The 1,018,020-nt window shown below is 40.5% G+C and overlaps 23 protein-coding genes, 5 long non-coding RNA genes and 8 other non-coding genes across 83 annotated transcripts in view; 19 read left to right on the top strand and 17 right to left on the bottom strand.

Moving 5' to 3' along the window:
- Positions 1–6,364: 6,364 nt before the first annotated feature.
- Positions 6,365–37,980, top strand: tubgcp6 (tubulin gamma complex component 6). Of its 2 annotated transcripts, none has more exons than XM_077517376.1 (26): positions 6,365–6,689; positions 6,937–7,015; positions 7,627–8,433; positions 9,392–9,555; positions 9,634–9,847; positions 12,243–12,401; positions 16,230–16,351; positions 16,436–16,499; positions 16,582–16,691; positions 16,784–16,875; positions 19,750–19,889; positions 23,012–23,161; positions 24,573–24,654; positions 25,117–25,205; positions 25,946–26,061; positions 26,694–26,832; positions 26,911–26,982; positions 28,537–29,761; positions 31,027–31,158; positions 31,266–31,440; positions 32,853–32,994; positions 34,245–34,439; positions 35,476–35,536; positions 37,098–37,311; positions 37,430–37,623; positions 37,707–37,980. In XM_077517376.1, the coding sequence occupies exons 2-26, from the start codon at positions 6,977–6,979 to the stop codon at positions 37,796–37,798; spliced, it is 4,989 nt and encodes a 1,662-aa protein (XP_077373502.1). In that variant the 5' UTR covers positions 6,365–6,689; positions 6,937–6,976; the 3' UTR covers positions 37,799–37,980. The 2 variants fall into 2 exon arrangements, with proteins under 2 accessions (XP_077373502.1, XP_077373501.1); XM_077517375.1 differs by having other exon boundaries at positions 6,366–6,689; positions 35,404–35,536.
- On the bottom strand, positions 32,352–32,423 carry trnag-ucc (transfer RNA glycine (anticodon UCC)). The gene has a single exon. It is a non-coding gene; the product is annotated as a tRNA-Gly (tRNA).
- trnag-ucc (transfer RNA glycine (anticodon UCC)) lies at positions 32,693–32,764 on the top strand. Its single transcript has one exon. It is a non-coding gene; the product is annotated as a tRNA-Gly (tRNA).
- A 1,634-nt stretch (positions 37,981–39,614) lies between the features above and the next one.
- On the bottom strand, positions 39,615–57,365 carry appl2 (adaptor protein, phosphotyrosine interaction, PH domain and leucine zipper containing 2). 2 transcript variants are annotated; one of them, XM_077517373.1, is made up of 21 exons: positions 57,197–57,365; positions 55,633–55,731; positions 55,323–55,382; positions 55,169–55,240; positions 53,739–53,826; positions 52,523–52,564; positions 52,378–52,436; positions 52,134–52,280; positions 51,956–52,038; positions 51,097–51,249; positions 48,832–49,020; positions 48,706–48,748; positions 48,494–48,550; positions 48,297–48,391; positions 45,692–45,847; positions 45,484–45,536; positions 45,198–45,372; positions 43,829–43,865; positions 43,573–43,746; positions 43,447–43,494; positions 39,615–40,969 (listed from the first exon to the last, which is right to left on the bottom strand). In XM_077517373.1, exons 1-21 carry the CDS (start codon positions 57,251–57,253, stop codon positions 40,838–40,840), a joined length of 2,019 nt encoding a protein of 672 aa, XP_077373499.1. In that variant the 5' UTR covers positions 57,254–57,365; the 3' UTR covers positions 39,615–40,837. The 2 variants fall into 2 exon arrangements, with proteins under 2 accessions (XP_077373499.1, XP_077373500.1); XM_077517374.1 differs by lacking the exon at positions 57,197–57,365 and adding an exon at positions 56,452–56,868.
- Positions 42,015–42,086, top strand: trnag-ucc (transfer RNA glycine (anticodon UCC)). Its single transcript has one exon. It is a non-coding gene; the product is annotated as a tRNA-Gly (tRNA).
- trnag-ucc (transfer RNA glycine (anticodon UCC)) lies at positions 47,241–47,312 on the bottom strand. The gene has a single exon. It is a non-coding gene; the product is annotated as a tRNA-Gly (tRNA).
- Positions 49,089–49,162, top strand: trnan-guu (transfer RNA asparagine (anticodon GUU)). The gene has a single exon. It is a non-coding gene; the product is annotated as a tRNA-Asn (tRNA).
- On the top strand, positions 50,121–50,194 carry trnan-guu (transfer RNA asparagine (anticodon GUU)). Its single transcript has one exon. It is a non-coding gene; the product is annotated as a tRNA-Asn (tRNA).
- Positions 50,760–50,833, top strand: trnan-guu (transfer RNA asparagine (anticodon GUU)). The gene has a single exon. It is a non-coding gene; the product is annotated as a tRNA-Asn (tRNA).
- A 3,025-nt stretch (positions 57,366–60,390) lies between the features above and the next one.
- c25h12orf75 (chromosome 25 C12orf75 homolog) lies at positions 60,391–70,907 on the top strand. The gene is made up of 6 exons (XM_077517372.1): positions 60,391–60,615; positions 67,030–67,054; positions 67,844–67,879; positions 68,408–68,487; positions 68,847–68,876; positions 69,958–70,907. Exons 1-5 carry the CDS (start codon positions 60,573–60,575, stop codon positions 68,849–68,851), a joined length of 189 nt encoding a protein of 62 aa, XP_077373498.1. The 5' UTR covers positions 60,391–60,572; the 3' UTR covers positions 68,852–68,876; positions 69,958–70,907.
- A 54,133-nt stretch (positions 70,908–125,040) lies between these two features.
- LOC144016763 (uncharacterized) lies at positions 125,041–141,909 on the bottom strand. Its single transcript, XR_013282997.1, has 4 exons — positions 141,777–141,909; positions 130,939–132,580; positions 129,796–129,877; positions 125,041–125,793 (listed from the first exon to the last, which is right to left on the bottom strand). It is a non-coding gene; the product is annotated as an uncharacterized LOC144016763 (long non-coding RNA).
- Positions 131,385–131,458, top strand: trnan-guu (transfer RNA asparagine (anticodon GUU)). The gene has a single exon. It is a non-coding gene; the product is annotated as a tRNA-Asn (tRNA).
- Positions 141,910–167,711: 25,802 nt separating the features above from the next.
- On the bottom strand, positions 167,712–201,946 carry nuak1b (NUAK family, SNF1-like kinase, 1b). 3 transcript variants are annotated; one of them, XM_077517367.1, is made up of 7 exons: positions 200,777–201,946; positions 193,002–193,122; positions 186,435–186,586; positions 183,462–183,527; positions 183,232–183,351; positions 179,275–179,407; positions 167,712–177,778 (listed from the first exon to the last, which is right to left on the bottom strand). In XM_077517367.1, exons 1-7 carry the CDS (start codon positions 201,053–201,055, stop codon positions 176,721–176,723), a joined length of 1,929 nt encoding a protein of 642 aa, XP_077373493.1. In that variant the 5' UTR covers positions 201,056–201,946; the 3' UTR covers positions 167,712–176,720. The 3 variants fall into 3 exon arrangements, with proteins under 3 accessions (XP_077373493.1, XP_077373496.1, XP_077373495.1); XM_077517370.1 differs by lacking the exon at positions 200,777–201,946 and adding an exon at positions 197,946–198,182; XM_077517369.1 differs by lacking the exon at positions 200,777–201,946 and adding an exon at positions 197,024–197,168.
- Positions 201,947–205,361: 3,415 nt separating this feature from the next.
- mov10l1 (Mov10 like RNA helicase 1) lies at positions 205,362–217,362 on the top strand. Of its 10 annotated transcripts, none has more exons than XM_077517361.1 (26): positions 205,362–205,406; positions 205,925–206,040; positions 206,141–206,328; positions 207,592–207,751; positions 207,917–208,029; positions 208,204–208,391; positions 208,985–209,125; positions 209,598–209,867; positions 210,036–210,233; positions 211,481–211,595; positions 211,668–211,845; positions 211,931–212,001; positions 212,926–213,017; positions 213,082–213,137; positions 213,226–213,320; positions 213,600–213,675; positions 213,738–213,919; positions 214,483–214,629; positions 214,704–214,825; positions 214,872–214,998; positions 215,264–215,410; positions 215,563–215,736; positions 215,818–215,967; positions 216,798–216,905; positions 216,980–217,120; positions 217,224–217,362. In XM_077517361.1, the coding sequence occupies exons 2-26, from the start codon at positions 205,953–205,955 to the stop codon at positions 217,317–217,319; spliced, it is 3,423 nt and encodes a 1,140-aa protein (XP_077373487.1). In that variant the 5' UTR covers positions 205,362–205,406; positions 205,925–205,952; the 3' UTR covers positions 217,320–217,362. The 10 variants fall into 10 exon arrangements, with proteins under 10 accessions (XP_077373487.1, XP_077373488.1, XP_077373490.1 ...); XM_077517362.1 differs by lacking the exon at positions 205,362–205,406 and adding an exon at positions 205,434–205,624 and having other exon boundaries at positions 205,928–206,040; XM_077517364.1 differs by lacking the exon at positions 205,362–205,406 and adding an exon at positions 205,434–205,735 and having other exon boundaries at positions 205,963–206,040.
- Positions 217,363–218,688: 1,326 nt separating this feature from the next.
- On the bottom strand, positions 218,689–225,228 carry LOC144016353 (uncharacterized). Its single transcript, XR_013282894.1, has 4 exons — positions 225,087–225,228; positions 224,927–224,998; positions 218,864–219,041; positions 218,689–218,767 (listed from the first exon to the last, which is right to left on the bottom strand). It is a non-coding gene; the product is annotated as an uncharacterized LOC144016353 (long non-coding RNA).
- On the top strand, positions 219,557–223,819 carry szl (sizzled). Its single transcript, XM_077517371.1, has 4 exons — positions 219,557–221,488; positions 221,583–221,749; positions 222,408–222,500; positions 223,375–223,819. The coding sequence occupies exons 1-4, from the start codon at positions 221,202–221,204 to the stop codon at positions 223,683–223,685; spliced, it is 858 nt and encodes a 285-aa protein (XP_077373497.1). The 5' UTR covers positions 219,557–221,201; the 3' UTR covers positions 223,686–223,819.
- A 525-nt stretch (positions 225,229–225,753) lies between the features above and the next one.
- LOC144016349 (DCN1-like protein 5) lies at positions 225,754–232,286 on the bottom strand. Of its 2 annotated transcripts, none has more exons than XM_077517354.1 (8): positions 232,136–232,286; positions 231,326–231,425; positions 228,086–228,239; positions 227,910–228,001; positions 226,671–226,782; positions 226,472–226,576; positions 226,295–226,397; positions 225,754–226,042 (listed from the first exon to the last, which is right to left on the bottom strand). In XM_077517354.1, the coding sequence occupies exons 2-8, from the start codon at positions 231,391–231,393 to the stop codon at positions 225,987–225,989; spliced, it is 690 nt and encodes a 229-aa protein (XP_077373480.1). In that variant the 5' UTR covers positions 231,394–231,425; positions 232,136–232,286; the 3' UTR covers positions 225,754–225,986. The 2 variants fall into 2 exon arrangements, with proteins under 2 accessions (XP_077373480.1, XP_077373481.1); XM_077517355.1 differs by having other exon boundaries at positions 226,295–226,394.
- LOC144016627 (uncharacterized) lies at positions 232,264–236,001 on the top strand. Its single transcript, XM_077517967.1, has 6 exons — positions 232,264–232,521; positions 232,916–232,979; positions 233,099–233,193; positions 234,192–234,297; positions 234,403–234,729; positions 235,951–236,001. Exons 4-6 carry the CDS (start codon positions 234,193–234,195, stop codon positions 235,999–236,001), a joined length of 483 nt encoding a protein of 160 aa, XP_077374093.1. The 5' UTR covers positions 232,264–232,521; positions 232,916–232,979; positions 233,099–233,193; position 234,192.
- A 3,198-nt stretch (positions 236,002–239,199) lies between these two features.
- nell2a (neural EGFL like 2a) lies at positions 239,200–337,731 on the top strand. 2 transcript variants are annotated; one of them, XM_077517353.1, is made up of 20 exons: positions 239,200–239,633; positions 239,784–239,912; positions 256,742–256,892; positions 259,611–259,784; positions 261,222–261,318; positions 265,267–265,339; positions 266,858–266,940; positions 267,287–267,415; positions 269,403–269,505; positions 271,569–271,660; positions 275,915–276,020; positions 277,808–277,936; positions 297,503–297,628; positions 309,507–309,629; positions 310,801–310,896; positions 326,069–326,209; positions 329,418–329,611; positions 331,938–332,105; positions 335,663–335,887; positions 337,074–337,731. In XM_077517353.1, the coding sequence occupies exons 1-20, from the start codon at positions 239,582–239,584 to the stop codon at positions 337,113–337,115; spliced, it is 2,433 nt and encodes an 810-aa protein (XP_077373479.1). In that variant the 5' UTR covers positions 239,200–239,581; the 3' UTR covers positions 337,116–337,731. The 2 variants fall into 2 exon arrangements, with proteins under 2 accessions (XP_077373479.1, XP_077373478.1); XM_077517352.1 differs by having other exon boundaries at positions 239,202–239,633; positions 331,929–332,105.
- Positions 337,732–339,079: 1,348 nt separating this feature from the next.
- Positions 339,080–372,314, bottom strand: tmem117 (transmembrane protein 117). Of its 3 annotated transcripts, none has more exons than XM_077517346.1 (8): positions 371,969–372,314; positions 369,646–369,971; positions 365,164–365,296; positions 351,383–351,482; positions 348,431–348,528; positions 346,087–346,246; positions 342,270–342,399; positions 339,080–340,785 (listed from the first exon to the last, which is right to left on the bottom strand). In XM_077517346.1, the coding sequence occupies exons 2-8, from the start codon at positions 369,929–369,931 to the stop codon at positions 340,043–340,045; spliced, it is 1,650 nt and encodes a 549-aa protein (XP_077373472.1). In that variant the 5' UTR covers positions 369,932–369,971; positions 371,969–372,314; the 3' UTR covers positions 339,080–340,042. The 3 variants fall into 3 exon arrangements, with proteins under 3 accessions (XP_077373472.1, XP_077373471.1, XP_077373470.1); XM_077517345.1 differs by lacking the exon at positions 371,969–372,314 and adding an exon at positions 370,460–370,574; XM_077517344.1 differs by lacking the exon at positions 371,969–372,314 and having other exon boundaries at positions 369,646–370,155.
- Positions 372,315–372,908: 594 nt separating this feature from the next.
- twf1a (twinfilin actin-binding protein 1a) lies at positions 372,909–382,885 on the top strand. The gene is given in 10 exon segments (XM_077517351.1): positions 372,909–373,132; positions 374,563–374,643; positions 374,741–374,919; positions 376,459–376,554; positions 376,644–376,748; positions 378,340–378,465; positions 379,918–380,068; positions 380,150–380,271; positions 381,513–381,629; positions 381,631–382,885. Coding segments are annotated over 10 exon segments (1,236 nt in total). The 5' UTR covers positions 372,909–372,981; the 3' UTR covers positions 381,739–382,885.
- A 1,102-nt stretch (positions 382,886–383,987) lies between these two features.
- On the bottom strand, positions 383,988–388,738 carry irak4 (interleukin-1 receptor-associated kinase 4). 4 transcript variants are annotated; one of them, XM_077517349.1, is made up of 12 exons: positions 388,626–388,735; positions 388,446–388,556; positions 388,075–388,220; positions 387,333–387,509; positions 386,802–386,968; positions 386,636–386,700; positions 386,445–386,559; positions 386,243–386,352; positions 385,202–385,388; positions 384,868–384,930; positions 384,633–384,797; positions 383,988–384,189 (listed from the first exon to the last, which is right to left on the bottom strand). In XM_077517349.1, the coding sequence occupies exons 3-12, from the start codon at positions 388,154–388,156 to the stop codon at positions 384,133–384,135; spliced, it is 1,188 nt and encodes a 395-aa protein (XP_077373475.1). In that variant the 5' UTR covers positions 388,157–388,220; positions 388,446–388,556; positions 388,626–388,735; the 3' UTR covers positions 383,988–384,132. The 4 variants fall into 4 exon arrangements, 3 of the variants coding, with proteins under 3 accessions (XP_077373475.1, XP_077373473.1, XP_077373474.1); XM_077517347.1 differs by having other exon boundaries at positions 388,446–388,738; XM_077517348.1 differs by having other exon boundaries at positions 386,802–386,962; positions 388,446–388,738.
- Positions 388,472–409,843, top strand: LOC144016347 (uncharacterized). The gene is made up of 3 exons (XR_013282893.1): positions 388,472–388,628; positions 402,656–402,791; positions 407,429–409,843. It is a non-coding gene; the product is annotated as an uncharacterized LOC144016347 (long non-coding RNA).
- An 11,661-nt stretch (positions 409,844–421,504) lies between these two features.
- LOC144016340 (A disintegrin and metalloproteinase with thrombospondin motifs 20) lies at positions 421,505–525,010 on the top strand. 2 transcript variants are annotated; one of them, XM_077517338.1, is made up of 39 exons: positions 421,505–421,637; positions 421,739–422,091; positions 430,546–430,708; positions 442,981–443,225; positions 445,215–445,298; positions 446,297–446,421; positions 446,490–446,530; positions 446,760–446,865; positions 452,015–452,161; positions 455,243–455,384; positions 456,428–456,532; positions 467,603–467,748; positions 469,228–469,409; positions 470,571–470,707; positions 470,801–470,918; positions 474,718–474,813; positions 478,462–478,628; positions 479,646–479,775; positions 480,998–481,124; positions 482,481–482,691; positions 482,767–482,931; positions 483,862–484,032; positions 486,303–486,422; positions 487,359–487,466; positions 489,331–489,495; positions 490,362–490,631; positions 492,136–492,297; positions 493,782–493,958; positions 507,875–508,042; positions 510,799–510,972; positions 514,195–514,365; positions 514,462–514,665; positions 516,268–516,397; positions 518,279–518,373; positions 518,439–518,533; positions 519,447–519,580; positions 521,356–521,447; positions 521,524–521,628; positions 521,690–525,010. In XM_077517338.1, the coding sequence occupies exons 1-39, from the start codon at positions 421,547–421,549 to the stop codon at positions 521,777–521,779; spliced, it is 5,712 nt and encodes a 1,903-aa protein (XP_077373464.1). In that variant the 5' UTR covers positions 421,505–421,546; the 3' UTR covers positions 521,780–525,010. The 2 variants fall into 2 exon arrangements, with proteins under 2 accessions (XP_077373464.1, XP_077373463.1); XM_077517337.1 differs by having other exon boundaries at positions 442,978–443,225.
- Positions 498,654–503,939, bottom strand: LOC144016343 (uncharacterized). Its single transcript, XR_013282891.1, has 4 exons — positions 503,596–503,939; positions 503,004–503,046; positions 501,896–501,931; positions 498,654–500,431 (listed from the first exon to the last, which is right to left on the bottom strand). It is a non-coding gene; the product is annotated as an uncharacterized LOC144016343 (long non-coding RNA).
- A 584-nt stretch (positions 525,011–525,594) lies between the features above and the next one.
- Positions 525,595–613,066, bottom strand: LOC144016342 (uncharacterized). Of its 2 annotated transcripts, none has more exons than XM_077517342.1 (19): positions 612,912–613,062; positions 561,894–561,963; positions 534,924–535,121; positions 534,184–534,214; positions 534,006–534,078; positions 533,623–533,836; positions 533,494–533,518; positions 533,188–533,328; positions 532,743–533,031; positions 530,309–530,538; positions 530,067–530,207; positions 529,851–529,912; positions 528,867–528,939; positions 528,620–528,772; positions 528,351–528,541; positions 528,072–528,228; positions 526,963–527,097; positions 526,005–526,050; positions 525,595–525,850 (listed from the first exon to the last, which is right to left on the bottom strand). In XM_077517342.1, exons 1-19 carry the CDS (start codon positions 612,916–612,918, stop codon positions 525,756–525,758), a joined length of 2,331 nt encoding a protein of 776 aa, XP_077373468.1. In that variant the 5' UTR covers positions 612,919–613,062; the 3' UTR covers positions 525,595–525,755. The 2 variants fall into 2 exon arrangements, with proteins under 2 accessions (XP_077373468.1, XP_077373469.1); XM_077517343.1 differs by having other exon boundaries at positions 525,794–525,916; positions 612,912–613,066.
- On the bottom strand, positions 543,660–545,587 carry LOC144016760 (uncharacterized). Its single transcript, XM_077518082.1, has one exon. The coding sequence runs from the start codon at positions 545,340–545,342 to the stop codon at positions 544,344–544,346; it is 999 nt and encodes a 332-aa protein (XP_077374208.1). The 5' UTR covers positions 545,343–545,587; the 3' UTR covers positions 543,660–544,343.
- On the top strand, positions 550,854–552,537 carry LOC144016759 (uncharacterized). The gene is made up of 3 exons (XR_013282995.1): positions 550,854–551,321; positions 552,025–552,268; positions 552,369–552,537. It is a non-coding gene; the product is annotated as an uncharacterized LOC144016759 (long non-coding RNA).
- On the top strand, positions 594,122–616,963 carry prickle1a (prickle homolog 1a). 2 transcript variants are annotated; one of them, XM_077517339.1, is made up of 8 exons: positions 594,122–594,328; positions 609,341–609,570; positions 611,401–611,514; positions 612,310–612,447; positions 613,569–613,772; positions 614,131–614,317; positions 614,664–615,530; positions 615,620–616,963. In XM_077517339.1, the coding sequence occupies exons 2-8, from the start codon at positions 609,376–609,378 to the stop codon at positions 616,474–616,476; spliced, it is 2,562 nt and encodes an 853-aa protein (XP_077373465.1). In that variant the 5' UTR covers positions 594,122–594,328; positions 609,341–609,375; the 3' UTR covers positions 616,477–616,963. The 2 variants fall into 2 exon arrangements, with proteins under 2 accessions (XP_077373465.1, XP_077373466.1); XM_077517340.1 differs by lacking the exons at positions 594,122–594,328; positions 609,341–609,570; positions 611,401–611,514; positions 612,310–612,447 and adding an exon at positions 612,523–613,247.
- Positions 616,964–617,037: 74 nt separating this feature from the next.
- LOC144016337 (uncharacterized) lies at positions 617,038–635,859 on the bottom strand. The gene is made up of 10 exons (XM_077517334.1): positions 635,735–635,859; positions 635,377–635,472; positions 632,131–632,204; positions 630,567–630,782; positions 630,361–630,422; positions 627,582–627,638; positions 627,233–627,390; positions 625,326–625,411; positions 624,971–625,105; positions 617,038–617,946 (listed from the first exon to the last, which is right to left on the bottom strand). Coding segments are annotated over exons 2-10 (984 nt in total). The 5' UTR covers positions 635,378–635,472; positions 635,735–635,859; the 3' UTR covers positions 617,038–617,751.
- An 861-nt stretch (positions 635,860–636,720) lies between these two features.
- On the top strand, positions 636,721–639,201 carry LOC144016338 (YY1-associated factor 2-like). Of its 2 annotated transcripts, XM_077517335.1 has the most exons (4): positions 636,731–636,901; positions 637,137–637,265; positions 637,944–638,093; positions 638,361–639,201. In XM_077517335.1, exons 1-4 carry the CDS (start codon positions 636,828–636,830, stop codon positions 638,593–638,595), a joined length of 588 nt encoding a protein of 195 aa, XP_077373461.1. In that variant the 5' UTR covers positions 636,731–636,827; the 3' UTR covers positions 638,596–639,201. The 2 variants fall into 2 exon arrangements, with proteins under 2 accessions (XP_077373462.1, XP_077373461.1); XM_077517336.1 differs by lacking the exon at positions 637,137–637,265 and having other exon boundaries at positions 636,721–636,901.
- Positions 639,202–639,641: 440 nt separating this feature from the next.
- Positions 639,642–666,500, top strand: gxylt1a (glucoside xylosyltransferase 1a). 4 transcript variants are annotated; one of them, XR_013282890.1, is made up of 10 exons: positions 639,642–639,967; positions 640,860–640,952; positions 641,941–642,124; positions 643,287–643,418; positions 643,506–643,757; positions 644,474–644,597; positions 644,660–644,832; positions 647,103–647,189; positions 655,898–655,971; positions 665,810–666,500. XR_013282890.1 is itself a non-coding variant. In XM_077517333.1 (9 exons), the coding sequence occupies exons 1-9, from the start codon at positions 639,762–639,764 to the stop codon at positions 655,069–655,071; spliced, it is 1,296 nt and encodes a 431-aa protein (XP_077373459.1). In that variant the 5' UTR covers positions 639,642–639,761; the 3' UTR covers positions 655,072–655,086. The 4 variants fall into 4 exon arrangements, 3 of the variants coding, with proteins under 3 accessions (XP_077373459.1, XP_077373457.1, XP_077373458.1); XM_077517333.1 differs by lacking the exons at positions 655,898–655,971; positions 665,810–666,500 and adding an exon at positions 655,027–655,086; XM_077517332.1 differs by lacking the exons at positions 655,898–655,971; positions 665,810–666,500 and having other exon boundaries at positions 639,643–639,967; positions 647,103–648,534.
- A 12,376-nt stretch (positions 666,501–678,876) lies between these two features.
- Positions 678,877–820,309, bottom strand: LOC144016334 (PDZ domain-containing RING finger protein 4). Of its 2 annotated transcripts, XM_077517329.1 has the most exons (9): positions 819,873–820,309; positions 818,506–818,556; positions 699,617–699,870; positions 696,724–696,826; positions 688,682–688,780; positions 685,728–685,790; positions 684,811–684,912; positions 682,840–682,968; positions 678,877–681,187 (listed from the first exon to the last, which is right to left on the bottom strand). In XM_077517329.1, exons 1-9 carry the CDS (start codon positions 820,269–820,271, stop codon positions 679,775–679,777), a joined length of 2,613 nt encoding a protein of 870 aa, XP_077373455.1. In that variant the 5' UTR covers positions 820,272–820,309; the 3' UTR covers positions 678,877–679,774. The 2 variants fall into 2 exon arrangements, with proteins under 2 accessions (XP_077373455.1, XP_077373456.1); XM_077517330.1 differs by lacking the exons at positions 818,506–818,556; positions 819,873–820,309 and adding an exon at positions 742,982–743,236.
- A 6,828-nt stretch (positions 820,310–827,137) lies between these two features.
- Positions 827,138–899,564, bottom strand: cntn1a (contactin 1a). Of its 2 annotated transcripts, none has more exons than XM_077517327.1 (24): positions 899,398–899,564; positions 861,308–861,449; positions 858,633–858,671; positions 852,226–852,352; positions 850,019–850,197; positions 849,840–849,935; positions 848,623–848,829; positions 848,444–848,543; positions 847,366–847,547; positions 845,968–846,092; positions 845,490–845,604; positions 844,040–844,187; positions 842,247–842,374; positions 841,555–841,727; positions 840,626–840,749; positions 837,356–837,517; positions 835,588–835,737; positions 835,074–835,144; positions 833,976–834,210; positions 832,601–832,704; positions 832,336–832,525; positions 831,402–831,514; positions 830,231–830,387; positions 827,138–827,545 (listed from the first exon to the last, which is right to left on the bottom strand). In XM_077517327.1, exons 2-24 carry the CDS (start codon positions 861,363–861,365, stop codon positions 827,469–827,471), a joined length of 3,060 nt encoding a protein of 1,019 aa, XP_077373453.1. In that variant the 5' UTR covers positions 861,366–861,449; positions 899,398–899,564; the 3' UTR covers positions 827,138–827,468. The 2 variants fall into 2 exon arrangements, with proteins under 2 accessions (XP_077373453.1, XP_077373454.1); XM_077517328.1 differs by lacking the exon at positions 899,398–899,564 and adding an exon at positions 898,975–899,035.
- Positions 899,565–907,764: 8,200 nt separating this feature from the next.
- LOC144016331 (neuronal cell adhesion molecule-like) lies at positions 907,765–999,574 on the bottom strand. 15 transcript variants are annotated; one of them, XM_077517311.1, is made up of 31 exons: positions 999,442–999,574; positions 962,318–962,393; positions 939,102–939,303; positions 937,038–937,143; positions 936,741–936,934; positions 936,618–936,650; positions 935,435–935,557; positions 935,184–935,354; positions 934,875–934,931; positions 932,427–932,538; positions 931,337–931,521; positions 931,121–931,255; positions 930,817–930,960; positions 929,864–929,975; positions 929,634–929,800; positions 929,391–929,538; positions 927,906–928,033; positions 926,087–926,188; positions 924,824–925,024; positions 924,678–924,748; positions 923,810–924,035; positions 922,709–922,824; positions 922,427–922,631; positions 920,926–921,048; positions 920,433–920,609; positions 918,662–918,706; positions 918,217–918,336; positions 916,189–916,350; positions 914,818–914,949; positions 913,304–913,382; positions 907,765–908,866 (listed from the first exon to the last, which is right to left on the bottom strand). In XM_077517311.1, exons 3-31 carry the CDS (start codon positions 939,268–939,270, stop codon positions 908,611–908,613), a joined length of 3,999 nt encoding a protein of 1,332 aa, XP_077373437.1. In that variant the 5' UTR covers positions 939,271–939,303; positions 962,318–962,393; positions 999,442–999,574; the 3' UTR covers positions 907,765–908,610. The 15 variants fall into 15 exon arrangements, with proteins under 15 accessions (XP_077373437.1, XP_077373440.1, XP_077373438.1 ...); XM_077517314.1 differs by having other exon boundaries at positions 927,906–928,030; XM_077517312.1 differs by lacking the exon at positions 999,442–999,574 and adding an exon at positions 968,367–968,479.
- Positions 999,575–1,003,130: 3,556 nt separating this feature from the next.
- LOC144016329 (calcium-independent phospholipase A2-gamma) overlaps positions 1,003,131–1,018,020 on the bottom strand; it is a 25,582-nt gene continuing 10,692 nt past the window's right edge. For all 5 annotated transcript variants that reach the window (XM_077517307.1, XM_077517305.1, XM_077517308.1 and 2 more), the window contains exons 9-10: positions 1,010,541–1,010,739; positions 1,003,131–1,005,662 (exon numbers count right to left, since the gene is read on the bottom strand). In XM_077517307.1, the coding sequence (XP_077373433.1) occupies positions 1,005,385–1,005,662; positions 1,010,541–1,010,739 (477 nt within the window). In that variant the 3' untranslated portion in view covers positions 1,003,131–1,005,384. The remainder of the gene's footprint in view (positions 1,005,663–1,010,540; positions 1,010,740–1,018,020) is intronic.

The following is a 1,018,020-nucleotide window of genomic DNA, read 5'->3' as shown; positions in this document are numbered from 1 at the left end:
TGCCTTTTTTTGCGAGGGTGGGTGGGGAGTTTGGGGGAGGCTGGAGTACACGGACCCCAAGCCTACCTGTCCCGCCTTGCTGTCTCAGCACGCCCTGACATCCAGAACAACAGCACTTGGCCCCGCCCACCTAACCTAACACCCCCCCTCCAGACTCTCAATCTGACGGCATCCGCCCCGGGGGGGACTCTGTTGACTCTTCTGACTGGCAGAGTCGATGCAAGAAGCTTCTTTCAGAGCCTTTCTTTGACCAAAAATGTGCCTTATTGAACAGGATGATAAATATAATGTTTCTAAATTATTCTCTCGGTAACCTATGATGACGATAGTGCTATAGACACAGCAATGTATTTGGACTCGTGATGTCGTGTGTGCCGTCTAAAATGCTATAGATGCCCTGCTGCAGCAGTGTGTGCGCGTGCGTGCGTGCGTGTGTGCCAATTAGGGGTGCGAATTGCGATATTTTACTGATAGTATCACGATACAGCAATATTTCATTTTTTTTTGCAGTGGTTCTCAAAGGTTTTACACCTAAATTGCAGCTCCCAAAAAAATCTCCAAATTATCTGAAACGCTTATCCTCACAAGGGTCGCTATGGAGTATTTTTTTCCCCCCTTATGACATTTTATATATCAAAAGTACTTCAGATAGTGATGTTTGATATCATTTTGTTTGACTGATACCAGTGTGAGTATTCACCAATGACTTTGATATATATGATTTCATTTATCACAATGACAACAACAAAAATTGTGAACAAAGACATTTATTTCTGACGCAGATGATGATTTGATGTGTCAAACAGCTGCAGTATAGCGCCAACTACTGGCAAGGAGGACTTAATGTCAATTTTTTTTTTTTTTTTTTTTTTTTTTTTTGGTGGCTGGTATTGATACCAGTATTGGGACACACCCATCTCTATTGGTACTCGGTAGTACTCTGATGAAATCCCTAGTAAAAATATTACTTCGGGATGGTCCACGATCTCTCGTGGCCGTTTGTTTGTTTTTTTGTTTTTGCGGGCTCGTCTGGGATTTTTTTTTTCTTTCTTTCTTTTTTTTTCTTTTTCTTTCTTTTTTTTTTTTCTTCAAAAATAAACGGATTGTGGATCGTAACATATCCAAATAAATATTTTGGTAACAGACATTGTTTTAAGACTAATTGCTAAGGTATTGATTTTTTTTTTTCTTTTGCGTATACCAGGAGCCCGTGTACCATCCTTTGAGAATCACTGCTATATTGGAAGAAAACCATCTTCGGTACATAATCGTATCTACCTGTATGTAAGATAGGTATTGTTGACAATATATATATATATACAGCGAACTGATATCGGACACTTTAAAGCCGGTATCGATAGCGTATCCCACCCCCGACTGCCGATAGGCTGACTACATTTCATGGTGATTTCTTTGATGGTGGCAGTGTTGATATGTTTCTTTTGGGTGTCTGTGGTGTGAGCTTTGTAGGCCAAAAAACAAAAAAACAAAACAAAAAAAAAAGAGCCAAATTTGGATTTTCCCGTTCAAATGTTTAACATTCCTGAATAAATCCAAACACGTGAGGTGCAGGGGGTCGGGTTTTCTTCTGTAGACTTGCGAGTAGAGCGCAAAATTGTACCAGTGGTGTTTTTTTTTTTTTTTTCCACCCTGTGTTTTCTTGGCTATTCCACAGTGTGTGCAATTCAAATGACTTCTAGCTATTACTCCACAAATGACCTTTCTTACTGCTGTGCAGTTATTATTTTTATGATTTCTTGTTTCCTATACTGTATCAATCTTTGTAAAACATGTTGAAATACTGTATTCTGACTGTATACTCCTATGCATTGAGTCCTGGAAGAAAAAAAAAAGAAAAAGAAAAGAAAAAAAGCTGTTGTGTTGAGTCATTTTTTCCCCCTCTAGTCTAATTGAATGTTGTCTTATTGTGAAAGAAGTGCAGCAGTCTAAGCGGCTTGGGGTTTTGTACCTGATCTGCTTGTGTTAATTTAATTGAACCAATGCGGCATTGTGTGTGCGTGCGTGCGCCCGCGCGTGTGGATGGAGCTCTTACAGCCGGATTTCATCATGCGCTCCTGTGCGAATCAACTCGGAGGCCAATATGCCCTTCACGTGGCCCTGTGTTTCTTTTCACTTTTCCAATGGTGATTGGCTTCAATTGGAAGTCTCTCCCCGCCCATGCATATTGCATGATTTACATTCACCTTGGCCGCCCACTCGCGTTTGCCACACGGCCAATTTCTTTTTGAAGTTAACCGGTATTTATACAGCTCATTCCAGCGCCTCGAATTCACGCAGGAGCCAACGCGCGCAACCTGGACTTGCAGAAATAATAAGTTGAGAATAATTTCATTCAGATAAAAAAGAGAAAGTGCCGCTTTATGATGCAGCAGAACCTTGGGGATGTATGCAAGGGATGGGCGACTGGTAGCTTAGCCTCCACTTCTCTGAGTGGCCACTTGATGTATTTTCAAAATAATATATATTTTTTTATTATTATTAATTATGTTTCCTGTACTGCAGTGGACCACTCATGGTTCAGCACCTGCTGATTTTTTTCTCTCCAATTTTTTAAAAATCTCTTGTTTTTTATTGGCAGGCACACAACCATCATTCTTTTGGGAGAAATAGCAAAATATAGTGTAATCATTTTTCAAATACTTGTTTCCCAAAACAAAATCCCCCAAATTTTCCCAATGTATTTCTATGTAGTTTTATTTTATTTTTTTATTATTAATATTTTACTGAGGTTTTTGTTTTGTTGTGTTTTTTAATTGCAGGTTTATCACCTTTTTTTTCTAATATATTTTTAGATTTTCAAAAACAAGCAAAAAAAAAATCCCCAAATTTTTCCCAGTGCATTTTAATGGATTTTTAGTTTTTTATTATTTTATTTATTTATCTGTATCTTTTATTTATTGTTAATATTTTATTGTTGTTTTTTTTGTGTTGTTTTATTGTAGGTTTAATCATCTTTTTTTTCCAAATATTTTTGGGGGGGGTTCAAAAACAAACAAATCAAACAAAAAAAAATCCCCAAATTTTTACCAATGCATTTCAGTGGGCTTTTATTTTTATTATTTTTTTATTAGTATATTTTATTCATCATTATTTTATTGTTTTGTTTTGTTTTTTGCAGGCTTTTCACTTTTAAAAAAAAAAATAATTTTTGGGGTTTTCAAAAACAAACAAATCAAACAAAAAAAAATCCTCAAATTTTCCCCAATGCATTTCAATGGGTTTTTATGTTTATTATTGTATTTATTAATATTTTTATTCCATCCATCCATCTTCTTCCGCTTATCCGAGGTCGGAATATTTTTATTTGTCATTAGTTTTTTTATTATTATTATTATTATTATTTTTAATTGCAAGTCAAATATTTTTTTGAGTTTCCAATAATAACAACAACAACAAAAAATCCCCAAAATGTTCCCAATGCATTTCAATGGGTGCCAATTATATGTGGGATGGGTAAGTCAGACCTTTTAAAGATCAGTGATCGGCAAATCATCCCAATTCTGTTTTTATTTGTTTTACACAACGTCTCAACGTCAAATGAATCGGACAACTCGGCCCCAACAAACAGCCAAGAAACTGAAACTTTCCTTCTGTACAGTTACAGTGAATGCATGGACTCTCCCACACACTCCAGGGGGTTCCCTGTGGGGTGCACACCACCATTTGAGAATCCCTGCGTGTTCCATTTTACAAGGCCAAGTTAAAACTTGACATGTTTATTTACCTCCCACTTGCATTCTTCTCATATTTTGAGCGCCGCTGCCTCCAATAATATTGTCAGTCTTCATAAAGCACATGAGGCGGTTTAATAAAAAAACAAAGCTTGGCGAAATGAGTTGAGAATATAAATAGCCGCCCGGCATCCCTGTCGTCCGCGGTGAAGGTTGACGAATGGCTGCGAAAACATTAATTAGGCGCTGACAGCTTAGCATGAAATGGGAATAAAGAAAGATGAGGGGCCCAAATTGCCTCGTATTGACTTCCTAACGAGCGCGAGCGCCTAGCGGAGGATCGCTGACGCATCGACGCGCGCTTTTGAAGAGGTCAGGAATTCTTCTCATTGGGTTGGCCGGCGCCAAACTCAACTCGTTACTGGCCGATTAATTGGACGGTTTCAGGTCTTTTTAAAATCGGCAAATATCGTGTGATTTGTGCTTTGTTTTTTTACACATTACAACGTAAGACAAGGACAATGATATTCAAACATTCACAGAAAAAATAAATATATATATATATATATATATATATATATATATATATATATATATATATATATATATATATATATATATATATATAGGAATAAGCGTTCTAGAAATATGCATATGCAAAATGCATCAGAAAAATACTATATATATATATATATATATATAGTATTTTTATTATTTTATTTATGAGATTTTAGATTTTTTTTTTAGTTTTATCACCTTTTTTTCAAATAATTGTTGGGGTTTCCAAAAACAAACAAATCAAACCAAAAAAAATAATTTATATATATATATATATATATATATATATATATATATATATATATATATATATATATATATATATATAATCTAGTATTTTTATTATTTTATTTATAAGATTTTAGATTTTTTTTTAGTTTTATTACAGTTTTATCACCTTTTTTTCAAATAATTGTTGGGGTTTCCAAAAACAATCAAATCAAAATATATATATATATATAATTTTAGTTTATATATAAACTTAATATAGTATTTTTATTATTTTATTTATGAGATTTTAGATTTTTTTTTTTAGTTTTATTACAGTTAACTTAATATAGTATTTTTATTATCTTATTTATGAGATTTTAGGGTTTTTCTTTAGTTTTATTACAGTTTTATCACCTTTTTTTCAAACAATTGTTGGGATTTCCAAAAACAAACAAATAAAAAAAAATAAAATAAAAAAATAATAATTTATATATATATATATATATATATATATATATATATATATATATATATATATATATATATATATATATATATATCATAAATTGGTTATCCACATTTTATTCTGCATCAGCCTAAAAAAAAATCCATATTGTCAGGCCCAATTTGTTTCAACCAAGTTCGATTAACTAAACATGCAGTATCTGTGTCCATATGCACATTAATACATTTAATAATCAGCACCTCTGGGGGCTACGACATTGATTTTTTTTTTCATGTTTTTGTCCTGTTAATAGATAAATATTGATTTTTGCCTGCTCCAGTTGATGTGCGTGTCACAGCTGCATGCAGTTAAGTTGCGCTTTTATATAATATTGACGCTCCCTATAATCGTATGATTGTGGTGGTTCGACTATATGAGGTGGATGAAGTCAGGTAAGTCACCTGGACTTTCGAATCGCACACAATTCCAGTTGTTTTCAAAGTGTTTCAGTGCAAATGAGGACAATTACAGACGGCCTCCTTCCTTCAACAGCCAGCCTCTCCTTCTGCACAGGACGCTTGTTTACCAGCTGGCAGCCTTTCACCTCCACCTGCTTCCAAACATTCTAATTAGACATTTCTCTGATTTTTAAGGGCTACCTTTGGGGGAAGAGCGAGGCAACTCGTTAGATGAATAATATATAAATGCATGTTCAGATGCTTGCTTGCATTTTAATCAAATTAGATTTGGTTTCTTTCATGAGTCAGCTACATGCAGTCGTCTCTGATGATTGCATATTATGGAGTCTTTTTTTTTTTTTTCTTTCTTTCTTTTTTTTCCCAAAAGATGATTGGGTGTAATGTTTCACATTGACAAGATGTAAATTGTAGAAGCTATCTGAAATAATTACATTGCAATTCTTAATGGTGCGGCGCTCACGTGTTTTTTAAACTTTTTTTTTTTTTTTTTTTTTTTAAATCAATTGATCTAATTTGTTCTCTAATTCAATACTCTAATTGGTGAGTTCTCGTAAATAATAGAAAACACACTAAAATACAAAAAAATCCATGTACATTGATGAAACAAATATGTTTTATTTGTATTAAGTACAAATCATGTTCAATGAAAATTGTTTTATTACATGGTACATTGGTTAATAATTTAATATCCTCATTTACGAATGTCCAAATGATTTTAAAAAATGTAATCATATTGATACCAATTGCAATTTAAAAAAAATATTTAATGCACGCAAAGTAATACTTTGTTTTTAAATACATGTACAGTATTTCAACTGAGTTTTCAAGTCTACAATTTTTTTTGACTGCGCTTGAATGCATCGTTGCCAAAGCGGGGTATACGACTGACGGAGCTGACCAATCAGTGTGGCCTATTCAAGAACTCAGCCAATCGAGGCCAGCATGACTTTTTGTTGTCCAATCACTTTCAACGAGGTTCCCTGTCCTTCCCATTCTTGGTGTTGTGACTTGCTGGATAGACGATATGAATGGATAGGCTAGCCATGAGCCACACACAATTAATACGTAATTTTCTTTTATCCTTAAGCGCAAGAAGCCAAAAATAATAAATGATAGTTTCGACACTTAGAACGAGAACTGTTACCGGGTTGGGAATTAAACGCTCTTGAACCCAACAACAGGATAGCTAATGGATTGACGAATGATGCTAATAATAAACCGTTAGCATGTGCTAGCATGTTGCATGGATATCGAAACAAATGACGCTCCCTGCAGAATGAGCCAACAGCAATCTACATCATTAGGGTAAGCAAATCATATTACATTGCCCGATTCACTCGGAAATTATGCTTCTGTGTTGCTAACCTCATGTTTTGATCTCGGCTAGTTTAGCTAACGGTAGCTACAGCTAGCTGCCAAAGATGCATCATAAAGTATTGAACAGATGCCCCGAATACTTTAAATACGGGACTTATCATTATTTTAAAAAAAAAAATCATCGTGTCATGTGGTGTTGGATGTAAAATTTTGATGAATACAATTACAATTTCAGCATCCTCTCGCCCTCATACTGGCCAGTGTAGACTTCATTCATGTTCCACAAGCCAAGGCATGCACAGCAGGAAAAGCAGGTATTTATTATTATTTGTTGTTCTTTATTGCTTTTTCCTTGATATGTCATTATTATACAAGTTACTTAACTCATTCACTCCCAGCCATTTTGACAGAAGCAATCCCGTTCGCTCCTGGCTGTTTTACTGGATTTTGACTGATTTTGCAAGGCCCACAGAATATTGTGTTCAATTGCTATAAAAGCATGGAACCATCAAAAGAAAGATTAAAGTCTCTTTTTTTTTTTCCATCAGGAAAAAAAAAGTATGTTTCTAACTGTTTCCGTTTTGCAGCTATTAGCATTAGAAGAGAGCTAAGTTTCATCAGTTTTTACAAATCTATTTAAAATTGTAAGTAATCTAGCTTTTTTTCTAGATAGCCCTGGTTGATCTCCTTTGCTCTGCTGCCACCTGCTGGCCGTTTGCGTAATAACTACCATTTCTGCAGCCGTTCTTTGCAGTTGAGAGGCTGCATCAAAGCCTGTATGCTCTAGCATTAAAAAAACAAAAAACAAAACAAAGAAACGTATAAATACGTCTTTGGGACACGTAGAACATTAAAAAAAACGTATTTATACGTTATTGGGAGCAAATGAGTTAATATGTCATTCATCGTCTTTCCTGCCGTCCAGGCCGGAGGAGGAAGTGGCGTCATGTACCCGAGCACTCAACATCCCATCAAGCCCGGCTGCAACAGCAGCTCCAGCATCACAGACCTGCTGGCCGCCCTGTGTGACAGCAGCATGGCCGGGCTGTCGTGGAAGCGCCGGTCCCTGGGAGGCGTCTCCAGAGAAGGCTTCCGCAAAGCTCTGAAGCAGCGAGCTTACGGCGCCCTGCTGTCCAAGCTTTTCCAGGATGGCACCAAAGCACCCGCCGCGTCGGGGTCCACGGCGAGCTCGCCGCCGAGGAACAGAGTCTTGATGATATGTTTCGACCTGAGAGTGGCCGGCTGCCGGGAGGAGGCCGAGAGGCTGGAGGAGCTGCTGGAGAAGCTTCCGGAGGGGGTCGCCACGGGCCTGAACGAAGTGGATTCCGTCCTGGAGCTCCTGGTGCACCTGGCGGGCTCCTCGCCCCCGCCGTCGCCCTCCTTCAGTCGGGACTACATGAGGCGGGAGAGGCCCGTGCTGCGGAGGCCCGCGCCCTGGCCCTACCAGAGCGAGGAGCTGCAGCGGCTGGAGGCTCGCGCCTGGGGGCTGGTGTGCGGAGAGGAGTGGGCGTCCGTGGAGCGCTTGTGCGGAACTCAGAGGTTGATGGAAGCTCAGCCAGGTGCAGGCTTGATGACTCTCAGGACTAAAATGGACGCCGAGGAGAAATTTGAGAAGGAGACCAGGCTGAGCTTGTTCGGAGCCTTGCAGCACACTCGAACCTCAGACCTGGACATCAGACTGGACCTTCCCCCCGTGCCCAGCAACGTGGATGTAACTGGGCTCGCCATCAAGGTAAGTTTTTGTGCTTTTATTACAATGCAGATGAGTGAACCCCCCCAACAAAATAAAAACCATAAGGGTGTCAAAATTAGTGCATTCATTTTGAGTTAAATTTTTTTTTTAATTTTATTATTATTATTATTATTATTATTTTTTTTTTTTATTACTATTATTTTTATTATTATTATTTGATATTTACATTTTTTTTAATGCGCAATTAATGACCACCCCTTACTTGGAAAGCCTGTACTGGGGGAAATTCCAGTCACAATGCAGCAGACACCTCCACGTCAAAATTTAGCTGTAATAAGTTTATTAATAATGCACATATTTGTGGAGACTGACGATTGTATTTTACAATGTTAAAAATGTGCAGAATTTCACAAGTTAGACCATGTTAACGATTGCTCAGCTCTTAATATGAAAAGAAAAATGCACTGAGCTTTCACCGTCTTACAAATAAAATTATGCCATCTAGTGGCAGAAAAATGCCCTTGTCACCAATCAATATCACACTTGTTTTTTTACTGTGCAGTGTATTTTTTTTTTAATTTTAACTCAATTTTATGAATTATAAAATTACTCTATCAATGACTAAAAGATACAGCCACATTTTTATTAGTTTAACTTTTTTTTTTTTTTTTTAATGCTTACAAGAGTATGGAAATATTTTTTTTATTGTACATTTAGAACAGATATACAATTTGTGATTCATTGTGAGTTAACTATTGAAGTTCTTATTTAAATTATTATTATTAATACAAATTTAAATAAATAAAGACACAATTTTTTATTATTATTATTATTATTATTATTATTTATTTTAAATAAATAAAATATAGAATTCTTATATAAATACGGATGTATAATTTGGGGTTGTTTCCACTTTCCAGAAGTAGTAGTTGTTGTGGTGGTCCTAAAATCCCTTCAATCCAATCTGGAGTCAAATGCCTCGTGATGTTGGCTGCAGGTTCCGCCATGTTTGGATCATTCTGACGACGAAGGCTTCCAGTCCGCCTCCAACCTGACGCCGGACTCTCAGTCGGATCCCAGCCCCGTACCAGAGTTGGACGTGTGGGAGGCTCTGCGGACGTTCGAGCCCGGCGTGCGCTGCTGCTGGGAGTCTGTCGGCTGGTGAGGTTTTTTACGTCTTCGAGCGTCTGGGCACGAGACGCAATCGCCATTTACCCAAACGCGCGCGCGTGCGAGCAGGCCGCCCGGCCGGAGGGAATCGTTGTACCTGAGCGAGAGCGGCAGAGAAGCCTTCGACCAGCTCTACCGCCTGTGGGAGGGCGAGATGAGGGTGGTCGGCGGCGGCGCGCCCTCGCCGCTCCTCCCGCTGCCCGTCGACTCTCAGGGCGAGCTGGTGGGCGACCTCCTCAACGTGCTGATCGGCGTGGCGTCCGTCACCTTTCCTCTCAACCAGGTACGACCCTCTCACGCTCTCCATCTGTTCGTATCCAAATGTGATGCCACTCAGGTTGTGGTTTTGAATTTTGATCAACTTCAGCATCGGGCAGTGTGTCGGACCTCTTGGAGTTGTTGGTACTTACTTACTCTTTTGCGGCAAATGAATCAACTTTTCATTTTCAAGGTCCAGAAGCTAGAATCAGTGCCTGCTGCGAGTTAGAAAAATAAATCACCCCCAGACACCAGTTTGATTGATTGCCATGACTTTCGTTGGTCATGTCTATCATAACACAATCTCAAATAATATCTCAAGTACACCTGCCCAAAACGGAACAGGAAGTCATCCATTTTGATTTCCAACGGCCATTTTGAGTAAATTCCAGGGCTCGTACTTTAACAAATGCATTCAGGAATTTGTAAGAATAACAAGTGGTTGTAATGCTCAATTGTAAAGCTTTTTAGCCTACGTCATGTAATATGGACGGAGCATGCATCAACGTTCGACAATCATTTTGAGGATTTTCCATGAAAAAGGCGTCCTCATTTCATCTGGCTTGATTCGTTTTGTTGATCATATATGATAAACACATAGATCACAGGGATGGGCAATTTAAAATGGTGGAGGCTGGCATCATTTTTCATCAGTTGTATTCTATTCAGGGCCACATAGGACCACGTACTTAATAACCAGATGTAATGCAGTTTTAGATAGAGACAAAATACGTGCTCCTTAATGTTGTTCATTTTTCATAATAATTCTCATTAATGCGTGTATAAAAGATTCACTATTCACCAACAAAAGAGCCGCATTTGTTTTTCCCAGTGTAAAATGCTCTCTTGCATTAAAATGAACGTTCAAAGATGGCAGAAAAAAAACAAACAAAACAAAACACCAAGATTAAGTACAATAACTTTTTTTTTTTTTTTTTTTAAACAAAAATTAACTCACTCAAAATTTTAATGTTATTTATTGAACATTCCAAATCCACAAAAAAAATACACAACTAAGCCATGGCTGATATTACACTTTGCAAGGATTTCCCCCCCTTTTTTTTCTTTAATATTTTTTTTTTTTTCATTTTCGACATTTACCCCGGTTTTTCGAGGAAAATATATAGTGAACATTTATTAGCGTTTTTTTTATTTTTTATGATTTTGTCAAGATTTTATTTATTTTATTGTATTTTTCAGTTAATCTAGGGTCCACATAGAGTGTGGTGTGAGCCGGACACTGATAGTGTAATAAACAATTGGATGGTTGAGGTAGTTTAGAACAAAGCACTTTTTTCTTCCTGTTTCGATCAAACAAACATGAGTTTCCCTTTTTTTCCTCATGATTGTGTTGGTCGTCTAAGGATGTTTGTTTGTGTTTCCATAATATTTAGATGATAATTGGCACTTCCTTAGATCTTAGCAAATGGTGAAACAAGTCTTTGAAAATTGGGATCATATTTACTTTGAACAAAATATGCAAATTACGTCATACAAACATTCATCTACGGGACTGTCTCAGAAAATGAGAATATTGTGATAAAGTCCATTATTTTCTGTAACAACTGAAATATTGCAAGCCTTTTATTATTTTAATATTGCTGATTATGGCTTACAACAGCTTAAGAAAATTCAAATATCCTATCTCAAAATATTAGAATATTTCCTTAGACCAAGTAAAAAAAAAAAAGCCATAATCAGCAATATTAAAACAATAAAAGGCTTGCAATATTTCAGTTATGTAATGAATACAGAATGTATGGCATTTTTGCTTATTTAATTGCGTTACAGAAAATAATGGACTTTATATTCTAATATACTGAGACAGTCCTGTAGACAGCCATTTTATTTTGAAAGATCCCATTTTGTTTGTCCCCCTTTTTATTTTCATATCTTCTGTGTCCTAAATTTACACTTGTACCGTAAAGTTATTCCATGAACAGCAGAAAGCGCAAGCGTATAAAATATGCCATTAAAAATTCAACTCATTACAGAAAAAAAATTAAATCACCAGGGAGCTTATTTTTTATGTATTTTTTTGATGTTGCTTCCCCGTAAAGATTTTATATACCTCCAGAAGATGAGAGTTATTTCTTTTTACAGCGTCTTTTGTGTCGTAGCGCGATAACGTGTCGGCAACGCTGTCACGTAAGCTCGCGCCGTTGCTGTGTTGAGCAAAATTGCATTGCACCATATTGTCTCTCCCAGAAGAGCGGCGGCCAGCAACATCTCATAAAAAATAAAAAAATAAAAAAATCCATAAGAAGGACAACAAACACCAAAGAGCCGCTCTCATATATTAATAAAGCACAAATCGCAATGGACGCGAAATGTGATCTCTTCTATACAGACGGCTTATGAAAATGTTATTAGTCTGAACAGGCTTCTGTGTTTGTTTGTGGCTCGTCGTCTTTCCCAAGAGCGTCGAGTTCGACGTCCGCCCCGGCGTGTGCGTGTCGGGAGCCTCGCCGGAAAGCGTGTCTCGTCTTCTGGGCGAGCTGGCCCGGTACGGCACCGACTACCTGAGACTCAGCCGCTTCTCGCTGCAGAGCCCCGAAAAGAAGGGCCTCGTCTTCCAGGTAGGTTGGCACGTATTTTGATGGCAGGGTTAAGTGCAAGGTTGTTTTCGTTAAGGGGATACTTGACTCATTCAACTATTTTCAGCAATGAAAAGTTCATATTTTGTCCAGCAACTTCATTATTTGTCATGTGCAATTAATACCTTTAAAAAGTAATTTTTCTATGCCATCGACTGATGATGACATCACCTGTGCTGAGGAAGTAGGTAACGGCCAATCATGGTTCACCTGTTTTCTGGGGTTGGTCCACAAACTGAGCCATGATTGGTCGTTACCTACTTCATCGGCACAGGTGATGTCATCATCACTCGACAGCAAGTAGAAAAATGACTTTTTAAATGTATTAATTGCACATGAAAAATAATGACGTTACCACATTAATTATAGACAAAATATTAACTTTTTACTTCTGAAAATGGCTCAATGAATCAAGTAACCCTTTAACAAAAACAAACGAAAAAACTAAAATGAAAAAAACAATTTCGTTAACAAAATAAAATAAAAACGAAAATGCTTTTTAAAAAAAACGTTTTATGTTTACAAAACTAACAAAAACTATAATTTTTGTGAAAATGTCATTTGTTTTAGTATTTGGTAATTAATTTAATGCATGAGACATTTTTAAGTGTATTTATTGAACCGGGATAAGGACATTTGAAAGTGTGTCACACAGAAGTGACATCATCGAGCAGCAGCCAATAGAAAAGCACCTTCAGAAGATGTCACTCGTAGGCGACAATTTTTAAAAAAAAATTTATGTGCTTTTGGCTCAGATGGCTCTGCTCGCTTGCATTTTCATTTAACTCGGCCGAAATGCAATGCTAGGTAAGAAATTAGCTTTTTTTTTTTTTTTTTTTTTTTTTTTTTTTTTTTTTTTTTTTTCCTCCATTTTACCATGGTGTTTATTAGTAATACACAAAAAAAAAAATATATATATATATATATATAGTATAAAACTAACCATTTTTAAAATAACAGGACCACCTAAACAGACTAAGACTAAACTAAACGTAAAAAAAACGAAATAGAAACAAACTCAAATGAAAATTCCAAAACAATAATAATTGGTCACGTGTATGTTTGGAGCACCGACCAGCTGACAATCCAAATTCTCTTGTCAGTCCCAAACTGTTTGCGGGCTCGACAGGCTGCCGCAGAAATAATAATAATAATAATATTTTAAAAAAGCATTCAGCATGAAGACGGCAAACCGGAAAAGTTGAGTGCAGTCTCACACATGAGCGCGTTTAATCATTTCTCATGTTGAAATGAACGTCATTTGCATAAGACTCCACTGGCCTAGACGGGGCACTTCATGTAATTGTCAACAAGATTGTTGGAGTAAGATTTAATTGAACATCAAGTAGTGGGAAAACAAGCTTTTTAATTAACTCGCTTCTGCCGTAATAAATTGATACAAATAGAACAATTTAAGCTTAGCAAAAAATGTCAATGAAATGCCATCCGTGATGAGTCATCAAGAATTACAGGCATGCTTTTAAATGTGCATTTTCAGTCATCTCCACTTTCATACAAAGTTGTGAATGTGATCCGATTAGTACCTTCTTTTTGTTCGTGTTGTTTTGACATTTGACATTTTTCAACCGGTTGTAAAATGTCTTCTTTTTCGAGCCCAAATAATACTTTGCTCTTCAAGTACCACCAATGAAACTTCGTGCATGTAATAAATACAAGTACAATACAGTAAATACAAATACTACCAGCTGAGATAGGCTCCAGCACCCCCCCGCTTGTGAGGAACAAGCGGTTCAGGAAATGGATGGATGGATGGATGGATGGATGGACACAAGTACAAAATAAATAAATAAATAATGCAAAAAAATAAATAAATAAATAAACAATCCAAAATTTAAACATAATGAAACATTAGTATAGTGATTCTGTGACTTACCACAAGAGGGAGCGTACCACACTTTGAAAATGCTTGTTCTAGTGAATGAACACACAGTAAAAAACTAATTTTAATATAATACAAGGCGTCTTTGTTTTACTGCAACAACGTAGCCCAAATTTGTATGTCCGACAGTAAGCAGAGTGTTAATTTAAGCGTGCCATCTTGTGCCGCTCCAGAAATGCGTTCGTTGTCATCGTTTAGGCATGTGCTGGTTACTGGTTTCACGGTTTACTGTTTTGTTTTGTTTTGTTTTTTTTAAAAGTCAAGATTTCAATAGCCTCAAATGTTGGCTGGTGCCAGTAATGAGCTTTTTTTTTGTTTTTTTCTCAAATGGAAGGTAGTCTAAGAAGGGAAGAATATAATTGGCTGCTTGCAGAGTTGGTAGATGAGCTGCCTCTGAAATTAATTACCTCCAATTAACAATTTTTTTTCCCCCTCCTTCTTGGTGAGTGATGGATTGGGAGGAGGAGGGCGGGAACAAGGCAAGGTACTGCAAAAACAGATGCCATTTTGCTCAGATTAATGTGAATTGTCTTTAAAGTGGAAGTCAACCCCATTTTTTTAATTATTATTATTTTTTGACAATAATATGTTCTATGCAGCCCCACTAATGTAATTATGGTATTCTGGTTGATATTGTGTTAGTAGAATATGAATTAAGCAGCAAAATCCAGCCGGTTTGATCCATCTCAGGGGGCGGCCATTTTGCCACTTGCTGTCGACTGAAGATGACATCACAGTTGCATAGCAGGCAATGACCAATCGCAGATCACCAGTTTTCTGAAGCTGAGCTGTGATTGGTTGTTGCCTGAGCAACTGTAATGTCATCTTCAGTCGACAGCAAGGGGAAAAATGGCCGCCCCCTGACATTGATAAAATCGGCTGGATTTTGCTTCATAACTCATATTCCACAACTGTAATATTTAGACTAGTGAGGTCACATCTAACATATTATTTTCAAGAAATGTTTAAGGTTGACTTCCACTTAAAAAAATAAAAAAATAAAAAAATCAGCTTGTCAGTGATGGGACACTGTGACTAACTAAGATTAAAATAGAAGAAGAAGGTCAACATTTGGTTATTTAAACTAAACATGATACTTGTTTCTACTGTACTATAAATCTTGTATAATTTGTTTAAAAAAAATGAAAAAATGGTCATTGTATTTACTCAACAGGGATATTTTTGCTCTATTATACCGTCTCTAATATCGGCGCCTTTATTAACTCTTTTTTTTTTTTTTTTTTCCTGCCAAGAACGGTAATTAACGTTAACGGAAATCCCAACGAGTTCTGCCAATAACGTTAATTGTCGTCAACTGTTTTTGTATTTATTTCTTTTTTCTTTTTTCTTTTTTTTTTTTAAATCAACCACCATGGCCAGCAGATGGCAGCATTGTATCTCTTTTCAATTGGGTCACGTGGATCAAATTACGGTACATGAAAAGATGGCAGATCTTTGGAAATACTTTTGTCACATTAAGTCTAATTCACAGAGCGTCACTAAACCAAAAATATTAGTGTCAAAGTCACTGTTGTGCAGAAAACAAACATTTCACAAAAAGCTTTTTTTTGTCATTTTTTTCCATTATAACTTGCTATATTTTCAAATGGTGATTACTCAAGAACGGAATAAGGTGGAATCATACTGTTTCTTTCTAATGAGAGAATGGAATCCAATCCTTCATATGGAATCCACCATGTTTACGTAATCATAGCACACAAAATTGTGTTTGCCTTGAAAGTTGCGTGAAAATGCTCGAAATCGGCTGGCGCTCTTGGGGTTTTCTTTTTTGGATAACTTTTGGCAGTGAACGAGTTAACCTCATACCGTTGTAAACCAAAAAGACTCCTTGTAATGTTTACGAAAGTTGCTAAGTGTCTGAAAGAAACGTTCTTGTTTGTATTTCGAAGGCGTTCACGGGCGGTCTGAGGAAGTACTTGCACTACTACAGAGCTTGTGTTCTCTGCACGCCACCCCGACTCAGCCTGCTGACCATCGGCTTCCTCTTCCGCAAAGTTGGGCAGCAGCTCAGGTGAAAAAAAAATTTCCGAGCTCTTCTTTTCATTTGAAATCTCGCGCCGTCCCGTGTTAACGAGCCGCTCTGCTTTCATCTCAGGTATCTGTCAGAACTGTGTCGCGTGGACGGGCCTCCGGCCGGCGACCGGGCTGCCTTCCCTGTGGTAAATTGCCGTTTAATTTCTGCGAGCGAGATGTTGGCCCTCGTGTCGATTTTTTTTTTCAGCCGCTCGGCGTTGCTTTCAGGGCGTGAAGCTGCTCTCCCACCTGTACAACGAAGCCCAGAACAACTGCAGCAACGAGAACTACCCGGTGCTGCTGTCCCTCCTCAAGAGCAGCTGTGAGCCGTACACCAGGTCAGCGCGCGCCGTCATCGTGTCGCTCAAAAAAACAAAACGAAAAAAACGTCCAACTGCTTTTCTGGATCGTTTGTCGTCTCTTTTATCAGGTTCGTGTCCGATTGGGTGTACAGTGGCGTGTTTCGGGACGTTTACGGCGAGTTCATGATCCAGGTCAATGAAGAGTACCTCGGCTTCAGAGGTAATTTATTTGAAGAGTTGTTGAAGATTTGAAGTAGACGCATGATGCAGTTTTTAACACTTAAAACAGTTCACACAATTACCAATTGAATAAACGGTATTAAATTGGTTTTCCTTTTCGAGCCATGAATCGATTATTTTAATGTCTTTTCCCCATAAATTCGAATTTTAAAGGCCTTTTTTTTTTTTTTTTTTTTCGTACTGTTTTCTTGAAATTTACTACTCACATGAATTTACAAGTATTTTAAAATATTTATGCACTTTAAAAAAAATCTTTTCAATTTACATTTACAATTATTGAATTAGAATTATGAAAACATTTTCATCTCATCTTTGGTGATGTCAACATTTTCACACATTACTTTCATTAATAAATTAAATCTTTTATGGAACCAGTATTATTTTTTTTAAGTTTTAAAATGTTTAATTTAAAAAAATATATATTTTATTAATTTTTTTTATTTAAAATAATAATAATAATTTTGGAATTTAATGTTTGTGGAGTTTTTTCTTCTTTTTTTTAAAGTCCTTGATATTTAATAATTAATATTGGATTGAAGTGAAGAGAATCGAATCAGATTGACAAAAAAAATGAATCGAACTGAACTCTTGTGAATCGAAATCGGATCGATTGAGGAATTTAGAATCGATACCCAGCCCTATCGACAACTTCACCAAGCAATCGCGTAATTGATTAAAAGATTTTGATTTTTTTGTTGTTGTCAGGGTTCGTTCAAGGTCGCAAAGATGTTCACCATCAGTTTCTCTTGTTGCCAAAATTGTTCCAAATTTCCTCCCCTTCACAATTGCTCTTTCATATTAGCCGACTAATCAATGCTTTGAAAGCTTTGCTTTGCTAATCGATTACCCAAATAATGGATAGCATAAAGCTGGAGGTGACACGCACTCTCTCAATTATCGTCCCGCTTTCATTTGATTCAAAAAGCCGCTTCTCAAACTGAGAAATCCTGCGAGATGTATTCTCCTGCGGAAGAAGAATGATTTCATTATGTTCTTTTATTGCCCTGCTGGATTTGTCCTTGTGCCCGTGAAGGATTGCATCGAGTTATTGGACGGTAATCAGCAGTAAGCAGAAGCATGAGTCAAAACAAAAGCCAGCCGTGTTTTGGTGGCATATTTCTGCTCACAACAATTTTGTACAGGATATCTTTTTCTACATGTGCTTTGGCTCGCTCTCCTGGTGAAATGTGAACTACTAGAATCACAACCAATCACTGTTTTTGTAGGGTAATACCAAGTCTTTTAATTGTGTGCTGAACAGTAGAACGGCTCATTCAGATGCATTTTCAACAGTAGACAGGTAATAATTTACTGTACTTGGTTATTTGATTTTACACTTGATAGGTTTAGCAACTATTTAGTATCGAGTATACAGTACAAATTTCCATTGTGTTCCCTTTAATAGGGGGTGTGACGATATATCGATATCGAGATAAATCGTGATACTTTGTCCCCCGATAAATTCTCGATACGTCTACGCAAGTATTGCGATATTTGTAGTTAATATTCAGCCACTATAACGGCTCCATTGTTATTGAGCAATTACTTGGCGGGCCACTAGAGGGAGCGCCTCGTAAGAGTGGCGGGAAAATGGACGCAAGTCTTCAGGCAAAGAAAACTCATCAACGTAGTTTTTCTTAATATAATGCGATATAGTTGCTGAATATAGCGATATCGATATTATTGCAATATTTAACATGAACCTAAAGAAACGAAATTTTTATTGCCTAATGAAAGAATTACATTTTTCATGCAGCAAATTAAACAAACTCATTATCTTCTTAGTTGATTAATTGTCATTATCTCTCGATAATGTTCAGCTATTGGATGGCGGTGCACATTTTAGTTAGCGGCCGACTGGTCAAATTTAGATTAAAAAAAAGTAAAATTCCATATAAAACTTATTGCATGGCTTTGCGATACGCATATCGCATGGGCCAATATTGCGATATCGATATATTTTTTTTTTATATATATATTTTGCAGAATGTATGTGTATGTATTTGTGTGTGTGTGTGTATATATATATATATATATATATATATATATATATATATATATATATAAAATTTATTTTAGATTTTTTTTATTATGTATTGATTATTCGTTTATTTTATTTTTATTTATTTAGATTATTATTTGATGATTAGTTTTATCCTAGATTATCGTGGATTTGTGACCTGACCAATATATCAATAATCGTGGTATCGTCATATCGTGAGATAATCCTTATCGTGAGCCTTGTATCATATCGTATCGTATCGTATCGTATCGTGAGGTTCCCACCCCTATCCTTTTAAAGTATTCCAAAATATTCACTGTGTAGTTGCCTCATATGAAGTAGCGCCTTTCTTAATTGTACGAGAAGAATTACGTTGATCATCTATTTTCTTTGTTCGAGTACAAAGGTGACATTTCCAGCCCACTGCAATTATCGCCTTTTGAACATGGATCCATAAAGCCGGCCGCGCGCACGCTACCCACCGTTGCCTGACCAAATGCAGTTTGTCACGCAAGCGCTCCCGTTTCAAGGTCACGCCACGGCGGTTGCTTTGTCTGGCTAAGAGGTTAATTTGCTCGTCGGCTTCCACACCTCATCAACTCTGCGCACTTGAACCCCGTGCACCCGTCGGCGCTCCCCGCTTGTCTGGAGGGCGCCCTCGCCACTTGTTTTCATTCGGCGGTGGACTTAAAAGATCTCTTTGGCTGTAAAATGCGCCTTAACGTGCGTTTAGCTCCGGATTGACGGCGCTAACGAAGCGGGTCGCAAAACACGAGTCCAAGTAATCATACGAGTTATGCAGGTTAGAAGTTTTGATTCACATTTTGTGTGTATTTGTTTTATGCCCTGCAGACAAACACTTCTGGGTCCAAGGTTACACTTTGATCTCGAAAGACGTGGAGGAGTGCGTGCCCGTTTTCCTGAGGCACATCGCCAACGACGTGTACGTGTGCGGCAAGACCATCAACCTCCTGAAAATATGCTGCCCTCAGGTTCGCCGCTCCTCATTCTTCTCCTCCGACTTTTGTCTTTCAGTTTACAACACATAGAAAATCATGAGAACATGTCGTCTCACACGCGCTTATTAATTTCAGGGCCAGACATTTTGAGACCCTTCTTTAGCTTACCTTTTAAATAAAAAATAAATAAAATTTTATAAATACGACTCTTATTAAATGTCTGTATTCTTAAAAGACGTGAAAAAAAAAAAATATCCCTGACATTGAATGAGTTTACTGCAGCAGCAATCCTTGAACTTTTTAAAAACTGTATTTCAAGTGGGAAAACTCGTTTCAGCACGTTCAACGTTGTCGCACTTGGTTTTAATAAAAGAAGACAGCAGCATACAGTACATTATGAAAAATGTTTTGTCTTTGTATTTCTATACTTTTGATCCATTAAACTCAAACTATTGTATAACAGTAAATTACAAATTAGCTCACACCATCTTTTTCAGTACAAAAGAACCGACAACAAAACACATATTTCAAGTAATTAGATAGGAATCAAATATGATAAAGCACCATAGTAATTGCCGAAAAACCATCAATTTGTTTGTATTGTAGGTATTTATTTTTATTATTTACCGGTACTTATGAAAGGGGAAATTCAATGCAAACTTTTTTTTTTTTTTTCCTATGACTGAACTGGGACCTTTTTTTTTTTTTTTTTTTTTTGTATGTGTTGCTTCCTTAAAGGGATACTTTACTTATTTAGCTATTTTTGGCAGTCAAACATTAATATTTTGCCTATAATAAATTTTATATTTTAATTATTTTTCATGTACAATTAGTACAAAACACATTTTTTTGTTTTGAAATCACCCATTCACACAAGCTTACTTCATGTAAGCTACATGGGTCTCCCAGGCGGGGGAGCAACCTACAAAAGACATTTTGCAGCTTGCTGTCAACTGAAAATGACATCACAAGTGCTCAAGTAACCAATCACAGCTCAGCGTGTGAATGTCACATGACCAAACGTAGAAAACAGGTTTTTAAAGGTCCTAATTGTACGTGAAAAATAATGAAAGTATTAAATTAATTATAGACAAAATCTGTAATTAACTTTTTATTGCTATAATTGGCTAAATAAGTGAAGCATCCCTTTAATTATTGAGCTATTCTGAAATGGCTTATGTCGTTTTCACCTCATATTCAACATGAGAGAAGTGTGAGACCTCTTTACATTTCCTGTTCTACGGTTTTCAATTGTCCCTCTTTGCCCTCATTGGTACAAAAAAAAAAAAAAGACAAACTAAAGCAATGTGGAATTAATGTTTAAGATGCTCATTGAGCTGAACTCTGTCGGCATATTTTTCTTGAACGTCTCATCAAATTTCAAAATGTATGACCTCTTCAGCGCGTGTGCTGTATTTTTATGACATTAGGCATAAAAACGTCATCAGCTTTGACATAACCCGACCATATTTCATGTGTTTGTTATATTTCAAAGCCTGTTACATTATTATTTCTGCTGTTCACGTCGCTGTCGTCCATTTAGGGGGAAAAAAAACAAAGGCCGCCGCCTGCAAGGGACGACAAATCAATATTGAGACAGAACAGGGACACTCGCTGTCTCTTTCAAATCCTTATCAATACACTAACATCCCCGTGATGATGCATCGTCTGGACGTGCTGAGACTTGAGTGTGACGGATTGCAGCGCCCTGCTCTGCTCTTTGTCTCAGACCACTTTTTCCATCTTGACTCCATATATGTACACAATAATGTTACCCTCCGTCGGAACGTCGTCAGGTGGCTTCATCAGTGACCACAACATTAGGTGCACCTGCAGTCTAACAAGATTCTTTCTTATTGTGGTTGTACATTGAAGTGGGTATGTGTACTGCGATATTTTTCATTTTACAGGAGCTAGAGAGAGAAGGTCACATTCACTAGCTCAAGTCAGCTATCTAATTAGGAGTGCATAAGAGGCCGACCGGTAATCTTACACTGGTTTATGAGTTTGTTGAGATAACAGCCAGCACTCAAGCCATTTTAAAAATATGGTTTGCTTTTACTTGGGTTTTTTTTTTTTTTTTTTTTTTTTTTTTTTTTTTTTTTGTGAGCACAAACGTAAGACACGAGATTACGTCATAAATCAAAATGGCGGTCCACTCATTGACAAGTTTATTTTGATTTCAAAATGTGATGACATGTCGTTTGATAACCACAACAACCTGCCTGGATTGTATGCTAGTCACAGGCAAAAAGCAACACGATATCATACGCCTTGTTTTCACTTTAGGTATGTTGCATTGCGGAAATGTCATAAATGCCCGGATGTTCGGAATTGTTCATCGTATCACCTAGTTTAGGCCCACTTTAGCATCAACCCTGGCCAATCGTCAACAATTCTTCAAAATGTAAGCTTCACGTTGTTGTTTACAGCGCACGGTTAAAGTTTATTGTCAAACTAAGCATAAAACGAATCGAATGATATTGCGTATCAAAAACAACCACATAACTTTCCTTATGAAAGTCTGCTAGCTTAATGCTAACACACATTGCAGAACACCATAGAAAGGCTAACTAGTAATAGCATCGATGTGATGGTGTTGTAACCCCCTCAGCAACGGATATTTTAACTCAAATGGTAGCTGTGTAGACACTACTAAACTAAACAACCTCTGTTTAAAAACGAAACGACTAATGTTACCGCAGTTTACTGAGTCAGTTGAGAAACAATTTTGCTGTACTGTATGTTTGTATCATACTCCCCCCTGGTGGCCAAAGCAAACAGCAGGAGTTAAATGAATGGCACTTGCATTCATTTAAATGGGGAAAGGCGATTTTAGAGGAGACTTTTTTTTTTTTCCAGTTATGACTGTGGTCACGGGACAAATTAAAGCACCACTGTATTAGAATCTACTCCCAGTATGATGCAGTGCAGTCGTGTACCATTGCAAACTCCAACCGTGGAGCAGTTAACAGAGCGAAATGAAATTGCTTTTACCCACTTTGCTATCACATTGCCTTGCATCATGACAGCCAACGTTATTAAAATGAAATCCCACAGTGAAGGATTATAGAATTAAACAATACGTGGCGTTAAAGGGGAACTGTTGCAGTATGTAGCGTCTAATAAGGTGTCTGTTCCCGTCGTCCCCGCAGCACTACATCTGCTTGTCAGAGCTCCCCGTGCCGCGCATCGCCGTCACCTTCTCCCTGCAGGAGGTGGAGGGCATCGAGAGGGACTGCGCCGTCTACCGCGGCCGCATGGAGAGGATCGCCAAGCACAGCGCCGTCAGCCGGGAGGTGCAGGTAAGGTCTTTTTTTTTTTTATATATATATATAAACTTTAAACTTTTTGAATTTAATTTAAACTTTTAATGACAACCACTCTGGACTGGTAAATACTTTATTGATTTCCTTGGGATATTCTGGGGCTGGTGCTACATCAATGTCATATTTTTGTGTAACTTTTAAGATATATTTTTCTATATTTATGTACAAAGTTTGTGTGTGATGTGTAGATTTATTTTGGGGAGGCACACTACCAGCATACTTTTTTTTTTTTTTTTTTAAATAAACAACATGCTTTTTGGCTTGTTTATTTTTGTGGTCTTTGTGCGGCCGTATCTCTGGAACCCTACGTCTGACCGCGGACATACGTATTCATCTCAACGAGACCTTTCCAACGCTGTCTGTCCCGTCGTTCCACGACGTTCCATTCCAGAGAAATAAAATATACACAGTGGTGTATAACAAGTAAAATTTAAAAAAAACAACAACATACTTTTAATGGAAAAAAATGACTGTAAATGGAAAAAAACATAATTGATGAATGAAAAAGCATTCATAATAAACTAAAAATCATACCAAAATGACAAAAACATATATAATAAATGGAAAAAATATGTAATGTGCTGTATACTGTAATAAATAAATTTAAAAAAACAAATAAACTTTTAATGGAAAAAAATAATGTAAATAAAAAAAATAACATGAATGAAAAAACATTTATCATAAAGTAAAAATCATACCAAAACAAAAAAAAAAACAAATGGAAAAATATATATACTGTGCTGTATACAGTAATAAGTAAATTAAATTAAAAAAAACAACATACTTTTAATGGAAAAAAAAATGACTGTAAATGAAAAAAAAACACAAATGATAAATGAAAAAGCATTCATAATCAACCCAAAAATCATACCAAAATGAAAAAAAAAAAAACATGATGAATGAAAAAACATTTATAAAGTAAAAAATCATACCAAAAAAAAAAACATATAACAAGATTTTATTTTTTATTTTATTTATTTATTTATTTATTTATTTTTTAATAATTAACGTGGATTTCCATTATGGCGGGTAGTTTTTGGAACGTAACACCCGCAATAAACAAGGGAACACTATATATATGGATTTTGGTCTGCAATTTTTGATTATTTATTCATGTTACATGTTATACTTATGTGAAGCTAGGGGTAGGATTGAATGTTTATATTGTAGATTGTTTTTTTTTTATAGTATGACTACAAGTTTAAAATAAACTTCAAACTAAACTAACTACTAATCTGGGTCATTTTATATCATTCATTTTCAGGTTGCACTCCACTTTTTCTCCGTAAGGCTCCCTCAACGTGTTTTGTTGCGTTTTGTCACGCTTTGCGCAAAGGGTGCGCGCAAACACGTCTTGTTTAAGCGTGATGGCTTTTTATGGTTGCAGGCCCAGCGAGCTGAGGAGGCGCGCCAGGAGCTGATCAATCAGGTCAGAGCGTCGGCAGCCAAAACCCTGGAGAGCATTCGTGGTTAGTGTTGGACAAACACGCACACACGGCATGCGGCGTTTTGATATACAGCCTCCGTCCCCTTTGCCCCCGTTGATAGTAGCTTTGTCCAAACAGCTCGTCTCCGTGTTTGGAACCGGCGTCGGCCATGTTGACGGGTGGCTGTTAAGAGTGTGAGGCTAATTGCACTGAGGAATCTTTTTGAACCGGTTTCCAGCACTGAAAACCTAATCACCGCTCGCATGATTTTTTTTTTTTTTTTAAACAAACGTCATTTAAGCACCTGAGAAGATGCCAGGCAAAGTTGGCTGGCCCCGTTCCCTTTCTACGCGCCTTGGCGCCGTCATGTATCCGTGTTTGTTTGAGGCACAGATGGCAACGTCTTTTGATGTGCGCGCGTTGCGGGAGGGAGCCTCCTTGGCGCGCGTTTGGTGAGCGGAGGCCCAAGCAGCTCACGGCGATCCTGCTTCATCTCCCCTGCAGGGCGCCAGGTGTCGCAGCGTCTGGCGGAGGCGGCCAGGAAGAGGGAGCGCTTACAGGAGCTGAAGCAGCACCTGGAACAGGAGCAGGAGGTACCGATAGCAACTCTGGGAAAAAGGTTGATGTGAGAATAGTTTCAACAGTCGGGGGGTCGTCAAAACTTTTGCCACTAACGGAAAAATGAAAATAAAATGAAGGGCCACTTGGAATGTTATGGAACATGCTAAAACCAATCCAGTATGTCGAAGGCAGTGATGGTTAAAATGAAGTTTCGTGAGCCACTTGTGATCTTTTTTACACCACTAGATGGTGCTCTTGGCTTAAAGGTGGTATATCACTCATATCAAAAATAATTAGAAATAAAAAGTGTGATATCCTGCAACAGTAAACATTTGTTACGTTTATTTTAAGAATCATGTCCTGTGTTTTTCCTCATTAACTTAAGATGTGGGTCACATTTATATGTAAAAATAAATAAAAATTAAAAGTCAAATTAAAAAAAAAAAAAAAATTTGAGGGGGCCACAAATGTCCCCTTGGCCCGTACTTTGGACACTACTGGATTTTAAACTAGCGATGCACCAATCACTATTTTATGGCCAATCACGGTTCTCCGAAGTCTTTTTACCTGCTGATCCCATTTTTCCTCATCACTTTTTTTCTTTTTCTTTTTTTTTAATTAACATTCAATTCGTCATGTACATGCACACGATGCACCCTGAAACACAAAACTGTTTAGTAGGATTTCGACTTCCAAACTGTACCATAGCCAACAGAACATTTTCTGTCTTATTGATTCGACCGTACATTTACATTTTCCTGTGTTGTCACAGTGGCGCAGCGTGGCCAAGAAGAAGCAAGAGGAAGACGACTTCAGCTTCGCCCGAGAACTGCGCGACCGAGAGAAGAGACTTCAAGCGCTTGAGGAGCAACTGGAGCAGAGAGCCAGGTCGGGCTGCTTATTGATGACTGATCGGTAACCCGATTGACGACTAAAACCGCTTTCTGACTTTTTCAAAAAGTCCGTTTGACCATTGACCTTAGCCAAGGTTGAGACATTTTCACGTCCTTGTGCTACGTGATCGCCATAAATTCTTGTTCATTTCCACTCCCTCTGCTTAACTCATTCAAGCCCAAAAACGTGTAAAAACGTTTTTAATACTTTGTCATTCACTCCCAAAAACGTGTTTACACGTTTGTTTGTGTTTTTAATGCAAGAGCATACAGAAGGCTTTGATACAGCTTCTGACATGAAGAGGTGGCTTGAAGCCATTTAAAACACAGCCAGCAGGTGGCAGCAGAGTATAAGAGATCAGCCAGGGCCATGTTGCAACAAGCTGTTTGTCATTGTTTTCACCAGGAATGTGAATATTGATGAAACTTACAAATACATACAAATGTACTTTTTCTTCCTGATGAAAGAAGAGACTATAATCTTTCTTTTAGTAGGTTCCATGTTTTTATAACAATAGAACACAATATTCTGTGGGTCTTGCAAAATCTGTCAAAGGGGGGGTTTCTTAAATGAAAATGGCTGGGAGTCGATGAGTTATTGAACCCTTTTCCTCCTCCCAAATTCAGGAAGGAGCTGATCGCCCAGTACAGCCACCTGTCGGGAGAGGCGGCTCGTAAGGAGCGTCGAGCCTTGTGGAGGGCGCAGAGGACGAGACTCGACGAGGCGCGATCCGACTTCTTCGCGCGCGAGCGACGGCAGTTGCAGGTGTGTTGCGGGAGGTCGTTAAATGTCGAGCGCGAGGATTCAGTTGAGTCACTGAAAGTCATGTGACTTCTTCACCAGGCCACATTGGAGAAGTATCCTTTGGGCCAGGAGAGACCTCCAGCTTCACCACTTCAGCTCCCGCTAGCATTGGTATGACAACATTTACTGTCTTTATCGCTACTAAGCGACTTCAGGACTTGTTTTAGATTTCCTTTACTATGACTGACAGTCTGTAACCGCCTCTCGTTTTATCCGCGACCCGAATGAGGATAAATGCAGAAAAAAATTGGATGACTTAATGACTGTCAGCACCTTGTGACAATCCATGCCAGCACACATGGCATCTGTAAAGCTGTATAATTTGGAGTTTTTGAGTTAAAAAGAAAGTGCTGTTCTTTTTTTTTTTTTTTTTTAATCATTTATTTGTGGGAAACAGTCTTTGAGAAAAAACGTTTTTTATTTATTTTATTTTATTTTATTTTTATCATTTATTTGTGGGAAACAGTCTTTGAGAAAAAAAAAAGTTTTTTTTTTATTATTATTATTTTTTTAATCGTTTATTTTTGAGAAACAGTCTTTGAAAAAAAATCAGTCCACGTGTATCTCATTAAATTAGAATATAGGTAATTAATTTCACAACTTCAATTCAAAAAGTGAGGCTGGTATTACCTGTACATAGAATCATTCAATGCATTCCTTCCTATGTAATTGTTTCTCATCTCATATTCAAATTTTTGAGCTGATAAATTTTAGTTGTAAGCCACAATCAACAAAATTGTGGAAAAAAAAAAAAAATACAACAAAATCATGATGAAATCTGACCTCAATCTATATTGATTTTGTTTTTTAGTTTTATTTAACTACTGAAATAAGATGTTTCCCACAATATGCAAATTTATTTAAAAAAAATCCTACTTATGTTATTAATGTGATATAAATTTTGAAATATTTGTTCTTCTTTCATCATGAAAAAAGTATATTTCTATCTGTTTTGCAGCAATCAGCATTAGAATATAGATAAGTTTCATCATTATTCCCAAATCTGTTTAAAACAGTGGGGAAAAGAGCAATTTTGCAACATGGCCTTTATTGATTGCTTATACCTATATTGCCGTTTTTGTAGTAACTACCATTGCTTCAAGCATTCTCTTCAGTTCAGAGGCTCCATCAAAGCCTTCTGTGTGTTCTAGCATAGAAAAAGATAAAACAACGTATAAATACGTCTTTGGGAGCATGGCAAGATTTAAAATAGAACGTTTTTATATGTTTTTGGGAGCAAATGAGTTAATATAAAAATACAAAAAAATGCTTGCCTCCTTTTCACTTGACACACTATTGAAAGTAACTATATGAGGACTAGAGTGCAGGAAAACTCAAAATTTCCATCCATCCATCCATCTTCTTAACCGCTTGGTCCTCACAAGGGTTGCGGGGGTGCTGGAGCCTATCCCAGCTGGCTTCGGGCAGTGGCAACCTGAACTGGTTGCCACTGCCAGCCAATTGCAGGGCACACGGAGATGAATGGCCATCAACACAAGCACACCTAGTGACAATTTGGAGCACCCAATTAACCTGCCATGCATCATGCACGTCTTTGGAATGTGGCAGGAGACCAGAGTACCCGGAGAAGACCCACGCGGGCACGGGGAGAAAATGCGAACTCTCAAAATTACTATTGAATTAAATTTGATTTTGTCTTCACAGGAAATCCCCTCCGAGCAGTTATCAAAACCAGAATCAAAACCAGAGAAGCCCGAAGAATCAGACGAGTTTCACACAGTGGACCGTGCCGCCTTCATCTCCGGCGACTTTCTCCCCGAGTCGGCAAAATCTGTCGACACCACGCAGGGGGACCCGTCGTCCTCACAGGCGATGGCGACCGAGGCGTGTCCCACAGCACGACTTATCGACTACGACTTCAGCGCCCCCTTCAGTCCGCTGGAAGGAATCGCCGGCCAGCAAGCGCCGATCCGGCTCGGGCCCGCTTGCGGCTCGGCCTTGCTGCAGCCCGACGTGGTCCGCAACCATCCTTCCTTTTCGCATTTCGCGCTGGGCGAGAACGTGCCTCGGGTTCCCGACGGCCTCCCCGCGGCGGCCAGCCCCTTTGGCCACGTTTCCAAGTCCAGCTTCTCCCTCGGGCAGTACACGCCGGAGGTTTCGAAGGAAGCGAATAGGCTGCGTTCTCAGGACGCGACGCAGCTCGCGAAAGGCGACGCTTCTCTGCTTGTGGCGCAAGACAAAATCTCCAATTATAATAAGGCAAACTCTCCGATGGCACACCCGTCAGATTCTCACATCAAGATCGGCGAGCACGTCTCCGACGTGGAATCGCCTCACCCGTCCCCGAACGTCCACGGCCACTCCTCGCACGCTCACATCAAAGTAGGCGAGAACGTGTCCGACTTCGTGGGTGCGCTCCCCGTGCGAAACCTCCACGGTCACGCCTCCGACTCCCACATCAAAATCGGAGCGAACGTCTCGGAGGTCGTCGCCCCGCCGCCCGCGCCCGTCGGCGTCCACGGCCACTCGTCGGACGCCAACATCAAAGTGGGCGAGTTTGTCTCCAACGTGTCGGAAGGCAAACCCCGGTGGAGTAAGCACGGCCACGCTTCCGATTCCACCCTCGGGATCGGCTGCGTGGTGTCCGGCGCGGCGGCGCCCGCCCCAGCGGCGTTGCCGCAAAGCCACGTCTCGGACTCCAGTTTGGGCGGCGGTTGCGTCGTCACCCGGAGCAACCCGCTTCCAGCCGCGCTGCCGGGCAGTCGGTACGGACACTCCTCGGACTCCGCTCTGGGGGTGGGCTGCGTGGTGTTGGGCGCGGCGCCACAAGACGCCGTCGCAGGATGTCAACATGCGAACGCGTCACGTCCTTCGCCGGAAACCGGATGTGAGGTGGAAGGGAAAGCGGATCGCGACAAGGATGCGAAAGGTATTGAAACGCTGCTGTTAAAGATGCCAAAGAACATTTTCCTATTTCTATTCATTTTCTATAACAGTTTTTGTCTTTGTTCATCTATCTCCGCCAATGACGTGTTGACAGGCAGAACAGTTCAATGCTCTTCCACTAGTGGGCAGTAGGCACAATAATCCTGCATGACTCTACCATTTGCCATTCAAACAACAGAATAAGTCATGCTTTCTGTGAATATATATCAGCTTGGTGTTTTAAATAAACAAGCTTTTAGATTTCATACTGAATAATTAAATTAGCGAGTAAAGTGAAACAAGATCATTATTTCAATAATCGCCATTTTCTATCCATCCATCCATTTTCTGAACTGCTTACTCCTCACAAGGGTTGCGGGGGGTGCTGGAGCCTATCTCAGCTGGTTGTGGGCAGTAGGCGGGGTACACCCTGAACTGGTCGCCAGCCAACGGCATTTTTTTGGGACATTTTTGTTTGGTGTTGTGGGGTGACAGTGTAAAATGGCTGCCTTTGGGTTTTTTTTTTAGATATAGCGATTAGAGATTATTTGATTATCATTTTATATATTGTACATGTGTATTATGCAAATTATAGATTACTATTATTATTATTAGAGGCTCAGGGGTTTTTGCTGACATATTGGTACCAAAGAGCTTTTGCTGCATTCATGGAAGTTGGGAAGTCGGACATACTTGGAATCTCAAAACGTCCAAAGCAAATGCAAACAAAAAGATGGCTGATTCCGAAAAATCTTCTGGTTAACACTACAGTCAAAAATCATGTGTTACGTACAGTTACTTTTTTAAAATAACTAAAACAGATAAATATGTTTCTAATAGTATAAATTTTGCCATTTATGGTATTTGTCTCTATCAGTTTCAAAATTGTTGAATGTCGAGTAACGTCGATTTAAACCGGTCTGTGAAGTCAGGGTATTTATTTATTTATTCATTTTTTGGAATCAGAAAAGTCCAACTTCCCACCTACCTCGAATGCAGCATTAGTTGAGGGGCTTCATTTCGACGAAAGTCAAGTTGATTTTCTCGATTTGCTACAGAGCTTGGCTGCTGTGTACTGCAAATACTGAACACTACTTCCTTGACAATCAATCAATGTACTACTTTCCTTTTAGACACAACTTTGGTGACATCTTTTGGCATTTCAAATGCTAATAGTTGATTTTTTTTATTTTTTTTTTTTTTATGAAATGCTGGGGATAGGTTCCACAGCAAAAAATGTTGGCTCATCTGACTTTTGTGTGTCAACAGCCGAGGAGGAGACCGAGACGCTCGAGCGGCAGGTGGACTTGTCCCCCAGACACAAGTCGGAACAAGAATATCTCCTGGCTTTGTCTGCGCACTACCAAGTGGAGCACTATGAGGACTGCTCCGGTCTGATGGGTCAGTCAGGTTTGGTGGGCGGGGCTACGTTTTGGAAGCCTCAAGTTCAAAATGTGGACTTGGAAAAACCTTGACGACGATTTTGACTTTTCATCTTTGGGTGGCAGCGTCGTCCCCCGAGTGTCACCTGCTCAAGCACGTGACGCGGGGCCCCTGGGGCCTCCCCGCCGAGACGGCCCTTCGCCACGCCGCCGCCGACGCCGCCACGTGCGTGCAGCTCAGCGAGATGGTCTCCCTGCCCGTTCTCATCAAACATTCGGTCACCGCGCCGCTCATCACGCAGTGAGTAGCAAAAAAACAAAAACAAAAACAAAAAAAATGCCCGATTGTGAGAAGACGTTTCGACGTCTCGCCGTTGACACTTTTATTTTGCTAAACTCGAGGCCACATTCCAATTCCATTTTATTTATTTATTTATTTATTTATTTATTTTATTTTTTTATTCTAAACGTCTTTGCACTGACTTTGCACTATTTATAACATCTACTTAACTATTCTCGCTATTCGTTGGCTGTGGTAGGATTTCTGATGCACCTCCTAAAAAGTCGACAATTACCTATTGATTAGGGTTGCTCGAGTATTAACAAAATATTAATCATGATTATTTTGGTAATTATTCAAACGGTCTTATATTTTTGGGTACAAAACAAGAAAATGTTTAAATGTAAAAATAATAATAATAATAATTATTATTTTTTTTTACTTTAAAATAAAACTATTTGAAACCCTAATTATGAAAGTTCCTTTTGGACAAAAAAAAAATATATAAATTATCTTTTAAATTTAAAAAAAACAAAAAAAGGTACAAATGTATAAATTCAAGTATGGTCTCCTTTGCATAAACATCGTGCATCGGAGCTTATGTACTGTACACTTATAAATTGCCATAGAACTTTTGTAACATTTAAATAATTTCAATTAATCTTTTTTTTTTTTTCCTCAATTTCCTGGTCTATCCACACGCGCACACAAATAAAAATTAAAAACTAAAGAAAAAGTAAAATAGTGGGGTTTGAACTCTGCTTATTTCACTTCTGGAACCTTTAAAAATTAAAATTGGGGTTTCTGCTGCCCCGAGCAAGAAAAGCAAACATGGCTCCTCCCCCTTCTTCCTCTCCACACTACCACAACAAGCAAAAGAACGTGGAAAACATGAGCTTGACTGAGAGAGAGAAAAAAAAAAAAGATTTGTCTGCGTTGGCCGGGAATCGAACCCGGGTCAACTGCTTGGAAGGCAGCTATGCTCACCACTATACCACCAACGCCCTGTGGAAACAAATGATCTGGAGTGCAGTAAAGTGTTGGACCGTCAGTGGTGTCGTCATCCCGCCCCCTCCCTCTTGCAAGTCAGAGTGAGCACGTTGAGTTGAGACACAAAACAAAAATGTGAACATGGCTTTTGGATTTTTGGAGTTGCCACGTCATGCTGAAGATTTTCTCCGTCTCAAGCCGACGACACAAAAGGAAAACATTCCACTGTGGAATGTTGCAGACGTTTCCCTCTTCTAAACATTCCACATCTGTTTTTCACGCAGCGTTGGTGGTATAGTGGTGAGCATAGCTGCCTTCCAAGCAGTTGACCCGGGTTCGATTCCCGGCCAACGCAAGCTTTTTTTTTTCTTTTTTTTTTCTCCTCTTCTCCTTCACCTGCTGATGTTCGAACGGCAAAGGTGATTTTGTGCTTTTTGCCCCAGCGTGTCGCTGGTGAACAAGGCGGTGGTGGACTACTTCTTTGTGGAGTTGCGGGTGGAGCGACACTTTGAGGCACTGCGCCACTTCCTGCTGATGGAGGACGGCGAGTTCGCGCAGTTGCTCAGCGATCGGCTCTTTGAAAAGGTGAGGCCCGCTCAGTCGTGCGTCGCACGCTCACCCGGCACACGTGGATGGAGATTTCCTGGCTGGCATATATGCGGAATTATGAACATCAACATTGTTTTTACTTCGATTTATTTGGATTTTAATTCATAAATACATGAATCCAAGTCAAGTAAAACAATCCTGTTCATTGCAAATATTATTTCTATTTTAATGTAATTTTTTATCACTGTCGTATTCATATTCATGTCATATTGCAATTAAACAAGAAAAATGTCATTGTTATAGCAATGAAATCATAATATGACAAGAAAAGTGACAATTTTATGAGAATGAAGAGCAAAAAAAATAATAATTGCAAAGAAAAGTCCCAATTTTACAAGGGTAAATTCATAATACCAGTAAAATTCACAATGCTCAAAAAATGTTGTAAAACAATAATAAAACCATAATGTTGCAAGCAAACATGATTTTATGAAAAATGAAGTAAACTGAAATATTTTTATTTTTATTTTAAGTTTTACCAGTAAGTTGATATACCATGGGAAGAAAAAAAATCTATTTATTTATATTTAAAAAAAAAAAAGAAAGAACTATATCACAATAAAAATGAGTTGTTGTTTTTTTTGTTACAAGAAAAAAATCCATAATTAAGAAAAAAAATGATGAAAAAACAAATGCTTAATATTATGTGCAAAATATAAATACGAAAAAGTAAAACAAATAAAATAAAAATTCAGTGAAATATATATTAAAAATGAAAAATATATACGGTATATAAAACAAACAGGAGAGGAAAAGTTCATTTCTGAGAAGTCTTGATCTTAGGAATAATTTTTTTTTTTTTTAAAGAAAAGCTGAAAAGGATATCTCACTTAATGAGACATATTCATATTCAAATATGTTTTGTTTTGTTTTGTTTTCAGGTCTGAAAATGTCTGGCACTAAAAAACACGCCCATTTCCATCAATTGATTGATTGACTTTTTTTTTTTTGTATCGTTTTTGAGCAAGCAAAAAACAAAAAACAAAAAAACATCTCATTCATCCAAAAAGCCACACAATAGCTCAAATGCTTTTATAACTATCAGAAATACATTTTTTTCATAAAAAGTAAAGGGAAGAAACATTTGATATTTTTGCAAAAAATGATGAGCAAATGATCATGGTCCTGATTACGTTCCAAGCGGTACTCCCCGCTGTTAATAAAAACGCAATTGACGTTTGTTAAACGCGTTTCAAGCAAATAAAGTTGCTGCTGTGCCCTCCCAGCTGGTGAGCGGGCAGACGCCCGGCGAGCTGCTGACACCTCTGGTGCTCAACTCCATCCTCAGCAAGGCGCTGCAGTACAGCCTGCACGGCGACACGCCGCTCGCCGCCAACTTCACCTTCGCGCTGCGCTTCCTGCCCGACACCTTCCACCCGCACGCGCCCGACTCCCTCAACTGCCTCGAGCTGCGCTACAAGGTCAGACAGAAATTTATTGTGAGATATATATATATATATATATATCAAGGTTATTTTAGTTAACTAAAATAACTTTAAACAAAAAAAAAACTCAAATAAAAAAACAATAAAATTAAAATGAAAATTCTTAAAAAAAAAAAAAAAAAGAAAGAAAGAAAACTAACTGAAACTACATTTAATGTTTACAAAACTAACTAAAACTAACTGTATCTACAGCAAAAATGTCATTTGTTTTAGTCTATGGTAATTAATTTCATGCATGAGCCTTTGGAGAGGATTTTAAATGTGATTTTAAGTAGATTTATTTTAATATTAACCGGAATAAGGACATTTCAAAGTGTGTCCCGCAGAGTTGATCTAGCAGTCAATAGCAAAGCACCAAAAGATGACGTCACTCCCATGTTTTTATTTTTTTATTTTTTTATTATTGCACACATGTAATACACATTTTCAAAAACTGAAACTAATAATAAAACTAACTAAAAGTAAACCAAAAATAAGCATTTATTAAATAACTAAAACTAATAAAAACTAACAGAACAAAAATATATATATATATATAATTTTTTTACACATTTTTATAAATATTTAAATATTTAATACAAAGCATAAACACTGTATAAACATAAGTACGAACAAAAAAAACATTTTTTATACTTTTTACATGATTTTTTCTTTTCCTAGTAAGTAAATAATCCAATATATAATGAGTGAAACCCCTCGAAATAAAAAACAAAAAAATATATCTATGTATTGAAATATTTATTTTTAATCTTTTTTTTTCTTTCTTTTTTTTTTTAAATCATATTTACTGTGGCATTTGTCTTCATTTAAATTGGGATGATGATGATGATTTCAGATTATTATTATTTTTTTTTTACATTGTGGTCATTGTGGAAGGGATTCCAAAGTCAGCTTTTTCCGCACGAAAAATTGGCGCCTTTGTGTGCGTTGGCGCCCCCAGGTGGACTGGCCGCTCAACATCATCATCACCGACAGCTGCATGAACAAGTACAACCGGCTCTTCTCCTTCCAGCTGCAGCTCAAGCACATGGTGTGGAGCCTGCGAGACGTCTGGTTCCACCTCAAGAGGACCGGTCAGTTGCATTCTGGGAAACGGCAAACTCAAGATTCACAGACACCGTTAACGTGCTTATTTTTGTTTATTTTTTATTTTTCCCCCTCGCGTCGCCTTATTGATCGGCCGCTATTGATTAGCGACACGGTGCTGAGCGCACGCAACACTTGTCCTTTAACGCATATGGAAAATAGCGTCACGCCACTATCGACTGTTAACGCTCGGCTCTCGCGGGGGACGTGAGTGGCGATTATATTAAAGGCTCAAATGCAGCGCAAACGCGTAAGAAAATGTCATTAACATTGATTTCGGCCTGACAGACAGCCCCAAAAAAATATCATCATCACAAAATGTCACACGCCATCAGTAGCAGAAGGAAATGTCGCCACGATTTGAAGGGCTTGCAAGTAAATAAGACGGGGAAAGATTTAGTTTCACATATTTTTCATTTATGAGATCATAAATAACATAGTGCCAGATGATGTCATTGTGTCGCATTTGAACAGTTTTAAATACTTTTTAGCAAGTTTTTTTAAAATTCACATTGGGGCAGTAAGCTCAAAGTGAGTTATTGTCACAATTTTGAAAGAACAAAGTGATAATATGATCTATAATTATATTATTAGGAGGAAAAAGAGCTGCAAAACAAAGTTTTCACTGGACTAAAACAGAACAAAGGAAATTATATTTCTTATAATAATTTAAATGAGGTCATCTCAGCAAAAATATTACATTAAAAAAATAAATGTTTAATTAAATTTTTTTTTTTAAATCCATGTGAAAAGGGCTAATAAAAGTTTACATTAGTAAAATGCTTTATATTTTTTTATGAGGATTTATTTATAGTATGATAAGTTTGGTTTTACTACCAAAACATCTTTTTATCAAGGAAAATTATTTTTATTTTATGTGAATACAATTGAAGAAAAAAATTGAGGAAAATATTTAATTAAAAAAAATAATTTAATAGGGCATATTAAAGGAAAAGTTATCATTTTACAATAATTCTCATGAGGAAAAAAATATATACTTTTGACAAATACATTTTTAAATTGATTTCATGAAAATAAATTCAGAAATGTGGAATAATAGAGAAACATTTTTAAAAGTTGTAATTTTACGTGAGAATAAACCTGAACAAAAAAAAAAAGTCTAAAAATAAAAATGTGGAGGAAAAAAAATCACAATATTGAGAGGAAACCAGTTAAATTACGACAGAAAAAATAAAATTAAAAATTGAGGAAAGAAAGTTGGAGAAAAGTTTACCAGAATGAATTTGTGATGTTGGGGGGGACAATACAAAGGAAAATTGTCATTTTAGGAGAGTAAAATTTTCAAGAAGAGTAAAAAATAAACAAATGAGTGAATGTAGTTGCATAAGTGTGCACACCCTTTTATTACTGGGGATGTGGCTTTGTTTAAAATGAAGACATTTCATTCCGACTCCAACCATGTTAAACTCCTCTGACCAACCCTGGTAACATTCCATCAGTCCGGATGGGTGTGTAGACTTTTCCTAACCACCGTATATGTCGTCGTGTGTCTGTCCACCGTTGTGTGTGTGTGTGCGCGCGCGCCAGCGGTGGTGAAAGGGGCGGGGTGCTCGGTGCAGTTCCGCCAGCTGCAGCTGTACCGCCACGAGATGCAGCACTTCGTCAAGGTCATCCAAGGTTACATCGCCAACCAGATCCTGCAGGTGTCGTGGAGCGAGTTCACCGCCAAGATGGCCGCCGCCTGCGACCTGGACGCCATCCACCGCACGCACGCCGACTACCTCAACAGGGCCATCTTCAGGTCGGTCGGCTTATGACGATGAGGTGTTATGAGGGGGGGCGGAGCCTGTCAAGATGAACCAAAATCTGCAAATAAAAGTATTGCAATATCGGTATGTTTTGAATTTGTCTTTTGTCAGGGCTTTGCTGACGGAGAAGGCCGCTCCGGTGATGAACATCATCCACAGCATCTTCAGCCTCATCCTGAAGTTCCGCGCGCAGCTGATCGCGCTGCCCTGGGCCAGCCAGCAGGGGGAGGCGGTGCACCCCAGCTTCATCGCCATGCAGCAGTCGTACAACACCTTCAAGTACTACTCGCACTTCCTCTTCAAAGGTGAGGCGGACACCTTTTCCGAGATTTATGTGTCAGAGAATCAGCGGCTGATGTTTGTTGTTGTTGTTGTTGTTGTTGTTCAGTGGTGACCAAGCTGGTGAACAGAGGCTACCAACCGCATTTGGAAGACTTCCTCCTACGCATCAACTTCAACAACTACTACAAAGACTCTTGACCACCTCAACGGGAGAAATGCCCACGTCTGTTTTTATGTATATAACAGCACATGTGTAGATTGACTTGAAGTGATATGAGATGTCTGACGAATGTTATCGTGGTTTGATGGTCAGGATCTTGGTTTTATGATATTTGTCAAAGGAAATAGATGCGGTAATAAAAATTAAATAATAAATAATACACAGGTGTGTAAGACTCCATGATTATATTTCAGTTTCATTATTATATTTGACGAACAGGTCGAGGTCATTCTGTTATCATTTGATTAGCAGCACAACGTTGTTTAAAAAAATGTGAAAATGTTAATTAGCAAAATATTAAGATAATGGTTATGTGGTTTATTTGTAAATTAAGTTATTATTTTTTTTACATAATTAAAAGCTTTATTTAAAAAATAAAATAAAAAACATGCTTTAGAAAAACGTCTTACTGTACATGGTCATTTAAATAGAATGCCTTGTCTTAAAAAAAACAAAAACCTTACAATACATGGTCATTTTTAAAAATTACATTACTACATGTGGTGATTAAAGAAAAAAATGCCTTACTATAGATGGTCGTTTTTTATGTTTAAATGACCATTTTTTTTTTTTTTAAATGACCATGCTTTATTTTTATTTATTTTTTTAATGACCAAGTATAGAAAGGCTTTTTTAAAAATTATTTTAAATGTCCACGTATAATAAAGCGATTTGTTTTTTTTTGTTTTTTTAAAACGTCCACATATAGAAAGGCATTTTTTTTATTATTATTTATTTTAAACAACCAAGTATAGTAAGGCATATTTTTTTTATATAAACAACTAGTAAGGCGTGTTTTTTTTTTTTTTTTTTTTTTTTTTTTTTAAATCACATATCCTAAGGCGTTTAAACAACCAGGTATAGGCAGCCGTTTTTGTTTTTGTTTTAAACGACCAAATATAGTAAGGTTTTTTTTTTTTTTTTTTTTTTTTTAATAAGTAACTGTTTATAGTAAGGCGTCAAAAAAAACAAAACAAAAAAAAACGGACCATGTATGGTCAGACATTAAAAAAATAAATATATATATATATATATATGTATATATATATATATGTATATATATATATATATATATGTATGTATATATATGTATGTATATGTATGTATATATATGTATGTATATATATATATATATATATATATATATATATATATATATATATATATATGAACTGTTGATAGTAAGGGGTGTTTTTTTATTATTATTATTAATTAAAAAAAAAAAAATGACCACGTATAGTAAGGCTTTTTTTTTGTTGTTTTAATAAACGACCAAGTATAGTACGGCTTTTTTTTTCTTTTATAAACAACTGTTTATAGTAAGGCGTGTTTTTTTTTTTAGTTATTATTAATTAATTTAAAAAAACAAAAAAACGACCATGTATAGTGTTTTTTTTGTTTGTTTTTTTTTTGGCTGGCAACTAGTCCAGGGTGTACTCCGCCTACTGCCCAAAGCCAGCTGAGATAGGCGCCAGCACCTCCCGCGACTCTTGTGAGGAAGAGAAAAAAAAAAAGCCTAACTCAAGAATTTGTGACAGTCAATTGTCATTGCTGCACTGCTAATGTGAAGGATATGCGGTTTGTATCAAATCTGTTGGCCCTCTGGCGGCCATTGCTGTCTAAGGGGCCCCAAGCAATTGCCTGCCTTGCCTAAAGGCAAACTATGGCTCTTTGATTCCCTTATATGACAGAAAATCAGTTGCTATAGACAATCACAACAAAACAGGTCTTATTTATACATTTATGAACCTTTTATGACTTTTGAATGATGTGCAAGACGATCACACACAAAACTGCAGATCTGATTGTTTTTAATCTGTCAACAGCACACAGGAGCTGACATGCAGATCATGTCGATGAGAGTTCTACAAAATAAAACAAACAATAAACAGGATATTACATCACAATCCAAATGTTTTCATTTCCCGGCGGTCTCATGCAAGCAAACTGTCGTCAAGTCCGACGATGCAAGGATGGAATGTTGAATTCATTCGTTAGTGCAATCTGAAAGCCTTCAAAGTTGAGTTTTATAACACAGACTAAACCCTTTTTTTCGTGTGCAAAATGTACATGAGTGAAGAATTTCAAGTACAGTGGTACCTTGACCTAAAGTCTTCCACACTTTTCCTGGTCCAAGCTTTTTTTCATCCAAATTCCCCCCACCCCCCCATGGTGTTGCCACGCCCCTTAAAGGCACACATCCAACACACAAATACATCACATAGTGTAATTACCTCTAAACCAGTTCACAATGTTTTTATCTACTTATGGAACGGATTAATGGCATTTCAATTCATTTCAATGGGAAAAAAATGATTTGATTTTTGAATGGATTGAATTAAACTCGTATGTCAAGGTACCACTGTCGTAAAATGTACACACAAGCAAGAAACAACATAAGTATTAAGTAAAAAATAAATGTAAACCTATGCAAAAGACTCGTCACCATTTGTTATCAAGTTGAGCTAATTAAGGACGCAATGTGAATTTTCATGAGATGCTTTAATTTCCAAATGGTACCACTAGGGGGTGTACAGCAGCTGATCCTGAAGGAGTGTAGTGTGTCTCCTGTACACTGGGTGGCAGTAGCTTGAATATTTTCTACTGTAGTCGCTGCTTTGGAGGTGCTTCACCTCAAGACCGTCAAGAAATTACAATTTTGTATGTACATTTGGTACGTCGTCGTACGTCAGCACCCTCTAGTGGTACGCAAATAATCACTGATTAAATAATCAAATGGCGCATATAAATTAGTGGGGGTTTTTTTTTGTTTTTAATCTAGTACATTTTTAGTTTACATAACTTTTGAGTACAATAAATTTCGACGTCAAAATGAGTCCAAACCGGATGGAACCGGAACCAGAATTGCAGCTCCGATTGGGGTGACATGTACAAGTCATGCGAAACAAATAAAAGATATCATCAATAAGGTGACACCTGGAAAGTACCATGTTGAGGTTCCAGCAATGGAAAAACATCTTGGGGTAAAATCCAGTCCTATTTTTTTTTTTTTTGGACTAGGCCTCCGACTCCAGGTCCTCTAGTCCGTCCCCGTCGGGCGTGTCGCTGCTCTCGGCGTCCAGCAGCAGAAATTTGCCGTCGTTGGTGAGCGGCATGTTCTTCATCAGCTGGGCCAGAGCCGCCGGGTCCTGGCAACAAAATCAAACAAACGTGACGCATAACACGGATGGGCGGATCCTTTTGCACGTACGCCGAGTGCAGTTTTGCTGGAATTTTTTTTTAAATTGTATTTATTTATTGTAATGTTTTGTTTTAGTTGTAATATTTTTAGCATTTGTTTTTGTTTTTAAATAATGGAGTATTTTTGTTTTGTTTTTAATAATTAAAAAGGTGGGGGTCAATAAAGGTGACAACACGGATGGGCGGATCCTTTTGCACGCATGCATCAGGGTCATCGTCGTTTTGGAATTTTCATTAGAATTTGTTTTTATTTTGTTTTGACTTGATTTTTAAATTCATTTAGCTTAGTGCAGATTTGCTGGAATTATTTTATTTTATTTTATCTATTTCTTTTAATATTTATATTAAATATTTCTTGCATAGTATTGTATTTATTTTTTTAATAATGGAGTATTTGTTTTTTATTTATTTTTATTTTTTATTTTTTTTGCTTTTTTTAATAATTAAAAAGGTGGGGGTCAATAAAGGTGACAACACGGTTGGGCGGATCCTTTTCAGGGTCATCAGAGTTTTGGAATTTTCATTAGAATTAATTTTTATTTTGTTTTGACGTGACTTTTAAATTCAGTTACCGGTAGCTTAGTGCGGATTTGCTGGAATTATTTATTTAAAAAAAATTTGGGTTAATTTTCTTTGAATGTTTTGTTTTAGTTCTAATATTTTTAGTACATATTTGCTTCTTTTTTTTAATAGAGTATTTGTCTTAGTTTTTTTTGTTTGTTTTGTTTTTAAGAATTAAAAAGGAGGGTGTCAATAAAGATTTGCGTTTGCCGAGAGTCGAACCCGGGCTTGGAAGGCAGCTATGCTCACCACTATACCACCAACGCGCTGCAAGCGCATCTGTGAAGTTTGGAAGAAGAGAAAGTCTGCAACATTCCACAGCAGCTGCATGAGAGGGAGAAACTCCTCAGCGTGACGTGGCAACTCCCAAATGCTCAATGACAAAAACAGCAGTCCAATACTTTTACCGCATTCCTGCTGTCCTTACACAGAGCGTTGGTGGTATAGTGGTGAGCATAGCTGCCTTCCAAGCAGTTGACCCGGGTTCGATTCCCGGCCAACGCAGAAAACTCTTTTCTCATGTTTTTCCACATTCTTGTTGTCTTCTTTTAAAGAGCAGTTGAACGCTTACTCGACTGCAAGTAGTCAGAAAGCTGTCGTCTGCAAATGTAGTAGATTAAAACTGTCTTCCCTATAAATGAATGCACTTCGAGGCATCTTAGATCTGAAAAATACTTTAGAAAATGACCTTGGAAAAAAAAGATTAGCGTAAAATTAAATTGTAAATTTGCGTGGAAATTGTTCATCCATAGTTTTTAATAAGGAAAATATTAGTACATAATAAAATACAATTAAAAAAAAAAAAACTAGCAGAGGCATGGTTGATAGCGTGATCATTTCCTTGGAGACACTTTAGGACCCACTTTTTTTCCTTGGCTATTAGTTCGTGTTTTTTTTTTGTTTTTTTTAATGTATTTATTTTTATTTACATTTTTAGTTGTTTTTAAATTATTTGTAATGTATCGTTTTATTTTACTTAATGTATTTTAGTATTTTATTGACAGTTTATTTTTTATTTTTATAGTTGGTTTTACCAGATTTTGTGTATGATAGTGTGCGGATCTCAATGTGCAGCACTTTAGAAACACTTGTTTATAAAATGTGCTACAGAAATAAAGTGAATTGGATTGGATTGAAAAAAATACATACATGACAAAATACATTAATAAATAAATAAATAAATAAATATTTCAAAGTTCAAGTATACCTATTTTTGGATGAGCAGTCCAAATAATAAAGTTAACTCATTTGCTCCCAAAAACGTATAAATACGTTCTGTTTTAAATGTATTTAGTGTCCCAAGACGTAATTATATGTTTTTTTATGTTGTTGTTTTTTTTATGCTTGAGCATGCAAAAAGACTTTGTGGTAGCCTCTCAACTACACAGAACTGGTGAAAAAAAATTGTAGTAATTACAAAAACGGCCAGCAGGTGGCAGCAGAGTATAATAGGTCAACCAGAGCCATGATGAAAACAAGCTGTTTCCCCACAATTCTAAGATTTGTGACATAGCTAATTGCAGCAAAACAGAAACAGATAGAAATATACTTTTTTTTTCGTCATGAAAGAAGAGACTCTAATCTTTCTTTTGGTAGGTTCCATGTTTTTATAACAATAATCAAAAAACAGTCAAAATCCAGTAAAACAGCCGGGAGCGAAGAGAATTGCTTCACTCAAAATGGCTGGGAGTGAATGAGTTAACGTCTGAAATGATGAATTTCCAATCTTCGCTGCAGTCGTTTTTATCATCAATGTGCACTACTTTCCTCTTGAATGCAAGAAATAGGACCAAAGTGGTGGTACTAGATTATGCCCAACGTGTGTTCATCTTCATTGGACGACGTACAGTTGTCACAAACTCACCTTCTTTGCCTCCGTGATATCCTTCGCCAAACTCATGGTGTAGCATATCTGCGGTCAAAGCAGATAATGTGATATTTCAGCAAGGGATCATTATGAAGATTCAAAATGGCGTAACTCAGGTGTCACCTTCTCTCCCTCTGTGTTGCTCTCAAAGACAAACGCGGTAAAGGAGGGCTCGCCGCCTTCGTCGTCGTCTCCGCCGCCGCCGCCGCCGCTCCAGGCGCGGCCCTCCACCACCAAGCCCATCAGTCTGCTGTTCTCCTGGTGGGCGGCAAATTGACACACCTCCCCCAGCTGGAACTGGAAAGAGGACCCAACCATGTCGTCATGGCAACGTCCACGACAGGCTTGGAAGAAAATGCCAACTCGTCACTTTGCTTACACTTATTCTTGTGACTTGAGTCTGAGGGTCGATCAGCCTATTAAAAACGTACAAAAAAATAAAAAATAAAAAAAAATAAAGAGAGAAACGTGATCATTTGCCAACGTTCAACTAAACATGTCACACAACAAAAGGTAGCAATGAAGATTAAACAATTCAATGGATAAATTAATTTCTGGAAATGCACATTTTTTTATTATAAGGTCAAATTAAGTGCCGGATAATGAAAAAGAAGTCATTTTATTTCAGTATATTATAAACGTTAGAATTCTTGAAAGTCTGAAACTGCTTATTTTTACTTTTTAAGGTATTTGAATTTGATTTAAGTTTTTTGAGTGCTTTACAATCTTGAAAATGCACTTTTTAATATTGTAAGGTACTTAAATTTTATACACTGTATTTTTTAAACGATTTATTTATTTGATTTATTTATTTTTCTTTCTAGAGAATTTTATTTTTTTTTTTACTTTAAATTCTGAGAATTTTTATTTTTTATGATAAGTTACTTGAATGTACATATAATGTACATGTACTTTTTGTGTCTCTCTTATTCTTCTCATGAAACTTTTTTGACTTTTTAAATGGAGGTAATTAAACTTTTTAATTTTTTTATTTTTTTTGGGTGTGATTTAAATTGCAAAAATGTTTTTTTGTTTTTTGTTTTTTTATTATAAAAAAGTTTTAGAAAGTGTTTTTGCAAGTTTTGAGTTCTTAAAAATATTATTATTATTATTATTTGGTTTGTATTTACCGGTATTTATTTTTATTCTTTGAGATTGTGGAGGGATTTATTTTCCTTTATTATTTAATTTAGATTTTTTTCTGCTACAAGCCAAACGCCATTTTCTATCATTTTACGTGACAAAACTTGAAATGACTGCACAACTGCTTTCTCATCCATTGAGAGTTGTCTTGCGTCATAGCTCCACCTAGTGTGTGAATTGGCAAATTACACTGCCCCGTTGTAGTGACAAGAAAATGTATTTAAAAAAAAAAAAAAAAAAGATCAGAGCGTTTTTGTTAATCCCGCACTTTTCTTTTCAAGGCCACGGTGAAGGTCACCCAACCACCAAATGCTTTGTGAGTAGTTTTTGCCAATTTTTTTTAACAGTGCATTCAAATATTGGAGTTGTTTTTGTCTAAAATACAAAAGTGCACTTGAAGTGAACTTATAAATGGGCCACAAGTCTTTCACAATGTCTGTTGGATCGACCAGTTCTGCATTGCAAGTGAAAATCTGTTGTCTATTGCTTTACAATGATAAATAGCGTTTCAATAAAATGAAAGACTATTAAAAAAAGAAATTCAGTGCATTTAGCAACATGAATGTTTCTCTGCATGCAATCTGATTGGACACATCCTTCCTTACCTTAGCTTGCTGCTTGTCACCATCAGGTGCGACTCGGTGGTCCTGAAGATGTTGTGGATGGCCCGGGCGGCAAGCACCTGCCTCATGGCCTCGTAGATCACCTCCTGGTTGTCGCCGCAGCGCACCGCCATGGAGCCCAGGAAGCGCACGGCGAACACCTGCTGCAACAGGGAGTCTACGTAACCCCCCCGTCCAAGATAGGAAAACTCAGGCAGGTTTGTGTACAGGATGTGCACCAGAAAAAAAGAGCTCCAATTACGTGAGAGTGAAAGCTGAAAATGTTTACCGTCGCTTTCGTGGGAACACTCGTCATCCGTTTCACCAAACGGATTTGTGCGCCTGCCAGGAAGGAAAAACATCATGATTACGGCCCTTCACTGACCCATTAGGAGGCATCATGGCCTCCTGGAAATGACAATAATAAGCCAGTAAGAGTCCAACACGCAGGAAATGAGTCAACCTCCTCCTTGTTTATCAAACGAGCGAGCACTCACTTCCCGTCCACCCTGTTCTGGTCCTGGAATTCGGAGGCCGGCAGAACGATATCGAACTGGATGGGTGTCCCAGGGGCGATCAGGTCTTCCGGCTCCGGACCGGCTCCGGACTTCTGGGATGCGGTGCTAGTGGAGTAGACGCCACCCGGCTTCGCCCTACAATGGATGGCATCATTTTGGGGTGAAATCATGCAACCAATACTTCATTAACTCATTTGCTCCCAAAAACCTATAAATACGTTCTATGTTAAATGTTTCAAGTGTCCCAAAGACGTATTTATATGTTTTTTTGTTTTTTGTTTTATGCTAGAGTCTACAGTAGACTCTCAACTGCTAATAACGGTTGAAGAAATGTTAGTTATTACACAATCGGCCACCAGGTGGCAGCAGAGCAAAGGAGATCAACCAGAGCCATGTTGGAAAAGAAGCTCAATTACTCACAATTCTAAATAGATTTGTGAATAATGATAAAACTTAGCTATATTCTAATGCTAATTGCTGCGAAACGGAAACATATAGAATATACTTTTTTTTCCTGATGAAAGAAGAGACTTTAATCTTTCTTTTGATAGGTTCCATGTTCTTATAGCAATAGAACACAATATTCTGTGGGCCTTGCAAAATCAGTCAAAATCCGTAAAACAGTGAAGGGGATTGCTTCTATGAAAATGGCTGCGAGTGAATGAGTTAATAGGTCGTACAAATAAGTAAGCCAGTAGTTAAACCTCCCTACTTTGTCTTACAGGTATTTGGTCTATCATTGAGTTAAGCAAAAAAAAATAAAAAATACTGTTTCTAAACCCTAACAACATTGTATCAGCAGTAAGGAATGTTTACAACCAGCTGTGAGAGTTAGCATGTCTACAATTGGTGTCATTAATACGATAAAGTCTCGACTTCACTGAAGCAGAAAACACGCTAAGCTAGCTTGCTAGCTAGCTAGCATGGCTAACAGCTCATTTCCACTTTGATGTTACTTCACAAACTAGCAGAAAAATAGCTACTCATTTATGTTTAGCAATGTACGTACTGTGTGCAAAATGTAGAACATTTTTTATTGGTTATCCAAACATTCCAAAGTAATACATTTGAAAGGTGTAAATACAATCCTGCGAAATATTGAAAACGCAGTGTTTTTGCTCAAGGTAATCATACTGTCAGAATCTGATACAGGCCAGACGACGCTGAGTAACTGACGTAAAGTGCTTGATAACATTTATTTGCGTATGCAATTTATATTGAATTTCCTGTTTTGCTCATCCAGTAAGGAACAGTCAGATGTTTTCTTATTGGCAATCCAATTTCCAATTGAACATAATTATCACTCTTATTCCCTTTGCATCACAAGTTGCCTTCTGTGGTAACGACCAAAAAGAATCACACACAAAATAAATAAGAAACGTGAAGACACCCATTCAAGTTCATCAGTTGTTATTAAAAGTGTCTTTAAACCAATTTTACATCTTTTCAAAATGGAAAACCAAAATAGATTTGCGATGATAAATCCTGAAAAAGATATAATCAGGGGAGGGGGAAAAAAAAAGTAAAATGCATTGGCCGGGAATCGAACCCGGGTCAACTGCTTGGAAGGCAGCTATGCTAACCACTATACCACCAACGCTATGTGAGAGCATGTCTGGAATATTCCACAGAAGGGGAGGGAAGTCCAGTTAAAGCTTAAACGAAAGCTGCTGGATTGTAAAGGAGGACTGAAAATCAAATAGTTCATCATAAACAATGAAGTTGTGTCATTGTTTAAAACTATTTGCAAATGCTTTTCCACTTATATTCAGTTGATTGCACGACAAAGACAATATAATGTTCACAGTAATAAAATGCCTTTTTTTGCACCATTTTTCGCTCATTTATAATCATTATATTCTGTTTTTATTTATGCTTGTATTTTGTTGGTTGGGCAGTATTTAATGCTGCAATGACATCATCACAGAGGTTCATGCTTACTACACGATGAAAGTCAAATGTTCTTGTCAGACCTTATTTTTTAAATTGTATTTGATGGATTGTGGTGATGGTGATGATAGTGGTCCTGACTTTTTTTTCCCACCTTTACAATGGCCCAATGAAAATATTAAAAACAAATGATACGAGCGAAAAAGGGTCCGGATATCAACGGACCTGTCAGTAGGGGTGTTAAAAAAAATCGATTCGGCAATATATCGCGATACTACATCACGCAATTCTCGAATCGATTCAATAAGCGGCTGAATCGATTTTTAAACTTCCCTTTTTAATGGAAAAATATTCAACAAAACGTCTTACTTCGGGTTAGGGTTCACACCTTAAGCATAGAAGATGTCATTTTAATGGAACATTAAGCCTTAATATTTTATTTCAATGCTGTTCAAACATGAAACAGATTACAACCTGTATAAGACTGAAGTTTCAGATAAATAAATAATACATTTTCATACAAATCTTAGACTGTACAAGCTTACTGATTAGTATTTTCTAAATTTGAATTTCAAATAATCGCAACAATCGACTTATAAATTCGTATCATGATTAATCGGTATCGAATCGAATCGTGACCTGTGAATCGTGATACGAATCGAATCGTCAGATACTAGGCAATTCACACCCCTACCTGTCAGGGTCGGGTGAGCCTTCCTGCCTCTTTTCAAAGCTGGTGACGGGGGTGACGGCCTGGATGGCCGTTTGGTTCAATCGGATGGCCACAGCCTGGTGACAAAACAGCCGAAATGTGTAAGAAAATCAAAACACATACATGACATGGACAAAAAGCTGGAGTGGATGTTGCAGTACGCGCACAGCTTCGATTACCTCTGGGTTGTCGGTCAGGTAGATCTGTCTGGAGATGTTGTTCACAGTGCAAATCCACTGAGGGGGAAACACGAGAGATGACAATTGCACGTCCACGAGATCATCTCCTCATTGTACTACTACATTAAACACGTCCATGTCACTTATCAGTAGTCGTGCACTAACATGAGCAACACAGAAACAGCAATGAAAACGAGATCCGCGATTCTTACTTCTTCATATTCCTTCTTGCTCTCCGCTTGTAGAATCATTGAGCTGAAGACAAAAAATATAAAAAAATAAAATTTTAAATAGAACAATAAACGTGTGCGTGGTCGTGCGAGGGTGAACATGCGTACGCTTTTCCAGAGGGGGAGGTGATTTGGAAGCAGTAGTGTCTGTCTTCGCACTCGATGGCCATGACGGAGCTGTTGTCCAGGTCCAGCACCATGCCCCCCGCCACAGCCCCCCTTGGCTGGCACATGAGGTTGCCCCCCTGCGTGAAGAAGTACAGGCGGTCCCATGCTGTGGTCACCAGGCCGGTTTTACTGGACAGAGGGTAGATCAGGTTTGAGATGTGGCTCAGTCGAGTCGAGTCTAAAAACGAGGGGAACGTGTCTCTGTGGCGCAATCGGTTAGCGCGTTCGGCTGTTAACTGAAAGGTTGGTGGTTCGAGCCCACCCAAGGACGTTTGCAAGACTTGGGTTTAGGAATTAATTTGAAATGCCCCATATAAATGTGTATGTGATTAAGTTTATGCTGTGTGTGAAGTCAAAGCACAAAAATCAACCACTTTTTCAGAATAAAATTGAAGGACGTAGTCAGTTCACTTAACCTGCACATAAGGCTAGTTCTAGATTAACTCATTAGCTCCCAAAAACGTATAAATACGTCATATTTTAAATGTTTTAAGTGCCCCAAAGACGTATTTATACGCTTTTTGTTGTTTTTTTATGCCAGAGCATAGAGAAGGCTTTGATGCAGTCTCTCTACTGCAGAAAATGGTTGAGTGGCAGCAGAGTATAAGAGATCAACCAGGCCATGTTAAAACTCCCACCGTTTTCCCACAGTTCTAAGCAGAATTGTGAAAAACGATGAAACTTAGCTATGTTATGCTATGCTATTGCTAATTGCTGCACAGCGGAAACAAATAGGAATGTACTTTTTTTCCCTGATAAAAGAAGAGACTCTAATCTCTCTTTTGGTATGTTCCATATTTTTATAGCAACAGAACATAATATTTCGCGGGCCTTGAAAAATCAGTCAAAATCCAGGAAAACACTTAAGTGAAAATGGTTGGGAGTGAATGAGTTAATAGATATTTTTGTCCAGGATTTATTGGAATGTCTTTTTTAGATATGGATAAAAAAAAAAAAAGTCTCAGGCTAGTCCTAGTCTTGAGTTAAATAATCTTCTGTTTTGAAGAAATCAAGATCTAAATTAGGACATCAATAAAGCATGGCCAAGGCCGCATTTAACTTCAGAGACTCATAGATAAGTGTCAGTCTTCTTCACAAGCGTCTGTGTCAGCCGAGTGTATGCGAAGAATTGAACCACGTTGCCTTTTCTGTTCAACCTCAAAGTGCTATTCGCTGGACATTGTCAGCTCATTCAGATTTTAAGAACAGGACCACAATGAAGCCCACACGTCTCTGTGGCGCAATCGGTTAGCGCTTTCGGCTGTTAACCGAAAGGTTGGTGGTTCAAGCCCACCCAGGGACGACTTTGTGCTGTTTTGACAGCTGGACTTTCACCTTTTTCACACCGCAGGACGCAGCATGCAGTGGGCAAAACCGTTTAAGTGGTGAGGGGAGAGCCCCACCCCGGACAGGATGTGACATGCTCAGCCTGAAATGTACTTTGAAGCAGTCGTAGTGGAACTGTAGCACCAGTCCCTCTATATTTCCTATTCTATAATTTTTTTATTTTTTTTTGGTGAAATGCCCTTATTTTGATTCACCATGTATTGGCCTTCATTACTAATCTTCTCATGACATCAGCAGCATGTCTGTATGGTGCAATCGGTTAGCATGTTTGGCTGTTCAGTGAAATGTTGGTGGTTTAAGCTGACTAACTTTTTGATGGCAGGACTTCAAACTTTGGATTCAATTTGTAACATCATTCTTTCTTAAAAGCCTCCGTGAGTCAGCCATGCGACGACTTGAACCTCATGCTGCTTCTCAGTTTGACCTCAAAGCACAGTCAATTCAATCCTTCAGCTATAATTATGCGTGCGGAATTGTCAGCTCACCAGACTTTAAGAGCAGGTCCAAATGTAAGGAAGTAAGTCTCTGTGGCGCAATTGGTTAGCGCGTTCGGCTGTTAACCGAAAGGTTGGTGGTTCGAGCCCACCCAGGGACGGCTTTTTGTTGTTGTTTTTTAATAGCAGCGGTTTTGGATCTAATTTAAAGACACCTTTGTCATTTTTTTTTATTTTTTATTCCCGAAGCCTTTAAGAGCAAGCTCATCACAATGCAGCACACCTCTGTGGCACATTCGGCTGCAACCAATAGCTATTATTGGTATTCAGAGCTGTTGAGGTACCTTTGGGCAAGGAACAGAACAAAAGCAAACATTTTTGGTTTTCCAAACACCCCCGTGGACGTGTACCGAACGATTCGTACTTCCTGATGTTGAGGAAGCCGGCCTTCTGGACGAGCGTGCGATTGACGGGCTCGGTGTCCTTGTCGAGGATGTAGACCGAGTCGTCCACGGACAGGAGCTCCTTCTGCGACACGCGCATGGCCTCCGCCTCCACATCCAGTTGAGCCTGGATGCTAAACAGAACACATATATTTAAGAGCCAAAACCGAGTAGGGCTGGGTTTAAAAAAAGAAAAAAGAAAATTTTTCCGCCATATATTCTTCTTCTTCAATTGGAATTATGAAAATATTCATTCTGTCCTTGCCGACGTCAATGTTTGTGTAACAGTTAGTGATTATAACACGTGTTACTTTCGTTAATAATCATTTGACCAGTTACTGCCTCCGCAAAATTTCCTTTGGAATTTCATGTGTGGAGTTTTTATCATGTCCTTAACATTTAAGAAGAATTGATATGCCATAATAAATTGATATTGGTTGAATTATAAAGGGGATTGAATCAAATTTGAAAAAAAAAAAAATCAAAATCGAATCAATTGAGGAAATTAGAACCGATACCCAGCCGTAATGACAAGTCTTTTTTTTTTTTTAAATATATTTTGTTTAATTATTTAAAAACAGATTGCCATTGTTTTCAATAATGTATTGTCACGCTGTATTTTTATTTTATTATGAAATAATTAAAACTTTGTTGTGCTGAGATTAAGGTTGTCTCTGTTTAGTGTTATTGTATTTCATGTTTGTTTTTTGTTTTTGTTTTTTGTCTTTTATGTCTGGTCGTCATGATTGCATTATTTGTGTGGGACCCCCTCGTAAATGAGATGTTGCATCTAATGGGGCTTATCCCACAATAATAAAAACAAACAAACATAATCTTTACTTTTGTGTCATGTTGGACACAGAAGAGAGAAAGTTGTCCAACTTCTTTGACACCAACTCGAGGCCTTTCTTGAAGAAGAGGACCTAAGAAAGGACAGTGAGCGCAACCCTAATTTTTCAGAACGGCAGCTCAGAATATTCACAGACAACCTATTTACAATCCATCCACGCTTGAGTACCTGTGCCTGCGTGTAGCCAAGCATGGGTTCCAACATGGCCACCCTCTTGCGGTACTGCAGGGCATTGAGGGCACAGTAATACTGCAGCGACGCCTGGTGCTGCTTCCTGCGAGTGTACGCCACCTCTTTCACCAGGTCGGCCTTCAGCTGTTCACCGAGGGGGATTGATTGCCTTTATTTGGCTTGCAAATGAGAGAACTGCGGGCCCATTAGAGATGAATCGAGGAAGGGGGTGAACGAGTACCTTTTCATTCTCCCTCTTTTTGGGCAAGCGGCTGTACTTGACCATGGCGGCCTCGTGCTCTGCATAAGGAGACGATATATCAATGACACGCAGACGAGAGAGTAACGGCAAAGTGCTCATTTTTGGATGTGATTTGTGGACTTGCCATCGGTGGCGATGGCATATATTTCCTTCAGCGTGCTGATCTCTGCAAAAACAGCCAAAGTCACTTCACAATGTCCACGTTGGAGGGGAATATTGCAAGGCAGGAGGCAAAATAGGATGCTACTTTAATGTGATTTGATAATGGTACAACCAGCTGGACATCTGTTTATTCAAAGCTCCTGACTGGAGATACAAAATGGGAAGCGCATGACATGGACAAAAGTATTCGGACAGTTTGTAATTTACTCAGGAAGTAAAAAGGGAAGTGAAAAGCTTTTTTTCCCAGATTTTGGAGTGAGCACGGGAATTTTTGTTCCTAATTGTCCAAAATGTGCTGCTAAGATAAACGTGACATTTACTACAGAGAATTTTGTCAATAGAGTGGAAATATGTTCATAAAAAAAAATAATGAAATTTAAGCACGACTAGTCTGCTGCCACCTCAACGGGCTGCCACAGATAACAGAAAGTAATTATAGATGAGATTCAATTTTGATGTGGCTCCATCTCAAGAGGAACAGTTGCCAATTTTGCACTATGACCTTTTCCAAAAATACTGGAAATTTTTTAATATTTTTTTATTCTATTTATTTATTTTTATACAGGAAGTGGAAATGGAAGAAAATTAGGAGGAATGCACATCAGCTTCCATTTTTCAGGGAATCCATCCATCCATTTTCTTAACCGCTTATTCCTCACAAGGGTCGCGGGGGGTGCTGGAGCCTATCTCAGCTGGCTTCGGGCAGTAGGTGGGGTACACCCGGGACTGGTTGCCAGCCAATCGCAGGGCACACAGAGACGAACAACTATCCACACCCACAAGCACACCTAGGGACAATTCGGAGCACCCAATTAACCTGCCTGTATGTCTTTGGAATGTGGGAGGAGACCGGAGTGTCCGGAGAAGACCCACACAGGCACGGGGAGAACATGCAAACTCCACCCAGGAGGGCCGGAGCCTGGAATCGAACTCGAGTCCTCAGAACGGGGAGGCGGATGTGCTAACCAGCCGTGCTGCCCCGGGGAATACATTTCTACTGGATATTTGGGTGTCCATTTATGGACCAAAATTCGGTCCACAATTGTCCCAAATGTCTTGCTAAGATGACGACAAAAAGAAAAAGAAAAATAAGACTCACTGACTGACATTTATATTCCAAGAATTGTTCATGTGGTGTTTCATGCAAATCAGCGTTATGAGCGTGTGCGTGCGTCTACCCGTAAGTTCTTTTTCTCTGAACTGGATCAAGGGGAAGACCATGGTGTCCGCCATCTGGTTGGCGAGCTCCAAGTGCAGCGAGTTCAGCTGGATGACGTTGAACAGAAAGTGATGTGAAGGATAAAAACACACGCACGCACAAAGAAAGGCAAACGTGACAAGAAACTTCAAGGCCAATCATCTTGAGCGAGTCCACTTAACACAAAGCGCTTACCGAGGAAAGTTTGTTACAATAACAACTTTCCAAAAGCTTCCTGCACTGCATATAGAACAATAACGGCATCATTAATCCTCTGCGCTTATCTAAAAGCAGGCACTCTATCAATGCAGCAAGAGCTAAAGTTCACCAGATTAGCTGCAGTGGTGGCACTAATTGAAGCTTAGAAATGACACTTTGCACACTGTGTTAGCAAGTTCTATGCTTGTGTGCGTTTTGAAAGCATGGCACTAACAAAAACACAAACCCTGTTCCACAAACTAGTAAACTAGATGAGAGACTTTTTGATATCCATCTCATTAAGGACTTATGTAAATTTTGTTGGATCCCTTTGACAAAGGCAATTTTACCAAAGCTAGCAAGTTAGAGTTAGTGTTACATTTCTATGTGGCTGAGTGACAATCTTTTACCTCATTTTCCTTGGGTGATGTATTTAAACGTTAACAAGTTAATTAAGCTTTGAGCCTTTGATTGTTTTTGCTTGTTTAAATAACTTACTTAAAAGGTGACTACTAATAATAATGAAAAAATAATTGTTTTGTTATATTTTAGTAACTTTTTGTCATCTGCAATGTCATTTAAATTTTAAAAAATAGTTAATATGATTAATTAACTCATTCACTCGCAGCCATTTTCACTGAAGCTGGACTTTACTGGATTTTGACTGAGTTTGCAAGGCCCACAAAATATTCTGCTATTGATATAAAAACATTGAACCTACCAAAAGAAAGATTAGAATCTCTCTCTTATCAGGATTTTTAAAATTTTATTTCTATCTATTTCTGTTTTGGAGCAATTAGCATTACAATATAGCTTAGTTTCATCATTATTCCCAAATCGGTTTAAAAAAATGTGGAAAAGAGCCTTTTGCAACATGGCCCTGGTTGTTCTCTTATACTCCGCTGCCACCTGCTGGTGGTTTTTGTAATAACCACCATTGCTTCAATCATTCTCTTCAGTTCAGAGGCTGCATCAAAGCATTCTGTATCATCTAGCATAAAAAAACAAACAAACATAAAAACGTATAAATACGTCTTTGGGAGCATGGTAATATTTAAAATAGAACATATTTATACGTGTTTGGAAGCAAATGAGTTAATGTATTCTATTATAAAATGCATATCTTTTTTTAATAATTAAAAAAGTAATCATTAATGAGACTAAGAAGAAACAGGAATGGATTGTAAATGCAAACTTTCATACTGGTCTCACCTCGTCCACTGTATTGGCAAAGTTCTGCAGCGTGGAGACGACTTCTTCATCACCTTTGCCGAGGGCAAAATTCTTAAAAACGAGAAATAAAGAGTTTGACACATTCATGTTGATTACATTCTATTGGATTTTGTGTCCATTATGGCGTACTTACTTTCTTTTCATAGGCGAGAAGCTGCCGTGAGAGCTGCTCTGTGGCCAAACCCATCTCACTCTTTTTAAGGGGAGTAAACAAAGACAGAAAGTATCACAACTGCGGATTTTTGCCTCAAGGACACCCATTATATTAGGCACACCCACACATTGTTATGTGATTCGTTAGAAAGGCTCTTTTTACAGACAATAATGTCCATTTTTGATGAATGGCATTCTTGCTTTCCCTTTCAAAGATAACACATAATGCATTCCATCTTTTTTCGATTGGCTGTGCCTAATGTGGTGACCAGGACGCTGAACGTCGGTACCTGGGCTCCGTAGACACGCTGCATGGACTGCAGCAGCTGGTTGGTGTAGTCAGTGAGGTTCGCCGCATCCTCCTCAAACACACTGAGCAAGGAACGAGTCTGCGGGGGTTGGAAAAAAATATTTTACTGCAAGTGGACACTTTATTAGGTACAACTTGTTTCACAACATGTTGGATTGTAGTTATGGCGTTAGGAATGTACTCTAATACTTGACTCCGCCCATTCAGTAAACCTAATGAAAATTTTAGAAAGAGCTCTCAATATGATGCAGGACAACACTGAAAATGAAAAACAAAACAATAATCATTAACTTTCAGCAGCACTTGCTCACAGCAGACTCAAGGGTGGGCTTGCCTGGAGCCTAATGAGGACAAGAGCAACAGAAAATAGATGGATGGTTCTGGAAAGGTGAGAGGGCAAAAGCAATGATATAGGCGGCGCCATTGCATAGAATGGTGCCGACTTTCCTGCAGGCTTGCAATGCAAAAACGACAGGATGTCTGTGTACTTAAACGGTTATGACGAGGCAAAACAAAGGGCAACACACCCAGGGATGAAAGTCTCTACGGTAGTAAGCAAGGAGATCAAGGAAACCTACAAGTAACTTTAAATATGTGCTATGTCAGATAAGCCTCATATAGACCACACTCCATTCTTTCATCCAGCCCAACAAGCTTTTACATTATCAAGCGTCCTGCAATATTTGTCGCATGAATTGACCTTTTTTAAATCGCCAATGTATTCATTCATTTATCATTTGCCTTGTATTTATTTATACAGCTGATTGAATTATTGCCAACATATGCCAAGCTTACTTACCTAATATGTAACTACGTACACATTTTAAGTTGAACTCAAAAATTGACCTGATCTGGCCTTTTAACTTCCATTCTTTGACAACATGCAAAGTGCATGAGAAGAAATGAGCCTCCAGCACGAGTTGCACTTAAGAAAACCATTAAGAGTCCTTAAGAGTCCCGAGAAACCCCCTGCATGATTAAAGCATGACATGTGCATAATAATAATAATAATAATAACAACAACAGCATGTGAGGCCAAGGGTACAATTACCACTGAGATGTTATGACTTATCAACCTCTAATCCAAAAACACACATTAACCAGTGACAGCACCTTATAACGTTTTTTTGCTGACTGGTCGAAACAATAAAGGAAACAATTCCACACTCAGAAGCAAATTAATCATATTTTGGCACCAGTAAGACCAATAAATTGCAGCAATAAGTCGTTGTGGTTGAGCTATTACACGTCATTACGTGGGATTCGTATGTTAGCCCTCAACCAACCAACAACAGGCGTCAACTGTATGACACACTCCGTATTTGCTACGGCAAATGCACTAAGGAATGTCATTTAGAGCGAAAGGGGTGATTATGGGGTGTTTTATATCGCCATTGTAGCAGTATAACGACAGGGTGCTGTCATTAGACTACAAAACAAGAGCTTCCGTTGCTAGTTAGCTAACTAGCATCGTTCATTATTGTTGGTCACGTTGTGGCGTATGTTGGACGAAAAAGGGGATTAAAAAAACAACACAGACTTACCTGAGGACTGTCCTGCAAAGCGTCCTCCAGGAGTAGTTTGTGGTGTACGGCCGGCATCTTGTGAGCGGCGGCGAAGAGACGAATAATGAAAGGTTTGAATTATTAAGCACGTTGGACTCGATTTCCCAGAGTTCTCTACGCGGGTGAGCCGGAAGTAGACGTGCTTGTCGGCGCTGTCAAGAGAGTTTTTAACGTTTCTTTAATTAACAATCTGTCACCGACATATATAAACAACACACAGGAGTAAAATAACAATAATGATAATAAATAAATCTAAATATTTGTTTTTTAATGTAAGCTGTTCTAAATAAAAATTAATACAAATTGTGGGTGGGGGTCAAAAACACAAAGAAGTGGGCATTGACTGAGCAAATTTACATTTGTTAATATACAAGAAATCTAAGATTAATCAAATAGTATTTTTATGTGTCATAATTTTAAAATATAAACCAGAAAGGAGGTTGCAGTTTCCCGAATTTAAGTTAGAAACAGCGGCATCAAGTGGTAAAAGGAGCACTAGCACGGTCCACGAACACCTTGTAGGGTCACGTGGAAATATGTAGTAAGCACTTCCAAAATAATAAGCAACGCAAGTTCAACTACCTAATTTCAATTCGGCTGTAAGTATTTGTTTTAAAACGAATTTCAGTATAATTAATATTCAGATTATGTGAAATAGGCTGCATTTTAGTTCAAACTGCATAATATTACAGTGCTACTGTGGCTTACAATAATATTAAATACGGTAGCTATATTCTTTGGGAATAAAAGTACTGTCTCCTTTTAGATGAACATTTGTGCCCTGAAAAAAGTACTTAATTTTCTCGAAAAAAATAAGCAAATGATATATGTTAGTCCAATACATTTTAATCATGTGCAACCAGTGTAAATGTTCAAATTGTGGAAATTCAAAGGATGTTTTTCCACAGTATACAAAGCCAATTAAAAGAAAGGTGGGAGCAGATTGAGTTAACAGCTAATTTGCATCTTTGGTCCCTGCATGGGCAGGCAACGACAGAATAATACACAACTTCCATCATTGTGATTACAATAAATAGAGTATAAGCACATTAGAGTGGCTAAGTTTTTTTTTTGGGGTGGTTACTTGGTGTAAAAAGTTTGAGATTCACTGCGTAAGATATTAGCTAGGAGGCACAAAATGAGTTATAGTGCCTTTAACTGTTAACAGAAGCACACTGTTGAACAATTTCTTGGAAACCATGGAGAAAAGCAGCACTCTTTGCATAATCAGAGACGTTTTGGACCTCAATGGTGACCTCAACATATAATTACAATGGAAATGCAAGCAGGGTAGCCAATGACATAGAACGAAGACAAGTCTCGACAAGCAGCAACAAACACAGCCTGGGCTGGAGCGCCCTTCTTTCCTCTCTCCCCAGCGGACGGCTTGGTGCTTTAATTGGTTACGTGGTGGTTCCGAATCAGATGACTGTGATGATTAGGTATTTGCTAGCGTGGCTCAAGGCGGCCATAAAAATATTTGCTTACCGCTTGGTTAAAGAATCTAATTTCAAACAAAGCAGTGATTCATCCAGGCACAGGACGCCAACTGTATGTAATACGAAGAACCTGACTTCTAGTTTTCGCTACATATTGAAAACAATTTTGGATGGTATCTGAGGCAAGAAGTTAAATCAGGCCAGTCTTCTGAGGTCTAGTTCTCCACAAATCGTCGTGCGTCTGTGCCATTAGCACAGCAACATAAAAATCACATACTGAGCCAGTCAAACGGTGATCATGCTAACCAGGGGTGGACTGGCCATTGGGAATATCTTCCCTGGCGGTGAACGACAAATACTAATTACCTCCACAATTCGTGTCACGAAAAGTGTGGAATTTATATGCCAAATTGAGAAAAGACATAGGAGTTGGGAGAAAGAGTTTTTATATACAAAATACAAAGTAACAACCGACCTATAGGATAAAATAAGAGTGACTGGCACTAGACAAACTAAGATATGCAGCTTCTATGTGCCTATGAGCTACTGATTACATTAACGTTATCATCATAATAACTGCATAAAACTTGGTAAATATGGCTAACGCAGCTAAATCATCATCAGCATCACATTATCAGCTTAAGGGACCAGGTAACTGCATAAACACACAATGCATCCATAACAGAATGATCCCCTGACCTGCGTAAGCATAGTAGCTCATCATAAGGGACATAATAACTGCATAAAACACGGCAAACGTGACTAATACGGCTAAATCATCATTGGCATCACATTGTCACCTTAAGGGACATAATAATTGTATAAAACTCGGTAAACGTGGCTAATACAGCTAAATCATCATCAGCATCACATTATCAGCTTAAGGGACATAGTAACTGCATAAGCATCCATAACAGAATGACACACTTGCATAATAACTCATCATAATAGTAACTACTAACTGCACAAGCGTAACACATCCATAGCACAATGAAACTTTGATCTAACCCAAAACACAATCATAACAATTAGTGGTATGTGTCCAACACTTTGACAATCATTGTTGTAGATTTTTACTGCTAGAAACTTGAGGTAAGTCCGGTGAAAGAACCCACTTTTTTTTTTTCTTAAATTACAGGTCAACACTCGGCCTTGACGTGTCATCAGTGCAGGGCTGGACTGGCCATCTGGCATACAGGGCAGATGCCCGGTGGGCCGGTGTCTTTTGAGGCCGATGCAGTGCTTTTTAATGATTATTTTCCTCCATTTTACCCCGAGAGACTGGCCCACAATTTAGAGGGACTAGTCCATTAATCCATTTGCAATACAGACAGCAAACTGAACCAACATAAGTCAACGTCAGTGGCAGAACTATATGTTAGGTGAGGTGATCGGGAATCGTGCTTTAAGTCAAAATGCCAGGGTCGTATTTTTTTTTTATTTTTTTGTGCCAGTCGAGCCCTGCATCAGTGGTTATGCGTACACATGTCCAAGTCATCTTTAAGTACAAAAATAAATGTATGATAGCGTGAAGTTTTAACATAAAATGCAGGCTCTCCATTGGTTACTTCTAGACACACTCCCTCCTCTCCTGGTTTCCAGGGCAACCGTGTCAGGGTGTAACAGACGAGCAAATCACATTAAGGCAAAGCATCTTTCTCTCTTTTCCCTCTCACCCACTGTAACCCCCCACTACCACCACACACACACTCCCCACCCCAGCATGTGTATAAAAGCCCCTCGCTCTGTGCTTCCCTGGCGTACTCGCAGCGTAACCGTGGGAGACGCTTCCTTGACCTTCCCTCTCCTCCTCTCCTGATGTGTCGCTCATTCTTCACCTCCTCCTCCTCCTCCTCCTCGTCGTCGCCGGGCGTCTGACGCTCACGTTTGGACGACGGCGGCGTTCATGAGGAAAAATGGGTTGTGGCAATTCGTCGGCCGCCAGCACCTCGGGAGGGGGTGAGTGTTTTGTTTTTTTGCTTATTTTATATAGGAATGCGAGACCCAAACATGAGGGGAGAGTTTATCTGTTGTGTGCACCAAAGCTGGAAGGTGATTAGAATGTAAATGAAACGCGTCGGGCTCGGAGTCACTGATGAATGAACAGCATTTGCATGGGGGAAATGTGCCGACTTTGACTTGTCGTGATTCCAATTCTGTGATTAAATTGCACATTGATTGCTTCTGCCTGTGCGGCTTGAAGAATATCTGATTCAACACCATGCAGCTTTCATTCATAAAAATACTCGACAGGTTTTTTTTTTTTTTTTTACACGCATTCATTCACCCAAACATCCAGTTTGTATTTATTTGATTCAGCCTGTTAATCCATACATCAATCCTCTAGCAGCTGGGTCTTGAATCTCAAGAGACATTTTGGATCATTGTATCCTGTATATTCAACTTTGTGAGACCAGTTTAGGGAAGAATGGTGTGGAAGAATGTCAATCAAACACCTTTGGGATGAGCTAGAACAGAGAATGGACCAAGTTGTTGGTTCCCTCCCCCTCCTGTCAGTGGAATAACAGGGTGTCCCAATACTTTTGTACATACTTCCACAAGTGTTTTGTGTAAGTGCGTATTTACTAGGATAAACAATGATGTTTGAGGCAGGTATCCACCAACTACTGACTTTTCAGCATGAGCGTGTTACACACTCTTAAGAATGCTAGTTAAAAAAAAACCTCAATTTTGGTCAAAAGTTGTTCCGGTGTCGGTACTAGATGTGATCGGGCTGCCAAATCGTATCAGGGCCGCCTAACCGAACGAACACATCCCCGCTACAGGATTGATTGGCTGGGAATTATCCAGTTGATGTCAAACAAATAAATAAATAATAAATAAATCTGAGAATATAAACGCAAAATATATTGAATAAATGATACAATAAGATTGACTAAATGATAAATACACAAAATGATTGTCTCAGATGTGACAAATATCGTCAGTTTACATTGTTAATGTGTTCCTATTATCATTAAGACTGTTTTTTGTCATTGTGGTTGATTTGTGACCAGCTAAAAAATAAATCAAACTGAAGCTAACTTCGCTAGCGCTGCTGTACTGACGTCACCGGCAAGCTCCAAGGCGCTTCAATCTATTTTTTATTTATTTATTTATTTTTTACTCTTAAAGTATCATGCTTTTATATTTTTGGGTTTATTTACGTTTTTAGAATTTTAGTCTATAAATTTTGTTATTTTGAACAATTGTAAACGGACAATTTCCGGACAATCCTGCAGCGTGATGTCATCTGCAGGCGACCCGATACAATCTGGCAGCCCAATCACATCTGGTACCGACACTGTCACAGTTTCCTCTTGGGGTTGTGCAAACAAACTTTTTTTGTTCTATAAAATTTAAAAACTTTAGTTGTTTTGAAACAAAACAACCTAGAGTTGACACAAGTAGCGGATCATTTTTTAACCAAAATTGGGTCATTTATTTATTTATTTTTTACCCAAAAGGCACGTTTGCCACATTTTTACTGTCCTCTGACATCATAGCATTGAACAGAGTGTAAGAATATAACAACAAATAGAGTTAGCCACAAAAAAACGTAATTTACATGTCAAATTCAAATGACCCACAACTGACAAGTCACAATTTTGAGGACTTTCCTGTACTTAAACTCTCACTATATCTTGTACATCCCTGATCCTGAGAAAATATAGCGCCCAAAAGCTAGTTTCACTTTACATGGAATTTAGTAGGCACATCCATCACGAGTAGACCCACAAAATAAAAACATCAACATTCCGTAGCAGAAAAACAACACAGGAAGTCTGCCATTTTGGTTCGAAACACGCATTTTAGGTCATCCACGTACGGTCACGGCTAACTATGAAGTGTCACAAGATGGAGCCAAAGTCCTGCCTGATGGGAAACTAGTACAGTTGTGCCAAGGACGCACGCACGTCCAGTGTGATTTTTGGAAAACGATCTTCTAATAATAAAGGTATTGTAGGATAGCTTGTGGTATATGTTTGGATTAAAATGATATAGACAATTATATAATTTTTTTTTAACAGGGATCGTTATTGCCTGCATTTTTTCATACTCATCTCTATTACTGTACGTTTGGCCATTTCCAAGGGTACTTTATAAACAAACTTGTTTTTTTTTTCTTTTTTTCTTTTTTTTTGCTTCCAAATTTGAAGTACAGAATTTGCAGAAAACTTTGACTTATCATCATAACGTGTGCACGAAGCCTGGCAGCCAAGTTTTATGACTAGCCACAAAACATGGAAATGCTATAAACTCAGCTTCACAAGGTCAGTCAGACCAAACCTTGTATGGAGGACCAAAACTACCCAAATTCAAAATAAATAAATAAATAAATAAATAAAGGACTAAATAAATAAATAAATACAAGTGAAAATAAACATGGCTATAAAAATACAATTCCAAAATTATATTTAAAAAAATAAATATAAATGGGAATAAAAAGAGCAAAAAAATATTTATATATATATATATATATATATATATATATATATATATATATATATATATATATATATATCCAGGCTCCGGCCTTCCGGGGTGGAGTTTGCATGTTCTCCCCGTGCACGCGTGGGTCTTCTCCGGGTACTCCGGTCTCCTCCCACATTCCAAAGACATGCATGGCAGGTTAATTGGGCGCTCCGAATTGTCCCTAGGTGTGCTTGTGAGTGTGGATGGTTGTTCGTCTCTGTGTGCCCTGCGATTGGCTGGCAATCAGTCCCGGGTGTACCCTGCCCAAAGCCAGCTGAGATAGGCGCCAGCACCCCCCTGTGACCCTTGTGAGGAATAAGCGGTCAAGAAAATGGACGGATGGATGGATATATCCATCCATTTTCTTGACCGCTTATTCCTCACAAAAAGTAGAAGTGCCAAAAAGTAGAAGCCTCTTGACCTACTCTATGGGAACAGTCAAAATGCGGCCATTTCTTTGTCATTGCAGCAACATGCGCCACTACTCGATCACGACACACGTTTGTGCTTTTCAGCCTAACTAATCAGATCATGCATCATTCAGGAAGCGCAGCGGCTGAGTCACGCACGTCAATTTTTCAATTTCAAGCTTCAGTCTTGGCGGACTCAAGTGACCGCCCAGGCACACACTGTACTGCTCATCCTTGCCCTTATTTACACAGATGCAATTCCTGAGATATGAATGAGCTTTTGTTTGGCCTCTGAATGGGCCCCTGTGTCATGTCAGCAGACTTTTTTTTTTTTTTTTTTGACAGCTCTAAGGGAAATTCACTCTTTTCCCACTCATGCAAATGCTTCGGTTTTCTAACAAGATACATTTCGTGTGTTTTTTTCCCCCTTTTATGGATTGTGTATGTTGTGTAGTTCAAATTACACACTAAGAATGTCTGTCGAATGATATATTGAACTCAAGTGGGTGGTTCAACAAAGACTGAGCTGCGAAATATCACTCGTATAACCTGGGGCGTTGCTTGAATGTGAAGGTCTGAAACAAGTAAATATATTGATAAGAAAAAGTAACTTTGGTTATCGTACTTTGAAGATTTTTAATTATATTATCCAACAGAAGAATTGTCAGTAGTCATCAGTATTTGCGCTATATGCAGTAGGCAAATTTATATATATATATATATATATATATATATATATATATATATATATATATATATATATATATATATATATATTTTTTTTTAGTAAACAACATCTTGAACAGCTACGTCAAGATTTACAGAAACAAAAACAAAACAAAAAAAAGTGGATGAAGGATGTAGTTTTACCAGCTGCTTGGAGTTGGAAAGTGTTCTCTGCGATATTTGATATTAATCCAAACATACCACTTTTATCTGTATGCACTTTCATTTTTGCAAGAGCCAAAAATTTCTTGATGACATTTACGCAACTTCATAGGACATGATTGTATTTTTTTTTTAATGCTGGAGATAAGTATCAACATATGAAAGTGCTTCACTGTTTTTTGCAATTTGTTTGCAGCTGTTTTCAGGTGTTAGCCTGTTTTAAAGCAAAAGGACTGAATTTCAATAAACAACACCCAAATAAGAAAATATTTTTTACTTACTACTGCTACTATTACTAATAGCTCAGTAGCTATGGAAGTTAGCTAAAATGGCTAATGTTACCTTAGCATATGTTTACTTAATACTGCTACTATTACTAATAGCTCAGTAACTATAAAAGTTAGCTAACGTGGCTAATTTTACCTTAGCATGCTAGCTTAGCAGCTGCTAGCGATAGATATGGACAAATTTGTTGTTATGGCAGCAAACTTGATTTTGTACCATATACATTCTTCTCATTGTACATACTGCAATTCAACATCAATTCATAATTATTTGGATAAGTTCAGACTTAATTTCAATTAGCATACGGAGGAAAAGTGCAAGCGTGGTTGAACTTATGTATCACAATATTTACATAATATAACATAATATATTAGATAATATTTACTCTAAACATCATTTAAAACGGCAAATTTTTAAAATGACAGCTAAGAAGTTAAAATGAACTCCCACAAACTTAACACTGAAATTTTAACACATACTTGCTCACTGCTCATTGTGACGTACTCAAGATGTCCAAGACATCACACCACTCACAAATTGGTTATCGATTGTTTCAAGCCACAATCACGGGGTCTGTGGCTCAGCCCAACTCATTGTCGACCTCAAGGATTTGCGGTCGTAAACGTTGATCAAGTTGAATATTTATGATCTTCAGTCCACTTTCCGAGCAGATTGTGGACGAAATAAACACCTCGCCATCAAATAATCGGTCAGTATAATCGCTTAGAGAAATCTGAAAATCGGTATACTTGTACACCGCTCGAGACACCTCAAACTGTTTGAAATAGTGGAAAAAATATGACTTCAAAAGGGCCCCGACCATGTAGGCTACACAACACAGTGCCACAATTGTAGCCTTTGTGCTACAAAACGAGTATAATGTGTAACTGTGGTGAAACCAATCAGATTTACTCCAAAGTCAACAAGTCCCTGGGGGTGGTTCTGCCTCCTCTAAATATTTCAAATCGAGGCTTCTTGTGACATTTAAGTGCTTTTCCATCGTTTTGTATTAGCTAACATCATCGTCGACCCCGCGAGGTTTCGCAAACATTTTCACCGCTCGCCTCTCACCTCATTCCTTTTTTTGGCTAGTGTAGCTTTGAACTTTTTTTTCTCATACAGTACTCAAGTACCCCCAGGTTAATATAATTAATGAAAACTAACAAAATAATTTACTACTACTAAGTTACTAAGTTACTACTACTAGTTAAAACTAAAATGACAATGGTATTTAAAAAAAATGAACTGAAACCACATTTTACATTTATAAAACAAACTAAAAGTAACTCTAATTATAGCAAGAATGTCCTTCATTTTAGTTGTATGCATAGCTACGCCTAGTTGGGAAACTTGCAAACAAAAATTTGAGATACGAGCATACAACGTACAATGGTGGCAGCAATTTGGCAAATACAGAAGAGGCTTCAAGCTAGTTATTATGAACTTAACGAATGAATTGTGAATTTAAAACTACCACATAATTTCGATTGAAAGTATGCTAGCTTGATGCTAACGCATAATGGAGAAATGCCTTAACTCATTTGCTCCCAAAAACGTATAAATATGTTCTATTTGAAAAATTACCATGGGCCCAAAGACGTATTTACATGTTGTTGTTGTTGTTGTTTGTTTGTTTTATGCTAGAATATACAGAAGGCTTTGATGCAGCCTCTGAACTGAAGAGAATGGTTGAAGTAATGGTAGTCATTACAAAAACGGCCAGCAGTTGGCAGCAGAGTATAAGAGATCAACCGGGGCCATGTTGCAACAAGCTCTTTTTGCCAATGTTTTCACCAGGAATGTGAACATGAGTGAAACTTAGCTATATTCTAATGCTAATTGCTGCAAAACGGAAACAGATTTTTTTCCTGATGAAAGAAGAGTCTCTAATCTTTTTTGTGGTAAGTTCCATGTTTTTATAGCAATAGAACACAATATTCTGTGGGCCTTGCGAAATCAGTCAAAATCCAGTAAAACAGTCGTGAGCGAAGGGGGTTGCTTCAATCAAAATGGCTGGGAGTGAATGAGTTAATGTTTGTGTTCAATTATCTGTTACTTAAAGGATTATGACAATGCGACTATCGATGCTATTTGTTAGCCTTTCTATGGTGTTTTGCATTGTGTTAAGCATTAAGCTAGCAGAAGCCAAAGTGGCTGCATGCTGCTTTTAAAACCGCAGTTTCTCTCAGCGCACTATTAAATAACTTACTGGCTCCTTAAGTAAACAATGCGAGAGGAATTGTTTGCGAGGAGGCCTTCAATACTTTTGGATGAACAAAGATTAAGTGTCTCTCTTCTTCTCTTTCACTTTCAGGGCCATCTGAAGCCGCCAGGGAAGTGTGAGTACATCGATCATCACGACTTTCTCATTGGCGCGGCGCACTGGAAAATAATAATACGATTTGTCGCATAACCAACTTTCATCGCCGTCACTTGAGATCACTTTAACGCCAGGGAAAGTGTCTGGCCTGACCCGTAAATGCATTTGCTAATCGTTTACAGTCACATGCTGGCTTAATAAAAAGCGCCCAAATGACCAATGAAATACAATTAAGGATATGTGAGCATGAAAGCAGATTCTTTCGCCTGTCTTTTTGCTTTTAATAGGAAGCGTTTATCAAAGCCTGGGGAGGGGCTTCGCGCTTCCTGGAATCACTTTGTGTGTGCGTGCGTGTCTATTTGTTTGTATATATGTGTGTGTGTGTTTCTCGATAAACATCAGAACAGCACAGGGCTCCTGAGAGCTGACAGCAGCATGTTTGGACCGCACTGCACAGCAAAAATATCACCAAACACACACACACACGTGCATGCACACTATATGAAACATAAGATTAAAGACATCCCTACTGTGAATTATGTGACGTTATTACTCGGCAGGAAAAGTGACAACAGGCAGGGGCCCGTCCAAGGTTTTTTCAGCCCCCAAGAGACAAAAAAAAAAAAGGAGCCGATTATGAATAAGTAAATAAAGCCATAAATAAGACAGCCGCAATCATAACAGGCCGCTTAATCCGATCATCAAGCCTATTTTGTTGCTAACGCTGGCGTAAATCTCACAAGTGCACACGTGCGAGGGGGGTGGGGGGGCTTTGAGTTGACTGACATGCACATCTTCTCTCAATCAGGACAGAAGATCCCTTGGCAGACGATGAGAAAAGAAGGTACTTTTGAATTTGATCGTAATTAAACATGGACTCGTCTCCAATCACAGCTCAGCTTGTGAATGTCACATGACCAAACCTAGAAAACAGGTAACCAATCACAGCTCAGCTTGTGAATGTCACATGACCAAACGTAGAAAACAGGTGAGCTGTGATTGGTTACCTGAGCCCTTGTGATGTCATTTTCAGTCGACAGCAAGTTGCAAAATGTAATTTTAAAGGTATTAATTGTATGTGAAAAATAATGAAAGCGTCAAGTTAATTATAGACAAAATATTAACTTTTTATTGCTATAATGGGTAAAGTATCTCTTTAAATGTATACAATAAAATTTTATTTAATTTTAATATAATTATATATCATTATTTATGATCAAATCAATTCACCAATTATTAATGAGATAAATGAATAAAACAAAAACACGTTCGTTTTAATTTGACTGGATAACATGTTACACTAATGCAACATGGTGCCTTGCTCATGTAAATACTGTACAGTGACGACAACACTCATCTGCTGCCCACCCAGGAACTATGGCGGCGTGTACGTGGGTCTCCCGGCAGACTTGACCACGGTGGCTGCAAGTCAGTCCAAGTCGAGCCGAAAAGGTACAACGCCCCTCTCGCGTAAAAACAAAACAAAACACTCTCACACAGTACAAATGAGGACAAGCAACCAATGACTGAACGTCTGTTAGTGTGCCAATCCAAGAGGCCTGCAGCATCTTAACATTGTCTTGACAATCATGTGGTGTGTTTTTTATGACTGAAATCACAACGTCAATCTGCTTTAGTTCTAAAGTGTGCCAACACTAATTTTTGGTGGCCAGTACAATTAAAAACATCATCTACTGATTTGTTTTTGTGTCCCGCGGCTCAGCACCAACAATGACCTCGTTTTTTGTTTTTTTGTTTTTTATAGAGTGAACAAAATGTGCCATTATGACTGATTATCTGTCTTCTTTCAGACTAGCAGCCAGTGAAGAGGATCTCGCAAGGTACATACATATTCAATCAAGTCAAAATTACTCCAAAAGTTCTTGTAAGAGCATTGTGACAAAAAAAAAATAAAATAATAAGTCTTACCACAACTTGTATTGCTCGTCCTGACAGGCACCTTGCATATTGATTGATTGATTGATTTGATTGATTTTGATTTTATTGAACATACAGCATAAACACACAAACAGAGAGACAGCAGAAAAGAAAATTCTAACACAAAAGAAACATAAAATCAGTCAATAACAATCTGCATGTTCAAAAGGGAGTAGGAAGAAGTTGAAAACTTATCTAGTCCTACCCCTTATTCATTATATCTTTTAACTTATTTCATTTATAATACAATAGGTTATATTTCAATAAAAGAAAATATATGATCCTGCTCATATAGCGTATATACATAAAATTAATGGAAATAAATGATAATAATACATCCACATACTCACATATACAATTTTCATTACACTCATTCTGGTACATTGGAAATTAAAAATGCATTACTACAATTATACTAGCTTATGTCAGACTTAAATAATGCTCTTGAACTTTTCTTTTAAACATTTTTTTAAACTCAGCAAGTGACTTGCATCTTTTCAGCTCATTACCAAAATTATTTAAATTTACACCTCTTACAGGAACACACCTTAGCTTAATATTTGTTCTCGTTTTAGGTTTTTTATAGACACTTGTACCCCTTATCTCATAGGGACTGTGTCTAATTTCAAATAGCTTCTGAATACTGTGGCAGAGTAGATTATTATATAATTCGTACATTATTTGTGCTATTTTAAACTCAACCAAGTCATAAAATTTCATTATATTTAGTTTAATAAATAGTGAATGTGTTGGTTCTCTAAATTTTGATCGATTAATAATTCTTATGGCACGCTTTTGCAATTTAAAGACAAGGTCGGTATTTGTTTTATATGCGTTTCCCCAGATTTCCACACAATAGGTCAAATATGGTAATAATAATGAACAATATAATGTATATAATGATTTTTTTATTCAAGACATCCTTTGTTTTAGAAAGTATCCCTATGATTTTTGACATTTTCCTTTTGACATATTCACCTTGAGGCGCCCCCTATGGACTCCACCTTTAAGGCGTCACTTGAGTCAAGATGCGGACATTTGGTTGGCTCTTCGAAGACGACTCTGCCTGCTGGACTCGTCACGGGAGGTGCAGCCACACCAATTATCATCCTTGGAAAATAAAGAGATGGGCACGGAAGTGGACAAGCGCCCTCTAGGGGGACTACAAGGAGCAGCGGGCACGGAGCATCGTGACGGCCATCTTGGTGTGTCAGTCACAGTGATGAAATGTCGCTGTACAATTAATTATTGTTTTTTTTTTTTCTTCTCATTAGCACGCCACAAATAGCAATCGCCACATTAGTGACTCACTGCGCGCCTTGGACAGAACGAGAATGTCAGAGAAGCGTCGGGAGGTCCTTCAAAGCTACGCTCACTGCCCACAATATTAGGTACACCTACACAGATCTCATCATCACCCTGATAAACGTATTAATCAAAGTAATACTTAATCAAACCTTAGCAAGATCTCATGAGATTGTGCAGATGTACCTAATGTTGTGGCCACTAAAGAGCTCAATTGAAGATGTTGTACGTGACATTTCTGAATGTCCCTGTGATGTTTCACTCTACCTCTTATTATCTTGGTGAAAATTGTCCCATAAAAAAAAAATGCACTGACCTTGTAATATGTTCCCTGAACGCCACATGGACGTGACAAAACTCTAATTTGCAAGAAACACCATTTGCAACACTTTGTCATCTCCACTTAATAATAGCTGTCATGCCCACAGGATCAAGATTTTTCGTATCATTAACAATGAACACAATAACCGCCTTCTGTCGTTTTAGTTGTCTCTACAACATGATACATTTAGCAAACTATTTCTACTGTTTGGGGTAATGGTTCAAGCCCATTTTGTAATTGTTTTTATCTGTACAATAATATAAATATTGTATTGAGATGTACAGTGTAATATATACCCAAAAATCAACGTTTTATATTGCTTGTCCTCATTGGGTTCATGGGTGAGCTGGAGCCGATCCCAATGGAACAGAACAGCCGAGACTGGTTGCCAGCCAATTGCAGGTCACAAGGACGAACAACCATTCAAACTAGGCCTGCAACGATATATCGTTTCAACATCGCAATCGCGATGTGCGCATGCGCGATAGCCACATCGCAAGATGTGCAATGTTTTTATTTTTTATTTTTTGGTGCATGTAAATGTTTGTTTTGCTTCATAAAGGTAGCAAGCTATCTCTCGCGCTCCCCCCTCACCCTTCTGCTAATCAGTCCCCCCCAATTCATTCATGGTTCAAACAACTCTCATTACATTTAAGATCAGACTTATCACCTAAAAAGTGACTTATTTTTTTACACAATTTTCATCTATTATAATGCTTATGGCAATAATTTAATTAGAAGTAAGACCAGGGGTGGGCAAGGAGGGCCGGAGTCCTGCAGGTTTTGGATGTTTCCCTTCTCCAACACAGCTGATATATGATCAGCTTGTCCGCAAGCTCTGGATAAGCCTGATAACGATCCTGTTGATTGGAATCAGCTCATGTTGAAATAGGGGAAACCGCCAAAACCTGCAGGACTCTGGCCCTAGAGGACTGAGATTGCCCACCCCTGAGTAAGAAAAATATTTGTGGTAAGATCATATGTAGTTTTTGCATTGAAATAAAACATTAAAGGAGTAGTTCACCCCCAAAATAACTTTTTTTTTCTATTGATTACTCGTGTCATGGAGACTTGAGTATAGTACAATATTTTTTTTTGTTTTGTATTTGCCACATTCCTCAGACCAAAATTTGATTTGAAAATATTACCCCCATTCATTACAACGGAGACCACATGCAATGCGCGTTTAACATTGTAAAAAAAATAAAAAATAAAAAGCAGTCCATTTATATGAATGCAATAGTGTCATGGTGAGTTCAACAAATTCTTCCCTAACCGCTATTCAAGTTATCTGGTGAAAATTCTTCCATTGTTTATATATATATATATATATATATATATATATATATATATATATATATATATATATATATATATATATATATATATATATATATATATATATATATATATATATATATATATATATATATATATATATATCGCATATATCGATAATTTCCCGTGACCTCACAGCACAGGAATCACTTTCGACTGTTAAATTCATCTAATTTCAAGGAATAAGTACGAGAATTTAGGTTGTAAATGTAGGTCAGTGCTTCTGATGGTGTCTAGGCCAGCAGACAAGGACCCTGAATGCCCACAATTGCAGTAAAAAATTATGAATAGTATATTTTTTTAAATTATATACATGCAATTAATTATATAAGGTGTAAAGTCACCTTCTTTCATTCCCCAAAATAGGCTCAAAAAGATTCTAAAGTGTGCAAGGTCAAAATGATTCGCCAGCCAGACTCTTGACAGCTCACCTCTAATTGAATGTGCCGTGGAGCTCTCAGCAGGTGGACGACGGCGGAATTAGGCCAACTTTAAACACTGGAGACTCAAGTGATTCTCTTTTTTTCCCCCTGCACGCTACACAAAGCTCAACCAATCGGCGGGAAAAATCAACCGCTGGCCATGCAGCCTTTGTCCTCTTTGTCATCAGTTGTGATTGACGGTGTAACGTAAGCAATCACGGGGCTCACAATTGTTGTGGCAAACGTTGATGCAGGAAAGTAGAACGCAGTGTAGACCTGAAATAATTTGTTGCACCGTTTTCTTGCTGATTCATCATAGCAGGAAAATTCAAACGACCCGATTTTCTTCACTTTGATTTAAAAAAAAATGTCCTTTTAGTTGGACTGGCAGACCCTCACCTCACCCGAAATACAAATGGTAGAGTCCAGTGCGTGTTATATCCTAACGTCATTCTTTATGAAAAAATAAAGACGTTACTGTCTTTTCGTGACTCACGATCAGAATGGAAAGGTACTGTCTCGCCATCTTTCGTCACCACCAAAAAGCAGACTGCTAACAGACAGGTAGACAACAAAACACAAATTTGGCCCTCTACGCTTTCTTTTCCTTTCACCCTGTGACCACTTCAACCTTGGCGGACTGCGCTCGACTGAGCGCCATTCTAGTTTGTTACCTGCATTTGGCTGCTGTCTCTCCCGGTTCTGTCAACCACATGGCTTTGCCCTTTCAAGTTGGCCCCTGCTGTCTATGATGAATGTCACCGCCATTGGCCTGCACACAATATGGGTACGACTCGAGTCACAGTCTGGTTTTTTTCAGAGGTTTTATCTGTCCTGGTGTTTAGCATTATGACTAATTTACATTGTGCAACAGCCTTCGAACATTGTTTTTGTATCACATTATTTGAATTTTTTTAACTCATCAATTTGTGTGGTCTTGTGTAACAGACTGTTCTCACAAGAGAAATGAGTTGGATTTTGTAATAATGATTACAGATGCAAATGAGAACAGACTGACTGACTTTTTTTTTAATAGAATATTTAAAAGAAGGGAAAAAACCCCCGTTTTTTTCCAGACAGGATTGAACACAACACTTATTAAGCATAAAGATCCACCCATATTTTTTTTTAACATCTTATGGGGGATGCCATTTTGGCATTATACCGCCCTCTGCTGTTGACTGAAAATAACAACAGAGTGCCTAAGGGCTCGTCACATGACCAAACTCAGAAAACAGGTGAGCCATGACGGTTGTTACCTGAGCCTTTGGGCACTGTGTTTAGACTTCGAATTTTTCGACTTGACAAATGCAATCACCCATAAATCATTGTTGATGACATCAGAACAACAAACTCTCGTTGGTGTAAACCTGTTCACAATGATCTGGAATCAATGACGTAAAGACTTTTTATATTTTCTTTGCTTAGTGGTGGTTATTCACCAAGCAAGTATTTGCCCCCGCACGATCAATATCCTCAAGTCTTGAGGGGCGCTCGCTAAGGCAAAAAAAAAATCAAGCGAGAATCGCCGCTTGGAGGTCATTCGTCCCCACTGAAGCGGGAGTCTCCGCCTGCATGCTCTGCCATCAGTCGCAGCCCCCACAGTGGAGGTAATTGACTGTGTGTGTGTGGAATGAGATGCTGGTAGATGTGGCGAGGCGTTAACGGTCTGCTCGCTCAATGCACGGCGGTGAGATTGAGTCTCTGAGGAGCCTGCCACCGCGTTACGCCATACATGAAGGCTGTGCGAGCCTCCTTAACTCTTTGACTGCCAAACGTTATCCAAAAAAACCCCAACGGTGCCAGCCGATTTAGAGTATTTTCACTGATATTTCAAAGCAAACAGAATATTGTGCAGTATGACGACATAAATACGGTGGATACCATATGAAAGATTGAATTCCATTCTTTCATGAGAAAAAAAAAAGTATGTTTCTACCTTATTCCGTTCTTTAGTAATCACCATTTGAAATTAGGTAATTGGAGTGACATAAGCGAAAATACAAAAACATTAAGAGTAAAACAAGCTTTTTTTGTGAAAAGATACATTTTTTGCACAACAGTGACTTTGACACTAAGACGTTGCGCTGCCCATTGAGAGAGAAAAAAAAACGTAAATTAACGTTTTTGGCGGCATTCGTTAGGATTTTAGAATACGTCATTAAACGTTTTTGGCAGTCAAAGAGTTAACAAGCCACTGTGGGACAAGAAGGACCGGGAACAGTCAGTCATAAGCATACGAGGCAAAAAAAAAAAAAAAAAAAAATGCTGATCATTCTGTTTCACATTTATATATTCTTTTTTTTTTTATAACCCACAAAGAGAATTTAGTCTGTCTGCGTGTTCTGTGTGTGCCTGTTTGATTCTGGGTTCTATTCGAGACTCGAGCATCCAAGCGGGGGAAGGCTGGCATATGCCATTTTTTGTTCAATTAGTCCCTGTGAACTCTCAGCCGAGCAAAAAAAAAGGGGCCAAGCAAAAATATGCCACATGTACATTAATGTAATCCTTTCGATCTATATTGCGCCCTGTTTTTGTACATCAAGGTAGAGAACTGTGAGTCCCCCCCCCCATTACAAAAACAGCACAGCACACCAGGTCATTTACTGTAACTGATTCCCTGAATGCTCTCATTCTAGTATAGCCATTTCCTTTTTTTCACGCATCGTTGTTCCCTATTTTCTCGTTCATATCATGCTCGAGTTTGTCAGTGTTTGCGCGTAATCAAGAATAAGGTGAACCGTGAGCGCGGCTGTTGCTTTACAGTATGTCTGATGCGAGGGGGGCTACGTGCTGGAGCACACATCCTTTTTAATCACGACGTGTGTGCAGCGGCTCCATCGCCGCATCCCAGCTGCTCTTTGTCCACCTCTAATCTCTTGGCTTCACGGGGTTCCCTTGATTGGAAACCAATTATCTTTTTGTACTCGGGAGGAAGTTGCTGGGTTATTATTTTTTTTTATTCCAGATGATCCATCCACCCATTTTCTTGTCCTACTTTAGCTGAGTCTGGACACAGGTCTGGAGGGGGGGGGGGGGGGGGGGGGGATCAGTCCCAAGGATGGATGGATGGATGGATGGATGGATGGATGGATGGATGGATAGATAGATAGACAGACAGTAGGAAATCTTTGACTGTCTCACGATTCGATTACGATTTTTTTTTGCCTACGATTCGATTCAGAATCGATTCTCGATTCAAACGATTTTCGATTCAAAATTATATGACAAATGATTTCTGCTTCAATTTACAGATATGCAAAAAAATTGTCATGATCTACTCCAGTCTGCTTTGCAAGAAAACATGACAAGGAGAGACATTAAAGTGTCATTTTTTTGGTTAAACATTTATTAATTTTGTTTTGTAAGTGCCTTTTTCCACAAAAACAGCATGTGAGCTACAACTGCCTTTTCCCCTTCTTCTTCATGTCTAATTCAAATAAAATCGATTTTTGGATATTAATATCGATTCGATTCGATTCATAAATGAGAATCTCGATTCTTTTATGAATCAATTTTTTGACACACCCCTAATAGATAGATACATAGATAGATAATTTACATTGATACAGCCCTAGGGACAAAGAATAAAGCTTTCAATTTCATTGCAGCTTTTATGTTCATATGACCCTGAATGTGCCATATCACAGCCTTTTGACGTGCCTTGGTGGTGGTCATACTATGTAATAATAATAATAATAATAATGGAATTGATCAGAAACTCAGACCGAATCTAAAAATGTGTTCATCCAGTCTACTTTGTCTCCAAATGCTGCAGTTACACTTTTGTCCACTGGATGTTGCCACTGTGTCAATCTGTAATGTTACAATAGCGCCTCCTCGCCAACAGGTGACACTGCAGCACAGGCTTAAACTCCGTTGATAATGTTCTGGAGCAGGACGCAGACACATATCTACCTTCCCGCTCTAATCCATGAAAAGTGAGACGTTTGTCCTTCTCCTGCCCCCTACAGCCTCTTAAACCCACTTCATAGGGATACGATGTGATAGACCTGAAAGAGTCTGCCAGCGGTGCTCCCAGGTTTGGAATCTCTCTCTAATGCGCAGTGCCAAATATGCAACAATATAGATGTCAATTTATGTGGCAATGTGAAAACTCAGGTTCAGCAGGTAGCTAAGTAAGTAAGTAGAAATTTGGTTGGTTGGTTCGTGCAGGTAGTTGAATATGGTACATTAGGTATGTAAGATAAATCATTTGGTCAGCCGCAAGGTTAGTATGTAGACTAGAATGGAGACAGTTTGGTAAGTTAAGCAAGTAAGTAGGCAAAATAGGTCAGTCAGCCAGTTGATTGGACGGTAGGGAGTGTAGGTAGGTAGGTAAGTAGGTAGTAGGGCTGGGTATTGCCGCCAACCTCACGATACGATACGTATCGCGATACATATATATCCCACATAAGACACATTTTATTTTATTTATTTATTTATTTGTTTTACAACAAAATATAGGAAAATTGGTACACTGAGACACGTGCCGTGTTAAGTTTATAAATAAATACATGTTGACATTCTTCCTCTGCTTTCATTTTTCTTAGCAAGACACAGTGTCCAATCACTGTTGAGCTATTTTTGCATTAATTGAAGGCAATTAACTTCAAAGACGCTGCTGGTTTTTATTTTTTTTAGGTACAATGGAAGCCGCAAAGCAAACGTGAACTGCCGATTTAAAGTTAACGAACAATATCGATTCTGACGCCTGCGTATCGATACGTGTATTGTGATGAGGCCCGCAATGATATATTGCCGTATCGATTTTTTGACCACACCCCTAGTAGGTAGGTAAGCAACCTTCCCTGGGGGCTAGAACCATCTTTCAGGATGAATACCTTCTCTCGGGACGAGTATCACCTCTCTGGACTAAAACCTTTACTTGGAACTAGAACATTCTCTTGAGACAAGAACCTTCTTATCTGGTTTTCCATCTGGGGAATAGGTGACACATTAATACTAGTCCGCTGACACCCTTGTTCAGTGAAGTGCTGATTAATCTGAAGAGAAAAAAAAAACTTGGAAGCTCTTGTTTGGTTTACTTCTTGATGAGTTTACAGCTGCTGTCAAGTCCCAATTAAGATGGCTTTTGATTGTCTTCCAAAAGGATTACGTACAATCCTGGAAAGGCTGAAAGATCCACTGAGAAAAAGAGCAGAGATCTCTTCTTCATTCATGAAACGCTTTGTTTTACCCGCATCAATGATATCACTGATAGGAGAAAAAAAACAAAACAAAAGTGACGACCCTCATGTGAACCGTAGAGAGGTGTCCATTTTTTTCCTCTCCCACCGGATATAACTGACTGATTCCTCATTTGTGTGACTGACAACTTTGCTTAACAACAGTGATGGGGCTGATAAATAACATACGTTCCTCACTTAGGTAATCTGACAAATCGGTGATGTAAGATTTAGTTTGTGCGTGGTGTGTTCAGTGCGTTCATTGCATGCTGCTGCTGATAAACAGTACAGTACTGCTCATGTTTTTCAAAGCATGTCAAAACCAAAAAAGTCAAGGCCTCTTTTCCTCAACAGACGCACAACCGTCACTCCAATTTAAGCTGCAACGTTGCAGCAGTCTCTCGACATTTGATACCTCCGCTTCGTTGTGTTGTACTTGACGTATAGTGCCGGGTCGCTTGGTTCAGGTCCAACTCTCACAGTTCTCAAATTGAGGTCCATCTTAAGAGTTTGGGGCCTGCCACTCAGGACTGGACAGCTATGAAAGACTTGATGGCTGTGGCGGGCTTCGCTGTACTAGTCTGGAGCCTTTCTTGTGCTTTTAATTAGAGATAAAGGAGAGGCACTCCGGTCTTGTGCAGCATGTGGTTTTGTTTAGAGCAGGTGAAACAACGTAGGAAAATAGATCCGTCATCCGCCGCATTCCAGAGGCCAGTGAAGAACGGCGCTCGATCACAGAAGTGCTAATCTTGAGGTGAAGGAAGTTGAAGGATCCTCTTGCGAGTGTTACAACATTTCCAATGCAATGTCTCGCCCCTTTCTTTCGAATCTTTATTGCATTCATGAAAATGCTCTATGAGATTTGAGGCTGAGCGCGCCTAGCTATGGACTAGTTCCAAATGAACTCAAGAAAGAAAATACACTTCGATCCCATCCAACTGAATAAAGAAGGTTATAGCCTAAATGGCAAAATGGTGATGGTGAAAAGCAACAAAATCTCCCGAAAATTAATTTCATATAAGGCCATTTGTGCTTATTAGCACCGTTTTACTCGTCCAAAGAGCTCATCTTCCTATTTGCATTCTTGTGACCAATATAAAGAAAGAACAATATTTCTGTAGGTTATTGTTTTTAATTTATAAAAACAAACAAAACTAGAGGGTAATGGACGTTGTAACAACTATTGCCTAGGTCCATTCCACCCTCTAATTTTTTTTTTTAGTTTGCTTCTCTTGAAGCAAATTCTCTGCAGTGCATGAATATGCCAATGCCCAGACAGGATCCAGCCTGGTCAGCTCTACAGGTGGTCCTTGCCACCAACAAAACTCTTTTGAAGCCGCTGACCAGGTGACAAAGGAATTTATGCGTCTGCCAAAGGAGTGTATTTCCAGCAGTCTGCTCGGAGCCCGAACAAATGGCTCCAATGGTTTGGAATACACAAATGACCGATCAAAGGAATGTTCATGACTTCTTATCAATCACAAAAGGATACTCTGGCGCCTCGCCCTTCCTGGAACGTCTAGATGGAGCAACAACACCTCCAAGTGGCGAAACTTGGAACTATCCTTAGTGACAATTCACATAAGTAACCGCATTTTACACATTTATATCATGATAATTCTTGACAGACAACTGAACTACGAATGATTCATGTTATATCTTTGTGTGTATGAACATCCTATTTCATGTGTACTCCATAAAGAATGAAAGATAATCAATGTCTCTCAGTTCAGTCAGATTAGACAAGTAGAAGTTACCTCACAAGTTAGTTTATGATGCATTAATTACAATGTGTGTTAAACGGGTTGTGTGGGAAAACTGATTTGCCAGACTGACCAAATTTAATGCCAAATTATTAATCTTTTTAATAATTTTCCTCTGAGAGTCTGCGCGAGCGAACAGAAGGGTGTGCCTTCACCTGCTCGCCCCACCCAGAGACTATAAAAACACGAGCAGACCACTGCCCGTTCTCTCTTCTCTTCTCTTTTGCCCTCCTGCTCTCTTGCCTGTTCCTGCTCTCACAAGCCTCTTCCAAAAACTCTGGCCCGACTTGCAAGTGGGCCAGCCAGGCTGCTCGAACTCTTTTGTCTAAGAAACTTGCAAACCACGTGGCTTTTTCTTTCCTGGCAGGATCCGTTAACGAGATCGGATCCTCGCGCCACGCCACGCCAAAGCAAGTGCAAACTGCAACGCTGACTAAAGACTCTTTTGTTTTTTTGTTTATATTTTTTGTTCCACTATCGGTGCTTACCCGCCCGACCTTCGCGGCCCCGGGGTACACTTGCAACGTACCCCGGACTCAAGGTTGCGCACCTCAGCCGCTCAGCACCTCAACTGCTCGTCGGTGGTGCCCCGCCGCGGTGCTAGCTCACCTCCAACGGCTGGCCTTCCCCGTACGCAGGCGCGTACTGACCGAGCTGCAACACCTGAGCTCGGACAGCTGCCCAGCAGAACCAACCTCGGCGAGGATCAACCTCGCCGGATCGCCGACCAATCAAGGCACGAGCCGCGCAACGACGCCAGGCCCCTTTGCGGCTTCCCCGTGCTCACCTGTGGAATAATTTTTCTTTTTATTTTTTTTTCTTGCCTTTTTCAACGAACATTGACTATTTTTTCCCCCTTGTCAAAAAGGCCGCCACTTCTGTTGGTTGCTACGCAACTCTAAGGCTCGTAAGTGCGCTTGATTTCTACCTCGGCGTATCCACTGTGTGCCACTTACGTTTGAAACCTCACAAATCTGGCAGGTCAAATTTTCTCTTTTCCCTGTTTCTTTATTCATTCGCATTCCTTCCTTATTTTCATTCGCTTTATTTTATTTCTTTTCTTCTGACGGTAGAATAGTTAGGCAGTATTTTGATTCTGTAGTGTAGCAATCGTGAATAAATGCATGTTTTATGAACTGTATTCCGCCTAAGTCATCTGTGTTTCCGAGTGGATTATTATTCTTTTGTTAGTACAACGAACCACTGAATATCGAGTGTGGCGACTTTAGATTATCAATGACTGATGAAAGAAGGATTTTGGTCGTTGGTTGCTCCTGTTAACAAGCAAATTCAACGTGGTGCCCCAGAGGTTATCGAGGTAACTACAATTTACCTCTGTAACGTCCAGATTATTAATTCGTCCAAAAGACGACCCAATTATCGCTACATAATGGTGCCCCGAGTGAGGCTACAAAACATAAGAAGATCCACTCGAAAATACAAGACTTTGGACGTGAAAAGTAAAACACATTTCACGTAGTGTACCTAATCATTTGTCTCTGTGTAAGAAGGTAAACATTTCTTCTTACATAGAACTGCACTGACTTTCCCCTTCAGCTTTGAATCGAGCGTCTGGTTAGCCGCCATCTTGCGTGTGTTACCACGGAGTGACGTGCTATAAGTAAACGAGAGTAACGGGATTGATTGTTGGAATAAAAGTAAGAGCCGGTCACCGTTTGAAAAAATAGTGGCTTGTATTTGAAAACGTACGTGATAGAACTCGAGTTGTGCAACTTTTAAATTTCAGCTGGCTGAATTTGAAGTTGTTTGTCTTTGTGTTGTTGTGTTTCCGGAAATTGTGGGAAGTCACGTGACAGCCTACGTGCGTCGCGTTGACCCGACTCGAGTTACGTGCTTCGGAGTAGCTAACCGCGAGCAACGTAAACGACGTCCGAGTCACTTTCCCCGTGTTCCTCCTACACCTAGCTTGTGGGAGAAGTTTGAGTCGTGACTGAGCTTTTGTCGCCGCCGACTCAAAGTTTCAGCTCGTGGCGAGCGGATTAACAGAGCGCTAAGACGTTAGCTGCTTACCTGTACCGTGTACGCATTTCCACAAGGTGGCGCCATAGTCCTTGTGAAGAGCTGTGTGGCTCGTGGAGGCGTGGTTGAGTACCTCCCCCTCCCTTCTCATTGGCGAGTTTGAGCCACGCCTGTAGACGCCCCGAAAGGGAGCGGGTCTCGCAGGTTGTCAGCTGTCAGACAGCGTTTGAGCTGTCAATAGACAACTGACCCCCCCACTGCTGCTTTAACGCCGGTGGTCCTTGCTCCGCGATAATTCTGATTCAATGTCACTTCACATTGCTTTTTGAATTGTTTTCCGTGTCGAGCGTTGTACTTAGTGAGTGTCGTCACCGTTAGTACACAAGGATAATAAAAAATTTATCCACGTCCGATTAAACGCAGTTGTAGGCTTAATTGACTGTTTGCGTTTAAGGATTATAGTAATAGCTGACCGCATTCTAGCCTTTTACGCTGCCTAGCGTGAGAGTAATTACGGGTGCATCAACAAAACATACTGCTGGGTCAAATTAATACAAAGGAACTATTTACACTATTGTGTTTTTCTTTTTTTTTCCTCTTTTTTTTTCGTATTCCCTTTTATCCAGTTTCATACTAGGCTAACTAGCTATATTCTTGACTTAACATTCCACTTAATTTCAGGTTTTGTGTTTGTTTAGTTGGTTTGGTAGACCTAGTACTATTATTATTATTTTCTTCCCTTTTATTTGTTTTCTTCTCATTTTTATCCATTATTTTTAACTTTGTTGTTTTTGTTTGTTCTTTTGTTTTTGTTTTTCGGTTGTGTCTAGTTAATAAGAAGGTGTGAGTTCGAATGAGCTATTATTAGAGAGGCAGCTCTAATATTTCTGTATAGTTCTGCAGTTTTTGTGTCCCAAAAACCCCGTCCACAGGACATTTGCATGAAACTGTACTGACACTGTAACCAGTCATTTGACTAAGACTATTAACCCCTTTTAAGTTTATTTCCCCCTTTTTCTGTTTTATTGTTTATTTAATTTAATTTTAATTTCAACTTTTAACCCGACTTCCAAAAAAAAAAAAATTTTTTTTGTTTGAATTTTTTTTTTTTTTTTTTTATTTAGCTTTTGGGATTGACCGCTGTAACATTTTAGAGTTACCCTGTCCCTCGTTTAAGCTATTCTTTGCTGAGTGAGTCAAGTTGAAGTTAGTATTATTATTATTTTATTTTATTTTATTTTATTTTGCTTTATTTATTATTTTATTTTTTTGTTGCCGTTTGTTTTTGTTTGTTTTGATAACTAGAATTGATTTCTCCCAACTATAGTGTAAGCTGTGGGTTGCATAGCCCACTACAAATCTTTTGCTTTTGTGGCAATTCCCCTTTTGATAATTTGAACCCAGTGTGTATTGTTGACGATAATACTTGATAGCGGTAGTTAGCTAACTGCGTACGCTGATTAACTAACTATTAAACGCTAGTACAAGTGTGATCGTTTAAAAAGCTATTGACAATATGGCATCACTCCGAGAGACTCCCAGCCCCTGTGAGAACCTAGATACCTTGGCTCAACTGGTGCAGAAGCTGACCAAGGACTTCTTACCTGGATACGCTGAGTCTATTAGGGATGCGGATGTCAATACGCTAAATGATAACCTCGCGCAGCTCATGAGTGACGCTGAGACCAAAGCCCCAAAGGACAAGTCACTCATTCGAATGCTCGGATGTCTGACTTTGAACCTTGCCGCACACTTGAAGCTGAGCGATGCCGAGGACTGTCAAGTGAAACACCAACTTGACATGGCACAACAGCAGAGCCGTGATGCCACGGCACAGCTTGAAGCCGCCCACGACCGAGTGAAGGTCATGGAGACCCAGCTGGATGACGTTAAAGCGCAGCTGGATGAGGCAGAAGCCCGCGCAGATGCGGCGCTAGCCGAAAATCTGGGCAGTGATGCAGATGAGTCTGCTTTCACTCCCGACTCCCATCAAAAGATTGGTGAGTTAACCCAAGCTCTCGCGACCGTCGAAGAGACAAATCGAGAGCAAGAAAAACTGCTGAGATCCGCGGCAAATGAAATTCACAAACTAAAAGCAGAGGTGACTGACTTGACTGAACGACCGTCAAAAGACCAACTTCGGCTAGCAGAAGCTAATTACTTTCGGGTTAGTTCGTCGCTAGCTCAGTCAACCGATGAAGTGAAGCGCCTCCAAGTTCAGGTACAGACCTTTAGGGAGGAACGTAATGCCGAAGTGGACCGCTCATATGACCTGCGAACCAAATTAGCATTGACTGAAGCCGAGGTTACCCGCCTCCGACAATGCCAGCAGGAATATGAGACAGAGTTAGCTCATATTAAACATGAGTTACAACACGCGCAGCAGTTGCATGAGGTCTCCCGAGGAGCCTCCCGGCCGGGAGCTCCACCCCCACACAGACCTCCTGATCCCAGAGCCACAGCACCACAGCTCAAACTGCCACCTGAGTCCGGAACCGCCTGGAGGACGCCGCCAGTGACCACCGCCGCTTTAGGCCTGGCACCTCCAATGGCCGCCTCCCCACACGCTTTCGGGCCATCAGGTGATGACAGTTTCCAACGTGGACCCATGTCGACTCCCCCGTTGGAGGGACAAATGGGCGTGGCCTGGAAAGATTTGGACAAGCTGGCTCGAAATATAACCAAATTCGAACCGAAACCAGGGGGGTCCCACAACACAACAGAGTACTTGAAAGACATCAACTATCATCTCCAGCGGTTCCCAATGGCAACCGTGGAAGATAAGTTGTACTTGATCAAAATGACGTCCAGCCGAGCAGTCAACAGACTGCTGGAACGGCAGCCCGCTGATGTGTTGTCTGACCCCTTGGCACTGCACCAAGCCATCTCACGCGAGTTTGACGGTTCTCCTGGGTTGTCGGGCATGGAAGTCGCCATGTTCGTCAAACAGGGAAAGCAGGAGGCTCCTCAGGCTTTCTATAGTCGTCTTCGCGATGCCTATTTTGGGACTCGTAACGAGCCCAACATGGAGGAAGATTCTGGTTTTAAAACGTTGTTTGTCCGAAACCTCCAACAAAACCTTAACCACTACTTGGGACTGGCTTTGTGTCCTGAGACACTGAATAGCTCGCAGCTACGTGACTTAGCAGCTAGGGGCTATGCAAAGCTAAAATTATCCGCCCCCAAGGTAGGCGACGCAGGAATTTATAAAGTGGACGTGGGTCCTCCTTCAGAGCTGGAGGGAGCTTGCTCCTTTGCTCCGAGGGAAGACCAGACTAAATCAAAAAAGTCAAAACAGTCCCGCGCCCCGCGAAACCGGAAACCGCGCTCCAAAACCGACTACTCGCGTGACGAGAAATCGGACGGAGAAAAGCAAGCTGACGACCGCCGGCGCTCCAAATTTGCTAAAGGTAAGCCCGATTCGCGCTATCATCCAAAACGTGATAAAGTCGAACGCGCGCCAGCAACCGATTCCTACCGTGAGTCCCGGAACCGCCAAGCCGACTCCGAGACTGACCACAACGCAGTTGCCGACGGCATATGGAAGGCACTCCTGAAATTGTCAAAAGACTCGTCAAAAGACCCGCCTTTATGACTAACCGACGGCCGGATGCCCACTGAAGTGACCCACCAACAGAGGTCACCAGAGGGGCCTCCAGTAGCCGACACTCAGACACCGACTAAACTGCCTTCTGACTCAACAATATTGGTACTGCAGGCTGATCCAAATACAGCAGACCCGCATGTATCGCGATCAACCGATGACGTGAGACCGTTCCAACAGCTTTTAGGTGATCTCACCACCAGGGGGATAGCTCGTAAATTCTATCTGAGCGTCACCCTGGAGCGAGCTCTAACCTACGAAGCCCTTGTAGATCCCGCCGCAGACATCACGGTGATGTCCAACACGGTGTTCGAACAACTCCGCTCCGCGTCACAAGCTAACAGTCGACCGCTCCGCCTACGGCGGTGCCCACTCACCGTTAGCGCTTTCTCACCTACTAACACAAAGCTGGAATCTGTCGCGATGGTACACTGGTCCATTGGCCCCATGGAATTCATTCATCCAGTCTATGTGGGACCCATTGAGTCAGTCCCCCTTCTTATTGGCCAAGACCTGTTGTTCCGCTTCCAACCCATCATAGACTACCAGAGACTCCAGATTTGGGCCCAGGTGCGGCAGGCCCTGCCGACATTTCCTTCGGGCCCTGACCAGGCTCAGCTCTGCACTGTGACTCGGGCGCAGCCACCCCACGGGGAAGCAGATGCCCCCACAGGGAGCTGGGACACGACACAGTCCAAGGCAGGACCCCTCGCGTCCCCGACAAAGGACCGGCTGAGAAGCCACGACACCTTTCTTTGTGACCTTGACCCACCCCCACCTGATGCAGGGTACGCCCCACGCATCATCGGAGGTGTCCACGTGCAAGGTGCACCTGTTCTTGACGCCGTCCTCGCCTTGTGGGCTGACAAATCAGCCATTTCTGCAGCATTCGCTGACAACTTGCGAGATCTCGACCCGAACATTCTTTTCGTCTCCAAGTCTTGCCGGTTTCCGTTGAACACGGAACCTCCTCTTACAATAACTGCAGTGGGCGTGTGCGCCTTAAACCTTCAGTGGAAGCAGCACTCACTGACCCACTACTTCTTGGTTGTCCCGGACGCGCCTCACACCCTTTTTGTGGGTGCAGATTTGCTTGTTCGTCTTGCCGTCCATGTGGACACCATCAACAACGTGCTTTGGTCCCTCACCAACTCGGAACTTCTAGCTTGTGTTCCCAGTCTTCCAAACATGAAGTCCGGACAGACCATCCCAGATGCTTGCGAAGTCTTAAACGAGGATGAAGTGATCGCTCCGGCGACCACGATCAACATTCCGGTTCGCTTGGTGGCACGAGCTAACCAGGTCTTGAATGCTCGCTCCGCTTTCTTTCAACCTTCATCGGAATTCATGAACCTGTCGTTACTCTTGGAGGCCACGCCCATCGTGGACGCCTCTCTCACCACTCTGATCTTGGTTCACAACCCCCTTTCGTACGACGTTCGCATACCAAAAGCGACCCGTCTGGGCCTGCTCATCCGTTCCGACTTCCACGACTTCACTCTAACGGTGCCTGTGGTTGGACACATCCCATCGGACTTGTTCTTGACTGAAGACACCGGTGGCCGAAGACTCACCAGGCCATCTCAGCTTGTTACGGTCAACCCTGCCGGTCCCACCAACGATGAAGACATCGTCCGGGTGGACCTGGGGACAGACCAACAACTGGTGATTTATGCCTTGAGCGCGTTGCCTCCAACGCCCTCGAGCATTCCCTCTGGAAACCCAGAGAAACCTCAACCAACCACGACTCCAAATGGGGACCTTCAACCGTACCCAGAGTTCGAGGAGCACCTCCAAGAAGTTCTGCACCGCGCCGACGCGCTCCGGTCCGAACAGGACCGCGAACGTTTGCGCACCGTGTTAATGAAATACACACCGTCTTTTGCCAAGGACTCCTTGGATTGCGGGTTGACGGCACTACATGTAGTCCGCATCCCGACTCAGCCCGGCGCTCCTCCAACTTTCGTGCGCCAGTACAAGATTCCGATAGCTTCTTACGAACCAGTACAGAAGACTATCGACGCCATGCTGGAAAAGGGCATCATTCGCCCCTGTAACAGCACCTATTCGGCTCCATTGTGGCCAGTCTTGAAGCCAAACGGTACATGGAGACCAACCATTGACTATCGCAAACTGAACCAACAGGTTCCTCTTTCGCGATGGCCCATGACACAACTTGAACAGGAACTTCCCAAGGTTCGAGATGCCAAATTCTTCACCACCATCGATGTGGCTTCGGGGTTCTGGACGATCCCAGTAGATCCCAGGGATCAATACAAGTTGGCATTCACCTTTGGCAACAAACAGTACACTTTCAACCGGTGTCCATTCGGCTACGCCAACTCGCCAGCCGAATTTAACATCTTCCTCAACAAGGCGTGCCCTGATGCCGCCGCCAGGGGCAACCTCATTTATGTCGATGACATTATGATGAGGAGCTCCTCTTTGGATGACCATTTGATGGAAATCGACCACGTTCTTGGACAGCTGTCTTCTGCAGGTGCCAAACTGTCCCTCCTGAAAGGTCAGTGGTGTCGCACGAAGGTCAACTACGTGGGGATCTTGGTTGGGCCGAACGGGATTGAACCACAATCCAGCCGTATTCAAGGCCTTCTTGACATCAAAACCCCCACCGATGTGTCAAAATTGCGCAGCTTCCTTGGCGTGTGCAACTATTCGCGCCAGTTCATTGAACACTTTGCTGACTTAGCACGCCCTCTTACTAACCTGCTGAAGAAAGACACGCCCTTCGATTGGGGTGACGAACAAAGCAACGCGATGAATATGCTAAAACAAAAGCTGGGCTCCGCCCCCTGTCTCGCGTACCCCGATAGCAACAAGGAATTTTTCTTGGAAGCAGGATTCTCCGACCATTGTTTGAGTGCGGGTCTATACCAAATGTACGACCAGGATAAACGCGTCGTGGCGTACGCCAGTAAAACGTTGAACGGCCCCGAGTTGAAATACTCCGACTGCGAAAAAGCCCTGCTTTCCACAGTATGGGCAATCAAACATTTCTCAAACTACATTGGATGTCAAAAAGTAACGATTGATACTAACCATCATCCGGTTACTTTTCTTAACAACCAACGCATTCGAGACGGTGTCGTAACGAACGCGCGCATTGCCGGCTGGCTTATGGCGTTACAAAGTTACGATGTTCGAGTCCGGTACGCGAAAAACGCAAAGTTACCACTGGGTACCGATCTAGCAATTTGCCAGAACTGTGTGTTAACTTCCCCGACCCCGCCAACAGACGTCGCCGTGGCACCGATGCCGGAATTCACGCGTCACCGCTATTTTGAGGAACATGTCTGCAAAGACATGCCTACAGCTTACGTGGATGGCTGCTCTTACCACCACCAAACCCAGCTGCAGGCTGGGGTGGGCATCGCTTGGGTCAATAACACACCGTGCAAACCACTGCAATTCCAATTGGGCCCCCACTCTTCTCAATATGCGGAAATCGCTGGCATCCTGATTACACTCAAATTGGCAGTTGAAAACGGTGTCGCGGTGCTGGTTATCTGCACTGACTCAAACTATGCCCGCCTCGCCTTCACCTGTCATCTACCGGTGTGGCGTCGAAATGGTTTCCTTACGTCAGCGAAGAAACCCGTTAAACACCGCGACCTCATTTTGACATGCGACCATTTGGTTTCCTCCAATGATATGCATGTCTATTGGAAAAAGGTCCGGGGACACTCAAAAGTCCCAGGACCTGACAAACATTTTAACGACCTAACGGACACGTTAGCCAAACAAGGGGCCCTCAACGGGACTCCTTGGACATTTGATACAGCTTGGCTGCCCACCCAGCCCACCCTGGAGGTCCACGTTCTCACGCGCCGCCGCGCTGCGGCCGCCGCAGAGTCTCGCGACGCCCCCACACAAACCCCTACGGGGCCCGTGGCGTGCGTACCGCCCGTCCGAACCTCCGACTTGGTCGCCCAACAGGCCGGCGACCCCGCGCTTTTCAAAATAATTCAGCACCTTTCTGATCCTGTCGCCAACCCCGTGTCGCCTGACGCGTTGAGTGACGACAGCGACCTCAAAGACTTGCTCTCCGTGCTGCAAAGGCTGCGTCTCGTTAAAGGCCTTCTGGTTTATGACTCCGCGTCTCCGCCTGCCCTGCGGTTGGTGGTTCCACGGAGCCAAAGGGGGGTCTTGCTAACATACGCCCACGACGCGCCTTATGCAGGCCACCGCGGATTCAAGGCCACTGTCACCGCACTACAACAGGTGGCATACTGGCCGCGCATGCATAATGATGTAGCAACCTACATCAAAGGATGCCTGGTTTGCTGCCAGTTTCAGCCAGCAAACCCGAGTCACCGAGCACCACTCCAACAGAAAGGAGTCAACTTCCCATGGTCTGATCTCCAAATTGATTGGGTGGGACCACTGGTCAGATCTCTGAGAGGGAACAAATACTTTCTTACAGTAGTTTGCGCGTTCACCAAGTGGGTAGAATGCCTGCCTGCTCCAAACGACACCGCACACACCACTGCATGCCTGCTGATGAACCACGTGTTCTCCCGTTTTGGGTTGCCCTCACGGGTTAACTCAGACAGGGGAACCCACTTCACAGCCGAGGTGATGCAACAACTTTGGCAAATGCTCGGAATCAAGGCCCAGTTGCATATTAGCCATCACCCGCAGTCATCAGGACAGGTGGAGCGGACTAATCGCACCGTGGTAAATTTGCTGAAAAAGTTTGTTGTTTCCAACCATCGGGACTGGGACACCCGACTCCCACTGATCCTCATGGCAATTCGAGCCACCCCTCACGAATCCACAGGGGTGGCCCCTTTTGAAATGATGACCGGACGGCGAATGACGCTCCCCCTGCACCTGATGTACCAGCCAGGCGAAACAAACCTAGCCACGGCATACACGGCCTCCCAGTACGTGGAGGACTTGCAAGCCCACCTCCGAGCCACGTTTGCATTTGCCCAACAACGGCTTAAGCAAAGTGCAGAAGGTCAGGAAACCTACTACGATAGGAAAGCCTCACAAACCGAGTTTGAAATAGGTGATCGAGTATGGTATTACTTGTTCGCGCAACCAAATGCTAATACTCCGCGTGCCCAGAGGGGCATCGCCCGAAAATTTCTTCCCCGGTGGTCAGGACCACATGAAATCGTCGACAAACTGTCACCCGTCGCCTATCAAATTAGGATGAATAAAGGACGTCAGGGGGACCAACTGAGGTGGGTCCACCGAAACCAGATCAAAAGTCACTGCGGGTTTGAACGTCTGAGAACGCGATCGAGCGAATCTCAGGACCAGCATACGTGCGGAACTGACAAAGGGGGGTCACCAGCCGACTCCGAGTCAGCGACCCAACCGCCACCCTCGACAGACGCGCCAAATTCCGCCGACCGACCTCGCTGACTACGATGTTTGAAAGTATCACACGTGCAAAAGGGGGGTCAACACCCCGCTGCACCTACCGAACCCCTCAGTGATACCATACCGAGCGACGCTAATCCCCTTGTCTTTGTTGATTGCGAGAGGTTAGCATACTGTGTTTTGCTACTTATTTGCAGACGCTTGGTGCAACACTTAAGGATACGGTCCTAGCTGTAACACCGATAGCGTTATGCAGAACTAGACTAGACAACTACAAAATGATTTGCAACTCAAATTCAAAAGATTATGTACACTCAAGGTGTTATGATACTTATGAATGGTATGCTGCGTGAAATCAGTTTTTGCTAGCCATGAAAAGCTCCCCCGTACTTAAGGCCTTCAAAAGCAGGTCAGAGTACTCTTTTTAAAGCGTTAGTGAGTCTAGCTAATCTAACTAAGCCCCTTTGCCTTCCTTCCCTTAGTCTAGCGCGACTGCCAAGGATACTCTGATTTTTTATTTTTTTTTCCTTCCTTTTGCTCCCTTTTCTCCCCTCCTCCCTTTCTTTCCCTTTTCCCTTCAGTTATTCTTGGATAACGCACGACTTTTTGGGTGTTTAATTACGCCGTAGGAAGACGCGATAGCTAAGTACCTAGCAACGATAGTGTCGCGCTAACCGACCTAAGACTTTTTTTTTGACGAACACCCCCAGGGGTGGAGATTTGCACCGACACGCAGGTGCCTGAGATAACCTCCCCGTCTTTATAAGAGAGTTATGGCCTGAGTATAGTCCCGGGTTTTTGAGTTTTAGAAGGCGACAGCCTCTTTTCTCGTTCTCTCTCTCTTTTCTTTAATTTGCTGTTCGTTTCCCCTAGTTACTCATAATATGATACTAGCCTTATAGCCTTAGGAAAAGTTTTCTTCCTTTTCTTTTGTTTGGAATTTCGCGTCTTGCGTCTTTCCCAGGCCCGCGCCTGTTTTGGGACCCGAGTCCCTCAGTTAGCTGACACAGTACCAAGTTAGACACACTGTTAACTGAATACACATAGAGACACATTGAAAACACACAGACGTACCCTGCATACACATAACCAGGCAGAGGTTAGGGAAAAGTGGCACCAGTGGTATGTCTTGAGTGTTGCAGCAGAGCGTGAGTGGGACTCCGGCCGTCTGACCGTGGCCTGGACCCTGGCCACGCATCATCTGGACCCGCCAACCTGGACATCCTGAAGATACATCCCGCTTGACGAAGGGGGGTCTGTAACAACTATTGCCTAGGTCCATTCCACCCTCTAATTTTTTTTTTTAGTTTGCTTCTCTTGAAGCAAATTCTCTGCAGTGCATGAATATGCCAATGCCCAGACAGGATCCAGCCTGGTCAGCTCTACAGGTGGTCCTTGCCACCAACAAAACTCTTTTGAAGCCGCTGACCAGGTGACAAAGGAATTTATGCGTCTGCCAAAGGAGTGTATTTCCAGCAGTCTGCTCGGAGCCCGAACAAATGGCTCCAATGGTTTGGAATACACAAATGACCGATCAAAGGAATGTTCATGACTTCTTATCAATCACAAAAGGATACTCTGGCGCCTCGCCCTTCCTGGAACGTCTAGATGGAGCAACAACACCTCCAAGTGGCGAAACTTGGAACTATCCTTAGTGACAATTCACATAAGTAACCGCATTTTACACATTTATATCATGATAATTCTTGACAGACAACTGAACTACGAATGATTCATGTTATATCTTTGTGTGTATGAACATCCTATTTCATGTGTACTCCATAAAGAATGAAAGATAATCAATGTCTCTCAGTTCAGTCAGATTAGACAAGTAGAAGTTACCTCACAAGTTAGTTTATGATGCATTAATTACAATGTGTGTTAAACGGGTTGTGTGGGAAAACTGATTTGCCAGACTGACCAAATTTAATGCCAAATTATTAATCTTTTTAATAATTTTCCTCTGAGAGTCTGCGCGAGCGAACAGAAGGGTGTGCCTTCACCTGCTCGCCCCACCCAGAGACTATAAAAACACGAGCAGACCACTGCCCGTTCTCTCTTCTCTTCTCTTTTGCCCTCCTGCTCTCTTGCCTGTTCCTGCTCTCACAAGCCTCTTCCAAAAACTCTGGCCCGACTTGCAAGTGGGCCAGCCAGGCTGCTCGAACTCTTTTGTCTAAGAAACTTGCAAACCACGTGGCTTTTTCTTTCCTGGCAGGATCCGTTAACGAGATCGGATCCTCGCGCCACGCCACGCCAAAGCAAGTGCAAACTGCAACGCTGACTAAAGACTCTTTTGTTTTTTTGTTTATATTTTTTGTTCCACTATCGGTGCTTACCCGCCCGACCTTCGCGGCCCCGGGGTACACTTGCAACGTACCCCGGACTCAAGGTTGCGCACCTCAGCCGCTCAGCACCTCAACTGCTCGTCGGTGGTGCCCCGCCGCGGTGCTAGCTCACCTCCAACGGCTGGCCTTCCCCGTACGCAGGCGCGTACTGACCGAGCTGCAACACCTGAGCTCGGACAGCTGCCCAGCAGAACCAACCTCGGCGAGGATCAACCTCGCCGGATCGCCGACCAATCAAGGCACGAGCCGCGCAACGACGCCAGGCCCCTTTGCGGCTTCCCCGTGCTCACCTGTGGAATAATTTTTCTTTTTATTTTTTTTTCTTGCCTTTTTCAACGAACATTGACTATTTTTTCCCCCTTGTCAAAAAGGCCGCCACTTCTGTTGGTTGCTACGCAACTCTAAGGCTCGTAAGTGCGCTTGATTTCTACCTCGGCGTATCCACTGTGTGCCACTTACGTTTGAAACCTCACAAATCTGGCAGGTCAAATTTTCTCTTTTCCCTGTTTCTTTATTCATTCGCATTCCTTCCTTATTTTCATTCGCTTTATTTTATTTCTTTTCTTCTGACGGTAGAATAGTTAGGCAGTATTTTGATTCTGTAGTGTAGCAATCGTGAATAAATGCATGTTTTATGAACTGTATTCCGCCTAAGTCATCTGTGTTTCCGAGTGGATTATTATTCTTTTGTTAGTACAACGAACCACTAAATATCGAGTGTGGCGACTTTAGATTATCAATGACTGATGAAAGAAGGATTTTGGTCGTTGGTTGCTCCTGTTAACAAGCAAATTCAACGTGGTACCCCAGAGGTTATCGAGGTAACTACAATTTACCTCTGTAACGTCCAGATTATTAATTCGTCCAAAAGACGACCCAATTATCGCTACAACGTAATATACATACTCATCAATTTGACTGATTTCATAGATTTGGCAAACTATAGAGTGGTGAAATACCCTTAGAAAGGTAGGTATGAAGATCTATAGGTCAGTAGGTAGGTAGGTACTGTAGATAGCAAGGGTACGTCAGCAGATTAACTCATTCAATCCCAAAAACGTGTAAAAACGTTTTTAAATATTTTGTCCTCCCCCAAAATTGTGTTTTTTTTTGTTTTTTTGTTTTTTAATGCAAGAGAATACAGAGGGTTTTGATGCAGCTTCTAACATGAAGAGGTAGCTTAAAGCAATGGTAGTTATAAAAAAAAAAAAAAAAAGGCAGTTGGCAGCAGAGTATAAGAGATTATCCATGGGGCCATGTTGCAACAAGCTCTTTTTGTCAGTGAGTTCACCAGGAATGTGAATGTTGACAAAACTGGAAACAGATAAAAATATATTTTTTTTCCTGATTAAAAAAAGAGATTCTTTCTTTTGGTAGGTTCAATGTTTTTATAGCAATAAGACAATATTTTGTGGTCTTTGCAAAATCTGTCAAAATCTAGTAAAGCAGCCAGGAGCGAAGGGGTTTGCTTGGGAAAATGGTTGGGAGTGAATGAGTTAAGCAGGTAGGTATATTGGTCTGTCATTAGGTAGTGTTGGTTGGTTGATTGGTTGGTAAGTAGTGTGGGTTGGTCAGTCGGTAAACAGGGTGATAGGTCCATAGGGTAGGTCACTTGCCCACTCAGTAGGACCATAAGGTGTGGTAAATAGGAACAGGTGGGTAGTAAGATAGGTAGTCAGACGGAGGGTTGGTAGGTCAGTAGGCAGGTTGATACATAGGCAAGTACAGAAGGTAGCTTGGTATTTTTAGCAAGTTAGTAGGTAGGTCGTCAGACAGGTAGGAAGATAGGGCTGGAAGAGAAGGTTGGTCAGCCGGTAGTTAGGTTGGTTAAGCAGGTATGTAAGAAGTAGGTAGGGTAGGTCGGTCAACCAGTAAGTGGGTAGGTAGGGTCGTGTCGGTAGAAAATCAGTACAAAATATTCACAGCTTTGGATATTAGCACAATTGAGGCATGAGCCAATGTGTACCCGAGCCAGCTTCAGAACAACTTTGGTCCGCTTTTCTACTTTACTGTTGCTTTTATTGCTGAAGTGCATCCAAACGTTCACGTGAATGAAAAAAACAAACAAAACAAAAGCAGGCCATGATTTCGGGTCCACATTAAAAGAACCTCGACAAAAATGTTCTCATGTCAAAGAGTTCCCAGTGTGCCTACGGGCTTGCTTGTGTCTTTCACTTTGGATCTCACAGGGCCGTTTTGGACTTGCTGTCCAACTCGCGGAAACATTTAATAGGACGTGGGGGGCACACACAAGGTCACAAAGACAATGATGTGTAGCTGGAAAGGAATGTTATTGACTTTCTCTTTATATAGTATACAAGAGCAGGTCAACTAGAGATCATATCAGTCCTCAATCCCATCGTTCCATTTCTAGCTGCCCTTCAGGGGAGTATGCCGTCAGGGCCTGGGAGGTTTGCCTCCTCTCGCCATGTGGTTATAGTCAGTACATGCAGACTCTATTGGAAAGAATGTAGGTTAATATAGCAAGCGGGGATCTGGACATAACACTTTGCCGTTTATAGCTCAAAAGAGCAAAGGCATAGCGTGTGCTCTGAGCAGTAAATCAGTGGATGTTTGGCATGGTGCTGCCTCGTAGGGGAAGGCTTTAAGGCATCGGCCCGGCCAAGAAAAGCTCTCACGTGCCCCATGAAAAGGGAGGCGAAGATGAAAGAAAAGACGACACGCTGCAGTATTTTTAGGTTGGGTCGAAGTCCAGCCAGTGTTGTCTGGACGGAGGATAAATATGAGCGATTACTTCATCGTTCACAGGAATACCTTTTTAACACCGCTTCCTCCACCAGCCATGTTATGGGAAATAGAACAGTAAAGATTCCAGGGTGAATTTATGCCAGAACCAATTCGACTGTGGCAGATAATTTTCCCCCCGTCTCCGTCTCCCACTTATAAATTCCACGGTCGGATCCAAGCTTTATGTATTAAACACAGAAATAAGAGCTGACATTGATTTCTTTTCAGTCCTTTTTAAAGCTAATTGGCAAGATGAGAGGGGTCGATTTGTCTGTTTGTTTTTACTGTACCCACAAATCTGACATGTTTATCTAATTACATTTGGGAACGGGCAGACGTTTAGAGAAAAGCTTGTACGATGTTAGAAGTTCAGTTCTCAAATGTGTTTGGTTAAAGTTCCCTCAAACGCAGTTTGATCACTGGTGGCAGTTAATATCAGGAAGCAGAAGATTACAGTCAATTTGATTTGAGCTCCAGGACTGATTGCACCAACTCAATTCAACCCAGTCTGTCACTGACTGGCTGCCCCCCGTGCCCCCACCGCCGCCTCAGATTGAGCGAGTGCTTTTCCGAACAACACAAAACAAGTTTTCTCCGAGCATTCCTGCCTTTGTAGGTCAACTTCAATCAAATGAAAATGACCAGCAAGTTGGCTTCACGACTACAGTACTCTATACCACGGTTCTCTTAGCATGATCAGACTATCTCACAGATTGTAGTGGAACGTTTACTTGCCTGTCACGGAAAGCCTTGCTATATCACGGAAATCTGTGGTTCATAGTGAATGTTTTTATTTATTTTTTGTCTACTATTATGACTGAAAACTATACTATATACCAGGGTTTACCAATTCCGGTCCTCGAGGTCCGGAGTCTTGCAAGTTTTAGATGTTTCCGCCTACCAACACTCCTGATACTATAGATCAGGATCGTTATCAGGCATGCTGATGAGCTGATTATATGAATCAGGAGTGCGAGTGGGAGGAAACATCTAAAACCTGCAAGACTCCAGACCTCGAGGACCAGAACTGCGAACCTTGCTATATACTAATACTACTTCCTGTCTGGATTTTTTAGACTTCTTTCTGAGTCTACTCGTGATAGACATTCCCCTCAAATTTCATGTTGACATCTGACACCTCAGGGGTTGAATTATTACCAAACTTCCAAGGGACACTCCTTCACCATTGTGGTTTGTGAGCAATGATTAATAAGTTGACATTGCAGAAGTTTTACCGTAAATAGATGTTATGAAAAGAACAGCTCTCAAGGCTTTTCTTGATGTGATGCAAAGGATGTTTTCACTCTAGTCTCTTGACTTCAACAAGAAACACTGGCTTCTTGTTGTTTTAGTGTACTTGACTCTTCTATTTGATCTGACTGACAAACCTTTGTGCAGTCAGCCAGTGGCTAACCCTTTTCCAAACAGTTTCAAACAGATCTTCCCTCACCAAAGAGCACGTTAGGCCAGGCTGGAGTAACATTTGACAGGGAGATGATCTGTCACAGGCGTATTGACAGACTTGAATTATTGCAATTGAAGCTGGAATGAGACGAAGGAGAGAAATCTACCAATGGTAAAGGGAAACCATGTTGGAAGAACTTCTGCTGTGTCTGTGGTGCCAACAGTACTAAAAATACAAAATGTTTCAGAAGCAACAAAGAGAGTGTCTCCTGTCGTTTTGGCTGACCCTGAGGACACACAATCAACAATTTCCACCGGGAAATCATGATAATAACGGAGACTTTAGAGACACAAAGCAGCGCGGTTACGCTTTTGGCATAATTCTCTTCCCAATAAACCACAATGATGAATTTATCGTGGTTTGTCTTTAAAAACGTAGTTCTCTTACAAAATACAGAGCCTCAGAGCTCAAGGACAATTTATTCGAAGAGTCTAAGAGAAAAAAAGTTGTACCAGGGATAGAATTTTCGCTGTCCAGCAACTACCAAATCATGGACAAGTAATGTTGTCAATACCATTTTAGTATAATTCTCTTTTCATACAAGTTCAAAAAGAAATTCTACAAGTACTCTCGACTAATTCTTACCTCTGTTGAGTCATATTTCTGATCCATATTTCTTCTTCTTTGAACTTTCCTCGCTGATACTCTTGGGGCAATTACACATGGAGGAACATGTCTTTCAAACATTTAGTCTTTTTTGGGCCTATGAATAATGATGATGAAGATGAAGAAACGCGGTTTCAATAGGCTAGTAATGAAGTGGGTGCTAAACTTCTTTGTCTCTAAACAGGGGTGTTAAAAAAAAATCGATTCGGCGATATATCGCGATACTACATCGCACGATTCTCGAATCGATTCAATAATCGGCAGAATCGATTTTTTTTTTTTTTTTTTTTTTTTAGGATTCACACCTTGAGCATGGAAGAATGTTATATGAACGGAACATTAAGCCTTAATATTTTATTTTAATGCTGTTCAAACATGAAACAGATTACAACCTCTATAAGACTGAAATTTCAGATAAATAAATAATACATTTTCATATAAATCTTACACTCTACAAGCTTACTGATTAGTATTTTCTAAATTTGAATGAAATAAAATCGCAACAATCGACTTATAAATTTGTATCGGGATTAATCGGTATCGAATTGAATCGTGACCTGTGAATCGTGATACGAATCGAATCGTCAGGTACTAGGCAATTCACACCCCTATCTCTAAACTACTGATTGAGTTTTGAGTTTTCAGGTAAGACTCTAAGATAGGCAACCAACAAACTATTCGACAATCAAGCCATTCATAATGCTAATTATGTAATATAATTATTATTATATTCAGGATTATGGGCGAGCTGGAGTCTATCTCAGCTGACTTTGGATGAGGGGCCCTGGCCCCAAACCTAGACTGGATTCGACACACAGAACCCTCATATTTTTTATGTTGGTTTGTTTTTAAACTTTTTTTGACGTAAGAATGATTACAAGACAATTTCAAGAGGGCAATAATCAGGTGGGTGACACCTTTGTCTTTTTTTTTTTTCAATAATAAATAAATGTAATAATTCCCATTTGGTCTAGCTCACCAAGCCATTTCCAGTGCTTCCCCAAGGAGCCAAAAACTAAATAGCACACATTTGATTCGTCACTTGGTAAAGTTCATCTCAATTCCCAGTCAATCAAAGTTACACAAACGTGACTGATAAGTTCTTGTGTCTGATCTGTGGCGCCAGTCTATCAGTCGCTAAAAGATGAAACACGGAACAGCATTTCACTAAAGCCACAGCAACTTCTCCCGGGGCTTTCCCTCAAGAACCGACATCTGTAGAGAGAACGCAAAAGACTTAATTAAAAGAACTCTCTCTACCGAGAACATGCACCGGAGAAAACCCAAGCAAGCATGGTACCAAAATCCATTCTCCTCGAAATCCTTGGTCAGACAATTTGAAGTTGGCCTTTCAGCAGGAAGTCCCCAAAAGATTGACCCCCCTAATTATGAAACCAGTGCAACAACCCATGTGTTCAGGCTGGACGGTTTGCCTTTCACAGTTCATGTAACCCATTACGGATCTAATGAACTGCACACTCCAACCTAAAATCAGGTGAACCCGTAATCAGACGAGCACCGGCGGCCTGTGGCAACAATTGCCAAGAGACCCAACAATTAACCCGGCAATAAATCATCTGACAGCTGCACCTTCACATGGGGTCCATCAGCCTCAGATTGGAGGGGCGGGGTTACAGGTCATGAAGACTTGGGGGTAGCACCCTGAGGTTGAGGTTACAGAAGAAACGTTTGAAGTCGGAGATGTTATGGTTGGGGAAGAAAGACGGGGGGACCCCCTGGAGAGGGTGTTTAGAGTTTGGGATGAGAGGCTATGCAAGTGTTTTAGATTAGGTTTCTAATCCATATAACGAAGGCCAAATTTGGTGTTCAATTGTTGTGTAAACTGTGACCTTTGTCCCGGTGACACATCCAGCTCCTTGTCTTTCATTAGCACAAGCACAACTGCTAATGGAGTCAAGCTGGCAGCTATCGCGATGAGCTAGCTAACATAAAGACAAGTAAGAATCTGATAAGTATTTGAAGTAAAAGTATTTTTAAGTGTTTTTTTTTAATTTTTTTTTATTTTACGTCAGTGGTGTTAGTTAAAAATTTGCCTGTAGACTAATATGGAAAGTAAGCCAATCACAGTCTCAACTATTGATAATACCTGTCAGTATTTGTTTCTTTGTTACGCCTTTTCGGAAAGAAGTAAGCCTATTTTGCCAAAGTAAGAGTAGAAAGTAAGTCGGAAGCACAGACATCCATTGTCAAATATAGCCTGCATGTGTGTGTGTGGTGCCGCCGTCACATTAACATTCCCTTCCCGAGATTCCCTCGTGATTAGTCAACCGCGTCTGATCTTGGCCGATCCAGACCCCGTCCAAGTTGGGTTGTTTGACTTTCTGATAAAACGTTTCCGGCTGTTAAGCAGACGGCAAATCATACGGCAAAAGGATCCGTTATGTATTTTCTTTGGACACAATAATCACTCATCATTACAGCAAAGACCATTCACACTCTTGGATAATACATTTCCTGATCAATGCTTTTTACTGACATGTTTTCATCAAAATAAGAATTAAGAGTTATACTACATTTTACATACCGTTTTTTTTTTTTTTTTTTTTTTTTTTTTTGTCCTGCTAAAATTTGCCTCAATTAATGGGGCAGTTTTTATTTCCAGAGGTTAGACAGAGGTCACCCCACCTAATATACTGCTGGGTCAATGGCGAGTATGGAATTAGGGGCATTGCTAGGGGTTGTGTGCACATTGATCACTGAATGAAATTTAATGTAATCTATTTATCTATACATACATTGTTATTTACTGCTATTTTTCTCATTAAAAAGACATTACAAAAAAATTGTATTGGTCTCTCACTTGATCTCAAATCAACGTGATGGTGCTTTTCCTTCCAGGTTTCACTGGACCCTCAAACGGTGGTGGGTCAAACAGGTTGAAATTCAAGCTGGTCACATAACCCGTGACAGGTGAATGGACAAGGATCCCACATGCTGTATTACGGGTCATTCGTCGGGTGGGCGCTTCCTGCCGAGAGGCCAGCTGCAAAGTGTCCATCCAGCATCCGGTGAGAAAACTGTGAGAATTTGGGTCTACAACAAATGTGCATTCATATTACATACACTTGTTATAAATGTTAAAATTGCCTGTTGATTTAATACAAAGGTTTATGGTGGTAAGAGTTATAACAAATAGCTATAATTGATCTCAATGGGAAATTGTGTTTCATTAAAAGTTTTTATGATGGGGAAAATGTAACCCCAGGAAGGGACTCATGATATTTCCATTATTTCTAACGGTGGGGAACATTTTGCTTGAACAGCCTCCTGGAATTGGACTGTGTTCTGAGGGTTCACTGTTCTTTGTACAAATGTTGAAGAAATACCTCCTTAATCTCATTTTAGATGACTTAAGACAGAAAGAAGACAGAGAGCCAATGTTTAACAAATACCTGAGACTCAGAGTGGGAAGACGAAAAAAAAAAAAAAAAGACAGAGACAGTGAGGCTTTTTTTTTTCTCTCTCTCTCTAATTATGCTATTCCAGGAGCCATAATGATCCCTCTCTGCTTCTTTCACTCTCACTAAATAAAAAGGCTCCAATGCAGAGCTGCTGTGCCAAGCCACAACTGTCCTCTCCACATCCTCTCATCTTCCCACCCAAAACGTCTTTGTTGCCAAGGAGGAGTGCACGCACATTCGTCTGGCAACTTCCCCCCCCCACCTTCGTTGCCATGTGCCATTGCCCTTGTTTGGGGCTTGATATCGACGTCACGAGAAGAATTCAAAACAAATGTGTTGCGGACAGATGTTTTCTTTTGGGTCTTTTTGATGCCTGCTCTGTAGCGGAGGTGGCGACGGCTAAATGTGAGGTTACATAAGACATGGCGGAACTCTGGTCAACATGCCCGCATGTGCGGTAATGTGCTTTAATTCCGATAATTACCTTACAAGGAGATTACGTTTTGGCTGCGCTTGGTCCTAGCTTTGCATAATTACACAATTTCCACAAAACTTGGATGAAAGCATTACATTCTGCTACAAATTTGGTAAAAGGTGATAAGTCTGGAATTATTCTAATGAAAGATGGCTTTTGCTGGGCGCCTTTCACTGCCACCTATTGGTTGGAGGGCAACTAATTTAATTGGTCAAGAAGGAACGGAGATACTGTAGCTCACGACAATGATGCCTTGAGATACAATTAAGTGACCCCAATTAAGAGGTTTGTTGTTGTTGTTTTACAGATTCAAGCCGTCATTCGGCTAATTTGTTGCAATGACTGAGAAGCACGAGTGCTGTGTAGTGGCAGTGAGCTCAGTTCAAGTTACTTAACTATAAGCAGCAGTTCTTCAAGCTATTTAATGTCACTGAACATTGAAATTTGCTGTCAGATTAAACAAAAAATCATAGACTTACACGTGTATTTAAACCTACTAACTACAAGGCTTAAGAACATCCACTTATCTTAATTCAAATAAACAATGCAAAACGGCGCTAACATGCTAACATTAGCATTGCTAATCGTGGAGCAACTGAGTTTTTAAGACAAAGGAGCAACAAAATATAACAAGACTCACTGGCATACATTCCTTGACTAACAGCATCTGACTGAGTCACTTGCCATTTCTCGTTTTCAAAAACACAGAGTACGGTCTCAGAGAACGTACTTGCTAAGGATGCTAGTCTCCAATTTAAATGGCTGTGTACTTGCGAACTTCCACTTGGCTCTGACATTTTCTCTAATTCATTCAATTATATCACATGATTAGAATTCAATAAACTTGTGTCACCTGTGAGAAGTTAATTTTATCGCTACAAAGGTTCTAAAAGCTTAGCTTAGAAATTAACAACGGACTTTGACGAAGACTGTCCTGTCTCGGGATTTTATGAATCAGTTTGTTTTTCGGGAGACTGCTTTTTTATAATGTATATACTCCTCTGCAGTTGTATTAGCCATCTTGAAAGCAGCCTGAAATGCATCCTGGGATATTTTCTAAGCCAAGTCTTGACAAGCCACCAACTACTGCATCTTTGGTTTAAGCTAGCAGACAAGAACAACATCATATTATTCCGTGCCTTCCTGGTTTATCCGTACTTTTATGTGATGTTCACTGTCATAAGCTGATGGAAATCCAAACTACTATGAGTTTGACACCCCTGCGAGCACATTTCCTGGTTTTACACCTAGCTGGCATGTTTACTGAGGTGAACTCATTATTTCCTGAGCGAGACCTCTGGGTCAGGATTCCTGTTTGCTTTGCAGCTTACAGATTTGGCCCCAGTGAGCTTTTGCAGTTGGCGGGGTCGCAGAGGACGATCGTTTTCCAAAGTGAAAATTCGGAGATCTTTGAATCTGCTCTGACAGGGTGTGTAATACCAAAAAAAAAAAAAAAAAAAAAAAAAAAAAAAGCAACATGAAATATGTGTCTGAAATTTATACCCAGGGTCAAAGGAATGAATGTAAAGAAAAACACACAGGCTGGATGAGAGCGCGGTTCGAGCGGGAAGAGACGCGGTTAAAAATAGCATGCGGGTGACGCGGGTATCTCATAATGGCATCCTGGCTAGACTGCAGGACCGATCTGCTTCATTACACGTCTTGACATCGCCACAAGGGACGGAAAGTGAGGTACTTGCGGTGCTTTTTTTTTTTTTTTTTTTTTTTTTGCATATACAGATATATAAAGTATATGAAACAGCCATCTTACAAATGAAAAAGCAAACAGTTAGGGAAGACTGAACAGCTGCATTACTGTATTTACTACCTATGTCAAAATGTCTTCCAAGAGCACATAGGCAACATATTCATCCTAGGTTGGCGGATGAGTGGATTTTATGCTGCTAATGATGGACCTGCCTCTTCACAGTCAATACAAGCAATGAATCCCTGGCCACAAACAAACAAACAAATCATTCCATTTTGTAACATTAACTGTTGCACAAGTGTAAAAGTCAAAGCTCAGCACTGTAAAATCAATTTAAATAAAATTCTTAAGTAAACTATCTATCTATCTATCTATCTATCTAACTAGCTAACTAGCTAACTAGCTAACTAGCTAGCTTGTGTTGAAAACACCTGCTATGTTCAGCCTACCGATTTTATTTTAGATATAATTTTAAAGAAAAAAATAATTAATTGACTATTAGAAGTAAACTCAAAAATATTCTTAATATAATATGGCTTAAATATACATTGAAAATATATATTTGTATAAATATTTGAAAAAATAAAATGTTAAAAAAAAAATTTGTGAAATTATTTGTGAATAAATTTTTTGAGTCATATAGTCTGCGAATCCAGAGACACTGTCCCCAATGTCCACGCGATATTGTAGAGCCTGCCGTAAACATAAAAATTTAATTTAAATAATTAGTTAACTGATTATAATTAAAATGATTCTACATAATACAATGTTAAAATAAAAATTTGAGGGAATTATAATTGTATTCTTGAAAATGATCAAATTTAATCATGAGTCAAAATAAATTGTATCATACATTTAACAATGTGTCTTATTTTATTACATAATTAGATAACTAATTACAATTAAACAAATTAACATACATACAAATGATAATTTATTATTACTAGTAAAATAAATTGTTACATTTTCCCCCACATATTTTATTACTATTATTATTATTTTTATCTTGTCTAGGTATGTGTCTTGCGTAAAAGTTTGCCCGCCCATGGCATAGTTTGTGTTCCAAATGAAGTGACACATAAAACACTGGTCTCAAAAACAACAATCTTGGCCTCCACTGCTTTGTCCTCAAGTGTTGTTTGACCTTTGGGGCGAGCCGCCGCCGGCGCAAATGGGAGCGGCTTACATAATCGCACAGCTGTTCCTCTCGAGTTTATCATGGATGCGCTGACCTGTGTGAGGTAGCAGCAAACGTCGTGCGATAAGACGTGCGTGCAAGGCGTGCGAGTTGTTTGCGTGTCTGACAACGGCACCCTGTCATTAGCACCCTGGCGTGCTGATTACGGGTGCTGCGTGCATGGCCTGTGGAGGTGCACCTGGGTAGCAGCTAACACCTGCTGTCACACCCGCACACACCCGCCCACTGCTTGCCTGGATCTTGATTTTGATCTATTTTAAGCCTCGCTAATGCAGACTACTACTTTCTAAATGTTTGTATAGGATAGGCGTCTAAATATTTTTGCCATTAATACATGAAACAAACTCAGATAATCATTACCATACATTCCATTACATTATTTAAAGATGGGTTCAATGATATTTTTGTGGCAGCGTCTTCCGGGTGGATCATCTTAACGATTGTTTCTCGATCCTGTCAATCAATCTGTGTAACGACGTCGTGCGTGCTCGTTCCTAGCTGCGCATGCGCACTTCAAGTGTTTGTAGCATGTAGCTAGCATCGTGCAGTGCGCTTCGGATTCTGCCATTCATCGTTGTAGCGCCACCGAGCTGACCGCGTACTTTGAAAGTAGCTGAGAGCCGCATGAAGCTAGGCCGACTGATGAAGATGATGATGAAGATGAGCTCGGACGTTAGCGACATTTGAGAGGTGTTTCCCCCAGACGAGCAGGAGAGCTGGTTGGTAGCATCATTGAATCCACCTTTAAATAACCACAAATAGCCAAGGATATTCATAGTGCAAAACAAAATAACCGCTTGCCTGAAGCACATGCTAAAATAAGCTAAGGATTCTGGTTTGGCGTCAAGTATTTTACAAGCCATATGGAACCTAAATACTAACAAGCAAACTTAATAAACTAATAGCTAGGGTAACATGCTAGCTCATACCTGAAAATATTATTACACTGCACATGTTAGCTTATTAGCGTCGAGGAACTCACACAGCAGTTCTTTGTCTGTTTCATTTCAGTTCCCATGCAGTTTGTGGCTGCCTTTTTCTTACATCAACCCATAAAAATAAACTAATATACAGGGAGTCCTCGAGTTACGTCGTAGTTCCTTCCGTTGCTATGTTAGCGATGTAACCCGAATTTCGACTGGGCATTATCTTATTTTGAAATGACTTGGTCAGAACCATCAAAAAGCCGAAAACCGGTCACAATAACGCCGAAGGGTTATGTCGAATTTCCCCGTTAAAGCCAATATTTACATCAAAATAATTTGCATAAAAAATCTAAAATACATTAAAATATTTTTTTTTTAAAAAGATGCTGTACCAACCATTACTGCTTAGAGGTGGATGGAAAAGAAGGGGTAGACTGATGTGGAAAAAGCCAAAGATACTCCCACAAGTGCACAAGCGCTAGCACTAGCTATGAGCTAAATAGCGGACGAGAGGAAAAATGCCAAAATGGCGGACTGGGCGTTAACGTTGTAAAGTCGAAACGCCTTAGGTCAAGTGCGCCTTAACTCGAGGACTCACTGTATTTATAAAGCTCCTTTAAAAAAAAAAAAAAAAAAACGCTATTCAAAGTGCTTTACATATCCACACATCTCCTCCTATACTATAGGATAGGATACACTTCCTGTCATTTCAAAATAAGAGCTCATACCTGTTGAGCAGGTCACAGCTGCCATGCTACAATGCGGGCAAGGAACCGGGGCTCGTGGCAATTGTTGTACTAAAAATCAGACACAAATGGCCATAGTTTGGACACATAACCCCCAAAATGCTTTGGCCCCGTCTTTTGAAGTGAAAACTCTTATATAACAGCATGTGGACAAACACCTCTTACCTCATCCTTTACGAAAACCTCACCTGTCGAGACACGTCAGTAAGTGCGCATTAGGCTAACCTGCATTGTGTAACGTGCGATAAGCATCGCCCATTTTATAGTCCGCCACCAGGAGAGTGACGGCTGAAGCTAAAGGCGGAACGATTACGCACACTAATGATGACAGCTTGACAACGTGTGATGTAAGCCGTCGCCTTTATATTTGCTTCTCGAATCACTTTCAGGTGGTTTTGCATGCGGTTGCGCTTCCTCTTAGGTCACCGTGACAGTGTCATGTTTCGAGTTAGCGGTACAAGAAAGAAACATGCAAACATGTTTTCCGCTGTAACCATGAAAGGGGATATGTTACGTAAAAATGACTTTTGAATGGCTTGTTTACAAATTGTTGGGTCTCTGCAGTGCCTGCCCACTGGTGTGAAATTAAACAACCAAGTAAATTAGCTTATTTGTGAAAAGTGAGGGAGATGTTTTTTATTATTTTTTTGCTGCTGCTGTCTCCATGTGCCAAAACAGACAGTGTAGTAATTAACTGCTGCCTCCATAAGTTAAAATGCTTTTAGTGAAATAATATACATAATACTGTAATAATACTAATTTTGTTTTTATTTATTTTTTAACAGAAGTGAAATAACATCAGAAAGCCACTTCCTCCTTTTGATTACTTCCTGGTTCATTTTTTTATGCTAGGACGGGGAAATACAATCAATGGATCTTGTTCTCAGCTGACTATTCACATTTCTTGTGCTTTTTTTTTTTTTGTAATGCCATATGCCACAAGATGCCATCAAAGCCTTGGCTAGGAGGAAAGTAGTAATTGTGTCATGTGATTGTCTTTCAAGAACTAGAATGAGCGAGTAAAATATTTTAAAGTCGGCGAGCAGCAACCAGGGGTGTTGGAAGTTCTTCGACGTATGTGTATGTTTTTTTGCTCTGCTGGGCGCACACTTCAGGTGCATTTTTTTTATTTTATTTTTTTTTTACAATAAAAAAAAAAAAGTCAGCTATTTAATTTTAAAAGGGGATGTCAACCCCAATTTATTTTTTGTTGACAATAATATGCTCTATGCAGCATGGTATTTCAGTTAACATTGCGTAAGTGGAATATGAGTTAACCAGCGAAATCCAGCCGTTTTTATCCATCTCAGGGGGCGGCCATTTTGCCACTTGCTGTTGACTAAGGATGACATCAATGTTATGTTGCTCAGGTCTCAGGTAACAACCAATCACAGCGCAGCTTCAGAAAACAGGTGAGCTGTGATTAGTTGTTGCTTTCACACTGAGCAACATTGATGTCATCTTCAGTCGACAACAAGTAGCAAAATGGCCGCCCCTCTGAGATGGATAAAAACGGCTGGATTTTGCTTCATAACTCATATTCCAAACATGTAATACATATAACATATTATTGTCAATAAATGCTGTGTTCCACTTTAAAATGTGAGATGAGTTTGAAATTACACAATATTAAACTGTTTTAACATCATCCATTCATTTTCGTAACCGCTTACTCCTCACAAGGGTCGCGGGGGTGCTGGAGCCCATGCCAGCGTTGGGGTACACCCTGAACTGGTTGCCAGCCAATCGCAGTTTTAACGTCACATAATTTTAAAATTACAGTAATAGTACTAGTACAGAGTGTGGTCCACAGGGACCTGAGACGTGATTGCCATGGTCGCCGGGAACACAGTGTGAATGTAACATCAGCAGTTTACTTCAAAGTTCATGATACAAGACAAAGGGGTAATTGCAAAAATAGAAAATAGAGTCCACTCTTCAAAAATGACTCACTGTGTGGACCCCTGATGGGGCAAACCGAAAGTGGCCACAACTGTGGTTTTCCCAAAAGTCGGATTCCAGGAACTGAAAACACTTGTGGTACAAAAGGTCAAAATCTCATTGAAAAACACATTGTTTTATTTATGTTCACGGCAAATTGAGTAGCCGTGCCAAATATCTGCTGATGAAACAAGTCTGTATAGAAAGTAGCTTTACAACACACATCCCGTCCTCCCGTTCTTTCTCTCCTAGCCTGACTGTTCATTCCGGTGCACAACTTTCTGTGATTTATTTCGTCCTCTGCACAAAGGCAGCACACAGCCCAAGAGGTGAAAGGCTACTACTTGTACATATACACACAATATTACGCAGAGGTACTCAACACCACCACCGTCAACCCACTGGCCACATTAGCAGAACACTGCTCCATATATCATCCCTGCGCCACCTCCTAAGTAGGTCAATAAAAAGTTTGGACATAAATTCTCTGTACTCAGAACGAGGACAAGTCTCCGAGGCAGCTTCATATTTTTAGGCAACCTTCTCCCTCTGCCGCCATCCGAGCACAAAACAGAATTTGCAAACATGGACACTGGACCGGAGAGGCAAAATCTCCCGGGCTAGCTTAGCGCTAGCTAGCAGAAGAACACAGATGGATTTAAAACTTTAGATGGATTTAAAACTTTACTGAAAAAAAAACACCTGGGTTCTGCTGTTCAGTGTACGGCAAGGGATGGTAGATGTTATTTTAAACTGAAAAGGAAAGCATTTCTGTAGGTTGACGCGGCTGCTTTAGCGTGAAAAAGTGAATATGAGGTAAAGCACTTTGACAACATATGGTGTAAACAAAGCACGATAAGTGCACTCTACCATTCTGATCAAATTGGATTTTTATTTTTTTTGGACTATGACATGTTTATTCAACGTCATATATATATATTTTTTGGCAGTTTTATCGCTTAGAACGTATAGATATTTTATAGCATTTGTTGGGTATGAATATTGGTCATTATATAATATTGCCCTGTGATTGGCTGGCAACCAGTCCAGGGTGTACCCCGCCTACTGCCCAAAGCCAGCTGAGATAGGCTCCAGCACCCCCCGCGACCTCTGTGAGGAATAAGTGGTCAAGAAAATGGATGGATGGATGGATGGATGGATGGATGGATGGATGGATATGATACTGCTAAATCAATGGAAGAAACAATGTTATTCAAGCATGTAATGGTCTTCAAGATGCTTGTGATTTTGGACAAAAAGTAAAACAAAATGTTTTTACTATTGTCCAGGATCTTTTTGTGAGAAGATTACTTGTATTTATTTACACTTCCACAAACCAGATAATCAAATTCAGTCATTTAGTCAACTATGGTTTGAGATAGTGGGAGGGGGAAACCCCAAAACATTAACAATAATTCAGCAAAAATAGTTTCGTGGGAATTTAGGATTTTGTACAAAAAATAATGCAAGGTCACGCATGGATAGAACACAGACGTTAACAATAATTCAACAACTTATTCTTATGGGAATTTAGTTGAATTTTGTACAAAAAGAAAGCCAAAGATTTGGAATCTGCAAGAACATTTTGAATTGAATGTATTAAATGTATCATCATCTCTCAAGGGAAATCCAACTCACACTGAGCTGTGTATGCGAGAGTCTGAAGTTATAATTGAGTTATTTGCCTGACAGTTTCAGAATTTAATACACCACCGCAATATTATCTGATTGTAATACAGTAAATTAACATTTTGAAAGAGTTACGTACATGTCTTGATTACGAATGACAGTTAAATAAAATAAGCCTAACTGACCTTGCTTCTTTTTTTTTTTTCTTTTTTCTTTTTTTTTTTTAATAGTTGGCAATATATTTTAACAGTATTTGTGGTATCATATACCCGTCCATATCAGCGCAGCATGTCGTCCATGTGCCATTTGCAATTCATTCATGCATCCAGTAATGAATGTAATTGAACACCCAAAGAATTTCCTCCTAAATGTCCATTGAAATGTTCGCACCAGCACACATTGCAAACCGGCACCTCCAGTATGCCGAATTACATCCCGCCAAGCAGGCCATCAATCACCGACCTAAGGACGTGGATGTGTTACGATGCAGGGATTTCCGCATGACGGCTGTGTTAGTTTGATTTAAGGAGGTGTTTTTCTAAGGTGTGCAGGGGGCCATCGCGACTATAACCACACAAAGGTACAAAGCGGGATTTCATTTCTGCGGCGTAGCGTTCTGTTCCTTCACAATAAAGTCAGTGTGAACGAATATAAGGTTACCCGGGGTCAAAATGAATGCAGGTCGGTGAATGCCCGACGCGGCCACGCGGGTCAAAGCCAGCGAAACCAGAGCTTCGGACTTGACTCGTTAAGATTTGAGCTACTCAAAACTTTTCACTCTTGAGACTCTGGGGGTAACATAGTAGATATCTGAGGGGAATACATTGGTATAAACCTTCTTTTTTTTTATGAGGGTTTTAAAAATAACTCTCAGTTGCATAAAAAGACCACTAAAAACGGAACGCTCATCCATCATGTCATTAATGGCGACCAAAGAGCTGAAAGCACTCCATCAGAACTTGGGCTCAACTTGTGGACTTTGTGGATATGTCAGAAAACATTCCGGGAACTCCGGGGTGACCCCGACAATGAATACCAGAGCTACAATGAGGGACTTGACTCACCAGAGAAGTGAATAACTGAATTACGATGACTTACAAATAGCTGACAAGTTTTTTTTTATAGTTTTTTTTAGATGCTAACCGTTGCTATTTTTTTTTGGCAACACATTTCTCAACAAGTAGCAGATTCTTCAGCATTTTCAAACGCTTCCATTCCCAGTTGAAGTTTATTGTCAAAGTAAATGTATTTAACCAAACCACATAACTTACAAAAGTCTGCTAGCTTAATGCTAACACACCATGCAAAACACCATAGGTGAGCTAATAAAACTAACATCGATTTTGCGGCATTATAACCCTTTATGTACACATTTTGTACCAAATACATCCTCAAAAACACTTTTCAAGTACCACCATAATGACCAACATTAAAAGGCAGTCGATTAGTAGTCCCGCAATAGGTAATTAAAAACAAGGTAAAAGTTTTATTCCTAAAAATAAAAGTACATTCAATATAAATGGAAGCCACTGAAAGATTATGAATCATTTAACATTAACACTGCATTTAAATAACAGTGTACCTAAATAAATTTGTCTAAAAGATTGAGTGCAAATTTGTTGTATTTTTTCCCCCCAGTACACTCACTCACACATACAAACATGGTCTCCCGGGTGGGGAAGTGAACCCCACGCTGCCTGCATTTAAGGCAAGCGACGGTAACCACTCCACCACCCAGAGCACACAAACTTAATGTACTTGAAAATAAAAGATTTAAACCACTAAGAATCAGTTTTAACATTTAATTCAGTGGTTCTTAGTTGCACCACTAGAGAGAGCCCAAGGTACCAAAAGTGGTACTAGTAGTTTGAGAATCATTGTGAATGGAGTAACAAGTAAAAAGGAATTTTGGGTTTGGGGGTGCACAAAGCCATCATGGGGTTTTTTGTTTTCAAAACTCATATCTTACATCTGCGCCTCATTGAAGACAGCATCCCGACGAGTCTGACCTGAGTTATGCAACACCATTCAAAACATCTCTCTATATGAGGTGCTCATTCAGGGGGTCACATATCACATAATCACTGCAAGGTCAAGCTTTCGCGTTGCCATTTTGTGGTGGGGTGGGTGAGCTGAAGCCCCCCTCGCAGGCCGTTATGGAGGTGACTATAAGGTTGAGCTTTATGAACCGAGCAGGCAATGTTCCACAGAGGTGTTCTGATATGAGCTCTTTCTTGGAGGCAGCGGGTTTATTGTTCCAGTGAAAGGGGAGAGGATTGATGCCTATAGGTAGCAGGGTCCGTGTATCTGGAATGTATTACACGTCCGTCTCCCACTTATGAAAGAAAGAAAGGAAAAAAACTCACAACACGGCGCTCCCCCATGTGGTCCCCCTCTCGACACGCGGCGTTATGTTACGGCGGGATGAAGCCATCGCACGCTAACCGGCTGACCGTGGGACAACAGTCACGTGGCTTCCTTCATCCATCCACTCAACCACGACTGACTACATTAATGGCTGCTAAATACAGAGTCGTGATCCAGCCATCGATCCGTTGAGACTAGCAGAGGCAGGATGCATCCTCGAGTAGTTGCGTAATGGTGAATTTAGAATCTTCAATGAAACTAACATGCATGTTTTTGGAATGTGGGAGAAAAAAAAAAAACGTGCCGATTCAAAAGAAGCAGACCACGAGGAAGACATGCTAACCGCTACCAACTGTGCTGCCCAGGAGATATTCATATGTCCTTTCTTTCCTATATAGGAAACACTGAACTACACAAACGTGATATAACCAGAAAAAGGAACCGGAGCGATTCAGTTTATCTACATTGTTATGTCTGTGAGATCAAATATTATTACTAACCCACCTCTCCTTCGCCTTGCAATACACATGACTCATAAACTTCAGTACAGTCAGAGCACGTTTTTCCTAAATTACAGAGCTTTTTTTTTTTTTTTTTTTTTTTTTTTTAATGTGCATACTAACGTGTTACCCACACCAAGTCGCAATCCTATCCTCCTGACAAGGAAAAAAAAATATATTGTCCAATGATGTTTATTTTGATATTCCCCAATCTTTGTGAATTAACTGGAATACTACAAAATACATTTTTGAAAAAAAAGTTTTTATTTTTAAGCTATGATGTGTCCACTACAGAGGACATTTTTTAAAACTTAAATGCTAAGCTCAAATACTGTTAAAATAATTCAAACAATACTTTAATGTGTTCTTAAATATTTAAAGCCTAAATGTGTTCAATAAAAAGTGTTATACACTTATCCTTTTCCCTAAAAAGTGCTTGCACCGAGGGAAGCCATTTTCTTTTATGATGCATTCAAAGGTAGCAAAGCTCCACCCCTACACATTTTGTATCATTGGAAAGCTCTGAATGTCCTCTATAGAGCACAAGAGGAGTTAATTCAATCGTATGCACTGGGGTGGAAGATATTCAGGTTTAAAAATGTCCACTACAGAGGACAAATTTGAATTGCTGGTAGTCAGGAGGATACGAATGGAAACGACACTAAAAACAAAAGCACCTGAGCAGGCGCACCTTGGTCAGAGGAACGCCAAACTGTACTTTCCACAGGTGGAGGTGACGGGATGGAGGGCGGAGAGGTTGTTGCCTTATTACCGCGCTGACTGCGATGATGCAATGGGGACGTGTGCCTAATTTTTATGCAGGAAACTGAAGTATGCTTACACAAGAGGCCAATGTGTTTCCAGGACTTCAGCAGTTTTGGCCTCACTTTCAAGCTGTAAAAGATGTGATCGAATGTCAAGCGACACAGGTGATGTTCAGAAAACAGATCCACAACTGTCTGTGGTTGCTTCGTGTCAAGCAGAAGGAAGGACATTTTCTCTCTCTCAAGGCTTCCCTCTACAGTTATCAAAATGCCAATAATAAATACTGTACAGATTGTACAAGCACAGAAGTCTTAAATGTAACGTAAATGCAATGTTAGCGCCACAGCTACAGGCTAACACAGAAATAAAGTCAAGTAAAGTCAAAGGGGTCCAGAAGCGATGGGAAAACCGAACTTTTCTGCTTGTGTAAACATTTGTGAAATGCCGGAAACAAAAATTACCGTACGTATCAACAACAAACAGCGAGCACCCCAAGTAACAAATTCTTGTAAAATTATTTCGCTATTTTAACAGCTTCACTATCTTCATGTAGATATTCAGTAGAAGAAGAAAAAAATAGTACAAATGACCAATTATTTGTAGAAAATTACCTCTGAATGGTGGACAAACAGACAATTGCTGACATGTACGGTTGTTACATTCGAGGATCGTGTTCGTGTGGACAAAAAAAAAATAAATGGCGACAGCTGAAGCTTTCAAATCTTGCTGACTCAACTCTGACTCAAGAAGACACTAAAAAAATAGTAACTAGCGTGAAAAAAAATGTATCCATCGATATTTTTTTCATCTATTAAATTGGACACCACGCTCGATGCAGAAACTACTCGGTTACCACTGAATAAACAACCTCGTGGACTTGAAATGTAACGATTATAACGGATTTTTTATTTTTTTTTGTTGCTTACCCGTTTATGGCTAACAATTGCTTTTAAAACTAATTCATTTTGAGAGTATAAAGTGTTCTTGTTTACATGGGAGTCGGCATGTCACGAACAGGAAGTACCTGGGATTGTTATTTTTCCACTGCTTGAAATATTTTCACACTCAAAAAAAGAAAAACTAGCTCAAATGTCAGTAAGGTTGTTTATTTTATCTCTGTATTATATATGCAGTATTTTAAACAGTCCAATTTGGTGACTGATTTTAAAGGGAAAAAATCCGCACTCTCGAACTGGGTCACCATTCGCATCCCTCTGCGATCCATGTTTTCTGAGAACCGCCCTAATATGTTTTCATGCCTTCCACGAACACCCTCAATTCCGTCGGAGCTAAACCCTCTTTTAAATATAGTCTCCACCACTTTGACACCTTTTGCCAACTATGCACATAATGACTGAGTGACGCAATTAGTGCGCACTATTTGGAATCTTGCTAAATCAAACCCGCCGTGTCTAAAGAAGAGCCAGTTTTCAAGCCTTTTTGTTCGATGGCGCATGCATAGGTGCGAGCAGCAGCTGCATGCCAGCTGTGCACATGTGTGTGATAAGCAAGGAGGATGTTTTGGAGAGCTACCTGGCCGTGGGCGCGCTCTCTCCGTGTCTGCTGGCATTTGTGGAATCTCTTTGTACGTCGGTGCTTCGTTTCAAGACATTAAAGTCCCCCTTATGTCTCCCTATTTCACATTTTACGGCGGCCTGTCCAAAGTTATCCGGGGCTAAAGCTACAAAGGCCCCCGGCTTAAAGTGCTCATCATGTTACCTTTGTTGCTTTTCAGAATTCGCCGCTTGCACGAGTTTGCCGTAACTCGGCCGGGCTTAAAAGGTGCTGTGCTCTACGGTACCGCCGAAATGTCTTTTTTTAAACACGGCTGTCGCTCATAAACACGCATTTAAGTGCCGGCGCCCCGCCTGTATAATGTACCGGCTCATTCAAATCCAAACGGCACTGTCGGTGGCTCAATCAGCGCTCATGTTGAGGGCAAATCCGTTCTCCAAAAAAGCCCAGGGCCCGCCGTGATCTAAAGGCTACCGGCCCTGGTTTGATTTATTATTGTGGGAGTGATTGAGCCTAAACACACACATGCAAACACAGACGCACACAATAACCGCAGTCTCGAATGCAGCTGCACACATGGCATGTCAGAGGAGGTCTCAAATGAATTGGTCAATTGTTGGTAATCATGAGATCTATATTCCACCTCCCCTCCTCTCCCCACCGCCGCGCTCTTACAATCTGGCTCACATTATGGTCGTCCGGGGGGAAAGAAAGAGCCCCAAATTTTTTTAGAAGGACATACCTGGAAGTCTGTCAAAACTACAGAACCGCCGCTTATGACTGCATGGAAAGCAAAAGCATAAATACGGAGGAAATTTCATCAACAGTGCAGCAGGAAACTGCGAAAAACATGTTGTTACATCGCGAGACATGTTAACAAACCAAAGCAATGGATGGAGACAAATTGTTTCAGTTTCAAACCACTTGAGTTAAAGTGGAGATCGAGCAGATCGAGTCAATACACTTGTTAGCTCTTGCTATATATTAGCATACCAACAGTAAGCAGGTTAGCATTTTATCTAGTCTCGTTAGCATTTTTCAAAACGGTACATGGCTGCTAGGTAGGATGCAAAATTGCCTAGGCACAGCTATAATCTGTCATATTTACATGTAAATGACCATTAATATGCACGGTTCCTTTTCAAACACGTATAGCATAGTAACTGTTAGCATTTTTATCAAATCTTATTAGCTTAGACCGCTAGGTTTAAAAAAGTTACATGAATCATCCTTAGTGTCTCCTTTAATCATGTTGCCATAATAATATGGCAACCTAGCTCCATAACAACATAGTTATTAATATATTAGCAAAATATCGCTCTACAGTTTTCGACTTCTAAGCAGTGAGGCCATACGGCAACAGATGTCATGTGAATTTCACGAGACGTCCTAAGTGCTTTCTTTACTCATGTTTCTACCTTGCTAAATGTTAGCTGCCATGAGCACGCGTCTTTAAATTTCTAGATGTTTGTATTCTCAAACGTTACAAATCGGCTTGAGCAATGAGCAACCAGCAGTTTATATCACCATAACCATGTGGAACAACTGGCTGACTATCAGTTGCAAGAAATTGTACCTGTTTTTACAAACGGCAAAGTCTCAAAACTACAGTAGACCGAATGGTATATGGACAAGTGCACAGGCTTCCAGCCAGCTAATGTTCCAACAACAGGAAGTGTTCCATTAGAGTGCAAGTCTCATTTTAGATCAAGTGTTGCTAAAAATAACACCGCAAACATTTAGCTTATGTAACACAGGCTCTAATGGTTCCGTTATATTTTGAATACTTTATCTTGGAAGATGGCGTTTGATGTCCAAAATGAGACCTATTATTTGTTGTTTGATGTAATGGTAAAAAATATATATGTATAAATTTACCTGTACTACCCAACACGTAAATTTGATCAAGGGTCCACAAAAGTCAGACAAACAGGAGCTGGCTCTCAATCCAATTTCTCCACTCGTCAAAGCCCTTTAAGCTTGATAACACTGGAGCTGAGTCAAGATATGCACACAAAATCACAGATAATTGAAAATATAGTGAGAAGAAGAACATGTATAATTCCAATTTTGTTTTTACATGAGAGAAAGCACAGCTAAGAAAACTCTCCCCGAACTAGAAATGTACGGTTGTCGAAGACCAACAATGTATCCCACCGGGCTTCCTCAATTGTTTATGATGTATATTGTGGAATATAAAGTACATTTCTCTACAAAAAAAAACCAAAAAACAATAGCACTTTCAATCTCAGCAATAGTCTATTGAAAGTCCATATAGTTCCATTGATTTGATTGATTGACTGTTTAGCTTTTATGTATAAATGTGGATGAACTGTCATAACTTAATCAAATTTCTGGCCCGTGGTGAGAACTCAAGTAATTTTACAAACACACTAAATGTGAACATGATCTAAGTAAAGCTGTGTTCTACGCACAAAATGTCTGCGGTGGCGGCAAACGACTATAAGGATTATAAATCCAACGTACCCCCTGGAGTCTCATTGATGGTGGGCTGCCACTGTTAAGGCCACATTAAGTGTCGGTCCCTCCCATTTGGCGTTTGGGTTCGTAGTACACTGGTTTTTACCAGGGTATAGTTTTCAGGCTGCCATACAGAAGCCAAGACTGATGTATTTTGAAAATACCTTTTTTTTTTCCCCCCCTTTTCTTCTTTTTTTGGCTTAAAGGCAATCCAGATGTCATAAAACGTTTCAAGTGTCGCCACGGACTCTGCAGAATTACACTTGCTTCTGATCTGTTATTGAATGTGGAGGATCACATTCAGCCAACAGAGTGTGACAGCTGGAGGGAGAACAAGGGAAAAAGCCTGGTTTCATAGGTGCACAGTGAAGAAACGTATTGAAAGCAGCTTTTCTCAAAATTTTGGGGCTATACATCTCCTTCAAGACCTAGACTGAATTGGTGGAACTCTAGAAGAAAAGTCAAACCAAAGAAAAACTCGTGTCATATTTGGATGAATTGCCTTGAAGGGTTTCCCAGTGCTTATAGTAAAACAGACACCATTTCTTTAACAAATTGAAATACCAGTTACATCATCAATACCGTTCATACATTAGATCAAAATGTTAATTGTGAACGTTCTCCTATTTTGTTGTCATGACCAACCACATACTGATATATTCAAAATATATCCCCCAAACTGCAATGGCGTGAAATATGTCTGTCTGTTGAGAGCGGGATTTCCAAATGCTGGATCCAACGGGAAACAGCTGGCCTCGTGTGAAATGCAAAAAACGTAATTTCCAGCACCTGTAAAGCGCGTTTGTTTGCTTAAAAAAACGAAAAAAATAAAAAAAGTATGAACACGTGTTTTTTTGTGAAGCTTATGCGTGCACCTGGTGCAGCCCAGTTCACTGCGGCTTTGCCAGACATTAGCACAAACTACAGCTTTGTGTTGGATTTGCTGGCACTGATGTGGCATACAAGTCCATACACATTTTTTTGTTTATACTTTGCTTATTGCCGTTCAGTAGTTAGTTGAGTATACCTCAAGGTACAGTAAGAAATGTACTTGTATAAAGTATTTGTTGTTAGCTGAAAATGCTAACTCAAGAAAGACCTACTGACTATCCGTGTGTGCATGTATCATAGTTACCCAAAAAGAAATTAGATCTTTTGTATTGTTTTGAACATGTTGGCCATTATAATAGGATGGTCCCATCACCTGTCAATCATCTAATAACACACCTTGATAGTGTCGGGTGACGCATTTTGGTCCTTCCGTGGGGACTCAAGTGACCTAATACCACCTCTATCACTTTGCAATTATACCAAATAAGTCACCAGAGAGGCCTCCATTTGTGAAAATGCCTTCCTTATACTTAAAGGCGCTCGTTTTTGTCACATTTCACTTCTGCTTCCACATGTCGAAGCGAGCAGCCAGTCACGTAATGCGGAAGAAGAGACGGTGTCGATTGCGGACGCTCACCCGGCGAGTTCCAGGCACGCGTTGTTACTGTAATGAAAGCCGGACTCGAGGTGTTGGACAAAAGCATGTCACAGACATGTTAGTAAGACACCCGAGAACCTGCGAAGAAGTGGGTCACTGTCGCCATAACAACGTACAGTCAGCACTCAGTTCGGAATGTTTGCAAGAACATTTTGTTACAATTTCTCGAAGCCTACTTTCTCGCTATCTGCTTTGGATCTGTCGCGGGTTTGTTTGGCCAGCGGCTTTAGACCGGCCCGCTGGAAATCTTTCCAAACCCAAACAAACGGTGGAGATATCATACCCGCGGTGGCGTGCTGGCGCGAAAATTAGTACCATTTGACCGAAATATTCGATGCACTTGGAAAACGTTCATCTTATTGGATCAGTTTTGCTGCCCACAAGCGAAATATCCTCCACTTTTTAGGGCAAAGTTGTCTATTTTTGAGTCCGAATTGGAGCTTAACCTACTTTGTGTTGGCTTGACTGCAAAATGGGGCAAAGTCCGCTTAATCTTTTCCAAACTTTTTGGTCGCTGGCACCTCTCAAACCATGCTGAACCTTCGCTGTCCCATTTTCTTACCCCCCCCCCCCCCCCCCCCCCCCAGCTGCCCAGGTATCAGTCAACACATCCCGTCTTTCACCCCCTTGCATTGCCTGTCTTGGAATGTCTGGTATGTCCACAACCACACCTATTCTCTCCGTCCACAATGCAAAGGCATGCGTGGGCTCGCACTGATGGTTTTCCGCGGTAAAGTGAGATCTTGTAAGCATGGCCAGATTGGATTTAATCAACAACTGTCACCTGTCATCTCTGTGTCTTCTTTTTTTGGCAAAGCATGCAGCTCCTCGCTCCTTTGTGTTCAAGGAATCACGTTCCCGCTTTGAAATATTCATCCAGTGCCAGTCTTGATGAAAAGACACATTCTTCCATTCCTCTCTTCACTTTTTTTTTCTGCTGAGGAAGCGTAGAAGTGGGCGCCTGCGGGGCAGAAACGGATCCGGCCTGCTGGATGCTGGGAAGGTGCGTAAAGGAGGGTCGTAAATCCCAGGGAACAAAAAAAAAAAACTGCAATGAATGCATACGTTACCTTCAGAAACCTTGACCCACACGTGCACATATTCCTGCGGAAATGATGGACGGTGTGCATGAAATGATCCTACACCCTTTCCCCTCCCTTGCATCGCATCTCGAGGCGGAGAGTTCGCTTATATTTTAGTTGTCTCCGGGGAAGCATAAAAACGAAGCAGGGGGGTCCAACATGTGCTGTGCAGTTTACCGTCCATACAAAACAAACGCAGAGTCAAGGGAAGACTTTATGCTGTTTCTCTTCCTCTTACCTGTCGACAGTTTGGTGATGAGACGGGAAAATCTGGGATTAAGAATCCTTGGCCAAATTGCGGTCAAGAAAATGGATGGATGGATGGATGAAAATGCACTTTCACTAAAGTATTTGGAACTCCGTTTCTACCGCATTATTTTTATGTTGAGATGGTGTTATCGGCAGCTGCTGAAAGTAACTAAAAAAGTAACTTTTAATCTAACTTAGTTACTTTTAAAATCAAGTAATCAGTAACGCAATTTAGTTACTTTTAAAACGAAGTAATCAGTAAAGTAACTAAGTTACTCTTTCAAGGTAACTGTGGCAACACTGCTTATGAGTGTCTTTCCGGGACACTTGGACAAAGATGAGATTTGTTACATTAAAAAGTTCTAAAGTTCATGATGCCGCACGTGGATGGCAGTTCTGCATCACACACAAATGATTCCAGGTTCCAATCACAGATTATTTTGTGTGGAGTTTACAAATTCTTACATTCCAAAAACAGGTTCATTGGCCATTTTGTCCATCGGTGTCAGTGTGAGAACCCTATAAATGACGAATGATCGGGTCAAGGTGTACCTGTACCTTTCCGCCAAAGTCAACTGGGATCAATTCTGGACAAGATAGGCAGCGAATGGATGATTGGCTGCACGTCAAAAGTGATCTGATACTTTGAAAAACTTTGGGTTTTAATTCAAAGGAACTTGTCATGTCTGTCTAAGGTTTGTCTTATTTTTTTTTCTGGTAGTTGGCTCTCTTATCTCTGTTTTTCTTGTTCCCTTACCCAAGAGCCACTGGTTATCAGCTACCAGTCTTAACCTCTATGGCCACACAGGGGATGCACCAGATTGTTCCTCTTCTTCCTTTGTTTGAAACTGATCGCCGTCTTGCATCCTGTCTTGCTCTAGTGATATTTTTTTGGGACAACTTCCTGCTTGGATATTCTTTGCTTTTTGTCTTGACTCTTGTCGGTTTTTGCGTCCTTCTGGCAATCCTTCCTGCTGCATCTTCCAATCACTATGAGCCACGTGCTTCGCTTGTCTTCTTTTGTTGCGGAGCTTTTGTTTGCTTTGACTGTTACTTTGTCTTTTTTTTTTTTTTCAAACCAACTGTTTTGCGACTTCTTTTTATTTTTTTTTAAATAAAGACTGTTTATTTAATCCATCAAGGCTCTGTTCCTGCTTCGGGGTCAGACTTGGAATTGATTCCAGGCTATGAGGAGATACATTGGCGCCTCTCTTTACACACGATGCATCTATTCTACACCACGGAAAGCTGCCAACCAACTGCGTTCCTGCACTCGCTGCACCCGAGAGCCGTTCGACCCGGTGCTGGCGAAGCTCTCTGGAAAGCGAGCCTATGATTAGCGAGCATGGCACGGGCACAACGTTGGGCCATTAGAGTGGTTTTATCTGTGGGTTGCCAAGAACGTCAACGTATGGACAAAACAAAACGAGAAGCTCCATCTAAGTCTCTTGTTGCATACGCGGTCAAATGTTTTGACGTTATCGTTACGGAACGACTGACTCATCTGTGCGAAAGCGCTTCCCTCAGTCCCCCCCATTTTCAAACCGCACTCTCCCCGTTGATTGATGCTCGCTTGGAACGCCGTACCTCGAAGCGGCGGCCGCTCGACATGTTTGGCGGCATTGCGGGCGACATGGCGAATACGGACGAACGCACTCGTGACGCAGGCTGGCCAAGGGGAGCCGCGGACGCAGAATTACAGAGTAAAACCACCTCATTAGATCGCGGTGACGGCATCGAGCGGCTGTTCCTCACATGTCCGCAGAGGCCGCATAGGAAGTGGAGTGCAAACACTACCGTCGCCATTCATTCACTATGGTGGGAAGCAGAGAAGGCACAGGGTAGGGTTTCCAAAGGGTTTGGAGCTAATGTTAGCATTAGAAAGTAGGGTTTCAATCTTGTGTCTACCGGTCAATCACAACTGGACAAACTTGTGCTTTTAAGATGCTGCACTTGAAGGTATACCCCGAACTGGTCGTCAGTCAATCGCATGGCACGTTTACACAAACAAACAACATCCATTCCGACCTATAGACAATTTAGAATCGTCAATGAGCCAAATATGTACGTTGTTGTACAATGGGAGGAAGCCACAGTACCCGCGTAAAACCCACGCAACCAAAGCTTAACACGGGAGCCCGGATTCAAACCGCCAACCTTGGTCTCAAGAGGCGGATTCGCTAACCTTCGTCTCATTGTGCCACCTTTTTTTTCCCAAGCCAGTTTTCGATTTTTTAATTACGGTTTGAAAGCTGATGGTGCGGGCCAAAATGTTACTTCTAATGTGTTGCTCCCTACGCTGCTCATAACTCTTTGCCATTTTGTTTATGCTTCCTTTGTTGAAGCCGACAGGAATGTCGTGTTTGACCTGCCTCGACAATTATCCCGGAATTTTGGAGGGGGGGGGGGGGGGGGAACTGGAACGCAGCTAAGTAAACAGGGAAGGTCATTATTTCCCAGCAATGGCAACCAAGGAAATAGTGAATTATTAGAGGGTATCATATTTGAAAAATGGCCCTCACCCGTGTGAGTTTAACTTAGCCAACTGAGTAAGTACAACTGCAGACGAGATTGATGTAGATTTTTGTCCAAGTCTTGGGAAATAAATGTGTCTTGTTCACACCAGCCTTGTAAAGTATTATGTCTTATGTTAAAATTAAAGTGTTCTCTATGTCAGACCAACAGCCCCATTGAATGATGTTCAACGCCAAAATGGAAGCAGTAGTCGAGGTCAGCACAATTTTCTCACCGGATTTTATTTTTTTTTCTCTCTCTATAAAAAAGGGACCTCTTCTGATTTTGGAGAATGTGATTTGATTCATGTTATCGATGGCAGAGCAAGAATCTGATCGATAACACATTATACCAAGGCACACAGTAGGGTTTTGAAATAGTTTTCCCAGTCTGAGTTCGGGTTTGAAGCCAATATTGGGTTTTCAAAAAAGCGTTAAGATTTCAATATAGAGTTAAGCTTTCACATTAGGATTTCAAGCTAAATTTAGGGTTTTATGATAGGTATAGGGTTTAAAATTCTGGTTTAAACCAGGTTATATATTGAAGGTTAGGGTTTCAAGATGGGGCTGGAATTGCAAATTATTGTTAGACTTTCAAGTGGAAGTGAGGGTTTCAAATTAGGGCTTCATGGTTTGGTGTTTCAAGCCAAGGTTTAGGGTTTTAAATCATGGTTTCAAGCCAGATTTATGGTTTCAACTCAGGCTTTGAGTTTCAAATTAGGGTTTCAAGATGAGGTTTGATCTTGAAATAATGGTTTATAGACAGGGTTTCAAATTGTGGTTTCAAGCCAGGGTTGGGGTTTCAAATCTGAGGTTAGGGTATGAAATTATGGGTTCAAACCAGTTTTAGGGTTTGAAATTATGGTTTCAAGTCAGTCTTAGGGTTTCAAATTAGGGTTTCATGTCAGGGTTGGGGTTTTAAATTAGGGTTTCCATCCAGGGCTAGCATTGCAAACAAAAGGTTAATGTTTGAACTCTGAGGTTAGGGTATCAAATAATATTTCAAGCCATGTTCAGGATTTTGAATTTGGGCTTCAAGTCAGGCTTAGGATTTCAATTAAAGGTTAGAATTCCAAATTCGTTTTTCCAGCCAGGGCAAGGGTTGCAAACAAGGTTTAGGGATTCAATCCAGAGATTTGGGTTTCAAATTAGAGTTTCAGGAGAGGTTTGGGGTTTCATATTGTGGTATCAAGCTAAGGTGAGGAATTTAAATAGGGGTTTCAAACCGGTGTTATAGTTGCAAATTGGGGCTTCAAACTAGGGTTAGCTTTGCAAATGGGTTTGGTTTTCAAATCTGGGTCACATTTCCAAATTAGGGTTTCAAGCCTGGGTTATAGTTTCAATTTAGGGTTTCAAATGAGTTACAAGAGACAACAGACTTCTGAAGTTGCTGTCCATGTGTTTTTGACTATGCGCTAAAAATCCAACCCACTCATTTGGGTTTGTGGCGTCTATATGATTTTTCTGTTTGGGCGGAGCACCTTAACTCGGAGGTGTAAAGTATCTCGCCGGCCTGTGCTAGCATCCATCCGGCGCTGCCTGCGCGTGGGTGGTTCCACGTCCAAGGCGGCGCTCCGCGGCGGCCGGGTCACTCCGGGGTGAGGGCTGCTTGCGAAGGCAGGAGGCCGAGGTGTGGAGAAGCATCCCTTTCGCCGCAGGCAAGCTGCTCGACCTACGCTGCACCCGAGAGGAGACGCCCTGTCTGCAAGAACAGCTGGCCAGGAAGTCTGGCAGAAATGCTTTTGGGGAGCGCGAGCGAAAGAGATATGAGAGGAGACAAGTCAAGGAGGAGAAAAATAGAGATAGATGCGGCAAAAGGAAGTTGAGAGTGGCGACTTGAAATTCGGTTAGACAGCCAGAAGTCGGGGTCAAAGCGCATAAATCTTCTGTACTGGATTTATGAAGGTAGATTCTTTTCCGTCAACCTATGACAAGTCAGGAACGTGATGGACGCACGGAAACCTTTCATGGTTTCCTCAGATATGAGTGACACATGACCGTGAACACTTGAAGGCCATAATCATTGTTTGATTTGTGAAAAAAAAAAAAAAAAAAAAAAAGAAATAGAATATAGAAGCTTCACAGTGAGGTCATCATGTCAGCCTGACAGTTCGAATAGTTGAAGTTGAAGTTTATTGAACATATATATATATATATATATATATATATATATATATATATATATATATATATATATATATATATATATATATATATATATATATATATATATATATATATATATCCATCCATCCATTTTCTTGACCGCTTATTCCTCACAAGGGTCGCGGGGGCTGCTGGCGCCTATCTCAGCTGGCTCTGGGCAGTAGGCGGGGGACACCCTGGACTGGTTGCCAACCAATTATATATATATATATATATATATATATATATATATATATATATATATATATATATATATATATATATATATATATATATATATATATATATATATATATATATATATATATATATATATATATATAAACACATAAAGAAAGTTAAAAGTAAAATAAAAGAAACATCCAATAAACATCAATTTCTATGTTCAAGGGAGTAGGAAGAAGTTGAAAACTTATCCAGTCCTACCCCTTATTCTTCATATCCTATCACTTATTTACAATAGATTACATTTTAATAAAAGAAAATATATAATCCTACTCATATAGCGTATGCAAATACGTTACGCTCTACAATTTTCTTAACTCATGTCTGATTTAAATAATAATATTGAACTTTGCTTTTAAACATTTTTTTTTAAATTCAACAAGTGAATTACATCTTTTCAGGTCAGTTCTCAAGTTATTCCACAAATTAACTCCTTTAACGGAGACACACCTTTGATTAATGGTGGGATTTGATGAGTTGGGATTTGAAGGACGTGCAAACTCCGCATGGAAAGTCAAAGCCCAGATTCGAACCCCAAACGTCAGAATCGCGAGGCAGATGTGCTAACCCACTTATCTGACATGCCGCCAGTATTTCTTTTAAAACGGACGGGTGCCAAGAATTTTGACTGTGCGGGTATATTAAAAACAAACGTGTTTCGACAGAAGAAATAATTTGAACGTCCTCCAAAAGTCCAAACTTGGCAACCGGCTTGCATTCTCCGCCTATCTTATGTTTGCAATCTTCGTTCCGACTGATTACGCCACTCTTTGTAAGACAATAAACCTTACTGAGATCTGCCGAGCTGGCTTGCATGAAGCGATTAACGCCTCCACTGACCTCCTGCGAGCGCCTGCTTACAAGCTGCCGTCTTCAGGCTGGAAGGGGGATGCAGAGTTCATTTTTTTTTTTTTGTCAATGGATCCAGAGTGAGCGGCCTCCTCGTGGCGGCTATCCAGAAAAGCTGGCCTAGTGGGCAGACTGACAGTTATGGGGAAGGGGGAAGGGGGATGAGAGGGGGAAATGATGAAAACAGACATGGGGTTCTATCAGTTTACACACACGTACGTTGTACTTTTCTATTGGTCCTTGTCAAAAACGCACACAAACACAGGAAGCAATCGCTCATGCAGGAGGATGTTCAACGCTCGCTTTCGAATCTTGATTTTTTATTTTTTTTCCATCATAAAATCAGTTTAAGTATACAGAAAATGTCTCAAGTGTCATTTTTAATGGCAAAAAGGATGGGTAATGAACATTACATCCCATTTTACATAACATACAGATTTTGAACATCTTAAAGAAGAAGTAACCCCCGCCCCAACCCCCCCCCCCAAAAAAAAACAAAATTCTTGACAATACTGTAATATGTTCTATGCAGCCCCACTATTTTAAATATTGCGTTAGTGGAATATGAGTTAAGCAGCAAAATCCAACCGTTTTTATCCATCTCAGGGGGCGGCCATTTTGCCACTTGCTGTCGACTGAAGATGACGTCAATGTTACTCAGGTCTCAGGTAACAACTATTCACAGCTCAGCTTAAAAAAAAAAAAAAAAAAAAAAAACAGGTGCGCTGTGATTGGTCGTTGCCTTACCTTGAGCAACATTGATGTCATCTTCAGTCGACAGCAAGTGGCAAAATGGCCGCCCCCATAGATGGAAAAAAATGGCTGGATTTTTGCTTCATAACTCGTATTCCACAAATGCAATATTAACCGTACTGTTATGTTTAGACTAGTGAGGTCACATATAACATATTATTATCAAGGAATGTTTGACTTCCTCTTTAAATGATTTTAAAAGTGTGCGCTTACTGCTCTTGTGTGGTGTACTTGACATTCCCATCACAACACACAAAACACATAGTAGTAGTAGTAGTAATAGAAACAGTAGAAGAAACGTTGGAAGCTAGGCTAACTGTTAGCATATCAGGTAACTACACTGTGCTTGCAAGCTCTTCGCCTTGTTATTTTTAACCGCGGTAAATGACTTGGGAGACACGTTACACAAACACTCAACATATAACATAACAATAGCGTGAACTTCAGTGAGCTTTTCCATTAGCTACGTCACAATCCGAGCACGTCGAAAATGTTTACCAAGTTTAGCGTTTACAATTGTCGACGCTGACTGTTTTTCAAACAAAGCACGGAAGAGCCCTGTGAGATGACTTTTCGCGCAAAATGCTCGATATGAGTACACCACTTAACGTAAATTGCCACACAAGTATAAAATGAAACAAATGTAATGTAAAATGTCGAAAGATTCACTGTCTACATACCTTTTAATCGCAAGCAAAAGGCGTATGGCAGCTAGCTAGCATCTAGCGGGAGAAGCTAACATGGCCACATCTTCATTCGGTGCATCAGAACATTTGTTGAGAGAAAAACCGTTAGATATAGCCTACTTGAAAGCTGCCAAAATAAAATAGGTAACAGCACTAAATATTTTACTTTTACTCTTACAGCTATTTTCTCCGTTTCTTTTTGGATTTATTTTCACAGTTCTTTCGAGGCTGCTGCGTGCTGGTGGTAAAGGGTTTGTGTATGTGTGCGTGGGTCACTGTTTTGCTGAATTTGAAACATTTGAAGTATCCGAGAAACCCCCCCCCCCCCCCCCCACCCCAAACCCCCACCCCCCCGACCTCTCCGTCCCTGTTCCGCATTAGAGGAGTGGTGCGCTCATTTGGACCTGTCAAAGTGCATAACGGTCGTCAATGTGGGTCACACAAACACCGGCCGTCTTGATCACATTATGTAGATATAATTTATTGTACCTGCGGTCACTCACTTTTCAATATCGTTCAAATGTAGCAATTTGTCGGCCTTTTAAGTTGAGCCCGCTTAAATCATCCCATTTATGCGTAATCAAATGGGATCTCGATACGCAAAACGTTACTCTAAAAGTTGCCGCTGCAGAATTTAAAAATGCAAAATACGTACCTAATACTTTGTGTTATGATCGATCATGCAAAATTGTAAATATCTGATTAGGGCACAGTACTATATTATACTGTAGGAGTAGATTACGACCAGTGAGCGTATTTCGAATGCAAGTGAAATCCAATGAAAGGTACGTAGCGCCAAATGATGTCGCTTTTTTTCGATGAAATCCGAAACTGTGAAAAATTATTTTTGCTTTTTGTTGGATAAGAACGACAATTTAGTGACCTATTAGCTTTATTGGATAACCCGTGCTCTTTCAAATAAAAACACAATTCCTTTTAACCAGCCTACTATATGTCAGTTAAAGCAATAACAAACAGTGTTTAAGGGGGACATACATTAATGATAATAATAATAATAATAAATAATAAAAATAATAATAATAATAATAATAATAACTATTATTATTATTATTATTATTATTATTATTATTATTATTATTATTATTATTATTATTATTATTATTATTATTATTATAAGGGTCGCGGGGGGTGCTGGAGCCTATCTCAGCTGGCTTTGGGCAGTAGGTGGGGTACACCCTGGAGTGGTTGCCAGCCAGTCGCAGTATTATTATTATCATGTTTAATTTATTAAAAAAATTTCTACATAAATGTAAAACTTGTTTTACATAAAAAAACATATTTCTTTTTTATTTTATTTTACAGATGTTCCTTTTTTATGGAAAAATGATCTTTTACAATTCATTTCCTTTTATGAAAAAGACTGAATAGCTCCTCTTTCATCTATGACCACTTCAAAAAACAAAGTGTATGTAGGAATGGAAAACAGATTTTGTTTTTCCTGTTTATGATCGTATTATCGTTAATGTTTTATGTCCAGTATAAAGCGCATTGTTACAGCTGCAGCTGATGTGAAAGCACTATAAAAAATAAAGATGAGTTGATAAAGTGATGTTGTATTTTTAATAGTTTTCGGAAACTTTTTTTTTTTAACCAAAAAAATGTTGTTGTTTTTGTTTTGTCAGTCTGCTTCCGACATGAGTGATTATTTTTACTTTTATTTGTTTATATCATAAATAACGGTACTTGAAATATCGCCTGTGGAGTTAATCAAGCTTTGACAACAACCAAACTATTTCAAATGAATATTCCAAATAATTTGAATAGACAGACTGCAACTCATAAGTGATTGCAGAGATTGAGCGGAAAACAAACACGCACAAAAAAGAAAGCACGCAACAAACAGTACAGTGGCGTGCCATGTCATCAATCAACATCGTCTCCAACAAGAAGCCCTTAAACGACCTTCACTTCAGCTGGCTCGCAGAAATTGCTCATCAGCTGCGCAGTAAGGACACCCTTTGTCGTGGGCGCATCTGGAGTGAGATTAAGTAAATACAAAAAAAATAAAGATATAAAAGTGTTATTTTTGGTTTGTTTTTGATCTTCAGAGAGGGCACGGTTAGGTCACCACACGCAGAGTCATAAAACTTGGCATGATTCAACAAAAAAAAAATAAAGGCTACAAAACAAAGAAGGAGAAAAAGTCATTGTTGGTAAAAGGAGGGAAAAAAAAAGAAAAAGCTGCATCCAAATTCATACTCGTAAAGTAATTGATTTTGAAAAGGGGCTTAAAAAAAGCCGGGACAGCGACACAAGCGCAGGGCGACCGCTCATTTGCCATCTTTTGGCATGTCGAGATAGATGTAAACAACAGTAAATGTTGACGGCTGCCTTTTGTCTGTTAAAAAAAAAAAAAAAAAAAAAAGTCTTAATCTCGTCGAGGCTGCGCTGTGAGCTCATGTTACATTTGGCGGGATAAAATGCGTGTTTTGTGAGTTGAAACAGGCCCAATTTGAAACAGGCCCGCTCTCCTTTTGAGCCTGGGCCACTTAGCATAATTGAATCGGGACTTTTCTTTTCTTTTTTTTTTTTTCTGAGCACTGCCTTTCACTGTCTGCTGCACTTTATATTTAAACTTGTCAACAGCTCGCTTGCTAACCAGGTCACTGTTTAAGTGTGACGTGGAAAAAGGTGCAAACACACGAGCAAAAAATAAACATGAAGGCTAGCTGACCTTGAGAGTGGCACCCAATTCCCAACTAGGCCAGTTATTATCAGACTTGCGTTCCCATTCCTCCGCTCACGAGTTGTCTGACCTGCAAAAAAAAAAAAAAAAAAAAAGGCAAAAGATGGGTCAGTGCAGAGGCAATGGTTGAAGTGAAATGAAAAAATGAGTGAACTACTTGTGATGTGACGCAACATGAGACTCGGCATTGCTCCATTTGTTTTATGGTGCTTGGCGTATTTTGTGTGAATATTGCAAATTTTCTCTGGACTTTTTCCATTGTAGTATTTAACCACAATTTGTCTTGATTTTTGTTCTTTTTAAACTTCACTCTTGTAAAAATCCATCTTTTTTTTATGTCATTTTAAGACTTCTAGTATACTTATTTCATACAGTTTTACAGTACATTATGTCCTATAATATTAAAGAGGAAGTCAACCTAAAAATTTATTTTTGACAATAATGTGTTCTATCCAGCCCCACTCGTCTAAGTACGGTATTTTGTTTATTATTGCGTTAGTGGAATCAGCCATCAACCAATCAGAGCTCAGCTTCAGAAAACAGGTGAGCTGTGATTGGTCGTTACTTGAGACCTGAGCAACTGTGATGTCATCTTCAGTCGACAGCAAGTGGCAAAATGGCCGCCCCCTGCGATGGATAAAAACGGCTGGATTTTGCTTCAGAACTCGCATTTCACAAATGTAATATTAATCAGAATGTCATGTTTAGACTAGTGAGGTTACATATAACATATTATTTTGAAAAAATGTTGAAGGTTGACTTCCTCTTTAAGATTTTTTTCTGGAAATACTGAGACTTTATTCTTGTAAACTTTTGAATTTAATCTTGAATTCTCGAGAAAAAAAATCTTTTTTTTTTTTTTTTTTACAAGGCCTTGCATGCATAATATTTTGACAACATCCCTGTCTTCTTCAAAATAAATTCTGAATAATAAGATTTACACAGACAAAAAAAAAAAATTAAATATTCCTTAATTGCAACTTTATTTTACCCTTTACTTAGGTAAAATCCAGACTTTATTCTGTTTTAATTCTAGCAGGCTATATTGCCTGCTACAATTTCATTTTTGTAGAACAAAAAATAAAAAATCATCTCAAACTCAAATGGTAGAGAAAATACAAGATGAGCCACCTTTTTTATGATGACGATGATGATGTTGATGATGATGTCGACGACCTGAACTTTTCTAATGACAGTGATTTGGCCCCACTGTAATTCTCCTGCCTCACGCTTCACGCTCCAAGCCGGGCTGGCAAATACACGCCACACCAGCAACAATTTGCATTCCTCGTCTCCTCCTGGGGCAGATGAAAGCAGCACTTGAGGTCGATTACTGCGGGCATGAGTGTGCATTCATCAGCCTGCACCTTGAGTGCCAGAAGGGTCCCTCCACCCCCAAAACGGAATTGCGGGGTTTAGCTCATGGAAACATTTAAGATTACGCTTAAATTGACTGCAAAAGTAGTTGGAAAAAATTCATCCATTCATTTTCTAGAGCACTTGCCCTCAGTTGTGAGCGTTCGCAACCGAGACCAGCAAGTGCATAGTTGAGCATCATATTACCGAGCTGGTTTCATGTCTCTGTGGCGCAATCGGTTAGCGCGTTCGGCTGTTAACCGAAAGGTTGGTGGTTCGAGTCCACCCAGGGACGTGACCATCTTTTGCGTATCACTATTGCCGTACTGATAAAGGTTATCTTCTCTGCTGTGAGTCCGCCAACTTGAGTCAACAGAGCCGAGAAAATGAAACGAGTCGTTGCTGGTCCGATGAGTCCGTTAAATTGACTCAGCAAACTGATGAAACTCAGTCAGCTAACAATAGTCAACGTTGACCTTGCAGTGTTCGAACGCCTGTTCTTAAAGCGTTCTTAAAGTTGAGTTGAGTTAAGTCGGCAGCAAGTTACAAAATGGCCGCCACCCCTGAGATGGATAAAACAGCTGGATTTTGCTTCATAACTCATATTCCACGAAGTGTAATATTAACCAGAATGCCATATTTAGACTAGTGGAACATATTATTGTCAGAAAAAAACAAATTGGGTTGACTTCCATTTGAACTCTTTTACTGCCACATGTAATAAAAAAAAATTGTATGACAAAGGCTTTAATGCTTCCATCTGCTGGCCATAGTTAGTGGGTGTTTTTGATTTCACAACCCATTGACCAGGCAGCACTGCACTTAGACGTTGCACTGAGAAAAACAAAATAAAATAAAAAAAAACGTAGTTGACGTCATTTAACGTTTATGGCGGCATACGTCGTGATTTTACTGATCGTTATTAAACGTTTTTGGCGGTCAAAGAGTTAAGACAGAACCAACAAAATTGAATTATTATTTTTTTTATTGTTTCCTGTGAGTTTGTTTGCTGTGAACTGATGAAACTGCAGGGGAAGTACTTGCTGCTGGTTATGCGTACGCTTATTTCCAATCTGGCAGCAAAGTCGTGTTTACACAGGGACGAGTGTGGGGGGGGCATACAAGTGCAATGACAAGAAGCTCTGTCATGAAGTGCAGAGTGAACGCAGCAGCAAACATGTTAGGGTGCGCAGGAACACGGGAGGTCGCCTGAACGCATCACGGTGTGCGCGCCTCCTTTCCGCTTCATCACCTCCGTGTACAAAGAAAGCAAAAAACAAGACCTTCCTGTCCCGCGATGATGCGATGCGAGGGGATCGGTGCGTGCAAAGGCTTCATTCATCACTGTCGCTCGATCGCCTTGTGTTGTTGGGCCAATCTGCACCACCTCCCACCCTTAAAAAGCACATATAGACTCCTGTAAAAAAAAAAAAAAAATGGGAGGGAGGTGGTGGGGGTCCACTTAGCCATGGCTCAATAAAAAGGCCCCATGCACTTAGTGAGGCATTAATTACCCCCCACTTGAAGTGAAGCAAAACCAGGGTTAACTCAACATAATGGACTCTGTCACCACATGCACACACAAGAACCTTTTACATACTGTACATGTCTGAGGATTAGCCACCGCGCTGCCCCCCACGCACGCACCCTTGTTCTTTACTACACTCTGTTCTATTAATGCCACTGAGGAAAGGGAGGCTATGATATATTTTTTTAATGTATTGTATACACTCGAAAAAAAGAGTTGTGTCAAATATATCCCAATTAGGTCAAGAATGGACCAACACAACTTTTTGAGTTATTTAACCCAAAAGTTGGATCAGATTAAATTAATAACCCACAAAGCAGCCCAGGTTTTTTTTTTCTGTGTTATTCATTTGATCCAACTTTATGGTTAATTATTAAATAACTCGATTAATTGGACTAATACGTTTTCAGTTATTTAATCCAAAAAGTTAGATCAAACTAATTTAATAACACCAGAGAGCAACCCTTGCTTTTTTTTTTAGATGAATTATTCATTTGACCTAACTTGATGGTTGGGTTTGGGTTGAATAACTAATTGGACCAACCCAATGTTTTCAGTGAATTTAAAAAAAAAAAAGGATCAAATTAAATAAATGACCCACAAAGCAACCCAATTTTGTGGTTTTTTATTTGACCCAACTTTTTGGGTCAATTGAATTGGGTCAAAAATGAATATGGTTAATTGAATAACTCGATTAATTAGACTAATACAACATTTTCAGTTAATTAATCCAAAAAATTGAGTCAAACCATTTTTATTTTTTATTTATTTATTTTTTTTGGTGGGGTATTCATTTGACCCAACTATATGGTTAATTGAATAACTAGTTGGACCAACCCAATGTTTTCAGTGAATTTAAAAAAAAAAAAAGGATCAAATTAAATGAATGACCCACAAAGCAACCCAATTTTGTGGGTTTTTTATTTGACCCAACTTTTTGGGTCAATTGAATTGGGTCAAAAATGAATATGGTTAATTGAATAACTCGATTAATTAGACTAATACAACATTTTCAGTTAATTAATCCAAAAAATTGAGTCAAACCATTTTTATTTTTTATTTATTTATTTTTTTTGGTGGGGTATTCATTTGACCCAACTATATGGTTAATTGAATAACTAGTTGGACCAACCCAATGTTTTCAGTTAATTAATTAAAAAAAAAAAGGGTCAAATTAAATGAATAACCCACAAAGTAAACCACTTTTATTGGTTGTTTTGTGGGTTATTCATTTGACCCAACTTTTGGGGTTAATTGAATTGGGTCAAAAATGAACTGACCCAACTTTTATTCAACCCAAAAAGTTGGGTCAAATTAAATGAATAACCCATAAAGGAACCCATTTATTTATTATTTTTTTATTTTTTTTGGTGGGTTATTCATTTGACCCAACTTTTGGGGTTAATTGAATTGGGTAAAAAATGAACAGACCCAACTTTTATTCAACCCAAAAAGTTGGGTCAAATTAAATGAATAACCCATAAAGCAACCCATTTATTTATTTATTTATTTATTTTTTGGTGGGTTATTCATTTGACCCAACTTTATGGTTAATTGAATAACTAATTGGACCAACCAAATATTTTCAGTTAATTAATGAATTTACCCAAAATGTTGGATGAAATGAATAACCCACAAAACAACCCAATTATATGGGTTGTTTTGTGGGCTATTCTTTTGACCCAACTTTTTGAGATATTTAAACAAACAAGTTGGGTCAAATTAAATAAATATTCCAAAAAACAACCCAATTATATATGAGTTGTTTTGTGGGTTAATCATTAAATCCAACATTTCGGGTCAATTACATAACCTGAAAAGTTGGGTGGCAAGCAAAATAAGTCCTCTATTTATTCATTTATTTATTATTTTTCAATCACTCTGCAATGTTATGCCAATGACGTCATTGAATGATGAGAATAACTTTGAAATGATATTTTTCATCCTTAAACAACAGCACATTCACGTAAGAGGATGTTTACGCTACAAGAATAGCGTAATGACAACGATCCATCCAAAGTTCCTCAAAGCTTCTTGGAAATCAATTAAGATCACTAAAAAAAAATTTAAAAAAAAGTGTGGAGGAGGTAACAAGGCCACTATTTCATTAAGATGAAAGACTTGAGTTCTTGGAAGTTTTGGCCGTTTGTTTGCACCACAAATCAGCAATTTCGTGCTGGCCGTGCTTTGGCATCAGCGGCCCAATCTCATTCAACTTACATAACGCCGCAAGCTGGCGGTTCTTGTCCTGCTGACTGAACAAACATCTTCAGCCATGATACTTTAGTCGCGTGACCCAAAGTGACCTTGACGAAGCAGTTAGCAGCGTGCGCGCAGCGCTAGCATTTTTACATTTGTTTGGTTTGATGTGATTATTTGATAGGGCAAAAATAGATTGTTGTTATTTGCCATCGCTAAAGGATATGATACAGAACGTTGAATGGAACATTTCAATCCATTTTCAATACTTATTATCTTGGTGAACAAACCGTTACATTTCATTTGAAGAAGGAAACTAGCATAAACGGCTTGAGTGATGATTTTAGCTGTCTTTTTTTTACCGTCATCATTTCAATGTGTGACATGTCAGTTGAAAAGATGTTGGGTGAGGTAAATTGATTACAAGGGAGACGGAATGCCGGCCGTAATTTTAAAGGCAGGGTCTTCCGTTTTCACTCAGGAAAATTTCCGTTTTCACTCAGGAAAATGCACTATATAAATACAGAATGTATACCCATGAACTTCACAATCTACACCTCTGGGCTTCTGTTAATGTGTGGTGGTGATTTTTTTTCCTCCAAGCCTGTATTTGGCCATTTTGTGTTTGTTTTGTCAACAGTTGGACGTTTCTGTGGACAGACAGTTGTTTACCCCTCCAGCCAATCGCAGAGCGGGGGGGGGGGTCACTCACTGTAGGCAGAAGGGGCCGGGTGAATTTGTCTGCTGCATGACATCACTCCCGGCGCAACTTGACAGCACGCACAGTTTTGTTTTGTTGTTTTTTTCACTCACTCACTCACTCACTCACTCACTCACTCCATGTAAGTCACATGGTCGCCCAGGCTTGTTGCGGCGGGAGTGACGTCATGCAGCGTCTGCCGACAATGAGTGACACCCCCCCCCCCCCCCCCCCCCCACCCGCCACCTCCCGCTCTGTGATTGGCTGGAGGGGTTAACAACTGTCTTTCCACAGAAACGTCCCATTGTTGACAAAACAAACACAAAATGGCAAAATACAGTCGGTGGGGGGTCGAGGACAAAATCACCACCGCACATTAACAGAAGCCCAGAGGTGTAGATTGAGAAGGAGTTCATGGGTATACATCCTGTATTTATAGAGTGCATTTTACCGAGTGAAAACAGAAGACCCTGCCTTGAACTTTAACGAGTTAGTTGTGTCAAAAACGGACGTGGTGGACTATCAGATGTAGTTAAGATGATCATTGAGGGACTGACTAATTAATTGACTTTCACACGTGCTCTTTTGATGCTGAAAATGATTCATTGTCAAATGTCTATTTTAACGAATGTCCAGCAAGTGAGTACACACAGACTCAATACTGTGTTGAAAATGTTGCCCAAAAAAATATCAATATAGTGGTGTAATTTTCAACTCTTCTGCATGTTTCCAAGCTAGACGAATTTATTCCTACCAATCAAGCCACGTATTAAAATGAATGAAGCCGTCTTTTAAATCCACGAATGGATAATATCTTTGAGAATGTCATAAATTGCTCCTTATACTGTCAGGATTTTTTTTCAAATCCAAACTAATCCAATCTAAATTAAAGACGGAGCAGCCAATGTCAACAAACTGCGTTCATCGCAACCCTCTGTCGAAAAACGGATTTGTTGAATTGAAACACGTTTTCTTGATGAACTCTTGTGTGCTTTTTCATTGTTCACCAGCATTGCCGAGTCGCATTATCGAATGTTTCGGATGAAGTCAGTTGATTATTTAAGGCAGATGTGGACTGACGCGTCTATTTACCAATCGTCCCGCGTGCGTGTATAACGCAACGCTCAAAATCCCGAAGAAATTCTGAAGTGATCCAGTGTGACTCCAGGTCGTGCCAGAAGAAATGATCGAAAGGCGGCAGTGATTCATTAGTTCTCTGAATGTGATCTCCTAGGAAGCAATTTTTCCACACTTACACATCCATATGTTGGTGTGTGTGTGTGTGACTCATCTTTCTGTCTTTCACTGCCAGACTCAATCTTTGCCATCAATCAAACGTCCATAACTGGAATCATGCAACCATGTGACACCCAAGGGAGAGGATGGGCTCATTCCGTTTCTCGTTTTAAATGCATTTCGTCTCGTTCGTTTAGCCGACAAATCCTACGCAAAGGACAAACAGATGCGAACTTGAAGATTTCGGGATGAGCGTTCTCAAGCCACAGGGGCGGACCTCGAAATCGGAAATGCGAGGGGTGCCGCCGTGCCCGGAATGTTAAGTCTACTTTGACTTGGCGGTAATCATAACATGTTCTCGGGCCGAGCCTTTAGTTAATGGAAGACATTACGAGATGCACATGTTGACGTGACACTTTTCCAAACACGTTTTGTCCCGTAAGGGCCACCGTACTTCCTGGATGTCAGTAGTTGAGCAATTTGTTATCTTCGCCGTTATCTTGCTGTGGTCTTTCGCTTGCTTTTCCTCTTGACTTTATTTCTTCATGACATCCATGGCACTAATTTTTAGAATCGATTAATCCATCGATTTATTCAATCGATTAATCGACTAATCGGATTCATTTTAATTTTGCATTAAAGTGTTAGAATAGCATTGTTCCCCTCCACACTTTTTTGCCGTGTAATAACTCCCACATAATACTTCTGATTCACACCGTTCAAATTTCAACTTGCTTCAAAAATTTACGACATTTTGGAAATATATCTTCTGATTTCACAGTACTTACAGTATTCACACAATTTTATGTTAAATATCAACTTGTCCCCATTCATTTTCAATGGCTTGACAATGAACTTTTTCTCCCCCCGCTTTCCACGCCCACCTCCATACATACAACTTCTCATCATTACCAACTCTGTGATCCTGCTCAGTGGCACACTTGGTAAAATGCATTGTCCAGTAACCAGGAGGTCACGGGTTCGAATCCTACCTCCAACTGTACACTGAAAATGTATCCATGGCGATTATGCTAAGTGATTACACGTATACCAACTATCTGAGTTCCACTTTTCCATCTAAATGAATGGCAGGTACTGCATGCCTAGGTGGCGCTATTGGGTGAATTTTATTTTATTTGTTGCATTTTTCCATTGGATATCATTAGTTCAATTTCTCCATCTAAATGAATGGAGGGTAACACTTTTACATATAAATAGGCCATTAGCCATGATTTTTCAACAAGCCAAGTTGGCTCACATGTTAAATACTTGCCTGGCGTTACGAGACATACAAGTGCATTGGTTCAAATCTCGCTTTGGAAATATTTTATTCGCATTCAGCTTTCAGCATTCCGACGGAATTTCTGCAGAAATTTCACTTTCTCCAGTTATCCAGTGGTATTTATTTCGTACTTCATATTCATAGAGCGATTACAAAAAAGTTGTATGTTACTGGTTCAGTCGTTGTTTTCCAAAGTAAAAACAAATGTTTGCAAATGTCTTCTATTGATTAAACACAGAAGTTAATCAGCCTTCTTTCATGAAGGACTACAGAAATCAGTGAACAATTACTGTTGCTATGCTGAAATCAGAGGATTTGGACAATTTTAAATAAAAAAAATTCTCCAACGATTACTCGATTATTAAAATAGTTGCCTATTAATTTGAGAATTGCTTACTTGCCGATTAATCGATTCATTTTCACAGCTCTACTTGGCACACATATTCGTTGAAGTTCACACACATTGTCACATGGGCTAGACAGAGCCACTCCAACTGAGAATACACAGTCCTCCGGTAGTTACTATTAGCATAGCAGGCATGAAAGATAAAATAACTAGTCAACGGCTCCCATAGAACTTTTCAATTGGTGCCATGACCCGGATGCCTTGCAGGGGGACCACAAAGGTTCCCATCGCAATTTTTTCACCGTCATAGTTAATAGTTTTTCCTCTTCCTTTCAGATATCATTCAGAACGTGAGGCCATCAGCAATTTATAGCTTTGGCTTTTCCGTTTTTGTTAACATATCATACACTCGGCTCGCCCGCTTAGCATTGGAGCCGTGTTTCAAAACTTGTAGCTTAGCAAAATGTTTTCCCAATGCCAGTTTGAGAAGTGTCATCTGAAGCGTGTCAACACGCGCCTGTGGCCGGATACGTCGCAAAAGAAAAATGGTCCTACCCATGCTTGGTGTGAATTTCCCCAAATTCGACAGTCGTGTCGGTTTATCCGACCAAAGAGATTTGAGATAGATTTGTCACTGAACCACAAGCTTTCCAAGAACTGAGTGATTAGTCACACATATCCACGTGAGCAACAACCTAAAGTCATCATGGGTAAAGAGATTTCTCACTCTCTGAAGCCACAAATGCACTTTTGCTAGCTTTGCGCTAACGCCTGCTGTCGGAGTTTGGTGTTTTCATTTCTGGTGGGAGTAGCAAACTTTCCACTGCTTGTGGTTGTCAAAAACAGTTCATGTTGCGTGAATTGATGCACGTTGGAGCAGTATGAAGCTTCTCAAACTGGTGCTCAACTGCAGTTAGTAAAGAAAAACTTCTGGTTTTGCAACCCTGTTCCAATGTTATTTGGCAAGCCATGAGCAAGGGAATGATTGATAGGCTTGATAATGGCTTCACGCCTGCCTGAATGATACCAAAATAGAAAAGGAGGAAGTGTATACTGATTGTTTTGGGTGGGAGAACCTACACTGGTATGTAGATATTTATTTAAAAAAAAAAAAGAAAAAAAAAAGGGTGGCACACATTAGCATTTCCAGATATTCCTGATCATGTTTATCAATGAAAGAGTGGATGGTCCGTAGTCATACATAAACAGAATCACGGGAGGATGTGTTTTAGGAGATATAAATAAGTTTTTCTTTGTGGAAATCGGTTTCACAGTTTTTCTGTAATACGCTCAATGACCAAGCGACGATTCAAACTATAACACGTTCATTTCACTACTACACCGTGTCGACATTCACAAAAACATGAATGACATTCCCATCATAATTTCCAGCCGTCTCAGTCATCTTGACCTCTCCTCTGTGATTCGCCCAGCGGCACATGCTGATGTTTTGTTTTTGTTTTTTTTCCTTTTTTCATCTTTTGAAGCCGTCTGGCATCACCTCACATGCGCCGGAGTCATCTACAAGTATGCGGCCTTTGATCGCAGGGGGGTGCATGCGATCTGTGTCTGCAGCCATCGCTTTTTCACTCCGCTAAAAACAACCCCCAGCCTCCCCCGCGGCTTCCTCCCTCACCCTCGAGGTCGTGTACATTTTTTATTAATTTTTGAAAATATTTTTCTAATTGTTTTGGCAACTTTCTTGGAATATAAAAGACTCCCCCCCCCGCCCCCCCCCCCCCCCCCCACTTTAAAACACCTTTAAACCCAAGGTCGCACATTCTAACAGCTGAATTTTTCAACTTAATTGTTAAAAATCGTGACCCTGCCTTGAAAGCCTTTGAAACTCTATTTGAAACCCGGCTTGGATAAAACCCAGTCACACATTCCAACAGCTGAATTCTTCCAATTCGTTTGTAGCAACTTAAAAATCATTCATGACAGTGCATGGAAGCCAAATCCTTCTTTGAAACCTTGACTTTTTTAAAACTTGAGGCCACATATTCCGACAGCTGAATTTTTCAAATCAATTTTTGAACATTAAAAATCTTGACCCTGCATAGAAGCCTTTGAAACCCAGCTCCGATAAAACCCAGTCACATTTTAACAGCTGAATTCTTCCAACTCACTTTTGTAACAACTGCTAAAAATCGTGGCAGTGCATGGAAGCCAAACACTCCTTTGAAACCCTGACTTGGCCACACATTCTGACAGCTGAATTTTTCAACTCAATTTTCCAACAACTGTTAAAAATCGTGACCCTGCATAGAAGCCAGCTCCTAGAAAAACCTGTCACACATTCTAACAGCTGAATTATTCAACTAACTTTTGTAAAAAGTTAACAACTGCTAAAAATCGTGACCCTGCATAGAAGCCTTTGAATCCTCATTTGAAACCCAGCTCCTATAAAACCCAGTCACACATTCTAACAGCTGAATTTCTCAACTCAATTTTGTAACAAGTTGACAGCTGTTAAAAATTGTGACCCTGCATAGAATCCTTTGAAACCCAGCTCCTATAAAACCCAGTTACACATTCTAACAGCTGAATTCTTCCAACTCACTTTTGTAACAACTTAAAAAATCATGACTCAGCATGGAAGCAAAACCCTCCTTTGAAACCCTGATTTTTTTTAATTTTTTTTAAACCGGAGGTCACACATTCTGACAGCTAAAATCTTAAAATGCACAAAATACAATAAATATACAGTATACATAAAAAAAATTAAAACTAGCATACATTTTTTCCGATCTGTTTTCCTCATAAGACTGATTGTGTTTTCATCTAAAAAAATGAATAGTACTGATTGTAAAAAAAAATAAAATAAAAATAAAAAAAACGTTCATGACTTTACATGACTTAAGCGAATGGATTTTATCACCACATTTTCTGAATACAATTGAGAAGCATGGAAACAAAGATCTCAAACTGTGCCGTGTCCTCCAGCCAATTAGCCTCTACACATGGAAAGATTTTTTTTTTTTAAACATTCTCTCAACAACAAGCAATGCAAATGTCTGGCAACCCAAAGAAGTCTTAACATACATTCCTTGCTGTTTTTTTTCCCCTCCCAAGGACGCAAATATTCTCAAATGCTTCTAATTTAGTTACAGAGCGAAGCGGAGAAGCCAGAAAACAATTTAATTCATCTGCACAAGACAAACAAAGACGACATTGAGCAGGATAGAAAGCCGCAGCAGCTCCCAGTATTTTGTTGTCTTTTGCGGTCCCCGGGTCTGATTGTGTCCCATTTTGTGAATAATGTGCAGTAATTTGACCTTGAAATAACGCTTTTCAAAAATCATGTTGATGGTACACTGACCTTGTAATAAGGAGCGACGATGTCATAGCCGTAGTGACCACATTGTTTTTCTTGCCTGTTTTTAATAAAGCAACATGGCACGATAAAAGCACATGTAAAGAAGCAAACTGGTTTTGTAAAAGGCAATTGCTGTATGTACGTTAGTATTCGTGTTTTGAATGTGCGCCCTGAGGGGGTGTGGCCTAGTGAGTGACATCTGCAGGGTGCTGGAGTCAAGTGGGCCAAAGTTGGCGAGTCATTTTGCATTGGCTGTTTGTCCCGTTCAATGAATGGCATAAAGTGCACCGGTCACATGACAGTCCGCCGCTTGTAATCCAAAGTATGGCACTTAATGCACACTCAAAAAATTATTAAGAAATTGACCAAATTTTTTTTCTAGCAAAACATGCTTTTCCCACTCAAAAAGTACCTTTAAAAAATTTACCTTTTTAAAATATATACTGTATATATTTCTACAAAAATTACTTTGTCTCTTAGCATTGCAATTTTTCTTGCAAATTATGACATCATTCCCATAAAACTGAAAATAAATGTGACTTTTCTTTCTCAAAAAAAGCACAATTTTTTTTCATCTTTATTTTTCATAAAACACTAATTAATTCTTGCAAGACTGCATCTTATTCCACTTTTCTCCAATAAAATGATGAAAAAAATCCAAATTGGATTACATCTTTTTGTGCAAAATCAGCTCGTGTAAAATTGGGGCATTTGGGGGGTAAAAATGACATAATTCTTTTAAAATTACATAATTTTCAATATTAAAAAATAAATAAATAAATAAATACATACATACATACATACATATATATATATATATATATATATATATATATATATATATATATATATATATATATATATATATATATATATATATATATATATATATATATATATATATATATATATGTATATATATATATTCTATTACAGATTCCAAACATTTTCTTTAAAAAAAATTGAATTTGCAAAAAATGTATATCCTCTTGAGAAATGTTTATTTTTTTTAAATTACACTTCAGCTTACACCTTCCCAATATTAAAAAAAAACAACAACTTATAAGTCCCAAAATATCCCTTTTCCTCATAAGATTACAATTATATGGTCGCCATGTACGTGCGTACAGTGTTAGTATAAACGTTGCAGTTTTCATTGCTTCAAAATAGTTGTCAGCGCCTATATTTGGAAGAAAACACCACCATGTTTATTTCAACTCCTTAAAATATTCATGTGGCTGTTAGTTACACAGTTGTTGTTGGATAAACCCAACCTCAAAACCATGGCAATAAAGTCACACACCACCGTTACTTCACATGTTCTGATGTGTCTATTAGTTATGGGCTATGAAGTCTTCATTACACTGTGTTTATAATGCCACTCAACCCTAATGGAGTCACCACATCTTAGTTTACTTAGAGTTGGCTCTATTAGTTTAAAAAAAGAAATCCCTGCTACCTAGTAAACTGACTCATTATCTCTTCTGGTCACAAACCAAAATGTTACTATTTGGCGCCATGTCGTAGATAAAAATAGTCTGTGTAAAAAAAAAAAAAAAAAAAAAAAAAATGAACGCATTCCTACCGGGTGACATTGGCCTGTCTAAAGCAAATGTTGCTGAGAATCATCAGTGGGAGGCTCCTTCCCAGTAAAAAGACCCCCCACTACTCTACAACATCGCCCACGTTTTATTATTGGAGCTTACACGAGACGCACTTGCTGCTTATACAAAGACAACAGGCACTCATTGGTCATTCTTCACACAACTTGACAACTAGTATGGAGGATGAGGATGGACCCAAAGGCGGAGAAACACGGCAGGGAGATAAACAGGAAGGACAATATAAGGAACTTTATTGACAAAGAGGGTGACGGACAGGACGGGACGGAACATGAGCAGATGGGGACCAAGGCTTTTTGACAGGGAAAGGGGAAGCTGGTTGACATGACTGGACTGGACGTGGACAGACTGGGCATGATGTGGACAGACTTGGCAGGACGTGGACAAACTTGGCAGCACGTGGACAGACTTGGCAGATTGTGGACGTGAGAGAGAGAGAGCGAGAGAGAGAGAGAGAGAGAGAGAGAGACTTGGCGTGGACATGAGACACTTAGCGTGGATGTGAGACTCTTGGCGTGGACGTGAGGCCCTTGGAGTGGATGTGAGACACTTGGAGTGGACATGAGACACTTGGAGTGGACGTGAGACACTTGGCTTGGAGGGGAGACCCTTGACCAGGAGGTGAGACACTTGACCAGATGTGGAGAAACTTGACCAGGAGGTGAGACACTTGACCAGATGTGGAGAAACTTTGACCAGACGTGGAGAAACCTTGACCAGACGTGGAGAAACTTGACCAAGAGGTGAGACACTTGACCAGACGTGGAGAAACTTGACCAGGAGGTGAGACACTTGACCAGATGTGGAGAAACTTTGACCAGACGTGAAGAAACCTTGACCAGACGTGGAGAAACTTGACCAAGAGGTGAGACACTTGACCAGACATGGAGAAACTTGACCAAGAGGTGAGACACTTGACCAGATGTGGATAAACTTTGACCAGACGTGGAGAAACCTTGACCAGACGTGGAGAAACTTGACCAAGAGGTGAGACACTTGACCAGACGTGGAGAAACTTGACCAGGAGGTGAGACACTTGACCAGATGTGGATAAACTTGACCAGACGTGGAGAAACTTTGACCAGACGTGGAGAAACTTGACTAGACGTAGAATAAACTTGACCAGACTTAGATAAACTTGACCAGACTTAGATAAACTTGACCAGGCGTGGAGAAACTTGACTTGCCAGCAACAAAGCACAGCACACCACACCACACCAGGACAGGACAGGACAGGACAAGACAAGACAAGACAAGACAAGACAAGACAAGACAAGACAAGACAAGACAAGACAATGCTCCCAGGACGCGTGAACAAACACCACTCACTAAATACAACACTAACGAGACACTAACAAGACACCCCTGGGAAACACAGCGGGCAGAGGGCACTAATCAGGTCACACATACTGGAAAGGGAAACACACACAGGTGGACAAGGTTAACTATGGCGAGACTAGGGGCGATAAAACCGGACAAAGGACAACATAAACACCCAAAACTAAACCAAAACCCAACTCCCCGAAACCGAAACATGACAGACACAAATGTGTATGTATGTGTGTGTGACAAATTGGTGTCTACCATCAACCAACAATGTGTGTAAGGTAAAATGTTTATGTACAAATTGACCTCCTTATCAATACCTTCCCATCACCCCTTCCCGGAAACCAACATAAATGCGTATTAGCACGAGAAGAGCATGAGAAAGTCCGTCCAAACTTTTGACCGGTAATGTATGTTCAATCAAATTTAAGACGAGATTAGATTGTGCACATGTAGCTATTAGTGTCTCTGGTTTTCACTTCCACAAATGATTGAATTAGTAGCAAGAAAAATAGTAGCTTAGCTCGTTATCTCGCCATCACAGAGCAATCAGCTCAAGTCTTTGCAAAGCTTCCAAGCCAATTACCGGAACTCTTTTTTTTTTTTTTTTTCCCCCCCACTTTTAATTTGTCCCGAAGGGGTCAGAAGCACTCACTCGCGGAACTGACTGACCTCTACCAGGTGCATGTCTAATAGTTCGAGGCGCGATTTGCAGCTATGAAATGTCTTGTTTTCTCTGGAATTCTTTCTGTATAAAGCAGCTGGGTAAACAGGAAAGATTACGTGTCCGCATGCGATGCTAAACTTGAAAAATAAAAATAAAAATCAGATACATTGGGCTTCTAGGCTGAATGTCAGTTTGGAACTCCTATGTTGATCCAGTTTACCTCCGGCAGGGAGATCAGCTGCAATAAAAGTTTGATACAGAAAGGCGATTACTCTGACTTCCTTTTGGGGATTCGTGTACAAAGTATCTAAGCAAGTATATTAACAGGCGATAACTTTGGTAGAAGCTAATGTAACCTTGTCAAATATTACTTGGGTAGAAAACATCTGAGGTTTTCTGTATTAAGTATTAAAAGTAACTTTCCGATATTAAATGTACTAAAGTATTGGAGGTTAAAATATTTTTTAAGTGAAAGACTGAACTCTTGATGGTGTTTTTACTTTATTTATTTACTGTACTTCAGTGTACTAGTTCAAGTTGGCTAAAGAGTAAAGTTAGCTAGCATACATTAGCTCGGCCATTATGTTAACCATTATGCTTTACACGCTAATGCTAACTAAAACAACATTGGTATTTTGAATTCACTGGATTAATAATAAACTAATTTAACCATATTGTCACTTTATGCCAAACGCCTTAAAAGCCATAAAAGAATTAAGGTTTCTCGATTACCTTAAATTCTGTCGTTTTTATACAGCGTCCTCTGGAAAGGCACTCTCATATTCGCACATGAAGACAACAATTTCGTCAGATTTTATTTTGTAGTAATGATCATAACGAGTAACGAAGACAGTTATGGGAAAAGTACCAGTGTAAAGAGTATAATTTGATTTAGGAAATGTAGAGACATAAAAGCAAGTACGGATATTTGACAATTCTACCTAAGTACAGTAACAAAGTATTTGCACTCTCTTACCTTACAAGACTACTTTTAGTCAGGCGTTTTGGATGGTGCGTCAACTACTTCCCATGTAGCGGCCTGCGGCGTTAAAAAAAAAAAAAAAAAAAAAAAAAAAAAAAAGGGCAGCCCAGTGACCCACATAAACAAGCAGGCCCATTCACGGCCTGTCTTAAACTCGACTCCCTCATTGCTGCGGCCTGACTCACAAACGTTCAAACAGCAGTGAAGCGGACTGACCCCCCCCACCCCCCACCGAAACACTGAACTCTTCTTCTCCGCCCTCCCACTCGCTCCCTCCATCGTGGGGTGTTTAGACGTGATGGAAACGGTGGGTTTTTGAAAAGTTACAGTTGGTGAGTGCTCAGCATTTCTGCCTCAAAGTTCTAAAGTTTGGGATTTAGAAAGATCTCACCTCTGGTTTTTCTGTGTGGAGTTTGCATGTAGTCACTGTGCCGGCATGGGTTTTTCCTTCCGCATTCCTAAACCATGCACAATTAAGTTAATTGAAGACTAAATTGGGAGTGTATGAATCTGCGTGTTGCTTGTCTATATGTAGGGTTGCCAACTTCCTCATCCCGAAATAAGGGACAGGTGCACTGCACGGTGCCATTGTGGTGTGAGCATCTTGTATTGCTCCCGCTGACACGTTCACAGCCGACGTATTAAGATCGGCGTTTAGAGTGTAGGCGACATGAAGCTGTGACGAAACCAGGAAGTGCCTCTCTCTTTGTCTCTCTAGTTGCCTCTCTTACCTTGCAAGATCTCCACATAACGTCACACCCAGCGACACATTTTATTGGCTACGAGCAACTTCCTTGTCACTTGTCAACCTACGGGAGCAGCCGTGGTCCAAAAATGGCAAAGATGCCGTTTGCTGCATTTCGTGTTTTATTTTACGGGACTTTTGAGGTCCCGAACAATTTATCCCAAAATACGGGGCGTCCCGATTAATACGAGACAGTTGGCAACCCTCTCTATATGTGTCTCTATCCGCTAACAATATAAATTTAGCATCCTGTATAGATTTAGACTTTACTGACTAATTGTGATCACACTAAGTGATGATGTTATCATATCTGTCTCAGTATAAAAAAATAAAAAAAAGGTTTTAAAGCACCTCTGACCAAGGAAGCTGTGAAGTAGCTACGAAGCGTACATGCAGCTACGTTGACCTCGCTAGCAAGGCTAAACACAGTGTGGAGCAGCTCATCTAGTCAGTAATAATCAACTCCATGAAGGTGACAAAACTTGTGACAAAGTTCTATTATCACTAAAGGAGGACGCGGAGTAGCTTCACACCCAGCAAGAACAGTGAACAGGAGATGTCAGAGAAGCCATGCTAACAGCTAAGCTAGCGTAAAACGTGTAGTATCGAAACACAACACTATGTGGTAGTAATGTAGACTTTTAACATAAATCCAGCTGGAAAATTACAGAGGAGAGTAATCAACAATGACGAGCAAATTAGAAGGTAAATTTAAGTGTAACTGTTTTGAGACGAGTACACAGCAAGCGCAGATATAAAAAAAAAAATCCTCAAAATGCGTAATTACATTACATTACCTACTATGACCATTGCATTTAACATTTTGGAAATGTTAATATTTTTTTCCCCACTTTTTTTTTTAACTTGGCAACGAGGTTCAACAAGCAAGCGTGACTTTCCCATCTTGACACAGCTGCGTGAAAAGATGCACGTGATCATCACCATCATTGGGGTCTGGCTGTAAAAAAATAAAATAAAAATAAAAGGACCATGATTCCTCCGCAAGGACTCAACAGCAGGATGAACGATCCCTCTGCCCCGCTTGAGCTCTTTTCCAGGGTTCACGTGACCCGGCCTTGAACGTTATTTTCCCCGCGCTGACGTCTAAATAAACGGTCAGCCTTCAGACCGAGGAGCTTCAGGGTGTGATTTAAACCGCAGTTTGTCCCAAAGCGGGGAAAGAAGAATGCTATCAAAAGCACCATCCGCCCACGGGGCCGCTCGTGCCACACAGGCAGCGTGGAGGACACCTCAGCTGGGCGGTCGCTGTCTGAGGTTAGAAAGCCTTCGCTGTGGTCAACACGCCCCAAAACGTTCTCACCTAGGTGGGAATTCCTTTCACCCTTACATACTGGTTTTTTTTTCATGACTTGGAATCTTTTTACTCTTTCGATGATCTACCGGGACCGTTCAGACACCAACAGGTGTATGTTTCCGTGGGAATCCCTCCAAATGTGGTGGAACACAGACAGTTCTAAGAACTGTTTCGAGTGCCCACCATTAGAACGTAGGGATGTAACGATAAGGGCAATATCGTGATATTAAGTCAGGTTGATTTCCATTTGTGCAGCTTGATTTCCATTTGTGCAGTTCTAGCGCCCTCTAGTGGCTAGTTTTTTCGTGCAATTTAATTTTCTTAGGGATGTTTTGGCCTTCTATGTTTACAATCTATGCTAATTGTCAGATGAAGGGGAATCTAATTTGCTTGTGAAGCGATAAATGTGTGCTTGCATCAGCAAATAAGTGCCTCAATATTGTTATTAGAGATTGTAGGTGGTTTATATGCATTACTGTTATGTACAAAAGCACAATTTGTGCTTTTTTGGGGGGGTTAGATTTTTATTTTATTTTATTTATTTATTTATTTATTTTTACAATATTGTGATTTTTTTTAATATCGTCAACCCCCCCCCCCCCCCCCCCCCCCCCCACACACACACACACACACACACACACACACACAATATCGTGATAATATCGTATCGTGATGTTTGGATGTCGTTAAATCCCTATTAGAACGGCATTTAAAAAATATATATATATTTTCACTTTTGTGTATTTTGCGCCACTTTAGGAAAAGTCATCACATTACAGGGTGAAAGAATGATATTGTCAACTCTCCAAACAGATTACATTTGACCAGAAGAGTATGTAAGGGTTAATACAACGTTGACCTCGGGGATAGCCGGCGCCGGGGACCACCCCGCTCCAAACATATCAGCTCTCACGTGGTCCGAGGAGTTCCTGTTTGACTTTGTAACATCATATTGAAGACATTTTATGGATTCACCGTTGACATCAGCCGCCAGGAATGTCCCGCCACTCAACTCAGTACTTCCCACCCAGGTCCATGCTACGTGTCATACGTGTGTTTGGACAAGTGTGGGACGGACCGCCAAGTGTCTGTGGATTTAATACGTTAGTCAGTCGCTGCTAATCACAGAATTCAGTGGTTCCCTTTGAAGTTGAGACACCCCAGAAGTTCGCCGAATCAACTTGACAAGTAGACAAGACTTGTCTCGATCGTTTTTACATTTCAAAATCTGCATTTTTGCGATGTTATGATGTTTGCGAAATTCCATCCATCCATTTCCTTGACCGCTTACTCCTCACAATGGTCGCGGAGGGTGCTGGAGCCTATTCCAGCTGGCTTCGGGCAATTGGCGGGGTACACCCTGAACTGGTCGCCAGCCAATCGCAGTTGTTTGTGAAATTGTGAAAGTTATTTTTGGTACCATTTGCACAAACCTGGCACACAGTTTAGTTAATCGAAAGTTGGTCATTCATGACCAAACGTACGTGATTAATTGAGAAGACAAAAAGATTTGACAACACTGAGACTGGTGTGGAACTTTTAAAACTAGTACACATACTACGAAGAGTACAAAGTATCTAATTTAAGCAATTATGCTATTGATTATTAGTGGGAAAAGTTATTTTTGATGTTTGGAAATACTAGCATGTTTTATATGGAAAATAAATAAGCATTGTATACACATGTATCAAATATGATACATATCGAAAGTCATACATGGAAGTTGATTTTCTCGCCTAATATTTTTTTGTTTGTCCAAAAGGACCAATAAAGACTCTTAAAAAAAAAAAATCAGTATTTTTTGTCAATTATTTCACATTTGGTTCTTTACAATGTTTAGTGCTGTTACCAGTTTTATTTTGGTATGTTTGGTTTCGACTTTGTTTTCATTCTATGAACTTGACTTTCAAAGTAGTATTCATTTGTTGTCTTTCAACAAGTATTTGGGAGCAAGAACAAAGCGACGCAATAAGGAAAGTGTAGACACACAAAGAAGTAGCCCAGATGGTCATTAGTCATAAAGGGAATGTTGCAGACGTGAGTTGGGGGGGGAATGCACCAGATAACTCCAAAGAGACAACACAAAGTTTGACATGCATCTTTGCCGAAATGTGACTCCAAGTAAGAATCAAACGCAGCTCCTGTGAACTTGAATCTTGAAGCGAAAGCTGTAAAGTTGCAACAATTCTTGGGGAAAATACTTTTGCGTTTTTTGTTTTATTTTAGTGACTGAATTCGCAGACTGATGACTATTGTCTCATTATTTGGAACTTTCAAGTTTGCTCGCACACTTTATGGCTATCTACAAGAGACTTCATTTATGAGCGTCTAACATTTTTCTTTTCTTTGATCTGCTTTGCAAATTTGTTTGTCGCAAAACGATTGAAGCTTATAAGTGACATTTTTTCGAAACAGACAATTATTACGTATGGTAGCAATTTGCCAAAAACAAACGATGAATCCAATTCTAATGTCTCGACATGATTTATACCACATATTCGGTTTCTATAAAGTGGTACCAAAAAATTGCGTCGTCCCTTTTTCGCAGGCAAAACATTTGCGAGCGAGGATCTTCATCCATCATGTCATCTTGATTCCTTGCAGGCTGTTTTTAATTCCCTCACTACAAAGGAGCAGCATGTTTGGGACAAGAGCATATTTTCATTTTTTTTTTTTTCCTGCAGAAATTGCATGCTGGTGACATTCCTTTGTAAATAAGCTCGAACGGAAACTCGGCTGGGTTGGGGACGGATTGGGTAAGGGAACCGGTCGCAGCCCGCAGAGAGCCATTACCTCAGTGGTTAGCGCTTCATTAGCTTGTGTCTCATGTTGTTGTGTAATGTGTGCGTGTGTGTCCAAGGTAATGGGATAGTGAATGTCAGACCCCACATGCTCCTGGGAAGCTTGTTTTCCTCCTCCTCTTTCTTAAAGGAAGAGACAACAGAGAACGGACCACCCTGGCTGACAGGGAGGAGGCTTCAGGGTTTGGACCGTATCTGCGTGAACGTGAAGGTCACCCCTTTTCTATAGTTCTTGTCGTCACTGGGGTCAAAGGTGAGCTGGAGCCGATCCAGCTGATTTCCTCGGGAGGCGGAGTACAAGCTGGACTTGTTGCCAGCCAATCACAGGGCACATATAGACACAGTAGACCACATAGATAGAAAGATTTCACATTCGTACCTGGAGACAATTTAGCGTCTTCAACAACCGTCACGGATCACCTGCTTGTCGAGTTTGCTCATGTGACGTTTGCAAGATGAAGTCTTAGACACTGCAATGTCATTTCAATCAACAGCAACAAAATGGCCGTACCCTGAGTTGGGACAAAAAAACAAAAAAACAAAAAACAGATGAATTTGCTGCTTATTTCAGATTCCACAAATGAAACATTAATCAGAATACCATGTTTAGACCAAGCTTATTTTAGTTAAATAAAACTAACGAAAAAACTAAAACTAAAATTCAAAAAACAATTTCGTTAACGAAATAAAATAAAAATGAAAATGCTTTTTAAATAATGAAAACTAACTAAATTTTATGTTTACAAAACTAACTAAAATTTACTATAATTATAGCAAAAATGTCCTTCGTTTTAGTCTTTGGTAATTAATTTAATGCATGAGCCATTGAGGATGATTTTAAATGCGATTTTCAGTACAGTAGATTTATTTTGATATTAACCGCCGGAATACGGACGTTTGAAAATGTGTCACATAGAAGTGACGTCATCTAGCAGCAGCCAATCGGAAAGCACCTTCAGATGACATCGCTCCCATGCTGTTTTTTTTGTTTTTTTTAAATATTGCACACAAGTAATACATATTTTTAAAACTAAAACTAATACTGAAACTAAATCTAAACGAAAACTAAGCGTTTATTGAATAACTAAAATGAATAAAAACCAACATAACCACCCTGAAAACTAATTAAAAATAACTACATTTAAAAAACAAATTTCAAAACGAAATAAAAACTAAGATAATTAGAAAGAAAATTCCAAAACTATAATAACCCTGGTTCAGACTAGTGGGGCACATCGAACATATTATTGTAAACAAAATGTTTTACTTGTCTTCCATTAATCACACAAACACGAACAATACCACCATTTAAGATACCTGAAAAACCACCCAAAGTTTCACTAAATTGCTCAAAGTTTTGATTCAAAATTTAAAATTTTTGTTTGCATCAAATTATGCCAGAGTTCACTTTTGTTACAATACGGATGAAGACATTAAAAATGTCCCCTGTCGAATTGATGAAGAATTCATGTATTGTGAAAGGCAATGATAAGTTAATAAATCACTGATTTGAGTGTTTTCATCGACTCAAAATCTCATCAAATTATCCGTACGTCTTTATATCCCGGTGAAAACTTACATTTGACAAAGGGTGCGAGTTTGAACCACAAAAAAATGTGTCCAGAGCGTCCCCTGATGAATTTTTACAGCCTCTGAAGTTAGTTTCACTTAAGCAACATGAGATTTGGTAGGTACTGTATGTCTATCATCTATCTACCATGCCTCAAAACATCAAAGCAACCATTTTAGGCTCATTTTGCCATTTCCAGTGACGCTTTAAAGACAACTTGTCCTACAGATTTTATCCAATTACTACCAAATTTGAATTACATAATGCTACACAGGTGGATAAATCCAAATGACAGAAAATCTTTTTTATGCCTCATTTCATTTTTGAGCGTAGCATAGATTACATGCTTGATTTAAGGATACGGGCCACCCGCCTGGAAACAGATTTCCCAGCATGCAACTCACACCTGAATAAGCGATAGCTGCCTTTTAATGTGGCAGAGCCCCACTCCCTCCCCATCCGACCCCCTCCTCCGTGTGAACCAGCCGCTCCTGGAAAGCAGAAGAGGAAGCTGGGACAGAGGAGTTGCGCGCCTGTGCTCTTATCAAGCGCTGAAACGTCGGTTAAAGGATGGACGGCCAGTCAGTTGGCGAGGGACGATAAGCTCCAGGTGATGTGACAGACTGTGGGAACAGCGAGATCACTGCTTTCACCAGGTTGGGTACATGATGAGCACTTCCTGTCCTTTGAACAACTTTTTTTCAAGTTGTCATAGTGAATGCTTAGAAGAACTGTTAGGTCAAACTACCGTTTACTAAACCGTGATCAAATGGCTGCCCGAAAAACTGGCTGGGAGTTTTTTCAGTGCATTATCATTCAAACAAAAGGAACACAAGACTTAGAACTAGGGATGTTCGATACCACTTTTTTTTCAGACCGATACCGATACTCAGACCCTCAGTACTCACCGATACCGATACCAACTGTCGAGACCAGTAGTACATTTTGACAAATAAAAAAAAAAATCACTAAAAGATATTTTTAAACAAATGTATTTCCTCTGGGCGGCACGGTAGTCGAGTGGTTAGCACGTCCGCTTCCCAGTTCTGAGGTCTCCGATTCGAGTCCAGGCTCGGACCTTCCTGGGTGGAGTTTGCATGTTCTCCCCGTGCCCGCGTGGGTCTTCTCCGGGTACTCCGGTCTCCTCCCACATTCCTAAGACATGCATGGCAGGTTAATTGGGTGCTCCGAATTGTCCCTAGGTGTGTGTGTGAGTGTGGGTGGTTGTTTGTCTCTGTGTGCCCTGCGATTGGTTGGCAACCAGTCCAGGGTGTCCCCCGCCTACTGCCCAGAGCCAGCTGAGATAGGCGCCAGCAGCCCCCGCGACCCTTGTGAGGAATAAGCGGTCAAGAAAATGGATGGATGGATGTATTTCCTCTAATTTTGACCAAAAAAAACAGCACAGTCACTCTTCAATAGTCTTAACGCTCAAAATAAAACACAAAAATGCTCTTTTAGTTTAAGATTCACAATTTTGAAGTATTTCCAAACCGGTGACATTTTGGTGACAAACTGCTGCAAGCTAGCGCCAGTTACAGGCAAGGAGGACTCACTTAACGTCTTCCCTCTCTGCCATCGGTCGCTTGTACTCATCTGCGTCACGAGTACTCGAGTACTTGAAAAAAGGCTGGTATTGGCCCGATACCGATACCTGGTCTCGGTACTCGCCCATCCATACTCAGAACTATTCTGTGAAATGGTTAATTTCAACTCTTCCCTGGAAAAAATTTCAATTTATGTCGAGCGATTATGATTTAATAGCACTTTTTATGAATATTTTTGCGTTAATTACTGTATCGGGCATTTTGGACAGTCACATGGTCATCGTGGCGTGTCGCGTGCGTAAAATAAATATTGAATGACATGGCTGCCATGACGACAAAGAGACTCACGAGGAATTATCCTCACACGTACGTACGTTGCTGTCCCGCGGCGGACATCAAAGGTGGAATTACGCCTTAGTACAGCAAAGAAGCACTTCTTCAAAAGCAGTAGAGCCACAGAGGACTCGACAATGATTTGTTTCCAACCAAAATCCGGATGAAACTGGCAGACCCAGCCAGCAAGTCGAAGTGGACGGTAAACATCCGGGTGACTTGTACTATGCTAGGCTAAGCTACATGTCGTGTGCTAAGCACGCTTTAGCCCACATTAGGAGGGGCCGGCCATCCCACACCACCCCACCCCCACACGGAATGACACGTTGAGGATTTTACTCTGAACAGAATTGGCGCAGTATTTGGGATCGACGTCTTTTCTTGCTCATTACGTCAACAAACTCCCATTGAAATGAACGAAGGCGGCTTCCGGTTACGCACGGGATAGGTCATCACGATCACGTGACCAGGATAATGGTGTTCGCCACGGTATGCCAAGAGATATTTGCACTTTTATTCTTTGCACACAATGCCTAATCCAATACTGGAAAACAAGTTATAAGTCTTGTATCGCTTGAAGAAGAAACAAGGCACTCAAGGCTATGAACGAAAAGAAAGAAGAACAGCAAAAGTTGGGGGTGGGGAAGGAAAGAAACTGATCAGCGAAACAGTGACCCATAAAGAAGCAGAAGCAGACACACAAGTGGAAAGCAGAGGAATGCAAGCCAGCTGGGGGATACATCCTCGCATCCAACGCTCTCCGCTGTATTTCCACTTAATGCATGCAGAGCTTGAAGAGAGGACGTCTGAGCAACACAAATTGAAGGATAACATAAAACCAGCGGTGCTAAAAACCTTGTGGCAATGGGAATCCGTCCCAGAGCAGCCGGGCCGCATACTTTGAGAGCTTTTGGCCTCATAACGACTCCGTATCCCGTTCCTTCGCCTCTTCCTTTCACACCCTAGGGAGACGGCGCTCCCGTTCACGACGCTAAAGGCTAAAAGCTCTTTTGTTACCTGATTGGGCCGTCGTACGACTTTCCTCCCCGGTCCTCTCATTTCCCCCTCCGAGGCCCTGCTCAAGACTCCGTTGTGATATCTACGCCAATCCCGGAGCGAAACCCACATCCCCTTTATGGGAGCCAAGGCCAATTAGCTCGCGTCCGCGCTAGCACTGTGCTGACTGCTCACTTTTCAAACCCGGCTCACGTACGTCCGAATTCTAATAAGAACAAGATGTTTTGTGATTGGATCTCTTATCGGAAACGGCTTTGACGTGACGTCCGAGCATTCTGGTCTGAAGAAAAATGGCTCCAAATTCATACATGATGTCATCATATCACGAAACATCCTTTGAGCCAGCGTCAAGCTTTTGTCCCTTGAATATAGATAGCTTAAGTATAGTTTATACTTCCTTATGTTCCATTGGTTTGATAGTATTTCTCAGCCAGCAGCATGGTGTGGCTATTTGTTAAAAAAAAAAAAAAAAAAAAAAAAAAAAAGACTTTGATTGGGATCTTCTGTGAGTGGTATCCATCTGCTCGTAATGTTTGACAAAGGAACATTGAGTGACGAAGAAGCATCTGTTACTGTTAGCGTCTCACACAAGCTGACATACTGTATGAAGACTTTAAACGCAAGAGCAGACATCTCCATTTTTTGTGGATTTAGTGAAATTATTGTTTTTCCCCCTGGTTTTCAAGTTCTAAGTTAATATATTAAGCAATTAGAGGCTAATTTGGAAAAAAAAAATCGAACTTACTGAAGAAGTCTTTCAAATGGGACTTTGAAGTCATTTCCTCACAAAGCCAGACAACGCCAATGAAATGATTGTCTTCAAAAGCAGACCAACATTTCCACATGCTGACAAAATTAAACTGAATGAATGGTATTATGCTTTGTTTGGATATAACATGCAAGTGTACTAACCCTTAACTGGAATTTTTTTACCCTTAACTCTTTGACCGCCAAAAACATTTAATAGCGATTAGTAAAATCACGATGTATGCCGCCAATAACGTTAAATCACGTCAACTACATTAATTTTTTTTTACAACATCTAAGTGCAGCGCTGCCTGGTCAATGAGTTGTGGAATCAAAGACACTCAATAACTATGGTCAGCAGATTGCAGCATTGTATCTCTTTTCAATGGGCTGCCGGTCTATGAAATTACAATGAAAGATGACGGAATCTGATAAATAGAACGTTTTCCAAAATGACGTGAATGATCAAAACCTTTGTCAAATTAAAGTTTTTTTTTCATGTGGCAGTAAAAGAGTTAACTCTAACCCTTCGAAAGGGGAAACAAGTCACACTGATAGCGCAGTCAGTTATCTACTTCATTGGTGTTATCCCCAAGATCCTGTGATAACACCAGTTTAATTACAGCATCTCAAATGTTTTTTAACCGGAGCCAATGCAGATGAAAGTTCTATTTTACGCTCACTTTCAAGCTCAATCAAACTATATTATAATCGAGACAACAATAAATCATAGAAATCATAGCTTATGATTGGCTTTCAAGGAGATGATGCTAGCAGCAGTAAAAACACATAGGGCACGTTTGTTTTTAAATAATAAAACCTTCATTTTCACCATGTTGTTTTATTAGTAGATTCCGTGAGCGGTATTGAGCATTTGAGCCCATTTTTTATTTTATTTTATGTTTGACCAGAAAGAACACTGAGTGAATTTTTGTCTATGCTAACATTTGTTCTACTTGTATGACAATCAATACTACTGGTTTTATTTTGGTAGTTTGCTACTTCCGGTTTAGTATGTTTTAACCTCCTGTTTTTGTCCCATTGTTAAGACTCTCAGCTGGCAGCATCAAGTATGATTTTTTTTGTGATGTTAGCCAAGAAGACTATGTTAGCTTCTCGCACTAGATCCTAACTGGCTAGCTTCCAAAAGCCATATTTATTTCCACATTTTCCCATATAGCAAGATCAGATCAAAGATCGGCCAGCTTCTAAAAATATTTCAGCGGTTCTGCTGCATTGCTTTGCTGTGACTCCAGCTATGACGCCAGTGATGCGAGTTGCACGGTGTACGGCGATTCCTGACAAGGTTCGGCTCTAGCGGATCTGCGCAATCATGAGCAACAGGTGGGCTTGGACGGTGTTCCCTTCACTGCAAACATTTTTTTGCTTTGAATAGCCAATCCAGCCTGATCCCAGACAGGAAAAACTTCCCATTAGTCATGCTTATTTTCTCTTTGTGGACCACACACAAAATATGTAAGCACGGCATTGACTTTCATTCATTTCCTGGCGACTTGACCACAAGCAGAATGCATCCTGAAGGCGTTTACAGGATCCATATGATCAACCTGGTCATACAACCATCAACGGGTTTTTCTTTTTTTTTTTCTTCTTTTTTTTGTGGCTTCTCAATAGTAAAAAAAAAAATTAAAGAAAAAAAAAAATCTAATCAACAACAAGTGCTGATACTCTACTCATTTTGTGTTTACAAGCTACTTTTAGTGCACAGCACTTCGAGTACCAAATGCTGTTATTGCCTATTTAACACTTTTTAACAGGCAGGCCTGGTCCTCAACAAGCGCTAAAACTGTGCAATCCACTGATCTGAATGTATAACTGGATAGCCGATTGGCCATGACTTTTGAAGTCGCGAGGCCGCCATATTGCTCATCCCAAGAGCATACGTTCCTATACATTTACATAATATTTGAGAAACTACTTAATAGAAACAGCATGATTTGTGATGTTTTAAATTTGTTAAACATAAACAACAGGACTTCAGACATTTTACAACGTGCCTTAAATACATGTATAAATTATGTGCTTAATGATGTTACACAAGGAAACTTGGATATTTTTCTTTATAAGATTAATAACTGTAATTTAACAAAAGTTGCCTCTGCCAAATCTAATATTGGGGTCTAAGGAACTGAGTAATTAAAGAAAAAGGGGGTCTTCAAAGCAGCACATATCGTTATTATTATTTTTTTACTAGTTAAAAAATAGTGACCACCCCGCCACAAAGCCCCCCACCCCCGTCCCCAGGCCTATACTAATTGCCTACGAGCTGTCTATGTCTAATCTGTACGTATACCGTATAGTTTATAGTACACAGTAGCATGCTCGTGAGATGGGAGGAGCAAGATGGCCGCCCTGTTGCTTCAACGGCTTGCATGGGCGTGTATGGGCTATCAGCGGTGCAATCGAGTTAAAGTCGTTAAACGAGACAACAATGACAGACTGGGTATTGCCCGTGCCAATGTTGGGATGCTAACCGAGCTAACGTTAGCTGGCATTTGGATATTTCGGCATCCTCTGAAATAGAACTTTGTAACATACCATCAACATTTGTAAGCGCCGATTTGTATTTGTTTTGAAACACAGAGAAAATTTCCTCACGATATGCCAACAAAAGTGCGCTAAAAAGTGTTCTTGCTGCCTTTCTGTAACATATATATGTTGGGTTTTGTTTTTTTTTTGTAGCACAAAAGTGAGTTTTCTCGTCACGTTCAATTCTGTGCTAAGCTAATATGGTGGCTAACAGTAAAATTGTTTCTTTATGGGGGGCAGCATTGTGTCTTATGCTCCAGCCTAACTGTAGTAGGGCTGGGATTTTTCTGTCAATTGTGAGAGTTTCTCCCACAAAAAAAAATAAAGAAATAAGTAGGCCGGATGTCACGTCATGCTGACCGTACCTAAATGAACCAAACTGTGTTAAAGTAGAGTCTAGAAATTCAGGAACACTTAAGTTTATAATGCAACCAAATGATTTATCTTGTAGAAACAAGAGCTTTGTCCCCACAGGAGCATCGCTATCACGTTTTACAACAAAACAAAATGGAAAAGCACATGTGAAGATGAGCCGGGACAAAAGCTCAGTCATACACAAATCCACTTGGACGCGACAGAACACAGAAACTCGCGTCTTCTTCTTCTTCTTCTTCTTCTTCTTCTTCTTCTTATCCCCGCTCAGACTTCAAGCTGGAAACAGAGCAGCGAGCTGGCCGCCCTGGCTGCGCAGCCATTCTGCAGCGGTTTGAGACGGGGCCAGACATTCCTGAAGAGATCGCCGCCCAGACACCCGGCAGAGGCAGCGGCAAATTCCAGAATAGCAGTGCTGCTAAAAATAGTCCGTGCGGACAAGGAGCGAGGGATGGAAGCGAAGCTGGGCGTGGAGGCCGAGAGAGAAAGCGAGAGAGAGCGAGGGAAGGCTGCATGGAGGATGGACGATAACGGTCAGGGAGCCGAGCAGGAAAAGGAGGGCGTTTGATTCCGTCCACCGTATCCAGTCACAATGTTATCACAGGGGAAAAAGGCGTCCAGCAGGGATGTGAACTGGGAACCTGCGGGATTGAGTGAGGAAGAAAGAGCGAAGCCGAGCGAGAACAAAAATGCACCGCTGTGCAGTGGTGGCGAGTAACTACTGTCAGGGTATTAAGTAAGATTAAATACATTTTGCTTGCTTGCCCGTCAATCGATTCATCGCCTTTTGTTTGTTGTGACGTTGGCTCCCCACCTCACGCAACATCTGAGAGAAACAGTCTGTTATGTTTACCGTATTTTTCGGATTATAAATCGCAGTTTTTTTTCATAGTTTGGCCGGGGATGCGATTTATGTGTGAAATTAACACATCATTATATCATTTCACATGTTATTTTCACACTAAATCGCAAGAGGGCGCTCTCGGTCTGTGTTGATAAGTTCAACATTGCCGGTAGAAGAGCATCGTCGAACTCCCGAGTTGGGGGAGTTGTTTAAAAGTGACACCGAGGATGAAGATTTGGATTTAGTGATTTGGAGTGAAACTGATAGTTTGGTAAACTTGTTAGCATGTTCTTTATGCTAGAGTTATATGAATAACTTGTAGTGATGGGAACATAATTCACCCACGGAACGTTGGGACGAAGGGAGAGTTCCGAGTGCGAAGGTTTTGTTATGTGGAAAAGGGGAGTTAGCCTGTTAGCTTCTAGCTGAGTGGGGAGTTGCTGTTAAGACCAAAGAAGCTGATGTCGATAAAACGCCAGCCTTTGGCTCCGTGCTTCAACACTCCGCCTCTTATTGAGTTGCCCATGCTATTGTACATTGTGTGTTAGCATTAAGTTAGCAGGCCTTTGTTTGGTCTTCCAGTAAACTTCACCTGAGAGTGGCCATAAACTTGAAGCCACTACGTTTGCACTTTTTACTTTTAAGCAAGTAAAGAAGTTGAATCAGTTCATCTAATTTTTTTTATTTTTTTTAACAAGAATCTGAACTTCTACTTAAGTTGAGCGTGCGAGTACTTTTGCCAGCTCCGGTGCTGTGAAACAACGTGTCAGCTCACAACCTTCTTCTGGGCTCAAATCTTTTGTTTGTTTTTCCTGCAGTGAATGGCCGGCTCCATTTTCAACTAAACCAGAGCACTGGAATATCCTGCCTGCAAGTGCAAGTCAAATCCTCATCTGCTTTTTTTTTTTTTTTGCTCCATTTGCACAAACGTACCCCAACTTTCCTGCGCACACAAAGGAGGGCACATGTAAATGATCCTGAAGGCCTTCGATGGGACGTTTCACTGTTTCATACTTATGCTGCATTCAGGGATGGTCGGAAATATCCAAGTTGGTTTTTTACAGTTCCGCCCTGAAAGTGTTTGAGGTGAAATTAAATAACCAAATGGCGGATAGTGGTAAATTGTTTTTTTTTATTTTGTTTCCTAAAACTTATTTAGACCTCCAGCAAACTTAACTCCTCGTAATTTTGCTTCATTTGTTGTTTTGATCTTATTTCACAAGCATTCCATAGAGTTCAGTAGTTGACCGTATCATTTCATGCAGGGAGACGGCGGCATATTGTCACATACGTTGCGTTACATGAAGTTGTGTCGAATATTTATGAATGAAGAAAGCTATCTAGTTTTATACTCAAGTAAATTGTGTTTTACCATTCACGGTTGTATTTCCAAAGGGGTCGCCATTGTAGAGTGATGTCACTTGTGGGCCGTCGTTGAAGTCGGGGTCCTTTTTTTTTTTTTTCCCCTGACTTCACAGATGGAATTTCCGAGTTCGGACACCTGGTTTGAACTCGGAAAAGTCCGACCATCCTCGAATGCAGCATTAGTTCAAGAAAACAAAGAGTTAGTTAATTTAAGCACAATTATCTGCCAATAGAACAGGAAAATTGTACATATCGTCGCTGAATTACGAACCCTTGCATCTCCAAAAAACACTAATTTTCAGGGAATCCAATTAAAAAAAAAAAAAAAAAAAAGCCATCTTGCTCAAGTTACTAAATACCAAATCGTTCAAGTTGGTTTTATAAATTCTATGATTCACTGCGGTGCACGAACGTCAACAAAACACTACTCCCAATCAGGAAAACAGCGCAGCAGCAGGATGAGACTGTCAGCCCGCAGTTTTGGCACAAAAACAGAATAAGCTAATATTAGCATTTGTGTTTATTTTTGGTATTCTCGATTTTATTTTTCGAGGAGACTTAAGGCAATAAGAAAACAGAGCTTTGTAGCAAAGAGGAGATGCTGCAATGTCCAGGCACATCAGCAGGGTGAATATCCATCCATTTTTTTGACCGCTTACTCCTCACAAGGGTCACAGGAGGTGCTGGAGCCTATTCCAGCTGGCTTCGTGAAGTAGGCGGGGTACACCCTGAACTGGTCGTCAGCCAATCGCAGGGCACACAGAGATGAACAACCACACCTAAGGACAATTCGGAGTGCCCAATTAACCTGCCATGCATGTCTTTGGAATGTGGGAGGAGACCAGAGTACCCGGAGAAGACCCACGCAGGCACGGGGAGAATACGCAAACGCTAACCAGTCATTCACCGTGCCGCCGCAGGGTAAATATGTAAAAAAATAAGCTTCAATAGCGAGTAGCGCACAGTTACTATGCAGTAGAAATAAGGGGGGATTGATTTGGACTTCTACTTTTTTTTTTTCTTTTTTTTTTTAGGGGAGTGCGGCGTCTCCTCTCAATTCACCCTCTTCGAGATGGTGGTGGGAGAAGAAGGGAGGAGTTCAGACGCTCCTCGCAGATGGACTTTATTTAAAGGTCAAAAAGTGAAGCAGACATATTTTTCTGAAGACATGAAAAAGAACGAAAGGGGGAAAAAAAGGCTCTCCTTTGAAACTCAGATCATATCAGTGTCACGAGTGCAGCTGCTCAAAGGATTTTTTTTTCTTTTTCCTCTCTTGTTTTTTTTGCCTAACAGACGTGTTTATACTGCCTTTTTTTTTTTTTTTTGCACATGACTGACAGACTCTTACAGTAACAAAATGTTATGCACGTTCCTCACAGTGGATTGCTGCGTTACATCACCAAAAGTGTGTTAAGAATAAAAGGAAAAAAGGTGATTTCACAGTCACGGTCTAAAGGACTGCTCATACTACTGAATGGGAAGGTGTGTCCAAATATTTTACTGCATATTAAAAAATATAAGACAATCACTGACACAATGCATATAAGAATGGTGTATGATTGTAGTCTAAGAAAAAAACAAAACAGTTTTACGGTTTTTACGGTTATTCTTGTAGACATCTAAAAAAAAAAAAAAAAAAACCACACACATCCTTTGAAAAATACAACTACACGTCACAACAGAAAGACAACTTGTTCCTCACTTCACTTCTTGCTCTCTCACAGACTGTGCCACAAAATCTTTTTTCCAAGAGGCGTGCTGCTTTTACAAAGTAGGCAGAGCTGTCCAAATCATCAGCTCCTCAAAGAGACCACACCACAGCGCTTCCAGCCACCTACTCACTCTCCCCCTCTTGCAAAAAAAAAATGTGGAGCAAATTAACCCGACAGGAGCAACAGCAGCAGTGGCGCTCTCCCTGGACAACCAAAAAAAAAAAAAAAACCCTTCAAAACAGACAGTGTTGTTTCTTCCTGAGGACCAGACGTGAACCGTGTTCTCTGCTCCATGTCGTCCGCCGCCGTTTGTTTGACTCTGTCACTTTTCTAGTGACACAGAAATTGCTCTAGTATTGTAGAATTTAGTAATTGCACGCATGTGTGCTACACCCCCTCAAAAAAAAAAAAAAAAAAAAAAAAAAAAACCGATACAGTGGAACCTTCAAGCACTAACGCAAATCTGTATAGGCAGTGGGTTAAGTTACTAAAATGTTACCACGCATAATAATAATAATAATAATAATAATAATAATAATAATAATTAACGGCGGCACGGTAGTCAAGTGGTTAGCACGTCCGCTTCCCAGTTCTGAGGTCTCCGGTTCGAGTCCAGGCTCGGACCTTCCTGGGTGGAGTTTGCATGTTTCTCCCCGTGCCCGCGTGGGTCTTCTCCGGGTACTCCGGTCTCCTCCCACATTCCAAAGACATGCATGGCAGGTTAATTGGGCGCTCCGAATTGTCCCTAGGTGTGCGTGTGAGTGTGGATGGTTGTTCGTCTCTGTGTGCCCTGCGATTGGTTGGCAACCAGTCCAGGGTGTCCCCCGCCTACTGCCCAGAGCCAGCTGAGATAGGCGCCAGCAGCCCCCGCGACCCTTGTGAGGAATAAGCGGTCAAGAAAATGGATGGATGGATAATAATTAACGTGATGTAGGACATTATAATATAAGACACATGAAACTGTACTAGCAAGCAAGTGGTTAGCACGAGAAGCTAACGTATCAGTCTACATGTTAACTTACTTGTTCCTTCTTGTAAAACGTCAACAACTACTGTAGATGGACTCAAAATGTCACATGTGATCTAAATCAAAGTTGTTGTCTTTTAAGCTCACAAAATATTTCACCAATTGTGAGACACATTTTGGGTCAATGACAAAAATAAAAAGGAAGGAGAAAACTGCTATTATTTACAAAAGAAGTTTAAAATGATATAATACATAAATAACGATAAGCATTACCTGTGTGTGGAAAGCTAGCAGCTAGCTTGCAAAGCTAACAGCAGCAACTACAACTTGACTTTCTCAGTTTGTATTCTTGTCACGTGTCACTGTGATCTCGTGAAACGTCATCAATCGTGGCCCAAGTCCTGTTCCAACTGCAAGTACGCATAAACCAAGAACGTGGATGGATGGCGTTCTTGTCTGCTTCACAAATAAGTTCTCAAAGAGACTAGCAATCTTTGAAGCCGGATCCCACGGAGGGTTGAATGTTTGCGAGAGTTGGCAAAGGTAGCGAACGCGCGCTCCCGTCGGTGTTCATTCAAGGTTCACAAACTTTTTAACAAAAAAAACAACAACAAAAAAACCCAATAAAACTCTTTAGAGAAGTTTAGTACAGTGAACATTGCGACCTGACGTGAAACAAACTTTTGCTAGCGTCACAAACGTTCGCTCCTCAGACCGTAGCTACTTGACGAGCTCATGAGACCGTATTCCACTAAAAATTGTGTGTATTCCTTCTTGTTAAACGCCACCTAAATCTACTTGATGCCCCTGCTGGATCGGGCCATAAAATGGCACTGTTTCTTTAAGCAGTCATATTTCAAATTCACCTCACAGTATAACGTCACAATTTTCCCGTCCTCTGATTGATTGGTCACAGCAAGCCAAGTTTGACAAGAAAAACAATCAGCACACATTTAAAAAAAAATGTAATAATCAGTGCCTCCGGTGAGTATGATGTAGTTTCTTGACATTTTTCTACATTTTTTGTCACGTTATTAGATAAATATTGATTTTGAACTGCACAGTTGTGCTCTGTTATATTGCCTTTTCTGTAATTGTCCTGATGACTCGGGTACCAAATGCACACAACATTACAGCTTAAACGTTTGATTGCTTTAAGTCCAGCTATGACAACTTGATGATTGAACCTACGTAAGAAAAAGTCAGCAGCTGCATTTAAGCAAGCAAACAGCGCCGATGTGGGCCTTCCACTGGGTAATTACGGAAGTGATTAATGTGCTTCAGCTGGCAAAAGGTAACCCAACACTTGTGCTGCATTCGAGGATGGTCGGAAGTCGGGTATATGCGAGTTGTTTTTTCCCAGTTCCGACCGAGAAAGCGTTCGAGGCAAACGTAAACAACCAAAATGGCGAATATTTATGAATGAAGAAAGCTATCTAGTTTTACTCGAGTAAATTGTATTTTGCCATTCAGAGTGACGTCACATTGTAGTCCGCCGGTCCTTTTTTTCTTCCGACTTCGCAAGTGGAATTTCCGAGTTCAAGGGCGTGTTCCCGTACACACTTCCTGGTTTGAACTCTGAAAAGTCCGACTTCCGACCATCCTCGAATGGCAGCATCACTGTAGTTGTCATTCCTTAAACAAAGAAGAAGAGGCGAAGAGACTTCTTCTTATCTACTGTCAGGACCTTTTTATTGTGCTGGGCCTCTCCTGTCATCTGTTTGTTTGTTTGTTTGTTTGTTTGTTTGTTTGTTTGTTTGTTTGTTTGTTTAAAAAGGGGTTTTTAAATGCACTGACTTTTTTTTGCATGTGGTTCTGTTAAGGTGTGCTGGTCAAAATATCTGTGATACGTATAATAATAATAATAATAATAATAATAATCCATCCATCCATTTTCTTGACCGCTTATTCCTCACAAGGGTCGCGGGGGGTGCTGGCGCCTATCTCAGCTGGCTCTGGGCAGTAGGCGGGGGACACCCTGGACTGGGTGCCAGCCAATCGCAGAAATAATCCATCCATCCATTTTCTTGACCGCTTATTCCTCACAAGGGTCGCGGGGGCTGCTGGCGCCTATCTCAGCTGGCTCTGGGCAGTAGGCGGGGGACACCCTGGACTGGTTGCCAACCAATCGCAGGGCACACAGAGACGAACAACCATCCACACTCACACGCACACCAAGGGAGAATTCGGAGCGCCCAATTAACCTGCCATGCATGTCTTTGGAATGTAGGAGGAGACCGGAGTACCCGGAGAAGACCCACGCGGGCACGGGGAGAACATGCAAACTCCCGCAGAAATAATAATAATAATAATAAATTGTTCTTATTTTCACACAACTTTTAGGGGAATTTTTTTCCCCAAAATGTATTAATACAATGAAGTGTTCTATTACATGTCATTATTACAATGAAAAGCATACATTTTCATTTTTTAAGGAGTTATATTCCTATGTATTATGGAATATAATATATCAGAAATTAGCATATATATATATATATATATATATATATATATATATATATATATATATATATATATATATATATATATATATATATGTATAATTATTAGTACTGGTTTTACTAGTTATTCATTCCTGCCATTATTTGTCATGTATATATATATTTTTACATTACGTACAGCAACACCTGTTTTTGTTTCATATTACTGCCTTATTTTGGCAGGAATACAGTATAACCTGCGGGTTGGTGCGGGGATTTGGAAAATGTTTCCTTATTTCCACTATGTAAAGTGTTCCCTAACATGACATCATTGCAATGAAAAGCATGTGTCTCCAAATAATGTAATTTTTTTTTTTTTACATTTTTTTTAATACATTATATTTTTTCAGTTTTTGTAATGTATAGAAGCAGAACATTTGGAGATACAGAACATGCTTTCCAGTGGGCAGGAAGATAATGTATATGCTATATATAGGTTGCAAATTGTGTGTGTGGAACTTTGATGTATATTACAGTACTTTTTGCCTTATTTTGGCAGGAATACACCACATAAGGTAATTTTCTCACCTCTGAAAAGTCCTCCCTTATGATGTAATTCCTCACAAAAGTGGCAGAAGCAGACCTCATTTGCCACCTATGCTAGGAAAACAAATTTAGCTTTTTTTTCTGGTTGAGAGAAAGGGGAACTTGCTTTTTTTTTTAACATCACTAGTTTTATTCTGCATCAGCGGATGAGACTGGGGGAAACTTTGGCTAATTTCAGCTGAGGAATGTAAAAGAAAAAGAAACAGAGATGGTCTGCTTAATGCATGTAATGACCCATGATCCAGAATTACTGAAAAGAAGCCAGCAGGAGAGAAAAGTGAATTGTATCTATCCACAGTATCTGTGAATCCATCCATCAACAGCATTTCAATTACACATTTTCTTCGGAAAGATTTTTTTTTCTTCTCAATAGTCTAAAGACAACATTAAAGAAAGACATCATGACGCCGTATTGTCGTTCCAGATCCGTTTATTGATTTGTGATTTGTTGTTACAGCACTGCGGATATTGTGCTTAACGTTTGACACGAGTTGCTCGATTGAACTCGATTTGTTGCCTTCACAATGAGATGACGCTGACTCAAAAATAAACAGTTTCCCAAAAAGCATGGCTGTAAATGGCTTGATCACCAATAAATACAAGTATAAAAGCACATTGATAATCATTTGTATTATCAAAAAAAAAAAAGTACATAGAAAATACCAAAGGCACACAACTTAAATCCACCTTAGCAGTCCAGGATCACCAAAAAAAAAATAAAAAAAATACAATAAAAAAATGTGGCAACAAGCGTACTGAGCCACAATAAAAGAAAGAATACTTAAATAACATAATAATACTAATTTATTCCTATTATTGTCATAACAATATCCAGTCAAGTTTTCCTGTGATTCCACTTCCTGCTCGCTAACAAGATAGTATTCCAGTTTCATCATCACACGTTGTCAGCATCTTTTTGTGTTCTTCAGCATTTTGGACACGTGCGCTTTGGCAAATACATTTTGATTTTTCCTTTTTTTGGGGGGGGGTTTATTAAAGGTGGTGGTGAGCCAACAAAATAGAGAGGAAAATGTGACCAATTCTACTGAAATTGAAAAACTCATTTCCAGCCTTGTTATAAAAAAGAAAAAAAAAAGTTCTTATATTTTGTAAAATCAAAAACAGAAGCATAATAAAAGGAAAAATACTAACATAGTATAATCTGATCACTGTAAATCCAGTTAACAATAATAAAAATACAAAAAATAGCAATAGAATGTAATACAATACACAATGTGTCTTTGATGTCTTTTTTTTTTTTTTTTTTAAAGTACCCCGAGCACGTTCCTTCACATCAGCAACATTCATTCAAGGCGAGATTGATTTCCTGGCTATCATCGCGTGCTTTTCCAGCCACATCATTCCCAAACTTTTTTTTGGGATGGCGCCAATCAAATGTTTTAAAGCTGTATCAAAAGCCTCCAGGTGAATGTGGAGTGGGGTTGAACGCAATAAAATGTTAGGTAACACCAATGCAGAGATGATTTCACACAGCGGCGGCGGCAGGGGATTCCCGGAGGGTCCGCAGTACTCCCTCGCCCCCGTAAATTATGTCAAAGCTTGCTCATATCTTTGGTTGCAAAACATTCCGTCTACCTTCGAACTGACTTTCGCTAATCTACTTCAACCTACAAGTCCTTCTACAAACAACAAATCCCACAAACTTCCTTTTGTCACTTTCCTCTCTTCCCTCAATTCAACTTCCGGTCAAACAAAAGCCTTCTAATTGAGCTCGCTCGACATGGCGTACATAGCTGGAGGGTCCAGCATTTGGCTTAGTCAGCAGCAGGAACAAACAAACCAACTGCTAGTTTAGCTTAAGGGGCGGGGCACTGTGATGTCACTTTCAGTCGACAGCAAGTGGCAAAATGGCCGCCCTCTGATGGATAAAAAAAAAAAAGGGTGGATTTTGCCACTTTATTGATATTTCACAAATGTAGTGTTCATCAGAATGCCGTGTTTACACTAGTTAAGGCGCATAGAACATACTGTAAAGAAAATTTTTGACTTGCACTTCGAGTAGCAGTCATTTAGCAACAGCCATTCAACTTTCTCCTGCAAAATCAAGAAAATTAGCCCACTGTCGTTCTCAGTGGCTCACTTGTGATGTGATTATCGACTAAATGTTCATCACAAAGTCTTTGGACATTAAAAACTGGCTCATACATCAATCATGACCTTAAATAGGCAAAGAAATAACAGCGAAACAACACAAATGAACCATGGTGATGTGAGCCTCCGCGCCTGTAGGGGGCAGCCACGTAAACCACCACGCAAAGCAACGCTGTCGAGTTTCGACATACTGACACGCAATTTGGCTTGGCTTTTTATAGGAAATGACAAAATGATTTTTCTATGTTACATTAAAAAAAAAAAAAGGCACTTCCTACAAATTGCCCACCAACGCAATATGGGTGGGATACAAAATGGATACAGCGTCATTCCAGCTGGATCCAATCATATTCAATTTCCCTTTCCATTGTTATGGGGATGTTTTGCACCTGCTTCGCACCCCTAGAACACACGGACTCTTATGAACATACAATGCACATTATTGGGTCGGCTTATCATTAATAACAATTCTATGTCTCCAGTAACAGAAAACGACCATCAAGTTTGGCATAACAAAAACAAAAAAGTGAAGTATTAATAAATAAATCATAAATCAGCAAGTTTTTGGAATAAGACCCTGTTTTTGTTGTTGTTGTTGTTTTAAATCTTGTCTTCCAAAAAGAGATTATAAAAGAGGAAGTTAAGATCACAAAAGCCTGTGTGCTCTGTGAGTTTTTTAAGGTGCCTTTGTAAACACATTACCAGATTTGTTTTTTAAATTTTTTTGGGAGGGGGTATTCGCTTCTTGTCGAGCGTGTAAACGCAGCGAAGTGGCAACGGTGCTGAGAAACACACTTGTGTGGCGTGTGTGTGTGATTGCGTTCACAAAAAGCCCTGACAGATATTCCACTGGCCTGAGAAGTGCACTTGAGTGTGTACTCAATGGGAGCATATTGCTGCCATTCGAACAAAAAATCTTTTTCACATTATAACGAGAAATTCTATTGATATATAATTTCATGTTGAAACAAGATTAAGGGGAATGTAATGATAAGAAAGCTTCTACTTTTTGCGATTATTCTATAGTCATTTTGCACAGTGCATAAGACTTGTTAGGTTGAAATGGGTGGAGACATTTTGGCAGCCATTTTGAAAGACTGAAATTGTCACGCCGCCACCGGCGTGACGGCCCATGCTTTTGTTTTGTTATCCATGTTTCCCGTTTTACTTTGAAATCCTAACTCTCCTCTCACCCCAGGTCACTTGCCCTTCCTGCCGTTCACTCATTACCGGTCCCCGCCCATGATTATCACCACCTGCCACCAATCAACCCACACAATAAAAGCCAGCTGCATTCTCCCCTCAGTGCCGAAGTGTCACCGTCAGTGCATGGAAGCGTCCACAGTCCTTATGTCCTCGTTCATGTTGCCTAGCGTTGTTGCCTTGTTTTTGTGCCTTTTCCTCCCTTTTGGAGCGCCTTTAGTTACCCCTTTTGCCTTGTGCCCTTTTTCCTCCCTAGCGGAGCGCTTTCTGTTGTCCCCAGTACCTTTTGCCTGTTTTTTCCTCCCTAGTGGAGCGCTTTTTGTTCTCCACTTTTTCCCCTTCCTGTTCTCCTCTCAGTTTGAGAGGAGAGCTCTGTTGGCCGGAAATAAACCTGCTGCCTTGGTGGCCTACCTTACGCCTGCGTCTGAGTCCTACTTGACCCCGCCTTGTCAGTACACTTCGGCCAGCATGGACCCAGCAGGCATGGTCGAGGCCGCACTGCAGAGCCAGGAGGCCCGGCTCAACAACCAGGACCGGATCCAACAGACCATGCTGTCCCGGATGGAGGAATTGACCAGCCAGGTCCACGAGCTGGTAGGCCTTTCACGGCGTCGAGCGCCAGCTCCCACTGGACAGATTCCTCACCCTGAGTTCTCTGTACCGACCACGCCATTCACCGGGGTAGGATTGAGACTGGCCTCCCCAGAACGATACTCCGGTGAACCCGGACGCTGTCAGACTTTCCTCACAGAATGTGACATTCATTTTGAACATTTACCACAGGCATTTCCCACAGCCCGGTCCCGAGTGGCCTTCATGGTGTCTCACCTGACGGGACGGGCCAAAACCTGGGCGACCGCGGAATGGGCCAGGGGTTCCTCGGTCTGTCAAAGTGTACAGGACTTTCAAGTCGCTTTGCGCCAAGTCTTTGACCCAGAGAACAACGACCGAGAGAAGGCACGAGCATTGAGCCGGCTTCAACAAGGCAATGAACCTGTCAGCGATTACGCTGTCCGCTTCCGAACATTGGCAACGAACAGTGGCTGGAACGCCATAGCACTTCACGATCATTTCTTAAAAGGACTCTCACCTGCCATTCAAGAACTTCTGATTCCCGTAGAACTCCCCACGGACTTGGACGCTTTAATCTCCCTCGCCATCCGCACCGATCATCGTCGCCAGGAGCTGGCTAAGATTGGCGGACCTCGAAGGAGGGAGGAACCCACCCCCTGGTCACGGCAACCGGAGGCCAGAAGGCTGCAACCCATCTTTTCTTCCCGACCGGAACCAGGAGAGGTGGACCTCGCCAGCGACGAACCCATGCAACTGGGAAGGGCTCGGCTTTCGCAAGAGGAAAGACAGCGCCGACGCCGAGAGGGCCGTTGCTACTATTGTGGTGGTCTTGGACACTTGGTGGGATCCTGCACCACGAAGGGCAACTCTCCGGTGAGTTCCCCGTCACCCCGACCCGCCAAGAACCACAGACTCACGCAAATTCAGATAGCCCACCACAATGTCACCACAGATCTGTCAGCCCTTATCGACTCCGGATCCGACGAAAGTCTCATGAACTGGGAGCTCGTAAGGCAAATACGAGCCTCCACCGAACCCCTTTCCTCGACCATCCTGGCTAGAGCGCTGAATGGCAAAGAGCTCTTCAAAATCACCCACATCACTGAACCTCTGGAAGTCCGAATCGGATCTCACTTGGAGACTCTCCGCTTCCATGTTTTTCACGCATCGTCCTCCACGTTGGTTCTGGGCCATCCTTGGTTGCGTGTACATAATCCCAGAATCGACTGGAACACTGGAGTCGTTCTGGAGTGGGGAACGGACTGTATCTCACACGGGTTGGAACCACCCTCACCCCAAAACTCCACAGCCCAGGTTCACCAGGTGACTCTCGTCCCACCGGCTCAAGAAGAGTACCCAAACCTGCACACTGTTCCCTCCTGCTACCACCACCTGCGGGAGGTCTTCAGCAAAACCAAGGCCATGACTCTTCCTCCACACCGACCGTATGACTGCCCGATCGATTTGATTCCCGGTTCGACCATTCCCAAGGGGAGACTGTACTCGGTTTCAGGACCAGAACGCCAAGCCATGAACAATTATATTGACGACTCCTTGAAAGCCGGCCTCATCCGACCGTCTTCCTCACCTGCAGGCGCAGGTTTTTTCTTCGTGAGTAAAAAGGATGGATCCCTACGCCCATGCATTGATTACAGTCCCCTGAATGACATCACTGTTAAGAACCGGTACCCCTTGCCCTTGATGTCCTCGGTGTTCGATCAGCTGCAACAGGCTAAGATTTTCACCAAGCTCGATCTCCGGAACGCCTATCACCTCATTCGGATCCGCGAGGGAGATGAATGGAAGACGGGCTTCAACACTCCACGAGGACATTATGAGTACCTGGTCATGCCATTTGGCCTCACGAATGCTCCAGCCGTCTTCCAGGCCATGATAAATGAAGTACTCAAGGACTTCATAGATCACTTTGTGTATGTTTACTTGGACGACATCCTGATTTACTCTCCTGACCTAATGAGCCACCGAGACCACGTAAACCGAGTCCTGCAACGCCTACTGGATCATCATCTGTACGTGAAAGCTGAGAAGAGCCTGTTCCACGTCAACACCATCTCCTTCCTGGGATTTGTTGTTTCACCCGGGAAGGTGGAGATGGACTCGGACAAGGTCAGCGCCGTACGAGAGTGGCCCACGCCGGACTCTCGGAAAAAGGTTCAACAGTTCCTCGGATTCGCCAACTTCTACCGTCGTTTCATAAGAAACTTCAGCACCATTGCCGCGCCCCTACACGCCTTGACCTCCCCACAAGTCCGGTTCATGTGGAACCCGGAAGCCGAAAAGGCATTCAGAGACTTAAAAGCACGATTCACCAATGCCCCAATCCTCAGGGTCCCTGACCCCAAACGCCAGTTCGTGGTGGAGGTAGACGCCTCCAGCATTGGAATTGGGGCAGTGCTGTCTCAGCGTTGTCAAGAGGATGGCAAGACACATCCGTGCGCCTTCCTCTCACGAAAATTATCCAAAGCTGAACGCAATTATTCGGTCGGAGATCGGGAGCTTCTCGCCGTAAAAGTGGCTCTTGAAGAATGGAGACACTGGTTGGAAGGCGCCGAACTCCCTTTTGTGATCTGGACCGATCACCGAAATCTGGAATACTTACGCCAGGCCAAAAGACTCAACCCTCGACAAGCCAGATGGTCCTTGTTTTTCAACCGCTTCGTATTTTCTCTGACTTACAGACCAGGCAGCAAAAACGTCAAGGCGGATGCGTTGTCAAGAGTCCACGAATTCGAGCCATTGAAAGCAGAGCCTGAGACCATCCTGCCCCGGGACTGCATAGTTGGAGCCATGAGATGGCAAATTGAGGACGATGTCAAGGAGGCACTGCGCAACGTCACTCCCCCCACGTCTTGCCCGCCACGTCGACTCTTCGTGCCTGAGGAACTAAGGTCTCAGGTGATACACTGGGCTCATACATCACAGCTGTTTTGTCATCCTGGAGTCCGCAGGACCATGTATGCTGTTGCCAGGAGATTCTGGTGGCCGGCAATGGAGACCACCATAAAAGAGTACATCGCCGCCTGTCCGACTTGTGCCCGCAACAAGACGTCCACTCAGTCCCGGATGGGTCTACTCCAGCCACTACCGATCCCATCCAGACCATGGGCAGAAATCTCAGTAGACTTTGTAACCGGACTGCCCCCATCTCACGGTAAAACCACGATCCTCACAGTTGTTGACAGATTCTCGAAAATGGTTCGCTTCATCCCACTAACCAAGCTCCCGTCCGCCAAGACCACAGCAGATGTCATGATCCACCACATTTTCCGGTTCTACGGCTTTCCATTGCACATCGTCTCAGACCGTGGACCACAGTTCGTCTCCCGATTCTGGTCACAATTTTGTAAAGCTCTAGGTGCCAAAGCCAACCTGACGTCTGGATACCACCCTGAGGCCAATGGACAGGCAGAACGATTGAATCAGCAACTTGAAACCGGACTGCGATGCCTTGTCTCCCAGAACCCGACCACCTGGAGCAAGTACCTGGTATGGGTCGAGCTTGCTCACAACTCTTTGCCCACATCTGCCACAGGTCTTACCCCGTTTAAATGCGTCCACGGCTACGATCCGCCATTCTTCGCCGAACTAGAAGAGGAGGCAACGGTCCCCTCGGTCAAGGCCATGATCCGTCGGTGCCACAAGGTCTGGTCGGCGGCCCGGACGGCGCTTCAACGCCAGGGAGACCGGGTGAAGAGGGCCGCCGACCGGAAGAGGAGACCGGCACCAGAATACCGCCCAGGCCAGCGAGTTTGGCTATCAGCCAAACACCTCAGGCTCAAGGTACCATGTCCAAAGCTGGCCCCACGATTTGTGGGGCCTTTTCCAGTAACCAAGTCCATAGGTCCTGCCGCCGTTCGTCTTCGCTTACCAAGATCCCTCAGAATCCATCCCACGTTCCATGTCAGCCAAGTCAAACCTGTCCGTGAAAGCGCACTGGTGCCCTCCGAACCCGACCCACCCCCCCCGGAGATGATTGAAGGCGGCCCCGTTTACAAGGTTAGAAAACTTTTGGATGTTCGTAATCGGGGCCGCGGGAGACAATACCTAGTGGACTGGGAGGGATACGGCCCGGAGGAGAGGCAATGGGTCCCCTCCCGGTTCATCGTTGACCCCTCGCTCATTGATGACTTTTATGCTGAACACCCTGACATTCCTGGGCCGTCAAGAGCCGGCCGTTGAGGGGGGGGTACTGTCACGCCGCCACCGGCGTGACGGCCCATGCTTTTGTTTTGTTATCCATGTTTCCCGTTTTACTTTGAAATCCTAACTCTCCTCTCACCCCAGGTCACTTGCCCTTCCTGCCGCTCACTCATTACCGGTCCCCGCCCATGATTATCACCACCTGCCACCAATCAACCCACACAATAAAAGCCAGCTGCATTCTCCCCTCAGTGCCGAAGTGTCACCGTCAGTGCATGGAAGCGTCCACAGTCCTTATGTCCTCGTTCATGTTGCCTAGCGTTGTTGCCTTGTTTTTGTGCCTTTTCCTCCCTTTTGGAGCGCCTTTAGTTACCCCTTTTGCCTTGTGCCCTTTTTCCTCCCTAGCGGAGCGCTTTCTGTTGTCCCCAGTACCTTTTGCCTGTTTTTTCCTCCCTAGTGGAGCGCTTTTTGTTCTCCACTTTTTCCCCTTCCTGTTCTCCTCTCAGTTTGAGAGGAGAGCTCTGTTGGCCGGAAATAAACCTGCTGCCTTGGTGGCCTACCTTACGCCTGCGTCTGAGTCCTACTTGACCCCGCCTTGTCAGAAATGGAGTTAGACCAGTTTAGTTTTTAGCGGCCAGAGGTGGCAAATCCAGGTCCAGAAAGTAAAAACCCTGCCAGAGTTTGGCTTTAGCCCCAGGTGCTAGCTAGCTAGCTTGGTGCTTGTTATCCTGCTAGGGAGCTGCTAGCTAGCTAGCTAGCTTTATTATGGTGCTTGTTTTCCTGATAGGGAGCTGCTAGCTAGCTAGCTTTCCCATGGTGCACATTTTCCTGCTAGGGAGCTGCTAGCTTGCTAGCTAGCTAGCTTTCCTATGGTGCTCGTTTTCCTGATAGGGAGCTGCTAGCTAGCTAGCTTTCCCATGGTGCACATTTTCCTGCTAGGGAGCTGCTAGCTTGCTAGCTAGCTAGCTTTCCTATGGTGCTCGTTTTCCTGCTAGGAAGCTAGCAATGGCTAAAGCCAAACTCTGGCAGGGTTTTTACTTTCTGGACCTGGATTTGCCACGTCTGTCAGCGGCTCATATTAAATGTTGAAAAATTCACATTATAATGTGAAAAAGATATTGTTGTAAATAACTTTTCAAGTAAACGTTCATTACTTTTCAATTAATTAAATGATGCTAACCCCCCCGCCCCTTTTTTTTTTTTTTTTATGGCACCAATACGCTTCCAAAGTGTGTGTGTGTGTGTTCACCTAACAATTCCATCAAGATGTCAGTTGTGTTTGGAAAACCTCACAAAATATGTATCCCAGTAACACACTGGTCGTTAATGCCTCAAACACACACACTGAGAGTTGTGCTTCCTGTCCCATGTGTTAGGTGAGGTTGCTGCTGATGTCCAGGGCTTGCTGGTACACCTGAGTCATGTCCTCCAGGTCCCCCAGCAACGAGAAGCTGCCATTGTCCTGCGGGGAGCCTTTGCTTCTGGGGCCGCGGCCGAATTTGGGGCCCTGGAGTGCGGCGGGCGGCGGCTGGAAGCTTGTGAAGTTGGCCAGGTGCAGCAGGTTCTCGGCCGACACGCACGCGCGGATGTTGGGGCGCATGTGCGGCGTGGACGGGTGCCACTCGGCCGACTTGCCGGAGGATCCGTCCTCCCCGACCATGCTGGACGGCCGACTCTGGCTGCGCGACAGGCCCGAGTCGGCGGCGGAAGGGGGCTCGCCGAGGGCTCCCGCCGCCGCCGCCGCCAGGGCCGCCGCCGACGGCGGGCCGCTGTAGGTGGAGTACTTGCCGTTGCGTTTCAGGATGCCTTTTCGTCCCATGGCTCTTTTGGGTGGCGAGGTGGCGAGGAGACTCATGCTGGCTCCGCCCAGGAGCTCCGATGACTCGCTGCGCTCGGGGGAGGAGTAGTACCCTGATTCCCGCTGTTGGTTGTTCTTCAAGATGCCTTTTTTGGGCAGGGCGGGCACCATCTTTGCCGGCGTCTCCTCTTCGTTGCGATCCGGACTCGAGGCCTCGCCGCTGCCGCCACCGTCCGCCTGCTCAGGTCCGACCGTCTGGCCGTCCCCCGCGCCGGCCAACTGCTGCTCGCCCGCCGCTCTGGTCTTCAGGATGCCTTTGGGTCTCTTCAGTCCCGGTTTGTCTTCGCCGCCGCCGTCCGCCTGTCCGCCTTCCTCCACGTTTTCCTTCTTGGACTTCTTGGGCCTCTGGCGCAGCAGCTGGGGCAAGGCGGCGGGACCGTGCGGCTCAGTGCGGTTCTGCCAGTCGATGAAGCGGGCCAGCATGGGCGAGCCGCCGCGGTCCCGCTGGGCGTCGCAGTCGCACACGCTGTTCTTCCAGCCCCAGTTCACCCACCAGTGATTGGCGATGTCTTCCACGGTGGCTCGGCGCTCGGGGTTCACCATCAGCATCCAGCGGATCAGTCCACGGGCATCTAAGCAAATGGTTAACACAAATATCGATGAAGTCTATTTGAAACACATCACTAAGTACCTATTCGGGTATGGGGACCTTTTTTTAAAGGGATGTTCCGAATCCCTATCACATTTTTTTTTTTTTTTTTTGCACCAGAGTCTGAATCCAAGTCACTTGATTTTGACTATCTGCCAATACCGAGTCCCAATACCAACGAGTCCCAGTGCAACGTCATAAAGAAGATAAATAAGATCACATCCAAATTGTCTCTATATTATGTTTTTTTTTTCTTTCTAATATTTGAACATAGGTCTCCCAAGATGACACCTTTTTGTCCAGTTGTAAATCAGCAGTGGTTCAAAATCTGTGATCTGGACAACCCTTTTTTTTTTTTTTCGCAAGAGGAGACTGAGGGCAAAAAAAAACGAGCATAGCAGCTTCGTGGAGACTGTGGAGTAGAATTTCACAATGTCAAAAGTTACGGTGAGGAAAAGCAAACCAGGTAAGCTAACGTTAGTGTACAAGTTTTTTTTTTTTTTCTTTTCGATTTCTAAATTTAGCAAAGGGACGCTCAGTGTGTGTATGTCTCGCCAAAAAATGATTCGATATTTATCTCGATGCATGGGGTGCGATACAATTCAAGGATGGTTCATTTTAAAGTGGAAACATGTTTGATATTATTGATTCTTCAGAATCGCCATCCTTTTCTCTACTTACTTTTTTTTTTGCATACTCTTGGCATGCTTACCTCTGGGAACTCCTGAAGGACTGTTGGAAAACCCTTTCAGGTGACTTTCAGAATTCCAAGAATGTGCAAAAAAAAAAGTAATCAGAGAAAAGTGTGGCTATTTATTGAGGAACTTATTTTTATTTTCTCCTTATTTTTTTTGTTAAGTCCATAATTCCACATCTGTTAGTTGTCATTATGGATGTTCCATACCACTTTTTTTCAGACCGATACCGATAATCAGACCCTCAGTACTCACCGATACCGATACCAACTGCCGATACCAGTAGTACATTTTGACAAATAAAAAAAAATCACTAAAAGATATTTTTAAACAAATATATTTCCTTTAATTTTGACCCAAAAAAAAAGCACAGTCACTCTTCAATAGTCTTAACGCTCAAAATAAAACACAAAAATGCTCTTTGAGTTTAAGATTCACAATTTTGAAGTATTTCCAAACCGGTGAAGTTTTGGTGAAAAACTGCTGCAAGCTAGCGCCACCTACAGGCAAGGAGGACTCACTTAACGTCTTCCCCCTCTGCCATCGGTCGCTTGTACTCGTCTGCATCACGAGTACTCGAGTACTTGAAAAAAGGCTGGTATTGGCCCGATAACGATACCTGGTATCGGTACTCGCCGATCCCAAATTGTCATCATAGTTTTGATGCCTTCAGTGAGAATCTACAGATGATTCTATATGTATCTCATACCCATTTTTTTGTTACACCCCGACAAGAGACTGGGGGCAGCAAGAAAATTGACCACAACATGGAATCGCGTAGTACCTGAGGATTGCGTGGGCTCTTTGTATTCGCCGTTGCTGATCTGGCGAATGAGGTTCTTGTGGTCGCCCCCGTCGAATGGCATGGTTCCGTACACCAGCGTGTACAACAGCACCCCCAGTGCCCAGCTGTCCACCTGGAGACACAACAAACGCGTATACAGAAAATCACCACTAATCGTGAGAAAAACAAACAAACGCAACATGGCGAATTTGTGACTCGCAAATACAGTTTTCGCCGTACCTATGCATGTGGGCTACGTTCAGGAATGTTACGTTATGCAACCGTGACTTTAGCGGTCTTTACGTGATTAATGACTCATGGCATTAAAATAAATGTTGTGGAAAGAACTCAGCTCTGCCTAGCATCAGAACAGACCCCTTTGGAGTTATGCCTGGGAGATTATGTTGACGTTAATAAGCGCTCCAGTGGCTTTTCCGCCCGCCCGCTCGCCGGCGGCCGCTGCGACGCTTCACCGGCACGTCGTTCGCAGTTTTAAATGACGAACGCCGGCGCTCCGGTGGGAAATGGCTCCTTTCCATCTCGATAAATCCTTTTCCGCTCCTTCTTGCTCTGTCAGGCAGAAGCGAGTACTTTGTGACCACCGGCCTGATGCGAGTACGCGGGTTACATAAGACTCGGTGTCTGGTGCGTGACGAGGTGCAGGGGAAGGACGTGGGAGCGAAAGGCAAGGAGGTTCGATGAGACCAGCGGAGATGCTGCTGGCGACGGACCGGGCTGACATTCGCTGATGAGCAACGCTTGTGTGACAATATCACGTCTGGTTAGCGCGAGGGATGTAACGATATCCAAATGATACGATATTATCACGGTATGTAGGTCACGATACAATAATTATCACGAAATTGTGGGGGGTAGGCGATATTTAAAAAAGATCACAATATTGTAAAAAACTAAGAGCCCATACTAAAAAAAAAAAAAAGCACAATATTGTGCTTTTGTACATAACAGCAATGCATATAAACCACCTATAATCGCGAATAACAATATTGAAGCACTTATTACTAATGCAAGCACACATTGATCGCTTCACAAGCAAATTAGGTTCCCCTTCATCTGACAATTAGCATAGATTTTAAACATAGAAGGCCAAAACATCCCTAATGAAAATTAGATTGCACCAATAAACTAGCCACTAGAGGGTGCTAGAACTGCACAAATGGAAAATGTCCTAACTCATTTGCTCCCAATAACGTGTAAATACGTTTTTTAATGTTCTAAGTGTCCCAAAGACGTATTTATACGTTTTTTGTTTTGTTTTTAGCATACAGAAGCATAGAGAAGGCTTTGATGCAGCTTCTCAACAAAGAACGGTTGCAGAAATGGTAGTTATTACACAAACGGCCAGCAGGTGGCAGCAGGGCAAAGGAGATCAACCAGAGCCATCTAGAAAAAAAAAGCTCAATTACTTACAATTTTGAATAGATTTGTGAAAACTGATGAAACTTAGCTCTCTTCTAATGCTAATTGCTGCAAAACGGAAACAGATAGAGACATACTTTTTTTGCCTGATGAAGGAAGAGACGTTAATCTTTCTTTTATAGCAATAGAACACAATATTCTGTAGGCTTTGCAAAATCAGTCAAAATCCAGTAAAACAGTCAGGAGCGAACGGGACTGTTTCTGTGAAAATGGCTGGGAGTGAATGAGTTAAACAGAGGTGTTCCTTTTAAATATTGTCAACATGACGATGACGATATTGTGGCAGTTTTAATATAACGACGTTGCCCTTATCGTTACATCCCTATTCATAAGTCGGGATGTACACTGATAAGACTTTAGTGATTCTAATTCCGTTTTTGATCAGATTCCTTATCAATCCTCATCGGTTCGTATTGGGTGAGGGAACACAAATGGGTTTGTTTGTGTTCATTCCTCAAAATTTAAATATTGTGAACATGACGATGACGATATCGTGGCAGTTTTAATATCACAATATTGCCCTAATTGTTACATCCCAAGTTAGCGCTGAGTGGGCGGGTGAGCGGCAAGATGAAAAAAGAATTGGAGGAATGTTTTTCTCCGAAGTCCCGACACAAGGTCTACAAAGAGGAAATTAGATAAGACCAGTAAAGAGACTTCCTCCAAGGCTCTGGACTCAGACCAGGAATGCATCGCGCTCTCTTAAACTATTTGGCCCAACGGTGAGGGCGAAACGAGGGCGCGCTCGATTGTTGTGTGCTATTTTTTGACAAAACTGTCATTTGCGGCCTTATCCCAACCGTGGACGTGTAATTTTCACTTGAGATCGGACGGCGGTGTTTTCTTTTTGTTTTTTAGGACTCTCAAGGAAATTATAGTGAATTACGCTCAAGTGGAAAGGTTGGGTTTCAGAAACTGAAACTTAAAAAGGAAAAGCTTTCTCCCGTCTTTTGTTTTATGGAAGTGAAAGTAGTTGAGTCTATACTGTGCTTTGGTGTGGCCACTCTCCTCCAGTCATTCCAGTGTCAGCAACTTATGCATATGAAGATTTTTTTTCAAGGCTCAAGCTCCGCCCTTTTAAAATGGGGCACAGGATGAACCTGGAAAAAAATAAAAACAGGTCTCTTTGGCCAAAAATGTAAATAAAGACAAAATGTATGATACTGAAATGCTCTTCATCTAATGCTGTCACTAGTGGATAGTTTTAGAATAGATTAATTTATCGATTATTCAATCGATTAACTCATTCACTCCCAGCCATTTTCACTTCGCTCCCAGCTGTTTTACTGGATTCTGACTGGTTTTGCAAGGCCCACAGAATATTGTCTTCTATTGCTATAAAAACATGGAACCTACCAAAAGAAAGATTAGAGTCTCTGCTTTCCTCAGGAAAAAAAAAAGTATATTTACATTTCCGTTTTGCAGCAATTAGCATTTGAATATAGCTAAGTTTCATCATTATTCACAAATCTGTTTAGAATTGTTGGGAAACAGCTTGTTTTCAACATGGCCCTGGTTGATCTCTTATACTCTGCTGCCATCTGCTGGTCGTTTTTGTCATTACTTCAATTTTTGTCACCAATTCACTGCAGTAGAGAGGCTGCATCAAAGCCTTCTGTATGCTCTAGCATAAAAAAAAAACAATAAAAAACAAAACAAAACAAAACGTATAAATACGTCTTTGGGACACTTAAAATATTTAAAATAGAACATATTTAAACGTTTTTGGGAGCAAATGAGTTAATAGACTAATTGGCTTCATTTTAATTTTGCCTTAAAATAAATAAAATAAAATCAATAAGAGATTACTGTTTATTAACTAGTGATTGGTGGTCATTTCGAGCCTGTATTACGTTTACCAGTTCGCTCATTGTTTTTCAGATTAAAAACAGATGTTTGGAAATGTCTTATTCTGATTAAACACAGAAGATATAATCATTCTTCTTTCATGAAGAACTCCAGAAATCAGTGAACAAGTGCTGTTGATATGCTGAAATCAGACGATTTGGACAATTTTGAATTAAAAAATGGCGCCAAACGATTACTCGATTCTCAAAATAGTTTTGACAGCTCTACTATTTGCGATGCCTCGCTGTACTGTTTTTCGGCACTCCCAAGAAACGTTTTCGCCATGTCACCACGAGTGCTCTTTGATGCTACGCCGCTTGTTCCGATCCAATTAAAGACGGAAAGGAAGGAAGGTGAGCAACAGCTATCCTCCACTTTCTCACATCAAAGCGTATTTTAAGGAGGGAAGGCGAAATGGCGGGGGAGGGCAGAAGACAGTATCCGGGCTGGACCGCTGTGGAGTTGCACGAGAGACCTCCTTTCGACTGACTAATCCCATCAAAGAACTACAAATAAGACCCGCGCTCCACTTTTGTGCACAGGCGACGTTGACGGCGCTGATTCCAAAAGGTGTTAACAATGTTACGAGATCCTCCACAACGATGACGGCTTTATCAAAATGGAAACTCGCAAACACACTTTACAGCCTTTTGCGTCACTGGCGCTCACCTCCGGCCCGCGGTACGGCCTCCCGTTGACGATCTCTGGCGAAGCGTAGAGCGGGCTGCCGCAAAACGTTTGCAGCAGCTTGTCTTTGTGGTAGAGGTTGGACAGGCCGAAGTCGGCAATCTGGGAAGAAGGCGAGTGAGAAGCGAGTGAGAGAGAGAGAGAATGCTGGAGGTTTGCCATCGCTCGTGAATCCCTCGAAGAGGACGTTTTGAAAAAAAAAAAACGGTTACCTTAATATTGCAGTTTTCATCCAGTAGCACATTTTCCAGTTTCAGATCCCTGTGCACCACTCCGTTCTGAAAGAAGACACGCAAAATCAATCACTAACAGAGACGAGACTTTGCACTCATTCTTCTGAGGTCCCACTACAAAAACGTCAAAGCCAAGCTCACGGAAAAGTAATTAGGGATAGGCCGAATATCGGCTATCGGCGGCGATATTGGCCGATTTTGACGAATGTTGATACTTTTTTAAAAATCTGATGGCTGATATCAGGTAAATCTAAAACAATTTTAATCTCTAGGAACTATCTATTTCAATTTACAGTTAACTTTATAAGAGATGCTGCTGACCCTGGGAACCTTTTGAACCTTTTGTTTTTGTTCGACATTAAAACAAACAAATGTGTGTAAAAACTAAATGGGGAAAAAGAGCTGGGTGAGATGGTCTCAGAGGGAATGTTGGTTGATATGTGGAAAATACACAATTCAAAAGTACAATATCCTTAACTCTTTTACTGCCACACGTTATCAAAAAAAAAAACTTTAATATGACAAAGGCTTTGATCATTCACATCATCCTTGAAAAAGCTCTATTTCATCAGATTTCGTCATGTTTCATTGTAATTTCATACACCGGCAGTCCATTGAAAAGAGATCTGCTGGCCATAGTTAGTGAGTTTTTGATTCCACAACCTATTGACCAGGCAGCCCTGCACTTAGATGGTGCATTGCTAATTGATTAAAAAAGAAAAAGAAAATTGGCTGAAGACTAAAGCACTATCGTTTAAGCAATGGCTGATAATCGTGGATGACATACTGGACATGGACCGCCTTACATACAGACTTGACCGCTTTCACAAGAATTGGGGGAAATGGCTGACAAAACTACGTTCGGATGGATCATAACATAATCTGCAAAATTTTTTTCTTCCTTTTTTCTTTTTTTTTCCTACTCTGAGCAGAATGTGATCCTACTTAAATGTTCAAGATTGAAAAAATAAAAATAAAAAAAAAATTGGAAAATTAAATATTTACTGAAGAAAACATTTTGTTCAAAATTTCAAAGAATGTCTTGTCTAATATAAAAAAAAATATCTGAATCTTAAAATGTCTGAAAAAGTCATTCAATAACCATGCTTTAAGACATTACAACACAGAATAGAAAAAAAATGAATATCGGCTCCAAATATTGGTTGCCAGCCTCCTTCACTACTAATAATCGGCATCGGTATCGGCCCTGAAAAATCATATTGGTCTATCTCTAAAAGTAATGATGAGGCAATGACGCCATAATTTCACCTAATTCCACTTTTCCACCACATAAGACAGTTTTCCACTTGACAATTGTACTGCAAAAAACACGCTGCATTGTACACCACAGACGGAAAAAGAGGCTGACAGTGGCGAATGGTCTCTTGTGTTTAGTAAGGCCAATGACTACATGCAGTCACCAGGTACATTATCACTTGTCGAGCTCGTTTTATTGTCTTGGCCATTCCAGCTTCCACAAAGTTTTATTTTGATTCCACTGCTATAAAGGGGGTTGGCGAAAGCTACTCTATCATTGTCTGGTGTCTTCATGTTGACATCTGCTTTGGCTTTGTCACAACTGCACCGGCCTGTAATTTCCAGCCTGTGCAAATTATATTTTCGCCATATATTGAGACAATTGGCGCGGGGTTTTAAGTCACACCAGTGGGCCACGTCGGCGATGATCCCGAGCCGAAATGTTTACTTGCTTTGTTGTGGCGGTGAGTCATGCTGCCCTGCCCACTTTGAGATGATCTGGTAAGGATGAGCGATCATTCTTTGTGAGTAGAGATAGGCCGATAAGGTTTTTCTGGGCCCGATACCGATACCAATTATTAGTAGTGAAGGATGCCGATAACCGATATTTGGAGCCGATATTCATTTTCACTAAAAAGGGACATCAAAATTTGGAAAAAATACAAACTCCAGCTCTTATCTTTTTTGTTTTTTTGTTTTTTATTTTTTATTTTTAAAGCATATGTTTATTGAGCAACTTTTAGGGTTAGTAAAATATTTTTAATTTTTTATTTTTATTTTTTTTTTTTTTTAAATCTTAGTCAATAGACAAGTTCTGGGATCTCCCAGGCGCAGTAGCATGTTTTTAAAAGTTAAATAAAAACAAACAATTATTTTCTACACAAAATAAAAGTCTTCCAAAATTTCAAAATATCCAAAGTATTAAATGTTTACTTATCTTAGTTTTAATTTCAATCAAAAACAGAAGGTGCAGAGAGTTCCCAGGGTCGACAAAAATGAAAATAAAAACTTTTTTTTTTTAAATTTACATTTAAATTAGTTCCCTTAAGTTAACACTTAAAAAAAAAAATTGATCGATTATCGGCCATATGATTCTTCAAAATGGCCAATTTCTAAAAATGCTGAATATCGGCGCCGATAATCGGCCCAGCCGATAATCGGTCTATCCCTATTTGTGAGGGACTCTCCTATCTGGGGGCCATGACATCATGCTTATCTCCAGCTGAGGAGAGGGAAGCCCGTCCAATCGAGCCCGCCGAATCCGATGGGGATTTATTGAGGTGCGGGAAAAGGGTTTGACAAGGGCGGAGCCAAATCCGCGGGGAGATCTCGGCCGGCTTTAGCGGGGTATCCTGGAACACCCGGCCAGCAGTGTGTCAGATGAGGACAGAACTAACGCGAGGGCCTCTCTCTCGCTCTCGCTCTCTCTCGTGTGCTGTAATCAGAGCGTATAAGCCTGAATTAAACTGGCCTGCGTTCCGTCTTCACTCAGAAACAGATGACTCTCTCTCGCAGCAGCGCGCCAAGAAAAGCATACAGCGTAAAAAGGCTCGCAGATTAACCGTCTCTAGCGCAGCCCGATGCCGAGGCGCATGTTGACCGTTACACAAAGCGGAGCCTGAGAGCCCACATCCGGATGCGTGCAAAGCAAAGAGGAAAAAGGCAGGCCGGCCGACTCCGTGTGTGGCTTCTTACCTTGTGGCAATGGTGCACGGCGGAGACGATCTGCCGAAAGAAGTGTCGCGTCTCGCGCTCGCTCAGGCGCCGCCGTTCGCTGATGTAGTCGTACAGCTCGCCCTTGCTGGCGTACTCCATGACGATCACGATCTTGTCTTTGTTCTCGAATACTGGAGGGATGAAACACACACACACAAAAAAAAAGATTTGGTCACAGTGTATTCCCGTACACAGTAACTTAAAAAAAAAAAAAAACAATAAATAAATCATTTAATTATAAAGATTTGTGCACATACAGACCATTATCGACATAAAGTGTCATCTTTTGGGATCGCAGTAAAGCTCTGTTCTCAAAAAGAAACAATTTGAATTTTAAAAAAAGTTTTCAAGTGATTGACAGGTGACATATGACAAGTTGGGTCAAACCATTCTGGTATGGGGGAAATGCTGGGTTTTTAGGACATTGAAATTCAAATGCCTACTGAATATATATTCAGTATTTATATATTTTATTTATTATTATTATTATTATTATTTTTTAATAATAGTAAATTAAAATTGTATTAATAATGAAATAAGTTTAAATATATTTAGTAAAAGGGGTAGGACTAGATAAGTTTCTAACTTCTTCCTACTCCCTTTTGAACATGTAAGTTATGATTGATTGAATGATTATTTTATTGGGATTTTCTTCTCTTTTGATTGTTGTTTTGTTTTTGTTTTTTTCCTTATCTCTGCTGTTCATCTGTTTATATGTTCAATAAATTAATGGCACAAAAAAAAAAATATATATATATATATATATAAAATTCATTTTATGAAGTCATATAAATATATATATATTTTTTAGAAATATTTACGAATGCTTTTAAATGTATTTTAAAATCTCATGTACTCCCCGGAGTGCCTTGACGTACCCCTATGGGTACTCATACCCCCATTTGAGAACCACTGTACACACAGTAGGAGCTGTGCGGCTCATAGAGTAGATTGATTGTCTCCCAAGTTGAAGGTTGAGAGTTTTGTTCCTCAACCCTTGAGTGACTTTTTTTTTTTCTTCAATTATTTATTTTACTCTCTTCCAAGTGTAAATATTAGGGCTGGTAATCTTTGACTGTCTCACGATTCGATTCGATTACGATTTTTGGGTATTCGATTCAGAATCGATTTTCGATTCTCGATTCAACCGATTTTCGATTCACAATTATTTGATTGACAAATGATTTCTGCTACAATTTACAGATATGCCAAAAATTGTCATCATCTACTCCAGTCTGCTTTGCAAGACAAAATGACAAATAGAGACATTAAAGTGTCTTTTTTTTTGTTTAAACATTTATTAATTTTGTATTGTAAGTGCCTTTTTCCACAAAAACAGAATGTGGGCTACAACTGCCTTTTCCCCTTCTTCTTCATTTCTAATTTCAATAAAATCAATTTTTGGATATTGAATATCGATTTGATTAATAAATGAGAATCTCGATTCTTTTATGAATCGATTTTTTGGAACACCCCTCGTAAATATTACTCTAAAACTGAGTCTTTTTACTCTAAATAGAGTCAAATTTACTCCACAGAGTTGACTGTGTACATATTAGGAACAGATGAGATGCATGTCTAATACGCCCTTTCGATGGGAACACCACAACTTCTTCTCCCCGTGCGCCACCTCAACCCCACCTCACGCGTCTGGCCCAAAACCGAGCAGGGAGGGACTGTTAACTCAATCAAGCGCGCTCCTCGGGGACGGCGGCGGGTCAGTGAAAACGCACCCGGCCAAACAGACGCTCGCTCTGCTGCCGTGTCAAACGATGCCCTTGACACCTCACACATCAACATCATGTCACCACATTTCTCAGCACACTCCCACATTCCCCAACCAAGCACGCCGAGCCGTTCATCTGATAGCCTCGCGTGAAGGATCGGACAATAATGCGGTGCAACAACATAGCGTAGGTGTCACGAAAGTAAGTCGCGGAGAACGGACAAACCTCCGTTTTCAGTTAACAGTGATATCGTTAACAGTCGCGACATTACTTCACTCCTTTTGCACTTTTAATTTTCTGCGTCTCTCTCAATGTTCACACACCTTTTACGAAATGAAATTAAAAAGCATTTTCCAGCTATGCATATAACTGACAGCTATGTTTAACACATGAATGGGTAAGAACAACTTTAAGTCCGTCCATCCATTTTTCAAACGGCTTGTATTATAATCAAAACATTCAGTGCCAAAGTCGTGCCATGTCGTCATTTTTGTTGTTGTTTGTTTTGTTTTAGCCAAACCGCTAGCATACATGAGCGGCGTACCATTTTAGAAAAATTAAAAATAAAATCACGTTTGCCAACTGTTTACAGTGAGGGCTGGGCAACTTTAGTACCGTGATGGTGCCACAGCTTAGTCAACAAACGTTTTACTCAGTCGTTCTCAAGCATATATTTGACAAGGGAACATGTATATGTATCTATAATCACAAAGTGTGCTATGCTAGTTAGCATGACGACAATCTTGGAAATGTGACGAATCTAACAAAGTTCTCACGTGAAAAAACTGAACGCTGATGGAACTTAGCTGATTTTATTGAATTAAACCACTTTTCAGATGTTATGGGTGTCAAAGGAAACAAAAATATTAGCATCAAAGTCACTGTTTAGCTTTTTTTTTCTTTGGATTTGGGCAAATCGGATGCATTTTTTTGTTTAAGTTGACTTATGTTTTCGTGCTGATTACTAGAGAACTGGTGAAAGAATCTATTTTTTTCATTTGATAGATGTAAAAATAAAACATCGATCCATCATAGAAAACAATATTGTGTGTATTAGCACTCTATCATCAATGCAAATGGTTGGCACTGATTAATACATACAAGTCAAAAGTCTAAAAAATAAAATAAAATACAATAAAAAGTACAATTTGGAGTTGTTCTGAGAAAAAAAAATGCCTCAAAAGCCCAAAATTAAAAACCGCTTCGATTTCATCTCAGTTGTCCATTTTTTATACAGTTGTTGTTGTTGCTGTATTGTGGGTGAGTTGGACCTTATCCTTGGTGAGAGGCGAGGTACACCCTGGACTGGTCACGAGACAAACACCCGTTTACACTCACATTCACACATGAGCATAACGTACAGTATTGTATTGTTGCATATAATTAACGACACTGTGACTGCACCAAACAACAAAGAGCAGTGTCATGGTTTTGCCATCTGCCGTTTCATTTCAACTTGGTGACATCACTCATTATGAAGATGAAAGTGGAAGACTGACAAGATGGCAACAACATAGTCTGCCCCATATCCCGGGGCTTGATTTTTTTTATTTTTTTTTCCCCACACAGCGGGGTCACAAGGGGCTCGGCTTTCCCGCACCCTTGAGTGAGCACCTTCATAGCCTGTCACATCCCCCCCCCCCCCTCCTCTTCTCCTTCCCGGGGTCCTTTTAAAGATATAATCCTCTGCGAAAACACACAGTTGCTGAGTGAGGGTAATGCTCCCTGATTGACTGTCTGGACGCCGAGCAAGTCACAGACGGGATGCGGTGGGGGTGTTGAGCAGATCGGGCCTTCTGATTGGCGGACGGAGCCGTGACCGGGTCTGACATGCACCGTGACATGACCTGGTGGAGTTGCTCTTGATGTGCACATTCTCAGCTTGCACTCCTGTTTACCTTTGACCTCCGTTGCTGGACTAATTACCCGGCTTATATAACTTGGGATTGCCCAAAAAAAAACCAAAAAAAAAACCTATCGCTTAACTTGGCTTTGTTAAACTCCATCCATCTAACTGTTGATCACCTTGGGTCCTATTTTCATGCCCAGCCCAAGTTTAGCCCAAGTCGCAGTCAAACTGTGCGCATGAGTGGATTTATTTTTTTTTCCTTTTGGTATTTTGCTAGATTAGTAACATTTTGCGCCACTGTGGGAGGGAACGCAGCTGACTCCTGGCCAATCGAAGCGGCTCCCATCATAGTCCATTCAAACAGAGAGGTGTGCAGAAAGCGAAGACCTCTTTGAAAGAATATATCTACACTGAGAACAAGCTGACGCCTCCAAATTTGGATTAAAAAAAAAATATATATATATATATTTTTTTTTTCTTAAAAAGTATATATATATATTCTTTTTTTTTTTTTTTTTTTTAATCCAAATTTGGAGGCGTCAGCTTGTTGTCAGTGTCTCCACAACCACAATTACGCCACGAACATTTTAGTCCCATGTAGCAATTTGCACATTTACAACACCATGTGCCACCAAGTGGTTGTTTTAAAAGGGGGAGGGGGGTGGCACTGAAGTACAACAAATCCTCTGTTAAATGCCGCACAGCCTGCTGATGGATGCAGACTGTGAAGTGTGGAAAGGGTGTGGTAAAAGTCTGTCTTTTGCACACACGGCTGTTTGGGGCTTTGCAAGACAGTGTGCGGGAGCTATTCAAAAGGGTGTTGGCGGATACACGCAATTTGGGGGCCTGGTATACGTGTATGCAGCAGTGCCTGCTGCGCCGGAGCAGCTTCCTGATGGAGTCCGCACACTTAAGAGGGCTCAGGGAGTTTATAAAGCAGCTGCACTTCAGCCCTTCAACCGACTGCCTGCTGGCAAGCTCCCACGACAAACACCGCTGTTTGTTATATGCGCTCTACAGATAACGACCGGGGGACTTTGAAACGCAACAAAAGGACAGTGGTCCGACCAGTTTTGGCGCCTGGCACACAAGCGGCTGCCAGCCATTGTACCGGGGCAGCTGTCAAGAACCGGCGGGTTGACACGGGCATAAAAATAGCCGCCGGTCACAAATCAAGCAAGAGTGTTTCGCGTTGCTGTGACTTGTGGCATTTAACGGTCGGCAGTGCATTATGAGGGATGATGGACTGTGAGCAAGATGTTGAAAGAATTCAATGGGAATTGTTCTGCCTTTTACACTCGCCATTAATTGCGTTCTCGAGGGTTAAGGGCATTCAATAACATATGATGCAGGCCATGTCTGGTATTTTTACACACATATTCCATGCATTTTGGCTTCTCGATCCCATGTAAATGTCATTCAGGGTGGAGACTTTTACTAGCCTCTTTTACACCGTTGCACTGTCTTAGCAGTAGGGTTGACACAATTTTGTTTAAATATTATTTTTGTTAATCCACTAAGATTGAATTTGAGTTCAATTGAGCGGATGTATCTACTCAATTAGTATCTTATCTACATATGCAACAGTTAGCCTCGACTAAACGGTTAGCAATCACGATTAGCATTAGCATGTTGGTTATTAATTACCACATTTAAGGTAAACAATCACGAACCACCATTTAGTTCACACATACATCATATCTACATGAGTTGAACTGAATGGATATAACTACTAAATTATTATCTTCTGTGTGCGAGCATTTTTAAACACAAACACAAAAAAAACGGTTAGCAATCGCGATTAGCATTAGCGCACTAGCAATTATATTTAAGGTATGGTGACCAAACGTCTTCTTTTGGGAGGAAATTTGGGAGGACAGACCACTTTTTTACATCCAGTCCAGGCGTCTGGGAGCTTTATAAATTCATGAAAATATCCGGTTGACATTGTGTGACTAATAGGAGGTGGAGTGCACCGTGTTACTGCACGGGTACCATGATATTAAGGCCGGGCCGAGTGTCCTCTTTTTTTCTTTTTTTTTCAGACTTGAAAATATGGTCACCCTAATTTAAGGTAAACAGTACCATTTAGTTCACGTCATTTTAATATAGACACATATTATGGCGGAGCTTCGAGGCAGACATTTTTCAGTCAACCTATTTTTAAAGTTGACTTATCCGACTTGGTCGACTTCCCCCCCCCAGCTCTACTTAGCAGACACCGTAAAATCACCTTAAATTTCACCCCACTTAGCCTATAACGAAGGTGTCGTAATGTGTTTCCGATTGGCTGGAAGGACAGCCGGGAAATTCACTTTATGCACTTTTTTTTTTATATAGAGAGAGGTAGAAATGTGTTTTTACAAATACCCGTGGACTTCACATGACCCGTCTTGACGGTTTTGGTATTTAAAGAGTTGCTTTATGGAGTAGGTGGACGCTAACATTGCTCCAGGGAAAACATGGCGTCAATCCTTGCGTTCTCTTTGCATTACTGGTGGACAGCAGTCAAGACAGTGCGCAGGCCTTGGGTGACTGAGGTCAATCCTGCACATACGTACACACAACTGACATATAGGCAGACAACACACGCATGCAGGGAACACGTGCAACTTTCACAAATGCAGTCTGGTTCCCAGCTGCAGTTGTCTTTTAAGTGTCAGCAGATGTCTGGCCCGGAGATCAAGACTGAGGATGAGACCTCTCAGATGTGGGAGAGGCAATCCCTCGGAACGCCGAGCCTCTTATACATTCCGCAGCACGCGTGCACACAAAGGCTATCTAAAGCCAATCCGAACCTTCAGAGAGAAGATGACGAACGTCTCGGGTCTTTCTTTTTTGTTTTGAAATGGCGTTTGCATGTCATAACATGACAATCCTACAAGTGGGGATGTGTGCGATGTGTATTTATGGGCGTTCAAGCGTGTGTGCCAATTTGTCGCATACGCTCGCGCACTATCAGGTGCTCACCTTCGTATATAGAGATGATGTGCGGGTGGCGGAGTGATGACATGATCTCAATCTCACGGCGGATGTGAACCATGTCCTGCTCATCCTTGATCTTCTCCTTCCGAATAGACTTGATGGCCACCTGTGAGGAATGGAGGCACTTTATCAGCCTAAAAGCTAAAAGTAGAATAATGATGAGAAAACATTTGACGATTCCACGTTTATAGTACAGATTGATGATTTTTCCCATGCAGATTTGAATAAAGGTGCAGCTCAACTGAGGCATTTTCACTTTTTACTATCTGATTGCCTGGTGGCCAAGTTCAGCAGTGACCGACCAGATATTGCAGAACTTTATAGTGAGGAACACAAAATCGTCGTCGTCATGTTCACAATATTTAAAAGGAACACATCTGTTAAAAAAGTCAGGTTGATTTCCATTTGTGCAGTTCTAGCGCCCTCTAGTGGCTAGTTTATTAGTGCAATTTAATGTTCATTAGGGATGTTTTGTCCTTCTATGTTTAAAATCTATGCTAATTGTCAGATGAAGGGGAATCTAACTTGCTTGCGAAGCGATAAATGTGTGCTTGCATTAGCAAATAAGTGCCTCAATATTGTTATTAGAGATTGTAGGTGGTTTATATGCATTGCTGTTATGTACAAAAGCACAATATTGTGCTTTTTTTAGTATGAGCTTTTTTTTTTTTTTTTTTTTTTACAATATTGTGATTTTATTTAAATATCGCCATGTTTTGATTTTGTTTTTTGGCCATACTAGATTTAAGTGTAGTTGCACATCCACTACAGTAGGTGGCAGTGGCGCTCTCATTGTCAGTGTGTGGAAAAAGGGTCTGAAGAAAAAGTGGTTCCCGCTATTGTCAAGGAGATGAATTACTGCCACCTATAGGAGAGGAATTTGCGGAGGCATTTTGTTTTTGAATATGTCTATGTCTATTGTCTATATATCAAAATGCAAATTTGGCCTCTCAAACTGTGATACAAAACCGCTTATGTCAAGCCTTGAATTCACAATGTTCCCCCAAATGGACCAGAAAGTCAGCTGGGATAGGCTCCAGCTCACCCACAATCCTAATAGAAAATGAATGGCATCTACGCCTACACACAAACTCACTAGGTTCAGTATTCAAATATTGAATTTCTTGCTACTGTGTGCCTAATAAACTGAGTCAGTTGTCGCTCACGTTTGCTGCACAAACGTAATCATGTGATGCCAACAGATGGAAAAACACAATGCCGCATTGCTGTATAACAAAATAATCAGCGCATAATCTTATCAGTGAACTTTACACTTGCTTGTGTGAGGTATTTACGATCCCGTCCTGTTTTGTCACGGCTTTTGGCTGATTAATGAAAGACACTCGGTGCGATTCTTTAAACTGATTTCGCCGCCCACTCCGAGTGGTCCTTTTGTCACGGCGTGGCGTTCTTTGACCCTATCAGCTGCCGCTGCTGACACAGACGCGGGATGAGTCAGAAGAAAAGAGGCGTCATTCGACACTGTAATTTACTCAGCCTCTTTTCAAGCGAAATGAAGACGCAGGTTGGTGTGCGGGGGCCCTATAATGGAGGCTTGCTTTGTGCTCTTCAGGTGCCCCCTCCCCCAGCCTATATTTAAACCAGGTATTAGTCAGTGTCACCCTCACAAGGGTATTCACAAGGGGGCGGGGGTTCCATAACCGTCTACCTGGTAGCAGCTGAGTGCAAAAGCACCGGCCATGTTTCCTCACCTGTCAAGAGTCCTTGAAAGGACACTAAGTCAACACACTTATTTTTAGTCATTCCAAAAAAAAGAAGCTTTGGCCTCTTTTTTGATAGCCTGCTGGGACTTTTTTTTTTTCTTTCCAAATGTGGAAAATGAGGATTGAGTGAGCGCCGCCTCCTCAGCTTGCCAACGAGGAGGTCAAGCTGTCGTGGCAATGCTACCGCGGAGCGCCTTCCAGTCCTCCGGACCTATATGCGCGCCTTAAATGAGAGGCTACTCCAAATACACGGATAAAATATACAGTCGCGCACATGTCACTGTAATTGCAGCCTAAACATTCTTGCATGAAATCCTGGCGTTCCTTTGATGAAGCGGATGCAGAGTCCGTTCATTTGTTAGTTTAAACTTTTGTCCTCCGCTATCTTAGCACGAGTCTTCTGACGAGTGCTTTATATTCCATGTGGCCAAAACCGCAGGCAGTAGCCAGTGCCAAGCTAATTACCGAGTACATCAATAAAAATAACCCTAAACCGGAATGGTTCTCTTCCAGGGTATGCCTTGATTACATAGAATTGAAAGAGATTATACTATAATAAACAAGACGGAGCCCCAGGAGTCCGGGCGCTGTGTTCACAATTAGTAAAACTTGTTTGTGTTTCTTCTTTTTTACCTCATTAGATTTACGAGTGTTTCATCTCCGAAGCGCGCCGTTGCAGAAGGTTGAGTCATCCTCCTGCTTTTATGAAATCAGGAATTCACTAATTTAGGAAATACCTGAGTAACGACCTATAAAGTTTGCATGCAAAGCAAAGTTAGCATTTTGAGCCGTAACGATGCTAATTCGGCGCCGCAATGCTAGCCCGTTGAAAGCCCACAAAAGGGCCTTGAGAGCAAGCCAGGTATCCGTTGTGTATCTCCTCGTGTTCTCCCGCCCTGACCCCGACGTGGATCATTAAACAGGACCGCAGACTATCCCACTTGCCAGCTGACTGACACAGCAACGCTTGTCCTTAAGTGGAACCCTATTACTGTCACTCACAGTCAACAGCCGCTACCCCGCGGCCCACCGTGGCCCCTGCCAGGTATGGGGTCGACCCCCCGCCAGGTTTCCAACAAGCCTTTTGAAGTGAACGTCGGCGCTTCGCTCCACTGGAGCCTGACATCTCCGTGCTCTTTCTCAGACCATTAAAACAGATGAAAGATTCATCGCGAGCTCGCCCATCCCCGTGTTTTCTAAAAGTCCCCGGCGTCTCTTATGTAGTGTATCGGGCTTGAGTCACAGTTCGTTGGCGAGGGGGAGGAAGAGGCCCGTCATTCTTACGGAGAAATGTATTCCCAAACGAGCCAAAGATCGTAATACCTCATCAACGGTGCTGCATAGAGCGCAGGAATGCCGGCGTTTTCCCTTTCCCGTACCTCTTCGTTGTTGAGCCATGATGTAATGTGATGCTTTAAGATTGTATTAATATCATGTTGTTATGCTTAGAACAAAGGATCTCCTTGAGGGGGTCACCCCCTTAGCCCCCAATTTTTTTTTTTTAGTTATGTGCTTTAGTTATGACTTTTGTGGTTGGTGAGGTGCGTATTGTGACTGATTTCCAGACCACAAGCTATGGATTGCTAGTGTAGTTGTTTATACCAGTCATACAGTTTTGGTGCCAATCTGCACAACACAGTGGATTGCGGATCTGTTCACTCAGTTACAGACCGCTTACATTGGGAACAAGTGGGGCAGTGACGCACCAAACCAAAAGCTTGTAACGGTCACTACCGCCACCTAAAGGAATGGAGTAGAACAGTCTCCGCCATGACTTGATGACTGTTCCAATTCAGGGGCTACATCTATCGATAACGAGAAGAACACTAGATGGCTCAAGGCAGAGCAGCAGCGTTGTCACTGGTCGGCCATCTTAGGACAGGGAACTGCTCTGGTGCGCCGCGCTGTAGTTGGTGGTAAGGTGGATGAAATATCCACTTAAGTACTCGTAACTTGCTAAATTCTTGACAGATTTGCAAACGGATTGGTTTATTACAGTCCATATTAACGTGGCTATGATTCAGGTGGAATTTTTAAGTAAGTGCAGAGGCCTCGAGTTATGTCGGAGTTACGGTCTACGCTAGCGATGTAGCCCGAAATTTGACCTATGTCGAATTTCCCCACTAAAGTCAATATTTACATCAAAATAATTGGCATAAAAATCTAAAATACATTCAAATAAAAAAATAAAATAAGATGCTGTACGACTCTCCAACTGAAACCTAAGTCTTTGCCGATGTTCGTCGGTGTCTCTCCTTTCTGTGATCTTTTTATGATGTTTACCTTCGTTTCCATGGTAATTGCTTTTCTTTTGGATGGCCCAACATTGATAGACGTAGCGTTCTTCTTCTTTGTGGCCATGATGTGGAAAAAAAGAGGGTGAAAAAGCCTAAGATACTTCCACAAGTGCACAAGCGCTAGCACTAGCTAAGGGCTAAATAGCGGACGAGGGGAAAACACTGCGGGCTATATGGCGGACAAGGAGCCAAAATAGCGCACAGGGCCAAAATGGCGGACCGGGCATAACCGTTGTAAAGTCGAAACGCCTTAGGTTGAGTGCACCTTAACTCGAGGACTCCCTGTAATAATAAAAAAATAATAATAATGTGGCATTGTTGTGTCATCTCTTGTGTCATATGTAAACAGCAACAAAAAGGGTTGACAATTTGGCAATCTCAACCAATCTACAGCAATTTCAAAGTTTGTGCCCCATTGACTGTAATGTTATGATTACTAGAGCAGCCCTGTCTCAAGATGGCCGCCCTCTGTCTTTGCCGACGTTACTTCTCATTGGCTCACAAGCACACGTGTTCACTGCATCATTCCGAGGTTGCACTTGAAGGCCGATGATGTCATAAAGTCGCACCAGGGACTATCCACATCAAAGACTCTTTGAAATGCATTGCAGGATACGTCACTACCGTTCATCAGTCTGTAAATCACAAGACTCTTCGCCCACCTTGATTTAATAAATATGACCTTTTCTATACCACTTATGTTCAAGATAATTGGACGAGTTGGAGTCTACACCAGATGACTTATTGCAAAAAGTCATATTGCAGGCTATACTGGTCGCCAGTCAAACACAGGGTGATTGGGAAGACGGCATTGAGTGGGAATTGATCCCATGCGAGCAAGTCAAGACATGTGAAACACTACACTGAACATCGAAGAACAGATGTGCTCAACTTGGGGACCGGCAAACCTTTAAGTTAAAACGCAGCGCTAATACCACGTCAGCTGGTTCCTGGAAAAGGGCGCATCCCTGTATCAAGACGCTAAGGATTTGATTGCAGCCTTGGCAGAGGTCGGCGCTCCGTCACTTCAGTTCCCCGCTGCGACTGATCCTTTCATTTGTCACTCGCTATCATCGCAACCTTTTCAACTAAGTCATCCTGATGGCAGACGCCATGGTAACAAAACACGCACCCGTCTCGCCACTCCATAAAAACGTGAAACCAAATCCAGAAGCGTGCGTAAACACGTGGGCGTGTCAATGCGATCCCCCCCCCCGTGATTAATTGCGCTTTCATTCGGCTTCAGATTCTCACAATCGCCATATGGCGACGGAGGTTTAAAGCAGACAATCGCTCAGTCGCACTTTCGCCGACGTGCCGACCGTGTCATCGTTCTTCCTCAAGTGTCGTCAGGCCTTTCCGCACACTTTGCATCCATCTACTCGCTTTCATGGGGTTCTGCGGCGAGGACGTGGACATGTGCGCAAAGTCTGTTGCGTAACGGTCTTGCTACTTGCTTCTGCTGAGACTCTGCCATGCGGCCACAAGACTCCCCTTGGGTTCAGAGGTCAGGTGCATTTTAACGAGACACACGTGGCACATGGATGGCTGTCAGTTGCCAAGACTAAAGCAGGGTAATTGTTAGAGGAAAATGTAAACGGGTAATTTATTCGGGGTATCTGAAAAAGACATATTTGAGACTTTTTTAGCACTTTTTTAAGTCTCTTGTTATGTTGTTTCTCTGGGTCAATTTGATATTGGAACAAAGAATCCCCAAATCTATTCAGGACTCATTAACTCCACTGGCAAATACAGCATGTGAAATTACAGTTACAAAGTGCATTGTACAGTGGGCATAAAAAAAGTCTACACGCCCCTGTACGAATGCCATTTGTAGTCTGGTTCTCGAGCCGAAAAAGCCCAAAGAAACCATTTGAATGAGAATAATTTTCTTTTTGGGTATGCTCATTTCCCTGCAAAGCTGACATGCTTTTGCATGACTTAAAAAAAAAGAAAAAAGAAAAAAAAAGTCATTACTTTCTAGTAAGTAATCATACCCAGATTCCCTCGAAGCCAAGAATGAGCTCACTCACTATCTGCATGAGATACCACAAGTATATGTTGCGCAATTTAATGAGCAAAACATGTCACAGTGAAGCTGCGGCAACGTCAATAACAAAACAAACTCAACCATGGAGGGAAGGCCAGGGGCTATGTAATATTGGTAGGGTGACAGAAGTGGAGTTGGGGAGTGGGGACGGGGAGGGGGGGGCACACTGGTGACCTATATTTAGTCCCCCCTCGGTAGTTCTCAGCTCATGGAAAGTTCCTCATGTCCTGCCAGGTTGGGCATGCGGGGTCAAATTCTGCTACACGTGGAAATAATGGGAAATACGGGTCTGTCGGGATAGCTTACATCTCAAACGTGATGATGCCGTCTGTCGTCAAGGGCGGGCAATGTGTTTTGCATAAACAAACAACGGGGGCACTTTCCTGTTATGACAGAAGCACAAACCAGTGCCTCATCCTTATACGGTACAGGTGTACCTAATTTAGTGGCCAGGGAGCGCACAACTCACTGAGATTGTAATCGCTTGTTTTCACCGTTTGTCAGAGCGGCAGTAGCTTGGCTTGCACTCTGACGTCCGGTGGTGGGGCCCCTGCATGGGCTGAGGCGTGTGGAGTTGCGCCCCATGGGCCCTTTGGTGTCGGAGCCGGGGGGATCCCCAAGCAGCCAGGGGGTACGTAAATGCAGATGACAGACGTTACCAGAGGCGGCAAAAGTACTCACACTGTATAACGGAAGTACAGCTAAGCATGTAAATAAATAAATAAATATGAGTCCTGATTCAACTTGTGTGCTTAAATGAAATTTTAAGTGCAAAAGCTGTTGTGGCTTTCAGCTTGTTCCATAAGGGGGTCGCCACAATACCATGAAACAAAAAAAATATATATATATGAGGGCTGGGTATTGCCGCCAACCTCACGATACGATACGTATCACGATACGTATCGCGATACATATGTATCCCAAATAAGACACTTTTTTTTTTTTAAACAAAATATAGGAAAATTGGTACACTGAGACACGTGCCATGTTAAGTTTATCAATAAATACATGTTGACATTCTTCCTCTGCTTTCATTTTTCTTAGCAAGACACAGTGTCCAATCACCGGTGAGCTATTTTTGCATTAATTGAAGGCAATTAACTTCAAAGACGCTGCTGGTTTTGATTTTTTAGGTACAATGCAAGCCGCAAAGGCAAACGTGAACTGCCGATGTAAAGTTAACGAGCAATATCGATTCTGACGCCTGCGTATCGATACGTGAGGTCCGCAACGATATATTGCCGTATCGATTTTTTGAGCACACCCCTAATATATATATACTATTACATTAAAGGTATTTCCATTTTGATGACAACAAAAAATAAATAAATCATATTAAATGTTGCAAGTTGTTAAGAGCTAGCTGGCGTTGGCTAATGTGACGGAGTTAAAAAAAAAAAAATCAGGTTAGATGGAAATCATTTTAACGCCAGGAACGTGTGGTTTTTTGAACTGGCATATGAAACAAAGCATTTGGAGCAAATCATTATTGTAGCCAACATCATCAAACAATTCTCTTTGACTAGCTTGCTTTCCCAATTCCTGTACAACTATGTTACTTGTGTCCCTGTTTCTCTTTCTTTTAGGACCTCAAGATCTCAACCTATCAAGACATTACAAGGGAGCATCATGCATGTATGACTGTACTGTATGAGCAATGCAACGTGGACGTGTACAGTAGCGCGTTACCTCTCTGCCGGAGTGACGTTCAATGGCTTTCTTCACTTTGCCGTAAGTGCCTCTCCCCAGCGTCTCCAGCAGCTCGTAGCGATGCTTCAGGTTGTGCTTGTGGTGGTGTTTCTTCACGCCGGGGTTCCTCCTGCCGCTCTCGCCGCCCGTCGGGGTCTCCTCGGGCGAGCGTCGCCCGGCGAGCGGCGGTGGGAGGCCCGGTTCGCCCCCACATTTTTGTCCTCTGGGGGGCTCGGAGCGGCTCGCCCCGCGGCGGGGCGTCAAGTACGCGGTCTCCATCTCTTCTTTAGTCTAACGCGCGTGTTATTATAAGTCACCCGCTAGCTAGCAATAAGAAATTAATATACAGTAATACTTATAGGCCTAATAATAGTAATAAATAAATAAATTACAAGGAATAACGAACAAGCTACTTTGTCATATTTGTCCACGTGGAAGCAAACGTTTCCTGATTGTCTTAAAAACGATCAAAGAGTTTACTGTCATGTCAACGTCCTAACCATCTACTTAGCATACAAAAGTCTACAAAATGACGTTCATTTCACTAAAAAGGATATTAATTGTGTACTAATAACATATCGTATAATATTAATTCAGCCGATCATTCGACTTAAAGATGATATATAGTCTATAATGCGCCTCTAATAATAAATATATCACATGGGCTACTCCTCAATCGACTAGTAAGGTCTGTCCGTGTGTCTTTTGGGGCTCGCTCGCATCATCTGTGTTCCTGAACGCTGCCAACATCACTGACTCACATCGACGAGGCGAGAAAGCTGCGACGAAACCGGCGTTTTGGATGAAGATGACCCTCATGTTTGCCCGCTGCTCATTCATCCGGACCCAGCTGCGTGTCGCCGTGCGCCTGCGGGCTACGTGCCGCGGTCGACCCGGGTTGAGGTGTGCGGTGCTCGGACGCGATCGGGAGCGGAGACGCGGTGGTTACTGCTGCCATGGTCGTTTTGCTGCTGGCTGGCTGGCTCCCTCCCTTTTCCTTCCTCGTCTTTTTTTTTTTTTTTTCTCTCTCGCGTGTCTCGCTTCTTTCTGATCTTTCTCTCTCGCCTTTTCCTTCTTTACTCAACGTAAAGGAAGGAAGGATCCGAAGCCTGTGGGCGGGGACTGCGCAGTCATCCTCCTCCTTTGTGAGCTCTCGCTCTCTCCGAAACCGCTGCAGCTGATGCAGGGGGGGGGCGTAGCTGGCGACTCCGCTGCAGATTCCCGCCCGGTCTTTTCCCTAACATCCATCCATCCATCTGCTCTGAAGACTTCTTGCATTAACAAAATTTACAGCACAGGAACGATTCAACAGTTGGAAATGTCCATTCAAAAGTTCGCAGAAGGCCACATTAAGTTCACAAGGAAAAGTTATAGTGTGTTTTAATTACATTATTGTTAACTATTGTAACATACATAACACGCAGATAACTCATTCACTGCCAGTCATAGAAAATTTTTACATTTCCAATACTCACGTGATATTACATTCAATAATTATATATAAACCGAATCTACCAAATAACAGAATAGACTCCCTACTTTTTGTCCCGTCCCGTTCTTTTATAATTGACAGCAGAAAAATGTAGGTTTGCCAAAATACAGCCATTTCTCCCATGGACTCTGAAACTGTGTTTATTTCCTATAAAATGGGGCAATGATGTCATCTACCGGTGGTTGGGCATCAGTAAAGTTGTTTCCAAGTTTGATATTTACAGTGGAGCATGCTCAGATTCGCCCCCATTTAGCACCGCTCTAAAAAATACAATTGACAAGTATACTTGTCAAAGGCAGTGAATGAGATAAACATTAGCAATAGCCTTATTAAAGGGGAAGTCAACCCTGGCAAAAAATTCTCGACAATTCACTCGACAGCAGGTGGCAAAATGGCTGACCCTTGAGATGGATAAAAACGGCTGGATTTTGCTTCATAACTGATATTCCACCGATGTAATATTAATCAGAATGTCATGTTTAGACTTGTGAGGTCACAACATTACTGTCAAAGAAATGTTTATGGTTGACTTCCGCTTTAAGTATACAGGGAATGTTTAAAAAACATATTGACTCAATGCAGAAAATTGAATTTTGAATCGCTACTGCCACCTATGGCCGAAAAAATGAAACTGCATTTTCACTTCTTCACATACACAACGTGCACATGAAATTACATCCAGACAGAGGGCGGGAAGTTTGAACCCGAAATTCTGTCTGAAAACTATTGGCCAGAGGCTAGCAGGAGTATCCATTGTGAACAGCTAAGGTGTTAATCTACTAATTAGAAGATGTTTCAATCATAAATGGTCAATTAAACGGCTATTGTAAAGATATTTTTGGCCAAATTGTTGCAGACAGCAGCTTTAAATAATGATTAAATTACTGTGATTTTCACATAAAAGTGAAATTTCCTGGTCCGATATCCCTGTTAAAATCTTATGTTCATATGTATACAGTGAGCCCTGGCTAACTTTCAAGTTACATAGCCATCAGATTGTTTGACGTCTATAGCCGTCAATGGCAGTGAATGAGTGAAAAGTTTTCAGGCAGCACTGGAGTTTGTCTAAGGAGTTGAATCAGTACTTCTACTTAAAGTAGAAGTCAATTTTAAACATTTCTCTACAATGATATGTTATATGTGACCTCACTAGTCTAAACATGACTTTCTGATTAATATTACATTTGTGGAATAAGGGTTATGAAGCAAAATCCAACCGTTTATATCCATGTCAGGGGTGGCCATTTTGCCACTTGCTGTCGACTGAAGATGACATCAATGTTGCTAAGGGCTCTAGGCAACAACCAATCAGAGCTCACCTGTTTTCTGAAGCTGCGCTGTGGTTGGTTGTTATCTGAAACCTGAGCAACTGTGATGTCATCGGTTGACAGCAAGTGTCAAAATGGCCGCCCCCTGAAATGGATAAAAACAGCTGGAATCCTATTTTTTGTTGTATGACTGTCGCTGAGAAAGTGGTTATTTTGCACCGTAAATATGGATAATTTTTGTTTAGGAAGCAGATGTGCAGATGAGGAAGAAGACAAACAGTGTTTCGCTTTGTCTTCTACAGCAAATAAATCCTGGAAAACAGTCGATGGAGCATCTTTACTGAACTCTACACACACATCTGTTACACTCAGATCCTGGTTAAAGCAAATACAGTAAAGATAAATGTTTTCAAAATGGCCAGAATGAATGAATGGATCTTGATTTTAATTGCACGTGAACAGGTACAGAGCAACAAAATTAACTCAACATGCACAACCTATGTAAGAATAAAAATCAAAGTGGTCAACTACTGTATTTCCATTTCTGTTCATGGACTTTTGAGACCTCTTCAACCGACACATCTACTGAATTTCACGTCACTACTGTCAGTGAAAGCGAAAGGGCTCCTGCTTGGTCTAAAAAAAAAGAAAAAAAAACTCTTAAAAAGTCTCAAATTCAGACACATTTTTAGGCTTTACATTTCTTTAAAAAAAAAATAAAATAAAATAAACAACAACAACCATACTTCCACCCCAGGTCTAAAATTTCATCTGCCGGACACATTATAATTTACGTACATCCGCTCCATCCATTCTGAGAATAGAAACATGCGTGTGCTGTCTGCGCTTTTCGACAGGTGAAAATGTCATATGTGTACTGTTTTGTCACAACTCGTCACAATAAAGCTGTTCTGACAGCTGGAATATGTATGTACTTTTATTCTGTAGGTGCCGCAGGAAGAGCTACTTTAGTCTTCATGTCGTGTGAGAGGGGACAGGCGTTAACACTTAAAGGTGTCATATTATTCAACTTTTCCACATACTAAAATAGTTTTCAAATGTGCAAAAGACATGTCTGTGACATGCATTCATCAAAATTAACTTTGTATCTATTATTTTTGCTGTGTTTACATCAGTCCAAAAAAATAAATAAAAAAATGCTCCGTTCAAAACAGCCTATTTTAGGGGTGTGTCACTTTTATGTAAATAGCTGCACCATGCCACACGTAGGCCATACCCTTCTCTCTCAAAGGGGCTGTGATTTTTGGCTAGCAAATAGCCATGTGCTAATGTTGTGAAGGGAATTTGGGAAACGACTTGGCCATGGCATTGGCGAACAGAAGCAATGGAGTACAACTGTACCAAATTGAGCAAGACACACGTCTTTTAATGTTTTAATATGTGGAAAAGTTTTACCGTTAAGAAAAACTAGCATAACGTTACGACAGAGCATGTTTTAGGGTTAGTTTGCGAATGTTTAGGCAGTGGTTATTTTGCCGTAACAGGCAACTCTCCTTAGTTGTCCTTTGTTGAGTTTGTGGTTTTTATTTATTTATTTATTTATTTATTTATTTATTATTATTTTATTTTTTTTAACTGATCGTCAAAAACAACAGCAGGAAAGGGTGAAGAAGAACAGTATCTGGTGCTGGGAGTGATTTAGAAATTGCACAAGTCTTAAAGGGACATTCAGTAATCTCTAGCACCATCTAGTGGTCAAAGAATAGCATTAGCAGCACACTGTTGTAGATTTGGAAATAATGTGACATTTTTTTTTTTTTTTTGTCCTTGTGGCGCTGAACGCAAAGTTTTTTTTCTTTTTTTTTTCTACCATGTCACCTTAGGGGCTCCGTAGGAAACTACTCGAGTAGTGAGTAACTTTACAATGCCTGGCGGCAACATATGATATAATATAATATGATATAACTTTACTGTATATACTCTATACACAACAATTTAACGGATCATTATTTCTGAAATCATAAATCAATCAATGGAACCATAAAGCTCGCGCAGAATGGACAGGCGAGTTTTCAGCTTTGGGCCCACGGCTCCACCCCTCACCTCAAGTTCGACCTCGACGACGCAGTACGCACCTTCACACTTGAGAAGAATTGTCCAAGTCTGGCGACAGACTATTTTGCTGTTTATTTATATCACGCGCACAGAACGCCGTTTAAATCCCAACACGCCCAATAGGTAATGAGTTACTCAGACCTGCTTTAGTTGGGCGCTATCGTTTCAATTGTAAAGTAATTGCCAAATGTAAACGTTGAGCTGACGTCAACAGATGCTAAAATTAATTACATTAGCATGCACCTGAGAAGCTAGCTGTGGGGTGCTACCGTGTTTAACACGATTCACTATTAGCCTACATTCTCCCTCCAGCAGGTTTCCGTCAACTTGAGCAACCAATATGCTTTCAGCCGCGATGTGCATGCTTTCCAAAATGGTCTCCCCGTTGTGGAGGGCAGCACAAGTGGAGGCTGACGACGACGCGCCGGGTAGCTTGGCTTAACTTCCCCAATTATGCGTTGACACTAGCGTCCCATGTTGTTATCCATCCAACATTATCCAATTGTTGTCCTTTGTTTTACTGTGTAGACGCTGAAACGATTCGCCATCTCACGGACGGCGTGGTGACCCAGCTGGGTCTGGACCACGGCCTCGTCGACGATCACATCTACTTCACGAGTGGCGTGGTGCTTGGTGGGGTGCCGCTCATAGTGGGCGACGTGGTGAGCTGTACTGCCGTGAAAGATGGTAGCCAAGGCGGATGGAAAGCCCTCATGGTGAGTGGCACTGTTAACATGTGCACTGTGCATTTGAGTTTCTGTCTAGTACATGAACAGGTGTCAAAACAAAACAAAAAGAACGTACACTCTGTACTTAAGTTGAATTACAGATGCTTGTGTACTTGCTCTTTGTAAAAATAAAAAAGTTCAGACTCTAAAATGTATTTACATACTAATGTGAAAATTAAGTATCAGAGTACACAGTTCTAACAGAGCATTCAAATATTTAGTTCAGGGGTGTCCAAACTTTTTTGTTCGAGGGCCACATACAGACAAATGGAAAAAGGCAAGCACAACATAACACCTTTCTGTTAAATGTTGTAAGGCAATTAAGTTAAGGATTTTTCAAGATTTTGGGGAGGCCAACGGCACTGTATCCCACTAGATTAGATCCACACTTGCACTTAACAGCAGCCGAGTCCCATCATCACATCCAGAACCAAAACAAGAGCATACTAGTAAGCTGACCATTTTTAAAACTGTTACTTGAAGATCAATAATGTGATATGTTCATAATTCGGACCTTGACACAAAGCATAAAGTAGAAGAAACAATTTTTGCTAATGAACGTTTTAGATTTTATCTCAAGTTTTCATCTAAATATTCTCTATAATAATAGTAGTTTAAGGGCGCACTCCTCCTTGTTAAACTTGCCAGCAAGCTGAATTCTTGCGGCATTTGTTCACAAACACTACAAGAATTAACCTTGTACTGCTACCGTGGATCCATTCGCAACCAATCTTTTTTTAGGGTGGAGCTATCAGGCGTTGTTTAGGGCGGGACATGAAGCTGTGACAAAACCAGGAAGCACTGATGCCGGGGAAACAAATACACAAACAAACCTAACATGGACGAGCGTACGCTTGCAATTAATTCTGTTCTCGCAGAATTACTCCCAGTTTCCTTGTTGAATGTTGAACAGCAAGAGGCGCTTTGTCCATTTTTATCTGATAAAAATGATAAGATGAGACTGAAGACGACGTTTTCATCTATTGCCGTGATTGGTCATAAGTAACAAACGTGTACAAGATGTCACATCGTCCAATCAGCTCAAAGTATTGTGCAGCTTGTCCCGCCTTTCAAATCACCGTGGAGCAGTCCCATATTGATATTGTGAAGAACCCCCTTGAGTGAATCACAATTACCAATCTGGCTGTTGCCAGGTTACCACCTTGTTTAGGTATTGGGGTGAAGTTGCTGCTGTTGGAGTGCCGTCATACTGAGGACTCCCGATTAACCTTTTTAAATTGCGCTCTATAGGTTACGAAGAGGTCTGATGCGTGGGAGGCTGGAGGAAACACATCTTTGGAGGACGAATTCGCTCGGCTGCAACCTCTCATTGGCACCATCACGTCATTTGATGGCGAGAGTGGCTACATCAACCAGACGACTTACTTCCCACTCTCCAGTCTATGCGAAGGTACTTGAATAGGGTCACAAGCTGGATATGTAGTGTGACATAAAACTTTGCTTTGTGACACTTACTTGTATTATCCATCCATCCATCCATTAGTCTTTTTTTTTTCTTTTTTTTTTTAAAGGTTCATTTAAGTCTTGTTTAAATTAAAGACGCACGTATCTTCAGGTTACGAGCCCATGACGGGAGATTGGGTCCAAGCCACATATTTTATCAATCCCAACCAGTGGACCACCCAGGCTCAGTCTGTTGACCCTTTGCGCTATTCTCGTCTTAATCAGGTATCTGTCTCCTTTTACAGTATTTTGTTATGTTTTTTTTTTTTTGTGTGTGTGTTCTGTAAAGCGCTTTGTGACAGTTCTGGCTGTTTGAAAGCGCTATATAAATAAACTTGAGTTGAGTTGAGTTCCATCATGTCAGTATTTATGTTTCATTGTCCCTTCCGCTGGGTGCAGGTGTGTGTGACCAGCATGTATGCTAGCAAGGGTGTGGTTGATGAGCGCGTGTTCTTCTGTCTGGACTCTCTGCTGCTTCCTGCCCACTACAAGCCCTCGCCGGGCCACATCGTCAACTTGGTGATGATGGAGAGCAACCAGTCCATCTACCGCTGGAGGGCACTGTGCATGGCGCCGTGCACTCAGGGGTATAAACTGGCAGCTTCCCCTTTTTTTTTTTTTTTTTTTTTTTTTTTTTTTTTTTTTTTTTTTTTTTTTTTTCCTGGCAGCTTCCCCTAATGTCAACCTGATGGCTAATTGGTTCAAGTAGAGCAGTGATTCTCATTGTGGGCTCCTAGCCGTGCGCGAGTTTAACTTTGAAGTACAATAGTAATTGCATTGAATCTTACACAATTGTTTTTCTAGCATGTATTTAGGAACACTTTTTATTTTTGTGTGCAATGCATTTTAAGTAGATCTTTTTTTTTATGTGCAGTTTTCTTTTATTGTCTTGCTATGTTTAGGATCCTCAGTGTTGAAATTACTCCATAATCTGAGGGCATTACAATGCTTAAATGTTGTGTTTAGGAATAAAATCTCCGCCTCATTTTTGATTTAGACATTTAGACACGAGAGCAATTTCCATTATTTTTGGCATCCTCGAATAATTTGTGCTAAGGTTTTTAAACTTTGCGGCGTACTTTTGTCTGTTGTCTTGGCTGAGGTCTAAGATAAGAATTTTTTTTTTTTTACTTTTGACTTGATTGATTTAATGCAGATGATGACGATGATTTTGTTGCAGTTTGAATCCAACCCTGACACGCATACCCACAGCGACACTGGAGAGCTTATTGGAAAACAAAGGAGGGCTGGATGTAACTTGTTATGGCCAGTTCGGAGAGTTGATGGTGGGAGAGAACAGGAAGCTGGTGCTATGGATACAGTAAGTGAGCAAATGAGGAAGAAATTGACATTGTCAGAAAAGAGAGAAAATGTCCAAAGTTTGGTTTCACACTTAAAAAGAAGACTTGTGACCATTGCAAAGTCGACCAGCATGTCTATGATTCCCAACACAAAGTATCAATGTTGGTTAATGTTGGTTAATTTAATACAGTTCACTTTTCAAAGCCATACAACACACTAAAGAATAAAGGATATAAAGATGGTGTGGGATGGGAGGATGGCGACCCCACATGGGCAGCAGTAGCACCTGCACCTCACATGCACATTTTTATGTTCAATACAGTATGTATTGCGAAATCGAGCTGCAACCCAAATGTAAATGTTTATCATCCTAAACAAAATAATGGCCGACAGCAACCTGATGAGTAATGTAGAGGTTACCCTCATGCACTTCATGAAAGTAAACATTGACATATTAGATCATTGTGTACACTTCTGTTTATGTACTTTAGGAACAAGGGCTCAGAGACACACCGTCTCCAGTGCTGCGACTTTGCCGGCTGGGACTCGGAAGAACAATTCATTCTGAATACACGCAAGACGGGACGGAAAGAACAATCTGTGTCCGCCTCCGGTCCTGTTCCTGTGGAAGAACGAGAAAGTCAAGCTGAAGAGTCGGATGGCAAGGAGACGAACCCCTCTCTCGGTGTGAGGAGAGAAGAAAGAGAGGAAGACCTTCCTCCAGGAGGGCGACTACCTGTTGTAGTGGGGTGCCAAGCGAAGTAAGTTATGCTTAAACTTGCTTGAAATGGTGTGGTGAGGGTGTTGGAACTTGGAGAGATTAAAGTAGACGAGCGATGTTGGCGTCACTTCAGTCCTGAGTCCGGGCGTGGTGCCGCGTCAATAAAAAACGTTCCATTTGAGTTCCTCACATGTGGGGATCTGCTTAGGAGCCTGGGAAGCTGCGCTGAGCTGCTGTTGCTGCACTTCTCCTCGTTCGTCATCGGGAGGCGCCTGGAAGTGACGGTGTGCAGCAAGGACGAGAGTCTGCTCTTGCCCCGCACGCCCTACAGTCCCGCCGACGCCAAGCCGGTCCCGTTTGCGCCTTCTCATGTGATCACCCTCGCCGCTCCTAAGGACACATCCAGGTATCAAGTCTGATGATGCTAGTGATGTAATATACAATATGAGACCATTTTCTATGTTGTTTTTTTTTTTGGGTGTATGTCATGATTTTTTTTTGTTATGTAAATAAAATATCTGCCTTGACTCACTCGGGTTAGCAAGGTTATTTTAGTTAACTAAAACTAACAAACATTAAAACTAAAATTCGAAAACGAAATGAAATAAAATTGGAGACTTATTTATAAAAAAACGAAAACTAACTGAAACAACATCTTATGTTCACAAAACTAACTAAAACTAACTATAATTATAGCAAAAATGTCCTTTGTTTTAGTAATTAATTTAATGCATGAGCCTATGAGGATGAGTTTCAATGTGATTTTTAAGTACGGTATATTTATTTTGGTATTAAACACCGGAATACGGATGTTTGAAATTGTCACACAGAAGTGACATCATTTAACAGCAGTCAATAGAAAAGTACCTTCAGATGATGTCGCTCTCATGGTGGTTTTTAAAAAGTTGCGCACTAGTAGGACACATTTTTTTAAACTAAAACTGATACTGAAACTAACAAACTAAGCATTAAATAACTAAAAGCTAACAGAACCACCGTGAAAACTAATTTATTACTAAATATATTAAAAAGAAAAAATGAAAACGAAATAAAAATTTACTAAAATGAAAATTCTAAAACTATAATAACCCTGCAGGTTATGTAAATCGTTTATTTTTTAATTTTGAAGCAACATATGGTCCAAAAGTTGAACAAGAATGCAGAAGCTTAAAAACATATTTCAGGTTAAAACTGGGAGAAAAGAATATACCGTGTATACATCTAAAAAAAGAACAGTTGGCAACATTTTAAATATAAGATAAATCAATTCTCATTGACTTTTTAATTGCTTGCATCCAGATAGTTGGCGATTCTGGTATGACACATACACTAAGATGTCTTACTGTACAATCACGATAAGGATTTTTATACTTAAATTTGACATATTAAAATCTTAAAATGGCTCAAATTTGGCTACATTGAGCCCGCAATGATGAACAATGCTAAAATGTTTATTATGTGATAAATGACTCAAAGTAGCAAAATATTAACTTCAGTAATGTATCCTATGCAAAAAAAAGTTACTCTAATAAAAACTAATTGCAAAAGCCAATTAAAGATGTGAACATTTGAGGGTCGACTGTAATTCATAAACCCAATGACTGAAGGCCCCTGCTTCAAAAGGTGTTTTGAACTTAAACTTTCCCTTTACAGGCTTCCTAACCGTCGTCTGCCGTCCTTCCTACCTTCGTACGCGGTGCCGCAGTCTTTGAGAGAGTGCGCGGCTGGGCAGAAAGATGTCTTGGTCGTCCAACCCTGCTTAGGGGAGGTTAGAATTCTAGTTACCTTGTCATGAACATGAACCTGCTTTTTGACTCAGTCTTCCGTGTGTTTTCATCAGGCGCTGTCAGCCTCCAACTCACGGGCTCGTTTCTCTACCCTGCTGTGGTTGGAGGAGCTACATGCTGAGAGAGAGCTTGGAGAGTTCACCATCCAAGGAGCATTGCTCAAGAAAGGAGCCGTCTACCTTCACCTGGAGGTCCTCGGTTTGGCTGAGGGGAGGCCAAATCTCACTATAGGCCAGTCATTGCCGTAGAAATACTGCAAAAGACTATGTTAGTGCTTAAGTGAAGCCGCTTCTTGAACCATTTTGCTGCTTTACAGGTGACAGAATTGTATTGAAGAGTCCACAGAGTGACGGTGTTGTGATGGAGTATCTGAGCTGTGTTGTTGAGGTAAAATGTCTGCATTGGTCAATGTTGTTTGCTGTGCATTGTGAGCCAGAATTTGACTTGGAAACATGCTTCAAATACAGCCACAGTTGCTCATGTACTTTCACATGTTTATTAAACGGGACAAATAACGCTTGTGAGCAGATGCTTCACACTATTAGTTGGCCAGTCCGACTGATGTCACCTACTCATGTTAGTCACTAGGCCACACCCTTAAACACAAAAACACATGAATACGTGTGAGACTTTCTGCTTAACTACACTTTATAAAACTTCATTTACATTATTTCATGTTTTTTACACAATGCAGTGCTCTTTTACCTTTATCAGAAAAAATTTTTTTGGGATGAATGTCATTTAAATATATTTCAATGGGGAAAATTGATTTGATGTACAAACAGGTTTACAAGTTTGGTCCTGGAAACAAGTCAATATTTCACTGTTAAAAAAAACAAACAAACAAGTGTATTAGGGGTGTGAATTGCCTAGTACCTGACGATTCGATTCGTATCACGATTCACAGGTCACGATTCGATTCGATACCGATTAATCCCGATACGAATTTATAAGTCGATTGTTGCGATTTTTTTCATTCAAATTTAGAAAATACTAATCAGTAAGCTTGTAGAGTGTAAGATTTATATGAAAATGTATTATTTATTTATCTGAAATTTCAGACTTATAGAGGTTGTAATCTGTTTCATGTTTGAACAGCATTAAAATAAAATATTAAGGCTTAATGTTCCGTTCATATAACATTCTTCCATGCTCAAGGTGTGAATCCTTAAAAAAAAAAAAAAAAAAAAAAAAAAAAAAAAATCGATTCTGCCGATTATTGAATCGATTCGAGAATCGCGCGATGTAGTATCGCGATATATCGCCGAATCGATTTTTTTTAACACCCCTAAAGTGTATGTATAATGCTAGATCAACGACGAGGACGTGAGTCTGAAAGTCAACTCGGAGTTCCATCGCGGCTACCTTGGCGAGCCTCTTGATGTGGAGTTCTCTTACAACAGGTGAGAAAGTGTAGCAGCGTCTTGTATTTTCAGGCCTGACTGTTTGCGTTCTCCCGTTCACCAGATCGACCATGAGGCGCTGTCATCACGCAATTGAACAGATCAAATCCTTTGGGGAGTGTAAGTACATTCTCGTTATTACGCAATTTAATTCTTTGCAGGCGTTTACCTTTTCAAGTGATCACTTCTGCAAAATTCTTTTGTGTAGTTTTGTTCCCCACCAGAGTTGCTGCTCAGACGCCTCTTTGGACAGTGAAGTGGTTTGATGACGACGACCAAAACAAAACACTGGATGGAAATGAGGTAAAATAAATCAATCAATAAATAAAAAATATATTCATAAGGCAGAACGCCTTATTGACTAATGTGGTTGTCAAGTCGCACAGTAAATATTTGTATGAAAAAAAATTGTATGTGAATATGGAGCAGTGAAAGGAAAACGACTAATTATAGTGGTAATTGAGCACATCATCTGCGTTGCACGAACTACTTTGTGTGACATTTTTCACATTGAAACCATGCGCAATACACCGTCAAAGACGGTGAATAATTTCTAAATGGGATCATTTTTTTTTTTATCAGCAGGTGTCTGTAAAGGAAAATGGCCAGTTGCCAAACACCTCATTGGATGTGAAGTCGAAAGCCACACCAGCTAAAGGTACATGCACATGATGATACTTCCACAGGCAGACCCCCGAAAGTATGTATATTTATTTCTAGATGCGAGCATGACACTCAAGCCCACCCCCAGTCCGGGCCGCTTTTTCAACGTTGACCTCAACCCTGCTCAGAGGGAGGCAGTGAAGAGAATCCTGGCCGGAGAGTGTCGCCCCACCCCTTACGTGCTGTTTGGACCTCCTGGCACTGGGAAGACCATCACCCTTATAGAGGTCATACTACAGGTGAGAACAAAACACAAATGGGATTCCATATTTTTACAAGGAATTCAGTCACAGCTCTTTGCTTCTGATGGGCGTTCAACAATGATTTCCAAACTAGCTAACAGGACGATGAATGTTTCTTGAACACAAAACATAACAAAAATACAAACAAGAATAGCAAATCTGGAATTACGTATAGATTGAATTAGGGCTGTGCAATCAAATGAAATTGAAACTAAATTACAAATTCAATTATTACACTCCACAATTACAAAATTGTCATAATTGTCCACCAAAATAAAAGATTATTAATACTCATTTTGAGTTGTTTAAATTTATATATGTGCACATTTTTTTATTTTTAAATTATGAATTTAATACATCTACTTTGGTCCAAAAGGAATTTACTTAATTCTAGTGTTTCAAATAATTTTATTTCTCTTAATATTTTTAATTGTTTAAACATTTTCTTGTTCTGTACCAAAAAATAATTGTGATTTCAATTATGACCAAAAATAACCGCGGATCATGTTTTCCCTGAAAGTAAAGCTTCCAACATGACTGTCAAATTATTCTACCTGCAGGTGTACCACTTCCTCCCCAGCAGCCGCGTCCTCGTGTGCACACCCTCCAACAGCGCAGCCGACCTCATTTGCGCCCGCCTGCACGACAGCGGCTTCATGCACGATACAAGCATGGCCCGTGTCAATGCTTCTTATAGGCAGGAAAAGGTATGACAGAAGGCCATCATCATCACCTTGTAAATATGTTGCAATGTATATGCACTGTATTTTTATTCCTACAGCACATCCCTGATGTGCTCAAGCTGTACTCGAAGGCCGGCGAGGACCTCATTCATGCCTCTTACCACCGCATAGTGGTCAGCACCTGCTCCAGCGCTGGCTTGTTCTACAATCTAGGACTTCAGTAAGTCACGCTAAGCATCTTCTTCAACCCAGTTTTGCGTGAATAGTTTTTGGCTGTTTTTGTCAACTCTCAGAGTGGGACATTTTACTCACGTGTTCCTGGACGAGGCAGGCCAGGCAACGGAACCGGAATCCCTGATCCCCATCAGCCTTATCTCAGAAAGAGATGGACAGGTCAGTGCCTGCAGCCCGAGGAACATTCAACACTTGTTGTCTAGCGTTTGTCCATGAAGCCGTTTTTTTCTCATTTCATTCTTCCTGATTTTAAGATCCACTTTGTCAGTCTCTGTTAATTGCCTTTCAAATCTGTTTGTATCTCCCTCTTATACATTTCCATTCAAAGTATTGAAACAACTTTTTTTGCATCTGTCTCCCGGATGAATTTCCCGTCCATTTCCTAGCAATTGACTGAACTTTTTTTGTGTGTGTACGGGCTCAGATAGTGTTGGCCGGAGACCCGTGCCAGCTGGGGCCGATCGTGAAGTCCAAGATAGCCTCTGCTTTTGGCCTGGACTTGTCTCTGCTGGAGAGGCTCATGGCCAATCCACTTTATGCCAAACATGACTGGGGATACAACCCAAAGCTGGTGGGTGTACTCGCGAGAACGTTTTGTTTTTGTTTTTTATTCATTTGTTCCTTTCGGACACATTACAGGTTACATCGATCACATCACATCATTTGCAAACGTGTACAAACATGCGTCAAAGTATACTTGAATGATGTAATTGTAATCTCCAGGTGACAAAGCTGATCTACAACTACCGATCTCACGAGTCCTTGATCACGTTGCCCTCGAAGCTCTTCTACCACGGAGAGCTGTGCACCAGAGCGCCCAAAGCTGTCGTGGAATCCCTCTGCCAGTGGAAAACACTCCCCAAAAAGGGCTTTCCTCTCTTCTTTCATGGCATCAGGGTGAGGAAGTTGAAAAGTCTTGAATGTGCATCACATTTTTTTTTTTTTTTCTACCGAGGTAACAAGGATGCTCTCCTCCAGGGCAAAGAAATGAGAGAAGGCAACAATCCGTCGTGGTTCAACCCAGCAGAGGCGGTGCAGGTCATGTTGTACTGCTGCCAGATGACCAAAAAATTCTACAAACCTGTTGACTCCTCCCAGATAGGAATCATTGCCCCCTACAAGAAACAGGTAAGACTGCAATCTGCCAACAACTGACGTTTTTCTTCTCCTTTCAAATCTTACGGTAGACTTTAGAACTGTATTGTGTCTATTTTGTTTTGCGTTAAGATTTGATTTACGCTGCGTGACCAGAATGCCAAATTCCAATTTAATGTCTATTTCTGAGCGCATGAAACAGCAACATTACAGATGATCAAATGTGTATAAATAGTTCAACAAGGGTCAACGCTGGGTAGCGACAACAGAAGTAACGGTCACATAAATTATATTACATTTAAGAGACAGCAACCTCCAAATTATTCTGTTATCTGCTCTTTTGTTTATTAATGGTGGACACCAATAATGTAGCGTATATTTAGACCATATTTGTCTGCCAGTGGTTCTCAAACTTTTGACACGTAAAGTAAAAAGGAGGCTTGGTGGCTCTTTCACTATTACCATTATGATCAACATTAAAATGGTACCGTAACATGGTATGCCTAAGTGTTCATTAAAAACAAGATGGAAGATATTAATGGAGGAGTTCTAAAAACTAGGTTTTAATATTGTAAGCCATTGTAGCATTTGGACATTGACACTGCCCTTAAATTTCTAATTTCAAGCTCACAGTGATCTGTTCGTTTATGCTGCACTTGCGTTGACGTATGATTTTTATCCACATTTGATTACACACGTTTTTCTCTGAACAATGGCATGGTGCATATTTCGACTGTGCCACTTAAGGGGTGAAAAAAAGAAATCTGAATTGTGACTGAAATCATGTGGTGTAACTCCAGACCAGTTCACACAGTATTCTGATAATGAAAACATTACCAAAAAAAAAAAATCCCGTTCTCCAGAATGAGAAGATCCGCGTCCTCCTGGGTAAAGTGGGCCTGTCCGGCATCAAAGTCGGCTCAGTGGAGGAGTTCCAAGGACAAGAATTCCTGGTCATCATCCTGTCAACGGTAGGCCGAAACGCGAGACTCAAAACGTCATCTCTTGTGTGGTCAACTTTTCACTTTCCGCTCGTGTGCAATAGGTGCGGTCGAATGAATCTGCACTGAGCGACGATTTGCAGAGCGCGCTGGGCTTTCTGACCAACCCCAAGCGCTTCAACGTGGCCATCACACGCGCCAAAGCCTTGTTGATCATCATTGGGAACCCCCACATTCTCATTAGAGTGAGTGCCCACACTGGGGGGGAAAAAAAAAAACATTCACTTTGCAATTGGATCTATTGCTGATCATTTAAATGTATGTTTTTTGTTTTCCCTGCCTCCACAGGATACATGCTTCAGGGCACTGCTTCAGTATTGTTTCACCAATGGGGCGTATCTGGGCTGCGACCCCCCTCCCTCCATTCGAGACTCACAGATGTAAGCGTGTTCCATCCAATTAAATTCCACGATTAGTATTATAATAACACGGGGACATATGTCATTATTTATAGTAAACAATTCAACCTTGAACACACCCACACACACGGCTTTCGCATACAAGGACTAACAAGGCCACACTGAAATCAAGAACATTTGATTTCTGAGAAATAACGCTAGAAAAATACATATTTTTTTATTTGAGAATCGAAAAAAGTTGTGTTGAAATGAGAGGCCGATTTATTCATTTTTAGGGGCGATACCGAATATTAGTAATCAAGGGGCAGATAACCGATATTCGGAGCCGATATTCACTTTTACTAAAAGGGAGAATATTGGTGTCAAAATTTAAAACAAAAATTGCCAACTCCAAGTAACAATTATTAACAACTTTTCAAATTTGCAAAAATGATGAGTTTTTAATTTATTTATTTTTTATTTTTTATTTTTTAATTTAAACAAAAGGCTCAGAGTTCCCGGCGTCATTGGCATGTCTTAAAATGTTACATGAAAACTTAAAACAACTCCCTATGGTTTTCTGCGGTAACTAATTTTTTGTAACTTCAAAATATTAAAACTTAAAACAACTTCCTATTAACCTTGCTCTCGCAAGATGAATTCTCGCAATATTTGTGAGTTCATAGACACCAGAGGATACATCTTGTACCGCTCCCGCTGATAACCGCCGACCAATCACAGAGCGACATTGTGTTTGGGGGTGGGATATGCAACTGTGACGAAACCAGGAAGCCAATACCGACACAGCGGGTCTAACAAACAAACCTAACATGGACAAATGGACTCTGCAATTAATTCTGTTCTCGCAGAATTACTCACCGTTTCCTTGTTGAATGTTGAACGAGGGGCGCTTCGTGCATTTCTAGCTGGTAAGATGTTCGTGACAAAATTTTCTCCCATGGCCGTGACTGGTTAAAACAAACGTGTAAAATGACGCATCGTCCAATCAGCTCGAATTATTATACAGGATGTCCCGCCTTTTCCCGATCAAATTACTATGGAGAGGTACCAGATGATATTGCGGAGAGCTCCCTCTTGAGTGAAGCGCATATCCATCTGGCTATTGCCAGGTTAACTCTGTATGGTTTTCTACGGTAAATAATTTTCTAAAATTTCAAAATATCTGACATGTTAAATTTTCACTTATCTTGGTTTTAATCCAGTGCATCTTGATTTTTTTTTTCCCTTTGGTCTTATACTGTATGTTAAGTTCTTCCTGTCGCCTTGTCGGTCAAGTGAGTGAGTGATTTCAACTCTACTAGTTTTGCTTTTCACGTGAGAACAACGGACTATCAGCGGCTGCAAATATAAAGACATGACGTCTATGTACGATGCGCGTCGTAATGTTTACTTACTTAGCTGACGCACTAGACCGTGCGGGAGAATTGTCCATCCACGCGTACATTTGCGGAAATCAGCATCACGGAGCCGCTCCTGCACACGTTAAAAGGACGTCATCTCTTTGTGAGGCCAACTGAGACGTCAGACTATAGAGTGGTAACTACTATAAATAGTAATCCGTCTGCTTACCCCAGTGGAGTCTGCCGAGTAGAGGTGCGTTTTTGTCGTCTGTGCGTCTCGCTGTGGTGGCGTCTGCCCGCGAGGCCCCGGAGACTGGATGTGACAATTGAGTGCGAGTGACAGTCTCCACCAACACTGTCAGTCTTGCTGGAGCCCAGCAGGATGGAAGGGGGCGGGGGGGTTCAATCTGTTAAGTTAATGAGTCTCTTATATGTTGGGAGGAGACAGCTTTTATGTGATTACCCCCACCCCACCCCATCTTAGACACCCCTTCCACCACCGCCGCCTGAATCTTTTCTTTCACAGCTTCCCACCATCTTTGATGTGGCTTTGTTGGCCAAAATGGGGGAGAGAAAAATATAGTTAATATTGACTGGACTTCACAAAAAAAAAACAAAAAAAAACTTAAAAGAACTGATGTCAAGAGCGTAAAGTCTTGTTGATCCTGGCCAGTTAGCATGGATGATTCAATGTACGTTTGCTTTCATAATATTTATTGTAATTCACATGAACGGATGCTTCAGTCGTGTAATATGAAATTGTTGTCATAATGACTTTGTTTTCGTGATATTACAACTATCCTTATTAGGGACATTTGATAACACTTTGTTTTCAGACTGGTACCGGAACGAATACAGTGCTCCCTCGCTGTAACGCAGTTCAATTTTTGCTTTTTTTTTTTTTTTTTTTTTTTTTTTTTTTTAAGTGCAGTTTTGCAATTATTACACCTTTTATTTCGGGAGAAATTCCAACCTTTATTCTTGTTAAATTCCTACGTTATTCTAGTTAAATTATCTTTAATTCTTATATTTTTCCAATTTTAGACAACTTTTTTCCTCAAATTTTGAAATATTTTCTCTTGAACACTTTTCTAAAAAAAAACAAAAAAACAAAAAAAACTTTTTTTGTTTAATTAAATACATTTTTTGTTAGTCTAACGTTTTTTAAATCAATTCTATCTTTTGCTCAAAATATTACTTTATTCTTCTCAAATAGCGGCTAAGCTCGGAAAGAAAAATTTGCATGTCATATTACAAAGTTGTAAAAGTGTCTTTCATTCCGTTTAGAGGCCTGTGTGTCTGCAAGCGTAGTAGGCGGCCAAACGGTGCATTACCAAGACAGACAGGGTGTCTACGGGGCAGCCATTAGGCCCAACAACACACCCTTGCTGGGCTGCTGGCAGGGGGGAGCGTGTTCAACATGTGGAGCCATTGTTCTCCCAAATTGGCCTGTGACTCTAATTGCCCAGTTAGTCCCCTCTGACGGGCCGCGTTCGTCTACCCGAGCTGGAACCAGCCACCAAGTCATGGGAATGGGCTGTAACATGGCGGCTGCAGGCAGGCAGCGCTGGTCTACGTTTTAACGACAACACCAGCAGGTCTCAAAGTCAAGAAAAAGTGTTGAAAATGCCCAGAGGCTCGAGATGCACATTTACATCAGGAGGCAGACGACATCAAACCAAAACCTAAGATGCTCTATTGTCATTCAGCTGATGATTGACAAGGGATAAATCAACACTGCTCATCCATTACAATAGGATGTCCACGCACTTCATTTATGAAAACACGGCTTGGCTTACAAACTAGCGTCGGATCATTAAACCCAGAAAGTCGCCACCAAAATAAAGCTGCAAGCATCCAAATTGGGCAGATCAAAGCCTGAGGGAGAGACTGCTTTGCTAATAAACCTCCAATAAAGGAAGCCCACTGTCAAAAAGTCAGACTGTATGTCTGCTTGAGGTTTATGTTCACTCCCAAAATATATTTCTCAGAGGCAACTACATAGTAGGATGTACAGTGAGTTCAATTGAGGCCACACTTATAAAGCAGCATTTCATTTTCACTTCATATTTTGTTCAGGAGTTGCAGTGCAGGACAGCTGAAACGCCCTTGCATCCCTTAGAGCTTTTTGGCACAGCATTGTTTTCATTTTTATTGTAGTCAGTGACAAAATTGTCAATCAATTTTAGTTTTAGTTATCGTCTCAATGAATGACTTGTATTTTAGTTTTCGTTTCATTTTCGTCAGGGACAAATTTTTCGTCGACGAAATTGTCACCGGTCCCCACACTCTCCTCTTTTGGGTGGGTTCAACTTGATGAAAGCTGGGCTGTGACTGCCCATTGTCCCCCCACCACCCCCCCGGCTTCATACACACACGGTCCCCCCCCCCTCTCTCTGTCTGCAGCCATGACAAAAAAAAAAAAAAAAAAGCCGTTGTCTCCAAACACATCGTCTCAGCGTCTTTTGATAGGTACTTGATAAGAGACTTACAGACTGACGGGGCTGGCTCTCGCACCGGTATATAAATCGGGCCCGCCGTCACCCTCCTGTCATCCGCTCTCGACAATGGCCGCGCTCGTCGTCTTCCTCCTCCTCGCCGCGTCTCTCCTGGCCCCGCTGGAGGCCTTCGACCTGGGCCAGTCCACCCGCTGCGTGGCCATCCCCAACCAGATGAAGGTTTGCAAAGACGTGGGCTACTCGGAGATGCGTCTGCCCAACTTCTTGGGCCACAGCAACTTGGAGGGCGAAGTGGTGCCGCGCTCGGAGGACTGGAGGCCGCTGCTGCAGACGGGCTGCCACCCCCAAGCCCGGGCCTTCCTCTGCTCCATCATCGCTCCCGTCTGTCTCGACACGTAAGCTCGCTTTTCCTTCCTCGATCGCGCGTCGGACGTCGTTCGAGTTTTTTTTTTTTTTTTTTTTTTTTTTAACGTCCCTTCCCGCCTTCAGGTTCATCCAGCCCTGTCGGAGTGTGTGCGTGGCCGTGAGGGACAGCTGTGCCCCCGTGCTCGCCTGTCAGGGGCATCCTTGGCCCCACGCGCTTGACTGCGACCGCTTCCCCACCGAGGAGGACCAGTGCCTGTCTCCGCACGCCAAGTTCAGCCATTTTGCTAAAGGTAAACACGCCACTTACATGACACAAAACCAAAAAAAAAAGGTGCGGTGTATTTTAAAAATATTTCGGAAGATCATTTCCATTAAAAAAAAATATGTATGGAGTCAAAATAATTTAAAAATAAAATGCTTATTTTCCACACCAGTGTCTTATCATTAGAGATTAAAAAAAAAAAATATTTTTTTTTTTTAGTCATCTGTCACAGTATTGCCAGATTTGAGCAAATGATCACATTTGCACAAATTGCTGAATTATTGAGTCAAAATGTCAAGTATTTTTTTTTAATATCCTGCATGAATGTAATTTTTTATTTTTTTTTTGTATTATGAATCTCAAATTACAATAGTTGTGTCTGACATTTTTTACTGTATCTCAAATTTGTAGGGAGTTAAAACAAAAAGCGATGATGGATGCAAATGTGATATCACTGCAAAAAAAAAAAAATCAACAAAATATGAAACAAAATCCAAATATTTTTGCAATTGAGATTTGAAAATAAAAGTGACCATTTGGATGTGTACTTGGTGAGGGATTAGTTTGGGAAGATTCTTAGGATTGCTCTGAAATATATTTTCACGTTCATTTTTTTTTTTTTTTTGTTTCTTTGTCATATGATGGCTTAATTCATATTATTATTATTATTATTTATTTTTTTGCAGACTTTCCCAAAGCAGCCTGTCAAAACTGCCCCATGGTGGAAGAAGCTCCAGCTATGAAAACAGTTTTGGATTCTTTTTGCCAACATGACTTTGGTAAGCATTGGGATCCATTTTGATATTGTTTGATCAAATCACCGGCTGTGTTGGGAACAAAGTTATTTTAGTTAACTTAAAAAAAACAAAAAAAAAAACAAACAAACCTAAAATTCAAATTAACAATTTCGTGAACCAAATAAAATCGGCAATGCTTTTAAAAACAAACAAACAAACTACATTTTATGTTTACAAAACTATAATGATAGCAAAATGTCCTTTCGTTTTAGTCTTTGGTAATTAATTTAATACATAAACCTTTGGGGATAATTTTAAATGTGATTTTTAAGTAGATTTATTTTGATATTAACCGGAATAAGGCTGTTTGAAAGTGTGTCACACAGAAATGACGTCATCTAGCAGCAGCCAATAGAATAGCACCTTCAGATGACATCGCTCCCATGGTGTTTTTTTAAATATTGCGAGCAAGTCCTACACATTTAAAACAAAATAATAATAATAATAATCAAACTAAAACAAAACATTTCTAAATAACTACAACTAATAAAAACTAACAGAATCACCCTGAAAACTAATTAAAACTAAATAATAATAAAAAAATACTAAATTTAAAAACTAACTAAGATGAAAATTCAAAAATTATAATAACCCTGGTTGGGAATCACTCCTTGCACCCTATACAGTGCCACTCTGTATATTGAGTCTACTATGTAGGTTGTAACTGAGACTTTCCATTAATAGCGAGAATCTGTGCGTAATTACTAAAAAAGGGTTTGCAATTTTCTAAAAAAATCCTTTTGGGAACCGAGTAAATGATTCCAAATGGCCAGCATCCGATAAAAGCACTGATTTCTAACTGTTGACTTTTTTTGGTTTGTTAGTTTAATGCAATATATATATATTTTTCCCTCAGCTGTTACCGCTAAACTGCGCCGGCGCCGCCTGCTGACGGGCGAGCCCGAGTATGAGGTGGAGGGCCGCGTGGAGTTCATCCGCCAGGGCCCGCTGTTGCCCTACGACACCCACCACCTGCTGCACCAGTGGCTGCTCATCAACCTGCCCTGCGCCAACGCGCTGGTGCGGCCCGGGCGCTCGCAGCTCTACGTGCTGACGGGCTCGGTGCGGCCCGACGGCACCCTCGCCATCGCCCGCCTCTTCCCCTGGCACAAGAAGGACGCCAACATCGCCGTGGCCACGCGCAAGTGGAAGCATCACAGATGTTGAGCGCTAATCTTGACACGGAGCGCTTTGAGGGCGGCGGCCGATTGGACTCACTCATCTGTGCTCAGAAAGCACGCTTGTATTAGAATGCACTCCAACTTGTACATTATGTATATTGACTCTAGATTCTATTTTTTATTTAAAAAGGATGACAATAAAATGGTAAATACTGTTTGTGTCGATTTGACTCGTGTATTTTGAACAGCAACTTTCAGTAAGCCCAAAAATCCTTGATATTATTTTACAGCAATCCGGTGTACTTGTGTTTAGTATTACTAAAATACTAGTGCACCTGCTTCAGTTCTGAGATCTGGGTTCCAATCTCGGTTCTGGCCTAAGCAGCTAAATCCAGCCTTTTTCATCCATCTCAGGGGGGCGGGGGCGACCATTTTGCCACTTACTGTCGACCAAAGATGAGAATCTGCTCAGGGCCAATCACAGCTCACCTGTTTTCTGAAGCTGCACTGTGATTGGTTGTTAGCTGAGACCGGAGCAACATTGTCGTCTTCCGTCAACAGCAAGTGGCAAAATGGCCGCCCCTTGTGATGGTTATAAATGGCTGGATTTTGCTGCTTAACTCATATTCCACAAATATTAATCAGAATGTCATGTCAAGGCTGGTGAGGTCACCTATAACATTATTGTCAAATGTTTAAGGTTGACTTCCACTTTAAAAAAAAAAAAAAAAAGACTCCAATTATTTCTAAACTTTTTTCTAGCATTGTTACTGGTAACCTTTATGACACAATTAGAAAGTAAAATGTAATCTTTTCAAAAGGGAAGTAAAAATGTGTCTGTGCTTGCGTAACACTCAATATGGTCCTGTTTTAAGTATACTTATTTTCAATGCGGCATAATTCTATAATTTGTACCTTTGTAAAGGCACAATTTCATAAAGCTCTTGGATTGGATGTTGTATAGCAGGTGTACAAGTATTTGTCCATAATAAAAACAAACTTAATTCACGACCAATCACAACATGTGACGTTCACAAGCTGAGCCCTGTGATGTCATTTTCAGTCGACAGCAAGTGTCAAAATGGCCGCCCGAGAAAACGGGGATTTGACTGCTTTATTCATATTAAATAAATGCAAGGTTAATCAATATGCTGTGTTTTGACTAGTGGGGGGAAATAGAACAAATTGTAAGAAACAAAGCAAAACAAAACGTTTTTTTGGCTTGACTTCTCTTTCAGGAATTACGACCAAGAGTGTAATTTGGATTCGAATCTTTTGTTTCCTCACCTTCGGGGTGTGCTCATTTAACGTAGTCGTTCCCGTCCAGCCTGAGCGAGCGCTCCATTCGTCCGCCTTTGCCTTCAACAAAAGAGGAGGTCTGAGCTCGCTGGACCGCAACGACAGGCTCTCATATCTCCGTCGAAACTCGGATAAGGTCAAGAATTACCTGCGTGTCCTGCAGTGCTCCACGGTACCAGGACTGGACTGTTAGGTCAGGTTATCCCGCACCTAGTCTTGTTCAGTATAGCATAGTCGTAAATGATCGTGTTTTTTGTTTTTTTCCAGCAATGGACTAAAAATGTTTATAGGAAATAGAAATCATAAAATTCATTACAACTCTGTTTTATAAATGTGGTTGTAATTTGGTAAAATGACAGGTTTGTCTTTCAAGGACTAATGAAAATGGATGAAATGATATTAAAATGGCCGCTTCAGACCAAAATGGCACTTTTGTTGGCCATTGGTTGTTGAGATAATCTCTTTTTGTGGTTCCACTCATGATAGACATACCAACCAAAATTCACGGTTCCAGTTCAAATTTTTGGAGGATGATAAAACCCTCTCAAAGTGGTTAATTTTTCGAGTCTCAACCCACGTTGAAACTGCAAAGATTGGTGCAAAGTAGGCTGATTTCCCGCTAGAAGTGACTCGTTTGTGTCTATAAAAGACATTAGCATAGCGACCATGAACATTTGCTCATGATGAATAAGTGCTTGGCCAAAAGTTGACCAACCATCCTTTAATTTATAAACAAACAAAAAAAACAAAAACAAAAAAAAACTTGTTTTCCAAGCTTAACATTCATTTGAGCATCAACATAAAGCACAAAGAAAAACATTCAACATTTTTATTTGTATCAACATCTATAAACAAGAATCAAATGAGGGACAACCAAGAGTCAAGAAAACAAATATTGCAAGACATCCCTTGAGAAGTGCGCGTGCGATTGCGTGAGCAGTCACAGTCCGTCAAAGTGCGGTCGATTCCTATTTCTTCAAACTATGCACAGCTTCTTCCTGCATTTGCTGAGCTCTTCTTTCGTGTTGTGTTGTCATGCGCTTGCTAGCTAGGAGGCCGCGCCAGCCTTGTACCATTCCACAAACTCGTCAAGAAGCACCGACCCTGTGGAATGGAACAACACAAGTCAATTTCAGATGGCTAAAGTTCAACTTTATTTAAAAAAAAAAAAAAAAAAAAAAAAAAAAAAATGACAGATGACAACGTGACTAAGTAGACCTGAACTAGCTTGCAAATAATAAACCCTTAACACAATTTAATTTCAAGAAACAATTATAAATGATAGCTTTAAACTGTCCACTGCACTTTTTCAGGTGACTTCTAAGAGAAAACTATCGCATCCGCGGGACGACTCACAAGCTCCGTCTTGGTCGTAGTTTGTCAGGTCCGTGCGGAAGCTTCGACTGAACTCCAACACGTTGCACCACTGGTCCTTGTTCATGCCTTTGGATTTGCACTGCTGTTAAAAACACATATGTACGTCAAAACCTTGTCGCCCGTGACTAAAAGATACCCTCGTTTTTTCTGACTGACCTCCAAGAACTGGAGGAAGGCGGGGAAGAGGGGCCACGTTCCGTCCAGCAGCAAAGTCAGCATGCTTTTGGCCGTGTCCATGTCCACGTTGCGCTGGTCTTTATCCTGATTGGACGAACGCGGATGTCAAAGGAGACGCACTTTAACAAACATGACGACAGACGAAAAAATAACAAAAACAAAACGTCCGTCAACTCGCCCTGGCAAAGTCAAACGAGTATCTGTAGACACTTTTGAAGACGGCGTCGTCGTCGTTGAGCTGGGCGCGCAACGAGACCAGTTTGCCTCGTAAGCCCGTCGTGCTGTCGCACCTGCGCACAAAATCATGTCGACGCATCATCAACTGCTCGCAGAATGTTCGGAAAATTGGGATTTAGAAATTTGTGGATGAAAATGCACCAACAGTGATTCATTATCAGTGTGGTTAACTCATTTGCTCCCAATAACATGTAAATATGTTGTTTTTTTTGTTTGTTTTTTATGTTTTAAGTGTCCCAAAGACGTATTTATACGTTTTTTTAATTTATTTATTTTTCATGTTAGAGCACACAAAACGGCTTTGATGCAGCCTCTCAACTGCAAAGGACGGTTGCAGAAATGGTAGTTATTACACAAACGGCCAGCAGGTGGCAGCAATGTAGAAAAAAAAAAGCTAAATTACTTACAATTTTGAATAGATTTGTGAAAACTGATGAAACTTAGCTCTCTTCTAATGCTAATTGCTGCAAAACGGAAACAGATAGAAACATACTTTTTTTTTCCTGATGAAAGAAGAGACTTTAATCTTTCTTTTAATAGGTTCCATGCGTTTATAGCAATAGAACAATATTTTGTGGGCCTTGCAAAATCAGTCAAAATCCAGTCAAACAACCGGGAGCGAACGGGTTTGCTTCTGTGAAAATGGCTGGGAGTGAATGAGTTAAGTGCACTGCTGGTGGTACACCGGCTCCCTCTAGTGGTATGCAAAAATCACTGCAATGAAATGCATAATATTACAGTGGCTAACAGTATGTTTTATTACTCTTTTGTTTTATTTAACTCTGAAGGGAAAATACATTTCATCTTTTAGAACAGCTTGTTTTCAAACATTGATTTAGGTTCACTAACTTTTTTTTTTTTTTTGACCCCCCCTTATATGTACGCCCATTGTTATTGATCAAGCGGAGCATATTATTAGCTTACAATATTTCATATACTTTTTAGAAAAAAATGAAAAATTAGGCAAACTATTTTCTTTTTTTTGTAGATCAAAAACATGTTCAGGGAAGAGTAAAAAAACACACAAAAAAAAACATGTTATTCTGTGATGTTTCTGTGCATTGTTTCTATAGTTCTAATATCTAATATATTACTAGAGCTGTCAAAATTAATCGACAAGTAATCAATCATCAAATAAATCGACAACTAATATATGCATAATCGATAGTGCTGGTCTTACTTTAAGGTCGTCATGCCCCTGAGCCACTCGTCCTTGGTGAAGAAACCCATGTTGGCCGCTCCCAGACGCCAGGCCAACACCAGCATGACGACCTGCAACACGGGCGGAAGATAAGTGAACACGTCGGTGCTTGTCGTTTGTTTTTCGTGTCCCACATCCACACGCGGCGGACTCACGTCGTCAGGCGCGACGCCGACGTCCTCGCAGAACTTCTCCATGGCCTCGGGGCCGACCACGTCACCTGGGCCGGCGTACTTGCGGAACCAAACCAGGCACTTTCTGGCAGAGAAGGGCTTGTTGGCGCCGACGGCTTTGGGGGCGGAGATGCGCCTTCGGGCGAAGGAGAAGAAATACATTCATTTCTCTTCGGATGACTTCATTCGAACGTGGCGAAAAGATGCACGATATTGCTATTTTCTACCGATACCGATAAAGCAATCATTTAGGAAGTGCCGATGTCGATAAGTCAGCCGATAATTAATACATTGAAACGTCATGTAAACTTTACGGAATGTTTCAATGTATGTAAAGCACCATGAAGCTCAATTTTATTGATATGAGCCACAACCACAACAGATGGACCGACACGGCATATTGATTATTATCGGCGGATTTCTTTATTATCTGGTTTATCTGTGTGATGTCAAATTGGTCAATAACTGCCAATATTTTTCTGCAAATTTCTTTATCTAGTTTATTTGTATGGTGTCAAATTGGTCGATAATTGTCGATAATTAGCGCCAGATTTCTCGATTATCTGCTTCATCTGTTTATCAAATTGGTCGATAATTGCCGATAATTTTCAGCAAATTTCTTTATGATCTAGTTTATCTGTATGACATCAAATTGGTCGATAATTGACGATAATTTTCGCCAAAATCTTTTATCTGGTTAATCTGTTTGACGTCAAATTGGTCAATAACAGCCGATATTTTTCAGCAAATTTCTTTATTATCTAGTTTATTTGTATCATCTCAAATAGGTCGATGAGTGCCGATAATTTTTGGTAGATTTATCTATTATCTGCTTCATCTGTTTGACATTAATTGGTCAATAATTGCCGATAATTATCGCCAGATTTCTCTATTATCTGCTTAATCTTTTTGACGTCAAATTGGTCGATAATTGCCGATAATTTTCGGCAAATTTCTTTATGATATGGTTTATCTGTATGACATCAAATTGGTCGATAATTGTCGATAATTTTCTGCAAATTTCTTTATGATCTGGTTTATCTGTAGAGGTGTGCAAAATTTCCGATTCTTAGATTATTCACGATTCGGCCGTGGAACAATCGAGAACGATTCACAAACGTCCAAATTCCGATTATATAAATATTCCAAGGGAAGCGAAACTAAAGTGAACCGGAGCGAAAAGTACGCGGAACTGAAACGCAGTAGCGCGCGCGGTCTTCGGGACGCTTTTGGGACGGACCGAGAGTACACATCCACAACTCACGCCTCGAGATTCAAAACAACAACAAGCATGGCTGAGCTGACCAACCCACCTCTTCGTGAGATCAGACCTGCTCCGAAAAGGCAAACAACTTCAGGCGGAAGTATCAGCTAGCTGGCTGCAGTGCGTCGGTTAGCGTTCTACAGGGCGCCGCGCAGTGATACGAACGAACGAACAGAAAAGTAGTGGCTGGCGGTAATGGCGTCTGACTTTATTCAGAAAAGAGTATTGTGGTGGAAATGTATCACGCTTTTGAAAACAAAAAGTTTTTAGAAGAAAAACGCTTTATTTCCGAGACCCCAGCCAAACCGTCGAACCAGAACTGGTGTCACCGAACGCTGTCAGAAAGAAGTCAGCGCTGATCGCACACACGGGAGGTGAGGATCAAATTGAGATTCATGTTAAAAAAGCCGAACGATCCCATTAATGTTTACACGTTCATGTTTACACAAGTTAAAAAGCAGAAAAGCACTTGAGGGTTTGTTTTTTTTTTGTACCTCTGAGAAACTTTAATGTTTACATGTTCATCTTTACACAACTTAAAAAGCAGGAAAGCACTTTTTTTTTTTTTTTTAGGCATTTGTATTGAAGTAGTAGTTCACATTGTCTTTCATTTATACCTCAGTGCACTTTTGAGTGGATAAAAATAATATATTTTTGCTCAATGCTATGTTTTATTCTGTTGAAGACTGAATATACTTAAAAGCTGTTGTTACAGAATGAGGACTTGAGTATTTTATTTACTGTTTTGAACTGTTAACTTGATACTGAAATAGTAGTTTATGTAGGCCTGAGAGGACTTTTGTACTATTTTTGTAACTAATGTACGAAACATTAAAAGCACCAAAATACATTGTTTTTTTTCTGCTGCCTGGGGGGGAAATCAATAATCGTTTTATAATCGAATCGTAGCCTCTGAATCGTAATCGCAATCGAATCGTGAGGTGCCCCAAGATTCCCACCTCTATTTATCTGTATGACATCTCTATTATCTGGTGCATCTATTTGACGTCAAATAGGTCAATAATTGCCAATAATTATCGGCCACCGATATTATCATGCATCTCTACTAAAAATAAATTAAAAAACTTTTTTTCATATGGATCCTTTGAACACACTCAAACTAATCAATCAAGCAATTATATATTATAGGCGCTTTAGCATTTTTTTTCTAAAGTCATTTTTAACACCTGTTAAACATCATAATGTAAACAATTTTGCATGATTTTAAATAAATCCACCCCTGCCCTGAGGAATTAAGTAAAAGAATCATCAGTGATAAGATGCCAATTCTAATACTTAGCTAATCATTCATCTGATATGTTGACAAATCAGAAAAAAAAAAGAAATATCTTAATTCATGAGGCATTAGAAAGAGCAATATTACCATTGTAATTGTCAATAGTTTCTCTGCAAATCAACAAAAGCTCAATAAATCATCCGCACCCAAAAGAATTGCGTGTCAGAACGTGTCAGCAGTTATTAAAAAAAAAAAAAAAATGCCGAGGGCCGCTACAAAATGGACGGCGGGCCGCAAGTGGCCCCCGGGCTGTAGTTTGGACACCTCTACAACATTAGACAAGGATAATGTCATTTAAAAATAAACAAATAAATAAATGCATACATAAATAAACTAATTTGTGATGATTTTTCTCAGTTGCAAAATTACACTATACTAAAAGGACAAAGTAATTTAAAAAGTTATTTTATGCATTTTAATTAATCATCAGATTAATTGGTGATCGGAATTTTTTTCTGCCAACTACTGGAATCGGCAATCACCCTCCAAATATCCATAATTATTTGTGATAAACACTATACTATACATACACATTCAGGGTAAAAAAATCAAACAAGGGTTTTAACTTTAATTCTTATTTAAAAAAAAAAAAAAAAAAAAAGAATTTAATTTTTTTTTTTTAAAAAGCAATATCAGGAAGGTATAAAAAGTGTTTGCTTACTTTGTGACTTTGCGCTTGTGTTGATGATCATCTGGATCAGGAAGCTTTCTTTTTTTCTTCACCGGCATCACTGAGCTTTCCAGCGGCTTCACTGACTGGACTGTTAAAAATAAATAAATAAATAAATAAATAATAAAAGGTTTACCAGACACTTCACGAGGTACACGTGCGCTCGACTGGGTCTCTAATATTATGTCAAAAACAAAAACATCTGCAGAAGTTCCTAGCTGAGGAGCAACACTATATATTTAAAATCATTTAAATCATATACAGTGTTCATCTGCAAAGTGCGTTAAAAATGTTCCACGACCAGTGTCGCAATATGTATTTTAAATCCAAACAAACTTCAAAGAAATGTTTAATGCACTTTTTGCAATGCTGAGCTGGCAACACAGAGCAAAAATGACCTCAAATACATGACACAGCTCGTATGTTAAACGTGAAATTGCTTTGCTCATCCACTATTATGAATTATTAGTTTTAGCATCTTAAAGTTAATCATGTCTGGTCTGTTGAATAAAGACAGACGGCAGCGATTTCTTTCCTGCGTTTTATGGTCCAATAACATCTCACCACGACGGCTTTCTTGCTGTTGTTGTAGTAATGAAACATAAACTGTATTATTGTGCAGCAGCGTCTTTTTTTCTTTTTCCTCCAACTAGCAGTGCGTCGACTAGCTTCATGCTAATTTGTCAACACGCGCCAGATACTGGAAGACTCCATTGGGCACTGATTGTATGGCACAAAACAGTACGTTTATATTTTGTTAGCACCAACACATTTAAGCCTCACGTTGTGATAAGTACCTACTTGTTTCAGAAAATACAATAAAATGCAACACTTTCGCCGGCCGGTGGGATGAAGAAAGTAGCCCTCCCCTGGATGGATGCAGAGTGCAGTTGAGTTTGAGGCGTGCTGCCGCCACGCAGGGTGGACTTAAACGTTTGACTCCGCCCACACGGGTTTTACAAAATGGTTTAAACAATTTTTTTTTATCAACAAAATGTGTAGATTTATGATGCGCCGTCTTATGACGTATTTGTTTATTTTATTTTTATTTTTTTACGGAGCATCGAAAATTACAAACACTTAACCCTCAGTTAGTCGGGGCGGAGCTAACTAAACGGTTTGACCGAAAAGGTCGAAAGTGCAGTACTACATGTCACCAGCAGATAGGGCATCGCTGGACCATTGAGGTGAGTTTCGGTCAGTTTTATTTTTCGTTATTCAATAAAGTGTTTCAAACAATACCGTAAGCGCGATGTCATACGATGGCACACAAAGCCGCCATGGCAATAGTTTAACAACAAAGAATGAAAGAAGAAGGCGCTTCGAGGTCGAAAATCCGTGTGGGCGGAGTCAAACGTTGAAGTCCACCCCGTGTGGCGGCACGCCTCCAACTGCTCTCCGCATCCAGGGCTTCACTCGTTTTTTTTGGGTAGTGGACGATACCACTACTCTTTTAGGGGTGGTATGACAAATAAACAATCCAATTTCGATAAAGATTTTCTTTTCACGGGCATATTTAGACACAAATTTGTAGTATAGGTATAATTTACTGGGCAAAGTAAATATGGCTGTCGTTAACAGATGAAAATCAAGCGAGGGAATACTTGATGTTTGATACACCCCTCGGCCCTGCAATTCCAAAAAGGTAAACCGTGAGTTTTTTTTTCTCTCTTAAAAAGTGGAATGGTTTATTTATGTATTTTTGCACCTCGTAACGTGTCGAGTATTGAATGGTCCTTATGTTAATATTACAATTACACGCAGGGAGTACAGCTTGATGTCCAAAGAAGAAGATGACCATAGAACCAGCAGCTCTGTGACTGTAGTTCACCATATTCCACTCAAGATGGCGCTGACAGGTAGGCGATGAAAAAAAAACTGTACAACAATAAAATGATTCATGTTAATAACAACAATAATAACAATAATAATAATAATAATAATAATAATAATAATAATAATAATAATAATAATAATAATGTAGAATACATTCATGCAACACTTAATATGAGATGAGTTTGAGCAATTTACATAAAAACACTTTATTGACAAGTTTGAGCAATATTCTTGCCCTAAAACAAACAGCCAGGACTTATCCTTCAGGCTCCATATCATAGACGTCAATTAAAATTACTTTAATTGACTATTTTTAACGATTAATTAAAAAATAGTCACCAAATGATTGAAATCCAAAGTTTCCATCTTTAATTCAAGGTGTTTAACTGAGATATTCATTTGTTCATTTATATAATTAACAATTTTTGGAATGATAGTCATTTCATTTACCTCTACTTTCAGTTGTTTTCAGAGTGTTTGGACAAAAGGACATGCATGGTTGTAAATATAACTAATTCTTCTGGGTTAAGCGAAATGAACTGCCCTTGCCTTAAGAAACTTGAATGCTGTCATGTTTTGGTTTGGTGGGGGTGGGTTTTTGTTGTCTTTTGGTCGTTTGTCATGTGTTCCTTGTTTCTTCCCTTGTCCCGTTATGTCAAACCACGTCCACCTGAGTGTGTCTTCCCTTCCCAGTGTATCCACCAATCAGCTTCCCTTGCCACTTGTGTCTTGCCCAGCTGTGTCTAGTCATTGTCATTAGCCTGTGTGTATTTAGTCCCCTGTTTTCCGTTCGGTTCTTGTGGAGTCATTGTATCTGTTGTGCTTGTAGTATCTGTGTCCCTGTGTTCCATGCCATGCCATGCCTTGTCTTTGTTTTTTTGATCTTGTTAATTCTTTCATAGCACCTTGTTTATAGTTTTCGTTAATTAAATCCCCTTTTTTACCTGCATCCCTGCCTTGCCCGGTTTTTTGTTGCCTCCTGCATTTGGGTCCTGCCACCAACACCCCACTTTCGTGACAGAATGACTCCACCACAACTGGACCCAGCGGGGGCAATGGCGGAATGGGAGCCCTGGGCGAAGGAGGGGCTTGAGGCCTGCGACCGAGCCATTGCCGGGCTGAAGGAGGTACTGGCTATGTTCCGTGGCGTCGGGAGTGACGGGTCAGACAGGCCTCAAGTCCCTGAACCTTGTCTGCTGCAGCCTCTCGTCCCTGAACCTTGTCTGCTGCAGCCTCTCGCCCCTGAACCTCGTCTGCTGCAACCTCTCGCCCCTGAACCTCGTCCGCTGCACCCTCTCGCTCCGGAACCTTGTCTGCCGCCGCAGTCCCCGGCCACTTCGCCTGTGCCGCTGCCGCCGCAGCCCCCGGCCGCTTCGCCTGTGCCGCTGCCGCCGCAGCCCCCGGCCGCTTCGCCTGTGCCGCTGCCGCCGCAGCCCCCGGCCGCTTCGCCTGTGCCGCTGCCGCCGCAGCCCCCGGCCGCTTCGCCTGTGCCGCTGCCGCCGCAGCCCCCGGCCGCTTCGCCTGTGCCGCTGCCGCCGCAGCCCCCGGCCGCTTCGCCTGTGCCGCTGCCGCCGCAGCCCCCGGCCGCTTCGCCTGTGCCGCTGCCGCCGCAGCCCCCGGCCGCTTCGCCTGTGCCGCTGCCGCCGCAGCCCCCGGCCGCTTCGCCTGTGCAGCTGCCGCCGCAGCCCCCGGCCGCTTCGCCTGTGCCGCTGCCGCCGCAGCCCCCGGCCGCTTCGCCTGTGCCGCTGCCGCCGCAGCCCCCGGCCGCTTCGCCTGTGCCGCTGCCGCCGCAGCCCCCGGCCGCTTCGCCTGTGCCGCTGCCGCCGCAGCCCCCGGCCGCTTCGCCTGTGCCGCTGCCGCCGCAGCCCCCGGCCGCTTCGCCTGGGCCGCTACCTCCTGTTCCTCGTCAGGCGGCGCATGGAATGCGGCCGCCTCCTCGTCCGGCGGCGCCCGGCCAACGGCCGCCATCGCCTGCACCTGTTTCGGCGGCGCTCGGCCAGCGGCCGCCATCGCCTGCACCAGTTCCGGCGGCGCCCGGCCAGCGGCCGCCTCCTGCTCCTCATCTGGCGGCGAACACCCCGCCGCCACCTCTGCTCCTTGTCGGGCGTCGAGGACGCCCTCCTGACTGGCCCCGCTGGGACTCTCTTGTCGGGCGTCGAGGACGCCCTCCTGAACTGCTTTTTGTCTGGGACGGATGGGTGGGCCGTGTGCCCTCCTCCGTGCCCCCTTCCGCCCGCCCTTGTTTTTGGACTTTTTATGTTGGACGTCTGGGAGCCGTCCCTTGAGGGGGGGGTTATGTCATGTTTTGGTTTGGTGGGGGTGGGTTTTTGTTGTCTTTTGGTCGTTTGTCATGTGTTCCTTGTTTCTTCCCTTGTCCCGTTATGTCAAACCACGTCCACCTGAGTGTGTCTTCCCTTCCCAGTGTATCCACCAATCAGCTTCCCTTGCCACTTGTGTCTTGCCCAGCTGTGTCTAGTCATTGTCATTAGCCTGTGTGTATTTAGTCCCCTGTTTTCCGTTCGGTTCTTGTGGAGTCATTGTATCTGTTGTGCTTGTAGTATCTGTGTCCCTGTGTTCCATGCCATGCCATGCCTTGTCTTTGTTTTTTTGATCTTGTTAATTCTTTCATAGCACCTTGTTTATAGTTTTCGTTAATTAAATCCCCTTTTTTACCTGCATCCCTGCCTTGCCCGGTTTTTTGTTGCCTCCTGCATTTGGGTCCTGCCACCAACACCCCACTTTCGTGACAAATGCAAGGGTCACCAACATGGTGCGCACAGGTGAAAGTAGCCCCCAAGGACCACAGCAAGCTTGTTCTAGTTCATCAGTGATGGGACATTATGATTTCCTAGAAATTTGAAAATGTCAATGCTTAGGCTACACGGATTTATACAAATCAAGTGTTGCATATTGACTTATGTTTGGTACTATACCAAATCCTTCTTGACAATTGTGCCCGAGAAGTAGTTGTCCATTTCAAAATGATTGGCGACCCCTGCTTTATTGTGTGCGATAGTCAAGAAGACTAAAGGTTTGTGCTCTTATTACTTTTCATTCTTGGCTGGGGACTTGCTTCATAGCTTTCTATTTTCCCCATGGCGCTACAGGAAATGACAACTTGTGGGCTATACAAAGTAATTACATTTCCTGGGTGAACCGAGAGGGAATGTTATTGTATTAATAATGTATAGAGTGCGGAGGGGGGCATAAATGCAAGGCACCACCGATACTTCCTCTTTTTTTTAATCATCTATTTTTAAAACAGAGATCACAGAGCATGTTGTTGGCATGGGTGGAAACAATGCAGAGCGGGATGGAGATCCAAACGCTGATACTTTGGGGGTTCTGAGGAAAAAGCTGCGAGCTCGGGAAGAGATCTGGAACTCGCCCCAGAATCACTTGACAAGCTACTTCAACACGGCCAGCGCAGCCAACAAAAGTCTTTCCAAGTCATTCAGGGATTGGCTGAAGTGTGTTGTCAATTTAGGATGGCCTCTCAACACAACGTTGGAGAGAAACACTTCAGTTCCTGTCCATCTGGCAGAGAATTGATCAGTATGCTGCATGCGCATCGAGAAACATTGTTTCCCTCGCAAGAAACTTCACAAGGGCTCTTTCCGAAAAGGTAAGCGTTCCCATGGACCAGGAGGATGCAATTTCAACACATCACTGAAGTAATATTCAAAGCATCCGGGCTCTATAAAAAGACATTGACGAGGATGAGTCACCAAGGCAGCCGAGCAGCCTCATTTTCATCGGAGTTTATTGCCATGTGTCAAAAAAGACAAAGCTCGGCTGACAGCTGAGGATGATGACTTGTCAAAGAACAAAAGTGATGATGGGGCGACCTTAAGCATGCAAAATGTGACCGTCTTGCTTAAATAGTCGTTTGAAAGGACAGGTTTCAAAGAGGAGTGAAGGTAATCTGGCCCCAGGTGAGCTGGGACATATAGCCCAGCTGACTTTGGGTGACAGATTGTGTTTTCCCCTAAAAAGAGGCGTCAAGCTTTTTATAGTTACTCCAAGTTGAATTTTACCATCAAAGTAATAATAATAATAATAAAAAGAGAGAATTACACATTGGGTATTTTAAACAACCAACCACACAGCGTTCTCTTCCGCTATCTAAATGCTAACATCCAATGCAAAATTCCCCAGATGCCTACCAAATAACATCAATACTTGCTGTGTTGTTTTAAGAATCAAACATTTGAATACAAATGGTGCCCGTGCAGACAAGACCGAATAACAATGCTCACAGGCATTTTTTTAAATCCTCTGCGAAAAACACTGTAGTAGTTGTGAAAGTCTTCTTTCTTTGTCTTAATGACTGTATTATAAAGATACCCATTGGCCAACACAATTTAATGATTTACATTCTATTTAATCATGTATTGGTATAATTACTATACATTTTTAAATGTATATGAATTAGGGGTGTGAATTGCCTAGTACCTGACGATTCGATTCGTATCACGATTCACAGGTCACGATTCGATTCGATACCGATTAATCCCGATACGAATGGTCACGATTCGATACCGATTAATCCCGATACGAATTTATAAGTCGATTGTTGCGATTTTTTTCCATTCAAATTTAGAAAATACTATCAGTAAATTTGTACATGTACACTGTAAGATTTGTATGAATATATTTATCTAAAACTTGAGGCTTATAACCGTGAGCCACTGTACACAAACAGTTTGCAATCTGTTTCACATTTGAACAGCATTAAAATAAAAATATTAAGGCTTAATGTGCCGTTCATATAACATTCTTCCATGCTCAAGGTGTGAATCCTAAAAAAAAAAAAAAAAAAAAAAAAAAAAAAAATCGATTCTGCCCATTATTGAATCGATTCGAGAATCGCGCGATGTAGTATCGCGATATATCGCCGAATCGATTTTTTTTTAACACCCCTATATATGATGGTTTGCTCTCGTTTAAAAAAAAAATTTTTTTTGAGGGGTGGGCAGAAGCTGGAATGGATTCATGGCATTTGATTTGGAAAGATGATTTGAGATGCACATATTTGAGTAAAGAGCTCGGTCACGGAACAAATGAGGTGTCACGGTAGTAATGTCCGATGCAGCTAATCCAATGAGTGCGTCATTGGATGAGCTTTGACTAGCTTTGTAGTTCATTGCCAGTGGAATTCCGTTCATAGTAAAACAGGATAACAGAGATAAGACGAGAGAATGTACGCCGCAACGCTCTCTAGAAGATAACACGCAATAACAAAACCATGTGATACAAAGGAGACAAGACATATAGGAAAAGAAAAGAAAACAATATGAAACTATACCACACGAAGTAGATTAGTTGAGATATGATACAATAGCATGATGTGATATATTCCTTCCTTCCTTCCTTCCTTCCTTCCTTCCTTCCTTCCTTCCTTCCTTCCTTCCTTCCTTCTATTTTTCATTTAATTCTTTTTTCACACCCGCTTTTTGTTCATGTATATTTATATCCTTACTTTTCTGCCTTCCTTCGAGATGAATTGTCTCTGAACCAATGTTCTTAATTGGTTCTGCTTATTTAAAATTCTAAAAACATACATTGTATGTGTAACATGTAAAAGAAAATGTAATAAGTAAATAAATAAACATTTTAAATTAACTAATTAGTAGAGAAGACTCCTGCTATTCATGGAGGTTAGGGACCAGTCTGGTCCGCGAATAGCCAAACTTGCATATGATTTACACCATGAAATGCATGGTGGTGGGGGGGATGTTTATACATTCGATAAGCGTTTTCTATGAAAAACAAACAAACAAATAATAATAATAATAAATAATAAAAATAATATTGAAAATATTGAAAAGGAAAGTCCTCAATATTTGTATTTGCGGGTGCTGAACCGCGAGTATGCAAGGGTCTTTCAACCTTAGGGTACCGTGTTAAACTTGCTGGCGTTTTATATTGTCCCACCACAAGGAGGCGCAGTTCCCCCACTCTCTTCTTCGTCTTCCTACCAGGACAGGGGGAGTTCTCCGGCCCTCCCTCCCCGCTCTCCCCTCCACCCTGGGCGGCAGCAGCTCCCTTCTTTCCTTCCTTCCTTCCGAGCCGCGGCAGGACCGTCTGTTGAGCTGGTGAAGGCGTTGTTGGCGTCACGGTTCCTTTTGTGCTTCCTCCGCGCATCCACCTGTGCCCGCGGACGGCGCTCATGGAGCACATCCGCACGCCCTCCATGGAGTCATAATAACAACACCGGACTTCTATTTTTGCTATTTATATTTCTTTTTTTTTTGTATGCGCGTTAACGCCTCCTCATCGCCGGGGATGTAAAGTTTGGATAATGCCCCCGCTCAGCATCCTGGATCGCTAATATTCTCAGCATCGAACTACCTGACAGAAGTGGACAAAAAATATGGACTAATTTTTCTTTTCAAACATATTTTCGCCATGGGATTGTTACAGCTATTTCTGGTTGTCTACATATTCTGCGCTTGCTCAGGTAAGGACATTTGCCATCGCTGATCCATCCATGTTGCCTTCCATTATTAATTCATATGTTGTTGTTTTTTTGCGTTTGACAAGCAAGACTTCTCAGAATCACATCCACAAGCACACATTAACAATCAACGTTTATATTTCTGCAAATTAGTGCAAGGTTTTGGGGTCGACCCAGCTCTGCGCATCAGCGTGTTGGATGAACTCATGCCCGGAGATGGATTTGATGGAGTTACTCAGGTCCAAGGTTTCCATAGAGAATCAAGAGCGTTCCACTTTCAAGGTACGGCAACTCCACAAACTGATTTTTACAATCATTGCTACCCGTTTATTCGCTTTGTCCTGCTGTCACGCCCCAGCGTGTGGATTATTTGAGGGTGAGGAACGTGCATTCACCCCCAAGTAGAAGTCACCCACTGGTGGGAGATGCTGTGCACTGTGCGTGTGGTCTGAACAGTTGCCGAAAGAACGTGTGTTGCCTAACACTTGTATACGTTTTACAAGTCGAGTTGTCAAGTTAGACAGCAAGTATATTCCAAATACTTGGTGGTGAACCTCCACCATTACCTCCAATGGGATTCACCTTGTTACATTTAATGGAGGCTGTTGTCACAATTTGTTTGGCAGATGGTAAATATTTCTTCAAAAAAGAAGCCACGCGTGTTTGCGTCAAACTGTTCTGAGCCACTCCAGATGAAGTTAAAAAAACAACAACATGCAGCTAAGAGAATTACTTGTACGTGTAGTGTCTTTCAAACAACATCATAACTCTTGCCTTTCATGAAAATTTGCTAGCTTAATGCTAACACACAATGTTGAACGTCATAGATGGGCTAACGTTACTAGCATCGATGTGGCGGTAGTACCAGAAGAAGCACAATGTGGGATTGGAACAGATTCCTTGCATTTCCATTCATTTCATTTCCTAAAGACAATTTGAGAAGAGATACAAGTGTTTTGAGTTACAAGCCTCGTCACGGAATGAATGAATCTTGTAAGTCAAGTCACCTTCGTACGTAACTCTCCAGTCCTGCTTAATTGTGAATTTGGTCCGCTTTCCACTTTTCCTTTGGCTACGTCAGTCCTCGTTAGGATCGTTAGGTGAATTGAAAAATTCTTCACAACAACAAACCATGTGATCATCTCTCTCCTGTTACATTTGTTGAGAATGTAAACAGGAAGAAGGTTTGGTTTAGGGACTTATATTTTTTTCGCTGATTAAAACTGAAATTGGCAGGCTGGTTTCAAAATTGCAGTCAGTTTTTTTTTTCTAGCACGCCAAGTTTTTGCTCCACAGATAGATGAGCAAAAATTCCACTGATTAGCTGTCGAAAGACTGTAGTAAGAAGAAGAAGAAAAAGAAGAAGAAGAAGCCCTATTTTTGTAGACTGGTGCACCTTTGCTCGGCATAAAAACTGCCAAAAGTAAAAGTTTAGTGTAACATGTTTCATAGCATCCATCCATCCATCTTCTTGACTGCTTATTCCTCACACCTCGCAGGGGGTGCTGGAGCCTATCTCAGCTGGCTCTGGGCAGTAGGTGGGGTACACCCTGAACTGGTTGCCAGCCAATCACAGTGTTTCGAAATACATTTGTTTTATAGCGCAATGTCTGATTTACCATATAAACAAAAAAGACTGAGATTGAGACAGTCGGTTTTTGGGACAAAACCTTTTTTTTTTGTGTGTTTTTTTTTTGTGTGTGTCAGTTGTTCTGCAAATTTTGTTGTGTAGCTCCGGTATGAGCCCAGGATGCTCGGATGAATTTGCTGAGGATTCAAACGCAAATGGCCGACCTCGGTGGACATTTATCACTGATCTATATATATATATATATATATATATATATTAGGGGTGTGAATTGCCTAGTACCTGACGATTCGATTCGTATCACGATTCACAGGTCACGATTCGATTCGATACCGATTAATCCCGATACGAATTTCTAAGTCGATTGTTGCGATTTTTTTTCATTCAAATTTAGAAAATACTAATCAGTAAGCTTGTAGAGTGTAAGATTTATATGAAAATGTATTATTTATTTATCTGAAATTTCAGTCTTATAGAGGTTGTAATCTGTTTCATGTTTGAACAGCATTAAAATAAAATATGAAGGCTTAATGTTCCGTTCATATAACATTCTTCCATGCTCAAGGTGTGAATCCTAACCCGAAGTCAGACGTTTTGTTGAATATTTTTCCATTAAAAATGGACGTTTAAAAATCGATTCACACACACACACACACACACAAAAAAAAGGCAATGATGATAAGACGTTGAATCGGTAAGACTACCGAATGAACAATTCTGAGCTCTTGCTCAAAAAAATAAAAATAAAAAATAAAATAAAATAAAAAAATCGATTTTTTTTTAAATTGAATCGATTCGAGAATCGCGCGATGTAGTATCGCGATATATCGCCGAATCGATTTTTTAACACCCCTAATATATATATATATATATATATATATATATATATATATATATATATATATATATATATATATATATATATATATATATATATATATATATATATATATATATATATGGCTGGCTAGCTGATAGGCCAAGACTTTTGAGGTCGCGAGGCCGCCATATTGCTCCTCCCAAGAAACGTTTCTCGGCATACGATCTTATACATTTACAGTATCGAAATTGGAGAACATTTGAGATAGTACTTATTAGAAACCGCATGACTTACGGTGTTTTAAATTTGTTAATCATCAACAAGAGGACTTCAGACATTTTACAACTTGCCTTTAAATACATATATAAATTATATGCTGGATGATGTATAGTACAGGAGGAAACTTATTTATTTATTTTTTTGTTATATTATTTTTTAAATTAATTAGAACTAATTCAACAAAAGATGCCTCTGACAAATCTAATATTGGGCTCAAAGGAACTGAACATTGAAAGAAAAAGGAGGTCTTCAAAACAGCACATAACATCCACTTTTTTTTTTTTTTTTTTTTACTTGTTAAAAAATAGTGACCACCCTGGCACAAACCTCCCACCTTGCCTCTGGCCTTATATATGTCTCATCTGTACATATACAGTATAGTTTGTACGGCAATCTGCTCGTGAGGTGGGAGTAACAAGATGGCCGCCCTGTATGGGCTATCGGCTATCCAGTCATATATACAGGTGCTCGTCTTCATGATGACGTCATCACCGTGTGCAATGAATTGTAATATCACGAGAAGGCCGGCATCATCCATCACTAAAATTCCCGGTTGATAACAAAAAAAAAAAAAAAAAAAATGTTGACAGAATGCACAGAGCCGCTCAGATGAAAATCTCCTCTATGAGAGCATTTGGAGGTCCATCATGAGAAGGACAAAGCTATCTGTCAAAAAAGTAGCAACAAAAAAGAAGAATGTGCATTGCCCCCCCGTGTTCACTAGAAAGACGTCCACGCAGACGTCTTCGATGTTGTTTGGGGACAGTCATTTCTTTTTTTTCTTTTTTTTTTATCTGCCGTCTTCCTCTTTCCCGGCTGCTATCTTCTAATCTGCAGCCGCTCGAGCAAGCTAGCGGCCCCGGCTGTCTGTGTTGAAGACGGCCTGTTTGATGTCCTCTTTGGAGACCGAAAAACAGTCATCACGAGTGTTCTATCTATGCAGGTAGCGAGGGGGAGGGCGAGGGGGGGATGGGGGCAGCTCCCCAGGCTGGATACCCAAAAAGAAATCTCTTATGACACTTCTTTTTGAAATCATTCTCATTGACTCTCATTTTCTATGCACATCCTCGTCCTCCTAACTCAGCTCACACCCAGACATGGGAAGGTGGCGTTTTATTTATAGCAGACATTCGGGATGTCTGCGTTTTAGTTTCATGGAAGCGGGGTGAGGGGGAGGCCTGCGTTTGTGCTCGCGATGGAAATAGACACGCCGAGCGAGCGAGCGAGCGAGCGGGACGGGACGCGAAGGAGGAAGAAAAGCAGGAGAAGAAAACGAGATGGGAGGAGAGCGGCGTCTGGCAGCTGTGCTGATTCAACATGTACGGATGGTGGAGGCGGGCGGGCGGGCGGGCTGGTGGCCGGCGACTCGTTAAGATTGCGGCCAGAACATTTCCAAGGCGGCGTGCTGTGACGTCCGCCTGCTGCCTGCCCGGAGGGAAGGTTGATGTCCTGACTGGAGGAAAAACAGAGGACATCAAGTACAATATAGGGGTGTCTATTTACTCAGCTGCAGAGAGTAGCTGGTGTCTACTCGGGTCTACTAACAAGATTTAATACCGTGACACAATTCAAGAGGCTATCTGTTGTTTATTTGTGGTTAGGTGTTAATTATGAAGGTGGTTTTCAATTTGAGTTTTGTTCCGTTCATACAGAAGAAGTAGCTACCTGGAAATTGTTTGGGGTTTATAGACCCTTCTAGTGTGACGTCACCTTGCGGTGGAGGGCAGGGCGTCAATGTGAGTGAATTAGAAAACAATCAGTGCGAGGTAGAAAATAGGTCAAATAGTTGATAAATCAGTATGGTGAACCGGTGGGTGACCTACGGATGCTCTAATGGCTCAAAGAGAGATGAGATCATTCTTTCGGCTGCCGGCAGCGATTCTAAACCAGGCGGAAGAAAGTGAGGAGTGAAAGACGAGCACGGTGGCTAGCGCAACTGCCAGCGAAACTAAGACGCGACTGCTTTGCCCCCACAAAAACTACGAGGGTATGCCTAGGTCATTTTATATCAGGTAGTTTTTCTCTTTTTCATATCTTTTTTTCATTTACCTCGGGCTTGATCTCTGCTGACGAATGTGTTCTAAACACATTTGTATGTTAGCCGCTAGCAAGCTAAGCTAGCTCGAAGACTTCGATATACAGCAAGACGAGTATATCCGGACACAAACGATTTAATTCCATTCATATGGATGACGTACCCAGTAATTGTTTGCGTTCATTAGAGCCGACGAACAAGATTTAATCTCATTGCGCAACTCGAGAGGCTATGCAGTGTTTATCTGAGGTTAGGCGTTTGTCATGAACGTACAGTTGGCTTTCGATTTGAGTATCATTCCAATAAAAGTACCTGGAAATTGGTTAGGTTTTAGTAGAGCCGACTAACATAATCCATATGCCTTTATTCAGTTAGTGTGAGAGTATCAGGTTCTTATTAGGGGTAAGGTCTTTATAAGAGGGGGCAGGATCAATTTTATTATAGTCAAAACTAACTACTGTAAATAATAAAACTGAAAACAAAAAATTCATTAACAAAATAAACTAAAAATGAAATTGAAATGAAACTGCATGAAAATACTTTTCACTTGGGGTTGTACTCACTTTTGTTGCCAGGGATTTAGTTATTAGTGGCTGTATTTGTCATTAATTTGTGGGAACAATACATTGACACCGTTATATAAACATTTCTTCCGATGCATCATTATTATATAATTGTGAGCTACAGCTACGCACTTTGCTTTCATTTTAGCATCTGTAAGTGAAATGCATTGAGTACGATTGGGGGCGGGGTTTAAGGGGGGAGGGTGCGCAGTTGTTGAGCGCACCCCCTGCTGATGCTTTTTCAAGTATCCGTCAGGGCAACAGTGGACCTCGGGGATGGGCGTCACGGAGAAAGCCCCTCAGGCTACGCAAACCGCCTCCCCCTCCCCAACGCTAGGTGATACAAAATCATCCCAACATTAGCACTCCTCCCCCACGTGCCATCTAATATCGAAGAGAAAAAACAACAACAAAAAAGCACAGGAGCCACACCCAGCAGAGCCTCCCTTCCCCTCCCCCCGTACACGGTCCGCGTTTTTATTAACCGTGCTCGGGCGCAAACTCATCCGAGGTGCAAACATCACAAGGGCTGCTGCATCCTTCTTTCTGCGCTCGTCTCGTCAAGGCTCCTCTGTAGTTGCATCGCCAGGTGTGTGCGCGTGCGCGTGCGCGTCCCTGACGGCGTTCACTCTGAAGTGCTGCAGAAGGGAAGAGGCAAATTTATAATAAAAGAGTGTTGGTGTGTGAGCGTGTTTTGCAAAGCCTCCATTCTTGCACTCCTACGAGGAAGACATACAATGTGTTTGGAAAAGATAATTCGATAGGAATGTTGTGGACAGGTTGTTTTTTTGCTGAATACTATAGTAAGGAAGTGGGAGATAAATGTCTTTTTTTTATTATTATTTTTTTTGAAGCTTTGAAAGCGTCGTGTGATGTCCTCTATCTTGCAGCAAGTCCACATTGACACGCTCCTAATGCTTTTTAATTGTTTTGGAAAGGAGCCACAGCCAAAATAGAGCACTGTGTAGTCATTTTGTTTTTGCCTTGTTTCAATATTTTTTTTGTCGTCTGCCTTGTTAAATTCCTAAATGCAAACATCAACACATCCAATCCTAAAAAAAACAAAAAACAACTGTAGGAAGGCACAGTGAAAATAATTCCCTTCAATTTGTCCAGCCACATAGTGACAAACTAAATCACAGTTATTGCTATAGACCATCGGTGTCCAAACTACGGCCCGGGGGCCATTTGGTGCACGCCATTGAATATCACGATACAATATTATCACGATATGAAGCTCACGATATGATAATTATCACGATATTGTGGGGGAGGTTGGCGATATTTAAAAAAGGTCAAAATATTGTAAAAAAAGAAAAAAGAAAAGCTCATTCTAAAAAAAAAGCACAATATTGTGCTTGCCTTTGTACATAACATCAATGTTATGTTTTATTATTGTTGTTAAGTGAATGCACACACATTGAGTTCCTCCACATATTAACTTGCTTCACAGGCATATTCCATTCAATTTCACCTGACAGTGTAGATTTTAAACATAGAAGGCCAAAACATCCCTAATGAAACTTAAATTGCACAAAAACTAGCCACCAGAGGGTGCTAGAACTGCACAAGTGGAAATCAACCTGACTTTTTTTTTTTGAACAGATGTGTTCCCTTTAAATATTGTGAACATGACGACGACGATATTGTGGCAGTTTTAATATCACAATATCAAGATATTGCCATTATCGTTGCATCCCTAGTGGTTTGGGGGCGAGAAACACTGCTGTCCCCCTTCGCTCCTCGCTTGGCTGCTCCACAAAAAAGTTATCCAAGCTTTCCAAACTGCCTGGTGACCTTCTGCCCACCACCCCGAGGTCAAAGTCTGTTTAGCCGGCCGCCCTGCGAGGCGAGCCTAATCATGCATTCCGGTGACCGCTGCGCGGCGGCATTATTTCCGTCCTCCCGGGGCAAGTCGTGCAGCTGGGCCGGCGCCCATGTTGAGCTTTGTGCGTGAATGTCAAGCGAGGCGGTCATTGAGGAAGGCGACGGTGAGGATTGAGGAGGAATTGCTGGCCAAAGCGATCCTGGAGGTGCCCTTGGCGGCGTTTTAGTGTTTGTTTGAGGCACGTCGAATGCGCGTATATCGGCGCGGCCCCTTCCAGTAGGGAGCTCTGGGCGAGCCCCAATCTCCGCCCCCCCCACACACACACACACACGCACACCTGCACGCGCGTTGACGCAAACGAACGGTTCTGAGCTTGCTGCAGGTGTGGAGTAGTTGATCATTACTCTCTAATCCCTCCTGAGAGATGTTCTCTCGCCGAACCCTCCTACTCACATCCTCGTCTTTCGCTCTCGCCGACACATAAAACATGTTGTCGGAAATATACGCGGTTATTTTTAGACTGGATGGCATTACACAATCAAGACGACGCTCTCCCGGGTTCATCATCGTAATGGGTTCTCCGCTGCCGTTCGGATCGGTGTGTTTTTCCCTGACCCCTGTTGGCCTCTTGAAGTGCATCTTGGGGCTTGCTGACGTGAAACGGATGCAGTGCACAAGCGAAAGCTTTGAAACAGTGGGAACTGTCGAGTCGGTCTTTGAAATTGACGGTGATAAACAGGACTGCGCAAAAGTCCGCGGTCTCCATTAAAACCCCACCAATTTGGGATTCACCAATTTCATTTAAATTATTAAAAAAATTGCAATTCAATAGTATATACACAATATAAATATCCATCCATCTTTATTAATAACCGCTTGCTCTTCACAAGGGCCGCGGGGGTGCTGGAGCCTATCCTAGCTGGCTTCAGGCAGTAGGCGGGGTACACCCCAAACTGGTTGCCAGCCAATCGCAGGGCACACAGACACGAACAACCATCCACACTCACAAGCACACCTAGGGACAATTCAGAGCACCCAATCAACCTGCCATGCATGTCTTTGGAATGTGGGAGGAGACCGGAGTACCCGGAGAAGACCCACGCAGGCACGGGGAGAACATGCAAACTCCACCCAGGAAGGCCGGAGCCTGGACTCGAACCCGAGTCCTCAGAACTGTGAGGCGGACGTGCGAAGGAATCACCCACCCACAATATAAATATCTATAATATGAATCTAAAATATAAATATGTATAACAGAAAAATAGGTACTGCATTAAATCCTTAATCGAATCGAAAATCAATCAAACTGAATTGAATCGAAACGGGCCCTTGCGAATCAAATCAAATCTGGTCTGAATCGACACCCAGCCCTAATTATTAATATTATTTTATTCATATACATCATCGTAGAAAGGCATTTAACAATATCTAAACACCACGATACGTTAAATATGACAATACGAACTTCACGATACGATAATTATCACAGTATAGTGGGAGGATGGCAATATAAAAAAGCTCATATTGTATAAAAACTCACAATATTGCCAAATAAATAAACAAGCAAAAACAAACAAATAAATAAAAGAATATAAAATTAATGTTGTTTTTTTTAAAAAACAGTGACGGAGAAATAGGTTTGTCGATGCCATTGCCAGTGTGCCGCATTGGCTCAGCGGCGCAAAGTTGCATGGTCTATGTTAGTTCACAATGTTGTGTTCGGCTGACGTGGGCCAAAAGTAATATTTGTCTTGATAGAGCTCTTGAAAAATATTTGCTGGTATGACTGATTTATAGGAGTGATAACCGCTGAAGTGGCCAAAACATTCCCAATTAAATTTAAAGAGATAATAAACTATGGGTGCTCAGATTGACCAAATGGAATACAACTTCACCTTGTTAACAGATGTGCTGCTTTTAATATCGTGACATGACGACGACAATATTTAATATCAATATCGCGATAGGCCAGCAATTTAATATCGTGAGATTGCCGTTATCGTTATGTCTAATTATCTGATTTGGGGATGCCCACCTGCTGCTGTGAATTCTGTATAAAAGTTGGATTATTGCTGGCTCTATCATTATTGACAATTTTACAGGATTTTACGAGGTGTGATAGAAAGCAAATGTCTCTTATGGGCAGTGCCAAGTCTGAAACACTAACAATAGCTTGTTAGCAGGCTACATCCTGGTCCGATATCCCCTTTATCCCAAACTAACTTTTGCACGGAGTGACAAGTACCTCCATCGGGTCACCGGATGTCATTGAACAGAAATGCAAAGTTTGTGTTGCCAGTTTGTGACAAAAAGCTTCTTCCTGGGGGGGGGGAGCAAAGCGGGATTCTCCTTCTTCTCCTCTCTTCAGTACAAAGCTCCTGTGCCGTAAATAGCGGTAGAGGCGGAAGCAATGTGTGAGAACGGGATTGTTGCAAATCCCAGTGTATCTGGACTCTCAAGCTGTGCTGCGGGGCAGGCACCTGTTCTAAATGCAAAATGTGCGAGCTTGTGTTGCCAACGCGCTTCTGTGAGGATGCGGTGATGGGAGGCGCAGGTACTGAGGACGGAATAAGACCTATGTCGGATAGTGTGAGATTACAAGTGTAGCAGGGGGATGGAAATAGCTTCCTGAGTGTAACCATTAAAGCACTTTGAAGACGTACGATTAGGCCGGATCTCAAAGTCTCTCCTGCTTTGAGTGAGCCTGGGACGATGGGTTTGCTGGTAGAAGCTTGTCTAGGGTGACCAGATTTTCAAAATTAAAAATTGGGACGCGACAGTTTAGCTGAAAATCAGATATGAGTCGAATCCTTTCGCCGGGGGTGGGAGGTTATTAGTTTAGCTAATGCTAAACGCTATCTTGGTTGACAGTTCAACAGCGCTAAACAATACAATGCACTCACCATTATACCATTTTTATTGTACGGTCCCGGCAGCTATTGTAAGCTGACCTCGCGCTGGTCCCACATTGGAAACATGCCGCCAGAAAAGCTCAGTTTGTGTTGGCACGTACTGCAGGAAGTCCGTATTTGGGCATAAGGGGCGGGTTCTAAACAGGATATGTCCCGACGTGTTCTCAACCACTGGGCGTATGACGTCATAAGAAGTCCATATTTGGGTTATGATGGGCGGTGCCGGAAGTATGACGTAATCAGAGATGCGCCTATATTTGGGCAAAAGGGGCGGTGCCGGAAGTGATGTCATCCTCTAGTACGATGCTAAAAGAGGCGAGAGGGGGTGGGACTTAGACCGGAAGTGAATGGCCAGGACCGGAAGTGACATCACCAATCAAGTCATTTGGACAGAAAGTGGATATTATGCTGCGTTCGTGGATGGTCAGAAGTCGGAAATTCCGAGTTGAAACTTCCCAGTTCCGACCTCAAAGCGTTCGAGGTGAAAGTAAGCAACCAAAATGGCGGATAGTGATAAATTGTTTTTTATTTTGGTCCTCAAAACTCAATTTTACCTCCAGGAAACTTACCTTTTTGCAATTTTGCTTCATTTATTGTTTTAATCTTATTTCATAAGCATTCCATACAGTTAAGTAGTTTACCGTATAATTTCATAACGTTGCGTTACATGAAGTTATGGTGAATATTTATGAATGAAGAAAGCTATCTAGTTTTATATTCGAGTAAATTGTGTTTTGGCATTCAGAGTGACATCACATTGTAGCCCGCCGGTGAAGTCGGGGTCCTTGTTTTTTTCCGACTTCGCGAGTGAAATTTCCGAGTTCAAGGGGGCGTTCCCGGACGCACTTCCTGGTCTGAACTCGGATATTTCCGACTTTTGTCCATCCTCGAATGCAGCATTAGAACTCTCGCAGCAGGAGGACTACATTTCCCATGATTCCTAGAGACCGAAGCAGGAAGTAGTTCTTGTTCTGTTGTGTTTGGATGTGGAAACGCAAACACAAATCTGGAAGTAAATAGGAAGGAATTTAACAGTTAAATTCCCCTTTAATGTGTTTTATCATATGAATTGGTATGACAACTGCGCGATTGACATACACATGGCGAAGAAAAAAACGGGACGCTGGGACGGGACCTGTGTAATATCGGGAAAAAACAACGGCGTTGGTCAAATCCGCCACGACGTGCGACTCAAAGCTAAAAAACGGGACTGTCTCAGTCAATACGGGACGCTTGTCCTAATATCCTGTACTGTAAACAAAACACATTGTAATCGTACTGGAAATGGTTATTTCCAAGCGGTGGTATTGCCCCACAGGAAGGTTGTAAAGAGCAGGCAGGCGGCTGCGCCGTTTAAGCTCCTGCCAATAGATAAACAATCCTGTCCTCTGTAGAGACCCATTGATCAGGCAGAAGGGCTGTACCGACTGTACCGACAGTCGACTGTACATCAAGACGGATGAGGCTCCTCTTCATCATTCCTTGTCAGGCCTGCGAAATGATTTTGAGATTGGATCATTGAAGAGGAGCCAAAACCCAATCACAAAAGGTAATTTATGTACAACAGCACATCCTTCCATCCGTTTTCTGTACCGCTTGTCTCGTTCAGGGTCAAAGGCCCGGCTGACTCGGAGAAAGGCAAACTACATCCTGGACTGATCGCCAGTCAATCACAGATGAGCTCATAGATTGGGATGAGGCTTTGCGAACCAGCGCATTAATATGACCAATTACGTCCTTTTGACGATCATCCATTAGCTTATGATTCTGGGCACGTTGCCCGGATACAACTGCGCGGGTTCCATGACTCCCCCTTTCATGTATTTCTTTACGAGTGTCGTCGTAAGCGTCATGGATTCCTTCGTTTCACTCTCATCACTCCAACCCGATGAAAAATGCCTCCACCCGTTGACCCCGTGAAATCCCCCTCCCGCCAACCCCCCACTTCCCTTCTCAACCTACTGATGATGAGAGTCATCCGCTCATAGATCAAAAGGCTCGTGGCTGCCAAGCTGGGGCGCCGCCCAATCTGTGCGTTCGCCTCATCAACCTTCACACCGCGCTGACCCGCCCTGACACCTGCTCCCGCCGCGCTTGTTCCTCTCATGTCGGCGGCGTCGTTGAGGTTTGCTAACCGCTCGGTGTGGCGACACGCCGAACTGAGCATATTGTCTCACTTGATCGGACCGTCCCGCGTGGCTCGGAAAGCGTTTTAAAACCGCCCAAGCGCGTGGGGCTGGGCTCGAGATATCGACAGGAAGCATTTGTCATCAATTTTGCAGATTAGCGCGAATAGCGGTCATTTGCATTTAGCTTTTAAGCGGGATCTGTTGACGCAGCAGATTATTGCCGGGCCAAACTCCTGTTGCAGTAACCGGACCATCTGTCCTATCTTAGCCAATGACACTGGAATGACACTGCGCTGGAAATATGAATACATAAAAAACTGTGGATGAGAAGGAAAGTTTGTTATCGCTGGGCTAATCAGTTGATGGGCTGTAAACGTGTTGTGAGGTTTCTTGCTTCATCAGAAAATGTTCTTTTGAGGACACAATCGCGGTCGGGCTGGGCAGGGCAATAAATCAAATAAATTCGATGAATCGTCATTTGGAAAATCAAAGCGTTAAAAAATTTGCTAAATCGTGAAATCAAATTTTGTCTTCTGGATTATTAAAAACTGTTGTTCTTATTTTCTGTTAAATCCAGATGTCATTGTGGGAATGCTTCAGCATTCCCACATGTTATTGTGATTTTTATTCTCCACACTTTTTCGCCGCGCAACAACTCCCACATAATACTTCCAATTTACACTGTTCAAATTTCAACTAGCTTCAAAAATTCACACCTCCCGAGGTATATATCGTCTGATTCCACATTAGTTATAGTATTTGCACAATTTATCAATGTTTAATATAAACTTTTCCCCATTCATTTTCAATGGGACAGACATTGAACTTTTTCTAAGTATCACTTTTCATGACCACTTCCATACATATAACTTATCATCATCATCAGGTGTCTGATACTGCTCGGTGGCACAGTTGGTGAAGACCCAGGAGGTCACAATTTCATAATTTATCTCTCAATTTATTTCATATGCATCCCACATGCATTCAAAATCTTAGCTTTCAGCATTCCCACGCAATTTCTCCAGAAATTGCACTTAGTCTAGTTGTGAGTTTTAATTTTGCTAACTATGAATGCTAAGTTTATGTTTAAACTGATCAGTATACATTATTGTTGCCTGAACATTTCGCACAGGACTTATTTTTGAATAAATGATACATTTAATAATTTTTTATTTTTTTTTTTGGGGGGGGGGGGGGGGTTATTAGATGAAAATCATATTAGTCCTGAATGACTGAAAAAAGAAAATCAACACTGTAGTTTTTCCGGCTCCTACCCACTAAAACTGAATGGGTTATTAACCCAAATTTAAAACTGCTTCACTGTAATGCTAACTAGGTTTGGGTTTAAAAAATTAACTCATTTTTAATTTTAATTGATTAATCTAAATTGACGGCGACCCTTGTAAGGAATAAGCGATCAAGAAAATGAATGAATGAATGAATGAATAATCTAAATTGAATCAATTCCTTTTCAGAGCATAACATATTAACGTATATTGTCCCCATAAATTCATGAGAAAATATAATTTTAAAAGCATAAATGTTTTTCTATGTATGTTTATATATATATTTTTTGTATCTTGCTGTTTTCTTGAAATTTACTGTTCACAGAAATGTAAAAGTAATTTCTTACCTTTACAAAATACCTGACTTACTGCAATTTAAGACAATTTAGAATACAGTATTTAAATTTGCAATTATTGAATTACAATTATGAAACTAGTCTTTTCATCTTATCCTTGCTGACGTCAATGTTGTGTAACGCTGCAGTTATAACACAATATTTTCATGAACAAAGATGACTCTGCAAAATTCAATTTGTGGAGTTTTTAATCTTGTCCTTGATATTTGAGAAGAATTGATGTACCATGAATCTATGTAAATTAATCGATATTGCATTGAATCGAATGCAGGGAAAAAAATGAAATCGAATCGAACTTAACTGTTGTGAATCTAAATTGAATGGATTCAGGAAACAAGTATCAATACCCAGCCCTTCTCTTGGCAATGATCATTGACGACGCAGCTTTTTGATGACAGAGTCTCTCCATGCTTCGCTTTTTCGCCACGTGAAATTAAAGTTTATAGTTTACTCTAATTATTATTGTGAAGAATGCTGTGTGGTGGGCCCAACTTTAACTAACAAACAGTGATAAGAACACAAGCCACGTGTAGATTAAGTTGTGTGTTGTTATTCATTGTACGGGATGACAAACGGCTTCTGATATTTGGTGTGTTTTTCTGCTTCTTATCTTTAATTGGCGCCTTTCCCCATCTGCAAATAAAGCTTCCGTGCGAACTTCCGTGCGAGCTTCCCGGAGCGGCCGAGAGCGCCGCGGCATCTTGCATGCATCTCGTGGCTGGAGGCGAAGCCGCTGATGTGATGGCTTCTGAGAAACGTCATCATTTATTGATGTCTCCATTAAAGTGGCATAGAAGTCGGAATAGATTTGGGGAAGCGGAACAGGACGTGCTGGTGGGAAATTGCAGCCTGTACCGAAAAGGGCGACCCGTCCGCACGTGAACCCACGACCCCTTTGACTTCTTCTTCTCCTCAACCACCTTGCCAATAACAATTTGTTTGATCAAGCGTATCAAGTATTTACTGAAGCTATGACACTTTTTTTTTTTTACATTTTTTATTTTTAACTCATTCACTGCCTTTGACAAGTATACTTGTCAATTGTATTTTTTAGAGCGGTGCTAAATGGGGGCGAATCTGAGCATGCTCCACTGTAAATATCAAACTTGGAAACAACTTTACTGATGCCCAACCACCGGTAGATGACATCATTGCCCCATTTTATAGGAAATAAACACAGTTTCAGAGTCCATGGGAGAAATGGCTGTATTTTGGCAAACCTACATTTTTCTGCTGTCAATTATAAAAGAACGGGACGGGACAAAAAGTAGGGAGTCTATTCTGTTATTTGGTAGATTCGGTTTATATATAATTATTGAATGTAATATCACGTGAGTATTGGAAATGTAAAAATTTTCTATAATGACTGGCAGTGAATGAGTTTTAATGCAGATATTTCTTTGAAACCAGTTGGTGATTATTCGCATTGATTTTCCATTTATGAATTCATATTCTTCCGCCGTCACAATCAAGAGCGTGTCAAATATTCATAGCTGGTGAAATCCTCACAGAAACGCCTTCGATGGCATATTTCCCTGAAAAACGTCAAGCCGTTTCACATCAGCCGTAATATATTTGAGCACCGCTTTGTTAAGGGTCATAAGCAATGAGATATTTTCTATAATTACATTCTTCTTTTGGTGAAATAATGAATGAAGGGCATTAAGTTTGAATGCAGTCGCGGCTGCAGGGAGTTTCTATTGTCATCTGACGCCGCCGCGCTTCCTACGCGGAGTCACGCAAGATCACGTGACCGTTCGATTGGGGGAAAATACGATCGTTACAAAGCGCAATGAACGATAAGGCGCAGTATTTTGCACTCGGCTGAAAATCGCTTGTCATAAGGTGAAAATCTAACAAATAATGTGTGCTGTCAGCGCAGCTCACTAGACTTCATATCAGGTAGCATCAAAGGATTAACTGTCTGTGTTTTTTTTGGCTGAAACCTTTTCTGGTTCGAGATGAATACCCGTCGGAAAGTTTAGAGCAGGGGTGTCCAAACTACGACCCGGGGGGCATTTGCGGCCCGCCGTCCATTTTTTTGTGGCCCGCGACATATGCTAAAAATGGCATTTGACACAGTTCAAATAAAATAAAAACAAAAATGTTTGGAGATAGTCAAAGTAAGAAGGGAGGGTGTCGAAAAACACAGGTGCTATTAAAGGTTATTTTAGTTGACTAAAACTAACGAAAAAAACTAAAATTCAAAACAACAATTTCGTTAACGAAATACAATAAAAACGAAGATGCTTTTTTTAAAAAAAAAAGAAAACTAACTGAAACTACATTTTATGTTTACAAAACTAACTAAAATAAAACTAACTATAATTATAGCAAAAATGTTTAGTTTGGGTCAAATTGACCCAAGTAGTTGATCTGACACAACCTTCTGGGTTGTTTTATAGAAAATGACCCACTCTTTGACTTAAAGTTGGGTCAAATTAACCCAAGTGGAGAATCTGACCCAACTATTTGGGTTGTTTTATACAAAAAGACTTGTTGTTGTTTTTTGTATTTTTTGTTTTTGTGCACAACAACCCAGAAAATTGGGTCAAATTGACCCAAGTAGAGAATCTGACTCAACTTTTTGGGTTGTTGTATACAAAAAGACACTTTTTTTTTTTTTTTTTTTTTGTGCACAACAACCCAGAAAATTGGGTCAAATTGACCCAAGTAGAGAATCTGACTCAACTTTTTGGGTTGTTGTATACAAAAAGACACTTTTTTTTTTTTTTTTTTTGTGCACAACAACCCAGAAAATTGGGTCAAATTGACCCAAGTAGAGGATTGGTCCATTTTTTTTAATTTTTTTTAAATATTTTATCCAGCGTTGGATTACGGTATTTTTGATTCAATTGTTTTTAGTGTTGACCATGTTCAATGCCAATGACTGCTTTTATTTTGGAAGGTTTCCATTTCTTCATCTTTTTCTTCTCTTTTCTTTTTTCTTTTTTTTTTTTATACCTGGCTTGATAGGACTCTCAGCTGGTACTGACCCAGTAGATTTCGGATTTTCTGCTTATGACGCTGTCACGGGTAAAGTGGTTTAGTTGCTTGACTTCAGCGTGGGTTCAACTTCCATTCAGTGGCAGAGTGAATGGTGGTCTGGATTTACCTACCCTGTGACATCCCCCTCATGCCCAGTACCACCTGGGGATTCTGCTCGCCCAAGACCTTTAACAGATTATATAAGCATGATAGAAAATGGATCCATGAATGTTTGTGTTACGAGTTTAAAGCCTTGTGTATCTTCACCCTACAGAGACTTTAAAACAAGATCTAACGTCATTTTTTTGTTTTTTTTTCTTAACTCAGGTTCTTCCAGGGAAGTAAAAGCTGCCACCGAGGTCTCGGAGCAAATCGTCCGCAAGCTGAGAGGCAAGAACGAGTTCAGCGTGCTGGTGACCCTCAAACAGGAGCTCCTCAACTCGGGGGTCATCCTGTCCATTCACCAGTCGGAAAACAGGTCGGAATTCGCCATTCTCAATCTGTGTAAAAAAAAATGTCGTGCTGTTTATAGCAGTAACTTGTCACCGCAGACACAAATGATGAGTCAGCACAATCACTTCCGTATTGATTGAAGCTTTAATATCTTCATTTGCCAGTCCTTTTTCCATGTTTTACAAGGCAGGCGGGTAAACAGAACAAATCATCCTGTACGCACGCCAATGTATAATTCACAGTCCATCAACGAGCGAGAGTCCGTAATCGTGCACGGAAAACTGATGAGACCTTAACCGCAGTTAGTGGCCCGATGTTCCCCATTAGTTTGAGCTTGCCGAGCCGTTGGATGATCACAACAGCCATCCGGCGTAATGCCCCGAATGAACAGTTTGTACATTAAAGTCAGTCCTGAGAAGCGAGAGCTCGCCGGGATGTTAATGACCTTCTTCGCCACTGATTAGCCCTTCCCGGGAAAATTTGCATGCAGCCAAGCGGCGCGCTTTCTTTTTGAATGCGCGGCGGTGACTAATTTGGTGTCATTCGCGCATGCATGACCTCAGAAGAGTAAATCTATTCGATGAGGTCTGTAGATGAATCAACCCCCATTTTTACATTTGCATGCATGTCTCTTATTTCCTTGAATACTAAAGGCGGGTACACAAATATCAATTTTTAACATCTTAACTGATTTTTAAAACGTGACGAGGAAAAATAAAATCAGCATGTGTGTGCTTACTACTCATATAGATTGTGTTGTGGTCCAGATGACCAACATGACACGCAACATTTCCAATCACAGTTGGAAAGCTCCAAACAAGATGTTTGGCGCAGTACCAAGGCTGCCCTTTAAGAGGCAGCATGGTGCCAGACTATTAACTAATTTGCTCCCAATAACGTGTAAATATGTTTTTTTTAAGGTTCTAAGTGTCCCAAAGACGTATTTATACGTTTTTTTGTTTTTGTTTTTTTGTTTTTTTATGCTAGAGCATATAGAAGGCTTTTATGCAGCCTCTCATCTGCAAAGAACGGTTAAAGAAATGGTAGTTCTTACACAAACGGCCAGCAGGTGGCAGCAGAGCAAAGGAGATCAACCAGGGCCATCTAAAAAAAAAAAAAGCTAAATTACTTACAATTCTAAATAATTTGTGAAAACTGATGAAACTTAGCTCTCTTCTAATGCTAATTTCTGCAAAACGGAAACAGATAGAAACATACTTTTTTTTTTCCTGATGAAAGAAGAGACTTTAATCTTTCTTTTGGTAGGTTCCATGCTTTTATAGCAATTGAACACAATATTCTGTGGGCCTTGCAAAATCAGTCAAAATCCAGTAAAACAGCCTGCAGCGAACGGGACTGCTTCTGTGAAAATGGCTGGGAGTGAATGAGTTAAAGTTGCCTCAAAATACAAAGAAGAAGAAACAGTTGTAGTATGACTGGTAGAAGAAGAAGAAAAAGTAGTAGTAATAGTAATTGTAGAAGAAAGAAAAGAAGCCGGCAGCATTGGGAACCACGGAGTATGTGGCTCATCCGGTATCGGTGAATCACACAATACTCAGACTGCTCCTACAGACAGAGAATCGATCTGTTTTGGACGGATTATTCTGTCATGTGCTGAAAGTTGGATCCCAAAAGGTAGACACAAATAAGATTTTAACTATTTATTCACATCAAGAGGCGTGGAACAAACTTGACTAGATGAGAAACAAAGAGAGTTGCACAGATGAACAGAATGCAATAATCTGGCAAAACACACACAATTCTCAGACTGCTCCTGCAGACAGTGAATCGATCTGATTGGTTGTAGCAAGTAAAGAACTATAAAGCAACATCACATAGGTCCAGACATCACCTAAAGGATTAAAGATTGACATCACATAGCCTAAAACAAGTTGAAACTAGATGATGGTTACATCAGTTCAAAACAGACACTTGACCTCAAACTTAACAGGTCATAAACTCAAACTTAACCCAGGCGTGACCCCAGACAAAACAATGTGACAGTCTGTGAGACCATCAAGGTGTGATTTGTGATAGGATGAATGAGTTGTACTTGCCGTTTATCTGCGACGAGTTGACCAGACTAGTTATTGGTGTAATTAACCGTTTATTTTCCCAATAAAGAGGTTATTGATTGACCACCACTTGTCTTTGCAACGCCACAGTAAATATCGTCAGTCTTTTTACTGATACATTCGAGAGTTTGCGGAATTCGCTAACAGCTAACGTGAGGATTTAGCCTGCTTGTCAGCTAGCGTTACCGGGAAACCTCCTCAGTTGGACAAACGTAGCACTTGTGATTTTGTTGTATCTGAGGACAGACTTGCATGTCATTGTAAAATATTTCCACATGCGTGAGGCGCCGCTGCGAGTCCACCAACCTGTCATTGCGCTGTGGTAACGTTGACGTGTTCAACAACTTCTCTTAACACTTCCCACAAAACAAGATAATCGCTATTTTTAGACATCTTATAATTGGGACTTTGCTGCATGCTTTTGAAACATGTGAAAGGCAGAGGTGATGAGCTGTCTTTATCCTCTCCCCCTGACATAAATGATCAAAACGTGGCATGAGAATAGCGCTATTATTGTGACGACGCTGCGCTTAGCTACCATCGTTACGCTCTGCTTGACTACTGTTGTTGATTAAAATTTAAACGCTTGCCGATCAGCGCGGTGCCGAGAGACAATGTGGAATTCAGCCGCGTTTGTTCTTGGGTGCAATTCTTTTCTCTCCTGACAGGTTCCTCGAGCTGGAGAGCAGCGGACAGCGCAGCGAGGTTCGCCTCCACTACCGCACCAAAGGCCTGCAGCCCCACACCGAGGTTTTCCCCTACAGCCTGGCTGACGACCAGTGGCACAAAGTCTCGGTTGCCGTCAGCGCCTCTCATGTCATCCTGCACATCGACTGCAATAGGTAGCGACATTTTGCGTAAGAACGGCTCAAGGGAAGCGGCACGGTGTTCTGAGGGTAGGGGTTAAAATTTGACTGCTAATTGCAGTGTGAAAAGGGCTTTACTCTTCTTTAGTCTGCCCCACAGTTCAGGGTTCGAATCTTGGATTTGGCCAGTTTTCAGTTTGTGAAAACTGAGCTTCCACTCGACTTGTTTTTGCTTGGGCTCCATCTGAAGAGCATTTGTATTGTGCTAGTTAAAGCGGAAATCAACCTTAAACATTTCTGGACAATAATACAGGTATGTATTAGTTATATGTGACCTCACTCGTCTAAACATGGCATTCTGATTAATATTATATTTGTGCAATATTAGTTACGAAGCAAAATCCAGCCATTTTTATCCATCTCGGGGGGACAGCCATTTTGTCACTTGCTGTCGACTGAAGTTGACATCACAGTTGCTCAGGTTTCAGATAATAACCAATCACAGCTCAGCTTTAGAAAACAGGTGAGCTGTGATTGTTCGTTGCCTGATACCTGAGCAACTGTGATGTCATGTAAAATTGCCGCCTTCAGATATTGATAAAAACTGCTGGATTTTGCTGCTATATTAACCGGAATACCTTATTTAGACTAGTGGGGCTACATAGAACATAGAAAAAAAACAAAAAAAAAACATGGCGGGGCACAGAGAAACCATGTGAGGAAAAGCACCCAGGAAACACTGGAGCTAAAAACGAAAGGACAACAAAATAAAACAGTTAAAATGAAAAAGAAACTGAATAAATGGCAAAAATAAAGCAAAATGACAATATGATAAAAGGAACTGGGAACTAAGAAAATAAATAAAAGGGGTTAAAAACATAATTTAAATTCCAAACAAACAAAGTGTGTCTTGAGGCTCCTCTTATATTATTGTCCAGAAATTTTAGGGGCGTTGACTTCCTCTTTACAACAAGAAATCATTTGTCTCGCTATGATGTGCACTGTCCAAAAGATGAGCTGCACTGTGTTTGTTTACAGACTTGGCTCGTGGTCCGAGCGCGAGGCACTTCCTGTCTCTTATTTTACCAGCTGCGTGTGGGTTAGGATAGAAAAATCGATGGATTGCTGATTCACGAGCATTTTTTGTTCATAAAAAGGAGTCGGCGAATGTATCCCAGTGGGCGCTGTTGTTGCGTGATGGCCATGCGAGCACGAGTAGTTTGTTGTGAGTCAGTCATGACGACGTCCCTCCAGGTTAGCATTTAACGCCGAGGCTGCGCTTCCCTGACCGCACGTTAGTTCACATCACATCACTTTGGTGTTCAAGTGTTGCTATTCTGAGTAGCTCAACACTCGCTGGGAAGTATTTTAACAAGAATTTTGAGTCAGGGAACGATCTAATGCAGAGATATATCAGGAAATGGGAAATAAAAACAAATTCCCATAGCATGAACTCCACGATGTGTTTTATAGGATCTACGAGCGGGTGGTGGCGGCCCCCGACATGGACATACCCGAGGACGCCTCCTTCTGGCTCGGACAGAGAAACTCCGCTCACGGATTCTTTAAGGTTAGCGCAGACACGCAAACTCGGGATATCAATTTTAATGTCTTTTTTTTTTTTTTTTTTTTTGGGATGTTGTCTCACGCCGCCATAAAAGACTCATCATGTCGTGAAGCCCAAGTGCTCTCCTCCATCTTATTTCATAAATCATCTCCGCCGTGTTACGTTTTTATTCATGATGGAGCAGCTGGATTTAATTGCGAGCGTTTCTCAAGGCTCAGCCATTTTTTATTTGACTGTTGCCCTGCCTGCCATCAGCATTGTTTGTTTCCTTTTCCCTTTTTCTTTACAATCGAGCTCAACCCAATGCAATTACCTCAGCAAACCTCCACAATGCTGATTCGGGAGAAATCGTTGAATAGCCTCTGGACCGCGCTCATTAAGCTTGTTCTATCGTATTTTTTTTTTTTATCAATCAGCCGGCCTCTCGGATTGGAGCGCGCGCCGAAGACAAGGCTGAATGTTTGCTCACATTTCCCGGGCGCAGACCTCGGTCTGCTCTCATGACCTCATAAGCAGCAGCCTCTCGCTCGACCCAAACTCAATTCAGTCAGCTCTGCAGGAGACTAACGATTAGCCAATCAGCACCGCAGGCGCAACAACTAGCAACGACGTCGAAGCTTATGGAGCTTGTGAGTCTTGTCAACATTGTAGTTTGTTTGACGCCTCGCCGGTGCACTTTTGCGGTTAAAAACAAACACATAAAACCCGTGGGCTGGCATCAGCCTCTAAAAGAGATTAAAAAGTAGACGCTTTACTTCTTCTGTGATTGATGAGAGAAAAATGAATCCGGCTAGAGGAAAAGTCAGATGGAAGATGGAAACAGAGTGGAACGCTCTGACAGATCTGACTGGAATAACGTGGCAGCTTATCATCAATGTACGATGAACCTATTTTAATCTCTCTGACAGTGACTCTGTATGTTTTTAACAGGATTTCATCATGTTTTGGAGATCTGCAGATTATTTTTTTTATATATACTGTATATATTGTAGGACACCTCACTTTTTTTTTAGTCTATTAGCAGCATATGTACTCGCGGTGGCCTTTAATGATGTGAATTACCGTATTTTCTGCACTATAAGGCGCACCGCACTATAAGGCGCACCTTCAATGGATGACATATTTTAAAACTTTTTCCATATATAAGGCGCAACGGATTATAAGGCGCACCTTCAATGAAGACATATTTTAAAACTTTTTTCATATATATGGCGCTACAGTAAAGGCTGGGGTTACGTTATGCATCCATTAGATGGTGCTGCGCTAAAGGGAATGTCAACAAAACAGTCAGATAGGTCAGTCAAACTTTATTAATAGATTACAAACCAGCTTTATGACAACTCCAAAATGAATAAACAGCTGTTTTATTATTTTCTCTGTGGTAAAGTATTAGTATTAGCTAGCGATCCAAGATGGCGGGATCTTCTGCGCATGCGCGTCACCGATCGTGCAGGGTCACCGATAGCGTCTTGACAGCGAGACCTGTTGCGGCTCAATATTGATCCATATATAAGGCGCACTGGATTATAAGGCGCATGGTCAGCTTTTGAAAAAAATGAAGGCTTTTAGGTGCGCCTTATAGTGCGGAAAATACGGTAATTGTGTGGAAATATTCAGGTGAAGGTACAAAATTTGAGTGCTACTACTTTAGGATAATATAAATCAGTAGTCCACATAATTAGCAGCTTCATTTACAATACGTATGTAGCACATTTCATGCACGAGGTAACTCAATATGCTTCGCACAAGCAAAGACACAACACCTACAAGCGTCAACAAACAACAGTTAATGATATTCAGAAGCGGAAAAAAAGAGAAAAACAATGTCTCTTATTAAAATTGCTAACAGAATGTACATTGATGTTTAAACACATGAACGGAAAAGCTTAAACACATTTAAAAGTAAAGCAAGAAATAAGTGTAGGTTTCTAAAATAACTAAAATGAGCGATTTAAAAATGTACAGCAAATTAACTTAGTGCTAAAAGCAAAAATGGTGAAGCAGCATTTAGCTGTTGTGCTGCACACAAATGGAATCATCAGAAGTCAAGTGTGAATGTCAAAGCTATGTTTTTTTTTCCTCATGCTTATGATTTAAATCTGTTTTTTTTCCTAATCCTTTTCTTGTTTTTTTTAGGTGTTGTTTTTCTTTTATTTATGTACTTCGTTTTTTAACTGTCTTTAGTCATTTGTTTTTAAATGTTTTTAAACGTACTCTTAATCATGTAAAGCACATTAAGTTACCTTGTGTATGAAATGTGTTCCATAAATAAAGCTGCTTTGCCATGAAAAAAAAAAAGAAAAATTCAAGTACTGAATAACTGGTGAGTACATATTTTTTTAATCAGAGCAAAATATAAAATATGAATGTGCAACTTCAAATCTTGCCTAAAAACGTCAATTAAAACTAAAAGAAAAGACATTTTTTATAAAATAAATTAATGCAAATTTTGCCACAAAAAATGGTCTTAAGTGACATTTTGAACTGAAACAGTCGGCAGAGATGAGATAGAAAACTGCAATGTGTTTTTGTCAAGTTCGAAGTTGCGTTCTTGTAGGCGGAAATATCAAATTAAGTCATCATTTTTAGGGTGCAGACTTTCAAGTTAGTTAAGGCAAGTAGTAACGTGATGTAACAGAAGCCTGGCTAATTTGTGAGTGGTGCATTAATGTGTTGTTTACCGAATTGTTGGACGAAAGAAAACTTGGAGGTCACCCATCAACTCTCCGCGTGTCTCTTTAGCCTTGATGGGCTTGCCGGGAAGCAATTAGCTACTTTTTAAAGCACACTCCTTAATTAATAAACAGCACATGCATACAAACACAACTTGACTTCTTAGCTGAAAATACTTACTCCCAATAACGTATAAATACGTTTTTAATGTTCTAAGTGTCCCAAATACGTATTTATACGTTTATTATTATTATTATTATTATTATTTTTTTTTTTTTATGCTAGAGCATACAGAAGGCTTTGATGCAGCCTTTCAACTGCAAAGAACGGTTGCAGAAATGGTAGTTATTACACAAACGGCCAGCAGGTGGCAGCAGAGCAAAGGAGATCAACCAGGGCCATAGAGAAAAAAAAGCTCAATTACTTTGAATTTTAAATAGAGTTGTGAAAATGAAAGTTGATGAAACTTAGCTCTTTTCTAATGCTAATTGCTGCAAAACGGAAACAGATAGAAACATACTTTTTTTCTGATGAAAGAAGAGACTTTAATCTTTCTTTTGATAGGTTCCATGCTTTTATAGCAATTCAACACAATATTCTGTGGGCCTTGCAAAATCAGTCAAAATTCAGTAAAACAGCCGGGATCGAACGGGATTGCTTCTGTGAAAATGGCTGCGAGTGAATGAGTTAATTGGTGTATAGGCCCTTTTGGAATTACAGTTTATTATTATTCTCACAAGTTAATCGGCTTTTTGGGGCTCTGAGGCCTCCTATTAATGCACTTTTTTTTTTCTCTCAATTGATCGGTTTATTTTCATACTCAATTTGGTCACCAAGTAGCAAAGTTTCAAAAAGATTCTTGCATGATGACATATGCGAACTGTGGATGCTATTAAACGTTGCCTCGTTTCCAGTGTGATTTAATTGGTCAAAAAATTCAAATGAGTGACACCCTAATGAGGAACCAGCACTATAGAAAAATGGATGGATGGATGGTTACCATGGAGACAAGCTATCATTGCTGCTGTGTGTGCAAACATATTTTCAGGGTTCGGACGCAGGCCGGACAGCAATCAATAGAATCAAAATGGAGAAATAGAATTTGCAACCATAGTGGCCACCACTTAACCTCCTGCCGGGGAGATGATTATTCCTAGGAGGCTGTGTTATTATCATCTCACGCCGCAGAGTGGGGGGAAAACACATTTCTCTTATTGCTATCACTTTTACTTCACTGGGCTCACTTTTTATATTCTGTGTGTGTGCGTGTGTTTTCAGGGGGTGATGCAGGATGTTGAAATTGTGGTAATGCCACAAGGATATATCTCCCAGTGTCCAGACCTGAATAGAAGTGAGTGCTCCATAGGGCCTCTTTGCCTGTATCAATCACTTGAAATGAATTTGCAGATAGATGGTATGCATTGTATCTTGGGGGTCACACTGGTGCACGTTATAAATCGAATTTGGAGAGGAATAATATATAATGTGATAGATATGGACAGTTTATGGCACATACAGCATGATAATATATGCAGGCTATTGTTTCTTGTGTAAAGACAGCACACATTATACTCAACTCGTATGAAAACAATGAAATGTAGCCACTATAGTTACAAACATATACAATAAGTGTATACGTATAGTGTGGAACTGCCAAAGTGGAGGAAAAATTAGTGATTGGCAAATATGTTTGACTTTATTTGCAAATACGGTTAAATGTATTTTCAAGTATGTTCAAATGTATTTAAATACACTTCAATGTATTTGCAAATGCGGTTAAACTTATTTGCAAGTGCGTTCACACGTATTTGCTAGTACGTTCGAATATATTTGCCAATACGGTGAAACGTATATTCAAGTACGTTCGAGCGTAATTGCAAGTACGTTTGAATGGATTTAAACACGTGTGAGAATATTCGTAAATACGGTTAAATGTATTTGTGAGTAAAATGTTCTAACATATTTGCTAGTACGTTCGAATGTATTTACAAATACAGTTAAACGTATGTTTAAACGTATTTGAATACATTTGAACATATTTGCAAATACGGTTAAATGTGTTTGTAGTATGTTCTAACATTTGCTAATACGTTCGAATGTATTTGCAAATATGGTTAAACACATTTGCAAGTTCAACATTTAAATATGCTTGAATGTATTTGCAAATACAGTTAAAAGTATGTTTGAACGTACAGTATTTACTAATGCATTCAAATTTATTTGCAAATGCGGTTAAACATATTTTAAGTACGTTTGAACATATTTAACTATGTTTGAGCATATTCGCAAATATGGTTAAATGTGTTTGTAAGTATGTTCTAACATATTTACTAATACGTTCGAATGTATTTGCAAATACGGTCAAAAGTATTTGAAAGTATGTTAGAACGTACAGCATTTGCTAATACATTCAATTTTTTTTTTAAATACGGTTAAACTTATTTTAAGTACGTTCGAGCATATTTGCAAGTACGTATTGAACATATTTAAATCCGTTTGAGCATATTCGCAAATACGGTTGTTCGAACATATTTGCTGGTACGTTCGAATGTATTTGCAAATACGGTTAAACATATTTGCACGTTATATTCAACATATTTGTTAGTACATTCGAACATATTTACTGTAAATACGTTTGAACATATTCGCAAATACGGTTAAACGTATTTGCAAGTGTATTGGAACGAATTTAAATAATGCATGTTTTAACATATTTACAAGTACGGTTACATGATGTTTAAACATATTTGACAATGGCAGTTCAACGCTTTTGTATAAATCAGTATTTTGTTTAGAACCATCTGCAGTTATTGGAACATTCCATCCAAATAAATGTGAACTCTTAAGTACATTTTCTTTCATTGTATAGCATGCCCAACCTGCAATGATTTTCACGGACTTGTACAGAAGATTATGGAGCTGCAGGATATCCTTGCTAAAACATCCAGTAAGGTAATGTACACTAAATTCAGCTACGGTAATTACTACGTCCAGTGCTTCCATTACTCTTTTGTCCGTACGTCTTCTTCTTGTACGTGCCTGGAGGGAATCTTTCCAAATGTCTCAAGAATACCTCATTGTACGAAAAGATTCCGATTCGATTAGAGGTTAGAATTCAAGGTCACGGTGACTTTTGTTCAATCTCGGTAATAACCCCGGGAACGCCCTCAGGGAATTTGTGCACCGACTTGGTGAAATTTACCAACATCTATCAGTAAATAATATGACAAAATGTAAATTTCGCCGTCAAGGAGCCATGTTGTCTCCATCTTCTCTTTGTCTTTGCCTTTGTTTGCAGCTGTCCAGGGCGGAGGAGAAGATGAATGGGCTGGACGGTTGCTATTGTGAGAGGACATGCAGCGTCAAGGGGGCGGTCTACCGGGAAGACGAGGGCTGGACAGATGGCTGCAGGAACTGCACCTGCATGGTGAGCCCTTCACATGTGTGCGTCCGTAGCCCACACATGCGTTGCAGAGTTCAAAACTAAGCAGTTGGCGAAGTGGCGCTTGTAGCACATCGGCAAACATTTCACCACCCTGTCAGTCTTCTCAGCTTTTAGATGATGAAACGAAATCACCGAGCTCGTGAGTCGCTCTAAACGAGGAAATCACACATCTCTGAAATTGCTCCTGACAGACGTAATCATCATCGGGGGATTTCTTTCGTCCGCTCGGCCAATGGGGCGGCGGCGTTCGCCGGGAGCGACGGCGCCGTTCCGCAATTAAGGAATTAGCCGGGACGTGTTTCTTTACCTGCCGCGCGGCAATTAGCTGCGACCTTTTCAAATGCAAAGGTCGTGCAAGAAGATGTTATCAATTATGTGAAGCGGGTTCGTAGATGTTGCCGTCGCGGGGCCTTGGAGCCGTAGAGGCGACGATAATTGCGGGCGTTAGTCAGAAGTGTTGAATTCAATTTGATATGCCGGTGACGCTTGGAATCGACTGTCGGCTGTTAGCTTGAGAGTTAAAGAATCACCATACAGATCAATTCTGATGCACTTTCACATTTTGTGTGTCAAACAAACACATGAAATTGTGAATGGGCGCAGAGCTCACAAATGTTACAAAAATGCCTGAATGCTAACTCGTTATGCCCGTTAACACGACTTGATTGTTCCGAATGTGTTTCAAATCATCAAAGTGGCCGCCGCTGCGGAGGGTTTTAGTTTTCCCTGCACTCGGATACAAATTCAGTATGCGCGTTCCATGAAAAATGTAAGTCAGGGGTGTCCAAACTTTTTCCTTTGAGGGCCGCATACATTTCATCGAAGGATGTTAGGACCATTTTGAACTTGTCTGACTTTATTAACTCATTCACTCCCAAAAACGTATTTATACGTTTTTTAGAGATTTTGTATGAAGGCTTTGATGCCGTTTCTGACCTGAAGTGGTCGCTTAAAAAAAAAAAAAAAAAAAAAAAAACGGCCAGCAGATGGCAGCAAAGTATAAGAGATCAACCAGGTCCATGTTGCAACAAGCTCTTTTTTCCCAGTATTTTCAACAGGTTTGTGAATGATGATCCAACTTAGCCAATTCTAATGCTAATTGCTACAAAACATAAAAACAGATAAAAAAAATATACTGTACTTTTTTTTTCTTTTTTTTTTCCTGATGAAAGAAGAGACACATTTTTCTTTTGGTAGGTTCCATGTTTTTCTAGCAATAGAACATGAAAATGGCTGGGAGTGAATGAGTTAAACACGCTAAAACTAATAAGTCGATTAATAATGTACTATAGTTTAGCTAGTTATAGTTTAGCTAGCTGTTTTCTAGGTTTGGTCATATGACATGCACAAGCTGAGCTGTGATTGGTTACCTGAGCCCTTGTGATGTCATTTTCAGTCGACAGCAAGTTGCAAAACGTGTTTTTTAAAGGTACTAATTGTACGTGAACAATAATGAAAGTATCAAATGAATTATCGACAAAATCTGAATGTTTGATTGCCAAAAATGGCTAAATTAGTAAAGTATCTCTTTAATCGATATTGGATTGAAGTGAAGTGAATCGAATCGGGAGAATTCGGAATCGAATCGAACTGAACTCTTGTGAATCGGAATCTAATCGATTGAGGAAATTAGAATCGATACCCAGCCCTTGTATCCGTCCGCCTTTGCCCCTGTCAGAAATGTTCATCTCGGCCACATGATACATGGAAAAAAACAGTTAATATCTGAATATGCTAAGTTGTATACTGGTATGAATGTGAATGTCTGATATGCCTTGCGATTCTCTTACCTGCACTACAACAGAAAAAGGATGGATGGGGGCTACTTAAAACTATAAAGAGCTCAAGTGTGTGAACCTGAGAGCCGAGTGCACGACCAACTCAAGATCTGAAAATTGAAAATTGGTGAAAATTGTTCTCCCCCACCAACGCGTGCTCTTGTTGTTTTGTTTTTTTTTGTCTCCGGCAGAACGGCACGGTGCAGTGCGAGGCCATCTCCTGCCCACCTCCTCAGTGCCCGGCGGGCACGCTGCCGGCCTATGTGAAGGGCGCCTGCTGCAAGGAGTGTCAGCGTGAGTGGAGCACTCTTAACCCCGCCCGCCCCTCCCTCCCACACACGCGCATCCGTGATTCCACACACTTGACGCGCGCGCGCCAATTTGGAGCTCGCGCATCTCGCCTTCGCCGTTGCTAAGCTACCTCACAACATCGGCGTTCTGAGGTGGCGTATATATATATATATATACATATACATATATATATATATATATATATATATATATATATATATATATATATATATATATATATATATATATATATATATATATATATATATTAGGGGTGTTAAAAAAAATTGATTCGGCGATATATCGCGATACTACATCGCGCGATTCTCGAATCGATTCAATAAAAAAAAATCGATTTTTTTATTTTTATTTTTATTTTTTTTAAGGGCTCAGAATTGTTCATTCGGTAGTCTTACCGATTCAACGTCTTATCATCATTGCCTTTTTTTTTTTTTTTTTTTTTTGTGTGTGTGTGCGAATCGATTCTTAAACTTCCATTTTTAATGGAAAAATATTCAACAAAACGTCTGACTTCGGGTTAGGATTCACACCTTGAGCATGGAAGAATGTTATATGAACGGAACATTAAGCCTTAATATTTTATTTTAATGCTGTTCAAACATGAAACAGATTACAACCTCTATAAGACTGAAATTTCAGATAAATAAATAATAAATTTTCATATAAATCTTACACTCTACAAGCTTACTGATTAGTATTTTCTAAATTTGAATGAAAAAAAATCGCAACAATCGACTTATAAATTCGTATCGGGATTAATCGCTATCGAATCGAATCGTGACCTGTGAATCGTGATACGAATCGAATCGTCAGGTACTAGGCAATTCACACCCCTAATATATATATATATATATATATATATATATATATATATATATATATATATATATATATATATGTACACACGCATGACGTCGTTGTTGTTGACGAGCAAGCTGCAAAACACAGATGGTCATCAGGCACACTCATTCATATTTATATCGGAGGAAATGACGCACGCACCTCCAACGTTCATGATGCGTACTCTAGCTCGCCGCTGGGTAAATAATTCTTTTTCATCACATTTCGCCACAAAAGCTTCATTTTTTTTTTTTTTTTTTTTTTTTTTTTATGTTGGTGAGCTGTGAACTCTTATTAGCCTCCTCACCGTCACGGCAGCTCCCAATTCCCCGCTCAAATTCGGAAGGATATTAACTTTTCTCACCCTTACGTTCTTCTCCCATTAACCCGAATTAAAGAGATGGAAAAGCAGTCGAGGCAACCTGCCCATCTATTAGGGATGTAATGATATCCAAACATCACGATACGATATTGTCACGATATGAAGGTCACGATACGAACATTGTCACGATATTGTGGTGAGGTTGATGATATAAAAAAAAGGTCACAATAATGTAAAAAAAATAGCTCATACATACTATTAAAAAAAACACAATTTTGTGCTTTTGTACATATCAACGAAAACTAACTGAAACCCCATTTTCTGTTTACAAAACTAACTAAAACTAACTATAATTGTTGCAAAAATGTCCTTCGTTTTAGTCTTTGCTAATTAATTTTTATGAGCCACATTTGTTTTTCTTTTTTCACAATTATTCCCTTAACATCAAATCTTTATTCTAGTAATATCAAAACTTAATTCAAGTATGGTTTCTTGACAAAATACAGCTATTTCTCACAATATTACGATTGCATCATTGTAATACAATATGTTTATTCTTGTAAATGTTTTTGCTCAAGAAAATACTTTATTCAAGTCATCACTATTCTCATGTTTACATTTTTTCCCCTTTTAACATTGTCCTCATTCTATTAAGATTTATCCCGAATAACATTTTTTGCACAATATTACAAATGTATTCTCCTTATATCACAAAAATACATTTGCAATATTTCTGTGGCAGTCACTTTATGACCTTATTCTGGCATAGCATACGTGTTGTAAATTGAATACGGCGCTTGAAAATGACCTGAATTTGAGCTTTGAAAAGATGAATCAACTTCAAAAGTATATGCTATACGTAATTCTTTTGTTTTGATTGCAGCTGTCTGTCTGTTTGGCGGAAGGGAGCTTGTGGAAGGCGATCAGAAAGCTGTGCGTGACTCCTCGGGCAGGTGTCTGCTTTTTGAGTGCAAGGTAGGTCATTTCTTTTCTATCTCCCCCAGCTTGCTAAATATTCCTTCAATGAAGCTGCTTCCTGAGAGAATTACGTGAACCCTCAACTAGTCACACTTCTACGAAAGAGGACCAGTGAAGAGAGGGGGGGAAAAAAGGGGTTTGCAGGATTCTCACTTTATTCTCAGAATTCTCACTTTAAAGTGAGAATTCTGACTTTGTGACCTAGAGCTATGAATTGTGGGGGGAAGCCAGAATTCTGAGAATAAAGTCAGAATTGTGACTTTCAGAATTCTGAGATTAAAATTAGAAGTCTGAGAATAAAGTCTGGATTCTCACTTTAAAGTTAGAATTCTGATTTTGAATCCTGAGTCAGAATCCTGAGATGAAAGTGAGAATTTTATGAGTAAAGTCAGAATTCTCACTTTCATCTTAGGATTCTGACTTCAAAGTCAAAATCTGACTTTAATCTCAGAATTCTGATTCTATTCTCAGAATTGTCACTTTAAAATCAGAATTCTGAGATTAAAGTGAGAATTCTGAGAATAAAATGAGAATTTGGACTTTGACATAGAGCTGTGAATTGTCAGAAAGTCAGAATCCTGAGATTAAGTCAGAATTCTGAGAATAAAGTCAGAATTCTGAGATTAAAGTCAGATTTTGACTTTGAAGTCAGAATTCTGAGATTAAAGTCAGATTTTGACTTTGAAGTCAGAATCCTGAGATGAAAGTGAGAATTCTGACTTTGAAGTCAGAATCCTGACTTTAAAGTGAGAATTCTGTGAATAAAGTCAGAATTCTGAGATTAAAGAGAATTCCGGGAATAAAATGAGACTTTTGACTACGTGACATACAGCTGTGAATTGTTGTCAGAATTCTGAAAATAAAGTCAGAATTCTCACTTTCATGTCAGAATTCTGAGATTAAAGTCACAATTCTGACTTTAAAGTCAGAATACTGAGATTAAGTCAAAATTCACACTTTAATAAAATCAGAATGTATGAGATGAAAGTGAGGATTCTGAGATTAGAGTCAGAATCCTGAGATTCAAATTAGAAGTCTGAAAATAAAGTCTGGATTCTCACTTTAAAGTCAGAATTCTGATTTTGAAGTCAGAATCCCGAGATTAAAGTGAGAATTCTGAGAATGAAATGAGAATTTTGACTTTGTGACGTAGAGCTATGAATTGTTGTCAGAAAGTCAGAATTTTGAGAATAAAGTCAGAATCCTGCCAACATTTTTTTTCCCTCTTCACTGGCCCTTATCCTCTTCCGTACAGTTCAGTATTTTTATTTTTTTTATTTTTTAAGAGAAATTCACTGCAAATCTCAGTTTGCATATTTCTGTGCTCTTCCTGTCAGGCCTCATGTTATCATAACACACCCTGGTCAATAGAAAAGTAGCAGTTGGTGTCAAGAAAGTAAAAGAAGTTTTTATGAGGTCGCTTCAATTAAGCTTATCTTTTGCTCTTCAGGGCAGGTCGAGGTCCCTAATTCCTGTGAATAGTGGCGGTTTACTGTACATCAAATATGAGCGAAGCAGCTTTCGAGACGCTTCATCTGAATTATATTGATCACGCCTGTCATCTTCTTCTTTTGTGTTTTCAAGTAATTGGCACAATTCTGCTAATTGACTTAACGTTCAGAAAAGAAACTCAGAACGCGGCAGTCATTGTTCCCTACCTTTCTAAAATTGTATTCATTATGCACTTTTTCACAACGCTTGTCATGTGCGGCAGCTGGAGCGCTTGTTTGCGTTTGCCGTTAATTAACTTCTCAATTTTTTGCCAGGCAGTGCGTAATCAATCACACAAATGAAAAACCTGATTAGTAGCTTTTTGTTGGCTTAACTCGATGGTATCAACCCGCAACCCCCGCGGAGGCGACAAATCTCCGTCAGAAGCGGCCGCTTCCCGACAGCTGCCCCCCTGGCTCCCTTGCCCGCCACACCTTGCACATCTGTGGCCCCCGCTAAACAGACTGGCGGTCCCCCGGCAGATCAAAGAAACACGGATGAGGAGCAGCGTCAGTCAGCCCGCCGCCGCGGTCGTCCCCTGACAGATGCTTCTTCATCTCCTCCCTGCCTGCTGACGGAGAGGCGGGGTTTGTTTGGCAAGTTTTGGGCGGGTGGGCGGCAAGAAATTCTTTGCTGCAAACTTGGAAGACTTTCAGCAAAGTGGCAACAAACTCAAGCAATTGAAAACTGGCTAAATGGCTTGAAAGGATGATTTTAGCCTTCTTCTCTATCGCAGTTTGAATGTGTGAAATGTTAAAGGGGGAAAAAAAAAAAGAGGCAAATGACTTTAAAGTGAGACCACCGCAATCGAAAAGTTGACTCCAAAGTAGACGTGGAGGAAATTCAGACATAGCTAACATGGTCATTACAGGACTGGCTATTGACTTTTGTGTTGCTCAGATTAATGGCACAGACGTGCCGAAACATTCAAAGACAACCCACTAAACTCAGGGGTGTGGAAATAAATACAGTCTGGGGGGCATTTGCGGACCACCGTCCAATTTTTTCGCGATCCTTGGCACATGTCTTTGGCCTGCATTGTTCTTATTTTCTACGGAATTCCTTCTCATCTCTCCCTTGCTCGTTCTCCGCCAATAACACAATTTATGTTCATAGTGCTCAGATGAAAAAAAAAAAAAGATAATTCAGTTACAGCAGCGGATACCGAGATCTGCAGCTGTTTGCTCTACTTTCTGCTCCGTGTCATGGTCAGCTTAGAACAAAATGCTTTTGTTTTGGCTCTGAATGTGAAGCTGAAGTGATTCTTTAAGGTTAAGAATGTCAAAGTGGCGCTTGCATTCTTTGATTTGTACGTAGGTGCCCCTTGGAAGAAAATGTTTGGATACCCCTGCACTGAACAATTCATACAACTGTGAAAAAATGTCTTCCACAAGGTGGTCGTTCGGTTCCCTAGTTGCCCCTTACCTTTACAACAACGGTTGTTTATCAGAGCTGCTCTAGAATATCCTTAAAGCAACAGCTAGACCTCTACTAACTGTACTGGCACTGTTTTGAGTACTGTGACCCCTGTTATATTGTGGTTCGTTTGCGCCCCCGCAACTGTGTACAACAGATCCTTGCGTGGACTGTATCTCTGTCGAAGAAAACTCTGTGTTGGTTAAGTATACTTATATAATGCCCTGACTTTTTCAGCTATGTGTTGACACTCAATGATCAAACTCACGCAGGAATGTGTTGTCTGTTGCCAAAATTTACTCCCAAACATTCATACACAGATTCAGCGTCACATGGCCCTAAGCTAGTCAATCCGTGGCTAACGCTAATAGTTAGCTTAATCAGTGTGAGTGATTACAATAGTAATTGGTGGTAGCTAGCCAAACATTGACTTGGGCTAGCAGCTAACGTTAGCATTAATGTACCTACTGAAATAATACGGCCTCATGTGATACAAAGACGAAACATTCATACACACTATAGACTCACTGTCACATGCCACCCACATGGCCCTGAGCTAGTCAATCTGTGGCTAACGCTAATAGTTAGCTTAATTAGTGTGAGAGATTATAATAGTAACTGGTGGTAGCTAGCCAAATTCTGACTTGGGCTAGCAGCTAACGTTAGCATTAATGTAGCTGTAATGAAATATTTCGGCCTCACGTGATACAAAAAAGAAACATTCATACACAGACTCACTGTCACATGCCACCCACATGCCCCTGAGCTAGTCAATCTGTGGCTAATGCTAATCGTTAGCTTAATCAGTGTGAGTGATTATAACAGTAACTGATGCTAGCTAGCCAAAACCTGATTTGGGCTAGCAGCTAACAGCAGTACTGAAATAATGATACAAAGAAGCTTCCACTGTAATTTTGGTTAGCTAGCTTTGGAATTTTCATGTTGGGTTCGTGCTAACCTAGCATCAATGCTAAGGTTATTATCTGGAGTTATTCTGGAGCTGTCACGGATGAAGCTAGTTGACAAACCAGAAGCATGCTGGGGAAATGATTCCAGCGTACTATAGTTCTCGCCAAAGCCCAAGTTCAGGAATAATTCATGTGGCTGAATCGCTGCTGCATAATCAAGCACGATGTGAAACACCACAGAAGAACTATTTCATGTCCTCAGCACAGGTTCACTCAAAACCACTATTGACCAGCGAGTAATTGCGTTTGGAAGGAGGGCGAGAGGGGAATAGAAAGAGGAAACGCAAAGGATGAATAATTAGCAGCGTAATTACATCCAGGGCACGCTGGGCAAATGAGAGGAAGTATCTCATGTGCGATTCTCCGCCCGTCACAGGACAGGACGATGCATCGAGTGGACCCCGGCGAGCCGTGTCCCGAACTCCGGTGTCCCGAGTCTGAACAGATCACCTTGAGTGACAGATGCTGCAAAGTCTGTCGAGGTAAGTGCGGAGGAATCCTTCGTCCCCGTATCTCGCATCACAACAGGGATGTTGACACCAGCTCGATTCATTAGCGTCAGTGCTCATATTTACATAGATTTACATATTCATTCGACGAGTGCAACTTTTGCGGGATTTACACTCGTCGTTTCTGTTCATTACTGTAGTAAACACATTCGCCAGCGTGGCAATTAAGCCAATCAAATGGTTTATTTGGAGCGGCTTTGTGAGTGGGAGGCAAGCCTTTGAAGGTGAGAAAGAAAGTTCAGGGTGATGTAGATAATGTTTCTCTGTACTGAGACGTTAAAGAAAAAAAGGGACTTGCAGTTGGTTAAACGTACAGTAAACACCTTTTTGAAGGCTTTTTCATACTCCTGTTCATCCTGGTGAGAAGTTAACTGAGGTTGTGGCTCTATTGCGGCCCCCTCATGAAAGAAAAAAAAAAATCCCCTGAAGCCAGTTTCACTTAGAAACACAAAATTTGGTAGGCATGTCGATCATGAGTAAACCCACAAAAAAAGTCTTAAGAAACCATAGCCAGAATGATACAGGAAGTCTACCATGTTGGCTTAAAGTCGCCGTTTTAGGATCTTTTTTTGCATTGACGACCAGGGGTCCCTTCTCAGGCCTGCTTAGACTAGCAGGGCACATAGAACATCATGGAAAGAAAGTTTTTAACTTGACTTTGACTTCATTGTGGATGAACTCCTCCTGGGTGCCTTTCCTCACAGGGTTCTTCTGTGCCCTGCCATGTTGTGGTTTGCGTTTGTGTCTGTAGGTACGATCCTGGGGATAGGGGGGGGGGCTTTTTCTTTTTATTGTATTATGGATGTTTTGATTGTTCCGCACTTTGAGTTGCATTTGAATGTATGAAAGGTGCTTTATAAATAAAGTTTGATTGATCTATACTTTAGTGAACGTGAATACTATTGACACCTGTGCCTCCTGCACAGCCACATAGCCGTACCAGTACAGTCTATACACGAGTGTTTTTCAATTTGTCATTTTTATATGTTCTATGGCTAGAAAGCTAAGTTTGGACAGTCTGTGTTGTGAAATTCAGGGATGCAGTCATCAAACGAGGCCTTCATCGCCCTCTTAATTGAGGACCCCCGAATTATATCGATTTCCTGGTTTGCTGCCTTTTGTGAACAGACAACAGAAAAAAAAGGCAAAATGACTGCTTTAAAAAAATACCATTGGTGGTTTGTTGATGAAAACAAATGACAAGATGAGAGCAGAGTGGCTGGAAATCTTTGACCTTTTCAACTGATCGTCATTGTTTGCCCTACGTTTGATTTCCTGACAGTGTAAATCTTCAAAGGCATCAAGCATCATGGTTAGCTAGTCTCTCCCCAGTCTAACGTGTTTTTTCTTGTTTGTTTTTGTTTTCAGTACCCTGAAACATATCTTCCAAAGACATGCATGGCAGGTTAATTGGGCGCTCCGAATTGTCGCTAGGTGTGCTTGTGAGTGTGGATGGTTGTTTGTCTTTTGTCTTTGTGTGCCCTGCGATCCTTGGCTGGCAACCAGTCCAGGGTGTTACCCCGCCAACTGCCCAAAGCCAGCTGAGATAGGCTCCAGCACCCTCCGCGACCCTTGTGAGGAATAGAAAATGGATGGATGGATGCATGGATGAATGAAACATATCAATGACAGCTGGCAAAACAGGAAATCATTCTAATATCTGCAGTCATACAATGCAGCCGGTGATCTGATTCCCGAGCGGAGATAAAGTAATCCGCCTCTTATCGATTGCGCCTTCTTCCTGTCTGCGCCTCCTGCAGGTCACGACTTCTGCTCGGAGGGCCACGGCTGCGTGGAGCACTCCGACTGCGTCAACCTGGAGGCCGGAGACTGCTGCGTTTGCAGGGATGGCTTCCGACCCTTGCGAGATGATAACGCCTACTGTGAAGGTAGGACCTTTCAGTATGTGACGGAAGCGTTTAAAGTTGGAGTGTGTTTGCCCTCCGGGGGGTTAAGGCAATAAACAAATGAATTAACAATGAATTCATTTGATGAATAACAATGAATAACAATGGATTTGATGAACATTTGATGAACAACAATGAATCATGTTAGCATTGATGCTAATGTTACTTAAGCAACTAGGCAGCATTTTTGATGATAAAACAGTCAGTCTAATTGATTTGTTAAATTTTATGAATACATATCTTGTGTGCTCTTTCTACTCTTATGGTGTGTCCTATATTCGAGATCGCTAACACAGCACACACACATACATAACAATGTTTACCGACAATGGTGAGTCTCCAGTCTCCACTGCCAAACAAGACATCTCTTGTAGTTCCAAGACTGACCTGTAAGAGGTAGTATAGTTCCACATGGCATCCTGCCTGTCTCTGAGTAACAAAGAAGAAAATTATTACAAGAAGAAAAAGAGGAAGCTAGGTTAGCTAACTAGCAAAACAAAAGAGTCTGATTTTCAGGTCATGATAACCAAATTGCCTCGTTGTTAACCCTACACAAGTTTTTTTTTATTTGAAATATTAAACAGGTCATGACAGTCGACCAATTTTGATATAGGTGTCCTCAAAAATGCTCAAAAATATTTTCCATGTGCAAGCAATTTACAAGCAAAGTAAACATTAAGTTTGGGCATGCGCGACGGGAAAAAAACGAGACTACCAACTACCCTGTCAATTTGAATGGCGGAGATGAGAGTGGTGACAATCTTTGCGTAGCTGCACACTTAAAAGCTTGCAAGTCAACTTACCCGATGTTAGTAAACCACATGGTACGCATGTTAATAAAAAACTGCAACTTTCCAGCAGTTGAAACGCTTCTATCAGAGCTGATTCCATTGGATCCAATTCATTTTCAATGACCGTTTGGTAGTCTCGCCTACCTAAAAAAATACCCATAATGCACCTTGAATTACCCATAATGCACCTACATTTCGAGATGCGCACTTCGCTTGTTTTTGTGAACATAAAATGATATTTTGCTGTTGTTTGCTCATTCAGGAAAATGCTAATGCTTTACTACTCATGTGTGTTAGCTTAAGCTAATGCATCTAGCTAGCTTCTCCTGTTTGGTATGTTTATATCAGACTATTGACTGAGATCCAACTTTACAGGAACAATGTTGCTTCTTCTTATTGTTGTCGTGGGCGGTGGTTCAATTTTGCTGTGTGATTGTGTATTATTTCCTTGTGTCATTTTGTTATGGTGGATGCAACCTTCAAAAGCATACTGCACTCTGCTCTGCTCGCTTCTGTCTGAAATGTCATTTTTTCCTAAAAGTACATATTTCTCTGGGGAGTGTGTCAACAGTGGAAACATTCTAAAAGCTAGATGAACAGAATAACGTCTCCGTGAGAAAACCTTTTTATTTTTATCCTTTTTTTTTTTTTTTTTAAATCACCATGACAGCTGCTGGGCCTGAAGGGGCACTCATCCACTTCGTGACTCTGAAAGGTGACCAGCTTCCCAGTCTGTTTGGACTGGTTAGGACTGGGGGAATTGCCCTTTTAGGGATCAATAACGTAATCTGAATCTGAATCCATTTGCCCCTCAAAGAACGTATCAGGAAAAAAATAAAATCCCAGAAGTCCGTGGGTGCATGAAAGAACTAAAGCTAACGTCGGTCGCTGCAGCAAAGTTGCTGTTTTCTATCATTTGAAATAAAGGTTTGGTTGTGCTAATCCTGGAGGAATCAATTAAAATGCATAGAAAATAAACTCGACTGCTGAATGCCCCTGAATTTGTGTATGTATCGCGTAATCCTTTTGAGATGGGAAGCGGTAATCCTCTCATTATCTGTGGCCACAACACGCGCTAAGTGCTTCACAGACAGAATTGGAGAGGTCGGCGTTTGTCCTCTCTTTCCGTTGATTAATTTGTGATTTAGAGGCCGCATGCTGCAGCGTTCACGTTTTGCATGCGTTCGGCCACTTCTCTGCTTAGGGCAAGCATCCAGCATCAGGCGGGGCCAGATGTCGCCAGCCATGTTGCACACAATGACATTCGACGCTAGCGTTGCCCTTCATGGATTTTTTAAAAAAATTTTCAACATGAATTCCATAATAGGGGCAGCTTTCATAAGCGGAGCAAACATTTCTTGTGAAACGTGTCTTTTATTGTGTTATTGTTTCATGTACAGAACTTTCTATACAGCAATGTATACAATGTATGTTTGTTTTAAAGTGCTTTATAAATAAAGTTGTGATGAGTTGAGTTTTTATTCTAGGGGCAAACTAAAAACTGGCTTGCATAATGCTCAGCACGAAATTAGCATGTATTTTCCGGGTTTTCTCCTCTTTTAATGTTTGTCTTTTTGTGAACCTCCAATAAGCATTTGCCATGAAAAATGTGGGTCGCCTCGCAAAAAAAACAACCCCCCCCCCAAAAAAAAAACAAAAAAAACTGTGAAATCTGAGTATGCGAGCGTACACTACGGCTTCACGATATTAGAAAAACATGCGATATGCGACATAGTTGTTGACTATCGCAATATCGATATTATTGCGATATTTAACATGTACCTAAAGAAATAGCATTTTTATTATCAAATGAAAGAATAACATTTTTTTCATTTGGTAATAAACAAGTTCAATGTGTTCTTAGTTAATGAATTCTAATGACCCTAAATGATGTTTAACTATTGGATGGTGATGCACGTTTAAGTTTGTGTTTGATTGGTCAAATTCAGGTAAAAGCAAAAAAAAAAAAAAAAAAAAAAAGCATATGAAAATTATTGCCTGTCTTTGCGATATGTATATTACATGGGCCAATATCGCGATATCGATATTTTTTCGATCAGTTATTTGAGAGCGAAACATGAATGCAAGATACATTAATTTATAAATTAAATTCATTAAAACAAATGAGATGGACATTTGTAAACATCTGCTTTTATTTGGAAAACATTTTGCGAATGAGTAACTGAATCGGTTTCAAAAAGGTTGTTGAGTAAAACAACAATCCCTCTCATTTGATACTGCTCAATTGTTGTTAAAAAGTTGTTGTTGTTTATCACTGCTCAAATAAAGAATAATAATAGTAGTAACAAGACTAAGTGCAATTTCTGGAAAAATTGCGTAGGAATGCTGAAAGCTGAATGCCAATAGCTGAATGCTTCAGAAGTAAATTGAAAGATAAATTATGTGAAAATTACAAAGTCCTAATTGAAGATAAATGAATAAAAAGAACTGAGCAGTGTCACAGAGCTGGTAATGATGATCAGTTGTACGTATGGAAGTGGGCGTGGAAAGTGGAAGTTAGAGAAAGTTCATCCTATTGAAAATGAATTGGTGAAAAGTTGATATTTAACGTCAAATTGTATCGTGGAATCAGACGATATATACCCCGGAATGCGTGAAGTTGAAATTTAAACGGTGTAAATTGGAAGTATTATGTGGGAGTTGTTTTTCGACAAAAAAGTGAGTAAAATAAAAATATTATAAATATAATATTTTTTTCTGATTAGTTCATTAATGAATAGAAAAATCAATACAATATTTGATTCTAGAAATATTTGATTGTGAGTGTTTTGTCGTGTAGAAAAAAACCCAACATAAATCGCGATTCTCATCTGCCTCCATTTTTGTGGGTCTTTGCCAGATAATCCATGAAACAGTCATGAGTGTTCCAGTATCTGCGATGCCGTTTCGTCTGGATGTGTCGTAAACATCACGTCATACTGGCAAACCCTGGCTGCTTTTCTCGGATTAGGAGAAAATGTGGCGTCAAAGTTGAACCTGACAGCTGCTCTCGCGTTGATCTTCCTCCCACGGTTGTGTACACGGGGACACATTTTAGGTGCAAAACACAATAGGTGCGAAAACGCTCCCACTTGTCGAGATAATGACGCAGTCTCGGGGGAAAATCTGCATAATTGGCGATGATTATCTGGCTTCAAATGAATGAGGATTGACGTGAGGTTGAAGGTTGAACGTGTTGACTGTTGCAGAGCAGGTGAACTTCATTCAGCTCAAGCGATGCACTTTGTTTCTGAACAGGTATCGATTCACCTTGATGTTTTTTTTTATTAATATGGAATATTCCTCAGCTGTTGTCGTACACACATGTGTTGTCCTGCCTTTTCTTACAACACATGAAAGGTTATGATGAAAACTTCTCCCTAAACTTTCCCTTCAAGGTACTTTTTTTAACTTTCTCGCCCCTCTGATCCAGCAAGAGCCACGAAAAGCTTTTTATATATGATGCAATACTGTCTTAAGTATTATATGTCGAATTTTGTGCATGGCTGTCGGCTCGGTTCAAGCAGGTAACAGTCAGTATTTTCGAGCGAATTTGTGTGACAGTAATTTGATATGATGTACTACAATGCACAATTAAGGCTCATTTATGGGTTTAATATTTAGCCGTAGATGATGCTACACTGAATCAAGATTTTTAGATGTGGTTGGCTCATCACAGTTGTGAGTTTTGGATTGGTACGGAACAGTAATTCCTGACGCTTACTCGTTCAAAATGTGTGAGTTGCATCATGAAGGGCATCTGGTGTGAAAAGTGTGCCAAAAAAAAAACATGTCAGTGACGCAGTTGCGGTGGCAAGCCTTCATGTGACAAGCCGGAATTTACAACTAGGGCTAACGCGGACGTTACGTCGAAAACACCAAACTTTTAGTCAGTGGTGGTAGTAGCAGGGCTTCCTCTACGTGGTGCTTTGTCAAGAACAGTTTTCAGAAACATGCCATGTCTAGCATAAATTGTATGCTGCAGTAGTTTCTCAAACTGGCACTGAAACTGCAAGTCAGGGACAGAAATTCATTCATTGGCCCAGTTGGTAATTTTGCAATGCTGCTCCAATGTCAACTGGTGAGTTATTGACAAGGGAAAATGCTATTCTTACAAAAAGGGCTAAAGCTAAACCGTCAAAGGCTGCACTTGTGTGTTCGAATGAAACCTCAAATGAAATTGAGAAAGGGAAGATGAGGAGAAAAACAGGTTTGATGCTGCATTAGGTCCTTAACTTCTTCATTCCCAGCCGTTTTTTGCAGAAGCAGTTCTGTTCGCTCCCTGGCTGTTTGACTGGATTTTGACTGATTTTGCAAGGCCAACAGAATATTGTGTTCTATTGCTATCAAAGCATGGGACCTATCAAAAGTAAGATTAGTCTCTTCTTTCATCAGGAAAAAAAAAAGTATGTTTCTACCTGTTTCGGTTTTGCAGCAATTAGCATTAGAAGAGAGCTAAGTTTCATCAGTTTTCACAAATCTATTTAAAATTCTAAGTAATTTAGCTTTTTTTCTAGATGGCCCTGGTTGATCTCCTTTGCTCTGCTTCTACCTGCAACCGTTCTTTGCAGTTGAGAGGCTGCATCAAAGCCTTCTGTATGCTCTACCATAAAAAAATAAATAAATAAATAAATAAATAAAAAACACACGTATAAATACGTCTTTGGGACACTTAGAACAGTTAAAAAAAACGTATTTACACGTTATTGGGAGCAAATGAGTTAAAATTGCCATTTTAGTCTCTTGACATGACGCTGTACTCCGTCACTCATCTAAATAAGCGAGCCCAGTAGGAAAGTTATAACTATCGTCAATATTTTTACGTATAGTACCTGGACTGGGATACTTGCACCACTGCATCCAACCAAGTTCAGTGACATCCTAGCACTTCCGTGGACATGAAAATGCTTGACAAGGACAACAACGCGAAATTAAACCTGAGCCTGGACAAAAGTAACAAAATCAACCCAAACCGTGACAGTATATGTTTCAGAAACTGTAAAAGGGATTCCATACATTTCCCCTTACTTCCCACTGGAAAAATTCACAAATATAAGGTGCCACTGCATTCTCTTCCCTGTGAACCTCCCGTAGGTGTAATGGCGAGTTTCCCCCAATCCCTTTTGTGGCCTTTAATTGGTCCCTTGTCCTGCTGACAGCCTGAAAAACAAGCGCGCTCGCAGCTCGGTTGCTCTTTGTTTTTATCTCCCGTTAAACCGGCGCCGTTCGCGCTTTTTCGGCAGCCCTTTGTTGTTCCGACCCATCCCATTACCCGTGCGAGACCGGCGCCTCCAACATCAACACTTCAGAGCCGCGCGATTCATCTCGAGAGGCGGCGGAGTCTCGCTCTGAAATAGGCGGCCGGGGTTGGCGGTGATTGTTTGCGTCAGACACGGTACACCGGCAGGGGGGGGAAAAAAAAAAAAAAACATGGACAATTACTCCCCTTTGCTCCTGCACTTCGTTCACAAACAATTTATTTCTCAGCGAGTCATTTGCTATATGATTGCGGTCTGTTCTGCGTCAAATCTAGAATAACTTTGCCAAAATATCCCGTCGTCTGCGGGGCAACGTCCGCCCTCATGGAGTTGCTAAATTGCGAATTGAAATCCCTCCTGCTCTCCTTTCTGGATGACTTTCCAGACTGCGGGGAGATGAGATGTGGAATTGTGTTTATTGAAAACAACAAGGCGATGATGAAACAGAGGCCCGCACTTGCAATATTTCATAAAACACAGAGACAGACGCTAGCGCTTTAAAACATTCCCAGGTCAGAGATGAGCTCGAAATAGCCGCTGACATCACTTTTGTGTAAATTTTTCATCGAAGCAGCAGTAGGCAAAACTCGAGGGGATGCGAGCGCCGCCTTGGAGAATGGAAGTGTGAGCAGTGTGTGCGTGTCCATTTGCATGCATTCAACATAAATGGGGCATGCGCTTTCCTACATCCTGCCCTCACCACGGCTGGATTTGCACTTCATGGTGAAATGACACCATTTGGATTTTTCTTACTCTCAATTGGCACAGAAAGGTCAAAATAACAAACAAACATTTACATTCTTTTTAGTAATATTGGTTTGAAGTAGGGATGCTCGATATCACTTTTTTATCAGACCGATACAGATATCACTAGCGTTAGATTAGGACTCTTAATGATTAGATCGATGACTTGATCTAGGCCGTTGTGTCGCTGTTATTCGTCCTTCCTTGGCGCATTTCTATATGTCTACATTCTGACATATTTATCCAGTAGAAACCAGTGAAAGCCAACAGGATACACATTCTCACATGGGGAGGCTGAGCCGTTCGCCCATGTGGGCGGACGGCCTAGACAGTATAAGTGCAGGGACGATCTTGATCAGTTCCTCTTCCGCATACTAATAGAAGAGGGGTCCGTAGCTGTGTACTCGATCTTTCTGGCATCCAGTAAATATTTTCAACTGAGAACATGCAGTCTTCTCTGGTTATTACTGTTAGAATAATATTGTGAACATCAAGATACAAGAACCAGTGGAAGTTCCCACCCAGAACTTTATTTTTGATAGATAAAATTTCACACACACACAAAAAAAAAAAAAGATAATTTGAAAGAAAGACCTACACATCCCAGTAAAGGATTTTTTTTTTCTTAAAATTGCACAAAATTAATGGCAATTGTCTGCAAAAAAATGTGATCAGAACATTCCTACCTGGTATTGGTACTTGCCCATCCCTAGTTATAAGAATGCACAAATGGATAGTCATGCTCTTTTTGTTTACATGTTATGTTTCTTTGTGGACCAAGCATTTGTGCATAAATAAAATAACATAGCCATCTAAATGACTAATTTATTAAAATTAATTATTTAAAAATTAAAACAGCTTTGTTTTTGTAAGATTCTGTAAGATCCCATCCATCCATCCATCCATCCATCCATCCATTTTCTTAGCCGCTCATCCTCACAAGGGTTGCGGGGGTGCAGGAGCCTATCCCAGCTGACTAGCGGGCAGTAGGCGGGGTACACCCTGAACTGGTTGCCAGCCAATCGCAGGGCTCTGCAAGATCCCAAAGAGCAAAATGTAGTCCCCAGAATTCAATTGCAATTTGTCCCCACTTGGTCTTGCCTCCGCAGCCCCCCACCGGCTGTTTTCCACGTGTGCATCTTGGACATGGAATTAGACGGAGGGGCGAGCAGAGGAGAAGTGACAGCTTGTGTGATTGTGTCTAAATTGAACAATCAGTATAGTTCAACATGTTGAGATAATGCCATTATTCACCCTCGCGTCGTGTCGCTGACTCGCGGCCAAGAAACGCGTGCTCAATTGTTGTTTTCCAAATGTCCCACTTAGGAAGTTTATCTTCACTAAAAGAGAGCGAGGGAATTGATGCGGGTTATGTGAAGCACTGTGTGGCATGTCTGTGTCCTCGATAGTATTCGTTAGCCGGGTTTTCACTGCGTGCTAAAGATGGGTTTATTTACAGACGGGATGTCGTCACGCAGGTGCGAATGCCGAAGAATTTTGCACTCTAGAATTTAACACATTTCTCGCGTCGTTCAAACAATTCCAACATCAAAATATTCTGCTTTACATTACTCACACTACGACTTTTCCCACGATTACATATTTTCAATGAAGAAAAAAAATGAAATTGAAATGGTTGCAGGGGATTTTCGAGTTGAATCTCCCATTCATAATTGCAATAATAATAATATTCTGATTAAATAATTATTTAAACCATTCCAACATCAAAATGTTCAGATCATGTCTGACTTATTTCAAAGTAAAGTAGTAGTTTATACGTTCCAAAAATTTCACACATGTTCCATGACAACGTTCACCCAAATGAATGGAGACATTTTACAAATGTATTCTATACTTACACAACACAGCAAGTAGTAAAAAAAAACTTTTATATTTATTATCCCTTTGAAAGCCCTCAATTAAAGGTACATTTTCCTGATGAATTTCTTTTCCTTGGGGGTCACCACAGTACTTTTGTTTCGGCATTCCGCCAAACCCGGCATTCCTCATTTTTTAAATGAATATTCACAAATTTTCACTTTTTTTTTTTTTTTTACTTGATCCTGTCACATTTCTCGACCTATTCAAACTAGTCCAACTTTAGCCTTTGAGCACTTCTCATTAGAAACAGCAAATAAATACAGTTAGAAGACATTTCAGTTGAATGTCAGCTCTCCAGCATTCACAACTTCACACACTGTATAATGCAAAAATAAAGTCAAACGATATTTTTATTGCTGGATCTTACTTCCCTATTGCAACTTTCTCTTTTGGCATGATCTTTGTGTAAGAGGCTTTAAATTAGATCTTTGAATAATATTATTTTCATAATCTCCTTGGGCTCTTGGAAAGTCGACATTTCCTGGCTGGTCCATCATCGAATATCATGAAGAAATGGATTCAAATGTTCATGGAAAATATGCCCTCATCCCACTATACATGACACATAACCTAAACTGATGCATTGAAATCACCAATGTGTGCGTGTTTGTAAACATGGACCAATACGATTGCCTGTGCTATCTCTTGAATGTCACAAGGTGGCGGCAGGCTAATTGGTGCATACTGAAGAGCGCAGCCGGTTCCAAAACTCAATCACTGCCCTGCAACGACACACATACACACACACACACACACACACACATTCACGCACGCACGCACACAAGCAAGTGTTGATCTATTGCGAGTGTCTGGCTATGTTTGCCCACTCTTCACCTGTGTGACCGTGCTGAAATGTCACCCAAAAGAGACGTTCCAGCCATTTATCAGACTGTACGCCAAATATCCCCCCACCCACTACTCTCCTGTGTGTAAATAACAGTATCTGTCCACTGCAAATGCCACCTTAATTCACAAGGCTAGCGCGGAAGAAGATAGGCGTGCCTTCAAATACGCTCAAGGAGATTAACATGCTGATTTATATTAATTTCACACAGTGATAATTGGGTTGGAAAAAAAATGAATGTGTACTTTTATAGATAATGAGCTAATTAATCTAATTTTAATCTGAATTAACATTATGTCCCACATATAGTGAGGAATATGTAATCGCTGTGTAGGACTCCACAAGAAGTGGAAAATCAATACACGTCACCTTGATAGGAACAAGTCGAGTATTTGTGATGACGACAATGAAAGAAAGTAAAGTGGAGCCTTTGCAGTCCATTTGGAAGGGAACCAAAATTACAGTGGAAAACAAACGAGAGTGTGAACAGGAGCATCAAAAGCTTTTTTTCACCAACCCTTCAAGTCTATAATTTACCCTTAATACAAAATGTTGCCGCACAGTTAATTTAGCATTAAATAAATAAACTAGACTAAGTGCAATTTCTGGAGAAATTGCGTGGGAATGCTGAAAGCTGAATGCTAACAGCTGAAGGCTAAGCTGAATGCTTATGAAGTAAACTGAAAGATAAATTTTGTGAAAATTACAAAGTTTAATTTGAAGCTAAAAGTAATCCCACTGAATCGTTCCAATTGAAAATGTCACCGTTGTTGAATCGTATCATACCCCGTGTATCGAGATACAAAAAGTGCCATTATTTATTGGAAATATGCATACCCTAATAAATATACCCGCTGGCATCGGGCCAAAACCTTATAAGTCACAATTTGACAAATTTCATATTTTTCTCAAAAATCTATACTTTTGGTCAATCCACACATGTGGGTCATTTTTCATGAATTGTTAACCAATCTGAAGTGTTAAAAATGGCTTGTTCTTTTTGATGATGCAATGTTAATGGTTGAAGAAAAAAAAAAAGTTGTTTTTTTGGGGTCTCCTGAAAAGTGACAATTTTGGAGGTACAAGGTTTTGGCCAGCAAACAAAACGTATTTGTAACACATATTAAATCGTACTTGATAAATACGAGTATATTCGTCAATGGCAGCAAAGGCTTTGATTCCAAAATATAAACGTCTAACGGACGCATGCTAAAATCTGACAGCAGTTTCATCATTTCATCCTCAAATGTTTTCGATTTGAATTCCCTTATATGGACGTAGGAAGTACAAAAAAAAAAAATAATCCATCCTTTCGGCTGATGAGTGATTTATGATGACACTGTCGATTAAGACGTGGGAGAAAATCTATGCACGATGAATGAGAGCAGCAATGGAGAGCAAAACCTCATGGGGCGGCGTGCATGTGTGTGGCATGCATAAACAAGACACTTTAGTGAAACCCACTACGTGTATAGTCGCAGTCGCACTCATGATGTGCTAAATGTATGCACATAAGTATCTATAACTGCTGCTCTGGTACGTTATAAAGAGGCGATACATCTTTTCTTCACACCTGGAAACACACAAACACACACGCATGCACATATCCTTCGCCTTTTTCCGACGTATCCTTCCAAGTCAGAGAGCACATTTGGAGCGTTTGATCACAGCGAGCGCACATTATTGAGACAATTTAGAGCCCCGACGCTCGGAATGCAGATTCCCAACTCGTTACTCCCACTCAGTCATCTTAATTGGCTCCTGCGCCGTCTCGAGCAAATTGGCAGTGAAGTTTTTTTGTGTGTGTGTTTTTTTTTAACTTTTGGGGGCTTTTTGAACTTGTTCATTGGGGAGCGATTTTCCAAATTGCGTTCATGGTAAGGGTACGACTTGCAAAATCACTTGTTGTGATTCACTTGTAAGCAGCTCATTTTGTCAACTTTTAACACATTGGCATTTTCACTCAGACATGGAAACAGTAATTACTGCTAAATGTAGCATGCAGGAACAAAGCGAGAGCAACACCCCCCCCCCCCCCCCCACACACACACACACACACACACACACTCAATTTCAATACATATGATTTTTCATCTGAAACTGAAGCGGTAATCAAGATAACAAGACGTACGTGGCCTGTAATCAACCTGCCGCAGTCTAGTATGCAAAGCTATTCATTTGACATTAATGTAAAATGATGCATGAATTATTTTTTTTTACAATGTAATGCATGGTAGCTTGCAGGATAATTATTTGTCGACGGGGGCTTCGGGGGTGTTGGTGTCCCCCTGATATGCCAAAACATTCCAAATCAATCCTTTGATTGTTGCTGTACTGAGATCTTTCATGATGACAGTTGTGCAACTTCAGAGATGTCAAGGGATAACATTTTTTAAACGTAATTAATCACTTCACTTCAATAGTTAAGTCACGATTAATTGTAAATTTTATATCTGTTAAATGCACAATAAAATGTACAATAACTTTGTTTTCTAAGTTTTCATACCTTTGTTAACATAAAAGTTGGGAAAAAAAATGTTAAACTAATAAAAATATGGCTGCATCGTTTAGTTAGTCATTAATACAGTAACCATAATAATTCATAAAATTCAGTTAAAATCAAAAGATGTACTGTACTGTAAAAAAACAAACTAGTGTGATATTGATTTGTGTTGAGGTGATTTATCTGCCACTAGATGGCATAATTACATTTGTAAGATGTTGGTGACAGCTCAATGCATTTGTCTTTTCATATTAGGAGCTAATCTAATCTTTAACATGGAGTAAAAAAAAAAAAAAAAAATTGAAATTCTGCACATTTTGAAAATAGTAAAATACAATTTTGACCCCAAATGTATTACCGCTAAATTTTGACATGGACGTGTCTGCTGCGTTGCGACTGGAAATCCGCCAGTACAGACTTTCCAAGTAGTAGTTGTGCATTTAAAAAAAATCATGGTGTTAAAGGAGCTTAAATTAACTCAAAATTAACGCACTAATTTTGACACACTTAAATTAAACTAAGCCCAACTTTTCTGCATTCAGAGATGGCCAAGTGTCAGGATTACTCATTTGTTCTCTTATTATCCTTCTGGAGCTCTTTGTCTCTGTGCACCTCTCTACGACTGCCATAAATGTTTATTGAGAATCACCAGACAATGTTCCAGCAGTCCTGGCAGAAGGATCCCGCCATGTATTGAAAACTTTGAGCGAGTTGCTAGGTGAGCGAAGCGAGAGGAGACGGGCTGACGAAATGGCAAATAATCGCGCTTCTTTGTGGGATATCCAAAGGCAATGCTAGCGTTATCTCGCTTGTGCCAGACCTTGCTTGAGTGCAGTATGGGACACGAGATAGCGAGGGCGCTCTTGCAAGCTCCGTGGCATGCAAATGAAGACGGATAAAGCCACTATTTATAACCTGTTGGGATAACTCTAATGAGCCAGAGAGGGGAAAGTGAAAATGTCAGAACAATTATAATCTTCATTGAAGTCCCCTTTAACACCGCCCATTAAGAGCCAGGAAATTTCCGGCTTTTCCCCTGGTTGCTGTTCTTTGTGAACAGCGTGGTCACACAATCAAATGTCAAAGTTGACCCGTGAATTTGACAAACTATGCGGTAGTATTGGCGGCCAAACAGAACCTTGAAGGGGACCGTATGGAAGGTGATAACGGAATGCCGAGATGGTGGGTGACGTTGATTACTAGAGAATCAATATTTCTTATCTTGTTGTCCATTCAATCATCCAGATTGTATACTGCTTGTCATGTTCACGACAAGCCAAGCGATGATTCGTGTCTGGAAAACTCACAAGTTGGGACACTCTTAACTCATTTTCTCCCAATAACGTGTAAATACGTTTTTTTTTAAATGTTTTAAGTGTCCCCAAGACGTATTTATTAGGGGTGTGAATTGCCTAGTACCTGACGATTCGATTCGTATCACGATTCACAGGTCACGATTCGATTCGATACCGATTAATCCCGATACGAAATTATAAGTCGATTGTTGCGATTTTTTTTTATTCAAACTTAGAAAATACTAATCAGTAAGCTTGTAGAGTGTAAGATTTATATGAAAATGTATTATTTATTTATCTGAAATTTCAGTCTTATAGAGGTTGTAATCTGTTTCATGTTTGAACAGCATTAAAATAAAATATTAAGGCTTAATGTTCCGTTCATATAACATTCTTCCATGCTCAAGGTGTGAATCCTAAAAAAAAAAAAAAAAAAAAAAAAAAAATCGATTCTGACGATTATTGAATCGATTCGAGAATCGCGCGATGTAGTATCGCGATATATCGCCGAATCGATTTTTTTTAACACCCCTAGTATTTATACGTTTTTTTTATTTTTTATTTATTTTTTTTTTTTTTATGCTAGAACATACAGAAGGCTTTGATGCAGCCTCTCAACTGCAAAGAACGGTTGCAGAAATGGTAGTTATTACACAAACGGCCAGCAGGTGGCAGCAGAGCAAAGGAGATCAACCAGGGCTATCTAGAAAAAAAGCTCAATTACTTAGAATTTTAAATAGATTTGTGAAAACTGATTAAACTTAGCTCTCTTCTCATGCTAATTGCTGCAAAACGGAAACGGATAGAAACATACTTTTTTTTTCCTGATGAAAGAAGAGACTTTAATCTTTCTTTTGATATGTTCCATGCTTTTATAGCAATTGAAAACAATTTTCTGTGGGCCTTGCAAAATCAGTCAAAATTCAGTAAACGAGCGAACGGAATTGCTTCTGTGAAAATGGCCGGGAGTTTAATGAAGGGTGTAACAAAAAAAAAAAAACAACCACATCATACCCTTTCAAACTCAACCATACCATGTCGAACCGAATGGTAATCCAGCTGAAATGAACCAAATTGACAGACCCTACGTATCGAGATACATCACAAATCATCGTTTCCAGGCGAGATGCACACCGCTACTCGTAACTCAAAGCTACCAGTCTGTATTGAACTGCTGACTGCTCCCGAGCCGAGGCAGCAGATTGACCCTGATCTCTCCGATGAGCGGTAAAAGCTTCCTGGCCAGCCTTTTCTGCTGCCCACGTGACAAGCCAATCAAGAAAATGGAGTGGCCTAATGGAGAGACAGCCATTTGTCCGTGCGCCAATCTCCCTCCCCAATCATCTCACCCACTAATATATTGTTTCAGCAAACCTAAGTGCTGCCACCATATGTGGGATGAATGGCGTCTTATGGTTATAAGGCTCTCAATCAAGCTGCCGTCAGGTTCAGCCAATCCGAAAGAGGAGTGAAGCTGTCACCTCGAGACCTCGGCTGAAGGTTACTGTCACAGTTGAGGACAGCTGAGAGTGAATTTCTCTCTGACTTTCTGTCTTTGAGTGACAAATCGTGCCGCCAAGTGCCAGTGGACCTCAGTCACCCGCTGTTTCAGTTGGTTATTCGTTTTCCTACCTTCCGGTTTTCTTCCACTCTTGACGCTCTCGAGTCTTGAGTTTTTGCCCTTTCCTGTAACTTTGGTCTTTCGCCATAATAGTATTTGGACATAATCTGTGACTTAAAAATCAGTGCAGTATTATCACTATGTCACATAGGAATTGCCTCACCGGTGGACACTTGCAGTCCACGCTGAGAATCTCTACAACACAGAACCCATTTCCCCAACATAAGCAAACATATTGCCCAGTGTGCACGACATTTAGTTTTGGCTCCCGACCCAAAGTGTGCTCTGAGTTTTTGACCCTTGTGTGATTGAGTTTGACCCCCTGCTATAACTTTTCTCAAAGCCAGTGACGTCCAGAATTTTTTGGTCATTCTTTTTTTTTTTTTTTTTTTTTAACCTTTAATCCGCGCATTTGACCTTTTCTTTCGGGTAATCTTTATCCCGCCTTATCGTTCCCAACTCGCTAACCTATTCACCTTAAACCTATCCCTCTGGTCCATTAATTTTGCCCCTCTCCCTACTTCTCTCAAGGCCAGTGACAAGGTTCTCAATTGGCCATTATTTTTTTTTACTTCCCGGTTTTGCAGTTTTCGGCAGGACAATCTCTCTTATGTCTTCATAGCTGACGTGCCAACTGTTTTACTCTCAACCTGTCTTTCTGGTTGTGCAGTTTTGCACTTGTCTTTACCTCCTCTCACCCTAAAACTAAAGCCTCAATTTTCCTTGATGCCTGTGACAGGATGCTCAATTGGCCATTCGTTTTCTTACCCGCCGTGCTGAATCCACAGTTTTGCCCTTTTCTTTTGGACAATCAGTCTTGTGGTTTCACCCTTCCCTGTTCATCCTTCCCCTCCAAAACACTTCGAAGTTCTTAACTTTCCTAGAGGCCTGCGACAGAGTTTTCAATTGGCCATTCGTTTTTGTCTTCCACCTAAAAGTCATGGTTTTGCCCTTTTTGGAAAGGACAATACCTCTTTCTTGCCTTTTTATCGCTTAACTGCTAACTTTTTCACCGTCAACATGTCTCTGTGGCAGTGACAGTTCTCAATTGGTCATTTGGTTTCTTTTTAATCTGTGCATTTTTTCCCTTTTGACCTTTTACAAAAACTTTTCTACTGTATCTCTCTGAACTCGCAGACTTTTTCAACCTTAACTCTTTGCTTTTGTCATTTCGTCCTTCCCCTTCTTCTCACCCCCAAAGCTCTAACGCCGCTAAAGGCCAGCAACAGGGTTCTCAATTGACCATTCATTTATTTTCTTCTGATGTTCGAGCCCCAGTTAATCCACTATTTTCGGAGTCTCTTATTTCTTTATCTCTGACTTGCCATCATTTTTTAGCCTCAATGTTCTCTCTGAAGTTACAGTATTACCCTTCCCTGTACATGCTTTTCCATCGACAACGGTACACCAGATCAATGACAGACTTCTCAACTGGCCATCTGTTTACGTACCTTCCGTGTTTCTCTTTGAACTCTGTATTTCTTACTTTCCAATGTAATGGTGTTGTGCTTTTGCCCTTCCTTTTGATTCTTTTAATCTCCAAAACTCTCTAAATTCTCCACTTTGCTGAACTCATTCACTCCCAGCCATTTTCACAGAAGCAGTCCCGTTCGCTCCCGGCTGTTTTACTGGATTTTGACTGATTTTGCAAGGCCCACAGAATATTGTGTTCTATTCCTATAAAAGCATGGAACCTATCAAAAGAAAGATTAAAGTCTTTTCTTTCATCAGGAAAAAAAAAATGTTTCTATCTGTTTCCGTTTTGCAGCAATTAGCATTAGAAGAGAGCTAAGTTTCATCAGTTTTCGCAAATCTATTTAAAATTGTAAGTAATTGAGCTTTTTTTCTACATGGCCCTGGTTGATATCCTTTGCTCTGCTGCCACCTGTTGGCCGTTTGTGTAATAACTACCATTCTGCAACCGTTCTTTGCAGTTGAGAGGCTGCATCAACGCCTTCTGCATGCTCTAGCATAAAAAAAAAACAAAAAAACGTATAAATACGTCTTTGGGACACTAAAAAACGTATTTATACGTTATTGGGAGTAAATGAGTTAAGACCAGCGACATATGCAATTGGTAATCTTTTTTCTTACTTTCTGTGATAAATCTAGGTAAACCCCCACCTCATTTTTTTTATTTGGGACAATTTCTGTTACCTCTTTATCTCTCACTTGCCACCTTTTTCGCTCTCAACATGTCTCTTTGGTCGTGTGATTTTTGACCTTCCCTTTAGTTTGTCTTTTCTCCCGCTAACTCCCCCCCAGCCACCAGCTTTCCTCAAGGCCAGTGACAGGGTTCAGTCAGCCTCTATTCATTTACTGAAGGGCACGTGTATCTTTATAAGGGGAAGAGATTGTCTGTGGGCTGTATTTATCCCGGAGGCTTTTCAATAGCGGGAAGCAGCTTGTATCGATGGAGCTGTGAAATGAGGAAATGTGAACGGTACCGTCGCGGGCAGGTGCTTGAGCTCCGGTTTTGTGCAAGGACACGCAAGCTGAGATGCTGCCAATGCAAATCTATTGAAATTCAACTTGAAGTGCGCGCCCGGCAAAAGCATCTGGCATGGAGCGTATTCAAGGTTGAATGTCGTTGTGCATTCAGGCGGGCATCGAGGAAATGAATAATGGATTGATAATGATTAGTAATACCAAGAACTGTGGAGATTGGCTCTCACAAGGTTTCCCTACTATTGACCTGCAGAATCAACATGAACAAGAGCCTTAATACAGAGCTGCGTTTATTTGTTCAGTTTTAATTGTATTCTCATTGCATTCAGTTGCATCACACGATTGAGATTAATTTTTATAGCATTAGCGAGATTGTAGATTCTCTTGTCTGATGCAAAAGCATGCCGTTTTAAATCCCAGGAATAGCTGTTGCCTTAGCAACAGCTATTACATCCAAAAATGGACTTGTGAGCGTGAGAAGGCCAAACTAATAAATGACATTCTTAAAGCCACATGAGCCACTTTATATTACAGTCGACCCAAAAGAACATTGACAGTCTCAACTTTGGTTTCTGAACATTCCACATCTCTGAAGCAACCAAGCAACTGTCTTACTTTGAATAGATTGCAAATGGAATGATGCACCATTGTTATGTGATAAGGCGTCAACCTCTAATGGACAATCTGCATTACGTGCCTTGTCTGGCATCTATGAAGACAAATCGCTTTTTTTTCCACCCCCAAAATGGCTGCACAGGGTCCTAAAGCTGTTTGAGTGCCAAGAAGGGCATCTGTGAAGGAACAAGGTGTTTTTTTGTGATAGGATTGTCCACTCTTCAAGAAGTCTATTTCACAAAAAGACACCTTAGAAAGGCTTATGGATGAAGCAATTTCAGCTGGTGAAAACGTGATTGTCTTTCCATCCACTCATTTTCTATAGAGCTTGTCCTCATTATGGTCGCAGGTGAGCTGGAGACTATCCCATTGGCTTTGGCAGAGGGGTACACCCTGGACTGGTCTCCAGGCAATCACTGTGGACAAACAAGCACTCGCACTCGCATTCACACCGATGGACAATTCAGAGTCTTGAAGATTGAAATTAAAGGCATGCTTTTGGAATGTGAACGGAAGCCGGAGTACCTTGAGAAAATGTGCCACTGGAAGGCCTGAGCCAAGATTGAATAAACTCACAACGTTATGTGCAGCAGAAAATTGGGAAAATTTGGAATTGTCATTATTCATATCTTATGATAAATATACTTGCCAGGCCCACTTGAAATCAAATTTAGGTGTACGTAAACTCTGACCTAAACCAATATTTTCAACTCAGACAGCAAAATCAGCTCATAAATTCCCTGGCACCTTTGAATGAATTTTATACTGTCTAGTGTTGTTCCGATACCGATACTGGTATCGGCAGAGGTGCCGATACTGCATTAAAACAGTGGTATCGGTATCGGTGGCTACTCACAAGTAACATGCCGATACCATTAATTCCAACGCTAATATAGGATTTTGGATGCAGCATCTTGTGTCTTGCTGGTGCACGACATTCACTGATATGTGACATGTTCACTGCATGCCGATCTAAGATATCCTATTGGCCCTTGAATGCTCTGAACCAATGGCAGGACAGCTTTTTCATGTTGAGGGAAAAAAAATCTTAAGTATCGGTATGGTATCGGTATCGGCCGATACTGCAAAGCTGGGTATCGGTATCGGGAGCCAAAAAACGGTATCGGAACAACACTAATACTGTCCAAGAAAAAAGAATGAGTTCAACCATTTTCCAGTAACGGAGTGTAGCACATTAAATACGACCTTTTTTCCAGAGGAAGGCTTGTATGAAACTTCTTTCTGGCTTAGTTAAAGGTGACAAAACAAAGTGGAAGTTAAATCAATGAGGAGTCATGAACCTGAATATCGATTAAAAACAAGTTATTATGTGACCTGGAAAAGGAGCGAAACGGTAATCCGCTGTTCAATATTTGGATCATTTCTTACATGAAGGTCAGTTGACAAGCCCCTTTGTGATATGATTAGCAAAAAAAAAAAAAAAAAAATGTAGGTGCTTTTACTAGATGGAAATTGAAAATCATTTCAAGAAATGCAGTCCAACCCACTGTTGCCTTGTGTTTCCTTCTCCCCCGCTTTCCTTTCCAGACATTGATGAGTGCGCTGAAGGGAAACACTATTGCAGGGAGAACACCATGTGTGTGAACACCCCCGGCTCCTTCATGTGCATCTGCCATACGGGCTACATCAGGATCGATGACTATTCCTGCACAGGTGAGTTCCTTTGCCTGCCTTAATAGCAGCCTGGAATGTAATTACAAGCGCTTCTGTGACACGTTTGGACTGCAGTGTAGAGTATTTGAAAGAGTAGCTGACCAATGAAAGAAAGTGTTAACAACTGCGTATAAATCGTGAAAAGGACTTTGCTTTACACAGTCGGCAGCAGAATAGCAACAGAGGACACAAAAGGTCTGTCCAGTAAAATTTTAAATGAGCTACCAGCTTCTTCCAAATGACTACCTAGCTCAAACTTGTAGTGAGTATCGAAGGCCTTTTGGTATTTCAATTCGTACAAAATTTATACTCATATTCAGGTTCAAACGTATGCTAAGCCAAAACCACTGAATGACGCTCCTTGGATCTGCCCTGGTTGCCGCAGTATTATAATCCACCACATAAATGTGTATCTGTATGCTAAAATCATATCCACATTTGGTACAGTAAGGACAAAAAAATGAAGTCTTTTTTTCTGTTGTGATGAGATTTAAAATGATACATCCTGAATGTGCATCTTTTCTTTTTAGGTAAGTGCATCATTCTGTGTGAAAGCTGCTCCATTATATTAAATTGCCAATGGGTGAATAGTTTTGAGAAGAAGTCGGGGTTTTTTTTGCAAGCCACATAAAATGACGTGACGGACCAGATTGGGCCAGTAGGCCTTGAGTCTTAACCTCATTGAGAATAACTTAAATGGTGCCCCGTGTGAGGCTACAACTTCCTCATACAAATGATCGGGATTTACACGTTAAGATTCACGTAGCATGTTTTTTTTTTTGCAGATTTCACATAAAAACCGCCACTGCTGAGAAGCCAATACAAAAGACCCTCATTCTCCCTTATCCGCATCTGTTGCTTGTGTCAAGCAACGCGTTTTCTCACAGTTTACCCGCTATGTCAAGTTGAGCGCTGCCAGTACTTCATCATAAATTTCCCAACCAAGAAAAGTTTACGTCGGCTTCATGAAGCACCACTGAAGTGCGGAATTGCTGGCGCCGTGTAAATCTGTTCCCTCTTAAGATGCAAGTGCTCTCGAGCTGCTAGTTATAACGGCCCTCTCGTTCCCCATATAAGGACAACTAATTGCCCCCTCAATGCCGATAAACATTTGACTGCAAGGCTGTGCGCGCACAGACAAACAAACAAGAGGCAGAAAATTGTTAAGACGAAAGTGAATGAAGCCGAAGTGTATTGCGCGTGGATTTCGATTACGAAATGCCTATAAAAATGTGTGAAAATACGCTGTACTGAGGAGAGAAAATGACAACTTGAGAAAGAGTAGAACTGTGACGGAAGTGGCAGACCCATTTCTTTCCTGATGAAAGTTGAAACTAAGGTCAATCGAAAACAACTAACAAGTTCAACTCCAGCAACATTTTATATTCCGCCAACACTGAACAAAAAAATCAAATAAAAAAAAATCCTGTATTCAATTTAAGCATAATTCTGCTGCTTGTGTGGGGCTGAATGCCATTTTCAAGTCATCATTCCTCTCACTATGCAGCATTAATCCACACAAAGACAAAAGTACAGCAAAAGTCACCTTGTACTTTTCCAGGAAGTAATGCGGTTTCTTGGCTCGGCTCGCCACAGTTACTTTGCAGTCTCGCTGTCAGGACGTGAGGTTGCTTGGCAACCAGCCACATGATTCCCATCATCAAGAATATACATCCTTGCCAAGAAACACTTTTAAGACCAGATCAACCTTTTCCCACGTTCGTACACATTTGATTAGTGGGTGCAGTTCATCAAACTGAGCAAAGATTTTTTTTTTAGTAGGCTTATTGTTGACTCTCACAGTAAAAAGCCTGGAAATTGTAGCTGGTCATGTGTTATTATACGGCATGAGAGGGTCCAAAAAGTGCTTTATTGTGTCAATAACGGAGCTTTCATCCATGTCAGTAAACGTCGCTTTGCCAGTTTGAGCTCCATAAACAAGCTCCCAACATCTGTGCGAACAAAAATGCTGTAGTTTCACAAAAATATCATACAGGTGGATATGTTGAGTTATGGTGACGTCATATCAATTTACTTTCAGAGCAGATCAAATCAGTTCTGTACTTTCTGAACAACGCTGCACCGCAAAACAAAAAACTCCAAACTTGCTGCTTTGCTCTTTTGGGATAGACAGAATTTTTTTTCTTTAGTTTTCTTCTCATTTCGGTTCAACATTTGCTGTGGAATTTAACTGAAATGTGCTGATATATATACATATATATATATATATATATATATATATATATATTTATATATATATATTTATATATATATTCTGAATGTATTGCAAGTCACTGATAGTATGACAACGTACAATAACACAAAAAGTCTACACACCCTTATTCAAAAGTTTTTGAGATATAAAAAACATGACGTTATCAAGATTAGTCAAAACCATTTTTATGATGTACAACCTGTACAGCTCAATAAAAAGTAAAAATAAACAACTGTGATAATGTGACTGCAAAAATGTGCACACCCTTTTATAAGTGGGGTTGTAAAAAATTAACGAATCACATTCTTTCCTATGAAATGGAGTTCAGAACCCACCTGCCACTATTTTAAAGTGCCTCTGATTAATCCCAAACAAATTTCAAATGTTCTAGTAGGCTTTTCCTGCCTTTTTTTTTTTGCTTTCTAGCAAAGGCCTGAATGTTGTATTTTGGTAACACTAGTACTTGGAAAAAATGTTTCCCCTGTAAAGAGTCTGTGAACACAAACTGGTGTAAACCACTGACGTGCCGATTTTTGGATCTGTTTTAGATGCTCCCCAGTCTCCATTTTGTTGCACTGCTCCATTTTCTCTTCAGCTAAAACGCTGACAAATACTTGTATATGCAATAGATGCTCGTTCTCCTTCAATGATCTTTTTTTTTTTTTTGTTTGCGTCCAATGTGACAAGTGAATTTACATTTCAGTGGTAGTTTAACATCACTTGAAGCGCAGGCGGCAGGAACGCTGACAGACTTTGGAGAGGCTTTTTGCCCGTTTACAATTGTTAGCTTTGATTTAGCGCAAAATCCAGGATCACACACGCTGCGTGAAATCCAAGAACCATCTGAGCCAGTCAGCCCTCTGTCCTTCATCTGAGAACGACACAATGTCACTGCTGCATGATGAGCGGGCGGATTCGCCTCATTCCTCGCCAGGGGTTAAAATGCGTTGCTAAGTAGTGCCTGGTGCGCTTCGACGTCCAACGAAGCATCTTGCTTTGAATAACGGACCAATCCCCGAAAGGTGCGCTTTGAGAACTGGCTCCATGCAGATTTCATTGTGGAATCGGACAAAAGTCAAGAATTTGAGCCTCTCAAAACCCATACGTCCATTTTCTGTAGCGCTTGTCCTCATTAAAGTCACGTTGAGCTGGAGCCTATGCCTGTCAAGATTGTTTTAGCTTATGAAAAGTACCTAAAACTAAAATTCTAAGAAAATTTCCGTTAACGAAATAAAATAAAAACGAAAATGATTTAAAAAAAAAAAAAAGAAAACTACGGTTACAAAACTAACTAAAACTAGCTATAATTACATCGAAAACGTACTTCATTTTGGTCTTTGGTAATTAATTTAATGAGCCTTTGGGGTTGACTTTAAATGTGATTTCAGTATATTTATTTCGAGATTAACCGGAATAAGGACGTGTGAAAGTGTGTCACACAGAAGTGACGTCATCTCGCAGCAGCCAATAGAAAAGCACCTTCAGATGACATCTCTGCTCGGCGACAATTTTGCGGGCTTGACTTTTGGCTCCTGTGGCTCGGCTCACCTGCTTTTTCATTTAACTCAGCCGAAATGCAATGCTAGATAAGAAATGCGTTATTTTTTTTTCATTTTAACATGATGTTCATTAAATATTGCAAACAAGTTATACAACTTTAAAAAACAAAACAAAACAAAAAAACAAATACTGAAAGTAACTAAAAGTAAGCATTTTTTTAAAAACTAAAACTAATAAAAACTAATAAACACCCTGAAAACTAATTAAAAATAACTAGACAAAAAATAAATAAATAAATAAATAAAATAAAACAAAAATTCCAAAACTAATAAAAACTAATAAACACCCTGAAAACTAATTAAAAATAACTAGACAAAAAATAAATAAATAAATAAATAAAATAAAACAAAAATTCCAAAACTAATAACCCTGATCCCTGGCAGCTTGGGGTTACACCCTGGATTGGTCGCGGGCACCTCTGAAAGACGTCAGCAGAGTATTCAGAGTGAACCCTTTCACGTATGCGACAAAACATCTCCGAGCTGTACTAATAAGAACAATAGAGCACCACTGAACCAGCAATTCTACCACTTTTTAATCTGTGCCGCTAGCAAATTTTATTTCCGCACTCTCCTTGTTTTCTGCCACGGTGTGCTCATTCCCCAGATTCTCGATGGAGATTAATACCCCCTCCCCGACCGACCCAGTGGATTAAATTGCAGCACTGTATTGTATGCAAGGCTCTATTAAAACGGCTCCGAATCACGGCGCCGCAGTGCGCGGGCCGCGCGTCTCCTTATGAAAGTCAATATGCGTGATTAAACCCGGCTAATACTTCGGGGTGGGCTTGATGTCGTGACTCATTCCCTGCATCGGTCGAATGACTGTTGTAATCTCTGCGCTGAGTTATTGGACTATCAGCTGCTATACATCCAGCAGCTGGCCTCGCGGTGTTTGATAACGAGCGCACAATCGCCAGGAATTGTGCACAAATGAGTCGGGTATCAGCAATCATGGCGATACAAGCAGTTGGCGATACAATAAAAGGTCACAATATTGTGTTAAAAAAAAAAGTTCATACCAAAAAAAACACAATATTGTGCTTTTGTACATCGCAGCAATGCATATAAGCAATAGGGATGCTACGATATCCAAACATCACAATACGATATCACGACACGATACTATAATTATGATGATATTATGGGGATGTTGGTGATACCGAAAAAGGTCACAATATTGTTAAAAAAAAAAAAAAAGACCACATACTAAAAAAAAACAAACAAAAAAAAAAAACACAATATTGTGCTTTTGTACATTACAGCAAACACCTACAATCTAATCTAATCTAATAACGTTTAATATTGAGGCACTTACTAGGTAATGCAAGCACACATTGAGTTCTTCCACTTATTGAGTGTAGCTTGCCAAAACATGCCTTGCGAAAATTAAACTGCACTAGAAAAAACTAGCCACCAGAGGGTGCTAGAACTGCACAAACGGAAATCAACCTAACTTTTTTTTAAACAGATGTGTTGCTTTTAACATCGTGGCATGACGACGACGAGTTTTAATATCACGATATCCTGATATTGCTGTTATCGTTACATCCCTAATAAGCAACCTAAATCTCTAATAACACTTTAATATTGAGGCACATACTTTCTAATGCATGCACATATTTGGTTCCTCCACATATTGACTCGGTTCGCAAGCACATTACGTGCCCCTTCATCTGACCAGTTGCGTGGATTTTAAACATAGAAGGGCCAAAACATGCCTTGTGAAAATTAAACCCCTCAAAAACTAGCCACCAGAGGGTGCTAGAAATGCACAAATGGAAATCAAACTGCTTTTAATATTGTGACATGATGACGATATTTTGTGGTAGTTTTATTATCGCAATATTACGATATTGCCGGTATCGTTACCTCCCTATTTGACACATCCATTTCATTTGTCAGAAACACTGAGCGCAAACATCACACACGGCGATCGTTAAAAGTCCAAATTAATAATAGAGCACACGCTCGGGTGCTACTCTTTATGCACGCCGATGCGCCTCTTTAGCACCGGTGGCGGTAATTGACAATAAGCGCGGGATGATGCTAAGCTACCGGCTGCAGGAGTCTGCGGCGCATTGGACATCTGCTTGTGTTTGGAAAAGAGCCCAAAGGGAGTGCTGATGGCTCCAAATTGACCGCGGAAGAAATATTACAGCTGGGGAAGAGAGACATTAAACAGCAGCCCCTCCGCTCTACCTATTGACATTGCCGCATTCGCATGACGTACGAGCGTTTTTATCTTCCGCAATTGCTTTGGCCAATTAGCAGATTGCAAAGTCAGCCGGAAACAATGTCGCGATATTGATGGGGGGGGGGCCCGCGTTTCGCACGAGGCCGCCCAGCAAAAGAGGATTAAGTTGACGGCAGTTCATTTCATGGCTCAGTGTTTATGTGGCGGATTAGCGGGCCGATTGGCAAATTTAATCCCGGACGAAACGGCACGGCGCCCCTAGTCGTGTTTCGTCGTGGGGTCCGACTGCGCTGTGTGTATTTTGCACCCAGGCCACCTGCGCCGCGGCGGGTCATCGGTTCACGTCCCAGCTGGAAGCTGACTGGACCGCATGTGCTCTGCCCAGACGCGGCGGTCAGACTTTAGCTCGGAAAAACACCCCCTTACTTCTCTTCTTCATCTTTTAGCCAAAGCTTAGATTAGTAGTTAATCCATGAAAGGTGGAGGCTTGGGTGTGCACTCGCTTTGATTGTTATTAAAGCAGGCTGCCCAGAGGTGCGTTTGCTAGTCGCGCTCCGGTTTGTGTGTCCTTGTTTAATCCCGAGATAACCGGACATGCTTTCCTGAGGCACCGCATCTGACAGAGTGACTGCAGGAAGGATGTTAGAATGCGGGGCTTCACAAACTGCAATTATGCATGGAATGGTGATCATTATTATATATATTGTGTATGTATATTTTATAGTGCGTTCATTTTGAGTTAATTTAAAGAGATACTTTACTTATTTGGCCATTTTTGGCAGTCAAACATGAATATTTTGCCTGTAATAAACTTGACATTTTCATTATTTTTCATGTACAATTAGTACCTTTAAAAACACATTTTGCAACTTGCTGTCGACTGAAAATGACATCACAAGGGCACAGCTCGTGAATGTCACATGACCAAACCGAGAAAACAGGTGAGCTGTGATTGGTTGCCTGAGCCCTTGTGATGTCATTTTCAATTGACAGCACGTTGCAAAAATGTGTTTTTAAAGGTACTAATTGTACGTGAAAAATAATGAAAGTATTAAATTAATTATAGACAAAATTTTTACTTTTTATTACTATAATGGGGTAAAAAAATTTCAACGCACAATTAATGACCGTCCCTTACTTGGAAAGCGTGTACTGGGGGGATTCCAGTCAGTTATTCTTTTTCTTTTTAAAGCCAGCCCTAATCTAAACAATGTGAACATTTTTCATTTTTATTAACTAATTCAAGCCCAAAAACATTTTTAATACTTTGTCATTCACTCCCAAAAACGTGTTTACACGTTTTTATTATTATTATTATTATTATTATTATTATTATGTTTTATTTATTTATTTATTTATTTATTTATTTATTTATTTATTTATTTATTTTAATGACAGAGCTTCATATCAGCTTCTTGACATGAATAGGTGGCTTAAAGCAATGGTAGTTCTTAAAAACACAGCCAGCAGGTGGCAGCAGAGTATAAGAGATCAGCCAGGGCCATGTTGCAACAAGCTCTGTTTGTCAGTGTTTTTACCAGGAATGTGAATATTGATGAAACTTAGCTATATTCTAATGCTAATGGCTACAAAATGGAAACGGATACAAATACACTTTTTTTTTCCTGATGAAAGAAGAGACTCTAATCTTTTTTTGGTAGGTTCCATGTTTTTATAGCAGTAGAACATAATGTTCTGTGGGCCTTGCAAAAATCTGCCAAAAGGGTGTTTCTTCAATGAAAATGGCTGGGAGTCAATAAGTTAAAACTCCTTTATAATACCCGCCCAGGATTTGCTTTTGGGCTTATTTGCAAACGGAAAATAGGCAATCAAATAAATTATTATTTTTGGAATTTAAATCAGAATCGGGCAAGTAAGTATCACTACGTCGACCACAGCTTCCGTCACCGTCGCCAGTTCAAGACGAAAATGGAATGTTTGCGCTGGGGCGGCCCAAGGTTGTTGTTTTGTGTCAGCGGACGGAGCGAGTCAAGCCGGAGCAGGCGCATCCCTGCTGACTGACTGTACATAATTGATTGTTTGTCTGTCTACGCCTTGAGCAGCAGCAGCGGTAGCCGGGGAGCAATTACCTCTCGGCTCACCTACACTGCTCCCAGCGTAGACATGTAATATCCCCAAATACCTAAATAATCCAAAAACACTCAACTCGGGGGAGAAGGAACGCTTGGCATGCGCCCGCTTGCGGTCGCTTCAAACTGAGGGACGGCCGAAAGCGACCTTGGGAGAGGTAAAGCGCTCCTCTCCCCTGCGCTCTTCAATTTGCACCGAAAGAAGTTGACTGTTGGCTCTCATGGCGATTCGGAGGCACAGATTGAAAATGGATTCAAGGCAATAACGATGCAAGCAAGAAGTGAACATTGCAAGAGCAAAAAATGATATTTAATATAATTTCACGGAGGACAAAGTTGCAGCAATTAAGTCGTAAATACAAAAGGAAAGTTTTGATATTGCAAGAATACGGTCTATATTTTAAAAAGTCATGATTATGAGAAAAGTATGGTTATATTAAGATGTGGTTTTATGCAACCATAAAGTCATTATGACAGTTCAACCTTGAAGAGGAGAAAAAGCAAAATGTCATTTTACTTGGGGGGAAAATATATATAAAAGTATATTACAAGAATAGCGGTGAAGCTTCACTGCAATAAAATCATAATTGTGTGGAAAAAATAACGGTATAGTGGGAAAACTAAAGATAATTTTCAGAGTTTTTATTTTACAGCGGCATGGTGGTGTGTGGTTTGCGTATGTCAGCAATGTGAAGGTTTGTTTTCAGGGGCGGAGCTATGTGGTGCTTTTTTTTTTTTTTTCCTTCTTCTTCTGTATGCTTTAGCATTTAAACAAAACAAAACAAAAAAACGTATAAATACGTCTTTGGGACACTTAAAACATAAAAAAAAAGTATTTACACATTATTGGGAGCAAATGAGTTAATAATCGACATGCCACGTTGGTCCATCTGTTGTGGTTGTGGCTCAAGTTGGGCCCAACTCCTCAACCCCTCCCCTTGCCTATTTTAGTGTTGCATATGTGTGACGTCATGGCGACGTGGCTTTCGCCAGTCTGGGCTTTCTTTACCGTGTCTCCCCAAAATGTTATCCTCACAGTTTTTTGTTGCTTTTTTTAAAACATGATTAAAACAGTATGCATATCTTTGAAGCAGGGGCTAAATAAAGACAATTTAAATGGTGACAACTCCCATTTAATCTGAATTTGAATCCAATTCAATACAAATATGTATAATATGAGGCTGTATGCATTTCTGCAACCACATGATTTTAGTGTTTATTTTTTATTACACTCAAAAACACTTCTTTTTCCTTGTCGAGTTGTACATGTTGCTCTAATCATCATCATAAGGACTGTGACAGAAGTCAAATATTGCAGTGCAGGATGAGCTTGTCTTCACGAAGGTCAAAGCGAGTCCACCACGTTGAATTCCAGCTCGCTAAGCATGCTCTTATCTCCCACAGCGATATTTGCACAAATCTCCCGGGCAAGCCGCCTTCTACTTTTGTGTCTCTCCGAGGTACGACGATGACGTGCGTCCGTTCAGGGGCACATGAAGGATATACGTACATTAAAGGGCCTCTTTATCACTCAAGGAGAAGCTTGAAATGATCGTACTTTTTTCCTTTAATGCTTTACTTTTTTCGGTCCAAAGATCAGGTTTTCAGATTGAAGGCGCCGCAGAAGGGATTAGAGAGACAAGAGAATCATTTCACCTTGTAAGCAAACACGGGCCGAGGCCTCGGAGGATGCGGGTTCATTAAGTGCGCGCAGATTGTTTCGCTCTCGTATAAAGAGCTGCAGTATTCTTCCAGCTGCCGCAAACAGACGGAAAATTAAGGCTTTTTTTTTTCTTTTTTTTCTTAATTCCAATTTTATTGCCGTGTCAGCGCAACCGAACATAAAAATGACGCAAATCTTTACGTCGTTATTGCGCATACCCGCAGACAAATCGATGTCATCCATCTGAGCAGTGCAACTTCAACCGCGTGTTCGCTCACGTCTCATTTTCAGCCCACTGGAGGCCACTTTATAAATGATGTTCCATTTCTGTAGAGAAATCAAGTGCGGGACTCCTTAATCGTTAAAATATTTATAAGAAGTTGCTGCGGGCGATGACTAAACAAGATTACTTTGCATGAGGCCATCTGTAGCCTTTCAATTGAAATGCTACGCTGAGTTTCACTAAGACGAGCTCAGTACTTCATTTTAAAGTCCTGTACCTGTACGATTATTTAAATGACAGATTCTTACTTCTTACTTAGATGGGTCTATTAGACACTGCGCCCTAATTTATCTTTTTTTTTTTTTCATCGTAAGGAAACGACAAATAAATCAGTGCGGGTTTGTAACTATTTTATTCTGCCTCCTGTTTTTTGCGGGTGGAATTCCACCATTGACCACGAGATGGCAGCACACATTTTTTTGACACAATGTAAATTTGAAAGAAGAAGAATGAAAACCGCAAGTATTTCAGCCTACCCTAGTTTTTGATGAAGATTAGTGAATGTCAAATTCTTTTGAATCCGACTTTGTACGAATACAGATAACGACGGCAGTGGGTTCATTTTATAATGTACATTCTTCGGCCATGATTATTAATGTAGTTGTGAGATGATAAATTTATTAGCTATAAATATGAATGTATTTCTAAATCGTAGAATTCACTGATTACAGCAGTGTTTTGGAACATAACCTGCACGATTGGAATACGCATTTTATTTTGAAAGGGCACCACTACACCCACATTGTGTCAATATGCAATTATTAGATGGTCACCACGATCCTTGATATTTATAGTGCGGGCTTCAGGTAACTTCCTGATCGTCTATCCTTCCATTTCATGCAACAATTAAAGAGTATGTCGCTCGTTCGAAAGCGGTATTGACGGTACACCGGAAGCATTTGTGAATAGGTTTAACACTTGCCATTATCAATCCCAGCGGTGTCCTGAGCAATTCAGTAAACGATAGATCCGTCATAACATCGCCCACACTAATTGGTACTTCAATCCTGAGCGAGGAATCAAATTTAGGGATGTAACGATAACGGCAATATCATGATATTGCGATTTTAAAACTGCCACACTATATCGTCGTCGTCGTCATGTCACGATATTAAAAGTAGCACATTTAAAAAAAAAAGAAAAAAAAAAGCACCCTCTGGTGGTTAGTTTTTTTTTCTGCAGTTTAATTTTCACAAGGCCTGTGCTATATATATTTTTGCAGTAATTTTGATTTTATGCATTTTTTTAACAACACAAATAGACAGAGAAGATTTTGTTTTACAATCCAAATAGTTCCACAGACTGACACCTTGAATTGAACTACATCGTTCTTTTTTTTTTTGGCCCGATTATCGACTCACTCGCGGCCGCTTTTTGAAAAGATGGAACTGTACTACTTGTAAATAAATGTGCATGTAGTATCTTCCCGCGTCCCCAGAATGTGTGGCATCTGTTCTAATTAGGATGTACAGTTGAAAAAAAAAAGAAAAAAAAGCAGAAAACAGTCATCTTGACAGCTACATGTGCAAATGTACTCCATAAACACGTCCACATTTGAAAGCCATCGGCTCATTGAGGAAACGACAAAGCCGAACAGATGTCTTCATTGATGCATTAGCGCACATTAAGAAGTCCATTTACGCCTGGTTTATCATTCCGTCAGCGCCCAAACAATAACAACAAATTTGAAACAGCTCAAATAGATCATGATGGAAGAGATGCAAATGACTCATCCGCCAGTCTTGCTAATGTCGATTTACTTAGTCAAGAGTCATTTAATCCATTGCGACATGCGGGGACGTGTTTGAACGCGTAAAAAAAAAAAAAAAAAAAAATACAATTTCCAACGTGTCTTTTTGTGTCCTCCCCAGAGCACGACGAGTGCCTGAGCGGCCTCCACGACTGCGACGAGAACGCCTTGTGCTTCAACATGGTCGGAGGACACAGCTGCTCGTGCAAGCCGGGTTACGCCGGCAACGGGACCGTCTGCAAAGGTACGTCTCGGAAATGAAATGCGCGCTCGCTCTTGGGAATGTGTTTATGAAGAGAGAGAGGGGGAAAAAAATGATGCAGCACTTTGAAGCTCACCCCGAATGAAGGTGTTTTTTTTGTTTTGTTTTTTTTACTTCATTTTTCCTCAACAGTTTTCAAATATAACAATCATTAACTCATTCACTCCCAGCCATTTTCACAGAAGTAATCCCATTCGCTCCCGGCTGTTTTACTAGATTTTGACTGATTTTGCAAGGCCCACAGAATATTTCGTTCTATTGCTATAACAGCATGGAAACTATCAAAAGAAAGATTAAAGTCTCTTCTTTCATCAGGAAAAAAAAAGTATGTTTCTATCTGTTTCCGTTTTGCAGCAATTAGCATTAGAAAAGAGCTAAGTTTCATCAGTTTTCACAAATCTATTTAAAATTCAAAGTAATTGAGCTTTTTTTCTAGATGGCCCTGGTTGATCTCCTTTGCTCTGCTGCCACCTGCTGGCCGTTTGTGTAATAACTATCATTTCTGCAACCGTTCTTTGCAGTTGAAAGGCTGCATCAAAGCCTTCTGTATTCTCTACCATAAAAAAAACAAAAAAAACAAAAACGTATAAATACGTCTTTGGGACACTTAGAACATTAAAAAAAACATATTTATACGTTATTGGGAGTAAATGAGTTAAGAACAAAACAAAACATAAGCAAAAAAAAAAAAAACGTAACAAGGGCTCTGGAATCATCCTAAATATTTAACCAGCTCAATCAGTTTCAGTGGTGTGATCTGTTTGTCCATTCCTTGTCGTTGCATAAACAATGTCCACTTCATCCATTTTTCATGGCAAATGCACCCCAAATGAAGTTTTATTATTTGTTCACGTGAGCTCGTTGGCGTTATCCGCTTCATATGTCTCCGCTGCATGTGGACGCACATTAACAAACAGCTCAAGCGTGGACAATGAATTTTTTTTTTTTTTTTTTTGCGTTAACCTTGGCAAAACGCATTCATCACGGGAAATAATATCATGAATCACGTCGGCGAATTAGCTCTTACTCCGTATGCAAATACATTTGCCGGCGCTGCTCTAATTGCATAGTTAATGGTCATTCATCTCGATGAGTGATGGCTCTTTTTTTTTTTTTTTTTTTTTTTTTTCTGGTTCTCCTGCTCTTGCTTCAGCAATGTGTGACGGCTTGTGCCAGAACGGCGGGACCTGCCTCTCACCCAACAACTGCGCCTGCCCGCAAGGATTCACCGGCAAGAGATGTGAAACAGGTGAGAGGTGTTAAAATGGCCTGTTTGCATTGTCATCCACTAGCAGGAAGTGGACTCGATACGACCCGTGGGTGAATCGTCAAAATGATCGGCAAACTTTGACGCTATGCTCGGCCTACACATTTGTACAGCTGAAGCGGAAAAGTGACACAAATTTAGCATGGTTTCTATTTTATCCATCAATCCATCCCTTTTCTATTCCTCACAAGGGTCGCGGGGGTGCTGGAGCCTATCTCAGCTGGCTTTGGGCAGTAGGCGGGGTACACCCTGGACTGGTTGCCAGCCAATCGCAGGCTTCTATTTTATGTCCACAAAATCTTGTTTCTTGGTTTGGGAATTACTGCTCGAGAATAGCTTGCAATTTGGAGCCTTTGAACCAAAATGGCTGACTTCCTGTTCTGTCAAGTCAAGGTTTCTTGTCACCAGAAATGAGTTTTTGTTTTTTGTTTTTTGCTGCTTTTAGCTGCTAGCATAATGGAGGAAACGCTAGTTAGCTTTTTTTTTTTTTTTTCCTTCGCTGCAAGCAGAGAGAGGAGGGGTGAGCAGTTACATACGTAAGAGGAGGAGGGGCAAGACAAAAAGAGACACTGTGCAAACATGGATGCCTTTTTGCTATGATTAGTATGCATGATTTTTATATATATATATATATATATATATATATATATGTATACACGGTATTTTTATTCATCATATTCATCAATCGTTTAGTGCAGCGGTGGTGGGAACCTATCAGGGGGACATTTCAAGTCTGTACGAAATGCATGAAAACATTTGTCGGAATGATTGAACATTTGTTTCATCGTTTTATTATATGCTTTCATGCCTCATAAAAATGCTCAAAACTGTATAAAATGATCATAGTTCTGAACATTTTTTTTTTTTTACATGTCCCGGTGTATTACCAAATTGCTTTTTGGGGTCTTTAATATACTGCAAAAACCTGACAAATTTTGAAAACGTGGATCTAGATCAGGGGTGGGCAAACTCGGTCCTCGAGTGCCGGAGTCCTGCAGGTTTTGGAGGTTTCCCGTCTCTTAACACAGCTGATATATAATCAGCTCGTCAGCGAGCTCTGCATAAGCCTGAAAACAATGTGTTGGACGAGAGAAACCTCCAAAACCTGCAGGATTCCGGCCCCCGAGGACCGAATTCACCCACCCCTGATCTCGATCCACGTTTTCAAAATTTGTCAGGTTTTTGCAGTATATTAAAGTAGGCAACATGCCACCACACTTGCTGTCTGATAGACGGCAGGTTGGTATTGGAGGAAAAGGAGCGAGCATTACGTTCGTGGTGTACAACAACAACAAAAAAACAGCCACCCGCCACCACGCTGTAATCAACACAGTAAGTCGTCTCCACCGTGAAGACGCATCCCCTCAGCAAATGAGCCGCGCGCTGCTTCTTCTTTCCACCCGGCGTGCAAGCGAGCGAATCTCATCTCGGCGGCTGCGTCTAATCAGTTGCTTTCCCAGATCCCATTTCAACCTCTGGCCGAATGTCCTTCAAGAGACAAACGGCGGCGTTAATAGAAAGTCAAGTCATGACGCTTCCCTCCGCACTTGAGTGAAGGGAAGCCGGCTTCTCGGCCCGACTCATTGCGCGGGGTATTGATTGCACATAAAGGCCCCTTTTTTTTTATGAGGCGTTCCTTTTTTTTTTTTTTTTTACTGCCCGTCTTAAAGTAAATGAATTTTCTCCCTGTGCTGCTCGGAGGAAGTCCGACAAGTCTGTCTTTGTCCTTTCTTTTTAGCTCCGTTTACACTTGATGCGCCGTCCTTCAAACGGCCACTTCTATTCTTTGTCGGGCAGTTTTGTTGACGACGATTCTGTTCCGCAGCGACGGCTAATTAGTTTTTACATCAGTCAGTCAGAGCTGGACAGTTTTAAGCTACCGCTCACACCCAGGGAAAAACAAAGCTTTATAAAGGGTGTAATTTTCCCCAGCATCCGCTCAACAACTTGCGCACTCTCGGGGGGAAATATTAGGCTCTCTATTTGACAGCTTTATTAACGTGTTTTTTTCCGCGAGTTACTCAGCGGAGCTTTTAGCAACACGTCACGCAATCGGCAATTTGGACGTCGTGTAAAACGACGTGGGACGGGCGATGGAGTTGTTTTTGTGCGGGTTTGGACTTTTAAAAACCAACACAGTTTAGTGGAAAGGAAAACATATCAAAATGTGGTTAACATGTGGACTCACAAATTGAATTCAAGATATTTGTAAAAATATATGCCACTTACCAGTTAGGAGTTAAAGCCATTTATTACCAATAAGACCGGATCAGGCCCGCAAAGGGGTTTAATCCGGCCCGCGAGATGATTTTGTAAAGTAAAAAAAAAAAATGTAATGTCCGACTAATTAACTCTTTTACTGCCACACATTATCAAAAAGTAATCATTTAGGTCATCCTTGAAAACATTCTATTTCATCAGATTTCATTATGTTTCATTGTAATTTGGCAGGCCATTGAAGAGATACAATGCTGCCATCTGGTGGCCATATTTAGTGAGTGTTTTTGATTCTATAACCCACTGACCAGGCAGCGCTGCACTTAGATGTTACACTGCCCATTGAATAAAACAAAACAAAACAAAAAAAAACGTCATTTAAGGTTTATGGCGGCATACATCGTGATTTTATTAATCGTGATTAAACGTTTTTGGCGGTCAAACAGTTAATCATAAAATAAAAAATAAAATAAAATAAAATAAAATTTGTAACTTCACAAGCAGTCCTTGTACAGTGGAATCGTCCTGGATGTCATTATTTTACACACTTAAAGCTACGGTTCGTTTAATTCTTCTTATTTTTTTTAAATCATAGACCGAAAAACGTTTTAAATACGACACAAATTCAATTACTCAAGACTACAAAGAGAATGCGCCTAAAAACCAAAGCAACAATTGTGCATTTGAACAGGCCGAAGCTTCTCGTGGCGCCCGAGGCGACATGTTTGCCTGCGCAACACGCTGCTTGTACGTCTTATTTGTCCTCGCGTTGATCCGAGTCAGCTCCGTGACAGCGAGCGTGACAGCGAGCGTCCCCATGTGCGCTATTATTTTGCTGCTTTTTAATGTCCTGGACCACCACCAGTAGCACCACCGGGGACAACATGAGCCTCTGGCACAATTTAGTTCCATTGAGGGTTTTTTTTTTTTAACTGTCTCTTCTTGACAGCAGCTCCCAGTGAGGGAGGAGTGATGCATCGTCTAGATTCCTGCACTCTATTTACTGAGATCTGAAATATATTCAATGCTGGCTCGCCCCGCAATTTCTTCGTAAGAGGCGAGTCCTTCTGTTGGCCTTTTGAGTCATTCTGTATTTATTTATTTGACGTGCTTTCGTAGGGTGAGCAGGAGCAGTTGAACAGCTGAAGATTTTTTTTTTTTTTTTTTTTGTAGTCGACTATAATTCTGCTGAAGTGCTGAGGTTTTTTTTTTTCCGCCATTTGCTTTATTAAAAATAGACATGGTGGCCCTAGAGGCGCTCTGAGTTACTACAGGCATTAGTCACCAGTCACTATGAATGAATTCCATTTTTTTAAAACTCATTTGCTCTCAAAGACCTATAAATACGTTCGATTTTACATGTTTTAAGTATCCCAAAGACGTATTTATATGTTTGTATGTTTTTTTTTATGCTAGAATATAGAGAAGGCTTTGATGCAGCCTCACAACTGCAAAGAACGGTTGAAGAAATGGTAGTTATTGTGAAAACGGCCAGTAGGTGGCAGCAGAGCAAAGGAGATCAACTAGGGCCATTGACTGGGCTACATTTGAGGATGGTCGGAAGTCGGACTTTTCCGATTTCAAACCAGGAAGTGTGTACGGGAACGCCCCCTCGAACTTGGAAAATTCCACTTGCGAAGTAGGAAAAAACTGACTTCACCGACGGACTACAAGTGACGTCACTCTACAATGGCGACCCCTTTGGTGTCATGACTGGGTCATGTGTGGGTCATGACCGTGAGGTCAAGCGTCGTCTGTTTTGAACTGATGTAACCATCATCTGGTTTCAACTGGAAAAACGCTATGTGATGTCAGGAGCTATGTGATGTCAAGAATATTTAATCTCTTTAGTTGGTCAACAGCCAATCAGATAATTCCATGTCAGCCCTGTTACCCACATGTCTAGCCACAGCCAATCCGATCAATTCACTGTCTGTTTAAGCCAAACCGAGAAGTGTGTGTTCGTCGGATTATTACCTCGGTTCCTCTGTGCATCTCCACAGCCCAAGGGGGCTTGGCGGCTCGTGAGTCTCGATGCATTCTCGTTGTTTCTCGTCTAGTCAAGTGTGTGCTACGCCTCTCGATGTTATGTGAATAAATAGTTAAAATCTTATTTGGGTCTGCGTTTTGTGATCCAACTCCAGAACATTTGGAAACACTTGGAAACAGCTTTCTTCATTCATAAATATTCAACATAACCGGACGGAACACAACGTACGTGACAGTATGCCGCTATCTCCCGGCATGAATTATACGGTGAACTGGTATGGAATGCTTATGAATTAAGATTAAAACAATAAATGAAGCAAAATTGCGAAAAGGCAAATTTGATGGAGGTCAAAATGAGTTTTGAGGACCAAAATAAAAAAAAAAAAAAAAAATTATCACTATGCGCCATTTTGTTTGTTTACTTTCGCCTCAAACGCTTTCAGGTCGGCACTGGGGGAAAAAAACAACTCGTATATATCCGACTTCCGACCATCCTCGAATGCAGCATTTGAGTCCAAGATGGAGACGTACGCTAAGAGTAAAGGAGAACGGAGCCGAAGTGAAACGGAGCGGACAGAGACGTTTCCGCATGTGACAGAATGAGAATTCCGCAGAGTGACGGACCCGCGGGTTTATGCCGGTTTCCACCCGCGTGCGGGCGCCGCTTGCAGGAAGGGCGGCGCCGGGTGGATGAACATGGAAATGCTTTCACTGCGCAGCCGCTCCCTCCTTCTCGTTCTTCTTCTTCTTCTTCTCAGAAGCCTGGCAGCTTTTAGAAGCCTCCCCCGAGATTCGTCCCGCTGCAGACTGACGGCCCGTCATAAAACACGGACCAGCTTAACTGCTGGGGCGGGGGGACTGGGCGGGGCGGGGAAATGACGACGCTCACCTTGTAGCAGTTGCCATTTCGGATTGTTCTACCGTGTGTTTTGTTTGTGTAATTATGCGTAAGGGTGCTCATGTGTGTTTGAATTGTCGCGTTTGTGTGACTTGTCGTTACCATTATGTGTGTGCGTGTGTTGCTGACAGACAAGTCGCCAGCTAGTGGAGAAGTGTGACGCCTCATGAATTATGTATGGCGCAGCAGAGGCACACTCACACACACTTGAGTTATGGATATAAATGTACGCCATGTACCGCGTGCCCCCAAACGCGCCGCCCAGTCAGTATTGCACCGCGGCAATGTGACCTATATGCAGAGGTGGGTAGTAACGAGTTACATTTACTCCGTTACATGTACTTGAGTAACTTTTTTTTTATTTTTTAAATGTACTTCTAAGAGTAGTTTTACCACACAATACTTTTTACTTTTACTTGAGTAGATGTGTGACAACGGATCGCTACTCTTACTCCGCTATATTTGGCTACACTAAAGTCGTTACTTTTTTTTTCTCTCTCTCCTTTTTTCGTTCATTATATTTACCAGAGACGCCAACAGCGGTTCTGCCACATGACGGCGTTTCACCAATCAAACATAGCAACAATAATCACATGACGACTCCTTCCCTTAACATTCTACCAATCAGACGTAACAATGCAGTCACATGACCACAGGCAGCATTTAGCGTTAGCGTTAGCGACATTTGGAAAATAGCATGCGGGAGAGGACGAAGCCGAACACCCTCAGCCTCATATAATTAGTATGTTTCCCCTACACGCCGTGCGGAATAACCGCTTTATAATGCGGTGTCTTACCTGTCTGCCGAAACAAACGGACGTTTGGCATATAAAAATTCCACATCGAACCTGAGTTAACATGTCGCGGTAAGTTTGACCTAAATTCCCTTTTTGCTGTATTTAGGCAGGTATTTGTCTTAAGTGTTGAAAAGGACCTTTTCACATAGACTCTTTTGCAAACACTTTGTTTACTGTTGCCATAAATGAAAAACAGATCACGATGCATGTTATATGGAGGCATGAATTGGCAATAACCACTTAACACATTTACTGCCAGCCCAGCAGAAATGCATTATTTGAAGTCTTTTTCCGTCAATGGCAGTCAATGAGTTATGATGAGATGTAACCAAAATTGACGGATTTTTAAGCAAAATTTGCCTTAAAAAAAGAAAAATGGAAAAAAGGATGCTGCAATATAATCACAAAATATATTGGCACATTGTGTTTAACACATTCACTGCCAGCCCAGCAAAAATGCATTATTTGACGTCTTTTTCCGTCAATGGCAGTCAATGAGTTAAGTGTCACAAATTATTAACTGTAAAGTTTTGGGAACAGATAAACACTTGATTCCATGTAATTCCAGAACCTGGTAAGAAAACATATCAACGTTAAGTCATTCTTATTCAATGTAGCAACGATAGCATATGGCAACAAAAAAGATTTAGGCTAAAAAGTACAAGTTTGTAAAGAAAAAAAATCGCAACTATTATTCAAAATCTTTCTGGTGTTTGAAACTCACCATGTTGTGCCGTATTTGTCTCTATTGCATATTCTAGTTTTTTTCTTTTTGTTTGTGTAATCACAATTTAGTATTTCAATTTTACGTGCAAAAAAAGTTGCAATGTACTGATTTCATTTCGACCACCATGTCCCCAAAATGACATACCTTGTGATTTATCACACACGACACAATCAAAGCCGACATCCAAACGTTGGAAGAGAAAAGTTTGAAATCAGCACTTTTCTTGAACATGAGCATTTTATTTTTATTTTTTTTGCGCGCGCCAGTGGGCCGGCCTGCACATTTGAAGCGTTTTGGTCGCCCTCATCAAGATAAGTGGAGGAGCTCGTAAAAAACGTGAAGTGTTCTCCGCGTTTTATGAGCGATGTACTTCCAAGGTGCTTTTTGAGACGGTCGCTTGGAACAAATAACGAGCGGCGTCCCCATCGGGCCTCTCGCGAGCCTTGCGGGAGGTCGCAACCGTATAGCAGGAAGATCACAGGCGACGGACGAGCGTCTTTCATCTTTGCCGCCGCCCAAGACACTTTTTGATCAGCAGCGCCCGAACGGCTTTTATTTAGTTTGTTCGGATTTGAAAGGGGAGGCGAGACGAGAGCCGCAAATGTCACGTACGCGCTGTGATTTTGGCGCAGACGTTGCACCTCCTACTCACTCTTGGAGGTTTGTCAAGCTTTGAGCAGCACTCGTCATCAGCTGGAACTGTCCATTTGGCAAAAGCACGCAGATGAGCGCTGTGAACGCCTCGCGTCAGCTGTATGGAGCATTTGTCATCATGAGGATGGCGGACTTGACAAGCACTACTTTTGTCTAAATGAAGCTCCATAACTGACTTTGATGCATTGTGCTGTGTTTTTTCTTTTTCTTTTTTTTTTGTGGCCACCAGGGGCGAATTGTTATACAAGCAGACATATTATTATTATTATATACATATATTTGATAAGTAAACACAGAGGAAGACCGGCACTAAGCTGCAATGATATTTGTTGTTTTTCACAGAGGATAAAGAATATATGACTTGTGTGTTGTACTGTTATGCTTCATATGCATCAGGATTAGGATATGCATCCATTTTCGAAACCGCTTATCCTCACTAGGGTCGCGGATGGGCTGGAGGTCATCCTAGCTGTCTTCAATTTGGATTTCTCTCAGTAGTTAATGTTACTTTGTTTTGATTTGATTTTACTTTTTTATTCAGTTTTAATTAGTTTTAAGAGCAAGTTTGGTCGTTTTTTTTTAATTATTAATTTTTATTTTTCCGAAAATGTTTCATTTTAGTTTAGTTTTATTAGTTTTAGTGTAGGTTTTATTGTTTATATACAGAGTGCTTGTTGAGTGTAAGTTGGATTAAATTATTTATGTAGCAAAGTAAAATAAACTGCAGTTATCAAATGACTGTTTGACCTTTTGTTAATTTTATAATTGTTGTAATGCTTTTCAGCATTCCCACAATTGCTATTCATATTCTTTATTATTATTTCAGGCACATTTTATTCTCCACACTTTTTTTGCTGTGCAAAAACTCCCACATAATATCTCAGATTTACACTGTTCAAATTTCAACTTGTTTCAAAAATTCACGCCATCTTGGGTATATATCATCCGATTCCACATAACTTACAGTACTTGCACAATTTAACGTTAAATATCAACTTTTCCCCATTCATTTTCAATGGGACTGACATTGAACTTTTTCCATGTCTCACAATCCACGCCCACTTCCATACATAAAGCGTCTCGTTATTACCAGCTCTCTGATACTGCTTAGCACATCTCGCTCGGGAAATGTTTCATTAGCTTTCAGCATTCCCACGCAATTTCTCCAGAAATTGCACTTAGTCTAGTTGTTACATGTAATTTCCCTTAGCTTTCATATACATATATATATATATATATATATATATATATATATATATATATATATATATATATATATATATATATATATATATATATATATATAAAACATTTCCAGTGTTATTATTTTGTTTGTGTTGCTACTACTTGTGTTCAAATATAAGTTGTTTAAAGGTAGATAATCACTGCAACGTTGCTCGGTTTGCTAGCATAACTCTGGCATTTTGCATCGCGTGTTAGCGTTTAGCTAGCAGAATTTCATGAGACAAATTTGCGTTGGTTGTATGGTAACTAGTACCTCAGTTATTTTGCGCTTTTCCACCTTACATTCTGACTGCCCATTCACCAACTGATGACGCATCATCAGGAGCAACTGGGGGTTCAGTATCTCGCGCCAGGATACTAGCTTGGGATTGAACCCACAAGTAAGTTTTTGGTTCTGGGTGGTAAAGTTGCAATTCATTTTTTTGTCCAAAATTTCCGTCAGCATTGGGGGATATCGAATAAACGGGGGTAATATGAGGTCGAGGGCACAGAAACTAATACGATATTAAAAGTTAAGTAAAAGAAGGAGGCCATTTTGTGTTAATGAGTCTTTGAGGGCAGCATGTCATTTGCATTCCATTCACAAGTCCCAACGCGACCGTGCGATTACAAGTGCGGGTTTGTCAGAAGGGAACGCGGCGCGTATACTTTTCACATCACGTGTCGCGCCAGATGAAAACATCCCAGCTGCCACCTTCCCACCTGGCGCGTGAATATTTCAACACCTTCCCCTTCCCAAGGCCTTGTGGGGACTGTTTAAAGCTCAAGTGGCTTGTTGAAGCGCAGTAATTATGTATTCATTATTTATTTAGTAACGGCCTTACAAAAGGATCCATCTATCACTCGTAATGAGCGCGTCTTAATGAGATGTCGCTGATGGCGGGGGGGCTGTCGTTTCGCCCAGAGCAACCTGCTGCTCCACCGCCGTGACACGTTCGCTCTCTGAGCTGTTCTCACTTTACTTACTTTTCACTTTCCATGCGCACATTTTACGTTCCGGGTCCAAAGAATAGCCTCATAATAATTGGCTATATCAAATTATGAATGGACAAATATGTACAATATAAATTCACATTTAATGGAACGTATGGTGTTCCGCAGGGTTCAATTCGGGAGCCTCTGCAGTTTTCAACACTTGTGGTTCATGATTGGATCCTAGCTAACTGATCACAATTGCATGTTGATCTGCACGATGTTCATGTTAAGAACGTTACATATACCATAAGCTTGGTAAGTTTACAACACATTATAGCCATGTAGAAAAATAGTCAAATTCAGTAAAAAACTACAACAAAAAATGCCGAGCAGAAAAAATACAGGTCTGAAGGGGTTAATAACCACTGCCTTAAACAGTGTTTCAGAGGAAAGGAAAATTGTAGTTTCAGCTAGCATATCTTATTACTTTACTACGAGCCAGGCACTTGGCGCCATCTTGTGAAATTGTTGAGTATTACCGAAAGAGCACAAAAATCCACAAATAAGTGAAAAATTCTGCCAATTATTGTGGATGCGCATTGTTCTTCATTTCCCATAAAAATCGGCAAAGGCCCAATTATCGTATTTTATTTTTATGTATTTTTTTTTTTAAGATTATCCTGAATGATTATCGTGTGGTGTGTTCTGTTTTTTTTTCCCCCCTCCCTACTCAATCTGCTTAGAAAATGGTCCGTCCAATATTTACAATGGAAGAGGCACAAATAAAGTAGCAACTGGTTGTGCTGTCTTCTTCTTTTTCATCAAGTCCTGTGGCACAATGCTGCCTCTCACAGGTCAGTCGTGGAACTACACTAGGTTTTGGCCAGAGACTGATCCTCTGCTGTGTTGGTCACACACACATAAGAGCGGCAAAAAAAACAAAACAAAACATGGCCATCTTTTCCTCATCATGGGGTCGTCTACACTTTGAAACGTAAAAATAAAAAAAATCAGATGAAGTCTTGATGTACTGTCGGGGGTGTATTTGAGCCGGTGTCAGGTCTTCGCTCTCCATGAAGAGACTCCTCAAATATTTAACCAATCATCTTAAGGCGCAGAACAAATTGAGTTACACGCGTGGTTCCTGAAGAGGAGCCTGAAACGCAAATCCTTATGCGCAGATGTCGGACTCCGCTATCAGTCGCCGCACAGCTCTGTGTTATCACAGCTAAAAGAGTACGCAAGCATTTAATTAAGTACTGAATACTACAGCACTGACAGATAAACATTGTTGTACAGTTATACTAAGGAAGCAACATTTAAGACTTTCAGACCTTTTCCAAGATTTAAGGAGTGTGTGCCAAATCAAAATATAAGATGGTAGTGGTGGAAATCTTGAAACTGGGAAAACGGTACAAGCCATAAATGTGTTTATTTTTTATGGCACAGTGATGATAGTGTTCAAAAGGGAACTTAAAATCCTCGTAAAGGGAAAATAAATGTAGTTCAATGGGTAGACTACTGAAGCGGACCTGTGACCAGTAAACAGCAGGCGAGGGTTCGAATCCCACCTGGTTGCATTTCAACTTTGCATTTATGATTCATCTACAATTGATCATTTGTAATTTCCACACAATTTATCTTTCATTATCATTCGATTAACGCACGTTATATTAATTGCATTCAATTTAATGTTAAATGACACATTCATTACTATTATTAGTAATTACTAGTTACTAGTAATACTACTACTTCTATTATTACTACTACTACTACTACTACTACGACTATTACTTCTACTAGTAATTACTAGTTACTAGTAATGCTACTATTACTACTACTACTAGTAGTAGTAGTAATTACTAATTAATTACTTTGTAATTTTCGCATAAGTTATCCTTCAATTAGCATTCAGCTTTCAGCATTCCCACGCAATTTCTTCAGAAATTGCACTTAGTCTAGTTTGGCAAAGAAACGTTATCATTTGACTTTCTTCGGCCATTTCAAATGATATCTGACTATCCATTTGTAGTCAAATCCGACTCGGAAGCGGCAGATGAGCGAGCGTTTCCGATGCAATCCACAATTGTTGTCATTCCCGCTGGAGCCTTATCAGGATTATCAGGTGTTCCAACTGTGGCAATGAAAATCAGGCGAGTGAACGTCATGAGTCGTGCGCAGAATGTTGCAGTGCAGCCGCGCGTCGATCTGCCAATCAAAGCACGGAGAGCAAGAAAGGAAATCTTCGAGCATCCCAGGAAAAGAAAAGGACCACAAAGTCATGCCAGGACGATGAAAGGGCGAGATAAAACTTCAAGCGGCCTTCTTTTTTTTTTTTTTTACTCCTCAAGGCAAACTGCAGGGTTCAGCAAAGGTGATGACTGTTTTTTGCCGCCAGCGTGACAATGACAGACAGCTGAGGTAAAAGGGAAACACGCAGGAAAGCGAGCACAAAGACAAACGAGCGTCCGCTCTGTGTTTTTGGCTTCATCCTGGGAGAAGCTGTCGTAATGGAGCGGCCGTTGCCGCGCCGACGTTCGCCATAAGCGCAAGACGGACGACTTTGGCAAGCCGCCATCCATCCACATCGCTGTCATTCCGTTCTTACGTTAGCCGTGACCTCTTTTCACTCGCAATACAACACACATATCATATCCTTGCTTGTTTGGAATCAACCAGCTATTCGCCGGGAAAATAATCTATTCGTAGTTCTGTTTCTTTCTGAAATGCCCTAAGATGCCACAATATGGCGCCAAACCTCAGGAAAGTTTTAATTGCACTGGTCAACAAGTGTTTACTCCTTTTAATCAGAGATGCAGAAGTAAACTATTCTATATGATTTTTGTGTGCTGATTCCAAATCTGCCCTTGTTTTTTCTTTAGCACAGCAGGAATAATAATAATGATGATGATAATAATAATAATAATAATAATAATAATAATACTAGTTGTTGTTGTTGTTATCCATCCATCCATCCATTTTCTTGACCGCTTATTCCTCACAAGGGTCGCGGGAGCTGCTGGTGCCTATCTCAGCTGGCTCTGGGCAGTAGGCGGAGGACACCCTGGACTGGTTGCCAGCCAATCGCAGGGCACACAGAGACGAACAACCATCCACACTCACAAGCACACCAAGGAACAAATCGGAGCACCCAATTAACCTGCCATGCATGTCTTTGGAATGTGGGAGGAGACCGGAGTACCCGGAGAAGACCCACGCAGGCACGGGGAGAACATGCAAACTCCACCCAGGAAGGTCCGAGCCTGGACTCGAACCGGAGACCTCAGAACTGGGAAGCGGACGTGCTAACCACTCGACTACCGTGCCGCCCTGTTGTTGTTGTTGTTGTTGTTGTTGTTGTTGTTGTTGTTGTTGTTGTTGTTGTTGTTGTTGTTGTTGTTGTTGTTATTATTATTATTATTATTATTATTATTATGTATCAGCGAGTACCGATACGAGGTATTGGTATCAGTGAATACTGAAGATTTGAGTACTCGTATTGGTATCGGTCTGAAAAAAAGTGGTATCGAACATCACTAATAATAATAATAATAATAATAATAATGATAAATAGATTAAATAATAATAATAATAATTATTATTATTATAGTAATAATAATAATTATTATTATTATTATTATGGTTGTTATTATTATTATTATTGTTGTTATTATTTAATCTATTTATTATTATTATTATTATTATTATTATGACTGTTGTTATTATAATTAGGGATGGGCGAGTACTGATACAAAGTATTGGTATCGGTGCATACTGAAGGTAATGTATCGGTCTGTAAAAAAAAAGTGGTATCGAACATAAAAAATAGATTAAATAATAATAATAGTAGTGCAGCACGGTAGTTGAGTGGTTAGCACGTCCGCCTCCCAGTACTGAGGACTCGGGTTCGTAGTTCGTGAGGTCCCCGGAAAACGCGGCGCGCGCTTGAGCGAGTCGACGAGGTCTCGCGCTAATTGTAACCGACGAGCCTCGCGCAGACGAAAGAGAAAATGACGAGGCTTTTTGGAGCAGGTGTAACCCCGCGACGGGTTGAAAATAATCTCATTTGCATATTTTTAAACACCGCTAAGCGATATAAATAGATGAAGTAGCGAGACGAGGATGAGGTAATGCGCTTGCGGCTTTCGATTCTTCCGGAGGTGTGTGCAATTTTTACGGTTTACATTGAGCAGAACCAACAATCCCTGCACTACTTTGAACCAGATAACGTCTTAATCTGCGACACATTTGATCAACACTTAATCTGCTGCAGAAATTCTATTAAAAGGCTGAGAGCTCATTAGCCAATTCATCTTAATCCCATTAGCGGCTGGGCGGCGGGGGACCTCGGCAGGAGTGGGGGGGTTCGTCGCGGAGAAGGTCACATGCCACACAGTGCCGTTATTATAACGAGAGGAGGGAGGGCATCATGCATGGTGAACAATTATTCAAACAAAAACAAAAAAAGCCAGCTGTGCAGACACGTTTAATCGGCACACATGTCTGAGCCTGTTGGCTTTCGCCAGCACCCCCCTCACCCCCCCTCGACCCCCCTCACGTGTCACGTGGGCCTTTAGTTGAATTAAATGTCGGCCGGTGTCACAGCGTTGTCGTCTGTGTTTATTTTTACCTTGCTGCTGCTCGGTTTTGTTTTTTCTTGAGGTGAATATTATTGAAAATGAGTCAACATTAGGAAAACCACTTAATTTGTTCCATATCATATTTGATGATGCGGCCAGAGCGGTGAGGAAAATGGATGGATGGATGGATGGATGAATTATTGCATGTACTGTTGCACAAAGTTCCACTTGGAGAAAAGTTGTCTTTTTTTTTCCTCCTTTCCACTTGGTGGCCATCCCTTCAAGATTTTTTTTTTTCCCTTTCGATTTATCTTGAGCTCATTTTTATTTGTCTCTTTCTTGTCACATCTTTTTGATTTAGTAGCAGCAACGTTTCATTTATCACACAAGTACTTCTGCATAAGAACCTCATTTTTCTTTTGAGAGATCCGTGCAAAAAAAAAACCCAAAAAAAACGCCAGTAGTGTTGAGGCCTTTTCACACTGCACTTACTTTTCTTGGTGTTCGTCATCATCGGGCAGGGCATGGGGACGACGGCGCGTGCCCATATTTGGAAGTGGTTGCTTAGCGGCTTAACAGGAAGTGATATGGATTCCTGGTGGATTATTGCTCTTCGCACTCTGAAATCACTCTGCCAAGCCTTCTCCTATTGGCTGTCCTGTCTGACGTCATCGCGGAGCCGTTCCTCAATTCGAGGTGCGACACCACCATGGCAAATGCCCGCCTTGTGCATCACACAATTAACGTTTGCTAAGTGCAGTGTGAAAAGGACTAAAAAAAACAACAACAACAAAGCCTTGCGTTACATTACTCATAAAGAAGCTTTGAGTTGTATTTTCTTTCCGTTTGTACGCATTCCACTGTACTCATGTTGACAATTGTGACTGCTTCCATCTTTGGCCTCACGCAGCGTTCGATTCATTAGTCGCCATCTCGTATCGGCGCGCGCGTCCTACTTTCGCAACAATGCAGCTGCGCTTTAATCAATGCGATGAAATTCAATCAAATGCGAGACACGTCGCGCCATCAAATAGCGAGCGGCTCGATAACTGAAGATGGCTCTCGGTTGTAAGGAATACAATTTTTTTTTTTTTTATGTGTCTTTCTTCAACTCTCGTCTTTCCCCCCTCAGATATCGACGAGTGTGCGGACGGCTTTGTGGAGTGCGATAGTAAATCCACTTGTGTCAACTTGCCCGGCTGGTACCACTGCGAGTGCCGCGACGGCTACCATGACAACGGCTTGTTTTCTGCCAACGGAGAGTCGTGCGTCGGTGAGTAGGCGACGAGCAAACGTGTCAACGCGCCACCAATGGCGCCTCCATTCAAGAGACGTGATCGAGATGAGATGAGGTCAATGTCGGCGACTCTTTTTAACCAATATTGATTCTCCTCAGGTTGAAAGGTTTTCAAATACTTCTCATTTAATAACACACCTGTGACAGCAATTTGTCAAAATATAATCAACCCAACCTTTCAGTAGTATTTACACATTTTTTTTCCAATGTTTTTTTTTTATGTTTGAGCATACAGAATGCTTTTGATGCAAACACTGAACTGAAGAGAGTGCTTGAAGCAATGGTAGTTATTACAAAAACAGCCAGCAGGTGGCAGCAGAGTATACGAGATCAACCAGGGCCATGTTGCAGCAAGCTGTTTTCGCCACTGTTTTAAACAGATTTGCGTATGATGGAACCGAGCTATATTCTAATGCTAATTGCTGCAAAACGGAAACAGATAGAAAATATAGTTTTTTTTCCTGATGAAAGAAAAGACTCATCTTTCTTTTGGTAGGTTCCATGTTTTTATAGCAATAGAACACAATATTCTGTGGGCCTTGCAAAATCAGTCAAAATCCAGTAAATAGCCCGGTTGCTTCAGCGAAAATGGCTGTGAGTGAATGAGTTAATATTTGAGTAATTGTTTATATACAAATAAGAAGTATGAAATAACCACCAATCACTGGTTAAGAAATTAAGAAACAATAATCAAGTAAAAAAGAAATTCTTTTGTTTTACACTTTTATGTAATACAAAATCTGATTTCGTCAATGAATCGATTGAATAATCGCTAGATTAATCGATTCTAAAACTATTCGATAGTGACAGCACTAGTTCAGTCTCTTGAGTATATGTTGCTGTCATAGACAAAAGAACCATTTTTTTTTGTCGTAAATAAATAATTTTTGCACCAATTACCTGAACTTGACTCATTTTCTGCGGCAATTCTTCCCGTTAATCAGACGCTAGCACCATTAGCTAATGCTAATCTTTTTTTATTATTATTATTTTTTACTTATTTTTTTATTATTATTATTTTTATTATTCTTTAAAAAAGCTAATGTTAATCTTTTTTTATTACTTATTTTTCTTATTATTTTTCATTATTTTTTTTATTATTATTCTTAAAAAAAAAAAAAAAGAAAAAAAAAAAAAAGCTAATGCTAATCTGTATGCCCAACAAAATTCCAATGCAGCTTTATCGCCAGTGGATAATTTGACTGTAACATTTACATTTGATTTGATTTGACTTTGTGCCCCGTCCACCCATCTCATCAACATTAAGCCAAATATTCAAGAATGTGCCGCACATACTTGTCAAATACAAACAATAATATAAAAACCAAACAATTCCTCATCATATGTCCCCTTGAAAGCCTTTTCTTTCTGAAGTCAGTCACCCGTAACGCCCCAAATTGCTCCTTTTCCAGTCTGTCTAAAGACGTGTCAGCTGTCAAGAGGCAGCCCAGCGTTCTTGACGAACATGCGAGCCTTCCCTGTAACAACAGTGCTGGCGTCGAGCCGCTACTTGACCCCATCCTGCCTCTGTCACTTTGAGTTCAGGGGGGGGGGGGGGACACGTCAAAGGGAAAACAAGCTTTTTAACACAAAAGTGGGTTACTTCACGGGCAAAAGTATTGGGACACTTGGAGTTATCTTTCTTTTGCAACTGCTTACACGCATATGTGCGTGTGTTTATATCTTAGGGGTGTCAAAGTTAGTGCGCTAATTTTGAGTTGAAGTTCCTTTAACGCCACAAATTTGATTAACTCATTCACTCCCAGCCATTTTCATGTTCTATTGCTATCAAAACATGGAACCAACCAAAAGAAAAATGTCTCTTCTTTCATCAGGGAAAAAAATAAATAAATAAAAATACAGTATATTTTTTTTCTTTATCTGTTTTTATGTTTTGTAGCAATTAGCATTAGAATTAGCTAAGTTTCATCATTATTCACAAACCTGTTGAAAATACTGGGAAAAAGAGCTTGTTGCAACATGGACCTGGTTGATCTCTTATACTTTGCTGCCACCTTCCTAATTGTAATAAGTACCATCACTTTAAGAGACCGCTTCAGGTCAGAAACTCCATCAAAGCCTTCATACAAAAACTCTAGCATACAAAAACCTAAAAAAAACAACAACAAACAAACGTATAAATACGTTTTTGGGAGTGAATGAGTTAATGACCGCCCCTTACTTGAAAAGCCTGTACGGGGAAATTCCAGTCGCAATGCAGAAGTAATAACATTTAGCAGTAATAAATGTAATAATAATGCATATATTTATGGAGACTGGGGTCAAGTTGCATTTTACAATTTTAAAAATGTGCAGAATTTCACAAGTGACTTCATGTTAAAGATCGATAAAGAAAGAAATAAAAACGCACTGAGCTGTCACCAATGTCTTACAAATGCAATTATGCCATCTAGTGGCAGAAAAAGAAATCACCTCAACACAAATCAATATCACACTTTTGTTTTTACAGTACAGCACATCTTTTTAATTTTAAGTTCAATTTTATGAATTATTATGAAATTACTGTATCAATGACTAAAAGGTGCAGCCATATTTATATTAGTTTAACATTTTTTTCCACTTTTATGTTAACAAGAGCATGAAACTTAGGGAAAATAATTAATTAAAAACAGATTTTGTGATTAATCGTGACTTAACTATAGAAGTCATGCGATTATTTATATATATATATATATATATATATATATATATATATATATATATATATATATATATATATATATATATATATATATATATATATGATAGGGCTGTACAATATTTTGAAAAAATATTGATATCGCGATATTGGTCCATGCAATATGCATATTGCAAAGACATGCATTAAGTTTCATGTGGAATTGAATGCTTTTATGGAAATTTGAACAGTCAGCCGCTAACTAAAATGTGCACTGCCATCCCAATAGTTGAACATTATTGAGAGGTAGTTACAATTAATTAGCTAAGAATATATTGAGTTTGCTTATTTTGCTGCATGGAAAAAAAAGGCATTTCTTTAGGTACATGTCAATAATATTGATATCGCTATATTTAGCAACTATATTGCATATCGCATGATATATATATATATATATATATATATATATATATATATATATATATTTATGTCAGCACGATACACAATCCCTGAGTAATGTAATTCTTCCTTCCTTGCCCCGAGCAGACATCAACGAGTGCAAGTCGGGCAGGAACACGTGCGCCAACGACACGCTTTGCTTCAACCTGGACGGCGGCTACGACTGCCGCTGCCCGCACGGCCACAACTGCACCGGCGACTGCGTCCACGACGCCAAGGTCAAGCACAGCGGGCAGATCTGGGTGCTGGACAGCGACCGCTGCTCCGTCTGCTCCTGCCAGGTAAAGGAAACGCCCAGCGGGACCAGGCCACAAAAAAAAAAGCGTTGAGCTTTTGTTTTTGTTTTGTCAGGACGGGAGTCCAATCAGTTTTTGCTGATTCTTGCGATTCAGGATGATGTCCAATCCTGCATGTATTTGCGCAATGACATGAAGTGTTTGATTGTGCGCGTGCCAAACGCTCGTCTCGCCGTCTGAACAAAGAAGCATGAATGATGCGTCGTCCCCCGCCGGGCCAATCAGCAGCAAATGCCAACTTGTAACGTATTTTTTTTTTTTGTCCTTCACCGCTGAAACAATCAGTGACATTTAACAACAAAAAAGGAACGACGTTTGCGAATTGTGTCGCCTTCAAAGCTGCAAGGTTGCCGTTCGTCATCTCTTTGTGCGGGCGAGAGAGGCGACAACGCACGCGCTTTGAATTGAGAACGGGTCGTCTTTCTTCGCAAAATGTCACGCGACATCTCACTTAGTGCACCTTTGTTTCATTCCGTTCAATGTCTTCGATACAAAAACAGCTTTTATGCCGCGTGTCCTTATTCGACTTGAAAATAGTTTGTAAACTTGAATTTAAAAGCATTCATACTTGCGGCTGACTTCACTTAATTTGACAGCTGATTCCATTTGCATGCAGCATAGCAGCTAAATGCTGCTTCACCATGTTTGCTTTGAAACCCGGGCTACATTAATTGACGTTCAGAGGCCTACTGGGTTCATATTCACCTGCGTATCCTTCATGTATTCATCACCCTAACCTAGTTAATTACAACTGAAATATATAATATATATATAATCAAATAACACTACGATAAGGCACAAATTCCAACCTGTGAAAAATTTGTTATCTTAATAGAATTCAATCACATTTATATATATATATATATATATATATATATATATATATATATATATATATATATATATATATATATATATATATATATATATATTTTTTTTTTTTTTTTTAAGCTGAAATGTAAATGTGTTTCAGGTGAGTGGGAGGGGCAAAACTAATGTGCTCAACTTCTAGCGCTACTTGTTGCAAAAGAGCTAAAATGAAAAAAAAAAAAAAAAGTGTTGTTTTTTAAGAATGTTTACTTTCCGCTGTTTTGTGAGTGACTCGAACGCCACGTCTGGCGGGAGTGGAAGGCGATTATGGCGGATTAGCGTCGGTGGCGAATGATCGAGCAGCAAATGATTCATTTGATGACAAAAGCAGCACGGGCAGGAGCGGCTCCCTAATGGAATCAGTCGTATTAATTGATTCCACAGATGAGAGGGCTGCCCGTCAAAATTAGGCGGCGTAAACAAGTTATTGTTTGCGAGACGGCCGGCGGACGCAGCTGGAATTCCCAAGGATGAGATGCGGCGAGAAGGTCGGGACATCGCAGAGGAGTCAAAAACGAGCGGACGCGGAACAGTTGGAGGAGATGCTTTGATAATATTTGATAAAGATGGAGTCTAATTTAGTTTTAACTCAAGCCATATTGATGGTCAATATCGGAAGTAGGCATAGGCCAATTAGTGGTTTGACGTTTTTACTGTGGTTCTAAAAAGTCAAGGTTTCAATAACCGCAAACACTTTTCTGTGCAGGGCATAATCTGATTGGCTGCTTGCAGAGTTGAGTAAACGAGCAGCTCTTTGAAGTTTATTGCTTTCATTTAGGTTCGACAAAAGAGACACGTTACAGTTACACAAATGCTTTAGGAATGATGTGCATTCTCCTTTAGTAATTTAAAAATAAATAAATAAATAAAAAATAAAAAATAAAAAACATAGCACCAGCAGGTACTAGTTAGCCCAAGGACAACATGAGCGGCCCGCAGGTCTGTCCTAAAAATAGCTGACCAGTGATGGGAAACCGTGACTTACTAAGAAGAATTAAAAGAACAAAAAGAATGGTAACTTTTATTTATGTGCTAAATGCTGTTTTATTTACATGTTTTTTTTAAGATAATTTTAGATCTTTAATTTGAATAATTGAGTGATACCGCAATATTTTTACTCGCACTTATCATACCATCAGAATATCATTTTGGCTTAATCAATCCAGTTGAACAAGACTATTTTATAGTTTTTGTTATCTATTTTACTGATAGGCTGCACTGAAAGGAGACACTTGTACATCTATTTGCATGATGACAATAAATATTGAAATGCTTGAATATGATGTTTTGGGAATCAAATATGAAGACCAACTCTAATCTGAAACGACTTTTTTTGACTCGAGTCTTATAAAGTAGCGTATTCCTTCCTTCCTTCCTTCCTTCCTTCCTTCCTTCCTTCCTTCCTTCCTTCCTTCCGTGTTGTGTTGTTGAGGCGGGCCAGGTGACGTGCCGCCGGATGGTGTGCGACTGCGACGACCCCAACGCCGACCTCTTCTGCTGCCCCGAGTGCGACCCGCGCTCGAGCAGCCAGTGCCTGCACCAGAACGGGGCGCTCACCTACGCCAGCGGCGACACCTGGGTGGACAACTGCCAGCAGTGCCGCTGCCTGGTGAGCCGCGACACGCGTCACGTCACGTCACGTCACAGCGACACGCGGATGACGTCGACCTGTCGTGTGCGTTAACCGCTCGTTGATTGGTTCCCATAGAAACAAGTGAAGGGGAGTAATTCCAGTTTTGATAACCAGCAAAAGGTCGAGGGAGCGGGAAAAATAAATCAAAATAAATCCGCTTTGGTGTGTCGAGAAGTTGTTGTGGAGATGTGGGCGGATTGTCGCGTTTTGATTGCGTCACCGTGATACCGGAAGATAACGAGCGAGCGCGGGAGGCTCCGAGATTCGTGCTCGACAAGCTTGCGCGTTTGGGTCGGTGTACTTTTCGGCCATTCGTTTTTCCTTCTGTGAATTAAAAATGAAAATGGGAAACGGGCCTTTATCCGATGTTCTATTATGTGTTTATTTACCACAAATCGGGAAATGAAATGTGGCCGTAAACCGTTTTTCGCAAGCTGGTTTCTCCTTGACCCGGAAGCCGTTCATCTTTTGCGGCGCGTCACTGTTGCTGCTGCAGTAGCAGCTTGCTGCCCCCTAGTGTCTATTTCGAGGTCCCTGTTGGCGCCTATTCTTCGGGACTAGCCATCTAAACATGGCTTTTGATGGCTATCACAACTTGATAGCGGAAATGAAAAATAACGGCATGACGTCTAGTGAAATCGCTACACATCTGTGTCGCCAATTTGTCCCTATAAGAGGACTTTTCGGAGAGAAATGTCCGAAGGTGGCTCTCAGATCATTGTCTGTCAGAGGCCTCGAAATGGACACTAGGGGGCAGCAAGCTTCCACTGCAGCAGCAGCAGCTTGTGACGCGCCGCAAAAGATGAACGGCTTCCGGGTCAAGGAGAAACCGCATTTCATTTCCCGATTTGTGCTAAATAAACACATAATAGAACATCGGATAACGGCTCGTTTCCCGTTTTTTGTTCATATACATCAAAACAAAAAACGGAAATTGGTTTGTTTCCCGTTTTCCGCCTTCTTGCTTCAGAAGGAAAAACGAATGGCCGAAAAGTACACGGACCCGTTTGTCTTCCGCTGTGTGATTCGTTTGACCGGTCAAGCGTCCGCTGCTTCCTTTTTTCGCGTGCGCCTTTGACCTTTTGCCTCTCGCACGTCACGAGGGATTGCTGACAAACGCGCGAGTGTCAAAGTGACGCTTTTCGCCGCCTCGTCTCTCCCTCGGTTCGTGTCTCTCACGCCTTCTTTTCACGCCGTCGCTCAATGGACGCTTTATTAGGGACACAAGTACAACGTTTCACTAACTTTTATTTGACATGACAAAATGAGGGAACACTGTGTAATAACTATCCGTTATAAATATGTATCAGATCATTAGTTAAGTAGTCATAAACTTTTTAGGTATTTGTTAATTTAAAGATTTATGATGCCTATAAATAGTTCATATATCAATATTAAACTGTTCGTTAATGAGTTATAAATGACTGTATGTTCATTATTTGTATACAGTAAATGAGTAATAAATCACAAACAAGCTGTTACATTACTTATTAATGCTACGTTAAGTTTCAGTTCATAAGTTTATATGTGATTGGAAGTTGTTCTAAAGTTGCAACTCTTCCACATTTACTAACAGCTAATAAATGGAGAACATCCCAATTACATATATAAAATATTAACTTAAAACTTAACAAGTCATTAGTAAGTAATTTACTATTAGATTGTTTATGATCTATTTCTAATTTATAAGACAGCTGGTAAGCAACTTGCCGCTTTAGTCCTGCTGTGGCTCCCTTTTGATCTCTTAAAAATTAGTCAAAAATAATGTTTAATTTTTTTTTACATACATTTTTTTAGATAATTTTTTTGTTTTACATTTATTTTTTAGATAAAATATTTTTTTACATTTATTTTTTAGATAAAATGTTTTTTTTACATTTATTTTTAGATATTTTTTTTTACATTTATTTTAAAATAATTTTTCTAATTAGAAAATATCTATGGAATAGCAAAAACTAAATATAAATAAATGTGTAATTGATTTAAAAAAAAAAAAGGCAGGAAATAAAGTGTTAAAAATACATAAATAAAAATAACCATAAAATGTGCAAAAACAAAAGAAGAAATCCCACCATGCTCGGTTTGGTATAATCAATCATTAACATACAATTAGCAAGTCTTTATTAAATCATTAACAGTTTATTAATGATATACTTACTATTTATAGGCATCATTATAAATCCTTAACAAGCCATTGATGGAGTCATTCATAACTCATTAATTAGCAGTTTACTAATGATCTATTAACTAGTTATAACAGATAGTTATAAAGTCGAAGCAGCAGAGGCATGAAAAGGACGGCCAACACCTCCGCGGCCACCCGCCGACATCTGCATACGCAGAAGACGCCGGCCTTTCCCAGGAAGCGCTTACATCAATCAACCATTTGCAATCGGAAGAAACGGACAGATCATCAAAAAAAGAAAAAAAAAAAAAAAAAACATCCCACTGTGTCTATCGGCCACCTGCAGCTGGGCCAGCTTGAAAAGGGAGCTTGATGAGTCAAGTCAGCGGGTCTCATTGAGGCGACGCCTTCTGACGCATCGGCATTCCTCGACTTCTCTCGACGGTTCATCGGAAAAGGCCACCAACCATCTTGCTGCAATAATAACACGACTAGAAATCGTCAGCGGTCCAGCGCACCCCGTCAAAAATGTACACATTATGATTAGTGCTGTCACTATTGAATATTTTTTAGAATTGATTATTGAATCAATTAACCGGATTCATTTTGCATTAAAATGTATTACAAAAGCATTTCCACAACGATATCTGTTTACTAACTGGTAGGGGTGTGAATTGCCTAGTACCTGACGATTCGATTCGTATCACGATTCACAGGTCACGATTCGATTCGATACCGATTAATCCCGATACGAATGGTCACGATTCGATACCGATTAATCCCGATACGAATTTATAAGTCGATTGTTGCGATTTTTTTTCATTCATATTTAGAAAATACTAATCAGTAAGCTTGTAGAGTGTAAGATTTATATGAAAATGTATTATTTATTTATCTGAAATTTCAGTCTTATAGAGGTTGTAATCTGTTTCATGTTTGAACAGCATTAAAATAAAATATTAAGGCTTAATGTTCCGGTCATATAACATTCTTCCATGCTCAAGGTGTGAATCCTAAAAAAATAAATAAATAAATAAATAAATATAAAAAAAAAAAATCGATTCTGCCGATTATTGAATCGATTCGAGAATCGCGCAATGTAGTATCGCGATATATCGCCGAATCGATTTTTTTTTAACACCCCTACTAACTGGTGATTGTTTTTTGTGCGGATTTAGACAATTTTAAATAAAAAAAAAACATGTCTAAATGATTAATCGATTATTAAAATAGTTGATTAATTTAAAAATGGATTACTTGTCGATTCTCTAATCATGTTCAATGTGATCACTCCTCTCACCGTTTATTCCTGCACTCGTACTGAGTTAAAAGTGACCGATTCACCGGTAACTTTTTTTTTCTTTTTTTTTTTTTTGACAATTGCTCCCCTGCGTTTGTTGCGTCGCAGCAGGGGCAGGTGGACTGCTGGCCTCTGCCGTGCCCGCCGGTGGACTGCGAGTTCACGGCGGTGGCGGAGGGCGAGTGCTGCCCGCGCTGCGTGAGCGAGCCGTGCCAGGCCGACACCATCCGCAACGACATCACCAAGACGTGCGCCGACGAGCGCGGCGTCTCGCGCTTCAGCGGATCCTCCTGGCTCAAGCACGGCACCGAGTGCACCCTGTGCCAGTGCAAGGTAACCGCCGCAAACAATAGTGATCGACCGACCGCGTTTGCAAACGGGAAAAAAAAAAAAAAAAAAAAAGAGTGGTTTATGTGAGACGCCATTATGAATGCAAAATTGGTGCATTCATTTTGAGTTCATTTAAAATTCCTTTAACGCCGCTAATTTTTTTTTAACGCACGATGAATGACTTGCATGGAAAGTAAGAATTCCACTCGCAACGCAGCAGAGACGTCCAGTCAAAATTTAGCAGGTCAAGTTGTATTTTTGCAATTTTAAAAAATGTGCAGAATTTCACGAAGTTACGTTCACGTTAAAGATTAGGTTGCTCTTATTACGGAAAGAAGAATTCACTAAACCAACATCTTAAAAAATGCAATGATGCCATCTTGGGGCAGAAAAATGACCAGCACAAATCAGTATCACACTTGTTTTTTTCAATACATCTCTTTAACTCAATTTTATGAATTATGAAATTGCTGTATCAATGTTTCCCGTTTTTGTTAATGAGTATGAAAACTAAAAAAAAAAATATTTTCTTGTACATTTAGAATGAAAATAAAAGATGCAATTGATCTTGGAAGTAATGCGATTAACTGACAATATTAACTCCAAATCTGAATTTTTTTCGTCACAAACAAATCCTGAAATTTTAGAAACATCCAAACTTCTTTTATTAATCAAAAATATTAACAACCAATCATAACATTTTTAACAGGAAATACATTTTAGACAAAAAAAAAGATGAAAATATTTTACAAAAAAATTGACAATTGTAACCCTAAAAACAGTTTTTAAAATGGAAAACATCCATTGAAATATATATTTTTTTATTTTATTTTAACCACAAATAAATTATCTATTATCATAAGTAGAGGTTTTTAATTTTAAAAAATGGCAATGATGATAAACTACTTCAATTTTTTTTTTTTTGGCCAAAAAAAACCAAATGGAACAAGAAAATGGCAATTCAACCAAATACGGTAATACATTTTTCATAAAAAAAATAAAATAAATAAATAAATAAAGAAATCATGTTGTCTAACCCAAAGAAAGTTTTCATACAAAAAAATGTATTAAAAAACTAACAAAATTTTAACCTAAAAAATGGATATTTGTAAGCTCTAAACTTACACTATGAACCAAAAAAAAAGTTTTCATTTTCATGTTCTGTGCGGTTTGTCGTTTGTGTGTCCAGAACGGCCACATCTGTTGCTCAGTGGACCCCATGTGCCTTTAGTGGCTGCGAAGGCACCTGTACAGCGTTCTCCATGTAAAATACAAACACGTGAAAAGAAGAAGACAAAACAAACAAATATTAACACCGCCATCACCACTTTAATGTCTCCTCACGGATCTTGTCAAGCTTGTTTAGGGCGCCGCAAATGTGTTGTTCTTGTTTCCTTGTAAATGCCAGCAGGTTTGGTTGGTGCGTTCAGGAAAAAAAAAAAAAAAGAAAACAAACGTGTACGATAGCTAACATGATGATGAAGATGATGATGATGATGATGAAGATGGCCTTCACTCTTTGTTTACGCATCCACATGAACCTTGTAAAATATTATGAATATTAACTGGCATGATTGTGCTTGATGTCCAAACTTTTTCTTTTTTGTAAATTTCTTAATTGATATGACGATGACGATGACGATGATGATGATGATGACGATGATGATGATATCTCCTTAGCGACCTGTTAGCTTCTATTTGCCCCTTGCCAGTCGTCTCCGTATTACGTGCTGTTTTGTAGCTTTTTATTGCACATCACTTTTGGTCATATTTTTGTTATTTTCATTTTTAATTATTTATTTCCCTGCTTGTTATTGTGTAATAGTGAAATAAATTATTTCCATTTACATTGTCTTTCATTCATTTAGCAAATAATGCTGGTTTATTAGAAAATTATTAAAATGTGTTTATATATATATATATATATATATATATATATATATATATATATATATATATATATATATATATATATATATATATATATATCTCACACACATTACTTTGTGGTTCGGGTTTGCAAATATGTAGTGCAGTAGAAATACAAAAATGTTGGATATATTTCATGTTTTAATTTAATGTTATGGTTCAAATGAAATGACTTCACAATTGCACTACATGTCATTGTTTACATTATTTTATTTATTTTAATATCAGCAGCACAACAAAAAAAAACAAAAGTTTTTTTATTACATCATTACAATTTTTTCGACACCACAAAATTTCAGTGATAAGGATTCAAACGTGAGAATCTTTCAGTTTTTTTTTCCATATTTAAAATATAAATTATTTCTCATTCCTGTATTGATTGTGTTTGTTTATGAAAGTTGCTCGGATATTTTTCTCACTAGCGCCACCCTGAGATTGACCAAAGATCACAGCATAAAAACGGTATAAAAATGTACAAATTTATTGCTTTGGCAGACATTTTGAACACATCTTTTCATCCACTTTGAAAAAAAAGTCACACAAACAGGAAGAGTTTTTTTGTTTTTTGTTTTTTTTTACATTAGCAACACATGAAAGCCACCTGCACTTGTCGAACACTAATATCTTCTTCATAGGTTCGTTTCATGTTTAAATTACGCAACCGAGCGCTTCCACAATATTATGGGAAATACATCCACTTCCTCACCTTGTGCGCGCGCACACACAATTAAAAACGCACAGCTGATTGATGACATTTCTGTGAAATGTTAATTAAGACTTTATTTTAGATATACATTTATATCTAAATATTTATTGCAGGCAGACATTTTGTTTAAAAATAAGAAATAAAAAAATAATTCTAACAATTTTATATTATTATATATTTTATATATAATTTTATTATATTTTGTTATTATTTATATATTTATATATAATTATATTTTTTTATTTTATATTATCTTAATTAATTGTAATTATTTATAATTGTTTTATATTTATTATTTTAAATAAAATGTCTGCCTGTTAAAATAATATAAAATAAATGTAATTATATATATATATATATATATATATATATATATATATATATATATATATATATATATATATATATATATATATATAATAAAAATATAAAATTTAATAATTATAAAATAAAAAATAAGATTGTGTTCAATAGGGAATATGTTATATTTTCTTATTTACCTGTATATATATATTATATATATATATATATATATATATATATATATATATATATATATATATATATATATATATATATATATATATATATATATATATGATGTAAGTGCTTCTACAGCACAAAAGTCCATTTTTAATCAACTGTGTTAGTATTCCTGTAACTGCTTCAATATTTATTGATTTATTCTTTTGTTTGCCTCCTTTTAAGAGTGAAACACATTCCAGAATATTACCGTGTCATGCATTGAGTGTATTATAATTTGGATGAATGCAAAGGCAAATCCGATTAATGCACTTATGTTTGTGAGTAATGTTTCTTTTTTTTTTTTCTTTTTTTTTTTAAATTCAATTAGGCCCTTTTCTGTATGAGCTTGTCACAAATGTATGCAAATTCCTCTTTTAGCTCGGAGTTGAAATTGGAGGGGGGGGGGGGGGGGTAATAGAGTGAATATAAATGTGGCAGCGTTTGAAGAACAATATTTAAGAGAAATAAACGTGCATGCACATGCGGTCAAAAGAAGTCGGCACTTTGGAAAAAGGCGACAAAATGACGTCTTCACTTTGATGCACAAGGTTGGGAAGAAAGTCTTGGTTTTTAGCAGAAGTCGCAGTCAGTCCGTGGGGAAAATGAAGCTTCGTGAACCACTTGCAATTTTCTTTTCCTCCTCTAGATGGTGCTCTTGGTTTAAAGGCAAAGGGGATCTAAAAAGTATCGCAAGTGGTTCACGAAGCTTCATTTTCCCATCATGACGTCATGTTTGGACCATCCTAGACTTCTACTCTGACATCTTCAAGTATATAATGTACTTTACTGAGGGTTATATTTGTGTATGAAATGTCAAGGCACGATTAATCGGAAAAGGCCTCCGTTAAAAGGCACTCATTTATGAAAATGCACACCGTGCCAAAGTTGCGTTTCAAAAGATCCGTCAAACAGTTTTTGGTTTCAAAAGAGCGTGTTAAGAGAATCTGAGTAGAAATGCTGCATGGCTTCGCTACCTCGACCAAAGTGAAGTTCGCAGGTCACGGCGTCTGCTGGGGGACATCTTGAAGGGGGACGTCCGTTTCCTGGCACGGCTCCGCATCGGGATTGATGCCGAGCCACATGAGGAACGAGACGTCGTTGGACTCGTCCGGTTCCTCGGGCGGCCCGGTGTCAACGGCGACGCTGAGATGTTCCCCTTGAGCCTCCACGGAGACGGCGACGCTGTCGGGAGACGGCGCCGCCGCCGAGAGCGCCGCCTCCGCCAACGGCAGCGCCGACGTTCCCGAGCGCGTGAGGCCGTCCGACGCCGCGGCGTCCCGCGGCTCCTCGGGGGCGACGCCCATCTCCTTGCTGCACGCGGACGGCGACTTCTTATTCATCCGCTCGTAGCGCTTGTCCTGGTTGTCGGCGAAGGTCTGCGCGTCGGGGAATCGTCCCAGCAGCCAGATGAAGACGCCGAAGCAAGCGAAGGCCACCAGGCTGGGGATGAAGGCCAGGCACTTGACCTGCATGCTGGCCCCGATGTAGCGGCTGTGCAGGAGCAAGTCCTGCGCCACGTAGGAGCGGTTGGTCTTCGGGTCCACGTTGGCGGCGCGCCACTGGTAAGTCAGCGTGCTGCGGTTGAACCTCCGGAGTGCCTCGGCCTCCTCCACGCTTAGGATCTTCTCGCCGGGCCCCACGTACTGACCGTACTCGTACGGCTGGTAGAAGATCTGGTTCTTCCACATGTTCAGGTCCAAAATCATCACCAGGAAGATGATGCCGTAATTGAACCACTTGCCTGCGAGGAGATACGTGATATAAGAGTCGGCGAATGCAGGTCCCGAAGGTCAAAACCCTGCCGCAGGTTCGGCGTTAGCCACAGGTGCTTCTACTCAACAGGTAAATGAGCTCATTTCCGTGCTGGTTAAGAGAAATCAATTGGGGCTGAACTGAAAAACTGTGGCAATGGTTTGAATTTGATTTTCAACCTGCGATCAGAGCCGATGCAGAAACCTGCTAATGTCACTATTGAATCTTTTTAAAATTTATTATTATATCGATTAGTCCATCAAATAATCAACCCGCCCCCAGTATTTTTCATAAATTACTTATTATTATTTTATTTACATATATATTATTAAACACCAACAAAAATTGCCTACGCTAAACAGTTAGCATTAGCTCGCTAGCAGTTATCATTTAAGGTAAATAAACAGTAACCACCATTTATCTTTCATGCACATGCATTATTAGCCAATGCTAAACAGTTAGCAATTGTGATTAGCATTAGCGTGCTAGCAATTATCATGTGAAACAGTAACCACTACTTGAGATGACTTGACTTGACCATTTAGTTAAATTGAGGCGATATAAGTACGAATTATTCATCTCCTGTGCACGAACATTATTATCAAAAGCTAAATGGTTAGCAATCGTGATTAGAATTGGTGTGCTAGCGATTACATGATTACATCACATCTACATGAATTGAATTGAGTGAATTGTGGATATACTAACTACTAATTTTTCATCACCTGTGCAATCCAGTACATTATTAAACACCAACGAAATTAGCTTATGCTAAATGGTTAGCAATCACGATTAGCATTAGCACACTAGCGAATTCCATGTATGCTATCAGGTAAACATTTTCGGTCAACCTATTTTTAAAATCGAGTTATCCGACGTTATGGTCAAACTTCAAGCCATTAATTTTCTAATACGCTGCGAGAAGATGGATAAACTCCTTTACTAAGACGGGGAGGAGGCAGCCACCAATTTGTTGGTTCTCTACAACGTCTCGTAACGAGATCATCAGATTAGCCACGCCGACCGATAGCGGCGCAGACGTCTCCCCCGAGGTCGACGGGGGCTCTCGTCACCTCGCCGAGGTTTGCTCCTAATGAGGAAAACCGATCACGTCTCCGCCAGCTTTAATAGATACGCATTTCGTCAGGGGGCGGACAGGTGAATCACTGAGCGTTTGAACGGTTTATTTAGCGGAAGCGCCGACGGTTTTAGCGTCTCGAGGTCATGAATGGAGAGAGCGACGAGATGATTGAAAACAAGAACGAGTTCTCGAGAAATGTGAGCGATGGAGAGATGCAGCGTCGCGGGAAAGTGTCGAACGAAGAAGTGACCAGGAAATCACGAGAGAATGATTAAATTTTCTTTCATCAAAAACTGCCACCAGTTGCAAGTAAACAACGAAAGCCACATCACGCGTGACTTGATGATGGAACAACTGTCAGTCAATAACGGATGGAAGTTGATTCAACGTACCTGTGATATGAACGCGGTACTCATCTTTGACGATATGTCTGCAGACAGGAAGCTTGAAATTGACCTGTGCGGTTGGCAACCCTGGCAAATTTACATCCAGGTTACCCATGAAGTGAGGGAACTCCCAGTCCTGTAAACACGCGCGAGTACACATAAAGTCCAGCACAAATGGAGCGCAAAGTGCAGTCTAACTGTGAGCAGTGGTGGATTTTTCTTTCATTTGGTATTTTTCTACAGTCTTGCACAGGTAGAATTGGGCGTAAGGAGATGGTAAGAGATGGTCAAAGTAAGAAGGCAAAAAAAAATGACTTGGTTTATATACTGTAGCATTTTTCTAGATACGCAAAAGTACAAATAAATTATTTGTACATTATTTTAGGGCTAAACACAATTTCACTTCATAACATTATGTGGCCCTTGGGTCCTTCTGATCTTCTGTATGTGGCCCTCAAATGAAAAAGTTTGAACACCCTTGACTTCAGAGGGATTGTCCCATGTTTCATTTCTAAACAGTGCCAACCTGCACCGTGTATTTAAATCTACGAAATTCTCGTTACGCCACCCACACCACAAGTTAGACCTGCTTTTCGCCAGTCTAAAATCTAGTGTAATTTTGTCACCAAATTTCCAGATGCAGCCCGGTTCGCCAGAACGCCCAGAGAGGCCCAACACGATGAAGATGAAGCGCCAGGGCTGTGCAATTAATCGAAATTCAATTACAATTTCAATAATTACACGCCGCAATTACAAAATCAGCATTATCGCAAACAAAAAATAAAAGATTAGCAAAAATTTGTTTAAATGTATATATTTATATATTATATATATTTATTAGGGCAGCAAGATCGAGTGCAGGCTCGGACCTTCCTGGGTGGAGTTTGCATGTTCTCCCCGTGCCTGCGTGGGTCTTCTCCGGGTACTCCGGTCTCCTCCCACATTCCAAAGACATGCATGGCAGGTTAATTGGGTGCTCCGATTTGTTCCTAGGTGTGCGTGTGAGTGTGGATGGTTGTTCGTCTCTGTGTGCTCTACGATTGGCTAGCGAGCAGTTCAGGCTGTGCCCGGCCTACTGCCCGAAGCCGGCTGGGATAGGCTCCAGCACCCCCTGCCACCCTTTTGAGGAAAAGCGGTTAAGAAAATGGATGGATGGATATATATTTATTCTAAATTCTTTTGCACCCAAAAACATAGGATGCTCCTAATCGTGATTATTATTATTATTATTATTATTATTAATATTATGATTATTATGATTATTATTATTATTATTATTATTATTATTATTATTATTATTATTATTATTATGATTATTATGATTATTATTATTATTATTATTATAATCAAGAAGCTCTTAGGGACGCGCCCGATTTTACGCCAAACGAATGGGCGCCTATCTAGAGCTTGTGTGTTCAGAAATTGGAAAGTTGATTTTCTTTGGCAGGTCACAAGTGAGTCGTGAAAACCTGATGGAGGATTACCTGGATTTTGGATTTTATAGACCAAGAATCACTTCATTTATCAGAATACCTCGATCGAATTAACACGGCATGGTAAAATTCACAACGCGCTCCTATCAATGGAGAGGATAACAACACCCAAGCCACTAATGAAGTCCGCACCTCGCTCAGTACTGCGGATGTTTCCGCCTCTTTCCTCGCTAACAGGCATGAGGATTTAGCCAATATGAAGACGCGCAGGACAAAGGCAATCTGTGCAAATCAGGCCAAACTCAGGAGACCCTCGACAACCAGTCGAACCCGCGGCGAGCCCGTGCAGCGGCCCGCCGATGCCCCCTCCCGAAGAAAGTAATTAAGCCTTGCAGTCGACGGTGGCTGCAGCCATGAGCAGCGCTAACGAGCGTGGCATTTAAACGCTCTTCCCACAAAAAAAAAAATGTAAAAAAATAACGAGTCACAATGACAAAAGATGAGGAAAGTAAACTCGCTGGGTTTATATTGCTACACACGCACACACAAAACCTTTTTACATTTAGAAGCGTAATTACACATGAACAAGTAGAAAAGTAAAGCATGTCTTGGAGGCAGGAATCTCAAACAGATCATTAATTAGCTTGAGAACAACAGCGCACATGTTTTCTCATGGAGGATTAACTGCGTATGAACCGCAGCATCCTCGGCGGCAACGTGGGCTTGTCCTATTGGTGAGCACTAGGTGGCGCTAGTGACAGACCAAAATAAACAATCAATGGAGGCAGGGTGGAAGACGAGCGAGCGGTTGAGAAATGTTGCCATTCACTCAAGTGGAATGAGCAATTGATGATATTAAAATGTGAATAATTGCATGAAATTTGTCATGCTTGTGGCTGTGAAAATTAACAGGGAGTTTAATAAGAAATTTGTTTTGGTCCTTCTGGTGTTCACATTGTAATTCGCATCGTAATTATGCCAGCTCAAGTTAGCAACCAGGAAGTTACCAATAGGTCTACCTTAAAAGCTATGTTTTGTTTCCACACATTATCATTTGTGCAACGTCCATCCATCCATCCATCCATTTTCTTGACCGCTTATTCCTCACAAGGGTCGCGGGGGCTGCTGGCGCCTATCTCAGCTGGCTCTGGGCAGTAGGCGGGGGACACCCTGGACTGGTTGCCAACCAATCGCAGATTTGTGCAACGTAACATATTTTATCCTTATACCAATATTTTTCTTACAAGTATTGACTGAAATTATGACTTCACTATTGCTTCAGCACAGTAATAGACTACGTGTGAGCTGACGTAATGTGCATATTCAAGTTATCTCATTCAATCCCTAAACCATCGACCTGGTTTGACCTTTTTTTTTAAGTACCGTGCAGTAAAAAAGGAGCATAATTAGAACATAACCACGATCCAAATCACTTTGTATTCGCCATTCCGTGAGTAGCCACTCCTCACAGTTGTTGTTTTTGCCCGGACAAACACACCTGCATATTCATGAGCCGCAGTGATGTTCCTATGGGAGACAACAGTTTGTGTGTCCAATCTCGTGAGTCATCATAAAAGGAAATGAAGGCGGGTTCACATTTTAGAGCTTAGCTGAGGGTTCACGTTGGGTGACAAGTAGGGATGCAACGATATCCAAACATCACGATACAATATTATCACGATATTGTGGGGAGATTGGCAATACAAAAAAAAAAAAAAAAAGGTCACAATATTGTAAAAAAAAATAGCTCACTAAAAAAAAAAAAAAAACACAATATTGTGCTTTTGTACATTACAACAGTGCATATAAACACCTACAATCTCTAATATTGAGACTTACATGCTAATGCTAGCCAATATTGAGTTCCTCAACATATTGCCTCGGTTCACAATCATATTACGTTCCCATTCAAAACATGCCCTGTGAAAATTCAACTGCACTAAAAAACTAGCCACCAGAGGGTGCTAAAACTGCACAAATGGAAATCAACACGATTTTTTTTTAAGAGATGTGCTGCTTTTAATATCGTGACATGTCGACGACGATATATTGTGGCAGTTTTAATATCGCAATATTGCTGCTATCGTTACATCCCTACTGAGAATTGAGGCATAGGAGACGCGAGGGTGTAAAGAAGGCCCGTGTGCACATATAGGGAGAATATATCAAAATATACTCTCGTGTCCTGCATGTATTTGCGTCCACGCCGGCTGAGAATGATCAAACGCTCCGCTTGCTGCTGCTATGTGGCGCATCACGTCATTGATGAATTGGGAGAGGGGGATGGGAAGGACGGCAAACAGCAACAAGACGGGACGAGACGTCCCAGCGACTCTCATTGTTGTGTGTGCGCGTGCGGTTTTTAATTGGCCACTGGGGAGCACTTCTACCTGCATGACAATGAGGAGGTCGAACACCAAGATGAAGGAGGCCAGGAAGGCTCTGAAGACCTCATCGCTAGGCAGGAAGCCCCGGTTCAGGCAGTCCCAGCAGATCCAGTCGGTACTGATGGCGAGAACCACCAATGACGTCAGCGAGACCAGCACCGTCCTGAAAAAAAAAGAAAAGAAGAAGAAGCGAGAGGGGAGATTTATGAATGAATTAGAGAGGAAGCCAACCTTGAAACAAACATTTATTTTCCCCCAAATCCAAACTAGATGAGGCGCATATTTATTACATCCTGAAAGAGGAGAAGAATGAGGCGCTGCAGAGGGAGTCAATGTAGTGAAAAGCAACATGCACCAGATAGTGTTCCTGACAAGACAAATGAAGTGTAATTGCGCATGCATTTCGAAACGCCACGCCGACTATAAACGTCACATTAACAGGCAAGCAAATGTTGTAATAATGTGCAGCCAGGAGAGGGGATTGTTCGTCGTCCCCTTTTGTTGAAGACTGCTCACCAATAATGTTATTGGCAGTATTTGAACTGCTGCATTTTTAAACTACAATGACGTTTCATCGAGTGCAGACCTCCTCCAAGGCACAAACCTAATTTGGACCAACATCAGTCATACTGAAAGTATGGATTCTCAAATTCTCATGCATATTTTTATTCTTTGCTCTTTATTAGGATTCCCATTAGCTCCCACAAAGTGGTTGCTCGTCTTCCTGGGGTCCTCAAATAATTCATTCAACAAAAACATACAAAGTTTAAAATTGCTCCTTGGAGTAAAAAACAAAAACAAAAAAAAACAAAAAAACAAAAACAAAACACTAAATAAATGTAAAAATAAATAAATATAATAATAAACAAATAAATAAACAAATAAATACTTGATTTAAAATGACTAAATTAGAAAATAATAAAGAACAAATGAGTTGAGTAGCCATCTTAAATGGATACTTGACTAATTGAGCCATTTACAACAGTAAAAAGTTAACATTTTGTCTATAATTAATGTGGTGACGTCATTATTTTTCCATGTACAATTAGTACCTTTAAAAAGTAATTTTTCTACTTGCTGTCAACTGATGATGACATCACCTGTGCTGAGGAAGTAGGTAACGACCAATCATGGCTCAGTTCACTGACCATACCCAGCAAACAGGTTTTCCGTGATTGCCCGTTACCTACTTCCTCAGCACAGGTGATGTCATCATCAATCGCTAGCAAGTAGAAAAAAAAACACTTTAAAGGTATTCATTGTACATGAAAAATAATGAAATTATCAAATTCAATATGGACAAAATATTAACTTTTCACTACTGAAAATTGTTCAGTGAGTCAAGTATCCCTTTCAATGCATTTTAGAAACTAGCATAGTCTAGTAAATAAAAATAAAACAACAGTAGATAGAAATTATTGATATAAGTTCTTGAAACATGGCTATCAAGCTACTACAACTACATTTTGTGTAAGTGCATGTTCTATATGACTATTTATTTACATGTGCTGAAGCACAATAAAGTGAAGCACTAGATGGGGAAAACCTCCCACAATTATTTATTGACTTTAAATGACATTTATGACGCTGATTATAATTCCTCAATTTATTCAGATGTACATCCAAATGTATTAATGGCCAATGTCCCTAATGAAATTCACATGAAAAAAAAATGCTGATGAAAACATGACTTTCATTGCAATGTAAACAACAAACAACTGAACAGAAATCGAAGCTCAAAAATATGCGTAGAGATGCTCACAAAGTCTTGTCGTAGATTGGGACATAATGTGAACTCAAAAAGGGCAAAAACTCACAAACGTGACCCAAACGGTTGATCCTCCAATGTGTTTGTCCTCCACTTCTCTCTTGGATGAAAACAAGCACCTCCCGGGAATCATTTACTTGTTGTATTGAACATAAAGGCCATAAAAGACTTTGTGGGGTTTGCAGCTTTTGTTGAGCAGTTATTGAAAGGTCGTGATGAAGAAGAAAAAAAAAAAAAGAAAGACGGGGTGAGGATTTGCCATGTGACCTTGCCATGTTCATCGATTTTCTACACTGTTCTTCTAATTTAAAGGTGCTGACATGATGAACACATCTATTTGCTGCTTGTAGCCTTTTGATTGATCAACATTTGGCACTACGCACTCTAGATTGGGGGTCACAAACCTTTTGGAAACACAGCTACTTCTTGGGTACTAATTCACGTGAAAGGCTCCCAGAGTGATCCATACTTTTGACATAAAAATAATAATGAAATGAAATGTGCTCAAACTACCTTTAGTAATGTCTAACCTGTGATTTTAGGAGACACCGCATTTCGTAAATGCATCTTACATCTTACCAGAAGAGAACAATCCTATTGTTGCCTTGTTTCCAGAACCTTCTTGCACTTTTCCCCCAGTGTGGATAGTTATCATCTTGAAGCATCATATCCGTCACCTGAAGAAATAATTACAAGACTTCAGTTTTTGGAATTTGGAACATTTGGGGTAGGCATCTTTTTGCCGTAAATTTGAAACATTAAAACAAAAAAAATTTAAATGGCAAAGTCAGTGTCATTACTAGGGTCATGCAAGGGTTCTGCTTACTGTTATGACTAGGGTCATGCAAGGGTAATGTTTAGTTACTATCATGACTAGGGTCATGCAAGGGTTATACTTACTGTCATGACAAGGGTCATGCAAGGGTAATGTTTACTGTCATGACTCGGGTCACGTAAGGGTTATGACTAGGGTCATGCAAGGGTAATGTTTGGGTCACGACTGTGAGGTCAAGTGTCTGCTTTGAACTGATGTAACCAGCATCTAGTTTCAACTGGTAAGACGCGATGTGATGTCAAGAATCTTTAATCTCTTTATCTGGTCAGCAGCCAAGCAGATCATTCCATGTCAGTCCTGTTACCCACATGTCTAGCCACAGCCAATCAGATCAATTCACTGTCTATATAAGCCAGTGTGTGGGGTCCCCTCTGTTCCTCTGTGCTACTCCGCGTTGTTTCTCACCTCTCGGTGTGAATAAATAGTTCAAATCTTGGGATCCAACCCCAGCACATAATAGTAAGGCAGCCCACTTCAGTTTAATTTCCAATTAAATTCCGAGTAAGTACAACTGTGATTCAGCCTTAATTGATGGCTCACTGGAGTGAAGACCCTTCGGCAAGGTCCAACAAACCTAAACGGTGATACTGTTCCACTCCAGTCCAGTAGATGGCAATAATGCAACTAGATAAACCTTAATCTGGATGTGTTGCAGAATTGCATAGCTTCCTCTTTGGTTCCTGTCAATTTCCACTAACCATCAAACTAACTAACCATCCAAAATCATAGTTTTCCAATGTTTTTGTCAGATGTCTGTCTCGTATAAACGTTAAATGCTTCCTGTCCGCTCATGTCGATGAGGTCATTTTGCACAAAAAAAGCAAAAGAATCATTTTGTGAATCGGCGCTTTGCCACAGCCTGACATGCTACTTCCTCTCCGGCCAGACGTCGGCTTCTCGCCCTCTCGTCTCTCTTCCCGTGGCCTGTCTTCCTCTGCGGTATGCACAGAATACTAATGTGACCAGGCGGGGGAGCTTGTCAACTTGCATGAGAATGTGGGAGCGCTTCGCTTTTTTTGGTCGACAAATGAACAGAGGGGTGTTCCCGCGTTTCCTCCGGATGAAAGATCTCGTTGGCCGGAGGGTTTGCGAGCACAGTAAAGTGGGCTGTAAAGGATACACCTGACCTATGAATGAAGTGCGTGCTAAAACATGCAATCAAAATTTTATACACTTATGAAAGTGATGTTACAAATAATTTACTTGGAGTACTCCCCTCTCAAAGACTTAATAAAGGACAATTGCTTCAAATCGTCAGAAGAACCCAGTGAGGCAAAAAATGTGAGTTTGGGCCCGAGCGGGAAAATGTGATTTGTGCTAATTCAAAAATGGATTCAATGAGCCTCACATAACACATCCAATTCATCTTCCCAATTAGATCTGCGCGGTCAGACTCGGCTTAACTTTAATCAAGCTAATGTTGCGTTCACGTCCTCTCGGGAGACAATATGACGATTAGGGTACGTGGCAGCAGAGTTGGTGAATTTGAGGGTTCAAATTCACCAGTAATTGACAACCACAAATAGAAACAAATACATATTATTCATACCTAATACTAAGTTGTGGCCATGCTTTATTTGCTGTGGATTGGTTACATTTAAATGCAGATAAAAGTGTGGATGGAGAAATACATGTTTTGTTTTGTTTTTTCATCATTACAGTCCACTTGCAATGGGGACGAGTGTGAGCATTGACCATAATAAACGGCTTGTAGCTGTTTAAAAAAATAAAATAAGTAGAGGCCACACAATGGGATAGTGGGTAGCAGTTGTGAAACATGCATTTTAAGTTAATTGGCCCCTCGAAAACCCTTTTCACGCTGCACTCAATGTGAAAGAGTTGCTCATAATGACGGGTTGCCCATATTTGGAAGTGCTGATGTAGCAGCATACAAGGAATAATTTGTTTTTTAATTTAAAAAAAATAAAATATATATATATATATATATATATATATTTTTTTTTTTTTTTTTTTTTTTTTTTAAGGCAATAAGGTTTGTATTTACCATTTACAAGTTTTGGTGTTCACTGCCGCCTTCCGCAGAAGCTGTCTAAGGAAGGTGACAGTGAATGCTGGCACAAATAAAGTTAAAGGGGAAGTCAACCCCTTTTTTTTTTTTTACAATCATATGTTCTATGCAGCCCCACTAGCCTAAATCGGTTATTCTGTTTAATACTGTGTTAATGGAAAATGAGTGAAGCAGTAAAACACATCTCAAGGGTGGCCATTTTGCCACTGAAGATGACATCACAGTTGCTCAGGTCTCAAGTAACAACCAATCACAGCTCAGCTTCAGAAAACAGGTGAGCTGTGATTGGTTGTTGCCTAAGCCCTGAACACTGATGTGATCTTCAGTCGATAGCGAGTCGCAAAATGGCTGCCCACTGAGATGGATAAAAACAGGCTGGATTTTGCTTTCTAACTCATATTCCACAAATGTAATATTAATCAGAATGTCTCGTTTAGACTAGTGAGATCACATATAACATATTACTGTCAAGAAATGTTTAAGGTTGACTTTTAAATACAAACCGTTATTGTCTTCACGGAAAAAAAGCTATTGTATAAATAAGAAGACAAGATGAATGTCATTAAGTCGAGAAACTGCCACATCATGAAATGTAAGCATTTAACAATTTGCGGCCAAAGAGTCGAACGCAAATCTAATCCAAAAAAAAAAAAAAGTTGAATCTCACCATCCACGCAGTAACAAAGTCCCCCATCCAGGTACCCACGGCAGCAATCTTCATAAAACTCTCATTCCTGATGCCCATGTGATCTGTCACCATGTGAGACCTGCATCACACGACACAAGAGCAAATATGACAATATGTGTAAGTAGGCAATCAAAGAGAGCAAGAGAGAACGGTCGCTCGTGCCAAGTACGGTCATGCTAGCTGCCTGAGCCAATCATGATCAATGTCAAGCCGTCATAACAACGAGCTGCGTCTCCGACCTTCCGCCAGGCTTCGAGGATTGTAAACAATCAGCGGCGGCCGCCAACACAATTTATCCTGTGGCGCCGCTTTCCATTTTTGGCTATGCAGAGTTTGGCAAATGATCCATTTGCTGGGCCAATTTGCCTCACGTCGAAATGATTTCAAATCAACACGGCCAACCTCATTGGTCGTACACATCGAAGGACGCGGCGGCCCATTTACAGGCACGACGACGATGCGGAATGAGACGTTTTCTTGGAGAAAAAAAAAAGAAAAGATTTTTGCTCTCCAGCTTCGCAAACTCAAGCACGCGGCTGGCTCCATTTTCTGCAGGTAATGGCACAGCGAGGGGGGGTGGGGGGTTGGTTGAAGTGTGTCAATGTGATGCTGGCGAGGAGGAGGAGGTCTCCTTGATCCTCCTCGGCCCCGCTTCGGACTGGAGTAGAGCGGGTGGGCGCGATCCCTCCCCTCAACCCCCCCCCTACAGGTCATGAATATAATGGATGCGGCGCTGGCCAAGCTTTCAAGGGGCCGCATTTGAAGGCAATAGCTCCATTCATCTCGGTTGGCCCCCAACCAATGCCGATAACGATGGTTTCTCCTGCACACGCGCACTTGCCTGTGGCGCATACGTCATTCGGACTCACAACATCAAGTTCACCAACGCAGGCTGATGAGGCATGGAAATTGTAATCACGCCCGATGGAGACTGAAATGATCGTGAGGTGAATCGTGTTCCCTGCCGCCATGCAGCGCTCATATCTCAAAGCAAAAAAAAAAAAAAAAAAAAGAAAATTGCCAGAAAATGGCTTGTACCTCGAAAAAGCATGAGCACAACAATGTGTTTTGGCAAAGTGAATAATTGTGTGATATTTACATGGCATCTAAAAATTGCGATGATGCAATATTCTTCATTGCTATTTGTTGTACTGTACAGTTGTGCTTGAACGTTAACTTATGAGCGCACTGTGGTGAGAAGGTTTAAAATAGAATACTGTGGAAAATGTTGATATTTTCAGTGGTTGTAGTTAATTTAATCAGAAATGTGCATGTGAATTTTGAAGAAAGAGGCCGATGTATTTTTTTTATTTAATTTTTTTCAGGCCGATACCGATACCGATTATTAGTAGTCAAGGATGCTGATAACCGATAAAATCTTGTGGGCGCACGTAACAGATGAGATAACACTACGCAAAGGCACAAATTCTTCACAATGTGTGACAGACTAATTATTTTAATAGAATTCAATCACAACCTTATTCTGTACTCACTTGAAGTGCGTACGCCACGGATGCATGGCACCACACTGCCCCCAAGAGGCTAAAACGCACAGGAACAGTCAAGTTATCTTGATTTATATAGCACTTTCAAACAGCCTTAGCTGTCAGTATTTGTATTATATATATTTTTAATAAATAATCGGCAGATTAATCGGTAATCTGTGTTTTTTTTTCTGCCAAAAATCGGTATCGGAATCGGCCGAAGTGCATAAGTTCACATACACCAAAAGGTATGTAAACTTACGGGCACAACTGTATATGCAGAATGAATAACTTCCCTGTTTGTGCCGAAACATTGTTATTTATCTGTCATCAGGCTTGCACGAACGCGAACGTCACGTCTCGCCTCTGTCGGCTCGGCCAATAAACCAGCCTTGATTGGGGCGCACATTAAGCCTGTAAGACATTCCGCGGCTCGGCAGTGATCCCATAACTGCCGAGATCCCACTGGGTGTCATTTACCCGCAGCAACATTCTAATCGATACTCCTGCAAATGCTGCCTAGAACCGCATGCTGGGGCTTTCAATCTAAAAAAAAAAAAAAAAGGCTACCCCGACGCCAACCACCTGCCTTTCACACATATTTAATTGAGCAACCCCAGCGCTCAAAGAAGCCCCGTTTGATTATTAATTTTTTTTTTTTTGCCAGGCTCCCAAGATGAGTTTGGGGACTGTTAGCGCTGCATGATCAGAGGCAGAAACTCTGACTTATTCATGCTGACTGAAACTTTAATGGCCTTTAGAGTCAGTTTTGGCCTAATGAGAGAATTCAGTGTAGTGGAACATTACAGTACAGTCGCGTCATGAATAATCGGCCGCAAAATGGCTCCCGTGGCTGAAATCGCGGCGCCGCTGTTTCTCACGCCGGTGCCAACGCGGTCTGCCAGCGCAGATCCTCGGTGGGATGTTATCGGGTTTACCACGCTTGTTCCCTCGTTATATTCAAGGACGTTTCAGCGGCTTTTTAAAGGCTCGCGTCGAAGCAATTAGCTACTGACATCTGCAGTTGTAAGCGCGGATGGAAGGAAACGCTGTTTGATAACCACGTTTATATGTAACATTAAAAGTGTTCGTCTTCTTCTTTCTGTTCTGTCAACTGTCAATCACTTTTGTTCCCATGCGGGAAACGGATGGGGAATTGTTCGGAAGCAAGGCTTGAATGGTGCGAGTGAAGAATAAAGTTGAAGTATGAGCAGCTTCATTGTCATGAGCAAAGTTTTCTCGTCATTCACTGATCAAATACACTGCAAAATTGCCAGTGTTAATTCAACACCGACAGAGTTACATTTGACACCTCAAAAGTGTTTATATTGGGCCACACGAAATAATAGTTAAAACAACATTTTTGAAAGTGTTCTTTTTTTACACTAACTTGGGGTTAAAAACCTCTGACGGTCGCTGAAATTTAATACTAGTCAACACTGGTTGGTGTTGATTATACACCAGCATGTGGCGATAACTCGTCGTCATTCGTCGATAGGTGCAAAGGCATGAGATTAGTTACATCTCTTCAGAGTTAATTTAACACTAGGGAAAAATTCTGTAAAATAACACCAATTAACTCTGAAAATGTTACAAAATTGCACTTCGGGAGCTAAAGTTAACTCCCCAGAAAATTACTCTGACATTTTAACACTCCAATTTATGCTGTGTACTTTTCTAGTTGATTGAACTCTGGTTTTTGCTTGCCTTTCTTGGATGGATTATTTTTTTAAACAACCAAAATTATCCAAATATGTGAATTGTAAACGAGTTTGGCAAAAATGTTTCTACGTTTGTCATTTTCAATACAGTCAGTTCACTATCCGGATGTGTACTTAGCCAACCCTGACCACAGATTTGGCAAACATAATTAAATTTGTCATTAAATCTGCTTGCATTCTAGTAAGTCTAAACTTCTGATCATTGTGCAGTTTGTCACTTTTTCACTCACGACTGCCACCTCTGGCTCAAAGTGTAACTGCAGCATCTGTGTTAGGCTCGTTCATTGCGCGAGCGCGCGGGTTACGTGCGTGATCTTAAAGTGGCAGCCACAGTTGACAAACGAAGACACGACTTCAAATGAGGTAAGAAAAACTCCGCCCCTTGCCCTCACCAAAGAAACTGTGTAGTGTGCGGAGGGTCCGCGCAATCTACTAATAAAGGGAAGATAAAAGCTGATAGATGCAGTCAGAGTAAAACAGTCAGGGTTCTGTGTACTCATCTGGGCATTGGTGGAATATGTGTGATGTAGAAAAAGCTTTAACATTACCTTTTTAAACGGCACAATGCACCTTTAAGTACTAAAACAAATCTTAGAATCCGAACCTGCCAAATTGGTTTACGTATTACACAAATCAGTCCTTCATTAAACTGAAACAATTGTTGCTAGTGGCTAATTCTGGAAGTTGTTGATATATTTGTGAAAATAAGACGGACTTTACTGGGCTGAATCGGGTCGATAAAAAGTGATATGATGATAAATCAGTAGAGCAAATTAGGTTCAAGTGCTGATCCTGCCGAAAGCTCCAAAAGTACCAGTGATGACGTCATGATTGATTTATTTTTTTTTGTACCACAGAGCTCGGCAATAAAACACGCAGCAGATTCACCTTCATCTTCAAAAGACAAAATGTTCTCGTTGAATTTGAGCTTTAACTCAAGATAAAACGCACGCACAGAGCGACAAATCAAAGTGTCGTCAATAAAGCTTGTAAAACTGCAAACTAAGAGCTTTCCCTCCACTCTTGATTCCTATTCATATTTTATTATCCGTTTCATAATAATGCCTTCACGCGGGAGTTTTATGGACGCGTTTACACTCGGACAGCCGTTGACCGTGACCACGCGGAGTGACCTCGTTGTTGCCGCCGCTTCTGTGAATGGCTGAACTCGTTCGAAACGTTAGCGACCTTGGATAGCGCCGCATTGAAATGCATTGCCCGTCTGCCATTCGTGCTCAGCTACACTGGCTAATATCATATTTACGGTATACAACACAGAGGAGCGTGGGACATAAAGCTGTCACTTAAGACGTTCTCTCAAGGAAACCGAAAACTATCATCGCAATTATTCTCTCCACACAAAAATGACATCATTGCACCTTGAGATCAAGTCCTTGAGTTATTTATCATGAATGTGCAACATCATTATGTCATTTTCCTGACATTTTTAGCTCTTGATTAGACGCCGCCATCTTAACAAAAATACAAAAACTAGAGATGGGTGTTGTCTTGGGAACATACACCTGTACCTTGACAGAAAATGGCCGCCTTTTGCTAGACCCCTATGCGATGATCAACCATTAAAGGGGAAACCAACCCAAAAAGTTTTTTTTGACAATAATATGGTCTATGCAGCCCCACTAGTCTAAATATGTTATTCTAGTTTATTATTGTTACCCCGCCTAATGCCCAAAGCCAGCTGGGATAGGCTCCAGCACCCCTGTGACCCTTGTGAGGAGCAAGCGGCTAAGGAAATGGATGGATGGATGGATGGATGGATGAATGGATGGATGGATGGATGGATGGATGGATTGATGGATGGAGTTTAATATTGTGTTAGTGGAATATGAGTTAAGCAGCAAAATCGAGCCGTTTTCATCCATCTCAGGGGGCGGCCATTTTGCCACTTGCTGTCGACGAAAGATGACATCATTAGGCGTTTTTCCACCAACAAGCCCAGGAACTTTGAGTTCTGGGTAAAGGGGGTTCTTGGTTGTAAAAGTTCAGCAGGGAATTTAGAATTGTGTTTCCACAGCGTCTTCGAGTTCTCGGTAATTCATTCAAATGAGTTTGATTGAGCCCAGCTGATGTAAAAACAACGCCCCCAAATTTGACCAATCAGCTGTGGTCATTACAGCCCCGCCCCACCTCAAAGTTCCTGCCTGGCTCAGCAAGACACTGTTGCTGAGATAGTACTTGGATGCCCCATGGGGAATTTAATTACCCTGGTAATTGTTGTTGGTGGAAAAACACGAGAACTGAATTTTACGAGGGTAAACTGAAAAGTTCTCCAAAAGTTCCAGCGGTGGAAAAACACCTATTGGTTGTAAAAGTTCAGCAGGGAATTTAGAATTGTGTTTCCACAGCTGTCTTAGAGTTCTCTGTAATTAATTCAATTGAGTTTGATTGAGCCCAGCCGATGTAAAAAACAACGCCCCCAAATTTGACCAATCAGCCAAGTTCCTGCCTGGCTTGTTGTTGGAAAAACGCGAGAACTGAATTTTACCAAGGTAAACTGAAAAGTTCTCCAAAAGTTCCAGCGGTGGAAAAACCCCTATTGTTGCTCAGGTCTCACGTAACAACCAATCACAGCGCAGCTTTAGAAAACCGGTGAGCTGTGATTGGTCATTGCCTTCATCTTCAGTCAACAGCAAGTGGCAAAATGATGTTCAGAATAGTGAGGTCACATATAACATATTATTGTCAAGAAAGGTTTAAGGTCGACTTCCACTTGAAGAATGTCAACACTGCAGGATAAACAAGCTAGAAAATGGTCATAAATTCAAAAAGTAGTAAGCGAGGTCAACGGCGTTTCACTTCTGACTCCGAAGGGGCTGCAATGTATACTCTCGATGCCTCGCCACAATCCTTTTTCTCTCGCACAGTTTTGAGGAAATAGACCAGTATTTTTTTTTTTCCGTTTTCGTACAAACTCGGAAACATTCTGCGATTGTCACAAACTGCAAGTGAAACACCATCAGCAAGGTTGTTGGCAAGGTAAGGAACGTGAGGGGGATGACAGGCAAATGCGCACAGAAAAAATGTAAATCTATTCCCAGTTGACACGAGCATGCGTCAAGGTTATGATGGTTATTGTTTGCGCCTGCTGCTGTTTGCCGTGAGAGCGGCAGTGACATATGGAAGCGGACCGCTGGCACCCCCCTGTCCCAGAAAGCAGCAGGAAGATATAACGAGGTAAGAAAGGTGTCACCTCGCCGCTTCTAATAACGCCGGCCGGGTATTCCCAGATGATAGTAAATCACAGCGGAGGCGCCGTGGGAGCGCGTGTTAATATGTAATGAGTCATTTTGTGAGATAGCGGCAACATTTGTTTGTGTGCGGGTGTGTGAGAGAGACAGACGCGATTCTTCAAATGTTAGTGACTATGCTTATATTAGTGCAGTAACTTTCGAATATTTTTTGAATTGATTAATCTATCGATTATTCAATCGATTAATCAACTATCCATCCATTTTCTTGACCGCTTATTCCTCACTAGGGTCGTGGGGGGTGCTGGAGCCTATCTCAGCTGGCTTTGGGAAGTAGGCGGGGTATACCCTCAACTGGTCGCCAGCCAATCGCAGGGCACACAGAGACGAACAACCATCCACACGCTCAAGCACACCTAAGGAAAATTGGGAGCATCCAATTAACCTGCCATGCATGTCTTTGGAATGTGGGATGAGACCGGAGTACCCGGAGAAGACCCACGCAGGCACGGGGAGAACATGCAAACTCCACCCAGGAAGGCCGGAGCCTGGACTCGAACCCGAGTCCTCAGTACTGGGAGGCGGACGTGCTAACCAGTCAAACACCGTGCAGCCCCGATTAATCGCCTCATGAGATTAATTTGCATTTTGCATTAAAATGTATTACAAAAGCATTTTCTCCCTGATTACTGCTTATTAACCGCTGATTGGTGTTTATTTTGTACTTCGAATTCATATAGTGATTTAATTTAAAAAAAAAAAATCATAAAAAAGGGGGTACTATGTTGTACTGTTATCGGTTTAGTCATTGTTCTCCAAAGTAAAAACAAAAGTTTGCAAATGTCTTAATTTGATTAAAACGCAGAAGATAATCAGTCTTCTTTGATGACGGACTACAGAAATCAATAAACAATTACTGATGATGTGCTGAAGTCAGAGGATTTGGACAATTTTAAATTAAAAAATGGCTCCGAACAATTACTCGATTATTAACTCATTCACTCCCAGCCATTTTCATTGAAGTAATCCCCTGAGCTCCCAGCTGTTTTTTTTTTTTTTTTTTACTGGATTTTGACTGATTTTGCAACGCCCACAGAATATTGTGTGGGCCTTGGAACCTACCAAAAGAAAGATTTGTCTCTTGTTTCATGAGGGGGGGAAAAAAAAGTATATTTCTATCTGTTTCCGTTTTGCAGAAATTAGCATTAGAATATAGCTAAGTTTCAACATTATTCACAAATCTGATTCAAACAGTGGGGACAAGAGATTTTTGCAACATGGCTCTGGTTGGTCTCTTATACTCTTCTGTCACCTGCTGGCCGTTTTTGTAATAACTATAATTGCTTCCAGCATTCCCTTCAGTTCAGAGGCTGCATCAAAGCCTTCTGTATGCTCTAGCATAAAACCCCCCCCCCATAAAAACGTATAGATACATCTTTGGGAGTATGGTAATATTTGAAACAGAACAGATTTATACGTTTTTGGGAGCAAATGAGTTAAAATAGTTGTTGATTAATTTAATAACTTGTCAATCGATTCATTTCGACAACTCTAGTTTATATGCTGTTAAAAGCTGAATATTGTCAACATTTGGGTTTTGAAAGGCCATGTAAATGAGCAAACTTCTTCGAAAACCCGAATAACACCCCTGATGACCCTTTTGCGAATCTGAATATTTGGTCAAATAAATGCAACCGGGGTACCTCTTCTGGACGGAACTTCGATTTGTGTTCTGTGCATGCTCTAGTCGCAAGGAATCTTGGCCTTTTGAGTACAGGAACTACTTTTATGCGTGGCGGCCATCTTACGCTGCCACTCGCTAAACAAGCCTATTTTCACATTCAGATTTCACATGACCAAAATGTCACATGATTTGCATACAGAGTAACTGTCCATTCGCGCATGTAAACGTTATCCCGAGTGTTTCAGAAAACGGAATTTTGACCTTAACCTTAATATTGACTGCATGTAAACGTATTCGGTGACATGATGACGAACCCGAACAGCCAATGAGCAACCAGCAGTGGCAACTCCCGTCTTATTACCTGACTCGGCCCAAGCGAAAGGCACCAAATAAGTGCAAATGACTTGAGTCAAAATGAAAAAGGGTGGCTCAAGGATAAAAGATGATTACGATAAAAGTTATGATTAAAAGAATCCGACTGCAATGTCCTCTGGCAAAGTCCAGACGTCTTCCTGCTGACATTGTAGCTTTATGATTACAACTTAAGACTCCTCTTTGTGCCTTATTCGAGCCATAATTCCCGCGTTCGCGTGATTTGGTTGAGAGCATTACGGGGGCTGAGGGTGGCTCAGCCGGCTTTGATGCGCAACAGGCGGCATCCGACATTCGGCAACATGTTATTTATTTATTTCAGTCATTTGGATCCATTTGTCTGTGCATTTAGCCCGGCTTAGAGCCGGAACGACACGCAGACGCACAAAGGCAAATACCATGATGGCTTCTAATCCCGTTCGGGGTATCGCTCTTGTTCCCCCCACCCCGCCCCCCCCGCTCACATGGACATATATGTCTCCCTTACCTCCGCTTTCAACATCCATCCAATCATTTTCTGTGCCGCTCATCCTGTTCAGGCTCATGATGACAAACTACACCTTTGACTGGCCGTCAGTCAATCCCAATTGGTGGATGGCACCAAATTGATGTTGAGTCAGGCTACGTGAATTACTACAATACCATTTAGAAATGATTCCACGCAGCAGCTGCTACCTCCTTTCCCAAGCACATTCACATAGCTCGGCCCCACCTCCCCTGTAAATTAGTCATGATTAATGGGTTTGCCTCATATTGGCTGACTTAATTAAATAACACAGACTAATTAGAGGCTGATTTTGGCTGCTAATGGCACTGTAAAACGGAGGAACGGGATTGCGCGACTTAAGCGAACGTTGGCGAGGCCCATCAAACTCCCTGGGGGTGGTCACACTGGTCTGATTTCACACAAATACCCCCGACTGGCTCCCTCCCCGCCCGCCTCGCAATCTTGACAGTTACATTAAAATGCAAATAGCCTTCACGTGGATTACCGTTCCCGGGGAGCCACCACGGGCTGAGTTTGCCTCCTGAAATGACACACGGCAGGTAACAGGTTGATAGCTGTTGACCCAGAGGTGGCTGTTAATAATGTTGGTTAACAGACCGCTGACGTGCAGCACACAGCTCGGAGTGCTCCGGCCGCCATTTAATTCTTCTTGTGACATATCGTATGAGTAAATAGACAAAACGCTCTATTGTTGATAGGTCACTGCCTTGTGGGTTCCGTTTATTCTGTTTACAAGCAGATTTATTGTAACCAGTGCGCTGCTTGGAAAATGGACATCATTTATATATATATATATATATATATATATATATATATATATATATATATATATATATATATATATATATATATGCTATTAAAATTTTTAATCGCCATTAATCACGACTTCAATAGTTAACTCACGATTAATCAAAAATGTTACATCTGTTCTCAATGTACCATAAAATGTATAATGTTTTTTTCCAAGTTGTAATACTCTTGTTCACATAAAAGTGGAAAGAATTTAAAGGGATACTTTACTTATTTAGCCATTTTTGGCAGTCAAACGTGAATATTTTGCCTAGAATAAATTTGATATTTTCCTTATTTTTCACATACAATTAGTACCTTTAAAAACACATTTTGCAACTTGCTGTCGACTGAAAATGACATCACAAGGGCTCAGGTAACCAATCACAGCTCAGCTTGTGAATATTCACATGACCAAACCTAGAAAACAGGTGAGCTGTGATTGGTTACCTGAGCCCTTGTGATGTCATTTTCAGTCGACAGCAAGTTGCAAAATGTGTTTTAAATAGTACTAATTGTACGTGAAAAATAATGAAAGTATCAAATTAATTATAGACAAAATATTAACTTTTTATTGCTATAATCGGCTTAATAAGCGAAGTATTTCTTTAACTAATATAAATATGGCTGCATCTTTTAGTCATTGATCAAGTAATTTCATAATAATTCATGAAATTCAGTTAACATTACCATATGCTGTACTGTAAAAAAAAAAACAAAAAAAAAACACAAGTGTGACATTGATTCGTGTTGCCATCATTTTCTGCCACTAGATGGCATAATTACATTGGTAAAACGGTGACAGCTCTGTACATTTTTCTTTTCATATTAAGAGCAAGCTAATCTTTAACGTGAAGTCACTTGGGAAATTCTGCACATTTTTAAAATTGTAAAATGCAATTTGATCCCAGTCTCCACAAATATATGCATTATTATTACTGCTGGTTTTGATGTGGGCGTGTCTCCTGCATTGCGACTGGAATTCCCCCACTACAGGCTTTCCATGTAAGGGCCTGTAGCGGTAAAGAAACTTTGAATTAACTCAAAATTTACGCATTAATTTTGACACCCCGGTGGAAAACCAACCTCTCCATCTTTGCCAAAGAATCCCAGACATGACATTTTTTTTTGGGTGAAATTCATCTAATTGTCATCAATAAGCTACTGTACTTGATTGAATGAAACATTTGAATAACGATTGGAAATGTAGTCAAATACCCATCACTTTTTGCAATAGTATTTGATAGAGGAAAAATAAACAGAACTGAGCTTTGCACCTACTATCTGGGCTAAAATTCAATGACAAAGGGCACAGGTGGCTTTGCAGCTTGAGGTCACACATTCATGTCCCACAGTTACCTTGAGCGAGGTGTGAGACGTGGCCATTATGGCGTTTATGCGTGCGGGTGTGTAGAACACCCCCTCATCCCCTGCAGCGCACATCGTAGCTCTGGCAGTGATCTCCTGCCAAAAAAAAAAAAAAAAAAAGCCCACTACATCCTTTCAAAGACTTCTCTGCAGCTTGTTCGTGGCGTACAAATGCGGAGGAACAGCCACAAAGGCATGTTGAACTTTTTCTTTGTGCTGTGGCAACCGTGCTGCAGGCTCAGGGAGTGGTTGGGGGGGGACGATGCAAATAAGATTTGGATGGAGATCAAAAGACTTGACTTTCACTGCATGTATGCACTCCTACTCATCCCAGTCTTTTTCGCTATGCCTCCGTCACCTTTTTTTTTTTTTAAGTCACTCTGCACGCATTCGTGCCACCGTAGGCCGGCGCTCGTCTTCTGAGGGCATCCCGGCAAGGCGTGAACTCGGCTCGTACGTGTCGCCGTCGAACAGAGATGAGAACGCTAATGGTTTTTGGCAGGATCCGGGGCTCAACAAACCGCTGGCCTGGTGCGGCGAGAAAACAAGCAGGGGCGGTGCGTTTTCACCGCTGCTGCCAGAGCACCCCCTGTTGGTGTGTCACCGCATTCCAAAAGGAGCAATGGAGGGGGGGGGGGGGGGGGGGGTGTTGAGAAGAGAAGAGGCCAATAAATGAATGCTCTTTAGGAGAGATTTCCAGGAATTTTCCTCGAGCCCCTAGCGTTTACCATCTCGCCGCACCTGCGCCTGGGCTGCTGTCATCTCGACAAACAAGGTGGATGCTGATGTCGCCCGCAGGAAGCAGGCCGGGGTGATAGATGGACCGATTATACAAACTCATCCCTAAGGTTGTAATAAATGGACTGGACTGATACCCGTTACAGGGTCTCGCATGCTTTGAACTTATAACTCTCATTTTCAACTCACTCACTCCCAACCATTTTCACTGAAGCAACCCCCTTCGCTCCCGGCTGTTTTTATTGGATTTTGACTGATTTTGCAAGGCCCATAGAATATTGTGTTCTATTGCTATAAAAATATGGAACCTATCAAAAGAAAGATTAGTGTGTATATTTGTATGTTTCCGTTTTGCAGCAATGAGCGTTAGAATATAGCTAAATTTCATCATTATTCACAAATTATTTAAAACACGAGGAAAAACAGATTGTTGCAACATGGCCCTGGTGGATCTCTTATACTCTGCTGCCACCTGCTGGTCATCTTTGTAGTAACTACCATTGATTTAAGCTTTCTCTTCAGTTCAGAGGTGGCATCAAAGCCTTCTCTATGCTTTAGCCTAAAAAACCCCCATAAAAAAACAAAAACAAAAACAAAACAACTTATAATTACATCTTTGCGACCATGGTAATATTTAAAATAGAACGTATTTATGTTTTGTGATAGCAAATGAGTTAAAAGGGAAGTCAACCCATTTTTTTTTTTTGGGACAATAACATTCTCTACAGCCCCAATAATCTAAATGTTATTCTGTTTAATATTGTGTTAGTGCTTAGATATGAGCTAAGCAGCAAAATCCAGCCATTTTCATCCATCTCAGGGGCCGGGACGTTCTTGAAAATCGTGAATTCGTCTCGTCAAAAAGTGTCACTTTTGCAACACTCGTGCCACCATGACAAAGAATGAGTCCAAAAAAAAAAAAATCATTTTTTGTCCTCACTGGCACGACGACGTCACAACTAGCGAGCTAGCTACCCGCTTGGACCATGTGACACGAACAAACAAAATGCTTTTTCCGACTGTTGTCATGACAACACAGGAAGCTGATTTATTTGTTTTCTCTCTCGCTCACGTGATCAAGAAGCTGTGGACCAAACTGACGTTTCCGAATTCCTTAAGTGCAACTCAGGAAAATTGGGATGTTCTTTTCACAATTTGACGATGATTTTCTTGCCATCTTGCCACTTGCTGTCGACTGAAGATGACATCAATGTTGCTCAGGTCTCAAATAGCAACCAATCACAGCGCAGCTTCAGAAAACTAGTGAATTGTGATTGGTCATTGCCTGAACCCTGAGCAACATTGATGTCATCTTCAGTCGACAGCAGGTGACAAAATGGCCACCCCCTGAGATGGATAAAAATGGGTGGATTTTGCTTCATAACTCATATTCAACAAATGTTAATATTAATCCGAATATCATGTTTAGACTAGTGAGGTCGCATATAACACATTTTTGTCAAGAAATGTTTAAGGTTGACTCTAGCTCTCTAGTGCCAGAAACAGGACTGTGACAGTTTTTATCGCTTAAACAAACAAACAAACAAAACGAGAGAACTCCTCGCTGTGATTCTATGCGCTTGGCTGGCTTGAAGGGCATGTCCCCCCCCAACCACACACACACACACAACGGTTGACGGACACCTCGCAAATGCAGAAATGGATTTCTGTCAGGAGCTTGACACGGGGGTGTTGAGGCCTACCGTGGGCAGGATCATGGATGAATATGTGTAGCTTCCACCTGCCTTTTGTTGAAAAGCTAAGGCTGCTTAATCAGACCACTCTAGAATCTATGGTCAGGCGATACGTTTAGATCAATCAGCACAGTGTGGCGCTAACAGATGGACGTAAGGATGCAGGGAAATGGAGGGATACTGAGTGGCTTACTGCATGCTTCCAACCATCAGTAGGATGAGGTTGTAGATGTGTGAGAAGATGAAGAGGAAGAGGATGGTGGAGAAGAACATGGTCATCCAGGAGCCATGATCCTCGCGGAACACTTGCAGGCGCAGGTATCGACCTAAAGGTGACAAGGACACACGGGACCGTCAGTGGCGGTTCGAGCGGCTTGTCAACCGTCAAACGCGTGCCGCAGAGATTAAACTAAATGAATGATCTGCTTGGATCGATAACGTCCCGCTCTCTTGGACACGTGCCCTTTGGGATTTCAATTAAGATGAAGGACCACTTTGAGGTGTCGCTTCCACAACCATGAAGTGATTGTCTTTCAACATCCGAGGTATCGTCATCAATCCCGACGGGGGAAAACATACTGCGTGCACTTTATTTCAGGCACACGTGTGATAACAACACTCGCTTGCTTCTTCATGACACCGGTTTCTGCTTAAGTTGTGCACGATGATCATTCAAACGCTTTTGACCTGTGGCGTTTTTTTTGCCTTATGCAGACCTGGCTCGGAATCAAATTACTTGAGGAATACAGCATCTCTCTGGCAGAGCATGAGATTGTTTCTGATGCTGGGTCTGCTGAGCTGAATGCGTAATGGCGCGACTGTGTTGTCTGGTGGCGAGGAGACAACTGTTTGCGTGTTGAAAGATTACCCTCAGTGCAAACATAACACAGCCATTTTGAGCTCTGCGCGCCTGATGAAATCTGTAATGATTTGAGTATGGTATACTGTATATGGATATAAAACAGACACACAGTATTAGTTATGAATAATGTAATTACCAGTAGACGGTGGCTGCCAGTTATTGAGCATTACTGGGTTGTCTGACACAATGCAATTCATTTGGCCAGCTGAACAAATTGGTCCCATATGAGTGTACAGTATAATTTCATTTCAATAATCAAAAGAAAACCCCAAATAGTTAAAAACAAACAACTGTAATTACAATTTTAAAAACATGGATATAATGTACTCTTCAAGTACAACAACAAAACAAAAACATATTAGCAGTAGCAACAAAAAAAAAAAAATACATCTGCACTAACATTAGCATTAGCACACTTAGCATTACCACTAGCATTAGCTCAAAGTCTATAACAGCTAGCTCCAGTAGTGAAACTATCATTAGCTATTTTAAGTAGAGCATTAGTTGAACTAATATTAGCAACTTGACTCGAGTCTGTCATAACTTTAGCTATACATGTACCAGTAACTTACCTTACTACACTAGCTCATTGGTGTTACTCACTGACCTGCTGTTACTAGTATTAGCATTAGCGCCACCATTGGTACAACAGTAAAATGAGTGCGATATATACTAGTAGTACAGTTTAACTAACATTCGCTACACTTCGAAGTACATCAATGTTAGTAGCCTTAGCTAATTTAGTTTGTTAGCTGCTGTAGCATTAGCGGCTCTATATCTAAACTCAAGTCGTAAATACATTAGTGGAACATAGCCTACATTGCTATACAGTAGCAGAACTGGCATTAACCACACATTTGTGGAACTAGCTGTATCCGCACTAGTAGTACATGAATAGCGCTAACATTAGGCACACAATGGCATTATTAGCAATACAGGTATTAATTAGTTAAGCCAAGACGAGCACAAATATGTTGCACACTGGTACAAAAATGAGCGCTGGCATGAGCTACGGCATAAACAAGGTCCATCTGTGAATGTTTCGTAAGCCCTCATATTACCCTTGGCGACTATACTGTAATTCCATTTATCTTTTCATAACTTAATAATCAGCAGTCAAGTGCTTCAAGGTTACTCGCTTGTTTAGCAAGGGAGCCTGGGATATGCTCTGCCTTTTCCTTCTTAGTTGCGTGTTGCACTACTTTACATATTGTGCATGCATTCACTTTGAGGCTTTCCCTTTGTTTTGGCATCACATGCGGCCATCTTTGTTGTGGATATGAGACTCTTCTATTCATAGCAAGACCATAGTGTAAAGGCATGCAAACCGGGGTCTGTAGGCCTCACAACATACATGTTCAACATCAATTTCCCATAACCAGGACTGACCAGCATCGATTGCAGACCATACGTCTTGCTCTGTGGTATTTCAGGGCTCGTCGCTGTTGCATAATTGAATTCACTTGCATGGCTGAACTTAATTGCCTCCAGTGCCAATGAGCCCTGCTTTTAATGCTACGAGCACGGTATATATCTGCAGAAGTGACTTTAAAAAAAAAAAAATGGTGGGGGTGGGGGGTTAAGGCAGGCAGACCATCCACGCACTTTGAGTCACTGCGTCCCCGATAAGAAATGATTCATGTGTGCTGTCCAAGCTGCAGGCTCAGTCTGGCCCTACCTAATAGCTACAACATATGGTTGAGGTTGCCACACAAAGACACAAACAGGAAAAAGGGAACACTATTAGGTTCTACCTCCGATCCTTAAAATGTCTAAATTTCAGTCAAAGTAGGAAGAAATTCACGGGAAAATCTTTCTTCATATCAAGGCGCACCTCTTTTTAAATTGCGCTCACATGATACAAAGACAGAGCAATGTCTCCATCTAGTGGTGAAAAAGATGAAGGAGCTTCCCACCAGTCTCAAAGTCATCGTGTAATGTAAACAAAGAAGGCACTGTTCATTTTGATCAATTTCCAATTAAAACTCAAATTGCTTGCGCTCCCAAATTTAATAAGCTAAAAACTCAAAAAGACACCCCGCTGAGTCCAAATTGTTTCCTGCTCGCATTTACATCTGCCTCCCCGTATGATATCACCATGGCGTGCAGTGATCGAGATGACATTCACAGCACCGACCCACTGGGGGAGGAAAATTATTATTTTTTTAAATCACACGGTAGTTTTGGACACACTGGCTGGCACAAGGCCGACACAAGAGCCTGAACTAGCAGCACAAAATAAATAAATAAAATAACAGGAGAACTGGAGCCCGTGGGGAGCAATTATGTGTGTCAGATGTTACACAGTAGTTTTGATTAAGCTTCTGTTGACACACACACGCACACGCATACACTGGCAGATGAGCTTGCCCACAGCTGAGTGCGAAAGACTGAAGGTGACCTAAGTCATACTCCCTAACTTCATTTTTTTTCAGCTTTTATATTCATCTGTAATTCATATTTTTGTATACAATTGTGATACGTTTGCATTTAAGCTTTTAGAGCTGTTTTAAACATTTATTCAGGTACAGTACCATTTCTACGTGCAATACATTTCAATTGAATTTTTAAGTACAGTTTTATTTTTCTATATGCAGTGATAATGTTCCAACTATGCAAAATGTTACAGTGGATAACAAAAAGATAAAACTACGCTGCTTGTGATGTCATACTTAGGGAGTATTTTTTTTAGGTGGTACTTGGTGTAAAAAGTTTGAGAACAGTTATGGGCATTTTTTTTTTAACTTATTGATTTACTTATTTTACTATTACGATCGTACATAATTTCTTGATAACTTGGTCATAGTGTGTTTACTGTAAGTAATGTCAATGTAAGCTATCCTTTGATTTTTGTGTGCAGCCCTTGGAGGAAAAAAAGTGCGTAAACGCGTGAATAACTGGAGTGAGGGATGTGAACAAGCACAGGGATGTTCCGCTCGGCGGTGCTACGTGGGCGCACGGGAACACGGCGCTTCAAAAAGATTGGACAACACGACTCTCGGGGTCCTGATGACATAATGGCCTCGCTAAAGTGTTGTACAACAAGCGAGCAGACAAAAGTTCACGCGGTGGCGCGCCGATGTTGGATTACAGCAGCGCGGTGAAAGCGCCGCTTCTAAAAGGGGTTGACACAAGGTTGAGGGTTTTTTTATACAAGCAAGGAGCAAAAAAAAAAAAAAAATGTCCGCCAACACTCACGACACAAGAGAACTCAAGTTTTGAGCCAAAAGTAATGCCTCCATTAGATATAAAGCAATATTTTGGTTACCCGAAAAGACAAAATTATTGAATGAAATCATCTTAGAAAAGTATAAATAAGTAATAAACTATAAACTCACAATTTATTTGAAGTATAGCATGTCAGCCATTTTATGAATAATACTACAGGTGCTACATGCATAAATAAACATCCAAATGAAACAACTTTACTGATGCACAACCGCCAGTAGATGACATCATTGCCCCATTTTATACGAAACAAATACAGTTTGAGATCCAATGGGAATAATGGCTACATTTTGCGCAATCTACATTTTTCTACTGTCGATTATAAAAGAACGGGACAAGGCAAAAGGAGAGTGTCTATTCTGTCATTTGGCCGATTGGTTTAAATATATTTATTAAACATAATCTCATGTGGGTATTGAAAATTTTAAGATTTTATAAAATGGCTGGCAGTGAATGAGTTAACAGCTTCTGTGGGAGTTCTATGTCAACATGACTGCTGCGAAAAAAAAGGTCACTGAATCGACAAAACTAATGCTTGTGTAAAGTGTTTCACATTTGACTGGCATTCCAGTGCGCATGACTTACCAAAGAGCTGTTGGTGGAACACAAACTTCCCAGCCAGGAGGCCGGCGCAAATGCCCAGCAACCAGCACGCCACTTTGAGGACGCTCCACCCACCTCCGGGGTACTTGCTGAAAAGGAAGGAGAAGCAGTTGCCCACCACGGCGATGCGCGCCTCCTTCTGACTGTGCGACACGGGGTCCTCGGCGAAGATGAGGAAGTTGAAGAAGATGACCAGGTAGGCCACGACCAGGCGCGACCACGGGTGCTTGAAGTAATATCGGAAGCGACTGGGACTCCCCGTCTCCATCCTAGCGAGCCACGCCCCCCCGCCGCCACCCACGCCACACCTGGGAGGCAGAGAGAGCATCTCGCGGTCAGATTAGTGACATCGGATTACAAGCTGGTGTTAACGTCGTTCAGTCGGCACCAGATTTAGATGTTGGGGTTTGGATTCGGGATTATGCTAAATTCAGGCATCACTTGGGATACGGAATTACGGATCACATACGTGCAATCTTAGCCGTGGCTTGTGAGGCCGTGCGGCTGCGCTCAGAGACGGAAGCAGCAGCACTCTTGTTTGCATTTAAACATGACCCCCTCCTCTTACGCCCAAAACAGACAGCTCTGGATTGGACCTCTCACGCCAGTACCCTGATTTCCAAAAATAACTCTGGGATGGAAACTTGAGAGCTGCCACACTGGAGGACATGGCAGCATAACGCTATTGCTGAATTTGCCCCATGTAAGGATGCCATGAGAGTCCAGGTGCATATTTGGATGTTGTAAAAAAAGTAAACATGAAAAATATATTTGCAATAATGTTGTATTTACATACCCAATAGTCTAAACACAGTATTCAGATTAATATTCCATTTGTGGAATATGAATTAAGGAGAAAAATCCACTTGTTTTGATCCATCTTAGGGGGCGGCCATTTTGCTTTGTAGTGCTACTCGCTGTCAACTGAAAATGACATCACAGTGCCTAAGCTTGTGAACATCACATAAGCAAACATAAGTGAGTCGTGACAGTTATTAGATTTAGTGCTGTCACTGTTGGAATGATGGATTGATGGATTGATTGATTGATGTTCATTTCGTATAGTGATTAAAATAAATAAATAAAGTAAAAACAGATGTTTGCAAATGTCTTTAACCCTGTATAGCGCTTTGTGACTTTGTGTCTGTGAAAAGCGCTATACAAATAAAGCTTATTTATTTGAATTACACAGAAGATAATCAGTCTTTTGTGAAGGACTACAGTGAACAATTACTGTTGATATGCTGAAATCAGAGAATTTGGACAATTTTAAATGTAAAAAATGGCTCCAAACTATTACGTAATTATTAAAATAGTTGTCAATTAATTCAATAATTGATTACTTGTCGATTAATCAATTAATTTTGATATCCCTAATTGGATTATAATTAAGTTATGTATTGTCAAGGATATTTTCATATTAATTCATTTCAAGTACGTATTGCGCATCTCAATAAATTAGAATATCAAGCAAAACTGAGTCGTTGAATTCAAAGTAAAACACATTTATTCGTTCCACAAAGTGAAATGTTTTTTTTAAATCATTATTATTGTTATGAATAAATTTACAACTAACAAAAAACAAAAAAAACAACAACTAAATTCTCAAAAAATTAGGTTAAACATGAATTTAAAAAATATATTTTAATATGGAAATTAGGAAGGAACTGACTTGAAAGCAATTTTCTTCTAGGTTTAATTTACACTTCCCAACCTTTACAGAGACGTGACAAATAATTTACATTATGAAAAGCTCTTCAAACAAAAATGTCCCAGAAAGTATGCTGAAATAAAATAAGGATGATGTATGGTGGAAGCATATTAAATTGATCTGCATGCCACTATGGGGTACTTTGACAATGTGCCTTAGCACCTAAATGAACTCTCATGGCATATTTGCACTTTTTAAAGGGCTTTTCATTATATAGCCTATAAACTAATGAAATTTTCGACAAGATTCTACTTTATTGTTATTGAGATGTGCAAAAGCACTGCTGCTGTGAGTTTTACCTCTTGATGGTGTGATGCAGAGCACAATAATAAACCATGTGCACTTGTATTTTATTACTGTCATCGCAAGTGACCATTGTTACTTTTGTGACTTTTGTGACTGTTCTTGTATTAGATTTTATCAGGTTGTCCATGGGTTACCTAATTAAGTGATCTGGTAAGGTGACTGATCAGACCCATTTTTAAGGGATATTGAAACTGCGATGACGTCGATTGTCAGTGCTGAAATACATGATTCAAACTTTAACTGTCGCTGCATCATTTGCGAAGGCAAGGAGTTGGCGGAAGATCCTACCTGTGTGCACCTGACAAGAGGCGTACACGTGATGTGAAACTCTGCCGTCCAATTAAAGCACCCCGGTGGCCACATCACGCTTCCAGCAGCGGCCCCTACACACGAGGTGATGCGGTAGGAATGCGTCGGGCTTGTTCACAGCGCGACCTGTTACGTTACGGCAGCCGCACCTCCCGGAAAATCCTGGTCGGCCATCTGCACCCAAGCGTCCATGAACGGCGGCCGAAGAGGACGGAAAGTGCAGCTGATGCGGCGGACGACCGTAATCGCACATAGCATCACTGAAACGCAGTCGAACCTGTCCTGCATACGCGATGAGAATAGCTGAAGTCAAGTTTTGGAGTATGACAATATATCACTTCCGTCAAGCGCTGTCAAAATAAAATCTCACTCACTGGCCACTTCATTCGGTACACCTGTACAAGCTAATCTAACATCTATAATCATAATAATGTTTATCATAAATAACACTGATTAATTTCGCAGTTATAAGCAAGTTAACATCTTTGTGGTTTGTCAGTAAAGTACTTACTTTAGTTGTTCATATCACGTCTGTTAGTGTGAATTTGGTGGAACTTGTTACGTTTGCTGTTTCGTTTGTAGCTGTAATGGCAAAATGTAAAATGGACCACAGCAGACACGCGCTATAGTTTTTTCATCACCGGCCACCTAGTGGTTATAATAAACAACAATAAGCAATCCATGTATTATTATTCATTCTGACTCTTAAAAAAAATAATAATAATAATTTATCGGATAATTCCCCGTGTTTAAAAGTATTTAGTCATGTAAATGTATTTATTAGATGGAGTAAAAACCTGGTGGGAGGACTTTTTTGTACATAATATTAATTATTTATCTAAAAAAAAAAAAAAGCTGTGATGTTCCTTCGATTTATTTTTTCGCCGTGTAAGTTGGATATTCTAGTAAATTAAGTTTGAATATATGTATTACAACGTACAGATGTTTTAATGCATACAAAGTGAACGATTGCGTTTATATTTTTGGCGCATATGAATAAAATGGTGACGTCCCTACCGGGGCGGAGCTTATGTCTGCCATTCGCTTCCTGCTTCTTCGCTTCCCTGGTTTCGTCTGATCAGCTGCTCGAGACTTTCCGCAGACGAGACACGGACACAATGTCACACCAAACGGGCATTCAAGGTACATTACGCCGCGTTTGAACGTATAGCCGCTTTTGCTACGCCAACGTGCCACTCATATCATGTAATTTACAAGTAATGCAAATAAGGGAGCAAGCGTCAACTTCGCTAATCGCTCCCACCAGCTAGCTCGAGCTTTAGCCTGCTGCATGTGTGATGAGAGGTTTGCACTTTTGAAGGTAAATCAAGTCAGGTCAGCAGACCCCTAAACCGTGATTGTTTTGTGTGTTTTCCCCACGTCGAAATGTCTCGTAGTGGTTTTAATCCCAGAGTTTAAATCGTGTGATGATGACCGGTTATCCTTCTGAATGAACGGGTGACGCCTTTATTCAAACCTGACTGACTAACTGGCCTGTTCCACCAGCAAGTGCGTCCGCATGAATGAGATCAATTCTTTTCGGAAACGCCGTTAGTCGTCCTTTTGATCGGGGTCACTGCATTGATGTATCAAGAGGGCATTAGACCAGTTGAATCACGTCCTGTTTTATTGTGTAAAACCCCAACAACAACAAACTATTTTCTGATAATACTAGATAGTAGGGGTGTTAAAAAAAAAAAATCGAGTCGGCAATATATCGCTATACTACAGCACGCAATTCTCGAATCGATCGATTTTTTAACAGACTTTTTTTTTTTTTTTTGATGGAAAAATATTCAACAAAACGTCTAACGTTCATACCTTAAGCATGGAAGAATGTTATATTAATGGAACATTAAGCCTTAATATTTTATTTCAATGCTGTTCAAACATGAAAAAAGGTTACAACCTGTTTGTTAAATACAGTGGCTCACAGTTATAAGACTGAAGTTTCAGATGAATAAATAATACATTTTCATACAATTCTCACAGTGTACATGTACAAGTATACTGAATGGTATTTTCTAAATTTGAGTAAAAAAAAAAAATCTCAAATCGACTTGTAAATTCATATCGGGATTAATCGGTATCGAATCGAATCGTGATACGGATCGAATCGTCAGGTACTAGGCAATTCACACCCCTACTAGATAGGGTTAAGAATTTACTGAACTGCAGGTTGAGTACCATATTGTTTATAAGGGCAGCGATTCACAATTATAATAGATGTTTGTTTATCTGTCTATGTGGGATCATAGGCCCAGATTTTACACTGACATTAAACTGAGACATTATCATAGCAAACCTGAGCAAGTGGGAACCCCCCCAAATCACGCTACGCAAAAGTGGTACGTTTTGAACTTCAATCTCTTTAATATGTGATGCAACCAGCGAAGGGTACCATAGATGGCAGAGGAACGTTTTGTTGAAAAGGATGAATTTAGAACAGGAAATGGAATTTACTGCAAGACAGAAAAGAGTCTGAATGCTTAGAATAACAGGCACGACAGAGAACCAATTATTTAGTAGACGCAATTAAAATGTCAATTTTGACTTTTAAATGTCATTCCCAGCGGGCAATGATGTGAAGGACATTTTTGCCAGCGCCAAGAGCGGAGACGAATACCGGGTCTTGAAGATCGTCATTGAGGATGGTAAGCGCCCTCGGAGATTTAGTAATAATTACAATCCAAGAACAAGATCGCACGTGTGAGCAAAACTGCGGCGTTTGACACACTTGTGCTTCTCCAGAGCAGCTGACGGTGGCCGACACCAAGAAGGCGTCAAAGAAGTGGGACCAGGAGTATGACGCCTTAGTGCTCCCCCTGCTGGAGGACTGCATTCCCTGCTACATTCTTTACCGGCTGGACTCCAGCAACAACCAGGGTTACGAGTGGCTCTTCCTCGCCTGGACTCCAGACCAATCTACTGTAAGGCTGCTATTAAATTTTTTTTTTTTGTAAACATCTGACGGGTGGGGTTCTCTTTCCATGCCTGCCGGGCCAGTGTTTTGCTTCTCTGTTATTCAACAGTGTTTTTTTGTCATATGGTTTTATTTGGTACGAGTGAAACTCAAAGAACCGGTTCCAGTGCTGTCATTCCCATTTCAAATAGACAAATGGATAAACAAATGTTGCTTCTGCGGACTGAGGAATGTTGCGAGGGGACAAATCGGCGTGAGCTCAGCTTGACGGATGCAGGACGAGGCAGAGCTTAACATTCTTGTCCTGTTCGCTCGAAAAGCGCAGGCACAGACTTGTCTGGAACATGTGAAACCACTTCAAGACATATGACGAATCTGTTCTATTAAAAAATAAATAAAAATAAAACACAATTCTTATAACTGAAGCCAAGGTCGCTTTTACTTTTAAGAATCCAAAATATGCCCTCAACAGCACGGTGACCTAGTGGTTAGCATGTCTGCCACACATTCGAGGACCTGATTAGAATCTTTCATAACCCTAAATCAAGGCTCACCAACCTTTTTTAAGTGGAAGTCAATAATAGTATAAAGATGGCATTCTGGTTAATATTATATTTATGGAATATGAGTTATGAAGCAAAATCCAGCCATTTTCATCCATCTCAGGGGGCGGCCATTTTGCCACCTGCTGTCGACTGAAGATGACGTCAATGTTGCTCAGGTATCAGGTAACAGCCAATCACAGCTCAGCTTCAGAAAACAGATGAGCTCTGATTGGTTGTTGCCTGAGCCTTGAGCAACAATCTGTGATGTCATCTTCAGTCGACAGAAAGTGGCAAAATGGCCGCCCCCTGAGATGGATAAACACGGCTGGATTTTTGCTGCTTAACTCATATTCCATTAACACAATATTAAACAAAATACCATATTTAGACCATTGAACATTATCGTCCAAAAAAAAATAAATCTTGGGTTGACTTTTTCTTTAAACCTTCTTTGGTACTGATTAATGCAAAGGGGCTACCGGTTTCAGTTTTGAAATTGATCAATATGCAACACGTTTCAAAATCTTTGCCAGTGTTCATATTTTCAAATGATCACTTCTAAAACGTTCCTGGAAAATCACTATGTCCCATCACTTTTTAGCAATTTGTAGAACAGGTCCACTCATGCGGTCCTTTGGGGGGGCTAACGTTGGTGATGATGCTGATCCTGGAACAGATTAATTACGTTTCCGATGAGAAAAATTATTTTAGAGAAATAAGTCATCCAGCATCCTAGAACAAAGTTTGGCTGACTATAAGGAGCTCAAAAGACCCATTGCAATTTTTGGAGCGGCAGGCTGGAACACATCAACGGTATTTCCATTTATTTCAATAGGAAAAGATAATTTGAGATGCACATGTTATGAGCATGGTCATGGAATAAGTTAAAATCGTACCTCAAGGTGCCACTGTACCTTTTAAAAGTGACCACTCATTTGAGAGTTGTCAAAAATCAAATCAAAATATAACTCATTTGTATTTTTTTTATTTTTTTTAAACAGGTGAGAAACAAAATGCTATTTGCTGCTACCAGAGCCACACTGAAGAAAGAGTTTGGGGGCGGCCACATCAAAGATGAGATTTTTGCCACGACAAAGGTTTGGTCGCCGCTGATCAATCTGATATTGGCCGAACCAGGTCAAAAGCTTCTTTGTGACTTGGCTCTCACGGTAACCAATACCTGCAGGACGAGCTCAACCTCAGCGGATACAGGAAGTATCTGATCTCGCAGGCGGCTCCCCTGCCCCTCACCGCTGCCGAGGAGGAGCTGAGGCAGATTAAACTCAACGAGGTACGCGCTAAAGGCCCGGGGAAGGGAGCGTGTTCTCCCCACAGTCCCAAATGTCAGCTCCGCAGTCCAAATGAGCGGGCGTGGCGTACTTGTACAAAAGCCAACCTCGGATTCCTAACGCTATTCCCTCTAATCACATCTGCGGCGTCGCGTGTTGAAAGTCGACGGGCGCCGTGGCCTTCCAGAACGCCACAAGGTCAGCTGCGGCGTGCTAGCGCAGTGCAAAGACGCTGAGTCATGAGAATGGCAGAGTGAGCGAGCGAGAGAGGAGCCTTCTAGGCGAACGCAGGTCACACCCATATCGAAAGCTCATTCTTCCCCGGTGAGAGCAAGAGAGCAGTTTACAAACAATTGCACACTCTATGGACTCTTCCCATTCAAACGACGTCCAACTACAAGAGGACTTTTTGCATTTGACCATATATGGAAATGCTTGCAGACATCCAAGTAAAGGCACACAGGAAGTGAGGAGTGCGTTTGCGCCACTCGCTAAAGCGAGCTAGCGTCAAGGATTTAGATTCTTGGCGACGTAAGCAGATGGCTGTACGACCCGCAGCCCGTGTTTGATATGCGAGGTTCCCCCAGCAAGGGCTTGAATAATGTTTACGTGGCGTTTTGATGTAATTGGCCGCGCTACAGCGTCTAAAATATGAACACACTTGCCCTCATGTTTTTTATTTTTATTTTTTTGGCCTTTAGCGAGCAAGACTAGTAAGAAGCTCATCAACATCCTCATTTTGAATTTTGTGAGGGTGGCAGTATTTATTCTGAAATATCAAAACACTTGACGCCTTGAACGAATATTTATGACCCAGGAGACTTTTTTTTTTTTTTTTTTTTTTTAACGGAAAATATGTTTTAGTGAATATGGTTTGCCTCACGTGACACCAAAGCTGTATTAACAGAATGAAGGAATTATGTTTGAATTTAATTTGGAAAAAATTTCTTTAAAAAATTGTCTTATTAAAAATTAATTATTACTTAAAAAAATGCAAGTCTAGTAACAACCAGAAGTACTTGGCAAGATTAGTTTTTTTTTTACCAAAAAAAAAATAATAATAATTTTTGCCAAAGTATATTTGTCATTTTACTCGCAAGCTAATAGTGTTTTGTTTTGTTTTTAATGAATTAGTAATATGGTGAGCAATATTTACAAGAAAACATTTTGTCAAAGTAATTTTAAAAGAATAAACGTGTTACAAGAACAGCAGTACCGTAATTTTACGAGGAGAAAGATAGTAATACAGTGTCATCTTTATGTGATATTATGAGACATCAATTATTCATTCATCATTCTTTCAAGTGGTAAAGTTGCAATATTACATCTGTAAGTATTTTACAAGAAAAATGTTAATATATGATGGAGAAAAAAAATGCTTAATTTTACGCTAAAAATAATTTTAAAAGAATAAAGTTGCAATATTGCAGAAAGTTATAACTGAATGCCAAACTAGTAAGAATAATGTACATTATTATGAGGAAAAAAGTAATACTACCAGTGTTACTTTGATGTCAAGGTAAACTTTCTAATGCAACTAATGTATGACCTGCAACTTCAGCTTCTTGTTTTGTTTGCGCGTGGTGCGTTCAGGTTCAGACGGACATTAGCGTGGACAGTAAGCACCAGACCCTCCAAGGCGTGGCCTTCCCCATCCACCACGCTGCCGTGGCAGCGCTGGAGCGCTTCAGGGACAAGGAAATCAACTACGTGCAACTGGTGAGTGTTAAGAGAACGCATGAGCGGGGCAGGTGACAATGCGTTCGTTGGACAATGCGCATGGCTGCCTTTTGTCACGTCCTCTTTGGAGACTTTGTGTAGAGGGCGGACACAATGGCTTTTTTTATTTGGCTTAAAAGGCCTTTGTGCGGGTTGGTGTCATAGTGCCACATGATCTGGTGAGTGTTCAGTACAAAACGCGAATTGTGTTTGAGCTTACAGATTTACTATTCATCTTATGGTAAATATTGGAAATGAAAATCTGTGCGATGGTCAAACTCAAATCAAAACAACGCAGTTACATTCCTAACAGTCACACTAGTGTAAGCAACCCCCTTCGCTCCTGGCTGTAACATTGTGTTCTACTGCTATAAAAACATGGAACCTACCAAAAGAAAATCTCTTTCATCAGGAAATAAAAGTATATTTGTAACTGTTTCCATTTTGCACCAATTCACATTAGAATGTAGCTATGTTTAGTCAATATTCACATTCCTGGTGAAAAACACTGACAAAAAGCTTGTTGCAACATGGCCCTGGCTGATCTCTTATACTCTGCAGCCACCCGATGGCCATTTTGTTTTAAATTACTATTACTTTAAGCCACCTCTTCATGTCAGAAGCTGCATCAAAGCCTTCTATATCAAAATACTTTATACAGTAATAAAAAAAAAAAAACACATTTGTGTGACCCGGAAGCGACAGAACCAACATTTCGTGTCTCCGCACGGACATTCATTGCTGACGAACGGCAGAGAAAGGTGATGTGCCTCAGGGTGAGCCGACGTGCTCGATGGACGTCCGTTGCTGGAGGTAACAACAACACCACTTTAATAACCTTAGGCGTTATTGTGACCCGTTTTGGGCTTTTTGATGGTTCTGACCAAGTCATTTCAAAATAAGATAATGCCCAGGGGTTTTAAATAACTTTAAAATGGCATGACTACTGTGGGAAATTAACGAAAAAGAAAGTGCTATGGACGAGGCACGGACGCCGTAAAGTCAAGAAGACGTAACTCGGGGACTCCCTGTATTTTTTTTTATTTTTTTTTTAGCGTTTTTAAATTTAAAAAAAGTTACAAAATAAATAAATAAAAGACAATTTGAAAGTGACCTGGTGTCTTTGATGAAGATATTTTTTTTTATATTCGTGACTTTATTTAGTGACTTTACCAACCCATTTAATGACTATTTTTTAAAATTTCAATGAGTAACAAATCTAGCGGCTTTTAGTGTCGTTTTTGTAGACTCCAGACTCCCTCCAAAGCAGTTGACATTCACCCTTCTGCATCCAGACTGTAAATGAATGCATCAAGCAAATTCTGAATTTTGGCTGATTTCTGACTAATGAAACCTTAACTTCAGATGTTCTAACTAACTGTAGTGGATTTGCACCGTTTTCCCAGCAAGTTTACCGGACGACAATTGTTTCTTCTTTCCCTCGGCCACCAGCAAGTAGACGCTGACCAGGAGCTGATTTGCTTGGGCAGCACTGAGCCAACAGACCTGAAGTCCCTGCCCTTGAGGATCCCCAAAGACGTCGCGCGCTACCACTTCTTCCTCTACAAGCATTCCCACGAGGGTGACCGCTTGGAGTCCACGGGTGAGTTGATATACGCGTGTTTGTTTGTGCGTGCGTGCTCTCCACCTGTGCTAAAGCTCCTCATCCTTCCTTCTTTCGCAGTCTTTATTTATTCAATGCCAGGGTACAAGTGTAGCATCAAAGAGAGAATGCTCTATTCCAGCTGCAAAAACCCTCTGGTGGACATGGTGGAAAACCAACTGAAGATTGAGATTGAGAAAAAGGTGAAGAAGGGATTTTCTGTTCACACGTTGTAAAGTGGAATAAGGCACTGCATCATACCCCTCTCATCAAGCTAAATAAGGTCAATTGAATACTTTAAACAGCTGTTGGAATGGTAGGAAGGAGTACTTGGTCCACACGGGGAAGATAGAAAATGAAAATTGCAAGTCATATTACTAGGAAAAGAAGTAAACCTATAAGAATATATTTTTAAGACAAGGTGATGTGTCACCAGGATAGGGGGGAAAAAAAACACACGAAAATGTTGAAATATTATTGGAGAATTTGTCATTTTAAGTGAATCATTTTTTATGTTATGAAAATAAGTCCAAATATTAAGAGAATGAACCTGTACTAGAAGAATAACGTTTTTTTGCAAAAAAAAAAAAAAGTTACATTTGTAACATTAACAACAGTATTGAAAACGTAGGTATATTATGGGAGAAAACCTGTCAGAAGGAAAAAAAAAGAATAATTCAAAAATATTGCCAGGAAAAAAAAATTGCGAGAATCAACATATCACAATGGAAAGTTGTAATTGCACAAACTCAGAATAAGTAAAGCAATAAAAGTTCTAATTTAAAAAAAAAAAAAAAAAAAAAAAAAAAGTGATGTTTGTTATATGAAAACAAAGCTAATATGGGGTAAAAATCATAATTACAGTAAAAAAAATAACTTTAGGAAAAAAAAGTCCTAATACAAGCATTTTTTTTTTCATTTTTAGGAAGGAAAAAATAATTTAAAAGGCAATCATTTTCTGAGAATAAATTCGCCATTTTACAAGACAAATGTAAAATGAGAAAAAAAGTTGTAATATTGGGCAGCCAGTTAGAGAAAAAAAAATATGAAAAGAGAATTGTAATTGGGGGATATTTTTTAATGAATAAAATTGTGATATTAAAAGAAGCCAATACATTCTTAAAAAAAAAAATTAGAAAAGAAGCTTTATTGTGTGAAAAACACGTAATTTTGTAAATACACAAATTTTTAATTTCACTAAAATAGTCAAATGAAAATGTCAATTTTACAAGAATATCATTTAAAGTACTATGATCTATAAATGGTGTACCCACGTTATGTGAGGACTGGCAAGGACCGTGTCAAGTTGCACTGTAATATTCATCAACATTGGAAATTCACGTTTTGTCACATGAACAATATCCGTTCAGACCTCTTTTTCTTTTTTTCTTGCATTTGTCCGATCACCAATAAATCGCATGCACGTTTTCTATTGCTCCATTAGTTGGAAATCGACAACGGAGACGACCTGACCAGTGACTTCATGTATGACGAGGTGCATCCCAAGCAGCACGCGCACAAGCAGGCCTTCGCCAAGCCCAAAGGCCCTCAAGGCAAGCGGGGGCGGCCGTCGCATCACCCGACCCCCCGGCGACGGCCAGGACAACGACTTAAACCGGACCTCCTCGGTACTTACACCCTGTGCACGTTCCATAGTGGAACATTCCTGAGATTGGGGCGATCATATTTGCTTAACACGGAAAGGAAAAAAAATAAAAAAATTATGATGATGAACTCACATTCCCATCACAGAGCCAGCTATGCACGCAGAGGACAACTAAGCAATGGCACATTTTAGCAGTTTCCATTTGTAGCTTGCCAAATGGAAGCCTATTAATTAGCGTTGTATCGGGAGGGGTCCCGATACTGCATTATAACGTTGGCATCGGCGAGTATGAACAAATTAACGGGGGCAATGCCATTTACTGATGCTCGTATAGAAATTTGAAACTCACTGATGTGTGATCACAGGTGTTCGGTGCATGCATTTCCTCTTTCGCAACGGTTTTTAAGTGCAGTGCCTGACCAAGATAGTAAGGATTCAGGTATTGGAAGCCAAAAAAATGGTATCGGAACAACGCTACTATTAATCGTTGTGATTACATTCCAATGATTTAAAGTTGAGCTCCTTTGCCACATCTTAGTGTGACTAATGTGAACTAACTTGTGACACACCCCCCCCCCCCCCCCCCCCCCCAAAAAAAAAACAAAAAACAAAAAAAAACGTCACTTAGTGTCTAACTGTGCACAACCTCTATAGGTGCTCCGAAAGCAGAGATGATGTAAAGATCCAACTCGTGTCTCCTGATTTTATTTTAACAGTGCATTTTATATTGCAATTTTTGTTTTGATATAACTGGTTTACATGGAGAGAGAGAGAGAAAAAAAAATCATCTGCTGAGAAACTTATTTTTCTATGCAAGTGCTGTAATTGTACATATTGTAGCCGTGTGTATGTGTGTCCTGGTGATGTCGTCGCTGAGGGGCTTCCACTAAAATGTCATCCGTCGAAAGTCATGTTTCAGGCGATCGTAATCCCAGATTGTGAGAGTGAGAGTGAGGGGGGAGGGGAGCTTGCTTCAGAATAGGAAAGGGAATATTTGTGTTGATCAAAAATGTTGCAACAGCCACTCGTCTACTGATGATTTAACATTAGGCAAACTACCAAGCTCACCTCAATGTTCAAGGCTGGGGATGAAAATCCCTTAGTATTCATCATGTCATTAGAAATAGAGGAGAAAAAAAATCATGTTTGGTCTTATTTGTTTTCCTACGGATCTTTTTCTTTTTAAGAAGAATAAAAATATTTAAATTGCACATCCGCTGTATGTATTTATTGGATTGAGGTATTCAGTTTTGACTCCTGGAAATGGACCAAATCCCTGAAGACCTTCAAATGAAAATGGTCAACCACACCTGTGTGTTTCACAGCCCAGGTTCTTTGCTTGTTCAACATCAAGTCTAGGGATGTAACGATAATGGCAATATCGTGATAACGCGATATTAAAACTGCCCACAATATCGTCGTCGTCGTCGTCATGTTCACGATATTTAAATCACATCTGTTAAAAGTCAGGTTGATTTCCATTTGTACAGTTCTAGCACCCTCTGGTGGCGAGTTTTTTAGTGCAATTTTATTTTTTATTAGGGATGTTTTCACCCTTCTATGTTTAAAATCTATGCGAATCGTCAGATGATCGTCGTAATATGCTTGTGTAGCGAGTCAATGTGGAGGAACTTATTGTGGGCTTGCATTAGGTGAGTAAGTTCCTCAATATTAAGCGTTATTAGAGATTGTAAGTAGTTTATATGTATTGCTGTTATGTACAAAAGCACAATATTGTGCTTTTTTTAGTATGAGCCTTTTAATTTTTTTTAAATTTTTTTTTACAACATTGTGACCTTTTTTAAATATTGCCAACCTACCCACAAAATCGTGATAATGATCGTATCGTGAGCTTCATATCGTGATATCATATGGTGATAGTCATGTCAAGTCATGATGAATGTGTGCCATTTAAAAAAATATATATATACATTTTGACTTTTTATTTTTATAAACAGCCAACTTGCTGCCAAGGCTACTAAGAGAACATAATGAGAACATGAGGTCCACAAGAATGGAACCCTGAGGGACTCCTATTCATTCCAGGGTTAGGTCCCTCCCCCAAAAATAGTTAAAGCTCCCGAAATGATTTATTTGCAAGAATAATTAGTAACAATTTTTTTTTTTCAAGTGGCTTAGACCCTAACTAGACGAAAGTGATCAAAGTCAGCACTTCTGAAAACATTTTTAATTAGTGCATTTTGATGGAGATCCTCTTATTAGGTCCATTCCCTTCTGGATTTCACCCCATGGGAAAACGAGTAAGAAGTTTGAAAAGTGTGTGGACTTCAAATATAAATCACGGCTTACCACTTAGTAGGCAACTTTGTTTATAAGGTTTGTGTGATATACAGTACGTGGTAAACATTTTCAAATACGTAGCTTGTCAGTCAGGGTCTGTTCTCTTTGGCTTGTATTATACATATTTTATACACCTTCATAATATTCACCTTTAGTCTTATGCGTAAGACTCCAATGAAATGTTATTGACCACTCCATTGAGCTCAGACAGCACCTGTTGGCACAAACGGCACTAATTAGTAGAGGAAGATTCATAACTTAAGTACTGGTATTTTCCAGCTTTTTTCTCCATTATTAACCCCCCCCGGTTTTATGTTCTTGAGCTGAATAGTAATGATTGATATCATATATCATAGGGCAATATAAAACATCTACAATATGACATGTTTCATAAATAAATGGGGGAAAGAAAAAAAAGAGACTCAAGAAAATTATCATTAATTTAAATGAAAGATACTCTATTGGTAGGGTTGTGCAATTAATTAAAACTCAATTACAATTTCAGTTACTAAACTCCACAATTACAAAATCAGCATAATTTTAAACAAAAACAAAAGATTTTTACTAGTTTTAAGTTGTTTTAAACTATGTATTTGCAAATCACTTTGTTGACCCCCAAGCTGCACCTCGTGGAACCCAGTTTTGAGAAACACTTACCTGTGTGATGAGCGGCCGCCTGTTCTTCCTCTCGTGGAGACATCTGCCGGCCAAAGAGTAGACGCTCTCCACCTGGCTCATGTCCCAGTCGCTCATGCGCTTGTCCACAAAGGCCTCCAGAGTGAGCTGCTCATCGTCGTCGTCAATGTCGTGCCTCATGTCCATCTGCCACAGTCAGACTGCGTCACTCGTTATTTGAGCCAATCAGTCAATACTGAGCTAGAATTTGCATTACCAAAAGATGCGGCTCACGGTTTTCATCTGCTGGAGAGAGTCCGGATAGAATTTCTAACAGTACCTGTAGACTCCAAAGATAGAATCAAGTCCGAGTTCAGGGAGAGCCTTATAAAAGAAAGAATGTGTTCTTAATGCTGAATTAATTGATGGAATTATGTCAAAGTTTGTTTTAGTTGTATAATCATCATAGGGGATCAATTATTTATTTATGCATACATACTGAATGATGCATAATGAGAACATGAGGGGCACTAGAACGGAACCCTGAGGGACTCCTGGACCACTTAATGTGTCTGTCTGTGTCTGTGTGTGTGTGTGAGTCGACAGCTTACCACCCCAAAGCTGAAGACATCCGATTTGGGCGTGATCTCCCCTCTCAGCGCCTCAGGCGCCATGTAAGCGCAGGTACCGACGATCCTCTCTGTTATCACGGTCGTCGCGGTACGCTTGGCTGAGGCTCTCGTCAGGCCAAAGTCTGAGATTTTGGCCACCAAATGTTCATCTAACAGGATATTTGCACTGCAGAAAAAACAAAGAAATTAGTTTGCATATGCTTGGTGGCATTGGTGACTCATATTTTGAGCTCACATTTAAAGACCGTTTGACATTTTTGGTTTGATGTGCTCACGAGAGTGAGAGGAGTCATTTCACCCATCTTAAATGTGATAAAGCTGGAAGCAAAATAACTGAAACCAGCGAGTGAGTTCACTTCAACATCTTAAATCGTCGTCATCTTACATCGTCAACATCTTAAAGATGAACCGACAAACCAGCGCTATGATGGCAACCATTAGACATATAACAGGGGTCTTTGCTTTACTTTTTATGACGGCGACAAAAAGCAAATTTGTACTTTCAACATAGGCAATGCTAACAGTAAAGTCATAATCACAGTAAAAATTTGGGAACAAAATCTAAACTATTTCTGAAAACAATTATAAAACAATACAAATGAAAAACAGTATTATTTATATTTATATATGTATTTATTTATTTATTAGGGGTGTTAAGAAAAAATTGATTCGGCAATATATCGCAATATTATAGCGCGCAATCCTTGCATCAATTCAATATGCGGCCGAATCGATGTTTAAACAATAATTTTTGATGGAAATATTCAACAAAAAGTCTTACTTGGGGTTAGGGTTTACACTTTAAGCATAGAAGAATGTTATATTCATGGAACATTAAGCTTTAATATTTAATTTTAATGCTTTAATGTTTCAGTTAAATACATCATCATGCAAATCTTACAGTGTACATGTACAAGTTTATTGATTAGTATTTTCTGAATTTGAGTTAAAAAAAAAATCAATAAAAAAAATCGCAATCATCGACTGAGATTTGTATCGGGACTAAAACGTTCCATCCACCTTTTCACATCTCTGTGGACATGATGGTTGCTATGCAAATACTCCAAACCTCTCGCCGTGCCGTCAGCTATCAAGCACCTTTGTCGCCAGGACAGTGGTGGACTTCCTTCCTAAAAGAAAACAAAAATGCACAAAAAAAGAAAAGAAAAATCAATCAAAGTTCAACAAGACCACACATTTTCATGTAGTAGATGTCACTCACAAAGCAAGCCAGTCTGTCCATCAAGGATCCATTAGCCATGAAGGCATACACCAAACACGGGTATTGCCCGTCACTGGAGTAGCCCACCATGTCCACCAGATTCTCATGTTTCAACCTGTCAAAAAAAATATATATATATATCGTGAGTTTGGACTGTTTTTCTAGCGCCAGACTCTCACTGACAAACTTACACCGTCAGCGTTTGAATCTCCTGGTTGAACTGAATTTGCAGCTCATCGGGCGAGATGTCGTCGATCTGCACAAATCCGATGTATCACTATCATTTGACAGCATGTGCACCAGCTGTGATTTAGAAGCAATGTGTTTTGTTTTGTTTGTTTGTTTGTTTTTACTCACCGGGTTGAGTTTTTTCACAGCCACAGGTTTGTCCCGCAGGAAACCTTTGAAGACGGTCCCAAAGCCTCCTTCTCCGAGCCGGCAGCCGCCGTCGGATGTAGGGCGCTCGTCAAAGTTTCCGGTAATTTCCATCAGCTTGTTGTATGAGAAACTGGTGAAACCTGACACTTAGTAGTAAACAGACAAAAAAAATGTTATTGAGTTGAGGATCTTGGCATTACTTCTGCCCCATGGACTTTATCTCCTGAATGAGTTTGGGCGCAAAGCTGTGTACATCCTGCACTCAGATTTGTGAGACACTAAACGCTGCTCTCCGTGCTGTTTTACTGCCCTCTGGTGCCCATTTCTTGTAGACAGGGTTTCTCACCACAATATACTGCAGATTAAAAATGCTGTGGTAGATAATATACTAGAGTAAAAACTGTATTAAGATGGCTGACTGAGGTTTGAGTCCTGCCTGAAATGGCTTAAAATGTGCACTACAACTCCAATCTCGGTGAGCATTATACATAAATGAAGTAAATCATCAACCTTGTGCATGGTTTGGTTCGTCATTCTTCAGCTGGATGGGAGTCTGCTGTTCATCAACAATGGACGCTAGCGTTGTCCTCTCTGTCTCAGTTATCCTCCAGGTCGGCAAAGTTGTTTGTGTGCTGCTGGGTTCTGCTGCAGGAGTGGCACGTGGTGTCTCTATGGAGATCACCTCCTCTAGCGTGGGGGAATAAAACAAATCACAAACTATTATTTCGGTAACGTCAGTCAACTGAAAACAAGACATGAGTATGGTCAATCCTAAATAGAAAGTTCCAAAAACTAAAAAAAATAATAAATTAATGTTTGAATGTTTGCTCAGGAATTATTTTTGAAAAATTGAAAACCTTTAAATGTTTGTTGGGTTTATTAGATTAAATTGATTAAAATCGTAATTGTCCTAGAATGAATGGGGGGGAGAAAAAAAAAATCGAGATTTTATTTTCTTGGCCATATGACCCAGCCCTACTATTTAGTAGCACAAAATAATTTAGTTTACAACCTGGATGTAGCTGAAATGTTTTTTTGTTTTGTTTTTTTACATACAGCACACCAAAAATCAAAACTAGCAAGGTCACAGATGACCACCATTCAGTTGTTGATGAGATTGTACACGTTGTTTACAGTGTGTACCACAAACGTTAGACAAAAACAGATTCCAAGTAAACGATGGCCAGGCTCTCTGCTATTCCTACCACCAGGCCCTATTTACTTTCACTTGGAACACAGGAGGAAGTCATACCAGGTAACAGCACATTGGCAGGTGCCAGTAACTTGCGACTTTTGAGAATGTCCACCAATTCTCCCACTGTGGCGTTGAACATGCCCCAGTCACGCAGCAGCTCCACTGTGGGGCTCTTCCCCTGAGCAACAACGCCCTCAAAACGCCTGCAAACACACATTAAACACAACACATTTTATTTTTTTATTTTTTTTGCAATGGGCTTATTTGGACATATTTAAACACCTTTCAACACACACTTTTTAAAAACAGTGAGATGTACAATAAGTGATGTGCAAATGTATCAATTCAATTGTCCTGCCACATAAAAACTGGGATGATAGATAGATAGATAGATAGATAGATAGATAAGAAAGGATTAATGGACATACCTGACATGAAGCTGAGTGTACCTAAACTCGCCGTCGGACTTCCGGATGGAAATGATGACTTCCTTCCACACGTCCACGGGGTCTAAAAAGTCAGCCACCAGACGAAGTACACTGTAGGGGAGTTTACGAATGTAAGTCGAACGAGTCACCGCGTCGTTCATTGTGCCACAAAACACGAACTTCGTGAGTATTTACGCCTCTTTCTACGACGACATGTTTTACAAGTGTGGCCCACGAGCTTCCGTTTGTGTGTGCGTTTTTCCAATATTGAGCAACTTCCTCAAACAAGTGAGGTCAGGTGCCGCCCCCTGCTTCTCTTGTTGCTCGAAATAAGGCGACACAAATATGCAAAAGGGTCATTCTGCTCTTTTTTTAGTACTTCCAACATGAGAGTAGGTCAACATTATGAACACAAACTATTGTGTTGTGGCAATTTAGTGGAGTTCGGAGCTGTTTGGTTTTCAAATTCAGGCGTGAGACTTCTGTCTGTGTTGACAGTCACTGCGCCACAGTGACATCTAGTGGAGGCCATTGAGACTACACTTGAAAATTCTAACCATCCATTTATGCAAATAATGTGTTGATTATTTGTAAAATGCCAAATGTGGGTGACAAGGGTCGCCATTGAAAATCAGTGAAGTCACCCAAGGCAATATGGAAGGTTGTAAATGAAGCGAACACGAAGGAACTGATTGCTAAAAAGCATAAAAGATGAAAAGCCGTGAAATAAACATGAAACAAATGACGTGTGAATTTTGTGAACCATTCCTTTAAGTGTCCCCCATATTAAATTGCAACATTTGTTAGTAGATGACACAGTACTCCAAAAAAATAAAAGCTCATTTCAAAGGCCTTAGTGAGTCTTTAAAGTAAAAATGACTAAATTCTCTCACTTTTAATAGTCTTTTTTTTTTCTTTCTTTTTTTTTTATACATCCTGACAGTGCACATGGTGAGAATTAACCTACATGAAAAGAAGACATCACTACATAAACTGCAATTAAGCTATTTGTATAAAAGAGCATAATTATAGTCATTAGTGCGTTTTTGGTGCTTGTATCCTTATTTTTCTTTCATATATGCACCAACCTGGCTTCATGAGCTCATTCAGCGCTCAGCTGGGTGTCATGAAAAGTGTGTGAATGTGCGTGTATATGTGACTTGATGAAAGTGATTCGATGTTTCTGTAATATTTGGGCCTAAGAACTCAACGCAACTTTATTTATAAAGCGCTTTAATAACAGGCATTGCTGTATACAAAGTACTGTATATAAAACATAAATCGGTTGTGCAGTAAAGAATAAGGTAACAAAAGAAGAACAAAGCACATTTTAAAGTGTGTATACAAGGTTTTTTTTGTTTATTTTTACAAGTAAATACATTTTATATCAGTTAATTAATAAGAAGTAGGCGAGTGAATAAATAAATAAATAAATGTATAAATAAGTAGAATAAACATCAAATTCAGAGCACAAAAAAAAGGCCCATGTCTTGCAGTCGTTCTCAAATGTTTTATACCAAGTCCCACCAAAAAAACAAACAAAACAAAACAAAAAATAAATTGTCAGCGGAGCAAAAAGAAAAAACACCTATAACACACCCTCCATGCCCACACCACAGGATATTATTTTTCTTTCACAGACATCTTAGACTTTACCTACTTAATTTCGACCCAATTAACATTATCCGTGTAACCCGCTTCAAATGCTTCACCGTATCCAGCAGCAGAAGCACATTTTGCAATTGCTGTGATTAATTAGCGGTTTGGTTGCTCGCCCAGCTCATTAGTGGCCTTCCATGTTGCAATGCAAATAAGCTTGTTGGTTTGACAGAGAAGCGCAACAAAGCTGGTCGTCCTCCAGGAATCGCAAGACTGGCCTTGCATTTGTTTTTTTTTTGTTTTTTGTTTTTTTTTTAATATAAATTGCTATCGTCGTAGACCGTTAGCACGTCTTCTTCACAGTCGAGTTTAACCGCCTTAGAAACTTAAGAGTCAGGCCTTCCTGCATCATAGGTTAGAGTAGACTAAGTGTAATAAATAATAATATGTCCATATAGGTGAATGTGAGTGTCCCAATTCACCCAAAGTAGGCTGTGTGGTTCCAGTCACCCGCAACCCTGAGAGCAGCCAGTATAGAAAATTAATCATTTCAAAAAGCTTATGGATGATTTTTAACTCTTTGACTGCCAAAGACGTTTCATGATGATTAGTAAAATTCCAATAAATGGAATGCAATCTTTCATTGAGTAGCCACATTGTATATGTAGTAAAGGCAAACAATATTCTTTTTGCCTTGAAAGATGAGTTAAAATGCTCAAAAGCGGCTGGCACTGTGGATTTTTTTGTTTTGTTTTTATAATGCCTGGCAGTCAAAGAGTTGTTAAGCATTTGAAAAGCATAATGAAAAGCCCAATATTAAACGCGTCCTGTAACTTCCCTTGTGACCCATAGAGGGCAGCAACTCCCTGCCCCTCTCTCTTTAGGAGACTCCGAATCTAATCTACGCTAGGGTAAATAAGATTTCAATGACAATGACATTTTCTTGATGTAGTAAGTAATGATGTGTGAGGATTCATAAATATTTGTGGTTGGTAGAATATGAGGCACTACAACTAGAAATTGAGCGGGAATCTTTCTCTCCCTTGGTCATATAGCACATTAGTTAATAACTCCATTTTAAAAACAACCACAGCAACAACAACAAAAAACAACAACAACAAAAACATCCATGCAGACTTCATAGAGCAGTCTTGTGTTTTCTGACACCTCATGACACTTCATACATTGATTATGGTGCTGTTTGACTTGAGGCATGTTTTGAAAGACAACATGTACTGTACCTTCAAAGTCACAAGCACGTCAGAGACACGTGTGTTCTATTTGGAGCATCAGCTGAGGAAATAGGCCTGCTACTATCTCCATGATGTCAGCAAACTGATTGGCTGAAAGCTCAAAGTCTGACTCAGATTTTGGCCTTCAAGTTGCCACTCACCTTTAAGATGTATCCTCAGTTGTTAGCCACTCTGGTGTTCAAATCTCGGCTCAGGACATACAAACTTTCTTTTTTTGTGCATGCCTGGGTTCTCTGGGTACACCCCAAATACATTTGGGTAAAAAATAACCTAACTATGGGTCAAATATGGACCAATCCTCAACTTGGGTCATTTTGACCTGACTTCAGAGTCAACAAATTGGTCTTTTAGTGTAAAAATAGTGGTCAGAAATTTTAGGTAAAAAAACCTGGTCATTTTGTATGAAACAATCCAGAATGTCGGGTCAAATTGACCCATGAAGTGGATTGGTCCATTTTTTTTGTTTTTTATTTATCTATAATTGGCTTAATTTTGACCCAACTGTTTTGAGAGTGTATATTCCAAAACACTTCTCCTCCTCATTTGATCTTCACGGATCTTTAAAGAATCCTTGGGTGTCCTGAAAGACACAAGATAAATCTAACCTACTATTATTTGAGTGGCAATGACAAGTGGGGTTCCTCAAGGGTCAGTCCTAGGACCTCTTTTGTTCAGTCTGTATATGTTAACCTGCATTTGACTGGTGACGAGTTCAGGGTGTAAACCTGCCTCTTTCCCCAAGTCAGCTGGGATAGGTTCCAGCTCACCCGGGCCACTCATGACCTTAATGAACAAATGTTTGTTCCTCAGAAACAGGGCCTCATTTCAAAGTGAATTAAACAGTCTTCCCGACCGTTTTAAAGATGCATGTTTTACCAAACACCGCACGTTTTACAGATTCCTTTGAAAGAGCCTTGCATTAAGTGGGGTATACGAGCTCAAGTCTTGTATCTGTGTGTGAATCAATCTCAAAGAGTAAGAACAATACAGCACAACACACAGCTAAATAGAGACAAAAGTTAGCCGTGCAAAATCTTCGTTCTAACTGCGTCCCAGCTGTGTCGGCGAACGGGTCCAAAACACGAGGAGGTCAATGTTTCATTGTGACTGGAAGGCAGCCCGCTTCCTAAATGAGAGAGCGGAGGCCCAAGAAAACGAATGCTCGCCTCGTTGTCAGCAGCACATTAGGCTTTTAAATGATTCCATGTTACCTGGACGCTTGTCAGTTTGTGTTCCACGCACCAGAAACATTACACGCTTTGTTACACTGGAAAATAGAGAGTGGGGGAATGAAAGAGCAGATTAAGTTCCGCTGGCTGCTTTTTCTTTGGTGAAAGGATGCAGATGGTTTTGCTAATGAAACTGCTTCCAAGTCATTTATTTACTTGATAGATTTACTGGGAATGGGTAGAACGGTCGTTATAATGCGATACGGATGGGGCAAATGCACATGTCCATACGTCCACATTTGTTAGGCCGTTTAGTGTCGAAGGTGAGCTAAAAAGCTAACGAAAAAAAAACACAGACTGAGAGTTTTGACTCTAAACTCTCAGTAGGTGTTTTTGTTAGCTCTAAACTTTAGAATCTTCAGCTAGCATAACATACAGTACACACACATATATACATTTTAATTTCATGATGATGTCTTTTAGGATCTTCAAGTCGGCTTTACCATATTTGGGTATTTGGCAGATCGCGCTACGCCTCGCTGGACGTTTTGGATTTAGGACGTTTTCTATTAACACACTCAAGTGGAAATTTGGTGACAGAAAGTACACAAGACTTTAGAGTCTAAAATTTAGACAAAGGTAAACCAGGTCTAAGTTGTGGCGTAGGTGGTATATCTGCGTTTGGTAGATTTGATCCAGACGCAAGCAGACAGATTCTGCGCTCCGCCGACAGCGGTGTCATCGTATGTCATTCATAAATATGACATCAGCATGTATTGAGTCCTCTGAATCACTGTAGAAATAAAGTAATTTAATTCATGTGGAGATCTTCTAAACCGTATGCCTCGCCTGCGCTGAATTTGAACGTGAAGATCCGCATCGATTCGTCGCTAATCAAGTTGGCTGTGTTCACTCCCACAACTATCTGTCTACAAAAATACCAAAAGAAAAAATATTCCCTTCATCCATGCACAGTTAGATAGCACTTTGCAGGAGACTTGCGCTGGGCACAAAAATAGGAACTTTAGTGTAAATGATGAGTAAATGAGCAGCCTTTTGTCAGCTTATGATTCATGACCCTCGGGTGATTTAAAGTGTAGAGGGGGAAAAGAAAAAAAAAAGTCCTCAGACTTTTTAAAGCAGGCACCACAAATAGGCTGTAAACAGATAGCGATCTATTCCTTCCCCTTGCCTTTCAGCACGGGGCCGTGTAGAGATGACATGCATGCAATACATCATCATGCTTATTATCAGAAGCCTCACTAATGTGCTAATACTGACATCATGTTATTCATACGGTATGTTCAACCTTTTGTATATTTTTTTTTCCATGCATCACTCATACTTCACCTTTGTGGGGGATGGGGAGCGGGGGGGGGACCTGTCACATAAAGGACGTATTGTGAATGTTCCAAGCAGGCTCACTGTATCCGATTACTTTTCCTATTGTGTCAATCGGGTGTCATCCTAAACCAAAACCTGTTAAGTGTTGCAATATTGGGAGCCCACTGCAGGTAAGTCAGGGGAATAATAATAACAAGACAAAGTTATTTATACAGGAAGAAAGGTTAATACAGTTAATACAGTAAAATGAATTACATCAGAGTAAAGGCATCAGTCAATTTGAACAAAATTTTTCTATCTGCATTTGTATCCAGATTTGTCCCATAATATAATGTGTTCTTGCCACTTCTCAATGATTCTTGGCGGTTTTGTAGTTCTTGCGTCATCCTGCTCAGTCACACATTGACAAAGGGCGATCAAAACAATGGCTCCCTCCCGAGGTAATTACACACGTGCATGGGGTTACGGCATCTTTGAATATGTAGCTGCCTCACATTGCTAGCAAGTGTGTATTCGTATGTGTCCTTTCAACTTAAATCATCATTTTTTGGGAAATGGAGGTTATTGCTACACTGTTTAATTACAGAGTAGATCAAAAGCTGCACGAGTATTGATGAGTTGTGTTGGGGAACACACAACCTACGTTGCACAGAACACAACATGTAAAATCATTTGAACAAAATTCCAAAGGAGCTGGTAGTAATTTGTATTTACCGTAGTAGCCATAAAGTTGACTAACTGCTCATTATTGCTTCAAGATGATTTATTTTTCCTTTTGTTAGCAGCGTTCTGCAAAATCAGCCGAATCATTTTTTCAAGGGCCCAAGAGCCAAAATGTTGTGGATTCTGGTCTTTTTTTTTTTTTTTTTTTTTTTCCACTGAAGTTAAAAGGGAAGTCAACATGCACCAACAAATTATTGACAGTAATATGTTGTATGTAGCCCCACTAGTCCAAATATGGTATTCTAGTTAACATTCTGTTTGTGGAATATGAGTTAAGTAGCAAAATCCAGCAGCTTTTATCAGTTTCAGAAGGCGGCCATTTTGCCACATGCTGTCGACTGAAGATGACATCACAGTTGCTCAGCTCTCAGGTAACAGCCAATCACAGCTCAGTTTCAGACAACAGGTGAGCTGTGATTGGTCGTCGCCTGAGCAACTGTGATGTCATCTTCAGTCGGCAGCAAGTGGCAAATGGCCGCCCCCTGAGATGGATAAAAAACGGCTAGGTTTTGCTTCATAACTCATATTACACTAATGTAGTATTAATTAAAATGTCATGTTTAGACTAATACCGCACACATCAAGCTTTTTTTTCGCTGCAGCTTCATCTTTTAAATTTGGTGAGTCTTTAATCCATGTTTCTGCAATACCAGTAGACTGCAATGTCGAAAAGTCATAATTTTGCACCTTAATCTAGATCTGCACCGCTATTAGATTTGATCGTCTGATTAGACCATATCAGGGTGGGAGTCAAGTTTAAGCTAGCTAATGTAGTACTGCCATGCATCCTAACTTCTTATCACAGTGGGGATACTTAGAGCGAGCTCCATGCACTCCATTTTGGTAAAAAAGTGATGGCGGCCCATTGTCCAACACTAATCCTGGGTAATGCTCACTGGCGCTTGGAAAGCTAAAAACTCTCTTCTGTAAACACACACAACCGCCTCACGGGTCCTCCTCGGGGGGCTAAAGTTGACAAATTGGGGTGTTTCGGACAGATGCCAGAGTTAACTGATGAAGACAGAGAGATATTTTTTTCCAGGCTTTTTATGGCTCATATATTTTAAGTGTGATGGAAAGAAACAGCTTGTGTGTATTTTGGGGCTATCTAGAATGCAAGCATTAGCATGTAATGGTAGCTAGCAGTGATTGTTGTTGCCTCTTTAGGGGCATTATTATGTTCAGTGCCTGCTGGGATGGTCAACACTGGGTGAAAGGTAAGATGCTGATCTGGTTTTCTCTGTACTCCGCGTACCTCATGGTAGGCAGGAGAGGCAGAGCCTCCCTGTCCTGTCCCATGCATGTGAAGAAAACAAAAAACAAAACAAAAACTGATTACATTAAATAATGTTCCATGTTCCATTTTCTTTCTCTTGTCCGTGCTTCATTTTGATTTTTTTTTTCGATCCAATTTATGTCAATGATGTCATCATTAAAATAGCTGAATTTACATATTTCCTGTTCAAATGTAATGGTGCCGCAGTCACTTTACCAGTTTAACATGTAAAAAAAAAAAAAAAAAAAAAAAAAGAATTCAAGTACAGTAGAACCTGTAGAAAACAACTGGCTCCTGGCTGCTGGTCTAATGTTTTCCCCTTTAGAAATACTGGCAAATAGGAGTTGACTTCAGTGTCAAACTGTCACCATTAACTCTTTTCCTGCCAAGAACGGTAATTAACGTTAATGGAAATCACAACGAGTTCTGCCAATAACGTAAATTGACGTCAACTGTGTTTTTGTTTTTGTTTTTTCCCAATGGGCACCGCAACGTCTTGTGCAGCTCTGGTTTCATGAATAAGTTGAAAAAACAAAAAAAACACACAAAAAAACACCCACTAACTATGGCCAGCAGATGGCAGCATTGTATCTCTTTTCTTTTTTTTTTTTTTTTTTTTTTTTTTTTTTTTTTTTTTTTTTTTTTTTTGAAGAGCTCAGAATTGTTCATTCGGTAGTCTTACCGATTCAACGTCTTGTCATCATTGCTCTTTTCTTTTTCTTTTTTTTTTTTTTTTTTTTTTTTTTTTTTGTGTGTGTATGTGTGCGTGCGTTTGCGTGCGTGCGTTTGCGTGCGTGCGTGCGTTTGCGTGTGTGCGTTTGCGTGCGTTTGCGTGCGTGCGTGTGCGTGCGTGCAAATACGTATAAATTTATACTCATTCATTCACCTCTCTTTTCAATGGTCTCCCGTGAATCAAATTACATGAAAACATGGCGGATCTTAGGAGATACGTTTTCAACGATATCGCGAATGCATAAAGCTTCACATTAAATCTAATTCACAGAGCGTCCGTCACTAAATAGTAAATATTAGTGTCAAAGTCACTGTTGTGCAGAAAATGTATCATTTCACAAAAAGCTTTTTGTCTCCTTATTTTTTCCATTATTAATTGAAAGATGATTGAAAATGCTCGAAATTGGCTGGCACTCTTTTTGGATAACCCAGTAAAAGAGTTAATAAAACTTTATTTATACTGTAGAGATACAATTTTAAGCGACGATTGAACAACTACAGTGTAAAAAGTAGCTACATTTTTCCTGTGATTTGGAATACAGCTAAGTAGTTCACAGCTGCCAGAATATATTAATTAATCTTCACTTTTTTTTTTCTCATGGTACAGAAATGTAAATGTGTTCTTTATGTTTTTACTTGGAATTGAATAAATAGGAATGCACATATGAAGAAGCGCTACTATTAACCACTTTTTTTTTTTTTTTTTTTTTTTTTTTTTTAACACGCTTCGACGCACGCGTACATGCTGGAACCAGATTTTTTCTTTCCACTCTAGAATTCCAATCGACCTCTTTTCTGGGAAAACAAGCAAGCATGATCACACGTTACCTTTTCAAATTAGAGAACACAACAGCCGACGCAGGATGTCGAACAAGTTCAGTCACAGTCTGTTTAGTGTGGAAAACAACAACTGGAATCGCCAGTCGCATTTGGTCGACACAGCACAAAATAATCAAGACGAAATAATTTCGCATGCAGTATGTAGGATACAGTTGAGTAAACTTCTCTGGCTTTGGTGCCCTAATCTTGACCCTACAGGGAGGCTGCAAGGCAACAGCACTGCACCAACACGCATGTTTCCATTGTTCCACGTGTGATTGCGCCCGTGATGTAATCTGAGCGGCCCGAGGCTATACGGCACTCGCGCTGTTGCCGGAATCATTTGCAATCTCCTTTCTTTGTTTGTTTTTTCTCGCATCGGATGGAATTCCCCGCTTATCTAAATCCAATAATGACTTAAAGCTGGATGTCAAAACACGTTCCGTTATTATCTGGCATCCCTCTCCTCCTTCGCCTTTGATGCCAGAGGTTGCAGTGCAGGAAAAGCGCAACGCGCAGCCTTTTTGAATCTGCCGACTTGTCAGGATGCTTAACCGCGAGAGTTAGACCTGCAAATTGTGCGTGTGTGGTGTCTGGAATCACTGCTGACTTGGTTATGATTAAGACCTGGTGAGACCGTGTGTGTAACTTCCTTTTGTGATTAGAGTACATATGTAGAATGTACTGTACACAAGAAGTTGCGCGAAGCAAGTGGACCGAACTTTGAAAGCAGCGTCGCCATGACGTTGAATTGTTTTGATAGTGTTGTACAAGAATGTTAAGAAATATATACTGTATGGGACAAAGTTTTTAAAGATTAGATGGAGTAGTTAAAAAAAATGTTCACCTCTAAATATTAACATAATAAAAATGGGTCGACCGCTAGCGTTAGCCACTAGCGTTAGCTGCTAGCTAGCTAGCTGCTGCTACTTATAGACCCTTCCAGTGTGGCGTCACATTGAAGTGCGCCAATGCGAGTGAATTAGAAAACAATCAGTGTCTAACCTGGAATATATACAAGAACATATGAAGCTATTGAAATTGTCGTATTGACTGGGGAGTTCCACAAGGATCATTTTTAAGTCCACTATTGTTTCAGTTACATATTAGTTCTGTGTTCATAGTCATTTGTCAATGCTGACTCATTATGTTTCCTCTTTATTCTCATCTCTGATGACCAGATATCAAACTTAATACTTCTTTTACTGTCAATGCAAGGTGATTGCCTTTGACAGTTGAACCTAATGAAGTATCCATTGAGTAGATTTGTCACTGTATAAATGTTTCATGCTGAAAATTCAGAAGATAATCCCACATTTTGTTTTAAAATGTGATTAATGATGCTACACCGACTACAACAACTTGCTGTTAAAATGGATGTCCACTAAACTGATGGCTTCCAAAAACACATATCTCTAATGTGTGTGCGTTGGGGTGTGTGGGCGCGGTTGTGTTTGGCAGCGCCCAGATGCTTTGTTGAACTTGCGGGGGTTTTGGTCGCTCCAAGCCGCTCTTGATGAGCTTTCAGTTTGCCGGCTGCTCTCTCAGCAAACACATCTTTGTGTTACGTTTAGGGTGTCACGTCCACTTCACTCCGCATTCTTCCATCCCCTCAGTAACCTTGTTGATGCAAACACAGTAGGCAGGGATGGAGGGGAAGGGGGTCGCAGGGGATGAGTGTTTTGGAGTAATTTAAAAGAATGATTGGCTAAAAGCAGCAATGGCAACGCTGTCTGAAATTTGTGTTGCCCGTAAAGTCGCTTGTTCACGTGGAATTTTTGTTCCACTGTTGTGGATTTTATTTGAACAGTCCCTTACAATGGCGAGTAAATCGAGTGTGCATGATGAGGCATTCAAATGAGTGGCGCAAAGGCTTCCAGTTGCTCTCAGCCTTAAATCTCTTGATCTTGAAAGAAGCTTGAATGGAGAGATGAACTGACTGTTCTACAGTAGTGTACTTCTAATTATCACCGTCACCCTTTTTAATCCTGGCCACTTCTTTTTTACTTTTAAAAATGTGTCCATTACGAGCCTCATGGGTGGACAAGAATTTGGATTATTATTGCAAACACGGCACCGTTGTCCATCGCAGACGCCCCCGGGAAACGTGACACAGGTGTCCGTCCGTCCGTCCGTCCTGCTTCCTCCTCACATGGCATGCAGGCCCGTCGGCTCCCGAGGCCTTTGGTGTCTGCGTCTCGGAATCATAAAACACGTAAGGATTAAGAAGGTAATGAGTTTAGTGAGGCAATTTGCACGGACGAGTAAAATTAAGCCCTGGGGGAGGTTGTTGGGGTGGGGTGGGAACTTTGCCAATGCTGTACGATGTCCCCGGGATAGCACATCTGCTTTATCTCCGGGTTTTATTCATGTTGTTTTTAGTTATTCTTTTACTATCACAATACAGCATTATTAAACGTTGTAGTCATGAGTCTTGCTTCAGCATTTTATACGACAAGTTTTTAATACGAGACATGGGAAGACCAATCAAGGTGATCTGCAACAAAATGCATGAACTCTTATCACTCGTGTATAGAGTGGGCCCTATCTTAGTGATATTGTAAAAAAGAAGAAAAAAAAAACTGTTTTGGTAACGTTCATTATGTGCAATTGATGTGAGAGAGTTTAGTCCAATATAATCCGAATTTTTTTGCTGCATCACATTGTGTAAATGTACTTCAAAACTTACCTTTGTCATGATCATCCTCATTTCACAAAAAAATAACTTCATTCCCCCCCAAAAATGTCAACATTGTGAAAATGAAATTGTTGTTTTTTCAGGGGTACATATATATTTTCTTTCTCAGAAAAAAAAACTATAAAATGGCAAATTTGCGAGAAAAAAACTTACGACAAATACACGTAGCGTAGCTATATTCTAATTTGAGGATTTGTTGGTTAATGGGACACTGTATAAAATGAAAAGGCAGAATGGAGACAGATTCCTTCTTTATTTAAACTTTATTCGTCATACGCGACACTTCCTGATCTCCTACCAGCTGACTAACACTCACCAATGAAAAGCTAGCATGCTTTAGGTAAATGCATATGAATGATGAAGAGCAGCCGTTTCGACACATCAACTTAGCAACAACTTGTGCAAAAAAAAAAAAAGATGAATGTGTAAAAAAAAAAAAAAAAAAAAATGTGGAAGTTTCTGAGTTTTTTCTTTTCTTGCAAATCTACCACTTTATCTATTTGCAAATTTGCCACTTTATTAATTAAGTCGCAAATATATGTTGTTGGTTTTTTTTTCTCACAAATTTGCCACTTTCTAAAATCGCAAATTTTCAACTTTAAAAAGTGGTAAATTTTCTAGTTTTTTCTCAGAATATTGCCCCTACCCTCTAAAAAGATATATTTATACATGGCCCTAATACGCCGTCGTTTATTTTCAGAAATGAGGTCACAATTTTGCTTACTTTTACTTACTTTTAGTTTTATTACACCCAAGTGAAACTTCTCTTTTTACTTTTACAACAGTTAAGAATGTTAAAACGCTACTTCTCACATTGCCTGTGCAGTTAAGAAAAGTTTTATGGTGACGACAATCCACTTTTTTCCTCCCTGGTTTTGAAAGGAGAACAATTTGGAACTCAACCAAGATTAACTGATTGTGTTCCACATTGGCGGTTCCACTGTAAAAGCGATCTATTACCACTACATGGACACAATCCAGCTGCGAATGCGCTGTTTTGAATTCCCGGCCGGGCCTCGGAATGTGATTTAAATCAAAATGGACTTTCTCTCTAATAAATCCACTTGGCCAAGAAGAAAAAGAAGAAGAATAGTGGACTTTTAATTAAGCCTCCGGGGCTTTGGACATCATTACAGTGCCAGCAGACTACTTTCGTTAATCAAATGTGGTGCTTTTTACTGGCCGATATTTCAATGTCTTAACGGTACCCTGTCCAAAGCAATCAACAACTTCTTTAAGAATACTTTCTCAACAATCTTCCTTTACTCGGTCACCTGCAGTGGGACGCAGGACCCCCTCGCCATGCTCCCCGCCCTCTCTGACATCAGCCAGGCCCCCGCAGCCCCTGGGAAGTTGAGCATGTGAGTTTCCCCAGGTCATTAGGGGGGAGGCTTGAAAAGACTGTCACCAGGAAGGAGATAAGCCGCGAGGGGCGCAGTAATAAGGCCCCCGAATAATAGCCCCTCTGTAGCCAGCCACTGAGGACACAGACGCGGGGATTATAGGGAGCCTGAAAAGGAGAAAGTCAATGGACCCCCACACAAAAAAATATGAACCGCAGTACTCGTGAATAGCGGAAGGGGGAGGGGTGAGTTAGCAGCATTCTGGGGGGCTCCTTTCGCTGGGCATTCAGGTTCTATGTCTTGAAGACGCAGCACACAAAATTGCTGATGAAATTTGCTCAACTCAGCATTTTGTAATCAACACGTGTGCGCATGTGCGGGTACTGTACAAAATCTGACAATCAAAAAAAACGGATGTGCAAAAACTGATGTCCTCAAGCACGATCAGCTATTTCCACTATAGGGCTGACAAACGGAAATAGAGAGAATGTAATACGAAACAATATATAATTTTAGTACTTTTTGTGTTTTAACGTAAATTATGTTTTTGCAGTATTTTAATATATTTATTATATTCAAATACTACTGCGATTGGCTGGCGACCAGTTCAGGGTGTACCCCGTCTCCTCCCCATAGCCAGCTGAGATAGGCTCCAGCACCCCCCGTGACCCTTGTGAGGAGTAAGCGGTTCAGAAAATTCACTCCCAGCCATTTTCACTGAAGCAACCCCCCCCTTTGCTCCTGGTTGTATTTACTGGATTTTGACAGATTTTGCAAGGCCCACAGAATATTGTGTTCTATTGCTATAAAAACATGGAATTTACCAAAATAAAGATGAGTCTCTTCTTTCATCAGGAAAAAAAGAAGAAGTATTTTTGCATCTGTTACCGTTTTGCAGCAATTAGCATGAGAACTTAGCTAGGTGTGATCAATATTCACATTCCTGGTGAAAACACTTTCAAAAAGAGCTTGTTGCAACATTGTCCTGGCTGATCTCTTATATTCTGCCGCCACCTACTGGCCGTTTATGTAGTAACTACCATTGCTTTTAGCCACCTCTTCATGTCAGAAGGTACATCAAAGTCTTGTGTATGCTCTTGCACAAAAACAAACATTTAAATATGTTTTGGCGAGCGAAGGGCAAAGTATATAAAAACAACCCGTATTTACATGTTTTTGGGTTTGAATGAGTTAATAGTAATTATTATAATTTTACAGTTTGAATCATTCCATTGCAATTTTCTCCCTTTAAAGGATGCTGATTGGTCAATCCTCCCGTTGTGACCCGAGCCCGGTGGCATCGTGCTGCTTCACAAGTTCATCCAGGTGCACAAAGACGGTCAAGTGAACGGCACTCGCAAAGCTCGAGGGACGATTGGCGCCCCGCCAGGTATTGAATGAACCACACGAAGCTCTAATCTGTCATAAGCAAACGCAGTTGTCGGGACACTCGCTAAAATACAATAAAGCCGTCAAGAAGACGATGACAAGGCGGGGGTCTATTTATGAGCTCTGCTTTAACTGATGAGTTGCCAAGCGATTAGGTCATCCCGTTTGAATGAATGAATAATGAATAAGTAGTGTGGCCACAGGAAAAGAAGAAAAAAAAAAAAAAAGTGCCGATTCCCAGAACGTGAGCCGTGTTGTCAGAACTTAATGTGAAGCAGACGCTGAAGGGTGAGCGAGCTCAGGTATGGGGGGGGGTATGTGGGCCCCATCAAGGCAGTCCTTAGCAATAATATGACAGTCAGTGGAAGTCCTCTTCTCCCTTTGATTCATAGCCAACGAAAAGACGTACGTACACAAATATGTGATAATACAGTGGATCGATGAAAACTGGTCATATTCCGTTCTATCTTGACCAACTTTTGAGATTTTCACAAAGCAAGCTTTTGCTTGGCCAATTATATGCTTGACTCAAGTCAGTTTGCAACTATTAGAAGCTTGCTTTCAAACATAACAGAAAGTTAATTACACATTGCTTATTTGAAGCAACCTACATTGAATATCTGCTTGCGTAATATAGCTTAATGCAAACACAAAACGTCACAGAGAGGCTGACAAATAGCATCTATGTGGGGATTGTTACAATCCTTTAACACTTTTACTGCCACACGTTATCAAAGAAAAATTTTGATATGACAGAGGCTTTGATCATTGACAAAAAGAGATACAGTGCTTCCATCTGCTGGCCATAGTTTAGAGTGTTTTAAATTCCACAACCCATTGACCAGGCAGCGCTGCAATTCGACGTTGCACTAAGAAAAGATTAAAAAATTTGTTGACGTTATTTTACGTTTATGGCAATATACGTCGTGATTTTACTGATCGTTATTAAACGTTTTTGGCACTGTTTGTGACAAAGTTGTTAAAGATTAGACAAAGTAGTTTGTTTATTTATTTATTTATTTATTTATTTATTTATTTATTTACGTCTTAATATTAACATCATGGAAATGGGCCTACCTCTAGTGCTAGCTGCTAACTAGCTAGCTGCTGCTACTTATTGACGTCATCGATTCCATGTTTGTACTGCAGTCACGGTATTTTAGTACTTGTGACACTTATTGATTAAGTGTAAAACAAAACAAAACAAAAGACAACATTTATTACAACTTCCCACATATTCCACTGTATTTTTATACAATTCAAGAATTGCGAGAATAAAACTGAATGGAAATAGCGTAAAATTGGTAAAATAAGTTGTTATGCTAGGATGTTGTGGATTTTTCCAACATATCGATGTCTGTATGACTGTGCGATACTGCCCCCCAGTGGCTAAGGTGCAATGGAATAATGACATTTTCCATTCATTTGTCACGTGAGCACGTCTGCCACCTCCGTCAACGTACACGCAGTCCACTCGCCTTCCGCACAACTGCTTGGCTCAACACGTTGGCCCCTATCACTGTCAATGTCAACGTCGCCAACACGCAGGACATGAGCCCACCCTACCGCCTACCTCTCACCAAGCCCGGCACCTCTTTTGGGTGTCAGGCCGCGATTGTTCCGCGAAAGCCGAGCGGCAAATCAAAGCTTCCCGCAGCGGGAGACCTCCTTGAAGCGGCCTCGTCCGGTTCGTGGCCTGTAAAAGGGGTCCATCCCCTCCCCGTCAACCTGACCGGGAGCAGTGAGCCAGGCAGTCTTGTGAATAAGCACAAGTGAATGAATGAGCAAGTGAATGGGTGGTCCCTCCACCTCGGGATTGGACTTGATGGAAGCTAAAAGAGCTCTCATGCGGTGTCACCTTCAGCAGTAATGCGCGAAAAGAGTTCAGACTTCCTGGAAGGACATTTACTTTGCTCCCAGTCACCCGGTCTCTTTTTGTCAAAAAGGATTTCTTCAGCTTTCAACTCTTCCAGCTTGTTGCTCCCTAGCTTAAAAACAAAAAAACAAAAAAAATGGCGTCAAAGCTCTTTTTTTGTTGTTGTTGTTGAATGTGCGCATTCACTGTCACTTTGTTGCTCTGGGGGTCCCCCTACAAATGGAATGTGTAATTGTGGGCATGCTAACTAACATCTCAAACAATGAGTGATGCTTGGTAAAAAGCGAGCTGAGTGGGTTAATATGACTGATAAAAGAAATCGCAGATCATTTTAAAACTTTTTGAAGGTCCAAAAAAGTGTCCAGGACACCGTTATATAAAAGCAACAATTGAGTTTTAGTCGCATCCCGGCTTCCCTAACATGTTCATGAAATCTATTTTGGTTTAAAGCAAAACACTGCACATAGCGTTAAATTTAGCTGATGTCCAAGGTGGTCCAACTCTCCACGCAGGTGTTAAGGTGATCTGGAGTGGTGTGGTAATTCCAGGTACTAATCTGAGTTTACAGGTGTTTTGTTTTGTTTTTTTTCTTCAAAATTAAATTAATCTAAACCCCATTGATTATTTGTATAATTTTAATGATTTTTTTTTTTATCTTATAATCTGTTTGTTTTTTAATCATTATTATTATTTAATTAAGATCATTTTCACTTCATTTCGAGTGGGCGATGGAATAGGTTTATTTTTAATATATATAATAAATGCATAGTATTCTGTCTTGCCATTATGCTGATTTTTTATTTGTATATGTAATTATTATTTTATTTTGTTTATTTTTTTAGTCTAAAGCAATTTTTATTTTGTTTCAATAATTCTTTTGTAATTGTATTTTTTATTTATAATGGTCTTAGTTTTAATTGATTTATTTTTACTTTAAATTAAACATCTATGATTATTTTTCTCATTTTATTATGCAAGAGTATATATTATTTTACAATTATTAATTCCACTTTTTAGTTTTTATAAACTATAGAAATTTGTTTTAAAATTACAAAATTATTTTAGGATTTGGTTTATAATTGTATGTTCATCTTATAAGTTTTTTTTGTTTTTAATTTTACAAAAACCTTGCATTTTGAATAATTGAAAAGAGGACTAAACTATTTTCCACAATTAATATTCTTTTTTCTTTTTTTCTTTAAATGTTTTTTCCTAACACTTCATCCCGTCAAATTTGTGAAAAGAACCACGTGTTGTTACTTGTAATGAAGTTTTCCGCGTGTGAGCATCCGTTCGAGGAGAGCGGGAGGAGGTCACATGATGCTGCGTGAGGCCGGGGGGCAGGTGGGCTCTCATTGACTGCTGTTGTGCAAACACAGGCGGTAAAAATGCAAAAAGAAAAGAAAAAAAAAACGGAGGGGAAGGTTAGGCGAGGGTTGGGGAGCACTGAAGCAACCACACCAGACACATCTATGTCTGTCATCTCCTTGTACGACACTCACACACGCACATACATACGCATACATACTCACACGCATGCATCGCAACGTCACGCCGGTTTCATGTGAAGGCGCCTTTGATCAGAGCTATTCTCAGATGTTCCGCGGCTTCCCTGCCATTTAAAGCTGTTTACACAACTCCAGACTGAAGCTGCAATGGGGAACAATGGCTGCACCCATTCGACGCTTCCAAACAGAAGCCTTCCCGCCATGGAGGCTTCGCCATATAGTGTGCAATACCAAAAGACACATATTGGACTTGTGGCATCTCCTAATAGCGCAACAATCATATCACAGTTTTCCAACACAGCAATACGATACAAAAATGCACTATAGGACGTAGAACACAACACAGAATTTATCTGCAAAGTAATAAAATGACAAAAACAAATAAAAAGTAAACGTATAAAGGGCCCTCATAACCACATAGCCCAATAACCCTGTAAATAACAATAATATTTTTTTTTTTTTGCCAGATCTGATGCTTGTGCAAAGTTTCAGGAGTTTTCTCCCATGTTGAGAAGCTCAAAAACAGCTCTTTTTTTTTTCTTTTTTTTTTTCCCCTGGCGGGAATTTTTATTTTTTATTTATGTATTTATTTGTTTAAAATCACTGGTGGATTAAGATGGAAAAAAAAATCCCCCACTGGCGGAAACTGGCCTCTGACAGGGGAAAAAAAAAATAAAAATATTTTTTTTTCCCTGGCGGGAATGGGCTTCCATAGAAACAAAAAATGTTGTGACGTCATCTAAAAATTTGTTTTAAAAATCACTGGTGGATTATGTAAAAAAATAAATAAATAAAAAATCCCCCACTGGCGGAAACCAGCCTCTGATATTGGGGGTGGGGGATTCCCCCCCCCCTTCCGGGAAATTTGTTAAAAAAAATAAAAAAAAATCACTGTGATTTGATCCCCCACTGGCGAAAACTGGCCTTTGACAGTGGAAAAAAACGGCGGGAATGGTCTTCCATAGAAAAAAAATAAAAATGACATCATCTAGAAATTTGATTTTGATAACAGAGGACCTTTAGAAATGGCCGCCTCTACTACTTTTACACCTGTGGCCAACAGTATCTGTGTACCAACGGTATCTGTTACACGTAATTTAGCGGCCGCTCTGTTGGCTCTTAGTAAATCCGTCCTATAGGTCCTTAAAGTGAACCACTGCGTTCGGTGGGACTTGAACAAAGTGACAGTGTTTGTGACATCTTATCACAAAGCATTCTGACAACACTAATTTTAGACATCTCGCTATCACCTAGGCCAGGTTATCAGCGTCTCCTTTCAGAGCGGCCATCTTTCACTGCGCTCTTCATCCGGGGACACGTTGAACATGCGGAAGGCCCGCTTGTGACAGTGTCCTCTTCACTGGAGACTGAACAGAGTGTCCTTTTGTGTCATCCCTAAGTGCCAAATCCACTCCAAGATTTCACTTTGTATCAAGAACTAGAAACTTTTATCTGGCTCAGGGATTATTTTTAGAGCCGGCAAGTGTGCTGCTGCCATGATGAAGGGTAAAAGTAAACAACGGGCAACTGATCGGACTGTAAAATAAATGTTTAGTCTTGACCGAGACAGAATAAAATCTCTCTCTCTATATATATATATATATATGTGTATATATACGTTCTCAATGTGTGCCATGAGGCTCTTGTCCCGTTCTGAGGAATGAAAATGAGGTGAAAAGTATAAAAGGGTAATGAGTTGAACGGGTGTGCTAAAGACCTCCAATAATGTTCATAGGAGGTGTAAAAATAAAAAAAAATTCAGAAAAAATATATTTCTGCTAGGGCTGTCAAAATTAGTGTGTTAATATCAATTTAATTTAATGTTCCTTTAATGCCACAATTTTTTTTTTAATGCCCCGCCCCTTGCACTGTCATCAATGTCCAACATTAAACGCTTATGCCATCTACTGGCAGAAAAATTACCAACACAAATCAACGTTTTACAATTTTATTTTTTTTTACAGTACAATACATATTTTTGGACTAACTTAAAATAAGTTTATGAATTATTATGAAGTTACTGTATCAATGAACTAAAAGATACCACCATATTTTTTTATTGGGTTAACATATTTTCCCACTTTTATGTTAACAAGAGTATGAAAAATATTTTGTTGTGCGTTTTATTTTATTATACATTTAGAATAGCTATATAAAATGTGTGATTAATTTGCAATTAATCACGAGTTGATTATTGAAGTCATGCGATTAATTACAATTAAAAAATTTAATCGACCAACAAGCCTAATTTCTACACATTTTTAAACTGTTGTCTGCACATCTTCTTCATGACGACCTCATTATTATTTTAGTTGCTGGCCATAAATAGTACACCAGTTTCCCTCTTTGTGGTCATTTGAGAAGTATTAATTATTACTGTCACAACATTCCTGCAACTAATTTGGTGGCTTTCTTTTTACATGAATGAATGTCATTTGTGTGACATCATGAAAATTGCAAATGGTAATAAAGTCTGCGAGCTAGGAGGAAGTGATGAAAATAACAAGTCAGTGGGCCGCTGCCAATGAATCTCATGAAGAGCTGCCAGTTTAAAAGTTCACAGCTGTTAATATCCCGAAACACAAGGCAGCTGTCCACCGCACGGCTTATTAGGCCACTTAAACACGACTGAAGGAGTCCGCACCAGAAATAAAACTTAATATATTCACTTTTTATTAAACTAATATATTAACTTTCTATGAACTCGTATGTTACCAATTCTCTTTTTAAACTTCGACAATTCTCAAACTTTTGGAGTGTGGAATACCAGTGACTAGTTCTACAATGATGAACAAGATGCAAACGTTTGAATCATTGTCAACGTCATCACATCACCTCATTAGTGGCATCAAAGCTGTTAATGTGATGTATTTTTTTTTTTCTTTTTGTTTTGGACCTATACAGTGAGTTCAAAGATTTGTTTGCAAATACATGTTTCAAGATAATTGGTAAAAACAAGCCAGAGACAGAAAACTACATAGTGCTCAATTAGCATTATAATAACAATAGCATTAAAATTAGGAGTGTCAAAATCAGTGCATTACTTTTGAGTTAATTTAAAGTTCCTTTAACGACACATTTTTAATTTTTTTTAATTTTTTTTTGAACCTGCGATTAAGGACCGCCCCTTACTTGGAAAACCTGTACTGGGGGGATTTCATGTCGCAACGCAGCACACGCGTACACATCAAAATTTAGCAGTAATAAATTGAATAATGATGCATATATTTTTGGATACTGGGGTCAAGTTGTATTTGACCATTTTAAAAATGTGAAGAATTTTACATGTTACTTCATGTTAAAGATGAGATGTATCTTAATATGAAAAGAAAAGGCTGTCACTGTCTTAAAAATGCAATTATTCCATCTAGTGGCAGAAAAAGGACCTCAACACAAATCAATATCACTCGTTTTTTGTTTTTTGTTTTTTTTTGTTTTTTGTTTTTTTACATTACATCTTTTTAATTTTAACTCAGTTTTATAAATTAGTATGAAATTACTTTCTCTATGACTAAAAGTTGCAGCCATATTTCTATTAGTTTAAGATTTTTTTCCCATGAAAACTTAGGAAAAACACATTTTATTGTACATTTAGAACAGATATAAAAATTGTGATGAACTGTGAGTTAACTATTGAAGTCATGCAATTAATTCTGATTAAAAATTGTAATCGCCTGACACCTCTAATTAAAATGTTTTTCATTCTTTCAATTTTCCTGATTTATTTTTTTGGGGGGGGGTGATGCACTTGAGATGCATATCCATCATGATGATCTCAGTAAGAAACCATTGTGGGAAAAAGTTGTACAGTAATGTCAATCATCCGGGTTAACAGATGCAAGATTCCCCTTAGACAGCTGGAGAGGAGCAAAACAATTCCCCAGTGAAAGCGAATCATGGCAGGCGATCACATGACTTATGAGCGTAGTAAGGAATATTCCCAGCGTGAAGCTCATGCATAACTTCAAATCCACTCATGACAGTGATGTTTTTTTTGTTTTTTGTTTTTTTAATAGGGTTTATGACTTTCCTCTTACACAGTAACTGATCTGTTGTCGGTGTCATCGATACAGCCATCGCATCATCTTCTCTCTTTCAAACCTGTCCCTTAACCCAAACACATGCCCTCACTCCGAGCCCCGATTAGCCAAGCAAATATAAATAGAGAACATATGGTATGGAGAAAAAAAAAAAAAAAAAAAAACATTAGCTCAGAGCCCACAAATTACACGAGGGAGTTAGTGTATAGTACACTCAGGATCATGGTGTTAAAAGTTTTTTGTGACAGACGGTACACATGTGGTGTTAAAGGCTTGAAAGTGGCTTGTAAGTAGCTATCAGCAGGCATTAGCTAATGAATCCTGAGCAAACAGTGTAGTAGTGTGACTCCTCTAAGGTCAAACGCAATCTGTTGCAACATGAAGAAAATAGGAGAAATCAACGTAATTTTGAAGGGTGATGTGCTATACAAGTCTCACTGTTGAAAGTATTGTGACGTAAGATGGTTGTTTTTCCTGAAAGAATTGTGGTCAAATCTCAAATTTCTCTTCATTTCACTGTACTGTTACAGTTTTGGTATCATTTTTTATATTCATTCTGATGACTGTTGCGTTCTGCACTTGCAGTGGCTCTGCTCGTCATACGTGCTGCCAAGGACGTTTGGTTTCCATGGGTCAGTTCATGTCAGACACGGAGCCTCCATGATGTGGCATCCCGCAGGGTTCTGCTCTCGGTACCATGTTGTTCTGAAATTGATGCTTCCTTGTAGACACATTATTAAAAAAAAAATAAATCAAAGCGAAGCGACCAGGCTACATTGGATTGGGTCACAGTCTGCTGCGTTTCTCCTCAGCTCTCGACATGTAACTTTTTAGGGATGATTGCTCTCAAAGTATGCGCTGCATTGATTTGTGCCTTTGTACACATATGATTTATTTTTATCCGAAACGGAGTTTTTTATTAATTAATCCCAAGGGGAAATTTGAGGTCGCTGCGGTCAAAGCTAATTCTGGGAAATTGATTTCTGATGCAAGCTCTGTTTAAAACCCATTAAGACCTAAAGCGCCTGGCAAAACATTCCTCTAAAACCTTTGGGTAACTTTAGAATCACACCCGAAAACCTGAAGTTTCCCTGGAAATTCAAAACTATTGACAACGCCGACTAAATAATTGATATGTCAGCCCCTGAAGCAGATAGAAACATAATTCCAAAAGTATTTTTGAGAGCATACGCCTGTGGCGTTCACACAACACTAAGTTCATTATAATAAACCAACAAACAACTGTCACATCTACGGGTATATTTACCTTCAACACTGGAGCGAGTGGTAATTATTTGTCGTCCATTCCCTTACAATGTCGTCAAAATTTTCAACATCCTCATTGTCTACTAACATATTTCTTAACAATATGCCACTGTCGACTGGTTACACTGTTTCGAAGTTCTCCTGCGGCGCCGTCAATCGTCATAATTTATTTCAAAACTCCCGCGAATCTGCGTCAGCCATAAATGCGCAAATAAAATTCCAGGACATGCTATCAGGCCCACGTCACCATCATGTGTATATTTTAATGCATTTCATCAGCGTAGAGACCAAGAATTCATCAAAACAGGACCAAAAAAATTCACACTGGCTGCAGAACAGACGCGTGCATTTTCCGTACGGACGCCGTAAGGATAGAACGCATTCAAGTCTACGTGTGAATTCGCACCAGCTGCGATGCGGTGCGTCTGCGTTGCGGAACGACTGATGCCATGCGGAAGGTTTCCGCAAGCATTCTATTTTTTCCATACGCTGCATGCACGGATTTTCATGAAGCTGAAGAAATTACAGGGGCCGGACAGGAAGTCGCGCATCTCGCATCAAAGGAAATCCGGTATATTTCAAAATAAAACCGTTTACATACTCGTTTTTTTGGGGAGGGAAGCTAGCTAGCTACATAGCATGACATGAGTTGGACATTTAAGACACTATTTAAACACAAAACGTACTTAGCCATGGTAGAAGTCCCAGAAATAATGTACAAAAAGCATATCGATGTGACAACAGGCAAGCGTGGCTATTGATTAAAAAATAGGACTCTATATACATGGTTGTTATCGCGTGAACTCAACTCTGCAGCGTGAACCCCACGTGACCTTGTGGTCTGGCGGATGCAGATTTCCGTACACGCAACGCATGCGGTGTGAATTGCAGTGCGTGCGGAAGCCGTACGGAAAACGCACCGCATCCTTTCCGCAGTCAGTGTGAATTGGGCGAAAGACGTGTCTGCTTTCCCCCGGTTTAAAAGTAGAAGAGCCCGAGAGCGCTCCCGGCTCTAATGGTAGAAATGCGGTAATGCGCTAATGGGTTAACTTACTTCACAGTAATAATTAGGGTCACATTCATCCGTTTTATTCAGTAGTTGGAAACCGCAATTTCTCAGTGCATAAAAAAGGTCTGAAAAGCTCCGTCAGTATTTGCCTCATCCGCATTGCTAAGAGTTAGAGAAATGCACAATTGTCAGGCCACAAAGCTGGCTATGATGTCATGGTCTTACAGTAGTAGCGCTGTCAAAATACACGAAGCTATGCAAGGCCGAGAGATTGAATCACTTGTATCCAGCTGCCTTTATTGTTCAGTTGCTCTTAGTAAACAGTAATCTTCTTCATTATTTTTGCCATAATGTGATGATTCATCACCAAGATGGCAGGACCGCCGCTTTGACCTTGTTTAATTGCTGTCTGCGGGGCTCTGACAGTCACTGCCTCGCTCAATGGGAGCAGGAAAAAAAGTTTGATGGAATACTGCGTTTAAAGACCACGGAGGAATTCTGCGGCTTATGAAGTCTCGTTGCGGCATTGGGAGAGGGGGGGCGGAAGCGTCTTTAGCCGGTGTTGGGGTGCGGGGGGAGCTTAATCTGCAATGCAAGCCAACACAAGTCTCAGGTGGCCGAACTCCTTGATCAGTGCACCATGAGAGCCACCTGAACGGACCAAGGAAGGGGGGATTGTGGGGTGGGAGGTTTGCGGTTTGTTATGGTAACTTCTCGAGTGACGCCGCTTTCTGCACCCCAGTGACTTCCATTCATGCTGATCCTCAGATGATCCAAACCTGTGACACCATGCACAGAAAGTCGCAGTCTAAATACTGCAGCTGTGACGAACAGGAATACCTTCCCAAAGTCTGTAACTTGTTAAGTTGATCTGATTGTCAAAGATGTGCAGACAAAATTCCTGTTTTTAGATCCCCTGCCGCTGTCTGTTCTCATGTTGCCATCTGTACGACATGCCAAGACGTTACAAGATTGCTTAACAAGGCTGTTAAAGGCAAGACTTTGACGTGTATCGGGGGTCGTAGATCACGATTATGACTGGAGAGTTCAAACCCATTGAACCGCGAGAGGGAGAGTGGCTCTGGAGTTGTTCCACTACTCCACTGAGTGCCTTACTTAAAGTTTGGTGCTCAGGTATGGGTGGGTGGGGGGTTGGGTGTTGGGGGTCGGGGTGTGTTCGGGGGTTTGGGGGCCGGGGGGTGGCGGGGGCCTGGGTCGTGGCGGGTGGCGGGTTTGGGTGGGGTGCGGGGGGGTCGTGGGGGGATGGGGCCTGGGGACCGGTGGGGCGCTGTGGGGGCCCGCCGGGCCTCGTTCTGCGGCCTTGGGCTCGGGGGTGTGGGCCGGGGGCTGGGGCGGGGGTGTTCCGGGCGTCTGGGTCGGCTCGCCGACCGGTGTCCGCTCGGGTGGCTTGGGGGTGGCCTTGGTTCTGCCGTGGCCTGGGGATTCCGGGGGGGGGGGGGGGGGGGGGGCGGTGCTCGCTTTGCTGGACCGCGGTTGACGGCTTCTTTCTTTGGTGGTGGTCCTTATGCCTGCCAGATCCATCGCACCAGCATCTACTGAAACTCAAACAGAATTTGCCTCTCCCTCCCACAGCCCCTTGAATCAGTGGGTGCTGGTGTCTGTGGATCTCACTTTGCTTTATCTATCCTTCCCTCCTTCCTCTCTTTAGTTTTTCCTCTGGTCACTTGAGATCTCAATTTATTGGAAGTTTGAGGTTTCTGGGGTTGGCATAAGACTCTGGTTTTGTAACCACGCAGGAGGGGTTTGGTTGGTGCTGGATTTCACTTTGATGGATTGGATGTACTGGCTTCTATGGATCTCACTACCTCATCGATCCTTCCCTCCTTCCTCTCTTTAGTTTCTCCTCTGGTCTCTTGAGATCTCGCTAATTTGTTGGAATTTAGAGGCTTCCGGGGTTGGCGTAAGACTTTGATTTTGTAACCATGGGGAAGGCAGGAAGTGTTTGGTCGGTGCTGGATTTCACTTTGATTTATCTTTCTTTTCTCTTTATTTTTTCTGACCTTTTCTCTGGTCTCCTGACCATTTGAACCTCACGACTCTGGCAAGATTCTGAAGTACCTGGTTAAGGTGAAGGGTAATGGGATATTTACAAGGTTTTAGGTGAATTAATGAGTATAAATTTCTACGTATTTGCACGCACACGCACGCGCACGCACGCAAACACACACACGCCAACGCACACATGCAAACGTACGCAAACGCACACACACAAAAAAATAATAAAAAAAATAATAAAGTTTGGTGCTCAAGCAGATTGCACAGATCACTATTCCCCTCGAAAAGAGACCACATCGTCAGTTTCGAGACGAATCCAAATCAAGATCTGCAAGCAGCTATTTGAACCGAAAACCTCAGGCAGACGTCCTAACCACACGATTCCCACAGAACAAGATAAAAAACACACACACACAAAGTTTCAAGAACAAATACAACATAGTTGTTTCAGTCCTGGAACATACTGAAATTGTTTCAATGACGTTTCATGCAGTCAGTTCAATGCTCCATAGAGAATCTCTCTGTGACTGGCAACAAGTCCAGGGAGTATTCTGCATCTTACCCTAAAATGCTTGGGATTCCCATCCTCCATCATTACATTGAACAATATGTATGGAAATGGGTTGAAGTGAAGGATTGATGGATGCAACGTTACGATTGCGGGAGAACTGGGAAACTTGACAAAAAAAATTGTTTCTTGTTTGTGGATAACGTAATGACGGTGACGTTGCATTTCCTGGACCGAATTGTACAACTCTGTAGACATGGTCAATCCTTGACATTGAAAGGACTGACGATCACTCTACCACTGAGCCATGCCGCCCCTTATCCACTATCTTATCCCAGGCAGGGCCTAGGCTCCAGGCGAGCTAGGCGGTCGCCTAGGGCGCCATCTTGTGGAGGGGGCGCCAAATTGCAGAAAGGGAAAAAAAATAAAATAAAAAAAAACTAACACAAAAAGCCCCCCCCCTCTCGTGTTTTCAAACATAAGATGTGTTATATAGCAAATATATTTTATTAAGTTCCTTTTTTTTATTACTTCTTTTTCAAATAAATGACTGTGAGTTTGACTGTGAGGACCTGCTGTCCTGGCGCCCTGAACCTGACCCGCTGCTGCCGATTACAGTGAATGAAAGGTAGGGGGAGGGGTCGTATATCATCTCAGCGTGTAGTGGCAGCACTTTAGAAAGATAGATAGATGGTTGGCACACTTGTGTTGTTTATACATTGACATCGACAACAATGAAAAGGTCCAAGCCTTCAGGTGCTGCATTAAGAAAGCGGCGAAAGGAGGAGGAGGAAAAACGGGCCCAGGGTAGAGGTATGTATGTCAGTCAATCATCATTGTTTATAAAATAAACACGAAAATAGCGTTAGCTTCTTAGCTTGCTTGTAACTTGTTTACCATTACATCACCATTGCACCATTACATCCATGCTAGTAGCTACTTTGCACACAAGAGTGTGCTGAGTTTAAACTAAAACAGCCAGTAAGTCCAGATACCTGCAAATGGATTTGCACAAGTCATTGTTTCACATAACCACATTAATTTATTAATTTATTGAAAATAAGAATTATGTGCTGGTTTAATGTAAAAATCTATATAGTAAATGCATTTTTTTTTTTTTTTTAACTAGATGCACTGAGAAAATATTTGCAGCCACAACAAGCACCTGCAGAAGCTGTGGTAAACAATCCTTCAGTGTCATCTTCACCAAAGGCTACTGAATGTAAGTGCATGAATGGTGCATTTAATACAAACAGCCATAATTTCTGACATTGTATTCTATCATAATGCAAATGGATTTGTTTTCCCTGCTTTAGCACCAAAATAATTTGAAGTGATGTATTTTGTTTAATGTACAGCTGAAGCAACAGCCAGTCAAGCACCAATCAGCAGTATTTTGAGTGACACAAAGCTCGATCTTCTAGATCCAGGTGACTATTTCAGTTATATCAGCTATTGCTGCATCATGTACAGTGCTCAGCATATATGAGTATGCCCCCTTTGAAAAATTGAAAGATTTTGTTCAATATCTCCCCGTGACCCTTGTGAGGAATAAGCGGTCAAGAAAATGGATGGATGGATGGATGTTCAATATCTCAATAAACATAAGAACAATTTCCAAAATATTGACAAAATGTTTTCTGTAGAATACGCACTTGACTCACAACATGAAAGTAAGGTTGTAATAGGATGCATAGATTACAAAATCTTCAATTTAATCAAATTAACTAATGCAAAAAAAAAAAAAAAAAAATGCAACCCACAACAAAAACGACGACATCTAGTATTTTCTATGATCTCCATGACTGTTATGGGTAGCAACATGTCTGCTAGGCCTGGAATTAACAATTAGCCTTTTTCTCGGGGTCTACTTATTTGTGCAATATGTACTCTAATAAATAAAATAAAAAATAAAATAAAAACTCTTAGCAGAGATGCAGTCATTTCTTACCTGGCCAAAATCCAATATGTCAAGCATGGAACTTTTATAGTTTTTCTAGAGGAGAAAAAAACTTCGAGAAATCTATCCCAACATGTGGGTAGCACTCAGAGTGGCCGCTACCATATCAGTGACTGTAGCATCAGCTGAGAGATTCTTTTCCAAGCTTAAACTAATAAAAAACTATTTAAGGTCTACCATGTCACAAGAACGGCTAACTAGACTGGCACTTATCAGCATCAATCAAGAAGTATCCAGGCAGCTATCCTTTGACGCACCAATTGATGCCTTTGCTGCAAGGAGGTCCCGGCGTGCACTATTTTAAGTATTTGCCGTTATGTTCCTAAGTTATTTAGTGACGTTTTTTTGCACACTATTCACATGATCTGTGAATCACCTTATTGCCAAAGTTTTACGATATATCGACGTTTGTATATTTATACATTTACTATTTTTTGTATCTTACACAATTATTAATGTACATAGTGAAAACATTTTGAGGTTTTAAATACTGTCATTTTTCAAAAATTGCAATAAAAAGTTGCATTGCATTGTACTTCTGTTATTTTTCTTATTTTTATTTGTTTGTGGAATTTGGTATTTATTGCGTGGTGTGCTATTAAATATAATATATCTCTAATTTTTTTTTGTGTGTTTTTTTTTTTTATGGGATTGGGGGGAGGCTACCATGTACATTTTCGCCTAGGGTACCAAATCATGTTGACCCCTGATCCCAGGGGTCAAACTTTGTAGAGGATTGCACAATACCATAGCATACCAGAGCCAGTGATGCTTAACACATGAGAACCCTGATCACCCCCCCCCCCCAGAAAAACACAGTCTAGCTATTTTGCAGTTTGTAGTAATTTGAGCATCTTTCAAGTGATGACCTCAGCCTGAGGATGACGAAGGCGGCCTTTGCCACATCTGTGAGAGAAATGTATGCGTTTCCAAACTCAGCAGGGACTGAGTGGCACAACTCGCAGCCATTAGTCTTTAATCCGCACGAACAAAACAGCTTTGGACCTTTTTGTACCGGGGCCTCGCTCTGAATTTGGATTCCAAGAAAGTCTATTATAAACACACAAGACAGAAACCTTGTGTCGAGACCCTCAAGGGGGGGGGGGGTGGCGGGGGGTTGTGGAAGAAAGAAGAATACAGTCACAGATGAGCGTACTGATAGTCACAACAATCCAAACAAGCTTGACTGCGCTCACATGGTGTACTTTAAAGTATGCCATGGGGGATGTAAACTCATTAGTAGAAACGGGTATCAAGCCCAAATGATGGTTCAAGTCCTTGGCACCTATTTGCTGTACGGGATTCAAAGAGTCAACATTCCTTGCAGTGCTTATTATGCTTGACATGCTGCACATCTGGAACATCCCTTCTACCAAAACCTTTCATTATGACAGAGGAGAGCCCAAGTATATGAAAACGGCTGAATCTGGCCAGAAATTTAATAGGTTCTTCCTTGGCACATGGTCCATCAACTCACTGGTTTTATAAACATCTTCCTAGAAGTGCGTGTGATCATGCTGCAAGCAATGAAACAAAGAAAGCAACACTTCTTTTTTTAAAAAAAAATTTTTTTTAATTTTTATTTTTATTTATTTTTTTTATTTTTTTTATTTATTTATTTATTTTTTTTAAGAGCTCAGAATTGTTCATTCGGTAGTCTTACCGATTCAACGTCTTGTCATCATTGCTCTTTTTTTTTTTTTTTTTTTTTTTTTTTTTTTTGTGTGTATGTGTGCGTGCGTTTGCGTGTGTGCGTTTGCGTGCGTTTGCGTGCGTGCGCGTGCGTGCGTGCGTGTGCGTGCGTGCAAATACGTATAAATTTATACTCATTCATTCACCTAAAACCTTATAAATATCCCATTACCCTTCGCCTTAACCAGGTACTTCAGAATCTTGCCAGAGTCGTGAGGTTTAAATGGTCAGGAGACCAGAGAAAAGGTCAGAAAAAAAAAGAAATAAAGAGAAAAGAAAGGTAAATCAAAGTGAAATCCAGCACCGACCAAACACTTCCTGCCTTCCCCATGATTACAAAATCAAAGTCTTACGCCAACCCCGGAAGCCTCTAAATTCCAGCAAATTTAGCGAGATCTCAAGAGACCAGAGGAAAAACTAAAGAGAGGAAGGAGGGAAGGATCGATAAGGCAGAGTGAGATCCATAGAAGCCAGTACATCCAATCCATCAAAGTGAAATCCAGCACCAACCAAACCCCTCCTGCGTGGTTACAAAACCAGAGTCTTATGCCAACCCCAGAAACCTCAAACTTCTAATAAATTAAGATCTCAAGTGACCAGAGGAAAAACTAAAGAGAGGAAGGAGGGAAGGATAGATAAAGCAAAGTGAGATCCACAGACACCAGCAACACTTCTGTTAACACACCAAGAAGAAATGTATTCTCCTGCAATCTTATGCTGCGTTCTCACCAAAAGCGAGGGACGGCGATTCGGCGGCGCGTTTGCATTGTAGTCGATGGAGTTCGCGCGCAACGGAAGGAAAGTGCGTGGGGCGGCCCGGAGGACGCGTTTCGCGTGTCGGGACGTGATGCGCAACAGCGAAAATCCGCACATTCGCGACGAAAATCCGCACATTCGCATATTCGTCGAAGTTCAAAAAATTTAACTTTTTTCGCGCTTCGCCTCGCGGCAGCCAATCGGCTTCGAGTACGGGCCACGTCACACCCCGTGCGCAACAACACGGTCAGCCGTGACAGAATGATGATCAAGAAAGTGCTGATAAGTCTGTTTACTTGCTTTTGAACTGTACCGACTTAGCAGCAGTGCTTATTATTAACGACAAAGCTATTTTTAGCGCAAATGCTGGCCGCCCGATTGCCACTAAAAAAGCGAAAGTGCTATCACGTACCTCAAAAAAGGAGAAAATAGTGCCACGGCTGTTTAGTCCCAGGAAAAAAAGTGAAAGTAGTTGGCGGTGCTCACTTTTTGTCGACTCGCTAAAGTGCTCCACTTCCTTGTTCACCAAGGGACACGCCTCCTCCGCTACGGTGAAACGCTCGCGAATGAAGCGTTCCAGTTCGCCTTTTCGGATTTGGTGAGAACGTATTATTATTAATTATGCGACAAAACGGTCTCGTTTACCTGCCAGAACCACAATATCGCCAGTTCTCTCTAATATTATTGAGCAGTATAGGTGATGATATCAGAGCCATCCGATAGGACGATTAGTACCTCCCATGAGGCTATGCCCTGACGTCTTTGAGCTTGATACACTTTCTCCAATAAAACCTTCCAAATTCAAACTAATTTGAATACTGTGTCACACTGCTGATTAAAGTTTGACCGGTCAGGATTTTATCTGCAAAGTGTCACATTCCTTGTAGCTTTTGGAAAAAAAAAAGAATAACATCCATGGCCTGTTTCTATTTGTGACAAGAAGCTTTGCATCCAAAAAAAAAAAAGACAAATGTTTTCCGGTGAGCCCAGCGGATCCAATGAGTCACAATGCTGCGACGGGGCTCTTCAAAAGGATGCCAAAAACAAAAAGTGCTTTTCATACGTCCATCAACTTTACGTAAGACTTCAACGCGGCCCAAATGATTAACGACAAGCTGAGCGCCTCGTGGTGGCAGGCGACAGTGAACGATGGCTCCACAATGCCTTCCGCGCTCTTTATTTTGGCCTTGATTGGCTCTTTTTTTCCCCACAAGTGATGACATAATAGCAAAAACAGACTATTTGTGTTCCTTGGGAAGTTCTGATGTGTTGCTGGAGGAGATACGCCTGACAGAATGTAACATTTGGCGGCAAAAAGATGCATCGACTTGGACCATGTCTAAATATTGGCGCAGGTAGAGTAATGTGATTTGAGTGAGTTTGATTTGGGTACAGTCAGATTTTCTTGGACGAGACACATCTCCGCATGGATTTACGCCGTGCGTAGCGCCGGATTTGCGCTGCTCACGAAGAGCAGCCCTTCATTTTCACTTCAGAAGTCATGTCACGGCTTGTTTACGGTGCACATTACCACCATTTGCGACATTGTGCATCACAATATTGTTGTCATTACAGTCCAGAAGGATGGCCCCACGCATGGAGCTATTTCATGGAGGCACCCTTCTCTCTCTCTCTCACCATTGGCTCTGTGGGGCCAGAGGGGGCGTTGCTTCATATGCTTTGGTGTTTCAGTGTGTGTGTATGCGTGTGCGCGCTTTGGGCTTGCACAGGGTGGTCGAGGAGGGGATGGCTGAGGGAAAGCATACTTGGCACCGCTCCCTCCTTTCAGTGCACACTCTCTAGTTTGCACCGGGCGGCTAACTCCCTGCAAAAGGGGGGGAAACACAAGTGTGTGTATGTGCGTGTGCGTATTTGGGGGTGGTGGGTGGGTTGCATGTGTCATAAATAAATAGTCTGGGCCGCTACTTTTTTTGGGGGGGTGGGGGGCAATGCGATGAGGCGCGCGCACGAAGCGGGTCTTGCGCTGCAGCGAAGAGCCTCCGTCGATCCGGCGACCTGCCGCCGCTGACAAGCCGGCCTGGGGGACGAGGAGAGAGGGAGCGGCGGGGGGTGGGGGGAGAGCTCGACGAAGGAGCCGCCGCAGGACAGCACCGCCGCGGGAACCATGCAGTGTGCAATCTGGCTGGTGGGACTCGCGTGTCATCTGTCAGCGCTTGTGCGGCTCGCCGCGCAGTACCGGTTGCATCCAAAACAAGGTACGACTTTTTTTTTTTTTTTTTTTTTTTTAGTCCACTAGAATGCGAGTTATGACAACTTTCGTCGCGCACTCCAGCACGTTCTCCGCTCTCCCTTGCAGAAGTCTTCATCAAGCAGCTGTCATCGTACGAAATCAGCAGCCCGGTGCGGCTCAATGACTTCGGGGAGTCCTTCCCGCACACGTTGCACTACAGGCGCAGGCGCAGGAGTTTAAACGACGAGCTGTCCGTGCCGCGGCTGCACTACCGGATCGACGCGTTCGGACAACGCTTCCACCTCAACCTGAGCGCGCACTCGGACTTCATCGCGCCCACCTACGCGGTCACGCACTTGGGAGCGTCCGAGGAGAGTCGGTCGGAGGAGGAGGCCGCCGACATGCGCCACTGCTTCTTCCGAGGACACGTCAACTCCCGGGAGGATCAGCCGGCGGTGTTCAGTCTGTGCACCGGCCTGGTGAGTACCCACTTTTTTTTTTTTTTTTTTGACACCCCTCACCACCATCTCCTCCTCCCTCTTTGCTGCAACCCCATTTGCACCCATGCGTGTCGGCCATAAACCTGCTACAAGTGCAACTTGCCAGTGCTTCCCAACTACATTAGAAAAATGTTCATGGCAAATGTGAAAAAAAAAGTGGATACACACAGGTCAGTTCTGCCATCTAATGAAAGGCCATTTACTTGTTGTGTCTCTATTGTCACTATCCATACAGTGGATTAGGGGTGTGAATTGCCTCGTACCTGACGATTCGATCCGTATCACGATTCATAGGTCACGATTCGATTCGATACCGATTAATCTCGATAAGAATTTACAAGTCCATTGTTGCGATTTTTTTTTTTTACTCAAATTTAGAATATACCATTCAGTAAATTTGTATGAAAATGTATTATTTATTGATCTGAAACTTCAGTTTGATAACTGCGAGCCACTGTATTTAACAAACAGGTTGTAACCTTTTTCATGTTGGAACAGCATTGAAATAAAATATTAAGGCTTAATGTTCCATTAATATAACATTCTTCCATGCTTAAGGTATGAAAGTTAGACGTTTTGTTGAATATATTTTCATCAAAACTGGATGTTAAAAAAATCGATTCGAGAATTGCGTGCTCTAGTATCGCGATATATTGCCGAATCGATTTTTTTTAACACCCCTACAGTAGATAGATGAAAAATTATGCATTTGTAAATAAATAATTTTCGGACCTGTGAAGAATCACTGTTGCTCAGTGGTAGAGTGGTCGTCTCCCAACCCAGCGGTTGTGGGTTCCGAGCCTATTGCCATTGTGGCCGCATTGAAGTATCCTTGAGCAAGATACTGAACCCTCAGTCACTCCTGATGCTGCTTCATCTGTAGTCGAATGCAAAGCGCTTTGAGGGCCTTGTAAGGTGGATTTGCGCTCTATAAATGAAGTACTACTTACCATGACTGCGGTATAGCGGTTTGCACGTGTGCCTCACAGTTAGTTGCGAGGTCCTGAGTTTGAATGTTGTGGTTGTTGTTTTTTTAAATGTTTGTTTATAGCCTTATTTTACATGTAAAAAGAATGCAAACTCGTCCTTCTGACAACATAGAGACCAACAAAGTTGTTATTGGTTACAGCCATGGGACTGAATTTTATCTGGTTACTATTGCTTCCGAGCCTGTTAGTCCAATTAAAAACTCTCTTGTTCCTATGGGTGTGAAAGTACAACAAGCGTGAATGCTACTTTGTCAATATGTGCCCCATGATTGACGACTGCTGACTAAAATCAGCCGGAATAGGCTTGAGCTCACCTGTGACACTAATGACAAGCGCTCGACAGAGCGAGTTGATTGATTTGTCAATTTGGCGTGGTTCTGTTCTGTTTGCGCTCCTGCCAGTCAAGAGGTTTTGAATTGAAGCGAAGGTGCTACTGTGTGGCATTTATATGTTTTTGCCATATAGGCCTACAGGTGAAGGTTGTAAGTTCGTACTTCAATACTTGCGTAACTTACTAAAAAAAAAATAAAAAAAACCCCTAAAATATACGGTACTTAGAATCTCTGAGTATTTTACTCTTGTCCAAGTGTAAATTTTACTTTGTTTACAGTTGGACCAAATAGACTCTTTTTAGCGTAAAATGTACTCTGCAAAATATACTGTGTAGAGAGCTTTTGTTGTTGTCATTATCTGGTGCAGGTACAATAAAAGCGGAGTGCAATAAACAGGTTTATGTTTCAAGTGAATAGGAAAATGAATCATTTGAAAGCTAAACCAAACGATACTAAATCGTTAGCAGCAGAGTCAGCAAAGCAAAATCAAATAAGAGTCAAACAGGAAGGGTCAGCCCAGGACAAGCAAAAGCTATGTCACATTTGATATTTCTTATGTCGCTTATATGTTATTGCTTTCTTCTGGGTCGTCACTGCCGGGAATTGACACTTGTGAGTTCTTAACGTGCTAATTTGGGCGCCCTTGTGAGTTGTTTCAGGTATTCTGTAAATGTACACACAGCCATATCGGATACTACAGTATGTGCCACTCCATGTCTATAGAATAGAAGTTAAGGCGGGGGAAAAAAAATACATCTGATTAGGATTAAATCGAGATTGGGAACCAGCATTGTAAATTCTCAGGTTCAGGTTATTATAAATTTATTGCCGCAAAATGGCTTTACTGGGCCAATATAAGTGCTGAGGAGACGAGCGGCTGGATGCTGCTCTCGAGAATCTGATAAGCGGTGAAGGGGGATGACTTCATGGGCCGCAAAAGGCCCAGAGCCATTGGCAAATTTTGACCGCCGCCACTCCCACCGAATTCTGGCGCGGCGGACTGTTTGGCGGGACCCCCGCCATGCAGACACTAATATCCCGGGTAGAATCCCTATCGGTGACATAATCCTTATTTTAGATGGCCACACCCTGTACTGTACCAGGATAGCGTTGACAGTGGATATAAAAAGTGTGCACACCCCGGTTCGAATGCCAGGTTTTTCTGCTATAAAAAAACGACTTAAGGATAAGTCATTTTTAAACCTTTTTTTTTTCTACCATTAATGTGTGTATATTTTTATTTTTTAGAGGGGGCATGTAAAATTATACAGCTGAGATCATGTGTTTGCACAAGTGTCACACCTTCTTATAACCGGGGATGTTGCTGTGCTCAAAATTAACCAATCCCATTTAAACTCATTTTAAATGAGATCTCACCATTTAAATGGCCGCTGATTACCCCCCCCCCCCCCCCCCCTAATAAAAGTTCAGATGTTCTTGTAGGCTTTTCCTGACATTTGATTTCTAGCAGAAGACTGAAGATTGTGTGTTAAAACTTAGCGGGTTTTAGAACTGTTTGTAAATCTGACCACAATGACTAAGTTCAGTTCAGTTCCAGCTGAAGAATTAAAAAAAAATATATGTATTTCCCCTAAGGGCCAGTACAAATTTCATAAATAAATGCAATGAAATCAATATCTTGCTTTTTTTTGTTATAAGGTAATATTTAATCCGCTTAAATTGATCAATCATTGATCTTTTTATCGCGCTGCACACATTTTTTTTGCACAGGAGGTCAAATCCCACCAGAAGCAATGGCCGATGTAATGCCCAGAAAATGTAAAAAAAAAAAAAAAAAAAAGTAACTACACAAAAGAGGGTACAGGGCCACTGAAATGCATTGATAAAAGTAGTCACAATTAAACCCAAAAAATTCTCTCAAAAACACTGATCAACATCCAATACACAGAAAATGGGGTTAACACCTGACAACCGCCTTAAAAAACAAACAAAATACAATTTTATACTATTTTTTTTATCTTGTGGGGAAAAATTTGTTTCCAAATCCGAACAACCAGTGTCCCAGAATGCATTGTGTTCAACTGCAAAGCTTCCGCTGCAACCCTCCTGATGAATGAGAGGACGTAAACCGGGAGAAAGAGGACACTCCATTAAGTGCTTTCCATGTTTGCAAAGCAATTTAAGACCTGAGGTATGCTAAATTGATCAGGCTAATCAGCCTTTAATTGCCCCTCTGGCCGACTTTGATGAATGACTCGCTTATCCAAACATGTTTGCATCCTTTTTCAAGCAATCTTTGTTGGTTATCCGCATCATCACTCATTGAGAATGACAACACAATGGAGACGGCACCAGAGGCTATTGGGTCATAAATGTGTCCCTATCTGATCACTGGAGCTTAATGGCTTGGCCACATTTTTGTCAGGGTGAGGTCATTAAGGAATAATGAAGCCCTAAAACAAAAGAGTCATTCTGGAGGGGGGAAAAAGAAGCAGGTTCCCCTTTTCTCGCCCGGAGTTACTCAAAGCTGAGAAATGGTGCGTCGTCGGGAGCGTTTGGCCTTTTCGGAATGAGCTGAAAAGCGACGAAAACGGCGTGAAGGACGAGCGGATGACCAAGCCAGTAAAAGTCCTGGCTTGTTCGCACCGTGGGAAACGCTAGCTGCCCGGAGGTGCTGACCGGCCGGTATAAAAGAAGTGTGCGGCCAGTCGGGCTCGGTGACAAACGAGGTCGCCGTCATTCTGAAATATAAAATCTGCAATCCTACGCTATGTACCAGTAGGTGTTTTTTTGTTTTTGTTTTTTTTGCCGTTTATTGCCACCACCGCAACTTAGTCAAACTAAAGAGAAACAAGGAAAGTCATTAAACAGAATGAGACCATTGAATGTCTGCTAGCGTAATGCTAACAGACCATTCAAAATACCATAGATGTGTAGCGGGATAGTCCCCTTTAATTGATCACCAGATATTTGAACGCAAATGGTGCAATAACTCAGACAGACAAAGTAACAATACTGTCAGGCATATATTTGTTTGCTTGTTTGTTTGTTTTATTTGTTCATTTTTCCTTTCGGACAAATTGAGACAGTTTCAACATAACAGTTTGCAACATATATTCAAGGGATGTAACGATATCCAAACGTACGATATTATCCCGATATGAACGTCACGATATGATAATTATCACAATATTGTGGGGAGGTTGGCGATACAAAATAAAAACAGTCACAATATTGTAAAAAAATGAGCTCATATTAAAAAAAAATATATATATACGATATTGTGCTTTTGTACATTACAGCAATACATATAAACAACCTATGATCTCTAATAACACTTAATATTGAGGCACTTACTTCCTAATGCACCCACACTTATTGACTTATTGACGTTCCCCTTCATCTGACCATTATCATGGATTTTAAACATAGAAGGGCCAAAACATGCCTTGTGAAAATTAAATTGCACTAAAATAAAAAAAACTAGCCACCAGAGGGTGCTAGAACTGCACAAATGGAAATCAACCTGATTCATTTAACAGATGCGCGGCTTTCAATATCATGACATGACCACGACGATATATTGTGGCAGTTTGCGATATCACGATATTGCCAGTATTGTTGCAACCCTAATATATTCGTGTATACATTCACATTATTTATACTCTGCAAAAGAATGACTAGCATCTGACTGAGTCAGTTGTGAAACTCTTCCTTGTGTGTCTATGTCTGAATTATATTGCCCTCTGGTGGCCACGGCACACACTAATATAATTTTAGACACGAGCGTTTTGCGTTACGAACATGGTCATGGAATGAATTGCACTTGTGAGTCAAAGCTCCACTGCACTTCCCCATTGATTGTTTTTGTCTATGTCACGACTATGACCCAGCTTCAAATGGGAAAACCCCCACACCCAAACCCCCTCGACCCCCTTCCCTCGGCGGCAACGTCCAGTTCAGCACCCACTGCTGAACAGCAACCTTTGTGTCCTTCTTGCTGGGAAACGTGGAAACTCTGCCACCCCGATCCCACACCCACCTCCCGCCCTACATCCACTTGACAAAGCGGCTTCCTGTTTCTGCCGGCGGAATGCAACCGATCAAAGTTAACTGGCTATAAGATGGTGATTTACAAGATAGGTAAACATCTACTACCACTTGCTACGTATAAATCATTGTTACTCTTTAAATTGCAGTAGCGGCCGTCAATCTTAAGGCTGCGGAACCTCCAAGATCAAATTTGGGGGCGGGATTTGCAGTCAATTTATCCCATAGGAAATCATGGAGAATGAGTAAATGTTTGTCAGGGTCACATCATCGCCATTTTTTGTCATTGTTGATGTGACTTTGTGTGTGCCTCGATACATGGGTGTATCAGGAGTCAGCGATGGTACATTAGAAGTGGAACGATTGGATTTGGTTTTAGTTAAAGCACTCAAATCTTTTAATTATGTACCCAAAACAGTAAAAAAAAAAAAAAAAAATGAACCAAATATCCTCAGTAACCTTCAATTAATGCTGATCCTGACAACTGTTTACAAGGTCAAAAATGAGTGCAGCCAAATATGCTTGTCGTTGCTGCCCTGAAAATGATAAATCCATACGGACAAACAAGTAGATGCTTTTCCACTCGCTCCATGCTGACTTCAGGGAAATTCATCAACGAGAGAAGGTCGGCATGCTTCAAATGGACAATTTGACTTCGGGTGTAATGTGGGTCCTGCCTGCAACACAAACGCACACAAAAAGAAACGAATCTCATATGTGCCCTTTTGAGTTCATATGGATCTAATTGGTACTTGGATTAGAAAACAGTTGTGGTATCTTGGAAGTTGGAAGATCCAAAAAGTTTACAACTTGGAATTCATTCAACATTTGGGGGGAAAATATAACCCAAAGTTACATTTTTTGAGTTGCTTTTGTAAACACTAGACCTCATTTCAGCCGGCATCAAAGTATTAACTGCATGGATGTTTTGTTTTGTTTTTTTGCCGCCATTTTGACTTTAGAGGACGACAGTGGTAAGAGAACAATTATTGGCAGGAAGTTAGCGTGAAGAAAGCGGACACGCATTCCAAGCAGAAAAGATTCTTGATGGGACTCCTTTGGTATCTGAACAGCTTTTTGTGGACAAATGACTAATTAGGATTTTCTTTGACGAGTGTTTGAGTACATCTGTTTGAGAAGGAGTAGCACTGAGTTGAGAAGTAGATGTTAGCTTCTCATGCTAGCGTCTGGCTAGCTACAGTTTGTTTTTCACTTGCATTTAACATGCCAAGTAAAATAAGTGTCTTGACCTTTTTTAGTTACGAATGTCATGAAACTTGAGTCCATCTGTTCATGTTCAAGAAGAAGTAGCACTGAGTCGAGAAGTAGATGTTAGCTTCTTATGCTAGCTGCTGTCTGGTTAGCTACTGTACAGTTCTCTTGTCACTTGTTTTTAATGGGTCGTGTTTTATGTGTGTTATGATTTATTATTTCACCTTTGAAAATAATGTTTTATTGTTTAACAGGTTAATTAATATATGTTGTTCAAATGGCACAGTAGTCCATGCATTTTTTATAGCGATTGTCGTTATTTGAGCCGTGGGAGCTGGGGCCTATCACAGTTAAGTTTGGGCAAGACACTACTAAACTACACTACACTACTACACACTGACATACAAAGAACACACATTCATCTTTAATACCTAAGATTTTGTAGATGAATTGAAAATATCGCATCCTTTCTTTTAATATTGGCATTGACTCCAGCAAACAAGACAGCATTAAATCAGCCCTACTGGATAACGTTGCACCCCTCAGTGTTAACTTCCAGTTTGTTTCCATTCATCATCGTGTTCTCACAAGCTCAGCACTCCACATATGTAGCACTCGAGGCACGCGGCGCTTTCGAGGATGCCTGTTGCGATTCCTGACAGCCCCACCCGTGCTCATCCTCCGCCCTTTGAAAGCCGGAAAGATACACGGTCACGTTTTCCATATCCGAATCACATCCCCCCCCCCCCCTCTCTCTCTCTCCGTAAAGTGTCACTTTGCGAAAACGGCGGTGGAATAATGGTGCTATAGAAACATTCCAGCGTGCGATATCCTGTTTAAGCGTGCGCATGATATGACTATGCAAACGGCGTTGAGCCTCAGGGCTGAGTGAGCTAAGGAGCTTTTCGAGGGCCCGAGCTGCCAAATCAATATTAGCATTCCTCAGTCCGTGTATGATGATGATGATGATGATGACGATGATGTAACTCTTGCCGACAGGGAACTGTACGTTGACGTTGTGAGAACTACCAGATAGGAAACGTCTTGACCTGGAGGGTGTATTTTTGACAAGACTTGTGCGAGTCGGCGTGTCAGTTACAGACAAAAGCGATGCCCCGAGCGTGTCTGCACGCTCATAGACCACAGCTATTGGAAATATGAGCGCATAGTGGAACCTGAAATGCTCAATATAGCCTACTTTTACTATATTTCATTTCTATCATTTTTGCGCATAGGAAATGGTCGAAATAATTCTTAACTGTGTAAAAATGTGGCAATTTTAAAGCCTGGTTGTTTTAAGTTTTTTTTTTTTTTTTTTTTTAAGTTTCCACCACAACACTTTCACTATGTGTTGTTCAAATATTACTTGAGGGGTTTTCAGAGGTGTGGACACACCCATAACTGTTCCTGCTATTTTAATAATCTAAAGATCAGATTTTATGTTTTTAATTGAACAGTTGGTGAATCAACCAGCTGGCAATTCCATAGTACACTGTGAGTGAACAAGCTAACGCTAGCAACACTAGTCACTAAATGCAAATATGCTAACACGGCAGCTTTGCTAACATTCTGACTTTGATGTGATATTGATTTGCCGAGGTCTTCCCCACTGGCTATTGTGTTAGTAGCAAGGAAGCTAATGCTAATCTTAGCTAACACTGCAGCTCTGCTAGCATTTTGGTTTTGGCATGATTTTGATTAGCAGAGGTTCTCGCCATTGGTTATTGTTTTAGTTAGTAGCAAGGGGAAACACAAAAAAAGAAGAAAACTTCTGCTGGCTTGACCAGGTGTAAGGAACAAACCAGCTTCCATGTGTCAGATTGGTTCCTCTACTTATGTGCACACACCTCTCATGTCATAAACCATGCCTGTCTTTTCTTGTACTCCAGATTGGCACTTTCACAACAGCGGACGGCGAATACTTCCTGGAGCCTCTCTTGAACGCCGAGGGGGAGGAGGAGTACGAAGAGGAGCACCACAAACCCCATCTGGTCTATCGGCACGAGAGGAGACGCAACACGTCCAGCGACGGCAAGCCTTGTTCGGCCTCAGGTAACAGACAGCAGACTGTTTAACCGGCTTGCCTGTAACCGCTGTCTGGCAGACTTTTTTTACCGCCTCATGACCTAACCCTGAAATGTAAATTATACCCAATCACAATTTCACTCTGATTAAGGGGGTTTTCCCTCTGAAACTTAATTGCTTGAATCAGTAAATGGTGCTTGAGCGAAGTCGGCGCTTCTGCCAAAGGTCTTTATCTCAGCTCAGGTGCAGATGTTTGGAACGATATGGAATTATGATGAGATGAATAACCAGAGTTTTTTTTTGTTTTTTTTGTTTTGGGGAACAGAGGTTACATCAGTTCTTTGAGTTTGAAGGCCAAAGTGGCTAGCAGGTTTCCTATCTTCCCCACAAATTTGCCAGCTGGCGGCCGATGCTTTGCTTACACCACCCCCGACTTTTGTCTAATTAATACAAACCAACGAGTCCAATTCATAAAAAAAGAAGGCCATTGTGGTCTTTGTCGACCCCTTTTTGGGTGGTGAAGAGCTCTTGAAGAGAGGCTGACCGAGCGGAGTCCGGTTGCCGTTGTCATCCTGGCGAGGAGCTCAGTGGGCGGCCTTTGTGGGAGGGATGCAAATAAATCGTGTGCGCGCAAGCCGCTTCGTTGGCTTGTTGTCTCGAGCTGGGGCATTGTCGCACGGCGGTGGCTATTGTGCGCCTTGTCAATTTAAAGAACTCGGTCTGACCCCCTTCATATGCTTTGGCTTTTCAGCCACTCAGCCTGTGTGTGGTAAACAGAGACGAGAAATGTGGTGGGTCTCTGTTAGATCCTGATTGTGCTTGAAGTTGGATACGCTAGGCAGCACGGTGTGTAGACGGTTAGCACGTCTGCCTCATTGTGAAGGAGTCCAGGGTTCAAATTTTGCCTGCTCGTGTTTTTTAACGATTTTTAAACATATATATTAGGGGTGTATCTCTTCAATTCCATAGCCTAATTTGTACTGTGGATATTACAACTCAATTCACTTGTATATCAAATCCGCTTCGAAATGAATGTTGAGGAAACACTGATGTTAGCATTCAAATTGACGTGAACATGACTGTATATTTAGTTGTATTGTTTGCCATGTTTTCATTAGTCACTTAGCGAGAGGATACATTACAAGACACCTGCAGGTCTTCATGTGAAGGCAGCAGGCAGACAATAAAGGAAGGGATTAAAGAGCCAGTGGAACTGAGCCTGTACTGTGTACTGTGAAGTGTCCCGAGATGCGCCTCATCTGCCTTATCAGATAGGGCCCCTCTCCAGATGTGGCGATTAAAATAAGCTCTTTGAAGGCCACACGGAGCCAAAACGAGCAGGCCCCTCCCGTCTTTGTAAGCGTCGGAGTGCGCTACACGCCAGCACGAGCAGGCGACATGTAAACACCGGCTCGATGGCGTGCGTCGCTTGCTTTATACAACTTGCTTCTCGTTCTGCTTCTTTCGGAAGTTCTTCCCAGTTTGTAAAGGTGAAGTGCTAAATGGTCCAAGAACCTTTTCTGATGAGCGATTCTCCCTTCAAACTAGTCGACTCACATTGAGCAAACTGGTCACAAGACATGGCAGAAAATGGCTATTTTTACTGGTGGCAATGTATTTGAGAATAGCAACTTTTCACTTGAAGGGGGAGTCAACTTTAAACATTGCTTGACCATAATACGTTAATGTGACCTCACTAGTCTAAACATGACATTCTGATTAATATTACATTTCTGGAATAAGAGTTATGAAGCAAAATCCAGCCATTTTTATCCATCTCAGGGGGCGGCCATTTTGCCACTTGCTGTCGACTGACGAGGACGTCAATGGTGCTCAGGTCGCAGGTAACCAATGGCAGCTCAGTTTCAGAAAACAGGTGAGCTCTGATTGGTCGTTGCCTGAGCCCTGAGCAACATTGATGTCATCTTCAGTCGACAGCAAGTGGCAAAATGGCCGCCTCCTGAAATCGATAGAAAGGGTTGGATTTTGCTGCTTAACTTTTATTCCATTAACACAATGTTAACCAGAATGCCATATTTAGACCAGTGGGGCTGCATAGAACATATTATTGTCAAAAAACATTTGGGGGTCGATTTCCCTTTCATTTATCATTAATTTTATTTACGTGTATACTTACCTACTTGTGATATTTAATTTCTTTTTAGTTTCACATGTCCTTACTGCATGACTGACTTATGTTCCATGTACAGCACTTTGTATGCAGCAGTTGTTGTAGTAAAGTGCTTTATAAATAAAGTTGAGATGAGTTGAGATTGTAATGTGAAAACACCTCCACCAACAGTTCCGACGTTGCTTTACACAATCGGATTGGTGTATAGAAGTCTTTCGTCTTTTGATAATTTTCTAGCTGAATCTAAGTTTACCATCCAAATGGTTTTCATTGTATTACGTGACTTTTTAACCAATTAGACCAAAACGGTTCCCAAATTACTGCACATCCCTCCCACCAGTGACCCCTTTTATTACAAGTCAATTTATTGATGCACCAAAGAAGCAGCAGCAGTGGTGGTGGTTGGTGGCTATTCCAACTCCATTCTCCCAGTATCTCCTCTTTTTGGAGAGGCAATAGAAGCTCTGGGGGGTCAGTCCCACCTCTCTTTGTCTTCTCTACCCACTTTAGGTTTCTGTAAAGAGGACCCTCCTCTTAAATTATAATTGGTAGCTGCTGTGTGAAAGTTGAATGGTCCGGTGGGCTTTGGACTTTGAAGTGGTTTTTCATAGAGGAGTTTACTATTTGGAATATAGATAACAATGGTCTGCCAGCAGTACTTTTCCCACTCATCATCGCCCGTGTAGTACTCACAACATTTCTTTTTAACGTCTTCTGGAGTGAAACATCTTTTTTAATCAGACAAAGATGAAATGGGCTGCCTTTTATCACGCCAAACAACACGTTTATCAGCACAGATACATGTGGGGAGCCGGGAGGGGGTATAAACTCTTTGCTCCGATATGACGGCTCGTAACAAGACAACAAAGGCACTTGCGTGTCTTCAAGTTTCCATAGTTTGTACACCGGCTGTACATCCTTAGCAAAAAGTTGTCGAAAACAGAGGAAGTATATGTTTCCGACGCATGCCAAAAAAAAAACCCTCAAAAAATGAGCTAACAATGATAAGGGCTTTTAAGTGTTACCTGGATTGTTATTTTGGCAATTGAGATGGCTGTTTACTTATCTTAACATGCTTTTCTGAACTGTTGACTGCTTGGGTACTTTGAATGTTTCCTCTGTACAAACACGCCAGGCACCTAAAGGAAAGGTATGTATAGGTATGTATGTACATGCCTCGTTTTGGATTCAGGAGGAATACAGTTAGTTATTGTTTTGCTACAGTAAATAATGGAAATAGGGACAACTGCCCCGTCATTTTGACAGGTGGTGCGGAAAATTTGTTAGTCCTTGATAAATAAATAACAATCAAGGGAACCCAGCTAGCGATGAGCTGCGGCTGGATAGCTAGCGGCGCTAACTGTCCGTCCATGGTGTAAAGCCGCTCCTCCATGGCAGCAAATGGCCAACACTGAGTTCTGACAATTATTATTTATCACTAAAGGAGGACAAGGAGCTACGCATTCGAGACAGAGTAAGAAGAGAGAAGATAGAGAAGCCATGCTAACCGCTACGCTATCATAAAATGTAGTCTAAGTGCTCGGGTCGTACAATACGTTTTTCTAAATTCTGACTCAAACTGCATTATAGCGGAGAGTAATCAACAAATTATTGTGTGTAGAGGGAAAATAATACACAGTTAAACAGTTAGCACATGACAGATCCAAAAACCGGAAATGAATTACGATTTCACCAAATACCTCAGTCAGGAGTGGGAGCCTAAGGTTTAGGGTTAGAAGTATATGTGTGCATACTTTGTATACTTTGTAATATGTTTAATATCAGCAATGTTAGTTATGATTTTGCACCAGTGGTTAGTTTGATCGTTCTATATCATTTTCATTTTGAGTTTTGAGAGCTACACATAAATACTTACTTACTCTCCAAATTTATTTATTTTATTTATTTTTATGTAATGTCTTACTTTTTAACAATTTAGTTTTGCCAGAGGACTATACAGTGCAACGTTACAACTCATTCAGAAATACTTACTAGTGTTGTTCCGATACCGTTTTTTGGCTCCCGATACCGATACCGATACCCAGCTTTGCAGTATCGGCCGATACCGATACCATACCGATACTTAAGGTTTTTTTGTTTTTTTTCCTCAACATGAAAAAGCTGTCCTGTCATTGATTCAGAGCATTCAAGGGCCAATAAGATCTTAGATCGGCATGCAGTGAACATGTCATATATCAGTGAATGTTGTGCATGAGCAAGACACAAGATTCTGCATCCAAAATCCTGTATTAGCGTTGGAATTAATGGTATCGGCATGTTACTTCTGAGTAGTCACCGATACCGATACCACTGTTTTTATGCAGTATCAGCACCTCTGCCGATACCAGTATCGGTATCGGAACAACACTAATACTTACACTTAAGTTGATATAGCTGTAAATTCCCGCAAAGGAATTGTCTTTCTACCGTGATTTGAATTTTAGGCCGTATCGCCCAGCTCTGTTCGTAACCGTCGTAACCCGAGTACGTCGTTCGGATGATGATGATCCAGTGTGTCCGCCCGTGAACTTGCATGTGAATCCCGACACGAGTGGATAGAGATCGCCACAAGGATGAGGGTCTCCACAATGAGGGTAGATTCTTTTCTTCCTTCAAACCCATTTGAAGACAACCTCTTTCTTACTGTTTTTGTCTGCTCGTCCGACACTCCCCGCCGTTTCCCCCTCCCCCTCACTCAGTGCCATACATTGAATGCATTAGGAACAGTAAATTGAATATGGACAGTTTGACAGCAAACATTAGCAGCTGAATAGTGAAACACTAGCGTCACAGTGTTGTTGGCGGGGTCTTTCATCCCAGTTTTGTTGTGTTGTTTGGCGGCCGGGGAACAACGAAGTGACCGCCTTTGACGGGTATGTGGCCCCTGACCCTCAACATAATCACTGTATGGGATTGCCCCCTTGGTGCCCACTGTGTATACATGCTAGTTCAAATGCCAGCATCAGGTTTTTTGTTTTTTTTCTCAATGGGTTCATTTACATGGAAAAGGGGCCCTTCCTCGCCCGGGTCGGTTTGAACGAGCCGACTTGAATCGCTGCCCTGCTCCCCCCTTGCGCTTTCATGTATGTGAATGGAGCCACTTGTTGTTGCTAACCTCACTTCCAGCTTTGTTTGTCACTCACAAGATGGGTTGGCGTGACCATTTTTTCTTTTTTCGTACGCAGTTAACAGCTGGTTTGCAAAGCCGAGAGTCGCTCATAACATTGTTACAGAGGTCAGGGAAAGTGGTGCTTGAAGGATGTGATTGACAGATGACAAATACGCTGGACAGGTTCACCTTTATCTAGTCTTAAGGTAAACGTCAGATGGCTCCAGGAGGTTTAGTCGTCCTCTCATTCCTCGGCCCCTCTTGGAGTGACAGGACGCTCCCTGAACCTCGGAGTCTGCCAAACACTCATTGATAACAGTCAAAATGTTCATATGGTGAACTTTAGTTTACGTTTTATGAAGTACAGGTAAGCCAGTCTTTCTCAAACGGTCGCAGCGGAGAGTTTTCATTTTCCTAGCGGGTGGCATCGCAGAAAATAATTGAGAAGCACTGGGTTAAGCTGAAAGTTATACACATTGTAGTCATATGTGTGTTGGGGTGCCTGGGGGCGTGGCCTCAGGAGCCTGGATTCAGTCCTGTTGGCCATTTACTGCATGGTTGGTCCACTTAGTATCTCATCCATGCTCCTTACAAGTGTTTTCATTTTGTAATTGTGTGTTTGACGGTTGGTGCTGTTCAATAAACATACTTTAGTTTTACTATGATTATTAGGACTGATTAAAAAAAAAATCAAAATATTGAAAAGATTTTCCTTTTTGAGACGGATATCGATTCATAAAACCATTAATCAATTATTTTAATATCTTTTTTTTTTTTTACCATACATTTATAAGAAAATAGAATTTTAAAGGCCAAACTTGTAGTTAATAAATTATAAATTTACAATTATTGAAGTAGAATTTTGAAAAAATGTTCATCTCATCCATTTATTTCATGAAAAAACTAAATCATTTAACCAGTTACTGCCTCCGTAAAATTTTATTTGGAATTTAATGTTTGTGTTTTTTTTTGTTTTTTTTTTCATTTAAAGAAGAATTGATGTTCCATAATTAATCAATATCGGATTGAATTGAAGTGAACCGAATCGAATCAGGAAAAGTCGAATCAAACTGAGCTCTTGTGAATCGAAATGTAATCGACTGAGAAAATTCCAATTGATACCCAGCCCTAATGATAATAATATTACTATTATTGTTACTGGTAATTTTTCAGGCGGTCACTGGGTTGCTCGAATCTCGTTAGTTTGTTGCCTAAAAAAAATCCAAGGATGTCAGCGATAGGAAGATGGCCGAATCTGTGACGCACCGCAGTTTGTCTTCTTAATGAGCCAGTCGACCCCATCGGGCCTGGCGGTTCCCCACAGAACCGAGAACAACAACAAGAGTCCTGCACAGCGTGTCTCCTTTTACAAATGTTGTCATTTGCTTGGCTCCAGCTGACCTTCAGTCTTCCACTCCAGTGCCCGCTTGTCTTCTTCACCAAGCTTCATCCCAAAACAAGCTCAAGAAGCCAATATACAAGAGCATGAAATGGATTATTGGCTTTCCGCGGGCGCGGGTCAGTCGTTCATCGCAAATGATCTCGCCGGCGTTTCCCCTCCACATCAAAGCCTTGCTCTTTGACTCTGCCTCAGTTCCGAGTCAAGAGTATCAATGCCGACCGAGAGGCCGACAATGGCAAACACACATCTCATTGTTGAACTAATTAACATTCTTTTACAATGGCCCGCTGAGAGTCGAAGCGCTCCCGTCCCGGGGTGCCAATTAAGTGGACAGTGTACCTTACACTGAGCGTAGGTACTGTTTTGCGTCCGTACTCTGGTTACCATCCATTAAGAGGAAAACGTTGCAGACGGAGCGCGATTAGGTGCAATTGTGGTGGCTAGACCAAAGAATGGGCAGACAATTGCCCGTTGCTTAAGAAGGCTTTAAAAAAAAAAAAAAAAAAAAGTAATTGACTCAACCTTTGTCCCCATTTTGGAAACTCCTTTGTGCACTTACAGTAGTGATTTGGCGACATGCTGAAAACAGCACGGCGGTGGTCTGTTGAAGAATGTGTTTGGAGGAGCGCACCAAATACTTCTGATGAATGTGGACGGCAAAAGTTGGCAAGGTGCCGTTTCTTGCGTTCGCGCCATTTGCAGCTTGGGAGTCGTGAGATCGAGATTTAAGAACATCATTCCAGCTGACGGCAACTATCATAAACAGTCAGGGCACATATGGGCAACGATGGAGAATTGTGGGAGACGCACAAGTCAGTATTAGGGCCACATGGAGGCGGAAATAAATTATTTTCAAGACTAAGCATAAATGATTACACTTAAAGTCAAACTTTTGACAAGAATGAAGTAAAAAATGAATTACTCTTAACTCGTTGCCAGTAGTGGTGATCGCAAAAGTCACGGATCAGATCGAATCACGGATTCGAGTCTCGGATCGGATTGTTTTTCGGATCAGCTAAATAAATAAATAAATAGTACTTTGTCTTTATTTATTTTGTAAAATGCTTTTCGCCATTTGAATTAAAAAAAAATAATCTATTCAAAATGTCTAATATAGCCGTTTAGGATTTAGGAACAACTTTCAGGACATTATGAGGCAGAAACATTCTTATTTTATGGCGCATGTGTAAAATAACAAGGTACTAAGAGCTTAAAGTTGTGTTCCTAAAATCTAAACGGCTAAGTTTGACATTTTGAGTTGAACTTTTTTTAATGGGCGAAGTGTTTTATAAAATAAATGAAGACAAAGTTCTGTTTCTGCGATTGGCTGGCAACCAGTTCAGGGTGTCCCCCGCCTGCTGCCCATAGCTAGCTGAGATAGGCTCCAGCAACCCCCCCGACCTTTGTGAGGAACAAGCGGTTCAGTAAATGGATGGATGGGCAAAATCAAATTTCTCTTTTTCTTTTTTTGAATAATGAAAAGACCTCAAAGTGCAATTTAAGGCACATTCTCTTCCTTTAAACATGGCGAGTGAATTACAAAGTAGTCTTAGTCCAGAGTATTAAAAAATAATTAAAGTAAGCCAGCTACCAGCTGTCAAACTCACTTACCAGCCAGGTAATGCTAACAGCTAGCTGCTAGCCACTTACGTCAGAAACTTCTGCCATATCACACGATGACGGCGTAATTGTTTAGTGGTTTCTTAGCGTCCTAAATTAGCTACTGATTATGAGTTCGGGATAGCGTTATATTGATGTTGGTCGCATCTACAATGTCGGTCAAAACTACGATAAAGAAATCCTAAATGTCTAAAAGGGAAGTCAAGCTAGCAATCACGCCACGACGTGATTGCTAGCTTTCAAAGTAAAAGTCTACTATGGCTGCCGTCATTTTGTTATTTGGTAAACTTTATTTTGAAGCTAGCATAAGTGTACGTCGAGTATGTTCCAGCTTCCTTGACATGTCTGAATGGTGTCGACTGTGAACGCGCACTTTTATTTTTGTCATTTTTTTCTCCCACCAACCAATCCGCGGATCGTGCGCGATCCCAACCGTGGGGCCTGACCCGAACCGACCACGGATCAATGATGATCCGCGTTATTACGAGCTGACGTCAACAGAATTGAAGTGATCTAAATTGCAGGTCAGCAGTTCAGGTTGACGTTTGCCGTCTCCGATGACAACCGGTCGGTAGGCGATGACGCTGATGGTTTCATTGGCGCCCGTCCAAGTCGATGAGGAGCAGTCGCTCACCTGTCGCCCGTCCTCATCTTTCATCGTCGCGCAGTCGGTGACTGTCAATCAAGACGCCGCCAGCCATTCCTACACGGGGACCCCGTCTGTTTAAGAACGGCCCAGGCCCAGTAGACAGTGGCAGCAAATAGCCCCAGCTGGAATCCGTCACGGCAACTCCCGAAACGACACGTCGTCTTCAGTAAGCGCGGACAGATGGCAGCTATTAAAGTTACAGACTTTCGCCGACAATATAGCCACCAATACATGCTCGGAATCTGTCTGGCCTACCAAATCAAATCTAGATGGCTTCAGTGGATCAAAAGCGTCACACATCAAGTATGGCCAAACGCATTTTGTTGGATCGAAATCATGCTGATGACGAGTCGGCTTTTTGTCGGAAAGAAATGATGTGCTAACATGACATTTTTGCTCATCTTAGATCTTTTACATGGGATGATTTTCAAATCAAAATAAATAAAACAATAGTGTTGAAAGAGACTGAAGAATAAATGCCATTGCTCAATCATCCATCCATTGTCAATGTCGCTTATCCTGTTGATGGTTGCGGTTTGCTGGAGTCTATCCCAGCGGACTTTGGGCAAAAAGCAAACTACACCCTGAACTAGTTACACCATCAGTGACTTCCCAATTGCTGGTTTTACAGTATAATCAGTCAGGAATATCGAAGCAAGGTATTAATGTATTTGTTTTATCTTTATTGGCTGATTTGCAAGCACCTCACCACTTAAAGTATTCAGCTATTTGTGCGCTGGTCTGCGATCTGCTGGCTCAGGGCTGCATGCTTGAAAGGGTTAATTGACTCATTTACTCATTTTCAGTAATAAAATGTTAAGGGGGAAGTCAACCCCTCCCAATTATTATTTTCTGACAATAATGTGTTTTAGGCAGCCCCACTAATCTAACTAAATATGGTATTCTGGTTAATATTGTCTTAGTGGAATATGAGGTAAGCAGCAAAATCCAGTCATTTTTATCCATCTGAGGGGGCGGCCATTTTGCCACTTGCTGTCGACCGAAGATGACATCACGGTCTCAGGTAACAACCAATCACAGTGCAGTTTCAGAAAACAGGTGAGCTCTGATTGGTCATTGCCTGATGACTGAGCAACATTGATGTCGTCTTCAGTCGACAGCAAGTTACAAAATGGCTGCCCACTGAGATGGATTAAAATCGGCTGAATTTTGCTTCATAACTCATAATATTAATCCAAATTTCATGTTTAGACTAGTGAGATCACATATTATTGTCAAGAAATGTTTAAGGTTGACTTCTACTTTAATATTTTGTGTAGAATTAATTTGATAACATTATTTTTCATGTACAATTAATACATTTAAAAACACCTTTTTACCACTTACTGTCGATTGAAAATGAAACGACCAATCACGGCTCACCTGTTTTCTGGGTTTGGTCATGTGACGTTCGCACACTGAGCCCTGATTGGTCGTTACTTGAGCTTTGAGCACACGTGATGTTATTTTCAGTCGACAGCATGTGGCAAAATGCTTTTTTAAATGTATTAATTGTACAGGAAAAATAACGACGCTATCAAATTAATTATAGACAAAATATGAACTTCTTACTGCTTAAAATGGCAAAAAGAGTCAAGTATCCCTTTAAGGGATGTGGAGTCGGCGTGAACGGTGACGGACGCCTTGTCTCGGTGCGAGTCAGGGCAGTCACCTCTGTCCTGCCATAGTGTAAGTAGCAGCTCAGGACCCGGCGAGAGGCAGATTTTAACGTAATGCGCTTTCGGAGAGGTTATGTACGGCTAATCTGCACTGATTCCGTGGCTATTATAACACTGACCATATTTTCACCTCCCCCGCTTCGGATTTTTTATCTCGACTTAAAGCCAATTTCTTCTAGCTTCTCCTTACATGCTAATCCCTTTGAAGTCAGGCTATCTGCGAAGATGAGTCTGTTTAAGGGCTTTAAGCGAAGGCTTTGGCCTCCACAGATTATTTTTTTTTCCTTCCTGGAAAATACGAAAGCTGTGTTCTGGCTGCGCTCACGGGCACAGGCGGGCTTGGCGCTGCCTCTGAAACAGGCGCTGGCATGGGGCTCGGCCTCACGGCAGCGAGGGGCTGCGCGGCCATTGTGCCAGGGAGTCACGCTCTGCCTCGCGTGCCCGCTGGGGGCATCGCTTGAATAATCTCAACAAGTTCTTTCTTTCTCATTTTTTTTGGCTTTTCACTGAGCTAACAGTTTCACACAATCTCTCTCTGTCTGACTGTCTGGAAAAATTGACCGCGGACAAGACAAAGGGACACTTCACTCAAAGTTGAGGCGGTTGGTGAGGTCGATGGACTCCAAAGTATGCGCGGCTCATGTGCGCTGAGACTCATAAAACGCTCCATGAATGTCTGTTTATGTTTCATTTGGATTCTCTCGGCCTCCTCTCCTTTTTTTAAGCCTTATAAAACACCACAGTAAAACAGTTTCTCAGCGTTTATTCTGGACAGCAGACACCCTCGGCCCAAGTTGCATTCGTGCTAGCAAAACATGAGGTGACAGATAACTAAAACGAATATATAAAATTGAAAAAAATGTCATTGACAAAATGAAATAGAAATGAAAACTAACTGAAATTTCTTATGTTTATAAAACTAAAACATGTCCTTCATTTGGATTTTTGTCAACCAGTATCATTATTATTTCAGGTCAACATGCATTTTTACAGAAACGAATTACATTCACTTGAAAAAATAAAAAATAAAATAAAATAAATCCTGTTTTTCTGACTAATTTTTGGGGGGAGCTTTGTTTTTTTGTGTATTTTTTTATTATTTTCTGTTTCACTGAAAAACGGGAAGGGGAATATTCAGAAAAACAAAAATTCCTCAGAAAAACAGAAAAAACAATTCTGGAAAAACAGGGGGGTAATTATTTTTGAAGCCAGTGCTCCGTTTTGTTTTGTGTTTTTTTTTTAAAATAATTTTTATTCTTGTTTTTCTGAATATTTTTTCCAATTTTTTGCAATTTTTTTGTTGGACAGAAAAAATGTGCAGTAAAACAGAAAAAAAAATTCAGAAAAACAGAAAAAAATAAAAATAATATATATATATATATATATATATATATATATATATATATATATAAAAGCTCCCCCCCAAAAATTGTTAGCAAAACAGTTTTTTTTTTCAAGTGAATGCAATGCACTTCTATACATTTGTTACTTCAATAAAGAGTCTAAAACTCGAAGTTCTATTATAGTTCATCTGTTATATTACATTCAGTTGGCCTTTATGTTACCTGGAAACTGAGTAGGAAATGACATTCCTTACTTACTAATCTTCTCGTTCTGTTTTTATTATTTCCGCTGTGCCGCTTTGCGGCTGGCCTTGGGTGGAGGTCGAGTATGCCCTTCTTCACTGCATTTCCGTGTCCACTCAGAAGGCAGCGAGAGGACGGCGTCTTTGGAGGGTGGAGGGAACATGGGCGACGAGCTGGACTCGCTCCGAGCCGCCATCGACGAGCGGGACGCCAACGCTTCGAACGGAACGCAGCCCAGGCACCCGCGCAGGCGCAAGCGCTTCCTTTCCTACCCGCGCTACGTCGAGCTGATGGTGACGGCCGACGCCAAGATGGCACGTCACCACGGACGCAATCTGGAGCACTACATCCTAACAATCATGTCAGTAGTAAGTAAAATAATGTTTCTAAAAATTATTACGTAGAATCATCTTCGGGGGTCTGTTAAATGAGGTTTGTTTGTAGGAGTGTTGTCGTGCCGGACGATAGGAGTGCGGCAACAGGTACTGTACGTAATTCTAACACGGTTAGGAAATAATGTTCTACTGACTAAAATCAATTGAATTATGCATGAAGTGGGGTTTGATTTCTTTTTCTTTCTTTTTTTTTTTAAAGACAAGTTGGGGCTGTGTTTTCGTGATTCTTTCGTGTACTATTAGTATTAGTACCACACTGAGAATTCAATAAAATTTTTCAATTCAATTCAATTTATTTCATTCCTTAAAAAAAAAAGAGAAATGAAAATGGACAGAAAGAAGTAAGAGTTATGTTATCTGTAGCCTAATCAACAACAACAAAAATAATAAACAGCGATCGATCACTTTCAATATGACAATTCTATATAATAATACAACAGCATGTCCTTGTGCTATATGTATTTTTCCAGTAATTGAGCTTTTGTCAAGTTTTTAAAGATAGAGATCGGCTGAGATGATTTTGTTTTTGTTTTGTTCTATATTTTGTTTTGGAGAAAAAATCTGTCCCTCTTAATTTATCCTCACTGTCCCTTTTTTATTTATTTTTATTTTTAAATAATTTGTATATTAACTGGTAAACGTTCATGATGGGCTTTAAACATTATTTTGAGACAGTTCAACTCCATCAATTCATAAAATTTTAAAGTTTTTGGTTGTATAACTAATGGATTAGTGTGGTCTCTGCATCCGCAGCCGCAAACGACACGAATTGCACGTTTCTGTAAAAGAAAGATGGAATCGGTATAGGTTTTCGCTGCCCCCCCCCCACACACACACACACTTCAATGCAATAGGTCAGGTATGTAAAAATCACAAATTTAGATCTTTTTGTAGTGGTGTTTTGGTGCAAGAAGATTGATAAATCAATCAAACTTTATATGTAGAGTGATTTTTACATACCTTCAAAGGTAATTGTCAACTACATGCGCAAAAGAAAAACTTTGCATTCAAGCTTCAAGCTTGATGAAGCTTCAAGGATCAAGGATGCTCATGTTGAGGGTACACAGAGCAATGTCCTGTGGTATAGTTGGACGAAGAGCAAGCAAAAACAGGCCCGGGCCATGTTTACCCCCCCGCTTCAGGGCTGAGACGAGCTAAATGTTTATAGTGTACTAATGAGTTCCTGTCAGGAGGCAGCACACGGCCTCAGGAGACCGCTTGCCGACCGTAACGAGGTGCACCGGCAGAGCGAGGGAAGTGGAGGGGAAAACGAGCGAGGGAATGTTTGGCCGGCGAGCAATGCTGAGCTTAAAAGTCGGCCGCTGCGGTCAAGGCGTTTTTATTGGGGGGTAATGATGAAATTTGCTTTTAAGACGCTGGTTATTATATATCAGGCTGTTAAATTCCATTGGACTGTTATTTGTAGGGATGTTCGATACCATTTTTTTTTCAGACCGATACCGATACTCAGATACTCAGTACTCACCGATACTGATAACAACTGCCGATACCAGTAGTACATTTTGACAAATAAAAAAATCACTAAAATATATTTTTAAACAAATATATTTCCTTTAATTTTGACACAAAAAAAACAGCACAGTCACTCTTCAATAGTCTTAATGCTCAAAATAAAACACAAAAATGCTCTTTTAGTTTAAGATTCACAATTTTGAAGTATTTCCAAACCGGTGAAGTTTTGTTGAAAAACTGCTGCAAGCTAGCGCCAGTTACAGGCAAGGAGGACTCACTTAACGTCTTCCCCCTCTGCCATCGGTCGCTTGTACTGCGTCACGATTACTCGAGTACTTGAAAAAAGGCTGGTATCGGCCCGATACCGATACCTGGTATCGGTACTCGTCCATCCATAGATTTGTATTATTCACATTCCAAGCGTATAAGCGGCTCAGGTTTTTGGAGGTTAGCATTTGTTTTTTTGTCTTTGCCTTGTGTTTGTTTCAGGTAGCAGCGGTGTACAAGGACCCCAGCGTGGGAAACCTCATCAACATCCTGATTGTCAAGCTGATCGTCATCCACAATGAACAGGTAGGCCTTGAATCTCACATGCTGATGCTGGTGCAGGTGTCCATAGGCGTGGGCGCTGCCCGCTTTTGTCGTGTCAAGCCTCTGGAGAGGAGAACAAGATAGCAGAGGGATGACCTAAGGCACCTTTTTACATTATTTTTTTCGAGCTGTCTTAATGAATCATTAATCATTTGGAGCCATTTTTGTAATTTAAAAATGTTAAAGATTAGCTAGCTCTTAATATGAAAAGAAAAATGTGCTGAGCTGTCACTGTTTTACAAATGCAGTTATGCCATCTAGTGGCAGGAAAATGACCTCAACACAGTTAGTTTAATATTTCTTTCCACCTTTATGTTAACAAGTGTATGTAAAAAAATATATATATATTGCACATTTTGTTGTACATTTAGAACGGATCTAAAATTTGCGGGGTGGCACATTGGTTGAGTGGTTAGCACGTCCACCTCCTAATACTGAGGACTCGGGTTCGAGTCCAGGCTCCGGCCTTCCTCGGTGGAGTTTGCATGTTCTCTCTGTGCCCGTGTGGGTCTTTTCCGGGCACTCCAGTCTCCTCCCACATTCCAAAGACATGCATGGCAGGTTAATTGGCCGCTCCGAATTGTCCCTTGTTCGTCTCTGCGTGCCCTGCGATTGGCTGGCAACCAGTTCAGGGTGTACTCCACCTCCTACCCGAAGCCAGCTGGGATAGGCTCCTGCACCTCCGAGACCCTTGTGAGGAGCAAGCGGTTAGGAAAATGGATGGATGAATGGATTGATGGATGGTTAATAAATAGTAATCATTGAAAAAATGCTTTTGTAATACACTTCGATGCAAAATTAAAATGAATCCGATTAATCAACTGAATAATCGATAGAGTAATCGATTGTAAAAATATTCAATAGTGACAGCACTAATTCATTTATCACTTAAAAATGGATGGTGGGCCACAGCTCGAGTTCAGCATGAATGTTTGCATAGCAGCCATAAATGCTATTTGACGGTGTCGCCTTCCAAACAGGACGGCCCCACAGTGAGTTTCAACGCCGCCACCACTTTGCACAACTTCTGCACCTGGCAGCAGAAGCAAAACGTCAAAGACGACAGCCACCCGTCCCACCACGACTCGGCCCTGCTCATCACCAGGTACGTTTGCCGCACTCATTTTCCTCTAAAACATATTTAAATATCTTTTTTCTTTCTTTCTTTCTTAGGGAAGATATATGCCGCGCAAAAGACAAGTGTGACACTCTTGGTAAGGCTTTTCCCCCCTTTTTTTTTTTCTTCCCCAAAATTAACTTTCCGCTCCAAGCTCATAAACTGTGCAGTAATGCGTTCATGGCAAGATGGCTAATAACATTTAACCCCAAGCGGGGTTAATCTCTCTTAACGGAACAAACGTTTTAATAGTTGGACCGACCATGTTTATCCCCAAATAGTTGCACGTCATATGTTGGGGTGTGTGTGTGTGTGTGTGTGTACAGGCCTTGCGGAACTGGGGACCATGTGCGACCAGTACCGCAGCTGTTCGATCAGCGAAGAAAACGGAATTAGCGCCTCCTTCACCATCGCTCACGAGCTGGGCCATGTGTAAGTTGCAAATGCATGCGCAAATAAGTCTTCTTATCAACAGACACACAGGTGCAAAAATATCATGAAAACAGCTCGACTTTTAATTACGTGCCCGCAGCTTGGGGAGTTAGCCCTTTGAGTGACACAAAGCTCTTGGGAAATGTTTAGTTTACGTGGCTACACGAGTGAGAATACACATTATGTTTGTAATTTTTAGGATTTATTATTATGTTGCCCTGCGATTGTGTACCCCACCTACTGCTCAAAAGCCAGCTGAGATAGGCTCCAGCACCCTTCGCGACCCTTGTGAGGAAGAAGTGGTCAAGAAAATGGATGAATGGATGGATTGCAAGATACAAGATTTCCATTCAGCATTTTTTTTTCCCATAATGCCATGGGAAACAGCTGAACTGTAATCATGCACTGCCGACATAATAATAAATAATAAAAATAGTGGATAAACATTATTTACTTACTTAATTTTCAAACGTGAATGATATAATGTAGGCTAAATTTCCACCTCAATAGTAAACAATATTTATATAATTTTATACTAAATAATCAAATATTTTGTTGGCATATTTTAATCATGCATTAAGTGTGGCTGGGGGAAAAAATTACAAAAGCTAAAAAAATAAAAGGACAAATTGCTTATCAACTCCTAATTGCAACTACTGTAGATTGGCCTATGCAATTAATCAAAATTCGATTACAATTTCAATTGCTCCACAATTATAGAGTCAGCATGATCGTAAAAAAAGATTATTCATACTAATTTTGAGTTGTTTAAATGTATATATTAGCACATTTTTTAACGTTTAAAATAACTAATTTAATAAATTTTGTATCATCCAAAAAGAACTTGCATAATTATAGTGTTTAGTTATTAATATTTTCTTCATATTTGAGCAGCTCTATCTATAGGTTATTTTCACACATTGTCAGCCTTATGTAATATTTCAAAATTGTATTATGATTATGATGTATTATGACAACCCCTGGAACAAACTATTTTACATTATTAATTATCTGGACAATTATTCCATATCTGAAGGAAGTTTCCAACTTCTAAGTGTTGCCAAATGTGTGAAATGGAAAAAGTACTTCCATGGATCATCTGTATACAAAAGCTCAGGTGGAAAACATGGACACATTTATGATGTTCGGCTATGATCCTTGTCAGGTTTTAGTTGTCGTAGACCGAAAAGTCTTGGTTGTTATGAAAGTGGCTCAAAAGGAATCTGCAGCCATATATTTCTGCATACTGTATCTAACGTTTAGCAGCTGTCGTGTCAGTTGGCGCGAGACAGTTGGCGCGGTCCTCTCAGCGTGTTTAATCGGCGCAATCACAGGCGAAGACTGTTTAGCGGGCCTGGGAAAGCCAGTGTCAGGTAGTGGGAGCCACTCAACAGCATTGCATAGGATTAGGGACCCGATTTGCACTAATGGATTGGAGTCTTTTCTCGGATGGATGTAAGGACCCCCCCCCCCCTCAGCGCTGATAGTCGATCTTAATCAGGTTTGAGGTTAAACGTCTTGCATCGTAAATACACAAAATGGACACAAGGCAATCCAATTACAATAGATGGCATTGGGCTACTTGGATTTATGGTTATATCGCAAATATCGGACGAATAGGAGAAATGACAATCAGTGTAATGGTGAGTTCCATTTTTAACATCCTGTCCGTCAGATTGTCTTTAGGTAAAAATGGTCTGTGGCACTTAAAAGGTTAGCGACTAATGGATTGTGCTAAAAAAAATAAAATAAAAAATAGAAAAAATAAAAAAAATCCCACTCAACTTTCATCACATGCGTTTGCATATTCGTTTACCATTAACATGTCATAGTTAAAAAAAAAATTGCAAATTAGCGGTTAGTGTGTTAATTATGAATTAATTTAAAGTTCCTTTAACGCCACTATTTTTTTTAACACAAAATTTAGCAGAGATAAATTTAATAATAATGCATATATTTATGGAGACTGGCGTCAAGTTGTATTTTACAATTTTAAAAATACGCAGAATTTCACAAATTACATAATTTTAAATATTGGATAGCGCTTAATATGAAAAGAAAATTGCACTGAGCTGTCATTATCTTACAAATGCAATTATGCCATCTAGTGGAAGAAAAAAAGACCTCAACACAAATCAATGTCACACTCTTTTTCTTTTCTTTTTTTTACAGTACATATTTTTAATTTTAACTCCATTTTATGAATTTTGTAATTACTGTATCAATGACTAAAAGATGCAACCATATTTCTATTAGTTTAACAAGTATATGAAAACAGAACATTTAGAACAGATATAAAATTTGCGATTGATCGTGAGTTAACTCTTGAAGTCCTGCGATTAATTGTGATTAATCACCTGACACCCCTATAATAATTACAATAATAAAAAAAAAAAATCAATTTTATTATGTAATGGTAAATGGAACACACTTATATAGCACTTTACACCATACATTGTCCAAAGCACTTAAACCTTATATTCTCTTTTTTGAAAACATATCATGGTGCACAAATGTGGCCAATTCGCAAACGCAGCCGCGTCAAAGGTCAGCCTATGTAAGGTTTTCCTTTTTTTTAGTTAAAAATAACTTGCATGCTGAATAACAGCAGAACCCAAGCCGTTTTGTTTTTGTTATTGCTTTTGGTAAAGTTTGAAATCCATCCGTGTCGTCCATCCATGTCATGTCTGTCGTAGTAGCTAGCTACCGCTAAGCTAACCTTGGTTAGAAGGTTGGTCTCTCTGGTTTCAATCAAGTTACTACACCAGTAGGAAGCTAATCTTTTAGTTTTTATCCGACAAAACTCATTTCATTTCCATTTTGGCTTTGACGTGATAGCAGGTGCGCGCGTGGTTGTTTCCGCATGATGGAGCTCCGGATCTTCTCAATTCGTGTAAAAATATCCTCATTTAATAAGTCAAACTTTTAGAGTGGCACATAAACTTGCAGACATTCCAGCTCGTCTTCGTGGGCATTTCAGACGCATACTTGTGCTAATGACAAGGCAATGCCTCCAACTCAGTGCCTGCTGCGCCGATGCAATTGATTCTTCGAACTGACTCGTACCCCCGAGGGGGCACAAGACGGACTGATTTACGGCCTCATTACACTAACAGCCTCTTATCTCTTCAAGGCCTTCAAGACTGCATGCGCTGATTTGAGCTGTAAATCCACGTGAAGTCAACCAACGTCGACACACATGCGCACATCGGGCGATCGCATCAAGTATTTGCGTGTGCGTGCGCCCGGCCTGCACCGCTCGGCTGCACACGAACTTCAGCGACGGTGTGAATGTTGTCAGAATCAGCCAAAAGAATAATTTATGTGTGCTCAACTTAATTCGGTGGCAAAGGCTCAATTGTTTCCCGGGTTTTAGGCCAACTTTTCGGGGGCCAGCGGCGTCCTGCCAACCGTGCTTCAGGTTTGTGTGCCGGGGTGTGGGTATGCGTGTGTGTGACATTGCAGCCAGCGCTGACCCACATCCTGTTGTAAACATCTCAGACATCATACAGCCGCACGGGGCTGCTGTGTGTAAATACGCGCACGTGCATGCAAGGAGAAGTGCGGCCGCTCCGGATTCTGCACATGATCAAGAAAATAGACTTTATGAGCTTGCCAATAGCAGACGGGCAGGATGAACTCATTAATTTGCAGATGCACGGCGGCGCCCTTCGTTTTATATACATTGTCACTGGTTTTGTGTTTATTAGCCGCCAGCGAACAAACACCATCATTCTTTTCTACTCTGTCATTAGAGGCATATGTTTTATTTTATGCGCCAAAGGTCTCCGTGCCAGAAATTGTGCTCATTTTGCTCCGGTGGGACCAATAAAGCATAAGTCCCAATGGATTAGCCAAGATTAGTGGATCAATAGAAAAGAAAGACCAGATCATTTGGCCAATCATGCAAGATGATAAATCCATTTAATCTGCATATGTTCAATTAGATGATTAGAAGTATTGATCAGTAGCCACTGCTACAGTGGCTAGGGTTGCCAACTTTCTCATCCCGAAATAAGGGACAGGTGCCCGGCACGGTGTCATGGTGGTGTGAGCATGATGTGTGAAATCAGTGTATATTCTGATTAGATTTGAAATGCACAAAGTTTGTACATTCCCTTTAATCCTTACTGCAGGCCATCATTATGGGACCTCATACAAAACCTCAAAGAAATCACAATTTGTCTCTTTCCGTTAAAAAAAAAAAAAAAAACAGGTGCAAAAAAAAAAAAAAATACAAAAGAGGAGCGTGACTCACCAAATGTACTTTTTCCATGGATACTTGTTGTAACAGCACAGTCTTTTCTTTCTTGCAGGTTTATCCATTCTCTCTTCCTAACCAACCGGACAACACTACACATCATCATTATTGTTATTATTATTATTATTATTATTATTATTATTATTATTATTATTTTCTAGCCACTGGTGCAGTATAAGCCGCTACAACAAATGCACATGACGATGCCTGATGCCTGTGATTGGCTGAAAGGTGCCGTGCTTAGTGACATTGCCGTTTTAACTGATCTAGCACCTGTAGAGTGCGGTTTGCTGTGTTAAGCGCTGATTGCGAAACTTGCCAGCAAGCTAAATTCTCGCAGTCTTTGTTAATAAATAGTACGAGAATACATCCTGTATTGCTCCCGCTGATACATTCGCAGCCAACATATTAAGATCGGCGTTTAGAGTGAGTGGAGGCGACATGAAGCTGTGACGAAACCAGGAAGCGACTCATTTTATTGGCTACGAGCAACTTCCTTGTCACTTGTCAACCTACGGGAGCAAACGTGGTCCAAAAATGGCAAAGATCACGTTTGCTGCATTTAATCTAAGAATTGAGAATTATTTTATGAGACTTTTGAGGGACATAACAATTTAGCCAGGAATACGGGGCGTCCCAGCTAATACGGGACAGTTGGCAACCCTAACAGTGGCACTATAACCTGAATTTGTACGCGGGTTGGAACACGCTACTACAAGTAGCCTATGCTAGTACAATACAGCGCTAACAGAGTAAATTCTTATCCAAAGTGAAAATGTATTTGCACACCATCTGTGACCTCAAAATGCTGGACGCATTGCAAACTGAGGAGTCGTCTACATCAGTTTTCTCAGTCCCTTACTGTCTCTCTATCTCTCTTTCGACCAGGTTCAACATGCCCCACGACGACAACCCCAAATGTCGAGAGGCTGGCATGAAGCACCAGTATCATGTCATGGCGCCCACCCTCAATCACGACACCCACCCCTGGTCGTGGTCCAAGTGCAGCCGCAAGTACATCACAGAGTTCCTAGAGTATGTACACGATAATATTAGCAGTCGACCCCATTTCCTGGATGTTACACTCACTAACTTCGCATTTGATAACAAGTTAAAAAACAACAACAACATCTTGCTCATTAGCGGCTACCACTAGCCCATTAGCTGCTCACGCTAGCGGACGACCCTAGTGCCTGGCTTCAAACTTACAAACTGCTCATTTAATAACAAGAGTAGAGACAAAAAAAACAAAAACAAAACAACAACTAGCTAATCAACTGCTAGATAATTAGTGGCTACCATTAGCTCATTATCTGTTGAGCACACACCTTGAATTTCATATCGTTCATTGAAGTGTCAATGCAAAAGGTAACAGGCTAGTAGCCCATTGGCTAGCAGCTAACGTTAGTTGCCAACTTAGCTGTCTGGCCTTTAACCTAAAAAACTACTCATTTGACAACAACTGAAGATGCTAAAGATGGCTAGTTACTCAACCACTAGTTCATTAATGGCTAATGGCTGGTTTTTAAACTCACAAACTACTAATTTCTTAATGAGCAATTATGCAAAAGGCAGCTTGCTAGTCAATCGCTAGCAAGATAGCAGCTAACGCTAGCAGCTAACACACTGAATTCCTGAAGTGATGATGCAAAATGCATCAACCTAGCGAATTGCTAGCAAATTAATGACTACCACCCCACTGCCCGGACTCTTAAAGTACTCATTTTAACAAACACAAACACAAAGGCAGCCAGCAGCTAGTCAACTGTGAGTTAGTGGCTTCTGCTTGTGGCTAATACTAGCATCTATATATATAACTGTTGACCTCACTGCTTGGACTTGAAACAAACTACAAAACACTCATTTGTTTACCAATGACGACAAAAAAAAGTATTAGCTGCTAACGCTAATGGCTGACCTGGTAATATCCGTGCTTTAATGCTATTCAGTTATTTTATATGATAGCAGGCTTTGCTAACAGTGATAGCTACATTATTGTGATTGTAAATTGAAAAATACATATTTCTTCATGGACATCGTTAACCACTGTTGTTTGGGGGAGGATCAATATTCACAAAGAACTGCCTTGTTGACCAGTGGAATCTTGGGAAGGCGTTTTTAGGCAAGTGCTCATTTGCAGTTATAAGGTTGAGCATCCCATTTGGTTGCGGTTTGAGAACAAGGAACATTCTGGCATAGATGAGTCTTCACGAATCTCTTGCGTTTCTCACATTTTGGTGCAGCACCCACGAGTCTGTTAAATAGTAAATGCGCTTGTGAAGCGACAGCTTGAATGTGCGAGCCGCACTGGTGGGAAATACCCTTGAGAGCTCTTTTTGGAGTCGCTCTCAAGCTAACAATGACGAGTATTGATTCAGACTTCTCCTGTGGGTCCACCTGGTTCGAGTACGTCCATGTTTTGACTGCACGTTCTCGCCCCGAATTCAATCCGCAGCCCCCAAAAGACCTCTCAAACGTCCTCTTTTTGACATCACTGGAGAAAAAAAAAGAATGGAAAAAAAAACTGCAATGTCATTTGGAGTCCAACTGGTCATAAAGAAACCATTCATTCCATTCCTGGCTGGATGCCGATTGATTGAATCCAATTATGGATGTAAAAGTCTTAAAAAGGCCGTCAGTGATAAACTACAGCAATGTGTGACCATGTTATACTTTTTATAAAAGTGCATTTTATTTGTATATATTTAGTTTAGTACAACCAGACATAAAGAAATATTTTCAACTCAAACTTCAGGGATACAAGCATTCACAATGAAAGTGAACAGCTACATTACCAAAGAAAAAAAATGGCATTCAGAATTAAAAAAAAAAAAAATTCAACTCCATCTTGCATTTATTCAAATTGCATAGGAATAAATCCCACGACAGCTATGTGAACCACTACACTAGGGACAACCATGCACTGCTTAATCCATCCAACGCCGTCTTCTGTACAATTTTCTTCTCCGTCTCTTTATGGCGTGCACACATTTGCCATCTCCAAATGTCATGTGATGACGATGGAACCGCTTTCATGTCTCCCGACGGCTGCCAGGTGTGGTGGACTACCAGAGAAGGGGCTTACTGATAGTATAAAAAAAAGAAAAAAAAAGAAAAGTAGGTTAAAATTGCATTCTCTATCTCTCCCGGCATTCATAGTAATAATATTAATTCAATTTGACAATTTGACAGCTGCTGAGAGATGTGGTTATAAGGGAGCGTCTGTCTGTATGATTCCCTGACATTTTCTTCAGTTTTATGCCAGAGTCATGATTTTTTTTTTTAATTTTTTTTTTTAGTTAGCATAAATAAGATGTCATTCAAACACAGACATTCTGTTATTGTGCTTCTGCATGATACATACACGTGAGTGGAAATTGACCTTTCATTATCTAAATGTCTGTGGGAACTGCTGAAAAGAAGAAAAATTTTTTTTCACAATTTAAAATGACGGATCTCTTGAACGCAAATGCAATACTACATACAGCCTTCTTGGCAGGGCTAATTCTGCACGGAAATGAAAGGGGAGCGACACAAAGTGATGTTAGCTTAGGATAATCCTGCGTAATCACCGGCCTGTCATTGCAGTCTTTGCTTTGTGCTCGCAGGTGTTTGAGCTTCTCCATCCAGGATGAGGTTTTAGTCGTGTCGGACATGTTGTGTAATAACATGCCTCATCCGCCTCGTTTCCTCTTTTGAGACTTCTCCACAAAAAAAAAAAAAAAAAAAAAAGTGTAGATCCTCGCAGCCTAGCGTGTTTGACTTTGGCCTTTTGACAAGTGGCAAGTGATGATTTTATACACGGCGGCGTACATTCGCACCAGCTGTGTTTGTGCATTGGTGGTTTTAGGGAGGGGTTCATACAGAGAGCAGTCTGTCATTACGCTATAATCCAGGCACTGTTGAGGATTGAGGCAATTTAATCGAGGTGCTTTACGAGTCCAAATTCTCTTGTTTGCCTTCAGCACAGAAAATACTCCCAATAAAATGTACAGCGGAGCCTTTTCAATCCAATCTGATGTTCTGCACGTTTTGTTGACTTGACTCCACCCATGCTCATGTATTCTTACCTAATTTGCTATACATTCACTCGACGCTTGTTTTTATGTAACACAGCACTGGATATGGGGAATGCCTTTTGGATGAGCCTGTAGCCAGGACATATGAGCTGCCCACCCTCCTCCCTGGTCAAATCTACAACGCCAACAGACAGTGTGAGCTTATGTTTGGACCCGGTTCCCAAATATGCCCATACATGGTAAGTGGGATTGTACTGTAAAGCGAGTAGAAGGGTGGAAATTCCTCAGGATTTCTTTTTTTTTTTTTTTTTTTTTCATTTTATTGTAATTATAGGTTAAAAAAATTTTTTAAAATTAATGCAATATTTTAAAAAACAAATTGTAATTTATTGTAAATTTTAATGCAATTGTTTTTAAATTGAACTTTATTGAAAAATATTTTATTTGAGATTATTTTGAAAGCAAATATTTTAGTGTATGTATTTTCAATATATTTTTACTCTTGTATATTTATTTTATGTTATAAAAATCATGTACATTCCTCACACTTTATTTACTTATATTTATTTATTTATTAAAACCACAAATAATGGCTGTCATTGACTGTACTTTTTGTGTTTTTAAATTTAATTTTATGAATATGAGTACTAGTGCTAAAAAAACTATGTACTTGTTTTTAATTGAACTTTATTGAAAAATATTTTATTTGAGATTATTTTTAAAGCAAATATTTTAGTATATGTATGTTTCATTTTTTTAGTTAAAATGTATTTTTTCATTAATAAAATATTCTTTTATTAATATTCTATCTTGTTTTAATTATTAGATGTACAAAGCAATTATTTTCCTTTTAGCAAAGAAAATCTTTGTTCTGTTTTAATTATTTTCAATGTATGTTTTATTCTTGTATATTTATTTTATGTTATAAAAATCATTTATTAGAACCACAAATAATGAATAAATGTACTTTTTGTGTTATTAAATTTAATTTTATGAATATGAGTACTAGTGCACTCCCTAGCATTTGTGGCACTGCTGCTAATTAAAAATCAGATTTTTGGACATGATTTTTGCATCAGCGGGCAACGAGGGGCTACTCCTAATCCCAAGATATGAGAGGAAAACCATTTACAGGCACAGCTGGACTCTACTGCCTGTGATTTTTAATTTTAAAAACCTCAATCATGGCTGGAATGCTTCTTGGGTTGTGTTGGAAACCTGGCAAATGATAATGACTCGTATGTTGTTTTCAATTTGTTTTTATTGCATTTCTTTCACCCAGAAACAATGTAAAAGGCTGTGGTGCACAAGTGCAGAGGGCGACCATAAAGGATGTCGCACACAACACATGCCGCTGGCTGACGGGACTGAATGTGGCCATGGAATGGTGAGTGCAAAATGAATAAGGATTTTATTTTTGAATGAGAGTTTTGTTTGGCCTAGGGATGCCCCGATCAAATTTGATTGCATCCAAGTCATTTTAATTTGCTGCACGCTGTTGCCGTGGCGATGCATTGTTTGCAAAGGCAAATGATGCTGTTTTTGATGGTCTGAACCAAGGTAAAAGAGAACTTTTACTAGGTTGTTTCATTTCACACTTAATTGGTGGTCACATGTTCCACAAACTCAACTATTTGTATACGAGCCAATTAAAGGTTGATTTTCTGGAATATGTCACCAGCCTTGAGAGGAAAAAGGCCCCTTTTATCATGTTTCTGCATGGAGGATTCTATGCAAACCAGTCAGGTGACCAGCCCTTTTCTTTTCCCCTCCGTGTTGTCGGGAGGCCCCAACCCCCATTAGCCTTCATGTTCTCCTCGCCCTGGGGTGCTATGCTAATTAGGGCTGAGACGGCGGGTCAGTTGCTGAGGTTACGTGGAAAAAAAAGAAACCAAGAGGAGGATGAAGAAAGATTGCAGAAAATGAGAGAAAGATTGGAAGAAAAAAAGCAAGGGAAGGTGAAGACTCGCCGCCTTTGAAAGAGGACGCGGCTCGGCCGGTCGCCGTTGAAGTCACCTTGTGGTGAACCGGTGACCCCCAAACCCTCTTTGAGCGGGTCAGCGGTCAGGGCCGTAACAGAGCCAGGCCAGCGGCGCTCACAAAGGCGCTCACTCCTGCGGGAGGAGAGCCAGGAGGAGGCGCGTTAGGGAGTTTAGTATTCAGGTTGTGCTTCAAGGAGGGAGAGGGAGACTTCGCTTCCCTGTTCCCTCCTTCACCTCCTGCCCTCTCGCAGTCTTTTTTCCATCTCGCCTACATATCATGTCCAGCTTCCTCTTCTTCTTTTTTGTCTTCATGTATCTCCTGTTAACCGCTGATGACTAACATCTTAATCCAACTACAACAACTGCACTAAAGTGCAATGACCAGTGGCATGGCACAGACACGCTCTGAAAAGACTTTCAGCAAACCTCCTTGACCTAACTTGCACCCAGCTCAGTCCAATGGATGATTAAACTCCATTGTGACTGTCTAAACATTGATTAGGTTGGAGCCGTGTGACGTTTAGCGCTATCTTGGTTGACAGTTCAACAGCCCAAACAAGACACTCACCATTATACAACCTTTTCCTTTTCCTATTGGAAACTGGCTGTGCCGTTGACCTCGCGCCAGACCTGTATTGTAACATTGGAAACGTGCTGCCAGAAAAGCTGACCTGAACGGTAACTGTAGTATTAGGCTACTAGGAATACAGTTCCCATGATTCTTAGACACAGAAGCAGGAAATAGTTCTAGTTCTGGTATGATGGAAACACACCTGCTTGCGATTAGATGCGGATGAGATTGAGAATGCAAACGTGGAAGTGGAAGTAAATAGGAAGGAATTAGCTCATTCACTCCCAGCTATTTTTCACTGAAGCAACCATATTCGCTCTGGGCTGTTTACTGGATTTTTACTGATTTTGAAAGGCCCACAGAATATTGTGTTCTTTTGCTACGAAAACATAGATCCTACCAGAATAAAGATTAGAGTCTCTTCTTTCAAAGGGAAAAAAAAAAGTATATTTGTATCTGCTTCTGTTTTGCAGCGATTATCATTAGGATATAGATAAGTTTAATCAATATTCACTTTCCTGGTGAAAACACTGACAAAAAGAGCTTGTTGCAACATGGCTCAGGCTGATCTCTTATGTTCTGCTGCCACCTGCTGGGTGTTTTAGGTTTTTTTATTTTTTTTATTTTTATTTATTTTTATTTATTTTTATTTATTTTTTTAAATATATATATAACCACCATTGCTGTAAGCCACCTCTTCATGTCCAAAGCTGCATCAAAGCCTTGGTTATGCTCTTGCATAAAAGGCAAAACAAAACAAAAAACAAAACATAAAAACGTGTAAATATGTATTTGGCAGTGAAGTACAAATTATTAAAAACGTGTTTACACGTTTTTGGGTTTTAATGAGTTAAACAGTTCAATTCTCTTTTAATTGGTTTATCGTATGAATCACTATGACAACTGTGTGATTGACAAACACACGGCCAAAAACCAGGATGACCGGACCGGGTCTGCGTAGGAGCGGGACAAAACAATAGGCTGGGGTTTGGGTCACAAGACTCAAAACTGGGACTTTTCAAGGGTAAAGATGAATTTTAAAGGATATTTAAATGTTGATTGCCTTTTCAAGATTTTACAAAAACAAAAATATCGAAACTGATGAGTGGTAGTCTGTCATGATATTTTTGCAATGATAGTGATTATGCCACAATCAATAGAGGATTCATAAGTAGCGAATATTCTTTCCAATGTTTCTGTCTGATGTGATCGACTGCGATATTTCCAAGCCTGCAAGTGGCAGCTGTGTGCTTCTCCCCCCTTGTTCATTCATCTTCAGAGACTTTCCACACGTGGCATGGATGAGTTCATTATCATTTGGCCGTCAAAGGTCACGGTGACCTCATGTTTTTGGCCAGGATTCAAGAATTCGTACGCTTATTATGACAACTTATCACGTTTGACGAAAAAGAGGGAGGGGGTGGCAACAATAGAGAGAGATGACATTTTGAAAGGTCAAATGTAGATGATGTTATTAAAAGAGAGTGAGTCTTTTGAGGGCCGTCGCATGCCTGGAAACTGACCAATTTTTGCATACGTTCTTTTTCACATCTCCTTCCTCTGTCTTGCTACAAGAAGTCATGAGGTTCAGGACTCAGGCCGTGTGGAGACACGGGTCATGCCTTTGGCTCAAAGGTGTGTGTGTGTGCGTGGACTTGCAGGCGGCTAGAGGGCCAGGAGGATTACACACATGGCCTCTCTGGGCTAGAACTGCATAAAAGCCACGTTTTGTTTGATTCAACTCACCGCAAGTGTGTGGAAAATTCCTCTGTAAATTTGCGTTTGAAACTTGGGACAGCACACCTGAAAAATTGAGCACCAATTGTCGGTGCGCTGCACAGACACAAGGAAATGCAGAGTTAAAGGAGTTTTGTGAGTTGATATGACATGACTCCTTCTTGTGATTGGCTCCAAGTCAAGCCTAGGTCATCCATAAGCTCCAAAACTGTTTCCACCTTCACCCAGTCATCTCTAACACATTGTCAAGTAGTGAAGTCAGCTGGTAGAAGTTCAGGAATCAGTATTCTCACACTTGAGTAACTTTTGGTTATTTGGCCAAAGCCTTCTCAGGTCGACTGTTACGTGGTCACCTTCGCCCACAACTGTTGTTTGTAATGTCTTATGAAACAAAACCGCGCCGGGTAATTAGTGTACCAAACTGCGGCACGTCCTCCATCGATGGCCAGTGCAACGAAATAGATTGTCTGTTGTACAGTTGAGTTGAAGTGGGGCACTGTGTTTCCCTCACCCCTCTCGCTCCCTCATCAAGCCCCCTCACTGGGTGCTGGAGTGTGTAATGTGGTCACATGACCTCGTGGCGGCATGTCTGTCATCCGGCGCAGTGAGCCGTGAATTAATGAGGGCATCCCATCACTTGTTGCCTATAAATACCGCCACCACCCTCCCCCTATTAACCCCCACATCCTCAATCTTTCCTCTATCTTCTCTTCATCGGACCGCCCACCCCCACTGATCCTCCACCCCTCCCACCTTTAAAAGGACCCGGCCTGTGCATCTGTTTTGATGTTTTGTTTTGTTTTTTGTTTTTTGCGTGTGCGTGCCTGTGGCGGCCCTATTTTACGTAAGAGTGTGTGTATGGAGTTTAAGGGCCAGCAAGCATGCTCAATAGTGGCCTGTCAAGCCAAGCCGGGGTCCGCTCAGCCCCTGCATCCACATGCCGCCCCTTTTGAAGGTCCCGCTTCTCACCACGTAGTCACACAGTGGGTGGCAGAGGGAAGACAGTGGCACTTAATGAACGAGCCGCGTTTTGTCGTCCAAAAAGGCCTTTGACTAGCTCAAACTTTAAACATTTGAATGTTGCCATTTATATCGTCTAGCGCTCCCAGATCCTCTTGATGGGCGCTCAATTGAGTGGCGAATAAATCGGGGAGTCGTTATATATTTCCAGAGCCTTCCGTCGGAGGGAAGAATGACAACCTGCTTTTGTTTGAGCCAATTAGAGTGAGACAGCCGGGTCTTGACGAGCAAAGCCGGGCCAGAATGGAGTCTGCTGGCGGAAGAAGCGGCGAGCGTTTGGCCCGAACCTCCTGGCAGTATGGCACACTTGTGGAGAAACGGCATGTGTGTACTGTAACTTGGAATTGGAGCACTGCTGTCACTTTTTCTCTCCCCTAATATCTCAATAGAATGTTTCTTTTCCTCCCAGTATTAGTGTTTTTAAAGTAATAGTACGGGATATTTGTAGTGATATAGTGATTAGCACATCTGTCATACTGTTAATGTGGTTTTGGACTCCAATCAGAAAGAATCTTAGAATATCTACTCAACTACTTCGCTAATTCTGAGAAGAGCTACGCCCGTTGACTTACGGGGCATGTAATTTGTTCTTGCCGTTATGGATCATGGTTACAAATAGCTGTCGCCCCTCACCAAGACCTTTGCTAGCCATTGCTTGATGGGGAGGGCGACCATGGCAGAAGGAATACATAACAGACCAGAGCTAGCCTGTTAGCCAGATAGTTAGCTAGCTCTCTAGCGAGCTAGCTAGAAAGGACACAGATGTTTCCAGCCAGCAAGGATTTATAGCAAGTGCAAAACCAACCCGGGTTCTACCTTTGGCCACAATACAGCAAGGGATACTGGTTACAATAATTTATTGCAAACTAAAAGAAACAAATTTCTCGGAGGGAGAACAACAGCCAATCCTCTCTCTCTAGTTCAATGATAGTTTTCATCTATCCGTCCTTTTTCTGCATCATATAACCTCACTGGGGCCGTGGGTGTGCTCGAGTCTATCCCAGCTGACTTTGGCCGAGAGGCGGGGCTAGATTCAAATAATCAAATTGGATTTTTCATTTGTTGGACAACAAGATGTCTCTATTTCGTAAATAGCACAAGGAGTAACAATTTGATTTTGACTTGAAAGTCATTTGTTCTTGTTAAGACAAATCAGGATTTAAAGGTCGATTTCAGTCCCTTTGTGGTGGTTTCATTGAAGACTCTTGAAAGTGTCCATAGGTGTGAATGTGATGTCATGTGACATCAGGCTCCAACACGCCATTATCATTTAAAGGACATTGGTTGTCTCTAGATGGACTGATGCTAATGAAAACGTAAGCATGCTGATACTACTGTATCGAAAACCACAAGGGGTTTTCTGGGTCTCTTAGCTCCTCCCATTTCTCAGCTTTTGTGTCCACAAGGAAGGAGGAGGTGTCTCTAATACAAAATAAGTTTATTGTGTCACACCTTCTGGTCAATATATCAATGAAGCAGAAAACCTTATTGAAAATCGACAGTGGTGGTCCTTGTCTTGAGAAGTGACTCCAGATGTTTTTTTTTTTGGATGTGTTGTAAACGTGCATTGTGGGGACGACGAGACATTTTTGGTTGCGGGACGTCCGAGTCGCAAATCCCGCCGTGCTCCAATTCTGAACTCAGAACACCAAAGAGTCATAAGAAAAGACGTCCGCGACATGAAAGGTGTTTGGCGTGTTTTGCAAATGGCCAAATGAAAGAGTTGAGGCCTTTTCAAAATCAGCTGCTTGCCTTCTCATTCCTGCGGTGATGTATGGCTTGGGTGCATAAACGAGCTGCTCGGTGCAACAATTTCCTGTCAATTACAGGGCGCAAGCATCCAAAGCAACCAGCCAAGACGCTCTGTGCAGATGCCGCGTCCTCAGACGTCGTTGGGTTAGCATTCACTCTTGTGGCCGGACGGATTATTACTTACTTACTTTGACTTTATTCCGCATATTTAGAATGTTTCACATAAGGCGGGTACAAACATACCGACAATTGGGCCAAAATGGATACGATCAAAGTAGGTGTGTCAAAGTTAGTGTGCTAATTTTGAGGTAATTTGAAGTTCCTTTAACGCCACAAATTGTTTTTAACGCACGATTAATTATCGCCCCTTACTTGGAAAGCGGGAGAATTCCCGTCACAACGCAGCAGACACGTCCACATCAAAATTTTGCCGTAATAAATTCAATAATAATAGTAATGAATATAATTGTGGAGACTAGAGAGAAGTTGTATTTTACATATACAATACTTATACAAATGTGCAAAATTTTAAGTTACTTCATTCTAAAGATTTGATAGCTCCATCCATCCATCCATCCATTTTCTTAACCGCTTGCTCCTCACAAGGGTCATGGGGGTGCTGGAGCCTATCCCAGCTGGCTTTGGGCAGTAGACGGAGTACACCCTGTTGCCAGCCAATCGCAGAGATTAGATAGCTCTTAATATGAAAAGAAAAAGGAGCTGTCACCAACATCAAACAAATGCAGTTATGCCATCTAGTGGCAAAAAAATTACCTCAACCATTTTTTTTTTACAGTATAGTACATCTTTTTCATTTTAACTCAATTTTATAAATTATTATGAAATTATTGCATCAATGAAAGAAAAAGACGCAGCCATAATTCTATTAATTAAAATTTTTTTCACTTTTATGTTAACAAGAGTATTAAAAATTAGAAACAAAATTATCCATCCATCCATCCATTTTCTTGACCGCTTATTCCTTTACAAGGGTCGCGGGGGCTGCTGGCGCCTATCTCAGCTGGCTCTGGGCAGTAGGCGGGGGACACCCTGGACTGGTTGCCAACCAATCGCAGGGCACACAGAGACGAACAACCATCCACACTCACAAGCACACCTAGGGACAATTCGGAGCGCCCAATTAACCTGCCATGCATGTCTTTGGAATGTGGGAGGAGACCGGAGTCAACAAAATTATTATACATTTTATTGTACTTTTAGAACAGATATAAAATTTCCGATTAATAGTGAGTTAGTTATTGAAGTCATGCGATTAATTACAATGAAAATTTTTAATCGCCTGACACCCCTAGATCAAAGATTTTTCCTCCCTGATCAATCATAAATGTTCAGAATTGATATTGGTGTATCAAGCTGTACACATAGCGTGCATAAATGGGTGCACGTGTGCACGTGTTGTCGGCCTGTCAACGAGCGTCTTCGTCATATTCCTAATTTGAAGCATACACCCGTCACAGCTGGTCAGGCTCCTCTCGCAAGACCTTCAAATGTCTCACCACATTCCCAAGTTTTGACAACCTTTCGAGGAAAAGTCAACTCGATGCAGGCCTTCCACCTCAGCATTCCCGCTCAAGTGATAGCTAATTGGAATTGATTGTGCCCACGTTCCTCCCCCAGGAGAAGCCACCAGGGGGTCCAATCAATCACTTTTGGCTGAACACACAGTGCAGTCTTTATATGAAAAATTGGTGCGGCATTAGCTAGGCTAAATGCTACAACAGTAAAGTTGAATGGCGCAGAGTCGTAACGAAATGCACATTTCAGGAAGGTACACCTCTTAAATCTGAGTTCTGCCACCATGAGGACAAACAAGAGAATTATTAAATGATAGATAGTTTGATTATTTTTCTTTGAGACGAAAGTTTTTCCAATTAAAAAAAAAAACATTTTTATAGATTCTACTATAGTCTATTTTCATACCTAATATACTTTTTGTTGTAGTGCTGTTTCCTCACCCGACTACAGTTGTATATATCACGCATATAATTCTCAAATTTTGCCATTTAAATAAATTTGTAGCCATCTAGCTATTTTGTTAACCCGTCTGTAGCATTTGTTTTTTTTTTTTGGTTAGCATTAGCGTTTTACGCATTTTTTGTTGTTGTTAGCATTAAGCTAGCAGAAGACTAAATTGTGTGGATATTTTAAATGCAAAAGGTGCAATTATACTGTCTTAGTTTTGTTTAGTTTGACAATAAATTTAAACTTGGGGTGGCAATTGACATTTTGAGTTTTTTACAATCTGCAAAACTGCTGCTTGTTGTGAACTGAGCTAGTTTACTTGCTCGCTAGTCAAAGCCCAAAATTATACAACAATGCTCGTATTTCGAAAAAGTCGTAATTTGGTTCACTCTTATCTCAAGGCACCGCTGTAGGGGGTTTGTATTTAATACAGAATAGTGATTCAAATGCAGAAGAATTGATCTGGAATGGATTAATGGCGTTTCCAGTCATTTCATCGCAGAAATATGATTTGAGATATGAGTGTATGTTTTGAGTTATGAGCATAGATAGAATAATTAAAATTGTGTCTGAAAACACCACTGTATTTTACCGAAAAAATAAAAAATGTAAGTGCCCTTTTGTGGGACACATACATCACACGTCAGGCTGGAAGAGCAATCTAATGCACTGCGTTTCGGTTGTGGTCTCCTCTGTATCCTGCTTCTGACACCAAATACCTCTCGCAGTTGTTTTGACCTTTTTCCCCGACCATCCTCTTCTTCTCGGACGCATCACCTTTTGAAAGCAAACGCAGCGCTTATAAACACGGGGATTGAGGAGGGAGTGGGATGCCTCAGAGGATTTGGAGCTCTCTGACGGACGCCCCCTCTCATGTGTGACACGACACCTCTTTGGGGTTCGCTGCGCTGTGGTGGCCTTTACAACTTCCCATAGGGAGAAACGGGAGGTATGGAAGGGAAAGTGGTGATGGGAATGTGCCCTTAATAGTAAGGAGGAAAGTCTTTGTAGTGGGGGGATTAATTTAATGTATTCCAAATGTGGCGTTTCTTTGCTGTCCGTGGTTACTATGGGGGCTTCCAATGGGGACAATTTAAAAATGTGAGAATTTTTGGATTAGAACGTAAACAAGTGCTAAGTGCTTGAAGTTTTCTACATGTTTACATGTAAATAGGGATGTCAGTACTATTTTTTTCAGACAAATACCAGTACAAGAACTTACCTTTTCAGTGGTCACGATACCAATACCAAGTACCGATACTACTAGTACTGTCGATACATATTTCCCCAAAAAAACAATGGCAGATAATTTTGAAGAAAAACCTACATATCCCAATATAAACATTGACCTTAAAATTGCATGAAATGAATGGCAGTTTTCTATTCTTCTAATTTCGGGTTCCTGATAATAAAATGGCCACACCAGTACCGATATCTTGAAATTATGGCTGAGTCTAAAACGTTGATTACTGTAATCAAATCAAATCAAGTTTCCGCTTTACCCCATAAATACATAAAAACACATAAAATCTTTTTTTTTTTTTTTTAATTCGATGACTGTAATCAAATCAAATCGATTTTCCTTTTCATAGCGCAATATTTATTTATTTTTTTTGTATCTTGCTGTTTTCTTGATTTACTGTTCACAGGAATTTAAATTTATTTTTGTTACATTTACGACGGACCGGACTTAATGCGCTTTAAAACAATTCAGAATCTTTTTATGTATTTATAATTGAATGAAATTCTATATATATATATATATATATTATTTTTTTATATATATATATATAAATATAGGTAAAAATTGATACCGTGGGAAATCCTTAACTGTATCAAAAATCAATCAAAGTGAATCGTGAATCGAATCCATTTTGAAAATCTGAATCGAAACGCAAGCACTACTTGAAATGAGGTATTGGACAACACCTGTTGTCGCTCTGAAAGCCAAATTCACCCCTGCTGGATTTCATTCCTGCTTCAGCGCTCTAACAGAACCCGGGATGTTGCAGTCTGGATTATGAAAATGTTTGCAGCTGTTCTCGCCCGTGTGTCATTGTGCACCGTCTTTACACTCCATCATTAAGTGTGGAAAACACACAAACAAGCCAAGCATGTAGGGGCCAGTTTATATTTGTGTGCAGGTGTTTGCCTCCCGTCATATCTGTGGATTTATATTACAGATTATCCATTGCCGTGAGGATTACATGACATCATATCCTCCCATTGGGCTCCAGTTTAATCACAGAAGCAACTCTCATCCAAAGCCAAGGATTTATTGCATTACAGTATGGAGGGAAGCCGGCCAGTTAGGATTGACATTAGCGACAGTAGATTTCTCATCTGGAAGGTGCAACAGCTTGGAACTGGAGTTTCCCGTCTTATCACCGTGCTTGGGTTTCCTTATCAAGGTGCTGCTGGACGGGCGGGCTCCGTGCAGACAGTCGCCGTCTTGTCCCGCATTCTTCCCGTGAACAGAACCCGTCTGATACGCTACTTAGTAAGGTTCAGTTACGCGCAAAAGGAGAGCCGTTATCACTTCTTGCTATAAAGTAGGTTTGCGGTTTTGATACTAAGTACCTCTTTAGTCTGTCTCAGTCCTGTGTTGGGAATAGGTTTGCAAAATTTCATAAATCCCTAAGTGCATCTGGATAATCTATGAAGTAGGGCTGGGCGATATGGGCAAAAAATAAAATCTCGATTTTTGCAGTCATTCAGGACGATTCTGATAATCGATTTTAACCTAATAAATTCAACAAATGTTTACTTAAAGGTTTCATTTATTCAAAAATAATTCCTGTGCAAAATGTTCAGACACCAGTAATGTATACTGATTCTAGATCAGTTTTAACATAATCTTAACATTCTTAGTTTGTGCTTAAATGCCACAATTAAGTAGTTGGTAGCTAATGTAAACATGTCTTGTAAACCACAAAATTACAACACATAAAAGCATTTGGTTGTAACAGAACATAAGAACAACAGCTTTTAATCATCCAGAAGACAAAATTCGATTTCACGATTTAGCAAATTTTCAACGATTCGATTTTTTAAAATGACGATGTATCGAATGAATTCGATTTATTGCCCATCCCTACTATGAAAATATAATGCAAGATTCCATACTTTAACATCTAATAATGATGCCAGTTTTCGATATAATTCCATTTTGAAGCACACCGCATATTTGAATTTACATTCACATCGCACTGTATATGCGCATCTTCCCTTTGAACAGCTGTTGAAATTGGATACGTTTCCCCAAAGATAAACATGGAATTAGCATTTCTTTTCAAACAAGATGTAAACAGAGGATTTTAAAAGTCAAAAGAAGATCACCTTTCCCAGGTGTGCGCACACTAAATCTGGATGTCTCTAAACGGGATCTGCACGTGTGATTCTACCCTTGCAGTATTGCAGACATGGGATGTGTGTCAACAAGGAGCTGCATCTGCAGCCGGTCCACGGGGAATGGGGGGCCTGGGGCCCCTACAGCGCTTGCTCCAGGTCTTGCGGCGGAGGGACGCGGAGCGCCACCAGAGACTGCAACAAGCCAGAGTAAGATCATGTGAAGAATGTATGATTGGTAGACCTTGGTTGAAAGTTTCAACTCTAGTTGGAATTCAAATTGAAACTTTGGTTGAGGCCTGGGCTGTCAGTATCGAATCTTTTTAAAATTTATTATCCTATCCTAATTGACCCCCCCCATAAGGTTTTTGTTTTGTTTTGTTTTGTTAATCCACCAAGGTTGAACATGAGTTGAACTGAGTGAATATAACTTGTCATTATTTATTATCTTCTGTACATATGCACTATTAAACACCACCAAAATTAGCAGATGCTCAACAGTTAGCAATTGCGATTAGCATTAGCGAGCTAGCTATTACCATTTAACCACCATTTAGTTCATATATACTAGGGATGTTCGATACCACTTTTTTTCAGACTGATACCGATACTCAGACCCTCAGTACTCACTGATACCGATACCAACTGCCGATACCAGTAGTACATTTTGACAAATAAAAGATATTTTAAACAAATATATTTCCTTTAATTTTGACAAAAACAAAAACAGCACAGTCACTCTTCAATAGTCTTAACTATTGAAATAAAACACAAAAATGCTCTTTTAGTTTAAGATTCACAATTTTGAAGTATTTCCAAACCGGTGAAGTTTTGGTGAAAAACTGCTGCAAGCTAGCGCAGTTACAGGCAAGGAGGACTCACTTAACGTCTTCCCCCTCTGCCATCGGTCGCTTGTACTCGTCTGCGTCACGAGTACTCGAGTACTTGAAAAAAGCCTGGTGTCGGCCCGATACCGATACCTGGTATCGGTACTCGCCCATCCCTAATATATACAGTACATCATAATATCTAGTATCTACATGCAATTGAATTGATTAAATATAACTTCTAACTACTTCTTTTGTGCCTGACCATTGTTAAACTCTCACAAAATTAGACTATGCTAAACAGTTAGCAGTCGCAATTAGCATTAGCGCGCTAGCGATTACCATTTAAGGCAAGGCAAGTTTATTTTTATACCACATTTCATACACAACTCAATGTGCTTCACACAAGGAAAGATAACACATAAGCAAAAACAAACACATTAGTTTACAGCATTCAGAAGCAAAGAAGAGAAAACAAAAGTAGGTTACAAAATGTACTAAAAGAACATACATTAATACATATGTACATACATTTAAGGTAAACAAACACTCACAAAGATTTTGTTCATACATTTATCTACATTACACATTTAATAGTGTCTTAACACATTCACTGCCAGGCCAGCAAAAAATTTGACATTGACGTCTTTTTCCGTCAATGGCAGTGAATGAGTTAAAAGTCACTTAAAATCGATGCTTCAACAATAGTCCATGAGTAAACTTATTGGCTACAATGAGCTCAATAACATTGAGCCGGCGGAGCTTCAAGTCAGTCAACCTTTTTTTAAAGTCCACTTATCCGACTTGGTCGACTTTATTTTTTCCCAGATCTAATATCTCCTCTTTCTGGATCTTATTGTAGGCCTAGAAATGGCGGCAAGTTCTGCGTGGGACGACGGATGAAATTCCGCTCCTGCAACTTCGAGCCGTGTCCGCGAGGACGCAAAGACTTCCGCGAGGACCAGTGCTCTCAGTTTGACGGCAAGCACTTCAACATCAACGGTCTACCTCCAACCGTCCGCTGGGTCCCCAAATACAGTGGCAGTAAGTCAAAATGCTGTTTTGAAGAATGTAGGGCGCTTTTTATGTCCTGATTGTGGCTGTCTTAAATTGAGCCCATAAGAAAAGCCTGGATTTTTGGGCCTAAGCCAGCGGTGTCCAAACTACGGCCCGGGGGCCATTTGCGGCCCGCCGTCCATTTTTCAGTGGCCCGCGACATAGGCTAAAAATGGCATTTGACTCAGTTCAAATAAAATAAAAACAAAAATGTTTGGAGTTGGTCAAAGTAAGAAGGGAGGGTGTAAAAAAACACACATTAAAGGTTATTTTAGTTAGGGTTTTTTTTCCGTTAGTTTTAGCTAACGAAAAAACTAAAATTCAAAAAACAATTTTGTTAACGAAATAAAAATAAAAATAAAAATGAAGATGCTTCTTAAAAAAAGAAAACTAACTGAAACTACATTTTATGTTTTCAAAACTAACTAAAATAAAATTAACAAAAATGTCCTTCGTTTTAGTCTTTGGTAATTAATTTAATGCATGACCCTTTGGGAATGATTTTAAATGTGATTTTTAGTAGATTTATTTTGATATAAACCGGAATAATGACGTCGCGCCCATGGTGTTTTTTAAATATTGCACACAATACTACACCTAAAAAAACTAAAACTAATACTGAAACAAGCTAAACTAAACCAAGCATTTATTAAAGACCTAAAACTAATAAAAAAAACAAACAGAACCACCCTGAAAACCAATTAAAACTAACTAAAATTAAAAAAAACAAAACTCAAAACAAAATAAAGACTAAAATGAAAAATTCCAAAACTATAATAACCTTACTTCCATATAACAAATAAATTGGTTTATATACTGTAGCGTTTTTCTAAATATGCAAAAGCACAAATAAATTAAGTGTACAATTTTTAGGACTAAACACAATTTCTCTTCATAACATGATGTGGCCCTTGCGTCCTTCTGATTTTCTGGATGTGGCCCTCAAAGGAAAAAGTTTGGACACCCCTGGCCTAAGCTTTTGGCTCGTTAAGTACTGCATTTCCCATGGGTAGCGAGAGCCACTGTCCTTCCTGCCTGTTTTAGACAGTTCCCTCCTCCAACACACCTGATGATGATCAGCATTTGTATCAGGCTTCTGATAATTTTGTGTCTCCCTTTTTGTAACATAATGATTCCTTTTCCGCTCAGTACAACTGAACGATCGCTGCAAGCTCTTCTGCCGGGTTGCCGGGACGACGGCGTATTACCAGCTGAAGGACCGCGTCATCGACGGCACGCCTTGTGGCACCGACACCTACGACATCTGCGTTCAAGGCCTCTGCAGGGTTCGTCCGTTTGCTTCCCGAGCCGCAGCATGAATTCTCAATATGCTGTATGACTCGACAGTTTTTCACACAATACCGACTTTTCGTCTCCAGCAAGCGGGCTGCGATCACGTCCTCAACTCAAAAGCCAGGCACGACAAGTGCGGCGTGTGTGGTGGAGACAACTCCTCGTGCAAAACGCAGGCAGGGACGTTCAACGACGCTCAGTATGGTGAGTCACGTAAATCAAAGTTCCTGACTTACATTGTGGAAATAAGTGGAGCTTCTGGATGTTAGGTTTAAAGTCCTTGCAAACTAAAAATTCAAATGTCATGTACGGTATGTAAATAGACTGTTTTTAACAACCCAACAATTGCCAAGTCTTCTGAATGCGCTGAAACCACGCCCCACTTAGCTGTCAACTGTTAATGAAATATTTCAAATGTCAATCAAATGGATGTTAGCATCGCTCTTGTACTTGTGTTTGAGCCATGAAAATATGTTCGCTTCAAGCCCCTGGTGACTCGAATAATATTCTACAGTATAGCCCACCAGGTCATCATGGGACTTTTCCGCATTGTGACAACGGGGCGCTCTAAAGCAGCCATGCCAGCACCATCCCCTGTCCACATCCAGACGCTATCAAGTCATACTTCCATCCATCCATCCATTTTCTTAACCGCTTATTCCTCACAAGGGTCGCGGGGGGTGCTGGAGCCTATCTCAGCTGGCAGTAGGCGGGGGACACCCTGGACTGGTTGCCAGCCAATCGCAGGGCACACAGAGACGAACAACCATCCACACGCACAAGCACACCTAGGGACAATTTGGAGCACCCAATTAACCTGCCATGCATGTCTTTGGAATGTGGGAGGAGACCGGAGTACCCGGAGAAGACCCACGCAGGCACGGGGAGAACATGCAAACTCCACCCAGGAAGGCCGGAGCCTGGACTCGAACCCGAGTCCCCAGAACTGGGAGGCGGATGTGCTAACCAGTCATCCACTGTGCCACTCAAGTCATACTTGGGGAGGGGGAAAAAAAAGAGAGAAAGAAAGAAAATCTCCACTTCTGCTTGCTCTTCCTAATTTCTCTGGGTGACGTGCATGCACTCATGGCCGACAATGGGGCACTCTAAAGAAGCAGCCGCACCAGCGGACTATCCAAAAGGGAAGATGAATTTTTTTTGGGGTGTCGCCATAGCTAGCTTGACCAAGACCAAAGTCTCGGTTTTGTCTCGGTCCCAATACTCTCTCATCTCGATAATATCTTGAATACAAAATTATTTTAGCCAAGCCCCCCAAAAATCAGGAAAGCTGAAATGTTGAAAAATGATCAACACTAGCTTCACAATTGAGTACTACTATACACTTGTCAGCCTTTGCACACGTTTTCTCAGTTATCTTCAAATATATATTGTATTTACAAACAAATATGTGAATTGACTTCACAGGTCTTTCCTGGCTCTGTACATTTATCTTCAGAAGTAAGATTCTCAAATCTTATTAAGATAAAGACCTAAATTGGCAGATAGCCGATCTGCATTTAGAAAAAATTTTCTCTTCATGCCGACATTATATGAAATAACCTGAACTTTGTCATGGACATTCATCTGTGGCTTATGCTCTTGGTTGAGTATTATTTTTTTTTCGTATCTCCTTTGACAAACACGCACATGGCAATGAAAGACTTCTTGGCTGAGCTGATGGCGTACTGATGTCATGTCTGATTTCATTTAAATGCGCTCTGATTGTTCCGAAAGAATAGTCGGACCTGGTCCAAATCTGGCGACCGATCTTTGTCTGAAACTGTCAAATGTTCGGATGACGGCCCTGATCTCACCATTTTTAAATAAACCGATGCGATGCTTGCAGGGCTTCATCTTGTGCCAAATTCTGATTGCGTTCAATCTAAGCCTCATCAGGTTTGTGCTTTTTTTTTTTCTTCTTCTTCTTTTGGTTGTTTAGTAGGAGGGTGGACAGTTTTGTACCTCTGCACCGCTTGCTCAAAGTCAACTGGCATGAGCTCCGGCTCACGACCTTATTGAGGACAAGAGATATATATAAATAAAAAAATAAAAAAAAGGAATGCTGTACAAATGTCAGAAAATTGTTGTTGCAGTCCATCTCCTATAAATGCCACAATGGAAGTTTGAAAGATAACATATGAAAAAAAAAAGTGCTTATTGGGACTGTGGGACTGTCTTGTGTGGATGAGAGATGGATGATATGCAAACCAAGTGCTGCCACCCTGTGGCTGGAGGTGTTAGGCAAGCCGCGCCGACACCTTTACCCCTCTGCTCTCATTATGGAATAGAACGTTAAACGGCAGGCGCAACGGCGCCATAGAGTCTGATTCACAGTTGAGAGGTTCTGGGTTCGAATCTCAACTTCAGCACCTCCTGTGTGTTTTTGTGTAGAAAGTGGATGCCAACTCAAGTCATTTATCATAATAAACACCCCCCCCCCTTTTTTTTCTTTACTATACTATTAGATTATTGGCACGTGAGAAAGATATATAGCATATTTTTATAGATATATAGCACTTATGGTCAAGAGTGAGCTGGAGTCTATTCTTGACTTTGGATGAAACCCTGGGCCGGTTACCAACCATATAATAGACAAACAACAATTCACATTTACACCTATGGCTGTCATCAAACCTAACATTCATATTTTTGGAATGTGGGAGGAAGTCCTTCCAGAAAACATACAAACGCCGAGATTTGCACATAGGACCTCTCAAATATGATGCAAGCACGTGTTGCTCGTGTGTTTTTCATACCACAATAATTTATTTCTTAAATAAATATGCTTCGTGATGTTTCAAGGCTGTTGTATTGTGATTATCTTTATGAATTATGATCCCTACCCCGTCACACAATGACATCACAGTGCCGAAGGGCTTGTTAACGACCAATCACATTTGCAAGCCGAACCCTTAGGTCAATATTTATTTATTTTTTCTATCGTGTTTAACCGTTTTCTTTTAGTGTTTAAATGTTTTTATTTGGTAGTTATAAAATTTTTAGCTCCAGTGTTTTCTCATGGGGGAGCCTCCACAGTGAGAGGGATGCTTGGTCTTCATCCATCTCACTGTGGATGAACTCCTCCTGGGTGCCTTTCCTTACAGGGTACATCTGTGCCCCGCCATGTTGTGGTTTTCATGTGTTTGTTGGGTTTTGGGTGTGTCTGTGGGTACGATCATGGGGATGGGGGGGCTTTTTCTTTCTTTTATTTTATTGCATTATGGATGTCCAGCACTTTGAGTTGCATTTTAAATGTATGAAAGGTGCTATATAAATAAAGTTGATTGATTGATTGATTGAATAAACGGATGGATTTTGCTGATTTAGTTGCTGGGGCGCATACAACACATTGTCAAGAAAATTTTGGGGTTGACTTTCCCTTTAAGAATATTTACATATTAGTATTTTTTTTTTACAGTTTATTTACACTACACTCTAAAACAGTTGGATCAAGAGTAACCAAATTTAGGTCAAAAATAGATTTTTTGTCTTTTGTAATTTGTATAAAAGAACACCCAAAATTGGGTCGTTTTGTATACCCCCCGAAAAATAAATAAATAAATAAATAAAAATACGAAATAAAAAATAAATAAAGCAAATGTAAAGTCAAATTGCTCCAAGTGATGGTTGGGTCCAATTTTGACTCAAACTGGGTTACTTTTGACCCAACTGTTTTTAGAGTGTCCACCTTTTCAAATGTTTGATTTCTGAGTTATTCTTTCTGGCGTGCCCACTTGTTCTCTGTGTTAGTTTACAGCGGGACAACATGCTCGGTGTGGTAATTACAGGCCAAATGGAAGGTTCAGGGAATAATTACTTGTCATTTCTCAACCGGGCCTCTCAGACCTCAACAAGCAGGTTATTTGAGCCCAGACCTGATTTTTGGTGTTTTTCCAAGTGTGTAAATCCCCAGCGGTTGGAAGCGGACATCCCTTTCGGGGCATGGTGGAACGATTAGAAAACATCAAAATGTGTCTGATCTCTGTCTGTGTTTCCTCTACAGGCTACAACACAGTGGTCCGCATCCCAGCTGGTGCTACCAACATTGATATTAAACAGGTCAGCTACTCCGGAAAGCCAGAAGATGACAACTACCTCGGTGAGTCGGAGCGAGGATGCGGTTTTTGAGGAATATCGAGTCCTCTTGACAGCACTGATCCAAAATTGAAGCTGGCGGCTCGCTTGACAATTTATTAGGAACAGAGCTGGATAAGTACAAAAACATTCGGGAACGTCACACTTGCAATAAATCCTCTTTTATGAAGATGATGAAGTCCAGTTGTCTGGAATGGAGGGAAATTTGGACCACAGGGAAAAGTCATGTGTTAAAAAAGTTGAGCTTGAAGAGTGAGATTTTTAATATTAGAAGTCATAGTTTAAAAAAAAAAAAAAAAAAAAGTGTATGGACGTTGCAGAATAAAATTCAATAAGAACATTTATTTTTCAATAGAAAGTGTAAGCCAATTTCAAGAGAATTGAATAAATTAATGTTTTGCGTTTAAAATGTCACATTCATGAAAAGAATGTCTTTAATTATTGAGCGTATCCGTTATATTCATTCAGCAGCAGCGCTTCACCGCTCATAAATCCAGCCAGCAAAAAAAAAAAAAAGTGTGCCTTTTTGTGCACCGAGTTCCAGAGACGTTCTCATTGCAGCCAAGCTACGGATTGCTCAAATCATCTTTCCCCATTGAGATGAATGTAAACGTAATTAATCCGTTCCAGTATTGTAGTGTAAAAAACAACACACAGTAATAAAAATTGCTCTGCTCATAACCTGCAAACGCTAAAATGTGAGCACAAAAACCGACTTTTTCAACATGTCCCTGGTTGTTCTCCTTTACTCTGCTGCCACCTGCTGGTCGTTTCTGTAATGATTTCTTCAACCATTCTTTGCAGTTGATAGGCTGCATCGAATTCGCGTACGCTCAGTAAGTTAGGTCAATGCCATTATGCCCCGGGCCCCCTTCACACACGCCCTGTTGCGGTGACCCATGCAGCCTGACGAGGAAAGCTGTCAGTGAGGAAGACGTAAAACCGTTCCGAAAAAGCGTCTCTTGCGCTTCGTGTACGCGAAGGCAACGTGGACGGGGGGGGGATGGGGGTCGGGTGGTCAAGGCAACGGGAAAGTAAATGGAGTGTCAGACGCCCTCAAGAAAGATAAATGAGGCGGCGCTAGGTTCTAATTAGACGCATGTGGGTGAAAGCGGATAGCTCGGCACGGAGGCGGGCAAGAGAATGAAGACGTTTTAGTTCAAGCGAGGTTCAAGACTTTTCTCCGGTCACTGTCAAGAAACACATGTGGCTGAAAGAAAAAAAACAACAACGCCGTGTCACGTTTGTCCCTCTAAATCAGTGACCTTGTTGGAGGTATTGAACCACGGCAAGCTTCGGTATTGGGAAAAATCAAACATGATTAAAAGAAATAAATAAAACATGAATATATTTTGTCACTTATCAGTTGCGCACAAAATCACTGTGTTCAAATAACAAACTTGACTTAGTGAAAAGTTACCACAAATGAATGTAACTGTTGTTGCCTTTCACCTTGGCCACTCTCATATCATTTTTGCAATGATATGTTTGGACAAACGTGTGTATGTCAAGGGCTATTTTTATTTATTTTGTTTTGTTTTGTTTTGAGTCAGAAGGTACAATAGGTTACAATTCAGTGGCACCAAGAAGTTGGGAGTGTAGTTGTTCTGAAGTGTTAAGCCCTTTTCACACTGCACTTACTTTATTTTTGGTGTTCACAGGGTGCCATATTGTCACTCGTAATGTTTTGAAGCAGCGCAATGCAATGCAATTTCTATTTCCAAAAGTTATCATACAGTATTTAAGGGATATTTCCAACAGAAAGAGCACAATATATAGATATATTCTGTTAATCTGAGATTTAAAAAAAAAAGAACAAAAAAAAAAAAAGAAAAGAAAAGGAAACAGCTCCGGTTATTACTTTTTTTTTCTCTTTATATTGCAACAATGTAGGCCCTCCCACATGCATCATTTTTTGGTGCATCCTTTGGCTTGTTTGGAATGACTAGGACAGTTTACAGCCACACAACCAACCAGTTTGGCAGATATGGCAAAATCCACTGAAAAATGCCAACGAGGCTTTGGCGGAGACAACGGAGCTCCTATGCAAGCTTGCCCATATTTGAAAGTGTTTGCTAAGTGGCTTGCCAGAAATGAGCATTGATGCTTTTCCCATGGGATGGATTGCTGTCAGCGCTCTGTGATCACTCCGCCATCTCCTATTGGTTGACTGAAGTCACATTTGCGCCACAAACCTTCAGTGTGACGAGACATTGCCGTTGCAGCACTTAACCCGTAGGCAGTATTTGACCCCTTTCGGGCTTTTTGATGGTTCTGACCAAGTTTTCAAAATAATCACTTTCAAAATAAGGCAATGGATGCACTTGCCGCTGCGGCCCGCTAAGTGCAGTGTGAAAAGTAGGGATAGGTAAATTCCTACTTATAATAGATATTGGACTTGTTGACGAATATTGGTGTCGGAATTTTTTCAAAATCTGACGGCCAATAAAATGTAAAGGTACAATCATTTTAATCTCAGAGAACTATTTAAATTTTCAGTTAACTTTGTAAAAGATTATGCTGACCCTGGGAAGCTTCTGAAGCTTTTGTTTTTGTTTGACAATAAAACAAAGAAATGTGAAAATTTAAGAATTTTTATTTATTTTTTTATTTTTTTTTATTTTGAAAAAAGTAGAAGGTATGGTATGTATTTACTTCTTTAAGTTTCCATTTACCGTTAACTTTTTAAGACGTACTGATAACTTTTAGAAATTTAAAATGAAGTATATTGTGTAGGATTAAAAAAAACAAAACCTGTTCAATAAGCATGAATGCTTTAAGACGTTACAACAAACTCAAGATTGGCATTTGTATTTGAAAAGTTTTGACGCCAATATTTTCTCCCCCCTATTCAACAAGAAGATCGCCTTCAAATATTGGTTATCGGCCACCTTGACTACTAATAATCGGCCTTGCTATCGGCTCTGAAAAAAAACACATCGTTCTATCTCTACTGAAAAGGCCTTTGCAAGATGCAATTTTTTGCTGATGGAACCCACGTAACAATCAAAACTTGATAGTTTTGATAGAAAACTTAATAGCGCTGCCATGTTTGGGTCCTGGAACAGATTAACGGCATTTCATTTCATTTCAATGTTGATTTGTTACGCTTAAACTTAGTTGCGAGCTCGGTGGCGCAACAAACCAAATCCATGAGCCGACTTGTACTTGTATGCTCATGTTTTTGTGCATTTGTCTGTTTGCGCCTCATGGTCCCAAACCCGCAATCATCTTTGGGTAAAAGATGACTCGCTTCGGGCTCCAACAACGTGCAAACTCGAATGTAAACAAAGTGGAAGGGAGTTCATCGCGCGCATACTTTTGGCACGCAGACGTCGCAATTAGTTGCATGCTTCTTGGAACCGGCCTCGAGAAAAAAAAAAAAAAAAAAAAAAGTCTTGGTTGTGTTTACTTGCTGCAGTGGTGAACCGTGTGCTCTCTTGCCTTGTTGTTTCAGTGCAGCGTCAATCACCGCTCGGTGTCGCACAGTTTTGACTCCAAATAGACGCGATCGTGACCGCCAGTGTCGCTTGCGTACTTCCAGTGTGGTTTTCCACAACAATGAGCTGGCAACAGGACGATTGTTTACAACAGTGTACTCTTCCAATGTTTTTCCGCTCAAATGTATTGTTGTCTTTTTTTTTTTTTGCAGCATTATCCGACAGCCAGTCCAACTTCCTGCTGAACGGGAACTTTGTGGTGGCCATGTTCAAAAGGGAGATCACTTTCAAGGGAACGGTCATCGAGTACAGCGGCTCTGATACCAAAGTGGAGCGCATCAACTGCACGGATCGCATCGAAGAGGAGCTCGTTCTGCAGGTCACCTTCTCGTTAAGAAGTGGTTTCGTAAAGACTTTGGTTTACAGTGAGCATGTTATGACCGGTCTGAGCTGTACTTCCTCTTGCCCTATATTCAACTCAGACAAGTAATACAGTAGGTCCCAAAATATCTGAATCATTTTTTATATCTATGGTAAATGCCAACATCAGGTATCATTGCTATTACTGATCAACGTCCGGCCATCAAAGCTGATTATGTTTCACTTTTGATTCTCACATAATTACTCAACTCAACTATATTTATAAAGCACTGTAAAGCAACCATCTCTGCATACAAGGAGCAAAGATACATGATGGTTAAAAACAATAAATTAATAACAAAAACAGTAAATACCACAAAACAATACCGAGTCTCATGCCGAGTTGTAATCCAATGGGCCAACGTCTTTGGACCTCATTGCAGTTTCTGAGTATGCAATCCTCCTATTTTTTTGGGACAGTTCATAACTCAACTCTACAGTATTTTGTTTTGAGCTTCTTATGTTAATTTAGCTTGACACTGTGTAAATGTGAGTAAAGAAGAAAGATTGAAAACAGGAAGTGCAGGATTTCAAGTCAGCCTATTTTTTTTTGCTGAAGATTACTGAATGTTATTCCCATTTTATTCCTGCTTTTTACACCTGATGTTTATTGTGAGAAAAGTTAGATTTGTTAGTTTGGAAATAATTGGATTTGTTTACTGTCAACATATAGAGGGATCTGCACATAATAACACCAGACAATATTTTTGTCTTACCTTTTGCTCTCTCTCTCTCTCTCTCTCTCTCTCTCTCTCTCTCTCTACTTTACTACTTCTTCCCTTGTCCGTCAATAGTCAAATCAGAATTGAACTGAACTTGCACCACTTGGTGGAAGACGGCTTGATTTAGTGTTTGCCTCTCGTATATCAGCACTTTGTAACCGGATATCTGTTTTAAAGGTTGAATTTCTGTGCAGTCAAAATAAGAAGGAAGAAAAAAACCTTTGTGACCTTGACTCTGCGTGCCATTATTGCAGGTCTTGTGTGTGGGAAACCTCTACAACCCAGACGTCCGCTACTCCTTCAACATACCCATCGAGGAGCACAGGGAGCAGTTTGTGTGGGATCCCTCGGGCCCTTGGCTGGAGTGCAACCGCATCTGTCAGGGTACGGCTTCAAATGGGGGCCTTCACCTTTTTCGATCTCAAACGTTTTTTTTTGCGGTCGAGCAAAATATGCGCAAAGAGGGCCAACAAAGAAATGTGATGTTGCTCAAAGTGGGGGAAAGAAAGATCTACTCCAATTACCTCTTCCAAAGAGGTTAAGTGTTCATTACATGTGCCAAACACAAAAACTATTTCAGCGTTTTTCAGTTGGTTAGCCAAGAGAACGTAACCGATTTCCATGAAATTTCTTGGGGGGGTTGCACGAGTGCTGAGAAAGAAACATGAAAAACGGATTTTGAAAATGGTCAAAATGTCATCCTGTTTATTTTCCTCTGCAAACGAGGAAGTAGCCTCACTAATGAGCAGACAAACAAACAGGAGTCTAATGATTCAAAAAGTGGTTTTCATTGTCACATCATTCTCCATTTCACACCATGTTTGAATTTAGCTTAAGATTTTTGTACTTTGTGGTCGCGTGTGGATTCACATTGGGCGACATTCATCGCCTCCGACTGCCTCATTCTTGTGTGAGGGCATCCTGCTGTTTGCAGAAACTTGCCACAATGTGGTCTCTTATATAAAAAAAACAAAACAAAAAAAAACAAACTTTTATTAGTTCAACATTTGTTGTTGTTTTTTCCCACAATTTCTCACAAGATATGGCTTTTCCCCCATGATATCTCAACATCATAATACATTTCTCATTTAGTAATGCATGAATGTAATAGAAATATTGGGACGTTTTTGTGAAAGTTTACAATTTGACCCAAATTTCCACCAAAATTGAAAGAGTAATGGCTACAAATCAATATGAAGTTTCTTATTACAGAGAAAATTACTACACAGATTGAAGCGTCAGCACTAATTAACATCACATAAAACTCCCTCTGGAATCATTTAAAATAAAATTGTGCCCCTCCTGTTGACCTTACTCTGACCCAAGCCACTCACATCGCTCGACACCTTTGCCACAGTCGAGCCGTCAAGCACTGAGCTCGTCAAAGTTTCCTTGAAAGGCTTTTTAGTCAGGCTTTCCGTGGGGCAAAGTTCCCCCGCGGGTTCTAGTAAAGAGATGTAATTATGAGGTGTGAGACTGACAGGGATCCACAAGGCTACTAGATGAATTTGAGGTGAAGAGTAAGCAGTTCAGGAAATGGATGGTTGGAAATGTGATATTCCGCTGAGCGCCATCCTGTTATTGATTTGCGCATGTTATTGCGCAGGCGAGCGGCGGCGGAAAGCGGCCTGCGTGCGGAAGAGCGATCACCTGGAGGTATCGGACCAGCGATGTGAGCACCTACCTCGTCCCGTCGCTGTCATCAAGCCCTGCAACGACGACTGTGAAGTCAGGTGAGATGCAAACGCACACCCATGCAGCAAAAGATACAGTGACGCCCGCATATTCATGCTTCGGCATTCATAAATTCACATTAGCTGATGTTTTTTCGTTTTTGTTTTTGTGACTATCCTTTGCTATTCACAGACAAACTCAATTGTTTGTTGTTTTTGCGGCTCATGCCAGAGCGATACAATTTTTTTTAGGCCGCCATTTTGTGGCATCCGGATGCCAATCAGCGATGTTGAAATGAGTTAAGGAGCTTCATTTATACAAAAATTTGTGCTTTGCTGCCAAGTTGTGGCATCTTTGTATGAAGGAACTTTGTCAAAGTAAGTTGTTGAGCTTTGTTTGGACAAAAGTAGTGCTTTGCTGCCACGTTGTGACACCTTTGTGCCAATTAATTTTGGCAAAGGGAGTTGAGGAGCTTTGTTTACACAAAAGTAGCGCATTGCTGCCATGTTGTGGCATCTTTGTATCAAGGAACTTTGCCAAAGTGAGTTTAGGAGCTACGCTTAGACAAAATTAGTGCTTTGCTGCCATGTTGTGACATCTTTGTGCCAATGAACTTTGTTCAAGTGAGTTGAGGAGCTTTGTTTAGGCAAAAGTAGTGCTTTGCTACCATGTTGTGGCATCTTTATAGCAAGGAACTTTGTCGAAGTGAGTTGAGGAGCTACGCTTAGACAAAATTAGTGCTTTGCTGCCATGTTGTGACATCTTTGTGCCAATGAACTTTGTTCAAGTGAGTTGAGGAGCTTTGTTTCGGCATAAGTAGTGCTTTGCTGCCATGTTGTGACATCTTTGTGCCAATGAACTTTATTAAAGTGAGTTGAGGAGCTTTGTTTAGGCAAAAGTAGTCCTTTGCCGCCATGTCATGGCATCTGTATATCAAGGAACGTTGTCGAAGTGAGTTGAGGATCTTCGTTTAGGCAAAATTAGTGCTTTGCTGCCATGTTGCAGCATCTTTGTTTCAATGAGCTTTGTTGACGTAAATTGAGGACCTCCATTTAGTAATAAAGTGTGCTTTGCTGCCATGTGGCATTTTTGTATCAGGAAATGAAGTAAGCTGAAGAGATTCACTTGATAAAAGTCGTGCTTTGCCACTGATCTATTTCGTTCATCATGTCGTTTTAGATTGATGTGATGTGTCAGATATTAAGAGAACTTCTCTTTACCTAAAAAAAAATATTTGTCTGTAGTACGCAAGAAATCTAAAGCATAGTGCTTTGCCGCCATCTTGTTGCTCAGGAAATATGGATCGTTATTTGCGCAAAAGTAGCGTTTTGCCTTGTGGCGTCTTAGTGCCAAGAAACCAGAGTACCAGCTGTAAAACAAATGATTGTAGCGCCCTTACTAATATTTCCCTCCAGCTGGCATGTTGCCGGGAAGAGTGAATGCTCAGCTAAGTGCGGCGCGGGCTACCGCAGCCTGGACGTGCAGTGTATGAAGTACAACCTGACGAAGAAGCGCAGCGAGCGAGTGGAGGCCACCGCCTGCGTCGATATCGTCAAACCTCCCACTCGAGAGAGTTGCCACGGCGATTGTCTTCTCAAGAGCTGGCAGTACAGTGCTTGGTCACAGGTGGACATTCAAGAATGAAACATATTTCAAGAAAGATTTTTTGTTGCTGATTTATTGTGATGTCCTTTTTAACAGTGCTCCAAGACGTGCGGACGAGGGAGTCGCAGCCGAGAGTCGTACTGCATGAACAATCTGGGCCGGCGGCTGGCGGACGGGGAATGCGGCGAATACCAGAAAGTGGTGACGGAAGCCTGCAACGAGCAGCCGTGTCCCAGGTGGACCGTCAGCGAGTGGACCGAGGTGGGAAAATTATCGTTAAGAGTTTGGTGGCGGGCCGCCTTGCGTTTGCTTTCTTTGCTTTCAGTGAAAATAAAATCCCGTTTTACACTAGATTTGTGTGTAATATGGTACCCTGATTTGCTGGGAGACTTCATCAGAGTAAATACAGATTAAAATCATACAAAGTAAGTTTGAACGCTTTTAAATCCAGACTTAAAACTTCACTCCCGCTGTTAAGCAAAGAAGAAAGTAGGAGGATGAAAATGGCGCTGATTTATAGCTCTCAAACTGGAAAAGTGCAGCTACACTGGCGGAGATAATCTAACGCGCTGTAGAGTTAATCTAAAAAAGGTAAAGTCTTGTCACTCAGAAATTCTAAGTAAATTTTACAGTTTTGAGTACATTTTACTAGTTTATTATTTGAAAGAAAGAAAGAAAGAAAGAAAGAAAGAAAGAAAGAAAGAACGCTAAACAACCTTCAATTTGGGAGACAACCTCTCTCTACCACCTGTGCCATGCAGCTCCTGCTGTGTGGTTTACAGCCAAAACATAAGAATGACAACATTAGGATGAGAGGACAAGACTTGTTTGTTTTTACTCGAGGAGAACTGGCAAAGATGCGCTGACAATTCTCTTGCTTCCTCTCTTTTTATTAGGGATTGTTTCCTGTCCGGTTACAAAAAAATATTGTTGCACTACTAAGGGGTGGGGAAAGCGCAATAGTGCAACGCTGCATTTTTGTCAGGGGCGGAATCCTTGTACATCCAAGACAGTTTTGACATAGCAACACGCAGAAGCTGAAGTCTGATTGGGCGAATATAAAACATCCACATACAGCCAAGATAAATGTTTACTCATAAATCAATTCAACTTAATGTAAGAAATGTGATTACACATTGTATGTTGTTTGTTGATTCTTCATCCTTTTCCACCATCCTGGTGGGCATGCAGTGCCTGGTGACGTGCGGCAAAGGGACGAGGCACCGGCAGGTTTCGTGCACCGGCGCCACCGGGGAAGAAAAGCTGAGTGAGCACTTGTGCGACCCGTCCGGCAAGCCCGCCTCCGTCGGGAGCTGCCAGCTGCCCGAATGCGCATCCTGGCAGTCCGGCGTGTGGGGAGCGGTGAGTACTCACACACACGCACACACGCGCATCGGCTAAACACACTCAATGGGTCGACACGTGCAAGGCTTGTCTGAGGAAATGGATTTCATATGTGTGGCTTGCAGTTTTGCGGCCAGATGCTTTCAAAATGTGTCTGTGCGTGGACCGCAACTGTGCACACACAGACACACGGGGTCCCACTTCATAAAATCTCACTTTTTGTCAAAGTGGAGACAAGCGGATATGCTTTTGGTTTGATCCTTTAGTGTATTAAAAAAAAAAAAAAAAAAAAAACGTGCCATTTACACTAGGGATGTAACTATATACAAACATCATGATACGATAATTATCACGATATTTTGTGGCGATACAAAAGGTCACAATATTGTAAAAAAAAAGAGCTCATATTAAAAAAACACACACACACAATATTGTCTTTTTGTGCATTACAACAATGAAAAATATTATAAAAAATATTATATCAAGCATATTACATTCCCCTTCATATCTGACCTTTAGCATGGATTTGAAACATAGAAGGGCCAAAACATGCCTTGTGAAAATTAAACTGCACTAAAAAAACTAGCCACCAGAGGGTGCTAGAACGGCACAAATGGAAATCAACCTGACTTTTTTTAAGAGATGTGCTGCTTTTAATATCGTGACATGACGACGACGATATATTGTGGCGGTTTTAATATCGCGATATCACGATATTGCCGATATCGTTACATCCCTAATTTACACTAGAGTTGTCAAAATTAATCGATTAATCGGTAAGTAATTGATGATCAAATTAATCGACCACTATTTTAATAATTGTTTGGAGCCATTTTTTAATTTAAAATTGTCCAAATCATCAGATTTTCAGCAAACATCTGTTTTTTACTTTTACCTTTTTTTTTTAAATCACTATACAAATACGAAGTCCAAAATAAACACCTATCACTGGTTAATAAACAGGTAATCAGGGGAAAAAAATCTTTTGTAGTACACTTTAATGCAAAATTAAGATGAATCAGATTAATCGATTGAATAATTGATTAATCGATTCTAAAAATATTCCATAGAGACAGCACTAATTTACACACTAGAGATGGATGGATGGATGGATGGATGGATTGTGGATGGATGGATGGATGGATGGATGGACGGATGGATGGATTGTTCATGGATGGATGGATGGATGGATGGATGGATGGATGGATGGACGGATGGATGGATTGTTCATGGATGGATGGATGGATGGATGGATGGATGGACGGATGGATGGATTGTTCATGGATGGATGGATGGATAGATTGTTCATGGATGGATGGATGGATTGTTCATGGATGGATGGATGGATTATTCATGGATGGATGGATGGATGGATGGATGGATGGATGGATGGACGGATGGATGGATTGTTCATGGATGGATGGATGGATAGATTGTCATGGATGGATGGATGGATTGTTCATGGATGGATGGATGGATGGATTGTTCATGGATGGATGGATGGATGGATTGTTCATGGATGGATGGATGGATTGTTCATGGATGGATGGACGGATGGATGGATGGATGGATGGATGGACGGATGGATGGATTGTTCATGGATGGATGGATGGATGGTAGGACGGATGGATGGACAAATGGATTGTGGATGGATGGATGGATGGATCAATGGATGGATTGTGGATGGACGGATGGATGGATGGATGGCAGTGAACAGTCAAATCTTCTGTGTGTGCGTGTTTGTGTGTGAGGTCACAAAGGGAACCGTGGATATACGCGCCAGTCAATACTTCAAATTCATGTGTTTGTTGTAACGTGATCCACCAAAAGAGTTACGCGGCGTACTCAAACTCCAGCTGCCATTTCCCCTGCGCCACTTTCACCTTGCCCTCATATCCTGTCAGACTAAACCTGATCCACACTCACGCACGTGCGCACACACACACACACACACACACGTACATATATTACCATATATTCCAAACACTCCATTGACATTGGGGTCGTTGAGGTAAAGTGCAAACCGATTGCAACCTTTTCAGTCGTTCATATTCATGCTTCTTAAATATCTGGATGTAAACAACACATATTATGTATGTATGTATGTATGTGTTAATTAATGGAAGTAAAGAAGGTTTCTGGTAACTGTGTGTTTGTAATTCCCGCTGGACCTTAACTGATTGCCCTGTCCGAGGTATCTACTTGTACCTTGACAGAGTGAGATCATTTTTGAAATCAAATGTGATTGACTGGGCTGCCCCACCGTCTCGTGTGTGCGCGTGTCCCAGTGTTCAGTCACCTGCGGCCATGGCTACCAGATGAGAGCAGTGAGGTGCGTGTCGGGCGACTACGGCAACACCATGGATGACCGAGAGTGCAACGCTGCGGCTAGGCCCAGAGATAGTCAGGTAAAGAACCCCCCCCCCAAAAAAAATAATATGTTCCATGCAGACCCACTAATTGAAATTGGTATAGTGGTTAATATTGCGTTAGTGGAATATGAGTTAAGAAGCAAAAATCCAGCCGTTTTTACCAATATCAAAAGGCGGCCATTTTGCCACTTGTGGTCGAGTGAAAATGACATCACAGTTGCTCAGGTCTCAGGTAGCAACCAAACACAGCTGAGCTTCAGAAAAGAGGCAAGCTGTGATTGGTCGTTGCCTGAGCCCTGAGCAGCTGTGATGTCAGCAAGTGGACAAAATGGCCGTCCCCAGAGATGGAGAAAATGGATTTTTCTTCGTAACTCATATTCCACAAATGAAATATTCATCAGAATGTCATGTTTAGACTAGTGTGGTCACATATGACATATTATTGTCACGAAAATGTTTCAGGTTGGCTTCCACTTTAACAAGTAGGAGCACTACTGCTATGCTCGCTTCTCCCGCTAGCCTCTTGCTACCTAATAGGAATGTACATCAAATTTTAAAGATTCAATAATTTATGTGAAACTAGCATGATTAGACAGATCTTTTAACTTGATTCCATTGATATAAGTATCATAATAACTTATTTAAGACAGCATTTTAGCTTACTATTGAACCATGATGAGTAATAAAGTGTTACATAATTCACAAAACATGGAAAATTAGTTTTGCCACTTGGGGGCAGCAGACATGCTGTAAACAAAATGCATTATTTTCAGCAAAGATATACTATATTTAATTTTCATATTATTATATTTATTATTATTAGAATAGATGTATTTAATTAATTAATTTATTTATTTATTTATTTTTTAATCTACAGTACATCATTGTTGTCTAGTGTCTGCGAAGGCAACCATACTCTCATTTGAGGCTCCATGAATAATATTGATTGATCTAGGACGTGTGTGTTTGAAGGATTGCAAAATGGCGGAGTGTCCGTGGGCCTCTCCGGTCCAAAGCACACCTCCACCTGACAACTCTGCTCAGCACCGGACGCAGTGGCGATACGGCTCCTGGACAGCGGTAAGGATCGCAAATATGGTGACACAGTTAATCATGGTCACGGATCAAATTCACTGTCATTTTATACTTGACTTGTTTTCTTTTTCAGCTGATGTTAATATTTGTCAACTGTGGGTCTGTGAAGCCATTTGAGACTCTTATGAGACTCTTTGAGAGTCTTATGATTAAGGCCTATATAAATACATTTGTTTTGACCTGACTCTACTTTGCACCGATCAGTCGAGACGACTTGTTGTTTTAGCTCAAGTCTCACACAGTTTGAAGCACCTCAGCGTGAGTAGGCGCAAATGAAAAGCACATGTCATCTCGGTGCCAGTTCTTCTCTGCCTGAGCTCGAACGCCATCTGTCAATCCGACTCGACGACTGTGTGGTCTCAACCGTTACGCCGCGCCACACGCACCCTCCCAAGCGGCGTCGCCGATAACGCAAGGATTTCCGTGCGCTTATTTGAGCCCGAGTTTGATTGCATTAGGCATGCGTGCGCCCCCCCCCGCAAATGTTTGACCGTGATGTGCTGTCAAACGTTCGGTGGACGGTTCAACTGACGGGCGGTTGCGGTGTCACGTCGAGCTGCCCGCTGCCCCCGCGACGGACTCGAAGCTGTCTCTAATACTTTTGGAGTTAATTCAGCAATAAGTTCAATGCTAAGTCGTGGCTAATAAATGCTGGGTTGGGCTGTTTTGAAGAGCACGGGGAACCCGACCAATAAACAAACGCCAAAGCCAAAATGCCGAGCATGTTTTGTAAGATGTCTTTTATTGAAGCGCTTCTAATAATCAAACGCAGCGGCGCATGATACCGCATAATTCGTCTCGGGCCCAGACAAAATGTACTATTTTTCCTTACAGCGCATGGAAGGGTGGGAAATCACGCAAAGTTAGAAGTCAGCGTGGAATGTGTTGATGTTTTGCTGTTTTCTTATTGGAATCTTATGCGTGACGTCCCATCAAGTGCATATTGTGGGGCTTGTGAAGCACGCACAACCGCAATTTAATTCTAAAACAAAATGAGCATATTTTATACCTACATTTTACACAAAATATATGCTTTAGTAGTTATTAATTATCTGCTACTATCAAGTTTTAATTGCGGCAACTGTGAGTGCACAGTTAGCTTGTTGTATGCATTAGCATTAGCATTTTAGCATTATTCATTTTCTGCACCAAACCTTTAGCATTCAAAATACACAGACACTGGTGTTTTTTATTGTTTGTTTGTTTTTTTTGTTTTTGTCAAATAGACTTGAATTGTGTGTTTAGGCTCAACAATATGTTGACATACATACATACATACAACATACAATTATTAACCATAAATATAAAGTTACTTGGTCTAAAACAACAGTTTCTTAAAGATGAAATCAACCTTAAACATTTCTTGATATATGTGGCCTCACTAGTCTAAACATGACATTATGATTAATATTAGATTTATGAAATATGAGTTATGGAGCAAAATCCATCCATTTTTATGCATCTCAGAGGGCGGACGTTTTGTCACTTGCTGTTGACTGAAGATGACATTGATGTTGCTCAGGTCTAAGGTAACAACCAATCACAGTGCAGCGTCAGAAAACAGGTGATCTGTGATTGGTCGTTGCCTGAGCCCTGAGCAACTGTGATGTCATCTTCAGTCGACAGCAACTGGCAAAATGGCCGCCTCCTGAGATGGATAAAAATGGCTGGATTTTGCTGCTTAACTCATATTTCACTAACCACATTTAGACCAGTGAGGCTTCATAGAACATATTATTGTCAAAAAAAAAAAAAGGGTTGACCTTAAAGCCAGAAAGTTGTCATCCCCCCCAGGGATCGTATCATTAGATGAGCCGACCAAGTAATCACGACTGCATCCTCCCTCCAGTGCTCGGCGACGTGCGGCAAAGGGAAGCGGGCGCGCTACGTCAGCTGCAGAGACGCCCAAGGCGGCGTGGCTGACGAGTCCTACTGCGTCCACCTGCCCCGACCGCCGGAGACCTCCGCCTGCTTCAGCCCTTGCGGCCAATGGCGCACCGGGGAGTGGTCGCCTGTGAGTGAGCCGCCCGTTTGCTGTGTTCAATCAGTACAGATGTTTTTTGTTGTTGTTGTTGTTGTTGAGATTTGCAGTAATCACTCCCATTGTTCACAATGTGTTTAAGTGGTAGGGATGACTTTTTAGGGATCGTCTTTTAATCAGTCTGCATTCATGTGGGATGGAGTCAACTTGAGATTTAAAAGGTTTAGTCTGTTGATTCCTGAGTCATGGGAACGATTGATGGAAATCACAAACAGTGATGAGTTTCCCCTTTAGCCATCACATCACTGCCATTGATTAACTCTTTCACTCCCAGCCATTTTCACAGAAGCAATCCCGTTCAGTCCCGGCTGTTTGACTGGATTTTGACTGATTTTGCAAGGCCCACAGAATATTGTGTTATATTGCTATAAAAGCATGGAACCTATCAAAAGAAAGATTCCAGTCTCTTCTTTCATCAGGGAAAAAAAAAGTATGTTTCTATCTGTTTCCGTTTTTGCAGCAATTAGCATTAGAAGAGAGCTAAGTTTCATCAGTTTTCACAAATCTATTCAAAATTGTAAGTAATTTAGCTTTTTTTTCCTACATGGCTCTGGTTGGTCTCCTTTGCTCTGCTGCCACCTGCTGGCCGTTTGTGTAATAACTACCATTTCTGCAACCGTTCTTTGCAGTTGAGAGGCTGAATCAAAGCCTTCTGTATGCTCTAGCATGAAAAAAAAAACAAAAAGACATATAAATACGTCTTTGGGACACTTAAAAAAAACAAAAACGTTTTTACACATTATTGGGAGCAGATGCGTTAATGTAGTGGTTCACATAAGTCAACATCGGATAGATGCTCCAAATTGACATTTGACAGACTGGGTCTGTTCCGTCCGCAGTGTTCAGTGACATGCGGCGCCGGGAGGTCCACCCGACAGGTCCTGTGCTCCAACTACCACCAGCCCGTGGATCAGTCCTTCTGCGACCCGGACGAGAGACCCGCAACGGAGCAAGAGTGCACGGCCGCGCCCTGCTCCTCGGTCCACCACCGCCAGCGCATCAACGACCAACCGTACGGATATCCCAAAGACCCGGGCCGCCATCCCGGCCACAATGGCTGGAACGTGCCGTCATCGGATAACCAGTGGAGGACCGGACCCTGGGGCGCAGTATGTACAGCTTGTCGATTGTGGGAGTTATGCCAGGAAGTTCCATTTTCTTTCGACTCGGTTTTAAACTCATCTGCTTACCGTCAGCCTGTTCTCTTGTGTTGTTGTGGTCCGTTAGAATGACGCAATATATTAGAGTGGTGATAATATTTGCACAACTGTACAATTTAAAGCTTGCAAGTCAACTTCCCGATGTCAGTAAACCACATGCTATGCATGTTGATAAAAAATGGCAACTTTCCAGCGGTTGAAACGTGACTATCAGAGCTGATTCCATTGCATCCAGTTCATTTTCAATGACCGTTTGGTAGTTTCACCTACCCACAATGCACCACGTCGCTACCCATAATGCACCTTGAATTCAAGATGTGCACATCGCTTATTAAAAATTACACATTCGAACTAGGCATGGGCCAATTACCGATTTGATGTTGTTTTCGTGGTTTTAAAAAGTCAATGGAATGTTTGTCGCCGGTAAAGATCTCAAATTTTCTTTTTTTGAGGAGACTTCAAAGCAATTAATTTTAATTAATTTTTAAGAAATGTGCTAGTGTGTACTAGTTAGCCCCAAGGACAACATGAATAGCCCATGGGTCTGTTCTTAAAAAAAAATAAAAAATAAAAAAAAAGCTCACCAGTTGTGAAAAGTACAGAACTCTATGACTTGCTCGAGATTATGAATATCTATCTATCTATCTATCTATCTATTCATTGATTTTATTTATTTCAACTTATCATGGTATACATTTCTTAATGTACAAAGTAGTCCATATTGTGTTTGAAAATAAGATAAATTGTTTTCAGTGGAAAAAAAATACTCAAATATATATATTTTAAATTATTAATTTTTCATTTTAGTACCGTGATATCATGAAATTTTTTGCTTACGTCAGAATCTAAAATCTGCCCTTGCCTAATTAAAACTATAGTTGGAGCCTGTTAGCAAAAATCACCTTATTCTTCTGCTCTTTTTAATGCATCTGGAGGCTGCCCCCCCCCCCCCCCCCCACACACACACACACACACACACTTTTTCCCACCGAGAACTCCACTGCAAATCTCCCCTATCATGGCGTTGAGTGAAAACACTTCTGTTCATGCTCATTCGCTGCTGTCCTCCCTTGTGAAAAGCACCAAACGTGCTCCCCTACCCTCTGGCAGTGGGGGGGGTGGAGTGGGGTTCATGGTAATTGGATGCAGGGGGCCGAGGTCAAGGCTGTTGTTCAGCGACTTAGCCGACAGAGAGCAGAACTTTGGCTTGATAAACTGTCTTGAACATGGGTGGTCAAACATTTGGGATCGTTTCTCAATCGAATGCAGTCCAAAGGCAATGTACATGTTTACGCATTCGACCCACCGAATTTCTTGGAATCCGGCTGTATGCGACTCATAAACACTTCACTGGCAGTCATGATGAATATTAATCATCCGTGGCATCACGGAATACATTTCCATGAATCATTCCCTGGCCGCGCGCGTATGACGTGTTGTTTCTGCTTCTCAGTGTTCCAGCACCTGCGCGGGGGGCTTCCAGAGGCGAGTGGTGGTCTGCCAGGACGCCGTCGGCCGCAGCAACAGCTACTGCGACGAGAGGGTCAAGCCGGCCGAGTCCAAGAGCTGCGACTCGGGGCCGTGCCCGCTGTGGAACTACGGCGTCTGGGGGGAGGTGAGCTTATCTTCTTTGCTTGCCATTTGTTTCTCTTTGTAATCAAGGTGAACCTTAACGACACTTCCTGCGCTGCTGTTGCGTCTTTAATCGTCTGTTGTGTCTGTTGTGGCACACCAGCACGGTCACGTGCAGAGTACGTTAATCTTGGTTTAAATGCGGATCATGGATTGACTCTAGACTGAGGATCAGTCAGATTATAATTGAATATGTCGAAAACTCGGGCCCGGTTCGATTATGGCCTTTCAAACATTGGCCAAAAGGCACTCTGACCATTTACACCAGTAAATGTTGTAACATGGTTTCATTATTTATTTTACATAAATCTATACAGTAACCTTGTATCCTTAAATATATAGCATAACATGTGTTGATCAGGTCATTCTTTAGACCTGTCAATCAAAGCGAAGAAAATCCTTTTTTTAAAATTATTATTTTATTTTATTTTTTTTACAAGCAATGCCTAGGTGTGCAATGCCACTAAAATAAAAATAGAGTGGAAAATAAATCAAACATAAACGTGTTAAATACGACACGTTCAACTACTGATGAAACAAACACATATGACAAGGATTAATGTCATTATAACTTCATTAAATTAATGAAATGTGCCATGCATTGCATACTGGGAAATGAAAAGGGTTTTTATGTATTTATTTTTTTAACAATATATTTGCATTTCCAATAGGAATAGGGACCAGGCCAGTCCACAGATAGTGAAATGCACACATAATTGACACCCAGTGAAATGCATTGGGGTATTATTTTTTTTTTTAATTGCATTATATATTTTTTTTAATTAATCGTCCAATTAGTTGATAATCTGTGTTTTTGGTTTGTTTTCTTCTGACAAAAAAAAGCACTTTAGGCTTCCGCCTAATAAAATCCATATCAGCTAGGCCTAAAAACTAATTGGTTTCAAAAAAATTAATAAATAAAAAAACTGACATTGAGTAAGTCGTCCGCAGCAGTAGTTGGCGCTATACTGTGGCAGTTGGCCACATCGACAAACCATCATCTGCATCAGTGTTTACAATTTTTAGTTAGTTTTGTGAGATAGTTGTGCTGGAATAGAGTTGCTCAACTTGGCATTGCAAGTCATGCAGTTAGTTATGTTATACTACCACCACTCAACTCAAGCGCTTCGAAACAACAAAGCTACTGTTTTCTGAATTAAGATGGAATCCAGGGGCAGCAGATATAATGAAAACAGCAGAGGCCCCGTAATTGAACCCTGTGGAACACCATACGTTCCGTTATGCATGTGAATTCCTATTGCACGTTTTCGTTCAACCACTTTTTTTTTTCTCGAGATAGTTACCCATCACAACAGTCAGTTGATTGAACCCAGGTGAAGAACGACTGTACTAGATTTGTCAGTGAAAAAAAATGGTATCGTACATCCGTATACAAGTACTTTGTGGATGGTACTGTAAGTGAGGCTAGCGGCAGATCCCTAACGTGCATCCATCTGGCTCCCTCAGTGCACTCAGAGCTGCGGAGGAGGACGGCGAACTCGCCTGGTGGTGTGCCAGAGGCCCAGCGGCGAGCCTCTCAACGACTACAACTGCGACATCCTGGACAAGCCGCTGGACATGGAGCAGTGCAACCTGCAGCCCTGCGTAGGCTCCGCCTCCTGGCAGCGCAGACCATGGAAGCCGGTACGATAGTGTTGATACTTTCACCCGTTTTTTTTCTTCTTTTTTTTTTTTTTTCCCACCTGCTGGTGCGTCAGCGCCAACGCGCGTATTTAGTCTAATGCTGCGGGGAGACTCAACTGAGCGCCGCTTATCACGTGCGCGCTCGTTGGCATGCGTTGGCGCCAGCCCACCCAGCCGGGGGCCCCGCAGTGACATGGTGCTGATTAGAAGGGAGAAACAAAAGAGCAGAAAAAAAAAAAAAACATGACGACACGAAATGGTGCTTCTCTTAGGCGTTCATTATAAACACATGGATCTCGTTTTTTTTTTTTTTTTTTTTTTACACTCAAGACAGTGTTGTTCTATGTATGCTGTTCTCGCTGCCTTCAACATGTATCCTGAGTACACAAGTGTATATTTGTGTATAAGAGTTAAAATTATGGCTTTTATCAAATTATTGTATTATGTATCTTTGTACAGGATTTTTTTTGTTCGTTTGTTTTTTCCGAAATTCTCATTTTTCGTTACTGATTATTTAAAAACGTTTGCTGGTGCTCTGGCTCAGACCTCTTGTATCTCTTTAAAGTAAATACAGTATTGTACAGAGGAAAATATTTTCATTGATTTTTGTTTGGGTGGATAGTTGTTTTTTTTGTTTTTTTTATTTCATCCAAGACAGTCGGCGCATTTCCTAATCTTCACACCATAGAATGAAAAACATGCTTAGAATTTATAGGGTAAAAAAATAATAATAATAAAAAGCATTTCACATGAATACAGTAAACTCAGTACAGTTGATATAAAAAGTCAACACACCCCCTTTCCAATTGCTATTTTTTTCTGACATTATATAAAACAAATGAGACCATGACCATGATAAAACATTTTTAAACTTTTAAATTGGATTCATCACACACCTGCCTCCATTTAAAGTCCCTTTGATTAACACCAACTGAAGTTCAGATGTTCTAGTAGGCGATTTCTGCCTTTTTTTTTTTTTCCTCTTGCAGAAGCCTGAAGAAGATGTGCTAACACTGACTGCTAATTTGAGCGGTTCATAATTCCCTACCCTCTGATGCTCTGCAGATTATTCCTTGTGCTGTAAAATGTTGCACAAAAATGGCTGCAAAAGCCAACTAGAACATCTGACCTTTATTTGGGGGGAATTTGAGGCAGTAAAAATGGTGGCAAGGTATGTGATGATTGCCATGTAACACGAGTTTGAATGTCATTTGTTTATTTTGAACACAGTTTACAGGAGGGTATGCACACTTTTGCAACCAGATTATTTTAGTTTTAATTGCCTTTGTTGAAAAGATTTCATTTTAATGTAGTTTTAGAATTTTATTGTTTTAAATTCTTTCTTTGTAGCACGAAAAGCTGGCATTTAAACAGGGGTGTGTAGACTTTTTCAATCTTCATATATTTGATGATTTCAGACATCATTGACCTTGTTGATGAAGTGACATGTCACCAAAATAATGACTAACATCTAAACATTTTTTTTTATGTACGTAATACCTTGACGTTCCTGTCTCGAAGTGGAGATTTTATTATTATTATTATTATTATTATTATTATTATTATCTTTTACAGCAGTCAAAATCGGTACGTTAATGTCGCAAATTCATTCTACAGAATCTACTAAAAACACACAGATACCTCCTTCCCTGTTTTTTTTTTTTTGTTTTATGTCACTTATTTTGGCCAGTTTATTATTTTTTTCTGAAGGATTTTTTTTTCCACGCATGAAATATTTATTTGTTTACAATAGCTGATAATAAATGTTGCAGCTTTAATGTTTTGAATCAGACTTAATAAAATATGATAAAATGATTTGAAATTGCCACTCAAAAAGCATAAAACAAGACGAAAGTAAGAAGCGGACTCCGTTTGAAGGATGTCCAACACCCCGTTTTCATGCCCAGGGCAAAGGTCAGTGTACCTGTGCGCGTGAATGACGTTTACTTTCTTTATTGCATTTTCGCTGCCATGTTCAATTTGTGCCGTTGTGGGAGTGAACACAGCTAACTTGATCCGTGGCCAATGGAAGTGGCTGCTCTCATTCCTCTTTAAATTCAGCACCACAACTTAGACCCGCTTCGTCTGCTTGGTCACCAAATTGTCAGAGGCATGTAAAAGAAAACACATTTGGCACAGCGGGGTCTACCAGATTCACAAATATGGTTCAAAACTCAAGATTGAGACTCTTCTGTGATGATAAATAAATCAACTTGACATGTCTATAGTAGCTCATATCAAGATGTCTTCCTTTCAACTAACTTCCAGGGATTTTTTTGTTAGCACAAAACACATTTGAAACAATCTCCCAATTAAGCATCGCCGCATCATTTTAGACGGCAGCTCGACAATAAAAATGTTACACAAGGAGCGACTCGTGACAAAACAGAAAAGCTTTCATAGCTCGTGTCATTTTTGCACGCTCGTATTTACGTCCCCATAAAAAGCGCAGCGGGACTCCAGCGCTGTCACATGCAGCTTTACGGGATACAAATCACCAGCGGTCGTAAAAAAAAACGCCTTGCGAACCTTGGCGACGGCGAAACGACGCTTAATTCGGTTTGACGCGTCGCGTCCCCGCAAGTCACGCGGGCCCTTTGCAGCATCTTATAACCTCAGTGTATTTTATTTGTATTTGTGCATGTTTTGCTTGATTGTTCCAAGATGATATTTATTTCAGAGGAGTGCAAAAACGCAGGAAAAAAAAAACAAAAAAAAGTTTGAGTCAGCTCCTTCCCTTTTGTAAAGTTGATTAAAGAACCCAAACTGTGACACTGGTGTTGTTTTTCCCATGCACACAAAATATTGCACATGCCTAAGAAAGCTTTCATATTAAAAGTCAAAAGAGAACATAGGATGAAAAGGACACGCGAAGTATTTGAAACACACTTTTTATCATGCAGGTACAAATATATACACACAGAAGGTACCTCAAAAATGCAACATCATGCTAACTGTTAGCATTCATAATCAATTTTACACTTATAGTACATTTTGTGTAGTGTCAACTGTTTTATACGTCAGGAGTAAATATGCACTTAAATCATGAATGTAATTAATATATGTATTTATTTATATTCACTATTGTATATGAGGTATAATCATCTTAATAATAATAATAATAAATTAAGTTGCTGATTACAAATTGTAATTGGTTATTGTATTACATATTAATTTCAAATGTATTTAATGACACAAATACAGCCTTAAAAAATAATTACATCTGCTTTACATGACATTATTTAATTTGATATATTCAATTATTCTGAATGTTTGGATGATCATTTGCTTTCTCTGTGAATATAGTCGGAAAAAAAATCAATTAATTAAAATGACTACTGGACATGTTGCGCAATGCCCCTGACGTCTGTACAGAAGAAATCAGGTCAAACTGTTGTTTTCAAATTCTAGTTTACTGTACTTTATTACACAATACTTAGTTAACTGTTTTTTTTTTTTTTTTTTATTTTGCATACGAAAAATACTCAACAAACTAAAACTAATGCTAAAAACTTATTTAAAAAAAACATTTATGAAAAAACATAATTCATAAAAACTAATAAAACCCGCTCTGAAAATTTATTAAAATTAACCAAATTTAAAAAAAACTAAAACTAATATTAATAAAAACTAAACTAAAACAAAGCATTTACAGGGGAAAAAAAGGGATTAATAAAAACTAACAAACCGGCTCTGAAAACTAATTAAAACTAACTGAATGCATACAGTTATGCATGTATTTTTGAAACATGAACACTTTGAAAAGCAAATCAGTGAAACAGATGTGTGCATATTAAATTATTATAATATTTATAGTTTGGTAAAGGAGATCAATAAGACAACAATGATCCAAATGTGTACAAAAAAACGTATTAATCATAGGAAAGCAGATATAGAACACTATTTAGCATAAAAAAAAACATTCATTCATGCCAAGAATCCCATTAAACACGTATTATTGAAATATTTTATTGAAATTGGCCCACTTGTTTCCTTTGTTCCCTTATTAGCTGATTGCAACAATTTTCAATAGCCTTACCTTGTGCGAGAGCCTCTTTTGTTTGCTTTTCTCACCGTGGTTTAACTTAAACGCAGTAGCGATCAGCTGCAATTGTAATTATTATTATTATTATTATGAATGAAGGACTTTCAATATGTTATCGTCATTTGTAACCACATTTTCTTGCACTACTCCGTTCGGGCACTGATCTATGACAGTGCCCATAAAAAGAGGCTTGGCCTTAACTCTTTTACTGCCACACATTATCAAAATGTTATCATTCACGTCATCCTTGAAAACGTTCTATTTCATCAGATTTCGTCATCTTTCATTGTAATTTGATACACGGGCAGCCCATTGAAGCGATACAATGCTGCCATCTGGTGGCCATAGTTAGAGAGTGTTTTTTATTCCACAACCCATTGACCAGGCAGCGTTGCACTTGGATGTTGCACTGCCCATTGATGGAAAAATAATAATAATAATAATAATAATAAACGTAGTTGACGTCATTTAACGTTTATGGCGGCATACATTGTGATTTTATTAATCGTGATTAAACGTTTTTGGCAGTCAAAGAGTTAATTTGAAGTGATTTTCCGATCACCCTAATTGGGCGCGACTCATTCGACAATCGTCGTTGTTCCTGCAGTCTTCGCATATTGAATCTCGTTTGTCCAAAGAAAAGACACAAAACAATTGGCATATTTTATTGCACAGTCGAAAAGCAGAACGTCACGAGTCAAGCAAATCAGCAGGGTGCGTGTCGGGTTTCCACGTGGGATCAATTGGCCAGGAAAAGATCAATTTCAGTCATTTAATGCTTGCTGGCTTGTAATAAAAACACACCGTTTCCTGGTGAGCCGCGTTCCCATGGACGAACGCGGGGGGGGTGAACTCATCACAAATGAAATCCACATGCACCTTGACATATTTGACTTTAGCCTGAGGGTGGAGCATCGGGGTCCACTGCCAGTGACATCACTGCGCTCATGTTTCCTTCTCGTCTCAGCCTCACATTAGAATATATACATTCGAATGGAACAGAAAGCCTTTATTGTGATTGCATGGCGCAGATACAACAAAATTGGGGTCAAAGGTGAGCTGAAGGCGACTCCAGAGAGGTGCAGGTATGCCCTGGAATATTCGCCAGAAAATCACACATGTAGAAAACCATTCTCGCTTGTGTTCGCACCTATGGACAGTTTAGAGCAGGCCTCTCTATTTATTTTTTTAAAAATTATTATTATTATTATTTTTGCAAGGATATCTTACGCCAATTAAACATGACCAATTTCACTACTTTCAAAAAATGGGGGGGGGGGGGGGAGGAGCATAATGGTAGAATTATTTTTCTTCGAAAAATATTTACAAGACCAACAAGGGGCAATATTTTATTGGAATGAAAAGTCATAATCTTATGAAAATAAAGTTGTATTATTCCAAAATAAGTCTCAATGTTAATTTATTGAAGTCTCAGTCTAACAAGGGAAGAAAGTTGTATTTTAATATACGTCAAAAATGCAACTTTATACTACTCATGTCACAAGTAATTGAGTAATACTTAAGACAAGATCGAAGACTTCCATGCAGCGGTCGGCCCAAAAAGCTGAAAAAGGGAAACAGTTTGAATGGTTACAGCACGGAAATGAACATCATCCTCGTGAAACAAGCGTACAAATCCCACTGTCCTACTTGTAGCAGTTTATTTGCGGCCATTTTTTTCGAGATCTTGAAGGTTTTCGAAGAACAGCTGGCTAACATTTATCAGGAAGAGGAAGTTGAGCTTTTTTTTTTTGCCGACGTCAAAGGTCAACCAGTTTGTGACGTTAGTGCCAAACTCTTTCGATATGCGAGACATATGCTGCTCGTGCAAGGATCTTTCATTTACGCTTGCGTTGCATAGTCGTAAGGCGGGCGGGGGTTTTAGCCCTCTGTGGAATGTTTAGTCCGGAACTGTGCTGTTTTGGCATTTCACTTTGACTTATGGCTGCGTGCTATATCTCTTCCGAGTGCTGTTGACTTAAAAAGGAAACGGCGTGAAAAGAAATTGGACACGCGTCCTCGGGACTGCTCTTCATTGGAACTCTCGTAGAGGAAGTTTGCGGTATTTGAACTGGAAATCCTTTCCACCCCACCCATATACGATCTTGATCGAGATGAAACGTGACCGTCGCATCTGAAAGTCATCAACCGTTTGCATATCAAGCCAAAAATAAAGCGCATATTTCATCTCGATACCAAGTCTAAAGTATGTCAGGATTTCACGCTACTTTGCTTGAAACGCATGAAACGATGCCTCTTGACAACATTCTTACCATCTGCTCGCACAAAGCCGGCAGTTTTGTTTTGACTTGTGCCTTCACGAGCTCCCCGCAAACGTACGTGGGATCGGGACGTTCCGGGGACTCTGTATCATCCTCCCTCACGTCCCCATCGCGTTTCATCTTCATCGAGGCCGGGCCTGCTCGTACTGGTAGAAAACAAAAACACATGTTGCCTTGCTTTGAATTGCTCTCATGTTTGATGAGGAGTACAAGCCAGGAGATACAGTCCAACATCTAATGCGGGCTACACAAATACAAGTGTAAGTTCTAAGACCTGACCACAAAAGATAACATTCTGAACCTCTTTAAAAAATAGTATTAACTAGGTGTGTCAGTTGTAATTAATTGCATAACTTCAGTAGTTAATCGCAGATTTTATATCTGTTTAAATGCACAATAAAATATTTTTTGTTCCTAGTTTTCATACTCTTGGTAACATAAAAGCGGGGAAAAAAACTAATATGGCTGCATCTTTTAGTCATTGATACAGCAATTTTATAATTCATAAAATTTAGTTAAAATTAAAAAGATATAGTGTACTGCAAAAAAAGGAGTGTATTGATTTTTGTTGAGGCCATTTTTCTGCCACTAGAAGGCAATATTGATATTATATTATAGATTATTATATTATTATTACATTATATTATTATTATTATTATTATTATATTATTATTATTATTATTATTATTATTATTATTATTATTATATTATAGATTATTGTTATTATTATTATTATATTCTAGATTATATTATTATATTATATTATAGATGGCAAATAGTCAGCTAGCTTAATGCTAACACATAATGCAAAATGCCATAGATAGCTAACGCAAATTAGCAGAAATGCTTCATAATTTTAACCCTTTCAACATCGAACTCGCTTTGGCACCATACTGCCTCTCACTGGTCATTTTTGGTCCTACAACAGACTTCTGATTCATGCAAGGAGACCCGTGATTGTCAGTAGAGATGCGATTTTGTATCGTATGCTGTGTTCGTCATTTTTGATCACTATTAGACCAGTAAGAACACTTTTGCTGATTATTGTGGGAATGCTGAACAACATATTTTATTATATATATATATATATATATATATATATATATATATATATATTATTTTAGGCACATTTTGTTCTCCTCACTTTTTTAACGTCAAACAACTCCCACATAATACTTCCGATTTACACCGTTCAAATTTCAAGTTTCTGAAAAAATTCACGCCTTCCAGGCTATCAATCGTCTGATTCCACATTACTCACAGTACTCTCCCAATTTAACGCTAAAGATCAACTTTTCCTCATTCATTTTCAATGGGACTGATCATTAGCATTCAGCTTTCAGCATTCCCACGCAATTTCTCCAGAAATGGCACTTAGTCTAGTTGTTCAAAACATTCAAATTTCATTCTGCGTGAACACTTCTGAAGTCTAACTTTAAAAAGTTCCTCCCCAATAGCGCCCTTGACAAGATATCAATGAGATTCCGACTGCAGACGTTCTCCCCCTTAGTCTAAACACTCACGTTGGCCAAGGTTAAGTCACTTTCAGAAAACGTGTTCACCATTACCATCAAGCCGCTGTGTGATTGACACGTAACCTTGACACTCACCATTTTGGCGGCCGCGGTCTTCCTTAAAAGCCTTGACTAATGATAACATGCAAAAAAAAAAAAAAAAAAATGGCCATTTGTTAGTCTACAAAGCAGGGAAACAATCCGATTCCAATATAAAGGTCAGTTTAAATGTTATCAGACATTTTTTGAAGATAACAATTCCACTCTACCAACAGGGTGGTGTGCTTAATATATTTAGTACAGAACATTTTTTAACCCCCCCAAATTGCCAATTTTTGTGAGTAGACCATCTCAAACATACAAGTCATGTTTTAACTACAAGTAGACTTTACTTGATCAGGATTTTTTGGCTGATCACGATCGAGTTTGGGACAAAAAAAAAACTCCACCCATACAATCAGAAGATGAAGCAATATATTTGTTTAAAAAACAAATAAATAAATGTATATATACATTTTTACTCTACAGTTAACTGCATTCGCGGGGGATAAGGACTGGCCCGGCCCACAGGTTATCAATTGATGTCAATTGAAATGCATGGAGAAAAAAAAAATGTGCTATTTAAGTCACGTCTTATTTCGTGGAGCCGATCAGTAAAGTTATTGATCGATCGGGCAAATTAAGACATTACAACCGATCACAAAATTTGCATAAAATCCTCAATATCGTCCAATCCCGATTCAGACGATCAGATCAGATCTGTGTAAAGTCTAGTTTTAACAAATAATTACATAAAATGCAGTAACTTTGAGGTTATGCCAAACTGTTGTTTATTTATCTTTAAAAAAATAGCTCAGTCCAAAGACTTTCGAGGGATGTTTGATACCATTTTTTTTTTCAGACTGATGAGTATGAGTATGAGTACTCGACTCTTGAGTAGTCACAAATACCTAGCACTTTTGATACATAAAATTTCCCCAAAAAACAATGACAGATAATTGATAATGTAGCAATTTTCCTCAAAACTGCATGAAATTAATGCCAATTTTTTTATTCTTCTAATTTCTAATTTTTAATTCATAATCGTAAAATACTCACAAGGCAAGGTATCGGCCTGGTAAAAAAACTGGTATCGGTACTTGCGCATTCCTATTATTTCCTATTTGTTTATTTTCTCGTGATCTCTTGGCTCTTTTTAGCTTACCTGGTGGCAGAAAATGTGTCGGCGGTCTTGCAAGACGACGTCTCTACAAAAAGATGAGAATAAATGTGAAATGACTCGGTAACAACTCCTGTTTAACTCTCCGCTCCCCGCCCGGCCAGCCGGGGCCTGTTTGAAACGAAGTGCGTCTGGTTTAGCACTCAATTAAGTGATTTGCCTGAGAACTGTGAAACTGTCAAATGCGGAATGTCGCTCTGGATCTACTTAAAGCGAATAATTGCGAGCTTGTCGCCGCATTCTGTGCGAGCGAAAGCTTGTTTTTGTTTTTTTTTCCCTTGGCCGCTCGTTTCTGCACGGCGGATGAGTGATTCCACTTTAATCCCTGCATGAATCCTTTCTCCCCCACACACGGATTACAACAGATTTGAGGCGGCTAATCATGTGAAATTAATGGCCGTGACGACGTGGGAGGGCAGAAAAGTGTGTCGAGAGAGTTTCCCTTTTTTTTTTTTTTTTTTTGTTAGCATCCTCAAATTAGTAGCAACATTAGTAAGGCTTATTTCCAATTTCAACAGTGGAAGAGTGTTGGGAGGGACATGCTGTAAATAGTAAAAGTAGTGAAAGGGTGCCCTACCTGACTGGGTGCTGTGGGGTCCCAAAGGTCAGCTGTTTTTTTTTTTTTCTCGGTTTTCCCTCATTTTTGTCTGAGAGGTTGAAGCGTTCCTGCGGTCCACTACCCGTCACTGAACTGCACTGTCCTGTCCTGCTCTCTGCGATGCACTAATGGCTGACATACGATGCGAGGGAGGCGCACATATAGCCCGTCTTTTAGACCCCCCCCTCCCTTGCACACGCACACTCCTCCTCCTCCTCCCCGCTATTAAAATGCAGATAAAGTTCAGCCAGGGGAGCGTAGCCCGTATGACTGCGATTTTCTTCCTTCCTCCTTCTTTTACGGCACTGAGGAGGGGCCTGCTCTTCTCTCGACCCCCCCACCACCACCACCTCCCTTCCACAAAAAGCAGTCTGAAGTGGTGGTGGTGGGAGTTGTCTTTTTTTTGTGTGCGTGCGTGCAGCGGCAATGCAAAGGGGCCAGCTTTGATGCTGTGCGTCAGCTGAGGCTGCCCTGTGTTTAAAATGCCTCGGTAATTACAATGTGGGATGCATGTGTGCGCAGCGTCAACCGCTACGCTGCACTCACAAAACGGCTTGTTTGCGAGTGTACTCAAAAGCAGAGGTGCCAGATGTACTTACACTTTACTTGCATGTTAGTACAGATAGAAACCAACATTGGATAATAAAAAAAAAAAGGGACTGGTGAAAATATAAATTACAGATTCAGCTTCTTTTGAAATAAATCGTGCAAGTGACTCAGTGTGATAGACGAGCGGAAAGATTTTTCACAGATCGTATTTTATCATGTACAGTATTACTTACTAGTTTAAATTATGTAAATGTATTGCATTCACGTAAAAAAAACAACTTGTTTTTCTGACAAATTTTGGGGGGAAGCTTGTTTTTCGGTGTGTATTTTTTCCTTTTTTTCTGATTTTTTTTTTCTGTTTTACTGAATATTTTTTTTTCTGTCATAAAAAAAAAAAAAAATCCGAAAGTGAAGGGAAAAAATATTCTGAAAAACAGGAGGAAAAATGACCGGAAAAAAATACTCTGAAAAAGAGAAATTGGTGCTCTGTTTTCCAGAGTATTTTTTTTATGTTTTATTTTAAAAAAGTTTTTACCTCTGAGCTCAAAGTGACTTGTTGCAGGCTCACTAATGGCGGACATTACCAACATACCTTCAACTATATCTATCACTGATTGCCTCAGTTAAGATAAGTTGGAGTTCAGAGGTAAAAAATAATAATGATAATAATAATATTAATCAGAAAAATAAAATAATTTAAAAAATATATTTTTCTCCTGTTTTTCAGAATATTTTTTTGTGCTTTTCTGAGTAAAATTTACTCCTGTTTTTCAGAATATTTTTCCCCCCTATATTTCATAATGGTTTTTTTTTATGTCAGAAAAAAACAGAAAAAGAAATACTCAGAAAAACATAATAATTTTTAAAAAATATATATTTTTCTCCTGTTTTTCTGAATATTTTCCCCCCCTATATTTCGTAATGGGTTTTTTTATGTCAGAAAAAAACAGAAAAAGAAATACTCAGAAAAACATAATAATTTTTAAAAAATATATATTTTTCTCCTGTTTTTCTGAATATTTTCCCCCCCTATTTTTCATAATATTTTTTATGACAAAAATACTCAGAAAAACAAAATTACAAAAAATACACAAAAACAGTGACACCCCCCCCCCCCCCCCCCGAAAAAAAAAACAAAAAACAAAAACAAAACAAAAACCAAAAAAGTCATAAAAACAGGAGTTTTTTGTTTTGTTGGTTGGTTGGTTGGTTGGTTGGTATTGTTCAAGTGAATACAATACGCCTCTTTACAAATTCCAACTTTTTTTGGGGGGGGGAGATTGCAAACTCACCTTTATTAAGAAACGTTATCTAGTGTTGGCTCAGACTTGTATGCCATGAAAACAATATGTTGCCATAACTTTGCTAATGTTGTGAACAGAAAAACAAAAAAAAGTGTTCAATTAGCTCAGGCTAAAGCAGAACGACGACACAATTATCTGAAATAAGGCCATGGAACTGGGATAATCTTGCTTCTCTCTAAACATAGATAATAGGTCGTGATGGTGTCGTGGTACATTCGTCTGATTACTCTGTTTGAGTTCAGCTCCTTCTCAGTGATGGTGTGAATGTCACATAATTACGTGCCCTGTGATTGACCAGCGACCAATCCAGGGTGCCTTTAAATTGGTTGGGATAGGCTCCAACTCTTCGCAACCCTGAACAAGATAAGTGGTTTATAGAAAATGGATGGTCAAGTACAGATGCCACTGCAACAAGTTGCTCTTGTCTCGTGTTGGATGTTACGCAACATTCTGAGATCATCATTAGGGGACAATGCAATATTATGCGGGTGATCTGGACTGGAAAACGCACCAAGACAAAAACGCGCTTCGCCGTGTCTCCTGAACCCAGTTTGTAAAAGTGGCGCCTCGCTCAGTCGTCGAGCAAAAAATAGCCCACACCCTAATTGGTGTCTGGCCTCACGGAGGGGGGGGGGGGGGGGGGGGTACCCAAGACTCATCCGCTATCTCCAGCCCGTTTCAGCGCTTTCACCAGCATGTTCTGCTTTGTGACCATTTTTGCCCGTCACTCTCGCGTTCCTGAAGTTCTTCAGGCCCCCTTATTGGTCCCAGATGAACGTCTCGCCATGTTTGGCTCGGCGACGCCGCAGTCAGTTTACAGGAGCTCCTCGGAGTCCTCGCTTTGTTTACAGGTTAAACAGCCGGAGGCATTCCAACGGGCGCGAGCGTCCCGTTTGATGTGTTTGCGGCACGCTCGCTTGGCCGTGAAATGCTGCGAGGAAGCCCGCCGACCTCACCGAGCATCTGTTCGTTTTGGCAAAACGCCAACACACTTATTGACCTCACTGATTTGGATATTCAGACATATTATGCCATTTTATACTCTTCCCAGGTGATTTAGTAAAGGCTGTAATTTTGCATTTGATGAGCGGGCAGGCACGTCCAGAGGCCCAGCTAACCATCCATCCATTTTCTATACCGCTAATCCTATTAGGGTTGTGGGTGATTTTGAGCCCAAGCCAGCTGATTTTGGGATGAGAAGCAAACCTCAGAACTGTAAGGCAGATGTGCGAACCACTAAGACCGCCGTGCCATTTGGTATACACGCAAAAGAGCACTTTACATTATATGTTTAATGCTGAAAGAGCTTTTCCATATGTGCTCTTGTTTTTTTTTCAATGCATATAGCGCACCGAATATTTGCATGAAGATGTTGCGGAATGAGCACAATGCGGAGCGATGAGGTGTTGCCGTGGCATGTATAATTAATTGATTGCCATGCTTATATCATAAAGAAACCCAACAACCATTCACAACTTTGGACAACTTAAGAGTCCTTTTGCAGAGTACTTGTATAAATAGGGATAGACCACTTATCGTCCGCACCCATTTTCGGTGCCGATATATCGGCATTGGCCTTTTTACTAATCTGAAGATCGATAAAGCGGGTATCTCACTGAGCGGTGAATGCTTGCGAACATATAGCGAAATTTCGGGTTTTCATCAGGATTTGCAAGATGGTCACAGACAGTTTTTACTTGTCGCAAAACCATTTTGAACATATTCTGACCATTTTTACCGTCTGCGAAGATCTTTTGAAACCTTTTATGAACCCTGACAAACATCCCAAATTAGCTGCATTCACTTGCATTTGTCACTCAGTGAGATACAGGAAAAGTCTCGTTTATGGATGTGTTAAAATTTTCACTTTATAAAAAAAAAAAAGTAATGCCAACGTTGGGAACTCCCTACATTTTTTATTGAAAGAAAAATAATAATGATAATAATAAAATTAAGATATTATGTTGAAATTTTGGAAAACTACATCTCCAATAAATTTGACTTTCTTATTTGCTGATGACTCTGGAAGCCATTTTTGTTAGAATGTTCTAAACAAAACTCTCATTTCTTTGTATGTTTAAGATTAAAAGAAAAGTACATTTTTTTTAAAATTTTGACAATAATATACTGAAAATGAAAATTGGCTTGTAATATTGGTTATCCGTTTACCATGTCGGTAACACAAAAGCACGATGAAGCGTTCAACCTCAATACAGGAGATATTCCGATGGAGATTTGAACCCAGATTTCCTGACTGTGAGGTAGCCACAATTCCACCATCCTGCCGTTTTGTTACTCACATATTAGAAATCTCAATCTTCATGTTTTTATTCAGCAAATTTAGATCACGCGTTGTATTCATGGATTCTGCTGATTGGTCCGATTTTCTTCCTTTCGCCTTGTAGTGTTCGGTGACTTGTGGGCGTGGCGTCAAGCAGCGGGAGATCACCTGCGTGGACCGGAACCAAACCAAAATAGATGAGGAACACTGCGGCCCACTTCCTCGCCCCCGCACCGAGAAATCCTGCCGGGCTCGCGGGTGCCCCGCGTGGAGAGTCAACAGGTGGAGCAAGGTATGTGACATTAGCTGATAATCCTCTTTTTTTTTTTTTTTTGGGGGGGGGGGGGGGGGGGGGGGGTATAGTCTGCCGGTTTCACTCAGGAAAATGCACTTTTTAAAATACAGAGATTTAAACCATCAAGCTACTTCTCAATTTACAGATCTGGGCTTCTCTTAATTTCTGGTGGTGATTTTGTCCTAACCCCCCACCCCCCTCCCAGCCTGTATTTTGCCATTTTGTGTTTGTTTTGTAAACAGCGGGATTTTTCTGTGGAAAGACAGTGTTTGTACCCCTCCAGCCAATCGCAGGGCGGGGGAGTGGCATGTCGCAAACGGGGCCGGGCTAACTTGTCGGCTGCGTGACGTCACTCCCGCGGCGATTTGAAAGCACGCACGGATTTTTTTCTTTTTTCTTTTTTTTCTTTCACTCACTCACTCACAGAAGCTTACATGTGTGAATTTAGGACATTTAGGACAAAATTATTATTATTTATTGGCAGATTGGTAGCATTAGACTTCAAACACCATGAAAACATAAATGATATAATTTAGAGCTACTCGTCAGCCATATTTATGGCTCACGTTTGAAAAGTTGTATGACCTATGAAAATTGGACTTGGATTGATGTTTGATTTTGTTTATAATGAAAATTAACAGCGTTATAAAGTCTTAGCTGTTACATAAACATTGACATCAGCAAGGATGAAATGAATATATTTGCATAAGTCTAATTCACTAATTGCAAATATATATTAAAAACGTTTTGAATTGTCTTAAAGTGCAAAAAGTTAGGTCTTTCTTAAACGTAAGAAAATAATTTTAAATTCGTGTGAGCAGTAAATTTAAAAAAAAAAAGCAAGATACAAAAATTTTTTGTTGTGAATTTATGGGGAAAAAGACATTAAAATAATTGATTCATGCTTTTATGAATCAATATCAGGCTCGAAAAGAAAAATCGATTCAATAAATGATTCCATTTTTTTAAACCAAGCCCTAGATTATATTCATTCTATAAATTATTAATACTTGTGAGACATACTTATCGCTCACATTGTTTGACCTTTGAAAATCGGACTTGGAACTGGACAGTTTTTGTCACCTGTCTCGTCTTTTTCCAATATGCACCTTGACATGACAAAGCCTTCTTACTTATTATCCCGAATGAACATATTGCAGTCAACGTAATGCGGTGTTGCCGTGGCGACGTGTTATGTATACTCTTTATGCAGTACAGTAGTAGCATTTATGTGCTGTCGTCCATTTTCTTCACCGCTTATAATTGTAACTTTTTCATCAGTGCACATTTAGAAGAAAAACAACCATTCACACCTTTGGGCAATAAACGTGAAGAGAAACGATTCCACTCAAGCAAAAATGTTTATGAATCATTCTTTTGAATGCGCTGTACAAGTCACAGAGCAGCCTGAACAAGAATGTTGTGTCACCAGCTTTATCTTCTCAGAACAAGTACGCAGTGGGATGGCGCATAGACAAAATGCATTCAGACTGTTTTTTTTTCCCCCACCTCATCCCCCACATTTTAAAGTCTCCACAGAGAGTACCCCCCCCCCCCCCCCACCCCCACCCCTCCTCCTTCTACTCAAATAACTAAAATCCCCAAAGATCCTTTGACGCCATCTCTTTGTGGGCCTCCTCCTCCTCTTTTGCAGTGTTGTGTAGTTCTGGAAGTAATCATGGTCCTGTAAAAAAAAGTCGTGAGCATGCAGACATGTATGGAGGACCAAAACTGCCATAATTCAAAATAAATAAATGACTAAAGAAATAAATAAATGACTAAAAGTGAAAATAAAAATGAATATAAAAAAAAATATATCATTCGAAAATTATATTAAAAAAAATAAATATAAATGGAAATAAATCCGTTTTTTTTTTCACTTTTAGTCCTGTATTTATTTATTTAGTCATTTATTTAGTCACGATAGTCGGCCATTGCTGGAGCTCGCCATTGCAAGCCGGCAAGACTTCCTCGTTTGCTGAGCTGCTCACTCGACCAATGACGGGCATCTTGCAACGGCAGAGTCCAACCCAAGACACGCTTAGGACCGCCCCCTCATTTGAATAACATTTCGACTTGGCAGTATGGCCCAAAACCGCCAAAATTCAAAATAAATAAATGACTAAATAAATACATAAATGACTAAATAAATAAATGACTAACTAAATAAATAGATATATTAAAATTATTATTTTATTTTAATTTTATTTTTACTTTTTTAGTTTGACATGAATATATACTCTTTCACTGCAAATGAATATCAGTTATCGGTCTCCTTGACTACTAATAATAGGGACAGAGCCACGCCCCTTCCATTTTTTTTATTTTTTTTTTTTTTTATTGATTGTTTAAACCGTAACTATGAATAGCCAAAACAGTTTGTCATTTGAAACTTGCTGGCAGCCTATTGCTTTTTCTTGCAGCATAACAGCTAAATGCTGATTCACCATGTTTGCTTTTTTGTTTGTTTGTGGCAAGCCCTGCTGATTGACATTCATCACTGAGGCCGGTTCAGTTTTGAATTTCTTTGAGTTTGGACAAAATTGCGCATAATCGTCTGAGGCCTTGAAACGTCCTCAGTATGCAGGTGCGATCTTCAAGCACATGAAAGCTGTTGCGCGGTTAAGCGAGCAGCGACAAACTGTCTTTTCAAGTTTATAGCTCAGCAGCTTGAAAGCAGCTGACAGTTATAGATATCATTCCACAATCCGACTTTGTCGATCTGACGCAAGCCCCTTTTTTTTTCTCGCCAGTGCTCGGTCACATGCGGATTGGGACACCAGAGCCGAGGCGTCTACTGCCGGCTGAAAGGCAGCGGAAAGGTCAGGGAAGATCTATGTGACGCTCCATCACGGCCCGCCGGCGTCCAGCGGTGCCAAGCTGCGGAATGCACCCATTACACTTGGGTCGCCGCTCCATGGAAAGAAGTGAGTAAGAAGCCATTTTCTTTGCTTTTTTTTTTTTTTTTTTGGGCTGCATTATAGGGCCATGACAACCTTCCTCTGCTGGGTCGTTCCATGCCATCAATGATCATCGAGAATCTACGGCAGGGGTGTCAAACATACGGCCCGCGGGCCGGATCAGGCCCGCAAATGGGTTTAATCCGGCCCGCGAGATAATTTTGTTGTTAAAAAAAAAAAAATAAATTTAAAATTTGTAATGTCCGACTAATTAATCAGCCAGCCACAATCAAAACATATAACTTTGTAATTTCACAAGCAGTCCTCAGATGACCAATGCAACTTGTCCAGGGAATCGTCGTCCGGGATGTCATTATTTTACACACAACTTTAACTACAGTTTGTTTAATTATTATTATTATTTTTTTGTAATCATACACCAACATAAATGTGTTAAATACGACACAAATTCCGGTAACACAAATAGATATGACAAGGATAAACGTCCTTATAACATCATTAACTGCGCCATGCAGTGCATTCTGGGAACAATATATATGCAAAACAGGTCGATTTCACACGTCCAGAATGTATACCGGCAAAGTGTTGCTGTGTTCTATTTGCATTTGTGTTATTTTTCGGAAAAATATGATTACAATTGAGCTCCGTAATTTAGGTCTGGTCTACGAAAATCTGCGTATAAATGACAGCAATTGTTTTTAAGTTATATACCATTATTTTTCCGATGCGGCCCACTTGATAATATATTTTCCTCCATGCGGCCCCTAAGCTAGCGTGAGTTTGACACCCCTGATCTACGGGTATATGGATACTTTGGGTATTTTGGACTCCTTATTCTGAAACTTGTATGTTTTAGAGCACGTGAGAGATTACATTTCATGAAATATTGAGTTCAGGTCACATGATCCACATGGTCAATTTCAAGGTCATATTAAATGTGAAAATATGCACCAATCTTTTAAATGAGAGCAAATTTGGAATCCATGTTGAATTCCGTTTCCCACAATACCAGTTTTGTGAAGATTGACCCGGTAGTTCCTGAGATAGAAGGGTTCAAAGGATGGTGGCCACGCCCCTTTTTGCCAAAAATGTCCAAATTCGACGGGCCATAGCTCTCAAAGATCTGCTCCGATAGACCTGAAATTTGAAATTCAGCGTTGTGCCATCATTATCAACAAGTACACCAAGTTTCATTCGAATCAAAATCTTCGAACGGACACCGCTATGTCATGATTTAACGTTCGTGCCCGCTATATCATGGATTTTTAAGTAGTTTTTACACTATATAGGCAAATCTGAATTTAGAATTGAGTGTCGTACCACGTTGTGCCGTAGTGTTTGTTTTGACAAATGTTTTTTTGGCGTGTTTGTTTGTCTTTTTATTTCTTAGTGCGTTAGTTTGTAAATTAGCATATTTATTTGGTATTTAGTTAGCTAGTTAAATTCTTCAGTTAATTCAGTTGTGCGGTAGTTTATTGCTTTGTTAATGAAGTTAGGGCAGCCTTTCTGAAATAGTGGGCTGGGCCCAACTGAGGGGCGCGTTAGCCCGTATTAAGTGTAATTACACATCCACTGCAGTAGGTGGCAGTCACGCTCTCAGTGTCAGTGTGCTCAGGGAATACGAACGCTGTTAGATTAGGTTAGATTAGATTTATCTTGCCTGGATAGCATTCTCCCATAGACTTAAATGTCTTTCTTTGCATACATGTGCACGTTGTCTTAGTTTTTCGTATCTTCAATCGACATCCTTGCTCACTACCCCCGACTGTTAGGCAGATGTACACATGTTAAAGCATGTCATTATGCTATTTTTCTTGGGCTCATTAAAGAGACAACCTGAAGGCTCAATCGCTCTCCTGCACTGCTCATGAGGAATCTCGGGTACACATCGTTCTGTAAATGACGTCACACTTGTGTAGCTTTTCATCTTCCCTCGTTGCTGTCGTGAGGCTTTCTTTGTCCTCCAACGGCATAAAATAGCAGGATCTTCTCCTGCAGGAATGTTTGCCGTGCTCAGATGACTGCCTATGTTGCCTCGAGAAACAGAAGAGACATTCAGTCACATAAAAAAAAACAAAAAAAACATAAATTGTCATCAAATGCATCCTAGGCATGTAAACTCCGCAGGCAATAAATACTGACTGTAGATGCCACAAAATGGCCGTAAAACATTTAAAACAGATGATCATAAACATCTACCATGTACACAGTCATGAACCCATGTTACATAAATGACTGCATTCGAAATTATTCAACTAAAAAAAAAAAAAAAAACACCTTCACATGAGGTTTGTCAGAATTGTTAGGTAGCTTACGAGCCCAGTTTGTTAACACAAACTTGCATAACGTCACACAAGGGCAAACAAAAATGTGTTTTTATTATATATAGTATAGTCATTGCACTCATCTTTTTGTATTCACAAGCAATAATAAATGTTAGTGAATCCGGGCAAATTGTAACAGCAAAGTAGACTACAGTGTTCCCTCGCTGTAACGCGGTTGACTTTCCGCGGCCTCGCTGCTTCGCGGATGTTTTTTTTTTTTTACTGCAATGTTGCGCGCATTTTTTTAAATTTTTTTTTACAGTAATGTACCTATTTTATAAAATTTCTGAAGGTTTGAACATTGGCAATGTTTAAACAAGAGAGAAATGTGAGAAAATGTATGATGAGAAAAGTGTATAAACTGTGTGGTAAGGTGTTTTAGAGCCTTCAAACATTTATAATAAATGTAAAACATAAAACGTGGATTTGATTTATTGCGGGTATTTTTTTGGAACCTAACCTCAGCGGAAAACAAGGGAACACTAGAACACTGTACACGAGCTAGTCCAAGGCCAAGAACAGTAAATTTAAATCTGTTATTTACCCAACAACAACATAACATGGTGTCAAGTTTCTACTTTCATACAAATAAATTATTTAAATGATCCAATTACTGAGTTTACGTTCATTTTTGCTGTTTATTAATTATTATTATTTTATGTATGTTCGAAATCCAAGCCATGAATTTGCAGGACTTTGCTGTACATGTTCAAAACGCTTTCCACAAAATTCATCTTTATGGTCACATAAACGCTCTTTTAAATGGTGCTGAGGGAAATCATCGGATCAGCTTTTATAGGAGCACTTGTTAAACGGGTCCAGCTGCTTTGAGCCCAACGAAGCCTGGCGGGAAGTACAACAGCGCCCCCACTCTGTCAACGCTCTCCCTTGCGTTTGCCGGCAGTGTAACGCCACCTGCGGAGGCGGCGTGAGGAGCCGGGACGTGGACTGCGTGGGCCCCAGGATGACGCCGGCGCAGGCGGATTACTGCGAGCCGTCGGCGCGACCGCCGTCGCGACAGCCGTGCGAAGGGGCCCCGTGCCGCCACGTGTGGACTACAGGGGACTGGTCGCAGGTTCGAACTCGAGTGGCGCTTCCGGATATCATGCCGCATTCCAAAACACGTTTGAATGAAAGAACTTCTTTTTTTGTGTGTGTGTGCATGTGTCAGTGTTCCGCTAGCTGTGGCGTCGGTTACCAACAGCGTGTGGTCTCCTGCTCCACGACACCCTCCTCTCAGGCCCCGCGTCTTTACGCCGCACAATCGCCTGCCGCCGGAAGCCGCTGCCCGGAGCCCCGGCCTCTGAACACCAGGCCGTGCCTCCTCAAGGACTGCCCGCAGGGCTCCTACTGGAAAGTCGGCCCTTGGAGCAAGGTTAGCATTCTTCTGCAGCTTGTTTCTCAGTTTTGTTCCTTTGTTGCTTTCTTAGCTTTTTACTTTCTTACTTACGTGCTCGACCAGTTTCTTGGTGTGTCAGTTTCAGATTCAGATGACTTTATTGATCATTAACTCATTCACTCCCAGCCATTTTCACAGAAGCAATCCCGTTCGCTCCCAGCTGTTTTACTGGATTTTGACTGATTTTGCAAGGCCCACAGAATATTGTGTTTAATTGCTATAAAAGCATGGAACCTATCAAAAGAAAGATTAAAGTCTTAAAAAAAAGTATGTTTCTATCTGTTTCCGTTTTGCAGCAATTAGCATTAGAAGAGAGCTACATTTCATCAGTTTTCACAAATCTATTCAAAATTGTAAGTAATTGAGCTTTTTTCCTACATGGCCCTGGTTGATCTCCTTTGCTCTGCTGCCACCTGCTGGCCGTTTGTGTAATAACTACCATTTCTGCAACCGTTCTTTGCAGTTGAGAGGCTGCATCAAAGCCTTCTGTATGCTCTAGCATAAAAAAAACAACAACATATAAATACGTCTTTGGGACACTTAGAGCATTAAAAAAAAACGTATTTACACGTTATTGGGAGAAAATGAATTAAAAGGGGCAGTTGCCCTAAGTCACAACCAGTCCAACAAAAATCATAATGACGACCAACAGATGGCGACAGAACATGAAGCCCGGCGGATCGACTTTCAGCGTCCCGTGTTTCTTAGATGGAAAAAAAAGAAAAACATGGGAAGTTTGCGCCTTATTTTGTTGGTTTCTTATCTCATGTATTCACCTACGTTCACATGTTCTTAGGTAGCTTGTTAACATCGTCAGTTTGCTCTACGGAACCAACTGACTGTTATTTTAATAATTGATTCATCTGTTGATTTTGTCGATGAAAGACATGTTTTAATTTCTCTTTTTTTTCATTTAAAAACAGAACATTGTTTCAAATTGAAAACAGACAAATTCATTGTGGTTCAAATCCTGGTTTGGTCAATAACATGTCAGAAAATTGGCAAAAATGTTTTCTAAATTATTTTGTTTTTACTCGGCACAAATATAACATCGCTGCAATGTGAAAAACTTGTGTCCATTTTTATTTGTATTTTATTTATTTATTTATTTTTCAGATTTGTACTTTTTTTCGGGTGTACTCAAGTGTAGAGCAAGCAATTTATGTCGTCAGTTGGGTTTTAAGTTTGGTTTTATTGGTTCATTTTTCCTTTCGGACATCATTGTGACAAATTGAACATTTCATCATACAATTACAGCATTTAAAATACCCGAAAAGAAAAAGGGCTGACGGGAAGAAGCCAAAGCTTATTAAATTCCCGCCCCCATACTATGCTAGGACACAAGAAGAAGAAAAATAAAAGTCAAGCAAATTGTTGATTAAAAGTCAACTGTGGATGATTTTAAATTTGCTAATTTATGAGGTGAATTATCTAAAAATATCGAGGATTTCCACAAGTTAGATGAGATCGTTTAAAAGAAAATCAAAGTCAGACATGATGAAGTTTCTTGCCACGTATGCTAATAAAGGCTGATTCAATTATATTGTCGTTGATCATCAATAAATGTCTCGCTGCCAGTGCTCTCAGACGTGCGGCTCAGGAGTGATGGAGCGCAGCGTGGAGTGCGTGACCTCCAAAGGCGCCGCGTCCAAGCAGTGCCGTCCCTCGGAGAGACCCGAGTCACGAGCTGCGTGTCAAGAGGGGGAATGTAAGTCAAACGTCCCCTCGACTCCCTCGCAGTAACGATATCAAATTGACTGCGTTGTGTACGTTGGCCAACAGCGTATCTGATTGTGTTTATAGAAACTCAACTGTTTTTTTCCCCCCTTTTCGCTTCATTTTAACACATTAGCCAGAACGGCGTCTCGGCCCGAGAGCCTCTTGAAGTGATTACCTCGCGGTCGGATAAATGGGCAGTCGGCGCTTTTCCGCAAATCCTGGCCTGTGAAAACGCCGCCCGCCTCCTTTGTGAACTTGCGAGCTCGTCACGCGTCGGCAGCGGGCCAGACTTTGCGCGTTTGCCCGGCCGGTCCGTGGCGGCGGAATTAAAACGATATGCTCGGACTCCAGCCAGTCCTGCGGTCAAGTATTAATGCTAATCAGCACGAGATGGCCCCTGAGGGACTCCGGGCAAACAAGAACAGGCAACGCGCGTCGTGAAAGATTTGAGACAGCAGATCTCCATTTAAGGAAACGTGAATTCATCACAGCGGTGTTTGTTTTAGTCGCGTTCATCTCTTCATTCCATCAACAAGCATTTTATTCATATGACTCACAACCACCGCTGACATGAGCCAAACTTTTCATTCATTGCAGACGGTGGGATTAGCATTCTCAAACCAGAGCAAGAACCCCTGTTGCTTTTTAATGGTATACAATCATTGAAGTAGTAAGTTCCCTCTGGCATGTTATTTTTCCGTGTCAAAGCAAGAATGAAATTGAACACTGTTTTTGTTGACAGGCGAACGCCGGGACAAGTCGAGTTTATCTTGTTTGGAAATTTGTTAGACTTCGGCAAACTGAGGGGAGGGCATTTTCAGTTAAACACACCCCGGCACATTAACAATTTGCTGATGGAAAGTAGACCAGACTTTAGACCAAATGAAACCAGGTCTAAGTTGTGGCGCAGGTGAATTGAACTTATACTGAAGCAACCACCTTCGCTCCTCGCTGTTTTACTGGATTTTGACTGATTTTGCAAGGCCAACAGAATATTTTGTTCAATTGCTATGAAAACATGGAACCTACCAAAAGAAAGATTAGAGTCTCTTCTTTCATCAGGAAGAAAATGTGTATTTGTATCTATTTCCGTTTTGCAGCAATTAGCATGAGAAGAGAGCCAAGTTTCATCAATATTCACAGACCTACAAAAGACTTTCTTGGACCCATATGATAAAATGAAAAGGAAGTGAGCTAAAAAAAATTTAATGTCCGTTTTTTGCCGATTTTTGCACATTTACAGGAGGCATTCTTTTGCCCACTTCTCCTACACATGTGATCCGATTGACTTCAAACTTGGCCTGGAACAGATCAAGACTTGGGCCCTTAATAGCTGCTCGCAGCTCTAGTTATTATTAAGTCAAGTCAAGTTTATTTATATTTAATTATATTAAATTTTTATTTATTTTTTATTTTTATTATTATTAAAGACAGACCCCTTTTTAATCATTATCAACAAGACATTATTAATGTTATTTTGTTTAATTTTAATTGTTATTAAAGACCCGCCTACTGCCCATAGCCAGCTGAGTTAGGCTCCAGCACCCCCCGCGACCCTTGTGAGGAGCAAGCGGTTCAGAGAATGGATGGATGTTATTCAAGACCATTTTTTTCATCAACTTGAATTAAATTGGCTGAAGTCAACTATCATATCAAGTATGTATTTATTTTCAACGCTTTAGTCATTTTTCACTAAGGCCTTTTTTTTCTCAGTGTCGAAATTAAATGCTTTCTGATTTTGAATAGATAGCTTGAAAAGCCGAAGTATGTTCATGCTTTCTGAATAATTACTCATTGTGCGTTATGGATGCTTTTGTTATCTGGTTTGCTCCATTAACACACGATAAAAACGAATATTGTTGCCCTCAAGGTCAGTTATTCACCTCGTGTCGGGAGGTGCAGATGCGACAGGGCGTCAGGATGGATGGGGAATATTACCTCAAAGTCAAGTCCCGCATCCTTCAGGTGCGTTCACGCTTTGTGAGTCACTTCCTCCGCAACGCGCTCATCTGCTCTTTCTTCTTCTGCAGATTTACTGCGCGGAGATGCAAACGGATTTCCCCAAGGAATACGTGACGCTGCGCAGCGGCCAGACGGACAATTACTCGGAAGTGTACGGCTACAGGTACGTGATAGTAGACCGACTCTAAACTAGAGATAGACCGATAAGGTTTTTTCGGGCCCGATACCGATACCAATTATTAGTAGTGAAGGATGCCGATAACCGATATTTGGAGCCGATATTCATTTTCACTAAAAAGGGACATCAAAATTTGGAAAAAATACAAACTCCAGCTCTTATCTTTTTTTTTTTTTTTTTTTTTTTTTTTTTTTTTTTTTTTAAAGCATATGTTTATTGAGCAACTTTTAGGGTTAGTAAAATATTTTTAAGGGTTTTTTTTTCTACACGAAATAAAAGTCTTCCAAAATTTAAAAATATCCAAAGTATTACATTTTTACTTATCTCAGTTTTAATTTCAACCAAAAACAGAAGGTGCAGAGAGTTCCCAGGGTCGACAAAAATGAAAATAAAAACTTTTTTAAAACATTTACATTTAAATTAGTTTCCTGAAGTTAACACTTAAAAAAAAAAATGGATCTATTATCGGCCATATGATTCGTCAAAATGGCCGATGCCGATATTTCTCAAAATGCTAAATATCGGCGCCGATAATCGGCCCAGCCGATAATCGGTCTATCCCTACTCTAAACGGCTTTACGGGTGTGTTCAGTTCATCTTTTCCAAAGATCTCAACGAACACCGTATTCAGCCACTATGTAGAAAGTGCGACATTGGCTATACAGTATATTGATTCTTCTTTTGGTAGCCTGAATGCATGCTGAGCTATTTTTTTTTCTTTTTTCGTTGTGGCAGCTGGTCCACAACAGCTGTCAATCATTGTTTTTGCCGTTTACTCAAAAGTACCAGATGCGTTTTTCTATCATGCCGAAATGGCTGCGCTAACGGCCATTTTGGGACGCGCGTGACGTCAACGTCAGGATCCGTATCGTCAACTCTCGATGTGTCGTCCACGAAGGCTGCTGAACCCCTTCGAGTGCCCCTACAACGGCAGCCGAAGGCAGGACTGCAACTGCAGGAATGACTACACGGCGGCGGGGTACACCCTCTTCCACAAGGTCCGTCTGGACCTGAGCACGCTGAGGATACCGAGTGAGTTCATGACCTTCGTCATTGCATGTCTGCCAGCCACGGCGAGACCACACACGGGCGCCCGAGTGCGTCATCCCGGCTCATTTTCTACAAAATCCACTTTGCCCCGAAGAACAAATGACCTTCCCAAAGCACAAGCTGATTCCCATGATATCGTAATAATAATAATAATAATAATAATAATAATATCTCAAGAGAAAGCATCGCCATCAAATACGGTTGCATGCAACATCCGACAGGCGACGTCACGCTGCTCATTACCTTCCCGTACATGATTAGTGGATTGGCAATTTATCCCGTCGGCTTCATCCTAAATGCACATGTGCTCATCATCCTCCCTCGGCATGGGACTCATTTTGGATTTGGCAGCTTGAAAAGCGCTGAGAGAGGTAAACAACTTCATGATGAAGTACGATGAGATGCTGCGCAACAGCTTGTTATTTCAGACTAAAATTGATTGACTTTTAATGAATTAATAAATCAATTTTAGCAAGTTTTTGGGGATAGAGTAGTTTCAATGTGTTTTTATTTTTATGAAGAATGAATGATAAACTTAATTAACCTCCTTATTGTAAATTGAGCTCCATTGCAATCGCTGCTTTTGATTGTATCACAGCAAAGTTTGAGAAAGAGGTTCACGTGTTGCGCAAGCTACAAACAGTAGCAAACTTGCAATGAGCATACTCAAAGTCACGACGACGACATTTTCAGCTTTGCATGGCCCGAGAGCTAGTTTCGGCCCACTGCGTCGTTTTATGTGGCCTGTAAAGGCAGACCATGTTTTGCAGTTCAAACTTGGGTTTCTTGTTAAAATATAAAAATTGCAAATTGTCTTCACTTTTAACTCATTCTCACCCAGCCATTTTCACTGTAGCCACCCCATTAGCTCCATTAGCATCTGTTCTACTGGATTTTGACCACAGAATATTCGGTTCTATTGCTTTAAAAACAACAACAACAACAACATGGAACCGGCCAAAAGAAAGATTAGTCTCTCGCTTTAACCAGGAAAAAAAAAATGTAAGCATACTTGTATCTGTTTCCGTTTTGCAATTAGCATTCGTATATAGCTAAGTTTAGTCATTATTTACAAACCTGTTCTACACACTGGCAAAAATAGCTTGTTGCAACATCGCTCTGGCTGATCTCTTATACTCTGCTGCCACCTACTGGCCGTTTTTTTTTTTTTTTTTAATAACTACCATTGCTTTAAGCGACCTGTTCATGTCAGAAGCTGTATCAGAGCCTTCTGTATGCTCTAGCATTAAAACAAACAAACAAATAAACAAACAAACAAACAAAAACATAAGACATATAAATAAGTTTTTGGGAGTGCAGGACAAAGTATTAAAAACATATGTTTTTGGGTTTGAATGAGTTAATAACGTGATATATTGCAAGCATTTATTTATTTTTTTTACACTTTTCCTTTTTAAATAGAGTAATAATTCAACAAATTATTTTTTTTACTGGCTTATGATTTCAGAACTAATGATCCATTATATTGTTGTGTATAGAGTATATACATTAAAGTAATATATCATATTATATTTTGTCATGTTTATATGTGTTCAAACAGCTAGCTAAGACTATTTACAACTGCCGCTAGGCATTGTAAAGTTACCCACTACTCGAGTAGTTTTTTATGGAACAATCGTAACAGTGTTTAAAACAGTTGTGAGAACTGCCTTATGTTCCCACCACATTTGCACATAATAATCAAATCAAATCATAATACATATTGAGACGACATTTTCATCTTTGCTGTTCGTCAGTCACCGACCTGCGCTTCTCCCACACTCCCGTTGGTCGACCTGTGACCTTTGCCACAGCGGGCGACTGTTACAGCGCCGCCAAGTGTCCACAAGTGGGTGAAACAATCATCCATGTTTTGATTTATTGGCTTGATCTGTCCTCATAACTGACTTGCTGGCTACTTGCAGGGCCAGTTCAGCATCAATCTGATTGGCACCGGGCTCAGAGTGGCCCAGGCCACCAAATGGACGTCTCAGGGCAATTATGTTTCTGTCAAGGTCCACAGGTCGGAGGTAAGGAACTGGAACTTGGCTGTTCCAAATGGATTCTCATTTGTCCCGCTCGTCTGTGCAGGACGGGACAAGAATCTATGGCCGCTGCGGTGGTTTCTGCGGGAAGTGCATTCCTCAGGCGCACAGCGGGCTCCTCCTTCAACTCCGCTGAGGATCACCGAGGCCGCCGGCGACCGGCAAAAACTTGCACGGATACTAATTGGTAGGACGCCATCGACATCTGTGAGCATGTTGCAAAAACAGTCCCACGTTCACCAAAACATGCGGTGACTGTGTTATTGCGGTGCCTTTAAAGTGAATTGATGAATAATAATCAAAGATGCCTGAGACACAAAGGGACAACAATCCTTCACCTTCACCCGACTGAGTGGGAATGCAACCAAATGAGCATCTTACTTTTGTTCTGTGTCAATAATGATATATTTTCCAAGACAGAATATTACAGAAGCAATTGTCTTCAAGAAAAAAAGAAAAAAGAAAAAAAAATTTTGTTTACCGTGACTTGTATGCTTGTAATGCAAAAAAAAAAAAAATGCAGCATGAGTCTGCAGCCGTTTTAGCTAGCCTTAATGAGCTTATCTTATTTTAGCTTGTCTCAGTTATCTTAACTTGATCCGGTCTCTGATTAGCTTGTGTCTTGAAAGTTGCCCCATCTTAACATATCTTGACCTAGCCTACCTTCGCTTTGCTGTCAAAAGCCTTGTTTCGTTTTGTTCAGCATCCTTTTGGCGTTGTTTTGTTTAAATTTAGCAACTGTTAGTTTAACCTGAAGCTGTTTTAGCTTACCTCAGCTAACCTTAGCTTTATCTAGCTACATGGCTTCCTTCAGTTTCACTAAGTGCCTTTTAGTTTGCCCCCCGCTAACCTTAATTTAAAATAAGCTTCCTTAGTGCATGTTGGTTACTTGAGCTCATTTTATTTTAGCTCATCTTAGCCTAGCCTAGCCTCTTGTCCAAGCTTCACTAGCTTCATTTTGTTTTCTTTTAGCTAGTCTCAGCCACACTTGGCTTTCGGTGGTCGCGCCGAGTTTAGTTGGTTTGAATTTGTGTCTTTCGTTTTCTCCCAGCTAACCATAGTTTAACCTAGCTTCTCTTTACTTATCTTTTCTTAATTTATCTCAGCCCACGTTAGCTTGTCTCAAGTAGCGTTTTCTTCATCTAGCCTAGTTCCACTTATTTATTTTATCCAGCCCAACCTTTCTTCTCTTAGTTTGACTGTTGTATGTTAGCTGAGACGAGCTAGAATAGGCTAAAAACTTGTTAAACTAGCCTCTCTTTGACTTAACCTTGTAATTTTTCTCAGCATTTTTCAGTTCGCTGTGGCTAGCCTTAGCCCAAGCCAAGCTATTCAGCTTGGTATACTCAACTGTAGATGTTTTTATTTTTATTTTAGCAAGCTTAGCGTCTCTTCCCTCAGTTCAACTTGTTTTAGTAAACAAGTCAAAAATAGGAAAAAACCTGGCTAATATTAGCATAATCAAGCCACTGTTTGCTGAGTTGAGCTCTTGTTACAATAGCCTGTTTCAGAATGTCTCCGTTAGTTTTAGCTTGGTTAGATGGTCTTATTTTAGCTACCTTAGCCGCTGTTGTCTCAGTTTAGTTTACGATAATGTACGATAGCTTAGACAAGCTAAAGCAGGCTCATCTTCTTAGCTCAACGTAACCCAGGCTAGCTTTGCTTTGTTGATAGCAAAAACTAGAAGATTTGGGATCAAGTTGCCTGACTGACTGGCTTGGTGACTAAAACACTCGTTTTTTTTTTTTTTTTTTTTGTCATTTGCACAACAGCTTCTGCGTACAAACTACACATCGTCATATAAGTGGTGCTAACATTATATTGACATCAATTCATTTCTTTAACCCTTGACCTACCTTAATTGATTCACTAGATGACGATACAGATGTGTAGTTTCCTCTCAAAAGTACTAAAGAACTACTAAGAAATCCACAGAGAGACCACATACAAACGCATGATGACACTCGTGTGGATTTGTCTTTAAACATGAAGTTCTGTCATTTAAAATGTCGCCTGGATCCCCTACCTCCACGTATTTATGTTTGACCATATTTATTCCGGAACCTCCTGTGTGTTAACCATTGCAAAATCAGAAGCAGCAGCCGTCGTCATGCTGCTGCTGTTGTTGATGATGATGATGATGCAGCATCCGTTTTCAAACAACTTTCTAGCAAATCATCTCCTGAATGGTGCTTTTCAACACTACTAGAACGATGACCTCGCAAACACCGGCCGTCAGGGTTTGGCTTACGAATTGAAATATGGGATTCCCATTTCCACTGCATGGGGAAAAGTTCGGAGACAGTCACGGGGGCGCTGTTGACGTTTTACGACTTTTATTGAGTCAACTTGTGTTTTAAATTGGAAAAATTACAAATTTACTTTCACAGTGAAATCGGTGCTTGTGTAGTTTGAACGCAAAACTATTTTTCTGATGTATGGATGGCAAGAATTTGATACACAGATTCATTGTACTGACTGCCATCTAGTGAAAGAGCATTTGACTGTTGTGGTTGTCACTGAACGTCGCTGGTATAGATCCATGAACAAGGTAACCATTTTTAGACCAATTGAGTGAAGTTGATGATCACGAGATTAGACCACCTTGATCTACCAACCTTAGCAGGACATTTTGGACAATTCGATTTCTGATAATTGTAGAAAGAAGCATCTCTTTTATTTTATGTTCACCGCCTGTGTGTCCGTCCCTGTTTTTTTGTTTTTGTTTTTTGTTTTTTAATTAACAAGAATTGTTACGACCCACATCATGCAACTTAACCCGTCAAAAAAAAAAAAAAAAAATCTTTAACCAAAGTTAGAAGAGGTTTGATGGAGTTGTATTATTGTTGCTCTCATACAAAGCATCTTGTATGGGTTGATTTTTATTATTTTTTTTAATGAAATGAATATTGGGGGAAAAAAAAAAAGTCTTTGAGCAGCTAGAAAACCTTCATTCATATCGATGAAGGCCAACTGTGCTATGAGGTCTGTATCAGAAAATGTAAAGAATACTTGATGCACTATGTGCCAAACATTTTTGTAGTGATGTAACCTGTTCCTTGTAATAACCGTGAAGCGTTGTAACTTATGATTTATGTGTTATTGTTTGTAATATTCATACTTGAACCGTGTGCTAATATGATGGGCATTGCATTAGAGACGCAAGCGCGCTCGTCTGCCTGCCGTTTTATCCAAAGAGTTTTTTGTTTTTTTTAAAGGAATGCTAATGTTACCTGTAGAGTATGTACAGTACAGTATGTAGCCTGTATAAAAATAAATGATTTATTATGGTGCTTTGTTACTAATCATACAAATATTGTATGTCTTGACACTACTAACACTTTTGGAAAATAAAGAATAACAATGATTTGTTGTCTGACTTTTTTTGATCACATTCAATCTGATCCAAAAAAATCGAATGTGAGGATTTCAGGACCTGAAGCACTGCGCGGTCGCCTAAAATGTCTCATTTTTCTTCCCAGCTCAGGAAAAATAAAAATAAAAATCTTCTCGGGCAAACTGAGTTTTTTGTCATCAGTGTGCCGATTACTATTCATGTCTTTCACTTATCCATCCGATGTAATGCTGCAGTAATAATAATTAGGGGTGTTGAGAAAAATCGATTTGGCAATATATCGTGATATTACAATGTACAATTCTTGTATGGATTCAATATGCAGCCAAATCAATATTTAAACATCAATTTTTGATGTAAATATTCAACAAAAAGTTTTTCTTAGGGTTAGGGTTCACACTTTAAGCATGTTGAAGCATGGAAGAATGTTATATTAATGACACATTATTTTATTTTAAAATAATTATATAAAATATATATATATATATATATATATATATATACATTAAAAAATATATATATATATACATAAAAAAAAATATACACATATATATATATATATATATATATATATATATATATATATAAAATAGTATATAATATTAATAGTATCTAATATTACTGTATGTTTTGTTTAAAACCTGAAATTCCTTACAAAATGTTCAGTTTACTATTACTACCGTGACCTAACATCAAGTTGGGTCCGGGTAACATTTGAATCCAACCGCCTCCTCGTCGGATGGTCGACTGTGCATCGTCATGCCGCACGGTTCCTCACCATGACGTCCACATACTGCTGCCTTGCCCGACTGACCGGTGACAAGCATGGCGAAAAGGTGTACAGGGGGGAGGCTGGGGAAGGAGAACACGCCCTCGTTACGCACGCACATCCATTGTTGAGTTCTCGTCATAAAGGCACTTTGGAATGTGGGAAAAAAAATGGCACCAAAAATCAAATGGAATGCTCAACGCCATCAGCAGTGCTGCGCTTCTTCGTTGTACTCACAATCGGACACTGCTTTTGTTATGGTTTCGTCCAGGTCTCGACGGAACTGGAAACATACAACACAATTGAAGGAATCATCATAGCCACATTATCAATCGGAAAGATAGAATACAGTCATTTTTTGTTGCGCTGGAAATTTTATAAACGACAACATTAAAGAAAATTGTCAGAACTGCAAAACTCCTGTTTTAATGTCGTTTCCCTTATAAAAAAAGAAAGAAAGAAAAGTCCACAAGGAATATGTCTAATAATAAAACATACAATAAAATAAATAAATAAACTCAAACTAATAAGCTAAAATTACACTAAAACTAAGCATTTTTTTAAATTAAAATAAAAAAAACTAAAATTAAACTAAAAATAAGCATTTTTTAAATTTGTTTAAACTAAAATAAAAAAAACTAAAATTAAACCAAAACTAAGCATTTTTTAAATATCTAAAACTAATAACTAACAAAACAACCCTGAAAACTAGTTTAAAAACTCATTTAAAATTAAAATAAAAAAAAACTACAATTAACTAAAACTAAGCATTTTTTTTTATTTAAACTAAAATAAAAAAAACTAAAATTAAACGAAAACTAAGTATTTTTTAATGTGTTTTTAAACTAAAATAAAAACTACAATTAAATAAAACTAAGCATTTTCTAAAAAAAAAAAAATTAAACTAAAATTAAAAAATAATAAAATTAAACTAAAACTGAGCATTTTTTAAATATCTAAATCTAATAACTAACAAAACCACCCTGAAAACTAGTCAAATAAAAAATAAAAAATAAAAAACAACTCAAAATGGAATCAAAACTAACTCAAATGAAAATTCCAAGACAGTAATAACCCCGGTTGTGACAGAGAGTTATGGGGGAGGAGTGGTGACAATAAATAATTGAGTGGCACTTTGTCCATCTTCATGGAAGAAGAAAGCAGTCAGAGTTTGAAGACCCTTTTGTCCACCCACCTTGGCCAGAAGGTCGTCCGTATCTTGGTTGTGTCTGCGCATCTCCTCGGCCAGCTGCCTGGTCCTCATCGACTGGCAGCATGAGGCCACCACCTTCTTCAGGTCCGCCTGGAGCTCGTTAAACTGCTGCCTTAACTGCACAAACCAAAACCATGAAGCAGATCACCCGCACGCCGACGAAACAAACACCCGACCTCTCCATATATTCAGACGGCAGATTTTGAATTGAGAGTTCTGCAGTAGAGGCACAAACTCGCTCTGTCCGCTCCACTCGTTTGCTGATCCTGCACTTTCTTTTTAGTGCGTTTAAATAGACTAAACAATGAAATATCGTTTGTGCATCATAATTCATTGTGACTGTGCGGCTCTGGTCGTTTGCGCCTTGGCCACCAGGGGGCAGGGCATACATGGAGACAGGCAAAATGAAAATGTTCACTGTCGGCAGAGGCAGAGTAGCCTTCACATTTGCAGTGAAGCAACGGTCAAATTCCCTGAGTCAGTTGCTTTTTTTTTTTTTGCTTTTTTTTTTTACCATGTATAGTAAGGCTGATTATTTTTTATTTTTTTTGTAAATGATCTTGTAAAGCTCTCATTAAAAAAAAAAAAAGACCAAGTAAGGTGTATTTTTTTTAACGACCATTTATATATAGTACGGTGTTTTTTTTTGTGTTTTTTTTTTTAAACGATCAATTAATTATGTATAGTAAGGTGGGTTTAAAAAAATTTAAAGAACACCAAGTAGTTTTTTTTTGTTTTTTTGTTTTTTAAACAACCATGCATTTAAAAAAAAATTACCATGTTTCAGAAGGTGTCTGTATGAAGAAAAGAAAAAAAACAACCATGGCATTTTTTTTTTTAAACAACCATGCCTTTAAAAAAAAAAGAAAAAAAAAAAAAAGATGACCATGTATCATAAGGTGTCTGTATGAAAAAAAAAAAAAAAAAAAAAAAAAGGCTTTTTTTTTTTTTTTAAACGACCGTGCATTTGATCATAGGTAAAGGTGTCTTTAAAAAAAAATAATAATAAAAAAATAAAAGACCAGGCGTTTATTTATTTGATGAATAGTAAGGCGTTTAAAATTTAAAAAAAAATCAGCAGCTCTGCAAACCTTGTAAGCCTCCAAATTGCCGTTCTCTCTTCCAAGCACAGGATTGTTGAGGATTGTTGTTGAGGACAACCCCACCGTTGTGCCGGAGGGAGGAGCCACGATGGGGCTCGCTGGGGGGATGACAGACTTGCAGCGCTCGCTCAGCTGACTGTTCGCCCTGCGGACAGGAAACAAACATTTGTATTTTGCTCGGTCGGTTGTGTTCGACTGGGTTGATGATGTCATCATTTGATGAGGAGAACTGTTTTTGCTCAAACGTAAGCATCCACGCGTTCTGACCTTTGCAGGTCGTTGCGCAGCGACTGCTCTTCCCTGAGCATCTGTTGGCATCGCTTCAGCTCTTCGTCTTTCTCCTGCTGGATGCTTCGCGCTCGCTGCAGTTCGCCCTCCAGATCTTGGATCTTGGACTGCAGGCTGGCTTCAGTTGTGGCTTTAGTCTGGTCCGCTTCCGCCTGCGTCGCTTCCTGGGACTGGGAGAGGCCGAACGAATGCTGACGACGCTTGCCGTGGGCGTCTTGTTTTTAATGGTCGTCTCTGCGTTAGCGCACCTGCAACCATAATTTGGTCTCGTGTATTTTCTGCTGGATTTCCGGTCTGACGTTCTCCTCGATTTCACGGCGGTCCTGCTCCACATGCTCCGCCGTGTTTGTCTCCGGTCTGTGTGTCAGGGTGCGCCGCTCATTCTCCAGCTGCTGCTTATTCTTCTCCGTGGAAAGTCACGTCAAACAAGCATGAAGCGCACGTGTAGACTCGCTGCCGAAGGTTTGAAGCACGTCAATTGGAAGACAAACAAACCTTTTCTCTCTCTATGTCGCTTGCTTGGTGATCTCGCAATCTCCTCTTGGCGTCTCGAAGTAGCGCTCGTTGCCTTAATTCATTCAAACAAGGAAGAAAATATTGTTGACATGCAGCAGGGGTGTCCAAACTACGGCCCGGGGGCCATTTGTGGCCAGCCGTCCATTTTTTAGTGGCCCGCGACATGTTCTAAAAATGGCATTTGACTCAGTTCAAATAAAATAAAAACAAAACTCTTTGGCGAGCGTGTCAAAAAGCACAGGTGCTATTAACTCATTTGCTCCCAATAACGTGTAAATACGTTTTTTTTAATGTAAGTGTCCCAAAGACGTATTTATATGTTTATATGTGAGGCTTTGATGCAGCCTCTCAACTGCAAAGAACGGTTGCAGAAATGGTAGTTATTACACAAACGGCCAGCAGGTGGTAGCAGAGCAAAGGAGATCAACCAGGTCCATGTAGAAAAAAGCTAAATTACTTAGAATTTTAAATAGATTTGTGAAAACTGATGAAACTTAGCTCTCTTCTAATGCTAATTGCTGCAAAACAGAAACAGATAGAAACATACTTTTTTTTTTTCCTGATGAAAGAAGAGACTTTAAAACAGTAAAACAGCCGGGAGCGAATGGGATTGCTTCTGTGGAAACGGCTGGGAGTGAATGAGTTAATAACAAATGAACATTTTTCACATTGTTCATAAGTATTGTTTAAAAAAATAAATAAATCTAAAATCTAAAAATCTGTGCTGAGGAAGTAGGTAACGGCCAATCGCGGCTCACCTTTTTTCTGGGTTTTGCCAGTAAAAGCCATGATTGGTCCTTACCGACTTCCTCAGCACAGGCGATGTCATTCATTCATGTACATGAAAAATAATGAAGTCATTATAGACAAAATATCAACTTTTCACTGCTGAAAATGGCTCAATGAGTCAAGTATCCCTTTAAACAGTTTCCCCACGACTGTGTTCCGTTTTGTGTCCAGTACCTGTGCACAACCTCTTCTTGCTGTTTGACGGACATTTTGGCGTCGGCTACGTCTTCTTTCATCTACATGACAAAGCACAAGCTTACATTAGCAATATTTAAAAAATAAAATAGCTTTTCTGGTTGTACTTGTGTCAAGTATTTTGTAAGTCATTTTCAGTAACGCAACCAGTTCCAGGAGAAAAAAAAAAAAAAGTTTTTTTGTTTTTTTTTTAACCTTGTCTACTTTTTTGTGGAGCCGTGATTTCTCTTCCTCGCATTCCTTGCGATATCGCATCTGGACCTCTAAATCGGCTTCAGACTTTGACAGCTTCTTCGTCAAGTCAGCTAACTCGGCCTGCAACTGCTTCTGCGTAGCCTGGACCAGCACAAAAGCCCAGACACGATATTTAGACGGCGGTTGGCGAGGAATTTGTACCAATCTGAGTGCACGTGGACGTTTGAATTTTCTCCTCCTACCGTGAAATTCCTTTGTGCATCCGCGGCGGCGATCTCCTTTGCAACGCACTCTTTTTGGGACTCTTTGACGCTCGCTTTGATCTGGTCCATCTCGTGCCGCAGGGCGGCGCTCTCCGCGTTTTTCGCCGTCAGCTGCGCTTCCACCATCTCCACCTTGTTCTTCATCGAGCTGCCGTATGCCTTCGCTTTGGACAGCTTCTGGGAGAGTTTCCGTTGAGTGTCCATCTCAACTGGAAGGATCGTTTCGTTAGGGCTCGTCAAATCAGGTCTATACTTTTACAATTGAATTATTAGTCAGCTATCAGAGCGACGACAGCTGAAAGGCGTCATCATATTTGCAATGGCTTTTTCCCTGTTTGCCTTGAGGTTATGAAATATAGAAACGAGCTAGCATGGATCATTATTACTCTGTACATTTTATAACACCATTCATTTATCAGCCTATACCAGCTGACTTTTATGGGGGGTTCAAAAATATGTCTATCGGGGTGCGATGTGACATATGTCAATGTTTAGCGAACATTGAACAGTCCTTGTAATATATATATATATATATATCCACACAAGTAAAAATAAATACAAACATACAAAACAAAAATAAAAACAATATAAAAAAATAAAAATTCAAAAATAAATATATAAATAGAATTAAATATCAATAAATAAAAACACTCGCATTTATTTATTTCACGCTGCAGACGCTCTGTCAGGATGAAATGTTATTCAAATGAGGTAGGGGGGTCCGAAGTGTATCTTGGTTTGGACTCTGACATTGCAAAGTGCAAACTGCCTTTCAATGTTTTGTGTTGTGTTTCTGTAAAGCGCTTTGTGACAGCTAAGGCTGTTTGAAAGCGCAATATAAATAAAGATTCAAGAGTCATGTGAGCGGGTTGCCGAACAAGGAAGTGTCGCCAGCTTGCACAGAGACCTCCAGAAATGGACGACTATCTTGTCTACTGTCACCACGACTTGTTGTCGAGCAACTCAAGTCGCAAGTTGTGGTGACAGGACACGATGGTCGTCCGTTGTTGCAGCTCTCCGTGTAAGGTGGCGAGACTTCGTTGTTAGCAACAGCGGAACCCAACCCAAGACACGTGTAGGACCGCCCCCTCATGGAAATATATTTTGTTTTTATTTCCATTTATATTTATTTTTTTTTAATTACATTTTTTATATCCATTTTCACTTTTAGTCACTCATCGATTTATTTTTAACTCATTCACTGCCTTTGACAAGTATACTTGTCAATTGTATTTTTTAGAGCGGTGCTAAATGGGGGCGAATCTGAGCATGCTCCACTGTAAATATCAAACTTGGAAACAACTTTACTGATGCCCAACCACCGGTAGATGACATCATTGCCCCATTTTATAGGAAATAAACACAGTTTCAGAGTCCATGGGAGAAATGGCTGTATTTTGGCAAACCTACATTTTTCTGCTGTCAATTATAAAAGAACGGGACGGGACAAAAAGTAGGGAGTCTATTCTGTTATTTGGTAGATTCGGTTTATATATAATTATTGAATGTAATATTACGTGAGTATTGGAAATGTAAAAAATTTCTAGAATGACTGGCAGTGAATGAGTTAATTTTGGCAGTTTTGGTCCTGCATATACATGTACATGCCTATGAGAGGTGTATATGCTAGTTACTAGGGGTGTGAATTGCCTAGTACCTGACGATTCGATTCGTATCACGATTCACAGGTCACGATTCGATTCGATACCGATTAATCCCGATACGAATTTATAAGTCGATTGTTGCGATTTTTTTCATTCAAATTTAGAAAATACTAATCAGTAAGCTTGTAGAGTGTAAGATTTATATGAAAATGTATTATTTATTTATCTGAAATTTCAGTCTTATCGAGGTTGTAATCTGTTTCATGTTTGAACAGCATTAAAATAAAATATTAAGGCTTAATGTTCCGTTCATATAACATTCTTCCATGCTCAAGGTGTGAATCCGAACCGGAAGTCAGACGTTTTGTTGAATATTTTTCCATTAAAAATGGACGTTTAAAAATCGATTCACACACACACACACACACACACACACACACACACACACACACACACACACACACACACACACACACACAAAGGCAATGATGATAAGACGTTGAATCGGTAAGACTACCGAATGAACAATTCTGAGCTCTTAAAAAAAAAAAAAAAAAAAAAAAAAGATTTTTTTTTTTAAATTGAATCGATTCGAGAATCGCACGATGTAGTATCGCGATATATCGCCGAATCGATTTTTTTTTAACACCCCTACTAGTTATATATGCTACATGGGTTTGCTAGTTGTATATGCTACGTGTTTGGACAATGTTGTTGCTACTTGTTGTTTCCTTATGTCCTCTGGATGTGTCGTTTTGACAGCTCCATTCCACAAAGTTTGTTGCAGTTCCAAACCCACTGCTACTAACTTGCATGTTTGTCTTTAAGTTGCTGCTGCTCCTGGAGCAGAGCTTTCTCTGCTTCCGCGCGACGATGCTCTGCAGCCGCCAGGCAGGAGCGGAGGGCCTCGGTCTCCAGTCGGTCATTCACGATTCCCGTGACCACGTTGTTCCATTCCAAAACACTCGCCGCTTGGTTGTCCTTTGTAAGTCTGAGATCTTGGCGAAGATCTTCAAGCTCCTCCTTGAGATCTTCGTTCTCCTTCAGGAGGTCTCTTTGTTTGGTGCTGCTGTTCTCGAGCTCTGTTCTCAGATGCTCCTGAAAGATGAGGCGTGGCAAATCACCGGAAACATGTTGCGATATTGTCAATGTGAAATGGGAAAAAAATGGATTTTGTGTGTATCCGATCTGCAAAATTCAAACGTCTTTGGAGCAGCAACATGACGCCAACGTTCTAAAATGGTTGACAAGTACCTCGTTATGTTTGGTTCTCATGTAGTCCTCTTCCATGGTCTGTTGCTTGCAGTCCTGACTTTTGAGTTTTTGCTGCAGCTGCGCAATTGCGCAACGTTGCTGAGACAACTGCACTTGGGTCTGTCGGAGTTCTTCCTCAAGCTGGGGGAGATGAAACGAGCCACAAGGACAAAAAAAAAAAAAAAGTCACATCATTTCCAAATCTACAACGGTGTGCTGCTAATGCTATTCTTTGACCACTAGATGGCGCTAGAGACTTGTGCAATTCCTAAATCACTCCCAGCAAGCGATACTGTTCTTCCTCACCCTTTCCTGCTGTTGTTTTGACGATCTGTTGAGGAAAAAAACAAAAACAAAACTCAACAAAGCTGAAAGACCATTACAGAGAGGATTGCTAAAATAATAATAATAATAATAATAATAATAATGTTATACCTGAGGTGTGAGAGTTCACTTTGCATTTGCATGAATTTGTGCTTCATGACACGCTGATCATCTTTCGCCTCCTCCAATTGGTTCTTTAGCTGTGCCTTCTCCTCTTTTAGTTTTGCCAACTTTTCAGCGCAGCCTTGATGCTCTGTTGGCCTCAGGGTGGCCTGCTGATCTTGTTGGCTCCCAATGTCGTCCAGCTTCATCTTAAATGGGTTGTCTGGTGAAAATAAGACAAGTACAGCATATGAGGATGTGTACAGACGATAAACAAGGCGACCTTTTGTTCTCAAGTTTTCAAACAATGACATTATCTTACACTTTGTTTGGCATTACAACAAACAATTAACTGCAGGTGAGGACCTGATGTTTGGGACGGGGAAGCTCACCTTCATCCATGACCGCATATGATGAGGATGTGAGCTCATCAAATTCTTCAGAGATCTCCATATTGTCACTGTGCTGAATGTGTGAATACATAACATGTTATCCGGACCGCAACATGTGTTAAATTTCACTTTTAAAACAGATGACAGAGGAAAAAACCCTTTTCGCTATATTGGTTACCTCTTCTTGAAGCTTTTGTTTGGGCTGCAACCTGTTGCCAAAAAAAAACAAAAAGTTATTGTCGAAAAAACGTTTTTGTTTACCCCACGATCAAGTTTACCACAGAATCTTACAGAACACAAGGTTGTTAGTGATTTTTATTTATTTTTTGTGTGTGTGTAGAAATAGAGCATCACCATATATGGTTAATAATTTCCACTTGACTGTCTGTTACAAGGTTGTCAAGGCATCAACCAGATGACGCTCGACTGTGCAAGCTCCCGAGTTGAACACCGCTAAGTAAACAATTTGAAACTTAAGTCAAAGCTGTCCATAAAAATTTGCCTCCAAAATCAAACAAAACTTGAGGACCCAAACCTTGATTGTTGCGTGATGTCACCAGACCTCATTTAAAAAATCATTTTAGTTTGAGTATACACAGAGGTTAATGTTACACATGGATGACAATTAAAAAATAATTTTTCCTCTTGCTATGACTGGAGATGACATCACACGTGCTGAGGAAATAGGTAACAACCAATAATGAATGGGTCACCTGTTTTCTGGGTTTGGTCACCAAATTGGGATTTACAGATATAACCTATTAAAAGCAACATGTTGCAAGACAGTTTATCTTGCCCTCATTTGTCAACATTGTAGATAGATATTTTTAGTCATTTATATTTTAGTCTTTTTCATTGTTAATTCAACACTTACGGACGGGAAGATACGGCAAATAGCTCACCAATATCCATACTGACCTGTTGTACTTGTCAACCACATTGACATCAACATTTTTGACAAGTTGCTCCAGCTCGGCCGTGTCACTCTGCCGGGGAGCCTTGTGAAATTTGCCCTTCTCATTTTCGCTGATATCGCTGGCAGTGCTGACGATAGAAGAGCTGTCCGACGCGTCAGTTGACGTCTTCCTCCTCGTGAACTTGAATAGTTTCTTCATCCTGGCACATCAGCAAAGTAGGCACAGCTTTAAAAAAATCAATGGCTTGAGTTTGTTCCATGAACACATACGTTATTGTAATAAGTTGGTCTAAATTAACAGAGAAAGCAGCCTTAATGTAATAATATATTGATTCTGAACAGACATTTAATTTGCCCTGACTTAACTCAGGAATGGATTTAATTGAAGACAACTTCTCAGAACCATCTTTTAAAAGTTGAGTAAAAGACGGACGGAGGTGCCTGGACAGCAGGACAAACACTTTTTATTATTGATAAACAAGATGGGAAATGTGACTTTTGTAATGAGGTGCAACCAGTAAAATATATGAGTACTTTAAACAGTTTAAACATGTAATTATTGAGTTTGGGCTTGTATCTCGTTGAAATGCTGCGTGCGTAATAAAAAGTTGGGTCTCAAAATGTGAAAGAAAGACAAAGGCCTTACTTTTCGCTCCCTGGAAGCAGCCACGAATGAGGTTTAAGGGTCGTGGGCTCAAGTGTACCACCACGTCTGAGGTGTTTGATTCTCCTTGATGTTTTTAGATGCACGGTTAAGTGTTTTAAGTGGGCCGAAACGCACCGGTACGGAGCTCCGGCACTTCTAAAAAATCTCCACTGAGAACGGACTGTCGGCGCGGCAGGAGTCGTAAAATGTTGTCTTCACAGGGGAGAAGCGTGTTTACGTCGCCCGCTGTAAACGTGATGCTGGCACGACACCAGCCGACCCAAACGCGTGTGTACGACCGTAGCTCTTGAGTTAAGAAAATGAAAGGAAAACGATACCACGTTATGCTGGCTCAAAGTTTCAAAAAAAAAAGAAAAAAGAAAAAAAGATCAACGTCTGACTCTGACATGTGTTCACAGGCTGACACAATCAAGGGGACAGGCTAGCTGTAATAACCAAGTACTGCCAGCAGATGGTAGTAAAGTACATGTACCTACTGACGTGATTTTATATCGCTGCTCTTTCAAATAAATAAATAAATTCATATTCATCATCATTCAAATTCACTATGGTACATCTAAATCTAAATTGGTTGTGTCTGTATTATCCTGAAGTATCATGTGATATACAGTATTGTATTTATGATGATTATCAAGTACATAACTTTAATCTATCAAACTAGCACTGATGCTAACGCTAAGAGGGTAGCAGGGCAGCATCGTCCTGGCTGGTCTGATAGATAAAGTATATCATATGCAGTTAAATTCCCAGTCACTGTTGCTCTTACCTCACCCACATTTCCCCAACGACCTAAATTGAACACCCTCCCCAAGTCGCACGCCCCCCCAAGACGCAACAGTTGGCCTATACCTCTGTCTCAAATTCATCTTTTTTATGCTCCGTGTCTACGCGAAAATCCGTGAAAGCTTCCCACACATGCTCACCGAGACATTACTGACACCCAGGAAATATTGGTTACTGGTTCGTCTCCATGTTGGATGTCAAGTATGTGCCAGAGGCTCGTTTGCACATGATGTGTGTTCCTTTTGTCACTAACAATTTCAGCTTGTCTTTAAAATTTCAGGGATTGTCATTCAGAAACCATGTATGAGCCACGTTACACATGCAAGAATAACAATGGATTAAGTAGAGAGATTTGCGTTTTTAAAATGTTAATAGTCACTATTTTGAATTTGTGTCACTGAAAGACCCGACCCGACCTCGGATAAAGCGGTAGAGGATGGATGGATGGATGAACTTAGATAAGTTACTTTTAAAGTCAAGTAATCAATAAAGTAACTAAGTTACTTTTATAAGGTAACCAACACTAATCAAGCTTTGTGGCATATGTTTGTACTTAAGAAATGTTGATTTTGAAAGAAGAAGAATGATTACTTCATGTCCACAAAAGAACGTGTTTGTTTGTTTGTATGTTTGTTTGTTTTTAAACAATATCCTTCATTTAGGACTTGCACATAAGCTAATTGGGAGCAGTGGCCCAGTGTTTTCCTTTCCGCCTGAAAAATGTTGGTCTGTGTCATAGTTTGGAATAAAGGAGCCAAAGGTCGTCATAGTGTGGGACCAGGCAGGACTCCCCATAACCAGTGGCGAGGGGGAGCTAATTATTTTTAACAGCTTTTACACTCTGGAGGGGTTTTAACGTCGTAGTTCATGCAGTTGGGGTACAGCGATACTTTTGTTCTGTAGCTAGCTGTTCATATTAAATCGTCAAATAATGTGTACATAGATTTTGAGAAACCGAATAAATGTTCAGAAATGTACTAATAAACCAAATGTGTCAAAGCAAGAACCTTCATAAATGAATGGAAGTGTCATTAATCTACTCGCACCACTCCACAAAATTCTTTTCTGTATTTATTTTTTTTTTTTAATTACTCTCAACCTTCTTTGCACATAACATGCAAACACAAAACACAACCCGAAGATTGATGGGAAAAAAAAAAGAAAAAAAAAGTCTCTTTGATCACAGCTTATTCCGTTTGTGTGCAGCATAACAGCTAAATGGTTATTCACCATGTTTGCTTTGAATTCTGGGCTCCACTATTTGATACAAGTCTGCAGACATCGGAGCCCCACTGGGGTTATATTCAGTTATCATTACTTTCATGTATTCAGGAGCATTTAGTGATCAGGTTAGGTACACTCACTAAAGACTCAAAATATTCCACATCCATGGCAAAAAAAAACTCTGAAAGGCAAAAAAAAAAAAAAATGGCCCATCACATGACAAAACAAACAACCGCCACCATGTGGCATGGTGACATACTATGGATTGTTACACGCCGCGACCCTAATGAGGGCAAGCAAAACGACAAAAAGTTGTTTTTATTACATTTTTTGCATGTAAACGTTCCATAAATTACCCCCCCAAAAAAACACATTAATTTAATTATGACTGACTTACAGATGATTTTGAAACATTTCACAGAAACTAAACTTGAAGTCTCGCCCGATGAGCGCTAACAGCTGTTCGCCACCATCAAACAAAACCACTGTGCGTTCACATCACAAGAAAAATCGACGAAAAGCTCCCCGCGTCATTTCAAAAGATGCTCGCAAAACAACCGCCTTTCGCAAGAGCATCTCAGAATTTTGCGGGAAATATAAGGGATGCTCACAGGCTCTTCGCAAGCCACGCCACGGCCAAGACGGGATTTGTGAGTCACGACGTCGACCTCCCAGCTGCCCGCCCGCACGTTTGCTGGCGCGAGCAGCGCCGTTGAACAGACTGTCGATCAGCCGCCATAAGGAGCACATTTGACTGGGATTTATTGGCCCAAGAAGATGTGTTAGGCATGTGATTACATGTGTTCTGATTCAAAAGAATATCACAGGAAGCGGGGGGAGAAACATGCCAGGCTGAATACATCATTGCAGTCAGAGAACAATACATGCTAATAAACAATGATGGAAGGGAACAAGGGTCCCCACATACATTTCATTGTACATTGAGGCAAAGCGGAGACTGCAGTGTAGACACTGTAGTGTGCAAATCTGAAGACACAGCGTAGTCTACGGGTACGTTTGTTATTGAATGGGCAGCAGTGGTCAACAAAAATGGAAGTCGCTATATGGTAGCATACAATTCGTTAGCATGTTAGCATTAGACTTTTAAAGTAGTATTTTAATAATTATCTATCTATCTATCTATCCTCTTGCTACATAAGCATCCTAACTGTTAAAACATTAACTCTACTGTGTCCAGCCTCATTAGCCTTTTGAAATACTGTTGAACTAATGCAACTCCAATTTATTGTAAATTCTTATGGGTCGATCACAGCGCTTTTATTACTCATGTTTCTGTCCCGCTATATGTTGTCATCCCAAATATTAGCATGTTAGCATTGTTTCCAGTCTGAAGTAGTTCATATTATAACCACTTTGCATGATGTAAAATCTTTAGTGGCACTTTATTGAGTGTCAATAACCTTTTAAAATAGGACAAGTACTACTAAATAAGCATGATGGAACTTTGATTTCTGGCTGAGTTTTTATAGTGTGTTGCTTAGCTTTCCTGCAAAATGTTAGCGTATTGACTGTTTGAATGTTAGCTTTGTGTCCGGTCTCTTTCTGATGTGAAATCTTTCTCGGTCTGATTTTTTATTTTTTTTTTTTTTAACTTCAGGTTAGCATCCCGAATGTAAGCATTTTGGTTCGACTTGATACTTCAATAGACAAGCTTCGTCCTGAGTAATTCCGAAAAAAGAGAGCCCAACTTATCTCAATGGCAGCCAGAAACAAACTACAAACATTATTTTGTACAAAGAGCTTATCTATTTGAGTGATAAAAGTACTTTTAAAGGCATTTTTTTTCCCTAATTGAGGTCGACTTGGAACCAGAGTGGCTTTCAAAGCGAAGCGGCCAGCCCACACAGTGAGGCCTCCCTGTGTGTTGCACTGATGCTTCCCAAGATAGACGTCACATAGCCAAAGCAAAAACCAAGTGTTGTCAGCCCCCAAACCGTCACACCTTTACACCTCTCTCTCATCTTGCACTTTTTGTCGCGCGGCTTCACTGACACGCCGTTATCCCCCCGCATAAGTCCACGAACGCAACAAAGCCCGACGGGGATCCTTTTCTCTCAAAAACTTCAAACTACACCCAAAAAAGTATACTGGCTAACTGAAGCAAGATGTCAGGTTCTAAGTTTTGCATGCATACACACAAGATGCTTATTAAAACAAGAGTTGGAATTTTTCCTCATCTCATTTCTATCAGGTGCAAGCGCATGGATGGGTAATTTGGCCGATGGAAGCGTTTTTTGTTTTTTTTTTATTAGAGAGCCGGTGGAAATGATAGAGCAGCTTTTAAAAGCTTTAAAAAGCACAGGCCCACCTGACTGGACTTTCGAGTCGACAGCTGATCCTTCATATAAAGTTCCCGAGTACTTCACCTGTATTTCATAAGTGCATCCTAAAGTAAAGACAAAGTGAATTCCACCTGGCGACAAATAAAAGAGTGCACAACATCCTGACTGCTTTAATGACAGCAGCACATACGCTAACATAAGAGTGGACTTTTGAAACGCACTTTTACAACCAGCCTGCAACTTTTGTCTAGAAACCCCCCTGAAAAATAACAGCAGTTTTTCGAAGAATAATTGTGCCGTGTATATGTATGTGCGTGTGTGTAGTTTGGTTGTGAAAATAATTTCTTGGAAAACGTCAATGTCATAAATACTTTTAAAGAGTTATTATTACACAAATAGCCAATCTTTGGCAACTAACTACTAGGGATGTAACAATATCCAAATATCACGATACTATATTATCACGATATGAAGCTCACCATACGATAATAATCACAATATTGTGGGGAGGTTGGCAATATTTAAAAAAGGTCACAATATTGTTAAATATATATATATATATATATATATATATATATATATATATATATATATATATATATATATATATATATATATATATATATATATTAGGGGGGTTAAAAAAATCGATTCGGCGATATATCGCGATACTACATCGCGCGATTCTCGAATCGATTCAATTAAAAAAAATCGATTTAAAAAAAATATATTTTAATAAGAGCTCAGAATTGTTCATTCGGTAGTCTTACCGATTCAACGTCTTATCATCATTGCCTTTTTTTTTTTTTTTTGTGTGTGTGTGTGTGTGAATCGATTTTTAAACTTCCATTTTTAATGGAAAAATATTCAACAAAACGTCTGACTTCGGGTTAGGATTCACACCTTGAGCATGGAAGAATGTTATATGAACGGAACATTAAGCCTTAATATTTTATTTTAATGCTGTTCAAACATGAAACAGATTACAACCTCTATAAGACTGAAATTTCAGATAAATAAATAATACATTTTCATATAAATCTTACACTCTACAAGCTTACTGATTAGTATTTTCTAAATTTGAATGAAAAAAAATCGCAACAATCGAGTTATAAATTCGTATCGGGATTAATCGGTATCGAATCGTGACCTGTGAATCGTGATACGAATCGAATCGTCAGGTACTAGGCAATTCACACCCCTAATATATATATATATATATATATATATATATATATATATATATATATATATATATATATATATATTGTGGATTTGTACATAACAGCAATATTTCAATTCAATTCAACTTTATTCCAGACTCTGAGTCCAATACAAACAAACAACAGAGACAATACATATAAACTACCTTCAATCTCTAATAACACTTAATATTGAGGCACGTAATTGCTAATGCAAGCCCACATTGAGTTCTTCCACATAATGACTCAGTTCACAAGCACATTACAATCCTTACATCTGACAATTAGTGCATTTTAAACATAGAAGGGCCAAAACATGCCTAATGAAAATTAAACTGCACTAAAAACAAAAACAAAAAACAAAAAAAAACTAGCCACCAGTGGGTGCTATAACTGCACAAATGGAAATCAACCTGACTTTTTTAACACGTGTGATGACAACGTAAAACAACCACATGGCTTTGCCTTCACTCTAAAAATAGTTGGGTCATAGTTGGTAATAACCCAATATGGGTCAAAAAGGGGCAAAGGTCAGATAAAATGAATAACCCACAAAACAACCCATTTATTTGGGTTGAAGTTTACATTCAAATAACACAGTCTTTGGGTTGTTTGATGGGTTAAGTATAGCTTGCTAGTTAGTAGCTAGTAGCCTGCCTCCGTGGGTCGAGGAAGCAGCCAATCAGGAACGAGTGAGATTTAACAGGCAATGTTTTGGTTTTTTTTAGATGTTGCTCATGCATATTCAGCATCATTTTGGTATATATATTTTTTTTTATATGGCCAGCGTATGCATTTTATGACCATTGTTGACTTGTTGTGCTTGAAGTAAAAGCAAGAACAAAAAAAAAATATTGGCTATGAAATAAATGTTGTGAAACATGAGTAGCTAACCGCTGCTTTGCTTAAAAATCTTTCACTCCTTGCGTTTGTCCATTGACCTCATTTGCATCCCCTCATCTTGGGGCGGATATCGTTTCACGTCCAAAGTGGCTTCAGATAAACAAAATGTCGAGCAAGAATGCGAACCGCTTTCCGCCGACAAATCTGATTTCAAACAGCCTGCAGCGTCCGCTAACGTCTGATTTTCTGATTTGCTCGGTACATTCCGCAGACTTGGCATCCGGCGAGCGGCCTCAGGAACCGTCTGACGTAGGCACAAATACTTTCCACGGGTAATTGACCCCCCCCACCCCTCCCCAGCACGCCGCCATCAAAAGGGTCGACGACGGCCTCCGATTAAACACGTCTCGGCGCCAAATCTGCAGAATGCATATGAGATGTGTTTCATTAAGGAGAACTCGCATCCGGAAGTGAAGTGGCGCGCCAACTTCTTCAAGAAGCGTCGTGGAGCTTTGCTCTCCCAAACGGGATATTATGTGCGCCGCGTCGAGGGAGCGCCAGGACGGCCGGCGTCGACAAAAGATGACATTGCGTGTTCGTTTTATGCTAGCGCGCTCAGGGGGCCTCCATTATGAGACTGTCACACAGCATTAGGCCAGACTGCAGACACTTTCATGTGCAGATAATAGATATTTGCTTGAGCTAATCCATTCCTCTGTTGATTTTTTGTTGTTGTTGTAGTTGTTGCTCCTTTTAATAACTTCTTGCAAGCAAGCACATTTTCAGCACGAGAATGTTGAAAATGTAAGAAGCCAGAACAAAGAATAGCGTTTGACACAGATAATCAGCTGACTCCGCCAAGTATGAAATGTATGTACTCTCATGTCAACTTTATTTTACTGCAAGCGTCACCGACTGGAAATGCTTTTCATCCATTTTCTCAACCGCCTTTCTTTACTAGGGTGACGGTTTTGAGAAAACATAAAATTATAACTCTATTTACCTCTGAGTTGTAATGATAATACAAGAGCAAAACTCAGATACTTTTGCAAAATGTGAAGCAGCAATTTTTCCTAGAGTTGGATTTACTACAATAACAAATTCAGATTTTTTTTTTTAAGAAAAAGCCATGAAAATTTGAAAAAAGAGGAACATTTTTTAGTAAAATATTGGAGAATATTGAGAGTAAAAACAGATTAAAAAATAAATAAAAAGTAAAATAAAAATAAAACTAAAAAAAGAGTTAAAAAAAAAAAAAAACAGCGAGAGAAGCCATATATCCAGTATATATTTTCAAAAGATTTATTTTTATTTTTTTTCAAAGACAATATCTTTGGTATTTTCATTATATTGCTATATTTTCAGAAGAGATGTAATAGATGTTAGTCATATTTTTCAAGCCATAGTTAGAAATAGTTGTTATATTACAATTTTACTACGTTTTTTTTTTTTTTTTGGTGTACACTGTACAGTATGTTTTTTTTAAAGTATTCTTTCAAAAATAGGTTGTGAGATTATAAAAATAATTCTGTTAAAATTTCAGTTTAATAATAATAATAATAATTTGTTTTCCCTGCAAAAATCTTTATTTCTATCAGTTCTTCTTCTATACTATACCCGACGGGGTCAGAATCACTTGAAAAATGAAGTGATTTGCTTTTTTTTTTTGGGACATCATCACTTAAACATTCAATTAAAAACACACATATGGAAACCTTTATGATATGTATGTTTATAGTTAAAACATCATTTTACAGACATGGCGTGTGGAGATTCTTATGACATTATGATGACAACCACATTTTCTAGATGTCTTGTCGGGAGTTGTTGCGTCCTGCGGGACATCATAAAACATCAACTGACATTATGACTACAACATTCATTTATAGACATTGTGTGAGGACAATTTATGTCCGTGTTTTGTAACGTGCGGTGACAGATCAGCTGGATAGCAAAAAAACTGGAGCGCAACAAAGGAACTGGAAGTCCACAGGCTTACTTTAATAGGAAAAACACACGTCACGTTACGCATACACGCACACGGCATCAAATACATCGATGGCCAAAATGAAAAAGTGCTGTATAGGAACAATAAAAAAATAAAGAATAAAAAAAGGAGGCGCCACCCTGTGGTGCGGTGCCACACTGCAGGTTGATACACTTTGCATATCCATTTCCATAGCAGGGAGGAAAACAATACCAGTGAATAATCTCCTTCATCCAGCACATTTCATGATTAATTCTCAGGGCATCCAATCAACCGCAACTGGACTATCTGAGACGGTTTCAGCACGAGACTACTTTGTAGAACTGAAAGCCTGCTCATGTGAGAACCAAATCGTCTTCACAGACAACCAGAACAGCCCAGTTGCGATTGAGTCATTGTAGCTTTAAAGACGTTCACATGTTTGTTCTCTGGGGGTTCTTGGTCCTGGGCTTTGGCACTGGTGAGGGGTCTTTTGCAGCAGCTAGTTCTCGCTGTGGACGGTTTTCGCTGAGCGTCGAAGCATTCGGGTGACAAATTCTAGGTTGAGGTTCTGGAAACTGGGCGGGAAGGTCCGCGGGGTTCATGGTCTCGTAATCTGGACTACTGAGCTCAGATCTGGGTTGCCTTACGGAAGCCATTCTGAAGTCTCCTTTTCTCGGCACGCGGATATCGGCGTTGTTGCGTCCGCGGCGGCACAGAACGGAGACGACGATGAGAAGAAGAAGAAAGAGTGCCGCTTCTCCCGCCAGCATGGCGATGATCGTTTTGGATGTCAAACAAAGCAGGGTTGAAGGCGTCGCCGGTGAAGTCACCGGCAGATTTTTACAGGCCGGACGAACAGTGTCACTCTTCTCCGTGCTGAATCTGTTCTTTACCCTACAAGCGAAATTATTCTCTCTCTCTAGGGATACGTTCAACGTCTGCCGGGTCGCACCCGGTAACGTCACATCATCGACGATCCACGAGAAGGACAAATCGTGAGGATTGGCGACGTGACAGCTCAGATTGACCGAACCGATTTTCAGGTCGCAGACGTAACCGAGCCGCGGTTGCGGCACCTTGTCCACGGTGCAGAGACGGGCGGTCCACATGGTGACCAGGGTGCGGTTGGGATGGCGCACGGTGGCCTGGTACCAGCCCCCGCTGGAGAGCTTCAGGTTCCTCAGCAGGAGGGAGCCGGTCTTGGAGACGTCCTCGGGTTTCCCGACGGAAACCCGCGTTTGCTCCCGGTTGAAAACGACGGTGCCGTTGTGGGTCCAGCACAGCGCGTCCGTGCTGGCCAGATGGTTGTAAACGAACGGAAGCTCCGTCGTTTGGCCGACCGCGGCGTACACGTCGCACGCGTCCTTGTCGGAGGAAGAGACGGCAAAGGCTCCACGCAGGACGACGGAGATGATCATGACGGCATACATGATTCGAGATACAGAAAATGGGATCAAAACAGATAAGAAGCAGTACAAGATGCTCCTTTTTCTGTCATGAAGTGGTCATTGTGAAGCCCTTAGAAAGAAGTGAATCTTCCAGAGGAAGGAACTTGCGTTGGTCAAGTCTACTTTCAGTTCTCAGAAGACGCCAGCAAGTGTTGTCATGTTGCAACACTTACAGACGAGACATGCGGAAAATGAATGTATTTGTTTGGGAGGCACGTGACTGGCAAGATCTTGTCATCATTTTTTTTTCTTTTTTCTTTTTTTTTTTTACAATCTTGTTTCGAAATTTCAAAGTGATCAACACAGTAAAATTGGAGTGTTAACATGTTTGGGAGTTGATTATTTTTTTTTTTTAAATTGACACGAGTATTTTGGACTCTCTGCCAGAGTTAAAGGGATACTTGACTCTGAGCCATTTTCAGTAGTAAAAAGTTAACATTTTGTCAATAATTAATGTGGTAACGTCATTATTTTTCATGTACAATTAGTACCTTTAAAAAGTAATTCTACTACTTGCTGTCGACTGATGATGACATCACCTGTCTTGAGGAAGTAGGTAACAACCAATCATGGCTCAGTCTACTGACCAAACTCAGAAAATAGATGAGCCATGATTGGCTGTTACCTACTTCCTCAATCTTCAGCACAGGCGATGTCATCATCAGTCGACACCAAGTCGAAAAATTACCTCTTAAAGGTATTCATTGTACAGGAAAAATAATATGCTGAAGCATTCTCACATATGTTATTGTGATATTTATTCTCCACACTTTTTTTGCCGCGTAACAACTCCCACATAATGCTTCCAATTTATACTGTTTAAATTTCAACTACCTTAAAAAATTGATGCCTCCCGGGGTATATATATCGTCTGATTCCACATTACTTACAGTATTTGCACAATTTAACATTTAATATCAACTTTCCCCATTCATTTTCAATGGGACAGTCATTGAACTTTTTATAAGTATCACTTTCATACATATAACACAGTTGGTAAATCGCATTGTCCAGTAACCAGGAGGTTATAATTTCATAATTTATCTCTCAATGTGTTTTCAGCATTCCCACACAATTTCTCCAGAAATTGCACTTAGTCTAGTTAAGTTATCAAATTCATTCTGGACATGAAAATTGTTCAACGAGTCAAGTATCCCTTTAAATATTTAGTTCATATTAAAAAAAAATTGAGTGTTAATGAAAGGAACCAATTTTGAGTGTTAAAAAGTACAACAGTAGATGGTGTAATATTTTAACACTACACTAGTGTATGGTAAAATGTCTAAAATGTTTTTAGCCTATAATAACTAATTCTGGTTTACAACATATTTTTCATGAGTTAAATCAGTCATCGCATCCGAAGCAATTTTCCAATCAATCCCCCAGCAGTGTTTCCCGTCAGGCAAACTTGTTCTTTGAATTTGCAAAAAATATCATCATCGCTGCATAACTTGATGACGTTGACCGCTGACAGCAATGACTCGGGCTAAAGTGGAATGAGTTCATTTGTTCTGGCGAGCATCTTTCTCTAATTTCCCATCGTTAGCGGTGAATCACAACAACCCTCTGTAAATCTCAACACCTGTTTCCATTTGCTTCGCCGCCATTACGCGTTTTTCCTTCCCGCAGGGAGCAGATGCACGTAAAATGTCAACTATGTCTGCGGGGGGGGTGCCGAATGCAATGAATTCCTCTTTGCAAATGTTGTAAAAGACGACATCGTGCAGAATTTCCCCGTCAACTGGCAAATGCCGTAAGAACAACGTGTTGCCAGAGAAGAACACGCTCCTGTTTTATATTATGTCATTAACATGTGACAAAAGTTTCTTCACCTTTGATAGTGATTGTACAAGTCAGCATTTTTTTTTTTTTTTTTTAATGTTGGCTTTGTGTAATCTTTGGGCCGATATCAGATTTTGACAATATGATAACTATGAGAAAATATATATATATATTAAAATTACAGCTCTAAAATGACATTTATTTAAATATTTTGATCAATAAAAACTGCACCCCCAATGATGAACACAATCTATTTGATTTATTTCATACACATTTTCAGAAATGTGTATGATGTTCACTTGAAATAAACGTTAACATTCTTCTTTTGGTGTAACCCTTCTTAGTAAGTCACCGTGTCCCATTGTCGGTGACCTATTTTTAGAACAGACCTCTCTGTGATCGACAAGAAGTAGAAAAGAAAAAGTTAATTGGAAGCAATTAACTTCAAAGAGGCGGTTTTACTCAACTCTGCAAGCAGCCAATCATATTGTATATATTATCGCTACTATGTGAAAAACAATTTTGTCCACCCCCCTCATTTTTATGTTTTTGGGATGTCTGCATTCAGTTTCATACCAAAAACCTAAAAATAAAATCTTAAAAATGACAAAAATGGGCAAAAGTGTTTATCGCATATATATATATATATATATATGCACGGTAATCGGCCACTTTTACCGTTTTGTCGTTGACTTTTTTCTTTTTCTTTTTTTTTACTAAAAATGCTTTAACGCTTATGTACAGTGAATTTAATTGAATCATAATTTAAGTACAGTGTTAATGTTAAAACAGTTATGTACAACAATAAGAAATAAATGGTGAATATTTACAGCACTCACCGAATCACACTGAGAAAAGGAAACATAAAATCTGATGGGGGGGGGAACCACCCTTTCATCCCTAAAGACCATCCAAACTCTGCGAGTCACGTCTGGTGAAGGCGCCTCTCAGGCATCCTGCTGTCACAGCGTTACGCGTCCATCTGCGGCCCCTAAATTACACATCAGCCAGGCAGACGGACTCCCCGGGACAGATTAGCAATTAACCCGCAGACTGACTCTTTGGACCTCCGCCCAATTAAAAGGGCGCACATCGTTGGTTGGATATTTGGCACAGAGGCGGCGGTCGTACCCGAGCCACTAATCCTGGCGACTCGTAAATGTATTTACTGAGCACATTAGAAATTCCCTGGTTCCGTTCAGTAATTATGAGTTGATCTGCTTAAGTTTTGGTTTTTCCCTAAGCTTCCAATTAGAGATTATTTGTGCGGGAGAAAAAAATGTTCTTTGAATGCATTAGGCTCGTCAATTAGACGAGTTGTTGTTTGACTTTCATCTTAGCCCCTGCCAGTCAGGGGTCACCACACAGAGTAATTTGCAATTGGCACAGTTTTTAGACTACTGTATTTCAGTCTATGATACGCTTTACTTTTTAAAATTATAGTTTGTTGTTTTTCTCCCAATGTGTAAATTACAAATTGGCATTACTCAAATTCAATGGCCACATCCGCAAAATAAATAAAATGGAAGGGGCGTTTGATAGATTATTTTTATTTGTTTATCGACTCAGTCAAAAAAAAACAAAAAAAAGATTATTTACATTTTTAAAAACATATTATTATTAACCTTTTATTTGTATTTTGATGTATTATTTATTTTTGTTTTCCATATTTTGTATAATACAATTTCTTTTTCTTCTTCTCCTTCTTTATTTTATTATTCTTATTATTATTATTATTATTATTATTATTATTATAAAGGATATTTTGTCGCTGCATCTTCCGGGTGGATCATCTTAACGATTAGTTCTCGTTCCCGTCAATCAATCTGCTGTACGCTAATTAGCGAACCGACAGGCTTCGCGTTTTGTCTCCCTCTGTTGGGCATTCTCATTTTTTTTAGTATTTCTTGGACGGGTTCTGACCGTGAAGACGAATTCCTTGTGTGTTTTTACATACTTGTCAAAAAATAAAAAATTAAATAAATCAAATTCTGAGTATTTTCATTTGTGTCTATACTTAATGCAACAATAAATATGTATTTATTTAGATGAGTTAATTATTTTTGGCACCATTTTGGGAATTTTTGGTGAATTAAATGCCAAAAATGAATAGATTTTTTTTTTTATTGTTTTTTTTTTTTTTTTCCAGGTTCTACTTTTTGTTCTTTTTACTTTTCGGTAGTCTGGCGCCATGCTGCCTCTCACAGGTCAGTCATGGTACTTCGATAGACATTTGATTTGGCAGGGAAGGCCCACGAATGTGTTTATGTATGTCATGGTATACTTTTTATATTGCATTATTGCGTAATTCAATTTCATACATGTCAGTACTGTTCAAAAGGAGGTGCAGGTTATAGGAAGCGAATGAGAACATTCAAATACACTGGCGAGATGACATTATGGACAAGATGTCTATCTCCCACACAAGTACGGAAACATCCATTTGTCATGCATCAAGCCCAGTCGCTCCCACTACTTCCCCAAAATAGCCAAAGAGAGAAAAAACAGACTTTTTTTTTTTGGACAGGGTTCAAGAGATCACCGTTGATATTTCCTCTTGCATTACACGCTTCTCTAAACTGTCTGGAAGGAGGAGGAGGATGAGGTAAAGGGGAGGGTGGGCGGGGGTTAACGCATCAAATGCAACGTTGGACCGAGAGCTTATCGTGGTTGCCGTCAGCGAGGAGTAAGGGGCTTGTGTCATCTCGGTCATGCTCGGAACCGGCTGCTTTTGGTCACCGAGGCACAATATCTAAGAGGCCCGTCTTTGATGTGCATGGGGAGGCGCCGCACGGCGGGCGATCACTCATTTCCATCTCCGCTGAGAACCAAACTCCCGTCGGTCGGCTGGAGTTCAAGTTTAAACAAATGAGATTGAGCCTTCTTGTTTATTTTCAAGTTTTATGAATGCCGGGAATCGGCTCGTTACGTTAACCTGTACGTGCTGTTCATTTTGAGAATTTTCCGCCTCGGCCAAGAATATCCTCATCAAACGAGATTTTTTTATTTTTTAACGTTTTAATAGCCTGTCTGACAGTAATAAATGGATGATTAATCAATGTATTGTTTCAGATCTGGTGTCTGTTTCAAGTCAGCATCTGACCTCTGGATGACTTCTGTTCTTTGTTTTGTTGCTGGTGCTTGTATGACCATTCTGTTTAGCTGTAAAATCTCAGCAAATGGTTTGGTAGATAGAATTTGTGAACAATCAGGTAGCCCCCAAAGACCACACAAGCAGCCTACAGGCCTATTCTAAAAATAGCTCACCAGTGAGGGGACATTCTGATTTTCTTGGAACGTTGTATAAGGAAGTGTAAACAACACTCCCACGAATTTAAAGAAATAGAGGGATATTCACTAAGAATGCACTGCGTCCGGTAATAACGCGAAATATTGCACCACAACTGCACCCGCAGTCTGCGCCCTGTTACCAACCTATTCACTAAGGATATTGCTCTAATCATATGCCGGCGCACACGCACCCACAAAACTGACCGCTTGGAGCAAATTTGCACCTGACTTACCACACATGGCAAGGGATTTGCGCCAAGAACATTGTAGTATCGTAACATTTGCGAAAAATATGACATTATCAGAAAGCGAGGTTGGACCGAGAGTAAGCATTTATAGCGCCATTAAGCTGTACAGAGGAGATAGGACGACAACAACGTCATTCATTCATAAAGGTACACTCAGTATTATACAGTGGCATCTAGTGGTGAAATAATAAATCATTCGAAAAAAAAAACAATTGTTTGTGTTAGTAGTATGTAAAAAGATATGTTGTATCGCATAAACGTACTTTTTTAAAATATAACGGTTAGTCTAGAAATCGCAAATTATCTTACATGTCCGCGCCTCGCCTGCTAGTGTCTGCCATGTTTCGCCGCCATCTTTCTGCTACGGGTGCCGTCAAAGACAAATTTCAGCGCTCCATTTCTTAACGCGTTTTTGGAACGCACTTCCGGTTTGTATGGCGACCGCATGTCCACGAAGAAGAAGAGTTTCCGGTCCCCGAAGAGAGCATTATCAAGCATCACACTTACTTTGGGAATTTATTTTATTTCAGCGCGACAAAACAAGAGTTTATATTGTAGCCGCATTTGCCAGATGGAGAGAAATTAGGAACAGACTAGGTTTGGGACGTGCCGGTGCCTTCGACTGCTTTCTACTTGACCGGTAAGTAAGAGTACATTTGTGTTTACGTTTTGAGAGCGAGAGAAAAAGTATACTCCGTACTAATTAATACGATGTTCGTACCTTTGTTTTACGATCACTGTATCTGTTGATTAGCAACTCCGCACCACTCGAACGATTTCGTTATGTAGCTACTTGCTTTGAAAAAAAAAAAAGATTCCCGCTGGCACGTTATATTTAGAGTAAATGCGCAAGTCATTGTGTAATGTTATGTAACTGTGATTTCGGAGGTATATTTGCCCATAACTTCAATGGAGAATCTAAAGCATAGTGTATTAGTGGAGGAGTTGAAAATTATTTTCGTTGTGGTTGGTGAAAATAGTGTTCTCGAAATAAATTTTCGGCAGGGAATAACTTTCTGGACTTAAATGCTGGCTGTACCGTAAGCACTGCTAGAGTCTGAACTCTCTCACTCAAGTGTGTACTGGTCCATTGTGTAATTGGGTGCACAAGAATTTACAGGCTGCCACGTTTTCCACGGAAATTCGACAAGCAAGCAGCCTTTGCATATTCTATGCAGTATGCAGTCAAGTTACTTTTATCTAGCTAATACAATATTTTGGGCCCAAAAACTAAAGATCTTACCTCTATTTTGGGGGCTTTGTTGGAAAGTTGGTGACATATAGTAGTATCATCAATTATTCTATTTTATTTTATAATTGTGTTTTTGTTTGTGTCACACTAGATCAACAGCCAAACTTGAGGGGTTCCAGAACCATATTCTGATGTATACAAGCATTCATGCACCGTTTAAATACATCACCGACCTGCAAGAAAAAAAAATATCAAGGGGAGAGTCAGCAGCCAAATTGGAATGCCCCGAATGAGGACACTTGAATGGAGGACCCCAGAAGGCTTCGGTGTTGTACCACCAGTATCTCCACCTACCATATCTGAGCTGCAACAAACTGAAGTCAGCCGACGTCTTGGTATGTCATTTACATATGGACGGCATTGCACACTACATGAACTTTTTGTGTGAAGCAATACGGAATGGTCACATGTACAAGCACCACTTGTTTTACACAGGACCTGCTGACCAGGTGTCTGAAGCCATGGAGTGACTCCTCCCTCACTTTCCTCAGCAAGCCTTTGAAGAATATGATATCATCGTTGGTGGGAACATGCCCTCACTCCATAACATGTACTTGTGCAGTCAAGGAGCATGTCAAACTTAATAAAACCAGCAAACATTGAAGTGACTTCATTTTTACTGCAGTCTGTTCACACAATCAATGGACAAGCCTTCCTTAATTTTGCCCCAATAACATCATAGAGTAGGCGAAAAGTAGTGTTACAGATCATACTGTGTTCGGGAGAGTTTGAGGAATGTTGCAATGTTAATGGGGGGCAATGTCAGCACACACACACACACACAAAAAAAACAAAAAACATCATGGTATTGAGTTAATCAGATATTTTAGCTGTGTACAACACATACCTGCTCTGTAACACTACTTTTGGCCCAAACCTGTATGTCTATTTTCCATATTTTGAAATGCACAGCGTATTGGTAAAATTCTGGAACAACTGCAATTCATGTAGCTCATTATATTCTAACAGCATTTTTTTTTTTTTTTAGTTAATATGTTCATTTCATGTAGACTTTTATTTTATTCATTCATTTTCATGTACTGTACCTTACATTCATTGGCCAATGAAGAATTCCTTGTCATTGCAAGCATTTATAATAATTCTCCAGGCTTTTGATGTTTTACATTTCTGGTCATGTAAAATAGTGTTAGGTTAGGTGTCGAATGAACACTGCATGTTGACGCCAAAGGAAATAGTATTTTTTTAGTTATTCAAAATGTACAAATTAACACACAACAACAATATAAAAGTTATACAAACTACAAGTGTCAGACATGGACTAATTATATGCCAGGTAAAAAACCTTTGTAATTGTCCTCAAGGATCTGGGAAAGTGTCACTTATTTGCCACAAGTCACCAAGGTGCTGCAGTCTGGGATCCAGGTACAGGAAATCATGGTGGTGCTGATGTGGGATCCAGGTACAGGAAATCATGGTGGTGCTGATGTGTCAGCAATGTGTCAAAAAGTATTTCTTGGTGTCAGTCTATCAGCTGGACTTGGATATCTTCATGTTCCTCCATGGTCATTTCCTGTACGAGTCTCTGCAAGAAGGTAACAATTGTATGTCAGATGAGGTACCAAACAATGAACTGAAAGTCACTGAGCCAATGAAGTACATTATTACATGAGCAAGACTATTTGTGAAAGCCATGTAAATTCCTGCACATCGAAGTACAAGGAAGCTGTTGTATCTTCAATCAAAACTAATTAAGTTGCTTAGTGATATTTATTAGGTAAAATTGTTCAACGTGGTGACAAATCGATATCTGAGTAAAGGGTTTCAAATGTTTTTGTAAGCAGCACTTTTCTGAGTGGTTAGTAGCAACAAGACACGGGGGGAATTACGAGTCTGAGTTGCAGGTGTGTAGTTCAGTTAACACCATTATTTTTGTACGATATACTAAATATATCAGCAAACGATGTAATCTAAATACCACATATTCCAAGCAAAGGTATGTTTTGAGCCTTTCACATGCATGCTCGAATGGAATTATTTTTCCATGATGACATAATTGTACGTTACGAGGCACCGCGTTCTCTTCCTCGTCGTCTCTCTCGCCCCCTTTGAGATGGTCCACATGTCTATAAAACGTATAACATAACTGTGTATTCTCTGTTGCATAGTTTAGTTGCACTAACAAATATGAACATAGATAGCCATTATCATTAGCTGACGTACAGTATTTCCAAACAATGCCGACAAAAATATTAATTCTGAAATTAAATGACTAAATCACAATTATTAGGGATCTGTACAGTATGTCTAACAAATGCAATTCACTTACGTCATCACTCGAGGGATACCAGAAGTTGTTTGCGTTCTGTTCCGGTGAAATTGGTGGTAGGCTGTTGAAGTAGGGTCTCTCTGGGACCCCGTAGTTCGTGTGCTTAAAATCATTGCATTATCTTGTTTGACCGATAGATGGCGGTCGTGAGCTACACACTGGGGCTTTAAAGTACAAATTATTGGTGCAATCGTTTTTTAGAAATATATTTTCAGAGGTTGGCGTGGGCGTACATTATGCATCTGGCACGTAAAAATTATCGGAAAATGACTCCCCGCTAGAGAGCGACGTGCACCGTGCCATGCACTGCTGTCATGATCCCGGGATCGAGGTTGCGGCAGGTTTATACATGCTTTCCAAAAACCTTATTTGCGTCACGCAAACTCTGTGTGGCTATTTGTGCTGCTTAACTCATATTCCACTAATACAGTGCTTCTCAAATAGTGGAGCGGGCCCCCCCAGAGGGGCGCGAGGCTCCATCAAGGGAGGCGCGTTTGACCTCGGGGAACATGCTTTTTTATTTTTTTATTTTGATTTTTTTTTTACTGTCCTAGAATAAAGTGCAATTGCACCTCCACTACATTAGGGGGCAGTGGCGCTCTCATTATTGGCAGAGTGTGCACAGGGAGCATTCACTCGGTGGTGTAGGGCTTTTGTTTGTGTGTCAGCACAACTTATTTTATATTTTTGTTTTACAGGTTAAAGTTTATATATATATATATATATATATATATATATATATATATATATATATATATATATATATATATATATATATATATATATATATATATATATATATATATATATATAGACCTGTCCAGTCCAGGATGTACCCCGCCTACTGCCCAAAGCCAGCTGGGATAGGCTCCAGCACCCCCCACGACCCTTGTAAGGAATAAGCGGTCGAGAAAATGGATGGATAGCATTTGCATTGTCTTATTTCCAGTCAAAAAAATACAAATAAAAATTGGGTTGACTCCCTCTTTAAGTTTGCTAGCTTAAAGCCAATGCTAGCACATAATGGGTCATACCATATAGTGCTAATAAATAGCATGTTGTGGTGGTGTAATAGCCCTTTAGCAACAGATTTTTAAAACCAAAACAATGCAGCAACACATGCAGATAGATATATAATAACACTCACAAGCATATATTCTTTAGCCTCTGCACAAAACAACAAATATTACTGCTGAGGAGTTATGATGTCTCCTCTGCTCGATTTGAATGAGTTATTAAAGTGTTAATGGCAACAAACAATACTGTGTTTATCAGATTTAAGTTCAAATGGTCTTGTTACGCAGCTCCTATCATTGCTACACTGCTTTGTGAAGGCTAAATGTCTGTTTCCTGTCTGGGTCACTGCAATTGGCGCTTTCAATCGTCTCAGTTGTCTGATGCAGCTTTTTGTTTGTTTGATGTTGACATAAAAACAAGCTTACTTCAAAAAAAATGATCTGAATCTGACCGAGCCTGAAAGTGATACGTTTGAGGTTTGCTGGTGATAAGCTTGTGATGATTCGCTGTTTGAGGGGAGACGGCCTCATGGGTGCGGCGTCAGCTGATTGCATCTACATAAACAGCAATAACTTCCCCAGAAAACAAAACAAAACGATGAGCCAAAAAGGAAAGGAGTCATTTTCTTTTTTTTTTCCGTTTGCAGTTTGCAGATCTGCCCGAGCTCTCGTGGTGTCGGACCTCATTAGATCGCGCAGGTGTACCTAATGAAGTGTCCGCGCTCGAGTCTCAGATGTGGAATATTCTCATTAAACTTGGCTTAAAAAACCAGCTGTGCCTCATAAATGTTTTATCACCGAGACCTTCGCATGGCCTCATGTAGGGAAGGTCTTATCTCTGCTGGAACACAAATCCAAGTCAGCACAGACCAACAATCCTCTTGGTTTGTCCGTGACACTCATTTGAAACGTTTTTGTAGCACCCTGCTAATAGCAGCAGTTGCCAAAATCTACTTTTGGACAAAGGAAGAAGGACGAATGCCTAAAAAGTATCGCAGGAAACTGTGAAAAACATGCTCCATTAAACGTATCAGTTGGAACAAGAACGGGGACGCATCATCTATTTACTTCTGAGATGATAGATTCGAGCCGTGAGGAGACTCAGAGCAGCAAGACAAAGGTTAAAGTTTGCATTTTCATAAAATGAATTTTATATTCAGTAGGTAATTGAATTTCAGTGTCCTAAAAACCCAACATTCCCCCCATGCTTTGACCCAACTTGTCATATGCCACCTAGAATCACCTGTCAATCACTTGAAAACTCAGTTGAAACATGAAAATTCAGTTAATTATTTCTTCTTGAGAACAGAGCTTTACTATGATCCCAAAAGATGACGCTTTAAACTTGATTTATTTATGCTGAAGCATTCCCACGTTATTGTGATTTTTTTTATTCGCCACACTTTTTTTGCCGTGCAACAACTCCCACATAATACTTCCAATTTACATTGTTCAAATTTCAAATCGCTTCAAAAATTGACGCCTCTCGGGGTATATATCGTCTGATTCCACATTACTTACAGTATTTGTACAATTTAACATTTAATATAAACTTTTCCCCATTCATTTTCAATGGGACAGACAGTGAACATTTTTAAGTATCACTTTCCACGCCCACTTCCAAACATATAACTTATCATCATTACCAGGTGTCTGATACTGCTCGGTGGCACAATTGGTCTTAGCATTCAGCTTTCAGCATTCCAACACAATTTCTCCAGAAATCGCACTTAGTCTGATCTTAATTAATTAATTACGTTAGTTAGTTAGTTAGTTTTATTTCCAAATAGTTCAAGAGAGTTCCAAAGTTAACTAATAAATCAGACAATGATGGCACAGCACTTGGTTTTATTTTTATTTTTTCCCTTCAACCAGAAATGCTTTGCGCTGGTTCAGGGGTACATGTCTGAAAAAAAAATGTTTCACACGGGGTACTGGAAAAAGGTTGAAAACCACTGATCTATAATAAAGTCCAAAATATGGATAGAAAAAAAAAAAGTGCATGTAAACATTCCCTGTTGTTGTGCCTTAGGTTAGGATATTTCAGAATTAGGGTCCACAGTCTCCACTTTGTTGCAGTGCACTGTTTCCATGATGCCCTCAGTCTCGACTAGAATAACATCCAAAATGACGAAAACTGAACAAACTAAAATTAAGCTAAATTAAGATCTTGTGTTGGCCTTTTTAGTATTCTACTCCACAACTTCTGGGATTCTTTTGAATTTTTTTCGTTTGCAGCCTTCAGTCTCATTTCAAAAACCAGAAATGTGGAGCATGAACATACTCCAAAACAATACGGCTTGTGCTTTTGCCAGCATCAAGTAGAACAGCCAATGTTTGGCCTGCTCCCAACTCCAAATGGGAAGACGCCCGCCTACAAATAACAGATTGTCAGCGCAATTGTAAATCTTATGAACGAAGACTTGGAAGGGGGAGAAAAAAAATGAAACTCGCTCTGCCCCTGACAGGAATGCAGCTTTGTCAACGATAAGAGTGAGACGTTGCTGTAAAGCAGTAAAGCTTGGACATGCCACAGAGGATTCTCAACCTCTGCTCGTCTTGTGATTTGCCTCCACTTTCACTCGCCGCTTCAAGAGCGTTCCGTACAACTACTGTGCATTTGCCAATGCACAGCAATGATTAATAGACAACTAATCGATGATCAAATAATCCATCATTTTACCTCAGAATTCCACCTTCTCAACAGTAAACACCCCGATTTCTGTTGTCCTCCATGATAGCAGACCGAAGCTCAAAGTGGTTTTGAATCGCAGTTTGTGAGGCAAAATTAGCATTTTGCGTGTCCATCAAAACGCATTGAACAGCAAAACTTCCAAAAGAAAGTATAAGAAGAACTGCTGAGACTCTCCTAAAAAGCTTCGCTGGGCTGCATCGCTCACGTCACCCGCCTTCGGATAATCGTAGGTCGAGGGCAGCTCTGTACTAAGTTATGATGCCGCAGCAGCTAGCTAGCAACGAGCTTCGGCTGGCTACTAGTGCACCCAAAACAAGTTGTGGAGTCGCTCCTTAGTAATCATCGCCTCCGTGGCGGCAAATAAACTACATTTCTGACAAGTATCCTTCTTATGAGAGTATAACAGAGAAGCCATGCCATTGCTAAGCTAACCTAAGATATTTGAAACGGCTAGCGATTTTAACGCTGGATTTAAGTTTTTTCACAGACATCTGGCTGGAAACACATTAAAGTGGAGACGTCCAACTTTGAAAGGAAAAATAGCTGATAAGTTAATCAGTGTCTGGACTCTGGAGAGAAAATTAACTCGCTAAACAGAACCAGAACCATAAATGAATTAACTTCGGTTACGTCAGGCCGGAGGAGTGGTCTATAAGGTCATAAGTATATTAATGGAGTATAAAATATTTGTAATATCAGTAATATCAGGTTTTTGAGTCCTGAATTTTGATTTTGAATTTGAGGTCTGCACAAAACCAAACCAGGAACTTCATCATAACTAGACTAAGTGTAATTTCTGGAGAAATTGCGTGGGGATGCTGAAAGCACATTGAGAGATAAATTATGAAATAATAACCTCCTGGTTACTGGACAATGCGCTTTACCAACTGTGCCACCGAGCAGTATCAGACACCTGGTAATGATGATAAGTTATATGTATGAAAGTGATACTTATAAAAAGTTCAATAACTGTCCCATTGAAAATGAATGGGGAAAGTTGATAAATGTTCAATTGTGCAAATACTGTAAGTAATGAGGAATCAGACGATATATATACCCCGGGAGGCGTCAACTTTTGAAGTTTAAATTTAGTTTAAATTTGAACAATGTAAATTGGAAGTATTATGTGGGAGTTGTTAGGTGGCAAAAAAAGTGTGAGAGAAAAGAGAATAAAAATCACAATAACATATGTGGGAATGATTCAGCCAATTGAGAACTTGTAAGATGCGACTACATTGTGATTGCATTCCAAAAGCTCCCTTGTAAATTTTTGGGTTCGTTTCAGCGGCTTCAAATGAAATTCTGAATGGAAACCTTATCTGCCATTTATAGTCAAAATGAAGAGTTACAAAAAAAAAGAATCTAATCCCTCTCTAATCTGGAAAAATAATAAAATTGGGGCCAGAAAAATGTGTTATATGACCTGATCTCGGTGTCAACCCCAGCCGGCCAAGTATAGCTTAGCAAGTGCAGGTAACGCAGAGTTCAGGGATAATCTGGGGATATCAAACGTCTTATAAACGCTCCGTGAGCCGTGTTTGTGCTAACATTCCCAAAAGTCTTGACCAAATAGCACCGATGGCTCCTAAATCAGCCTAAAGCCACTGGAAGTAAATTGGTGGTGTTTTTCTTTTGGCCAGCAAAAGAAGTCCTCACAACTTCTCAGGATACACAATGCAATCAAACGATGTTTGCAAAAACTGATCCGGAAACGTTCGATCCTTGGACACGACGTTGCATATTGATATGTGGCCCGTGGTGATGATGGGCCTTGTGAGATGTGAAATTCAATATTGACAAACCGTGAAGAATTCGGCAGCGAAACAGCGATGAAATCACAGCGCAAATGCGAGAAAGATGTTAAAGGGAACAACATGTGGCGGTGGGAACGCGGCATCCCACAAAATGACATTCCCACTTGACTTGAGTTCCAACAAGTTGTCAACACTTTCCTTTTGGCGAGCTTCACGGGAAGATAATGCAAGAATCAAACTCTGCTTGCAAAGTGGTAGCGTCTATATTATGTCGTACTTCTGGACGCCACAGTATGATACTACACAATATATGCTAATGTTAGCTTACTCTTGTCAGTGTATTCTTTGGCCTTGACGCTGAAGTCTCCACTTTGTTGCAGTGTTCCGTTGTATTTTTCGTCTCCTTTAGTTTAGCCGGTTTTCAAAGCAAACATGGTGAAGCTGCATTTAGCTGTCAATGTATGTTTCTTTTAGTAATTGTGGTGCAGCCACCTTTTTAATGTTACTGCACACTGTCCATTTTAATAAATCAAACTCAAACTCATTCTAAAATTAAACAGAATATGTGCACATTGTGAAGTATTTCAGAAACATAAATTTAAGACATGAAATAAACCCAACTTGTTTGGCGACACAGCAAACGCGTTTGCCTTTCCATAAACATGACAATTACCAGGATTTTGTCATACTACTTTCACATACTATTTTTGTGTAGTCAGTTTTTCAGCCGTGTCAGCATTGGTGGCTAGTGTGGTCGAGCAAAGGTAAAAAAAATAGCATTTGTTTACATGCTGCATTTCCCATCAGTCATCAGACTCTCTACTGTGAGTGAAAACTGCTGTGCCACACAGTGCCGGAGACTTGCATAACACACGCACACACAGTTGTTGATTAGCGTACAAAACGAACGCGACGTCTCGAACGCAACACAGCTGGCGGCACTTGAAGATCAGTCGGCTCCACTTTGCAACAAGCTAACGTCGTCCCAAAACATGCGATCAGATAGCAACGTTTTCCCCCTCTTTCCGCCCCTCGGCGACCGCACTGTCCCGACCCGTTGGAGCGAGACCGAGTTTCCGGCGTAACAGTGACCCGACCCTCAGCGCGCTAATAAAAGCCAAATGTTATCAAGCTTTGAAAAGAAAAGCCATCCTTTGCGTGACCCCTGTTTCACAGGTACATCGGCCCCGCTCTGACCTTGCGGACGTCGGGTAAGCAAACCCCAATTGGCTTCGGCGACGGGGTCGAGAGGCCGCGGCGGACCAGAGGGGGTCGGAGGTCGGCCTGTTGATTTCGTGCGTCGGTTTAGATTGTCACACGCAGATTACGAGCGGAGACGACCAACGAGAACCCTTGGGAATTGAAGGCTTTCATTATTTTTCTTTTTCCCGCTAACAAGGCTCAAACATGCCTGTGACCTTTTTTTGGCAAAGTCATTGTGCGTGTAACTGTTACTTAAAACTAATCACAACAATGAAGTCATGCAAGGTGATCAAGGGAACGCTGACATGGATCCGCTTTTTTTATGAACTTGAATCAGTTACTGATGTGGTTCTCAAACTGTTTTTTTTTTTTTTTAACATCAAGTAGCACCTTAAAAAAAATACTCAGCTCTCCAATTGTAGGCCTTATAAAAAAAAAAAGAAAAAGAAAAAATAAGAGCCAAAGGTTATAAGCCAATGAAACAGTTGGCACATCAACGCTGTGCTTAAATTAAAATTAGTGATTTTATTAAAATGTATTCTGCAATAGTTAATTAAAACTTGTACCTTGTGCACAGTTGAAAATGACAACAGCACTCGTGTATTAAAAAAAAAAAAAAACAAAAAAAAAAAAACTGTACCTATACCTATATTATTAAATTAATATTCTGCACATTGTTGGCAATAATAATAACAATAATAATAATAATAATAATAATAACATTCATCAGTTAACTAAAAATTGAACCAAAATAAATATTTGAAAATATTTTCGCTTTAAAGACAGGGTCTTCCGTTTTCACTCAGGAAAATGCACTATACAAATACAGGATGTATACCCATGAACTCCTTCTCAATCTACACCTCTGGGTCTTCTGTTAATGGGTGTGGTGGTGATTTTTTCCTCTACCTCAACAGAAGGGTGTCCAAAAAAAAAGATTACGGTTTGTTTGGTAAATTAGATGACCTTTGTAAGATGAACTTGGCTCACACTTGGATCACGTACATTATGGCGCGTCCACACCTCGACACTCTTCCTCTCAGCCGCCGTGAGAATGAATGGCTCTTTATATCACCTGAGAAAAGAGACAGCGTGACTCATCTGTCCTCGGTGGGATTACAAATGCTCATAACAGACCACTCAGCCATTCCGCGCATTCCGCTGATACCCGTCGACGGGGCGCAGCACACATGAAAGTGTTGCCGGTGAAATATTGCGGCGGTTTGGAGGGAGGATCGAGCTGTTGTACAATGAGATATGGTGTTGATGTTAGTACGGTCAAGACTGGAGAGGAATCCAATCACTCTAATTTTTTCATTATTTTCCTAGACGCTCTCTGTGCCGCATTTTTTTTTCCCAGTTAATAAAGTCATATTAAAATATTATAAACAAACCCTATTTGATAACCTCAATTCAAGTAAAAAAAATAAAAATCTGTTTTTCTTTGCTTTGCTATTGTTGTCTACCATCCAGTTTCCGTCATCGAGTCCCGTCACAACCTTTTAAAAGGCTTGAAAATAGCCAGCTCTTGGATTTATTACCCAGCTGCCCTCAAATACGTCCCCGCTTGACAAGGGACCTCTGAGGAGGATTAGCAGCAGCCCCAAGTGCAATTGAATATTTTGATGCTGCTGAGCTGAGGCCAAAAACAACAACAAAAAAACCTTTGTTTACAATATGTTCACAGCAAACCGAGGCCAGTTATAACTCCATCGAGGCTTGGGTTAATTGTGCATTAAGCAAAGCGCAGCGGAACAAATCCAGTTAACCAATTTGCTTTGATTTTTGCTGAATCATTTATTTTTTCTCTTCCGTGAAGGCTGAAAAGGCTTTAGTAACAAGGTTGCATGTATTCTTCAGAGACACTGTAAAAACTCAACTCGGAGGATCTGTTAACGCCACTTGATTTCATACATAAATGCAAGTTTCAAAAATGCAATTAATTTATTCACTATTTTACGAGTTGCGATTAAATAATAATGATGGTAATTACATCAACTTGATTTAGTACGTCATGTACACTCAAAATTCCCTGTTGGTCGGCTGAAAACAAAATTTAAGTTGGCAGAACTTCATAAACCTAGCTTGATAACTTACTTTTTTTTTTCAAGCTACAAATACCAATTAATAGAAACCTTTTAAATACAACTGCAATTTGACTATTTGTTCCGAGAAAGTTACGTGACAAAGCTTTAAGACAAGAAGCTAAAGTAGCCTAGCATATACGGTACCTCAAAGCTAAAACAGCTTAGCCTACTTCAAAGTGGAAAAGTCGCAACACATTTTTTTTGGAGTAAGCCGTACTTGATAATCTTTTACTGACGAGGAAAAGCGATTTCATCCAAAGTAATTTCATGAATTGGTATTTGTTGGTTCAACACCATTCAAATAAGTTGACAAAACTTATAGACTAACGGAAACTGTTGCGTTGACTATTTTTTTTTTTTTTAAGACTATTTCTGTTAGAATGTACTATTTAAAATATGTGCGATAAAACTAAACCTTTTAGCAGTTACAAGAAAGTCACATGAGCAAAGTCAAACAAAAACAGATTTGAAATATTTTGTCTGTTATGACAAATGGCCACTGAAGACAGGGGAGGGCAGTTTGATGTTTGCAAACAGAGTAGGGGAGTGATGGGGAGGGATTGCTGGCCTTCCTCTGGTCCTTAAAATGAAGGTGTAAGTATTAACTTTGCCTGGCTAATCCGAATGCCTTAGAGAATAGAGATTAAGACTTTAACCCCGTCCCGGAGCAGAGGAGGCCTTTGGCCGGCGTCTCTCTCTGCTGGACCTCTTCTTGCGGCCATTGTCCTGTCACCAAGACCAGCTGTCAGCGTCCTCGGAATGGCAAGATGAATGAGACTCTGCCAGCCAAGCGTCTGTACCCTGTTTGCCGAGGGGCCTGTCCTGGTGTAATTCACCGCATCCGGACGCTGCACGGATTCAACGCGGGAGTGATAATTGCAAGTGTGAGCAAAACTTAACAAAAATCCATAAATGGGAAGTATGGTGATGTGGTTAGTATAGTTTGAATTCATTCTCAAGCAGAGGTGGCAAATCTAGGTCCAGAAATTAAAAACCCTGGCAAAGTCAAGGTAGAGGTACCTGTGGTTAAAGCCAAACTGTGGCAGGGTTTTTACTTCCCAGACCTGAGTTTGCCACCTCTGATCTCAAGACACTTCACACACTGAGCAGTTCAAGAACCACACATGGCAACGGAAGCAAGGGAAAACTCTAAGGAAAAAACCTAGAACAGAACCTAGACCATATGGGGCAACCATTTGTCTTGGCTAGTAGTTAAGTTGAGTTGGAGAGATAGAGTGCCAGAGAAAATGAGTAACACCGGAAGGGACCAAAGAACAATGGGCGTTTTCTCTGGCTACTCTGGAAACGAGGGTCATTGAAGATCCTAAATTGTCCTTAGGTGTGAATATAAGTCTGCATGCCATCCGCTGCTACACCTGCAGTCTTTTACAAGAAACGAGCAGGCCTCAGCTTGGACTCTTCCTGAAGTGTTGGGGTCGGCGCACCTGCCCGCCGGCCACACAGCTGCAGCACAACCCCGTCACTCACTTAACACCGTGTCTGTATCGTTGCGATTCACACCCCCCTCGGCTCAAGTGGTGCGGAACCCGTGGCGGGCTTCCAAGCGAGAGATCAAAAGATGCTCGCTGATAAGAGCGTGAGGTCACTCCGACGAGTCAGCAAAGCTAATTGTCTTAACCTCCCCTCCTACACTTGGCATGAGCCTGCACCCCTCGGGTTGAACGGCAGGCCAAGAAAATAGCGCAGAGAGAAAAAAGGTAAAGCAGAGGACTTCTCGCAAATTGATGTCGGAAGAGAAAAAAATCTTTCACGTAAGGTTTTGTCAGTCTACCCTGCGATCACGCGATGCCTGTCAAAGAACTCATTGATGTGGCAAGGGCAGAGATAACAGTCGACTGTCTGGGATGGTGATTGGCAGAGGGGGCAAAAGTACACACATTTGTCTTGACTTAAGCAAAAGTACAGATTACATGTGCCAAAATATATTCTGATAAAAGTATTAGTCCTGTTTCAACTCCTCTCCTTCATCCTTTAAATTTACGAGGGTAGTAACAGATGTTGAATTTGTTTACGGTTGTCAACGTTCGCCAACAGTTCTAATGGTCGCAAACAGTTTTTCCTTGCGGTCAAATCTCTAAAATCGGTTTGCAAGGTCTTTAATTGCAATATTTGCATTTGGCTACTGCCCACCACTGGTGCACGACAGCCGTTGGAGTGTCCGTGTCATGTGGTTTACTCAGCTCTTTGAGTGACGGCCGAAGGAGAGACTCGGCCCAGCTGTTTTCCCAACCTGGAACGTCACTTCTGCTGTCAACAGCTTTTTGGGGGAATGAACATATTTGCCGCATTTATCTTTCTGATGTGACAAGTTTCGGCGAAGACGGTGAACACCTGCCGCTTTTCTCTGTGGACTGTCAGATTTCAATATTCTGGGAGGATGCTGAACTTGCATGTTAGCAGCACAGATTTTGTTTCATTCAATATTAACGCTGCGTGACAAAAAGCCATTTTGAACTCTTCCACACATTTAAGTCATTGGAAAAGCGCCTGAAGACGTGTGAGCGATATCTCCAGGATGGTTAACCATGATAGCTGTAACCCCCCACCACCCAGCACGCGCCCCCTCGACCAGACTGCCTGCCTGCCCACTGTTTCCAGCCTAAGTGCTCTCCATTTGTCTCCTTGGATCAAATGTCCCACTCTGTTGATCAGCAGGCCTCCTTATAAGGTCTGAGCAGGGAGAGCCAAAGCCTTGAGAGAAGCCTTACTCCACCATATGGAAACAAACAGAGCCGGGCAAAACTATCATTATTTCAGCCCGTTATTGACGGATGCCCAACTTTCAAGCGAGTGTTTACGCATTTTCGGCAAGGGCTTTATGATGTGAAGCATCATAAAAATACATGGACTGGGAAGCACAGTCTGTACAAACCTGAATCGACGGCCGTAAACCGACTTTAGTCGGTGCTCAGTCATTTTTTTTTGCGTCATTTTTTTGCGTCATAAAGCATTCGCTGAAAATGCAGAAACTCTGGCCGAATGGTGGGCATGATGGTTGGCTGGAAACAAAGCTAATTCTATGTCTATATATGATGCAAAATTTACCACGTTACTGAAGTTGCTCTGATGCAGTCCAATGGTGGGACTCGAGTGAAAATAACAGCATCTAAATAGAGCTAATAGCAACCATGGATCACCAACTCAAAGACCAGTCATTGAACAGTTGCGTTAGCACCGATGCTAGTGCTAATGGAGATGTCCTGAATGCTTGTGTTGTCATGGCTTGACATGACTGATCAGATCAGAATTTTTTGAATGTGGCGCAAAGCTTCCGTAAACATTGAACAGTTGCGTTAGCACCGATGCTAGTGCTAATGGAGATGTCCGGTTTGCGGAAGCTTTGCGCCACATTCAAAAAATTCTGATCTGATCAGTCATGTCAAGCCATGACAACACAAGCATACAGTAGCTTAGCATCAGTGAAAATGATAAAAATGTGATTGAAGACAACATCTTTCAAAGGTTTTGGCAGCAAACCGGGTTGTAAACAGGAGAATAACTACTGTAGCTGACCAAATACAGTGATCTGCAATAATGGCATACTGGTCAGGAAACCCAAGCTAGTGCTAGCATTGGTGCTAACACATCTGATGAATGATTATAGAAATGTTAATGCGACACGTTAAAAGGTGTCTTCTGGACATGACAACGTTAACCTGAACATACATTAGCTTAGCGTCTGCGTTACTGAAGTCAGTCTGATGCATTTGACTGGTCTAACTTTAAGTTCATAATATGTAACAATGCCACACTAAAATTCTATATTCCAAATTGTGGGGTTGGCACACTGTGTTGTAATAAGGACAGCATTAGGCCTTACGAGTTACGAGCACGGTCACATAATAATTCAATTCATAAGTCAAGGCAACATAGTTTAATTTTTTAATGGCAAAACTGATTCTTAAAGAACCTTTACTCTAATTTCAACCAGCGTTAATCACAGCCTAGATGAAATAGCAGAATTGCTTTTCTGCTAATGAAAGAAAAAAAAGGCTTAGACCTCCGTAACATATGCTACAGGAATTTCCTGTGCTGGATGTTGGCTGTTAACCTGAATGTGAGGGTTAATCTGTCTGGAAGAAGGTGATCGCACTTTTCTTCTGCCGAGATTGAGACATGTGACTGCCAGTGTAAACACGTATTCAGAGAGGGCCTTGTGTGAACACTGACTACATTCACAGCGCCGCGTTCCTCCACGCGACACAAGTGTATTTGTGTAGCACCTTTTAGACACAACGGCAATTTTAAAAAAGTGCTTTGGCAATCCATTAAAAAATTAACAGAAGATAAAGTGAGGCAAAGGAATGTTAGGAATAGGTTGCCACTGAAAAAAAATGTAGCTAAATGTAGTTACAAAGATAATGAAGTCTGAATTTTAAGTAAAAACCCTTTGAAAATACAGTAAATTCAGTAATGTTTGCATGAACTTACTTTTACCCTTTATTACATTTATTAACTCTTTTTATGGCTGCAACTCACTTTTTCCTAGATCATCTCCAGGTAGCACAAATGGCTGAAGGCCGACAGACACTTACTTCATTAGTAAACCTCTAATGGAATTTAAGGTAAATGCACAGTTACATACATTGGACTTATCACCGTCTGGCCGCAGCAAATTAACACTGATTTATGGTTCTATGTTAACAAGAGTGCGGGGCACTCCGGAAACACACATCCATCAAGCTAACAACACATTCATTTACTACTTATAGACTGCAAATCGGCGCGGCTGCAAAATGTAAGAGAAAATGGTATGTGGCTTGAATGCTTCATGATATGTTGCATTCGATTGAAAGCATCAAGCATCAAATTCTGCCACTTTTAATGTCTATAGATGAGATCCTTTGTTTCGATCCCTTTCTGTCCTGACTCCAGAGCCCCGCAGTTGTATTACACAATGTCAACTCTGCATGATTATCAATTATGTCTTCCAGAAAATACATGTTATGAAATATCTGGAGTCTTCGAATACACCTTCAGTGATAAGTGGTGCAGCTTTCATGATTGACATCTCAGATCATCCAATGAGCAATGAGCACTGCTTTAAATGCTGGCCAATCAAGGGGGGCTCAATATTTTGTGACTCATAAAAACTTTTCAAAGTCTTGAGGCTGGCCTATTTTTAGGTGTAACTAAAAGGTTCATCATCATCATCATCATGGCTCGAATGCTACGTCTGCAATGTGGAGACTCGGCTTGGACGCCGAGCTAAAGTTCCCAGACACGCAGTTACACAGATAATGAGTCAGTGGAGCCGGACAGGGGACAATCAGTCCTCTGTGTGTGTCTATGTGTGTGCGTGTGCATATGTTGATGGCTCCGTTGGTTGCATTTCATTTTAAGGGTAGTTTAGATGAGCATTGGGAAGAATCTCCCAATTTGGGAGTTTGATGAAGGCGACTTTACAAGCCTTGCATTGGATTCATTAACCTGTGAAAAACTTTGGGAAAATGCATGCAAGTTCTTTGTTGTGTGTCTGTTAGCTAGTTACAAAAAAATAAATGAAAAAAATCAGCCAACAAGCCAGTTGGCTGGCCAGGCAGTGAGTGAGTCAGGCCCTGGGGCAGTCTGGGTAATTACTGGCAAGTCATGAAGGCCAAATGGAATGTTTACACTAGCCCGGGGGTCAGCAGGCCCTATGAGAGCGCTCTTCAAAAAGGCCTCGACAAGATTTGCAACGTGCCACTTTGCTGTTGCCGTCGCCCTAATTAGCTCAACCCCACATGAAAAAAAAAAAAAAAAAAACGACTCAAGATATGGACGCTGTGATTCTGAAACTCCCGGAGTTTGCTGACACGTGAGACTGAAGCTTACCTGACCTCAAACACGGTGCGGTTTTAAGCATAATAGGCAGCAAACTATATATTTTTTCCCAAAGCAGGACATAGTGGGTAAACACTCAGGCCATAAACAGCTTTGTTTGACAATACCGCATATGCTCTCTATGTAAACCTCACAAATCAGCTTGCCGAGTATGATCTTTAAGCATAACTGTCAGCTGCGGAGGCTGCAGAGCAGCCATGAGATCACAACCTTTAACCCCATCAGCCACAAAGTTCACCTTGTGGTTAACAAGCAGGGAGATGACCCACCGAAAGGTGATTGAGACGGCGAGACATCGGCTTCTTCTATACGGATCTGCTGGAGGTCAAGCTTTCTACAACTTGCATGGGACTGACAATGAAGCAGATTCTGGTTCTAATCTGGTCTGGACATACACATCTAATCTTTATGAGAACCTGTCAGGATGAGTTACGTCCATATAAAACAGAGGCTAAGACTTTTCATCGATTCTGGACCTTATTACGAGTGGATGCCTGGCAACTGGAAGGTTGCTTGTCCGATTCCTGGTAGCCTTTCCGCTGCACCCAATCTACTCATCTTACCTGCTATTTACATTTTTCCATGTAGTATTTTTAGTTTCTGGTCAGTCGGGGTTTGAAGAGTATGTGGGGGGTGCAAACCAAAGCTGGTCGGAAAGATTCATCATTGCAACATTTGACGTTAAAGGAGACCCTTGTGGTCCTGCATTGTTGTCAATTCTAATCGGGTCTTGTTCACACTGAAGCATTCAATGCCATGTGGTTTTGGTGGTATCCCAAAAACAACTGCCCGAACTCCAATGAAGTTTGACAAACCAATCTGTAGTGGAAAAGGTACTGTACATTAGTCCAGAGGAACAGTCCTCCACTTGATATCATTATTGTCTAACTATGAATGTGACAATATCACGAAAGTCCCACAAAGGGAGAAAGTCCAATTTATATTTATCATTATCTCTTTCATGTCTGGTGTTTGTCAAATTTACAAGTTTCAACCAATCAGAACAGTTTAGTCCCCTTTGATGCTGTATGTAATTTCATGATCGGAAATGAAAATGTTAGGAAATGGTCTATACCACCTTACTTGCGCTACATCAGGGTTTTCCATCAATCCATCAAATTTCAAGCTCTAGGTCAAAGGGACCTAGGCTAGACCCTTTGGACGAAAGTTGGACTCCACCTTGGTATGGTTGTCAGTCATATAGATATTGACAACCATTTTTGCTTACATTCACACCGTCACTGAGTTGGAACTGAACCAATTATTCTGCACCAAGTTCTCAGCTGGGTGCACCCTTAACGATCTTTCCAAATATTTCAACTGGAATTCCAAGTCCCAGGAACAAAACTCTATCAAACCCATTTTGGGTCCCACTTAAAATTCCATGGTCTGTAAACTGTACACTTTTTGGCACTTTCCATTGTTTTAGCTGCAGTAGTATGGTAGACGAAGGGTAGTGGTATGGTTGCGCCAGAGAGACCGCAGTCCAGTCATCAAAGGGAATGGCGTAGACATTTGGACCTCATGATTTGTTTGAAATGTGGCTTGACATCAATCCGCTATCACACTCCATGATCTCATGATATGAGTCATTGTTGCAAAATGCGGCCATCAATAAGGGTTAACTCACCCCCATGTCCAACATTAGAAACGATCGCATCTGCCTCCAGCGCTGGGTAAAGTTGCGGCGGTAGATGGTAGCACCTAGCTCAGGGGATTTCTTGCGCAAGCTCCCCGTGTTGACTTTCCTGCGGCCCGAAATCCATGCGACAGAGATCGCTGGCCGGATAGCAGCGTCGCTTCCCACCACAACAAAGCGCCCCCGGCCTCCTGCTTCGAGGCCAATACTCTCCGCTGAAGCTACGCCAGCGCATATCCGCTGGAAACGGAGCTGTGAATCATATCAAGATCATGCTGCAAGAGCAGTATGTTTTTACTTCTCCAGACGGAGCTTGTCAATGATCTGTGGCGGAGTGACTGTTTTTAAAATAAGAAACAGACACTGGATTGGATACAAGCGTAAATAATTTTGTCGTTCAGGCTTCCAGTAACCTGCTGCTGGTGACTCGTCTCAGCCAGTGACAACATCGTCGTCATGTGTGGCGTTCGACTCTCGCAGCTACCCGTCAGAACAGCGTATCCCTCTGGTATGAGGTCTTCGGGGCTATCCAAGGTGCCATAGGGGCAACCCCCACCATCACCACCACACAACCATGCATGCACGCTCCTGGCACTGAGATATGCGGAGGTCCTTTTTTCCCCGTTTTATCCACGACTGCAATCTCAAAAGTCACTTCAGAGAAAATGCTCTCAAACGTGGGATGAGAGCTGTATTATACAGAAGGTTATATCTTGATTGGGATGAGACACTTTCAGAGAGATAAATATAGCATGTTGCGGTTGAAATGTGAGTCAAAGTAAGTATCCCAAATGGATTAAATGTCAAGTTTTTAATCTTAATATCCTGACTACACGGACACACAGAATTTGGAATTGGAATTCCTGGTTGTCTGGTCCTTGTAATAAAGAGAGAGTAAACAAACGCCCATGGCAATGATCCATCAATCCATTTTCTATAGCGCGTGTCCTCATTAGGGTTGTAAGTGAGCTGGAGCCAATCCCAGATGACTTTGGGCGCTGAGCTAGTTGTTAGCCAATCAAATGGCACAAATGAACAAGCAACCATCAACACTTGACATTCACAACTAAAGACAATTGAGAGTCTTCAATGAACCTAACATGCATGTTTTAGGAATGTGGGGAAGCCGGAGTACCCGGAACAAATGTGCAAGCACGGGAAGAACATGGAAACTCACACGATTGAAGTTGAGATTCAAAGTTCAGAAGATTGACGTCGGCATGGTAACCGCTACCACACTGTGTTACACATGGAAACTCTACGGGCTCTATTTTCATAGACAGATACACCTGCATTTCGTGCATCATTTTCATGCTAGCTAGGGCAACTCTAGTTTACCATGTTCGGGAATTTGGCAGACCATGCTCGGTGTTTCGGCGGACTCAAGACATTTTATATTACACGTCCCCGGCACACCTGACAATTTGGTCACAGAAAGTAGACTAGACCCTGTCATGCACGGGCACAAACAAGAAGAGTGGAAGGCATTCTCCAAGTACTTACTTTACGACGGTGATCTATGATTGCCTCGGGCAAATTTACATCATCTACCCGTGGTTCCTGATGAACATACTTTGTATGTTTCGCTCTTGTGCATGGACTCTGCGCCTCTCCTGTGCTGAATTTAAAGATAATGGAGAGGAGCCACTTGTATTGGTTGGTAAGATGGCTGTGTTCACTCCCACAACAACACGCTTTTATAACTGCAGTCGTCCACGGAAAGTTTTGCTTGGGACTTGCGCCGAACAAAAATAATAATAATAATAATAATTGCCCAAATAAGCTTGAGTTGTGTTGAGAACTTATAATAGCCTAATTATCAATTCTGTGTCAGGTGACATCTTCATAAGCGTCATAGACAGAAGTGCCAAAGACAATGAAATGCATATTTAGCGATGGCATATCAAGAAGTGTAATAGTGGACAGGTGTTGAGCTGAGTGTGATTCCAGTTAGTCAGCTCCGCCATCTGCACACTCGGGATGTGCCGGAGCATGCCAGCTGTCGGCTGCCCCCTCCAAGAATGCCCCAAAGTGTCATATGCATTGAAGAGACGCGTCAAAGAAAGACCATCAAGCTTTTTTGTTAGCTATCAGTCGAGGCTCACGTTATTGCTTTAGCAGTGAGGAGATGTGGTTACGAAGTTGAGCCGCTTTAATAAACAAGAGTCCATTCAGGGTGTGCTCTGATCGGGTATGCTCAATCACTTCCTCACCTTCTGCATCTGACTGTAATTACAGGCCCTGATATTTCCTGTTGAGCTTTACAGTGCTAACAGAGTAATAAGGTCCTTTGTGGGAGAGAGAAAAAAAAAACCTCAGTCTAAGATGGATTGAAATGTTTAATAAGGTTTCATCTAACCTACAGTCTGTTTGCTTGTCCAGAGAACGACCGGTGCACATGTTCATGTCCGTGCCACATAATTGCAGAAAGCTATGCTGTGTGTGGAATGAGCAGCCACAATCCAGGTGTGTGTCAAAGTCAAATGCTTGCACTTCTTATTTTATGGAATGCTGACACTTGAGAAAACATGATTTATTTATTTATTTTTTGGTGGGGCAGAATGAAATCAAGGTGGAATGAATGCACCGGCGTGTCTAGGGTGTACTGACGAGAGCTAGAGTCCAGACCTAATCCGCACTGGTGGCGAGAGGTAGTACATCAACGTGTGTGTGTGTGTGTGTTCACAATCCGCATTCATTTGACAGCAAATCCATATGTGACATTCTGAGATTAAAATCAAAGTGAGAAAGCTATTTGTGTTCAACGGAAGCTGATTTGATTGTTTTGACAGGGTAAACATGAACAACACAAATGTTTCATTAATTAATGTGCTACAACGGCGAGCTGGCTCAGACGTGAACATCTGTTGATGATAAGCATTCCAGCAAGGTGATGTTCAGATGACGCATCAGGAAACTGAATAAACTTTTTGTCTGTGGGGTTAAGTTAGAAAAACACTGTTTGTCTTCATGCTTTTGTTAACGCAGTGACGGTATGACAAGATCCGTCAGTGCGCAAGTAAACTGTGATTTTGCCCAGAGAGTACCGATTTAATTGAGGACAACAATGCTGGTTAAAGCATCATACACACCATACGCATGCTATTCGTTAGCATGTCTATAGCATTTCCTCATTATGTGTTAGCATTAAGGTGTTTGTGGTGTTTTAAATACGCAACGTGTACAGAAAACACCGGGTTCGCAGTCCCACTATTTTGCAGTTTTGTCTGTTTTTATGTACAGTTAAAATTCCATTCTCTTCTGCCTCCTGTTCGTTTTGGATGTACCTCCACTGTGGACCGTTAGATGACACTCAATTTGAAACAAAGACAGGAAGTATTTCAGAGCAGTCTATTTTTTTGCTGAACATAACTGAATGTCACATCCTTGATGATCCTGATTTTTATGCCTACAGAATGTGGCGTCTGTACTTTCTTCAATACATTTGTGTTATCCATTGCTGTTGCTCTCTCTCAATGCATGATGTGTTTAAATGTTTTTATATAATTTAAAAAGTTTGTTTAAAGGACCTAAATATTACATATAAAACATGCCTAGGGAGAAGGATTGTCTATATCGTGGTCTGGCACGTAAACACCACGATATAGGAGGTAATACTGTAATTCTTTTTGTGTTCACTATCTGAAAGATTTCACGTTAGCAAAAACAAGGTCTAATCAGGCTGCGGGAACTGATGACGACAAAGAATTTGTGTCTCACTCAAAATTTGAACAACCTGTGAAACGTCCGACTTCAAAGACGTTGCGCTTTACATTTGGCTTGGATTTGATAGCATACGCCTGCCAGGATAAACCAAAGCACAGTTCTCCGTGACTGGATAAGGTCCTGAGAGCAGCGAAGGCCATAAAAATCTCTGCCTCGAGTCACCAAAGAAGTCTGCGTGCTTCACCTCTGCCCTCGACACAAGCATGTTTGTGCACTCTATTTAGTCCGATAAACCCGACGGGAGAGTTTCGGTTTCAGCATCAAGATTCTTGAGCAGACGTGACCCAGCTGTCTCCTGGTGGACTTGATGAACATGTCCACCTCTCACAACAAGGAGGCGACATCTTTGCCTTCATATAAAAATAACACGGCCCCACTTCCATCATGGAGCACTTCATTAAAAAAAAAAAAAAAAAAATCCCTCACACGGATACTTTTGGGAATTCCGGTCTTCTGACTTGTTCGTTGTGACCCAAATAGAAGACCACACCTACACGGATGGAAACATGAGCTCTTAGAGAGTGGACGAAGGAAAGTATATTCCTCAAAGTGAAACCATATGAGGCCACTCTTTTCCTTCTCGATGCTTGCACGCTGCAGCCTCGCCGCTGAGAAGGGAAGGTGACAGCAACGCAGAACTGAACGTTTATTTGCGTTTTTCACGTTTTTAGCCAGGCTGCTCCTTCAACTTCTTAATCTTTGGAGTAATTAAATGCGCCCCCAGATGCCTGCCCGAGGACAGATTGGATTCAGACGACATTTGGCACCATTCAGAAACTGACATTGTTTACATATTTGACAAAAACGTTGAACGTTTGCTGTCAAATACTGTGAAGGGGCAAAGCCACTGTTTTGCTATGACTTGCGCACAAACGTGGCAGGATTACTGAAAGAGTAGTTCAAAGAATATTAACTGTGAGATCATGTGTATCACAAATGTCCATCACCCCACCGTGACTATAAAAAACACGGAACACCCTGAAAAGAAACCTTGAAACGTTTATAAAGCAAAAAAAGAGTCAAACTGACTTCATTGTTGAAAATGAACACAGGACAGAGGACTCTTTGGATGGCAATTCCCGTCTCCCTATGTCTACCCCATCTATGTGGGGAGTACACATGCAATGCAGATAGCTAAACTAGCTACGTGCATGTAAAAGCTACCTATGAACTACATTCAAGCAGATGACCAGAAGTAGTCATGAGTGTATTTGCCCGACTAACGCTGTCCTAGAAATGGGGATATTTGGCCGGCTAATGCTGTGTTAGCAACAGACAAAAGGGAGCTTTCAAACTTGAACACCCTTCTTGAACTAGCTTAACCAGGATGAGACTCGTCACAATTCAAATAGATTTAAAATGGGACAAAAGAGAAAAAAAAACATCACTCTGCCGTTGGCCCAGGCACGGCGTCATATTTTAAAGTAAGTAAACAAAAAATGTTAGCCTTTCCAGGGGTTTACGCTACGTCAATGTGCCGGTGTGTGCTACGCTTCAATACGTTTGAATGAGATAAATGAATATGACTTTGTAATTGATCAAGATAAGGTGCTATATAAAGCCATTACCATTTTGATCAAATTGTTGGATTATGACTTTTTTTTTTTTTTTTTTTTTTTCAAGTACATCAAAAATATTTGGAAAAACAGGAAGTATTTGAGTGGTTCTAGACATTAAAAGATTATTTCTACAAACAATCAAAAATATTTTTAATAGGGGTGTTAAAAAAAATCGATTCGGCGATATATCGCGATACTACATCGCGCGATTCTCGAATCGATTCAATAATAGGCAAAATCGATTTTTTTTTTTTTTGTTTTGTTTTGTTTTTTAGGATTCACACCTTAAGCATGGAAGAATGTTATATGAACGGAACATTAAGCCTTAATATTTTATTTTAATGCTGTTTAAACATGAAACAGATTACAACCTCTATAAGACTGAAATTTCAGATAAATAAATAATACATTTTCATATAAATCTTACACTCTACAAGCTTACTGATTAGTATTTTCGAAATTTGAATGAAAAAAAATCGCAACAATCGACTTATAAATTCGTATCGGGATTAATCGGTATCGAATCGAATCGTGACCTGTGAATCGTGATACGAATCGAATCGTCAGGTACTAGGCAATTCACACCCCTAATTTTTAATATCCTAAATAGATAGGAATTAGACTTTTGAAAAGTATGTGTTGGGTGGATCTTTATAACATGTAAATTCCAATTTTAGCATTGTATTACTAAAATTAACAAACTTTTCTCTGATATTCAAATTTATTGAGATGTGCCTGTATATAATTAAATAATTCCTGGAAGATAATCGCAAAAGACAGTGGTCACTAGGCCATTTAGCGTTGCATAAAAACCCCCATTTGCTACTTGGTGTTGACAAACATACATTTGTTTTTCTTCATTTGTGGCATTCAATTTGGGAAGGTAGGATTGCCTGTTATCGTTCATGGTTTTTGGCAGCTGAGACCGCAACGCCCCCTTAAATGTGGACATAATGTTCTCAACAGTCAAATGTGTTATCATTCGATTTGCAGCGGCGCAGAGCCCCGCGGCGTCATACTGAGAGCTGTTTCTAACGTTACACTACCCATGACGATGCATTGCAGTTCTACACATCTACAACCACAACGACAATAAGCATCTTGTTCAACCAGAAATGGCATGTGTGCATGCTGAGTGATGCCTTGGAGGACTATAATACAACACACATCATATGGTGGATGATATCTGAGCAATGTGATGATTAGGCTGGATTTACTGTACACTACAGTTATTTATTTATTTTTTTTGAGGGAAGGGGAACTTATCCTCCATTATTTACTCAAAAACTTGCCTTTTCACTGTTTTTGTGCTCAGGCCAAAGCCGTGTTGATTACAAAAATATTACTTTGGCGCTATCTGGTGGCATCTTGGTGCCGAGAATCTATGTTGAACTGAGGGGAGGAGCTTCATTTAGTCAGGCCGTAGCTTTGTGTAATAGAAAAATAATTTTGTTTTGCTGCCATCTTGTTAGTCTAGTCTAATTACAAACCTCACGTATTCAGATAGCGGAGAATTCTGGGTGGCTAGCTAGCGAGCTAGATAGACAGATAGATAGATAGGTAGATAGATAGATAGGTAGGTAGATAGATAGATAGATAGATAGATAGATAGATAGATAGATAGATAGATAGATAGATAGATAGATAGATAGATAGATAGATAGATAGATAGATAGATAGATAGATAGAGTTACTGTAGCGTGGTGAAGGCTTTTGCTTCACACAACAGGCGGAGGGTGTGGACACAGCTGGTGGACTGAAGAATCAAGCATCACCAGTCCAGCCGCTGAAGCCCCTCGCCCTCCCATCCCTCCTCCATAAAACAAAACACCCCAGTCTTCATTTGATTCAAGAACATTAGGATTGTTGTGATTTATTACAAACAGTCACTTCTTTTTATTCTCTCAAGCGATGAAGATCTCAGTCCAATTCAAGCTCGCACTTCTAAATAGCGCCGACTGTTTGAGGTTTTGGACCCTTTCAGGGTTATTACAGCTGCGGTTTTGCTGGTGTAAATCCTCTCCCTCTCCCTCCCACGCCAGGGGCGAAATGTCTCGCCTTTCCCACTCGGTCAGATGCCAGCGAATGTGACAGAACGGGGAAGTGAGTCACTTCTCTCATGACACCACTTTATCTCGCTCATCATCACTTGTCTCATTCGGCGGCGATGTCTGCTCATCACTATCCCGTGGTGTCGCCGTTATTATCTCCGACAAGAAGGTGCTGTTTCATATCACACCGCAGCTTCAGTTCTTACTTACTTGGCAGGGTTATGCAATAAAACGACTTCCCACAAAGTTATGAAATTTTGATAGCGATTAAGGAATTATTACTTGACTTTGTAATAAAATGTAATGATAAAATTGTAGCATTTGTAGAAGAAGGGTAAGGTTCACTTTGGTGCTAATCCGTCATATGGTTATTTGGCCTTGGCAAAGGTCTGCACTCTGTCATTCAAGTCTGTTTTTTCTTTTTTCTTTTTTCTTTTTCTTTTTTTTTTTACACTGGCATACCAGAGAAACTTAAATTTATGTAATTGCCTATATGTAAGTATAGGACTACCACAAACTAAGATTCCAAATGCTTTAATATCAATACAAACACATTGTACATTTCTCTAAAAAAAAAAAAAATAGCAACTATTAAGAAAGACCTACGTTGGTTGTTAGCTTGGGCTTTTTAATGAGCACATACTTAAAAGAGAGAGAAAGAGTAAATAAATAAATGAATATATAAATAACTAAATAAAATTACACTGCCGGAAACAAGCTTTTAAAAAAATGTTGAGTATTTATTACCACTTAATGGCCACTAGGTGAAACTAGCCTCAAGATGTTAGCATGTTCCGTCTTGTTTTGTAATACCACTTTGTCCCTCAAGAAGCAACAAATGATTCAAATCAAATGGAATCAACCGAATGTCAAATGCCAGAAAAAGGCCAAATTCAGTTGTGTTTCGTATTGTGGCCGAAAAACTGTAGGGATGCTAATGCTAGTGACGTTAACGTTTTCTATGTATGACAGATGTGTCATCAAGTTGTGTCTGTAAGGAAGTGCAAGTTTGTGCGATTAGATTCAAATGATACCTTTAAAACCAGCTTTTGAATTATTATTTATATTTTACAAAATGACATCACAGTGCCTAAGGACTCAGCTTGCGAACGGCACAATCAAACCCGGTAAACAGGTGAGCCGTGATTGGTCGTTAACTGAGCGCTTCAAACGCTGTGTTGTCATTTTCAGTTGACAGTAAGTAGCAGTACAGGACAAAATGGCCGCCCCCTGAGATGGACAAAAACGGATGGATTTGCTTCTTTTTTAATATTCCACAAACACAGTACCAGAATGCAGTGTTTAGACTATTATAAATATTGTAAAGACAATTTGGGATTTAATTAATTTCATAATACTTTTCGATTTCCACAGTACTATGGCTTACACTTCTTTTGAGGGTCATTGGCTATAGCTTTTCATTTCATGTCCACGTTGCCATTGGGCGATCTATACTCAATCACGTAACGCGGTAGCATTGATTAGCCTCCGCATCAAAGTTTACCATAATGTAAATTGTTATTTTCTGGAGCTAAATTATACAAATGCGGTCTTAACAATCAAGATTACTTGCCCAAAATGCATCCTGTGTGGCAGCCTTTCCGAAACCACTCACGGACTATCCTGGAAAAAGGTACCAAAAATAGTTCTGTGGTAGATTATATTGCACCTTAAGGGTTAGAAACGTCCTCCATTTTCTTGCGGTGAATATGCACGAATATAGTGTATAAGTGTAACTGGAACCAAGGAGCCAAAACAAAAAAGATTTGAGGCCCGTAAAGCATAAACAGAGGCGAGATGAGCTTGCGGAGTGTGTTTGGGTTTGTCGCTACCACTATTTGATGCAATGAGCTGGCACCCACGCGATGTTCCTTGGCACCAGATGTCTCCGCTGATGATTTCACTCTATAAACCAAAAGAGAACACAACAAAGTCCCCGGCAAGTCTTTGGAGTTGCGAGGATTCAGAAAGAGCCTTTGAAAGCAAAAGAACTGAGGCTAAAATAAGAATACTCTTTATATTTTTGGATTTATTTTAAAAATAATACAGATCTTTTAAGTCAGACTTTTGGAATGACCGAACGCAACCTTGATTCTAAAAGTGCTGACAAAGAAACAAAATGCTCTAGAATTTATCGTCATCTAATCTGCTGCATTGTCCATCTCAATTGCTTTTCTCAGTGGCATCGCAAAAAGGGGGTCATTCGTCTTGACCCAAGCGTGACTGCGCAAACTGAGAGCACTTAATGTAAGCAGTGAGAGCATCTCTTCAAATTCTCACACCATCCCGACGGTGACAGCTTATATCCGCAATGACAGAGCCGCCTTCGACATTCTGCCCGTCACCTCGCAGGCCTCGTGTGCATCATCCACTGCTGAGTGTCTCCAAAAATGCAGTCTGGAGGAAAGGGGGGGGGGTTGGGTTATGGATGCTGGCGGCTGTTGGCCAGATCACTCCACACTGCGCTGATTGTGCAGGAGACAGTGAAGTAGTGTTGGCTTCAACTGATGGACAAGCACTCGACAGCGCTGTTTTGTTGCCTTGTCAGCTCCCTAAGACTTTTACTTAAGTGCGTTCTCCAAGTGACCCCGACTTCTATTGTGTGACTCAAAACCTGCAGGTCTGCCATACGATGTCAAGGATGCCTGTTTGATTGATAAGCATACAATGGTGTCCCCCTCACTTTCTGCGGATGATACCTCGATTCCATGATCTCCCCATTATTGGTGAATTTTCACACCGTAGAGGTTGAATTCCACCCTTCTAAACACTTACTCTCAACTCTTGGCCATTTTCACTGAAGCAACCCCCTTGCTTTACTGGATTTTTACAGATTTTTCAAGGCCCACAGAATATTATGTTAGATTGCTATAAAAACATGGAACCTACCAAAAGAAACATTAGAGTTTCTTCTTTCATCGGAAAAAAAAGGACATTTCTATCTGTTTCCGTTTTGCAGCAATTAGAATTAGAATATAGCTAAGTTTCATCATTATTCCCAAATCTTTTTAAAACAGTGTGGAAAAGAGATTTTTGCAACATGGCCCTGATTGAGCTCTTATGCTCTGCTGCCACCTGCTGGCCGTTTTTGTAATAAGTACCAATGCATCAATCATTCTCTTCAGTTCAGAGGCTGCATCAAAGCCTTCTGTATGTTCTAGCATAAAAAAAAAAATCAAATAAAAAACATAAATACGTCTTTGGGTGCATGGTAATTTCAAATGGAACGTATTTATACGTTTTTGGGAGCAAATGAGTTAATAAATGTAACTTAAAATGCAAACTAAAGAATATCAGCGCTGAAGAAGAAGAAGAAGAAGAAGAAGAAGAAGAAGAAGAAGAAGAAGAAGAGAAAGAAAAGAAAAGTAAAGTGGTCAAAACTATCAAAGCGAAAGATTCGTTCCAAACGGTTTTTAAGAGTCATCAAGCAGTCACTATCCATCACCTTGACGTCATTTCAACAATCCAACTCCAAAACAAATTCATCTCAATGTTTGTGCACCATTTGATAATGACTCATAAATATTGTAATAGTTTGTCCGCCGGGGTCACAGCTAATGGGCCGCTGTGACCCTTGACCCTTTCGAGTGTGCATAATATCACCTCTTTATAAGCTAAAATTGCATTTTTGACTTTGTTCAGTGCAAGGTCAAAGGTTAAGGGATTTTATGGTCAAGGTTAGAATGTGTGCGTGTGTGTGTTATTGGAACATTCATATACACACAAAACCCACGTGGACAACTTCAAGGTAATAATGACATGTTTCTTTGGATTTCAGTCCAAGCAGCGCGGTGTGTGTAGTGATTAGCATGCCTGCCTCGCAGTTCTTCTTCTTTTTCTTTTTTAATTGGTCCATCCATCCATCCATCCATCCATCCATTTTCTTGACTGCTTATTCCTCCTCAGGATCGCGGGGGGGTGCTGGAGCCTATCTCAGCTGGCTCTGGGCAGTAGGCGGGATATACCCTGGTCTGGTTGCCAGCCAATCGCAGGGCACACAGAGACGAACAACCATCCACACTCACAAGCACACCGAGGGACAATTCAGAGTGCCCAATTAACCTACCATTCATGTCTTTGGAATGTGGGAGGAGACCGGAGTACCTGGACCCACGCAGGCATGGGGAGAACATGCAAACTCCACCCAGGTAGGTCCGGAGCCTGGGCTCGAACCAGAGTCCTCAGAACTTGGAGGCGGACGTGCTAACCAGTCAACCACCGTGCCGCCCTAAATTGGTTCATTATTTGATTTGATTGATTGAATTTGTGGATAGTTTTATTTACAAAAATATAAATAAAATAGTGATACAAATTACACACATTTATTCTATTTTTTTTAAATTAATTTTAGTAAATAATTGGTTTATTTAGTAAATTTCAATTATTAATGACTAACAAACGAAAATAAGAATGGTCTACTTCTATTTTACTGTTACATAATACATAATAATGGATTTACTGTAGTCCCCCCCCACCCCCTCGAAACACTTGAAATATTGCAAGCCTTTTATTGTTTTAATATTGCTGATTATGGCTTTTTTTTTTTTTTTTTTTTTTTTTTTTTACTTCTAAGGAAATATTCTAATATTTTGAGATCGGATATTTGAGTTTTCTTAAGAGCTGTAAGCCATAATCAGCAATATTAAGATAATAAAAGCCTTGCAATATTTCAGTTGATTTGTAATGAATCCAGTATGTATGGCATTTTTGCTTATTCAATTGCATTACAGAAAGTAATCGACTTTATCACAATATTCAAATTTTCTGGGACAGTCCTGTATACTATGCTATTTTCAGCAACACTTCCCACACAGTCTTGACTAAAAGACACGATTCCAAAAACACAATACGCAATTTGTCGAATTCAAGCTTGAAAGCTTAAGTGTCGCCCCCTATGGTGGAATACGGCATTACAACAACAGAAATATTGCATTGATATGTCAAACTTTTCACTCATCTCGAGTATGCCGGAACAGTATTTCTACTTTTTTTTTTTTTTTGGTGCATCTAATTACAAGGACATTCATTTATTATTATCTTATTGCAGAGTAACCTGAAATTTCTTAACAAAATTAAGGACTTTTTTTTTTTTCTTTTTTTTTTTTTTCTGACAAGAAAATATTTATACTGCAGCTTTAAATGTCTTTGCGGAGTAGTAAAAGTCGAAGAGTTGCCTAAATCGATTCAACAAGGAATGTCAAGAAGTAAAAGTGAAGCTGAAGCTGTATGACACTGATAACAGTGGGACATTCTACTCAATGTCAGTGATGGAAACACAACCCAGATCAAGGCTTACCTTCCCAAGGCCAATCTGAACTGTACCACTTTGTTGGAAACTTTTTTTTTTTTTTACCCCCTCCCTCTTCTTCCAAGCACCGTGTCCTGTGGAAATGCTGCCACTGCCAGATGGTTATCAGCACGCCCATCCCTCGCTGTTTGCTTTTGTTTTATTTCACAGAGCAAGCAAAGCCAGGATGAGGGCCGTGCGTGTGTGCGACTTGCCCGTCAGGCCTCTGCGGCCCTAATGCGAAACGGGTGTCATTTGCGCTCCAGACGCGCCCACCCCCCCCTTTTTTTTTTTTCTTCCACGCTTTGAATACTGTTGCGGATGATACTAACACGGCTCTGTGCCCAAGGCGGCAACAATGTCACTACAAGGAATTATTAAAAGTGAAATATTAAAATGTGAAAATGAGCTGCAGACAGATGGAGGCAAGCATGACAAAGACCCAGTTCAACATGTAAGAGTACCTTCAGGACTTTTGGTCATGGCGCCAGGAAAGTATGCGGAATAAGGATATTAAACAGTCATTTGTGTGTGGGTGGATCTCAAGAAAGGCTTTCTTTTAGCTACTATAGCACACTACGTTACCCAGAAATCATTAAAACTCACAAATGGCTAATTGTATTGTATGCCCAAATAAGGGCATATATCCTGTTTTGTCCACTGATTTTTGTGCCGATGTCAGAGGCGAGTTTTTTTTTTGTGTTTGTGTCAACAATAGCTCTATTTTTGGACATGTAACTGCTTAAAGGTAATTAATTCCACCAATTCAAGGGAGCCGAGGACTCCGAATATGTTCTTTTCGTTACTTTCCGTCCTTGACAGTTTCTCAGACGAGCCACCGCAAGAATGTAGTGTCCTACTTTTGACGAGCAGCAACACTGCAGGCGAGAAGTGTCATTCGAAGGAAGGCAGAAAAGGGCTGCCACATGAAAATTGTGCTGCAAAAACATTGGCAAGATGAGAAGATTTTTCTTGTCAATCATCGCCTTCCCTATGAGACTCTTTTCATGTGTGAATGTAATTGGCTTCATTTAGGAATATTTAACTGTAATATGATCACTTATACCGCGTGAAAAAAATGACAACACAAATGGCCTCTATGGCGATCATTATATTTTCCTAATAAGAGCTCATTTTGTTCAGTGTGATCTTTAACTCATTTGCTCTCAAAAACGTATAAAAACGCTCTGTTTTAAATATTGCCATGTTCCCAAACACGTATTTATACGTTTTGTTGTTGTTGTTTTTTATGCTAGAGCATAGCGAAGGCTTTGATACAGCCTCTGACTTGAAGAGGTCTCTTAAAACAATGGTAGTTATTGCAAAAAAACGGCCAGCAGGTGGCGGCAGAGTAGAAGAGATCAACCAGGGCCATTTTGCAACAAGCTCTTTTCCCCAGTGTTTTAAACAGGTTTTTGAATAACAATGATCAAACTTAGTTTTTTCCTGATGAAAGAATAGACTCTAATCTTTCTTTTGGTAGGTTCCATGTTTTTATAGCAATAGAACACAATATTCTGTGGGCCTTGCGAAATCAGTCAAAATCCAGTAAAGCAACGCAAAGAAGGTTGCTTCAGTGAAAATGGCTGCGAGCGTATGAGTTAACAGCACCACCAGAGAGAATTATACTCTAAAAGGAGAATTGTTGAACCAATTTAATTGAATTACTTCAAGTGGTAACACCAAATAAAAATCCCATTATACTTCACCTTAACCAGATACTTCAGAGTCTCGCGAGAGTCATGAAGTTCAGAAGGTCAGGGGACCAGAGGAAAGGTCAAAGGAAAGAAAGATGAATCAAAGTGAAATCCAGCACCAACTAAACGCCACCTGCCACCCACATGGTTACAAAACCAGAATCTTACAACAACCGCAGAAACCTCTAGATTCCAACAGATTAGGGACATCCCAAGAGACCAGAGGAAAAACTAAAGAGAGGAAGGAGGTAAGGATAGATGAAGCAGAGTGAGATCCACAGACACCAGCCTCCACTGATTCAGCGAGCAGTGGGCGGGAGAACCGAATTCTGTTCTGTGATGAATTTGGCATGCATAAGAACCTCCACCATAGAGGGGAGCCATCGACCGCAGTCCAACAAGGCGAGCACAGCCCCCCCAGGGCCCCCCAAGACTCGGCTGTCTTAATTACAAATGTTACATCTACTGTTTACAGGGCTGGAATGGCACAAAAAAATGGCATTTTGACTTAAACCCAGCCTGACTCCTGATCCCCTCGACTAACACAGTTCTGGCACTGATATTGACTTATGTTGGTTCAGTTTGCTGTCTATATTCGAAATGGATTAATGGACCAGTCAATGGGGTAAAATGGAGGAAAATGATCATTAAAAAGCACTGCATCTGCCCCAAAAGACGTCGGCCCACCAGGCATCTGCCCTGTATGCCAGATGGTCAGTCCAGCCCTGACTGTAGTGATTCTATGCGAATACAGGATATATTTCTATTGGTTTTAGTCCAAGTAGGAACTTTGTGGAATCGGAGCGAACTGAGAAAGAGATGAGAGACTGTGCCTCAACTTTTCCAAGATGCCTCAGAAGCAGGAATGTCCGGAATGAGACCTGTGAGAGGATTCCACTTTTCCCAAAGATCCCAAACTAAACCACAATCACAATCACCTTTCCCCATCGGAGGTGTGGAAAGAGGTGAACTGGCACGGACCCAAGTTGATGGTCCAAAAATTGCACCGTTACGACAGTCTACTTTACAAACTTGCAAGTGCTGATGCGACAAAAAAAGGATCGGAAATGTGTTTATGGAGGCTATTTTAACCCTTTAACAGGTCTTTAAAAAAAGAGCGAGTGTGGCCCAGGAGTGCAGCTGACCTCATTTTTTTATTAATTTAGCTTTTGATAGCATTTCATTGCAGCAGTGTTACAGCTCAGTGCCTTTTGAAGCAGCCAAGGATTGCCGTTGAACATGTGCAGCTACCGCCACGAGGGACTCGACCCTTTGCAAACGCTTCCCATTGCCGTGGAAAATGGAGGATGATCCTGAAAAAGGGATTATCTATATTGCAGGGAAGGAATTTATACTAGGTGGCTCACAGGCATCGACTCGGAAACCGCCGCCGTGCTTTAGGCTGCGTTCTTTGCTCGTGGCCTGACATTTAACATTCATCTTGGTGTGAAATTGTTTTTAAGATCCTGTCAAGTCAATTCAGAGGTTTGTTTTTAATAGAAGATGATTTCTAGTACTTAATTGTTGAGACTGTTTTCACCATTTCAGTTTTCTTTGGGGGGAGGGGGGGCGATCTCAAATGGGGCCAAATGGGGCTCTGACATAGTCACCCTTCCTCCACTATAAACATTATCTCAAAAAAAGCAATTAGTAGCTAATACCCCGGCAACAAAAGTGAGTACACCCCTAAGTGAAAATGTCCAAGTTGAGCAGTTATTCCTTTTCCCTCCGCATTGGTCATGTGACTCAGTCATTAGTGTTAAAATGTCTCTGCTTTGATTAGGGAGCAGGTGTGTATTTTGACAATACATTTTCACTCTTATTTCAGGTCAGTTCTTCTGTGTTGTCCCATGGAAAGATATAATTCAATATCTACAGAGATGTGAGGGGTGTACTCACTTTTGTGAGATACTGTCAGACCGTTAATGTCATTGCTCACATTCGGCGCAGTTGCGTTAGCTAGCTAGGCTAGTTAGCTAGATAGCAACGCCTGGAACCCGAAAATGCTTCTTTTCTTTGGATAGTCTGCTGGCAATGGCCGCTTAGAGTGCCTCTTTGTTGGTTGAATTCTTATTTCCTTTCTTTCTGTATTTATGTGTGTGCGTTTTTTTTTTTTTTTTTTTTTTTTTTTTTTTTTTTAAGTCCGAAGGCTTTGGGCTGACATGGCTTCGAGCAAGTGGTATTTGATTGACAGTTGACAGTTGAAGCCTACTTTCTGATTTTTCTTCTTTTTTTTCCCATTCAAATGTGGCATGTTTGTTAACAACACTTCTCTGTGGTGTGTCAAATTTACATAACATTTATTTTTCACTTTACAGGGACTTAAATTTAAGTTGGGACTGGTTTCATTGCAAGAAGAGGGTGTCAACAGAGTAAGCATCAGGACCGCCTTAAGACACAAAATGTAAGAAGTAATCCACTTTTGCTTCTTATAATGGTAACATAAGAAATCGCCTGCTCAAAAGAAAACTGCATCTGAGAATGTTGTCTGTCGAAATGAAGTTGGGAAGTAGCAGCAGACCGTGAAAATTTCCCGATTTGATGATTCATCTACGTTATGATTCAAACTTTTGAGAGTGAGTTAGATTTAGATATACAGAGATGCAGACTTTAGAGAAGGGAGAGCTTGTCCAGTGTGCCTTGGTGGCATGGCCTAATGTTTGTCTTTCCCCCAGCGCCCCTTGCATGTTCCCCTGCCAGGAAGCCAACAAACCTCCGCAGGTCACAGCAAACTCACAACTGTGAGAGCATTGTATGCTCTCAAGCCCTTACAGTTTCCTGACTGCATTTATACATTTCCTAATGAAATTACTCCATGTGAAGCCCCAGAAATTGGCCTAAACTTTAAAGTCTTGTCGTACAGGAGCGGGACCGCCTTTGTCTGGTTTTTATGGCGCCTGCGGTGAACATGGACACCGTGTAAATATCTAAAGTGCCTAAACCTGGATGAGACATCTTAAAGGCTGAGTTTCGGGTTCATTTCACACAAGATTATTATTATTTTTTTCCGTTTTTCTGTACAAGTAGCTAAGCTGATGTGTCGAATCTGCTGTTCTCTGTCATTTACTTGCATTTACTTAAAGTATGCTAGCTTCTGATTGGTTAGTGTTAGTCAGCTGATATGGGGGTCAGGAAGTGTTGTCGCTCTAGCTGCCGTGTATGACGAGTAAAGTTTAAGAAGAAATCCGTCTCCAAGAGTGTTCCATTAACCAGCAACGAATGCTCACGTTAGCATCTGATGGAAAAAAAGCCAGAACCTCGTCCTGACAATAGCGACGCGACGTGCATTTCTCACAAGTTTCGGAGTATTTTTTTTTTCCCATCCATCTGTGAGTTTATTTCTCGTAAATTTGTGATTTGTTTTCTCCTCTTAGATATTTAAATTTATAAATACATTCAAAATATTTATCCGTGGCCCTAATACGTCATCATCATACATATCTGTCGAGTAAGCACGGTTCTAATTTGGTAGCAATTGGATACATTTTACCTGGAAATGGCCAAACTGACCGTCAAATAGATGCTTCAAACCAAAACGGAAAACAGCGTGTGTCTTTCCGGAATGGCTTCTTGAGACATTTTTGCGAGTTTAACTCATGATAGACGTATGCACCTCCCAAATTTCACGAGTGAAACAGGTTACGGGAGATGAATTTGTGAAAAATTCCGAGGTCAATATTTGGGCTTCACTACCGTTTGTACATTGAACCAGAATCAACACAGCTGCCAAGCACGGTTTGGGTTTTTGAGCGAGGAATTTCATTGGCCTAAGAGTAATAACAATAGCAATATTTAGGAGAGTCTTAGCAGCATGTGCACGGACTCTCGTAAAACCTCAGAGGAAGTGATATGTAAACACCAAAATCGGAGGGTGGAACTTGTGTGAAAATATTCTCTCAGGATTCAGCTCTTTCATAAAAAGTCATTTGGGGGAAATTTGTGAGGTATTACTACAGCTGGAGCTGGAAATGACATTTATTTGGAATAACTGCAAGAATGAGGACCTTTCTCGTGGAAATGCACCGGAGTTGTATCCAAGATCAAAATGTGTGTCATGTGTACGCTTGAGTTCGATTCGTAAACTGGCTGAATGGTTTCATTAAATAGTTACTGGGAGCCAAATCACAGTAAAAATGTAAAGATTTAGCTTTTACGGAAGTGAACTGTATGTGCTATTTATCGGCCATGGTTGCTATTTCCTATATATATACTGTAGCATGTCACTGTCAACCCAACGGCTGCCTGTGGCCCATTAACAACTAATGATTATACACATAAGCACATGCCAAAGACAAGCCGATATGATAATGAGTGCAATGAACAGTTGGGAACAATTCCACAATTAGCACTGCTGGACGTGAACAAAAGGCTGCTCTTGTTTCAGTGGTTCGTTTGTAGTTATTTCAGGAGCGCGACAGCGCGAGGCAGGCAAATAATGTGCGGCCTATCAGATATAATGGGCTAGTATTCACACAATGCCTGACACGCAAGCCAAACTAACAGCAGGCCTATACGGCATTGTGCTGTTTCAGCGGACTTGGCGATCTGTCTACATTTTTTTTTTTTTTTAACATTTTAAACTCAGGATCAGGGCGTGATCGGAGGCAGATTGGACGATAACTAAAAAACAAGGTGGATGACTTTAATACCAGAAGGTGTTATATTTTGATGAAGACCTAAACCATCTGTGAAGGTCCAACTTGTTATGTGCTGAGGTTGTATCCCAAAGCGCAGACACAAATAAGATTTTAACTATTTATTCACATAGAGAGGCGTGGAATAAACTTAACTAGACAAGAAACAACAAGGAGTTGCGCAGAAACACAGGTAACAGAAGTAATAATCCGACAAAAACACACTTCTCAGTCAGGCTTATATAGACAGAGAATCGATCTGATTTGTTGTGGCTAGACATGTGGGTAACAGGACTGACATGGAATTATCTGATTGGCTGTTGACCAGATAAAGAGATTAAAGATTCCTGACATCATATACATGCCGATAAAGATTCGTGACATCACATAGCGTCTTACCAGTTGAAACTAGATGCTTATTACATCAGTTCAAAACAAACACTTGACCTCAGTTCAAAACAGACACTAGACCTCACAGTCATAACCCAAACATAACCCATGCATGACCCTAGTCAAGACAGTAAGAATAACCCTTGCATGACCCTAGTCATGACAGTAAGCATAACCCTTGAACGACCCTAGACATGACAGTACTTGACCCTTGCATGACCCTAGTCATGACAGTAAGCATAACCCTTGCATGATCCTAGACACGACAGTGCTTGACCATTGCATGACCCTAGTCATGACAGTAAGCATAACCCTTGCATGACCCTAGACATGACAGTACTTGACCCTTGCATGACCCTAGTCATGACACAACTAGATCTTAAATATGTGGAGCTATAATAAAAAACGCACAGTCAACTCAAACCTTCGCTTTTTATTACCTCACTAAGTCGTGTCTGCCACACCGTAAATGTTAAAATTGCTTGAGTTCAGAACTTCACAGCTAAAAGATAAAAGATAAAATAAAAATAAAAAAATCCTTTCCGTCTAAAGCGTTGCCTTCAATGACCGAGACCCGGATGACAAAGCATCAGCACAGATGTTGCTTTCACTAACGTGATCCCATTTGTCAATTTGTGCCAAACATACCAACGGCAAAGCAAAATGTGGTCTTTTGGGGGATGTGAGACCACCTGAAGCCCCCAATTAGTAAGCGGTATTTGGGTATGGACGGCAGCTGGGAGACTGGTCAAGAGGTCCGGCTGCTCGGTCCCGCCTTCGCCTTCAGCTATTAACCCGGCGTCCTGCTCACTTTGTTTGTTTGTTTTCCTGCCTTTGTTTGCATTGGAGACTTCCCGTGTAAACTCAAAAGAAACACGATCCCTTTGGAAAATAAAAGACCACTCGATTTGGAAAAGCAATGAGTGAATATTAGGAGTATATTCAATGGGCAACGAAAACACATTGACTCATTATAACATCTGAATATCTCAATTAAATAAAAAAAAAAAAAAGACAAAACACGCACTCGTTAAAAAAAATGGATCTTAGTCCAATAAAAGGTTATTGTACCTATTAAAAGTGCCTGCAGAACATTCGAATATTCCTCCCACTTACAGAAGTCAGAACCCGCATCATTAAACTAAATCCCGCCATGTCACCTTCAACAGTTCACCAGCTCGACTGGAGCCAACGCAAACACGCACTTGCTCATAAAAGGCAGCACAAACATTACACGCCAAAGCAGCACGTTTGATTAAGAACACCTCAGCAAATATTCCATCCATTTTGGCAAAAGTGGCTCTAATTTCTAGGCGCGCTTCAGGTGTTAAACACACACCTGTCCAGATGGTCATCGGTCAAAAAGTCAAAACGACGACTTGTGTAGTCATTGAAGTTGAATGACAAGCTCATAAAAGAGACGAGATTGAAATGAACAAGGAAGAACTTTTTGGAGAGAGCGTTTAAGGTCTTAATCTTGTGAAATGGATTCAGTCGTAAATCTTTGGATTGGAGGGATGAGGTTTTGAGGCAAGCAAGTTCTGCTGGACGTCCATTTTTATTTATGGTCTAAGATTGTGTAATGGATGCTGTCGGCGTCATAAATATGACATTTTGGAACGTTCAGGTCCAGCCGGTTCAACGTTCTCCTTTTAAGGGGCAACCATCAGTCAGCTTCACTTGCTGGTTGTTGGGCCCACATATGGAGACTGAAATGGTAAACGGTACGACGTTTATATCGCGCTTTTACACCTTACAAGGCCCTCAAAGCGCTTTACATTTTGATTACTCATACACCTACTGATGAAGCAACATCAGGAGCAACTGGGGTTCAATATGTTGCTCAAGGATACTTCCACATGGTCTGGGATCTAATCCACGCCGCCCTGAGGTAAAGTTTCAAAGATCAGTCAAAAACTCTGACGGCAAGAGTACTTAAAGATTCTTTGACTAGCAATGATGATTTTCTTGTGTCAGGTTTTCTGTCACCTTGTATGCTTGCAGTTCAGCAACTGTGGATTGCATATTCAGTTTTTTGGGGGGGTTTTAAATTATTTTTTCCCCCCAGATTTTCACCACCATTTCCCCTCATGTTAATTATTTTGCATGTTTATCTGTGTTTTTTGTAGAATTATTGGGGTTTGAAAATGAAAAAAAAAAAAAAAAAAACTTTTCAGCCCAAAGAAAAATCTTCGAAAAAAATATACTGATAATTAATGTTTTCTATTAAAAATAAATAAATAAATAAATACATACATAATAGGAGGAGGTGTGTACTCATGGGGATTTTTTTTAAGAAAAAATAAAAGACAAAAAAAATTGCAATAACTTTCATGTCGCTCTTCCGCCTTCTCTCTGCGCACACTCACAGCCATCAATGAGGCGCTCTAAATTGGCCACGCCAGCCCATGGTACAAGTCTACACTCTAGCTGTCAAGACTATCTCACAACAAAAATCACCCCTCCTTGCCATATTTCCGCAAATCTCTACATGTTGTGCACACTCACGGCCAACGACGAGGCACACTAAATTGATTGCGCTAGTGGACTATCCAAAGCTAGGATGCACTTTCAGATGGTACAGATAGATGACAATGCGAACGAAGGCCCTCAAGTTTTTATATAGTAGGGCACGGGTGACTTGTGCTGGGGTCCGAGTTTGTCATTGGGTCCTGTTTGAGCCACACCCCAACAAATCCATAAAACTTAAATGGTAAAAAAAGAAAAAAAAGAAAAAAAAAGAGAAATAAAAACGTTTTAATGCTATATCTTAACAACTGAGTAGCCTATAGTTGTTAAGCCTTATCAGATTTTCAGAATATAGAATATATATTACAATGGCTACAGCTACTGTTCAATTGGTCTCACTATATACATATTAGGAGACAATATTGACCGTAAATTCAACCGACTGACAAATTGGTTATTGCAAATCCAGCCCAGCTTTAAAGGGGACTTAGGCATTGTTTAAATAGCCTCATGCATGTACATCAGCCCGTAAAGGATGTCCGACCTGTTCCGAGTTAAAACACGCTTGCAACAGTACAGCGGATCTTTCGCTCACTGAGATGTAAGAGAGAGGTAGAAGTCAAAGGTCACACAATGTAATCAATGCTCGCATATTCGCTTTCAAAACCCTTTTTTTTTTTTTTTGGGTCAGAGGTTATAATCAAGATTCGGTTTAGCTGTTTGGGGCGCCTTGTCACTCCCGATGTCACGGGGTAGCGCATGATCGGGGGTCACGTCAGGTCAGGTCTGACTTTGACAAGACGTGCTGTCGGCACACAGGTGCAAACAAGGTCAAGTGGCATCATCGTTACTGTTGTGGTTACGTTTACGGGTGTGGTTGGTAACTCAACGGACTGCAAGACTCGTGGTGTTACATATTCTGTCACTATAGAATCAATACAGAATATTAAACTGCAGGCAACTACACTACCAATGTAATGCGGACCCCCCCGCCAAAGACGATATGTTTACAAAAAGCTAAAAATAATAATAACAATCAAGACGCACTGTGCTGGTTTATATTTTGCCTATTAGTTAGTTAGCAAGGCACTTCCTGATTTACAGTGGATAACATTTTAACATTATCTATCTATCTATCTATCTATCTATCATCCAAACCCTCCATCATCCATCCATCCTACCCTCCATCCATCCGTCCATCCATCATCCATCCCTTGTTATATATCTGACTAAATGTAAAATTAAAATAAATACAAGCATTATGCAAAAAATTTGAAACCATCCATCCATCCATCCACCTTATGTGTAAATGAATGAACCAACAATTCCCTTTAATTCCCTCACTTTCTATTTTAAAAAAATAGAAAATGAATAAAACGGATGTTTTATTCATTGGCTTTTGTTTCGCCTCATGAGACGCTATCCTTGTCTCATTTGCTTATTTTTTTTATTTTATATATATATTTTTTAATGTTTTTCAATGTGCTATGTTTAGTTTATTTGTTACTTTAGTTTCATGTCTTACATGATTATTATGTCCATGCAGCACTTTCCCTCATGTACTGTACTGTTGTTTTTGTAAAATGCTTGATAAATAAAATTGACTTGAGTTGTTATGAGAATAATATAACTATTTGGTTTAATATTGGCTAAAATAGAAGAAACTTCATCCATCCATTCTATCTTACGTGTAAACTGCACAAACAATTCCCTTTAAATTCCCCATTGCTCTATAATAGCAAACAACCAGCAAATGTTTGGCACTGTGGGATGGGGCGCGCGCAGCTTTAAGCCAATCGGCGTGCAGCGGCTCTCGCGCACTCACGTCAAAGTCTAGCGGAGCGCCACACAAGCACAGCCGCTCAAGTGCGGCCGATGTTGTGACAGCGCGCTCGGCGGTGGGGTTGGGGGGGAAGGTTTGCATGCTCGCCTAATGAGCGAGCCACTTCTGGTTGTTTTTTTGTTTTTTTATCCTTTATCATTCACACATCGATGAGACGCAGTGTGGATCGTTTTTAGGGACTATTGGATTTGGATACTCGCTGAACGTTTCGGAGGTGAGTGGAGGAGACGCTTTTACTTTTGACGGTCATTTGATGCAAGAAAACACTTCATCGTGTGTTTTAGTTCGCTTTTAACTATTAACAATACACATCTATTATGACATTAATACGAGGGAGCGAGCATATTTTCCACTCAATTCCTCCACCGGTGCGCTTTTACGCATGCACCGGCAACCAGGAGGAGGCTCATTTCACTTTCGCTGCCCTTCGATAGCTCATTTGGGGAAAAAGTAAACTCAAAAAATAAACAGTCAGGGTGGTGTGCGGTGGAGTGTGGATGGACCCCCCTCCCCCTTCCCCACGGGGCTCCAGATGTATGGACTCAGCTGTCGCCTGTCACTTGGGTGACAACTGCTCCGCCGCTGCCTGCGCTCCACTGGGTGGATGTCAAAAGGGCGCCGTGGAAAAATGGTGTGAGGAGGAATGCACACGCGCGCGCGCGTGTGGAGAGGAGATATTAGATGAGAAGTCACTCTGGAAATGTGCATGAGCGGACACCATGTATACCTATGCCAGCAGACACCCAAACGATTTATTTAAAAGAAGATTAGAACATTTTTTTTTTTTTTTTTTTTTTTAATGGTGGTTGTGGATTTCAGTGCCATTATATCCTCCTGACTACCAGCAATTCAAATTTGTCCTCTGTAGTGGACCTTTTAAAACCTGAATATCTCCCACCCAGTCCATACGATTGAATTAACTCATTTTGTCAGAGCTTTCCAATGATACCAAATGTGTAGGGGTGGGGCTTCCCTCATTGCAAGCACTTTTTAGGGAAGAGGAACAGTAAGTGCATAACATTTTTTTTATTGAACAAATTTAGCCTTTAAATGTGGTTAGCATGTTTTCTATAAGACTCTTTAAGAACACATTAAAGTACTGTTTGAATTATTTTAACTTTATTTGAGCCTAGCATTTGTTTTAAAAAATGTCCTCTGTAGTGTTCACATCATAGCTTAAAAATAAAAACTTTTTTTTTTTTTTTCAAAAATTTCTTTTGCATTATTCTAGTTACTTCACAAAGATTGGGGAATATCAAAAAGAAACAACAAACATGATTGGACAATATATTTTTTCCTGGTAGTCAGGACGATATAACTAAAACCCATGTAAATGCAAGCCTCCTATTATTACAGATACACAACAAATTGATGAGTTTTGAAATCAGAAGCCAGTTTAAAATAGTCTGATCAACTATTTTTCAAAGGGCGATTGGCAGCAAAACTTGCTTGCAATATCTCAATGTTATTAAAAATGAAGACAATTTGCAAATTTAGGCAGTTTTTTTTTTTTTTTTTTTTGAGTCATTTTAGTTTGCCTTCACAGGCCACACAAAATGAGGACGGGGCCCAAATCTGGCCCCTGGACCTTCAGTTTGACACCAGTGCTATAGAGCAGTGTTTAACTTAGGGTGGATTTGGTCCTGATAATTCATAATGAAGTTAAAAAAAAAAAAAAAAAGTAAATATTTGCAATATGTTAAATATGCCTAGATTATTTTACTGAAAAAAAATGTGAATTTTCATTGTGTTGTAATGTCTTTATTAATAATTTAACTATAAATATATAAATAAATATGTAATATATTTTTGAAGTATATGTAAAACTGCATATTTTAATATGTTGTAATCACCATCAATCAATCAATCAACAAATATCTGTACCCTGGTCCACATTTTGCTCATCATGTTACCCTGTCAAAAATAAATAAATAAAAAAACAAAACATTAAGCAAAGTAAATGTTAAGATACAACCGTATGGAATCGTAAACTGTGAAAATATTCTAATATTTTAGGTATCTTATCTAGTTATATGCTACTCTTTTTCAGTTTAATTTACTAGCTTTATCACAATATTTGATGTTTACAATGTTGGTATATTCATATTTACATCATATAGTTGTTGTTTTTTTCTTCATTCTCACTTATATTACTACAATTCTTTGTTGAGTGCCTGGGTGAAATAATGTACTTCCACTGACCAAATATGGTCAAGCTTCAAGCAGGACTTATTAGTGACGCAGTACAGTTTTGTTTTGTTCTTCTTTTGTTTTTTTACACTGTAATATTAACTGAGCTGTATTTGCAAAGACGGATGTTGCAATGACCTATAACATCTGGACTGTACAGGTGTACCTAATGTTGTGACCAGTTGGTTCACAAGACTCTCTCCTCATCTCAAAAAGAGAACGTCACCCACAAAGAACGGTCGAGCAAAAAATACTTTTCCAAGTAATGAAGAGTGCGGTAAACCTCATTAAAGTCTTGCACATAGCAAAAGTCAGCCAGGCTCGGTTGCTATGGTCACAGGTGATGATGTCACCGATCCCAAAGCACTTTGAGTTGAGAGGGGGAGAGGGGGAGAGAGAGAGAGAGAGAGAGAGAGAGAGAGAGAGAGAGAGAGAGAGAGAGAGAGAGAGAGAGAGAGAGAGAGAGAGAGAGAGAGAGAGAGAGAGAGAGAGAGAGAGAGAGAGAGAGAGAGAGAGAGAGAGAGACCCTGGACGAGGTGTTTGTTTTGGACACGCTGGAGTGGGGTTATTTGAGGTATTATAGTGGAAGTGGGCGTAATAACCGTAGCATGCTGATGACAGTATTGGGCCAATGTATCTGAATGACTATTTGTCTCTTAAAGTTGTTTTGAAATCCTCCAGTAGTTTAATAAGCGAGAGGGACTGACAAACACGGGAGTGAGCACGCGAGCAAGGTGATGGTGTCACCTAGTGGTCACATGGGAGGTTGCCTGAAATCCGCACTAAACTATTATCCACCCCAACAAAGACAAATATAGCCTGTATTTAACACCCCAACTGCCAATTCTGCACACACTCCTTTAAACTATTCTCCCAAATTGGAACGAATGTGGCTGTAGATATTGTTAAAGATATTTATAGAACAAAAGCCACCTCAAGGGAATTAAAGGCGCCATGAATAGAAACAAAGTGACCTTGGTTTGGAAGTTTTGTGCAAAGCTTTTTTTTTACTGTCGGACAGTTAAGTAGGCTATAAAAATAGTAATTGTTGACAGTAAAAAGTTTTTTGTTTTTTTAAATGAAAACAGTTGACCTACTGTACCTGGCTGTGTATCCAGCTAGCTAGCTAGCTAGCTAGCTAGAACGCTATAATATTTATATATGATATATTTAGAGTATGTTTGTTTCCTAAATCATTGGTGATCATTACTGGGGAAAATCATGAACCTTCCTTAGGCAATCTGGAAATACAAATACTTCCAGAGCCAAATTAGCCACATCCTAAAGTAATTAATAAATGTATGGGTTATTTTTTTAAAGTAGTATTTTTAAAGTAGCTTTCCTCCTCCCCCTTACAAAAAAGAAGATAATAGTAAAGGGAAAAACAAATAAGTGCTGCCTCCATGAGATTAAATACAATCCATGTTTGTGAGCGTTTCACTTCACTTATATAAATATCATAAATTAGATAATTAAAGGTAATGGGGTTACGTTAGCAAATTTGTTTTTTCAGAAGTGCGTATGAAAGTACAGTAGTAGCCCTTGGCATTAATCAGCTAGTCCCCAAGAAGAAGCTCTCACTACTTTGATGCTTGCTGAACTGAGGTCTCATTTTGATGTCGAGCTTGACACTGGTTCAAACTTTCCGGGGATTTTTTATTTTTATTTTTAATTCTAAATAGAACAACTTCAGATGTTCCCCTGTATTGCAATATCACCATTGAAATGAATGGAAATTTCACGAATCCCTTTCCCACAAAATATTGTAACTTGTCTCTGGTAAGAAAAAAGTAACAACATAATTAAACAGAAATGAAAGATTTAAACAGTTCGTGCATCATTATTGAAGACGCTCACAACTGCTCAGTAAACAGCAGTAATATAATTGTCAGTACAGTTATATTGTCTGTCTGTCTATTGTTTTTGTTCAAAGATCCGTGGTTGAAGGAGTTAAAACACGGCTTCCTTAGCCTGTCCATGCCGTTTTGCACTGTGCGTTAGCATTAAGCTAACGGACAATGTTGTTGGTGTTTGGCTAAATACATGTTGTGTAATTCTCTGTTTTATGTTTTCAAATCAAATTCAAATTTTTGCTCATAAATTGAGGTAGCACTGTTGTGTAGTTTATCAGCTGACAGTACACTACAGCAGTGATGTTTAGGAGCCCTGTCAAATAAATGTTTAGCGCATGAGGCTAAGTTGTGGTAGCGTTTAGTACATGGGCAAAACTGCGAGCTCTGCTTTTCATCGTAGCACCTTGTAAGGCAGCTTCCGCCACCGATGGTGGACTTTAATAATGCGGCGCGAGCCCGATACCAACGGCAGACATAAACACGCATGCGTGCGTGTTATGTTTGCTTTCAGATTGGACATGGAGTGAACGTCCACGGAACTGGCAGAGCGTCCCCCATGTTGATTTAAAACGTAGAACGAATCATCCTGGCCTCTCCGAATTCCCATAAATTGTCTGTAAGCCAAACACTTTGGCAGCCTTTTATACCTCACACTGGGACCAGTTTGCTTCGGCAGGCCGGAAGAAAGCACGTGGTAAGCGGGGGTGGGGGGTTGTCGGGTGGTCGATGCGGCACAGGGTTCCAGGGTCTCAGTGTGGGCTCGCCACGGTCGGACACAAGTTCCTCCAGCGTCTGCCTGCACACATTGCATCCACATGCAAAGCATTTACTCCCACTGCACTGCAGTGATTAAAAGTATTTAGCGATTTAGCGCTTGCGGGCGCGTAGGTCTGCAGGATGATGTTAGTGAGGCTGGGGGGGGCGACGCTTACCGCACGTTGTAATTTTTTTTTCTCATCGTATTTGCTGCCCCTAGGTTGCATCTTAAGAAATCACGGTATTTCCTTCTGCTGCTATGGAGATAATTGTCAGACCTATGTCCCGCTAAGCAAGTACATCTGCTGACCTGTGCCACCTGCCGTCTTATCTAAAGCAAACAGTCTGGAATTTGGGTTTTAAATAGGACTGGCAAATTGGCTCTGTTATTGAATCTGTTATTGATTTTTTTTTAATCTTACGCAACTAAAGCTAAGTAATGGGTCTCCTTTCACATTCACAACAGCACTTAGCAAGGGTGATCCCTGCCTTTGTTGCATCTCGGTACGGCTGGATGACTGTAACGTACTTTATTTTGGAGCCAGCCAGCACCCCACTGAAGTGTCTCCGGTTGGTCTAAGAATGTTTAGAGTTCATTTTAAGATTATTTGTCTTGCGCCACCTGACTGTCAGTGAACCAGACAATACTGGAGGTACCGAGGACTAAGCGGAGGCTCTGAGTGGGTCAAGCTTTTCCCCGTTACTGGTCTCTCCCTTTGGAATGATGACAGATTTTTGCTTCATGTACATCACTTTGTATGCAGCTGTGGTTATTTTTTTAAAAGTGCTCTATAAATAAAGATGAGCTGAGTCGAGTAAAAATATAAATAAGTTATTTTCCTGGTTCAACGAGAGTTCCTTCCTGGTAAGAAGAAAACATGGTCATTTGCAGTCTAGTCATTCAAGGGAAAAACATTCAGCAAGCAGGGGATTCAGCAAAACCTTTCCGGACCCCCGTCCTGAAAATATGCAAAACATGCTCACAAACACCCTCATCCCAACCCCTTCCTGTGGGCTTTTCCTCTTGGCCCACGGTGGCGGCGTCGCAGGGGTGGAGTCAGTGGGTACGGCCGATAAGGGGAAAAAAGGTCAGTGGGGTTTAATAATGGACCGACAACAAAGTGATTTCCTGCCAGGATATCTTTTTTCACAAACCAGCAATTTATTACTTTTTCTTATCGAGGGAAACACAAGACTGCTTTGCCAAGTACTATATTTAACTTGAAAAATACATTCTAATAATAGACCAAAAGAACATAAAAGAGTTCTCTATATCGACTTCTCTGTCGTGGAAATCTGCTATTTACAGAGATAGTTTTTTTTATTTATAGTTTTTTTTTTTTAAACGTCTTTTTACCTTAACACAAGTACGGCACAATATTGACAAGATAAGGCTTCCATCTTGATTGCCAACCCATTTTTAGCCAGACGTATAAGGACGACAGGAAATTGTTGTCACAAATTTATACTGAACAGCCAGCACTTGCCAGAAATTCCTGCAGCTTCTGAAATGTTGCTGTGGGCCTCTTGGCAGCCTGATGAGGTGATGCAAGAGAATCTACGATGTAAAGAAAAGCCTACTAGAACATCTGAACTTTATTCAGGGTTCATTGGAAACACTAAATGGTGGCAGGTGTGTGCTGGCTCCCATTTAACATGGGTCTTAATGTGATTGGTTATTCTGAACATCGCCACAAGCCCAATTATATCTCAATTGTAGTTCCCATTTCATTTGTTATTCATAAATAACAATTTTGGACAAATTAATTGGATAATTTCCTGTGTAACTGGCCTCATAACCACACAACATGTTTGAGTGACTGTATATTGCTCAAAGTTCTGCAGACTAAAGCTTGGCTTACACCAAACGATTTTTGAGTTTGGTGTACGTTTTTGATATCACAAGTCTTTCAGTCTTTGCAGTGATGTGACAAAAACTCTTGAACCTATCTTGAAATTTGAGCAGGTTTGAGATGATAGCTTTCCAAGGGTCTTTTCCAAGTCTTCTGATGTACAGGTAGATTAAGACTGACCGCGTTCAAGTTTTTGTGTTGCATACTCCTGGAATATGCTACACATCACTCAACTCAATTGTAATCAACTCATCTTGTACTAGTTCAATCGTACGACCAAGAACTACTTTGCTTCACATCGTACAGTTTTGAGCTTTGTTTGCTTTATTGTTTGTTTGTTTTTTCTGTTTCTAACCTATGTCCTCAGGAAGTGAATGAAAATGAGGGCAAGCATGTTGGATTCGAACTGCAGTCCAGTTCCTTCCCAGTATGCAGCGGCACTGGAGCATGTGCTTAATTAAATCGCTGCAAAAAAGATTGCAGCCGAGCGCTTTCTTCAGGAATGTTAATCATTAGTGGGATCCCGACTGAGAAGTCCTTAACTGTTACATACTATCGCTGGATTCCGCGTGTTTTTTTGTTTTGTTTTTTGCCTTTTGAAGACTCGCCATTTTGGGGGCTGAAAACGCTTGCACGTGTGTCCAAAGGACGTCTTCTCTTCTTACTAAGGGTTGCTCATTGCCCTCCGCGGGGATGGATTGTTCGCCGTGTTCACCTTAAAAGAAAATCCCCAGATGTGTAAGGAATGACTTTTTCACAGCGGTGGTCAAACTTTTACACGCAGGTACGACCAACTATTTCCTGCTCATTGTCAACATCTTGACAGTCAATACAATAAAAGCGCACACTTTCCTACTCCGGCTCGCCAAGTTTGTCCAGTGAGACCACACATGGCAGGGCTTGCCCCTTTGCTCATCCAGCGCTTTTGTCGGCGCGAGTGCGCAGTGTCAGACAGCCACAGGCTTTTGTTGAGTTATAGTGTCCTCAAATAAAGGGGGCTTCCTCCCGTTAACAGCCCCCGGGAGCTCTGCTGCTCCACTTCCCATTGTTCCACAATGAGGTCCCACTTTTACAACTAGGTGAGAGGGTGTCAAATTGAGGGTGAAATACGAGCGCTGCTGATCGGGCGTCCCTGCGATGTTTGGCGAGGCCGATGGATGGAAGATGAGGGGTGGAGACAAATGGCGTGCCGGATCCCAAATTATTTTTATGGAATGACATCACTGCATGTCCTTTACGTTGTTATATCACAACGGACACCATTCTCATCCAGAAGATGATTATCAGAAGCATATCAACATGCTGCTTTAATATACCATGCTCACTTTGCCTATAGGTTTCAAACTCAGGTCGTCGAGTTTACAGGTGTGTCGGAGGAGGGAAACTTCTAAAAAAAAAACAAAAAAAAAACGCAGGACTGGAAGACTGGAGTTTTAGAACTAGAGGTTTAGAGCAATTTTCTTCTTCCAAGAGCTTCACACACACACAAAAATGAAGGATGACAAATACATTTTTTACTTTAGTTCATTTATGGTAAAATGCTAAACCAAAGCTAGCCGACAAGTCAAAAGTCAAGGATATTTGGATGCCAGCAGCCCGGTATCCTACTAGGATCTGTAGAATCTGAGCAGCAGAAGTCTCTAAATCTCCACAATCAGAACCAAAACAAGAGCACATCTGTACTCAGCTGACCTTGACACAGAAGAAAATGGAACAAAGGCATTATGAATAGAAATGTGACTATTATAGTTGCAGTTTCTTAGTGGTTTTGAAAAATGTAAAAAGCTTTAAAACTAATGTAGTAGTTTTCAGTCACAGAATGCACACTGCATTGTTGGAACAATAGCAATAAAATGTACAGCGTGTACTAAGGAGATGTAAAATCACAACAGATCGGAGAGAGGTTGACTGTTAGATCATAATAATATTGCTATATCTACATTAAAAGGGTAGAGTTTAAATAGGAAAATGAAAATATAAGAGGGCATGGGGTGGGGGCTATTTGCATAACGGGATTGTTATGCTATGTCAGATGTTACTATCCAACATCAGAGTCCTTGTGGGATTTGTCGCTATAGTATTTGGCTAAGTTATGGTAGTTAAGAAGAAAAAAAAAAAGCTAAAAGTTTGTTTTTTGAACGCCATTGTGAATGGTTGGATGTTGTATGAAAAGTATCTATAGGCTAATGTAAAAAGGCAAAAAAAAAATCTGGTGTTATGTTGTTGCTACTTGAGAGTCGATACTGCACTCCATTTGGCCTCCACTGCTTCAAGACACGATTAATCAAACACTCAATTCCACACTACATAACATATAATCGCGGATTATTATTGCCCTACTACATACCCTAAATATTATCCTTTAACGTTTATTATTGTGGTGGCGCACAACTGCACTGCATCATACTTGAAAGCGCTTTCTCATAGCTTGTAATGTAACCCTTCCCGCTTTTAAGACATTTTCCAGAAAAAAATAACAGCGTTATCCCCACTAGGTCCCTGTGACATTATTTTTCTTGAGTTCCAATAAAAACATCGTGGCAGAAAAGATGGAAGAGTCAGCTGTCTGCAGCGTGTCGCAGTGAAATAGTAAGAGCAGGGGTTACGCCAGGGTTAGGGAGCTAACAAGCCTCCAGTCTGACCTGAGTTTGGCGGCCGCAAACCAGCTAAGTCAATATCAAGACGCTGGCTGCCCCACCAGTTGACCTTTTCCTCTCTCTTTCGAGGCGTAAAAAGGATTGTTGTTACAGTAGAGTGATAGGCTTTTATTGGCCTTTATAACCGGGGCTTTTGTCGGGCCTGTGTCCTGCTAATACCCGTTGGCCAGTCATTTAAACCTGGAGAAAGCCTACTTTTTATAAGGTGGCTCACACACAAGTGAGAGGCATTCTTCAGCGTGGTCTTCAATGACGGCGAGTTAAAGACTGACCTTCCCTTTGCCCCTCCGCCGGCCTGGATTTACGGCGTGTCTTGGGACTTTAATTTAACTCGTTTGAATAGATTACATTAGGCTTGAACTCTTGCTGCGGTCCCCGTCTATGGGATTCATTCGACTGGATGCTTTCCTCTCGTGAAGGACGTGTTTGGACCAGAGAAGAATGCAGCTTTTTCGTCGGGTGTCCCTCCGGATGACGATCGCCTTCCCCTTCCCTGTCATTCTCAGGGCATGCTGGCCATGGGCTACCTTGCCGCTAGCTTTTTTTTTTTTTTTTTTTTTTTTACACCGGTGAGAAGGTGCAGACCAGGTGTGAGGTGCCGTTCAGGTCGTTGTGGCTATGACCGGGGAATGGGCCGTAAAGCCCCGAGGCGATAGATTTATTGGTCATCTGGTGCTCTCAAAAGGTCACGGGTCAGGGATGCATGACTTTATATTATTCAACGCTCTGAGGTGAACCTTGAACTGTGTTCGTACCTCTGACAATGGCGCAGTATCTAAGCATGACATTATATTTTTCTTGGTCACCCCCGGACACCCCATGCTTGAGATTATTATTAGAGTCCACTGCCTCACACAAATCCAACTTTGGCAGCGGCTACTATGAAGGCTGTTTCATTGGATTTAACCTGTCATTCAAGGCAGGATGCTGTGTTGCCCCGCCCCTTAAAGATGTGCTAATGGAGCAGGGGCCTCAGTGTTTGGGACAAGCACAAAAGCCAGCGTGAAAGGCTGGCCTGTCCTTCCTGGCCTTGGGTGCTGCAATGGCTTTGTAGCTACAGTACAAGCGCCACGCGGTGGCTAAAGCACAGCAATCAAATGCGGCTAAGAGAAGCCACAAAACGGTCACTGGTGATGAATTAACACGTCCTACGATAGATACATATATAGTTCTCTTTTAAAACACAAGCTTACTTTGGACAGAAAGTTGACAGCTCTCACCCGCCGCCCACAAGTTTTATTTGAATATGAAAAGTGTGTGGAGGCAAAGAAGGCTGGAAAGACAGCCAGTGAGATGCTGTCAATCATACACAGAGTTTAGCCTGACATGCAGTTTGTGGCAACTGAATTAGCCCATGACATTTAGCATGAGACATTAAACCGTCAATAGTAGTAAAAGAGGAAAACATGATGGTTGGCGGATCTTAGAAGTGATGTACAGTACGACCTTAGAAGGCTAACTTCACAGTCTCCTTTTAAATCTTAAATTAATGTCAACCTATGTACCTTTTTTTCAATGTTAATTTGTGGTTAACACAAAGTTGCCACTAAAATAAACAGCTTCTTTTTTCTTAACACAATCTACAAAGTACAAGGCAGAAAAGGTGCAACTGTCCTAAGATTGACTTGAAACGGTCACTTTTGTTTTCTGAGGCAACAGGAAGAGCCTCATGTTGTGACATTCCTTCAGAGGTGAAGGAGAGGGAGAGGTCAGCTGCAAACTCCCTGGGGAGTTTCACTGGATGGGCAGGTATGTACAGTCTCTTTACGTCTCAAAGGTAACGCTTCCATGCCTTCGGACGCAATAAAACCAACCACAGTATTATTGGTCAATCAGCAGCTCGTTTGATGTAGATCGGATCCTAAAAAAAAATATCTACTAGTAGATGGAGAACAGTACGTCTTTAATTCCAGATAAGACTGTTATGTGAAATACACATTTTGTGCACCAACGATTTCTAAGCATTTTGAATGACTCAAGACATTGGCACTGATTCAGTCAACGTTACTCCGTAGGAAATGTGGGAAACTTCCCTGATTCGATAGGACATGCTGAGGTGGTGGAAAATCAACCCTGTAATCAAAAGTTGCACCAAACAAATCTTTTTCCCTGTGATCAAATGACATCTTTGCTCACGTGAGAAGAGTGCAATCAAATCCCAACTGTCATTCACCACTCTTCCCTCATCTTTGAACTGCTATAGCATAAGAGGAATGCCACTGCGGGTAAGAGATTGGTCAGTGAGGGAAAACGAGCCCTTGTGTCAGTGACATGTTAAGATTCACAGTTCCTACCATCAACTGGCGCTTTTCTCATTTGGGAGCCGGCGTTTGAAGTACGAGGGGTGGCTCAATCGGAGGCATTACCCAGCCTTACCCTGCTGTGACTGGCTGCTCTAAGGTGAAGGGGCTGGGCTGAGGTTAAGGGGGGGTTGGGTTTAGGGAAGTGGGAGAGACATGGGTAAGGAAGGGATGGCTATCTGGTATACACACACCTCTCAAATACCTCCAGTGCTGTGACACCGTGCCGGTAACTGTGCCGACCGCTCTGGTGGAGGCTGATGACTAGTGCTCTGGATTAAGAGTGTGGAGTGGATCATGTGTAGTTCATATAGAGCTGAGGAGTTGCAGAAGAAACTAGGACAGACTGCTGATAAGATCACTTTTTCTGCTTGGCTCCAGAGAGTTGGCCTGAACTGAGGTAAGAATGGCTGGGAAATGACAGAGGACCGTATCATCTCAAGAGAGTCTCAGATTTGGGTGTGGTGAGGGGAAAAAAGAAATTTTCATTCAGGGCCTAGAAACAAGCTGATCCCACTTTGTAAAGTCAAGGAGTCTCTTCAAGCATCTCTTTGATGTTATGTCAAGGGTCCTACTTTCTTGTCCTTGGTAGTCCAAAGTGAATCCACTGGAATGCGAAGTGATGGCAACATGTGTGTCCTCATTCATCCTGTTCAGGACATGCAGGTGGTCCCTCTGGCGGGGATGACACTCCCATCCATTTGGTCTTGGAAAAACACTCCTATGACCACAAAAAGGGTCAGACCAAACAGTCTGTCTGGTCCCCTAGCCAGGCCATTTAGATTGTTATTCTAGAATGTTCAGGTATACACAATGATGCAACTGTCTTAGAATTCTTCATTTGTAATGCTTTTCCCAGCAAGGCAACAATCGCAAGTTGTTGACAGGCTGCCACATTTGTGCAGCGAACCGTTTATTTTCCAAAACCTGAAATATCTTGTCAGGTACCAAAGCAAAAAGCAGGAACTTTGAACAGAAAATCAAGTTTTCTTTGTCAAACAGAGCCTGCATTGCTGAGCTGGCAAGAGCCAAGTTAAACAAGCCGGGCCGGTCCAAACGGACTGAGAGCACTCTGTTGACTTGTGCGCACGTCCATCAGCCTTGCTTGCCGAGTATAGACAGTGATTCAGACCAGAAGCCGCTTATTTATCCTGCGCAGCCACCTGAAGCTCGTTAAGCCAATGCTCTGGTATCTGGACATCACAGGACTTGGATTTAGAGTGTTGCTAAATACTTTGAAAACGCCAGAGGCAGCTTGCTATATTTATTGGTACGTCATAGTATGAGGTCCTGTAAGTGGTTTGAGCGTAATAAATAAGATAACACATGATCCGGTGAAGAGCTGAATGGAAGTTTTGTTCAATGTCTATTCGTGTTTTTAGGACTTTTCTGACATAAAATGCGCTTGTTTAATTTATTATAACACATTTTTACGAGTTTCCATCATTCAAACTGTTTTAGCTTCAAAAAGACTAACTCACCCCCACCCCACCCCCCAGTTTCCTAGGCCCTATGTGGGCAGATCAGTCAGATATGCAGGCTTGCAGCATCCAAAGCCATGTTAACAAGCACCTTCACAAAAGAGCTGAGAGCCTGCTAACAGTCAGGACTGCAGGGGTCTGGTTAGTGTGGGTGGAGGGTGGCAGTTCAGGGATGGGGTGAGGGGGTGCTTTGGTGATGGTCTGCGGGCGAGAAGGCAGGAGTTTAAAACTATGGACAGAAAACATAGACCCCTTGTTCACCCGGGAGGAGGGAAAGTTTAAAAGCCGACACAAGTGATGAGTCACTGAGTTGGCAAGTCAACCTGAGCATGGCCAAGTTAGCTGGCTCAGTGCTTCTGTCATTCAAGGAAGCATTGGAGGCTAAAGTGAGAGGAAATGAGCTGCATGACAACTAATGGAAAATTAGCATGTGAGCAGATGTGCTTGTAGAAGAAAAGAAGGGTGGGGGGCTTTGACTAACACTGACGCCAAACATCCTGTCTTGCGATTTGAACTTCAAGCCAGACATTCCTGTGATTCAGGTTTTCGTCTGTATGGAACAACCGACCGTCTTAATGAAGCACATGGTCGAACGTGTGACCAGACAGGCTGATGGTTAGCTCCCCGCTCGCTCCTCTCGAGCATGCCTGCATTTTTGCAGGTTATTTTGGTCTCATTTGCAAGTCAATGGAGGTGAGCGGAACAAGGGGCTGTCTTTCTTCCCTTTTCTTAGGACAGGTTATCTGCCGGCGTGGAACTTAAGTGTCGTGTATGAGATAACACAGCACATCCTCTGCAGGGGATGAGCAAAAAAAAAAAAAAAGTGACACCCAGAGACACATGGGATAGGCTCCATCTCACCCTAGTGAGGATAAGCAGTCCAGAAAATGGATAGATGGAGAGGGAATTGCGACTAATTTATTAGCCTCTAGTCTTCTACAAAATTTTATGAGAATCATTTTCGCAAAACCTTAACACGCGGCTTACGCGGTGTGGCCTGAGAGACGACAGGTGGTTATTTTAAAATGCCTAATCACGTCAAGAATGATCCGGCGTGCTGCTATCTAAGTGCCTGTCACCATAAAGAGAAGCAGGGAATAAATAAATACGTACAGCTGACAGGTTGTTTACGGATTTAAGTCTGTTACTAGTACTTTGTATAAATGTGTGCATAACTAAGTCAGCCACATGTACTGTTCCGCACCGTCAGGCTTCTGCAACGACCACGTCAGTGTTCATAAGCTGCGTTTGAGTGTTTCTGGTTTTGTCAGCTGTCTTGCCACGGCCTCTGGTGCCCTTGCCGGCCATACAGAGAATGGGGGGTGCGGCAAAGAAAGGGTGAAGCAAGGGTTGCTGGCCGGACTTCTATTTGATCTCAGCTAGAGGTGCTTGGTCTTTGAAGAAAGGCCACAACTGGACGTACGTTCTCTCATATGTGTTATATGTTAATTCTTCACTACTTGTAAAGATCGCTGATCAAATTTAGAACAGCCAGTAGATCTCATTATAATATTGCACTACCAAGACAGAAGTACATTGTTTTTAAAATACATATTTCTATTAATCTATTTATGTCAATCACACAGCCTAGCTGTGCTTGTAAAAATAGTGCACAAGGCCACCCTGTGCAGTAAACAGTTTGACAGTTACTATCCGCCGAGCCTTCTTCCCTAGCTTCACCTGTCTGCCATTTCTGTGTCCGTTTGCAAGATGAAAGGACGGATCAGACAGTGGCTGCAGCAGGTTGGAAAACAAACAGTCACTAGCAAAAGGGAGAGATGAAGGGAGAGAAACCGGCCTTGCGGACATTCCCCATATGGTGGCCTTGTCTCATTGTCAGGCCAGTGTTTAGACAGACCCCAGGCTCAACTGATCACGCCAGCGTGGGTCACTTGCGGCGGCCTCTCTCGAGACATAGAAGGACACACAGCTAGTGGCCTGTTCTCATTTTTAGGTTGTGGTACATGGATAAAGGCTGACACGACATGAAATGCAAACCAGGAAACGGTTCTGTAGACACCATAAGGTGCCTAGTAAGAAAAACAATGTATTGATTCTACGACTTGATGTGAAGGAGTGATGATAACAAGAAATGATCATTTCAAGACCTAACAGATATTTCTCCTTCCCTTCTAGTAAAGAAAAAAAACAACAACAAAAAAACGCATCTGATGAGCCTGGCAGGTGCGACAGTGGCGGTGTCAGCTGCCGGCTATCAAGGCGGGGCACGCCAGCGAGAGTTGATCATGGAGCAAAATGTCAGCAAACTGACGTCTGGCTTCCAGCGCAGTTCTACCTCGGATGACGACTCCGGCTGCGCACTGGAGGAGTATGCCTGGGTTCCACCTGGCCTTCGGGCTGAGCAGGTGAGCTTAAGAAAAGAATTGCCTATATGTCACGCAAATACAGGTAAAGAGCACTGTTATTGATTCCTTCACAGACTTCACAGTCAATAGGCATCCATCTAGAGTAGAGTAGAGCAGACTAAAAAAAACAAGCCCCCGTTGACAGTGTGGGTTTGATTCTCAGTAAAGTGCCATCAGCCCCTCCAGTGCAAGTCCTGGTCTGGAAGGCTAGACTTGGAAAAATGAGATAGTTTCATGAGAAGGACAATTAATGTAAAAACTTTGCCAAATGAATCACTTGAGTGACTCGTGGTGGCAAAAACTGTCAATACGAGGAGTCAAAATACTACAACACAAAACCTATGAAACATTTCACCGCAGTCACCAAAGAGATCTGGTACAGCGGTACTTGTTGTTTTGGTTGACGTCCTCCATTTTTACAGATCCTAACCACAATGGTAAATCTAAATCACAATCATTTTCAAACCTTTAGAAAGAGACGATTTCAAAACACCAATATGATGTCAAGAAATGTCCAAAATGAAAGTATTTCAGAAATTGTGACATGAGAAACAGAAGGTATGTATGGTATTACGGAATTGCTCGACTTGGTCTACTATCAACTGAGTGTCATTCTATTAACAAGTACAACAGCATTTATCTGTTTGGCTCTTTCCCAACATTACCACCCCGAATAATGATGGATCCTCTTGATAGAGAATAAAAACAGCCTTGACCTCGTTCTAATTTACCACCAGGTTTCTGCTCGTGTCCTCATTACTGGTGTTCGACAAGTTGTACACCGGTGTCGCAGTGGATTCAGGTTTGCTTTAAGGCTTGTTACTCTACCTCACAGCCATTAACAGACGGGATGTCTAGTTTTTATTTACGAACTGCACAATGGTCAAGTCTGCTTGTGATTATCAACGATCTGTTTTGGAGGACTTTTTAGGTCGAGCAGGATCGGGAATTTTGGGGGGGTGTAACAAGCCTTTTCCTCCACAAACACGCAAACATAAGCAGGGCAGTTAGTCAAGCCCGGAGGGCAGCTGGTGTAATTTGGCACATTTCCTAAACCCGCCTGTGCGTTTCTCTCTTCTCCGAGTTCTTCTGACTTCATCCTGCTTTTCCTTTTTCAACCACACACATGGAAACAAATAAGGGGGTGATGGGCCAGAGAAGTTGCTCACAGACCGAGAGAAGCCCAAACATGTAGGGACTTTTGTTTGGCGAATGCATGGGTCAACTGTAATGTCTTTACTGCACTCATTGCCTTGAATGGTGCATTATAGGTCATCGTTATGGTAAAGAAACACGTAGCTGCCTATTCCCCAGCGCCTGCGGAGCTGGATGAGGGGGTAATAGCAGCATCAAAATGTGCATAATTTATGACGGGGATGGAGGGGCAATGCTGAGGTTGATTGTCAGGGTAAATTGCCGTCGCTCCCCTTTAGACGGCCCGAGCTGCAGGAAGTCCCCAAACACATAAGACCGGCACGTCCCACCTCTTTATCTGTAAAGGACTGTAAAGGCCCCTCCCTCATAAAGTTTACTCACCAAGTGGTCAGCCCCAAAGGTCAAAGTGCCACCGCGACAGGCTGTTTTGTCCTGTCCCTAGAGACAGGCTTATGATTGTTCAAAACAAAACAAAACAAAACAAGAGCAACCTGATTTGACCTGTCGAATTATTTTGATATTTATAATGTATCACGGGGGAAAGAAAAAAAACAAAAAACAAAAAAAAGAAAAAAACATTTCATAACATCTCATATTGAACATATTTTTTGTCTCAGTTTGAAGCAAATATTTTGCACATATTTGTTTTTAAGACCGATATAATTAATTCCTTAGGTCCAGCTCTACTTCTCCTGCCTGCCTGAGGATAAAATTCCGTATGTCAACAGTCCGGGAGAGAAGTTTCGAATCAAGCAGCTACTCTATCAACTACCGCCGCATGATAATGAGGTAAGAACGTATCGATTGCAACATCAGCGCAACAGTTGCAGTACAATAATGCTCAATTTTGATTGGCTGCCAGAGGTATGAATTTACCAATAAAGTGACACCAAGACTTACAAGTTCAATTTGTTTTGTGACTGAGCTTGTCACTCTGAAAACTGAAAATCTTGAAATATTAAAAACAACTCCCACTGCATCTCGTCAGTCACCCCCTTGGCATCCTGGTCAACATCCCGCTGTGGGATTGAGGTCGCACCATCTTGTAGACATCTTGTAGCGTGGGCACAATGCAACTTTTGACTTGGATGCTTTTATGTTGTTTGGTGGGCCACCCCCACCTTCAGCTGGATTCCTGTCATAGCGGTGGGTTTTTACAAGGACGGCTCAGCAGGGGAGAGGGACACAGATTGAAAGAGGCTTTATGTGATGCCACCACCACCACCACCACCGTGGCACCGCGCTCCCACACGGCTCGTTCTTTTCTTTTGTTGCCTGCCTTCTCAATTTCACTCTAAACAGAGGCCCTTGTTTGTGTAAACGTCTGCTTTGCCCCTTGTTGTCTTTGGGAAAGATCAAGAGGGCTTGTTGTAAAAATCAGGTTGTCAATCAGGACCAGTGGGTGGAGAAGTACTGTATTAGGGGAGTAGGAAGGGCAAGCTAGGGTCAAGAGTAGCCTTTGTTCACCTCTCCTAAGTCTAAATTTACAACCTTGTACTCTTAAGTAACATTGCCGCAGCAACATTTGACCCATTAGAACAAATTGTCTGATGTATAACCCAGAATGGTCTTATTCTTTGCCAGATTCGTTACTGCCAGTCTCTTAGTGAGGAAGAGAAGAAGGAGCTACATATGTTCAGTGTCCAGAGGAAGAAGGAAGCCCTGGGGAGGGGCGCACCGAAACTTCTGCCCCGCAGTCGTCTCAACAGCGTTTGTGAGCATGTGAGTAGATTCCAGGAGAACCCACAACACTCTCACCTCTGAATAACTGAATTTTCAATGTCAATTAAAGACTTATCGAAATGATGATGCACTCAAGTCGTAAGTAAAGTAAAAGTAAAAAGTAGTCATTAAAAAACGTATTCAATCTTTTTTGTTGACATATGGTATCGTTGCTACATTGAATAAGAATGGCTTAACGTTATGTTGTTGTTGTTGTTTTTTTTTACCAGGTTCTGGAATTACATGGAATCAAGTGTTATTTGTTCCCAAAACTTCCTTACAGTTAATAATTTGTGACACTTAATGGCTACCGCCAATTCATGCCTCCATATAACATGTATGTTTCATTTATGGCAACAGTAAACAAAGTGTTTGCAAAAGAGTCTATGTGAAAAGGTCCTTTTCAACACTAGGGAGAAATACATGCCTAAATACAGCAAAAAGGGAATTTAGGTCAAACTTACGCGACATGTTAACTCAGGTTCGATGTGGAATGTTTATATGCCAAACGTCCGTTTGTTTCGGCAGACAGGTAAGACACCGCATTATAAAGCTGTTATTCCGCACGGCGTGTAGGGGAAACATACTAATTATATGAGTTCGTGGGTGTTCGGCTTCGTCCACTCCCGCTGCTATGTTCCAAATGCCGGTAGCGTTTCCGCTGCCTGTGGTCATGTGACTGCATTGTTACGTCTGATTGGTAGAATGTTAAGGGAAGGAGTCGTCATGTGATTATTGTTGCTACGTTTGATTGGTGAAACGCCGTCATGTACGTGGCAGAACCGCTGTTGGCGTCTCTGGTAAAGATAATGAACGAAAAAAGGAGAGAGAGAAAAAAGTAAAGATTTTAGTGTAGCCAAATATAGCGGAGTAAGAGTAGCGATCCTTTGTCACACATCTACTCAAGTAAAAGTAAAAAGTATTGTGTGGTAAAACTACTCTTAGAAGTACATTTAAAAAAAAAAGTGACTCAAGTACATGTAACGGAGTAAATGTAACTCGTTACTACCCACCTCTGGCTGTGACCAATGACATTCTGGCCAGAAAACATCAGAGGAGGCTAGTTTTTGTATATTCAAACATGATTTGCGGAAGGACTAATCATGCGTGCATAATTGCAGTGCGGCGAGAACATCAACGGTGGAGAAATGGCAGTGTTCGCGTCCAGGTCAGGCCCTGGTTTGTGCTGGCACCCGGCATGCTTTGCTTGCTCCACATGTAGCGAACTTCTGGTGGATTTGATCTACTTCTACCACAATGGGAAGATCCACTGCGGAAGGCACCACGCTGAGATCCTCAAACCTCGTTGCTCAGCCTGCGACGAGGTAAAACCACAATTCTACAACCTAGGGAACAAATACTACTGTAATTTTCATATTTCTCTTTATTGCCACAAGTACAGTTGACTGCTGCTATTCTCAGGGAACAAGGACTTAGGAAGCTGAAAAGTAGAAATCCGCATATAATTGACAGCCTTTGAAATGCATTTGGGCGTGCAGGAGAATTAAACCCCCCAAAATTCTTCCAATAAATGCTGATAAACATTCAAAATATGTTTTGAATCTGGAAAAAACAAATCTGCGGGTATCGAAGTGGAGGTCGACTGTACCGCCTGGGGACATCCAGAAATCCGAGCGGTTTACCTACAAGATTTTTAGAACGGTGTGCATATTTGCCTTCCAGATCATCTTTGCTGATGAGTGCACAGAGGCTGAGGGGCGTCACTGGCACATGAAGCACTTCGCCTGTTTCGAATGCGGGACCATCCTTGGGGGTCAGCGTTACATCATGAAAGACGGACGCCCCTACTGCTGCGGCTGCTTCGAGTCTCTCTACGCAGAGTACTGTGAAGCATGTGGAGAACATATTGGTAAGGCTGGAAATGGCAATACGCTCAGAAATTGCTTAAATGCTGAGAGATGCTAAAACCGAGACAAAATGCCAAGGAAGGAAATCAGTTGGGGATTCACAGCACTGATTAAAATGCAGTAAAGCAAGATGATTGAAAACTTTCGGGCAATGCATAATTTTTTCTTTTATCTTCTTGATGAAATGTCTTAACGTTTCAGATCAAGTCTCGAAGAGCAGCCTATTTCAAACTTGAGTGCTAGTCTCTCAGCGTTCACACAATTTCCTTTATCTGAAAAAAACATTTGTCAGGTCTGCAGAGCTCTGGGTTATATTCGTAATCCACTCAGCAATTCCCTATTTTCCAGGTGTTGACAATGCTCAGATGACCTACGATGGTCTCCACTGGCATGCCACTGAGAGCTGTTTCAGCTGTGCCCAGTGTAAGAGCTCCCTCATGGGCTGCCCCTTCCTGCCTCACCAGGGTCGTATCTACTGCTCTAAGGCATGCAGCCTCGGAGAGGACGTGCACGCCTCCGACTCCTCCGATTCGGCCTTCCAGTCGGCACGCTCCCGCGAATCACGTCGCAGTGTGCGCATGGGCAAGAGCAGCCGGTCGGCTGACCAGTGCCGTCAGTCGCTCCTTTTCTCGCCTTCGGTCAACTATAAGTTTCCAGGACTTAGTGGAAACCCTGACGACACCATGACCAACAAGCTCGCCCACTTGAACTTATCTGATGAGCATTTCTGGAGGGGGCGTGGTGAGGAGACCGAGGCCCCCGAAGATCAGGAGGAGGAGTGGGCAGAGCATGAAGACTACATGACCCAGTTGCTATTGAAATTTGGGGAAAACGGGGTCTTCAGACAAGCCAGTGATTCCAGACCCACAGATTTTTGGGTTGCAGAAAGGGATGCCAAGTCAAAACAGGAATCATTCAAAGCTGGTAGCAGCAGTGGCGAAGGAAGGGGCAGCTTGGCCAGCAAGAAGTACCAGGCTGACATGTACTGGGCCCAGTCACAAGACGGGCTCGGGGACTCGGCCTACGGTAGTCACCCGGGACCGGCAAGCAGCAGGAAGATCCAAGAGCTCGAGCTCGACCACGGGGCTGGAGCAAGCATGGAAGATGAGTCGCAGTGGTTCGGTGGATCTTTGGAGTGCATAACAGACGAGTTCAAGAAGAAGGATCAGAATGTCCGAGACTCTATGGACTCACTGGCCCTCTCCAATATTACTGGTGAGCAACAACATAGCTCAATCTTTATGCATTCATGTAGTTAAACGAATTACGTACAGGATTTTTCAAATTGTGTTCCTCTTTTTCAGGAACCTCTGTTGATGGTGATAGTAAAGACAGACCTTTGGTATACTCTATGCAAGGATTCCACGAGCTGGAGACAGAGGACTGTGAGAAAACGAGTAACATGGGAACCCTCAACTCCTCCATGTTACACAGGAGTACAAATTCGCTCAAGAGCCTTGTATCCGAGCAGGAGGTGGAGGAAAATGTTGCCGAAGAGGAGGTGACACATCTTCCGGAGGAGAGACATGCAAAACCACACGTCCCTGCCCTCCGGAGGACACGCTCGCAAGCTCGACAGCAGCAAGTGAAATTCTCTGATGACGTGCTAGACCGCTACAGCGACCTCCAGGTGCGACAGCCCCCGATGAGCGAACGGACTCGTCGCAGAGCGTTCCATTTTGAAGAGCAGGACCAGGAAAGTCACGCTGGGCGCAGCCATCACCATCACAGGAGGCGTCGCAGCCGCAAGTCTCGTTCCGACAACGCTCTTAACCTTTTGCCAAAAGAGAGGGCCCAAATGGGCTACGGGATGGACCGCAGACGGAACGCGCACGGTCCAAGGAGAGACCACGGTTTCCATGGACACCCACCGGCCGGCACCATGTCAGATTACAGGCTTCAGAGCTCAGCCATGGGCAGGTTCTTAGACCTGTGTGGGGACGATGACGACTGGTGCTCTACGTGCTCGTCCTCTTCTTCCGATTCTGAGGAAGAGGGATTTTTCCTGGGTCAGCCCATTCCTCAGCCAAGGCCACTTAGACACTACTATACTGAAGACTTGCCCAGCCCTGTGACAGGCATGTCTCCCCTCCCCTATGGACAACGGACTAAACCCAAAAAGAAGAAAGGGCATAAGGGTAAAAACTGTATCATTTCATAGGCTTTATCCTCTGCTCCTGTACAAACAGTGGGCCTGCCCGCTAATAAGTGTTTGCCATATATCAGATTAGTTAGTGTACGCTTCTGTGGCATTACAACTTGCTGGTAAATTCATGCAGTATTTCAGAGTAATGCATATTTATGAAATATATTGATACTAAATGTATATATTGTAGAGATTTAAAATGTGGCTATTTTTATACCCTTGGCTTAATGACATGCTTATGTACCAAAATAGCATTTACATTAAACTAATGGTAGGTTGCCCCCGCCCCCCCCCTTCCCACTTGATGAAGGTGCCACACATTTTGACTTGTGATCTTATGATTGTGACATTTAACTGGCTTGTGCAGCACTGACAGAGAAACCGTTTCTTCAAGTGGTGCTCATGTGTTAGTGTGAGACAACTATTGTAATCTGTATAAATGTATAAATTGGAGTATAAGGTTAACATAATTGTAATAAAAAAAAAACATTTTGAAAAAGAATGAAGTCTGAATGTGTTCTTTGTGTGACCAAAGCAGACAGCAAAAATGAAAAACTGAACAATTTCATTCAAGGGTAAACTTTTTAAAATCCAAATATTTATTGAGAAACTCCCAGTTAAAATAAAACACAGACACAGTACATGTTCTAAAATGAGATCACTAAATTAGCTTACATTTTCTCCTTTACTGGAGTTTAGAATGGTCCAACAATACTGTTCCAGTTTTTGATTACACACGATGCAATACCGTTGCTTTTTGGATGATGAATCCAACTTTTTTTTTTTTTTGGGGTTAATCGGGATGTAGTGTGGGTAAACCAACCCCGTACAAGATTCAGTGAGTTAAAGAAATTAAATGAAAGCTTCGTCACGAGACTGTACTGTACTATGCGACAACGTGAAAAAGGTCTTCATGACTGCAGCAAGGCACTCCAAACGGGCACACGTTTGGATGGAACCCTAAAATACGTCAGCTTGACAGTGTTAATACTTTTGTATATTTTCATCAATCAAGATAAAAACGACTTTTACTTTCAACAGTAAAACATTTCGGTTTTCATACAGCCATTTCGTTTGCACTTTACTGACAACACTATCAGCTCAACTGTTAAAATATTTGTTATATGGAAGGGCGCAGCTGATGCTAACTTTATAGACAGTAAATAACGTGAATCCTATTAAAAACAAAATCACGTTTCATTAAAAAAAAAAAAAAAAACATTCCACAAAAGGATGCTAATTAAAAAGAAATGATACAGGTAATTTAAAAACAAACAACGTCCATATTAATTAAGTTGTAGTGTCTGACAACTCCAGCGCCTCATCGAGTTCTTTCACGTAGTGCCTGAGGGAAGCGAAGCAGTTCTGCTTCATCTCCGACAAGTTTGAATTGAGAGCATTGTTAAGAAGATTCTCCAGCGTGGGCTCCTTGGTCACCAACATCTTCACCACAGTGACGAACGTCTCGCAATCCTGCCTATAATTCTGCACAAAAAATGTAAAACGACACAATAACGGTTTGAAAAAGCAAATAGTTATAGTTGGGAATGGGGAGTGGTCAGGTGGTGGGGGGAAATGATGTTGATTTTGGGTAAGCGACCTTGAATTAGCCTCTCAAAAGAGCACAAATATTACACAAGTGAAATGTAAAGAATATGCCTACTGTCATTCGCTACTTTATGACCCCCAAGTGGAAGTTAGACAGTTGAGCTGCTGGAGGGAATGTGGGGAGCCCATGGCGGATCACGCCATCCAGTTTTTCTGGAAAGACGTCGCGGGGATTGTTTCGAGGGTCTCGCATCTTGACACGAGTGTATCCTTTTCAGTTCTTTATCTAGGAATTATACCGGAAAGATTGGGGGGTAAAAAAGCAATGTTTATCTTTATCGGGTTTTGTTGGCAGCTGCCAAGAAGGCTATCACAAAACACTGGTTGCAGAAAACCTGTCCCAGTGTCGACCTTTTTTGTGAATATTGTAAAACAGATACAAGTCTTGGAGCAGATGACATATATACTATACGTTTTCAAAAAGATCTGGGTGAAATATGATGGCAGAAATGGCATGCATACCTGAGCAATGTTGCAGATTGTTTGGAAGGATGTGTCATTTGAGGTATTTTATTTTATTTTAGGCAATTTTTGTATTTTTTTTGGTAACATCTCAGAACCATTTTTTTTTTGTGTTGTATTTGTTTGTATTATTATTATTATTATTATTATTATTATTATTATTGTATTTGGTAATCTCTCACAACTTTGAGTGCTTGCTTAAGTGCCACATTCCACCAAACAGGCGTGTGAACGAACGCATTCATTTGTGCGCAGTCGAGGCGAACGTCGACCCGGAAACAAAACGAGGACAACGAGGTGTCAAACTTATTCGCCGTACTGGAGCATTCTTTACACGCCGCGTTGTAACGAGCTCTCACATCCCTCCACGACTTTATTGCCGACCTAAAGCGGCTGTTAAGTTCTTTGTTGTTGTCCCAGGTGCAAGCTCACAATATCTTTATCACCTGAGAAAGGGAGGTGGGGGGGCACGCATGGCTTTTAGAGTTATGCCAGCCAGGCGAAGAGGGCAGGCCGGGGCAGCCAGGTCCTCCAGGGGTGACTTCATACAGTCCACATCACCTTTAGCCCTTAACTCATTTGCTCCCAATAACGTGTAAATACGTTTTTTTTATGTTTTAAGCGTCGCAAAGACGTATTTATACGTTTTTTTGTTTATTTTAATGCTAAAGCATACAGAAGGCTTTGATGCAGCCTCTCAACTGCAAAGAACGGTTGCAGAAAGGGTAGTTATTACACAAATGGCCAGCAGGTAGCAGCAGATCAAAGGAGATCAACCAGGGCCATCTAGAAAAATAGCTAAATTACTTACAATTTTAAATAGATTTGTGAAAACTGATGAAACCTAGCTCTCTTCTAATGCTAATTGCTGCAAAACGGAAACAGACAGAAACATACTTTTTTTTCCTGATGAAAGTAGAGACTTTAATCTTTCTTTTGATAGGTTCCATGCTTTTATAGCAATAGAACACAATATTCTGTGGGCCTTGCGAAATCAGTCAAAATCCAGTAAAACAGCCGGGAGCGAACGGGATTAAAATTAATTGTCTGTTGAGCAAAGTGACTACTTGGACGCAATCTGCTATTAAAAAATATAGACTTCCAAAAAGATTGTACTATATTGATATATATAAAATATCTGTATATAAGTGTCAAACGATACAATATTTACAAAAAATTGGACGGCTGTACTCTATAGAACTAATAGGAAGTTGACCATCTTCCTAAAATGGACCTTCAAGTTTCCTAACATGTTTTTAAGATCTCACAGCCATCACAGAAACAAAACGCGAGTAAGTGTTTGAAATATAAACGTCATGTTGGTTTGCAATAAAACCGCAAGCTGAAGCTTGTCAATTTGAATCAACATCTTAAGCAGAATGTGAGGTTAGCGTTAGCCTAACCGGCTAACGCTAAAGGCTTTATATTCCAAGGATGTGTCAGTTTGAGGAAAATGTAAAACCGCAAAGTGCTTGTTTCTTTCCGTGAGACATATTGCGCAGTGTTTTGCTGATGCTTTTTTATCATAGCGGAACCATCAATTTCAATTTTGGTCAGGAAAAGCCTGCGTCAAAAATAGATGTCAGCAAGCGGTGACACATGATTGACGGAGTAAATGCAATCCTATAACCGCTATATTAAATCTGCGTCATATTTTGACTGCATGAGTTGAATTATGTGAAGCTTAATTCACACAAGACCACATTAGCATATACTGTGACGCCTAAGCGAAATGCAAAGAAGGTCGGGAAGGGGGAAAAAAGAAAAACAAAACACTAACACACCAGAAGCCAATGTAGTTGAATCCATATTTTTAAATCACAAAGGCTGCATTTTGTAGAAGAAAAAAAAATATCCTCTGGTTCATTATGGTCAGGGGCTTTATTATTCATATACACAAATATTTTATTTATTTATTGTATTCGTTGTCTAGATCAATTCCCCGTCTAAGAAGATACATGAAATGCCACAGACTAATTTACATAGTTGTAATCTGATTTATGACTTACTTTGTTTATGTCACACTTGTTTGGTAGAATTTTGTCAAGTTTTGACCGCACAAAAGACTGCAAGTGAAAGTGTTTGTCAAGTTAACTATAATTAGAATAGATCAACTGTCTTCTCATGTTATGGTTCATTTGTCTTTATATTACTATAAACCTAAACAATGTATAATAAAGCTGACAGTTTATTGCAATACATACAGATTCATTTGTTTGTTAAAAAAAGTACATGGGAAGAGGATGAATGTTGAAAAAAAATAATCAAATTAATTCACAAATCAATTCCAAATATTATATTATAAATATATTATTCCAAATAAAATATTTAAACTTCTATTTTATGTTTCTGCCTCCCTGATTTAAATTCTCCAGCTGAACTAGCTACAGCATGTTCATAAAATCCTTGAATTACTCCATTCCTGCATACCATGCCTCCGCTAGTATTTTATGCACTCTGCTTGCGCAGGAGGGAAACTACAGAACGGAAATTAATGGTAGGTTACACGCTTTATGACAGCTATCGGCGCAACTGGAGTACTCGTCGTTCTCGCTCTCTCCAACAAGGTGCTTTGTGCTCACAGACGAGTGAGCCGCAAAAAAGACCGAAATACCCCACAGACTGCGGGATGCGTTTGATCCGCATAATGACGGTGCTCGGTGCCATCAAGTACATACACGGCATACAGCGTGTGCAACCACATTTGAGGGGGATTGTTTCTAGTATCATTTTTGAGCAGTATTTAACATGACATCGCAGAAATCTCAGGTGGCAATTTCAATTATTTCTTCCCGGAAAAATTCTCCTCGCATTTATGGAAAGCAAGCACAGTGGAAACTCCGAAGTGGAACGGCCCAAAAGCAGTACGACTTGGGATGGGACAAATGATAATCTGCGCTTCAAAAGTGCAACAAGGCTTTCTTGCCTACACAAAGTGCCAGCAATTCTGCTCACTGGGCATCTAAATGACGCACTTTGTGGATGGCTTTTTTTTTTTGTAATGATTACAATTAAATAAAAATGGAAAGCTGACCCCAAAATTGGAGTCTTTTTGTATGTTATTAATAATAATTCAGTTCATGGTATGCCATTATATTGTCTATATATTGATAAAAACATTTTTAAGATAGAAATACTGTAACTTGCAGGAAGTACTGTATATTTGTATTTTTATAGATTAGAGACGGGGGTGGGATTAAATAAATGTTCTTCTTCCCACTCCCTTTCAGGCAGAATCAAATGCAATCATAACTGAATGATGCCATAATTCAAAGGGTCTTCAGGTTTACCAGGACCTGATAAAACTGAGTATGACCTCAAAGTGTATGCTCCTCGTTGATGACACGTTAGAGTGCATTTACTAGCAAAAACAGAAAGAGATGATTTTTTTTTTTTTTTTTTTTTTAAATGTCTTCTTCTGCTTATTATTTTTTTACCTATATTTTGTTAAAAAGCGTTGCATGGTGGTTCTCCATTTTATAAGATCTTTAAACCCGATGCTTTGGTGCCACACAGGAGGGGGCCCCTGAGAGAAGCACCAGTATGAAGAGAAGGAACTTAAAAAAAAAAAAGAAAAAAGAAAAAAAAGTGGGCTTCGACCCAAAGCGGATGTTTGTGGAGGTCCAAATTGTGAACATACTCAAGGCTATGCGCAGAGATGCTAAAGGGGGGGTTGGGAAATTGGGGCCCTGAGTGAGATTACGCATACAAGCCCTCACGTGAGGCTGAAATGAGGCAGGCAGGGGTCCTGCATAACAAGCCTTCTAATTGAGGACTGCTTCACATTAGATGATATTAAAAGCTGCCTGTTAAGCCAACATCTCAAAGAGCAGAGAATTGTGAAAATGGATACGTTTCGGTAGACTTCCCTGAAGTTATGAATGGATATTTTAAGTGTTATCTTATATAATCACTTTTTCTGTATTCCATATTTCCACTGACCATCTATGATGTAACGATAGAGGTATTTGGAAGGAGGTTTTTAAATGTTTTTATTATGCCAGTCATGTTTATAGCCATGATGCATTTGTTTAAGGTTTAATGCATGCGGAAAGACAGATATCGCAGCACACACAGAAAAAATAAATAAATAAAAAATAAAACAAAAAAGTTAATGCTGAACTGAATAAACTAAACTGATTCCTTTTCTAGTTATAGAAAATGAGCAACGTATGGTTTCTTTAACGCGAAATGAAGGCTTTTTTCTTTTTTTTTTAACAAGCTCGCCGCGACCTGACGCGTACAGCTCGGAGGCAGATGTTCCCGTAAAGGCACCGGAGCGCTTGGCTTGCCTCCCACCCCTCGTCTTGTGGCAGCGCTGGGAACCGGCGGGGCAAGCACGTGCACACCAATGCCAAAAGACGTACCACACTGTGGGTGGGCCGCATGACATCCTGCGGGCCAATTCCTGCCCTGCTTTAACTGGAACAGATAAGTGGCACGTAGTGCAGCGTGGAGGGACAAAGGGGCGCGGGGGGGTGAAATAAAACGCAACGCCACAAAGAAGGGCTTCGCAACCTGCTGACTGGCATTTTGAAACCAAAATGGCTTGCGAATGGTGGGCAGGTGGTTCTGTATACATTTTTTTTATATTTGACTCTAGGCAACGAAAATGATGACTACAACCAGACAGATCCTTTCATGTAGTAAAACTTGGTGAAACCATGTGTTACTTTAATCGGGTAGTTTTTATAAAGTTTTTATAGTGTGATATAAAAATGGTTTATAGTAGAGGTCAACTCAAGTCAAGTCAAATTTATTTATGTAGCCCTTAATCACAAAAGGATCTCAAAGGGCTTCACAGGCCCTCAGTTGACAAATATTAACGACATCCCCTGATCTAAACTCCCCCAAAAACCACACATGGGGACAAAAAAAAAAAAGAACCCTAGAAAAAGTACCACAGATGGGGGAGAATCTCTCTCCCAGGATGACCAGGCTGCAATGGATGCCGAGTGGGCAACGTTTAACACGTAGTGTGGTGCTAAACAACTAAAACTGATAGGCAGACTGCTAGCCGGATTGGTAGCTTTTTTTTTATGGATTGGATCATTTTGACAATTACACCAGCACACCTTTTGGAGTACAGTGGTACCTCTACTTAGGAAATTAATTGGTTCTGGAACAAAGTTCTTAAGTAGAAAATTTTGTAAGTACAGACGCATTTTCCATGTAAATGCCCTAATCCGTTCCAAGCCTCCCAAAATTCAGACATAAATGTTTTATAAAAATGCATCAAAACATGTAACAAATTAATGTTCCAATTAGATTATTGCTTAATAAATGAGAGTTGTGCGTAATGTAAAAAACAAAGACTAGAGTAAAGAATAAAAATGGTCATTTACCTTTTTTACTGCTGTCCTCATCGTTTTTTTGCCCTCTTTAGTTCATGTTCTCTCACAGAAGTGTTTTTTGCCTGGTATTTTGTAAAGAACTGATCCAAGGATGTTTGCTTTTATTTTATTTTTAACAATCCCTCGAAAATTTCCAAGGCAAACATCATCTTAGTGAGCGATCGCCCGACTGGTGAACACTTTTTCTGGGTGATTATTTTCATCAAATTCCTAAACTTCATGGAAACTTCAGGTACGGCGAGGCATCTTTTTCCAAAAAAAAGGCCCGTCTCGTTGTAACTAAAAACTGACTGTGCCTTCATCACCAATTGTTTGAATTTTTTCACAAATTTGTCGGCCGTTAGTTAATACATTTATGAAAAACCGGAACACCTCATGGCCCGAGGGATGAATGACGAGTACGCTGCATAGACACCGATCTATTATCTATCGATTATCTATGCTCATAGAAACAGACGGTAGAGGTTCCTCTTAAACAATGGGATGCCAGAAAGATGCTAGGTAATAGCCATAGCTGAAAGTATGTTGCGTTCGGTACTGTATTTTTACCTTTCGTATCTTGAAATTTCTTTCGTAACAAGAGGCAATATTTTCCCGTTGAGGCGTTTCGTAACTTGAAAATTTCGTCTGAAGAGACATTCGTTAAGTAGAGGTACCACTGTACATTCAGTAGCCCTATTTTACCCTGTACAGACTTCTAGCAGCTTGGACGCTGCATCATTACCTGCTATGTATCGCAACTCCAACCAAGTGAGATGACTCAATCAATGAAATCGAAGCAGCTTGTGTTTGTGACAGGCAGACGTCCAAAAAAAAAAAGCAAACGTAAGTGCAAAGCAAAAATGAGGATTTTAAGTTTTTGGAAGAACTGGATCGCTTTACAGTATATTTAATTGAGGATCTGTGGTCTATAGTTTTGGCAAATTGAAAAGTATACACTAATAATATGAACTGATTTGATAGAACAAGCCAACATGCCCACGGAAAAACACGACTATCTGGTACAGGCCTATTGTGTAGGACCATCACATTGGCCCATGGAAAATAGACTGCGCTACTTTTCATCATGGAACAATTCTTATTACCTTCTCAATTTCCAGAGCCTTGGCCTTAATGGCTTCTGACCGTCGCGCTTTTATTTCCTTATCTTGGGTCGTCTCGGGCTCCGTGCTGGATGGAGCTGACTTCTCCTTCTCTGGTACAGAATCACTGGGTATTTCCTGGTAGAGTAAAGGGTCGAAGGGTCAGTGGCGAGGTCACCAGGTTTAGAAACAGGTTCTGATTTCAAAGACTTTTGAAATGCAAAAAAAAAAAAAGAGACAACTTAACTCTTTGACCAGTGTTGAGTAAAGGTCTTGCTAGCCTCATTATGAACGCCGCATGTCAACAGTGAATAGAGCCACCGATACAAGTGCATCAAAAACAAATACTATTATTTACCTGGGTTATTGTCTTGGTTACTGAAGTTGGCGGTGGTTCTTCTGCAGGGACACTTGGAGGTGGACTTGGTACCGCAACAGGCTTAGCTAATGAAAGAAAAAAAAATGCAACATTTATAAAAAAATAAAAAATACATAAAAAAAAAAAAAAATAAAAAAAAAAATAAAAGGAAATTTGGAGGCCAGTGGTTTGGTTGTCTGTTTTAAGAAAACTGGAAATGGCTCTAGACTTAGTGAAGATAAAACCAACCATTTTCAATACCACTTGTCCTCAACTAGGCCAGTAAGTGAGCAGGAAACTATCCCGACTGAATTTGGATGAGGTTGTGTACATCCTGGAATGGTTACAAGTCATTCAGTAAGGTTAAACCAATACACATTATTATCATTAATAATTAAAGTATGGAAGTAGGCCAAAATGCCATGTTATTGGGATGTTTCATTTCAAACCTTGGGTCAGCCTTCCACTCCGAAAAGAGTGTTTTAAAAAGAATTATGCATTCATGGCCCCATGTGAGCATGAGAGCACACAAAAATCACCAGAACCCCATTCCAGCAGGCTTTACTGGCCTAATTAGTGTTCCAGATGGAGGTGGGAGGTACAACTGTTTTCTCACTGGTTTATTGCATCTTCAAACGGTTGGCACAACAAAGAACTACATTTTCAGCACATAAATATGCCTGCACAGCTCAGCAATCAAAGCAAAGAAATTACTTAGACTTAGTCTAATGACCTTTACCGTGTCGAATCAATTGAAACCATCTTTTTGTAACTTTTTTTTTTGGCAGAATTTTGGAAAAGGCCAAACAAAGCACGTGAAAGGAAGGCTCCAAAGCGATCTCTGTGACATTGCCGAGCCACACGGTAACTACTTTTTCGTGAAGGAGGTCAGTTTGTGAAGCTGTAGTGAAAAAAAGCGAGGTTATTACTTTCACCCCACCAAACTCACACAAAAAAAGGGCATGTGACATTTGTGCCATTAACATCTTACCATGTGACTGCTCACATTACACGCCTCATCTTAGAAAAGTTGCTTCAATGTGACCGGCTTTATCACATTGGACATTTGAATTATATTGACTTATTTATTCATCTATATTTTGCATTTCATAGCTCGGACTCACACCCAAAACCTTTATTCACTATTCACTATTCATGTTGACGTCAGCGAATGACATTCGAAACAGCTCACAAAAAAAACACGCCGTCGTCCAACAAATGAAAACACCAATTTTAGTATAATGCATAAAGCACTTTACAAAGCTTCATATTCATTTAAATGAAAAAATGCAACATACTTCAGAAAAGTTTCTCTTTTTAGCTTAAAATAGTTTACTTTTAACCGCCCTGGCCAGCGGTATTACCAAGGGTGTTTTTTTATGTTGTTGTTTTTTTGCTTTTGGCCTCATTTTTAAATCCATCCGTATTCTGTTGTAACAGCCTTGTCCTTGCTAATGCTAAACTAGCGGCCTAACATGCACTGACGGAATAGCAGGGGTCGACTGTGTACGTTTTGTTTAACTACAACCATGTTTGGGGTGTTCCAACTTTGAAGCTTTCAGCTTATACTGCGTGTAGATGCTTATTAGAGCTGAAGTGAAGCAGGCAGCACTGTAGCGTGGGTTCAAATCTGGGCATTAGCATGTTCTGCCCAAGCCCGTGTGGGTTTTCTCCGGGTACTCTGCTTTCCTCCCACATCTCAAAAATAAGCAAGAGGGAGACTAGATGTGAACAGTTGGTTTATTTGTGCCCTGTGAATGGCTAATGACCAGTCCAGGGTATTACCCAAGTGAGGATGAGCGGTACAGAAAATCGATGGATGGATGACCTGAAGTGCATAGTGGAGAACATGTCCATCCCCAATCCGTCACCTGAGATACTCGAGACACACGTGAATAAAGGCCTACCGGTACTTTTTGGAGGGTGTGCAGAGGCTTTGCCTGACTCAGGAGAGACGTTCTTTTTAGGAGGTGGTTGGCTTTTCTCTTTTTTCTTCACAGAAGAAGAGCGGTCCCAGTCCGCTTTAGCATTCTGCGAGTGCCTGAAGTGATTATGGTCGTCTCGACTGAAACAAAACACACCCCAGTTAAGTCAATAAGTTGCAATTTCTCAATCGTTTATCTAGAGACAAGTAAAATCCAAGAGATGCTACCATCCATACGGATCATGCAACAAAAACAATGGAATGGGGAATTCCTCATATAGTGACAAGTGAAGAGTAAAAACATAACCTTATTAAAAAGGGAACTGACTTACTTTTGAGAGTACCCTCGACCCCTGTTACTGAAATATGGACCGGGTCGGCCATTTTTCCTGAAAAACAAAACAGATTGGTTCTGAATTTGCTGCTGCCAAAGAATGGTCACGGTAGAAGGTTAAGAACAGAACACATAATTAATTCAAATCTTCCCAAATTCATCATTACAGGTTTGGGAGGCAAAGTGGATAATAGTTGAGCAATGAAAAAGAACGTGTGTAAGGCAAAACCACAGATTTAAATTCAGAGCCAGTAGGGCAGATGAATCAATTTGTGGAATGGATGCAATCTTCCACTTTTGGCCCTTGGACGACGTAAAAGGACCAATTTTCAACTCGGCGCCAATTTTCAAGTCAGCGTCTGTCCTCAATTGAAGGCACTGTTTAATTAGACCCAAATATAGAGCTGAAGTCACAGAGTGCTGTCACCGGATTTCGAGGCAACCACACTTCCGCGCATTATTTAACCACTGAAGGCTGACGAAGCCATTGCGCCACATTCAGCCTGTATCCAGATGTTTCGGTGTCAATGTCCCCACAGCCACCTGGTTGTTCAGGCCTCAGGCTCAGTCTGAACATAAATTGTATTTCCAAATGAGGATAGGTCAAATGAGACCTCACATTTTTGGAAAAGAAACGTACGTACGCTTAAAGAAGTAACGTGCACATTGAAAATGTAACAAAGGGTCTCCTGAGAAGGCTTTATAACAAACCGAATGGTCCACTTGTAATTAACACAAGAAATTAACTCATTCTGCAGTAGCATTTATTGCTAAAGATTTGTGGCCCTTTTTCTTTGGTCACAAATGCGTGGTTTGATCACGTAAGGCTGCTATTTGTAAGAATTTGGACAAAAATATCCTTACATTAGCCCTTTATTTGAGTAGATTAACACCTTAGCTGTTCAAAATGGGTACCCCCTTACCAATTGTTTTCAGACAGGATCTGGGTTTGAATTTCCCGACCTGTCTGCGGATGCGACGTCATGTAGGTGAAGAAGGGTGTGTGGAGTTAAATTTTTCATTTTCTGCTTTCAGTAGCTTTAATGAAAATGCCCGTGCAGATTTCAGTGACGTTTTAATTCCCAAACTAAGAGCAACAGTTGGATTAAGCGTGGATCAGTTGGTCATGACTGCAGAGAGCGTATCGATTCCTGGTTGTACCGGTTCAAATGTGAAAGGTACCCATTCCCAAACTGACACACAAATAGCGTTTTTCTTTTTTTTAATTGGTTATTCTTATTTTACACTAGTGTATGTCAACGTGTATACAATACAATTAAGAGTTTAAAAGCCAGCTATAAATTTCGTTCATTCCGTTTTAAGTTACAGGTAGGGGCTCTGTGAAGAGGTTGCGTAAATACTGAACAGGTTACAAAATAGCCATTTATTGTTCAAAATATCTGAGATGCATGTGGGTGTTTTATTTAAAAAGGGAGTGGTCTGGCTGTCTTCTCTATTCGGGTGGGGTAAACGGTGGATGCGGGGGGTTCTTTGGCAGAGTAAGTAGACACTAGTGCCCTTTGTCCCCCATTCTTGCCTGGTATAACTCTGCCAGTGATGGGGGGCCCGTAAACTGCTGGTATGTTGAAGCTGCCGAGGTGAGGAGTGTGTGTGTGCGTGTGTGTTGATGTCGGGTTTACAACAGCTGGACTTAGCGACTCTGTCTGGGGTTAAGCCTTGAGGTTTACGAGCAGTGGGGTTTACAAAGAAATGCTTCCAAAAACATTTTCCATCAGTATGTTTCTTTTTTACACTAAGGGATTTATTAGGTTGGACGGGTGAAACGTAGGACAAATCAATTAGTGGTGTAATTTTATACCTATATATACATAAGCAGTGAAACAACCCTGTTAAATCATACAGGATGTTCAAAAAATCACTGTGTAGTCATATTTTTTAACAACAGGTGTGTTTCAATATAAAATACAGGAAGTATTGGGACATAGATCGGTTTCAATATACTGTACTTTAGAATAAATATTGTCACCGTCTTAAAATAATTGCCTACGTCATTTTTTTTTTACTAAATCATCTCCTCCTAATGCAAATGGTTCAATTTTTTGTGTTACCTGAAAAAAAAAAATGACTTTTGACGAAGGCATTGATATGTTGTCACTGAAACATCTGTTAATTAAAATAAAAAGTGCACACCGACTTTGGAGAATGTATCAAATCTTAATAAAACTTGCTCCAAAAGGCCATGGATGTCTGTTATTTTAATTCCATTTTCAAAAACTGGTACCCTGACTCCCTCTGGTGGTCTTTTTACTTGGTAACAGTTTAGTGAGTGAAGCAGCAAGCAGACCAAGGCAGGAAAATCCTAATTTTCTGCATAAAATATTGTCATTAAATTACATGCATTATTCAAAGAGAAACTAAGATTAAAAGCTTAACCTCACATTAACAATAATAATAATAATAAAAATCCTTATTTTTATGTGTGCATTGTCACATATACTGTTTCACAGCAGGATCAAATAACTGCAATTGGAATTGGTAAAAGCTGTACAGTTTTTATATTTTTAAATTAAGACCCACATCAAACCGATCTTTCTTTTATAGAAACATGATGTTCGAGCTGTTCCCGGAATTGAATAGAGGGACCACACAAACCCAACATTCATACAATAAAAATCTGCAAAATCTAATAAATTGGTGGAATATAACCACCTTAAAATAATGCAAACCTTTCTCACTAAATTTGGAGGAAGAGGTAAGAAACAATGATAGTGACAAAAGTAAATGATTCAAGTACTTGAAAGCAAATAACAAATCACCTTGATCGTAAATGATGCCGCAAATCATCTCTGCCATAATGTGGACCTGGATAGTGTGACTCCTAAGAGTGGGGTGAGGAATGGAAAAAAAAAATTAACGGCATGGTAGGGAAATGTTGGCACGCATTCACTGCATTGTTACGGTGTTGAGCTCTTCTGAATTGAAAAGAAATAGGATTGGTTTCAGACACATGGTCTTGTCTTACCTGGTGATGGGGTGGGGATTGTCTGTGGTAGTTGCCATATTCGGGGTTTTCATCGTAGTATTGCTTTGGTGGGTAATCCCTGGGAATTTCTTCGCCGTGGTAGCTTAAGCCCTCATCATACCACTGCTCATTTTCATATCCTCTCTCGTATTCCACCATTGTAGGAGCGTGGTGAGAGCTGTTTTCAAAAATGTTGACCACCCTATGCACAGTCACCTGAAAAAACACATTGTACTCTATGAGTTGACTCAAGAAATAAATCCTACACAAGCAAAATGTACAAGATTTAGGGGAGTGTAAATGACACTAAAGCAGTTTTCAAGTGATAGAATTATACGACATCATCTCCAGGGCACAAAGCTCTGAGGTCACACAGAAATAACAAGATACAAGGTTCTGGTTTAGAATTCAGCAAAGTGCCTTTGAGAGATCACTTTTGGCAACAGGAGCTCTAGAACACAAAGCAAGGAAATGTGGGTTTGAAATCTTAAAAAACTACGTACGTGACAGACCAATGGTAAATATTCTTGTCTTTCACCCATGTTATTGTAGTGTGGTACCACGATTCACGAGTGACCAGATTTACCAGTTTATCGAGATACGAGCCATGGCTTGACTCGCAAGTAAAAAGCAGCAGTTTGTCAGAAGGACAACTGTTCAAATCAGATGCCAAGTACTTGCTGCAAACTGCGTATTACCATCCCCAGTTAAAAAAAAAAAAAAAAGTTTGGTGGAGCTAACCAGTTATTTGGGGGGAAAGAAATCATTTGAGGTTCTCTGGTTCTGTTTATGACCTTTAATCTAAAATTTTCAAAGGGATATTTTTAGTGTTCCGATACTGGTATCGGCAGAGGTGCCGATACTGCATAGAAACAGTGGTATCGGTATCGGTGACTACTCACAAGTAACATGCCAATACCATTAATATCAACGCTAATATAGGATTTTGGATGCAGCAGCTTGTGTCTTGCTGGTGCACGACATTCACTGATATGTGACATATTCACTGCATGCCGATCTAAGATATCCTATTGGCCCTTGAATGCTCCAAACCAATGGCAGGACAGCTTTTTCATATTGAGGAAAAAAAAAAACTTACGTTTTTAGTTAAGTTATGGTATCGGCCAATACTGCAAAGCTGGGTACCGGTATCGGTGGCCAAAAAATGGTATCGGAACAACACTAGTTATTTTTATCCAGAATATTCACATTAAACCTCAATTTCATGTCGTAGATTTTCAGCAACTTGCCACTTAGTGCTATTTTGCCGTGAATCGCGTGACAACTACAAGTATAAATTCTACGCCAGTGAATGTATACTCGTGCTTGGCATAATGGAAAGTGTGACGCTTTGTACACTTTTTTTTTTATATACACAATACAATTTCTTGTCAACAGCCTATATGCTCTGAAGGTTAAGATTAGGCTGGTAATGTGCCGATAGCTTGAACTTCATGGTAAAGGGTTACTCTAGTAATGCCGATAATCGTTCCCGGCAAAAGAGCGCTAGCAGGAGAGTTGCCGATCACTGCAAACTATCCATTGCCTTAAAACAACATCTTACCTCTCTGCTATTTGCTGGTGAGTACTGGTGTTCATAATGCACACGCGTCGAGTGCCACCCTGGTCTATTAGACACTAAAAAAAGATAATTACTTGGTAAACAATGTGGCTGTTGATCACAACTGTTCACTTGCATAGTTAAAAACCGACTGATTTAACATGGGTAGCAGAGAGACTGAAAAGAAGGTTAAAACTACCACCAAGGTGACGTTAGATAGACATTCGCGGCGCCTCCTGGGAAGCTTTAGTCTACGGGGATACGCTCCGGGAGCTCTCATTTATGGCCACTCAATTCAAACGCGGGGGGGGGGGGGGGGGGGGTACAACACCGTGCATGTTACAATACCCGGTTTTCAAAAAAGAAGTGGCATTGACAAGCAACTGAAAGCACAGTTTTATATAATTTCGTCACATGGAAACGAAGGAATATCAAATGCGTGTCAACCAGTCAGCATTGTGCCATCATATTGCAATGAATAATGAGTTGTATCTCACAGAGAAGGTACAACTGCACCATCATTCCACATTGATTTAAGTCCACAGCCTCAGGTCACATGACCTCAAAATCAGTGTGGGATAGTAGCGCTGGGCCACCAGCATGAGATACGAGTCTTGTTTTTCAATTTCACATTTCTCAATATTCGCTATGATTTTTTTAATTTTTTTTTAAATACATAAAAAAAATAGCAATAGCTTTTTAGCTCACTAGCTTCCAGGTCATGTGACCTGTGGACTAAATATCAGTGTGCAATGATAATGTAAAGTTCTGATGAGAACTTGCAGTGGTAACCAGAAGACCGCATTTTCTCAGTTGAGCCATTTGCTGGATGCCAGAAAGATCGAGTACACAACTTTGGAGCCCTCTTCTATCGGTATGCAGAAGAGGATCTCCTCTATTCAAAACAGTCTCTGCACTTATACTGTCTAGGACGTCCACCCACATGGTTGGATGGCTCACCTTGCCCATGTGAGAATGTGTGATCTAATGGCCTGAACTTGTTTCTACTGGATAAGTATGCCAGAATGCAGAAAGCTAGAAAGGCGCCAAGCAAGGACAAATAACAGCGGCACAACGGCCTAGCTCAAGTCACCCATCTATCTAATCATTAGGAGGCAAGGCAAGTTTATTTGTATAGCACATTTCATACACAAGGCAACTCAATGTGCTTTACACAAGGAAAGACAACACATAAGCATCAACAAACAGGAGTTAACATTCAGAGGAAGAAAAATTTATGAAAATAGGTTACAAAACTTACTAAAAAGAACATACAATAACAATCGTAAAACATTATTCAACAAACTTTAAAACATTTAACATAACATATAACACAGGAGCCCTAATCTAACAATAGTGCTGTACCTTCCCTGTGAGATACGACTCGTTTTCATTGCAATATGATAGCAAAATGATGACTGGTTGACACATTACACATTACATAATTTTATTTTGAAAACCGGATATACACGCACTGGGTTGCTTTTTTCCCCCGATTGAATTTAACCGCAATTTCTGCAATATGGCGACACAAACTGTTTTGGCTCGACTCCGTGGCCATAAATGAAAGCTTCCGGAGCTTTATCTTCGAAGAGGCAGCTTCCCCGGAGCCGGTGTTCTGACAAACCAGCATACCAGTCGAAGTAGCATACCTCACACATCTGCGCACGCGCTACGCATGCGCAGTAGGCAATTACATCATCACGCTGTCGAACTCGTCGGAGCAGCATACCTCGACTGACAAGTAAGTAAAAGTATGCAATAACTGATTATTTAGAACTGCATTTTACTTCGTTTTGTAATTATTTTATATAGTGAAAGTATTTTATTCAGAGAGTAAGTTTTGTTCTGCAGTTAGCATCGTGGATCACTGCGTTATTATTATGGCACAGTGGCAGTTACATGCTTGTACTACACTTATTCAAAAACCATTTTGGGGCTTCACTCATGTGTGTTTTTTCTTCTTATTTTAAGGTGCAATGTGAATTCTGTCTGCGGTGGACACATGCTGAATGTGCAGAATAACGTTTTTAAGTGTAAAAAAAATGCAACTTAAATTGCTGACTTGCTACAGCCATCGTAGTTTGGAATCTTTTGAGACGTAGGTTGTGTAGTTTTTGTCACTTGATGTTTTTGTACTTTTAGCAAACTGGCAACGTGTATTGTAGTTTGTACATAAAATATGTTTCATCGTCCTGCATCGGTTTTCATTTTGAATTCAACAATAAAGCTCATTTTTTTCGAGTCTTCTCAAATGTTTCTTTCAAAATTAAGCAATGGTGTTCCAACTGGCAAATTCTCTCACAGCCTGCAAAATCTGCTCAATTAAATCTAGACAATTTTCTGTCACGTAGACAACTATCATACATAATGGGTATCGCTGGAGCCAATATTTTGTTGTTTGATTATAATGTTGCCTTTTACACAAATTAGAAATGACAATTGTGTCACCTAGTGGGCAGTTCGTGTGCAAGTCATTATAATGTGCATTCAGCCTCAGTTTGGTGAGGAAACTGTCATCCGCGCCTGCATATGGTTTTTGTTTGATTTATTGACAACAGTTTGTTTTGATATATAAAAACGTTTTCGTATGACGACCCTGTGCACATAATAGCCTACACCTGAACGCAGCAGTCAGCAAAATGAACACAACGGGATGAGACGCGAAGACTTAAATCATCTAAAAATACAGAAATTCATGCAAATCGTTTGTGGGAGCGCGTTGGCATATTGTCCTCTGAAGTTTTAATGTGGCTCTATAGTTGGCCTTATTTTTTGTTGACTAGTAAACTAAGGCAACAATGTGCTGTGGGTGCCCATTTCAGCCATCAAAACAACATACCGATGTTACAATCAGCCGTCAGAAGAGCACGCTCGTGTTAAAACTAACTATACATATGCTTCTTTGGTAGCTCTAGTGTTTTTAATATGCATCTTATTTAGCCTAATTGCAGTGTATTATTATCATTTACGGGATCGTAGTAACGTAGGAATGCTATTCTGACTACGTATGCTAGCCCGATAGAGGCAGCTGTCAGATCAGCATACGGGTATGCTGATCTGACGAGGTATGCTGATCCGACAGAACACCGGAACGTATCCTCGTATGTCTGTCGAATATCCAACCTAAAACTAACTTCACCTCGGTATAACAACCAGTATAATGGGCAAAGAATTTACACATGCAACTAAAAAAACACGCTGATCTCAATACGTGCATGATACACACTTGAAAATGTATTTACTTACTTTTGGTGTTCCACGATGTTGTTTTTACCACAGCACGACGGACCTACCAGCAAACAATGGTCGTCTTGGTGAAGTTTTTCATCCCCCAACGGTCTTCTACAACAACACCACAATAGCTGCACTTTACCAAAGACATTGGCACTTTTCACAAGTAAATGATATTAATGTTTTAAGGCTGAAAGTGCGTGAGAGGCAAGGTTAGCCAAGCCTGTCCGTTAGCATCCGTTAGCTAGTTAGCATGGCACAAGGAAGTAGCAAAAAACACAAATAAGTAACGCCTCTGGAAAAACAGCCCAATGACATCAAATGATATTACAAAATCTGTTTTAGAGTATCGGTACTGCGAATTAATCTATACCTAAAGGACCTTTAATCCCCACATTATCGCACGCCGACGTTTCTTGTAGCGGTTGATGGGGGTTGGCGATGGCATTGGCGAGAAACGTTTAGGTTCATTACCGCCACCTAGTGGTATGGAGTGTGAACCGGGCATGAGAAAGGATGTTTACATGTACAGTACTGTACAGTAGGCTACATAGAATTTAAACTGACCAGTGGAGCAGTAATTATGATACGAAGACGAATGAATATACAATAAGCATAAGTTATTGAGCATTTAAAAGTGATCGGTGGTGTGGCATGATAATCAAGAATAGTAACACTGTATATGGAGCTGAACTGCAATAATCAATATTGCAATAGTCACGCATGGATGTCAAAATCGGCAAACCTTGGCAAAAAGCCACTGTGGAATTGAAAGAAATTCAGCAGGAACTTATAGTTTGAATGGAGGGGACTGGGTTAAAAGAGATGATAGACTTGAAAGGACAGATCAAAGAGTTGAAAGGCACTAGCTTCTTGCTTGCTATGTGAGCAATTTTCGTGTGAAGATTAAAGAAGATATTCAATCCAAAATATTTATTTCATTCTTGACAAAAAAAAGAAGAAACGAAAGAGGACAGAAATAAATAAAACCTATATCTGCCTTATAATATGACTTGCCTTCAACCCCTCCTCTCGTCATTTACCACATTTCCACAATTTTTTAAAATATAGTTTTCCTTCCTCTCCAAACCCAAAGGTTGTGGGATTGATCCCCAACCCTTGTGGACATGTCGAAGTCTCCTTGAGCAAGACACTGTCATAAATATTGGTAGTTACACATATCAACATTGATTTTTCTTATTTAATTCCGCGTCTGCTCTTCTATAAATCTGGTGGACACTTGAGAAAGTGGCCCCTTGACTTCTTAAAACTATACACATATTTTTAGATTAGTTTTGTTGTGTTTTCTAGGTTGTTCCCACAAAGTTTGTCTGAATCGGAGCGCCGTAGTGATTACGTGAAACGTGATTGGTTGGACGCCGGTCACATGACCGACCACCGTCGACGGGAGCATCAACGACAGCTGAGTAGCAGCAGCTGAACGTGATGTGTTTGTTTTTCTTTTAATGGTCACGTTTGAGCCCTTTAACTGCACTGACGGCAACGTGTGTATTATGGGTGACAAGAAGAGTCCCACAAGGTAACGAGCTAATGAAGTAGAGTCGAACCGCTTGGGGAAATTGATTGAGCTCTTTTGAACTGATCTGTTTTCATGGCGGTTAGCTTGTTAGTTGGAAGGCAGCCGTGTGTTTGAAAGCGCTAACGTTTGGGCGACTACAGAGTTGAAAACAGTATATAGCCGAACCGATTTGGTTTGAACTTTAGCCGCACACGGTTTTTGTACAGCAAGCGTGTTGTTTTGTGTTTTTTCGAAGGCCGAAACGGCAGCCGAAGCAGTCGCCAGTCGACGATGGCTACTGGGACTGTAGCGTCTGCACCTTCAGGAACACCGCCGAGGCGTTCAAGTGCACGATGTGCGATGTCCGGAAAGGGACGTCAACTCGGTAAGAACGTGTCAAATCTTACACGTTTGGACAAATGAACTCTACTGTCTTTACAGTCAAGACGACTGTAAGATCACTGGAGTCGGCTTGTGTCGGATTTTCTTGTACACAGAAAACAAAGTGCTTGTTTCCCCCCCCCCCCCCCCCAAACCGTAAACGCACCGTGAAAAGGGACCCTAAATTGCAATTGAACGTTGATTGATAGGGGGGGAACTGTTCCGTCTTTTTTGTACTAACACTAGTAACGTATCCCACAATTCCATGCAGTCAACCACGCTGAATACTGGAATTATCTGTGTAGATTAGTCATTAGCATTTTCCTTTCTGCTATTCATGTCCAAATATCCAGCTTCACCACAAAGGCTGCCTTCCTCCTCCTCCCACAATTTTAGGTGTCCGACAAATTCTATTTTTAATGTGCGTACACATCTTAGACTTGCCTAACATTTTGTGTGTTGCGTGTTTGTTGGTGGTCTTTGGCTAATGTACTTAATGGTCACAATTTTTATTTTTTATTTTTTTTAATTAGAGCCATTACAACAATTCTGCCACTGCAAAGACACTAACACTTAATTTTGATCGACGCCATAATGTAATCACTGAACATTCTCATGCAACTGTCAGATGCACTCAAGTGTAACCGTCACACTCATGTCCTTTTGTTTGTTTGTTTTTTAGAAAACCACGGACTGTTTCCCAGTTGCTCGTACAGCAAGTAAATCAGCAATTTGCACCGCCGCCCACGCTGCTAAGGAAGGAGAAGAAAGAAAAGTCGGAGAAGAGTGACAAAGAGCTCACGCTGAGGAAGAAAAGCCTAAAAAAGATGAGGTATGTATTTGTCTGATAGCCACATTCATCAATATTAGTTCATTGTGTTTCATTAGATTTTCAGATGTCTCGGGGAAATGATCCAATTTCACCAAAATGCTCTGAATATTTATTTACAGCAAATAATGTTTATTTGTTCATCTATCATTGCCAGCAACATATAGTGACAGACCAGACAATTAAATGCTCTTCCAATATGTATGTACCTTTGCTCAGTTAAGTCCGGGAAACAATTCAACCATATTTTTTTTTCTTTTGCCTCTCCAGACCGAGGTTAAAAAACGTGGACCGGAGCAGCGCTCAGCATTTGGAGGTTACAGTCGGTGACCTAACAGTAATAATCACAGACTTTAAGGAGAAAGCCAAACCTACGTCGACTTCCGCCAGCAGCGCTGTCGCCGACCTGCACAGTCAAAGCGGCTCGAGCTCCGACAACACTGAGCTGTCGCGGTGCTCCTCGCCACGGGGGGAGGGCTCGTCAGTCAGCAGGGACGCTCACTAATCCTCGGATTTCCCAACACGGCAAAAGCCATTCGAAATGCACTCAACCATAGATTGACATGCATGTTTTGTTAGTTAATAATATAACTGCCATTATATTTGCATTGGCTTCCATGTTGGGTTGTTTTGAAGATACTTCTGGTCTCATTGTGAACAGCCAAATTGAATGTGATAAACTGAGCGAATGAACATTATGGCAGTGTGACATCATCACACTGTTGGTGGTGGCTGCAAAGAACAAGTGAAGTGATGCATTAAGAAAGCAATATAAAGTACATTTCATGTGATAGTTTACATTAGAAAGTTTATTTGCACTTCAATGGCATCTTATGTTCATGATGATATTTTTGTGCCCCTACTTTATCATTATTAGTCAAATCAACATTTTGTTTCTGGCCTTATCTGCTTTCATTTCTTTGGATGCAATACTTGTTTTCCTGTCTAACATTTTAGTCAGAAATATTGAACTGTACTTGTTTTTTTTTTTTAAATTTTAGATTAAAATTCATGATTATAAAATGATTTTTTTTTTTTAGCATGATGGATTCAATCAATGGAATGATGTATATTGTAAAATACTGTGAATTAAAATAATTGTAGATTCTTGTGTGTGTGTGTTTTTTATGACCGTATAAGAAAAGACAATTATGAGTGTTGACTATTGTGGTTATGCTTTGCACTGTTTATGAATGATGCAATATTTTGGTAAACATTTTTTTAAACTCCAGAAGTGAGTCACATTTTTTCAGATCAATTCCCAAATTATTAACTCATTTAGGCTTCTTGAAGCACGTTCACTTTTATTGATTGGCTATTTTTGCTTTATGTGCAGGAAAACCCGAAATAATATAGTACATAAAGTATTTTCAACAGTCAATTGTTGAATTTAATCCCATTGATTAGGTTGGAAATAGCATATTAAACAAATTTGATCCAATTTTCTCAATGTATAAATGTATACGTGAACAATCGCGATGTATTTGTAGATCACAGATAATTAGTGGTTTTGCAGAACACGCTTGGGCCACTGGGTGAAGGCATGTGGTACACGAGTGGGCGGGACCTGACGCTGAGATCACTTGGGTTGATTAAAGTCAGTAATATGTAGGCGGAAGAAGTTAACTGTCATTCGTTCGATTGCGAAAGCCCCTCCAAAAAAAACACAGGATGCGATGTTATCGGCGTGCATGGCTCCTGTTTATGGCCATGTTTTCATCGCTCTACGTGTTCAGTCATCTCGCAGCCACCCTGGAGGAGGCCGACGGGCGGGGCATTGGCGAGCTGGAGACACCGGAGGAAGGCAGTCGAGAGACGGGGAACGATTTCAGGAAAGGGGCCGCATTGGCAGGCGGTCGAGTTCGCAAGCCGGTCAGGTAACTAAAGCTACATTAGTCGTGATACTTCATTTACAACTAGTAGCTAATGGCTACTGTAGTATCCCGCTGTTAAAATTAAGAAGCACCGAAACGATAACAATAAAATCTCAGGATGTGTAATTGTCGCTCTACTTATACGTGTATGAGTTTCACTGTAGTAAATATTTAAAATTTATTGGTTTAATTGTACAAGTTGTAGTGTGTACAGTAATCTTCTTTGTTGTCACGTAGGCCACTAATTCGCTAATTACTTTGGCTTCTTTAACCACCTGTTAACCGCGCCAGCCGTCACTTCTCGTATGCCAACATCATTTCGAGTGCACCAAAAAAAGTTACGGGTCAAAATAAAACAAGAAAAAAAGCGAGGAAAAAATACACTACAGCCAGCATGTATGCATATCCGGTTTTCAAAATAAAATATCTGTCTTTGAAAAACAATGGACTCTATGCGCGCATCATTTCCGCATTTAGGGTACGGAGGCCTGCTAACTTCCGGTTGCTAGACATATCTTGGTACTCAACCCTGGCTCTCGGGGACCCCTATGCAGTCTGTATTACGTGTCTCCCTCAGCCAACACAGGTATAGATCGTAGGACATATTCTCATTTTTATATGCATTTTAGCTCAATAGCTTCTTGGTCATGTGATCTATTTACTCAAAAGTCAAAATCAGCGTGTATTCACTTTTTTCTTTGGTTTTAACGGTAACTTATACAATCTGTAAATTTTGTAGTAGGAGCACACAAATGTTTTTTTGGTTTGACTCTGAATGCGTCGTGAATATACTCCTTATAATTTACTTCACCTCGGTGTTAGCATTTAAGTTTTACTAATCCCGGCCCACACTGCAAAAGTTTAACAACCATCTTTTTTTTTTTTTTGCTGTTAGGTGTAAATCATTGTCTGTCTCTTACTGGGATCCGTTTTGGAGGTTGCCTGCTGATGTTTGTGGACTGAACTGCTTTGTGGAATTGTCCTTCAGGTATGACTGATTTTTTTTTTTGCGTCTGTACTGCAATAAGCAGTATTGCAAGTGGCCCTGCCACACGCAGTGACATAAAAGTACTGTTGCCGTCGTCCCAAATGCTTAATGAGCTTTTTAACAAGCTGCTTTAATTGCATAATCACATTTACTGTGTTGTGCGTTGTCTTTAATAGACTGTAAAGTGTCATTTACTCCTAGAATAGATGTGAATTTTTAGATGCTGGTCAGAAAATTTGAATATCGAGGAAAAGTCCATTTGTTTCAAAAAGTGAAACGATTATGTTAGATTAGTTCATATTTAGTTCCATTTGTCACATTTGTTTGTATTAGTTTACCACACTAATATAACATCAAAACTTTTAATGGCAAGTCCGAAACAACACGAACAACTGCTGGGTCTAGTTTGAATTAGGGATGTAACGATATCCAAACATCACAATACAATATTATCACGATATGAATGTCACGATACAATAATTATCAGGGTATTTTTTTGGGGGGGGGGGGGCGTATGTGTGTGTGTGTGGGGGGGTGGCGATAGTTTAAAAAAAAATCACAATATTGTAAAAAAAAAAGAGCTCATACTAAAAAAAAAAAAGTACAATATTGTGCTTTTGTACATAACATATATGCATATAAACCACCTACAATCTCTAATAACAACATTGCAAATGCAAGCACACATTGATCGCTTCACAAGCAAATTAGGTTCCCCTTCATCTGACAATTAGCATAGATTTTAAACATAGAAGGCCAAAACATCCCTAATGAAAATTAAATTGTGCTAACAAACTAGCCACTAGAGGGTGCTAGAACTGCGCAAATGGAAATCAACCTGACTTTTTTTTTTTTTTTTTTTTCAACAGATGTGTTCCTTTTAAATATTGTGAACGTGACGACGACGATATTGTGGCAGTTCCAGTATCACGATATCACAATATTGCCCTTATCGTTACATCCCTAATTTGAATGTCTTGGCTATTAGCGACAGGGCGGACTCTGAAGCAGAGGATGGCGGCGATGAAAGTATTCACCTGGCCGCGGCGGCCTGTGGCCCCAAGCTGGACGAGACGCTCACCATGCTCAAGTCTGCCATCCTGTTCAGCAAAAAGCCGATCAAATTTCACATCTTTGCTGATGGCGAGCTTCAGGGCAACTTCCAAAATGCGGTGAGTGTCCAGTCCAGTGACACAGCACAAATCCATTATAAGAGCTGTATCTAAAAATATACCTTTTATCGGGTTAACAGTTTTGATTGATGCTGTCAGAGACGTATTCATTTAACAAGGATATATGCTGAAATAAAAAAAAGAAGTATTTATAGTTTCCCGAGTAGTTAGTTCTCGATGCAAATGATGATTTTGCAGTCACAAAATTACTGCAAAAACACAGCCCAAAGGTAAGCAGAGCTGCAGATTAACATTAGCTAACAGCGTTAGCTTCTGAGCGACTTAAGCAAATGTTTTAAAAAGGTTATTTTAGTTTACGAAAAAAAACAAATTCAAAAAAACAATTTTGTTAACAAAATGAAATAAAAGAGTGCTTTTTAAAACCTAACTGAAACTACATTTTTATGTTTACGAAGCTAACTAAAACTAGAATTATAGCGACAATGTCCTTCGTTTTAGTCTTTGGTACCGTTATTAATTATTAATGAGCCTTTGGGTATGATTTTAAATGTGATTTTAAGTATATCTAAGTATATTTATTTTGATATGAACCCAAATAACGGCGTTTGAAAGTGTGTCACAAAGAGGTGACGTCATCTAGCAGCAGTCCGCTAGGAAAGAAAAAGTTACTTTTTTTTCTCATTTTCCCCTTATGTTTATTAAATATTGCACACACAAGTAATACACAAAAAAGAAAACATAACTGAAACTAACTAAGCATTTTTAAAATAACTTAAACTACTAAAAACTAACAGAACCACCCTAAAAACTAATTAAAATGAACTAAGTTTAAAAAACAAAACTCAAAATGAAATAAAAACTAGCTAAAATGAAAATTCCCAAACTATAATAATCGTGTTTAAAAGTGATCAATTTCACAAAATAAAGTATTTAGTTTCCCAAATATTTACAATTGACGATTTTGCAGTCACAAAATCACAGCAAACATGGCCCAAAGGTAGCAGAGCTGCAGTGTTAGCGCAGGTTAGCATTAGCTAACACGTTAGCTGCTGCGTGAGCTAAGCAAGTGTTTTAAAAAGTGATCAATTTCACCAAATAATATCAAGAGTCCTTTTACGAAGACGCCTCGGAATTGTTTTAAATTGCGTGATGTCTCCAAGATTGCCTTAATAATATTTTTTTTTGTCGCTTTTCTTTCAAGCTGCATTCCTGGCCGAGTTCAATTCAGACCAAATTTAACTTCGTCATCTACCCCATCGCTTATCCCAGCGTCAATGAGAACGAGTGGAAGAAGCTCTTCAAACCATGTGCCACTCAAAGGCTCTTTTTACCAGTATGTTCATCAATTATTTTAACGGCAACAGGGACGCTTTTGCCTAATCTTTCCCATTTTCAATCTTTGTCGTCATGTCTTTCCAAGCTAATCCTGACCGAGGTGGACTCTTTGCTGTACGTGGACACAGATATCCTCTTCCTGCGTCCCGTGGAGGACGTCTGGGATTTCTTCTCCCGGTTCAACGCGAGCCAGCTTTCTGCCATGGCCCTGGAGACGGAGGACCTCCGTATCGGCTGGTACAACCGTTTTGCCCGCCATCCATACTATGGCGCCGCCGGCGTCAACTCGGGAGTTCTACTCATGAACATGACGCGCATCCGGGAAACTTTGTTTAAGGTGATTGTCATTGCCGTGTAAAAATTGGATTTATTTCCTAAAGTCTGTGATTGGCTGGCAACCAGTTCAGGGTGTGTTCCCCCCCCCGCCTGCTGCCCATAGCCAGTTGGGATAGGCTCCAGCACCCCCCGCGACCCTCAGAAAATGGATGGATGGATTTCCTAAAGTGAAGTATTACAGTATATGGAAAAAAAAAAAGAATTTGGATGGTGACCAGTGCAAGGTGTGCTCAGCTTCTTGCGCAAAGTTAGTTGGTTAGTTCTCTTGTTTTACTTTTAAGTTAGTAAGAACAACTTTATTATTATTATTATTATTATATTATTATGATAGAAGCATTCGGGAATAGGACTAGCTAAGTTTTTTTTTGTACTTCTTCCTACTCCTTTTGAACATATAAATTATACTATTGATGATTTTTTTTAACTACAACATGTATTTTATGCAATCAATCAATCAATCAATCAATCAATCAATCAATCCGACCGATAATTACAATACAGTGTTGCAATGTCCCCAAAATGAATGCGAGGTTAACTGCACTACCAGAATTGTCCACTTGAGGTCAATGTCGCCGTTCGTTCCTGATTTTACACAGGCACTCAAGCAACCGTTTTTTCCTTTTCCTTCAGTTCAGATGACGTGTTGGCAGACTGAGCGATCGAAGCAGAAGCAAAAACACGACTTTTATTTCCAACTTTCCCATTGCCTTCTTCCAGAATGACATAACTACAGTTGCACTTAAATGGAGTGAAATGTTGATGCCCCTCCTTCAAAAGTATAAACTGAAAATGCCCTGGGGGGACCAGGACCTTCTCAACATCATCTTTCATCACAACCCAGGTGGGTGCGCATGCATTTGACAGGGCCAACAAGTGATCGCTCACGAAAGTGCTGCGTTACAGAAAGCCTCTTCGTGCTGCCCTGCCAGTGGAACTACCGCACGGACCACTGCGTCTACGGCCACAACTGTCGGCAGGCTGAGAAAGATGGCGTCTCCATCCTCCACGGTAGCAGGGGAGTTTACCATGGCAAAAATCAGCCGCAGTTTAGAGCCGTCTATGAGGCCGTCCGGCAGGTACGGACCACCTACTTTTACCAACTCTCATAAATAATATGAGAACAAAATCCACACAGACCTCATCTCTGCTGTTCTAGAATGGACAGATTAGGGCAAAAAAAAAAAAAAAAAAAAAGGTAATCATATTTATCAATACATAAAACGTCCCATTCGGTTTCAATCATTATCACATTCGAGAGACGCAGTGAGACCCAGTTAGCCGGAGAGCTCTCTCCCCGCCGCCGTCGCGGGTCACCTTCGATCTGCCCGCGTTGAATCCCGCGCACCAGTCAACAAGCAGGCGGCAATCAGTGGAGTAAAAAGGGAGCCTTCATTAGCAGGCCTCCATCCATTACCGCCTCACTCTCCAGCCCGACAGCCACCAGGCGCGGGCTGCGTTCTCAGCTATTTAAGTGAACGAGCGGGCTTACGTGAACGGAGCACTCGGCCGTCAGAGGATTTGGACAATTTTAAGTCAAAAAATGGATCCAAACAATTGCCCGATTATTAAAATGGTTAATTAATTAGATAATTGATTACGCGATTAATTTTGACAGCTCTAAATCCATCACTTGCGTCCTACCAGCTGCTAGCTAGCGCTAAGCTAACCTTTGTATTTTTGTATTTCATCTCTTTCACATGTGACCTAGTGATGCTTGTTTTTTTTTCGTTTTTTTTATCAGTGTTTTAACTCATTCACTCCCAACCATTTTCACAGAAGCAATCCCCTGTTTTACTGGATTTTGACTGAATTTGGCACACAGAATATTGTGTTCTATTGCTATAAAAACATGGAACTTACCAAAAGAAAGTTTGAAGTCTCTTCCTTCATCATTGGGGAAAAAAAAAAAAGAATACATTATTTTGTATCTGTTTCCATTTTGCAGCAATTAGCATTAGAATATGGCTAAATTTCATCATTATTTACAAATCTATTTAGAATTGTGAGTAATTGAGCTTTTTTCAACACAGTCCTGGTTGATCTCCTTTACTCTGTTGCCACCTGCTGGCCAGTTGTGTAATTACCATTTCTTCAACCATTCTTTGCAGTTGAGGCTGCATCAAAGCCTTCTTTAAGAAAAAAAAAACATATGAATACATCTTAAAACATTTACAAAAGAATGTTATGTATACATTTTTGGGAACAAATTAGTTAAATGATTTACTAGAACGGTCAGGTTGCAAAATTTCATCCTTATGAGCACATCATTTTCACGGTTAACATTTCTGACCTAAAGATCCGAAGCGTGTACAGTCCTCCTATGCAATCATTAGTCACCCTATGGGAGTTTAAAAAAAAAAAAAAAAAAAAAAAAAAGCTTGAGACTTTAGAACGTTTCATTCCCGGTTACAAGCTGTTTTATGTCACACTTTTATTATCGCTTCCTATTGCTCCAGCCCGTCGAGCCCACTCACAATTTGTTCCCACTCAGTCCTTCGGGGACAGCCTCCGAAAGCCTACAGGAGGCAATTCCGGTCGAAACTTTCATTTCCCTCCCACCAAGTGCTCCTTAGTCAGCCCCGTGTCTCCAGGCAGCCTCTCCCTCTATCCAGCAGAGGCGCTTGCAATAAAGGGCACTACCATTACCCTGGCCCGGCCCACAAAAGAGTTGTAAAATCTTTAGTGCTGATGCTAGTTAGAGGCATCATGATGGCGATGCGGACGACGCAGCGGCAGCATCCGCATTAAAAAAAAAAAAAAAAAAAAAAAAAAAAAATCGATGCGAGGCTGTTAATGGGGCCTTACAGCCTTTGGCGCTATATGAAAGATAATAAAGAAAGTGTGCTTTGAGTAACCTAATGCGTGGCCAAACAGGAGTCAAATGAGGTGCCGTAAAAAGTGCGATTGCTTCGTATTTACAGGAGAGCAGTAAAAGAATGAAAGTCAACATCATTTCTCGCTATTCCGGAGTATTGTCTATACGTTTCATCTCGGTTGCTTCATTTAGCAGCTTTGATATTTTGTTTACAATAAAGGCGCCCGGAGGAGCGTACGATGCTAGAATTTTCAGCAATTCTATCACACCTTAGCGGGCACATTCCCTCACAGTTCACTTGATTCAAATTCATCATTCAGACACATCTCGTATTGAAAAAAAAAAAGGAATCAAACGCCGTCGGAACACGGGCCATTGCACCTTGCAGGAAGGTGTAGGAAAAACTCCCAAGCACAGATAAAACAGACAAATAGTCCCGAAGTGCGGCCGGTTTATGTTGGATGCATTTTGTAATGTGATTCGACAGCTAAAAAGCATATCATACGTAATGTCTGCAATTTTCATTTACAGTACCCCTTCGGCGAGAACATGGAGACTTCACTGCTTCAACCTCTGGAAGCATCTCTCCGGATCACCAGCAATTCCTACTGCGGACGGGTGAGCCACTTGTTCACCAAGAGGCTCAAACAAAGTGTCGCATCGGTTCAACAGGAGGTCACAAGGGGAAGATGAGATGCGTTTTTATAAGGGGTGAAAATCGCAGATCCAGCCAATCTGTGCCGAGCTTTGGGCCGATTGACACTGAAAAGTGTGGTTTATGTTTGGGTTGTGTTGAGTGGTCTGATGTTTACTCAAGATCGGTACGCTGACCCGGAAGACCGTTGACGTGTTATCCACAACGGAACTTGGGGAAAAAAATGTGTCAGGAAAGTTGCAGGACAGGGTTGTGTGATGATGAAGTGATGACAGGGAGAGCATAACATCGCCGCACTGAAAACCTGAGCTGAGATTCAGACTCACATCGTCTCCACGCCAGCAGAACAGCTGCTTGATACAGCGATACAACACTAGCAATGCAAATTATATCAAGTGCACCCCCCCCCCCCCCAAAAAAAAAAGTAAATTGTTAATATAATTAATATGCACTTTTCTGTTGAAGTATTTCCAAAAACTTTGACACAAGAAACACTCTAATTGCTGTTTTTTTTTATGTAATAATTTATGTATGAAGATATGAACCTCACGATATGATAATTATATTGATATTGTGGGGAGGTTGGCGCTAAGAAAAGCTTGATACTGTATAAAAACTCAAAATATTGGGGGGAAAAAGGCATTGAATCAAGTGATAGACAGATATGTTTTTTTCAGGGCCGATGCCGATTATTAGTCGTCAAGGAGGCCAATATTCATTTGCAGTTAAAAGAGAAAAATATAGCATAAAAAAACAACTTTTCTTTTAATTTTAAACACATAAACAATAGACAGCTTTGTTTAATTAAAAATTTTGACAGAAATTGTAGGGAACTTACAGGGTCATCAGCATGTGTTAAGTTAAATTCAAAACTAAGTAAATAAATAAATAGTTTTCTACTGTAAATAGTTTTCCAAAATTTCAACGTCATTTCTAAATGTATTTTTTTAATTATTTTTTTATAAATTAAAAAGTGTTGGGACTTCCTAGTGTTTGCAGTGAATAAATGAATAAATAAATAAATGGTTTTCTAAAGTTTTGTACTGTAAATAAAGTTTTCCAAAATGTCAACATATTTTGTAATTTTTTTTATTATTATTTTTTATAAATTAAAAAGTGATGGGACTTCCCAGTGTCAGCTGTGACAAAATTGTGCCAGTATTGTCACAGGATTGCCGTTATCGTACATCCCTAATAAAAAATAAAAAAATAAAAAAAACATCAGGAGCAAAATGTTGTACATGAGAAGGTATGCAAAGTTACTGTGTACTGTACTTATTTTTTTCATGAAGTTTATTTTATATTGTATATTTATGACACAAATATTTTTTGTCATCATGACGTTTCCACTGTGTTAGCATAAGTTGGCAATCAAAATCAGGTTACACCAGCGCCCTAAGAACGGAACTCTGGTGCGAACTGAGGACCAAGTGTTCAAGAAAACAATGAAAAACTACAAAGTAAACTAACAGATTTATTGCTAGGCATTTTCAAATGTGCACAAATTCTGTTACGCTGCCACCGTATGAAAGGAACTGGATATATAGAATTGCAAGATTCACATAATTGGATACTGTTAGACACAGCAGTATATAGCAATATCAATATTTAGCCCATCTTCTAGTCTGTAATGAGTTATTTAGTGTGCCCCTGTGGAAGCGAAGACGGAAGCAAAGAATAAAAACAAGACAGTGTCAAGAAGCCTAATGAGGCTTTTCCTTTAATAGTAGCATTGTTTTGATCTTTTTAAGAGGTTCTGCAGTGTTCTTCAAAGATTTTTTTTTCTCTCCTTAAAAACATTTGGTACACACAGCCCAATAAGGTTAATGACAAACTGGCTCAAGCCTACTGAATTATTATCTGTTTACAACTTTCGCACTGTGTAAATTGGGCTGGTACTCATGCACAACCTGCTTAATTTTTTATGTGTTTTCAAGTGCCGGTTCATATAAAACACCACGATCACTCCCTTTTATTTTTTATTTTTTTACACCACAGTAGAAAACACATCGAGTTGACGTCGCCTCTGCAGAGATGATTAATTTTGCAGTGGAACAGCCACTTTTGAGACAATCGGCTCGTTTTTAAGGAAAAGTTACGATCCCAATAATGTCGCGATAATCACTTTCCACAGTTAGCTTAAGGTTTTCAGAAAGTCATTAGGGCGTACATCAAAGTTCCATTTGAGTGCAAATTAGGGGCAACTGTTTTGTAGTGAACTTTTTTTTAAGCAACTGTGTTTCAAAGAGAAAAGAAAGAATACATGCTAAACATTAGCTTGTCTGTTTCGTCATCATGCTGCAAGATGAGCGTTAATTGATCATTTTATTCAGACCCCAGACCGATAAACATCCAATTTTACTTGTAATTTTAAAGGCACTCAAACATTTTTATTGTTGTAGTAGCACGGGAGAAATTGTTCAGAGGTACAGGGTCGCTTTAATGTAGCGTGAAAACATTATGGTTTCTAAAGTGTTTAGAATCACCGCCATTGTTACTGAATTGTTTACAATGTTGTTTTCAATGATTTTTATTATTTTTCTTGGCCTAACTGGCTACTTAATACTTATATCTTCCCAGCGACAACAGCAGCCATATTTGCCAGTTGTCCCTCCTTTTTTATCAGTCTTGATACATTTTCTGATGGTCAATCACGGTGTCCATGCGGGAGCCATTTTGGAACCCGTTGTTTACCACAGAGCTGCACGTTCACACGTCGATAGAATTCATCGCATTTCTCCTGTTTTGTCAAGATGAGTTAACTCATTCACTGCCAGCCCAGTTAAAATGGATCTTTGACGTGTATAGCCGTCAATGGCACTGAATGAGAGCTAATTCATTCATCCACCTTTTCGAAATCGAAATCGGCTGGCACTGTTGGTGTTGTTTTTTTTTGGATAATGTTTGGCAGTCAAAGAGTTAAAAAGACAGCTGATGTGTTGGCTTCCGTTGCTCTGCATTTGCACGGGCGGATTGACGTACAACACGTGCTTCGGATCAACAACGTGATGAATTTCAAACACTTCTCCCCTAAGAAGCTGTTAAATATTTCAGGTTTTGGCAAGGAAGTGTGCTGTGTGTGTGTGTGTGTGTGTGTGTGTAAAAAACATCTGCTATGTTATGAAAGAGTTGTGTAAAGAATTCATAAGTTATATAAGCAATACCTCACTGAAGCAAAGACGATAACGGCCAAACACAGTCAAGTGATTAACTCATTAGCTCCCAAAAACGTATAAATACGTCATATTTTAAATGTTTTAAGTGTCCCAAAGACGTATTTATAATTTTTTTGTTTTTTTATGCCAGAGCATAGAGAGGGCTTTTATGCAGTCTCTCTACTGTAGAAAATGGTTGAGTGGCAGCAGAGTATAAGAGATCAACCAGGCCATGTTAAAACTCCCACAGTTTTCCCACAGTTCTAAGCAGAATTGTGAAAAACGATGAAACTTAGCCATGTTCTATTGCTAATTGCTGCACAGTGGAAACGGATAGGAATATACTTTTTTTTACCTGATAATAGAAGAGACTCTAATCTCTCTATTGGTATGTTCCATATTTTTATAGCTATAGAACATAATATTTCACGGGCTTTGAAAAATTAGTCAAAATCCAGGAAAACACTTAAGTGAAAATGGTTGGGAGTGAATGAGTTAAAAACACACAGGAGGTCCATTAAGAGTCTCACATTAAGTGATTGTATCAGCGCAGAAAAACCATAGTGAATATCCTGTGGCAAGATGAATGAGGACGGGTCTCAGTGAAAACCCGGTTGACTTTCCAGGGGTAAGCTCATGCTGCTACCGCCTGGTTACCCCCCCCCCCCCCCCCCCTCGAGTATGTCGCCGATTGAGGTCTCATTCCCGTTCAGTCTTACAGGAACAGCTAATGGATTATTCATGTTATTGCTTGCACCAGTTGGCCTCTCGATTGCTCAATAACCATTTTTAAAGCCCGGGCATAAATTAAAACAGTCGTAGGCTTGACAGTAAGAGTAAAAAGGGTCACAAAGTTAGGAATATGCGATATGAGCGGGAGGGCAAAGCCATCAACGGCGTATGTACTGTCTATTGCCTCATAAGCAGTTAAATGAAAATGACTTTTGCGAGAGTCCGCCATGCGCTTCTTAAAACTGAGAAAACCTCACGGGAACTGTTAAATAATATTTGGAAATGCACATAATGTATATTAAAAAAATAAAATAAAATCTCCAAGAATGTTGTATAAACTGATAGGAAAAAGGGCCGCCAGTCCTGCAATACAGTTGAAACGTTGGAGCTATTAATGTTGTATTTGTATTCGTTTTTTAATACATTTGAATCCAACATCAAAAGTATATTACATCCAACGCAAGCTATTTTATTACAATTGAATGTTGGCCAATTTATGATCATTTGGATGAATTATTTAAGGATCGAGTCTATTGCAATTTGCCAGGGCCACAATTGCAGTTACATTTTAAACCACTAAACTATGTTCACAATACTGATATTCAATACAAATCATCGTGGAAAGCCCAGAAACGGCACGCTTGTTAAGCCATTAATATTGCATCATCAAAGAGAGCAAGCCATTTTCAACACTCCAGATGGTCAATAATTTTGTCCACATGTGGACTGACCAAAAATACAGATTTTTGCAAAAATATTAAATTTGGCAAATTGTGACTTATGAGGCTTCGGCCCAATGCCAACGATATACAAAAGATATTTTCACAATTTTGACTGAAAAAACCGGTAGATACATTTATATTTATATATACATATATATTTATACATTGTTTACAGTTAAAAGGCTCAGAGGCAGTGAGGCACTATGCAGAACTTTGTACATTGTATAAAGTTTTGGCATTGAATAAATGCATAATTTGTTGGCTTTTCCAGTCACATATCGTGATATATTTTTTTTTTGGGACAATTTATCAAAAATCGTAGCTATCGTGTATCGTGATATCGTGAGCCAAATATTGTCACAGTATCAAATCGTGATTTACCCGTAACGTCCCACCCCTACTGCAAAGCTGGGTATCGGGGGCCAAAAAATGGTATCGGAACAACACTAGTTACTAGTGGTATCAATGCTTGAGTCCAGGTATCGGGAAAAAAACAAAAACATTGTTGAACATCTGTAGTTCCTTTGTTGGAGAAAGTGTTGATTGCATTCCCACATCTATGCCTAATTTCATTGAGCGGACACTTGCACAAAATCTTTGTGATTCATAGAAATTGCAATGTCACCATGGGGTAATTGGAGCATATAAAAAGTTCATTAAACTTAAGTCCATTACTTGCAAAATATTGCACAGTGAATGTTTGCTCGGTAATGTTGATGATTTGCAGTTGCGGCTGACAAAGCTGTGGGAATCCTGTCTGGCCACAACAGAGAGCAAATATTATGAGGCATTCAATATTTCATCAAAAAGGCCTCTTTTAAAATTCACTCGGTGGCAGGTATGGCTCTTCGTCACGCTTTTGCACGAGGCCCTAACAAGCATGACTTGTATGTTTGCATTTTAATGGCTTTTGAAATGCCATTTCGTCTTTAAACACTTGCTAATGAGGCAGTGAGTAAGTAAACAAGTGTTAAATCTACTTTGTCCTTGCGCGTATTCTACTGCCTACTTTTTTTCTTTTTTATACCGCAGTGATCATTTGGATCAACATTACATTTGCCCTCACTTTTAATTGCGGCTGTACGTCAGCCTTGAAAGCAATTCGTGTAATTTACCGCCGCGCCGCTCGGGCTGGATCCTCCTGCGCGGTGCTGATAAAAGGGGAATTCCTCACTGTAAAAGCAGAGCAAGGCAGAGAAATATGCGCATGCAAATAAAACGATAGAGCTGGCGCGGTGCCCGTGGGCGGACGCAGATGTCATCTCGCCGGGCGATAACGTCACACGGCGTCGATTTATGATCTAACCTGACGACCGTATGGGGTTGCACATAACGCCGGTGTTGGAATGTGTACTACTTTTTTATATGGTGGGTAGGATGGGACGTTGTAAATCAACACTCATTAGTCACTTCAGTCGACACAACTACACGATGAGATCCGATGACTATCAAAGGCATGAATCAGTTATGGCAATTATGTCATTCGTATGCTGCCCACAACCACTAGCAGCCGTATTTGCAATGTATTTGTCATTTTCTATGCCGTAAAGACATAAAACATACTGTAATACAGGCATGTTATGATGTCATAAACATAGAGCTGTCAAAAATTACTCGATTCATCGACAATTGATTATCAAATTAATTGACAACAATTTTAATAATCGAGTAATTGTTTGGAGCCATTTTTTAATTTAGAATGGTCTAAATCCTCTGATTTCAGCATATCAACACTTAAACCATTTGCTCCCAATAACGTGTAAATACGTTTTTGCTTTAATGTTTTACGTGTCCCAAAGACGTATTTATACGTTATTTTGTTGTTGTTTTTATGCTAAAGCATACAGAAGGCTTTGATGCAGCCTCTCATCTGCGAAGAACGATTGAAAAATGGTAGTTATTACACAACCGGCCAGCAGGTGGCAGCAGAGCAAAGGAGATCAACCAGGGCCATCTTGAAAAAAAAGCTCAATTACTTCCAATTTTAAATAGATTTGTGAAAACTGATGAAACTTAGCTCTCTTCTAATGCTAATTGCTGCAAAACGGAAACAGATAGAAGCATACTTTTTTCCTGATGAAAGAAGAAACTTTAATCTTTCTTTTGATTGGTTCCATGCTTTTATAGCAATAGAACTGCAAGCTCCACACAAGAAGGCCGAAGCCTGGATTCGAACCCGAGTCCTCAGAACTGGGAGGAGGACGTGCTAACTACTCAACCACCCGGATCAATTATTTATTGACATTTAATTAAAGAATGTTAACTTACCAAACATTGACAGTGCAGTCTTTTAAATATTCACTATTGCAACAAGTGTGGCGTAAACATATGTCGGTAAATCATAAATCAGATTATTATTCTCATGTCAATTTCAATTCAGTTATTGGTAAATAAATTCCCGTATGCTGAGCGCGAGGCACATTAACGACACATTGCACCTTGAAGCTACGCGGCGCGGATCGAGAAATGCCAACCTCCGCCGAGAGTCGCGCCCGCTCTCCTCGCACCCCATAAACAACGCACTCAAAAGAGCATCTATGCTGACCCGGGGGCTATCGCCTCCGCCGCCATCGCCATCAAGACATGCTTTATGGATGCATAATATTCAAACACACAAACATAACAGGCGTTCTCGTATATTCACTTTTTTTTTTACAGCCTGGTTGGAGCAAATGTCATTGAGATGGCGCATTGGCAAATGCTCACGTAATACCTTCGGTATTGCCGCTCATAAAAGAGGATATCAATCACTGGGGCTGACCTTTTTTTTCCCCCCCTGATAAAACGTCTCATCAATGAGCCTCATCCAAACGCTTTTAAGGCCGCCGCTTGGAATCCGCGCGTTTGTTAGCGAACAGTTGTGGCCCGTCTTTCTGTGTGACGCGCTTCCTTGATTGCGTCGTCGACCCTTCCTGACACTTTGCATAAATAGGCAGAGTGTTGGATTCATGCGAACGAATGACCGGCATCCATTGTCGGTCGCATCAGTGGCTATAAATTGAGACTGGGCCAGATGCCCGAGAATGTATTATTATGATTTTGAGTGCGAATAATTCTGTTTATATGTGGACATTATTGAGCTACTGAGATCATAGTGTCTTTATGCTTTTGCATTTTAGTAATATTATTACTTGTTAAATGTAGTAGTTCCAGGTAGCTATGAAACATCATGTTGCATTTTTTTGTTTCAGTTAAATGGAAAACTCATTCCCCGCCTACTGCCCAAAGCCAGCTGAGATAGGCTCCAGCACCCCCCGCGACCCTTGTGAGGAATAAGCGGTCAAGAAAATGGATGGATGGATGGAAAACTCAAGGCAAATTTTTTCTTTGCAATATGTTTTATATGCCCCATTAACTTATTTCATCCCAAAAACGTATAAACACGTTCTATTTGAAATATTGATATGGTCCCAAAAACATATTTATACGTTGTTGTTTTTTTGTTTTGTTTTTTTAAATGTGTGTTTTTTTTTGTTTTTTTTTTTGCTAGAGCATACAAAAGGCTTTGATTCAGCTTCTAACACTGTAATTGTAGTTATTATGAGAAAAAAAAAACAGCCAGCAGGTGGCAGAAGAGTATAAGAGATCAACCAGGGCCATGTTTTCCCCAGTTTTTTCTTAATAGGTATGTGAATAATGATGAAACGTAGGTATATCCTAATGCTAATTGCTTCAAAATGGAAACAGATACATCCATCCATCCATTTTCTTGACCGCTTATTCCTCACAAAGGTCGCGGGGGGTGCTGGAGCCTATCTCAGCTGGCACTGGGCAGTATGCGGGGTACACCCTGGACTGGTTGCCAGCCAATCGCAGGGCAGAAACAGATACAAATATACTTTTTTTTTCTTGATGATAAAAGAGACTCTAATCTTTCTTTTGGTAGGTTCCATGTTTTTATAACAATAGAACACAATAATCTGTGGGCCTTGCAAAATCCGCCAAAATGCAATAAAACAGCCGGTAGCGAAAGGGTTAATATCACATTATAAGAATATAAGTAAGCATATCGTCACTGCTATGTGTAAACACACATGTCCATTTTTGTCATTTTCATCACAGGGTGCTGCCATTTTGTGAAGCCATGTGCGCCCTCTAGTGGTATGGTAAATAATCCCTACCTAAATGCACTTCAGGTGAGTTTAATGTTTAAATTCAATACCATTTGCGTTATATTTTGTAAAAGGGAAGTCAAGTTGAGCTTGTGAACGTCACATGGCCAAAACCAGAAAACAGGTGAGGTGTGATTGGTCATTAGCTTTCGGCACTGTGATGTCTTTTTCAGTCGACAGCAAGTGGCAAAATGGCTGCCCCCTGAAATGGATTTAAAAAAAAAAATGGCTGGATTTTGCTGATTATTTCATATTGCACAAACGCAATATTAATCAGAATACTGTGTTTAGATTAGTGGGGGCAGATATAACATATGAATTCCTCTTTAAGAACCAAATGATTTAATTTGGTGCATTTTCAAATGTTTGTATCGTGACTATTTGGGAGACGAGCCAATATTGTGATGGTAGTTTGTTTACTGAACTATCGTTGCGACTTTCATTTTAGTTGCTTTTATCTTTGACCCGAGACGTTTTAATTGCTTTATAATTGCAGGCAAGTTGGCAAACTTTGGTCCTTGTTTTTCCTCTAATGTGAGCTGCCTTTTCCCTCCCGCTTCTTCGCCGAACCCCCTTGAGTCCTCAACCTCACGCTGGAGGTCATTTAATTGTCTTCCGCGCGCATCCCCGCTTGCTGGCATTTCCTAATGAATCTATCGCTCGCGGCCACACACACACACACACACCCACCCTCAAACGCACACACCGAGGCAGTTTGCTTCATTGACTATCGGCGCGGCTCGACCTGCGTGAGGAACCTTTAATTGTTTTTCCCTCCCAAGTCTGACAGCCGACGACACATGATGGATTTGCCTGAATGTTTATCAGTGACACACACACACACAAAAAAAGGGCACTCTTCGCTAAACCTTGAAAAACATTTCACGGTCAAATGAGAACTTTCTTGAGTTGCAACTTGCAAACACTTAAGCGTGAAAAATCCCCGCGGCTACAAGGGCTGTTGGACAAACTCGATATTTGAGCGCAAATCTCTCTCCAGCTCATAAACTTTGGGCTGCGAAGGGGAGTGTTAAATGAGCTTCGCGCACAACACATGGCCCTCATATGAAACTTATCACGAAAAGCTCATCTGGGGAACTAATTCAGCCGTCGCCTTTCTTACCACTCGGAGGGCACTCGTCAGCGAGGCAGATTAATCAGACGCATTACAGCAACAACCCAATTTAAGGGTATATATACATAATGAGCTGTGCGGTTTCAGCCAAAGAACGTGCGACAAATGGCTCCAAGAAAGTCATTTTTCAGGCCTCCTTCATTACTTCCAAGGGCACTTTGACCACGAAAGACCAAAATGGATCCACATCAAAGTCATTACCATTATTGATGTATTCTTCTTGGGGCATTAACGAGCCTTTATTTTAAATGCCTGTAGTATGACCGACCGTCCACAGTATTTAATATAACGCCAAACAAATACAAGACATTTTGAGCTCTCTATTTTTTGAGTATAATGGGTTTTTTTTTTTTTCAATTACAACTAGGGATGTAACAATAACAGCAATATTGTGATATTGCTATATTAAAAGCGCCACAATATATCGTCGTCACCGTCATGTCACGATGTTAAAAGTAGCACATCAGTTAAAAAAAGAAAAAAGTCAGGTTGATTTCTATTTGTGCAGTTCTAGCTCCCTCTGGTGGCTATTTTTTTTTAATTTTCACAAGGCATGTTTTGGCCCTCCTTTGTTTTTAAAATCCACGCTAATTGTCAGATGAAGGGGCATGTAATATGCCTGTGAACCGGGTCAAGATGTGGAGGAACTCAATGTGTGCTAGCATTAGCAAGTAGGGATGTAGCGATATCCAAACATCACGATATGATATTATCACGATATGAAGGGCACAATGCGATAATTATCACGACATTGTGGGGAGGTTGGCGATACAAAAGAAGGTCACAATATTGTAAAAAAAAAGGAGCTCATACAACAAAAAAACACACACAATATTGTTTTTGTACATTACAGCAATGAAAAAAAAAATATATCTATATATACTGTATATATATATATATATATATATATATATATATATATATATATATATATATATATATATATATATATATATATATATAACTAATATATAACTATATAACTAATAACTATATATATATAATACTAATACACTAATACAAGCAGCACAATAAATTGATAAAAAATGTTAATAAAATTAATAAAATAATTAATTAGTAATTATTTAAATTAAATAAGAAATTAATAAATACAATAAAATGAGTTCCTCCACATATTGACTTCATCTGACCATTATCGTGGATTTTAAACAGAGAAGGGCCAAAATATGCCTTGTGAAAATTAAACTGCACTAAAAAAACTATTTAATGGTTCAGGCTTTATAAATATTTCTCGAGAAAATCTTTTAGCGGATACCTATTAGGCTGATAATGTGAGTCTCAAAGGCCCCTTTGCTTCCAGATTGTGTAATCTCGAGCCGGGCCCTTGTTAGATGATTACACGGTCCAGCATGCGGCAACCTGACCAAGAAATCACGTAAAGTGTTTGCCAAGGGCCTCGACGACTCCGGAATGTTACTCCACAAAGTCCAATTATCTTACAAAGCTTGATGCCAGCTTGCCTCGCCTGAAGGAGCCATTGCTACTCAGCTTTTGTGACTTAATCAGTCCCTTTTGCCCACAGCCACCGTGTTCCACTTACAGTGTTACATCCCCTGCAATTGAAACTTGTATGACATGACATACAGTCTCGAAAACTAAATTGCTTTCTGTCCATAAAGCAGAAATAATCAATGGGAAGAAATGCCAGATGACTTCATAATGGAACAGCTGTCATTGTGTCACACCGAAAGGAAATTAATGACACGAGCCTTTGTCTGAGAAGTTATTCACCGTATTTGGAGAATAACTTGATTTCAATTAAGAGAGAGAGAAAAAATCATTTACAGTCGTGGGACCAACAGAGTGAGTCTCTGGTTAGTTGCTGCAGGGTACGACTTCGCGGTTTCATTATCAGTCTGCTGCACGAAGGTGATATCGCTTTACCTTCACCCTGCAGCCATTCACTCTTTTGCTTGCTCTCGTATTGAAAATAACTTTTTTTTTGCATTCACATAGGACCCCGATGTGACCCAGACATTTGCATTTGTTTAAACCAGATGTGAGTACAGTATTTACCGCACTATAAGGCGCACCTTCAATGTATGACATATTTGCAAACTTTTTCCTTATATAAGGCGCACCGCATTATAAGGAGCACCTACAATGAATGACATATTTTAAACCTTTTTCATATATAAGGCGCTACAGTAGAGGCTGGGGTTACGTTATGCATCCATTAGATGGTGCTGCGCTAAAGGGAATGTCAACAAAACAGTCAGATAGGTCAGTCAAACTTTATGAATAGATTACAAACCAGCTTTCTGACAACTCCATTTACTCCCAAAATGAATCAACAGCTGTTTTATTATTTTCTCTGAGGGAAAGTATTAGTATTAGCTAGCGATCCAAGATGGCGGGATCTTCTGCGCATGCGCGTCACCGATCGTGCAGGGTCACCGATAGCGTCTTGACAGCGAGACCTGTTGCAGCTCAAGATTGATCCATATATAAGGCGCACTGGACTATAAGGCGCATGGTCAGCTTTTGAAAAAATTGAAGGCTTTTAGGTGCGCCTTATAGTGTGGAAAATACGGTAGTTTACATTTTGCTGCACTCTAAAAATTGTTAAATCATTTGGGTCAGAAAGGGACTAATTCGCTACTTGGGTCAATTTGACCCAACTTTCTGGGTTGTTTTATACAAAACAGACCATTTTTTTTTCATTTCTTGTACAAAATAACCGATAATAATAATGCAGAAAATTGGATTTAATTTAACCAAATATTGGATTGCTCCCTTTTTTACCCAAATTGAGTTTATTTTTGACTCAACTGATTTTAGACTGTGGTAAAAACACCCAGTACAGTAATTCCTCTGTCAGTCATTGACACCCACCTAAATTTTTTTTAAAAAAAATCCAAGATTAATAGTTAAACTGTAAATGCAGCACACACCACTTTCATTTGATACTCATCTCGCAACATTGCCTTAAATGTAAATGCCTTACAGATTTCAATCGCTATAGCGCAAATAATGATCCCAAAGCACAAATACTGAGAAGCAGTTTACAGATCTGAAGGGGGGGGAAAAAAAAAATACACCAGAAGTGCATACGCATGCGGCAGACGCTCTCGTAACGTCTTCTGCGAATAATGCAGGCTAATCTTAGCACCTCCCCGACATAAAAGCTCAACTCTCTGCCAAGATGCACCCGAAAAAGAGTTGGGTAAAAAATAACTTTTTTTGGGGGGGGGTGGGGGGGTCTGAGCCAATTTATTGGGTTGTTTCATGCAAATCTACCCACAAAGTTGGGTAAAATTGACACAAGTGTTGATTGGTCCATTTTGGACCCAATTTTTTTTTTTTTTAATAGTGTGGATATTGACTGATTGTGTCTATTGTCCACATGAATTCCATATTGTGGTGTAATAATGCATAAAAATGCATTCTTATACAGGCCACCACGCACTTGTGACGGACTCTTTCCCTTCTTTTGATGTATTGCGCAAGAATCACAGCTATGTTTTCAAAGTAGAGATAAGAAACAGTTTATCTCTGTGCAATTGCCTCCCAGCAAGTTTTCGTGTTTTTTTTTTCTCTCTCTCTCTCTCTCTCTCTCTCTCTCTCTCTCTCTCTCTCCTCTCTCTCTCTCTCTCTCTCTCTCTCTCTCTCTCTCTCTCTCTCTCTCTCTCTCTCTCTCTCTCTCTCTCTCTCTCTCTCTCTCTCTCTCTCTCTCTCTCTCTCTCTCTCTCTCTCTCTCTCTCTCTCTCTCTCTCTCTCTCTCTCTCTCTCTCAGCTATGCTCCGATGGGGATAGAAGTGTAGTGAATGGTTTAAAACAACACAGACGTACACACAGACGCATAAAACTAAACAGAAGTCAAAATTGAAACATTAAGAGCTCTGATGTGTGGCTATCTTGGGAAAAGGTGACAACAACAACAACTGTCCTCAAAATGATACCACAAGTATCACTGCCGAACGATGAAAATACATTCCCAGAGGCAAATTTGACTTAAAACTGAACAAATATTTTATGAGCGTTTTGTCAGTGTTGGTGAGCACATTGACGGAAGGCTTGACTACGACGCCGAATCAATTTACACCATATTGTGAACACTAAATTGCCGTCTTCCTCGGATGTGTTTGTATTTGTAACCCCCCCAAGAGTTTCACTTCATTTGAGAAGCGACAGTACTGAGGTCACAAAGGCGAGAGCATCATTGATTGGAAAATTGATTGGACCTAAATTAGCCGCGGCGAGTACCTTAACCAGCAAAAGGAAATTCATTTACAGGAAAGCAGCTCATCAAACGGTGGACAAGAGTATCCAGTAATTAAAAATCTAGCTCTATCTGATAGTGTATCAAAGTGAGAAAAAAACAAAACAAATATTTTACTAACTCTACCGCATTCTTAACCGAACACAGTATGCATAGTGGCTGGTCAGAACCGAAGTGGCCCAATTCGAATCCTGGCACATGGATAAAATGTCGTGAAAACGTGAAAATAATAGCCGCTCTTATACAGAGATCAAAGACTATAACACTCCAGTAGGAAAACTCACTCATTCATTGCCATCGACGAGTGTACTCGTCAGACCGCTTTTTCCGGTGGGAGGGGTAGAAGAGCCTCGATTGTAATTCCACAGCCAAAATAGAGCATAGGTGCCATTTTAATGTCGCTAGCAGATGGCAGCATTACTAGAGAACAGAAAATGGTCAACAAAATGACCCCCACCTGCTTTTGGTGTATATTAAGAAAATCAAACGGGTTCTTTCTTTGAAACAGAAGAGTGGGGGGAAAAAAAGGACTCTTGCTTTTCTGTTAGATGTATCAGTAAGATATATCTTGTGTCACATCACTCAAACCTGTAGACTTGTTGCTTAGTCGCAAGACAATAATCCTGCAAGTTTTTAACAAAGCCTTTCACGGTCTTTTACAATTGGATCTTACCAAGCTACCTGAGCACAAATGAGTGTGTCCAAACTGATGTCAGTCTTTGTCTGCCTCGCAACACGGTTGAAGTCTAATTAGCACCCTTGGCACTGAAACCACCTCTAATCGTTTAACAAAGGCCCAAAGAAATCGGTACCACAAAAATCAGAAAGCAATTCTTCATTTGCATTTAGATTGTGTTTTCATAATAAAGCCCATGGATGAGTTTGTCTGTGGGAAAGAGATAATGAAACCTTTGAGCATGGCTGAGTCTCGCGAAGGGGCTTCTCTTCTCCACTGGCAGGAACCTCCAGTTGCAAACGTTTTTCAGCAGATCCAAAAATTTGAATGAGTTGGATGAGGCGTACAACTTCTGTGCTGCTTGATCAAGATCAAATGTTTATTAAACTATGCTGGACTGGTAAGAATTCATGTATTCACACCGACTTGATACGATTGTGGGTCTAACGGTTAGACCCACAATCGTATTCAAAATCAAAATTGAACCCTATTCCTAACGGTACCCCAGCACTATTCAGTGGACCCTCGCATATTTGCAGTTTGGCATTCATAAATTCATCTTTTATGTGATTTTATTTTGGAACTTAATCCTCTGTTATTTGCAGAAAAACTTACATAATTCGTGAAATTATATAACAGTTAAAAAAACAAAATTAGGTTTTTAATTTTAACATTTTTATAATTTGTTGTATCATCTCTTTAACTCATTCACTCCCAGCTGTTTTACTGCATTTTGACTGATTTTGCAAGGCCCACAGAATATTGTGTTCTATTTGTTATAAAAACATGGAACCTACCAAAAGAAGGTTTAGCATCTCTTCTTTCATTAGGAAAAAAAAAAAAAAGTATATTTTTATGTTTCCGTTTTGCAGCAATTAGCACTGGAATATAGCTAAGTTTAACCATTATTCACAAATCTGTTTAAAAGGGTGGGGAAAAGAGATTTTTGCAACATGGCCCAGGTTGATCTCTTATACTCTGCTGCAACCTGCTGGCCGTTTTTGTAACAACTACCTTAGATTCAAGCGTTCTCTTCAGTTCAGAGGCTGCATCAAAGCTCTTCTGTATGCTCTAGCATAAAAAAAATAAAAAATAAAAAAAAAGTATAAATACGTCTTTGGGAGCAAATGAGTTAATCGAGACAAAGAACGACTATTGTAAAACACGCCAAAAAAAATTATCGAGCACATTGTCCACTCAACCAAACTTCTACAAAAGTGAGAGTTCCGCCTAAACAAACACATTCAACATGTGTGACTTCTATGAAATATGTCAGAAAATGTGAAGCGCTTTCAACTAGGGATGTAATGATATGCAAACATCATGATACAATATTATCATGATATGAAGGCCACGATATGATAATGATCACGATATTGTGGGGAGGTTGGCGATATAAAAAAGTCACAATATTGTAAAAAAAAAAAAAAGAAAAAAGAAGAACTAAACAAACCCCACAATATTGTGCTTATACAGCAATGAAAAATATTATAAAAATATTATTATATATAAAAATATATGTATTGAGGCACTTACTCCACATATTGACTCAGTTCACAAGCATATTATGTTCCCCTTCATCTATTAGCGTGGATTTTAAACGTGTAAGGGCCAAAACATGCCTTGTGAAAATTAAACTGCACTAAAAAAAACTAGCCACCAGAGGGTGCTAGAACTGCACAAATGGAAATCAACCTCACTTTTTTAACAGATATTGTGCCAGTTTTCATATCACGATATCGTGCTTATCGTTACATCCCTACTTTCAACACAACAGTGCGAGACAGGTGAGTGTTGAGTGCCAGCATTGCGGAATCGGCTTACTCGCAGGACCGGTTAAGGTGCCGAGAATTCCCCGGAAGGCGGGAAACTGCTGGATTACAGGCAGCGTGAGCAGTTGGCCTTTTATTTTCATAAACTGCCAATATTTCTCCAGGGTTTCACACCGCATGAGCTGCCGTTCAAAGTGATTTGCTCGCTTTATTCCTCTGGCTGGTGTCAACACGCTGCCAGCGTTATTGCGCGAGCCGTCTGTCTCATTACATTCTGATATTGAAGTAATATTCGGTGAAATAATAATAAAATCCAACTGACAATGCTGTTTTCACCCTTCTAACGCGTGTTCCGCCGCTGTTTAATGCCGCCGCATTCTGAATATGAATAGACAGGTTGAATGAAGTGATGATATCTATGTATAGCGCCACCGTCTCGGTGCGACTGACAACGTATCTGGCCCATCAAAGAGGTTGATTATTCCCCACCATTTCGGCGCATTCATTATTTGCTGTGCTTTTTCATTCCCCTCCGCGTCTTCCTATCTTTGAAAACACTGGCAGATCTATTCACCGCGTCCCTTAATATTTCTCTTTCATTCACCGGCTACAAGCCCATTTCAGAGGCCCGCTAATGGGATAATGGTGGTGTAATAACGCACACAGACGTGTCCCTGGGTCATCCTCGCAGTTTTGTTGAGCAGCATGAGAAGCGTGTGAAGTCCATTCAAAGAATATTTATGGAGACAATCCCAGAGAGGAAGCAAGGCGCGCACGTTCTCCAATGGAGTATGTACTACCTGAATGCATTCATGTGATGAATGTTTCCATTCAGCGAGACTGCATTCTTGTGAAATGCTTGATTCAAGTGCAAAATTAGACCAATGTAAATTAGGGATAGACCGATTATCGGCCGGGCCGATTATCGGTGCCGATATTTGGCATGTTGACAAATATCGGCATCGGCCTTTGTACGAATCTGAAGGCCGATAAAGCTGGAATCTCAATGAGCAGTGAATGCTTGCGAACGCAGCAAATTTAGTCTTTTCATCAGGATTTGTAAGATGTTCACAGACACATTTTACTTGTTGCAAAGACATTTCAAACATGTTAAATTTTCCCGCTGTCTGCAAAGATCTTTTGAAGGTCTTTTGAACCCCAAAATTAGAAACCCACAAAAAGTGAGGGAACACTGTAAATATAAATATATCAAGGTGGAGGAAGACGATAACGTGCCGAATGATGTTCAGGGTTGACCGACGTTGAACGATTAAGGGAGTGCAAACTATGGTCATTTTAGCAAAAAAAAAAAAAAAAAAAAAAAAAAAAAAAAAAAAAAAAATTGCCTATATAGCATTAGGGGAAACCCTGACTTGGTGTGTGAGAGTTGTCTATTGTATTTATTTGCCAATTGTCCAGTTCGGTCGAGTTTTGCCACGTCACTTAGTGGCCACAATCTATAATGAGCACAAAAATCATGACAAACGTACTTGATACGTAAGAATAAGAGAAGAAGAGACACAGAATAAAATGTCAATATATTTTAAGGTTCATATGAATCATAATTTCCCTTTATGTCCTTTTTTTTTGTCAGCATTCTAATAACAACTCTTGAATGCTCTGCAATGGATTAATACATCCGCAATGGTACAGATTCAGCATTTGCCTCCAGTAATAAGAACATGAGTCTTTGGAAAATGAGCTTCCATTGTTGGAAGGCAGCCACAAAATCCCCTGGAGGTTTTTTTTTTTTTTTTTTTTTTTGGCGGAGAAACCTGCAGCCACATACATATCAGCGAGCAATGCGGCGCTCTGATTATTAAGAAGCCAAACAGGGCGAGCCAGGTAGCAAATGAACTCATCTGAAAACAAAGTTATCTACCGGCAACATAAGCAGAAACATGGATCGCAAGCTATAGCTTGTTCTCCTTTTCCGGATTACATGACCGCATTCACCAAAATCTAAATAATTCAATACGAGGCGATATTCTTGCGCAAACACTATTGTTTAAGTGAAGTCCATCCATTTTCTATAGGGCTTGACCTCATTAGAGTTGGCTAGTATGCTGGAGCTGCCCCAGATGACTTGTGGCAAGAGGCGTGGTCAAACCTGGACTGGTCGCCAGCCAATTTCAGAGCACAAATATTAAAATGAAACATTGATGATCACACGTTTGGTGTCTTCAATGAACCGAACATGTTTTTGGATTGTGAGAGGAACATGCATTCGCTGAATCAGTACGTCTATAAATGTTTTTGTATTTTCCTTCACACTTTTTCCTGGAATGATCTCCAGTCTGCGCTGACCTTTCTTCCCGGAAATCTCCTCAAGTCTCCTGCCCACAATCATGGACTCTGCCTCAGCGTAGTTTCCTGCCTCCATAGCTTTTTGGTGTTTTGCTGTAATGACCACCAGAAGTGTGAGTTTCCCCCTACTGCTATCTGTGGATTACGTGGCATTACAGGACCTGACCTCAAACCCCTTCCCAATCTTCAAATTCACTTTACCTGGACTTTGAAGTTAACTGCGTTGCCACTCACTCGGAATTGTCGGAGCTATTAGCTCAGGTGCAGCTATTCCTGTGATTCTGTTAATCCTAAATACATGGGAGTGCTTGAGTTACATCTGAGTTCCGTTCCTACGCTAGCGATGTAACCCGAATTTCGACTTAAGCCATATTTCCCAATTAACTCTTTTACTGCCACACATTATCAAAAAAAAACCTTTCACATCATTCTTGCAAACGCTCTGCTTCATCAGATTTTGTCATGTTTCATTGTAATTTCATACACCCATTGAAGCCCATTGAAAAGAGATACAATGCTGCCATCTGCTGGACATAGTTAGTGGCTGTTTTTGATTCCACAACCCATTGACCAGGCAGCGCTGCACCTAGTTGTTGCACTGGCCATTGATTTAAAAAAACAAACAAACAAACAAAAAAACATAGTTGACGTCATTTGACGTTTATGGCGGCATACATCGTGATTTTACAAATCGTTATTAAACGTTTTTGGCGGTCAAAGAGTTAAAGTCAATATTTACATCAAAATAAGTTGCATAAAAAAATCCAAAATACATTACAATAAAAAATAAATAAATAAATAAATAAATTAATAAATTAATTAATTAATACATAAAAAAATAAATAAGATGCTGTCCGACTGTCCAACTGAAGCCAAAATCTTTGTCGATGTTCGTCGGTGTCTCTCCCTTCTGCGATCTTTTGATGATGTTTAGCTTCATTTCTATGCAGTGTTGCCAGGTGTACAATAATTATCGTATTTGTACGATAATTTGACCCGATGTACAATCAATAATCCTAAAAAATGGCAAATGTACGATAATTTGACAATTTCGTCTTATTGCCGGCAAAACTGAAACTGCCAGTTTTTTTGCGAACCCTGAAGGTATCTGTTCTCATGTGACATAATACCAGCCAATCGCGCTTTTCTGAGCATGAGAAACGAGTGACGTCCATGCATTGATTGGCTGAATGGTAAGTGCCCGCCCCCAGGAGACGCTCCCAAACAGGAAATCGCGCAAGACTCAAACCAACTCAATCCAGTAATATATACAGATCAGTGACAATAAGCCGCAACAAAGCCCTGAGTGCCTGTGAGCCGTGAGCGTTTTTAAACACAAGAACGACTATATTTGACTGTGGCGAATCAATGTATTTTGGTTATGACGGGTGTACGATAATTTCCATCAAAATACGATCATTTTGAGTCTATGGTACGATAATCCTAAATTTCCCACCTGGCAACGCTGTTTCAATGCTAAGTGCTTTTCTTTTGGCTGGACCAACATTAATAGAAGACGTAGCTTCCTTTTTCTTTGTGGCCATGATGTGGAAAAAAAGAGGGCGTAAAGGCCAAAGATACTCCGACAAATGCACTAGCGCTTAGCATTAGCTAAGGGCTAAATAGCGGACGAGGGGAAAACACTGTGGGCTAAATGGCGGACCGGGCGTAACCGTTGTAAAGTCGAAAGGACTCCCTGTATTAAAAAACAGCTATAAAAACAGAAACAGCTATAAATTGTATACCACTGCAAACTACAACCACAATAATCACATATCTTCAAATTCATTCCTCTGCGCCAAACATGCGCATGACCACCATCTTTACAAATTATCCGAATCTTCATGTGTACCTAACGTTGCCGTTTTTCTATTTAGCAGACGTCATGTCTCAGGCAGGCATTGTTTGTGCATCTCGGCGCAGAATTCTGACAGGTGCCGCGCGCCGTCCCTCACGCGGCTCGCCGGCGAGGCTGTCAGCAAAACAAAAGACAAGTTGGCACACGAGAACATCTGGTGAGTTCTAATCTGCGGGCCCGCTGAACCGCCAAGGCCTCTCTGCTTACTTTCAAATCGTCTCTCTCTACTCCACTTTGAGATGTTGTCAGCCTTATATCTCGAGTGCCTTCTTGATTCCAAATCAGGGTTCATAGCGCGGCCACCTGCAAAGCTCCAATGTCGCTGAAAATGTTCTCATAGAATGTGTTCGTGAAAATGTAAGGCAATCAAATGAAAGCGCGTAAAGAGATAAGGAGAGTATGTTCTTGTTGTGAAGGAGATAATAGTGATGAATGTGTCGTTTTGTCTCAGATAGGCGCAATTTAGCTCACAACTCACAATGCATTAATCCTTGAAGTCTTGTGTAAATACTGCATTCAGAGTTGAAATAGGCCTTAATTGACTTTGACTAATGTACTCGTAACTGGCGTACAACTGTAATCATACAATCGAATTAAGAAGTGTAGGAAAGTAGCAATCCAAGCTGTGATTTTTACACATTTTACCCATCTCATTAACTGATGTTGATATGACAAGGCTATCACTATTTCACATTTCTAAAATAATTATTTAAAGCTACTGAATGTAGAAAATTGAATTTCGAATCGCTACTGCCACCCGTGGCCAAAAAAATGAAACCGCACACTCCCTTCACGGACATAATGCGCACACGACATCACATCCACAGACGGAGGGCGGGAAATTCAAACCTGAAACTAGTCTGAAAACTATTGGCCAGAGGCCTGCGAGAGTACCCATTGTGATCGGCTCAGGTGTTAATCTGCTAAATAAAAGATGTTTCAGTCATAAATGGACAAATAAAAAGGCTATTGGAAAGATATTTTTGCGCAAATTGTTGCATAGACCAGCTTTAAGTCTTGTAAAATTCCAATTATTCTTATAAAATTGTGACTTTTTTTTTTTTACCAAGAGCCTGTTTTTTAAAAAAATGATTATAAAAATGCTCTAAATGACCTTATTCATAGGTATGAGGTTTAAAAAAAAAAAGAGCATAGTTTATGTGGATTTAAAAGCCTTTACAAATGGGGATAACCAGTTTATGCAGCTTACTCCATTTTTTTGGGTGCAGCATAACAGCTAAATGCTGATTCACCTTGTTTGCTTTGAACTCTGGGCTCCACTAATTGACCAGAGTCCACTGACCTCTTAACCCGACTGAGTTTATATTCAATAATCATAATATATATATATATATATATATATATATATATATATATATATATTCAGGATTTAAGCCATTCAGTGATTTATACACACGTAGCATGAATTTCAAATGTATTTAAAGCAAAACATTGCTAGTCGTTTACAAATAGAGTAAGCCTGTGCTAATGAACTGTTCATTTATAGTAAAGGATGATCAATTACATAATCAAGAAAAAATTAATGGTTTGTAACATGATTTGTACCTATCAAACATACAGTATCACATTTGTGTGTGTGTGGGTTGGCGGTACCCCCATAACCTTCTGCTCCAGTTTCTCCTCCTCCACACTACAAACAAAGCCACATAAATCACACAAAACCCACACAGACAAACCATGCCAAGTTCTTTGCTGAATTTGCACGGCGGGGGGTTCCCAGCCAGGTACGGCAGCCTGTGATGTCACATTAAAGCTGCGGTGTGAGGATGTGGATCTGGAGGAGCGCGAAGTAGGACACCCAACAAGAGGGTAAAATCAGCTTATAACATTGCCTGGTGGGGAAAGGGGTTGCGAAGGTATCTTCAAACAAACAGCTGCCACACACACACACACACACACACACACACACAGGCACAAACATCTATATGCACACGCGTTCACGAAACGTGAGCCATTAGCGGAACGATAAGGGGAGCATGTGGCAGGAAGATGGCTTCAGATCTCAGTGCATATTCCGTGTTTCCTGACAGGATGAAAAGACTATTCTTTAAGGGGGAAGCATGCTGCTGTGGCAGGAGTGTGGGTGGGTTTGCTCTGTTGATGTAGGCAAAAAGAGGTAAACAACTCTAAATGATTATGAGAGCTCGCCAAAAATGACATTTTATTCTTTTTCCATACTCAGTGATGTTAATAATAGAAGTGGATTAAAGGTACCTTGATGTGAACAAACAAGAAAAACAAACCCTTGGAAACATTACTCAAAGGAAAATAGACAGTGACGTCATTCATGCCTCAAATGGAAGAGGAGGAGCCAATTTGTGTTCTTCAGGATGCTATTGATGCTAATGCTAATCTACCTCAGTGCTAGCCTCACATTTTCTAGAACCAAAAAAGTGACCATAACGAAGGCCCATATCACACACTGGTACCCTGTTCCAATCATCGTTACAAGTCTTAAGTCTAACACCCCCAGATGAAGTCCTGAAATTGCCAGACAAAATGTTTTTGTAGACTTCAGAATTCATTCTGCTGCTACCATCATGAGTTACAGTTCCATATCCTGCACCGTTCCCATAGTCCAACATATGGGTAAACCTACCCCTGATCCTACCTTTGAAACTGAAAGATGTAAGGACCAGTACTTGAACTGGATTTGACTGGAAAACCAGGTCTGTGAGGGTTAAAACTGAAACACTGACCACAACATCTAAAATCCAGACCCTTTAGTTTAGTTTAGCAAGATCATGAACACCACCACAGTGAATTTCCTGGACGTTGACATCTGTCCTCTCACAAGTCCGCAAAACTGTTGTCCCCATGTGGTAAAAGTGTTCTTATCTAAAGCTTCATATAGTCTCTGGCACAGATTCCATTGTCAAAAGTTACAGGAAGTTAGTGTGATGACTGAGCTCTCGTCATTCCCAATTGTTAGTCTTCCAATGGTGCTCCGTCAAAAACTGTAGACAAGCTGACAGTATGTCAGGAAGAAGCTCATCTGGATTGACTGCTGAATTAAATCTGCACTTTGTTTGCACGTTAACTAGCTATGTGTTGATGTTGGACAGATAGTTTGACACAATTGTCTACTATGTGTGTTGACAGTCATCTCATTTTTATTTGAAACTGAATTTGTTTTATAGGTGCCGTAGCACGGCTTGGATGCACCGTACGTGCCTAATCAGCTAAATTGTCACCACCGGGGGAACGATGTGGTAATTCCCAGTGACAAGAGCCGCCGAAATGCACACCATAAACGGTCTCATAGCATCTCTGGCATGTGAGCACAAAAGCCGACGCGAGCGGCTGGTGACGGACGGATGATGCACGGTTATGTCAGCCTCCGCCGCCGTGCATCTGGAGGTCATTCACTTTTTGGCAACAAATTGCTCATCGCCCGCCGTGTTTGTGTTATTGCGACGATGCGGTGGGGGAATTCATCGCGTTTATTTGATGCTCGCATTGCATTTCACCACGCCGTGAACCCCATAACGGTACGGAAAAGCTGACGCGGGGACGTTACTATATGGAAGCGTTCAGAATGATTATTGTCACATTCATGAGGCTACTCGACTTCACGCGGATGATTTGGATTGTTGTCAGCTTGACAGAGCAATCTCTGGCTTTCGAGGCAGACACGATTTTCCCGTAGAGAAATGTATGAATAGAATTTGTTGAACTCCATTAAAGAAAGTAGATGTTTAAAAAAACAAGTTGTGATAAAAATCAGCTGTAATCTCTTCTGGACCAGGAGTTGAACTCTGGGGCTACTTTGCTCCGACTGCTTTTGGATGTCTTGAATCCGTGCACAGTATGAGATCTAAATGTCCTGCTCAGAACACAGAGCTAAACTACTCTGAAGCGGCGCTGCTCTCAACCCTACTGAACATCCATTTGAGGAGCTGACATTTGACAGCCTGAATTACAACAAAAGCAGCACACAAAGCTCCTAATATTTCACCGTCTGACCAAAAAAAAAAAACCCTTATGCGCTAAAATTCCATACGGGTTGCTTTTGTTTGATTATCATCAGAAAGGGGAAATGAAATAAGACGGGGTGGGCGGATGAGCCCTATGGATCGCTGGTCCAATGAATAGTCCACACACACCAACGGCTATCTGGTCCTTCTGTTCCCCATCATCCCAGAAAATATTAGCACAGCTATTCATCTTACAGTGTTAAACAGAATCCAATTTACCATGTGTCTGCGAGACCTTTTACATATATATATATATATATATATATTTAATAAGGGTATGTGGGTGTGAGTGGAGATAGAGGGATACGCAGTACGATAAAAGAGAATATTAGAGAGCGCAGACTGTACAAGCTTACGTTAGGGAAACCGGGCTTGTCTCTACGTTTGGATTCTGGGCTTTCTTTTGCATGACAGAATCCAAGATCAATGGCAACATTATGCTATTACCAAGGTGTCTTGTGTAAATGTTTTGATACAGTTGAAGTACCCAGACAGAGAAATGTATTAACTGTTACATGAACATTCTTCTTAACTGCAAACTGTACTTACAAGAGTCCTTATTCGTCTTCTCTTCCTACTTCAAGACATACGTACTGTTTCTTGCTACCCTTATCCAACATATCCGTTGTTCTGGTACCTAGCTACTCGTCTACCTCGTTACCGACCTATCTTCTTAAGCCCAATTCACACTGGCTGTGGGACGGACGCGTTCCGTTTTCCGTACGGCGGCCGAACTCATTCAAACCTACGTGTCAATTTACACCAAGTGCGGTGCGATGCGGAAGCTTTCCGCAAGCGTTCTATTTCCTCCGGACGCCGCATGCGGAATTTCGTGAAGTTGAAGAAAGTACACGAGCCAGACAGGAAATCGGGCGTCTCACATCAAGGTAAATCCAGTATATTTCAGAATAAAACCGTTTGCGAACTCGTTTTTTTGTGGGGGGGAGGGAAGCTAGCTAGCTACATAGCATGGCATGAGTTGGACATTTAAGACAAAAAATTAGCTGAGAATAAATTAAACATGAAAAAATAACACTATTTAAACACAAAACGTACTTACCCATGGTAAAACAGCCATGGTAGAAGTCCCAGAAATAATGTCCAAAAAGCATATTGATGTGACAGTCACAACAGGCAAGCGTGGCTATTGTTTACAAATAGGACTCTATATGCACAGTTGTTATTGGGTGAACGCAACTCTCCAGCGTGAACCCCACGTGATCTTGTGGTCTGTCGGGAGCAGATTTCCGGACACGCAACGCCCGAGGTATGAATTGCAGACCTTGGCGGTTTCTCTTAATGCTGCTTAGCCCTATGACCTCACCGTATGCTCAGTCCCGAAAACGATGACGTCACCGCAACAATTTCACGGATTCTTATTTGACAAATGACGCATGCGTCACAGTCACCGGCTTATCTGTTCATATAAGTAAAAGATGTTTCCTCCAAACGCTGGCCTAAACAAAATTGCACCGCACTCAAGTTAATTAAAATTTTCCACCCTTGTAATGACTTTATGCAGCAATCTGCTTAAAGACATACGGCGGATGTAATTGATTACACAGCTCGCCGCTCGACTGTATGAGCTGCTTTTCTTTCTATTGTTCTCCGGGGTCACATCCTCGCCAGGCGCACCTGAGCAGCGCTGACCTCAAGGAGGATGATTATTTCCCCAACAAGAGCAGCGGAGATTTAGACAAAGCATCCCGAGAAAAATCCAAATCCCAAGGCGTTTCATTTAAACGCTAGAAAGCAGAGAGGCCTTTTTTTTCGTCACGCACGAGACACAAATACATTCATCATAATGTACCTGAAAAAAAGTTGAAGCAGTTAGGTCACTACAACAAAAGACTGTCCAACTTTCTTTCTACTCCCTACTGGAATGCTTAATGAGGTATACAGTCCAGTAGCCGCACGCTTCACGGGTTCAAGTAAGGCTGTGGTACAGTTACGTAACCCGTCTACATTCTTACCTCGCAATCTACTTTCTTACCTACCCGTTTACCTTTTTATGTCTCCAATTCCTTCTTACATATACCCATCCATTTACAATGCAATCAGCATGCAACAGTAACTAGTTTCAACCGGTAAGAAACTATGTGAAGTCAGAAGCTATGTGATGTCAGGAATCTTGAATCTCTTTATCCGGTCAACAGCCTATCAGGTAAATCCATGTCTAGCCACAGCCAATCTGATCGATTCGCTGTCTATATAAGCCTGACAGAGAAATGTGTGTTTTCGTCGAATTTTTCATCTGTCCAGCTGGCCACCTGCTCCTCTGTTCCTCGATGCCTTCTCGTTGTTTACGGTCTAAGTCAAGCTAGTTCCTCGCCTCTTGTTGTATGCGAATAAAGTGTTAGCTTCTTATTTGTTTCTGCGTTTTTGGGATCCAACCCTAGAACATAACACTTACCTATTTAAATGCCTGTCTACTATCTTGGACACCTAAATATTTGCCTATCATCCACAACGCCTACTTTCTTACCAACCTTTCCAACTATATCTTGACCATTAAACAGGAGCAAATTTCGATTGTGACTAGACTTAACAAAAACACAAAATGGATTTGGTGGAGAAATTATTGTTTGCCATAGGAAGTATTAATTCTGAAAAGAAGTTCAAAGTGTGTGCCTGTGTACTTTGTTTAGTTCCAAATTCACAAAGTTTTAAGCGTCCATGGACACTCTGTAAACAGAAACACAAGCCACAGTGGAGTAGAAGAATAAAGGTCAACTGAGTTCAAATGATCTTGAGCGTTCTGGCTTGCAAAATGAGAACAAAGCTGGTAAGGAAACGAGGTAGGACTTCTCAACCTTTTTGAATGCACGGTCGAAAACTTGATTAAAAACAAGGCAGAGGTTATGTTCCAAATTCCAATGCAGCGTATTCAACATTATTTTATGCCACTGTAACATGAAGCGGTCTCAAGAGTAAAACTACAAAAAAGTTTAATTAATTTAGGTGTGGAGCAGTTAGTGGCGGGGAATGATTATCGATGCCGAAATTTTGCATTCAATATCAGCATCAATCTTTTTAAAAATCTAATAGATAAGAGATTAATGAAATACATTCTACTTAAATTGTAATTTACAGGATTAGAAACAATTCACAGATTGAATACCTGAGTAAAATTTTTTCCACCCGTACCACATCGAGAATCACTATTAAGTTAACTCATTTACTCCCAATAACATATAAATACGTTTTTTATTAATGTTCTAAGTGTCCCAAAGACGTATTTATACGTTTTTTTTTTTTTTTTTTTTTTTTTTTTTTTTAAATGCTAGAGCATACAGAAGGCTTTGACGCAGCCTTTCAACTGCAAAGAACGGTTGCAGAAATGGTAGTTATTACACAAACGGCCAGCAGGTGGCAGCAGAGCAAAGGAGATCAACCAGGGCCATGTAGAAAAAAAGCTCAATTACTTTGAATTTTAAATAGATTTGTGAAAACTGATGAAACTTAGCTCTCTTCTAATGCTAATTGCTGCAAAACGGAAACAGATAGAAACATACTTTTTTTTTCCTGATGAAAGAAGAGACTTTAATCTTTCTTTTGATAGGTTCCATGCTTTTATAGCAATAGAACACAATATTCTGTGGGCCTTGCAAAATCAGTCAAAATTCAGTAAAACAGCCGGGAGCGAACGAGACTGCTTCTGTGAAAATGGCGGCAAGTGAATGAGTTAAGAAGACCTCAGTAGTACTATTCCACACCTTCCAATAAACACGAGTTGGGATAAAGGACAGAGAATTTGTTGTCGACTGTCCAGGGACTCCCAAAGGTCACGAGCAAACATTCATAAGAGAGGAGGCATGTGTGAGTTGTGAGAAAGACCACTATCTAGTTGACATTTGTGCCGGTGCTGATGTTGGAACTTGGCACGGCTCAGACAAATGCCACGGCTGTCACCTCACGCTTTTTAATTACACCTGATCGGCTGGGTTAGGGGCTCGCAGATGAACTTAATTAGCCACCCAAGCACTTAGGGCTTCTTCCCAAGTGGCTCAAATGATTACTGCGGCAATAAGACCCTTTCACCATGACGTCACAGACTCTTCCAGGTGGCAAAAAGACAGATTGTGAAGTAAACAAACCCTCATATATCATTTGACCAAGGCAGCGTGATTGAGAAAACGGGCTAAGGGGCTTGAATGACGATTTTAGCCGTCTTCTCTACCGCTGTAGCTTGAATGTTAGAAATTTGCAAAGTCACAGTGCAGACTATCAAGATCCCAGGGATATACTGTATTCGCTGCCAACGGTAGTGCCATTAACTGCCTCTTGAGTGCAGCAGTGAGTAACAACTTTGGCAACTACACAGTTTACAGCTTGAAGTGAAGCGTTCTGGAGTGACGTCATGTTTTGACCACATGAAAAATAATGCAGGAAGGAGAGAGATTTCAAGATGGAAATGCAGTTTGAGTGTGTTAGCTTTTTTTTGTGAAGCGCTTTGTGACTTCTGTCTACGAAAAGCACTATATAAAGCTTACATACTAAAGAAATATTAATTACGTACTGTTGACAGTGTTACAGGTATATAGCTTTACAACAATACACACACACACACACACATATATGTATATATGTATATATATATAAGTTTACGTGACTGATAGGACGAATAGTTGGTGAGTCATCTTGCTAGGGCGGGCACGGCTGACTGACAGGGCGGGCACAGACCCCCAAGGCATATATATATATATATATATATATATATATATATATATTCTGTTAAGTAAAAAACAAAACAAAACAGGTTTTATAAGGTATTTTGTTTCTAATTTTAAAAAGAAATTAAGTATTGGCATACCCGGTTGTCAATTTTGGTAAACGTGGTTGTCGGCATTGGTTGAATATAACTTATAAAGTAACTATTAATCTAACGTAATTACTTTTCAAATCAAATCAGCTAATTAACTAAATTAAACTGGTTAAATCGTGGATAAACTTTGGTACTTTTTCAACTGTGGCAACACTGGTTACATGGAGTAACTAAAAGCTGGCCCTAATTTACATTTTAACAGCTAAGTAGGTTCAAAAATAGACATGGTGGAAATTCGGACGTAGTTAACATGATCATTGAGGGACTAGCTAATTAATTGACTTTTCCATTTGTTACGGATTAATGGCACAGATGTGATCTCTTGACCCTCAAATAGTCTTCGACGAGCAGGCTTGCCATTATGTTTTGCTAAATTACTCAAAGACAAGCCAGCCAATCAATTGATACGTACCTGTGAGAAAATGTCTTCCATAAACTCGATGCGATTGCGAACTATTCTTTATTTTACAGCATCCACTTGATTTCTTCTTCTTACCTACCGTTTCTGCTGTTTGAAGGATCGCGAAACGGAAGATAAGGACACACGCCAAACGTTGCGTAACGTTAACTCGTGCTCACTTAAAAAAATTGAAGTTAAGACAACACGTTGGCCAGCTCGGCGTGGCGACGGGGCCACGGAAGATGATGAAGTGTCCGCTCCCTCCTAATGAACATAAAGCCAGCCGAGTGGAAGGCGATTTTAATTGAAATCTCCTCCGGCTGAACGGCCTGACACGCTGGCGGGAGACAGGCCAGGATGGATGTGTACGCCACCACTAATTCACTTTTCACACTGGGGACTTCCGCTTTCCACAAATCGATGTTAGCTAGCCTCTTTTTTTTACCTACTGTACTTTGCCTACTTGTCTAAAATCTTACCTATCTACTTTAATTGCTTCAAACCACATCTTTTTATTCACCCGAGTCAAGTTACACCGATGTATCCTTGAACCTACTTTGTATTTTCCATCTACCACCTGTATTATTTTCTAACCTGCAGTTCTTACTTTACATTCTCACCTACTTTACTTACATATTACCGTCCTTGTTCAGTCTACCTTATGTATTTATTTACCTTATCTGCCTACCTGCACCTTCCTCATCCCATCTACCTTCTGACCTACATTTTTTTTTCTGACCTACCGTCCTTATCTCAGTTGGTAGAGCCGTGTAACTAATTTTCTGAAAATGTATAAAAGAAAAAAAAAATGAACTTGATCAAAAATGTAATCAAACCCAATAAAGTATTAACTTCACTAATGTAATAATAATCCTGTGATATTTTATATATCCATATTGCAATTGTGAGGCAGGAACTCATCTGACACACTACCTCTTTCAGTCCCGGTTTCCCGTTGCTATAACAACGCTAACACTTGGATGTAACAGTGAACGTCTTTCGTCGTTTAACTATATAAAACAAAAATAAACATAAAATTATTCAATACTTAAGAACAGGTACATTTAACTGGAACATTTGGTACTCCCAAGTCACTGCAACAGAGCAGTTCTAATCAAGTGGGCGGAGCTTAATTTGATTTCTCCAACACGTGACCTGACCTCCATTTAAATCAGACTGTGTTAAAAATAGACTTTGGAGGTTGAAAACGACTGCTACTAAAATTGTATTACATTATCTGTCAAGTTATACATCATCAGTTTTGAGAAAGAAAAAAAAAAAGACCCACCTGAAAACTGAATAAATCCCCATTAATGTAGCAATTGTTGGTAAAAATATAACTACAATATCAGTCAGAATTTTTTTAAATGACATTATTGGGTTTAATTTCATATTTTTGATCAAGCTAAGTGGAAATTTTATGACATTTCCAGCTTCACGGATTGAATATGAATCATTTCTGCATGCTAAACGTACAAAACTTTTGAATTATTTATGATTTTACCTCAAACCTTGGATTCGACATTGAGCAGTTGAGCGATGAGAATGGGAAGAATGTTGACATGAAATGTGTGTGGACAAAAGTTTTTGGACATTGCACTGGACCATTTGTCATCTTCGAAGGGGGATTATCCATTCGAGTTGAGATCAAATCAAACAAGCAGCACACGATCAAACCCGCTCAAAAGCAAGAGGAAAAAAAATGAATAAAAAAATCACAACGTATTGTCATTTATTTTGCAAAGAGCACCATCATCACATTTTGTTTTTCTTCAACTGGCTACACATTTGCCGACTACGCGTTCACGTGAAACCATGGCACACGGACTCAAAACAAAGACAAAGGGGATCCGCTCCAGATGTGAAATTTACAATATTTCTGATGGAAGCGATGATTTCACTTGGAAATAAACGACAACTTCAATTTGACTTTTATACTCCAATAAGAGATCCAATCAGCTGAGTCCTGCTCAGTGGCTAACTATACAATTCAGGTGTGGAAAGGAAAACAGAAGCAAAAAACGGTTGTAATAATGCAACAAAACTAAACCAAATTCTGAATATCGTAAATGGTCTGTCATTTCTGTAGCGCGTTTTCACTGATTAATTTCACATTAGGTTCAGTATCTTGCTCAAGGACACTTCGAGATGGTCACAAGGGCCGGAGATCGAACCCGCACCTTGGGCTTGGGAGACAAACACTCTACCACAGAGCTATGCCACCCCCCAGGCATGCTTTTATTGTGGATTTGTGTCATTTTTTATATCTGATCAGGTTGGAATAACGTAGTTTGTGCACACAAAAAAACCCAGTTGGTGACCCCTGAAGGGAGGTACTCGTGAAAAAGGCACGAGACCTGCTACGTTCTGCGTTGAAACCTAGCACATAAAACCAACATACATGACCGAGTCGTAAGATTATGACGTGTGAAAATAGGCGACAATCCGTAGAAAAATGTGGAAGGGAATGCCATAAGCGCCGCGGATAAACTCTTTACAAAATGCTATTTGGGTGTACAAAGTGTGAAAAATACTCCTCTTGTCCTCCATAAAAACGCCACATTGAACGAGGCAATTAGATCGATACCACCACGGGTAGAAAGTCGGTTGGTTTCACACGGTGGTGACCGACAGGAAGGCGTTGTGCACCTGCGCCCCCTCCGGCGCTTTGGTCCCGTGCGTCATCAGCTCCTGGATGGTCATCCAGTTGTCCAGGATCTTCTTGTTGCGCTTCTTCATCATCTTCTTGTGGCTCAGCTCGATGATGCTGGCCTCGCCGCTGCTCTGCGGGTTCTCCTTCAGGCTCTCCAGGCGGCTGCGCTGCATGAACTCGCGGCGCTTGCGCTGCTCCTTGGCGCGCACCAGGTGCTGCTTGCGCTCCTCCTTGCTCCAGTAGCGGCCCATCTTCATCTCGCTCACCGCGTCGTCGTCCGTGGTCATGCCGCCGCTGCGCTCCTCCTTGATCTTCAGCGCCCGCTCCCGCAGGATTTTGTCGCGCACCGGCCGCTTGGTCACGTAGCGCGTGCCGTCGCTGCGGATCTTCACCTTCCACTCCATTTTGGGCTCGTCCAGGAGGAGCTCCGGCGGCGCCGCCTGGGGCTCCTGGTTGCACACGCTCAGCAGGCTGAGCTGGCTCTGGGCGTACTCCACGGCCGAGCGCTGCTGGATGAGCTGCATGTAGCTCTGGTAGTGGCGGGCGTGCGCCGGGATGCCGCTCTGCCGGTGCTGGGAACTGTGCGACGGGGAGAAGTAAGGGATCTGCGTCAGCCGGGGTACGGCTTTCCCTCGCCGCCGCTCCTCCTCGGGCTGGAGGTCCGACTCGGAGGGGTTGCTGTGGTCCGGGCTGCTGCTCTTGCCGAGAAGCGGGGCCCGGCAACCCGGGACGGGGCTGGGACTGAGCGAGGGTCTGGCGGCGAGGCTGCTGCGGAGGTTCCTCTGGTTGGTGAGGCTCACCATCCTCTGCAGGGAATGTTCAGGGGATCGATCCATAGCCAGAGGGGTACTCCGGGAGCTCTCGGCCGTGTTGTAGGCGCTGGAGCTGTCCTTGTCCGACTTCTCCAGCCTCTCGTCCCCTTTGCCGGACCCCCCTCGAAGGGGGGCGGCCGACTGCTGGCCCTTGCGCAGCTTGTGCGCCTGCATGATGTTCTGGCACTCCAGCTCGATGCTGCGCAGCTCCTCGTTGAGCATGCGCAGCTCGCGCTGGACGCCGCCCGGCTCGCCCACGCTGCACTCGATGGTGCTGCGCCGGCTGTAGAAGAGGTCGTACTCGCCGCTGTTGCGGATCTGGCACTTGAGCTCCAGGAGCTGCTGGAAGCGGTCGCCCTCCGCCGTCGCCATCTCCTCCTCGTCGTCCTCGTCGCCCTCCGGGCGGCGCGGGTCCCGGTTGTCCCGGAGGCACTGCGACAGGCGCCTCTGGATTTGCGCCAGGACGTTGTGCTCGGAATTGTCCTGCCTCTCTTTCAGGATCCGACCCCTGTCCTGAGGCTGGGTGAGGGTGGAGCAGGTGGGCTTGTCGTCGTCTTCTCGCTGGGAACAAAAACAAACACAATATTAACTTCTGGTCACTGTTGCTTTGTCACGTTTGCCTCACATTTGTTACTGATGTTTTGGATCTGTATATGTTACCGTTAGAAAAGAAAAGCATCACTATCTGCGAGGATTGGGTTTATAATAATTTGGATATTTTATTACAGTTACTTTTCATTTCGTTTTGACTTTAATGTTTTCAATTCAGTACGTTTTCATTCGTTTATGGAGCAAGTTTGTTCAAAAATGCTTTGTTTTAGCTTAGTTTTCATTATCCATCCATCCATCTTCTTAACTGCTTGCTCCTCACAAGGGTCACGGGGGGTGCTGGAGCCTATCCCAGCTGGCTCTGGACAGTAGGCGGGGTACACCCTGAACTGGTTGCCAGCCAATCGCAGGGCACACAGAGACGAACAACCATCCACACTCACAATCACACCTGGGGACAATTCGGAGCGCCCAATTAACCTGCCATGCATGCCTTTGGAATGTGGGAGGAGACCGGAGTACCCGGAGAAGACCCACGTGGTCACGGGGAGAACATGCAAACTCCACCCAGGAAAGCCGGAGCCTGGACTCAAACCCAAGGCCTCAGTATTGGGAGGCGCACGTGCTAACCACACCCCACCGTGCCGCCCTAGTTTTCATTAGCTTCATTTTATTTTATTGTTTAAATATACTGAGTATTTGTCTTGTCATGTAAGTAAGTACTACTACTAACTACAATTATCCAAGTAAAAGTGTTTTCTTCTGTACGGACATACAGCAAAACCGAAAGCTCATTTATATTAATTGACAAAGACAACAAAGGAAGGACATTTTAGCTATGATTATGATAATTTATAGTTAATTTTTAGACATAAAGTGCCATCAAATCTTATTACAATCTTATTACAATGTTATTACATGATTATTACAATTATTGAAGCAAGTGTCGCAAAACAACCCTGTTTAGCACCTAGTTATGTTGATTTGACATTGTAGATCAGCGAGATGTAGCTTGTCAGGTTTTTTTTTTTTATTATGTTAATGAAAATGTTTTCCCAAATGATGTTAGTTCTCATGAACTATAATAACTTCAGCGAGGATAAGGGACCAAGATCCGCCATAAATAATGAAAATCCAATCTCTGTGAATTTTTGAATGGTGAACAATGAAAAGGCGGGGCTTCACTGACAGGTGTACCTAATGTTGTGACCTTTGTGGGTGTTTAAACTTGGGCTGAGCATCGCACTATAGTAGAATCAATTTTCAGATTTCAATGGCTGCAATTTGGAAAAAATTAAACAATCTCTGCTTCATTTCAATAGGTTGGCAGGTTTTATTATTTATGATTTTTTTTAATAGCGTCTAGATAAGTGCAGTCCTCATGTTTACAGTTCACAAAGCTTGAAAAGTCTAAGTGATAAAGCCACAAATGTGTTTGCATTATTGTAATCTGGTTTATGATTTAGTGTCTTATGTTTATGCCAATTGCCACATTGGAAAAAAAAATAAAAAAAATCACAAGTTATTTTTTCAAAATGGCTCAGCCCTCGTTTAAACCCTGTGACCTCTAAAGCACATATGCTGTTTTTCCTTCATCACTTTTCACGTCTTGTCGTGACGTAAAACGCGCGCACACGGCAGTCACCCGTCAGCGTGTGTCCGACCTGTCCGCTCTCGTGCTCCTCCTGGAAGGCGGCCAACTCCATCTCCTCGCGCCGTTGTTCCTCCAGCATTTCCATCTTGAGCTGCTCCAGGAACTCGCTGTGCTCGTCATCCAGCCAGGCCTCCTCCAGCTGCGGACGCACGCAGGAAATCGTGATTTACGCGCCCGCGTCAACAACAAACTAAACCGCCGCCTTGCTCTGTTGGGATGAACCGGCGACATTATGAGATTTTGTTTTCCCCCACTGGATCAGAATCGTCCCCACCCGATTTTTTTATTTTTATTTTTTATTTACGACCGAGCGCTGCTTTTTAATTAGAAGTGGCTGCCGGACGAGCTGCGCTGCGGCGCGGATTCCTTGCGCTCATTCGGCCGCCGGCCTGAAACCGCGCCGCATTAGCATGCCATTAAGCTTTTATTGCTCAGCGTCGGAAGTCAATTACAGTGGCGCTCCATCAAAATAAGACGTGATCAGGTGCCTCGTTGGCGGCTTCCAAGACCGGATTTGGCCTGAAGGGGCGGCTAGGAAAGAAGCAACACACTGATGAGGTTGACCCCCAAGTACCTCACAAGCGTGGATGGCTCTTTGATTGGATTTTTTGTGTGTGCGTGTGATGACACCACTGAAGAGTCAATGGCACGAAGGAAGAATGTCATGACTGCCTCTGAAATGGGAGTTGTTGCGATTGGAAAAAGGGTAAACACGTCTCACCTGGCTGCTCAGTCCACAATAAAGGTAATCATGAAGGACAGGATGTAGGCCACAAAGTTAATTATTTAGAAATTTATATATATATATATATATATATATATATATGGTGTGTGCATTACTAATAGGGATGTAACGATAAGGGAAATATCGTGATATCGTGGTATTAAGACTATCGTCGTCGTCATGTTTACAATATTTAAAAGGAACACATCTGTTAAAAAAAAGTCAGGTGGATTTCCATTTGTGCATTTCCAGCACCCTCTAGTGGCTAGTTTATTAGTGCGATTTAATTTTCATGAGGGATGTTTTGGCTTTCTATGTTTAAAATCGATGCTAATTGTCAGATGAAGGGGAATCTAATTTGCTTGTGAAGCGGTAAATGTGTGCTTGCATTAGTAAGTAAGTACCTCAATATTGTTAGTAGAGATTGTAGGTGGTTTATATGCATTGCTGTTATGTATAAAAGTACAATATTGTGCTTTTTTTTTTTAGTATGAGCTCTTTTTTTCCCAATATTGTGATCTTTTTTTAAATGTCGCCTATCTCCCCGCAATATCGCGATAATTATATCGTATCGTGACCTTCATATCGTGATATCGTATCGTGACGTTTGGATATCATCATATCCCTACTAAGTTGATCGTGATTAACGCACCTTTTTCCTACTTCTGCTTCTACTTTTTTCTCCAATATTTGTAACAGATGTTTATTGAGTAAAAGCTTGGAATTAACTCTTTTCCTGCCAAGAACGTTAATTAACGTTAACGGAAATACCAACGAGTACCGCCAATATCGTTAATTGACGTCAACTACGTTTTTTTTTGTTTTCGATTTTTTTTTTCCTCAATGGCCAGCTCTGGTTTCATGAATCAGTTGGGGGAAAAAATACACCCACCAGCTATGGCCAGCAGATGGCAGCATTTTATCTCTTTTCAATGGGATCCCGTGTCTCAAATTACATGAATATATGGCGGATCTTAGGAAATATACGTTTTCAAGGATGTCGTGAATGATCAAAGCGTTTGTCACATTAACAAAAACTATTTGTGTCAAAGTCACTGTTGTGCAGAAAATGTATCTTTTCACAAAAAGCTTGCTTTCTCCTTTTTTTCCCATTTTTGTTTGGTGTCACTCAAATGACCTATTTTCAAATGGTGATTACTAAAGAATGGAATAAGGTAGAATTATACATTTTTTTTTCTAATGACAGAACGGAATCCAATCTTTCATATGGTGTTCATATACGAGTTTTGTTCGAACCTGCATCTCGGGCCTGGCGACCAGCAGGACGATGCTTCGGCACTCTTCGTTGGAGAGCGCGGCCATGGCCTCCTCTCGGTCCTGCACATCCTGCCCATTAATCTGAAGACGACACCAGAAGCGGATTAGTGCGAGACAAAAAAGGTGTACGCCGGCGCACGCAAAAAGAGGTCAAGCTCATATGCAATAAAAAAAAAGAAGAAAAAAAGTCCCGTTATTATGAATGGGACGGTGCTACAGTGGGCAGACGGGCGCGGGTACATACATCTCGCCGTTACAATTAACTGGCCGCTGACAGCGAGCGTCCATCTTTACGCCGGCCAGACTAATGGCGCTGTCATGGGCGGATAATGGCGCCAGTGTACACGTAAACAACACCCCCTTCTGGATGCGATCACTCAGCCAACACTACTGCACAATTAGAGACAACGGTTTGGCGGGGTACACCCTGAACTGGTTGCCAGCCGATCAAGGGCACGTTAAAATAACTCATTTAACACATTTTGTTTAATCCAAAAGGAACTTGCATAATTATAGTGTTTCAAAGAAATTTATTTGTCTTAATATTTTTTTGTTTTTTACGTTTAAACATGTTCTTGTTTTTTACTGAAAAAAAAAATCATCCTGAGTTGAGTTGAGTTTTCGCCGCCTCCAAGTGGCCAAAACAAGTCAGTGCATGCACCATGTGACTACTTTTGCAAATTGTGCATGTGTCAAAAAAAACAGAAAAACAAAAAAAACAGTTGATGCTGAGTCTGTAAGTAAAACAGCCAGGAGGCTATTCTCGCCTTTTAACAGTCACAGAGGGGGGGAAAGATCCCCCTTTAATGTGTAGCCATTAAAAATGAATGCAGCTCTTCCATGCTGGGGGGACAGCGGTTGAGTGTGATCAGGGTCTTTTTTTTTTCCCCCCCTACCTGTAATATGCGGTCCCCCTCTCGGATGCGACCGTCTTTGGCGGCGATGCTGTTGGGACAGATCTGTGAAAGGAGAGCCAACAGTTAGGTGAGAACCCAGACCCGAGACCCGGGTGGTCATCAATCAAACCTGACACGGCATGCACCTGCTGCAGCGAATGTGACATAACAACAAAGGTGGGCGGGACTTGTGTATGTGAGGCAATTCTTTTTTTGTTATCTGTGAGGATGCGTCATCACGCTCCTCCTATACTCATTAAACTGGGAGGTGGCACCAGATTGAGGGTTATGTTGTGTTTCGTCGTGTGGGAGGGACAGATAAAGCCAGTGAGTGACATTTTATTTAATTAAAAAAATAAATAAATAAAAATAAATAAATAAAGGAAATCACTCGTTTCAAGAGCTGCAATATCCCAAAATGTTAATCATTTTTTCATTAATTTTTAAAATATTTTTTTATGTTATATAAAGTTGAAAGTCATTTACAAAAAGTCAACTTTAAGAACAAATCTACAATGTTACAAGAAAAAAAAAAGTTTTAAAAATAGAAAAAAAAGGAAATCACTCATTACAAAAGCCGCAATGTCCCAAAATGTTAATAATAATTCTTAATTATTTTTAAATAATATATAAATATATATTATATAAAGTCGAAAGTCATTTATATAAAGTCAACATTAAGAACAAATCTGCAATGCTACAACAAAAAAATCTTGAAAAAAAAAAAAAAAAAAAGAAATCACTCATGTCACAAGAGCTGCAATGTCCCAAAATGTTAATAACTTTTAATTATTTTTTTAAAATAATTTTTGTTATATAAAGTTGAAAGTCATTTACAAAATGTCAACGTTAAGAACAAATCTGCAATGCTACAAGAAAAAAAAAAAAAAAAAAAAAAAAAGAGTCTTAAAAAAAAAAGTGTTACGTAACACTATGGGAACAAAGTCATAATGTTACGTGAAAAAAAGAAAAAAAATTGTTTGAGAAGGAAGTCCCAATGATCCCCAAAAATGGTGTAATACTACAAAAAAACAGTGTAATATTCCAAGAATAATCTAACAGGAAGTTGATATATTAGAATAAATATGTAATGTGATTAGGAAAAAAAAAAGTACATTTGCAATTTGTAATACATTTGTCATGTTAGGAGAAAGTCAGAATAGAGCTATGATGTTATGCGAGTTGCAAAGTGACAATAAAAAAAGTTTTAAGGGAAGTGCAATTGATGTGTATTTGTTAAGGAGACGATTGTTCTAAACATGTCCAAAAAAGTACGACGTTAAATAAGATAGAAGATATAAAAGGTGGGTTGTAAAACTCTCAGCAAATTGTTTTTTTTTTTTTTTTTTTTTAGATAGCTCTGCATCTCTTCGTGAATAAAAACAAAACAAAAAATGTCCACAACTGTCTAGTACAACATTTGTATGTCAACGTTTTCAGCTGTTGAGAAAAACGATGCTTAACAGACATTCATGTTTCTTTCTGAATGAATTCCGAGAAAACTAAGTCAGACTCAGTCAGTGTGAACTAAGACGACCTTCTATCCACGACGGCGCCGCGCTCAAAATCAACGAGGGCGGCGCCTCCTAGAGACGTTGACATTCAACCACTTCATCGAAATGCAGCGCACTCTCACTAAACCAACTCTTCTTTTTTTTCTCCCGCTCCCCTCGCAACAAACGCTGCCCGTATCTGCCGAGCGCAGATTGATATTCCGCTCGGCTTTCAACTTCAAACGATTCCGAGACAAAAGTTAAGAGAAATGAAGGCAAGACGGCTGCAACACGTGAAAGAAAGTCAGCTCGTGTCTTCATCTCGGCTAAAGGAGACTCCACGTTAGTTCATCCTTTTGATTGTTAGATAAGATAATGGCGTTAAAATGATGTTGAAATTACCAACGTTCATGCTAATTAGCCAGCTTATGGCATTTTACATCGAATGCTAGCATCAAGCTAGCACAACTCCGTCATTCTGTATTTTGATGAGAAGCTGTCAAAATTACAAGTACTCAATTATCAATATATGGACAACTATTTTAATCATCGAGTAATCGTTTGGAGCTATTTTGTAATTTAAAATTGGCTAAATCCTCTGATTTCAGCATATCAACAGTAATTTCTGTAGTCCTTGACTATCTTCTGTGTTTAATCAAAATAAAGATAATTTCAAACATCTGATTTTACTTTGAAAACCAATGACTGAACTAACATAGTGCAAAATCACCCCCCCCCCCTTTTTTTTTTTCTAAATCACTATACAAATCCAAAGTATGAAATAACCACCAAACACATCAGGTTTAAAAAAAAAAAAAGAAAGACTAGGGTCATGTAAGGGTTATGTTATGTTTACTGTCATGACTAGGTTCATACAAGGGTTATGTTTAAACCTAGGGGTCCGCCAGGAGGCGTCCTTTGAAAGGGGTGGGGGGTACTGTCATGACTGGGTCAAGTTTGGGTCATGCAAGGGTAATGTTTGGGTCATGACTGTGAGGTCAAGTGTCTGTTTTGAACTGGTGTAACCGGCATCTAGTTTCAACTGGTCATACCCTATGTGATGTCAGAAGCTATGTGATGTCAGGAACCTTTAATCTCTTTATCTAGTCAACAGCCAATCAGATAATTCCACGTCAGTCCTGTTACCCACATGTCGAGCCACAACCAATCAGATTGATTCACTGTCTATCTAAGCTGTATGAGAAATGTGTTTTTTTTATTGGCTTATTCCTCTGTCTAGCTGGCCACCTGCTTCTCTTTTCCTCGATGGCTTCTCATTGTTTCTCGTCTAGTTAAGTTTGTTCCACACCTCTCGATGTGAATAAATAGTTAAAATCTTATTTGTGTCTGCGTTTTTGAGTTCCAACCCCAGAACGTAACAGTTACATAGGTAGATTTTGGACTCGTAAAGCAGATATTTCCGCCGTATTGGTATATTTTCGCATTTTGGCATGTCCTCACCTCGCTGACATAGATAGCAACGTCCTCTTCCTCGTCCGTCCTGTAGCACAGAGTCAGCCCCAGCTTTTCTTGGCTGCTGAGTCGGCACAATTCCACTTCCTGCGCGGAGGAGAGGGGAGAAAACATACAGTAACGCAAATGTTGCCCTGGGCGTTTGTGCAGATGGAAGAAACTGCGGTTCCTCGGCGATTCTTTGAGGTTGAAGTTGTTCTAACTAGTACTTTAATAGCCCCTTTCAGCAAATTCCGAAGGCCTACGTGTGAAAGGAATTGGGAAAAAAAAAGATGAAAATGCCATCGCAGTGCGCCCGATTGATGAGATGACGGGTTCTAATTGCTCACTTTGCTGCCGATTGCCTATTTGCATACGGTTTAATTAAGGTAACAGCAGTTGAAAACGGGAGCTGAATGTCAGAGTCGAGCCTCAAATGAGAGACTGCGGGGATTTCATTCAAAGGAAAGCCGATGCTACTTGATCATCGATTTCACTTGGAAACAACAGAGAGGATCTATAAATGATGGAGAGCCGCTTGCGAGATGAAAAGTTGGCCCATCAAAATTTTGTCGCCGCACTTCCTGTTATGCGATTTGTGTTGGATTGTCTGATTCAAACTCACTAGACAAAAGAACTTCCATACAAACACAACAGGGAGAAAAATGACCAATCTATTCAACATTTTATCCCACAATTAGGAATGTGACGATATGTGTGACGATTGATATCGCTACAAATCGTGATACTTTGTCTCCCGATAGATTATCGATACGTGTACGCAAGTATCGCGATATTTGGAGTTAATATACAGCCACTATAATGGCTCCATTGTTCGTTACTTTTTGAGCAATTACTTGGCGGGCCACTAGGGGGAGCACCTCATAATAGTGACAGGGACATGTACGGCGAAGAAGACTCATGAGCTTACTTTTACCTCTGTAAGACATCTATGAGACCAGCAACTGACTCAGCTTTACATACGTTTCAATGAAAAATGTGTATTATATCTTGAATTTTAACATTTTAAAACATCTTTGTTTCAACATTTTGAAACACACAATTTCTGAGCAGTATTATTGATTTAAGTGGATTTAATTAAGTAACTTTATTTATTTATTTACTTTTGCAATGTTACACAAAAAAAATTGTCACACAAATTTGTTCACAGAAAGTGATCTCTGTTAAGAAGACATATTTGTTAAAAAATAAAATAAAATAAATACATGAAAGTACTCACTGTGAAGAAGACACCAGCTTTAATATTGTGTTTCAGTGATGGTACAAAGAGAAACTATTTTCTCATTGAAAAAAAAAACCCCCATCAATTTTGTAGTTTTATTGTAGATTATCGTAGATTTATTACCTGACCAATATATCGATAATCTCGGTATCGCCTTATCATGTGATAATCGTTATCGTGAGCATTATATCGCGTATCGTATCATATCGTGAGGTACCCAAGAGGTTCCCACCCCTAGCTACAATATTTATCAACTGATTATAGTATTACTAAATTCACTTGTTCACAACATAGGGCAAACTAAACAAATTCTGAAAACTTGCTAGCAAATATTATATTTAGAAATTAGGTATAATTGGATTTAAAGTCCTACTGTTAAGTGTTAATGTCATGTCACGTTAGCATTAGCATTAGCGAGTAATGAAATGTGTGCAGTACTTGACCAAAACTTAGCACTTCGTACCTGCTAGCTTAATGCTAACACATAATTCTAAACACAAACGGTGCAACATATACACTGTATATTACTGTATATAACAATACTCATATACGTTGTGAAAACGAGTTATATTACTGCAGCTTTTTAATAATTGAATATAACTGGATTCAAAGTCCTACTGTTAAGTGTTAATCTGTCGTGTCTTGTCACGTTAGCATTAGCATTAGCATTAGCATTAGCGATAGTAATGAATTGTGTGCAGTACTTGACCAAAACTTAGCTCTTCGTACCTGCTAGCTTAATGCTAACACATATACATATACACTGTACATTACTGTATATAACAATATTCATATTATTCATACGTTGTGAAAACGAGTTAAATTACTGCAGCTTGTGCTGTGACATTCTTTAAATACCTTCATCAGCACATACACAATCAATATTAACAAAAACTATTATAAAAGAAAATATTTTTGAATGATATTTGTAAAAGTGTTGTTATATTTTTGTGTGAATGTTCCACAAAAGTTTGTGTTTTCAACAATATTCCATTGAAATAAAACGTTTTCATCAAAATGGCATTATCAAGTACCAGTAGTAATTATCAGCCAGTACTCAAACGTAAGGACTGTAATATTCTGTCTGAAATAAGTGATATCGGAGCATCCCTAGAAGTAAGCAGGGGAGCACTATTCTTGACTTTTGCTTTAAAGACCTGGCGCAGTGAAGATCAAACAAAACGGCAAGTTTGATTCTTCAAGTTCAAGCCGAAAATTTCGACTAACTTTGAACGTGCTGGAAGGCAAACTTGCCTCCGACTTTGGGGAGTGCGAGCGCGTTTGATCATGAGAGACGTTCTCGTGCGTGGGGAATTGAAATGTCAGAGGAGATCAAGTGTTTTCCTTTCCAGTCGGGGCCAAATATAGACCATCAAACCATAAATATGATCAAATTATGCAAATGCAAGCAGTATGTACGATATGTGGCACGCTAAATAATTCCTCGCCTCCCCCCCTGGCGAGGCATCAACAAACTATTGACTTACATGAGCCACACATCTGCATCAAGTCCTCATTCAAGTTTCAGGGAACAAAGCGGGACGCCCGTCTCCAAATCCACTCCCTTCCGGATGTCGCCATCCAATTTCGCTCCCGTTTCCCAATACGGCGACATATCAACGGCGTTGGAGGGAATCAAGTGTGAAATGGCCCTTTCCACCTGAGGTCTTCATTAGGGCAGAAACAAGGAGACGCTCGGCGGCGGGCCCGAGTGGAGAAGCAGGACGGAAAACGGTTGTTTTTATCTCCTTGGTGACCGTGTGTGTGTGTTCACATGTCACATGTGGCGGGAAGGGAAGTCTGATGAGGTTGGATTAGATGAGGGGCAGATTGCTGGAGAATCAACACCTGCTGCTTCTGGGTCCATATCACATGGGAGAATTTTGGGAGATTTTAGTGCAAAAAGTGTTGCAGTGTAAATGTAAGTTTGAAACCCTACTTTAAAATCCTAACAAATTAAAACTAAAAACTATTGAAACCCTAATTCTGGTTTAAAACTCTACTTTGAAACCCTAAACCTAATTAGAAACCCTACTTTGAAACACCAACTCCAGTTTGAAAACCAAACTTTAAAATCTTAACTCTAGTTTAAAACCCCAATTTGATACTAGTGCAGTTTAATTTTCACAAGGCATGTTTTGGCCCTTCTATGTTTAAAATCCATTAACAATATTTGTTTTGTTTTTTCCCACCATGATATATATGAAATAACCTTTAATAGCACCTGTGTTTTTTTTTTTACACCCCCCCCCCCCCCCCCTTCTTACTTTGACCACCTCCAAACATTTTTGTTTTTATTTTATTTGAACTGAGTCAAATGCCATTTTTAGCATATGTGGAGGGCCACTAAAAAATGGACGGCGGGCCGCAAATGGCCCCCGGGCCGTAGGTTGGACACCACACGCCCTAACACGAGTGAAAAACTTCCTCCCTCATGCTCGTAAATACACAATCAGGATGCTGTGCTGTGGATTAGCCACTCTCAGGTGGAAGACTGGGGCCACCCTTTCATTAGCCCCACCTTCTGCCACCCATCCCTGCTCATGTCAAAGCAGGTAAGCAGAGCTGCAACGACTTTTGTTTGTACACAGATTACCACCAGCTAAATCCTCGAGAACTTGTACTTGATGGTTCGCTCAAACATTCAAACCGTACAATTTCCAACACGTTGCACGCATTTTTCACGACCCCATGAGCACACGCCTTGAAACCAACTCAAACAAAGCTGCAATCTTTGCAGAGGTGACAGCTTCAAATCTTGCTCGTGGAAGTGCGAAGACCAGACAAGAAAATGAACGTGTCACCTCAATAGCGTCATATGCTCGAAACGCTCCCGGGCACCGAGAGCCATCAGAAATATTATGCCGGCGCACTTCGCGCCGCCGCCGAGGTGGTAATAGGAGCTCCGGAGGCAGCGCGGCACACCTTGCATGCTAATAGCACGCGAGAAGGATGTTGAAATCGTCGGCAAGGTGCTCATCCATCCAAGAATAACGCACGCAAATTTAGCTGTGAGCGGGCGCGACATCGCACCTTTCTGCCTCATGGACTCAACTTATGTGTGAGAACAAACTACACCTTCCTTCTCTGTTTAAAAAAAAAAAAATAATACTGTGAATGACACGCTTTCAAGACGATGTCACGACGAATTGGGCTGAGAGGTCACAGGGAGAAAAATGTTGCAAAGCAGCCACACATCCTTCAATTTATTTTTTTGTCTTCCAAAATCTGTTTTTTAAGTTCCCGGCAGGAGATCGGCACACGGCACAGAGATAAGAGCTGACAGTAAATTAGCGGCGGCGGTGGTGGTGGTGGTGGTGGTGGTGGTGCGATGCGGCGCGAAAAATGTTGGCCCCGCCATCAAGGCGCACTGTGGGCTGTCATCATAATGGCGCCTTTGATTAGCAGTAATTGAAAAAGCAGCCACAAATGCACCGAGAATGAGAGGGAAGCCTGTCAACAAGCGCAAAGTTTGTCATTTTCCTGCGGTGATCCGCCGCAGTTGGGCAAAAAAAAAAAAAAAAAAAAATGTGGTCAGGCTCCTTTTTGCTGTCAGTCTCCAAAGGCAGCGGGTGATATCACAAACAAAACGTACCCAACATTAAAATGCGGGACTCATTTGGTCTAATGCTTCTCACACAAGTGTAATAAACCAAAACAACCATCAATTATTGCTGTCCTTTATTGCCTCCAAGTGATTAATTACTAACAGCGGCTCGTCATCACGCTGCAATTTCAACATGAGGGAATAAGTGACACATTGAGAGATCATTATTTAACAGTATAGAGCTTATTACTGGGATTGTAGTGATGAACAGCTACTAATTACTAATACTATCATCCTACTTTTGATATTGAAAGGGGAAGTGAACCCCCCCCCCCCCCCCAAAAAAAAATAATAATTCTTTACAATAATATGTTCCATGTAGCTCCACTTGTCTAAAAATGGCATTCTAGTTAATATTGCGTCAGTGGAATATGAGTTATGAAGCAAAATCTAGCTGTTTTTATCCATCTCAGCTCAGCTGTGATTGGTCGTTGCTTGAGCCCTGAGCAACTGTGATGTCATCTTCAGTCGACAGCAAGTGGCAAAATGGCCGCCCCATAAGACGGAACAAAACGGCTGTAACAACCAATCACAGCTCAGGTGAGCTGTGATTGGTCGTTGCTTGAGCCCTGAGCAACTGTGATGTCATCTTCAGTCGACAGCAAGTGGCAAAATGGCCGCCCCATAAGATGGCTCAAAACGGCTGGATTTTGCTTCATAACTCATATTCCACAAATGTAATATTAATCAGAACGTCATCTTTAGACTTGCGAGGTCACATATTGTCAATAAATGTTCAAGGTTGACTTTAACTCCAGCAATGTTTGTTTGTATTGTTCAGCAATATTGACATTAGCCTGACAAAATCCACTGTGGTACCAACAATCTGTTCTTGAGTTTGGAACGCGGTAAACAACACCGAAAACAGCAACATAGCCTGCAGCTGATAGCAAAGAACATTCCGACGCCAACCTGTGTCCACTTTTAACAAGAACAAATGGATCTCGGATTGAGAGCAAACAACTTCAGCTCGCCGGGAATTGCGCCGTGGACGTGTTAGAAAGCCGAATTGCTTTGCAATGCTTCCGCCGTGAAGTGGTGGCAAAATGTTCTCCTCTACTGACTCCTCCGGGTAAAGTCATTTAAAGGAATGTCTTCCCTATGTCCATGAGAAGCACGTGCGCCGTCATGAGCTATAACGAGCAACAAAGCCCGTAGAGTGTAATAAGATTTGCTAATAGCAACGAGGCGTACTCAAAGGCTTTTAACTCATTGACTGCCATTGACGGAAAAAGACGTCAAATAATGCATTTTTGCTGGGCTGGCAGTGAATGTGTTAAACACAATGTGCCAATATATTTTGTGATTATATTGCAGCCTCCTTTTTTCATTTTTTTTTTAAGGCAAATGTTGCTTAAAAATCCATCAATTTTGGTTACATCTCATCTTAAGTCATTGACTGCCATTGACGGAAAAAGACGTCAAATAATGCATTTTTTGCTGGGCTGGCAGTGAATGTGTTAATACACTGTGTGATATTTGTTACCAATGTGACACGGTGATCCAAGCGGGTGCACAAATCTTTTTGCCACGTCTCAGTTGGTGGGAGTCTTCAGAACTAATTCAAACACAACAAATAAAAAGGGAAGTGAGGCGGGCTGTCAGCCATGAGGCCGCCGATGACTCGGGATATAAAAACAGGAAATGAAATATAATGGTTCCTTGACTCAAGATTTTTGACCAAGCAAATTTCTGACTGAAATGAGTTAAAATACTCCACAAAATTGACAAAAAAAAAGAGAGACGTGAACATGTTATTGCAGTAGTATTTCTGTCTTGGTTGTGTGCCTTTAAGGGGCGGGGCTAGTAAGTGAGGATGGTGGAGTTGGGATGGCCCAACAGCAGATCCTTGCAAGTGTCTTTCAAAAGTAATGCGATGGATCTCGCAGCTCTCGCCATCTAGCTCAGTGCAGGCTAGCTAGCAGCTAGCTGGAGACGCTAACAACGGAGTTGGCGATGAATGCTAATACAACGGCAGCGTAATCGATACTTTTTTTTTTTTCCTGCGTTCTTAACTCATTCACTCCCAGTCATCTTCACAGAAGCAATCCCGTTCGCTCCCGGCTGTTTTACTGGATTTTGACTGATTTTGCAAGGCCCACAGAATATTGTGTTCTATTGCTATAAAAGCATGGAACCTATCACAAGAAAGATTAAAGTCTCAAAACGTAAACAGATAGAGATAAAGATAGTCTAAAAAAAAATAAACAGATAGAAACATACTTTTTTTTTCCTGATGAAATAAGTTTTACAGCAGTTAGCATTAGAAGAGAGCTAAGTTTCATAAGTTTTCACAAATGTATTTAAAATTGTAAGTAATTTTGCTTTTTTCGACATGGCCCTAGTTGATCTCCTTTGCTCTGCTGCCACCTGCTGGCCGTTTGTGTAATAACTACCATTTGTCTGTATGCTCTAGCATAAACAACAACAACAACAACAAAAAACGTATAAATACGTCTTTGGGACACATAAAAAATCGTATTTACACGTTATTGGGAACAAATGAGTTTTAATATGCGATTGAACTTGTTACTTTAGCTTGACTAGTCTAGCTGAGGATTACATAAATTTGTAACATTAGACATTAAACATTATGTAAGAATGTAAGTGCGTCTTTTTCGATAATATCTAGGTAAACGTCTATAAAATGTTTAATTTTGGGGGAGACTTCTCTGATTCCGACGATTTTGGCTCGTTTTATGTGGATATAAAGTACAATCGGCCTACATGATATTCACAGGAGTTTATGTTAACATGCCAAATTAATTGTGAACAAAGATCTTTCTGTCTGTCTGACGCACGATGATTCACTGATGCGTCAATTTGCGTCAAACGGCCGGCAAAGAAGGCAAAGAGCTTCGTCGAAATCGTGCCTCGACGAATAGGGAGTCGTGATGGCAAATGATTCATGCTGAGTTCAATGTGGAATATCATCTGTCACTTCTAATCCCTCTCCCTCCCCACTCCAATCTGCCCCCCCCCCCTTGACGATGCTTGGGGAGTCAATTAGTATTTGGATGCTTCCACCGCCTGGTAAACAAAATCCAAAACGGGCTGTTGAGGAAATGTGCCCAGCCAGAGTGTGTTGTTTATACAGACGAACACGTCATGAGGGCAACTTCAGCAATAGTAATAACAAACATAACTTGCCAAAAAGCTCTATTTTCCCTCTAATTCGAAAAGATGACTTGAAATGGTTACCTCGTATTCCAACTCTTCCGTCCTGTCGCCGTCGACCGGAAGTGGCGAGAGGTAGTCGGTGCCTTCGTAGTAATCCTGCTCCATGGTGTGAAGGGAGTGACAGCTGTCGGGGGGGGCAGGCAAACACAAAGAGGTGCGGACGTAAGTTGCATCCTCTGGCTCATTTTCTTTCAAAACCTTTCAACGGCGCCGAGTGACAGGATTTCCTGTCGCCTTTGTCTCGGCTGCAATATGGCGAAGAAAGACGCCGTCGACGGCTTTCACGGCGGCTCGAGTGCGTGCAATAAAAAAGTCGAGACGCTCGCTAATAACAGCTCATTGCCGTGATTTGCCTGCTGCAATTGAATTGACTGACAACCCCACGCCCCCTCGCACACACTCATTGTGCAGCCTATTATCATGCCAACAATTATTGAGTGGCGGCATCAGGACCACACAAGATAACAAAAAAAAACCCCTCCAAAAGCACACTTAAGCAGGCTACATGCAAACAGACAATCGGGACAAATTTGGCAGAAAACAATCGGGCTGACATTTGGAAATGTTAAAGTTACAGTATGTTGTCTCTGGTGCCCCCTAGGCTAGATTCAGCATTACAACAACATAGTTGTCACTTTGATATAACTTGGGCTATTCCTAGGCCCCATCAACCCACTGTGTTGACTTACAATATTTTGAAGGACAACCAGGTATCGGTATGGGGCTGATGACGGCCTTATTTTAGGGTATCATGCATTTTTTTAGGCCCCGAAAAATGTGATTGATCAGCATAATAATAATAATAATATAGGAAGAAGAAGAAAAGAAGGAAAAAGAAGAATACATTTGACAAACACAATAGGGACCTCGCAGCGGTCAATGCTCGGGCCCTAACTAGAGCTGCGAGCAATTATGACAGGCCCTCGTAGGCCCGCCGGCCCACTTTGTGGTACATGCAAGTATTTGTGGAGGGTGCTGATAATATCCATCGTTACATAAGGCAAACAAAATCCGACATTGGCTAAGTCCTCCTTGGCAGTAGTTGGCGCTATACTGTGGCAGTTTGACACAATGGCGACTCTGCTGCAGAAGGTTAATTTAATGATGATCCAAAGATTTATCCATCCATCCATCCATCCATCCATCCATCCATCCATCCATCCATCCATTTTCTGAACAGCTCATTTCTCACAATGGTATCAAAGACCCATTTAAAATTAAATTAAATTAAACTATCTTGGGATCATACTTTGTGGTATATTTTTATTAGCGCTGTTAAACGATAACATTTTTTTAGTCAGATTAATCACATCTTAGATTTTGATTAATCACGATGAATCGCTTAAAGGCTTTTTACCAACATTTTTTGCTTGCCAATTTTGACGAGCACCTGTTATGTGTTCATTCTTTCGACATTTAATGTTATGATGACGTCTTCAACATTTTTTGATCGACTGCACGCTCTCGTCTTCCTCTTTTTCAAATCAGTTTATTACTGGCATAATTTAAAATAGCCCAATAGTTTGATATAAACAAATATTCTGAATGTCATACGTAAACATTTATGAAATGCTTTACTTTAATGCATGTAGTTATGTCGCTGTCTGCTAAAAGATCATCTGCGGTCAAAATTAAATACATGATTAATGCGATATTTTAATTTTAACAGCACTAATTTTAACTCTTATTATAGGCAATTTTTAACTTTGTTCGTTGCAGAGGAGCGTGAAATACTCAATTATTTTTTTGCCACTCGAATGGCGGGATCATCGCATGTGGTCCGCTTCAGCAGAGCCATGTCACGGTCTGATTACGGAGCAGCGGGAACCAGACTCGGATTTGTCACAATGCCTCCACATTAGAAACATAAGCACCTCTGGCAGCAGCTGCAAGGAACATAATCACGCGTGACACGACATTTGTCATATCTATCAAATCGGCGCTATATTGAATTGTGCACCTGATCGCCGAGATGAAGAGGAGGAAAATGGGAGTTTTATGGGGCGCATTGATTACATTTCGGCTCGGGGCCGCCGGCTGCGAGTTGCCCGATCCGATGCGGTGCCCAGTTTTTTTTTGTTTTTTTTTGTTTGTTTGTTTTTTATGAGCCCATTTGCTTTAATCACGTTGTAAACCTTGGATGAGTCTAAATGGGCCTTCTTGCTATTTAATTGCCAACAAGGTCCTGTGGGGGATTTTGTATTTGCGCAATACATTACGTGTCAATAATTCTGTGATCCAGAGCAATAACTGTGGTGCAAATGAATTAACACATTCACTGCCAGCCCAGCAAAAATGCATTATTTGACGTTTTTTTCCGTCAATGGCAGTCAATGACTTAAGATGAGATGTAACCAAAATTGATGGATTTTTAAACATTTGCCTTAAAAAAAAAAAAAAAGGAAAAAAGGATGCTGCAATATAATCACAAAATATATTGGCACATTGTGTTTAACACATTCACTGCCAGCCCAGCAAAAATGCATTATTTGACGTCTTTTTCCGTCAATGGCAGTCAATGAGTTAAGAGTGTCTGTAATAAAAAAATAAAACAATGAAAATCAAGAAAAAAATAAAGAAGAAGCAAAAAAAAAAAAAAGAAGTTCCTGTTGTTCCAGTCCCATGAGATGAAACCTACTTTTGAAAATATGCTAAACTTTTCCTGTTTGTTGCTTTGTGATGTGCGGAGCAGAAAATCAAAGTGACACCAGGGGAAATAATGACTCCTGTTTCTTTTGTAGTTTTTCAAGGATAACCCCTTGTTGATACTCTTCTTGATTTTTATGTAAAAATATGGTATCCTTAATTTTGGTGATAACACATGGATGGGATGATGAAATAAGATTTGGGATGTGCAAAAACCTATACAGCATACATGTTAATAAGAAAGAAGGAAGGAAGGAATAAGGCTCACCTGTCGCTGAGCAAGAAGGGACAGACGTCAGGCACGGGAGGCGTCGTAGGCCGCAGCTTTGCCAGCGCCACGATGTGTTCGAAGGTGATGTCGGTCTGAGTGCACACATCCACCACGCGGATTTCCTGAGGCGGGCCGTGAGGTCGGCCGCTGGGGGTCCGCCGGATGACTTGAACCACGACGGGGTCCTTGGCCGGCAGGAAGCTCTCCAACGTCTCCTCATGGCTGGACTTGGACAGCTCTCGGCCATTGACCTGAAGAGAAAAAGATCAGTATGTGATTATGTAAACAAATCCAAGAAATTTACAGGGCAGGCAAAAACCTGTTTGACACTACAACACTATCAAAACATTCAAAAGCCCAAGTTCGGGCCGAGGTCGAGTGTCATGTTTTGGTTCTGTCCTGTGGTGCAAATGGTCCTGTCCTGTCCTGTCCTGTCCTGTCGCGTCACGTCCAGTTCTGTCATGTCAAGCCCAGTCACGTCAAGTCCAGTTCCGTCAAGTCTTGGTTTTCCTGCCCATGCCCTTGTCAATAAATCACCCTACATTAGACATTTCCTCTGTCTGATCAGTCTTCTCACATTTGGGTCCACATCTTTCACTCCACCTTGAAATCGTAACAGACGGCTCCCCTCTTTGGTGGAGGTTCTCACGCATACCAGACCCACCACAGGCCACACCAGCATCTACTGAAACTCCTCTATTGAAACGCATCTACCGAAAGTAATTGGCTTCTTCCAATGGTTGTTGAATCAGTGGAGGTTGGCGTTTGTGGATCTCACTGCGCTTCAACTATCCATCCTTTAGTCTTTTCTCTGGTCTCTTGATGTCTCCCTAATCCTGTTGGGATTCAGATGTTTCTGGGGTTGGTGAAAGATTCTGGATTTGTAACTGTGGGTGGAGGGTGGTGCCCGGTTGGTGTTGGATTTCATTTTGCTTCATCTTCACCTTCCTTTGATCCTTCCTCTGGCCACCTGACAACTTCACTGCTCTGGCGGGACTCTGAAGTATCCGGTTAGGGGTCTCGGATTTATGACACACAAATGCACACCCAAAAAGACATTCAAAGCCTCACACTCTTCAACCCATCTTCCTTAAATCCCTTCTGTCTCCATGAAAAGGAGCAGAATTATCCGGCAGACTGAAGACTATTTGCGCTACAGCTGGCACGGCGAAAGAAAATCATCGCTTCATTTAGCTGCGGTAATTTCTCTGGAAAAGACGCCGCCGCGCGAGTCGACTGTGTGCAGCACCTCAAACACATGAAAGCGGTTATGATCGTTTAGGTAAACCGTAGAGATGCATAATCACACTTTATGTATTTTAATTAGGCCTGCTTGCACTGCTCAACTCAAGTTAGTCGCAAAGTCCAAATCAAAATGTTCATATTATACAGGCACCAGCACCGGCTCGCCAAAGCAAGTGAGCAGTATATAAAATAATTACCCGGCTGTACAGTCAGTGAGTGTTGCCCTGAAAAATTACGGTACACTCCCCCAGACAAATCATATGCAACTCCCTCAGCTCCCGTGCTCCGGTTGTGACCTTTATTTGTAGTGATGCTGCATTAATCACCTGAGCAGTAGATAAACTGGGTCACACACACCAGCAATGTGGAGCAACAACACACCCGTATCTTTCATTACGGTTCCTTTTCAGCCACTCAGCATTTATTAAGAATGCAATATGTACATGGTGTGCTACATTTTAAATAAAACGAGGCGCTATCATAATTAGCTGATACAGTACATATCCCCCCCTTTACCCCCACCTCTCCTGCTTACTGTTGGCCTGCGGCCTTATCCCTGGAATTTTGCGGGGGAGCCTGGCAACAAAGGCGCAGACAAATGAGGCAGCCGACGGTGTATGACAGTCCTGCAGAAAAATGATCCCATTGGCACCCCCTCACGGGAGAGCCCGGACCCTGTGCTTCAGCTACTTGCTCGCCCCGCATCCTCAAACCCGACATCAGGTGCGCCTTCTTCCACGTTTTTTTCCCCTCCTATAATCCTCTGTACCCTCGCGAGCCAGATGGAACAATAATCCTCAATCAACAAATGCATAATAAGCGGCCTTAAGTACTGCAGCAGGCAGTCTGATGGTGCATATCAGTTGAGTTAACAGACGCACGCGCACAGATTCGTTATAGGGTTGAAGTAATGGTATGATTTTCTTCATTTTATAGTCGTAGCATAACCTTGCTCTCGCAAGATGAATTCTTCACAAACTCCGGAGAATACATCTTGTACCGCTCCCGCTGATAACCGCCGTTCCGAACTAGTGGCCAATCACAGAGCGGCATTGTGTTTGGGGGGCGGGATATGCAACTGTGACGAAACCAGGAAGCCAGAGCCAACAAACAAACCGAACATGGACGAATGCAATTAATTCTGTTCTCGCAGAATGACTCAACGTTTCCTTGTTCAATGTTGAACAGCGGGGGGCGCTTCGTGCAATTCTAGCTGGTAAGATGTTCGCGCTTTCCCCACCTTCGGCAAGAACGAACACGAACTTTTCACCCGTGGCCGTGATTGGTTAAAACAAACATGTAGAATGTCGCATTGTCAGCTCGAATTATTGTACAGAATGTCCTGCCTTTTCCCGTCAAAATTACTGTGGAGAGGTACCAGACATTACATATCCATCTGGCTATTGCCAGGTTACCCATAGCAGAAAAAACTAACTTTATTAGCTGGAAATAGTCTGTTATTTTGTCACCTTCAGGAATCACATAACTGGTTAGACTAGAAGAAAGCAATAATGTTTGTCTATCTCATCTGTGACATGTAGTGACAGGTAGGCCAATTACAATTTGGTAAATGCACTTCCACTAGATGTTCCAAATAACCTGTTTATCCACTTGTTGCTTTTCATACAACGAACTAACCAGCAGATTTGTGTTCATCGTAACAGGCCCAGATTTCACATTAAGTACATTTCTGCATAAATGTTAGAGAGATTATCATTATTTCATTATACTGTACATATTTGGGGCACATTTCTGTTGACATTGATATTTTTCCCATTTAAAATATGTGCCTTGGCTCTAATACAGCTGACATGCACAGACTTGGCCGGTCAATTTGTGGAGGCCAGAGTTCAAAGTAAACATGGTGAAGCTGCATTTGGTTGTTATGCTGCACCCAAATGAATTCAGCCCCAAGCGTAAATGCTTTTAAATCAAGATTGAAAATTTGCGTTTTTCCCCAAAACCTTTGACTAAGGTTGTCTAATTTTTTTATTTTTTTTTTTGAATTTTTTGTTTCGAGATTTTAGAAACTTTTTTTTTTTTTTTTAATTATTGTTTAGAATCTTTTTCAAGTTTTCTGTTAATGTGTTTAAATTGTATTGTCATTGTAAGGTCTTTTAGTAATTTTGTTATTTTAGTTTTCTCTGCTTTAGTTCTGAATCCCGTTAACTGTTGTGTTTGTAAATGATTTGTCCTCGCTTGTGTCGAGCACATCGAGTTGTGTGTGAAATGTTTGGTATCAATATTGCCTCGCTTAAAAAGGTTGGGAAACGCCGCAGTCCATCCATCGACATCCCCCATTATTCTTGCCCAAAACTAATTCAACCATCCACAATCCAAAAAATTTGGACAAACCAAAGTAGCACGGCACAGTTTGCTCCTCTCAAATGGCTCCTTAACAGCTGCCCTCTTAATACCGTGAAATTCCTTAATTCGCTTTTTGTAAGAACAAAGAGTGAAATTATTGAACACTATTGTGATTTCTATTCCTTTCATATTGGACTTTTTTTTTAATCAGTGGAACAGTTAATTCGGCTCATCTAGAAAGCTGGTGAACCTGTCTGCGAGTTATTTCAGTGATCCAAACAGAATCAGAGAGCAAAAGCGGCCCAGAAAAACATTTTATATTTCATTTAAATCCTTTATGTGCCAGTCGGTGGCGTTAATGTATTTTCAGTATTCTCGCTAGACCTGAACCGAGCCTTGTCGAGATCTGCAAAAAGAGGGGACACTATTGTATGATGCTGATGTCTGCTCTACCTTTAGTTTTTTTTTTTTTTTTTTTTTTCAAGAAAGGCAACAAAAACACATCTCAGTGGACCTCATTTCACAGCCTGCATCAAAGGATTAACTCTGCGTGTGCGTTTTGCTTCTCCCTTTGGATTTTTTTGCGGCCCTTTTTCTAAAAGGATGACGGCGGTAAAAGGAGAATAAAAATATCCAGCAGAGGTTTACTGTTTAGTGTAAAGACTTGCATTCTCGAGTGGTATAGTTAGTCTGGCGTTGGCGAGTTGTTTCAGTGTCGGTTTTGTTAGGTTTAGTTTGTGTTCCCATTCTTATTGGTTTGGAACACTTTTATGAACAATTGCTATTATCTGTTCCTGACTAGTATTTGTGCGTTTGACTGTATTTGTTTGTGAACTTTTAGCTTTTGCGCTAATGCTAATGCTAACTACTCTAAATGTGTTACATTATTTCACCACCTATTTGTAGTTTGTGATTTCATCTATTTGTGTCTTGTATTGAAATAAGTTGGCATCAAAGCCCCGTCTAAATGGGAATTGATCTCAAGCAGGGCTTTAAATAAATAAAAAATCGGCTAATTCGGTTGAGTCAATCACAATAATTTCTGCGTCAAAACTCTCATGAATCATTTTAAAACTGTAGTTCTGGCACCCGGAAGCAGTATTCAGCTACTTTCGTGTTTCCGCAGGAACTTTTATTGCTGATGGAAGATGTCTGACTTCCTCAAATATATAAAAGATGCCTCCTTAAAAAGTTTCATGGAATTACAGCAGAGCAAAGCAGACGCAGTTTGGAGATGGCAACACGGGAACATGTATATGTGACAAGCGAGAACGAGACGTAAATAACTCACTTTTAGTGTTTTTAAATAAACTAGCGTTAAAGAAACTTAAGCCTTGTCACAGTATGTCACATCATTACTTTATGGGTGTCAAATGTCTTCCACTGACCTTTTAAACTTCACGTCTCTCCAGCTAACTTTGCATATTGTCTCTTATCAACACATTTCTAAGCAGTCAAGTGACATTTGAAATGAGTTCAAATGAAATTAGACTTTTAGGCCTATAGTTGGCGGTATATTTAAAGTTTAAACTGCTAAGATAGACAATTGTAAAAAGATTTGTGTCATGTCATCTACTCGCAGGTTTTTGCTCTCCAAGCCAGGGCGCGAGCCTTATTACTGTACCTCGCATCTAACATGACTCACTCCCATCTTACGTTCGTAAGCTCATGCAGGCAATAAAGCAGCTGTTGTGTTGATCGAGTGCAGATGCTTAATGGCTTGAAATATTCCACATGTGGAGTCGACGTATCCAATCGGTCCGGAACCAAACAATTATTCATGAGAAGTCATTTGGCAGCAGGGGCGAGCCAGCAGAGGATCAGGCGGCTGAATGGAGCAGCGAGGCCAAGACGCATCTGCCGGCTGTTTGCACAAGAATATTCGGCAGCTGTAGCCTGGAGAGGGTCCCCCCCCCCCCCCCCCCCCCCCCCCCCCCCCCCCCCCCCAAAGACAACTGGAAGCTACGCCAAGGCAAATGTAAGAGAGTAACTTTAGCTTAGTAGAGGAAATCCCTTTTCTGAAGACAAAGTTTACTTTCGGGAAACATCGCATCGAAAGATGTTGACGTGGCTACTGTATTTACCTTTGTGCTTGTTTGAGGATTTATCCTGCTGGTTTGACTTCAGTGCTGAACCACTATGATTACCTGTCAGAATTTGATCATTTCCCCCACTTCCGAATTATCGGACGTTTCCAACAGCTTATTTTGAGTGGTAATCCTTTGGTGTGGGATTGTTAAGAGTTATGATAAACTGTTTAACTCTTTCACTCCCAGCAATTTCACTGACGCAATCCTGTTCGCTCCCGGCTGTTTTACTGAATTTTGACTGTTTTTGCAAAGCCCACAGAATATTGTGTTACATTGCTATAAAAGCATGGAACCTATCAAAAGAAAGATTAAAGTCTCTTCTTTCATCAGGAAAAAAAGTATGTTTCTATCTGTTTCGGTTTTGCAGCAATTAGCATTAGAAGAGAGCTAAGTTTCATCAGTTTTCACAAATCTATTTAAAATTGTCAGTAATTTTGCTTTTTTTCTAGATGTCTCTGGTTGATCTCCTTTGCTTTGCTGCCACCTGCTGGCCGTTTGTGTAATAACTACCATTTCTGCAACCGTTCTTTGCAGTTGAGAGGCTGCATCAAAGCCTTTTGTATGCTCTCGCATAAAAACAAAAAAAAACGTATAAATACGTCTTTGGGACACTTAAAACATAAAAAAAACCAAAAAACGTATCTACACGTTATTCGGAGCAAGTGAGTTAATGGTTCCACTCATGAACCCTTGTGTATTTAATTGACATAGTTGGGCCCAGGGTTATAAACGCTTTGATGAACACTATGATACCACTGTATGTTTGAGATGGTACTTCATGTAAAACGTTTGAGAACCACTGACTTGAAGCATTGATTGCACAGTTCAAAATTTTATAGTGACAATGATGAATATTTACATTTCATGACTTGCTATGGATCAGTGATGAGAACGGTACATTCGCCTGACTTGAGCGTAGGCAGCAAGGGTTCGGTTCCCACTCAGTGGTGTGGTGAAAAAGAGAGTGAATGGTTGCCTGTCTTTGTATGCGGCCTGAGACCGACTGACCACCAAGTCCAGGCTATCGTCCTCCCTTCGCCTGGAGTCAACTAGGCTTGGCTAGACTCCAGTTCGTTGCGACCCCTGAACGGGATAAGCAGTACGGAACATAGACGGATGTATTCACTTGCCGACTGTCCAAGAATAACTCCTCATCAGAGACCGAGGGCAGAATGTAGTGACAGAGGCAGTAAAATGGCTCCAGTTCATCTCTCAAGATGTCAACATAAGCCACGCCGGACGCCGGCCCCGACCCCGGCGCCGGCCCCGCTTCCTTGTCAAGATGCGCCGACGCGGCCGTCAGCTTGCGAAGGATCAGTGAGAGAAGTGATTGATGGACTCGTTCTGTGTGGCAGCCCCGGGCACAAGACTCAGCGAGTCCATTAGCTTTTAACGCGTCCGAATTAACTGCATATATTATTTTACGGCTTTGAATACTAATTAATTGTTTTCAATTCCAAGGTGCAGGAGGATGCAGACTGGTCCGCAACTGGAACGAGTGAAGCAAGGTCATCGTTACTCACAAGCCAACGAGGCTACAGTGGAAAGAGCATCCCGGGGTTCATTTCAGCCAACTGGTGTGACCTTGACTTTGCCTCTTAGTATCTTTACTCGCAATAAATCCACATTACACTCAACACGCAACCCCCCCAGAAGCTTCCGTGCGCCGGCACCTGCTGTGCGAGTGGCGGCCTGCCGAGCGCTAAGTGAACGCAAGCAGATGGAGGAAGTCTAACATGTAGGTCACCCGGCCTCGGGAGTGTGGCGCTTACAAGCGGCGATTACACGCCAGCTCTTCCTCTTTTTAGGAGAAAGAAGAGGAAAATAAAGGGCTAACATGACCCTCGGTGTAGCGGTTCACTCAGTTGTGCCGAGCCCTCACATGAAGACAGGCAATGAGGAACAGCGACAGATGAAGAGGAAGTTGACTGCTAATACTATGAAAGGATATATTGTATGTAACTTTTTGTCCTGTCTGCTCTGCTGTAGGTTTTCAGTCTTTTGACTCATTCCGACACGGTTTCATTCACTAAATGTGGCTGGAAGACAAACACAGTAATGACTGCGCCACCAAAGCTTGAGTGTTGAGGATGTCACACAACGGAATTTTGCATCCTTACGAGCTTACCATCAAACCCCTCGGAGGTTGCGGATGTTTTTGTTTAGCTGCGCTTCATTTGTTTCCGTATTCGGTGGCATTTCATTTGGGAAATGGCAGCATATAGATAAGAGCCAATGAGAGGATGGAGATAAATTTGCACAAAAGCAAAAGGAGGGAGACATTCATATGGTGTGCGCATTGACTCTCCCGGGAAAACCTTTCAGAGTATTCGTCTGCCTCAGACGTAGTCCCACTGCCACTCACGGAGCGGCGTCTGCGCAGAGAATAAACAAGGCTAATACTTTTGGGAGCCCGGCATGGCAAAAATAACCCTCCCTATTTCGCTTCGCGATCGTCTCTTGTTGTTCTCGGTTGAGTCTGAGCGACAACGGAGCAGAGAAGAGTGGAAGAGCACTGCTGAATGCTCCCTCTGCTTGCACCGCAAGTCAGCTTCGTTAAAAGAAGTTTTGCACTCAGTCCGTGAATGCCACTCTCCACCTCCAGTATAGGGTGTAACCCGCCTCTCGTCCAAATTCAGCTCTGATAGGTTCCAGGGCTAAGAAACGAAACGAAATGAAATGAAATGAAATGAAACGAAACGAAACGAAACGAAACGAAACGAAACGAAACGAAACGAAACGAAACGAAACGAAACGAAACGAAACAAAAAACAGTTTTCTAACTAATATTTGCAATTTGTTTGGCTTATGTGTGTAAATCCTTATCAATTTAAGTGGCGTATCAGTCATATGCCTGTCTTGGTATGCTAGCTTGCTTGGTATGCTAGCTTGGTATGGTAAGGAAGCTCCCTCTAGTGATACGCGAAAGAATCAATTAAATATTCAAACTGTACATAATGCTAATACCAATATAGCTACATTTAATCTTTTACAACTGTTTGTTTAGCTGAAATAATTATAGCCTAAGTGGCTTTCTTTAGTTGGAATACATTAGCTCTTGGGATGGGCATTTGACAAAATCGCTTTTAGGGGCAATTTGTGTTCATCCATCCATCCATTTTCTTGACCGCTTATTCCTCACAAGGGTCGCGGGGGGTGCTGGAGCCTATCTCAGCTGGCTTTGGGCAGTAGGCGGGGGAACACCCTGAACTGGTTGTCAGCCAATCACAGGGCACACAGAGACAAACAACCACCCGCACTCACAAACACACCTAGGGACAATTCGGAGCGCCCAATTAACCTGCCATGCATGTTTTTGGAATGTGGGATGAAACTAGAGTACCCGGAGAAGACCCACGCAGGCACGGGGAGAACATGCAAACTCCACCCAGGAAGGCCGGAGCCTGGACTCGAACCCGAATCCTCAGAACTGGGAGGCAGACGTGCTATCCACTCACCACCATGCTGCCCCAATTTGTGTTCAATTTATGAAATTATTATTTTGGTAATCGTTTTAGTGGGATGGGAGAATCTCTTTGTGTAATCAATGGAAGGTCCAACAAGATTTTCATTCCTATTTATGAATAGGTTTGTCTTGTGGCTGATCTAGTGTACAGTAGGATGCGGTTCCCGGTTTTTCATATTCTCCCTGCTTTGTTTCCTCTTCACACTCAAATGTCTCATTTTAATAATAGGTGTCAGGATGAAGCACGGGCCGCTCGCTCTTATGACTGCATAAATCACTCTTACACAGTCAGCGCTACTGTCGGAGAAACGCTCCAGTGACATGAAACTGAGAGCGCCGGCGAACGCGCCACTAGGGAAACCTGACAAACCCGCCGACATCTCTGCACAAACCAATATATGGGCCCCACTTGAACCCCTCCAACCACATAAAACACGCTCCCACAGGGCGGCTGGGTTATTTTCACATTTAAAGGCTCTGCACAAGGCTGCTGCCACCGTTTTGAACCAGCAGAAGATTTGATGAATTCTGCCAATTTTCTTCCCAGAGCACCAATCTTGTGTATGGAGTGTGCTGCACCTTCAACGTGTATCATCTTTTTTTTTTTCTCGCCGGCCGCCTTCCTGCTTTGCTTTTACTATCCAATCGCTTGGTGCAAGGATGGCTGGTTGTAAAAGAAGACCATTTCTTCTTCGTGCTAAATCTGCAGAGCAGCATGGTGATAGTTATGAACAGATTGTAAACAAGGCTCACTTGTACCGTCTGGTCATCCGTCTAATGTTTCACATGCAGCTGCTTGGTCAGCTTTTTTCCATTACGTAGGTCAGTATTTCCTAAGCTTCACTGAGTCAAGATTTTTACATTCAAAAACATCTCATCGCACCATCAAATAAGGACCAGCCTTCTGCCGTCTGATGGAGGCGTTTTCAATTGCTTGTCTGTATGCGTCGCCGGCATGGATAGATATTTCCTCTACTCTCAGCTTCAAAATGGTTTGCTTTTCTCTCTGAGAAAGCTTCGTGTTTGCGTAACAGCAAATGCAGTTTTCACGTTTAAAACCCAAAGCTTCTTCTTTAAACTGTTTCCAGTAGTATACAACAAATACAGTATTGGAGCTTACCATTCCAATACTTTTGGAGGGGACTGTTTATGAACAAAAATACATGTGTAGTTTGTAAATAATCATTTTCATACCAAAAATGCACCGTATTTTCCGCACTATAAGGCGCACCTAAAAGCCTTCAATTTTTTCAAAAGCTGACCCTGCGACTTATAATCCAGTGCGCCTTATATATGGATCAATATTGAGCCGCAACAGGTCTCGCTGTCAAGACGCTATCGGTGACCCTGCACGATCGGTGACGCGCATGCGCAGAAGATCCCGCCATCTTGGTTCGCTAGCTAATACTAATACTTTATAGCTCAGAGAAAATAATAAAACAGCTGTTTATTCATTTTGGGAGTGAATTGAGTTGTCAGAAAGCCGGTTTGTAATCTATTAATAAAGTTTGACTGAGCTATCTGACTGTTTCGTTGACATGCCCTTTAGCGCAGCACCATCTAATGGATGCATAACGTAACCCCAGCCTTTACTGTAGTGCCTTATATATGGAAAAAGTTTTAAAATATGTCTTCATTGAAGGTGGGCCTTATAATCCGGTGCACCTTATATATGGAAAAAGTTTTAAAATATGTAATTCATTGAAGGTGCGCCTTATAATGCGGTGCGCCTTAAAGAAAAAAAGATCAGAACATATTACTCCAGTACTTAAGGATTTACACTGGCTCCCTGTCAGCTGTAGAATCGATTTTAAAGTTCTGCTACTCGTCTATAAATCACTAAATGGTTTGGGTCCTGAATATATCCAAGAAATGCTGATTGAGTACAAGCCCAGCAGGGCTCTGAGATCTACAGACTTGGGCCAACTAGTGGAACCCAGAGTTCGAAGCAAACATGGTGAAGCTGCATTTAGCAATTATGCTGCACACAGATGGAATAGGCTACCAACAGAAGTGAAGTCAGCCCCGAGTGTAAATGCTTTCAAATCCAGGTTAAAAACTTTGCTTTTTTCTTATACCTTTGATTAGGGACTTTTAAACAGCTTTATTTAAGTGTTTTTTTTAAAATTATTATTATTTTTATTTTATTTTTATTTTTATTTTTATTTTTATTTTTATTTTTATCATTATCATTTTAAACTTTTTTATGTTAAATTTTTTAAAGTTTGTTGAATAATGTTTTAAGATTGTTAGTTTGTAACAAATTTTTATTTATTTTTCTTCCTCTGAATGTTAACTACTGTTTCTTGATGCTTATGTGTTGTCTTTCCTCGTGTAAAGCACATTGAGTTGCCTTGTGTATGAAATGTGCTATACAAATAAACTTGCCTTGCCTTGCCTTATAGTGCGGAAAATACGGTAATCATTTCCCGCACACCTGATGAGCTTACTTTGGGGATCATGGGCAAACCTGTAGGTACCCCAGCTTTACAAGTAGTAGGAATATCTCATCAATTTTCCATATAAAATGTTTGTCAGAAAGCAAACCGTTTAGCCTAATGCTAACAATGCAAAATGCCATTGAAGGGCTAACAAATAGCAAACCATTTTGAAGCTTGGGTGGGATTAGACTGCAGGTTTTGCGGCATAGATGGAACAAATATCAATGCACTGCGACTAAAACATGCCAACCCATAACAAATTATACATTCTAGTCTGGGAGATGTCCTTCTTGTGTCATATTCTGCGATACTAGGTAGTTATGTATTGCCATTACTAACTTCACCCATTGTAAAAGAAATTACAATATCTATCCATCCATTTACAGCCGCTAAACTGAGACACAGCTACTGACTTCTTTTCAAGCTAGCACTTTGCCTTTATTTAATTTACTCGGCTCCAAATGGATGTCACATATGCAATCTTCTGCCAATCACATTCCACATTTTCCCAAGCAGTCTTCATGCCATCCTTCCCCACAAGGATTTGAGAAAAAAAAAAAAAAGTGTCTGGCGAGTCAAGTTAGACCACAGCAAGATCGAGAGTGGAGAAATTCGCATGCAAAGATATTCATGACCATCCACCAATCTTCCGCTTCATCGTCGTCACAAACAGCTTATTGCGCAATGAAGGAGAATGGCCGGATTGGGAAATCTTATGGCGGATATCAACTGGTGGGGGAGTGCCAAGTTAATAAGCTTGCTCAAGGTTAATGGCACAAGCGGGGTATATTTGTTGGGGAGATTTCGGGATGCTCATTTAATCTTTGCACTTAACTATAAAGATCTCCTTTGCCATCTTGGATCGGGTTTGAATGTGGAATGGAGGAGAAAATCAAATTACGGCAAAAGCAGCAGTGGGGTGGCGATCTCTTTGTTAATTACTGGTAATTGGCGAAGGGGCACTGGGTGCAGATGTGCGTATCAGCATTGTAAGGACTAATGGTGCCGGACCACCTCTTAAAATACTGAGAGTGAGGCGATAAACGATGCAAAATTTCCTTGTTAATCCCGCCGCCTTTAAAAATTCCCACGGGGTTCCAAACGCGAGCCGACACAGATGGCGGATGAGTCGTGCCACCCTCGTCCAGGGACGGTCTCCTCGTGGTGGCCTGGGAGACTTGGAAAACAACGTATGATCCGCTTTCATTACTGCATGCTGAAGATAGCAGACGAGGCAATTAAAAGTGGATAAGCACTATTTACACTTTTCCAGACGCAACGGAGAGCACAACAAAGATAACTTAACCGAGTCCTTCCCCCTCCAACGGGCTGTTCGTCTGCGAGGACAGGGCTTGGCGAGAATGACGGCAGGCGGGGGCGCGCGCAGCTTTGACAGGACAAATAATTGAACAAGGAGTGTTTGAGAGGTCAGTGAGGACCCCCGCAGCTGCTGAATAATTTGCCTGTTAGACATTAACTGGAAGGCAGGTCGGGGGTGTGTGTGTGTGTGGGGGGGGACGGAGAGTGGGAAATGCAAATGAGTCCCTGGAATTATTTCGTTTTTAATTATTGTGGTCGATCATAATGTGATGAAAGTCGAGTCCAAGTCGATGTCATCCTTAACTCATTGACTCGCAGCCATTTTCACATTTCGCAATCCCGTTCGCTCCCGGCTGTTTTACTGGATTTTGACTGATTTTGCAAGGCCCACAGAATATTGTGTTCTATTGCTATAAAAGCATGGAACGTATCAAAAGAAAGATTAAAGTCTCTTCTTTCATCAGGAAAAAAAAAAAGTATGTTTCTATCTGTTTCCGTTTTGCAGCAATTAGCATGAGAAGAGACCTAAGTTTCATCAGTTTTCACAAATCTATTCAAAATTGTAATTTAGCTTTTTTTCTACATTGCTGCCACCTGCTGCCCGTTTGTGTAATAACTACCATTTCTGCAACCGTTCTTTGCAGTTGAGAGGGTGCATCAAAGCCTTCTGTATGCTCTAGCATAAAAAACAAAACAAAACGTATAAATACGTCTTTGGGACACTTAGAACATTTAAAAAAAAAATTATTTACACGTTATTGGGAGCAAATGAGTTAATGTTTTTCAGCACAGTACAGTGTTGCCAACATTGCACCACGGAACGGTCTCGCGTAAAATATATTGTGACAGACAGTCAAAAATGTGATGTTCGGTGCGTGTCATGATACGACTTAACGTTCTTTTTATCATGTAGTTGTCCACACATTATTACACATAACATTTTAGATGGAGCTTGTCATTGCACCGCTGCCCTCATTCCTCACTGCCAGTTTCGCTGTTAAGATTTTAAGACTAGCGCCGACAATATCGAAGCTCGCAAGGCTAACCGCTATCCTCATCTACAGCCATCTTATTTTCCGACGCTTGGACTGCACGCATTTGCATAAAGACTGCGTTGCCTTTTTGGCCGGACATTTGGATTGTTCCACAAAGCATTACAGTCTGGTGACACCAGCAGACATGCACTGTAAAGTAGCTGATTGGAAGGTGAGATGCGAAAATCACGTGAGCGCGATTGCTCAACTTCAAGCTTGAAAGGTTGATGCGGATTAGTGATCTTAACTTGTCGACAAATCAGTTCAACCACTAATTGTAGGTGCTTTGGGTAGTAACTAGGGGTGTTAAAAAAAATCGATTCGGCAATATATCGCGATACTACAGCACGCAATTCTCGAATCGATTCAATAGGCAGCCGAATCGATTTTTTTTAACATCCATTTTTGATGGAAAAATATTCAACAAAACGTCTAACTTTCATACCTTAACTCATTCACTGCCAATGACAACTATAGACGTCAAAGTCCAAGCAAACAGCCAGTGTTAATTTTGAAAAAAAAAAAAAAAAGAAAATTTTAAATTCAAATTTTAATATAAAAAAAATAATGTAGTTTTAGTTATAGTCTTCTGACTAAATTAAATTAAAGCCTTAGTCATAACTCAGTCACCTGATTGTATTTTAGTTTTAATCCAATTTTAGGCAACAAAAATAAAGAGCAATTTTAGTCGACTAAAATTGACTTTTGGAGGCCTAGACCCAGTATGTGGTCTCAGTAAGACCAAGACCGATCACAAGAACGTCAACGCCCGTGTTGTAGGGTAACAGGAATCCGTTCTACGCACGATAGTAGCACTTAGCAATGAAATTGTTGTCATCGTTGTTAGTCATAACGACAATGATTAATAACTATGAATGAAAACAATGAATAACTAAAATTAAATTCAAATTTCTTGTCAAAATTTGCACTGGCTGTTTGCTTGGATTTTTGACGTCTATTGTCGTCATTGGCAGTGAATGAGTTAAGCATGGAAGAATGTTATATTAATGGAATATTAAGCCTTAATATTTTATTTCAATGCTGTTCTAACATGACAAATTTTACAACCTGTTTGTTAAATACAGTGGCTCACAGTTATTAAACTGAAGTTTCAGATCAATACATAATACAACTTCATACAAATCTTACCGTGTACATGTACAAGTTTACTGAATGGTATTTTCTAAATTTGAGTAAAAAAAATCGCAACAATAGACTTGTAAATTCATATCGGGATTAATCGAATCGAATCGTGACCTAGGAATCGTGATACGGATCGAATCGTCAGGTACGAGGCAATTCACACCCCTAGTAGTAACTGAGCCTCTTTGCAGTATTAGTTTTATAATCTGTACAATGGTACGAGAAAGTGTGCAGGAGAAGAGGACCAACAAATCCATAAACAGATCAAAATAACGTACAATCATGTTTTTTTTTCATTGAATTGGAAGGACGTCAGGATTTGGAGTGGAGTTAAAAAAAAAAAAAAAATCTAATGTTATCTAGTTATCAATCATTGCGCGCACGTACTTTGGGTTGTAACCGGAGCTCTCGCATGAAGATGTGTCGTTTATTGCGAGAAGAGGAGCAATGAAGCAACAGAAAAGCGACAACTGAACAAAAAGAGCCAAAAATGCACCCATGAGTCATTTTTGTTGCCTATCCTCACCGATTTGATAGAATTGGAAGGACATCTGAGCATTTGGAGTGGAGTTATGGAAAATGTCATTCTCTACCAATCTCAAGCCGCACTCTGCCCACATTTATTGACAAAGAAAAAAAAATGAAAAGCTTTGCAATTGAGTACTTCCCATCTGTCTACTATAACCATTTCAAATTCGGTACTGATGAAATCATTCTCTTAGGATTAGTTTGTTCAAGGATGGTCGCTGGAAATTGCCAAATTTGTTTGAAAATTACTGCCTCAAATCGGCCTGGACGTCCTGTTTGTTTCATATCATCATAATTTGGTTAGATCTTTCTCATCTGACAAAATATGCTTACACAATTTGCATAATATACGTATTATAATTACAGCCATTCAGCCTCGTTCAAGTATGACGACCATCACAACAATGGCGGAATAGTGATTTGCTCATTTAGTTTGATGTTTTGAAGCTTATAACGTCTTTCATCTGTCAGTTTTGCAGACACGGTACACGATTATCGCCTTCACAAAGTTCTGACAATGAAAAGAAAATATAACTTATCATGTAAACATGGCCTAGGGATGCAGACGACACGTCTGAAGTTCGACGTACAAAAGGGTTCGCGAACAAGTAAATAGAAAGTTGTAGACCGCTGAACACTCAAGCCAACACGCTTCAAATACCGACAACTGGAAATCGAAGTCTTCGTGCCTTCAGTGTCAAACAATAAAGACCCCGAAGACGACTTTATGACGTCTCAGTCAGAGCGGTCACAAAGAGAAGAGGCGCAAAGTGGTTTTAAAGATCCAAACTTCCACGGCATTCACAAGGAGACATTGATGAAGCTTCTGTCCCTGATCTTTTCCTCGTAACAAGCCGCGGCACAATGCACGATTAAAAGCAAGGACATTATCTCCCGAGAGTGATCACCAGTGTAATCAATTTGCCTCCAGGCGCCCTGTTGGGTCGCTCATGAAAAAAAAAAAAAGTGCCACGCGGGAGAAGGGGTTGCCAGAGCGGATGTAGTAGTTTTTTTCCGCTCTCTCTCTCTCAACACACTCCAATCTCACTCAGCCCTCGTCAGGTCGCGCAGTCAATAAACAAAGGGAAGCGAGAGGAAATTGACGGCAATTCAGTGCTTCACGCTGTGTCCTGATTACACAGTTGGATGAGAGCATTCAGACATGATGAGTAGAATGAGAATGAGAGGAAGAGCCACTTTATGTATTAAATAAATACGGTCGTGATTGCATCAGACCAGAGATGCATGAAGACCTTTGATTACGGAACTAAAGTCAATAATCTTGAAAAGTGAAAAGGGTTTTTGATTTTTTTCTCGATTGAAGAAACAGCTCAATGATCCTTGAGGGTATTTTAGTTGGAAACTGGAAAGCAGACAAAAGTCAAGTGCACAAAATATACTTTTTTTTTTTTTTGAGTGACTGTCAGTGATCTCAGACACTCAGAAAACAACAGGAATCCCAGTTGGTAGAATATCAACATCCGAGTACCGTATTTTCCGCACTTTAAGGCGCACCGCATTATAAGGCGCACCTTCAATGAATGACTTATTTTAAAACTTTTTCCATATATAAGGCGCTATAGTAGAGGCTGGGGTTACGTTATTCATCCATTAGATGGTGCTGCGCTGTCAACAAAACAGTCAGATAGGTCAGTCAAACTTTATGAATAGATTACAAACCAGCTTTCTGACAACTCCAAAATGAATAAACAGCTGTTTTATTATTTTCTCTGAGCTAAAGTATTAGTATTAGCTAGCGATCCAAGATGGCGGGATCTTCTGCGCATGCGCGTCACCGATCGTGCACGGTCACCGATAGCGTCTTGACAGCGAGACCTGTTGCGGCTCAATATTGATCCATATATAAGGCGCACTGGATTATAAGGCGCATGGTCAGCTTTTGAAAAAATTGAAGGTTTTTAGGTGCGCCTTACAGTGCGGAAAATATGGTAACTGTCAAGGCAGACATGATGACCATTTAAGGATTTTATTGGCCAACGCTCACGTATGTCTTGTCCAATAACCTTCTGATGATAGCAAACACCGTCCCGCCACTGTGTTCCGAATTTAATGAAACACCTGTCAAAATGTGTTTGCACCACCTGAAGCTTTGCGCAGCAAATGAGCTGTAACATGACCTTTTCCTTTGAGTGCACCTGGCGGATGCTGGTAATGTATGCAAAAAAAAAAAACCTGAAATAAGTTTCCTTTAAGATGGCCTGGAGGAGGATTTACTTGATTTAGGGGCCATCTTTGCCACGTAGAACATACTCGTCTATCAATGTAGTTGTCATCCTAATTACTAGGGGTGTTAAAAAAAATCGATTCGGCAATATATCGCAATATTACATTGCGCAATTCTCGAATCGATTCAATAGGCGGCCCGAATTGATTTTTAAATATCCATTTTTGATGGAAAAATATTCACCAAAACGTCTGAGGGTTCACACCTTAAGAATGGAAGAATGTTATATTAATGGAACGTTAAGCCTTAATATTTTATTTTAATGCTGCTCAAACATGAAACAGATTACAACCTGTATGAGACTGAAGTTTCAGATCAATAAATAATACAGTTTCATACAAATCTTACACTGTACAAGTTTACTGATTAGTATTTTATAAATTTAAATTAAAAAACAAATCGCAACAATCGACTTATAAATTCGTATCGGGATTAATCGGTATCGAATCGAATCGTGACCTATGAATTGTGATATGAATCGAATCGTCAGGTACTAGGCAATTCACACCCCTACTAATTACAGTTAATATTTGCATGAAAAACACTTCAATGCCATCAACATCAAATAACAAAAGTTAAAAAATGCCAGCAGCTTAGACTGCCATCTCATTCCACTTGACCACGTACGCTACGACGCAAACTCGTTCCATCAGTATCGTAGCAACCGTGCATGCGGGGACCCACATAAATCAAGGATCTCTCCTCTATAATTCCCATGTGTCAGCTCTGTGATTGACAGGTGACCAGACCAGGGTCTGTCCTAAATCTCAGGCGTCGTTCCGCTGTGACACGAACAAGGCTAACCAGCATCAAATGGACGGAAGTAGCTATTGAGTGATTCTGCTAGAAACGTGTTGATGAACATATTGAGCTCATGGATGCAATCCAGGGTGGCGCTATTTTGTAAAGTGTGGCAAGCAACAGTTCTCATCTTGGCAGAAAGGTGGTACGTTTGCATCAAGGGGTGATGGGTAATTTGTTAACCGTATGCATGCGTGGAAGCAGTTGGCGTTTTCACGCTGTCACACAAGATCCATAATGCGAGCTCGTATGTTTCAACCATGTGCGTTAGCTTGGATCCACTTATTTGTGCAGCGTGATGTGAGGGATATCTGCCTCCACTCCACGGTTGATCCCGTGGTAGATCTATGCCAGGCGTCTGCAGCGCGATTGCTCCCGCACATAATTAGTACGGTTGAACCAGGCTTTATCCTTACTGCTGCAAGGCCAAGATTAAAATTTAATCAGCTGTTCAACTATATCACTGCCACGCTTTGGATCCCATGAGAACTCACACGGGCACCGGACGCCCACAACTGGACCGTGCAGTCTTGTCCTCCAGGCCAGCGTGGACCGAACAGAATCTCTTGGCAGAGAGGAATGACAGCTGTTCTGGCGCAACAGCACACAACACAAGGTATGATGGGTAATGAATGAAGCCAGGGAAAGGATGGAAAGAGGAGGAAAAGAGGTGGCTTGAGGGATTTACACAAATTGAAACAAACGCTTTGGGTGCTTTCCTGGAAAGAACGTGTCTTTGACAAATTGACATACTCATGGGAACGACACGACATCCGGACCAAGACTTGGTTCGGACGTTGGAGGAATCCGAAAGGATTTATATGAATCCAATAGGGGTGTTAAAAAAAATCGATTCGGCAATATATCGCGATACTACAGCACGCAATTATCGAATCGATTCAATAGGCAGCCGGATCGATTTTTTAACATCCATTTTTGATGGAAAAATATTCAACAAAACGTCTAACTTTCACACTTTAAGCATGGAAGAATGTTATATTAATGGAACATTAAGCCTTAATATTTTATTTCAATTCCTGTTTGTTAAATACAGTGGCTCACAGTTATAAAACTGAAGTTTCAGATCAATAAATAAAACAATTTCATACAAATCTTACAGGGTAAATGTTTACTGAAAGGTATTTTCTAAATTGAGTTAAAAAAAAAAGAATCGCAACAATCGACTTTTAAATTCATATCGGGATTAATCGGTATTGAATCGAATCGTGACCTATGAATCGTGATACGGATCGAATCGTCAGGTACGAGGCAATTCACACCCCTAGAATCCAATGACATTAACACATGATCTGAAATGGGGATTGAAAAAGCAGTTGAAAACGCTCAAAAATTTCCATTATTAGCTTGGCTGTTCTTCTCCAAACACGTTTTACATACAGTTCCCTCAAACGAGATCAAGCACACAACCCAGTTAAGATGGGATATTACTGCATACAGTTATAGTAGATACGTGATTACATCATCAGTGTCTGATCCAACATTTAAAAAGATCTTTTTCTCTGCTTTCAACAGAACAGAAGAAACGTCAACTTCGCACCCGTATCATCTGATTACAATTTTCTAATTTTTCACAGTCATCATTGGGCCTCTGTTCAGGCTGATACTACATTGAAAGGCAACATTTTCCCAATCTTACCTCAATAGAAGTGAATGAGATCATCGGATCTTGTGAATCTTGGTAGTCCAAATGTGGACTTAATTTTTAGTTCCTAGCTCTTTCTTCGAATTCAATGCTTTCATGCACTGCTGAAGAATAATATCCTTAATCAGGAGTGAGCTCAACATCGCTAAGAAATCTGCGGCTTCTTAAAATGCTGTTGAATTTGCGATGTCTTTATGTACATGGGAACACAATAATGTACCGTATTTTTCGTATTATAAGTCGCAGTTTTTTTCATAGTTTGGCCGGGGGTGCGACTTATACTCTGGTGCGACTTATGTGTGAAATTAACACATTGTTATATCATTTCACATGTTATTTTCACACTAAACCGCGAGAGGGCGCACTAGGCCTGTGTTGATAAGTTCAACATTGCCGGTAGAAGAGGAAAGCGGCGCATCGTCGACCTCCCGAGTTGGGGGAGTTGTTTAAAAGTGACACCGAGGATGAAGATTTCATTGGATTTAGTGAAACTGATAGTTTGGTAAACTTGCTAGCATGTTCTTTATGCTAGAGTTATATGAATAACTTGTAGTGATGGGAACATAATTCACCCACGGAACGTTGTGGGTGGGAAGGTTTTGTTATGTGGAAAAGGGGAGTTAGCCTGTTAGCTTCTAGCTGAGTGGGGAGTTGCTGTTAAGACCTCACAAGCTGATGTCAATAAAACGCCAGCCTTTGGCTCCGTGCTTCAACACTCCGCCTCCGACTCCCGTCACTGCTCGCTACAAACTCTTAATATGTTACGTCGTTACTGACATTACCAGGCATGTCAGTCATGTAACGTTAGTATACCGTACACTTATTCAGCCTGTTGTTCTCTCTTTTATTTTTATTTTAAATTGCCTTTCAAGATGACATGTATGTTATTGGTGTTGGATTTTACCAAATAAATTTCCCCCAAAAATGCGACTTATACTCCAGTGCGACTTATATATGTTTTTTCCTTCTTAATTATGCTTTTTTTTTAGCTGGTTTGACTTCTAATCCGGAGCGACGTATAATCTGAAAAATACGGTACATGGTGTTGTGTTGCTTTTGGAATGGAAAAAAACAACAACATCTTTTATCAGGCTCATACTCAGCTGTTCACTCGAGATTATCAATAGATGTCTGTCAGTTCGCCAAACTAGAAGAGGGTAGACGGTAACGTATGCGTAAAGACCCCATTAAATGCTTGTGGTAGCTGTGTTAAAGCTCAACTGTTATGTTGTACTTTTGCAATACAATCACTTCAAGTCAGATTATTTAAAAAACAACAACAACAACATCATTACGAATTAAATATTTCAAAATGTTAATGTTTTAAGGCTAATAGCACCATTTTGAACATTGAACTATCATTCATGCTGTAAAGTTTGCCAACTGTATGCAGAACAACAAGAACAGGTCAGGCGTGCGCAACGTTGGTTTGCTTCGCTTCAACGAATCGCGGCTGAAGGTAATGGAAGTGACAGAGCAAAACATGTTTTGGACCAACAAAGACAACTTGGGCCAAAATGGAGGAGTTGTATTTGGGTTTCTACAAGAATGCAGAAGGTCAATTACGATGATTGGAGCCAATATGTCCAAGATGAAGGCTCCGTTTGGAATCACACTCGACAACTTCCTCATTTTTCTAATGGTTCACTTTGGAATGGGCTCAAGCATTTTATACTCTTACAGAACTTTTCTTTATTATATCGTGGGTGCAGTGCTCTCAAAAACTGTTCCATCTAATTGGTGCTCACTTTGTAGGGCCTGCAAAGTGTTGGTTGCCATTTTATCTTTGCAACCCTTGTAAGACTTAATTGCGGCGCACCACTGTCAAGAGTAAGAACGATTAATCATTGGGAAGTAGAGCAAACGCCTGTGCTACAGATCACTTCACTCTCTCTTCTCGCTGCAAACCAGAAAGCTTGACTTGCCGGCTAACGGCAGGGTGCAGCGAAAAGTGGAAGTTGTGCTTTTTGTTCCGTACAGGTTTGGCAGGAGTTCCCGTTGGTTCAGGCGGCCGCTTGGCAGGAATGACCGCTTCACGTGAGGCCAATGTAACACGAGAATGGGACCAAATGGCTCTCGCAATTGGAAAGCAAAGAGGGCAGACTGCTGCATCGGTGGAGGGCATCTGCTCAGGTTTTCTAATTTGATGAGCTCAATTGCTTGGCAACACTGCGTCTGCTCCGCTGTGCTTCTCTGATAACAATTCCGCCACTTGGAAACATGCTGTAAACAGAAACAATTAGCCAGAATAATAAAATATGAACCATATTGCAAGTGAAAATGAAGCCGTGTTCAAAAACACAAACACACACACACGACGGGTGCAGTGGGGCGGAAGTGTGTCATGACAAACGCTAATTGGTCCCAAACAGCAGAGGGGCAACCTGTTAAAAACCCGCTCACATCTGGTACGCCGACTTTGCTCGCTCGCTGTTTTGCACATTTCATTCTCTGCCAAACGGCAACATTTAGCGAGGGAGCGTGACAGCTCAGTGGGCGGGGAAAAAGCCGAGTCCATATGGACACGGTATGATGAGTTTCAGGACGTAATTAAGTGTCTCTCCGCGGAGCTCTTCGCCCGCTGATGAAGAGACACTTGCGGCATGAGGGAGTCCGGAGAGACACCTGAGTGACGGAGCTCATTTCTGACAAAGACTTCAGTCAACGTTGTCTTTCCCTCACAAGCATGATGTGTCGTGATAGTAACTTTCTGCCGAGCTGCAGTAGAGGATAATCCATTCTGAGCTCACATTTGAAGCGATATTTCCCATCAGAAACAATAGAAAAGTCAAAAAAAAAAAAAAAGAGCAATGATGATAAGACGTTGAATCGGTAAGACTACCGAATGAACAATTCTGAGCTCTTAAAAAAAAAACAAGAAAAAAAAAAAAAAAAGGAAACAATAGAAAATTCATGAATTTCTACGATCAAGATCATACAAGTATTATTAACGTACAGGCAATGCAAAAAGATTCCTTACTAGCATACTAGTAGCTATCGAAGTTTCACAGATTTTTAGATTAATAATTGTAAAATGTTTACAATTATTAAAACAATAACATTTTAGGTGCAGGAGTGACAAAAATTACACAGCTGGCTGATGATGAGGAGACACTATCAAGGTGACGTCAAATAGAATCGCAGTCCACGCAAAACAACATGACTATGAAGGATTTAGTTATTATTCTTTGTTGACCCTTCCCAGGTAGTCCCAAAAGGTAGACCACCCCAAGAGACACACCTACAGAGGAATAAGTAGGTAGACTCGACTCCACACCTATTTTAGAACCAGGGTTCTTCCTGTGTACAAAATTCAGAGGCGGCCACCTCCAGCCTGAGCCACTGATATCACTCAATGTGTTGATTGACATAGGCAGGACCGCGTTTTTACTGCAGTTGCAGTGTTACGCCATTGTGGAGGCGCTATATCGACAACAGTGCACTGGAACGACCTGAAACAACAACCGAAGAAGAAACATCTTTCTTTTTTTTCCTTTTATTTTTTTAAACTTTAATGTACCGAAGAACAACCGTTGCGTACGCCCATTTCCTGGTTGTGAGGCAGAGGTGGCACGCTCCAGCCATCGTCAAAGTCATAAAAACACAGGATATACAATTAACATAATAGTGTTTTATAACAGTCTCCGGTTCGAGTCCAGGCTCGGACCTTCCTGGGTGGAGTTTGCATGTTCTCCCCGTGCCCGCCTGGGTCTTCTCCGGGTACTCCGGTCTCCTCCCACATTCCAAAGACATGCATGGCAGGTTAATTGGGCGATCCGAATTGTCCCTAGGTGTGCTTGTGAGTGTGCATGGTTGTTCGTCTCTGTGTGCCCTACTGCCCAAAGCCAGCTGAGATAGGCTCCAGCAACCCTTGTGAGGAATAAGCGGTCAAGAAAATGGATGGATGGATGTTTTATAACAACACTGAACTATATTTACGATTTAATACGTGCTACTGGATTAATTTTTTAATGATTGTAGTTAAAAATGGCAAAATATTCATGGCAACTTTATATTCATATCATTTCTAGTCCCTGATCTGGCTGCAGGAGGGCGGCACGTAATAGTATCAGTCACCGCCGCTAGTACAAATACCTTAAAATAAGACCTGGTGTCAGTAGACACCCATCATAGTCAGGTTGATACCAGCACTGCCTCAATTTGAACCAGGAAAAACCCTGAGAACTAAAGAAATCTTTTGGGTTAAAGGTGAATAAACAAGAATAGTTTTGGTTGCCTTGAAGCAACCTTAGGCGGACGGACTACCATGACCTAGATCTACTTGGACATAAAACCTCAGGCCAATTACTGGAGAAAGGCCAGTTCCCTTCCAACTCTCAGGCGCACCTCTACCATGGTTCCTCCAACACCGTGAAAAAGAGCGTAAATTAATTGTAAAATTTGACCCATCATCGCAAACCAACCACAAGAGCCAAGAGCCTGAAGGAATTTAACGCCTTGCCGAAGGGTACCTCGTCTATTGGGGGTGCGGAGTGTCAATATCTCAAAGAACCGGGGGCATTTCGGTCAAAGGCCACATTGTTAATCTTGCCTGTGGTTATTATCAATAATTCAGTCAGACAGCTTTCGGTGTGTGATGTTTCATATGTGAACACTTGCAACCATGAGAGCAGATCTTTCAGACAGTACTGTGTCAAATAAATAGACAAAAAAAAGCCACCGCTACCCTCCCCTCACTCCCTGCCAAATTCATTCTGCGCCGAGGAAGTGCTAGCGTGATAGATTTTCCCCAAGCAACTGGGGTATTTCCACACTGTCTGCAAGTCTCCCCCCCAAGAGCAAGCAAATGTAGTGGAGATATCAAAGGTGTTTTGGCATCTTGGCATACAAACACGCACACTTGGACACACTCCCAGACAGAAAGTCAAACACCAAAGTGTCAAACAGGATCTACCTGCTTGCTCTGCGTAGTGTCAGCGCCCCGATAGATCGCAGCCCTCAGGAGGAACCGCGTCAAGCAACTCCCAACCCCCAACTTCACAATGTGTTTTTTCCCCAAACATATTCCACTATTGATTATTACAGTTTAAAATACTCAGTGTATAAAAACGGACATCCCTGCGATTGATTGCCTCGCTGCCTCATCCCCCTCGGCGGCCTCCCTTAAACCGAAGACACCTCCAAGGAGAACGCAGTTCCTGCATTGAATTTACTTCTGTTTAACGACGATTACGTTGAGCTGGTGTCAGCTCCACGGTCAATAGCAGAGCTTTTAGCGCGGCCAATCATAGGAAAGCCGCATAAATCAGCTGAGGAAAGCAGCGTTTGCAGCTTTGCCCGATGCAAACTGTTCGCCGGCGTCCTCCGGCGTGACGGGGCGACAGTGACACGGACCATTGAGGGCCCGGTGACATTAATGGACTAACACTCGGCACTCCCCTGACATTATCCCGTCTCGTCATTCTTGATGCGCGCCGCCGTCTCCCAGTCACCGTTTTACCCGAGAGGACGTTCCGATCGATGGGAAAGGACGTCCGCTGAAGCCTCACTTTACGCAGTGTTTACTCGACAAACAAAAACCTTCACTTGTCAGCTGCACAAGTTCGTTACCATCACTGTGTATTTTTAATACACTTGTATGTTCAACCAGTCGCAGCAATTTCGGCCGATGGCGTGTGTACACAAAGCAAAGCCGTGCGGGCAATGGTGTTTCGAGAGCAGCCAGAAGGGACATCAGACCGGTCCCAAGCTCACAATATTTGAGAGATCATGAGAGTTGAATGTTCAACCATAGCTGGTTTATTTAGAAAAAAAAAATAGGGCAGCCTTTGAACAATCTAAAAGGAGGTGGTGGCTTTAAGAACCGCTGTGGAGTTTGGATAAAGTCGAGTACCTGCACCGATTTTTTAAAAATCTGAACCAATTTGGTAAACACAACACAACTTCAAAATATCAAGTTTGTTGCCACGCCCAATGTGTTGTTTAGGGCCTCAAAAATGTGATTCATAGCGGAGAAAAATAATTTCTACAGGTGCTCAGTAATATATATATATGTATACGGTTTATATACCGTATATTTATGTTACGGTTATACGGTACGGTAAGGTTATGGGTTAGGATTGGAATATATACATAAAGTGCTGTCAAATATAATGTGTTCTAATTAATTAATCATGAAAAATTATCACATTAATCATGTATTAAAATAAAATTATAAAATTATCACATTAATCATGTATTAACGCAGATTAATCACACTATTAATTTCGATCCTTTAGCTGACAGTGGATGGTTATGTTAAATGTAACACAGGTTGTGTTTGAGCAATAAACATAACTATATGCATTAAAGTAAAGCATTTAATAAATGTTTGTGCATGACAGAATATTTCTTCATGTCAAAATATTGGGGTCGTTCCCATTTTAAATTATGTAAGTAATTAACTGATTAGAAAAAATAGGAGAATGAGCATGTGCAGTGGGTCAAAAAATGTTTAAGACGTCCTCATAACATTAAATATCGAAAGAATTAACACACGACAGGTGCGCTTCAAATTTGGCGGGCAAAAAATGATTTAAAAAAAAAAAAGCCTTTTTAATCAAGCGATTATTGTGATTAATCAAAATCCTAAAATGTGATTAATCTGATTAATAAAATGTAATCGTTTGACAGCTCTAATGCATATACATTAATTTTGAACCGATGAAACAAATTTCAAGGATAAAATGTATAAATTCCAAGTGCCTTTAAGAGCTGCTGTTTTAGTTGGCAACAGAGTTCAAATGGGCACAAAGGTTTAATGAGTGTGTGTGATCAACAGTGTCTACCAAACGAGGTAATTACAGTTATTACCTGTTTGTTTTCCACCGAGTGGAACAAAAAACTACAATTTGTGTTGACGCCAAAGAAGGATCTGCCCCAGCGCAGCTCTCCGCTCCTCTTCTGGTCTCGCTTCAGTCTGCCAGCATGACTCTGCGTGAGAATCTGGCTGGCGTGGGAGGTGCCGGGTTGGTCGACGGCGCCGCAGGGGTGCGAAAACACAGTCGGCGTTCCAACCTCACGAAAACCGCATCCGCTTCCGACTGTCAACTTCTGCGAGCCGCTGTATCGCGGCGTAAAAATAGTTTGATCACATGCTCGTGTTGTTAGGCGCAATGTGTCACCTTGCGTTTTGCTTGTCATCACATTGTCAATAAGAGACCAACAATTCATTTTGAGCGCCGACAAATCAATTAACACGCAGATTCTGTCGCTGTCGGACTGGAATGAAATTAGGCGTAGACAGAACGCGCCTGCTTGAGGATCTCGGGTGACAATGGGAGTTTTCAGAAAGCCATTGTGACGCTCTCATTGCAAATACAGCTCATTAAAAGTGTAACCTTTGGAAGCGCAACAGCTGCAGTCGCAGGCACGGCTCCGCCCGCTACGTATGCTCGACTCAAACCCTCCGGAAACTGCACTTTAAAGACACGAACCGACATCATTAAGAGCTCGTTATGTGGGTTTGATTGGGTATGCAGTTGGGGAAAATGGATGGATGGATGGATGGATGGATGGATGGATGGATGGATGGATGGATGGTTGGATGAATGGATGGATTGTGGATGGATGGATGGATGATGGATGGATGGATGGATGAATGGATGGATGGATGGATGGATGATGATGGATGGATGGATGGATGGATGGATGGATGGATGGATGAATGGATGGATGGATGGATTGTGGATGGATTTTGGATGGATGGATGGATGGATGGATGGATGGATGGATGGATTGTGGATGGATGGTTGGATGAATGGATGGTTGGATGGATGGATGGATGGATGGATGGATGAATGGATGGATGGATGGATGGATGGATTGTGGATGGATTTTGGATGGATGGATGGATGGATGGATGGACGGATGGATGGATTGTGGATGGATGGATGGTTGGATGGATGGATTGTGGATGGATGGTTGGATGGATGGACGGACGAATGGATGGATTGTGGAGGGATGGATGGATTGTGGATGGATGGATGGATGGATTGTGGATGGATGGATTGTGGATGGATGGTTGGATGGATGGACGGACGAATGGATGGATTGTGGAGGGATGGATGGATTGTGGATGGATGGATGGATTGTGGATGGATGGATGGATGGATGGTTGGATGGATGGTTGGATGGATTGTGGATGGATGGATGTATGGATGGATGGAATAGATACCCAGCCCTATTTGTAAAGTCTATCAGTAAATTTACTGTGAATTTTGAACCCTTTTTGCAACCACACCAGAATAAAAACATCTTCTAAAAAGTTTCTACCTCCAAAGCGGAGCAGATGCATGGTGACACGGCGGTCCCCAGACAGACAATGACCACGTCAGCGTGTGAAAACACGTCAGCCATTTCATCAAATAGGTGTCAGGCCGAGCTTATCGCGGCAGCTTCAGGGAAAGGCCGCTGACCTGCGGAGTGACACCCGGCTCTGCCGCCTCACCGGGGTGGGGGGGGGGGTTGCATTCTCGTGACACCCTGCCACCTCCAGCACCCGTAACACACACACAACGTCACTCATTTCACACACACGCGCACCTCCATGTCTCAGGGCTATGAAAGTAAGAGCAATGGAAAAAGAAAGAGAGTAGGGAGGCATCAGCACGGCCATCCATGAACTCTTTATCTCTTTATCGAGCGTATATCACGCAGGCAGCACCTTGCCTGACACCGTCCTATTTCTCCAAATGTCAGCGCAGGTGTTGCGGCTGATATCTTACAGCTCGGGGGTGGGGGCTGAGATGGTGGGCGGTCTTTAGACGCAATACATGTTGAAAGGCGCAGATAAATAAGACGACAACAAGCCGGGCTCTTTTTCCTTTCCAGTAGGAAGACAAGGAAAAAAATACTTGAGGTGGAGTACATGCGTACTAATTCGAGCAATTTTGCTCAAGAAATCAGAAAATTTGCGATTGTCGGATGCCTCGGAAAGGTCATCTGGAGCGATTATCCAGTGGAATGGGGTGCTTAAAGTGGTCATTTCTTCACCAATCTACTCGAAGAAGGAATAATAAAAAAGAAGAAAGTGATCAAACCATGTTTGACCAATCCACAGACTGACAGCGGAAAATAGATCGTTTTTATTCAACTTCAGGAAAATATTTATTTAAAATTTCAATTAACTTTAAGGGTGGATAACTGGTTAGCACGTCCGCCTCCCAGTTCTGAGGTCTCCGGTTCGAGTCCAGGCTCCGCCCTTCCTGGGTGGAGTTTGCATGTTCTCCCCGTGCCCGCGTGGGTCTTCTACGGGTACTCCGGTCTCCTCCCACGTTCCAAAGACATGCATGGCAGGTTGATTGGGTGCTCCCAGTTGTCCCTAGGTGTGCTTGTGCGTGTGAATGGTTGTTCGTCTCTGTGTGCCCTGCGATTGGCTGGCAACCAGTTCAGGATTTATTGCCCAAAAGCCAGCTGAGATAGGTTCCCGCACCCCCCGCGACCCTTGTGAGGAATAAGCGGTCAAGAAATGGGATGGATGGAATTAACATTTAGAGATGCTGCTAGCCCTGGAAACTCTCTGCACTTTTTTTTTGTAATAAGTGAAAATTTAACAGTCCAGATATTTTGACATTTTGGAAAACTTCATTTACTGTACAAAACAGTTGGGAGCCATTGATTGTTTTTTTTTTTTGTTTTTTTTTAAGACATGGTGATGACCCTAAGTGCTCCCTGAACTTTTTTTTTTTTTTCCCAGAGTTTTCCAAAAAAAAAAAAAAAAAAAAATAAAAAAAAATATATATATATATATATATATATATATATATATATATATATATATATATATATATATATATATATATATATATATATATTGTCTAAGAAAAATTGTTCAAAACGTTTGGACACAGTTACTGTAAGTGTTGGAGTTTTTATATTTTGACACCAATATTTTCCATTTTGGTGAAAGTGAATATCGGGTCCAAATGTGAATTATTGGCATTAATTATTTATTATTATCAATAATTGACCATTATTAATCAGCATCACTATCAGCCCTGATAAAATCATATTATTCTATCTGTAGTCCGAATATTTCAACAATGATCCCAATGGTTGATCCTTCATTGGATCAGTCAGTAACGACTCCCACACTTGCGCATCTTCATTCCGACTTTCAGTTCTTGAAGATGTTTGGATTCTCATGTGGACCTCCGGCATGCGGCAGTCTCCCTAATTGGGATGCAAAAGGTGACTGCCAGTCAAGAGACGCGTTCTCGTGAATGGCGAGAAATTAATGAGGACTCTTTTTTTTTTTTTCCGTCCGCCTAAACGTGGATAATCAGTTCAAAGGCATGCGGGCATACAGATGTGCCGCCCCTCCCCTCCCCGAGCGAGCGAGCGCGGTCCGCAACTCTTTGTTTTCACCCCACAAGCGTAAACTGTCATGTCTGTTTGCACACAGGCTCTGGAGTATACACACACACTGTGCAACTCATGAATGAATGCAAATACCTTTAGACAAAGGCACAAGTAATGTGTCATATTCTCATGCATACCTCAAGTGTTTGTGGAGAAACATCGAGGGTGACACAGCCAGTGATACTTGCGCAACAATTACGATAGCATATCTAAGGAGCTTGGAACATGTTAACTCCACACAGGAAAGTCTCAGCTGAGATTTGAACCTCTTAGAACTGTGAGATGTTTTTCTTTTACAATTAATTTTCTTATTCATTCTTACTTTTTATTCATTTTACTCTCACAATTTCAGTGCATTGTAAATCTACATATATATTAGGGCTGCAACCGTACAACCCCAATTAAAGGGATACTTGACTCATTGAACCATTTGCAGCAGTAAAAAGTTAGTATTTTATCTATAATTAATGTGGAAACTTCATTATTTTTCACGTGCTATTAGCATCTTTAAAAAGTCATTTTTCTACTTGCAGTCGACTGATGATGACATCACCCGTGCTGACCAATCGTGGCTCAGTTTACTGACCAAACCCAGAAAACAGGTGAGCCATGATTGGCCGTGACCTACTTCCTCAGCACAGGTGATGTCATCATCAGTTGACAGCAAGGAGAAAATGGATGATAAGATGTTGAATCGGTAAGACTACCGAATGAACGATTCTGAGCTCTCTCTTAGGAAAAAAAAAATAAAAAATCAAAAAAAAAAATCCCCCCCCCAAAAAAAAAGAAAGTAGAAAAATTACTTTTTAAAGATACTAATTGTACATGAAAAATAATGAAGTTATCAAATTCATTCCGGCCAAAATATTAACTTTTCACTGCTGAAAATTGTTCAATGAGTCAACTATCCCTTTATAGGACACCCAAATGCAATAACCCGCTCATCTGGAGCATTTCAGAATCAATATTTGTCTAATCCTGACAACTCTAATAAAATACACCATATTCACCAGACAGGCTGAATATTACTTGTATTAATGTGTGACAATTGCTTCAGACATTTTTGCTAGTTGAACTTGGCTTCGTTTGCCCAACCAATCAGAAGATGGTTAGAACACTGTTGCGTATTTTGTGCCAACAATCAGGACCTCTGAGAAAAACATAAAATCTGACTGGTCAGTTCCGTTGCTGATTTAGTTGACGTTACATCAGCCAAGGCATTGGGCAAATTACGATGGCATGGCAACACAAGGAGGCTGCAATCTGATTGGACAAAAACAATCTAAGACATTTACAAGAAGAAGTTCAGCCAAGAGAAATGCCTAAATCAGGACTAAATCAATACAATTCCGGGAAACAAATATGAGAATTTCGGTTATAAAAGTATTCGCTAGCAGAAAAGATGCGCTCAAAAGACGGATTTTGATGTTCCTCTCCAAAAGGTGCATTATTTACCTCCTCACTTTCCGGCTGCCCGCTAATGCAATTCCACCCACTTACGAGGCTGAAGATGCCGCCGCGGCGCGACTGTTGCGTAAAGCGCAGCCTCACGCTGACTGTGTAATTGGATATTTCATAGTCTAATCATCTCGCGGAATTGAAAATCACGGCGAAAATCCGGCTCGGGCGCAAACGACGCCCGTACACAGGAAGACGAGACATGGAGTCAATGAGTTTTTAATCGTCGGCGGGCGCACTAAATCTCAGCGGAGTGGATTGAAGAGGGGAGCTAATGATGAATTGACCTTTCTCCCTTTTCGTCCTTCCCTTATCTCAATAAGAACCCGGCTGACCTTTTCAGCCACACATCAAGTCGGCTGACACCTCCCGACTTCCACAAGCCTTACCACGCTATTTTTTTGTTTTTTATCCCTCCGCTACCTGTGCAAGGAACCCCCCCCCCCCCCCCCCCCCCCCCCCCCACCACCACCACCACCACCACCACAAACAAGGCGTGACATACTGTTTTAGCCTTCACTGTTGGAAGACGCAGATAAGAGATGATGGAAGCGCCGGGGTTATCATCTAAAGCCCGATTCCCTCTCTCCCCGTCTTTTATTTCGATTATCTCGTTAATTCATCTGGATAAGAGAGTCTCTCTCTCACAGGTGTGTGGGGGGGATGACATCAGCGTGGCGTCACCTGTGAGTAAGACCACGACCTTCTGTTCTCACGCGTGCATGCCGTCAAAAGCTGGTTGAGCAGAGGTGATAGAGCAGCATTCCCTAGATGAGAGTTGTTGGTTGTTGTAAACACGATTTTAAGTGATGAGAACGTGCCGCCGCTGCGATGGTGAAAATCCTTAAAGCATCTTTGTTGCGTTGTGGCCTTATGTCTGAACTTTACGGTAGATCTCGACTGGAGCTGCCGTAGACAGCTGAAGCCGTTAAACTCATTTTGTAATCAATCCAATCTAACCTGAGGCTGGAAGATAAAGTGCACAAAGATGGGAAAAAAAATGGGAGTCCTAATGCATGTTGGGAATAAAAAGAATGCTGTTTTATGTGTTTGACCATCTGTCTGCAGGCTTTGAAAACAATGCATGCGCCTATTTGTTGGGAATCGACAGAAAGCGGCGCCGAAAGCCCAGATTACATTCAGGGATACATTTATTTATTTTTTTTCTCCCCCGACGCTATCCCGGTAGACTGCAGATCAATCAAGCGACGTTTCTTTCGCTTCTGCGCTCGCTCTTTCTTCACTCGTGCAATCGCTTTTAGTGCTTGAGAGACATCCTTCAAAAGACACCAAAGATGGATGACAACATTTGTAGCTAACCGTGTGGAAGGTTGCGAGGATGGAGCGGAGGGGGTGGGGTGCGACGGTTGGCAAGTGCAAGGTTCAGTGGTCTCAATGTCGCCGGCTTGCTTGCTTGCGCTTTAGCATGATTGGGCCTCAAGTTTAGCTCTTTGGCTGCCAAAAACGGTTAATGACGATGACTAAAATCCCGATGTATACCGCCATAAACGTAAAATGACGTCAACTACGTGTTTGTTGTTTTTTTGTTTTTTTTTTAAATCAATGTGAAGTGATAAGTGCAGCGCTGACTGGTCAATGGGTTGTGGAATCAAAAACACCCACTAACTATGGCCAGCAGATGGCAGCATTGTATCGCTTTTCAATGGGCTCAAGGTGTATGAAATTACAATGAAACATGACCAATTCTGACGAAACGTTTTCAAGGATGACATGAATGATCAAATTTAATTAAATTCACAGAGCGTCACCAAACAAAAAAAAAAAAAGAAATACTAGTGTCAAAAGTACTGTTGTGGAGAAAATGTATCTTTTCACAAAAAGCTCTCAAATTACACATTTTCAAATGGTGATTACTAAAGAACAGAACAAGTTAGAAACATACTTTTTTTTTCTAATGAAAGAATGGAATGCAATCTTTCATGTGGTACCCACTAGGATTATGTAGTAAAAGTACACAATATTAGTTAAAATGCTCAAAATCGGCTGGCACTGTCGGGGTTGTTTTTCGGATAACGTGTGGCAGTGAAAGAGTTTTAATGTCAGATTCATGACACGTGCTCACTGGCAGATTTTCTTCTCACCATCGCAAGTGTATTAATGAATCGGAATTCGTTCTAATTGACGAACGGGCACCTCCTATCTGCAATCAGCATAAACACCCCGCCTCGACAAAATAACATCCAGAGTATTCGTCAAAACAAGACCCAGCTAGGAGGTTTGAAATTGTGAGATGGCTCCAAAAATTAAAAGAAGAAATCTCACAAGAGCGGAAATTGAGGTGAACGTGTCAGAGCTGCAGGCAAAGAAAACAACACTTTCCCAACGATTTTCCACTGCAGTGTCAATGACAAAAAAAAAGATAACCGAGCCTCTATCACAGAGGCTGTCAATGCAGCCTGAGGTCAGCACCGTGACTCAGATGCAAAGAAAAGTCCATCAGACTTGAGAAAAAAGAAGGAAACTGGAAGAGGACAAGGATCATCTCATCTTACTCCACAAGATGAACAATTTACGTCAAATATTTGCACACACCCCTTGTGTGTATTCACTGTTTCTGAACGAGGGACTTGGAAAAGTTTGTGTTGCAGCCTTGTAAAACTACCAGGGCCTGTCTAATGCTCGGGTGCCTTTAATTGTATCATGTCCATCCGTTTTTCTGCTGCCGACAGAGTTATCCCGTTTCATTGCACTGCACAGCTTTGTAGTTACAAGTCAAACTGTCCATCTGCCATGGTAACTGTAAGGTAAGGAATGCAAAACATTCCTTTACAGCATGATTAAAGGCTTTGTAAGCTTACATATGTCTGTACAAATTGTGCTATTCAAGTCCATTTTTAATGGTTTTGTTGGTAAAAGTTGCAAAGGATGCAAAAAAAAAAATCAAAGCAGAATGAACCCATGTGCCTCCATTTTGATTAGATGAAAAGTACTCAGTATTTAAGCTTCACCATCGGTCTTCGATACCTGCTATCAGTTGGGGGGGACAAATTCCCTAGTCGGAATTCTTTAAAGTCGTTTAGCCATCACACCCAAATGGCTGACATCCAGTTCATGCACTGTTATGATACACCGCTAGCCCAGCCAAATTAGTGCCCCCCCCCCCCCCCCCCTAAAATTTCAGGGACCACAACTGAGTGATTTTTGTTGGTAATTGTCTCACCATGATGGAGGTTTGCAAAAATTGCGTTAGGCTCTGGAATTGGATCCCAAAAGCGCAGACGCAAATAAAAGTTTAACACTTTATTCGCATCGCATCGAGAGAGGCGTGGAACTAACTTGACTAGACCAGAAACAGCGAGAAGGCATCATGGATTCAGAGGCATGGAACTAACTTGGGCCGAGGAGCAGATGGACATAGGAATAAATCGGCAAAGACACACCTCTGTCAGACTTATATAGACAGCGAATGGATCCGATTGGCTGCGGCCTGACATGTGGGTAACCCTGATAGGTCGCTGAAACAGGACTGACATGGATTTCTCTGATTCGCTGCTGACTGACACGCGGGTAACCCTTGATTGGCTTCTGACCAGATAAAGAGTTTAAAGATTTCTGACATCACATAACTTCTGACATCACATAGCTTCTGACCAGTTGAAACTAGTTGCTCGTTACACTCTAATTGCATCAGTTCAAATAAAACAAAATACTGTAGTTACATGCCGATTGCATCTTGCATCAGTTCCAATAAAGTCAAATAAAACCAAACATCAGACATTAGCCACAAACAAAATACAGTCATGACAAATTGTTGTGATTTCAGGCATGGTGAGGACCGCCAATAAAAGAAAATTTGCTCGAAGAAACATAATAAGCTGCACGTCATAAAGGATCTCTATATCTCCTACTCCTCACACCCTAACTAGTACGTACCACTTTACGGTACCCTAAGTAAGAACAAAAAATTGTTTTAAACAAAAGACAAAAGGGGAAAAAAAGCATCAAATTCTGGCATCCTTGATAGTCATACAATGTCGTCGTTTTGTTGAATTAATTGTCGACTAAAAAGGTGTCGCTGCTATGCTGTCACATTATTTTCACAGCTGACACGGACAAATATATGCACATTTCTGTACATAAGTCGGTTCCAAAACATACAATGCTGATGTGATTTGAACTGTACAGCCTGGTGGAAACGTGGCCTGAGGGTCGTCTTTGCTGTATTTAATTTGAGCAAGTTCCAAATTTATTCCTGCTTTCCTTCTCCTCCCTCAGGGAACTTAACTCGGAGCTGCTGTCAATCACAAGAATGTGTCCTATTCTTAAAACAAAGCCAAAAGTTAAGGGGAAACCATTCTCCTGACACAATTGTATTTATTTATGATACGAACTACCTTACAAGCTTACAAGCAACTGGCAACACAAACTCCTCGTCCCAAGTGTCTGTGGGCCATGTCAAAGGAAAACCTGCTGCTGGTGATAGCTTCTCAACCTTTTACGGAATGCACATCTATTACACACATGGCCACCAGTGGTGTCATATGAGCGAGCAGCAGGTCCGCCGAGTCCCCTTCGGACCTTCTCCGGTCCACGAGTTTCACTGCTGCTACTTCAAAGAACACAATAATCTCTCGCCCACACACAGACATATGCTCCTGAGGTTTTCCCTGACAAATGCATGCTGGATGTGCTTGGTTTCACTCCTTGTCAATTTGGTGTGTTGCAAAGTGGTGGCTTCACTTCATAAAGGCGTCATTTGGATCTCGGAACAGATTATTTCTGATTGTTTTAAAATCCAAATAATTTGAAGGCTGGTCTTGAGACAGTTTCAACGTCAGCGTTCACCTGTAGTCCTAAAGTCACGATCACTGGTTTTTAATTCACTATTAAGACTATTTTTGCATTTTTTTTTCTGTACAGCTACAAGCTGGCACCAAAGCTCTGATTAATAGAAAAGTTGTAATTGGTGTCAAGGAAGTAAATTGAAATACTTGTTAACTGAGGCATGTTTGAAAATACCTTCTGAAGTCCATGCACTACGCCGAGAGTGTATGTTCAGCCAAAGTGGGCACCGTTCCGTGTTAGCAACAACACAGACATGATGTGACTATCAAATTTTTGGTCTCCGACTAATTACAGCTATTAAGTTAGCTATAATAGCTAGTAAGCCATATTATTTACCGTTTAAAGTCAACCTACAACAACTCTGCTCAGTAGTCATCAACTTGCTAGCCCACATAGCTAGCTAACAACATTAGCTAGCAGTTTATATACCCCGTCAGGACACAACGCTAGTACAGTTTCCATCCTCTTCTGTCTGCACCGTGTCCCCCACTCAGCATACTAGGCTTAATACTAATAATATAGGCACATAAACAAGTTTTATGAGGGCATCAATTCCTCTCAGTTGTTCACTATTCCCAGGAGTTCAGCGTATTCCAACTTTGGTTCCATGCCGATCCATACAGTATGCGTCCGTGGGTGCCTCATTCGCATACACCGGCAAGTTATCAGGGACTGTTGTGCCTCATTGAGCCGTGAAGCTTCCTCCCATTTATTTCTCAAATGCAGCAGAGAAGTGCCCTGCCTGTCTAATAAGACTTATAACAACCAGCTATGCTATATGCAAAACGAGTTGCAAGAAGCCGGGCTCAGCCTTGAAAATAAATTACGCGGCTGCTTGCTTGTGGCTCACATCTACTTAAGTTGTGACACCTTGAGAAGTGCACTTGAATAGTTTTGGGAACAGCTTTTTGCTACAAAGACATTGCGGACCATTAAATGTGATGCAAAAAAAATCGCTCAATCCCCCACACACGTTTCAAGTGCTGTGTTGTGGTTATTATCAACATCTGCCATTCTACTAATTAGAACCCAAACAGACACACATCACTGAGCTTCACTAGTCCAGGCAAGATGTGTGACGCTTACGGCAGGCTGGGCGCACATGCACGACGGGAATGATAAAGCGGAGCGGGAGCAGACAGTGAATCAACTACAGTTTGTTAGCTGAAGTGTCAGAGAAAATAAGCTGTAAGCTGATCGTGCTGTCGAGCCGCCGAACTTGGGTCGATAATGACGTTTCGTCTGCAGTACATGCTGACCAAAAACGAGGCGAGACGTTCAAGCTGGTTAGACGACTGGACAGCTAACATTCTGTTACAGCGGTGCTGACATATGGGGTTTTGCAGTTACAGCCTAAAACCAATAGACTTAGGTCAGGGTACTTTAAGCCCCTGTGATGTCACTAAAGACTGCATTTCCACTAAGCAGTGTATTTCAGTTCACCAAGGTTTCGATCGATGAATTGGTTTCCATCATGAATTGGTTACTGCCCATGACAATTCAAGCATTGTAAGATGTGGAAGGTACTGAACAAATTGATGCGAAGAAGCATCAAGGAGTGTCAAGTTTCACGACATTGCTGGGTTGGAGTTATAGCCAGTGAAGTGAATGAGCCGATGGGTCCTATACAATTGTAAGTCACCCCTACTGTGCCAGTTTTATGATGGGACAAGAAAGACATCATCAGATCTCTCCCATCCATTCAAGAATCTTAGTTTCATCATCTTTTACTTCGATCCTATAGTTTATTCCAGAGGTGTCAAATCCAGGTCCAGAATGTAAAAACCCTGCCACAGTTTGGCTTTAGCCACTGGCGCTTCTATTCAACCGGCAGTTAAACTGGCTCCCAGGGAGCTGGTTGAGTAGAAGTCCCTTGTGTCTTAAGTCAGGTTTACTGGATCTGAATTTTACACCTCTGGTTTATTCGGTATCTGCTGGTAAGAACCAATCAAGTTTGAAATCTCTGCATGTCTGGTCGAAGATCTATAAAATTGAAAACAAACAAACACGAAACTGAATGGGTTCTTTCTTGGTAAATTTTTGCTGAATTCTAATTATCCCTCATCAAAAGCCGTTACATTTTTCCTTACATTCCTTACTTAGTAAACCGAACAACAAAAGATGGATCTTTGTGTTGTTGCGGGAAAGCTGATACTATGCTGTAAATAAAAGATGTTCAAGACGGAGATTTGCAGGCCACGCTGCGAAAGGTGCACACGCTTCCATGCAGAACACCCACGGTCGTGAGAACAGCGAGAAGGCAATGGGAAGGTGCCAGCAAGTCATAAATCTCCCACAGCTCATAGGGTCAGGCAAGAGGGAATGGGGTGGGGGGTGTCGTCAAAATTGTCTGTGGGTGCGTGGGGATGGGGAGGACGGCGGTGGCGAACCAACCGCCGTGACCGACTTCTGCTCCCCGAATCAAGCGGTGGCCGGTCACGCTGTGACACCGGCGAAACCACATCTGCCTCATTTGCATTTACACATTGAAGCAACTCCGCATAATCGCCAGGGAAGACGGTGTGCCTCACTATATATATCTGAGTAAAATACAGCAGTGGGGATCCAATATGTATCAGAAAAATATTGAACTGAGCCAGTTGGACAGATGAAACGTGAGGAATAGGTCATGATGCAAGTGCTTTCTGCTGTTTCAACGCACTTCTACAGATCACTTAATCGGGGTAACTGACTGTCCGTTGGCATGTTATTGCAGCAATTAATGCCGTTCACAAGAACATTTATTGGGTTACTCAACCCGAAGGAGTACCGCTTAGTTATCTTGACAACCCAAGCTTTGTTCATTAGGACAAAAGAAACGTCTCTTTCCAAAACAAAACCGTAAGAAGTGAATTGTTGTATCCCAGCCCTTCACTTGACTGAAGTGACTTTTTCCAGACTCACTTCCTCTCTTTCTCCTGACAATCTTTATCCCCCGCATCTTCCCAGCTTTAGCCCTCACAGTGGGTGAGCCGAGAGGAGATGCTGATGTTGTGACTCCCGTCTAAAGAGGCTCAGTCTATCAGCGGGTGGACAGACTCGGCCGGGAGCTTCTCCCAACTGCGAAGCTGCCTCCTCAGCCAAACCCTCACCAAGTGGAGTTAATCTTCGTCGCCAGTCCGCCACAAAAGGCTACTTGCTAGCACACTGTGCAGAGGATACGTGCCGTGCTAAGGAGGAGTGATGCTCCCAAATGCCACGCTTTATACTGCTTTGCCTTTGTTAGCTACACGATATAAAAAAAAAAAATGTTCTGGAAAATGGGAGGCAATAGGGAGTCGGTTTCTCATTACATTCTTCTGGGAAATTCTTTCATCATCCAAGAGTTCTTTGTGCGCTGGGTAAGAGAAATCTACAGAATGTTTCCAAATGGTTCCAAAGTTAGAAGCATAGAATTGTACTGGGTAAACCGGGATATTGGCCTGATTGATGGATGTCTCCAAAGATTATCCTGATTAATTATCCTCTGGTGGGAGGTGCACTAAGAGTGACGTTTTTGCTCAAGGATTGCTCAAAAAACGGTCAGGATGACAATCGTAAATGTTAACCCAGTTCAATATTTCCAGTTACAAATGCTTATGTGCGGTCAACACAGGGGTAGGTTAATCCACGGACTCCATGATTGTGAAACGGTGGGGACTTGAGGGCCAACTATATTGCCGCTATTCCATCGTGCCCGCACAGCCGGGTACCACACAACACCTCACGCAACCACACTAGACAGCAACCGCCGGTTTTCCATTACAACTGGCGCACGGCGAGAAGGGGGCGGCAACATTTGAACCGCCCACGCCAAGCTTGCACTCCCGCATTGCGTGCGGATCTGAAATAACTGAGTGGCAAGTCGCGGCAACATTGAACCAACCAACCAACCAACCAACCAACCATCCATCCATCCATCCATTTTCTTGACTGCTTATTCTTCACAAGGGTTGCGGGGGTGCTGGCGCCTATCTCAGCTGGCTCTGGGCAGTAGGCGGGGGAAAACCCTGAACCGGTTGCCAACCAATCGCAGGGCACACAGAGACAAACAAGCATCCACACTCACAAGCACTCACAAGGGTCGCGTGGGGTGCTGGCGCCTATCTCAGCTACAATGAACCATATTTACAATTTAATATAGACCACCATGGATGAAATATTACGATTTACGACCGGCTCGTGAAGACAGCCATTTCTGAATGGAGAGGTCTGCCGCTGGAGCTCTCATTCAAGTGAATCGGAACACATCACCAGCCTCGAGATGTTTTTTTAAAACCACAAACATTACAAATCGATCCACAAGTACCTTTTACATTTTAAATATAGTTAAGCGCTGTTGTAAAACATTATTATATTTATTGTATATACTGTAATTTTATGACTTTGGCGAAGACCGGCGGACGCTTCTGCCTCTCTCGCTTAAAACAAGGAAATGGGTGTGTGCCACGGCGTTGCTGTCGGCCAATCAGACGACAGGTGACGTCACGGCCCCGCTAGTCCCCCGACGACCGGCGCTGCGGAACCGCTGTCGAAAGGGTTCTAAACAGCGGTTACAACGGAACGGCTCGGCCCCGGAAAAAGTCCCGTGGGGACACTAACATCCGGGGACAAAAATTGCCGCTTCGGTGTGGAACCGGTACGGTGGAAAAGCGCCTTTTGAGTCTTTGTATTAAGTCCTGGGTCGTTTACCTGTGTGACGGTTTACCGTGATTTTAAAAAGTCAAGATATTAATCAATTATCATCCATGACTGATCATCAGACAATCACAAGAGCATACCAAGAGGTACATGAAGCCAGCTGTGTACACTACCAACGTCTTATGTCTTAACACTTAAACCCCAAATAGTGTCATTCCCAGACCGTCAGTGAATGCAACATTCCTTTCTTCCGAATCTAACACCACTTCCAAAACAATAGCCATCGCCGGCCCGAGTTTGGCAACGTGTCAAGTTGCACACACGCAGGCAGCGGTTGAGCCATCTTTTGTTTGCCGCCTCCGCAACGATGCTTCACGCAGGATATATTCCCCCCCCCCCGTCTAATTAATGCACGGGGCGGTTGTATAAAACGGCTAATGAGAGCCGTGATCACAGCGGCGTGAAGGGAGGCGTTACGGAGTGAGAAGGCGAAGGAACGGGGTGCTTCACAGTTATTAGCCTGCCACTTGAATAAGGCGGCTGAGAGGTGGCGGAGGTGGTTAGGTGAGTACTTCGTCGTGTATCAAGGCATACCCACTCACGCACACATCTTTGAGCTATTTTGCATTGCATAGGAATAGCTTTCAGCATGATAGGGTATTTAAAGCCCTTGTATGTGTCTTTTTTTTTTATTGATTGGGACATACAAATACTGTGCAACATGATTAACACAAGCACTTGATTTTTTTTATATAAATGACTAAAAATGTCCCAAAAAATTAACAAAATGTCTAAAAACTAAGTTGAGCCCTTTTAACCACAATTTAAAATCTATAATATAATTTATAATCTCCCTACGACCAGGAATTACAGCACACATTGACAAAATTGACACGCATTTAAATATGTTGTTGGAATTTGGATAATGAAATTAAAAATCTATTTAATTGTATTTGCCTGGAACATTGTTACTCGGATATCCGAATGATTTGTGAGGACACTCTTTACATCTTCCAGCGGTGCTGAAAAGTGCCAAACTGGGACTTTTTCAATAAATATAAAGTACTAAGTCCTAAGTACTATGGCCCGGGGTCCAATGGGCAGCCTTCTGGTTTTCTTTGGCCTGCACTTAAAACACTACTATAACTTCAGTACTACTACTACTAATAATAATGATAAGGTTATGTCGATTTTCTAGATATGCATGATGCAAAAAACTATTCATAACGAAAAGAGTAACATTATAGAGGTGAAAAATATCATTCTGTTACAGAAGCAAAACCAGTTTCCTCCCATTTCTGCTCCATGTCAAGGTCTGATTTCCGAACATATCACAATAATGATCCTCAATTAACTGTCTAATGCAGGGGCGGAGCCATTCTTGTGGCATGCAGTGCTGCGAGCCACCCTAAAATCCTGAAAAGTCCCCAAAATCACCATTAGCACAAAACTGTGATGTAGCTTGAAAATTGCTTTACTTTGCTTTTCTGACGTTTAATAAGTAAAAGAATTTCAAAGAAGCCCTTCTGTATTAACATCATTACTGTCATTGCAGAGTGAACAAAATTGTATGCGGCTCTGGCGTGACAAATTTGCACGACGACACCGTGGGGATGTTCCCGGACGCCTCGGGGTGTTATTCCATGAAACAAAAAGTTGCTCCCTCAGCAAAGCCCCTCCAGCACGACGAATGAGCCGCACACCGGCAACTCTATCAGCTCATTAATCGCCAACACATCTGCCGGCCGCTGAAGAAAACTCAACTCTCTCGCTTTCTCTCTCTTTCGCGTTTCATTCCGATCCCTCAACCAGCCAGCGTCAACAGCAGCTCACCTGCGCAATCTCGTACAGCAGCTTGTAGTGTTCCTCGCGCTTCTGTAAAGTGCACAGATTGCAGCCCATTATAGTTGTCGTGGAAACGGCGGGCGTCCAATTCTCCCCGGTGACGGGCACGAGGGGGGAGAAGGGGGGGAGTTCAGGGTCCGCGCCGCGCTGCTTCTCATCCGTCACTCCTCGGCCAGCATCTTCTGGGAGGTGCGCGCAGCTTCAGCATCCGCCAGCCGTGTGCTGTGCTGCGCTCCGCTCACACGCGCTCGCACGCCCGAGTTGTGGCCACGCGAGGGACACTCCCCCCCCCCCGCCCGCCTCCACGTGATGACGACGACGACGACGCTCGCGGGCTCATGAATTATGAGGCAGGCGGTTTAGGCGGAGGCATCGGCGGGAGGCGGGAGCAAGGGCGGGGACTGGAGGAGAGAGGCGGATCCAGAGGGGCTGAGGGAGCTGGGACATTGCGACTGACGAGCAGTTAGATGGGGAGGCTGCTTTGTGTGAGGATGTTTTCATCGACTGCTCGACTCCTCCACAGCAGATTATCTATCTCAATGAATTATAATGTGTAGAAAAGTTCAATTAATTCAGTAATTCGATTCAAAAAGTGTAAGTGTAACATTTCAGAAGGCCATTTCCTATAACAATGATTTTTGTTGATTGTTTCTAATGTATCATTAATTTCTAGAGGTTTGGGGGTTTCGTTTTTGTGTAAGATAATCGTCTAAATTATAAAAATAAAATCAGTAAATATTTGACTGTGTTTCACTTTTTAAACTGAACTAATTATTATTTTTTTATTTTTATTTTTTTACAAAATTGTAATGATGGAGATGCACCTGTACAATTAAATGGGACCTGAAATAATTTAATGTTACTGTAACAAACATTTTTTTTTTTTAAACCAGATGAAATACAATTACATGGAACTCGTTAACATAGTGAGTCAATCCCTGCTTAATTTCTTGATTAAACATTTAGATTGTTTCTTATGTTATTTTCCAATGTTCTTGAGCCGGTGAATTTGGGGTTTTCTATTTGTTATAATCTACAAAAAATAAAAAAAAATAAAAAATAATAATATCATGGAAAGTACACCCAACTGCATTATTATACTTTGATTGTACATCTATGTTTAAAAATTGGCTATTTTGGGGCTTTACTAACAACACAATTGAGTAGAGCATTTTGAACAATGTCATGGCTGTTGATTTTCTGATATTTTATGTAGCAATTATTGCATTTACAGGAGAGATTTTGGAGGCATTTCTCAATCAATGGTTATAAATAGCTAAAATTGGATATAAATTGGCATGTTTATTGGGCCAATTTACAGAACAAAGGTCTATGTTTTTAGTCTTCTTGCACAGTACAAGCAAAACATTAAGCTGGCTAAAGACAAAGTAAAATATATTCTCTTTACTTAATATTTAATATGCACAGGTTCCATTTAATTGTATTTTTATCTGAATTTAAAAAAAAAGAGTGCAAAGTAATAATTTATTTTTGTGTGTGTTAAAATATTAAACGTTGGCTAAGTTAATCATATGTCATGACTGGGTCATGCAAGGGTCATGACCGGGTGGTCAAGTGTCTGTTTTGAACTGATGTAACCAGCATCGAGTTTCAACTGGTAATACGCTATGTGATGTCAGAAGCTATGTCATGTCAGGAATCTTTCATCTCTTTATCTGGTCAACCGCCAATCAGATCGGATTATTTCTTCTGTTTCCCTGAGCACCTCCACAGCCCAACTTAGCTTAGCGTCTCGTGATTCTTGAACTCTCGTTGTTTCTCGTCTAGCCAAGTTTGTTCCACGCCTCTCGATGTTATGCGATTAAAGAGTTAAAATCTTATTTGTGTCTGCGTTGTTGGGATCCAACCCCAGAACATAACATCAAAAACTTTATGGGACATGAGTTAAATCAACTGGATATGCAAGTTATATACACACACTCACTGTACACAGAATGAACTTTTTCATGATTTAAAAAAAGAAAAGAAAAGCATATTGATGATTAGATATTGAAATTCCGAACTTACTTACTACTAAAATGTACGTAAGAATCAGTAAAAGTTATTTTGAATATAGAAATCAGTAGGGATGTGCTCAAAAAATCGATACGGCAATATATCGTTGCGGGCCTCATTACAATACACGTATCGATACGCAGGCGTCAGAATCGATATTGCTCGTTAACTTTAAATAGTTAGTTAGAATTGTACCTAAAAAATAAAAACCAGCAGCGTCTTTGAAGTTAATTGCCTTCAATTAATGCAAAATTAGCTCACCAGTGATTGGACACTGTGTCTTGCTAAAAAAAATGAAAGCAGAGGAAGAATGTCATTTATTTACTTATAAACTTAACGTGGCACGTGTCTTAATTTACCAATTTTCGTATATTTTGTTTCAAAACGAAATAGAATGTGTTACATGAAAAAAAATGCTGTTTTTAATTCTCCAAATATTTCAAATAAGCACATTTTAGAGCTGTAATTTTAATACTTTTTTTTTCTGCTCGTATCGGCTCATGTCTATGAATAAAGTTTCCCGGCGTGTCCGTGAAAGCTGCTTGGTGGTAAACCAGAAGAGCTGCTCACAAAAATATTTTGAAAATTAATGTAATATATCGGGATACGTATCGCCTTGAAGATCAAGTATTGGGATGCGATATGTATCGCGATACGTATCGTATCGTGACCCCTGTATCGTGATACGTATCGTATCGCGAGGTAGGCGGCAATACCCAGCCCTAGAAATCAGGCAGAAATTGGCTTTCTGTAAATTAAATCTAGTTTAACAAATTTTATATTTCATTAAATGTTTTTTAAACTATTCTAATTTACTGAGATCTACTTAGGCTGCTTGATTTTTTTTATTTTATTTTCTTTTATTTTTATTTTTTTAGTGTGGCTGCTACTTTTTCAAGCAGCTGAAACAAAATATGAGGTGGAAAAAAAAAAAAAAAGACACTAGACTTCACAAAAGGGATCAAATGTTTGAAGCCAAGCAGACGTCTTCAGGGCTTGATTAGGTCATTACTTGTAGCACCACAGCGCGGCAGAACCCAACAGTGTCCCAACAGAAACACGTGAATTGACCTTGTTCGTTAACGCTGACACGGCGTTGAAAATAATTGGGTGGGGAAGCAGCTCGCTGCATATTTATAATGTGACGGGCACCACAGGTGTCGGCGCTAATGGCGACGTTTGCCGCAAATCACCAAACAGCATATATGGATTTCAAAGAAAATCCACATCAGCTCACATCCCCCCTCAAACTGCGATAATTGCGATACCTTCGCTATTATTGTCTCCGCCGTGAAATCTTCTCTGACGAGCGGGAAGGCCTGCTAACGAGCAATAATTGTTAACAAATTGGTCTCCCAGCCATCGACGGGGCCTCGCTGCGCCGAAGAGCGTAGACGAGCGCTCATCGACGGGGCTAGCGGGCATCTCGTCCCCGGGGGACGCCCGTAATCCGATTTTCTGGGCTTTAATTTTGCGCGACTGCCTGGAGGAGAGCCAAACAGAGAGCCACACCACACGGCGCCATTATGGTTAATAGCATCCAGCACTCTGTTGTACCCTGTGTCCACCATCCATATAAAAATGTCCTCAAGAATTAACAAGGAGAGAGCTTTCTGCTGTTGCTAGGCAATGGTAAACCCAAAAAGCGACATTAGCAGGTCATGTTGGGAGGGATAAGCCACTTTCACACAAAAATCCTGAAAAATGGATCTGGCATTGTTCGCTATGTAGCTTTTATACAATTAGGGTTGGATAATTTCAACCTTTTCAATGTTGATACCTTTACATGGGAATTATTTGCCATTTATGGGAATTAATGTAAATAAACAGGAACATGGATGGGCTCTTAATAAGAAAATATAGTAAAGCAGGGATGGGCAACAAGAATTTTTTTACATTTTTTTTTACAAAACCCCAAAAATATTGAAAAAAAAATCCTGCAACCATCGTTTTCCATGCAAATTCATCTTTCTCCCTATAATTCCACATTTTTCATCCAAAAATTCACCATTCATTCCAATTGATACCAAATTTCCCCCACAACTTATTTACCGCTCATTTTTATTAGTACACTGAAAATAACGATTCAGATAGTTCACATTTGAAAATGAAACCATTCTGCTTATTCAGTTTAATTTATGAATGATTTGCCAACATTTTTTTTTTAACTGATTAGTTATGAAAAACAGGATTCCACTGTACTGTGAAAGTCATAGCACAGGGGTCCCCAACTGGTGGACCACGAGATCCTTTCACCTCCTCCAACGAGGCTGTTTTTCCGAAGAGGTAGGTGACGTGGGTCAAAGACATTGTGCTCCCTTGCACAGAAAAAAAGACAAATACAAGCGCCCCGGAATGTGCTGGCAACGTCCATTATTAGCCGGCGCGGAGACATGACCATTACATTGTGACGCGGCAATCAGTGACCCCTGAGGTTAAGACGCTCATCAGTCACCCAAATGGTCCATCTCATCATCTGTGAAGCGAGACCGATACAGTCGCCCTCTGCCTGCGCTCAAGCAGCGCCACTCCATGGGACGCGCCGAGTGACTGATGCGCTTTGGAACGTGCGTTCAAACTGATCAAAGCGCTTCCCAGGCACTTTACGGCCGCAGGTTCTACATTGGGACAGGCTGAATTCTAGATCGAAGGAGTCGGGTTCAATTTATGTTTTTTCGTTTTTAAATTGCTTGCCGCTGTTTGGTTGATTTAGGGTTTTTCGAGGGTTTTTTTTTCTTACCAATTGGGTCCTAAGAAAGTCTTTGCTAATTGGAATGTCTATGTCTATTCTCCCTGAGTGTGCCGTTTGGCGGATAATTTTTGCAGTGTATAGGAACGTGTGCTTGCTTTGGGCTGTTTTTGGCCATTCCCAGTCGAATTACTCTACGACACAACATAAAACATGTCAATCAATCAATCAATCAACTTTATTTATATAGCACCTTTCATACATTTAAATGCAACTCAAAGTGCTGGACATCCATAATACAATAAAATAAAAGAAAGAAAAAGCCCCCCCATCCTCATGATCGTACCCAACAGACACACCCAAAACCCAACAAACACATGAAAACCACAACATGGCGGGGCACAGAAGTACCCTGTAAGGAAAGGCACCCAGGAGGAGTTCATCCACAGTGAGAGGGATGAAGACCAATCATCCCTCTCACTGTGGAGGCTCCCCCATGAGAAAACACTGGAGCTAAAGAATTTAATAACTACCAAATAAAAACATTTAAACACTAAAAGAAAACAGTTAAACGCAATAAAAAAATAAAAAAATAAAAACAAAGCTACAAGACAATATAGATTAAAATAGTTAAATAAATAAAAGGGGATAAAAAAAATAAAAATATAAATAATAATAATAATAATAATAATAATAATAATAAAAATAAATAAATAAAATAAAATAAAAAAAGATCAATCAAATGCCAAACTAAAAAAGTAAGTCTGAAGCATCCTCTTAAAAACATACATATTCTCTGCAGACCTGATGCTCTCCGGCAGGCCATTCCATCGGTGAGGACCATAGTGGCTAAGTATTTATTTGTATTTAACCAAATCACATATTTTCATAATAAGAAAGTCTGGTAGCTTGATGCTAGCACAAAATATGAAACACCGTAGACAAGATAACAAAACTTGTCATGACTGGGTCATGCCAGGGTTATGTTTGGGTCTTGCAAGGGTTATGCTTACAGTGACTAGGGTCATGTAAGGGTTATGTTATGCTTACTGTCCGTTATGGGTTATGCTTACTGTCGTGACTAGGGTCATGTACGGGTTATGTTACGCTTACTGTCGTGACTAGGGTCATGCAAGGGTTATGTTATGCCTACTGTCCGTTATGGGTTATGCTTACTGTCGTGACTAGGGTCATGTACGGGTTACGTTACGCTTACTGTCGTGACTAGGGTCATGCAAGGGTTATGTTATGCCTACTGTCCGTTAAGGGTTACGCTTACTATCGTGACTAGGGTCATGTACGGGTTATGTTACGCTTACTGTCGTGACTGGGGTCATGTACGGGTTATGTTACGCTTACTGTCGTGACTAGGGTCATGTAAGGGTTATGTTATGCTTACTGTCCGTTATGGGTTATGCTTACTGTCGTGACAAGGGTCATGTACGGGTTATGTTACGCTTACTGTCGTGACTAGGGTCATGTAAGTGTTATGTTTAAACCTAGGCTTCCGCCTGGAGGCATCCTTTGGGGGGGGTTACTGTCATGAAATTGTTGCCTGTGTGTTATTTGGGGCCAGTGTTATGTTTGTGTCATGACCGTGTAGTCAAGTGTCTGTTTTGAACTGATGTAACAGCATCTAGTTTCAACTGGTAATACGCTATGTGATGTCAGGAGCTATGTGATGTCAGGAATCTTTAATCTCTTTATCTAGTCAACAGCCAATCAGATAATTCCATGTCAGTCCTGTTACCCACAAGTCTAGCCATAACCAATCAGATCGATTCACTGTCTATATAAGCTGTATGAGAATTGTGTTTTGTCGGATTATTACTTTAGTTACCTCTGTGCAACTCTTGTTGTTTCTCGTATAGTCAAGTTTATTCCACGTCTCTCGATGAGAATAAAGAATCTTATTTGTGTCTGCGCTTTGGGATCCAACCTCAGCACATAAAAAAACTAGCATGAGTTGATGTGATGATAATGTGGTCAGTGTCTATGCAGTTGCTATGTGCCTTTATCAGTCACTCTTATTTTGTTACGTAGGCCTTTATTCTGTCATATGGAATTGCGCATTGACGAGCTAGAGTTCCTGAATGACATTTTTTCCTGTACATTGAGGTTCCTTCGCCGAGGTATTCTCTCAGCACGTCGAGGTTTCTTCCATGCAAGCTGTAAGATCTGTGGGGGTCGTTTAGTTTATTAAGTTAAAAATACTTCAATTAATTCACTGTCTGCACCGCGATTGTTTATGTCAAATTTATACGAACGGCCTTCCAGTCTCCTCGGTGTCCTTTGCCAGTATCTGCCAGTCGTTCATCAGCCGGACAGCCCTTTGCCCGCTCAGGTAGAAACAAGCCCGCCACCGTGTTCATTTCCCCAGTTAATGGGCCTCACATCACAAGGCACGGCCAGCCGATCCGTCCTGGCTGTGATGGCTGTATTTTGAGACCTCTTCAATTGCGTTTCTGACAAACTGATATTTAAGCTCCCCTAAAACCTCAAGGTATAACCTTCAGCCAAGTGTGGAATGCAGCTAAAGCCAGGTTGTAAACCTGCAGGCCCTGAGATGTGCCGGTAAAAAAAATTTTTTATTTTATTTTTAACCCGTTCTCTCACGGAAAAATGTGCTGAATGTGTTTAGTCTTAATGTAAACCAGTGCTTCTAAATTATTTTCTGTCATGCCGCCCCCAGTAAGAATAAAATATCTCGCCCCCCCCCCCCCCCCCCATGTAAATATAAATAGTATCATTTGTCTATAAAATTGTTATAAGCATACCTCTGCATAACACTGTATCCGTATTACCGTATAAAGAAATATGGACCAACTTACAACAAAGAATAGCTTTTTTAACTGTAACAGAAAAGATTTAAAGTGCATCTGAAATTCAAAAATAAAATTAAATCCTTAACTCATTTGCTCCCAAAGACGTATTTATACGTTTGTTTTATTTATTTATTTATTTTATTTTTTTTTATGCTCGAGCATACAGAAGGCTTTGATGTAGCCTCTGAACTGAAGGAATCGCTTGAAGCAATGATAGTTATTACAAAAACAGCCAACAGGTGGCAGCAGAGAGCATAAGAAATCAAACAGGGCAATGTTGCAAAAAAAAACTATTTTTTTCCCCACTGTTTTAAACAGATTTGTAATGAAACTTACCTACATTCTAATGCTAATTGCTGCAAAACAGAAACAGATAGAAATATACTTTTTTCTTCCTGATGAAAGAAGAGATACTATTTTTTTCTTTTGGTAGATTCCATGTTCTATAGCAATAGAACACAATACTCTGTGGGCCTTGCAAAATCAGTCAAAATCCAGTAAATGGATTGCTTCAGTGAAAATGGCTGGGACTGAATGAGTTAATTAAACTATAAACATTTTTTTTTGACTGACCATGTCAAACCATATGATACGGAAAAATAAAATTACATAAAATCAATAAATAATAATGCATTCAAACTGATCACCAACAGTAACTCAGGAGCAATATATTAAAAAAAAAACTTTAACCTGCAAAACAAAAATATTAAATAATTTGTTCTGCCAATAATGAGAGCGCCACTGCCCCCTAATGTAGTGGAGGTGCAATTGCACTTTATTCTAGGATAGTAAAAAAAAAATAAAAATAAATGAATAAAAAAGCATGTTCCCCGAGGTCAAACGCGTCCCCCTTGATGGAGCCCCGCGCCCCCTTGGGGGGGCCCGCCCCACTATTTGAGAAGCACTGATGTAAACGGTTTAGGACCGTCACTATTTAATATATATATATATTTTTTTATCAATCGAGTGAAATTGTGGTTGGCACATTGGCGTCAAAGTCAGGATATCTCTGTTTAAATCACCACTGAAACTACTCTCTGTGGAGTTGACATGTTCTCTCTGCTCTTGCGCGAGCTTTATCCGAGTACTCCGGCTTCCTCGCCAGTAACTTTTCCATCAGTTGCATCAACTAACAAGCTCGGCCGTGGTTGAGAAGCCACATTTATAAAGCAGAGAGATCGGAATCACATTTAATGGATGCAAAGCTCTGGATTAGGACAGATGAGTGAGTCTCATCACATGCTGGCGGAAGAGACGTCTTTATCCCGACGCTGGCTTTCCGTAACCAAGGCAACGCGCAAGGTAGCACCTTTAAAGAGTGGGAAATGTAATAAAAAACAAAACAAAAAAAACAAAAAGCATTCCAGGCTGTGATCCCTGGAGTGCGCGGCGATGTCTGTGCGGAATACCAAACATTCTCAGACTTTGATACACAAACGGATCACCCGCTGCCTCCTGAGAAAGACCCGATTTGGGAGTAATTAAACGGGTAGCGTCTACGAATGAATACCGCTGGATGCCATCCGAGGGTGTGACAGTGGTCGGTCCAGCTGTGTCGGCATGCGACGTGCACAGGTGGCGGCTTCAAAGCGAGCGCTCGGTGGTCAAAAACGGCGGGGAGCCAACCAAAACATCTCTCTCAGAGGTGATAAATTATTAAATTGCATCTTTAATTCATGTGGGAACACGGCCGTGGGTATAAATAGCACATTGTGGTGTGTAGCTTTGCATAACTGTTGCTTTTCAGGCAATCATCAGTATCGGGTTAAAATTGATTTCAAAGCTAGTTATCATTTCATTAAAAGGGAATATGCTATGATTTTTTTGTTTTGTTTGTATACAATACTTATATATCCATATATATCCTTATATATCCAGATTGCCTACCCACGCATCAAGTGTGAAATTTAAGTCAATCTTTTGTTATTAATTGTTATTTTTGAAAATGATTGATGACAAGTTCTAAATTATTTTTCATTGCCTTTAACGATTAGTGCACTTAGGGCCTACAATGAGGCGCTTTAAAGCTTAAGTTCGACTTTTATTTTTGTGATTCCACCGCCCCCTCGTTCTTCCACCTTTGCTGACAATGAGGCACTCTAAAGTGGACATGCCAGTGGACGATCTGAAGGAAAAACATTTTTTTGGGCGTAGACAAAGTTAGCTAGATAATTGCACATGCTAGGCCTGCTCGATCATTGAAAAAATAATAATCATGATTATTGTGGCAATAATTGAAATCACGATTATTCAAATGATTATTTATTTTTGGTACAAAACGAGATAATGATTAGGCATTTAAAAAAAATATTACGACCAATTAAAAAACAGAAATACTATAAATATGTATATTTAAATATATAGAAAAAAATGATTTCAAAGCTAGTTATCATTTTATTCATCATTCATCATAAAAAAAAAAAAAAAAAGAAATACTATAAATATGTAAATTCCTTTTGGACCAAACAGAATTTATTATACTACATATATTTATAATAAGATATATTTATTTATTTATATTGACGTGCAGAAAGTGCACTGTGCAGTAGGACAATCCTTTATTTTTTGGTACAAAACAAGAAAATGTTTAAACGTAAAAAACAAATAAAAGACATATTAAGACAAATACAATTACCTGAAACACTATAATTATGCAAGTTTTGTTTTGAATGAAACAAAATTTACTAAATTAGTTATCTTAAAAAAAATTTAAAAAAAAAGGTGCAAATGTGTAAATTTAAACAACTCAAAAATGAGTATTAATAATCCTTTTTTTAACGATTATGCCGATTTTGTAATTGCGGAGTGCAATAATTGAAATTGTAATTGCATTTCGATTAATTGCACAGCCCTAGCATATGCTGGATAACCTCAAAGGCACTCAAGTTTTTATGTATTAAGGGAAGGACGACTAATGCGGATTACTGCATTATTATCTTCCAGCATGTAAATCTGAATTCATTTCACTGGGATTTTAAGATGATATGAACATATTTACTAGAAAACCCACAAACAATGGTGTTGGATTTACAGCATGAAGTGGAGGCTGATGCGGAGGCATATGCTAACGCCACGGGCCATTTGTCAGCGGAAGAGGCTCCACACGAGTGCAGCGAGTGTTTTATTAGGACTTTATGTGATGTATAATCCTCATTAAGGATGATGAAGTTGATCGTTTGAACATTCCGTGTTGGGATCTCGCTCAGGATGACGTTTGCGTTTGTCGCAACGCGGTGCCTGACGTGCTTTGCTCATCAACAATCTTGATCATCAATCAAAACATTGGAACCGACGGACAAGTCGACGAGAATATTGTTTTAGTGCGACACCACTCAAAGTAATTATGGTTCTTACTACTACGGATGTTACTAGGGATGTAACGATAAGTGATATCGTGATATTAAAACTGCCACAATATCGTCGTCGTCATGTTCACAATATTTAAAAGGAACACATCTGTTAAAAAAAAAGTCAGGTTGATTTCCATTTGTGCAGTTCTAGCACCCTCTAGTGGCTACTTTATTAGTGGAATTTAATTTTCATTGGGGATGTTTTGGCCTTCTATGTTTAAAATCGATGCTAATTGTCAACCAACCACCTCAAAAGCCCTCTCTTCGAATGTTGTTAGAGTCACCCGCGCACCTTGAGGATCATCCTTAAAGCCGTCATCCAAACAAATCCAGTATTCCAATAGCCACACATTGTGGCGTAATAACAACATTTCAATGGATCGCAGGCTTGTTATTCAGCCACAGATTAGTCTGCTGCTGCCTTGGCACTCCAATTTACGGGATGAGTCCGATAGTGCGTGATGGGTGATGTTACAGCGTCGGAGCTGACAAAACACACAACAGACTCTCGCGATGTGCTACACTTATCGGGGACTTCATTCTGGAATAACTCAAAGAACTCCCAAATACATTACTTTACAAGTAACTAAATACAGCTTTCAACCATACTGACGGTGAACTGTGAATTTTGGGGAATAATGGTAATAATAATAATAATAATAATAATAATAATAATAATAATAATAATTATTATTATTATTATTATTATTTATTTATTTTCAAATTTTTTAACAAACAATTCCCATTTGTATCACACAACCTTTGTCAAATGTACAGGCAATGTTAAATGAAAAAAACAAAACAAAACAAAACATTCAACCCTTTACAGTAAAGCGCTAATTGCTAAAGTAGCTAAATTGCTAGAAGAAAGTTAGTATAGATTAAAATATTAAATAAACAATCAAATTGATTATTTAAAAAAACAAAAACAAAAAAACAAAAAACAAAAAACAAAACAAAACAGAAATTAGTTAGCGATTAGCCTTTTGAAAAGTATTTTGTTTTTAACACTGGTAGGCCCGGAATTATGAATTTCACTTTTCGAACAATAATCAAATTTATTGAAAGGCATCTGTACAAAGATATGCATCATGATTTTAACAATTACCTACATAATGAATTACATGACTAATTTTGCAATTAAGTCGAAGTGACCCAAAAAAGATTTACTTCAACTGTCACATGAAATTTTAACGTAGCACCCAAAGACTGAAAAAAAGACTGAGACGAGGTCATCGATCTTAATTAGCTGATATTAAAAACAATCAATGGCGGACGCAGACCAAACAAACACGACTCTTCGAGCTCCCAAAGGGTAGCCATTGATTTTTCACTTATAATCAACACCAAATTATCGGACGCCAGATGATTGAGCGTCCGTGTGATCAAGCATCACAACAGCGCTGCTTGGGTTGTGTCTCCATGGCAACCAGTTGCTCCTGACATTAGAAATGTGTATGAGAAAAAAAAAAGAAAAAAAATAAATGAATAAATAAAGACAGGAAACTTTGCGTAGGCGGTTGACAATGCCTCCAGCTAGCCCTCAAGCTAGCATGCTAACAACTCGCCAAAGTTTGACCACTCGGACAACATTTTAGACTGAAAAAGAATATTTTGCTAACTTGTAGTGATAGTGGAACCTCGAAACATGTATACAGAATAGTTTAGCTTTCAGGTTGGTCTAAATTTAAATGACTTTTCCACAATGAAAATAATGTCAAATGAATTGATTGGTTTCCTGGTTCTAAATGTTGTATCACAAAGGCAATATGAAATATACAGATGGTGTTCAAATTTGGATATTATTTTCCATTTATTATGTTGAGGAATCAAATCATTGTGACGACACACATTTATTGATTTCAAAGTGATTTTCGGCAACAATAAAAAGGTGCCGCTTTAAATCTAAAGCATTGACCAAAGCTCCTGCATAACCATATGAGGTCATACATCTTAGGAGACTCCTTTTTTTATAATGGGATTACGCATCTTGAATGGTGGTGTTTTATTGATCCTTCTGTTGTTCTGCTTGATGGACCTCATATAGCCTGCGGGGTGTCCTGAAACAAATCTGCGGCCAACCCTGACTGGCGTTCTTTTTGTCGCCCTTGAGGAATCAGATATTACAATCTCTAAGGGTGACCCGCGTCAGTGTAGACCTGCAGCCATACACGAGGGGGATAACCGACACTGTGGCACCGGATAAACGTCTGTTTGGCCAAGGCAACTAGGGATGTCACAATAAGGGCAATATCGTGATATCGTGATATTAAAACTGCCACAATATCGTCGTCGCCATGTTCACAATATTTAAAAGGAACACATCTGTTAAAAAAAAGTCAAGTTGATTTCCATTTGTGCAGTTCTAGCACCATCTAGTGGCTAGTTTATTAGTGCCATTTAATTTTCATTAGGGATGTTTTGGCCTTCTAAGTTTAAAATTACGCTAATTGTCAGATGAAGGGGAACCGAATTTGCTTGTGAACCGATCAATGTGTGCTTGCATGAGCAAGTAAGGCCCTCAATATTGTTTTTAGAGATTGTAGGTGGTTTATGTGCATTGCTGTTATGGACAAAAGCACAAACTTGTGCTTCTTTTTTTAGTATGAGCTCTCTTTTTTTTTACAATATTGTGATCTTTTTTAAATATCGCCAACGCCCCCACAATATTGTGATAATTATCATATTGTGACCTTCATATCGTGATAATATCGTATCGTGATGTTTGGATATCCTTACATCCATAAAGGCAACATGGCGGGGTGACATAAAAAAAAAAAAAAAAAAAAAAACTCGGGTGAACCTTGGGATGGTCTGGCTCATCATTTAATGGACTCCCACTCAAGGTTTTAGGTCGACACAGGTCAGCTTTCCCCGCCGTGTTTACTTTAGCAAAGAGAAGGACGGGATGCTTTCTCCTGCCAGTTAATACACAGGAGATAAATTAACACCAGCACCCCGCCTCCACACCCCCAAATTTCCGCCTCACAGCACATGGCGGATTGAACCAAAGGGGGGGGGGGGGGGGGGGGGCAATATTCACAAATCAGCCAATAAGGGAAGAGGAAACACGCATGTGTCTTCACCGACATCCCAGAATATCATATCCCGCAAAAGACAGTTGTGCGGTGTTGTCGTTATGCATTTGTCTTATTTCGCCACTTTGCATAGCGACGCGAAGCCACGGGGACGCTAACAAATCACGCTAATGCATGAGAGTGTTTCCGCGGGAAGGCCGCGTTCCGACACTCGCTCATTAAATTACAGTCTCGTTGGAGTCCGCATTGCATATAAGTCACCGGCGCACTCGCTGGATTTCAGCTGGCACTTTATTTATTGCAAACGACTTGACTGTGTGACGGTACGTCGCTAATGTCGGGGAAAAAACATTATTCCGAGGCTAGTCATGTTATTCTTAATGCGTTTTCACACGGCTTTTCGAAAACACATTTCTTAGCCCACACGCACGCTCATGTTTATAAAAATGCAAATGCGGTGAGAATTGCTCACAATTTGAAGAGCCTGTAAAGTGAATTCAGAGATAGTATGTTTGTAAATACATCTTTCAAGATCAACGTGGAAATATGCCAAGACTAAGAACGATGTGTTAAAGTGTTTTTCATCATAAATTCAAGTGCAAAATAAAACAGGTTCAACAGGAAATTGTTAAGTACGAGACTATAAAGTTGACTAGAGCTAGGTGATTGCCGGACAAATCACGATACAAACATTTTGGATCAACCATTACTAGGGTCGGGCTTCGATAATTGAGAACCGAGTGGAACTTGGGTCTAGCATTCCGATTCTCCCGGAATCTTTTGGATTTGCAAAAGCAGTGCTAAATTTCAATGCGGAGTCCGCCACATGGAAGAAAAAGCAATACGAAATGTCTGTTAGCGCCACAGTCAAGAAATGTAACCTTGTCAACAAGCTGAATTCTCGCGGTATTTGTTCACAAATACGAGAATATATCTTGTACCGCTCCCGCTGATACGCTTGCAATCAATCTTTTTTTTTAGGTCGGACCATTCAGGCTTTGTTTAGGACGGGACAAAACCAAGAGGTGCGGATGGCGGAGGGGGTGGGGACAAATAAAATTACCGTTTCTTTGTTGAATGTACAACAGTGAAAGGCACTTGGTGCATTTTTATCTGGTAAAGATGTTTGTTTCCCCTAAGACGAGAGCGAAGATGACATTTTCATCCATTGCCGTGATTGGTCAAAACAAACGCGTACAAGATGCCGCATCGTCCAATCAGCTCGAAGTACTGGACAAAATGTCCCTCCTTTCCCAAATGGGTCTGTCGAGTGAAGTTCCAGATTGACAACGTGAAGAACTCTCTTGAGTGAATCACAATTATCAATCTGGCTTAGGTTAGAAATTTCAAATAGGTTAAAAAAAAATGTTCTTGAATATTTCTTGGCAACAACAAAAACTGTTTGCAACCATTAACAAACCCTGACAAAAGACATTTGTTCGGTTTGCAAACATTTGCACGTCTTTGCTGTTCTGCAAGATAAAACAGAAAATTTTATGTTCCCCATACGATAGTCCGTCTTCCACCCACGTTCCAAAAACATACGTTAGTTTCATTAAATTGTCCACAGGTGTGAATGATCGTTTCTCTATATGTGTCCAGCGATTGGCTGTCGCCCAGTTCAGGGTGTGCCCCACCTCTCACCAAGTCAGCTGGGAAAGACTCCAGCTCACGCGTGATGAGGACAAGTGCAATAAAAACTGGATGGATGGATAACTAAGATTGTGCAAGCGTACCAAATGTTGTGTAAAAAGACAGAAGTGAAGCAGCGACCATCAAACGAATCCCAAACGTGTCGCTGGTCTGCTTTGATGAAGAGTCTTTGCGTCTGGAAATGAAGCAGCGACATCCACGCGGGAAAACGGGCTTTTCCTTGCAAGAGGTTTTAGCGCTCTCCGGCTGCTCTTTACGTGCAAATGGGTTTATTTGTCTCACCTCGGCAATTCCCACCCACTTCCCATTGCAGAGTCATCACTACTTCTTTATACTATATGTACACACGATACAGGAGCCTGTAAAGTATACAACTCCCCGCGCGAGTGTGCAGAAAGAGCATCCTCGCCCTCTTCAACCTGTTCTGTTCCTCGCCTCGTAAAAAAAAAACTGCTCCCAGCTAATACTGCGTCTTTAATTCCTCGTTGCAGCGCTCACCCTGGGGTGCCCCCTGACAAACTCCCTCCTCCACTGGAGATTTATAGTCAGCCATTTTGTGGACTAATTGCTGCGCACCAGCGACGCGAGGTCAGGCAACCTGGAAGGCGAAATGGTGGGGCTAAAGAACTCCACCAACTCCTTGACTCAACTGCAGGCCTTTTCGCACTGCACTTAGTACACAACAGCAGAGTGTCATGAGATGGGAAATTTGGACGACTTCACGGTGCATCCAGGAGGAGAGTTGGTGGCGAAGTGATTTCAGAGTGAAAATAGCAAGAGATTTTTGGCGGATTTGTATGGATAAATCGGTACTTTATGCTCCAAAGCTTTAAGACACAAACCAGATGACGTCCCGTTATGTGGTAAAAAAAGGAAACTGTTCCACACTCAGCCTGAAGTACACCTCGACGCGGTCTTCATGGAGCTGTAGCTCATAGATCAGCCTAAACTCGGCCAGATTCAGCGTTGCCAGGTGGGAAATATAGGATTATTGTACCATAGACTCAAAATTATCGTATTTTGATGGAAAATATCGTACACACGTCATAACCAAAATACACTGTCGTCCTTGTGTTGAAAAGCGCTCACCGCTCACAGGCACTCAAGGCTTCGTTGCGGGTTAACGTCACTGATCTGCATATATTACTGGATAGGCGGTTTGAGTCTTGCGTGATTTCCTGTTTTGGGAGCGTCACCTGGGGGCGGGCACTTACCATTCAGCCAATCAATGCATGGACGTCTCTCGTATCTCATGCTCAGCAAAGCGCGATTGGCTGGTATTATGTCACATGAGAACAGATACCTTCGGGGTTCGCAAAAAAACTCTGTTGAGTTTTGCCGGCAATAATCCAAAATGGTCAAATTATTGTACATTTGCCGTCTTTGGGGATTATTGATAGTACAGAGGGTCAAATTATTGTACAAATCCGATAATTATCGAACACCTGGCAACACTGGCCAGATCCTGCCACGCTAATAGAATTAGCTAACAAATTAGCTACTAGCAAACAAGTCATTTCTGTTAAAACAGCAATATACATAATGCCGAGCTGCGGATTACTTTAAATTGAAACTAGAGGGAAAAGCACTACCCTAATTCCTGTTTCGTCACTTCCCAAATAGCTCCATATATGGGCAAGCTCCATCTGGCAAACTACCTTGCAGTGGGAGCGATGAAACCCGTAGTGTACTACGTAATTTGTTTTTCTTTTAAATGATAAGTTATTTTTATGCAGTGTGCGCAAACCTGACAGCCCACTAGCATGTCATGAAGCAGCCCAGAGGGCATCTAATGAAGCTTACGATATAACTCAAAGATATGTAACGTCACACTTAAGCACTCAACTAGCTGGTCAAACATGAATTAAGCTTTATGCCCGTGCTAAATACGCTCCCGTACACAGTAGCTCGCATGTAAATATGATCTGTGTTATGGCGGAGGTGGGTGGGCCAATTCCATTCTTCGGTCCATATGACGGAAAAGGCTAATTGCGCAGGGTCCAAGTGTTTGCAAATAAACAAGCGTTCAATCTGTCTCTCGTCTCACTGACTTGTGCGCTGCCAGCAACATAAATCAAAGTCAGATAGGAGGCGGACGCGCGATAGTGGAGATTGATCGGCTTCACGCTCATTCCGATATGAATCTAATCTCTTCACTTTGGCTCATATTTGCCATTCGTCTTGTGCCTCTGCTCCACCCACGTCGTCCTCGTCCTCCTCCAGCGTAGCTGAATAACAACAGAAGAGCTTCTTGATTATCTGATTATCTGTAGGGGAACCTTTGGGCAGGGTCAAGAACAGTAAGGTGTACAGTATCTGACAAATGAGTACACGGCTCAAATTTGAGTAAATATTGTATTTTATCTTACAACGATGAAGAGACACTTCGCTACAATGTAATTTGTATAATGATGAAAATGTACGGTCCCCTCAAAATAATGACACATAACCACTAATGACTAACATAAAAAGGGGGTACCCTCTTTAACGAAATCCAAATTTTGTATCTTTGTGAGATATTGTATTCGTAAGGCCAATGAAAAAGCCCATAAAAGAATCGTAATTTATGTACCTTTCCCGTACTTTTCCTCCCATATTTTAAACCGAGCGGTTTAAATGCGACACGGTTTATAAATGATTTTTTTTTTCTGATTAGCTTCATGCAGCCAACATATTTACAGATATTCTCATCACAACCAATGAAATTGCCGAATACGTCCAGTGAGCCAAGTAAAACGGTCCGAGTCCAGCGTAGTTCAGTGGGAATTGTCGAGTCTTAAGCAGTTACTATGTGCCTTTTGATGTTGTCAGTTGTCATACAGTTGCTATAGTCCTGTATTAGTCACTCTTATTTTGACTAGTCACTCTTATTTTGAAGTTTGAAGTTCATTGAACATGTAAACATAACATATAAACATAAACAAATAGCAAGTAAAAATTAAAAGAAAGAAAAGAAAGAAAAAAAATTGTTTTGACAGAAAGAGTTGGGCATTCCACCAGTCCGTATTTCATCAATCGTTATCAAAACGGGCGTTTGTCAGGGACCAACTGAAAGGTCCATCGGTACTTGACACGGTTAGTAACGATTACATTGACGGACAAAAAACGACTTCCGTCAGTTTTTCGTCATTCGCCAGCAAAACAGTGACGGTCAGTACTGATGGAATGCCTACCTCTGTTTTCCATATGTATGGCTTGGAAGTGTTTTTCATACCGATACATTATTTTTGACTATCCTGCAGCATCCAGTAGGTTAGTAACATATTTTCAGTCTACTGCAGTAATAAAGGAATGACCCTTCCCGTTACGATATCTTTGGAGTGGAGTGTGTGGCGTAAAAACAGCATCTTTTTTTTTTGTTCCCGAGTAGGGTTTTAAGTGGAGTTAACTTTGGTATTAAAATCTGAGGGCTGTTTTTAAGGGGTGAAAACAGCTCTGTCTTACTCTGATCAATTTTAATAGGCCTTAATGACCGCCTATTAAAGGCTACTAGACTCTCCGAGCACTCAGCCTTTATAAGCCTCGCCTGACATCCCCCATCATTCAGCAGCTCTCTCGGCTTTATCACAGCCGGTGGCCCCTTCCATCTATCTAATTAAGGACAATTTACTAATCACACAGGCCACTTTCCTGGAGCAGGGACACCCTCCATCACAAAAGCTCATTAACGGGCGCGGGCATCCTCGTTATTACCTCGGCGAGGGAGAAAATAGGGATCCCTTGCATGCATTTGGAAACGAGAGCCAATCGGGTATGCTGCGGTACAATCCGACATGACTTCTACCGAGCAAAGTGTGCAACACAACAGAAAAGCGATAGTGGTGGAAATAGACTGTGCGCCTAAAAAGAGAGAAGTGCGAAATAAATGCTGCAAAGTTTGTGGAGTATTTCAACCTGCGAGCGAGTGAAGAAAGATGGGAGGTGTGTTATGTGTAGGGGGAAGCAATTTCAGGTTTCATTTTACAAGATGAGGCGGTCAGAATCGATAGAGGTGCTGGCTCACTGCCAACTTGCTGAGGGAAAAATGAGACAATAAGCAAAAGCAGCAGCAGATAGTTTTTTTCATTTATTTGTTTTTGGAGCACAGCGAAGGATATTACATCACGAGCAATACAACTAAGTGCAGCAAACCCATGCATTTAAGAGGCATACATTAGATGTAATAGAATACAAACAACTTTTTTTTATTTTTTTTATTTTTTTTAGGGGGTTATAGAAGCCTCTATTGTACATTAGATTCACATTAGATTTTTCATTAATTGATTATTTCATATTGATGCTTGTACGGTGTTTTTTTTTTTTCAGAGAAACTTAGTTTTTTAGTCTTAAAAAATGGCCCTTTTGAGGAATGTTTTTTTTTTTTTTGGGTGGGGCATCACCTGTAGAAAATCAGGTTAAAAATACCTTCAAATTAGGGAGGGGGGGGGGGGGGGGGGTTCATTTAACACGATGACCAAAAATTGTGAATTTCCCAACGTGTAAATATAGCACCAATTACTACTGAAGAAGACTTTCCATCCATCCATCCATTTTCTGAACCGCTTGCTCCTCAAAAGGGTCGCGGGAGGTGCTGGAGCCTATCTCAGATGGCTTTGGGCAGTAGGCGGGGTACACCCTGGACTGGTCGCCAGCCAATCGCAGGGCACACAGAGACAAACAACCATCCACACTCACAAACTAATTCAAGACAATTCGGAGCGCCCAATTAACCTGCCATGCATGTCTTTGGAATGTGGGAGGAGACCGGAGTACCCGGAGAAGACCCACGCGGGCACGGGGAGAACATGCAAACTCCACCCAGGAAGGGCGGAGCCTGGACTCGAACCGGAGTCCTCAGAACTGGGAGGCGGACGTGCTAACCACTTAATCACTGTGTCGCCCAAGAAGACTTTTTTTGATGACAAATTTTTTTTTGGCTTTAGGATTTGGTGACTGGTATTTGGTGGTGAGTATCAAATGGTGTCTCTTGCCATAAAAAAAACTTCACTTAATTTGCGCACAACTTGAACATAATTAATGCAAAAAATGTGCCATTAAGTAATTAATTGTTTTGCCAATTAATTAGTTGTGATGGATTTTACAGGCATGAGACATGCTTCTTCCATTGTTTTTATTCCACAAAGATGGCGCCCACTTGTCACGCTGCTCCGGAAACACTATCACGCTGTGCCTCCGTCATGCGTCTCCCACAGATGTGACTCATATGCTTTCATGTCAAGTGAAACAGTAAGCAGAGCTGCACTGAATTTTGTTGGGACGCACAGATTAGCATTAGCTTCTCTTAACTCATTCACTGCCAATGACGACTATAGACGTCAAAAATAAAATTAACTCATTCACTGCCTTTGACAAGTATACTTGTCAATTGTATTTTTTAGAGCGGTGCTAAATGGGGGCGAATCTGAGCATGCTCCACTGTAAATATCAAACTTGGAAACAACTTTACTGATGCCCAACCACCGGTAGATGACATCATTGCCCCATTTTATAGGAAATAAACACAGTTTCAGAGTCCATGGGAGAAATGGCTGTATTTTGGCAAACCTACATTTTTCTGCTGTCAATTATAAAAGAACGGGACGGGACAAAAAGTAGGGAGTCTATTCTGTTATTTGGTAGATTCGGTTTATATATAATTATTGAATGTAATATCACGTGAGTATTGGAAATGTAAAAATTTTCTATAATGACTGGCAGTGAATGAGTTAAATAAAATTAAATAAAAATTTTAATTAAAAAAAAAGAAATTTCAATTTAGTTTTAGTTATAGTCTTCTGACTAAATATAATTAAAGCCTTAGTCATAACTTAGTCACCTGATTGTATTTGAGTTTTAATCCAACTTTAGTCGAAAAAAATAAAGAGCAATTTTAGTCGACTAAATTGACTTCTGGAGGTCGAGACCCAGTTTGTGGTCTCAGTAAGACCAAGACCAATCACTATGCACGATGGTAGCACTTAGTAATGAAATTGTTGTCATTGTTGTTATTAATAACAATTGGGATTAATAACTCTGAATGAAAACAATGTATAACTAAAACTAAATTCAAATTTCTTGTCAAAATTTGCACTGGCTGTTTGCTTGGATTTTTGACGTCTATAGTCGTCATTGGCAGTGAATGAGTTAAGCATCACATATAAAGTTGCTACATGCACTCGCTCCGCTTTCACAAGTAGAAACCACTGTAGGCTACTCAGGACTCTGACCCTGGTCGTCATGGTAACAAAAGCCAGACGTATATGGGACGGTGTAAACAGACGCTTTCTTGGTACTGTTTGAAATTGTGGAAAAAGGCATTCCAGTATACTGTACTGTAATGTCTTGTTTAATGTTTAAACTCGTTCAACGTTTATTGCTATTATGTGGAAATAATTTGGACTTATCCCAGTTACACGATTACACCCACAAACATTACCGCCATAGGTATCCAAATTCCAATCAATAAATCCACTCGTGTTTTTCTTTGCAGCGTGCGCGTGCGTCCATAGTTCAATGCGTTTGACAGGCGGCTGCATTAGCGAGCGGGACCTGTGCGTCAGCGCCTGTCGGTGACGGGCATCAATAAGCGGCGGCCGGGCCTGTGGTTTGGTTTGTAATTGTGTTGGAGGGGTCGGCGCGGGGTCGTCGGGGGCATTCCTCAGGCTTGTCTAATGAAGGGAACACAACTGAGCTTCACGCCGCCAACACTCCGCTCAGCCATCTCCAATCCCAGGCCCCATTTCCCGTGTCAATCACAGTGTCAGGAATAGATATGGCGTTGGCTGCCAGCAGCGCCCAAACGCATGACACTTGGAGAAGCCACGGACTGTAAATTCTTGGATGAAAGCCTCCTGTCCTCAGCAAGAACACGGAAGACAGGTTGTGAAGGGGTCCTCTACCATGACGATGACCCAACACTTATTGCCAGCCCGACAAAGGAATGGCTACACAAGCATGTCATCACTGTCAGGTGGAAATTCTCTATGTCCGAATAGGTTCAATTTCATATTTTTGCACAAATTGCTATTATTGCACGTTTCTAACGTTATGTTATATTATGCTATTATCAAAATAGAGCAATAGAATTTGTTTTAGAGCAAATCTATTAACTCTCTTGGATGCTGACTGAAAAGACACCTGATCGAAAGTGTGGATGTTCACATACATGTAAAATAAAATAAAAAAGAATAAAAAAATAAAAAAAAGAGAGCAATGATAAGACGTTGAATCAGTAAGGCTACCGAATGAACAATTCTGAGCTCTCAAAAAAAAAAAAAAAAAGAAAGTGTGGATGTTTTAAAACAGAATAAAAATATTTATTTTGATTTTCAGTTGGCCTGTTTTCTTAAAAGCTGATAGTGTGAGATGTGTCATTACAGAGGGACACACGTCAGCCACGAAGTTAAGTTTACCTACGGAGTAATATATGCCAATATACTATATGCTTACATTTTGCATCATTTCTTGACATCATTTAAGGCTTTGAAAAGTATTTTGCTTTTGTACTGTTTAGCGTTCAACCCTTTGTAGATTTTCACGTCTGGCAGTATCAACTAGTATTTTAATGAATGAGAGTTTAATAAATTAGCATTGTTTTTAAATACAACAGAGAATTCTATAACACCACACCCAGACAGAAAAAAAATACTTGTCTTTAAATATATATATATATATATATATATATATATATATATATATATATATATATATATACACTGTATATATAATATATATATAAAAAAGTCTGAAAACTGTTAAAACCATGCTGTAACGATTCTTGAGGCATAAATAATAGTATAATCTGGAAAAAAATAATAATAATACAGGGAAGATGGTTGAAAAAAAAAAAAAAAAAAAAAAAAAGGAAGTGGACCTAAGGACCTTGAGGAACACCTCTAGGCTAATAAATCTGACTTAACCACCTTTCTAATAAATAGTTTTCTACTGTGTAAAGAATTCAACCACAAAATAGCATGTTTAGATAAATCAATAGCACATAACTTGTCTAACAACAAGCAACGGTCAACAAAATCGAATTGAATATGATTCTAGCATTCAAATGTATGCGATAGCAAACACAAGGTATAATACCAGCTTTAACAAAGCGACTTTTGGTAACTCAAACAAGAGGTTTTTTGGGGTTTTTTTTGTTGTTTGTTTTTTACATCCCCCCCGACAATAAACGTTGAAGGATTTAGAGTTCTTGTATTGGGTAGTGGGTGAAAATACATCCTGAGCAAGAAATGTTGCCAACAATGGTTTCTCCATCAAGTAATAATCAGATTGATCACATCAACATACTATAATCAGTAAACAACCATCACAGTAGACTGTTAATTTCTTCGTAACTTCATACAAATCCAGCAAGGACATCAAATAATTACGTCCCCACCGTACATAGTTTGCAATAGCCAATAACACATGGAACCATAAAAAAAAAAAAAAATCCATCATGATGTGCAAACTATTTCCACTGATAGGTGTGACTGACCTTTGGCAGTCGCGGGTCCTTAAAGACGTTTTGAAATGACAAAAAGAGCAATGGGACTAAATGAAAACGTACGGAATCACCCACGCTATTAAAAGTCACCCTGAGGGAAATGTAATGGAAATCCATCTAATGGACCCAATGAGCCCCTGGGCTATTTTGAGGTAATTTCATTACCTTTACTTTCAACACAACCTTGTATTGGGCATCTTAATGGCGACTCAAACATTTTCAATTGATTTTTCTAGAACAGTTGTAATAAACCCAAGTAGTTGCAATAATGCAGGTAAATCTCGAAGGTCAAACTTGGTCCATTCCAGGACCTGAATTGGATACATAAGTAATAATAATAATTAAAAAAAAAATAGATGAAGTAATTGAAATTAAAACTGCTGCTGTCATAAAATTCATCAAACATTTTGAGAATTTTTAACTCATTATAGGGCACTGCTCAAGCTTTGTTGTAAAGACAAACTATTTAAATTTGACACGAGGGTACCACCACAATAAAAACTAACAGTAAAAACAAGAATTGATGTGAATTTGGATGCTCATTGGCTCCCAACATGAGCACTGCAAGTTAAACGGAAAAATGCGGTCAAGTCATCAGGTTTTACCAAGGGGATGAACGGAGGCACAAAATGTTCTACTAATCCATTTAAGAGATGCTCTTACACTGGATTAAGGGAAGATTGACCGGTGAGGGACACGAGGTGGGGAAAGTCAGAGGATCAAGCAAAGCGCTTTTTGTACTCAATTCAGCAGACATCCAAAGGTCCAGCAGTGCTTTTATTAATTGTAAAATAGGTTGATGTATCCGTTAGTGAGGTTATTACTTTGGCACCGTGAAGTTTAATTTGCTCCTTGACCAGGCGAGTAACTCAAATCAATCAAATCAACTTTCCACATGGGGAAAAAAAAAAAATGGCAGCGGACAATAAAGTAAGGCATGTTCAGGGGACAAATTAGGTGGAAATTGAAATATTTTTTGGCATGACTCGGGTCATGCAGGAGTAGTGTTTGGGTCTTTTCTCATGTCTGGGGTCACGCCTGGGTTAAGTTTGAGTAGAGTTCATGACCCATTACGTGTCTGTTTTGGTCTTGATGTAACAGCATCCAGTTTCAGCTAGTTTTAGGCTATATGATGTCTGGACTATATGAAGTCAGGAAACTTTAATGCTATGTGATGTCTTGGAGGATCTGTAATACTATGTGATGTATATGATATCAAGAATCTGTAATGGCGTTACGGGGTCAACAGCCAATCAGAGAATTCCATGTCAGTACTGGTACTCACATGTCTAGCCACAACCAATGAGATTGATTGACTGTCTATAGAAGGGTCTGAGAAATGTGTTGTGGTCGCCGGATTATTGCTCACTGTTTCGCTGTGCTTCTCCGCTGCGTGTCGTGATTCTCGATGCATTCTCATTGTTTTTAGTTTATTCAAGTTATGTGAATAAATAGTTAAAACCTTATTTGTGTCTGTGTTTTGGGATCCAACCCTTCAGCAGATAACATTTCTGAAATGAATAAGAGGCGAACATTAATCTTTTGTTGACAGTCAGCTGAATGTCCTCTCCTATGATGTCATCTCACGACGCAGTCGCCTCTCAGTGTTTGCAAAATAATAACAGGAAAGTTCGTTTTACGCATTTTACTAAATTCGCTTTAAAATTTCAAAACACTTGAGAGAAAATCCCTCTATTGTTTTTTGGGGGAAATTGTATGTATGAAAAGTACTAGTGTCATCGGGAAGCTACTTGGTAATAGTATTGGTGACTTCTCAAGAGTTGAGTACAGAAAAATACATATTCTATAAAACTGTATAGTAAGCCGGTAATAACAAATATGTCAAATATGCTTCTACTGTTTGTGCTGAAATATGCTTTGTTTGAAGATTTGAAGATCGATGCGAGTGTCGCTAACCGTCGTATGGCATTGTGCATCATGTGTTAGCATTAAGCTAGCGGACACTCATGAGCGAAAGTTGGTAGTCTGCTCAAATACACACACAATGCTATTTTTAAAGTAAAAAACTGGGAGTAGTTGTTAAGTGAATCTTCATTATAGACATCCTGCTTGAAAAAGGTAAGTCAAATTTTTTGCTTGCGACAACGCAACACACGCACAAAAAGGTCGTATGTCGGGCCGCTCATAAATCAAGACGCCACTGTAGTTTAAAACCCAATTTTATTTATGGAGATTTGAATACCTGACAAAGTGCTTGACAACATGGCCCCAGCAGCCGCCCAAGTCGGGCGCTGTGATGGACGAGCGGCGATCCATCACCATTGTCTCGAGTGAGGCAGGGGACGATTCATGGTACGCTCGTGTGTCGAAAACATGCCAAGGGCAGGGGAAGGCGGCTTTTAAACTCATAAATGGAAGTAACAGAGCTGGTGTCAGCTTGCATTAAGACAGGAAGCTTCTGCCGGAGTGGGTGCTCATGGGAAATGAAGTCGAACCCTTCAGAGACCGCGGACGTAATGAAACGATGGGTCGTCACGCCGGCACACTTGATGCTGGAATTGAATCAGCGCTAAATAAATGTTTTTGCTCACACTGAAGCGCAATCAGTGTCCAATCAGTGTTTGTTTTCAGACTCTTTGGAATATCTTTCAATTACTCTTTGTTGGTAGAGTGGAAGATTGAAAGGGGGCTGCAAAAGGGGGGCGGGTGGGAGAAACACAATAGATGAGAGTGAGTGGAGCGAGGAAAGGGAATGATAGAGGTTGAAGATGAATGGGGGAGTGAGAGATGGATGGATGGAGGGAGGGAGGGAGGGATTGATGAAGATAGTTTAGAGGCTGGATTTAGAAAACATGGTTCAAGGGCACTACTACATTTTTTTATATATATCATGGGGAGGGAGAGAAAACAGCATAGAATGCAATGCACGGGTTCTTAAGTTTCCAACAGAATACTGTTGCTACAGCAGCAACGTAACCCAAATTTATATATAATTTGTAGTCTTCCACAAACCCAGCAATTAAGTCATAATTACAATAATTATTTGTATAAAACAATCAAATGAAAACAAAATATTGCACGCCACTTATAACTAGTGTTTTTCCGATACCGTTTTTTGGCACCCGACACCGATACCCAGCTTTGCAATGTCGGCCGATACCGATACCATACCGATACTTAAAGTTCTTTTTTTTTCCTCAACATGAAAAAGCTGTCCTGCTATTGGTTCAAAGCATTCAAGGGCCAATAGGATATCTTAGATCGGCATGTAGTGAACATGTCACATACCAGTGAACATCATGCACGAGCAAGACACAAGATGCTGCATCTAAAATCCTATATTAGTGTTGGAATTAATGGTATCGGCATGTTACTTGTGAGTAGTCACCGATACCGATACCACTGTTTTAATGCAGTATCGGCACATCTGCCGATACCAGTATCGGAACAACACTACTTATAACCGAACCTGGCAATAGCCAGATGGACATTAGGTACCTCCACAGTAATTTCATCAGGAAAAGGCGGGACATTCTGCACAATAATTCAAGCTGATTGGACGATGCGACATTCTACACGTTTGTTTTAACTAATCACGGCCACGGGTGAACATTTCGTCTCCGTTCTTGTCGAAGGGAGGAAAAGCACGAACATGTTACCAGTTGGAAATGCACGACGCGCCTCTCGTTGTTCAACATTCAACAAGGAAACGGTGAGTAATTCTGCGAGAACAGAATTAATTGCAGCGTCCATTCGTCCATGTTATGTTTGTTTGTTAGCTCCGGCGTCGGCGCTGGCTTCCTGGTTTCGTGACAGTTGCATATCCCGCCCCCAAACACAATGTCGCTCTGTGATTGGTCCGAACCACCAGTGGTTCGGGAACGGCAGTTATCTGCGGGAGCGGTACACGATGTATTCTCCGGAGTTTGCGAACTCACAAATACTGCGAGAATTCATCTTACTTATAACCTAAAAACGTCCGAAAACTGAGAACTACTTTTTGTTTCGTAAATAAGAAAAAAAATACACTCACTTTTCTACTGTTTAAAAAAAAAAACAGCAAACAACAACAGTGTTAAGTGTAAAGAATTAATCAGCTTGTGTATCATGATGTCATGCTTTACCGTACAATGGCCATTGTGCTGCTCCCTCTGGTATGCATGCCTTGGCCACTGGGGGCAGTAACCCACAAGCATACGTACTTTTTTTTTTTTTTTTAATTAACATTTTTTAAAACTGGTTAAGAAAAAAAATGCTTAGAGCCTTAAATGTGGTCTAAACATGTTACATTAGAGACATACAGATCGTTAAATAATGATGATTTCCAAAGGTGGGCATCGGAGTAATGTCAGTCCAAGCCAAATGTAATGTTGTAATGTTTAATATCATTTGTTGATCGTTATTAACTTCTGTGTTGTTCCTGCCCGATGTTGACACTTGTATTGTCATGTACGTGCATTTTGGTGTTTAGTGTAACTTCGGCTTTACTCCTCGGTAGATCCCATCTGTCCGTTAACGCGAGTGCCACATTGGCAGATTGATATCAAAATTTAATCCAGATTTGGATGAATTCCAATTCCAATCTGAGGGCATCATATCAGAATTGAGGGGGAAAAAAAACATAGGGTGAAGCTATACTTTGGCCTGCTATGTAATAACAGCCACAGTTGGGGGGTCGGAAGGGGGTTGTGGAATAAATGTGGCAGCACGCAGCCCGAGATGTCCCCAACAAAAATAACCTGTCCAATTACGCAAGGCGAGTTTTCAACCTGGGATGCTTCCCTCCCAACACACACAACTCCTGCATATATTCATATTTTGCTTGTGATAATACGATTTCAGAAAATAGATTGGACTCGTTCACCGTGTGTTATAAAGATGGATCGTTCCATCAATAGCCTATGACTGGCTAGCGTTAGCTCACTGCTCACAGCCTGTAACTTTCCATTCCCCTGCAAAAAGCCATGTTTAATGTTTCCCCGAGAGTGCACGCCCGCTGCTGTTTCCATTAGCCATTTAACAACCCCCTAAAAGGAGGGATTTATTTCGGCAAATTAGCTCCTGTATAACATGAGTGCGGCATGGATCGTAAAGTTTAAGTCAATACAAAAAGGGGATAACATGGTTAGAGGGGGGGAAAAAAAACACACCAAACTGACCTTATTCCCGCCAACTGTATCTAGCCGGCCGGGCTGTGCCTGATAGAGCTATTTTATTCTTCTTCCTACTCCTACGAGGATCCGCAGATGTCCCACGCTGGCCATTTGCTCATCAGCCTATTACCTTCAATGGGCGTTGGAATAATTGGCTATTTCACACATGTAAGGGCTTCAGCCAGCAGAGGGTAAAGGCCAGGCAACCAACCTGTCAATGTCCTGTAGCCGAGTCATCCATCAATTATTATCAGGCAAAAGGAAAACCAGCATGGCCGCGAGTCAACACTTTGTCAAATAGCGAGGATAAGACATTACGTTTGAAACGTGTTCATCTTATTCTAGTATACAAATGGTATGAAAATGTCATCGAGTTATATGCGAATGAAGCATTTCGTACAGAAGAATAAACGTTTTGAAATTTTATCTCAGTTGAAAAAATAAATGACCACATTACATGCAGCCAATAACTTAAGGCCATGGAAACCGACACAAAACCCCGAAAATACTTCTTATCCAGATTTTGAAAAAAACGAATAAGATCCCTGGGGTACCCCTTGTTATGGTACGTGGAGTATGGATGGACCCAAAGGCGGAGAAACCACGTATAGACAAAGGCAGGAAGAACAATGTTAAGAACTTTATTGCCATGTAACAGGTAAGTTTAGTGAATTAAGACGGAATGTGAGAGGACTGGTTGCCATGACTGGACTGAACGTCGACAGACTGGGCATGATGTGGACAGACTTGGCATGATGTGGACGGACTTGGCATGGCATGACTTAGCCGAACGTGGAGACTTGAGTTGATGTGGAGACTTGGATTGACGTGGACAGACTTGAGTTGATGTGGACAGACTTGAGTTAACGTGGACAGACTTGAGTTAACGTGGACAGACTTGAGTGGACGTGGAGACTTGAGTGGACGTGGAGACTTGAGTGGACGTGGATACTTGAATGGACGTGGAGACTTGAGGAGACGTGGAGATACTTGACCAGACGTGGAGAAACTTGATCAGACGTGGAGAAACTTGACGAGACGTTGAGAAACTTGACCAGGCGTTGACACTACTAACATGGCTTAGCACACCTCAACTGGACAAGACAAGACAATGCTCCCACAACGCGTGAACAAACACCACTCACTAAATACGACACTAACAAGACACACCTGGAAACACAGCAGGCAGAGGGCACTAATTAGAAACACATACGGGTCGGGGAGACACACAGGTGGACGAGATTAACTATGACGAGACTAGAGGAGACAAAACCGGACAAAAAGACAACATAAACACCCAAAACTAAACCAAAACCGAAACATGACACCCCTTTTCTAAACCGAGTATTTGGCAATATAAACGCGATCGGGTTACCTCCTTTGAACGGAACATTGTCTTGCGGCCATCTTACATTGCAGCGCTTTCCCGTTATTTTCTGTCTCAATGCCACAGTGTGTGTATACATATATATATATATATACAAATAATTCCGTCTAGCACGCAACAGACCGGAAATACACAGAGGTAAACAAACACGTCACATTTTCAGTCGAGATGTAATGATAACGGCAACACTGTGATATTGCGATATTAAAACTGCCACAATAATCGTCGTCATCATATTAAAAGCAGCACATCTGTTAAAAATGTCAAGTTGATTTCCATTTGTGCAGTTCTAGCACCCTCTGGTGGTTAGTTTAATTTTCATACGGTATGTTTTGGCCCGTCTATGTTTAAAATCCACGCTAGTGGTCAGATGAAGGCGAATGTAATATGCTTGTGAATCAAGTCAATATGTGGAAGAACTCCATGTGTGCGTGCATCACCTCTCGCTTTTCCTTTGACTTTTTATGCCTTTTTTTTTTTACAACACTAAGCCATCATAGCAATTCTTGTCCCACCACTCTCAAGCCTTCACTAAAGGTAAGCTTGAGATAGGAGAGAAGAAAACAGCACAACACACAACAGATGGCTCCTAAATGTAGCCTCGGCACCGGTTGGCAGGTTGCACTTGCGCGTTACGACACAGCCTCCTCCTGAATGCCAACGAAACGGCTCATCTGGACCTTGAGGTGTTTTTTTTTTATATCATGCTTTCTCATTCATATTCACTGTGATGTTTGTTTGTGTGTGACAGCATCACAGAAAGCACATTTTCGATGCAACTTCACTGTTCATTTTTGCCTCCTCGAACATGAGCTCACGAGTATTTAGTTGAATAATTTGCTTTCGTCCATTTTACTGATGCAAGACCTCCTGCAAGTCGCAACGCACTACCAAAACATTCTGTGGACATGCTCAATTGCCACAAGAATGCAATATATAACGTTAATTTCACCGATATTTGATTCTGAGTTGTTGGATTTTCCCACACGAAGTATCCATCCATCCATCCATTTTCTTGACCGCTTACTCCTCACAAGGGTCATGGGGGTGCTGGAGCCTATCCCAGCTGGTTTCGGGCAGTAGGCGGGGTATATCCTGAACTGGTTGCCAGCCAATTGCCTAAATGCCCATATCTCGGAAACTACTTGATGGATCTTAATGAAACTAAATACACTTTATGTTGAAGGTCATAAGTTGTAGTGGTTAAATTTACAGAGAAAAGAAAATTTGTGAAGAAGGCACGCTGCACTGTCTTCGGTGACTGAATCCGAGCATACTCTAAAAGTGAATGGCATTTCTTAACTTGAAAAGATAGAAATGCCAAACGTTACACACAAAAACTTGAAACGTTTCTACACGTGCTGTGAAAATTTGAGGTCACTCCAACAAAAATTGTCAAAATTTTTGGCCTACGAAATGGGGTCAAAACAATTTGGAACACCCTGTATATTAATGTAAAATAACATTTAAAAACTAAATTGGGAACATTTTAAGAAAAAAATAAAATTCTAAAACATTATATAAATTAATTTTTATAAACGAACAAATGGATCCATGATTAAATGATGCAAAACATATACAAAAGTAAAAGTATATAAATAACGGGTCTATAGTCAACTTCGCGGACTGTCATGGATTGGATACCGTTAGCAAGACTTGATACGGATTAAAAAAAAAAAAAAAAAGACACAGCTAAAAAACAATAATGATAAAAATAAAAGGGAAAAACTTGCCAAACATTTTTTCCCACGTTATATTAAAGCCTATTATGCTACAGTATTTTTATGTTGGTCTCGATCATGATGATAATACTCGTACAGCTAAGTATTTTTTTTTTTTTTAGGTGTAGGAAACCACTGACCTATAGTATACTACAGCTACAAACAAATGAATATATAAATTCATTATTTAAAAAACAAAAACAGAATGGAATAAAAAAATAAATAAATAAATTGCAAGCACCTGAAAAAAAAAAAAAAATCCTTCCCAATAGTCACGTGAACGGGCTCTCGTGGGACATTCCATTTTACAATATCTTTTGTTTCTCGGCGCTGAAATGTGCCGCATGCTATCCATAAAAGCCAAACGAGTTTCTCTCCCTGCACTCCCGCCATCACTCCATCTCGCTTGGCAGTAAAAAAAAAAAGAAAACAAAATGAGGGGAGTAAAGATGGAAGAGAGGCGGCTTCGGATTGGCCGGGGACTTGGCCGGTCGGGGTCCCCGCTGACAGGTTGTGATAGGTGTCATCTATCACCTATGAAAAGGCCGGAGGGCGCACCACACCAATCACACTAGTGCCAGATGTTACAGGCCAAGTTTTGCACACAAACACACACGTGCGCATAAACAACACACAAACAACCTGGCACTCAAACATATAGAAACCGTACAGAAAATACGATTGCCATATAAAATACATTTGTTTGCAAAAGAGTTTGAAACAGGAAACGCAATGAGGCAAAAAGGGAAGAATGAGCAATTAAGGCATCAACTTCTCATGTCCCCCGTCACCATGCCAAGGGAGCCGACGTTATGAGCCCACCTGTCAAGCACCCACGTCTTTCACAATCTCGACGTATACCAGTGCTTCTCAATTATTTTCTGTCACGCCGCCCCCAGGAAGAAGAAAACGTCTTAGCTTTCGGGTGACTTTCGTTTGTCTCTTTATCTCCGTCTCTCTCCGCCTGTCTTCTCATCCCTGTTAAATATTTTTTTCATGATGTCACTTGAGGGTCCGCACACTCTGCCAATGAGAGCGCCACTGCCCCCTAATGTAGTGGAGGTGCAATTGCACTTTATTCTAAAACAGGGGAAAAAAAAAAAAAAAAAAGAAGCATGTTCCCCGAGGTCATACGCGCCCCCCTTGACGAAGCCTCGCGCCCCTCTGGGGGGGCCCGCCCCACTATTTGAGAAGCACTGACGTATACACACGTGAGCAGTAACTCCATTAGTCTGTGGGGGAGTTTTATTTAATTTTTTTACATTTCGGATCTTTAATAACAAAATGTTAGAAACAACTCCAACATTAATTAATAAATAGACACCAGATATGAATGATTTATTTTTTGAACGATAGCTGTCCGTGTAGCAGGCTACTAGAAAATAACAGAGGCTTTTCCTGTAGATGCTTTCTGAAATCACTCCGCCAGCCCTTCTCCTTCTGACGTTACCGCAACGCCACTCAAAATGATCATTTTTCAGCTCGAGGATGCATATCAGCGCAATGCGCACCCACCTCGTGCATCGCAACGCAATGCGGGAAAATCTTTCCGTCCTCGTACTGTTAATTTCGTCCACGAAAACCAAAAAAATAACTTCGTCAACACGCATTTTTCATCGAACTAAAACGAGACTAGAAAACCCTCAGTAAAAGCAATAATGAAACAATGATATCAAAATGTATTGCTCACCGATTTAATAAAAATTTGTACCCAAATGTTTAAAAAACAGATCTCAAAGATTAAATGTCTTATACAACTGGAATGTACTTGGGGAGTGATTTTGTGAACTACTCAAGGGAGAATACTGCACTGAGAATCACAAGCCTATATAAATGGGCTAAACGGTAAATTAAAAACCTAACAATTATAAAATAATTTTATAGTATTACTCTTAAAAATGGCTTTCGGAATCTTTCATTTAAAAAAAATAAAAAAGGCCCGGAAGTATGAGTGTAAGTGCGAAGTAAAGAGTATGTTTTTCCAAACTTTTACGATCTCCCAATCTGCTCAGAGAACGGTTGGGCAAAGTCAAATATTTACAAAGGCAAATCCTCATGTGTTTGGTCAACACCGGCTTGGGCCAAGCCACGGACTCCATGATTATGACATCAAAGGGAATGATAGCGAATTTAGAACCAACTTGAAGCTCACGTTGCTTCCAGACACAAAGAGAAGAGAGACGTGTTAACATTATTCATCATAATATAATTTACGGATGAAGGTGTGCTGGTTATACGGAGTACAGTAAGAATACGCATGGCAAATTTTGTCTCACACTATTTAAAAATTGATAAAGATGTAAAAAAAAATCAGTACATGTGCACCCTTCTTAACAATAATGCAAATGGGAAGTGATAATATATCATAAAACCTCTCAAAGGAATCTCAACCCCCTAATTTGATTGATCGCATTCACTTAAGCAACACATGCTCACGGGGCCATAACTCGTTCGCTCTTTTAATCGGTAGCAACATTTGGCCGGCAGACAATGATGCTGTGGTTTACCCGTGTTGTTTCTCTGAACTGTGAAGGCCATAGAGCAGGAGGTTGGGGGGGTGTAAAGGTAATGGACCCCTTCGTGCTGTGTGTGCCTGGCATGGCTGCGAGGAGTGAAGGGCGATCCTCTACTTTGCTCCCCGACATCCTTTAGAGGGTAACAGAGCTGTGGACACGCTAATGTTGATTTATCAAAACGGACCGCGACGGCTGCATTAGACTGGGCCTCAACAGCAAGACTTAATGTGGCGATGAAAAGCCGACGGTTTAAAGACTACTTGCTGTAGAACGCAGGACTGAGCTGTTTTAGCAATGCTGTGATGAATGATTTATATATCTGTATTATGACTTGTGCCATTCCATGATCAAAAGCAGGTACCCTGACACCAGGTTCTACTATACATAGTACCTTGTCAGGCCAGGTTCCAAGTGTACCAAATAAATGTGGAGTAAACCATCCTAAACGGACTATTTTTTCCCCCATATAAGGTTGATAATTCCCTACTGATGCCAGAAGACCATTCCATTACATAATTGTTGTCCAATGAATGGCCTTCAAGTTATTCACTTCAACATAGTTCATTGGCATTAAGATTGAACCACAGTAATATTAACACTTTGGCCTGCACAAAACATGGGCATTTTCAATTGATAATGGAGAATAGGTCACAGAAAACTATGTGAATTCACTGGTTTCTCTAAGTCACCATCTTGCTGTGGTGGTCCCTTTTCTTGTTGCCCGTAGTCTGGTCCCCAATAAAAGCAGTCTCACAACCAAAGGTCATCCTTCAAACAACTACATTCATTGTCCGTTTTGTCTAGCGAGCACTGCAGCCTGGTTTTTGCAGTTTTCCAAACTTGGAAGTGGAAAACTGACCGTCAAATCATGAGTAGAGTCCCTGTACTGTTTTGGGAAAGCACAAAAGAATATTGACTTAATGTTGAAAATAACTTCATCCAGATCCTTAGCCAAATGTAATGATCTGCTCATCCTCTATGTTTTGTCGTTTTATGGACATATTTGTTCATGTTTTTGTGCATGTCCTACAGCATATCCAACTAAGAGAACTCCTGCCAAAACATCCTCTCCTCTGAACTGATTTTGAAACTACGAGAGACCCGCATGCGGCAAGGACAGGACATCATCACCTTGTGTGTTTTTTCTGCTCCTATAATGTGTAGCGTACTAGAGATGACCAAAATAGCATACCAGAAAATGCACACACACAACGATATCACTGACAAGAGTCCGTTCCCCCAGGCCAGATGCCTGTCATAGTACAAGACAGCACAGAGCATCCAGACCTTACGTGAAATACAAAGAAGAGTAGTAGTAGTAGTAGAAGAACTACGTAGAAGAAGCTAGGCTAGCTGCTAGCTTACAGACACAAACGTTTCCCGCACTCTAAATAACCAGTTGCTCCTCTATTTGTGCCCGTCAATCACACCACAGGATAACCGCACAAGATAATTACTTGTAAGACATTCAACGGTCTGTCCGTGACTGACTTTGATCGGAAGGGAGGGAAAAATGTTGAAATTTGGCTCAGCTGTCAGTATGCGAGTACCCCCCTTTGTTTGAGCCCTTCATGAACACAATGCACAGCTTGAACAGTGCAAAAGTGCAAGAGAGAAGACCTTAACAAACAATGTTTGCTTGTCACCGTCGCCTTGACAAAATAAATTTCAATTACCGCGACGTGAAATTGGATTTCTTCGGCGCATGAGAGGATTGGGGGATCAGCCAAATGCTTTCAACGCTTCAGCTCGGGCCCTTCGCTTCCGAGACAGGAGCCCGTCCCGGTCACGCAGAGCTTGGCCACTGGCTTATGAAACCAATACGTCACCGTGGACAGATGTGTTTTCTCTGCTAGCAACTCACCCGGAATTAATACGGATGATTCCAGGCCGAGGCCACGCAGGGCCGCTCTCCGCCCACCTGGTGACCTTCCGCTGGTGACTCACCCTTCTTTGACGACCGCTTTGTGGCTGTTCTGTCACCAGCTCCTGATTAGTAGCATGCAGAGCTGTATATTGCTGTTGTAAATAACATTTGTGGCGTCAATAAAAAAGTTGTAGATGTGTCAAAAACTGGATTTTATGGATGGCGGTGAGGAGCTTCTGGACAATAGAGTGGTCGTGAAAATGCCAATTGACCGCAGAGACTACAGATTTATAAACTTTGATTTGAAGGGGAACAAAAAAAAAAACTAGAATATTTGCGGGAAATGTCTAGATACGAACTTTCAAAGCTTACTTAAAGGAAAGCTTTTGTGGCTCTACATCTGAACATTTCCCCAAGAAGGTTCATTTTAACTACACACAACCCTTTAATAGAGTAATGCAAAACCCTGGCCTTTGGAGTACGGGCAAGTGCAACCAGCTTTCGATTCAAACAAACCTTTACAATGCCGTCAATCTTTCCCTTTATTCTCAGATCCAATTCTCCCTACAGTCCATTGTGTCACACAAATTTTCTCTGAATGGTTCCTGTGAAAGAGCCTCTTTGCCGGGAGGCTCATTTTCACAATGGGCAATAAGGATAAGGCCATTCACCCTTTGATTTGCATCTAATACCACACCGGTATGTGTTTTTCCTTGCGGAAAGACCTGTCGCTTTTCTTGGTAATGAAAACGCATCCATCTGATTGTTAAGTAGGATTTTCCTTATGAGGGTTGAATATGTATGTGACACTGGAGTTTGAATACAGCCGCGAAGCTTGAGGACTGTTTTGAAACGCTGGATTAAATGGCAAACAATACTTGCACTTGCCAGAGTGCATAGTAAGTAAGGGAGTCTTTTTTTTTTTTTTTTTTTTTTTTTTTTTTTTTTTTTTTTTTTTTTTTTTTTTACATCTCATATGGTCTCCTGTGATGTCATTTTTGTGATGGTGTTTCAAGCATTAGAATTTGGATATACTTTGGGTCAAATTACACATTTTTAAGAACCAAAAGGGCGTTCAACTTCCAAGGCTTCCCACGAGGGGATACTTTAGACGGCCAGATACTACATATGGCACAGTTTTACAGATATATCCAGATCGTGGTAGCCACAAAGTGTTGTTCACGACGCATCTGCCAACCACAAATGTACCGGTATCTGCAATCTACCAATCATCAGTTCAGACAGGAAGAAATAATATCTTAAAATTCCTGAAGGAAAAAGCACATCACTCATTTGTAGCACCATTTTGGCATTTATTTCAGTCCACATGACGTGAGGTTCGCTGGGCAATAGCGTCAAGCCCGGTTGTAGATTCCTCTCAATGACCAGACCTCATTTCAATATTGCACTCGAGCAGCTTTGATTTCAATCACTTTTCCCAGTTCACCACTCCAGCCTTGGGAAACAAGATTGGGAGGGTTGAGAGCCCGCTGAGGAAGGTACTTTAGTTTGCGGTAATGGAAAGTGAGTGCATACATTTTACAGTTTACAGCTCAACAGTTTAGCTGAGAAATGCTACTTTTGTTGATTTTGTCTTGTTGAAATGTAAGTTCATGTTTGGCCACGTTTTCCCTCATGTCGTTTTCATGTCTTGTTCATTTTTGTTTCCACCTGTCCTCGTCAGCCCCGTCCCTTGTGCTCCCTTCATGCATTCCGGGTGCAACTTGGTGTGTCATCAGTTTGTTTGCCTGGTTTCTTCCTGTCTTTGTCAGGTCATAGTTTATGATGCTGTTGCTGTCATATGTCACATCACTGAGTCATGTCGTTCTCACAGTTTTGGTGACTCGATTCCTGGTGCTTGTTTGTTGTGGGCTATGCAGTTGATACGGTCTTGTATTAGTCACTCTGATTTTATCATATACGCCTTTATTTTGTCATACAGAATTGTGCATTTCTCTAGTGAGAGTTACTGAATGACACTTTTTTTTTCTAGCCTTACCTTCCATGCAAGTTGTTCTTTTCCACGTCTTCGAGGTTTCTTCAATGCATCCAACCCTGCTCTCTCAATCAAGGTTTCTCAGTCAAGTGTTTTCTTCCAGGCCATCTGAATCCATCTTTGATCGCTGTTGCTACTTTGTATTTTTGTCTATACAGACTCAGTTTTTCCAACTTGAGTGTCTTGTCTGCTTTTGGGTTCAAATTCCGCACCTCACGAGACATTTGGTGTTGAATGTGGTTCCCCGAGTTACAAATGTAGTGAAATTAATGACACCATAAGCATAACAAATGCATGTTGGTGAGAGTTAAAAACCGAACAGTCCTCCTCTATTCACACAAGCCAATTCCAGACTTTGACAAATGTTTCCATAGACCTGATGTAATTGCATACCGGCCCACATGCCGGGAGTATGACACATATGTTTTAGTGGATTGCAACCATGTAATAATGTGTTTACGTTGTAGGGTCATTCAGACAACAAGGACATGTGCAAACATGTAATGCAGTTCCCGCATTTGCATCACTTAACGAACCACCAGCCTCCTTAGGAGCTCAACATGTCGCTCATTACAATGTCTAGTTGAGTAAAAGCAATGACACAAATCAAAGCTCGGCCCTCCAGTGACATCCTCTAGCTTTGCCCCCGTTTCCCTTTCCCCCCTTTCATGAGCAAGAATGCATTGATAAAGGCCACGGGCGGCATAAATTTAGCGCTAAATGGCCAACTGTCATGTATAAGGTGAAGGATCACGTCACACGGCGGGCGCGAGCAGATGCCTGTGAAGGTCTAATGACGGTGACCGTGTCACCTCTGTATGCATGTGGGTGCGTGAATGCGTGTGCAAGAACGTTCTAGAGACACACAATACCCACACCCAAACTAACCACTAGCCTGTGAAAGGACACACAGTTTAAAAGAATGCAAACGGACCAATCATGTTGTCATAGTCTTGTCACTCGAAGAGCTAGTAACAGTGACTAGACATTAAAACAATGGCGTGAGTGTGTGTGTGCGGCGTGTGCGTCATTTGTTTGGCCTAATTTAAGAAATGCAGAAGCGACAGTGAAAAAGGAACAACACATTAAAGTGCCATCGATCATCAAGCCAAGCGTTGACGGATTCAGGCCTCGGATGGACTAGATCGTAATCCTGATGGGAACCCGAGCCTGTCCGACTCGCTAACATGCATCCTAGCAGCTGGTGCATCCATTAAAAGTTCCTGCCTCATAAAAAAAAAATAAGTGCACTTGATTCGGAAGAGTGTGAATAATTGTCTAACGGTCCTACTGAAATTCAAGTACAGTCCAACAAAGCTGAGGCTATACCATTCAGATTTTGATGAAACTTTTGAGAACAAAACATATCTAAACAAAAAAACTGAAGTCTATTGTAGCATATAAATTCAGTGATTATAACATCTATCTTAATTTCTGTTAGCCAGTGTAAGGCGTTTGAGTTGTTAGCATTAAGCTAGCGAATGCTCGGAATTTTCTTTCTTTTGTGTAGACGTTATACACTAACCTAAATTGGGAGTGACAAACAACTTGAAGCAGTTTAAAACTGTTGCTACTCTTAAAAATACCGTCACTAACACATTCATTGCCAGACCAGAAAAAAAAAAAGCATCATTTGACGTCTTTTTCCGTCAATGGCAGTGAATGAGTTAAACATGGTAAAAATCAATGAAGCAATTATAAATTGTTGATATAATGTACAGCAGGGGTGTCCAAACTTTTTCCTCTGAGGGCCACATACAGAAAAATAGAAAGCTGCAAGGGCCACTTTGATGTTTTTTTTTCAAGTTATTTATTAACACATTCATTGCCAGACCAGAAAAAAAATGCATCATTTGACGTCTTTTTCCGTCAATGGCAGTGAATGAGCTAAAAAGATGTGGGATACAGTATACCGTTTCTGATGGTGAACTATTGGGGTACATTTTTAGTACCGGTACAAAACAAATCTATGTATCTGTATCTCCCTGTTAAGCGGCCATAAAAACAAGACAAAATACATACAAGGCTATAATCCATAAAGCAGACAAAGACAAAAGGAGACCCTTCGGCAAATGACATCATCGGGCAATAACTTGGAGCATCAACAGCCAAACAAAGAGCTTAACCTTGCTGTGAATAGATTTGCATCCATTGCAATGTGACAGAATCGTGTGGAGGGGACAAAGAAAAGCCAGCGGAGGCGACTCACATCAGTTATCTCAAAGGGGAAGAAAATTCATTAACAGCTTCTGGCAGCAAAGGGGGACAGGATTAACAATCCCTTTATGCCCAAATGTAATTGAAAATATGGCCCATCTCATTTCTCACACAAATGTGATTGGCCGCACTCCCGCTGCGTTGAGGCTTGTCACGGCGAAGACGTAATTCGATTGTGAAGCGGCCACAGACGTTACAGTGGCCCAGTAAAGATAATGTCAAGTAATAGCATTAGGGTAAATTGTGCTGTAAAATAAAGCATTGATTTTTATTTTTTTTCCCCCAATCAAAAAAAAAAAAAAAAGACTGGATCCATCTTCAGTTGATTCAGTTTGAGGCATTTGTCTTTATTTTGGGATGCATGTGCTTATTTTTTAGATTATGTAACCCGGATCGACTCATTGTACTTTTTCCGAAAAACACGTCATAGTCCAAAAGGTGAAAAATCTAATTTGATGATAATGGAGTTCCCTTATATAGCGCTTTATATGCATCATGTATGGTCCAAAGCACTTTATTCACTTTTTGAAAACATATCGGACTGCATGTGGTCCACAAGATAACGCGGTTGCGTCAATCTACAGAAACTTTAACTTCCAGATTCCCTCCCCGAACACTGGCTAACAGCAGAACCCGAAGTGTTTTTTTCTTTTTTTCCACTTTTGGTAAAGTTTTAAGTCTATCAGTGTTCTGTCAGGCTAGCGAGCATTAAGCTAACCTGGGACGAGTTGTCTCTCCGGTTCAACGTCCAAGTTTGCAAACTCTCTTCATGCTAGGACAAAGAACCGTGTAATGAAGTAATGACAAAGTCATTGATAAAAGACCAAGGTGGGTTTTATCGACTGATTAAAATGCTAATTAGGCAGCTAAACGTTCCCGTGTACTACTGCGTAAGCATAGGTTACTAGTCAAGCTCTACAGCACTTTCCAGCTTACAAAATTATTGTCACTGTAACAAAAGAATGGCATCCTAAAACGAGGACCCTGAATATACATGTCGTCTTTGAGCAAAGCAAACCTCTTTCAGTTCACTCCAAATAGGCAATCGTGATCATGATCATGATGAATGTTCGTCCCACTTGCTACTAATGAGAGAGACGTGGCGAATCAACGCTAATATCAGCAACCGCCTCCAATCCCAATCAATGTGACTCACTATGTCGTCTTGTTAGCAGCCAGAGGTCACAGTAAGGACATGCCCAGCGTATTTTATTATTTGATGAGAAATACCCCAGAAATCAATAGGTCATTGTGAAACCGCAGCACTCTGCGACCACAGGGAGACTGAATGCTAACCAGGCGTAGTTCATTCATCCTCCACATTTAACTCATTTGCTCCCAATAACGTGTAAATACGTTTTTTTTAATGTTCTGAGTGTCCCAAAGACGTTTTTTTGTTGTTGTTTTTTAATGCTAGAGCATACAGAAGGCTTTGATGCAGCCTCTCAACTGCAAAGAACGGTTGCAGAAATGGTAGTTATTACACAAACGGCTAGCAGGTGGCAGCAGAGCAAAGGAGATCAACCAGGGCCATGTAGAAAAAAAAAGCTCAATTACTTACAATTTTGAATAGATTTGTAAAAACTGATGAAATAGTTCTCTTCTAATGCTAATTGCTGCAAAACGGAAACAGATAGAAACATACTTTTTTTTTCCTGATGAAGGAAGAGACTTTAATCTTTCCTTTGATAGGTTCCATGCTTTTATAGCAATAGAACACAATATTCTGTGGGCCTTGCAAAATCAGTCAAAATCCAGTAAAATAGCCAGGAGCGAACGGGACTGCTTCTGTGAAAATGGCTGGGAGTCAATGAGTTAAGATACTGTATTACATTCAAATGTGGTTTGACAGTGAATTCTCACTAACAGTTTGAACTCATGGATGATGTCAGCATAGTAGCAGACCTCCGTTCAGTGACTGTCAAGGGAGGAGGACTCTCGTGTCTTTTCTTTTGCGGCATATTAACAACAGTTGTTCGAAAAGTTTGGTTTAACGCTTATGGACAATTTACAGTCTGGATTCAGCAAAATCACTCACTTCTTACCTTTGGGTAGGCTGAAATTCCTGAAAATATGACTGTCAACTCATGGAACATTGACAAACAATACAACTATACGTATCAGTGCACCAAATGCAGTTAAGGGCAAGTTGCGTGATGCATCAACGGCGTACACTCTTCTCTGAAACGCCCAACAATAAAATCAATGAGACTTTAATGAAAGCAGCAAAAGGGGCCATCAGGTTGCACAGATATTCTTTTGTCTTTCATCGTGACTTATGATAGCAATCCAAAATTTGCTTCAAGTGGCCATCCAGTGCCAACGACCTCCATAATGGCGTGCGAAGGAAAATAATGACTCCATTCTAGAATTGTTATGATCGATATTTAATACGGCGAGCGGCGCGAACCTTCGGAACGCGCCGCAACGGCCCTCTGGTTATCTCGCCGGCCGAAGCAATTCGTTCCGCCGCCCGCGTACCGACGAGCGGCCGCTGTTTCTGCCACCGAGCCTGGCACCGATCGTCAGATAAGGATTTTTACAGGTTTGCCTCTTAAAAACGAGGAGAGAGGCGACCAAATGGAGAGGGTGGAGTCAGTGAAGCAAAACCGCTTGTGCCTGTATTTATTGGCCCATGAATCAATATGGCTTTTCTTATAGGAAAAGGCCTGGCTGTCAGGGAGGGCGAGTATCTATCACTTCCACCTGGTGCCGGGGCGCGGCGGCAAGGTCGCCGCTGATAGCCTCGCATTGCTTCGCCAGCGTATGTGTGAGTGAATGAAGGGGATGACAGCCGAGCGATACGAGGAGCATAACTCATAAGTCATCTTATGTGCGACCGATGGCAACGGCCCTGATTACAAGCGGTGATTTACCGTATCCTCATCTTCGGCCTCATAAACATCTCGCCTCAAGACGCCGCATATGGCGCCTGTTTCGTGTTGATTTTTTGCACCATTGGCTCTCGTCGCTGACCGGCAGATCTAATGCGCGGCGATAAAAAACGCGGCGTCTCTGCTTTATTAGGCATGTGGCGGTTTTTAAACATCATCCTCTGAACAAACTCCTTGCGAGGAATAGTTTGTAAGTCCCAAGACGGCTGGCTATCTCTGATTGGAATTTTTTGATCAGGCTTGAAATTATTGCTGAAGGTAAAATAATACATTAAGTCATTTGCTGCTGGACGTTTTCATATTGAGTTCTCCACATTTTACAGAATTTTGACTGGTCTTTCAAGATCCACAGAATACTGTGTTCTGTGACAATCAAAAATATTGGTCATTTTTCGCCAAAGTAAAAGCACTTGTTTGTCAACATCTTATTTTGCGTAAACACAAAGATCAGTCTACTTTTATGAAGAACGACAGAAATCGGAGAGTATTTACTTATTATTTACTTATTTGTGGTCGAGTTGTCGTCTCCCAACCCAGAGGGTTGTGGGTTCGATCCCAGCCCTTGTGACCATGTTGAAGTGTCCATTAGCAAGATACTGTACCGCCAGTTGTTCCTGATGCTGCGTCATCAGTAAGTGAATGCAAAGTCAGTGTTAAAAAAAAATAATAATCAAAATAGTTTGTGATTTAGCAATGACTTTTGATACCTATAATTAAAAACATTGAAAGTATTTTCTATTATTATTAGGGCTGTCAAAGTTAAAGCGTTAAAAAAAATTAATTAATCACAGAAAAAAGGTAAATTAATCACATATTAACGCAGATTAATCGCACTATTTTTTTGGACCGCACTTGAGGCTTGAACGTAACCGCGGATGGTTACATTGAAGGCTGCACAGGTCAATGCACGGCATTTCCTACGCCTGTTGTTCCAAAATGAGCGGGGTGACTCCAGTTGGTGTGCTCGGTGCTAAATTTCGCTTTCAAAAACACCCCGACGGGACTTTAGATAAAACAAAAGTAATTTGCGTTTAATTAATCGCTGAATTGCACCCAATTGTTATGATGCTGTTACGTTTTGAGCAATACACACATGCATGCAATTGCGTACATGCATTTAATCAATGTTTGCAAATGACAATTCAGATAATAAAATGCGTTAATGTCAAAATATTACGGTATTTTGTATTTATTTTATATTACGCAAATACGCGAGTAATTTAGCTGATTAATCGTGATTAATCAACATTTAAAAGTGTGATTAATCAGATTAAAAATTGTAATCGTTTGACAGCACTAATTATTATATAAAAAAATGTGCATATATGGAAATGCATGCCGCTAATAAATGCCTGACACAACTCTCTGTAGTTGAGTAAGTTAGTAATATCCATTATTTGCATTGGAGCGCATTTTACAATGTACTGTATATTTAGAAATCACAGTTTTTAAACGCGTATTAGTCCCAGGCTGTTATCAAATGAAAGCATCCTGTCTGCACCGAGCAGACAGATTTTATGTACCTCATAACCTCACATATACATAAATGTGATGATGACACTGGAAGTAATGCAATTGTATGGCATTTGTTGCTAAATGTCACCATAAAGGCTTTATAAAGCATCATAAAAGACAAATGGCAGTTTGGCTAAAAATCCACATCCATAATATTTAATTGTGAGTATAAAAGTGGCTGTTGTAGTCATCCATTTCCCAGCGTAAACACAATGCTAATGTGGACCATGCCCGCTAACATCCTTTGCTGAGGCCTTTTAAGTGAACCACTTTATTCATTTATTGCTATTTTTGACTCTTGTATACAAGCAATTTAAATTCTTTGACTTCGCCTGTATGTGGCGTTTTCCTCTGGGAATTTCCGAGACGCTCCTTTGGGATCCTTATCCGATGGCAAAGAATTCTGAGAAATGAAGCATAAAAGATGCATAAATGGGGGGGAACGCCTTTCAGGCGCCTTCCATCTTTGAAAAAAAAAAAAAGAGGGGGAAAAAAACATATACTAAAAACCTCCCACACTTTGGATGCTTATCTGACAAAACAAAAGCCAGTGCAGACATCTAATATTCCACTAAGACAATTAACCAGAAAAGCAGTCTCGAGAGGGCACGCTGTTGTCTAGTGCGCATTGTAGAGACGTGAGAGGGAAAAACTTGATACGCATCGATGCATCAGGATAATTGGCTACGATGACCAATTTGAAATTCTGTCACAGAAATAATTTGCAATTGCTTTAAAAGCGGTTATAACTGGAAAGTAAAGGTCCACCGTATTACTGCATGGAAATGAAGCAGGATTTTGTGTCAAAATGTCAATTTGATACAGCTGGATAGTGGTCAGCACATCTGCCAGACAGTTCTGAGTTCAACGGTTACAGTGAAATCTTGACGGATTGACTGTTGATGATTGCTGAATGACGGATGCTGAAAATTCATTGATGTGCCGACCTCTGAAAAAACATCATTGCCATTGAGGTGGGCATTCCGTCAATATTGACGGAAGGTCTGTCAGTCACAAAAGCCCATTTTATGAACAATTGAGGCGAAACTTCGAGAAATGGACAGACTAAGTAAGCATTGGCGGAAGGGGGTTTTCGTCCGTCAATGTAGTTTCAATCTGTCAATGAAGAATGTCCCATTTTAATGATACGGACTGACGAATAACGATTAACAGAACACTGACGAATAGCCACTCGAATGACGGAAACGTCGACGAATGACGGGTAGATGGTTCGGCTTGAAATATTGACGATGACGGAAGGGTGTCCCGAAATAACGGACGCTCAAAATTCACTTCTGGTCATTGTGTCATACCTTCTCGAACTGGTCTGTACCAAATTAAACCAAATCGTTCCACTTTTAAATCGAACCGTCTACATATCAAAAACCGTATTGAATCGTCATTGTGGGCAGATGCACGGCTCGAGTTACGAATGTCACGAATGCAACCCAAGCACAGCTCTGAATTGTGAGAAAGTATAACCAGTGCAATACTGTACAAACTCACATTCACCACGTACGTATAATGAACGTACGCTATCGCTGTCAGTGGCTGAGACGCGCATACCTAGTGCAGACATATTCTCATATTCTCCTTCAACGGGTTCACTTCAGCTCATCAAAGACAGCCAGAACAAACATCATCCCCGCCGTCACCGAGGTGCGCCGCATCGGCTCAGCCGCCGCCGTCATAGCACTTCCTCGCCGACTTCCTCCGCCTGGCGCTTGTAATTAACTGTCAAGTCGATCCGGAGGAGAGGCCTCGGTGTCGGGGTGTCAGGATGCTTAATTAGGAAACTTAGAGGTGTTTGAAGGGAACAGAGACCGACTCACCCTGGCAACAACCGCGACACGCTGAAACACTGCTCCTGATTAACTTCAATTAACTAAGCCGTGGGAGATAACCCCGTGTTTTTCTATGCTAATGCTCTCCCTCAGCCGACGGATAATAGAGACCTCGGACCTTTTCCAACAGGACCGGCGAGAAGCTGCAAATAGGAAATCAAAGTGCGAGGCGAGCTGGTGTTTGTTACCCCTTCTTCTGCTCCATCGCGGAAAGGAAGCTCGGGCTTGTGATAGCATCAGTAATAATATTATATACATATCTGTCAATGATATCACTTAATTACGCAGCTGCGCGTGGACACAAAACTACTGCCTGCTGGCCATTATCTCAGTGAATATCGGCGAGGCGGGACGAAATTCAAAAAGAAAAATAGCTCATATTTCGACACTTTCCATTTCCTTACTTCACATTTCCCCCTCTTTTCTCTGCACTCTATTCTTGATACCTTGGGGGCGGTCATATTCTATCAAAGTGCCTGTTTCTTTTCATGCCTCAGACTATTTCCCTTCCTTGTTCCCCTCTTTCAACATCAATCCCAATTTTCTCGCCGTTCAAGCAGCACAGTAATGAAATACAGTGTGTATACGTGCGCGTGTTTGTTGATGTTCCACAGGCATCCCTCTCGTCTGATCGCAGGCTACTGTGACACTTAAAAAAAACAAAAAAAAAACAAGAAGGATCGCCACCAAAGCTCTCCCAGAGACCGCCTACCCATGAAGCACTATGAAAGACCATCAGAGGAGACTACATGATGCTACGATGGGAAAATCCTTATCACTTGACAAATTGAAAACTAACACCAAGTTGTACAGTTTAGTTTGCTGTACCACGATTTTTCTGGCCATTTCCGATGAAGGGGACCAAAATAACCAAACTGTACCATGACACTTTTTAGCCCCCATTGTTGAGGCAGCAGTGCATAGGTGTCCAAACTACGGCCCGGGGGCCATTTGCGGCCCGCCGTCCATTTTTTTAGTGGCCTACGACATATGCTAAAAATGGCATTTGACTCAGTTCAAATAAAATAAAAACAAAAATGTTTGGAGATGGTCAAAGTAAGAGGGGAGGGTGTCAAAAAACACAGGTGCTATTCAAGGTTATTTTCGTGAACTAAAACTAACGAAATAACCACAACTAAAATTCAAAATCGTTAACAAAATAAAATAAAAACAAAAATGCTTAAAAAAAAAAAAAAAAAAAAACTAATTGAAATTACATTTTATGTTTACAAAACTAACTAGAACTATAATTATAGCAAAAATGTACTTCGTTTTTGTCTTTGGTGTGGTTCTTAGTAGATTTATTTTGATATCAACCGGAATAATGACGTTTGAAAGTATGTCACACAGAAGTGACGTCATCTAGCAACAGCCAATAGAAAAGCACCTTCAGATAACGTCACTCCCACGGTGTTTTTTAAATATTGCGCACAAGTAATACACATTTGACCAAAAATAATAATAATAATACTAATACTGAAACTAACTAAAACTAAGCATTTATTAAAGAACCAAAATGAAACATTCCCAAACTATAATAACCGTACTGCCATATTACAAATAAAATGGTGTATATAGTAGGGGTGTGAATTGCCTAGTACCTGACGATTCGATTCGTATCACGATTCACAGGTCACGATTCGATTAGATACCAATTAATCCCGATACGAATTTCTAAGTCGATTGTTGCGATTTTTTTCATTCAAATTTAGAAAATACTAATCAGTAAGCTTGTAGTGTAAGATTTATATGAAAATGTATTATTTATTTATCTGAAATTTTATTTATCTGAAACACCATTTCTCCTCATAATATTATGTGGCCCTTGTGTCCTTCTGATTTTCTGTATGTGGCCCTCAAATGAAAAAGTTTGGACACCCCTGCAGTAGTGTAAGATGGAACTACGCAAAGTGAAGGAGGATTGGTCAACCGATATGTCACTTCATTTAGAATATACACGTCAAATACAGTCTGTTGTGGAATGAAATGTTCACAATGAGAATCAATCACTCCCATTGGAAGTTACGGGACTATAACAAACCTTTTTCAGGGCCAAACCATGGCTCAACCAACAATCCAGATTCTTTTTTTTTTTTTTTTTCAAATAAGAGCTCGGTTGCAGATGGTTTTACCCTTTTTTTTTGGAAATGAAAGCAATCTCATTCCTGAATCTCATCGCCCTCACATTCGGAGTCAATCTCAGTGTAAGAAAATAGCAGCTGGACAAACGGCATATTGGTCTCCTCCGCCGTGGCAACCCCAAAGTAATCAAGTCCACGTTCTAACCTTCCAGCCCGTACGCCCGCTTCACCCAACCCTGTACCACCACGCACGCAGATAGGGTGCTCCTCCATGGCAACCCGCTGCAATCTAATTTATATCTAATGAAAGCCCTCCTCCATAGCCGGCCCACTCATGAAAATGGGATTTAAAATTAAATGAATAAATGGACAGGTGGACTGGGGATGCAAAGTCTGGAATCTTGCATGAGGGAATGGTTTGATTGACATTATTATTATTGACTCCTGAGCAGACATAAAAAAAGGTTTCAATTAGAGCTGAGAGGAATCTACTAATAGAAAAAGCAGCCATTTTCATTTTCCTGCACTTTTCATTTTGGGACTTCCAACAATAGCAAAAAAAAAAAAAAAAAGGAGCGCCATAAAGCCTTGTTTTAGTGTGTATTAAAATGTGGACAGGCTGCATTTTGAGAAAATATGATAATTGGAGCGTAACAACCTCATCTAGTCACACATTTACAACAAGCAAAACAAAAGCACATTAAATAAATGATTAGCCTTGTGTAAGCTTGTACCAGCACAACAGTTATTGTTTTGTTTGCAGTGTTTTCAGTTTGCTGCCAACTTTCTCTAAAATAAAGATGTGAAGAGTTTTGATTTCCAGTCAAAAGTGCTAAAGTTGCTTCTGTTATAAGGAAGGCTCGTCTCTTTAGTCTTAACTGACTGTTAGCATTTTTGCTATGGCTAATTTTTTAGTTGTCGCTGGTATAGGTGACCAGAGTTCCCGTTTTGGCTGGGACAGTCCTGATTTTGAGCCTTGGGTCACGCATCCTGACAGATTTGCCAGATGCGTCCTGTTTTTTTTTTGTTTTTTTTGCCATGGGTATGCCAATCACACAGTTGTCATAGCGATTCATACAATAAACCCATTAAAAATAAATTTAACGATTGAATTCCTTCCTATTCACCTTTGCATTCTCATTCAAGTCGACATCGAATCAGTAGCAGGACGGACTTGCGTAGCAGGTGTTGAACGGAACTAGAACTACTTCCTGCTTTTACATTTAAGAATCATGGGAAATGTAGTCCTTCTATCCTGTCACTGTTAAGGTAACGCAAGATGAGCTTTCTAGCAGGGGTTTTTCCTGTGTACAAAATTCAGAGGCGGCCACCTCCAGCCTGAGCGACTGATTTTGCTCAACGTAGCGCTCCAGGTGTGTTGATTGAGCTCGGTAGCAACATATTTTAACTCCACTTGCAGCGTTGCGCCACTATGGAGGCGCTATATCAACAGCAGTGCACCAGAAAGTCCTGAACCGACAACAGAAGAAGAAACATCATTCTTGTTCCTTTTTTTGTTTCTTTATTCTGGGTATAAAGGAAAACAAATATCTTGTTCCTGAACTTTATTCCGGGGAGCAAGGGTGCAGTGTCCAATGTGCTGAGTCATTCGTGGCGTCTGACCACCACGAAGTCGTGCTCAGCAATGAATGCGCACGCACGTCTTGTAGTTGCATATATGGTCACTCACTGAAGCCGCGGTGGCAGATGTGGATGTACATGAAGGTGTTCTGCCAATGTAATAAATAAAAAATAAAATAAAACAAAATTGCATCCCTTGCCATGTGATCTTGCATGAGTGCCATTACGCGTTTTTGTTTTTTTTTCATTAAAAGAAATGAAGAATACACCTGATCGTAAAATGGCTGCAGGATGGAGGCCGATAATGGTATTTATTGGTCACTGCGACCAATGCGAGGTAAACGGCACAGCCAGGTTCCAATAGTTGTAGGGACCAAGCAAAAGAGGTTGGCTAATGGTGAGCGCATTGCCCTGTTTAGCGCTCTTAGACAGTCAACCAAGAAAAGCATTGATGTGCATGTCGGCCGTCATCCGTTTAATACAGGAATTCAGTTCTATTCACAACATTATCTATATTTGTTTTGGACCCTACAGAGGACAGTATCTAGGTCTCTTACAGTCTCATAACTCTCTCCTGGTATGATTCATGATTCATGCACAGCAAGGCCTCCCATTCAAAGACGTAAAGGGCAGGCCAATGACATGTTCATTGTATAGATGAGCAGCATTTCTCCCAAGATTTCTAAAGAGTTTGCGCTTCACATTGCACTCCTCGAGGTGAGCGCTTGAATGCAGCTGGGTCTGATGAAACATTGGTCTGAGCGCCGTCTGGTCGCTATCTCAGGTGAAGCCCCCAGACGACTGATAACGAAGCTAATTAAGGGCTCCTCGCTTGAAAGAAGAGTCGGAAGAGTCGATGGCACGGAAATGAGGCGAAGGGATGTGTGCATCTATAATGAAGCTAACGTTTCAAGGAAAATTGGATCATTTAAAAAAAAAAAAAAAAAAAACGTGTGTTGGGGCATGGTGAAAAGAATTCCTATTTTTTCTCCCGGCGTAGACGAAGAAGAAGGGCCGACAGCTTCGTTCTTTCCATTGATTTCAGAGGACACGTAAAAGGAATGGCTTCCATCAGCGGTACAGAGGGCGAACAAAGACTTTTCAGCAGCGGAGCCGACGAGCGGAGATAAATGCTTGACTGAAGGCTATTCTCCCAGCTGTAAGACCCTAATGATCTGCAGCCGTCACACCGCCATATCTCTTGTGCTACATGAGGTCCCGTGACATACACAACGCCGTGGTCCATCGCTCAGATCATAGCCATATTTCGTGCGGCCGCCGTTTCTTTGCGGGTCACTATTATGGCACCCCGGCAGGAAAAAAAGAAAGAAAGGGAAGATAGGCACAAGGTAGAGAGCAGGTTTGTATGTAAACAAATATTGCTTATAATACGACTGCATCACATCAACTATATTTGGAATTATTTGAAATCGTTGCATCAATTTATACTGTTGAACTCTCACTTTACAGGTTTTTTGCAGGTATCAGCAAATCAAATGTAATGTTTTTTAATGTTATAATGCAGCTTAAAGCTAATTTAATGCCCATGTTGTACTGCATAGCCTATAAACACATGGGCACACGCAGGGCTGTTGATTTTTAATTTTTAATTCACAAGCTAAATCTGTTTTAAATGTACAATAAAATAGTTTTCAAAATGTTTCATCGTCTTAACATTAAGTGTGCAAATATAGTTACCAAATACAAATGTGGTTGTGTCTTTTAGTTCATTGATACAGTAATTTTATAGTAATAGTTATTTGAAGTTAAAAACATTCAACAGTTAAAAGGAGTGTGAAACATTGAGTCAGAGTCAGTTTTTTGTTTTTTTTTGGTACTTTTCCGCCACTAAATGGCATTAGTGTTTCATGTTGGAATTGGTGACAGGACAGAAGCGGCACATTTTTCCTTTTCAAATTCAGACCAATTTGCATTTAGAACATGAAGCAACTCGTGGACTCCAGGCAATTTTGCGCTGGGAGGCAAGAAAAGCCGTAAAAGGCACTTTTTGGAGCTTTAATATGTAATACAATATTTTTTTTTCTTTTATGGAAGTGCAATAACAATATTGTGTCTTCTTTTTAGGAAATGAATTAAGCGTAACAACAAAGTTTGGACGGTTTGAGTTGCTGAAATTCCCACCCAACATTCACGATATTGGAAAAACATGCGATATACGATATAGCTGCTGAATATAGCGATACCGGTATTATTACGATATTTAACATGCACCTAAAGAAATGACATTTTTATTATCTAATGAAAGAATGACATTTTTCTCTTGCATAATCAAACTCAATGTGTTCGTAATTACTTAACACATTCACTGCCAGCCCAGCAAAAAAATGCATCATTTGACGTCTTTTTCCGTCAATGGCAGTGAATGAGTTAATTGTAATTACCTCTCGATAATCAACTATTGTAGTGCAGTGCACATTTAAGTTAACGTCTCGGTCTGACTGGTCAAATTCAGAAACCACCCGCTAAAAAAAAAAAAAAAAAAAAAAACAACCTTTATATAGTGTGTTGTGTTGCAGTGAATGTAAATGAGACCATACCATTTGCAATCTGTTGACGCTGGGTCCATTTATTCCAATAGGCAAGGAAAGAAAATGACTTCATAGCCACCGTTTCATTCCCATGTGCACAAACTGCAAGGAGCCCTTAGTAGGCACATTGGCCACAAAGTTTTATGGAATACAGTAGTATGTATCGGGGGTTATCCGTCTTACTAACAACTGACTTAGTGGAGGTTTCTCTTTTGTAGAGTTTCTGCAAACACCAAAAATTGCTGTAATTGCACTGTAACGATGGCAGGCTGTCCTGGCCCTCGGACGGCCCGCGATACCATCAGCATTAATGCAGGCAATTTAATCGACCCAAAGAGGATTAATTATGTTTATCTTTTAATCCACAAAATGGAGCGGTGTGCATGCCTCTTAGTAAACAGCAGCAACACTCCTGGGCCTCCGCTTCTGTCAATAACAAGCAGGGTGAGCACTTTGTCAAACAGTGAACAGCAAAATGAGCTTCACCGTGTCATGGCTTTTTAACTGCAAACACCTTTGCCCTCCCTGAGCGCCAGGAATGTGCAGCAAGGCGCTGTGGGAGAGCGAATTAGACTTGCAATTACTGCTGCTGTCATTAAAAAAAATAAAAAAAAAACTGCCGCGGGTATCAAATGAAATCCAAATACACGCATTAAGCACAACCTTCAGCAAAAGCATCCTTATTAGTGCTGCATGCTCTCTCCTCTCGTACGAGCCGGCAACCAAACGGCGGTGGTCATTAAAAACATATCCATCTCAATTAGGGCGGTGCATTAAGACCATCCCGCGCCAGGAATTTTCTATGCCTACATCTCTTTTCAGACGCACGACAAAAACCTGCCACGGGGAGGTAATGAGCCTCGTGCTCCGCAGATGGTAAATAGGCTCAAACTGCCTCTGATAGCCTAATTAAAAAGGAGTCCAACATAACATCCGTATCGATTATTTTGCTTCCATGCGGCGCCACATTCAGGAAAACATCCATAGTTGCTGACTTGAATCGAGCACGAGGGCAAGAGGTTTTGTGATGACTATCGGAGCCTTCCACGTCAGACAGACGTTTTGTTTAGCATCATATCTCCACTTCTTGTCATTTTGTGCTAGATAAACAACCAATTAAAATGTGTCATATTGACACCACGTTTGTAAATGAGTATCCTCGGGCCAGGGCTATAGTACTCAAATATTCGACCGAGTCCAATAATGGTTTTGTACCTGAAAATGAAATTCAATATGGGTTTTGTACCTGAAAATGAACTTCAATATGGATACGGCAACACGCCACCCATCGGTATTCTTTCTTTAAGAGGCAAATTTCTGTAATTTTGTGGTCGTGAAAATAGCATTTTTCTGTCTTAAGGTTTACCTTGATCTCCTGTGGACTTGGACTCGGACCTTTGTTACTCGGACTTGGCTTGGACCTTTGTGACTCTGACTTAACTTGGACTGGGACCTTGTGGACGCAAACTTGATTTGGACTTGGACATTTATGACACAGACTTGACCTGGACTCGGACCTTTGTGACTCGGACTTGACTTGGACTCGGACCTTTGTGACTCGGACTTGACTTGGACTCGGACCTTTGTGACTCGGACTTGACTTGGACTCGGACCTTTGTGACTCGGACTTGACTTGGACTCGGACCTTTGTGACTCGGACTTGACTTGGACTCGGACCTATGTGACTGGGACTTGATTTGAACTGGGATGTTAGTAACTTGCCTTAACTTGAACGTTCGTAACTCAGACTTGACTTGGGCTTAGTAACTCGGACTTGACTTGGACCTTTGTGACTCGAACTTGACTTGGACTCAGACCCTTACTCGCACTTGACTTGGACTCAGACCCTTACTCGCACTTGACCTTGACTCGGACCTTGTAAACCTTTGTGACTCCAACTTAACTTGGACTCAGACGTTTGTGACTCTGAATTGACTTGGGCTTGATAAAGCTTGATTAACTACGGCGTTGCGTCATTCTTCAAAGCGCGTATTTCCGATAATTTACATTGTCGTTAACGATGGTCAAGATAAATAAACTTCCTGGGTGGACTTTGCATGTTCTCCCTGTACCTGTGTGGGTCTTCTCTGGGTACTCCGGTCTCCTCCTACATTCCAAAGACATGCATGGCAGGTTAATTGGGTGCTCCGAAATTTTTCTAGGTGGGCTTGTGTGTGTGGATGGTTGTTCGTCCTTGTGTGCCATGCGATTGGCTGGCAACCAGTTCAAGGTGTCCCCCGCCTACTGCCCAAGGCAGCTGGGATAGGCACCAGCCCCCCAAATAAGTCTAAAAAACAGTTATGTTGAAATGCTACTTTCAACAAATAAAACAAATGCAAATAAACAAATAAAATGTAACGTACACCTTTCTCCTCAGACAACAACTTCCATGCCCATCTGCCCAGTTTCACCATGACTACCTGCTGCTGTCCGCCAAGATGGCTGCAGGGGGTCTCTCAGTAATGACAACCCCTCCAATGTCTCTATCCCCCGTGGAAGGAGTCATCCGTCAGCCGAGGACAGCGTGCAAAAGTGGCTGACGTGCCACCTCCGTGTCTGATGGATGGAACCCATCGTTGCACTTGCCACCTTCTTTTTATCTGCCCGGGCAGGCCAATCCCTCGAGGCTCGCCCATAATCAAGCAGACCACCCTCTAAACTTCAGTAAGAGCTCCAGTCCAAACCCCCGGTCATGCTTAATGACAGATAATAAATTGTTTGTGCAACATACCGCCTCAAATGTCTTTGTTTGTGAAAAATATCGGGTCTCCATCAAGGCTGCTCGGAAAGCATATTTTCTTTGATAGATAAATATCTCTGTGATTGATTTGATTGTTTCTTTCACCTTGGCAGAAAAAGCACTGAGCTTGAAGTGGTGTATCCTGTCATGAGATGAAAGAGTACATGGTCCCAATCTTCGAGGAACAACATGACCTTGGAGTACTTCTGCGTAGCTGCGAGCAATATTTCGCCATTTATAGTAAACACACAGAGATAGTTATTGATGATCACGCTCCTTTGATTCCCATTGCATCGACTGTCTCTCTCTGCATGACTTCATCTAATTTTACATCCAACAAGCGTTTGGTGATACACACAAGTGGGGTTATAAGGACCTAGGTGAGGTTTTCTGCCTATTACGTCTGAAACTGGTTAAATTAGAACTAGTATCCAGTCAATAGGGATTGTAAAACTCACGACAACATTTTCGCAAAGTGCAAACCAAGTCCAAACATTTTTAATATGGCCTCCCGAGACTCGTTTCCAAACTAAGCTCATTCCTCATCCTGTAATCTCAGAATCTTATACTCAGCCACCTCCAGCTCTTTCTCCTGATTTTATCGACCGGGTGCCCAAGCACACAACATGGCTGCTCTCATCTTAAACCCTTCCTCTCAATTTAAGTTTCGGAATACCGTTCTCATAATGGATTTTAAACGATTACTCGATTATTTAAATAGTTGCTGATTAATTTGATAGTCGATTACTCCATTAATTTTGATAGCTCTAGTGCCGTCGCCTAGTAGCAGGTTAGCCATCTATTTCACCGTCCAAAGAGCTCATCTCTGCCATTAATCCGAGACCAAGAAAAGTCAATTAATTAGCCATTCCCTCAATGATCATGTTAATTATGCCCCACTTTCCACTTCATCTATTTTTTAATCAATTTACATGTTGAAATGTGAATTACAGCCGCCATTCTGTCTTCCATGGTCATGAAGAAGGTTAAAAATCATCATTAAAGCTATTTCCACTGTTTTCTCAATCACTCTACTCTGCATTGGTTAGATAAGCCGGAAGGGTTTGCTAACTTAGAGAGTGACATCATGCAGGTGAAAATTTCTAATAGATTGTGTCCAAATGTCACAGCAGACAGAACACTACGGCCACAGTGGGAAGTGCCAACAGTCGGCCATACTTACCCCCCCCTCCTCCTTGTTGAACTCCTAATGACTTTTCCTCAGCAAAGCCTGCTCGAGCTGGGCTGCGGCTTACTGTAGCCTAATAAAACCTTAAGTGAGCAAAAATGTCTTTCATAAAGTGTGTCGGTTCAACAGCTTTATTATCTGGCGCTGGCCAATGTTAAAAGCGGCAGACTTTCATTGGCACTCAGTCAAAGTCTCTCATCACATGGCCAATAAAACTTTACATGCCCCATGAAATCAACTATTTATTGCAAATGTAGTAACACTCGTCAAATGTGTGATGATTTTTTTTAAAAATCCTTTATGAATTATGGATAAGTACATACTTTATTGAAACTGTTTCTATCTTTTTGCTGCCATATTATCAATATGACAGTAACGTTTAGGTTGTAAAAGACAAAATAATTACAATTTCTTGATATTGTTAGGTCAGAACATCTTGCAACGGTGGATCCTTCTTACCTGGGCCATCTGATAGACCAAAACGTTGTGGTGCAGCCAGAACAATAGATCAGAAGCGTTATCAATAAATAATTACATTTAAATGTCTCATAATGAGTTGAGTTTGCTGACTAGGCCGACGTTTATGACCTCAGATGAAGCTGCATGCTCAAAGCATCCATAATCCAGAATGTCATAAAAAAACTGGCCCCTTAATGGCTCTCAGCGGTCTGACTGACACGAGAACAGCGTCCTCCATTATACACTGACGACATCTACATCATGTGCAAACACAGATATTTGTTTTGAAAGCTCTGATGCCTCAGCACGCAGGATTACTTTTATTTTCAAAATAATAATAATTGTAGCCTAAATTGTAAGATTACAAATGTCTTACAACGCTTCATTAAAAGACATGAGACAGAAGATTTTAAAAAAAATGCCAAGCAGGGTATAATCTAGAAAGTGATTAGACTGACAGCATTCCTGTCATCATCATATAATAAAATACTTGGGTCTGAATCAGCAGCGTCTACTGTTGGTTGCAACCAAATAGTGCACTACTACGTTGTAGCCTCTATTGCTTACCCAATAATTTATAGAATTATTATTATTTCAGTCACTGCGACAAACTTTGAAAAGGACCCAAATATCACCGATGAAAACATTGTCATGAGTGGGTCATGCAAGAGTTATGTTTGGGTCATGACCGTGAGGTCAAGTGATGTCATCGGCATCTAGTTTCAACTGGTAATACCCTAAGTGATGTCAGAAGCTATGTGATGTCAGGAATCTTTATCGGCATGTGACCATGTGATGTCTTTAATCTCTTTATCTAGTCAACAGCCAATCAGATAATTCCATGTCAGTCCTGTTACCCACATGTCGAGCCACAACCAATCAGATCGATTCACTATCTATATAAGTTGTCTGAGAAATGTGTGTTTTTTGTCGGATTATTCCTCTGTCCAGCTGGCCACCCTGCTCCTCTTTTCCTCGATGCCTTCTCGTTGTTTCTGGTCAAGTCAAGTTAGTTCCACGCCTCTTGATGTTATGCGAATAAAGTGTGAAACTCTTATTTGTGTCTGCGTTTTTGGCATCCAACCTCAGAACATAACAAACATGCTTCACGTTTGAAACTGCATTTTAACTTAACAGCGTGTTTGTGTGCCTCCCACCGAAAACACATCACTCTTCCAGAACCTTGACATGAAGCCAAGTGTACCACTGCGGAAACACATCCTGTTTAATCCAAATGTGTTTGACACAAAGGTGACGGGAAAACACTCCTCCAGGTACACTGGCATCTTATCTACACAGTTGCCTTCTTAATTATTCATCAAGGTGTGTGTGTGTGTGTGTGTGTGGGTGGGTGGGGGGGTTATGTGTGAGAGTCTGGGATGCTGACAACTTGAGTCTTTGTGAACTGATGTGTGCGATAAGACGTGCAGCAGGTGCGGCGACGCTGCTGCACAGCAGGAGTCCCCACTAGCGCCACCAAAACCCGACAAGGGCAAACGCACGCGTACACGCGCACGCGCGCGCACGCGTTGGGGTGTGTTACAAAGCATACGGGAGTCACTTTGATGGTGTCACACGGAGAACGTCGGAGAGGAAATGAAAAGACAAAAGGACTGACTGGAGCTCATTTCTACATTAATGCGCCGCACTCACTTGCATGGCAACCTGTGAGACGGTGTGTTGTCTTCCTTTTTCATCATTCCACTGATGGTAGTTGACAGGCCAAATGACATTCTGTCACTTTTTGACATTCACTCAAGCGCTCCTTTTGTTTTATCACAAAAAAACAACAACTATTACCTTGACTTAAAAGTTGGCCTGAACAATGAATTGAATGAATTCAAATTGGCATCGCAATGTAGAATGTAATTTTCAAATTGTAAAGTCTGAAGACAATTTGGGAAAAAAAAATTATATAAAATCTGACAATAAGATTAACTGATTACTAAAATAATCGTTACTTGCAGCCCTAATTATGTTATCGCAGTATGTTAATATACAGTAAAATACTTAAGGGCATATTCACTAAAGGTTTGCGTCGCCTTTGCACGGCGCCAACCGATAAAAAATTGAGCAATCCGGGAGCGTCTAATTCACGAAACACGCGCAGATGGGGAAATCCGTCACTAAGTGCGCTGCCAACCAGATTGCGCCCCGGTGCGCCGGTGTTATTTGCGCGTATGTAAATTAGGTAATCGCAGTATGTTAATATACAATAAAATACTTAAGGGCATATTCACGAAAGGTTTGTGTCGCCTTTGCACGGCGCCAACCGGTATAAAATTGAGCAATCCGGGAGCGTCTAATTCACGAAACACGCGCAGATGGTGAAATCCGTCACTAAGTGCGCTGCCAACCAGATTGCACCCCGGTGCGGCGGTGTTATTTGCGCATATGTAAATTAGGTAATTTGCATACATTTGACGCAAAATATGCCCACCCCAATGCAAATGAGACTCATTGATATACAGTGTCCAATTCACTAACGCCAGCGCAAATGTAGCTTGCGTGACGCAAATAACGTTTATGGAAAGCATGTATAAACCTGCCGCAACCTTGATCCCGGGATCATGACAGCAGTGCATGCCAATATGCACAGCAGAGAGGAGAGAGAGAGAGAGAGAGAGAGAGGTGGGGGGGACATTTTTCTATTTTTGTTTAGGACACATAACGTAACCCGGGCTGATCGACAATGGCGGGGAGGCATTTTACGATCATTTTTACGTGCCAGATGCATACTGCACCAATAATTTGTACTTTAGCTTGTAGCTCAATAAAACTTGGGCAATGCTGGTGTAATGGGACACTTGCCTGACTTTGTCCAGGCAGCGCGCGCTCAGTTCACACATTGTGATGGTGTAAATGTGAGTACACTTACTTACCTGTCTTTATATGTGCCCTGTAACTGACATGTACCCCTCCTCTCTACCATAACGAACCTGGACAGTATACTGTACAATATGTCCTTAGCTAACTAGGGTTGCAAAATTCTGGGAATTTGACGATAATCCATAGCAATATATGAGAATATGTTTGTACTCTCAACATTGGTTTCTAAAAATGTGTGTGCTCACATGAGTGTGATAAGATTGCCTTTTACATACAAAGCTTTCACGTTTGAAAACTTTTCATAGTCTTTAAGGTTACTGCTGGCAGACAAGCTCCAACAGAGAAAACATAAAACTATAAGCCCATAAAAGCCTCACTTCTCTCCACAACAGAGATAAAGCGGCAGGGGGTGGCTTTGGGGAGATATCCAGCGGCACTCCAGAGAGTCGGTTAACCTTTAGGCAACAAAGCAATGTCTGCAGCAGCGTGATTAGGGGAGGAAACATCATATTACCTGACATCTCCCTTCCTGTAATAACAGGTCCCCCAAATTTATGAACACTATAGACTGGCACAACAGTATGATAAGGTCACGTCTCCCACCATAAATCCAAATAGAAAATGGTTTTGTACGGACGATAGAATACATCATCTACATTTTATGTAGTTTCCAAAACAAAAAATATAGCTTTTTACCACAGATCTTAGATTTTGCGAGTGATGTTGGCCAGATTATTATTGTGAAGGAAGAATCTGAATTTCCTAGATACCCATAATCTTCGGAGTTCTTTGTTCCCAGTGTAATCAGGAGAACGTCAGCTCTAAAATGGAGCACCACAAGTGTCTACTCTAGGTCCTTTACGGTTTAACAAATCAGTTTACCCTTGCCAAACACTCAACCAACCAATTGTGCTCTTTGACCAAGTTCCAATTGATTGCACCTTTATGTATGTTTAGTTTCCAGATAACACTAGAATAGTGTGAAATGACTCAGCATTCACACAATTGAAGCTCAGCTGAAAAAAAAGTCCATATAACAGAGCCAACCGTGGGTGTCTATCGACCATGTCATGTGACCGCACCTGGGTGCCACTCTCCGAGACAGGCGGAGGGATGAAAAGATCTGCTGAATAATAACATGGCTCTCTTCAGAGACTTAACACGGAGTAATGAAAAGGGATGCGTAGATCAGTAGACAAAACTAATTCTGCCATGGCTCGTTGGTTTCGGAGCTGCGCCGCAGTGTTCCCCGCAGACGCAGATTATTTTTTAATGGTTTCTCATCTACTGATGAAACCATCCTCTTCCCATTTGCATCAGGTCCAAAATGAGTGTGTGAATGACAACAAGATGTTCGAAAGCTTGTGGTCTTTCGGAGCTTTGGGAACACATGCCAGAGGAATAAGCCGGAAGCTTCCAGGATATAAAACAAGAAGATAGGTTACTTCCACTTCACTCGTTTTGCTCTAAGGCAATGGCCCTTGTTGTGACTGTGAATGTAGTGAAGTCAGGGATTGACATTTGGCTAGAGAGCCTTGATCAAACATCAGCAATCGCAAAATCCATTTTAATAATTTTTTTTTTGCCACTACTTTTTTACCAAGCTTTAGAAGTGACGCGGTTTATTTGCAATTTCTCGCTTCACGCCGGTTTTTGTTACACCCCTATTACCAACAGATTTCGATGCCGTGTTTAGACTAATGTGGCAACATCGAACCTATTATTGTAAAAATAATAAAATAAAATAAAAGATGACTTCCTTTTTCGTAATTAGCCTTAAAAGTGCTAATAAAAAGAAAAGGCATATGTCGGTCTTTTGTTATTGGTGAATCAATTTCTCTCTTGTACTAGTCAAATAAACAACACCAATAGAATGTAGCTACAGGGAACCGTTCTTGTAGATTACTCCTGACCTGTTCTTTGTCTTTATGGTAGCAATTAGGGGTGCACGGATCGATCGGCCAGGATCGGTAGGCTATCGGCCCCAATTTCCTTTATCTTTGGGGATCAGTGATTGATTGATCCCTTAAAATAAAACCCATCTTGTCCACCAATCTCATCTCCCTATGCAGATGTCTTAAAAAGCAACCTTTTCTGTGTTCTTTCAAGATGAACTTGAGTCAATCAACAGTGCCTGGTCGTTTTGCTACATTGCTTCAAATTATAGTCGACTACACCCCACAGTCCTGTTTGTACAAAAACTATGCAAAATGATGCTCGTCCCTAATAGTAATCTATGAACGATAGTCGTGGATTTGTCCGTCCGGCAGCCATCCATCAGCAGTGTCATTCCCACTCTGTTGCCACCCTGACAGTGCGAGCGTATGCGATCCGCGTTTGTCTCGGATCACTCAAGAGGACCACCGGCTTTAGCCTAAGGCACATCAATCAGTAGGCTATCCAGCATCGGATCCTCGCAAAACCTCCCCCATCAGACATCGGCTGAGAGTGTATGAAGAACCCAGCGGGCCCCGAGGAGAGCATCCCGGAGACGAGTGCTCTACACAGAGTAAACAGACTCGTAAAATCCACATAGAAGAGCCAATTATGCCAGGAACCTGACATCTTGTCGTAAAACCTACAGCAGGTCGTAACTATCGGACAGAGCGTGAAATACAGCCAGTTGTTATCGCCGCCCATTTGTGGCGATTAAAAGCCACCCCTGAGACCTGTGGTGCCGGGTAAGGAGGGCATTGTGAATGCCTCGCCTCATCATATGGCACAGCTCCGGGAGGCCTCCAGAGGGATCTGCCAGTGCCAGGCAAGCCGCCGCGCGAGCGGCTGATTTATCGCCGGCCGTCCACAGCTAATGCACCAGGCTCTCCAGGTTGGCCCACATTAATAGAAACCTGCTTTATTATCACCCATACTGGCATCCAAGACTGAGCAGCTTGTATTATTCATAAGATCCCCCCACATTTCCTCATCCAAACATGAGATACATTATGCAGAGTGCAAATGCAGGTCTGATTCATGGCCTTTTTGTTGTATACAAACATGCACATTGATAAGATGGAAGGATCTTTCAAACAGCACCGCTTTAAAATGCAGACGCAAAGAGAAAAGATGAGGGGAAAATACGGATGCACAAGGGTAAACTGGTATAAAAATTCTATGAGTGTGAAACCAAAATGATGAATCACGCTGCCTACTCCACCAAAAGGTAACCAAGTCAAGACAAAGAGAATGGCAAATGATAGAATCGCTCCACATTGAAAGCTGGGAGGGTGCGAACGACTCGCTTTCTCTCGCCGTCTTTGTGGATTTCCATGCACAAAACAAACACTGACTGATGTGCACTGGTCTTCCCATTTGTTCCAGCACGCATCAGCTCGAGCCAATTACACCAGCCAGTAAACAATAAGAGTAAAAGCTGTCTGTAACAGCTTACAGGCAGCGGTCTGATTCTGACATTGATCGCAGCCAATACTCCATTTCGTTTTCACCGGGACAGTCCAGGGTTTTGTTTTTTTTTTGCCCGATATTAGGCAAGTCCCGTCTTCACGTCCCATTTTTTTGCCATGTGTCTGTCAATCACACACTTGTCATAGCGATTCATTTTGATAAACCCATTATAATATTTTATTAATATAATATTTCTTGACAATAATAGCATCGATGCAGCCCCACTCGTCTATATACGGCATCTGGTTAATATTGCATTAGTGGAATATGAGTTCAGCAGAAAAATCCAGCAGTTTCTATCAATAATGGCGGCCATTTTGCCACTTGCTGTCGACTGAAGATGACATCACAGTTGCTCAAGCAACAACCAATCACAGCACACCTGTTTTCTGAAGCTGAAATTGTTCGAAATTATTGACAAAATGGCCGCCCCGAGATAAATAAAAACGGCTGAATTTTCTTGCATAACTCATATTCCACAAATGCAATGTTAATCAGAATGTCGTTTCTAGACTAGTAAGTTCACATATGACATTATTGTCAAGAAATGTTTAAGGTTGACTTGCCTTTTAAAAAGGGAATTTAGAGTAACTGTTAAATTCCTTCCTATTTACTTCAAAATTTACATTTACGTTTGCATCTGATCGGTAGAAGGCGCATTAGCGCGTTATTGGAACTAGCACTACTTCCTGCTTCCGTGTCTAAGAATCATGGGAAATGTAGTCCTACTACTGTGGTCGCGGGTGGTCAGATCGAACGCAAGCTGAGCTTTTCAATAGCTTTCCTCATTTTCCAATAGCTGCCGAAACCGAGCAAACAAGACCTGTCAACCAAGCTAGCGTTTAGCATTAGCTAAATTAATACCCCCTCCCCACCAACCAAATTACATTGACTGAATTACCTCCTATTTTTTTACACATCTCTAACATAAACATATTCTTTATTTTCTCCTCATATTTGGCGCCCGCAAACTTAAAAAAACAACAACACACATTCTTCAGTAAACACTCCCCAAATGTTCTCATCAGTAACCTGTGAGCATCTGAGGCTCTGATAGCCCAGCACTATTGATTCCACTGTGCAGCAGTACTCAGCAGCCATTTGTAGTGATGAGGGAAGACAATGGCAGCCAAATCATCGCCGGCATTCATTAGGAGGGTAAGAGGAGGAAACCAACGAGCGAGAGTCTATTGAAAGTTAATCAACAGCTGGTGCAGACTAATAGGAGGAAAGCCAATTTGTCTTGTGGCTCTCTCAGGGGCTCAATCGGGTCGGCGGAAGCTTTTTCAACAAGTAAAAATCATTGTTTCCCCCATCAAGAGTTCAAATTGCGGGTCTGTTTAGAGAAACATTTGTTGATCCAGCCCGTCCACTAGACTGTTTATGTTATATATTAGGGATGAGAATTGGATCAGCGAGGTTATGTAAAGCAAATGAAGCGCAACTGATTTCATTCCTTCAAAGCAGCCGGCAGAAGGGGCAATTATTTTACAGCCTCAACCGGCTTCAATAGCAATGAAGTCAATATGAGTGCCTCTTCGGCGTCTGATTTTGCTTAGGAACTTTTGTTTTCTTTCTAATCTGAGTGTGAAGATCCCAAAGTACCTGGAGGGAAGGTTGTTCGATTTCTTCAAATGCATAGGAAAGGTGCTACGATGCAACTTTTAGACACCTTACAGACGCAGACCTACAGCCCGTTTGTTTTTTTAATATTCAATGTATCAGTACTCACGACGGCGACCGTCCTCAAGTGGCCATTTTATAATCAGGAACTAGAAATTAATAATTAGAAAAAATAAAAAATTGCCATTAATTTCATGCAATTTTAAGGGTAAATGCTATAGTGGGATAAATAGGTTTATATCTTTAAAATAATTTGTCATTGTTTTCTTTTTGGAAATTTTATGTATCAAATGTAATAGTCGTATCAGTACTTGGTCGGACAATCGGACACTACTCAGGAGTTGCATACACGTATGTACTGGTACTAGTCTTAAAAAGAAAAAGAAAAAGTGGCATAGAATTTCCCTAGTTTTGACCATTTTTTATCTGTAAACCATAGATGCTGATGTATGCGATTCTTGCGCTGTACTCGCAGGGATAGGAGGGTAACAGATTTGATTTGATTAGACCTTGAGAAAATTCCACTCAGAAAAACATTTTTATTCAAGTGAAACGTATTTGTTGAACTTATTCAATATTTACGATCACAAATCAAAATGTGTGCTCAACACAAAGTTGGTCCGAGCCACGGACTCAGTGGTTGTGACGTGAAACTGAAGGATAGCTTTTAGCTAAATAGGAACTTGCGCGCACAAATAGAAAATCTCACAACTCACTCACACCAATACAAATGACAAGGAGAAAAATTTGCAACTGTAACGTAGGTAGCAGACAAGCTAACAGTTAGACTAGCACATTATACAAATGCACTTTCTTCTCTTTTTGTTTTGCTTGTTTTTTTCCCCCCCAACAGTCTGGATGCCCTGTGGCACCATGCTGCCTCTCACAGGTCAGTCTTGGCACTACGACACACTTTTGGTTAGTTGCTGGAGACTCGCAATTGTCAGTGGAGAATCAAATGTTGTGTGTGGTGTTAAACCACACATTATAGGAGCAGTAAGTGCCCCCCCCCCCCCCCCCACCCACCCCCCCCCCCCCCCCCCTCGGCTTGTCGGTCAATAGTCTCTCCAATTAAAAAAAAAAAAACGGTTCAGATGTCGGCCGCTTTAACAACATGATGCAATAGGAAAACGCAGTATAAAGAAATATTGCAAAGGTGTGTCTTTTATAAATACGAAAGTAAAATGTTTGCTTTTCAATACCACCAAAGCAGCGGCCAAAGGTTATTAAACGCTACAAGAGGATGCTGACCAGTACAGTTTGCACTTAACAAGACCCAAAGGAAGCATCCATGATTATAAAATTGTCTGGTCCCAGAGAAAGGGAGAGTGGGGCTGTAAGAAAACGGGAGCAAAACAAATAAAACGGTAATGACTAAGCGTGGCATTTTATTGTTCACTATATGAGAAATTTCCACTCGAGGTTTATTAACTTGCTTGTTCTAGATTCTTGCAGCTCTCCTTATTGCTTCATGTATATGTGTAACATTGTCATCAAGGGCGTCATCAAATGGAGAGTGGTTTTTGTTAGTCGTTCAATCTTGAGCAGTTTTATTATACAGCGGTTAACGACACTTTATACTTGTCTGACAGTTCAATAATGTTTATAGGCATTATGCGGTTCAGCCTCAGCTGATTTTTAGGTAAGGGCGGGGTACACCCTTGACTGGTCATCACTCAAACAAACATTCATATTCACATTGGCTTTATTTATAGTCTTTATTAAAGTAACAAACATTTTGGGGGGGATGTGAAAAGGCTGTTAATGTTTAATAACTTGACAAAAAAACATCCACATTATTTTTTGACAGATTTAGTCAGGTGTAGGATTTGCATGGTTCTACTAGCACGCTACTTTGGAATCAGTAAAGAAGAGGTGGTCGTGCTTATTATCCACAGTGTGGCTTTCCTGCCATCTGCTGGATAAATGACATTATTACACTTCATACATTCTGGCCTGATTGCAGTGGGCGCTACTCGAACTTCAAGTGCACAGCTGCATCTCACACTACACTTTGCTCCACTGCCTCTTCATCTTCTGCTCAAATTTAATTGTATTCGCAAAAATGTCATGTGTGAAATCCGGATCCAATCTGTCGCGCCAAGGCCAGACGGAGGGAGGTCTCGCCACCAGCACTGCTACTGTGACCTCAACGACGCTGACTGAACAGAATTGGCCGTACTGCGATCCAATACATCTGCCTCTCTGACTGTCAAACAATCACACAAAACACACACGAGCACGCACACATGTGCAGCATGCGACAACATAGCAGGGAGCAGTTAGCAGGAAATGGAGCAGAGAATGATGACGCGGTGCCCCTGTGAATTCGCACGTTTGTGCCCGGACTTTTTCTGGCTAGAGTTAGACGACAGTACTGGATTAAACAGCAGGGTTCCATTCCAATACCCAAAGTTGTAAACAAGTTGGAATGTGATGTCAAGTCATGTCAAGTCAAGTCATCTTTATTTATATTGCGCTTTCAAACAGCCTTAGCGGTCACAAGGCGCTTTACCGAAACACAACAAATATAATTTATAACTCTAAAGATTAGTCAATCGCTGTATCAGGTAGGGATAGACCGATTATCGGCCTGGCCGATTATCGGCACCGATATTCAGCATTTTGACAAATATCAGCATCGGCCATTTTGAAGAGACCGATAATAGATCCATTAAAAAAAAAAGAAAAAAAAAGTGCTAACCTCAGGGAACGAATTTAAATGTAAATTAAAAAAAAATATGTAAGTTTTCATTTTCATTTTTGCCGACCCTGGGAACTCTCTGCACCTTCTGCTTTTGTTTGAAATTAAAACTGAGATATGTAAAAATGTATGCATCAGACATTTTGAAATTTTGGAATACTTTATTTCATGTAGAAAACTAGTTGTTTTTATTTAACTTTTGAAAACATGTTCCTGCCCCTGGGAGATCCCAGAACTTGTTAGATTTAACCCCCCCCCCCAATATTTTACTAACCCTAAAAATTGCTCAATATAAACATATGCTTTAAAATTAAAAAAAAAAAAAAAAAGAGCTGGAGTTTGTATTTTTTCCAGGTTTTGATGCTAATATATGCCCTATTTAAGTGAAAATTATTATCGGCTCCAATTATCTGTTATCGGTGTCCTTGACTACTAATAATCGGTATCGTATCGGTCCCGAAAACACCATATCAGTCTATCTCTAGTATCAGGATTGTATTTCAAATTATACACTTTACATGTCAGATAGTGTACCACATTCCGACCTAACCTAATTTAAATACCTCACTGTGTGCAGTGTGTTGACTTGCCAAGTAGGCTACTTAAGCAGAATTCATACGGCATTTCCCTTAAGACTGAATTTTGATTCTCAATAAAACAAAAAAGGAACACAAGAGCAAGCCGGCCATTCGGATGAAACGCAAGAAAGGACTCAGAGAGGGTTAAGGCTTGTTGTGATTCCCCGTTTTGGCAAGCGCTACTATGCTAGTGTTTGCTAATACCCTAGATGCACCTGGCTTATTATACAGGCTTATCCCTCTCCTCGACGTCTCCCCTGCGTGTCTACTGCTGTACAATTGTTTCCCTTATTATACAGTAGCCTCTATCCGCATGTAATTAATCCTTAATGTCAACAAGAGGAGAGGAAGTCATTAATTCAGCTGCTGATTAATGTTCATACAAAACCAGCATTATATGACACAGCATGATTATTTTTGGAACGACGCGCTTAACAGGGTTACTACAAGAGAAGAGTCCGTTAAACATTGAGTCAGGTTTTTTTTGTTTCCTTATAGGTCACATAATGAAAGGAATGCAAAACAGAAGAGTCCATCTCATACAGCTTATTTAAAAATGTAAAGAAATTGCCAACTGACAACCTAAATTTGTCAACATTAATCCCTGTAGTAAACACAAACAATAACACACCAGCTAAAAAGTGAAGATCTGTTTCTACTAGACGCCCTGTCCTGCAATAAAATATGTTATTCGATAATTGAAGCCTTTTTACCATTTAAACACATTCCGAACACAAACCTCAAAGCCGTACCGTGGCGCTCTGTTACGGTCACCCGCAGTTGATGGTTCAGTGCGCTACACCCCCCCCCCCCGCACCGCGCAATAAAACAGAGCGTTTACAGCTCTCACATGAATAAAATGTAATTGAAAACATTAGGGAGTTGGATTTGGATGATATGATATTATGAGGGAATCCTTTAAGCCCTCATCTCACTTGAGGGGCGAACATTTGCGACGCTAACGAATGTTGATTCCACATCAGGGTTCGTTCAAGGTCTCTGCATTTCCTAAACGTTCTCTAAACAGTCTTAAAGGTTTCCTAAACAGTCGGAATGGCTTCCTAAACAGTTTTGTCTTTGTTCTAAATTTCCTTGCGCCAATAAAGTCCATAAAGACTGTCTTGGGAGAATTTAGGAAAGGCTGCAACATTGAACAAAATCTGCCGGACCCTAACGTGAAATCAACATTCGTTCGCGTCGCAAATATTCATCTCTCAGTAGGATAGAAACCCGCGGAGATTTACTGCAAAGTTTCCCCCAAGGGTTTATTAGCATGGTAGCCTGTCAGGCTTTTCTTGCCTCCCCAATCCGGACATTGATGGCTGATGGCAGCATAGAAAACGCCTCTGCCTTTTTGACTAAATGGCAAACGGCACACTTTAACAATAGGCGTTTTTCCACCGCTGGAAACTTTTGGAGAACTTTTCAGTTTACCTCGGTAAAATTCGGTTTGGGCGTTTTTCCACCAACAACAATTACCAGGGAAATTAATTCCCCATGGGGCATCCAAGTCCAATCTCAGCAACAGGGTCTTGCTGAGCCAGGCAGGAACATTGAGGGGGCGGGGCTGCAATGACCGCGGCTGATTGGTCAAATTTGGGGGCGTTGTTTTTACATCGGCTGGACTCAATCAAACTCATTTGAATTAATTACCGAGAACTCGAAGACGCCGTGGAAACACAATTCTAAATTCCCTGCTGAACTTTTACAACCAAGAACTCCCGTTACCCAGAACTCAAAGTTCTTGGGCTTGTTGATGGAAAAGCAGCTAAAGTTGCACTTTGTACACGGTGGCTGAATCAGCAGATGCTAACTGTTAGCACACGCAAAATGTGGGGAAAATAATCTGTTTCGTTCATTCGTGCTGCTACGGTTTAACAGATATTACACAGTTGACTTTAATAACTGACCAACACCATAAAGAAGACTTTTTACGGCATAAAATGACGTTGGCCGCGGCCGAATTAGCAGCTGCTATGTTGCTAACGTACCTAAAAAACACTTAAAGACTTCCGTGAAACTGCTAACTTTGATGGCATTTTGAGCACACATAAAGGGGAAATAAATCTGAATTGTACAAACTTGTAAAGCCTTCGTATGATCAGATTTGAAAACACTCACCGGTGTAAGTAAGGAGCTAATTTCACTAGCAGTGTTGCCGAGTTGGGAAAAAAAGCACTACCGACACTTCATCGGCAATCCAACATGTCCACCTTGTGCATGTATATCATGTCCTTTTCATCAATCATGTATCTGTCAATGCTCTCGGGCAGAAAGTTAACGGATAAACGCTAGTTTTAGAACTCCTCGCCGTAACACTGCGACTTTCCTGCCACAGGTGGGCGTGGTCAGAGAAATAGTCACGTGACGTCCGGATTGCTATAGTCTGCCACGTTTTCCTCGTTGATGTACCCCGAATATTAATCGCTGGATGTCGGTCAGCCTGCAGTCGAATCTGTCCGTCATTTCCTTTATCTCCATTTGTTGCTGTTATAGTCCACTCGCATCGGGGTCCAGTGGTAGCACCGAACAAGATGCAACAGATGGAGTGGAGCGCTAAGACGTTATCCACCAACAGAAAGCTGTTCGGCCGTTCGTTATTGCGGCAAAGCACGGTTCTCTATAACGACTTGACACCATCGTCCTCATCTTCTGGTAATGAGGAACCCCGGGGAGATCAGATGGTCCTTGTTAATTTCAAAAGGTGTCGCGCCAATGACTAAACCACCCCACAGTAATGGAATCAGATGGGAATACCAGAACTCACTGTCTGTTCCCACTTATTTAGTTGATGAATCAACTTGAGAACAAGCCATGTGGTCATCCCGCAACCAGACCGAAGGAGAATGGGGGTGGGGGGTGGGGGGGGGGGTGCTTTTGCTGCTTTGAGAGCTCTTCAAAGTTGTTGACTTGAGTTGTATCGAGGGGAGCCTGCGCCAGCTGTGAATATTAAAAAAAAAAATGTCAACGGGCCATAAAAGAACCTGGGAAGTGCATCAAGCTTGCAAAGCAAACAAGACCAACAAGAAGCGTTCCCCGTCTGAGGTCAGTGAGATGATGAATTGCTACAGTCGCGAGGCGCTTCCTGCATCTGAGAGTAGTTGTAGTTCATCTCATATTTCAAAAACATTTTTGAGATTTAGAGGTGACCATGGCTATTTAGAGTGGTGCTTAAAAACAACAACAACAACAATTCATTTTATACATGTACGTATAAACTTAGTACAATATATTGAAATTTCAAATTGGAATGTATTTGCACAATCTGCGCCAGGTTTGGGTGGAAATTGGCTCGGGGGTACAAAGTCAAACCATGTTAACGCAAATTTAGATGCCCAAGAAAATTACCGTGTGAAATATCACCGGCATTAATTGCAAACGTCCTTTCCAGCGTTCCGAACGATACTGACACAAACTTGCTTAATTCTTTAAACATATACTGTAGTATATTCTGTAGCCAAAAATCTTTGTACGTAAACAAGTGAAGGAGAAAAACAGATATGACTGTAAAAACATAAACTCCTGGTTGGGAAACGTCAAGCTGCAGTTCAAATTATTCACACACAAAAAAATAGAAATGCATAGAGACGCACACATTGATAAATGAACAAAGTTCTATTTGTAATTAGAAGCCTGGAACAAAACAGTGTGAAAATTGAAAATTGTGACATTCCAAGACACAAACCCGTGTCACCTTTGAAACAGCAGAATCGTGACATGAATGTTCAAACTCCCAGCGTTTGTGCCTCCAACAAAAATACAAACATATGAGGTCACAGTGCTGCCAAATGTAATATATTATAAGTAATATTTTAAGTTGATGTAAACAAAAACGTTAAGCCTAGATTGAAGCTCCATTTCTCCGCTAACTGCGTCTCATGTGGCTAATTTTACCAGTGACTGCATATCTGACCGCAAATTAATTGAAGTAGAGCTCATTGTTCTAATACTTGTGGAGGGGAGCGTATATAATGATTAGTGCTGTCACTATCGAATATTTTGAGTATCAATTAATCTGTCTAGATCGGTGTTTATTTCGTACTTCATTTTTATATAATGATTAAAAAAATGGGGCTGGTTTAGTCATTGTTTTCCAAAGTAAAAACACATATTTGCAAATGTCTTATTTTGATGAAACAGAGAAGATAATTGGTCTTCTTTCATGAAGGACTACAGAAATGAGTGAGTGAACAAATACTGTTGATATGCTGAAATCACAGGATTCGAACCATTTTACATAAGAAAAAATGGCTCCAAACGTTTAGTCGATTATTAAAATAGTTGTCGATTAATATGATAATCGATTACTCGATTAATTTTGACAGCTCTAATGATAAATATGATGATAAGGACTACAACATTACGTCACCAATGTGAGGCAAATCGACACAGGCGAATGTAAAAACTTGACAACATGCACTTACAAAAAGGTCCTTTCAAGAGGTAGTCAGTGACCAAATTACCCAGAATGCCTCCTGCTACCACCATGGAGGTCTTGGAACATTTCATTGTTTCACACCTCCTGCCTAAATCAACAGTGGTTAAACGGAACCCGTTCCAACAGCAACATAACCGTACCGTACGCAAACCTACATAGAAAGTATTTGAGTGTAAAACCCTGACGGCGCTCAGCCTGTAATAATCCTGATGTCAGCATAATACGTTATTAGCCAGGAAGAGCCACACGCTTCGGAATAACACAACGTCTGCCAAACCAATGTCTACGAAAACGGGGGGCAACGTGAGGTTAAACATGCCGCAAAAGAGGCGCGGCTCAACTAAGCGCAATTTGTCCATAAATAATATGATATCATCATGTGCGCTCGTGGAGGCTCAAATTGGCTTGAAGGGCTTGACGTGTGCATGTGTCAGTTGAACTGGAGTGGAAATAGGAAATAGTGAGCCGGGGCGGTCCCGGCCGCGCACGCTTGAAGGATAAACAGCTGAGATGTAAATTCCCAGTCAAATGACAAACGGAGCAGAACCGGCGCAGACTGAGGCATTTCCAGGGAGCTCCAAAAAAAAAAAAAAAAAAAAAAAAAGCAGGACAGCAAATTCCCAGCGTGCGACGGCTGATTGTTGGGAGCAAACGAAAACCAACAATCAGCTGTAAACTGCTGCTCAGAAGCCACTTTCAGGTGTTTTTGTCCATTTCTGATGCACCCGCAAAACAACATGTGGCAATAGAAACCGATTGATTTCAAAAGCATCATGAAAAACACACAAATTAAAAATATTCAAGACACTTTTCAAAAAGGTCCAACCACGTCAAGATCTTTTGCGTCAATATAATGCTAATAAACCGAGCATGCTCAATCTATGGATGCTTTAGACATAAAGAGGTGGCTTAAAGCAATGGTAGTTATTACAAACAAACAAGGTGGCAGCAGAGTATAAGAGATCTGCCAGGGCCATGTTGCAACAAGCTCTTTTTGTCAGTGTTTTCACCAGGAATTATGAATATTGATTAAACTTAATTATTGAAAAATGGAAACATAAAAATGTATTTTTTTTCTGATGAAAGAAGAGATGAATCTTTCTTTTGGTAGGTTCCATGTTTTTATAACAACAATTATTCGGTTAATATGAGATTTGGCAACAATAAATGTTGGAAATTTATCAACAGAAGTCTTTGCTTGTACATTGACTTGCATTTTCCTATTAAAAGCTATTTAATGTGTTTGACAACCAATAAAAACTGTTTGGGTATAGTAGTTTGACGCACCATTTTTAACATTTCTGCAACGTGAGACTAATCAAGATTCCACAAGCATAATTATATTCACTGCTGAAAAATCCAGAATATCAAACACCGCAATGTAATGGGTACTATGATGCAACACCAATTTTTGCACACAAAAAAAAGTAACTATCCCGACATTGATATGTGATCTTTTTAACTTAGGGGAAAAAAAACATCCTCCAAACTCATTTTGCATACATTTGGATGGATGCCACTAGCTTGGTTAGAACATGCAGCCTTAATCTTCAAAGTCAATATTTAGCCTGAGCTCAGTCAGCAGTTCAAAAATGGAACGAAATGGCATCGAGTGTAGCACATTAAAGAGGCTAAAAAGATTTTAAAACGATTCAAAATCCCCCAAAATAAACAATGGTGGGAAGCGGGTTAATACTCAGGAGGTGTGCAAGGAACTCGTTCTAAACAGCAACTACTTTTCAAAATGAGGAAATTCCGTACTCCAAAAAAATACGTTTTCATCAGTACCAGCCAGGTATTAACAAAATAAGGAAAGCAGCAATTGTTTTTTTTTTTTTTGAAGGTCAATATGACTATTAAGAAAGAACAATATGGGCTCAATATACTATCACAACATTTTTACTGTGATATTTTTTCCCTCAAAAAAAAAAAGGGGGGGGGGGGCAATACGGCCTCAATATTATTATAATATTTTAACATTTTTTTACTTTTAATATTTCGACTTTTGGTGGTCAAATTATTTTTTATTTTTCAAATGTGTTTGGACACCTCTTGACATTACATTACTTTCGTGTTAAAATCAGCTTGCAACTACAATAAGCAAACGGTGAAATGGCAGTTTCTATTATGAATTTTGTTTTATAGCAGAATTTTAGATATTTTGATCTCATCAGAGCAAGTGTACTTAATACCGTGTTCGGTGAAAGCCAAATACCTGTGCTGCTTCGACTTGCTGTGATGACATCATGTTGGTCCTCATATCCCCCTAACAAAAGATAATGTGTTACAATATCATACATAAAAGGTCATTCCAGAATTGGAGGACAGGACAACCTATTCACAATTTTAACAAATAAACCAACTATTTTGTCTTCTTCCAGACAAAACTGTTAGTAGTAATTAGTATTACGCTATGAAGTTTTGTCATCACATCACACCCTGGCACTAAGTAGTTTAATAGCCATCAAGTGCAAGAGGAGAAAAAAAAAAGTGAGTAATGCAACTCTGCAGACATTACATCATCAAGCAAATTACTCTGACCGTGGGTAGTCCAAAGCGAAGTTCCCTCCTGTATTTTTGATCTATTTTTTCTAGTGTTTTCAGCCCATGCTGTAGATTAGGCCTGTGGACTAGTTAGTTGACTTTAATCACATTAGTGTTAACGTAAAAAAAAAAGTAAAATAAAATAAAACATAGTAAGTCTAGCAATTCCTACCACATGCTCATTATCAGCGAAAAGCGTTTTTTCGTTTGTGTTTACTAGGGGTGTGCTCAAAAAATCGATACGGCAATATATCGTTGCGGGCCTCACGTATCGATACGCAGGCGTCAGAATCGATATTGCTCGTTAACTTTAAATCGGAAGTTCACGTTTGCCTTTGCGGCTTGCATTGTACCTAAAAAATAAAAACCAGCAGCGTCTTTGAAGTTAATTGCCTTCAATTAATGCAAAAATAGCTCACCGGTGATTGGACACTGTGTCTTGCTAAGAAAAATGAAAGCAGAGGAAGAATGTCAACATTTATTTATTGATAAACTTAACATGGCACGTGTCTCAGTGCACCAATTTTCCTATATTTTGTTTAAAAATAAAATAAAATGTGTCTTATTTGGGATACATATGTATCGTGATACGTATCGTATCGTGGCCCCTGTATCGTGATACGTATCGTATCGTGAGGTTGGCGGCAATACTCAGCCCAGTGTTTACTGTACAGTACAGCTAAATTTTAGCTTGACCAGTTAGCATAGCAGCTAACACAGCTAGCATATATTCAGTGATAAAAACAAACACCAGCATTGATTTGTAACTGAAATATATTCAACTTCTTTTATTCAATTTTAAATGAAAATATTATACTGTATTCTTTCAAAATATTTTTTAAATGTATGTTTTACAGCCACCTGGGTAAGTAACGGTTTAACAAATGATGAATAAAAGACGTCATTATAAGATAAGAGACGGATGACTCAAATTATATCATGATTTAGAAACTTTTAGTGAAAACAAAGGAGGAAATACAAACCACATCAATTCTGAAATGATCTTTTCAAATTGTTATGAAGGTGACGAGAACTTACCTGGTAATAGTCAAAGAGCTGCAGTGCAATGTTGTCCATGTGCACCAAACATTGGTGAAGCCTCCAAAGTTGATCCCCCGGCTGCTGCTGCTGCTGTCCACCCTCCAGCCCCAACATCCGAGCTCGCTGCGCCCAAGTTGCTCTTCTCTCCTCCAGGGCGCCAGTCAGCGCGAGCAACTGCTCCACATAGTCCGCCCGAGAGGCGCCCTCGCCGGGTAAGGGTTGCCCGCTTCCCCGCTGACAACTGCGGATGGTCGCCGGCTCCCTTTTCGTCTGCCGTTCCATCCTTTCGTCCGGGTTCGCCTCTGAGTGGTTTCCTCGGCAAAATGTGGAGCATTCGGCGCACATAGTTGGTAGTTTGTCACGGTGCTTCCGCTCGGGAAAAAAGTTTGGACGCATTTGGAAGGTTCGAAAGCGTTCGCAGTCGAGACGAAGGGTGGGTGGGGTGGGGGCATGTGACGTCATTGCGCTGACTCACCTTCACCTTTCACTGTTCCTCATTTGAACTCTGACCCCACTTTTTGTCAACATTTGTACTCAAATATTTATCTTCTTGTTTTATGTTTTAACATCATTAACAGTACTTGAATAGTACATGAGACTTTATTTATTTAATTTTATTTTGTCATTGAACTCGATATGGATAGATAGATAGATAGATAGATAGATAGATAGATAGATAGATAGATAGATAGATAGATAGATAGATAGATAGATAGATAGATAGATAGATAGATGGATAGATAGATGGATAGATAGATGGATAGATAGATGGATAGATAGATAGATAGATAGATAGATAGATAGATAGATAGATAGATAGATAGATAGATAGATAGACAGATAGATAGATATTTTAGACGGTCAGACAGATTATGTTTGGATAGATAATTAGATAGACGACAGAGACAGATCCCAAGACAGTCACAGAATGTTGTTGTTTTTTACTTCCCCATTGTTCCGCATATTGGTTGATCCAATGACAACAACTAGCTACTGTAGATACAGTATATCTTCACCGAGTTCCTTGGACTTCCCGTCGATTTGCGTATCGGTTATTCCAATAAGAAAAACAGTCGTCGGAAAAGAAAGAGATTGATAGAACAATGGAAAATTCCAAAGAACTCTGAGCATTGGTTGAGCCAACAACTGTAGCCTAAACTGATAGCAAGAGAGAGCGAGAGAGAGATTTTACTGCATTGTGCTTCTTCTAGCTCGTTTGTTTGTAAAGCTTTGTTTATATTATTTGTATTTTCATGTAATGTTAAATTTTCTATAATTAATGTTTTATATTATATTGCGATTGGCTGGCAACCAGTCCAGGGTGTGCCTGCTGAGATAGGTTCCAGCACCCCCGCGACCCTCGCAAGCGGTTAAGAAAATGGATGTTATATTATTTGTTAAGTATTAAAGAGAAAGTGGAATTTTCCTGTATCCTATGTTAAACTTATATGCCACATCCAAATGATGAATGAATGCATTATTCATAATAGCCGTCACTTCCCGACACTTTTTTGACATATTGCAGACATCTCAGGGGTGTCGTTTCACATTTCAGGTGTCTGTCTGGCGTCTGTTACAAATGGCGCACGCTACTTTGAAAGTGTGTTTCTGGTTGTCTGAAGGAGGAGGAGGTGTACATTTACAAAGAGAGTGACACAATTTGTCCTGAAATAATAATAAATACAGTATTTTTATATTTTATACACTTTTTTTGCTCCCCTAAAACAAACTTTAAATGCACATGTATGTAGCTCAGTACCATTTTAGCCAATCATGAGCACTCCTTGAAAAAGAAGTATAACCACAATGAAGTGATATGGACAGCTAGCAAAGTGGATTTCATCAATATCACATTTGATTATTCATATTAATACTAATACTTGTTAAAGACATATGGAGATGAATCAGTATTTTTAATATTTGCTTCGTAATATGTTTGTTATTCTTATACTATCAACATTTCTTAAATATTAATATAGTAAAAAATGTTTTCATTTTTAATTGTTTTAAAATTGTATTCATATTGTTGTAATTATTGTATTAAAACTGAGTTAAACCATTTTAAAAGTATTTATTAAATATTAAATATACTCTGTTTTGTTTTTAACGATAACCTCTCGAAATTCATTCATCTGAATGAGTTGCTTAATCTGGTTGGACGTGATGCATGAGGATAAGTGCCATCATAAATCTTCTTTTCATCTGCCGGTCACCTGATAGGAGACCAAAGTCCAGCAGATGTTTCTGCTTAAGATGGCGCGGACATTTTTGACAGATTGATGAAAAGCATCTTAAATCCGTTGGATCTGTTTGGTGTATAATCATCGTCGTCCACGCTCCAATTGAACAAAGAAACGTTGGTTATTCAAGACTAAATCATAAGTGATCCACTCATTTCTATTTTTTTTTTCTTTTAATTACAATGACAAAATCTGCTATAGATTCAAAGGCAGGAAGGAGAATTGGTGACAGGGTAAAAAAAACAAAAAACAAAAAAAAAACATGGACATTTTTTATTTCCCCATTTTTTCTGGCAAACTCAACCAGGGATTTCAAAGCTGCTCCATCGGCTGCACGACATCTGCGGACGAAAATGATGAAATCAAACGCTACAAAAACTGCTTCAAGTGGACGGCGCGGTCAGGAAGTTGACGCGAGACTAATTAAGGATGGAAGTGGATTTGAAATGATGTATTTGCTGAAATCGTGGGCATAGAACAGACCAAAGTGATATGGGCCACAATTTGACAATAGAATAGTGGGTTAAAAAAAAAAAAAAACACACACAAAAAAAACAACGTTGTACACACTTATACCTATAAAGACTTTATATTCCCACATCAGCTGCTTTATACTCAGTACTCTATCTGTATTTGGTTAGTTTGCTGTATAAAAACATTCAAAATCATACCCCCAAACTTGTCGCTGTATCGTTTTATCGTTTATTACTTTATCCAATACACTAATACTACTTTTTTCAAGCTTGGTTTGAGTACAAATACATCTGAGTACTCACCCAAACAAAATACCAATACTAGATAGTGCTAAATGAAGCGAGACGTCGCTTAAAAGTGAGTTACAAACCTTGCAGGTTGCCATTCCCCTTTTTGAAATGAGTTTCTCTAAAAACCAAATCCTTGAATCCATTAATGTAATCTTTTTTTTTCTTTTTTTTCTGGAGCTTCAGAAACAAAACTACGGAAGCATAGAGCTGCAAATGTGGAGTAAACATTTTTGGCTGGGGAGTATGTTCGAACATACTCGCAAATACGTTCCAACATACGCGCAAATATGTTCGTACATCGTCGCAAATACGTTCCAACATCGTCGCAAATACGTTCCAACATACTCGCAAATACGTGCGAACATACTTGCAAATATGTTTGAACGTATTGAAATATGTTCGAATGTATTGAAATATGTTCGAACGTACTCGCAAATACGTTCGAACATACTCGCAAATACGGTCGAACATACTCGCAAATATGTTTGAACATACTGGCAAATATGTTTGAACGTATTGAAATATGTATGAACGTACTCGCAAATACGTTCGAACATACTCGCAAATACGTGCAAACATACTCGCAAATACGTTCGAACATACTCGCAAATACGTTCGAACATACTCGCAAATACGTGCGAACATACTCGCAAATATGTTTGAACGTATTGAAATATGTTCGAATGTATTGAAATATGTTCGAACGTACTCGCAAATACGTTCGAACATACTCGCAAATACGTTCGAACATACTCGCAAATACGTTCGAACATACTCGCAAATACGGTCGAACATACTCGCAAATATGTTTGAACATACTGGCAAATATGTTTGAACGTATTGAAATATGTTTGAACGTACTCGCAAATACGTTCGAACATACTCGCAAATACGTGCAAACATACTCGCAAATACGTTCGAACATACTCGCAAATATGTTTGAACGTATTAAAATATGTTCGAATGTATTGAAATAAGTTCGAACATACTCACAAATACGTTCTCACATATTTGCGAGTATGTTCGAACGTATTTGCGAGTACGTTCTCACATATTTGCGAGTATGTTCGAACATGCTCGCCAGCCAAAAATGTTTACTCCACATTGGCAGCTCTACGTTTCCGTACAAAACAAATGGCACACTGTCTTGAGAATGCGTATTTTCAGGTAAAAGCTGTGGTCTCCCAAAAAAATAAATAAATAAATAAAAGCCTGTTGAGATGTTTGTGTGATGTGATTAAGGGCGATAAATAAACTTGACTTGACTGTGGCGACTTGCTATGTTTCCTTCAAGTCAAACTCAAGTCTTAGCTAAAGCAAGTCACGTCACTTGAGTCTCTCAGCTTTTATGTATATGAAACACACAATTCATGAAAAAAATAAAACAAAATACAATAGTTTCTACACTTTTATTGTTTCTTGTCCAGCCAATGAGCAGTTCCAGTTTGATCCCTCACGTGTGGCAAATAACCATTCGATGCTTCTTCTAGAAAAAAACAAAAAAACAACAACAACACTCCCAAACCCTTCATCACAAACGACAGGCAACTAAAGCACAGATGAGGTTTAGTTGGGACACTCCGTTGCCGTAAAGGGATGCCACGCAGGATGGAATGTATCTCTCATGCATGTTAGAATGTAAGCGCCACAGCTTTCAAACGAGAAAAACAAAAAAAGAAAATGTTGCTAACTTTCAAGGCAATCATGCATTTGGCAACCCTTTTTTTTTGCGCTCATCTGATGCATGGAAGTGTGAAACTGGGAGAAGCACTTTGCGGTGGATGGTCACAAGACAGAAAAGCAATGGTCACCATCGAATCCAAAACGCAGCATTTTCGTCCTCCGATTCAGGGAAGTCAAAAGAACAAGTTGAAGATCGACGCACGACACTGATCATGTTTTGAGGAAAAAATAACAGTGAGACTTATTATCGGTTTGAAAACAACAAAACGTGGTAGTAAGAAGAGCTAGGCATGTTGTCCTGTTTTGAAAAAAAAAGAAAAAAGAAAAAAATGTAGCCACATGAGTGAGACAAGTGTGAAGCGGGCAAGAGTGTCACGAACGCAAAGCAGCGTCCCTTGCGCACAAAGCAAAAGCTCCGTTGTCAAAGCAGTAAAGGTCAGTTCAGTTCAACTAAGTTTAACTGTTATGTGGAAATAATTTCATATATATATATATATATATATATATATATATATATATATATATATATATATATATATATATATATATATATATATATATATATATGTATGTATATTAGGGCTGCACAATATATCGAAAAAACATCGATATTGCGATCTTGGCCCATGCAGTATGCATATCGCAAAGACATGCAATAAGTTTCATATTCAAATTTGATGCTTTTATCTGAATTTCACCAGTCAAACGCTTAACTGAAATGTGCACCGCCAGCCAATAGTTGAACATTATCGAGAGGTCATTACAATTAACTGAAAATATATTGAGTTTGCTTATTTTGCTGCATGAAAAAGTGTCATTTCATTGGATGATAAAAATGTAATTTCTTTATGTAACATGAAAAATATCGCAATAATATCGATATCGCTATATTCAGCAACTATATCGCATATCGCATGGTAGTCCGATATTGTACAGACCTAATATATATATATATATATATATATATATATATATATATATATATATATATATATATATATATATATATATATATATATATATATATATATATATATATATATATATATGAATATGTAGCCAAGGTTTCTGTTTGGGTTCAGTTCAGTACACATTATTGAAGGTTTCTTTGGAAGATGTCACTCCAAAATATTGGAACTTTGGAGCTATCACGCTGTTGTCCACTGATTAGTTGACATATATCGGTTGGTTATACCGATCTTAGGCATCCTGTGGTGAACCGAACTGAACTTGGACTGCTTAGTGGAAACAACCGATTTCAGTGTTTTTTTTTTTTTTTGTAATGATACAGCCAAAGCAAAAAAAAGTCAACAAACATGGCGATATTGTCAGCGGTCTTGCATATGCTTCACTTTGAAAAAACAAAAACAAAAACAAAAAAACAACCCAGTTAACACACAACTTGAACGACCGACGAGCTACACGAGATATCGACTCAAAAGTCGCTCAAACTGCTAATCTGTGACAACGCGGCCTGCAAAGCGAGAGCGGCTCTCATCCAAAACAAATCCTTCGAAGCGCCGAGCGTCATAAATTCAAGTCGCTCCGAGTCACATGCCAGGACGCACGATGACTTTTCCTGTGTCGATAATAACGTCCTCTCTCCCGCTTCCAAATCCAAGCATCTGCTTTTGTGCTTCCCCGGTTGGTAATGTTACAGCAAACAGTTTGTTTGGCAGTGTCAGCGTGTTGACAAGCCCCCCCTGCTCGTGGCCGAGCGCTCGCTTCACACGCTTCGGTGGCGTGCATCGTTCACGTGCGTACATTTTTAGCTGAATCCTTCAAAGATCAGAGCATTTTGTGCAACCCTAAGTACACTTGAAAGACAAACGTAGATGGTCGATACACCTACACAAGTACAAATTGAAGAAACAAAAAAAGCCTTACTTTTGTGCATTGGGAGCCCATTCATGCCAAATTACTGTAAAAGTTGGCAGCATACAATTTATTAATGCACCGTATTTCCTCATGTAGTAGCCGTAACTCATCGAAACTGTTCCTTAATAGGTCACCGGGTTCGTCGTCCACTTGAACAAATAAGCACAGCACCCAAAATAAATGCCTTCCACCGCCTAGTCTCCAAAATAACTCATTCACTGCCAGCCCATATTTTTGACGTCTATAGCCGTCAATGGCACTAAATGAGCCAAACTGGATTTGGGGGTGAAAAATTAAATATGAGATCTATTTAATCTAATAAATAATATTTATATTATTATGTGTAATTATTTGAAATATATACATTATCGTTCTACAAGTTAATTTGTACAATTAAAGCCTTCCTCCTAGTAAATGCTTATAACCCTTAATAGAATGCCTGTTACTAAAACCACTACACAAGGAAATACGGTCTCGACTTGAACACGTTAAGGTCTTTTCTGAGTGACGGTGGCCAATAGTTGGGCTTTGCTTTGACTGTATCCACATAGCTGATGCTCTGCTTCACTTTTAGTATGTAAACAAACGCCAACATGGAACCGAAGTGCAGGTAAAGAAAGACATGTACCGTATATAGATACTCGTAAACACGTGCACTTATCCTTCACCGATGATTGTGGATTATTTTGTTTGTATCAAAAAAAAAAAAAAAAAAAAAGTCCAAGTGTTTTGAAAGATGTTATTGTGAAAGATAAGTGCAGACATTTACATAAGGCATATTTCAAAAAAGTTGACAGAGCTCCTTCGATACTCCTCCAAAAGAGGCTTTTTGTGGATAAATAAGGGATGCCCGTTTCCATTGTGTTTGCGTCTATTCCCACGAGAATCTTCCGGAAAAAAAGGGGAAGAGTTGGAATGAGTGGAACCGAACGTTTGTGGAAAGAGTCCCCAAAAAGTCCTTCCAGGCGATCAAAGCGTAAAAGAGTGTCCTTCACGTGATGGAGGTGAAGACAAAGATGTCGCTACATTCAGAGGTTCAGGCAGAGAAGGGCCACCAGGAGCAGGCCGAGTGTGCTGAGAGGACGGGCGGCCGTCACGCTTCCTCCTGAGACACAAACACATGGAAACGTGACATATGGAAAACTAATGTAACAAAATGGTACAGTAGAAATGTTTTTAGTTATTCGTGTTGTTTGGCGTTACAGCATGTTAAGTTGATAAGGCGTTACAGCTCATCAATTTAGTTCAGTTACCCCTAACAATTATGTTACAGCATGTCATGTGCGACATTACATTGTTAGGTTCCTTTACATTATGTTATGTTATGTTACGTTCCTTTACGTTACGTTACATTACGTTATGTTATGTTACATTCCTTTACGTTATGTTATGTTATGTTATGTTCCTTTATGTTATGTTATGTTATGTTATGTTACGTTCCTTTACGTTAAGTTATGTTCCGTTCGTTTACGTTATGTTATGTTACGTTTTTGTACGTTATGTTATGTTACGTTCCTTTAGGTTATGTTATGTTATGTTACGTTCCTTTACGTTAAGTTATGTTACGTTCGTTTACGTTATGTTATGTTACGTTTGTTTACGTTATGTTATGTTACGTTCCTTTACGTTATGTTATGTTATGTTATGTTACGTTCCTTTACGTTAAGTTATGTTACGTTCATTTACGTTATGTTATGTTACGTTTGTTTACGTTATGTTATGTTACGTTCCTTTACGTTATGGTATGTTACGTTACATTCCTTTACGTTATGTTATGTTACATTACGTTACATTATGTTATGTTACATTCCTTTACGTTACGTTATGTTACGTTCCTTTACGTTATGTTATGTCACGTTACGTTACTTTACGTTGTGTTATGTTACCTTCCTCTACATTGTTATGTTATGTTACCTTCCTTTACGTTATGTTATGTTACATTATCTTCCTTTACGTTACGTTACATTACAAATGGAGGCATTCATGCCATTATGGTGTGTAGTGTTATGCTACATTATATTGTGCTATATTATATTGAATTTTGTTACATCATATGACTTTGTTACAGAATATATGTAGTTTCAAGCTACATTATGTTATGCATTATGTGTGTTATGTTGTGCAATACAGTCAGTAGTCAATTGTTTTGCATTTTATTGTGTTCTGTCATGTTGCCATAACTGTTTCGTTGTATTATTTTACGGTGTGTTTTGTTACGTTACATGATGTCAGTATTATGCTACATTACGTTCTGTTATGATGTGTTGCATTGTTTTATTAGTTGACATTAGATTATGTTCATTTATGTTGTTACATACATTATATTTATTGGGTCGCATTTTGCTCACATTATGTTACACTGTATACTGTGTTATGTTGTTACGAGTTACATTATGTTATTTTACATTATATTGCATTCTACCGTGTCATGATGGTGTATACGTCTTTGGGACACTTAAAACATTTAAAGGGATAGTTCACTTATGTGGCCCATTATAGCAATAAAAAGTTAATATTTTGTCTGTAATTAATTTGATACTTTAATTATTTTTCACGTACAATTGGTACCTTTAAAAACACATTTTGTAACTTGCTGTCGATGGAAAATGACATCACAAGGGCTCAGGTAACCAATCACAGCTGACCTGTTTTCTAGGTTTGGTCATGTGACATTGAAAAGCTGACCTGTGATTGGTTACCTGAGCCCTTGTGATGTCATTTTCAGGCAACAGCAAGTTGCAAAAAAGGTACTAATTGTACATGAAAAATAATGAAAATATAAAATTTATTATAGGCAAAATATTCATGTTTGACTGCCAAAAATGGCTAAATAAGTAATATATCCCTTTAAAAATAAAACTTATTTATACGTTTTTGGGAGCAAATGAGTTATATTGTACATTATATTACATTTCGTTTTGTTACTTATGCTACAGTATATATGTAGTTTCGAGTTACATTATGTTACATTATGTTATACTGTTATAATGTGTTATATTGCACGGGTATAGTTAATATTACATTGCCTTGCAATTTAGTTTATATGTTAAGTTAATTATGTTACATGATGTCACATATTGTTATGCTATCTTACGTAACGCTATTTTACACTAAGCTTTCCTACATTGTGTTAAATTATGAAATGTTAGGCTCCCTTTTTCAAAACATTGTTATGCTACGTTCAGCTTCGTAAAGTTGGTTCTGTTACGTTTGTATCTTCTGTTACGTTGCATTATACACTGCTATGCAGGCATATGCAATGTTTGAGAAAACTAGCTAGCAGTTGAAATCCAGAATAAATTCTTGAAACGCAAGAGCTTTCATCCAAAACTAAACACGACAGTATATTGGGGGTTCATGTGTGGATCATCTTTCGTGCCTTGCATTTGTCAAGAGGGTGAATTTGAATCCCCCCCCCGTCCCTGTGAAATGTGTCTGCCAGGTGCGTCTGGACCAGATGATAAGAGCACCACAGGAGGGGATTCCATCTCTAATCAAGATCAATTACATGGGCTTAAGCCATCATTTGGCCAGTCCACTTATCAGCATCAGAAGAAATTGAGTCAGGAGTCAGGGCTTTGGTTACGAAGTGTAAAATTTCAAATGGAAGCCTCTGATGTTAGCTATAAAATCTAGAGTGACAATCCCATTCTGGAGTATGGGAACTCTCTCACAGTGATGAACGAAAGCCTCCCGCCAACTTTGAACGCTTTGCGTGCAAACGGTTGGGCGGCAGTGAAGGGTCACAATAAAAAGGAAAGGAAACGGAAATACTTCCTGGTTACGTTACCCATGATGAAGATTTGTGCCACGGCCCCGTCGCCACCCTCGGTATACGCTCGGACCTCCACCACGTAGGTCTCGTTTTCGTAGAGGGGGAGTTCGATGTGCCGCCGGTTGGTCATGTACAGCGTGCCTGTGAGTTGGCCCTGCGGCCTGTACAGCACCTGCAACACCAAAATGAAAATGAAGGTTTGCGAATGGGAGCCAGTTTGGTTTGGTTGATTCATTTTTTTTCCTTTCGGACACATTACGGCTTACATCAATCACATCACATCATTTGCAACATTGACATCCGAAAGAAGGGCTGACGGATAGAAGCCGAGGCTTATTCGAGACCTGTCCCCATCGACCCATAACGCATCAGTCATATACATTATTTAGAATAGTCATCGATTCTTATCGTTATCCATCCCATACTATCCCAAACACTGCCCGCTCAGTTCATCTTGAATGTCCGTGTGTAGATTGTGACTAGTCCCAGTCATTTGGAACTGATGAGTGGGTTCCCAGCCGCCACCAGCAGGCCCACCCCGCCAGGCGAGCAGCCAAGGCAAGCTTGCATTCGGCCCATTGCTTTCAAGCAATTTTTGCCTCGATTCTGGTCAGCTCACCACACCACTGTTGCTAGCACTTGTAGTTCTTGATGACTCCTGAGTCCTGAGCGCTACCCAGCCTAGCTCACCCAGCAGAGCGGCCCACGGCAACCGCGTTCCAGGAACCAGACCACCAACCCCCATTTTGCGTATTCACAGCAGATTCATTGTAGCCACAATACAGCTTTATCATGTAGCCTTGACTGTTACAACAAATGTCCAAACGGAATTAGAGCCAGACAATATTTAGATTCAAATGGGAACAGCAATACATGTTATCAATGCAGGTGTATAAACAAGAGTTAGCCTTGGCAATGTCAGCAAGTAATCATTTACAACTCCAGTTTTTAGTAATTATTGATGTTGTGAGTTTCCGTTGTTGTCTCTCAAGCGCCGCCAATTCTTTCGCTCTTTTCACGATTCGGGTTTTCTGTTGACCAGAGTTATCTTTAGTTTGAATAAAAATTCAGCAGTCTTTTGTTCACGTGCTTTCGATAAGTCCATTCTTTCTCATTTGTCGCGACTTTTTGGCGATGTCAGCGTTCCGTTTGGTGAGATTTTCGTTTGACGACTTTGTGCACTCACTTTGTAACCGTCGACTGGCGCCTCGCTCGCCAGCGTCTCCACGTGTTCCCAGGCAACGTTTACCGACTTGCCCTTCATCTTTTTACCGATGATTCGAGGAGCTTGACCGGGAGCTGAGGAAACGAAAAAGATTGGTTAAGGAGAAATACGGTGTCAGGAGCTATGTGATGTCAAGAATCGTTAATCCCTTTACTTGGTCAACAGCCAAACAGATAATTCCATGTCAGTCCTGTTGCCCACATGTCTAGCCACAGCCAATCCGATCAATTGACTGTCTATTTAAGGCAAACCGAGAAGTGTGGGTTTGTCGGATTATTACCTCGCTTCCTCTGTGCATCTCCACAACCCAGTAGGGCTTGGCATCTCGTGATTCTCGATGCATTCTCATTGTTTCTCGTTTAGTCAAGTTGTTCTACGCCTCTCGATGTTATGTGAATAAATAGTCAAAATCTTATTTGCGTCTGCGTTTTGGGATCCAACCTCAGATTATAACACCTCCTGAGAACAGTTAAAATGTCTTTCTCGGACATATTCAGACATCAAGTACTACTTTCCTATGAGCTCAAGTAGTGATGGGCGAGTGATAGGGCTGGGTTTAAAAAAAATCGATTAATCAAATCGATTATCCTTTTCATAGCCCGATATTGATTCATAAAACCATCGATAGATTAGATAAAAAAAAAAAAATCCATAAATTCATGAGAAAATAGAATTTTAAAGGCCTCCATGTTTTTTTTCAAATAGATATATTTCTCCGTCTTCTAATTGAATTAATTGTCTTTTTTTTTCCTGAACTTGATCAGCCCAAAAATCCTGATTGTGTAAATCCTAATGGATAGGTTACATTATAAATGCAAACCACAAATATACATAACATAGCATGTAGGCGTCACTGTATACAATATCATCTTCATCCTCGTCATAGACAACTTACGTGGTTTCTTGGTGTGGATCTCGAGGCGCTCGCTGGCCGGCCCGTAACCTGCAGAGTTATAGCCCCGGATCTCGATGAGGTAAAGTGAGTCGGGCTTCATTCCGTCCACTCTGGTGTGGTTTTCCCTACTGGACACCACCACTCTGTTGGCCCCGCCTTCGCTGTCCTCCTTTTTTCTCCAATACTTCACCTGGGACAAAAGTGGCAAATATTTCTACGGTGGATGCTCGGATCACATTCATGTGTGTAATGTTCATATACTGACCTGGTAACCGTCAATGTTGCTCTGCGAGATGGGGAACCACCAGACGACAGCTTCGGTGGCAGAAAGCGCTTTCCCGTCAATGCTTCCAGGGGCATCTGTGGGCACTAGAACAAAACACATCCGTGTGAGTGGGTTAATTTTGAAGTTGAAAGAGTTACACTCACACGAGTCGAATTGTCCACGTACATTTTTCAGGATTTTCCTCAGTTTCAGTAAAATATGATTTGGTTTGTTTGCAGGGATATTCCTGTGTCCAAAATTCAGAGGCGGCCGCCTCCACCTGATTCCATGAGTTTTTTTTCTTTTTAAACTTTAATGTACCAAGCAAAAAAAAAAAAAAAAAAGAAACAGATCATGGAGCAACCGTTGCACACGCCCATTTCCTGGTTGGGAGGAAGAGGTGGCGCGCTCCAGCCATCGCCAAAGTCATAAAAACACAGATTAGACACAAGACAGATTAGAGTCTCTTCTTTCACCAGGAAAAAAAAAAAAGTATATTTGTATATATTTCCGTTTTGCAGCAATTAGCATTAGAATATAACTCAGTTTCATCAATATTCATATACTCTGCTGCCACGTGCTGGCCGTTTTTTTTTTTTTAAATAACTAACACTACTTTAAGCCACCTCTTCATGTCAGAAGCTGCATCAAAGCCTTCTGCATGCTCTTGCATAAAAAAATAAAATAAAATAAACGTGTAAACACGTTTTTGGGAGAGAAGGACAAAGTATTTAAAAACGTTTTTACACATTTTTGGCATTGAATGAGTTACTGACTGTAGTTAAAAAATGGCAAAAAAAAAAAAATTAAAGGCAACTTTGTATTCATATAATTTCTATTTTCTAGTCCCTGATCCTGCTTTTCGCAATGACCTCGTTTACCTGCCAGTTGAGTACAAGCACCTGTAGCTAAAGCCAAACTGTGGCAGGGTTTTCACTTTCTGGACCTGGAATTCCCATCGCTGGTATCGGTCACCGCCATGAGTACTGACACCTTAAAATAAGGTATTAGCACCGATACCTGATACCTGGTATCGGCAGTCACCCATCATAGTCGGGGTGAAACCACCTCTGCCTCAATTTGAGCCAGGAAAAACCCTTTGAATGATAGTGCCTCGGTTGCCGCGGCAACCTGACTGTTGGTGGTTATCTCCACAGTCTGTCAGTGGAGGTTAATAACCGTTCAAGGTACACATATGTTGCTAATCCCCCCCCCCCCACCCCCCAACAAAAGGCGAGGGCAGAAGATGGGGCTCACTTTCAAGAGGGTATTAACATTCCACACATCTACGCATGAGAACTTCGCGGGGAGTAGATGACAGATTGAAGGCACCGACCCGTGACCTCACTCTGACATCACAGTGGCGGATGCTCACCATCTTGCGCGGAATAAATGCTCTCCGGCAGACTGTAGGGTCCCTCCCCTTTGCTGTTGTACGCTTGGATTTTCACGATGAACTCGGTGGCGGGAGCGATGGACGGATCTTTGTGCACGTAGCGCCTGGCCTGGGGGTCCGACACGGTCACCTGAGTCCACTCCACGCCAGATCGGGGTTTGAAGGCCACGATGTAGCCAAAGTACGGCCCGTAGTAGTACTGCTCCTGGACGGGCTGGTGAAGACAGTAATGGCAGCATGGCAATGGCATCAAGCAGTGGGGGAAAAAAACAATACAATAGGAACGATCCTTCAATCTTCATGGTATTAAAATTACAACTCTTACAAATATTTCTGTAAATAAAAACATTTTTTTTTCCCATTGAAGACAATATATTTTGTTTTTCAACAAATTTGAAAAATTTACATTCCTGGCGAAAACACTGTCAAAAAGAGCTTGTTGCAACATGGCCCTGGCTGATATCCTATACTCTGCTGCCACCTGCTGGCTGTTAACTACCATTACTTTAAGCCACCTCTTCATGTCAGAAGCTGCATCAAAACCTTCTGTATGCTCCTGCATTAAAAAAAATGTAAAAAGGCAAGACAAAAATAAAACGTATAAATACGTTTTGGGGAATGAAGGTATTAAAAACGTATTTAGACGTCTTTGGGTTTGAATGAGTTAAACTGCCAAGCCAGTAATTGGTCATTGGCTAGTAGTGGGTAAACTGGACCCTGTTCCAGTTATCTTTGTTCTGAAATATATTATGAAAGATAAATAATAATCTAAACAAATATTTTTTTTTTTAAACTGCATATGAAAAATGTTATTTCCATACATACTAAATATGTCTAGGTTGCTATAAGTTAAAGGTAAGGTAACTAAGGTGTTGCAGATTTCGAAAAAACACTTTCTCAAAAACTTACATTTGAAAACTTCCCCAGGCAGGGTACTTCAAATCATCATAATTCCATCAATTTTGCCCAGATTTAAACAAATCATCATTTTTATTCTTTCTGCTCTTTCCTCACAAACTAAACTTTCACAACTAAACTTGTGACCTCAATCTCCACAGTGGAAAAGTCCAAAGGTACCGTCCACGTGATGGTCAGCTCCCTGTTGGTCCCGCCGCCTCCGCCCACATCCGACGGCGCCACCACAGGACCTACGACGAGAGAGCGAAAAAAATCCTGAGCCGATGTTGGAGGAATGCACGCAAATCACTCCAACCCGCGCAGGCCGTAACTAGCTAACCACGACATCCTTCTCGATATCTCCGCCTGTGCCAAGTGCAACACCTTCATCGTTGATTTATTATTATTTTTTGTTAAAAGAAGGTCTGTGATATTCATTTGTATGCTTGAAATTCAGAACACGCTTTCCTCAAAGTGCTCATTTGTGGACGTTTGTGTGGTCACTTGTGAAGGAGGTCAGCACAAAGGCCCTTTCCTGCTGACTTGTATTTACTGCGATACTCATCATAACCAAACAGTTATTCAAGACAGTAAAAAAAAACACAAATGAAAGTCAGCACGGAAAGCTGGACTGAAATACTGTCTTTCCATTCCATGACCTTTTTTTCCCCGTGACTCATTCACATGAACTCACTCGATGCGAGGGTTTTCTCTTTGCGAGAGGGGATGCTCGGGGCACCCGTGCCCAGCGTGTTGGTGGCGATCACCCGGAACTCGTACTCGGTCCAGGGGACCAGGTACACCACGGTGGCCGTCTCTGCGTTCCCTTCGATGTCTGGTGGAGCTACAAAGACAAAGTTGACATTTTAGGGCTGCTGGAAATTGATGGTTGATGGTCATTCTGACAAAGATAAATAATCTGCTGAAATATTTTAAACAAAAAGTGATGGACTGGATCATTGTTTCTGGTGCTAAATATGTCCAATAACTGATATTGAATTGATTTTCCTTTTCAAGCCTGATATCGAGTCATAAAACCATGAATCGATTATTTTAATATTCATCTCTTTTTCGCATAAATTCATAAGAAAATAGAATTTTAACTCATTCAAACCCAAAATGTATAAATACGTTTAGAATACTTTGTCCTTCACTCCCAAAGACGTATTTATACGTTTTATTATTTCATTTTATTTTTTTATGCTAGAGTATACAGAAGGCTTTGATACAGTTTCTGACCTGAAGAGGTCACTTAAAACAATGGTAGTTATTACAAAAAAAACGTCCAGTAGGTGGCAACAGAGTATAAGAGATCAGCCAGGAACTTGTTGCGACAATATCTTTTTGCCAGTGTTTTCAACAGGTTTGTGACTATTGATGAAACAGCTATATTCTAATGCTAATGATACAAATACACTTTTTTCCCCTGATGAAAGAAGAGACTCTAATCTTTTTTTTTGGGAGGTTCCATGTTTTTAAAGCATTCATAAACAAAATCATTTAACCAGTTATTGCCTCCGCACATTTTAATTTGGAATTTAATGTTTGTGGAGTTGTTGGGTTTTTTTTTTTTATCATGCCTTTGATATTCATTAACTCATTTGCTCCGAATAACGTGTAAATATGTTTTTTTTTTATGTGTTAAGTGTCCCAAAGACTTATTTATACGTTTTTTGTTTTGTTTTTTTATGCTAGAGCATACAGATTGCCTCTCAACTGCAAAGAACGGTTGCAGAAATGGTAGTTATTACAGAAATGGCCAGCAGGTGGCAGCAGAGCAAAGGAGATCAACCAGGGCCAAAGAGAAAAAAAAAGCTAAATTACTTACAATTTTAAATAGATTTGTGAAAACTGATGAAACTTAGCTCTCTTCTAATGCTAATTGCTGCAAAACGGAAAGAGATAGAAACATACTTTTTTTTCCTGATGAAGGAAGAGACTTTAATCTTTCCTTTGATAGGTTCCATGCATTTATAGCAACAGAACACAATATTCTGTGAGCCTTGCAAAATCAGTCAAAATCCAGTAAAACAGCCGGGAGCGAACGGGATTGTTTCTGTGAAAATGGCTGGGAGTGAATGAGTTAAGAAGAATTGATGTTCCATAATTAATCAATATCATATTGAAGTGAAACGAATTGAATCAGGAATAATCGAAATCGAATCGAACTGAACTCTTGTGAATCGACATCGAATCAATCCAGCAAATTAGAATTGATACACAGCCCTACCAATAACAGTCCAAACAAAAATGTTGCCTTCAAATTACACGCAGCATCTCTGTGGCCTACTTTAGTGCAATACTATCCCTTTCATAAGAATAAAGACCGTCAATTTTTGTAAACCATCTTTCCAAGGTGTCATTTTTTACGCCGAGCACCGTGTAGGATCACTTCATAGCTTGTCATTACAAAGCGGTGGGACGAACACGAGAGGTAGCCGCTGTTTATTTGGAGTTCTCACATGTGGTGGCGTTCCTCCACACGGCCGGCGAGAAGGCGTCCCTGTACTGGATGGTGTATTTGGAGATGGGGCTGTGGTTGTCTGCTCCGCGGCTCCACTGCAGCGTTGCGTTCTTGTCGCTTTTGGCCGTCACTCGCACCCCCGCCGGGGCGCCGGGGGGTCCTGCGTTGAACGGGAGAGAGGGGGGTGAGTTCGTGTTGCTGGTTGGCTTTGGAAGAGAGAACACGTTTCACACACCTACTCCAATGTCAAATGGGTGCACTTTGGAGATGGAAAAAGGACAGCACGCTACAGTATGGAGATGAATACAGTACAAAGTTTTAGCGAACAATCAGAAATCTAAACGTATATTACATTTAAAATCGGAAATGTCAACACTATCAAGATGTGCTCTTGCTGCCCTGCTGGCATCTTGCCTTTTCAATCTTCTCATGTTTCTGTGTGTTTGTTTAGTTGTTGATCCCTTTTATTTTTGTGAATGTATTGTTATTATGTATTTTATTTTTATTTCTTTTTAGGGTCACGTGGTTATGAGCTGCCTCAGGACTGGAGATGAAAAATAAGCCTTTTGCCCAATTCTGACACATTTATTGAAATTTTTATTAATATGTACTCTCCATGATATGATTAAATCATGAGAATCACTTTTTAGATAGCAGCAAATTACTTCTTATCTTCTGGTACATTGGATTACTAAGATTTTTTCACAGGATTTTTTTTAAATAAATGAAACTTTTAAATAAACGTTTGTTGAGTTTATTTATGATTTATTATTTAAAATTATTATTATTATTATTCAAATAAATCGTATTCGCCCCTTTATCATGCTAAAAAATAATTAAAAAAAAACACAAAAAAAACACGAGATTTTATTTTCTTGGTCACCATCGCCCATACTGAAATATGCATTATAATTGCATGCATTTATTTAATCATATTAAGCATTACAATACAAAGGGGGCTATATGCAGTAGAAATTGAATGAATACAAAAATGCTATCGCTTGTTCGCTTGTGTCAATATTTTCCAACTTTAATATGTTGAAAGAAATAGCATTATCACAGACTAAAAAAAAAAATAAACTACCAAAAAAAAAAAAAATCACTATATTAGAAAGCCGATCCTCATACACAATTTAGCATGTGCATATGTTTTAAATGATTTCTTCAACAGTCAGACTGGATGAAATGATTATCAATTTCCAGCACTGTTAAAGCCCTTTATCCATTTTTAAGAACATTTCAACCCATGGGAACCTTGATTACCATGGCGACTGATTTGTCGTTTGTTTGTTTCTAAAAGTTCCTTCAAGTTAAACGCAAGCCATCAGTAAAGACTTGGATTGGAAACCCTGACACAAGCCCAATGATCTGACCAACTCATTTCTCATTTCTTCCACTGGAACATCATAAAAAATAATAATAATAATATTCCCTGATAGCAAAGCTACGAGCACGTCGGGATCTGCCCCCACTCCAAACCCGCAGCCTCTCTAATACACTCACCAACGTGAACCGAGATGACTAAGGCGATTTTGGACAGGGCTGAATGGTGGCGTCAAAGATCTGCAGCAGTTTCATCAGAGATTAAGTCTTCTTTTTGACATATTTGTACAATACTGCCACGTCACGGACGTCCAGCGTGGCGATAAAAAGGGGATTGTTTAGAAAGCAACTGTCATCCCAGCGTACAATAACGTACTATTATAAGCGTTCTTCCTGGACCTAATCCTGACACAATAAATGTCTCTCCTTTCAACACCACCTCTCTGCAGTCAGGCTGCTGACATTTTAAGGTCTCCATTAGTCACGGCCTGCGTTTGGGGAAGCTCACAGTCGTTGGCCGTGCTCGTCCACCTGTGTGACTCTACATCGCCGTGCTGTGAAAGAAGTGTTGCCTTTGTTCGTTATTTGGAAAGCGGAGGGGGGCCGTGAGGTCAGTTGTCACTCACCATTGGGTACATGGTGATGACGATCAGCGATCATCAGGAACAGAATGTTATTGTGGTGCTTATGCTACGCTAAACTTATAAAACATCAGCTGAACAAGACTAGCAAACAACAATGGAGGAGAACGAGGTCCTCCTGTATTTACCTAATGAGGCTTTTTTTTTTTTTTTAATTCAAGAGGAGAACATTGACAGCATGAAAATGAACCCCGACAGCAAAGTGGAGACAGCAGGGTGTCATTGTGCAGCACTAAGATAAGCTAACGTTAGCATGTATGCTTATTTTGTGAGACAAATTTTATTTGAGTAGAAATCAGAGCATTAGAGTAAAGTGGACACTGTGGAGTATGACATTATAGCATCAAACGTTCATAAGGCACAGCAATGGAGGGGGCTAACTATTAGCATATGTGTTTATTATGGGAGACAGTTTTTATTTGAATGGGGGAAAAAAAAAAGATTCTATATAAAAATCGTCTATTTTATTTATCTGGCCACCAGTTAACCATACTCGATTTAGGGGCTAGTTGCCCCAGGTTCTTGCGTCCACCAGTTTCCACTTGGTAAATAAAAAATTGCCTCCCATAATAAACAATTTTTTATATATATATCTAAAAAATAGTATCATTTTAATTTATTTTTTTTATTTTCTTTTTTTTTTCCCAAAGAAAATTCATTTTAAAGATTTTTATATTAAGAAAAGATTCTAAAAAAATTTTTTTTTAATATATATATATATATTTTTTTTAGAATTTAACCTATTTTTTTATATAAAAAAAATAAACAATTTTGAGAATTTTTTTGGGGGTGGGAAGGAAATTATAAAACATGTATTCTCTATTATAGTGGACCCCCATACACTCACGCTCAGCACCGTCTGTGGATTTTTTTTTCCCCAAAATTAATATTGAATTTTTTTTTCTTTATTTTTGTTTCTTCTTCTTCTTCTTTTTTTTTTAGGTGGTGAGAACTCCGTTTTTCTTCGTGAAAAATACATAACTATATTATTTATTATACAATATATAATTTTTCACAATGCATTCCAATGGGTGTCAATTACATGTGGATTTTTGTGGATTTCTGTGGGCAGGCCTGTTCGCTATCCCCCACTCTATAGCTTGAAGTTGTAATATGACTATTCACCACTAGATGGTGAGATCAGATCATTTTAGTTGCACATCCATAACCTAAACGTATATGGCAAAGGACATAATAAAGTTTTTGACCAAATAAATTGTTTAAATAGCTCACTTATAGATTGTAGCTCAGGGAGATACTATCAAACTTTACCACTACGTAGTACTAGTAATTGTACGTCTCACCTCTTACAACCAAGCTGGCGGAGGTGGTCACATTGTCCACGGTCGTCTGTGCCGTGCAGGTGTAAATTCCGGCGTGCTTCAACTGCGCATTCTTGATCATCAGCTCACCCTCTGAGCTTCCGTTCTGCAAAAAAAAAAAAAAATTGTTGAACTTCAATGACTCGTAAAGAGGTGAATCTTTGATTTAAATATTTTGAAGTAGTCAATCTCTGATTGTGTCACTTTGTCAGTGGGGACGTACACACTCACTGGCGAGATCCAGCCCGCTGTTACGCATACACTTGCTGGCAAGATAACAAAAGGCAGTCCGACAAGTGATGCGCAAGAGAAGGCGTCCAAACAATGACCTCATCACATCTACTGGTGAGATCCACCCCACTGTTACGCATACACTTACTGGCGAGATGACCGGTGGCAGCCTGAGAAGCCTTTTTGGTCATCATCTCCAAATGACATTTTTATGGTTTTATTAACGTTAAAAATTAAACTTGTATCTTATGAAATGATCATTTTTGTCATTATTATTATTATATTTTTTAATTGGAATTATTCAAATACAAAGTGAATCATAACATTGCTCAATCAGTGGGGCAAAACGAAAGCTAAAACACAATCATTTCAAGGGTTAATGAGCATGCTAAACTCATTTCGGAGAGTCAAATACTGTTATGAATACTTTCTAAACCATATTAAATCAAAGTGGACCACATTTTATGAGCGGAAAAAAACCCCAGCATTAAGTAAAACCCATCCAATTCCAATGTGGTGTGTGGCAAGTGTCCACCGCGCTGACCAGCACGCCGCAGAGGGAGCGATTAGGTTCGAATCAATGTTTGCTATCAGAAACTGCTCTTTTATTAGCCTGCATAAAATGCACAGTTTAGACCGGGGGACTTCCAATTCAGCGGAAATCTTTCATCGCCTCTTACCGGGGTGCGTTCGTAATGTTGGCTGTCCTTATCGACGTCAATGACTCGGCCGTCCAGCGACCAGATGAAGGTGATGTCCAAGGTGGTGTCGTGTGACGCGCCGCACTGCATCCAGGCGTTTTCCCCAACTTTGACGTCAGCGTTGGAGGGGGCCAAGGTGATCTTTGTGGAATCTGTATTCATATTCATTATCATATTCATCACCTCAAGAGATTAAAAAATATGATTTATTTAGATGTGCGTGTGTATCTAGCTTAAAAATTCAGATTCAATCATACATGTACAATGTAAATTGTACTTCCTGCATGTGGAGTGCTAAACGGGGGAGAAAAAAAAATAGATGGACTAAGCTAGTACCTGCAGTTGTCCACAGGGGGGCAGAAAAGAGCTGCTTATGGATTCTCAAGCCCAACCAGTTGACAGCTTACATTGCATCCACAGTTGCTTTACAATTACTTGACATTCAAGTTAATCACTTTAAATAGAACACAATGGTGCTTATATCACATGAGATATATTCCTATGTCTCCACCCTGTAAAAGTATCTCCCCCAAGTGTCATTATTTAACATTAGCCGACATGTGAAGGTCAGAGTCAGACAGCACAAGAGTGATGATTTCCCAGCCAAGGCCAACATCGGTCAAACTGCGCGGCAGATAGCAGCAAGGAAGAAGCGTGTTTATTTACCGTACCGGTTAGCGTGAGCGAGCCCGTGCTGTTGGCCTTGCCCCGGTCGTTGTGGGCAAAGCAGGTGTACGTGCCCTCGTCCGTGCGAGTCACGTTGAGGATCTCCAAGCTGCCGTCCTCCCAGATGAACATCCTGAACAGATAGAAGCGGGAGAGCATCAAGGTGTGCCAGTCAGGCCTTCTCTGCTGGCACAACCGAAATTCAAGTAGTGCCTTGAGATAGGAGTTGAATTCCTTCAGTGACCATGCTTGTAATGCAAAACTGTTGTATCGCCTCTTTTCTGTCGCATGTTTTAAAAGGGAAAATAGTACTTGATTACGGAAGCGTATTGCATTCACTTGCAAAAAAAATCTCCTGTTTTTATGACAAATTTTTTTGGGAGCTTTGTTGTTGTTTTTTTCAGTATTTTTTTTTATTTTATTTTTTTTTCTGTTTTACTGAATATTTTTTTCTGTCATAAAAAAAAAAAAGATTTTGGGGGGGGGAATACTCTGAAAAACAGGGGGAATCACATTATTAAAAAAATAAAAAATAAAAAAAAACGGAAAAAAAAAACATTCCAAAATACAGGGAAAATTATTATTTTTTTATTTTATTTTATTTTATTTTTTATTTTTTTTATTTTTTTTTCCCTTGTTAAAAATAATAGTGACCACCCCGGCACAAACCCCCCACCCCGCCTCCGGCCTACTAACTGCCTACGAGCTGTATATGACTCATCTGTACGTATACCGCATAGTTTATACAGTAGTCTGCTCGTGACGTGGGAGTAACAAGATGGCCGCCCTGTGACTTCAACGGCTTGCACTGGCGTGTATGAACTATCGGCTATCCAGTCATATACACAGGTCAGTGGTTTGCAACAAGTCATTTGGAGTTCAGAGGTTCCCCAAAAAATGAATCTTAAAAGCAGAAGTTGGTGCTCTGTTTTTTGGAATATTTTTTTTCTCTTTTTTTGCACTTTGAGATTTCATTGGAAATGTGAAGTACATTAAAAATACAATTAGCGCCAACATAAATACTTTTAATATTTCGCATCTTTGAAGGGCAGGATGTTTTATTTTTTAGCCAATATTTTCATGTTTTTGTCATGTTATTAGATAAATATTGATTCAGAACTGCTTCAGATGATGTATTGTGCGCTAAATTATTTATGTTTTTTTTTTTTTTTAACTGTTCAAATAGGGGTGGATTAAGTGTACTGAAGGCCGTCGCTGGTTTGAATGCTGAATAAAACATGCATACGACGAGGTTAAAAGTCCACTGTGTATTACTCCATGTGTGGATGACGAAAAAAAATGCTTAGAATATGTGATGCTTCTCAAATAAAGTTTGAAAATGGAGCGCGTGAGGGTGAAAGTGAGCTGAAGGCAAAAAAGAAAAGAGACGTCGGATTCCCTTTTTTCTTTGCATATTTCAACCTCATGCATGGAAAACAGCATCCACGCCATCGAGGCGATTAAGGGGCATATGCTGCATAGTAATTTGACCGCCGCTCCTCCCGCGTTTGAATCCCTCCGTGGGGGTGGGGAAGAAGGTCGGGGGTCTCCCAGCCCCCCCAGATTAGGCTTGTTTTGTCAGAGAGGGGTTTACCCGTCAAGACGAGCTTAACGTCAGGAACAGCACATCAACAACATGCCATGCCGTTCAGAATTAGAGAATCCGCAGCTTATTTCGATCCCTCAAATGGCACATTACGGTACGACACATCCCATGTGGTATTTTAACCCAGATAGAAGCGGGGTGAACCGAACGTTTGGGGGTGTCAAGGACATTTTATGGCGGATTGTCGCTCACCTGCTGGAATTGGACAGCAGCTCGGTGTCCTTGCTCCACGAGATTTTGGGCTTGGGGGCGGCTTTGGGTCGACACTGGATCACCACTCGGCCGTTTCTCGGCGCGAGGACATGATTGACCGGGTTGTGTTCGAAGGTGGGAGCGCAGTCTGGAACAGGAGAGGAAAGAATATGGATTATTGATGGAAAAAGTATGCATTAACGATACATTTTATATTCAGGTTGAAGCCATGGCTTCCCAGCATCCGTCCATATTCTCCAACGCTTAACCTCATTAGGGTTCATGGCTGAGTCGGTGATTCTCCCAGCTGACTTTCGGCAAGAGGCAGGGAACGCCCTAGACTGGTCACAGGGTACAAATAGGCTAACCCGGGGTGTCAAACATACGGCCGGCGCGGGCCAGTATCGACCCGTCAGGGGGGGTCAAATCTGCTCCTTGAGGCCACGACACAAATGCATTTTTTGGCTACGTTCGCACTGCAGGCAAAGGCAGCCCAGATCGAATTTTTTTGCCCAAATAAGACCTATATCTGGCTTTTTCATGTCAGTCTGAACGTCTCAATTCCGATTTTTTCATATCCGACCTGGGTCATGTTCATATGTGGTCCTAGATCGGATACGTATTCGAATTTTTGCAATGCGACCGCAATCTGAACGGCCAGGTTGCATATATCTGACCTCTACGTCATCAAAAGTCCACAATATGCGCGCCGCATTACTCGGGAGACTACGTGAATCGGCAATTCCGTTCGCTCCCGGCTGTTTTACTGGATTTTGACTGATTTTGCAAGGCCCACAGAATATTGTGTTCAATTGCTACAAAAGCATGGAACCTACCAAAAGAAAGATTAAAGTCTCTTCTTTCATCAGAAAAAAAAGTATGTTTCTATCTGTTTCTGTTTTGCAGCAATTAGCATTAGAAGAGAGCTAAGTTTCATAAATTTTCACAAATCTATTTAAAAGTAATTTAGCTTATTTTTCTAGATGACCCTGGTTGATCTCCTTTGCTCTGCTGCCACCTGCTGGCCGTTTGTGTAATAACTACCATTTCTGCAACCGTTCTTTGCAGTTGAGAGGCTGCATCAAAGCCTTCTGTATGCTCTAGCATAACCCCCCCCCCCCCCCCCCCCCCCCAAAAAAAAAAAACGTATAAATCCGTCTTTTTGGTCTTTGCATTTTTGTGTGCTTAATAGAAAACTGTATGCGACATCGTATTTTGTCCAGATCTTGGAACTGATATTGTGTTCATTCAAACTTTGTTAGTGACTGATGATACCAATCTGCAAATACAGTAAAATGAAGCACCTGTCTGTAAACACCTAGAACCGTTCAGTGAACTGAAGGACAACTACACATGCAATAAATTTGAATTGGGCACTTGGATCTGAAGTGGAAATCCAGCCTTAGTTTGAAATGAGATGTTAATATTACAAACTGCATTCGGGACTCACCAAACACACGCAGTTCCGCGTTAGCAAAGATGACTCCGTGGGGATTCTCAGCGATGCACTGGTACATCCCGGAGTCTTCAAACGTCAGGCTGCTGAACGTCATCTCCCTGTCCAACTGAGCACAATGAGGAGGAGTAATCAAGTAACATTTAAATGGGTCCAAATTGCATTAGTGCGCAGAGGGCCGCAAATCAAACTGTCGGATGTTGACATGCATAAGAGGGGATGCTCGTTTGATTGGGAGAGGCTATCATTAATGTATCAGATGCATATTTTAACACCCCCGCTCTGCTGTCACTGCTTTTTTTTCTTCTTCCTATTAATTGTTTACTCTGGCAAGAGCTACAAAAATAACAGGAAAAATATCTCTTGACATAACAAGCTGTCGAGGTGCCAGCTGTCTGTCAGTGAGGGCTGGACTGCAGAAGCTACAATGCGCTGGCTAAATACCCGAGCGAAGCGTGACATTGAACATTACCGGCTCGCCATTCTTCAGCCAGCGGATGCGTGGTTTGGGTTTGCCGCTGGCCAGGCAGGACATGGCGTAGGCGCTGCCGAGGTCTGGCTCTGCGTTGCTGATGTGCTCCACCCACTCAGGAAAAGCTGGAAAGGAAATACAGATGTGCCCTGTGATTGGTTGGCAACCAGTCCAGGGTGTCCCCCGCCTACTGCCCAGTGCCAGCTGAGATAGGCGCCAGCAGCCCCCGCGACCCTTGTGAGGAATAAGCGGTCAAGAAAATGGATGGATGGATGGAAATACAGATGAGTTTAAGGTGTTGGGCTTTTGACAAAACAACAGCGTAAGCACGCATTACCATGTGTGTTTATTTTTTGAGATAAATCTTTTTCAAGGAGAGCCTTAACATAGCAAGAAGGTAAGCTAACATTAGCATGTCAGTTTCTTATTTAGAGACAAGCTGATGCTGTCAACAAAATGGAGAAAGTAGAACGCTAAGGCACACAACAAAGTTAGCTAACATTACCATGTGTGTTTACTTTTGGAGAGAAATCTCTTTCAAAGAGTGCCTTCGGTTTAGCCTCCTGAGATACGGCACAGGAACTGAGTAAGCTAGCATTAGCATGTGAGTTTCTTAATTGAGGACAAGCTAAACACAGAAAGAAAACAGATGCTGGCAACAAAATGGAGATTGTAGAATGGTAAGGCACAAGACACGGTTAGCTAACATTACCATGTGTGTTTACTTTTGGAGAGAAATCTCTTTCAAAGAGTGCCTTTGTTTTGGCCTCCTGAGATACGGCACAGGAACTGAGTAAGCTAACATTAGCATGTGGGTTTCTTAATTGAGGACAAGCTAAACACAGAAAGAAGACAGATGCTGGCAACAAAATGGAGATCGTAGAATGGTAAGGCACACGACACGGTTAGCTAACATTACCATGTGTGTTTACTTTTGGAGAGAAATCTCTTTCAAAGAGTGCCTTTGTTTTGGCCTCCTGAGATACGGCACAGGAACTGAGTAAGCTAACATTAGCATGTGGGTTTCTTAATTGAGGACAAGCTAAACACAGAAAGAAGACAGATGCTGGCAACAAAATGGAGATCGTAGAATGGTAAGGCACACGACACGGTTAGCTAACATTACCATGTGTGTTTACTTTTGGAGAGAAATCTCTTTCAAAGAGAGCCTTAATATTAGCCTCCTGAGTTAGGGCACAGGAACTGAGTAAGCTAACATTAGCATGTGAGTTTTTCAATTGGGGACAAGCTGAAGGCAGTGAAAACAAAATGGAGGCTGCAGAATGCTAACGCATAGCAACATTGTTAGTTAATATTAGTGTGTGCGTTTAGTTTGTATGCAGACTTTATTCAAGTGGAGACTGAGGGCAGCAAGAAAAGAAGTGAACCCCGACGTACCTTCCACATACAAATGTGCGCTGTGGTAATCCTTTCCCTTGGAGTTGACGGCCTCGCACTGATATGAGCCGCCGTCTTGCGGCCGCACATTGTACAGGTGTAGGTGAGCCCCCGCCATACGCACTTCATGGTTGGGGGGCAGCTCTCCGTTCAACTTCTTCCAGCGGATCTCTGGGACGGGGCTGGACAAAGACAGAGACAAACACTGGGAATCAGAATCAGGATAATTTTATTGTCATTGTATGACTAAATGGAACAGACACAACTTGTCAGAGAAAAACAATGGCCACCAGTGGAATACAAGTCCACCGGGTCACCTTATACAGTGTCCCGTTTTCGCAGATTAAAATAAAACGGAGAGAAAAAAAACAATAACAACCCCATACTGATCTCATGTAAAGGGAGCACACTATGGATTGGGGGAGAGAGAAAAAAAACTTCAGCCAACAGGCAGACATTAATACACGACAGACTAGCACATGTGGAGACAGTTTGGATTGAAATTAGCAACAATAAATAAGAACAACCAAACTATTATTAGAAAAAGCTCTCAGTCTCAATGTAACTAGAATTACAATAAAAGCACAAATAAGATGGGGTAGATCAGGGATGAGCAACGTTTTTATGCCATTTATTTATTTATTTATTTATTTTACATGTTTCCTCTACAGTGAACCCCCTAATACTTTGGCATCATTTGCGGATTTGTTTTTTGTTTTTTCCCCCCCTAATATTCAAATACATAAAAAAAAAAAAAAAATGAGTTTTTTGGGGTAGCCAATACCCATATTTTGTGGAAAATGTATATTGGAGGTTCATCAGCATTTTAGGTTTGTTTTTCTATTCTTTTTCAATGAATGTTTAATTTCTAGCATGGGTCGTTGACACTTTTTTTTACACACAGTTATGATTAATCCACCCAGTTTCATGCTCTGCAGTGAAATGGCCTTCCGTATTAGAATTCACCCCGTTAGCCCTTTTTCTTTTCGAGTCCCAAAGGAAAAAATGAACAAATAAAACAAAATCACCATATTATGTGAGTATCTTGACAACAGTTTTTTCTTTATCTCCAACTTACTTTCCCAAAGCAAAGCATTCCAAAGTGATGTTATGCCCCGCCAGAGTGGTCGTGTCTGGGAACTTGACGTTGAGGTCAGCCGGATACTTCCGGATTGGACCTGCGACGTGAAGAAACGGAACATGAATTCATCCGTGCAGCTGCGGGGAAACCGATCGGATGCAAGCGAGTTAACCGACGTTCGCTGAGGGGAACCAGCGGGATGTAGTTGGAGAAGACGCTCTTGGAGATGGAGGAGCTGGACGCGATGCACGAGTAGTTGCCGCTGTCCGAGGCCTCCACTTTGGAGATGTAAAGGTTGCCCGTGATCTGCGAGACGAAGCGCCTTTTGTCCAGCGGGATGAAAGTGGGGAACTCGTTGAGGATCCATCGGAACGACAGGTCGGCTGCACAGACGCAAAACACCCGCCTGTCAATCACTGTCTCGGATGCTTAGCAACCGCTCTGGAAATAGCCGAGGCTCTGAATGCAACATTAGCTCAGCGTGAGCCGTCTGAATAGGTGCAAATACAGAAAAAAAAATGGCACATTTATGTGACGCGGAGAAGGATTTATGATTCATTTATTGACCTTTCAGATTAAAATCGTTTAATTCTCCTGGCGTGGGGTGGGATAATAGAGAGATGTCTGGTGGTGATGATTCTGCATGAATATGAAAGCATGGGGATCAGACTAAATATATCAATTCAGTTGCAAATATGAAGCGGCAGAAAATTAAATCAAGTGAAAGCAAACTTTGGAATACATTATGCAGGTTGCATAAATGGAATGATGCAAATGTGGTCCAAAAATTGCAGTAAAAGATCTAAACCTGATTACTACTTAAAGTGGAAGTCAACCTTAAACATTTCTTGACAATAATATGTCATATGTGACCTCACTAGACTAAACATGACATTCCGATTAATATTACAATTGTGGAATATGAGTTATGAAGCAAAATCCATCCATTTTTATCCATCTCAGGAGGCAGCCATTTTGCGACCTGCTGTCGACTGGAGATGACATCACAGTTGCTCAGTGCTCAGGAAACGACCAATCACAGCTCACCTTTTTAGCATTAGGAGAGAGCTAAGTTTCATCAGTTTTCACAAATCTATTTAAAATTGTAAGCAATTTAGCATTTTTTCTAGATGGCCCTGGTTGATCTTTGCTCTGCTGCCACCTGCTGGCCGTTTGTGTAATAACTTCCATTTCTGCAACCATTCTTTGCAGTTGAGAGGCTGCATCAAAGCCTTCTGTATGCTTTAGGATAAAAAAAAAAAACAAACAAAAAAAAAAACAAAAAAAAAACGTATAAATACGTCTTTGGGACACTTAAGACATTGAAAAAAAAACGTATTTACACATTATTGGGAGCAAATGGGTTTTAATAATCGTCCTTCATCCTGCTCACCTGGATGATGTGGCGGAGGAGCACAGAGAAGAACTGCCCCCTGTCCTTCTTTGACATACACAGACTCTCTTTCCTCCGACGAGAAAAGGTCCAAATCTGAGAAACAATGAATTAAAAAACAAAACAAAACACCATGTATGTCAAGAGATTTTATTTGACCCATTTCAAGCAAAACTTACATCCAAACTGGACCGACACCTCCCGACTGACGACGGCTCCGAACGTGTTGCTGGCCAAGCAGGAGTACCTCCCCTCATGCAGGTTTTTAACGGGCTCGCTGATGACCAGGTTGCCTTCCGACAATGCGTAGTGTTTGTGCTCGGCGCTCAGGTCGATTTCCACACCGTCCAGCATCCATCTGCGAGGAAAATTCAGTTGATTTGAAATATGAATTATTAAATGGAATGTGAAGAATGATGGTTTAATGCTGCAATACAATTCGTTGTGCTGCTCCTTCTGGTGGTTGAGATTCTTTTATTAGCATCTTTTTTTAAAACTCTTACATAACCAACATCTATATATTTCATGCGTGCGACTTGCATTGACATCTGCGCCAAGATGACACGAGTATGAAGACGCGCCGAGGAACATCATTTACATACATTTGCATGCAAATTGGCTGAGCTCATCATAAAACGGTCTTCGCTTTGCTGCACTGTGAAATGAAGTGTCAACTGTTGCCAACAACATTTTCTTTATTTGCCATATTATTTTTTTTTCCCCTCGTTTAACCACTTGTACCGACAGCTAAATCATTGTTAGTGGGAGGACAAATGATGTAATTTGCATATTGTTGCCGTCTAATGGAAAAGAAGAACACAGTAAACGGTTTAACGTCGTTTTCATTTGCTTTTTGTGTCTTTTTTTTTTTGCAAAACTCCAGTGTCATCTACAATGTCTGTGCAGTTAATATCGCTTCCACTTTGTTCCAGCTGTCAGTTTTATCGCTGCCCATAGTCTCCACTTTGCTGCAGTGGTCGTTTTCATCACTGCTCACAATCGGCATTTTGCTTCAGCGAGCAGTTTCCTTCCTGCCCACAGTCTTCATTTTGCAGCAGACGTGATTTTTTTTTTGCTGCCCACAGTCTCTACTTTGCTGCAGGGGTTTCTTTTTTCTCCGCCCACAGTCTCAACTTTGCTTCAGCGGTTATTTTCTGGCTGAACACAGATTCTCCTTTACTTTATCCCTGTCTACAATCTCTACTTTCTTGATACCCACAGTGTCCACTTTGCTGTAGTGGTCCACCTTCATCGTTGCCCATATGTTTCATTTTGTTTCCTCACTGGACACAGTCTCCACTTTTCTGTAGTGTTACATTTTCCCACAGTCTCCACTTTGCTTCAATTGTCCATCATCTCGCTAACAGTCACTTTTGATTAAGTGGTCTGCTTCCTCAATGCCCTTAGTGTCTACTTTGTTGCAGTGTCCCGCCCTCATCATTGCCCACAGTCTCCATTTTACTTCAGCTGTCAGTTTTTTTCGCTGCCCACAGCTGTCTTCCTTCTTGCCTTTCACTTTTGATTCAGTGTTCTGCTTTCTCGATGCCCATAGTGTCAACTTTGCTGCGGTGGCCCACACCTTCATTGTTGCCCACAGTCTCCATTTTTCTTCATCTGTGCATTTTCTCATTAACCCATAGTCTCCATTTTTGATTCAGTGGTATGCTTTCTTGCTGCCCACAGTCTCCACTTTGCTGCACCTGTCTATTTTCTCATTTATCTCAGTCTCACTTAGCACAGTGTTGTATTGTTTTCACATTTTATATACAGCATATATATATATATATATATATATATATATATATATATATATATATATATATATATTTTTTCTTTCATTTGAACTCTCTGCACTCTTAATACATGTTTTCATCATTGTAATAACATAATACCAGGGATCGGTTTTAGGCTGATACCAGCCTTATTTTAAGGTATCGTTCGTGTACTCGTGTAGGCTGCCGGTACTTAAGGCAAAAAAATAAAATAAATAAATGAACATTGAGTAAGTCCTCCTTGGCAGTGGTTGGCATTATACTGCGGCAGTCTGACACATCGTCAAATCATCATCAATCATCTATTTTTTTTTTTTTGTCATTGTGTTAAATGAAATTTTAAACACCTAAAGTACTAGCGGTATCGGTACTCTGTATCGGTGAGTGAATACTATATAATACTAATACTATCTGGAAAAAAAAGTGATGTCAAACATCTCTATATAATAGTCAATTTTCATTCCACCACCAACCACAAAAAAAATTTTGCACAAAATCTGGAGATAAAAACCTGTAATGTAATTTGCAATGTCATCATTCACTGTATACTCATCAGAAACGTGAAGTGGAGGAAGGTGCTAAAGCAAGCAGTTATGATGTGGAACATATGTTACTTGTATGCGGCAGGTGGACTGGCCCGGGCCCGGCAGCTCATGGTGATTTTGTCCTCAGGCGACTCCTCGGGGTAGATGGTGTCCGACGGCTGCTCCTCAAACACCGGCCCGTAACCTGTGGCTTCATCTGCGGGCAAACGGGGCCGAAGGTAAACAACAACAACAACAACAACCACCAGGTGGACGGCTCTACAAACATCAACAACGTCCGGGTGAGTCCTGGTGACAGTTCTGGGGCGCTTCCATCAAAATGTGTGACAGCTTAGCTTGGCATTGAGGCTGGAAAAAATACATTTTTCTAAAGGATATGTGGAACTTTTACTGAAATTCTTAGACCATAAATACAGCTCAATTGACTGCTGCTGTATTTTCTCATACATTCCAGCTAATAATTCGCCGAGCCAAATCCACAAGGTGACTTTTTGGGCCCAACTGGTGCATATTAAGGTTTTTTTTTTTTATGTGATGCAGATGCATGGTGATCTCCTAAACGTCAAGATTCAGGATTGCCTCAGTTCTTACTGTTGCAATTAAGACGTGGCAAGATGGATTTAATCTCGCTGGTTGCACTCTTAGTTACTTAGAAATAACAGGAAAGTGCTAGAAATGAGGCACCGCAGGGCCGATGGGAGGCGAATTAAGTGAGAAAATCTGTTCTGGGAACGAGGGAGGATTGCAGATCAAGATTTTTTTTTTTTAAGGAATTTAAATTATAAGCACACACACACACACACACACACACACAAGTGACGAGAACATTAGCAACCCCGCTGCGAATAAATTATTTGTAGGTAGAAGAAGAGGAGCGCGCTCTATTTGAGGATAGCGATGACTCCTGGTGGCGGTCCAATTGTTTTACTGTAATGTGGGATATGACAGATGGCGGGGGAGGGGGGTTGTCAAAGCAGGCCACAGAAGGCCTGGAGACACAGCGGTCTCTCGCACCCTCTCGTGAACTTGTGTCTGACTTGCCTCTGTGTCCTCTCCACAACCCACACAGCTGCCTTATTTGCATATTGCGAGCTATCTCCAATATTAGTTTGGAAACTGGCAAAACTTTTTTTTAAACTTTAATGCAGTCAAAATTACCAACCATATCTCACTGTGGAGTGACAATTTTGTTGGGAATTTGACACACGCAATCAAAGACAAATTTGCCTGACCAAATGACACGGCATTGAGTTGTGACACTGAGTTACATCATGCGATGTGTTCTGATTGTGATATGTGAACTTGATGAACTTGTGTAATTTTACAAAATTATGCGCGCCGTGATGTTACAATATATGAGCATTTAATCATGTTGTGTGCTATGTGTAACTACATTAACGACTAGACTAGGGGTGTTAAAAAAAATCGATTCGGCGATATATCGCGATACTACATCGCGCGATTCTCGAATCGATTCAATAATCGGCAGAATCGATTTTTATTTATTTTATTTTTTATTTTTTTTATTTTTTTTAGGATTCACACCTTGAGCATGGAAGAATGTTATATGAACGGAACATTAAGCCTTAATATTTTATTTTAATGCTGTTCAAAAATGAAACAGATTACAACCTCTATAAGACTGAAATTTCAGATCAATAAATAATACATTTTCATATAAATCTTACACTCTACAAGCTTACTGATTAGTATTTTCTAAATTTGAATGAAAAAAAATCGCAACAATCGACTTATAAATTCGTATCGGGATTAATCGGTATCGAATCGAATCGTGACCTGTGAATCGTGATACGAATCGAATCGTCAGGTACTAGGCAATTCACACCCCTATTAACGACCAATCACGGCTCGGCTGTTTTCTGGGTTTGAACACGCGACGTGAGCAAACTGAGCCATGATTGGTCGTTAGCTGAGCCCTGAGCACACGTGATGTCGTTTTCAGTCAGCAGCAAGTGGCAAAAGGTGTTTTTAAACCCTTTTTGAATCTAAGAACAGGAAAAATTGTCATCTATAATTAACTTTTATTTAACTATTATCTATCCATTTTCTTAACCGCTTATTCCTCACAAGGGTCGCGGGGGGTGCTGGAGCCTATCTCAGCTGGCTCTGGACATTAGGCGGGGTGCACCCTGAACTGGTTGCCAGCCAATCGCAGGGCACACAGAGACGAACAACCATCCACACTCACAAACCTACTTCAGGACAATTCACACTCAGACTTAGACTTAGACTTAGACTTGACTTTATTGATCCCTTGGGGATGGCTCCCTCTGGGAAATTTACATGTCCAGAAGCAATGAGAACAGATAATAAAATAAAAGATAATTCAATCAATCAATAAATAAGTTATTACACCAGAGATTAAAATAATAATAATAATAATAATAATAATAATAATAAATATAATAAAATGAAAAATAAAAATTCAATCAATCAATAAATAAGGTTATTACACCAGAGACTGAATAATTAATAATGTAAATTTCTAAATTCAAGACCTTTATCCAAATTATTTTTTAATTGAGGTCGACACTTTAGAATTGATTATTGATGATTATTTTGATGATGATGATAATGATGATGATGATTATTTTCCCTTATTTCTTATATTTTTTGTAAATTTAAATTGAACAGCGTGATATTTGTATTATTTATATATGTTCGAAAAACATTCTCAAAAATAAATAAACAAATATGTAAATAAATATGTAAATAAATAAATACATACATACATACATACATACATACATAAATAAATAATGTGTATTAATTGTATATGAAAAACAATTAATTATCAAATTAATTAGACAAAATTAGTCAACAAAGCCCCACCCCTTTTTTTTAAGTCCTTTGACTAAACAATTTCTACAAATGGAGAGAAGACAAAACGTCTCCTACATGACTTTTTATGGCTTCACATTTGGAGCTTAGATTCAAGTCAAATTGATAACTAGGAAGGAAGCTGCGTCAAAATAATAATTCCCCTTTCTTAACCACCCCAATGTTTTGCTCCATCGTCCCAAAAACGACAAATGTTTCTGTTACAATACAGTATTACCGTCTTATTCTTATGTATGGAATCAAGCATCTCTCGGTTTCCTCTTTTGGCAACTCTTGACTGTGAATGGATTGAGTCCATGTGCTAAACAAGTGAGGGCCCATTTACACTCAGTGAAAAAGAGCGACTTCCTCCTACGCACATACTACAATAAATAATTATATAAATAAATACAATCTACGGACTCTTACTCAATACAAAAACAGTCATTTTATCTGCATTGTATCCAATTAGTCACATATGTAACTCAATAGATTCTTTAGACTTTACTTCGCACACTAACTGACCAAAAGCAAGTCCAAATGATAACGGAACGTTTCCCAGAGGAGCTTAAAGCATGGCAAGCACGCCGGGACTCATCTGTGAAGTGAAAAACACATACGCGGACTGAAATCAATGTGCGCCACAAATGGAATTATTCCACCGAGACTGAAGTGACTGCCATCTCTCTCTCACAACTAGCTGATCTGATTACAGTGTTTTCTTCTTTTGCCACAAATCCAAATCTTTAATACCAGCAGAGTCTTAACATCTCGCTGGATTTGTTTGTGTCAGAAAAGGCAAAGCTTCAAAACAAAAGAATGACCTCTTTTGTAACTGACTGAAGGCAGCGCAGAATTTTCAAAACAACACCGGCATAGAAACCGTCCAGCTCATTGGGTTGAAGCGCGATTTGGCATTCGAGAAGAAGGGAACATATAGCTGGACAGCTTTTAAAAGTCACGCGTGGGTGTGAAGTGAGAGAAGAGGAAGAGAAGTAGCAGCGCTATCGACATTGCCGTGATAACATCTTGCCCATAGGGAAAGCAAAAGAACTCTGCTGAGCATCTCGGCGGGAAGACCACCTACACGCTGTTGCCGCCTTGTGCCACGACTGCGTCATCGGCTATAAATATGCCCAATCACAGAATATGCAGCGTTTTGCACACAAACACTTGGTGACAAAATTACAAGGGGAATACGCTTTGTCCCTTCATTCAACCTGCTCGCAATATCGAAACTTGTTCCAGAGTAACCAACCGGCAAGCTTTATTTTGTCCCCCGCAGCACACCTCACGCTGACAGTCTGATTACAATTTAGGTTTCTCGCTGTGGGGGGGGGGGGGGGGGGAAACAACCTGCAGAGAGTAAAACACAAAGGTACACTAGAAAATACCAGCCCAATGCACAATCTTTTTCAAAAACTGACAAGAAATATGAAAAAAAAAAAAAAGTGTTTTCTTTCTTTTGGTAATTGCTTGACAGTTCGCCATTATGGGATGGAATGCAGCCAATTGAAGGGGCTCCCCTCATTCCCATTAAAAGTAGAAATTGACTCGCCGGGTTCAGAGGTATGAGATTGGCGCACACATAGGGGCATATTTACTAAGAATGCCGTTAATAGCGCCAAATATTGTACCACAACTGCACCCGCAGTCTGCGCCCAGTTACTAACCTATTCACGAAGGATATTGCTCTAATCGTATACCGGCGCAAACGTGCCCACAAAACTGACAGCTTGGAGCAAATTTGCACTTGATTTGCCACGCATGGCAATGGATTTGCGCCAAGAACATGGTCGTTATAGTAACAGTTGCGAGAAAGATGACATTATCAGAAAGCGAGGTTGGACCGAGAGGAAGCGCTTATTGCGCCATTAAGCTGTACTGAGCAGAGAGGACGACAACAACGTCATTCATTCATAAAGTATAAATTAATGGTGCGATTGTTTTAAAAAAATATATATTCAGAGGTTGACGTGGGCGTACAGTATGCATCTGGCACGTAAAAATGATCGTAAAATGCCTCCCCGCCATTGCCGATCAGCCCGGGTTACGTTATGTGTCCTGAACCAACATAGAGAAATGTCCCCTTCCCTCTCTCGCTCTCTCCCCTCTCTGTGTGAACAGCCAGAGAGCGACGTGCACCGTGCTATGCACTACTGTCATGATCCCGGGATCGAGGTTGCGGCAGGTTAATACATGATTTCCATAAACGTTATTTGCGTCACGCAAACTCCGTGTTGCATATCAATGAGTCTCATTTGCATTGGGGTGGGCATATTTTGCGTCAAATTTATCCAAATTACCTAATGTACAAACGCGTAAATAACACCGGCGCACCGTGGCGCATTCTGGTCGGCAGGGCACTTAGTGAAGGAGTTCACACTCCCGGATTGCTCCATTTTTACCGTTTGGCGCCGCGCAAAGGCGACGCAAACCTTTAGTGAATGGGCCCCATAGAGCGTTCATACAGATAAACTGGAAGATCCCTTGTGGATGATGTAGTTGGCTGCACATGTGACTGGGCAATTGGAGACTGCTTTGCACCACCAATTTTTGTACGTGTGTACACAAATGGGAACATATGGCCGTGCAATGAGGGTACAAATGATGGTGCAAGCCAAGCAGTTGGCGATTCAGTTGATTGCCCAAGGGTACTGGAACCACCGCAGCAACCAGTCTACTGTAAATCTGGATATTTTTAGTCTCTAGTGGGACAGGCTTTGGTCTTAACAGTCAAATCATAACAGACTGAGCTCGTGTCTCTGTCTCTGTTTCTGTGTTATGCATTTTATTCGATTACATCCGACCACTGGAGCCACAAAAATTTGCAGATAAAGTCATTACAGGACTGTCTCAGAAAATTAGAATAATGTGACAAAGTCCATTATTTTCTGTAATGAAATTAAATAAGAAAAAATGTCATACATTCTGGATTCATTACAAATCAACTGAAATATTGCAAGCCTTTTATTGTTTTTAATATTGCTGATTATGGTATTTTTCTTTACTTGGTCTGAGGAAATATTCCAAAATTTTGAGATAGGATATTTGAGATTTCTTAAGCTAGAAGCCATCATCAGCAATATTAAAATAATACAAGCCTTGCAATATTTCAGTTGATTTGTAATGAATCCAGAATGTGTGGCACGTTTGCTTATTTAATTGCATTACAGAAAATAATGGACTTTATCACAATATTCTAATTTTCCGAGACAGTCCTGTATGTTACGTTACTGGGTAACTTTTGGTCAGACGCTCCTCACATAAATGCACTGTGTAATGCATTGTCTGCTTAACATCAAAGAAAATCCAGCATAAAATGATTTAATACTTCAGGTTTCATATGATTTGTGAGCAAACCAAAAGATCCAGGAACAACGTGACATCACGATGATAAATAATAACAAGTGCTTTGACCTTAAATTTACAGCATGTCTCCTTTGAAGGCCAGAGCATCATCAAGCTGTCAGCGCAGTAGCTTATCTTCGGTAAATTGAATCCAAATGCTTGAACAGGAATGTAATTTATTTGTTTTAATGATATGAACTCTAAAGACTATTTTCACGATGATTTTAAAGTCCAGTAATGTTTCACAGCAGCAAGGTCAAATCATTATTAGGAATAGTTCTTACCTCCATAAAAGTCAGGTTCCTCCTCATGCATAGATGTATCTGTAATGGAAACAGTGTCAGCATATGTAATCATATTTGGTGGCTCTGTGCAAGTTGGATTCAGAAAAAGTTTAAGATTAAGATAATGATGTAAATGTTGCTTTTATGACTTGACTTGATGAAAAGCGCTCAGAAACCTCAGTAACACTTTTCCATGTTATGCAATACTGCATTAAATCTTTTACTGCCACGTTATCAAAACGTTATCATTCACGTCACCCTTGAAAACGTTCTATTTCATCAGATTTCTTCATCTTTCATTGTAATTTGATACACGGGCAGCCCATTGAAGAGATACAATGCTGCCATATGGTGGCCATAGTTAGTGAGTGTTTTTGATTCCACAACCCATTGACCAGGCAGAGCTGCACTTAGATGTTGCACTGCCCATTGATTTAAAAAAAACAAAAAAACCTTGTTGATGTCATTTCACGTTTATGGCGGCATACATTGTGATTTTATTAATAGTGATTAAACGTTTTTGGCAGTCAAAGAGTTAACATTGTATTGCATTATGTTACCATTATGTTGTTACATTACACGGTTATGTTGTGTTGTTACATCACATTGTTTAGTTACATTAGGTTAGGTTACATCGTTACATGATGTTACATTACGCTGTTACATTATATGTCACATTGTTTTGTTACCTTGTGTTGTTTGTTACGTTAGATTGTTACATTCTGTTATGTTATGCGACGTTGTTTTGTTGCGATGTGTTACATTACATTTTCTTACATTTATACGTACAGTACAAACAATTTCTTGCTGTTATGTTATATTGCGTACGTTGGGTCAAATTACGTTGTGATAAATCCTTTTGTTATGTAACATACTGTAAATAAGGGAAATACTATTGCCAAAACGTCACATAGTGATAGAATATTTGAAAACGATTAACGTGATCTTCAGGCTGCAAATAAAACTCAAGGGCACATTAACCTCAAGCGAATCAACTGAACAAATTAATATAAACAATAACATAAATGCAAATGCATGGCAATCTTTGCTATATGAGCGAACACCACTGTGGTTGCATCAAACTATTGGTCACGACGACTACACAGTGTCGCGTGTGCGCTCAACTTTTGTTTTTGTCGCCACACTGGCCGCCGACCTTCATCCTTCATCCAAAAAAGAAATGTCAAGGCAATCTTCTTGAGTCGCACTAACAACCCCGTCGGCTGCTGCCTCTTTTGATGCATCGGCGCTTTCCACTCTGTGCACTCGACTTTTTATGTGCATAGAAGAAGAAGAGAGGTCTATATGCTTCTATTATTTCGATATAACCCGAGCTGGTGCTGTGCTGGTAGAAAAATCAAAACGGTTTATTTGAGGGGAACTGTAAATTGAAACTGGAGACTCGTGAATATTCCTCCCTTTTTGTTGTACATCTGAAATCAATAGGATAGCTGCAAGTTATAGCTCAAGGTACACAGAGGAGGCTGTATCTTTTTCCAGATAGGACATTTTCCTCACTCAATGTTTTATGTCCACTAGGCTTTGTTTCCGGCATGGTACCACACTTTACCAAGAATAAAAGCTTTCACATTATGAGCAGTGTGCAGATTTTATACAGTTTGGGTTTTCATCATATGTAATCATCTAATCTAGTAAACATGGTAGATAAAAAGAGTCTCAGGCTATAGATTATAGAAGTTGAAGTATAGTGGGCCCCCGGACTGGCGTGCAAAAACAGAAAACCTCATATTGGTAGCCAATGAAATTCAACAAAATTTAAAACCAACAAAATTCTTAATAAATAAATAAATAAATAAATAAATAAATAAATAAACATTTGCTACAGGCATTTTTTTTTTCAATTTTTCTTTCTCTTTCTTTCTTTCTTTCTTTTTTTTCTTTTTTTATTTAACATGGGCCCTAAAGTTTAATAAAATAAATAAATAAATAATAAAATAGAATTAAAAAAAAAAAACAACAACAAAAAACAGATAATGAAAATTTGTAATGATCGAATTCTTTACGATGGTATGTATGTTTTAAGAGAGTACAATGCAATGGAGTTGTCACGATTGAGGTGTGATGGTGGACCCAGTGCAGGGAAATAGGGCAAGGAGGCAAATCATGAGGTAAAAAAAAAGTTTAAAAAAACAAAGACGAGGAGGCAAAAATAAGCTACTAACCAAGAAACAAAAACACAAGGGTAAAACGAGACAAGGCGTGGAACAAAACCGGCAGCATGACAGTAGGAAAATGACAATGAATTGACGCAGACAGAGGGGAGACAAGAGACTAAATACACACAACGAGACACAGCTGGGCAAGGCACAAGTGGCAGAGGGTGCTGATTGGTTGACACATTAGGAAGCGCAGGCCAAAACACAGGTGGACATAATGATTGACAAAGAAACATGAGGATAAAGACAAACTGAAACTAAACCTGAACCATGACAAAAGTTAAACAAAAAACTAACCAAAACCCAACCCAAATCGTGACAGGAGTGTTCCCCCAGCCCCCAAACATGTTACGAATTTACAAAAAATTTTGTGTGTTTTTCAGGTGGGATAGAACAGATAAATGACATTTCAATAGGGAAAATTAATTTTTCGATACGAGTTGAAATCCAAAGTCAAGGTAGCACAGTAGCGGAGATGGCCCGGCTGCTGGCACTGACCTGCGGGGGCGCCAAAGAGCAGCAGAAGGAGGTAGAGGAGCAGGCTGAGGTTTGGCATGATGTCCACGTGACAACCGCCGGGCGGAGGGGCTTCAAGCTAGACGCTCAGGTGATGGAACATTAGCAGGACCGCCTGGTTCTCCTGAATGAGACACAACAAGACAAGTCAGTTATCAATAAACGATAATGATCATTCGCTACGAGCAAATGTCATGACAGGATGTTATATTGCAATTGTGGGACGCACATGTTATCACACCACACTTTGACAACCATTTCCCTTCGTGATATTTCGACTTTGTCTAGCTCCTTCCATTTTCCAAGTCATGATGTCACACAACTATCAAACGTGCCACGTTGTCGCCACCCTTCCCTTCACGCCAAGTCACTCGCAATCTTCACGCTAACTGCTTCCTGTCAGCCCCCGAGGCTCAAACCAACTGACGGACACGTGGACCCCGGCCAAAACAAACCGCCGGTGCCGGTTCAACTGAAGCAGACATCCCGTCGCTCCCCCAAGACGTTAAACGCCACGCAAATATAACCAGCAGTCAGCCAGGCAGCACCTCAAACTGCGCACACGCTAAGCGAATATGAAAAGCAACAGCTGTCTGAGCGTCGAGGCCGCAAGCGCTCGCGGAGACAATGGGAAGGATAATTAGGATTTCATAATGGCTGAATTAAATTCTTGTGCCTCCTACAATGACATTGATACCAGGAATTACACCAGGAATGATCTGTCTTGTTATAGGTTGCTTAAAATGGCTTTATGAGTAGAGGTAAATCTCAAGTACCGTCTCGTACAGTGTATGTAGAAGTTGTATGACTGCGTTCAACACAAGCAGGCCGGTTCAACTGGTGTAGCGCCGGGTGTTGATTACACTGTCGAATTGAACACAAGGCAGACGCTATCGATTCTTTGTGTCAGCCCGCTGCGAAGAGGTGTGACAGCACAAAAAGATTGAGATCGCAGCGCTCCCCCGGACAAAGACAAATGGAGTCCTTTATAGCCGCTGAATAATGATGCACTATTCCAAAAAGAATTTCAATATGGGACACAATAATGAAGCAGAAAAATTTGGTGGTTGAAAAATGTACTGATGTTATCGCTCCTGCTTATATTTGTGTATACAAATGAACATTGATTTAACAGACCGCAAGTTAACAAATTTCTGATATAAAAGACAGAAAACAATGTCCAGTCCACTCAAAACAGCACTTTGTACAGTAGATGCCAAAATCAGTTAGTTCCAGAATTGGCCACCGCTGCCACAGTAGACTAGAACCGGCTGGATGGCGGCCATGTTGGAAAGGGCATTCCCAGAGGACGCAATTGATACCGTTGACATTTAGCTTAGCGTCACAGCCCAAAAGGGTTGTGTCGTGTCTACCTGTATCTGTCATTGACTGAAATAAGCTTTTGTCATATTGTACGAGTACATGTCTCTTAAACAAGCTATTTTGGGTAGATAGTTTTTTTGTCGAGTCATTCTCGATGGCATCCAAAGGTAACAGAGATGAAAAAAGGAAGTGCGCTATCTGCTAAGTACTCAGCTATGTAAGTTTGGATAAACTTTATCCATCCATCTATCCATCCATCCATTTTCTTAACCGCTAGCTTCTCACAAAGGTCGCGGGGGTGCTGGAGCCTATCCCAGCTGGCTTCGGGCATTAGCCGGGGTACACCCTGAAGTGGTTGCCAGCCAATCGTGGGGATACACTTTAAAACTTTACAAACATTTTCAAGCCTTTCTATATTAATTTACAATAATTTTGTATTGTACGCGGGATTTTTAAGCCACAAAAAAAGTGCAATAGTTCAATTTAACAAACAATCAGTTTTAACGGTCGATCCCTACCGCTATTCGTCCATTGAATCCAGGTTCAAGTGTAATAATTCTCCCTGGTGGTCAAAGCACAGCTATGATGACGAACAAACTGCTTGATTCTTTGCATTAGAAAATTCAGCTATTCTTTTAATACATTTTTTTGTTGTTGATGGTTTATTTGTGGGCTTGAACGTATTAATGGCATTTACATTCATTTCATTGGAGAATGATGATTTATGATGAGTGATTTTGATATTTGCGTAATACCAGATCAAATTATGATCAAAGGTCAAGGTACCACGATATAATGCAAATCATTTGACCAGATACCCCAAACTATTTAGCGTTTCTGAAAATTCTGGCATAAATTAGCTAAGCCCGTTCACGCATACAAATAAACCGGTTTGTAAACAGAGGGTAGGTCCCGTGTATTTTTCATGGCGACCACACATGTATAATGAAGACGAAAAGTGTTTGGCATAAAACTCATGTGACCGCTCATCCTTCTCCAAAGTGTTCAACTGCTCGGGTACAGAGCGGCCGGCGTCTCCTAGCAACACCATCCAAAAAGGAGCAATTTTGTGCGCTGCGGTGCGACGGCAATGCAACTATGCAAACAGTCATTTACAGCCCGATGACCTGCCGCCGCACGTCTATTCACCACGTCCTTCTTTTTGAAGTCGTGCAAAGCTGTTGTGTATTTTTATCATCGCTATTCCTCCTTCATTTCCTTTCTCTCCTCAGCTCGCGAAAACAAGCCGCGTCCCGTGCGTGAATCACACATGACGGTAATAGATGCACTTAAGAGATCAGGGGAGATGACAGGCAGCCTCGTTTTTACGTCGGGGGCGCACGGCACGGCGAGGCGGCCAATGCCATCCATCACATTAGGAGCTGCCAGCACACTGGATACAGTGGAAGAAGCGAAGCAGCATGCTCGTGTAATCAGTATTAATTTAATAGCGGGCCTTCTATCTCGGAGCTCACCCTCCCGTCGTCACGCTAACTCAACGGGCCTGTGTGATGTGACAGCAACCTCAAACGTCGCCGTTTTTTACACCCCCCCCATAAATCACACGGAGGCCGCGCCAGAGTTATTTACCGATTCTGGTGATTTGTTTCCCCCGACCGTCGCCTCCGCCTCCAGCTTTCATCTCCTCGCATCATTTCAATCAATTCCCCTTGCAGTGCTTGTAGAATTCCCAACCTGATTGCGCCCGGATTAGAAGTCATATTACATCAAGAGGCGGCTGCCGGGGCCGGGGGGCAAATTCCGTGATTCTGAAGCAGCCACTGACCACTGCTGTCATTTGCACTTGTTTTCGTGACCCCATAACCTCCTTATGTTGCCAGGCGAAGAGGACCCCCCCCCCCCCCCTCCCTCCTCCTCCTATGATATAATAGGATGTAATTATATCCATTCCTTATCAGCTAAGCAGATCCAGCGAATGGAAGGGGGATGGGCAAGCATTTGGAGGGTTCAGCCTTCAAAAACAAGACATTACGACGACCCCCATCACCCCATCACACATTCAACAGCCGCAATCATTAACATCAGATTTGCGGTAATCCTCGCAAGAAGAAGAAGAAGAAGAAGAAGAAGCCAAGATGGGGTTAAGGCTAGATTGGTCCTAATCAGTCGGAGAAGGGAAGATGTGCACTGCTCAAAGCCGGGGTGTCCAAGCGGCTGCCTGGGGGGCATTTGTGGCCCACTGTACGTTATTAGTGGCCCGTACCATATACTTTATGGAAAGGGAGGAAATTTGCACTCATCCTTCATCTCCTTGTTTTCCACCAGTCAATTTTCCAATTTGGCAGAACACGCTTCGGAATCACGATTGTTTGCTCCACTTTCTGCTCTGAGTCAAAATCATGTTAGGACTGATTGCTCTTGTTCTGGTTCTGAGAGCAGACATGTGATTCTGCTTAGGGATGGTAAATGGTCATTCGATTCCGAGGAATCGTTTCAGATATCAACCGGTTGGCCAGGTCATGTGAGGTGCGGAATTTGGGCCCAAAAGCAGACAAGACACAGACGTTGAAAAACAACCAAATCACAACGAATATAAATATATAATAACTGACAACATCACAAGGGTCATAGCAACTATATAATAACTGACAACATATCCTCACAAGGGACATAGCAACTGACAACATCACAAAGGTCATAGCAACTGTAGAATAACTGACATCACCACCATAAGGGACATAGGAACTGCATAGCAACTGACATCATCCTAACAAGGGATATTGCAACTGCATAGTAACTCCATGTGTTCGATTATGGAAAAAATAATAATCACGATTATTTTAGCAGTAATTGAAATCCCGATTATTTAAACAATTATTTAATTATTATTTTTTGGTACAAAACAAGAAAATTTAAAGATTCGTTTTGGACCAGTTCCTTTTGGACCAAACAAAATTTATGAAAATAATAATAATAATAATAATAATAATAATAATAATAAGAAGAAGAAGAATTTATTTATTTATTTATTTATGTTGACATGATTTTTTTTTTCTTTTTTGGTACAAAATAAGAAAATGTTCAAGAGTAAAAAACAAAAACAAAAAAAATCTGAAGACAAATACAATTCTTTGGAACACTAATTATGCAAGTTCCTTTTGGATGAAACCAAAGTTATTAAATTAGTTATTTTAAAATAAATTTAAAAAAAAAAGGTTCAAATATATACATTTAAACAACTCAAAAAGGAGTATTAATAATCTTTTTTTTTCACGATTATGCTGATTTTGTAATTGTGGAGTGTAATAATTGAAACAGATACAGCATTTCTGCTTGAAAATACGTTTTTTTGGGCCTGTTAACTGAAAATGAAGGGATTGGAATACGCTACATCAGTCGCTGGGAAACGAATCAATCAATAACCTCATCTAGAAATCGTCTCACTCCAGATACCTGATAGGTATGCTCAGGAGTCGAAACCGCCGTCCATTTTCCCGCTGCATTAGATCTTATTTTTACCACCCAAGGAGCGACCAATGCGCAAAAAGTCTCACTCATGAATTATTGATGGCAAAAAGTATTGATTCCCTAAGAGTCTTCTGCAGTCTGTCAGGAGAATACGAGTGGAACGTCATATCAGATTTAGTATCAACTGACTGGGACACAACAAGACTCGACGAAATGTACTGCGGTGCAATTTGGGAGGCAGTTGCCGGCGATTACCTCAGGCAAGGAAGGTCTCACCCGTGTATGTTTTTTAGCAGGATTACGCAAAAGATGAGTCAGTGGATTTCTACAAAACTGTGGAAAAAAAAGGGATGGTGTACAGACCATAGAATAAGTCATCATTTGGATGTGGATCCAGATATAGATCCAGATCCGGGGTTAGTGTTTTACCGTATTTTCCGCACTATAAGGCGCACCTAAAAGCCTTATATGTGGATCCATATTGAGCCGCAACAGGTCTCACTGTCAAGACGCCATCGGTGACCCTGCACAATCGGTGACGCGCATGTGCAGAAGATCCCGCCATCTTGGATCGCTAGCTATTACTAATACTTTACCTCAGACACAATAATAAAACAGCTTTTTATTCATTTTGGGAGTGAATGGAGTTGTCAGAAAGCTGGTTTGTAATCTATTAATAAAGTTTGACTGACCTATCTGACTGTTTTGTTGACATTCCCTTTAGCGCAGCACCATCTAATGGATGCGTAACGTAACCAAAGCCTCGACTGTAGCGCCTTATATATGGAAAAGTTTGAAAATATGTCATTCATTGAAGGTGCGCCTTATAATGCCCTATATACGGAAAATACGGTACTTTAATGGCTTCCCTGACATTTGTGTCCGTCAATTCCTCCGTCAAGATCATCATTAAGTCTCAAATGCGTTCAAAAGACGCTTCAGCCGTCACGTGGCGTCACACATGACAAACTATGTCACGCAGGCAAAGGTCGCGATGGGAGATGCGCACTCCATTACACAGAGTACTCGGCTTAATTGCTTCATGCCACATCTGCTCAATGAAGATATGGGATGAAATGCTTTAGGAGAGACATATTTAATAAGACCCCCCCCCATCTCACCACCACTCAGTCACAGTGGTGTAATATCTAGGTGACAGAGTGGGATGAGCTCACACTTTGCAATTATCTGGAATCCATACTGATTCAGTCAAGTTCAGGCTCACCCAGGGGAGTCCAAAATAAGGTCCAGGGGCTATTTGTGGTCCAACCGTCCATTTGTTTAGTGCTCGATCGGGCGGTCCCTAAGAGCTTTTTAAAAAAAATCAGCAATACAAAAAAGGTCACAATATTGTAAAAAAAAAAAGAAAAAAAAGAAAAGAAAAGAACCCACAGACAATATTGTGTTTATGCACAATACAGCAATAAAAAAATATAAAAATATTATAAATATTATATATAAATAAATAAATATATATATATATATATATATATATATATATATATATATATATGTATATGAGGCACTTACTTGCTAATGCAAGCACGTATTGAGTTCCTCCACATATTGACTCGATTCACAAGCATATTTTGTTCCCCTTCAGCTGACCATTAGTGTGGATTTGAAACATAAAAGGGCCAAAACATGGCTTTTGAAAATCAGACGGCACTAAAAAAGTTGCCACCAGAGTGTGCTAGAACTGCACAAATGGAAATCAACTTGACTTTTTGAACAGCTTTTAATATCGTGACATGATAACGACGATATATTGTGGCAGTTTTAATATCGCGATATCACGATATTGCCGTTATTGTCACATCCCTAGTAATTACTATCGTTACTGTTGTACACATTTAGGGACCAAATAAAGTTATTTTATTCATTATATATTTTTTAATTAATCGACCAGTTAATTGGTTGTCGTAATTTTATTTTTGCCAAATATCGGGATTGGTATCGGCCTAAAAAAAAAATCCATATCCTAAAACTAATTATACAGAGTACAAATACTTGATGGATTAGTTTTAACATGTTAAATGAAATAAAGTCTTCAGATGTCACAGTTGTCCTATAGCATCCTTTGATTTTTCTGTACGCGGCGCTCGGAGAAAAAAAAAGTTTGCACACCCCCCCCGGTCTGTCCAAAGGCATTCTCCCATGATTGGATTAAACGCATTGGGCCCCAGATGAACCAATGTTGACAAAAAGTGCCCATCAAAACAAGCCGTGTGTTTAATTGCATTACGCTGACGATGATGTCAGCACACTTGAGCGCGAAGCAAAAGCAAGGCAATGAGGTCACGCAAAGTGTCCTGTGCGTACCTTGCTCGCGGTGAAGAACTGCCAGGCGAGATGAGCTACTTAGCAGCCCCCCCCCCCAACACTGTCCCCGTCGACCCCTCCTCCCAACATGCCTACCCTGCCAAGTGTCCTAAATACTGAGCTCCATTGTGATGCCTCTGGATGGAGGCTCCCTCTCCGAGGTGCGTGCACAAGGGATGCAAGGGGAAGGAGGGAGGGAGGTGTGGATACTGTGGGGGAAATAAAGAGGGGCTAATTCCCCGAGCAGGACAGAGGGAGTCATGCAAATGGGATGCAATTGAAGACGCCCTCCTCAGTCAGGGGTCTTCTTTCCTGCTTGGCCGTGGCCAGGCTGCTGTTTAATCTTTTAAGCCCTCTTGTCCCACCAACACACACACAAACACACAAGTCGTCATAAGACGCCCCCTCCCCACCCCGCCCCCTAATACATGCATAAGCCCAGCAGTGGTCCAGACATATGATCAGCATTTTCTTCACATCGACTTCACTCGTTCTTCCTGTGTTTGCTTTTGTTTGGTGTTTAAATCGCGGACATATTTTGCGGGTAAATCTATCAATATCTTTCATATCCATCGTATTTTTCGTCTCCTATCATATCATATTGATCGTATCTACCAATCATATCTATATCTACCTTTTGTATCTTTTAGGGATGCACGATAATATCGGTGGTCGATGATTATCGGCAATTATCAACAAATTTGACGTCAAACAGATAAATCAGATGAAAGAGGAATCTGCCGATAATTATCGGCAATATGATTTCTTACAGATAAACCAGATCATAAAGGAATCCAGCGATAATTATAGACATGCCATGCTGGTCCATCTGCTGTGGTTGTGGCTCATATCAATAACGTTCAGCTTCATGGTGCTTTACATACGTTAAAACATTGTGCAAAGTTTATACAATGTTTCAATGTATTTGTGAGACTTATAGTAGGACTCAAAAGTATATTTGTGTTCAAGTTAATTTTGCAAACAATTTGGGGCTTACGTATCGGTTATCGACATCGGCACTTCTAAATTATTGGTTTATCGGAATCGGTTGAAAATAGCATTATCATGCATCCCGAGTATCTATCATATGTTTTGTATCGATTTATTTCTATCCAATCGTACCTATCGTCTGGTATCTATCGTATTTATCATATCTATATCTACCGTTCATATTGTATCATTCATATCCTACCTGTATCTATTGATATATCGTATCTATCTTATATCTATCTTGTTGCATCTATCATATCTATAATATCTTTCTATCCATTTTATCATATCAAACTTATTGTATCATATCAATCATATCTTTCTTATCGTATCATATGTATTCATTGTCACTGTCGCATCTACCCAGTGACGTGCAGTCAGGGGAGGCAGGTCATCATGGAAACATAAAATTAAAAATATATTAAATGGTTACATTTATTCAGTGTTAAAGTTCTTTCTCATTTAACTTCACAATTTTTGGATTTTATTTTTGAAAATCGCTGAATTTTCACATTTACCGCTCAAATACTAAGAAGGGGCGAGCGCTCGCTTTTAGCCTCACCGGCGTGGATTCACGTCACTATGCCGAGAATCACCGGTCTCACTATCGCCCCCCCGACATGAGGCACGCAGTTCTCCTGCCTCCTGCACTCCTCGGCGCCAAACAATAGAAGAAGTAGTATTAGCAAGCTAACAGCAAGTCATGTGCAGCCATCCACTAATTTTTTTCTCGTTGCTTTGATTTTATTTCAAAATGGAGGATTACATCTCGAAAATTGAATGAATTTTCCAAAAGCGGCGCATAGACTTCATTTGTAAGTAAAGGTAAGATGATAACATTTTAAAGTTATTTTTTCTATGCTACAGTTTGTATATTGTTACGGAAAAAATGCTGGTACGAAATTTTAAACAAAACACGTTAAATGTTGCCAATCAAAATGATAAATAAGCTGTAGGTTCATTTATTTGTAAATCTGCCTCACCAGACATGAACCTCACTGCACGTCACTGCATCTACCTATCGTATTATAGCTAACGTAGCTAATAGCTATCTTGTCGTATCTATCATCCATCCATCCATCCATCCATCCTATACAACCCCATTCAAATGTCTGTTTTTTTTGTGTTATATAACAAGAAAAATCACATCAAAACTTTGTCCACCATTCATGTGACTTATAACTTGTACAACTCAATTAAAAAATATATTTTCAAGATCTTTCTATTAACTCATTTGCTCCCAATAACGTGTGAATACGTTTTTTTTAATGTTGTAAGTGTCCCAAAGACGTATTAATACGTTTTTTTTTGTTTTTTTGTTTTATGCTAGAGCATACAGAAGGCCTTGATGCAGCCTCTCAGCTGCAAAGAACGGTTGCAGAAATGGTAGTTGTTACACAAGCGGCCAGCAGGTGGCAGCAGAACAAAGGAGATAACCAGGGCCATGTAGAAAAAAGCTAAATTACTTACAATTTTAAATAGATTTGTGAAAACTGATGAAACTTAGCTCTCTTCTAATGCTAATTGCTGCAAAACAGAAACAGATAGAAACATACTTTTTTTTCCTGATGAAAGAAAAGACTTTAATCTTTCTTTTGGTAGGTTCCATGCTTTTATAGCAATTGAACACAATTTTCTGTGGGCCTTGCAAAATCAGTCAAAATTCAGTAAAACAGCCGGGAGCGAACGGGATTGCTTCTGTGAAAATGGCTGGGAGTGAATGAGTTAAACAAGTGACAAATGACCATCCGAAAACACTAACAAGCAACAAACCCAAAGCAGAGTGAATTTATCGGAGACATGCGGCGAGCTTCCAGTCTTCTCCTTTGCTTCAATGCTCTCTACTTATTAAGAGGCTGACCTCTGACTCATCATCGGCATTGTTTCCTTCTCCTTTGCCGTGTGTAAATAAGTGAGGCCGCGGCAGGTGAAATGCTACTTAAGCACCCTCAGCTCAAGTGCATTCCATTCAGGTAAGATCACAGTTCAAGGAGCACCTGGGCTTGTGTTTCGCTTGTGTCGGCGTTAAAACGGTAGAGAGAAAAAAAAAACATCAAGACAATTTTACATGGGAAGTCGGCAGCCTTGCATTCAAACAAGTGAACAAACAAAACATTGTCGACACAAATCAGCATTTTGAAGAGGTGACTTAGAGAATCACTCCAGAAGGTTTGCATCTTTTTTTTGTTTGTTTGTTTTCTCTTTTATGTCGGCTTTTGAACCTTTGCCTCGGTTAGCTTCGCTTTTTCTTTTATGTATGGTTATATAAAAGGACGTTCCGGCTCTTGACTTGCTAATTCTGTCTCCTCACAAGTGGTGACCTCGACGTGATTTTGACGGCGGTCCAAAAGCGGACGTAAAAGAGAAAGCAGACATAAAAGATATAACGAACATAAAAGATATTACGATGGCGTATTAGGGGCGACATACAAATATATATATATATATATATATATATATATATATATATATATATATATATATATATATATATATATAAAATTTTTAGGGGGCGGGGGCAATTTGACGTGAAAAAAGTGGCAAATTTGCCACTTTTTAATATGACGAGAAAAAAAGTGGCAAATTCGAATGCGATTCCATTCAGAATCGATTTTCAATTCAAAATTACTTGATTGACAATGAATTTCTACTTCATTTTATAAATGACCAAATAATTTTTCGTGATCTACTCCAGCTGACTCGCTAATGCTAATTAGCGCGCTACTCGCGGCACTTTTAGCCCTCAAAAGCTTCAGGAATGTATACAAAAAGCTTCAGGAATTTATACAGAGAAGCATTTTAACGACATAACTTGATCATGACTTTTTCCTTCTACTCTCTGATGTGGCTATAACTTAACTGTGTATCAGAACGCACGGAACCACACTGCCCCTAGGTGGCCAAATAGGGTACAACATGAACAGCGTTCCCAGTACACAAACAAGAGCAAGACAGTGTAAAATAATTTAAATAAAATCGATTTTAGGACATTTAAAATCTCGATTCTGAATTGTACTCGATGAGAATCGCAATTCTTATGAGAATCAAGTTTTTGGCGCGCCCCTACTATAAACTTTTAAAATGTAAAATAGTCCATTTGAATTGATGGAGTATGCTCTGACATCTGTTCATAAGGGTGTGCCACAGGGTCCTGTACTAGGTCCACTTTTATTTGCCATTTATTTTTTATGCTGCCTGTCTTGACCAAGTCTGTCTATTTCTGAAAATGTATGTACACCTTCTAAGATTTTATTTTATTTTTTGATTATTATTAGTACATTTTCATGTCAACATTTTTATTTTACTGGTACACTAGTATGAAAGACAGCAAAATGTAACAGAATGAACTTATAAATTGATTTTTTTTGGGTGGGGGGCTCACTGAAGTAACTAGAATGGAGATTGCATTGCTGTGTTTGTGTTGTACACAAAAGTCATCATAGAGCATAAATAAATGAACAGTTTTCCATCATCAGCTTGTTTTTCTCTCATTTAGTTTCGAACGTGTTTCAATTTGTGTTTGATCACAGTGAAATTGAAAAACCATCCGCCCTATAATCGCACAAATGGGCCTCCACTAAAAAGGCGTTTCTGTACTTCCCATTCTTTTTATTTCCTTTCTGGTGATTAAACAGACACGTTCATTGCGACGCCAAGTCATGTGTGCTCAGTCTGAAATCTGCCGTGCCCTGCTTTCACACCCCCGACCACCACACACTTGGTGTGTCGTCGCGTGTCTGCCGAAATATGAAGGGAGAAGAGATACATATTTATATGCACTCTTGTGAAGTCTTTTCCAAAAAGAAAAGACCAGAACTTCCAGGCTTATTGCATCTTTTATCAGCCCCGCTGTTGGATTTCTTTCTTTTCTTTGGTTCTTCAGACCCCGGCATGTACAAATGCAAATGTACAGGATGGAGATTGAGCTAGTAACAGTACAGAGCTTGTTCCTGTGTAGATTTTGCAGGATTTTCATGCAGACACATACTGTATATTTGTGGAGGCTAATCCGAACGTTCTGCTTTTAACTCATTCACTCCCAGCCATTTTCACAATCCCGTTCGCTCCCGGCTGTTTTACTGGATTTTGACTGATTTTGCAAGGCCCACAGAATATTGTGTTCTATTGCTATAAAAGCATGGAACCTATCAAAAGAAAGATTAAAGTCTCTTCTTTCAGCAGGAAAAAAAAAAGTATGTTTCTATCTGTTTCCGTGTTGCAGCAATTAGCATTAGAAGACAGCTAAGTTTCATCAGTTTTCACAAATCTATTCAAAATTGTAAGTAATTTAGCTTTTTTTCTAGATGGCTCTGGTTGATCTCCTTTGCTCTGCTGCCACCTGCTGGCCGTTTGTGTAATAACTACCATTTCTGCAACCGTTCTTTGCAGTTGAGAGGCTGCATAAAAGCCTTCTGTATGCTTTAGCATTAAAAAAACAAAACAAAAAAAACCGTATAAATACGTCTTTGGGACACTTAGAACATTAAAAAACGTATTTACACGTTATTGGGAGCAAATTAGTTAAATAGCACAATGCATTCAAAATGTGTGTAACATAACCATGGCGTGTGTAGAAATAGGTCTCTTTTATTCTAATGTTTACCAACGAAATAAAGAGGCGAACATGATTTAAGTGCGCTCCGAAACTGTGTCCCACTTTAATGTGCATTGATGCTTAAGAACAGGTCAGTGAATATAGATGATCCACCTGCTCAACATGAATAAATTAGCTTGTTTTTCTACACGGCACTTTCAAAATGATACATCTGATATGGCTTGTGTTGACGCAAACATGCAAATTGAACATAAATAACTTCACAAGTGTAAACACTGGGCAGAGGTAACAAGGAAATAAACAATAACACAAAATACATACAGTTTGGTCATCCTAGGCTGTCTCCTGCCATTGATTTAAATGACGGAAACTTCCACACAGAAATTATTTTGCTTATTTATTGAGCAGAGCTCTAATGTAGTATATTTCAACCATATTTAATTGGCTGCTGTAGTTCAAATTTTCCATAGGGTATTTTGTGTTTTTTGTGTTAGTTGGGGCACCACAGGTGTACCAATCTGTACATACAGTTTATTTGATCTGTGTATTCAGGCTTCACTTGATTTGACAGATAATCAATACACATCCGATTTCAATCCACATTCGGAAGAGGCCGAAATCCAATCGGAAGATATCCGATTCTATGAGTTAGTTCTGTCTTTACGCTAGCTAGCATGACGCCTGAGGAGAACAAAAAAAAAAAAAAAAAATCTGATTTGTGTCCCTTGAACCATTGAGCGTGAATCCAATTCATAAGGTTTTTAGATTTAAGGTTCAAAAGGAAATTGCTTCCCTCGAGCTTTTTAACTGCGACGAGACTCAGCAGAAGATCGGAATCTCAGTAAGCAGCCAAAAGACAAAGACATCAATTTGACCTCAACCTGCCCACAAAGCTTTAGTCTGCAGTGATTAGGAGATGTATTATTTGGTTTGGAGGAATGAAAGACAGCCTGTGCTTGGTATTGATGAAAAGTTGGCATAGGAGATCCTAGCCGAGATTAGAACCTTGACCTTTCAACTGTGAGGCAGAAAAGCTAAAGATGCAACAACTGTGCTGCCTTCATATGTTATCATGCACAAAAGATTCTTACGAAGATTGAGATCTGATGTGGTAAATAAATACATAAATAAATAAATAAATAAATAAATACATAAATAAACAATACAGTAAAGCCTCACAACAATCTACAAATAATTGTTGCTCCATGAACCTGCAAGTGGTTCGTAACCGCAAATTAATGCCACACGATAGCAGTAAGGATCAACTCCATGCGTCTAGCAAGTACACAATCATGAACCTATGGTACATAAAATACTGCATTCAGTAGGGATGTAACGATTAGCGCGATATCGTGATATTAAAACGGCCGCAATATCAACGTCATCGTCATGTTCACGATATTTAATCTGTTAAAAAAAAGTCAGGTTGACTTTTTCCATTTGTGCAGTTCTCGCACCCTCTTGTGGCTAGTTTTTCAGTGCAATTTAATTTTCATTAAGGATGTTTTAGCCCTTCTACATTTAAAATACATTAATTGTCAGATGAAGGGAAACTTAATATGCCTGTGAAGCAAGTCAATATGTGGAGGAACTCAACGTGTGCGTCCATTAACAACATAACATAATAATAATAATAATAATAATAATAATAATAATAATAATAATAATAATAATAATAACATATAAGCTCTTTTTTTTTTTTTACAATATTGTGACCTTTTTTAAATATCGCCAACCTCCCCACAATATCGTGATAATTATCGTATCGTGAGCTTCGTATCGTGATAATATCGTACCGTGACATTTGGATATCGTTACATCCCGAACATTCAGTAGTTAAATTATTCAAGGCTTATTCAACTTACACTTACTCGGCCATCCTTAATGTCAAGTGGACGAGTTGGATTATGCAGAATTTAATAGCTCACTAAATATGGGTAGACGGGAGGATTTGACAGATCAGAGAGACTACTTGTAAACAGTGTACTAAATCAAGAACATCCAGGCCAAAATCATTATGATCAAACTGTTTCAACACCATTTAGTCAACCCTACACTTAGCTCATTTGCTTAATTTGCCATGACCTACTAATCTACAAACCTTGTGCACACGCATGGGCCTTGCTCTTGCATAAATCCCTCCGAGCATACAAAAAGAAAGCCCCAATTCTCATTATTCAACCACACAATGTCAGTAATATAGAATTATGATGACATGAAAAACAGTCTCACACGATGTCACAACATACATGAGTGCACAAATGGGGTCAGAATGCGACGACGACTGCTATTTCTTCTCCATAGGCTACAATGAGCATATAGGGCAAAGGTCTGATATGAATTAAACACATTAGGCACAGTAGCGAGAGAAGAAACTACAACAAGTTCAACAATCAATATTTAATGGCTGCCTTGGTTGCTCAAACAAACGCAAGAGCATTGAATGAACAACACATGGATTCTAACAGAGAACCTCTTGACTTTGAGGCAGAAGTGCTAACCACTACTCCAACTCTGCTCTTATGTTTCCTCATAACAACACGCACATTTCAACAGCCATATTGCCATGTTAGTCACGCTTAACATCGCACTTTAGGAATGAGGGGCAAACAGCTCCCTGCCCCACAAACACTAGAAAGGACAAGAAAAGCTAGCAGGAGCACTCACAAAGTTATATTAGAAAATCACAAAGTTGATCAAAAACAGCACCATAAGCAGTTAAATTATACAAAACAAACTTACCACCATCACGTGACGCTCATCAATAGCACGAGCTAGCATGCTAGCCTATATAAGACGCTAACAGGAACTGACGTCAAATTATGCACTAGGCAAACAAATTTGTGCGCTAGCACTTTACATCAGTGCTATTAAGTTGTTAAACTAACATTGTGGCTCTTAAACACAATAGCAAATGTTAAATAATACAGGATGCTTTTACAATTAGTTCTACATCTTCAAAACAAATTAAATAAAACAAGCTAGCCCGCTATGCTAGCCTATTGTCAATTTATAAAAAAAAATAAATACATAAATAAAAAAATAAATAAATATGAGTCAGGCTGTGTTGCAAGCTTTCTCGCTGCAGTGAATTTTAAAACTGCGTAAACAACTACAATCGCACACTTACAGTGGCTCATGAGAAACTGCCCCCACACACAGAGTGCATCTCTCTACTTGAGCACAGAAACGCTTCGGGATAGAAATCTGGTGCCGGTTTGCAGCTGCTGTCATGGCACCCTGCCCTCCTCTATCGCAGGCTTCCCCAATCTCACTCATTCTTATTTCTTACACCCACACACTCATGGCATCCTTAACCTTTTGCAGCGTGCCCTACTTGTGCCCGAGCCTCAGGGGCCGCAACACAGCCAGTTAGGTGACATCAATATTGTAAAGGGAGAAAAAAAAAAAAAAAAGTGTATTGTGACATTCCTTCAATTGGGGAATAGAATGAAATAGTAAATGAGATGCATTTATACGATGACGATGACATATGTTGCCGTGGAAATGAATGACAAGTGTATTCACTCGGTCATGAAGCGACATGGATGCTTCGGAATAAAGGATTCATTGACGGGATGTTCTGTTTTCCCTCCGAACACGTTTGTACAATCTGAGATTTCACTACCTGGGGCACGTTTTCTTCTGTGACAGATGTGACACGTTTCTGTTCAAGTCTTTCCTTGCTCAACCACTTGACTGTGTTACACTGATTCCCATGAAACAAGCTATGAAAGCATTTTGTATTTCTAAATCCAAAGCCCTCTATTGACAGGCTATAACTGGATGGCAGCCAATAAAACATTACCTGATTCACCTGTTTTTTGCTTGCTGATGATCCAATTTTGAAAAATTGCAGGCAGAACGGTAGCCGTCAAAACTGCCACTGGCTGTCAACCAGTCTGGTGTGTACCGGATGTCTCGTCCAAAGTAAGCTGGGATCGAGTCCAGCTCATCTGTCGCGCAAAGGAAGTTAGTATAGAAGTAATGGATGGATAGATGAATGGATCCTTTCCGAAAACCCCATTATTGTCTTTTCAGCCACTGGGAAGTTTGCACCCATTGAAGTATTGATCTTCAGGGTTCAACGTAAACAATGTATCCCAATGCATCTTTGTGACCTTCGAATGTTTGCAATGAAACATCCTCACACCCTCTCCCTGTCTTCTTTGATGCTCTGTCCTTCAGTTTTCCTTCTCTCATTCATAATGGATGTTCTGGAGATACTCACGTCCTGCAAGTGGACCTTGTGCCTGTGGATCCAGGCCAGCTGTATTGATTCCTACGCTTCAGTCATTAAGGCAACGATAATAAGGTTTAGCCGTCATAGTATATTTTCTTCTTGGGTCTTATCCCGCCTTCTCTGAGATTCGGTCCTAACTCAACATTCATGAATGCATCCATCAGTCTTCTGTATGGACAACTTGGAGTCATCATGGACTGAAAGCTCGCAAATTTGGATATGTGCGTAACTTCTCACAGGCGTGCCTAGAATGACGTTCGGGAAACAAGCAGGGGATTGTTAGTTCCACCTACTGCACGGCGTGATTGACAGCAATCAAGAACGTCACTTGAACTGAAGTGATTGTGTTTTGGTCCCAGTGGCCCTTGGACGGCCTCCGCTGTTAACTTGTGCCCTTTAACATTGTGAAGAAAACAGTCTCAAACTTGGGCTTTAACTTTCACAGTGACTTTAAATCGGATCAGCAAATTAACGCAGTAGCTTGAAACAGTAATCAGTGCCTTAGCTAGACTATTGCTGATATGTTACTTCGGTGCCAGCCAGTCCTCTCTCAAATGTCTCCAGAGTCCAGTTGGTTCAAAATTCTGTCTCTGATTCTGGACTCTTGCCACTGACTACCTGCGCACTTTAGAGTTCAATCCAAGATTCTATCTACTAGGGGTGTTTAAAAAAAAAAATCGATTCGGCGATATATCGCGATACTACATCGCGCGATTCTCGAATCGATTCAATTAAAAAAAATCGATTTTTTTTTTTTTTTTTTTTTTTTTTTTTTTTTTTTTTAAGAGCTCAGAATTGTTAATTCGGTAGTCTTACCGATTCAACGTCTTATCATCATTGCCTTTTTTTTTTTTTTTTTTTTTTTTGTGTGTGAATCGATTTTTAAACGTCCATTTTTAATGGAAAAATATTCAACAAAACGTCTGACTTCGGGTTAGGATTCACACCTTGAGCATGGAAGAATGTTATTTGAACGGAACATTAAGCCTTAATATTTTATTTTAATGCTGTTCAAACATGAAACAGATTACAACCTCTATAAGACTGAAATTTCAGATAAATAAATAATACATTTTCATATAAATCTTACACTCTACAAGCTTACTGATTAGTATTTTCTAAATTTGAATGAAAAAAAAATCGCAACAATCGACTTATAAATTCGTATCGGGATTAATCGGTATCGAATCGAATCGTGACCTGTGAATCGTGATACGAATCGAATCGTCAGGTACTAGGCAATTCACACCCCTAGTATCTACTATTTGTTTCCATATCTCTAAATAGTCTTCCCGACTTTATCTATGAGAGGTGCCCCATCTCTACACTTTTACCTGGAGCTGCTTCTTGAGGTACTGAAGTCTAAGCTGAGACTCTGAGAGGATACGGCTTTTTCGGTTTCTGGCATGCCAATGCCCGTATCTGAGGAACTACAAACTAAAGTTATATCTATGATCCAATCATGCCATTCAGTATTGCTTTAAGGTTCATTGGATTGGATACTTCTCCTCTTTTGACCCAGGTCTTCAACAACAGTATATAGGTCATCATTGACATTCAAGAGGCTGGCTGACCGTGCTGCTCTTTTCAGCACTGAAATGGACAATCGTTGATGGCCTGCAGCGTCTGAGCACAACAATGCTGGGAATTTATTGTTGATTAAAAAAAAAAAAAACTTCAAAGGAGTTGGGGGCCCTCAGTGGAGGGGTCAGTGGCGTCTTGTTGCGTCTGAAGCGCCGTGTCGGGTGTCCTTAAATAGGGCAATGTTTACGGCCACTGAGCAAATAATGTACAATGTGTAGCTTGTGGGAGAAATGCAAAGGGACAAGATGCAATACATATGTCAAGAAAATAACCTTTGGAGTCAGTGTGGTGACGCTGACTTTGCAAACCAGCAAATATTGTGATATAATCGCACATTTCCGACTATCTGAATGTAGGATTTCCTTGTACATTGTTGAATTATGCACCATTTCCACAATTTAAAGTTCTCAAGAGTCTTATTAATGTCCTTGACATGCTTTGGCCAAAATGCCTTAAGGATCAAGAAGCCCGTTTTAAGGGGGCGGGGCTTTCATTACCATGACGACTAGATCTGAAGAGGGAGACATCTAAAACGCGTTCGATAGGGGCTCTCTTGTACTGGACTTAAGCACTCCTGGTCTACACTATTAATTAAGCTTTAAATGTAACCATGATAAGTTGACATGGAATAGCCTTCCTTTCAAATCAAACTGATGAGACTCTATTTAATTAACTCATTTGCTCCCAATAACGTGTAAATACGTTTTTTTTAATGTTCTAAGTGTCCCAAAGACGTATTTATACGTTTTTGTTTTGTTTTTTAATGCTAGAACATACAGAAGGCTTTGATGCAGCCTCTCAACTGCAAAGAACGGTTGCAGAAATGGTAGTTATTACACAAACGGCCAGCAGGTGGCAGCAGAACAAAGGAGATCAACCAGGGCCATGTAGAAAAAAAGCTCAATTACTTAGAATTTTAAATAGATTTGTGAGAACTGATGAAACTTAGCTCTCTTCTAATGCTAATTGTTGCAAAACGGAAACAGATAGAAACATGCTTTTTTTCCTGATGAAAGAAGAGACTTTAATCTTTCTTTTGATAGTTTCCATGCTTTATAGCAATAGAACACAATATTCTGTGGGCCTTGCAAAATCAGTCAAAATCCAGTAAAACAGCCGGGAGCGAACGGGACTGCTTCTGTGAAAATGGCTTGGAGTGAATGAGTTAAAAGCCAAACATACAGTACTATACAGTAGCCTTCATCTACTGTGCAGCCTTGTGAAACTACAGTACATGACATGTCTTCTCCATGATGAATGTGCTATTCGTGAAGCTGTGCATTGAGCCAAGGTTCTATAATAGGCCGACTCATTATTAAGGCCATTGTTCAACATCGTAGCTGCGCTATCATTAGATGGCTGTTCTCAAGACAAAAAAAAAAATGGGTAGAATGGCTCAAATCTTGACTAAAGACTTATTTCTAAACGCTCATGTTTGTTCATATGTCACCGTCACTGAGGATGCATCTAGTCTTTCATCAACCGCTGACTTGCCCTGTGGCAATATGAGCCTTAAGATAGAGCTGCTTTGATTTTTGGTGGGGGGAAAAAAAAAAAAAAAAAAAAAAAAAGGGTTCGACACCTAATTAGCCAACAGGGTCACAGCACAATGGCCAGCCAGGTCAGTCGCTCACACAAAACACACTCACTCACTCAAAGAATGCAAATACTGATAATTACTTTGCGCTTCTAAGGCCGCCGCCACCGCACACAAACGTCATCGTTGACAGACGTGTGTTGGTTTCGCCTGCAGTGGTTTGACACAAACCTTTGTGTCTGGTAGATCATTTCACTGTTGTGGCAATGCTTCTTGCCAATGCAGTTTATAGCGTAATAAATCCTGCGTATTCCCTTTTTAAATAAAGCTACATTTGTAAGGGATTGGATTTGTAAGGTGCATCAGGATGAGCAGCACAGCTGAGCTTGTGCCTTGGGCCCATGTATAAAATGAGCCAAAGAGCTTATTCCAGTGTTGCTCACTCTTGTTTGGTGGATTGGATGATTGATGTCTGAAGAGTATTACCGTACTCTCATTCCGATAATCGGAGAGAATTTTAGCCTTTCCCCCCCCCCCCTCTCTTTTGATCAAAGTCCGCATAGACCCAATTGTCGGATGTCTCCAAAAGATTATCCTGAACAACTATCCTGTTGTGTGGGGTACATTTAAAGTGATTTCTTTTTCGTGGTCTGCTCAGCAAACAGCCCAACAAACTCGACACGCAAAAAACGGTCAACATTTACAATGGCAAATCCTTACGTGAATGGTCAACACCGAGTTTGGCTAAACTCTCCCGTGATTTTGAAACCAACTAAGATGTGGCCTGAAACTTCTTTGTCTACTATTACTACTCCTCTTCTTTGTCTTTTTTGACAGTGTGGATGGTGTATATGGCACCATTCCGTCCCTCACAGGTCAGTTTTGGTATTATTACAGGAAAACAAAGATCAGCGGATGTGGACTCAACTTTATTAGACTCACTCTACACTTTTAGAATGTGTTCTTTCAACAAAAAAAACGATCAGGAGACTCAGTTTCTTGGGGAAGACTGTCACCTTGTACCAACACAGACATAATCTACCAAACACCATTTCGATTTGCTTTCCCGTCATGTTTACAAACCAAACAGTCCCCATCTCGTCCCGTTGCTGTTCAATATTTGTGATTTTTCTCCTCTGTCATCAAAGGGGCCTGAACAATTCAAAAGGGAGTGTGGTTGGGCATATATGAGGGCCGATGGACATTGTATACAAAGATGGTGCGCTCTCGATTCTCAGCAAATGAGGTTCTAACGACCAGGGAGGAACATTGGAAGTCACTGATTGTCCACATCCCGACAGGATGCTCTTACCGCAGGAAACAGCGATAGCGATGCTGATGGCCGACTGTGAAGGCTGCCAATCAGTGGCATGAACTCATCACTTTAAACTTTTGAAATACTTTTGAGCGGATACTTGTTGTGCAATCTAACACTCATCTTTTCACATTTACATACATATTATAGGAAGTGATGTGAGATGCTTAATGTGTTTCCTACAATCTAAGATCGTAATTCCATCCATCCATCCATCTTCTTGACCGCTTATTCCTCACAAGGGTCGCGGGGGGTGCTGGCGCCTATCTCAGCTGGCTCTGGGCAGTAGGCGGGGTCCACCCTGGACTGGTTGCCAGCCAATCGCAGGGCACACAGAGACAAACAACCATCCACACTCACACGCACACCGACGGGACAATTCGGAGCACCCAATTAACCTGCCATGCATGTCTTTGGAATGTGGGAGGAGACCGGAGTACCCGGAGAAGGCCGGAGCCTGGACTCGAACCGGAGTCCTCAGAACTGGGAGGCGGACGTGCTAATCACTCGACCACCGTGCCGCCAAGATCGTAATTGTTTAAAAAAAAAAAAAAAAAAAAAATGACGTAAACCAGATCATTTGGTAGAGAATAAAATGTAAAAGTCCTATAGAATTTCACAACAAACTAGAAATGCAAAGTTTACATGACACTCGTTGAATCCCACAGGGTATCTTCCATAAATTGTTTTGTTTTTTTGATAGAATAGAACAGATATCTTTTCTTCCACCTCGAATCTTAAAAACCTGCCAGCGCATTGCCGCCCACTCGAGCCCAATGATCCCCAAAGGATATCATATCCTACTGTAATTCCACATTGGGCAATAATATAAAAAAATGCCATCATAACCAATTCATTAGGTAGACGTGATTAACACCAAGCGACGCCACTGAACAGACTTGCAAGGTTTTACTGATAGAGATTTGTCTCGCAGACATTTCGGCATGCAGCGCAACTTTGGGGCGCTAAGCAGTTTAAAGGCTCAGACACATCCTCCTGAATTGAAAGTGCACCAGATAAAAGCATCCTCTGTGGCTCCACTGACTGCTTTGCTCTCAGTGGCGACTCACGGCTTTTATGCGGCGACATGCGTATTCGTGTCCGCTCAGCAGAAATGCTGGCCCAAAGGTTTTAATGAACGATGATAAGTAAACAACGTTGGAAATATACTCATGACTAGGGGTGTGAATTGCCTCGTACCTGACGATACGATCCGTATCACGATTCATAGGTCACGATTCGATTCAATACCGATTAATCCCGATATGAATTTACAAGTCGATTGTTGCGATTTTTTTTTTTTTTACAAAAATTTTGAAAATACCATTCAGTAAACTTGTACATGTACACTGTAAGATTTGTATGAAAATGTATTATTTATTGATCTGAAACTTCAGTTTTATAACTGTGAGCCACTGTATTTAACAAACAGGTTGTAACCTTTTTTCATATTAGAACAGCATTGAAACAAAATATTAAGGCTTAATGTTCCATTAATATAACATTCTTCCATGCTTAAGGTGTGAAAGTTAGACGTTTTGTTGAATATTTTTTCATCAAAAATGGATGTTAAAAAATCGTTTCGGCTGCCTATTGAACCGATTCGAGAATTGCGTGCTGTAGTTTCACGATATATTGCCGAATCGATTTTTTTTAACACCCCTACTCATGACTGACCAGCTATTAGGAATTTTCTGTAACACGTCTCACAAGTCATTCACAATAAAAACGTCCAAGAAAAAAAAAAAGAGTTAATCTCAGGCCACATATGCCTGTCGAGACAATCACTGGGAACTCAACTCCCTGCACCGATGTCAGGTGAGTACGACTACACACTAATAAAAACAAACAAACATAAAAGTAGTATATAATAGGGCTGCACAATATATCGAAAAAATATCGATATCGCGATATTGGCCCTTGCAATATGCATATCGCAAAGGCACGCAATAAGTTTTATATGGAATTTTATGCTTTTTATATGAATTTGACCAGTCAGATGCTAACTAAAATGTGCATCGCCATTCAATAGTTGAAAATTATCAAGACATAATTACAATTAATTAACTAAGATTACATGAAGGTTGCTCATTTTGCCCCATGAAAACTGTTTTTCTTTCATTAGGTAATAAAAATGTCATTTATTTAGGTAAATGTTAAATATCGCAATAATATCGATATCGCTATGTTCAGCAAGTATATCGCATGTTTTTCCAATATCGTGCAGCCCTAATATATAAGGCCACTTTAAAATCTTAACAATTATTGCTTTGGCATCAAAGAACAATTCCCGAAAGGTCCGCCTCTGGTGGAGCACTTACGAGCATGAACCGCCCTCTCACTGCTGTTGTTGTCCTCGGTAACAGGGGAATTAGCAAAAGCATGGCCCTGCCCCTTTCCATCTATTGTGTATTCATGCATGTGTGTTGGTGTGTCTTTGAGAAGACTGTTGAACGCGTTGATCTGTGACGCTGCGTCCTTCACTCTGTGGAACCAGTGTGTGCGCGTGCGTGTGTATGCGCGGCATGAGTGGAGCTGTGTGCTCCTGATAACACAAGTGTATTGAAGAGACGGTATGTGTGGCAATTGTGTGTGTGTGAGGGTCCGAGTCGAATTCACCTCTGGATGCCCTTTCCAGCGCTCCCTGCCAGCGCACGGGTCCTCATGAATAATCCATCTGGCGACGCTGGCCACTGTAACACTGACACATTTCAAGGGCCCGCACGTAACTTGCATGCGACAGTTAGCACACAATTGGGTCTGACCAAAACACAAAAAACAAATGCAGCGAACGTAAACGGATTGTGTTTTAGTCAACAAATGCAGAAAAGTATCAAGTATGCAGTATATTCTCGCACCCACATTTGTGTCTCTGAAGTTTGTTTATTGTAGTGTATACACTGTAAATTTTGAAATCAGTCAGCTTACCTTTGAGGTAGCCGGATAGTCAGATTTGTTCATTTTGTGCTTTTACAGATAACTAAAATGGCAAACTTGCAAAGGCAAATGATTATTATTTTTGATATCCACAAACTTGCAACCCTTTTACACATCTGAATTTGTCATTAACTCATTCACTCCCAGCCATTTTCACAGTAGCAATCCCGTTCGCTCCCGGCTGTGTTACTGGATTTTGACTGATTTTGCAAGGCCCACAGAATATTGTGTTCAATTGCTATAAAAGCATGGAACCTACCAAAAGAAAGATTAAAGTCTCTTCTTTCATCAGGAAAAAAAAAAAGTATGTTTCTATCTGTTTCCATTTTGCAGCAATTAGCATTGGAAGAGAGCTAAGTTTCATCAGTTTTCACAGATCTATTTAAAATTCAAAGTAATTGAGCCTTTTTTCTACATGGCCCTGGTTGATCTCCTTTGCTCTGCTGCCACCTGCTGGCCGTTTGTGTAATAACTAGCATAAAAATAAAAATAAAAAAAACGTATAAATACGTCTTTGGGACACTTACAACATAAAAAAACGTATTTACACGTTATTGGGAGCAAATGAATTCATATGTATTTATTGAGAACACAGAAAATGTCCAAAATTCCCTGCACTGTACACTATCAAATGAATACAAATGCTTACTTTAAGCCTGAGCTGCATCCAAATTGAATGAGTTCTTCCTTAGTCCGTCATCCAAGCCTGATTAAGTAAGCTTTGTGTAATCCTGCTAACACTTTAGCTGGACTAAAATATTACCATAATGTTAGATTATGGTCTCTGAAATTAGCACTATTATTTCTATTCAACTGATGTGATGGGCTTCATTCGATTATACGGGTGTACCTAATGAAGCGTCAGCAATGAGAAACATGTTTGCTTGTAGAATTTGTCTTTTATTGAGCAGTCTTAATAGCCGGTGATTGGAACGTTTTCAGACACGATGAGAGATGATTTCCTTCTCGCAGGAAAAATCGACGTTTTCCGGCTCCTCCTTTAGTCGAGACAGCCAGTAATGAGAACAACAATGACACGCAAAAATGGTGAAGTGTTCCTTCTTTTGCATCTAATCTTTAAATCAAATCGAACAAAGCTGTATTGCCTTTTCCTCTTTCAAATAGTCGATGAGAACAACAAGGATACTATCTACTCTAACACCAAGCGCTAACTAACCTTAAACCTAACCTACAACCTAGCAACTTTCGTAATCACAACACATAACTCAAATCACCTTCATTTTCTGGGCCATACTTTAGTCAAGACAGCAAGTAATATGTCCAATATTGTTTGAGAAGAAACCTGATCGGCTGTAGGAAAACAGGGTACGCGGAACTAAACCTGACAGTGTGCAATAGGGTGTAACAACTTTGAGGTTGTCCATAGTGTGATGGGGAGCATCTCACAAACTGCCGCCAACTCCTCAAATGCGAAGATGTCTGTTTATAATGCCGAATGTGAGAGCGAGAAAGATAGACAGAGAGACAGAAAGAGAGACAAACAGAGACATTGAGCGGGTTCAAGCTAGGGCTGGGCAATAAATCGAATTAATTCGATACATCGTCATTTTGAAAAATCAAATCGTTGAACATTTGATAGAATTTTGTCTTCTGGATGATTAAAAGCTGTTGTTCTTATGTTCTGTGACATCCACATGCTTTTATGTGATGTAATTTTGCCTTAAAACTGATCTTAGAATCAGTACAGTCTTCCCTCGCTATAACGCGGTTCACTTTTCGCGGTCCTGCTGTATCGCGGATTTTTTTTCAAGTGCAATTTTGCATATTTTTTGACAGTAATATGCCCATTTTATAAAATTTATGAAGGTTTGAACATTGTCAATGTTTGAACAAGAGAGAAATGTGAGAACATGTAAATGCCTCAATGAGAAAAGTGTATAAATTGTGCGGTCGGGGATTTTAGAGCCTTAAAACATTTATAAGAGTTGTAAAACATAAAGCTGACTACTTCGCGGATTTCATTTATTGCGGGTATTTTTTGGAACCTAACCCCAGCGGAAAACGAGGGAACACTGTATACATTACTGGTGTACAGGCACAGGAATTATTTTGGAATAAATGAAACCTTTTAAGTAAACGTTTGTTGGATTTATTAGGTTAAAATCGATTAAAATCCTAATCGTCCTGAATGACTGCAAAAAAAATCTAGATTTTTTTTTTTGGCCATATCGCCCAGCCCTAGTTCTAGCATACAAATCCGAACCCTAAGCCCGACCAACTTCATTGACGGCTCCTCCTTCAGTTGAACCAGTAAGGAGAATAATAAGCATGTTACAGTATCTTTAACCTAACTCCAACGTCGTTAACCTCCACAAATAACGACAAAAAGTAAGATCTATAATCAAGAACAGGATGCTTGTTGCCCTTCATGAACTCCTTTTCTCAGGGGCCAAATATGCTGTTGCTAAGTAAAACTGTGAGGCCGCATGAATTAACAGATTGCAACAAAAGCTCCTGCAGCTACAAAGTGAGAGCCAAGAGAGAGAGCGAGAGAGAAAAACTGGAGAGCAATTAGTCCACAAGACTCATGAATAAGTCAGCCAGAGTATGTCCATCCATCCATCGGAACAGAATGCTGAAGCGGTTTTCATGCTGAAGGATGATACAGTGGCTGAAAATATCAACTTTTGCGCGGGGGACATTTTAAGGGATCGTTTGTCACAAGCTATTAGCGCTGCTGCATTGTCCCGAAAATATGACGCACGTGGTTACATCACTGGCGACGGCGTCACGCAAGCTAAACAGCGTCGTGTTGACCCGCCAGTTGAAGAGCGAGGGCTGCTCCAAAGACTTCCCTCAATCAAGAGGGCTACTTATGCTTTCTTCTTTGCAAGCAACCATTAGACATGCAGCAAAAGCGTTCGTTCCAGATCCTTTGAGAGGATCCGAAGGGAAACCCAACCTGTTTGTCTCACTCACCCAAACCGAATGCTCAATAAAGGCCTCTCTTTTGCTTGAGATCCATCCGAAAGGGCCAGAAGCTCGGAGGCTGACCGGCAAAACAAATACGCTACAGCGTTAGCGCCAGGGAAGGACATAGGCTGCCCACAGCTGAGAGCTCGTACCAGCCACGGCTTTTATTTGCGGTTACGCTGATTGAAGGAATGAAGGAAGAACTCCAAATGTTTTGTTACACCAAACTCCCTTTCCTTTCTCTGTTTACCCCTTTTGACAGCAACCGGAGAACCAGACTGAGACAAAAACAACTGTTGAATCAGGCTGCGTCATAATAGGCGGCGGTAGCTCGCGATCAGCATGACACAGCCTTCTAACTTGAAAGATCGATCCCGAGAGTGAAAATCTTTTAGTGAGAAGAGTGCGCCGGAAATTACAGCGCATAATGGATGATTTAATTCATTCACTCCCACCCATTTTCACTGATGCAAACCCCTTTACTGGATTTTGACTGCTTTTGCAAGGCCCACAGAGTATTTGTGTTCTATTGCTATAAAACATGGAATCTACCAAAAGAAAAATTAGCATCTCTTCTTTCATCAGGAAAGTTTTGCAGCAATTGGCATTAGAATATAGCTAGTTTCATCACAATTTTGTTTAAAACAGTGGGGAAAAAGAGAAGAGTTTTTTGCAACATGGGTCTGTTTGATCTCTTATACTCTGCTGCCACCTGCTGGCTTTTTTTGTAATATCTACCATTGCTTCAAGCTTTTTCTTCAGTTTAGAGGCTGCATCAAAGCCTTTTGTATGCTCTAGCATTAAAAAAACGTATAAATACGTCTTTGGGAGCAAATGAGTTAATGAAAAAGTGAGCACATTTTACCTAAAGTAGTAGAGAATAACAACCCACACTAAGGGGGCACTCTGCTCCCTCTACGGTTGTGAATAGTTAAAGTACAGGATATACGTAACCGACACTGTCAGAAACAAAAGAATCCAATAAATCATGTCGGGAATCACATCTGAGGATTTTTAAAGAATTTATTTGTAAATTCCGGTATAATATAAGTATTTGGTCACCTACAAACAAGCTGGTGTGGAGCTCGGCGCAAGATCTCAACCTGTGGGATCAAAATGATCATGAGAACAATGGGCACAGAAATCCAGAACTACACGTGAGCGACCTGCAGAGAGCTGCGACCAAACAGCGGCTACCATCAGTAACACACGACACCGTCTTAAACCAGTTCATTTCAAGCCTAAATATTTCTTTGCCCCACTGTGGTATGTTTGTGACCTACAGGAAATGGATTCAACTCCAAGAGTTAGCCAATTTTTGGTGCGGCAATTCATATTTTTGTTGTTGCCTTGGTAGTGGAAATGTGAAGACGTAGACGAAGCTATGAGCCGCGACAAAATAGTTTGCATTCCAAGTATTCAACAGGATATGTCATTTCTTCTTGGAAAAGGTTCATTGTGGAAACAAAGCTCAAATGTGAGGCCAGGCTGGAGCTCACTTCTCAACCAATGGGTTCGGGTCTGGCTCAACCCTAATGAGGACAGCATTATAAAAGAAGAACATGCATGGATGGATCGATGGAAACAATTGACAACTGATTTTCAATATAACAGGGAAGCTTCCTTCAACACCCCATTGTGAACAAGCACCGCAAATACCTTTGAACAGTAATAAAAAGGACAGCCAGTGGCCCTAAACGTAACGTGTCCGAGCTTGTCCACCAATATTATCGACCAGTGGAGGCTTTTGTATGTGGTTGCCAAGGCAATGACAGAGATGCTCTTCCTTTTACCACCCAGTGTACAATCAACTTGATTTTCCAATTAAATCCAATTTAATCTCTTTTAGCGAATGCCGTAAAATGATTCAAAGAAAAGTTGTCTTTGATGGTGAATGGAAGACGTGCGATGGATGATCCTAATTGAGACAATGCAGGTAAACCAACAGGTAGATCGAGTTAACGGGCAAAGCGGCAGCACTTGCCGAGGCCCCAAGCTGCCAAGCATAATGGGATTTCTATGCTTTAAATGCACTTCGCTCACTCTGTTGGACCACGAGGAAGCTCAGCTATTGATCCGCAAACAATTTAGCCGTCCAGCTGTCCTGAGGAAGGGAAAATAGAACGGCCCTAAATGTATAATGGCGCTTCCCAGGAGGTCGGCCTCCTCGGCATGCGCTTCACGTGCCAGGAGGAAGCCTTCGCCTTTTCGGGCCACGTCCTCCGTGAGCCCTTCATCCGTAAATTCTCACATAAATATCCGTCGCCTGAGGGGTTCAGGGTCAACCGGTATAAAGAAAAAGAGTGCTTTTCACCAAGGACGTTTCTGATTAGACTCAGAATCCCCTTTGACTTCCTTTGGTCTTTCCACAAATCGAGTTTGTGACGCTTTCAAATCGCGAAGACTCATCTGTCCTGAATCACGACAGTGAAACAAACGGGTTCATGTTTGCTACACATGAGAAAATAATTGGAAGCATTATTTTGCCCGGCAGTCTTGAATGCTGATCAAGCAAGCAAGACGTTTTGTGCTCCTGTCTGCCGCACATGCTCTTAGCACCATAGCAACAGGCCGCGTTCAAAGGCCCTGGGAGTGGTCCGGGCCCAATGAGGCTTCTCTATCTAATTGGGCAGCCCCGAACGCCATCCTTCTTGCTCTTTATCCCAGACGCAAAAAAAAAAGAGATAGCGGCGCAAGCATCCGAACAAACGGTAAGCTTACACAATCCCGCAATGAACGCAGAGTGAAGAGGATTAAGTGGAAAACAATGTAGCAGATTACTGGCAATATCAATGCTGAAGGATACAGCGGTGATCTAATCTTTGAAATGAGGCTAAATAATGTCTTTTATATGGAAATGATGTCTTACACTTTAACTCATTCACTGCCATTGACGGAAAAAGCCGTCAAATGATGCATTTTTTTTCTGGTCTGGCAATGAATGTGTTAATAAATAACTAAAAAAAATAATAATAATCAAAGTGGCCCTTGCAGCTTTCTATTTTTCTGTATGTGGCCCTCAGCGGAAAAAGTTTGGATATCCCTGCTGTACATTATATGAACAATTTATAATTGCTTCATTGATTTTTACCATGTTTAACTCATTCATTGCCATTGACGGAAAAATACGTCAAATGATGCATTTTTTTCTGGTCTGGCAATGAATGTGTTAATAAATAACTAAAAAAAAAAATAAATCAAAGTGGCCCTTGCAGCTTTCTATTTTTCTGTATGTGGCCCTCAGCGGAAAAAGTTTGGATATCCCTGCTGTACATTATATGAACAATTTATAATTGCTTCATTGATTTTTACCATGTTTAACTCATTCATTGCCATTGACGGAAAAAGACGTCAAATGATGCTTTTTTTTTTGCTGGTCTGGCAATGAATGTGTTAATCATCTATACAGCTTTGTGAGATGACTTCACTAATGCCCCTTTTCCAATGCATGGTTCTTGCCACAAATAATTGCCATTGATGCTTTCCGGTGACAAAACAAGACCGGTACGAATCCAACATGACAAGCAAATAAGTCGAGAAACATCCGTTTGTAGCATGTCAGACTCACGTGTTCACGTTGGGTCTGAATGACACTGTACATGCAATGATTTATTTATTTTTTTAAAAGACCAAAAAACAGATTGCAAACTGTGAGTGGATGTATTCAAGTCTGTTTTCTGGGTGTGCAGATCAAATATCAGCCTAAATCAGTGACTGGTTTTGCTGTTGCACAATATTGCGCAAGTCATCTTCAGTGGACCAAAATAGCTCCCAGATTTGTTTGACTCTGCAGAGTACAACAATGAATCTGACTAAAGGGTGCACAAACATGACTCACGTGAGACGACACTGCAGGATAAAAGCTGCACTTGATCGTTTCATTCCCAGTTAAGAAACTTGAAATTACATAATTCTGTAAAACCTTCCCCAGACAACATATTAAGATGATGGTATTCATTGCTTGAACATTCCATCAGCGTTAATCACAAGTCTCTGATGCGCAGCCAGTAAAATGCAGCGGGCTGTTTGATGCGCAAATAGCTCGGGACGAGATTCCGAAATTTGACACGTTGACAAACAAACAAATGCAACTCAAATATACTGGGTGAGTGGCACACATTAGTTGCAATGAGGCCTTTATTTCCAAAAGATACAGACGACAAGTCTAAAATGGGGAAAAGGGGAAAATTATTAGCTGTAGCTTCAATCCGCCCGTTTGTCTGGTGTACATTAGCTTCATTGAAATTGAGCAGATCGGATTCCGAATGATATTTGGAATTACTTTCAAAGCTCGACAAACAACAATATGAATCACAGGGTAAGGGTGGAGAAATAGATAGTGAAGGTAAATAAATTTCCTTTGATAAAAGTCTGTATCATTCTATATGGCTATAAAGCCCAATTCACACTGGCTGCGGAAAAGACGTGGTGCGTTTTCCGTACGGCTTCCGCAGACCTTCCAGAAGGAGTGGAATAGAGTCCTATTTGTAAACATTAGCTTGCCTGTTGTCACATCAATATGCTTTTTGGACATTATTTCTGGGACTTCTAACATGGCTGTTCTACCATGTGTAAGTACATTTTGTGTTTAAATAGTGTCATTTTGTCATGTTTAATTTATTATGAGCTAATTGTTTGTCTTAAATGTCCGACTCATGTCATGCTATGTAGCAAGCTAGCTTCCCTCCCAAACAGCAAGCTAGCTTCCTTCCCCTGTTCACAAACAGTTTTATTTTGAAATTTACCGGATTTACCTTTACCTGTCATTTCTGCAGCTTCATGAAATTCCACATGCGGTGTCCGGAATAAATAGAACACTTGCGGAAACCTTCCGCATCGCCGCAGTCGTTCCGCACCGTAGACGCACCGCACGGCAGCTGGTGTGAATTGACACGTAGACTTGAATGCGTTCTATCCTTACGGCCGCCGTACGGAAAACGCACCGCGTCCGTTCCGCAGCCAGTGCCAATTGGGCTTAATGCAACAGACGTGCTTCTCTTTATCTTTGGTCTTGTCATGACAGTGACAAGCAAGAGTAGTAGAGATTGATTATTCTCAAAATCATCAATAAAAACAGTCCCAACATGGGTCAATGCTGAAATTACTTCTTTTTGTGCAATACTAATCAGGTTTGATACATTCCAAAGCATCGAGAGTCTAAGTCACTAGTCCAGATGATGGCATGCCCCTGGACGCCATCTTAGGTGTCCTTGTGTTTCTTATTGAAGTTCTATCTTAGGTGTTGGGTTTTACATAGACAATTCTATGCTACCACAAATTTACCTCATTCTATAGGAGCCTTGTAACCCCCTGACGGTATTCCGTAGTCTGTCCAGTTTTACTGGAATACTAATTGGACATCTTTTAGATTTTATTTTATTTTTTCAAGGTACTTCATAATCCTTCTGACTTCTGTGGGATTTTATCCTCTGGAAGTCTCTTCCATGAGAACGCCTTGGATCGTATGTCTTGAAACTTATCAAGTTAGTTCATGACCAGTACCAATCGTTTGGCTCATTCTTTCTTTTCTGGTACGTTTGCTTGTCTACAAAGTTTTATTCATTGTAATGTGTGTTTTGTTATGTACCCTTGGACGCTTCAAAATAGCTCCTAAACTGAAAGATGTCATTATGAAAGTACATGATGTTATAAGGTTTGGTGGTAGTCATGTCACCTACAGAACATATTTGTCAAGCAGACTTTAATCCTATAAATAGACAAAACGAGAATAGCTGCGGTATCACATCCAAAACTATAAATACTTTCCACTATGCTTGTTTTTTTTTTTTTTTTTTGTCTGAACCACACCAAAAATGAACACTTATGAAGGTTTATCATAAAAACATAAGCTAAAGAATTAGACTACAGATGAGCTCAATCAGTTTAGAGCTGAGCAGCTTTGACTCAGTGTGACTGCATGAGTAATCATATAAAATCTGCCATTAAAAGCGGACCCCCAATCCCCCCTATAGAGTAGAGGGGAGAACCAAGTACAATGGGCAACAGAAATGCGAAATCAGCACTTGGTGTCACAATCATCAGAGAGCGGGAATATGTCAAGTAGTCCAGTAAAGGATAGTTTTCTCTGTTAGGTTAACAGCTTTATATAGATTGCATCAAAAGGGATAAACAGTACAGTAGATCAATTTTTAACGACTTAACTCACACAGTCTATTCAGCATCGTATGCATGCAGAAAGCAGGCAGCAGCCAAGAATAAAGATAAAGTGCAAAACGGGGACTTTCTCCTCCTCGGGCATGAACAGAGGAGAGCGCTGTGTCTGTCTGTCTGTCTTGTCTGTTTGTTTGCAGCCAAAGACGTCATGTCGTGTCTCCGCCTCACAACTGTACCATTAGTGCATCTCGCTATTGATTGTTCATTTGTCAACTGCAGCGCCAGCAAAAAAAAAAAAAAAAAAAGGGGGGAGGGGAGGGGGGAACTTAGCAAGAGTGTAAGGACAGAAGGAGACATTTGTACAAGCGTTCAGGACAGTTGGTGACATTGCATTGCTGTTTCTCCCTGCTCAGTATCGGCAGCGCTTTCTGTGTTCAGTCGAGCAGTTCCAATCAAATTACGAGGGTCCACTGGTTGGCAACAGTGGACCTAAAAAAAAAAAAAATCAATACAATTCCACAATCTAAACAAAACTCTAAACAAAATGTCTCAGCATCAGCTTAGCCCCCCTCACCTCCCATTGTCAAAATTTATAGGCCCATCCTTGGGCAAGAAAGAGTAACTAGTCTGGGGCAAGGACAAAAGTCCACAAAAGAAACCCTAAACAATTGAGTTGAAAATTCTAAGGGTATTGAATCGATTGTAACTGGACTGGTCTACTTGTCAGAGACATAGGTGTCAAATCCAGGTCCAAAAACCAAACCAAAGCTAAACCTTGGCAATTCTAGACCTATATTTGACACCTCTGGTCTTAGAAGACATTCGACGCACTAGTTGGGACAGCCGAAAATGGCTTCCGTCGACACTTATTCCGTTAGTGTTTCAAAGTTAAGCCCGCATCCCACTGAGGGGGGAACATTTGCGAACGTTAGCGAATTTTGATTTCACATCGTCAGCGTTCGTTCAACGTTTGCTGGACGATCGCCTGTACTTTTCGTGTCGCAAGGAAATTTCCTTGAGACAAGAAAAACCACTAAGACTCTAAGCAAACGTTTGCAAACTTTAAAGAACCCTGATGTAACCTGACGGGAGCAGGCATTCACCACCCTTTGCCAACACTCGCAAATGTTCGATCCTCCATGAGATACGGGGCTTTACCGTCAGTCATCAAAAACGGGAGTCTGTCAGTACGGACAAACGGACCTTCCTTCGGTACTGACGGACTAGTGACGACCCGGCGTACCTGAGTATAATCCCACCACTTGCAGAAGTAAAACACAAAACAGTTGAGATGAGCTAACATTAACTCATTCACTCCCAGCCATTTTCATAGAAGCAGTCCCGTTCGCTCCCAGCTGTTTTACTGGATTTTGACTGATTTTGCAAGGCCCACAGAACATTGTGTTCTATTGCTATAAAAGCATGGAACCTATCAAAAGAAAGATTAAAGTCTCTTCTTTCATCAGGAAAAAAAGTATGTTTCTATCTGTTTCCGTTTTGCAGCAATTAGCATTAGAAGAGAGCTAAGTTTCATCAGTTTTCACAAATCTATTTAAAATTGTAAGTAATTGAGCTTTTTTTTCTAGATGGCCCTGGTTGATCTCCTTTGCTCTGCTGCCACCTGCTGGCTGTTTGTGTAATAACTACCATTTCTGCAACCGTTCTTTGCAGTTGAGAGGCTGCATCAGCCTTCTGTATGCTTTAGCATAAAAAAACAAAAACAAAAAAAACGTATAAATACGTCTTTGGGACACTTAGAACATAAAAAAACGTATTTATACATTATTGGGAGCAAATGAGTTAATGTGGCACCCGCATGTTTACGATGCTCTACTTTTTTTTTTTTTTTTTAATTCATTGGTGAGACATGCTGGGTCTCACAGTTTGGATGTCACACTATTTACCTCAATGACACAGCATAGCTATATTGCCTACTAGTAAGTCAGATCAAGGTTGAGTGTTCACGACAACAAACTCTGGCAAGCCCTGCCAGATGCCAACATCTCCCATCGGTTCGACTTCGACATCACATGCACAATCTTTGTTGAGCTACAGCTTTAATTCAAGGGATGCGCAATCACGGGGAATCACAAGGACATCTGGAAAGCCATCTAATCACCTGAAATGACTCTCGGACTGCCTTCATCTGGCCTGGCAAACATCCAGATGTCTGTTTTGTGCACTGCTGCTTGCTAAAGTTCAGTAACATGAAAATGTCAAAAACGCATTGTCCTTTTAGATGGGGAAAAAAAAGTGCATGGAAGGACATGTCTTGATGTCAAGAGAAGAGTAAAAAGCAATTGGCGTCACCCTCGTGGCCATGCACTGTTGAACGCGAGGTCGCCTCCCCGCACGACAGATGCAACGGGAGCCTTTGAAAAAGATCGCTTGTGTCGAGTCATTTGTTGTGACAGCAAAAGAGGATGAGAAGAGCCGCGTCCTCGTAATGCATTATGGAGCCCGCAGCCAGCGCGCAGGCATGCGTGCCGGCATTGTCAGCAGACAAACTTATTACGAAATTCAACACAACGCAGCTCACTTTCAAAGAGACGTTCGCATGTGGGAGTTTAACCTACTTTTGGAGTGGGCAAAATTTTTCTTTCACCTAACATGATGGAGAGGGTCTGTCCTCGGGGCTGGGGGGGGGGGGGGGGGGGGGGGGGTCCCTCAATACACAGGCGAGGATGCATTAGCGGCAGTCCTACGTGCAACATTCATAAAGTGCTCTCCACTTGACAGGCGGCCGTGCAATCTTTTCTGACAGCACACCAAATTTCGGCTTTTCATTTATTCTTTTTTAGACACAAAAGCTCTGTAAAATCTGAAAAAAAAAGGTCACACACTGTTTTGACTTTTAGTCAGAGTATTTCTGTGTGGTGATTGACTAACGCTGACTTGATGATTTGGTGTGTTACTAAGATGTTCTTTCCTAAAAAAAAATCAAAAAAATAAAAAAAAAAATTGTTTTTTTAAAAAGTAAAAAAAAAAAAAAAAAAAAAACAATTCATATTTCCTGAAAGCCATTGATCTTGAGTTTTTGTAGCAAAAAAATTAAGACAAAAATCCCGGATTGTCACGACTAGGGTCATGCAAGGTTTACGCTTACTGTCATGACTAGGGTCATGCAAGGGTTGTGCTTTCTGTCATGACTAGGTTAGATATGTGGGTAACCGGACTGACATGGCTGACATCTGATTGGCTGTTGACCAGATAAAGAGATGAAAGATTCCCGACATCACATAGCTTCTGACATCGCATAGCGACTTACCAGTTGTAACTGAATGCTGGTTACATCAGTTCAAAACAGACACTTGACCTGACGGTCATGACCCAAACATAACCCTTGCATGACCCTAGTCATGACAGTAAACATAACCCTTGCATGACCCTAGTCATGAGAGTAAACATAACGCTTACATGACCCTAGTCATGACAGTAAACATAACGCTTACATGACCTTTGTCATGACAGTAAACATAACCCTTACATGACCCTAGTCATGACAGTAAACATAACGCTTACATGACCCTAGTCACGACAGTAAGCATAACCCTAGTCATGACACAGAAATTGTTTTATTCATTTTTTCACATTTTTTTACGATGCAAGGCCTTGGTGACACAGCTTACATCAAAAGCGTATTCCATGTTTTGCCAAATGCTTTGAAAAGTCTATCCAAAATCTGTGTTGAACACATTGACATTTGAGCAATGGCAGCAGAAAACGTGAAGATTCCATGTACCTTTCAAGCAAAATCGTTTTTTATCTTGCTACCCGTGCCAGATGAGTAGTTATATTATCTATCAGCAAGTTTCTGAATTGTTCGTGTTTAAATATCCGTCGCGAAAAGTGTTCTAACAAAGACACATTGATGCTAACCGTTGCCTGTTAGCATTAGCCTTAAGCTGTCCGGCTAAAGGCTAAGCTATGTTGTTTTTTTTAACTACACAAAGTGTAATGTTCTTAATTTTGTTTAGTTTGACAAGAAAATGGCAATAAACAGCTTAAAATCTCTTTTGTAAAGAACATTTGCACATTTTAGCTATCTAACAGTCACCAGGCCCAAAGACTGCTCGTATATCAAAAAAACTCATAAGTTGGGTGAGTTGTATCTCAAGGCACCGTTGTACATTAAACAAATTAGGTGTTCCTATACCTTATTTAGAAAAATTACTATTAAAAATATTGTGAAACGCTCTCACTGTGAACAACAACGCACATTTTGTTCAATGAAAACCTCTCAAACCCTCACGAGCATTACCAACAGATTTCTAATTACATTCTGCAACATTAACGTCGCCAAAATCACTGCACAGGACGCGCCCACATAGACACCTTCACCTGCATTCCAAACCATGAGCCTCACCTCACGTGATCCCGCTTTCAGAGCGCATCATTTGCAATGTAGTTACTGTCTCTCTACATGCTAATGAAGGAGCTTTGTGGGGTAGGCTACTTTCAAGCAAGGTGTGTTGTGTGCATAGTAACACACGTCACTGTGTCGAGCGCACGCAAGGATGTGCGTGCATCATCAGCACCGCCACGCCATACAAACGCACGCAAGAGGAAGATAGCACCGCCGCTGCCACTGGAAAAATACACTATTTGATTTCATCCTACTGTATTAGTCTGCATTGCGGAGGGGACAGCGTGCAGCCTCCATCCCCACTGAGATGTAAACAACACACAAACCCGCCACCATCATATGCCTCCAAGATGTCAACATTCCCTGGAAACCCAAAATGTGTCACCCGCATCATCACATGCCAAGCGGCAGGCAGCCTTTTACCTTCCGAGGAGGGCGAGTCTTGTGCGTGGGTCCGTGTCGTCCCGCACAACCGCGCTCACATCTGCTCCGGTACCGCGACGCCGGCCGCTCAGGAAGGAGCTGAGGAAGAAACTGACACGGAGACGGGGGAGAGAGAGCGAAGAGACCCGCGCGGTCCAGGCTGTCCCCAGCGGGTTGAGAGGGAAGCGCAGTGATCGCGCGAGCCGTTAGAGGGCGCCAAACGCGTTGTCATTTCATGAGCACCAGAGAAAAAGTAAATGAAAAAACAACGTCGACCCGATATCACATTGGAACTTTTATCATATTTGATGTCATTTTTGAATAAAAAAAGAATGAAATTTGGTAGATGGGGAAAAAAACTGCTTCTTCTTAGTCAGTCGGTCGGATTCTATGCGTATTTTCACATGCCTATGATGGTTGGAGCATTGTTTTTAATTAAAAAAAAAAAATTGATTTAAAATTGCAATTTAAACATGTTTTTCTTACATTTTCAAGTTCTTTAAGTATTTTTTTCAATTTTCAAGAGCACTTTAATGTCTTTAGTTCTTTTATTTTTAAAATACTTATAAATGTATCTACTGTACTTGTAATGCATTCCAAATGTATGTAAAGCATTTTTTTAATTAATCACTATGAGCATTTTAAATATTTGAGATGAATAATATACTTTGTTCCAATGTACAAATATGGTTTACATAAAAGAAAAGCAATTGGTTGTGCTGAAAAGGATACCATATATTATGTAATTAATCCAACTTATTTATTTTTAAATTAGGACAGCCAAAAATAATGGATTACCCTGCCTAATAGATAACATTACTTGAAGGTAAAACTTTCAGGTGACACTAACTGTATATTTTAAAATGATCGACGCCTAAATATTGATTGTGATGGATTATTTCAATATTTAAGTTAATGTAGTGATTTCTTTTTTTTTTTAGTGTACATGTAGGTTTATTTATTTATTTTGTATATGTGTATAAATGAGTTCAATACTTATATTTTTTTTCATGAAACGTAAAAAGATTTAGTGATAATTTGTTCACGTTATTGTTGTAATCTGATTTATGTTTACACCACGTTTTTTTTTTTTTTTTTTTGGTAGAATTTTGTGAAGTTGTAGTGAACCCATTAAAACATGCACTACAAGTCAGTCTTTAGTACGTCAACAACTCTAATTGAAGGTGATAAAATAAACTGTCCTTCACATCAAGTCATTGTTCATTTGCCTTGATTATAGCGTCAGCTCGGAGTAACTGTACTTCGCTTTGACGTCCAAAGACTCCCAACTGGGAAGAGTTCCACAAAAGATGCTTTTTTTGTTTTCCTCTTCATTTTTCTTTTCAGCTCACCTGTGTGTCACCTTTTATCTCTTCCTCACTTCCTGTTTGTGCTTCTTGTTTTTTTCGCCACTTCCTGCTTCTGACATCTACCCGCAGTAAAACGTGTGAAAGATATGTCCATACATTCCAAAATTAGATTGCTTCAGTTTTACTGTTTCCAAAACCAAAGGGGAGCTGATTGTCATTGATCGTACTTTATAAAAATCAGAAGCAGATATTCTGTCATGACTAGGGTCATGCCAGGGTTAAGTTTGGGTCATGCAAGGGTTATGTTTGGGTCATGACTGTGAGGTCAAGTGTCAGTTTGAACTGATTTAACCGTCATCTGGTTTCAACTGGGAAAACGCTGTGTGATGTCAGGAGCTATGTGATGTAAAGAATCTTTAATCTCTTTACTAGGTCAACAGCCAATCAGATAAGTTCATGTCAGTCCTGTTACCCACATGTCTAGCCACAGCCAATCCGATCAATTCACTGTCTATTTAAGCCAAACCGAGAAGTGTGCGGTTGTCGGATTATTACCTCGGTTCCTCTGTGCATCTCCGCAGCCCAAAGGGGCTCGTGATTCTTGATGCATTCTCGTTGTTTTTCGTTTAGTTAAATTGTGTGAATAAAGAGTTAAAATCTTATTTGTGTCTGCGCTTTTGGGATCCAACCTCCGAACATAACACTGATAGACGCAAGGGGCTGGGCTACGAGAACAGGTGCACACACAAAAAAAAAAAATGATAATAATAATAAAGAAATAAAAATAACATGAAACAAACCACAAGAAAACAATACAATAACACGAAACTATACTAAATATAATTTGGACAAAAACAACATTTACTTGTTGAAAGGATTTTAAAAATATATATTTTCTTGTAGGCACACGTCTCGTGATTACAAGGCTGTGACCATGTGTCAATCCAAACACATGATCCCCCCCGGATTACATTTAAATCTTGGATGTAAACACCGCCCCACAAATATTACTCTGATGTTGTGACAGCACCTCCATTAATAATGCAGCGATCTGCGAGGGAGAGTGGCCTTGAATTAATTAAAGGACTTGAACCCACTTGGATGAATAAAGACAGGGGTACACATATGCCGAATAAGTTCTTTATAAAACAATGAGAAAAGTATTAAAATAATGGTTTTGGAGTGCTTTATTTTTATTTTATTTTTTTTACCACCTTTTCATCGAGCTACGCTAGATTCAGAGAACTGATTAGGAGGGAAAAAAAGTGATTTATTTTAAGCTATTTATTTCTTTTTAAATTTTTCAACACAAACACATGAATCAGTTTCTAAAATAAGTTACATTTAACATGTTTTTCACTCATTTGTGGTGCCAATGCGTTAAGGTACTAAACAGGAGGAGCTAGTTGCTGTCCATTGATTGGTTGAAAGAGAAATGTGCGGTCTGAAGAGGCAAGGCAGGCAGAGCCTCACGTGCACGTGCTTTTTAAAAAAAAAAAAAAAAAAAAGTTAATTAATTAATTAATCAATATTAACTCTTTGACCGCCAAAAACGTTTAATAACGTTTTGTAAAATCACGATGTATGCTGCCATAAAGGTTAAGGGACAACTACTTTTTTTTTTTTTGTGTGTGAATATATCAGTGGTCAGTGCAACGTCCAAGTGCAGCGCAGCCGGGTCAATGAGTTGTGAAATCAAAAACACCCACTAACTATGGCCAGCAGATGGCAGCGGTAGCTGCTCGGGCCCTAACTAGAGCTGCGAATTACAATGAAACATGACGCAATCTGATGAAATAGAACGTTTTCAAGGCTGACGTGAATGATCAAAGGCTTTGTAACATTAAACTTAATTTGACGGAGCGTCACTAAACAAAAAATATTCGTATCAAAGTCACTGTTGTGGAGAAAATGTATCTTTTCTTTTCAATTTTCTCTCAATGTCACTCAAATGACCTATTTTCAATTGGTGATTAATAAAGAACGGAATAAGGTAGAAATGGAATGCGATCTTTCATGTGGTACCCATGTTGTTTATGTTGCAAAAGAACACAATATTCTGTTTGCTTCAAAAAAATGAGTTAAAATGCTTGAAATCCGCTTGCATTGGGATTGTTGTTTTTTTTTATAACGTGGCAGTAAAATAGATAATAATAATAATGACTATTTTTTTCAATATTAATTCTCTGGTCTGTTCTTTCTAGTCATTTTGTATTTTAATCAAATGATGTCATGAGGTGCGTTCATGGACATCTCAAAAAATAAGTGAATGTCTCCCTCCCCCTATATACTAGTGTCATTTTCCTAAAATCTATACATATGCCAAATGTACATTTTTACGTTTGCTCCGATTGTGTTTGTTTATTCCCCCGCAATAAGAAACTGTTGCGGAAAGACGATTTTTCCGCCCTGTGAGAGTCGATGTCTGCCCAAGCGGAGGGAATTGTGTGACATGTGGGGACCGTGCATAAGAACAGCAAGTATATCAATTTTGCGCCCAAGTTTATTCGTGTCCTCGGACAAACGCGACTTCTCTTACCAAGCAAACAGAGACGAGGCCTCGCCGGTGACTGACTGTTACGAGGCGGAATAAGAGCAAGAGCAAACACTTGGCTGTCTGGAGGGAAGAATGGGACGCTGTCATCTAGCGCGGGAGGAGGAGGACGGCGGTGATAAATGAGGATTTAGCCTCAATGATCTGCGTAAGGGGCTCATGCCAAAGTAGCCCCCACCACCGTCGCCCCTTTCACCCTTTGACTATATACACATGGGACACAGTGGGGGAGCTTGGGGAATATGAATCAGGGTGTGGAAAGGATTATAACGGGGCAAGTCATGTGACTGGGGGGAGGTGATATGGTGTCACATTTGTGCAACAAAGGATGTTTCGGTTTGAAGATATGTGAGGCAAAAACAATGAAAGACTGACTTGATTGACTTGAAGAATGTAACGTTGGAAAAGTGGCACAGTCATTATGCACAACGATCATGGTGCTGACCCCGGAACTGCCCAAAAGCATCACATTAACTAAAGCGTCGCCATTTGCATCGTTAAGGCCTGTTAACGCCAAACACAATTCCATATAACCGAATAAAGGCCTTTGTGATAAAATAAGAGTGACTAGACAAACTAAGAGTGACTAATATAGGAATGTAGCAATTGCATAGCAACTGGCCGCGTTATCACATTATCATCATAGGGTAACATAGTAACTACATAAGACGAGACAAACTAAGAGTGGCCAATACATCTTCATGATAGTTTATCAATGTAAGCAACATAGTGACTGTACAAGACTAGACAAACTACGAGTGGCTAATACATCATCATGATACATTATCATCATAAGCAACATAGTAACTGCATAAGACTAGACAAACTAAGAGTGGCTAATACATCATCATGATACATTATCATCATAAGCTACATCGTAACTACATAAAAAGAGACAAACTAAGAGTGGCTTATACATCATCATGATACATTATTATCATAAGCGACATAGTAACTGCACAAGACTAGACAAAGTGGCTAAGACATCATGATACATTATCATTATAAGCAACATAGTAACTGCATTAGACAAAATAAAAATAGCTAAAACATCATGATACATTATATAAGTGGCATTGTAACTGCGTAAGACTAGACAAACTAAGTGGCTAATACATCATGTTACATTATCATTATAAGCGACAACGTAACTGCATAAGACTACACAAAGAGTGGCTAATGTATCATTACGATACATTATCATTATAAGTGACATAGTAACTGCACAAGACTAGACAAAGTGGCTAAGACATCATGATACATTATATAAGTGGCATTGTAACTGCGTAAGACTAGACAAACTAAGTGGCTAATACATCATGTTACATTATCATTATAAGTGACATAGTAACTGCATAAGACTAGACAAACTAAGTGGCTAATACATCATGATAGATTATCATTTTACGTGACAACGTAACTGTATAAGATGAGACAAAGAGTGGCTAATGCATCATTATGATAAATTGCAGAGCAATTGCATAGCAACTGACCATGTTATCACATTATCATCATAAGCGACATAGTAAGTGCATAAGACTAGACAAACTAAGAGTGTTAATACATCATCATGATATATTATCATCATAGTAACTGCATAAGCAGCTGACATCAACATCATAACACAATGACCCCACAACCCACTACAAAACAGTCATAACATCACAGAGTCAAAAACCAAATACATGATTATTTTCTGAATGAACCATGGCAAGCTAATGTCCTGAAGTCTTTGGAGACTGAAAGCAAGCAGTGTGAGTGCAGGTGGAGCTAAAAGCTGCTGCACATGCCGATCACGATCAATCATAAAGGCTGGACTGGCAGGCAAAAGGGGACGATAATGGACGCAGAGGCAGACGGGCAGCCGGCGCAAAATGGATCCGCCGGGAATTGGAGAAGGGAGGGAGAAAAGGGCGGGCTCGAGTGGCGGGAAAGAAAGTATTGAGGGTGGGTGGCGGTCAGGAAAGGGCGGCTGCTTGTCAACGTCAACATCAGTGCTTGTACGTCACTAGGGGGCAGTAAAGTCAAGAAGATCGTGACTGATGGATGTCTTTGCTGTTGGATGACATCATTTTTTTTTCTCACACTCATTAGGATGAAGGGTTTGACAAACATTCACACGTTTGTAAAATTTAGTGGAAACTAGCCAGACCATGCAGGCTCAGATTTTCCAACAAAGATGAGAACCAGGACCTCCTGGCTAAACACTACACCACTGGAAATGGAAAGAGTATGCATAAAAGCACTTCTTAATCTTAATAGAGTGTTGAAAAGACATAACAAGCTTTGTAAGACATTAACACAATACAAGCCTTGAGTCCAAATTGGAGGAAAAATGATTGTTTATTCATTCAGTTGTATCAAGATTCATACTTCAACTAAACAGAAAGAAATGACATAGAAACGACAGAAGTATCGTGTTAGTACAAATCTGGTACTTAAATACAAAACCAAGCTGAAATATTGTTGAAAACAACATTTTGGCTGTGTAGAAATATGTCACCCGGACAAGCAATATCTGAAAAAAATAAAATAAAATCATGCGTATATGATTTATATCTGTCCGGTTCATTACAGAATGACATACAATATGTACACAATGCACAGCAAGAAAGAAAAATGATTACTGTACTGTATATTTATATATATTCTCTACATTTAATATGAACATTAGAAATCATGCACAATGTCGCCTCCCTCGCAAGCTCTGTACAATCCACTTGAAGGCATATTTACATATATTTCAACAAAATATTCTACAAGTCATCATATCATAACAATAAAAAAAGAAAGTCAAACTTGATGCAAGTTAAGAAAAAAGAAATCTTGCTCCCATCATGTAAAGGCTCTCAAGAAGCGTCGTTAGTACAAGTCAACACATAATTAGCATGATTGGAGAAAATGGAAAAAAAAACGCGTGGATGTGGCATAGCTAACCATGATGGTGTGATTTTTATTTTATTTTATTTTTTTTTAAATAAATGTGGTCCAGTACGGCTAATCAAATGACGAGGCCACCTACAAGGAAAAACGTTTTTGTTTTGTTTTTTAATTGTGTTTTTTGCTTATGTTTGTTTGTGTTCTAGCAGGATTATGCAAAAAAAAAAAAAAAAAAAAAAACACTCCCACAAAAACAATAAAAGCATTTTCACTTGGGAAAGCACATCAGCAAAGACAGAAACACCGCCTGACCGTCAATGCATTGATAACTCCACCAAGTGATTAAGTGTGCTGCATCATTTAAAAACAAAAACAAAACAAAAACCTCTATAGCCATCAATAAAAAAAAAAAATAATAATAATAATAATAATAATAATAACCTTACTTCCTTGGCAGAGGTAAAATACACACAAAAACCCTTTTCCCTAAAGTTAAAAGTCACTGACCTCTGCCAGGAAAAACGGTTTCACTGTTTTAACAAATAGGTGTTTGGTTATATTTATTTGTGCACTACTAGGATTATGCAAAAAAATAAAAATAATATATATATATATATATATATATATATATATATTTAGAAAAAAATACAAAAAAAAAACATTTTGGATCTGCACATTCATCCAAATTTTATGAAAGCAAAAAATAAATACCCATATAAGGGTGGGAAACCTGCAGGCCATGACAGCAGCCAAAGGAACTGTTATTAAAAGCTCCCTTAAAAAAAATAAAAATAAAGAAAATAACAAAACAGAATATTTCTCCGATTGCAACTGAACCATCGTGGTGGTCATAGAAGATGTTTCGCTTCTCATGCCAGCAAACTCCATCATATCATACAACAAGGCTAGTCAGGACAACACTAGCCTTGTGTCCTAACGGTTTGTCATCACTGTGATGTGGCCCTCAGCATGAAGAAAAGGCACGAGTACGACAATAAGCAAAGGTCACATTCAGGTGCACGTTGGGGTGGAGGTGGGCAGGGTTTAGGTGGTTACATAACATGACATGCAACGGGTCATGATGAAGAACAGTACTGTGGAAAAGTCTCATGCTGCATTTGAGGATGGTTGGAAGTCGGGTAAATTCGAGTTGTTTTGTCCCTGAAAGCGTTCGAGGCGAAAGTAAACAACCAAAATGGCGGATAGTGATAAATTGTTTTTTATTTTGGTCCTCAAAACTCAATTTGACCTCCAGCAAACTTGCCTTTCTCGCAATTTTGCTTCATTAATTGTTTCTCTCTTATTTCCTAAGCATTCCGTACAGTTAAGTAGTTCAACGTATAATTTAGGGTGACCAAAAGTCCGACTTCCGTCTTTCCTTGAATGCAGCATTAGGTCACCATTAGCTTTGTCGTTTTTTTCCCAGCATAGAAGTCCATTTTTAGTTAGCAGGCTACTTCCTGGTTCTTGAAGGATGGCGAATAGACCGTTCCATTGACATCATAATGGAAAATTGAATTCATTTATAAAATTTCAACCAAACCACATCATCACAGAGTATTCCTGCTAACTGACTAGTTGGCTAGCAAGCTAACTCCCCCCCCCCCCCCCCCCCCCCCCCGGTCCTTTTTTGCCTGGTCCTGACGACTAACTAGACAGCTAGCTAAATGCTATCTAGGTTGTTAGCTCGCTAAACAAGTGTAGTAATAGAAATGCTAACACTCCTTTACCAACTGGAAAATAGCGTCATGTTTTGTTATGTAGCTTGCGTGCTTACAAAGCTAGCTAGCCAATTTCGCAAAGTACTGAAAAAAAAAAAATAGCTAGCACCTGAGTTAACCAACCCAAAAACTGTATGTATGCTACTATTTTCTTTTTGATGCGCTATATGAATACGAATAGGATTGTAAATGACTTGAATTACTGTACCATTCAATGTACAAGAGTATTAATGAAGGTACTATGCTGCTTTAGCCAAAAGAAGCTAGATAAAATCACAAATCTAAGAGTGGACTTGACTGACAAAGGTGGGCCTTGTGTTGTGCCAACTAATTTCGGGTACAAGTTTCTGCATGGGAATCATAGTTTGAACATAATAAGCAAGACATTCACATAACATTAGCAAACGATAGGCACCAGAATAATTCTAGCTGACAGAAAAGCGATTGACTGCCGCTGACCTGAACGCAACTCAAGTGATGCCAACGATTTTCTTTAAAAATAAATCTAAATGACTGCAGCGGAATCTGTGGATGAGGAGGATAAACTGAGTGACTGTCGTGAATAGTTGCACAAAGATGTCAAGATGTAGTAGCCGCTTCCAAAGGGGCAGACTGTAAAGTAAACCATATGGTGAATAAAGAGGGGATTCATGGTAAGGCATTCGGTTATCGCCTTCCTCAAAGCGTCTCCGTGAAGGTCTCCCGACGACAACATGCATGTCCTTTCTCCCGCTTAAGCATGGCGAGGCTACACGAAGGAGTTCAAGGAGTTCATGGCGTGAATCGGGGACGGCGCCTCGGAGCTCTCGAGGCCCTCGGCGGTGACGGTGGTGTCCCGGCTGGCGCTCTTGCCGCTATACTGGCCGATAAACGAGCCGTCCTCGTTGAACTGGCCGTCTCCTCCTTCCCCGTAGTCGACTAAACTGTCGTCACTGTCGTCCCGCTTAACCGTCCCGCTCGACGGCGTGCGGCTCCCTTTTAACGGCTTATGGTCCTCATTGTCGCTGAGGGAGAGAATGACATGCAGGGGCGTTAGCGGTGATGATGATGACGTGCCGGATGCAACTTTTTTTTTTTTTTTTTTTTAAGACAGAGCAACCATACAGTAACTTTTACCACTGTTTAAGCCGGTGAACCAAAAAGTTTCAGAACGTCTGATTTAAATAAATTAGAATTTGGATTAAAGAGGTATTATATGGGTTTTAACTCTTTGACCGCCAAAAACGTTTAATAGCGATTAGTAAAATCCCAATGTATGTCGCCATAAACGTTAAATGACGTCAACTACATTTTCTTTTTCTTTTTTTTCTTTTTTTTTTTCTTTTTTTTTTTTTTTAGCAACGGGCAGTGCAACGTCTAAGAGCGGCGCTGCCTGGTCAATGGGTTGTGGAATCAAAAACACTCACTCACTATGGCTAGCAGATGGCAGCATTGTATCTCTTTTCAATCAAATTACAATGAAACATGACGAAATCTGATGAAATAGATCATTTTCAAGGATGTCGTGAATGATCAAAGCCTTTCTCATATTAAAGTTGTTTTTTTTTTATAACGTGCGGCAGTAGAAGTTAATAATCTTTATTTAAAAAAAATATTGTATAGTTGTATAGGGTCCCTATGAAGAATACTGAATTTGAACGTGGTTAGCTCCATGTCTAAAAAAAAAAAAAAAAAAAAAACATCTATGAGTGACTGGTTGGTTTCCATCAGGCAACAGGGGAATAGAGGTCAAGCAATGTCACACTGGTTGGATTCCCCTTGAAACCAAATAAGACATGAGGTGGTCAATGTGTCGTCGTTTTCTTGCAGCGTCACAGACACAAAAAGGCTGTGATGACAAACTCAACAATGACGTCAGAAAAAAATAAAAAGAAAAGAAATGCAACCAAACACCGTCCATCCAAAAGCAAGCGTGATATTTTTCAACAAAGCGTGACATCATTTTTTTTTAATTCATGGACATGAGTTGAACGTCGATGACACACAAGCATAAAGCCGTCATGATGCTGAATGGTTTGCTCAATTTGGACAAGTCTTGGGCAAAAGTATTGGGACACCTCAAAATGGAAGAACAACGATTTGGCCCATAAACTACTGAGTTGATTTGTATTCATTTTTTGCCAATATAATGATGTTATAGTAGCTTTGTTCCACATACCCAGCTTTGAAAGGGATTGTTTTGACAACACCATCGTGTGATTGTTATTCCACACAAACAGCTTAAAGAGTGACTTTTTTTTTTTTTTTTAAATGATACAAGCATATGCCTGTTATACCACACACATGTTCAAGATGGATTATTTTGACTACATGAGTGTACGGTTGTTATGCCACAAACACTGTTTTGAGAGGAATTGTTTTTACTACACAAAAGTGTAATCGTTATGCTAGACAAACAGCATTTTTAATCATTGGAAGCATACAACTTGTTTTGCCACATGCATTTTCAAGGGGGATTGTTTTGACAAGTGTGTGATTGTTATGCCACATGCACATTTTTTGTGAAAAATTGTTTTGATTACATGAGAGTGTGATAGTTATGTCAGATAAACACCTTCCAGAGGGCTTTTTTTTTAATCATACAATTATATGATTGTTATGCCACACACAGTCTCAACAGGTATTGTTTTGACTAAAACTGTGTGATTGTCATATGCACAGCTTTGACGGTGATTTGATTTTATTTTTTTAAACTAAACAAGCGTGACACTGTTGCCAGGAGTATGTGACTGCTGTCGCACATAGCTTCGCGTGTGATTGTTATGATGGTGTTTTGCCATGCAAACAGTAAAGCTTCGAACGCGATTGTTTTTACTACACGAGCGTGTGATAGTTATGCTAGACAAAGAGGATTTTGTACAAGACTGTTAGGCGACAAAATTTTGACTACAAGTGTGTGATTGTTATGCCACATACAGCTTTCAGGATGATTGTTTTGACTAGATGAGTGTATGGCTGATCAAGTAGCTTTTTTAAGCTTCACAAAACCTTAATACGCTGCATGTGACTTTAATTAATACTAGTGTTGTTCCGATACCGTTTTTTGGCTCCCGATACCGATACCCAGCTTTGCAGTATCGGCCGATACCGATACGATACCGATACTTTATTTTTTTTTTTGAAACATGAAAAATCTGTCCTGCCACTGGTTCAGAGCATTCAAGGGCCAATAGGATATCTTAGATCGGCATGCAGTGAACATGTCACATATCAGTGAATGTCCTGCACGAGCAAGACACAACATGCTGCATCCAAAATCCTATATTAGCTTTGGAATTAATGGTATCGACACGTTACTTGTGAGTAGTCACCGATACCGATACCACTGTTTTTATGCAGTATCGGCACCTCTGCCGATACCAGTATCGGTATCGGAACAACACCAATTAATACACAACGTAGCCCTGACTGTAGTTGCTCCAGTTCAGTGCTGTTAAACGTTTATATTTCTCCAGTCGGACGTGGCATTCCCCAAGGTTCTATCTCGTTTCATCATCTAATTACTTATACTTGGGTCACAGCTTAGACAGATTCCACGTGGAGGTTTCGCTGTTGTGGGAATTCTGTGCAATTCCTCCTCTTAACTACAAAAGATTGATTAAAATGTGTGTCAATACGTTTGCCCAAATAGTTGAATTACGTAAGGTCCGCATTGCAGACAAGAGCGGCACTTACTCGGTGTGTTCAAACACCATGAAGGCTTTATGACTTTGCAAATACGCAACTTGATGAGTGACAGCCTGCAATGCATTTTTTTTTCAAGCGGGTTTGTTCTTCTCTCCACAGCGACACCCACCTCACACAAACATACATATGAGATCACCCTTACCTCGCACTGAGGAACTCCCCTACACGTACTGGCATGTAAACATTGTCTAATGCAGAGAGCAAACAGGACTCTCGTGTGACTTATTGAGAAACTAACACAGCAGATATACAACTGAGAAAACAAAAAAAACAAAAAAAGACGTATTTCTGAACCCATGCTTTTGTAACATGTTCAAATTTGTAACTGATTGATATGTGAGGAGATTAAGGTCAAGTTGTATAAAACAGCCTGCTAGTTTGGTTAAATGGGCTGTTTTTATACCTTTAGTTTATTATTCAAAGGAGCATTGCAGCAAAAAAAATAAAATAAAAAATTACAGGACAAAAGTTACAGAATACAGTATGAAAGCAACATTTTTAAAGAAAACAAGTTGTTATAGTGTATTAATTCATCCCCTAATTTGACTTTTTCCAAAAGAAAAATCTATGATAATTACACCAACAATAACAAACGATAATAATATAATGGAAAATTAGTGCCACACTGAAAAAGCAGGAAAAAGTATTACACAACATTATAAGAAAAATTATTAATTTTAAGAGATGACAGTTGTAATATTACAAGAAAAATAATTTTTAAAAATTGAGAAATGAAAGTTGTAATATTCCACTTTATTCCCTCAAAATTATAACTTTTTGTCTTACAATATTATGAATCTTTTCACATTACATTGAGTTGAGTAATAATTTTCATTTTCAGTGTGGTCTAAAAATTCCTTTGCAATATTGATCATTTATTTTTGGCTAGCTTCATTACAAACCACACACTCGAGGTTCAGCAACGGGGAATTGACATTTTTCCATTATTTATTTATTTTTTTTAAAACCATCTTCCTTTCCATTATTTAGTATTCATATTTGGCTTGTGTCACTTCATTGACTTTCTTAAAAAAAAACAAAAAAACAAAAAACATATTGCTATTAAAAGTATGACTGCACCCTTACAAGATGCACTGTTTAAATCCATATCCATCTGTAAACGTGGACAGATAATCCATTTCAACACGGCATAAGCTAATGCAGTCATGTTTTAATATCCTCATAAATGTATAGCAACATGCATCCCATATTTTATATCGATAGATTTCCTGTACATATATATATGTATGTCTGTATTAATTCTATATAACACATTTGAGTATACATACAAAAAAAAGAATATAAAGTAGTTTAAAAAAAAATGTTTGGACCCCATCATGTAGTTTATGCACACTACAGTAATAAAAAAACATAAGAGCACGTAGACAATATACAGAAACCTTGCAAGTAAAGTGCTTCGTTCTGTGTGCAGCCTCCAGTCGGGATGCGAAACAGGCATAGCTTGATAACGATGAGCTTTGATCGCTGTCTTGAGTAGCTTATTATTAATATTATGTTGCAAATGGAAAGAAACAGACCCCCCTTCATCCTGAGAACCTGAAGAATCCCATCGAGTCCAACAAAGTGCCGTCCATGGACGTCCCCCCCAAAAAGTGTGCTTTCGGCTAATAAGGGAGAGGGGGGAGCACTTCCTGTTGATCACTGTCAGTGGTAAGTGGTGGAAAAAAAAAGAGCTCTGGCCCGGCTAGAAAGAGTCGATGGGTTGAAACGGGCCTTTTGAAGCGTTCTCTCACCTGTATTCCCCAAAAGTGCAGTCTTCGTCTTTCATGGGCTGGAATTCCGGGTCTGTGTGAGCGTCCTCCTTCTCTTTGACTGCGCCCAAAACACGAAGAGAAGTTAGCCAAAGTAAAATGTAGTCGTTTGGCCGCTGTTGCTATGACAACGGCATTCAGGGCTGAGCATCAAAATGTTATTTTTCCAACTTAACCCATTGGATTTTGGGGGCCTCAACATGCCTGAAAAGTCGCCGATTTTGGCAAGTGCATGTATCTTGGTGAAAATGTAGATATTGTTGTGTTTTTAAACACAATCCCCTAAAACTCACTCAGTAGCGCCCCCTGGAAAGTTTGAAAAAATTTGCCCCGTGTGCCAGTTTTATCAATGGACACAAATTTTGGTAGAAATTTGGAAATGTCTATCATAGCAAGACGTACCAAAAATTGTCAAGAACCCATGCCCAAAATTAAACAGGAAGTCAGACATTTTGGGTTGAAGCAGCCATTTGGCACAAATTGCAGGCCTCCTATATTGATGAACTCCCGCATGGCAAGTCACCCAATTAAGCCCCAATCAGAGGCAAGCATCCTACACGAGTAAGTAACGCAAAATTGCCAAGCTTTTTTTTTTTTCCTCACATGTGAAGTGGGTGGAGCATTGCATCCAAATTTGATGATTATTTTCACATGAAAAAGGAAGCAAAAGCGCGTCTTCACAAGGTTATAAAGTGGTGGTTTGACTCAAGAGTTTAATCTATCCCGGAATTTTGCTTGCAACTCAAAACACTTGATCTCAAATCACTGTCATTACAACCCGACAAAAAAACAAACAAAAGATTTTTAGCAACACAATACCTACCTTGTGGCAACAGGAAGTGCCATGAAACTGCAAATGTCTTACTTTATAAAAATCAGAAGCAGGTATTCTGTCATGACTAAGGTCATGCAAGGGTTATGTTTGGGTCATGACCGTGAGGTCAAGTGTCTGTTTTGAACTGGTGCAACCAGCATCTAGTTTCGACTGGTCAGAAGCTATGTGATGTCAGAAGCTATGTGATGTCAAGAATCTTACTCTCTTTATCTGGTCAACAGCCAATGAGATCATCCCATGTCTAGCCACAACCAATCAGATCGATTCGCTGTGTTTATAAACCTGTCTGAGAAGGGTGTGTTTTTGTCGGATTATTACCTCTGTTCCTCTGTGCACCTCCACAGCCCAAGTTAGCTTAGTGTCTCGTAATTCTCGATACATTCTCGTCGTTTCTCGTCTAGTCTAGTTTGTTCTACGCCTCTTGATGTTATGCGAATAAAGTGTTAAAACTCTTATTTGTGTCTGCGTTTTGGGATCCAAATCCAGAACATAACATATTCTAGACACATAGGCGACGCTAAATTGCAAAGCCTTTTTGCCTATGCCATCTAATTCTGATTGCATTGCTATAAAAATGGATTAGAGGGTCACCTCTACCTGCTGGGGTGGGTTTGTTCCATGTAAAAAGAGCAATTCAAGGCTTGTGTTGTGCATTCCTCACCTGGATATTTGCCTCCTTTGTTCCTCTGGATGAAGCAGATGATGAGGAGGATGAGGATGAGAAGGGCGATGGCACACATGAGGCCGATGAACCAACCCTGCGTGGCGATGTCCACCTGTCGACTCGCCACAGCTGACCAGAGAAGGGAGGAGGAGGAAAGGAAGAGGACACTTTCACCTTATCCGTTTTGCACTGTATAATCTTCTTGACGCACACAAGCGTTGTTTCACTTTCTACTTGCTCAGCAGTGCGTCGCGTTTGGTTAACTTGCTAATTTGATGATGGAGGAGTTAAAAATGTCCAGTGTTGGGAGAAAAGCAATGCTACTACAGGATGTAGAGTTTTTTGTTGTAATTTAATATTCAATATAATAATAATAATAATAATAATAATAATAATATTTTTTTACTTCGTGATGACCAAAACGTATTTTCTAAACTAACTTTTTTGTAGGAATGTAACGATATCCAAACATCACGACACGATATTATCACAATATGAAGGTCACGATTCGATAATTATCACGATATTGTGGGGGCGTTGGCGATATTTAAAAAAGATCACAATATTGTAAAAAAAAGAGCTCATACTAAAAAAAAGCACAATATTGTGCTTTTGTACATAACAGCAATGCATATAAACCACCTACAATCTCTAATAAACAACAGTGAGGCACTTACTTGCAAATGCAAGCACACATTGATCACTTCACAAGCAAATTAGCTTCCCCTTCATCTGACAATTAGCAGAATTTTAAACATAGAAGGCCAAAACATCCCTACTGAAACTTAAATTGCACTAATAAAATAGCCACTAGAGGGTGTTAGATCTGCACAAATGGAAATCAATCTGACTTTTTTAACAGATGTGTTCCTTTTAAATATTGTGAACATGACAACGACGATATTGTGGCAGTTTTAATATCACAATATCACGATATTGCCCTTATCGTGACATCCCTACATTCTTGTGACTGTTGATGTGTTACAGTTTTTTTTTTTTTTTTTTTTTTTTTATAGGACACCCTGATTGACATTTTGGAGATAACTTACCCAACACTGAAAATGTCAAATATGTGAATGATGCAATGTTTTCACTTCGCGCACACAGACAATCACATAAACACAAAAACAACACATAAAGATTGACACAAGATTGACATTGACACACACACAAATTTACTACAGGTGATATTTAGTTATTAATGCAAACCACACACTCTATAACTATATTAGCGCTACAACAAAATTAACAACTTCCTATAGACACTTCCTACAGAGCATGCCTCCCTGTGACCACAACAATCCAGTGCAAAAAAAATAAATAAATAAAAAGTGCAAAAGCTCGGGTGGGCCCAGGAACGCGCCTCACCTGGCACCGTCACCGTGAGCTCCTTGGAGCGGTGAGGCTCTTGGTCGGCGTGACCTTGGGCCACCAAGCGCACCCTATAGGAGACGCCCTCCTTCAGACCCCTGAGCATAAAGTTCTGAGAGCCGTTCACCGGCTCTTTGCGCCACTCGTCTTCGCCTTCACCTGCAGGGGGGGGAATGGCGAACAACACGGCAGATGTGTGCGGGGTGGGAGACATCATGGAGGTTGTGACATGATGGGAATGTGCTGGTGGACTAGTTAGAAACTACTTTCTGCTCATACTGTGTACACTTACAAGCCACTTTATTAGGTGTACTGGCAAAATATAATGACACCCTATACAAGAGCTGTATATATTAAAAAAAAAAAAAAATCCTGTTTTTAGGATTTAACCATCTGGGCTCTATGCTGGCCATTTCTGTGCACCTCACTATGTTTTTCGTGACCATTTTAAGTGGAGATAACTTCCCAAAAATGTGTGGATTATTATATGATGTTTAACTTTGATGGGCCTCAAGGACAACCTGCTTAGTGGAAGCTTCAGGCAACCTGAGCCCAGGAGAAGGAGCCAGATGGACATCCATGTAACGTTGATGCCGCCCAGGGATAGTTACTTAGTGAATAACTCGGGCAACCTATGCCCAGTAAAGAGAAGGAGCCAGATGGACAGTCATCTAACTTTGATGCCACATAGGGACGACTTGTTTAGTGAATAACTCAGGCAACCCAAGCCCAGGAAGGAGAAGGAGCCAGATGGACAGTTATGTAACTTCAATGTCACTCAGGGACGATCTGCTTTGTGAATGCTTCAGGCAACCTAAAACCAGTAAGGGGAAGGAGCCAGATGGGCAGTCATGTAACTTTGATGCCACACAGGGACGACTTGTTTAATGAATAACTCAGGCAACCCAAGCCCAGTAAAGAAAAGGAGCCAGACAGACAGTCATGTAACTTTGATGCCACCCAGGGACGACTTGTGTCGTGAATAACTCAGGCAACCCAAGCCCAGTGAAGAGAAGGAGCCAGATGGACAGTCATGTAACTTCAATGCCACTCAGGGACGACCTGCTTCGTAAATGCTTCAGGCAACCTAAACCCAGTAAGGAGAAGGAGCCAGATGGACAGTCATGTAACTTTGATGCCACATAGGGACGATTTGTTTAATAAATAACTCAGGCAACCCAAGCCCAGTAAAGAAAAGGAGCAAGATGGACAGTCATGGAACATAGATTCCACCCAGGGACGACTTGTTTAGTGAATAACTCAGGCAACCCAAGCCCAGTGAAGAGAAGGAGCAGATGGACAGTTATGTAACTTCAATGCCACTCAGGGACGACCTGCTTCATAAATGCTTCAGGCAACCTAAACCCAGTAAGGAGAAGGAGCCAGATGGACAGTAATGTAAAGACAAGCCCCACCTTGGCATGTACCGCGGACAAATTGAAGAAGTGGCTGATATCAAGAAAACATACCAGTAAATGAAATGAAAGAAAATGAAAGAAAGTACAGATCAGGCCTTTTTTTTTTTTTTTTACTTAAAATATTAGAATAAAATAGTATACGGTACTACAATATGAAATATTACAAACAGCTCTTGATTTGAACATGAAATTAAATAAAACCAGAAATATTATTGTTTGAAAATAAACTAATCAATATAAAAGGTGTCAAAAGATTGTGCAAGTGTACCTAATGTTGTGGCCAGTGAGTGTCGTCCTTTCTAGTCAGGTTTATGTATGATGTGATGGCTTATTCACTGATGATTATGGCAGGTGTTGAAGAGCCATTCATTATGTTGTTTCCATCCACAATGCAGGTAAATAGATACCCCTCCAAACCAAAATTCAATCAATTTCAACACTGTGATGACTGTGCAACTTTTCATGCCTGGAAATACTGTACACTCAACTCCAGTCAATAACAGGATGGAAAAATTACTCATCTATTATTGTGTATCAAAAAGAATCTCTTGCCACCTCATGTGGTGCTCCTATCAGTGATGATAATAATTTGAATGACGTTGCTTACTGTTCTCCACTATGTATTCTAAATAAATGTTTTTCTCCGGGCCCCAGTACTCCCAACTGATCAGGGTGCCGTCCTCTCCCCGGGAGGAGTTAACGCTGCCAAAAGGACTGGCCGGCGGCGCTGAACACACAAGAGAGAACATCTGTTGGCGGGCATGATGTGCTAAGGTGCTAACGGGGGGGGGATGAAAGCGCTCAAGGCAACACAACCAGAGGATGAATGTACAAACACTAGCAATATCAACACACGCATCGAGGATGGGTTGCAGCATTATTTCAAGGGCGGCGGGGCAAACAAACAAGCTTTTCCGTGCATGGAGAAGTCATTGCAGCATACAGTACAGTGCAACTTCCATATAATTCCAATATTTCTTTGCAAGGCCACACAATACAAGATGGGGGGGATGGTGTGCATGCCCGTATATTCCGTGCATTACTATAGATACCGCTGCTTCCCGTGCCAACGTCTTTGTCGAGATGAGTCATGAGAGCTCAGATGCGATGAAGAAATAACAACAGGACATGGTGGGTCATAATCGATGTGGACGTACGCACACTTCCAAACACATACACACACACCGGTGGCAGTCTTGGTGCGAGTCACCTTTTGAAGCAATGCAACTGGATCACACTATGGGTCATGCCGTTTGCTCAAATAACAATTATACAACAATGACGACGACACTCGACAACATGACGATGACACAACAATATTAAAACACTGAGTCATTTCTTTTTCATGACCTTTAACTCATTCACTCCCAGCCATTTTCACAGAAGCAGTCCCGTTCGCTCCCGGCTGTTTTACTGGATTTTGACTGATTTTGCATGGCCCACAGAATATTGTGTTCTATTGCTATAAAAGCATGGAACCTATCAAAAGAAAGATTAAAGTCTCTTCTTTCATCAGGAAAAAAAAGTTTCTATCTGTTTCCGTTTTGCAGCAATTAGCATTAGAATAGAACTATTTCATCAGTTTTCGCAAATCTATTTAAAATTGTAAGTAACTGAGCTTTTTTTCTACATGGCCCTGGTTGATCTCCTTTGCTCTGATGCCACCTGCTGGCCGTTTGTGTAATAACTACCATTTCTGCAACCGTTCTTTGCAGTTGAGAGGCTGCATCAAAGCCTTCTGTATGCTCTAGCATAAAAAACAAAAACAAAAAACATATAAATACGTCTTTGGGACACTTAGAACATTTAAAAAAACATATTTATACGTTATTGGGAGTAAATGAGTTAATGGTTGCTTTCAAAATCTTGAATAATCATTTAAAATGAATATGAGATGTCTACTTAGTGCACTGTATATAATGTGGATTCTATGGCCTAATACTAAAGTAGATGGTAAACAAGGTGATTAAATAATTGTGATAGATGTGTATGACAGCAAATCACGTCATATTTCAATCTTTATGGGTTTGTATTGTTTTGTTGACAGCTTTTTAAATTATTCAATTTAATTTTTGAAATATTTTATTTTATTGCTATTAATTTTAGTCCCTCTCAATAAATTAGAATGGGATAATAAAATTCATGTATTTCAGTACCTCATTTTTAAAAAGTGAATCTTGTATTGTACACATTAAACACAGGAATGCAGGCTGTTAAATAAAATGTTTTTTGTATTGTTTTGTCGATAATGCTTAAATTATTCAATTAGTTCTTGAAACATTTATATTTTTTTGTATGAATTTTAGTCTATCTCAATAAATCAGAATAGGGTCAGAAAATTCATGTTTTTTTGTTTTGTTTTTTTTTTAATTTTCAAAAAGTGAAACTTGTTCATTGTGCACATTATACAGAATGTTAAATATTTTTTTGTGTATCTTATGTAGTACTCAAAATTCTTGAGATAGTTATTTTTGAAATTTCATGACATATAAGCTATAATGATCAAATTATTTAAAAAATAAAAATAATAACAATAAAATATTTCACTGTGTGTAGTGAATCTACATATGGAATATGTAAGTTTTTTTTTTTTTTTTTTAATTCATTTTTGTCGTCATACATAACTGATTGGCTGAGGGAAGTCACATGGTTCTATGGCCTTACATTGAGGTATGTGGCATCCATTTCCAAGTTTAAGTTAGCAAATACAGTATGGTCTCTTGCTCTATAGAGGGCTTATGTTTGCTTTTTTTTTTTATTGGACAGAAAAAAAAGATTGTAAAATATGAATCAAACATCAGTCCGGACATTGTTCTTGCTTACCTTCGTCCACGATGGTGACGGCCTCCTGCGTAACGGCCGGGCCGGGCCCCTTGCGCGTTCTGGCATTCAAATAAAACTTGTATCGCGTGCTGTACTTGAGGTTGAGCAAAGTGACCGAGGTCTCATTGGCGGCCAGGGCCAGCTCCTCCTCTGGGCCCAGCTCATTGGAGTTATTGACTACGAGATGGCGGGATGGTTGGGAGGTAAGTTGAATAGAGGTGCGAGTGGGAGAAGGAGGAAGAAGAGGATGTAGATGGCATTGAAGTGTCAATGATGACAAGTGCGGAAAGTGTTTTGGAGCAAAAGGGGTTCAGGTACAAGAGGCGGGAATGAGAAAAGGTGATTTGTTAATTGAGCCTGATTCAATGGCGACTCTATTATTTATTCGTTCTATTGTCTAACCCCAACAGGATGACGGTACAAGACATGAGACTGCAAACTACGTGACGTGAGACGTTCATTGCTAAGAAAAAGACAAAAGAAACGAGCTCACCTGGGTGGTATTTGAGGGTGTAACCTGTCAGGAGCCCATTGCGGTCGTGAGGAGGACTCCACTCAAGGCTTAAAGAGTCCAAATTGGGGTTGGTGACCGTCAGGGAGGAAGGCGCCCCGGGCACTGTGGAAATGAATTAGAGAGGCGCGTAATTGTCAGACAAAGAGCTCTGAAAGTCCTCAAAGCGAGAATTACTCCTGTGTCGCATTTGTGGCCAAAGGTAGAATTCTGGTCAGTTATTTCACGTTATGGTGCTGTAAACAGTAAATCCTTGTTGTGGCAGATGTTGTATGCTAAACTAGCGGTACGGCACACATTAGTTACCATGACTACTTCTTGGTTGGCATAATACTAACCCCCAGCATCTTAATCATGTGATATCTTTAGCAGAGCACTTCTAATGGAGATGATTATAAAGCAACAAACCCGTGATTCTAGCATGTACACAGTCATGAACCCATGTTACATAAACGACTATTCAATAGTTAGCTCAAGATGGTGGCGCTAATGCACTAAGAGTATTTGTCAACTTCTTTTTTTTATTAGCTGTAAGACATACAAACTTGGCAACAATCAAACATTTTTCAACCAACTGCCAAAAGAAAGTAGTAGTAGTAGTAGTAGTAGTAGTAGTAGAAGACGAAGAAGTTGTTGTTGAAGAAGAAGAAGCAGAAGAAGAAGAAGCAGAAGCAGAAGAAGAAGAATAAAAAGAAGAAGAATAAAAAGAAGAAGAAGAAAAAGAAGAAGGACATACAAACATGGCAACAATCAAACATTTTCAATACAAATCAACAATAACTGCCAAGAGAACAGTAGTTTACAAAGAAAAAAATGACGAAGAATCAAATATAGAATGCACACATACAATTGTAAATTACATACCCAAAAGAAAAATAAAATAAAACATAAATAACATGACAAAAATGAAATCAGGATATTCTACTCAACACAAGAGATAATTTCTTCAAAATATTATAAACAATTTGTACTAAGAAGTAGCACTAATAGAAGAAGTAGTAGGAGTAGAAGAAGAAATAGTAGTAGTAGAAGAAGAAGAAGAAGAAATAGTAGACAAAGTAGTAGAAGAAGAAGAAGAAGAAGAAGAAAAAAAAGTTGTAATGTCAGCTAATGTGTATCGCTAGTTTAGCGTGTGGCTTCCGCTAATAGAAAAATTTAGTATTTACCGCAACAAATAGCAAAATAACTGACCAGGATTCTACCTTGGGCCACAATATGACATGAAATTGTACTTGTGGTAAGCCATTTTAAACTATAAAGAAAAACAATGATCAATTATTGATCGGGGATTTTGGGTACAGTCTGAGCTCTACTGTTCTTAGTCTTGTTTTTTTGTCAAATAAAAATAATTCTCCCCAAAATGTGTCTTATATTACGAAAAATACGGTAAAGACCAATGATTGAAAAGCCGTTCTTAACGTTATCCAACTCAGCCCATTTGAAACCTACAAGGAATAGTAAAACAGAATATTCCTTCTCTCACCTCCTTCGGGGGTCTCAAACTGCTGGTTGTTACTCGGGGGACCCTCTCCCTTGCCGTTATACACCCTGACGTTAAATGAATACAGACTGAAGGGGTGCAGGCCCGGCAGCTTTCCCTTGCTGTGGTTGCCGCTGAAGGTCAGGATCTGCTTCTCCGTGTGATGCGGGTTGTGCTTGTGCAGACTGCGCTCTCGCCAGTAATACACCTGCCAAAATGGGATGCTCAGTCGTCGGACTTATGCTGCTGGCGTTTCGGTCGATTCCCAGGCTCATTATGCCGTACCTTGTAGCCTTTGAGGTATCCACGTATTAGTTTTTGAGGCACGGGCTCCCAATGGATTTCCGCCAGGGTGCTGTTCAACACGTACGCCTGCACAGATTGTGGAGCAACGGCCGGCACTATCGTGAAGAAACAGAAATACACCGTCAGTAGTTTTTGGGAAAGAGATAGAGAGAGTGAAATAATTGACCCCTCCTACCCTTCAAAGGTTTGTATTTGTGTAAAGACGCCACAAGATAGTGGAGGATCATAAAGCATCAACTACATGTACGCAAACATAAATGACTATTGCGTAGCTATAGTATAGTATAGTATAGTATATAGGGGTGTGCTCAAAAAATCGATACGGCAATATATCGTTGCGGGCCTCATCACAGAATCGAATCGATATTGCTCGTTAACTTTAAATCGGCAGTTCACGTTTGCCTTTGCAGCTTGCACTGTACCTAAAAAATAAAAACCAGCAGCGTCTTTGAAGTTAATTGCCTTCAATTAATGCAAAAATAGCTCACCGGTGATTGGACACTGTGTCTTGCTAAGAAAAATGAAAGCAGAGGAAGAATGTAAACATTCATTTATTGATAAACTTAACATGGCACGTGTCTCAGTGTACCAATTTTCCTATATTTTGTTTAAAAAAAAAAAAAAAAGTGTCTTATTTGGGATACATATGTATCGCGATACGTATCGTGATACGTATCGTATCGTGAGGTTGGCGGCAATACCCAGCCCTAATAGTGTAGTGATTCACCACAAACATACCACCGTCAAATGAAGCTCATGAATAGTATTAGTTAGCATTCTAGCTCAAACTGACATAACACCTCTTGTGGGTAAACAAATACTTTCAATGTGTTTTATACATTTTATGTTTGCATTTTTTTTTTCAAATCTATGTTAAAAAAAAATGTTTACTGCATGTGGGAGGGGTAGCAGTATAAAAAAATATTAATCTGCTCTCTATATTGCAGATTTTCAACCATGACGAGTGGGTCTGGAACACAACCTTTGTGCTAAACATGGTTTCACTGTATTTATTTATTTGAGTTGCCGCGCTTTGCAGAGGTGAAAAGGACAGACTGGAGAAGGAGCAGTTGAACTTACGATCCTCTCCAGAGTGGCCCAGGGCAACGGCGGGCTCGGGCGCGGCGCCGTAGTCATTCACGGCCTGAACTTTGAGCTCGTACGGAACAAACGTGGGCGTCCCCGACACCACGAAGTTGGAGTTGTTGGCTACGGTCGCCGTGACCCAATCGGTTTCCAAGTTCTTCTGTCTCCACATCACTAGGTAATGGAATCCTGGCCCGTTGGCCTGGAGGCCTGAAAGCGGCTATGGGAAAAGGAGGTGTAGGAACAATTGTAAATAATAAGTTATCATGCATTTGCTGTAATGAAGAACTGCTTCTGCTTGCAATGAAGAATGTTTTGATTGCACTCACATTCATATAGACTAGCCACATATGTTATCTTATCATATATTTCACATAGCCTGGCTATTTGAAGATGACTCAAAAAGCTGAAGAACCACAACATCTAACGCAGCAGAATGGTTCGAGCCAGTCTGCTGAGGTCGCCTGTTTTCTGTTAAGAAATGATTGCAAACTTGACCACACATGTACTCAGCAATCTTCCACTTACATGCACAACTATGCCTTGCATTTGCATTTTTAGGGTTGGAACACCCATGTAACTAGGGGCACGGAAAGTGCGTGAAAAAACAAATAAATAGAGAGAGTGAGGAGAGGAATCCTCAGAGAGTGCAGGAGTGAATTGTATCAGTCAGTTCCTCTCCTCTCTCCTCGTGAGCCCTGAACAGTGTCTTCTCTCCTTTTTGTGTCGTGTTTAATACATGTCAAACAGGTAACCCTGACAGGAGGTTTGAGAAGATCAATGAATGTTCACAGGAAACTAGAAAACTAGTAAGTTGGGCCACTCCAAGGTCAAGGTACCACTCCACTTTGTGAAAACATACCTTCCATGAGATGACAAGATTGTCACGTTCTGTTCCAAATCCATGTACATCTGTTGGATTCTCATCTGGAGCTTTTCGGGTGAAAGAATATAAGTTACATTCAAATTCCCCGCAGGAAAGAACATTTCACTCTGGGTTTGCAGTACCTGCAGGCTCGGTCTTATACATCTTGGAGGGGAAACTGGGTCGGCTGACGCCCATGGCATTGACCGCGAGGACTCGAAAGGTGTAGTGAACGTACGGTGACAGCTTCAGGCGAGCTGTGGTCTTGGTACCGGGGACCTCGGTAAGGTTGTGCCAGTGACCTCTGTGGTGGTGGAGGGAGTCTTCATACTGAATCAGAAATTCTGTGTAAAAAAAAATAAAATAAAAAAAAACACACACAAAAGAAAGGCATTTAATCAAATATTTCACAGATTTTTTTTTTTCATGGCTTTGTTACATTATACGGGCAAAAATTTAGTGTGGCTTTAGTGTAGTACCACATTGTGCCACAACATGCTGGGCAGCACTGAGGTCGACTGCAAGAGATGCAGTCTAATTAAAAGCAAGAAGAAGAGTAGGTCATCAATAAAGCTCCAGTAATATTTTTTTTCTCACACAGAGCAGAGAGAATACATGCTTGTGACTTTTGTTGTTCACTCTTTTTTGCATGTTTCTACTCCATGTATGTTGAAGTAGCGATTGTTTGACGATTTTTTTTTATTTCATAACATTTATGCTAATTTCTGTGAGCACATAGATGCCGTTTCACATTTTGTTAGCATTAAGCTATTAGCAGCCCATCGTCACTTTTCATTGCTGTTCGTCGTGGTCCAAATTTTTCATTAGCTTTGATAATGTGGCAGCAGTAAAACTTTAGAATAAAATTGTTTTTATATGACCTCTTGATCGGTAGATCTAGATCGTAACAGCGTAAATTACGACTGCTGCTGGATTACATTTTAAGACTAGACGGTTGGTAAACTCAAGGTTAGTGCCATATACGTATAGCCTAACTTAATTGTGAAATTAAGTGAAGCTAATGGTTTGGTAATTTATATAGCCTGTTAGATAGCAATCTATAAAATTAGTTGACGGTTAAAGATTAACCGTGACATCTCCTGGATCGAAAGCAGAGTTCGATATCTGGCTAAATGTGCATGTTGGGATGGGAGAGTACTGATATCTGGTATTATTTCAAGATATCGCGACGGCAGCGCCCTCTTATGGTCATTTTACGATCAGGAACTAAAAATTCTAATGGAAAATTGCAATAATACAATTTTATTGGGATACATATGGCTTCCTTCCTGTCATTGTTTTTTGGAGGGAAATTTTATGCATTAAATAGTGATATCAATACTTGGTATCGGTGATATGGGGGAAAAAAAGGAGTTCAGACCATTCAGCGCCATATTCACACATACTCTCAATTGGACTGTTGTGCTCATCGCCAGGTATCCAGGTGAGTTGCACGCTCCTCTTTTTGTGGTCCGTCAACTCCAGGTCGGTCGGAGGTTCGGGTCTCTCTGAGGGAAGACGCGACACGAAAAGGCGTCAGAGTCGACGCCAAAGACGGACGCCGTCGGGTTCATGCCACGAGAAGACACAAATGAAGACGTACTCGTGCAAGCGGCGCCTCATGCATACGAACAGACGGATGTCGAGCGTGAGCGATCGCTCGGGATGAGGCGGCGAAATCGATGCGTTTGGACTCGCATAATGCGCAACGCATGCTCGGGCTAAATGACTGACGAGCGCGTTTGACACGTGACTGCATCGCAAATCATCCTCTACTCAAACGCAAATGGGAAATGGCCTTTCTCTTGACTCAATGTATCATACTGAACATTTATCCATCCATTTTGGGCAGAACTTTTCCTCATTAGCATAGCAGGTAAACTGGAGTCTAATGGAGGTGACTTTGGAGCGAAAGGCAAACATCCCTTCAGAGTCTTCAGTGAATCTAACAACAATCATGCACTGTAAATAATAATAATAAAAGAGTAATTTTTACTTGAAAAAAAACGTTTTTCCCTCAGAAATTCTAAGTAAATTTTACAAGATTTTGAGTACATTTAACCATTTTATTTATTTTTTAAGTTGCTCAAGGGTTGAGAAACAAACTCATGACCTTCATCTTGGGAGACAGCCACTCTACCACCTGAGCCATGCCACTCTTGCTCTTTGCCACTGTACTGCATTGCTGGTGCGTCCAAAATGAGACTTAAAAACGGGTCTTGGTACCGAACCAGGATTTCGCATCACACCGTCAATATACAGGACTGTCTCAGAAAATTAGAATATTGTGATAAAGTCCATTATTTTCTGTAATGCAATTAAATAAGCACAAATGCCATACATTTTGGATTCATTACAAATCAACTGAAATATTGCAAGCCTTTTATTGTTTTAATATTGCTGATTATGGCATTTTTTTTGTTTTTTAACTTGGTCTGAGGAAATATTCTAATATTTTGAGATAGGATATTTGAGTTTTCTCAAGCTGGAAGCCATAATCAGCAATATTAAAGTAATAAAAGGCTTGCAATATTTCAGTTGATTTGTAATGAATCCAGAATGTGTGGCATTTTCGGTTGTGGATTTGTTCCTCAACCCTTGAGTAGCTTTTTTTTTTTTTTTTTCTTTTTTTTTTTTGCGTATTCGAAATTCTTGTAAAATTTACTTAGAATTTCGGAATGATAAAACTTTACTAGTTTTTTTTTTCCAAGTGAATATTACTTATAGCGAATAGTGAATATTATATTACAGAATATTACTCTCTCTTTTTTTTAATTTTTATTTTATTTTATTTATTTAATATATTTATTTATTTATTTATTTTTACAGTGTAGAGAACATGCAAACTCCAAATGGAAATTCAAACCCTGACTGTGAAGCAGACATGCTAACCAATAGCTACCCTCATACAAAACAATGAAAAATGGAATACGCATCATCAAATGGCATCCTCAAGAAGATGCACGTGCATCAGTTCACAAAAAAAAATAAAAAAAACATCCCAAAAGAAAAGTGGAGCCCATATTGCTTCAGGTGTTACCGTTGACAACAGGCGGTGTTGGCGTGGCCTCTGCCGGGTCGGCGTGTGAAGTGATTAAAACAAAGATTAACCGACGACAAATATTTCCGCGCAGAATGTAAACCATCTGTCGAGTGAATCCACTAAAAGTCTTGCAAGTCAACAAAACAGTTAGGTGGAGCTCGAAAACGAATCCGGGCGCATACCGACGACGGTGAGCTCGGCGCTGGCCGAATCGTGGTCCAGCGTCGTGTTCATGATGCACGTGTACACGCCGGCGTCGCCCTCCATCACGTCGGCGATGGTGAGGCTGTCGGCGTCCACAACAAATCTGCTTCATGCAATAAATCAAATATTTTCAGATTAGGTCTCGGGACCAACCATATTATTTAGGAATGTGAGTCAAACAGATATAATGGGCGTAAAGGTGACGATTATATTGAAAAACATTGTAACGGAAAAATGATGACATCATATGCAACACTACTCATAAATGCAATAATCATTTTGCCACACTTGATATTGTATGTATTTATACATGTTATTTCTATCATACTACATTACGTTATATAAAATTGAATTACATTTTACTATATTTATAGTGTAAATAAAAATGTCATTACACGTCAATTAAAGTTGATTCTATAGCCTTAGCAGTTGATAATGACACTGGAAAATGTTCATTCATTTTAGAAAAATATTGTAATAGCCTTTTTAATGAAAAGATACTTTTAATTAATTAAGTATTTTTATATATTTTTTTATTCAAATACAATTTATTTAAATAAAAAAATAAATTAATTAATTTAATTAAAAGATAATTGAAAGATAGGCAAAAATTAGTCTTTGAATATACTAAAATAATTTTGGATGAAAAAAAATGTATCCCCTTACAGAGTATTAAATGAACAGCATCAATCTGAATACATTATTAATAACATTAAAAGGATACTTGACTCACCGAACCATTTTCAGCAGTGAAAAGTTCATATTTTGTCCAAAATTAGCTCGATAACTTCATTATTTGTCATGTATAATTAATACCTTTAAAAACATTTTTCTTCTTTTGCTGTCGACTGATGATGACATCACCTGTGCTGAGGAAATAAGTAACGACCAATCATGGTTCACCTGTTTTCTGGGGTTGGTCAGCAAACTGAGACATGATTGGTCGTTATCTATTTCCTCAGCACAGGTTATCGCACCTTCAGTCGACAGCAAGTGGAAAAAATAGTATTTAAATTAATTAATGAATTAATTAATTTAATTGTACATGAGAAATAATGAAGTTACCAAATTTATTAGAGACAAAATACTAACTTTTTACTGTTGAAAATGGCTCAATGAGTCAAGTTATCCCTTTAATATTGTACTAATACATTATTTCCAATTGAATATAATTTTGGGGCAAGTGCAGGAGTAACTCACACCATCCAGCAGATGGAGCTAGTGTCAAAAAAGGTGCCACTTTTATTTATTATGCGATGTTAAAATGAAAGTGTGAAGACAGTATCACATCAAGTAGTACTTATTACACCACTTTTTGGAAGACTTTATACCGCCTACGCTTGTCTTTGCTTGGTGGGGCAGCAAAACCCTCAAACCAAGTTGTTGATACTCCCCCATTTTCCCGCATACAAAAGACAAGTGATAGCTGTGCTCCTCCAAACAAGCAGGAAACTGTTTTTCACCTCTCGTCGTCGGGCAGCTCCCCGTCATCTTTGAGCCACGTCATGATGGGCACGAGCGAGGGGTCGTGCTTCACTTTGCACTCGAACACGACCGACTTGCCGCGCTGCACCATTCGATACTCCGGCTGCTTCAGGATTCGGGTCGGTTCTGACGAGCGAGGAGGTTCAAATGCAAACGGCGACTATATTTTACTGAGAGTGGGACGAGGGCTCCCACTAGCGGTACTCCTTCGCAATGATTACCTTTGACTTCCAGGTGTACGTGATTCTCATAAATCCCGAGAAAATTCCGGGCTACGCATGTGTACTTCCCACTATTCCGAGGCTGAGCCACATGGATCTCCAACGTGCCGTTGTCGTGCTCCGTGTGCGTCTCGGCGTCTAGCGTGCCGGAAGGACTCTCCTTGAACCTGAAGATAGAAACGGAACCAATTGGTGCTTTTTCATGGAACATTAAAGGTTCATTAACTCACCAGGTAATTTTGGGGATGGGCGAGCCGAAGGAAGTGCACTCCAGCAGGGCTCTGTGATTCTTCACGACCTGGTAGACCGCGTTGGCCGGCGTCAGCACTCTGGGCGGCTCGGCTGGAAAACCGGATGCGGCGGTTAATGTGATGGCGCCAATCAATGCGGATAGAGCCACGTTTGACTTTTTTTTTTTTTTTTTTTTTTTTTTTTTAATTGGTAGCAAACAGGAAGCTTGTGTACGACGGTGTATTAGGGTCACGCATAAGTATTTTATTCAGGGTGAGGGTTGGGGTGACTTTATAAAGTGACAAATTTGCGAGACAAAAAAAATCATAAATTTGCGAGTTTATTAAGTGGCTAATTTGTGACTTTATAAAGTGGCAGAATTGAGAGAAAACAAACTGAGATACTTGCAAGAAATACACATAGCGTACTCGCAAATTTTACACTTTATAAAGCAAATTTATGAGCTTTTTTCTTCGCAAATTTGCCACTTTTTCCTTAGAATATGCCCCCCCCCCCCCCCCCCAAAAAAAAATGACGAGACTTGACTTGAAGATTCAGATAAATAAATAATACATTTTCATACAAATCTTACAGTCTACATGTACAAGTTTACTGATTAGTATTTTCTAAATTTGAGTGAAAAAAAAAAATCGCAACAATTGACTTAGAAATTTGTATCGGGATTAATTGATATCGAATCGAATCGTGACCTATGAATCGGGATGCGAATCGAATCGTCCGGTACTAAGCAATTCGCAACACCAACTTAACTCTCAGAACTCGTAACTTCTATTCGTACTTATTTCTATTTCCAATCGTACATATTTATCAATTTTTAATATTTATGAGAGAAAAGGTATGAAAAAAAGCTGCTCCACTCCACCACTAGGCTGCTCTCTGCTTTCTAAATTGGATCACGGGAATGAAAACAGTTCTCTGAATCTGGACTTACACAAGACATTGACGAAGGCGTTGGCGAGGAGGTAGCCATGTTGGTTGGAGACGTTACACTGATACACGGCGCTGGATTCCGTCTGCACGTCGGTGAATATGATGGTGTCCTCCTCCACTTTCCGGCTGGGGTCCTTTGGGGCATCTATTCATGGATAACGGATTATTACAGAATTTCAACGACAAGGGATTTTTGGACCACAAACCTACTTTGGGAGAATGACCAACCAACCAAAGTATTGATTTCAGTATATCCTTTTTTTGTGACAAATTTATTTGGTGTTTTTCAGTGTTTGTCCACTCACGCTCTATGGCAACGCCGTTCATGGCCCAACGGATGCTGGGCTTCGGGGTACCGCTGGCCCTGCACATCAGCCACCCATTCTCTCCTGGGGCCAGGATGAGATTTCTGGGAGCACCCCTGATCCAGTAGGGAGCAGCTGAAAAACAAAAGAGGGATTTCATCATGACACACACACACACACACCGCATGGATCATCGCGTGTGTTGTGAGGACGCACCTTTGACCGTGATGTGAATGGTGTGGTGGACTGAGCCCAGCGGGTTCTTGGCGGTGCAGCGGTAGTCGCCCGCGTCCGCTTCCGACACGTTGACGATGCGCAAGATTTTCTGGTGATGCAGGAATGAGACGCGCGCGGTCGGGAGGTCGCCGCTCACTTTGGCCCAGGAGATTTCAGGAGTGGGGCTTAAATTCGAACGAGAAGAAAGATGAGGGAAAAAAAGGCATTTTTGTTGGCATATTTTATTATTAAAAAAAAATTGAATTTGTGCAGTTTTCAAGTTTTGGACAAAGTTTTGACTTGTTTTTTTGTTGTTTTTTTAACTATATAAAGAAAGATGACTTGACTTGACTTGACTTGAGAAAGTAAATTATTTCTTTGGAGCTGTCTGGGTTGTGATGAAATGTCCTTTTCGGTAAGTGAAAATTTATTACCTAAAAATTAGCCTTTTAATTTCTTAAGATGCATTAATTTGGAATATATAAATAAAATATATTTACTTTAATCTAGAAGCAAGGAAAAAAAAAAAACTCAATTCCCAACAAAAAAATGGAGATGTCAGCTTTTGTGTTTGAACTATTGCAATTACATTCATTACTCATTTTAATAGCAGGCCGCATTGCAATTACAATATGGCCTGCTATTAAAATGAGAGTGACAGGTATGAAGTGCTGCCTCCATAAGTGAAAATGTTTTAAGGGTCTCACGTTTTTTTCGTTTGGACTGGTCATGAAGTGAAAGACACTAGCCTAACTTGTTTATAGGGCAACAAAAGTGGCTCTTTTAAATTCAGCACAAGAGTGACATGCTGCAGTCCATTCAGAAGATCATAGCGCACGTTTTTTTTAAAAACTGTAAGCAGATCTCCATTTATAGAAATCACAGCTGTGAAGTAGGAACTATACGCCTAGATCAAATCCACCAAAATCACATTACATCACCTGTGCCACAACTTAGACCTGCTTTTACCTAATCTAAAGTCTAGTCTACTTACAAACTGCCAAGTGCGCCGCGACTATGTAATAGAAAACAACCTCAGTCTGCCCAAATTGTAACCAAAAAATGCACAATATGTCAGGATGATACGTACAGTCCTTCGGCAATGCACTCCATCTCCAGCACCTGACCGCGGAGCACCATTTTGGAGCTGGATGGTCCAGACGGGATGAGGAAGGTGGGCTTCCTCTCATCCGCCGGCTCTTCTGCGGTCACAACCCACACGGCAGTTATTATCACTCTGGGGTTAGGCCATATGTCACTGGCATCTGCAATAAGCCAGCGCATTGCAAACACACCTCTCGACGGGCTTTATAGACCACAATTTGCATTTTGCAGGCAAATTTACGGCTAATGATATGCCCTCTGGGAGGGTTATAAACGGCGACCGAAATGGATGAACGCAAATGAGATAAACACTTTCTGACAATAAACCGGTAAAGGCGTCAAGCGCAGGTGCCGCTGGCAATAATGCGAGCGATTTCATCCAACAGCTTGCACGCCAAAGGGCAAATGGGAAAGAAAGCAAAGGTCGTGTAGAACAAGAAATGAGGAGGAGGAGGAGGCAGTCGGAATTGTTAATTGAGCGAGAAATTAGACGCTTCTTCTACTTGATGTGTCTAATATTGGACAGATGTTATCAGGAGGCTCATTCAAGAAATACATCATAAAAAAAGATAAGCGAAGGTCTTTGATTGGATGGTGTGGAAAAAAGCTGGAATCGAATTAAATCGGCTGATTTGGAGTGAAGGGTGGCGTGTTACAGGGCTGCTACGAGTATCTAACAGTAGAATAGTGAGTAAAGGCTTGAATTTAAGGGTGACGGGTTAGTGGTGGGAAAGTCTGGATCCCATACAGGACAGTGGAAGCTCCAAAGTCGAATGCCTCCATTTGGAGTACAAACTTTTCTTTGGCTTCTTTAGTGTGGATTTTTTTTTTTTTTTTGTGATACCACCATAAAAAGTTTTCCAGCCATGGTAAAGAGTTGCGATAACTCTTTTGCACCAGATTATTAAAACAAAACAAATGGAAATGATGTCATAATCTGCAGTCTTTGGTTAGCTGTGGAGCCCAGAGTTCAAAGTAAACATGGTGAAGCTGCATGTAGCTGTTATGCTGCAACCAAATAGAATAAGGTTAAGTAATGAATGCTTTTAAATCCAAAAGACTGAAAAAACGTAAAGGCGGAGTCTTCCGTTTTCACTCAGGAAAATGCACTTTATAAATACAGGATGTATACCCATGAACTCCTTCTCAATCTACACCTCTGGGCTTCTGTTACACAAACTTGTGTGAGTGAGTGAGTGAGTGAGTGAGTGAGTGAGTGAGTGAGTGAGTGAGTGAGTGAGTGAGTGAGTGAGTGAGTGAGTGAGTGAGTGAGTGAAAAATAAATAAACAAAAAATCCGCGCGTGCTGTCAAGTTGCCGCGGGAGTGACACGCCCCCCGCCACACCCCACTCTGCGATTGGTTGGAGGGGTAAACAACTGCCTGTCCACAAAAATGTCCCGCTGTTGACAAAAAAAACACAAAATGGCAAAATATGGTTGGTTTTAGGAAAAAATCACCACCACACATTAACAGAAGCCCAGAGGTGTAGACTGGAGAAGGAGTTCTACATCCTGTATTTATAGAGTGCATTTTCCTGAGTGAAAACGGAACACCCCACATTTAATATCTAATCCTTTTTATTTTTCTAATTTTTGAAACATTTGTTTTCTTTATGTTACCAGATTATTATTACCAAAACCGATGCTAATGTAAATTAGAGCTGTATGACTTTATTGTACAGTGGTACACTGACTTACGAATTTAATTTGTTCAATGTCCAAAATGGTAAATCCATCTACCCAGATATTAACTCATTCACTGCCATTGACGGAAAAAGACGTCAAATGATGCATTTTTTGCTGGTCTGGCAATGAATGTGTTAAATCCGTTTTACAGATTGAAATGAACTAAAAATCCATTTAATTTGTTCCATCCAGACAAAAAACAAAGTATTGTTTCATACAAACAAACATATTTAAAAAGAATCTTAAAGGTACTCTAGTATTAATGCGTTGTGTGTGTACCTTCAAGGGATGTGGCTTTGTGAGTGACATATAACAAAATGGAGTCTTACTACAAGTGTGTGAGTGTGAGTAGTGGCCAAACGCAGCTTGCTGCAAGTATTCTCATTTTTGTATTTCCATGTTAAGGACATTGAAGTGCCTTAATTGCGCCGTTTTTGTCACTTAGCAATGATGTATCTGAAAATTACTTGTAACTCAAAGCATAAAATATCAGCCAAATAACTTGTAAGTCAAGAAAATATACATTTGTCTTCACGTCTTTACACTCTATATGCCAATTAAGTATTTGACTGCATCACTGCATGTGCGTTTTTTTTTGTTTTTTTTTGAGCAACTTGCAAGTCAACCAGCTTCCCGGAACGGTTTGTGTTCGACTTTGGAGGTTCCGCTGCAGTTCAAGGTGAGGGTAGGGGGGGGGGGGGTAAACACCGGGAGAAAGGCAGGGAGTCGTAATTTGCCGTAAACTCACCACTAAATAAATCAGTGTCATTGTAAAACGCTTCCATTGTGTCATTGATCGCGTCCACTGAAACACAACAAAACAAGCATTCAAACAAGCCAGCGCATGAACATGCTTTAAAATAAAAAATAAAATAAAAAATATATTTAAAAAATGGCCGTGGAGGACATGGGGAACGATCAGGCTATGGCGAATAACAGCAGGCTTTGTAGCTTGTACAGGAGCAGACACACTGTCGCTGCGACAAAATCGGTCGCAGATAGGAAGCAACTTCACGCTGCCAGCGTGAGGCCGCACGTAACCACGGCTACGACTTACGATTGAGGACCTTGACGACGATGGGCTGCTTCTGCTGGATGGTCTGCGTGTGCGGGAAGCGGGCGTAGCAGATGTAGTCGTTCCTGGAGTCCTCGCGCAGCACGTTGGAGAAGTAGAGGTCGCCGTTGAGCGACTGGGACACCCTGTTGCTCTGGGGCAACCGCTGGAAGTCTGACAAACGACAACAAATCAGATTCCACTGCGCATTGGCAAACAAATTAGTTGATGCGTAATTTGCGTAAATGTTTTACTGTTGTCCATCCAGAAAACAATGGGAGGAGGAAAGCCGGCGGGGGGTCGGCACGGCAACACTAAGGACACGCCCTCCTGGATGATGATTGGCTTGATCTTCTCTTTGGACCACAAAGGCGACCCTGGATTGGTTTGAAACAAAAAGTCATGAGATATCGTAGGTGAATTAAAAGCTTGATAATTAGAAATGAAGAGCTAAAAGGAATGATGAGGCCAGGTGAGGTAATTATACCGTAGGAGGATTCGTTATTTGATCTCCTGCTGAATTGATATATTTGCCAAGTTAAATTAAGAAATTAACAATCTCCAGTTTTTATGTGGTCGTGCGGTCCAAAACTTCACCCGTCTCCTGAAAATCTAACTGATTCAGAGACGGCTTGTGTGTCTTGAACTGTGGAGCTAGAACGATGTTTTTCTTCATAAAAATGATACTGATTATTAGTAGTCAAGGAGGCTGATAATAACCGACTTATTAAAAAAATATTGGCATCAATTTTTTGTTTGTTTGTTTTGTTTTATATAATTACCAACTCAAATTTTTATATGGACCATTAAGTCTGTAATAAAGTTTATTATTATTATTATTATTATTATTATTATTATTATTATTATTATTATTATTATTATTATTATTATTATTATTATTATTATTATTATCGTTACTATTTTTTTTCAATGTTAAATGAAAACTTAAACAAGTAAATAGCTTAATAAATAAATAAATACATATTTAAATAAAGATTTTAAATAAATAAATATAAAAAAAATTACAGTAACTGAAAATTTCCAAAATTTCAAAACAACTGAAATGTTAAAATATACCTTTGTTTCAATTTCAAACACAAACAAAAGCTGCAGAGCATCCCCAAGGTCAGCAACATCTCTTATTAAGTTGAACTTATTAAATTTAAAATGAAGTGAACATAGTTTTAAAATTGATCTCCTATCGACCGTCATATTTTTTTAAAAGGCAAACAGACAAATATCGGTGCCAATGAGCATTTTTTAACTGATATTCTGTCGATTATTCTAATCAATAACCATAAAAAAGCTTGTTAATATATTTACATTTACAAATTCAACAAGTGATCAAATAATGTTCCCAGTTTTCATGTTGGATAAATACAGGAAGGGAAATTCCAGCTAGTGTTTCATGCCACCTTTTCCCATGCAAACCTTTACCTTTCAGTAGCGCCCTTAAGAAGGAAAATTCAACTTAGTTTTTTTTTGGAAAAGAAAACACACGTTTAGTACGAAGATGAAAATAAATAAATAAATGTCCGAAAAGCCGCCAGAGTTACTTACTGGGCTGGCGCACCACGATGTCGTTGGAGACGGCGGTCCCGTGCGTGTTCCTGGCCGTGCACTGGTACGCGCCCTCGTAATGTTCGGCGCGCTCCCTGCTGATGTCCACCACCAGCGTCCCCGAGTGGGCCCTCATGTGCACGTTGGGGTGCTGCTCCAGGTCCAAGTGGGTGCCGTTTCTCGTCCAGGAGAAACTGAGCGGCCGCGTGAACACATGATTGGCTTTGATTGGATTCGACTTTTCCCAACTGTTTTTGGTATTTTTGAAACTATAAAAATGGACGTGAGCATCCTTACCTGGGATGAGGCTTCCCTTTGGCCTCACAGTGGATGACGATGTTCTCCCGGGGGTCGATGATGTAATCCTTGGGGGACTGGTGTGTAATAGTGGGGGGCTGCGGCACTAAAAGCAACCGGAGAGATACAAATGATGTTCAACCTTGACCTTCGCTGCAAACAGGACCTTTTAACTCATTTGCTCCCAAAGACGTATTTATACGTTTTTTTATGTTGTTGGTTTTTTTTTATGCTAGAGCATACAAAAGGCTTTGATGCAGCCTCTAAACTGAAGAAAACGCTTGAAACAATGGTAGTTATTACAAAAAAAGCCAGCAGGTGGCAGCAGAGTATAAGAGATCAAACAGAGCTATGTTGCAAAAAACTCTTTTCCCCACTGTTTTAAACAAAATTGTGATGAAACTTAGCTATATTCTAATGCCAATTTCTGCACAACGGAAACAGATAGAAATGTACTTTTTTTTCCTGATGAAAGAAGAGATGCTAATTTTTCTTTTGGTAGATTCCATGTTTTATAGCAATAGAACACAAATACTCTGTGGGCCTTGCAAAAGCAGTCAAAATCCAGTAAAGGGGTTTGCATCAGTGAAAATGGGTGGGAGTGAATGAGTTAACTACCGTACATTGACACATGCAATCGAAGCGCTCTCAGTTTTAACCACAACAAAAAAATAAATAAAAGCATGCGCAACACAATTGACTGCATTGTACAAGCGTCACAACTCAAAGCATGTAAGCTGAATGCCAATTGCTCATAAAACAGAACCCAAAACAAGCATGCAGCACGCTATGATGGCTCCACTTGCAAATCACACACACACAAAAAATCAGCGTTTCAACTTGCACAAATTATCAAATCGCTGCTTTGCTTGCTTGCAACTTACATTTTTCCAGAACTTGCCCACAAAAGAATCAGCAAAAGTCACAATAAAGAGAACCATACATTAGTGTGGAAGCAATGCAATTGATTCACCTAAATGCATGTGGTTGAGTTTCTAGTTATTGTTCCTATATAGCTGCGCTATAATTATGCATTTTAATTTACAAAATATTGACATCATTAAATGCATATGTTCAAGAAGAAAAACTAATGTATTACATGTATAGTATTTATACTACAATAATACGTAATAAAATATTTTATTAAATTGCAGGTAATAACATTATAAAATGCTATAAAATGCCATTAAATGATACTATAAATCCTAACTAAGAATGTTTGATACCTTTTTTTTTTTTTTTTTTTCCGACAGATACCAGTGAGTAATAAACTCTTGAGTAGTCACCGATACCAATGTCAAGTACCGATACCGGTACTTTTGCTAAAATTGATATATATATATAAAAAAATAATACAATGACATATAGTTTCAATAAAGTCCTAAATATCCCAATATAATAGCCTATTTTTTCCTTAAAATGAAGCTAGTGTCCATTTTCTATTCTTCTAATTTCTACTCCCTGATCGTAAAATGGCCACAGGAGGGCGCAAGCACAGATACATTGAAATAAGGTCCAAAACCGATAACCGAGAAGTGCTTTAAGTACTTGCCCATTGCTAATAATTATAACAACGACAACAACAACAACAACAACAACATAATAATAATAATAATAATAATAATAATAATAATAATAATAATAATAATAATAATAATAATAATAATAATAATAATAATAATAATAATAACGAAACTAGTTTGGATTTTTATTTTTTATTTTTGTACACCAAGCAACTGTGTATGGAGTTTTAAAACTTCAGAATTAAAAAAAATATATTTTTTTTTCCAATTATTATTATTTTTTTGTATAAACTAGTACATTGTGCATATTTAAAATGATATTGGGATGGACACGAACATTATACTATACGCATAGTAATGATCAATTTACCTATAAAATACAAATTTATGGTGAGTATTGGTATAAACTTTGTGATGGAATTCATTCTACTTATTAGATTTAGTGCATTTACTCAATATTTTTATTCATTTACAAGTCATATTATAAATCATTTCACTTCAGCTGATGAGGCATGATGTGTGTTTTGTCCTGTCGTCTTACGATCTAGCGGGACATCCAGTGCTGTGGCGGGGCAACCCAGTAACGCCGCCGCCGTCGCCAGCAGCAGCAGCAGCAGCAAGTCCGGCTCGCCCATCCTCCTCCTCTCCATCGTCAGCGCGCGACGCCGAGGTCCGCCACCAAATAGCCCCGCCTCTCCCTGCTCAGTCATGCGCTCGACAGGACACGTGCGCGCTGACTCACACTGCAAGGACGGAAAGACAAAAAAAAAAAAAAATAGAACGTTAGCGGGAGAAAACGTGAGAGCGAGAGGGAGACTCATCTCTGCAACAGTGGACACAGATCAATGGTCATGCATTGCGGCTAATGGAGCGATTCGGCGGGGTGCCAACATGAGCTTTCGTTGCTCTGTTGGTCCGCAAGCCATCAGTCCTCTGTGCCATATTGATCACACACATACACATGACCTTAACATTTGGAAAGCAATTGCAGACACGGAATCACCCAATACGACCTCCTTTCATGTAGTTAAGCTGCACTGGAAAAAAAAAAAAAAAAAAAATCTCATTTTTACCTCATTTCCTCCCAATAACGTGTAAAGACGTTTTTTTTTAATGTTCTAAGTGTCCCAAAGACATATTTATACGTTTTTTTGTTTTGTTTTGTTTTTTTGTTTTTTTTAATGCTAGAGCATACAGAAGGCTTTGATGCAGCCTCTCAACTGCAAAGAACGTTTGCGGAAATGGTAGTTATTACACAAACGGCCAGCGGGTGGCAGCAGAGCAAAGGTGATCAACCAGGGCCATCTAGAAAAAAAGCTAAATTACTTACAATTTTAAATAGATTTGTGAAAACTGATGAAACTTAGCTCTCTTCTAATGCTAATTGCTGCAAAACAGAAACAGATAGAAACATCCTTTTTTTTACCTGATGAAAGAAGGGACTTTAATCTTTCTTTTGGTGGGTTCCATGCTTTTATAGCAATTGAACACAATATTCTGTGGGCCTTGCAAAATCAGTCAATATCCAGTAAAACAGCCGGGAGCGAACGGGATTGCTTCTGTGAAAATGGCTGGGAGTGACTGAGTTACATACCATATTTGAGTACTTGTCAATTAACATATATAATGCTGAAGCATGTGTGAACCTGGGAAACATGTTTCAGAAATCCTTTTTTGGCAAATGCTAACGATTATGTATTCACTGTCCACACTAAAATGTGAGCCAAAGTTCACAGCCACAACAAGCAATTATTCCAAGCGATAGCATCAGTATCATTTCTTATTTGCCTAGATTGTGAAGCTTGAAAACTGAAATTGGGAGTCATATTCCGGCCCGCTTATATCTCTCTGTAAAAGCCGTCGGCGCGGAACGGAAAAGTCGCTGTGAGGGCAGACATACTCGTTTTTCTAATCGCAACGCCACACGTTGAACTTTGTGGTTGACGAGAAGAAGAAATAAAAATTGGCCTGTCAGACACGAAGTAACGCCGGGGCAGGTCCGATGGGGTTTTTTTTTTTGTCTGGGACGAGAGACCCTGACAGCCAAACAAGTTGGCCCCCGTCCGGACCCTCCTTTGGGGGACTGACTTGTTTGTTAGCGCCGCCCTGGGGGTCATGATGGAAGAGAACTCGTCTGCGGCCCCCTGGCTTCCTTCACACGCTCCCCCAAGAGAGCGTGTGTTTTGGGCCGAGGGCGTGAGCCAATCACACGGCTGTGTAGTATCACAAAGTCGGGGCTGAAAGGCGAGAGCAAGTCTAATTTCACCAACAAATTACAGTGGAACAGCCAAAGTTCAACATAATTCACGACAAAGAGGTTTTTCTGACTAAATGCGTATGCGTTTTGACTTCCTATGTTTTGTTCCATTGCCGTCAACTTGACGTAGCTCGAACGACTTTGATTTTAATCTCGTGTGGCTCCGCTGTGACTGGTTTTGCGAAGCAATGAGGGAAGACAGAAGGCCTCCCATTCTGGTTTTTGCTTTGGAGATTTTTTTCTTTTTCTAACTGAGCGAAATGACACGCAAGTCCTACGAAGAAAGGGAATGCTAATGCTAATGCTAATGCTAATGCTAATGCTAGGGAAAGGGTTTACCCCATTTTTTACACATCTTATTCTTGAGCAACCTTTTCAAAAATGATTTATTTTCCATAATCCTTGATGGCAACAACACTTGAAGAAGCAAACAAAGTTGAGCAACTTTATGAGTTTCTAACTAGATACTTAGGTCAGAAATGCCTGCCATTGCGCAATGATTTTGGTAAAGAAAAGTGGCATGAAATTCATTTCATTTTAAATAGTCCTGTTTTGGTTTTTTTCGTATGTTTGATAATAAGCACTTCTTCATGTGGCTTTGACACACAAAAAAAAGTGGGAATTCAAGTCTCAAACCCTTACCATTTTATCCATCTAAATGGGCGGCCATTTTGCCACTTGATGTTGACTGCAGCTCAGTAGGCTAGTGGTAGTGTGTCTGCTGTGAGACGGGGAGATCGTCGGTCGGGTCATACGAAAGACTATAAAAATGGGACCCATTTAGCTTCCTTCTTGATACTCACTATTACGGGTTGGAATTGGGGAGGGGGGGGGGGGGGGGTATTTAAATCACCATATCATTCCCGAGCGCAGCCCCCACTATGCACCACTCCCCCAGGGAGATGGGTCAAGTGCGGAGAACAAATTTCACCCCACTTAGGTGAATGTGACAATCAGTTTGTACTTTAACTGAAAATGACATCACAGCTCACCTGTTTTCTGAGTTAGGTCATGTGACAATCGCAAGCTGATCTGTGATTGGTCGTTACCTGAGCCTTTTCGCACTGTGACGTCATTATCAGTCGACAGTAATGCTGCATTCGAGGATGGTCGGAAGTCGGATATATCCGAGTGGGTTTTTCCCAGTTCCGACCTGAAAGCGTTCGAGGCAAATGTAAATAACCAAAATGGCGGATAGTGATCAATTTTTTTTTATTTTTTTTTTATGTACAGCACTTTGTATACAGCAACGCCTGTTCTTAAATCGCTTTATAAATAAAGTTGAGTTGAGTTATTTCATAAGCATTCAATACAGTTAAGTAGTTGACCGTATAATTTCATGCCGGGAGATAGCGGCAATACTGTCACGTATGTTTTTTTTATGTGGAGTTATGTTGAATATTTATGAATGAAGAAAGATATCCAGTTTTATACTCGAGTAAATTGTGTTTTGCCATTCACGGCCTGTGTTTCCAAATGGGTCACCAATCAGAATGACGTCACATCGTAGCCCGCCGGTGAAGTCCTTTTTTTCTTCGTGGAATTTCTGAGTTCAAGGGGCCGTTCCCGTACACACTTCCTGGCTTGAACTCGGAAAAGTCAGACTTCCCACCATCCTCGAATGCAGCATTAGTGCCAAAATGGCCGCCCCCCTGAGGCGGATAAAAACAGCTGGATTTTGCTGCTCAGTTCATATTCCACAAACACAATATTAACTCATTCACTCCCAAAAACATATTTATACGTTTTGTTTTGTTTTTAGGTTTTTGTATGCTAGAGTTTTTGTATGAAGGCTTTGATGCAGTTTCTGACCTGAAGCGGTCGCTTAAAGCGATGGTACTTATTTAAAAAAAAAAAAAAAAAAAAAAAAAACGGCCAGCAGGTGGCAGCAAAGTATAAGAGATCAACCAGGTCCATGTTGCAACAAGCTCTTTTTCCCAGTATTTTCAACAGGTTTGTGAATAATGATGAAACTTAGCTAATTCTAATGCTAATTGCTACAAAACATAAAAACAAAATACACCGTATTTTTATTTTTATTTATTTTTTTCCCTTTGAAAGAAGAGACATTTTTCTTTAGGTTCCATGTTTTGATAGCAATAGAATATGAAAATGGCTGGGAGTGAATGAGTTAATTGGAATACCCTGTTTATACTAGTGGGGCCTCATACAACTTATTGTCAAGACATTTGTTTTTTACATGACTTCCCACTTAATTAAGGAAAGGTTGTATAAAACCCATTAGCTTCTCATGCTAGCTGCTTGTCAGCTAGTTTGTTGCTAACTGTTCATGTTGGCGAATCCACCGAAAAGGAGAAATCATTCATGCAGTCTAAAATAGTCACCGGTAATGCCCGCATTGCGGGAAAAAAAGTGGCGGGTAGGCTAATTAGGAATAAAAGTGTTAATTATAAATGCGGAGGTGAAGCCTTGCATGGTGATTTTTATCTGGAAAGCTTCCAGGGCGGATCCATTTCACAATTTAATGAGCTGAGGAGGCGCCGCTCCAGCCGGTCGCCGTACTTGTATAGAAATGTGTGTCTGTCAGCGTGTGTGTATGTGTGCTATAATTATCCCTGTGAGCTGTGATGATACAAGGGCCAAACCCTTCGCATCCCCACAACCAGCAGGATCTCAGAGGTACTCTGAAGACGAAGAACCAAAGCGCTCCCAAGTACCGAACAATGAGATGTATGAATAACGCGTTCACACTTTGCTGCCTTTCGTTTGAAGCCGCATGATAATGTGGAAGGGGGGGCGGGAACTTGTCACATCTTTTTGTGGGAAAAGTGCAAGTTCAAATGTGGTGAAAACTGGACATCATGTGAAAACAGATGGCGGCAATGCAGGAAAGTCAATAACGCTAACAACGCCGTTTAGAGCGTTCCGCCAAAAGCTGTCAGACGGCCGATAAGATCAGGGAGGAAATCTTTGCAACTGACAGGCCAATCTTTTTTATTCGCCACCACCAAACTGAGAAATGAATTAAATGTGCTTCTGATTCATATCTGCAGATCAGCAACATCATTCACAACTTGCACAGCGCCTCGTTTTTTCGTCTACGTGCCATTAAAGAGACTGTAGAGAGTTTTTGTACAAAAAGCATTGTTAATGGGGAAAAAATATTATAGACAGTACACACACTGCATTCAAATTTTCATTGTAGTTAGTTTTTATTTGGTTTTCGCTTTTTTTTTTCTTTTTTTTTTATTTATTTTTTTTTTATTCAGTTTTAATTCATTTTCAGTGGGTGTGTAGGTTTTCATAAGTTTATTTTTTTTCATTTTAGTTTAGTTTTTATTAGTTTTAGTATTATTATTATTTTTAAATTGTGAATTTCTTCTGTGCAAGACTTTAAAAAAAAACCATCATGGTAGTTATTTTGTAGTGAAACAATAAAAATATTTTCAGAGTGGGTTTGTTAGTTTTCATTAGTTTTGTTTTTTTTAAGCCTTTATTTTAGTTTAGTTTTTATTAGTTTTAGTATTATTATTATTATTATCTTTTAAATTGTGAGTTTCTTCTGTGCAAGACTTAAAAAACATCATGGTAGTTATTTTGTAGTAAAACAATAACATTATTTTCAGAGTGGGTTTATTAGTTTTTATTATTTTTAGTAGTATTATTATTATTTTTTAAATTGTGAGTTTCTTCTGTGCAAGACTTAAAAAAACAACAACACCATGGTAGTTATATTGTAGTAAAACAATAAAAATATTTTCAAAGTGGGTTTGTTAGTTTTCATTAGTTTATTTTTTTTTAATGCTTCATTTTAGTTGAGTTTTTATTAGTTTTAGCATCCATCCATCCATCCATTTTCTTGACCGCTTATTCCTCACAAGGGTCGCGGGGGGTGCTGGCGCCTATCTCAGCTGGCTCTGGGCAGTAGGCGGGGGACACCCTAGACTGGTTGCCAGCCAATCGCAGGGCACACAGAGACGAACAACCATCTAGTTTTAGCATTATTATTATTTTTTAAATCATCATATTTTCAGAGTGGGTTTGTTAGTTTTCATTAGTTTAGTTTTTTTTAAGTCCTTTATTTTAGTTTAGTTTTTATTAGTTTTAGTATTATTATTATTTTTTAAATTGTGAATTTCTTCTGTGCAATACTTAAAAAAACATGGTAGTTATTTTGTAGTAAAACAACATTATTTTCAGAGTGGGTTTGTTAGTTTTCATTAGTTTAGTTTTTTTTAATGCTTCATTTTAGTTTAGTTTTTATTAGTTTTAATATTATTAATTTTTAAATCGCGAATTTCTTCTGTGCAAGACTTAAAAAAAAAACATCATGCTAGTTATTTTGTAGTGAAACAAGAGAAATATATTAAAAACAAGCATCCACATATCAAATAAAGGTACTATATAATATGCCACAGAATTTGAAGTAGTTAAAAGTGCGAAGCATATTCCTCTTCTAAGTGAGACGCATCGCAACCCAAACATCTTATATAATGCCAGGATGAGTTTGTGTTCCATCCCTTGTTTGCCAACTTCTTAAGTGCATTTGTGGCTTGAATTCATGTGGAGAAGTATTGAACCAGATTGTAGACAAGTGCTATATATACACGCACGCGCGCACACACACATATAAGTCAATATTAACGCTTTGATGATGGCATCAGTTTGACAGATTATGTCTACTACCCATTTTTTTCCCCCCTCCCAAAACAGGAAATCCTTTGAATTTCCAAATACATCGTTGAATGAAAACCCTCCCTTTACTCACTCTCTACAACGTGCACATTATATATAAAATGATGCAATCTCTAAATAGGTTCTTTATGTAAGAGAGCACGGAATGGGATAGTCATAAAAAAAAAGAAAAAGAAAAGAAAAGAGCCTGAGGGGGGAAACGAGGTTCATTGTGCACACCTGCTGTGACAAATGGAGGTCAGTGCTGAAAATCAGAACTGCAAAACCTCGTTGGAAGAAATCCTTTGCGACAATGAGGCCATCATGTAAAGTAGAGGAGTCAAAAGGAACTTTGATGGTAAACGTCTGAATTTTCTGGCAGGAAATGACATAAGAAAGTGGAAAAGACTGCAAGAAGTTGTCTTATTCATGACATTTTTTTTTTTTTAACTCTTTGAAATTATTTATATCCCTGTTCCAATTGGGCTACTTTGAGGAAACCCACATGCACCATTTCTATAAAATCAAAGTTTACAATCCTAATTTGATAACCTAGCTTTGACCTGGAACGCTAATTTGGAACAATTATCCTTGTCTAGCGCTAATCCTGGTTCAAACCTCTCTTTTAAACCCTACTTTAAAACCTTAATGATGAAATTCATTGAAAATGTCTGAGTTAACGTGACTATTTGGACTTAACTCATTTGCTCCCAGTAATATGTAAATACGTTTTTTTTTTTAATGTTGTAAGTGTCCCAAAGACGTATTTATACGTTTTTTGTTTGTTTGTTTGTTTTTTATGCTAGAGCATAGAGCAGGCTTTGATGCAGCCTCTCAACTGCAAAGAACGGTTGCAGAAATGGTAGTTATTACACAGCCAGCAGGTGGCAGCAGAGCAAAGGAGATCAAGCTAAATTACTTACAATTTTAAATAGATTTGTGAAAACTGATGAAACTTTCTTTTGATAGGTTCCTTGCTTTTATAGCAATAGAACACAATGTTCTGTGGGCCATACAAAATCTGTCAAAATCCAGTAAAACAGCCGGGAGCGAACGGGACTGCTTCTGTCAAAATGGCTGGGAGTGAATGAGTTTTAAGCAAAGGATTCGCTTTTCATAGGCAATATCCAATTCCGATTTAATGTAACACAATGGATAGAAAGAAGTATTTTATCAATGGAGTAATTAATGACTGCACTGTCATTCCCCACCTCACAAACCATAACACAACCCATACAAAGCATGACGCGCACGAGGTCCATATCGACCAAGATGTCGCGGTGCGAATGAATGGCAGGCAGCATAATGTGGGCGAATGGGATGTAATCCACTTTGCTTTTGTCTGGGCAGTGCAAGACTGACGCAACACTCACACACTCACCGATGTGATAATGAATGCGAATGATTGCGAGGCTGAGCAGCCGTAATCAAGTCGAACGGAGGCTGCTAGGTTACAGCTCACTGATTGGCTTCCCGAGTGTCCGTCCCGATGTGCCATGAAACAAATATGAGGCATAAATGGGGGTTGATTCAAGACAGTCAGATGGAAATGATGGAAATGTGGAACCATTTATTTTATATTTACCACTATACATAAATAAGCATCATATAGTAGGGCACTGGGCAGTATAATAGACATACATGGAGGAGATTGTCAGAATTGCTCAATAAGATATTAATATTAGTCCAACCATTTTCCGAACACTTTTTTTTTTTGCAAATAGATATGCCTGTGAGTATTGCTATATTCTATGTTGTATTCAAATATCTGTTGCCTAAAGGGTTAGAACAATGAGAAACTGATGCTACTCATTAGCTCACCTTTGGCGTTTTACATTGTTTGTTAGCATGTAGCTAAACAGACGTTGGCAAGGAAAAGCTTTATGGCTCGTTTTAAACGTACAACATGGAATTCTCTTTTCTTTATGTTTAGTTTGACAGTAAAATTAAAGTTGGAGTGGCAATAAACAAGCTTTTTTTTTTTTTTTTTTCCTATCGCATCCCAAAAAAACTTAAGTTGGATCCGTCGTATCTCAAAGCAGCGCAATATTTAAGAAATATTGCGAAGTCCTTTACAATTACGTAACATTATTTTAACTGTTAATTATTTTTAAATTAATTAATGCTTAGTTAATTTTAGTCTAATTACTAATTATAATAACATTGTTGCAAATCAAAGTTAAGTTTTGTCTTAAGCGTACATGCTAGCTGTTTCAGTTGCTACGCTAACTGGTCAAATGCAAACTACTAGCTATATACTAAAAAAAAAAAAAAGTGATATTAATATATTTTTTTCTGAGAATATGAGTAATATGAGTGACATTCATTACACAATAAAAAAAAACTGAAAAAAAAAAAGTAAAACGCAAAAGAGGTCATAGCAATTAGCTTGATGTAATTTCTGCTGAGTCATGGAGCTTACGTTTGTCTTTTTCTCTTGGGTTACATTAGTGATTGATAATTGTGTTGATAAAAACAAAACGTTCAACTACAAGAAAGACAAGTCATCAAAGTCACAAAAAGAAAAATCAATTTTTTAAACTTATTTTATCTGTTGTCGGCCATCTAGACTGGACAAGAGAAGAACAAAACGTCATTTTAGTGTTTACTCACGAACTATTTGGCATTTCAAATCATATTTAACAATCATTTTTACCTCAGCTACAACTACAAGTATGTATAATTAAAAAAAAATAACTTTCAATATTGGAACGAACCATGTCGTCACAATGTGACTTTGACAAACGCCTCTCGGTGACACAATGGAAGTCCCACAGTGCGCCTACGCCACAATCTTCTCATTAGCTTTTATAATTGCGGGGTGGTATGCAAATAATTGCCATGGTTAACATATGAATCAGGGGCCCCGCTGTCGGGGCCACCACCTTTCATCCGCAACTGTACAATGCCGGAAGATCGAGTGGGCGCTTTAATTCATCACATCTGTTGTGAATATGTCGTTTGAGACTTTTTAGTGAAGAGATTCAAAAGGAATTAACTGGTACAAAGCTGAACTATGTCAAAGTTCAGCTTTAATCTTGTCAGATCAGCGCATATTCAAAAAAGGTTAAAGTAGATAGTTGATGGAACCTACGAGTTGTATGCAACATGTTGCAAAACATTTGTGCACCTTGGCCACCAGGAGGCAGTATAAGACGGATTTAGAGATACACAAAGAAGAGCTACGCAAATGACTCACTAAGCTGCGGTAATATGAGAAAAAAAAAAAACATTTACAGAAGATGAACAATATAATTATACCTTTGAGTACTGTTACTTTGTCTGCCGTTGTTTAAATGGTTTATAACAGCGCAACACGGATGATATTAGGTGGCCATTTTATTGCGTTATGGATTGATTGCTAGCATTAAGCTTGGAGTTTCCATTAATTAAAGGACAAGGTTCGCTCGTGTAACATTTTCAACAAAAAAAAAAGGCAGATAACAAATGATTTACTGTTTGTGATTAATTTCAAACTTAATAGGAAATCCAACTATTTGTGTATGAGACATCAAAACTTCAAATATCATGTAACATGCCCCTTTTTAAAACCTTTGGGAGAACCATTAGCTACTAGGGATGTAACGATAATGGCAATATCGGGATATCGCGATATTAAACTGTCACAATATATCACGTCACAATATTAAAAGGAGCACATCTGTTAAAATAGTCAGGTTGATTTCCATTTTTTTTTTTTTTTTCAGTTCTAGCACCCTCTGGTGGCTAGTTTTTTACTGCAGTTTAATTTTCACAAGGCATGTTTTGGCCCTCCTGTGTTTAAAATCCAGGATAATGGTCAGATGAAGGGGAACATAAGTGTGTAAATGATTGATGATTGAGTGCCTCAGTATATATATATACATATATATATATATATATATATATATATATATATATATATATATATATATATATATATATATGTATATATATATATATATATATATATATATATATATATATATATATATATATATATATATTTAAATTTAATATTTCTAATATTTTTCATAGCTGTAATGTACGAAAACACAATAGTTGTTCTTTTTTTAGTAGAAGCTCATTTTTTTTTACAATATTGTTACCTTCTTTTGTATCGCCAACCTGCCCACTATATCGTGATAATTATCGTATCGTGACCTTCATATTGTGATAAATCGTATCGTGATGTTTGGATATAGTTACATCCCTATTAGCCACATGAAAAAAGTATGCTTGACAGCACTGTAGTATAAACCGGATTGTGTCCTTCAAGCCACTTGTCCATCAAAAAAAAGAAAAAAGAAATAGGACAGTTTTTCTGCCATTGATTAGTTTCTTTATTACCAATCTACTCTTTTTTTGTTTTTTTTTGTTAGTGTGCATCTGCAACTGTGCGTCCACAAATTAGTTTGCTCTTGAGAGTCGTTGGTATTCACAAAGCTTTTTCCCCTCCATGTGTGCCAAAACACTCTGGGACTCGCTTTGCCTTTTCTGGCACCCAGGACAATAATTGCCGCGGCTACTTTTTGGAGGCGGCGCATGCTCTTTAGCATGCAGATTGAAACAACATCAGTGGGCTGAGGGCAGGCGGCGGCGTGAAGGCGCAAATCCCGGCCTGTTAAAGCAAAGTGGACGTGAACGGCGTTTCACTTTCATCTTATCGCGTCAGAACCTCCGAACAGAAGTACTTCTCCTCGGAGGCAATATCGAAGGCAATATGAAAGTCCTCTCGTGTCATCTCGTGACGGCGGCCTCTAAAAGGCTTCTCGGCGCATTAAAGTCGCGAGTCAGTAATGTGGCAAAGTGACACTGAAGCACTTGGGCAGTAGCTCATATCGCTAATAAATGAAATGACCTGAAACGTTTAAAAAAAAAAAAATCATTGATACGAGAACGGGAAAGGGAACTTTTAATAGCTATAAATATGCATATGCATATGTTACTTTTCCTTTCAAAAAGTCCAGCACAGATGACAGATATTGTGGATTGGTTGATTGTGCTTGGTCTCAAAGCTCCCTCACATCAAACGACGCATTTTAGCACTGCAGGGGGGGGGGGAGTAATCAACATAAAACCAATTTGCTGCGAGGAGACGAGCAAATCCTCCGAGGCGGGAAGCGGAGGGGCCAGCCATGCATGTGCAAAATCGCCCACTAATAGTGTAAAAACACTTCCTGCGTTTCATCCTCATAGCCTCCGAGTTCAGGTAAATAACTCAAAAATCGCTACAACTCAAGTCAGCTCTCATTCGGATTAATGCGTTCAATGCATTGTGATTTTTACTTATTGACGCGTGTACTATTAAGAGAAAAAAAAAAAAATGGTGCACCATTTTCAAAAGAAAATTGCATACCATATTGCCTAGGGGTGTTAAAAAAAATCGATTCGGCAATATATCGCGATACTACATCACGCAATTCTCGAATCGATTTAATAGGCGGCTGAATTGATTTTTAAACTTCTATTTTTAATGGAAAAATATTTAACAAAACGTCTTACTTCGCGTTAGGGTTCACACCTTAAGCATGGAAGAATGTTATATGACCGGAACATTAAGCTTTAATATTTTATTTTAATGCTGTTCAAACATGAAACATATTACAACCTGTATAAGACTGACGTTTCAGATAAATAAATAATACATTTTCATACAAATCTTACACTCTACAAGTTTACTGATTAGTATTTTCTAAATTTGAATGAAAAAAATCGCAACAATCGACTTAAATTCGTATCGGGATTAATCGGTATCGAATCGAATCGTGACCTGTGAATCGTGATACGAATCGAATCGTCAGGTACTAGGAAATTCACACCCCTATTGCCCATGTTCAAACAGGTGCTCGCCATCCACTCAGCTTGTCAAGATGCTAATAAAGTCACGCCAAACCCTCAGGACTAAAAAACAAAAAAAAAGGACACAAGAGGCCCCAGATGGATTTGTCATCTCCCCGGCAACTTTGAGAAGAAACTGTCCGCAAACCCTCCAACTTCCTCTGCGCTCAACAACAAAAGAGGCGCGATTACCGGTCTCACTTTGCTAGCGAGTCCCGACCGGAAAGCTTAGTCAACAAGTGGAGGGTCTCCCAAGATGGGGGCCAATATGGTGAGTTTACTCTGAGCTTAGCGGCGGAAGAAAAGCAGTCAATAAGAAGTTGGGAGACAATAAGAACGGTGATGTTTTTGCAGCAAATGAGCTCCCGCGGGGGCGCCGTGTCCGCCCGGCTCCAGCCTGAGTTAACAATTAATGCAATCCGGTGTGCTTCTAGGAACACAACAGGGTGTTTCCAGCAAACACTCGGCTCCACAGACTATTTTGAATAGTGCTGATACAAGTAGAAGCGGGCAGGCTACGGGTCATTTGCAGCGCACCGCCACTTTGTGTGTGGCGAAAATCTGCCGACAACATCAGATCAGTGTGGGGAACGCACTGGAACAATCGGTTTCAGCTAGCCGGTTAGAGGCAACATGTGATGTGGCCGCTGGGAAAGCAAGAAAATGGTGGAGTGAGGTATATGTAACAAAATGGCACATGAAAAAAAAATGAGAAAAATGAGAAAAATACAAAAATATTAAACAGATTACAAAAATAATAGCAAAAAGGAAAATCAAAAATATGTGTCAAAAATAATACACAAAACCGAGATGAGAAACACACGAGAAAAAAATATTCAATAATATATGTAAAAAAAAAAATGACAACAAATGTAGAAAAATATAAAGAAAACTAAAATAATACACTAAAAATATTACATCAAAAATACAATGCAATTAGGAGAAAATATGCAACGATCTGAAGAAAAAGAATTAAAAATTCATTAAAAATTATTTTAAAATACACTCATGTCAGACAAAAACGACAGAAATACTATATACTAAAATATTACTACATATATAGTAAAAAAAAATATTAATTTAAAAACAACTAATAAAACGATATTAGGGAAAAATGAAGAAATAGAAAAAATATATATAAATATACACTAGATGGAAAAATATGAAAATAGAATAACAAAAATGTAAAAAAAGAGAAGAAATATAGAAAACACTACTAACATTTACACAATAATGGGGAAAAACATACAGTATTAGAAAAAATACAAAAATAGTAGAAAATAGGGCTGCAACTAACAATTATTAATCTGTCGATTATATTATTGATAAATCCATTATACCGGCAATAAAGAAGTTAGCGCGATATCAAAATATAAGGCATGATTTTAAATTGACGGTGCAGAAAAGCACAAAGATACTCAGAATTATTCAGTTCTTTGTTGGTCCATAACATGTATCAGAAAATTGGCAAAAATGTTGAGAATTATTTTCCAAAGTAAAAACATATTTGCCAATGTCTTATTTGGATTCAACACAATCAGTCTGCTTTCATGGAGGATGACAGAAATCTGAGATTATTTACTGTTGAGAGCCGGAAATGCTGAACGTTTGGACAATTTGGAATTTGAAAATGATTAATTGATTATAAAAATAATTTGAGACTTTTTCCACAATCGAATATTTGTTGTTTAATCATTGCGCCTCTAGTAAAAAGTAAACAAAATATTTGGCAAACAAAAAAAAAAAACAGAAGAGCATAAAATAATAACGCAAACACCTGCTTATTCAATTTGGCCGTTGGGAAAGCAAGCAAGCCGGTGAGAAAATCCCGGGCAGGTGGAGTGAGGTCTAGTGTTATTGAGCGCCGCGTTCTCAGAGCGCCCACACAATGGACCTCCTTCCACTCCACCTGTGTCTCTGAAAGGTCAGCGCAGAGGAGGGCCCTCACACCCCTCGCACCCACCCCGCCTCAACCCACAGCTCCCACTGCACAATCAACCCCTGAGCCAGGAAACTCAATCAAAAGAGACCTCTCAAAACCGGCCATTGTCTCCCAAAAGGCGTCCCCCCCGCCCGCACCGTGGCTGCTCTTACATGTAACACTGGAAGAGGAGTTGTTCATTACTGGCTGTCCCCGGCTCCACTTTGTCTCTTTTTGTGCGGCTGACAGAATAATCCAGCCGGGACAATGAGAGCTGGGTTATGTAAAAGGAGAGAAAAGTACGAACACGGAACAAGGGGGACTCATTTGCAGGAGAGAGGCGTTCGAGATGTGACCGGGAGCCGTCACCTGGAGAGTCTTTTATGACCCCCCCTCTCTCTCCCATCACTACCATCCTTCACACGTCCCTCAGTAACATGTAGCAGTTACTGACTGATGGGCGCACCACAGAACAATGTGCGTGAATGTCGTCGCAACCGTTAGCACACGAAGAAAGCCGCTATATTGTCAACGGCAACCCCACCACCCACCCAGCGCCATCCGCCTCTCACTCAGCACCCCCCCCCCCCACCACCCCCCCGCCCCGCCAATCCTCAATCCTCCATTGAGATGCGGCAGGTGAATACAAATCATTTCCCCTCGGTTGCTTTCCAAAAGAAGCGCACCGTTAACTGTTTGGAAAAAAAAATAGTAAACAACATGCATGCATTGATTAAGTCATAGAAAAAAATATATTTTTATTGATTCATGTTTAGTATGGATCACATTTGGTATACACAGCGAAATAGATCGAAATCCATGCAACTGTTAGAAAGGATACATCAGGATGACTAAGAATCATGTCATTCATAAATAATGATCACAAGGACTGTGAGACCACTCTTAATTCATGAATCCACCAGGTGAGACTGCTTATAGTTTCTTATGATTCTGGATTTGGTATCTTCACAACACATTTCGGTTTTCGGACAATGCTTTCAAACCCAATTGTTCAATATCGTCTACCAAATAAACACACACTTAAGGGGAAAAATATTTTGCAAATATTAGGGAAAGAAAAAATAAATTATACTGTGAACCCTTATTTATTGCAGGGGATATGTTCCAAAACCAAACCCAATAAGTGAAACTTCAGGATAGACCATAGACTGTACAGAGACGAACCTTCACAGGGGTTAGCTTAGCGCTAGCTAACTGCTACGGCAGATACGACACGGATTAATTTCAAACTTTACTTTATTCAAAACTTTACTTTACTGGCCAATGTAGAGTGAGGGATTCTAGAGGTTAAAATTGTCATGACTGGGTCATGTAAGGGTTATGTTTGGGTCATGACCGTGAGGTCAAGTGTCTGTTTTGAACTGATGTAATCGGCATCTAGTTTCAACTGGTAATACGCTGTGTGATGTCAGAAGCTATGTGATGTCAGGAATCTTTAATCTCTTTATCTAGTCAACAGCCAATCAGATTATTCCATGTCAGTCCTGTTACCCATATGTCTAGCTACAACCAATCAGATCGATTCACTGTCTAGATGTATGCCTGACTGAGAAGTGTGTGTTTTGTATCCTCAATTTCCCCCGTGCACCTCCACAGCCCAAGTTAGGTTAGCGTCGAGATGTTGTGCAAATCAAGAGTTAAAATCTTATTTGTGTTTGCGTTTTTGGGATCCAACTCCAGAGCGTAACAAAATTAAGTCTTTTTTTTTTTCCGTAGGTCGACACAGCTGCGTTAGCACGTCCTGTCTTAGAACACTCCAATGTTTTCAAAAAAATGTTAATGCGAGGCTTGATAAAGTGCTTTGGACAACATATGGTGTCGATAAAGCGCAATATAAGTTTTTCACAAACTTTCACTGGTCGTGAAAAGGCAAAAACGTGTTATTCCCAAGTGTCCGGAAATCTTTGTCCATTTAGTTTTTCTAAAAACCTAAGTTGCTGGCTCGGACTATTACAAAATGAAATCCATGGATACTTGCTATTATGTTGGAGCATCCTCCATTCCTTCCCATCAAGGGGGACCAATACTAATGAATGTAATGAAATCCAAACAACACCCTTAGTTTCTAAACGGAATCAAATTATTTATCATGCATATGGTGAACAAGCTCTATAGTCACTTTCGAGGTAAACACGTCCGCCATTCCTCAAGCTGCCACTCAGTTTCAAAAGCCGGGCATGTGATTCACCGCGTGCACACACATTTGTGAATGTGCTGAGTGCCACAGATGCAAACACTCTTTCAGCCAATTCTGAATGAGCTCTGATTGCGTTCGCCTCAACTATAGCCACTTTATTTGACAGGTCGCGTTTTTCATATGCAAAACTTCACAAATAACCGGGACTTGGGCAATCCATCAAGGATGATGAGTAAACATCCAAGACGGTTTAGGAATTGTAAAGCAGTCCAGGGAATTCTATTTTTTAGCCCTATCAGAGCCTTGTGGTGCATCTGAAATTACTAATACAAGTTTGGACTACCTGAACTGGCAAGTTCCAGTCCAGTTCTCCAATTTTTGAGGACGTTAAACCTGTGAAGCTGGCGAAATTGTGTGATATTACATCAAGAAGGACAGGATAGAACAGAGATATCAACCCTCCTTTTTTTCCCAGCCTGTAATTGGGTGACCCCATTCCATATGAAGTACTTTTATTTTGAGAAATTACAGCAAGTGAGGATGAAAGGACTGAAAAGTGTGTTGTGCTCAGTCTCAGACGCGGGAACATATTAACATCTCATTGCTGATTGAGAAGTTGGCGAATGAGCATTAATGATGCTCATGAAGGACTTTCTAATGTCCTGCAGACCCTTTAGGAATATGATTGCAACTTAAAAAAAAATAATGAGTTGTTCAAGGTAAACCATCATGGAGGGAGGTACCCTGTCCTTTTGTCTTCCATCCATCCATCCATCCATCCATCCATCCATCCATTTTTAATGCCGCTTGGCCTTCTTGGGGTCATGGGTCAGCTGGAGCCACCCCCAGTTGACTTTGGATGGGAGGCAGGGTACACCCTGAACCACTCACCAGCCAAATCGCAAGGTACATAAAGTCAAATGCACATCCACAGTTACACTTATGGGCAATTTGTATGCATGAGTTTTCTCTGTATACTACAACTTCCTATAATAACTCCATTTTAGGTTAACTGAAGACTCGAAGTTGTGTTAATATGAATGGTTGTCCTGCGATTGGCTGGCGACCCGTCCAGGGTGTCCCCCGCCTACTGCCCGGATAGGCGCCAGCACCCCCCCATGACCCTTGTGAGGAATGAGCGGTCAAGAAAATGGATGGATGGATGGATGGATGGATGGATGGATGGATGGATGGATGGATGGATGGATGGATGGATGGATGGATGGTTGTCTGTATGTGCTCTGGGATTAGCTAGCGACTAGTCCATGGTGTACCAATCCTCTCACCCATTCATCTGGGACAGCGAGTGTTTTAGAAAATAATGGATGGATAGGGTTAGTAAAAGGAGAGAGGTGGGTTACATCCTGGACAGACCACCAAACACAGGGCTAACATATTGAAATAGACAACCATTCACTCTTGAGACAATTTGGAGTTTTCAGTAAACACAAGGTGAAAGTGCGAGCAGTCAGAGAGAACCATCCCACAAAGTCAGTTTTATGTTAATTACAGTGAACTTTTTACAAAATCAATGTGAAAAGAGGCTGTCGCGTTCGTGTCTGTAGCTCTTTAGCATAGCTGGACAAGGTGAGACCTTCTTCCAGGGAAGGGCGCCAAACCCCTTCCATTGCTTGAATATGACAAGTATAGATGAGTGTGATAACAGCCATCAGTCCTCAAATCACCTCAGTCATATGTCACGTGACAAATGTCTACATGGTTTTCATGGTCACACATTCGCAAGTGCTCAGGTGCGAAATGCCCATCCATTTTCTAGAGCGCCTGTCTGTAACGGTCATTGTCCTGCGCTGTCTCAGAGTGCGAACATGATTCGTCTCATGGGTCGAGCTGGCTGATAAGTTGGCTAACGAGCATTGATGACACTAACGAGGACTTTATTCTGTGCTGCAGATCCTTTGTAACATGATCCCAACTTTAGAAGCTCATCAGTTATTCTGGTCAAACCATCATAGGTGGGGGAAGTACACAGTCCTGCAACCATTTTCTCCATCTCTCACATTCACACCTAGTGGACAATTTAGTCTTCCATTAGTCTAAGCCTAAGTACCGAGAGAAAACCCACACAAACACGGAGGAGAAAATGTAAATTCCACAGAGGAAGGCCAGAGTCATGATTCACACCTGGGACCTGTCGACTGTGAGGAAGATGTGCTAACCACTATCCACTCAGACACCCTTATGTTGCTAGCAAAAAACATGAAATATGATGGGCTAACACTAACGCTAAGCACTTCACTTTCAATAGTTCCTCTACTAAATTCTTGCAATGATTAAAGACTACTGACAATGTCGTACTATTGTTCATTGACTATCTGACATGTGATCAACTCTCTGACTGTTTGACTGACGACCAGTCTAAGGTATGTTCTGGATGAAGCCAGAGTATCAACCAAATCCACAAGTCGAGTTTCAAAACCCAAGTCCTTTTGACTGTGAAGCAGATATGCTAACGACAAGGGCACTGCACTCCCAAAATTGTAGATCCATGACTGTGAAAAAACGTCTGGAAGACTTATTGAGTTATAAAGATTGGGAAAGCTGTGGATCAGAGTCGGTATTTTGGGGACAGATATTGCGAAATATAAAACGAGATGACTTCAAATGGAATCTATTTGTCTAGGCCAGAAAATGAGACCGAAATTGGGTAGAAGGAGGGGGAAGGAAGGCCTGGAGGAAGGTTGTGCAGTTGAAAAGAGGTTAAAGAAACGATAAAAATGCAGCCTCAGATAATGAAAAGGATCGTTTGCAATTCTCCGGGCAATGTGTCTGTGAGTGAGATGTGCATGAAAGCGTGAACTTTCCCCGCTATGCTTGAAGACGGGGCAGGACAAGGAGGAGAGCCGAGGGGCCACGTCGACCTCGTTCATGTCACTCGGCTGCTTTGCGCCTCTCTTTTGCATTCAGCCGTTCAACTATTTGTTTACCCGCGTCTTTCGCTCTGACGCACTGGTGCCTCGACGCACGGTACCTTTTTAAACACGAGAGAGCAGACAGGAGCTTCAACACATTGAGGAATGTCGGGCTCGTATCAGAGAGACAACGAGGAGACATGTTGGCAGACACCTCGGGGCTACCTGCCAGAATCCACCTGGTCACCAACAGAACTCTCCTTTCCAACAAACTGCTAGTGTTCCCCATGTTTATATACATAAAAAAATAATTGAAGATGCAGAGTCGTCTGCTGTTGACACGTGATTGAATGACTCGGTAGCTCTGCGGAAGTCTGTGTGGACCACACACAGATAATAATTTGCCAGGATAAATATTGAACATGTTTAACATGTACTATTGTCGATTTCCTAGGATATCCATCCATCCATCCATCCATTTTCTTGACCACTTATTCCTCACAAGGGTTGCGGGGGGTGCTGGCGCCTATCTCAGCTGGCTCTGGGCTTGTAGGCGGGGGACACCCTGGACTGGTTGCCAGCCAATCGCAGGGCACACAGAGACGAACAACCATCCACACTCACAAGCACACCTAGGGACAATTCGGAGCACCCAATTAACCTGCCATGCATGTCTTTGGAATGTGGGAGGTGACCGGAGTACCCGGAGAAGACCCACGCGGGCACGGGGAGAACATGCAAACTCCACCCAGGAAGGCCGGAGCCTGGACTCGAACCGTAGTCCTCAGAACTGGGAGGCGGACGTGCTAACCACTCGACCGCCGTGCCGCCTCCTAGGATATCTGAGAGGAAAAAATCAATCTTTACACACCCCACATCACAGGATAATTCCTCAGGCTAATCTTTTAGAGACATCCGATGATCTGGCCTTTGAAAGGACGAAAATGCTCAAATTCGTCCCAACGAACGGAATGTGTGCACCTAACCTGACCAAGAACTGGTTTCACCTTCACAGCGGTCTTGCTTTGACATCCTAGTCCAGCGACTTTGTGAGAACTACAATTATGTGACACTATATCCCTATCGGTCTGAAGAGGCAAAGAACAGATGTTCAAAATTCAACGCACAAACAAGGATGCCACAAACAGAAACAATGGCGGTCAACAGAAACCTCCGCAGCCTTCTATGGGAAAACCTGAGATGTGAACGCAGCCGGCCACAAAGGCTGCGTCACGCCTGACTGGGCTTCAAACACTCTGACCAGGGCCCATTGGAAAACGTGGACTCAGCCTGTGTGGCCTGAATCAGTGATGTATCGAGCCACGAGTTTGCCAACAAGTACGGGTGGCAAACATACTCACACTTGGTATTTAAGTAGAAGCAAAGATACTTGTATAAACAACTCTCTTTATTGATATCTTTTTCACTAGTTCCCACCATTTCTTCCTGAGAACCGCAGAATCACGACAAGAAAGAAAGTGAGAGCATGACTGGCCAAAAGATTTGAAACAGGCGTAGAAATGTTCAACGGGAGCGAGACAGTGAGTGAGTTAATACAAAGGTGACGACAGATGAGCTCGTAGCCGTCACAAGCTTTTAACTCTGCCCTCAGCCGTGCGTGTGAGCCTCCGGGACTCGTCCCCGGGGCCAAGGTGCGATCCTTTCCTTCACACTTGGCTGAGTCGCGGACATTTATCGCGAACCGCCTCACCTCCACTCACGCGACATTAGATAGATCTCCCATAGATTTCCAGACTCACTTGAAGCTTCGAGGTGAGCCAGAAGGTGGCTTTGGATCCTTTTCAAAAGTGTCGATTGACTGCTGGATTGCACATTTAGAGGTTTATTATCTTATGCTATATCCGTCTTGGCAGTCATTAGCGTCGTATCGGTATTTCCCATCACTAATTTGCAGAGCTGGGCAAAAATGTTTTTCATCGGTGCGTCACTGACGAATGCCAACCTTTCGTTAAGTGCTTCCGAATTTTCGGAGGTTGCTTTATGACGTGAACTCTTGTAAAAATTAGTGTTGTTCCGATACCGTTTTTGGTCTCCCGATACCGATACCGATACCCAGCTTTGCAGTATCGGCCGATACCGATACCATACCGATACTTACGTGTTTTTTTCCTCAACATGAAAAATCTGTCCTGCTATTGGTTCAGAGCATTCAAGGGCCAATAGGATATCTTAGATCGACATGCAGTGAACATGACACATATCAGTGAATGTCGTGCACCAGCAAGACACAAGATGCTGCATCCAAAGTCCTATATTAGCGTTGGAATTAATGGTATCGGCATGTTACTTGTGAGTATTCACCGATACCGATACCACTGTTTTTATGCAGTATCGGCACCTCTGCCGATACCAGTATCGCTATCGGAACAACACTAGTAAAAATACACGGACCGAAAAGAACCATCTGTACCGACCTGGACGTAAACCTGCTTCAGGCGGTGCTCAGTCCGTGTATTTATTTATTTTTTTTAGGTTTCGCATCATGAAATACTCAACGAAAAATGTGAAAAGACTCGCCGAAAGGTGGGCATCCGTCAATGACGGGCCAATATAATGACGGTTTTGCCCAACCCTGTTGATTTGTATCGACCTGTTACTATAACGGTACCAAATCTTGTAGATATCCGATGAGTACCAGTATCATATCAATCTTACCCACCACTTGCTCTTATTTAGGTGTGATACCAGAGTTGGGCACGGCAACGGCCACTCAATGGACACCCTTCCGTCATCGTCAATCTGTCAATATTTCAAGCCGAACCGTTAATCCGTCATTCGTTGATTGCTCAGCAAAATGAAGGTCCGTAAATGATTCTGTCATTTGATCTGGGAATCAATCAATGTTCCGTCAATCGTCATTCATCAATCTGAGAAAAAATATATGTCCGTCATTAACGGCTTGCCAAATTTGTTGACGGATTGACGGACGAAAACCACCTTCCGTCAACGCTCAGTTCGTCAACATTTCGAAGTTTCCCGCCAATCGTCAACAAAATTGACATCCGTCATTGACGGCTTGCCAAATTTATTGACTTGATTGACGGACGAAAACCACCTTCCGTCAACGCTCAGTTCGTCAACATTTCGAAGTTTCCCGCCAATCGTCAACAAAATTGACGTCCGTCATTGACGGCTTGCCAAATTTATTGACTTGATTGACGGACGAAAACCACCTTCCGTCAACGCTCAGTTCGTCAACATTTTGAAGTTTCCCGCCAATCGTCAACAAAATTGACATCCGTCATTGACGGCTTGCCAAATTTATTGACGGATTGACGGACGAAAACCACCTTCCGTCAACGCTCAGTTCGTCAACATTTCGAAGTTTCCCGCCAATCGTCAACAAAATTGACATCCGTCATTGACGGCTTGCCAAATTTATTGACTTGATTGACGGACGAAAACCACCTTCCGTCAACGCTCCGTTCGTCAACATTTCGAAGTTTCCCGCCAATCGTCAACAAAATGGCCGTCCGTCATTGACTGACCGTCAATATTGCCGGAATTCCCACCTCTGTGTGATAGCAGAATCACCAACTCCTCATCCCTTGCTATCATACCAGCATTGCTAATCACTGGCACCATGTCAGTAACACCTATCACTAGTCCACATAATGCCCAATTTAGACTCCAAGTGCTATTTTGAATTTCCTCGCATCGCTGCCCACTACCACGGGATGGGCGAAGATAAGAGGGTGCATTACCATGGCAACCACAGCAATCAAAGAGGCAGTTAGACTCTCGAGCTTCCAAATGAGCTCCAGCCACACAAAACGCCAGTCAAGCAAGCGCTGACCTTTCCGTTCAGTACAAGAACAAAAGAGAAGGCACCGCCACTGTTTGCAGGCCTATTAGGTGTGCGAAGTAAGCTAATATTTAATATAATGCCATTCTGGCAGCATTATGGTGGAGGCTGTTCAGGCCCGGTGTTGGGGGGGGGGGACTTTACCAGATATGGCACACAGACTGACATTTGTGCGATCGCATGCGGTGGGAGGGGAAACTGTGCTCAAAAGAACATTCAGTCCTGGAAAATGCGGACGTCGGCCAGAGAGTCAAAACAATTCCAACTTACAAGGAAAGACTTGAATCCCCTCTCTCCTCCTCCTTCTCGGATGTCCGACCGCTTGTTCTTTTTGTTTATCTTCGCTCTGTTTACAGAAAGACAAAAACAACAGTTCAACACACTGTGCAGGTCTTTGTTGGTTTGGTGGTGAGGGTTTGGCAGGTCTACGGTTCTGGATTCTGTATTTATCCATCCATTTTTCACAGTGTTAGCGCTGGTGGGTTACAGGCTACCTTGAGTGGTCACCAATCACCAATAGACAAACCTATGGACAATTAATGTGCCAGCAAACTCTACACAACAGATCTCGAGCAGATATTCAGAACCTGAACCTCAGAACTGAGCGGCAGACATGCTAGCCACTTCTCCACTATGGTGCTTGTTGGCCTGTTTCGCAACAATAATCCATGCCTTGATCATCTCGGCTGGATTAGTGTAAAGTACTTTATTTTGGAGTCAGCCTCGAGTCGGCTCAAAATTCTGCTGCTCGTCTCTTAACTGGAGCACGTAAGAGGGAGCACATAACTCTGATTTGGGCGGAGACTCTGGAATATGTATTTTTATGACAGGTGGAATGGCTACAATTATTTAATTTGGTAAGTCAGGCCGGTGGTTCAAGCCTTCCCGTGTGGCGTTTGTAATATATGTTTCTCTGCAATTTCGCTCTGTGCTTGTGTGGTTCTACAGCTTCCTCTAACCATTCCACAAACATGCACGTTGCTGGGATAGCCTCCATACCACTTGTGAACAAGCACTATAGAAAATGGATGGATGGATGAGAAAAATGAGTAAATGGTAAAATTGGAGTTAAAATCTCAACATAACTCACATCCTTGCGTATGTGGCAGCAATTTCACATGGGAAAACCGTGAAATCCCAACTGCAACTCACACATCACATCATATCTGTAGGAGAGTGATAAAAGCTGGAGAAGGAGGCGCGTGTATTTAATTCCCTTGAAGAACTCCTGTCATCCCCCCTTTGTTCGTCTCCCATCACCTCCTGTCATCTTTACTAGCCTCGTGATCTCATCTCTTCTTCTTTCAACCCTGAGCTTTCCAACTCCTACTATGTTTTTTTTTTTTTTTTTTTTTTTTAAATCTCATTGTCTATCTCCCTGTTCAGTTGTCAACCTTAAGGTCAAGGCGTCACGTTGCATGTCACTGGAGACATATAAGATTGGTACACACATATCGAATTCAAACAGGTAAGGTACCCCGAACATGTGGAGGAAATCAATCGGCATGTTCTTAATGCTCTTTTAGTGTGTGGTGTACTCGAGATGACCAACAAAGCACTCGACACGCAGATCTCCAGCAACGATATTTCCAACCAAAATCACGAGTCTCCTTTTGATGTCTGTTGTAGTACCACGACTGACCTAATAGAGGCAGTATAGTGTCAGAGGGCATTCAGACGGGTGGAAAATACAAAAGAGTAGAAGACAAAATCTTTTTGCGTTGTAGACTTTTTACACTTAGACTTTTAGCATTTACTTTTGTTATAGTTTGAGTCTTTTTTTATGCTTTTTAATGACTTCTTCACAGCACACTTTTGTGCTTTTTTTTTTACGTTGGACTTCGTACATTTATTCTTGATTAATTTTAGACGTTTTTCCTTCATGTTGCTTTTTACCCTTTTGGTTCACAATTTTTTTCTGCTCTAAACAGTCTTTTTATATTGTAGATTTTCTTGTGCTTTCATGTTTTAGTCTTTTCGCAGTTTTTTTTTTTTTTTAGCTTTAGTCTTTTACCTTTTACCAACACAATCAGCTTCTCCTCTAGTTGTCGCTTTAAGTCACCTTCTAGTTGGTCACCATTCTGGTTTACGCCACAATCACAGAGTCTGTGGCTCCGGCACAACTCGCCGTTGACCACACACAAAATGATTTGCAATATTTGAACACGTTTAAAAATGACCATTTTTCAAGGAGATCAGTGAGGAAAATCACTCTTGACAAATACGTCACCACAAAACGGTCCAGATAATCTTTTAGAGACATCCGAGAAACAGACCTTTGTTGACTTTAATTAGAAAGAGGGAAAATGCCCAAAGTCCGTACGTGCGTACACCACATAAGATTGAAGTATGCGTGTTCGTGTTGAGTTCTACAATATCAATTCCGTCCTGTTTTGCTGTTGTTTTTCTTCCCAGCCTTCTTCTACTCCAACTCTTATTGGAATCGACGCATAAAGTGATTGACGTCTTTGCAATTTACTTGCAGCCGATGCTTATCGACTTCAGTCTGAGTTTGAACCGACGTCAGACGTTTCCCTTTCCCGCTATGCTATGAGACACTGACAATAAATGGCCTCTCTACATCCTGTTACTGAGCTTGATGCTATCAATAAAGCAAGTCAGAGCTGACCTCAGTTACCGCCTGATACTGGCTTGGTTGCCACGGTGATTTAGAGGGGTTTGAAAATAACCTTTTCTAAAGGGATGCGACCCGACCTGATAGGGGCGCTGTTGTGTTGGGATCACCAAAAATTATCAAGCGACTCTTTAATAGAAGCCAAGCAAAGACCTTCAATGTAAAAACAATTAAAAATGACATTGTGGGTCCCCTTGGATATATTATGAAGCGTTTTTATGTCTTTCAGGGGATTGAATAAACAACCCAACTATAGCTCATCTGTTTACAACTTTTTGTGAAGGAAAATGTTGTGCGGTTTATCACTTTCTAACCACACTCAGTAAACGTTCATTATATGCTGCCACAGAAGAGGCAAAACAAGAAGAAAATTGCCACTTAAAATAACGTAAAGCATCGTTGGAAAGCCAATGCTGTTTGGCACTTGGCTAAACGCAGAATTAATGGACAGTCTGAGCCAGCCTGACATAAAGAGAGACAAATTATGGGCAATTTAGCATCCTTAGCAAGAGCACTCAGAGAGCGCAGACCTCTGCCAAGGCCTCGATAGTTATCACCCAAAGGATAGGTAAAAGTCGGCAAGGTTTCATGCAGATCCAAGGGTGCAAAGACAAATGAAAGCCCACAAAAGCAAAAATAAATCAAAACATGAGAAAGTATATTAATAGGTTTCATCAATTCCAATGATATAATGCAATACCAACAAATAAACAAATCTTTTCAAAATCTTTTGCGATTTGAGAGAAATACAGCGTTCAAGTTTTTAAAAAAATTCATTTGAACATTTTTTTGAATAAAACATTTCATTAAAAATATTGTGAATATTAGTGACCAAAAAATAAAAAAACTAATTAAATGGAAGTTTTGAATTAAGTCGTATATTTTCCATTGAAATAATGAATATATTTGAGTTTAAAAAGTTAGACATTTCATGGATAAATTTTCAAGACTGAAATTGTATATTTTGAGATTAAAGGTTTAATTTTACGAAAATAGTTATGCATTGTCGACATTTAAAAATAAAAAAAGTATCAAGTATTTTTTTTAGATAAATATTTCATTTACATTTGTGGCTCTAAAAGCAAAGGTATATATTGCTAAAAACAGATATTTGAGGAAAAAAATAAACCATTTTCTTAATAAAAAAGTTGCATTTTTGTGGTTTTATTTTCATTGAAAAAAGTTGTGCAATTTCAAGGTTAAATTTGTAATATTTCAAAAATAAAGTCACAGATTTTCAAGAAACAAGACTTATTGTAAACTTATTGTCCAACTTGACTCAGGTACCCCCCCAAAAAAAAACAGCAAATTTTTTCTCCAAAAACGTAATTTGTGATTTTCGCCTTTCATATTTTTCTTCTCGATGTGGCCCTGATACTCCTCCATGCTTATGAACAACCAAACATACTCGCAGCCCAATCTGCAAGTTTGCAATGCCAGCATCCATCGCAGCCAGAACCTCCCACGTCAATTGGCCATGCAAATATTTAGGGCCAAAACGAAGATGAAATTGAGAGATGCCCGCCGGTTGAACAAGCTCGCCGCAGACTTCCTCTAATGAGCATCTGTAGGATTTATTTATTTATTTTCTCTGGGCTGTGTTGTTTTTTTTGATGTGCATGAGTGTGAAAGTGGATGGGGGGAGCAAAGGGGGGGCTCGGCAGTTGACCTGAGGGTTTCATTTTAGACGGGAACCTAATGAGAGGCAGAATGCAGCTTACGGACGATAGGGCTCTCTCCTGACGAAGCCTAATTAGCAGCAGAGAGGGAGACAAGCGTTACGGCCGCAACACAATCGTCTCCCGCCGTGACTTCATAACAAGGGATTGAGATGTGCCCTGTTGCTGTTACTGCAGGCGAAATAGAAAGTGCCTGATTTACTAAGATCCCAAATAGCGGATGCTAATTTTCCTGTTCACTCTAACAGATGATGTCGAACAGCTGTTGGCAACAGGTGTAAAGGTATTTGAAAATTTAGCTCTGTGGTTTTCACCATGGAGAATTTGGAACAAAATGAAGCTTGAAATTATGTAATTGGATTTTTTTTTTTTTTTTTTTTTATGTGTGCGTTTGCATGCGCGTGCGTGTGCGTGCAAATACGTATAAATTTATACTCACTAATTCACCTAAAACCTCATAAAAATCCCATTACCCTTCACCTTAACCAGATACTTCAGCGTCTCGCCAGAGTCGTGAGGTTCAAACGGTCAGGAGACCAGAGAAAAGGTCAGAAAAGATAAAAAGAAAAGAAAGATAAATCAAAGTGAAATCCAGCACCGACCAAACACTTCCTGCCTTCCCCATGGTTACAAAATCAAAGTCTTACGCCAACCCCAGAAGCCTCTAAATTCCAACAAATTAAAGAGATCTCAAGAGACCAGAGGAAAAACTAAAGAGAGGAAGGAGGGAAGGATCGATGAGGCAAAGTGAGATTCATAGAAACCAGTACATCCAGCCAATCAAAGTGAAATCCAGCACCAACCAAACATGTAATTGAAATTGTTAATGGAAGAGGTTATGGAGTAACAGAAAAGAAATCTATTGTGCCAATAATTTTTGGGAAGGCAGCGAGCGAAGAAAAGTCGTTACAATCAACTAGTCCAAAGTGGTCGGGAAGTGGAAGTATCAGCCCATTCTGGAGACGATTGCGTTTAAAACAGTTTTGTGATAGGTGGTATGGCATGACTCCTTCTTGTGACTGGCTCCAAGTCAGCCTTTAGAACAGACCAAGGCAAGGCAAGGAAGCTCTATTTACTGTAAAAAAAAATAAACAAAACAAAAAACACGTGGATTGTGTGCAAGCGGGTTGCTTCCTGTGTTCAGTCGATCATATGGGAAAATGTGTCTCTCAAAGTTTACATGGAAAAGGATATTCCAAAAAATGTGGATAGTCGCATTCGATCCAAACTGGGCACTTGGAATTGCGGTTCCAAATCCACCATTATTTTAGTGTCATAACACAGAGACAAACTCATTCACTCTCAGGCATTTTCACTGAAGCTCCCGGCTGTTTTACTGAATTTTGACTGATTTAGCAAGGCCCGCAGAATATTGTGTTCTATCGCTATAAAAACATGGGACCTACCAAAAGAAAGATCAGATTCTCTTCGTTCATCAAGAAAAAAAATTATGTTTGTATCTAAGTTTCATCATTATTCACAAACCTGTTGAAGCTGCATCGAAGCCTTCTGTATGCTACAGCATAAAAAAACATAAAAACGTATAAATACGTTTTTGGGAGTGAAGGATAAAGTATTAAAAAACATTTTGAGGTTGAATGAGTTAATTTCTTTTGACATGTGCAAAATGGCAATACTTGCGTTTCCATTACTTCCTGTTGGGAAAATAAACAAAGAAGGTTTCACTAATTTGCTCATTCCCAATACAGCAGTGACAGACTTGTACAAAAGATGCTGATAGCAGCAGCTGAACAGTCAAGCTCACCTCAGCACAAAAAGAAAGAAAAAAAAAATCGAAATTGCGCTGCAAATTCTCCAAATTCCTGACTTTGAAAGAGGCCAGTAAATGCACCACAAACTCTCCCGTAAGCCTGTCACATTGATCCCATTACAGCCCATCCAGCGGCTGGCTCAGTGATTGCAGGTTTGCCATCATCATCATCATCATCATCATCTCCACAGCAGGTGACTTTGCCCTGAGATGAATCAAAAATAAATACGTCACCTTTATCCCAGTCAATATCATAAATCCCCAGAGCGGCCGGCGCGTCAGAGGTCAGCCGGCATAATCCAGCGGCTCGTGTAGTCCTCGGCGCGTCTGAAGCGACTGAGTGATAGGAGAAGGGAGAAGAGCGGATTCCCTCTCAAACGTCGCCCCCCCCGATTACCCTCCCAGCGGCCTCCCACCCGTCACTCGCTCGTCCCTCCCCTGAGCCTGCCTCCCCTCTCACAGTGGGATTAAAAACAACCTTTTGTCTCGCTACAATGGGGGGTTAAACATTTCCTGGTATCACATGAAGTTACTGGGTGGGATTTTTTTTTAATTTTTGCTTGGTACAATGAATATTCTGAAGGGTAGAACGGTTGAATAGTGGTTAGTATGTCTGACTATGACTTCCAAGGATTGAGGTTTGATTCTCAGCAAGTGGCATTCTTGTGTGGTTTGCATTTTCTACCTGAACCTACCAAATTAACGAGTAGTAGATTCTCTTCTTTAACCAGAAGAAAAATCCAAGTACGGCTGTGAAAATTCAGTTACAATTTCAATTATCACACTCTGTAATTACAAAATTAGCATAATCGTAAAAAAATAAAATAAAATAATAATAATTAGTAATACTAATTTTGAGTTGTTTAAATTGATACATTTGCAACTTTTTTGAAGTAAATAAATAACTAAATAAATATATAAATAAATAATTTAATAAATCCTATTTCGTCCAAAAGGAACTTGCATAATTATAGTGTTCCAAATAATTTTGTCTTAATATTTTTTTCCGTTTAAACATTTTCTTGTTTTGTACCAAAAAAAAAATTATTTCAATTATTACCAAAATAATCGGATTTATTTATGAATATTATCTTTATAATCGAGCAGCCTTAAATCCAAATTTGTAGTTCTTTCTGTTCTTTAGTAACCTGCAATATAAAATGGGTTGTTTTCACCAAAATCATTGCTTCTGACCAAAAAGTTTCAATGAGAAAAAAAAAAAAAAACATCAAGCAGAACAGTGAGTTTAACGCTAATATTGTTTGCTTTTGTGACACGTCAAACTATAAAACAAAAGACGGAGGCTTTTGATGTAAAGAAAAAAAAAAGAAAAAAACATAAGAATAACAGATATCAACTAAGAAACATGGCTTATGGCTACACGGATTTGTCAGTCATGACAATAGTTTTACAAGCTGGGCGAGATCTTTGAAAAACGTGTTTGACAAATGATTTTTTTTTTTATGGCAGCAATTGGTTGGATTCCACTTGACAAATGTAAACATCCACGGCAGTCAGTGGCGCTCCTACCATTAGGTGGATTAGGCAAATGCTCGGGGCGCTCGTGAGCAAAAGGGGTGACAGGGAGAGGAGAATTTTTTTTTTTTTTAATCCTTTGTCAGTCACGTAAACTTTCGCCTTCTGTTTCAAGTAAAGCATGGCCAGCCAACCTCATACCTCCTTTCAGATGTAGCTTTGATTGACAACTACAGCTCGCCAGTGACAATCGGGATTGGGAGGGCGGAGTTGGAGACGAACGCTCTGGAGACGTGCATTAGCCAAATTTACTTCCGGGTTAGATAGTTGTGCGCTTTCGCCGGCCGGCGCTAACACAATGACCACCAAACGCCAAACCTCGATCCAGGATGACATCGCTGGGAATCCTGCGTCCACTGGTCCACTAAACAACGTTTACAAGTGAGTGGCAAACTTTTGCAGAAACCAGAAATCCTGCCTAGGGTGCCAAGTTGCTTAGGAACGCCACTGACGGCAGTGATACAGTTAATGTTTGAGGACAAAAATACTCCACAAACTATCATCCCAACATGCTTCAACTCATTTTACAACATTATTCTCGAAAATGACATTCAGCACAGCAAAAACATAGACATGGCAAAGGATTTGCACCTGCCATCCTAATAAGGATAAATGCTATATGATGGACAACTGGAAGCTCATAACAGTCAGTGCAAAATGTTCGAAATGCTAAAAAAAAAGGAGGCGGAGTCTATTAAATGAATACAAAAGGCCTCCAGCTAGAGCCCGATGACTTCCTTTCCCATACAGTGAAACACGGTGGGGGCGAACTCTCCACTCATCTCCACCCAACAGATGTCCACATGCAATCCAATCTCACACACACACACACACAAAAAAAAAAAGAAGGGCGGACTCATTTATTGGCTATTCCTCTCCGCTATTACCGCAACCCACTTTCAAAGAATAGATGTACTAAAAAGGCCTTTTGAGGTGTGTTAGCTATGGTTGCAGAGGGCAAACAATGGTGGAGGCCCGCCCTTTGAAAGAGTCACTTCTACCCAGGGCCTAAATAAAGATCCTCACTACAAAAGCGTAGAAAATGTAACAGCATCTCTACCCACATGAAACAGCAATTTAAACTCAATAACAGGGACGAGCCCCGCCACCAATAGTGAAATGTTTACAGTTGAAAAAAGAAGAGTTTAACCATTAACTATAGCACAAAATTAGATACCTACTCTAAAAACAGGTGGGTCAAAAATAACCCAATTCAGGTTCAAAAATGGACTGATCCACTACTATTGGTCAATTAGACCCAAAGTTCTGAAATGTCCCAAAAATTGGGACATTTTGCATAACCCCAACAATTGGGTTAATTTGTAAACCAAAAATTGGGTTATTTTGTACACAACAACCAAGAAAGTTGGGTCACAATGACCCAAGTAGGGGATCGGTCCATTTTTGACCCAAATTGGGTTATTTTGACTGTTTTTAGTGGATATAACTTATAACTTATAACTTTTTTTAAAAAAAAAAAAGGTTTTGCAGAAAATTTGATTCAATAACTCCCGAAGATTTTAGGGAAAATGTGTCACCTCAAAAATACATCCTTGACACCAATTACTACTTTCCTATGAGTCTGACTTTTGGCGCCATCTTGTGGCATTTTATGGTGCTCAGTGACTAGCTGAAGACAATCTGAACTAAGTGAATTTGTGAATAGTATTCTGTAAAAAGAGGGAAAAAAACGTGTTTATGGACTTGACTTCAGCAATAAACACTTCATATTCCGCCAACGGCTTTGCAATATGCTCATCATTGCGTCTTATTACGACTTTACAATTTCCTCCTTCTTGCCATAATGAGATCTTCGGACTAGTGGTTCTCAAGTGAGGTCTCAGGGGTTGCTGAGCCATACCTTGAGGGGATTAGCAACAAATTGTCTTTTAGCATTTTGTATCATGTATCATGTAAGGACTGGCAGAGCAATTAAACAAAACGACTTCGTCCTCCCAACCTTAGCATTGGGCCATCCCTGCACACGTTTTTTCTAGCTCTCTCATGTTCTTTTCTCACGTGAAGTTGAGGCAAGGAAACCTTGGAATTTTTTTTCTGGCTTGGAAGCACGCATTTCGGGTCAAAGGTTTCCTCACATGAGTACAAATCGTAACTTTTGCTAGGTAAAAATGGACGTCATCATGTCTCTGACAATGTTCAGCACGATTGAGTCTGTGACTGCCTTCTAGGGATGTAACGATACCGGCGATATCGTGATATTAAAACTGCCACAATATATCGTCGTGGAGATGTCACGATATTAAAAGCAGTACATCTGTTTAAAAAAACAAAAAAAGTCAGGTTGATTTCCATTTGTGCAGTTCTAGCACCCTCTGGTGGCTAGTTGTTTTAGTGGTTTAATTTTCACAAGGCATGTTTTGGCACTTCTATGTTTAAAATCCATGCTAATGGTCAGACAAGGGGGCACATAATATGCTTTTGAACCGAGTCAATATGTGGTGGCTTGCATTAGCAGGTAAGAGCCTCAATATTAAGTGTTATTAGAGATTAGGGATGTCACGATAAGGGCAATATCGTGATATCGCGATATTAAAACTGCCACAATATCGTCGTCGTCATGTTCACAATATTTAAAAGAAACACATTTGTTAAAAAGTGATTTTTGATTTCCATTTGGGCAGTTCTAGCACCCTCTACTGGCTAGTTTATTAGTGCAATTTAATTTTCATTAGGGATGTTTTGGCCTTCTATGTTTAAAATCTATGCTAATTGTCAGATGAAGGGGAACCTAATTTGCTTGTGAAGCGATCAATGTGTGCTTGCATTAGCAAGTGCCTCAATATTGTTATTAGAGATTGTAGGTGGTTTATATGCATTGCTCTTATGTACAAAAGCACAATACTGTTCTTTTTTTTTTTTAGTATGAACTCTCTTTTTTTTACAATATTGTGATCTTTTTTAAATATCGCCAACGCCCCCACGATATCGTGATAATTATTGTATCGTGACCTTCATATCGTGATAATATCGTATCGTGATGTTTGGATATCGTTACATCCCTATTAGAGATTGTAGGTTGTTTATGTGTATTGCTGTAATGTACAAAAGCACAATTTTGTGTTTTAATTTGGCATGAGCTCATTATTTTTTAGGGCATTGTGACCTTTTATTGTATCACAATATCGTGATAATTATCATATTGTAACCTTCATAATCATATTATAATGTTTGGATATCGATTTGTTACATTCCTACTGCCCTCTACAGCAATGGGAACAGAAATCTTATTGTTTGGTTTTTAATGAAAAATATTTACTCGCATAATCACAAAATTTGGTAAGTATAATAAGGCTCAACTCAGGACGGTGGATAAATATTAACTTTCATTGAATTGAATTTGATTAAGCTACTTTCTATTCAACACGGTCATGAATATTTAGGGATGACTTGTTCAATAAATTAATTATTCCCATGACATTTAGAGGTGGACATGGTAGTTATGTTTAATTGGTGTTAGCCTGATGATGACAGGGTCCTTAAAAAAAACAAGTTCAAGAACCGTGAGTCCTCATTGGGGGAGGTAAAAAAAAAAATGAAAAAAAAGCTGACAATTCTGCAAGCTGGCCCAAATGAAAAGCATCAGCAGTTTTCGGTCTCAGCAAAAAAAAAAAACGTCAGGCCATCGATTAGAGGAATGTATCGTAAATAAAGGCGTTCATAAACCCAGCGATGATGGATCGCGGAGAGCTGTATGGATTATTGTGCGAAATGAGTCAAAGGGCCATATTTCATAGCGGGAGCGGCGTGGACGAGCACGTCTAATGGGCATTATTTCTGCACACTGACTCCGTAGACCGCCAGACACTGAGGCGATCCCCGCCGGCCCATTGCTCCGTCAAACTCACACTGAGACGGGGAAAAGCGCCCTCCTCGCTCTTTGTTCCGACTTCAATAAAAGGACAATTTTTCAATGGCCGTTTTCTAACAAGGGAAAGTTCACACCAGGGCCTGGGCCACACTGGCATACATAGTTTACATGTTTTTGCAACACGTCTATGCTATCAGTATGTGAGCAAGAACTCATCATGGAAGACATTATATGCATTATATGCTGCGTGTTTCGTCTCGGGAAAATTATGATATATGGTTTGCTATTACTCAGGATGACGACAAATGAAGATTTGGGGCCAAAACATACACACATCAGTGGATAAATGCTGCTACTGTACTGGCACGATGTGGAATAAGGCATGATGGTGCATGATATGCTGCATGCTACTTCAATTTGTACATTTACATGGACACAGATGTGCAATGAAGTAAAGTCTAGTTTTAGGTCACATTGCAGATGAATTTCTCCCAATTTTATGTCAGTATAAAGGAAGCAGCTGGTGAATGTGCATGATATGATGCTTGCTGGGATCACTCAACTAAGGAATAGATGGAATGGGAGTACAGTATTATGATTTAGCTTCATGTTATTAAAAAAACTCAGTAGATAAATCAGTATTTTGTAATACTTTCAGAAAGTGTATGATATGCTGTTGCTGTTATAGTTTCTACATATGTGCTGTGCTGACATAATCGAACTAAGAGATGAGACTAGATTTTGGTTACATCGCAGCTAAAATTCTGCACAGTCACACTTGAATGTCAGCGGAAGGGAAATCGAAAGTGACAGTGCATGATATGATGCTTGTTGCTATGCCTCACCGGATGACTACTGGAACAACATTTCACAAATCTATGAACAAATGGAGGTACTATGCTGGCAAAATGTGACGTAATACATCATAGTGAATGATATGCTGCTTGCTGCTACAATTTGCTAACAAAAAGTAATGAAATCGAATTTGACATCAAAGCGCAGTTTTACGTGACAGTGCATGATATGCTGCTTGCAGCGAGCCTCACTGAAATGAGAAATATGAACTCCACAAGTATGAAAATTGTGGCGCTACACTGGCATCATGTAAAGCCAGAATCATTAGACCAGATAGTGCATGATATACTGTGTATTGCTCTTCCTCACTTAAAGTAACAGGAACAGAAGTGCCATGCTTAAGTCATGTTATCGAACACCGTCGAGAAGATGTGTCACTACTTGTTCGTACTATTATGTCACTGTCAGATAGTGCATGATATGCTGCTTGCGACTCACAAAGACCAGAGCTGAAAGGGAGGTCGTGTCGGCTTTGCGCCTCCAAATCTGGCAGCACGTAAACAACACACAGTCTCTATTTTGCCCGTCTTAGCAAATCTGATGTTTCGCGCATGCGGAGCATTCAAGATGCCTCCAGCGGTAATTGCCCTCCCGTCAATTTGCGCCTGTTTACTCTTCCGACGCAACTCATTAAAGGACAACAACTAGGAGTTAGTTTGCTGATATATTGAGCCCAGCATAAAGCACCGGACGAAGGAATTTAAAGTGCAAGCAAGACCCAAAGAGAAGACACCGGATTCAGCTTGGAGACAATGAGGAAAACAAAAGCGGTCAGGATCTTGAGGGAATTTACATGAATTACAGCAAGAGGCCCATTGGGACCGCCTCGACCTCGCCTTTTTTTTTTCTTCTTTTTTTTTTAAACCAAACACGGCCCTCGAGCCCGCCCATCCACACACAAACGCGTACAAAGAGGTAAACAATGGGCGGCAAGGGCGGTTTCCATGGCGCCTGTGAGGCTCACTGACAGGGCTGGAGTGTTAACACGCTCGCAGACAACGGGGAGGATGATGGAGGGAAGACGAGAAGGATGGATGAAGAGAGGGCGAGAGAGGGAGGCATTTAAAAAAACAAAAGGGGAAGAGATTTACCACACACAGGCAGCAGACCATCCCTTAAGTTAAGGACCTCTGGTGTCGCCTGTATCGTATTTCTTTTTCACGACGAGACCCCGAACTCACGCACAATGGTTTGACTTTACACAAGGAACAGCCCTCTCTTCTTTGCTTACAGCATCCGATTGTGCTTCACTCACAGGCCACAATGTTCGTATCATGTTTCGTAATTGCCAAAACGCTGGATTAGACACACCATTTGGTATGAAGTCAAGTGCCGCATTTTCACGACTATAAGGCGCACCTTCAATGAATGACATATTTTAAAACTTTTTCCACATGTAAGGCGCTACAGTCGAGGCTGGGGTTACGTTATGCATCCATTAGATGGTGCTGCGCTAAAGGGAATGTCAACAAAACAGTCAGATAGGTCAGTCAAACTTTATTAATAGATTACAAACCAGCTTTCTGACAACTCCAAAATGAATAAACAGCCGTTTTATTATTTTCTCTGAGCTAAAGTATTAGCTAGCGATCCAAGATGGCGGGATCTTCTGCGCATGCGGGTCACCGATCGTGCAGGGTCACCGATAGCGTCTTGACAGCGAGACCTGTTGCGGCTCAATATTGATCCATATATAAGGCGCACTGGATTATAAGGCGCATGGTCAGCTTTTGAAAAAATTGAAGGCTTTTAGGTGCGCCTTATAGTGCGGAAAATACGGTCGTTTAAACCGTAAATACTGAAGGTAGCCAGCTACAGACTCCAATTAACTTGGGCCAGGCCTGATAAGTGCAAAGTTTCAAGAGTTTCCATGCATGATTAGACCCTCAAAATTAGCATTGCCATGGCAACAAACTCACAAAGTTTGCGGTTTAACATTGTGAAGGCCTTAACAGTCTTCCAAGCAAATGGGAGGTGGATCTGGGTAACTTGCTAAAAAAAAAAAAAAAAAAAAAACATCGACTAAAACATGTATTTCTCTTAGCCAGTAGGTGGCGCTAACACTATAATGAAAAATTAGTTCGTCGATATCTTCAGGCCTGTACGTTCATTAAATGGGTCAGTTATATTAAAATGACAAATCTACATAGATGAACAATAAACGTTAAAAAGTTTATCCATCAAGTTGGGGGTAGGGAGAAAAAAAATGAGCACCAAAAAACCTCTGGTTGTCATTTGAAAACCACGCCATTCTTCTTATGTGCATTAGTTATGATTAACTTCAGTCTAACTACTTTGCTACCTAGAAATGCTGAAATAGTAAACCAAAAAAGTGGTATGTGTACACCGTTGCATCCACAATTTTGCTTCCTTGCCTTTTAGAAGAGACTTACAATTAACTTCGGCCCAATTATTATGCTGCCCAAACAGGCTGTCGTCGAAGACAAAAATAGACAAAAATGTAGCATGTCAACACCTCTGCATCACTCAAAACTTTGGTTAAAGGAATCAGCTACGATTAACTTTGGCTCAACTAGTTTGCTGTCGAAACGCTCTACGGAAAAAAAACGAAATGTGGCACGGTAACACCCCTGAACAATTAGCTGCTTAAACGTGATGTGGTAGAAACCAATGTAAACAAAGGGTAGCCTATTTATACCTATGCATTCCTGTAACTTTGTAGAAGCCAAACTATCACCCTTGTGAAATCAAAATGATGATTCTTCTAACAATATGCCAACTGTACTGCAAAAAAATAAGTGGGGCTCTGTACGAAGAAGGCAGGACATGGAACGATTCCAAGGGATTTTGCGGGGCATCAAAGGGTGAAAAAGACCCAGCGAGCAGGTCTCCTCCTCTGCATGCTGTCGCAGGCGAGGAGATCATCCTCCCTTCAGTCGGCGCGCTGATCCAAGCGACCATATGCGTCCACCGGAAGGTGGAGGCGGGCGAGCGCGCCGCCCAAGCTTCCCCTTCCTCATTTCCATCTTTCCCCCCACGTGAGCGTGCGATAGATGTTTTCGCCTTACCCGTTGTCGGCGTTGCACTGAAGCCGACGAGCGTCGAGAGCGTGGCTTTCGACTAATTGCTTTCGTTTGCCCTCCGCATCGAGACGCCGTGTTTTGAGGCGCATGTTTGTAGCAGCGGGAGGGGGAATGGCACCTTCATACTCAATCTGTACCACCACCAACCGTCTCACCTGAATGTGTGAAGTGTCAGTCGTAAAGAAGATGTTCGGTGAGGTAAATCGCGTTGACGTGTTTTTTTTTATTTTTGTTTTATTTATCTTTTTTAAAACACATTTCCACCCGGTTCTTAGTGCAGAATGCCATTTGAATGCTTGTCAGTGTTTTTTTGGCAATTTTTTTGTGTTTAACTTTAGGGGGATGGTTATTTGCTTTGCCCCCCCATTCAGGCGGCTGCCCAGGGGCATTGGCCCCACTTTTACACTCCCCTGGCTGTCCCTTGATTGGAGACATATACCCTGTGAGTTGTCAAGTGCTTGATGCAGTTCTGCCATTTCTCCTAAAGCGTCGCCATTTTCGGCTTGGATACTCCGTTACAGCCCTAATAACTGTGCGAAAAAGTCTTCCACAAACCAAATGGTTTGGTTCCCATTCCTTCCCGTTAAAAGTGGCGACTTCATCTTGTGATCTCCTCTATTAGAACGTCCAGTCGATTTATCCTCCTCACACACAGGATTGCCCTCGATAGATTCACCACTTCTTTTACCAGCGCAACCCCAAACACAAAGTTTTTGTTATTGTTTCATTTCAGGTCAGTGATAGTAAATCACTTCCAGCCATCTGGAAGTACCCTGACTACAAACATTACGAAAAAGGTTCATACACGCATCCTGGCACTGCCATATACTGTAGTGTCACATAGACAAGCTGCCGGTGTGGGATTAAAAAACAACAACAACAACCAACAACAACAACAACAACAGCAACAACAACAACAACATAGCAGCCTGTCTGTTGTGTACTAAAAAATAGGGGTGTGCCAAAAAATCGATTCATAAAAGAATCTCATTTATGAATCGAATCGAATCGATATTAACTCATTCACTGCCTTTGACAAGTATACTTGTCAATTGTATTTTTTAGAGCGGTGCTAAATGGGGGCGAATCTGAGCATGCTCCACTGTAAATATCAAACTTGGAAACAACTTTACTGATGCCCAACCACCGGTAGATGACATCATTGCCCCATTTTATAGGAAATAAACACAGTTTCAGAGTCCATGGGAGAAATGGCTGTATTTTGGCAAACCTACATTTTTCTGCTGTCAATTATAAAAGAACGGGACGGGACAAAAAGTAGGGAGTCTATTCTGTTATTTGGTAGATTCGGTTTATATATAATTATTGAATGTAATATCACGTGAGTATTGGAAATGTAAAAATTTTCTATAATGACTGGCAGTGAATGAGTTTATCCAAAAATCGATTTGATTTAAATTAGAAATGAAGAAGAAGGGGAAAAGGCAGTTGTAGCCCACATGCTGTTTTTGTGGGAAAAGGCACTTACAATACAAAATTAATAAACGTTTCAACAAAAAACAAAAAAAACACAAAAAAGACACTTTAATGTCTCTATTTGTCATTTTGTCTTGTAAAGCAGACTGGAGTAGATCATGACAATGTTGGTGAATTTCTGTACATTGAAGCAGAAATCATTTGTCAATCAAATAATTCGGAATCGACAATCGTTTGAATCGCGAATCGAAAATCGATTCTGAATCGAATCGTAGACCCAAAAATGGTCATCGAATCGAATCGTGAGACAGTCAAAGATTCCCAGCCCGACTAAAAAAGCAGGAAAATGTAATAAAAGTGGCTTTCTATTGGGATGAATAAAAGCATTAACACACCAGGCAGGTGGAAGGCAACACACACGTTCAACGTTCAAGTGGCTTTTGAATGCTTTTCTCTGATAATCTGTCTAAAGGTAAAGCTGAGTGAAGTGAATAGCCTGTTATACCAATTCACCTACAAATTGCTGGCAACAACATTAATTTACCTCCTGGTGCACAATACGTGCAATGAATATTGTTTGTGATGTGTCTTTTTTTTAAATGAAATACAAATTCCAACTAATAATCAAACGTTCATCCACTCTTCACTTGCCATTCACAATTACACGTGATAGCCCAATATAGTGAAGCTGCTCTATTGGTGTGCAAGTGGAGGGGAGTGAAGCAGCCTCGCAGCGCATCATGTTGGCGCAGAGAGATAAACATGCAGAGGGAGGGAGAGAGAGACACCCACTTAAAAGAGAGGAGCAAGGCCTGAGGCCAGGTGCGAACGAGGGGAGCCAACGTGAAGAGGCCACCGAAGCGACGAGCGGGTTGTTTGTGTGTGTGTTTCCCGCATGACAGGAATCTCCGACGTGTGTTTCGAGCTGCCAACAAACACGGCTGCTGGCGAGAAAAGACATTCAGTCAAGGGGTAGTGAAATTCCATCAAGCTCGCACCAAATCGGTTCTTCGGACAATTCACGTGATAAATGCAAACAGTACACGCGTCATAAAAAAATAGACAAGATTTCAATGGCCCTCCAACGGTTATTTAGTTTCCTGCCTAGACGGGCTGTCGCAGAAATCAAAACTATAAAAAAAAGAAAGCGCTGCAAAATGTCTCCATCCATGTAATTTCACTCCTTTGGCTACGCTTAACTTTGGCATGACTAGTTTTCTATCTAAAAGGGATGCAGTAGAAAATAAAAGTTTAAAAAAAAAGGTGAGGGGGTGAAGGGAGGGAGGGGGGCACATCAATACTAGGGCTGGGTATTGCCGCCAACCTCACGATACGATACGTATCACGATACAGTGGCCACGATACGATACGTATCGCGATACATATGTATCCCACATAAGACACATTTTATTTTATTTTTTTTAACAAAATATAGGAAAAATGGTACACTGAGACACGCGCCATGTTAAGTTTATAAATAAATAAATGTTGACATTCTTCCTCTGCTTTCATTTTTCTTAGCATGACACAGTGTCCAATCACCGGTGAGCTATTTTTTGCATTAATTGAAGGCAATTAACTTCAAAGACGCTGCTGGTTTTTATTTTTTAGGTACAATGCAAGCCGCAAAGGCAAACGTGAACTGCCGATTTAAAGTTAACGAGCAATATCGATTCGATTCTGTGATGAGGCCCGCAACGATATATTGCCGTATCGATTTTTTGAGCACACCCCTAATCAATAACTCAAAATCACTGCTCTCAACCACCTTCTTTCAAAAGCCGACTGCAATGGACTTTGGCCTGACTTGCTTTCCGCCTAAATGGGTTGCTCTCGGAATCAAAGGTAAACAAAAACGTATTACTTCCATACCTTCCAAGGTAGCGTATCAAAATCTCTGAGTCGGAATCCTTGCATCTCTTATACTCTGCTGCCACCTGCTGGCCGTTTTTTGTAATAATAATAATAATAATAATAATAATAATAATAATAATAATAAAAAAGACGTTTTTGGGACCATTGCGATATTTAAAATAGAATGTTTTTACACATTTTTGGTACCAAATTAGTTAAGTTGGTGGCTTGGTGATGAAGCGCTGCCTCCATGAGTGAAAACGTCTGGCTTTATGTGGGCTCACTTTTCCCACCAGACTCTGCACTGTTTGAGAACATGTCTCTAACCTAGTCGCAACTCCCTGACTTTTGTCATTGTAAAAAGTGAGTATGGGGGAAGCATGCAGATGCTCATTTGCATGAGACAGATCGTATGCTGTCATTATTAATCTTTTGTAAGACACATGAAAACAATTTTAAATTGTAAAATGCTCATGTCTGCTTTAAAAACTGTACAGTAATTTTTGAAACACTAACAAAAAGTGCTGTCTACTCCCACAGCCAGCAAAGAGAGATCCCCTGTCCTTCAACCCTCTCTCGCTACGCTCCTAATGACCTTCCTCCATTACTTTCTGACAGCACCGAGTTCTTCAGCTTCTGTGTGTCATACTGCAAAAACTTTGCGGAGGAAAGCGAGTGGAGTTTTCTTTTTTTCGTCTTCGTCTTCGCAACACTGCAGGTCATGTGCGCCCGTTTGTGTGGGCAGAGCTGTAGACACTGCTGCCTTTTAATTACAGCAGCACTGTCTCTCCCTGACAATGCGTGTCGCACGCCCAACACACAAAAACGCACACCAACACATAGAGGCGCGCGGCGCACCTGCCACAAGGCAGATTGGATTTACACTGCATCAATAATTCAGCCGGGCCCGCCTAGATAGGCTCCAAAATGCATACATCCCCGCAGCACAGGTTGCCATTGAGTAAGTGATAGCGTTAATAGGAAGGCAGAATATTGCAGCACCCACACCTGGACCACTGAAGAAGTCCTTATTATTTTAAATGACCTCAGTTACTAAACCAATTATAGGCTCTGTAAAAAGCAACAATAAGGATATGTTTTATGAATCCGTCCCCTCTATTGGGCTGTTTTCCGAGCTAAACAAATCAAGTAACATTAAAATGCCACACCACACAAATAAAACACGATTGTGGCTTGAATTGTGTCCTACTTTCTTGTAAGATCTATTCATGCTTCAGTTATGCTGTGGCTAGCATTAGCTGTTGCTAACTAGTAGCGAATGTTTCTCAACATGGTAGTGTGTAAAATTTCAAAGAATAATTGATTTACAATACATGATGTTGATGTTTAGCCTATTTTCAAATGGCTTATATTAGCATATGCTAGCATGTGTTTGAATTTAAACTAGGCTATGCAGTTAACAGAATCATACCCACTAATTGTTAATGTTGGCTTGGCTAAGTTTAGCTTAGCATCTCAACATGCACGCCTGAATCATGTCCACCTGGAAATATTGGCTTACAAATAGACTGACAGGACAACTTAGCTTAGAATCCCATAATTAGGTTTTTCTAATTTACTTTCCTGCCTTAATTATGTGTGCCTAAAAATATTGACTTGCCAACAGGCTTAGAGACCAATTTCTTGGTTAAGCTTATTTCATATTTCATAATTACAATGTTTGAATTGATCTTTCTGCCTTTATCATGTGGGCATCTTACTTTTGGCTTGCTAAGCGGTTAAAATAATAGCTTATCTTAGTTGATTTAGCATGTTAATATTCACACTTTCAAAACTTGGAAAAAGAATAGCTTAAAATAGCATATAAGCATGTCACAGCCTACTATTGTTTCCATTTACATTTCTACCGTAACTCACTTCCACTTATTTGTGGCTTGCAAAAAGGCTGAAATAAATCCTTACCTTAATTTATCTTAACTCTTAACATTTGCACCTAAACTATTTCCACCTCCAGCTTGATATTGGGCTAAAAAGATAGCTTACTTTAGTTTATATTAGCTTCTTTCCTGTGTTTAATTTACCTTCATTAAACTAGGTGTGCCATTGACTATTAGCTTCTGCTACCATGCTAAAATCATAGCTTACCACGGATCAACATACCATCATACTCAACTATGTTGGTTTGCTGTCACGTTAATAGAACAACTTATCTTAGCTTATTTTAGCATGATCATTGTTGGATTTACCGTCACAAATACAACCGGGTCACAAAGCCCGTGCTAAATAGGAGCCTATGTCGAGAATACATTGTTATCTGACTCAAGGGCAAAGTACTTTTGGTATTTAGCGGGGGGAAAAAAGCTAGCGTTATTGATCAAACGAACCATTAGCACTTTATTGGAAACACTTAGAAGCGAATTCCCTTCAAATGTTTGGTGAAAATGGATCTGCTGGCATTGGATAATGCACTTGCACGCGTCCATTAGGCCGTTTGACAGTCACCCATAGAGTAAACATCAGCAAGAATGTTTGACCTTGGAAGGCACAATCTATGTTAGTTTGTTTTTTTGTTTTTTTTCCACAAGTACATTTCTGAGTTAAGAATTGATGAATTGTCTTGTAATTTATTCACTTGGATGTTAAGTAGCTGTGAGTGCGTGCGTGTATGTGGAGGGGGAATTCTGAGGCATTTATAACAATTGCTCTTTTCTTTTCCCAAATCTGCATAATCATTGAGGTTAATTCAACTGCAAGCTGGTGCGCTATTGTCTTTGACCGTGCCTGCTGCCGCTGCTTAAATGAATACTTTTGTGACAGACGAGCGCCGCCTCAGAAAAGTCGCGGAAAGAATCGAAAGGGAAAATAAATGGCTGGCGCTTGAGGACAACAGCCTTTGTGATTTACAGTTCTTCTGCGATAAGACTTTTTTTTTGTATCTGCCTTAACAGTTTCCGGCAAAGTGAATGTGGTTGACTTAGCTACAAATATGATAACGCGCAATAATCACTGCACTGACAAGGAGGTAAGAGTGTATGGAAGAAAAAAAAATCTAGTAGAAGCTTCAGAAAAAAACAACTGAAGCTAGATTTCTACTAAGGAACTATTCGTTGTCCAGTAAAATCTAAGGGTAACCATATCTCTAAACTTTTGAAAGGACATGAGCAACGGTTGAATATTTCAGTACTTTTTGCACTCCTTCTTCTATAACAAGGAGATGAAAAGGCAAAACATACAACAGGTGTTTGTCCCGTGAATCGACCAGTACATCTCCAAGGATGTCTCCTACCCGTATGCCTTTCAGTGATTCGTCCAGTCTTATCGATTGCAACCTGTTGACGGCACTGTTTGACACTCTAAGATCAGTGGTCATCCTGTTCCATAATGGTTTCTGTTCTCTGTACCAAGATTGGAGACTTTTTTTCCTACACTTAGCAGTTAAGCGTGTTAAGCACTACCGTTATTTCCCTGAGCTCTCGACATACTCGATCTGTGTCCTTGACATGATTGACAACTACAAAATACCTCAACAAGGCTCTTGGATGCCAAGATAAAACCAGTGCGAGTGGCATTTGGCGACTCTTGTTGCCTTGCCAAGTGCCACCTGACTCCAGGTCTTGAAATAACGTCTGGGATTGGGCTGGACTACCAAGGTTGACTGACTCCCACGGACTATCTGCTGAGGTGCTTTCAAGGCTTTTCTCTACTTGAGTGCTCAATTAGTGGCTGAGGGTCACGCCGAGAAGGGGGACTACCACTGATGCTCGGCTCAGCTCGACAGGGTGTTCCTTAGATTTTCTTTAACAGACGTTTCAATAAAGAATACTGGCGGTACAAATGTAAACTACAGTACATTGAAAGAAGCCGGACTCGAGACGGACTTTGGTGACCACTGAGGTCATGGAAAAGACACACAAATCAAGTAGCAGTGCTGGTTTAACTACGCAGTAAAGACAACCATAAGAACCCCTGAGGGTAAACATGTTGGACTGAAACTCTTCGACTCAATGACAGCACAATAAAACAAGAGACAGGCACTATATTTAAAAAAACACACACACACAGAGATAATCAAGGAACCACTTGACTTTCACAGAGTCATTTTCACTTCTTTGGCTCTTGGTTTGTTGACTTTATGGTCCGAGATTGCGGATAAAAGCGCATTTACACATTCAGGGGGATAAGCTTCATTCAAACAGGCAGGTGTTTGCGACTGGCAAGTTCATTTCATGAAACAGTAAACGACAGAGCCCTGCAAAAAAAAAAAAAAAAAATAACAAGAGCCCGGGCCTAGCCAACATTTCTGCAGCGCTTCCTCTCTCCCATTGCCTCTTGCTCCTTTTCCTTTCCCCTGCACACTCACTGAGGAGTGGCAAGTCAAAAAGCCCCACACAGTGGTAGGCATCCTGATCCCGGAGTGCCTTTCACATGGTAAACAGTTTTGGGGCTGGAAACAGTATTGTGCGGTCATATAATACCGCATCTGCTTTATGGCATGGAAGAAATGCATTGTCACCAAGTGGCAGTGAAAGAGCCATTGAAGGGTAGCCAAGATTTTTCACCCCCACCCCCCAACGCCGAGGCTTTGACCGTGACGCTGTGCATGGAGGGTTGTGCTCTGATAAACCCGCGAGCTAACCCTCTGACTTTGGGTTGCAGTTGGCATAGCTAAAGAAGACTCGAGTGACAAAACGACAAACAGACCCTAATGAGCTTTTGCATCCAATCTAAGAGCAGCCGAGTGGGTTTGAACGCTGCAGTGAGCTCTCAGAGTGAAGCAGAAAACATTCTGCTCGCAGGCTCCGAATTCAGGCACATGTAGGTGTTACTGCCACGGAGTCATAAATCATCCAGCACAGTACAGCAATCTGTGGGAAGCCTCCATACATTCTCTCCATCACAAGGACATCAGACAACACCAACATGCATCAACTACCGTTGCAGCTACCATTTCAAGATTTTCAGTCCCGTCCAAAAAGTATTGCAACAGCAAGGTCAATTCCGTGGTTTTGTAGTGTACTGAAGAGATTTGGGTTTCAGATCAAAAGGTGACTATGAGACAAAGTTCAGAATTGTTGTATTGGCTAACCTCAATGTTTGTGCAAGCTCAGTAGCTGGTTGATTTTCTCCCATAGACTCAAGTCTCAGATCTTCATGTTTGCTTAACAGAAAATGCAGTTTTCACAGGTAAAACCCAAAGCCCAAAACTAGCACCATCTGCAGTTTATTAAGCAACCAATCTAGAAGGCAACACCCGAGCAACGAGAAACAGTCACATGTTCCACTACTTTTGCTCAATTAAAAACTGGTTGGGTTCCAACAAAAGGTGCTCTCTTCTGAGTTGTTTAATCGATCTAGATGTAAATGCCATGAAAAAAAAAGCTGGAATTCTCCAATTTTGTCTTACTGATCTTTTGGTCTGAAACCCAAATGTATTTGGTATATAATAAAAACAAAGCAATTGACTTTGTTGTTCCATTCCAGTACTTTTGGTAGGGACCATATGCTTTAGTGTTGACAAGCCTGAGTTTTAGAGGACCAACACAACACCCAATGATGACCCAGCAGGCCACAACTAAAGCGAGGTACACACACTGATAATTGGGCCGAATTGTTCTTTGGTTCGGTGGTTATGCATTGACAGGACAAGCTTCTTACTCCATAAGTCTGGACGGTCATAACATTCCAAACATGGTTTGCAACGGAGAGTGAGATGAAGAGGCTAATTTCCAATGGTGCCTTTCAGCAGTAAGAGCACTTTTGCAAATCCAAAGTCAACCAAAGAGCTTTCTGTAAGTAATTGCTCCAAAAAGCTAGGATCGATTCCGGCGGCCAGTAGCGATACTTTTTAATGACCACAATTACTTTCACTTGTTTGTTTAGGTGCACAGCAGGGAGAATGCAGTAAATCAGTCAAAGATAATTTAAGACAAAATTTTATTCATGGCACATACATGGATTGCATGTGAGAGTTCGATAAAGTTGCTTGTTTTTAATTGTGGCTAATAGCAGCGAGAGCACGCTAACAAACCTGAAGTCAATTAAAGAACAAACTTTTCTTTTAGTGATCGTTCCAACTGAGTGGAACAAAGGTAGGATCAATTCTGGCAGCCAGTGTGCATAGGAAAATATTTTCTTTTGGTTGTTGAGCCACACATTCCTATCGCATGTATTGACGATTGTTGTTGTTTCCAAAAATGTTATCTTTTTTTTCTTTCAAGTCATATCTTTAAATTGAGTTTTCCATGCATTCCAGTTCATTTGTTTTCACATTCAACGTCAAATTCGGGCACAACAATCCATTGCCACAATAGACCGCAACGCATTTTTTCGACCCATTCACGTCAATCGCATACCAGCGATTTTGCTAATTTTAGCATCACAAAAACACAAATATGTCGAGGTTGCTCCGGCTTGAATTGACAAGAGTCGCGGCAGAGAATGAAGGAGGTGTGAATGAAGGCGGTTCGGCACGCAATTGTCCAGTGTTATGTAAAAGAGCCACTTTTATACTATTTGACCATGTCTGATGTGATTGTGGTGGTGGGGAATTGGCAGCGTCAATCAAACTGCAGAGCTGTGATGAGCTGTCTTTACCTACTCTGTTTTGCTATAATTCCACACAATAAATACATTATAAGTCACAAGAATGTAAAAGGAGGGCACTTCTTGTCACTCTTCATAAGAAATTCTGCCACACTTCAAGGAGAGGCCATCGTTGAAACTTACTTCCAATTGTGCGGCTTCATCTGCTTTGAAATAAACATTAATAAACATTTTCTACCGAGGCCAGTGTCATTTAGGCTGGATTGACACTGCAGTTCCCAATTCCAATTTAATGTCTGAATGAAATTTTGTTGACGGTCAAATTCTATTTACATTTCAAGTGACACGTACACAATATTTGTTGACACTGAGAAAACACATGAAACAACCCACAAGCGCAGGCTCCTAAATTTCATGAAAAAAAAAAATACACAAGCCTCAGCACCGCAACAACATAAGAGTAAGCAATAATACATGAATAATACATAAATGCTCCAAAACGTTTAGTTGGTTGACTCTCCTCTCACCCTCTCACCGATTTAAATGGGGCTAACCTTCACGTTGCTCATCTGGCTTCTGTCAGCATTTTGCTTATTTCATGATGGAAACAACCCTAATGTAGCATATTTAGAAATCGTACCGTGACAAAATCTGCAAACGTCCACACAAAGGCCAAAGCGTAAATTTGAACCCCAAAAACTCAGAACTGTCACGTGGAAATGCGAACCACCTACACCGTGATCCTTGACTGAATCCGGAGAAGAAAATACAAACAGCTGCAACGAGCTAATGATGCCTTGGAGACATGTTAAGATTAACACGGTATAGCCTCGGGCCTCCAGTCGGTACATTGTTGTGTCAAGTGAAAATAAAGGAGCCATATTTCAAATCTAAAAGGAAAAATCTACGTGAACGGGGGGGTGCGTCCTGGTCTTTAACCCAAACCTGACCCCTGGCTCTTGTCACATCGTCCTCACATCCTTGAGATCAATAGTGGTCTCCTGTTGGGAAACCGTTGAGGCGCAATGACCGCAGTTAACATCTAATCAATGGACAGTCAATCAAGTCAAAGTGGGAGCTACTTTGTTGGGTTTTGTTTCAAACTTAAGAGTTTTAGGGCAGGCTTAATTTGTGTACTGTTTCCAAGCCTGCAGACACAGTTTTAATTTGACTTCAAAGCACAAGAGGATTGCGAACGGTTTAGAGAAAACTCAGCATGAAATCATTTTTCCAATATCATTATCACCCCGCAACACACTACCCGGCCCAGTAGCAACATGAGCTGCATCCTGCTGGGGCGCCGAACATTAAGATGGTCCGGCGACATCAGACACGTAATTTAGCCGTTTGGTTTTCCGGATCCCCCGATAACCTGATCTGACACGCCCGTTCTTGCAGATGCTTTGTGCTGATTTCATCATCAGCCTTTGACAGCTCGCGCCGGTTTCAGATGATGGGAGCCGAGTTATCACGCTCTCCCAGGGTTGGGGGTTTGGATTGTAGGGCCAGGGGTAATCCTGAGGAGTTTGACTTGGGATGCCTAAGGCTTAATTAGATTTTTTACTACTGAGGGCCGTGGAGAATCCAATCAGTTCAACCTGTGTGCAGTTAGTTGCCTTATTCTGGTCTGATTAGAGACAAATCAGCAAGCAACGACTATGTTTAAAGGCTATGTAAGGAAAAAGGGAACTTGTATGTGGATATAATGAATGTTAATAGTTTGCCTAAGGGTTGGATCAGAGAGTTTAAAGAAAAACATTATCCTGGTAGTCTGGTATTTCTTCGCAAAATATCAGAGTAAAAAAAGACATTTGGTATTGCATCGATTGCACGAACAACAGGAGACGTCCTCATTAGACAGGCCACTTTAGAAGAAACTACAGCTGGCGGCAACTTGACAATTGCACCGTCAGCTTGAAAAAGTCCACTGAAAGCAAAGCATTTCACCATCTACGCTACAGAGTCCTTTACAGGCTTAATGATGCTTTGTGTAGTCATTTTTGTGACACGGTTGCAAATGCACTAAAAGAAAATCCATTAGTGTTTTGACTGGATTGATTTCCTTTTTGTTTTGTTTTTTACTATTCTGTTGTTCAAAAAAGTCTTATCGGTTCTCGCTCAAGTCACAATAAAAGCTGGGCGGGTTAAAAGAAAGTTCACATCATCTGACAGCTTTGACCCGTGTTGTTAATTGTTTTTCCATTGGGTATTGTACTTTTCTAAAGTCTTTCTACAAATGTGTTTTCAAACTGTCAAAACACTTAGAAGCGGTCTAAACATCTGTTTATTACGACAGGATTCAGGATTTTATAGCGCTTTATGAAGTGTTCGCACTTACAGTATTTCGTTTACGTACTGTTTACAACTGAGCTCAACAACTTTTAGAGTTGCAACCAGTTTTAAAGCTCACTCACAAAATACTTTGCCAGTGACAAGAATGGAGAACTAAATCACAGCAACTATTGCTCTTATACACTAATAGATGGAAATGGAAGAAAAGCAATTAATCCAAAGGAAAGCAAGCAGCTAAGTCGGTAGAAGAGATCAGAGTATCATCAGTAAAAGACCATTCAGCTATTTAAATCCCATGGGTACCAACATAGATTATAGAAGTGGCTTGAATAAATCCATAAGCATTTTGAAAGCCTGGCTTCATTTCATCATGGAATATTGACGTTTTTACCGCAGTAGCACTTTTTAATAGTCATGGAAAAGGCCATATGTATTAAACACTATGCAATTATTGTGCTTGGGACATGAGCAAACTCCTTTAGTATTCTATTTTTCATGAAAGGCCAAACATCTTAAGAGCGCCCCTTGACATCTCCACACATTGACATTTCAACTACAATCAACTTCTCGACAAGGAGCTGAGGTGAGAAGGCCACCTCAGTAGCACATCACAAATGGCCAGTAAGTAAAATTGTCCCATTTCTGCCCCGCAAAAGAGCCTGTGGAGGCGTTGTCCGTCTCGCCGTAACCCCTTTGAGTACCAAGTGCGCTCAATGACGAGATGCGGTCATTGTGCCTTTTGCCCTGGGACGCCCCAGAACCAGCCAACCTTGAAGTCCCAAGCATTGGGTCGACTTCACATGGGAAGTCTTTTGAATGTCTGCCAGCACAAAACCAATGTAAGGGACACCATTCACCATCAGGACCCAACCTGACAAAGACGGGATTGTGTGGCAAAAGAAATGTTTAAAAAAAAAAAAAAAAAATGAAACCGCCTCTTCCTGCTGTGGAGAGGTCTAAGAAGACGATTAGCAGCATGGTTCTTGTCAGTGAAAATTTACCAAACTACAAAAACAAACAAAGCCCCATTGGTGTTCATTCATCCATCCATTTTCAATTGTGCTTGTCCTCATCGGGTCTGAGAGAGCTGGAGAATATCCCAGCTCGCTTTGGGTGAGAAGGAGTGTAAATCCGGAACTAGACGACAACCAATTATAGGAGACATCTAGATAAACAAATTATACAATCACCGTGTTGCCCAGTGTGGTTCTTGTCAGTGAAAATTTTGTCAAAATACGGGCCGGCACGGTAGAACTCCAATGCACACCCTCACGAGTGGCCAAGTCTCAGCCGCTTGTTTTGCGATTTAAAATATGAATCGGGATGACATGATGTGGCGACGTTGCAAATTACGGCCAATCAAAATGCACGGAAGTTTTCACACAGACGAAAAATCAATTTCCTGGGTTTTCCCAGGATACAGGCGCCCACCACATGCTGCCAAATGATAGAAATAGGGTATATGCAGTACACTTGTACTGTTTTACAACAGAACCTAACCATATTTATAATTAACATATGTACCTACGGATGAAATAGTAAAGCCTGTGGTAAAAATATACGCGAGCGGCGTATGTAGCACTCTGGTTCCATTCAAATGAATGAGAGCGAACCCCACTTTTCAATATCGCCATTTTTTGGTCTTTATTCTCAACCATGTCCTCTTTCTTTAGCTACCTGCATCTTCCTTGACTGACGCGCCATCTTTTTACGGATTTAAAAAAAAGTGATGCAGTAAAACATATTGTCTGAGGGGCCTCAGAACATGATAAAGCAGGGATAGGGAACCCTGGTCCTCAAGAGTCACTGTCCTGCCTGTCTTCCATGCAGCTGATTTGACGAACAGGATCGTTATCAGGCTTTGCCAGAGCTTGCTGATGAGCTGTTAACATCAGTCAGCTGTATTGGAAAAGGGAGACATGGAAAACAGCTGCTCTCGAGGACCAGGTTTCCCCCTGCGATAAAGTCTTGCACAGTTCACATCACAAGAAGATCGTATGTTAAATTGGCCAATGTGAGGGCGTGAGCAGCCAACGGTCATTTATACGGTGGTCGGGTCCTACTCACATTTGGAAGCATGGAATGGAAGTCCGTAGTGAACCGAGGAAATCCTATAAACCAAGTGTGACTATACAAGATGAATGTAGCCTATAACTGCATCCAATACTCCAAAGAAAGGATATTCCAATTGGGCCATTTACGATGGAAACCGAACTGAATCCCAACGGTCATTTATGCGGTGGTCGGGTCCTAGTCACATTTGGAAGGATGGAACGGAAGTCCGTCGTGAACCGAGGAAATCCTATAAACCATCCAATACCCCAAAGAAAGGATATTCCACTTGGGCCATTTACGATAGAAACCGAACTGAATCGAACACTACTGGTTAGTGGAATCAAAGCTAAAGGGAATGCTAATAAATCAAGCTGCTATTTATCTATCCTCCACCTACACAATCCCGAGCAACCCCTCCTCCTCTTCAGAGCCAGGTCTGCAGCCAGGAATGATCTTTCCGACAATTACATCCTCCAAGCTTCTAAAGATGCCTCGTTCAGGGAGGCCGGCAGAAAACTGACCTCCAGGAGATTACGATGATTGCTCTTCCATAGCTCGCATTTGATCCTAAATTGGTCTGACACACACGCACACAAACATACATGCTCAGACACTCACACAGCACACGCTGTTTTATGGTGGTCCCCTTATGAGGGGGGTGGGGGGGATTGTTCCACCATAAATCATATTCATGAGCAAAGTTGCTCTCGTAGGGTGGTTGTGAACAATCATGTTCATGGTGTAAGGGGGTATGATGACAATTGCTAAACATCTCTTTTATAACAAAAAACCCTAACTGGCGTCACTATGGTAAACAATTAAATTGAATGTATCAATAAATCAATGGAACTTCCATGTGGTGTCAGGATGGATGAAACCAAAACGGAATATTTGGAAGCAGCACCAAATATAAGATTTTTCTGACCCCAATCCCTCCTAATAGTCACGAAGCCTCGCCAAAGATTATCTGGTATAGATTATATATTCCCCCACCCAAAGACGACATATCCGGACAAAACAACACAGCCAGGGCTGTCATTGTATGCTGTGCTTTTGATAACTCGCGAGACGTGCCAATTCATCTTCTGCTCAATGGCGGGATCTCCGATCTAGACTGAGATTTGTTTACCATCCCGTTCCTTTGTCTCCCCCTGGGGATTTTTTCCCAAGATTCCTGGGGCTGCGTATGGGGTTGGGTGGCGAGTAAGGGGGGTAAGGGGGGGAGTTATAGGATGAAAAAGAGGGAAAGAAAAGCCCATTGGTTTCAGCGACATCTCGAGCCAAGCTGTCATCTCTCTGGGATTAAGGGCCCTTCAGCGGTGGCTGCCGAGCTGCTAACATAGTGTCTTACCCTCGGGTGGATCGTGGGAGGGGTCCGGGGTGTGTGAATGAACAGTGGGTGATTGCATTAGGAGGCATGGCCTAAATAAGATCTTGAGGTCAGCGAGCCTTCTGAACCATGGCAAAGCCACTTTGTGTTTCCATGTCAACTTTATTCATGAGTGTCTCCCACTTTCCAGTTGATTCAATCGTTGTTGCATCATGTGCAGAGGCAACTAGTTAATCTACGCCTCCTCGCCGCTTATCTCACACCGCCTTCCCGTTTCTACAGGATGTAGGCTTACAAGCCGGCCTGTAAGAGTGTGGAAGCTTGGGCGGATTTCTTGGCATGACGGCGTTATGATCACAAAAAGACCTGCAGGATACATTTGCTGAGCCATTAGCCAACAAAAGCGAGCCACATCACAGAGTGGGATGTGCAGACATGTTTTTTTTTTTCCCCCTTAAGATTTATGCAAATACGGGGAAGGCTTGAACACATTCAGTCTCAATTCCCTGTGAATTTGGCCAGCGTACCCCCTGCCAGTGGCAAATGGAGTGCAGCCCAACTCCTGCTCATGACAAGAAGAGAAGCAGCAGCCCTTTGAGTGGGTCGACACCAGGTCACTGCTGGGCCGCCTCTCCAACATCTGCCGCCCGTCCACAGTTGGCCGGAACCACGGGTAGGCTAGTGCAACATGGTCAAGTGGTACGTTCAAACAGAAGCTTCAACACCCTGGTTAGTTCTGTGAACTTAATCAGACTGGGGGCTCTTTGTTCCAAATTAGACACATAATCCAGCCCTCCTCTTCATCCTCCACTCCCTAAAAGCTGAACAACACTCCTCCACTTCCTCTTCCTCAGTTTTCTATCTGTGCCAAAGCATCTCAAGGCAAAATCAGTTGACAGATGTATACAATTGGTCCACTACCACTGGAACCAAACAAGAAGAACCGCACAAGTTGGTCTTTGACCATCTTACTTGATCTGAACTCTATTTTGATTACTGCGTTCACACCTAACTAAATGTATCAAACTACATTTCTCCAAAAACAGTTTTTGGTCCACATCACTGTCTTAAGTCAGGTTTGATTTTTTTGGGTGGGTCAGATCTACTAGTCATAAAGACAGATTAAACCCTGCAAGAGCACATTCCATTATCTCCACTTGAAAAGAGAGCTGTTGTCACTTAAGCACATTTGTTTGAACACAAAAGAGCATCACTAATGCTTTGTTCCACAGTGAAGACTGTCATAACCTGACATGGGTAATAATGGCGTTCCCAGGGCAACCTGCATTGATTGAGCTTGAGGACCGCCACGGTGTAAAAGGCACCGATGTAAAGATCGGGGTCATCCAAGGACTACCACACCATATGCCAACATCACCTATTGTCTGAAAGCAGAAGGTACTCTCAAGGGGCCATCTCACCTATCTAGCAAAACCCAACAATGCCTGGAATTTCTTTATCTTGATGAATCATATGCTGATTCATCGGTTCGGATTAATGGATGAATGGATGGATGTAGAAAAGCACCTGTACCAAACAATAGTTTGTGTTTTTGTTCCAAGACTGATCTGTGAAAGGCAGTATAGTTCCACAGAGCAGCCAGAGTAGTAGAAGAACTACAAGAAGCTAGGCTACCTGTTATCTTGTAACTATATTAGGGTTGCAAAACTCTCTATCTTAACCATTTTCCAAGCAATCACTTTTAACACATCCCACACTTTAAGCTAATGGAGGTGCCCAGAAAGTAAAAACCCTGCCACAGTTTGGCTTTAGCTCCCCGGAAGTTGGTTTACCTGCCGGTTGAGTAGAAGCACCTGTGGCTAATGCCAACCTGTGGCAGGGTTTTTAACTTTCTGGACTTGAGTTGAGTTGACACCTCTGATAATGATAATCAGGCATCAGGGAATCGGACCATTGCTGGCTTTAATACTAAGGGAAGAAAAAATTCAATTTTGTCCCAATTTGCGGTATGTGTGTGACCCTGCTTAACAAACAATAAGACACTTTTGGCCTTTTTGAGTGATTAACGACTAAATTCCTCCAAGGTATTGATGATCCCTCATCTCCCAGTGATGTTTCTTTTCAAATTAGCAAACCAATCAGGGGTTATTCAACCAGATTCAAGTATCTGTTTTTTCAAAGGAGGACATGCCAGAGCAGCTGCGGATTCTTTTAAGCTCTTAAAAAGTCATAAATCACCTCAAATCAGCGTTTATGAGTCACCTGTCGCCATCCTTTTCCGATAATCGTCTCGCGCATGTAAACATCAACAGTTGCAGCTGTGCGGAGGCAGAATCGCAATGATGTGTCAATCCCCGTTAGACCTGATGCCTAACTGAGTGTGAAACTCTTAATTGTGCCCACCAGCTTGCAACCATCGAGGCCCCCAATTCACACTGTGTGTATGAGATGAACATGCAGGTCCTTCTTTGCATGTACTCATCCGCTCCCTGCATAGATTTGTCCAAACTACAACTGGAGCCAATGTTCAGGCAGCCGTGAACAAGGGAGGTGGGTGGATTTAAGGGTGGGGAGGGGGGTTCTCTTTCCCTCTGTGCTCCTCTAATGAGGCCCTCATCAGTCCCAAAGTACGCCGAACACTGGTTGGGAGAGTCCAGGGGATGACAGCGCGCTGTGTGTGACTGGACCGCTGGGAAGGAACGCCCAGATCACTGGTGACACTAATGGATCCGCATGGGCCTCCTCATCAGTCCCCGGAGATTTGGACCTGACATGGCAGAACGGCACTCGACTGCTCGAGATTGTATCCATTCAGGACTGGCGCACATGTCAAAAGTCTATCAGTCAGTCAAGATGAACTGACCAGTGATACAGTACTTGGATTAGGACGAGATTACATCATTAGGGGAAATTATACACAGTGCATTGTTATTATTTTGAGTAAAATTAGTGGAAAATATACCATGTCGATATGCTTACTAAAGTGAAATTAACCGTACTGTTTCCACAAAGGCCATTTTTGACTCATCAAACTGAGTCCTAGGTCAAACAGATCGCCACATAACAAGCCTCCGGGTTGCATACCACTTCCTCTCAGCAATGATGCACTCTACGTCACCACCAGTGACACAGTCCAACTCTTCTCTGTGAGACACTTTGTCCTGCCCCGTGGTCGGCGGCGGTCACCGTGCCGCAGACAGCGGCTTACAGAAGGCGCCTTGATGACAGTCTGCGTGCCTTCACCAACCCACGGACCGAAATCGGTGGCATTTTCCCTCCAACACCCAAGCTTTTCCCACAGCCCCCTCAGGCACTGGTTTTAGGCCAGCGGGGTGACCGACCGGCGCTTCCACAATAACCCCAAACGTGTGTGGTGTTAATCCCTCGGTTATGCAAATCTCCCTCCGGCTGGTGCCAATTGCAGCTGCTACGGGTGAAAGTTAAGATGGCAGCTCAATGTAGGCCACTAACTTGTCCTGATTTTCCACATCATGTCGGGGACCACGGTGGTACAACACAGACCTCTTTCTATTTCCGTCTTTCTTATGTCTTGTCATCATAGGGCTGTAAAATTTAATGTAACAAAGTAAGGAGGAGAAAGTACAGATACTCTCTGTTTACAGGAGCATACGTAAAGTCATCAGAATCTATACTAATGTGATGGTGCCTTGAGATTCAAGTGACCCGACACGAGTTTTTCAAACAAGCATTTAGTGAACAATTCAAAAACAAAACAAAGCAAAAGAAAACAAAAACAAAAAAGTTGATTATTGCCACTCTAAGCTGAAATGTACTCTCGAAATAACCATAGAACAAAGAGAATAACAGTTGTGTATTTAAAACAGCCACATAGCTTAGCTGTTAGCCCGTTAGCTTAATGCTGTTGCTAACATAACGGAGAATGCCATAGGCACGGGCTAACTATTAGCATCTATGTTGTGGTGTTATTTGTACTTAAATAAGGAAAGGTAGATGTGAGTGTTTTGAGTTTCAAGCATAGTTGAGGAACAATAAGGCACCATATAATAGTTAACTGAACACCTAAATTCAGTACTGTACAAATCATTAATTCCCACCCCTACTGTAGAGTGAAACCCATCAAAAAACTCAAACAAATACAAGTCACTGCCTGTTTTTACATTCAACGAGACATAAGGCCCCCAGAGTAGCGGGGATACTGTTATCTTCTTACACAGATTAACAGTAGTCTGCTCGGGGTGCATAAACATTACTAGAAAGTGTGTCAGTGCGTTGCGAGAGCAGGAGGAACAATGAAGCCAGGGGGGTCATTAGCATTGGCATTAATGTGTCTATTTGAACAAGGAGCGAAAGTGTGCGGGCTAACCATGTGTGCGTGTGTGAAAGTGTCTGGGGATGAGCGGGAACATGGAGTAGAAGCCGGGAGAAAGGAGGTAGAGGAGAATGAGGAGGGGGTGCATAATAGTGAGCTCCCCCCTTTGACTGAAGCTTTAACCAGACAGAGGGATGAAGAGATGGGAGTGGGGTGAGAATGCGCAGTTGTTTTGCAAGGGGGAACACACGGAAAGGGGTGTTGGTGGTGAACCTCAAGAGGGAGAGGGAAAGGGGGGGTTGGTTGGTGATGGTGAGGGCCTTTCATCAGATTGAGAAGCAAACAAATGGAGCGATAGGCGCAAACAAGCCGTTGTCACGAGTGGTGATATGAACATGAGGGGGAATTAAAAATGTGGACGAGAAAAGCAGCTTAGAGATTTGTGTGCGCGGCTTTTCCGGCGACAATGGGCCCAAAAACAACTGTCAACTGTCAAAGTCCATGTATATTATACACACTTTACATTTTACCTCACATACAATACATTACATAGGACCACATGCTTCCTAACTTGATGAATGACAAAATATGTGCCAGCCCCCGAATAATTATTGGGAAAATTGGCTTTTTTGTTAAAAAAAAAAAAAAAAAAAATGCATTTAAACCTCCAATATGTGTTTTCAATGACAAAAAGTGTTTAAAAAAATGTAAATTTAAAACATTTTCAGAAAAAAAAAATCAGTGAATTGGTGTTAATTAATTAATGTGTTAATTTGACATTTTTCAAATACACTTTAAAATCTTTACCTTTAAAAACATTTTTCCACTTGCTGTCGACTAAAGATGACATCACTCGTGCTAGGAAATAGGTAATGAGTCTAATGACCAATCACGGCTCACCTTTTTGTGGGCTTGGTCAGTAAACTGAACCGTGATTGGTCGTTACCTGTTTCCTCAGCACGGGTGATGTAAACTTCAGTCGACAGCAAGTGGCAAATTCAGTTTTTAAAAGGTATCAATTGTTTATGAAAAATAATGAAGTTGTCACATCCATTCATCCATTTTTTGAACTGCTTGCTCCTCACAAGGGTCGCGGGGGGCGCTGGAGCCTATCTCAGCTGGCTATGGGCAGTAGGCGGGGTACACCCTGAACTGGTTGCCAGCCAATCGCAGTTATAACATTACCTTATTTAAACCCCAAAACGTGTAAATACGTGTTTTAATATTTTGTCGTTCGCTCCCAAAAACCTATTTATACGTTTTGTTTTGGGTTTTTTTTTTAATGCTCGAGCATACAGAAGGCTTTGATACAGCTTTTGACATGAAGAGGTTGCTTAAAGCAATGGTAGTTATTACAAAAAAAAAAAACGGCCAGCAGGTGGCAGCAGAGTATAAGAGATTAGCCAGGACAATGTTGCAACAAGCTCTTTTTGCCAGTGTTTTCAACCGGTTTGTAAATAATGATGAAACGTAGCTGTATTCCAATGCTAATTGTTGTAAAACGGAAACAGATACAAATAACACTTTTTTCCTGATCAAAAAAGAGACTCTAATGTTTCCTTTGGTAGGTTCCATGTTTTTATAGCAATAGAACAGAATATTCTGTGGACCTTTCAAAATCCAGTAAAACAGATGGTAGCGAAGCAGGTTGCTTCAGTGAAAATGACTGGGAGCGAATAAGTTAATAGACAAAATATCTTCTTACTGTTGAAGCATGGCTCAATGAGTCAAGTATCCTTTTAATCCTTCTGTCTGTCACTATAAATCACTGTCATAGATAGACCAACAAAGATACACCATCTGAGTGTAACTGGCAAGTCTTATGTGACACACCTGATGATCTTTAACAGCACAGTGGTCTGTGATAAACTGTGCTTGTCTACTGTGCATATATGTTTAATTATCTCTGGTTGCAGATGGACAAAATATTAGGTACAGGAATGCTCAATATGCAGTAGCACATCATTGTAAATCACAATAGTAATCCACCTGAAAACTGAGCATTATTATTATTATTTGTCTATCCATCTCATTCAGTTCCTCCTGACAGCACACAATGTAAACAATGCAGAATGCGGTGCACCACATGGAAGCTATCAGCTATAACACATTTATTTGGCTTTGAAATAAATATGCAAATAATGTTAAAACATGCACGTATGGATGCCTCGCGTCATTTGGTTGCTTCGCAGAAGATGCCTCTAGCTGCATATCTCGTGCACAAACTTGACAGTGAAAGCCTTCCACGTGTTTTTTCACCCCCCATTCTTTCTCAATACTGTCTGTAAAACATTATGAAGAGTGCAAATCAGCAGGCTTACCTTTGCCTTCACTGGTCTCCGCGTGGGAGTGTCCACTCGCAAGCGATGCTTTCTCTTCCACCTCCTCGTCTCCGGATGGAGTCCCGCTCACCGCCTGCACTCGTCTTTACTCTCATTCCTCTCCCTCTCTCTCTCTCTCTCTCTCTCTCTCGGCTCTCCCACTACCACACACGCACGCGCACGCACACACTCATAATACTCGCGGGAGCGCGCAGTTTGCTCTCCGGGGCGCGCGCTGCTGACGTCCGGATGCTTTTTTTTTTTTTTTTTTAACTATTTTTTTGGGTAAACGCAAAAGTATCACAGATGGGCAACAGCTGGGCGAGTTAAGGATTAAAAAAACAATAATAATAAAATTTTAAAAAGCTAAACGTTTTCCTTTTAATGCACATTAATGGTTGTAGTGTAGTGTAGGATTTAATTCCAAAGGCAACATAAAACAATTGTTTCATCAATTAAATGATTCCATTGTATATCAAAAAATAAAGCAATAATACCAGAAAAAAAACAACATTTGGTCACAAATTTAGGCACACTTACATATGTAACTTTGTAACAGTGGTAACCGGACCAGTCTTATTTTATTCGGCAGTGGAAGAAACAGTTTGTTTCGATACAAAAAAAAAAAAAAAAAAAAAAAGTTTCAATTTTGTAATAAATGCCAATCTGAACATCAAAATGCACCTCCTGGTTCAAAGTAGGGATGTAACGATATCCAAACATCACGATAGGAAATTATCACGATATGAAGGTCACGATACGATAATTATCACGATATTGTAGGGGCATTGACGATATTTAAAAAATATTACAATATTGTAAAAAAAAAAAGAGAGTTCATACTAAAAAAAAAAAGCACAATATTGTGCTTTTTTTTTTTACATAAAAGCAATGCATATAAACCACCTACAATCTCTAATAACAACATTGCAAATGCAAGCACACATTGATCGCTTCACAAGCAAATTAAGTTCCCCTTCATCTGACAATTAGCATAGATTTTAAACATAGAAGGCCAAAACATCCCTAATGAAAATTAAATTGCACTAATAAAATAGCCACTAGAGGGTGCTAGATCTGCACAAATGGAAATCAACCTAACTTTTTTTTTTTTTTTTTTTTAACAGATGTGTTCCTCTTAAATATTGGGAACATGACGACGATATTGTGGCAGTTTTAATATCACGATATCACAATATTGCCCTTATCGTGACATCCCTAGTTCAAAGATTACATAAAATGGCAAGACTGTACAAATTGTTCCATAGTGAATAAAATTTGGGGCGTGAAAAAAAAAAAGTGTTTACTTTGCAATCTGTTTATTTACTGAATCTTTTCATAATGTAACACGATTGGAACAAGCCCCCATTAGCAATAACTTGATTCAGAACCCCATTGAAATTGAATGGCTTCATCCATGTTATACGTGTCACAAGGTTGCGTAGTTGTGCCTATACGATATTCCCAAGTAGCCAAAATCAAAACAACATGGGAAAACGGGCAAAGCATTCATTCGCTCTTGCGCAATAACCGCTCCATGTGTGACGTTTGTCATGCACACGAATTGAGTGCTCCACTGCATTATTAAATACACGTAGTTCTTGTATTTATTTGCAAAGGTTAAGCAGTACTTGTGTCGTGCAGGTAGCCTTGAACTTAGAAGAACCCCTCTTGAGCATCATCAGGCATGATATGCATGAGGGAAATCATATGAGAGTTGAGTACTGGAGGCAGCCTGAAAGCAGAAAAAACGCTCAGTATAGCATTGGAAGGAATTTACTAGTGGGAATCAATCCTCTATGGAAATGAATCTCAAAAAAAGTGTGGTGCACTTGCAGAATCCCTGTTTTGGTACTCTAAGTACAGTTCACTTAGTACAGTATTTAACTTTTAAGTTCAACACATTTGCATTTAATCTTTATTTTAATGAAGAGCCAGTTCCTCAGTAAGCTGCAGTAAAAGTTCTTCACAGAAGATAAAGACAATATACAGGATAAAGAACGTAGAACCTTGCGAGCAGTTTTCAGACTGTCCAAACCTTTTCATTTGAGGGCCACATCAGGATGCAAGGGCCACATAATGTTATGAAAATAAATTGTGTTTAGTCCTAAAAATTGTACAAATAAATTATTTGTGCTTTTAAATATTTAGAAAAATACTACAGTATATAAACACATTTATTTGTAATACGGAAGTAGGGTTATAGTTTTGGAATTTTTAATTTCAGTTAGTTTTATTAGTTTTCAGGGTGGTTCTGTTAGTTTTTATTAGTTTTAATTATTTAATAAATGCTTAATTTTAGTATTAGTTTGTTAGTTTTAGTATTAGTTATTTTTTTGTGTGTATTACTTGTTCACAATATTTAAAAAACACCATGGGAGCGACATCATCTGAAGGTGCTTTTCTATTGGCTGCTGCTAGATGATGTCACTTCTGTGTGACATACTTTCAAACGTCATTATTCCGGTTCATATCAAAATGAATCTACTAAAAATCACACCAAAGACAAAAACGAAGGACATTTCTGCTATGATTATAGTTTTAGTTAGTTTCGTAAACATAAAATGTAATTTCAGTTAGTTTTCGTTTTTTTAAAAAGTACTTTCGTTCTTATTGTTTTTTTTAATCATTTCAGTTTTACGTTATTTCGTTAGTTTTAGTTAACTAAAATAACCTTTAATAGCACCTGTGTTTTTCGACACCCTCCCCTCTTACTTTGACCATCTCCAAACATTTTTGTTTTTATTTTATTTGAACTGAGTCAAATGCCATTTTTAGCATATGTCGCGGGCCACTAAAAAACGGACGGCGGGCCGCAAATGGCCCCCGGGCCATAGTTTGGACACCTCTGCTCTAAACAGAAAGTAGCTTGTTAGCATAATGTAGTCCAAACAACAAAAGGGGCATTTCAGGACACTGTCCATTATTAAGCACGTCACTCATTTTGCAAATAAAACTCTTGTCATATCTTCCTTTGGTATCAGTCGCGGCTGCAAAACTAATTAAGTGCTAATGAGCTGGCTTTATTTGCTGCAGCTTGAAATGTAATTGAGCCCCAGTCGCTTACATTGGTTAAGATAACAACAAAATGAGCCAGCACAATTCTGCCGCATGTAATCTGTATGTCAGTCTATGCCCAAGGTGCAAATGAAAAATCAAATTAGTGATGCGATTCTAGCCGAGGGGAAGAAGCCAGTTCATGAGTTAGATGAGTTTACATCCAAAGTGGATGCATTTCCTCTTCCGGGCTGCTGTGTAATTACATTTGGGTGTGTTTTTTTTGTTCTATTGAGTGGGAGCAGCCGTTATTGTTTGTTAATTGTGTTAACATGCATGGAGGTCAAACACGTAAACACACAACAAAAACTTGCCTCGCTATATACAGTTACATGTTTCAAGGAAAATTGTTGGGTTTATTTATGTCACCATTTCAATCATTTATACTAAGTTGAAGCATGGCCTGACATTGCAAAAAGAGACAAGTGTGCTTGTGATCATATATTGGAGAAGTTGATAACGTCAAAAGCTAAATGCCCCCTCCCAAAAAAAAAAAAAAAAATTCTAAATGCATATTTTAGCACAGACTTATTAATTCCTTTTGTGCATCGGCAAGTACATATGTTATTTATTATATATTTTTTTGCTGCAATTTTGCTTCTGTTTTGATATTAATTATAAATTCTGAGTCATTTAAAATGTGTATTATATTTATTAGGTATCAGTATCCGGCTAATACTAGCCTTATTTCAAAGTATCGGGTACTTCTGAAGGATGGTGATACCAGACAATGATACTTAAGATGAAAACAAACAAAAATCTAACATTGAGTTAAGTCCTCTTACATATACATGTAAATATTTACATATCAGATTTATTAGTGTGTATATGTACTAATGTTTTGAAAAGAAAAAAACATAAAACAAGAAGGAATCAACAAAAATATTTGTAATACATTTAAAAAAAACAGCCCTTGATCATGATCAAGATGGCGGTACTTAACAGATTGACATGTCAAGTCATTACATGTTTTATTTTTTTGTTTTCTTCCTCAGTTTAATTAGTGAGAACCACAACATGCATCATAATTAAGCACAAATCAAGACATGCACTTTGGGAATACTCTGTAGAGGTTTATCAGGCCAAATGCCATCAACAGCCATTAAGCATCAAGTAAAGCATCATTTTTTACCACTGATAAAAGTGTACATGCAGTCTTGCCGAGAAGATGCTTGTGCGGCTAGCAGCAGCTTTTCCAAATCATGTCATCAAGAGGCAGAATGCTGCGATAATGAGTTTTAATGACATACATAAAGACTCTGCAGTTGTCTTTACAAAGGAACAGTGGAATTATACTGTTGTGAAATAAGTACCTGCATGTGCATCCATCTCACGACTGGTCCTTGAGGATTCACTGGTGCATCAATGATACAGTACCTGCCTGAGCCAAGATACTCAAAATGGATGTGAGGTGAGAAGTGACAGTGGGGGCAAGAAACGGGATGACTGGCTAAAAAAAAAAAACAAGTACAAGTAACATTTGTGAGGTCCACTGTGGCTATTTATAAAACTGCTTACATGTGCATTCAAATCAATTCTGTTGCTAGAGCTTGAATTGTTAATCGTACCGTATATTTACATACCTCTCCATGGGCTCACATCATTCGCAGTCCATAAACAATGACTTCATTTGCCCATTAGCTGCATTTCCATTCCCATTTTTTCCTTTATATATATATTTTTTTACATTTCCTTACAGTGTTGGGTGTATCTAAAAGAATATTCTGAGCGATTATCCTGTTGTGTTGGGTGTGTTCAAAATGATTTTCTTTTTTCCTTTCCTAATGTGCTTGTAAAACTGTCCGGCCAACAATCACAAATGTTAACTTGATTCAACATATACAATCGCAAATCCCTGTACGAGTGAACAAAAACAAGATATCCAATAAGATACCAGAGAAGCAAGCTTTCTATATTTCTTCTATGGACGTTTCTGCAGTTTAGATCCCCTGTGGCACCATACTGCCTCTCATAGGTCAATCTTGGTACTACGACAGACAGCTGACTTGATGGAGGAGACTCGCGCTTGCCATTGAAAATATTTGTGTGGTTGCTCGAGTCCACTACACACTATAAGAGTAGTTAGTTAGCGCACACCTTTCACTTAGCCAATTTTTTTTCTCCTCATGGTCTCATATTAGGAAAAAAAAAAACGGTTGAGATTTCAAAACTTGGTAAAAACATTGTTTAAAACGACTCTTTAAAGGCATGGTCTTCCATTTTCACTCAGGAAAATGCACTTTATATATACAGGATTTTTACCCATGAATTCCTTCTCAATCTACACCTCTGGGCTTCTGTTAATGTGTGGTGGTGATTTTTTTTCCTAAAACCCCCGGCCTGTAGTTTGTTTTGTCTTGTTTTGTCGTGTCGCAGATGGGGCCGGGCTAATTTGTCGGCTGCATGTTACTCACGCGGCAACTTGACAGCACACACCCATTATTTTATTTATTATTTTCACTCACTCACGTTTTTTTTTTCCCCACTCACACAAGTTGCCGCAGGATATATCCTGTATTTATATAGTGCATTTTCCTGAATGAAAACGTAAGACCGTGCCTTTAAATGAGGCAGCCGTTAAAAAGTGTTTACTGACGTTAAAACAATCTGGAAACTTGAGTTAAGTTTCCATTTGTTTGAATTGATTTTTTTTTTTTTTTAACAGCATCAAGGAAAACGAAAAACAACCAAGTCAATACACGTAGACACGATACGCATGCGGGGATGCTGCACATGGGATGCGGTGTGCATTTCTGCTCACCCTAAGACGTCATAAACAAAACATGAGGCTCCGGTTCCAAGCATCGTGGAAGAAGGAAAGGAAGTCTCCATGTGTTGAGGTAAAATTTGTTTTTTTTTGTTTTTTTTTATGTTGCTTTGCTGTGGCTAAAACTTAGGGGAGTTCGAGGACAAAAAATGATACATGTCCGCCCTGGTCCTGACCCATTCTGACAACCTCTGCATGGACCCTTTCTCTCTGGTGAGGATGCGAGCCGCCTTCTTCAACTTCTCCTCGTTTCTCTCCAGGTAGCGGAAGCCCTCGGCCTGCAGCAAGGCCAGCTTCTCCTGGCGGTTGTCGTCGATGGAGATGTCCTCGCTCACGTACGGGTTGAAGCGGAAGTACGAGTCGGCGGGCAGGAAGCTGTCCAGCATGGCGTGGACCTCTGGAGAGTCAAGGAATTACACTTAATAGTCTTTAAAACTATATTTGACTCAAATATTGAGTATTTATTTTAGTTTCAGGTGTTCATTTGACGGGACCTTTGGGGGGAAAAAAAAAAAGAAAAAAAAAAAAGAAAAGTCAAATATTGTCGTTTCACCAGTACCACCAGAGAGGGGAGGGTGAGAAAAAAAAAAGAAAAAAAAAAGAAAAAAAAAAAGAGAGTTGATATGGGGGAAGCATTTAATAAAAGGGAAGTCAACCTTAAATATTTCTTGACAATAATGTTATATGTGACCTCATCAGTCTAAACATGACATTACGATTAATATTACATTTGTGGATTATGAGTTATACAACAAAATCCAACCGTTTTTAGCCATCTCAGGTGGCGGCCATTTTGCCACTTGCTGTCGAGTGATGATGACATCACGGTTGCTCAGGCAACGACCAATCACAGCTCACCTGGTTTCTGAACCTGAGCTGCGATTGGTTGTTACATGAGCAACCGTGATGTCATTTTCACTCCACGGCAAGTGACAAAATTGCCTCCTTTCTGATACTGATAAAAAAAAAAGGCTGGATTTTGCTGCGTAACTCATATTCCACGAATGCAATATTAAACAAAATACCATATTTAGACTAGTGGAGCTACATAAAACATATTGTTGTCAATAGATTTTTGGGGGGGTTGACTTCCTTAAGGGGATAAGGCCACTATTTAACTCATTTACTGCCACAAGTTATCAAAGAAAAACTTTGATATGACAGAGGCTGTGGTCATTGACGAAAATAGATACAATGCTTCCATCTGCTGGCCATAGTTTAGAGTGTTTTAGATTCCACAACCCATTGACCAGGCAGCGCTGCACTTAGACGTTGCACTGAGAATAAAGATTTAAAAAATTTTTGACGTTATTTAACGTTTATGGCAATATACGTCGTGATTTTACTGATCGTTATTTAACGTTTTTGGCGGTCAAAGAGTTAAGGATATATAGTAGCTTATAAAAATAAGTACATTCCTCACATTTTAAAAAATATTCTATCATATGTTTTTATATAAAAAAAAAAGCAGATGATGCAGACGAAAGGAAAAGACGAAAGGAAAAGACGAATGAAGAAGAAGAAGAATTGATTTATGATGCTGACCAAAATAAAATCACATCCTTGCATGTATTCACACTTGAGATTGTCGCCAAGTGTCATTTCTTCAGTGCTGCCCCATGACCAGCTACAATAAAGTGCTGTATTTGCAAAAATGTGAGGGGTGTACTCACTTTTGTATGTATGATGAAGACGTCGTATAGTATGGCTGTATGCTGTCAATGCTGAGCCAGCTCTCCATGTTGCAGAATAAACGCTCAAGGCAACAACAAGTCAAACTGTCTGTTAGGGCTACTTTCAGCTGCCAGACGTTTAAGAAAACAACTTGATGAAAAATTCACACAAACAAACAGCAGGGGAGAATACATAAGCTATATTTTTCCCCCACAACGGTTCAAAAGTTGAAACATTCTGTTTAAACTAATGGCTTGTGAAAGTGAGGTAGAAAAAAAATATATGTTTTTATACTGTCCATATGATTTGTTTGCACTCTCAGTAATAAATCTTGAACTATTTTGATTGTTCCCTGTCCTGATTATTATTTTGTATCAAAGACAGAAATGTAACAATTTAAAAAGATGGGCATCTGAAAGTGGTGGGAGGTAGATCACCTTTCAGGAATGTTTTTAAAAAATCAAAAAAGAACTTTTTAATTTTGCAAACTCCTTAACAAAAAGATGGCCAGGTCAAATAAACACGTGTCACTGCACTACTGTGAGTAACGTTATGCTGATTGAACTTTTGTCTTTTAACTCATTCACTCCCAGCCATTTTCACAGAAGCAATCCTGTTCGCTCCCGGCTGTTTGACTGGATTTTGACTGATTTTGCAAGGCCCACAGAATATCGTGTTCTATTGCTATAAAAAAAATAAAAAAAAGTATGTTTCTATCTCTTTACGTTTTGCAGCAATTAGCATTAGAAGAGAGCTAAGTTTCATCAGTTTTCACAAATTATTTAAAATTCCAAGTAATTTAGCTTTTTTTCTAGATGGCCCTGGTTGATCTCCTTTGCTCTGCTGCCACCTGCTGGCCGTTTGTGTAATAACTACCATTTCTGCAACCGTTCTTTGCAATTGAGAGGCTGCATTAAAGCCTTCTGTATGCTCTAGCATAAAAAAAAAACATTAAAAAAAAAAAAAGAAAGCATAACAAAAACGTATAAATACGTCTTTGGGACACTTAAAACTTAAAAAAAAAACATTTACACATTATTGGGAGCAAATGAGTTAAGCTTTGAGTGTTTTTCCAAATCAAATTATTGACTTTGAAGGAGAGCAGATGAGATTGAGTTGGAGGGTACATCTATTTTTTAATGCTCTGTCTGACATACGTTTAAATTGTTCAAGGATGAATTTAAAACTACTGCTTACGAAAGACATTGGTGACGGTAATTTGTGTTGAGTGCCAAGTTTGAAGTGAAATGTTTCAAAGGCAGGACTCAACCTCAATTTCAACAGATTGTTTAGCTTGCCAAGTGAAACCGACAGCTCTAAATCAGTCCTTTTCGGGGAGTTCAAGTGTGACATTTTGGCCATGGCACATTTGTTGCCGCAACGTCCTGTGGGCCTCGTCTACATCAAAACACTCTTAGATCAGTCCGCAGCGACACGCTGATACACAAACACCAAGTGGCGGGCTTGTGAACACTGCGACAAGCAAGAGGGCCGTAATAAACAAATGGTAATCCGCTGTTTTCACAATAAAGCCAAGCTGTGGAGAGTTTAATCCCAAATATACGAGGAAAAAGTATATAGAGTAGCAACATCTAGGTCATGCACCGACAACAGCGGGACCCGAGCCAAATTTAGGCACAGCAGTGAAGTCCATGTCCAGATGTGATAAAGAAGAGCGGGACGTCGGGGGAAAATGTGGGTGGTTGAAGAAGGACACACCAAGAGCAAAGTCATTACGCTGCTCACACTGGTGGCATCCAAAAGTGACACAAAATAAACCATACCTAACAGTTAATTTCATGAAAGACACAATCTTAGTATGATTCACCAGACTTGACAGGCATGCAGGCTGATAGGTGGTATATGAACCACATATTGCCGTTCCGTCAGTTTACTGCGGCTCAAAAGATCGGTTCTGCTTTACGGCTGGCTGTGTCAGCCTCACTTTTTATTTTTTTTTTAAATTGGGATTGATTTTGACCCAAATGTGCCAAAAAATGCAGACAAATAGAGGCAGGCGCTTTGCCGGCGCATGGAAGGACAGGATGCGCTCACTGTTTTTTTGTTTTACTTCATGTACACACTTGCATTATTCCTGCACCTTGTGCTTCATGACATGTGCTGCATGTTCGGGTGGATTGATTTTGAGGCAAAAATCAGTGGAAACATTGGGAGCATTCCAAATAAGCTTCGTTAGTCACAACAGAGCATGACGCAATGCAAGACCTTACTGAGCTTACCCCCCCAACCGTCTACATTGGAACAAAAGGATGAAAACTCATGGGTGGTTTAACTTTGCGACACAGAACGTAAGCAAGACTTCTTTCAAACTACAAAGAAGACACAAAGAAGAAGACTTTCACAACTATTGGAAGTGACTCAATATACTTGAGTAATATTCCCCCCACAGAGGATAATGAAAACATGCCTGGGTATTAGTAGTTGTATTGTCTCCTTACATGCGTCGATGCACCCTGTTGCCTATTGGTTAGCCTGTCTATGGTGGTTTGCATTGTGTTAGCATTAAGCTAGCAGAAAGCAAAGTTGTGGATTTTGTTTTCACTACACAAAGTGGAATTCTCACTGCCCAAACAGCACTCATACTGCAATATTTTTTTGCAAGTCAAAGCAAAAATAAATAAATAAATAAATAAAAATTTGTCAGACGACAGCTCGTATCACATAACATGCATCTCATCTTCATTTTGTTTTGGTTTAGCTGAAGGAAATTCTGAGTTCAGCCAGTTGTTAATGTTAACTCGTCGGTCACAAGAATAATTTAATTTACAGATCTCCAACAATGTTACTGGGCAATCTTTCAAAATATATTTTTCAGTCTATATTGTCAGAATACATTGTTTGTATGAAATGTATGCATTGACACGTTTGGAATAAATTATCACATGACCAGAGCTGTTTACTTCCTGGTTGCACCTTGAGAAGAAAATGGCTTCCTCAACTCGTCCCAACATACATTATCACGTATGTGTCCTTTTTTTTTTTTTTTTTTTAATTGTTATTGATTACTAGAAAGGGCTATCAATGACACCTGATTTTGATTTTTATATATCTGGGAAAAATTTGGGATTAAATGGGTTCATAATTTGCTCTAGAGAGTTACAGAACATGTTTAATGAATCGTTTGTTATTCTGTCGTATATTGTCAACTAACATTTGGCAATTAGCATGTCAACTGCATAGCCATTATAACCAAAATAGGCGTTATGAAGCATTGGACCCAATGGTACCATACAGATTGAACAAAAGGGGTCCTAGGACAGACCCTTGAGGGACACCACGTCATGGCAATTCGATCAGATTCAAAACTAAGTAGGATCTGAACCATTTAATCCCACCCACATTTCCATCCAGTGTGGTCAACAGTATATGACGATCAATTGTATCAAATGCTGCACTGTTGACAATAAGACTAGCAATTCAATCTGATCTCATTTAGTACTTTCATAAGAGCTGTTTCCGTACTGTGATGAGGTCGGAAATCTGACTGAAAGTTTATCAAAGCACCTCCAAACTGGTACCTAATTAAACAGATGCCACTATTCAAAGAATTTCAAGTCAACGTATCAGAACCATCACTTACCCTCAGTGTCTGTGGCGCTGCTGATGACATTGTTGATTTTGGTTTTGAGGCTTGTATATGTGCCGCTGTTGCTTTTGCCCGCCGCTTCCAAGCGGCCCGTGCCGACTGACACCACGCACTCCAAGGGCGTGTTGGGCCACAGGCACTTGCACTCGTGGATGGCCAGCGCTGTGGGGTTGTTTATGAGCAAACCGCCATCCTGCACATACAAAAAAAAACAAAAAAAAAACAACAAAAAAACGAGACGCTTGATGATGATGGTCACACTCACAGATTTCAGTGAGCTTTAGACACATTTCATGGATTATTATTTTTTTTTTGGAGTCAAATGGATTACATTTTTGAGGACCATCTGAGCAAACGAAAAGATCAATGCGCCTCCAGAGCAGTTTGCAAGATGACAGAGCACACAATGAAATAGTTGTTTTCTTTTTTCCACCCCCTGTGCTCACAGTTCCTCTCAGCCTTGTTTTGAAATCGAACAACCGCCCAGGAGTGCTCTCGCTTTGAATCCATAGTCTACCTAAGGCTATGGGGGGTGTAACTGGAGAGACGACAGAGATTGATGAATAGGCATGAGGCTGCAGGGCTGCAGGGTTGGCAGCGGGATCAAACACACAGGGGCCAGTCCTCATTAAAGAGGCCAGGCTGGGGGTGGGAGCCGTAGGGCCCCTTCCAAGTGTCTCGGGAGGGACACCGGAGGGGGTGGATGAGCGCTTGTTTATGAGACTGTGGTGTTTAATCGCAAGTTAATGCTCGTGTTATTGCTGGTTAATGCAATAGTAATGCGAGTTTGGGTCTGTCAGAGCAGACGGAGTCACACTTCTAGTGGGGGTTTGGTGCACCCTAGTTCCATTTAGACTACGGCAAACGTCCACTGATCATCAGGGTCCTTGGAGATGACAAGTAGCACTTGAAGTGGCCGCAAGCATCTATCTAAAGTCCCATCGAGTCCAACATTGTGATGACATTTAAGATGTAAAACATGGAAGAACTGCCAAGGATGCAATTTGACCAAAGTGGCTTTTTTTACGCGCCATTTTTTGGTTGCTGGCACACCAAGACATTAATCCCAAACAAGAGAGAAAATGTATTGGACTTCCTCCAATTGAAGACTTAACAGGAATCCAGCGGGAAACAAAAACTCTGCAGTTTTTCTTATCACTCACTCCACTGTGTCCATTTTGTGAACTCTGCGGTTTTAAATGGGAAGTCAACCCCCCCAAAAAATTTCTTTCCAATAATATGTTCTATGCTGTCCCACTAGTCTAAATAAATACAGTATTCTGGTTAATATCGCATTAGTGGAATATGAATTAAAAAGCAAAATCCAGTATTTTTTTCCACTATCAAAAGGCGGCCATTTTGCCACTTGCCTTGACTTGAAAATGACATCACAGTTGCTCAGGTCTCAGGTAAGAACCAATCATAGCTCAGCTTCAGAAAACAGGTGAGCTGTGATTGGTTGTTGACTGAGCCCTGAGCAACTGTGATGTCATCATCAGTCGACAGCAAGTGGCAAAATGGCCGCCCCCCCCGAAATGGATAAAAAGGGCTGGATTTTGCTGCAATACTCATATTCCACATATGTAATATTAATTAGAATGTCATGTTTAGACTAGTGAGATCACATATGACATATTATTGTCAAGAAATGTTTCAGGTTGACTTCCTCGTTAACGGGACTCAGAATCAGTCAGAATCCAGCAGGAAACAACAACTGCAGTTTTTTTTGTTTTTTTTTTATCCCTCGCTCCACTGTGTCCACTTTGTGAACTCAGCGGCCTTAACTGTGACACCTCAGTTATGGGTTCTTTGTGCTGGTGGCTCGGTTTCACCCGCACATTGGCCGAGGACAATTAGATCATTAGAGGCAGATTCCTCCTGTGAGCACGATGTTGAAAAGCTACACTATGTGGCCCCATTTCAGGGCACCTGCTCGGCAAAGTGAGTCGAGGGCCTTTAAGAAAGTTTGGAAAAAGTTTCATATTTTCCTCTTGTGGACTTACTTTTCAGTGTATGGTGCTCATAACTTTTTCGGAGGAATCGCTCATTTTAGAGAGCCTACCAAATGTTTTTCCTTCAGCTGTCACTAGAAAACAACCCACCTCGCATAAGGAGGTACCAGGCTGAAACGGTAATGAGAACAGGCTGGCAGATGTTGCGAGTATAACGCGATGCGAGGTATGCACACTTACTTAAACGGTGTCCTGTTCAGGTTCAAACCAATTTAGGCCAAACTACAGATGGTCTTTTGCATTCAAAACAGCAACATTTAAGCAGTCTGTCAAACACAAAGCACAATATGAGGCAAATGTTTCACTTGATCATAATTTAGAGTGGTAATACGGCTGGTACTTGGAGTGAATCACATCAGGGGAGGATGCCTTGTGTCACCAGATGGATGTCCTTGGAGAGTGCGCACCTGTCAGCGACAGATCTTTTAAAGAGTGAGGTCTGAACGTCTGAATGGCAAGCCGCTTAATGATTTCCTGCCAATGTCGAATGTTGATCCTCCAGAGGATTAGCACACTCTGCCATGCCCGCCTTCGCCCTTCCGGGGCTGATCGCTGGCTCATAAACCAGATCATCATAAAGCAAATTTTCAACTAATTAGGCCTTCTTTCACCTAAGGGAATGTGGTTCACTTCTCCTGATTGACAATTAAGGTCTTAAAAGCGATTGCTCCAACAGCATGTTGTGAAATTAGACTTGCAGGAGAACATCAGCTGGCTTGAATAAACAAAATCGGAAATGTGCACTGCTGTTTGAAATGACTCATTTTCCATTAGCGTTTGTCAGCTTATCTCCGCTGTGCCACTTGAAGCCGCCCTACAGGGGGTGGTTGCTGATCTCAATAGAAAGGAGGCACTATCGTCGAGATCAGTAAAAGTCATTTCACGGCCGAGTGTACGTCAGACGCCATTAGCTGCAAGAGCTCAACTTTATTCTCTTCCTTAAGGGTGTGCATTTCGGTATCTCTCTGCCTCATGAACCTATGGCGCAGGCATCAGTCGTTAGTAATTGACCCAAACACAAAAACTCTCTTCACCTTGAATTCAGAAGGAGTTGTGTTCTTGTATTCCCCATCTCCATGCAGTTTAAGGAAATGTTTCTTTAGTTTTGCTAGTTGTGCTGGACGAGAATTGCCCAACTTGGCATTGAAAATCATGCAATTAGGACACAGACTCACTCAACTCTATATTTATAGCGCACTTTAAAACAACCACTGAATACAGGGAAGCAGATACAATGAAAACAGCAGAGGCTCCAGAATTGAACCCTGTGGAACACCATATGTTCCGTTATACAGGGTCAGGCGAAATGATCTGACACATTTGTAGGTTTGATAAAAGACAAAGTAAAGAAAAAAAAAAGAAGTGTTTTTATTTTCGAAAAGTACGTATAATGCCTTTTTTTTTTTTTTTTCATATAATGCCTTTTTGTTTTGTTCCTGTATAGTGCCATTATTTTTTGTTTCTTTTTCAGTTGATGCTATGAATTGGACTGGTGAACTTTCAGTGTGGAAACGTTTTAACAAAACAAACAAATCTATAACTGCAACACAACGAGCGTTCCCGTTTGCACTTCAAACTTGGTAGACATGATCCCGTACCAGCTCGTAACACGATCTTGTTATGGGTTAGCAGCTTCAGAGCTACTGGATCTGCATTGAAACGAAAACGACAGTGTGTAGATAATAACGGATCCCATTTGACTGATTCAATTTTCAAAAACGAATGAAACAGAATGGCATTATATGTACTTTTCGAAAATAAAAACACTTTTTTGTTTCTTTACTTTGTCTTTTATTCAACCTACAAATGTGTCAGATCATTTTGCCTGACCCTATATATGTGAATTTATATTACACACTTTCGTCCTACCACTTTTTTCGTAACGCCAAACGTATCATGTTAAATACAAGACATTTTGAGCCATCTATTTCATGAGTATAATATTTTTTCCCATTAAAACCCTGCTGTATATAAGCTGACACCAGCATTGCACCATTAGAGGGCAGTATCACACAGCTGATGGCTTTTCCAGCGACCTTACAAGATCGCCCCAACTGAGAAAGGGGAGACACCTATTCCTATTACTATTGGGAAATGTTCTTTCTGATTTTTGTAAATACTAATATGTTTGATATGTCTGTTTATTATATTTTTGACATGTACAAATTTGAAGCATTGTGAACGGATATATCAAATGTGACACAAATCAAAAGTCATATAAGGAAGTTGATTTTAAAAATAATAATAATTGTTTGCTCAAAAGGACCAAGAAATTCTCTATTTACAAAGAATCAGAGCTTTCTCTCAGGTTTTATAGGGTTAAGATCCACTGTTCTAACAAGGTCTTACACCTTTGCAACGCTACTCAGTCAGTTATTTACATTCAGAATTTCCCACTTTCAGGGATCAATAAACAAAGTATATGATAAATGAGGTGAGCCTACGACATATATCTGGTGTGGTATTCAAATCACAGCTGTAGTCATTACAAATTGCCTTGGGCCATGTTGTCAAAGCAGAACTGGGGCACTGATTTAAAAGCAGGCTCTGCCAACCCGACTCTCCCTCATACGCCAAGGATGCATTCACGAGTCCTGAATACACGATTATGCCTGTCGAGATGGTCATTCAATACATGAAAGAAGGAAATCACGCTGGAAGCAGAAAATCACTTTGCTTATTAAAATCCGTTCTGTTTGTGCCAAATAGAGCATTCTCCATTTCGTCGGGGAAGTAAATCATTGGTTCATTGGACTAACATAAGCTGCCAAGACAGCATCCAAATTGCATAATGGTCACCCCGGTTAGCGGGAAGGATGAGCGTGACAATATTGTCAGTGTTGGAAGTGTCACTTAAGAGTGGCAGTCAGTCCGGGTCAGAGGTCTTCATGGCAAATTATGCGATTACGCTGAACAGTTCTCCTCCTTCCCTTTTGGATCTCACGGGGCCCGAAAGGTCACAGTGAGGTTCAATTGAGCTCCCCCGGCTGACAAAAGAGGCGGGACTCATCTGTGTTGAGGAGGACCGATGCCTCAGGCAGGGAAAGCATTTGAGATTTACTGTCTATGGTTGTCTTTTCCCACACAAATACACGACCACACATGTGCAGCCGGTATTGCCGCAATGAATCACACGGCCATGCAACCGCTGAGATTGAATTGCGATATAGAAGTGCACACATCCACCGTGATTAGATTTACTCAAACTAGATTCCCTTGAGGTGTTATGTACATATTAGTTGACTTCACACCACTAAACATCACTTTGATTTCCACCGTCTGCTGGGTCATCTCCTGGGCAATTTCACTCTAATTTCCCTGCTGCAAGCAAGATGAGGCTGAAAACGCACTTGCATATTAATACGAATGAATGCAAGGTGTGATTTCATGGTTTATTCAATGGAGTATTTCCTGGGGCTGGGGTAGCTGTCTGCAAGCTGCAGCTCTAGAGCCACATATGACCATTTAGGTCCACTCGTGTGGCTCGTAGAGCTTATTTAAAAAATAAATAAATAAATAAAAATAAAAAAATAAAAAAAGTAGAAATTCTCTCTTTTTATTTATAGTTTTGTTTTTTAGATCAAATATTCTTCAACTGAATTAGTGATTTAGAATTTAAAAAAAAATGAACAAAATATTTTAAAATGTCAGTCCAAATTTACGTTGCCAGAAAGACAAAATGGAGATGAAAAAGTTTGAAATATTCCCTAAAAATGTCCAAAAAGTGATCATAAAATGTCCAAAAAGGAAGAAAAACAAACAAAAATAAAAATAAAATAAAATAAATAAAAATACTATTAAATGCCCATGAAAGAGCCAAAAATGTCATAGAATTAACTCTGACCACCAGACGTTTAATAACGATTAGTAAAATCACAATGTATGCCACCATAAACGTTAAATGACGTCAACTATATATTTTTTTGTTTTTTTAAATCAATGGGAAGTGCGTGCAACGTCTAAGTGTAGCGCTGCGTGGTCAATGGGTTGTGGAATCAAGAACACTCACTAACTATGGCCAGCAGATGGCAGCATTGTATCTCTTTTCAATGGGCTGGCATTGAAAATTACAATGAAACACGATGAAATCTGATGGAAACTGATTAAATAGAACATTTTCAAGGATGACATGAATGATCAAAGCCTTTGTCATATTAAAGTTGGGTTTTTTTTGATAACGTGAGGCAGTAAAAGAGTTAATAAGAAAGGCAGAAAAGAAAATGTCCAAAAAGTAACCATAAAGCATCCAAAAACAAGCAAAATCCGAAAAATTACCATAAAATGTACACAAATTTGCCAAAAATGTGACAAAATTGTTTGCAAAAAAGGCAGAAGAAAATGTTAAAAAAAAAACAAACAAAAAAATGCCATAAAATGTCTAAAAAAAATGGAGAGGCAGAAAATTGCCATATGTCCATAAAATTGACAAAATATGCAAAAAAAAAATCCTTGTAAAAAAGGCAGAAATAATTCAAAAAATAGCCATAAAATGTCCCCAAAAAATTGACTGTATGTCCATAAAAATTGCCAAAAATTTCAGAATTTGACGAAAAGGAGGCAGAAAAGTCTAAATGTATGGAAAAACTGTGACAAAATTACCACAAAAAAAGAAGAAAATAAAAAAACGGAAGACGAAAGGTAGAAGAAAATGAATCCCAAAGTATTGGATGCTGCAAGTTTTTTTGTTATGGTGCAGCTCTATATCTCTTGGGCCCTCAGTACATTAGACTAACACTAACACACTGTTTCGTTCATCACAATGTTCAAATGTCTTGCGGCTCCAGACAGATTTTAGATTTTTATTTTATTTTATTTATTTGGCTCTTTGACAGTACAGGCTGCTGACTCCTCGGCTAGGGCAATGAATATGAATATAAATATGAATATGATGAACAAGGAGCACAATCCTCAGGTGGCAATGAAAAAGGCAAGCCTGAACTCTATCACAATCTATGGATGTGCTCGCAGCAGGTTTTAACGCCAGAAGAGCTAGTCTGGATAAGATTTAGCCTTGTGAATCCCTTCTGTCACCTCTTAAAATTCACGCTTCTTCTCCATCAAAAGATTTCGTTTAGTTTTCTCTTTGGAAACTTCTCTTAGAGTGGCCTTGATTTTAGTGCCACTGACTCATGATCTATAGCCCATTCATTAATGAAAGCACTGATGTGATTCACTACACCTCTCAGACTTCCTGCAGAGCAGGGTGCCCCAGTTGGCGCTCTCGGGTGCCCACACTAACGGTGGTGGTGGTCCAACAAACCCAATTCCACCCCATTAATAAGGACAGCAGAGGTGGGCACAAAACTACACGCCCATTCCACCCGCATCGCCTGGGGAGATACCATGGCAACTAGGCCCTCCTCGTCATTCCATACGGGCCTTCGCATCCATTGTGAAACGTTTCAAGTCATTTAAGACTGTGTCATTTAGTGCCGGGATAACTCTGAAAGCTTTAATGCGGA

The sequence above is a fragment of the Festucalex cinctus genome, chromosome 3 (assembly GCF_051991245.1).
Source record: "Festucalex cinctus isolate MCC-2025b chromosome 3, RoL_Fcin_1.0, whole genome shotgun sequence".
NCBI lineage: Eukaryota > Metazoa > Chordata > Actinopteri > Syngnathiformes > Syngnathidae > Festucalex > Festucalex cinctus.
This window is presented reverse-complemented; position numbering and strand designations above follow the sequence as displayed.

Excerpts from the sequence above, each read along its gene's own strand:
- LOC144016331 (XM_077517311.1), bottom strand. The coding sequence starts at position 939,270 with ATGACTGAGCAGGGAGAGGCGGGGCTATTTGGTGGCGGACCTCGGCGT. Across the intron at positions 935,355-935,434 it reads TGTTTTCTGGATGGACAACA|ACTTCCAGCGGTTGCCCCAG; the intron begins GTAAAACATTTA and ends GTCGTTTGTCAG. Across the intron at positions 921,049-922,426 it reads GTTTGAGACCCCCGAAGGAG|TGCCCGGGGCGCCTTCCTCC; the intron begins GTGAGAGAAGGA and ends TCATTTCCACAG.
- szl (XM_077517371.1), top strand. The coding sequence starts at position 221,202 with ATGGCCGCGCTCGTCGTCTTCCTCCTCCTCGCCGCGTCTCTCCTGGCC. Across the intron at positions 221,489-221,582 it reads GCTCCCGTCTGTCTCGACAC|GTTCATCCAGCCCTGTCGGA; the intron begins GTAAGCTCGCTT and ends TCCCGCCTTCAG. Across the intron at positions 221,750-222,407 it reads GTTCAGCCATTTTGCTAAAG|ACTTTCCCAAAGCAGCCTGT; the intron begins GTAAACACGCCA and ends ATTTTTTTGCAG.
- LOC144016334 (XM_077517329.1), bottom strand. The coding sequence starts at position 820,271 with ATGCGTCCAAACTTTTTTCCCGAGCGGAAGCACCGTGACAAACTACCA. Across the intron at positions 699,871-818,505 it reads AGCAAGTCGAAGCAGCACAG|GTCAATGGCCGAGAGCTGTC; the intron begins GTATTTGGCTTT and ends TTTTCTCTTCAG. Across the intron at positions 688,781-696,723 it reads CGGAAGAGTTGGAATACGAG|GAAGTGGAATTGTGCCGACT; the intron begins GTAACCATTTCA and ends TCCTCCGCGCAG.
- appl2 (XM_077517373.1), bottom strand. The coding sequence starts at position 57,253 with ATGCCGGCCGTACACCACAAACTACTCCTGGAGGACGCTTTGCAGGAC. Across the intron at positions 55,732-57,196 it reads CTTTGCAGGACAGTCCTCAG|ACTCGTTCCTTGCTCAGTGT; the intron begins GTAAGTCTGTGT and ends CAACCCCCGCAG. Across the intron at positions 55,241-55,322 it reads TTCTCGCCTATGAAAAGAAA|AATTTTGCCCTCGGCAAAGG; the intron begins GTAAGTACGCCA and ends CTCGTTTTTAAG.
- cntn1a (XM_077517327.1), bottom strand. The coding sequence starts at position 861,365 with ATGCCAAACCTCAGCCTGCTCCTCTACCTCCTTCTGCTGCTCTTTGGC. Across the intron at positions 846,093-847,365 it reads CGCACATTTGTATGTGGAAG|CTTTTCCTGAGTGGGTGGAG; the intron begins GTACGTCGGGGT and ends TTTCCTTTCCAG. Across the intron at positions 832,526-832,600 it reads GCAACATTGACGGTTACCAG|GTGAAGTATTGGAGAAAAAA; the intron begins GTCAGTATATGA and ends CTTTTGTCCCAG.
- irak4 (XM_077517347.1), bottom strand. The coding sequence starts at position 388,606 with ATGAACGACGCGGTGACTCGTTCGACTTACATTCGTAAACTCCCCTAC. Across the intron at positions 386,353-386,444 it reads TGGACAGACTGGCTTGCTTT|GAAGGAAGTCCACCACTGTC; the intron begins GTGAGTGACATC and ends GTTTTCTTTTAG. Across the intron at positions 384,798-384,867 it reads ACCGTGAGCCGCATCTTTTG|ATGGACATGAGGCACGACAT; the intron begins GTAATGCAAATT and ends TGACTGTGGCAG.
- LOC144016760 (XM_077518082.1), bottom strand. The coding sequence starts at position 545,342 with ATGTATGCCGTCATGATCATCTCCGTCGTCCTGCGTGGAGCCTTTGCC.
- prickle1a (XM_077517339.1), top strand. The coding sequence starts at position 609,376 with ATGAGCCTGGCAGGTGCGACAGTGGCGGTGTCAGCTGCCGGCTATCAA. Across the intron at positions 613,773-614,130 it reads GTTGCTCAGCCTGCGACGAG|ATCATCTTTGCTGATGAGTG; the intron begins GTAAAACCACAA and ends TTTGCCTTCCAG. Across the intron at positions 614,318-614,663 it reads AGCATGTGGAGAACATATTG|GTGTTGACAATGCTCAGATG; the intron begins GTAAGGCTGGAA and ends CCTATTTTCCAG.
- LOC144016627 (XM_077517967.1), top strand. The coding sequence starts at position 234,193 with ATGACTCCACCACAACTGGACCCAGCGGGGGCAATGGCGGAATGGGAG. Across the intron at positions 234,298-234,402 it reads CCATTGCCGGGCTGAAGGAG|CCTCTCGCCCCTGAACCTCG; the intron begins GTACTGGCTATG and ends TGTCTGCTGCAG. Across the intron at positions 234,730-235,950 it reads AGCCCCCGGCCGCTTCGCCT|GTGAAAGTAGCCCCCAAGGA; the intron begins GTGCCGCTGCCG and ends TGGTGCGCACAG.
- LOC144016338 (XM_077517335.1), top strand. The coding sequence starts at position 636,828 with ATGGTCACGTTTGAGCCCTTTAACTGCACTGACGGCAACGTGTGTATT. Across the intron at positions 637,266-637,943 it reads CGGAAAGGGACGTCAACTCG|AAAACCACGGACTGTTTCCC; the intron begins GTAAGAACGTGT and ends TTTGTTTTTTAG. Across the intron at positions 638,094-638,360 it reads AAAAGCCTAAAAAAGATGAG|ACCGAGGTTAAAAAACGTGG; the intron begins GTATGTATTTGT and ends TTGCCTCTCCAG.
- LOC144016342 (XM_077517342.1), bottom strand. Across the intron at positions 535,122-561,893 it reads AGGTGTGGACGCGCCATAAT|GATGAAGAAACTATTCAAGT; the intron begins GTACGTGATCCA and ends CTGATGTGCCAG. Across the intron at positions 528,940-529,850 it reads CAAGAAGAGGTTGTGCACAG|GCAACGAGCGCTACTTCGAG; the intron begins GTACTGGACACA and ends GAATGAATTAAG.
- LOC144016337 (XM_077517334.1), bottom strand. Across the intron at positions 630,423-630,566 it reads AATCCCCACCCCATCACCAG|GAGTCACACTATCCAGGTCC; the intron begins GTAAGACAAGAC and ends CCCCACTCTTAG. Across the intron at positions 625,412-627,232 it reads ACACCCTCCAAAAAGTACCG|CTAAGCCTGTTGCGGTACCA; the intron begins GTAGGCCTTTAT and ends TTCTTTCATTAG.
- tmem117 (XM_077517344.1), bottom strand. The coding sequence starts at position 369,991 with ATGCTCTCTCTGCCTCCCAGGTGTGGCGTGGGTGGCGGCGGGGGGGCG. Across the intron at positions 365,297-369,645 it reads GTTCCACCAACAGCTCTTTG|GTCGATACCTGCGCCTGCAA; the intron begins GTAAGTCATGCG and ends TGTCACCTTTAG. Across the intron at positions 342,400-346,086 it reads ACCTCCTCATTGTCATGCAG|GACTGGGAGTTCCCTCACTT; the intron begins GTAGAAGTGCTC and ends GCGTGTTTACAG.
- tubgcp6 (XM_077517375.1), top strand. The coding sequence starts at position 6,977 with ATGTTCCACAAGCCAAGGCATGCACAGCAGGAAAAGCAG. Across the intron at positions 16,500-16,581 it reads ACCGGGCTGCCTTCCCTGTG|GGCGTGAAGCTGCTCTCCCA; the intron begins GTAAATTGCCGT and ends CGTTGCTTTCAG. Across the intron at positions 26,983-28,536 it reads TTCAGCTCCCGCTAGCATTG|GAAATCCCCTCCGAGCAGTT; the intron begins GTATGACAACAT and ends TTGTCTTCACAG.
- gxylt1a (XM_077517331.1), top strand. The coding sequence starts at position 639,762 with ATGCGATGTTATCGGCGTGCATGGCTCCTGTTTATGGCCATGTTTTCA. Across the intron at positions 643,758-644,473 it reads TCCGGGAAACTTTGTTTAAG|AATGACATAACTACAGTTGC; the intron begins GTGATTGTCATT and ends GCCTTCTTCCAG. Across the intron at positions 644,833-647,102 it reads TCTATGAGGCCGTCCGGCAG|TACCCCTTCGGCGAGAACAT; the intron begins GTACGGACCACC and ends TTTCATTTACAG.
- c25h12orf75 (XM_077517372.1), top strand. The coding sequence starts at position 60,573 with ATGGGTTGTGGCAATTCGTCGGCCGCCAGCACCTCGGGAGGGG. Across the intron at positions 60,616-67,029 it reads CGCCAGCACCTCGGGAGGGG|GGCCATCTGAAGCCGCCAGG; the intron begins GTGAGTGTTTTG and ends TTTCACTTTCAG. Across the intron at positions 67,055-67,843 it reads TCTGAAGCCGCCAGGGAAGT|GACAGAAGATCCCTTGGCAG; the intron begins GTGAGTACATCG and ends TCTCTCAATCAG.
- nell2a (XM_077517352.1), top strand. The coding sequence starts at position 239,582 with ATGGGATTGTTACAGCTATTTCTGGTTGTCTACATATTCTGCGCTTGC. Across the intron at positions 309,630-310,800 it reads CAACGGGACCGTCTGCAAAG|CAATGTGTGACGGCTTGTGC; the intron begins GTACGTCTCGGA and ends CTCTTGCTTCAG. Across the intron at positions 329,612-331,928 it reads GCTCCGTCTGCTCCTGCCAG|GCGGGCCAGGTGACGTGCCG; the intron begins GTAAAGGAAACG and ends TGTGTTGTTGAG.
- mov10l1 (XM_077517361.1), top strand. The coding sequence starts at position 205,953 with ATGCTTTCAGCCGCGATGTGCATGCTTTCCAAAATGGTCTCCCCGTTG. Across the intron at positions 208,030-208,203 it reads GCTATTCTCGTCTTAATCAG|GTGTGTGTGACCAGCATGTA; the intron begins GTATCTGTCTCC and ends CGCTGGGTGCAG. Across the intron at positions 213,018-213,081 it reads GTGGAGTTCTCTTACAACAG|ATCGACCATGAGGCGCTGTC; the intron begins GTGAGAAAGTGT and ends CCCGTTCACCAG.
- LOC144016349 (XM_077517354.1), bottom strand. The coding sequence starts at position 231,393 with ATGCCGGTGAAGAAAAAAAGAAAGCTTCCTGATCCAGATGATCATCAA. Across the intron at positions 228,240-231,325 it reads CACAAGCGCAAAGTCACAAA|GCGCATCTCCGCCCCCAAAG; the intron begins GTAAGCAAACAC and ends CTTCGCCCGAAG. Across the intron at positions 226,043-226,294 it reads CTACGACCAAGACGGAGCTT|GGTCGGTGCTTCTTGACGAG; the intron begins GTGAGTCGTCCC and ends TCCATTCCACAG.
- LOC144016340 (XM_077517337.1), top strand. The coding sequence starts at position 421,547 with ATGCAGTGTGCAATCTGGCTGGTGGGACTCGCGTGTCATCTGTCAGCG. Across the intron at positions 422,092-430,545 it reads TCAGTCTGTGCACCGGCCTG|ATTGGCACTTTCACAACAGC; the intron begins GTGAGTACCCAC and ends CTTGTACTCCAG. Across the intron at positions 492,298-493,781 it reads ACTACGGCGTCTGGGGGGAG|TGCACTCAGAGCTGCGGAGG; the intron begins GTGAGCTTATCT and ends TGGCTCCCTCAG.
- nuak1b (XM_077517367.1), bottom strand. The coding sequence starts at position 201,055 with ATGGAGACCGCGTACTTGACGCCCCGCCGCGGGGCGAGCCGCTCCGAG. Across the intron at positions 183,528-186,434 it reads CCGTGCACCATTGCCACAAG|AACGGAGTGGTGCACAGGGA; the intron begins GTAAGAAGCCAC and ends GTCTTCTTTCAG. Across the intron at positions 179,408-183,231 it reads GGCCGTACCGCGGGCCGGAG|GTGGACAGCTGGGCACTGGG; the intron begins GTGAGCGCCAGT and ends TTGTGTCTCCAG.